This window comes from Lissotriton helveticus, chromosome 10 (genome assembly GCF_964261635.1).
Source record: "Lissotriton helveticus chromosome 10, aLisHel1.1, whole genome shotgun sequence".
Lineage (NCBI taxonomy): Eukaryota > Metazoa > Chordata > Amphibia > Caudata > Salamandridae > Lissotriton > Lissotriton helveticus.
In genome coordinates, this window is record NC_136071.1 from 107736442 (window position 1) to 108889874 (window position 1153433).

At 45.7% G+C, this 1153433-nt stretch overlaps 1 protein-coding gene across 2 annotated transcripts; it reads right to left on the bottom strand.

Annotated features, from left to right (window-relative positions):
* Positions 1 to 128054: 128054 nt before the first annotated feature.
* LMF1 (lipase maturation factor 1) lies at positions 128055 to 929421 on the bottom strand. Of its 2 annotated transcripts, XM_078664184.1 has the most exons (9): positions 929278 to 929421; positions 792346 to 792411; positions 408322 to 408489; positions 214616 to 214799; positions 211844 to 212287; positions 198110 to 198263; positions 178399 to 178582; positions 164075 to 164187; positions 128055 to 129242 (listed from the first exon to the last, which is right to left on the bottom strand). In XM_078664184.1, the coding sequence occupies exons 1-9, from the start codon at positions 929287 to 929289 to the stop codon at positions 129068 to 129070; spliced, it is 1500 nt and encodes a 499-aa protein (XP_078520310.1). In that variant the 5' UTR covers positions 929290 to 929421; the 3' UTR covers positions 128055 to 129067. The 2 variants fall into 2 exon arrangements, with proteins under 2 accessions (XP_078520310.1, XP_078520311.1); XM_078664185.1 differs by lacking the exon at positions 211844 to 212287.
* Between the last annotated feature and the right edge of the window lie 224012 nt (positions 929422 to 1153433).

Consider the following 1153433-nt stretch of genomic DNA (forward strand, 5'->3'; position numbering starts at 1 on the left):
CACGCATCCACCCATGTATTTTGGCGTATTTCGAGGTTTACCAAGGCAATTAAACCTGGGAAAAGGGCCGATTTTAGGGCAGTGCGCCGATGCAGCCACACTGGGCGCTGACCTGGGAAGGGGGCGCTGACCTCAGAGGGTGCGCTGTATTTAGCTTAGAATTAAAATTTCGCACCGGGCGCCAACAACGCTAAAGCCGCCCCTGCATGGGAATGCATCACAACTGTATATATGTTAGTAAATATGGCGCATTCCTGCCCTTTCGACTTGACACAGCACAGCAAGTTGTTTTGGTGCGGTACGCTGCGTCAAATATTGTTAAGTCTGGGCCTAGGAGCCCAATCAGTTCCTTGCTAGTGACACTTGTCAATTTCTACAAATATCCCGGTTCCTTTATCACCATTGCAGATACAAAATGTGCTTCCCCCTCTTCTGGTTATTTATGTAGTGGTCTATAGATTGATTTGCCATACTGAAGCTTTTCAGCTATTGGCCATGGGCACGGTTAGCCTGTAGCCTCTTCGGTGCTGCAAATGGGGGCGGCACCTAAATATCAGTGCTTTCATTTAATTATAATTTCAAGGTAAAATGACATGTAAAGGTATGTATTTGAATATCGTAAAGACATTTTTTTTCTTGATTTTTGAAGGCAGTAATTTGGTGTTTTATTAGCACTACATATGTTCAATGTGGCATTTCCAACAATTGAAATTGGGTAGAAGATGCAATGGCTTAAAAAACATCTGTGTGCATCTATTTTAATTGTCTGGGGAGATAGATTAGCAAGACACAGCTGGAAGAATAAGTTGGAAAGAAAGTCAAAGAGAAGGGATGTGGAAAATCCATTCTTTATATCAACCCAAAGTTGGTTTGATAGGAAGAGCTGTGGTGGAACATAAAAGAAAACAGCCAAGCAACAGTTGTAGTAGAACTTTAGATATCAATAGAGAGAATTTAGAATCTTTGCAGCAAAACAATGGTGTTGCTCAAAACAAGCAAGCTGAGGGTAGTTTAATGACTTTGTAATAAACCATGTGAAACCAATTACCCAACAAAAGGAGCATCACTGGATTATATACAGTCCAAACACCAAGAAACAAAATGCCCACAAGTTTGTCAAGCTGAAGCAACCCATTTGAGAGACCTATCTTCCTTTCAAGAGATGTAGGTTCTCCAATATATTCTTTTGTAATACTTGAGAACTTTTGTCCCAATGTTAAGTGGTGTTTTTGGGCCAGATGGATCATGGTAACTTGCCATTGCAACCGCTTAAATTCGTGCACACATGCACATTTCAGAGGTGCAACGGGGTGTCCTTTAGGAACCCTTGCACCTTTGAAATTGTGTGCGCAGTTTGCGAGTACCTTTTGGGTACTCGCAAACTGCGCACACACTTCCCATTCATTCACATGGGCCTCTTGGCCCATAGGAATGAATGGGAAGCCATTCCTTATTTGAGACTTGCAATTTGCGAGTCGCAAATAAGGAATGTGTAGGAATCGCAAAAATCATTGCGATTCCTACCTACATAGCATTTTGCGAGTCCTTAACCCCTTCCGTGCTCATGACGACCCCCGCCCATCATGAGTCACGGTGGGCGTGTGCGCATGACAGCCGGGTGCCATCTGAACCACGCCCAAGAATGGAATCTCTAGTACTGCGGCGGAATTCACGCCGCAGCCAAGAATTTATAGCGATTCTCTAAAAATCGCTATTAAGGCCTCACAATCTGCTACAATGAAACACCTGCCCCTTTGTAATATTAGTGCAAATAAACAACCAGCCGGCCACATGGCAATCAAATCTGGATTTTAAAAAATAATTTGCACCCTGAATCAGGCAATGCCAGCTACAACCCTGTCAGCAGAGGTGAAAAGTCAATGAAGTCAGGGTAGCTTCAACCTACGGAAACCAGACCCATGTACCCTCGAAGGCGGCGGGGGGGGGAGTACAAGCCCTTTGCCTCACAGATATGCCTCACTAGCTTCTGGTTTGATTTTGGGGCCTGTTTGACCATTGACTCATATCTGTTTCAATTCTACATAAGATATTTTAGTATGGCATTGATTCATGCCCATATTGCTACTAAAATGGATTCCAGACTTTTGCATGTTTGGGTGCATGATGTCCACATTTGCACATTTACTGCTTCACATTCCTGGTCATCATTTTTGACTGTTCTATCCTCGGCCAAATCTCTATATCTGCCTTTTGTTTGTTTATTTTATGCATTTTTAGGTACCATATTTCGGCCACTTCAGAGCACATAAATAGTGCCAGCATTTCAAAATGGCACATTAAAGTGGGATTTGTATAGTCACAATGAACAAAGTATATATATTTTGAATTGAAGGTCATTTTCTGGGAGGTGATATCTCTCAATAGCTGCCTAAGATTCCAAGCGAGGCCCCTAGTGGTATAAAATAGCCATTGTTTTCATGTAAAGTATCTTCCTGAGGCTAGAGACACTCTCAGGAAAGGGGATGTTTCAGCCTGTTGGTGTAGATCCCTTGACCTGGTGGCCTTTCAACATTCACATGCATGGAGTCATATGAGTGGATACCTTTGGTCAGTATTGGGATTAAGCCCATCTTAGTGGCAGATGTATTCGTTTGAGGGAGTGGGCTCTTGCCACCTTTTTTTACTGTACTGGCATTGCTGTTTATAAGAGGGTATTTGGCCTACCCCTAAATTACATATGGGATGGACTACCTGAATGAAAGACCTGATCTTTGCTCCCTTAGCTAAGAAGACAATCATCCTGAGCAGTATCATTGCTTGCAAATGTTTCAAAGGTACGTAGGGTTGCCAGGATGCAAATACACTGAACTCTCCCTGCAGTTGGCGATGGCCAAAGCCAAGCCGGAGCAGCACCAGTACTGCAATGTAGAGGACAACAAGGCAAGCGGTAAACCACTGCAATTCGGGAGACAATAATGTCAATAAGGTAGACAGTGGTAACATTCAAGGGGAAAGCTAGTGTTGTGGCTTTGGCAAGCTTGCAATTTGTTTATTCACTTTTTTGCAAGTCTATACAATAGGCCTAAAAACTTTAAAAGCATTACAATATACAAATGATGGTGTGTATATTTGCAATAACGTAAGTAAAAATTGATGCATCGCAATAATAAAGAAAAAAATTGAAATGAAAGAGATTTGCCAACCAGCACTGGCATTGATTTGGACTATATTTCAGGCAGATATGAAAATGCGCACAAGCAAAATGCCATCGCTCTCATAGTAGAGAGCCAACGGCAGAGTGGGCAGATCAATTGCCCCATGCTGTATGGAACTAAGGAAATGTGAATGAGACTTGAACAGATCAATGTATGAAGAGGCCTCTTGTTGTCTATTTGACATCACTCACAAATCCTTGGTAAAAAACAATCCCCATTATTCACTGTTACACATTTATAATTCTACAAAAAAACGTTTGAATTATGTACTTAAGATTACTCTATTTTTTGTATGATGATTTATTCTTTTTTCGCCAATAAAATAAAAAAAAGACAAAAGAAACAAGACTTCCTCAGAGCTAGAGAAAAGTACTGCCCAGAAGCAAGTCTAATAACCAGAATACTAAGAAACACTGTCCTAAATGTGGTGGTGTTTTAATAGTGACAGACTCTTTGAGTTCAGGTGGTGCTCTCTCATCATGAATTGCTGAGTCTGCATCAGTGTGGGAACTTACAACATGAAGAGCCGTAACCAACATTTGTCTTGGTAAACATGTTGAAACCAACCCAACACTGCAGGAGGTCACAACTATGAATGGGGGCATGGCTGGGCCATGGCAGACCATCAGGCTAAGCAAGCAGCCCCCTAGCCTGTAGACCACCGAGGAACTGCCAGAGTGGCAAAATGTCCAGACAGAAAGCATAGTGACACACACCCTCTGGGGTACAGCAACGTTCAATAAGAATAAAAGCACTATGTTCATGCACTTGCCAACTCCTGCACTGACACTATACAACGCTCCACTCTCTCACACTGACACAGTCCTGCAATCACACACAAAACATTCTGCACTCGCATCTATGACCTTCAATGCCTGTTCACTCACCAAATACCCAACAGAAATCTGGGATCAGCTGCGTGACAATCCCTTATTCTCCAACATGAAACCTCTGTTGTTCAAGCTCCACCTCACAGACAACTTCACCCTAAGTGGCATTCTCATCTACACACCACCAGGACCATGCACCAACTTCACCATCATGGGCTATCTGACACCACTTGCTCTCTATGCTAGCAATCACATCCTACCCTGAGACCGGAACTTCCATGTGGGAGACCATTCTGAACCCAAACTCGAGAGCACTCATCGAAAACCTTGGTAACCTGGACCTCACCCAATGAGTAAAGGGACCTACCCATGTCACCGGACACCTCATTGACCCTATTTTTACCACCTTCTACAACATCTCAGTCGATAAACCCATATTAGTCTCCTGGATAGACTATGACCTCGTCAAGTTTAGCATCCACCTGTTATCGAATAGCAAAATGGGTTTGCAATTCGGTATTTGGAAGGGGCGTGTTTAGGGCATCCCTTCCAAATGTCGAATTCTAACCGTATGCATGAATGTTTTTTGACAGTGAATGCGGTCGCAAAACATTTGCATATTACCACCTACTTCAAGTAGGTGGTAACCCATTCGCAAATCCCCATCCCCTTTGTGAATGATTGTAAAAGCATTTTTAAGAGCAGGCAGTGGTCCCATAGACCAACGCCTCATCTTAAAAAATTAAAAGAAAACTTTTTTACTTTTTGTAAATCATCTTGTTTTCTTTTAAGGAAAATGGGCTGCTTTACAAAAAAAATAGACTGGGGCGTCTTCAGCCATCATGCAGCGAGGACGTGATTCCAGTCGGCTCCGCTCCGAGCCCCATGAATCAGGTCCCCTCGCGGTACAAGCGCACAAGGGCAAGAAGACACTAACTGCATCACTGAGAAACCTCCGTAGACCATCTTTGGGGCTGATGCTTACCGGCCGATGCGAGGGGGCAACTCATAAGATGGCGGCAGAGTCAGCGGTATTCTGAGACTCGCGCTCTGACTGCATCCCTTGTCCTGTACGATGGCCGGCGGCTGCATAGATGTGTGACCTGACCCCGCAGGGGTGCTCGACTGGAGGCTGAGGTGAAGAGGCAGCGGGACCTGGGCACAAACGGTTGCAGAGATCACACCCTCGCTCCATGCAACAGTGAGGAATGCCGGATCGCCGAAGCTGACAAGGTGAGAGCGTGTCAGCAAGCGGTAGCGGAGGGAAGCTGTCTTGGACCCAATCCCCGAGCTGCAACTTGAAAACCGGTGAGGGCCAGGGATGCGCAGAAGCTTGCGGCGGGAGCCGACGATGCTGCCTGACCCCATCATGGCGCTGGCGGGAACCAGGGCGACGTACGCGGCTCTGCCCCGGCCCTAAGACAGCAAAGAGTTGGCACTGGCCAGAAAGCAGAGAGCCCTACCACAGAGAGAGTGTCCATTAGAGGCAGCAGGCCCTTGCAGATGGTAATCAGAAGTCCTGGCATTGCGTTCTCTCTAGTGGGCCTGATCAGTAAACGCCATAGAAGAAAGTTGGCCCCAGGCCAGATTCTCAACCACATCCTGGGGAGCGTCGTGGGGGTGAGGCCGTGACGGGGCTCCTGAAGGATGAGACCGCCGTTCTCCAACCTTGCAAGGGTGCCTGAGAGACCCCACGTGAATGAAGTGCCCCAGACTGGGGTCTAACCTTGCCAAAAAGGTGTACCTGGAAATAAGTGGGGTGCCCCCAGAGCAGCAGAATATGAGGGCCAGTGAGGAGCTCTTGAATGTACAACTCCCTAACTTGGGTCAAAGAACCCCCTGGGGCGCCGTCGAAGCAGAGGGGCCCTGGGTCAGGGGTAGACACCTGTATGTATCCGGTTCCAAGCAGCCCCAGCCTAACTTACGACCGAAGAGGACCCGGTTCTACGCTGACTGGTTTCAAGGTCCTTATGCCACTGAAAAAGACTCAGGCTAACATAGTCTCAGCTATTTCACCCCAGCAGGGCCTCGTGAGAAAGAGGGGGGAATCCATGAGCCGGACAGGATGGCTCTTACCTGAGAGGATCTGCTGGCGTCCCCAAAGGAGTTTAAGAAGGAGCTCTGGGAGGACTTCAAGACAGACATTGGCGCCTCCTTCGACGCTTTCAGGGCTGAAGTGGGTACAAAGCTCATGGCAATTCAAGCGTTTGGCCGGCACTTGTACACTGAACCTAGAGACCAAACTCCAAGAATTAAAGGATAGCTTGAATCCCCTGGAAGGGGGCACTTCTGGTGTGACCGCCCAACTGAACGCCGTCCTACTCAAATGCGAGGACCTAGAGAACTGCTCCCGAAGAGATAACATAAGAGTGAGGGGCCTGGAAGATGGTAGCGAAGGAGCTGACCTAGAGGCATTAATGGTGGGCCTATTTGCCGAGGTCCTAGGAGACGGTGGACCGGAGGTACGGCTTGAACGAGTGCCCAGAGTGGGGCCAAGACGGCAGGGGGAGCAGAGACGCCCAAGAGACATATTGGCCAAACTTAGCTCCTTTAAAATCAAAGAATTGGTCCTTCGCAAAGCCAGGAGTGGGGATACAGTCACTTTCCAGAACGCAACATGTTCTCTATTCCAAGATGTGGCCCAGGCCACCCTGGCCCATAGACAGTAGTTCCGCCCGATCACAACAGCCTTGAGCGACCTCCAGATTAAGTACTGTTCGACCTACCCCTTTTTAATAACTTTCTCCAATGGCAACAAACAACAGCACTTCATAAAGGTGGAGGGAGCAGTGGCCCTGATGGGTCTTGAGGAATTTATTTATTTATAAAGTTTTATCCCCACCACACCAGGCGATGGCCCCACATGAAGACCGCACTCTGCGGGCGACCGAGCGGCATTCCCCGGGGCCCTGGCAGACAGCCAAGAAGGGGGACAAGATGGCTGACGCTGACAAGATATGGAACTAATCCTTGAGACCTACGGAAACCCCGGAGGGACAGACCAAGTAAATGCCTTCACCATGGGAAAGGGTTGCCGGGAAGGGGATCCTTTAGGGTTCTGCAGTCACACAGGGAAAGACAGGGACAATGGGTACCTATCCATTGCCGGACAGTGCCCAGCCTACCCCATATGTCTTTATCATTTATCTCTACCTGAGACTCTTTCTAGTTTGAGAGGTGGTGTGCAGCATGTCCAAACATGTGTACAAGAGGGGACCCTGGGAGCAGAAGTGGACTTGCCCCTGGAGTCGCCAAGAGTGAACGAAATATTTCACCTTGGAGGCTTCCTAGTTAAATGTTTTTGGTTCTGTTCTGGTCTGAGGTAACCACCTTGGTGCCTAAGATGTGTTATCACTGTTGGGATTGTGGGGAGACGTGGGTGGGCTGGGCCAGGTGGACTTGAGTGGGACTGACCCAAGGGACTGGGAGCTCAGATGGAAACGGCACCTGCCGCTGGATAAATGGCAGTTAACTGTTTGTCATGGAATGTTCGGGGCCTCAACACCCCCAATAAGAGACAGCGTCTGAGGAAGTTCGTAGAGGATCACAGCATTAGCATTGTAGCGCTACAAGAAACCCACCTTAAAAAGGGAGACAACATCGCTTAAAACACAAAACATATCCACAAATGTTTTGGTCATCTGCCCCTACTAAACATAATGGAGTCACTCTTCTCCTTCACTCCTCCACCCACTTTCAACTACATGACTCCAGGACTGATAAAATGGGAAGGTTCCTGATGGTCAGGGGGTGCTGATGGGACACCCTTGCACTATACCCATGGTCTACGCCCCCAAATCAAGGCAATCAGAATTTCATCTTACATGTCTAGCCTCCCTAGAGGGCTTTGCTACCGGTGACATTATCCTGATGGGAGACTTTAACCTTATATGGGACCCCTTAGTAGACACAACTCACCAACAGAGATCAGCGGGGTGGGTCTTAAGTAAAACTTTCAAATCCTCCCTACAGGGCAAGAGGTTGATGAGTATGTGGCAGGCCTTTAACCCCACAACGTGAGACTACTCCTTTTTTGCTCACTCCCACAGACCCTACTCAAGGATTGATTACATTTTTGTTAGCCAGGCGCTCCAACAGACAATTTCGGGAGCGCAACTGCACCCGATATGTCTCTCGGACCACGCTCCCCTTGAGGTTTCCTTGAATTGGCCGGCTCCCCGCTCCAAACTCCCTACATGGTACTTCCCTAATATCCTGGGCAGGGATAGGCTCTTCATGGACGAGTTGAGAAAGTTCAATCAAAGAATTCTTCACCACCAACAACCCCACAGATACTTCCCACTTGAATAATTGGGACGCCTTCAACGCGGTTAGACGGAGTTATATTATAGATCTGATCGACTATCACTCAAAGTGGGTGGAGTTTAAATTCTCTGATTCCCGCAGCACGTCAGCAGTGATTACTTTTTTTTTTTTTTGTAAAAATTTTTTTTTTTTGTAAAATTAGTGATTACTTTTTTAACTAGAATTTTTTACTCTGAAGGGAATCCCAAGGAGTTGGTAACAGATAATGGTACCCACTTTGTTTCTTATAAGATTAAATAATGTATTGCTTCTTGCAAAATTAGGCATTTTAGAGTTGCTTTGTATTCCCCTTCTTCTAATGGACTTCTAGAAAGGATGAATAGGTTTGTGAAGGAGGGGATACAATCAGCTTTAGCATGCAACAAAGCAGTGGATGATTTCTTACGCAAGAAAATGTGTGCATATTTAAAAACTCCTCATTCTACTACTGGGATATCTCTTTTTTCACCTACTAAGGAAAAGAGGTCCCAAGGGAAAGGTATTTCCTAATTGATTAAAAGAGTTAAATGTCAACATTAACTCATGTGTGTCATGTCATGATAAAGAAAAGCTACAAAGTACAATTTTGTATCAACAAGGTCTTCAAAAGAAGTATTTTGATTTATTTAAAGGGAGACCACAAGATTTTGCTATTGGTGATTGGGTCTTAAAAACCCCATGAAAGTCAAAAAGGGGCTGTCTAGATTTTCTCTGCCAGTCCAGTTTCTTAAGGTTCTGTCTTTTTAGATAAAAAGGGGTGGTGGAACAGAAGAGCAGTGGTCAAGCTCACTAATGATCAAGCTCACATGATTTTGTCATCCTCAGCCTATGCTGATGCGGAATCAGATAATGTCTTTTATCTCTTAGATGATTTGAGTTCCACTGAAATGAGTATTTGTCATAATGTCTCTGAGAATTCCCCTTCCAGAGATAATGGTAGTCGTTGTGTTTCTGGTGGTCAGAGAAATTCAGAGGTTCCCTCCTCTACTAGGGATGTGAGCAGAATTTCACGTAATTGTACCTTACCTGTAAAGTTCAGAGATTACTATATGTACTAATTTTGTTTATGTAAATAGGGAGAAGATGTAATATTATGTTATACTTGCTCAGGTGATGGTGCGTGCTCCCTCCACCATTCTGTTGTAGATGGTGGCATGCATGCGCCATTGACCATGCTGTAAACATGTTTAGAATTCAATATGGACCCATGGTAGTTCACCTGTTCATTGCGGTCGGATCTCCATTGTTAGGGCAGCTGGACTCCGATCAGCGGCGAAGCAGGTCGCACTCCCGTGGGCACTGCAGATCTTGAAATAAACCTGGATTAATTCAACATCACGGCTCAATTGCACTTTATTCAGATACTTGAATATCAACTTTACTCAAAGTCAATAGGTCTCACCTACAAGACAAGAGCTATTTGGTTGGTTAATATGTATTTAGCACAGAGGTACAACAGTACGCTGCCATGCAGCCAGGTTGAAAGTTTATTTTAAAAAAGCACAATTTCGTGGCCAGTATTAGCCGCATCACAGTTTTTTTTCCATTGCTGGGAGGAGGGAGGGTGGGGCGGGAGGCAAGACTGAGGGAGGGCATGTGTGAGGGCAACACAAAGGGTGTGGGAAAACAAGCACTATGACGCTGACAGTGCTGGCTACATCACAGCACTTTGTTTTATTGAGGATGTGAGGAAATACATAGGGAGTCAACAAAGAGGGTTGGTGGTGATCAACACGGACAACGGAGGGTGTGAGGAAGGCAACCACTATGACTCGGCTAGCGGTGTCAGCGTCAGAGTTTTTTTGTTATGGCGGGTGAAGGCCAACTTGGGCAACAGAAGAAGGGAGAGTGGACAGGTGGGAGGGTCATAATGGACTACAGAGGGCCGGTGGAGGCAAGCACCAAGGACAAGAGAAGGAGGAAGGGCAGGTGGGGGGCAAGCAACACTGACGAAGGAAGGAGGGAGGGTGGGTGAAGGGCAAGCAAAAACGCTAAGTAGATCGCCTGGCCTGTCAATGTTTCTGAGACATAGGACAGCCAGATATGGGTCAATAAAGAGCATAAAAATGCTTCAAATAACGAAATTGTGTATGCTGCAAATTTTCCACTTGTGGTGCTGCAAACTTTGCCACTCCATGTTAAAATATCTTGGGACGGTTTGACCGAGGGCCAGATTTATCAAGATTTGACTTAGCGCAATACAGCAAGATAACTTGCTGGGCTGCACTGCGACACATTGAGAGGGGAGGAATGCAGCATAATTATTAACATATGACACATTCCTGATCTCTCTCTCTCTCTCTCTGCGCTGGCACACTTGTGGCTGCCAAGTGCCATTATGGCACCCTTGCACTAAGATACAAGTACGCCTGCGTTACACCAAGATTGGTTTTATGCACCTTCCTGCACAAAAACAATCCTTGGAGGCTTTTTATTTCTCCTTGTTGTGCCTCTACTAGGAAGGCCTAGCATTTGACATATTCCCAGGTTTACTAGTGTTAGTAAATCAGTGAATGCGCCAAAATACATGGGTGGATGCGTGGGAACACCCACTCTTAACTCATGTAACGCCTTCCCTGCGCAGAGTAACACAAGGCAGCATAGAACATATCACTTAAGGTCTTGTGTCGCCCTTGTGCCACCTTGCATGACACAACGGGCAATACAAGCTCTTGATAAATCAGGCCTTAAATCTTTTTCCGCATTCTGCAGCAGCCTATCCCACTGTGGATGCTTATACTGTATGGAATACATTTCTAAACTAATGTGAAGGCATGGGCGGAGTCCGCAGAGTCCGCAAAGTGACAAAAAAACTGCAGAGTTCCGCAAGCGGCGGAGTGCGGCATGAACTGCCGTTCACACTGATCTTGCTGCCGCTCGGGTAGAAATTCTACCTGAGCGGCAGCTCGCGCTCATGAACTTACTGTTGGCGAGTGCGAGCAGGGAAAAAGCTCTGCTTTGCTAAGCGGAACGGAGTTTTCTGCACTTCGCGGGCTCTGCGGAGCACGGAGTGCAGACAACTCCGAAAAATCCACGAACGGAGAGGAGTTCACCGCCCAGGCCTATGACTTACATATTCAGAAGTGCTTTCTGTCACAGGCTAGGACCTCATAGCACTATAAATATACAGAAGTCTTCCCCAGTGCAGCAAACAGAATCAGTGGCCCTCATGTTACAGACCCAAACACCTGAAGTGATCACGTTAACCGAACTGAGCTACCAGAGTAATGCATTTCCCACAGACAAGCTTAACTTGCATTTATTTTCATTTAAGGGGATCTGTATTATATTTTATATGAAGTGACGTGTAGGGGAATTAAAGGCCAACACAATTGGGACAGAATATTTTGTTCTTTTCATCCTAGCGTCTGACCCCGCCTACTTTCTACCCAGGATCACAGTTCCCATATTTTGTTCTTCACACTGGTATCAAAAACATGACGCCAAGAGCGGGTTGCACGTCATAACCCCTAGATTTGGGCCAGATGTATAGTAATCACAGAGATAACCGACAGCGCGGAGTCTTAGCAGGCCCAGAGGCGTGCAACGGCAATCTGTCCCAGTCTGGGGCTGTCGGCGGCAGCCCAGGCCGCTTCCCGCCACAGACACCAGCTGCATCCTCGCTCACGTCGGGGAGGCTGGCTCCGGCCCTAGGCAGGTGGAACGAATCCGAGCCCTGTGCTGTCGTGACGTCATTCCTGTTATGTTGTCCCCGCGAGCCGCAGCTATGTAATGTCGGCTCGTAGAGCATCTCGGGAGACAATTGAGTAAGAGACGGAGTCGGAACCCAGCAGTCTGCTTATTCGCTTGTCAGCGCCTGATGCGTCTTCCAGATGCAGCAAAAAATGAGATAAAATTTGAGCCCTCCAAATCCTTGTAATAAGTGGAGAAAGGTTTGCCCACCTACACTTGGTCAGAGTAATAGTCAGAGCATTACAAAACAGCGCGAATACATTTCAGCCAAGAGCCTTAAGGTGCAGAAAAATAACTCACTTTAAATGCCTTTATGAGTATTGTGAAAAATCGGGCACAGCTACCATTGGTGCAGATGGAGCAGTGGCACCAGAGCCCCGAGGGAACCATTAAACCTTGATAATTGCTGCATCTTGTCTGGTAAAAAAACGTGCACCAACTGAGAAAACGTTCAACCTTCTACTGGTTCTGTATTTTAACTTATTTGTATATCATATCCTGTTTTTGTGTGGTAGTCATGCGGCCCTGAGTTATGTTAGGATAGGAGTTTGGAGGCCTTACAGGAGTAGGTCGAGAAGTTGCCGGATGTTGACAACAAGTTGCAATGACGGATGGTTCTATCCTAGGGCAGCCAGCTAGAGAGGGGTAGTCAGAAAACTATATTGTGGCACCCCCGGAACACCCTCGTACCTCTAAGCAAGTTTGTAAGCCAAACGGCACGAATGAGGTAGCAATCCCACCCTCAAAATGAACAGAACAATTATGAAGAGGAGAAAACTATAGAACTAAACCTATCTGTAAACAAGACCAGCTCTGTCTCTGCTGGCTTGTTGTATTATCAGAATCAGAAAATCATATACTAGGCAACATTCCTACTGGCCTAGTTCTTCCAGTCAGTCATAAGGGGTGTGGTACAACAACACTGAAGTGTTAATATCGACCTGCAATAATAACTCTTAATATCGACCACTTCTCTATTATGTATATTTAGATAGTATAGATTTACTATTTTAATTCCCTTTCTGCTTACCTTGAGAATATTTGAGTCCAATTATGAGGAAACCCGAGAGGCGCAATGCAGAATATGATGAGGTCTGTTGTAAATAACTTTTAGTTTAACAGGGTATTCTGTGTAGCCCTTCCTTTGTGTTACTTAACTTGTCTCTTCTAGAATGCTTGCCTGATTCTTATGTCTGACATCAGCCTGTTAGGTTCCAGACTTTTACAGTTGAAGTCCGGTCAGCAGGCGAGGTGGATGTGCAGTCTTCTTACTACAATAAATCTATGATTGTTACAACTACAATCCTGCTTCAGTGGTGTATTGATCTACAACAATTTTGGCGACGAGGATGGGATACGAACCCACGCGTGCAAAAGGTAATATTCCTCTTACTCATGATGTTGTTTCTCATGATGTTACAAGTCATAATACTTCAAGAAGCTTAAGATGTCGACGACCTCCTGTTTATTTAAATGATTACATTTGTTAACATGTCTCTATAACTAACTTTGTTGCTTTATCAATTGAAGGGATGGAGATGTGTTGTAAATAGCTTTTAGTTTAACAGGGCATTCTGTGTAGCCCTTCCTTTGTGTTACTTAACTTGTCTCTTCTAGAATGCTTGCCTGATTCTTATGTCTGACATCAGCCTGTTAGGTTCCAGACTTTTACAGTTGAAGTCCGGTCAGCAGGTGAGGTGGATGTGCAGTCTTCTTACTACAATAAATCTATGATTGTTACAACTACAATCCTGCTTCAGTGGTGTATTGATCTACAACAATTTTGGCGACGAGGATGGGATACAAACCCACGCGTGCAAAAGGTAATATTCCTCTTACTCATGATGTTGTTTCTCATGATGTTACAAGTCATGATACTTCAAGAAGCTTAAAATGTCGACGACCTCCTGTTTATTTAAATGATTACATTTGTTAACATGTCTCTATAACTAACTTTGTTGCTTTATCAATTGAAGGGATGGAGATGTGTTGTAAATAGCTTTTAGTTTAACAGGGCATTCTGTGTAGCCCTTCCTTTGTGTTACTTAACTTGTCTCTTCTAGAATGCTTGCCTGATTCTTATGTCTGACATCTGCCTGTTAGGTTCCAGACTTTTACAGTTGAAGTCCGGTCAGCAGGCGAGGTGGACGTGCAGTCTTCTTACTACAATAAATCTATGATTGTTACAACTACAATCCTGCTTCAGTGGTGTATTGATCTCCAACAAGGTCCCCCCCACCCCCTGAGTCTCCCATATCTCATGGATATTCATTGGCTTTGGCCTGACTGGGGCCACTCTTGAAAGGTTTGGGGGGCCCATGGAGGGTTGGGGGCACCCCTGTCCACAGGGGACTGCTTTACGCCCCTGGGAAACCTGCATGCAGTTTCGCTGTGAGAAGCTCTGGTGGAATTGTGCATCTGAGTAGAGCAGTTGAGTCATCACTTGTAGAATTGGATTGTGAGTGTCTTCTGGGAAAAGCTAGGTCAAAAGTAAATAAAGTGTCTTACAGACTCTCAAAGTCAAATGTTTTCAATGTCATCTACAGTTGCTACTTGCCACGGATCCCAATGGTCCTGCACTACTTTCAGGTCAAAGTTTAGGTCTGTCCATGCCACTGGCGACGCTCAAGGGTCGCTGCTACATACGAGTGTGATAGACCATACCCAGAGACTGAGGAATGGTGTGGGCTGTGGAAAGAGTAGTTTGAGGAGGTGTGGTTTGAGGGTCTGTTGTGAATCAAGGATTTAGTGGATGAGGAAACGTTCTTGGTGGATATAAGGAATCAGAGAGAGCTAAGGTTTATGAGGAAAACGAGGCAGCAACAGGCCATGATGTGATAATATTTTACCGGCGGCCATTAGAAAAGGCAATTGATTACTGAAATAAAATAGTGGACTTAAAATTATATAATTGGGACATTTAATTGTTTATTTGCATCCTTGTTTTACAAACATTTTAGCTTATGCCCAATTTGATTAATTAATATGTACTTTTATTCGTGTTGATCTGCATTTATTTTGTTGGTTTCTATTCAAACAATCTTGGGTTTGATCAGATCTGAGCATGAAGGAATATTCGTTTTTGGTTCAATCTTTTCTTGAAGATTTCAAAAAAGATATAGCGTACCTGAAATAATAGCATAATAAAAAAAAACTTGTAGTGACTAAATTATTGTTGTTAATCTTTTAACTTTGTCCTCCCAACAATAAAAAAACGAGGCCTTTTAATTAAGTCATAGGCGAAACAAGGTGGAGCAGAAAAATCAAATGTGAAATAATCGGGTTATTGTTCTTTTTTTATGCTTCGGGACATTTGCAGAAACTACCAGAAGGTGGAAAGGTATTATCGTCTTTCCTCCCAGTAATTGCCACAAACGTTTCAAGCATGTGAGGAAGAAGATTCAGAAATGACTGTTGGTAGCAATGTTATCACCGGTTCTTCCTTGTGTTTATCAATCAGGGGCATATTAGCAAGAAATAGCGATATTTATCGCTAAATGCGCTTAGCGCATTTTTTTTATCGCTGCCTGTTGCTGGATATGTTAGCTGAGAAAACATGCTATTAGCAACGTTTTTCTCCATTGTGTTAAAATATCCAGCGATAGTGGCGAAATGCGTGAATATCGCTTGAAATCCAGCTATATTCACGCAATAACGCCAATGGGGACTTAACCTGAAAATCCACCTCCCAGTGAATAAACAGGTAAGTCATGTTTTTAGCAGGTGTTAGATTATAGCGATAATCGCGATTAGCGTGAATTTTTTTATCGCTATGCCTACCTTGCTAATAGGCGATAGCTGTGTTAGCGACTGCTTTCAGTCGCTAACAGTTTGGTTACGCCCACTTTGCATGTCATTAGCGATACACATCGCTGACATGCAAAGCGGACCCCAAAACGGTCGCTATCGCCTAAAAACTGTCGCAAACTGCTGTTAGCGACAGCTTGCTAATAGGGCGATAAAAATATCGCCGCTTTAGCAGCAAAACTGCAGCTAAAGCGGCGATATGGCCCTTGCTAATATGCCTCTCATTCTTTAAATAAGGCACTTAAGGCTGCCATGAACAGTGCTAAATACAGAGCATCAGTGAAAAAAGAAGTGGAATAGTAAGCTGGGCTACATTGCCATCAGGTCCAGAGTACAATGCTGTAATCCTGCCCCAAGGGGGACGGAGAATGAGGTAGTTTACACTCCTCTCCTAGCCCTAACCCTACCAGCCTATGGCATTTCTGAAGCCTAAATATCAAGGGAATACAGGGTGTTGATGCGTACATGAGTCCCAGCACATTTTCTAATACAGAATGCCACACTAATGTCTAAGTATGGATAAAAAAAGTCCATTTCTATCATATTTATGTGGCAGAAAACTGGCACTTCCAGCCAATGGCCCAAGGCTTACCACCCTGTGTTTCCAAACTTCGACCGATTGAACGCTTCCTTCCATAAGTGAGTGGACTTAAAGCACGGCATAGGAACAGACCAAAACTGTACCCTTGTGAGGTCATCATCGAATTCACAACTGGCTTCTGTTGCTATTGAGAGGCCCACCCAGAAAACTGGATTACCGGGTTTACTGGGAGATACATAACACAAACAACTTTAAGTAGGGTCAGAGGCAATATTTAAAGGCCTGCCTGGATATCTTTCCCCAATATAACAATGTGTACAAACCTAGAATATCCAAGGGTCTAAATTGAAATTGAGAACTCTATACATTTTTGGAAAACCAACACTGTGATGACTAAGTGCCACAAAAACTGGAAATGTTCATTAAATTCCCGGATTCCCATCACTCAGCAACATGGTGACATGCTTCATCATCTGGGTCTCCTCTGGAAGTCAGCCTAGTGACTCTAAGGGCTACAACTCCATCATAGTGGTGGAGGAGCCCGAGGATGTTTTCATTTCAGAAAGAAGATAACTATCTAGGTTACCAGATGAGAGCAGTGGAGTGTGTGGGAAGTATATGCAGTGCAATAGTGATGTGTGAGATTAAAATTGAATCACGATAAACCCAATATGTATTATTGTCCAACGTGATGCAAACTAAAAACAGTGCAAAGGACAGTTTTAACAAATAGCTGTCTGTAATTACTAAGTGGTCAACATGTTTCAGCACATCTGGACAACGGTCTGTCCTGTGCCTTCGTCAGGACCCACAAAACAAATTTCTGCTACTGCAATGAGTGAAAATAGTAATATATTAGAAAAAAGAAAAACTAGTACAAGTGCACTCGAAACGGTTGTGAACGATACAACCGGATCACCTGTATTGTGGCGTGTACGATCCTTCCTCAAAGAAATGAATATACCTTGAGGTATCTGTAATATAGGAAAAAATGTATGCTACATTTGTGTTTGTTGTCAAAAGAAATAAAGTGTTCTCAGAACTATTGAAATAGTGGCAGTGACATTGCCATCTATCATACTCCATCATTGGGTATACGTCAATTATTCTTAGCTCGAGTTTCTGAGGAGACTACCTCACCCCACCTGGCAACAGTTCAGGGGAAAGGAGGCACCCGAAACCGCACACATCCGCAGAGCCAGAGCTACAACATAGCCAAGACCTGGAACGACCTCTCTCACAGCATCAGACAAATCCCCACACTGCAAGCCTTCAGGAAGAGCCTCAAGACCTGGCTGTTTGGATGAGACGAAGCTGCGCCCCTCCCTGCTCCCGCGCCTTGAGTACCTCGCAGATGAGTAGTGCGCTCCACAAATCCCTAATTGATTGATTGCTAGATTGATTGATGTGTGGGAGTGCTGGGTGGTAACAATTTTGTGGGATCATCAAATTTTCCCTAACAGAAATGTGAAGAAAATATGTGGCATTCAAGGTAAGAAAATGTAGTGTGACCCATGCAAGATACAGCACCCTGGACTCCTGTGTCTAGTTTTCATACATGTCTGGGTTTGGTAGGTTTCCTCCGTTTCAGACATGCCTGGGCTCAAATGCCACAAGTCTTACATCATTACAATGAATGAATTTGAAAGGAATAATCGACACGTCTAAGCCCGCACAGCCATGCATCTGGCTATTACCCCAATCATAGAAGCTTCAGTAGTCTTTTTGATCTCTCCTGGGAGCAAACTGGGATATTTACTCACCGGATACCAGTGGTATAATCGAAAAACACAAATAAGGTGATGATTGGCTTGTGCTAGCATCTGGCCATGCCATGCCCCCAAACCCGTAAATCACCAACAGGCTTTCTTCCACGTGGTACCTAAAGCCCAAATACTGTTTCCTTTCCAATAGCAAGCGAGAGAAAATGTGGATTCTTGTGGGTGTAATTTTGACATATGGTTTGGCAGAGAGGGTGTTAAAACCCCCTCCCTAATTCTTTCGGCCCCCAGGTGCCATACAGGAGGTCTGGTGCTCAGAGATTGAGACTGCAGTTCAGTGCCAGGACAAGAAAACCCTGCAGCCCTTTTTATTGCTCACCCCGCCCCTATGGTGTGATGGCAGGCTCTCCTACCCTCTTGAGACAGTCAGGTTGGTTGTTAACACCCCTATCTGCCCACCTAGTCGCATGAAAGCCCCCAGACCTTCAGAATAACTTTTTGAAAAAGCTCCATTCAACAATGCCTTGTTGAATTCCTTTCTATGTATACACCTTCTTTAACTATTGTAAAGGGCTCTGATACCCAGCTGTATCGGGTTCACAATATGTAACACCGCAAATAAATAGATAAATAAATAAGGACGGGATGAAAGGCTTTAAGTGGATAACTAATAGTCAAAACAACCCAGAACAATTGCTCCTCCGTAGCCAATCCTAGACCTCCTTCCAGTAGAGCACAACTGGATGCCACCCTGAGATGCAGAAAATCATGTGTTCTAATGGGAGGAACACAGATTGTTTTAATCCCATGTCACCCACCTGATGGTAAATATTGTGCACCATACATCCCAGGAGCTGACTGCACCCTTTTTCTGTTACATGGCCATTCACTACTACAGAACCAAAAAGGAAGTCAGGAGAAACAGGGTGCGACAGGACTCCAATTGACCTGCACGTTGCACTGACACAGGAGGCAGGGTTTAAGAACCTAGAAGAAAAGGACCCGGGAGAGGATTGGTCGGAGAGGATCCATTCGACAGAGGAGTAAAGAAAAGAAGGTGCCCTCAATTTTCAGCAGGAAACGCAGAAAGAAGCGCGGTCAACCCAGCAGCTGCAACGAGGAGCTCCAGCCATTCACCAGCTGAGGAGAGCAGAGACAGCGGGAGAGGAACCCATCCCAAGGCAAAGTCTTTCATCCTACCATGCTCAAGGAGGAGGTGGCTTCGCCAGGAGTTTGGACGACTCCTGAGCAGGGCTGATAAGTGCAATGGGAACACATAGGAGGGTGGAAGGGAAGCAGTTACAACATACTCAGAAATAAGCGCAAGATTACGTATTAAGAGGGTAATAGCCTGAACATATTTCAATTTTGAGGCTATCCTCCATTGTTTCTTTTGAAGCCCTATTCTTTTGAGATTTTGCATGTCTAAATGTTATTTGTTTAGAGGGATTTTCTTTCTTATTATAATCTTCTACCAAAACCTCCGGGAAACATCCGGGTAGCTGTGCGCCATATACATTTAATAAATAAATAAAATAAATAAAAAAAGTGTCTCTTACCTCCTGCTAAATTTGGGGATTCACTCGCACATTCCTTCCTATTTCACCAAAATAACGTCACCTTATGTCCTGAAGGAAACAGACAATCTCACAATGCTAACCTCACGAGAAGAGACGTCAACTCAAAACCACTAAGACTTACCTGATCTTTTTATTTACTTTATAGAGGGTACCAGCAGACAGGAGTTCCAAGGGACATGAAGGAGAAAAGAGAAGAACAAGAACTTCACTTAAAGAAACTGGCATTTAAAAAAAATTAATCATATAATTTCATCTGAGACACTGTCTCTAGTCTTATGTTATCGCACCAAGCGACAGGTGGTGGAGAATGTGGGCATAACAGCCATTGATGCAAAATGGAAGCGATGCTACAACACTTGATGCAACGACAACGCAAGCTAGAATGGCCCATGGAACACCATATTTCGTCACCAAAGGCTGATAGGGAAATATTTTGGGATGCCTTGAGGACACAAACTGAACATTTTAATTGATAAGCTCAATAACAGTTACAAGTGACATCAGGCCTAGCTAACACCAGAGGACTAATTGATGCTGGATCCATGATAACACTACAAAAGCTGTTACCAGGAGAAGAATTATCTTTTGTTAAATTTTGAAGGAACTGCAAAGGGTTCTTGGACCCTAGAACACATACTTTTTTTAAACCCTTGTATCTATTGACAGGCAAAGCCCAAGCCTCCTGCCAACCCACCAACCCTCGAGGAGAATCCAAATATGAGGAGGGCAAAAAATTATTTTGGACAGAGCAGGGCTGGATGAAGAAGCCTACTGCATACGGTTTCGAGAGGAGAGGGGAAAGCCCGAAAACTCTCAGAAACCCTCTACTCTAAGTTAAAATTGGCCACTGAAAAGTGGTTAAAACCACATGAACATAGTAAAGAAGAAAATATGGATAAAATATGCCTGAAAAATTTTCTTGAGGCTCTACCAAATCATACACAGTACGCCAACACTGGGACTTACTATTGAACAAGCGGTGAACATGGCTACCACTTTCCCAAAAGCTCAACCTTGTTTTCATCCAATAGATATTGAAAAGAATACAAAAATACTAACTAAACAAGGGACATATCAGAATGCGAAGAAACCCCTAAAATCACCTAACAAAACCAAAATAACCTACCCGCCTAAACCAGATCCACATCCCACACCAGGCCCACAATGTTTTGAATTTGCAGCGTAGGGCCATATAGCCTGTTTTTGCAGCAGCAAGAACCCTACTGTAGAACCCATGGAAATTAACTTGGCACCCAGCTCCATTTACTAAAGTCTGGAAATGGGTTCTTGCTTTTTCGTAAGTGTGCAAACCAATCGGAAATGGACTACAGCTTTGTTAGACTCTGGTTTTAAACAGTCAGTAGTACAAAGGGATTTAGCACTTCCATCAGGGAAATACGTTAATATTAGATGTGTACATAGGGATGTAAAAACCTATCCTGTAGCCGACTAATAATAACTTCTACCTCTGGTAAAGAGACAGAAGTAGAGGTAGGACTACTTCGAAACCTCCCTGAAAATGTTTATTCTAGGGATTGACAACCCACATTTTTTAGGTTTATTTTGAGAGACCTTATTCAGTCAGGCAAATTAGTCAGAAAGTCAACTAGAAAAGATAACCCAAAACCCTCAAGATGCTTTATTGACTCCAGAGCTTAGGATGATCGATCATAGCTATCGATTTCCCCAAATGAATGATACCACTCTTCAACCCATCTGGGATAAGGCTAGGGAAAAAAATACCCAGGTCTACCCACCTTTCCAGATAAAAAAAACAGACTTCTATATAGGGTAGGATGACCCAATGATTCACCATAAATACTAGTTCTGAAAGAATTCCAAGATCGAAATATATTTTATGCTCACTCCAACCTGTTACTAGGACATTCAGTTCTGGAGAAAACAACTTCTATTGGCCTTGCAATTTTGCACACACAAAGAAATATTGTCAAGAATGCAATATCTGTCAAAAGAAGAATCACTATCACCCCCCTCAAGCTCCTCTTCAGCCCTTACCTATAACAGGTAATCCATTTGAATGAAATGGAATGGACCTAATTGTCGCCTTAACCAGGTCATCTGAAGGTCATAAATATGCCCTTGTGCTAGTTGACTATGCTACTCTGTATCCCGAGGCATTCTCGATATGTAATCCAGATAATAAAACAATTGTCAACCCTTCATAGAAGTATTTTCTTGAGTGGGGTTTCCTAAAGAAATACTCACTGACCCAGGCACTCTTTTTGTATCAAGTTTAGTGGTACAGATATGCAATCAACTAGACATTCGACATATAAAAACTTCAGTCTATCACCATCAAACATACGGATTAGTGGAACGTTATAATGGCTCCCTCTAATTTATTTAAAAAAATATGTTGTCTCGGGAAGGGAAGAACTGAGACCAGATGCTTCCCCTGGCCCTTTTTCTGTTGTGGAGTCAAATGTAGAGTAGCCTGGGTTGTTTTTTAATTACTATACGGGAGAAAGCCACCCACCCTGTTAAGAGGCTTGGGAGAAAGATACCGGACAAGAAGCAAGAAATCTCCTTGAATACACTCAACAAAAAAAAACTATTCGCAGAATACTCCAGGAGTTAGCCCACAAAAACTTGGAGAAAGCCAAAGAAAGCAGAAACAAATTTATGATAAAGGGAAAAGACTGAGAATATATCAACCAGGCGGCTGGTTTCTGGTACTATTACCCACATCTACAAACAAAATGAAGTCCAAGTGGAAAGGCCCCCATAAAATAAAGGAAAAGATTGGGAAGGTTTCTTATAAACTACAGATGGGACCTCATAAAGAACAAACCTTCCATGTAAACCTTTTAAGGAATTGGATAGGTCCTCCTCCCAAGTCTGTATGCATGATCCATTCTGAAAAGGATATCAATACAACATTAAAAACAACTCCCCGTGAATGAGGAACTTTCTAGGAAACAAAAGGAGGAGTTGGAGAAAATGTTCCCAACACTTCTAATTCATCTTTTCAGACATTCCAGGAAGAACCACTCTGACTGAACATGCTATACCTACACCAGAGGGGAAAGAACTAAAACTGAGACCTTATCGAATTGTCACTGCTAGAAGAATAGCTACTCATACTGAGGTAGAGCAGATGCTAGAGATAGGAGTAATAGAACCCTCCCATAGCAACTGGGCTTCTCCTATAGTACTTGTTCCAAAACCCGATGAGAGTATAGGGTTCTGTATAGACTTCGGGGCTGTCAATACTATCTCTAAATTTCATGCATATCCACATCCCAGAGTTGATGAGCTGATCGAGAAATGAGGGGATGCTAAATGTATAACCACTATAGACCTTACCAAAGGCTATTGGCAGGTTCCCTAAAAGAAGGAAGACAAAGAGAAAACAGCTTTCTCCACGCCTTTCAGGTTATTCCAGTTTACTGTACTCCCCTTTGGACTCCATGGGGCCCCAGCTACTTTCCAATGTCTTATGAACTCAGTGTTGAGAAATCATCAAGAATATTCAGAAGACTATCTAAATGATATCATGATATTCGATGGAACATTTAACACACCTAACAAACGTCCTAGACGTCTTAGCAAATACAAACCTGCACATACATGCCAAGAAATGAAGGGCTTGTTTCAACAAGGTAAAATATCTAGGATACATCTAAGATAACGGGGTAATCATACCACAATCTGAAAAAATCAAGGCCATCACTGAAGTCCCTTTTCCAAAAAATAAAAAATAAGTTAGGGCCTTTTTAGGGCTCGTACGGTATTACCGAAGATTGTTTGGGCTACGCGGCTATGTGTCGGACTCGCTTTCCTCCTGTTGCCACCTCACTGCCATGCTATTACAGTTAGCTAAGCTAAGAGTTGTGGTACACAGGGGCGTAACCCCAGTCAGTACAAGACATGGCTGCAGGATGTCACCTACTGCTAGGAACAATTAACCAATTACTGTGAGCTAATACCCACCCACTCTTGCTCCAAAGATATCTGGGAGACCTTACTTTCCTTCCTTTGTCAACAAGACTCTATGATACCATTAAATGGCGAGACCGAGTCAGAGCCCTCTAACACATAGGTCGACTCCAAGCCACATCACTTAATTTTCCAAGAGTACCCATAAGGTTGTATCCACCATGCTATTCTCCAAAAGTGCTAGTGTGTAGTTGTCTATTTCAACTGGCCTGTATTACTCATTGGATGGAAATGCATACATCTATATACATATGTGAACAATGTGAATTGAGTCTCTATTGTTATAATTTTCAAGTTGTGTGCATTGTGCATATGGAGACTATGTTGATCACCTATTAATTGGACAACTGTGGGTATGCTCCTTTGTTGTTGTATATTCTCTCTATTTTTAAAAGTGACAACAACAAAATAAAAGTCCCTAACTCAACATTCCAAAACACACCAGTTGTAGCTGTAGGAGCCTTCCAGACTCTTAAAAAGGCTGTTACATCTAGTCCAATCCTGATCTCTCCTAACTTTGAAAAGACCTTCATACTCCAAATTGACGCCTCCGACTTTGGTATTGGGGCTGGTCTGTCTCAATACAATGACAATGGAATAGAAATGGTTGTCTTGTTCATCAGTCGGAAACTATGCCCTGTGAAATCAGATATCCCACTATAGAAAAAGAATGCCTGGCTTTTAAACGGCCAGTTGAAAAACTATGATATTATCTTGAAGGTAAACCCTTTCTACTCTACACTGATCACGTACCTCTGACCCGGTTAAGCTGAAACAAGGGAAACAATCCAGGGTCCTCTGTTTGTTCCTTTCCTTACAACCCTTCCGCTTTGAGGTCCACCATAAAAGGATTCGGGATCTCAGTAATGTCGACTTTCTATGCAATTTTACCCGATCTGGATAATTCCAGGATGTGTCATCAACCTGACGGTAAAGATTGTGTGTCATACATTATAGGAGACGACTGCACCCTTTCTCTGTTACAGGGCCCTTCGCTACCAGAGAACAAAGAACCAAACCAAAAGTCTGGCGAAACAGGGTGTGACAAGACTTCCAGCTGACCTGCTCATTGCACCAACATGAGAGGCAGTGCTTAAGAACTCGGAAGAAAAGGACCTGGAAGAGGATTTGTGGGAGAGAATCCTTTTGACAGCAGAGGAAAGAAAGCACGCGACCCGGGAGAGCGCGGGCAGCAGCTGAGCCTGGGAAGATGCTGGGCACTGTTCGGTTAGCTTGTTTTGAAGCGACCAATCAGCAGGGCTCCCCTGGGGGTGCCTCTCGGATAAAAGGGCATGGTAGGTCCCCTCTAAAGTCATGTGCCTTTGCTGTTGACCCACCACCCCACACCGATAATGTGGGTGTTGCAGCCGCGGACTACGGACGGGTTCAGGCAAGGCAGGGATAGCACTAAAGAACAGCAGAAGGAGCGCAATAGCCCAGGGTAGAGTTGCTCAAACACGTGCCTTTGGGATGCCTTAGGGAGGGGCATGGGGAGCAAGGCGGAGACAGCACAAAGGGACAGCAGAAGGAGCGCAATAGTCAACGGTGGAGCCGCTCAAACACGTGCCCTTGGGATGCCTTAGGAGGGTACAGGGAGCAGGCAACGGGTCATCAGAGGACGGTCATGGCACTTGCAGCCCGGGTCAGGCACGAGGGCCATTCACACCGCTTGGCAGCAAGGTGTAGCCTAGAAGCTGTAGAAACAGTACTAGACCCTGACTGGAAAGGGCCATTGGGTCAGGACGCCGTCACAAGGTGCTGTTATGAACTAAGTACTACAGGACATGAACTACAGGCAATTTGGGGCAATGATGAATTGATGCATGTGTTAACTTGGTCTGTATGTTTTAAGTGTTAATGCAAAAGAAGGTGAGGTGCATTCTCGTCTGAAAGCTCGAGGGCACCCGCTCATCTGGGAGGGGTTACGAAGCTGCCCTCGATTTTAAGCGCTGAGAGAAGCGCTGTCAACCCAGCCGCTGTAGCTAGGAGCTCCAGCCGTTCACTGGGTGCGAGGAGCATAGACAGCAGGAGAGGAACCCATCCCGAGTCCTGTATGCCGGCAGAACATTTCATCTTATGTATTCATGGTAAGAGAAGGGCCAATAAGCGGTATGGAAATGCATAGTAGGGAGGGTGGAAGGGATGCAGTTACAACAGACACAGGACTGAGCTCAAGATTTTGTGTTAAGAGCGTGATAGCCTAAACATATTTCAATTTTGAGGCTCTACTCCATTGGTTCTTTTGAAGCCCTAGTCTTTTGAGATTTTCCATGTCTAAAATGTATTTTTTTAGGGTAATTTTCTTTCTTATTATATTCTTCTAACAAAACTTGATATAGAGAGTTTCTTATTTCCTACTAAATTTGGGGATTCACCCGTACATTCCTTCCTATTTCACCAAAATAACATCACCTTATGTCCAGTAGGAAACAGATAATCCTACAATACTAACCTCACGAGAAGACACTTTACCTCAAAACCACTAAGACTTACCTGGTCTTTTCTACTTTATCGAGGGTGACTATGGACAGAAGGTCCAAAGGACCTAAAGGAGAAAAGGAAAAACAAGGGCTTCACTTAAAGAAACTGATTTTGTTTTTTAAATAAATCATATAATTTCATCAGGGACCATTGCACCTTGATTAGGGCTTTCGTTTACCACCCCACCTGATGTTTGATGCAATTTTCTTGGCTTATCTATGGGCACCCTTGTCCAGGTACAGCATTTGTGACCATCAATTACCTTTAAGCTATTTTGTTGTCACACTTGGGGTGCCAGCCTGCTTCTACCACTTAATAATGTTGGCTTTTAAGTCACCTGGTAGCTTATGACCAATCAGAGCATGAGATATTAGCCTTCCTCCTCAGACATGCGCCCCTTGCTTAGAATAGCACCCTTCCCCTGGGATCCCGCCCTGCCACTGACGTAGCTGTTCCCAGCATCCTCCAACATTATTGACGGATACCATTCTCCCAGACGTCGCAGAGCGCTTTTGCTTTCAGAAAGGAGGAGAACCGTGAGAAACCCTCCGCCGTCTGCATGGACCAGGATGCAGCGCGTGGGAGATGCATGGATCGCCTCCAGAACCTCTGAGTTTTGGAATCTCAGTGACCATCAGAACATCTCAAAGCGGGTAATGAATATCCCGAGGCCCAGATGTGGAATCCATCAAACCCTGCAGCAAGTGTGTTCAAAGAGACAACATCTGGCCAGGGCATTAGCCTAAGCCAGAGAACAAAAGTATCCATCAGGGCTCCTAAAAAGAGAGACGGTGGATGACACGTTTCTGCTTGTTAAGGATTAGCCTGTTGCCTCTGAGCCTAGCAGAGTACAATTGATGCTCCCATAGCAGCCAAGGCTTATGTTTTGCTAATGATTTGCTGCTGAGATGACAGTTCCCGCCTGGGTGGTGGTGTGATGGTGGTTTTACAACTCAGTTTGAGGTTGTGATTTGATTTTATGGTAGGATTTGTGTTTTACTCACAAGATAAAATATGTTTCTAACACCCACCCAAATCCAGATCCGTTTTGACAGCCAGATTCACAAAGCCCATCTATGATGGGTGGTGCTTTAAAAAACATGTTTTCTCAGCCGTGTTCAGTGGGGACCTCCTGAATAATTGTCTTATGACCTTGGAATCATGTTCCACTGCAGGAAATCTGCAGAATTTAAGAATTTCATTTAAGAAATCCATCAGTGGTGGCTCATCTCTCTGGAGATATGCACTGACAAAGCCAATTATTTTGACATATGTTTAGTGAAAAGATATTAACAAGCCTTACTAGCCACAATAACATGCACACACTACGGCTACCAGCAGGCAGTGCGAGGTTCACAGAAGACACAGAAGAGGTACAACACAGCCAGTAGCACGCGCCTATCACTCTGGGGACCTGCCATTGATTTCTAATATCGCTTAATTTCTTGTTTTGTCTACAAGCCCACTTGGATCGCTATTAATGTTAAATAGATAGAGTAAAGACAATACTCGTGTCTTAGAGCTTTTAAAGAAAACAGACTTTTAAGTAAGAAAATGCTGCGAAAGCACAGGGGGGCAGGGCCCCTGCAGGGCACTCAAGTGCCCACAAGGTAGTGTTTGTCTAAATCTCATCATAAATGAGTGCAGATGGTGCACACAACATGGTGTGTGTGTGTGTGTCTCTCTCTCTCACTCATTGGCATACTTTGAACCAACCATCATATAAGCCATGGTCTCCTCACGTTCAGGGCCGGACTGACTACCGGGCAGTTTGGAATGCTGCCGAGCTGGGGGCTGAGTTCACTGCAGTGGGGGCTGGTTTCGTTCATGGAGACCTGCGTGTGCTTCGAAATTTTTAAAGCAAAACGAATTTCGTTTAGCACATGCAGGTCTCCATGAACGAAATCAGCCCCCAGCTCAGCAGCATTCCAAACTGCCCGGTAGCCAGTCCGGCCCTGCTCACGTTTGGACTACGCTAGCGTACTGCTCCTGGGCGCTAATAAAGCTGAGGTCCTGCGATTCCAGAGGGTGCAAAATATGGCTGTGAGAACCCTGATAGGGCTCCCTCGATGGTGCTCGGTTAGAGCTGCAATGGAAAAACTACATTGGCTACCGGTTTCATCTCGGATCCAGTTTAAGGCCCTGGTGATGGCCTTTAAGATTCTAAAAACCGAGAGCCCGGCCTTACTACGCCCTCTGTTGACCTGGTATGTCCTGCAGCGCAGTTTGCGCTCGCTGGGCCAATATCTGGTGAACGTGCCGCGCATCAAAATATGCCGCATGGGTGGCCGTTCTTTCCGGGTTTTGGCAGCCAAACTGTGGAATGCCTTGCCGATTCACATACGTGGCATGGAGAACATGTTAGACTTTCGAAGGGCCATTAAAATCTTCCTGTTTCCATCACCATAGTTTTCCTCCTTGATTTTTTCTGACTGGCCTCTGTTTCTGTCTCTGGATCTGGCAGCGCCGGGACGCCTCTTTGCTGGGGCAGCTGTTGAGCTTAAAAAATCTTTTAACATAACATAACATAACATAACATATAACATGGAAAAACATTTAAAATATGTCTAAGTATAGCAGTTTTTTACTTCTAGTATAAATCCTATGCTAGGAAGCCATAAAGCGCACCAGCGCTGTGGAAGAGAGCAGCAGCTCCATATCTTAGTAAATATAGCGCTGCCCCCTCACCCTCTGGGCACTACACAACACTGCAACTTTGGCTGCTGCACTGCGTTGCGCTATAAATGAGTACATCTCCCCTAAAGAAAGCTGCTGCCTCACACATGGTACACACCAATTACACATGCATGCATGCACAAGGAATGTCAGCGCAAGGTCTGGGTTTAACATACAAAGCAGAAATCAACACTGAGGAGTTGGCAAATCATATTCCAATTTGATGCTGAGAAAAATGTATGGTCATAGTAAAGATTCATAAAAACACCACACAATGTCACCAACACATGATGGGCTAGATGTACAAAGCATTTTTTCAGTCGCAAACGGCCCGATTCACAGAATCGGCACGTGTGGGACGAGAAAAATGCTTTTTCATATGTGCAATCGTGACTCGGTAACCTGTTGCCGAATCACAATTTTCATTTGCAATGAGGTATTTGGTAAGGGGCATGTTTTGGGCATCCCTTCCAAATACTAAATCACTATGGTATGTAATACTATCTTGCGACTGAAATCCGGTCGCAAAACAGTAATACTTTACCACCATTTTAAAAGGCTGGTAACCTGTTCGCAAATAGGAATTGGGTCCCTTCATCTTTAAAAATGTTTAATACTGCCTACTCTTACAAATGAAAATTCAAAAGAGAACAGGCTGCATTTCAACAAAATAAAAAATGCGTCGTTATTAAAAAGCAAATCACAGACATGGTGGTCTACTGACCTCAGCAGGCCACCATCCCTCTGATGGCTTTGATTCCTAATAGGTAGTAAATTGCGACCTATCTTATTAATATTCATGAGGTAGGTCAATTTGCGATCTACTCGGAATTGCTGTTTGGGAAAAATAACTCATCATTAGGAATAGCGATTTTTCGAATTCGGAGTTATTCGCAATTATGAAATCTGCATTCCTAATGTTGGTCCATCTGGCCCTATGTGACTTACCCAGAAAATGGACAGTCCTATTCCCGCTATGAGGGCATGCTTTGTACGGCCTTCCAGGTCCAGAACAGATTCGGCACCTCCCAATATCAGGAACAGACCAGAGTCTCCATATCAGCGTAATACCAGGGCCAAACAAAAAATCAGATACCAGTTTCATGTACAGTTGGGTACTCAGCGCAGGGTACATGCCAGTTCGTGATGCAGAGGATATCCCAATCCCAACAGGGAGGCTTGGTTGGTGGAACACAGTTGTGCAATGTCTTCAATGCAATCTATATGGCAACTAGAAGCAGGAGCAAGCACGTCAGGGTGGAGGAGATGTGCATGTTTTTCCCAGGATTGAGAAGGAGGCTTGTGATGAATTTGGGGGACCAAGATAAGCACGGTTTCTATATCAGGTCTACAGATTTGGACTGCTGAACTATGAGGTTGTGAAGTGAAAGGGTGCAACTGAAAACTATCTGAGTTCCTAAAAGAATTGGATCCTGGGCTATCAGATTTCCAGGAGTTTTTCATCTGCCCTGCCTGGAGCTGACACAAGCAGAAACATCTTTGCTCAAAAGCCTTATAGAATTGCACAAGAGAAGATCTACTCAATGAAAATAGCATTGACCACCAAAGGCATGCCAGGTATTTACTTGAGGATTTAAATAGCTGCAGAGTAGCGGGGGTCTACTCCTCAGCAAAGAACCACAGTCAGCATCCAGCCTCTCAAAAGATAAATCTTGCCTCTTCCACAGGGACTGTTTCTCTACCTTGGCCCAGTCTGTTCACCACCACATACTGGTGTCACTCAGTGGGAGAACTCTCACCAAGCTCCATGTAACCCCGCACATTTGGGTGGAATGCTTCCTTGTGCCGTTCTCCACGGCAGCCTGTGGGGCCACAGGGTCTACATCAACATGTGCTATGAAATACAATTTCATACAACCCAGAGTACATTTGTGACAGTCAGTACAGAGAACATCAAGAGAAAAGGAATTAAATATGTTTTTTCTTTCAGTTGATTCTGTATATCATTATTCAGTATCTTCTTCATCAAACACAGAAAAGAGCAGCCAACACGTTTCGCAATGTTGTAAGCGACATGGAAGTGTTCCACAAGATCTCTGTCAGCAGCAATCCGCTGTTAGAAATGAATTGAATATGCTGGTAAGTAAAAGAAGCAGGTCTTAAGTCATTTTGGGTAACAAATGACATGCATCCATCCAGAACCGTGTTCGGTAATAAATCTTCAGACCGCCAGTGTACGGCGTTTGTGATGTGCGCTTATTACCGAACATGCTTGCTGCTGACAGAGATCTTGGGGAACACTTCCATGTCGCTTGCAACGTTGTGCCTGTACTATACATTTGCTTGACCTGATACAAGATCTTGCCCTGAGGAAGCCTGTAACCAGCTGAAACACGTTGGCTGCGTTTTCCTGTGTTTGATAAAGTGGATACTGAATAAACACATACAGAATCAACTGAAATAAAAATGTTTATCTTTGATTCATTTCCTCTTGATGTTTTCGGTACTTACTGTCACAAATGTACTCTGTGTTGTTACCTCTCAACTGTGTTTTAATGTACTAAATTAATGGCAACTGGTCATCAGTGGTGGGCAACAATCTTTCAAAATATCAAATATATTGACACTTTTGGTAGTGTGGTAAATGGGTACCCTAGTTGCCACTATTTGTTCTACATCAACATGTGGCAGCTCCACTTAAGCCGCTTTGCATCATCAGTAACCGGGCCCTCCCAACACCACAATCACCATCACCACAATCTACCTGATGTGAGGTGGCAGAGGCTCCGGGCTGGTCTTTTTTTAAGGCAGGAACCAACACTCTATCCGCCATCTTGCCAATGTCGCTAGAAGCAAGTGAGGAGGCATCTTCTCATTCTTCTACAACTTAAGGTCATGAGGAATAGATATAAATAACTATTGTTCCTTGTTAGACCTGACACCATTGGCGTGGGTCTCCCTTCTATTTTTTGCCTTTGCCTCCTGTGTTTTTGCTGTGTGTTGGACTGTGTTTGCTGGTCTAGAAGCTTAGGGCATTTTGCCACCGCTATTCAGTGCCAAAGTGCAAGTGCTCCCTTTGTGAATTGTTGTTATGGATAAGTGATTCCACGATTGGCATATTTGATTTACTTGTCAGACCCTAGTATAGTGCACTGTGTTTGTCCAGGGCCTGTAAATAAAATGCTGCTAGTCGGCTGCAGCACTGATTGTGCCACCCACAGAAGCAGCCTGTAAAATGTACCTCTGGGCTGCCATTACAGAGCTTGTGTGCAGTCTGGGACTGCCATGTCGAGTTGGCAAGTTCACACACTTGCCAGTCCCAAAACCTTCCTTTATCTACATCTTAGCCACCCATAAGGTAGGCCCAAGGTACCCCTGTGGGCAGGGGGTAATGTATGTAAAAGGTAGGCCATGTCCTGGTGTGAATTACTGCCAATTTCGTTTTTTCATTATTGCAAGGTTACCTGTTCCCAAAGGACAGAATGGAGAGTTTGTTTATAACATCTTATAAACATAACTGGCCCAAGGAACAAGGTAGAAAAATAAAGTTCAGTATGCCTGAACTCAAAATGTTAAAGTGCATCTTTTAGTGAGGGTGACTTGTTCATTCTGTGTTTGAAATACCACTTTTAGAAAGAAGGTATTTTCTTGCCTAACCATCCAGTGTGCCTATGCTAGGTTTGTGTATTGCATGTCTGGCTTTTGGATGACGGGCTGGAGAGGGGCTGTGGTTCCAGAGGTCTGATGAGGCAGGGCTGAAAAGACCTGGGTTGCATTTAGAGTAGGGGGGAGGAGATTTCCTTTTCACCTGAATGGGCCTAGTCTGCCTTCAACAATGCTGTCCCCAGCTCCTGCCAGGAAGCTGCACCATTGAGGACAGAACTGGTTTTGGCCAGGTACAGACACTCTCTGACTTGAGATAACAAAGGATTTTGGTGTATAAAAAGAGGGACCCAGACCCCAGACTCAGATCACTTCTGGGAATCAATTGAAACCTTTTGCAAAGGAGAAGAGCCGGAGAAGCTAAGGAAGAATACTGGTCCTGTGCTGTTTGCTGTCTGGGGTTGGCCTGCAGTGGCTACTTGCTGCCAAGGAAAGGAGGAAAAGGACTTTGCTGTTTGCTTTGTCATCTGCTTGAGGAAGAAGATCTCCAAGAGCTTGAAACTGAGCTTGCCTCCTGTTCTGAAGTCGCAGGGACACAAAGACTTCATTTCTTCTGTCTCTCTGCAACTGGAACTGCTTTTTCAGCTGCCACAGAAGGAAATTGCAACACCGACGCTGGGGAGCGATGCCGTAACCTGCATCAAAGCCGTGGGCAACGCTCATGATGAGCACGATGCACCGCCCGACTTGCGCCGTAGGCCAGAGGCCTGCTGACGTCATGCCACATCGACTCCGATGCCAGTGCTTCATCAACACGGAGTCGATACTCGACGTGGGTGACTCCCGAATCCATCGACACCACCCCACGTAAGGAGCAGCAGCCGCAGTGACGTCAACTTCCAGACACAGTAAGGAACAGACGTCTCGCCTCCCCTGCACCACAGAAAGGAACAGAGGCTTCAACTCCCCATGGGTCGTAAGGGACAGATGCCGCTCGACGCCGACGAAGCATCCCCTGCCCGACGCTGTGCGACGTCTTTATTTTCATCGTTTCCAAGGTACTGTTCTTTGTGGGTCTGTTTGACTCCACGCCTGACTCCACACCCGACACAGCGCACCTCGCGGTTGGCGCCGTACTTTGGAATTTCTATCTGTCGCGACGTTGTGATAACTCCAGGTGGATTTATTTGTTGCTAGGGACTTAAATTAAGAGAATAACCTATTTTTGTGGGTATTTCGATAACTGTATTGTGGATTTTTGTCGTTTGTTTTTGTTTTGGTTTAGATAAAGATTACTTATTTTTCTAAACTGGTGTGGTGTTCAATTGTAGTGTTTTCACTGTATTACTGTATGTGTTCACAAATGCGTTACACACTGCTTCTGAGATAAGCCTGTCTGCTCGTGCCAAGCTACCAAGGGGGTGAGCAGGAGTTATTTTACAAGTGTATCCCCCTTACCCTGACTAGAAGCAAGGGTCCCTATTTGGACAAAGGTGCAAACCATTGCCAACTAGAGACCCCCATTTCTAACACTCCTTCGATGTCCCTAAAGCCCAAGCATCTGATGAACATCTTAGTACCAATCATGGAAGTAAAAGCCCCAGAACAGGAGAAGCCATAAGCCTCCATTATGTCTATGTCCAGGCTACTCTTACTGAAATGTTCAACTCAAAGGATAAGTCCAGTCTCTTTATCTGGCGAGCAGCGCATATGAGGCATTGTCTTTAATCTAAATGGGCAAAACTTAAGACAAGTATTAATGCTTTAGCACCTGAAGGTGAAAGGAGGAGGTGCAATCCCCTCTGCACTTAAAGTTTGTAATGACCAGATTTTCTCATTCCAGTGAACTGCAGCAACATGGTAAAATGCCAGTCACACCCCTACTCAGATTATTCAAAGAACCATCACCAGGAAAGTGTTTGGATGGGCATTAAAATCATCATTTTGATCTTATAGAGGCTCTGTAGTATGAACTGATTTTTGCTTTACCTTGGTTGCATAAACACAACCTGAGCAGCAGACCGTCGATATTTGGGTCAAGTCAACAACGTGGTGGGAGTACTCTCACAAAGATTCAAAGTTTCATTTAGACCTATATGTGCATACTCTGTGCATTTACCTGATTTAATTTATAGACAGTACACATTTTACCAGTCACATGTTGGAATCATTTTCTATGACGAGCAGGACATTGTGTTGACTAAATTTCCACTAGACAAGCCCTGAGGAAGTCTGCTGTAATATTTCGGAGTGGAAGAAACACGTGTTGGCAAGGGCAAAGTGTGCCATACAAGATATGAAGATACAGCTGCAAGCGCTCTTAATGGGAGTTGGTAACCGAAAAAATGTTTTTCCTATATATTATTCTTATTTTGGAAGGTTTTACAGACTCTTAAAATCGGGTTGTATAGAGATTTGGTATTTAGAAAGGGAGAGTTTTGGGCATCCCTACCAAATTCTGAATCTGTATCCTATGTATCAATGTTTCTGATTGTAAACAGTTTAAAAATTACTGACCCTTAAGTTGGGGTGTTAACTCCTTCGCAAAAGGGAAGTAGTCCTCTATGGACCCCCTTTCCATTTGTGAATTGTACAAAATGTTTCCAGGGGAGTGGACCACTGCAAATACTTGGAGAAACTTTAAAAAAATATTTTTTTTAATTAGCCAGTTTTCTTTATGAATAAAGAATTTTGCTTTCAAAAATAAAGTTTCTTAATTTAAATGCAATCACATTCATGGTGGTCACCTCCCCCTTGCAGGCCATCATCCCTGTGATTGTATCCAATCACAATGAATCATAATTTGCAGCCTACCTAATGAATATTAATTAGATTGGTCGGGTTGCGATGCCAGTCTGATTTGAATTTTACAAACCAACCTATTAGTATACAGAATCATTTCTAAAATTCAGTACTAGTTGCAAAAATACTGGTTGCAAATTGTGACAAGTTTTTGTGACCAATATAATGATACCTCTGACTCCTACTCTTTATTAGCCACTGTCAGCCCCTCTCAGTGAGCAGGTCCTGGTGCCGTCAGGTGGACGGAACAACCAGTGACACGCGTTAGTCGATATTGGGGTAGGTGACAATACACTTCCCCAAGTTTTTTTCAGTATAACTCCACCCACGACAGTTTCTGTATGGCAATGAACAGGAGCAAGCCAGACTCATCCATGTAGGTATAGCTGTACTTACTTAAATATATTTACCTCTTCAAATTTTTTGCTATTTAGAACTCATTCTTGTAGCATACTGCTGCAGGTCAAGAAGTGCACGCTGCTTGGAATGTTGTCACATTGGTAGAAGTTGCTCATATTCTCAACTGAATGTTGCTGCAAGGGGGATACGGCAGGTGTCTCTGCTTTCAAAACGTTAAGTGTGAGCCACAATGGTGCTTAGTTACTTAGGGCCTCGTTATGATGGCGGTCGGACATGGGAGCGGCCGACTAGCTTTCGGCGGTACAGCCACTGTTATTAGGATGCGACCGCCTTCAAGACGGCCACAATGTGTATCTTTTGTATTGCGGTGTGTGCTGCGGGCTGTAGCACACGCTGCAGTACAAAATAAACACATTTTACATCTATTTGCACTATGTGGCAGGCGCGATAAGAAAGGCTCTGTGGGCGCAAGAAGCGAATGCCTATTCTGCCCTGTTTAAATTATTATGCTTATTCTCTTCTAGGTATTCCACCTTTTAGATGAAACATGTTAAATACTAAGGGCCTGATTACGACTACAGCGGTGCGGGCACCACCGCTCCGACAGCCCTATTACCACTTGGGCTGTCACACCGCCAATGCACCACTGCAACCGCCAGGGGTCAGAGATCTCTAGCGGTGGCACGGCGGTCTTGAGGCTGCTATATGCTTGGCGGGACAGCGACTGTCCCGCCAAGCATATTACGAGCTTCCTCTACGCCATGGTTTTCATGGAGATTCCTACTCCATGAAACTGTGGCGGAGAGGAAACAAAGAGAGCCCTACAGGACCCTCTGATATGCCAGGGCCATGGGTTGCATGCAGGGGACACATGTTGTGCACCCCTGTGTGCATGCACCCCAGTACCTGCACGGCATGGACTGTACCAGTCTATGCCGTACAGGTACTGCCTTTGATGTTTCCCTTGCGGTGCCTATTTCCTTGCACTGCTGTGGGACTGCCAAAGAACCGCCCGCCAGTGATTGTATAAGATGTAATCTGGCTGGCGGTGTGCACATGGGGTTGGCGGAGTGGGGCGGCGGTGTGACGGTCCCGCTCCCACACGCCAATCTTGTAATCGGGCCCTTAGTTGTGAATGTAAATGTTTAATATAGAATGCACGATTATTTTATGTCATTTCTTTTTGCAATGTGATAATCATGTTTGCTAGAATATATTCGCGGTACTTTCCCCAAAGTAGTCTGTTCTATTCTAAGTAATTGGGTTTGAATTGTGAATGAAGTTTCATGAAAGCTGATAACTAGGTGTCTTGTTGATTGTTATTTTTCAAAGAGCACCTACCTGCGAATGTGACTAAGCAAAAGAGCCTGAGGCCACTTTCTGCCAATTGTTCATTCTGAAAGATTCAACAGCGCCAAAATAATTTTATATAAGCTAGACACAGTGGGGCCCATTAGGATTTGGGGTGGACTGAATTCCACCCGCCATCCTCGCCGTGCTGGGACTGACCGCCATACGCCTGCCATACATCCTGCACCGCTAATCAGGATGCGACCGCCACCCTGGTGGTCACATCCTGCATCTCTAACATTGCGGTGGGTGCTGCTGTAAGCAGCACCCGCCGCAATGGTGAAATGGCATGTTGTGCATTCCCATGAACAACGTGGCAGGCACCGCGCGGTGCCTGCCACCTTGTGCATGGGAATGCAGGGGGTTACCATGGGTACCCCCCAAGTGCACCCCACCTCCTCCCCCAAGGGAGCCCACAACGGGTCCTCAAAGCACATCCTCGCCAGCCTTTCCATGGCAGCATCGCCGCCATGGAAAGGCCTTGTCAACCCAGGATCATAATATGGATGGCGGTGCCTTCCAGGCACCACTACCATATTATGCCCAAGCTCCTCCCAGACGGCAATCATAACAATTGCCGACTGGCGGAAAAGCGTCAGACGGGCTCTCTGTCCGCCAAGGTGACCCCCGCCATGATAATATGGCAGGGGGTAAATCAAGCTGGGATGGCGGGCAAATCAATCCACCCACCATTATAATCACCCCCAGTGTGTGAAAGACCAAAGAGGAACTTTATGCCATGCAAAAACAGGACAAGACAGGCCATGAAGAATCGCTCACCTACTTCAGCTGAAGGCTAATGTAAAGGCTTTCATCGGTTATGCTTATAAGCCCAGCTTCAAGCAGAGGACGAGAATAACTGGTAGATAATAGTATAATAAAACATGCATATACAGCTAGATTCATCAAAGACCCGTTTTGCGAGTCTTTAATAGCGAATCATAAGGAATCGCTATTAAGGACTTGCAAAACGGGATTCATGTAGGAATTGCAAAAAATATTGCGATTCCTACATCTTCCTTATTTGCGATTAGCAAATTGCTAATCGCAAATAAGGATTAACTCCCCATTCATTCCTATAGGCCTAAAGGCCCATAGGAATGAATGGGGAGTTAATCCTTATTTGCGATTAGCAATTTGCTAATCGCAAATAAGGATGCGATTTCAAGGGTGCAGGGGTGTCCAAAGGACACCCTGTAGCACCCCTGAAAAGCAAATGTAGCCAGATGTTGCGCACACACATGTCCAAAGGACATGTGTGTGTGTAACATACCACTCAGAAAAATGCACTAAATTGCATTTTTCTGAGTTTTCGCTATTTACCACGAAGTTACAATTCGTGGTAAATAGCGGCCAGAAAGAGCGAATTCGCTATTAGAAAATGGTTAATGAATTGCATTTAAGGAATCTCAAATAGAGATTCCTTAAATGCAATTCCTCGCAAATATGCGATTTCGCAATTAGCGATTTTTGCATTTGGGATGATGAATCCCAAATGCAAAAATTGCACTCGCAAAGGGCCAGATTTTCAGAATCTGGCCCTTTGCAAGACGATTTTTCTTTCATGAATCTACCTGAAAGTGCTTGAAGTTAAAGCTTTAATTGCTGGACATTCGCAATTACGCAAAAATCCGATATCGCAGCTGCAATTCTTTATGCAACAGTTAAAATCATAGCACCCACTACTCTGAACATTTAGGAGCCCTGGGAAATTGCCTACTTTGCAAATGCCTTAAAAAATCTCTGCAGCCCAGAGGCAGGTTGGGTGGGAACATGCAACCCAGAAAAAGAGGCACAATGTAGAAAGATTCGCCTCTGTAACAAGGAGCACAATAATACAGTTAACTGGTATCTCAAACACATAATGGAAGGCTGTAATTCTCGATATGCAGATAACCCTGTTACCGACCCCGCTGAGAAATATGAGCTTTGTGGAATTACTTCTAGCCTCTCATATTTCCACAAGAATGTTAGCTGCTAATAGGAGCTGATATCTCCTTTGAGAAACTGTGGGCAAGAATGAGGAATTAATGGGGGAACCAGACCCGGATTGCCAATTTCCTAGTAATTCTTCATTACTCAGAGGATTCTTAAGCTTAAAACCAGAATGCCCAGTAATTCTACATCCGGAAATCAACAGGAGACAAGTATTATCACTTCCGGAGGTGCAGAATCAAACATACCCGCATCAAGTGACCTTGCAGGGAGGCCTTCGGTGTCATCAATACCGGATACATCTAAAACAGGACACCAAGTGAATGCAGGAAGGCTAGCCTCTGCTAAGAGGCCTTAGAAGTAATTCCTCCTTCATATTTTGCCCAAAGGACATTTTGGATGGGGGAGGTTTCCCTATTAAGGACACATTCTGAATGACCATAGCAGCATGGAGGTAGGACTGAATGTTTCAAAGGAAAAACAATAATATATATTGGGCATGCAGGCTCATGAAGTGGGTTTTCTCGTAGCATTACCAATTGTGAGACATACCCAGACTTTACCTCACTCCATAGAGTTTGGTCTATAGGAAGTGAATGTGAGCCATGTCAAATGCACAACAGGAGCAGTGGGCCATGGGGGAGCAATGGAGAAGCGGGGGTGAAACATTACCAAATGGCAGTGCGGGGAGCAGTGGAATAGCTGTAGGGGAGAAGGCAAGCAACACAGAGTGCATGTGGAAGGTAATTTGAGATGAGAAGCAGGACAGGATGGAGAGAGCAGGAAAACACATGCACTGAAATGGAATGTTAGAAGAAAAAAGTATTTCCTTGAATGCAAGCAGTGGAAGAACACAAGTCATCCAATCAGAAAGCATAAAAGAAAAAATGCTTCAGAGGCAGGACAAACAAACAAACAAACAGAGAATAGAGAGGAAAAACATCTATTAAGAAGTAAGGAAATGAGATGGACAAGCAAGCCATCCAATCAAGAGGAAGTGGCTCACCCAGAACTCAAAAGATGCATATATTTTGATGTATTAGAGACAATGGGACTTTGACATCCGACATCTATTGCCAGAGAGGCATTAAGCAATTACATAGACTGTGTTAGACAGCAGTCTGCTTCTGTGTCCAGGGCATTCTTTTAAGTTTTGGATGTTGCTCATTAGCTTGAGTCAGAATTTTGTATTAGGCTTTGGGAGGGGTCCAGTGGGGACCCACTTCACACTAATGGTGTCTCATTTTCATTATCTATCAGAATTGGGAGATATAAGAAGTTTACATTCCTCCACCTAGGGATTTAGCCACATATATATTCATAAATACATACCTCAAAGGCTCCTCTGTTAGGGGTGGCACTTTATGTCTCTCAGGCAAATCCACATTGATGCATCCCTTTGTGGCCACCTGCCACAGAAAGCTTCTGGGCAGAGCTCTGTACATCTTAGGATGCGATTTCTATCTTCCTCTGCACCTGGCATGCCCAGGATTATGAAATGGCAGTGACAGTGGTGGCATGAGCCTGAGACGGGAAACAGCGTTTAACACTGTCATTACATCACACTACTATTACAACGCAGTTGTTACGACAATCGCGGTGTTAGTACGCAATGCGTTTACATCGCAAGCCATTACAACGACTTGCACTAGGGGGAGCTGAGGTATTGGAAATGAATTCCAACACCTTCCCTACTGTTGCACAAAGTGGAGTAGGAATAGTAATTAATACTATTCCTAAGTCCAGCGTGCCCCCTAGTGCAAGTCGTTGTAATGACTTGCGATGTAAATGCATTGAGTACTAACAACACCGTTGTTGTAACGACTGTGTTATAAAAGCACACGCTGTAATACATTGCGATGTATTGAGCCATATTCACCTGAGACATCGCAAAGAGGGTATTGAAGTGAGAAACCGAAGAAGCTCCTGGCTATGGTCACAAATCCATACAGTGCCCATCAGAGACTCTTGCAGCAGTATGCCAAAATGCCTTTGTCAGAAATATAGGACCTGATTCACAAAGGAAATTTCCACTTTTTCAGTGATTTATAGTTTGAGTAAGTTTACTACTTTTGGCTATTGACAAATTCAGAGTGTAAGTTATTAACAATAGCAAGTCCAGCACCACACATGGCCAACCACTGGTATTGCAACACCCTCCCATTGAAAATAAAATAGGTAGGGATTAAAATAAAAACCTATATGAAATTATGTAAATTAAATGACATTAGAATAAAATAGTTAAACATATGATTGAATATGGTTTAATGTTTAAAAATATAAAAACGGAATATTTATTATTTAATTATAACACATTTTATTGCCCTATTTTGAATTAAAAAATATAATATATCTGTTAAAATATAACGAAATTATTTTTAATTAATTCTTTTCAGCACTTTCCAAATTTCACGTTGCATGATAAAAATATTTTACTTTTCAATTTGAACTTCACATGCAATGTATTCCCATTAATCAAAAATTTATTTTCAACTCGTTATTAGTGCTATAGCATTTTTATTTTGTTCTACATTTAAAATATAACATGAATTTACATGACTATTCAATGTAAACATATATTATTTATTTTTAATTTAAATAAAAAATAAAAAAAACAGAATACTTTACAATGTGGAGATCTTCACCCCAGTGCAGTATCTCTATGGTAAAGTATACAGAAAATTGAAAACCATATTTAATTTGAAAACAAATAATACAAATATTTTTATAATTAAACATTACTGTATATTCATGATATGTATTTATTTTAAATGTAGAAAACACTGCTACAGCAGTATTATTAAATGTTTGAAAAACGTGGAAATATATTAGATTGAATTAAAATTATTTTCCGAAGTTTAAATAAAAAAATTAATTCCCACTTGAAGGAAATTTGTTTTGTTATGCATTAATAAATATTAAAAGTGCTGTTTACAATTAATTAAAATTAATGTAGTTATATTGTGATCCAAAATTATTGTTACATTCTTTTTTTAATTCAAACTAGGGTATTACCATATTTTATAATTAAATAATAATTATGTACTCTATGTATATATTTTTAACATGACATTAGATGTATCTATAATATTTCAAATATAGCTATATATAAAAAGAATATATACATATATACTATTTTCAATAATTTAATTTATCATTATTTCCTATGGGGCTTTATTTTAATTGCCTTTCCTTCATTTTCTTCCTTCAGAGGGTGTTGCAGTACCAGACTGGGTGATATGTGGTATTGACTATATGTGGTGCCTGACTTACTATTGCTTTTCTTTCATTTTTATTAGTAACTTACACAGATTGTGTGAATAGTGCAAAAGTAGTAAACTTACTCAAAAGTGGAAATTACTCAAAAAGTGTAAGTTACCTTTTTAAATCAGTCCTGTCTCTGACATAATTATAGTGCCCTAAATATGGTTTATAAAAATATCATCCCATTAGATGTAGATTTTCTATAATTACCTCTAATGTTTCATTGTATTTGAAAATTATAGTTGGGGCATGATATTTCTGTCAGATGATATTCTGACAACAATATTCTGGTACTATACCTACCTGGGCGGGAGGGCTGCCCTCTGGCTCTACATAAGTTGCTGGGGCGGAGATAGGTGGACTACCAGATGCAGTGACTTACGCACCTCAGGAGCCAGAGCACCACATCCACATATGAAGTATCAGCATCTTGGAACTAAGAGGACCACTGCACAGCAGGAGGGCCAGCACCTCATTAGTCAGAGGACAACATCTGGAGGGCCAGAACCCCAGGAACCACAGGACCTCTCAACAGATCAGAAGCCAGAGGATTACTTTCACACCCGATGGCCAGCACCTCTGGAGAAACACGGACACATCTGCATCGCAGGAACAAGAGGACGACATCTACTTCTGGAGCATCAGCACCTATGGAAGCAGTGAACCACTGCATATCTAGAGAGTCAGCACCTCGTGGATCAGAAGACCACATGTGGAAGGCCAGCACCTCATTAGTCAGAGGTTCACATCTGGAGGGCTAGCGCCCCACGGGCAGAGGACCACATCTGGAAGGCCAACACCACCGGAGCGAGAGGACCACATCTGGATGGCCAACACCCAAGGAGCCAGAGGACCGCATCTGTAGGGTGGTCACCTCAGGAATCACAAGATGGCGCAACAACTAGGAAGCCAGATGAGTGCATTCATATCCAAGGGCCAGAACCTCAGGATCCAGCTGACCACATCCACATCTGGGTCTCCAGCCTCTCAGGAGCCAGAGGACCACATCCATAACTAGAGTACCACAACCTCACAAACCAGAGAATCAGTGCACATTGGAAGGGCCTTCGCTTCCTGCATTAGGGAACGCTGTTAGATACAGAGTCCACGCCTCTTATAAACTGTGTTACTTATGCTTCTTAGACGAGGCCCCTTGTAAGGAACGCCCCTCTTCCCACCTTGTTCAGCCTCCGAAGGCCCGGGGTGGGGTGGGGGGGAGGGGTGAGAGAGAGACTGACAAGAAGGGTGTAATGCCCTGCAGAAAGTGTGCTGGTACCATCTTGTTGGTGGGCAAAATGGGTGAACTCAAATCATTGGATTTTCCCAGGGCCGCTAGAATTATACCATTCTGCAGCTGCGACGTTTTTTGCACATTTGTGGTTTTCCCACATTTGCCACATAATCCACAATTTGCTGTAAAATCTGGAGAAATTACAGAAAATGTATTTCTAACTCAAGCAGATCAGAGGTTACTAAAAATGCAGCAACAGGTGTTGCTGGCAGTGGAAGGCACTTCGCAAAGATTGACTGGTCACCTTTGATGTGCTTATTGATGTTTTATGAGTTAAACTGATTTAATGAGGTGTAACATTTGTCCATACAGGATTGACATGAGTAAACACAACAAAATACTGAAGTAATAGTATCACAACATTTGCCACATGATGCTGCATAATTTGCTTTTTCTTGCCATATATACTATAGTCCACCTTCCTCATAATTTGGTCGTCCCTTACCGCATAATTTCAGTGGCCCTGGCCTTACCATACCTCTTCAGTCCTCTTCATTCACAATACATTGGAAGGGGAGGCGTTTTCTAAATCAATGCCCAGCTGCAGCGTCATTATCCTCTCCGTGTCCAATCACTTGATGTCAACGAGTTACATACACGTGTGAAGAGCGCCTCCTGTCCCATGACAATAACTCCTAAACTGGGGACAAAGGACTAGGCTGGCGTGAACATGACCAGTTTGGAAAAAGAGTGAGGGAAAAGCACATCTTTATTTTCTGCTGCTATAAAAAAGAGGGAACCACAAAAAATCGACGCTGTTCACGGCCCAGTATTCGTTCTGCCTGCTGAAACCACCTCTGACGAATGTGCGGCGAGTGGGGCCCCCCCTGCATCCGTCACGCCTCTCCTCCTTGGATGTCTTCATGTCAGTCAGAGGCAGAGGCCTTTGATCTGGCGGCAGAGGCGTCAAGGACCAGACAGCGCGAGAGACACTCGGAGCCCGTGCCAGGGGAACGTCTCGCGGGCACCTTGTTTGCATTAAACCAGAATTGGTTATGCGGGGAGGGAAGGGCGCATTCTAGAGATAATTAATTTCCCCACGGTGGTGAAGCAGGCTTTTAAGGCAACGTCTTCCAGAGAAAGAGCTCCATCCTGCAAAGTGGTGAGGCACTGCCGGAATTCCAGCATCTCAGAGACATGTAGAGGCAGCAGGGGCGCGGCTATCATTGGTGCAGCAGGTATAGTGGTACCGGGGCCCAGAGGATCGAAGAAGTCCACTATACCCGATTATGACAGAATTTTACTACTGATCAAGATCTCAGTGGGCCCCATGTATATGCTGGCACTGGGGTCACTGGTACCTTTGCTGCACCACTGATGAGAAGGCCCCCTGGAGAGCGAGCAAAAGTATGGGGGGGGACATCACAGCAGTGGCTGAAGAGTGGCTCTTTCAAACCTAAGCCTGGAATGGCATAGCCATATTTCGGTCCTTTCCAAAAATAATTATCAAGTTCGAAACAAGTCGACCTGGGCAGAATTTGTGGAGTTCCTGAGTGACGAAAAACTCTGCTGCAATATGTGGAGTTCCGCAAGCTGCGGAGTGCGTTATGTCACGCTGCTTGCACTGATTTTTAGCGCCAGGTATTTGTCCAGTGCAAACGGCACCACCTGCAGGGCAAGAGGGTGCTGCTTCTTTCTGTCGCTCAAGTAGTTATTCTACGGGAGCAGCAACTCCCTCAACGCGAGCGGAAGGTTTCGCAATGCAAGCAGGAGCAACCAGCTGCGACCGCCCGCGTTGAGAAATCTCGCCTTGAGGTGGTCCAGAGAAAGAGTTTCCTCTTTGGCGAGCCACAGGAGAGGAAAAACTCTGCTCCATGCCGCTATGCGGAGTTTTTCAGAACTCCACACTCTACGCGGAGCACAGAGTGGAAAAACTCAGCGAGCGGAGTGGAGCGGAATTTCACGCCCAGGCCTAGAAACTAACCAATGAGGCTTGGATACTTACTCCTATGCCCTGTCAACTGGGGCATATGGCCTCCTTCCAAGAAGGACCTTTATATCAGTGACCAAGAGGTCCGAGGAAGATCGCCAATCCGTGGGCATTCTCGCTCGCCGTATTCCTAAAGTAATCCACAGTTGGCGGTGCGGCAGCGTCACAGCGGCAGGAATAATTGGTTCATAGGAGAGACTACACAGCATACCGCCGCCGTGACCGCATTTCCAGCACGTCCGTGCACAGTGTGGTATGCACCATGTTGTTCACGCCACACAGTGCATGCACGATCCTGCACTTTTGGGGGGCACATCATGTGCCCCCCCACACGCAACCCCATGGTCAGATTAGCCTGGACCCTGTGTGGGGCCCCTTTACATGCATTTCTGCCAAGTATTTCATGGTGGGTCCCTGCTATGAAATGCTTAGTGGAAAGACAGGCCGTAATCTGCTTGGCGGTGCCGGCATCAGCAATGCCACGATTCCTGCTTGCTTTCCCCACCGCCACAGGTTCCTGGTAGTGGTGGGGTCTTGTAGTGGTCTCACTGCCACCATCGTTATCGGGCCTGAGGCCCAACGCAATGGTGGTGGTCGGATTGCCATCCACTGGTTGGGCGGAACCAGAACCGCCGTACTTGTAATCGGGCCCTTTCTTCCCTCCTCTACCTCTTCAGATGGCCACAGTACTCATTTGAACCCATCCGTATGCGTGTATGCTGAGTGCCTGTCAAGTGTGTTTGTGGACTATTTGCATGAACTGCAATTGAGTACAAACTAATAATCATTTAGGGACATGGCTTCTTTATGTCCTGATGATTGACCAGGACGACGCACGATGGCCGTAACATATAGACCAGATGTAACGCCAGGGCACATACTTATCTGCAAGAGTCAACTTTTACTTTCCGTGCATTTTTAATTTTTCCAGGGGATCCTAGAATAAAATTAACGAATAGGGGTTATCTCACTACATAACTTTAACACTTACCTATATTAGGTCCCTCCGATCATAAAACCAAAAAGCACCCTCTCATGTGGTTGAGCCCATCCAGAGATAGGCTATGAGAGGTTTCATAGCAAAATTTCATTCTTTACAACAGTGATTCTTAACGTGTGGTCCATGAACTCCTGGTTGTCCGTGACTCCTACTCAGGGAGTCCACAGCTATTTAGAAAATGAAATAATATTAGCAGATTGATATAGCATATACACATAATGAAGCAAAATGTAACCATAAAATATTTAAACAATGTGTAGATATAAAATAATTTAAAATTGGGGGCTAAAATTAAGTTGATATTGTTACCTTGATTAGAGGGACTAGTGCAAGCACAGCAAACAGTAGTATGAGTGATTGATGGCCTCAGTTGAAGCACTAAGGTGCTCCAAAAAGAGCGAGGATGCACCAGTAGCAAAAAAGATAATGTGGGGACCATCTTTTAGAAATAAAGCCAACATCTTAAAGCTTCTGAACTTCTGAATAAAAATACAATTTTGATTTTTGTTTGTGAATTAAAGAAACTATTTCACAATTTGTGTATTTATTTGATGTATACTTGTTTCTATGGTTCTGTTATTTTTTTAGGTACACATCGTAAAAATTGTTTAGGCGGGGTCCTTGGCTTCCACTAGTGATTCAGCGGGGGACCCTGGAAGTCGAAAGGTTAAGAGATGCTGCACCACAATACAGAGGCAGAAGGCCTTTCTTTATTTGTTACTTTTACGTTATGGAAGATAAACTGGCCTTCACAAACTCTTGTATCGCCCCCATTAGTAAGACAAATAACTTTAAAACGGCATCAGATGTCAAGAAAATATTTTATAACTTCCAGAAAATTAATTCTAACATTTAAACATATGAGTTTAAACGAGTTTATCGAGCTTAACCCCTTCGGCGCTCATGACAAGGTCAGCTCGTCATGGGCGTAACCTGCGCTACGCGGATGACGAGCTGACCTTGTCACGTAACGCGCGATTTTTGAAATCGCAGCGAGCAGCGGGAAAACCGCTAGCGCGCATGTGATTAAAATCCTTTTGTTGCCTCATTTTTTTCTATCGCATCTTCATCCACCCCACCTTCCTCCATCGTCCCCCCCATCCCATCCCCCTCTTTCCCCCTTTGCCCCCAGTATTCTATCCTTTGTCATGGAGCTTGGTTTACCCTTCCCAATCCCTGTGCTCCTCTCACTGTCACTCTCTGTGTTTCCTTGGCCCCTTTTTTGCACGCTGTACACTGGGGTAGTTATCAGAGCAACATGTGCAGTGGTAACCAGGGCCACCACACCTCACTTGTGACCTCATATTACTAACTAATCAAGCTGCAAGGGGCCATTTTCCCTGCTTGCATTAGAGATCAGAGTTTATGCCACCGGCAGAGATTCTTCCGTGTGAATCATGTACGTTGACATTTAAAATGTGAGTATTGATGTTTGCTGGCATCTGTTCTAGTTAAGGTTCATATTTTCTCTCGTTTCTTGCCTTTTTGGTTTCATTGTAAAAGTATCTTTTTCTGAAATTGATGTTCTGTGTGGAGGGCATTGACGCCAGACTCGGGAGACCTGAGCCGTCGGTAGATGTGAATAAAATAACCAACATGTCACCAGCTCGGATCTGGCAGCGCCGTCTTCACAGGAGTTTTTTTTTATTTTTGCATATTTATATAGCGCGAACTCGACCCGAAGGTATTGGAGCGCTTTACATGAGCACCGTATTTACATTACACATTCAGGCACGGGGAGATTAAGTGATTTGCCCAGAATCACAGGTTTCTGAAAGGGTGTATCCTACTGCAGCAACAGCAAGCGCTTCATGCTCCTGGCGACGCCGTGAGGCGCTGCAATTTACACAGGGTTCCTGGGCATCTTATTGTGAATTACTAGTAGGATCTTTGGTGTATGGGGCATGTTAGGGGAGAGGTCTGCCAGTCCTCAGGTATGCTTCAAACACACTGTGGCATAGGTTTCTGTGTTTGAGCAGGCAGTGTTGTAAATAGTGTAAGAATAAGAAAAATACAGGTTTATAAATCAGGGGCCACTGAATTGGAGAATAACTTCATCACTACAGCGCAGTGAGATGGCATAGTAATTCAGCGGGCGGTATATTAAAACACACGTGGCATATTAGCAAGGGCTGGCGATATAATTATCGCCGCTTTAGCGAACGTTTTCGGGCGATAAGCGGCAATAATTATATCGCAATTTCATCAAAGACACGCTAGCGTGTGTTTTTTTGATGTAGAGCCCGTTTTTTCACAGCCTCGCCTCGCAACGCTAATGAGATGCAAAGAAGGCGTGGCTGTGATAACAACACATGAAAATATCGCGAAGGCAGCTTGCGATATTAACAAGGAGGTGCAGCGATTTAAAAAATTGCACTACCTCGGCCTTAACGCTGGAATTTAACGTCTGTTAAATTCCAGACTAAGGCATACTAATAATGGTAGGTGGATTATGTTGATACGACCACAGGGTCGTATCAGCAATGTTATCGCTGTTTTCTATGGAACATCGCTGGAAAACCAGCGATGTTCGATGGTAAACACTGCTATCGCTGAAATATTATCGCCATAGCGCTATGCATCTATACTAATATAATAAAGAGAGAGCTGAAACCTTTGAGGCGGGTAATCTCAGGAACCACTGCACTAATCACAACACCCAATACAGCGTTGGAAAGGGCAGTTGCAGCAGAATGACATAGGCTATGCAGACGCCCACCATATACATTTAAAAGGTAAAAGAACCGTGCCAACAAAGTAGTCCCTTGTGGGCGTGTCTGCGTTGTGCTCTGGGCGTGTGCTGGGGGCGTGACAAATGCTGGGGGCGTGTGGTACGTTCCACCCTTCATGCCATGTCTCATATCGTGTGCTGTGGGCGTGTGCTGGGGTCGTGGGCGTGTGCAGGGCGCGGGATTACGGAAAAAAAAGCGAACGTTATGCCCAATATTTCATTGTTTTTTCTTCCCAGGTTCTGTACATTCCAGCTCCGGTGTCCACCCTGCTCCCTTTAAATACCCCTGCACCCCATAATCATAACCCACCCTTACTCCTTAAAATACCCCAACACCCTTAAACACTAACCCATCCTAACCCTATAAATATACCCTGTACCCCAAAACCCAGACCTATCCCTAAACCCTAAAATACCCATGTACCCCAAAACCCAAACCTAGCCCTGAACCCTATAAATACCCCTGTACCTCAAAACCCAAACCTACTCCTGAACCCTAAAAATACCCCTGTACCCCAAAACCCAAACCTGCTCCTGAACCCTAAAAATACCCCTGTACCCCAAAACCCAAACCTATGCCCTGAACCATAAAAATAACCCTGTTCCCCTAAACCCAAACCTACCCCTGAACCCTAAAATACCCCTGTACCCCAAAACCCAAACCTAGCCCTGAACCCTAAAATTACCCCTGTACCCCAAAACCCAAACCTAGCCCTGAGCCCTTAAAATACCCCTGTACCCCAAAACCCAAACCTACCCCTGAACCCTAAAAATACCCCTATACCCCAAAACCCAAACCTAGCCCTGAACCCTAAAAATACCCCTGTACCTCAAAACCCATACCTATCCCTAAACCCTAAAACTACCCCTGTACCCCATAACCCAAAACTATATCTGAACCCTTAAAATACCCAAACACCCTAAAACATATACCTCAGTACCCCAAAACATATATCCCTATACCCATACTTATCTTATCCAAACATTAAAAAAAACATGCTTTTACCATTCATGCATTTACAACGAATTTCATTGTAAATGTATGCGTGGTAAAAGCATATAAAATGTAATGCCATCAGGGCTGGACTGGCCGTTGTGGGCACCGGGCAATCCCCCGGTGCGCCGCAAGGTTGGGGGCCGGTTTTGGGCCACTGGGGGCCGTTTTTGTTTCAGGGCCATTTTTGCATCAAAATCGGCCCTGTAACAAAATCGGCCGAAAACCGGCCCCGTCAAAGAGCTCAGTCGCACCCCCAACCTCCCCCCCTGGGTGGCCGGCCGATCACTTTGCCAGGGCCGGTTTTGGGTCCCAGTCCGGCCCTGAATGCCATGCGTTATAATGACATTGCGAAGTCATGGTACTTTCGTAATGAAAGTATGCGGAGTGATGGTATGCGGAAAGAAAGTTGCGGAATAATGGGTGTTTACCCTCCCCCGGTAAGTACATTGGTGGCACATCTCCAGCAACATACTCATATTTTTTCACCACCGATCTGAAAAATGCACAGGTCTCTCTCATTGATGGCCAGCACCGACATACACTTTTAGACACACCTCCCGCCACAAGTTCTAGAATTGCGAACTTTAGAGCTGGGGAGCTACGTTCGAATCTCGGCATCAGCTCAACATCCTGTGATTCCAGGCAAATCGCTTTGTCTCCCCGTGCCTACCACAAATGAATGTGTTCTTCTGTAATGTAAATTGTGCTCATGCCATGTTGTCGAGTTTGTGCTATATAATATTGCAAGGAAAAATAAAGTAAGGAAACTCGAGTTCACACACTACTGAACGCGCACTCTTAAGTGCATCAGCAGTGCACTGTGAATCGGAGCGTTTCACAGACCTGTCACAGATAAGAAATGCTATCAAAACGAAATCCTAACAAACAATATACTACTGGCCGGCAGCAATTCATACCCGGACAACGTCGGGACGGGCTGCTAGTTGTTAATATAGCGTTATCATGGCGATAATTTTCAGTGATAGCCGGCGATAATATTTCTACCGCTATATGGGGCCAGCGATTATTATCGCTGGCCCTTGTTAATATGCCCCCCGTTTTTAAGCTGGATCGTAACACAGGCCCCTCCGGTGCAAGGGGGATATTCTTCAGGGGGTCCGTTAATATTTGAGGCACTGGGGCCCCTCATCACATTCTGGGTGGGTGATGTGTTAGGGTATCATTTTGTGAAACGCAGCTAGGCAGAACGACGCGTTCCGTTTATCTCTGCAGGCAAGAAGACCCTGACAGTCCTGCGGACATGACACAAACCATACTGTGGGGTAAGTACCTGCTTGGAGAGTCTGAGATATGTCCAGGGCACAAGTCCTAAAAAAAGAAGAGGGGGGACGCTGTCACCGGAAGTGACGTAACAACAGGAAGTGACGTCACAAAAGGTGGCTTGCACCCTCGGGCTCATTGCCTGCTCTCGTTCACTCCTTAGGTGCGATTGCATCTGCGAAGCCAGCGTGTGTGCAGCGTCCTGTGAGCTCCGATCTCGTCCCAGAGAGGCCAAAGAGTGAAGTCCAGCTGTTAAGCAGGGGGGGACGGTGTCCACTCGGTAAAATAAGTGAGGGGACGCCGTCCACCCGCGTGGTACCCCGACTCGAGCCCTGGATATGTCACCGTGATTTCTGAAGCCTAAGCTGCTAAAATGTAAATTGCACAATGTGTTTTCATTGGGTCGCGTTTCCCGAAAGACCCAGGGCTTTGGCAACCTGTTAAGTGTTGGCAATATTTGCATTGACTAGACTACTCTCTTCCTTTTCTCGCAGGGCGGTTCGCCTGTCCTGCCCTGTTGCATTTTGTTACAGGTCGTCGAAAGTTTCACGCTCTGGGAAGCTGCAAAAGCCAAGCATCTAATGTAAACTCACTCCGCGCATTAAAATATTTATTAGCGAAATGGGAAGAGCGATGTGTGTTTTTGTGCCTTTTGGCATTTCTGGGGTAGAATTTGGTTACAGTTCGTCTGGAATGTTTCCGTTTCTTCTCCAGACGCGTCCTAGTGCTGTGTCGTGTCTCTCAGACTGACTCGCCCCCGCACCTTCTCGCGCTCCCTCCAGCGCAGGAAGCAGCGCGAGGCCGCAGCGTGAAGCAACATCGCGCGCGCAATGCTGGGCGCGAGCGCAGCGTGAAATGGCGTCACACGTGCCCGAGTGGGGCGCCCCATCGTGCGCCCACAGACTCTCCCAGGAGCGAGTGTTTTCGAGCAAAGAAGCCCGTCTCAGCTGCATGCAGGCCACAGACAGGGCTGCACTAACAGTGCTGCCCAGAGCCAAGTTTGTGAAGTAGGGTGTTCATTTTGAAGTATTTTTAGCATCACTCTAGATTTCTCACAAATGATATTCCCTGTCTCAGAAACTATGGTTGCCACTTTTAGCGGAGAAAAGAATACACCAGTTATTTGTGCATGTTTCCGAATGCTAGAAGGGGGACAGGGCCTGATAAATTAAAAGCAGTCTGTGCAAAATAACGTGTGTTTTTTTTTAACACACTGACTCTGCCAGTGTTTGCTTTAAACATATTTCGGAACATTTTAGACAGTATTACAATTTTTTTGACATGGTTCACTTTGTTTATCTTGCTCTTGGTATGCATTTGAAAGCGGGGTAAATACGGTATTTTAATGATTTGCCTGTTTTTTTTTTTACCGATTCTGGCATGAAGATTCCAAGAAAGCAGGTAAAGTACTGTTCTGTTGGCAAGTTTAGCAGAATAAGTTAAACTCAAATTCGCCTTGGATTCTCCTCAGAACCTCCTGCTCTCTTCTCGAATTCAACAAGAAGTTGAAGACCAGGCTTTTCAATTAACCAACCTACCATATGCAGAGCTAGGAACACACACGTGCTATGATTCAATTCAATTCAATTCAATACCACTTTATTCGATTAATAAAAAATCATAAAAGTCACAGTACAAGAGGGATTACAGTAATATACATAAAAACAGTTAAAATAGTTCTATATATCCATGTGCAAAAAGTTTTTTCCCTAATTCTCTCTCTTTTTTTTAAAAAGGCATTTCATTTGATGTAATAAAAATGAAAAATACAGCAGCAGTGTCATTTAATCTATTGCATTCCGATTCTTACAACGAATGGAAGCCACTATGAAACTTGCTACTCCAAACATGATTACTGGGGATTCCATTAGCTGAAGATACAATAGTGCTGGTTTAACTTGCAGGAATCCCTTTTCCTTTAACAAAGGTACAATAAACTTTCTTCTGGCTGCTCTATAGAAGGAACAAAAAAACATAAAATGGGTAGTGTCCTGGAATGAATGGCCATCACATCTACAGGGAGGAGCATCCTCTGGCTTACACCATGTTTTGTGGTCAGTTAATAATGTATGCATCTGATTAAATCTAAACCTTGTCAATACCCAACGATGGAAAGGGATTGTAACTAACATAAGGTACGGTTGGATAGACAAAGTCGAGATCAATAGATAGTGCTCCCTGACCATGGGTTTTCTGACTTGTCCCATCTCACGCTCCTGCTCTCTGATCTTGATAAAGTTTACTTTGATCCATTTTAAGTCAGCTTTTGCCAGGGCCTCGGGGTTTGTAAAAATTTCTGGACGGCCCAGGGCATTGGTCATTATTTTAATGTAAGATAGCCATTGAATATCCTTAACTTTTTCCAGGCTCATGCAGTCCCGCAATATACGGTGATTCAATGTCAGATTAGGGTTCAGCCAGGTTTTTACCCATGATTCAAAAGGGGGTGGTGATGGACAGAGTATCTGAATTAAGCAGAACACTCCTACCCAGTCAAAAGATCAGGGCTTGATCCATCACCGTTTTTTAGCTCACTGCACCATCCCAGTTCAGAACCTGGCTACATGCAAATTAGTCTGACCCTGGCCCAGTGCATCATGGGAACCGGGCAGACCAAACTACCAAGCCAATTATTTACTGGAAAGGAAACAAGCTTCCGGGGACCGGTTTCTGGCATTACAGCCATCTTCGGCCCGGCTTGCTTGAATCCTGATGGTGAAGTGAGCAAGGGACTCACATCTGAGCATACCCTTCCACACTTGTGGTGGCCAAAACGATTCAAAAGGGGGTGGTGATGGACAGAGTATCTGAATTAAGCAGAACACTCCTACCCAGTCAAAAGATCAGGGCTTGATCCATCACCGTTTTTTAGCTCACTGCACCATCCCAGTTCAGAACCTGGCTACATGCAAATTAGTCTGACCCTGGCCCAGTGCATCATGGGAACAGGGCAGACCAAACTACCAAGCCAATTCTTTACTGGAAAGGAAACAAGCTTCCGGGGACCGGTTTCTGGCATTACAGCCGTCTTCGGCCCGGCTTGCTTGAATCCTGATGGTGCAGTGAGCAAGGGACTCACATCTGAGCATACCCTTCCACACTTGTGGTGGCCAAAACGATTCAAAAGGGGGTGGTGATGGACAGAGTATCTGAATTAAGCAGAACACTCCTACCCAGTCAAAAGATCAGGGCTTGATCCATCACAGTTTTTTAGCTCACTGCACCATCCCAGTTCAGAACCTGGCTACATGCAAATTAGTCTGACCCTGGCCCAGTGCATCATGGGAACAGGGCAGACCAAACTACCAAGCCAATTCTTTACTGGAAAGGAAACAAGCTTCCGGGGACCGGTTTCTGGCATTATAGCCGTCTTCGGCCCGGCTTGCTTGAATCCTGATGGTGCAGTGAGCAAGGGACTCACATCTGAGCATACCCTTCCACACTTGTGGTGGCCAAAACGATTCAAAAGGGGGTGGTGATGGACAGAGTATCTGAATTAAGCAGAACACTCCTACCCAGTCAAAAGATCAGGGCTTGATCCATCACCATTTTTGAGCTCACTGCAACATCCCAGTTCAGATCCTGGCTACATGCAAATTAGTCTGACCCTGGCCCAGTGCATCATGGGAACAGGGCAGACCAAACTACCAAGCCAATTCTTTACTGGAAAGGAAACAAGCTTCCGGGGACCGGTTTCTGGCATTACAGCCGTCTTCGGCCCGGCTTGCTTGAATCCTGATGGTGCAGTGAGCAAGGGACTCACATCTGAGCATACCCTTCCACACTTGTGGTGGCCAAAACGATTCAAAAGGGGGTGGTGATGGACAGAGTATCTGAATTAAGCAGAACACTCCTACCCAGTCAAAAGATCAGGGCTTGATCCATCACCGTTTTTTAGCTCACTGCACCATCCCAGTTCAGAACCTGGCTACATGCAAATTAGTCTGACCCTGGCCCAGTGCATCATAGGAACAGGGCAGACCAAACTACCAAGCCAATTCTTTACTGGAAAGGAAACAAGCTTCCGGGGACCGGTTTCTGGCATTACAGCCGTCTTCGGCCCGGCTTGCTTGAATCCTGATGGTGCAGTGAGCAAGGGACTCACATCTGAGCATACCCTTCCACACTTGTGGTGGCCAAAATGATTCAAAAGGGGGTGGTGATGGACAGAGTATCTGAATTAAGCAGAACACTCCTACCCAGTCAAAAGACCAGGGCTTGATCCATCACCGTTTTTTAGCTCACTGCACCATCCCAGTTCAGAACCTGGCTACATGCAAATTAGTCTGACCCTGGCCCAGTGCATCATGGGAACAGGGCAGACCAAACTACCAAGCCAATTCTTTACTGGAAAGGAAACAAGCTTCCGGGGACCGGTTTCTGGCATTACAGCTGTCTTCGGCCCGGCTTGCTTGAATCCTGATGGTGCAGTGAGCAAGGGACTCACATCTGAGCATACCCTTTCTGACTTGTCCCATCTCACGCTCCTGCTCTCTGATCTTGATAACGTTTACTTTGATCCATTTTAAGTCAGCTTTTGCCAGGGCCTCGGGGTTTGTAAAAATTTCTGGACGGCCCAGGGCATTGGTCATTATTTTAATGTAAGATAGCCATTGAATATCTTTAACTTTTTCCAGGCTCATGCAGTCCCGCAATATACGGTGATTCAATGTCAGGTTAGGGTTCAGCCAGGTTTTTACCCATAGCAAAATGGGTGCCATGTTAATCATATCGGCAATATAACCCATACCTAATTCCTGATGGATTGAAAAGGTGGCTGATGACTGTGGTAAGCCAAGGATGGCACAGAAACATTTATTTTCCTCCTGTTGAATTAGCTCTGGATTTTTATATCCCCATATTGCAGCCCCATATCTCGCTACGGCAATTGTTTTAGCTCCGTAGATGGTTAAAATAGCTTCGCAGGGTTTCCCTCCCAGCCGCTTAGCAAAACCTAAGATTGCCGCGGATGATCTTCTAACGGAGTTGACTTTGGCCTTAATTTGGGGGACCCAAGCACCTCTGTCATCAAATACTACACCCAAGTATGTGAAAACATTAACTCTGGAGATCACACTACCATTGCAGAAGAAGTTTTTTGTGCTATACTTTTTAACTCCCATTGTCATCACATGTGACTTTCCCACGTTAATCACTAGGTCCAGGGACTTCATAAACTCACCAAAAGAGTTTAACAGCCTCTGAAGACCCAGTGGTGTCCGGGCCAAAAAAACAGTATCATCCGCGTACAGGAGTACGGGTGTAGGCATTCCTCCCATACGCGGTATATCAAGCGTTACCTTCCTCAGTGCGTCTTGCAGCGAATTTATATAAAGGGTGAATAAAATATTGGAGCTAATATACACCCTTGGCGTACCCCTCTCCCTGACTTGAATCGTGCTGTGCATTTACCCTCCTGGGACATTCTTATTGAAGCATATAGATCTTTATGTAGATCTGCCAGAAAATACACAAGCGCCTTATCGAGGCCCAGGTCCAATAGTATTGTCCACAGCCTTGACCTATTAACTAGGTCAAAGGCTGTGGACAAATCCATGAACCCCATGAATACCGAGCCTCTAGAGGCAACCGTGTATTTGTTTATTATTAAATGCAAGTTAAGGCACTGGTCTTCAGTCCCTCGGCCCACCCTAAACCCATATTGAGCGTTGGAAAGGAGGTCTTTCTTTGAAACCCAGTCTTCTAATTTACCCAAGATAACTTTCCCTAAAATTTTAAAAGACAAATCTAAAAGGGATATAGGCCTATAGCATCTAGGGTCCCCCCGTTGCCCCTTTTTGAATACTGGAATAATTATTGAGCAAGACCAAGTTGCGGGGAACCCAGAGCTTACTGCGGAATTGAATACATTTGTTAAAAGTTTAGCCAAATAACTAGGGTTGTCTTTATACATATCCGCAGGAACACCATCGGGCACAGGTGCCTTGCCTCCAGATGTGGTCATAATGGCCTTCTCGACCTCCTCAACCTGAAAACCAATCTGTTGCCTAGTTGGTGTAGTTGGTATAGCTTCAAAAGGTTCTATAGCCATGTCACTACCATATATAGATTTAAAATGGCGTAACCAGTCCTCCTCAATGATGTTGACTTCTAACATACAATTATCTATGCCAGAGAACAGAGGGGTATTAACAATGGCCCAAAACCTAGAGCTATCTCTCATTGTCGCCTTGTCCATTAGGGCTTCCCAGGCCTCCCTTTTTAGTTCGTTTTTGCGCGCGTGCACTCTATCTTTGTATTCTTTCCTTGTCCGTGCAACTTGCGATTTATCTCTAGGTATTTTTTTGAGGGACTCCAGGAGCCTTCTATGTGCTCTTGAGCAGTTACTGTCAAACCACCTTTTAACAGGGGTTTTGTTTTGACGGGTATTTACTGTAAGTTCTTTATCTACTAGGAGACAAATGGCTTCAAATGAGGAAATTACTTCCCCCCCCCTGACTGGACGAATCCAGACAGGTACCTAGTTCTTTACCAGCTTTTTGAGTAATGGTATTAGCCAAATCTTGTGGAACAACTTTGCTCCACTTTAGTCTCCTCCCTTGCTCTTTAGTTTTAATGGCAGTTATTGCTCGTTTGTTGGTTGGTATGTTAAGGAAATTATTAATATTGTCCAGTTCCAGGACCACAGGGTTGTGGTCACTGAAAACTGATAAAACTGCATTATAAAAGATCACGAAGCTTAGTAATCCAGGGGAGATGAATATGTAATCAATAATAGATTCAGACTCCCTCGCAGAGTATGTTACTACACGATCTTTATTATCATGAAATCCTGGTTCATACACGTCAATCTTTGAAATTAGTTCCTCCAGCGCCTCCCCTTTAGAACTATATTCAAAGTGTTGGGCTACAGAGTGTGCCGGGCCCTCCATGTCATGAATTTGACATTTCAGATTACACAAATGGATATTAAAATCCCCCATTAGGATATAATCGACAAAAGTGGATTGTTTCTCTTTATAACCTTTTAAAAATGTGCTATGAGTAAGTATGTGGCTGTGTGGGTATCTGTATGGATGAGTGAGTTGGTGTGTAAGTGGCTGTAATGGTGAATGAGAGGATGAATGTGTGGCTGTATGAGTATGGGTGTGGGTGTGTCAGTGGCTGTAAATGGTGACCGAGAGAGTGCATGGGTGGCTGAATGGGTGACTGAGCAAGTACATAAATGTCTGTATGGGTGAGTGACAGGGTACATAGGTGACTGTATGGCTGCATGAATGGGTGTGTAGTTGGGTGTATGGGTGAATTGGGTTGTGGGTAGTTGTACGGGTGAGTGAGTGGGTTTGTGAGTGGCTGTTTTGATGAGTAAGTGAGTGTGAGAGGTTGTATGGGAGAGTATGTACTTGTCTCAGTTACTGTATAGATGAGTGAGTAGATGTGTTAGTATATCTATGAGTGAGTGGCTGTGTAAGTAACTGTATGGGTGAGTAGGTATGTGAGTATTTATAGGTGACTGATTGAGTATGAGAATGGCTGTATGGGTGTATGAGTGGGCATGTTAGTGTCTGTATATATGTATGACTGGAAGTGTCAGTGTGTGTATTGGTCAGTGAGTAGGTGCATGAGTGGCTGTATATGTGAGTTAGTGGTTGCGTTAGTGACCGTATGGGTGAGTTGATGTATGAGTGGCTCTATGAATCAGTGAGTAAGTGTGTGAGTGTGGATGATGTCACCAGTGACGTCATTTGAGATGTCATCAGTGATGTCATTTGAGATGTCATGAGTGATGTCACGGACCATGTCATGAGTAAAGTAATATGTGAGGTCATAAGCAGTGCATTGCCGGGGCATAAGTTATAGTTAGCTCAGCTAACTATAAATGCTACATTTCTCTGGTTTTGTGCGAGTCAAATGTCAGCCTTCCTATAACATCCCTGCAAACTTTGTTTTTTTCAGTGAATTTCTAAGTTTTGTAAAATTCTAATTCCTAACTATAATGCCACTGTAACCTTTGGTTTTTTTCAATGAATTTCTATGTTTTTTTTTAACTAGTAAGTTCGTTTGTAGAAGGAAGGAGCAAAGGGTCAGGGCTTCCGACCAGCTCTCTCGAATCTCGCTGTCACACTTGCTAGAGGTAATGGCAGGGCTTCTTGGCCCCTAAGGACCCTCAGCTTTCAAAAGGACTTCATTCCCCAACCAGTAGTGTGCCAGGAGGTGCGTTTGCAGAGTAGTGGAGAAAGGGGGCATGGCCTCCGAAGACCTCTCAGCAGTGCCGTTGTGTGAGAATTACTGGAGGTACCAGACAGTCCTGTTTGCCCCCAAGGACCCTCTGGAGCCAAGGTGACTTCATTCTCCAACCAGCAGTGTGCCGGGAGGTGGAGAAGGGCAAGTGGCCTCCGAAGTCCTCTCAGATATCAGGCTGTTTGGGACTTACTGGAGGTAACAGAAGGGCTTGTTGGCCCCATGGACCCTCAGCATCCAATGGGACTGTATCCCCCAACCAATAGTGTGCCAGGAGGTGTGTTTGCAGAGTGGTGAAGAAAAAGGGCAGGGCCTTGGGTGGATTGCCAATTTTTTAATAATTTATATTTGGAAAGGGGGCCCAGCGTTAAAAAAAAGATATGTTTTTAATAACTTAAAGGGAGAGGGGCCGAGCCAGGTCCCAGGGACCCAGATTTCTGTCCCGGGGACCGCATCTCCCAGGGTCCGGCATTTTTTTAAAACAATATTTTCATACATATAAAAAGAGGGGGCTGAGTGGCCCCCCTCCCAGGTCAATTTTGACCCCGGGTACCCCATCCCCCAGGGTCCTGTCTTACTTGTGGATGCCCTGGTCCCACCCAGGAAACCTACTCTCGTGGCAACTGCGGGGCGAGCCTCAAGGCCCCGGCTGTCCCTGCCGGCTCTGTGCCTCCGCAGGAGCCAGCATTGATTTGGCAGATAGGGAGCTGCTAAACATGCAGCTCCCTCTCTGTCAAAGCAATGGTTCTCCACTTTGAGAAAGAGATAGGAAAATGCTCTTGCTTACTCAAAGCAGAGCACAGTTTGCTACGGCTTGGCGAGTGCGGTAACTCTCTTGCAAAGCCACTGCAAACAGCTATGTCCCAGGGGCGGACACCCCAGGACATAGCAGAAGACAGCCCAGGGGGGTGGCGGTCCCCAGGGCCCCGCCTCCTTTCTTCTTTTAGGTAGGGCCTGTCCCGATGAGGTTGTGGTCCCCTCATTTCATTGCAATTAAAAAAGTTATATATATATATATATATATATATATTACCTACTGGCGGTCGCCAGTAGGTATATATAGTTAGGATTTTTTTCCTATGGGATTTTTGAAAATTCTATGTCGAATAACTTTGGCGTTTGAGGACGGAATTGGCTGAAATTTTCAGGAAAATTGAACATTTTGTTTCTGAGCAGCCCCTGAAAATTTGGGGGGGTTTCGTCAAGGGGGGCAGAGAAAAAAGGGGCGTCCCAAAACGCGTTTTTCCAATGCAATTTTCCATAGGGCGGTTGGACTCACTTTTAGCTCGAACGGCTGAATGGATTTCCACGAAACTTGGCAAAATTGTAGATATTGTTTGCCCGATGTGCCTTTGCTAGGTCTCAATATATGTGCTCCAGTGGATTTTGATAAATTAACGTTAAAAAAAAAAAAATATCTGTAACAGCGCTCCGGTTAGCGCCCCGGTTCGCGTACCTGACGCGTAACGGAACTTCGCGAAGCGAAGCTGATTGGCTCTCCGGTGTCTGTCAACATTCTAAACAGTCCGGAGCGGCCGCCATCTTGTCTCTCGGTAGGATCGAGAGACAAGAGGTGAAGAAAAACGAAGGGGGAAATTAATGAAAGGGGGCAAGTTAGACCCCTCCTGACCCCCTAGGATTGATGAGGGGGCTATTAAAGGGTCCCGCGGGGCAAAAAATAAAAAAATTAAAAAATTCTGTTTTTTCGCGGTAGAGGCGCTACCCGGTACGCAAACCGGGTAGCTAACCGGTAGCGTAACGGGAGTCCGCCATCTTGTGTTTCGGTCGAATTTAATCACAAGATGGAGGAAAAACAATGTGGGAAATGGGTATAAGGGGGCACGGGAGACGTATCCTGACCCCCTAGGTTTTCTGAGGGTGGCTGAGGAGGCTCATATATGTCGAAAAAGAAAACAAATTGAATTTTTCGCGAGGTTAGCTGCCGGTACGCGAACCGGGTAGCGAACCGGGAAGCAAACAAAAGTGAAAATTAGTGAAAAAAGGTACATTTGAAATTTTTAAAGAGTAATCATAGTTAAGGTAGCTCTGAAAAGAGCTTTTGGGTTCTGTGTAAGTTCTAGGTACTTATAAGTAGGTACCAATACATAGTCTTAAATTCAGGATGAAAATTCTGTTCCCTTCATCTGAGAAGTGAACTCCATCTCCTCTGTAGATATCTTGCATGTAGTAACGCAAGTTATTGTTGTAGATGGAGCCCATTCCATAGTCTCTCATGTAAGCTGAAACAGACTTATTTACATGCTTCCTCGATTTCTCAATTTGTGAACAAAATTGGTTGGACCACCTCCGTTTCTGTCTTTGGCATATATTTGAATATACCAAGGCAGTTTGAGGAAAAAGTGCCATCAATTGCTCAAAGGTGTCCTTTAAAAGCATTTCCAGACCTACCCCAGTCAAAGTGCCCAAGTAATTTCCTCCACAGTGCACAATTAACAGGTCAGGTTTTGGCAAATGCAAAAAGGTTTTCACCAATGGTATCAATTGGTGACATCTTAATCCTCTGTGGCCAATCCAGTTGCTTTACACATTTTGTAAATTGAGGTTGTGTAAATTTCTGTTATCAGCATACCTTTGAGCCCAGTGGATGTAACTATGTCCAACAATCCAGACAGAAAACATGGTGAGAGGAGGTTCTGCTGCAGTCAGATGAAGTGTGGGAATGAAATGGCAGTTGAAACAGTAGGAGTTTGTAATGAAAAAAACTGTGGAGTTTCTGTGCTAATGATTCAGTAGCAGTGATTGGTGGATTTTGATTGCTGAAAACAGAAAGTTAGGGTGCATGGATGAGTTCTTTGAAAGATGTAATTTGAATGGTCAAGAAAAAATCATTTTATGAAAGATTGCACTGGATACGCAGGTGTACTGAGAGTTCAGAGTTCAATTGAAACATTGTTGTGTGAACTTGTAAACATGCAGGTCTTTCAGGAGGTGGTTGCTATGGAAAAAAGGCAGAAAGGGCAGAGGGGGGAAGGGTTTTGATTTGAAAAAGTGAGGGAAGAGTTTTGATTGGGTGACATGAGAGATATGTATGATGAATTACAGCATTTCTGTGCCTTTGTTGGTTGCAGCCTTTGGAGTGCATACCCTTTGCTCTGCTAAAGAAAAATTGGTGTGTGTCTGAGACTGTTTTGAAACTCAAAAAGTATTTGCTAAGGTGAGAAAAGATTCATTTAATTTAGATAGAGAATAGTATGCTTTAGGGAGAAAATTATGAAGAAAGTTGTGTATTTAAAATGTTGCTTTGTGTCAAGTGTTTTACAAATAGATTTAGTTTCTTTGAGTTTCATAGCCATGTTAAAAGTGACGCAAAAGTGGTGCAAGGGCCTTAAAAAAACGCTTTCATGTGTGTTAGGGCATTTTAAGTCACTTCCCATTGAATCTGGGTGAATAATTTGCTTACTTGATGTGTTTAAAAACGTTTCTAGAAGTCAATTAGGGTTCTTGATATGTGCTGCTAGAGTTTCATAGCCAGCATGGGGCATATTTAGAAGGACTTTGAGCCACTTTCATGTTATTTTCCCTATGTTAAAAGTGACGCAAAAGTGGTGCAAGGGCCTTGTAAAATATGCCCTCATGTGTGTTAGGGCATTTTAAGTCACTTCACCATGAATCTGGGTGAATAATTTCTTTACTTGATGTGTTTAAGAACGTTTCTTGAAATCATTTAGTTTACTTGATATGTACTGATAGAGTTTCATAGTCAGCATGGGCCATATTTACAAGGCCTTTGAGCCACGTTCGCATTATTTTCCCCACGTTAAAAGTGACTTTAAAGGTGGTGCAAGGTCCTTGTAAATACGCCCTCATGAGTGCTTTGCAAATTTAAGTCATTTCCCCGTGGTGCAAGGTCCTTGTAAATACGCCCCCATGTGTGCTTGGCAAAATTAAGGACTGACAGGGTGTGCTTGTACATAGGAGCTGTGTTGTGTTTTCAAATTATGACCAGAAAATCGTTTTTTTAAAAAAAAAATGCTTTTTACATTTATGAGAAGGTCAAAATGGTGTCTGCTTCTTTAAATAAATATTTCACTTTCCACCATTAATATGGGAGAATAATTTCCTTGTTTGCCGGTTTAAAAACATGTTTCTTGAAGTCATTAAGGTTTCATAGTAAGCAGTATCAGTGTCATAGGAAATGTGGAACATGAGTGAGCAAGAAGGGTGAGATATTACTAGTACAGGATTGTGAAAGTGATCTTGAACGTTTTCTTTCTGAAAGTTGTGGAAAAAGAAAATGACGGGATTTGCTTAGAAGAATTCCAAGAGTTATAAATGGCTCTTACACTATTTGGCCTTGAGGAGAAGTGCGGTAGAGAGCGAGAAGTCATTTATTGTATGTAACATATTTGTCAAAACGATGGAGCTTTTCTTTCAGAAAGTGGCGGGCAGAAAATAATAACAGCACAACAGAGTATAAGCTGTTCATAGGACATCCTTCAACGTCATGGAAAGTAAGTTACTTTTGAGGAGTTCTGATTTCTGATTGGTTATGTTATATGGGTTTTTTAAACACAATCATTTTGATTGTGGTTTTTTTCCCCGCTGTTATATGATGAATACCTTCAACTCACTGTTTTTAGTGAAATTTGATATATTCTGAGAACAGCAAAAATGAACCATTTAACATGTATAATTAATTCTGTACTTTGTATAGTGAATTTTAATTTGTACTCGTCTTGTCTCATGCTCACTCGTCTTTTACTACCTTCTATCAATCCTCTTTACATACTCACATTGCCTTTTGTTTTATTCTCTTTCACCCTTGTTCTCTAACTCCACTTATCTTTCAACCTTTGTTTCCCTATTCCAACTCTGCTTTTTTCTTTTCTCCCTTGTACCATTTTCCAGCTTTTAAACCTTCTGCTTCGCTTGTCTTTTCCATCTTTCCTCCCTTTGTTTACTAAATTAAATATTTTTGGGTTCTCCTTTTTTGGTGCAATCAGTTAGTATAACTCACCCTCACTCATTTATCTTTCTTTGTTGCCTCACTCAGTCTGTATCTGACACTCTTTCCTTCACTTCCTCTGTCTCCTCTCTCCCTCACTCTCTTTTCCTTATTCACCCTTTCCTTATATAGTTTACCTTACTCACTTTCTTTTAGTAGCTTACACAACTTCAATTTAGTTTTCTCTTCTATCCTTCTTTTCTGTCACTGAAAGTATCTTCCTTTTTTTCTCTTAGTAATTTACTCAATTACAATTTCTTTTTGTCTCTGACTGTCTATCACCGTTTCTTTCTCTTTTTTTTCTGCATGTTTATCTCTAACTTTATTTCTTTGTAAAATTGGATGATTTTCAATCTTTTCCCTTGTCTTTTCTAATTTTTAAATACATGTTTTAATATTTTTCAAATTTTTGTTCTTTCTTTCACAGATTGAAAGTATAAAAATAACAAGTGACTAAGTTAACGACAATTATAAGGTAAGTGTTTTGTACTCTTTTCGTTACATTTCTATCACATTTAACTTCTATTAGTTCCACTGCTTCATTTCTTTAACCCTCAGTTTCCTGCCTTTGCTACTTCCCTCATTCCTTTTTCTATTACTTACTTACTCTGCTCCTTCCACTCCTTTTCTCAGTCCCTCTGTTCTCATAGTTCCTCACTCCTGTTCACTCACTCCGTCTCTATTACTCTCACTGTCTCTGACTCATCACTCTTTCACTACTTGTTCATTATGCTTTCTCCCTGTAGTTCAAGCACACTATGTTATTTACATTTCTTTGTTGTTTCAATTATTCCTTTTCTGTCACTTCTTCTTTTCTGCTTTCTGTTTTTTCTCTCTGTTATTCCACATGTTTTAACCTTAGTCACTGTCATACATCTTGTTTTATTCCTATTTACTTTCGCTCACTGTTTTCTTAACACTTTCCCTCAGGGTTGTTCTTTTAGTCCGGTTCTATCCCTACCTCTCATTCCACATCCTTTACTGTTTTTCTTCCTAATTTGAACATTCACTCACATTCTCTAAGAAACTCTTGTTTATTATTCTTCTACTCTCCTTTTTTTCTTTCACTTCCTTATCTATTTTGTTTTTCTCAATTATACCCTCTTACATCTTTTCTTTGGTAAATAGATCTATTAAACAGTATCTCTGTGTTACTCCCTCTAGCTGTCTTTCTTTTAACATTACTCTCGGTTTCCTTCCCTTATACTCACTCTTCCTTTTTAAAAAAAAAAAAAATTCTGTTTCGCTTCCGGTTCGCGTACCGGCGCGCGAACCGGGAAGCGAATCAAAAGAAATAGAGGTTGCCAGAGTGCTAAACATTCTAGCAATTTTTTATAAATGGGAGGTAATTCTGAAAATAACTTTTTTTTAATTGTTTTTGTTGTTTTATATTTTTTTAATTATTTTTCTGAACAATTTTTTACTTTTTTTGTATTTTTTGAACGGTTTTATATTTTGTTTGTTTTTTTGGGGGGGAAACGAAAATGATTCATTATAAAGGGCTCAACAGGAGCAACAAAAAAAAAAAAGATAATTTACTTTCTGGGGCGTTTTGGACATTTATGATTTTCAATAGCTCTGTTGATTAGAGTTATGCTACTCTCCCTATAGCAAATTAATTTGCCGCAAAAAATGCAGACTTGCTTCACGATCCCGAAGTTCATCTGAATGTTTGGGACCGTCTCCCTCGCCTCTGGTCCCATCACTGCCTGTTCTGTTGATGTACTGGCCACAGGAGGGGGGTTTTCCTGCAGGTCACGTACCTGCGCAGCACTATAATTTATAGGGTGCCACCTCTCCATGTGCCGATGCATGGTGTAATTCCCAAAGCTGTACTTTTTATCAGTCCCTCTGGACAGAGCTTTGTCACAGATCAGACATGTGACGTAGCGGGCATTTACTTTTTTTTGGCCCCGGGGAAATGTATAGAATTGCCAGATATAGCTATCCTTCACATGGGACCTCCTTGGCTCTTCAGGCAAAAACTGTCTTCTCCCTTGCTCCTCTTCCTCTTCTTCCTCTTCTTCCTCCTCTTGATTAAGGATGACCTGAGGAGGTGGTCCTTCCTTCCTAGGAGGTGGTGGTGGTGGTGGTGGGGGTGCACCAGCTGCAGCTACTAATGAAGCCATTTCTTATCAATCAAAATAGGTCGTCCTCTCACAAAGTTGAAAGTCAGAGTGAGAAAAAAGGTGGGGGCTTTCATCATTTGGGAAAAAAAAAATTCTAAACCTATGAAAAGTGTTATTTTTAGGTCACATGACCTAGCCTTACATCATTAGGAAACCAAAAGTGAAATGAACCAATGAAAAGTTTTATTAACAAGTCACATGACCTGTTACGCTTACGTTACGCGCTGCGCGCCGCGCCCCGGATCGCTTCCGGGGTGCTGCGCTTCGCGCCTCGGTTCGCGCTCCGGAGCACTTCCGGGTGCGCTAACGCGGCGCGTCATAAGACGCATTACGTGACAACGCGATACGTCGCGCTTACGCGATGCGTCACGATGTTGTTTTCTAACGCGGCAGTTGCGCAAACGGAACGTTTACCGGTTCGCGGACCGGGTCGCGGCACCAAATTGAGCTAACGGGAAGCTACCCGGTGCGCGGACCGGTAGCGAAACAAAACAATAATAAAAAAAATATATATACATAAAAAAATTGTATTAAAAACATATAAAATATATTTTTCGATTTAAAGAAGAATACATTTTAAAGCTTTTGATATTTGCTATTAAAAAACCATTGAAATTCACTGAAAAAACCATAGGTTATAGACCATATATAGTTAGGAATTAGCATTTACAATACCTTGAAAATTCACTGAAAAAACCATAGGTTATACACCATATATAGTTAGGAATTAGCATTTACAAAACCTTATTTTACTCACACAAAACCATTGAAATTCGCATATATAGTTAGTTGCACTAACTATATATCGCGCACCTGCAATCCACTGCTGATCATGTCACATATTACATCATTCATGACATGGTCAGTGACATCACTGATGACATCACTGATGACATCTCAAATGACATCACTGATGACATCACTGATGACATCTCAAATGACATCACTGATGACATCACTGATGACATCTCATTTGACATTACTGATCACATCACTGATGACATCATTCATGTGATAATACGATGAACCTCTTCAGACTCTAATATAACCTTAGATACACTCAGTGTAAACAGACACTCACAGACTGTCACTCATCCATGAAGTTACACACACACCTAGTCAGTCATGCAAAGAATCAATCACACCTCCATTTTCTCAACTATACAGTTATACACACCTTACTTATTCAAACATATACTAACACATATTTACTCTCTTATACAATCCCGGATACAAGTTCACAATGATCCATACAGCCACTCACACATTCACTGGCTCTTATGCACAGTTATTTATATATGTCAACTCTCACATGTACTGTGTTTTACATATGTACTTACTTTGACATGTAGCACTGAGATATCCATTCACTCACCAATACACTCATGCACACAGTCAACCGCCCATACAGCTGTTTCCACATGCACTTTTGAACCCATACATCTAGTGAATCAACTGCTCACACATCTATGCACAGAGTCATACACCTCCCAGCCACCCACACACACACACACTCAGTCTCCCATACAAATACTTGGGCGACCAATCAATAACCCATATTGTTACTCATATAGCTACTGATCAACACATGCAGCAGTTTACAGAACAACAGATATAATGATGCACAAATTAAGACAGTTTAGTCACTAACCCATGCACTCAGTGAGACACATTTAATCACTCACTCATACAGTCAGTCATGCACCTACTAAATCCTTCATCCAGACACTTATAAATCCACTCATTCTTCAATATGTAAGACATATTGTAACTTTACAGAAACATACAGTCACTGGATGTTGTCATCAGTGATGTCATCAGTGATGTCATTTGAGATGTCATCAGTGATGTCATCAGTGATGTCATTTGAGATGTCATCAGTGATGTCATCAGTGATGTCACTGACCATGTCATGAATGATGTAATATGTGACATGATCAGCAGTGGATTGCGGGTGTGTGATATATAGTTAGTGCAACTAACTATATATGCGAATTTCAATGGTTTTGTGTGAGTAAAATAAGGTTTTGTAAAAGCTAATTCCTAACTATATATGGTGTATAACCTATGGTTTTTTCAGTGAATATATATATATATATGTCTTTCAATGTGCTCCACCTTCCGCCGCACCTCACATCCCGGGTGCAACTCCAGCGGTGGTGAATCGCAGAACAGCAACAAACTCCAATGGCCACAGTAGCGTAGCCAGTAACAGGTGCACTTGCGGGTAAATATATTAAAAAAAAAATTATTCGGCTTAGTCAAAGAGCACTGACAGACATGCTTCAGCACAACGCCTTCTTCAATGTCAGTTCAAGTCACTGGCATAACGAAATTTGAGGGGGCCTCCCTGCAAGGCACGTGGCCCCCCCCCCTCCAGGCTCAATCAGGAGCTCTGCAGCCAGAGTGCTGATCTGAGGGGGCCCCCTGCAGCTTGGGGCCCCCCGCACCGCGGGGGCCTGTGTTATGCCCCTGGTTTAAGTAACAATTCATTCACAGTTTAAACCCAGGAGGAACACGTCACGTATAACATTTAATCAAAAACGATAACGTTCTGTGCGCTCTACATAGTGTGATGTTAATGTGGAGGCCATCTTAAGATGATACTTATTACTCTGTGAATGACAGCTCTTGTTGCGATGTTTACCAATTGCCTAACACCACACACAGCGAAATGTGGCATAAATTACATTTCAATTACAATTCTAATAATGGAGGATGCAAAAAGAGTTCATAGCTCAGGTGGGTAAACTAAAGTTAAATAGTATTCTTAACCAGTCCTTTTTAGGGCTCGGGGCGGAGCTCCGAGATCCTAATGTTAAAGAAAAAAAAAAAAAGTTTCATTAGGGCTCGGAAAATACACATTCCTTAGTTTTTTCTTATCTGAATGTTGATTGGTCGTCGCGGTGCTGTTTTTGTAGTAGTCTTGATGCCATAGGGCATTAGGCAGCCATGTTGGCATTTTCTCAGCGGTTTCGCGCACGGCCGTCCATAAATATCAATTAGGAGCTGTCAGGGAGGTGCTGTAATGGAATCCAGATGCTGTGTGCGCGTTCACCATTCTGCAGTGCGTTTTGGTGGGCGCGCGCCATGCATTATTTTGTTGCTCCTTTCATCTCCGGTTTACTCGGCTAATTTCAATGTTTGAATAGCTGAAATGCTTTTACCGAAATTTAAAATGTTTGTTTGGAATAAAAGGTTTACAGTTTTCAGCTAGCTTGCACCTCCTTGTTTGAACACGGAAGTGGTAGTGCAGAGTGGTAGTGCAGAGTGGTAGTGCAGAGTGGTAGTGCAGAGTGGTAGTGCAGAGTGCAGAGTGGTAGTGCAGAGTGCAGAGTGGTAGTGCAGAGTGCAGTGTGGTAGTGCAGAGTGCAGAGTGGTAGTGCAGAGTGCAGAGTGCGAGTGGTAGTGCAGAGTGCAGATTGGTAGTGCAGAGTGCAGATTGGTAGTGCAGAGTGCAGTTTGGTAGTGCAGAGTGGTAGTGCAGAGTGGTAGTGCAGAGTGGTAGTGCAGAGTTGTAGTGCAGAGTGCAGAGTGGTAGTGCAGAGTGGTAGTGCAGAGTGGTAGTGCAGAGTGCAGAGTGGTAGTGCAGAGTGCAGAGTGGTAGTGCAGAGTGCAGAGTGGTAGTGCAGAGTGGTAGTGCAGAGTGCAGAGTGGTAGTGCAGAGTGCAGAGTGGTAGTGCAGAGTGGTAGTGCAGAGTGCAGAGTGGTAGTGCAGAGTGGTAGTGCAGAGTGGTAGTGCAGAGTGCAGAGTGAGAGTGCAGAGTGCAGAGTGGTAGTGCAGAGTGCAGAGTGGTAGTGCAGAGTGCAGAGTGCGAGTGGTAGTGCAGAGTGCGAGTGGTAGTGCAGAGTGCAGAGTGCAGATTGGTAGTGCAGAGTGCAGTTTGGTAGTGCAGAGTGGTAGTGCAGAGTGGTAGTGCAGAGTGCAGAGTGGTAGTGCAGAGTGCAGAGTGGTAGTGCAGAGTGCAGAGTGGTAGTGCAGAGTGGTAGTGCAGAGTGCAGATTGGTAGTGCAGAGTGCAGCTTGGTAGTGCAGAGTGGTAGTGCAGAGTGGTAGTGCAGAGTGCAGAGTTGTAGTGCAGAGTGCAGAGTGGTAGTGCAGAGTGGTAGTGCAGAGTGGTAGTGCAGAGTGGTAGTGCAGAGTGGTAGTGCAGAGTGGTAGTGCAGAGTGCAGAGTGGTAGTGCAGAGTGCAGAGTGGTAGTGCAGAGTGCAGATTGGTAGTGCAGAGTGCAGTTTGGTAGTGCAGAGTGGTAGTGCAGAGTGGTAGTGCAGAGTGGTAGTGCAGAGTGCAGAGTGGTAGTGCAGAGTGGTAGTGCAGAGTGGTAGTGCAGAGTGCAGAGTGGTAGTGCAGAGTGGTAGTGCAGAGTGCAGAGTGGTAGTGCAGAGTGGTAGTGCAGAGTGCAGAGTGGTAGTGCAGAGTGGTAGTGCAGAGTGCAGAGTGGTAGTGCAGAGTGGTAGTGCAGAGTGCAGAGTGGTAGTGCAGAGTGCAGAGTGGTAGTGCAGAGTGCAGAGTGGTAGTGCAGAGTGGTGGTGCAGAGTGCAGAGTGGTAGTGCAGAGTGCAGAGTGGTAGTGCAGAGTGGTAGTGCAGAGTGCAGAGTGTTAGTGCAGAGTGCAGAATGGTAGTGCAGAGTGGTAGTGCAGAGTGCAGAGTGCAGAGTGGTAGTGCAGAGTGCAGATTGGTAGTGCAGAGTGCAGAGTGCAGATTGGTAGTGCAGAGTGCAGATTGGTAGAAGTATTACGGGCAGCAGTACCACTACCACCAATGCTACTGCTACCAGTACCACCAGCACCAGTACTCCCGCTACCAGTACCACCACCACCAGTACCACCACTACCAGTACTACCACCAGCAGTACTACCACCAACAGTACTACCACTACCAGTATCACCACCTCCAGTACTACCACTACTACCAGTACCACCACCACCAGTACTACCAGTACCACCACTACCAGTACTACCAGTACCACCACCACCAGTACTACCACTACCAGTACCACCACCACCACCAGTACTACCAGTACTACCACCATCAGTACTACCAGTACTACCACCACCAGTACTACTACAGCCACCAGTACTACCACTACTACAGCCACCAGTACTACCACTACCACCACCAACAGTACTACCACCACCACCAGTACTACCAGTAGCAGTACTACCACAACCAGTACCACTACCACCACCAGTACTACCACCACCAGTACCACCACCACCAGTACTACCACTACCAGTATTATGGGCAGCAGTACCACCACCACCAATGCTACTGCTACCAGTACCACCACCACCAGTAGTCCCGCTACCAGTACTACCACCAACAGTACTACCATTACCAGTACCACCACCTCCAGTACTACCACTACTACCACTACCAGTACCACCACTAGTACTACCAGTACCACCACCACCAGTACTACCACTACCAGTACCACCACCACCAGTACTACCACTACCAGTACCACCACCACCAGTACTACCACTACCAGTACCACCACCATCACCAGTACTACCACTATCAGTACTACCAGCACTAGTACTACCACTACTACAGCCACCAGTACTACCACTACTACAAACACCAGTACTACCACTACCACCACCAACAGTACTAACACCACCGCCAGTACTACCAGTACCACCACCACCCGTACTACCACTACCACCACCACCACATTAACACACTCCATAACACTTAGCAAAAATACATTACCATTTACAATGCCATTAGCTCAAACTCAAATAAATCCGAGCCCGATTGCATTTCTAATGCTTGTTTATAAGAGACAAGAGTTCTGCTCTAATGTGATAGGGTCTCAATCGCAAGGCCGTCAAGTAACCAATCTTTCTATGAAGTCTTCACCATTGTGTCTAACATACAAGGAAACAGTTCTGGACAATCCAACACTGCGCCACAATTTTGTGTAAGTTTACAATTCTTTTTGTTTTTTCACAAACTACAAGTTTAATCTTACTAATAGTAATTTCACGACTGCAGAGAACTTCGCACTCATGGCGGACACTCTGCACAAAAAAAGATAGGCCTATTGCCGCAGCTGTAATATTACTTTTAGTAAAATTTGAATCGTAGGTTATGAATACCAGAAAAATGTTAACTTACACAAAAGTGCTGTGAATCAGGCCCTAAAAGGTTATCTGGTTTAGCTTGATTTGTAGCCTCACTAATAGCCTAACAAACAAGACACACCTTTTGTTTCACCAGCTGCCTTTGTTAGATTCTGTGAGGCCCTGTTTCGGTCTCCTCATTTTTTTGAGGAGCCAGCTTTTTCATCAAAGAGGTCCTGTTGTGATCCATTAATGCTATCTATGATTCTAGATACTTGTGGTGTGCTTATATATAGTTTGTAGAATTTGGTTGAGAAGATCTTTCAGAGAGCAAGTTGAGATGAGCATTTAATCAATTTCGCTGTGTAATCAAGCTGAAAGCAAGGGTTTGGGAAAAGGGGGCGGGGGTCAGGGGTGGGGAGCGGGGTAATCCATGAAGGATCTGACAAAATCGGTAGTTGAATCTGAATATTTTCATATTTTATATAGCTAAAATTTAAATCAAGTGAATGTGCCACTTTGTGGGACCTCTAACATTTTTGGTGATGTCCAGTTATATTTCCAATTATCTCTGCACTGGGTTTTTCCACCATGTTTTTTTAATAACAATTCTTTATTGGGTTTTATAAACAAAGGGGTGATCCGTATCATTTTCATTCACTTGGTAACTTTCCACCATGTTTTGAAATTGAAAAGCAATACAGGTTTTGGTACTAAGCTTTATAGATTAGATCACAGATATTTTTCAGGAATTTGGATTCGTATCCGCAAGATCGATACATTATTGCAATGATGAACGCGATGGTTAGGTTAGTCGTTTATCTAGCAACCAAACATTCAAATGAAGAGTTGATTACAATGGGATTTAGAATACAGGACAAGTCATCTGAGGGAAACATCCTTTACAACAAAACTTTTACAACGCACTACCATTACGACGCAACTTTTACAACGCAAACCATTACAACGCATAGCGCTGGGGGGCGCTCTAGGATAGGGAATGTATTTAATATACTATCCAACACCTTCCCTACTATCCACGGGGACTGGAGTTCGAATAGTAAATTAAATAAATCACTATCCAGCGCCTAAAAGCACTATGCGTTGTAATGGTATGCGATGTAAATACCGCGTTGTAAAGGTAGGCGTTGTAAAAGTATGCGTTGTTACGTCATACATCCGTCATCTGAGTATATCTGGTGGACACCTCCCTTCTTTCTTGTACGTTTTTCTAAATCATTTTGAGGCAGATTTACAAGCTCCTTACGTCATTTTTGCGCTGCAGTTGCGTCATTTTTTGTGATGCAGCAGCGTACAAATGCGGCCCATTTACAACGTGACGCATCTTGGGAGATCCGTCACGTTGTAAAGCCGTGCGTCACATTATACCTGCGTCTGTATAATGTATGCAAGGTGGGCGTTCCAACGCCAAAAAGCCTCGTAGAAGTGACGCAGTGAAATCTACAAGATTTCACTGCGCCACTTCTAGGACGCCACTGCGTCAAATTCTTACGCCTGCTTCAAGCAGGCTTAAGGAGTGACGCAGCACAATGAGGATAGGCACCCCCCTGCATTGCTGGAGTTGTGTCGTGCTTGCGACACTACTCCAGCAATGCGTGACTGTTGCGTCAGAATTTCTGACGCATCTGTTAATCCTTGCGCTATGGTGCACCGTATTGTAAATACAGCACATCCATAGTGGCGCAAGGGTTTCTGAAAGTGGCGCAGGGAAAGTGACGCATCTTCACAGATGCGTCACTTTCTTGTAAATCTGCCCCTTTGAATTCAAGCAGGATAATGGAGCTCAACCGTAGAAACAGTAGGAATCCATGTTTGTGAAAAGTATTATATCAGAATCATTTCTGGTGATGAGGCCGCATACATCAAAATAATGTTTCCAGGATGATTGGAATCGAGGATGCTGGGAGGTCATGGTCTATGTTGTAGAAGTATTTGTTGAAGGAGATGTATTGAAGGTCCAAGTGGTACCTCACTGGTGAGTGATTGAGGATCAAAGGAGGAACTGCAGATGTCTAGTATGATAGGAATAATGTCGCTTTTAGAGTTCTAAGCTGGAAGATGGTTCACTGGATGGAATAGGAATGGAGGCTTTGTAGAGTTATCGGATTTTGGAGTTTAAGCCATGTTTTTGGTAGTTCCAAAAGAAGGCTGATCAACAAAGTTGTGGTGGTATTTTTGGGGTGGGGGCTTATCGAATGAAGCATAAATAAACTATGTAAATAGCCTTGCATGCACTCTGTTACCACCCTGACTCGGCACATTCCCATGTGTTTATATAAATGGTAAACAATGTATGAAACAGCCCTTGAAGGAAGCGGTGGGTGAATGGCACAGTCACATATTAGAAGTGCTTTTATGCAACAGCTGCTCTGTAAGGGCTATACAAAGTGTAACATACTTCCAAAAGAGGATGGGTTTCAACAGGCAGTGGATACATGGAGGAGGTGCTAGCAGAGAATACATGATACTTACTTAAGTTGTGGTGACAGATTCATGGAAAACCTACCAGCAGAGGCAGTGAATTCATGGACTAGTCCCCACCACAAGTGGCAAAACCATAGAGCATCTCCTGACAGATGAGGAGGATACAAAGGTCATCTCCGAGAAAAGGTGGTTTGGATCCAGAGAACAGACAATACTAGTTGCAGCAGTTCAATGGAATAATCCCCAGCAGATGTGGTGTATCACACAATATCTCCTGTAGTGGGTGTAAATAGTAGGAATTGGCACAGCTGAGGTTAAGAATACTTACAACTGGCACCAGTACAGGTGGTGGGTTCACGAGCAAGCTTCAAGTAGACATGGTGCACCAATGAAGCGTTTCCCAACAGAGGTGGTAAATACAAGGGACACCTTCAGGTACAAGTGTGTGGATGACTAGAACAACCCCAGCAGGGGAGGTGGATCAAAATAACATTTCCAAGCAGAAAAGGGTCAGATTGCAGCAGAAGTGATAGACTAACAACACATCTCCCACCTGAAGTCATGCATCAGAGGAACATCTCCAAGCAAAACTGGTGGTACATCCATTCAACAACCTCTCCATGAAGTGGTGGATCTGTGAACATCTCCGCAGGGGCGGGGGTGGTGCACATAAACTGTCACCAGCAGAGTTGGTGAATACACTGAACTGCACCCGCCAAAGATGGTGGAACAACCTCTAGGAGGGATGGTCGATAGTACAGTGCCCACCAGAGATGGTGTAACCATTGGACATCCACCAGCAGAAGTGACAGACAAATAGAACATTTCCAAAAAAGGTGGTGGTGGATACAGATAACAGCTTCTAAGGAAGTCACTGACCAGTCTGGTTGTCTAGGACACATAAAACATCTGCAAGAAAGGGTGGTGGTTGTCTTGTCCAGCATCTTCCACAGATGGTGCCTTACAAGAGCCACAGAAGCTCCATAGCAGGGTGCAAGCAAATCCAAAGCCTACTCAGAGAAATCATTATCAGGAAGAGAAAATGCAAAGAATTGTGGACCCCACAGAATATGGGCTGCTTTAAGGGGATAGGAGCAAGAGCTGTGCAGTGCAGAACTTCACAGAAACTTGGGCACCGGGAAATGGCCCCACAAGGACATTATGCAGGTCTTAGGAAAATTGGCACATTGGAAGGCAGGAGTTTGGGCGAGAGGGGACTGCTATGTGTCTTTCAGGTGTTATCATTTTGTCACATTTACTTGAAGTCACCAGTACTAAGTAAAAACAATGGGGCAGATTTATGTTGGGAATGCGCCAAGTTTGCGTCACGCAACTGCGGCGTAAACGTGGCGCATCCCTACGACCCATTTACAACGTGACGCATCTAGGCAGATGCGTCACGTTGTAAAGCCCTGCGCCACTTGTGGGCCTTCCGGCGCAGGGTGGGCGTTCCGGGGCAGGCGCGCCTCGCAAAAGTGGCTGAGTGAAATCTATAAGATTTCACTCAGTCACTTTCAGGCCAATGCTGCGTCAAAACCCTGTGCCTGCTTGAAGCAGGCGTAGGTCTTGACGCAGCATTGTAAAGATGGGGCACCACCAAACCTTGCTGGAGCTGCGTCGCGCTTGCGACGCAACTCCAGCAATGCGCCACCTTTACGGCACAGATGCGTTACGCATCTGTGCCGTTTTTGCCCCATTGGTGCGCCGCATTGTAAATGCGGCGCACCATGGGTGGCGGAGCAGCGGCGCAAAATAACTGGCGCATCCCTGGGGATGCGTCAGTTATCATAAATCTGCCCCAATATTCTCAAATGGGTACTAAAGAGGCCTGCGATGAGGATAGATTTCTAAATGTGCAACTTACCACCACCCCACACTCAAAAAAAGGCAGCATCAGCAGTTTCCAGACTCTGTCAAATGGGGTTTCCTTAGTAGACGGCGTTGTTTTCCTTTCTAATTAAGATCTGATTTGCTACTTCTAAATTAACGAGGTGGTAGACGTCTAGGGTGCGTTGGCGCGCCTCCAGCGGCGCTTCCTGGCACCAGGCGCGGTTTGCAGAGCAGGCGAGCCCGCGCGCGGTTCGTGGCTGCACCCCCGAGCCGGGCTGGGGGAAGCCATCGACACTTTGCTGGATCACGTCTCGCCTGGCTGCTGGGCCCAATTCTTGTAAGGCTCCTACTTGCCCAAGAAAAATGTTTTTTATCCATAAATGTAATGGGCAATGAGAAATCCAATCAAAATATTGACAAAACCTCATGTTTCTAGAATTCTATTTCACTCTTGACAAGAAGGAGGCGTTTGGAATTTGTAAATGCTCGTTCAGTTCAAACTCTTTTGCTTTCTTACATACAATATGCATGTTTTATATATATTACTTGTATAAAGGATACTGGGCCATTTAATGGGGAGTACGCATTTCGCAGTGTGGACACACTTTCTTACAATAAGATGTTTTTTTACGGATCTTGAAGAAAAACACACGTGCACGCCTTAAATTAATGAAATTTGCATGAAAGAGTCCCTAAACCAGGCCCGGCTCCAGGAATTTTTATTTGGGTGGGCCAAGGACGCATTTGGATGGGCCACTGCGGGCTCGATTTGTCGCATATATGTCTAGGCAGGCCTGCTTCAGGGCCCTCCTTTATCTCTTCTTAGTCTTACAAGACCCAGTAAAACTCACTCTTTTCCAAATCTCTTTTTAATGTTATCACTCTCAAAAAGTGTTTTTTCCATGTAATGTTCCTTTGATGGGAAGAGGAGGTTTCTGAGGTGGGAGTATCAGGCAAGTGGCACCTCTCGGACTCCCTCTGTGCGAGCCTTCAGGGAGAATCCCTCTTCATTACTACCTCCACCTGACCCCAGACTCTGCAACGCACTCCCTTACAAGCTTGATTAGCCACTATTCCTCTCCAGTGCACCTTATCTCACAGATGACCTTGGGCCCCACCCCATATCAGGCACCATCTCCCGGTAAAAACATTAGTAAAATCACCTTCAAACTTAAAACATTGAATAGAGCAATAAATATAATTAGCATGCACTTTAAAGTATGTTCCACAGTGGCCCTTATGGCCCGACTGCTAATTAAATAAACAAAAACAGAAAGGCCATGACAGGGCAGGCTTCAGCGCTAATTCAAAAGTATTTTTTGGCGCTGCACCAAAAACCTCTTTCCCCGTAAATACCTTTACTACCACCTTCCAACAGTGTACCTCATCCATCCATGCCCCCCCTATTGACCTCTTCCTCGGATTCCCTCATTGCCAAACGCCACAAGTGCCCCTCATCTCCCCATAGCCTCTCCCCTTTATGACCTCCTCCTCGGATTCCCTTAATGCCACCCTCCCCCAGTGCCCCTCGTCTCTCTGTAGCCCCTCCTCCTCATCAGATTCCCTCACTACCACCCTCCATCAGTGCCCCTCATCTCTCCCTAGCTCCTCCCTCCACCCCATGACCTCTTCCTCGGATTCCCTCACTGCCACCCTCCACCAGCGCCCCTCATCTCTCTGTAGCCCATCCCCCTCATGACCTCCTCCTTAGACTCCCTCACTACCACCCTCTACCAGTGCCCCTCATCTCTCCCTAGCTTCCCCCTCCACCCCATGAACTCTTCCTCGGATTCCCTCACTGTCATCCTCCAACAGTGCCCCTCATCGCTCCATAGCCCCTCCCACTCCCACCTCCTCGGATTCCCTCACTGCCACCCTCCTCCAGTGCCCCTCATGTTTACGTATCCCCTCTCACATATGCATTTAATTTGTTGTATAGCGTTGCTCATATCAATGTAGTGTGTGTCAGTACTTTACACCACGCACGCACTTAGAGAGACAATGAATCATACAAGTATGTAAATCAGTCTACAGGGAATGTCACATAAGCCAATGAGGATTACAAGGTGTAGGAATCATATGTCATCCATTCTGGTGGGTAGTATATTTTAAGAGGGTTTGGTCTGGGGAAACACAACCTTAGGATTTAAAGAGTAATCCATGGGAGTCAGCTTTACTGATAAAAATGTATATCTGCCCAAACATACTCATTTTAGCAACATTAGAATAATGAAAAGACTTGGGAAGTTCTAACTATATCACAAAACAAAAAAAGCGAAGTTCTAATTATACCATTCATGTTTGTTTGCAGCTCTTTGGTGGCAGTTCATTGGTTACTGTCCAATGTTTGGATTGTAACTTCTGAAGTAACACAAGGATCTCTGTGACAAAGGCAGTAACCCACTGAGCTATCCACATAAAATACAGTGCATCTGCATTTAAATAATACTAACAGACAAACGATTGCTATAAAGCAGGATCATTAATCACCAGCTTTATCTGGGCATTTTGTATTGTTTTATTGTTGACCAGCATCGGCTATGATAAAAACTGTTTAAATGAAGCACATACGAAGTATGTGTCCTGCTGGGGCTGTGCAGATTTTAAAAAGAATTTTTTTTGTAACACATTCTCTTACCTACTCCATCAGTCATACTTTGTGTCACAGCCTCATGTGATAAGCAGCTGCAGGGATCAGGGGTGACTAGGAATAAACAGACCACTTTTCCCCTGTGCTGCATAGACAAAGAAATATCAATGCAGCAGGACAGTAGGCAAAGGTTACCAAAGGTTACCGTTGTCAAAGAAAGGATTTGTCCCCTTTCACCAGGCAGAGATGAAAGGGTAAAAAACTAAACAAAGCCTCCTTAACATGTAAATGGTCTTTTAAAGACCTGTTAAGTAATTTGATGCGGCTGCGATAATGTCTGTGTGTGCGCCCGGGAAGCTGTCTCCTCGGGCTGACACACACGACCTGAGCGTTGCACGCCTGCTTCAAGCCCTCACTGCGAGGGCCAAGGCTCCTGTTTGGGTGGGCCAGGCTCATCTTTGGGTGGGCCTGGCCCACCCGGCCCACCTGCTAGAACCGGGCCTGCCCTAAACATATAGGAGACGGAGCTATAAAACTAAACTGTGAGCAATGTCGCTGGCTGACGTATTGTCTCTTCTAGTGAATACTCGGGTAATAAATACAAACAAATCATTATTATTTCTTTTTTTTATTCCCTTTTCAATTGAACAAGACATAAAAAGGTAAATTGCAAGCTAAACCTTTCCATATATAAAACAAAAAACTACTTTGCATAAGCGTGCTTTGCTAGTTGAGCGGTGTTCCTAAAAAGTGGGAGTCTTCCCGTTTGCCCATATTTATCCTTCACAAATGCAGAGTAACGAGGCCTTCAGTTCGTACACTCAAGTGATCTCTTTGTACAACTGACGAGTAAGTTCTCGAGGTTTCAAATATCACTACTAGGGGATGAGGTTTAAATCCTTTTAGCAATCCTGCAAACCACTGATGACGTTGTACATGACACAAGAAATCGCCTATCACAACTTACAGTACGACAGAGGATGGATGGCTCATTACACAGCGGTATCCTTATGCTCAGTGCCGTCACGTGGTTTGTTATACTGAATTAAAGATACTCTCAAAAGTTTTCCGAGGGGCCGTAAAGTGTGGTATGTGGTGAGCTCCAGTGCAGCATTGATGATAGCAGGATGGAAGTGGGCGCGGCTTTGTGGGTGGTTACATGTTGCATGTTACTTTATTAGAATATTTTACTTAAGTTCAGTTAGCTTCTAAATAAAAGGTTCCCCATTTATTTAACATCTTTCGGAATGTTAGTGCTCAATCAATCAATCATTGGAATTGTAAAGCACACTACACACCAGTGAGGGTCTAAAGCCGCTGCAGGGGAGGGGGTAAGCAGCTCCGATTCAGTTGAAGAGCCAGGTCTTGAGTGTCTTCTTGAAGGTGTTCAGGGAGGGGGCGCGTCTGATGTCGATCAGGAGCTCGGTCCAGTTCTTGGCCGCGACGTAGAAGAAGGCTCTTCTGCCTGTGCTGGCTCTGCGGATGCGTGGGGTTTTGGCCAGGCAAGGTCGGCCGATCTGAGGTTTCTTATGGGTAGGTGGAAAGAGATTCTTTCGTTGAGGTATTGGGGTCCGTTGTTGTGGAGGCATTTGTAGGCATGGGTGAGTATCTTGAAAGTGACACTATTTTCGACAGGGAGCCAGTGGAGGTTCCGCAGGTGTTGGGTGATGTGTTTGTGTCGAGTGATGCTGAGTACAAGTCTGGCTGCGGTGTTCTGTACGGTCTAGAGCTTGCGGAGCCAAGATGTTTTGATCCCGGCATAGAGGGCGTCGAGTCTGCTGGTTATGAGTGCGTGGGTGACGGTCTTTCTTGATTCGGGGGGATCCATTTGAAGGTCTTTCGGAGGATGCGGAGGGTGTTGAAGCAGCTGGAGGCGACGGTGTTGACCTGTCGGGTCATGGAGAGGGAGGAGTCGAGAATGATGCCGAGGTTCCGGGCATGGTCTTTGGGGGTGGGAGGGCTGCTGAGGGTGGTGGGCCACCAGGTGTTGTCCCATGCAGAAGGGGAGGGTCCAAGGATGAGGCCTTCTGTCTTCTCCGAGTTGAGCTTCAGGAAGCTGATGATCATCCAGGATGCAAGGTCCTTCATTCCTTCCTCGAAGTTGTGTCTGGCGGTGGGGGGTCTTTGGTGAGGGAGAGGAAGAGCTGGGGATCATCGGGGTAAGATACGATGCTGAGTCCGTGCTCACTGAAGTAAACAGCACTGCAGCACTGCTGTTAGCCCGGGGGCCGCATGTGAAGGTTAGGAGGGCCGCAGGCGGTCCCCGGGCCGTACTTTGAGTATCGCTTTTAAGTCTTTGGCTGATGCTCAACTAACCCTGTTATTTCATATTTTGTTATGTTATGTTATGTTATGTTATGTTATGTTATTTGTAGTTTTGTATAGCGCAACGGTTACTCAAAAAGAGTGTCCCGGCGCTTTAGGTAAGGGGAAGTAATGCAGAGTAACATAACACAGATTAAAAGAAATGAACAGCACACAGACAATAAAAAAGAACAACCTGGAAACCTACTGAGAGAACAGCCAGGTTTTAAGCCCTTTCCTAAACTCAAAAAGAGAGGTAGCCCCCCGAAGTGGGAGCGGCAACGAATTCCACATCTGTGGGGCCAATAAACTAAAAGAACGGCCACCCAGGCGGGCCCTCTTAACCCGAGGGACCGTCGCCAAGAGTAGAGATTCAGACCTCAACGACCGCGCCGGATGGTAAAAGGCCAGTCTCTTTTGGAGATACTTCGCCCCCACCGCATGGAGCGCCTTATAGGCCAAAGTCATAGCCTTGAAGGCAATCCGCTTGCGGATGGGTAGCCAATGTAGCGCCAGCAGTAGCCCAGAGACGCTACTGCGTCTATTTAGACCAAAAATGGCCCTGGCCGCCGCATTCTGCGCCACTTGAAGCCGCTGTAGCAGATACTCTGGTAGGCCCAGGTAAAGAATGTTGGCATAATCCAACCTGGAGCCTATCAGAGCCTGCACAGTCAACCTCCTGTGCTCCTCAGACAGAAGAGGCAAAAACCTCCGCAGCATTTTTAATAGGCCAAAGCAGGTGCCGGTCACCCCCAGAATCTGGGCCTTCATCGTCAACCCCACATCCATCTTAACCCCCAGGTTTTTAGCCATAGGGGAGGAGCCGGATGGTGGGAACATGTCGACGGGCCACCAGGTCTGCCAGCTGGGCTCTACATCGCACCCGAAGAAGAGTACCTCCGATTTATCGGAGTTGCACTTGAGGCTGTTCAGTTGGAACCATGCGAACACCGCCCCAAGGCAACTCCGGATACTCTCCCCGTCAAAGTCAGCCCCTCTCTCGCAAGAGAAGAGGAGCTGGGTGTCGTCGGCATACGACACGATCCGGGCACCAAACGACTCCGCCACCGCCGCCAGTGGGGTCATAAAGATGTTAAAAAGGGTCGGGCTCAAAATAGAGCCCTGAGGGACCCCGACTCCCAAAGGCGGCATAACGGCGGAGTCAGGTGGCGTCCAGACCGTCTGCCGGCGGCCGGCTAAAAAAGACGAAAACCATTTGAGCACCGTCCCCCGGAGACCAATCTCGAAGAGTCTTGCGAGAAGGCCATCATGGGGGACGGTGTCAAAAGCCGCCGACAAGTCCAACAACACCAACATGACTTTGCCCCCGGTATCCAACACCCCTTTAATGGTTTCAGAAACCTCAAGGAGCGCGGTCTCGGTGCTACGATTAGAGCGAAAGCCTGACTGAGAGTCATGCAGAATCTCGTGAGACTCCAAAAAATTGGAGAGCACCGACTGGACGTGCTTCTCCAAGATTTTTACCAAGGCCGGCAGCAGCGAAATCGGCCTATAGTTAGCTGGGACCTTTGGGTCAAGGCCAGGTTTTTTAAGTAGCGGGATAACCATGGCCTTCTTCCACTCTGACGGAACCACTCCCAAGCTCAACGATAGGTTGAGGAGAGGGTTCGCCAGTGGGTTAATTACCTCCGCCAATTTACCCAAAAGTTTAGCTGGGCAAGGGTCCAACGGCGACCCAGATTTTAAATTGCCCATAAGCGCTAGAGAGGCGGGGGCTGACAAAAGAGGGAACTCGGCCAGCGTAACACCCCGCACAGCCAGGGAAAACAAACCAACCTCGGACACCGGCGGCCTGACAGGTCCTACAGATGAAAAAGAGTCCTGTATGATTTTTATCTTGCTAGTAAAAAAACAGGCAAGATCCGCCGCCCAGGAACCTAAGGGCACCTCTTCCGACGTGGTAGTCCGAGGGGACATGAATTCTCTTACGATGGTAAAAATCTCCTTGCTGGAATTCCCCGCCGCTTCAATTCTCCCCGCCAGATAGGCCTTCTTAGCGAGGCGGATGTCCCGATGGTAGACCTTAACCGCAGCCTTATAGGCAGACCTGTCCAAGCTGTCATAGTGAGCCCGCCAGGCCCTCTCGGCTACCTTGCACTGCTGCCGCGTAGCCCACAGTACAGGAGTGAACCAAGGGGCCGACACCCGCTTTGATGTCAAACGGGGGGGCTGCATCGGGGCCAGGTCATTAAGCCTCTCCGTGAACCAATCTTGCAAGGCCTCTAAGTCCCTCTCCAGCTCACCTGAGAGAGGACAGGGGTGATTCCGCGCCGCCTGAGCCAACATCTATGGGGTCACTCTACTAAAAGCTCTGAACGCTCGTCCCCGTTGCTGTGGGACAGGGGTGGACGACCTGGTAGTGCCACTGATCACAAACTTGGCAAGCCAGTGATCCGACCACAAGACCGGGAGAATCTCTTTCACCGCCAGAGGGGATGTAGAGAAAACCTGGTCAAGGGTATGCCCCTTAGCATGAGTCGGCCCCTGCAAATGAGGAATGAGGCCCAGTGGATTCATGGCTTCAGAAAGCTTTATGGCCGCAGGGTCGGACGGATCATCCATCTGGATGTTAAAGTCCCCCGCCACTAAGCAGTGTTCTGCTCTCAGAGCCAGACCCAACAGCACCGAATCGAGGTCGGCAAAAAAAGTTCCAAGCGGGCCAGGGGGTCGATAAACCAACAGCCCCTTCACTGACTGGTGCGGCGCTAGCGTGAGTGAAAAAGCCAGCGATTCCGATCCACGGATATCCTCCGTGGGCAAGACGGTGCACAGCGTGCCCTTCCTCACCACCAAAGCAACCCCACCGCCCCTACCCCTCGCTCTGTCCTTCCTGAAGATGTTGTACTCAGACGGGATCGCCATTGCCACATCAGGGTTGGAGGATTCTCCCCACCAGGTCTCCGTCAACATTAAGCAGAGTGGCTTCTCTGTCTCGAGAAGCTCAAAGATGTCTTGCGCATGACTGCCCGCTGATCTGGTATTTAGCAGCATGCAAGCATACTCTGCACCAGCTACGATACTAGCCGGGGTAGAAGACAAAGCCCGGTTAGGACGCCAACCACAACCCGGGCAGCGAGATTTGCCCCTATGGCGGCCCGGAAAGACAGAACAGCAACAACTCTCCCTATAATTCAGAGAGCGCAACTCCTCACGTGTGTACCGCACCAAACGTGCGCCAGATTTACACATCCTAGAAGAGCAGAGCCCCACCCGCCGCCCGCAACGCCTCCGGGACGCTGACGGGCGCAGACGGGCAGGACTCTGGCTTGACTCAGGCGTGAGTCAGGCGCCACCGCTGCGCGTCCCCGCTGCGCGGAGGGAGCGAGCTTTAAATACCGCCTCCTCGCTCTCCCCTCGGAGAACTAGAGCGCAGAGTGTATTGACGCGCTTCAAGGCAGCAGCCCCAATATGGCGGCCCTACTTCCTGTCCAGAACCCTAATGCCCGGTGACAGCGCTCCGCTTCTGCATGCGGTGGGGGGCACAATTATGGTGCAGGAATGAGGGCGCTACCGCGCTATTAAGCACAGGTAAGAACCTGATTAAAAAACAGCCAATTATGCACAACATACAAAACGAGTAAAAATGCAGATTTTGCATAGCACTACTGTTATAGCAAGTTGTCTAGCGCTGCACTCCAAAATCTCACAACGCACCACAGTGTTCTATAAGGCTTGGAAGAATTAAGATTTAACTCAGTGCCTAAAAGTGATCTGTTGTCAGGAGCAAGGGGTTCGATTTTTCAAAGTATGTCCTTCTGGAACAAAAAGTACGGTCTCCAAATCTCTCATTTTGGACATTGTATCTTTGCCGTGGTGTGTGATTCCACTGCTTGTAATGAAGAGCGATGAGCATAAAGGGTGGATAATAACTGCAGAATGCAACGCTATCCATGGGGTTCCAGGAAAGTATTCTCTTCTTCAGCTGTCCAGCAAACCTCAGAGAGACTTGTGGCAACCCATGATGAAAAGTCTACAATAAATCACTGGCAATCATGCTAAATGCCCGAAAAACACCAACCATGAAGTTACATGGGAACATACTTTGTAGGACCGTGGTTCTTAACCTTTTGACTTCTGGGGACCCCCAATTAATCAATGCTGGAGCCTGAGGGCCCCCAATGAATCATTATTAGAATCAGGGGGCTCCCACTGAATCATCCTTGGAATTTAGGCACCACAGCATTAGCAATTTCAATGATTTGAACAGCAAAACAATACACAAAAGTCATCCATACCATACAAGGGAGTAGCCAGAAAATGTAAACATCCCCCACTTTGAACTAAAGCTCTGGTGGCACCAAGCAAACACAGCAAGTGAGCCCTACCATCCCTACAAGAGCTCCCTTGTCTCTTCCACCCAAGCATCTATCCATTCATCCTTTCACCCTTCCATCCACCCGCTACATCTTTTCACCCTTCCATCCACTATTTCAGCATTACATTCTGTCATCCATTAATTCCTTAATCCATAATTCAATCTTTCCCTATTCCATCCACCCACCCACTCACTCTGCTATCCAACCTTCCATCCATCTACTCTGCCACCCATTCACTCTACTCTACCCTCCATCTATCCATCTACTCTGCCATCCACCTATCCACTCTGCCATGCATCTATCCACCCATTCATGCATTCTCACATGCATTCAGCCACTCTGCCATCCATCCGTCCACCCTGTAATCCCATCTATCCACTCTGCCATCCATTTACTACTCCATTTACTCTGCTGTCCATTCACACACTCATACATCCATCTTTTCATCTGCAACCAATCCCTCTTTTTACTCGGCAAGTCACCTGCCCATCCACCTATCCATCCATCCCTTTACTGTGACATTCTTTCACCTGTCAATCCACCTATCCAATGTTTTTTTTTAGTTTTAAAAAGTGAAAACTAGACCCGAGGATATCAGGTATCAGAGCACTTTACATGAGCACGAGTTTCGTTACAGATGAACATGTTCATTTTTGGTAGGCCTGGTGATTTACTCAGAATCACAGGATGTTGTGTTGTTGCCGAGATTCGAACCAGATTCTCCAGACTTCGAGGTCGACCGCTCTAGCCGTAAGGCTACATCCTCTCCTTGAATTATCCATCCATCCCTTTACTCTGCCATCTGGTCACCTGTCCATTCACCTATCCATTTACTTACTCACTCATCCATCCATCCCTTTACTCTGCCATCCTTTCACCATTCTATCCACGCATCCATTCACTCATCCTTTCACCCACTCATCATTCCATCCTTCCTTTCAACCTTCCTTCTATTGAGCATTCCTTCCATCGTTTCCATTCCATTCACCCATCTTTCATTCTTTCCTGCTTGCACTTCTACTCACTCTATATTCCATTATAGTGCCGAGTTGCAGACAGAAGAGGACCATGAAAACCCCTCCCCCCGCTGTAGCTGCTAAAGCGAGGGTTCACTACACCTCTAATACCATATTCTGTTCAATACGCTTGTACTGCTCCCATGAAGCATCTGAGAATACTGGCTTAATTATTAGCCTCCAATTCTCATTTACAGAACTTTTTACAATTTTCAACTGTACATTTTTCTTCTCTATTTATGTGCACTTTAGCAATCTGAAAATATTATTACATTTCCTAAGCATCCATGGACCCCCTGAGGGGTGTGCATCATTACAATGCATGCTTTTACCAAGCATGCCTTTACCACACATTTTTAAAACAAATGCTTTACCACACAGGCAAGTATAAACAAGGTAAGTGCATATATATATATATATATATATATATATATATATATATATATATATATATATATATATATATATTACCTACTGGCGGTCGCCAGTAGGTATATATAGTTAGGATTTTTTCTCTATGGGATTTTTGAAAATTCTATGTCTAATAACTTTGGCGTTTGTGGACGGAATTGGCTGAAATTTTCAGGAAAATGGCACATTTTGTTTCTGAGCAGCCCCTGAAAATTGTGGGGGGGTTCGTCAAGGGGGGGCCGAGAAAAAAGGGGGGTCCCAAAACGCGTTTTTCCCATGTTAATTTCCATAGGGCGGTTGGCCTCACTTTTAGCCCGAACGGCTGAATGGATTTCCACGAAACTTGGCAAAATTGTAGGGACTGGTAGCCCGATGTGCCTTTTGTAGGTCTCAATATATGTGCTACAGTGGATTTTGAGAAATTAACGTTCAAAAAAAGATATATATCTAGAGCCGCGCCTGGAGCGCTCCCCGGTACGCGTACCGGGGAGCGCTCCAGGCGCGCCACGCGACTTGCGCACGGCAAGCTGATTGGTTCTCGGGTGTCTATAAACATTCGAAACAGTCCGCAGCGGCCGCCATCTTGTGTCTCGGTAGGATTGAGACACAAGAGGTGGCAAAAATCAAATGGGGAAATGAGCAAGAGGGGGCAGGGTACACACCCCCTGACCCCCTAGGTTTCATGTGGGGGCCATAAAAGGCTCCCGCGGGTGAAAATTTTTTTTTTTTAAAAATTCGATTTTCGCGGGGGTGAGCGCCCGGTACGCGCACCGGGGAGCGTACGGGGGAGCGTACCATGGAGATTAAAAATGACAGACTTTTAAAAAAATAAAGCTTCTTTTTAAAAATTGGAGGTAGTTCTGAAAAGAACTTTTTTTTGTCATTTTGTTGTTTTATATATATTTTTTTGTTTTTGTTGTTTTATATTTTTTTAGACTTTTTAAAACATTTTTATATTTTTTTTGGATTTTTTTCAAGGGAAAAACAAAAACAAGGATTCCAAAACTGCTCAACAGGAGCAAAAAAAATTGAAAATTTAGGGACTGGAAGAGCAGCGCTGTTGCTGTTTCTTTAGGGCAATCAGTTCAACACTCTGCTCCCCATAGCAGAGCAGTTCGTCACACTCTGCGCACAAAAATTTGATGCCCGCAAACACCGGCTGAATGTTAGGGATCATTCTTCCACGGGGTGGTCCCGAAGGTGTTGCTCCACCAGTGGAGGTGCTGCCGCCATCTGTGGGTACATTCCGTGCCAGCTCTCTGACACTCTCCCTGGCAAAGTTGTTAGGGTGTCTTCTTTTCACATGCCGGATCAAATTAGCATTCCCAAAACTATATTTTTTCAGAGGATTGCCTCTGGATAAACTACTCCCACATATTTTGCATGTTACTTTGGGAGCGTTGACTTTTTTCTGTCCTTCTGGGATTTCGTAAAATTTCCAGATGAAATGGGTTTTTTTCTTTTGCTGAGGAGGGTCCTCATCTAAAAATCCCTCTGAATCACTGCTGGATGACTCTCTTGCAGCCATTGCTGGAGATCAGAAAAGTAGGAGATAGAGTAGACACAACAGCTCTTGCTCTCTCCAAGTACAAAGCAATAGTGAGAGAAATGGGTGGGTTTCACACAATTTGGAAAATAAAAAGTTCTGAACCAATGAAAAGTGTTATTTTAAAGTCACATGGTTTGACGCGCTTACGCTAGTGAATTTTCAAGGTTTTGTAAATGCTAATTCCTAACTATATATGGTCTATAACCTATGGTTTTTTCAGTGAATTTTCAAGGTTTTGTAAATGCTAATTCCTAACTATATATGGTCTATAACCTATGGTTTTTTCAGTGAATATATATATATATATATATATATATATATATATATATATATATATATATATATATATATATATATATCCACCGAACAGGTGCTCGCCGTGACTTCATACCAGCCCACCTGGGTTTGACTTTCGCAAAATTTGATTGAGATGACAGCACGCCCACTGTGGTAAGACGTCCTGGCACTGCATATCGCAGAAGGCTACAGTGTGGCCACGCCTACCAGAGCAAGGGATTGGTATATAATGAGTGCGCAAGGAAGAGTGCTTTCATTTCCACCATGAATTCACGGCGCTGAGGAAGAGATGTAATTCTCGAAACGCGTCTGGCGTTTGATTTGTATGGACATGTTTGCATGGCGTGGGCCTGCCAGCAAGATGCCGTTTTGAATAAAGAGCATTAATTCAAAAGCCTCCTGTGGTCTCAGTTCGAAGTTGGTTCTGTTCGGTGGATATATATATATATATATATATATTCACTGAAAAAACCATAGGTTATAGACCATATATAGTTAGGAATTAGCATTTAAAAAACCTTATTTTACTCACACAAAACCATTGAAATTCCATATATAGTTAGTTGCACTAACTATATATCGCGCACCCGCAATCCACTGCTGATGATGTCACATATTACATCATTCATGACATGGTCAGTGACATCACTGATGACATCACTGATGACATCTCAAATGACATCACTGATGACATCACTGATGACATCATCTAGTGTCTGTGTGTTTTTGTAAAGTTTAAATATGTTTTACATATTGAAGAATGAGTGGATGTATGGAAGACTGAGTGTGTGTGTGGCTGGCTGGGAGGTGTGTGACTCTGTGCATATCAATGTGTACTTGTATCAGTGATTGTATAAGAGAGTAAGTATGTGTTAGTATATGTGTGAAAAGTATGGTGTTCTGTGTTTAACTGTATAGATGAGGAAATCGAAGTGTGATTGATTCTTCACAGGACTGACTAGGTGTATGAGTGCATATGATAGTGTTGTAATAATGAGTGACTGTATGTATGAGTGATTGTATGGGTGAATGAGTGAATGTGTGTGTAGACGTAGGAATCAGTGAGTGCGTATGTAGTAACTGGTATTGGTGTGTCATGATGTCATCAGTGATGTCATTTGAGATGTCATCAGTGATGTCATTTGAGATGTCATCAGTGATGTCATCAGTGATGTCACTGAAGTATGGTGTTCTGTGTTTAACTGTATAGATGAGGAAATGGAAGTGTGATTGATTCTTTACAGGACTGACTAGGTGTGTGAGTAACTCCATGGATGAGTGGCAGTGTGTGAGTGTCTGCATAGGTGTATGAGTGCATATGATAGTGTTGTAATAATGAGTGACTGTATGTATGAGTGATTGTATGGGTGAATGAGTGAATGTGTGTGTAGACGTAGGAATCAGTGAGTGTGTATGTAGTAACTGGTATTGCTGTGTCATGATGTCATCAGTGATGTCATTTGAGATGTCATCAGTGATGTCATCAGTGATGTCACTGACCATGTCATGAATGATGTAATATGTGACATCATCAGCAGTGGATTGCGGGTGCGCGATATATAGTTAGTGCAACTAACTATATATGGAATTTCAATGGTTTTGTGTGAGTAAAATAAGGTTTTTTAAATGCTAATTCCTAACTATATATGGTCTATAACCTATGGTTTTTTCAGTGAATTTTCAAGGTTTTGTAAATGCTAATTCCTAACTATATATGGTCTATAACCTATGGTTTTTTCAGTGAATTTCATAGGTTTTTTAATAGCAAATCTTTATAAAAATAATACATTTTAAATCTAATTTTATATTTTATAATTTTTTTATTTTTTTTTAATATTATTTTTAGTGCGCTCCCGGGGCGCGGACAGGTGAACGCACGGGTAAGCGCAATCTTGCGGTGCGCCCCGGGGCGCGTACTAATGCGCGTCCCGGAAGCGCTATTGCCGAGAACGAAAACAACATCGTGACGTATCGCGTAGCCGCCACGCCTTGCGTCATAAGACACGTATCGCGTAGCCGCGAGATGCGTCTTATGACGCACCGCGTAAGCGCACCCGGAAGCGCATACGATCGCGCAACGTAAGCGCCCCGATGCGCTTACGATACACGCCCGGGGCGCGCCCCGGGGCGCGTAGCGTAAGCGCGTCAAACCATGTGACTTTAAAATAACACTTTTCATTGGTTCAGAACTTTTTATTTTCCAAATTGTGTGAAACCCACCCATTTCTCTCACTATTGCTTTGTACTTGGAGAGAGCAAGAGCTGTTGTGTCTACTCTATCTCCTACTTTTCTGATCTCCAGCAATGGCTGCAAGAGAGTCATCCAGCAGTGATTCAGAGGGATTTTTAGATGAGGACCCTCCTCAGCAAAAGAAAAAAACCCATTTCATCTGGAAATTTTACGAAATCCCAGAAGGACAGAAAAAAGTCAACGCTCCCAAAGTAACATGCAAAATATGTGGGAGTAGTTTATCCAGAGGCAATCCTCTGAAAAAATATAGTTTTGGGAATGCTAATTTGATCCGGCATGTGAAAAGAAGACACCCTAACAACTTTGCCAGGGAGAGTGTCAGAGAGCTGGCACGGAATGTACCCACAGATGGCGGCAGCACCTCCACTGGTGGAGCAACACCTTCGGGACCACCCCGTGGAAGAATGATCCCTAACATTCAGCCGGTGTTTGCGGGCATCAAATTTTTGTGCGCAGAGTGTGACGAACTGCTCTGCTATGGGGAGCAGAGTGTTGAACTGATTGCCCTAAAGAAACAGCAACACCGCTGCTCTTCCAGTCCCTAAATTTTCAATTTTTTTTGCTCCTGTTGAGCAGTTTTGGAATCCTTGTTTTTGTTTTTCCCTTGAAAAAAATCCAAAAAAAATATAAAAATGTTTTAAAAAGTCTAAAAAAATATAAAACAACAAAAACAAAAAAAATATATAAAACAACAAAATGAAAAAAAAAAGTTCTTTTCAGAACTACCTCCAATTTTTAAAAAGAAGCTTTATTTTTTTAAAAGTCTGTCATTTTTAATCTCCATGGTACGCTCCCCCGTACGCTCCCCGGTGCGCGTACCGGGCGCTCACCCCCGCGAAAATCGAATTTTTTTTAAATTTTTTTTTTCACCCGCGGGAGCCTTTTATGGCCCCCACATGAAACCTAGGGGGTCAGGGGGTGTGTACCCTGCCCCCTCTTGCTCATTTCCCCATTTGATTTTTGCCACCTCTTGTGTCTCAATCCTACCGAGACACAAGATGGCGGCCGCTGCGGACTGTTTCGAATGTTTATAGACACCCGAGAACCAATCAGCTTGCCGTGCGCAAGTCGCGTGGCGCGCCTGGAGCGCTCCCCGGTACGCGTACCGGGGAGCGCTCCAGGCGCGGCTCTAGATATATATCTTTTTTTGAACGTTAATTTCTCAAAATCCACTGTAGCACATATATTGAGACCTACAAAAGGCACATCGGGCTACCAGTCCCTACAATTTTGCCAAGTTTCGTGGAAATCCATTCAGCCGTTCGGGCTAAAAGTGAGGCCAACCGCCCTATGGAAATTAACATGGGAAAAACGCGTTTTGGGACCCCCCTTTTTTCTCGGCCCCCCCTTGATGAACCCCCCCAAAATTTTCAGGGGCTGCTCAGAAACAAAATGTGCCATTTTCCTGAAAATTTCAGCCAATTCCGTCCACAAACGCCAAAGTTATTAGACATAGGATTTTTTCTCTATGGGATTTTTGAAAATTCTAACTATATATACCTACTGGCGACCGCCAGTAGGTAATATATATATATATATATATATATATCCACCACACTCCTCCCAAAAGAAAGAGCAGATGCCCATAGGGGAACAGTGGAAGCTTCCTTTATTCAATTATTGGCGAATGCATTTTGGCCTGTTCCGGCCTTCATTAGTGGCAGGATATTTCAGGAGGCTTTTGCGCTGTGCGTTTTTAAAGACCATTTTGCCCCACTACGATTGGTGAGAGTCCGCTCCACCCCTTTGATGACATGCTCACCATTCACAGTTCACGCATTTCTTGTGGACCTTGATTCCCAGGATGCATCTTGTGACTCCCGGGTAAGAGATGCATGGAGTGTACTGCACAATGTCAGCGTTCTTGGGCGGAAGGCAGGATAAACTGCATTGCGTAGAAAGTCCCATCTCCTGCAAATTAAAATTCAGGTTGCTTCCTCGGGTCCCCAGGACCGTCTCAGCCTTTGTGTTCAGGGTTCAATTAGGCGGGGGCAGGTATGGCATTGCATCCCGCCAACCGAGGTTAGTAACATCGCTGTACCGCAAACTATTTTCCCGAACATGCTGGCGGGCCCGGAGCTTTCAATAACTTGAAGATATATATATATATATATATATATATATATATATACACTGAGGAAGGCGTACCGCTGAAATGCGTTTGTTGTTTGTGACTTTGCGCTACTAAATCCGGACTGAGGATTTACCCCCTGTGGGTGCTGGTGTTATTCGTTTGAGTGTGGAGATTGTACACGAGACTGCCATTGCGTTCCAAGCACCCAACACTGAGTGCGTGGGCAGACAGCAGGAACGAGAAGCGTTGATATATATATATATATATATATATTTATATAATTGTGATTGTTTATAGGTGGGGGGAAAACCCCTCAAACCTCCCTTTAATAATTTCCCTTACCACTCTATGCCTTTACCCACCCCTAAACCCTAAAAAAACTTTTAGCACCCATACTCTTACTCACCCCTAAAAAAAAACTTACCACCCCATGCCCTTACCTACCCCTAAACTCTAAAATACCCATACCATCCTATTCCTCTACCCAACCGCTAAACCATAAAACCACCCTTACAACCCAATACCCTTACCCACCCCTAAACCCTAGAAATACCCCTACCACCCCATAACTCAAAAATATCCTAACCACCCTATACCCCATCCAACCCATAAATACATACTTACAACCCACCCCTAAACCTACATATATATATTGCAGTGAGGCGGTGGTCCTATGGACCACCAAACTCGTGATAAGTCCCTAAATCTCTTTATACATACTTGTCCCCAATAGACACTGCATGTACCATTTCATATATTATGAACTCTACAAATGCAAGAGGAACAGGTAGACATAAGTCCTCATTTTCCTCCTTAGGTGAAGCTGCATAAGCACTCTCTCCTCATTTCCTCACACCATACAGACTTGCAATCATTATACCTCAGCATAGGCACACTAGGGCACACATTCGTACATGAGCTATCATACAGCACACTTTTGATCTTCTAAAGTCACAATTCAGATGTCTTAACCGAACAGGGGTGGGGTTGATGCTGTACTCCCCTGAAGTTGTGAGCAAGATAATAGTAGCCGGCTGTGTCTTTCACAACATTGCCGTGCGTCAAGGCTTACACATACCTCTGAACCATCACCAAGGTCCGAATCCAGGTAACAGGGCATTGTCCCAAACAGAGGGCAAGGTATGCAGGTGCATGACCAGCTGGTTGACACTTTTTTCTCTTGGGCCACCAGTTGTGTTGTCCCCTTTATGTAATTTCAGAGTCTGTTGTTAATGATGATTGGTGTTCATGAATTCCATCCTGAGGCTACTCTGTAAGCCATACATAATGTATGTAAACAACAGCGGTTGTCAAGTGCCAAAAGAAAGGCCATGCACCATATTTCTTGCATATGATGATAATTAGTGTGGGCAAAGTCTCAAATGACTCCATTGCCTTTGGGGAGTAAATGTGACTGCATGTGTGAGCTCTCCCCAGACAGTAGACATCTGAAAAGTAGTCTGCACCAAGTGTCACAATGAGTCATGCCTGTGCATAGAGTCCCAGAGGATTGGCATTGTGCACAAGATGGAAACCTTTACGTATATGTGAAGCAAATGAGATTAAAAATAGGTGTCATCTTTTAAAATTTTGGTTACACATACTACAAACAATCATGCCTTTTCCATGGTTTATATGTGCCCTGCTGTTAGGCATACTATACTTTGGACAATGGCACTTACTAACATATGTTACATGGTGGTGACAGGCAGTGCCGAAAACGTGTTGGTCCACTCACTTTATATTTTACAAACAACTAATAACTGAAATGTAACAGTCTATGTTTTGTAAATTACATTTTAAACGTAATGTTAGTTTTGGAGACACAGTAGTTGTGGTGCTGACCTAGTGAGGCTAGAAATGTTTAAAAATGTAGTCTGCTTGAGCTACAGTTTACCAACACGTTTCTCATTATGGGGAGCATGCTGCTACAGTAAAATACTATACTCTCTTTCAGTCTCCATGTTGCATGTGTGATGTACTCAGATAGCACTGAATAATGGTATCTGTGTCGAGTTGTGTTTAGGAGTTGAAACATTTAACTAATGTAAATACCAGTAGGAAGTATATATTGTATTTGCATGTGCTGCACCTCATGTGGCAGTGTAGCTATCTGTCTGTCATACATACACCAATGTGCAAATGTACCTGTATAATGACATGTAATGCCTGGCTCAGAAAGGGATCCCTCCATGTGCGCAACTAAAAGGTAAAAGGTTGTTTCGATGTGTGTGTGATACTGAAAGCATCACACATACTAATAAAGACTCATATACATCTATTATTATATATAACTGTCTCATGGATACTTTCAGCAAGCATTATGGATAATTAATAAGGAGTGAATGGCAGTTTGAGATGTAAATGGTGAACGTACAAATCCTGTATGTAATTTCCTGTACATCTCTTCCTGTGTTTTTTTCACATTGATTTCTGTCCCGATCGCAGAGTCTCCGCCCTGTGTGCGGAGATTTCGCTCAACTCTCGAGGCAGAGGTCCTGCACTCGTAGTGGAGAATCTGAGATCAGACTGGAAGCCAATGAAAATACACAGGAAATGACATACACGAAGTTGAAGGCATCCATTTTATGTTCATTCTGTGCCATCCCCACCGCAGAGCAACATCCTCCGCTATCCTGCTGCTCTGTACATCTATCCTGCCCCCAACATGGCTGAGGGACTTGCATCCCTCTTCAGTGAGTCTGAATTGAATGTTCTTTCTGAGGGGGTGTTTGATAGGTACCCTCAGCTTTATAGGGCCCAGGTAGCCAACTGAGCAATGCAGCACATACGAAAATCTGGCGTGATATTGCTTCGTGCTGAAGTACAGTGGGTGTGTACTAGCGGCGGGGCAAGATGTCCCGTAAGTGCTGGAAGGACCTGCAGCACTTGGCCTTATCAAGGCCCAGGACATAATGGGCGTGTCCTCCCAACCTCATTCATAGTGACTCACATGGGTCACCTGTAAAGGAGGGTCCTGAAGACAGCCCGCCATCGCTCCTTGAAGGACTCTGAACAACAGAGAACTGGTAAGCGTATGAACTGCATTATGTGTCTTGAAGTATGAAGTGAGTGGTGAGAGATGTATCAGCATGTCTTGTCACCATTCACTTTATCTGAGTAATGGCTGTAAACATTATAAGGTGTATGTCACACTGGAGCTATTGGGATGCGGTTTTCTGAAGGAATTCTGGGACTTGTCGTTCTCAAAACCAAATGTGTTGATTTTCATTACAATTGCATTTTTGAGAATAAATGCTCATGCATAATCATAAGAAGTGACCTAAGGACCTTATAACTGTTGCATGCCATGGTGAAATAATGCATATGACAATGTCCATTTTTGGTATGGTAGTATTTGTGTGTTGTATCATGCATGACTTTTGTGTGTGTTGTTTGTCTTCACTACTAATATTGGTCATAAAATAAAGTAAAGGCCTACATTGTGTCACTTGTCTCACTCAAAATGATACATACATATCCAATGTATAATAAATGCACACATATTCTCAACAGTGGCATGTATGTCATTTCCAATTTATATGTAACTGTACTGCGTAAGCAGATATGATTTGCAGTGTACAACACAAAGCAGTCTTGTAATACAAAATGTTGCTCTTGCCACGTACAGTGTCTAATGTTTCCAAGGACTATACCAAAAATTTGAATCACATCTTTGCAAAGGTTATCTCCAAGATCTAGTTTGCATAGGTACAACAAATTTAGCATGTATGGTGCGTTTTGCTATGCTACACAACAGATGACAGGTAATAGTAAGTCTGAGACTGTCGGGACTGCATATTAGGGATGAGAAGTCCACACATAAAAGAATACACCTTGATCCACTTTTAGATGTGGAGATCACCATCCTGACTGTGTACTATCTATACGTGTGAAATAACATTGGAAGATTACTATGTGAAAATGTCTTGAACCTCACATTGCATCAAAGCTGAAGGTAAGGTTGGTAAAAATAGAAGATTATACAGCCGTGGCTGTCACAGGTAATAGCAGTGGGGAGGGGTGGGGGGGAGAGTCGTCATACGATGGGATAGGGAAAATGAACCTTGTGCTGATGCGGCAAGCACAAGGTAAGTGGTTTTTTATTTTTATTTTCCCTATCCTGTCGTATGTTGACTTCCCCTGCCCTGCTCTGCCCCACCGAGCTTGCCTGAACCGGCCCGCCTGAGATTATACTGACCTAAAATGAGAATTTATTAATAAAATGTATTTCTTGACATTACACCCACTTTTGGATTCCAACCACCTATTATTGGTAAGTGAGATCAAGGAATTACAATGTCAGCACTTGCTTTATGTTGTCTCTACCTTTATTAGAAATTGTACACCGTCTACATAATTGTTTGTTTTAATTTTCAGTGTACCGGGCTGGCCAAAGACCACCTAGACATGATCAGGACATCATCGGCTCTACTGTTGTAGTGTCCATAAGTGTACCTTCCCTATCTTTTTCCCCTGCTAACCCTCATGTGTTACGCTCCCGCGGGGTGTCTGGTCCTGCATTGGCCAGCCACAGTGAGTCCACAGGTGCGGAGGATCTGGACGTAGTCGTTAAAGAGGACAGTGAGAATGGCCAGTGACTGTGGCCCCCTCCCCCAAGCCTGGACGCTCGTAGTGAAACTACATTTGGCTTGAGGGAGAGGGGGGACATTATTTTTTATGTTGAACAATGACTCTTCTGCTACGACAATGTTTTGACTGTGGACTTTATTTAACCCATGTACATAAGCTGGTTCCCCTGAAGCTTCCTGACATGTTTTTGTTCTGTTGCCCAAACTCCTCCAAATATCCTTGCCTATTCTGTTTGAAGATGTTTTTTCTCCTTTTTCCCTTTCCATTGAACATTCTATATTTAAAAAATGTCTTTAAGGATTCATTTTACAACTAAGATTCTAATCACAATATAAAAAACTGCTCAAAACCATCTCTCTGTTTTGTGTTTTCCATTATATACGTTGGATTCAAAGTAGTGAAGTCTACATCTGAAGGTGTTTAGCTATGCTTTCAACATGATACCTTGTAACAAGGATCGTCCTACAAATCAACATGTGGTGCTCACACACATCTTACAACACAACATAATTAAATAATAATCAACTCAGGATTGAAGTGTAGATTTGTGCAAAATATTAGTTTATTTACATATCTTAAGTAGTTACACATTTACAGTGGTCAAAGGGTCTGTGTCTTCGCAAATGTGGTGGTGAGAATCACTGTGAGATAGTACGTACTCTGGGTTGGTGCCGATGGGTCGGTGGGTGCATTTTGCCTGTGCAGGTGGGTTAGTTTGCTCAGCTGGGGTGGGTGGGGCCTGTACATTTGGTGGGGGTGCCTGTACAGGTGGGGGACGTGCCTATCGAGGTGTGGACATTCCTGTACAGGTAGGGAGGAGCCTGTGCAGGAAGGGACATGCCTGTACAGGTGTGGGGTGTCTGTACAGGTGGGTGGTGCCTGTACAGGGGAGGAGGGTGCATGTACAGGGGGGCTGAAAAGTGGTTTGTGTGCCTGTACAACAGAGATGGATGCCTGTGCGCAGGGGTGCCTGTGCATTCGGGTTGGGCCTATGCAGGTTGTGGTACACATGGCTGGGTGGAATGGGTTGCAGATTGGTGTGTTGGGTACCCTCCATATGTTGCCCTTCATCATCTTCATGGTCAAGGCATGGTGTCTTACACGCTCTCTTTCCTACAGATTGATATTTGGTAACAGTGCATCCTTGACATGGCTTGGCAAGATTTCAGAATACTGTCCAAGACACAGATCTACCCGTCAGTCAACAGAGGGATTTCCTGTAGTGAGTCTGAAATGTGAGGCAGAGTAGCCCTGATTGCATGGATATCCTGCCTCACATCAAACTGTTGTTGGAAAAACAGTTCCTCCCACTGGCCAACACGAGCATCTGCTATCCCCCCCTCTGCATGGGACACCCTCTGATATGACTGTCAGGTCCACCGGCACAGGGAGGGGTGGCATGTGGGAGACTGTGGGGAGGGATTCATGCCTAAGGTACACCTGCTCCTTACCAGGAGTGTTATGTCCTTCAGATTCTTGGGAGAAGGGCTGGGATGCACTGTCATGGGAGGAGTGTGTAGGAGAACCAACACATCAACCTCAGACGTGAGGACTGTGAGGCGGTAATGGTTGTGTTGGGGGAGGTGAACTCTGTAGCTGGTTCGCTGACTGCTGGAACCGGAAACCTCAGAAGGAAAGTGGGAGGTACAATGCAAGCTGGACCTAAGGTTGCCTTCTGTCTTATTGCCAGTGGGCCAACCAATGCGCTCCCCTTCATCAATGTCCTCCTTGAGGTTCCGTGAATCCTGAACCCGTTTCATAAAGGTCATGGTTTCGCTACGAATTTGATATTAGCGAACCGTAACCAGTTAGTACGGCAAGCATAAGTGTTTTCGTCACGTAACACCGATGGATTCACTACGTATTTAGGGATTCGTTCTGAACCCTCGGGTTCCATTTTGTGTATGGCAGCCATTTTGTGGTTGCCCTCACATAGGCCGATGACTAAGGCCGAACGAGTCTTTAGCACACGTGCACTTTAGCTGACTTCTGAATGACCCGAGCAAACTGACCCTCTTGCCTGAAGCCAAACTAGTTAGGCCAGTTCCTTTCCCAGTAGCTGATCAAGATTGAGGATCAAGGCACAGAACATCGTAAACCTTTATTGCACACAAATATGTCTTATCTAATTCACACCTGTTTCTGCTCCTTTCTTTATGGTCCATTTACGATGGGGATGTCCCCGTTTTTATTATGGGTCCGTTCGACCTGTCTGATGAATAATGTTGGGTTCGACCAATAATTGATCATGGGCTGGGCAACTGAAAAGTGGGTTTTACCGTCATGCGATACCTCTGATCTGGATGCATGTGATTGGACAGTTTGTAAATATAAGGTATTTGTCTGGAATGTGATTTTTGGCATAAAAAGGATGGCTTGCTTTGTAAAAATTTGAGCAGTCTCCTGAGAACTCATACCGTGTTGACTTCTAGGACTTCTGTTACTGGCTGCAGCCAATAAATTCGATCTTTGACGTCACCAAGAAGTTTCCTTGTCTCTGTGTTTGAAGACAGGTGATACCCGAAGACTTTGGGTGTGCCCCTGGCGCCGCCGGGTCTTAAATAACCCGGTTCTTCATTTGGCGCCCAACGTTGGGCGACTTCAGCGGTACCGGTCCAAGCCTGAAGATCGTGAGGAGCTTCGTGTGAAAATTCTGGAGGAAGGCCTGCCACTTCATTGACCCCTGTATGTCATCGTGGTCCGAAAGTCTTTACTGCGAGGTTCCCCGCTTTCCGACAGCTACGAAGGACTGCTGCCCTGACTGTCGCCCTGTCTTGGAGCCTTTGATGATTTGTAGAGCGAGACGATAGACGGATCTTCTGGCGACGTCATCGATATTTCAGTTAAGTATGAGTGGAGCGTCTCCCAGTCCTTAGTTTTTGGGTATCCCTTGGAATTTTTGATTTGGGTTCTTTGATTTGGTACTTGCAAGCTCCAAAGCCGAGGGACTCGTGTATTCACGAGACTATCGTGTTTGATATTCCCTTGAAGTTTGAAGCTAGACTAGTGAGCGAAGATGCCTGGTCTTAGCAGACTTGGAAAGATATTTTGTTTTGGTTGTAATAGGGATTCCCGATTGGAGGACACGTGTCCGGTCCCTCCGATTGGAACTCCAACCTATGAGCTCTATGTGAAACATGGCGTGGGCCCCATCACGTATAATGAAGTGTGGATTCGCTACACTAGGAAGGACGGTGTCCTCAAGTGGCCCCAATATGGTAGTTATGACACGGAAATTTTAGATAATCTAGAGGTTAGACTTTTTAAGAAGAAAGCCCGGCCGGCGATGTTTGACTCTTTCCGCCTGTGGCGAAAGGAAGCCAAACAGAAAGAAATTAAATTAGCAAAGAGGAATAAAAGAGAAAAGGGTATTTCGATAATGCAAGCTGCTATACAGTTTAAAGATGACGAAGAAGAACAAGCGAGTGAGCAGTTGCACAGGCAACGTAAAATATAAATTGATAAATGCTACCCAGTTTTGCCACCTCTTCAGCAAGATGCGATGAAGGACCTTGTGAAAGATCCTTTGATGTCACATTTGTTGTCTTCGCCACCCCCTTATGCGCAGAGTGCTACAGCACCTCCGCAACCTTTAGTTGCGCAACCTCCGGTTGCTTTGCCTCCTGATATTGCACAGCCGCCAGCTCCTCTTCAGTTGGCTCCTACTCCTTTGGTGCAGCCTTCTCAAGGGCCGCCGACTTTGCTACCTGCTCCGCCTTTAATTCCTATGACTCCTCCGCCTGTTCTCGCTGCCTCCTCTGCTACTGCTCCTGCACTAGCTTCCTCTCAGTCCGCTTTATCTCCTGTCAACTTCTCCTTCTGTTCGACAGAGAATGACGGATACTGTTACTAGTCTTTTGTCTCCGTTCTTTGGGTCATTGAGTACGACCCCCGTTTCAGAGCGTAAGCAGTTGCGTAGCCAAATACCTGGTCCCACGGAGAGGACAGTATTAGATCATTTAGCGCGTAAATGGGTTACTGATTCTGCAAGATATGATTTAGAGTCCGTTATGGATGTCTTCCGTCAATGGGAAGCCCCGAAGCAGAGATATGTATTTGACAAGATGTGTGTTTTCCTTTGTGAAGAATGGGAAGATGGTGATCTGGGACAGACTCCGTCTGAGTTGTTTCGTGTACAGTCCGAATTTGCGAAAGGCACGATTGTGGGTCTCGACGTCGACAGAGCGGTAGCGACACTGCTTTTGTTCAGGAGTGAGTCTCCTTCTCGGTCGTTGTTTGAGCCTGACCCTTCTGTTAGGAGGAAAGTGCGACAATACCCGATGAGAGAGGTTCCTCCGGTGTGGAAAGAGGCCGTTCAGGCCGATCTTAATGCTGGTATTGTAGCCGCACCGGCTCATTTTCAACGTGTTTGGGTACATGTTCCGTGGAAACGAGCTGAAGTTTTGGCTCTTAAGCAGACTTTGCCTGACCCTTGTAAAAATCCTGCAGGGTATTATAAGGAATTATCACAGACCGCAGACTCATGTGTTATGAATCTAGCTGATATAGACATGTTGTTTGGAAATGTGGTCCCACGACCTCTATGGGGATTGATTCGTCATACTGATCATGCGCCGGAGTTAGGTGATACATGGGTTAATATTGGTGCTGCAGATGGCCGACAAGTTGGTGATGCTAAACCTGAGCCTTTAGTTGCAGACCTTCCTTGTAGGATCATTACTTATATGAAGACTTTAATGCCTGCTATCCGAGTAAATTGGGACAAATTGTCTGCGTGTAAGCAGAAGAAAGATGAAAGTGTATCTGATTTCTTCACCAGGTTTGAAGAAACGTTCATTGACCATAGTGGTCAAGACATGAGTACGGAAGGTGGTCAACGGTTGTTCGTAGATAAGTTTGTACATAATTTGCTTCCAGAGTTGTGTACTAAGTTGAAGGATTCAGAGAGTTCTTGGGCTGTTTCCTCGTCGGCACAGATATTAGCTACTGCACAGTACTACGAAAATAGAGATAAGGACGAGAAAGATAGAGCAGACAAGAAGACTAAAGAATTAAAGACGAAGATTCTTGTGCAGCAAGCATATCCGCCTCGTAGTAATCAGCGTGATTATCAGCAACCTCAGCAGTTTCAGAGAAACTCGCAAAGGTTCGAGTCTTCTCAACCGCGTTTTCCTGTAGGCCCTAATCAGTGTGCATATTGCAAGGAAGAGGGTCATTTCAAGAACAGTTGTCCGGTTTTGTTGCAACGCACGAATGGTGTTTCTGGTGTGAGAGGTCGAGGTGTTCCGCAAGCTTCTAGAGGTAGGGGACGTGGTGTGTTCCCCCAGAATGCGCGTTCCTTTCCTCCACAAAATTCAATGAATTGTTTTGATCAGCAGAATAATGCGTCTGGTAGGACGACTCAGTACTATGCTGACGACTACTATTTCGAGGGTGAGAATATGGATGGTAATGATTGCTAGGACAGCCATGGACAAAGAGAGGTAGTTGTTTCAGTTCCAGTAGATCAGAGTGGACCTTATGTTGAAGTGATTACATCAGGTGTGTCAGAGCCTTTTCTGTTGGATACTGGTGCTGCGAAGAGTTCTATTATGCACTCTAGACTCCCTGGCGCACCTTTGTCTGGCTTAACGAATGTTTCAGTAGGTTTTTCTGGCGCCCCAGTTAGAAACCCGATTTCTAGTCCTTTGTCTCTTTCTGTTGGACCTCGTGAATTCGAAGCACCCCTTATTCTGACGACAGGTTGTGGTGAGAACTTGTTGGGATTGGATCTGTTGAAAAGATTGTATGCGACGTTGTATTGTTCTCCTTCGGGAGTACAACTTACATTGGGGAAGAAAGTGGTCTCTCCGATGTATTTGTCGAAGGATCAACTTCCGACAGAATTGTCTTCTCTTTCTGACACTATTTGGGCTACTGGTCCTAATGATGTGGGTCTTTTGGAGATACCGCCATATGTTGTGACGCTGAAAGCGAACGTTAAAATGCCACGTACTCCCCAATATAGGATCTCTAGTGATGGTGAAAGGGCGTTGCTAGCGATTATCCATGATCTAATTGATAAAGACGTTATTCAGGAAACAAGAGGTAATGTGTGCAATAGTCCGGTTTTGCCTGTTCTGAAACGCACTGATGCTTAGCAACTGCCTGTATATAGGTTTGTGATTGATCTTCGCGAGGTGAATAAGATTGTAGTTCCACAATTCCCTGTTGTTCCAGATATCACTGCCTTATTGACCATGATTCCAGCTTCGGCCACTTGGTTTTCGGTGATTGATTTGAAGAATGCTTTCTTCAGCATCCCGATTGCCGAGGAGAGTAGGGATATCTTTGGCTTCTCTTTAGGAGGTCGAAGTTTCCGGTTCAAGCGCGCTCCTCAAGGCTATTGTGAGAGTCCGTCAATCTATAGTCAGGCTTTGAAAACACAATTTGATACGATTATTTTACCTGATGGTGCTGCTCTTATTCAGTACGTCGACGATTTGTTAGTCACTGCCGATACTGAGGAGATTTGTCAAGAAGCTACTTTGTCGTTGTTGCGTCATTTGTCTGACTTGCACCATAAAATGTCTCTTTCGAAGTTACAGTATTGTCGACAAGAAGTGACCTACCTAGGTCATCTCTTATCGAAGGAAGGAAGAAGACTGACCCCAGAACGAATTCAAACGATTGCGAGAATGAGTGTGCCAATTACACAGAGAGAAGTGCGTGCTTTTCTGGGTATTACGTCGTATTGTCGACAGTGGATTCCGAATTTTTCGCTTCTTGCGAAACCTTTGATGGCTCTTACTGTTAAGGATACTCCAAATCCTATTCCTTGGACCGATGAATGCCAGACAAGTTTTTCTGAATTGTGCGATGCATTGTGTTCGGCTCCTGTGTTGGGTACTCCCGACTACAGTAAGCCCTTTACGCTTTATGTCCACGAGAGAGAAGGATGTGCGTTGTCAGTTTTGACACAATGGTTCGGCGATAAGCAACGTCCATGTGCGTATTTCTCGTCGACCTTGGATCCGGTAGCTAGAGCGTTGCCGAGTTGTTTGAGAGCCACAGCAGCAGCAGCTGTTTCTATTCGACAGTCTGCTGGTTTGGTGATGAATAATACATTGATTGGTATGGTTCCACATGCAGTGGATACTTTGTTAAACAGGACTAAGACACAGCACTTAACTAGTGCTCGATTGTCAGGTTATGAGTTGACACTTTTAGCGAGTCATGTGCACATAAAGAGATGCAATACGTTGAATCCAGCTACGTTGTTTTTTTTTTTTTTTTGTTTTTTTTTATAAAACTTTATTGTACAAAGAGTGCTCACAAATACGGGCCTACAACCCAACGGGCTGGCCACCACATAGCAAAAGCCTAATTAGCAATACAAACGTGTCCACAGGATATGACAAAAAGAACACAGGAGACATATCAAAAGCCATAGAGCAATCAGCAGGGACAGGATACATGAAGGTTGATTTTCTTTTATGGGAACGGGGAGTACAGGATCATGACGGGCAGTGAGTCAAGCAACAAGGGAGGGGCCGTGGTGAGCCGCGATTCGGCGATCATGGAAATTACAGGATAAATCCAACACGAACCAAACATATCGATAAATACAATCCCAACTGAGGTACCACAAGGAAGGATATGGCGTTCGCCGGCCAGCGCCCACCCACCACAGCAACAACCCGACTTAACAAACATGAGTAAAAATGATCCCATTGTAGAAAGCAATACGGTACACACCCCAATAAAAGGAAAGGAAATCCCCCACGAAAGAGGGAGGGGAAGGAAGAAAAAGGAAACAGGGAGGGACTCCTCCCCAACCACGCGCCCCCCGGCGACAAAGCAGGAAAACATAAACCGGCACACGGCATCCATTAAAGATCGATGACGGAATACGTAGTGAGCCATAATCACTATACTACCGGAAGGTCAATGCATCAGAAACACCCCAGGGGGACACATGACGAGAAGGAGACCCGAAAAAGGGAATACTCAAGAGCCATAGAACAAAAAAGGGAGAAAAAAAGGGGGAAAAAGACCCCCCAAAGTGACAGACCCCCCCACCCACCCCTCAAGCCCACCCTGCACCCCTGCAGAAGGCTATGGCCTACCCCCCAGCAGCGTGCCTGTCGCCCTAATTAGAACCCGAAATGTAGAAGAGCAAAGGCAAGACGGAAACAGAAGACAAAAAAAGAGGGAGGGGAAGGGAAAAGGGAGAAAACACACGGGAGAGGGCCTAGGAACAGAATTGTCTGCACCCACCCACCCGCCTGCAAAAAAAGGCAGAGCCCTCGGGAAGTCAAAAAATATCAGGATACACTCCAGGAGCACCGTAAAATCACACATAATCATACCGTTACATGCCGATCATCCAACCAGTACAAGACTACCGCACACAGAGGCAAATTTGTATCAGCCCTGTCCTTGTTTGTCCAAAGTCGTGGCCGTCCGATTCACTAAGAACCAGACCGCGAAGAACAGAAGGCAAAGAACAGGGAGATCAGACGGCAGTCCAGATAAGACACGTGGAATAAAACCCGTAAGATCCAGGAAAGTCATAGAACATCGCACACAATGCAGGCACAATTTCAGGGACAGTTCGAGAAAGGCCGACCCAGCTGGGTTGGCACAGGAGCCACGGTCGGTCAGTCGAGGCGAAAAAAGGCAGGAAGAGTCATCGAGTCCAGTCCAGACGGGATCCGGCTCCCGGACCAGCGGCAGAGGAGACAGCACAGGACGATGAAGGGCAACGGAACTCCGCACCCCAACAGACGCGGCAGTCGCCGGGCCCATGTTTCCTAGGATAGGGCCAGCCGCACCCTGCAACAGTGAAGCCGCACCCAGTTTCGGGGGCCCGAACGGCCCGAAGAGAGGATCCACCTCCAGGGTGACGACGGGTGCGGCCAAAGAAGCTCGCCAGGAGTGTAGGGCATCCAGGATATCCTTAAGTGTAGGAAAACCTTTACAGTATCCGGCACCCGGGTCATGCGGCGGGCCTCCAGCGCTCGTCCAGGCCCGGCTGAGACATTCAGGGTCGGCCGCCATCTTGGAAGCCCGGCGGGGCCGCGGCGGCCGTCAACCTCCATCCGGGCAGCAGCGAGGCAAATGAAGACCAGCCGACCGGCAGCAGGGCACTCCAGGGCAGGAAGGGGGGCCACCAGAAGATGGGGAATCGCCGGCTCCCCAGTGCCGCCGGCCCCGTTCCCCGGGTCCGGGCGGAGGAAATCAAAATGGCCGGACCGGAGAACAAAGGGGGAGCAAGCCGAATTTACGGTTAGCCCCGTCAACGGGAGGCAGCGCCTCCTCCCAAGGCCTCCGGCCCACCGGAGCCGGCCAGCAAGCCACAGCCGGCCTATACGCACAACGGCCTCTACGACCACGTCCACTGCGCCATCAAGGGCCGATCATCCTGCTCTGCCCCGTCCGGGCGCCGCCAAGAAGGTCCAGGCCAGCCCGCTCCGGAGGCCCCGAAGCGAGCGGGAGCGCCGTACAGGATCCACGGCACCCGAGGACCACCGGAGCAAAAGGTGAGTGCCTGCAAGGCGTCTTAGCACTACAGCACAACAAAGAGGGCTTCCCGGGGCAGGATAACAGCAGGATAGACGATAAAAACAGGCAGGCGAACGGAGCCGAGCTAAAACGCGGCCATCTCGGACGCGAGCTTGGCTCCTCCCCAGCTACGTTGTTGCCGATTTCAGTAGAGACAGATGTTTCTGAACAGCACGATTGTTTTCTCAGGACAGAAGAAGAAACGAAAGGGAGAGTAGATCTTAGGGACACTCCTCTTGTGAAGTGTGATGGTACCTTATGGGTGGATGGTTCATGCTTCAAGCTTCCAAATGGTGATACGACTGCGGCATATGCTGTTACGACTTTGCATACGATTGTTGAAGCTGCACGTATCCCACATAATTCAGCTCAAGCAGCAGAGTTGATTGCACTTACGAGAGCGTGTGTGTTATCAAAAGGGAAGAGAGTGACCATATATACCGACAGCCAGTATGCATTTGGTGTGGCTCATAGTTTTGGACGCTTATGGAAGGAACGTGGGTTCCTCACGTCTCATGGAACGAAGATTCAGAATGGTCATTTAGTAAACGAGCTTCTTGAGTCACTTACCTTGCCGTTGCAAGTTGCGATTGTGAAATGCAGTGCACACAAGAAGGTTACCGATGACGTTGGTCGCGGTAACGCGTTTGCAGATGAAGTTGCGAAAGATGTGGCGAGGGATGTGATGAGTCAAATGTATGTCTCAGGCCCTGCAAGATGGATTGGTGATGTTGGAATGTGTGAGGATACGATAGAAAGTGTGAAGTCTATTCAAGCTGAAGCTACAGAGAGAGAGTTGAGCGTATGGAGAGAGAGTACGGGTAAATTGGATGCGAATGGTTGTTGGGTTGAGTTGTCAGAGCATCAATGATGGTTGTTACCCGATGCGTACGTACTTGCAGTGGTTACGATGGCGCATGGAATGGCTCATATCAGTGGGAAAGGGATTTGTAAATTGTTGGCTTCGGTATGGCAAAATGCTGGAATTCCTAAGTGTGCAGAGAATGTGGTCAAGAATTGTATGGTTTGTCTGAAGTACAATCCTGGTAAGGGAACTCCAACTCCAGCTGGTCATTTTGCGCCTCCGACGTATCCGCTTGAGGTTTTGCAACTAGATTTTATCCATATGGAGAGATGCAACAACCTGAAATACGTACTCGTGGTGGTTTGCGCCTTTTCGAGATGGGTAGAAGCATATCCCCTAAAAGATAATACTGCCTTGTCCACAGCTAAAGCCCTTGTTAAGGAGTTTTTCCTTAGGTATGGTTTGCCGAGAATGGTCTGGAGTGACAATGGGAGTGAATTTGTGGGTCAAGTGATGAAGAGAGTGTGTGATGGCTTAGGAATTCGACAAAAGTTTCACGCTGCAAATCACCCACAATCAGCTGGTCTAGTGGAGTGTTATAATGGCACTCTTAAGTTAAAACTTGCCAAGATACAGGCGAGCTCTGGTCTTAAATGGTCTGACGCGTTGCCATTAGCACTTTTGTCAACTAGGATGACTGTACATTCTCGAGTGGGACTTAGTCCCTATGAAATAATTTTTGGTCGCCCGGCAAACATATGGGGAGTGCCGAGGCCGACGAAATTCAGCGAGATTGAACACCCTGTATTGCTTGACTATCTGTATGATTTGACGGCTAAATTGCGTGTGTTACACCAACAGGTTCATGATACATTGCCTCAGGCTTCTGAAGATCCAGGACACGCCATTGATCCTGGCACCTGGGTACTGATAAAGAATTTCCAACGGACAAAGAACGATCAGCCCCGTTGGATTGGTCCCTACTTGGTGCTATTATCTACGCGATCTGCAGTGCGAGTGCAAGGAAAGAAGAACTGGATCCACGGCGTACACTGTAAGAGGGTTCCTTTGCCTCTGCCGTACGACCGGTGGGTCCATGAGGGTATTCCTGATTCGGAAACTGACACTGTGCCTCGTTTTCTGCCCTTTAGCGATGCACGTTTAATTGGGACAAGTTCTGAGCGTGAAAGCGACGATCTTCTGCGAGAAGCTGTGCCACCTTCAGTTCGAGTGGACACTACTGAGCCTGAACTTTTATTCCGCGACCAGACATTGCCTGATAATGGCCGTTATAATTTGCGACCAAGAGTCATGGGACAAATAAAATAAGAAATTTTCCTTTTTGCTATTTTTGAAATCCAGATCTCCCATCTGAGAAACTGTTTTGACCGATTTTTGTTTTTCCGAACAGCCATCCGGGTTCAGCTGTAAGGTCGCGGTGTCAAGTCTTTGGAGTGCAAGCCGAAGACGTTAGGTCGACGCTTCTGGTTGGTCCTAGGGCGTTCCCTGGACTGACAGACGCATTCCTTAGCACGGAACACCCAACAGCCGCGAACAGCACGTTTAGAGGATGGAGTTTTTCAAGATGGAGAGACCTCTTGAAAAATTGAGTTTTAAGAGCAAAATGCTTCAAATTATGAGTAGAAAGTGCTTTTTAATATTATGTCTTCTTATGCTATTTAGTTTAATGATGTTTTTAATGGGATATATTATATTCTCTTTTCAAGTGACGTTTGCACCCACTACACAACCCATACCTTCTTCTACTGTTTCTTCGCATTCTTTTCATCCTCTGCCTGAACATGAATCCCTTAGAAGATTGGAATTCGTTAATTACTCCTTTATTCAGCTTCTGCATCAACACCAGCTAGTAGTGAACACGACTAACAGTTGGGTGTGTGGCCTTATGCCTCATACTACTGATAAAGGTATTCCTTACCTGGTCCTGCCATTCAGCTATAATGGTTCTGTGTGGGCATACAGAACGAAGTTCATATATGCCCGTGAAGTCTACCCACTACGTTCTGTGAAGGACAATCCAAAGAATAGTGCTCTAGTTAAGGGTATAGTCGATATGATTAGAGGAGTTAGTTCCTATGAGACAATCCCAAGAGATGAGACACTAGCGTATATTGGATGGAACGTGACTGGATATGGAGTTAGTCTGAGTGAGAACCAGCGAGCGAAAAGATCCTCTCCGATTTGGATCGTACCCCATCAGGGTCATCTTTGTCTGCAAGGTAATGGCAAGAATCCAGGAGCTCAGTTAGGGAAGAGTATCTGCACTGAGACGTATGTTTTTGCGTCCCAGACTTCCCCACCGTTTCTAGCAGCTAAGGGTACCTATTTTGTCTGTTACGATCGAGCGTACACATGGTTGCCCCCTGATTTCTCGGGCACATGTTTTGTCTCGTTCCTGTTGCCTCCCACCTACACAGCTGCGGCAGATTACCACAAGACGAGAGTTGTTAGAGGTGTCTTCAGTAAGGAAGATACTGCAGGACAAGAATTAGGAGATTTCTTGAAGGGTTTTCTGCCGTTTTGGGGACCGATGGTTAACAGCAGGAACATACGGCAATTGACGAGAGTGGTTGAGTCCACCGTAGTTGAAACTGACGGTGCCCTTAGTAACTTGACTGCTGAGCTCCAGTCGGATCGCCTTATGACTCTCCAGAACAGAGTTGCGTTAGATGTCATACTTGCAGATAGAGGAGGGGTATGTAAATTGATCCAATCAAGCTGCTGCGTTTTCATTCCAGACAATGCTCCGACAGTATACCAGGCCATTTCCAAGTTACATAAGATCTCTGAATCTATACATGTGGATAAAGGAGATTGGTCGTTGATGGGATGGTTCTGGGAACTGTTATCCACCTGGGGATGGAAGATTCTGATGATCATTGGGATGGCTTTAGCGATTCTTTTCCTGTTCTGTCTCTGTGTGCAGTGCGCTCCTACTATATGTGGCCTCTGTGCTACTACGTGTGCAAGGAGCCCTGTCCCAAGAGAGGTACTAAGTAATAGGATTATGCTTCAGCAACATCTTGGTGATCTGATGAATATAGACCTGGACTCAGATTGACGTGAGTGTAGGTTATTGACTATGTAAGGGCAAAAGGAGGGTCTGAGATTCCGTGAATCCTGAATCCGTTTCATAAAGGTCATGGTTTCGCTACAAATTTGATATTAGCGAACCGTAACTAGTTAGTACGGCAAGCATAAGTGTTTTCGTCACGTAACACCGATGGATTCACTACGTATTTAGGGATTCGTTCTGAACCCTCGGGTTCCATTTTGTGTATGGCAGCCATTTTGTGGTTGCCCTCACATAGGCCGATGACTACGGCCGAACGAGTCTTTAGCACACGTACACTTTAGCTGACTTCTGAATGACCCGAGCAAACTGACCCTCTTGCCTGAAGCCAAACTTGTTAGGCCAGTTCCTTTCCCAGTAGCTGATCAAGATTGAGGATCAAGGCACAGAACATCGTAAACCTTTATTGCACACAAATATGTCTTATCTTACTCACACCTGTTTCTGCTCCTTTCTTTATGGTCCATTTACGATGGGGATGTCCCCGTTTTTATTATGGGTCCGTTCGACCTGTCTGATGAATAATGTTGGGTTCGACCAATAATTGATCATGGGCTGGGCAACTGAAAAGTGGGTTTTACCGTCATGCGATACCTCTGATCTGGATGCATGTGATTGGACAGTTTGTAAATATAAGGTATTTGTCTGGAATGTGATTTTTGGCATAAAAAGGATGGCTTGCTTTGTAAAAATTTGAGCAGTCTCCTGAGAACTCATACCGTGTTGACTTCTAGGACTTCTGTTACTGGCTGCAGCCAATAAATTCGATCTTTGACGTCACCAAGAAGTTTCCTTGTCTCTGTGTTTGAAGACAGGTGATACCCGAAGACTTTGGGCGTGCCCCTGGCACCGCCGGGTCTTAAATAACCCGGTTCTTCATCCTCTGCGACCTGCACATGCTCATCTTCTTCCTCCTCATCCTCTCCTTGTTCAGCAGTGCTGGCCGCTGACATTGCTGCTTGGTTCTCTCCTCAGATTGCCTGCCGCCCTCTACCAGTGGATGGTCATCAAGTGACTTATTGTCCCCAGCATCTGAAAGTCAGAGGTTGCAAAATATAAAGTATCTGCCATGATCTATCATGTGCTACAACACAACCATTTGAACAAACTTCATTTGCATCTTTCTGAAGTTCTATATGTAATCTGGTCTGTGTAATCCTACATGTGCCAGCGCATACTGTAGCATTGAGGTGTTCAATGAAGATGTGCAATGCAAACTCACACTCATCACCTACAGCCACAGATCTTTATGGCAATGTGATCCCTGTGATGTCAGCTGCCATACCCTAGCTCCTTGATTGTATGACAGAAGGCATGATCCCCGATCTAGCAGCTTCAGAAAGAACTGACACCTTAATTAATGTTCACCATGAATAATAACTGAACATGCAAAATATACAAAGACATCACTGATTATGTTGGGAACATATTACACACCAACATTAGATGCTTAGAAAAAGTGGCTATATCTGAAAACTTACATTCACAATGAATTGGTTATTGTGAACTCTTTGGTAAATAATAATTCACAACACCATATGACACACTTACCTAACGGATGGTTCTAGTGGGTCTGACTGCTGCAGCTAGAAGGTCTCCCAAATCCCTGGATGAGTACTTTGAATGACTGAGGTACTTCTGACAGCAACTGCAATGAAACAAACACAGCATTATTTCAATATAAGCAATTAGGTACCTACGTTATTATATCAATAAAAATGGTGAGTCACCCTTTAATTAGCTAACATGATATGAAGTAGTATACTCTCATGAACCATATCTGATCATATGAATCATATGAATATGGTCCACCGCGAGACTAGCTTGTTTGTGTGGAGGGAGTTTGGTCCTACTTCCGGCTAAGAGGAAGGTTGGCGCTCTAGTGGCACAACCCCCTCTACATAACTGGATGCTATTCTCACCGCGCAGCAGACGCACGCAGCAGGCGCGCCAAAGGCAAGCCCGTCTGTGCCCGTCCGCGCCCAGAAGTCGCCAGGAGCCAGGGACCCTGTTCAATTTGCACCAGACCATAGCCCTCTGTCGAGCTTGGCATACTCTACCAAAGAGCTGCTGGAGTTGAGACCCAATCCCTGTCTGTTCTATCTGTTGGTCTGATACTTGGCCAACCCCTGAGGGACCTTTTTCATGCCTAACTTGCCGGTTTCAAGGTATTCCTGTCGATATGGTGCCAATTCATGCAGCCCCTCGCTGTGCCTCTTCTAATATACAATCGTCTGCCCCTCAATCCGTTACATCGGGCCGCTATAACGCAGGTAACCCCTTAACCAACACAGGCAAACTTCCCAACAACCCCCAGATGGGGTGGAGAAGTCTGCTATGTAATGTTAGATCACTGCCCAAACATTCTTCCGAGGTTTGGGATCTCTTTTCCTCTGCGCAGCCTGAACTTGGGTTTCTGATTGAAACGTGGCTAAAGCCCCACTCCGTCCCTTCCATTGCTCTAGCTTTGCCTGAGGGTTACAGACTCATTCGGATGGACAGAAAATCAAAGGTAGGGGGTGGAATTGCCATAGCATATAGAGATAGCATCAAGGTTACCACATCAGCACAACGATGCAACGCGACCATGGAAGTTATGGTCTTTCAAATAGATTTCTCGCCCCAAGTGAGCTGGAAGGGGGCCCTAGTTTATCAACCCCCTGGTCCTCTAACTGAATTTTCATGACAACTCACTGAATTAATTGTCCCTCATGTGATTGCGAGCAGTAATTTTTTACTGCTGGGCAATTTTAACATTCACAGCGAGTGCACCTCTAATGCGGACGCCGTGACACTCTTGGCAGACCTAGCCCTCTTAGGATTATCTAAGCTTAACGAAGGCTCCAAGCACATAGCAGGCAACACATTGGATATTATTTTCTCCAATTCCTCCAACGTTTTCTTTGAGCCTCCGCAACAACTACCATGGTCAGACCATGCGTAAATTGAATTTTCTATTCAGGTCCCAAGGAAGACAAATAGCCCTAACCCTGTTACCTATCATTCCCGCAGACAATGGAAGAGAGTTACCCCGGAGGGCTTCTAACCTTCTTTTGTAGGGCCTCGGTTCACAGCATTAAACAACATAGAGGATACCCTCGCCAAGTACAATCTGGCTGTGTCTAGCACCATTGACCAACTGGCACCATTGAAATTGCTCCCCAACATTTCCAAGCGTCCTCAGACTGCTTGGTATTCCCCTCAACTTCGAGCTCAGAAACAACTTTGTAGGAAGCACGAAAAACAATGGCGCCTCACCCATGATGAGAAAGACAGAGATCGGTTTTTGGCCACTCTGTCCGATTACCATGGGAAAATTACGGCGGCCCGCAAAGCCCATATAGCACTTCAATTGGTTCAGGCTCATAACGACCCCAAAGTTGTATATCGTATTCTCCAGTCCTTTACTAATCCTACGGCTTGTGAGAACGCAGTAGCTCCTACACAAAAACTGTGCAATGACATCACAACCTACTTCACACAGAAAATAGAGCTCATTTATGATAAAATAGTTCTGCCAGGTAGTCAATCCTTAAATACCACACCTCCTGCTTAGCCTGTACAGACGCCCAGCTACTTCGAAGTTTTCCCCCGGTTACACAAGTAAGAGGTAGAAACACTGATTCGTACTGTTAAATCAGGCTCCCCCATTGATACCATCCCGGCCAGGATCACCACCTCTCTTGCCTGTCAACTGTCCTCCTCTATAGAGGGTCTTCTCAATCTCTCCAAGAGAGGGCCATGTTCCTTTAGAATGGAAAGCAGCACAGGTCATGCCTATCCGCAAGAACATCAAGGCCCCGCTGACTGAGCTCTCTAATCTCCATCCCATCTCTCTCCTCCCTTTCCTGAGCAAGTTACCGGGAAAGCATATAAACAAACATCTCTCCAACTATGTCGAGCTGACTGGTAGTTTAGAACCTTCCCAGTGAGGCTTCTTGCCTAAATACAGCACAGAATCAGCCCTACTAGCGGTCACTGATAACATCAGGATGACCCTAAATAGGGGCCACTCCATGATTCTGGTGCTGTTAGACTTATACGCCGCATTCAACACTGTTTCACATCAGATACTGCTCAGGAGACTGAAGGAGATTGGACTTAGAGACTCTGCTCTTCAGTGGTTGACGAGCTTTTTATCCCCTCGCTCGCAGACCGTCAATCTTGGCCAGTATCGCTCAACGCCTACAGAATTGACAAAGGGAGTACCTCAGGGCTCTTGTTTGAGCCCGACTTTGTTTAATATCTATGTGGCTCCCTTGGCCAAGCTGTTAAGGATGTGCTGGTTAATTCCCATCTCCTACGCTGACGACACACAGCTGCTCTTTCCGTTCGAAAAACTCACTCAATCAGTTCAGGCGGCCTTTTCCTCAGGCATGAAAATTATCTCACAATGGATGAGGAGCAACTTCCTCCAGTGCAATGTGGGAAAGATGGAGATAATGCTTTTTGGAGAGGCCCCATTATTATGGACTCCTAAATGGTGGCCAACTGATCTTGGTCCCCCCCCCCCGTTCCGTAAACTTGTTTTAAAAATCTAGGTGTTCGTCTCGAACAGGTCCGTACTTTGAAGGACCACGCTGCTCAGGCAGCCGGCTCCTGTTTCCACACGCTGGGCTTGTTGCGCCGAATCTTCCCACTGCTCCCTGATTCAACTCGGAAGACACTAACCCAGGCACTTATTTTAAGCCGTCTGGACTATTGCAATGGTCTGTTGGTCTCCGCCAACGAGTCCTCTCTCAACAGACTGCAGGTCGTCCAGAACACGGCAGCCCGCCTGGTCCTCAATGCCCCTTCCAGGACTGCCTCGTGTCCCCTACTGTATCAGCTCCACTGGCTCCCTATACGGGAACGAGTGAAATTTAAGGTCTGCTGTATCATACATAAGGCCCTGTCTAATCTCGGTCCCACCTATCTCACTGATAAAATCATCCCTTATACGCCCCAGAGGTCTCTCCGCTCGGGATCCAAGTCCTTACTTGAGGTTCCCAGAATTAGGAAGGCCAGATTGGGTGGGAAGTCCCTGTCTTATCTGGGCCCCTGTTACTGGAACGAGCTTCCACTGTACTTGAGACAATGTTCAGACCATTTTCAATTCAGGAAACAGCTCAAGACCACTCTCTTTTGTTTCTAATTTTCAGCAGACAGTTCTCCATACGCCGCCTGTCCAAGCGCAGAGATACCCCTTCGGGTGTCGATTCTGGTGCTATACAAATAAAGAAATAAATAAATGAAGATGAGTGACAGAAAGGAAATTAGACACCCCCCACATCTTGCTAACATGTCATCTAATATATCAGCAAACACAAGGAGATGATGAACGGAGCGCAGCAACTTTTCAGACACTCACCCCAAGTCACAGATCTGGGTTGAATCCATCATTGTTCTTTAGCTCAATTCGCCACCCCAGTTCAGACACAGCTATGTGCAATCAGTCTTGACCCTGTGCCTCAGGGAACAGTCCAGCCCGAACTTCCAAGCCATGTCTTCACAGGACCAGAAACAAGCATCCTGGGGCCGGTTTCAGGATAACACCCCTCATCAGCCTGGCTAGCTTTAATATAGTGACAAAGTGAGCAAGGGACCCACGTCTTGGCGTAACCTGCCAACTTAGGCGAACAAAGCAAACACAGGAGATGATGAACGGAGTGCTGAAACTTTTCAGACACTCACCACCAGTCACAGATCTGGGTTGAATCCATCATCGTTCGTAGGGCTCACCTTGCCACCCCAGTTCAGACTATGAGTGCTATACAAAGTTATATGTAACCAGGGTTTACCATCCACCTAGTGTGTGGTGCCTGACTGTTTGTCACACCCATATGTGGAGCAGAAGTAACTGTAGAATATATTGCTCTGGCCTACGTCATATGAACTACAAGGATATGAGTATATTTTCATTATCATTCTAGTTGACAAGTGTTAAAACCAGCATAAACTAGTTAAGATCACGTGTGAAACAAATTAAAATATTGACGGAAAATATCTATAGGTTGTCTGATAATAATGTAGTTCATGGAACCTACTTCTGGGCATATTTACGTTCCAGTTTGTGCTGGTGCTAGTGGTTGATCTGCCCCATGACGTTGCCTTACTTGAAGTGCAGGAACCTCTGCTCCGGTGGGTGGATCTAAACTGGCTGTATGTGGACATTATGGGCCACATGCATCATTGCAGGAATTTGCGATTCCTAAATTGCGAAAATTAAGGAATTGCAATTTAGGAATTGCAAAATCCTATGCATCAAGAAATTGCAAAAGTTTTTGCGATTCCTTAATTTTCTTTATTTGCGATTCCTTAATTGCGAATCGCAATTAAGGAATCGCATTACATTGATTCCTATGGGCCTAGAGGCCCATAGGAATCAATGGGAAGGCATTCTCATTTTGCGAATTCGCAATTAGGAATCGCAAAATGAGAATGCAATTTCAAGGGTGCAGGGGGGGTCCAAAGGACCCCCCCTGCACCCCTGAAATGTCACGTAAGTACATTTTACTCACACACATGTCCCAAGGGCATGTGTGTGTGTAAAATATAAGTTTCAAAAATGCACTTTTGTGCATTTTTAAAACTTTTCGCAAATTACCATGAAGGTTTACCTCATGGTAATTTTCCCCTTCCTAATTGTGAATTCGCAATAAAAAAAAATCATGCATAGCATTTAAGAAATCGCAAAATTTGCGATTTCTTAAATGCTATAGCAATTTAAGAAATCGCAAAAAATTGCGATTTCTTAAATTGCGAAAAATGAAAAAAAATGATGCATCCCAAAAATGGTTTTTGCATTCGCAAACGGCCGAATTTTGCGATTCGCACCGTTTGCGAATGCAAAAACCAATGATGCATGTGCCCCTAAATGAAGAAGTCGACCAGGAGTGTAGCGTAGTCAGTGAGACTCTGAGGGGTATGAATTGCAAATGTCCCACTTAAAAATAGTAAACCAAAGGTTGGAGGGATGACCAAGGTTCGGGATAACCTGTTCCCATGAGGTACAGATTCCATACTTATTTGTATTAGAGTCGGTCTTGGTCTAGGTTATTTTGAAAAATAAATGACAACCTTTTAGTCAAACGAGGATGACCAGAAAAAACAACAAAGGCATAGAAGACCCGACTAATAGCCCCCAGACCCAACTCTCAAGCCAAGAATACATTTATTTGGGGTGGTGCCACACCCCAAACAACCCCCCTGAAGCTACTGCCCTGAAGGCAACAGAAAAATACAACAAATGATGATTGTGTATAACTTTTAACATAGTTACTTATTGTATTTATAATGCAACTATAATGTTTACTAATTCATGCAGTTACCATACTTAATTGAAATCACCAGCAGAGATGGTCAACTGTTTCCGAAGGAGAAATTTGAAGTTAAAATTTGCAGTACTTAGGATTCTGGAACTTGTAGTGTGAGAGATAGAATGAAACACACTAGAGCAGAATTCACCGTGAATATTTGCACAAACTTGAAGTGATTGCCATAGTCACATTTGAAATTCATATAAAACATGTTTCTAATAAACTCATTGTTTAACCATCACACATTACCTGGCAGTACAGTAAGCTTGTCAGTCACAGGCAGCCCATTCAGCAGGTGGGGGTGGATGGTGGAGAGGACGTCCTTCTCAAGTGGTGTAAGATAGAGACTGGTTCCAGTTTGTCCACCAGGGGGAGCTCTGGCTACCCCTTTCTTAGTGAACTTCTCCTTCACCTATCTCTCATCCTGCCACTTCTTTTTGATGTCGGTGATGGCATGGACATCTCCCAATGCACTGACTGCATTAGCCAACTGCTGCCATAGTGCTGCCATATGTGTTGCACTGCTGAGGTATGGAGGAAGGCTGTGTAGCTTTTTGTAGCTCTCCACTACACATTTGAGTGTCATCTGGGTCTCCTACTTTGTGAAGTTTATCTTTCTCCTAATGGCAAGGTGCAGAGCAGCCAGGTGAAATATATTTTTGGAAAACACCGAGCCTTGGATGTGTGCTGCTTTTATGTGGTTTGCAGTGCATAGGTTGCAGGTGTATATAATTACACTTTCGCTGCCCCAAGTGCAGGGCTTCTGCCCTGTGTAAGGAGCTTCCGTCCCAAGACATTCTGCCCAGAGTGCTGCAATTTCACACTCTGGCAGTGATTCCACCCAGTGGGGAATCTCTGCCCTGAATGTGGAATCTCGGCATGCATAAAGATACTACACATTATTTGCTATGTGAATGCCGAAAAGTAGTCAAATTAGACTTTTGGTCTAGGTTTGACTCCTGGTCTAACTTTACCTTTGAGAATCAGACACCCAGACCTCATGTCTAAACTTAGACTTCAGATCTAAACTTTGATTTCAGGTCCAAGTTTACCTTTGTGAGTCAGACCCTTGGTGTTTTCCCCAAGTACTGCAGGTAAGTTTCTGTTTTCTGTACAATCATCGGAACCAAGACTATGGCTTGACGCAGTCGTTCAGTTCTATACCTTTCAAATAATGATCCAACCAGCCATGCAAATTAATCATTTCTATTTATTTATTGAGGCAGAGTAATTGAGCTTGGCGCAGAAACCATGGTAAGTAGCATGCCTAAGGTGGTTTGAAAAGCTCAAGTAAGACCCCAAAGCCTTGAACCCTGCTGGGGATTCAAAAGCTTGTTATTTATAAATGGATGTACTTGTCTACATGCGAAAATACAATGGAACTCTCAATGGTACCCCATCCTGGTACATAATAAAGGGTTGTTGTTATTCACAAATGGCATTGCTCAGTAGACCATATCGTCCTTGAAGTAATACATCAAACAGGCATCTCCAGAGTGACCATCCAGGAAAATTAATGCTCTGCAGAGAAAGTGAATATTGAGCTATGTTAGGAGGAAACCCCTAGATGGACCTGGTTGTGCTATCAGGAATAGTGTAACTAATGCTGTACAATGAATACATGATATACACAATGAGTATAGACTGCACAATAGCTTTTCACTAGGTGACTGACTGTTGAAACAAATTCAGATATGGCGTAAACATTTTTTAATGTCTATGCAACAGATAAACTAATGTTATATTTTGAATTGAGACACAACATACATGTAATAAGGTTTGGAGTGAGGTGTGTAATACATTTTGGGGGTGGTTTACTTTTTGTCAATAATATATGTGACACAATCCGAGTAAACCCTAGTCCTATGTCTTTCTCCACATTCTACAGGGCTGCCATATTTTACAGAGTTGCCAATTATTATATACACATTTTAACCCCTTGGGCGCGGCCGCGATTCTGCGCCTGTGCGGCACATTCCAATCGCGGGTGCTGTCATGACGGCGGGAGCCGTCATCAGCACACGAGCACAGTGTGCCATGATTGCTCCCGGCCGTCATCAGCATAGAGGCGGTTAAGAAATCTCAGGCTAATGTTGCCACACAAGAATATGTCATTGTTTTTCTTTTTTCCCTTAATAATAGTGGTTATATGGTGTTCAGGTACAGATACACGATACCTAACAGCAAGGTTTGCCCCATGTGTGCCATCACTTAGAAAGCACACAGTATTGCATCTCCATTGCTGTATAAACTTCAGAATCTACCCAATGGCCCGATTGCATGCTTGACGGTCTCACCCATATACGCGTGGGCTGAATTTGATATAAATACTGGTGGCACATGCTGGCTGTTTTTGGAGCAGTGACTTCAAAAAGAAAGTGTCAGCCCCCGCTGGGGTTTGGGGGGGACAGATACAGGATTACTACTGGTGTCATGGGGTTGGTGCTACTATGGCTCAGCAAACTGGGTGTACCATTTCTGCCCTTGACTTCCAGGGTAGTGAGGGCAAGCAGTCCAAGGCTTCTTAGGAAGGTAGTGTGGGGGGCAAGAGCTCAGAGCTCACGCGTCAACCAACAGATACAATAACATATTTTCTTCCAGCTCAGTGTTTATCTTTTGAATTAAAAGAAAGTACTTTTATAACACAGCATAATGTAATAATGCACAGTGCAAATATGCGAATAGGACTAAGGGCTTTAATCTTGTTTATGATATTTCTTGAGGCGGTACACCCTCCAGCACCCTCACCTTGCTAACAGAGTTCCAAAGCACCTATAATCCTGGGCTTGAAACTTGGGACAAGGCTCTGATTAGAAACTGGCGCATTTCACTCAATCACCCTCAAGACGTAGATGGGTACAACAGTTCTGCACTTTCATCTCTTTGCAGTTACTCAGTAGAAATCTTATGTTTGTTCTATAGACCACTGTCTGCTACTTGGTCCCTTGTTCCACCCACAGTTTTATAAAGCCCTGAGGCTACCTGTGTTCAGTTGGTGTATTTTTGGATAGAGTGGGATGGACATAGCGGCAGCTCTTGAACTGCAGGGACTGTGGCTGCCGCCTCGCTCTGAATTTAACAAGTGGGAGATTTCAGTGCTATGGCTCACATGGCAGCTCTGGTCTTTGGCAGTAGAGGTGGCCTCCATAGGCAGGTTCACGAGAGGCTCTGGAATGGCAGGTGCAGCCTCTGGGCTTATCTTGACCATGTGGATGCCGTATGCAGCCGTGGCATATAGCTGATCAGGATTCCCGTATCAACTCAGATGGAATGTCCTGACTCCAAAGTCGGCAGCTGCAGCTCCAGTCTCCCAGGCGGCTGCAGAACACACACCATGCTTGGTATTTGTAGAAGTCTTCATGCAGTTCACGATGAGAAGCATTTAGGCACACTGGTCTACCCCTACCACAATTTAGTCACACCTGGCTTTGCTCCCCTGCAGTCACTCAGTTTATCTTGTTATTCCCCTTGCCTGAAACATGCTGAGCATACGTTTCCATTTATTTTTATTGGAAGTGAGATGCTAAATAACAATGGTGCATTTTGAAAGTGCAAGCTAACAAAATCTCACTTCCAATAAAACCAAATTGAAATGTATGCTCAGTTGCAAGCTTTCTCTTTATAATTGCATTAAGGGTGCAATACCTTACGTGGCTAATAAAAGTCCCTTTACAACTCCATAGAGGCACCTAGTAACCGCCTGTGGTACTGCACCCTTTCCTAGCTTTGTGGATTTTCTTTTATTACTTATGCTATTGCTGGGATATTTTTTGACCAAAAAAATAAAATCAAACAAACATTATCATTTGCAACGCTAAAAGCTCAACCGTTCACTATTGCAAGACCCATTGCATTGCAAATGCTTGTTTTACTTATTGAATTGGTACATTTTTTGTAAAAAAAAAGTGCCCATATCTTTTTGTGGGCATCCACATGAAAGGTGCGTGCTCCTATATAATGACGCTTGCGGCCGCATCATAGTTTTATTATTTATCCATGCCACACAGCATTGCTAAAAAACACTGGCAAAGTCAAGAGCAAAACAGCAAAGTAACAAAAAAACAAGCAAAATAGCATGGCCACGGAGGGGTGGTGGGGGCTTGCGAGCAGTGTTGTGGGAGAGGTGAGGGGAAAGCATGGGAGATTAAGGGATATGAAGCAACCAATGCAGTTTAGTGGGAGGGGCGAGGGGGAGGCATGGAGCTAAAGCAATGCGACAAAGTTTCATTTACAAGTAAAAAGAAGTTATGGAGCAAAGAGGCAGGCCTACAAAAAAAAGAGTTCTCTCTAAGTATAAATAACTTGAACAGTAAGAACACATGTAAGAGGGCAAGTCCTTATGGGAGGATACAAAATTCCAAAAGGAGGGACTACTAAGTGAATTCACCAAAGAAAAGCCAGCAACAGGAACCAATGAAAAAGATAGGTGTTTTTTCAAGCCCATATCCTAGATACAGCATGTCTCAAAAAAACAGCGCAATCGCAGCCTAGGCGAGACCTAATAAGGGTCCATTCCATAACACCAAGCTATGCTGGTTGAAGGCTCAAAATTAGCAATATCTATATGTTCGCTGAATGCAGTGTTCCACAACATGGCCTATCACAAAATATTGACTAGGGATGAATGATTGTATCAGGAGAATCCTTAAACAGTACGGGGCTCAGGGATAATTCTGGCTAAAGCATAATGACAACTTACGGAGTTGATTGGTACAGGAAAAAGTAGCACACCACTGAAAGAAAATCCATATATTTATTTCATTTTAAATTTCTCTGGTGGGTGCGAGGATTCTTTCCACAACGTATGTAAATACAAAAGCAGAACACAGTTATCAACACAGAATAATTACATGTAACAGTACAATATAGGCAGTACAATACATGGAAAATATTCTGTATAAAAAGCCATTTGGTAGAAATAACAGTTAAAAAAAATAAAAAAAGATATTGTATAGCAACCTCCAAAGCATTCATAGATGAGGGACTCCTCTAACCGTGGATGATAGACCAGTCCCAGAACGTATGTCACAATAGAAATGGCTCTGTTTTTTGTTTTCCCAAGAGTATGACACAGGATTTTAGAAACGTATTAGTAGTTTTTATGTTCTTTTTTTGTAAAATACCAGACTGATGAGCTGATGGTCTACACAAGTAACCAGTCTTAACTAAGCAGCAGCAAACAAAGATATATGGCTCAACTGCTCAGCTCAATAAGGCCAAAAGGCTACATTCTTCTGGACAGCTCAGAAAACGTGTCCGGTAGTAGAAATGTCAACAAGGATTGAACAAGAAAGAAGGCACCAATATAAAACCATTGACTAGAAATTACACTTCTACATTTGTATGGACATTTTCTTTAGCAGTTCAAAGATACCACATTTTTTACTTCTAATGAGAAATTCCATTCTTTGAGAACCCAGTCTCCCCCATTAGAGTACATCTCTTGGAGAGAATGGAAGATTCCAGTAGATGTTCTGTTTGGGCTACATTTTCAAAAAGTAACATGAATCCAATATTTTTCATAGAGCCTTTTGACACTTCCAATACATAAGGTGCTCAAATATAATTAATATGTGCAATTTAGGCTGTAGAAGTAACAATCCCACTTACAGTATTCCTTACTCCTGATCACATTTCAATATACAATAATCAAAGGAAGAGTGTCTTCAGGAAAAGCTAGGCCGTTATTGGAAGCACAGAAACAACCACACTGGGATGTTGAAGAAATATCTCTGTCTTTAGTGATCATAGTTTTAATATCTCAGTCTTTAGTGATCATAGAATAAAATTATTACCTCAGATACACTACTGACTATTTTAATACTTCCACCACTCACTAATCTGAATTGCACTCAACACGCCCTTAAATCACCATCCCGCTCCGCAGTAATCCTGGCGTTGCAGCACACCAAAGAGACACTCGGTATCTTAGGTGGGGCCCGATGATGAAGCATGTCATCACTAGGTGGTGAGTGAGGGCTTTCTTCAACATCCCAGTGTGCTTGTTTCTGTGCTTCCAATAACGGCCTAGCTTTTCCTGAAGACACTCTTCCTTTGATTATTGATTATTGACTGGGGAACAAGAGTGTCAATCTACTCTCCCTACCTCTCTCCTTGTTACACACACATTTCAATATAGACACCTCTGAGTGCTTTGCTGAGAATAAGGAGGTGCTAGTGACTTGCAAAATGTAACATTGGTATCTGGATATACAATTAATGGGTGGTGTGTTTTAAGGTCCTAGATTTGAAAAAAGAAACAAGCGTATAGAACATTTCACGTCATGATGTATTCCCTCTCCATCATCATCACGTTTCAGTTACTTTCTTTGCAGGGGAGACTTGGTTCATTTGGGAATCGGCAGCAACAATTACATGGAGAGCACAGAATACACAACTCCTTTACAACTTGTAACACTACCCTTTACAACTTGCAATATCAGTATACTCTTTGGTAAGGTTACAACATGGTGCTATTTGTCCTTTTTATTAATAAATGCATGTTATGTACAATAGCTGGCCTCATACTTCAGTAGTATCCACAGTATTCCAAAGGTTTATTCTGGTATGGGAGGAGACAGAACATCTTTGCACTGCATAAAACAAAATAATTTGAAGACCGAGGCGCTTGTGCGACCCCACCTGTGCCCAGACCCGTCTCAAAAAAGTTTTGTCAATTTTCTCACTGAACTAAGATTTGCTTCTTCTGCTATCTAAGGTTTAACTGGGGAAGTGAGAGAGCAAAGACCTTTTGGAGAACCACTGATACTTACGCCTCTAGATACACACTTAGCAGGTACCAGTCCACCTTTACAGAGATTAGAAATCTTATTTGTGGAGGCTTGAAAAAGGACCCTACCATGGAAAGGTAACTCTATAACATCTGCATGCGCCTCAGTGACAGTGATATGGGGAGTACACAAAGTCCTCCATTCAGACAGGTAACCCAAAGGCATTTCTCCGGCAACGTGCCCACAAAGACAAGGGCAGATACGAAGAGATATGTGGAGATTGAGATGAACCAAGACAACACCGCCTAATTGTTGGGCATCCCTGAGGTTGAAGGAAGAGTACTGGTAGACCTTCTGACAAATACCTAAATGCTCTTCTTGCTGGTCCAGTTGGGAGGAAGATGAAGAAGCATGGAGCTTTCACGAGAAACCAGGTGTGTTCCTGGATGTTGAAAAATGCACAAAGCGTAATCAAACGTTTCTGTGAATTAATCTTATTTTTCATTTGATGGAGAAATAATTTGAAATGGCCAGCCTTTTGTCCCCTCTGTGCATTATCCTACTGCACAACTTTGGAAGGATTTCTGATTATCATTATCATTAAGGCAGTAAAAGGACAAATCATTGTGTTCTACAGAAGAAGGAGAAAGATGGGAGTACCAACTGACCTGATTCGGGATCTAGGCAACTGACCCACAAGGAGGTCATCAGTTGGTTAGACCTACAGTGACTGCACTGGAAGCAGGAATCGATTCTAGGGTAATGAAACATGACAAAACTTCACAACTCTTGTCAGTATTATGATGCTCCTGATGGAGGATTATGAGAGCTACCGCTGAGAGGAGACAATACGTTTCTGTGTTGCCAGGGCTGAGTTAGACAAAATAACTTAGTAACCCTGAAATACCCGATGAAGATGGGTGACCTTATTTATGTTCAATCCTACAACCTCCCGTGGTTTACTCAGACTACTGTTTTTGGGCAGGCCGCCACTTAAGGATTAGACTCATGTTTAGTCGACACAAATGCCCCTCAATGTCAGCCTTGCTTTAGGCAGCAGGGGTTCATCAGACCTAAAAGCTCAGAATCAATACATACTTGTTTTTGAAGATGTAAGTCATTTCCTTCCCTCTGAAAAAAGATCAGGTCACGGGGACAGGATCAGTGTAAAGAGAGGATTGCTTACCTTTTGCTTTAATTCATCAAAGTCATTCAAGCTGACTAGGAAGATCGCTGCAAGTGATACCCATCGGCTGCACAGATGATTTCTGACAGACTTATCTGTAAGAAGAAGAACTTCAAGAGTCCTTGGGCATTGGATAGTCAGGGTCCAAACCCCGAACACGTAATGGGTGGGGAGAGGCTTCCAAGAATTAGGAGCCAAAGGATTGGCATTGTGGTGAACTGGAGATCTGTGGCATAAACAGGAGACATGGAATGTTGGACTGGAAGTAAACTGGTAGGAAAATGCTAGCACTGAAGAGCAGGGACAACATCCCCACATGTGCACCATTGCAAGCTATTCAGGTATCATGTCCGAAGGGCGAAAAGTCTGTAGTACTGGAAAAGGGCAGGCTTTGCCTTCCTCTTCCTATTTAACAATTGAAATCCTGAGCAACAAATGTGTACAGAAAAGACACATATAAAGTAACAAATGTTAATTGAAGTCAAGTTTCTTTTATTCCAAGTTCAGAGTATCCTCAGTGACCACAGTTCTTAATATGTGTTGTTCAAGCCATAGGATTACCACAAATTTACCAACACGTGTTTCGTCTATCAGGCAAATCAGCCAGGGACTCATTAATGAGTTAGAGAGGTCGTAGCTAGACGCCGATGATGACTCGTGTCGGAACCCTTTGTGCTGCATTTTGACTTAAGGAATTGTTGCGGTTTTCTACGACCTCTCTAACTCATTAATGCTTCGTTATATTTGATCTCTTGTCTGGATGTGGCATTTTTAACCTAAGACTGTTTCCCACTACTCGTGGATTTGGATAATAGATATTGAGCTCCACGTCACGCGACACTGCGGACATTAAGGAATCTGGCCTGTTATGGTTAGTGTTGCGTTTGAAGATACTTACATAGATTCTTAGGATTTTTTATCTTATGCCCTGATGAAGTCTCTGGCTGATTTGCCTGATAGACGAAACACGTGTTGGCAATCTTGTGGTAATTCTGTGGCTTGGACAACACATATTAAGAACTGTGGTCACTGAGGATACTCTGAACTTGGAATAAAAGAAAATTGACGTCAATGGAGATTTGTTACTTTATATGTGTCTTTTCTGTACACATTTGTTGGTCAGGCTTTCAATTGGTAAATAGTGTTATATGTGGAATTTGTTCCTCATTTTACAACGTAGAGCAGTGGTTGTATGTTAGTCTTGTAGCACTATGTGGTTGTAAATTTGAATTAAGATAAACTGTACACGTTCCTGTGCATATTTCCCCTACTGCCTTACTTGCAAAGTTGCCTTCCTCTTCCTGCCTTTCAAACATGCTTTAGTCTCTTTCTTCCTTGAAGGGCCGTAAGGTAAAGAAATGTAATGCCGGCACCTTCTCTTTCAGCACTTTGATATCATACAACCTACTTACCTCCTACACTGATAGTTCTCATCCGAACCAATAGCCACAAGTAAATACATGAGCCAAATTTGGCCAAAACAAGGGCAAACGAGTAGAATTTCAAACGATGCACACTGGGTAAATGCTATTTTATAAGGAAACCTGTACTTAAAAGACTGACAAGGCTAGATTGGCCCAGAGTTTGATGGGCACCCTGCACACTTGGGTCAGAGTGTCCAAATGAGAATTATAGAATGAAAGCTATGGACACATGATTAAAGGTTGGACACCACCACATAAAGATAATTTCTTCATTGGAAATTAAGACATTAAATTGTCACACATGGTAAAAAGAGCAAGCTTGTGCCTTTTGCACTATTTAAGCAAAGGGATATTATTTTCCTTGTTGTAATGCTAAATACTGATTAACAAACTTCTGCTTATTTTATGCATGCTCATGGAGAGCACCCCTCCGGCAGACTATGATGGAAGCCACAAGGGGAACATATTTTTATTCATATTGAGGGGTAATATAAATAATATGATGGTTAGCTCGGTTCCTGATCATAACATAGCAGCTCCGTTGGGCAAGAATACATCTGGTCAGTGATGGAAATAGAATGTGGCTGATTGTAATGCAAATTTGTACTCCTGAGGATGGGATAGTATCTAGTGGTCCAGACAGGCATCTTCAGGGCCCAGTCTAAAAACAGACAATAAAAGAATCATGGCTCTGGTGGATGAGGCCAGCTGCGATCTTTGAAGAAGGTCTTCAACCCGCTGATGCTTACAGGTGGAAAGTAAGGGCCAATCCTTTTGCGGTGCCACCATTTGCCATCGTTTGCGTGCTTGCCTCCGATCCGGCTGAATTTGTATATAAATTGCTCTCCTCTGATCCATCTTGAAAAGAAAAAGAGAAACATAATCAGTAAGAGGCATGGTTCTTCAGGAGTAAGAAATGCACATGCACAGCCGTTCTCCTGCTGGTACAAGGTGTTTCCTGCATACTCCTGTCTAATGATCCAAGTCAACACCGTGGCTTGGGCAGATCGCAGCTATTGCTCAAACCCCACAGCACCTTATTTATTTATATATTTTCAGTTGCGTCAGAGTGCTGTGCATTGCGATTTATGTACTGTCAGGAAATGCACATACATGTAATCTTTACAATAAACAAGAAGGAAGAATCACACAATAAACCAAGAAAAATGATAAACAACAGACCCTATGGAAAAGGGGAGTTGAGGATGATATGATCAACTAGAAAATGAAAACCAGGCAAACATATGCAATGTAAAAGCACCAAGCGGTATTGTATCTAATACCAGTAAGCAATGTCTAGTCAAAACAAGGGTGGGTTTCCAGATCAAATTTAGAAAACAGGCAGAAAGGGCTTGTGAACTAGAGAACGCTTTCAGTAAGGGTCAGGTAACTAGGCACCAGATGTAGCAAGCCCATGTGATGAGACATGAATGAGGCTGAGAGTGGAGGCAGAAACAAAGGGACATCGGAGGCTTAATATTCACCAAACCTTTCACCTTATTGAGGAACCTCCGTCTCCTTGTACTGGTGACTCCATTCATGGGCTTTCAGGTCATAGATTTCCACCAAGTCATGGCCGTTCATTGGGGATGATCTTATTCTATTTAATCATTTAACTAGTGAAAAGATAATCAAAAAGGCAGTAGAACAATTTACATGGGAAGAACCTTAACCTGAAATATGTGAAAACTAGAAAAAAAGTACATGAGATGGAGGCCACCTTTTGTCCTACCTAGTCACAGCTCTGCATACAACAACCATGATAGAATGTAAAAAAAAACTGAAAAAAAGTGCTAGATTTTAGTTGGCAAACGGATGTGTCTTTAGAAGTTTCTAATAGAAAGAAAGAGGGAGCCCCAAGCTCAAGCATTGAGGGATTTCTCCAGAGCTGTAGTTTGTATGTGGAAAAAGACTGGAAGTTTTGGACTTCATGGTGAGAGGCATTTCAGGAAGATGGGTTTGGGAACTGCTCAGTTGTCGAAAGCCGTTAGAGGTAGCCAATGTTAGCCTTGTAAAATGCCGGAGATATGGCCAAACTTCTGAGCACCTTTTATCAATCATGCTACAGTGGGAAAAAAATAGGTAAGGCACGCAGGCATAACTAGGACAGTCTAACCAACGATGAATGTCACAATCTACATGGGAAGAATAAATGACGGTGTGGGAAGAAACAAGAAATCTGGCTTGCTTGAGGAGTTTTAATTTGAGGGTGGCATCCCGTTTCATTATATCTGACTGGAAGGCCTAAACCACAAAAAGCCACCGAGCAAGGGTCCTCAGACCATAGCTGGCCAGATGCAATTTCTAACCAGCCTACCAGTTTTGTGCCAACGAGATCTTATTAGGGAAGACGTTACAAGTAATTTGACTTGAACAGGATTCGATTTAGCAGAAAGGTCGTTGCTTAGCTTTCAATGCAACCAAGGGGGGCAGTGGCCCAAACACAGTTTGTCAGAAGGAGAGAATACTTTGAGGTAGAGCGGAGTGTCATCTGCATACTGGTTGGCAGAGATGCCCCGCCCACTCACTACTTTTTCTGCAGTTCCCTGTAGATAGTAAAAAGAGTAGGAGAAGACTTAGCTCCAATGCATCCCACAAGGCAGGGGGAAGTGAGAAGACAGGAAGGGTTTGATTTCAACAAATGACACTTAACTGGGAATGAAGAAGCAAAAGAAATCCAAGACTTTATATACAACCCTCATCTGCGAGAACCAGATGGGAAGCAGGTCTCAGAGTTGTGGTATCAAAACTGAGGACAGATTCAGCAGGACAAGAACACAGGAAACATTAACATATAGTAGACTTATAGCTACTTTACAATAAGAAAAGTGTCATGCTAAGCACGACAAGGAACTCCAGACTCATCGGATCTCAGCAGCTTGAAATGCTGCAGATGTTTCACCTAGATTTAGACTAAGGTTTACAGAATTTCACCTGGATTGGGGAGGGCAGAGATTAGGCAGATCAGAGATGTACCAAAGATGTTTCCCAGGAGGACAGTTTTACCTTTATTTAGGTAGGAGGGGAATGGGCCTTTCACTTTTAAAGCATGACAGAACAGAATGTCGACGTTTCAACATGTTTTTATTTTCAAAAACGAAATCCTAAAGTGGAATTTAGTTTTTAAAAGTAAACAAAAAAAAACAATGATTCTCTTGCCATGGGAGTTTTCCCCTATGGCATGGGGGTCATTTTGTAGTTTTCACTACTCCTTTACTCAAGGTTTTATCTGGCGGTGACGGACAGTGAAAACCTGCCATTTGGTCACCCACCCTCAATTGGATGGGTGGACAAATGACAAAGCCTTCAATGGCCCTTGCTTTGTTGGGCCGTCGGAGATTTATGTTGGCAGTGGAAAAGTAGTCTCCGCTGTCAACAAACCGAAGGTCCGCCAGACAGTTAATGAGGTGGGCGGAGCTTCAGTTTGGTGGAGAGCATACTCTGTTGCATTTGCGATGGAATATCCAGTCCATCAAACTCTAAACCGGGCTGTTAGTTCTTTGAAAATTAATGCAAGAACGGTCATCTATCTAGGAAGATGGCCGCATGGACTCTTCTAATCACCACACAACCCCTATATTTTACTTCACAGCCATATAAGATTCTCAGATTTCAGATGAGACTCAAGATATCAAGGGACAGAGATTTGCGTACATTTGTGAGCCACGACTCACTAGCAGCAAAGAGGGATTGATGGTCAGGCATTCTGCGACACAATATCTGATTGCAGGAGGATAGGTTACCGACCACATCAGTTTTTTAAAACAGTTAATATTACTGACCTCTACAGTTGGCATTCAAAAGAAAAGTGCGGGCTAAAAACTTATTGTCCTCATGACATGAAATCATATAGCAACCCTAATTAAACAACAGTGTTATAAAAAAAATATTCTTGCAACATATTTTTGATGTGTACTTTAAGTACAAAAATCTTTTATATAACAGGACTTCTGTGAAAAAATGGTGAAAGTCAAACCTGCTACTTTGGCATTCCTTTACTCTATTAGGAGAGCAGCGGAGGGCTCATTGTCTCGATGGTGGGGCCTATATAAGATCAGCAGCCACCACAGCTGTCAATCAGACTATATTGAAGCTGCTAAATAAAGTAATTGACCGGTTCCTGGTTTAAGGTCACTGGTGACATCTTTTATGGTGGTCTCCACACCGGGGAGGACAACCAAGCATCTCTTGGCAGACGTTATAGGAAATGCCATTCAAGTTTCCCTGACATGCTGTGAGAAAACGTACAGCATATCAGAGTTTAGACCGTGAGTTCTGGAAAGGTAGATTTGCATCATAGTGAATATTGTATTGCATTGTAATTAAATAGATGGAGCTTACTACTCCTGACGAGGCGTCAAATCACATTTCGGTGAGTGGCACGCTACTCCGGAACCCAAAAAGGATTAGTGGTGGATTAGTATAGTGAAATTTGAGTTAATTTGAGCAGTGGACATGTCAGTCTGTTAGTTGAATTGAAAAGGATAATGGGAAGATAGAAGAGGGAAGAGTCTAGAAAGTGTATATCACAGTAGTAAGATGCGGTTTGGGATGAGTTTAAGGAGAGATGACGGAGGGAAGAACCTCTAGATATGGATTAGGGAGATCATAGTAGTAATATGAGTTTTGGGTTAAGGCAAAGGGGGATAGGTGGAGGAAGAATTCAGAAGGCTTGTCTGGGTGATCATAGTATTAAAATGAGGTTTGGGGTGATCCACGGAGGGATAGAGGAGGGAAGAGTCTAGAAAGGGGCATTTTGGAGATCATAGTAGTAGAATGAGTTTTGGGATGAGTCAGAGTGGAGGTAGATGATATATTGAGAGAGGTATGGGGTGAAATATAGGGTACTGCTTTGGAGAGAGTCAAAGTTTATTTTTACAGTAGGAGTAAAATAATAAATAGATAAGTACATATTATTTTACATATTTATATCATAAAAAACACATATCTAGATATATACATTGTAGGAACTGGGGTCACCAGTTCCCCGGGGGTAGCCTTGCACGAGCAGGTAGGCACCCGAAAGCTTAGGTGTTAAGTGATTACACAGCACACACCCACTGAGACAATAAAAGGCACGCAATGACTGGCGCAGTGTGTTTAATTAAAAATCAAATAACTTTTATATAAGATTAAGGTTCAGGAGTGGAAAATCACAGTATCAATTAGTCATTAAAGCATTTCATAGGAGGGGAGAAAAGGGAGCAGTTCAATATCCAATTTAACATGTTGCAATAACAATCCATTAGAGAATTAGCATTTCATCCGTTAACAATAAACCTTTTCATGAAAGATTATTATGTCAACCAGCTCATCAGGTAAGGATGAGCAAATCCTGTAGCAAGTGTCCACAGGTCTTCAGGTAAGTAATCTGTTCAGTAGGTAATGCAATTAACCTCTCACCCAACAAGGGTGAACATTACCTAAAACTCCCTAGCAGGAATAAACAGTGCATAAAACCTGGCATTAGATGTAAAGCATTTTATCAGTAGCAGGAAAAACTTCATTAGCCAGGTTACACCATGAATAAACAGTTCCTTAAGAAGGAATCAACATTTCACTAGAAATCAGGCAGGAATAATAACATTTCAATAATCCTAAATAACCATTTCCTTTACCGGGAATTTCAGCAGGCAGGAACAAGCAGTGCCTAAGGTAAAAGGAGCATAGATACACTAGGCATCAAGAATCAACGTTTCATTAAGGTAAAACATTTCGTTAGCCACAACATTAGGTTGGAATACCTCTTTTCCTGTACCAGGAGTAAAACATTTCATGCAGAATGAACATGTCATCAGGCCACACTAGTCATGGCATTAGGCAGGGATAACCAACCCTGTCATAGAACCAGGTCATTAGACGGGGATCAGCCTGTCATCTGGTAAAGGTGAACACTTCCTTGCATAAGAATGGACCTTTTTATATGCACTCAGGAATACCCCAGACCTTAGAGGTCAGGCAACATCACATTAGGTAAGACCCAAACATTTCCTAATCAGGAGTAAATAGGTCATTAGAAAGTAAAACATGTCCTCAATCAGAGGGAACACCCCATAAGGTAAACATGACCATTTCATCATCAATGCAGCACCTCTTAATAATCGTTTGCCTGCAGGAGTAAAGGGTGGGATTCTTTAATCACCACAGCATATCGCAATAACCCTGTCAGGAAAGAAAATAGCGTTTCCCTACACAGCAGTAAACATTCCAGTAGGTAACGGTAGGCTTTCAGGAAATGTGGCACTAAGTAGGAGTAAACCTTTTCATTAAAGGTAAAACATTCAATTAGCAGAAGTACACATTTCGTTAGTTAATGGTAGGTACTCATAAACCATTGCATTAAATAAGCAATGAGCCCTTCACCCCACAATAAACGTTTCCTTACGTCAGAAATCAGCATAACCTTAAACAAGAGCAAAGCATTAATCCCAACTGCAATAACTCCTTCTATGCATCAGTAAAACCTTTCATCAGGAACACCTATCTCCATATGCAGGCAATCATTTCATTAGACCAGAGGGCATTTCATTAACCATTTGGCAGAGCATCTCTTCAAGGCAAGAATAAGCATGGCCTAGGGTAGATGAGCATTTCATGGAATCAGAAATAAACGTGCCATTAAATGAGAACACCCATTTTATTATAGCCCCACAGGCATTTAGTCAACTGTTCTTTCAAGCAGATCAAACACGTGGAGGCCTAATTAAGCCTGGAACCTTACCCCAGGCAGGGGTTAACTTAATCCAGCCCCAGGTCCAGGAGCCTTACGGAGTCTTAGTCCCGTTCAGGGGGGGGGGACTCTCTGGGGGCTAGTTAGGGCCAACGGTGCCCAACAACAGTTTTCCCAATCTCACAGGGCCAGCAGGGCCCAACTTCAACTTACTCCCGGGAAGGGGCGAACTCGGGGCCTTCTCCGGCCTCCCGCCCACCTCCACGGGATTTACCTTTTTCCCTTCGGCGTCTCGGGCCCTTGCGTAGGCTCAAGGGGCTGGGGGGAGGGCTCCGGCCCCTCTTGGAGCCCTCTCGTGAGGTCCGCGCTGCTCAGAGGACCAGTCCCGGGCCGTACTCAGGCTCCTCCAGCCACGGGACCAGTCGGGGGCAAAACGGCAGCTTGCGGAGGGCTCTCGGGACTTTCCGAGCCCTCCGGTGAAAAGGTATCCGGTTCCCGGGGCCTGGATGTTGTTCGCGGCCCGGGAACCAATGGGCAGGTGCCTCAGGAAGGCGCGGCAACGGCAGCCAATGGCTGCGTGGCGATGGACGGGGGCGCGGCCGATGACACGACTGGCGCCCCCCGTCACGTGATGGGGGTATTCTGGCCTCAGGGCCTAACGCAGCCTTCTACCACATTACGACGGCCCTCTCCTCACATCGGGGGCCGCCGCGACCAGACAGGCAATAGCGGGAAGGCCCTCCCGAGGTTCAACGGATGACGGCGCCTCTCCCACACTCCTCCGGGCCGAGCGCGGCCCACAGCACACGGCGGCGGCCCTCTCTCGGCACCGGGGGCCGCCGGGGGCAGTTGTCGGCAAGATCGGCACTCTTCAGGGCACAGCAGGCAGCCCGGAGCGGCGGCGGTGAGTACTTCTGCAGCGCCTCGGCAGGGGGCTTCAGGGACCGCAGTGCTTCGCGGGCACCACAGCGCTTTGGGGGGCACAGAGCTCAACGGGGCAAAAGCGCTCCACACAGGGACTTCTTGGCGCTTCAAGAGTATAGCGCTTCAGGGCCCAATAGTCTGCAAAACATAAGCGCTTCTCAAGGGGGCAAAGCGCTTTGTCCAGTTCAGCAAGCTGAGGTAAATTAGGCAGTTCAGGGGGCTAGCGCTAAGGAAAGAGAGCGCTTAGCCAACAGGCAGTTTAAGCAGTTTATGCAGGACAGGTAGTTTAGTCAAGGGGAGCTAGGCAGGACAGTGAAGGCCAATACCTGGTTGACTCCCCAGCAGTCCTGTGGTAATTTGAAGGTCTACTTTTTCTTGGCGCTTGATGGTTTTTGCGCCCTTGTAAATATCAGTTTCTTGTTACTTGAAGGGGGGTTGAGTTGGGGGCTGCAGGCAGGCTTCCTCTGCAGGTCACTGTAGATGGTCCCTGGGTTCCCCTCTCGCCGGGCCAGATCAGTGGGTAGTTCAGGGCACCTCACTCAACTTAAGAGGCAGCACCTAAGCCCTGTCACTCTCAGTGGCATAAGTCCCTGACTAGGCCCTACCGCCTAAATCTCCTGCGTGGGTTGCCCAGGTCAGTGATGCTCCAACTGACTGGAAAGTTTCCCTCCCTTTCCTTATATAGGCCCAGGTCAGGTGACCACCCTCTAAGGTGGCAAAACTAAGCTCCGGCCTTATTCTAGAAGCTGCCAGGAGCTTCCCTACTCTAACTGTGGGCAGGCAAGGCAGGCTGGAATGGCAACAATGTTTGGAGTCCCTGTCAGCTCCTGGCAACTAGAATGCACCTTAACAAGACCACACTGCAGTAACAGGGGCCTATGGCAGCCATGTTGAGGGAAGAGGGCACCTGCACCTAGCATGGGTTTTAACATTACCCAGGGCATTTTAACCTCACGGGGCCTATACAATTACATTATAAGGGGGGACTTCCAGAATTAGGGGAAGCAAAAAGCAAAACAAATTCTGTGAAAAGGGCCAAGTCCAACACACATATAATCAAATTAACTGTTTATATACACAGGGATATGCTGTACTTATGTGTCTAACTACGGTGGTTATGTAGGAAAGAGCCAATTATTGAGTAGTCTTCTGAAGACAAGATAGTTATTTGTGGATCTTATGTTTGGGGGTAATGAATTCTAAAGTTTGGATGCTTTGAACAGAGAAAAATGTGCTACCTATTGTTTTTAGATCAAGCCTAGCGCAGTGCACATGCACTGCTCTGCGAGGCTTCTTGTAAGTACTCTGTGTGGGTCCGACTCCCGCCGCGCATAGGATTGGCTTTTGCGTGCCTCTTTCAAGAATGAAAGCACGCAAATGGCTAAAGGCGGGTGCATGTCTCACCTCTTTTGTAATGTTGACTCCCACTGCGTTTTGTTCTCGGGAGCAAGCAGCGGTGCGCAGGGCAGGAGCAGCATTCATTGTGAGCCAGGTTACTGTTTACAGACAACGCGCCGTGCTTTCGTTTTTTTTTAACATTGTTTTTAGCTGGAACACTAGCGCTCTTGTTTTGAACACTCTGTGTTTCTTAGGTTAGCGGTTCTGTGAACAAAACTGTAAGTGCATTTTTATTTTCCTCGAGAGATCCATCCAATTTCTGACTACTTGCTTACAGGATCGCAGTTAAAAGTGGCAGATTGCCATCAAAATGTGATCATACAACGGAGAACTATTGTGAAACGTATTCCAGCTCCGTGTGCGTCTGTGTGTATTTGGGTAAATGAATCACACTGGCATAACGATTTCTACATCCATCACGCATCTCCATACAATCCGCTCAATCACACCATTCAAATATAACAATCTCACTAATTTGAACCAACTCAACAGCATACACTAAGAAAATAAAAAAGGTAACACACTATAATAACATACAGTAAGTATATACAAAAAAGAAGAAAATACATTTATTTTTAGTAACACACAACAAACGCCGTTTGTTGTGTGTTACTAAAAAGAATGCGTGATGGATGTAGAAATCGTTCTTATGGGTTACATAATGTATTGATTTATATATGATGATTATTTATCTGCGGATTGTTTTGATTTACTAAGGAATCTATGTAAAATAATTAAAGAAACAATATATTTTTCTAAAATATCTTTTCTGTGTGGGGCAATGTACTTATTTGAATGATTTTTGGATATATTACCAATGTTTAAAGAAATTGCCTGAGAGGTTTTTGTTCTTGTATTGACATTTTCCCTGCCAGCCACTTTGAATATCTGTTTTCAGGGTCCCTCTTTTGTTCTTGTAACAAGCTCACGTTTGCTCATTTGCTCTCTGAGCTTCAACTAATTCAAATGAATATATGTGCGGTTTATGTAATAAAATACAAGTCCGATGGGTGATACAAAGCAGCTTGAATGTGGATATTCTGGGAACCGGTAACTAATGTAGGGCCCTCAAGGCAGGGGAGATGTGGGCTTTTGTCTTTACACATAGGAGGAGTCTGGCAGTAGAGTTCTGGATCAGTTGTAGCCTTTTCATAGTTGATAAAGATGATCCGTGGTAGAGGCCATTGCCGTAAGCAAGTTTAGACAGTACAAGAGAGATAGTAGGCTGGGGACTTTTGTGGAAATCCCAGGTTGGTGAAGGTGTGTCGCAGAATTTTCATAGTAATGAAGCTTGGCCTTGCTAATTTGTCCACTCAGGCATCATTGATAACTTGGGAGTCCATGTTATGTCCAAGGTTTCTTACTATTTTAAGAGGTGGTCCCAGATCGTCAGGCCAGGGGCAAAGTGGGTCATCATTTTTCCAATCGACACATGTGAGCATTTCAGTTTTGGAAGCATTTATATTGAGATGGCTCTATGTCATTCACTGATCAACGGCAACTTAAGATATGTGACTTTCCAATGTCTTTAGGGCTTTTCAGTTTAAGGAGTATTTGTGTGTCATCTGCATAGTTATAACATGTGATCTGAAATGAATTGATGATTGCCAGCAAATACTTCATGTAGGTGTTGAATAGCATGAGTGAGATGATAGAGCCTTGAGGGACCCCAGCTTTTTTGATGTACGGTTTGGATGAGAAAGGGGGAGTATGGATGAAATTAGTTCTGTTGCACAGGTAGGATATGATCCCGTCTAGAGCAGTTCCCTCTATGTCGGCTCCGTAGAGTCTTTGTATCAGAGTGTCATGGTCAACTGTCGAAGGCAGCTGAGAGGTCCAAGAGAAGTAGCGCAGCAACTCCTTTGCAGTCTACTGTATTGTTAAGGTCATTCCAGATGGCTATGAGAGCAGGTTCTGTGCCTCTTCCTGGGTAGACTCCTATGTGGAAATCGGACAGTATGGAGTTATCTTCAATGAATTGTGACTTCTGGCCGAAAGCGGCTCTTTCTACCAGTTTGCCCAGGAAAGGTCAATTTGTAAACGGTCTGTGGTTGTCACGGTCAAGTAGGTCCAGGTTAGTCTTCTTCAATATTGGGCCTATGTATGCCAATTTTAGGTCTTCTGGGAAGATTCCCGTAGTTAAGGAATTATTGATGATTCTTTTTACTGGTGTGGCAGCAGAGGTAGTTAGAAGAATGTTCTGGAATATTTGTTGTGGACAAGGGTCAGAAGGGCTGCCGACAGGCCTGCTTGCTTTGACCAGATCCAAAAATTCACTTTGCGCTATTTATTTGAAGGAATGGAGAGGCTGGGTTAATCTACTCTTGGAGGGTATTTTATAAATGGATTGATGATGCTATGCAACATGGACCTGGTAAATTTGCTGCAACAACGTTTTTTTCTGCAATGTGGCTCTTGTGGAGATGAAAGCTGCCTTGGAGGGAAAAACTCTTTGGAATGGTTACTGTCTTTAATAAGGTAGACCTTACCTTGCATATGTAGCCAAGATATTGCCTCATTCATTCATTATGATGAATGACACATTCACTGCTCAAATCTTTGTATGAGGTCCAAAATATTAATTACTTACAGAGATCAAAACACTACACACAGCATTAGAAATGCTTACGTGGGGCCTTACACATTTTTGCACCTAACAGATAGATTGACTGGCTTTAACAACTCAACAAATAAACTAGTGCCTGATACAGTGGAGTATACCTACCTTAATATAAAAAATAGCAACCAATCTTATGCCAGGAGAAATTACACCAGCTTTCAAATAATGTGCCTGCCACTAAATAAAAAATCCACAAATGCCCATAACCCTCTAACATTATGCCAGGTAACAACAAGCATTTGAAAAGCCAACAGGTCTTGCCTTTAAAAGGCAAGTGCTAAGCTCATGTTTTTGCACATGAGTAGTTTGCATACCGATTCAAAAATGGTTGTCGGTATGTCACACACATGAGTAGCCATCTTGGAATTGTTATTCCGATTAAAAAAAAGTCTTCTATGATGGTCAGTCATGTGTGCGCATGTGTCATGACAAACAGCCATGCATTTTGACATTAAAAAAAATTGCTGTTTCAAGATGAATGAATATAAACAGATAAACTAAACAAAGTAGCGTTGAGACTAGACAGCAGAGTAAGTTAACGCTATATGCCGTCTAACAATCAACAGAACTGAAATTAAGCAGGTGAATATATAGTAGCCTGGTACAACAAAACTTGTAAATGGACAGCAAGATGCAAAAGTGAGAATCATTGGAGAGTATCTTAAAGGTTACATCCATAGCAAGCTGCAGGGTATTTAGACCCATGTCTAAGTCTAGTACTTTAGATGAAATGGTGGAGACTTGCATCTCAAAAGAGAATATAAGGAATATCAACCTTAATGGTAAAATTTGGATGAGACGAAGAAAGAGAGAGATTTGTGTAGTACTGCAGGAAAAAGGAAGGAATAATATTCCATGGAGCCTAGATGTTCTATTCTGCCGATGTGAGTCAAAGAGCAATTGGATCTAATGCATTACCAATCTCAACTGTTGCACCTTAAAGCCAATCTGCTCATCCCTGTGAGTTTAATACTTATTAGAACTTTAAAATCTCAATTTTTTAAATGTCGGGATTAAACCATCTTCTTGATGCCTCACAATCAGGATTCCGTGCCAACCACAGAACCGAGACTGCGCTGACTGTCGCCACAGATGACATCAGGACCATCCTTGGCCACGGAGAAATGGTAGCCCTGATCCTCCTAGACCTCTCTGCTGCATTCGATGCAGTCTCCCACCACACCCTCCTCGACAGACTCCACAATTGGCATACAGTATAATGCTTTCAAGTGAATCGCTTCTTTCCTCTCAGGACACACACAGTACATCCATCTGCCTTCCTTCACCTCCACTCCGAAGGACATTATATGCGGCGTACCCCAAGGATCATCCCTCAGCCCCACCCTGTCTAACCTCTACATAAGCCCCCTCGCAGACATCTTCAGATCCCACGGACTCAACATAATCACCTACGCTGACGACACTCAACTTATCCCTCTCACTCACTGAGGACCCCCCTATCCCAAAACCAACTTCTGCAACGCCAAGACCGATGTAGCCAAATGAATGAACAGCTGCCTTAAACTCAACTGCGACAAAACAGAAGTACTGATCTTCAGGAAGAACACCTCCGCATGGGACCAAAGCTGGTGGCCAGCAGAAATCGGACCAACACCTGCATCGATAGACCACGCACGCAACCTCTGCATCATCCTGGACAGTCAACTGACCATGAAACAACAAGTAAACGCAGTCGCCTCCTCATGCTTCCACACCGTCTGCATGCTCCGCCGAATCTTCAGATGGATCCCAACCAACACTAGAAAGACCGTCATGCACGCTTTCGTCACCAGCAGCCTCGACTATGGCAAAGCTCTTTATGCCGGAATTTCCACCCAGCTCCTTAAAAGACTCCAGACCCTACAGAACATAGCTGCCAGGCTCATCCTGAATCTCCCCAAAGGGACCAGCATCACCCTGCACCTCAGAAATCTCCACTGGCTACACATCCAGAAGAAATGTCAGTTGAAGATCCTTATACATGCATTCAAAACTCTAAACAACCTGGAACCATTCTACAACAACCATCGACTAAGCTTCCACCTTCCCGCAAGACACCTGCGCACCGCCTCGCTCGCCCTCGCACACACACCTCTCATCCACCGCAGCCGCAGTGGGGACTGCTCCTTCTCCTACACCGCATCCAGGACCTCGAACAATCTGCCCCTCTACCTCTGAACAGCACCCTCCCTGGCGGGCTTCAGAAAGAAACTCAAACCTGGCTTTTCGAAGGAGACCTGGCATTGTCAGCGCCAAGATACCCTTAGGGTTGACAGCGTTGCGCTATACAAATACTGTGTGATTACTTGATTGAATCTGCACAAACATTGCTAGATGAGTTGAAAAGGCCATGAGGATAAGCCAAACTGGCAAAGAAAGGTAAATCAGTGGAGAAGAGATGGAATAAAATGTAGACCGCTCAAAGGAAGAACACATCCTACAAACATACATAAAGCCAGAAAATACTTGTTAAAGAATGTGGGATAAAAATATACAATCATTTTTAATAAAAGAGGGTTCGGTGAAAATGAGAAACTATTTGCCAAACAAGCATTTGCAATGCAATAGGACTCGCATTTACGCAAGACCTTTTGCATTGGAAACGGGAGTGCGGGCAGGCAAGAAGGCAAAAACGGGAGTGGGGGGAAGAGGAGCCGTGAAGTCACTGACTGCGGGAGTGGGCGGGGGGCGGAGACTCGGAAGAAAATAGTGTTCGGAGTATGGGGCCAGTAACCATGGATGGATACCAATGATGACATGGCCTTCATGAGGAGGGACTAACAAGCCTAAAACCAATCGGAAGGCAGCATTTAGGACCTAAGCCAATGAAAAAGATGGGCGTAGAGTGGGCGGAGCTTCCACAAAGCTTCCACGCTATACTGAATACTGCATGGCTCGCAAAGCGAGCAGCGCATGCACTGCAACGCTAGGCTCAACCTAATAAAACTATGTAGGCTACAGTGTAAGACTACTTTTTAATTAGCAAAGGATCTATGGTAAAGCAGAGAGAACTGGTTAATTAAAGAAGTCAGACTGGGATCAAACAAGAAAGCATTTAATAAATAAAGAGAAGGGTCTGTGTTAAAGCAAGAGAATACTTGTTAATCAAAGAGAATAGTATGAGGCAAAGCAAGAGTACTTGTTCTTTTTATAAAATGTATCTTTTATATTATTATTATTATTATATAATTTGATATTACTCTACAAGTAAAACATGAGGAAATACAGCATCACAGTACACAGAGAGCAACCAATCATATGTGCAATAAAAGTACATAGAACCTATTTAGGAGGTTTACCAGCGCAAGCAAGAGTACTTCTTAACTGAAGAATAGTGTTTTGGGTATAGCAACAGATACTTGTTAATTAAAGGGAATGGACTGTGGTAAAACAAGAAATCATTTACTATTTGAAGGGAAGAATATCGGTAAAATAGGAAACTGTTAGTTAAACAGAAATATCTGGTCTAAAATGGGAGAATACTAGCTAAAGTGAAGAATCTAGGGTAAAGTGATAGAGTAACTTAATTAAAGTCAAGTCTGTGGTACAAAGCAGGAGTATTTTTAACTGAAGTGCAGGATCAGGGAAAGAGATAGAGTAGTTGTTAACTGAAGTGGAAGATCGAGAGAAATTTAAGAGAGTACTGGGGAATTTAGGTGCAGAACCAAAAAAAAGCAAGTAAGCATGTGCCACTTGAAGTGCCGATATGGGGTAAAGTGAGACAGCACTTGTTAAGTGTGGTGCCGGATCTGGTGTAACTTTCCCCTCTTTGAGGATGGCATTCTGGGTGTTTATTATCTATTGTCGGGCCTCCATCCAAGGCCTGCAGCCTATCAGGTAGATGCATCAAGCATTTTTGCGAGCGCAAACGGTGCGAATCGCAAAATTCGGCCGTTTGCGCCCTCAAAAACGGCATTTGAGATGCATCAAAGGTTCATGCACTCGCAATTTAAGAATTCGCAAATAATTGTGAGTTCTCAAATTGCGATTGCATTTACGGAATCGCAATTTGCGATTCCTTAAATGCAATGCATGAACCATTCCAAGATTGCGAATTCGCAATCTGGGGCCGCTATTTACCGCGAAGTCTAACTATGTGGTAAATAGCAAAAACTTAGAAATATGCACTTTAGTGCATTTTTCTAAGTTGTATGTTACACACACACATGTCCTTGGGACATGTGCGTGCGCAACACCAGTGAACACGGTCGATCATGCCATCCTAATCGACCGTGTCATCAACGCCGGCATTCAGGGCGTAGCCCTTGACTGGGTTCGATCTTTCCTTCAAGGCCGTTCCCAGGCAGTCCACCTCTCCACTTTTTCCGCCCCTTTCTCCCCCCTTTCCTGTGGTGTCCCTCAGGGTTCGGCTCTATCCCCTCTTCTTTTTAACTTATACATGCAACCACTCATGGTTTCTCTTCGTCACTCCCCGGCCACTATCTATAATTATGCAGACGATCTGCAATTGATTTTTCCTTTGGACACCTCACCATCTTCCTGCACTAATTTCCAAACCACAATGCTATACATCTCTGATTGGATGGCCCACAGCCAGCTCAAGTTGAATCCGTCTAAGACGGAACTTGTTCTGGTGGGTGGTCCGACCAACCCCTGGGATGATAACTATTGGCCCCCCTCTCTTGGCATTCCCCCGCGCCCGGTCAGCTCGGTGAAAAGTCTTGGAGTGGTCATCTCTGAGGATCTATCTATGAAATCGCAAATCTCGGCTGTAACATCTTCCTGCTTTTTCCAACTGCGCAGGATCCGTAAGATCTGCCGATTTCTTACCAGAGAGGCACTCATTTTAGTCATCCTGGCTTTGGTCATCTCCAGGGTTGACTTTGCAAATATCTTATATGTGGGAATCCCCGCCTACCAGCTTCAGAGACTCCAGCTCATTCAGAACCAGGCCGCCCGCTTGGTGTTCCACCAACCAAAACACCAGCATGTTTCTCCGCTCCTAAGGAGCCTCCACTGGCTCCCAGTGGCCAAACGGTGCTCCTTCAAACTTGGGTGCACCATCTTCAAATCCCTCCATAATCGTGCACCTGTGTTCATCTCCTCTAAATTAAAGCGGTATCTTCCTACCCGCAATCTCCGTTCTTCTGCTGACAACCTTCTGTGCATTCCATCCTACCGCCGCAAGAAACATGGCGGCCTGCGCTTCTCTTTTCTAGGGCCCTCCTTTTGTAACTCTCTCCCTTCTTCTTTCCGGCACTGCCCCTCATACAAGCTATTCCGCAAGACATTAAAAACTCACCTTTTCAAAGCTTCCTTTGCGTAATACACTCTGCCCTGGTCTGCTATGTCTGTTATGAGCGCCAAGAAACCGTTTCGGTGTACGTGCGCGGTATAAGCTTTTTAACATAACATAACATAACATAACATTACCCTTTCAGGGGTGCAACACCCTGGCACCCTTGAAATTGCTTCCTTATTTGCGATTCGCTAATTGCGAATCGCAAATAAGGAATGACTCCCCATTCATTCCTATGGGCCTTTAGGTCCATAGGAATGAATGGGAAAGCCATTCCTTATTTGCGATTAGCAACTAGCGAATCACAAATAAGGAATCAGTAGAATTCGCAGAAAAGATTGCGATTCCTACATGCATCCCGTTTCACGAGTCTTTAATAGCGAATCCTTAAAATTTGCTATTAAGGACTCGCAAAACATGACTTTGATGAATCTGGGGGATAGTCCCAAACTATCACTATGTGAGAAGGGTCAGGCCATTGCAAGGCATGTTTTGTTGAGTTTCTGCCTGAAGTAGTCCCGGCCTCATTTGTTTCAATAGAAGCTGAGGCCGGATCTTCCACTGGCCGCAGCAGATTGCTTTCCCCTTTAATGTACACCGAGAGGGTGCAGTTTGGGGACCACATTCTGAGTGCGCTCAGACATTATAAACGATTCCGTCAGCAAACACGTCCAGCATTTCCAATCCCCGTCTCCTGCCACCGCAAAAGCCCAGATGACCTAATCTGGGGGCTATCAGGCCCGGCCGCTCTTCCTAGGCAGCCCTCCAGAGAGCGCCCCTCTGGATAAGCATCTCACAAATATGAAATATTCAACAACAAGGTCCATAATCCTGAAATGGAGCCCGCATTATGCAGCCTGGGGAAGCCTGTTTTTGATAACTGCAAAAGTATCCCCAGCTGCTGTTTTAATTCTGTGCAGAGATTCTTCGGCTGCCCGGGCCCACCGGGGGCTGAAGTGTGACTCCCACCGTGTTTAACTTTGCAGGGAGCAGAAAATTTCCTGTTAATAATTACGGCGTTGCTAAGCATCTAGGTTTACATGCTTTTGGGGAGGCCTGAGGCTGCGGCTTCCGATAACTGGACGAGGAGCTGAGATGTGATTACAATTTCCTTTCTTAACCATATGTATTTCCATTATGTGGTTATGTTTGTATCCATTTCATAAAATTGAGATTTTTTTTCCTAAGTACCTCCTGCTGCCAAGCTAGGTCGGCGAGTCGTGTCTCACTCTTTCATCAGGCCTTATAATGCATGCATAGATCCAACTTTGCGCGTACCGCATACATAGATCTAACTTGGTGCTTACGCAGCCCTCCGCGAGCAGGGCATTTGTCTGTTGCTCAGGCTAAGATTGTGCTAGCACCAGGATCTGACACAGCATCCACGAACCCATGAGGACTGCCCGAACACTGCTCCACTTTAGGGAAGAGTTGAAGACACACCTCTTTAAAGAACACTACATCACAGTACAGTAACAATCCAATTACCAGCTATTTCTCCTATCATGTGACTATACGCTTGTAGTTCACCTATAAAGCGCTCTGCTGCCATTTTGGCTAGGTGCACACATACAAATACTACACTCATATATACAGTACTGGAGCAGAGTTCAGAGTTGAGGTAAGGGCAGGCCTAACGAGAGGGAGCCTGGCAGGGAAGAGACATTAAAGTCTGAGAGACTGGCCAAAGGGTGGGCGAGGTGGGGAAGAGTTAGGGAGACCGGTAAGGGAGAGTGGACACCTATCTTGTCCAAAAGGAAACAACAAATAACCCTCACGCAGGGGAAGATGGAGCAAAACAGAATGCAGCCTTCGAAGGTTTGGGCTACCGAGTAGCTGTTATCATTTTACCGGATGTCCTTTGGGCTATAGAACATACTTTTTATATTCTGGCACAGTCGTGCTTTGGTACTACTAAGGCCCTCATTACAAGTTGGCCAGAATTCCAGCTCCAGTCAAACACTCACCGAAATTACAAGTTTTATAGCCCCTGGCTGAGAAAGCAGGTGAATATGTGTCTGGAAATGGCCCAGAATGCAGGCAAAATATAGCGAATTTGGTTCTGTTCATACCAATCTCTGCATGTTAATCCCCTTTCCAAATGGGCCTGTAGGACGATCACTTGTAATCCCTTAGTAGCTTCTCGGTCTAAGCCATCTCTCACATAGATATGAGCTTAGCACCTGGAAACCCTGCTCTTTAGCAGTTTGCCTATTGTAAATAAGGCTTGCTGTTATCCGTTTTTACTGATTTTTACAGATAAATACAGACAACCGTTTATTTTCTTGTCTGTATTTATTTTTAATTGTGGATAAAAACGGAAATTGGGTGCTTTATGAGTGATTCTAAATACACTTTGCTATGACTGCCAGGCCAATAACTGTGTGGATTGATAGGTAAGGGGGTTAAAAAAATGATTTTTAGTAAAGGAGCTTAAACAGCAGTAGATATGCACAAGGCTGATACTGAAATGTGCATATTTTCATATAAGTACAATGATTTATCTTCTGAAGGTGTTCGTATCACTGAAACATGGCAGGCATTCAAGTGTAACTGCATATTTATTGGTTAAATAAATGCAGAAATATACCAGTTTCAGCTTTATTTTTTTCACGAAACCCATAATAAATATGGATAAATAAATGTAAAGTTGACAAAAAATAAATATGGATAAATACAGACGGAAATGTAGGGAAAAAAAAAGATACCATAAAACCGGGAGCCCGAATTATAAATAACTTATAGAGATAGTACCAGTATCTGCATACCATAGTTGCTCTATTGATGTTTTCTCCATTATTGACCTTGATACATAGTTATCTTTACATGCAAACCCCCTTTGCTTTCCTGCCGGGTCTTCCTAATTCTTGCATCCTGTGCTTTCCCCTTTATTCCACGGTGCATTTTATTCCCCATAGACCACCCACTGTACTACTTCCCCGAGCTTCCATTCTCGTGCCCTCGTGCTTCTCCCACGAGGTCTCCACTGCCTATGTCACCCTGAGCCACTCTGTGCCTCCCTGCACCTGTGAGCCACCAGTGCTTCCCAAACCCCCATTGTCCCTTTAACCTTTGTCATCCTGTGCCCCTTGTCTAGGAAATCTCCATGCATCACACACATCCACGCCCTCTCATTCCTACTTCCTTCCAAGCCCTCCTTGTTCCTTATGCCTGCTTCCTACCATGACCTTCTGCCTCTTGGTCTTGTGCCCCCAGTGCCTCGTTGCCTGTGCCATGTTAAGCCATACTGTGCACGCCCCTACCAGTGCCAAATGCACCCTGGCCACCATCTTGTCTGGAAGCCTTCTGGACAAATCATGCCACCTCTTTTTTTTTTTGCAGAGTTTTATATAGCGCGAACTAGACCCGAACCGAATCATGTATCAGAGCGCTTTACATATTTTTCTAGTTACGTTACATTTTTACGTTACTTTCATTTTAGGCACGGGGAGATTAACAGCCTGATTCATGAAGCTAAATTGCGGGCGCAATAGCAGCGAAAATGCTATTGCAGGCGTAATTTCCCAAATCGGCATTCATCAAGAAAATAACCAAAGCGCTAACCAAAGATTGCGAATTCGCAAATATAATCTCAGAATCCCAGTAGGTTTGCGCCAAAACACGGAATTAGAGAATAAATTTAGCGAATCCGCAATACAAGCGCAATCGGTATTCATGAAAATTCTCTAATAGCGAAAAACCTCAAAATCTCTATTAGCGCCGCGCAAATTAAGGACAACCCAAAGCAGGTGGTAACCATAAAAGTCATTAGAGAAAATTTTGAAAAACCGTTGGCCAATCAGGAACAGGGAAAGGGCTGACCAAACACACATAAGGAGATGCAGCAGCAGCAGTTGGTGTCTCACAATGCCAGGAATGTACATGCTGGTCAGGCGGCGAAGGCTACAGCGAGCAGCACGGAGGAGACGCAGAATACAGGAGAGGATATTCCGCCAGCGGATCACCCTGCTGGGACAAACCAGGGAGCAGATTTATGCGAAGTACCGGCTAAATGGGGCCATGATAATTCAACTCATACACGACCTTGACCCCCTGATGCAGCACCCAACAAGGCGGACCAATGCTGTGCCTACACATGTACAGGTATTGTGTAGCCTGCACCTCCTGGCCTCTGGGAGCTTCCAGGGGATAGTAGCGGCTGCAGGGGGGATATCCCAGCCCACCATGTCACGCTGCCTCCGGAGTTTTGTTGACGCAATGCTCACCCAGCTACACCGACACATCAAATTCCCCACCAGCCAACAGGAACTGGACTTGACAAAGTTAAACTTCTACAATGTGGCCCATTTCCCATCTGTGATAGGATGCATAGACTGCACCCACATTGCCATCTGCCCACCAGCTGCGACGGAGTACATGTACCGGAATCGGAAGTCATACCACTCCCTTAACATACAGATGGTGTGCAATGCCAAGACTATCATAACTGACATCGTGGCCCAGTACCCAGGGAGTACCCATGACTCTTTTATATTCCGGCACAGCGGCCTCCACACACGACTGGCCAGGGGAGAATTTGGGGAAGGACACCTACTTGGTAAGTACACATTGTCAACAATTACACCTTGCAATGATGTAGCTGCGCAGCACAGGCACTCACCCTCTGCTCCTCTCATTCAGGTGACAGTGGCTACGCCCTCCGGGAATACCTCCTCACCCCATACCTCAACCCGGCTACACCACAGCAACGGCGGTACAATGTTTCTCACATACGGACAAGGAATTGTATAGAACGGACATTTGGGCTACTCAAGAGCCGGTTCCGCATACTGCACAAGACAGGTGGGGCCAATGTGGCTGTCTGCGCAATGTTACACAACATTGCAACCAAGCGCCGGATACCAGTAGAGATCTCTGGCAGTGAGTCTGAAGGGGACGACCGTCCACCAGCACATGTGCGTCATGCACGCGGAGAGAACCCTGCTGAAGGACACAGACGGCGCAACCACATCACTATGAACAGTTTCTGAAGCCCACAATCCACTCACCCAACAAATCACTATTGCATGGCAATGTAAATAATGACTGGAGGCCCATGTATGTTGCATGAATAAATATTATTGTTAAATCCACAATAATAACGTAATGTCTACATTCATAATATTGCAGCAGTATTGCGCCATACTGCTCCTAACTAGCCACTGGACATGCTTGTATCATCAGCATTATCTAGGAAATGTTCAAGTAACTCAATTGCGCCTCCGGCGCGCAGCCCCCAAACGCCGCTCTGGCTCTTCCTCTGGGACGGCACGTGTCCCTGTAGTGGGCCTGGTGCTGCGGCGTAACACGCCAACCAGTGAGGCAGACAGGCTGCTGACACTGGAGGTGCCCTCACTGGTGTCGTCCCTCCCCGCATTGCCTTCACCAGTAGGATGGAGTGCCAGTACGGCAGTGGTGACCTGCTCCAACACCCGTCCAACATCCTCGGCACATTGGATTAGCTGCTGCTGCTGCGCCAGGCACCGTCGTGAGAGCTGGGAGGTGGCATTCCCAATAATGTAGTTTGAGCAGGTGTAGGCTGTCAGGCGCGTAAGGAGCTGCCGGTGGCGTCGGCGGGCGGAGTTGCGCTGCTATATGAGTGCAGCAGTGTTGGCCTCCATGGCTGCCGTCATGCGCTCAATCCTATCACCCACATTGGCCACATTGCGGCCAATGTTGTGTAGCTGCAGCTGAATGGCCCCTTGCCGTCGTGCCTGCTGTTGGTGAATGCGTAGCATCCGGCGCTCAGTGCTCATGCCTGGCATGCGCACAGCTTTCCCCCTCCTGCCGCTGTGTGATGTGTCATGGTGGCGAGCCCTGACATGCCTGCTCTGCTGGCTGCCCACAGTGGGTGTGTGCACAGTCACCACAGTAGCTGCTCCAGAAGTAGATGGTGCGGCTGGTGATGGAGTTGTGGTTGGCAAAGGTGCAGCACCTGATGGTGCAGGCGCTGTTGGTCTTGCCCTGGCTGCAGGGTTAGGTGCTGCCGATGATGGTGCTGGAGCTGTCGGTGTTGCCCTGCCTGCAGGGTTAGGTGCTGCGCCGGATGGTGCTGGCGCTGTTTGTCTTGCCCTGGCTGCAGGGTTAGGTGCTGCCGATTATGGTGCTGGAGCTGTTGGTGTTGCCCTGCCTGCAGGGTTGGGTGCTGCGCCGGATGGTGCTGGCGCTGTTTGTCTTGCCCTGCCTGCAGGGTTAGGTGCTGCCAATGATGGTGCTGGCGCTGTTTGTCTTGCCCTGGCTGCGGGGAGTGGTGCTACGCCTGATGGTGCAGGAGGTGTTGGTGTTGGCACCTCCTCGGCATCCTCTTGTGACTCATCGATCTGCAGCATGTCGCTGTCGCTGCTGTTGTCGGCGCCACCTGTGAGGGGAATTGGACTTACATTAATAGCATGTATCTGTCACACGTACAGTTGCTACATGCATGCTGGTTGACATTCCCTGCCTGGCTTAGCGATTGCTTATTTTGGGATATGTGAGGCTGCATTGGGGTTCTTTTACATTATGGGCAGACTACATGTCCCACAATGCTTGTGGCCATGATCTCATGTGCATTGTTTGAATGACTTGGGATGTATATGGGAGGCTATAGGGCCATGACCATTGTTAGGGGACAGGGTCGCAGTCGCATGCCACTTACCTTGGCTGTCTTGGCTGGGTCGGGATGAGTCCAGGTTGGTGACACCTATGCACGCCTCTGTCTCAAGGGTGACCTCCACGCGGTCCTCCATGGGGGTATTGGGAGGGACAGTAGGTTCTCCGCCCCCAGTACCAGATGTCTCGCACAGCCTCTCTGCCACCCTCTCCTTGGCACGACCTCGGAGGTCGTACCACCTCTTCTTGAGCTCGTCCAGTGACCTGTGTGTCACGCCCACAGCGTTCACTTTTGCTGAGATTCCTAGCCAGATGCGACGTCTCTCTATCTCTGGCACCCTCCGGGAGTCCTTTCCGAAAAGTTTTGCGTGGTTTTCAACCACTCCCTCGATGAGCTGCTCCAACTCCTGCTCGGAAAACTTGAGCTTTCTCTTGCGCCCGGTGTCACTGGGCCCTGGTGCAGACTCCTCTGACATTGCTACTGTCGCAAATGGGTAAATTGCGCTACTTTGGAGGTGTCCCGGCAGGAGCTCTGTTTAGCTGCAGCCTCGCGATCAGCCTCGCAGTTCAGAATGGGGGTGGGAACTGCCTGCTTCCTGGTTGTGATGTCATCACAGCGCTCGAAAAGCGACTTCCCGTTTGTGCGATCTCGCTACTGGCGAGATGTCGCTAATGGGGATTTGCGATGGCGCACAATAGAGACGGAATATCTGGGTGATAGCGATTTATCGGCGATTTTCTTTTCTCGCTATCGATTTTAGCGCCCGTGTGCGAATCGCTTTATTTACTCGCTAACTATGATGAATTCCGATCTGCGCCTTTCCATTTGCGATTCGCTGTGAATCGCAAGTTGAGAGTCGCAGATTCCTTTCTTCATGAATCAGGCTGTAAGTGATTTGCCCAGAATCACAGGAGGTTTGGGCGTCGTTACCGAGACTCGAACCCAGTTCCTCCAGGTCCGAGGTCGAGCGCCCTAGCCGTTAGGCCAACTCCTCTCCCACAACCTCCTTGTAAATCAAAGGCTCCTTGGCCGCAAAGCAGCTCGGGACATTTGAAGCTATAACCCCCTGTGTGAGTGAAGCTTGCACATCTGCCTACTGTCTGTGGTTCAGGCTTGTACCGTGCGGGCATATCTGGCACTCGTAGTTTCATTTTCCTTCACACATGTAATACTACAAATAGCAGAAGACAGAACCAGCGCTAGATAGCTATTCTCGCTTGACGAGGGGTAACCCGAGAGAGCTAGTGTTACCGGGGTACATAAAGGTCACCTTCCCTCAGGACCAGGGGCAGTTGTGAGGTTGGGGGAAGGAAGAGAGGAAGAACCTGTAGTCTGACCTGGGCAACATTTGGAGAGGCCATAGCTGCCTAATAGATCTACAGTGTTATATGCAGGGCCACTGGAATTATGCAGCAGGGGCGGACCAAATTATGCTGCAGGGTTGACTAAATTACGTGGCAAGGAAAGGCAAATTATGTGGCATAATCCGACACATTTTATGATAGTATTACTTTCTTATTTTGGCATTTTTACACAGGTTAACACTATCTGAGCACAGATTTAACCTTACTAGTACCGGTTTAATACACAAATGCACAATAGGTGACAGAAAGGGGACCAGTCAACTTGTTTGCAAAGGGCCTTTCACTGAGTGACAACAAATGCTGCTGCCTTTATAGTAACTTCTGATTCGTTCGAGCCAGTAACTTTTTTTTCCTAAAATCTGCAGATTATGCAGCAAATGGACGATTATGTGGCAAATCCATATTTATACGGAAAGCGAAGTGGCTGCAAAATCGCATAATCCCAGTGGCCAGCAGTATAGTTGATATCTTCAGGCACTCCTGGCTTTTTTTTAAAAAAAAAATAGCTTCACATACAGAGGCTGTGAAATCCATACTTACAATGTTGTATGTGAAACTACAAGCCCCAGAATGCAAACTGTTCTTGACTGAATAAGCCAGTGGTGGTGTAAGGTGTCACGTGACATTGTACTCCTTGGTAGTAATGTGAGAAGAGGAGGAGGGGCACACGCCCACCATTCCTCCTTTTAAAAGCTCGAACCCTGCATTCTTCAACCAATGTTCCACAAGTCGCCCTGCCAGATGCCCGGTAGCAGCTGGGCTGCAGCACGCTGAAGATTCGATCGTATATCAGCCTATTATGACATCTCCCAACTGTATGTGTTAAAAATTAACAACAATATTGGAGTGGTTGCGAGCGAGGCCCAAAGCTCTGGGGCAGCTGTAATTAGTTCCAGAGGGGGGCAGCTGTCTCCTGGTAACAGCTGAGACTTTTTTTGGAGGGAAAAACAGGAACCGCATTTTTTTGGACAGAATTAATGATCTGACTGGGGAGGAGAATGAGCCAAGACTTGAGAGGGTTTGTTTTCCTCCCCCTGCTCCTTTATTTCTTCTAGATTTCTTTACAAGCTCCCTTACTTAATTGTAAATCAAAGGCTCCTTGGCCGCAAAGCAGCTCGGGACATTTGAAGCTATAAACCCTCGGCGCCAAGCTTGTGTTGGCTTTGTACTAGCTTCTTATCAAGAGATATAAATGTATCTGGCCAGGGACAAAGCGCGTGGTTTATTAACAGTCCATTCGACTCCCTCTACCAGAGAGGAAGCATGTTATATTACTGATTCATTCACTGACTGTCTCCTTATGGTAAGTGATTAAACACTCATTGCCAAAGCCAATAGGTCTAGCTTTGGAACCAATTGGCTTTGCCAAAGGTCTTAGTAGTATATTACTATATATACAGCGCATATAAGTAAGTAAAGACGGCATTTTTTTACATTCTACAGTCTCATTGCTTTAGTGTACCTTTGTACTATAGTTGTAATTGACTTAAGTAAGTATTGACAAAGCCAAGAAGAGGTCTTGGCTGTAAAAGGTTGAACTTTTAATTATTCCAATGCTTGTATGGTACATGTGAGCTGAATTGCATTGGGGTATCTGGGTGATTTCTGGTTGAAAGAGGGTGTTCATAATGAGGGGACAACTGAGAACTCTGGAGGCTGTGAAGATTACATGCTCATCCAATCCTTGGCCTCTCTCCGGTGCGCAAAAAGTGTCTTTCACCTATCTTCCATTTGTAATTATTAATTCTAATTACTTACAACAAAATCAATGTTGTAACAGATTTATATCAAACTGCTAATATGCACGCACAAAGTGAAAAGGTCTGTCTGGTTTTAGGCATGTTTGTTATTGTGTGATATGTCTGGATGCAATAGCAGAAAACTCACAAAGAGGAACCTAAATGATGGTCAGGCACAGGATTACAATTCACATGTATTAAGCCACACCCTTAATTACTTACGCCATGTCACTTTTAGAGATCCCGCTCCCTCCCTTCCTTTTTATTTCCCACTCAGTGCACTGCAGTCAACAATACGCTTTCACCTACAGACAGCTAAAAGATGTCTCATAGGCGAGAACTAAAAATGGAGTTGTAAAACTATAGAGTTAAATCTAAAACTTGTGGGCAGAAAGAAGAAGCAACCCTTTTGCACCTCTGCAGCACTCACTCTGCAGAGTCTCTGGGAGGGCAGGAGCACAGCGGTTGCTACAAGTCAAACAGGGGAGTTGTCCATTTCAGTGAAAGAAAGCAGAGGGCAGAAGCAGCTGGTGGTGGGAGTGCTGCCTGGCGGTGATGTGGGGCGGGGGAGGGGCAGGGCTGGGGGTAGTAAACTACAGAATACGGCCAAATACAGGTAAGTAAAATATATAAATAAATAAAACGAATTTCGTTGCGCGCACTGCACCGGCAAATGCGATGCAGTGCGTGCAACGAAATTCGTTTTATTTATTTTTGTTTAGTTACCTGTATTTGGCCGTATTCCGTAGTTTACGGAAAAACAGGATTCTAAAAGGTCTACTTACATTGGGGAGTTTCACTCCTTGCCTTTTCTCCAGCACATCTCACAAAAAATAAGACACTTTGTAGGGTTGGAACCATAGCTACCAAGGCAGTGGTGATTCCTCCACTAAGGGGGAGGAGTGTCTCCCCATTGCTTTTAAGCAGTATAAATAAAGGAAAAATAAAATGGTAATAGCTCTAAGTTATTATCATTTTATTTTTTCTTTATTGTGACAACTTTGAGGGCGGGGCTGCTCTGCTGACAGAGCAGGGAAAGGGAGGAGTGGTTTGCACTCCCTACATGTGCATGGATGTTTGGCTGGGCGCCTAGGGTCAGCCAACCTGCCATACGCACTTTGCATGTTCTCAACAAAGGTTGCATTACAGACAGTTCTTGTCTGAGCACCAGACCACAGCGCTCAGACCAATCACAACGCTGCACTGCAGCGTTGTTATTGGCTTAGGGGAGTCTGTGTGCTTCTAGTGTGCTCTGTTCCTGCTCTGGAGACGATGGTGGAGAGAGTGGCGAGATGAAGCGAGAAGGTATGTTTTTCTTTCCCCCTCTTCCGCTCCCCTGCCCTCCGTCCTCCCATCCCCCATCTGTGCCAGCCGCCACTGTACCAAGGGGCTCCTTGTCATGTATGACACATTCTATAAATCCTGGCATCATCAATGAGATTTTTAGGCACATACTTACATAGTTAAAAACAGAACTACGAGTCCCCGAAGGGAAGGGGCTGTGGGCTAAATAGCCAGGCTTGGTTTAAGGAGTAACAAATGATACGAAGCTTCTTGACAGCTATGAGTGGGGGGTAAAATGGTCAGACCTAATATGTCATTTCGGACAAAGGAAGCATGACATCACTTCCACTACCTCCTGATTTGTGGTAGACACCCTTGATTAGTTGGTGCTGATGCAATTTGCAAAATGTTTCTGCTAGAGTCTAAATACAGGGCATGGGCTGGCAGTGGGAAGTGCCAACAGGAACATTTTGGACACTGCATCGGCAGCTGCAGGGTCTACATTTCGTGTCTACACCACAAAATAGAATGTAAAACCTAAGAAGGTTTGACCAAAGTCACAAGGGTAATCTGCTTAAATCTGCACAATTTGCCACTACATATTCTCACAACTCGTTTGGCCAACAACCACCAGGTGATAAGTGCACCCTCAAGAACATCAGGACTTTTTGCAGTTTGCCCCTCAATCCTGAAGGTTCTGACTACACTCGTAGGAGATGTACAAGGACCATCTGTGTCGCTGAGAGTCACACAGCAGGCTTGAAGCTTCCTCCTTCTGAAACAGGGGAAGGGGAAGCAAAGACCCATATGTGTGAGGGGGGAACCTTACAGAAATGAGGGGGTGTTGCTTTGGCAGATGGAAGCTCAAACCCCATTCTTTTTCTTTATAACCATAGTCCACATCAATGTGTCTTTTTCCAAAATCTTTTAAATACAGGATGAGTATGAGGCTCTGGGCAGCTCTCGGGTTGCTACACGGTTCCCAAGCCCAGAAATGGTTTCCAGGAACACAGCACTGCTCAACGTGGAAAAGGGACAATGAGCTTTACACGTGAGACTTGTTGCAAAATAAGGCACGCATGAAGGTGGCCCAACACCATGAGTCGGGCTTTGGACGCCTTCGGGGCATATCCAGTGTGGAGCGCTGGATAGCTCGCCATCCACCTGTCCAGTGTGAACTCCTGAGCGGGGCCACCTGCTGATACATGGCAACGCTCTGGCCTATCATAAGACATTGGAAGTACCTATGTGAAAATAAAGACACCCATTACCTCCACCCCATTACCTAGGAGCCAGTACCACATTATTAGTATCATCTTTTTATCAATATTGCTCCTTTTTCACAGGGTGGAGGGCTACTGAACCACCTTCTCACCCGCTCCACTTGTATCTGTGTAGGACACATCTTCGACATTTCCTCTAAAGAAAAAAATTATACTTACGGTTCTGTTAGTAATTTACATAGAGGGGTATAGAGTTTCACATAATGTCACACAGGGAATGTCCAATTAGTATGGACTATTAGACAAACAGAAAAGACAAGAGTGGAGTCATCTTTGGTCGAAGGACCCCACGCAATGGCACTTGCTGACTAAAGACATGATATTTTTTTCTGAACCCTCATTGAGACATTTCTCCTTTTCCCTGCCAGGCTGTCAGTTTTTTTTGCCAATAAAGGAATGAGAAGTGATAAAGGCAGTTCACAAAATAGCTGTGCTAGCATTCACAAGGTAGCAGACCTGGGCTTTGGTGGTGCTCTACAGATGAGCTCTGGCTGCTCTCCCCAAGCACTCATCTCAGACCAAAAGCTTGGTTGGCCATGGATGGAAAGCTTAGTAGGCCCTCTATTGCAGCATCTGTCAGCATCTGCTCAAACACTCTGGCGATCGTCTCAACAGCTGCTCCCTGCACTGTTTGTAACAATAATGGCCCTACCTACTGCCAGCTTCCTCATCCTCGGTGCAAGCACGTCTAAGATTTTCTGTTTGCTTCAGCTTTTCTCTGGATGTTGTTTTAGGGTTTTGACGCTTACAGAGAACTCCTGTCCAAGTCAGACAAGTTTAAAGGAATATATTTTTATTGGTAAGAGCACTGTGTTCTGCTTTTGATTATTTAAAGAAAAGACAGATTAGTGTCCTACAGAGGGGTGACTGCCAAGGTTTTGCTAACCAAGTAGTTTACCACGAGGACTATTACCTTTACCATCTTAGACACGATTGAAGAATTGCATTTATAAGGTACACACTACGGGGCATATTAGCAAGGGCTGGTGATATAATTATCGCCGCTTTAGCGTCCGTTTTTGGGCGAAAAGTGGCGATAATTATATCGCAATATCATCAAGGACACGCTAGCGCGTGTTTCCTTGATGTAGAGCCCGTTTTTTCACAGTCTCGCCTCGCATCGCTAATGAGATGCAAAGAAGGCCTGGCTGTGAAAACAACACATGTTAATATCATGAAGGCAGCTTCCCGATATTAACAAGGAGGTGCAGCGATGAAAAAAATTCCCTACCTCAGCCTTAACTCAGGAATTTAATGTCTGTTAAATTCCTGACTAAGTCATACTTTTAATGGGAGATGGATTATGCTGATACGACCACAGGGTCGTATCAGCAATGTTATCGCTGTTTTCAATGGAACATCGCTGGAAAACCAGTGATGTTCCATTGACAAGACCGCTATCGCTGAAATATTATTGCCATAGCGCTATGTGTTGTAAATATAGCGTTATCATGGCGATAAAATTCAGCGATAGCCAGCGATAATATTTCTATCACTATGTACGGCCAGCGATAATTATCGCTGGCCATTGATAAGATGCCCCTACATTCGCCCAGGTTTCTTGTTCAGGCCACTTGTAGTTGCCTCTTTGATGCTCCTCGACTGTTTCTGTTTTGGCTGCCTCTCAGTGCACACCTGCTCAGTGCTGGGGACCATGGAAATCATGCAGGCCCGACTTTGGTGTCCCGCAAACATCGCTGTTGACCCCATAAAGCCTTCCGTCACTAGTAGTCATGCAACAAGTCAGTGACTGCTTATTCATGAGAAAAACTCAACAAAATCCTAGCACAAACACTTGGAATCAAGCTCAAAAGAATCCAACATTTTGGGGAATCTGTTGACATTTATTATGCAACAGTGTTTGATTACTAATTGTAAAGTTTGCCGCCTTTAGTCTTTGGACACTGCAGTTTTTAAAGTTAGTTTTGCAAGAAGTGTTGGATTCTGAGGCACCATCCATCCACCTTACAATTTCATCCGGCCTCAATGACATCCCCTGGTGTGGCGAGGCGTACCCTTCCTTTTTGACATTCCTTATCCAAATTCTACTGGTCGCACTAACAACTTTGTTTTACAGTTGCATTAAAATTGAGATTGCCATTGTGACTGCCTATTTCAGAACTCGGATGTAATTAGATGAATGTGAAATCTTTTAATTTAATTATTGCTTGTTTTTAATGTATGTTTCTATGAATTATTATATTTGTCTTTGAGAAACACCTCAACAAAAACTCTCATATGTGTGGTTAACGAGGCTTCTATTGTTAAGATCTAGGAAAATGCCCAAAAGCATGCTATGGGTGGTAAAGTAAACCTAGTGGACAGTTAGTAAGGGGCCAAGGTCCTAGACTGGTGTGCTGTGCATGACAACATTCAAAGGTGATAGAAGAGACAGACACAGAAGACGTCAGAGTGTCTAACGCGCAGTTGGAGTCTGCCCCTGGCTGAGATCAAGGAGAGGGGGCCAGGAGTCCCACCCTCAGGTTCAAAACAGTTTCGGTGAGTGTAAATAATAAAAAACATCCATCTGTAGAACCTGCAGAACTCACATGGACTTTGTCTCGCACTAGTTTCTAACTAGAAAGAAGGACGTCATTGGGTAGTCTACCATTGGTGCACACAAGGGTAACGTTTTCAATATCAGATGGTCACCAACACTAGAAAAGAGGGGGGAGATTTACAATAACTGGCGCATCTCTGCAGATCAGCAGGGAGGTGCTAGTTATGTTGCTTGATGTTAGGAATACCTTACGCCACCATGGATGCGCCGCATTTGCAATGCGGCGCACCGTGGCGCAAGGAGAGACAGATGCGTGACGCATTTGTCAGCGTATAGGTGACGCAGTGCTGGAGTCGTGTCGCAAGCACAACGCAACTCCAGCACTGCTCAGGGCCAGCCTATACTTGCTGTGCTGCGTCACCCCTTACGCCTGCTACAAGCAGGCATAAGGTTTTGACGCAGCAGGGACGTAAAAGTGATTCAGTAAAATCTTGTAGATTTCACTGCATCACTTTTATAGGGCTTCCTTGCAATGGAACACCCACCCTGCATACATTATACCCGATGCAGGTATAATGTAGCACAAGGCTTTACAACGTGATGCATCTCACTAGATGCGTCACGTTGTAAATCTGTTGCATAGTGGCATATGGTTTAGGACGCCACTGCGTCACAGAAGTGACACAACGGTGTTGTAAAAATGTAGCAAGGGGCTTGTAAATCTGCCCCGTTGTGTCTAGAAAAGACCCTGAAGTGATGCAGTACATAAGGTACACCTTTCCTTAAGGTGATGCAGATGGGTCGTAGCGGCCTGCCAGCTCATTAGCCACACATAGGGACCGCTGCGCATTGCAGAAGTCAATGGTCATGAAACTGGAAAAATATCTGGGATGAAAAAACAATAAAATGTCCTAAAATGATAGGAAGATGGCTGAGCAAGTGGAAGTAATGCGCTGTCGTCTGATTCTGAATCCCAGATCCCAAGTGGAGGTGAACATGGACAAAAGAGCGAGAAGCTGAATCCACCCTCTGGCATGTGACAAGTGAAGAGATTTTTAGTGCAAGAATACCCACACTCCACAACAGTTGACTGACCTGGCTAGACATCTGGCAGAGGAAATAGTTTAGCTTGTGAGCTTCACAGGTGGGCTCTAGGCAAAAGGTACCAATGTGCCATTGAATTCATGGCGTTTTTCGCGGTCTCTTATGCTGCGGTCCACGTAAGCGACATCCGAAGAAGGCTATCCCAATTTAACAGATTTTAGTCATGGGATTCTCCCAACAGATCACTTGAATCAGCAGTGCCGAGTCTCTGATCACAACTTAAGGACATTATAAGGCAACTAGATGAAATAATACGCTGCAGGAGTGCGCTCATTTGAATTCTTTTTTATGGTTGAACAACTGTTGGCAAAAGTAGAAGTTGGATAATTCAACTTCCAATTTCTAAAATTCTGAATTGGTTGAAGAAAATGGAGTAAAATGTCCCCGGTATTTCCGCCCAGCTCATCTGCTTTCTTCCCTTTGTGTTTTGAGGCTTCACTTTCACTTCACTCAGTGCTAAACTTAGCTATGGCCGAGTTAAACAGCACATGAGTGTAAGCAGTGTGGCTGTAGTGAAGTGTGAAACCCCTACAGACTCAAATTACGCCCTCCACCTGATTCTGAGGGTTCATCAGATTTTTGGTCAGAAGGCTTTAGGTGGTGTGTGCTTGCTTCTAGCTACTTTTATGCAAAATCTGCCACTCAGAAACACAAGCTAGGTGCAGATCTTGAGACTTTGGGCCTTATTTTGAGGTTGGCGGGCTTGATACCCTGTGAAAATGTGGCAGATGTCCCATCTGTTGTATTACAAGGGTAAAGACTATAATGCACTTGCAAAAGAGTTGACAGGATATCTCACATGCCTGTGATGGAATATTCACCCCCACACTTTAAATAAGGCCCTATATTGGAATGGTGCTCCAAATTACCATCGCACACAACCCTCTGTGAATGCTTTTGGCAGTATTTCCATGGCTGCTCCCACTTTATCCTTTGCTTCGGGAGTTTGTTACAAGTTCTAAGTGAGAAAGAAAGACTCCTTTGGCGGGCCAGGGGTTGGCCAGCTCTGCTTGTTGACGCCTCTGAATCTCAGGCCGGGTTTAGTCCTCCAGCGGGGTCAAACAGGACCATATGTAATGCCACTGTGGCATGGTGCAAAAACAGAACTTTTTAATTTTCCACCATGTTTCTCCAATTTGGAAAAAAGGGAGATTTAGTACTTAATTACTTTCCAATCCCGCCAGGCTAAGCCTGCTAGCACGCCTCATTTATGAAGAGGACTGGTTTGCGGGCGAGCACCCCATCCAGCGCTCTGCGGAGCTCACACCACTAATGGAAACTCGGCACCTCCGACTGCCCTGGGACCTTCAGAATGAGTTAATGCCTCCGATATGAAATTTCTAGAGTTTGAAGGCTTCTTTACAAGCCTCAGAAATTGTACCTACATATATATTTTTTTTCCCAAGGTGTGATAAACCTTAAATGAAAAACAGGTGACTGATTAAAAATGAGCTTCTTGTAGTCGCTCCAGCGGGCGGTCTCCTGTAATGGAGCGTAACACTTTACTTCGAGCAGACTGATGTTTATAGGAGGTAACTGCCCCAAAAACCTTTATAATTGGTACGAAAAGGCTTGTGGTTCAGTGGAAACACGAGGGATTTTGGACTTCGGTAATTCTGTACACTGTCATTCAAAAGAAGGAGTGATCACCATGCCACTTTATTACCCTGAGGATGAATGGCCACTGTTGTATAAACTCTGCATTGTGTGAATGAAAATTAATGTGACGCCAAACACAGCCACAGGAGGATATTGAGATTCAAGTAGCCATGTTTCAGCCACTTGACAGTTACTAGGTCTTCAACTGATTGTTATATCATTTCCCTTGCTGCTCTCATTCTTGGAAGGATCAGACACATGTCAATGAAAGGCTGACTGTTTCTCACCAAGAAGGCAGGATGGCGTGCTCTTTCTACTTGATGAGGGGTTTATCACCCAGAGGTCCATGTCTTGATTGGTCTCGGGGGAGGGGGGAATGGGGGCGGGGGGAGGTCCAACACTGCCACCATGTTCCAATGTAAAAGCAGTTAGGAAGTGTCAGAATTATTTGGTCAGAGGATACCCCAGTTCACCAAAGAAGGAAGGAACAAATTATTGTTTTGATGTTTAATAAGCTTAGATATGTGGTGGGGGTGGGGACTATTGATGGATTATGAATTTGTACTGGCCCTCAATCTGTAGCAGGGAGAGCTGACTAGAAGTCAATGTGAGGGTCCTTTGTAGTTCTAGAGCAGCACACAGCACTCAAAGTAGACGCTTTTACTTTGCTGCCAAGAAACCCGTAGATGATGTTACTGAGAATCTGTCAATAGTCCATTCAGATTTTAAGGCTTTTCAATTTATTTATATTTAGTGCCTCAAAGAAACCAAATTCATGATGGAAGTCATAAAAACCAAATATGTTTATTTGTAATTATCAAGCCGAGTTGTTCGATATTTGTTGGAGAAGAAGAAACCACAGCCTTCAGTTCAAAGACTCTTGGAAGGAAATAGCCTAAGAAAGTCCTAGTGCCAGAAAAAAATGTTTGTTGTGGCCCACAAAAAGATCTAGTTTTAAAGATAGAGAGGATATGGTAATGAGTAGGGTTTGGGGCGGCTCTTGCTAAGACGATGCTGATGAAACCAAGCTTTACAGATACAAACAAGCTTGGATCAACCCACTCCCGTACACCCGACGTCGCCAGTATTCATAAACAAACTTGGAATGCTAGTGGTAGAAGCTACATTTTTACTGACCAATCAATATCAGTGAATATCTACAGTATAGTATTTTCTCTTGTCCATACAGAGTAGTACGACCATGTGGAAGTGCAAGTACATAGAAATGTCATTGCAGGTGAAAATGTAAAAAAGAACGCGAGTCAGATAAATTATAAAAGAAAACATTGACTAAAAAAAACATTGTGATCTGCTAGGAATCAGATAACTTAACCTGGTTGTTCCAGATCTTACCTTGGAGGCTTCTTGCCCAAGAATGGATTGCTCTGAAGGAGAGGCGAAGTCCTGTTGCCAGCGGCTAAGAGTTTTCCTGCCAGATGGATCACCCATTCATTCTGTTCATAGGTCTGAGAAGAGGAACACGAAGGAAGAAGAAATGAGAGGGAATGGAGAAGAGAGCAGATACCACAAGTACAAGGCTTGATTTGGGTTATATTTCATAACATGATGTCTACTTCTAGCTAGCAGAATTTGCTAATGCCACAAGCAGAATTAAAGGTCAGAGATGTGAAACACAGTTAACAGAATCAGGAGGGGAAAACTCATCACAAGTCGCTTACATGATAACTAGTAGCTAACAAGTATCGTGGGTTTATCATGGGATGTTGGAAATAATTGGAGAGAAGAATTAACTAATCTAAAGTTGAGGAATACCTTAAAGAAAACGATGTAGTTTACTTTTTTGCACCACACTTCCAAAACATCACAGGCAATGGGTCCACTTGGACAGTATTCTGGAAAACTGATAATGACATCAGGGGCCAAAGAGGGTAATTCTGTTCACAAGGAAGGGGGGCAGGCGGGAGGGGGCTCTTGTGCTATAATTGTATCTGTGTACCTGGGACTTCCGTGCTTTAACTTTAGGGAAATGCCCTAGGTGAGTACTGATAACTCAGCTATAGTCTGAGAATACAATAGAAACCCAACGCTCTTCTACACTTCACTACTTGGATCGCCATTTAACAAAGCTTTCTGAATCTGGAGCTACAAAAGTGGGGACAAGTACCACATAAAGGGCACATCCTCTCACAGTATGAGGCAAAAATTAGGGCACAAGTTCCGCAAGCACAACAAATGATCAAGATCTAGGGACAAGGAGGGTGCATATTATACAGCAAGGGTACATCCCCTGAGGTAGGAGACTTAGAAGGGCGCACATTACGAGCATCCCTGCTGGATCCCAGAGTTCAGTATTGTAAAATCCCGGAGGGTGATAAGCAGCACAGACAATAAAACACATACATTCTCAAATAATATTTCAGACCACAAATGTTCCACACATACCATCGATTCCGCTCCAGTTTAATAATTGCCATTGGTGGTAAGTCAAAACTCAGTACATAATTGTGGGATTTCTTTGCTGATTCAAGAAGGATCAGCCAGATGCAAATAATGGTGCCAATATATTCTTCTTTTAAACTTGCCCTCTCTAGTCCAGTTGTTGTTGTACTATTGCCCACAGTGGTAGTCTCCAAACTATTAGTTCATGGCATTACATCGGTTAAGTCACAAGTTGCTTGGACACTAACCACGATGAGATGACTACCACCGACATGAAAGAGGCAGCACTAAACATGAAAAAATAATTGGTTGTGCTTTTTTTTTTTTACTACAGTAAGGATAAAGCTCCAAGAAGCAGCACAGTACTTCATATAGAACAATTTCAGATTACAGACTAAAGAAACTAGGATGTGATTGGATGTGGGGCAGTTGCGAATATAGGAAGATCGTAGGGTATCACTGGAGAGTTGATATATAAATTACTACAGAGCAGTAGGACCAATCAGTATGAGAATAAAGGGATAGTATAATTAGGCAATGTGAGCTATATGTCGGGGAGCAAAATAAGTCAGTTGTAAGTGGTGGGCAAGTCAATCTGGGGGAGCACATTTAGATATCAATTATTCTCAGAAGCAGTAGACCCCGACTTAAGTTGGGGTACCCTTGTGCAAATGATGGACGAGGCATTTGGAACTCAGCACTGAATTCTAAAGATCTCATCTCTGAGAGTATGCAACAGATCAGACAATCTAGCACAATACTCTTTCATTGTGGTAGGTGTGGCAAATAAAAGCACAAATTAAATGATTCAAGAATGTCCATAAAGCAGGGAAACGAGGGGGATTAAACAAAATAAATGAAGAATATAATTCGTAGAAAAAAGAAGTAACTTTCATAAAATTCAGGGCACAGCTAAAGGGATGTGATACTGTGAAGCAAAGTGAGCTATTTGCGGGCGCCTACACAGAATGTAAATGTTGCTTTATGATGTAAAATGTAAATACTATACCATTTTTTTTTTCAAAAAGTCTGAATTAAAGTGAGAAAAATGATGACAATAGAACAGTGAGGTAAAGCCGAATATATCAGCTGGTTTGCAGCTTGCCCACTGACTCACTACTGGTCTGACTTAAAGGGCCATGGCTTTCACGTGTCATCACAACAGCTCCTGGCTATATGATGTTGTGTATGTTGATTAACATTGTAAATGTCTCTATCGCCAATATATTTGAGATGCACTGAATTTCCACGTTTCGGTGTATTTACATAACACAAGTCAGGGTCCGAGAGAGAGAGAAAGCCGTGTGGTTTCGAACTGAACTCCAGGTGTGTGTGCAATTAAAAAATGTTCCGCAGACCAATCGTCCTCTTCAGACAGGGTACTGGGAAACACGTTCGAATGTACAGGAACTAAAGGCCGCCACGTATCGGCAAACGTGATGGCTGAAAGGGCTGTCAGCCACGGCAGGCCTCGGGCCTACTCCCGTCCCCTTGGCGCTGAGAAGTCCTGCCCGCTTCCTCGAGAGTGGAGGGCGCAGGGCACGCCAGGAAACCCTCGGTGAAGTGAAGTGTCGTGTGTCAGGGGCTGATGAGGTGCAAAGCGCTGCTGTCAGGAGCCGCGCCACAGACAGTCCCCGACGCCGCCCCGCGCGGCTGTCAGAGACGCCCGTGTCAGCCTCTTAACCGGTCACCTCTGCTGAACCAGGCGCCGGGCGCGGCTCGCTCGGGCACACCCACCGACGCTGGAAACAGACCTCCTGGACACAGCAGCGAGGTGTTTTTCCTCCCAAATTAGGCTTTTTTTTGGAATCAAAATGGATCTAAAGCGGCCAAAAGGAGAAGAAAAAACGCGAGGCTCTGAAGACACAGGGATGGGAGTCTGTGAACCAGAACTGGGATTTTCTTCATATATAGATTTGTTTTGCACTTAAGTAGAAATTGGGTGCACAAACTTTTAAATGCTGTTGAGTTAAAACTGGTCTGTGGTATTATTGCTCGTTCTGTTTATATACCTAGCACCAGCACTGTCCTGCTCCACGGAAAAAGGTCAAAGACTCACTGTAAATGTCCTTACGTCGTCCCATCCATCCCATGTGTCCCCCCCTAGTGCCACATGCACTTGTGCGCCGCTCCCTAGCCTGCTGTGCACTTTATAAATATCCATGCAAAACACTGCTCAGAAATTACACATAACAAGGGCTCAATTCTGGACCTTGTGATTTCCAAATTAGACCAGATTACCACTGCTTCACCCATCCATGTGGACTGGTCTGACCATTTCCTCATTCCCTTCTGTTTTCACCTCTCTCACATTTTAACTCTCGGCCAACCCAAAAGAGCCTCTACGTGGTTCCGCAACACAAAAATCATTGATCTTGAGACTCTATGTGATTCTGCTATGCAATCTCTTCCTAGTCTAGACCCCAATACGGATGTCAACGATCTCACTCCTCTTTCCCTCTTAATACTCGCAGTCGAAATCGACAAGGTTGCTCCACTCCAAAGCAAAAGACCTACCCCATTAGCTCCTTGGTTCAACAAAGCTCTCTATGACGAAAGGAAAAACCTTAGAATCTTAGAGAAGCACTGGAGACAATCTCCATCCACACCCAACCTCTCTCTTTTACGTTCAGCAAGATCCATATACCACAAACACATCTTCCAGGAAAAAACATCACACTTTAGATCCCTCCTCGATTCAGCTAAAAACAGACCCAAAAAACTTTTCGACCTCATCAAAAACCCAAATTGTTCTCCCCAAACCATCAAGTCTGAGGATGCATCAAAGAAAGCAACTGAGTTCGCTATATTCTTCGATCAAAAGGTAAAATCTGTGGTGGAACAGGTCACCCACCCCACCCCCATTGAGGAGCGAAAATCCTTAGTCACTTGGCAGAACTTTGCCGCCATCTCAGAGGTTGATCTCCTCAAACGCATCCGCGAAACCAAACCTTCCAACCATTCCTCTGACCCCCTTCCCAGTGGCATCGCCATTGATTTCTATACTAACACTCTCTCCTAGTGGACCAGGCTAGTCAATCTCTTCCTCAGTCAAGGATCCCTCCCAAGTGTCCTCAAAACAGGACAGGTTACCCCCCTTCTAAAAAAAAAAACCTCTGCAGATGCAAATGACCTCAATAACTTCCGCCCCATCACCAATCCCCCTTTTCTTTCAAAGATAACAGAAAAATGTGTTGCAAAACAACTGTCCCAACACATTATGGACAATAATCTCCTCGACATGTTCCAGTCGGGCTTTATTCAAAACTGCAGCACTGAAACAACCCTGCTGCAAGTGATCGATGATGCGCTGCATATTCTCAATTCAGGGGAATCGTGCCTTCTGATTCTTCTTGACCTCTCTGCAGCTTTTGACACTGTTAATCACAACACCCTCCTTAACATTCTTCAACAGAGAATGGCGTGGAAGGCACTGTACTCAAATGGTTTGCCTCTTTCTTCACAGACAGATCCCAAATGATCAAGATTACAAATATTCTCTCGTCTCCACTGGTGGTTGGTCAAGGCATCCCTCAAGGTTCTATCTTTGCTCCCACTCTGTTCAATCTCTATCTGGAACCATTAGGGAACCTTCTAAGCAAATCTGGAATCCTCTACCATCTCTATGCGGATGACACCCAAATCTACCTCAAGGTGTCTTCCCCTCATGATCTCTCACTACTCAGCTCTACTCTCAACACTATTCACAACTGGATGCTAGTTCACCAACTCATTCTCAATCCCTCCAAAACAGAATTCCTCCTCATATCTAGCTCTCTCTCTCCGCCTCCTGTTCAAGCCTGGATGGATCAATCAAATCTACTCAACAGTAAACCCATCATTGTGGATTGCGCTAAATCCTTAGGTGTCATACTTGACAAAAGACTCAACCTCATCTCACACATCAACTCCATGGCCAAGAGCGCACGTTATCAACTGTGACTTTTATGGGGGATTCGTCGGTTCTTCCCGGAGAATGACCTAAAAACCTTGGTCCAATCGCTAGTTCTCTCTAGACTTGACTATTGTAATTCTCTTCTGACTGGCCTTCCCAAATCTCACCTCTCCCCCCTTAAATCCGTCCTCCATTCAGCAGCTCGCTTCATTTCAGGGTCCAAACGAAGTGACCACATCACTCCTATCCTGTCTTCTATCCGATGGCTTCCCATCGAGGCTAGAGCTATCTACAAAACAGCATGCATCACCCACAAAGCTTTGCACTCTTCCTCCCCTCGCTATCTGGCGAATAAACTCAAACTGTCTGGAGGCTCAAGACCTTCTCGGAATGCAGAAAAGTTCCTCTTGGACCCCCCTCCTTCAAAAGAGAAAAACTGTTGGCACAATCGTTCTCAGGTAATGCGGTGAGAATCTGGAACTCGCTTCCTCCTTCGCTCCGTGCCATCACCTCCATCCAGATCTTCAAAGCGGACCTCAAATCTCTTTTATTCCAAAGGCACTTTCAGAACTAATTCCCTCCTTCTCAGACCCTGCCAGGAAGTTCTTTAGTCATTGTAAATGTGTCACATATATTTATATTTGTGCCTATACATCCTGTGCTTGCTGTGTTTGAAACTGTGTTCCTTTTGCCTGCGTTGTTTTGATTCTATGGCCTGCTATTGTTCGCCAGGAAGTTCTTTAGTCATTGGAAAATTTGTCATATTTATTCTTACTTTTGCTTATACGGTCTGTTCATGCTACTTTTGTTTGCTCTATTTCTGCAACAGTTCTCTCATGTAACGGAACGGGTTCTATTGTACAGTGCTCTGACACCTTCGGGTAAAGTCAGCGCTTTATAAAAATGGATTAAATAAATAAATAAAATAAAAAGATAGATACACACGAAACAGATCATTAAACAGATGCCCCCAACTCCATGCTGGGGCCTTTCACGAGCAATCGCTTTCAAAAAGAGTTTTTGCAGATATACGGCTTTCAAAAAGAGTTTTTGCAGATATACGTAATTTTCAAGCAGAATACTTAAGGAAAGATTTAATTACATATAAGGCACGAAGACGAGTATAATGCTTTTTCTTTTGTTTATTTTCATAGCAGCTAAATCAGGAACAAAGTCTTTTATTTATTTCAATAGCAGCTAAGGCAGAAACAAAGTAATTTCCGTTAACTCTTGCGAACAAACCAGCCAATGAAAACCAGTTGTAAATACACCATAGAAGACACAGCTCGTTCTCCAGTGCAATAAACAATCCCGCTTCCAGTAGTGATGCATAAAAATGCAGCGGAGCTCAAGAACTGCTCTGCTGTGTGAGTGACGGCCTTAGAAGCAGGCGTCGCCAGCAGTGTCCTCCCCCTGGGGGACATCTTTCAAAACCAGACCCAAGACTGAGAGCCGCACACAACACAGGAGTGGTCAACGCCAGGCAGAATGGACACTGGTAAGCAGGGACGAGCCTGCAGCAGGCCGCATCATCTGATGATAAAGTGCAGCCGCACTCTATCACGTCTTCAGGGATAAAATTACTAACTCAGATTTGTCTGCACGTCCCAAGCTGTTCTAACTTCTCACTGTCAGACATCCCGCAGGAGAGTCTGTCTGCTGACAGATCCAGCCCTGATGCTGTGCAACTGGGCATCATTGCCGAACCCTCCCAATATTATACAGTCAGCAGTTCCTTTATATACAGTGGTTAATTTGTAAAATAAAACGTGCCGGGGCTCTCCTGAGAAGGCAGCGCTAACAGGAGAAATGTGCTCGTGGAAACTGACTCCTGACTAGAGCCCTGACACTTATTATTCTGGGGAGGACTAGGCCTAATGGCTAAAGCTGACGATTTTGGTGCTGTGGAACCGGGTTCAAATCTCGGCGTGGCTCAACATACCGCGATGTTGTGGAAAATCAATTGCCTTCCAAATGAGGGTATCTTTAACTTTTGCTATGAGCACCGGTGCTGAGGACTGGGTGCAGGTGCTGAGCACCGGAAAGCACCTGCTCAAATTATGCACTGTGTATATACTGTATTTTACATGCTAAATGTGTCTGCAGAGAAACTGGCCTTCTTTTCACCATCTCACAGCCTAAAGATGGTCTGTGGCAAGGTGTGAGCCTTCACGGCTGCAGTGTGAACAGCATAGCTGCCCAGTGGCTGCTGGTACCTGAACCCAGGTCTGTGGGCCTGACATCACGGTGACAAGGCACAGACCGGTCCGTGTCAGACTGCGACAACTCCTCTAGGGTAGTGGCGAGTTCGGTGCTTAACAGAAGTGTCCATGGTGGTCCGTGGCGCTTAGCCCTGGTGTCCTGGCGACTCGGACACCACTGCCCTCGATAGCCATCTTACTTCCTGTGTACACCTGCATGTACACACATGAATAACAGTGCAGTCAGAATTAAAGAATGACAAAGATACCCAATAGGTACAAGTATCTTCAGGAGATAGACTACAACTAAACACAATTGTTGTGATAATAGGGTACGGTGCTTGAATACGAATAGCATTGTGCTCTATGTCGTATCTTGTACTGTGAGTCAAAGTTTGGGTGTCCTCGGCGACATTCTCCAATATTTTCCGTTTTGGGACGGTTACAAGTTAGGGCCAGTGAGACCAAGGAGCCAGAAAGAGAATAATATAATGTATCACCTTGGCTATGATGCTTCTAACCTTTGCCATACTTTCTCAGCAGACCGTGTGCAGGGCTAGACAGAAGTGTGCCTAGAGAATGACTGAGCAAAGTCTTAGGGGCCACCAAGGCTTAGATGATCGGTCTCTTGGTCACTAGCCACAGATCAGATGTAAACCCATTATTGGCCCATCTCTTCGTACAGTTAAAAGTCAAAACAGGTTAATTCTGGTACTGGAGAGGGCCTAGTAGTTTATAATACGTACTTGCTAGGAATTAACAGGCCCGCTGGTTCAGTGGACTATTCTGTGTTGCTCTTATGGTAAAAGGCTCGATTTCCATTGCGTCCACTCAGTCTTTTATCTTGCCAAGGTGCATAAAGTGGGGGGGAGGGGGGTTGAATTGCAGTGGCAGCCACCCCCCCTCAAATTAGGGCAGAGGAGCGTCAACCCCCTGCAGCCAGTGCAGCAAAGGTGAAAAATAAAACAGCAATAAAATGAATTACCGTTTTATTTTTCACTGCTCCCAGCCCGAGCAGTGTTAGGGGGAGAGGCATTGTTGCTGACTGGCAGCAGTGGAGTAGTACCCACTCCACCAGTTTACACTGCGCAGGTCACTTTGGTCAGCTGTCTTGTGATGGCCAGCCTGACATGCACCATGTAAACCACTCCAGCAAGCTGTCTTACACAGCTGGGTGGAGAGCAGCCACAGGCACCCAGAGCCTGCAGGAGCGTTGAGGAAGCCCGCTCCTGCCAATCCTAGTGCTGTTCTTTTGCTGCTCATTTGTAGCATGAGAGCAGCATCAGGAGTTGGAGAGAGGAGGTGGCAGAGGCTCCAAGGTGCCATCGCACTGAAGGCATTCCACAAGAAAGCATGTCGGGCGAGGAAGTACGGTAAGTACATTTTTCCTTTGTTTATGATCTTTTTGTCCCACTGACAGGCACTGTGAGAAATTCACATTGCCTTGAGCCTCAACTCCAGAGCTCTCAGTCACGGCCCTTTATTAACAGAAATCTGATTGAGAGCCATGATTGAGAGCTTCGGGATTTGAGTCTAAAGGCATTGTAATTTATTACAATGCCTGTCACTGTCCGTCCACGCCTAGAACAGAGATATGCAATTTTAAAGGTTTGAGTAAAAATAGCTTTTAGAAGCAGTAAGTTCTAACAGAGGGCATCAGAGTGTACTAAACCAGTACAAAGTCACAAGTTCAGACTGACTGCGATGGGGTGCGGGCCAGATACAGGGACTAGGTTAGGCCCACTAAAAAATTTACCTTCCCAAAGTCGGGCACGCAGAGTTAAAATCTTCAGGATTTCACAGAAGAAGCTAAGCTGATGCCAGCCAAGGGTCTAGGGCCTGGGGAGGCACCACCAGGGGATCAGGAACTCACTCCAGCCGAAGCCAGCAGGACTCAAGCTGGCCCATTTGCATGTCTAGACAGGGTCAGTTGCAGGGATGTCTCTGGAGCTTGTTGTGTCCCTGTAGCTCAGAAAAGGAGGTCAGCCAACTGACCCTTGGAGTCACTCTGGTAGTCCTTGGAGCAAGTAGCAAAGCAGGCCGGTCCTCTGTGGGAACAATGTAGGTTGCAAGTAGAATGGCGTATGCTCCGGTAGCGGCACAGCAGTCTACTGAGGTACAAAACAGGCCTCAAGCAGCAGGGCAGTAGTCTAAACAACAAGGCAGTGGTTCTGGGGGTCTTCTGTAGGTCCCGGAGTGAACTGATGAGTGGCTCAGATGGTTCAATATTTATACCTGGTGCCACTCTTTAAAGTTGGTCAAATTTCTAGTTCACCCCCACATCGGGTTCTTGAAAGTTCCTTACTTTCCCTTTCTCCCCTGCCCATGCTCCAAGAGGTCTAGGGTGACAAAAGGCTGATGTCAAGTTCCTTTGTGAGTGTGCTCGAGGCAACCTTTTGAAATGTAAGTGGGCCAGAGAACAGCTCTTTCCCTCCAATACTGGCAAGATGGCCATCTCTCAGCAACACCTAAGTCCTATTGTTCACAATCTGAGCCCAATATGCATTCCTGATGGGGGAGCAATTAACTGGCCCAGGCAGCTGGAAACTCCTAGAAGGCCTCAGAAACTGTAGGTCAGGAAAATGCCAACTTTTTGAATTTTCAAAATTGTAATCTAAAATCCAACTTTACCGTTAAGGAGAATTTTAAATTACAATTCATTTGAGTCCAAACGTGACACTGATACCGTCTCCCAATAAAAGTTAATCAATTATTAAATGTAATAAGGTGACCCAATGTTATTTAATGGGAGAGGCAGGCCTTAGAGTAGTGAAAAACGAATTTAGGTGTTTTTCAGTACCAGGACATGAAAACGTAAAAACGCATGTGCTACTTTCTAAATGCAATATACCATGCCCTATGGGCTATTTAAGGCCTACTTTAGGGGCTTATATGAATTAAAAGAACAAGTTACTTACCTTTGGTAACGCCTTATCTGGTATATACTCTATCTAGCCGCAGATTCCTTACCTTAGAATATCCCCAGACATCAAAGCATCAGAGATACTGTTCCACAAATCTTCAGGATCTACTCTGATGCCTGGGGATATTCTAAGGTAAGGAATCTGTGGCTGTCTCGAACAGTTAGGAAGGTTTAGGCCTGGCAAAAGGTTTATTTTGACAGGTCGAATTGGCAGTTTAAAACTGCACTACAGGCTCCAATGGCAGGCCTGAGACCTGTTTTAAAAGCATACTTTTAGTGGGTGGCACTATGAGTGGTGCTGCCCACTAGTAGCATTTAATTTATAGGTCCTGGGTATACATGGTACCATATACGACAGACTTATAAGTAAATTAAATGAACCCATCAGGTGTAAGCCTATTGAATATGCAAACTGCAAAATTCATGAAATGATGAGAATTTCACAACTATAATTTACATTTCACCAAGTCACACAGGGTACAGGCAGGAAGAAGACGTCGTCTCAGGGTGGACATCGATTGCCCTGCTAAGATGTTGGGTCCTTCTAAATGTTTTACTTCTTTTATATCGCAACTCATTTCAATGCAGGGTGTCAGAGCGCTTTACAATACACATACATGTTATACATGGACAATAAATCAAATAAGTCCGTAAATCAATGTACAGGATGCGTTACATAAGACAGTGAGGCTTACAATGTGTAAGAATCACGTCTTTCACAGCCTACTGTGCTATATTAGAAGGATTACTATTTATGAACTGCAAGCATCTTTGTTTCAAAAGCCGTAGCCCACTAACCATCAACATAAAATAAAAATCTGTCATCTGCATGTTCCATGATGTGCTTTGCAGGAGGCATATTAACCCTCATGTGACTTTGATTCACAGCTGGGACTAGACAAAACACAGATTTCTCCAACAAATGCATAATAGTAAGATAACTCTGGAGAGTTATCTTACCATTATCATTATTCTGTAAGATTTATGGGCACACAAAGGTATCTGGAGCAAGTGCTTTAAACTCATAAGATGTTTTAAAATGAAGACTTTGCAAACAATTTAAGAAGAACGACTTTTCCTGTTTGCCAATTTCTTTGTGGCAGAGTTTTAAAAAAATGTACAAGTTCAGGCCCAGATTTTGAGTCGCGGTTGTGTTACTTTTTGCCACAACCCTGATACAAACTTTTATTTATTTAATATTGTAATGCGGTCAAATGTACTCAAGATAGACCTACTAAACATATGTGTGAAGTATTAAGATCTGATGTCACTTCTTGTGATGTCACTTCCTGTGTTTGGTCATGGGTTGTGATGCCACTTCCGGTGATACCATGTGCAATGTCACAAATGTATTGTTTGCGGCCCGAACGCAGCAGCATCTATTTTTTTCTTGCTATTCAGTTTTTGGTTTACAAGTGCCCCATATGGCGCTTTCACTTTAATGTCAGCCACGACCCTTTCTTTAGACATGGCTCGTCTCAAGAAAGGTGTGAGGCCGCTATTAAAGGGAAAAGGCAGCATGAGGCACTTTTACAAAAAAAAGCATTTGTTTGTCAACTCGACAAACAGATGCTTTTGTTTGTAAAAGCGCCCCATACCACGCTTTCACTTTAATGGAGGCCACGCCCCTTTCTTTAGACGAGCTGGGCCTAACGAAAGGGACGTGCCCGCCATTAACGTGAAAGTGCAGCATGGGGCACTGTTCCAAAACAAGCAATTGAAATGCAATAGGTCTTGCATTTGCAAGAGTTTGAGCTAGTGGCATTTAAAATGCCAATAGCTCAAACTCTTGTAAATGTGAGACCTATTGCATTGCAAATGCCTGTTTGCACTAGTCGTCTAACATAAAACATTACCTAACTAGGAAAGCAGTTACCATGCAGAGCTTCACATGTGTTTTTTTTTGTAAAATTTGTTATTGAAAAGAGCACTTTAGTACCATGTCTGGCCTAGTCCCAGAGGCCTTTGCTTGTATTTGGATATTGTTCCTGTTGCACTCTCAAACACGGGCCTCTAGTGACTGACCTACACTGCGGTCTTCTCTGATCTGTGATGGTATAATTACGTCACCTTGACCCATCATCTTAATCCCTGGTACACCTTAACCCAAGCTCAGCAAAATGGCAATGATGCAAAACACAGGTGAGCCAAATCTTTCTGGTTTGTACATTCACCTCATCTGGTTTCAGAGTTATGGGGTCTGGTAAGAGATCTGGAGAGATCTGGTAAGATCAGTAGGTCTGCGGCGACTCCAAAGACAGTGAGGGATGGTGCGTCATTCCCTGGAAGCGGAAGGCCAACTGATCATGGAACAGATCCTTGAAGGCACCTGTTGTACTCCTAGCCCCACTTGTTCTGTCTGTGCCTAGACAACTTGACTTCTCAAGTTTCTTGTCTAAAGGTTTCATTCTTTAACCTACAATTTGCTTCAACTCTAGATTTTTTCTGTAAATCTACTCTTGTACTGAGGCTGCTTGAGGTTTGTTCACTAAACACATCCAACCAACTAGCACATGGAAAAGTGAATTTGCTCACACCCACTGTAAAGGCCACAGCTATTCCTCTCTAAAAGTCAAAATTAAATCTATTGTGACTATGGCTTCACATGGCCTCAGCCATGTTCTCTCACCTTTTGCACTCATTTAAAACACCTTTTTTTTTTATACCATGGCTCTTTCAAAACGTTTAGAGATTTAGAGGGAGATTTACAAATCTTTTGTTAGTCCATATTGTGGTGCAAAATCAATTGTGAATCGTGTGAAAATAGCATTTTAGGATTATAAAACCACTCGAGGAAAGGATTCACAAAGTTTGTACTGCACAGCGAACAGAGTATTTACTAAGAAAAAAGTAAGTATTAAAAAAAGCCTCTAGGAGCAAAAAAAATACCACCACCTCAGACTAAGTGGTAAGCAAGTGAAAAATAACCATAGATTGAATAATTGCTGTCAATATGATGACCGGTTTGCCTATGTTCAATGCACTGCAAACTGACTGTATGTGTGCTACATTTGTACAAGTGTTTCACAAAGTATATGTATGATATGCTGACTGAACAAAACTGTATTTATCACCCATACATGGATGCTGCTGTTTTACATTCATCTTTACGAAACGTGTTTTACTTTTAAAACAACTTAGGGAAGTATACAATGATGTTGTGTCTAGGAACCGTGTATGAAAAAATGCTTTCCAAAATATATTTCTCGGCTGCCACTCTACTGCTCTGTGCACTCTATGATGTTTTAAATGTATACTTTCTTGCCTTACTTAAGACTTTGATCTGTCACTTGTGCGAATGATGAAGTGCAGGCCTTTGGCCTTGAGCATGGCTCCATTCTGGCTGCCAGGAAACATCAGGCTGCTCCCCTGATAAAGATGGTGGTCCATTCACTAGTTGTAAATTATTGTGATGTTCTAATATGGATTCCCCAATGGTTGCACTGAAGACTTTGTGATTAAGTACACTTTTAACCTTTGTTTTAACAAATGTCATTTTGCGGTTCGCCATGTGTGATTTCCAAAATATGAGATTTTTATGAATATCTATTTCAACTTTGTACGTCTCACCCATAACACTGGGTTGGTATCTGTTTCACATGCACAGTTTCATCTGTGGTGTCCCTCCAGTAACCTTGCTGTAAACAGTGACCGTGTTCATCATTCACAGGAGACCCCTTAACTCCCAAGAAGGTATCTCTGCAAATGCTTGCCATACAACACAACCATCTGTGTCACACAAGATGTTCCTCACAGGACATAAATCACGAGAAAGAATACTGTTAGCTTGAAGAACCACACTGCTGCATATAACAAGCGTAAATGTACAAGAGAATGTGTGTAATTGTAAGGCAGGAGAGCGCTCTTCACTGTAGCACAACATATCACCATAAAGGCACAGAATATCGCCATAGAACATGCAGATAATGATGTAGCAGACTATGTTAATCTTTTGGCCACAGAATCAGATAGTTGTGCCATCAAATGTGGTTAGTTAGCCTAGTGAGTGCGGCTAAAGTTGTAACTGTTAATATGGATACAAGGCTGTGGGTAGGGCGGCCATGCGGGGAGTTCAAAAGGAAGTGTTGGTGGGAGGTGGTGATATCACTTAAAGATCAGAGGTGGCACCAGTGTTCTTTCAAAGCAGAGAAGAGAGATGGCTTCTACCTGCAGACAATGCTAATCTGGGTTTGCTTTAGTTAGAGGTGATAACACAACCCACCCCTCCCACAATGCGTCAAATGTCGCCGCGCCTCACCTGTAAAGCGGCGTACCACATGAGCCAGTCCAGGCGATAGTGGAACGGACTCAAGACACAGGGGCTTCGCTTCAAGTCGCCAGGCTTGCACCTGAACTCGTACTCTTCCCACACCGCGCCGGGGTTGTCGTGGTGCCGGCAGGAGGTCCCTTGGAGGACGATCTCCGTTCTAACCTTTGTAATCCTGCAAGAGGAGAAGAGCTGCTTCACAAGGACAGATAGTGACATGTTCATATCACCATAGAAGACTTTTCAATGACTATGAAGAAACTGTAATGAATAATACACACTGCAAGCAATAGTGGGGTTCAATCTGTGAGGTGGAACCCGCCCACTAAGCCGGACTAGGAATGCCAGGCCATGCCAGCCGCAGTACTGCGGATGCTGTCCACTCACACTGATGAGCCGAGGCACACTCTCAAAGGTATCTGCAAGTCCAGTTCAATGATGCCTTAGAGCAGGGTTCTCCAAAGTTGGTCCTGGAGGGCCGGATCCATGCCAGATTTTTAGCATATCCCCATTTAGAGAAATGTAGTTATCTTAAAAATCTGGCATGGATCCGGCCCTTTAGGACTGACTTTGGAGTACCCTGCCTTAGAGCACAGAGGTGAGTGTGTGATTCTGAGCCACCCAAGCCTGTGGTAGAGGATCCGAGGAAAGGGATACAGCCTCTGTGATCCTTGAGTCCAGTAAAGCCCTCGCGCCATCAACAACCAGCTTTCTCAGGAAAAGACCCCTGGCCAGAAACACATTTTTAGAATGCCCTTGAGGTGGGCTTAAAATAATTATGTTTGGTAGTAAAGAGAATCTCACTTTCATCCCAGCAATACACTTACAAATAGCCCTTCTCTGGGAGATGAAACAACAATGTAAAATTGCAAGAATGCTTCAGAGCTTATGGAAGAGACCATAAGACAAGCAGGGCACTGAAGAAGAGAAGAGAAAACTGGATTGGTCACATTTTACCAACTGGGGCGTAGTGAGGCCGCAGGTCACTCTGGCATAATATGAAAATTAAATAGACAGCAGGTGCAGGTAGGTATTAGCATTTGAATTTTGGCCAATTCTTCTCCCACACAAGATCTCTCTGCATACCTTCTTGTGACTTCCGCTGCCTTTATGGCCTAAATGCAAAATGGCCATCATTGAAAGGTATTTAATGTTAACCTGGAAAGGCATGACATATGCGTTTCCATTGTTCCTCTAGACTTGAAGTGCACTACTTGGCACTGCTCCTACTTCATGGAAGGTTCAAGACAGAGTATGTCACAATCCATTTCCCGTTTAAACAAGCACTGGCAACGGCAATAGGTCTTGTCTATGCAAGAGGTCTTGGCTTTGCCAATGTGTTTTAGCCAGCTTGTACACCAGCATTGCTGCTGTTCAGCATGGCTAAAAATGGCATAGAGAAGCGTGACGTACAGTGACAAAGAGTGGAGTGGCTTCTTAGAGTGGCATGAAGTGGACTGTTATAGAGTGGAATGGCTTAAAGTGGAGAGGAGTGTCAAAGAGTGGCGCAGAGTGGAGTTGTGTTGCGTAGACTGTCGCAGAGTGGAGAAGAGTGTTGGAGTGGCGTGGAGTGTTGTAGCACGGAGTGGAGAGGACTGACCTAGAGTGGACTGGAGTAGAGTATCATAGAGTTGAGTTGTGTGGCGTGGAGTAGAGTGTCATAGAGCGGAGAGTCGGAATGGAGTGGAGTAGAGTACAGTGTGGTAGAGTGGCGTGAAGTGGTGTATCGTAGAGTGGAGTGTCATAGACCTAATTCTGATACATTCTGAAATATATGTACAATTTATTTACTGGCATTTAAATTTTGCTGTGTGCTAGAAAAAATATCACACCCTAACGCCTTTCCTTCCTAGCAAATCCTCTCACTTCTAGCCAGAGAAACAAAAGTAAACACCAAGCTCCCTGAAAGACAGAGCCTAACATTTGACCTCTGTTATTTCACAGCAAATGTGACTAGATGAAAACAAGCTGTAAAGGCCTGTTCATTGCTCATTTACCTCTGAACTCCAGCATGGCTATTTTGGTGGTTCTTTACCCCTACTTCCAGCGCCTATAGCTTGGGCATGTAATTGAGTAAGAAGTTTAAGGTATGCTCTTAGTAAAGAGCACTGACCAAAATAAACAAGGTCGCCGACGGAACATTGTTCCTCACAGACATTCAAGAAGGATGCACTGGCAGAGTAAAGTAGAATCAGTCAAGGAGAAAGATAGGAGGCAGGAAAACTTTTCTCAGAAATACAGTATGTTTGCTGCTGTGAACTAGCATACAGGAGACAACTGAAAACACATGTGCTCTCCTGGAGTGCCTCACAGAAAGCGCAAACACTTGTGGAAGAATACAAGGAGCCATTCACCGAGGTGCTAAACAAGCTATGCTCCACAGGAGGGACAAAGACATGTTGGATAGCCTAAAACAAATAACGCCAGTGAATAGAAAGCAAGTCAATGTGTGTTACAAAACACAAAGCCAATGATAAGCAATGGGTGAAAACATTCCCAGGGAAGCCTTCAGCATGTCCCCAATATGTCTTTTCAACAAGACAGCTGGACTGTCTGGTAGGCTTCGACTTATAAAATACTAATATTAATGCCAAAGCCTGACTTCAAAACTGAAGACAAAGCCCTGACATTCGCTAACTACATCACCACTCTTCTACCCCACAGGATTTAAAGCGTTTCCAATTCACCGTTGGCCCCATCCATACTCTAGTGGGAAAACTCCCTCCCAATCCTCCCTCCCTTTAGCTGTGTTCTGTATCGCAGTGGATGAGCAGTCGGAGCAAGCTTCAAGTCTCAGTGGCTTTCACTATGTCATTGGTTGCTTTAGGTCAAATAATGTGACAAGGCTTTGGGTTGGCCAGGAGGCTATCAAGATACTGAAGGTGGCCACATATACAGCCCACCTTTAGTAATTGGGCTGAAAAGACTACTCTTAGATACAAAGACCTTCCTTCTCCCGCTTTTCTGTGCGGGCCCTTTCCACCAGCTCACCCATGTTCTTTTGGCAGCTTGGCCTTTTTATGCAGACAGCCACGAAAGGGTTTGGATGAAAAGACTTGCACACGTTTGCATAAGGACGTAATCACACCAGTGACAGATTTTGTGCACTAGGTTACAAGTGGTGTGTAAATATGCAGGTGCTAAGAGCATCTTCGCAATGAGTGACTCCAACCTGTGGTGCTAAGGGGCTGCTTCCAGCAGGAGGGAAGCTGCTATTGGTTGCTTGGACAGTAGGACGCCGCTCAGCTGCTTTGATACGTTACCACAGGCTCTTAGCATCATGTGTATGCAAGCTTTTCCTGGGGCCCTCAGGGCCTTTGGTGGTCCACTGGTCTCATTTCTTTGCTTAGGAGCTGATCTTGGCACAGGAGTGGTCCCCCGCCTCCATCGGCAGGGGCAGCAGACCTGAATTAAATCAATTGACGCCACTCCATGTGCCTCGCTCTGATTCCTGCAATGGAAAGGCTAATACCATTAGGGTATTTCACATGTGGAAATCTCTCAGTTGTATCTTACTGATGTGCCTTCACCATGCCCAATGTTTGGCCTTTCTTGAATGGTAAGAAAATATGTTTTTCAATTATATCTCATGAAGCAAAACTGCGCGATAAACCTTTTACTCAAGGCAGTGTTGCAAAGATCGAATGAAGGGCAGTATGTGCATTATCCTAAAGAAATCTAAAAACAATCCTGCAAAAAACATGCAAGGAAAGAAAGCTCAGATTCGGAACTGGGCTTCACTAGGCCGCTCAGGCAGCAGCTCCATTTTGAAATGTAGTAAGTACACTAGGTCACAAGTAAACAGCAACTCTCTCAAATGATGCACATAATCCCTGGAAGGGAAAAAGCAAAGTGGTTTGATGCCTTACGTTGCAGTTCCGACTTCACCTCTGAACTGCAAAATAAGGGGGTTGAACAACTTTGCTTTCTTCTGAAGTGATGTCCCTTTAATGTTAGTACAACATCCCCACAGTGCTTAATTTGAGCCTTTGGTTTCCGGTGCTCAGCACCAGCACTTAGTTGTCAACTCCAGTGCTTCTGACAGTCTTCCATAAGGTGGCGATGCCTGGCTAATTTAGAAATGACCACAACAGTTAATTATTAATTCAAAATACATAAAAAATTACTGTTACCTGCCATCCAAGAAATTCTAAATAGCTTTGGGGCCTGAATCAGTTCGAATTGTCACACTTGTAGGAGTTTGATGGTTAGTAGTTGTGTTGTTACCATCATTGGCATCATGGCACGGGCAATAAGTGGTGCAAGCTGCTGTGATCTCCTGACGACAGCTCTGGCACTTATTTATTTAATTTTTTTACGAATTAAGCACTGCGGCCCCATGGTTGGAAGGCAAACTCCTGCAGTAGGACCGTAATCCAGTCAGGCCTGTCATCACCACCGCTATCTGACTGTTCATGGGTTCGCTGGCCCCATGTGGGCTGAGAGCTTCGTTGCAGGCTGATATTCTGCAGCCTATGGCTCGCCGGTCCAGATCCCCAAACAAGTAAGCCCAGGCTCCCCAATGTCGATTAGTCTCAGACTGACGTGTGAGGCCCCCTGGAATAACTTCTCTCATCTCGATCATGTAACACATGCAGACACTCTAAAACACACATTCTACTCACCCGAGTAACCCAACACTCAACTACTCTTAACATCACACCATGATGGTTGGCCAAACCGAGATTACGCACCATAAAACAAACACGTGCAACAGCATCTATGCCTGATACCTACACCCTGTTAAGTTTGATAAACACCTAAAAGAGTTTCTTCCATGCATGATGATGCCGTACCACAAAACACAAAGGTAGGCACTCACCACAAGCAACCACAGTGACAGTCTTACACATGACTATAATATGAAAAGGGACCACTATTCCCAAAAATTAATTCTCCACCTTTGTTACCACGAACAACAACTGCAACTACAGAAAACATTAATGGCTGTAGAACGCTCGATCTCCTACAAAGTCTAACATTTTATCACAAGAAACTTAACTTCTCCAATTTGCCACATAAAAACACTCCTAAGAAACATGCCAAACCGAAGGCTGCTCTTCTAAATTGCACTCACATAGAGTTAACACAACAACACTGCAGAGTCAGGCCCGGTTCCAGGAATTTTTATTTGGGTGGGCCAAGGGTGCATTCGGGTGGGCCACTGCGGGCTCGATTTGTCACATATATGTCTAGGCAGGCCTGCTTCTGGGCCATCCTTTATCTCTTCTTAGTCTTACAAGGCCCAGTAAAACGCACTCTTTCCCAAATCTCTTTCTAAATGTGATCACTCTCAAAAAGTGTTTTTTCCATGTAATGTCCCTTTGATTGGAAGAGGTTGTTTCTGAGGTGGAAGTATCAGGGAAGTGACACTTCTCGGGCTCCCTCTGTGCAAGCTTTCAGGGAGAATCCCTCTTCATTACTACCTCCACCTGACCCCGGACTCTGCAGCGCACTCCCTTACAGGCTTGATTACCCACTACTCCTCTCCAGTGCACCTTATCTCAAGCTGACCTTGGGCCCCAGCCCTATATCAGGCAACATCAGGCTCCACTTTCATTTTTCCCAGTAAAAACATTAGTAAAATCACCTTCAAACTTAAAACATTGAATATAGCAGTAAATATAATTAGCACGCACTTTAAAGTATGTCCCACAGTAGCCCTTATGACCCGACTCCTAATTAAATAAACAAAAACAGAGAGGCCGGCTTCAGCGTTGATGCGAAAGTCTTTTTTGGCACCGCACCAATAACCTCTTTCTCCGTAAATACCTTTACCCCCACCTTCCAACAGTGCCCCTCATCTCCCAATGCCCCCCTCTATTGACCTTCTCCTCGGATTCCCTCAAAGCCACACGCCACATGTGCCCCTCATCTCCCCATAGCCCCTCCCCCTATTGACCTCCTACTCAGATTCCCTCAATGCCAACCTCCACCAGTGCCCCTCATCTCTCCCTGACTCCCCCCTCCACACCTCTTCCTCAGATTCCCTCACTGCCACCCTCCACCAGTGCCCCTCATCGCTCCATAGCCCCTTCTACTACCTCCTCCTCGGATTTCCTCACTGCCACCCTCCAACAGTGCCCCTTATCTTTACATAGCCCCTCTCTCATATGCATTTCATTTGTTGCATAGTGCTACTCATATCAGTGTAGCATGTGTCAGTACTTTACTCAACACACACATTATACAGAGACAATGAATCATACAAGTATGTAAATCAGTCTATAGGGAATGTCACATAAGCCAATGAGGATTACAAGGTGTATGAATCACATGTCATCCATACTGGTGGGTGGGATATTTTAAGAGGGTTTGGTCTAGGGAAACGCAACCTTAGGATTTAAAGAGTATTCCATGGGGGTCAGCTTTACTGATAAAAATGTATATCTCCCCAAACATACTCAATTTAGCAACATTAGAATAATGAAAGACTGGGAAAGTTCTAACTATATCACAAAACAAAAAAAGCTAAGTTCTAACTAGACCAACCATGTTTGTAAGCAGCTCTTTGATGACAGTTCATTGGTTACTGTCCTATGTTAGGATTGTAACTTCTGAACTGCAAGTAACACAAGGATCTCTGTGACAAAGGCACTAACCCACTGAGCAATTCAGGGCTTTAAGTACGCCGGGTCTCACTGGGTCTGAGCACCGGCAACTTTTTTTAAGGGGGCCTCGAAACGGGTCTCTATCGGGCTCTGTTTTGTGCGCTGGTCACAGGTAGTCCGTTTTTTTCCGAACTGCAGTGACAGCATTCTGCTGTCACTGCAGTCTGGAAAAAAGTGCCAGGGCACAAAACAGAGCCCAATAGAAACCCGTTTCGAGAAGACAGCAGGCACATAAGTGTACCCTGCTCACACTACTCAGAAGTGGAAAGTTACGGCATGACGACATGCCAGGTGAGCGTTGTAGGGGGAAGGGAAATCCTTTAAAGCATGGGTACTCACAAACTTTCTCTCAGGGGCCAAATTTACAGTGTGGTTTGTGGCGAGGGCCGCACCGGTGGTGGCTTGGTCAGTGAGAGAGGGGGCGGTGCTCGAGCCAAAAAAAAACCTGTGACCATGAGGTTGAACACAGGCACCTGCAGCGGATGTCTTCGTCCACTGAGCCACCAGACCCAGCATACACACATATCTCTCTCTTTCTCTCTGTCTCCCTCCCTCCCTCTCTTTTTCTACCTCCCTCCCTCTCTCTGTCTCCGTCCCTCCCTCTCTTGTCTCCCTCCCTCCCTCGTCTCCCTCCCTCCCTCTTTCTGTCTCCCTCCCTCTATCTCCCTCACTCTCTCTCCCTCCCTCCCTCCGTCTCTGTCTCCCTCCCTTCCTCTCTCTGTCTCCCTCCCTCCCTCTCTCTCTCCCTCTCTCCCTCTGTCTGTCTCCCTCCCTCCCTCCCTCCCTCTCTGTCTTCCTCCCTCACTCTCTCTGTCTCCCTCCCTCCTTCCCTCTCCCTCCCTCTCTCTCCCTCTCCCTCCCACCCTGTCTCCCTCTCTATGTCTCCCTCCCTCTCTCTCCCTCCCTCTTTATGTCTCCCTTCCTCTCTCTCCATCTGTCTCCCTCCCTCCCTCTCTCTCTCCCTCTCTCCCTCTCTGTCTCCCTCCCTTTCTCCTTCTCTGTCTCCCTCCCTCTCTCCTTTTCTGTCTCCCTCCCTCTCTGTCTCCCTCCCTCTCTGTCTCCCTCTCTCTGTCTCCCTCTCTCGGTCTCCCTCCCTCTCTCTGTCTCCCTCCCTCTCTCTCCATCTGTCTCCCTCCCTCCCTCTCCATCTGTCTCCCTCCCTCCCTCTGTCTCTCTCCCTCTCCCTCCCTCTCTCTCCGTCTCCCTCCCTCCGTCTCCCTCCCTCTCTCCGTCTCCCTCCCTTTCTGTCTCCCTCCCTTTCTCTCTCTGTCTCCCTCCTTGTCACCCTCTGTCTCCCTCTCTTTCCCTCCCTCCGTCTCCATCCCTCTGTCTCTCTCCCTCCCTCCCTCCTTCTGCCTCCCTCCCCCTCCCCTGACTGTCCCTCTCTCTTCCTTCCCTGACTCTCCCTTTCTCTCCCTCCCCTGACTTTCTCCATCCCTCGCCCTCCCCTGACTCTCCCGCTCCCTCCCTCCCTTGCCCTCGGACTCTCTCCCTCCCCTGACTCTCTCCCTCCCTCCCCTGACTCTCTCCCTCCCTTGACTCTCTCTCTCCCTCTCTCTCCCTCCTTCGCCCTCCCCTGACTCTCTCCCTCCCTCGCCCTCCCCTCACTCTCCCGCCCTCTGTTTCTCCCTCCCTCCCTCGCCCTCCCCTCACTCTCCCTCCCTCTGTCTCTCCCTCCCTCACCCTGCCCTGGCTCTCCCTCTCTCACCCTTCCTCGCCCTGGCTCTCCCTCTCTCTCCCTCCCCTGACTCTCCCTCCCTCCCTCCCTCACCCCCGGCTCTCCCTCTTTCTCCCTCCCCTGACTCTCCCTCTCTCTCCCTTCCCTGACTCTCCGTCTCTCTCACTCCCTCGCCCTCCCCTGACTCGCCCTCCCCTGACTCTCCCTCCCTCTGTCTGTCCCTCCCTCCCCCTGTCTCTCCCTCCCTCGCTCTCCCCTGACCCTCCCTCCCTCGCCCTCTCCTGACTCTCTCCCTCTCTCTCCATCTCCGTCTCCCTATCTCTGTCTAGGTGAGGTGTAATAAGTCTATTAGAAATATCACGAAAAGCAAGAGCTCTTTGCTGCACACATCGAACCACCTTCTCCAGCCTTCTCAAAATCAGCAGCACATTATTAATGATACCCTAATGTAGAGGGTGAACGAGAGCCAGCTGGACCGCTGCAGCAGAGATCAGGTGTAGTCCGGAGGGCAGAGATTCCTAATAAGGCTGGGCTGATTCAGACTTTCATCCCTTCAGTGTCGATAAAACAAATGCTACTGAGGGGAGCACGAGCTGCGCAGAGTGATCTCCAAGTTCATCGGTTCAATCAGTCACGGGGTTTGTCTTTGAGTCCTGGTCACTGTAATTGTCACCCGCCCTCCCCCGCCCCTGTGTGGCAGCTCGGGATGAGACAGCTTGCCTAGAGCGCACACAGCCGGAGCACTTTACAGGTCTTTAAAAGACCATTAAATTGATAATGAGGCTTTGTTCTGTTTCACCTCTTCTGAGGCCCCTGCAGCTCCACTCTATGGCTGAAATCTCCCGGCCCCCTAGAGCAGAGCCTCTCCGAGTCCAGGCTGCATCAGCCGGCGGTGTTAACTGATACTCGTAAAAACATTTTTTCTTTTTAAACTTGTACATGTCTGCAAGGTCCGCGGGCCGCCAAGGAAGGCTTGCCGGGCCGCCAGGGCCTGCGGCCGTACTATGAGTAACCCTGCTTTAAAGAGACTCATTTTCTCCCTGGATTTCCCTTCTCTTTTTGAAACTCAGGAACAGCAACACTGTTGTGATGTCACCAGTGCTTTAAGTGGAAGCTTTTGCAATATTATATACAAGCCATAGTTGCTGTTATTTATCTTATGCAACTAACAACCATTGACAAAGTCAATAGTCCTGGCTTGTAGGTATGTTGTTACTTGTTGTATCAAATACCTGGATGCAATGACAGAAACAGCATAATACAAGTTGGGCCGCACACTGCTTAACACAGATTTTTAACGTACTGTTTTTAAGCCACGTCCTCAATTACATTGGCTACGCCCCTTTGAGAGACCCCCCCCAGTTTTTTCATCCCACTTAAAGCCCTGGAGCTATCCATATAAAATACAGTTGATCTGCATTTGAAAACTACTAACAGACAAATGATTGCTCTCCAGCAGGATTATTATCACCAGCGTTATCTGGGCATTTTGTATTCCTATTGTTGTCCCTTATCGGCCATGATAATGATAAATGCTGTTTAAATGAAGCACACACGAAGTATGTGTCCTGCTGGGCCTGTGCAGATTTTTAAAAGAAAAAAATATAGTAACACATTCTCTTACCTACTCCATTAGTCAAACTTTGTGTCACAGCCTTATGTGATAAGCCACTGCAGGGGTCAGGAAAGCTGCATAGGAATAAACAAACTTCTTTTCTTCTGTGGTGCTTAGAAAAATAAATATCAACGCAGCAGGACAGTAGGCAAAAGTTACCAAAGGTTACCGGTGTCAAAGAAAGGATTTGTCGCCTTTCGCCTTGCAGAGATGAAGGGGTGAAAAAATAAACCAAGCCTCATTAACATGTAAATGGTCTTGTAAAGACCTGTGAAGTACTCGGTGCGGCCGCGATAATCTCTAAACTGTCTGTGTGTGTGAGCCCCTCAGCCCGGGCTGACACACACAGCGGGGGAGGGTTGAAGCACATCTTGGAGAGTTGCACTAATGCCTAGCCGTACAAAGTGCTGTGACGCACCTAGATGAAACAAATCTCAGTTTCCCAAAATACTGGTAGCAGAGACTCACAGACGAAAGCCAAACTACCTCACACTCTCAACTCCTTGGAAACAAACACTCAGTAGGTACTCGCCTTCTCCGATCCACAATGTTCAATTCGGTTCATTCACACTCAAATTCTTGGGTTAGGAGTTTTGTTCCTAAGATTGTAAGTAAAACGCATACATTTTGAAACAAGAGTATGCATTCCAAAAGAGATTCACCACCACTTTGCTATGCATTTTCACTCACTTCCCTTATATTTTGTGCACGCCCGTCGTGCAAAAAACTCTCCACACTTTACCTATATAACAGCCCACAAACGATTCCAATTCAGTTTGCATGAACTTAGGACATGTTGCAAACCGTTTGAAGTAGAGCAGACTTTTTCGCTTTGCATACCGAAAAAGAGCACCACCACTTAACTGCACCTACCTGCTTACTTTAGTTGCACGCTATATTTTAAACAAAACATATGCATTTTTCCCATTTACTGTATGCAAACACTTCCTCAAACTTTAAAAAGCTGTGTATCATTTTCAAGAATACAATTCCACCACATATTATTAGTGCTAATCTGTAACTGTAACTTCCTTTGTTTTTCCCAGTAAAACATCTCCATTTTAAAGTCTCAGTAAGGCATAGGAAGACATACTCGCAGTCTTTTTTCCCTCTAACCTTTCCAAGCTCCATCTCACACATCCTGGGAATGTTTAAAAAAAAATGCAATATCTGGTCTACCGCCATCCACCCCAACATCTCCAGAAGCTTTACTCCTACCCACCTGAAGCAACGCTTTGTGCTGTGCATAAAGCTAAAAGCCGGTGCTGCACTGACAGTTTATGTGAGAGAGCAGCTGTCAGTGTGGCCTGAAATCCTCAGTCACTGAGGGTCTGTACAGACCAACGCTGACAGAGGATGATGATGTTTGAGATTCTCTTGGAGCTCTAAGGTCTGTGGAGCCTTGAGTGGGTGAAACGAAAGACTGTCACCTGCCATTCACAGCTTTTTAGGTCTCAGCCTGTGAAAGACTGCGCACATGCGCAGTCGAGCTGGAGAGACTTAATGAGGTAGAGTGAGTTTCACTAGCGAGGTTAAGCCCCGCCCCTCTTCTCCATTGGCTGGCGTCCTAAACGGTGGCCAGCCTTGGAGAAGAGGTCCAAGTGACGTTCTTCTTTCTCTTTTAGCCCCGTCCTTTTCAGACTAGGCTCCTTGACTTACTGCTGTGACAAAAGCTTTCTTATCTTCTTTATGGGGCGACAGATGGCCCCATAAAGAAGATAAGGAACCTCTTATGTCAGCAGGAAGTCAGTCTGAAAGGGACGGGGCTGTGTCATGGCGAGCGCTTGTTTTTGTTTGCACGATTTATACTCTCTAATTCCAGGCTTTCTTTTGTTTTTATTATTCCTCTTTAAATCCTGGCCCGGACTTTGACCGAGGACGCGCGGAGACCGCAGTGTGCCTAGAAAACCTTGTTAACGACAGGCCCGTGCACGGCTGATTAATTGTAGCACAATTTATGGTGTCCTTCCTTCCTCTTCTGGCGGCCTGACATCATGGAGCAGGTTTGAGCGATATTTGTGGGCACAGATCGTCCGCCATTCTTGTGGTTGACTTTTGTGTTGCGAGTGTGATACTCGCCCGTCGTTTGCTGGGAGTGGAGTGCAGGGTGTGAGATCGCCCGTCAGGGATAACTTGCAGAGACGTGTGAGGCAGCTCAGTTAATGACTGTGGCTCCAGGGGGCGGCAGTCCCGGGACGTTGGAGTTTGACATGAAGATAGCCGCCGCCTGATCCTTCAAATACGAGAATTTGCTGTTGATTTTATGTTTGTACATTCTCGCTGCCAAGACCTTTTGTGCAGAGAGTGGGCCGGCTGCGCCGTGTTGCTGGGTGGTGTCGCTTGTAAGGTGCAGGAGTCATCCAGGCCCTCCGTGTTGCCACGGGTCGCCACATGCTGCAGGGCAGGGGTACTTTTCCTTTTGGCTCAGGGTGCGGGAGGAGGGCCCCTCGCCTGCCGCACCACATCGAGTGCTTGGCTTCTGTGGGCTTCCCTTGAGCCCCAGTTTCCCCTTCTCCTGCAGCGGATTGATGCCGGAACGGAGTTGGTGTGGTCTGACGCGGCCGTGAGAGTCTCTGTGGCTGAGCCAAGCTTCGACCACCAACCGCTGCCATGGCACGCCCCTCTGAGGGCGGCCGGAGCCCGGCCCGGGCTGTCTGACTGTCCCCACACTGGCTCTGGCTCTCGGTGCCACCATGTCACGGTGACAGTCACGCACACGCACTGAGCTCCAGGCTCCACACTCCTCGCACCTCCTGCTGGCACCACTCTCTCTGTGTCTGCACTGCTGCCACCTGTGAGCACAGGGCAACCTTCAAATCAACCCCGACGCGGGCGAGTGGGCCTCCGGGGTAGATCTGACATGTCATATTGTGCCTCAGTGACAACACTCACCTCGAATGGCACCTGCAGAGGGGGCTTATCCAGGTGATGGGTCAGAGGAAGCGTCAGGCCGGACACAGGGCCAGAACCAAGGCCTCTGTCCCGACATCAGTGAAGGAGGCTTATCCGGGTGAAAAGGCCAGGTGAAGGGTCACCCCGGGCACAGTGCCTGCACCATGGGCTCTGACCTGACACAGTGGACGAGACTTATCCGGGTGAAAAGGCTAGGTGAAGGGTCACACCGGGCACAGTGACCGCACCAAGGCCTCTGTCCCGACATCAGTGAAGGAGGCTTATCCAGGTGAAAAGGCCAGGTGAAGGGTCACACCGGGCACAGTGACCGCACCAAGGACTCTGTCCCGACATCAGTGGAGGAGGCTTATCTGGGTGAAAAGGCCAGGTGAAGGGTCACACCAGGCACAGTGACCGCACAAATTCATCTATCCTGACAACAGTGGAGAGTCCTTATCCGGGCGAAGGATCAGGTAAAGCGTCGCGGTGAGCACAGCGGTGGCCCTCAGACATCTCCAAATGACATTGTAAATCTCATCACTACCTATAACCGAGGGACACCGTTACGGTGTATTTTTTTTGCTAATTTCGTTAACATGAACCCGAACAGAGATTAATCCATGATCTAGATTTAGATTTAGACATCACCGACTCGTCAAAGAAAGGTGGTGGCTTGGTGTTGTGTGTATGTCTGGCTCTGTGTGTGTGTGGCTCTGTGTGTGTGTGTGTATGTGGCTGTGTGTGTGGCGGGGTGTGTGTGTGTGTGTGTGTGTCTGTGTGTGTGTGGCTCTGTGTGTGTGTCTGTGTGTGTATGGCTCTGTGTGTGTGTGGCTCTGTGTGTGTGTGGCTGTGTGTGTGTGTGGCTGTATGTGTGTTTTTGAAACATAAATAAAACGCGTTGTTATTTGCAATGTCAATAGCTCAAACTTGCGTAAATACGCGACCTATTGCATTGCAAATGCAACAGGTCTCCTATTCGCGAGAGATTGAACTATTGGCATTGTAAATGACAATGCCATTTATTTATCTGTTTTCAAAACCAACACATAAATACAAATTTTGTCATTTACAATGCCAATAGCTCTAACTTTTGCAAAGGCAAGACCGTTGCATTGTAAATGCTTGTTCTAGTGTCTGGGCAAGGCAGGGAGAACATGGAAGCAGTGCACAGCTCTGGAGATACTTTATCATAGATCCATCTGGTTGTAGCTGGATTGCTCTTGCTTCAATGTAAGTTTTTGTTCTCCTTCTATGGACTCTGAGCTCCTCTTACTGTTCTTTCTTGATTATTTCTAGCTATCCTAATGAACTAGATATTCTCTGTGGCCTTGGTTTTTACATCTATGCAGCTTGCTGTGATGTCTGCCAGAAGGAGCACTTTTGGCGTTTACTCGTTCTCTTACTATCAGTGTTTTTTTAATCAAAATTTACAATTCTATCTCCTACTCTTCATGTGAACTCCTGGATTAGCATAAACTCGACTGTGTTTTATTTTATTTTCGTTCACCTAACCCCTCATCAATCCCCAGATCCAGTTTACTGTGGTTAGTTACAATCTGGTCCGCCTCAAGTTATTGGTTGGGTTTTAGTAAAAGTCTGATTGTGTTAACACATTCAAGTGTCAGTTTAGGTGGTGCTGAGAATTCCAACAATTCTCTTTTGGAGAGTGAAAGCCTGACTACTGTGGGATTATCAGGAACTTGTACAGTTAGTCATTTTTAGATTTTCAATAGAAGCTTGGGGAAAGTTTTGCTGCTGTCATAAGGCAGATTTATGATTATTGTCAAGACCAATCTTTGGGGGTTGTTTTGTTTCTTGTGCTCCGACTTTTTTGAGTGACGTGACAGCATACATAGTTTTCTTTAGCAGGCACACATATAGAGGTTCAGCAATTGGTTGAGACGCTGCAGTCAAAGGTGCAGTGGTGGATTCCAAGTCTGATATTTCTGTGTTTTGGAATCCGCTTGCTAAAGGGTTCTGGGATTTAAATGTTTTGATAGATAAATAAATAAATAAACAAATAGTTATCCTATGACATAGTGACAACCATTCCCATTCCCCTACAGCTGCTACAGGTACTGCTGTTGTAGACACCAGGCAGATACTGCTGCATAACCTGTGGAGTTGTCAAATCCCCCCATGGCTGATAAAAGGCATCAACATTTTGTATGAACTAAGAAGGATGTAAGCCTAGTACTGAAATTCAGACAGCTTTGCTGTCTTTGTGACTGATAAATTGAGTAAAACTGAGCAGGGTAACACCAACACCTGACACTGGCAGCATTAGGCAGCTGAAAAATGAGCCAACAGGTGTGCTATATAAACATCTTATTGTTATTGCTTGTATCAGCATACATGCCAACATTTTAGAAGAGTAAAGTGGGAGATTTAAAAAATCAGGAACATTTATTTCTCCCATTGACTTCTATTGAGGCCTCAATCGGGTCTATTGGCATGTACGGGTCCATCAAGTGTGCTGCTACAGGATCTGATATGAGGGACGAAAATGTATGTTTTTCCTCACCTGTCACGAAGGTGAAAGGAGAAGGACTATTTCAAACAGAGAGGGCAAATGTGTACTCGCCTGCAGGTTGCTGGCAGTACAATCTCCGAGTCACTCAAACGAGTCCCTGTACAGCTTTAGCCAGTCGAGCAATTGGGTTTTTCTATGCAGGAATCGGGAGGCGGGAGAATAACCTTGAAATCGGTAGTCTCCCGCCTGAATCGGAATGATTGGCATGTACTCTCATACATGCCGACAGACCCGATTCAGGCGGGAGACTACCGATTTTTCAAGCCAAAAATGGCTTTCTTTAAGCTGTCTCCCGCCTGAAATTGCATTTTCTACAACAGAAGTCAATGGGGAATTTTCATTCTCCTGATTTTGTATTTTAAATCTCCCACGTCCCTGTCCTAAAATGTTGGCATGTATGTACTCTGTACTGTACATTATAAGGATATTGCCAGTCAGGAGTTTCTTGACTGTATATTGTCACAGAGTGCCAATGTGTCCTGAAGTATCCATGTTATGCACAGCTGGGCTTGTTTAAGTTAATAAAACAAATAGGTGTCTGCCAGCACCCTCCCACCCAACACTACTCCCTGCGTATTTTACTGCTCTCTAGAAGCCCTTAGAAGCCAAAGTAAACTTAGCCTCAAATTCTATGTCATGCATGTTAGCATGAGGGTTTGCCCAGCTCTTCAGCAAGGCTCCGCCAACGCTCGAAAGATAAACAAATGAATAATATTTATTTTCTTGTAAATCTGTAAAGCGCAGCGTGGGTTGACCGGAGGGTGGCTCTGTTCTGGCGGGCTCTGTTGACACTGGAGGCTGACGCACAGTCACTTCCTGTGGGCCAGCAGCTGAGGGCCGCCGCCGCGCCCTGAGGCTGCCCCCCGCCCTCAGTAATGGTTACCCCGACAGTTAATAGGCTTTAGCGCTCGGCGGCCGCACTGCGCAGCGCATGCAGGGGGCTGAGTTATGAGTCGTGGCTAGATGCCCGGGGCCTGGAAACACCCTGTAAATCAGAGACACCAAATTAGTAATAAAAAGCATGTTCCTACTGTGCGACTCGGAACATGTCAGCTTTCACATGGCTGCATATTCATTACAAGCTGCAGCCTGGCTTTTATTGGTTTACATAAGATGGGGTTACAAACACGAGGTGCGCTGCGGAATGGCAGCCTGCTTGGAGGGCTCTGCAAAGACCTGGAAAAAAATTCTGACATGGAAGGGGAGAAGAAAACACCTATTTTAAGAACCTTTTGGCTAGAGTACGGATACTACACAATTGGGCTCGAAAAGCGTTCAAAGCCAAATGGGCCAAGGACCAGAAGTGGAGAACATCTCGGATGTGGTCTCCAGCTACACGCGTTAAGTCAGTGGTGAGCTGTTTAAAAAATTGAAGTTGTTTGTACGTGGAAGGACCAGCTCCGACTTGGAATTACATGTGGTGGATGAACCTGGACAAGATGTGAGGTGACCCTCTACTGGCCAGTGGAACACGTATCACGCTTTGTGACTTTTTTCGCACATCGTCTGTGACTGAAACCCTTCAGTGAACTGAGTACAGATGATGGACTGTTTTTATAGAAGAGTGGAACCGCTACTGGCACTGACTACCAACAACCCTGCTAGGGATAACGAGAACCAAGAGGTCAAGAAACACTCTGGTTGGCTACGTGCTCTTTGTAGATGGCCATTCCCTCAGTTTCAAGAGCCTTTGAGGCCGAAGTTTTCTCAAACTTTTATGAAAACTCTGGCAGGAGATTCCAAAAGGAGGCACCCCAAACATGAAATCACCTACTTCCTCTGTGTTTGTAAGTCATGGAGGCATAGTACATGTAAGGGGACATATAGATCCACACATAACATGAGAGCTGGTAGTACCCCATGTTTTACCAGAAACAAATGCTCTCGGTCCTATCGACACAACTTTGTACTCCGTAAAATGATTAGAACCAGAAGGTCACAAGGGTGAATCAGAACAGAAACACAATTTTTTGCTGCTATTTCTGATACCATACTATTTTCAAATCAAGTTGTAATCTACTTGTAAAACCGGTGCTAGGGCCTTCCTGTGCTGAACCAAGGCCTTCTTTTATTTATTTACATTATTTTCTGCATTCCATCTGATGTTTCTGTTTCATGACCTTTTCACTCTTTGTAAGAATTAATTTCAAATGTTAGTCCCAATACTCCACCAACCTCCACGTTTCCAACTAAGTACTAAAATTGTGACCTCTAAGTCTCAGAGTCCTCTTTTTCTGAAAGTGACTTACAGCTTCATGTTCCTTAGGCTCCTTTAGGTATGAATCTGTCAAGTGCCCCCACCTCTCCGTTGGTAAACATTTTTATGGAGTCCCTCCTCATCAGACAAATGGTTCACAACATACACAATTCTGGTTGGCCAACTCTGGGCACAATCTAACCTGAATGTTCTTGCTGTGTTTGTGACCTGCAGAATTAGACATCAATCTTCAGATGAACCTCGACCAGTAAAATACTTCTGGGCTTCCTTCAGTTATCATTCAGAGGGCATGTGGCATTGAGGTTTAGTCAAGATTCTCTTCCTTTTCGGGCGCGGCCAAAGCAGATTTGAATATGGCTGTTCCCTTCCTGTATTGGCACATGCACGCTAAAAAGGATGGACCAGAATGGATAAGACTTATTCAAACATTTTCATCCATCATTTTTGTGCTAGTGCATCATGCGTACATTGGCAACACAAACCGATTTTTGTTTTCTGTGGCTAATGCACAGTATGAAAATCTTTCGCCTTCCCTCAAGGCCACTTTGTTTAGCACCTTTTAAGGCATCATACTCTGTAACCACTAGGTTAAATCCCTGGCAATGGTCCTCAAGTTACTATCTCTCATCCTACAAATTCTTCAACACTGCTATACCTTAAACCCATGCACTTGCAATTCCCTGAATTGTTTCTGAGTTGCCCCATCCAGAATTTGAAGTTGTTTCTCATATTTTCTGCCTCTAGCACATCTTAAGTGGCACAAGCAAATTAGGTTTTTCCCTAATTTCACACATGAATGTGTTGTACTGGCCTTTGCGGCACCACCACTTGTTATATTCAACCTCGTTTTGTCACAATTATTTATTGGCTTTACAAGACCTACAATACGCTCACAAACAGCGTAATGATAAGCAATCTGCATTGAATCGAAACAGTGACTGCTAGATCATGCACAATATAGCATATAGCAAGACCAGGAGACACAAGATTGTGTTAAAAGTGTCCTCCTTTTATATCTAGTTCCAGAGAGGACAGGTCTGAATGAGAGTAAAGGGACATATCCTTGTGGACCACTATGTACTCCTAGAGCTGCCCAACATCATATTCATTCAAAAAGGGCCAGGTTAACAGCGGTTCTTGAGTAAGGACAACAAATCTAGTGGGTGAAAGCGGGCATCAGAGGTGGGACAAAGATTCTCTATGCAGACAGGTGTGATTTAATACTTGAAGCGCCAGGGATGTGTGGGTCAAACCAGAAGTCATGACATTTTCTGCATGTGCCCAATATCTCAACTTTGGAGTCTTGGACATCAATATCGTCAATTTGTTCGCAATAGATCCGAGATATCTACCTCGCGTGGAAACCTGAATCTTTGGCCTTGAAACTGACCAAAGGAATGTGTACTTTATTTTTAATTTCATTATGACTGCACAACCTACAATTCCTATTGGAAAGGCTTTCCCTTAGTAAAGCTGGTAGAGCAGTGGACGAGGAAGGTTGCAGCATTTTTAATGCCTTGGAAAGGAGAGCTGACTACTTAATCTGAGCTGTAGGAGCTGAGCTCACTTGTGGGATTAAGAGTAGTTGAACACAGAGATTATGCCTTCACATACATTGTATACTATTTACATTCTCATAATGTTTGAAAAAGATCAGATAAGTCACCCACATACAAATTGCAGCACGCAATGGTCTTTGGCTGGAGGGTGGGTGGAATTTAATTAATGGATATGGTGCACGTGACCTTCTACATATAGGCTTTTATTTGATTTAATTTAGGTAATTTTGAAAATGTAAACCTTTTCCGTTGGATCATTCTCTAACACAACCTCATATAGGAAACACTGCCTCCGTTTCACCACCTTGATCTCTGGTAGATTGTGAAGATACGCCCAGATTGGGAAATTTATTGTGTGTTCTTGTTAATGGAGAACTTGTCACAAAAAGTAGATTTGTGGCTAGTATAAGCGCCAGTACGAGCACTACTTTTTGTCTCCCTGCTATCCTAGCGATAGGCCACATTTGTTGTTTTAAGAGATGATCTGTTGTCTCCTGCTGGGAGTCGCATACGTGACTGCCCATACCTACCTTGCCATAGACCAGCCTTCGCAAAACTAGAAACGCAAGATCCAGCGCCTAGATGGGCACACTTACCTTGAGAAGGTGCTGTAGGTGTTGACGATACGCAGAGGGCTGAGGATGCTTTGGCTGGCCTGAGGAGACATCAGACGGTTCTGTAGCAGGGGGATGCTCAAGTAGGCAATCAGCACTCCCACACCTATGTTTACACATGCACGGAGATTGAAGCCTGTGAGAACAGGAAAACACAGGATTTAAGTAAAGGATTTATCCAAAAACCATAGCTTGTACTTCAAGGTAAGGATTATGTTGAACTTGGAACTTCATTAGCTCAGAGAGCTCGCATAACACCAGCACAAACCTCCCCAGGCCTATGTAGGAAAGCTGAAGCAGGACTGCCACCTTACTAATGGGGGACAACATGCTCACAGGTCCTAGTGAAATTGATTACAGTATAACCCTGAGTATATCACAGATGTAGCACAGATCATACACTTGGGAAGTTTCTTTACTCTGACCCATGCACTAACTTAAGATCAGAAGCAGTAGCATTGCCTGAATAAATAACAGGATCTGAGGCAAGGGCTTGTTGGAAGACCATACATGGACTTACACCAACAAAAGTGTTGACAAACAGAACACACACACATCTGAGAGGAAACCCAGGCATGGAATGGAGACCAATACCAGGTGTGTTCGATCACTGCACAGATTGCCAAAGGAAGTGAGAACAATTGGTTACAGAAAATAATGCCTGAAGGAACTCTGAGGTAAACACCTGATCTGAGCCTCAGGGACATTAAAGGCTCCCCAATATCCTGTATCATCCCCTGGACCCAGATGCAGTGGGTTCCTGATTCCCAGTGGTAACCTTCCAGTCCTGGACAATTGGTGTGGCTCAGCAAGATGAAATCACGCTTTTGGGCTCTTCGTGAATGTGAATGGGCCCATTCGCACTGAGACCACGCTGCTTGTAACACAAATCTATGCGAAGCGCTGCTAGCCAGACTCTTCACACTCCAGAATCAATTGCTCGAGAGGGACCATAATGCGAAGCTCCAGCCGCCTGTTTGCGACGCCTGGCCTGCTCTTCACACTAAGCCAACATCCTCCCGTGATGCTCACCTTGAGACCCTCTTCAACGTGAATGGGACTCTCGGGTGCTGTCTTGAGAAGGTAAAACTGCAGCTGACTAATCTGGGGATTGTAGCCGACCAGCGCTCCATTGTGGTTGATCTGAACTTGTGACTTTGAGCCAATCCATTTCAACCATATATCCCGAGTTGGCGCTTTATGCTTTTTTGTGCTATTTTTACTAAATTCATTACAAATTCATATCTCTGGTTCTACTGGTTGGATTTTTGTTGTTTTGGTCTTGTTTGATTTATTAAAGTTTGCTCTATCCTCCTCACTTGGTTTGGTGTTGGCACTGTATTACAGTTTAAAGTGTTGCACAAATACCTTACACATTGCCTACAAGTTATATGTACAGCCTGTTTAATCAATGCTTCAACACATCGGCAGTACCGGACTCATGGAAAGGCTCCATTTTGCACCCAAGCTACGAAAAGGGGGAACGCCTTCCAACCAGAGAATTACAAACTGATTGCCTTGCTGGATATTGATGGGAAGCATTTGCAAAAAGTGCTCTTGAAAGAGCTAGAGGCATGGATAAACAAAAATAATATTATACCTCAATACCAGCCAGGATTCAGTCCCAATTCATCCACTCTGAACAATGCTATTGGCCTGTCATATCTAGCAACAAGAGCCATAGAGGTTCCACTGCTTTATGCCTGTTTTGTTGATTACAGAGCTGCCTTTGATGGCATCGACCGCAACATACTCTGGACAAAACTTGAAAAGTGGGGCATCCCGAGGAAGCTCTTGGCGGGCATTATGATGTTCCATACTGGCACATGGGTTCGCACCAAGCTCATGCAGGTCCATGTGACTGCCAAGATCTACAGCAACTAGGGGCTAAGACATGGTTGCATCATCGCTCCCACCCTGTTTAACCTATACACCGCGAACCTTGGAGAGGTGTTATTGAAAGTTAACATCTTAACACCCAAATTAGACCATATCAGACTCCCCATTATGCAGTACGCGGACGATCTGGTACTACTGGATCAAACCAGAATAGGCATGAAAAGGGACTGGAGTCTTTATATCTATATAACATGGAAATTAAACCCCAAGCGAATGCCACAAAAACTGTGGTCCTTAAATGAGATTCTTGCTAGGATATACCATCTCACTTCTTAATACTCAATTGGGCACATGCATCAAGGTAAGTATTTGTGATTCCCTAATAGCGATTATTAAGGAATCGCTATTAAGGAATCGCAATTGCCTATGTATGTAGGTTTTGCTAAAAAAAATAGCGATTCCTGCACATTTCCTATTAGAAAATCACAAATTGTCATTCGCTAATAGGGAATGCTTTCCCATTCATTCCTATAGGCCTAGAGGCCTAACACAGTTCTTGTGTTTGATCCTCCATTACAAAATTTGTGTATTGGAACATTTTTTAATGTTTTGTTTGTCGTGTACATACAATTGATGTCAATGTGACAAACAGTTGCCTTTGCTTATGCGTTTTTACTATTTTCAGACGTATAAATATATTTATATAATTTGCCATACCTAGAGGCCCATAGGAATGAATTGGAAAGCGTTCGCAATTTGTGATTACCAAATAGGTAATCACAAATTGCGAATGCAATTTTGAGGTTGCTAGGGGGCCAAAAGGCCACCCTGATGCACCCCCCCCCAAATTGGCATGTGTGCACATGTGCCGCACAAACATGCCCCAAGGGTATGTGTGTGCGCCACCTGGCACTTAGAAAAATGCATTTTTTTGCATTTTTCTAAGAAATTGCAAATTAACATCAATTAGAAGTTGATGGTAATTTGAGATTCCTTAATGCAAAGGCGCAATCAGAGATTGTTTCTTGCATTGCATTTAGGGAATCACAAATTGCGATTCCCTAACTGCTTTCGCAAAATAGGTATTCTCAAATTTTCCGATTACCTATTTTGCACATGGCCTTGGGCTTGATGCATCCCAAATGGCTAATTACCAGTCGCAAAAGGGCCGATTATGCGAATAGACCCGTTTGCGACTGGTAATTAGCTTGATGCATGTGCCCCAATGTGCTTAATAGAATAGCAGGAGTATTTAATGGATATGCTGGTACTTATTTTTATCAGCAGGCAAGCAGAATACATCTTATTTGGGTCAGATACCCCAACAAGTAAACTAAAAACTCCTTTTACATTCTATTTTAGCCTGTTGCATACAAAGTTGCAAAGCTAGCTTTATTTGAGAGGTGTCCATACAAAACATTTTGGAGAGGACAACGGTCAAGTGAAAAAATCTTAAAATGTATATCTTTTGTGCAGTACAATGCACTAAAAGTACTGAATTTCCCAAGCAAACATTGCCGGAAGTATGAAAGTAATCAGGTAGTGGCATTTCCTGGCTTGGAAATTGTATTCTTCAGTTTCCAGAATTCAGTCTTGCACCCTAACTCAAGTGACAACAACTCAGTGGCTTAGCTCCTTCCTGGCTTTGGGGAGCTAACTTCCCGTTGCAGGTATGTCAATCTGTAAGTGGCTTACAGCTAGAAGGATTTTGTGTTCACCAAACCGGATAGTAATTCTGGCAAGGCTTGAGTGGCCTTGTAGCTTTTATTCTTAGTCTGATGATGCTTCTCTCTCTAACTCTCTCTCCTTTTGACATTGCTCTGACTGCCATGATTCATAGTGGCTTGGGACACTGAGGCTCTGTTAGATTAGGTTTGTATAGACTTTATATCATAACAGAAGTGCTTTTCCTGCTCCCTTTCTCTCCTGCTCCTTTCCCCACCTTCTGTAGGCAGTTCTTCAAATTAGGGTGTTTGCTACACTTTGCCAAGAGCAACGTAAAAGTTTAAAAATGTAATTGTAGATGTTGTGGAACTCTAGTTGCCTGTTTTTTTAAGGGCTGGGGAACGTAAATGTTTTATGTCCCACTATTGTCTGTGTTTTTATTGCCAAAGTGTGATTTTTTTTAACAGCAACAATAAGTTAAATTAATGCAAATATGTGTTTTTTTCAATTTCGACTTCCAATAAGCTAAGCATAAATTAAGGCTCAGTGAGTTATACGCTTAACGATGTCAGCATTGTAAACTTGCAATTCACGAGTTTCAATCCGCTTTCCATCTTTTGGAAAGATCTAAGTGCCATTACATTTGGCTAATAGAAGAACAAGCTACTTACCTTGGGTAAAGCATTATCTGGTAGAGAGTCTATTAAGCTGCAGATTCCTTACCATTGAATTTCCCAGTCGTCAGGCTGGATCTGGCAACTTTTGCTGAGCAATACCTCTTGCACACGGTGTCCGGTGGCTCCATTCGGCTCAGTGTGACGTCGTCCGCATCGGTAGCGTTGGTTATGATGTTGCAATGCCTATATAGGCGCCACCCAGGCGAGCGAACGTCAGTACTTTTTGTTTTTTCCATGACAGAAGCGCAGAGCCATAAAGAAACTGACATAGTCATGCGCAAATCTAGGGCCCTGAAAAGGGGAGTAACCCTAGCTCTACAATATTAGTCCACAAGGCAGAGAGAGATGGGTGGGGCTGTAAGGAATCTGAAGCTAGATAGAGTCCCTAGCAGCTAATGTGTTACTGAAGGTAAGTAACGTGTTTATCTGATAGAGACTTCTCGCTGCAGATTCCTTACCTTTGATTTAGAAACCCAAGCCATCCCATCCAGCGGTGGACTGCGGACCAATATCTTTAAACTAGAAAGTCCTGCAGGACCGAGTGGGCTAAATTCCCATCTCTGCGGACCTGACCGTCCAGGCAATAGTGCTTCCGAAATGTGTGCAACGATGCCCACATTGCCGCCTGACAAATGTCTTGGACTGGGACACCCTGAGGCAAGGCAGTAGTTGCAGCCTTTCCCCTGGTGGAATGGGCCCTTAATCCCTCAGGGAGCTGCTTCTTTTTCACGGCATAACAGATTTTGATGCAAGGATGCACTGCCCTTCCCTTCTTCGCTCCCACCTACCCAACAAAGAGTTGATCATCCACCCGGAACTCTTTTGTGTGGTCAAGGTAGAAGGACAACACTCTTTTTGGGTCCAGCCAATGGAGATGCTCCTCTTCCTTAGAAGGATGCGGGGGAGCAAAGAAGGTGGGCAATCTGATGGACTGATCCAGATGGAAAGGGGTCTCAATCTTCGGCAAAAAGGATGCCCAGGTGCGAAGCACCATCTTGTCCGCAGAGGACATAATATAAGCGCACTCACCCTCCAGGCCGATGCAATCATCACCAAGAAGGCTGTTTTGATGCTCAACAGCTGGAGGGAACAATTGTGTTAAGGCTCGAAAGGAGTGCACATCAGTTAGGTGAGGACCAAATTAAGGGCCACTGTGGCATAACAAAGGGCGTAGGTGGAAACAGGCGAGCCAGCCCTTTTAGAAATCTATGTACAAAAGGAGATTTGAAGAGAGAGGGCTGTTCTGGCAGCAGCAAAAAAGCAGTCAGAGCAGAAAGTTAACCCTTGAGAGTTCCCAAAGCAGAGCCCTGCTAGGCAAGGATCAGAATGAACAAAAGGACAGTAGAAAGAGAAGCAGAAAGAGGATCAAAAGACCTTTCTGTACAGTATACCTTCTTAGTGGAAGGCCGCCTGGCCACCCGAATAACATTACAGACTTAAGGAGAAAGGCCAAAAGCTATCAACTGTGGCCGCTCAATTTCCACGCATGGAGGTGCAAAGTTGACAGGTTCAGGTGGCGAATCCTCCCCTGCTGCTGCGATAGCAGATCCTTCTGATGGGGCAGCCTGATTAGAGGATCGAAGCTCATTCCCAGGAGCTCTGGATACCAGACTGTCCTTGCCCAGCCCAGAGCCACAAGGATGACATGGGCCCAGTCGCTCTTGATCTTTTTCAGAACCGTGGGCAGGAGTGGTATGGGCAGAAAGGCATACAGCAGACCTGAGCTCCACTCGAGATGAAAGGCATCGCCAAGCAATAGCCACCTTGGAAACTCCAGCTCGCAGTACTGCTGACACTGTGCGTTATCTTCGGAGATGAACAAATCTAAACAAGGTTTTCCCCACTGACAAAAGAGACCTTGCGCCACCTCCGAATGGAGATGCCATTCATGAATCGCTAGGCATCGATGGCTGAGTTTGTCTGCCCTGGCGTTCAGAGAACCTGTCTGGTGTTGAACCACCAGGGTTATGACCTGCTGTTCCAGCCATGTCCAGAGATACAGGGCCTCTCGACAAAGGGTGCACGACCCCCCGCTCTGCTTGTTGCAGTACCACAAATGGCGGTGGTGTTGTCCATGAATACTTGCAGTAGCTTTCCCTTGACAGAGGGAAGAAATGCTTTCAATGCAAATTGAATCGCCTGGAGCTCCAACAAATTTTTGTTGAGCCCTGTCTCTGCCGGAGACCAGTGTCCCCTGATCTCCACCTCTCCCAGATGGCCGCCCTATACCAGAAGTGACGCATCTGTCATGACTGTGAGATCTGGTTGGGGACGGGAGAGGGGTCTGCCATTGGTTCATCAACCACCACTGCAGATCTCTTGCAGTTCCTTCCAAGAATTGGACTATGTCAGTGAGATTTCCTCAATGCTATGCCCACTGGAACTTCAGGTCCTACTGCACAGCCCGCATTCGCTACCTGCCATGCTTTACCAACAGGATGCATGAGGTCATGAGGCCCAAAAACCTCAGAGTCAGTCTCACTGAAATCCAGTATAGAGGCTAAAACCTCAGAATCATAATCTGAATTTCCTGGACTCACTGCTCGGGAGGATAGGTGTGAAACTGAACTGTGTCCAGAACTGCCCAATGAAAGGGAGCGACTGAGAAGGAGTCAGGTGTGAATTAGGCACATTTATAGAGAACGCCAACGAATGCAGGAGAAGGCTTCGCCATAGTCTGAAGGTGGGAAACAACTGCCTGGGGCGAGGACACCTTCAATAGCCAGTTGTCGAGGTAGGGAAAGACTGACACCCCACACCTGCGGAGCTGAGCTGCGACCACCACCATCACCTTGGTGCACACCCGAGTGGCACTGGTAAGGCTGAAGGGGAGCACGGTAAACTGAAAGTGCTCGCGGTCTACCTTGAACTGCAGGTAATGCCTGTGGCCCGGCAGGATGGGGATGTGAAAATACACATCCTGCAGGTCCAACACTATCATCCAGTCTTCTTGGTCTAGGGCAGACAAGACCTGTGCCAGAGTGAGCATCTTGAATTTCTCCTTCTTGAGGACGAGATTGACGGTCCAAAGATCCAAATTAGGCCACAACCCTTTGTTGTTCTTCGGAATCAGAAAGTAGCGGGAATAACCGCCACTGTCAACTTCTGAAACCGGGACCCTTTCTATACTTCCTTGGCCAAGAGCTGTAACTTCCTCCTGGAGCAACCTTAAATAATCCTCTGTCAGCCATTCCTGATTTCCCAGAATGAGAGTAGGAAAAGAGAGGAAAGGCAGAGAATAGCCCTCCAGGACAACCTGCAAGACCCACTTGTAAATGTTATGGATCTCCAGTGGGAGAGATGATGACGAATTCTCCCACCAACTGGAGTACTGGGGGCAGTGTGGCCGACGACTTCTGGCCTCCATTCCAGCATCGGAATGTACCGCGTCCACGTCCTCGCACGGGTTGTGCAGTCTGTGCAGACGGTGGCTGAGATAGAGCTGGCATGGCTGGAAACCCCTTCCATTGACACGAAAGGGGCAAAAGGAAGACTGGCCACCAGGAGTGGAGGAGAGGCCTAAGGATCTGGCTGTAGCTCGAGAGTCCTTGAACCTGACCAGGGCCGAGTCTGCCTTTTACCCAAAAAGACGAGTTCCATCAAAGGGCATGTCCATCATATTGGCTTGAACATTCCCCGAGAAGCCAGTTGTTCTAAACCAGGTGTGGTGCCTCAAGGCCACTGTCATAGATATTGATCTGCCCAGTGAATCGGTCATATCTAGGCCACACTGTATGGTGAATTTTGCCGCATCTCTCTCCTCCTTAACTGCTTGGGAGAGCACAGCCATGGCCTCCTCCAGGACCTGTGGGAGACCTTGCACAACCATCTCCCAAAGGGAATGGAGGAAATGGCCCAATAAGCATGCCGTATTGACCAACCACAATGCCAGGCTGGAGGAAGAAAACAACTGCTTTCCAAATGACTTCAGCCTCTTGAATTCCCTATCCAGAGGGGCGGAAGCGAATGCGACCTGTTACGTAGAGACCTGCACCACCAAACTTTCTGGCAGGGGGTGTTGGCTGAGGAACTTTGGGTCACCCGGAGCTGGGCGATGGCGGCGTGCAATCGTCCTATTCACGGGAGCCCCTGTGCTATGGTTCGACCGGAAGGACATCCGTAAGTGCCTCATTAAAGGGCAAAAGCGGTTCGGAAGTGGAAGCCCCTGGTTGAAGCAAATCGGCCAGATTCGTCCTGACCTGCACGGAGGGCAGTTCTAGTCCAAGGACCTCAGCTTCCCTCTTTACCATAATGGTATGGGATTTTTATTTTTATTTTGGCAATTTCGTATAGCGCTAACAAGACCCTTGCGGGTATCAGAGCGCTTTACAGGGCAAATATAATGACATATAACTACAGTGAATTGTGTGAATACAGTTGAGGTAAAAAATTAGAGACTAGATATATTTTCAAGAGTGTATAAAAAAGGTTCAATTGAATTTGGCCAAGAGAATCGATTTCACGTCTTTTTTTTAAAAAGGCTGCGGACGAGTTAATATTCGTTTCGGGGGCAAGGTACGGTTGTATGTTTTCTTATTGGAGAAACATTGTGGTTTAAGTAGCAGATTGTTAGAGCTCCTACTAGATCTGTTACCACCCGATAGTACTAGTTTCTCCGCTAGGTATCTCGGGGTTTTGTGATGCCATGCCTTTTGTGTCATACAGGCGATTTTCAAATGGATTCTGGCCTCAAAAGGTAGCCAGTTGAGGGCACGCAGGTCAGGGGAAATGTGGCAGTTCCTTTTGGTGCCTGAGATGAGTCTAGCGGCTGTATTGATTGAGGCTCTCAGAGGGGCGGTTGTTGATCTGGGCAGGCCCCAGAGAGCAACACTCCCATAGATCACTCTGGGAATTACTAGAGTTTGAACTGCCTGTTTAAAGTCATTGGTGGGTACGAAGGGTTTCAGTTTTCTTAGGGTGTTCATCTGGAAATGTGCTCCTTTTGTTGCAGCGCTGATGTGCTTCTGCATATTTAGCTTATTGTCCAGGGTTATTCCTAATGATTTAGTGGAATCAATGATGAGAGGTTGACCATCGAGTGCTGTTAGGTGCTTCACCCACTCACGGATGATGATTGTTTGGTTGGGGGGAGCGATTAAGAGAAATTCTGTTTTTAGGGTGTTTTGTTTTAAATGGTTCTTTACCAGCCAGGTCTTTGTTTTTTGGAGCGTTGAATTCAGGGACTTGATGTCTTCAAGTGAGTGGACCTTAATGTAGAGTTGTGTGTAGTCGGCGTACATGTGTTATTGGATATTTGAGGAGTTGAGAAGCTCAGTGAGTGGTTCCATAAACAGATTGAAGAGTGTCAGGGAGAGGGAGGATCCCTGGGGTACTCCCAAAGTGACTGGGGAGGGGTTAGATAGAGATTGGTTAATCTTGAATCTTTGTGTTCTGTTTTGGAGGAAGGAAGTGAACCAGTTTAACACCGTACCTGATAGACCCATTCTATGTTTCAAGAGGTCTAGTAAGTTGTCGTGTTTGACTGTATCGAAGGCTGAGGATAAATCAAGCAGGATTAGCAAACAGGCTTTGTTTTGATTCAATATTTGTAATGCGTCATCTGTTATGTGGGTCCTGGCTGATTCGATACTGTATGTATCAAAAAGAGAGGGGGGGACCAAGGAGCTTATAAAGGTCCAGTGTCCGTGCTCCGAAAATCAATATTTAAACAACAAGGAGGACAAAGTTCCTATGCCAGGGTGCAAAAAGTCACCCATGCATCGTGGTGCAAAAAGTCACACATACTTAAAAAATTGGAAGAAAAAGAAAGGAAAAAGAGAAAGGGGGATTCCTAGGTATAAAAGACCCAAAATTATGAGAGGGAAAGACATTGTGTTTCCTCTGTTGCCCTCACACACCCCGAAGAATGTCATGCTTCATCATCGGGTGTTTGCTCCTCGTAGGGCCGGCGCTGCAATTCCCTACGGGTCCCCCGAAGGGTCACTTTATCGGAGATCTTTTAGAGGAATGCCGGATGATGCATGCGGGTGTGCGGGTAATGAGTCAAGAGGAGGGTAAAGAAAAATCGTGCCAGTGTGATAGATTGAAATTAAAACAAGGGTAAACATGCAGCGATATGTTTAAAAGTATACCCTTGGCAGTCAATACTGCTAAAAATTATTGACCCAAGAGGCCTATTATGCCTAGGTGTCAATTGTCAAGGTCAACATGTTTCGCGCTTCCATTGCCCATAGGTCGTTAGCGCTTCGTCAGGACCATAAAGAATATGTAAAGTGCACGTGATTTAGTGAGTATAAAAATTGCCCTCTTATCTCAATCAGGGTGGAGTAGAACCTGTGTACCCTTATCATGGTCACAGCTAATAGGTGGAGGCCACTCCTGAATGAAGCCCAGGAAATTGAAAAAGAACAAAACAAAGTAATAAGACAGCATCGATGACAACTTGATGCCGCACAATGTACCACATGTGTGTACATCAATTACACTTAAGCAATAAAGTAGAAAGGCACACAGGACAGGTTGATCGTAACTGGTCAAAAAGTGGGGGGATTCGATACTGTGCCATGATCGAAAGCCTGATTGGAATTGATTGAGCAGGTTGAAGTGGTTTATTTGGTTACTGAGCTGTGTGTAGACACATCTTTCTAGTAGTTTGCCCAGGGTCGAGATGTTGTAATGTAATGTAAAAAATTCTTATAAAGCGCGACTTACACCGGACGGTTTCTTGGCGCTGTTGGAAATCCGGAGATAGTTATTCAGGTCTGACGGGTCCGCCGATAATTTCTTTAAGATGGGGGATACCTGACCAGCTTTAAGGATATCTAGAATGGTTCCTAGCAGAAGAGAGATATTTATAATCCTAGTCCAAAGGTGCACTAGCAGTGGAGTGAAGGCTTTTAAGTCGGTTGCTGGGAGAGGGTCTCTGAAGTGATTGGAGGGATTCAGAGCCATGAGTATTTTTAAGATGGGGGATGCCCCCTCCTCCGTAGCCACTGTTGGCGGAGAAAGCTGTCCAGTATCTAGGGAAGTGTCCAGTCCACTGGCCTTCCCAAGTGCCCCATACCAGTCCAAGTTCTCCACAGAGACATCCTGCTGTTCCATCTGTGTGTGCTTGTGTATGTCTGTGCGTGTATTGGTATGTGTGTGTGCATGTACCTGTTTGTACGTCCTTGGGTATTTTTGTTCTGGAGCATGTGATTTTATGTGTGCTTGTGTTTTTTTTAATTTTGTTTATTTTGGTAATTTCTATATGTGTGCTTGTGTGTGTGTGCGTCTGTGCGTGTATGAGAGTGTGAGCGCATTTGTGTGTACTTGTGCATGTCTGTGCATGTGATGGTGTTTGCGTGTGCATGTACTTGGGTGTTTTTGTACCTCTTTGTTCTTAAAATGCTTTTCAGGATACTTATGTAACATTTAACTGATGTAAAGTGCAACATTATTGATCCTCATGTAAAGCGCTCTGTTTCCTTCGGGTCTAGCCAGCGCTATATAATAACTCATTAATTAAATATGTTCCCATTTAGTACTCTTTCTCTCTTTGTCTACAATCCTAGCTCCTATTACCTCTCCCCTGAATCTCTCCCCTTGCCTGCTACTCTGCCTAGCCCCCTGTCCTTTGTGCCCTTTGACTAAGCACTCCTTCTCCCCTTGTTGGGGAAAGATCCAATATTTATACTCTGGAGTCTCAGCAAACCCGCTGAGAGAGTCCACTGCACCAAGGGAGCCACTCACAGCTGAGGTATGGTATGGCACCCCTTGCCCAAAGCACTCCCTCTCCCCTTTTTGGGGAAGGATCCAGTATATAGGTCTTGGAATCTCAGAGACCCCTCTGAGAGAGTCCACTGCGTAAAGGGAGCCTCCCGCAACAGAGATAGAGACGTGATACCACTTCCCAGCTTACTGGACTTTGGACGTTGCTTTGACTCGTCTACCGGTTTGTGTCCCAGTCGCCCTTCCCCTCCTCCTTCCATGCTGTGTCCTTCACCCTCCCCTTCTCTTTCCCACCTTCATTACCTGTCTACTTCCCCAGCGCCTCCCCCCTCCCCTGAATGTTTCCCCTTGCCTGCTTTTCCCCTTACGTATTTGTGCTTATTGTTTATCTCCACCTTACAAGTAACTATGTTGCCATGCTCTAATAACTGTGTAACCTTTGTAACGATGTAACCTGTAACTATTGATCTGATGTACATGTAAATCGCTCTGATACCTCAGGGCCTAGCCAGCGCTATATAAAACCTTTACAATAAGAATCCATAGAACCCTCCCATTCATCTCCTGAGCCTAGTACATTTTCAAAGTGCTCAGGCGACAACATGGGGCCCCTTCCGACTCCGCCAGGCCCGATGGCTAACCAGCAGGGTCGTTCCGCTCAAATACGCGGCGCATGGCCTCGTAAAATTATTTTATTTGAGCGGGAGTCGTTCCAGGTCCCGGAAAGGGGGGGAGGCGCAAAGTCCACTTTGGCTCTGGCTCCGTGGAACCGTGCCTAGAGCATCGGTGCTCCTTACCTCTCTTGTCGACGGACTACAGCTGAGGTTAAGATGAAGTCCACTTGGACTTCTTATTATTATGCCTCTTTCCCAAGTGTCCAGATGACCTAAAGTTAAAAGAAGAGGACTTAGGGCGCTGGGAGCAGTCCTGCAACCTCCTCTTCTTCGATTAGGACCGGGACCTCTGCAGAGTCTCGCTGGATGGTGTTGACTGCCGGACCGCGAGGAGCTTCAATGCCCGCTCCCTAAAAGCCTTCGGAGCCATGGCCCAGCAGTCCGAGCACTGTCTTCCTCAAAGACATCCCCTGCACATGAAGTAGAAAAACTTTACGAATTTGACAAAAGTCCAGACAAAACCTCCCAGAAAGTGGCAGAGGGGTAGCTCTTCCCAGATTGGCGCTTAACTGGTGCTGAAAGAAAAGAACTGACGTCTGCGCGCCTAGGTGGCGACTATTTAGGCACCACGACAAATGGAGCCACCCAATACCGCGAGCGAGGGGTATTGCTCAGCAAATGTTTCCGGATCCAGCCTGATGCCAGGGAAATTCAAAGGTAATCTGCAGCTACAAGTCTCTATCAGACACACCTTTTACTTAATGCACCTAGAAACATCAGCAGTGCAGCAAAGCCCTGTTCAAAAGCAATTTATTATCACATTGTTTGTACCATAGAACACAATGCATAATGCAAGCTGAAACATACTCCCACTGACAGGGGAGCAATGACTGGCACTCATTGGTCTCTCACCTGTGTTAATCTATCACCCACCGATTAAAACAGGTGAAAAAGAGAATGACTTGTGTTACTTCATCACAGGCTACTGGTGGCCCATTAGTGAAACTATATGTATCAAAATGAAAAGAGCAGCTTTACCCCTTAAAGAACATACAGCCTGGAGACACCACCTCCACTATCTCTTGCCACATCTTGGCACACTCAGAAGAACCTTTTACCCTGCACGCTCCAGCATTATCAATTGGTGCTACTCAATGACCTGGGTACTACCTGAACCCTGGCACCCATCTGCACCCATACAAAGACTTCCACCTTTGTACCTGACTCTCCATCACTACAACTGTTCTCACCTGGAGTCGTATCATCCTGCTGAGTAAGAGCGGCTGCTTCTATGGCGTGGTACCTGCTCGTCTCCTCGTAGATCTCTCCAGTCTGTGGACTCTCTCTCACCTGCCTCCTCTCACTAGCCTGCACTGCCCATGCTGGAACCATGTGGCCGTCTTGTAGACTGAGCTGCTGCGCGAGACCTTGCAGGTCCCACCGTGAGCTCCTGGTCCAGTAGGCGGATGATCTCGAGGACACAGGGACTGGCGCGACAGAGGGGCTCACCAGAACCCTTGACCCTGCTGCCTTGGGCTCCTGCCTGCCTCGAAGGAGGGCCTTGTCCTGCCGGGTGCTGGTTTCTCTTGATAGGAACCAATTCATGTCTCTTGTGACTACCTCTGCTTCCTGCTGTAAACGTCTCCTGCCTCTTCCTCGCTGCGGGGTGGGTCCAGCGACCTGCGTGACAACGGCTGGAGAGAAGCACAGCATATATAGCAGTACCTGCTCTAAAACTACCTCAAAGCAGAAGCTCTATCTGTAGAGGCCATCAAAAAGGACTTCCATACTTACCACCTCCATTCAACCTCTTAGGCTCCAATGTTTTCACAAACATCTTCCATTTTCCAATTGTAGGCACATAGGTGTGTGCCTAGCATCTCACAGCATATTTACAGCTTCTGGTGTATCAAGATTCTAGAAACAACAGGCAACTGCAATGTCAAGTCTCTCGTATAAGATGGTGCAGTAGCTTTGTGCAGGTCAGTAGTTTGGTCTGTTACAGGCACAAACTGACACGAAGGGGGATTTGTGGGCTTAAAACCTAGGACCAATAATGTAACAAAATCATTAAAAACACCTGTATCGGGATCTTGGGTTTGGGGGCTCACTGGAAACCACGTTTAAAACATGTCCATAGCTAGATAGAACTGCTGCTTTGAGGCATAAAATGCATTTATTTACTATGTACTTCAGGAAGTGTGGCTTACAGCAACATTTCAGAAATCCGTCGGATTGCCAAAAGACTAATTAGTTTATAGAATGTACTATAAAATGTAGGTTTTATCAACTAACCAGCATTGCCCTTTGCTGATGGCGATAGCCACTTTTAATTCATCACCCAAAAATTACGGGTGGGAGCTGAAGGGAAGACGAATGCCCAGCAACTCTCAGGTGATGGAAATATCATTCACCCTGCATGGAATTTCACCCAACATGGGCAACCTGCCCGACTGCTCAACACACCTAAGCAATACATGCAGGCAGACAACAGTAATTAATATCAGCTTTCTAGGCCTTCTGAATGACTGTGCTAGCAAGATGATATCACAGAGAGTGATAATATTAAATGTATCCGTGTTATTGGCTGGCAGAGGCCATTAAAGGTTACATACCTTACTTAAAGCAGTAGCATTTATTTAGGAGGGTTTTTCTTATATACAGCTAACTCAAAGTAGTTAGAAATTGAAAACAGAAAAATATCAAACCAACATATAGTAGATAGGAAAGGGATACAAATAGTAATAACAGTTCTCCATCAGATTGTTGGGGGGGCATCATACCCCCTACCTCTCTGATCAATGAGAACTAAATATCCGAGAACCACTGGCTAATGATGCTAAGGAAGCCAACTTTCACCTAAAAACACTCAAACAATTTAAGCAATTTCCATCTCCCACACGCCTGAAAACTGCTGCTTATGGACTAGTCATCTCACGACTAGATACTAGCAATGGAATCCTCTCTACGTGACCTCAATCCTTACTCCTCTATTAAGGCATTTCTTCATTTAATGGCCGGACTGTTGTCATCATTGAGAACGTTTGATAACATCTCTCTTATCCCGCGGTTGCCGGTCGAAAAGAGGACTAAACTCAAGAGCTGCTGTCTAACCTATATGACCATCCATTTAAATAGACTTATTTACCTGTCATTCATGATGACCATCTCAGGTGGTCTCAGGAGCAAAAGGCATCCATATCTGGATCACCCACATTTAAGACTTCTCAGGCATTGCACTACACTTTCTTTGGAGCCACCGCCTCCTCTAGGAACTCACCCACCAGACCTAGGAATTGACCCACTGTTACTGTTAACCCAGACTCATCTAAAAATCTTTTTCTAGCATGTATCTGAATGAACAAATCCAACCCTAAACCGAGAAGTCAAACCTCTTCCATCTACTATTTTTCAAATATTTAATACTGGTTTTTGGAATCCTCATTGCCATGTTCTACCATTTAATGAAAATGTTCTCAATTATTTGGTAAGAGCACTAATGCCGTATGGCACGGGATCGCTATATGAAACCAGTAAATGAAGAGCCTAAGTGACACCAGTAGGCTTTAACCATTCTACCATTGGCTTTTAGAATTCAGATAGGAAGATGCCCTCTTGACTACTTAGAATGGACCGTTTCATCATGGGGTTCACCATCTAGCAGTCAGAGCATCCCAGGGTTTTCAGGTGTCCCCACGAACAGTCTGATGATGGATATGCTATTGGAGAGGATTGACAATGTATACAAATGTGTGAGACCTTTCACTGAAGTTGTGTTTGCGTGTGGTATATCTGATATCCTATATACTTATCATCCTGCTACCAGATTAAAAACATGTGGTATATCTTCTTGGTCCTGCATGTCGTCTGTGTCACAGTGTGTGAAATGTAAACATACATTAGAGTTCATTCACCTACCCTGTCTGAGAAGATCACTGAACTTGTCCTTTCCCGACTTTGGCCTCTTCAGTATGCAGATAAAAAAAGATAGATGCTTTGTCCTGAAAAGCAGCCTGACCTACCAATTGTCTTAGGAGGGGTGGAGTCTTCAGCTTTCCTTGCTTCCAGCTGGTGAACTTGGTCTACGGTGGCTCCATTGCCAGATGGGAATAGGAGGCTAATGCTGGCATCATCGAAGCAGGCGATGCTTGGCACAATTGTCAGCCAGTTCATGAAGCCAAGGTTCCCACTCAGACTCTGTGCCACCTAAAAAAGAAACAGAAAATCATGAAATATTTAGACAAGGCACAAAAAGAATGGTGCATGTAGTACCTCCCAATGTCCCATCTTTTCAAGAAACAGTCTGCAACTGAAACTAGGAAACCACGCTTTCATGTGATCTTTCTCATTGCTCATCATAAAAATCCATACTCTTTTAATAAACTGCAAGGGGAGTGATAGTCGGTCAATGCGCAAACCATTGTTATGCGTGTTGTATACATGGTCAACCATGCATCAACATAGTTTAATCATGATTTTGAGAAAACATTTAACTGGGGTTGCCGTCAAATGCATGGCCAAGGTCCAATCACAATGTCTACGGGAGATAAGACTTGCAAAGCAGAGTAGTCATGAGTGTCTGCTGTAACCAGTTCACAAAAATACACTTTAGCCCTTAAAATACACTGCCTAGCATGCCTACACTTTTTTTTAGATTATATGGATCATTTGCATCAGTAGTTGAAAGCTGCCTTTTAGTTCACACGAGCAGCAATTTCCTCCAGTTCCTCACTTTCCAAATTCTGGTAGGTCAGTATTACCCTTGGCCTAAAACATGGCTCCCTCCATTTATTCACCACTGGTATCTGCTGAGCAGATTCCGATGCCTATTTCATCCTAGCACGACACAGCCATCTTTCACACTTTAGTCTCAAAATGTAAGTTTTAACCTATCCTTCAAATTGTTGGAAATCTACTATTTTTGCTAAAATGATGACTTTACAGCTAAGAAGACTGCTTCCCCATTTCAGCAGGTTGTAAGATCCTTGGCCAGTGACTCAGTTCAATGACCTGCAAACAGTGTGGGTTCTGAAGGGCATGCGCTCCCAGATGACATAAAATCAGTATATGAGCAGGTCATTTACACAGCTGATATTACTTTTAAAAAGGCAGAAACATCTATATTACCAGATTCTCACATCAGTTTGATAGTTAAATGTTTATTGCCCGCTATAAGCTAATCAAAACTGGTGCAGATTTAATGAAGTGTAGAAAAATAAAAGGCTATGTTGGCTGACCATGAAAGAATCAATCCTGTTATTCTTTGGTTTGCATAGATTTCCTCTGGGGGTTGATTAGCCATTTAATAAGCATTTATACTTTTAAAGAATGTGTCACAATACAGAGGGGAAATAACCTTTACAACTCAGCCATCACATCGCACTACATTTACAACGCAGTCATTACATCGCAACATCCTGTACAGCGCATGTCACTACAACTCAGGCATTACAAGGCATGTCATTACAGCGTATACCATTACAACGCATAGTACCCCTACACTATCCAATAGTTACCCTACTGTTGCACCCCCTGGAGTTAGAATAGTAATTTTTACCCCTACATTATCCAACACTTACCCTACTGTTGCACCCCCTGGAGTTAGAATAGTAATTTTTACCCCTACACTATCCAACACTTACCCTACTGTTACACCCTCTGGAGTTAGAATAGTAATTTTTACCCCTATACTATCCAACACTTACTTTAAATGCAATGTAATGGTATGCGTTGTAAAGGTATAATGCGATGTAATGGAATGTGTTGTAAATGTAGTTTTAAAAAATGTGTTGTAATGGCATGCGATGTAAATGTATGCGTTGTGAGGGATGTTGCGGTGTAAAAACTGCGTTGTAAAGGCATGCGTTGTAAATGTATGTGTTGTAGCGTCATACATTAATTACAGTCACAATAAATGATACAACCAAGCATAATAGCAATGAGAAATAAAGGAGGGGGGTAGGGGATGTCTGGTAATGAAAGCACCACTCTACACACAGATTTTTGTATGCAAAAATTAGTCAAATTGTATTTTCAATTTTACAATATATACATAAGCATAGTTACACTGTGCACATGTGTCCCAAGTGAATATGTGTGAACCAAAAACATAAACAATCAAAAGGACATCAACAGGGATATTTACAAGGTTTCTACTGGTATACATACAAGTAAAGAAGGCAAATGACCAGATATGATACAGTGGATATTAACACAATGGTTATTTCAATCATAGACACTGGTAAAACTGGTTCATTTCCTATGGGCGTCGACAGTGTGCCGACCCGGGGGTGGATAAGGGGTCTCTTCAGGACAAAGACGGTGTGTGGGACATCTATAGGCGAAAATGAAAACACTATAAGTGTGTGGCATGACAGTGAGGGACATACTAATGAAGTGAGTGACGAAATTCATGTACCTATGTGCTCAAAATGACGGGGAATTAAAAGGTGTGATTCAGCAGGTGAATAAATAATTCCTAGCGTACTCACAGTATGCCCCAGTCGGCTACTGAATTGTAAATAACCGACAAGAGAAAAGAAATAGGCAATTAGGCTTGTGTACTAGGCAGTTTAGGTTTATGTGCTTTATGAAGCAGCTGGTTTATGTCCAGTTCGCTTTACAGTCACTTACCACTGAGTCGCTATTGAATGGCCCCAGAGTAATGACTTCGTGCTTTTCCAAAACCAATTTGGGAATTCTTAAGTGCCAGACGGGGTCCGCGGCATCTAGTTTGCCTACCTCCCTCCTTTATTTCTCATTGCTATTATGCTTGCTTGTATCATTTATTGTGACTACATTTAATGCTCCACTGAAACCATTGTCTTTTTGGTATAAAGTACGCACCCTGGTTCCTTGTGGGTAGGGTTGTCCTTGTCGTTTTTGTGATACATTCATTAAGGAGCAGTATTTCTCAAACAAATTGAAATAGTTAGTATTTAAAAATTCTACTCATGCCAGTTTTCACTCTTCTTTAAGTACATTTTGCTCATCCCATGTTAAATAATAGACCCTACTGGATAATTCGGTTTTTAAATGTGTTTTTGAAATTAGTTTATAATGATTCACTTAATTTTCAACCCCCCACTATGCACGTCTACACTGATAGCTTGCTGTGGCCACCCATCCAAGACTGTGCATGTCCTGTGGCTGTGCACTGCAGTGCTTGGCTGCAGGTTCAGGGCCTCTGCTGAACCCGCCATGGACACCCAACCCCCAATGTGCAAGGGCATGCCATGTACCCATTCTGAGCTGTGCACAGCCTTTGGCCAGGTCCTGTCTTAAAACCACCATCAGATGTGTGCAGGGGACTTGGTGACAAGACTTGCCTTGGTTGGATTCTACTGAGCTTAATTTGCTAGCTTCCAAGTTTCATGCAGATTAATTGAATAGTGCCAAAGTTAATAGTAAATTAACTTTTAATTGCCCTCTCATTTATTTTGTTCACCATGACGAATCAGCATAAAACTTGGCATAACCAACAGTAAACTAAACCTGCTAAATGTTTGCCAAGTTGTGTGTTGAATTATCAGTTTTAAAATGCAAATGCAACCTGTCAGAATAACCCCCTTCAGTGGCCTATACCTTACTTTTAAATATTAATAAGCCAACCCTAATTAGGCCCCATCACCAATAAAAACAGGGTGCATGGTATCTAAAGATAGGAAATGTAGAAAGTAATGTTGAACATGTCCTTACAATGAAATAGCCCCAAAACTATGTTCACTATAGCAAGGCTGGCTCCATCCATAGGGAATCATTGGGCTGCACTGTTACACTTATTAAAAAATAAATTCGGATTGGTAGCAGTTTGAGAAATGTTTCAAAGACTTATTGTGATTCAATTTTGAATCACTATTAAATGAGTGACTCATTTAATAGTGATTCAAAATTGAATCACATTTTGTCTAAATTATTAAGCAACTGGTACTTTTAGAAAGGTACCGGCTTTGTGCCTAAGGTTTCTAAGTCTCCAACTGTCACCTGGCAGCTGGATGGCTCCCCTGTGGTGAGATGTGTATTGCTACCAGACAGCGGACAACGGGCCTGGCTGAGGGCAGGTGCTGGCCTTCCCTTGACAGGATGGCCTGGGGCTGAGCTCCAGGGCCAATTTGACTTCAAAGAGGCCACCCTGTCACAGGCAAATGAAACTGACCCAGGCCTGACCTCTTCCGTTGCACATCTAGCCAATGTGGCTCTAAACCAATTGGGGGCAGAGGGGGCTGGGGAAGCTGCCACAGAACTGGTTTGGAGTGACCATAAGGGAGAGGTTGTCCATTATCACAGCCACACCCTTGGATGGGCACAGGAGCTCCGACTAGGGGAAAAAAAAGTTCTGCCATGTTTGATTGTCCCAGAATAGTGTACAGAAGGGTTGGGACAAGTGGGGGAGGACGATGTGGCATCGTATGATTGACCTGGGGTGCCTGGCATCTAGAACTTTCTGCCCACACTTATAAACCCCTGCATAAGGTAGGGTAGAGACAGTGACCAAAACCCTGGACCTGGATGGCGACGACTCCAGAATCATGAACAGCGGGAAAGACAGTGCCCCTGATGGACTACAGACTTTGCCTGCAGCTGACACTAGAACAAGATGGGTTTCTCGTTAGTGCTGGCCCCCATATCTCCCCAGAGGAGCATTTGGTGGAAGACTTGGACTTCCCACCAGATGCCCTGTAAGAAGGCAGGAGGCCGGTACAGGGATGCATTGGACCCAGCTCTAACCAGTGTGCCACCTTTAGAGGTCACGAGGCTTCAGAAAACTGCATATGATGATAAGTGTTCACCACCAGGCGGAATTCGAGTGCCAGATCATCAAGATCCGCCCAACAGGGCCCAAGTTATGAACTTCCAAAGATTCTGACCTTTGACTCCCAACCAAGAAATCGAGCATGTACACTCTGCCGAAATCCTTGAAATTACACTTAGGGTGGGCCTGTGTTTGGGGTTGTTGTAAGATTCATTATTTATTTAGAGGAGAGGTTGTGTGCGGGCCGCTCCCCAGACACCTACTCGGCCCAGGGACCCAATCCAGCGCAAACATTGTTAAATCGGGGAACCCATGCAGCAGGAAAAAGAAGGCCACCATTGGGGCACCATGGCACCCTCCATTTTGGTCCTGCCCCATGCCTATGACTGGGGAGCCGAGAGCCAGGCGAGAGCACTGCTCCTGGCCACCAGCAGGAGAAAAGAGAACTGGCTCCTGTGGTGGCGGGGGCCGATACAATAATGCCTGCTCGGGTCCACTGCACAGGACTGCAGCATGGAAGCGGAGTGACCAGGGCCACAGGGTCCTTTGGATTCACCCTTGAAGGCCCCCAACGACTCTGACCAGCTCATGGGTGTCTCAGGTGGGACTAGGACACCCAGGATGAAGATGAAAAAGAAAAGGCCAAAATGCAACACACATCTGCAAAAACAAAAGTGGGCTGAGTGGCTCACTCATCAAATATTCATTATGTGCACACTGGACTACTCCTTAATGCCTGTGAGGGATATATTTACACATTTCTCTTCTATGTGGTGCCCCACGGAGGTGCAGGGCCACCACCAACGCTGTAGGAAAGTGTTTGGGGGATGTGGGAATGCAGCAGCCCTGTAAGGACCTGGTGTGACCAGGTCTGACTGGGAGCTCAACCTAAGTCCATTTAAGGTTTCAAAAATGTATAAACAAATTTATATTCACTTGTCCCAATTTAAACATAATGTACCATGCAAAGGTTCTGATTCAAAATATTCGTGTTTTACTGTACACAATACAACATATTCATGGAGTTTAAACAAATCTAGAGATAGCGATTTCATAAGAAATATTTCAGCTTAATACATTGTTCCATCACATATGTATATGTCTTTTCAAAAAATACAAGAATGCATAATAAACATCAAAACATATCCCAATGCATTTCAGGTCACTACTGGACCCTTCTTCAGGGGTTGGTCCTTTCCAATCGATATTAATCCTTGATATTCAATGAATGTTCTATTTGTGAGCACTTCAAAGTTGTGTTTCAGACACTGAAAAGATAATAATCGCCATATTGGGAATATGAGTATTTTCACGTGAAAGTCACTACTGCACTGTATCAAGTGTAATTTATAATAAAGAGATGGAATAAAGAAACAAAGTAGTTAGGATACGGTGGGACTGACGAGACAAGGTGAGGATTTATCTGGAAACTCTTAAGAGGTAAACTGTAATTGTGCTGAGATGCCAACTTATAAGAAAGAGCCTACTGCCACATGTGTATTTACCATTCACCAAGCACCAAGTGATGAAAAAAACTACAAACCCAGTGCGACTCGTGTACACCTGATTAAGAAATACCAGCTTACCCGCCCAGCAAAAACACTGGCGGACGGTCTCAAAGATTCAACGAAAGTATCCGGTTCTGAAAATTACGTAAATGCATCTGTCGGTAAACCAATGATGTAAGAAGAAAACGTCTCCAAACCACAATATTTATATACTGGCTTACCAAAGAACGAGCATCGTGAGTGAAAATTCCATAATTCCCGCAATCTGCGGTTCATCAAAAGCCCGGCTGCCAGAAGCCCCCTGTAATGTAAAGGGGCGAGTACATAAGTAACCCGCCTTCATTTTACCCGTGTGATACAAAATCACAAGCAGCGAAAAGCGCTTAGGAGGTTCCTACCTTCGATCTCGTAGCGTGCTCTGACCCTCGACCTCGTGACTGCTTCCGGAAACAACATCCGGTCCAAAGCAACCTATTTAAATAGTCTTATGCCCTGTCCTTTGCCTAATGTCCGGTTCTCTGTGCATGGGATCTTAAAGGGCTAGATGCTGTTTAAGAGGCTCGAACACTAACGGAGAAGTGTTACAAGACTTGGTTATCTATGCTGTGTATCTTTAATGAAACAGAGTGATGTTACAGTTTGCAAGACTCAACGCTTGACCAAAGCCATAGGTGATATAAAAAGGTGCCAATATTTCTAAACCCCATGGTAAACACGGTGTGCGCTCATCCTATAGTCAGATAAGCGAAATGGAAAATGCTGTACAAAAGCAATTTTTAAACGACAAAGTATTTAGAGCTGAAGTGTAGTGCTCCTAACCGACGAAATAAAATACACACTTATGGTGTCTGGAAAAAGGGAACATAGAGAATAATGAACGATGCAATGTGCAACAGGAAGTATTTTCGTACTCTTAATTAAGCTGTACTAATAACACTGATGCTGTCCCAATGGCTACGTGTAAACAATAAATTAAACAGTTGTCAATGTGATGAGCAATAGGAGCTATATTTAACAGTGTCCGTGAAACTACTGAATTATATTAAAACAGTACCTGTTGAATCAACTTATTATATACAGTATTTTTCATAATTCATCACCAAATAACGGTGTAAGCAGGTATGTATTACCAAAAGAACATTATGAGCATTGCAAAACATGTTTACATTGTATACAGAACATGTATGGATCTAATCATATGATAAGGTCTCACAATGGCATGATAGCGATGCCAATCCTTTCAAATCATTTACATACAACCATATTCTGTTCATAAAAAACAAAGCATCTCATATTGATCATTTAGCCCCCCCGGTGTGAGGGTGCCCAATTTCTTAATCCAAAAGGTTTCTCTGCGCGACAATGCCACATTATGATCTGTTCCTGAGTGTTTTTCTACCACTTCTAGTACAGTGTATCTCAATTGTGGTATGGTATGTGATGCACTGGTCCAATGTGTCGCTAGACTGGAGGTAGTGGATTTGTTACGTATTGTACTTTTATGCTCTATAATTCGAGTCTTAATTTTTCTCGATGTCCGTCCCACGTACGTGAGTCCACATGGACATTGTATAGCATAAATGACTCCTACAGAGTTACAATCAGCACTGAACTTCAGAACAATGTCTTTTCCAGTTTGAGGATGTGAAAAGGTTTTATTCACTATTGTATTGTTGCACTGTCCACAATTATGACACTTTCTCATCCCTTTGAAAGTGCCCATCTGATTTCTTTGAGGTTTTTTGAGTATCTCCCTGATGTTCTTAGCACGGGTATGTGCTATTATAGGAAAGTTTTTGAATATGTGGATGAAATCGGGTTCATTCGCAATCATTTCCCACCGCTTCTTCAATATTTGTCTGATCCTATGTGATTGAGTGGAGTGTTTCATAACGAAAACGATGCGTTCGTTAGGTGACTTCTCAGTTTTGTTCAACAAACTCTCACGATCGATTTGTTGTACTCGTAGATCTGCGTCTTCTAGTACCTTTTGAGGGTAACCTCTATCAGTGTACCTCTTTAGTTGCTCTTTAATTGACCTTTCACATTCCCCTGTGTCTGAGGAAATTCTTTTGATACGCATCAATTGGGATGTAGGCAAATGGTTCAAGTTTCTTGGGTGTGCACTGGTATAGTGCAACGCATTGTTAACATCCGTAGCTTTTCGGTAAACAGTAGTTGAAATACCTTGTGGTGTTTTTTGTATTTCTATATCCAGAAAATGTATCCTTGAATCTTGAACATCATAGGTGAATTTGATTCGTGGGTTGCGTTCGTTGAGTTCTTGAATTCTTTCAACAAGTTCCTGTTTGGTACCCCGCCAGAGGACCAAAATGTCATCAATATACCTTAAAAACAGTATCAAATTTTTCATCCATCTGTGGTCTGTGAGTATAAACTGTTGTTCAAAGTATGCCATGAACGTATTAGCATACGACGGCGCTCCTGAAAACCCCATGGAGGTACCTGTTTTCTGCAGAAAGAAATTTGATTTCCAATTAAAATAACTATGAAATAGTGAAAAGTGTAGCAATTCAAGTAAAAACACGCACAGTTGTTGATCTATCTCTGATTGTAACAATCTCCACTCTATGGCTTCCAGACCTTCCATGTGAGCAATTGACGTATAAAGTGCAACCACGTCTATGGTGCACAGTATTGTCCTGTCGTCAACAAGGTCGTTTACTTCTGATAGTTTGATTAAGCAATCTGTGGTGTCTTTCAAATAGGTTCCCCATGATTGTACTAAAGGCTGTAAATAGAAATCCACATAACGTCCAACTGGTTCATGTATAGATCCGCATCCAGCTACAATGGGTCGAAAAGGTGGGTCCTCTAAGCTCTTATGAATTTTAGGGAGCATGTATATGTGTGGCACTTGCGGTTCAGTGGTTTTCAAAAATCTGGCCGTGTTGATGTTAATTGTGCCGTCATTTTCTGCTTTGGTGATGATCTCATCTAGAAGTGTACTGAACTCCTGAGTAGGATCCTTTTCAAGTTGAATGTATGTGGATGTGTCATGCACATGCTCCTCTACTTTTCGATCGTAAAAGGTGGTGTCCATAATTACAAGTGCTCCTCCCTTGTCCGCTGGTTGAAAAGTGATGGACGTGTCCTGTCTCAAATTGTTCAAAATGCGTTTTTCTCTTTTCGAGAGATTAGAGTGCTTGGGTATTTCATATTTAATGGATTCTAAATCCTTTTTTACAAGAGTTTCAAAATTGTCCAAGATTTTGTGCGATATGGGGGACATAAATTTGCTTTTGGGCTTGAATATTTCCCTGGGTCGCTGTGATCCGTTTGGTGTTGTTGTGGAAAAGAACCATTTGAGTCTCAATTTTCGTAAGAATTTGAAGAGCGCTATTTCCGTTTCCAAACCATTTGATACATAGGTGGGAACAAATGAGGTCCCTTTATTTAAAATGTTCAATTGTTCTGTTGATAGTTTGTGGCTCGAAATGTTCACCACTAAGTTACCTTTTTCGTGACTACTCTCTGTGGTCTTCCTCCTTCCGGAACTTTTTTTGCTACTTTGTCCCCTCCTGATCCGTTTGATCTTACTTCTGTTGGTAAGTCGGGTGGGTGAGTTGCTGATTGTCCTTCCGCTAAAAAAGAAGGTTTCACGCCTCTGGATGATCCAGATGCTGTGGGTTCTTGAGAATCTGTGCTCACAACAGGAGCCGGTGCCCTTTGTAAAGACAAGTCTTCATCCTGTACTATACTTTCCTCTGATGACGTTTGTTTAGGAATCGGTCTACTTGTGAATCTTCTTTGTGCGTAGGCTTCCGCCCACGTGTAGACTTCGTCTAATTTGTAATCGATCGTATCCCTACGAAACTTTCGTATTTTACGATCATGCACTTCTTTCGCATGGGTATCCAATCTGCGATTGATATCCTCTAAAATTTTTGTCCAATCCTCTGATGGTATGGTTCTGATTAGTTCCTGTTGTAAGTTGTAAATATCTTCCTTTAACTCATTCAAAATCTGCGACAACTCTTCTATTATCAAGAGAATCAGATCAAGTGAACACTTATTGAGGATTGCCTGCCATTTAATCATGAACGCCTTATTAAATTTGAACAGCATAGGTTTAAGTGCAATGCGAAGACCTCTCGGTATCCTCTTAACCTTGTGGTATTCGATGAGTGTTGTTGCGTGAAGCCGTTGGTTGATTTCTTTACGCATAACATATTCTAGTTGCTTCAACATCTGTGCTGTAGTACCTTTGGAAGTGCTGAACGTGCGAACCTGTTCTATTAATGAATAAATTGATGCTGCCTCTTCTGTGCCATATGCTTTAATTTCTGCCTGATTCAATGTGAGGTTTGAGATTTCTTTAAAGGACGCCATTTTACGTCTGATTATGTGGGTGCTGGTCTAGTGTGTGGGCCGTGTGAAACTGCAATGTAATTAACTAGCCTGCACACCTACCTAGTTTCAACCAATACTTCGGAATGTAAGTCAAGTTTGCTTTGTATGGGAGCTGTCCCAGTTTTGAATTGTGCCCACAATCCTATGTACAACAGCTCTGTAAGGACCTGGTGTGACCAGGTCTGACTGGGAGCTCAACCTAAGTCCATTTAAGGTTTCAAAAATGTATAAACAAATTTATATTCACTTGTCCCAATTTAAACATAATGTACCATGCAAAGGTTCTGATTCAAAATATTCGTGTTTTACTGTACACAATACAACATATTCATGGAGTTTAAACAAATCTAGAGATAGCGATTTCATAAGAAATATTTCAGCTTAATACATTGTTCCATCACATATGTATATGTCTTTTCAAAAAATACAAGAATGCATAATAAACATCAAAACATATCCCAATGCATTTCGGGTCACTACTGGACCCTTCTTCAGGGGTTGGTCCTTTCCAATCGATATTAATCCTTGATATTCAATGAATGTTCTATTTGTGAGCACTTCAAAGTTGTGTTTCAGACACTGAAAAGATAATAATCGCCATATTGGGAATATGAGTATTTTCACGTGAAAGTCACTACTGCACTGTATCAAGTGTAATTTATAATAAAGAGATGGAATAAAGAAACAAAGTAGTTAGGATACGGTGGGACTGACGAGACAAGGTGAGGATTTATCTGGAAACTCTTAAGAGGTAAACTGTAATTGTGCTGAGATGCCAACTTATAAGAAAGAGCCTACTGCCACATGTGTATTTACCATTCACCAAGCACCAAGTGATGAAAAAAACTACAAACCCAGTGCGACTCGTGTACACCTGATTAAGAAATACCAGCTTACCCGCCCAGCAAAAACACTGGCGGACGGTCTCAAAGATTCAACGAAAGTATCCGGTTCTGAAAATTACGTAAATGCATCTGTCGGTAAACCAATGATGTAAGAAGAAAACGTCTCCAAACCACAATATTTATATACTGGCTTACCAAAGAACGAGCATCGTGAGTGAAAATTCCATAATTCCCGCCATCTGCGGTTCATCAAAAGCCCGGCTGCCAGAAGCCCCCTGTAATGTAAAGGGGCGAGTACATAAGTAACCCGCCTTCATTTTACCCGTGTGATACAAAATCACAAGCAGCGAAAAGCGCTTAGGAGGTTCCTACCTTCGATCTCGTAGCGTGCTCTGACCCTCGACCTCGTGACTGCTTCCGGAAACAACATCCGGTCCAAAGCAACCTATTTAAATAGTCTTACGCCCTGTCCTTTGCCTAATGTCCGGTTCTCTGTGCATGGGATCTTAAAGGGCTAGATGCTGTTTAAGAGGCTCGAACACTAACGGAGAAGTGTTACAAGACTTGGTTATCTATGCTGTGTATCTTTAATGAAACAGAGTGATGTTACAGTTTGCAAGACTCAACGCTTGACCAAAGCCATAGGTGATATAAAAAGGTGCCAATATTTCTAAACCCCATGGTAAACACGGTGTGCGCTCATCCTATAGTCAGATAAGCGAAATGGAAAATGCTGTACAAAAGCAATTTTTAAACGACAAAGTATTTAGAGCTGAAGTGTAGTGCTCCTAACCGACGAAATAAAATACACACTTATGGTGTCTGGAAAAAGGGAACATAGAGAATAATGAACGATGCAATGTGCAACAGGAAGTATTTTCGTACTCTTAATTAAGCTGTACTAATAACACTGATGCTGTCCCAATGGCTACGTGTAAACAATAAATTAAACAGTTGTCAATGTGGGCACGTGGGCGGAAGCCTACGCACAAAGAAGATTCACAAGTAGACCGATTCCTAAACAAACGTCATCAGAGGAAAGTATAGTACAGGATGAAGACTTGTCTTTACAAAGGGCACCGGCTCCTGTTGTGAGCACAGATTCTCAAGAACCCACAGCATCTGGATCATCCAGAGGCGTGAAACCTTCTTTTTTAGCGGAAGGACAATCAGCAACTCACCCACCCGACTTACCAACAGAAGTAAGATCAAACGGATCAGGAGGGGACAAAGTAGCAAAAAAAGTTCCGGAAGGAGGAAGACCACAGAGAGTAGTCACGAAAAAGGTAACTTAGTGGTGAACATTTCGAGCCACAAACTATCAACAGAACAATTGAACATTTTAAATAAAGGGACCTCATTTGTTCCCACCTATGTATCAAATGGTTTGGAAACGGAAATAGCGCTCTTCAAATTCTTACGAAAATTGAGACTCAAATGGTTCTTTTCCACAACAACACCAAACGGATCACAGCGACCCAGGGAAATATTCAAGCCCAAAAGCAAATTTATGTCCCCCATATCGCACAAAATCTTGGACAATTTTGAAACTCTTGTAAAAAAGGATTTAGAATCCATTAAATATGAAATACCCAAGCACTCTAATCTCTCGAAAAGAGAAAAACGCATTTTGAACAATTTGAGACAGGACACGTCCATCACTTTTCAACCAGCGGACAAGGGAGGAGCACTTGTAATTATGGACACCACCTTTTACGATCGAAAAGTAGAGGAGCATGTGCATGACACATCCACATACATTCAACTTGAAAAGGATCCTACTCAGGAGTTCAGTACACTTCTAGATGAGATCATCACCAAAGCAGAAAATGACGGCACAATTAACATCAACACGGCCAGATTTTTGAAAACCACTGAACCGCAAGTGCCACACATATACATGCTCCCTAAAATTCATAAGAGCTTAGAGGACCCACCTTTTCGACCCATTGTAGCTGGATGCGGATCTATACATGAACCAGTTGGACGTTATGTGGATTTCTATTTACAGCCTTTAGTACAATCATGGGGAACCTATTTGAAAGACACCACAGATTGCTTAATCAAACTATCAGAAGTAAACGACCTTGTTGACGACAGGACAATACTGTGCACCATAGACGTGGTTGCACTTTATACGTCAATTGCTCACATGGAAGGTCTGGAAGCCATAGAGTGGAGATTGTTACAATCAGAGATAGATCAACAACTGTGCGTGTTTTTACTTGAATTGCTACACTTTTCACTATTTCATAGTTATTTTAATTGGAAATCAAATTTCTTTCTGCAGAAAACAGGTACCTCCATGGGGTTTTCAGGAGCGCCGTCGTATGCTAATACGTTCATGGCATACTTTGAACAACAGTTTATACTCACAGACCACAGATGGATGAAAAATTTGATACTGTTTTTAAGGTATATTGATGACATTTTGGTCCTCTGGCGGGGTACCAAACAGGAACTTGTTGAAAGAATTCAAGAACTCAACGAACGCAACCCACGAATCAAATTCACCTATGATGTTCAAGATTCAAGGATACATTTTCTGGATATAGAAATACAAAAAACACCACAAGGTATTTCAACTACTGTTTACCGAAAAGCTACGGATGTTAACAATGCGTTGCACTATACCAGTGCACACCCAAGAAACTTGAAGAACCATTTGCCTACATCCCAATTGATGCGTATCAAAAGAATTTCCTCGGACACAGGGGAATGTGAAAGGTCAATTAAAGAGCAACTAAAGAGGTACACTGATAGAGGTTACCCTCAAAAGGTACTAGAAGACGCAGATCTACGAGTACAACAAATCGATCGTGAGAGTTTGTTGAACAAAACTGAGAAGTCACCTAACGAACGCATCGTTTTCGTTATGAAACACTCCACTCAATCACATAGGATCAGACAAATATTGAAGAAGCGGTGGGAAATGATTGCGAATGAACCCGATTTCATCCACATATTCAAAAACTTTCCTATAATAGCACATACCCGTGCTAAGAACATCAGGGAGATACTCAAAAAACCTCAAAGAAATCAGATGGGCACTTTCAAAGGGATGAGAAAGTGTCATAATTGTGGACAGTGCAACAATACAATAGTGAATAAAACCTTTTCACATCCTCAAACTGGAAAAGACATTGTTCTGAAGTTCAGTGCTGATTGTAACTCTGTAGGAGTCATTTATGCTATACAATGTCCATGTGGACTCACGTACGTGGGACGGACATCGAGAAAAATTAAGACTCGAATTATAGAGCATAAAAGTACAATACGTAACAAATCCACTACCTCCAGTCTAGCGACACATTGGACCAGTGCATCACATACCATACCACAATTGAGATACACTGTACTAGAAGTGGTAGAAAAACACTCAGGAACAGATCATAATGTGGCATTGTCGCGCAGAGAAACCTTTTGGATTAAGAAATTGGGCACCCTCACACCGGGGGGGCTAAATGATCAATATGAGATGCTTTGTTTTTTATGAACAGAATATGGTTGTATGTAAATGATTTGAAAGGATTGGCATCGCTATCATGCCATTGTGAGACCTTATCATATGATTAGATCCATACATGTTCTGTATACAATGTAAACATGTTTTGCAATGCTCATAATGTTCTTTTGGTAATACATACCTGCTTACACCGTTATTTGGTGATGAATTATGAAAAATACTGTATATAATAAGTTGATTCAACAGGTACTGTTTTAATATAATTCAGTAGTTTCACGGACACTGTTAAATATAGCTCCTATTGCTCATCACATTGACAACTGTTTAATTTATTGTTTACACGTAGCCATTGGGACGGCATCAGTGTTATTAGTACAGCTTAATTAAGAGTACGAAAATACTTCCTGTTGCACATTGCATCGTTCATTATTCTCTATGTTCCCTTTTTCCAGACACCATAAGTGTGTATTTTATTTCGTCGGTTAGGAGCACTACACTTCAGCTCTAAATACTTTGTCGTTTAAAAATTGCTTTTGTACAGCATTTTCCATTTCGCTTATCTGACTATAGGATGAGCGCACACCGTGTTTACCATGGGGTTTAGAAATATTGGCACCTTTTTATATCACCTATGGCTTTGGTCAAGCGTTGAGTCTTGCAAACTGTAACATCACTCTGTTTCATTAAAGATACACAGCATAGATAACCAAGTCTTGTAACACTTCTCCGTTAGTGTTCGAGCCTCTTAAACAGCATCTAGCCCTTTAAGATCCCATGCACAGAGAACCGGACATTAGGCAAAGGACAGGGCGTAAGACTATTTAAATAGGTTGCTTTGGACCGGATGTTGTTTCCGGAAGCAGTCACGAGGTCGAGGGTCAGAGCACGCTACGAGATCGAAGGTAGGAACCTCCTAAGCGCTTTTCGCTGCTTGTGATTTTGTATCACACGGGTAAAATGAAGGCGGGTTACTTATGTACTCGCCCCTTTACATTACAGGGGGCTTCTGGCAGCCGGGCTTTTGATGAACCGCAGATTGCGGGAATTATGGAATTTTCACTCACGATGCTCGTTCTTTGGTAAGCCAGTATATAAATATTGTGGTTTGGAGACGTTTTCTTCTTACATCATTGGTTTACCGACAGATGCATTTACGTAATTTTCAGAACCGGATACTTTCGTTGAATCTTTGAGACCGTCCGCCAGTGTTTTTGCTGGGCGGGTAAGCTGGTATTTCTTAATCAGGTGTACACGAGTCGCACTGGGTTTGTAGTTTTTTTCATCACTTGGTGCTTGGTGAATGGTAAATACACATGTGGCAGTAGGCTCTTTCTTATAAGTTGGCATCTCAGCACAATTACAGTTTACCTCTTAAGAGTTTCCAGATAAATCCTCACCTTGTCTCGTCAGTCCCACCGTATCCTAACTACTTTGTTTCTTTATTCCATCTCTTTATTATAAATTACACTTGATACAGTGCAGTAGTGACTTTCACGTGAAAATACTCATATTCCCAATATGGCGATTATTATCTTTTCAGTGTCTGAAACACAACTTTGAAGTGCTCACAAATAGAACATTCATTGAATATCAAGGATTAACATCGATTGGAAAGGACCAACCCCTGAAGAAGGGTCCAGTAGTGACCCGAAATGCATTGGGATATGTTTTGATGTTTATTATGCATTCTTGTATTTTTTGAAAAGACATATACATATGTGATGGAACAATGTATTAAGCTGAAATATTTCTTATGAAATCGCTATCTCTAGATTTGTTTAAACTCCATGAATATGTTGTATTGTGTACAGTAAAACACGAATATTTTGAATCAGAACCTTTGCATGGTACATTATGTTTAAATTGGGACAAGTGAATATAAATTTGTTTATACATTTTTGAAACCTTAAATGGACTTAGGTTGAGCTCCCAGTCAGACCTGGTCACACCAGGTCCTTACAGAGCTGTTGTACATAGGATTGTGGGCACAATTCAAAACTGGGACAGCTCCCATACAAAGCAAACTTGACTTACATTCCGAAGTATTGGTTGAAACTAGGTAGGTGTGCAGGCTAGTTAATTACATTGCGGAATGCAGCAGCCCCCACCTTGGCTAGCAGAATTCATGACCTGTGGAGACTTTACCTTACATTTTAGGCACTCACAGAGCTTAAGCTTGGGAGTGCAGGGACCTCTAGAGATTGGTCATATGGCAGAATTTTATGTTGACTGAAATATAAGAAAGACTCAGACACAAGTTATATTGATTTTAAATAGTTCAAAGTATATTGCAGACAATGACTTTTGGTAAACACTACACTGCTTTTAATATCAACTGTGATTATGTTTAACCATGGTTACTGATTCCAGTAAATATGATGGTGATTTTTAACATGTTATTGTTTTTAAAATGACAAAGCTAATAGACTTGCCTTCTATTTTAATGTGGCTACTGCTTACCAAAGCCAATAGGACTTCCTTTATATATTGATGTGTGATCCCATCACAAAGCCAGTAGGCTTGCTTTGCCTAACAGTACTCCCCCCTCATATTGTTATGTTCTATCTGGTATAGACGAAGTGGGGTGTATTGTGACTTTGGGGGTCATAGCCCATCAGGGGTCAAATGTGATTTGAGAATGTCACCAACGGTATTTCTATCCGCCCAGGGGCGGTTCCTCCGTTTGAGCAGAAGAGCGTCGCCCCACTTGATTGCCCAAGAAATGCCACAGAGACGAAAACTAAAATGGTAATGAAGTTTATTTATTTATTTTATTTTGAAAGTTTTATAGAGAGCAAACATGATCCGTACGGATATCAGAGCGCTTTACACACAAATGGGATAAAAAGACAAAGGAGTAATAATTAAACAAATCATTTTGTGCAAAGATGAGCAAATGGTTAAAACAATAGAAACAAGGTTAGGTAGCAACGGTGCATGAATTCATGATCATTTCATATTCCGTCAACCCGTCCTGAGCCTAGTGTCAGGAGGGGCGGGGCCTGCTGAGTGGCAGCAGTGGTAGGCTGCCTGACTGTGCACTAGTTTTTAGTGCACATGACCCTTTGGCTGGCCATCTTGCAACGGCCAGCCTGACATGCGCACTATAAACCTCTCAACCCAGCTGTCTTAGACAGCAGGGTTGAAAGCCTAAACAAGCCTCCAGTGTCCTCAGGAGTGGTGACAATGGCCACTCCCGCCAATCCTAGAACTGCTGTCATGCAGCGCCAGGATTGGTTAAGCCCAGCTAGATTTGACATCAGGAGAAGAATGCGGCCGCAGAGGGGAGGACATGTCTCCGGAAAGCATGGTAAGTACCTTTTGATTTATTTCTTTTGTGTATTTAATTTTATTCATGTTTTTTTAAACGTACTAAACCTTTTTCCCACCCCTCCAATCCCCATACTTTCGAGCCACCACTGCATCCACCTGACGTAATCATTTGTAAACTAATACATAGTATTTTGTACCGTGTGTAATAAATTAACTTTTTGTTTTCAAAGAAAAAGCACTGCCTGGACAATCATTTAATGAGTTTTGTTGCTGTGTGCCAGGGGAGGAGATTACTAGCCAACACCACCTCCCCTGAGTAGGCCCTGGCAGGGCTTTATGTGGGCCGGGTCTCACCGGGTCTGAGCACCGGCAGTTTTTTTAAGGAGACCTCAAAACGGGTCTCTATCGGGCTCTGTTTTGTGCCCTGGCACAGGCGGTCCGTTTTTTTCAAGCGTTATAGTGGAAGGGAAATCCTTTGAAGTCATTTTCTCTGGAGTTCCCTTCTCGGAACTCAGGAGCAGCAACATTGCCGTGGTGTCACCAGGGCTTTATGTGGAAGATTTTTCAATATTATATACAAGCCACAGTTGCTGCTTATTTATCATATGCAACTAACAACCGTTGACAAAGCCAATAGTCCTGACTTGTTGTAGGTATGATGTTATCTTGTTGTATCATATATCTGGATACAATGACAGAAACAGCAAAATACAAGTGGGGCGGCACACTATGCTGAGCAGAAACTTTTAGCTTACATGTTTTTAAGCCACGCCCTTAATTACAATGGTCACGCCCCCTTGAGAGACACCCCCCCAGTGTTTTCAACCCACTTAAAGCCCTGGGCCCTGGACTGCTCTGCTTCACTACCCTAAGAGTCAAGTGCTACAATGGAGTGCTCGGTTCCCAGTAAGGAGATAATTGTGGACCTATTACTTGTACAGGCCTCACATCCTGCACAGCTAAATAACCACATTTCGAGCAAATACACAATCTCTCCCTGTTAGTCCCTCACAATTGTTCCTTGTCTCCTGGCTTAGTCTCTTAGCCGAACCCTGGCACTTCACAGCCTTTCTCTAAACATGCATTATGAGAATTCCATCGAAAAGCAATAATTCCAGTAGCTACGTATCTGGTCCACATGGTGAGCAGGCTAACTTCAACTGACAGAGTCGCCAAATATGCAAATATTTTGACACGGATCTTTATGTTACACCTTAAGTGTAAATATTCAAAGCTAATCAGCTCATATTTTTGTAAGGCAAATTGCTCAGAATTACAAGGCAATTTAGTGCAATGTTAATTTTGTTAGAGGTGTTTCCTATCTGCAGTATTTCAGGCGTGTAAGTTTTTATTCAACATGATGGTCCAGCTGCCAAATTCCAAATAGTTTTAATTACCAGGGCTAGTAAACTGCTCGTGTCAGCACGCTGGGCTTGCAAAGAAACGCAGCTCGCAGTCATAGTAAAGTGTTGGCTGTGTTGTTTTTCTACTTTATCCTCCAAAGATTGTTTTTCTTTGGCAAACCCAAGCCAGATGATGTAGAAATAACCCAGGCAGTAAAAGTCAAACATGGCAAGCGAGTGAGCTTTGCAAGTGCTGATCACGTCACGCGATGCCGGCCTGTGGCTTTATTCCAGCACGAGACTGACAGACAGGAAGTCTTTTCCCCGCCCAGACAGGCTCCCTGCATGCAAACGGGAACCTCAGGCTGCGTTTTCCTTAAAAAGCAGGCTTTTCTGCGTCGTTCGCGCCTGCTTACTGCTCCAGTCCTGCAGGGGTCACTGTTGTCGACTTTTGACACTTTTCCTTTCCTCTAGGGCTCCTGATTATTTGACTAAGAGCTCTATGTGCTCCTGGATTACTTTGGAGGGAGATGATTTTTTAACGTAAAATTGTAATATTATGCAGATGTAGTTTAAATTGTTTTTAGTGATTTGTCTGACTTGTCATCAAGCTGTCGTTTGATGGTATTTTGATGTGCATTAATAAAACAAAAGCAAACCAGTAAACCGCTAATAAAAAAGATACAACTCACACACTCACTAAAAGAACTTGTATTTTGGCCTCCTTTATGCTGATTGTCAAGTTGGCATGTCGAGAAGTCATGTTTTCCAGAGCTGTTTCTAATTTGCTGAGCTTCCAATATATGTCTTGATGAATGTCTTGGATATCTTTGTACAAAAGTAATTTTAAATGCAATACATCTGCCGTTTAGGAATATGAAACCTATATTTACTCAAATCATACATACAAATACCACTGAACATTTCTACCCATCACTGTCCCTTCACTAACTTTCCACCATTTTCAGGTCAACCCTGTGCAGCGCACGCGCACGCGCTCTGCTGCGAGACGTACTGTTTACAATTGAGTGACCTTACAACCAGCCACAGCAAACCATTAGTTGTTTTCGTTGTCACTCATTTGCAGTCTTTCAATTGTTTATCTCCTCTAGACTTCTCTCCCTTTTTTGTGTTAGATCCGTTCTAGAATAGGGACCAATAAAGGCCGGCCTTAACTCTTGTGGTGTCTGTGCGACAATGTCTTTTGGCGCCCCCCCAATGACCACCACCTCTGCCACAGATTCCCTCTCAAGCAGCCTTTTTTTTTTTTTTTTTTTTTTGGAAAACCTTTATTTGTCTTATATAATACACAGCGTCTGCCTACAACCACTACGGGCCGGCTGCTATGACAATCCACAACGCTGCACGTCATTTTATTATACAAAAACCCAAAATAAACAGGAGCGCTACAGCTTATTAACAGCAGACGGAAAGGAACAACGCAGGTTTCATTTTATAAATTTAAGAAGCATCATACATTCAGACCAGACAACCAAAAGGGCGAGCCACACAACACTGCATCAAACAGTGAAACAACAATAGATAACACTTGTGCGGTCAATGAGGTAAACAGGAGATACGAACACCATACTTCAGTCCGTGCCAGGCAGCGCTCGCCTAGTCTATATCGCACGTCAGGATTTATATGCAAAACTGCACCACAATATGGCATGAAGGGAGAGGGCATATTCCTACAGCAGGAAGAAGGACACAGTGGCATACGATGAAGCAAAGTCCACTCGAAACAAGTCATGTAAAAGGATCCAGACCCTCCAAGAAATATAAGCCAAAGTGGAAACAGGATATTCAAGCATTCAATAGTTGTATAAAAATATTAGCGCCGTATCCACAATGTCCAGTAAATATTACGAACAACAGAAGCTCAACGTGCCAAGTCCCTCCCAAAAAGAACATCACCCAACCCCCAGTCCGATCCGAATTATACGAAAAAGGAAAAAGAAGGGGAGAAACAGAAAAAAGAAAAAGAAAAGGGAAAGAGGAAAATCAACAGAAACCAAGAAAAATAAAGAAGGCCATAGTGACAAAAACAATAAGAAAAACAACAACACCCCACCCCCATCCCCCCACCCTGCACCACTGCATGTGGCTATGGCCCCCCCCCCAGCAGCGTGTCTGTCGCCCATCTGGAACCCGAAATGTAGACAAGTGAAGAAAAGAAGAAAGGGAATAAAACACAAAGGGCAAAGAGAGGAAAGAAAGAAAAAAACCAACAGCCCACGAGTGGGAAGGAAGCGTGAGGGAGATTCCCAGTGCGGGAACCCCGACCCCCCCCACCGCCACCCGATATTCGATCACTAAAAATGAAGTTCAGAACAGTAGAAGTACCCACTAATACAGGATGATACAATCGTCACAGAGTTCAATTCACACAGGAGGGTACGGGTCTCTACAGTAGCGACAATGGCACCTGGAGCACACTCGAGACCCACTGACCCAGACTCGATGGTAAAAATCGAAGAACGCTCAAGATTACGGGCCAGATGGAAAATACGAACCGGGGCACCCAGGTCAGTCCAGGAGAAATCAAAGTCTCGTAAAAGCACAATGGGCGGCTCGTCGACCGCCAGCAACCGCCATTCACGGGGCCAAGCATAGTATAATCAAGCTGCAGAAAGCCGTCCAGGAGTATTCAAAGGAACATGGCCATACTGCAGCCACCATGAAGTCCCATCCAGTACTGCCAGCGCCCCATCTCCAGTGATGGCATACAAGTAAGTATTGGGTAAAAATGACCCGAGCAGCCTCAAACCATCACCAGAATAGGAAGAGACGGCCCAGTAAGGATATTCGTCCGCCCTCTCTCAGCATCCAACACACTCGGCCGCCGCCATTTCCAGAGAAAGTCCATCAAGTCGCCATTTTCAAGGATGCACCACCACAGTGTCGCACAGCAAGGCTGAAAATTCGCCGGCCCTCTTCGGAGTGAAGTTTCACCGACATCCAGTCACGGCGCAGCACAGGATAACAGGCACCCCCTCCACCAAGCACCATCACAGGCCCCCCCAGCACGAAAATGACACGGCGATATCTCGCCCCACTAGCACAAGTGGGCTGGGATGTGCAGCACAGTCTAGTACACGCAGGCACACAATGCGTCTCAAAGGAGACAAAGCGCCGTTACCTCAGACTGGCCGCCGATGAAAAGTGCTGGGGGGGGGTGAAGCATCCAACCCGGAGGGGCTGCGCAGTGCGTCGTGTAGAGGGCTCCGGCAATGCGAGGAGACTCAAGGAGCACCATGGAGGAGGAGCGGCGTCACACCGGGGAATGCAGCTGTTGAAACGGAGCCAGCAGCCGGGTGTACAGCCACGCGAGGTCCCGGTCGCCAGCAGCACACGGGCCGCCCAGAGCGAAGGAGGATCTCTCAGTCCCCAAAGCTTCAAATTTCGCCGCAGCCGGGTGCCCCATCACAGCGTCTCCTCCGACGCACCAAAGCGCCGTGTAAACGCGGGGTGGGTAAACAAATCGGGCGGCGAAGGGAGAAGGCCGGCGGAGCCGGGACTCCGTGCGGCCATCTTGGTCGCCGTCCCGGCTCCGCCCTCTCTCAAGCAGCCTTTTTAACAGTGCCCCCCCGAGTCTTCGTAAACCACGGACGCTCAGATTAATATCGTTTTATAGCACCACTCATACCAGTGTTAGGTGTCAGAGCACTTTACTTCACACACACATTGCACAAAGACAGTCATGTATGTGTAAATCAGTGTATTGGAAATGTTACATCAGACAGGACTACATGGCGTAATGTAGGAATGACATGTCATCGATACTGGTAGGCAATATAGTTTGAGTCCTTATTTTGGTAAACCGCAAATTCAGAATGTAAAACATAATATCATTGTTAGGGGTTTTCTTTCATAATAATGCAGATGCCATGTTGCAACTAAATTTAAAGTTTTGAGATTAATCTCCTCAACAAAAAAAGAAAAAAATTTAGAAAAAAAGAGAACGGAGTGCACAAGATGTATATGCAGTCAAATGCAGATCCCTGCTGATACTAATGGGGTGGGAAGTACTAATGAATGAATAAAGACATTGATGGGAACCAATCCCAATTAGTTGTACTAAGTGACATTGGTACTGCAGTAATTTTTTTGGGACTTGAGTTTGACGACAACTAAAAACACAAACATTTTGATGTCTAGCAGAAGACCAAGAGGTCACGATATTTTGTTATTGCCAGTAAACCCTCTATGCTCAAACTGTAAAAAAGGCTTCCAGCTATACTAAAGCGTAGCTTTAAAAAGTCTGGATCCTGCAGTACTTTTTTAGGTCTTGCCTAGGCAGGGCTTACACTGTCCCTTCGAGACATGCTGTATTCAGGTGTGGACTTGAAGCCTGCCCACTTTTCTCCCATCTTTTTAATTGGCCCCTGTCACTGTCCTTTCCAGACTGTGGCTTTTTATTGGTCAATAGGCTTAGTAGTACCGCCTTTTCTCATCTTGTAACCTCCCATGAGGACACCCCCTGTTACATGTGTTGTTACTTGGTAAGCTTTAATAACAGCCTCCGAGCACTATTTTGTTAAATGGTTTTCCCCTGCCTGCTGTTGCAGGCAGGACACGGTCTTTCGCAACACTGTTATTTTTTTTCCATAGCATGGCACGCTTTAGCTGATATAATGGTGGCCGTGCCTATGGTTTGTTATTTGCGGCACCAAACGCGTCCCATGATTCTTTCTATTTATTAACTTTTTTGTTTTAAAGCGAACCACGACACGCTTTCACATTAATAGCGGCCACACTCCTTTCTTTAGACGCAGCTCCCCATATTCACCTTCATAAGCAAATGTTTTTTTTGTTGTTTTTTTTTACAAGCACCCCATTCTGCGCTTTCACTTTAAAGGCAGCTGCAGTCCTTTCTTTAGACGCGGCTCTTCTAAAGAAAGGAGTGCGGCTGCCATGAAAGGGAAAGCGCAGCATGGGAGGCTTTTACAAACAAGCATTTGCAGTGCAATAGGTCTCGCATTTCCAAGAGTTTAAGCTATTGGCATTGTAATTGACACTGTCTTTTATTTATCTGTTTTGAAAACCAACACATAAATAAAAGGCATTGTCACTTACAATTCTGATAGCTCAAACTCTCACAAGCCACTGGACAAGTTAAATTCATATTCCTTTTTACTAGAACACTCTTTTTCACAGGGAATATTGTGTTCTTTACATACTAAACTTTAAATGGGCATTCAGAAATGTAGGAAGGATAGTCTGAGTTGCATGTTTTTTTGCTTCTAGTTTTTTTCTCCTTCTTGTGGGGCATTTTGTGCTTTTCAAGCAAATCTTACATTTAGTATAGTGATAAAACCCGCATTCCAGACCAAACCATGTCTCTTTTCTACCTTTCCGAAAGTAATCTGAGCTCTTTTCCTCCTATTACTGGATTGGATTCCTCAGTGTTTCTTGTAAATTCAATATAATATAACTAGCTAGTGTCAGTACGGTAGGTTGTTATCAAACAGGGTATCTTACCTACTACCTGCTTTTAACCTTCTCTGATTGTCTGTTCCTTTTTTCAAAGAGAAGCCCGACTGTCTTTATCTCATTGATTCTCAATACAGACTTTATTAGAATTCTCTCCTAGTATCTCCTCCCACTAAATTGATCCGACATTGAATCCTTCTTTACGCTAAAGGTCTCATCAGTGCTACAATTTCTTTTTCATCTGACTAACTACCCTTAGCTGCTCCATATCAAGCAGGGAAAGTGATCACAGGTAGCGAAGAGGATGGTTCATGTCCTAGGTTTATGGAACAGGCTAGTGGGTAATTCACCCTTATAGATAAAAATTCTCAAATCAAGATAATCAATTTCTGAGGCACTAATCTTACTTGGTAACTGTAAATGTTATTATGGTTAATCTTCTTTATGAACAGTCACAGGGCAGGAGTACTACTGCAACTCATCCAACCCGAGTACCTGCTCCTCATATCAGCCTATGCTGAGATTACATCAAAATAAACACAATGCTGTATCCCCTGTGACAGCAAATCTGTTGGGAATATACATAAGGTGATTACGTCAACCAGAAGCAATTGCAGAGAGTACCATATACAAAGATCGCATAACGACAAGTGCAGAGGCTACTAGAAGAGACAAAGGGCCTGATTACAATTTTGACAATCTCGCAGCGTGCCATCCACACACAGCCCGCCAGATTAGGAGCTTAATCCTGGTTTGGCGTTCGGTGCTTTGGTGGAACCACGGCGGTGCCTTTCTAAGGCTCATATCTGAGCCTTAGGAAGGCGCCGCCATGGGAGCACCGAAGCACATTCCTGCAAGGGATGGACTGTGAGGATGCTGAGCAGGAACAGGTGGTGCATATAGACAGGGGGGTACACCATGTACTCCTCTGCATGCATCCCATGGCCCAGAGGCAACCTTAATTTCCTCACTGTCCCCCTTTTCATGACAGGCTCACCACCATAAAAAGGAGGGCGGTAATATGCTTGGCAGTGCCGCAGCGGCACCGCCAGCATAATGCGCTTCAGACTGCCACGTCACTGCCGAGGGATCACAGATCCCTGACGGTTGTGGAGGTCCAACCGTCACAGACGTAATACAGCAGTCGGACCACCGGTGCGGCGGTGTCCGCACCGCCACTGCCACTACAGCGGTCCAGAGGACCGCCATAGTTGTTATCTGCCCCAAAGTTTCCGGATTGGTGGCTGCGGTGCTGAAAGGAGCTACAGCAGTAGCTAGAGGGACACAAAGTGCAGCCTGACTTTATTTCTTCCCCACATAAATGTCAATTATTCCATCAGTTGGATTCTACAGCTGCTGAAGGAAGGCGCTGTGGAGTTCCGTAAATGGTTTAGAGGCCGTTTGTACCAACAAAGTACTAAAAAGTGGAATGCAAACATGTGGCCTAACCCCAAAAGCTGCTGAATTTGGAACTGGCAAACCAGGTTTGCGGCCCGGCAGCGGCGACTCAACTTCCTCGGAATCGGTGCAAATCACTAAATAAAACTTATTAAAGTACTTTAAAAAAACTCACCTTGTGTAATGTAATTTGGTGCTTATGTAAAACCCACTGATGGCTTAGGGCCAAATTTAGAAACGCCAGGGGCTCGGTGTGCAACATTCCAAGTGTCTAGCGTCTTTCCAACAACTCTAATAGCCAAGGAAAACCTGGATTGAAAGCGAGTAAAATGTATTATGCATTAAAGCACTCATAGGGGATTAAAACACTGGTCAAGGCTAACGGTTTTTATCACTGTTTATAATCGAAATAATGACCACCGTGCCAAGCATTTCCAGCTAGTGAACTATTGCATAGATTCATCAAGTTTAAATCCTCTCGCAAAGGGCCAGATTCTGCGAATCTGGCCCTTTGCGAGCGGTATTTTTGCATTTGGGATGCATCATCCCAAATGCAAAAATCGCAATTCTAGAAATCGCTAAATTGCGATTATTTGCATTTAAGGAATCTCAATTTGAGATTCCTTAAATGCAATGCATGAACGTGTATAAAATTGCGAATTCGCAAATAGGGCACGCAAATTACCATGAAGTACAACTTCGTGGTAATTTGCAAAAACTTTGAAAAATGCACTAAAGTGCATTTTTCAAAGTTCCATGGTGCGCACACACATGCCCTAAGGGCATGTGTGTGCGCAACATATGAACAATTGTTACTTACCTGTAAACAGGTGGTTCTCCAGTATTGGTGTCTTTCATAGATTCACATGCTTGAATATCCCCCGTCGTCGGAGTGGGAGTCCCACGGTAAATAACATAGGAATAATATACTATATATATATATATGTAACAACATAAAACCTGAAATATGTAATAGAAAAAATGCATAACAAGCCTACACATATTTCTACATAGGAATACATGGAAAAGGAAAAAACCATTTGCAGTCTATCATTGTCATTATGTTGGTCCAAACCACAGCCAATCAGGCGCCCGCAACCCTCTAGAACCTTCTCCTCAGAGCTCAGCACCTCAGATTTTCGTAGCACAAGAGTGACCACAGAGTCTATGAGGAGAAGAGAGCCTCTGAGGGGAGGAGGGTGGGTCGTATGTGAATCTATGAAAGACACCAATACTGGAGAACCATCTGTTTACAGGTAAGTAACAATTGTTCTTCTCCAGTAGTAGGGTGTCTTTCATAGATTCATATGCTTGAATATAGAATAGAAAGCAGTAATATCCGAAGAAAGCTTCCCAGCATGATACACATACATAGACTTATAAGACCAAATATGTCTATAGTCATGCAAGACATACAGTAATAAGGTAAACCATAATGGAGGAGGGAAGATAGAGGCTCACCTTATTGAAAAAGATAGCGAAGCATAGCCTGTCCCATAGCAGTGTCTGCCTTGTGAATGGCACCCAGGCAGTAGTGTTTCGTAAACGTGTGCCTGCTTGACCACATGGCTGCTCTGCAGATCTGAGGCATCGGCACACCGGCAAACAGGGCAGTTGAAGACGACATCGCCCTGGTAGAATGGGTCCTCACTGAAGACTGCAGAGGCTTGCCTGCCTGTTGATGGCAGAAAGCAATGGCAGAGGAAACCCCACAAGCAATTGTAGGTTTGGGAACTGGACGCCCTTAGTGGAAACGTCCATAAGCTATGAAGATGGCAAATGACAGCAGCTGCATAAATCCATCTAGCTATGGTGTGTTTAGACACTGCTTGTCCTTGCCTTATATTTCCATAGGCAATAAACAGTTGATCCGCTTTGAGAATGACAGAGGTCCTTTGCAAATAGAATTTTAAAACATCTTCTGATGTCAAGGGTATGTAATGCCCTCTCCGCAGGGGATTACGCATTAGGAAAAAACTTCTTTAAGATAACTGGTTCATTCAGGAGAAAATCCGAAGGCACCTTAGGCATAAACCTTGGGTTTGTACGTAGCACCACAGAATTGGACGTGAATTGTAAGAAAGGCGAATTGACAGTGAGAGCTTGAACATCACAGACTCTTCTAGATGAAGTCAATGCTAGCAAAGAGAAAAAAGTAGCATGTTAGGAATTTGAAATACATCCTGAAAATTGGCTCAAATGGGTGGAGCATGAGCTGCGCTAATATTACATTAAAATGCCATGATGGAGGCGGATGACGTACAGGAGGAAACATTCTGAGTAGTCCCTTAAAGAACTGTTGTATTCTAGAAGAATAAAGAGAAATGGACCCATCTTGACGTTACCTTGAAATGGTTGCTAAAAAGACCTTCAACGTTGTATGAGATAAGCCTGATCTTGCCAGGTGCAAGAAAAAAGGTAATATCTGGTCCGGCGTTGCATGTAATGGGTGAACCCCAGCAGATTAACACCAAATGCAGATTTTTTTTTGTTGATTTTTTTTAAAGACTGTATGTCTTTATTTTAGTAGGTGCTCTCGCATAAGCCAGTACCTCCTACAATCCGCCGAGATAGTCAGATGAGCTAATTCAAGGTGCTCAGGCGCTAAGCTGCTAATTTTAGAGAAGCCGGATCGGATGGCAAATTTGACCATTCTGAATGGAGAGGAGATTTGGTATTGGTCGAAACTGTATTATTGGCGAGGCCACCTGTGGGCGATGAGAATCAAACGACACAGCTCTTTCTTCATCTTCCGGAGAACTCTCGGAACCAACGGAATCGGAGGAAAGGCGTAAGCATATATTTGAGACCAGTTTATCGAAAACGCCTTCCCCTGCGAGTCCCTGTGGGGATGCCAGCTTGCAAAGAAACAGGCATTAGCTGTTCTTTTTTGTCGCAAAGAGGTCCAGATCGGGATGACCCCACTGCTGGAAGATTCGATCCGCCGTTGGCTGATGCAGTTCCTATTCGTGGTTGGACACCTGTTGACCTGCTGAGGGTCTCCGCCAGCACATTTGCAACTCCCGGCACATGAACAGCCAAGAGTTTGATCCTGTGCCATATTGCCCAAGCCCATAACTCTTGGGCTTTCTGAGATAGAAGAACCGACCTCGTTCTTCCCTGTTTGTTTAAGTAATGTATACTTGAAGTATTGTCTGTGCAAACCAATACTGTGGCCCTTTGAATGATAACACGAAAGGATTTGAAGGCTAAGAAGATGGCACCTAGCTCTAGCAGATTGATGTGCCAAGCCTTTTGTTGAGGGTTCCATTCCCTGCTGATCTTCAGCCCTTGAAGATATGCTCCCCAACCCTTGAGGGATGCGTCTGTGGTGATTGTGCCATTAGGCGCTTCTTGAAGGAATAACGCACACCCCTTCTATAAATTTCTTTCTTGGACCGACCAAACAAAAAGTGCTCTTGCATCCGAGGATTGATTTGAATGAGATCTTCGAAGGAACTGGAGACCTGCAACCAACGTAGAAGAACCACCAAGTGGGAGATGCAGGCCAGTCGTTCGTGTGAGACAAACACCTTTGCTAGGTTTGTATAGATTGATGCTCCGAGAAACGTTGATATCGGAGCTAGTACTAGTTGGGACTTGTCATGATTTATTGAAAAATCAGGTTTTGAAACACTGACTGACAAGTCTGGGTGTGCTGTAATGCTTGAAAATAAGAGCGAGCCCTTATTATACAATTGTCTCATTAATGATAAATTTGTATGCCTTGCAGACGTAGATAGGCTGCCACTGGTGCCAGGATCTACGTAAAGACACATGAAACGGACCTAAATTCAAGAGGTAGGACTTTAATTGAATAAGTTCTGTACCTATTGTAAAGCGTAGCCACTTCCTGTGCTTAGGAAGGATTGGCACATGAAAATAGACATCCTGGAGGTTGAGAGTAGTTATAAGGTCGTTCTGGCATAAGAACTTTAGGACTTTCTTGAGGGACAACATTTGTAAAGTTTGCGCAAAGATCTAAAATCATGCGCTACTTTCCTCATTTGTTTGTTGATGAGGAACTGAGAGTAAACCCTAACACTGTAGGAGATTCGGAACCACTCCGACGGTCCCTGTTTGTATCCATATAGACACTTGTGCAAACAACACCCGTAGATGAGAAGGTGGAGGTTCCTTTGGAGGTGCAGAAAGAGGGAAATTTGACAAATTCTAAAGTGTGCCCTTGGGCATGATGTTTAAAAACCCAACGGTCCTCTGTCACCTTTGACCAATTGGAGTAAAAGTGAGATATTAGACCTCTGACGTTTTTGGAGGGAATAAAGGCGTGTTCCAGGTAATCCATTGTCTCGTAGGAGAGTTGCCTCGGCTGTACGATGATTGTCTATGTAGGACCTGTTGGTACTGTGCCTATGTGACTGCGTTTGATTTGAGTAACGCAGTTGGTTCTGATTGTAGGAGCCAATACTGGATGGAACTCCCTTGAAACAAAGGACGTGGAGCTACGTCCTCGGCACCACGAAAAGGCTGCGGAGGTGCGGGCAGTATCTGTGTCCTTTAAGATGGTCTGCAGTGCCTTATCAACATGCTGGCCAGAAAGGGATCCTCAATCAAAAGAACAAGGGAAGGGGCGTGGCTTAGCCGGCGAGCATGGCGGTCATGTAGAGCGTGAGTTCTGACCAGCCAGCAGATATCCTTCTCAATTATCCTGGCCCTGGTCATCGTAACAGTTCCCAGCGACAAGGTATTGGTGCCCGGTTCCGAGGGCATCCCCTGACGGCGAGAAGCGGCGCCGGTGTCGGCTCCCGCGGTCCGGGAGCGTCCCGGCGGAGAACCGTGGTCGGAGTGGTCCGGCGAGGCCTGTGAAGCCGGGGCCTCGATTTTGGTGCAGCCTGGCGAGTTGGGGCGGCCGCATTGAGAGTGGGAGCGGTGCGTGCCCATTGCCCATCCGGAGATCCGGAGCCCCGAGGACCACGTCTCCTGTGGGTTTGCGGCAGTGGGACCTGGGGACGAGGCGTGCCTTGCGGGAGCCTGGGCCGAAGACAGCCAGCGACGGCCGGAGGGAGAGGCCGCCATTTTGAGTGATCACAGTGGCCGCGCTGATCGGCAGAGGAGTGCGGCTGGTCGGGCGAGAGGCGCTGTCGCATACCCAGGTCAGTGCGAAGTGTTGAGCGGCCCAGCGACGAACAGTGGGGCAGCTGCGGCTGGAGATTCAGAACTCGGGGGCCACATCGGGCTCCGGCGTGCATCTGTGGGGGCGCTGGCCGTGCTGAGGGGGCCCTCCTGAACATTGGGCCTGTGCCCGGCACAAGTGAGCTCCGGCCGAGGGGAAGCGCAGCAGTCGGTAGGGATCGGCGCCATAGTGGACTGTTGCAACCCCTTGGGGCGGGCATCCGGCGGTTGGCGGCCAAATTGAGCCTCGGCCTACGGTGGGAGCGAGCTACGCAGGGGCTGGTAGGCCGCCCCACACATCGAGGGCAGCATGACGAGAGGAGGCGGTGGGAGCCAAGGCAAGCAGGGGCCTATCGACAAATTCACGGAGGCGGCTGTGCGAAGGGAGCGCAGCCACCAGTCCCGGACAATGCAGCGCTTTTGGCGGCGATCACGCAGTCCAGAGACACGCTAGATGCCAAGATTGGGGCAGTGGGCTCAGATGTAATGCTTCTTCGGCAGGACCTGCGGAGCGCTGTGGAACGCATTGCTGGCACGGAGACGCGCATATCGGAGGTGGAGGATGATGTCTCAACCCTAAAGAAGAGGGTCTTGGCCTTGGAGAGAACCCAGAAGGGCCTGGTTCTGAGAGCTGAGGACGCGGAGGGGCGCGCCCGGCGCAGTAATCTTCGCTTCATAGGCTTTCCAGAGGACTATGAAAAAGATAATGCGGAGCGCTTCCTGGCGCAATGGCTGGAGAGCCGGATTCCACCTGACGTCCTCTCCGGCTGCTTTGTGGTCGAGAGGGCCCATCGTGCGCTGACACAGAAACCCCTGGCTGGTGCGCGCCCGTGCCCCATGATCGCCAAAATCCTGAACTATGCCGACCGAGACACTATCCTGAAGCAGGCACGACTTAAGGGCAAGCTCACATACGATAATGCGAATATTCTTATCTTTCCGTACTACACAAAACAGGTTCAGCAACAACGCCAATCCTTTATCGCAGCCAAAGCTCGTCTCAGGGGTCTGAAGCTACAATATGCATTGCTCTACCCAGCGAGGCTGCGGGTCATCTTCCAGTCCCGTACATTCTTCTTTGACACTCCAGAAGAGGTCTTTCAGTGGACGGATGAAACTGTAAGGGTTCGGACCAACACGGCGAAAGGCGGGGAATCTGACTCCTCCTCGAGTAACTCTGCCAGAGGGGGCCCCGAGGGTCGGCGCCGGCGCAGTGGCAGATCGCGATCGAGCCGTGGCTCGCAGTCTGTGTCGACTTCCCGCCGAGATGAGGATATGCCGGGAGTCCAGGAAGATGTGCCTTGACTATGGAGGGAACTGACTGGTGGCCACACTTGGTCTGGCTTAGGGAGGGAGCGACAGTCTAGTTCTACATGGGCTCTTGTGAGGGGATCCATTGGAGGGGGTGGTACTTGGCTCCCAGTTGGGGCCAGGACCATGATCCGACCACGACAGGTGCTTCTGTGTTTGGGAGGTGCGGGGTGGGGGGAGGTTGGGGGGTTGTTTTCGAGGGGGGGAGGGAGAGCCCGCGCTGCAATTGCTACCCACTGACGGTTTTTTGCATTGCCAATGTTGCCCGTGTAAGGCTGGGCCGCTACATGATATACTGTACATATGTCTCTTGACGGTGAGGGAGTGCGTCTAGGCCCTGGTGGGACGCGGATCATGAGCTGGAATGTGCGGGGAATGCTGGATAAAGTGAAGAGGGGGGCGGTGTTTACATGGGCCAGGACGAGGGGCACAGGCATACTCCTGTTGCAGGAAACACACCTGCTTGGCACTAAAGCGCTATGCCTTCAGCGTAACGGATTTACCCATGCATACCACTCGGGGTTCACGAGGGGATCACGAGGGGTGGCAGTACTCATACATCGTAGGGTTCCTTTTGCTCATAAACACACGTGGGCTGATGCGCAGGGTAGATTTATTTTTGTGCAGGGAGAGATTGGGCGAGACACGGTAATCATTGGCAGCGTGTACGCCCCGCCACCTTTGCAGTGGCCCCTATTAGAGAGGCTGATGTCCCTTTGGGTGGAGATGCCTGAGGCTGATGTCCCTTTGGGTGGAGATGCCTAATGCTCTGTCCATTGTGAGAGGAGATTGGAATGATGTTATGGATGTCTCGTGTGATAGATGGCGAAGCGCTGCTAGCATTCAGGAGGCTGTGGGGAGGGAAGGACCAGCTACTAGGTTGCGAGCCTTGGCCACGGGACTCGATTGGGTGGACACTTGGAGATACAAGCACGGGGCACGTAGGGACTTCACTTACCTTTCCACAGCGCGGGACTCCTTCTCTAGATTAGACTACATATTTTTTCCGAGAGTGATGGTGCATAGAGTGTTGACCGCGGAGATCCTGCCACGGGCGCTGTCTGACCATTCGCCGGTGTATGTTGTGCTTGGTAATGGCCGCGCTCGGCAGCCATTTCGGTGGCGTCTGTCGCCTTGACAATTGCTGCAAGACACCTACCGTGCCCACATGACCTGTGAAATCGACCATTTGTTATCCGCCAACGTGGGTACGGTAGAGTCTCCGGCGACGCTTTGGGAGGCGATGAAACCCACGCTGCGATGCATAGATATTTCTTGGTGCGCGGCGCGCGTAGGGAGAAGCGTAGAGACCTAGTGCGGCGCAAGGCGAAGCTGGAGGCTTTGGAGGGCAGGGGTCGGGAGGATGATGGAAGGCCAGCTAGGCGGCAGCTGGCGCTGGCGCAACAACAATATGCTGCGGTACTGCTAGATGAAGCCCGACAGGCTTGGCTGGCGACACGCAGTCATATATACCAATGGGGCGACAAGTCCTGCAAGATGCTACATCGCCTGTGTCGGGGCATTATGCATGCCCAGCCGCTGCCTTGGATAGTGGGCCCAGATGGGTAGCCTATCCTTGAACCAATTGTGATTGCTGGTAGCTTTGCTACATACTATGAGGCACTGTACGCGCCTCTGGAGTGCCTAGAGGCAGAGGTCGTACAACGAGTTATTGATGACCTCCCGCCAAGGACCATCTGAGACGAGGCTCGTGGGGTATTAGACCGCCCTCTGACAGATGATGAGCTGGCCACTGCGCTGGGCGAATTGAACCCGGGTAAGGCGCCGGGACCCAACGGGTTCCCTAGTGAATTCTTTTGGCGCTTTGCGACACAGCTGAGTCCACATCTTCGCCCGGTTATAGAGGAAGCGAGTGAGAATGGTGCGCCGCCCCCGGACTGGCGGCACGCAGAAGTAGTGGTGTTCTTGAAGCCAGGGCGACCTCCGGAGAGTCACGCGTCCTACCGCCCAATCTCTTTGCTGAATACTGAGGCCAAGATACTGGCTAAGGCCCTTGCCAATAGACTTAAACCATACATCACGGATCTAGTTCATCCGGACCAGGCGGGCTTTATGCCCAACGTGCCACTCGTCATAATGTTAGATGTGCCCAGGTCGCGATATCAGCGTGGTGACGATTGGGGGAACAGGCGGCACTGTTTTTGGCAGACATGGACAGGCGTTTGACTCCTTGAACTGGACATACTTGTTTGCCCTGCTGGGACGCCTGAACCTGGGCCCTCGCTTTCAGGCATATGTGCGGCTCCTCTACACAGATCTCACGACCACGGTGCGGGTTGGGGGGGGGGTATCCCGCTCCTTCCAGATCAGGCGTGGGACGAGGCAGGGCTGCCCCCTCTCTCCATATCTCTTTGCACTCACAATGGAAGCCCTCGCAGCCTGGGTGCGTATAGACGCTCAGCTAGAGGGCTTCCGATGGTCGGCGGACCTCAATGATAGAATAGCCCTCTACGCCGATGATGTGTTGTTTTTCCTCACTGACCTGGAGCGGTCGGGACCCCGTCTCCTACGAATCTTACAAATATTTGGCGAAACCTCGGGTCTATATATGAATCCCGGGAAATCTACGCTCTGGATATTGGGAGGCCCGCAGCCGGTGGGGGATTGGGCGCGGGGGCTCCAGTTGGTTACAGACAGAATGAAGTACCTGGGAGTGTTCCTCTCTGAGGACGCGACTATCGCCCGGGAGCGCAACATTACCCCGGTATGGGAGCGCACTCGTGAAGACCTGAAGGTGTGGTCTAGGATGCCGCTCTCTATACAAGGTAGATCGGCCATTTTTAAAATGGTGGCGCTTCCACGCCTGATAAACCAACTGCAAAACCATCCAGTTTTGGTCTCGCTTGACTGGTTCCGGCGCATTAACTCGGCGCTGAGCGGGTTCTTGTGGGAGGGGGCGCCGCACGGGTTGCCCTGCGGACTTGCTTCCGCTCGACTTATACTGGGGGCTTGGCTACCTCCGATGTCCTGTCGTACTACCAGGCGTCCCACCTCTTGGTGTTAAATGACTGGTGGTATGCGGACAGGAGCGACCCCGCGTATGCAGTAGAGAGGGCCTTGATGGGTACTGCGTCCGTCCACACCCTGCTATATTCAGCACCTCTTAGGAAGTCTCTGCCGTCCATCACACAGGTGGTCTTTCAGATATGGAGACAGGCTTTACGTAGGATGGGCTGGTGGAATGTCCTCACTCAGGAAACAAATCAATGGGGGAACCTCCTCTGGTTCCACCAAGCTGCACAGCCCATCTGCAGTATGAATTCAATGAATTAAATTCAACTTATTATAAACTTGCTTATCTCCATATTTTTCTCCAACTGTTTCTCATCCTTTTTAACTGTAATCTTCAATTCGTTTTATCCATACCATAGCGTCTACGAAGATATTCAACCAAACTCCAAAGCACAGGTAGGTTCCACATGTCATGATGTTTATTCAAACAACCCAATGCATTTCGGGATAAATGATCCCTTCGTCAGGGGCATCTAAACATCATGACATGTGGAACCTACCTGTGCTTTGGAGTTTGGTTGAATATCTTCGTAGACGCTATGGCATGGATAAAAAGAAGAAGGTGTGCACCTCACCACCCCTAATGTCATTTCATGAATTTTTTCGTCTCAATTGCTGAGTTTGCACCCACGAGTAATAAACATTACTGTTACTGGGTCTAACGCTAGCAAAGAGAGACATTGCACGATCGTGGAAGGAGCCCCGGGCCCGTCGCTTGTGGCCTGGAAAAATGGGATGGACTTCTGCATGGGGCTGGAGCAACCCATATATGTGGCTAGGGGCTGCCCTCGGAAACATTTCAAAATCTGGAAGAGGTGGGAGGACTATCGTGGTTTGGAGCTGGATCCGCCACCTGAGGACAATGCTAACCAGCCCTCTTGACAGCTCGACAGTAATGACTATAATACTGACACACAGGTGCACTTGGCACGCATTATACTGGATATACATGATAGAGGTGGAGCAGGCAGCGGTGCGCGGGGGGTGGATCTGCGGGTTGGGGGGGCGTGGGGGGGGGTTTCATGGTTACACCTTCTGCTTGTATGTTCTGACTTAATATAGGAAATGACTGCATTTATGATTGGTACATTGATAATGGTGATTGTCTCTGGATTACAGAGCATTACGTAATATGTGTTTACTATGCAATCAATAAAATCTGTTTAAAAAAAAAAAAAGAACAAGTGAAGTATTGAAGTCTGAACCTCCGTGCAAAAGACGTAGCATTGAAGCAAAATTGTCTTTGCCAGCCTGCCCCTATAGCGAGCTGTGGAAAACCTGTGCACGCAATGTCCGCTTCACAGTGTACCATTTCTGATGCACTTCTCTCTCTCTCTCTCCCTCCTGCAGGATCTTCAAAGCATGAGGCTTGGAGGATTCTGGAATAAGTGCTACTGGGTGGAAAACAAACCGCCAGCACAGAGTTTGGCCTCTGCATGAGTCAAACACCTTCTTGCTAAATAAAGTCTATGATAGGAACTGAACGAACTTGTTTCTGTGGTTCCCCCAGTGTTAGACGGCGACCTGGAGGGTCGGCCGAGCACAAGGGGAGAGGCCTCCGGTGAGGGCCGTCCCCAGCGATCGTACAGACAAGTAACTTCCCCCCCCCACAGATGGACACCACACGAAGATCAGATTAACACCTTTTATAGGCAGTTCTTGAAGTAAGGTAGTACGATACAATGAGGTCAGGACACGATGATCCTCTCAATTCTAGTCTCTATTAGGGAAGGGGGTAGCGGGACAGTCTTGGTACCCGTAGGTACGGCGGTGGGACGGTGATAGCTCACAATCCTCGAGCTCGGTGTTCGGACGGGTCAGACCGCGGCAGCGCCAGCAGGTCCCGAAAGAGGTCGTAGGCGGCAACGGGCCGCGGCAGCGCCAGCAGGTCCCAACGAGGATGAAGGTTACAACGGGCCGCGGCAGCGCCAGCAGGTCCCACGAGGATGAAGGGTTACAACGGGCCGCGGCAGCGCCAGCAGGTCCCACGAGGATGAAGGTTACAACGGGCCGCGGCAGCGCCAGCAGGTCCCACGAGGATGAAGGTTGCAGAAGGCCGCGGCAGCGCCAGCAGGCAGGACAATAGTTCACAAGGCAGGGCTGCGGCAGCGCCGGCAGTCCGTCAAGGATGAGTTCGTCGCGGTGTCTCTCGACTCCAGGATACAACTGCCTTCCTGTTCTGGGGCTGCCTCAGTTATAGGTCTGGCACTCTTTGATGTCCGGACCCTCGCTCTTGGAGGTCGGGAGGTCCGGGATGAGGGAGTCCAGACACCCAGCAAGGGGGTGGAGCCAGCGCCCGAGGAGGCTGGGGGTGATCGGCACCTGGCGGGAGAGAGCCATCGACACTTCTTACTCCCGTTGACCTGCCAAGTGGTCCGTTCATCTCCTGGGTGGATGGTGGTGCCGGGATGTCGGGACCTGGCCAGGCCCGGGGTTGGGGTCGAGCTGAGGCCACGCGGCCTCGTGGCGCAGTGTCTAAGATGGCGGCTGGTCCGGGCAAGGGTGCGGACGGTGGCCCAGGCCAGGGACACAGGGATTCCCAGGAGCAGACGTCCCATGGGGGACGGGTTGGGGGTTGCTTCTGCGGGTAGTACCTGGAAGGCCAGTACCAGGGCCCTGTCATGCGGGGAGGGAGCGAGCCCTTCATGGGGCCTGTCCAACATGCGTCCCCCCCAGCTGAAGGCGGGGAGAGTCACCCATCCTCTTGGGGACTTTCCTCGTCGAGGCGGAAAAAGCGGGACAGGCCGTCCGCGTTGGCGTGGTCTTGACCAGGGCGATGCTCTACAGTGAAGTCCATCCCCTGCAGGGAGATGGACCATCGCAATAGTTTGGGGTTCTCCCCCCGCATTTGCATGAGCCATTGCAGGGGCCGATGATCTGTTTGTACCCGGAAGTGGGTTCCGAAGAGGTAAGGCCGGAGCTTCTTGAGGGCCCATACTACTGCGAAGGCCCCTCGCTCAATGGTGCTCCAGCGCTGTTCTCGGGGCAGTAGGCGTCTGCTGATGAAGGCCACTGGTCGGTCGACTCCTTCGGGGTTCAGTTGGGAGAGGACGGCCCCAATACCATGGTCGGAGGCATCGGTCTGAACGATGAACTCGCGGCTGTAGTCGGGGGCCTGGAGCACAGGAGCGGTGCACATGGCGGCCTTCAGCTTCTCGAAGGCCGCTTGACAGTCGGGAGTCCAGTTGACTCTTTTTGGGTGGTTCTTAGACGTGAGTTCCGTGAGGGGCCCCACAATGCTGCCATAGTCCTTCACGAACCGCCGGTAGTATCCGGTGAGCCCCAGGAAGGCTCGGACCTCGGTTTGCGTTTCGGGGGGTTGCCAGGACTGAATGGCAACTACCTTGAGTTGGAGGGGGGCCACCAGACCGCTCCCCACTTGGTGTACGAGGTAGGTCACGGACCCCTGGCCGATTTGGCACTTGCTGGCCTTTATGGTGAGGCCGGCCTGTTGGAGGGCCTGCAGGACCTCTCGGAGGTGGTGGAGGTGGTCTGTCCAGTGGCGGCTGTATACCGCGATGTCGTCCAGGTAGGCGGCGCTGAATTCCTCGAGGCCCGCCAATACCTGGTTCACCAGTCTTTGAAAAGTGGCTGGAGCGTTCTTCATGCCGAATGACATCACTCTGAAATGGTAGTGCTCATCCGGGGTGGAGAAAGCGGAACGTTCTTGGGCCCTGGGGGTGAGGCCGATCTGCCAGTAGCCCGCTGTTAGGTCGAAGATGCTTAGGTAGCGGGCTGCCCCCATGCGGTCGACTAGTTCATCTGCTCGGGGGATAGGGTGAGCGTCGGTTCGGGTGACCGCGTTCAGACCCCGATAGTCGATGCAGAATCGGAGCTCAGGTGTGGTGCCCGGGGCCGCGGCCTTGGGGACCAGGACGACCGGGCTGGCCCAGGGACTGTCCGAAGGTTCGATGACCCCGAGGGCGAGCATCTTGGAGACTTCTTCTTGGATGCATGTACGTACCCGATCCGGTACTCGGTACGCCCGGTGTCGGACAGGAGGACTGTCCCCAGTGTCCACGTCGTGCAGGCACCAGGAGGTGACTCCGGGTGCGAGGGAGAACAGGCTTGCGAACGGCAGCAGGAGGGCCCGACAATCTTGACGCTGCTCTGGGGTCAGGGCCTCCGAGAGTCGGACCCCGTCCACCGAACCATCTCTTTCACGGGTCCTCAGTAGGTCAGGGAGGGGCTCGGAGTCTCCTTCTGCGCCACTGTCGGTAGCCATCAGCAGGCTGAGCTCTGAGCGCACGAAGTGGGGTTTGAGTCTGTTGGCGTGGAGAACCCGGAGGGGGTTCCGGGGGGACTCCAGGTCGATCAGATAGGTGACGGGAGCGTCTACAGAGCTCAGCGTCTACAGAGCTCAGCGTCTACAGAGCTCAGCGTCTACGGAGCTCAGCGTCTACGGAGCTCAACGTCTACGGAGCTCACCGTCTACGGAGCTCACCGTCTACGTAGCTCACTACGGAGCTCACCGTCTACGGAGCTCACCGTCTACGGAGCCCACAGTCTATGGAGCCCACACAATGTACGGAGCCCACCGTCTACGGAGCGGAGCTCACCGTCGACGAGCCTACCGTCTACGGGGCTCACCGTCGACGAGCCTACCGTCGACGAGCCTACCGTCTACAGGGCTCACCGTCGACGAGCCTACCGTCGACGAGCCTACCGTCGACGAGCCTACCGTCGACGAGCCTACCGTCGACGAGCCTACCGTCTACAGGGCTCACCGTCGACGAGCCTACCGTCGACGAGCCTACCGTCGACGAGCCTACCGTCGACGAGGCTACCGTCGACGAGGCTACCGTCGACGAGGCTACCGTCGACGAGGCTACCATCGACGGGCCTACCGTCGACGAGCCTACCGTCAGTCAGGCCAACTGTCGAAAAAATTTACCATCGACAAAAACTCCCAGTAGTCTACGAGCCTGTAGTCGGCAAGAGGGCACTGTTCTCACTGTCGTCGACGCATGCCTGGAGGCGTTGTCGTTGCAGAGCAACAGTGACGGCAGAGATTGTCGTCAGAGGGTACATTGACCGTATCGTCGACAAGCTGGCACATTTTCACGTAGAAAAGTGCGCAGAGTGAGTCTAGACACCTGAGAGTAAATCTTGTGGGCGTAGATGTGGGAGGCAGACTCAAAGAAGGCCAGAGACCCCTTAATTGTGATGTTTCTTCAGCTGGTGAAGTAGAGGAGAGCATCACTTAAAACCTTAATGTGCAGGACAAACAAAAAAATTCCTCCCACATCAGAAGGGGGGTACAGTCTAAGCACAAGAACAACCCCTTCTCCTCTTACCATGTCAGAGACAAGCAGAGTGTTGGTTCCTTATACTCTTCATGAGGGTTCACAGGAAAAGGTCTCAGCTTCCCACAAGTGACACAGGGTCTGAAGGTACACTTCATATAAGAAGACATTACAAAACTGTAATATTAAGAAGAAAAAATTGAAGAAAATTGAAGAAAATTGAAGAAAACTGAGCAGAGCTCAGGGAGACTCCCTTCACACGACGTGCGGTACAAAATCTGAGGTGCTGAGCTCTGAGGAGAAGGTTCTAGAGGGTTTCTGGCGCCTGATTGGCTGTGGTTTGGACCAACATAATGATAATGATAGACTGCAAATGTTTTTTTCCTTTTCCATGCATTCCTATGTAGAAATATGTGTAGGCTTGTTATGCCTTTTTTCTATTACATAATTCAGGTTTTATGTTGTTATATATATATATATATATATATATATATATATATATATATATATATATATATATATATATATATATATATATATATATATATATATATATATATATATATATATATATTATATTATTGCTATTTTATTTACAGAGGGACTCCCACTCCAACGACGGGGGATATTCAAGCATGTGAATCTATGAAAGATACCCTAATACTGGAGAAATGCACATATCAATTTCAGGGGTGCAACAGGGTGTCCTTTGGACACCCCTGCCCCCTTGAAATCGCAATCTCAATTTGCAAATTGAGATTGTCTTCCCATTCATTCCTATGGGCCTCTAGGCCCATAGGAATGAATGGGGAGGTATTCCTTAATTGCGACTCGCATTTTGCGAGTCGCAATTAAGGAATTCTAAGAAATCGCTATTTTTTAAGTGATTTCTTGATGCATTCCATTTTGCAATTCCTTAATAGCGAATCTGTATTTTTCACTATTAAGGAATCGCAAATTGGTTTTGTTGATGCATCTGGGGGTTTGTGCGTTGTTGAGTCGCAGACGGAGTGGCCTTCTTTGAAGCTTCAACGATGACTATTTAAACACCCATGAACTGACGTCATTGGCTGATTACAGCTAAGGCTACCAATACAACTGGCTGCGGTCAGAAAATCTGAAAATTAAAGAGTGAACTTAATTGATCGATTTCAGACACTCATAAATATAGTCAATATATGGTGTTCACACTACACTGCACGTTGGCAGCACCCCTGCCCTATCACTCCTGTCACACTGCAGTAAGCACCTACCTGTGGGAAGCGAGGTGATCTGCAGAACAACAGTCGATGCAAACAGATGGAGCCCAATTTGTTTTTTCCTTTCTTACACTTTAAAAAAAATTAAATCGGAGTATTAATCACAGTAATTGGGTAGGAACTTCCAGGTTATAAAACAAGGGCATGTCTAATGAGGGCGCTCCTAGCAGAGAGAAGCCGGGGGTTTAATTGAATAATGTCACTTTTATGGATTATGACTGGAGTTTTATAGAGTGTGATATGAAATACGGTGGATTCATGGCTCTCACTGGATTCATTTGGAATTGTTGCTTTCCTGGTCCTGGGCCCAAAAACAATTATTCACCCCTCTCTTTACGCTGAGGCACTGTTACAAACGCCTCTGCAGGAGGCTGCCAGCCTAGATCTGAGCCCTCCAGCTCTCTCTGCCTCGGTGACTGTTGGTGCAGGGAAGATGGAGCCCAGAAATGTAAAGTTGTACACAGACATGTACAACGGATGTATGACGTTACAACGCATACTTTTACAACGCCTACCTTTACAACGCGGTTTTTACAACGCATACCATTACAACGCATAATGCTTTTAGGCGCTGGATAGTGAATAGTTTAATTTACTATTCCAACTCCAGTCCCCGTGGATAGTAGGGAAGGTTATTGGATAGTAAATTAACCTATTCCCTATCCTAGAGCGCCCCCCAGAGCAATGCGTTGTAATAGTTTGCGTTATAAAAGTTGCGTTGTAATGGTAGGTCGTTGTAAAAGTTTTGTTGTAAAGGTTGTTTACCTGTACAACTGATGCTAAACGTATGGAAGTGCTCCCAATTTTAACAGGTAATACCGAAGGGAAAGAAAGCGCTTTTGTCACAGGATCACACATATTGGCCAGGGGGGTCGCTGATTTATTTTTTTCCAGTCTTTCGGTTCCACAGTCGGTGATATAGCCACTACACTCCATCTCGTCCCATAAACAGTCATTTTGCTAAAGTGCTATTTTCCATAATGACTAAACGCACAGTAAGTAAAACCACTGTCAAGGCGCTTCTAAAGTTTTCAAATACATGCATACAGGTAATGAAGTAATGTGCGTACCGCAGGTCTGAGGGGGTCTAGTGGCACCATGAATCCCCAGACCGAAAGTCAGATAGGGTGACATCAAATTCTGTGTGGATCAGTGGAATGTCTAAATTATGTTCAACTTCGACAACTTCAAATGCACTGCAGTCGACTCCACACGTGACGTCACGGACAACATCAAGAGTGACTGTCAGGTGGCATCACGTATGACTTCGCAAATTTTATCACCTCACCCAGAAGCTGCAAAAAACAGATTTTTTTTCAAATATGTTTGAATATAGATGAAATCTAGCAGTCTACCAGGCATACAGATGTAGACATCGGCACCACAACCATGCAATTACATTTGTTGTTTTTAAAGGTATTCCTGGAATTTCTGAAGAACCACGTGGTGCAACTGTAGCAGACTTTATTATCTCGCTCTTATTTATATACATATACAAGTATACACGCACACACATACATTCACAGTTATGTATTAAATGTTGTTGTATCTTTAATGTATTGGTCACTAGGATTGTTGCTGGTATTATGACTAAGATATTTTTTTTAGGTCAAGCATTCGAGACCTCCTGTATATACTTAAGTATATACTTTTATGTGCATGTACTATGTGGGCTCTGGAGATCTGCCGTAGGACTTGTTTGCTTCCGCTTAGGGACTTTTTTTCTGTTCAACTGCCTCTATTTAACTTTCTTGATAGAAAACGACCAGTAGAGGTCAGCAAAATACCAGAATTGCTTAATGCTGAGGGGCTTTCTTTTTTTATTTTTCTGGCAACTGCCTCTATTTAACTTTCTTGATAGAAGACGATCAGCAGAGGTCAGTAAAATACCAGAATCACTTTAGCATTCTCAAGATTCCAGTCCATAAAAACTGTCTTCGACAAGCACCAGTAGACAATAATTTTTTTCTCCCAAATCTTGTATTTTCAGTGATATGAACACCGAAGGCCTTGATTTTATATTAAAAACAGAGCTTTGGACTATAACATTTCCAGCTGAAAGGCAATATTTCTCTCCATATGTTCCCATACCTGGAGTGTCACGCAGTTTGGTGCTTACTTTCCCTCCATGTTAAGGGCAGTAGATGTTTCAACACCCATGCTAATGTGCTGCATAGCTAAATACATATAAGGTCCGAAAGGCAAGACCGATTGCATTGCAAATGCTTCTTTAACACTGGAAGTCATTTGTGAAATCATACAAAATTGTTACTCCTTGCTTGTACTACCATCTAGTAGGTTAAGAAGGTATTTGAATTTGGTTTGGAATCTGGTTGAAAAGCAATGTTTCACCAATTCATTCTTGTCATGAAGAGATTCAAGTGCTGTCAGTCAAATGGTCAGAAGACATTAATTTCTCTTTGAACTTTACAATGATGATTTCTCTACTGCTGACAATTACAACTTTAGTACTTCATAGTTTGTGGTAAGGAGTCTTACTTGGGTTTCAATCAGATAGTAGAGCTCAATTTTAATGTATTGGTTCAAAAACATTGTCTTTTAGCCCGTTTACTTCAAATCCTGTGGATAATGACTCCATTTTACTTATAGGCTCACGAGGAATAGCACTCTACAATTACTTAAATGGGCGTAACTTGGTAAATGTACATGAAATTGCAGGAGGGGGAGATGAGCCGATTCCCAAGTTTACAGGGTGAGGTTGCTCTTCAGCAATCAAAAACATCTTTGATCCTGGAGTTTGGGCAATCTTGTCCGTGAATGGAAAGTTCAGTAGAGCTGCTATCACGATCATAATCCTCTTACAGTTGTTATAGAAATACCTATATCTGCCACATAGTACTTATAAATGGACAGGTTTTGTATATCAACCTAGACCAAAGGATTAAGACTCGACTGAAAAGTCAAATATCCGAACAAATTTTTATTAATTCTTTTGAAGAATAATTGTGTGATTTTTACATATGTTTCTCATTAGCACATTCCTCTCACATAATCGTATGTTCTTTATCAATATAGGTTTCTCTATAAAGGGTCTGCTTCTTAAACTGGTCAAGAAGGATCTTTGTGACATACCTAAATGGTTGGATTCTGCATATTCTTAGGCTCATAGAAAGCTACAAAGAGCCCTATTCAGATGCCCTAGGAGTAGGGATGAGCTAATCCAATGCAGAGCAAATTACAAATTGGCTCTTAAGAAGAGGAACACGGAAGTTAGGGCTAACTCCTGGGTGTCACTGGAGCTGGTGAACAAGTCCAAGGATACAAACATGTTCTGGAAATATATACATTCTAACAAACTATGCAGTTCTCAGTTCCCTCCTTGGCTGTCCACATCTCCGCTGATCAGTGGGTGGATCATTTAAAAATAATTTACAGTTACACCAAACCCAGTAGTAAGGCCACTAGCACTCTATCTCTGACTTTCGCTCTCGGGTTATATTTTGAAGGTTCAGAAGTAGTGTCTGCCATTCAGGAAAGTTCCTCAGGAAAAGCACCAGGTCCTGATGGTGAACCTAAGGACTTTTACAAGTCTTATGTAGATTTATGTGCTCCGTTGAATACCCATTTCTTGAATTTAGCACGTAGAAGTGAGTTTTCTAGTTCATGATCATACACTTTTGTAGGGCCTGTTTTTAAAATGGACAACCGTAAAGATTCACAATGCTACAGGCTGATATCTTTAACTGAGAAAGTAGTTGGAAGAATAGTGTTGCATATGATTTTAGCCTGGGTTGAGGATCATAATTCTTTGACAGAAGTACATATGGCTTTAGAGAAAGTTTGAAGACCACAAGAAAATATTTAAGATTGCACTTAATTGTCAGTAAGTGTAAGAAACTGGCACTATATGTACTGCACCAAAGTGAGGTACAGTGTGTATAGAGTCCAAGGGTCTCCAGAAGTTTGGCAGAGGTTAAAGTTAGAAAGAATCTTACTCTCTATTTGTGGTAGCTTGGTCGAGCAGTAAGGCAGTATCAGAGGACAGTGTTAAGCTTTTGATGTACACACTCAGTTAGCAAATGAATTCACACACTCAAGAACTGAACTCTAGGACAATTGTTTTCTATAACAAATATACTGTTGTTTCATGTCTAGAACCAAGCAAGCTTGGTACAGGTAAGCATATAAATACTTTTCAGCTACAAGATGCTGTTGTTGAATACTTTCAAAATATAGTAAGACTTTGTACCAATTCGAGTTTACAGGGGTTGCAATGCAATGCACAAACTTAGTAGACTTAGTAAATAGGAATCAAAGGCTTTTTCAGTAAAATGCAATTAGATTACTTTTCTGATTACTTTTACAAACACAGTGCTGGATCCTAGAGTCAGCACCGGGGCATTTCCTGAAAACAGTTGAGTAAATGCGTTTTAGTTACGATTTTTAAAGAATATTCTTGTATTTCAAAAGTTGACAGAAACTTTTTCACATAGAATCATCAATGTTATCCTATGGAAGGAAATTCAATTTGCAGGTAAGTTACTCAGCAGGGAGCCCAGGCCCCGAAATAAACCCCAGAGCGTTATTGCTGCAGATTGGGTGAAGCCAAGAAGTAAGCACATTACTAAGGGTCTTCCACTTCAGTCCCTTAGGTGAGCCTCGGCCGCGGTTGTCTCTTGGACAGAAGGTAAAGACTCAGGCCGGAGGCAAGACCTGTCGGGGGGATGCAGAGGAAGCAAGGCCTGTCCAGGGGGCTCAGAGGAGGTATTCTGGGATGACAGGCAGTGCAGCGTGGCTGCCAGCCTTGGGGGAACAAAAAAAATAATTGTGAGCAGGCCACTTACCGGGGGCTGGGAGAGGAAGCCCTACAGCGAAGCCGCCACCGCCAGGAGTCACCAGCTGCAGGAACCAGCGCCGCCGCCCCCGGACCACAACTCCCGGCTGCCACAGCGGCGGCGCAGCTTCAGTGACACACCGTAGCGCAGGAGGCGCCATAAACAGCGCTCTGCCCGGCGGAGCAGGGGGACAGCAGGCCACTTACCGGGGGCTGGGAGAGGAAGCCCTACAGCGAAGCCGCCACCGCCAGGAGTCACCAGCTGCAGGAACCAGCGCCGCCGCCCCGGGACCACAACTCCCGGCTGCCACAGCGGCGGCGCAGCTTCAGTGATGCACCGTAGCGCCAGGAGGCGCCATAAACAGCGCTCTGCCCCGCTTCGCGGGACGCAGAGCCAAGCCCGGGCAAAGGGCGGGCCCTCTGTGGCCCTCAGAGGCCAGAGGAGGACGGGACGGGCCACCCCACTTGGTTCTATCAGAGGAGGAGGTACAGATACTTTTTACCTTCTTATAATTTCCTGCATCTATACTGTCTATTGTCGCTCTTGTAGTTCTGATTTCCATTAATCATGTCCATCTGGGAGGAGCTGAATGCCCTGTGTGGCACGAAGTATGTCCCGGACGCTTTGACCCCCTCTAAAATGTGTAGAGACGCTGACCAACTAAACTGCACTCTTCAGGATGTACCATTATCCCCCAATAAAACCCATGCTCAACTCAACACACTGTCCCGGGGGTTAATCAGTAAAAGGAAGTATGACGAGGATAAAGTTAATGTCAATGATAATCTACCTAATGTTGACAAAATGTGCACTAGCCCCTCATTATGCCCCTCCAATTCAACTATATTAACACCGGCTAAGAACAGAACACATGACTCGCTATCGCCCCTTCAATTGATCTTACTGGCTCAGATCGAGCAACTGTTAACCTCGGCACTATCACCTCTGATTACAAAAATCAACGACCTAGGGGACAGGTTGACCAGTATTGAAAAAACAATAAAAATGAACTATTCATCAACTGAAAAAACTGCTTCACCTACTGGCCCTACTCCCTCCATTAACTATGAAAAGCCTAAGCCCACTGCATGCAGGAAAATTCAAACTCTTGAACCCCCCTTCACTACACTCATTCCAAGAGGCCGGACTGCTACTCTCAACCACGTACTCGCACCTCATAGAGCTCCCAGGGCCCCTCCAGAAAGAAGGCATCGCATTAATCTACCTCCCGAAGCCGCACCATACGTGACTGTTCTCTCTGGGGTCCCTGCATTGAGTCGGGGCAAACCTGAAACACACTAGGACTTGCTTAACAAAACTATTTTCTGGCTAAAACACAACAGACCGTTGCCACCTGCACTAGACGGTGGAATCCTGAGCGTCAGGAGGGTGGGGTGGCTAGGTACGCTGCCCAAAGACATTTCGGGGGACTTGATTTTAATTAAATTTAAGAATAGGAACATTGTCCCCTACCTACGTTCTTCCCAGCATAAAGAAGGAGATGGCCCCATTTGCATTTGGGACTTGCATGATTTTTATCCCGGCCCCCGATACAATTCGTTACCTAGACAAATGTCATTGAATCTTAATTCTTGGTGAAAGGGGATTCTGTGTACTTTGTCCTATTAATTCTGTACTTTTTATCTAGTCTCGACTATGCATGTACTTAGATTAGCTGATTAGTTAAATTGTCTTTCGTTCGTTTTCATAGTTGATTTCTTTTTACCTTGAAATGATATGATGAGTTATCTATGTATGTATGTATTTTTTCTTGTTGCTTTTATGGTTTTAAACTAAAAACCGAATAAAGCTTACTACTACTACTAGGTAAGTTACTTTAACGTTACTTTTCTTACTCAGTGCTGGATACCTAGATTCAGCACTGGGACATTTCCTGAAAGCAGTTGAGAAAATGCGTTTTGGTTATTTGTGTGATTTTTAAGGAATATTCTTAGTTTTCAAAAGTCGACACTTAGAAACTTTTTGGGAGAAAAAGTGTCAATGTTATTCTATGAGGAAAAACAGGTTATCGGTTTCATATTAAGTAATCGGTCTTTTGAGTTAGGGTCCTGGGGTTAGACTCAGGGGTCTCCCAGGGCCAGTGATGCATTGTTGTTGCACCCTCAGCAGCACTAGGGCGGCTGGGTGCAGAGTGTTGAGGCCCAATGTTATCCTATGGAGGATAGGGGGACTCCGGTTGGTGGCTGCTGGCAAGCAGGCCACAGGGTTGTGGGAGCAAAGCTCCTATGGTTAAGCTGAGGACAAGTTGGGGACCAAGCTAGCACAAAAGGGGCACCCTCAGCGGCCGGGTGCAGGGTGCGGTTTTGAGGTTGTGTGCCCTGTTGATTTCAATGGAGATCCTCTGGAACGAAGAAACACTGAAGGCTCGGGGACAAGGATCTTCTAGGAGCGAAACGGATTGGAAAGTGAAGGCAAGCAGGTCCTCTGGGGTTTTTGAGGTTGCTGGCCACTGGATACGCCGGGGTTTTGCAGGAGCAGGTTCGAGGGGAGACAGGACTGTAGGGCTGGGGCCAAGTCAGTGGGCGTTGTCCTCTTGTTAGCGCTGCACGGCTTCTCGTCCGTCTTCTTCTCTTCTTTTTCTTGTGGTTGCCGGATCTGAGGAAGGAAGGTTTAGGGTGCCCCTAAATACTAAATTTAGGGGCGTTACAGGTAGCTAAAGGGCAGGGACCAATGGGTCCCTACCCTGGGGTGGGTACAAAGCGGCAAATGGTCTGTAGAGGCTCACAAAGGCGGCATGCCTTTGAAGCCTCTCTTTCGTGAACCGTGCCCATCCTGGGGGAGGAGGGTTGGCACCTCGTCCCAGTATGTGCATTGTTTCAAGCGCCCGAGAGCAGCAAGCTCTCGACCCAGGGGTCCAGAAACATGTCTGTGGTGGCAGCCTAAGCTGCCACTCAGTCAGGTCACTAGGAGTTGGTCGAGTTTCCGGGGGCATCTCTAAGATGCCCTCTGTTGTGCATTTTACATTAGATCTCATACGGGCATCAGTGTGGGTTTAATGTGCTGAGAAGTTTGATACCAAACTTCCCAGTCTTCAGTGTAGCCATTATAGTGCTGGGGAGTTCGTAATGACAAACTCCCAGCACCATATACTCTTAATGGCAGCACTGCACTTACAGTGCCCAGGAATGGTCCTGGGTACTGTAGGGGTACAGGGCTCATGCACCTGTACCCTCACCACTGGCATAGGGCACCCAGCTTGAGGGGTGACTGATGTATGCCAGGGCAGTGGTTTGTGGGCATGGCACACAGGGATATGTGCTATGTCGACTCTTCACTTTGCTCTGCACCAAGACACGCAGCGTGCAAAGGCAGTGTGTGAGTGTCAGTGTACAGGGCCTCTAAGGGTGGCACAATAAGTGCAGCAGCCCTTAGAGGCCTTCTCTTGTCACAGTAAACTGGGTACCTGTGGTACCATTTACCAGGGGCTGACATGTGGCCAGAGATGCAAATTGGGTTAGCTTTGGGGAAAGAACACAGGCCTTGGGAACCTGATTGGCAGGGACCCAGGGCACACCAAGAAAAAGTGCATCAGTAGTCTGGCAAAAAGTAGGGGTGTTACTGCAACAGAAACCTACTTTCCTACAGTAAGTAGATGTCCTGTTGAGAAAAAGAGCCCGGTTCATTTGGCTTGTATGGACCGAAGTAGTGCGTTCGATCACATGAACAGATCCAAGCTCTGCCAGATTTTAGATGAAATTATTATTGACAAATCCTTGTTTGATTTTCTGTGTGCCTTACATTGAGATATTTCAGCAATTGTCAGATTTGGGAACTAAGGCAAGTGCACAGAATCATTTACACTTGCCAAGGGTGGTCATCATGGCTGTGTCCTTGCTCCACTTTTGCTTATTCTTTTTCTGTTAGATCATGGACAGGATACCCCCAGATTAACTCCAGATTTATTCTGGCATTGCTTTGTGCCGATGGCGCTGGCTCGCTGGCTCGCACACCAAATGACCTTAAACACCTAATAGATGAATGTGTCTTATTTAGGGAGAATCTCGACTTGGAGACACATTTTTCTAAGTCACATGTTGTGGCATGTGAATGAAAATCTTTGAAGAAGAAACCAATTAGAAAAGAGTATTGATTTTCTAAATTGGGAATCACATTTGACTCTGCAAGCACACAGACACCTTTTTTTACCAATAGACATCGAAAAAGGTAGTCAGGCAATGGGGACTTTGTTTAATTTTGCAACTAATGTAGGCAGTAAGACCATGCACCATTATTGGAGATATACAAATTGCTGTGTAATCGAATGTTAACACATGGTGCTGGAGTATGTGGACACACCTCAACAAAGAATCTCCTACTTGAAGAAAATTGATTTTATTGCTGTCTTACTGCGCTTTCTTCTAAAAATCCCCATTATTTTAGGCCTAATTGATGCAGAGGATCTAATGAAGTTCGCTCTGAAGTTGTAGATTTTTGTGTAGACTAATCCTTAAGTTATTTTAAATTGGAATGTTATAGCGGATTGTTTAAATTGTTCTAAATGTCTTACACTCTCATGATTGTTTGTACATCAGTACATTTGCAGAGGAGTTAGGTAGACCATCCCTGTTCTGTAATCCTAGCCTAATTATAAACAAATTATACATTTTGGGTCAAGAAAGCATTTTTGGAGCCCATGAGATATCAGAGGAAGGGTGCAGAATTATGTAAAACCTCACTGAGACAATGTATTATTTTAAATATGTCTCACAGTGAGGAGCCATATCTTTCAATTGTCTCACACACACCTGAGAGTGAGCGCTTCTTTTAAGATTTGGATTAGGTACCAAAGGTAGATACCTTTCCTTTTCCAAGGACAGTACAACAATGAATCAATTTCTATCTGCCGGGAGACGAGAATTCTACTCAGATGGTGATGCAGTTTGTTCTCCTTTTTAAGTGTTATTGTTAATTTAGAATCAGATATTTAATATCACTATTAGATTGACAATTTCTTTTCTACAAATGCTATCAGGGACTGATTTCGCTGCGGGTATGTTTTTTTAAAGCTGATGTTCGTTTTTTAAAATCATTTTATGCTTTTTTAGCTCATCAATTGATTTGTAGATTAAAACATGTTGTTTTTAACAAGCACCATGTTAAATGTCACTCTTGTGTTTGCGCTTTTATGACTATATTCTTATAATTGGATAACGTTTATATTGACTCATTGATATATGCATATATTTATATATGACATGTTGGGTGTTTTTATTAAACAAATGGCCGTAGTGTAAAACCTATACTTCTCCAGGAACTATGAAATATGAAAAATATTTCACAATTCCATGTGAAATATCTATTTTATCATCATAATGACAGCTATAAAACCACTGGGCAGAGCTTTGTCATTGTCTATCTCCTATTATTATGCAGCATGGAGAACCACATTATGCATGAAGTTACCTAACATATGCAACACAAAATGCAAATTATGCTGAAAATTCTCAGGCAGCATCATTTTATTTCAGCTAGAAGCAATACTTTTTGTAAAATCTACAAATGATGCTGAAAATTGTATGGTAAATGCTTAGATCAACAATTATACAGTGAATATATAAGCAGCCACAGAATCACAACAAGACTGCCCTCACCACTGTCCATTGTTCTATTAACTATTTATTCAAGAAAACTAGATACATTCAAAATATTCTTATTCCTATCAGTGCCCTCTGAATAGAAACACTCTTTCGAGCTACACCAAAATAGAAGTGTAATATATAAAGCATGTAGTACCACAATTCTTAATGAGTAACATGTGTAACGTCCTATTGCCACCTTAGAGCTCTGAGCATGTTCATCCTCCTAGTCTATCATACTATGGTACTAGTGATGTAGTGAATGGGCTGTAGTGACTCAGGATATAGTTATCTGCAATGTAGTGACATAAATATAATTGGGAGACAGAACTGAGCCCTGATAAATTGTGCAAAGCCCCTTGGCAGGATTGAAGCGGAGGTTACATATCCTACACAGTTGAATTCCATTGTTCAGGAAAGGCGCAAGCCAATCAAAAACCTTACCATGAAAGCCTATGTGTGAACTGAGAAGCAGAGCGAGCGTCCTGTGATCAAATGTATTGCCAGCGATATGAGAAGTGAGGTTCTGAGTTAGTCTCTTGTGATCAGTCTCATCACAATCGATATGAGATGAGGATCTGAACTAGTATCCTGTAATTAAGTATAACGCAATAGTAAGAAAGGGGGATCTGAATTAGGGCTTAATTATGACTGCCACAGTGGCGTGTGGGCACCGCTGCACTGGCAGTCCAACCGCCCTATTACAAGTTGGGCGATCGGACCGCCATGGGACTGCCGCAACCGCCGAAAATCGGAGATCCATGGGGGTGTTGCGGCGGGCTTGGTGCTGCAATATGCTTGGCGGTCAAGCATATTACCAGTTTCCTCTCCACCACGGTTTTCATGGCGGTGAGCTTGCCATGAAAACTGTGGTGGAGAGGAAACAAAGAGGGCCATACAGGGCCCCCTGTTGCCTCAGGGCTTTGGGGTACATGCAGGGGGAGACTTTACAGTCCAATGCCGTGCAAGAACAGTCTTTGGCATTCCCATTGCGGTGCCTTTTCAATAGGCACCACCGTGGGAACACCAAAGAATCGCCCACCAGACCACAAAATAACTCGTAATCAGGCGGGTGGCTGGTGGTCGAGTTTGACTGTCCTGCAGCGGGGTGCTGGCGTGGCGGCCTGCTCCATGGTCTCCAAACTCGTAATCAGGCCCTTAGTCTTTTGTTATCAATTGTGCCCCAAGCCATCAATGCTTTGGATGCGTGTGAGACAGGCAAACGTCACACACACACACACACTGCTGAAGTCTATCTCCTAAATGCAAATACACTCTGCCTATTGTATGGCACAAGACACTTTGGCTTGGCTCCTAGCACCATATTTATCAGTGTCTGCTGCAGCGCTTATTTTGAGCCAGTGATTTCCGGTGCTCGGCACCGGCACTTAATTGTCAACACTGGGGCTTTTCACTGTCGGCTACAATGGTGGCGCTGTCTGTCTTATCTAAAAATGAGCTCAACAACAGTTGTTTATTAATTCAATATACACTACACATGAGTAATGATTGCCGCCCAAGCCATTCTAATACCTTTGATGGCCTAGGATAGCTTGAATTGTCACACTTGTACGAGTGTAATGATTAGTGATTGTGTGGGTACTGCCTTTGGCAGTGCTGGCGGGGCAACGTGTGGTGCAAGCTGCAGTGGCCTGATGAGGGCCCTGGCACTTAGTTTTCCACAAATTAAGCACTGGTCTGCTGCCAACCCTGGCAATCAGAGATGGAACAAAGCAAGGAAAATACCTCAGAACCATAAGCACATTCTCCCAATGACAAGATGCCTGTGTGGATTTCACCAATTAAAGATGAAGAAAAGTGAAATAAGGTGTTGAAATGTAAAGACTGTAGTGACAGGCAAACTGCTACCACGAAATGTGCAAAGCTGCCGTGAACAGAGACAAATGTAGATGACGTAAATACAAGAAAATCCTGATGTTAAACTTTTTACTGTTACAGTGTGTGCCAAGTCCTTTCACGAAAACGCGTCCTTAATATGGAGGCAAGGGAATGTTCTCGTTGGCGTACCGAGATTCATGGATCTTTAACTTAACAATATTCTACCAGTCTCACACGCCGGGCTTCAGTCGCCTAAGAATAGAACACACTTTTTATTCACCACCATTCACCCTATCACACCACTGTCCTTGGCATGGCGATGGCAAATATATTGGGGGGCACAGCAAAACGGACTAGAACTTTTAGATGGTCTGACAGTACTTTTAGAAGAAGCTTAATTGGGTGATTCTCTGGGAACCATGGAAACTTAAGTTGTGCATTGAATTTCGCCCCTGACATTTTCACGAGTAAAAAACAGGTCATTTGCTGCCACGAATTCAACCTGGTTATTGACAAACTGAGCATTTTCAAAGCTACCAGAACAAATGTGTGGTTCGACACAACACCCTTCCTGAAGCAGCACGAGAGAAAGAGACGCAATTTCTTTAATGCATCGAAGTGAACAGTACTTTTCGCAAAAACAAAAAAAAATCGGAAGGACCAAATTTAAAAGAGCACATGGTGATTACAACAACCGAACAACACAAACTACAGGTATAATAAGGTTCCCGCTGATTTTATGTTACTTTTTGGCATTTTTATTTGCATTTATCTATATTTATTTTTCTAGGTTGTTATGTTTTGACTGGTGAAGGAATGAAGTTGCAAGTAGAATATTTACACATTTTATTAAACTGCTAAATGTATGCTCCCACTTTATTCTTTGTAGCCTTGTGGTGCTCACGTTACAATATAGAATAAAACAATACGCTCCCATGAAAACACTGGTATTGTGGCACTGGCAATCATGTATGCACAATTCCATGCGTGCAATCTTAATCAGGAAGTCACATTTCCATTCTGTCTATATGCACAAATATTGGTCTGCTGGTCATGAGCAACAGCATGGAGAAACGCTGAATAGAAAATCAAATGTATACAATTTTCATGTTTAAAGATGAATACAGAAAGGGGTCCAGTAAAAACGGTGACGTGTCAGCCTTATTTATCAGGTAAACAATGATATACATTCCTACTAGCTGTCCTAGCCGATGGGAAGTACCCTAAATTGGAGGAGAGGTTTCAGACACCAAAAAGGCTGGACTATCAGCCAGATGCATCAACAGATGGAATTGCGATTCCTAAATAGCGATTTTTAAGGAATCGCAAAAGCCTATGCATGTAGGAATCGCTATAAAATTAGCGATTCCTACACTTTCCTTAATTGCGACTCGCAAATTGCGACTCGCAATTAAGGAATATCTCTCCATTCATTCCTATGGGCCTAGAGGCCCATAGGAATGAATGGGAAGACAATCTCAATTTGCTAATCGCAATTAGCGATTCGCAAATTGAGATTGCGATTTCAAGGGTGCAGGGGTGTCCAAAGGACACCCTGTTGCACCCCTGAAATGATGTGTGCACATATGTTGCGCACACACATGCCCTTAGGGCATGTGTGTGCGCAACATGAAACTTTGAAAAATGCACTTAAGTGCATTTTTCAAAGTTTTTGCAAATTACCATGAAGTTGAACTTCATGGTAATTTGCGTGCCCTAATAGCAAATTTGCTATTTTTTTCACGTTCATGCATTGCATTTAAGGAATCTCAATTTGAGATTCCTTAAATGCAAAGAATCGCAATTTAGCGACTTAATAATTAGCGATTTTTGCATTTGGGATGATGCATCCCAAATGCAAAAATACCGGTCGCAAAGGGGCAGATTCTGAGAATCTGCCCGTTTGCGACCGATTTTTAGGTTGATGCATCTGGCTGTTAATCTTGTAACTCAAATCCCATTTCAATAACTTATTTTTTTTCTTAGTGGTCTGATCGTTTATCTCGAGTGTGTGAGAGAATTACATATCATGTTTTTCAAAGTTTTTCTTGGCACAATTGTGGCTAGATTAGGGGTTTCCAGGGGTTTGAATATAGCACTGCAATAAGAGCTCTCTAATGGGCAATTTCATCCACTATTCTGAATTGTTGGCCTCCAATTGTATTGCATTTGGCAAATTGGAGCATGCCTCACGTGCCAGGCTGAAGGGGAAAAAATAATTTCTCAATGATTGGAAGGCCGTTTTAGAAGGGTAGACCCAGTGCTGGTGATGGAGTGCTGAGGGAGCCATAAATGTCTTACGTCAATCAAACCCAATTTCCCCTCCACATCATTTTAAACCTTCACTTGGAAGTTTATGAGGTTTGTTTAATGGTCTGGCCTTCTTGGCATAGAGTGCATGCTGCCTCAATCACAATCAGCGAGACTATGGGGGCCGACTGCTGGCACAAATCAGTGCATTTTTTTCTTTATCCTATATTTATACGATATTCATAAAATGCAAACTTAGCCACAAGGCAGTGGGTGGACAGGATTGTTTTGCTTTTTTGTTCCAGGTGGTGGTTTGATTTGTTTCTTTTTCATTTCTCTTGTAGTTTGGGGAACTATGGGTGATCTACCAGAAAGAAGCTACCATGCATCAACTTGCAGGCCACAAAATAAACTGCGGTCGAGATACTAACCGCAGCCGTAACCCAGCATAAGAATGGTCCAGTGCATCGCTCTTATAGAATGCCCAGGCTTAAGAGACAGAAACACTTGAAGCCTTTTCCTGCCACTGGTCTTGTGGTGAAACGTATGGGCTACTGACAACACATAAACATAAGTGCATCATCTAGGCATACTATGTTAAAAAAAAGATCTGGAGAAGGGAGGCTGTCGGGGTACACAGGCAGGTTGAATTGTGGCTAACATTTCCATAGTAATACTATAGGCAACTTATTAGGATGTGGTGGCATTAGGGGTAGGAGAGAGGCTTTGGGACTGTGTGTTCTAAAGGGTGGTGAATGCATAAGGGTCACTCCCCACATTACCAGTCTCAAATCCGTTCATCTCTCATCAATGGAAGAGTGAGGGAACTCTAATAGAGGGCAGCAGAGCACTAAATTTATGAAAAGATATAGGGTGGATCAAGGAAGGTGAAGGGGAAGTAAAGTGATCTTTGAAGGGAGGGAGGCACCCAGAGCTTAAAAACACAGGGAGCTGGCAGGGCAGTGCACCAGAGGAGGCTGATGGCAGACAGGTAGTTTTAAGGCCGACAGGATGAAGAGCAGCCTGAGTGGCCAAAGAGAGGCAAATCAAGGATTCTCAGGACAGTGGTGCGATGCGAAACAAGGGACCAGGGAGTGATCTGGGGACAGATCAAGGTTCTTAGGAGGAAGGGATCAGTATCCCTATAAGGCAGTCTCAGCAACGGAACAGTGAAGAAGATCCAGTGGTCAGCGGTGGCTCCTCCACTAAGGCGGACGAGCGTCGCCCCACTGCTATATGAGCAGTGCAAAGGAAAAATAAAATGATAATAACAGAAAGTTATTATCATTTTACTTGTAGTATAATTGACTAGAGCCAGGTTAGGGCGGGGCTGTGCTTGTTTCAGCGGGAGAAGTGGATGGTGCACCATAAGAGTGCATGGTGATTTGGAAGGCCGTCTTGGGCCGGTCAAACAGTCATGCGCACTTAACATGTTCTCTACCTGACCAAACCATGGCGCTCAGACCAATCACGACAGCAGCGTTGTAATTGGCTAGGGGATTCTGGAAGCTTGGGTGCTGCCTGGAGCCAGGAGAACCGCAAGTACGGAGGAGAGGCTGCAGCTGGCGACCGCCTACGAGCAGGTAAGTCTTTTTTCCACCTCCCCCCATGCCACCGTTCTCTGCCAGTGGTGTTCAAGGGCACTAAGGCACTGTATGGAAGATGATGCCCCACACCAAGCCAGCAAAACATGCATGTACCCAACTTCCCCCAGCAGAATTTTTTAAAACATCTAAATTGTGCATCGTGCACCACGATTTGTCATAGCTTTCTAAAATAGCCACTTTGATAATATTCCAAATCTCTCTCTATCTGGCATGAGTCTGACCCTTTTTAAACCCTCCCCAGGACACCTTTTTTCAAATGTGGCCAAAATAATGCAGATTACATCATTCCTACAATATTGATGGAAAGCATGGTTTTCAAAGGGAATTGAAATAACTGGAGTAAGCAATCTGGCAGGCAAGTGTTAAGTATCTTCCTACATTTTCTCATTCAATCCCTTCCAAGTAGATTTTTCAGTTAATAAGCACAACTGAAACATTACAGGGTAAGACACCAGAAGTATCTCCTAAGTCACACTTATCTTACACGCTGTTGTGTGATAATGTCAAACATGTTTCAGTAGAGCACTGAAATGCCTCTCCACACGAGCCATGAAATGACTGCCCCAGAAGTAAGCTCATAACTCTTTTACAGCATGCATTGTTCAAGATACTCTCTCTACAATGAAATATTTCTCTACAAACAATATCGGTTATTTTATAGAGCAAGGTTTGAAGTTTGTGCTTCATCAATCCCCTAAAACAAAATATCAAATAATATATTTATAGTGTTTATTACTATTAATGATATTATTTTCAGTTTTAGTATTATTAATAATTATTTTTTCATTAAAAGCAAAAGAAAACAAGCTCTAGCGAGAGGGACTTGTGCTCTTATAACAGCAGGTCAGGTAGCAAATGTTTTGTCAAGTGGTTTAAGTGTGCTTCAAGGCGCACGTGAGAGAAAGCAAAGGTAAACAGCAGCCAAGTTCAATGAAGCTAGGAAGACTCTCAACTCACCTGGAGGGGAATATTTGCAGACCTTGAGATGAGATGGTCAGCAACCCTTGAATCCCAGACTCCCAGCAGAAATCTGAGGATGGTTAGAGGAGGTTGTGCGCTATTTACAAACATATCAAGACTATGGTCCTGAAGAACGGTGCAGACAGGAAGAGGAAAGTAATCTGGGGAAGAGCGCACTGGGTTCAGTTAATTGACCGGTTGGACCGGACCAAGGTTAAAGGGTGGAGTTGTACAGTGACAAGTCTGGTATGGGCTATGTTGAGGCTTGCCTTTGACGTAATATCTAACTGCGCTCGTTAGGGTCGAGCCTGCGAGGACATTTATTTATTTATTTATTTTATTTAATGCGATTTTCTATAGCGCGAACATTACCCGAAGGTGTCAGAGCACTTTACAAAAGAACCAGTTGCGTTACATAAGGACTTTGGATTAAATGAGTTACATAAGAGATACAAACAGAAAATAATTGCAAATGTACAAGGTGTAAAATCACTCAAGGAAGAGATAAAAACAGGAAAAAATTGCACATGTACAAGTTAAAAGTCACTCAAGGAAGAGATACAAACAGATAGACTCTAAAATCACATGAGAATGGTAGTAAGTACAAAAGTCTACTACATATACTAGTGGTTAGAGTTCTATATAAACAAACAGTAAATTCACACAGGATTACATTTTAACAGCAATTAGGCTTGGATAATTATATAATACATATTTACATATATATTTAAAGCCCCCGGGCAAAAAGAGAAAAACGATCAAGGGTCATCAGAAGGAGTCCTGATCGAAGAAGGAAGGGAACAAAGGTCAGACAAAATGGCGGGTCCGGAGACCATCTCAGGCAGGAAACATAAAAGTGAGGAAAGTCAAAAATCCAGAAGAAGAACACATTGAGCAGGATTCCATGGAATAGAGTCAGAGGGGGGACGCAGCATAGGAAAGGATTCCTTGGCGAGGGACTGGCTTTTGAGATGGTCCGTAGTTATCAGGAGGCATTATGTCCTCCGCACGCTCCATTTTGGAGTCAGGCAGCGTCGATTTCAGAGTTCGGGGGTGTCGGTATATAAAAATGATTGACCTGCATGTCTCGCCCGTTTCTGTGTCCACTGCCGCCCCAGATAGCTGCCTCAATGCCTACCTGGGCATTCCGCTTGTAGTGTTAGCGTTCTAGACGCTACGCATCATGACGTGTGACGCAACACGCCTGATGCGTAGCGGGTGGAATGCGCATGCGCGAACGGCTGTTCGCGCGTTTCATTTTAGCCGGCGCTGCGCGATAACCGGCAGACGCCCGGCGCTCTTCCTGGCATATGTACAATAGCAATAAAGGATATTATTTCTTCACCCACGTGCCTCCCACTCTTCTGTATGTGCAATTAGGCAATTCTACAGTGGCGACGAGGATGGGATACTTCCCACGGCGAACAAGAAGAAACAGCACGTAACAGAGCAGAGGAGGAGGAAGCCCCGGGGAGCACTAGAACGTGAAGGTTCCCCACACCACCCACCTGCAGCACAAAAGGTGACAAATAGAGTGCAGATAAACAAAAGGAAGAGCGTGGCAGAGGCGTAAAGGAGGAAGAAACTCATTGCAGGTCAGAGAAGCAAGCGAGCTGCGCACGTGCACCGTGGGCTAGCGGAACCACCCCCCTCGTAGAACCTGGCTGAGAAGGGCGCCCGCGAAGGAGCGGGGAGCAGTGCACCCGGCGCCGCAACGTCGCAAGTAGACAGCACCAACGCTCCAGGCAGCCCCAGGCGTCAAGAAGGGGAGAACAGTGCGCCAGGCAGTCCCAGGGCCCAAGAAGAGGGACCTGAAGAGAGGAACAAAATGAGTAACCAGGCATCGGCACTCACAGCCCCAATCCCGTTCCTACCCAGACCTGGAGAACCACAGATGAAGTGGGAGGACTGGAGGGAATATTTCGGCAACTACTTAGAAGCCCTGGAGGACGAGTCCACCGATGAGTTTACTCCAGCGAGGCGGAGACGAATACTGCTACACAACCTGGGCCCAGAGGGCATACGAGTGTTCAAAAATATTGCGTCTGCACCGCTCCAAGCAGTTGACGCAGACACATTCAAACAGGCCTTAGAGGACTTAGACGCCCATTACTGCCCTGCAGTATGTGTCTCCATTGACCGGTTCAACTTCCAACAAAGGAAACAGGGGGAAGGAGAGTCCGTTGACGACTATGTGGCGGCCTTGAAGAGACTAGCGGCCACGTGCAAGTATGGGAACATGGAAGAGGACTTCATCAAAGACCAGATAGTAATGCACACTACCAACAAGAACGTGCAGGACAAACTATGGGCCCAAGGAGAAGTCACACTAAAAGAAGTAATTGCGATGGTTAAGAAAGCGGAGCTCTCCAAGAGGTGCGCAGAAGCTGCAAAGAAAGAAAGTGCACATAAGACAATGGTTAACAAGATTGATGACGCAGAACCCCCGAACAGGTACAAAATGGCGCCGAGTAACGACCGCACACCCGGCAAATGGGCGGGAAAATCGGTACAAGCTGGAAGACAGTTGTCTGCCTCCGGATCAGCATGCTACAGATGTGGCAGTGCCAACCATTCGGCTCAGGACAAACGATGCCCAGCTTTTCGAGCAAAATTTATGTTTTGTGGTCTGATCGGCCACTATGAGAAAGTGTGCCGCAAGAAGGAAAGAAGGACTGTAGTAAAATACATAGCTCAACAACCCCAAGATGACGGCGCCGGAGAGGAGTCGGGGGAAGACGACGAAGTACTGTGTATCGAAGAGCAGGTCCTAAGTGTCAATGCTCGGCGCTCCGACAAGCCGAGGGCGGAGATGACGATAGGAGGAGTGAAAATCAAAGTAGCAATTGACTCAGGGTCTCCATACTCCATTGTACAGAGATCGGTGTGGGAAGAGGACTTCAGTCCGAGCCTGGGGTCACACCTCAATCCGCCAGACATCCGACCGATATCGTACACAGAAAACCTGATCCCCATGGTGGGGTACCGGAGCCTCCTGTTCGAGTTCCGAGGAAGAAAAGCGACATGCAAGCTGTATGTAGCCGAGAGAGGACCCTCTGTTCTGGGGTGGAGAGATCAAGGAGACTTGGAAATCAAGTTAGACCCAGGAGGCAAAGAACAAATCCTCCTTACGGAAGACCCGCAGTGGACAGAGTGAGGAGGGAATACCCCAGAGTTTTCGGGGGCAAAGTGGGCAAGCTGGAGAAATTCATGCATAAGATCGTGCTCAAGGAAAACTCTCAGCCCGTGTCCCACAAGGTTCGCAATATACCGATCGCAGTGAGAGAAGCGGTCCAACAAGAATTGTCCCGACTGGAAGAGCAGGGCATCATTGAGGCCATCGATAGCTCGGAGTGGTTGGCTCCCCTGGTGGTGGCCAAGAAGCCCAATGGGAAAGTGCGCCTCTGCGTGGATTTACGCGAGCTCAATAAATGCTTGGTGGTGGTGAAGTTTCCTCTCCCGAGGATTGAAGAGATGCTAGCAAAAACCAGGGGTGTGCAGTGGTTCTCCACCGTCGATCTCACTTCAGCGTACCACCAGATCGAACTCCACCCGTCCAGTAGGAGCCTGACATCCTTCATTACCCCCTACGGGTGCTACCGTTTCCGCAGGATGCCCTTTGGCCTGGCGTCTGCAGCGGCGGTTTTCCAAAAGCTCATGCATCGCCTACTCAGGGACGTCAGAGGCATCCAATACTTCCAAGACGACATCCTGATAATGGGGATGAATCGCAAGGATCATGACGACAAACTGGACCAAGTGCTGAGAGTATTGCAAGAAAGAGGGCTCACGGCGGAGTGGGAGAAGTGCCGATTTGGCATGCCATCTGTCACCTACCTGGGACACGAGATTAGCGGACAGGGGGTCACGCCCAAAAGAGACAATGTGAGAGCTATCTGTGATGCCAGACCCCCCCATCAACCAAGAGGAAGTACGGTCATTCCTAGGGATGGCAGAGTATTATAGCAAGTTTGTCCCTCACTTCGCGACGAAGACTCACAGCTTGCGTCAATTAATCAGAGACAAGACGTCCTTTCACTGGGACAACGCAGCTCAGGAGGAGTTTGATGAGCTGAAGAAGGCGATAAGCCTAGCAGTGCCACTGCAGGGCTATGACCCAGCGGGAGCCAGCATCCTCACCACAGATGCCAGTGAAAAAGGACTGGGAGCGGTCCTTGCTCAGCAAAGAGAGAACAATGCCGTGGAAACACTCAGCTTCGCGTCCAGGGCACTATCAGCCACTGAGCAGAAGTTCAGTGTAATTGAGAAAGAAATGTTGGCGGTTGTGTGGGCCATGGGAAAATTCCGGCAGTTCCTGTGGGGCACGAGGTTCCGCCTACAGACTGACCATAAGCCCTTAGTCAAGGTGCTAACCTCAAGTGGACACGCAACGGCCACCCCGCGGATTGCCAAGATGTCACTCAAGCTATTGGAGTACACTTATGATGTGGAGTACATCCCGGGCACGCGCAACAAAGTGGCAGACTACCTTAGCAGGGCGTCGAGCATGGAGGAGGCGCCGGCTCTCGCAGAAGAGAAAGAAGAAATGGTAGCAGCAATGGAAGACGTGGAGAAAGCGATAAGCTTACAGGAATGGACCCAAGCCTACATAAAAGACGTGACATTGGAGGAGACCAAGAGGCATTTAATCAATGGCTGGCCAGAGAAAAGAAAACTAAAGGAAGAACTGAGGAAACTGTTTGAGGTGAGAGAGGAGCTGTCCATGAGTGATTCAGGAACCTTTCTGTACAGAGGGGATAAGGTAATACCCCCGCAGGAGCTGATCCAGACATTGCTGAACCAGATGCATGAAGGTCATCTCGGGATCGTGAAGACCAAATCATGGGTGAAGCAGATGTACTGGTGGCCAGGGATGGACATTGCTATTGAAAGACATGTCAGAGACTGCAACCAATGCCAAGAGTCAGACAAAGTGCTCCAGCCGTTGAGACCCGCCTTGGGCCGCTTCGAGCAACCCAATGACCCTTGGGAGGACATAGCTGTTGACGTCCTGGGGCCGATATTAGATGGGCAGGGAACAGCCAAATATTTGTGTGTGATGGTGGACAAATATTCCAAATGGCCTGAGGTACACATACATGATACGATGGACGCAGAAGTCATAATCAAATTCCTCACCTCCGTGTTTCTGAGGGAAGGTATCCCAAGGACCATCCTGACAGATAATGGCCCCCAGTTCAAGTCCGAGAAGTGGCAGAGATACATGGCAAGAAATGGAATCAAGTCTAAACACACGGCAGTGTATCATCCCTCATGCAATGGACAAGTGGAACGATTCAACCGTGTGCTGATGGGTTCCATTCAGGCCGCCATAATGCAAGGAAAGGACTGGGAATCGGAGGTCCAAAGAATGCTGTGGGCATACAGAATCACCCCCACCACTACGGGGTACAGTCCCTTTCAGATTCTCCGAGGGAGACACCCCTTCACCAAAGACAATGTGGTCTGGAGAGAGAAAACGATCACCAGCAAATGGTCACCCGCAGTAGTTCAACACAACTTGCAGAAGGCACAGAAGGTGTACACTGACCATTATAATCAAAGAAAGAAGGTGTGCAGTTCGTCGTTGCAAACAGGGGAGTGGGTGAGAGTAAAACAAGCTATCCTGAAGCAGAAAGGAGAAAGCAAATATAGCCCACCCCTACAAGTAGAGGAAGTGTACAGCAGAGCAGCACTCCTTAGTGACGGCAAGGTGTGGTCCCAAGATCGCATGGCAAAAGTCAATAAGATAATCAAGTGGCCGGAGGAGAACAACGGTGATGGGCCTGATCAAGCACAGGGAGCAAGAAGTGGAGAAGAAGAGCCCGAAGAAATGGGCAGAGGAAATGATGAAATCATAAGGGACATGGGAGAACCAAGTGAGACCAAGGAGAGAGAGACATCGGAGAGAGTGGAGTCAACGCCTGGGAGTGAGGGACAAGAGCAAGTGAGAGGAAAGGTAGAAAGCCCCGACCCAGAGTTGCTGAGAAGAACCTCCCCTCCGGTAAGACGCACCCGCTCGGGGAGAGTGGTGGTCAGACCCTTGCACCTGCGAGACTTTGAATAAAGGGAACCCATAACAGAACTGTTTCCTGCCCTGTGGAAAAAAAGGGAGATATGTAGTGTTAGCGTTCTAGACGCTATGCATCATGACGTGTGACGCAACACGCCTGATGCGTAGCGGGTGGAATGCGCATGCGCGAACGGCTGTTCGCGCGTTTCATTTTAGCCGGCGCTGCGCGATAACCGGCAGACGCCCGGCGCTCTTCCTGGCATATGTACAATAGCAATAAAGGATATTATTTCTTCACCCACGTGCCTCCCACTCTTCTGTATGTGCAATTAGGCAATTCTACACCGCTTCTCTCCCCATGCTGTTCTCGGGTGCGTCACAACGGATGCGTTGCACTGCCACCTGGGCCCCAGAGTGCTGGGCCTGCGCCTCATACACCACTCCGAAGCTGCCTCGCCTAATCTCAGCCAGCAGAGTGCAGCGGGACCGGAGTTGAGCAGGGACCAAGCACAGACTAATTCAAGATAATTTTGTGCCTGTCCGCAGCAGCTCCCGATGTGATTAAGGTACTATTTCTAACCTACTCCCACTGCCTTCAAGCTCGCTTTTTTCTTCTATTATATAGCCACGAACATGACTGGACCCGAAGGCATTGAAGTGCTTTACATGAGTTATAAACCAGCTACATTGCACAATAATTTATTTCAACTTTAAGTGATTTGCCCAGGATCACAGGACATGGAGCCGACGCCGAGACTCTAACCTGGTTTTCTAGTTCTGCAGCTCTGGTCATTGCGCGTCATCCTTCTTCCCCCTTCCACCCAACCCACCCACTCCTTTATTTGGCTTCTTTTCTGCTTTACAACACTCCACCGCCAGCCTAGATGTCATACAAAAGGCGGTGGAAGGGGTTCTGCTGTTCACTAGCTCACCTTTTTGCTCCCAATAAGCACCAGTTACCTTAGACCAAGTTCACATTAATTGCATCAATTCTATGTGATTTGCCAAGGAGCACCACTTACATTACAGAAGTTAACATCTGATGAGCCGATGCAGAGACTCTTCCCCATGCAACCCACTTCTTCTTCATTTGGCTTCTGTGCGGCTTTCGATGCTCCTGCTCCCGCCTAGAAGGCATGCAAAAGGCAGGGAGCACTCTGCTGTTCATCTGTGATCTTCCTTGCTCCCAATAACTGCAAACCAGTCTTTGCTACAGAGCTGGTATCATCATTCATTAGTCCCCCGGGCAGTACTTCACTGGACAGAACTGAGAAGCCAGAACCTTGGCTTAATGAACCCTTTCTCTGGGCAGCAATAAAGCCTCTCTAGTCTTTCTTCAGCATGACACCATGGCCTCAGCATTACTGGTTTAGAAAATCAGGCTGGATTAGAAAGCAATGTTTTTTAAATTTTTTTATAAAAAGCATTGGCAAAGCTAAAAGGTCTCACCTATGTGCGATTTTTTAGACTTGTACAGCAGCACAGTTAAAAACGAAAACAAAGTGCTATGACGTGGTCAACGCAGGCCTTTTTTATAGCGCTTTTTAAAAAAATTACTTTCAACTATGCTACCCAGACGCTCAGCTATACAACATGGGAAGGAAACAATAATCCATGTTTGACAGTTGCATGGTTGAAAGTAAAAAAAGAAACGTGCTAAGACGTGGCTACCAGCGACGCTTATTGGCTTTGCCAATGCTTGTTTTTAGAATATAAGTGCAGAGGGCTGCTAAAACATCGAGTTTGTTCTAACATTCTTTTACAAAAGAGGAGCAAAGGGACTCCGCTAAGTCTATCAAGATGCAGCTCCTACGACAAACATCCAATGTTTATGATGCACAATTTGCTCAAAAGGTCTGTTATTCCATGGCAGGGCCTGAAAACAGATTGACAGGGACATAAGGCTTACGCATCTGGGAGGCTTTCTTCATATGCTGGATACTAAGGACGTAAAAGTAGTCTGAGTGCAAGGTAAGGGTTGAATTATCACAATAGTGTTGTTCATGCAGATCAAGATGTGTTTTTTGTAAGAAGAAGCCTAAAATGACCTGCAATAAAAGTCTTGTTGGGGGTGTAACCTGAGAATATCTCTTCAGTGTAAGCTTTTACAATTTCCTGGGGATATGATGTCAGTTTGGACTAACAGGAAAGGGATCACCTTACAATCCAGTTAGACCACTATTTCAAGTGCTGGTATCCAACTGGCCACTATGACCTTCAGGTATTGCAGAGATAAACCAGAGGTCATAAGGTCCCCATGACTTTGCAGTATGATAGCTGTGTCAGCATGGCATATGGTCACTTCTGGAGCTAAAGTAATTGTTCCAACAACATTTTCCCTGTCAAGTATGAAACAGAGAAAACCGATAAGAGAGGCACCTTGGGAGATCAGTCTAGTTTTGCAATAGAAGCAGGGCCGCAATGCCAATCCGTCAATCTGCCATTTTCCCGGTAGGCTGCAGGCTAGGGGTTGCTTTCAGTGCTGAGTGGGATGCCCTGCCTGACTTGCACTTAGCCGCGGGATATTGTGTTCAAGCCCGGCTTTACGCGGACCACAAGTTATTCTTCTGGTGACCAGCCAGCAGTCCCTTCACATTCGATGGATGTTATTATATATTGACACTAATTCGTGTATGATGGCTATTGGGCCCTTTGTTTATCCTCCATGCCAACCTCTCACGCAGATTCAGTATCGTGGATAGGAACTTCATTGTATATACTCTTTGTGCCCCGTGTGGATTTCTGGGCTGACTGGCAGCTCGTTAGGACCCCATTCTGGCCCTACTTCGCATTGGCTTATATATGTAGTAGCCCACAATTGTATCTCAAGCATAATTCCTTATGTCCTGATGATGATTGCTCGATCGAATTAAGGGATCTAAACGTCATCGACTAGAGTACCTTGACTTAATTATTTAGTTGTACATATGACCATAGGTGCTTACAGTTTGTGACTTTACCACTGTGTCTCTATTTGTGGAAAATGCCTGAGTGTGAAAGCTTTTATGCCTTCTTTTGTTTGTTTCCCCACTTTGAGGTCCTTTATTTTATTTTGATTTAATAAATGCAAAGATTCTTCACTTGGATATCAGACATAGACTTCATTCTATCTCTATGTACCAATCAGTTTTTCATTTTGTACTCGATGGAGCTTTCTTTCTTTAGAAATACTTAGACCACTGGTCTGTGAGTACCCATGGGTTTCCCTCGTTCTTGGTAATGCTGCTTGACTCAACCAGCAAAGCCTCAATGGATAATTCTATTTACACCCACTTGTATTGTGAGGCTAGTTTGAACATTTTTGCCAGGGCCCAATTTCGTTTCTAGTCCGGCACGAATAAAAGTGTTGATCTCGATGACTGGAAACAGATCAAATCTATCCTTACTATGGTATACTTCCAACATACTACATATCGTAAATAACATACAAATATATAGTGTTCTAAATAACTTTACCCAAACATTACCCCATTAGAATAAATGAGAGAAAATCCACGCCCAATGGAGCAATAGTTTTGTAAACGTTGTTAATGACACAATGTTTATGTCAGACAATATTTCTGTTATCAGTATTCTGACACACAGCCGTACTTGTGCTCTATCAGATTATTCACTTGGTTTATTATTTGCTATACAGAGAAGTACAAGGCTTGATGCAAATTAATGTCAAGAGATTACAAGTCTGGCGGCTGGCAAACTCAGGACTAATAACTGCATATTTATATTCATCCTGGGTGCAGGTGAAACTAGGAAGCGGCACTCATCTGTCCTCAAAAGTTCGAACCACCAAAGGACTCAAACAAGGGTGTGTGCTTGCGCCAATTTTGTTTAACCTCTTTATGGCGGATCTACCGAGACTGCTCGATGCCTGCAACTCCCATTCACCGAGGATAGGAGGGAAAACTCTAAGCAATCTTCTGTATGCAGATGACGTTGTGCTACTCAGCCATACTTATATTGGTCTCCATCGTCTTCTGACTGAAATGCATAAATATGCCATGGAAAACACCCTAAAAATAAACCTCAGCAAGACTCGCACAATGTCAATTAACACCAACAAAAAAACAACAGAAGAGCTGGTCTCTTGGTGGTTTAAAAATTGAGCCAGCTTGTGAGTACAAATACCTGGGAGTCATCTTTGATAGAGAAGGCGCTTTTGTGCAGCAGAAGCAGAAAATAAGAAGGAGAGGAGCACTGATTGCTTTGACGATGAAAAACCTAGCAACCCAATTGATGGGTCCGACTCTGACCCCCTTCTTGAAAGGAATCCAGGCGAAGTTGCTTCCCTCGATTACCTATGGCAGCGAGGCTATGCGGGGAAGAGATTCCAAAGACTTGGATAGCATACAGGTCAAAGCTTACAGAACAATGTTCTCGCTTCCACTTTACACCTCCCCGGCTCAAATAAGACTGGAATTCGGCCTGCAAAAGCAAAATGTAGCCAGATACGGGGCATACATCATTTGCTGGCACAAACTTAGAACCACCACTACAGATACATTAGACTCTCTGCTATGGCAGGACATACAAGGCAGGGATGCTTCTCAGGCAAGAACTTACTTGCAGGCAGGATTGGAAGCTACCAAACTCTCAGCGCTCTGGGACACACAACTTGGGCACAGCACTTTAAAAAAATTAGTCTGGAAAAATGTTAAATCACTCTCCTTACTGGAGGATAAGGCACTATTTTCTAAAAGATCGCATGCATGGATGTCCCTCAATTCTTACAAATCTCTAACACCACAAATATATTTTAATCAGGGCTACCCAAAAGCCACAAAAATGAAGTTCTTAAAATACAGACTAGGGATTCTGCCAAGCACAGAGCACCTACCGCCATGGCTTAGGAAAGACGGAAATAAAGCTTGCATGCTATGCAACTCAAAGAAAGGCGATATTCTCCACATTACCTGTTTATGTGTAGAACTACAACAAGCACTCCAACTGCTTCTTAAAGACCAATTCAAGCAAAAAGGGATCAGCACCAGAAGGCAAGCGGTGCTCGCCTGCCTGAAACCATTAAACACCAAACTAAACTGCAGATATGTCAAATTTCTCAAAACGGCCGAGCAAAGAATGCCAAGACTGCTAAAATCAGGGGACAATACCATAGACTCAGGCCGACAAGCAGACGGTCAATAGTATGCAAGGATAAATTCACTGAACATGTCTGTCTAGCACCAGAGGGTCACCCTTGCGGAAAGCAAAACCCTAGTGGCAAAAATAGCATACGCACGAGCCAGGACGGGAGCAATCTAACACAGGGATCAGAACTGCTCACCACTCTATGTAAAAAGTGTGTTTTGAGCAGCCATATTGAGCTATCTTTGGTGCAAATAGTAATGTATTTCCAATTTTATGTTTTATTTTAATGGTTTTAAATAATGACGTCTTTTTAATTTTTTGTAACATGTATTGCACTGGTTTTAATTAACTATGCATAATAAACCTGTACTTACTATATTCATCAGTAACACAATGAGAATTAACTTACATTTTCAATTATATTTAATATAATAATACATCGTACAATTAGAGTGCTGCTTGCTGCAGTGTTGTATTTGCCATTTAGGAGAGGGAGGGTTCTTTGAAACCATTTCCATAAAAAGGGAAGGCGTTAAATCAAAGAAAAAGAAAATGTCACCTTTTGTCCCTTGTACATTTGATATAAAAGTAAAAAACAGACCACGTACCGGTTCGTTGCTATCTCTTCTTGTCAGACACAGATGCATCATCAGTGGTACAGCAGGAGATTAAAGCAAAAATAGCTGAGTGTAACATATTCTCAAAGCCCAATCTTTTTATGAAAAACCTTTGAGGTGAAAACTACATATTCAAAGTATTTTTCAGGCTGAAAGCAGATGGACGAAAAGGCTGTTTCTCTGAACGAGAGGCTGCTCGTCTTGTGGTGCACAAGTATCTTGTAGCAAGGCGGCATCAAATCTGGCGTTTTCTACTACTTGCCAAGTCTTGGGGAAGAGGAGAGCTCTTCTCTTGCAGGCTGTCGTTCAATCCTCAGACAGAGAAGCCAGTCTGAGGCAACCCTTCGACATCCATCTGAGAAATGAAATCACTTGAACTGTGATGATCATGTGTCCAATGACTAGACTACACACACACACCCACACACACACACACATATATATATATGTATATATATATATATATATATATATATATATATATATATATATATATATATATATATATATATTCTTTTCACTGAAACACAAAAGTTAGAGGGATGTTCTAAATATGCCTCGTAATGATATAATACCATCTGAAAACAAAAAACACAGACATTCACCAGCGGTAATTTACTGGGCAAACTACAACTTGCTGCAGGAGTTATTCAAAGCATGTTCAACCACTACATGCAACTAGTACACACCACTTTGAGAGGATACTTTTATAAACACCTTCCAGCTGTTCTATGACATCTGAAGTGCAAGAAAACATCGATAACCTGCCAGATCAGCTCCAACGATCACATCTGGCATGACGTGAGAGAGCACAAGGCACTGGAACGGGTCACTAGAAAACTGAAGCACAGGGTCAATCATGGCTTCCGAGCTGACAGCCACTTCCTGTGAAGCAGTCAGTGCAGGAAGTGGAGAACAGGTAACTAAAGAACACTTTTGGGCAGAGTAGGAAATAGACAAAATGGTAGGAGACATGTTTCTCTAGAGGGAAATTGAAAGTAAAAGTAGGCTTCATTAAGTAGAGTTAATAGTAGTTATTAGCCCTGCATTGTCTCATGTTTACACGCAAGACTTGGGTACTTTACAACAACCACAGCAGAAATGCACTCCCAAATCCCTGTCTTCTCATGTCAGAGACCGGGACCCAAAGAGACAAGTGGCACGGCTCTGGTAAGGTAGTGTATTCTTTAGTACAGATTAATCGACATACAAGGGGAAGAGGAGTTAGCCTAACGGCTAGGGCGGTCGACCTCGAATCTGGGGAACTAGGTTTGTGTACTGGCAATGACGCTGAATATCCTGTGCTTCTGGGCAAATCATTTAATCTCCCCGTGCCTAACAAAAATGAATGTGTCCTCATGTAGTCAAGTCAAGTCAATAACTTTATTCGGTTATAAATCAAAGATAACCATGAAAGTACAATAAAGTCACATCACAACAATTATAAGAAAGAAATATAAAAACTAGCATTAAAAATCCAATACCATAGGTTCATAACAATATCATTCAAGTATTGATTTCCGTGAGTTAAAAACATTTTTAAGAAAAGCCGAGACAGATGCAACAGTAAAAATGTCATCTAACATCCGGAGAGCTAAAAAGGCAGGTCGACACTGTCTGAGGTCCATATACTTTAAAATAGGTACAATCCATCTTTTCCTTGGAATAGTATATAATTTGCAGAAAAACAATATATGAATGTCAGATTGATTAGACAAATCATCGCATGGGCATTTGATTAGTTGCTTTGACCAGTCATTCATAGTAGGAAAACTTAATAGCCTAAAAAAGATATTAAATCTAAAACGTATCAATAAAAACCTTTCAGAGTCTCGCATTTGTAAACTTGTGTATGGTTGCATATCATTCCTAGTCAGGATAAGTTGATGGGAAAACACTGATATTTTGGTGAACTCCACCTTATATCTAGCATCCTCTAGGTAGGTCATGCACAGTTTCTTCAATATTTTCCTTGGGATATGCTGCAATAGAGAGGGTTCTACATAATAGTCCAGGTGACCTAGTTTAATAAGGAACGATTTAATATAATGTAGCCATTTCATTATAAGGGCGTTGTCAAGGCTTAGTGCATCCCCCAAAATGAAACGGTTATGAGAACACTCCTCAGAGGTCCACACCCTATGCCAAAGAAGAATTGGTTGTACCTTAATAACATCCTCTAAGTATGGTAAACCCAGTTCTGAATGGCAATTGTGGGTGGACACACTATCTGGCACAGATAAAAGATGTCTCAAAAAACTATTTTCAGTTACCTGCAGCGATTTCACATTGGCATGACCCCAGATACCTGCACCATATATAGCAATTGCCACGCAAGTTGCTTTATAGATGCATAACAGTTCTTTGATAGGTTTTCTACCCATTTTTCTACTGAAAGTTATCAAGGCCATAATGGACTTGGAGAACAACAATCTCCTCGTATTTACAGCTGACGTCCAAAGGCCGGATCGATCAAACAAAATGCCCAAATACGAAAAAGTGTTAATAAAATCCAGGGGCTTAGATTCAATGAGCATAGTTTTCTTTATTCTATCTGCCCCTGAGCCACAATTCATACAAAATGTTTTCGTGCAATTGATTTTTAAATCCAATTTGGTCATAAAGTTAGTGAAGGCCGTTATCATTTTTTGCATTGCTTGCGGAGTCCTGGCCATCAATACCGCATCATCTGCATATAATAATGCGGGTATTGAACGATTTGATGACAGAGGTATATCCCGACATTCATGCAGTAATGTTCTTTCTAAGTCGTTGATATAGATGGTAAATAAGAAAGGGGCAAGGATACATCCTTGCCGGACTCCTCTAGCTATCCTGAACGTCTTGGTGCACTCACCATTTTTACCAAATCTTATTGAAGCCTTCGCCCCCTTGTAAAGATTCCTAAGGAATAATATAATATTTTCCTCTACCCCCAAGCGTTCCAGTATCAGCCATAACTTGCTATGGGTAACACAATCGAATGCGGATGACAAATCCACAAAAGTTAAAAACATCCGGCTACCTCTAGCTTTAGTATACTTTTCTAAGAGTATATGCAAGTTAAGGCCCTGATTAACTGTACCAAGACCTTTCCTGAAACCATATTAAAGGTTACTGATTATGGCATGCTCATCAGCCAAGGTTTGTAACCTATTTAAAATAACTCTACCCAGATCTTAATGATCTTAATGGTCGAGTCTAATAAAGATATAGGGCGATAGCACGCGCAACTAGTTCTATCGCCCTTTTTAAAAATAGGTATGATAATAGACTCAAACCAAGTTGATATCAAACCATCAGAGCAACTAGCATTGAATAATTTCGTCAGGAGTGGGGCCCATAAATCCATATTATTCTTGAAGAGGTCAACCGGTACCCCGTCAGGGCCCGGTGTCCTCATGTAATGCAACAGGTGCTATGTAAAGCGCTCTGATACCCGATTCGGGTCCAGTTCGCGCTATATAAAACTCTGTAAAAAAAAAAGAATGTGTGATTGACTGGCGCATTTCGGCTGTAGCCTTTTACAGGGTTATAGTATATACAAAGGTTAGAGGGATGTTATAAATAGGCCATGTAATGGTATAAAAACTATAATCAAAAAACAAAAAAACACTGACATTCACCAGTTATAATTTACTGAGTGAACTACAACTTGCGCCATGCACTGTTTAGGACCCCACATATTACTTCACTGATGACGGAAAATGACATCACTGATGACATCTCCAATGATATCCCTGATAAAACCAGTCATACATATCATTGAGGTACTGAGTGTAGATGTGTGGGCCCATTGCAAGGAAATAGTGTAAGGCCTAGAGGCAGGCATGATTGTGCACGTTGAAACTTATTTGGTGCACCGTTTACAAATCCCTAAAGTTTGGGTTGCAATCATTACTCCCTGTTAAACAAGATAAAGGATGAACACACCTAATGTGGGTTGCAGATGTATGTTTGAAAGTAGGTTGAGATTTAAAGTCAAAGGCTATTCCAAAAAATCTGTGAGAAGGCGAAAGGTCATGAGCCGAGGTGTTGGAGGCTTGGTAGCACCAGGAAGGAGTCACTGAGGCAGGGCCTGACAGGCAGTATGAATCGGCCAGAGGAGATCAGGGAGACGAATCGGGAGATTGTGATGGGACAAGTGAAGACTAGTAGAGGCTGGTCCCCCAACCCCTAGGGGAGGACACCCCAAACCCCAGACACAGTCACCCTGAGAGCTCATAACCCCCCCTTCAAACTATTGCAATAGACCCTGAACACTACTGGGCTCCTGGTCTACCGGGGGACACCCAAGCGCACCTCCCTCAATACTTTCCATTTCAAGCGAGCGCAAGCACCATGAGACAGTTGACTTTTTAAGTTTGTACACATGTTTTCACCTTCCCTTCCTGTTGATCCAATATCATACTCTGCGCACGCGATATCACAGTCATATACTAATACAGAGGCCATGTATTGAACCGATTGGCAGCCACACTACAGGGGAGACCCTGGTGGGGTGTAATGGAGATGGGAGGCCCAGGGTGCACAGTCGTGGAAGAACCCAGTTTCCAGGTACTCAGCTGGTTAGGAATTAATCTGGTATTTGTTTACAGACTCCCCTGCAGTGGTCCTGAAGTTATGTATGCAGCAGTTAACCATTTGTCCAAACATTGGGGCCGATTACGATTGCGGATTTCCCGCATCCACCGGGCCGGCGGAAGCCACCGCCGGCCCGGAGGATGCGGGAAATCCGCCGGGGAGCCTTGCAAGACCCACCGCCATATTAGGATGGCTGGTGGGTCTTACTATCTGTCCGCCGCTTTTCCGCCGCGGGCGGATTCCGCCCACGGCGGAAAAGCATTAACATGGCTGGCGGTGTCTATCAGACACCGCCAGCCATATTAGGATGACTGCGGAAAGATGCCTTTACACGGCGGCATTTCCGCCATGTAAAGGCATACGGATTTGTGTTTGGGGGACCGTTGCGGGCCCCCAGGGGTGAAGGGGGGGTGGGGGTGCACATGGAGGGTACCTATGGTACCCCCCTGCATTTGCCTGCACAAAGCGGCAGGCACCGTGAGGTGCCTGCTGCTTTGTGCATGCAAATGCACAACTTACTTTTTTATCATTGCGGCGGGTGCTGCTTCAAGCAGCACCCGCCGCAATGATAAAAATACAGGATGTGACCGCCAGGGTGACGGTCACATCCTAATTTGCACAGAGGGACCGCCGCTGCCCCTGCGGACGGTCCCTCCTTCTCTATGGTGGCGGACGGACTCAGGTCCGTCCGCCATCATAATCGGCCCCATTGTTAGGATGTGCATGCCTATTTAATATTTCCTGAATGGACTTGAAGATGCGATGTCTTGAATTTTGTATGTTAATCACAAAATCAACAATAAACACATGTGTAAAAAAAAAAAAACTAAGGCGAAACCTTTTTGCAATGATTATCCACCAGTGGATATTTGGGCATGTGTTTATCTTAAATAGCTGTAATACACTGCTATACACAAATTCTATTTAGAAAGAAAGTTTATAAGGAATGGATGTCTATCTCCAAAACTCAGGTAAAGATTGTGAGGCTTCAGAGATTGTTGAATAATATAGAATGTAGGGATGTCCCCCTTAAAGGTGGTTAATCCCTGACTGGTGTTGTAAGTATGTCTCTACGGTTATACGCCATAGTACCCATCTCAGGAATGTGTGTTGTGTATCTTACTAAACTACAGAGTGCAGTCCCAAGGGCCTGGTTGAAAGTACCTTTCAAGTCGCAAATTTATACCTGTCAACTTCTTGACTTAAAATTGGGGGTCATGAGAAGTATTTAAATGGGTAATCCCATTAAGGTGAATAGAAAATATTCCCATTTGTAGCATGTTAAACTACTTCAAGGCCGCAAACCCTATTGGGTGGTGTCACAATGACTGTACAATGGCATCACTGATGTCATTGAGGTGTCATCAGTGATATCATCAATGATGTTATTGGACACCTCATGAGTGATGTAATATGGGAGTTCATAAACAGTACATAAAGGTGGCACAAGTCATACTTAGCTAAGTAAACTATAACTGGTGAATTACATTTTTGGGGGTTTTAAAACAATAGTTATTTGACATGATGGCCGGCTGATATATAGCATTTCCTGGAGGAGGAGAGGAGGTGGGGAGTTGAGGTGTTACATGTTTTACCAGTTGGCTCAATTGCTGGTATATTAGACCTCCATTGCATTTTGGATCTCTTTTTGAAGAATGTCACCTACAAGCACGTTGCTGATGATGGTTGGACCTGTTTTACTTATATCAATGCAGTGGCTTACTCACAGACTTGTTGTACATTGGAGTATAACATTTCAATAAAAAGAATTAAACAAAATAAACTTTAAAAATATATATTATTACAAGGCTTAACAATATCACTTTAACCTTTGTTTTCTTAAGTGAAATTCTAGTTTTTTTAATGCAAGCTAAAATCTTAGTACCTTACCTAACTATAATGTCACGTTAACCTTTGTTGGTTTTTTTTTAAGCTAAAGTAAGATATTATTCCCAGACCTAATTATAACATCACTTTAATCTTTTGTTATTTTTTTAGTGAATTTCGAGGTTCTGTTAAACAGAAGATTAGATATTATTACATCACCTAACATTTATGGCACTGTAACCTTGTTTAAAAAAAAAAAATTCAACTGAAAACACATATAGCCTCTTGCCGTGCCGTGCCGTACGAGAAATAATAATAAAAAGAGTTTCAGAGAGCGAGCACTCTTGGAAGAGTACAGAAAGAGAAAGCCAGTCAGAGAGCTGGTAACCAGGTGTGCTCCACAGGAGGGACAAAGACATGCTGGACAACCTACAACAAATAAAGCCAGCAAATAGAAAGCAAGCAAATGTAAGTTACAAAACATCAAGCCAATGGTTAACAATAAGTGGAATGCATTCACAGGGAAGCTTTTAGCATGTCCGCAATATATTTTTGCAACAGCTTTGACCTAAAAAGAGCTACTCTTAGCTGAAAGAGAGGAACTGAGCAGACACACACAATGTTCAACGCATGTACTACATTCAAGAAGCTGAAAGCAGGGTCTTTTTCATCTCGTTGGCCATGCACTTTAATTATCATCAGGAATTTGAAAGCCAATAACAAGCTTCATGAAAAGTTCACGATGCAGATATAGTCAATTTTCCACAAAATCATTAACAACATTACTACTGTTTATACCTGAAGGATTTAACAGGGAAATTAATTGGGTCACTGTACGACACTAAAACCAAAAAAACATACAGTGTAATGTAAGGGCGATTTAATGGCAAAGGATTGCAAATAATCACCAAGAAAACACACTTACTTTACTAACAATGCTTATTTTTTTCCACCGGTTGTAGGATATTTTTGGGGACGGGCACTTATTTTATGTCATCAGACTCAGCGCAAGAGCAAGACAACCATGGAAGGGTGAAAGGAGGAGGAAGAGAAAGATGTAAAAACCAGGACAAAGCGAGAAAGCTGAGATGAAAAATAGCCTGCAAGAGCAAACTAAAGGGTCAGGGACTGTCTGGTGGTGGATTAAGGAGGGATGAAGTGGAATCAAAATTACGAAACCTTAGTATTCAAGATGTCAATCATCAATAGCGCCGGAAGCAGGTTTCTACCCAAAACTTTGGGCCCCGGAATTTAGGGGCATATGTAGGTAATTTACATTTTGCGATTCTCAAATAGCGATTTTTAAGGAATCCCTATTTGAGAATTGCAAAATGGAACGTAGGTAATAAATCGCAATTTTTTTGCAATTCTCTAAAATTCCTTAATTGCGATTAGCAAATTGCGAATCGCAATTAAGGAATGAGTGTCCCATTCATTCCTATGGGTCAAGAGGCCCATTGGAATGAATGGGGATACATTCTCAAATTGCGATTTTCTATGAGAAAATCACAATTAGAGAATCGCAATTCCAAGGGTGCCAGGGTGTCCAAAGGACACCTGTTGCACCACTGGAATGTGCCTGTAAGTACATGTGGCACACATACATGCCCTAAGAGCATGTCTGTGCGCCACATGGCACTTTGAATTTAAAAAAAAAATGCATTTTGACAGGAAATCGCAAAATACCATCTACTTGGAGTAGGTGGTATTTTGCGATTCCTTAAGCCAAAACCGCAATTTAAAAGGCACCCCTACATAGCATTTAAGGAATCGCAAAATTGCGATTCCTAAAATGCTTGAGCAAAATAAGGAATCGCAATTTCTGCGATTCCTTATTTTGCCATTTATTAATTTTTGGGGATTTATAATGCGCATGGCTGCCCCAGCAACGAGGTGTCCCAGCGTAGCCTGAAACCACGGGACAGAATAACCAAGGGGAGCAGGGTAACGAATTAGACGGCCGATGTAGGGAAAAGCCAGGTCTTTAAGGCTTTGCGAAAGGCCAGATGATTCATAGTGTTTCTCATAAAGACCGGAAGCGAATTCCAAAGCTTTGCCGCCAGGAAACAAAAGGAGCGACCTCCGGCCCTCGCTTTCCATACTCGCGGAACGCGAGCCAGCGCGAGATCAGCGGAGCGCAATAGACGCCCGGCTCATAGGGCGCCAGCAGATGAAGTAGCCCTGCTGGGGCCTGATGTGTCAGAATCTTGTGAGAAAAACACAACACCTTAAACTCGATGCGCTTTTCAACCGGCAGCCAATGGAGTTTGGGGAGTACATGCGCCACCGAGCAGGACCTAGGCAGTGCCACCAAGAGCCGGGCCGCCGCGTTCTGAACCCTCTGCAATCGCTTGATACTTGCCTTGTTAGCCCCCAAGTACAGAGAATTACTATAATCCAATCTGGACAAGATAGAGGCCTGTACAATGGTCTGGCGCACCTTGGGAGGAAAAAACCCAGCAGCGGTCTTAGACCTCGCAACAGCCCAAAACAAACCCCGGCCACAGCTTTTGTTTGTTTATCGACGGTCAGACCATTATCCAACCAAACACCTAGGTTCTTCAGAGTCTCCTTGGGGAGTGGGGCGGGTTTTAAACGATCCGGCCCACTATGTGGCACCTACATACCAAAAGGCCGTTTGCGATTCGCAAACGCCGGAGTTTGCAAATCGCAAACGCCTTCCTACATATGCCCCTTATTCTTTTACAGATTAAGCACTGCTTACCGAACGCGTCGGAAGTGTCACACACTTTAAGTAAATAACAACACTTGTGCAAAGGAAAGATTGCATATCAATAGTGACGTCATTGATGATCTAAACGGTGAGGTGATGTGTGATGTCACCACTGTTGTCAACAAAAATGTAATTTGTGGTGTTATTGATGACATTATTTGTTAGTTTAGTTGCTATGCTCAAAATAACAGTCAAATTTCAGAGTTTTTTAGGCTCATGTGGGCATATCGCACAGTGCGCGGCTGCTGCCTGTAGTCAGTGCGGGTTACGTGCAGCCTGGCTTTAGTTTGGGCTTTAAAAAGGGGCAGATGCATTTAAAACCGATCCTGTCTTCCTTTTCATGAAGACCTGGTCACTTTTAAACGGCCTCACTCTTTCGAGGTCACCACCAATAAGTAACATTACTGAATGGGGGAGATGAGTTGGCCTAATGGCTAGGGTGGGCGACCTCATATCTGGGAAACTGGGTTCGAGTCTCGTCACAATGATGCTGAACATACTGTGAATCTGGTTCCACAAATAGGTTATTAATAATCAATTAGTAGCACAAATATATATTTTTCTTTTTTCGATTAAATCCTGCAATGAAAAAGAACAGTAGCCCAGAGATTATTTCAATTAACCAAGGTGACCATAGGTATGCTGCGAGTTGGGATCCCCCTCCGGGCCTGTACCCATGGTACCCCCCTTCCCCCAAGGCAAGGTAACAGATGAATTCCCACTGTGACACGACAGAACAAGGAATATTTTCTGACGGACAGTTATGGGTAGAGGCCCAGTCTACTTGCTACGGATTTCTAATACCTTAGAATTGTTACTAGATCGAAGAAACCTCTATTTTTCTATCAGTTTTCTAGGACCCCCTTGGTCCTTTTTACACGAGCACTCACTTTTATCACTTATTTTGCACACTAATTGTTAGTAACCCCCTCATTTCATTTAACAATTGTGTGTTTAACAAATAATAAATTGTTGGTTCAACTCGCAGCATACCTATGGTCATCTTGGTTAAATTAAATCATCTCTGGGCTACTGTTCTTTTTCATTGCAGGATTTAATCGAAAAAAGAAAACAAAATATTTGTGCTACTAATTGATAATTAATAACCTATTTGTGGAACCAATGTCTAGGACCACTTTTGTCTGTACCAATTGATGCCCAGGTCCTATGACTTTTTCTGGGTCAACCCATTTATACTACTGATACTGTGAATCTGGGCAAAATCTCCCTGTGCCTAACAAAAATGAATGTGTCCTAATGTAATGCACCAGCGCTCTGATACCCGAGTCGGGTCAAGTTTGTGCTTCATAAAACTCTGGAGAAAAAAAATGGCCGAAGGTTGCTACCAGCAGACTCTAGCGTAGAAGGAGCAGGCTTAAAGTGTGGATGGAAGCTGCCAACTGCCTCCAGAATCAACTGAGCAAGGGGACAACCCCTCTCTGCAGACTTTGGAGGAAGGAGACATGACTGGTGCATGGCCACACCTACAGCTCAGAGACATGTAGCTACTGCAATTATGGATACTGAGCAGCAGAAATGTAAGTGACACAGATACTGTGTTTCAAAAATGCCAAACTTGAACCCTTAACGCCTCGATGTCACCCCCTTTCTAGATTAGTAAACACAGTAAATTACGTCATTCTGTACTTCAGGACCGCTCCAAAAAAGTAGTCCTACTTCTGAGCAGTGGCATGTCCTGGTTTTTAGTTTTCAAAATCTGGTAAACGTACATCCGACCCAAGGTGGAAACCCCACATCCATTGTGGTACTGCACCGCAGAGCACAGCACGAGCACGCGCAAAAAAAGAAACAGGGGACTACTGATGGGAGTGCTACAAATCTTTGGAGAGACTGGCTGTCCGCTTCCACGTTGCCCCTGTGAATTTCAGTGTTAATGACGTCATCCCCAAACAATATACAAACAGCTGTCAGAGAGAAACAGGTTTTTTTCTACACAAAGCCTATATAGTTCTACGCAACTTTTCCATGCACTAAAATCAGGAATGGAATATGAAATTTCAGTGTGCATTGTATTCTGGCTTTATTCGATAAGGCACAGACTTTACATAGATTTCGCTAACCAATGACTTATTTGTGTATTTTACAAATAAATTATTTAGCATATAACTAGGTGGAATTTACCAATCATGACATGTATTATTGTGACACATATTGTAATACACAAGCACCATGTGGCTCAATCGATCCCTTAAATAACCTATCAAGGACCTTTTTGTATCGGAGTCCAGTTCCAGAGGGTTGTTCGGGCTTCCCCTTAGAACACCAATTATTTCACATCTACGCAAGCACATGACTGTTGCGCCTGCTATGCCCAAGCCCAAGTGATACTAGCCCACTGCACAAGCAGGCGACTGCTGCTGGTGAGTCCAAAATCCTAGCACGCATGGAGCCCCAGGTTTTGAGGATAACTCCATTGACCCCTCTGAGATCACCTTAACCTGGGGTGAGACTACAGAGGCGTCATTCATGAAGGAGCTACAGCAAACGACATAGAGGACTGGACAAAAAGTGACACCTATGGTGAATGCAATGAAGCATACACATTTACATTATATGCAGTTTTATACTGCGTAAACCTGGCCCAAGGACATTAGAGCGCTTTACAAAATAACCAGCTTCAGGTGCACATTTGTCTTGTGCGTACGGGGCAGATTTGTCCAGAATGACAGGATGTTAAGCCGAAGCCAGGATTCAAATATGGATCCCCCGTTCCATGATCAGCAGCTCTGGCTATTACACCACATCTCCTCCCCAAGGAGAATCACAAGAGTTACCTTCCTACACCGAAGTGAGCAACCAGGATCGCCTAAGGTGGAAGCACCTGTGCGATACACAGAGGCTAAGCATTTTGACAAATTTACAGTGGCATCCAATGTGAAGCTTCAAGATAAAGTTGAGTACCTTGAACGTGCCGTTTGAGGCTTGGGGAACAGAATTGTGGGTGCACCCTCTTAGGTTGATGGAGAAAACATGAAGCACTTCATGCTCATTTCCTGATTGTAAAGGTTTTGGGGGCTTCCCTGCTGCTTTGATCCATGCCCTGCATGTTATCAGGCTAACTACAAGAGGTTCAGCTGACAGGATATCTAGCAAAGGTACGTTTGTGATGGAGCTGAGGGATCTGAGAACCAGGAGGTTGTGAGCCAGTCCCCAGCAGGCAAGATGGGCCTACCTCTGGATCATGGAGCAAGTGATCATTTATGTGTTTCCCTTCCAAAACATGCCACCTTGGAGGAGATAGGAGTTGGGTCAACTTGGACATCAGTGCGCACATCATAGCCCTCTTTCATGTAGGAATTAAGTTGTTTTACCCATAAGCATTCGCATACATGTTTTTACCTTAATGGGTTCGGGGTAAGAATGGAATAGGAGAGTTCGGGTTGTTACGGACGGTGTGAAATATCTTGGTGTCCCCTATGGTGGCGTGGGAGAGGAACTTGGCTCCGGTCTGGAACAGCGTATGGGAGGATATGAAAATGTGGTCTCGTATGCCGTTATTTATCTATGGACAGTCGGCCATCTTCAAGATGGTAGAGCTACCCCGCCTGCTCTATCAACTCTAAAGTCACCCCTACCCAGTCTCCTCTAGATGGTTCCGGCAGATCAATTCAGCGCTGGGTCAATTTCTATGGGCGGGAGGAGAGGTGAGGGTCGCACTGCGTACGTGCTTCCTTTCTACGTACTGTGGAGGCCTTGGGACCCCAGACGTACTGTCCTACTATATTGCTTCACACCTGCTCGTCCTGAATGAATGGTGGTATGGGGGCAGGGATGATCCAGCCCATGCAGTGAAGAGGCGCTTGATGGGGTACCTCTCCCTCTATACTGTTCTATACTCTACGCCAACGCATCGAGTCCTGCCGCCACCAACTCAGGTGGTCTTTCAAATTTGACAACAGGCCCTGTGGCGTATGGGGTGGTGGGGCACACTGACCTGGGAAACCCCCTTGTGGAATAACGGCCGCCTGCCTCAGCTACCTACTCTGTTGGGGTTTCGTGGGTGGGACAATATTGGAATATCGACCTTGGGGGGTGTGATGAGGGGGCTCACGCTGAAGTCATTTTAGGACCTACAAAAGAATTTCAAATGCCTAGATCCCAGTTTTACAGGTACCTTCAGTTTCGCCATGCCCTCTCCCCTAGTTTAGCGGGCCTGGAGTCGCTGGTGGAGTTCAGCCCGGTGGAAGCAAAGGTATTCCAGGGGGATGTACAAGACCACAAAATATCCAACATATATTAGTCCCCCGTGCTGCTCCCCCAAGCTGCAGAAGCTCAGGGAGGCCTGGGAGGGGAGGTTGGATCACTGGATGAAGAGGACTGGACGGAGGCCCTGGCCTCCTCGTGGGGGGCGGCCATTGCTGTGCGCCACCCGCCTTGTCCAATTTAAATTTCTCCACTGGATCTACTTTACGAGGGTCCGATTACGGAGGGCGGGTCTGGTGGACTCGCCGGTATGCCTTCGCTGTGAGAGGGAGAAGGAGACCGTGATGCTTACAATTTGGCACTGTCAATCTTTGGCCCGGTTCTGGAGGGGAATAGTCTCCTGCCTCTCTGAGGTGTTGGGCTGGGATCTGTTGCTGTCACCGAAGCTGATGCTACTGCATATTATGGAGAGGATCGGCTGGCAATATTTACAAACGTCACCTGATTCTGTTGGGGCTCACCTTGGCAAAGAGGGATATAGCTAAGGCGTGGAAGGCCCCGATGCCGCCTTCGGTGTCGTCTGGAAGAGAGGCTTGGACGTTTGCATGGGCATGGAACTTTCGATCTTTAAGGCGAGAGGCTGCCCGCAAAAACATTCTAAAATTTGGAAGCAGTGGGCGGATTATCGGGGTCTGCTGCTGGAGCCGGTCGATGAAGGGGGGGCCCTCAACCCAATCTAATGTCTTTCTACAGGTGTGCAATGTGCTTATAATCGGTATGTGTACAGTTGTGAGTGTCAATGGGGTAGCGTCACGACTAGGTTGTGGCAGGAGGGCGGTTAGTGCGACGGGGGTGAGGCCGTTAGGGGGGGGGGGGTTCTCTGCAGGTACATTTTCATTTGTATTGCCCTTTCCTTACCCTTGTTCCTTTTAATGTAAAAAAAATTTTTTTAAATCAAAGTAAGGATGGTGTGTATTGCTCATGCAGATGTCTCTGGGGTTCAGAGCCCTGCCCCATATGTGTCCTTTGATGAATAAGATTTTAAAAAAAACAAGCATTTGCAATGCAATAGGTCTCGCATTTGGAAAGTTTGAGCTATTGGTCTTGTAAATGACACCATCTTTATTTATGTGTTGGTTTTGAAAATAGCGAAATTAATAGCTTTGTCATTTACAATGTCAATACTTTTAACTTTTGCAAATGTGACACCTATAGCATTTGTAATGCAACATGTTTTGTATTTACGTGACTTAGATGTATTGATATTACAAACAAGAATGGCTGTTAATTTTTTTATAATTAATACTTAAATAAAAGTTATTGTAATTTAATAATGGCAATAGCTTAAACTTTTGTAAATAACTTTTGCGAAGATTATGTTCAGTGTATTTTATAGTGACGAAAATCCAAGAACAGAAGTGAAATATTAACATCTTTTTGTGACATTTGTAATAAAGCTTGAAACATTGAGAGAACATATTTGAACCAGTTGTTGTTGAATGGTTGCACAGATTGATGCTGTGGTGGCGCGGATTGATGTGGTGGCGACAAGTGATGCTGTGGCGTTCAGTGATACTGTGGTAGCGCATAGTGATGTTGTGGTGCCCCTGAGTGATGCTGTGGTGCCCCTGAATGGCCCCTGAGTGATGCTGTGGTGCCCCTGAGTGATGCTGTGGTGGTGCGATCGATAGAGTGACGGCGATAGAAAGATAGACAGAGTGAGGGCGATCGATAGATAGAATGATGGCGATAGATAGAGTGAGGGCGATAGATAGACAGAGAGTGTGAAGGCGATAGATAGAGTGATGGCGATAGATAGAGTGAGGTGGCCTCGTGGTGGACGTGGTGGTGGTGAACATGGTAGTGGTGGAGGACGTGGTGGTGGATGTGTTGGTGGAGGACGTGGTGGAGGACGTGGTGGTGGACGTGGTGGTGGACGTGGTGGTGGAGGTAGGGGTGGTGGAGGTAGGGGTGGTGGAGGTAGGGGTGGTGGAGGTAGGGGTGGTGGAGGTAGGGGTGGTGGAGGTTGGGGGGGGTGGAGGTGGGTGTGGTGGAGGTGGGCGTGGTGGTGGTGGTGGACATGGTGGTGGTGGACATGGTGGTGGTGGACATGGTGGTGGTGGACATGGTGGTGGTGGATGGGGTGGATCCGGTGTTTGTGGACGTGGTGGTGGATGTGGTGGATGCAGTGGTGGTGGAGGATGTGGTGGTGGACGTGGTGGTGGTGGACATAGTGGACGCAGTGGTGGTGGATGCGGTGGTGCCCAATTTTCAGAGGGGACTGGCCCCTTCACCCAGCAATAGTTGTGTTTACACAACAGAGCTGCTGGTTGCTCTGCCAGTTGTTGTCAAGGGTTGTTTGGGTTTAGAAACCGGTTCTGTGGCACTTCAAACAAGGTGTGCGTAAACAAGCACTTTGTACTTATAGCCCTTTCTTATGAGAAGCAAAGCTGGCAGTCTCTGTTACTGACAGCCTTGCGTATCGTAAGCAAGGCTTATACGTACAAAGTGCGTGTTTATGCACCGCTCCAGTTCCCAGCATTGCAGGTGGGTGAGGAACTACACCCACATTACGCAGCTGCTGCTACTTAATGGTACTCACTAAAGACATCTCACCCAAGTCTGTGGATATTTTAGCTCCCTTCACGTAAACCCACAAAATAAACTAATAGACACGAACACTGCCAAGAACGCCATTCACCTCAAAATTAAAAAATCTCCACATTAAGCAAGTCACACAGCTTAATCATCGTGTAATATACAAATGGCATTTAAATGTGTACGCATGAGACATACAACCATTTTGGTTACTTTGGCTGAGAGACAACTGGATATATTGTGCAAGAACATCACCAGAAGCACCCCATCACAGTGATCGGAAGTACATGTACTTGACGTCTTTCAATACCCATGTAGAAGAGTTATACAAAAGCAGGTTTTTTTTTAAATATATGTACTGTTCAGTTTCCAGGGCTTTAAACATGTGCCATTCACTGACAAGTCCCAACACCATTATGAAATACGATGATACAAAAATTAACTGCGACTAGTACAATATTGTGCAAGAACATCACCCAAAAAAATGAAAACATATTTCACAGTGGGGACGCCACATGAGAACCTCAAACGCTCAATACCAAACGGTTAAGGCGCTTTAGGAGTGTACCAGAACCGGACATTCTGTATTGTGACTCAATTCTGCCTGTGCTTAAGAACAGAACCCGTAAAATGTTATGAGCCTTTAAGGTTTAGCAAGGGGAAGAAGATGTCCGTTTTATGTTGTGACATGACACAATCACAGTCTACGAATGTACAGCGTGTCCTTCATGATGTGGCTGCAATGGTTCTTTCAGGACATAAAACACAGTTTTGGACACCTCCCCGCAAGCCATCGCGCAACGCTGGCCAAGTCCCCTTTCAAAAGCCTTTGTAACAAGTCTAGTGGAGGTGCCACGCAATCAATGGTCCATCGGGACGGTTTGGGACAACGTGCAAAGCGCCTACCTGAAAATGATGCGCCTTGTGGCTCATCGCACACTCATTTTGCTCCTCCGAGCGGCTGGGTTTACGCAGCAGAGGGTGCAGCTCGGCGCAGGCCAGCAGCTTCAGCGGCCGCCACAGGCCACCTGACCTGGATTGACCCCCCAGGAGGGTGGCCAGCAGTGCGGGGCCCCATCCAATGTCCAGCGCCCGCCGGCCCCTTCGGCAGGGCTCCTCCTGCCGTCTCTGGCTGGACTCCTGGCACGTCATCAGGCAAAGTATAAATAACGGAAGTTCCGGAGCGTCACGTCGTGGGGCGGGACGTCCGCTTTTTGCGGAAAGCCCGGCCCACGGAGAGCAGCGGTGGCGCGGGGCTCCCAAGCATGAGGGAAGCCCCGCATGTGGTGATGCGGCGGAGAAAACACCAGGGGAGTGCGGAGCCTGTAGAGCGCAGCGAGGCGACGCGACAAAAGAACACGGTGAGTGGAGGGGGGGGATAGGTGTGTGTGTGTGTGCGCGCATGTATGTGCGTGTGTGTGTGTGTGCGCGCGTGAGCCCATGAGTGGTGGGGGGTGCGTGCGTGGCTGTGTGTGTGCACGCGCGTGAGCCCGTGGGGGGGGGGGGGGGATGTGTGTGTGCGCTTGTATGTGCCTGCATGTGTGTGCCTGTGTGTGTGCCTGCCGGCGTGTGTTTGCGCGCTTCAGGGAATCTGAGGCAGGAGATGTGCACGGCGCTGGCCTGGACGTGCGCGTCCACAGATACCAATCCCCGCGCTTGTCCGACCCCTGTCTCAGATTCCCAGGAGGCGGGCAACATTAGTTGTCGAGCTGGACGCAATTCAGCTCGACCTAAAAAAGGATCCCACTTTGCTTTGCCGTTAATGCTGAAAGGCATACTTTAAGGTTCTTTAAGACCTTTACCATCAAAAGATATACGCAACAGCATTTGCAAAAAAACCCATTATGATGTTTGCATTACTTACCCAGTATATTCTCCCAATTTGCTTTGATCATGAGGTCACTGCTTTGTACAAGCGCAGCCTAAAGCTTTTCATATTTTCCTGTATATGTGCCCGTTATTACTTACTTTAAGCTTAGAGTTGATCAGCAGCCCTTGTTGAAGGAGGGACCTAGCAATAGCCTGGCCCATGAACAGGCTGTTCGTCTGATTTTAGGGCCTACCAAAGGTGATTAATATAGCAGTACCACTCATGCAAATAATGGAGTTTCTTTCTACATTTTTGCATCCTGAGGAGTGGAGGCAATCTCAACTCTAAGTTTCTAAAATTCTGCATGAAAATTTTGACCACGACTCAAAACTTCTGATTGTTGCCTTTTCTGCTTTCTTTTCATTCTGCATGCCTCCTCTCTATGAGAACAGCCTACTTTAGGGCCATGTCTGTCTGAATCTCTGCTATTGTATTTTCAGCAAATTTCTAACATCTCATTTCAAAGATCATAACCTGTCTTTCTTTGAAGGTTAAACCTTGCAATCGAGCAATACCCACTTTCTTCTAACTGACCTACTAATCCCACCAACCATTTGCATTACCTCACATACCCCCCCCCCCACTAATGATCACACCTAATCGCTACTAATTTAATCCACTGCAGAGACACTGAAATAAACACACAGAATTGTCTCCTTCAGAGCACAAGACAAATCCAAATAATAAACACTGCATTCATCATTACATTTTGGGTCTGGACTAGTGTGTTGACCAGTGTAAAGCACTTTAACACCTCGTAAAGAATAGTAAGCACTATATAAATGAAATCACAAGTGAAAAACTCTGCTGCTCCAGTAACAGACAGAAAGGCCTATGGGTGGGCATAAAAGAAATCACATTGATGCAAGTCTTGAAAAAAAATTGGCAGCATTATTTAAAACTTCTGGCAGCTGTTGAATTAGCGGATAACAGCATGTTTCTGCTACAACTTCCTAACTAAATGTCTCACTGAAACAAAAGTATGCTAGCTCTGAAGTCAAAATAAAATATAAGCCACTTTCCAGAATAATGTAGTGACTAAGAGAACATCCTTGACACCCACTGTTCAATATTTACGTGTATTGCAGTCCAACAACATTGTCCATTTCAAATAGCATGCTGATGACAAACATCAAAATTCAAATGGAGAAAACAACGGGAGCAAAAACAAAGATCACAGGCTGCTGTAAACCACGTACAGTAAGTAGTGCATGAAGAAATAGCTTGTCTGCGCCAAGGAGCACAAAAACCTTTTAATTACAGCCAGGTATCTCAAAAGGAACCTACCTAGACCCTCAATCTGTAGGATAAGGGCAACACCAACACCTGTCTGCAGAGTGGGAAACATCTAGGTAATCTTTGATTTCACTTTTCTTTGTAATCCAACATAATACAGCAACAAAGGGAACGAACAATCAACTGGATATGCTCCAAAAAGGTAAGAGCTGTCTTTTTAGCGCTGTGTGCACACAACACAGTGTAGGTAGGGCCGGACCACTCCTCAACAATGATCCCAAGAACAAATAAATAAACGATACTTGGAACAGATCAGAGCTGCAAGACAGTGCTTTCGCCTCAATAACACATGGAAACAGCCTGGAATTAGCTTCTTTGGCCCCCAGCAGGGAAACCTCGAGTTCAAAACCATCCACAATATGCAGAAAGCATTTCCACAGAGGAGCCAAATAACCTTAAACCAAAACAACCCCAAAAAAGTCTGTGCCATGCTGCAACCAAACTTGGAATCTGGATGTCAAATCAGCAGTCCGTCAAAAAACATCCAACAGGACAAGACATAGCTGGGTCACTCCTGGTAAAAGGCCCCTCCCTCCCTGGCTCTGCACAGCCATAGAACCCCACTCACAGGTCAGGCAAGTCGGTAGGAGCCAGCCAATCAAAATAGGACGGTACCCGACAGATCATAACAGGTAAGACGCCCTTGGCTAAACAACTGCCGCACCACAGCCTAAGGACCCAAAAAAACTATGTGGAGTTCAGGACACTCAAAGACAGCTGCCTGAACGAGCAGAGCCGACAGACGCTGCCTCTTGCATCGTACTAAAAGGCACTACACAACTTAAATACTGAAGTCATGTATCCCTGTCTATACCTCGTAGCGACTACTAGTGCCTCCCCATATATGCGTTTGTCAACACTATGTGAGTGCCATTACCGCAAGATAGCCTGTTAGCACTACACGTCTAAAGCTACTTTCTGCAGCCACCTTTGCAATCTGTACTGCATTAAAAGATACCCTCCTCTTCTCCTCACATTCTTCTGTAATGTGTGCCCCGTTAGAAAGTGCACGCAAAATGCACCTTCAACCCTCCTCTGTGTAAGAAAGGACAACGTTAGCCTGCGCACCTGCCTCCATGAGAGGAGTAAATGCCCGCTACTTATGCCACCCACAATCCTGCCAGTCAGCCCCCGCAGCCTTGATAGCATGGATAATAGCAGAGATCGCATGAGAGGGGGCTCCAATGTTGGGCCAAGCACATCCTTGGGAGAGAATGAACATTTTGCCAGCCAGTCACCAGCAAGGACAATATCTCCGAGAGCGCGAGGCGCCCCCTGCCCTGTACAGGTGTCAGCTTTAGACCGCTGGCTGCCCCTCTATTAGACTCCGTCCTCTCCACAGGGCCTAGCGCTCTGTTTCTGTAGGAGTTTCAGGACTCCCTGAAGGTCACACAGCTCCAAGATCACTTATTAACTCTTTACTGCGCATTTGAGCGGTGAATGACTACCCCACAACCCCGGCTGCAAGGGGGGAAGGGAGGATGGGGGAGGGGAGGGGAGGATGGAGAAGGGCAAGAGAGCACCCACCTGTGCTGTATGTCGGCCGGGTAAACTCAACCCCACCCTTCACAGAGCAGGAGAGAGTTCCGACCGATCTGCTCCAAGTTAACTATTATTTACGCTCCGGGGTCTTCGCATCTCCAAGGGGTGCAGGTGTATTGGAGAACAAGGGTAGGGCTCAATGCTGAAGGTGTGGGAATGCAGTCTGGGGCAGCTAGTTTCTCCGTGGGGTGGGGGGCGATGGGCCGTGCTGTTCGAGGATTTAAGGACGTGCACGAAGAGGAGAGACCAGCCTTTCACAACCCCACCCCCTCCTTACCTGGCTTTCTCCTCCCGAAGAACCAGAGGTTCGGGCCCCAGGGCTCCTCTTGCGCTGGGCCTTGCCCATGGCAGGAGGGCGCTCTCACATGGTGGGGGGAGCTGCAGCGCCACAGGGGCCGAGCGGCACGGGAGCAACAGCCTGAGCGCTGTCCCTGTACACCCCGCCCTGCGGAGGGAGCAACAACCTGCAAGTTCCCCTGCGGATCCACCGTGCAGAGAGGGAGGGGCCGTGCATCGGCACAAGCTGAAGATCGCCGAAGACAGCCGACCTCCGAGTCTGCCTGCTGCCGAGACGGACCTGCTGCGAGGACACGTGGAAAGAGCCCGAGAGAGAGAGCTCGACCTAAAGAAAAAAATGGTAGCGGACCAGAGAGGGAGCATCTCTAAAAGGAGTTCTGCCTCCTGATTGGCTGTAGAGGAGCCGACGCGGGAATCCTGATTGGCTGTAGAGGAGCCGACGCGGGAATCGAAACCTGTGGTGCGCGCGCACCAGAGGAGCGGGGGCAAGGGAGCGCGAAGACGCCGAGACGAGGTAGGGGATGTGCGTGTAAGCGCCTGGGGTTCTCTGTGTATGTGTGTGTGTGTGTGTGCGTGTGTGTGTGTGTGTATGGGGGGGTTCTGTATGTATGTATGTGTGTGTGTATGCGGGGGGGGGCTGTATGTGTGTTGTGCATGTGTTGTGAAGAGCCTGTTGATGCGCGCGACCTGATCCCGGCAGGCTGCTGCTGCTGCTGCTGCGTGCGCGTGACAGTCTGTTGTCCTCTCCGGCTCCCTTTCAGTCCTTGAAAGCCGGAATGATAACAATAGTCTCGCTCTGCGACAGCAGGCCTTTGGCCTGCAATCGCAGGGCGAGACCTAAAAATGGACTAGAAGAAAACTGATTTTTCAAGTCTTTGGGTTTTGTATTCAGCCTGTGCACAATGAAGAAGAAAGAACAGTTTTTACCTTTTGCCTCAGACTCCTTATATAGTCTCATTACTGACAGTTTCACAAAGAGTGTCCGCTCATGAGCCCATAGTTCAATTTTATTGTGCTCTTTATTCATAAAATCGCTGTTAAAAAAACAACAAAAACTGTGCTTGAAATAGTCAATTCCAAATATAGCACAATTCCAGAAGTGAGCTGGTTAAATTATACTGCTCAAACGTAATTACCTCACAGAAAGAAGGTGTGAGGAAGTTTTATCCCATGTAATATTATACCTGGAAGTCAATCATCTTTTTTGTACATGTAGATCTCTTTCAAATGACGCATTTGGTTGCTCCTTCAGGTCTGAAATCAACACCTTGCTCTTTCCTGCTGACAAGGTGTGTCTCTCTCTGATCACTTTTGAAGTTCATTCCACTTTTTTATTTAAATTGTGTATTCTTATCCAAGGGTATTGTGCAGAGGGAGTCTTCCAGGTTGGAAGAGTCCATGTATCAAGATTTGGGTGTTGGCATTGTGCTGGTCTTTCTCAGTCATAATCCAAAGGACACTGTAAAAATCAGTTTTGCAGCATAGCTACAATATCGCCGCCCCCAAACAAAAGCGGCACAAAGCTTTCTGTGATAGCAGAGTCACAGAAAGCTTGTGCTCTTGGTGTCAGACAGATCAGGATTGCAACTTGGTCAGGAACTTTATGGTAGGAATCTGTTAAGTAAGAACAGGTGGTGGGTAAGTAATTACTTACCCACCATGCCACCTCAGACAGAAACCAGCTACAAGCAAATCCCACTCCTGGAAAATGGTCTGCGGTTGCAGAGATTCCCGTTCAGAGTGCACCTGGTCTGGGAGTTCGGGCTAATCTAATTCTACTGGGGTAGGACCAAGCTGAATTGTTTACCTAACCAGCCTAAGTGGCAAGGGTATGCCTAGACAAGGATCCTGATCTCACTGTGCCACTGGACCCAAGCTACACTTGTCTGACCAGCCCCAATCAGGGCAAACCCGGTCTTGGGTTGCTTGTGTTCCACATAAGGAAGGTGTTGTCAGCTGGCAGTTCTGTATGACTGTTCCTTTTGGAGCAGGGTCAATAATGATTTGTATATGGTTGTTTAAAACGGAACACTAGTAAAACCGAGATCCCGCTGTGCGGTGAACACCCTCAATTGTGGGGAGAGCTTTGGTGGCTGGACAGCCCGGGGCACCCTCCCTCACCTAAAATATCTGTGAAAAACCTGGGCATCTGGTTGGGTGACGCCCTCAGTTTTGAGACACAAGTAACCATTATCCATTATGGCCGGCACCTGTTTTTAACTTTTGAGAGGATTAATGATTATTCAATCTTTCATTTTGTCTTACCTGGACTACTGTAACATTCTGTATGCAGGTAGCAAGAAATCAACCTTAAAGAGGCTACAGTTGGTCCAATACGTGGCAGCCAGATTACTGTTTTCTCTCCCTAAATTCTGCCCTGCTTCAGGACTTCGTCGTAGGCTCTATTTCTGCCTATTGAGATCAGCATTAAAATTAAAGACCTCAGTACGGCACATAAGATCATGAATGCATCAGATGCTCCCATCTTGTCTGATCTAATGAAACCCTATCTTCGAAATAGAGCAATCTGCTCGGCCAAGCTTAACCTGGCTGCCTATTCCTATTGAAGCAGGGTCAAGAATGATTTGTATAAGGCTGGGCCCAAACTGAGGTGACATGGTGAGCTAAAGAACGATGAGTTGGAATGCTACCCAGAGCGATTGTCAATGGTAAGACAAATTGGAAGCATTCTGTAAAGATACTGTCCACAAGTCTTCTTTATCTGTTAATCTTGTTTTATTAGCTTAAATGCTCACATCTCCAGCTGACAGCCCGTTACTCTTCTGCCTGTCCACGCCTTCCAGCCTCTCTCTCTCTGATGTCATCCACACATCATCGCATTCCACATCTTGTCAACTTTGTACCGTTCTAAGTGGCAAAGGTAATCCCAGATGTGCTCTCTGAGCCATTGGAACTAAGCTACACCCAACTGACAAGCCCCAATCACGGTAAAACTGGCCTTGGGTTGTTTGTGTTCACAGTAAAATTATACTCTACCACTTTTTTTTCCAAACTTTTGACTCCAGTATGAATTTTCAAGAAGACTGCACTCAATGTAATACTAGTGAGAGGTTCTTAGTCTACAGGCTACCCCTAAATACTTAACTAAATATGTATATCTCAGAATTAGGGCAGCTCCAGACTCTTCAGAAGAAGTCCAGCTTTTCTGGAGATCATGGATGGGGTCGGCAAGGCAGGCATTTGGCCAAGCAGGAACTGCAGTGTGCTGAGAAGCCCCTTCGAAAAACCACTATGTTTATTCTGCAAAGAAGGTAAAGGTAGGTGGCTTTTCCAGCATGGCCTGCCCACAACCGAATCACTCGCCCCTAGCACAGGCGCAGCAAGAAGAAGGCAGTGAATTGAAAAGTCCTCATATTTCATGAGCACCTAGGCACATTTACCAAACAACAAGATATAAGGCTAGATTTCCTTTTTCGCACAAGCCACATGAATAACCTGCATCCATTTACAATTGAAAGGACGGCAGGTTGGGGTTCCACCTAGAGGTTTGTGGGTTCATTTTTAGGTAGATTGGGGTACACTTAATTGTAGATTACTTTTGTGTTTGTCTTTGGGACTCTATGGAGCTGGATGGTAACAATTACATTCATTATGTGAATATCACTAGCTGCATCCTTGAGAAATGCTGTTGAAGGTACTTTTCAGGGGTAATGGTAGGCCGCCTGCTTTGTGTGATTGGTGTTCGGCTGAACACGACTCTGTGCAGGGCAGGAGTTGGGAAGGTGGTCTAGAAAATTTGCTATAATTGGTGCAAAGTGGACATCTTCTTTTTGGTTCCTCTTGCTCCTTCACAACAACATACGTGGGATGAGTCTTTCTTACAAATTCTTTTGCCATTGACTGGTTATTTGATTCTCTGTGCCGCACTTCAAATAGGTGAGATATGTGGCAGTACTATTCAGAAGGAAAAACTGGTCCACACCGCAGATAACTCCTCTTAGCACTTGTCGGCATTCTGGGTATGACTGACTGTGAATATTAGTACTTCTCCTTGATGTTGGAACATTAGATATACGGTTACAATGTATTCATGTAGTGCTACTCCAACCATTTTAGGAATCAAAATGGCGCAGTTGGCCACCCTCCATGAAAGCAAAAAACATATTCCGCACCAGGAAACAAGCACTATTGACATGACAAGCCCTGTGGGGGCCGCATACATGCCCTCAGTTGAAGAAGAGGTGATCTAATAATATTTCACTGCAGAGACGCTTCCTTATAAGAAAGATGCAAATCAGTGCATTGCCTGGTCTTGGGAATAGCAAGGTTTCACGGTTGATCCAGCAAGATGTTATGGTCCACTGCGCTTACGGCAGTGGAGATGTCAGTTGCACTAACAGTGAGTCAAATCCGGGATCTCCAGTTTTGTTTCCACAAGTTCAATAAAGAGTTTCAGTTCCATTGTCAGGTCTTAATCCTAACTCCAAATAACTAAGCAAATTAAGGGGCATATTTACAAGGGCTTTATCTCCGCTTTTTTGGCTTACAAAGCCAAAAAAGCAGAGATAAAACCAGCGCCCTATTTACACGAGGGTGCTAACATGCATTATCGCATGTTAGCACCCTTTTCCCCCAACGCCTCCCTTTGCATCTCCAATGAGATGTAAAGTGGGCGTTACTGGGTGTACCCCAGATGGACTACCTTGCAAATATTGCAGATGTGTACATCGCAATATTTACTAGGCAGCCCACATGATTTTAGCACTCATTAGATTTTGGCAAAAATGTCAGTTTTCGCCCAAATCTAACGTCTGCTAAAATCCTGACTTAGCCATCCCTAACATAGGGGGTGGATTATGCTGATAAGACCCTGTGGGTTGCATCAGCAAGGTTATCGCCGTTTCGCAGGGAACATCGCTGGAAAACCAGAGATGTTCCCTACAATAGAGCGATGACCTCGCTATCTCTGGAATTTGCGCAGGAGTAACGCGTTGTTAATAACGCGCTACCAGGGCGATAAATTCCAGAGATAGCCTGCAATAATATAATTATCGCTAAGCATGGCCAGAGATAATAATCGCTGGCTGTTGTTAATATGCCCCATAAATATTCTAGATGTCAAAAAAGCTTGTCCAAGATTGTTAGTACTGTAGGTGCTCCTGATAGAGAGTGCAAGATTGCTGAACCAGATGGATCAAGAAACTTATGTCCAATGTTTTTTTTTTTTAACAGGGAGTGATCTATGATTTCTTTTACTAACAGATTTAATTCATACTCGCCAACCTCTTCATCTGAAATAGTCATCAACAGAATTTCGGGTACTGGTGCGCTGTCTGTAGTTCGCAAAATGTTTCCGATTTCCTTTGGACCTCCAAGGCTCTGCTGTTTTTATCCACTGTAAAGCACCTTTGCGTTTGGACTTTATGTTGGCTAAAGTCAAGGATAGGTATTGCTTCCATATTTTAAAAAAGAGTTCATCCTTAGGTCTTCCCTGTGTTACTTCCTTCAAAAATTGTATCGGTTTTATCTTGTAATCATTCCCTTATTTATGCAGTTGATACCGTAATTTTTGGGCAAATTTTTGGTCTGCTGAAATCAATTCCTGATCTCAATGGCCACTCCCTTGTCACCTTGTTTTTTTTTTAGGCCGCATACACATCACATAAATTGTGTATGTCTCATTTTCTGGAATGAGAACTGTAATGGGAATTAAGCAGGGCAAGACACAGACTGTGGGGACCTGAGTTGGCTGTAACATACTGGAGCTTGTGTACCAGGCATATACTAAGGGCATCATTAGGAGTCCGCCCCCCATCCTCACGGTAAAAGGGACCGACCGCCATAAGGGCGGGGCTACCGTGGGGGCAATTAGGATGCGCCCGCCTCAGTGGCGGGCGCATCCTGCATTCCTGGCATTGTGGCGGGCGGTGCACTCAGCACCGCCCGCCACAATGCCAGGAAGGCATGTTGTGCACTGCCATGCACAACATGGCAGGCACTGCGCGGTGCCTGCCATGTTGTGCAATGGAACTGCTGGGGGGTACCATAGGTACCCTCCATGTACACCCACTACCCCCCAGAGTACCTGGGGGCCCGGAACGGGACCCCGCGGTCAATTCCTGCATGCCTTTTCGTGGCAGGAATGCCGCCATGACAAGGCATCTTTCCGCACCCATCTTAATATGGCTTGCGGTGTCTAACAGACACCGACACCATATTAAACCCTTTTCCGCCCGATCAACTCGTTGACCGGGCGGAAAAGCGGCAGACGGAAAGACCGTCCGCCGTGGTCTCACCGCGATAGTAATATGGCGGGGGAAATGGGTGGCGGGCGGGGTCGGAGACATGTTCAAAACACTTTTTTTCGCCATTGGCTCCTTTAACAAACAAGTCTAGGGACACACTTTGATGACACAAGATAAGGTAACAGGTGATTGACCTAGCTGACCGTGATTAATGATCTATTACAGCCTCCTGCGTGGGTGGCAGCAGCTGACTCCCTGTAGCCATATACTTTAGTAGACTGCGTCAGCGGGGCAGTTAGGGAGTCCAATGCTCAGGCATTAGAGTGCTTGAGTATTCATCTTTCCTTCAACGCCCTCTTGCAGAGTGACACAGGGGAATGTTGCAGTTATTACGCGTGGTCAATTACGGATCATGTCTGGAACAACAGATATACATATGGCGTTCTCCTTTCATGTTAGTTTCTTGCAACTGGATAAGTGCTAATGACTGCCTCTCAGGAGGCTAGAGAGTCGAAACGGAGCTGGTGACCACCAAGCTCAAAGTATCAACAAGCTATCCATTCACAGCACAAAGAAAGGGGTTGGCTGCATTGACCCTGATCACATCCCCAAATCCACATACTATTATGTTCTATAACATTATTAAACTGAGTAAGATCAAGTGCCTGGATGAGTCGTGTCTGATGCATCTCTACTCCTATAGCCTCCGTCACGTATTGCTGAAATTTATAAGGAAAATTAGTGGTTTATCCAAGAAAACTGGACCTTCACAACATATTCCAAATACTACTTACAGCCACAGTAGCTCATTAGAAGTTACATTCATTCCACAAAATGCAAGGGGTATAAACAACACACGCTCTTGGGCCCTTACAACATCATACTTAGTCAATCAACAGCTTCCTGTTTGCTACAAACCCAAATTTACATTCCATTAACGCAGACAACACATGAAGCTGGTACTCAAGATTGGCACGGGCTCTCGCTTTGGGAGCTCAATCAAATTAGAGGACGGATAAATGCGCCTAAAGCTCTGAAAGATCTGAAAATTGGCCATCAAGATGGCTGCCAGTGCTTGGAAACCGAACTAATGGCAGACTGTGCAACACACAAACGCCATTAACATAACCTAAAGTACAATTCTATTCAACACTACACCGCAAACAAGACACTAGGCTATGGCAGTGATCAATCATGGTCAAGCAGCCCACTGTACTGTGGTTTACTTCTGAGGTGAGTGGTCCTAACCTATGAAACTCCCACAGAGACAATAACTAAGTCTTAGGCCTACGTCCATTTCGTCGGGCAGCAAAGCACAATGATTAATCCCATAAGAGACTACATGCTTTTTTCCTTTTCTACTCACTTGCAAGTTCCAGCTCTAAATAATAAGCACTTTAAGACTACGGCGATTCCACTAGTGACACACAAATATTCAAGCTCGAGACTGAAAATTAGATTCTTTTTTTTCTTGAACCTCATAAACTCTATAGAGGGAAGAAAAATGGCTAATAGTTTATATGGCTGTAGTCAACCTTTTAACTGTCTAGAGGAATAGGAGTTTGCTTTCTAGGAATAAAATACACCGTATATATTAAAGAATTCGTATAATGTAATGTATATATTTGTCCTCCAGTTTCTGGAGTATAAAATAATGTTAGTATATTTTATATTTGATTATGTACGACTTCTTTCTTTCATATTGTTCGTCTAAACCACGCAGAGTACTAGAGCACTTCAGGTGTAGCAAGAAGGGTTAGGTCCGAAACTTTGTATTTAGAATTAACAATGTGTAATGAAACTGAGTCTGTGTCTGAGGCTGAAGGATGGAAGTACACATTTTTCATCAAGCTATGAGATTGGCATAGGCCAAGAGTGAGGTACTGGTATGGACAAGGGAGCTGAGTTTCTTAAAAGTCCTTGCAGTGGCACATGAGAGGCATTGTTTGAGGGACTAATAACGCTGCAATTTAGAAGAATTACGTCATGGATGTTTGGCTTCTTGCCATTTGTGACCCTCTTGAGTACACAGCTTTCTAGGTGAAATAGACTATTTGTACTTGCTTCTGTTTGTATGGGGTAGCCACTCAAGCTCTACACAGAATCATGGACGTATAATCTGGCTCTGCAGGCAAGTGAAGTGCGTGAGTGATTTACTGCTTCTGGGAGTTTAAGCAATGCTTAATTTGAGCTGGTGGTTGCCGGTGGGGGCATAGGCACTCATATTTGGGGACTGGCACTTATTTTTCTGCATCAGACATTTAGTACAGAAAGAGAGAGAGGGAAAAAGACACACAGGAAGAGAAAGACAAAACAAGTCACAAAAGTAGAAACTTGCAAGAGTGAGCTGAAGGGGTGTCTGGTAGTGGATCAAAAAGATATGTGGTGGATTTGGGACTATGGAGCCTATGTATCCGGCTCGCCGACATTCAATTGCAGCAGTTGCAGGCCTCTGCACAGAGCCCTGAGCACCAGCACTTATTATTTTACATGGGTTTATGGTGGTCTAAGGGGGGATAGCAATCTACATCCATTGGGCTATGACCTCACATGGATGTAGATCTATGATGTTGTGAAGTTCACAAAACTTTAAAGGGTACACCTAGAATGCTGACACAATAACAGCTTTCCAGGCGTACATCTGAAAAAGTATCATGGTTTCACCCAATGCAGCATTTTATGGAGAGCAGAATTCTACATTGTCGAGGAGATGGCCTAACGGCTAGGGCGCTCGACCTCGGACCTGGGTTCGAGTCTCGGTAACGACGCCAAATCCTCCTGTGATTCTGGGCAAATCGCTTAATCTCCCTCTGCCTAAAAATGAATGCGTGTCCTCATGTAACGTAACTGGTGCTATGTAAAGCGCTCTGATACCCGATTTGGTTCGGGTATAGTTCGCGCTATATAAAACTCTAAAAAAAAATTAAAAAAAGCCAATGTTTCCGTATGATGCCTGTTTTATTTTGCTCCACCGAGTGGGCAGACTTTGCTCCTGAGTGCTCGACCACCTCGAGCATTCAGGGGCATATTTACAATAACTGGTGCATCCCTGCATATCAGCAGGGATGCACCAGTTATTGTGCGCCACAGCTCCGCCACCATGGGGCAAAAACGGCACAGATGCGTAACGCATCTGTGCCGTAAAAGTGGCACATTGCTGGAGTTGCGTCGCAAGCGCGACGCAGCTCCAGCAATGCTCTGGGGGCCCTATCTAGTTAATGCTGCGTCAATTCTTACGCCTGCTTCAGGCAGGCGCAGGGTTTTGACGCAGCATGGACCTAAAAGTGACTGAGTGAAATCTTGTAGATTTCACTAAGCCACTTTTAGGAGGCGTTCCTGCGCCGGAACGCCCCCGCCCAGGAACGCCTACATGTGGGGCAGGGTTTTACAATGTGACGCATCTCCCAGATGCGTCACGTTGTAAGTACCCCGCACCATGGCGCAGGATTTGCACCGCCGCTGCGTCACAAAAGTGACGCACAACGGCGGTGTCAATGAGGCGCAAGGGGCTTGTAAATCTGCCGTAATGTGGAAACAAGGGCCTCGCACCTTCCTCTTCGAATGGCCGAAGCAGCTCCACAGTTTGTGCTGACTCTGAAACAGCATTTGCCAATGCACTGGCTGAGAGCACAGCAATCACACTCACTCTTGCTCTAATTCTTATCATACATGTAGGGGATGATTCTGAAGTGATAGTCCCTGAAAGAAAACTGTTCTGAAGAACTTTACCCACTAAGCCTAAAATGTCCACAAATTAGTATCTTTTTGCGCTGACTGTGGGGCTCTCCTTAAAAATTGAGTGTTTACCAACCTCCTGTTGTCAGACTGGTGGTCTCCATTTTCAGATTTTCTCCGATTTGAGGTAGAGCCAGCTGAGCTAGTTAAACACTCATGTACTATTGGTACAATAGGGACTATAACCTAAACAATACATTTAAGATACATTTAAGCTGGCCTGGGAAGAGAATATAGTGTTGCGCATGCGTAGCAGTGGTGAGGGGGTCATCATTAAGGCGGTCTACTATAACACCTGGCTCTTTGAGGTTAATGGTTGATTCCAGGTGTTACGTGAATAAAACAATGGCTTCTTGCGCGGGGTCCTCCTGGCAATTAATCTGCTTCGCCTACCCAGCCTGTGCCCCCTTCTTTATGCCGTCAACCCCTTACAACAGTGGTTCCCAAACTTTTGACTCACGAGGACCCCCATTGAGTCACCACTGGAAGCCGGGGACCCCCAAGCAATTTGTAGGAGTTAAATTTCAAATATTAAAACAGTAATTAAAAAAAAAAACACGTGTTCACACAAAACAAATACTCAAAGTACTAAGGATTTTGGGGCCCAGATGTACGACCATTTCATTTAGCGCCTCGCAATTGGCGACACAATGCAAGTGGCAAATTGCGAGTCGCTAAATGAAATGTACAACAGTGTGTTAACACTGTTTGGGATTCCCAATGGGGTCACAAATTGCGGGGCTCATATTAATGAGCCTCTCGCAATTTGGAGCCCATTGGAAATGCCCGCTCTCCGAGGGATGGTGGCCTGCTGGGCTCAGCAGGCAACCATGTCTCGGACTGCTTTTAAATAAAAGCAGTTTTTTAAAAAATGCAGCCCGTTTACCATGCATTTAAAAAAAAAAAAAAATGAAACTTTTTTGTTTCATTTTTTAAGGGCAGGCAGAGGTCCCTGGGACCTCTGCCTGCCCTTAAAAAATAATTTTGCATGCAATTGCAAAGGGGAAGGGGTCCCCTGGGGACCCCTTCCTATTTGCAAATGCATTACCATCTACTTGAAGTAGGTGGTAATTGCAAGTGTTTTGCGACCGAAAAACATTTGTACATGGTTTTGAGACTCGCTATTTGGAAGGGAATGCCCCTTCCAAATAGCAAGTTGCAAAACCTATTTAGCGAGTCACAAACAAATTGCGACTCGCGAAATAGGCTATGTACATGGCCCAATAGGTTTTTGCATGTGCAAATGGGTTCACGAACCCATTCGCGCATATAAAAACGGGTCGTACATCTGGCCCTTAGTATTTTATATTGAAGGAACAGCCCCTCTGTCACATGGATTTTATTTGTTTTATAGCATCCTTCATACCATTGTAGGATGTCAGAGCACTTTACATCACACACATATAGAGACATTACATCATACATGTAAATCAGTGTGTATATAAAATGTTACATAAGGTAAAGGGGACTACAAAGATTACATCTCATTCCTACTGGTAGGCATTTTTAAAGAGTGCTTGGTCTGGAAATGCACAAACTCAGGATTCAGAACATAACACATTGGCTAGTAACATTAAAAATGTATTTCCGCCCAAATAAATCTTTTTAGCAGCATCAGGATAATGAATAACTGGGGAAAAAACATAAGTTACTCAGTGGCGGCTGGTGAGATTTGAAAGTGGTGAGGCGTAAAATTTCTGATGAGTGACTTGTGGCGAGCGAGTGAGCCTGACAACCATCAGGGGGATTTGGGGGATTCACCCTGAGAAAATTTTGAAAAAAGAGCGGGCAAATGGTGCATTTTCAAACATATTTGAAAAAGCAAGAAGGTTAATAAAGCAATTGTTTTCTTGTTTTGACATCAATAATGCTTACTAATGTTACTGTAAGGTTTACAACATAATAGAGGGTTGTGGGCACGTGACGTTCGGCAGTCGTTCTGTGCATACCTACGTACGACTCGGGGTTCACCATGTGGACTTGTTATTTGGTCCATCAGGGTTTAGGAGACCTGCGGGGGTGAAGCGGGGAAGCTAGGGAATGGCGCGGGACTTTAACAGGGTGCGAGCCCTTGGAGCTCTGCAGACACTCGCACCAGATGTTCTGAGGCCGAAGATACACGATCCTGGGGAGGAAGAGGATGTGTTTCTCCAAACTCCCTGTGGCTCTGTTAATGAGCTGCGGCCTCTGCTGTGGGCCCACGTGAGGCCCGCAGCTGCTCGTTGCAAGCGGGGGAGGGGGGGATGCACACTACGTCCCGGAGGAGCAGCGAGGCGCCTCCCCAGCCCGGGTATCTTCAGAAGTGAAAGTGAAGTCACTTGTGAGAAAGAGAAAGAGACAACTGCGCCAGCTCGTTAGACGTTGTAGGACACCTCGCGGTCAGACGATGGCGCTGCAGGCAGCTGGTCTGGAAGAGAAAGGCGTGCAGGCTGCTGTAGGTTTACCGGGATTGGGACCAAAAACAGTTTCCCTCTTTCCAGTTTTACTGTCTCTTTGGGGATTCTATGACTAAGCCATTTGACACTGGCAAAAAATGCAACCTTTCCTTTCAATTAATCACGGGGGAGTGCTGTGAAAACAAGTTTTATGCAGAAGGCTACATATCTCGCTAGTTTGTCTAAAAAAACCGTTAAATAGCATTAGTGTCCGACGACAGCCTCCTTACAAATGTTTAACCTGCTGGGCAACAAATACAGCATGACAGTGCCAGCACTTGGCAAACAAGTGATGACAAAAGCCTGGTATTGGATACCAGGTTTGGGCTTTACCAGTGCTTGTTTTGATATTTATTTTTTGTACAACATTGCGGTTGGGGAGCTACTGGGCCCTCACCAATATGAGGCAGAATAAATGCTAAAAGCAACAATATATTTAGTCTAAAAAAGCACTGGATTCCCTGGCGCTGAAGGAAACCAACTATCTTGTTTGCGGATGTGTTGAATGTCGTCACTCAGAGTGAAAATAGGCAATGGCTGAAGTGGGTTGACCTACTGCTGCTTGATGTTGCTGTAGCGGGCAGTAGAGGATTAATGACACAACAATAGACCAGTTGACGAAGAGGGATGGCTGAAAGCCCCTAGAAGTTTGTATATGCATGTTTTGGTAACATCAAAAAGTCTCCCCTATCACAAGACCTAAAAATATGGAAAGACTGGAGACCTGGCAACAAAAGCTTTAGCACAAGTTATATCATACATCCCTAATGGTACAAAGAACCAGCTTGTGACCTAATCAGACCGGGATAGTGCTTGTCAGGAATGGGGGTTTTGTTTTGAGTGGTGTGTGAACCCTTCCCAAGCAACAACCACAATCCCTGTCATGGTGAACCACAGAAAGTAACTAAATTAACCTGTATTAACCCTCTGGTAGTTTCGCACAAAACAGTCAGGTTTCATTTAGCGGCAACGTGTAAAGAATTTATGCAGCACTTAAACAGTAACAAAGAGAAACACGACACAAGACAAAATCCTACACCAATTAAAAAAATCAAATAAATATCCTAAATTATTTGACACCAAGACAACAAAAATCCAATTTAGTAGAACTGTAGGTATGAAATTTTAAAGTCTTTAGTGAAAAGTACTTACTAAAAGGTCAAAGCGCCAACAGTGGACATCTGGTCGCGCAAGACCAGAGCAAAGTTAAAAGTTATGGCTGACTTCAATGGAGCGTGGCTCGAACACAGGAGGTGGTTTGGGCCCGGTCTCAGCTTACTTTCCGACTTTGAAGAAATTTTGAAGAAAAATGTCTGAGAAGGTAAAGTTCAGAGGGGCAAGGTAGTCGGTGGTGTCTGAGGAAGAGGCATCGTCATCGGGGAGCTGTTAGACGAAAAGGCAGTAAAGATTTCTACATTCGGACTTAGTCTCATTTTTTAAAATCTAAAATCTCCAGTGGGATGAAGATGTAGGATGCGGTCAACGAAGATTCCACAAGGCTTTATACCCCTACTACGAGGAACTGATAAACAGGATGTCCTGCTGCGGAAAAGAACGTAGCGGGAGCTACCACGAAGTCAGGCCGACCGGGGATGTATCTTGAACAGATCAGTGAGGAGGTAGGTCCCGGCCTCTTCTCGGTCTCACAGCAGGCTGAAAACTTTTTAAGTTCCACGTTTTTGATTTAGGCTGTTTGGGCACTGTTAGCACCACTTCCAAGGGTCCAGGACTGGGAAGCTCTTTACGTGAAGGGCAGGATTTACCTCAGGCAGTATCCAGGTGGAGGGTGCAATTTGTTGGAGCTTTTTGCATTCCTGTAGCTCAGAACTCTGAAAAGGAGGCCATCCAACTAGCCATTGGAGTCACTATGGTAGTACTAGGTTCAAGCAGCAGGACAGCCGACCAGCAGCAGGGCGATCCCCAGAGGGTTCAAGTCAGGTTTCCAGCAGCAGGGCAGTCCTACGAAGTGCAGGCAGACTTTCTGAGTGTCCTCTGCAGGTCCAGGAGTGAACTGAAGAGTTGATCTGAGGGTACTAGTTTTATACTTGGTGCCAGCTTTTAGTGGAAGAAACCTCTGGAGATTTTACCCCACAAGTGGTTCTGGATTTTCATTTGTCCCTGCCCAGGTTCCAAAGGGTCTGGGGTGACAAAGGCTATTGTGAAGTTCCTTGAGAGTGTACTGTGCTGCTCCATGTAAGTTGAACAGCTCTGCCCCACACATCCTGGTAGTATGACCCATCCTGCCAACACCTAGTCTACCATTTTCCCACTGTCTGGGAGGAATACACAAAGGCCAACTGCCATGATACTCACAGTCATGTGACCCAGGACACAGGCTGCAGGCACCAAATGGTTAGAACAAGAAAATACTAACTTTGTAAATTGTGACTTGAACTCCGACTTTACCATTGAGGAGCATTTCAAATTACAATTCTTTGGACATCAAACATGATATTTTGACCTGTTCTCAAATTAAAGTTATCGCTTAATAACTGTAATGAGGCAACCCAATGTTATCCTATGGGAGAGTTAGGCCTTACTGTAGTGAAAAACGAACTTAAAGTGTTTCACTACCAGGACATGTAAAACTTAAAAGTACATTTCACATTTTTTAAATACAATGAACCCTGCCTACAAGCTGTTTACATCCTACCTTAGGAGTGACATATATTGTATGTTATGCCCCAGTAGCATCCTGGTATTTACCTCTTAATTCTATTACTCGTTGTGTACCATTTGTTTGTGATTTTTGTGCCTACAACTGTTTAGGACTGTCACTTGATATAGTTACTGGTTTCTTATTCCCCCTTTCATCCTTGTGTAAAGCGCTCTGATATCCCTCAGGATCTTGTTTGCGCTATATAAAACTTTATAAAATAAATAAATAAAAAATATTAACAATGGAGTTTTAGGCCTGGCAAGATGTTTAGCGTTGTCTTAAAACTAAACACGGGAGGCAATGGCAGGCCTGAGACATGTTTTGAAAGGCTGCTTGTGGGTGGCACAATAAGTGTTGCAGGTCCACTAATAGCATTACATTTACAGGGACTGGGTACATGTTGTACTACTTTACTAGAGACTTATAAGTACATTAAATGTGCTAATCAAGTGTAGGCTAATTTCAGCATGTTTTAGGAAGTGAGTACACCACTTTAGCACTTGTCACCAGTGGTGAAGTGCACAGATGTCATAAAGCCAACAAAAATGAATTTCAGTAAACAGGAGGGAGTAGGCAGAAAGGTTCGGGGACGAACACCCTAAGGATGACAGGTCTAGCAGTGCTCTCATTACCAAAAATATCTCTGGGTAAAATTCCACTATCGGCAATTCCAAATGTCTCTGAGACAGGAAATATCAGGCCACAAACTCTGAAACTAATAATTTTAGTCCTGGAGACACCAAACCTTTTTCAATGCAGCAGGGTCATGGGCTGCAGGCAGCAGCACAGCCAGGCACCTGTCTGACAATTGCAGCAGTTTATAGTTTCACTCAGAGAGGCTGGCCCTTTCCTGTTCCTCCTATCTCCCTAACACTACGACTCTGTCCCACTGGTCATCCCGCTTACACGTTCAACCTGCTCTGAGCATGCCGAAAAAGTAAGCGAATGTGTCCCTGGAAACATGGAAAAATACTTCGAAAAGGACCAGTGTTACGAGGTCTGTGCATAGTCTGAGGCTGAGAACAGTCGTAATCTTTGGAATTGGTGACTGGGATACTAGCTAGAATCTCCTCCTATACCACACTCCAAAAACCAGCAATTTTGTAATGAGATCATAGGCCTCTCAATAAGGAGTGGTGTCTTAATACCAATGGGGCTAGAGTTACCTGCCCCATCGGAATTTTGAGTTTTGCTTTTACAAGAAAGTTTCGGCTGAATGCTCAAACCCTGTTGAGAAATTACTGAGGGAATTACTGATTCTCCTGGCCATTCCTCATCCTTAGTAGACCCTCAGAGTTCAGCTTGCAATGGAACAGATTTTCCTCATAGGGACCTGAGAACTCTCAAGGCACAACACACTATAGGACCAAGGGGGCAGATGCACACTGTGACCTGAACACACCAGGAACTGCACAAACTATTCAACTGAAACCAAGAAAACAGGCTGTGCTACTGTTATATACTACTTATTCATGTAACATGGCAGACAGTGGTCATTAGCCCTTTCTTTGTGTACTTACCTTCTCAGCCTCCCAGAATACCTGTCAGTGTTCTATCTTGTACTAGGGTGTTCTGCTCTTATCAGTTGATGGTCTGGTCAGCTGGCGAGGTGTGCGCTCAGCGGTGTCCTAAATAAAACTACATGTAACTTAACTAGAAGTGTCCTGAATCCACTTACAAACAATTTGGCGACGATTTGGCTGACCAGACCAGAGGGAGAACGTCCCCTACACAGCCTGAGCAGCACCTGTAAGACTGATCAACTAGCAAGGCCTGAAAGGAATAGGCTACACTAAATACTGGACTTTCAGAATTTCTTGAGGTTGCGGCTAAATAATAGGGTCAAACAAGCACTGGCAAAGTCAATGGGTCTGACATTGATGTCCAACCTTTTGGCTCTGTTAGTGCTTGTTTTGGTTTGGCACGGGTTTTCATAACTTTATTGTTGGGAAAACTGTTGGGCCCTCACTAATCTAAAAAAAGACATGGACTAAAAGCAAAAATATTTTTGGTCTAAACAAAGCCTGCATTACCTTTGTTGTCCCCGGCACTTAAGGGAACAACATTGTGTGCGTGTGGATGTGCTCCTTGAGAAAGGGCAGAATGTGTTACTCTCAGTGAAGTTAGCCAATGGCATGTGAGCTGACCCATTGACCTACTGGGTGTGTTGCAGTGGGCAGAAGATATGAATGACACATATAATAAACCATAGAATTGAAGAGGCCTGGCTGAAAGCCCCGATAAGTAAATGTATTAAACACTACAAAAGGTCTTGGTTAACGTCAGACCTAGAAAGACAGAAGATGTGATTTCTTTTAAATGTGAGCTGTGCTCAAGATTTCTGTACTTTGGAAATGTTTGCACCGATTTTTTGACATACACCCTAGTGTCATTTTAAGGATTTTTGAAGAGGTATATTTTGGGGACCGCAGTTCATAACAACTTTGAAATGTATTATGCATTTACTGCTTATTAAAGCCCATACAATGCCAAACAAGCTTTCAGAAACTGGGTTCACACAAAAAAACCTGTTAGAATGTCTTTTTCCAGGACTCCCAAAAATCATTAAGATGCCAATGGGCAAAGAGAGACGGATTCAGAGGTAGAAGGAAGGTTAGGGAGGAGAGAGGTTGAGATATAGAAATAGACAGAGGTGAGCTACATATAGAGAGAATGTTTACTTTTTAATGGGTCTCCTTAGAATATGCGGGCCTGGGCAAGTTCCCTCTTTGCCCATGCTTTTAAAGCGTCTCTGGTTCAGTGTGAGTAAAAATGACAACCACTGCCAGGAGTATGAATGTTAAAATGTGGTTGAAATAATAGCAGACAAGCTCAAAAGGGAAGGTCAAACGTACGGGGGGATCTCTCACCCACTTTATACATTTCACATGGACCATATGGCCTGAGTTTCATGAACTGGCCTCAAAATGTCAATGCTTTGTGCAGCATCTTACTTTCAGGGTGCACCTAGAGCTCACTGTGAATGATACCGATTCCCACAAACGGTTTATTATTCACTATTGCTGTGTTTTCCGTAAATGTCAGTGAACATAATTACATATTTTTAGGAATATTTCCACAGTCAACTTTCTTCGTTTTAATTGCGGAGCAAAAACCTTGCTGTATTACGGAATGGAGCAAAGGGTGTTTGCTGCATTGTATTTTATGCAAGGAGCAAATTGGTGCAAAAATGGATTTGCCATGTGTTTCACACCAATCCACAGTTCGAGTGACATGATACCAAACCAGACTATTTGACAGATACAGATCCGAAAATAGAAATATTCACAGGTGGAAAATAAAAGAAGGGGCAGTGTCCCAGAAAATGTTTTAATGAGCACATACCGCGAAGTAAATCGATATAAACACATATTAATATTAAAATGTAGCGTCAGTGCTCGTGAGTCAAGCCCCACTCGGCAGGTTTCGTGGAATAGCAGCGGGGCTCCGGTTGCACGAGTGTCCCGAGGGCCAGGTGTATTTCCTGTTTGCCCAGACAGCCATATTTGATTTCAGAGGCAGAGGAGGGCTTGTCCCTTCTCATTGCTGGTGTCTGCAAGCGATAGCTCCAGTGTCTAGTAAAATGTCTCCCACAGCCCTCGAGCACCTCGGGCGCGCCATGTTCTGAATTTCCAACTTCTCTTTTTTCCCTCCCTTGATCTGCATGAAAAAAAGACAACTCCCCATGCTTTCAATCTAGGAGTTGAAAACATATCTGATGTCTGCATTTCTTTAGGGCTGCGATTGGTTTTCAATAGTTAGGGTTACACGCATTTACGCTTCTGAGTATTGCCCACAGCGTGAAATGCATCTTCTGTCCCACACGAAAGCAGATGGATCCTGGCAAGATGCCCACCAGGCTCTGTGCCTCGAGTTGGAAATGTGGCCCGTGATTGGCAGTCGCCCCTGCGCAGCGCTTAGACGTAAGGAGCGAACAAGGTCCACCTGGAGACGCACGGTCAGCGGTGGGCAGGAAAAGGCCCAGAGGTGGTTCAGGGTCTCCGACTCAACCCCCCAGGTCACAGGGTCTAAACTGAGTACTGAGCGGCGAATATTTATTGTGGTCCAACTTTTCGTTCAAATTGAGTACGTGATGTGAGAGGAGTTGCTAGGGGGCTGTAAGTAGAGTGCAGAAGAGAAGACACTAAAGAACAGAGGTTGAAAAAGAAGGCAGAGAACTGGAAGTGAGAATTTATGCCTTTGGTCCATTTCACTGTGTGAACTTCGAAGATGTTGCATCAGACCCAAGGCTGAAGGTAGTGATGCCGTTCAAAACACCTCAACATGAGAGAACCACATGTTCTCAGCATTATATAGAGAAGTATCAAAACCAGTCGACAATGCGTGGGTACCCAAACCCAACCACCCAGTTTGTTAGCGGCTTGTAAGAAATCCCGTCTGTGACTTTGCTGCAATATAAGTTGGTCCCAACCATGTTTCTTCATTGACAAATTTACCATGGCTCCCTGCCAGAGGTGCTTATGATTTTTGTCTTGGATTGCAACACAAGTGCCTGTAGCCGCTTCTAAGACACTTCTGTTGGATGGTCTACTGGAAGGGACTTGTGGTTACAATTAATGCTTAGTGCGGGAGACAACTGACCACACATTTACATGAATGGGTGAGAGTCAAGTTGTGGTAACAACTGCTTCCCAGACCTTGAAACAGAACAGTAGATAGAACAACCTTGTGATCAGGCACTTCTTAGGCCATGTATGGGGGCAAGAGGGAAGTACAATCCCTTTTGGTGGTGCAAAGACAGAAACAATAAGTGATGGAGCATTTTTTGATTTCTCCAAAATGGAGGTATTCTCATGATCAGACTTTCCATGAGCAAAAGCAATGAGGACTTGTCTTGTGTGGTGGAGATCTTATATCTGATGCTGGTAGTGGGGTGTCTTACTGATATCGATGGGAAGGTTCTTCAAGAGGCACAGCACAGTTACTGGCATGGCAAGTTTGCCAATACTTGCCTTTGACTTTGAGAGTGACCAGTGAATTGCTTCTGGCAGAGTGGAGTATGAGGGTTGTGCTGGTAGGGATTGATTCTGTCTAGAAGGTAGCGAGATGCATATCCTTCGATGCATGTACATGTGAGGCACAGTGGACTGAATGGAATTCTGGTTTTGGTAAGCCAGTGGTGGCGTTTTGGTTTGACACAACCCACCCTCTATGAATTCATTCATCCTTGTAGCCTATATTTAACTGGATTGAATACACTTCACCATTTACTGCTTACCCAGGACCCCTTTTAGGATGTCCCACCTACGTGAACTGCAATTACAAGTTCACTCTTATTCACTTAGCAGCAGCATGCTCTTCAGAGAGCTGTAGGTGCATTTTTCTGTCAAAGAAACAATTGATGGATGGAATGCGGGACAATTTAGACATTCACCCCCAGTCACAAGGATCTGGGTTTAATGCATCATTCTTTTGCGCACCACACCACCCCAGTCTGGACCCAGCCATATGCAAATCAGTTTTGACCCTGTTCCTTATTGGAACAGTCCAGCCCGAACTGCGAAGCCAGGTCCTCCCTGGACCGGAAACAAGCATCCTGGGACTTGTTACAGGGCATCACCCTTCATCAGCCAGGCTAGCTTGAATCCAGTGGTGTAGTGAGCAAGGGACCCACGTCTGGGCATACCCTTCCCACTTAGGGCGACATATGCAAAAGAAACAATTGATGGATGGAATGCTGGACAATGCAGATATTCACCCACAGTCACAAGGATCTGGGTTTAATCCATCATTATTTTGCTCACCACACCACTCCAGTTTGGACCCAGCCGTATGCAAATCAGTCTTGACCCTGGTCCTGTTCTGTATGCCCAGACGTGGGTCCGATGCTCTCCATGCCACTGGAGTCAAGCTATCCTGGCTGATGAGGGCTGAAAGCCCGAAACAGGTCCTAGGATGCTTGTTTACAGTCCAGGGAGAACCTGGCCTGGCAGTTCGAGCTGAACTGTTCCCATTGGGCGCAGGGTCAAGACTGATTTGAATATGGCTGGGTCCAAACTGGAATGGCATGGTGAGCAAACAAAAGATGGATTTAGGCCCAGATCTCTGTACTGGGGTGAATGTACGACATTGTTCTGCATTCTGTCCATCAATTGTTCTTTTTGTATGTTTTCTGTCCCCATGCCTTGGCTCAGAAATGGGACTTGTGTGCGGGAGTGCATGGCTCACAGCGCAAGTGTTGCTCCATCCTCAGCTCAATGCATATTGAAGCAGCAGGCTCAGGCTTGATGCTTCAGAATACGAAGGCTCAGAGTCACCTGGCAAGCAGGGACAAGTGTAGACTGTTGGAGAAGAAGGAAGAGTGAGGGCAAACACTGATGTTTACAAATGAATACGGGATCCACAACTCTTATCCAGCTCCATCTCAATACTATGTGTATAGTGAGGCTGCAGTAGTGCCTATTTAGCACGTATGCAATTTCTGTTATGATATCACGGCTGTGCTTTATTAATCCCTTAACAGCTGCAGCTTTTCTACTCCCATTATGAACCTTTTCAAAACAAATATTTGGAGTACTTCATGCTTAAGCCTTCACAACTTTCCCCCCTCAAATTATCAATGCCGATTTTGCGTCCTTTCTTCCCACCATCCTGGGGATTCTGAAGGTACCCAGGGTGTGAGGATTACCCTGGAGGGGACCAAAAAGAAGGGCATTGCCATCCTCCAAATGTGAGAGAACAGAGCCTTGATCAGCAGTTCTTCATGTTCTGTGAGGGGTGGCTTCTCTTTCTTTAATAGTGAAAGCAGAAACAGGCTGTCTTAGTTTATAATCCATGTGCTCCTCGAGTGTGAGATTGTTTTCAGGGTGAATTTGAGTGACAAGGCATTAGGTGAAATTTTGGGATGCAAATCTGTCCAGATTCCTATTGTTGTGCCAGGCTTGACCAGCTGTGGCTTGTTGTTCTTGTTGATTAGCTGGAATTGGCCGGGTTAAGCTTCAGGGAAATGATCCACATCAAGGAAGGAGTGAGGTAGAAGCAGTTTTTGATGAGTTAGAAATCTGGTGAATATGAACAAAAGTGTGCAGAGGAGAACAAGGGGTAATGTCTAGTGGCTGCTTCTCCTGAGTTTGCAGATTTGTGCTGCAGTGGTGTAATAAATGCACGCCTCTGTAGCCAATGCTGTGCAGGGGTACACACAACCCTTTGGTGGCCAACGCTCTGCCTAAGGCCTTTGTGGCTACCAGCCTGGTGAACATTTAGGGGCTCTCACCAAATTTTCTCCTCATAGCAAGTGATTTGTGTCATTCTGTGCTACACCGCTGCTTAGAAGGGAGAACAGTAGAGAGGAGGATGCTGGGAATGAGATGGGAACATTGACAATGTGGATGTCAATGGGTATGGAAAAGGAATAAGGGTCTCATCTCTAAATTGACTTCCATAGAAATTCTGAATGGAAACATCTGGTATAGTCTTTAGTATTTATAATTTCAACAGATCAGTGAAAGCTTTGGTAGTATTTTGCTACTATCTGATGACTACAGGGGCAGTGGTGGAAATGGATCACGGTTGACACTTTATTAACTAAATTAGCAGCAAGACACCCTGTGCTCAGTGCACAGCAGAGGGGCAATCACCATGGTTGACTTTCTTGTGTCAATGAGTCTTCAAAGTTCTTGTTCAAGTGAGTCACGTGCTCAGCACAGACGGTGCAATACCCGTGGTCTCAGCCTGGACCAGACCAGTGGCGTAACAAAACATGAGGCCCCCCCCCCCCTGCAAGAAATGCTGACTGGTCCCCTCACACTCACATCAGTAGGGGCTGAGGGGGCCCCCCTTTAGTATGGGTAAACCTGAGGGGCCCACACCGCAGGGGCTGCGGGGGCCTTTCTTACACCCCTGTCTCTGCAGTGGGTACTCTATTCCAAAAGCCACTCTGAATAGTGCCAGATCCCTCTGGCACACCAGAGGAGTCCTCAAGAAATGTGATTCTTGTCCAAAACGATGAATTTCTCAAAGTCATTCCAGCTGTGTTTTCCCAAGCATTGATATCTTTCAGACCGAGAGTCCATCTGCATAAGATACCGCACAAAACAAACTAGAAACATAAGAGCTACTGCAAAAATAGGATCTGGGGCGTGCAGATGGATCAAACTCACTTACCAGCTGACTCTAACTCTGCAAAGTATGTTTTCTCAACGCTGAAGATCAAACACATGAGGGATTCTGAGCTTCCTGAACTGTCCAACTGAGCTGCAGCACAGATAATGTATCTTTCCGTACCAGAGGAGTGGGGATGGCGAGCCACAGCTGTGTAAACCAGGCGTGGGTCGTAATAAATAATCCTGCCTTTCCACATTACATATCCCTATTTTTCAGACAAACTGTGGGTTTCAGCAAGCTAAGCACCAAAGCATTGACCAGCAGTGCAATGTAAAATTATAGGGCCTCCCTGCAGAATGTGGTGAGGGGCCCATGAGACCCCCCATTGCTCCCAGAAATCCATGGGCCTTAGGATATCCCAAAACCCACCAGCGATCGCCAACCACCAGCGGCACGCCACCACCACGAGGGGCAAGGCAGGGAAATATAGCATAGACCTTTCTCCAATGAAAGGGCGTTTATGGTTACTGGACCTTCTCACCCTGCAAAATATATATATATATATATATATATATATATATATATATATATATATATATATATATATATATATATATATATATATATATATATATATATATATATATATATATATATATATATATATATATATATATCTTTTTTACACATGTCAGGACCCCTGACAAACCAGTAATCACATTCAGGCGTGCATATAGTATGCGCAGCAAGCTAGTAAAATCCAGCCCCGAATTGCCTATGATTACCCAATGGTTTGGGGGTAAAGGCTTTCACAAATGTTCCTCGTGTCGAGCATGCAAGTTTGGACGGAATACCACCCATTACCGCACTCCTTTTTCTGAAACTGAATTCCTGATTCACGGCAATTACAACTGCCGCACGGAGTTTGCGGTGTACGTCCTAACTTGCACCTGCGGTCTACGTTATGTAGGCAGCACCGGCGCACAGGTGCATGTTAGAATACTGCAGCACCTTCGTGCTATAGTCAATCACGACGGGGCATACCCGGTGGCACGCCATTTTAACAGCAGGCATAACAGGGATCTGTCATGCCTTAATTATTTTGTTATTGATGCTGTTGCTCCCCTAAGGCGTGGCGGTGACCGTGAAAAACTATTACGCCGTTTAGAAACGCAGTATATCATCAAACTCGACAGCAAACAACCCAACGGGTTGAACGCGACAGAGGATATGCATAACTTTCTGTAAGAGCATTGATCCATTGTATATATTCTGTATATATCATATACATCACACAATTCAAGTTCCAACATGAGATTATCCAACATGTTACAAAGAAGTACTTGCAATGTTTATATATATGAAATCTTGAAGTCAAGCACCTGTTTCAGGTAAATTTGTAGTCCCGTTTCTTAAATCAGAGTTAGCTGCTCAGGTTTCTGAGCAGTGCAGTCTTTTAACAATAATTTGGGAAATGTATTCTTTTGGTGGTTTTTTTACACTGTAAATTTAAATAAGCACTTTTTTCATAAACACAATTGTCTTGTAAATAGTCCTTAAATATTTATGATATATAAAATTTAAAAATGTATACATTTAAAAAATAATCATACAGGACCAAACTTGAAAATGTGTTTTCTACACTAAGGTGCTGTCTTTTGGTGATATATATATTTTTTGTCTCTACATAAAGTTATACCTGGTCATGTAGCAATTTATTATTATACAGCTATGATTTGCATCTTTACAATATTTTCTTCATGCTGTTTGTGTAGTAAATGATCCAGATTTGTTTTTCTGATGCAATGCGAGGTGCGTTATGCATTCATGCATATTACATATATATATATTTTTTTCTTAATTATTGATGTACAACAACATCAGCGCATTCATGCAGTTATTTTGTCATCCGCATAATTCTGTTTTCTATTATGTTAACAGTAATCAATTCGGATTGCTAACAATATGTATTCAGCCATGCAGCATAAATTCGGTTTTTTTTCTTGATGCAACACAATTATATTGACATAGCGAATATATGTACTGCGTCTTTAAATTGCTTGTATCTAGTATCAGGTATAACCATGTGACTCACGTTTGGTAGGTGTGGCCCAATAGGGTGGGCCTGCACTGTGCAGATAAAAGAAGTTTCTGTTTTTCAAATGTGGTGTGTGAACAAGAGTACGCCAGTACTCGAAACGTTGCATTTTGGAAGGCACTCGGAATAAATAACATCTTGCCTGGATAACGTGGGGTCTGTCTCTTCTTTCGCCGCTGCATGTGGAGGTTTGAAGATTTTGCAAATATATATATATATATATATATATATATATATATATATATATATATATATATATATCTTTTTTACACATGTCAGTACACGGGCACAGAAGTTATCATTAACACTATTCAGTTGTGCCTCTTTTGTTCACCCTAGAAGAATGAAAGGCTGAGATGGCTGTCCCAAGATTTGATACTGCGGCCTTCGGGTGGTCCTCAGAGCAGGAACGTGAAGTAGCTGAAGTTATTTACCAGCTCCATCTACTTGTCAAGAGTACCTCCTACAATACAGCTTCGAGGGTTAATGAAGAGGCTTCAGAGCTCCATGAGCATCAGGGAATGATGCTGGCAAAGCAACTCAAGCAGTGAATTCACTTGCTACAGTTATATGGATGTTAGCAGCAGCACGTGTTTCAATTATCATAAAATATATCAGAGGGTTAACCCGCCTCTGGCAGTGCACTGGGAGTATACTGAGAGATATAACATTTAACTCGCCATAACAAAGTGCAGTCGATTCCAGTATCCTCATATAGCGATCCCTTTGTAACATGTAGATCCCAGATTGCTCTCCTGGTATACAATGTGCTTGTCACAAACATCTAGTAGTGACCAGTAAGGCACACGTCTGAATCCTTGCAAGTCAAATCCAAACTTCCAGTCCATCGAGGTTAATAAAATGAGTGCATTCAAATCTGATAGCAATTTACATCTGATATTAAATGGCAAAAATAATTGAGTTCGCATTTTTGGCTGTACAATGGCTAATATTGGTATGATTGTACCTGCATCATTATGGTACTTTACACTGAATTTAAGGGGAATGTTGCATTGAATTTAATAGACATATTAATTACTATGTCTATATCGAAGCCTGGCTGTAACACATCTTGTTTTAAGCAACTGCTGTTGTCTCTCCTTATTGCTCTGCTGCCATCCGTTTCAAGTTTTTTGTAGGCTTCACAGCAATGGAAAAACACCAATAGCTTAATACCCGTGGTGGCTACTAGGGAACAGAAGATGTGGGCGGGGGCCTCTGTTGTTATGTTATGTTATGTTAAAATTATTTGTAAAGCGCGCTTACACCAATCGGTTTCATGGCGCTGAGAGCAGGAGGATGGCAGCAGAAAGGTAACAGGAGCTTTACTCGTATGCTTGTGAAAATAGACGGGTTTTGAGAAGTGTTCTGAATTGGATGTAGGAGGTTACTGATCTCAGTTTATCGGAAGGGAGTTCCAAAAATGGGGGGCCTCTTCTGTTCCAAACTCCCAGAAGCACACAGGCTCCCAGACTGTCCTAACGGCCACATGCATCATTGTTGCCGTTTGCGATTTCTTAATTGCGAAAATTAAGGAATCGCAATTAAGAAATCGCAAAAGGCTATGCATTAAGAATTCACAATTTTTTTTGCGATTTCTTAATTTTCCTTAATTTGCGATTCACAATTTGCGAATCGCAATTAAGGAATCCCTCCCCATTGATTCCTATGGGCCTAGACGCCCATAGGAATCAATGGGAAGCCCTTCTCATTTTGCAAATCGCAATGAAGGAATCGCAAAATGAGAATGCTATTTCAAGGGTGCAGGGGGGGGTCCAAAGGACCCCCCTGCACCCCTGAAATTTAACTTTAAGAACATTTTTCACACACACATGCCCCAAGGGCATGTGTGTGTTTAAAATGAAACTTTGAAAAATGCACTTTTGTGCATTTTTTAAAGATTTCGCAAACTACCATGAAGTTGAACTTCATGGTAATTTACCTCTCCCTATTTGCGAATTCGCAATTTCTAAAGTGTGATGCATTGCATTTAAGAAATTGCAAATTGGGATTTCTTAAATGCAATCGCAATTTAAGAAATCGCAACATAATTGCGATTCCTTAAATTGCGAAAAAATGAAAAAACATGATGCCTCCCAAAAAAGGAAATTGCATTCGCAAACGGCCGAATTTTGCGATTCGCACCATTTGCGAATGCAATTTACCTTGATGCATGTGCCCCATAAGTCATGCTGGTAACAGTATTACCAGCATGACAGCAGAGTCGTGATTGGTCTGAGTGGCCTGGTTTGCAGTTCAGACAGTGCCTAGGAGCCTGGGACTGTTCTCCACCAGGCTGTGCAACACAGCCAGGTGGAGAAATGCTAAGTGCGCATGTCGGTTTGGCCGTCCTAAAACGGCTGGCCAAACTGACATGCACACTTATTGTGCTCACCACTCCTCCTCCCTGTTCTGTGAGACAGCCTAGCCCGCCCCACCCTAGACTGGCTCTACTGAAAAATAAAATGATAATAACATTGTGTTATCATCATTTTATTTTTCCTTTTGCACTCCTCAGAGAGCAGTGGGGCGACACTCCTCCGCCTTACTGGAGGAGCCCCTGCTGCTTATTACTGATTTGCCTCTGGGTAGAGTACTGCACAGGATGGCCTGCAGCATATGGAGGCAAGGCATAGCAGCGTATCCAGCTGTGCTGACGCCACACACCTGCTAAAGACACAACTGTTCTCAAAAGCCATTCCTGGGTGCCCAACAAGAGACTCAATGGCAGAGATTTCTGGAGGCCTCTTGGTTCTTTTCTTTAGGTCTGTTTTGCAGCGAGAAGCTCTCTTAGGTTTCCAACGAGAGCTAAAAAACGGTATTAGACCTAAAATCAATACATTAGAATCCAGCAATGTAACAGGGTCAAAATAGGCGGCACTCTACAGCGGAGCTCCATTTCAAGCCCTCAGTTAGGACTTTCTGCTCCATTGTGGTGGCACACGTAGGCAGCTGGCTAGTGCTGGCTTATTGAAGTGCCAGCCATGGATCAATATTCTATTCTGGTGTTATTGTATAGCGCACAGCTACCCAACCAGGCCTCTCAGCGCTGAGGACAACACGTCCACCAGATCACTAGATGCACTTAGTTGAAAGTAAGTTTTTAGGAGTTTCCTAAAGCTGGATTTGGACTGGTTCAGTCTAAGGACAGCAGGAGTTTGTTCCACAGTTTGGGGACAATCAGCTAGATTCATCAAAGTCCCGTTTTGCGAGTCTGTAATAGCGATTCATAAGGAAACGCTATTAAGGACTTGCAAAACGGGATTCATGTAGGAATTGCAAATAATATTACGATTCCTACATCTTCCTTATTTGCGATTAGCAAATTGCTAATCGCAAATAAGGAATAACTCCCCATTCATTTCTATGGGCCAAAGGCCAAAGGCCCATAGGAATGAATGGGGAGTTATTCTTCATTTGCGATTAGCAATTTGCTAATCGCAAATAAGGATGCGATTTCAAGGGTGCCAGGGGTGTCCAAAGGACACCCTGTAGCACCCCTGAAATGAAAATGTACACATGTGTTGCGCACACACATGTCCAAAGGACATGTGTGTGTGTAACATGCAACTCAGAAAAATGCACTGAAGTGCATTTTTCTACGTTTTCGCTATTTACCACGAAGTTTCAATTCGTGATAAATAGCGGCCAGTAATAGCGAATTCGCAAAAAATAAATGGTTAATGAATTGCATTTAAGGAATCTCAAATAGAGGTACCTTAAATGCAAATCCTCGCAAATATGCGAATTCGCTATTTGCGATTTTTGCATTTGGGATGATGAATCCCAAATGCAAAAATTGCGCTCGCAAAGGGCCAGATTCTGAGAATCTGGCCCTTTGCGAGCGCAATTTCCCTTGATGAATCTACCTAAATGTAAGCAAAAGAGCGAACCCCACACGTTGCCTTGTTAAGCCTGGGGATATATATATGTTGTGGCTTTCCATTTTATGTATACTCATGAATTTGTATAATCCTATATATAATCAAGCATTGGCAAAGACAACAGGTCTCGCCATTTGGACCTTTGACTGTGAAAATGCCTTTTGCCAATGCGATACACCCTTGGTATTGAAAAGAAAGCAAACAGAGGCATCATGACATGACTGCTGCTGCTGGTCGGGTCATTCTGTAGGTGCACGCAATGCATTACCATGCATGCGCGCACCTACATAATGATGAGGGTGCTCATTTATTTTTTTCTTTACAAAACCAGGATGGCTAATGACACTTGTATCAGTAGGAAAAAAGCTTTATTTTAGAGCAAATAAAAAAAAAATGGGGGTGCAACAGAGGAGCGGGTGAAATGAGCAGAGGAAAAGCAGCACACGATGGATAGAGCAACCTAGAAGGAGGATCACATGACTAAGAGAACAACATAGAGCGTAGGGAAAGAACACAAGCGTGAGCAGCACACGAGGGAGACAACAATACATTGTCAGCAGGATAAAAGTCAAACAACACTGAGTACCGGGAGACAGGTGAATTTAGGAGGCGAAGCACATGAGAGAGAGATCAAGAAGCAAACAAGAGAGAGAGGAACAGGCAGGGATGGAATTTGGCGGGGATCAGCACATGAGGCAGAGTGTAAGCAGCACTCCATGACTCTCAATCGGGCTTTAGATCAGGCTACAGCACAGAAACAGCTCTGCTTGAAGTGGCGGAAACTATACGTGAAAATCTAGGCCAGGGTAGCTGTGCAATGCTAGTGCTGCTGGACTTGTCCGCAGCTTTTGACACGGTTTCTCACCGGATTTTTCTGGAGAGACTTGAGCTTCTGGGAGTGACGGGAACCACTCCAGCCTGGTTCCTCTAATTTCTTGAGAGCCGGACTTAGCAAGAATTATTCCGTCCCCATGTGTCCTCCTCTAGCCCTCTCGTATGCGGAGTTCCCCAGGGTTCAGCCTTGAGCCCCACTCTTTTTAATGTTTATCTCACCCTCCTCCCTTCGTTAGTCGAGCAATGTGACGTGAAAGTTGTCTCGTATGCTGACGATACTCAGCTGGGGTTCTCTTTTAGGGAACATGCTGAGGCAGCGTTCGACAATTTTAAGCACGGTTTGATCAACATCTGGACTTGGATGACGGACAACTGTTTGAAACTAAATCCCGATAAAACAGAAGTTCTATTCTTAAATCATCCGTCTCCTCCACGGTCCGAACTATGGTGGCTGTCTGAGCTAAATCCTCCTCCTCTCCCAGTTGCTTCTGCTAGGAATCTTGGGTTTAAATTTGATTCTAACCTCTATGGCAGGGCCCAGATATGCCAAGTTTCCTCGTCATGCTTCTGGAAACTGAAAGCCCTGAGGAGATTCCTTCATCTCTTGCCTATGGATTGCAGGAAAACTGTGGTCCACGCATTAGTTACGTCTCAGCTTGACTATGCCAACAGCCTGTACTTGGGTCTCCCAGCTTATTTGATCAGGAAACTACAAACTATTCAAAATGTGGCGGCGAGGCTCATTAGAAACATGCCACTCCGCCACCACATCTCCCCCCATCTGCGTAGCTTACATTGGCTGCCTGTCAAAAGGAGGGTAGAGTTCAAGGCGCTGAACTTTGCTTACAGAGCAACTAGAGACATTGGCCCACAATACCTGAAGCAGAGACTCCAGAAATACCACCAGACCAGGGCTTTGAGATCGAACCACCAGGAACTACTTAGGATTCCTCCCTTCGCAAAAGCCAGGGTTGGCGGTCGAGCTTTCTCAGTGAAAACTGCTTCACTCTGGAACTCCATGCCTGATCACATACGGAAGGCCAAGTCAGAACCCATGTTTAGGATGGCTCTGAAAACGTGGCTCTTCGGTCTACCTTAGGGCCTCCCTACCCCCCAGTCCCTTTCTGCTGTATCCGCTGCTAGCGCCGGGACACCTCCGTTGGAGGTAGCCGTGCGCTGTATACATTGCAATAACATAACAGCACATAAGGAAGAGACCAACATGGGGGCAGATATTTGGCTAGAGAGAAGCACACAAATTATAGCTAGAAAACACATAAATCCTCATGGAGTGCTTAACCAAAAACAATAAAGTTGTTTTTTAACGGTGATCATTGGAAGGATACGAGAAAGCCAATCAAAAGAGTGCTATGAAGGCAATGCTCAGGGGAAGGACAAACTTAGGAAGAAGGCAAGCCATCAAAAAAGCAAGCAAATGCCAGTGACAATAAAGCAAATTAATGGTAAGCAATAGACGGGGTTGTTAATTTCCTTTCGTTAAACCACCCATTTAATTTATTCAATCCTGGCCAAGTCTGCTTGTTCAGTACAGCCCTTGAAAGATGCATTTAATAATATTTAACAACAGTCGCGGTGGAACAATTCTCAGAGTGGGGGTGCTGCCACCAATGTTACATCGCTGAAATAATAGGAAAAAATCCAAGCATTACAAAAAGAACAAGTGTAGCAAATGTATTCAGCAAGTGAGAGGTAAGGGTGTAGTATGTAACCAGATGTGTATTTTGGAGTATACAGTCACAAATATATTACTAAAGCATGGTGTGGTAGCACATTGCAATTTACAGAGAGCACAGTTTCCACTGAAATGACCACTACATTTAAACTGGAATACAATTTTACAGATAGAACTATATAGCGCACCAAAGTTAATGTGTGGAAATTGGCTTCAGCAAATATTTATCATGTGCCCATCATCAAATAATTTGTCTTAATTTACTTTAATTTTTATTAAACTCTTTGTTTCCATCTTCCTTCAATTACTGAAAATGTGCTTCATTTCTGCTTTCCTCACCGCTGATATATTTAGCAATACTTGTACAGTTTATCTGCAGATACTTATATTTGATGTGTTAAATAAATTGACCATCTACAGCCTTTGCTTTCACAATCTGTGCCCGAGCAAGATTGCCTGAATTTCACTTTAGAACTTTCTCTAGCTTTGCAGTCAGAGAAAGAAAAGGAACCATCAATCCCCGTGTTAAAAGAATAGGCAGCAATTTGTGAAAAGATACAGCCTGACCTTTGACCTCTATCTTTGAACACAGATGTGACAAAATAAAAACAAAACTTAAACAACATGTTTATTGCTCATTCGTATTCTAAACTCCAGCACGTTTATTTTGGGGGTGCTGCCACAGACCCAGCACCTAACTCATCATGTCTAGCCCCAGGTGACTAGTGATCCTTAGATACATTCTCTTTGCCATTGACACTGTTTTTTACTAGTTGAAAATAACAGTTCTCTGGAATTGCTGTGGGATACTCCGCTCCGCTCCCATTATAATCACTTGATCCATAGGAACGCGTTGGCCAAAATGCGTTAACTTCTTTTTCAAAAAAGGTATTTAGATCTCTATTGAGTGAAACTCCAGGACCACTTTTTACCAGGACCACTCTCATAGTCTATTCATATGGGAAGTAGGGACTTCTCATAGAATAATGTCTGTAAAAAGAATGTTACTACAATACAAATTGGTTGCTTTACTTTCATGAAACAATCACCCAGAAGGTACTGAAAGGGTCTGGAGTAATTACATTATTTGATATTGTATAATTTAGATTTTTTTACGTGTCATAACTGGACACTGCACTGTTTCGTTGGATGTTGTTCTTTGGCACCATTTTATTATAGGTCACAAAGAGGACAGAACGTCTGACCCTATAACATTTTTGTATACCACATCGCATACACTGTTTGGTGGCGTGGCTGCTGTGCAGCATGGCTAATAGTTAGGTGCAGAGGCGGGTGGCTTTGACTGGCTAAGAGTGGTGTCTACTGGCAAAGAGTGGAGTAGACTGGCAAAGAGTGGAGTACAGTGGCAAAGAGTGGAGTAGAGTGGCGCAGAGTGGAGTAGAGTGATGAAGAGTCGAGTGGCGAAGAGTGGAGCAGAGTGGCAAAGAGTGGAGTAGAGTGACGAAGAGTGGAGTGGCGAAGAGTGGAGCAGAGTGGCGAAGAGTGGAGTAGAGTGGTGAAGAGTGGAGAGGCATAGAGGGAGTTGTGTAGAGTGCAGTAAAATGTTCTAGAGTGGAATAGAGTCGCAGAGAGGAAGTTGTGTACAGTGGAGTAGAGTGTCGTGGAGTGGCGTCTCATAGAGTGGAGTGGCATGGAGTGAAGTTTAGTGGAGTGGCCTAGAGTCGCGTAGAGTTGAGTGGCATAGGGTCAAGTGGCATAGAGTGGAATAAAGTGTTGTGGAGGGGCGTAACATGTCAGAATGGAGTGGCACAGAGAGGCATACAGTGGAGTGGTGCGGAGTGGAATAGAGTGTAAGAGTGGAGTGGCATAGAATGGAGTGGAGTGTCGTAGAGTAGAGTGACATTGAGTGGAGGGGCCCAGAGTGGAGGGGTGCAGAGTGGAGGGGCCCATAGTGGAGTGTCAGAGTGGTGTTGAGTGGCACTCAGTGTTGTGGAATAGAGTGGAGTGACATGTTGTAGAATGCAGGGTAGGGTCGTAGAGTCAAGTGGAGTAGAATGGAGTGGCAAGGCGTAGTTTGGAGTAGTGTTGTGGAGTGGCATAGGGTGGAGTACGCATGGTGTGTTAGCGCATGCCCATTTACACATTTTCAATTGAAATGCCCATTACATTTGCACATACAGTTTTACTTAAAAAACTATACAGCACACAAACAATAATGTGTGGAAATGGCATCACCTAGTGTAATGAAGTGTTTTGATAGTATTAAAATAGTTGTTTCCACCAAACTTCAGAATTACAAAATAATGTGCTCCGCTTGTGTTCACCTAATTCTTATATATTCTGAAATATTTGCACAGTTAATTTACATGCATTTTAATTTTATTATGTGCTTTTCCAGTCACATAAATCCTCTCACTTTTAAGTCAGTGAATAAAAGTAAACACCAAGCTTCCTCGGAAGACAGAGCCTTACATTTGACCTCTGCCTTTGAACGCACAGAAAATATGCATAAATAACAAAATGTAAAGGCCTGTTTACAGAATGCAAGCACCTGTGAAAAGGGAGGGTAAACAGGCCATGCTCAATCAGATGGACAAAGACATGCTATGCAGCCTAAAACAAATAAAGCCAGCAAATAGATGAAAACACAAAGCCAATGTTAAACAAGGGGTGGAATACATTTCCAGAGAAGCTTTCAGCATGTCCCCAAGAAGTCTTATCGCAACTTCATAGCTGCGCTTTCTGGTAGGCGTCAATCTAATAATAGGCCTCACAGCTTTGAATCTCAGCTTCTGTAGGCTATGCTGAGGAAGTGCTCCTGACCCTGATTTGGGGTGTGTACCTACTTTCTTTGTTTTATTTTTAGCAGAGCAAAATAATTCAGTGGAAACTGTCAAGCACCTCGTGTCCCTAAAGAACAGGTGGGCTTCTTGAATAAAATTAATGTCCCCTTCCAGCCATTTTAAAGCCTGGAGAACCCTTACCCTTTAACTGGGGCATTGACCATCCTAAATTAAATTAAATGAAGGTCAGCTGTGTCCTCACTGCAAATTAACTGGGATATGTGCTTGAGGGGACTCCAGTCGCACTGGGTTGCAAACGCCATAAGGACACAAGAATGTTGTCCCTCCACGTCAAAGGTGCTCAAAGTGGCAGCACTGTCTCCATTCCTCCCCCTTAGGCATAACAGCTATCAACTGTGAACAACATTCCCTTTGTGATCCCCTCTATATCCTTTTGGGAAAACCGCTAGATTTCTCTCTAGTCAACTCTCACTTTCTGTTCTTCCCACCCCATCCCCCACATTAAATTCACATACTATTGGCAGTGGCGGCTGGTTGCATTTGGAAGTGGTAGGCTGGTTGCATTTGAAAGTGGTGAGGCGTAAAAGTTTGGTATGACTTTTATGTAGTGAGCGACACAGGAAAGCTTAATGGACAAACGTGGGGTTCAGGCTAGATTCTCTTCTAGAGCAAAAAAATGTAAAACAAATCTGTACATCTTCAACCACTTCTCTTTCCTCTTCAGCACCCTCTTTCACTCTTCCCTGAATGCACTTCCTTTCATGTCCCTCACTTCACCACTTCCAAACATACACTGCATTCATTCACATTTAAGCAATTTATTTACTTTTGCTTTTGCCCTTTAAATATTTTGCCATCTGTGCATCCCTTCACACACATTTTCACAAAATTGCAATTACCACTGGAATACATGACCATTGTTCTGTGCACTCTACAGAGAGAACCCACTTACAGGCACTTTGGTTTGGCTTCAGCGTCAGAGCTTTCAATCAAAGCCCCTCATAAACACCTGCACAGCTCAAAGTACGCACGGAAAAAAATACAGAAACAAACACAACATAATTAAATAGCTAACTCTTGAGGAAGGCAAGATTAAGTAAGACTTGAAATAAGAGAGGAACTAAATCGCTGACATGTTTTGCCTTAATGTTTTTAACACTCATTGTTCGTAAATCAAACCATGTTTTGGCATTAATGTATTATGGGCATGAATATAGGGCCAGTTTTAATGTCATACAGCAGATAACTGCCTACACATATTTCTCGCTTTACGCTCGAGTCCAATATTTGGATCAACTTCACAAGGGAATAAGAACCCTGGCCTGCTCGTCTTTTGGATCCATTTTGCGGGGAACATATGCAGCATCTCCACTACTAATGGAGCCAGCGACATAAAGCCAGGGTCTGGGGTGTCACAATGGGGAGGTAAGGGTGGTGAGGGGTCACAGAACAATGTACATAACAGAAGATTAGCATTCTAACACTTACCATTACAGAGGACAAGGCACCAAAACAAACATGCATGCAACAACTTCTACGTGTAACGAAAGGGAAAGGTGGGATCTATGCTTGTGAATGACAGATGGCTACTCTCAGGAAGGGACGGAGACTCTAGCGCCCGAAACCATGATGCTGACTGCATCACTGGCCTATTGTGGATACTATACAAAAGAATGTGGTTATGCACAGCTGGGTTTCAACTCTGTTTAAAGTCTATTCAACCGTGCTCCTTGGGATAGCTCCCCGCTCGGGAGTATGCAATAGAACATGAAAGTAGCACCGACACAGATGTGTGGGTGTCCCCTAGGGCACTGGTAGTGGTGGGCTGTTGAACAACAGCAAACTTTTCAATAAATTTAAAAAAACATCAAAATTTTCATACGTATTAGTCAGTTTTAATGATGATGATTCCAATAAGAGTTACATTATCTCTTGGCTCTTAAATGACGTGACTTCAAAAATGGCGATATTTCCAAACTGTCACATATTAGTTACCCAATCCCAATGCATTTCGGCTATTGCCTTCATCAGGGGTAATCTGTTAACAAATAATAAACTGGGTTGTACTAATCCGTATCCATAACTGAACATGTACCCTTCACCAGGTTAGTCCATCAGTGAAAGTAAATAAAACAAAACTTCAAAACTGATAAATTAATATTCTTAACACTTATACATTGCAAAACTGTGTATTATGCCGAGTGGATCGTGTTTCATTAAATGCTATATGTGACGGGCTCGTTGTGTAAAAATGTAAAGGTGACACGGAGCAAACTGTATACATTAGATAGACTTTAAACGCAAAAAGATTCTCGTGTAGTTAGTGAATCGCTAGCTCTGCTATTATTATAACGATCAAAATGAGCCAAGATAAGCAAGTTTGCCGATACTGCGCGCAATTAGATGGAAAATGTCTACTAGAAAACATGCTTCTATAATGTTACCGTTGCTCAAAGAAGCTTACCACATTTGTACGCTGTTGGATATTATCTCAGGTTTACTGGCAGGCCGCCATTGCTCACGCCGTGTTGGCAAAACTGCAGCGTGTGACGCGCGTTAGGGGTGTGGTTAAATCTGATGTTACTCTGCGCGCGAGTCGCGTTTGAGGAGACAGCTACATTTGTCACTTCGTATCCATCTCAATAAAGTGAATTTGAACGTTACAAACCTACCATCAATATTCGCAGTTAATAAAACAATAATATGCGAGTGCCATGTGCATAATTCTGCAACAATACATTACATTTGCATGAACCCAAAGCATGTAGTTAAGTTATATAAACATCCCAGCAACGGTCCACCCCAACGTCTGTTAAGACTTATTAATCCATGAATCACAAGATCAATCTGAATATAATAAAAAGATCACTCATAAATAACATCCAAATTCAGTCCGTTCATTCCTTCCATTGGGTTACAGGGTCTGCAAATGGTATATCCGGTAGTTCTCTCGTTTGAGTATCATTTTCTTGCTATCTCTGTCCTGACATTTTTCTATTATATCCAACACACATGCTTTAATTTGGCTCACTTGGTGATTTGCTTCAATGAAATGTGCGGCTACGACTGATTTTAAGGCTTTGGTCCTGATATTGCTTTTGTGTTCATTCAATCTGACTTTAAACTTTCTTTCAGTCTGGCCAATGTACACTTTTCCGCACGGGCATTTAATCATATAGATGATATTAGAGGTGTCACATGTTGCATTCACACGTAATCCAATTTTGTTACCCCTCATTGGGTGAGTGATACTATTACCCTGTTGGATGTTATTGTAGTTACTACAGTTCCAGCAAGGGACTGTGCCTTTATAGTTTACAGGACGTGTTTCCAAGGATGGTTGCTTAATGATTTCACCAAGGTTTCTGCCTCTGCTGAATTCAAACAACGGGGGTTCTCGAAAAATGTTGTTAAAATCTGGTTAAACTTGTAGTAAAGTCCAGTGCTTTTTGATAATACTTTTATATCGGGCACTAGCTATAGAAAATTTGCTGACGCATGTGATTTTAGGTTCTTTTCGGGTTTTTATCACTGTCAACAGCTGCTTCCTGTCTTTAGAATTTGCTCGTTCCACAGCTTGCTTCAAAATGCCTTCAGGATAGCCTCTATCTTTAAATCGTTGTATCACGTTCTGTGATTGGTTTTTTAATTCCACCGGGTCCGAGACAATTCTTTTAATTCGTAGTAGTTGTGAAAAAGGTAAATGATGCCTCAACGCTTGTGGGTGAAAACTCTGGTATGCGAGCATGTTATTCCAATCTGTAGGTTTAGTAAATAGTGTTGTTTCAAAATTTGTTTCATGTTTTTTAATGGTTACATCCAGGTAGTTAATCTTCTGTTTTTGGATTTCAAACGTAAATTGTATTAGCTGATCCAGCTAATTGAAATCCTTGATGTTGTTTCTCTGTTCATCCTCTCTGCCTTTCCACAAGATGAATATGTCGTCTATTGTGACGCTGGGGACCCGGACTCGGGCCCCCCTGGCCTACCTATTCATATAATGTCTATGTTGTTTCAGCACACTGACTCGTGGAAAACATCAGAAGTCGCCAGCTGTCTACCGGTGTTGGAAAGTGAGGGCCCCTACACCTTTAAGTGGGCGGCGACGGAGCCTGGACCCTCCCACAGCAGCACGGTAAAACCCTGCCTAGAACCGAGACAGGTGTGTGTTACACCTGGAGGAGTAGAGTGGAGACTGGAGAGCGAGGACGGAGCGGAGAGGCGTTGGAACGAGGACGGAGTGGAGAGGCGTGGAAGCGAGGACGGAGAAGAGTGGTGGAGGATCAAGGACGGAGAGGAGCTGAGGACGAGCCAGGACGGAGAGGAGCTGAGGACGAGCCAGGACGGAGAGGAGTGGAGGAAAACCGAGGACAGAGCGGAGGAACGTCAAAACAACAGCCAGAGCGGGAATAGGCGAGACCAGGACGGACCGGGAGAGGAGAGCAGCGGAACCATCCCCACGGAGACGCGAGACAACAGCGACACGCCAGGAGGCCACCGAGAAGGCGCATCGCCCAGCCACGCTTCCCGGGAAGTGTGGCTCGGACAGGTACGGTCACGTTTCCTGGGCTGGGCGGGACGTAGCTCGGGCAAACCACCCTGATCCTTACGCGGCACTGTTATCTTTAATCCCCGACGTTCCCCTGCACCATCCCTCACCTATAGCGGGGTAGATAACTTGCACGCGTGTCTCCTCACTACCCACCCCTCACCACGGTTCGGCGAGAACAGCCGAGTAACTCTGGTTCTCTTTTGTTTTCTGCACTCTGGCATCCTTCCCCGGACTCCACGGGACCACGGCGGAAGCCCGGACTACGAATCCCAGCAGACACCGGGAGACGAGGCGGCGGAGCGGAGTACGGGAGGCCGCTGAAGAGGCTGCTAACCCTCTTCCCTTCTACCGGGTCCCTGTTGCAAAGCGTAGACTGTACAAAACAATAAAACCTGCACTTCCCACAGCCCCTATGTCAGTGGATTTGTTTGACTCCCCGGCAGAAACCCCACATCTATATAACAAAGGTATAGACGAAGGTTGTTGTTCCATTTATTGCACCCTAATATATGTTGATTCTCGCATTCATGCATGAAGATGTTAGCATATGCGGGTGCCGCGCAATTCCCCATTGATGTCCCACTCTTTTGGAGATACCATTGGTCTTCCCATTTAAAGTAGCTATGCATCAAGGTAAAAGTGAGAAGTTCAAGCAGAAATATTTTCATAGGCTCCTCATACTCCATTGTTAGCAAAGCCTTTTCTACAGCCTCTATGCCAAGTTGGTGAGGTATCGAGGTGTACAATGCTTGTACATCAATACTACACATGAGGATATTCTCTCCTTCTTCTATTTGTATCTCAGCCAATTTATTCAGAAAATCAGTTGTGTCCTTTATAAAAGAACGCATGCTTTGAACAAAGGGTTGTAAATATTTGTCCAGCAGTTTACCAACTGGTTCATGGAGGCTTCCGCATGTGGAAACTATTGGGCCACAACTACTAAGAATTAAAAGAATTGTCTCGGACCCGGAGGAATTAAAAAAACAATCACAGATTGTGATACAACGATTTAAAGATAGAGGCTATCCTGAAGGCATTTTGAAGCAAGCTGTGGAATGAGCAAATTCTAAAGACAGGAAGCAACTGTTGACAGTGATAAAAACCCGAAAAGAACCTAAAATCACATGCGTCAGTAAATTTTCTATAGCTAGTGCCCGATATAAAAGTATTATCAAAAGGCACTGGACTTTACTACAAGTTGAACCAGATTTTAACAACATTTTTCAAGAAGCCCCGGTGTTTGCATTCAGCAGAGGCAGAAAACTTGGTGAAATCATTAAGCAACCATCCTTGGAAAAACGTCCTGTAAACTATAAAGGCACAGTCCCGTGCTGGAACTGTAGTAACTGCAATAACATCCAACAGGGTAATAGTATCACCCACCCAATGAGGGGTAACAAAATTGGATTACGTGTGAATGCAACATGTGACACCTCTAATATCATCTATATGATTAAATGCCCGTGCGGAAAAGTGTACATTGGCCAGACTGAAAGAAAGTTTAAAGTCAGATTGAATGAACACAAAAGCAATTTCAGGACCAAAGTGTGTTGGAGATAATAGAAAAAAGTCAAGACAGAGATAACAAGAAAATGCTACTCAAACGAGAGAACTACTGGATATACCATTTGCAGACCCTGAAACCCAATGGAATGAATGAACGGACTGAATTTGGATGTTATTTATGAGTGATCTTTTTTATTATATTCAGATTGATCTTGTGATTCATGGATTAATAAGTCTTATCAGACGTTGGGGCGGACCGTTGCTGGGATGTTTATATAACATACCTACATGCTTTAGTTTCATGCAAATGTAATGTATTGTTGCAGAATTATGCACATGGCACTCACATATTATTGTTTTATTAACTGCGAATATTGATGGTAGGTTTGTAACGTTCAAATTCACTTTATTGAGATGGATACGAAGTGACAAATGTAGCTGTCTCTTTAAACGCGACTCGCGCGCAGAGTAACATCAGATTTAACCACACCCCCTAACGCACGTCACACGCTGCAGTTTTGCCAACACGGCGTGAGCAATGGCGACCTGCCGCTAAACCTGCGATAATATCCAACAGCGTACAAATGTGGTAAGCTTCTTTGAGCAAGGGTAACATTATAGAAGCATGTTTTCTAGTAGACATTTTCTATCTAATTGCGCGCAGTATCGGCAAACTTCCTTATCGTGCCTCATTTTGATCACTATAATAATAGCAGAGCTAGCGATTCACTAACTACACGAGAATCTTTTTGCGTTTAAAGTCTATCTAATGTATACAGTTTGCTCCGTGTCACCTTTACATTTTTACACAACGAGCCCGTCACACATAGCATTTAATAAAACACGATCCACTCTGCATAATACACAGTTTTGCAATGTATAAGCGTTAAGCATATTGATTTATCAGTTTTGAAGTTTTGTTTTATTTACTTTCACTGATGGACTAACCTGGTGATGGGTACATGTTCAGTTATGGATACGGATTAGTACAACCCAGTTTATTATTTGTTAACAGATTACCCCTGATGAAGGCAATAGCCGAAATGCATTGGGATTGAGTAACTAATATGTGACAGTTTGGAAATATTGCCATTTTTGAAGTCACGTCATTTAAGAGCCAAGCGATAATGTAACTCTTATTGGAATCATCATCCTTAAAACTGACTAATACGTATGAAAATGTTGATGTTTTTTGAAATTTATTGAAAAGTTTGCTGTTGTTCAACAGCCCACCACTACCAGTGCCCTAGGGGACACCCACACATCTGTGTCGGTGCTACTTTCATGTTCTATTGTGGATACTGTCATTGACTAAAATGGCATTGATTCATAATGAAGAGCTTTAGATCAGTAAGCCCTGCATCATGCGTCACAGTTCAGAAAGTTGATTTACTGCCTGGCTTCTGCCTCCTGCTTCAGAGCGAGGCGGGAAAGGCAGACTGGGACAGACATCCCAGACTTCGATCATATCTCTAAATAAATCGATCTATTTAATATTTGTACAGGAATGGAAGCAAATTATTTCAGGGGGGGCGCAGCCATAGAACCCTAATGGAGAATCCGCCACTGACTATTGGTCTGATGATTGTACTACTGGATATCGATGATATGATTATCATGACACAAAAATACTGTGGACAAAATATCGAAGACCAAAATATTGAAAGATAAGTGTATATAGAGAAAGTAAAGATTTTCTATTCCTAAATCCACATTTATGTACTTTTTGAAGACATATATATCAGAAAAAAGGGGTGGCAAGGGGAAAATTAAAAAACAAGGGGATCTAGAGCTGCTAATATCAGCTCCATAACATTGCATGATAAACCAGAAAATACAGTAGGGTCCTGTACTGTTCCAATGCTGAAAATGATTGAAAAATATTATTGGAATTATTGCAGACTATGCCTCCTGTGAAGTTTTTCAAAACTGATCACACTGGATCATGGATGAGAGCCCTCACCACGACCCAGCATACATAGGGAAAACATGGATCACCATGAAAGCAGGTTATAGTTCATCTCGGGTACGTATCCAATGTGGACATACAGTTCCTCGTCTTCGGTAATTCCGAAGGGGCTCTTGCTATCGAGGAGTATGATATATCTGGATTCCAAAATTCTCAAAAATGTCCGTCTTTTATGTTCATGGTTGTGCACTACAAATGGTGGATGTAAACAGTGGATTTTTGGCTTGTGAAGAAGACTGTTTTGGTCGAAATGCATTGTCGTTAAATACACTTCTATCTGAAAAGTGACCCTGGTGTGCGAGTCTTTTCTGTGGAGTAATTGGACACGGAATTTCCTGCATTTAAAATGGGCTCCGGCACCCGGGCGTCGCACCAACCCCGTTTGGCGAGGGATCAGCTGCGCTGGGAGTTTTTCGCTGATATATATATACATAAATAATCAAGGTATATATTTGTGGTTTTATGAATAGAAAATCTATATTTACTTACTTTTTAATATTTTGGTTTCCATATTTTGGCCTCAATATTTTATATACCACAACATTCTATCTTCAATATTCAGGGGCTGCACTATTGAGCTCAGTTATAGTCTTCACCTCCAGACATTTTCATCCCCCTGACTGTCCAAGCCTTCTCAGAGTTGTAAATCTCTTGGAGTTGTGTGATGATGCAGGAAGTGTGGTGACACAGGCACGTACCTTGGTTAGGAGAGGGTTTATTCCAAATTAAGTAGATACATCAATAACCCCTCCAGGAGAGGTTCTAACTTCCAGTTAAGCCCTAGTGACATTGGTCAACGCTCTGCCTAGGAACCACCATCACCCCGGCATTCTATGTCACCAGGTCTCCTGATAGGAAACAACACACCTCATTCCTTATGACCGAATATGGCAAGCGCACACACTGAACAAACGGAAGGAGTACAATTAAACTAAAATAAAAACCTGTAGACTACAACCACAATTAAGACTTTCCAAAACCCATGACTGAAAAGCTTACTGCAAACATGCAAACTTCCAACTTGACCATTCACATAAATCTATAAATATGATGGCTAAGAAACACTGCCCACACATTTTCAACTACTAAAACTACAATCACGCACAAAGAAAAAACAACATTTTGTCAACAGGTGTCCTGACAGGAAGGACACCACAGGTTGTTCAATGAATGCTTAACGATGGCCTTCCTTTCATTCACAATGTCTGTTGCAATTTGTTTCAGTCCTCTCCACTCTCTTGGGGCTCTCCTCCATCTGTCTCTGTGTACAGGGCCAGATAGGCCTTTTTTTTCCACCTGGCATTTTACCAGTGAGCCATTGGAGGCTGTTTTTGTAAACAGCCTCCAATGGGATGGCCTCTCCCTCCCTGATACCTCTGGCCCTTTTCCTCAGCTCCCTGAGGCTAATTACAGCAGGCACTGAAAGGCTGAGAGGGAGACTGAGAGAAAGGGAAGTGGGAGGAAAGCAGAAAGAAAGCAATCAGAGAGAAAGAAAAGACAGAGGACAGAGTAGATAGAATGGACAGAGACAGATAACACTAACAGCCAGATTCATCAATGCAACATTCTGCGAATTCTAAATAGCGAAATTTACCGAATCGCAATTTCGAATTCGCAGAATGGCATTCATGAAGAAATATGCGCAAAAAATGCGAATCGCAATCGGCCGCAATTGCCGATTGCGATTTAGCCCCAAACGCATAATATTCTCAGAATCGGCCGATTACTTGGTTGAAATTGCGATTTCGCAATTACCGAAATCGCAATTTGCGATCTCGCTAATTGCGAGATCGCAAAAACGGGAAGTCGCATTTCGAGCCCAATGATGACATCACAACCAGGAAGTAGGCTGTTCCCTCCCTCATTCAGACCACTGAGCCTGAAAGTGGAAGCAGGACTGTGAAGAGCTCCACAACAGTGAAATTTCAGCAGCACAGCGGGACATCGACAACCTCCAAAATGTCACAGGAAGCAGCAGGGAGCAGTGGCCATAAGAAGAAGAGGAAAATTAAGTTCTCTGAACAAGAACTTGAGTACCTAATTGAGGGGGTCTGTAAGGACCATGCACGCCTGTTTGGCAAGGACTCCAGGAGGGTGCCAGAGGCTGACAAGCGCCGCATCTGGCTGCGCATCCGCGCCAAGGTAAATTCGGTCGGGGTGACCCAGCGGTCAATTGACGATTTGAAAAAGAGGTGGTACGACCTCAGAGGGCGTGCCAAGGAGCGAAGTGCGGAGAGGCTGGGGGAGCGACTTGCCACCGGTGGAGGAGACCCCACTGCCACACCCAACACCCCACTGGAGGACCTCGTGGAGGACACCCTGACTCATGAAGACTGCGTGGGGGTCACCCAGCTGGACTCGTCCCGACCCACCCAACAATCCAAAGGTAAGTGCCATGCGACTGCGAGCCCGTCCCCTAACAATGCCCATGACCCCTGAGCTAGCAAATTGACAACCCCAGTAATGCAGGCCATGCACACCTGAAATGCCCTATTGCATTGTGGGAGTTGTAGTGTAATAAACACTCCCAGATAGCCCAACACAGGCAGACCTGTAAATTCAAAGTAATTCCAAAAGCCAGTCAGGGACAGCAGGCCTGCATGCATGTAGCAACATCTCATGTGCAAGCTACATATCATTAATCATGCACCCATTTACATCACAGGTGCAGCAGAACAGGCCAGCACCGACAGTGAGGCCCTACATATTGATGAGTACCAGGAGGACACCGAGGGTGAGGGCCAACCTGAACCAGGAACATCTCAGCCACCTGCAGCAGTACCACCAACACGCCCCCATGTGGGCAGGGCCAACCCTGCAGCCACAGGTGCCCAGCAACCACCCTCACCGACACCCACGGCAGTGGTACAGGCCACCCCACCAGCTGCCAGGAGGCAGATGAGACGCTCAGCCGCCATCAGGTCGCAGTCCAGCGGACTGTCGCGCCAGCTGCGTGACATCTCAACACGCGCGGGCAGGTCTGTCCATGCACGTGATCCTGGCCTGGCAATTGAACGACGCATGCTTGCGGTACACCTGACGCAGGCGCGTCACCTGGCTGCCATACATCTGCAGCTCACCAATACCGCGCAGCATGTTGGACAGCTGACCGCAGCTTTGCGAGAGAACAACCAGATCCTGGTCTCTCAGCAGGACATCACCCGGCGGCGCCACCGCCAGCTGCTGACCCGCCTGTCAGCCTACACCAGGTCAAATCATATCATCGGCAACGCAACATCTCAGCTTTCCCGCCGGTCCCTTGCAATGCAGGTACAAATGGTTCAGTGTTGCCAGGACGTTGCAAGGGCACTTGATCAGGTGACAGCAGCTGTGCTCAGTATGCAGCCACCTGCCCATGTTGCACCAGGGGGTGGTGATGATGTCAGCGAGAGCACGTCAAGCCACATCAGCATGTCTTTGCCGCCGGTGACAGAACGCCGCCGCAGCAGCAGGCCCACTGCAGCATCACGGGCCAACACTGCAAATGAGGACAGCAAGAGGCGACTGGGTGCGTCTGGACAGAGGCGCCATTGACAATTTACACTCTGCCTGCAGGGCCATGCAGAATCTGCAATCAAGCCCTCTGCCCCAGCATGGGGACGTATGGAGCAATACTGTTCCCATGTGCACTCATGGACAAAAGAAAAACCACATTATTGTGAATGAACAATAAGAATTTATGGTTGAACGTAAATCCGACTCATGTCATTATTACATTTGTCATGCATGAGTGCAGTGTTGGGTGAGGGGAGTGGGTGGACTAGAAAAAGTTATTAGTGATTTGGTTGCGGCGTCTGTGTCCTTCAGCTGGATTTTCCCCACGTGCATGACGCGCATGTGGAGGTGGGCGGTTGTCCCCTTCCGACTCACTGCCAGATATCTCAACAGGTATCCTGCGCTTGGTAGCAATGTTGTGGAGTATTGCACACACGGCAACAATGCGGCAGCAGACCTCAGGCTCGTATTGGAGGGCCCCACCAGTCTTATGCAGTATGCGGAAGCGGCTCTTCAACAGCCCAAATGTCCTCTCAATGCAGTTCCTAGTGCGGATGTGTGCTGCATTATAACGCCGTTGCTGTGGTGTTGCAGGGTTGAGGTAAGGGGTGAGGAGGTACTCACGGAGACCGTAGGCACTGTCACCTGAATGAAAGGAGCGGAGGGTGAGTGCATGTTCTGCGCAGCTACATGATCACAGTGTATTATATGGGGGCATGTGTACTTACCTAGTAGGTGTCCTTCGCCAAAGTCTCCCCTGGCCAGTCGTGTGTGTATGCCGCTGTGCCAGAATATGAAGCAGTCATATGTGCTCCCCGGATATTGTGCCACTATGTCCGTGATGTAAGTCTTTGCGTTGCACACCATCTGGATATTGAGGGAGTGGTAGTTTTTGCGGTTGCGGTACATGTACTCCGTTTGTGCTGGTGGGCAGATGTGGGTACAGTCAATGCATCCAATGACCTGTGGAAATTGGGCAACGTTGTAGAACTGTAGCTTGGTGTCATTCAAGTCCTGTTGGGTGGTCGGGAATGAGATGTAGTGGTGAAGGCGGCTCAGCATTGCCTCAAGGAAACTCTTTAGGCAGCGGGACATGGTGCTCTGGGATATCCCCCCTGCAACAGCGACTATCCCCTGGAAGCTTCCGGAGGCCAGTAGGTGCAGGCAGCACAAGACCTGGACATGTGTAGGCACAGCATTGGTCCTCCTTGTTGGGTGCTGCATCAGGGGGTCTAGGTCCCGGATCAGCTTTAGAATCAATGGCCCATTCAGGCGGTACATTGTGTAAATTTGCTCCCTTGTTTGGCCCAGCAGGGTGACCCGCAAGCGGAATATTCTCTCCTGGATCCTGCGTCTGTTCCGTGCTGCAGCCTGGAGCCTGCGCCGCCTGACCACCATGTAGAGTCCTGGCATTGTGAGAGTCCTCATGCTACTACTGTGTTTCCTTAAGTGTGTTTGTCAGGACTGCACCTGTGGCTCATTAGGTTTTTTTTATTTTTTTTATTTCCTTAATGGTTACCACCTGCTTTTGGTTCTCCTTAAATTCCGGCTCGCAAATAGCGATTTTTGGGTTTTTCGCTATTTGTGAGTTTTCATGAATAGCGTTTGCGGATATTTAGCGGAATCGCTAAATCAATCGCAGAATCCATGGATTCTCGCTATTTCCGATTCCCTATTGGGGTTCCTCCTAAATTCTGCGATTTATTTTGCGAATTCGCAATTTTTTTTTGCGAACTCGCAAATACAGTGTTTTTCACATGATGAATTGCTTTTCTGTAAATTGCGATCGCAATAGCTAATTCGCAGCTATTGCGATCGCAATTTGCTTCATGAATCTGGCTGTAAGAGACCAAAGGAGCGGGAATGGTCTGAGTATTTTTGCCAGGGCTTCTTTTGGTTCCATAGTCCTTTCCTGTTCATGTAGCATAAGATCAGTTTTTTCCGGACTTCCTTTGGTGCTTCTTTCTATAGCTAATGGTGTGACCATGGAGCTTCTTCTTTCCAGATGGTGATGTCACGTGCCCCAGCCACTGGAAGATCAAATTGAACAGATGCTCTGATATATAGCACACTGTGTGGACTCTTAGGAACTTCATCACTTGTCTGAAGGATAGATATTTCAGTAGTGTTGCAAGGGATAGGTCCTGAAACAAGAAAATCTAGTGTCTCTCAAAGCTGAAGTTTCCCCACTTTCTTGGGGATTCCATAATCTATTTCTTCTGTTGGAAGTGGTGCACTCTTGTCAACATATCATCTCTGCTGGCCTGAGCAGTCGACCATGCAGTGCGGAGGATCCAATCTAGTTCAATTTTCTACAGTGCATCCCCTGTACGTAACTTTCAACGTCTTTTCTCTCCACTCATAAAGGAATGTTTCTTACCCTAACATTGCTACGCTTGAAGTGATTTCCCAAGACCTCCATGAGCCCCTGTAGATAGACCTATTGCTCTTTCAGAATGATCAGTTCTTTCCTCATAAATTTTGCTCTGCTTTGTTTTCTTCAAGGAATGTATCCTATCATACAGACTGTTATATCCTTTTTAGGTCGAGCCTAGATAGCGTTTGTGCTGTCTTTTAGAGACATGCTGTATTCGCTCTGTGGTTTTACAGCCCGCCCACTGCTTTTCATTTATTAGTGTCAGTGTCCATTAAAAACCCATGCTTCAAAGTGGGTATTTTACCTATTTGTCCCTCCGTTCCTTTCATGTTCCATCCCATAGAGCAAGCCCCCATTTCTTGTAGGCTTCCACTTGTCCCATTTTAGTTACTGACTAAGGGTCTTTTTTTCACACCTCAAAGAGAATTTCTCCTGAGTGGTCGTATTTGGACTAGCTACAAGCTTTTCTCTAAACAGGGCTGTAAACGTATCCCTTATCCTGACTTTAAAATGGGAGTACCCTACCCGTCCTGCTTCATTCATCCCCGACCCCCTCCCTTTCCGTGTGCATCAAGTGAGCCAGCAAAAGGACTGGGAACCCGCTGAACCCCAGTTCACCCTCGGTTTCCATTCACAGCTCTTCTCTCGTCTTTTTTGAATGGGTAAACACTGACATCTATTAACTACAAAAGAACGCGGTGTCATTTGTATGCTATAAGATTCTTAAAATTAAGAGAGCTTGCTTTTGTAAGACACGCTCATTTTATTGTGCAGATGTTACTGTGGGGAGTATAAATATGTTGGGGAATACACACATAGATTCAATGGGTCCAATTTAACAAAATTGCATGTAGCCTCTACTTTCAAACCTACCTTTTAAAATGAAGGTCAGTACAATTTTGACTCCATACCCAGTGATGAAACAGGAGGATCCGCCAGGCTAGAGAAGACCTGAAGCTTCATGTTGGGCCATCAACCAGTCTGTCAACCAAGCGCCACCACCATTGGATGTACAGCAGACCTAGCTATGCCTTCCATGATCACCATATTTTCGGTTTACAGTCAGCAAAGAGGCCACACCCCTTCCCCACTCGTATGCAGACATTGCCTTCTTATAGCCCACCCTGCTAACAGTATTGGTCACGTGTTTAGTTTAGCTAGGTTGTCAATAAAATTACTATTTACTTCCTTTTGGACACACGTGGTGTCCCTCTAGTGGTATTCTTTCATTGTTTGACTATGCAACTTTTTTTTTTAGAACACAAAGTACTTACATAGGCATGCATAAATTCGAAGCATTTTTCTATAGTACACTTTCTACTTAATGTTAATTGTCATATACGGTCGGAGGAGGAAGGAAGACCCTTAGCCACTTTTCTTGGGGGAAGTTTTAAAAAGCGCAAACTCAACCCCAAGGTATTGGAGCACTTTACATGAGCACCAGTTATATTACACAAGGAGACATTAATTTTTGGTAGGCATGGGGAGATTAAGTGATTTTCCCAGAATCACAGGATATTGAGACAACACTGAGCCTCGAGCCTGCTTCCTCAGTTCCACAGTCGGCAGCCCTGGCTGTTACGCCACCTCCTCTCCCAACTTGAACAAAGTTTGTAGTTGCTACCAACATGCTGTAGGTGTAGGAAAAGGCACTTAGCCTGCACTTTTGGGTGAAACGAGAACCACTCTGTAGAATGAGATGGCTCAATCAACTTTACCTGAGGCAGACATTGGCATTTTAAATCTTGGTCGTCTATGGCTTGTACAGGCATGTAGTCAATTATCAGAAGTGTTAGCATCAAGTTTAAGTTCTCTGGGAACTTCTTCGACTTGCCCAGAATGGCATTTGCATGATACCACCATGCCATTCTTTTATTGACCAATTGACTTTTTCTGAATTTTCAAGGGTCTCCATAAGAAGCCCGTATTATCTCTGACCGTTACATTTAAATGCTCATCACTGGCTTCTGCCGCGATCTGCAAGTCACAAGTTTCAAACTTCGTGGTCCAACCTCAGTTTTCCATCCCACCGAGGTTGGCATCTTGAGTATTACTGGGCAATAGCAACACTTAAGCCACAATGCTTGGAAACGGAAGAAATGTGGCATGAAACGCTACGTAAAAAGTAGATATTATAATAATTGTGGTTGCATAATCGTAGAGTCTGCAAGGTGTGGTAGATGGCACATTGCCCCTGGTCTCAATAAAAGCACATTGAAGGCTAAAATAGCGCATAGCGTCGTAAACTTCAGAAGTGAATAGCAAGGCTGCATTCAGCTCCCTGTAGGAGTGAACTAGTCAGTTCAGTCTGAGCCCCAAGAAACGACACCCTGTGTTGGGCACTAAAAACATGCACATTATTAGTATAATTACCCTGGCTTCCCAAGCCTCCTATTTATGCATCTCAGGGTTAAGGTTAATTCTAAACCGGAACTATGGGAGTTGGGGGCGATTCTTGAAGGAAACAAAAAATACAACGCTCAGAGACGAACAGCACAGGTGTTTTAAGAACTGAGTGGGTGTAGAAAACAGAGAGGTCCTGAAAAGGTTGCGCCTTTCTTCTCCAGAAGCAGTCACAACAGGTTGTGTAAAGTCTGTGGGGCTAGAACTATTACTCTCAACATCTTACACGAACCCTGATGTACATCCACCCAGGGAGTGGGGATTAGATCCACAGACTATATGCAAAATGTATAATCTTCCGGACGAACAGGTATATTTTAATTATGCTATGATGCACCAAACCCACATTTACAGGCAGGCATTCTCACTGTTGGCAAACTCTTTTTAAAAAAAATGCTGATTGTCTACAAACTAAAGCAGGTATTGGCAAATGTTAAGCCATGACAGGTTGTAATGGTTGCATTTGTTTTTATTGTTAAGTATATTGTACACACATGTAAAAAGACTGGGAAAAAACATCCTGCCACCAAATTGAGGCAGTGCTAAGTTTGCAATAATAAATGTAAGTATAAAACTAAATTAATTATTGCATAAAATTTCAATAGAACAGTAGGGCTTCTTTCAGGGAGGCAGAAACACCTTTTTTTAGGTCAAAGCCTACCAAACAGGGGAATTGTCTGGTAGTGAAAAGACTTCTTGTGGGCATTCTGAAAGCTTCCTGGGAATTCATTCAACCCATTGCTTACCATTGTCTATGTGGTTTGTAACTCATATTTTCTGGCTTTCTATTTGCTGGCTTTATTTGTTTTAGGCTGTCCAGCATGTCTTCATCGCTCCCGTGAAGCAAACCTTGTTCACCATACCTCCTTGTATACGTTCACACAGGACTTTACATTTTAATTTAAATTATCTTGTCACATGTGCTGTAGCTCAAAGACATAGGTCAAATGTAAGGCTCTGTCTTGCAAGGAAGCTTAGTGTTTATGTTTCTTTCACTGACTTCAAAGTGAGAGGATTTATGTGACAATCTTGTCAGGTACTGGGAAAGAAAATGATTTTTTCTAGCACACAACAAAATGTAAATGTCTGTAATGAACTGTGCAAATATTTCAGAATATATCAGAATTATGAAAGCACAAACAAAGCACATTTTTTTGTAATTCAGAAGTGTGATGTGATGGAAACAAATGTTTTAATGTGATCAAAACAAATCAGTACTGTAGGTGATGCCATTTCGACACACTGTGTGCTGTATAGTTTTATTAGTAAAACTGTATGTGCATATGTAATTGTCATTTCAAATGAAAATGTGTTGTCGGTAATGGTAGTGCGCTACCACACCATGCATACGCCACACTACACCACTACACTCTACAACACTCTACTCAATGGCACAACACTCCACTCCACACCAGACCACGCTATGCTACTTCATACTAGGCCACTCTATACCACTCCATGAAACTCCATTCTACAACACTCCATACCACTTTACTGCACTCCAGACCACTCCACTTCCCTCTATTAAACTTTCCTTCGCTCTATGCCACTCTACTATACATACTTAACTCTATGCCACCACACTCTACAGCACTTTACTCCACTCTATGCCCCTCCACTATAGCCCCTGCCACTCTAGGGCCCTCTTCGTTACTCCACTCTACTCCACCTTATGTCACTCCACTATATGACACTCGACTTAACTCCACTCTACTCTACTCCACTCCAATCTATGTCATTCTATTCCACTCTACAGTACTCTATGTCACAATACGCCGCTCCACTCTATGCCACTTCACTCTAGGCAACGCATCTCCATTCTATGCCACTCCTTTCTACGACTCTACACCACTCTATGCTACTCCAGTCTATGACTGTCCTCCACTCTACGCCAATTCGTGAAACTCTACTCTACTCCACTCTTCTCTACAACACTTTATTCCACTCTACTCCATGGCACTCTACTCCACGACACACTACTCCACTCTTTGCCGCTCTACTCCACTCTACCCACTCCACTTACACCACTAACTTTTAGTAATGCTGAAAAACAGCCACACTGGAGTACAACATGGCTAAAACACTTTGGCAAAGCCAATAGCTCTTGTATAGGTGACACCTGTTGGCTTTGCCAATGATTGTTACCTTAAGCAGCTCCTGCTTCATTTCAGACCACAGTGATGCAAAGTTGTTTCTCAGACTTTGAAGGAGGACTTCTAGAAATGTCATTGTTATGGGGGCCTAATTGCCCTTTGTATTAATAGGGTGGGACCTCAACAACATCCAATCCGCTTGTTTGACTTTCTTGTACATCTCTTATTTCTGCAAGGCTAGCTAGTGAAATGTACTTGACCACCTGTTTTTTTCAAACTGAATGCAGCATTGATGATGTGATCTGTGGCAGTCTTCAAATCAAGTGCCCTTTTCTCCTAACAACCAACTTCAAATCCCAGCACCACTTGTGCCAGCAGGCAAGTCAGAGGTGAAGTGATCTGGTCTCCCAGGCGTTCGTAGGCTACAAATACTTGCAGGTGTCATCTGCCCCTGCTCCTTCTTCCCTTTCCTCCATCCCTGGTACATGCTACCTGACAGCTATCTCCTCGCAGCCCAGCACATGCCAGATCACCAGCTCTGCCACTTCAGGGCGGAGGATGAAGCATATTTGCTGGAAGGCTGAGGCAGAGGGAGAAGCATGTCTTCATTCTCCACCATCTTGGTCACGCCTTAGAGCTTTTTAATGGAAAGTAGAACTGCATAACTGCTATCTGTTGCTGGGAGAGGGTTGTAGCTTGGACTCTGTCACACGTTTCGGCCTAGGTTGAGAGCATTTAAGTTTATAACTAATCAAAATACTGCAGGGAGTCATTTTTGCGATTTTCCTATAGATTCAGATGTCTGTCACTAACATCACTTATCAAGACTGATCTGCATATGGCTGTGTCCAAATTAGGCTAGCATAGTGAGCGAACGAACAATGGATTAAACCCAGAACTGTGACTGAGGGAGAGTGGTTGAAAAGATTTAGCACTCCGCCCATCATCCTGTTGTATTTGCTATGTTCGCCCTAAGTTGCCATGGGTATGCCCAGACGCGAGTCCCTTCCTCGCTGTGTCACTGGATTCAATCTAGCCTCGCTGATGAGGGGTGAAACCCTGAAACTGGTCCCAGGCTGGGCTTGTTTCAGGTCCAGGGAGGACATAGCCTGGCAGTTCGGGCTGGACTGTTCCCATGAAGAACAGGGTCAAGACTGATTTGCATATGGCTGGGTCCAGACCGGGATGGCATAGTTAGCAAAAGAACGATGGATTACATCCAGATCTGTGACTGGGGGTGAGTGGTTGAAAGGTTTCAGCACTCCATGCATCATCTTGTTGTGACTGACAGCACTTATAAAACACCACTATGGGTCAGCCTCTTGCAGGCAGGAAGCGTGGGCAAATATATGGCTTCCTGTTTAAGACTCAGCAAGCATTGTATCCATCTCAGGAAAGGTATCACTGGTGGTGTGCAGAGTGTCTGCATAGTGCAGAGAGAGGCTTCACATGCTGGGAGAACACACTGTGAAACACCACTCCAATGACAAATTACATTTCCCTGCAAAAACAAAGAACTCCAACATACTTTCAGAGATATAGCGGCCATCTTGGAATCCTAGTTAAAACTTTCCTTGGGACCAGGGCATCTTTGCTAGGCAGTCATGATGTTAGGCGGCTGCAGCCAGGACCTTGCTACGATCTAGGATTTCATTTATACAGAACTATTGCTTCCCGCTGGAGTTGTTTAAAGAAATTTGGGAATACAGAGAAGTATTCTGTAGAGAGTTGTGTTGGAACTTTGAGCAATTTAAAGATTTCACTTGAACTTTACTAAGACTGTTGGATTATCACTATCACTAACGGTTATCCTGTGATGAAACAGGGAGAATTCTCAAGTCAATAATAGCAGTCCGCTGTGTTAGAATTGCAAGTACTGTTATACAAAGATTGCTTTCAGACTGCGTGTAGATTTCAAGATGTCGGACATGCAATGAGACAGCCATGTTCGAAGTATAGAAAATAATTAGACAAAATAACATTTTCTATTCTTTCAAGATGCTGCTACATTGAGATTACATGCAATGTGACAGCCATCTTTGAAGTATAGCAAACATAATTCCAAGATGGACTGCGGCTGGTATTGGCTTTGACAGAGCCAGCACAGACTTAAAAGCATCAGGCCTTGGCAAAGCCACCAGTACCAACCCCAAGGCATTAGGAAAGCGAGAATTGATTGGCTTTTCAGTCACTAGTTTGCTATGGTGTGAAATGGAAAAGTCACGTAATGGGAATGCATAGGGATTGTATTTGGCATTAAAGACTAATAAAATACCCAACTGTTTCTATAAATAAGTGTGTAAAAAAGAAAAGCAATGGCCTCGATAAAAACTAAAGCTGAATGGTTCATATCTGTATTTTTTACTTTTTTGCAGGGGAGGGAGCCATGAAGCAGTTAAAAACAAGTTGAGTGCTCAGGCTCTCAGCTTACCCTCTTGTCTAAGCTACAACCTCATTTACCCCGAAAGCTGTCATAGAAGCTGACCAGTATTTGCAAGAGTATCCATTTGAACGTGGGAAAGCCCTAAAACGGAAATTTTCACCATCACCCTTTTATGGTCTAAATGTGTTTTTTCTCCTATCCCATGCAGCTGAGATGGGCATGCTTGGGTGTTAGGAGTTTCAGCTTTCAACAGGGTCGGCCACACACAAGTATGAGGGTGGACCGGCCAGCAGTGGCAGCTGACAGGGAACGCGGGTGGTGGTTTGAAAAAAACTAAATATTTAAAAAAAAACACTTACTTCCACACTGCCGCCGTCTCTCCTCCATTGTTGATTCGCTTCTTGACGAGTCCTGGAAGCAGGAAACATACAGGCTCCCATAAGCCAATCGCAACGCTGCTGTAAGCCTTTGCATGTTCTCCACCCAGGCTGTGTATTACAGCCCGGTGGAGAACACGCTAAGTTCACATGACTGTTTGGCCGGCCCAAGATGGCGGGCTAAACCGCCATGCGCACTTAGAGTGTGCCCACCACCCTTCCACCTGCGACACCAGACCCGCCACGCCCTAACCAAGCCCTGTAGCTACAATAAATAAAATGATGAAAACGTTGTTATCATCATTTTATTTTTCCTTTTTCCTGCTCTGAAGCAGTAGGGTGACGTTCCTCCACCTTAGGGGAGGAGCAGCCTCTGCCAGACAGCAGAGATACAAAAGTCAGTGGGCCAGGAGAACAGCAGCTGGCCCTTGGCAGCCAGCTGAGGCAGCTGTATGGCTCTGGTGCTGTCTCTGAGGCAGTCACAGAGATAATCTGCAAATGGCAGCCGGCTGGGCAGACTTTCAGCACCTCCCCTCTGAGGATAGATAATACCAACTTGAAACAAATGAAAGTCTTACTCTGCCTTCGGGGTACAAATTTTGAGAAAGCATTAATCACTATATCACTACCTAGCCCAAATGGTTTCTGAACATAAGATCCATGGATAACTACCTTATCTTCAGAAGACTACTCAAGAGTTGGGTCTTTCCCACATAACCACGATACTCAAACATAAATTACAGCATATCCCTCTGTATGTAATTATTTAATTTGGACTATAGATGTGTACCTACATATGCCAATTTCTTTGTATAAACATGTATGATTATATTTTTAAATATATAGATATTCGTTAGTTCTGCTTAACAAATGTACATATTACTTATAGTTATATTATTCTAAGTTTAACATGTATATAGGTGAGTGCATAAGTAAATCTTTTATCATTACTATTTATCTACAATTGCTTCACAATTGAATTACAAAAAAAACCTTTAAATTACAGCAACACTTGAAAATCTGAGTTTATTATATACAACTTAAATCTATATATATTACCTTCCATATACATATATACCTTCCGTGTATCTTTATATTTATTACTTTGCTTGTAATTCAGAATCTCTAATGCACTACTCTACATCCCACCCTTACCTCTCTCAATATATCGTCAACCTCCACTCTCTCACTCATCCCAAACCCCATTCTCGTACTATGATCACAAAAATAACCCTTTGTAGACTCTTCCATCCTCTACCCGTCCGTGCATCATCTCATACCTCTTTTACTATTCAGATCTCCCAAACAAGCCTTTCTAAATCCTTCCCTCTGACTCTTCCCACTTTACTCATCCCAAAACTTCTCCTACTGCAATGAGCTAAAAAAACACTTTCTAGACCCTTTCCACTTCTATCCCTCCACTATCCTTTTCAATCCAAATAACAGACTAACATGTCAACCGCTCAAATTAATTTCATATTCCTCTATACTAATTCCCTACTAATCATGTTTGGGTTCCGGAGCAGCGTGCTTTGACACCTCATCAGGGGTAGCAAGCGCTATATAAATGCAAACCCTTCCCTCTTCTATCCGTCCACTATCCTTTTAAATCCAAATAACAGACTAACATGTCCACCGCTCAAATTAATTCCATATTTCTCTATACTGATTCACCACTAATCCTTTTGGGGTTCCAGAGTAGCGTGCTACTTGCTGAAAAATCGCTTTGATGCCATGTCAGGGGTAGTAAGTGCTATATAAATGCAATTACAATTACAATTTGAGTTTTATTTTACTCCTGCTGTTGAAACACAGGGGACAAGTCACAAAGGAATGTAGGAGTCAGCAAAGCAGTACCACAGGAGTACTGCTTCAGGTATTCATAAATATATTTATGAACTGGCCCTAAAATGTCCAACTCCCTATTAGATAAGAACAAAAATGGCATAGTCCTTACTGTTCGCACTAAGTTTATATCAATATTCATTGAATGTTCCTATTTTAGATGTGTTGAGAATATTGATCACTGTCTCCATTACCTTACTGCCCTGGCAGATTATTAGCTTGAGGCTCATAGTCCACTGTATGATGGCAATCTGACTGATGGCCGATGTCATGCTCCATATGCCAATTTCAACCTACATTGTATTTCCCTATAACCTTTGCATTGGAGCCAGGCACTTTTGAAAATCTAATTTTCCTGCCCAGTTATCCCCTTTCAAAGTAGATCTTCTTACATGGCATGAACAAATTAGATCTTCAAGCTCTGCTGGGCATCTTTCTGAGTGTCAGTAGGTCTCTCTATCCCACAGTAAGAGTAACCTTGTGGTTTAGGATGAAAAAGCGGGCACCTGGAGATGAGGAATGCTGCATGATCTTGGTGTGGCAGGTGAAGTGTATTCATCTATGAAGTTTTCTCATCTTGCAATATTAGTTGGTTAACCTGGATCTCAACCTCTGCACCTTCTACTACTGTGGAAAGTATCATTTTGTGTATTTCACATGATCATCCCTCTGGATCACATACCAGTTGAGTGGCAGATGATTTGGATCAGGACTGTGGGGGGCCCATTTTTAGGTCAAAGCCTATTAGACAGCGCAGCTATCTGGTTTTCAAAATCTACTTGGTGACATTCTGAAAGCTGATTTAAGACCAAATTCCACCCACTGCTGACCATTGGCTTTGTGTTTTGTAACTTACAGTTGCTTGCTTTTTATTTGATGGCTTTATTTGTTTTAGGCTGTCCAGTATGTCTTTGTCCCTCCTGTGGAGCATTGCCAGTTTACTGTATTGTTTCACAAGGGCTTGCTTTCTAAAACTATATTTGTCTCCCCTATCTCCCCCATCTGTCTGCCCATCTGTCTCCCCCATCTCTGTCTCTCCATCTGTCTCCCCCTATTATATCACTATTATCAACCTTTTATCTTCCTATTATCTCCCTTCGATCTCCCTAATAGCTCCGTTATATCTCCATTATACCTCCATTATATCTCAGTTTCATCTCCACTTTATCTCAGTTTGTTTTTTTTAAACATATTTTATTGTTGAAACACACATAATATGCAAAGCTCCGTCATCCAGAGGCTACTGCCATCATCAATCAATCTGCATAGTCTTCCACAATGTGTATTAAGAACATGAAAACTCCCCCTTTCAGAATATCAGAAACAGTAGGATTAAACACCCCCCTCCCTCCCCCCAACACCCCCCCCTTTGCGTAGCTGCTCGCTCCCCTTAACCATAATACAGTACTAGATCGCTCGCCATGTGTAACATACACCAACAGTGTCTTTTCACAGTCCAACATATCAGAGGGTTGAGAGGGTAGCCTCCTCATGTGGCGGGTCCAGGTCCAGTCCCCGGTAGTCTGCCCACCTCTTCCAAATTTTGAAGTGCTTTCTAGGGCATCCCCTGGCCACAAATACAGGCTGCTCCAGCCCCATGCAATAGTCCATTCCATTTCTCCAGGCGGCAAGTGACGGAGCCCGAGGCGCTTTCCACTCCCTAGCAATATCGCGCTTCGCCAGCGTGAGGCCCAATAACAATAGGTGACGCTTGTAGCTGTTCCCCCCCACCCCTGCCATGACATGCAGTAGTGCTAGCTTAGGGTCCCTCTGCACCTCCCAGGCCAGAACCTCTGCCAGGCAACAATGCACCCCATTCCAGAACCTTTGCAGTGCTGTGCATTCCCAGACCGTGTGTAGTAGGGTGCCCACCTCTACCCCACAGCGGAGACATTCGGGGGACGCTATCATGCCCACCCTCCACAAGCGCTGCCTGGTATAGTATGTGCGATGTATGTAGATGAACTGAATCAGGCGCAGGCGCGTGGATATGGCTGCTCCCCTGGGACTTTCCAGGACCTCCACCCAGTCCTCCTCATCCAGCTCTCCAACATCCCGTTCCCATGAAGTCCTAAGGCCAAGTAGATCCGACAAGCAGTGGCGCACCAGCGTTTGGTATATGCCCGACAATTTCCTGTCCGGCAATTCCCCCATAAAAATCTTGGCTTCCAGAGGGCTAAACTCGGGCAGCCGCTCCAAGCTTACTAGATGGGGCGCCAAAGCGTTACGAAACTGGAGGTAGCGGAAGAACTGGGTGCGGGGCATCTCAAATTCCTCCTGGCACTTTTTCTCAGTTTTAACTCTGTTATACCTCCATTATATCTCCATTTATCATCCATTATATCTCCACTATATCTCTATCCCATCTCTCCATCCTACCTCCATCCCATCACCATCTCTCCATCCCATCTCCAAGTGTGTAAATTGTGTTCTTATCATCTCACATTTGCTATGCATAAAAAATCAGAGGCCAAGTGTCGGGCTCTGTCTTATGAGGTAGCTTGCTGTTTACTTTTCTTTCTCTCACTTCAAAGTGAGAGGATTTATGTGACAATCATGCAGGATACTGGGGGTGTGCTTGAAGAAGGCTTTGTCCCTCCTGTGAAGCATTGCCAGCTTACTGTATTATTTCACAAGGGATTGCTTTCTATAACTATATCTGTCTCCCCCGACTCATTCTGCCCATCTGTCTCCCTATATATCTCAGTTTATCTCCATTATATCTCCACTTTATCTCCATTTTATCTCCAGTATACCTCTGTTATATCTCCATTATACCTCCATTATATCTCCATTTTATCTCCATTATACCTCCATTATATCTCAGTTTCATCTCCACTTTATCTCCATTTTATCTCCGTTATACCTCCATTATATCTCCAGTTAACATCCATTATATCTCTATCCCATCTCTCCATCCTATCTCCATCTCTCCATCTCCAAGTGTGTAAATTGTGTTCTTATCATCTCACATTTGCTATGCATTCAAAATCAGAGGCCAAGTGTCAGGCTCTGTCTTATGAGGTAGCTTGGTGTTTACTTTTCTTTCTCTGACTTCAAAGTGAGAGGATTTATGTGACAATCATGCAGGATACTGGGGGTGTGCTTGAAGAAGGCTTTGTCCCTCCTGTGGAGCATTGCCAGTTTACTGTATTATTTCGCAAGGGCTTGCTTCCTATAACTATATCTATCTCCCCCGACTCATTCTTCCCATCTGTCTCCCTATATATCTCAGTTTATCTCCATTATATCTCCACTTTATCTCCACTTTATCTCCATTTTATCTCCATTATACCTCCGTTATATCTCCATTATACCTCCATTATAACTCCATTATATATCCATTATATCTCCATCCCATCTCAAGGGGTGTAAATTGTGTTCTTATCTTCTCACATTTGCTATGCATTCAAAATCAGAGGCCAAGTGAGCTTGGTGTTTACTTTTCTTTCTCCGACTTCAAAGTGAGAGGATTTATGTGACAATCATGCTGGATACTGGGGGTGTGCTTGAAGACGGCTTTGTCCCTCCTGTGGAGCATTGCCAGTTTACTGTATTATTTCACAAGGGCTTGCTTTCAATAACTATATATGTCTCCCCCATCTCCTTCTCCCCCATCTGTCTCCCTATTAGCTCCATTTTATCTCCATCCCATCTCCATTTCACCATCCCATCTCCATCTCTCCATCCCATCTCCAGGTGTTTAAATTGTGTTCTTATCTTCTCACATTTGCTATGCATTCAAAATCAGAGGCATTTGTCGGCCTCTGTCTTATGAGGGTACTTGGTGTTTACTTTTCTTTCTCTGACTTATAAGTATGAAGAGGATTTACGTGACAACCATGCTGGATACTGGGGGTGTGCTTGAAGAAGGCTTTGTCCCTCCTTTGGAGTATTGCCAGTTTACTGTATTATTTCACAAGGGATTGCTTTCTATAACTATATCTGTCTCCCCCATCTCTTCTCCCCCATCTGTCTCCCTATTAGCTCCATTTTATCTCCATCCCATCTCCATTTCTCCATCCCAGCTCTATTATAGCACCATTATACCTCCATTATATCCCCATCCCATCCCCATCTCTCCATCCCATCTCCAGGTGTATAAATTGTGTTCTTATCTTCTCACATTTGCTATGCATTCAAAATCAGAGGCCAAATGTCGGGCTCGGTCTTATGAGGGAGCTTGGTGTTTACTTTTCTTTCTCTGACTTCAATGTGAGAGGATTTATGTGGCAATCATACTGGGGTTATGCTTGAAAAAGGCTTTGTCCCTCCTGTGGAGGATTGCCACCAGTTTACTGTATTATTTCACAAGGGCTTGCTTTCTATAACTATATCTGTCTCGCCATCTCCTTCTCCCCCACCTGTCTCCCTATTAGCTCCAATATAGCTCTGTTTTAATTCCATTATATCCCCATTTTATCTCCACTTTATCCCCATTTTATCTCCGCTTTATCTTAACTTTATCAAAGTTCTATCTCCATTTTACCTCCGTTGTACCTCCATTATATCTCCATTTTATCTCTATCCCATCTCCATCTCGCCATCCCATCTCCATCTCTCCATCCCATCTCCAGGTATTTAAATTGTGTTCTTATCTTCTAACATTTGCTATGCATTCAAAATCAGAGGCCAAATGTCGGGCTCTGTCTTATGTGGGAGCTTGGTGTTAACTTTTCTTTCTCTAACTTCAAAGTGAGAGGATTTATGTGAAAATCGTGCTGGATACTGGGGGTGTGCCTGAAGAAGGCTTTGTCCCTCCTGTGGAGCATTGCCAGTGTACTGTATTATTTCACAATGGCTTGCCTTCTATAACTATATCTGTCTACCCCATCTCCTTCTCCCCCACCTGTCTCCCTATTAGCTCCATTATAGCTCCATTATATCTGTTTTATCTCCATTATATCCCTATTTTATCTCCTTGTTATCCCCATTTTATCTCCGCTTAATCTCCATTGTATCTCCATTATAACTCCATTGTACCTCCACTATATCTCCATTATATCTCCATTTTATCTCCATCTCTCCATCCAATCTCCAGGTGTTTAAATTGTGTTCTTATCTTCTCACATTTGCTATGCATTCAAAATCAGAGGCCAAATATCGGCTCTGTTTATGAGGGAGCTTGGTGTTTACTTTTCGTTCTCTGACTTCAAAGTGAGAGGATTTAAGTGACAATCATGCTGAATACTGGGAGTGTGCTTGAAGAAGGCTTTGCCCTCCTGTGGAGCATTGCCAGTTTACTGCATTATTTCACAAGGGCTTGCTTTCTATAACTATATCTGTCTCCCACGTATCCTTCTCCCTCATCTGTCTCCCTATTTGCTCCATTGTACCTCCATTATATCTCCACTTTATCTCTGTTATATCTCCACTATATCACCGTTCTATCGCCACTTTATCTCCACTTTATCTCTACTTTATCCCTGTTTTATCCCCATTATATCTCCACCTTAATCCCTGTTTAGCTCCACTTTACCCCCATTTTATCTCCACTTTATCCCCATTTTAGCTCCACTTTATCTCCTTTTTTCTCCATTATACCTCCATCCCATCTTCGAGGGGCATATTAGCAAGGTATTGCGATAATTATCGCTCAGCGCTTTTAGCGCGAGGATAATTCTCGCAGGTTAACGCTGGATTCCATCGCCGAGATAGCACGCTATCAGCAACGCTTATCCCTCAAGCGATAGGAATCCATGTGTTAGCTGGAAAACAGTGTGATTATCACTGGAAATCCAGCGATAATCACACTGCAACCAGCGAAACCTTACTAATAGGGCAGGGTAATCTTAGCCATGTAATCTACCTCTCATTGGATTACATGGCTAAATCAGGTTACAAGCAGGCGTTAGGAAAGTAGAGTTAACTGTGGTTAGCGCTACTTTTCTTAACGCTCTACTTGTTTGCGTGCTGCTTGATAATTGGAGAAATATCGGTTAGCAACATTTCTCCTGTTATTTTGGCACAAAACGCCCACTTTGCCTCTCGTTAGAGATGCAAAGCTGAGCGTTGTTGTAAACTGCGCTAAATCAGCAAAACACGCAATAGCGTGTTGTTGCTGATAAGGTGATAAAATTATCGCCGCTTTTCGGCCGAAAACGGATGCAAAAGCGGCAAAAATTGTATTGCGCCGCCTTGTTAATATGCCCCCAGGTGTTTAAATTGTGTTCTTATCTTCTCACATTTTCTATGCATTCAAGATCAGAGGCCAAATGTTGGGCTCTGTCTTATGAGGGAGCTTGGTGTTTACTTTTCTTTCTCTGACTTCAAAGTGAGAGGATTTATGTCACAATCATGCTGGATACTGGGGGTGTGCTTGAAGAAGGCTTTGTCCCTCCTGAGGAGCATTGCCAGTTTACTGTATTATTTCACAAGGGCTTGCTTTCTATAACAATATCAGTCTGCCCCATCTCCTTCTCCCCATCTGTCTCCCTATTAGCTCCATTATATCTCCACTTTATTTCCATATCTCCACTTTATCTCCACTTTATCGCCGTTTTATCTCTGCTTTATCCCCATTTTATCTCCACTTTATCTCCATATACCTCCACTATACCTCCATTATATCTCCATTATATCTCCATTTTATCTCCATCCCATCTCCAGGTGGTCAAATTGTGTTCTTATCTTCTCACATTTTCTATGCATTCAAAATGGGAGGCCAAATGTCGGGCTCTGTCTTATGAGGGAGCTTGGTGTTTACTTTTCTTTCTATGACTTCAAAGTGAGAGGATTTAGGTTACAATCATGTAGGATTCTGGGGGTGTGCTTGAAGAAGGCTGTACAATGTTATTTTGTTGTAGCACACAGCAAAATTTAAATGTCTGTAAATGAACTGTGCAAGTGTTTCAGAATATATCACAACTAGAAGTACTAATGAAGCACATATTTTTGTAATTCTCAAGTGTGGTGGAAACAATAATTTCAGTACAATCACAACTAACAGTTCATTCGGTGATACCATTTTCATACATTATCGTTTGTGTACTGTATAGTTTTATCATTAAAATGTGATCTCAATTGAACATTTGTTGTCTGTAATGGCAGTTCGCTATCACACCCTCTACTCAATGACACTCTATGACAATATACTCCCCTCTAGGATTCGCCACTTTGCTATATACCACTCCATGCCTCTCCATGACACTCTACACCACTCCACAACTCTCTACCCCACTCTCCTCCAATCTATGAAACTCTACTCCATGACACTCTACTCCATCCTACGTCACTCTTCTCTAAGCCACTCTACGCTACTCTATGCCACTTCACTCTAGGCCACTCTACGACACTCCACTCCACGCTACTCCACGATAATCCAATCTATGACACTGTACTTCATTCAACACTATTTCACTCCACAATTCTACTCCACTTTACGCCACTCCACTCTATAACACTCTACTTCACGCTGCCACTCCACTCTACTCTACTCCACTCTCCGCCACTCTAAAGCCAATAGCTCTTCTACAGGCGAGACCTATTGGCTTTGCCAGTACTTGTATAGTTTGTTGTGACAGTATTGCTTTATATTGCAGTACATTTCTGCAGTCGCGTCCGGCATTAATTGCGGGTGGGGGGGTCGGGTGGGAGGATCATGGGGGGGTTGCGTGTGTGGGGGGGTCGCGTGGGGAGGGTCGGCCGGGAGGGAGGGGGTAAGGGTTCATTTAAAAATAAATAAAAAACGTACTTGTCCGCCGGCTGGGTCCCGCGTTTTCTCGGCACCTGCTCTTGCTCTCCTATATCTGGCAGGAACAGAAAGCAGGAAGCCTCCCTTCCCTCCCCTAAGCCAATCACAATGCTTCAATGGCAGTGTTGTGATTGGTGGGGACACCACCCAGCTAGGGACATACGGGGAGGCCATTTTTCCATGAAGGCTGCATTGCAGCCTGCATGGAGAAAGGGCAGAGTGCGCATGACTGGTTTGGGCGGCCCCACAGGGCCGACCAAACAGTCATTGCGCCCTCAGGAGTGGGCACACCACTCTTCCCCTTCTTGCAGAGCAGCCCTGCCCACCCGCTCGCCCACAACTAAACATAAAATGGTAATAACTGGAAGTTGCTACCATTTTATGTTTCTGCTTCTCGCACTTCGAGAAAGCAGCGTGGTGAAGCTCCTGTGCCCTAGTGGAGGAGCAGTCCCTGCCTTTCTTGGTGTTCATCAGTCCTCATCCTGAGCACATTCTGTGACTTTCTCAGTTGCAAATTTTGCACACACAAAGTTTGAAAACATTAATTATAGGTTATGCTCTGCACATCTCTGCAGATTTTCCCTAATGTTGACCGCCATGCTGTATCCAGAGTGGACATAGTCAAAATATGGTTTTCTGCTCTGTAACTGAAGACATTCCCTATCAGCTGCATAAGTACATTGTGTTTGTGCAACATGTGTTTAGTACATGGCATATTTAATAGAATGTTACTGGGTGATGGTTGTGTGTATTCACTTGCCTCGTGCAATTCTTCCTTCCAACTTGTATCATGCTTTGCATTGACATAATGTTCAAAACCCGCGCTGTCAAGTTTGAAAGATGGGGGCAGAGGGTTGTTAATTCCCTCACCTGAGCCTCATCCAGGTTGTAATGTATGTATGACTGGTTTGCATACAATGCATTGGAGATCACTTCACAATTTCCAGAGACCATACTGAATACAAGATAACTATTGGCAAGGCATCCACCTTGGTAATTATGGAATTCCACATGTTGTGACTTTTGCTGATGGTGGCTCCAAACAACCAGAATTCCACCTTAAGTATTCGTCCATCGTCAGTTCCAGTTTGCTGTGCACAAATGTCTTGTCTGCTAACTTGCCATTTATGTGTCCATTGAAATGTCCCTCACATTGAAGCAAATGGTGCTACGCTGACCAAGACAGATCTATCTTTGATAAAAGTAGGCATGTAGTGGAGAAAATTGAGCATATACATTCCACCTATATATTCTTCTCCATCATCTTACAGAAGGAACATTTAACTAAAAAGTTTAATTTTCATTTTACCCTCCTCAGAGGTATGGTTTGATCAGTGAGACAGGGGGTGTGTGAGCTTCAGATTGCCTGACAATCACTCTGGCATATCACGTTAACTATTATACTATTATATGAGAAGCAGCGCCTGGGAGGGCATAAGGATCAATGGATCGGGAAAGGAGTGCGGATTGTGAGCGGTACTTAAACCACAGTATTTTGTCAAATAAACATGTTTTAAGACCCTCAAAACAGAGATGAGAGTGTATGTGTGTATTTGTCTGAGTGAGAAGCTGAGATAAGCCTCATTACAGTCACAACCCACATATCTCTTCTCCACGTACCCACTCACCATGAGTAGCAGGAATAGATGCACGGGCCCTCACATAAGGCCCTCTGACTCCACCCTCAGCAATACCTACCTGGGAGACCGCTCCCCATTGATAATACCCCTCACGTTTTGAAGGTGATGAATGAGGACAGAAACACACACTGTACTGACCCATTCACTAAAATTACCAGAGGTGGTCACTAGAAGGAGAAAATCCGGGAGCTGCAGGAGTCATTCAAAGTATGTTCATCCACTACGTACAACTAGTACACACCACTCTGAGAGGAAACACCTACCCAGCTGTTCTATGACATCTGAAATGGAAAAAAAACCAGGAGCGGCTCATATCAGGTTAAAGAGGCGGGGGTCAAGTGGAAAGGGGGACGAGGGAGACAAATTAAAAAAATAAAAAAGAACTTACCTGCTGCACTACACCATCATGTCACACTCTTCTGCTGTGCTGCTCTGCTCTTCACTGCAAGAAGGCACAGGCTCCCAGCCTGCATTGCGGCCTAACCTGAAGCTGCTCTCATGCATGAGAGCAGCTTCAGGATTGTCCTGAGCGCCAATGATTTGCGCTCCAGGACAGACTGGGAGCCTGTGCTTGCTCTCTCCATCCCCAGCAATGCAGCAGGGGTTGGAGAGAGTTTCACTGTGCTTGTGGGCTTGGCCAGACTGAGATGACCAGACAACCACATGCGCAGTGAAAGCAGTGCACCTAACACTCCCCTCAGTGCCTAACGTCACTGTGGTTCCGCCCCTAAGACTCAACACAAGGAAAATAAAACAATAATAAAACAGGTTTTAAACCAGTTTTATTTTTCATGTTTTGAAGGGTGCCGGCAATGGAGGCGACACTGCTCCACCATAGCAGAGGAGCCGCCCTTGAAAAAAACACATGTAACCTGCCAGATCAACTCCAACCATCACATCTGGTATGATATAGAAGAGCACAAGGCACTGAACCGGATCGGTAAACAACCTTTACAACGCAACTTTTACCACGCAGTGCCTTTACAACGCAACTTTTACAACGCAAACCATTACAACGCATTGCGCTGGGGGGCGCTCTAGGATAGGGAATAGGTTTAATGTACTATCCAACACCTTCCCTACTATCCACGGGGACTGGAGTTGGAATAGTAAATTAAACAATTCACTATCCAGCGCCTAAAAGCACTATGCGTTGTAATGGTATGCGTTGTAAAAACCGCGTTGTAAAAGCATGCGATGTAAAAGCATGCGTTGTAATGTCATACATCCAACCGGGTCACTAGGAAGCAGGAGCACAGGGTCAATACTGCCTTCCAAGCTGACTGCCACTTCCTGTGAAGTAGTCAGTGCAAGAAGTGGAGGACAAGGAACGCTTTTGGGCAGAGTAGAAAATGGACAAAGCGGTCGGGGACATAACATAACATGGATTTGTAAATCATATATTCACCACAGAGGGTATCTTGGCCCTGAATAACAGATGTTTATTGTTACCCAACTCAATGGTAGTCATTTTATCGGCCTCAGAAGGATGAGAGGCTGAGTGGAGCCACCGCAATTTGACCCTGTGACCATGAGGTCAAACACAGGCCCCTACAGTGGACGCATTAGTCCACTAAGTCACCAGACCCGGACAAGACAAACTTCTCTAGAGGGAGACACTGTAAGTATAAGCAGGCTATACCAAGGAGCCAATGGCTGTTACTAGCTCCCTGCACTTTCTCATGTTTACACACAAGAGTTGGGTACTTTACAACCTCAGCGGCTATAGTCGGAATGAAATACACACACACACACACACACACACACACACACACACACACACATATATTTATTTCCCGTGCCCCCTAATCTGCAATGTCATTCCCACAGCGCCTTGGGGTGGCTCTTCTAGCACTATAGAGATAGAAAAAGTGTGCTGAAGTAGGAGACTGGACTCACTTTCACTGATAAGGGGGTGTCCCTGAATTATTGAAAGAGCCCCACAGTGCCCGCCACTCAGACTCCAACGAAAAATTATAAAAAGATCCATTAAACCCGCAAGGGACTCAAGACAGATCTCACCGAGAACATTTTGCGGTCCAGTGACACCGCATTAACTGCTTCCGGTGCAGGCGGAAAGCACGTCAATAAAAGTAATTTGAGAAGAAGAAAAACATTATACATTTGAAATAAACAGGGCTTTCTTTCTTTCCCAAAAGTCCTCCAAGAGTGCACAGAGCTCGAAGCAGTTAAACGCGAGGTGTCCGGCACAGTGGGTGCATTCTCAGCCCGCCTTTACCTGCCTACAAGTTATGAATTGAGGGCTTGTTGCAAATGTGGTCGTCGGCCCAACGGTTTAAAAAAATGAGTGTGCCCATTTCTTGGCTCTACGAGCCCCCTAGGCGCGCCTGTGCTTTTATAAAACATCTTATTTGACTCCACAAATACATGCGCCTATGAAACCGAAAGGACTGCTGTTCTATTTACACTATACAGCCAGCACCCTCAGCCGGCACCGGGCCTGTACAGCCAGCACCCACTGCCACCGGGTCTGTACAGCCAGCACATACTGCCACCGGGTCTGTACAGCCAGCACATACTGCCACCTGGCCTATACAGCCAGCACATACTGCCACCGGGCCTGCACAGCCAGCACCCACTGACACCGGGCATGTACAGCCAGCACCCACTGACACCGGGCCTGTACAGCCAGCACATACTACCACTGGGCCTGTACAGCCAGCACCCACTGCCACCGAGCCTGTACAGCCACTACCCACTGATAACGGGCCTGTACAGGCAGCACCCATTGACACCGGGCCTGTACAGGCAGCACCCACTGACACCGGGCCTGTACAGGCAGCACCCACTGACACCGGGCCGGTACAGCCAGCACCCACTGCCACTGAGCCTGTACAGCCAGCACCCACTGATACCGAGCCTGTAAAGCCAGCACCCACTGCCAACCGGGATTGTACAGACAACACCCACTACCACCGGGCTTGTACAGACAACATCCTCTATCACCGGGCCAGTACAGACAACACCTACTGCCACCGGGCTTGTACAGACAACACCCACTGCCACAGGGCCTGTACAGCCAACACCCACTGCCACTGAGCCTGTACAGACAACACCCACTGCCAGCAAGCCTGTACAGCCAGCACCCATTGCCATCGAGCCTGTACAGACAACACCCACTGCCACCGGGCCTGTACAGACAACACCCACTGCCACCGGGCATGTACAGCCAACACCCACTGTCACCGGGCCTGTACCGCCAGCATCCACTGCCACTGAGCCTGTACACACAACATCCACTGCCACCAGGCCTGTAAAGACAACACCCACTGCCATCAAGCTTGTACAGACAACACCCACTGCCATCGGGCCTGTACAGAAAACACCCACTTCCACCGGGCCTGTACAGCCAGCATCCACTGCCACTGGACCTGAACAGCCAGAGCCCTCTGCCCCTGCCGGCCCCAGGCCTGTACAGCCAGCAATCTCTGCCCCCGCCGGCACCTGCCTGTACAGCCAGCACCCTCTGCCCCTGCCGGCACCTGGCCTGCACAGACAGCACCCTCTGGCTGCCGGCATTGGGCCTGTACATACGGCACCCTCTGCCCCCGCTGGCACACGGCCTGTACAGCCAGCACTGTCTGCTTCCAGCGGCACTGGGCCTGTACAGCCAGCCCTCTCTGCAACCGATGGCACCGGCCTGGACAGCCAGCACTCTCTGCCCCCACTGGGCCTGGACAGTTAGCAGTTCTGGATTACCAAATAGGCAAAATAGGCACTGGCCTATGGGCCCCACTCCTTCTAGGGGCCTGAGACAACGGATACAAATAAAATTGATTTGATCATGAAAGAAAATTACAATCAAGCTTTCTTAAATATTGTTTCCAAAAGACAGGAAAAATATGAATCAACTCAAAGAAACAAGAACTTTATAATAAAGACTCTATGGAGAAAATACTGTATTCATGTAATGTTGCCATTAACAACTTCAAGTATATAAACCTAAGACATCAGATTCACATAACAGTTTGTCTCTTAAAAGCTCATCTCCTGGCAGCTGGCAGTTTGTGAAACAATCCAGTGCACTGGGTATTAGGAGAATATTTGCGAGGGGAGGCCCTGAAATTTCAACTGCCTATGGTCCTCCAGAGGGTTTAATCCAGCACTCACAGCCAGCGTCCACTGCCGGCACCGGGCCTGTGCAGCTAACACTCTCTGCCACCGCTGGGCCGGTACAGCCAGCAACCTCTGACTCAGTCAACAACAGGCCTGTATAGCTAGCACTCTCTGCCACTGCCGGACCAGTATAATTGGCAACCTCTGCCCCCGCTGGCAACGGGCCTGTACAGATAGTATGCTCTGCCACCATCAGGCCTGAGCAGACAATACCCTCTACCTCGCGGGCACTGGGCCCTTAGAGCCAGCACTCTCTGCCCCAGCTGGCAGTGGTGTAGCAAGGTTTGGAGAGGTGGTCCTCACCAGGTGGCATAAGTTTTGGGGGCGGCAGCCTCCCCCGTACTTACCGGTGGCCATTGCTGGGCAGCCGCAGCAGTACTCGCCAGCACCCTCGCTCTTACGGCCTCTGCGGGGCAGCCGCCGCAGGGACCGACATGGGTGGCAAATTGTCTAGCTATGCCACTGCCTGCTGGCACTGGGCCTATACAGCTAGCACCCTCTGCCACAGTCAGCACCAGGCATGTACACACAGTATCCTCTGCGTCCGTGGCATCGGCCTTTGCAGCCAGCAAGCTCTGCACAAACCGGCACCAGACCTGTACATCTTGCACCCTCTGGCACTGCCGGCACCGAGCCTATACAACTCACACCCTCTGCCACAGCTGGCACTGGGCCTGTACAACCAGCACTCTCTGCCACTGCCTGCACTGGCCCTAGGCAGACAGTATCCTTTATCCTGCCGGCACCAGGCATGTAGAGCCAACAGCACCTTCTGCCACTGCCGGTACTGGTACTGTACCCTTTGCCCCCCAATGACACTGGACCTGCACAGCCAGCACCCACTTTCGCTACTGGACTAGGCCTATACAGATGTTAAAGGAAGAAATCAGTTTTTAGGTTTTTCTGGAAGGACAGAAGATTTTCGTTCGTTCTCAAATTAAGAGATCATTCCAAATGTTTACTTCAAGAACATGCAGGATTCTACCAAGAGGGTGCCCCGAGTAATCCCTTAAAGGCTGTCTTCATGAGCTGGAAACTCAGGCATGACATCCAATTCGATTTATGTACCAAGCTAGCTGTTTTGAGCTGAATTATTTTGCCAACTGGGAGCCAGTGTAATCTTTTGGAGGGTGCAGACCCATCCAGTGCTTACTTTGTAAGAGAATACGTGCAGGGGCACAAACGTTTTCATCCTGGAAGCCTGCTGCTGGGGCTGCTGAATGTTGGGGTTAATGAGTACCAAGGCAGTCTAGTCTTGATTCTAGCAGGGTCAGGAGCACACTGCCTCACATTCCTGCGGCATTACCCCTCTGCATCCTGGTTAGAGTAGTACAGGATTTCACGCTTGCATCAAAGCTCTTCATACTTTTTGCCAAAGCGGGTGCAGTCTTTGGCATATCTCTAGACACGTGTGTTTTTAGATTATTCCATCATCAGTAGAGAATTTGACACACTATTATTAGTGTAGTACAGGATCCTTCTAATATTATACAATATATTATATAGTGTTATAGTTAGGACATACTTTCCATAGAAAGAGCTTATTTGTTTAGCTAATAACTTTGACACTGTTTGACGAATCTTCGGAAAACTTTCCAAAAAAAGTTCATCCACCTCAGTTTCATCCTGGAAAGTTTTGAGGTGATCTGTCAAGCAGGGACTGAGAAAAAACGATTGGAAACTCAATTTCCCCTAGCAATTTCCATAGGGAATTTTGGAAAAGTGCTACAGCCCAAATGACTGAACAGAATTACACCAAATTTGACAGAAAGCTAGATCTTTACACAGAAAGTGTGCTTTTGTGAGTTTTTGAGAAATTAAGGTTCAAAATTTCTTGATATGTGGAAGACTGGGTTTACAGGACTTCTGTAAGATTCTCATTGGCACGCAACTATAAACAATAGATTGATCCAACTGGCAAAAGGGTATTTTTCCCCCGTTGACAGCCTCACTCCCGCAGGAGCTAGAGGCTCCAGCGGGAGCTCATGCTCTGACTGGTTGGTCAAAACATGATGAGAAATGTTGTGGCCACAATTACAGGACTCGAGGACTCGGTCCTCATATCCTGGAAATAAAAGGAGAGGAGACAGCATAGGGATGTCCTGACCCCCTAGTCCTTTTGTGGGGTCAGCCTTCATGGGGTCTCGCTAGACCCAGCGCAGGACCTGTCCTCCCTCGGGAGCCATTATGGATCCCCTCATGCGATCCTGTAGTCCTCAGGATCGGATGATAAAACCAAAAAATTTGGAAATGGTGTCTCTGGGGTTTTAAGTCAATATTGTTGCGGATGGGCATAAGGCCATGCTGCAGCCCACGCCCTGCAGCAAGCACGAGGCCAGTCGTCGGCAGGGGGTTGGAATCAGGGCCAGGCCTGCAGCATGACCTGCACCCATATAGTTCACTGAAGTAACTATAACTTGTGCACCCGCCATGCACTGCTTATAACTTCACATATTACATCACTCATGTCGTGTTCTATGACATAATTGAAAACATCACTGATGACATTTGAAATTACATCATTGATGACAACAGTGTGCATGGCAGATGCACAAGTAATAGTTACTTGCTGGGCGCCACGGTACCTGTTGTTTGGTACCATGGTACCTCCTACCTGAATACGTTTTATTTGGTTTAAAAATAATTTATTTAATACAGGGGTGGGTCCTTTAAGGTCTCTACCACATGGCATTGGGTAATTATGGTGAGTTCACTCTGTCCTCTTACGAGCTATTGACAATATTTTTACAGGACTCGGGCAACAAGACCCAGAGGCCTGTAATGGTAGCCACTGTATTTTGTTTCTAGCTGCCATCTGTCTATCACATATTTGGTACTACGGTACCAGCCTTAGTACTGTGATACCAAAATGGCCCAATGGAGAAAATGCTCCCTTCACCAATATGAGGGCCCAATTTTTTTAATGTATGGTACAGTGCAACTCCCTTTGCACCAACTGTCCAGATATACCTATGTTTTTTCCCTTCCGGAGTACTATATGTATTATATATATAAATAAAAACTCTTGAATTAGGACTCTCTTATTGCCATAAAAACAACTTTGATTACTCTGGAACTAGAATTGATCTTTATAAACTTATAAGGAACTTAAAATTGACCAAAGTACACATACTAAGAGAATCATCTACAAGTACAATGGGAAGAATAGCAGAAGAGACACCAGCTGAACTAAGAAACGTATCGAGTGATCTAACAGTGGCGGACTTGGGTATTTTGGAGGATCTTCTATCCTTGCAAGAAGAAGGTAGAATGGATATAGAATTAGAAGCCACACAAAGCTCTTCATGTTCCAATTTGATCATAGCTACTATTGAAGGTGGAGGCATTATCCCCTTTAGACCGAGATCTAGATTTACTCCAGGTATTGCAAGGGACAATTTAGATGTGTTTTCAGAAAATCTCTTAGGGAACTGCGATATATTAATAAAACCACTAAACGCAATTTGGACCAACTTAACCAGAGTGACAAAGATTTTTTTCAAACCATTGAGAAACTTACAAATATGGATAATGTGACTGTGAAACCTTCTGAGAAGGGGGGGTAATGTAGTACGGTGGGACCGGATGATGTGTGTGAACAAAGTTATGTCCCAATTGAGTGACAGAAAATTTTATATTCCAGTAACCATGGAAGATTACATTGTAGTCAAGGACGACTTTACAGGCAGATTCGATTTTTGGAAAGACACAGGGCTATTTAGTTGTGATGAATATCGCTTTTTAAAACAAGAGTGTCCAGTCATACCTACCTTTTATATTATATGTAAAGAACATAAAGATAAAGAGAAACCAACAGGTAGACCAATTATTGCACCCCAGAATAGCTTTTTTGAAAACGTGTCTCAATATATTGACTACTTCTTAAACCTGATAGTCAGCACTTTACCATCACAAATTAAGGATACTTCAGACCTCTTGAAGCATATTTATGATGTCAAATCGGATACTAATATGCTTCTGATGACCCTAGATATTTCAACAGTGTACACACGTATATACTATAGGGGTGGCTTAAGAGCTGTGCAAAGCTTTCTACCCATGAGATCGTTATGTTATGCCATAAATAATACCATGCTCCTAGAAATGATTGAGTGGTGTCTCACTAAAACATCTTTATTTTTGCAGACCAGCTGTATCAGCAACAAAGATGGCCAGCTATGGGACCCTGCTTCGCCCCAAGTTATGCCAATTTACATACAGGTTGGTGGGAGGAGCAGGTGCTCGGGGGTCACACCATGAAGCATTGGTTACAACATACCATCTTGTGGTTGAGATACATTGATGACCTCTTTGTGCTCTGGCAGGGCACATTAAGGGAAGCTATACAATTTGGGAAGGAGTTTAATGTAAATAACCACAACCTAAACAGCTAAAATGAGTTCTGCATCTAGAGACTTCTTAGATGTTAACATTCAAATTAGAAAGGAAGATCTCAAAACCTCTCTATTTAGGAAACCTACCGCAAGGAACGCCATATTACATGCGGGCAGCTTCCATCCTACTCCTCTTATTAGAAGCGTTCCATTTGGGGAATTATATAGAGCCAAAGGGGCCTAAAAGAAAAAAGCGAAAATAAAGCTAATCAAGCATCCCAAAGAATCTTGGATTCTGTCTGCGCCGCTGCATGGGTGGGCCGCAAAGAAGTGTCACTTTTGATTGAAAATATATATGCAGTGATGGCCGCGCTATGCTGTAAAACCTCCATGGTGAATTGAAAGTCCGTTGTCTTTGCCACCATTCACCTTCCAATGAGAGTATGCAAAGACTACTTTAAAAACGGATCAGGTGATTACCATCTCTTTCCTTGCACCTTCACATTGAAAAAGGCATGTTTGCTGAAATGCATCTGTGGTGCAATAAACTGGATTAATTAAACCCGCAGAGTGCTCCTTTTGTTGTTTTGAATTTAATGACGTGATGCCATTTTCATGTAATGGAAGCACCCGTCAAGAATTCGGCATTACGAAGTGCATTTGGTGGAATATCTCATTATTTGAGATACGATCTCAAATAATGAGTTATTTTCATGTTATAAGATGGCGATGAGTTTCATCAATGTTTGGTCCCTCTATTGTGAAGATGCCCATGTCGGGATATCGGAAATGCTTTTGACATAAAAGATTACCATTTCCGGCGCGCCTGGTTACACCGAAGAAAGTATCTGCTGAAACGCATCTGGTTTTGAGTTCTGAATAAACTACAGTTGAACTCACCCCCGTGAGTGCTTCATTTCGTACATATAGCACGAGGTTGGAAGCGGTCATAATTGCGGTTGCACTCCCGCTAAGGATCACCCGTCCATGAGTGCACGGAGGAGGCTTACATATATATATGGCAACATAGTGTTATGGCCGCGACAACTATATTTGAATGAAGCCCTCTTCCAACTCAACAACTCAGATTGCTACAGACATAGTGACATTAGCTTGGTCAGGAAAGCACAGTGGGACTTCTACTCATTGTTGATGGGGTGGAGGTCCTATGGCTTGATAAGCATGGATGAACTAAAATATTTGAAAAACGATAACCCGATCATGCCGGTCATGTACCTGATCCCAAAGGTTCACAAGAACCCAGATAATCCCCCGGGAAGACCGATCATTGCAGCATGCGGGGGATTGCTGGAAAAGACAACTATTTATGTGGATTCGTTCTTGCAAGAACATGTACAAAGTTTGCCGTCATTTGTCCAGGATTCCAATGATTTTTTTGCGTAAAATCGAGGATATAGAGGGGGATCCTGAGTGGCTGTTGGTAACATTGGACGTGACATCTCTGTACACCAGCATAAACCACCAAGATGGTCTACGGGCCATTGAGTTCTATTTGGGTCATAGACCGGTCATAATGGTAGAACATAATCGTATGTTGTAGTCCATGATTTCATTTTGTTTACATCACAATTTCTTTATGTTTAACAACAGATACTATCAGCAGGTCAGAGGTGTTGCTATGGGGGCCCGTTTCTCTCCCAGTTATGCCTGTTTGCATATGGGTTACTGGGAGAGACAGGTCCTCTATGGCGAACACTCTGACACAGCAATGCGGTCTATTGTGCGCTGGTATCGTTATATAGACGATGTGTTTTTTATTTGGAGAGGCACACGTCTGGAAGCTGAGCATTTTATTGCGTCACTGAACTGTAACAATTACAATCTCTCGTTCACTTCAGATATAAGTCAGGAACAGGTGCATTTTCTTGACATGACAATCATAAATGATCAGGACAAACTTGAGACCAGGCTATACAGGAAGCCCACGGCTGGAAATACAGTACTCCATGCCAGTAGCCACCATCCTTCCCATCTCATACGCAGCATCCCCTATGGGGAGATGTTGCGTATCAGACGGTTGAGCAGTACTGATGCCCAATGTCGTCTGGCACAGGAGGCCAGCAAAACTAGATTCCTGGCAAGAGGGTACCAGGCTGGGCAAATTGACAAAGCTATGGCCAAAGCGAATGCTATATCACGTAGCCAAACCCTCCAACGTAAAGACATTTCTGGGCCTGCTACCTCCCAAGACCGGACTGTTAGACTGATTTGGGCTTATAACAGGCAACATGGCGCGCTTAGAAGGATTATCACTAAGCACTGGGATTTAATCAAATGTGACCCAATTATAGGTGATACAATTCCAGTCAAACCAAGTATCACCTATAGAAAGGCATATTCTATACAAGATGCCCTTGTTAAATCTAGCCCGGAGATTATAACACGCAATAACTGGTTGGACAAGAGCAAGGGTTTTAGGAAATGTTCTTCCTGCAAAGCCTGCCAGCATGGGCTTAATAAGTCAGAATATGTGGTCCCTTTTACTCCCAATGCCCGCAAGATCAAAAAACAATTGACTTGCAAAAGTGAATTTGTGGTATATGTGCTGGAGTGTCCGTTTGCCCTGCGGTATGTGGGCAGTACCAAGCTGCAGGTGCACAAGAGGATACTCCAGCACATAAGGGCCATTAACACCAGTGACCCGGCATACCCGGTAGCGCGCCACTTCAAAGAGTGCCACAACAATGATAGCACCCTCTTGAAATACTATGCCATAGACAATGTAGGCCTACTAAGAAGAGGAGGAGACAGAGAGGGCGCTCTGAGAAGATTAGAGACGAGGTACATATTGGAAATGGACAGTAGAGCCCCGGGAGGTTTAAATTCCACGGAAGATTTCTATACCTGTCTCTGAGACATAAGAACTTTCTGGGTCCCCCTTGTGAATCTAGATGGTTATCATGTGGCATTTCCTTGTGGTTTATCTTGATGGTCTGGTACGCTATATAGCATGTTTGTCCTGAAAGTCAACCGGGCTTGCTTTGATTGCATTTCAAAAAATTCCAAGTCCCGAAAATGTCTAGTATTGCTACCGACCAATTGGTGCAACATAGCCTAGGCTTAGGCTATGTGTGTGCACAGCATACAGGATTTATGAATTTACCTATTGAATAACACATACAATGAGAGAAAAACGTTACGTTTTTTTAAAAAGGAGAAAAAAATGTTTAGATTCACATATCACTATTATTACCACCAATGCTATTGTATAATCAAATGGGATATGTATATTCTATCATATGTGTAGGTGGGGGTGGCTGCGATAATGTATTGGAAACAAGCAAAGGTTATCTCCTCCCCACACACACTTAGTGACATAGACAGATTGTAAGCCTGTGCAATATATTTATTTATTTAAGGTGGCTGTGATTTTATGGGTTTGTGAATTGCATTTAAGCAGTCATGCATAAACATCCAACAGCAATTTCATCCAATGTATATAGCGTAATTTAAGGTCGGTGTAAATATATTAACTATTTGTAGTATATATATTTCTCTTTTGTACTCTGATTTTAATATCATGATTTGTACAAATTGATTATTGTTATTTATTGATTACTTTAATTGTATGGATGATATTTTTAGCACCTTGTATTTTGCACATTGCTCTTTGCACATTACTCTTGAGTACTAAGGGGATTACCCCGAGATACGAGGCATCAACTTTCAAATCTGTTGTCTATGTCCATTGTTTGATGCAACCACAGTTGATTATATCTAACCAATGATGTTACAAACTGAGTGGTACTAGCACTTTAAATTTCGCCTCTTCCCTTGCATGCGTCATGTGACCAAGGCCTCTGTGAAGGCCGAAACGTTATGCTGAGGTGCGCCTTCATCACGATTGAATAAATCACTGCTCACCTGCACTTGGGTCTCCTCTATTCTTCTGCGCCGGCGGTATCCGTGATTGGGCTCCAGGCGAGAGAAAGCTGAGATTGTTTCACATATATATATATATATATATATATATATATATATATATATATATATATATATATATACATACATACATACATACATACATATATATATATATATATATATATATATATATATATATATAAAATTGTGAGGTATGCAGATGACAATTCATTGTTTAGAAACAAGAATAGGAAACGTCTCTCCGATATTTTTTCTTAAAAAACAAACAACAACAATGAAGCGTGGAAAAGTAATATCCACCAAGTCAATTCAAGTTTCCTGAAGCCGACCTCTGACTGCTGAGTTCTAAGGGAGGCGAAAACGGAGTTCCAGAGCTTGGGAACAAGATATGAAAATGAGCAGCCACCACTTCTCCCTCTTTTAACCCTGGGTACTGACAAGAGCCCTTGATTGCTTGATCGAAGAGCCCCACCTGGAGTGCAAGGGGTAAGCAAGTTCTGGATGATGAGCAGTACTTTCCCATGAATAACCCAATGTGCGATGCAAACAGCCTTAAAAAGAATTCTCATTTGAACTGGGAGCCAGTGAAGGACTACTGAGGCTGGTCTGGCTGATTGGTGCTTCGGTGTTTTATAAAGGACTTTGGCTGCTGCGCTCTGGACCATGTGGAGTCTTTTTATCACATATTTTGGACTCCCTAAGTAAAATGAGTTCCCATAATTTAGATGTGAGTTTATTAGACCATGAACTTTCTGAGGGATCAAAGGATGCCACAACAAGATCCTGCAAGTTTTATGGCCTGTGTGTCCATTGTGAGTTTATCCTTTATCCAGAATCCTAGACTCTTTCTTGGGCAGGCTTAGTTAATTCTCCAGGTTGTTCTGGTCATGCCAGCTCCATCCATCTTGAACTATTATTTCCGATCACAAGTACCTCAGTGTTGTCACTATTAAGTTTCAGTCTGCTTGCAGCCATCCAGTCTGTGACCTCCTTAAGGCATGAATTGAGCTGAGTGGCGGCTTTGCGGACGCCTGGAGTAAGGGCCATGATGATGTGTGTGTCATTTGCATATGACACTAAGGCAAGACCATGTGACCGTACAATTTCTGCTACAGGAAGTACATACAGATTAAAAAGTGTGGGGCTCAGGGACGAGCCCTGTGGAACTCCACACTATAAAGGATGAAGGGTTGAAAAAGGTGAGCCTTCACACACCTGAAAACTCCTGCTTCCCTCTGGATGAGGGTAGGATGCGACACAGTGTCGAAGGCCGTACTGAGATTCCATATTATCATTGCTACTGAACCACCTTGATCTAAAATTGAGCAGCGTTATACCTACTTGAAGTGCCAAATCCCTATGGAACAGCTTTTCAGTTGCACAGTAAACGTCAAGGGTGGCAAGGGTGGCAGTGGTGTCTTCACCAGCGCCAGAAGGACTCAAGTTATTTGTACTTGATGCTATAATGTACTGCTTAAATAATTAAGGGGTCTCCAGATAGAGAGTGGCTGGTTATAATGTTGGGTGCATATCCAAAAACACTTGGACACGCGGTCATTGCAAACAATTCCCCATTTATCTTTTTTGGCTTGAATTTTTTTTTTCCTGTGCAAATTTATTTCAAAACCTGGATTATAAATTCCAAGTAGCCCTCTAGGATTCATGTGTGCCAGTCAGTCTGCCAGCTCCTTTGGCACTACCCGGGGACCGCCCATGGGCTCGTGCCTCCCAATGCCTAAAATACCCCATAACACTTATCAAAAACCTCACACTTCCCAGCAGTAGGTCTCCCCGTGACTTTTGGCAATTTTCCAGTTTCTATGGTCTGAGTGCACGTAGGAGGACGATTAACACATCCCCCCTTGTACTCTGCCTTGTAATCTCCCACTTAGCAGCGCTCACACATTGGCTGGTGGGAGCTTGGAAGCCTTTCACGTAGACTGCGGCTCCATCAACAATCCGCCTTGGGCGGCACGCCTCCTCAGCCGTGGAGCCTTTCCACCCTGGTCCGCTGCGGGCCCCTCGTCCTGGTTCATGTCCTGAGGCGTGTCAGATTGGGCCTGGCATGGTCTGGCTTGAGACCCACTGCCAGAAAGCTGGCACTTGTCAGGGCAGTGCGTTCCTTTACGTGGGCGTCGGTGGAAATGAGAACATTTCAGGGGAGGAAGGGTTGGTCCAAGGACAAATCAAGCTTCTCAAGAAATACAGGTTAAATAAGACGGAAAAAACACAAACATCAGCCTTCTTTCTAGAGACGTAGCTTGTCAGTGTGGTTCAGGGGGTGTAAGTAAGAGGTTTACCAACAACCACAGCTGCATACCCAACTAAACAAATGTGGGGCAACAAACAAACAGTGATCCTTCCTCTGACGATATTCAGAGTTAACTAAACATGCCTTTTATCTATTTTATCTATTGTACTTTCTTCATGGCTAATTTGTGAACTCAACCTTCAGTATGCACACTCAATAATGCAATAATAAATACACTCAGCAGCGACATAAACCTACGCCAAGCAGTATGCGTCCCTCTGTAGTGACCTAGCAGGCTTCCATTGGTACTTCCTAGCATTCACCATTGATAGGAATCCAAGGTCCTGCTGCTCATCCCTTGTGAAACACTGGAAGACCCAAGTGGGCAGGGGCAGCTCCTCCATTGGAGCGGAGGGGCATCGCCCCACTTAAGTGCCCCCCAAAGCACCAGGGATAAAAAATACAATTTTAATCCATTACCATTTTATTTTTCATCAGCCTGTCCTGAACAGAGTGTCAGGATGGGGCGGGACCTGCTGAGTGGCAGCAGGGAGGAGTGGTGGGCAGAGGGCTGCCTGTGCACTGATTAAAGTGAGCAGGTCTCTTTGGCCTGCAGTCGGGCAACGAGCAGTCAGATATGCGCACGTTGAACCTCTCAACCCAGCTGTTTAAAGACAGCTGGGTTGAGAGCAAGTGTAGATCTCCAGCACGATGGGGAACGCCGAGAAAGGCTGCTTCCACCAATCAAGGCGCTGCTCTCATCATGGTTAACAACATGTGAGCAGGCCGGGATTGGTCGAGGGAGTTTGCTAGGCCCTGCACTGCTATCCCAGCAGAAGAGGTCTGGATGGTGGAGGATGCAGCCTCGTCATGATCCGGCAAGTATTTTCTTTTTTTTGGTCAATTTTATTTGCACATGTGCGCATTTACCCATTTGTCTGCCCAACCTCAGTAGATGCCAGCCGCCACTGCAACTAGGGTGCCCACAAGCCGACTTTAACCCCTTCGCTGCGGGGGTTAATTTCCCGCTGTGCTGGAGGGGAGGGGGCGCGCACGGCACCCGCATGCTCATGACGCGCTCAGCTCGTCATGAGGCACGACGCCCGCATGCTCATGACGAGCTCAGCTCGTCACAGGTGCTTTACCTGCCGTGGAACGCTCAGCACAGCAGGGGAATTATCCCCGCATGCGAGCGTTCCACGGCTCATGACGAGCTGCGCTCGTCATGAGCACCGGAGCGCCGTGGTTCATGACGAGCTCAGCTCGTCATGAGCATGGAAGAGGTTAAACATGAGAATCCATTTGTTACGGGGCTGGGACACCCCCAAAAAAACATAAAGCTACGCTACTGCTTTTTGCCTCGAACTCCTCTGATGAAACTTGAAACACAAATGTCCAGCGCCAAGGGCAAGCATGACTGTGGGCACCTTCACAAACATTTGACTCAGCTAAACGCATACATGGGGCTCCAACATATATGACTGTTCTATACATGGATCAAGCCTGGCCCAGGCAGAAGAGGTTGGAAAACAGGGCAAGCGAGTGCGGAGCACTGCAGGTCTTTTCTTTGTAACAGACACATTTTCACATCTTTGCCCATCCTTTCTCCCATCCCATTACTTCTGTTGGTTGTGGGATACCTTCCTGCACTGATGATAGATACTTAGATCATAATTAGGACTTCCAGTTTCCTGTTTTTACGGATTTTACAGATAAATACAGATGGAAAACTATTTATTTTCCTGTCTGTATTTATTTTTAAATACAGAACAAGCATTTACAATGCAATGGTTTTGCCTTTGTTAAAGTTAGAGCTATTGGCATTGCTCTTGACATTATTTTTATTTATGTTTTTTTTTAACATAAATAAATGGTATTGTCATTTACAATGCCACTAGCTTTATCTCTCGCAAATGACACACACAAACACCCACAGAGAGCCCCCCCACACACACAGAGCTCCCCCCACACCCACACCCACACAGAGCCCCTCACACACCCACCCACACAGAGCCCCCCACAAACGCAGCCACACAAAGCCCCCAACAGAGGCACGAAAACAGGGTCACAAGCAGGCAACAGAGTCACAAGCAGGCAACAGAGGCACGAAAACAGGGTACACGGACAGCGGAGGGGGGGGTGCTGGAACGGGCACACAGACAGCGGAAGACAGCAAGCACTCACAAAAAGTAGAGAAACATCCCGGGCTTCAGATCCGAAGATACTGCTTGTGCAAAGTACGGGGGTCGGTTGTTTCACCTGACAGCAGCTTTTGCCTCTGCCCTGGGGATAACGTACAAAACTGTGTTTGCGCATGTTTTGCGCATGATATGACTCATTACCACACTGTTTTGCCTGCGCATTTCTGTTAGAGCCTAGGTAACAACTTGTGAAAAACTAGGACTGAGCACCATTTACACGGAACCCATCAAAGGCGCCAAGTGCAAAGTCGGGCACAAGAACCACTTCAGCTCAGTGGCACGCCAACTACAGCCCTGAGGCTGAGGCCACAAGGGTTGGCCCCTGGGCAGACCCAGCCACACCGGTGGGTGGTGGGGCCCACCCAGGGCCTCAGTGCGGCCTGGTGAATATTCTAGTCTAGAATGAAGCCCTTTTAGGGCCTAGTTTAACACCAGTGCCGCTGTGGTGCAAGCTGTGTCCGCGTGAGGCTCTGGCACCGTAAGCTCGTGACAGCCACAAGTGCAACGCAGAAAAATGTGGAAAAGACGCGGACAAAAATGGCGCCAATAACCCTCGATTTTGTTAACGACATTGTAAACAGTGTAGTGGGTGACACCAGAACAGGCGGTATTTGTTCTGAGGGTTCCTTGCACTGTGTTCTGGTGAAGCCTCAAGTCATCCACCGGCCACATGAGAAGCCTAAAGCCCGTGACGTGAGCAGGGGCCTGGAGAGTCAGTGGGTAAAAGGTTGAGAGGATTTTCCACAGCTCATCATTAAACGACCACAGCGTTCACGGGCTGAGGCGCCGGAGCACGAGGCTGACTTCAGTGCCTCGATGTGCCCCAGCTGATAAAAAGTGAAAACCACTCCGTCTGCTTTCATGAGAAACGCTGGCTTCTGTGGTGTGCCATCAGCGTGGGCAGCAGAAGCGTGCCACTCAAACTGGAGTCCTGTTTGGGGCACAACTACCCCTGCAGGTGGGCGCGTGGTCTGCTGCTATTCAGTGCGTGATGCACTAGTTTGCATAATTACAGATGGCATATTGCAAAAAATGGTGCTTATGAACTGTGTCTCTCGAGTGTTCATGCCCACGGGATGCGCTAATTCCCATTAAAGTGAGGAAGCATTGTTTTTAACCTATAAACCGAGTGGTAAACCGTGCCAAGGCGTGCTGGCACGAATTATGCCATGGGACACTAGCCCCTGTCTTGTACCACCCTGCAGCAGCAGGGAGGTGTGCCAGGCAGGGTGCTGGCCTTTGTGTGCAAGCACCACACCGGCTGGCTAGAAATTGCGCAGCTGCGACTAGCGCCTTGGCGCCCTCTTCCAGGCGCTCCATCGTTTGAATGGGCCTGTAAGCCCATATTGCAGTATTTCGCTCAGAAGGGGGTGGCTGGGAGTGAGGTATGAAGGGGGTCTGCCCAGAAAAGCCCTCGGTTTATAAATGGATCTGTGACAATGTAAATGCTGCCCGCCTCTTCTCTTTGTAACCCACAGCGTTAGCTGTGCTGCCGGAAGGAGCACAGAATAGGTTTGCAACGCGCACCGACTTGGATCGTTGCCTTCGCTGAATGTACGATGTCAAATAAACTGGGTAACGGTAACACTACGGCTGCTCGGTAACACTACAGCTGCTCGGTATAGCGCTTAGAAATGGCAGAAGCACTGTAAAAGCAACCTATTGACATTAACAAAGCAGCCCGCGCCTCCCTCGCGCGCTGCTAGGCGCTACTACTGAGGCAAGCACACATACGCTGCAGTGTGGAATGCGTTAGCTTCGGTAACTACGGAATCACTTTTCGTTTCTTGTGCACTAAATTAAATGATCTTACAAGGATACCGATGCGTGCATCTGATTCGGAAAAACACTTCAGGGGTAGTAAGTGGGAGCCATTGCTATCTGCGCGGTTAGTTTTAAGCTGTGTGCTATTTGCAGGCCCCCACACATGTAATAATGTTTAAAATATAAAATCGGGCCATAAGGGGACAATATTTAATGAGAACATTACTGTATTTTTTTTGTTTACTAAACTATTTCATCTCGATGTCGAATGCACTCTATTGCCCCACAGCCTAATTAATGTCTCATTTAGAAATGCGTGAAGAGAAGGAAAGGTCACAGTTGTAAATTGCGCAGCTGCGACTAGCGCCTTGGCGCCCTCTTCCAGGCGCTCCATCGTTTGAATGGGCCTGTAAGCCCATATTGCAGTATTTCGCTCAGAAGGGGGTGGCTGGGAGTGAGGTATGAAGGGGGTCTGCCCAGAAAAGCCCTCGGTTTATAAATGGATCTGTGACAATGTACATGCTGCCCGCCTCTTCTCTTTGTAACCCACAGCGTTAGCTGTGCTGCCGGAAGGAGCACAGAATAGGTTTGCAACGCGCACCGACTTGGATCGTTGCCTTCGCTGAATGTACGATGTCAAATAAACTGGGTAACGGTAACACTACGGCTGCTCGGTAACACTACAGCTGCTCGGTATAGCGCTTAGAAATGGCAGAAGCACTGTAAAGGCAACCTATTGACATTAACAAAGCAGCCCGCGCCTCCTTCGCGCGCTGCTAGGCGCTACTACTGAGGCGAGCACACATACGCTGCAGTGTGGAATGCGTTAGCTTCGGTAACTACGGAATCACTTTTCGTTTCTTGTGCCACTAAATTAAATGATCTTACAAGGATACCCTATGCGTGCATCTGATTCGGAAAAACACTTCAGGGGTAGTAAGTGGGAGCCATTGCTATCTGCGCGGTTAGTTTTAAGCTGTGTGCTATTTGCAGGCCCCCACACATGTAATAATGTTTAAAATATAAAATCGGGCCATAAGGGGACAATATTTAATGAGAACATTACTGTATTTTTTTGTTTACTAAACTATTCCATCTCGATGTCGAATGCACTCTATTGCCCCACAGCCTAATTAATGTCTCATTTAGAAATGCGTGAAGAGAAGGAAAGGTCACAGTTGTAAATTGCGCAGCTGCGACTAGCGCATTGGCGCCCTCTTCCAGGCGCTCCATCGTTTGAATGGGCCTGTAAGCCCATATTGCAGTATTTCGCTCAGAAGGGGGTGGCTGGGAGTGAGGTATGAAGGGGGTCTGCCCAGAAAAGCCCTCGGTTTATAAATGGATCTGTGACAATGTACATGCTGCCCGCCTCTTCTCTTTGTAACCCACAGCGTTAGCTGTGCTGCCGGAAGGAGCACAGAATAGGTTTGCAACGCGCACCGACTTGGATCGTTGCCTTCGCTGAATGTACGATGTCAAATAAACTGGGTAACGGTAACACTACGGCTGCTCGGTAACACTACAGCTGCTCGGTATAGCGCTTAGAAATGGCAGAAGCACTGTAAAGGCAACCTATTGACATTAACAAAGCAGCCCGCGCCTCCCTCGCGCGCTGCTAGGCGCTACTACTGAGGCGAGCACACGCGCTGCTAGGCGCTACTACTGAGGCGAGCACACATACGCTGCAGTGTGGAATGCGTTAGCTTCGGTAACTACGGAATCACTTTTCGTTTCTTGTGCACTAAATTAAATGATCTTACAAGGATACCGATGCGTGCATCTGACTCGGAAAAACACTTCAGGGGTAGTAAGTGGGAGCCATTGCTATCTGCGCGGTTAGTTTTAAGCTGTGTGCTATTTGCAGGCCCCCACACATGTAATAATGTTTAAAATATAAAATCGGGCCATAAGGGGACAATATTTAATGAGAACATTACTGTATTTTTTTTGTTTACTAAACTATTTCATCTCGATGTCGAATGCACTCTATTGCCCCACAGCCTAATTAATGTCTCATTTAGAAATGCGTGAAGAGAAGGAAAGGTCACAGTTGTAATCATGATTTTGCGTCACCTTGCGCGGCACATAGACGCATTTCCGGGGCTTTAAATTCAACAGTCAGACTGCCATGCGAGCTGCTCTCGCCAGCCCACTTCAAAACACGTGTATTTAATGCATTTGACTACAGCTGCTGAATCCTGCCAGAGAAAGTGGAGTACAGCTACATGTTATTCTATTGACTGCTTTACAATTAACCTTCCAAAATATCCCAATTCTGAGAAGAGCTGTAAGATGTCAAATAAAACACGTTGTGTCGATATTTTGTTATAAATGTTAAGGCTTTACGACCTATCGTATACATCCATATGTATATTACGCCACCCTACTTTTACCTGCACCATACACGTGTCATATATATGAGACACACTTGTGGGCATCTTGTCGTCATGCTGCTTTGCTTTGTGCTTGTTGCTCGGTGGTAAAAGGTGGGCGGGAAAGGGGGAGGAGAGACGCAGAAGACAGCCGGAGCAGGAAGGCGGGTGCCGGCTCAATGCCGGACCAGATTCGGGGGCGTTCCCGGCATTTGGCTGACGTCGCGTGACGTAGCCAAAAGGGAAAAATTCTCGGGAACGCCCCCGAATCTGGTCTGGGATTGACGGACAGAGCCCTCTACCAATGGCTAGCCTCCATTTATGGAGCTAGCCAATGGGAGGAGGGGGCTGATACCCGACCCCACATAGAGAGATATCGAGATATCATTAGATTTTGCTAGCGCATGCGTACTTCGTACGCATTGCGTAGGCAAAACCCAAAAATATGGGAAATAGGTTTTCTTTGGATTATTTTGTCTACCGTCAATTATGAGTACCTGGTCCGTAGGTGTATATTGAGAGGAAGGGGAGATGAAAAAAGACAATAGATTTCCTAATTGAGCTTAATTAAGTGCAGATAGATCGTTATTTATGCTATTCTACAATGCAAGTGGGTTCAGATAACACTATTGCACTGTATACTGCTGAAACCTTTTGGATATTCAAATGCGAGAATGCATTAATAAGGCAAATAAATGTGGAAAAATAGCCATTGCAGCTTCATTTATACAGAAAACACAAAATAAACATAGATAAATACTGAAAAAATGATCAAAATATAAATATGGATAAATACAGACGGAAATGTCGAAAAAATAAATACCATTAAACAGGGAGTCATACTCAGCCTGGACAAGCAGGCTCCTAGGTCTGAGACTGAGGGTTTTTTTGGGGGGCAGAGAGACAATAATGGCTGGACCACAATCCATTGCTTGTTGTGGGAAACAATGTCTGGGGGCTCCGCTTGATAAGGATGTATCTCTTCAGGCACAAGTGAATGCTGTGGTTAGCACTTACTTCCATGCGCTGCACCGGTGTAAACAAATTGTTTTCCTCCCCAAGGCCAACCACGCCTCATTTGATGGTGCCATGTGTCTTGGCTAAAACAGTATTATTATAACAGCTTTACCTGCAAGTGCCTGTTTATTTTGTGTCAGAATTGCTATGCGTGCAGATTTTCAGTCAGGATGGCTCGCTACCTCTAAAAATTCTATCATATTTTGGAGACCATAAAGTTCTGGCAAGGCGGGCAGTGATGTAAAAAGTACAATGATTTTTTTTTTTAAAGCCATAGAATCTTCTATAAACAGGATTTTGATCTCTCTTCTCTTGTGAAGCCTTACTTTCAGTGACAGCCCGTGATGTGCAGTAGTGTTGGGGGGGCACACACACACATACTCACACCCAGCACATACACATGCCCAAACCCAATCACAAAATGCAAAAATACACAGACGTGCACTGATACACGCACACCCACAACATTAAAATGAACATTTACTGAGCCGCGGCAGTGATCTTGGGTGCCCTCGTGAGGGAAGCCTTGGTTGTTTTCTGGAGGCTTTGGAATGAAGATCCCGCCGCCTCCTCTCACTGGCTAACCTTGTGAATGATGAGCCAATGAGAGGAGGCCCTTCCTTAACACGTCACAGAGTGGGATGGGGTAAGTAAGAGTTGCCGACCCCATCCCACTCTGTGAAAAGTGTCACTAAAGGACACTAGGCCCTGAGCATTTCAGGGTTTAAACCTTAAGTGCCCAGGTCCAAGTATATTAGCCCCTTCTCTGCGGGGGTAATTCCCCCGCTGTGCTGGGGGGTGGGGGCGCGCACAGTGCTCGTGTGCTGATGACGATCCGAGCTCGTCACGGCCACGCCCGTTCCTTAGAACGCTCAGCACAGCAGGGGAATTATCCCCGGGCGTGAGCGTTCTAACGGCCATGACGAGCTGAGCTCGTCATCAGCACAAGAGCACCGTGGGAGAGAGGGGCGAGGACAGAAACAAAGAGACAGGGGTAAAGGGGAAGAAGGACAGGCAGGCAAATAAAGAAGGGTACGGAACAAGGAACAGAAGCAGCATTGATAGGGGGGCAGAGAGAGGGACAGATGTAGATGAAAAGAGGGGCAGAGACAGATGGACAAGGACACAAAGAAGGACAGGAACAGATGGACAGGTAATGGGTGCAGAGAGTGAGGAACGGACAGAGGAACAAAGTGAAAGACAAGGATAGAGGATTAAGGGCCAGAGAACAAATAAAGGGACAGGACAGAGAGAGCAACACCAACAAAGGGACATAGAAAGTCACTAAGTAACTACACATAGGAATATGAATATATTGGAGAAACACTAGAAGCAAACAGAAGTAAAGAGGACTAATCAGAAAAGTAAAGGAGTATTGTAAGTAGCAATAAGATTAGGCATAAGAAGAAGTGTAGTAGTTAGTACAAGTACATGAGTAAGAGTAGGAATAATTGAGAATACGAGTTGGCGTAAGAATAGAAGTAGGAGTAAGAATAAATAAAGGAGTAACATCAGGATCAACACTAGCAATACGTAGGCCTAAGAGTGAGAGTAAGCACAATTAGGAGTAAGCAGAAGTTTAAGAATGAGTATGGGGAGGCAAATGTATAAGTAAGTAGAAGTAACCAGGAGTAAGAATCGGCATATATAGGAGTGAGTAGAGGAAGTTGAAGCATACAGGAGTAAGTAATAACAGTGGCTGTGGACTGAAGATTTATGCTACATCTGCTCATTCTGTGCATTACTGATTACATTCCAAATGCAATTGTAAGTGAAATTTATGAATGCTTAAAAAACCCAAAGCTTGATGACAAAGTTGACAAAGCCAGGATCATACGTGATTCTCGTTTTGAAAGTTAAAAGTGTTGTCTTCAGATGTTCAGAACAGCACCTCTGCATCTACTTTAAAGTACTTGACAATCTGAAGCCTGGACTGGGTCAGTGGATGTTGCTAGTCCCGACATAGAGTCGCTGGCTTAGACTCTTGGTGGCAGGAGTTGACTGAGAGACGGTAAGTTGGATTGTAGGGCACTAGGATAGACCAGGAGCAGGCCCGGACTGGCCGTTATGGGCACCGGGCAATCCCCCGGTGGGCCACAAGGGTGGGGGCCGGTTTTGGGCCCCTGGGGGGCGTTTTTGTTACAGGGCCGATTTTGCAGCATAGCAGCATAGCTGCAAAATCGGCCCTGTAACAAAATCGGCCGAGAAGCGGCCCTGGCAAAGAGCTCGGTCACCCCGCACCACCCTCTCCCCTCCCCGGGAAGCCGGCCGAGCACTTTGCCAGGGCCGGTTTTCGTTCCCAGTCCGGCCCTGACCAGGAGTATCCTGGTTGGACTTGGAGTTGCCAGACTTTACTGTGGTCTGTAAACTGAGCTGGAAACAATCAACCAGGCCTGGAGTACCTGGGCCACAGTGGTAAGATGGTCATTTGGTCGAAGTGGCCTCATTGGGACAAACTGGGGAGTCATGCTCCCTGCACGTTTGTAATGAAGGGGGAAATAACCCCCATCCCTCATGGGCAATGAGGTGGAGGCATATGTAAACCCAAAGAAAAGGTGGTGGAATGTGATAAAATCTATCCCCCATGCCGTCAGGCATTCATAACCATAATCACAAGTTCACACACACCATCAAACACCCATCACATGCACAGCATCCATTACCCAACCCACACACCTACCATTAGGCACACCTCTACACACCCACGTCATACTCTCACACGCATGCACCATGAGATGCCCACAAACTCATCATCATATGCATTCCCAGAGATGAAAAGAGACACTGTTTGGGGGCACAGTTAGGAACAGGGCTACATAGTAAAATAGCAGAACACAGTAGAAGGCACTAGGTGGCAGGGCCTGGGCTCGGAGGTTGGGTCTAGGCATTGGAAAATAGTGGAACCCAGCGGGAGATGCCAGAGGCAGGGCACGTGTGAAGTGCCTCTATCGAGGCACCAGAGGGAGGTAGCAGCACTAGCAGGGCTTAACAGTGGACGTCATGGAGTGATGGCCATTCTACCAAGACGTATAGGTTAACTTAGTTAACATCACCCACACTTACACATCAATATATGAAAAAATATGAACTTTTAATATATTCTAATGTATTAAAATACACAATGAAATTTCCTCAAAGACCTACAGGTTAAAAGGGACTAACTAAAATTAACAGAAAAGGAATTTAAATGTAAAGGTACACCTTCTTGCCCATCTTTCACCACGGCTTAATCACTTTACTAGAATTCCCATCCATGCCACATTTGCACCTCCAAAATTCTAAGACCACCACATTGAATGATTCAGGCACTCCCAAAAATTTAACACTTTTTCAAATTTTAAGAACATAAACTAAAACTAATTCATATTTCTCTATCCCTCCACTATCCTTCTCAATCCAAATAACTGACTAACATAGCCACCACTCAAATTACTTTCATATTTCACTATATTAATTCACCACTAATCTTTTATGTGTTTCCGATGTAGCGTGCTACTCACCGAAAAAGTGCTTCAACACCCCATCAAGGGTAGCAAACGCAATATAAATCCAAACCTTTTTCCCTCTTCTATCTCTCCACTATCTTTCTCAATCCAAATAACTGACTGACGTATCCACCAGTCAAATTACTTTCATATTTTCACTATACTAATTCACCACTAATCCTTTATGGGTTCCAGAGTAGCATGCTACTTGCCGAAAAAGCGCTTTGACGCCTCATCAGGGAAGTAAGTGCTATATAAATGCAATTACAATACAATATTATTTGCCCACATAAGCAGTACTTTAACTTATCAAATCGAATCACAATCTGATATTTCAAATATCCCAGTGTACAAAAATACTCTAAAAGTTATAAATATACCTACGGTGACAGAAGTTATGACAATACCTCAATCTAATTTTCCAGCCCACCTCCCTCACTCAACCAAAACATCCACCTCTGGGATACACTGTTTCACATCTCTTTTCCCTCTTTCCCAAGCAATGGAGTGGTGGGAAAATGGTTCAGTGAAGAAGGCGGGTGGGAGATATGGTTGATTTGTTATCATATGACAACATGAGCAAGTTGGAAAGGAGAAGCAAATGAAAAAATAAAGAAATATGCTGAAAAGCCTTTTGCCTTTAGATTTAATTTGTCCAGCTGTATATTACGCGATGTACCCCTGTCTGAGTGGAGAATTGTTTTATGTAAGAAATAGTGTATGGTAGCACTGGAAGTTTAGATTGAGGACTGCGGCTGTAGGAGCTAAGGCTAATAGTTTAGCAAGAAAGGTGAATTTCACATAGTTTTACTTTATTTACCTCAGCAACTATTACTTTTACCAAGTGTACTCCTGACCACGAGCAGTTGATGTCAAAAGGTCGTACTTAATTGCCAGGGCTGGAACACTGCTCCCGCTTTTGTTACAAGGGGCCGATTTTGCAGCACTGCTACAAAACCGGCCCCAGCAACAAAAACAGCCCCCACCCTTCCGGCCCACCGGGGACACGCCCAGTGCCTGCTATGGCCAGTCCGGCACTGCACATAGGTATACTCTTCAAAGACAAGGGGAAAGTGGCTGAGAAATGGAGAATACTCACCCCTGAATGCGAAAAGTTTAAGACACCTGGAGAGGTTGCTATGAAACCAAAAGCCAAGATTTTATAATGAAGGCTTGGGGGACGGTATTGGTCCACGGACATCAGTCCACCAAGCAGTGGACCAGGTGGTAGGTTGTTTTCCTAGGACCAGTACCCCTGTTTTTCCAGCTTTATATTTTAGGCAGATGTCATCCATCCACTTTGCCAACTCCATCAGACAAGATCTAAGTCGAGCAGCGGTGGCTTCCTCATCCTGTGAGAGGGTAATGATGAGCTGCGTGTCATCAGCGTAAGATACGATATTAAAACCATGACACTCAATGATATCTGCTGGGGGCGCATGTAATGGTTGAACAGGGTAAGGCTTAAGGAGGAGCTCTGTGGCACCCCCTGCTGCAGTGGAAAGACCTCTGAAGTGATAGGTTTTGGGACCACCTGAAAGGTGCAGTTCTGGAGGAAGGAGGACAGCCACCGTAGAGCTGCCACAGTTATCCCACAGTTCCACAACCATTCTAGGAGAAGGCCATGAGACACAGTATCAAATGCCGCACTTAAGTCTAACATAAATAGTACAGCACTACTGTTACCGTCCACAATAAATCTGAGAGATTCAAAAGCCAGTAACAGCGCCGATTCTATGCTGTACTGTGGGCGGGAGCCTGGTTGAGTCTCATGCAATAGATTCTGAGTTTTGATGAAGTGCATCAACTGGAAATTAACATGCTTTTTAGCTAGTTTAGAGAAAAACGGAAGAAGAGATATGGGCCTAAAGTTGTCAGGTTCTTTGGGGTCCAGGTGGGTTTTTTCCAGACGAGGCACTACCATGGCATGTTTCCATCCTATGGCCACCACACCACTATCAAAAGACATGCTGAGCCTTCGGAAGATCCTGGGAAGGAGGACCTCCATCCCATGCTCCAGCACCATCTGAGAGGCGGGTCGCCAGGTGATTATTACTGCAGAATTCTTCACTATGAGTGTGAATGGGAAAGGGATTCTTGCCCCAAGTCTGACCCTAAATTCTGAAAGGGCACCAAACTTTGCTGGTGCCGCCCTTAGCTTAGAAACCAAACAGCGCGTGAAATGGTTGGAGAGGAGATATCTCCTTTCATTACACCATAAAAGGCGGCACAACTTGGGTGCACGCAGAAGATGGACTCCACATTATTTTTTATCCCTTCGCCGAGTGGCAAATTCCGCCGCGGTGCGAGGGGGGGCAGGGCTGTGCGTGGCGCTAAGGTACCCGGGACGGCTCCCGACTGTCATGAGTCACAGTAGGCGTGCACTCATGATGGCCGGGAGCTGTTCGAACTCCACTAATTACTTCTCCCACACAGGCGGGGAATTAACCGCGCATGGGCGGAGCGCAACGTTCAGACGGCTCCCGGCCAACATGAGCACACGCCTACTGTGACTCATGACGGCCGGGATCCGTCCTGAGCATGGATGTGGTTAACATGACATCTTTTTCCTGGTTCAAAATATAGCCCAAAAAATAAGATTTCTTTATGTTTAAACCACAGATCTCTCTTCGCCTAACGAGGCTGAAAAATGCATGTCGGGATATATATTCTGTCTAAGTTCAGCACCCAAAATGGAGAGGACTTCGGAGGCCTAAACAGCTACCCTGTGCTGCTGCAAGGAAAAGATTATTACAGCTGCGCCGGGCCTAAAGAACAGCAGCCTGCGGGTTTATTAAACGTCAGAACTAATGAAGATGGCCATAAAACCCACATAATAAGATGAAAAGAAACAATACAATGTAATAACAGATTTAAGAGATTTTTTTCCATTAGCTTGCATCTGGCAACACGACAGGAATGCCCTTGCTGAGGAGGAAGGCTTATAAAGCAGCAAATAAAACTGTTATTTCATGTTATATATTTTTTTTCTGGCTCCAGGCTTGGCGACCCTCTCCCACAAATGGCTGGAAAGTCTAGAAAGGCTGTGGTGTATCAGGGAGGGCCTGTGTTCCACCTCCAACATTTCTAAGCTTTCAATGGAATACTTTCAGGACAACAGGTGTGGGTAGTATCAAGGCTCACGTCTTTCCTTCACCTTACAGCTTCATCACATCTGCCAATACTCAGGCCAACTTTAGTTATAATGTGGTTGTCATACCACCATTAGAAAGGCCTCAAGCAACAATGGGGTTCCGTATCCTTACCACCCTGGTTTTGAGGGTTGCATGGTAGGCTGGAGGGTTGTATGACGTTACAACGCAAGCCTTTACAACGCATACCATTACAACGCATACCATTACAACGCATATTTGGAAAGTATTGGATATTGTAGGGGTAAAAATTACTATTCTAACTCCAGGGGGTGCAACAGTAGGGTAAGTGTTGGATAGTATAGGGGTAAAAATTACTATTCTAACTCCAGGGGGGTGCAACAGTAGGGTAAGTGTTGGATAGTATAGGGGTAAAAATTACTATTCTAACTCCAGGGGGGTGCAACAGTAGGGTAAGTGTTGGATAGTGTAGGGGTAAAAATTACTATTCTAACTCCAGGGGGTGCAACAGTAGGGTAAGTGTTGGATAGTGTAGGGGTAAAAATTACTATTCTAACTCCAGGGGGTGCAACAGTAGGGTAAGTGTTGGATAGTATAGGGGTAAAAATTACTATTCTAACTCCAGGGGGGTGCAACAGTAGGGTAAGTGTTGGATAGTGTAGGGGTAAAAATTACTATTCTAACTCCAGGGGGTGCAACAGTAGGGTAAGTGTTGGATAGTGTAGGGGTAAAAATGACTATTCTAACTCCAGGGGGTGCAACAGTAGGGCAAGTGTTGGATAGTGTTAGGGTACTATGCGTTGTAATGGTATGCATTGTAATGGTATGCGTTGTAGTGTCATGCGTTGTAATGATTGCGTTGTAATGACATGCGTTGTAATGGATGTTGCGTTGTAAAAGTTTCATTGTAATGGTAGTGCGTTGTAAAAGTTGCGTTGTAAAGGTTGTTTCCCAGGCTGGAGTCTGCTGTTCGCGAGTTTTGGTAAGTAGCAGGCAGTTGAATGATATTTGATGTTTTGCCACAGATACTATTAAATTATTTTCACAGATTAAACGTGTGTGGCAGAGAAGTTCACACAGAAATGTATTGCTTCAAACGACAGCCACAAAACTTTACCAGAGGCCTGCCAATTACCACTCTCATACCTGACAAGGCTCAGATTTTCAACTCGATACACTGCTCTAATAGAAGGTTATATATGTGACGAGAAGGCAGATAGGTAGGGGAGAGGAGAGGAAAGGTAGGGAGATAGTGCTGTAATTATGCCGATATTACGAGGGTCTCACATGGCTGATCCCCTTACCCCAAAAAGGAAAAGTACCTGTTTCGGTTAAAAATGGAACTAGCAAGTGTGTCTCACTACACGCCGAGCGCGTTATGCTCTGTTAGACAAAGTGTTAGGAGTGAGACAAATATCTTCGAGAATTTCTTATCTGTAGGTGATGCCTACACAGAACCTCACCCTTGTACACCCTCAAATCACTATGCACATATAATGAAGCATATTTTACAACTGTATGATTATTTATCATGCAGTGTTCGTCAACAAATCATATGATTCATAATAACTATGATTACCGAAAACAACTCAGCAGATAATATGTGGATCAGGGTGAATGTTAGAAAGCCCGATCATTTATCGTAATCACGATCAAATATCACACTAGCGTGTTCCCTATCTAGAATAGCTGAATGTTACAAGCCCTGTACAGTTTCCTTGCATACCTTATGATGTCATCCGGGCGGCGGTCAGAATTCAGCCCTCCAGCATCTGCTCTTAGGAATCAGTCCATCTGTCTAAACCACTTGCCCTGGTACCCTATACACCTTAATTTCTAATGGGGTTGCGTGGAACGAGAAGGGAGGTCCCTCGTACTCAGGTCTAGTGTTGCTACAGAAACATGAAATCCAGGCCTTTTTGCAGAAGCTTATGAAAGCCATGGAAGCTAATGCTACATTTTCCAAGATTGATCTCTACAATATCATCTCTCTTGCAGGGGCAGTCACAGCACACACACCAGAGAAGTGAAAAGTGTTCCTTCTCTTTCCTGTTAGTTAGAATGGTTTCAGAAAACATGGAATTTCTAAACAGAAAATAAGGGAATCAAGCACAAACACTGTTAGCACCAGGACACCTCAGGGTAACAGCTGCGCTGTATAAATATCATTAACATAACATAACATAACATTACCATTCTAACAACGAATTTACTTTTCTAGGCTCTAAGCCTATTAAAAGCAATCCTTACCTTTAAATCCAGACATATGTATCTGCAATCAGGCCCATCTTGAACGCAACATTACAATACCACATGACAATACAATTGAGCGTAGGCTCACATACTCTTTCTCTATGTACAGGGATAATGTATATACAATAGCAGCGAACATAGTCAAAATTCTGTAGGAGAACAAGCCTTTGGAAAACACAACAGATAGTTAGATGCACTATAGGTTCGGTGGTCGGAGGTCTAGTCAAGATGCTTACACGATAACTGGCTTGTGCACTGCCGGAAGGTTTTTATGTTTGTGGATTGATTTGAATTATTGGGTGGTAATCCTGACTCCTCACATCCATCGTCTGGTTTATATGGACAGTGTTAGGGGTGTGTTATGGCCTGATTGCAAGTTTGTTGGAATCTGTTTGATTTTTTATCACACAGATAAATAAGAATACCTGGCGGTTTGTTATGCATCAGGTGTGTTGAACAGCATCTATTATGAGTTTTGGGAGAACAACATGCAGATTTTTAGTGCCTGCCATTCCAAAATCTGCAGGGTACAGTAAATACTGTACAATCTTTCCCTGTTAAATTCCGGCTGCTTTAACCTGCCGAAATGTAACAAAGGGTGAGATACTGAAAGCGCCTGATAACTACCAGGGGCCAGATGTAGGTCACCAAATACCGGTCGGTAACGGCCGATTTCGGCCGTTACCGACCGGTATTTGGGATTTGACGTGTAGGTGGCCTTAATTTTACCGATTCGGTAAATTTACCGAATCGGTAAATCCAGATGTAGGTGGCACTTTAAACAGTGCCACAGGCCATTACCGATTCGTTATTTACCACCAAATACTATTTGGTGGTAAATAACGAATACCTGTGTACATGCACATCTGTGCATGTACACCTGTGCCATGTGGCACACATACATGCCCTTAGGGCATGTATGTGTGCCACATGGCACAGGTGTACATGCCCTTAGGGCATGTATGTGTGCCACATGGCACACAAGCCAAAATCAGGGGTGCAACAGGGTGTCAAAGTGACACCCTGTTCCCCTTGACAAATCGGTATTTTTACCGAATCGGTATTTACCGATTCGATAATTGACATTGATTCCTATGGGCCTGTAGGCATAGGAATCAATGGCAATTACCGAATCGGTAAATACCGATTCGGTAATTACCGAATCATACAGATTTGGTAAAAATTACCGAATTTTTACCTACATCTGATTTTCCGAATCTAGAATCCCGAATCGGTAAAATTCGGTATTCTAGAGTCGGTAAATCAGATTTACCTACATCTGGCCCCAGATGCGGTAACTCGCAATTCCAATCCCTGAGCAAACAAGGGGTAGAGGTTTGAGAACTCCCACCAACTCGTAATGAGGGCCTATGAGAAGTATTCTTCTGTGTAAAGCTCAATGTTGATGGTATGGTTGAATGCGTTTGTGGGCATGTTGATTTTACTCAAAGGCCCGAGTACGAGTGGCACAGTAATTACCAATATTTCATGGTAGAACCACACGATTACTGGGCCATTGGGACTTTTGCATTTGAAATGGGGACTGGTGCGCAGAAATTAGTATTTCCCACATGTGAATCCTGAACTCTTGGCCCTTTTGCAGGCATATATGCACCTGCTTTAAGTCTGTGATATGCCTGGAATATCCATGTAATATTTACAACCACTTGTAATTCCATTTCCAAAAAACAGTATTTATCTTTAAGTCTTTGCTATGCGAAATGAGGCCATAAATTCTGCTTCTGCTTTTTGGATGGTGTGGTATTCTCCTAAAATGTTGTGTGGGAAGTTTATGTGTTGAGGGGAGACGAAGGAATTAGCTCAGGATCACACAGTGAAGTCCAATGAGGAATGCAAGTCTCCAGATTACACACTCAACAATTTAACCACTAACCTATAGGGCCTTCATTAGTAAAAGTCCAGAAGTACAATATCTAAGCACTCAACGGTTCAACACAATCTAACCATGTTCTAAAATGTATTTTAAACGCGTGAAGTCATCTGTGAAAACTGTCAAAGCAGACGCCACAAGGAAAGAACGATGAATGGACCGAACAGAACGTGGGTGGACACACCCTGTTGCCTAAAGCTCAGCCATGTTCCCAAATGAATTCTAGGGGTCCTTGACTCACGCACAAGACCTTTAACAGCGGCTGCACCCAGCCAAGAGAAATGCACTTGAAAGCGAAAGGAAGGCTCGTTAGTTTTTATTACAAATAGAAAATTGCATAGCAGTACTTCAAACTATATACAAAAGGGCTGCAAGCAACAATAAATATGGCACAGAGAACACAAATACAATTTTAGGCTAAAACACGTTGAGGAAATTGTAAAAATATGCAGGGTGGTGAACGGGACATGACCACGACTGTAGATCATGGAGATGTTATTTGTTATATATTTACTTTGGGGACTATAAGAAGTGGGGGTATCCGGGGGTCGGGTGCAGTCCCCTGCTTTCACTTTGGGTCCACAGTGTGCCTTTGAGTGTGATTCGTAACACAGGAAGGGAGGAGTTGGAAGCATGTTGCTCACTAGTGAGTGTGTCCCAACAGGGGGCACTCAGTAGGTAAAATGAGAGTAAGCGTGAGATGGTGCAATGAGGCCTGTAGAAGACCAGGAGGTCTGAGCTGGTTAAGCCACGGTGTTTTGGGCAGCACCCAGTGAGAGACAGTATCAGTGAACCAGGAGGAGTCATGGACATGTAACCCATCTGCAGGCTGACTGCGCGGAGATGGGGTACAACTAGAGTCAGATTGAAAAAAGCCAGCCCAGGAAAGAGGTGCCTGAAGAGTCCTGGTGGATTAGAGGAGAAGTAGGCATAAGTAAGTAAGAAAGTAGTGAGAGACAGTAGCAGTGAAACAGGAGGTGTCATGGTCATGTAACCCGTCTTCAGGCTGACTGCACGGAGATGGGTTACACCTGGAGTCAGATGGAAAAAAAAGCCCAGGACAGAGGTGGAAGGAGGGTCCTGGTGGATGGCCTATATTCCAGGAGGGGAAGTAGGCATAAGTAGTAAGAAAGTAGAGAGAGGCAGTAGCAGTGAAACAGGAGGCGTCACGGTCATGTAACCCTTCTTCAGGCTGACTGCACGGAGATGGGTTACACCTGGAGTCAGATTGAAAAAAAAGCCCAGGACAGGGGTGGCTGGAGGGTCCTGGTGGATTGGAGGGGAAGTAGGCATAAGTAAGTAAGAAAGTAGTGAGAGATAGTAGCAGTGAAACAGGAGGCGTCATGGTCATGTAACTCACCTCCAGGCTGACTGCACGGAGATGGGTTACACCTGGAGTCAGATTGAAAAAAAAGCCCAGGACAGAGGTGGCTGGAGGGTCCTGGTGGATGGCCTATATCCCAGGAGGGGAAGTAGGCATAAGTAGTAAGAAACTAGAGTGAGACAGTAGCAGTGAAACAGGAGGCGTCATGGTCATGTAACCCGTCTTCAGGCTGACTGCACGGAGATGGGTTACACCTGGAGTCAATTTAAAAAAAAGCCCAGGACAGGGGTGGCTGGAGGGTCCTGGTGGATGGCCTATATCCCAGGAGGGGAAGTAGGCATAAGTAGTAAGAACGTAGAGAGAGACAGTAGCAGTGAAACAGGAGGCGTCATGGTCATGTAACCCGTCTTCAGGCTGACTGCACGGAGATGGGTTACACCTGGAGTCAGATTGAAAAAAAAGCCCAGGACAGGGGTGGCTGGAGGGTCCTGGTGGATGGCCTATATCCCAGGAGGGGAAGTAGGCATAAGTAGTAAGAAAGTAGAGAGAGGCAGTAGCAGTAAAACAGGAGGTTTCATGGCACAAGTGGCTTGGATGAACTGGACAGGTTTTAAACTTTTTAAAAGCAAATTAGCTATCAACCCCTGAGTTTGAGGGTGGAGGGGGAACTAGTGAAAGACGCACTACAAGACTGGTAGAGTTTCCTCAATAGCAGGGTATCAATAGGGATATTGGATGCAGTGTCATGTTTCTCTGATGGCACAGAAGGGATGTGGACAGGCTGGATTACAACTGGACTTGCTCAACGCTAAGTCACTAGCAGGAGTATGCATGGCACTAGTCGGCTTAGCCTAGAGGTGCACACATTGAGAGGCAACCATTCCAGGAGGAAAACAGGTCTAAGCTTGTTCCACTTACCTGAAAGCCGATCTGCAAAACCCCCTGGAGGAGGCACATCCGACGTCCCATGAACAGGAAGAAAGGCACCACCAGCTCGAAAGCGAGGCTCATTAACACCTGGACAGTGTGGAAGGAGGTGGGCAGCTGATGCAAGTAGTAGGAGACAGGGGTTGGCAACATCTGCGTCTGAAACAGCAATAAACCCAACAGTGTTATTGGGGCGGAGGAAGCCTCTAGCTCCTTCTAATGGGGCAGGCTTTTGAGGTTGGGGATAATCATATGGAAAGTACCTCATGATACTGGCATGCTATTTTTAATGTGATATTTAAAGCAAGCACCGCATCCATTGATGAAGAAACTCAAAAGAATAAGGAATACATATAATTTTACAAAAACGCAGCTTCTATGCCACTATTTCTTTTATAAGTAATAGGATATTTTCCGTTTGAGAAAGGTCACTCAATTAGATCCTCACAGAATTAACAAAGCAAAGTAATGCACAGTGCGACACAGTGTGGGCCTCAACCACAAGATTACATAGGTGGATATTTCGAATATGTTGCATGATGAATATCTTTAACCTAAACATACACTGACGGTGTAGTACTGCCCCAATAGCAGAAGGACTGGATACATGCACTAAGATCAACGAAATCGATTAGTATTCCCTATTCCATTGTTGACCAACCAATCCCTGTAAATTGCAGAAGCTGATATTCGGTCTACGAGCTCAAACAGTTAAAGAGTGGAATTGACAACACTTTGGAAGAGAATCTCCAGTGTAGACCTTATGAACGCGGAGTAACTTAGAGTACCAATGGAATTTTGAGGCAACTCATGTTTATCAAAACCCTTTTGAATACACAACTGTTGGTCTGGAATAGTGAATTGTTGGCTTTCATAAAAAAAATGTATGGAAAAGAAGTGAATGATTGCCAACAATGTACAGTCAGTGGATTCAATTCTTATTGTTGAGGATGGTGAGGAATGAGACAAGATGGAGTGGAGGTGATGGCGGTTGAAGAGGATGGATATGGTGGAGTTGAACATACAATGGGATTGATGAAAAGGAAGAGATGATGATGATGGAGTTGAACAAGAAGATGGAGGAGAAGATGTTGGGCTAGAAGATGATGGAAGATCATGAGGATAGAGCTGGAGGATTATGAGGATATAGATGTGGTGATCTATAGTGGCGGGATAGATGATGGCGGAGATGGTTATGGAAGATTGATGGAGATAGTAGAGGAGTAAGCGAAGAAAAAGCTAAATGAGTAAATAACAGGATGAGAAGGATGAGATAATGGAGATGATGATGAAGGAATAGAAAGTGATGATAATAATGGAGAAGGACATGATGCAGGAGCAAAGTATTTGGGAGTGGGAGATGGACTATGATGGAGCATAGAGATTTTAATGGATGGAGAATGCAGATAAAGGTAATGGAGGGGTTGATATAGAATGATAAGAATGGAAAGAGTGGAGAAAGATGGAGAGAGCATGATAGAGGCCGATTAGTATCGAGATGTGAAGATTACGGAGGAGATGATGAATGATAGTGAGGATAGTGATGAAGGTTTTTTTTTCTTATTGTCCATGTGTGGGCCGTGGTGTACAAAACTGTGACTGTTTTTTTTTCTCCTAAAAACTTAATAGAGATCACTAAAAAAAGAATTGTGTTTATTTCCTTCAATATAGGACTATTTTGTTGCTTTTGAATGTTATTGTAGCAAAGGACTACATGATCTCTTACGTAAACGTCAATGGTGCCATCAACTCATCTTGTGAGGCTAAAATTATTAAAGCTGCTACATATGACACAACAATTTCTTGAGTACGCTGATATGTGGTATGGCATGGATGTCTTTCCATTACAATGTGCAGATGAGCTGTAAAATGTAACTTGAGTCGATCCAGGCTTCAACAAATCCATTAAACTCTTCCACAGCAGTGCCAGGTGGCGGTGGACATTTAGGTAAATGCTAAAAGACCTTTTGCACCTCTCCACCCAATAAATTGAGGAGTACATTTTCCTTTCGCTGTCCAACACGAGGGTTGATTACAACTCTGTATGATGACACAAGACCAAAATGAAATATAACTGATCGTGTTAATATAAAGGCAATAAACATCAGATGAGAAGTAATAAAGGACACTGAATGTGGCCAATATTGTGTTCCACTCCACCGCTCTGTGCTGCTACTATAGCAACAGTTTTGTCGTATACCACTCCATTTCTTTATATGGGGAACATCCTCTTTGGATGTTATTTACAGCTCCAGGAGCTATTGTTTATACAGCTTGATGATGCCATGCCAACAAGACAGACCACTCAGGAGGCAAAGGGCGGTCGTTAATCAGGTGGACTGTGATAAGATACAGGACTTCTTTTTAACCAAGGTTGGAGATATCATTAGAGAAATAGGCACTACTCACATACGTCAATGTCCTTTCCCAGTGCGTGATCCACCAGACTATGAGGGAGGCATACTCTCTGTCTTCCCTGCCCTTGATTTAAACGACCTGGCTTGTATCATGGCCAAAGTAAAGTCTGGGTCACCGGAAGACCCCTGCCCTACCAGGGTGTTTAAAATGGGTCTCCCAGTGGTAGGGCCAGAAATACTATCCCTACTGAACCAGTCCCTAGTAACAGGGAAAGTCCCACACAAATTTAAGGAAGCCATGATAATCCCACTACTAAAAAAAGCAGGGGTGGACCCTAAAAATCGGAAAACGTTTTGACAGATCTCTAGACTTCCATACCTGGCCAAGGTGCTTGAGCAACATGTGCTTAGAGTGATTTCATCTTTTTTGGAAGGGCATCAGCTGCTACATGTTAAGCAAGCGGAATTTAGAGCTCACAACAGCACTGAGTTGGTGATGCTCTCAGTATTGGATGAACTAAGGCTAACAGCTGATAAGAAGTTCCCCTGAGTATTGTTATTACTGGACCTCTCAGCCGCATTTGACACAGTGAACCATGTACAATTGGTGGCCTGTGTCCGTCGGCTGGGAGTTACTAGGACAGCCCTCCAAGGGATTGTCTCCTTCCTAGAGGATCGGTCTCAAAGTGTCCAAATTGGGAAATGTATATCTACGCACGTCGCCTTGCCATGTGGGGTTCCGCAGGGCTCGGCACTGTCCCCCTTGCTTAGTTTTTAACATCTATCTCCAGCCTCTGATAGAAGCATTGGCCGAGCTGGATTGTCAGGTATATAATTATGCCGATGACACCCAGCTAATCATTCGCATTGATAATTCCTCCCAGGCACAGCTTAAGGTAGAGAACATCCTTCGGTTTACCATAAACTTGATGACTTTGAACTCACTCAAAGTAAATCCGGACAAGACGAAGGTCCTGGCTATTGCTACAGGGGCTAACCCCTGGTCCAGTCTCTTCTGGCCGCAAGAGCTTGGCACCACTCCGATACCGGTGCCAGCTGTGAAGAGCCTGGGTATTAGGTAGACTCCAAGTTAGTGATGGATAAGCAGGTAGCTGCGGTAGTGGGAAGTTGTGTGGGATTGATGAGGCAATTACAGGAATTTGTACCCATGCTGTCAATTGCAACTATGCGTGCCGTGGTGTCGGCTTTAATTTTGTCATGCCTGGACTACGGCAAAGCAGTATATATATAGGACTCCCCGATAAACTTCTGGGGAAACTCCAGGTGGTTCTAAACGACGCAGCACAACTGATTCTCAAATTGCTGAGAAGAACACACGCCACACCCTTGTTACAGCGGTTACACTGACTCCCTATCAAGCAGATGATCAGATACAAGGGCCTGTGCATTGCACATAAAGCTAAGTATGGAACAGCGCCCAGCTACATTAAAGACTGTTTGATGCCTTAGGTGCCTGGTCCTTGTCTTCGTTCAGCAGAAGCACACCTGTTGGCCTGTCCACGCTTTGACAGAACAACCTTAGGGGGACATGCCTTCTTGGTTGCGATTCCCCAGCTTTGGAATAGGTTCCCAGAGAGTCTGCGTGGGGAGGCGACCCTCCTCCGATTCTCGAAGAAACTAAAGACCATTCTGTTTACTGAGGCATTTGGATAAGCTTACCCCAAGTTTTGCTCTATTTGCAAGTATCATGGCACTCCTGGGTTTATGGTTTATAGCACATAGAGACCTTTGGTGATTTGCCGCTTAACAAATATAAATTAACATAACATAACAAAGGACATTAAACAAGTCATCATAGAATGTGCTATGGGTGGACAGAAATCGTGCTGCGGCAGAAATTAATGCTGCAGCAAAAAGTGAGGCAGTGGACGGATCAGCAAGAGAGAGCTGTGAGGACCAAAATAACAAAAAGTGGTGAATTTGAAAAAAAAATCTGCTAGTAGAAGCGGCACAAAAGGAACTCACAACTGGAGGTTGAGAACACAAATGGTAGTGTTACCAATCAAGGGACTTGGCCGCAGGGTGTCAGTGTCATGCCAGCAAACAGTAGAAATGGTAGGTCGACACGTGGGGCATGAAGCAAACTCCTCAACAAATATTAAAAGGTAAGAAGTGGAACGATGAAAGAATATACTTTACTTAACAAGTCTCTGAGTGCGGTGACTCCCCGTAAGAGAGCTGGGCTTATGGTTTAGAATCCATAGAGAATCAAAGACAGGGAATATAAAACAACACAGGAGGAACATATCATGACAGTGAAGCACGAGGGAAAGGAGAACGACTGGGTGAAACAAGCTAGACAGGACCACACAAGGAAGATGTAACCAGGTAATTAAATTAATAAAGTTATACAATTGAACAAGAGAAAATGAGTAATATGTAATAAGATGAAATCCTAATGGCACCCAGCTCTACACTCTACTTTTGTCCAGAGTAACCTTCATTTTTCTCTCGCCACATTCAATTCAGTCCACAGAAAAGGGAATCATGTGATGGGTTTGGTCTTTCCCAGCTGCCAAGAGAACTCCCTGCTTCTGAGCCAGGTCCACCCACACATGAGCCTGGCCCATCCAAACATGAACCTTGGCCCTGGCAGTGACATCAGCAAGGCCAACAGAAAATGGCCACTGCAATTTAAAACGTTCTCTGAACGTCGTTTTCCTTCTTTCTTTAGGAGTTGCCTGATTGGGCCTGGGCTCGCTCCCCCAATCATGTATCTGCATCTCCTATTAGAAAGGTGGGCTGTGCCCCCGCCCACTCGTGCAGGTAAAATAGGGGCATGGCGAAGGTGACAAATTCTTTCGTTAGCACTGAATTTGTGTACCGTCCTGCTGCGTGGATATTTAATTATTTTCAGCACTGGTGAAGAGGCGTTTGTTTATGATGGTTCATCTTCCTGACCCCTTGAGCTGCTTATCAGATCGGGCTCTGACACAGTTTGTAAGGAGCAGGTAAGAGAATGTGTGGCTATTGTTGCATATTTATTTCATATGTAAGCAAGACATACTTTGTATGCTGTGTATATTTTATTTAAATCGTTTGTTTAAATCGTTAGTGTCATTATCATGACTTATTCTGCCAAGGAGGCACGACAACTATTAAAATGTCCTGATAACTCTGGGGATTAATGATCCTGCTGGAGAGCAATCTTTTGTCTGTTTGTAGTTTTTAAATACAGAAAACTGTAGTTAACATGGATAGCTCAGTGGGTTACTGCCTTTGTCACAGAGTGACAGAGATCCTTTGATTACTTGCAGTTCAGAAGTTACAATCCTAACATAAGAGGACAGTGACCTATGGACTGTCATCAAAGACCTGCATTCAAACCAGAATGGTATAATTAGATTTTTTTTTTGTATTGCTAGTTAGTTCACATTTCCCCAGTCTTTCATAATTCTAATGTTGCAATAAAGAGTTTGTTTGGGCATTATGCATTCTAATCAGTAAAGCCAACCCCCCAACCACTGGGGTATGCTTTAAATCCTGTGTTTGTGCTTCTCCAGGCCTAACCCTCTTAAAACATATTGCCCAGCAGTATGGATGACATGTGATTCCTACGACTGGTAATCCTCATTAGTTTATGTGACATTCCCTATAGGCTGATTTACATACTTGTAAGATTCATTGTCTCTGCATAATGTGTGCGTGATGTAAAGTACTGTGACACCGTACACTACAAGTAGCGCTAGACAACAAATAAAATGCATACTAGAGAGGGGCTACGGAGAGATGATGGGCACTGTTGGAGGGTGGCAATGAGGGAATCTGAGGAGGACATCATGTGGGGAGGGGCTATGGAGCGCCGAGGGGCACTGGTGGAGGGTGGCAATGAGGGAATCTGAGGAGGAGGTCTTGGGGAAGGAGCTACGGAGAGATGAGGGGCACTGGTGGAGGTTGTTTGTGAGGGAGTCAGAGGAGGAGGTCATGGGGGAGGGGCTTTGGAGTGATGAGGGGCACTGGTGGAGGGGGGTGTGGAGGGAGTATGAGGGGGAGGTCATGGGGAGGAGCTACGGAGAGATGAAGGGCACTGGTGGAGGGTGGTAGGGAGGGAGTCCGAGGAGGAGGTCATGTGGGGGAGTGGCTTTGGAGCGATGAGGTGCCCTGGTGGAGGGCGGTAGGGAGGGAGTATGAGGGGGAGGTCATGGGGAGGAGCTACATAGAAATGAGGGGCTCTGGTGGAGGGAGTCTGAGGAGGAGGTCACAAGGGAGGGGCTATGGAGTGATGAGGGGCACTGGTGGAGGGTGGCAGTGAGGAAATGCGAGGAGGAGGTCATGTGGGGAGGGGCTTTGGAGCGATGAGGTGCCCTGGTGGAGGGTGGTATGGAGGGAGTCTGAGGAGAAGGTCATGGGGGAGGGGCTATGGAGTGATGATGGGCACTGGTGGAGGGTGGTAGGGAGGGAGTCTGAGGAGGAGGTCATGAGGGAAAGAGGCTACTGAGAGATGAAGGGCAGTGTTGGAGGATGGCAATGAGGGAATCCGAGGAGGCGGTCATGTGGGGGAGGTGCTTTGGAGCGATGAAGGGCACTGGTGTCAAGGCTTTCATTTAGTAATAAGGACTTCCTTAATCTTGAACGCTTTATAATATGCTTAGCATTCAAGTACTTGTGTTGAAGCCTGGCCTTCTGGAATTCGAGGGTTTGCAGTTAGGTCCAAACCATGGTCTTACTTTCAAATAACTCTCCACATGCTGTGTGTACACACAGAAGCAATCCGTTGTATTATGCTGCCTGTTTGCAAGTACATATGATGTAATTAGGGCTTGTAAGCTACCTCCAAAAGCGACCAATTGGGCCTGCAGTGGCCCACCCGAATGCGCCCTTGGCCCACCCAAATAAAAATTCCTGGAGCCGGGCCTGTTCTGGGCCATTTAATTGAAGGGCTCCAACAAATTACTTCCTTGCTCAGTCCCAGCCTGACCCGCAAATTAGAAGTTATCCTCTAATCTGCTCTCTCGCTTACATCTTCATTCCAGGAATTGTCCTTCTGCTGCAAAACCCAATAACTAGTAACTTTTGCAATAAACTGGATACATCATAAATGCAAATGTAACGTCCATCTTGTCTAGCAGATCCCTGCTGCCCATCCTTTGCACTAAATCATGAGCCCTGTCAAAAGACACACAAGCAAATTAAGAAACTTCTTTGTCTAGGTAATGATGCAGAGGATTATTATCCCACTTGGAATGACGATTTCTGAATTGAGTCACCAATTTTGTCTTGGGTACAGAACTGGATGAGAGACATTGACATTTTTACTATAGGAGACACACAATGGTGTAGGTTGCCCACCTTCACGCTAGATACATGACGACTTGCAATAACCTGTTTCAAACTGACAGCTAACTTTTCTCTTGCATAAGAATTCCCACTTCTTCTCTTCATAGTTTCCCAATCCATCTCAGAGATCAAATCCAAAGTTATCTGGTCTATAATCAATCTTATTCATGGGGTTACAGATAACCTTATTCCACTTGTAGTTAGGATGCTTCTCCTTATGCAACCAGAACGCTTGGTCATGGTGCACCATCTCCCCTCTTTGTGAACGTTATGCAGCCTCTGTGTCTCTTGCTAGTAAAATAAGAGAAATACAAGTTTGGTGATTTATCTATCAAATTGGTGACCTATTTTCCATTCTTCTGAGCAAAATATTGCTAGGAGACTTTGTCTCAGAATCTACTTATAGATCACGCAGACGGAAAATGTTCTCTTGTCCCTCTCCTACTAGCAATTCAAACACAGATACATATTCCTGCTGCACCACCTTGTCCTGCAAATCTCTAGACACAGGTGCTGCAGAGTTAAAAATACTGGCTAACTGCTTCATCCACTTTGGTCGCAAATGTCCCTCAGTAGAGCTGTGAAAAATCCAAGACTGCTTCTGGTCCCAGTTCCTCTGACTTAGGTAACATAATCCAACTCTCCAGCTCTTCTACTCTCTAGTTAGTCACATACACCAATATGGATCGCAACCTCTCCCTGACGCTATACTCCCCCGCCCTTCCTCATTTTAGTGATATTCCCTTTGGTCCCACTCCCTTTCCGTCCACTGGTTTTCCTCCCTCCTTCTGACAGCTGCTCCCTCACAGTGGGTCACCCCCTCCTTCTCCCTCCCTGTCTTGTTTTCCTTACATCTTGCATTATTATACTCTTCTTGCCTCCTAGGAAATTCTTCTGCTGGTATCCCTGTCTCCATGACCCCTAAGGAGTTCTTATCAATCTCCTGTACAGTCATTATCCTTGCTCCCTACTTTCATCTCCAGATCACCCTGTCCCTCCTCTTCCCTCCAACCTTTTTCCTACGTTAACATTCTTTGTCGCAGTCTTCAATAGTCCACCACCATGCTGCTCCTTTTTATTTTCTTTCACTCTTACATTCCACCAGACTCTTTATACCCTTGCCCCATTTCTCATCCTACTTTCCTATCAAATGCACTGTTCATTGCTGTTTCGCCTGCTTTTGGGACATGATTTTTCCAAATGAACAAAAACCTCGTTGATGCACCTCAGAAGTCCATTTGCCCTATTTCTGGACCGTGCCCTTTTCTGACACACCTTGTCCAACGTGTTGTTGTCTGTTGCCATCTATGTGTTACGGACCGCTCTTAAGTGACGGCTTGCGTTTTCCTGTGTAGAGTGTGGATGGTCCCTTTCACCACTCAAGGCCCCTCTTCCTCCATGGCAGACCCCATTCTGCTAAAGCTACCTGCACCCTAGTCACCTTGTTTTCAGCCCCTCAGCCACTAGGTCCCCCTGTCCTCCTGCATTTGTCACCATAGATTGTTCCTCCTCATTTCCCAGATGGCCCTGTCCATCCTCTCCGGCATCTCTGACGGACTATTCAATCAATCAATCAAACAGTATTTGTAAAGCATTCTAATCACCAGAGGGGTATGCAGGGCTTATTTATATTAGCCGTACTGGCTGTCCCTTCACCTGCTGAAAGGGGCACCATTAGCCGTATGCCCATAGCCAACCCCAAGTGACCTGCTAATGCCCTACTGCACTTCCTTCCTGATGTCACTGCACCTCATTCACAGTTCCTTTTCCTGCACTAAAGCTTTACCTCTCCCCAATCACAACCTTCACTGACACATGCCTACCACCAGGTGTCAGTAGTGTCAGGCTAGACCTAATGGAGTAAATTAACCCACTCCACTCTCTGGTAGCTGCCCTCTCCAGGGCTGCCTCCATTTGCCACCACTGACCCAGCCCATTCTAAGCAAGCCAATGAACACACGCCTTTCGGATCACATGACTCCTCCGGCATGCAGTGCCGGATACAGGATTTAAAAGATAATTCTGCCTTGCAGGACCACTTTAAGCTCCAGCATCGGTCTGCACGGTAAGGCATGATGTCGATGCCCTCCGGAGAGAGGGGAAGGTCAAGGACCCAGCACGCGCTGCCACCTTCAGCTGAAGACCATCAGCTTCAGGGCTGTTCCCAAGAAGTGGCAGTAAACACAGCTGGGTCTCAGGGCATTTAAAAGCCTGTAAAACTGAACTGTCTTTGCAAAGTACGTTTGGCTCGAAAGCAGAAAAAATATATATGTTTTTATTTATATAGCTGCTGAAAACAGCAGAGCAGGCGTTGGCTGGGGGCGTGGCCAGGGAGCCCCAGAGGCCAGACCTCTCTGGAGCACAAGCACCTAGCTGAGGACCCGGGCTGCATCCTTCCAATGACCCATGACCTCTCCCCACATCTTGCCTCTGCCCACTCAGGTCTGAAGGGGACTTGGCAGGACTCTCTGCTCCCTGGTGCTGGCCATCATGTCCAGTGTCAGGAGGAAGGAAGGATGCGGTCTGGTCCACAGGGGTGGCTGCATTCTCCAAGCGATAGAAACACGCGCTTTATTAACTCCAGCTTTGCTAATAGGGGATTTCAATAATGGTGGGTTCTGGCAGGGGCGGCTGCTACAGCTGCCAGGCACGATACTGCTCCCCTCCCCTCCCCTCCCCTTGTTTGTGTTTTTGATGTAGCTACAAATAATTTAAAGATGTGTTGTGTCTTTCTCGATTAAAATTGCCATTTTCCACTCTTTCTGCTGTCAGATACTTTTAAACGGGAAAAAACCTTTACAACGCAGTCATTACATCGCACTACACTTACAACGCAGTCATTACATCACAACATCCTTTACAATGCATGTCACTACAACGCAGGCATTACAACGAATGACACTACATCGCATGTCGCTACAACGCAGGCATTACAATGCATACCATTACAATGCATACCATTACAACGTATAGTGCCCCTACACTATCCAACACTGACACTACTGTTGCACCCCCTGGAGTTAAAATAGTATTTTTTACGCCCACGCTATCTAAAACGTACCTTAAATGCAATGTAATGGTATGCGTTGTAATGGTATGCGTTGTAAAGGTATTATGCGATGTATTGGAATGCGTTGTAAAGGTAGTTTCTAAAAATGCGATGTAGTGTCATGCGATGTAATGGAAAGCGTTGTAAAGGATGTTGCGATGTAAAATCCGCGTTGCAAAGGCATGTGTTGTAAATCTATGCATTGTAACGTCATACATCCCTTTTAAACACAGATGCATCAATGAAACTGAAGTTACTGTCCATGCGGAGGACGTCCCTGTTCTAGCCAGAAGCCCAATCTCTGGATCTTCAGCCCCACTCCCTGAGGATCAGGGCCGGCTTTAGCGCTGGAGGCGCCCGGTGCGACAATCGTTTTTGGCGCCCCCCCAGATCCCAAGACTGCCTCCTCAGATTCTCTCACTACCACCAGGCAAAAGTCGCCCTCATCTCTCCTATCATAAGTTATTGATAGAAACAATGCCCCATCCTGAGGTCAGCGCCCCCTCCACAGGTCAGCGCCCAGTGCGGTTGCACCAGTCGCACTGCCCTTAAGCCGGCCCTGCTGAGGATGGGGACTCTCTGCACCACTAAAGAAAAAAACCTCCGTAAAAAACCTTGGCATAAAACTGGACAATTTTCTGAGTATGAAGCCACAGGTTCAGAGCGTGGCCGGTCAGTGCTTTGGCTTTTTGAAAATGCTCAAACAATTTCTTCCATTACTTTCGATCCCCTTACAGGAAAATTGTAGTCCAGGCCTTCATTGGCTCCAGGCTGGATTACGTAAACATTCTCTATCTGGGTCTTCCAGAGTATCTGCTTACCTGTCTTCATGTTGTGCAAAATGCTGTGGCCAGGGCCATTGTATCGCTTGGCCCCAGGACCCGGATGTCTGTTCATTTGAATTATCTTCACTGGCTTCCGATCCGTAGGCGGATACAGTTTAAGACATTGGTGCTGGCTTTTAAGGCCTTACATGGGTATGGTGCCCCTTACTTGAGGAAGAGAGTTCAATGTTATCATCCACAATGCTCTCTTCGCTCCGCCTCATTGGCGCGAGTCTGTATTCCGGTGGTGAAATACTCTCGTATTGGAGGCCGCTCCTTCCGGCTGAGAGCGGCAAAACTATGAAATGCTTTGACACGTGCGGCGAGACTTCTTCAGGATCTCCTTCCTTTCAGAAAAGCCCTAAAAACATGGCTGTTTCAGTAATAACACAACACTTGGGGCTCTGCACACCTTCCCTTCCTGTCTAGTTCAGCCACACTCACCGGGACACTCAGTAGAGTAGCTGTACACTTTATAAAACCCCGGTTAACATAACATAAAGCCAGCCATGCGGTGGCGTTGATAAGTCCAGCTTCGAGGCATAGGATGTTGCAAGACCCAGCTGGATCTTCAGCCCCACTCCCTGAGGATGGGGGTTCTCTGCATCACTAAAGCCAACCATGCAGTGGGCATTCACAGCACTAGCTTCGAGGCCTAGGTCACTGCAAGACGCGGGAAACAGCGTTTACAACGCTGTCTCCAGAACGGACTGAAGAATGAGCAACTAGCTATATGTTAGGATCAGTGCTTTAAATGGGCAGGTACTGTCCGGTACGGAGTACCGGCACTTTTTTATTTTGACTGGGAGAGTACCGGCACTTCTCAAGAGAAATGCTATACCTTTAATTGGGGAGTACCGACAATTCTCGTAAACAAGCAGGTACTCTGGTACAGAGTACCTGCACTTATATTTTTCCATTTCAAGTACTGGTTAGGGTGATATTATTGGATATACATGACTGCAAAGAAGATGTAGATAATGGTTGCTCTTTGTTTATCTTATGCAATAAATTCAATAAAGCGGTCATATAATAAAAGCATCATTGTGTGAACATAAGTTGAAAGTGGTCTTGAACTGTGCCAAAAGAAGTGGCCACCTGGCTATCGAGTTGGTAGCAGATCAGAAACGTGTTGTTCTTTTGGAATAATCGAAAGGGAAGAGGGACCACACATTCTAGAAGCGCTTCTGTCATTTCAGTACTGCAGGGTTTGGGAAGGAAGCAGCCAAGTCTTCATGGAGGTCCTCCTTCCCTGTAAACATACATTCTTTTAACACTGAAGAACCATGTAATGCTGAAGACAGCAGATATCAACAAGCAATGCGCTGAGGAACACAAACAAAGATGCGGCCAGTGTTGTTCAGTGCGAGTGTGTGTTCCACTCTGAATGTCTTCCATGTGTCTTTTCAGGGCTGGGTGTGGCAACGTTAAACTTTCCTCCTGAGACACCAGTGGTGAAGCAAGTTCTGATTCCGGGTCAAGTGCACATGCGGGGGCTGCCTCTGCAAGCACATAGCTGTGATAAACAGAAACTACTCCAACAACACACAATCCAAGCACGACTCTGTCTAAATAAATTAGAAAGAGAAAAACACCATCCCCCAGATTCATCAAAGTCCCGTTTTGCGAGTCCTTAATAGCGATTTTTAAGGTATCGCTATTAAAGACTCGCAAAATGGGATGCATGTAGAAATCGCAATATTTTTTGCGATTTCTACTGCTTCCTTATTTGCGATTCGGTAATTCCTAATCGCAAATAAGGAATGGCTTTCCCATTCATTCCTATGCCCATAGGAATGAATGGGGAGTCATTCCTTATTTGCGATTAGCAATTAGCGAATCGCAAATAAGGAAGCGATTTCAAGGGTGCCAGGGTGTCCAAAGGACACCCTGTAGCACCCCTGAAATGGTAAGGTACACTGGTGTTGCGCACACACATGTCCAAAGGACGTGTGTGTGTGTAACATACAACTTAGAAAAATGCACTGAAGTGCATTTACTAAGTTTTCGCTATTTACCACGTAGTTAGACTTCGCAGTAAATAGCGGCCCCAGATTGCGAATTCGCAATTTTAAAATGGTTCATGAATTGCATTTAAGGAATCTCAAATTGAGATTCCTTAAATGCAATTATTCGCAATTTAGCGATTTCTAAAATTGCGATTTTTGAATTTGGGATGATGAATCCCAAATGCAAAAATAGCGCTTGCAAAGGGCCAGATTCTCAGAATCTGGCCCTTTGTGAGCCGATTTCGGCTTGATGAATCTGGCTGCATGTTCTGTGGTTTATTAACAACTGTACAATTTCTATTTTTGTGAGGCAATAGTATAATTCTTCCCAAATTTTCCTTCAGTCTTAAACTCAACAAGTCAGCCAGTTATTGAAGGATAGAGAGTGCCAGCTCAGCCAGGAAGGAGGGAGGTTCAATACCCACTGTCAGAAGTATTGTACCACCATGAGTGACTTCTCAGTGAGAGTACCAGATCAGGCCTATGATTGAAAATAACTCTTCAGATGATATCAGGCAGCCATGCTCATCTCAGTAACCAGCCATAGCACATCCTTTTCTTAAAGGCAACATGTTTGAAAACATTTCAGACAAAAAACGCAAAATCTAATTGTATGCCTAAAAGATCCGTACTTTAAGGGACCAAGCAAGAAAAAAACACAGGGAATACCAACAGTGGTAAGTGTATAACTACAAAAATGATCAGAGGCTGGAACTATTTTATTGCACCTAGAGCAAAAAAGGGCCTCAGAAAAATACCAATATCAGGTTAGTGGGAAGAATAATTGGCCAAATTGGGTTAAATAAATGAAGATAATACACTAGCTTCCAATAACACTTCGGGGCAACGTGCAAATAGAAGTGCATAAAGCACTGTTCGAGTTTCTATAGGGGGGTGGAATGTCCATAATAATTTGGGACCCAATGTTTTTTTTTTGCTTTCTGTATGGATGGCATGTAGTCTTACTTCCTGAGTGCCACTCTGTGTATCTGGCCCACAGCTTTATAATGTATCTGTTATGAGAGTTTAAGTGAGTTAATTTTATTGCCTGGTCAACTAGACATAGATAACATACGTGGGCTTTTTTTCCTTGTTATTTGTTTCGTTGTTTCTCTGTCTTGTTCAAACAAACTTTTTCTGATATTACATGCTGCCTGTAAATTCAACATATTGCAACCTAAAACATGTTTGCCGCCATATTCATTTTATTAAAATACCAATAAAAAACAAATATGTTCAAATAAAAAAAAAGTCAAGCTTATGCCTGCTATCTAATTAAGATTACTAATAAATCGCAATGTAAAAACGAAAAGGCATGTGCATGGGAAAATATGCGGTTTCTAGATTTCCAGGTGTAACCATGTCACCCTATGACTACAGATTGTCTGTAGGGCATAGGGTTATGAGCAATGTGCAAATTCAAATCATTCCCTCTAATTTCTTCCACAAATGGAATAATGCTCTGATTTTTTGTACTGTTGGGGACCTGGAGCTCACGTTGTTAATCAAGTGGCAAGGAAGACTAACGAGGAGGTAATGCTCCCTCCAGCTACAAACCTACATAAATGGTGGTGTTTGGTAACTTCCCCGCACCAACTGCACCACTTACTACAACTTTTGTAGGAGTAAATTTAAATGTGCAGTGCTACTATCACTAACAAGTGGTACTCTCCAATGGAAATGTCATTTTCCATCCGGCTAGTCAATATAGCTAATTAGCAGATGCTCCACTAGGAAAAAATTACTTCATTGAACAAATGACCACGGTGGTGCCCGGCCCAGACTGCTAGGTGAAATACCCTGATCTCTAGCTGCAGTCAATGCTGCATTCAAGGTAAGTGGACGAATATAGCAGTTTCTTTATGGACTGGACTTTATGTCTGGTCTTCTTAATGTGATATCTGAAAAGAAATGGGGCCCAGCTTAGTTTCTTAGCTTGATTCAAAATAACCTTGTTGGCAAGGAAAAGGTATCCATAGAAGTTGAAGAGCCAAATGGGAAAATGGTGCAGTTAGCAACAGTGCAATGGAGTGAGTGAACACTGTTTGGAGGGTCACTAACAGAAACAAATCTTTTTGAGGTTAAAAAAAACGGAACTGCAGAGATTGTGCCTTTTCAGTCAGCGCGTAATAGTTACAACAGTTGAATTTAGAAACTTCTGGAGAAGCAACTTGAGGGGGGGTTCCTACTGTGACGTCCCATAAGCAAGCAAGAAAAAATGCCCACTTTGTGTTTGGGTAGAGAGACAGCCAGCCACGACAGTGCCATCCATGCAGAGCTGTAAAATCACAAAAGCCTTTTACCACTCCAGGCACAGTATTACAGCGTCGAATTGGTAAAATACCAATCAAGCCAACCTGAAAAGAAAAAAAGCAACCCCTTTGCATGTTCTTGCACGGGCGCGCGTGCATGCACAGGGTGAAGTAGTGTGGCTCACTGGTTAGAGGCGGCAGACCCGAGAGCAGAGGACGGCCCGGGACCAGGGTTCGATTCCCGGCGCGGCAGGTTTCTGGACCAGGGTCAGCGGACTCGATAATTCTCTCGCCTCGGTGCCCACTCTGATCAGCGTTCACACTCGGCAACTCTGGGCATTAGCTTGCCTCATCTTCACTAACGGCCCCACCAGACCGCCGGGGATGCCTGGTCTCACCCTAGAGATACCCATTAAGGGACCATCTCTCAGGGAAGCCAGGAAGGGTTTCGCAGCGGTCGAAGCGCCTTGGGACCCTACGGGTAAGTAGTGCGCTATATAAATGCCTATACATACATACAGTTTTCTCAAGGATTACCCAGACGGCGAGGAAGAGGAGGGCAGCCCGGGAACGCTGCAGTACAGGTAATTGGTTTTTAATTTACTTTTATTCACGTAGAATTAATTGTTCATAGGAGGGGTGGAGGCGGGTGGCGGAGCGGAGTTTGTTCGCAACTCCGTGGACCTCCCCAGAGCCCCGCTACGCTCACCACGCCAAAGGTTAGTCTCAAGACAATCAGCCAAAGACACATGCGCACTTTAAACAATTAATAGGGAGCCCTGTGCCACCACTCCTCCCCGCTCACTCAGCAGTCCACACTGCGTCCTGACGCTGGGCTCAGGATGGGACGATAAAACATAAAATGGTAATCAATTACCATTTTTTTATCTCTGGGGCTTTGGGGGCACGTAAGTAGGGCAACCCTCCTCCGCTCTAATGGAGGAGCCGCCCCTGCACAATCTGTAACAGATCGCAAACAATGAATGTGTGCATTACTGTTAAAACAAGGAATATCTATAAGCCAAAATGTTCACTGGTTTGCTATGACTGGGTAGACACACCTAAACTCACCTGCTTGACGCCGCAACGCCGCTACAGCCAGGAGCTTTCCTCTGGGGGCACACAGGCACCTAGAACCAAGCCGCCACCGCCGAGAGTCATTTGCCATCAGACTACTCGCGCCGCCGCTCCGGGACTTCAACTCCCGGTAGCCTACGCGGCGGCGCGCTTTCCAACGACGCGAGGGCGCCAGGAGGCGCACAAAAGCGCCTCAGACACCGGCGGAGCGGGGGAGACACACCTAAACTCACCTGCTTGACGCCGCAACGCCGCTACAGCCAGGAGCTTTCCTCTGGGGGCACACAGGCACCTAGAACCAAGCCGCCACCGCCGAGAGTCATTTGCCATCAGACTACTCGCGCCGCCGCTCTGGGACTTCAACTCCCGGCAGCCTACGCGGCGGCGCGCTTTCCAACGACGCGAGGGCGCCAGGAGGCGCACAAAAGCGCCTCAGACACCCGCTTCGCGGGACGCCCGGGGCAAAGCCCGGGCAAAGGGCGGGCCCTCTACGGCCCTCATCGGCAGGAAGAGGCAGGGCCAGAAATCCTGCGCAAAGATTCGTGAGGCATCCTACTGACCAAGTAAGACTGTTTTGTTAGTGATACATATTTCCCTATGGTCTGAGGAGTTTTAGCTCTTCTGTCTATAATTATCGGTATGTCTAAAAAGGGATCTGCACCACCAGTCAACACAATGGAAAATTACTTGGTGCAAACAGTGAAAAAAATCAACTTACAGAGGAGAGAATCGCTGGGACTGAGTCAGTCACCTGACTTACACTGTATGTCCCCATCTTCGTCCCCCTCACCTGAGGTCTTAATGTCCCTGCAGACTTTCTCTGATGCCTCTTCAAATGGTCCTATCATACAGGAATCCGGCTCCCTAACTGATAATATGTTGTCTGGTTCCGAGGTCCTTATCGTGGAGCATGGAAATAAATCCGTCAGTGATGTGGATCAGGACATTCGTGCTGACCCTACAGATGAAGATACTTCTATCACTGAGCAAACTTCTCGATTAGATTCTGCGAAAAATAAAAACCCGCCGAGACGGGGGGGACTAAGATCGGGGGCCAGGAGAAAGAGGGTAAACATCCCAAAAGCAAATCCAAAGGAAGTTGAAGGGGGAAGTGTTAAGACTAATGTCAGCCATGATGAGGACTTGTGTGATAGAATCGCTGACCTAATAGATTGTAAAATTAATTCTATTGTTAAACCATTACTCTCTAAAATTGATAAATTACAATCTGAAGTCAAAAAGCTGGGAGGGCAGTTGAACAAACTAACAGAGGGTGTTGATAAAGTTATGATGTTGGTATCAAACCTGGACAAAAATAGTAGAGAAGTTGATGACCAGGAGGGTGACTCTACAGATGAAATATTGAATAATCCACCACCCCAGCCTCCTGATCCAAAACCTATTGCTTCCAATACTATTAGAGGGGATGGACTGTTAACGGTTGAGATACCCCCTGCACATGCTCAGCTAACTGACCCCCTTCAATTTATAGTTGAAGCTTCCCCTGTTGTTTTAGTATTGGCAAATGTACCACCCTTAGAAGCCGGTGCTGAAGAATCCCCTTCCTCTTTGTCTAACAAAGCCTTGCAGTGGCCTACAACTAATGTGAGGCTAGCTCCAGGGGGGGGTCAACTGCTGGCTCAAGAGATTAAAACTGCTAAAAGGGTTTCATGGCTAGGTAATCGCCCCAAAAAATTTAAGGGGGATTGCGTGGCAGTAAGCTTCTTACATTCAGGCGTGTTGCCTAACATCCTTATTAACTTACTCCCACCCCAACGTAGGCAGGATTCTGTTGTACCGTTGACTTTGAAGTTCTTTTATGGTGAGCAGCAGAACGTTACCTACCCTAAAACACCAGCCCTTGGATGGGATACTAACCCTGATTTAAACTATAGATGGGGCTGGGAACAACATCGGAAAACTGTAAACCAATCCGCTCCCCTAGCATATCAGAATTCTTTTGCTCAACCCCTCTTATTGACTAATCGATTTGCACCCTTATCCTTTTTGGATCATAATGACTGACTCTCGTCAGATCATTCTAGTCAGACAGAGAATAGCTTGCCAGTATTCAGTATGCTTACCTGGAATATAGCTGGTATAAAGACCAAAGTAGGTAATGCAACTTGGATGGCATTTATAATTAGGTATGATATCATCGCTCTGCAGGAAACTTGGGACACAAATTCTAGTTTTTCACTTGATGGCTACAGTCACTTTTGTATTCCTGCTGTGGCTAGCACAGCAGGAAGAGCGAGGGGTGGACTGTTAAGCCTTTTTAAACTAGACATCAAAGGTTGCCTTAAGAAATGCGATTCAGGATCTGAGCAATGTCTTATTGTTGAATTGTCTCGTGTGGAATCTCCTAATATTTTGTTTATTAATTTTTATAATTCCAATGCTGCGGACTGTACATCATATAGTCTAGGTAGATTGGATTATTTTCTGTCAGTCTATAGTGAAGATGTTAATGCATTTGAAATCATTTTTGGGGGGGATTTTAATATACACCCTTGTTCACTTATGTGTGTTTGCGATGACTCAGATTCCCCTCCAAATTTTGCACTGGTCCATCTTGAGCATAACAGACAGGGAGGTTGTTTAGAGAACTTCCTCGCAAGATGGAACCTATACGAATCCAGTTCTGGGGAGGGGGGGATTAGGGCCCCTACTTTCAAGGGCTCAGACCATGATTCTATTATTGATTATATCTTTATTTCTGCATGTTTTTTATCCAAGGTTTTAATGTATAGAACTGTGGTGTCTGCTTTTAGCGATCATAACCCGGTTACCATGGACCTAGTAGTGTCTGATTTTTTAGGGCGAAACCATGGTCCCTGTTATGAAGAAAGAAAGCTTAAAGTTAAGGATCAGGGAAGGAGATTGAAATGGGATAGCATAATCCCAGAACCCTTTGTTCAAGAAGTTCTCTCAGAAGCAGAGGAGGAGGTTGGAGTGTGTTTATCTAGTGACTCTAATGATGGGGAAGTGATCCTTGCATTTAGTAGCATATGTAACAAGATAAACGGCAGGCTTTCTGTGACTAGTAATTCTAAGCCGAAACCTCTTAAAAGATGGTTTGATCACAGTTGCTCAAAAGCACATTCTGCATTGCTCAATGCTTTGAAAACTGTTCCGAAAGATCGTGACCTCATCAGCAATAGTAGAGCACTATATAAAAAGGCCATTATAGTAAGGAAAAAACAGCTTAAAGAGGAAGCCTGGACACAACTTACTGATCCAGCCACACTAAAAAATAGTGGAGAATTCTGGAGGATTGTCAACCAACCCTTACTTACAGGGGAGGATAACTCCCCTCTAGAAACTAATATTCCTGATGAGGGTTGGATTAAACATTTCAGAGACATCTATTCAGTCCATAATAACGCTGATACCAGGGAACAGGAAGTTAATACTATTCCATTAGGGAACCACTTGCACTTTGAAGTTGGTGAAGTATTATCTGCAATAGATTGTACTTTAAAAAAAAAAGGCACCAGGACCTGATGGCGTCCCCGCTGATGCCTTTAAATGCTATCCTAACTTCTGGTCTAGATTGCTCTGCAGGGTCTTTAATGCCTTAAACCGTGATAATTTTCCAAAGTCATGGAAAACTTCAATAATTATCCCTGTTTTTAAAAAAGGAAATAGGCAGGATCCTGCATGTTACAGACCAATTTCACTGATTGACTCTTCAGTTAAGAATCTTGGGAGAGTCATATTAGTCAAATTGAATGAATGGGCCACCGAGAACAATATCCTGAGTAATGTGCAATACGGGTTCAGACCCAAAAGAAGTACCCTGGATCAGTGTCTTAATCTCCATCTCTTGGTCGAGAAATATACCAGGGCCAAGGATGGGTCCATGTACCTTGGGTTCATGGACCTTTCCTCTGCGTTTGATATGGTCAACAGATCCAAGCTCTGGTTAAAATTACTCGATATGGGTCTGGATAGATCCATAGTCAATTTATTAGCTGACTTACACTCTGGCCTTACTGCGAAAATTAGAGTATCCCAGAATGGAAGGTGTACAGATGTTTTTGCGTCTGAAAAGGGAGTAAGACAGGGATGTATTCTGGCACCACTGTTTTTCACGCTTTATGTGAACGCGCTGGAGCCAGCCCTCAGGGGCGTTACAAGCGACATTCCACGTGCAGGAGAGCAGGGGATACCAGTTCTCCTCTACGCGGATGACGCTGTTCTTCTTGCGCGTACTGGGGTGGGGCTTCAACGACTCCTGGATGCCTTTGAATCCTTTATGGGATCACTTGACCTGAAAATAAATGCAAAAAAATCACAGGTTATGCTTATCTCTAGGAGACCCTTTCATAAAACTTTTCTTTGTGGGCAGGAAAAACTTGTACGTGTCTCCTCCTTTCCCTACCTTGGGCTCACCTTTGACGATAAAGGTAGCTGGGGTCCTCATGTTACAAGCAGAGCTTCTATGTTGGCCAGGACATCTGCTGCCCTCCATGGGTTTTCTAAAAAACTGGGGGGTAGGCCATTTGCAGCTATCAGTAAAATATACAAGGCCAAATGTGTTTCAGTTGCATCATATGGTGGCTCATTGTGGGGTTATAGGGGAGTGGAACCCATACAGATAATGGAAAATACATTTTTTAGATCTGTCTTGGGTGTCCCCCAGTCAACCCCGTCCTATACAGTCCATATGGAATTAGGGGAAGGCTACATCACAGACCTGATTAGAATAGCACCTTTAGTTGCTTGGCTGAGGATGTGGCTGAACACAGAAATTCCTCTTAATCATACCATAATGAGGGACTGTTTGAACTTAGATAATGTCCACAGGATTAGGTGGCTGATGTACATTAAGGAAAGTTTTTTGAAGTTGGGGAGGCCCGAACTTTACTCTGCTATTGACTCTCTAACATCTAAAGATATTGTTTACACCAAAGTTGGAATGAAGGAGCTCCTAACCCTGGAGAGGGAAGAAATTGAGTTGAAGAAACCCTGTGTCAGGGCCAGTGTACTGCTGGCTATACCCAACGGTCCTGACAGTTACCTTAACGTGGTGATCCATCCCTACCACAGGTTTATTTTAACTCGTTTTCGATTTAATTTGATACATTTTAGCTTGGGTTTTTATCCCGTCTGGAGTACCCCAGAAAAGGCACCACCCTGTTCTTGCGATCATTTTTCTGAGCAAAGTACTATGCATTTTATAATGTTTTGCAGCCACTATCATGAAGCTCGGAAATTGTTTCTTGTACCTATACTCAAGGAAGTAGGATTCATCCTAGTTAGACCTGCTCTTATTTATCTACAAATGTTACAAACTCCCAGGATTATGTTTTGCGTGGCTAGTTTCCTGGTGAGAGCTATTAGAAGCAGGAATATTAGACTTAAAAATGTGTCTACTTGCCTTGGTAGTACAGATCAACACTCTAGTTAGTACGCTTGCTGGTGACCTCTTGGGCCAGCACTCTTAGAAAGCACTGTAACAGGGTTAGTAGTTGCCAGTTCTAATCATTTTGCTGGGGACCCCCTTAGCATTTTTACATTTTTATATTTTTTAATCCTTCATTGCACCTTAGCACCTTTGCACTTTTGCACTTTGCACTTTGTACTAGCTATGCTGATGTTAAAATGTAACATTGTGTATGTTGGTCTTTTTAACCTGTCATTTTTAAATTGTTTCTAACTGTTTTTAAATGTATGTAATGTTTAAATTTTTGTTTCATATGTTTGCCATTGTCTTTGTATGATATTAAGTTATCGCAATAAAGTATTTGACTGACTGACTGACTGACTGACTGGGTAGATAGACATGAATATATGGTTTATGTGTTAAAAAGTGCATTTTGAATGATATATCTACAAGCATGTACAATATAGAGTGCAAAGCTCCTCTACAGGCTATTTATGCAAAGGGACGATGGTAAGATTGATACAGCTCTCATGTGATGGTCTGGCAGCATTGCCTATGCTAACTGCCTACCCGCCCTGCTTTTCTAGATTTATCCCCTGCTTTTAAAGGTTCCAGTTTGAGTGCCCAGCTCTGATTGGTCAGTGCAATACAAATGTGATAAATCGGTGTGTTCTCCATTATTTCTAGGGCTTGGGGCGTGCTCTCATTTCTAGATTTTTTCAAGGGACAAATGGGCACACAAAGCAGGGCTACCCCTGTTCCACGCGTGGCACCAGGCCTTGGTGGAGGCACTCACATCACTGGGGGCTGGGTCCAACTAATCATGTATAGAACCTGCTCTCATTCCCTTTGGTACCCCTGCACTGCCCTTGGGCTTAAGGGTCACAAAACCAGTGGCAGAAACAGAAAGCAAACAGAGCTCCACTCCCTGCCCTTCCCTTCATCTTCTCAGCAGCAAAGCGGAGCCTGCTGATGGGCTAATTATAGGACTAGTGCTCAATCTGTGATGTCATGGGGTCAAAGGGTATATGATGTCATTTCCGCTACCGCTTTATGAACCGACGGCGATGGCGATACAGAGATTAAAAGACCAACTGACGGTGGGGGGCATTTTGAAAGAGTCACGCTTTCATTTGCCATAGACGGCCCAGCAAATAAAAATAACAAAACACCAGTTTTACAAAAGCCTTGGAAACTCTGCGATTTGTTGGATAAGGAGACTGAAACCATGTGGTACCAATGAAATTCCGCGCTATCATGCGTAGACAAAGTCCCATGACGTTTGTCTGGATACATATTAGGCTAATGAAGCAAGCGCCATAAAAATATGCAGAAAAATCCACCCCGCCCCCAAAAATATACGATAGCTTTCCTATAGTGCACAGACTCCAGATATGTTTCTGGGAAGAATTCTTCAGGAAGGTGGGCATCATAATAATGAAATCCCAAAGGATCTATAATACTGATTTTTTTTGTAAGTTACCTAAAAGCGGGTGCTGGGAAGGGCTTCCCCGGGCTGGGGGTCCAGTGTTATTATTCAGCGTGTAGGACTGGGGCGGGATCAGCCGCCTGAGGAAACAGCAGTCTGGGCCCAAGACATGTTGTTTGACTGCGCGCCAGCAGAATCATAAACCGTTGGCATTTTACCACAGACACAGAGCCGCGCCAGCGTCCCTGGGGGGCTCAATAAACATTCGATGGAGCATACACTTTCACTTAAAACGTAGAGACGTGCTGGTTCAGTTCCAAACCCTCTTCCACTGCACGCTCTCATGCCAAAGGGCAGCCGTCTCTCCTGCCGAGGCAGACCCGGAAACCCTTCCCATGAAAGCCAGCGAGAACTGTGCCGCCTTACAAAACGTGCAAAAATAGTGCAAAATCATTAACTTTACAGCACGATTTTAAAGGAATTTGGACAAAAATTGCATTTATCTATAATGAAAATTTTCTTTCCTTTTATTCTTCTTTCGTCCTGTCCTTTCTATCCATTATATTTCATTCTATCATTTTCTTTACTTCTTAAAATTCTCCATTGTTTGTCATCTGTCTGTTTCTCTCCTTGTTTTGCATTCTATTCTCCTTCCTTCGTGCTCTGTCACTCCATTTTCCTCCCACTTATTTTTTTCTTCACATTTCTCTTTCTCTGTCACCGGTTTTTGACTTATTTGAAGCCCTTTGAACCACCACAGCTGTGTCATGGAAATTACTCCTGCAGTATTTATTAGTATCTGCTTCTGTCTTGTGACAAACTAAAAGCCACAGATCAAAGTTAGAAAGGGTCATAAAACAATTTAATATGCCCCAGTGGCCCCTCCCTCCTCCCACCCTCTTCTCTCCCTCTACTCCACCCTTAAAATGACATAGCGCGTGCTTCACTACGCCCTTGATTTTCGGCGTGGCCTCTGAGCAATGGAAGGACCAGGGCTGAGCATCTCCTCCTCATTGTCAAGGAAGGCTGTGGGCCAGAGAATAAAAGTAACTAATTATGGTCAGGTAGTGGCCGATGACCCTTGGGGAAAACCCCCACCCACCTTTACACCCCTTATAAGAGACCATGAATAATGTGGAAAAGTAAATTTTGCCATGTTCTGTGTCCCTACGTGTCATCCATCATATGTTATGTGTGCATGATTAAATATGCATATGTATTCCCCATGTTCGATTAATGACGCAATTACAGTTGTGTCCACCTCTAGTATGCCAGTTTCCAGCCCTCGTGAATACTACGAATATCAGGCCTATGTAAAGCTACGTTGCCACGTTTCTCAGTGTGCACGTTATTCTATTATAAAGTCCCCGTTTCTAGGCCTCAAAAGGGCCCGGACATCAGATTCAGCTCCTGTCTCCTGAAGCCTCGCTGAGGAGCGATACAGCCCCCACCTGTATCCTCGACCCTTCACTTACTTCCTGCCTCGCAGTGCCCGGCCCAGCCTGGCTCAGTCTCTGAGTCTGCCAAGAATATGTTATAGTTCCAGTTATCAGTTCAGTCCTCCTTCTCTGCATTCCTAAGCTACTGAACTGCATCAATAGTTTCCGTCATTGTCTAGCCTTCACGTCTCCACGTTAGAGAAATACTGCATTTAATGGTCATTTAATATTCTTCATCACGCACTACATGTAGAATAATGCATGGTCCAGTCTTAGAATCAAGTTAGCCTTTCCCCCCCTAACTTCTAGTTTATATCAACATGTTCTCTAAACATCAGATACTAGATACTGTTTAGGTACATGTCGCCCTGACTCTCCAGACTTCAGTCTCTGCTCCTAGCACAGAGTTCATAGCCCCCAGCTTCTCCCTAGTAACACGTCACTGCTAGTTTGCGCGCACCATCAGGTTAGAGGTCCCGGCTCCTTAGGTAGCCCCCTCCATGGTTTCCGCCCTATTCATGACATATTCTGTTACGTTTGCATCACATGTCTATGTATACGCCCAGTTACACCTACTTTCGCCCTTATCTTTCGCGACTGCTACGCGTCACGCCTTCTGCTCCACCCACTGCTACGCCTACTGCAATGTAATGCTATGTGTTTGCGTTATGTATATATGCTCATATATTGTTATTAAAAGCTAGCGCGCTCATCCCAGATCCAGCCCCAGCAGCTGCTGGGCCCTGTCATCCTATTCCTATGCAGGTTGTCCTGTTCCTGTCCTTATGCTGTATTAAACCTGCAAAACTCCTACTACCTCGAATCTTGACTCTTATTTATTGAGCTATCTGTTATGATATATGTCTAGTCAAAAAGAGAGGTATTATTTATTTATTTACCACATAATGGCGCCCGAACAGGGACTTGCCCTTTCCCCACGCGTCGGTGAAGCCACGCCGACCCCCTGACCCTCTGCAGTCGTGACGGAACTCTTCTGTGCACCGGCAGATATTTCTGCTTCAAGTATCCCTCAGGCCCACGGAGGAGACGGAGGAGGCGGTCCAGCATCCAAACGAGACGGTGGAGGAACGCGGCGAGTCCCGACCAGAGCCCAAGCCAAGAGTCCAAGGTCCGAGGTATCCGGAGGCCCACCCGTAACTGAAGTCCGAAGTTCGTCGTCCGTCGTCGTAGCAGTCCAGTCCAGTCCGAGGCTTTCCGTTCTTGCTGCCCGGTGAGTACCATTACTGGGGTAGTATCTAGACAGGGTCAATCTAAATTGACTCTGGTCCGTGGGTTGGTGGTACACAGACTCACAAACGAAGTGTTCACCTAGGTGGATACGGGTCTTGATGCGTCCCTTTATGGGACCGGTATGTTCCGTACTGTTTCAGCAGTGCATCCTGTAAACTCTAGTCTGTTCCGTTCTCGAGAAATTCTTGTGTTTCTGTTCTCAGTATTCCAGGTAATATTCTGTCCGAACTGTTATGTTATGATGTTGTTCAATGTATCTCCAATGTCGTGGTATGCCTGAATTGTTTTCCCAGTTGTTATTGTTCCTCGTGTATTGTATTGTGTTCCGATTCAAGTTTACAATGTCTCTCTTTTCGAGATTACGTCAGCTAAAAACTAGAAAGGGTTTGTTAGAAGAAGCAGTTCCTGTTCCGCCGAGGGACAGTCCAGGTCATTTTATGTATCAGAAGCATGGCATAAGCGCCATATTGTATCTAGATTTATGGGTAGAGTATACCAAACAGTTAGAAGAAAAGTATAGATGGCCCGTATCGGGTACATGGGATGCCGAGTGCATCATGCGAGTAGAAGAAGCATTATGGAAAAAGAAAGCCAGACAATCACAGAAAGATGCCATCGAGTTATGGCGCAAAGAAGCTCATAAAAGAACTGAAAAAGAAATCAGAAAGTCAGAATTAAGTAGAGAATCCTTAGAACGAGCACAAGAAAAAGAACTAATCGAGATAGGTGAACAAGTCAAAGCCGAACAGTCAGACAGACAGAGGCATGCCCTTATTAGGGGTATGTATCCTCTTCTTGCCGAGGGCTTGCCAAGAGCGACCCCAGAGGCATCCAGTAATTTCCCGCCACCATTAGTTCCGACCAAGCTACGTCACAAACAGACCGCAGCTGATATTTTTATTTCGTCCTATTTGGACGACACAGTCCCAGAATATGCAAATCCTGTTCGCGCTCCGCCAGTCCCTGTAAATCAGGCACTTCCCGCTTCTCCAGACACCGGAGTACCTGTTACGGTACCCCCGGTCCAGCCCGCCATACAAGTCCAGCCTACATTTCCATTTCCCACTCTGCCAGGACGAAGAGCCTCAGTAGACGACTCCAGTTTAGGGGCCGCAGGGGGAGGTACTCCTCAAACCCCGCCGCCACACAAGCGTTTAACGACAGCCGAATTACATGCACAAGCGTCACAGCGTACTCCCAGACATCAGACTGTAGCAGAAATAAGAAAATCCCTTGCCGAATGCGGCTATGATCCAGTCCCAGGCGAGGATAATATGGTTTTATATTCATTCCGCGTAAGAAAGGTGGCCGAGTATCTAGTCACCTTACCGAATATTAAAGAAGATCTAGACAGAATATATCGTTTCATCCGTACAGGGGATGATCCAGAAAGTATTAGCGAGGCCATGTCTCAAAGGAAAGCCGAGATCCAGCTCATGATATTAAAGTTTCTGATCAATTGTCTAATAAGAGAACAAGATTACCCGTCTAAAGATCAAGCCGAAATGAAAATCCTGACAAGGTGGAGTGATAATATAGCCGAGGGTAAGCACAAGACCGTCGGTGCTATGGAGAGTATGTACAAGAAAATCCGTAGAGAAATAATAAAGATACACGAACAACGTAAAGCAGTACAAGTAAGCGAGAAAGAAAGTAACTCTGATACTGAAGAGGTAGAGGACGAGAATCCCGCCAGAATAGCGTATGTAGGAAAATCTAGATTTCCAGATCGCCATTTACGCCTAGAACACAAGTCTATTTTTCATTTTCCAGCACCAGAACAAGGTTCACTAGAACAAGTATTCCAAGCTACCGATCACATTCTGAAATCACGAATCGGTTACAGTGAGTTAAGTACCATGCATGAACAAGAACTAGCCCGATCAGCAGTCCGATGGATTACTGATTCTACCACTTTTCCAGACGAAATAGTGGCACAAATGTTTCTGAAAATGCCCCCAGCCGAACAACGACTGGTGGGTATGTATATGATCCAGCACCTCATTACTTTGTATGAGGGTCAACACTCTGATCCAGGTCCGTTACATGATGTCCTGAACGAGTTACTCCAGTATAGATGGAAAGGTCTAGGTACCGATTTAATTAGTGTCATTCTAGAACAGCGTCACAAATATAGAACGTTTTTGAACCCGCATTTTGTTCATGTCTCACCTCCAGAAAGTAAACCATTTTACATGGAGAGACAGAATCCGTTACGAGAAGTCCACCCAGTTAGAGGAACGGGTGGCGAACTAGAACGAGTGTTTGTTTACACTCCAATTACAAAGATGGAACTCCTCGAGATGAAGAAATTAATTCCCTGTCATGACAAAGATCCAGCAGGGTTCCATAGAGAATTAAAAGACATGCTCCGTATGGGAGAATACACGTATCCAGATATAATTAAAATGTTAAAGGTTCTGCTGCCCGCAGGGGTGTATGAAAAGCTCAAGGAAAAAGAATGGGAGGTGGGAGAGAAAAAGATCGATTGGGCAGTTCTAGAAGCTGAAGACAAGGCACGAGTACCAGGTACCGGTCTTGGAGATAAATGTAAAGAATTACCAGAATTATTAATACAAGTTTTACCCAGATTATTGACAACTAGAAAAGAAGACTGGGATGCAATCTCAGCCTGTAAACAGAAGCAAGATGAGGATATTAGTGATTTTTATTCTAGATTTGAAAAATGTTTCAGCATCAACAGTGGCCTCAAGATGAGTAGTGAGTCATACCCTCACCTTTTTGTTACTAAATTAGTCGAGAATTCAAGCCCACCAATTAAAAATCGAGTTCTGAAAGTCGAAAGTACCTGGCAAGCTAATACCCCGTCCCAGATGTTGCAAATGCTCCAATACCATCAGAATAGAATCAGAGAAGAACAAGAACACGAAAGAAAACGTATGAAAGACACGAAAATGAAAGTACTAGTTGCACAATCTGTTCCTCAAGACAGTCAGAAGAGGGGTCCGAATCAAGCCAGTCATCCTGCAGCTCCCGTTAAAGGGAATTGCAATTATTGTAAACAGCCAGGTCATTTTATAAACGAGTGTGCAGTTCTGAAACACAACATAGCTACTGGTAAGACTAAAGAAAGACCACGTCCGCCTAGACAAGAACAAGTTTCACAGATTCCTCAGCCACAGAATGCACCACAGACAGTTACCGCACCGCAGCCTATTGCTGCAACACAGCATGTTACATCGCAGATGTACCAGTATGCACAGTCTGAGTATCCAGAGTACCAACAGTATTCATGAAACAGCCTAGAGAGGGAGGTAGGCTTGCCTCTCATCGAGATACCTGTAGATCAAGAAGGTCCCTATGTTCACAGTCAAGTATTAGGGAAAGACAGAAAGTTTTTGATCGATACAGGGGCAAGTAGGACCACAATCAGTCACGCCGAAGTTCCAGGGGCTCCGCTCTCAGGCTCAAGAAATGTTTCCCTTGGATTTTCAGGAAAACCTATCGTAAATGAGATTTCAAAGCCAGTTACTCTAGAAGTAGGTCCATTGTCCCGCACTACTGATCTGTTACTTACTAAGTCATGTCCAGAAAATCTATTAGGCATTAAGACACTGAAAGAGTTAGGTGCAGTTATATGCTGTTCCCCAGAGGGAATACGATTGTTCCTACGTGACTTTAAGGGTCACTATGTATTACGAGATTTTGATTCAAGACTGTCTAATGTTCCGCAGCATTTATGGGCGCAAGGTCCAACTGATGTAGGTTACATGCAAATCACACCCTATCGTGTGACTCTCAAGCCAGGTGTAGTGTTACCACGAATCAGACAGTACAGATTGCCACCTGAGGCTGTAGCAGCCTTATCCAAAATTATTGACGAGCTCATGGCTCAAGGAGTGGTTGTAGAAACTGACTCCAATGTATGTAATTCTCCGATCATTCCAGTCATGAAACGTACTGATCCAAATGCACCCCCAGTATATCGATTAGTGATTGACCTACGAGAGCTTAATAAATGTATTATTCCTCAGTACCCAGTTGTCCCAGACATCTCTTCCCTATTAACGGCCATTGATTCCGAAGCCACGTTCTTCACTGTCATAGACCTCAAGAACGCATTTTTCAGTGTTCCTATTCATCCAGACAGCCAGTTTCTTTTCGGATTTTGTTTAAATGGAAGGAGCTATATGTTTACACGAGCTCCTCAAGGTTTCACAGAAAGTCCTAGTATTTACAGTCAAGCACTCAAAAGACAACTAGACAACATTCACATGCCAACTGACACTGCCCTGCTCCAGTATGTCGATGATCTACTGATCACAGCCCGTTCTGAACGTGCTTGCGAGCGAGCATCCCTTACAGTCTTGTATTTCCTGGCCGAGATGGGGCACAAGGTGTCCCCTTCAAAGCTTCAATTCTGTGTCCAGCAAGTGGTCTACTTAGGACACTTACTGTCCAAGAGGGGTAGGCAGTTGACACCAGACCGTATCCAGTTAATAGCGAGTCTTCCTCAGCCCAAGACCCAGAAGGAGGTACGTGCTTTTATCGGCCTTACTTCTTACTGCAGACAATGGATTCCCCAGTATGCATTTCTAGCCAAGCCACTGATACAGTTAACGACACAGGAGGCAGCCGTATCGACTGTCCTCCCTTGGACATCTGAACATACACTTAGTTTCAATGAGTTAAAGAAAGCCCTATGCCAAGCTCCAGTTCTAGCGACACCGAACTACAGTAAGCCTTTTACACTTTTCGTCACTGAACGTGAAGGTACAGCATTATCTGTTCTCACACAAGATCAAGCAGGACAATACAAGCCCTGTGCTTATTTTTCGAGCACATTAGATCCTGTGGCCCAGGCTCTGCCTGCGTGCCTCAAGTCAGTTGCAGCCACAGCACTAGCTATCAGACAAAGTGATTCCATAGTCTTAGGACATACCTTGACAGTACAAGTTCCACATTCCGTGGAAGTTCTTTTAAACCGAACACAAACTCAGCACTTGACAATTGCACGTTTAACAGGTTATGAATTGACACTGTTCCAGCCACACATAGAAATCAGACGCTGCAACATTTTAAATCCTGCTACATTGTTACCATCAGTTACTTCGAATTCTGCCACACATGACTGTGTGGAAGTAGTTAACATTACGACAAAGCCAAGACAAGATCTGACAGATATTCCGTTATTAGATCCCGACCTGACACTTTATGTGGATGGTTCATGTATGAGAACTAGTACAGGAGAACTAGTCGCCGCGTATGCAGTGACTACTGACACCGAAGTTATTGAAACACACCGTATTGATACCCTGTCCGCTCAAGCAGCAGAGCTAGTTGCTCTGACACAAGCCTGCATACACGCCAAGAACTTGAAAGTTAATGTTTACACAGATTCACGCTACGCATTTGGAGTTGTACACGACTTCGGAGTGCTCTGGCAGGAGAGAGGTTTCATGACTTCTCATGGAACCAAGATTCAGCATGGTCTCCTTATTCAAGCTCTGTTAGATGCCATACATTTACCAACATCTATTGCTATCATGAAGTGCAAAGCACATACGAAAGTTACTGACATTATTTCCCAAGGTAACGATCTAGCAGATCGCACAGCCAAGCTTACAGCACAGACTCCAGACATTCAAGTTAATCCGACACAGACACATACTCCAGATCCGACTACATGTATGACAGTTAAGGACCCTACACAAGATGTCATAGATATCCAGTTACATGCTACTCCCGAAGAAATCAAGAAATGGTCCGAACAAGGAGGGGTCCAGACAGATCAAGGATGGTTAACAAAGGGTAGAGCCACATGGTTTCTCCCCGACTCTATGGTTCAAGTCATTATTAATACCGCACATAGTCCAGCACATTTAGGAGAAAAAGCTATGTTAGACAGTATCCAGAACATTTGGTTCAACAAGCATTTACGAGCTGCAGCCAAGCAGAAAGTCCGTACCTGTATGATATGTTGTCAGTTTAATCCAGGTAAAAGTGTCCCGGTGGAACAAGGTGGATTCCAGCCCCCTGACCACCCTTTTGAAGTCCTCCAGATGGATTATATTCAGATGGAGCGATGTCGAGGTTTCAAGTATGTCCTTGTAGTTGTATGCGCTTTGTCCAGGTGGACAGAAGCATATCCAGTCCCAGATTACACAGCCGCGACCACTGCCAAGCAGTTGGTTCGTGAGTTTTTCCCTCGTTATGGACTCCCTAGAGTCGTATATTCTGACAACGGTCAGCCATTCTCATCTGAACTCATGAAGCATGTTTCCCTTTTGTTAGGGTACCAGTGGAAGTTTCATTGTGTACGCCATCCAGAAGCAGCCGGTCTCGTGGAGAGACATAACCAGACCCTGAAAATCCGTATTGCAAAAGTGTGTAAAGAAAAAGGTGTGGACTGGCTAGTAGCTCTGCCAGTCGCTTTATTTTATATGCGCATGGTCGCACATTCCAGATCAGGTCTGTCCCCGTACGAGGTCGTTTTCGGCCGCCCCCCTAATATGTGGGGTACTCCTAGACCCCGAAGTATTACCGATGTTTCAAGTAATATGCTGACAGATTACCTAGCTTCCTTGATGTCTGCCCTCAACTCATGTCGTTCACAGGTTGCTGCCGCATTTCCAGACAATACCGAGGTGGCACCGCATGAAATCGTTCCAGGATCCATGGTGATGGTCCACAACTTTGACAGATCAAGTCCGCTGGAGCCTCGTTGGAAAGAGCCCCGACAGGTCCTCCTCACCACCCGTACAGCCGTGAAGTTGGAAGGACGCAAAGGCTGGGTACACCTTTCTCATGTTAAACTTTTTAATGGACTGAAACCCGTCTTAAAGAACATTTCCCAGGATTTGAAGGATTGCCAAAATATTGTTCTCAAGGACTGTCCCGCAAAAGACATTGCTACAACCCCTCCCCTGTTAGAGAAAACTCCGCAACAGGAGTACAAGCTAAAACTCCGGTCTAGTAAAATAAGTCAGTCAGTTTGATTGTCTAAGTCCTCCCCTAGGTGAAACGGTTAGACTGTTTCTGACATGTATAAAATAGACCCCCATAGTGAGAGAGTTAGTCAAAACTCAATCCGATGTATCGTTTTTCTATGTTTCATATTGTTTTTCAGCCTTATGATTTCCTGCACCAGTTATGCATTTTTCTTGTATTTCCCAGTTTTTCATGTAAATAAGTCTGCTAATGCTACAGTAGAGCACACGTTTAGTGATCTGCCTCCTCATGAACTCTCTTACCGCCTCGCTATGCGAAATAATTCCTTCGTCCGCATGTTACATTACTCACACCAGTCCAGCAATGCCACTAATTGTTGGGTGTGTGGTCGACTCCCCCCTTTCCAGACACAGAAGGGAGTCCTGCCACTTTTTCCTTATCCATTCTCACATAATGGTTCATGTGGAGCATGGTCCACGTTAACGTCATCCTCAATAGATATGTCTTTTCTTAACAGTACATGTTTTCCAGACAAGCAAGGTCTTCCCCACAGAACAGGGTTAGATCTAGAAAATGAAGTGTATAATTTAGGTAACTATTCTTCGAATTTCATGGTCTTGAATGTTCAGTCTGATACTACTCCAGACTTACCTGCTATTTCAGTACTGCCAGTCAAAGGCGAATTATGTGTCCGAAATAAGGGTTCCGTACATGTAGGACATAGTGATTGTACTACTATTGTCAAGTATAGTGACAGTGGGAAATCTATTTTTAAAGCTTCACGTCATTCTTATTTTATTTGTGGTCAAACTGCATATGTTCGTCTGCCCCTCGATTGGGAGGGAACCTGTTACATTGCCTTCCTACTGCCACCAGTTTTCCTAGCCCCACCTGATTATCATAGAAACACACATCTAGTACACATTAGACATAGAAGGGAGTCCCCAATTGTCGATTATACTGAAACTGCTCTAGAACAGTATACAGATTTCAACAGAGGTTTCTTTTTCTTTATAGGACCTATCCAGAATAGTAAGCTAATCCGCAGGTTAACCAGAACCCTTGAAGCTGTAGTAAATGAGACTGCCTCTGCTCTAGGTAACTTAACCGAAGAGCAATCTGCTATGAGATTTGTCGTTTTACAGAATCGTCTCGTCCTTGACGTCATACTGGCCGATAGGGGCGGGGCCTGTAGAGTCATCGGATCTAGTTGCTGCATTTTCATTCCAAATAACGCGCCGTCTGTTTATTCAGCTATAACCAGACTCCATAAAATTGCCCATCTGATACACCAAGATCCAGGCACCTGGACATGGTCCGGTTGGTTCTGGAATATAATTTCCGCATGGGGATGGAAAATATTGTCCTTCCTAGGTATTGCAGTAGCGATCATATTCAGCTGCTGTCTCTGTATACAATGTGGCCCTGCGATTTGCGGCATTTGTGCTACCTCTTGTATCCCTAGTCCCAAGCCCCGTTCTAAATCCCGTTCCAGGATAATTCGAGACGAGCAAATGATACTGTATGAAATGATAGATGGTATCATGAATATTGATGTTTCCTGATGGAAACGTAGTGACAAGGAGGGAATGTGGAAAAGTAAATTTTGCCATGTTCTGTGTCCCTACGTGTCATCCATCATATGTTATGTGTGCATGATTAAATATGCATATGTATTCCCCATGTTCGATTAATGACGCAATTACAGTTGTGTCCACCTCTAGTATGCCAGTTTCCAGCCCTCGTGAATACTACGAATATCAGGCCTATGTAAAGCTACGTTGCCACGTTTCTCAGTGTGCACGTTATTCTATTATAAAGTCCCCGTTTCTAGGCCTCAAAAGGGCCCGGACATCAGATTCAGCTCCTGTCTCCTGAAGCCTCGCTGAGGAGCGATACAGCCCCCACCTGTATCCTCGACCCTTCACTTACTTCCTGCCTCGCAGTGCCCGGCCCAGCCTGGCTCAGTCTCTGAGTCTGCCAAGAATATGTTATAGTTCCAGTTATCAGTTCAGTCCTCCTTCTCTGCATTCCTAAGCTACTGAACTGCATCAATAGTTTCCGTCATTGTCTAGCCTTCACGTCTCCACGTTAGAGAAATACTGCATTTAATGGTCATTTAATATTCTTCATCACGCACTACATGTAGAATAATGCATGGTCCAGTCTTAGAATCAAGTTAGCCTTTCCCCCCCTAACTTCTAGTTTATATCAACATGTTCTCTAAACATCAGATACTAGATACTGTTTAGGTACATGTCGCCCTGACTCTCCAGACTTCAGTCTCTGCTCCTAGCACAGAGTTCATAGCCCCCAGCTTCTCCCTAGTAACACGTCACTGCTAGTTTGCGCGCACCATCAGGTTAGAGGTCCCGGCTCCTTAGGTAGCCCCCTCCATGGTTTCCGCCCTATTCATGACATATTCTGTTACGTTTGCATCACATGTCTATGTATACGCCCAGTTACACCTACTTTCGCCCTTATCTTTCGCGACTGCTACGCGTCACGCCTTCTGCTCCACCCACTGCTACGCCTACTGCAATGTAATGCTATGTGTTTGCGTTATGTATATATGCTCATATATTGTTATTAAAAGCTAGCGCGCTCATCCCAGATCCAGCCCCAGCAGCTGCTGGGCCCTGTCATCCTATTCCTATGCAGGTTGTCCTGTTCCTGTCCTTATGCTGTATTAAACCTGCAAAACTCCTACTACCTCGAATCTTGACTCTTATTTATTGAGCTATCTGTTATGATATATGTCTAGTCAAAAAGAGAGGTATTATTTATTTATTTACCACAATACAAAAATCAAGTTCTTTGGGTTAGGTGTCCTAAAACCCTTAGCCGTATTTATTATAACATAACAAGCATTTACAATGCAATAGGTCTCGCATTTACGAGAGTTTGAGCTATTGGCACTGTAAATGACAATGCCTTTTATTTATGTTTTGGTTTTTAAAACATAAATAAAAGGCATTGTCATTTACAATGCCAATAGCTTAAACATGTGTAAATGCAAGAACTACTGCATTCCAAATGCTGGTCTCTGGAAGCCATGAGATGGGCAGAGCCGTATTCAAGTCAGAGGATTACCTTGGCCTCAACTGGTTGCGAAAAGGGGGTGACACTCTCCAGATGGATCCTGTCCGTCGAAACGGCAACAGCAAAAACAAGCATTGGAAATGTAATAGGTCTCGCATTAGAAAAGTTGGAGCTATTGGTCTTGTAAATGACATTCTATTTATGTTTTGGTTTTTAAAATAGCTAAATTGATAGCTTTGTCATTTACAATGCCAATAGTTATAACTTTCGCGATTGTGACACCTATAGCATTTGTAATGCAACATGTTTTGTATGTACGTGACTTAGATGGCAGCTCTGGTCGTTAGGCCACATCTCTAGAGAGATGTACGAAGTACTGAGGAAGACAAGATAAACTGCACTTCAATAATGATGTCGAAATTAAGTTAGTACCTCTTTGATCGTTTTACTGCAAAATTGTGAAAATTATGAGACTCTAATTCAGAACAGTTCGAATTTAGCTGTAGGACAAGGCAACTCAAGAAGTGCTAGTTGTTGTGGTGGCGAGTGATGCTGTGGCGTTCAGTGATGCTGTGGTAGCGCATAGTGATGTTGTGGGTAGGTGTGTGGTGTAAAAAGGTCAGGCTACCAATCAGAATAAAAGATCCTTAAGTATTGCCCGGCGGTATCGCCTCTTTAACCCACAAAATAGTAATCAATGAAGAGGCAGGCGCTGGAGACTGGAAGGCAGGAAACAAGGTTTATTCTCTCCGGAGGAGAACACATCAGTTCGGACAGCCAGTATCGTCACGAGGTGCTCTAACCGCATCTCTGAGGCCTGGCCTCTTATACACAGGTTTATGAATTTTATTGCAGGTAACACATTCTTGCAATGCTTTGAAGTATGAAAGGACATCCTCGGAATCTCCCCTTCAGGCCCGTTCCCACACACATTTACAGTTGAAGTCCCCACCCCGGTCACAATAGGTGATGATTATCGCGCAGCTGGACATTCCGCCGATTCACGGAATGTGTGGGGTTGATCGGATATCGTAGGGTGGGGGCTTTGATCAATTCGAGGGTCCTTTAATGGGGGAAGCTTCCTACTGTACGGGGGGGGGGCAATAAACAGTATCCGCAGGGCCAGGTGGCGGCCTGGGAACGAGGAAGACAAACGGGCACGCAGAAAAGGGGGTTTGTATCAAAGGGCCTGGGACCATGAAAGGAATGAAGGGAGGTGTCGCGCTGGGAACAGGATGGGATTCCGGGACAGAGCTGCGCTGAAGAGGGGTTTACGACCCAAGGCATGTGAGAGCGGGGGGGTTGTCAGCGTGCGGGGGGATGCCTGCGAGGTTGAGAGAGAGAGAGAGACGCGCTGGCTATCAGCGAGGGGCAGGGGGGCCATGGTGCTCAAAATGGCTGCCGCTTACGTGCACAAATGGGTTCAAGAAGAGCAAGATGGCGCCGATAATGTTGACGTTTGCAGCCTAACTTTTAACAGTCCTCCCTTTTCAACATATCTAGCCAACTTGCCTACTCAATGTCAATCTTCATCAAATTCCTAAACTCGGCATCATATAATGCTCCCATGCGTTCGTTTCCAAAGTCCACAGTCTTAGGGCAAATACAATTTGTACATAGTGAACACAGAGGTGGCAGACATTGTATTCCTAAGCATAGACCGCATATTACAACTACAGGAATCAGGATAATGGTGAACAGTCTCCAGCCCCAGTTCTTAACGGTGTTCCAGAACCAACCACCAAGCGACCATTCTTCCTGATCCTGGTGGACTTCTGAAGAGAGTCTGTGAAGATGTTCGATGGCTTTGTACACTGAGGGTGAGTTGTCCGGTATGTATGTACAGCAGCTGGACCCAATAATGCGGCATGCTCCACCACGGTCCGCAAGAACCACATCTAGGACAAGGCGGTTCTGGAGGGCCACCAGGCGGACCGCTTGAAGCTCAGCGGTGTTGTTAGCAAAGATACCAGCTGTGATGTTCATTGTTGTCTCAACTGCCTGAGTCAGATGTCGGATGGCACGGCTGTTTGCCATCGGGCCCCAGAGGGGAACAAGTCCCTTCATAGCATCGAGGAACTGCGCTCCTGTTGAGTCGGCTTGCTCAATGTCCTTGGCTCGTTTTTGTCTATGATGATTCGCTGGGGCCACATAAGTCGGAGGAAGGATGAAGGAGATGAAACAAGTGCCACCCCAGCCTTTGGGGAGCCAGGTGTAGGCCTTTGTGCCGCAGACGAAATACATGTTTTGGGACGACACAAAGGAAGGTGGATCCGTGGAGTCCAAAGTTCTGGTAAAACGGCAAGCACTGCGGCCCACCAGCTGTGTCCCACGTCCTTCTATGCACATGTGGCCTGTGACGTTGATGACTGACAGGGCCACAGTCAGAGTGGCGGCCGTTCGTTTCCGCAAGTAGGAGAAGGTGTGTCTGGTTGGATTGTTGAACACCTGCATTTCAATTCGTTCTTTAGCAGGGATGTCCATGTGGATTGAGTCGTTGGAGGTCTGCGGGCAGAAGTGTGCCTTTGTTTTGTTTCGCCAGACCCCGTGGAAGAAATGCGTTACGGTTTTGCTGGAGGTGGCATTGTCCTTATAGCTTTCTTGCAGGAGGATCAGCCAAGCAAGGCAGGAGCCATGAACTGAGAAGGGTGAAGGGATGAATGGTATCGAGTGTCCAGTGGCGTGGGGTAGCAACCCACAGATCCAACAGTTGGTGGCATTGGTGGCGAGATTGTGCTGGTGAAGTAGCTGTACGAAAGAGTTATTCCAAAACTCCTTTCGCCTCTCTCTGAGTTGAGGAGAGAGCGAAATCAGATAGTGTTCCTTCATGGTGGTAGGCTGAGCAGTGGTCAGGAATGTTTCGTGAGCAGGTGCATTTTCTTCCACAATCCAGAGTGTGGTCATGAGGAGAAAGCAGAAAAGGATTGCGATGAAGAGTGCGATTGTCTTTGAGCTGTGGAGTCTGTCTGTTCTTGGGTTTCTGTAGTGGGTATTTCCTGTTGCCTCCATCATCTTCTTATTTGGCGCTTCCATCATCTTCATCTTCAAGGTGCTCGGTAGTGGGCAGAACCACAGACTTAGGTTAGCTTCTCTCCAGGTAACCCTTGGTTGCTTTGGGTCACCGTTCTGAGAGTTGACTTAGTTCGTGGTCTACTTAGCCGAAGCTCCCTCCTTTCGACGCAGGAAATACCCTTCTCTGGATGGCACAGCGGGATCAGAGAATTTTGAAAGTTCAAGTGCTTCGGTATCAGGCTAGCAGGTTAGCGACGGTCGGTCCTTGTTCAGGAGCTCTTCTTGGTTGTCGATGTTTTCTGTCGTGGCCAGGGTCGAGGAGACCTTCTTACAGTGGTGTGCGTGCAGCCAGTGCCGTTTCCCCTCCACACGAAGAGCCGTCCGGGTGGTGATTAACACTTGCCAGGGGCCCGTCCACCGGGGTTCCAAACTCTTCGACCGCTGAAAGTTTCGGATCAGCACGAAATCTCCAGGTTGGATGGCGTGACCCGGACCCCTGGAAGCATCGGGGATGGCCTGCTGCACCTGCTGATGAATGACAGACAGAGTTTCAGTCAATTTATACAGATAATCAGACATTAGGACGTCCGGGACGTCATGAATGGAAGTTGGTTTCGGTGCAGACCAGACACTCATGGGTCGACCGAAAACAACTTCATAAGGTGTTAAGTGATGTCTGGTGGGGGTGGAACGCATCGATAGCAATGCCAGTGGGAGGGCGTCTGGCCATTTCAGACCCGTGGTAGCCACTATCTTGGCCAGTTTAAGCTTTAGAGTGGCATTGTGTCGCTCAACAAGTCCAGCAGACTGGGGGTGGAAGACTGCGTGGAATTTCTGCTTGATGCCCAACCCCTTTAAGATGAGCTGGATGACTTCGGCTATGAAGTGGGGGCCATTATCGCTCCATAAAATACGACAAAGGCCGTAACGGGGGAAAAACTCCTTTAACAGTACTTTTGCAGTGGCCATAGCAGTGTTGTCACGGGTTGGGTATGCTTCCACCCATTTGCTAAATGCGCACACCACAACAAGTACATATTTCAGGCCTTGGCACCTGTCTAGCTGGATGTAGTCCATCTGCAGGACTTCAAATGGGTGATTTGGGACCCCAAATCCTCCCCGGGGTACTACAGTTCCTTTCCCGGGGTTGTGTTGCAGGCATATCAAGCATTGTTGGACCAGACGTTTGGCGGAGTCTGTGATTTTATCATTGTGCCAAACTCTGGAGACAAGTTCAATCATGGGGGCTGATCCTATGTAGGCAGGGGAGTGTGCCATAGTCAGTATGGGAATCAGGTACGAGTCAGGTAGCAACCATTTGTTTGTGTCTCTTGTCCGCCAGCAGCCTTCGTCATCTTTTAATCCCACCCGTGTCCATTCAGTCAGTTCGTGCTGTGTGCTAGCCGTTTGAATGTCTCTAATAGTGTCCCTAGCGTCAGTCCATTTTTCTGTTTGTGACCTGGTCACGTACATACGTGTTGTCGTCCTATTTTCAGCTGTCGTTCGGGCAGTGATGTCGGCTAGCGCATTTCCCTGCCCAATGATGTCTGTCACCTTTTTGTGTGCCTGGCATTTGACGACTGCAAGCTTTTTGGGGAGAAGGACAGCTTCGATCAAGGCGGAGACTAGATCCCCGTGCAAAATGGGGGTGCCGTGTGAGGTCAAGAATCCCCTTTCCCTCCAAAGGAGCCCAAAATGATGAACCACCCCGAAGGCATACTGGCTGTCGGTCTAAATGTTCGCTGTGGTTCCTGCTGCCAGAATGCAGGCTCGTGTCAGGGCAATCAGTTCCGCTGCCTGGGCAGATCGTTGCAAGATGCGGGCTGTCTCGACTACAGTTCGAGCCGTGGTGACTGCATAGGCAGCGGAAGTGGTGCCATCGGGGAGTTTGATGCAAGAACCGTCCACCCACAGCTCTCCGTCAGGGTCAGGGAAAGCCGTGTCTCTGAGGTCAACCCTACTTCTAGTCTGTTCGTCCGTAAGAGTCACGCAGTCATGTACAGGGTGCACATTGGGATCGTTCTCTGGTAAGGGTAACAGAGTTGCCGGGTTCAGTGTGGTGCATCTTTTCAGGGCGATATGGGGTGCAAGCAAAGTCAGTTCGTATCCAGTCAGTCGTGCACTCGTCAGGTGTTGCGTCTTGGTTTGGTTCAGGAGAGTGTCAACTGCATGGGGTACCAGTACCGTGAGGGAATTCGAGAGTACGATCCCCTCACTCTGTCGGATAGAGATCGCAGCAGCAGCTACAGCTCGAAGGCAGGCAGGCAAGGCTCTGGCTACAGGGTCAAGAGTGGCAGAGAAGTAAGCGCACGGTCGTTGCTTTGGGCCAGTGGCCTGGGTCAGGACAGATAAAGCGCACCCCTCCCTTTCGTGAGTGTAAAGGGAGAAGGGCTTTTTGTAATCAGGGGTACCTAGGACAGGGGCCGAACAAATCTCGTAGTTCCGTGAAGGAGGTTTGACACTCAGGGGTCCAAGGGAGTGGGAAGGGGACGTCTTTACCTAGCAGAGAAAGCAGCGGTTTCACAATGAGGCTAAAGTTTGGTAACCACTGTCGGCAGAAGGAGGTGAGGCCTAGTAGGGAGCGAACCTGTTTCTGGGTCTTAGGGACAGGAGTTTCGAGAATGGTTTGGATCCGGTCGGGAGTGAGTTTCCTTCCTTCTTTGGACAAAAGGTGGCCTAGGTAAGTGACCTGGGGTTGGCAGAATTGCAACTTCTTCTTGGAGACCTTGTGGCCATTTTCCGCAAGGAAGTGCAGGAGTTGAATGGTGGCTGTAACTGCTAATGGAGTGGTGTCGGCTGCCAAAAGGATGTCGTCGACATATTGCACTAACACCACTCCATCGGGTAACTGGACTTGATCCAGTTGTCTTTTGAGGGCCTGGCTGTAGATGCTAGGGCTTTCTGTGTAGCCCTGAGGTGCTCGGCAGAACCTATATGAGCGGGCTTTTAGGGTGAAGCCGAAGAGATATCGGCTGTCTGGGTGGATGGGGATGGAAAAGAATGCGTTTTTGAGGTCAATGACAGTGAAGGTGGTGGCAGTAGAAGGAATCAAAGTCAGGATGGTGGTGATGTCTGAGACCACGGGGTACTGGGGTACCACCACTTTGTTGATCTCTCGAAGGTCAATGATAAAACGGTATGCTTTCTCATCTCCCTCTCCCTGTTTCTTGATGATGGGCAAGATAGGGCTGTTGCAAACGTTGCTAACCACTTCCTCTACCACTCCTGCGTCTATCAGTGACTGAATAATCTTTACCAATGCCTTCTCGCCCTCGGGCGATATCCGATATTGTGGAAGTTTTGGGAGTGTTGCGTCTGGTCGGATAGTAATGTGCACTGGGTCAATCAACATGCGCCCTACGTCCGAATCCGCCTTGGCCCACAGATACGGAGGCAGAGTGTCAAGCAGGGATGTGTCAGCGTCGGTGATGGAAAACATGCGTCGGGGAGGGCAATGTCTAAGCAGAACGGGGTTGTCGTAAAGGAAAACTCGAACTCCGTCTTGAGAACATCTGATCGTCGCTCGGAAGTGTTTCAATAAGTCAAGTCCCATAATGGCGTCAGGGCTATTGGAGGAAAGCAAAAACGTGGTGTCAGTGGTGTTGTTTTCTAAGTCGAAGAGGATCGGGGCGGACAAAGGGTTAGTGGAGGGCGTTCCATCGAAACCTGTCGATGTTATAAGTGAGCCAGACAAGGGTGCCCTTGGAATCAGTCGTTTAGATAACGCACTACGTGTTGCGCCAGTGTCTACCAGAAAAGGAGACTTTGTACCCAGGACCTTAGCAGTGACGTAAGGGCCTTGCTGGTCAACATAGAGCTCGACTGGATCCCTCCCTTGCCCTTGGCAGTCCTATGCAAAGTTGTGGGCGTCATCGTAGTCAGATTGCTGGTATTGGTTCTGTCTGGGTCGATCAAATGTATTTGGTCTGCCTGATCTGTCGTTAGTCGTGTTATTTGGGGGCCCTCGCTGTTGTCCCTTATTTCTCGGTCCACTTGCTATGTCCTTGGGGTCTTTGTTTCTGACTATTTCCAGAAGAACTGGGCACTGGGATTTCCAATGGCCAGTTCCTTTGCAGAAAGCACACTGGTCCTCTCTAAGGTCTGTACGTCCACTGTGGGGAGTCAAAGTGCGGTCCTGGGGAAATGCAGTCTTAGGGACGTTCGTCTGGTAGTTTCCCCGGTATTGGTCTCGTCCTATAGTCACCCCTTGCAGTTGGGCAATCATCACCCTCTCTTTCAAGTCCTTCTTCTTTTTCTCTGTTGCTCTATCGTTTTCATTTTTCTGATGTTCATAATATTGGGCCATCTGGAGGATAGCTGTAGGTTTGGAGGCTGCCCAACTACTCTCGCTAGCCTGCAGTTTCTGGGAGACCTCCGGTGACAGACCCTTAACATAATTCTGGACAAACAGATGGTGTCCGGTTGCAGTGGTCATGTCCTGGCCGCTGTAATCGGAGAACACCGTTTCAAACCGGGAGAAGTATTCTGATACATCCTCCTGGGGTTTCTGGCGACAGGCCGTTACTATCGACCAGTCCACTTTCTTTTCTGGGATCAGGGTTTTTAATTTCTGTACGATTTTATCTGGAAGGTCTAGAATGGATTTCAAAGGCTTTTGTCCAGGTCCTCGTTGTTTATCTATGTCATCGAGTTGTGACCAGGTATGTCCAAACAGCTCAAGGTGGTCGACTTTCCGGATTTGCTTCCACACATCAGCTGGTAGACACAACCCGAAAAACAAGTCGATGTCAGCCAGGGTCATAATCGTTGAACCTAGGGCTGTACCCAATTCAGTATAGAAGGCAGTGGGGTTTTTACGTAGGTCAGGCAGAGATTTCCGGAATGTCAGAATCTCTTGCCGGTCCCATGGCTGGTAGACCCAGTTGTACACTACCCTCCCTTTTGCATCTTGGTGGTTTGCATCATCGTTAGTCCCTGCACCTCATGGAGGAACCCAGTAAGGGGCAGCCTCTCGTATCGGCATCATGGTGTTAGATTGCTCAGTTTGTGGTTCGGTCGCTACGGATGTCGTGGGTTTAGTTCACAATTCCCGTTCAGTGAGGTGGCGGAAAACCTCAAGCGTACGCGTAAGGAGGTCCGTCACATCACACTCGCCCTCATCCCCAATATCGACCTTCCGGTACAGAGTCGTTAGGCTCTCGGGACCTTTGTCTCGATATCGGTCCTCGTATGCGTTCAAGACATGGTAACACAGTCGTACGGTAAAATGTCGTCTGTGGCTCCCTGTATACGAGTTAAACATATCCGTGATGTACTCTTCATCTTCCTTCCTTTCTACCAGTGTCCTTGCTATCTTGTCGATCCCTGTTCGCTCATCTTTGCTTAGTCTGCTTGTTCTTGCAGAACCAGCCCTTCGGGTCTCAGGGTCGCTTAACGCTGTCGTTTGCGTAGTATTTAATACAAGGGGTTCGGTCGGCACAGAGGCCATGGGGGCCGAAGCTATGGCGCTACCTTCGTTTGTACCTGGGGGTGGGGAGTGCTGTGCTAAGGGTTGGGAAGGGGCATATGGAGGGGGCATGTAGATGATCGGAGGACCTAACAGCAGATCATCGTTGTCTCGTTGTCTCGAGGGTAAATCAGGGTAGAGCATGGAGGACGTTCTAACCGGACACTGGCTTGATGTTTCCATTTCTAGTTTCTGTTTGGCTTTCTCTCTTTCCTTTATCTCTCCTTCTAGTTTCTGAGCAGCTAGGTGGGCTGCTTTTCGCAGCTCTTTTCCCAACCTACTCTCAGTTTTCTTTTTACGTTGTTCAGTTTCTTTGCGCCACATGCCGAAACTATCAAGCATAGTGGGCGTTGTCTTGTTTTTACCAAGGGCTGCTTCTAGCGCGTTTATTTTGTCATCATCAAAGGATCCTATCAGTGGCCACTGACTTTCTCGATCCTTTTTCGTATATTTATGCCACAGCTTGTTATAGGCTATAGCGATCAATCCATGCTTCATGAACATGTCCTTATTAGGGGTGCCTTCCAGTGGAGCCGGATGGTCCATCTCTAATAAGCGGTCCGGGCTAAACAGGTTACCAATCAGTGGGGAGAAGACAGACATGACGGATCACAACGGGGACAAAAAGTCAGCACTGCCTATCTTGGTAAACATCGTTTACAGCGATGTTTTCACAACGCGGTACCTTTACACCGCGGCTGTGACAACGCAAGTCGTTACCACGACTTGCGCTGGAGGGCGCTCAAGGTCTAAAAATAGTTAATTTACTATCCTAACACCTTCCCTAGGGTCCACGGGGACTGGTGTTAGAATAGTAAATTAAACTATTCGAAATCCGCGCCCCCCCAACGCAAGTCGTGGTAACGACTTGCGTTGTCACGGCCGCGTTGTAAAGGTATGCGTTGTGACGGTACGCGTTGTACCGTCATATATCCGCCTATCTTATCACTGCGTGCAAAGACTAGACAGAATATTCCTATTCTACGTTGTATGCAGGCAGTGAATACCTCATGAACCAATATCAAATAGTCAACGTTCGGTCAATCAAACAATTCAGTGGGGAGAATAAGTAGGCCCGCAAAGGTCTGCGTTACCTACCCTTTCACTATCTGCAAAAAGGGGGGGGGGGCTCTTTTCCTGTTTGCAGACAGAGAATCTCCAGAAAACAGTCTGTGAACAATAGTTCAGGTTCAAATAATTAATCAGTGGGGGAGAAAGATAGGCACGACGGCTGCATTACCTATCCTCCACTGCTTGCACAGAGAGAGCCTGTTGTTTCTCCGTTTGCAGACAGCGGATCTCCAAATAAATCAACAAAGAGTAATACTAGTATTTTCTAAACACTCAAACAATCATTTCGCAATTCGTCGTGTTTACACGACCTTACCCGGACCGCATGGACAGTTTCTTGTCTTCCGAATCCAGCGCCCGATCGTCCTCTTTTCTTCGTAATCCTCGCGGCACTCCTGATGGTTCCCAGTCAGGACCGTAGATCACTCGAGAGAGGTCTGTTCGGAACCAGTGAAGTTCGGATGATCGGCTGTCAGACGAGGGTCTATCGGACAGGTGCACTCCCGATCGTTGCAGTCATTCACTCTGTCGTCAGGACCTCTCCCACTGGATCCACAAGTCACTGATGGGCCCCACGTTTGGGACGCCAATTGTAAAAAGGTCAGGCTACCAATCAGAATAAAAGATCCTTAAGTATTGCCCGGCGGTATCGCCTCTTTAACCCACAAAATAGTAATCAATGAAGAGGCAGGCGCTGGAGACTGGAAGGCAGGAAACAAGGTTTATTCTCTCCGGAGGAGAACACATCAGTTCGGACAGCCAGTATCGTCACGAGGTGCTCTAACCGCATCTCTGAGGCCTGGCCTCTTATACACAGGTTTATGAATTTTATTGCAGGTAACACATTCTTGCAATGCTTTGAAGTATGAAAGGACATCCTCGGAATCTCCCCTTCAGGCCCGTTCCCACACACATTTACAGTTGAAGTCCCCACCCCGGTCACAATAGGTGATGATTATCGCGCAGCTGGACATTCCGCCGATTCACGGAATGTGTGGGGTTGATCGGATATCGTAGGGTGGGGGCTTTGATCAATTCGAGGGTCCTTTAATGGGGGAAGCTTCCTACTGTACGGGGGGGGCAATAAACAGTATCCGCAGGGCCAGGTGGCGGCCTGGGAACGAGGAAGACAAACGGGCACGCAGAAAAGGGGGTTTGTATCAAAGGGCCTGGGACCATGAAAGGAATGAAGGGAGGTGTCGCGCTGGGAACAGGATGGGATTCCGGGACAGAGCTGCGCTGAAGAGGGGTTTACGACCCAAGGTATGTGAGAGCGGGGGGGTTGTCAGCGTACGGGGGGATGCCTGCGAGGTTGAGAGAGAGAGAGAGAGACGCGCTGGCTATCAGCGAGGGGCAGGGGGGCCATGGTGCTCAAAATGGCTGCCGCTTACGTGCACGAATGGGTTCAAGAAGAGCAAGATGGCGCCGATAATGTTGACGTTTGCAGCCTAACTTTTAACAGTGGGGGTATGGGGGGGGTGTGTGGGGTGTGTGTGGGCTGTGTGGGGGTGGGGTGGGTATGTGGGGGGTGAGTGGAGTTGTGTGTGTGGGGGGTTGTGTGTGTGTGTGGGGTTGTGTATGTGGGGTTGTGTGTGGGGGGGTTGTGTGTGGGGGGTTGTGTGTGGGGGGTTGTGTGTGTGGGGGTTGTGTGTGTGTGGGGGTTGTGTGTGTGTGGGGGTTGTGTGTGTGGGGGTTGTGTGTGTGGGGGTTGTGTGTGAGGGGTTGTGTGTGTGGGGTTGTGTGTGTGTGGGGTTGTGTGTGTGGGGGGTTGTGTGTGTGGGGGGTTGTGTGTGTGTGTGTGTGTGTGGGTGTGTGGGGGGGGTTGTGTGTGGGGGGTTGTGTGTGTGTGTGTGTGTGTGGAATGGGGGTGTGGGCTGTGTGTGGGGGTTGTGTGTGGGGTGCTGTGGGTGTGTGTGGGGTTGTGGGGGGGTTGTGTGTTTGGGGGTGTGTGTGGGGTGTGTGTGGGGTGTGTGTGTGTGGGTGTCTGTGTGTGGGGTTGTGTGTGGGGTGGTGTGTGTGGCTCAGTGAGACCTAAAAAAACTGTAATCTCAAGAGTTCAAGACATGCGGGAGACTAAAACAGTCAAAATTAGTCTCCATTCCGATATCATTACGGATTCTAAAAATTATATATTAAAATGTACTGTGCAATTTTCCACCAAAACCAAAGTAGAATGATATAAGGAAGAGGCACGAATCTCATAAGTAGAATGATAAAAGGAAGAGGCACGAATCTCATGCACAGCTTTGTATAAACCTATTGTGTCAGTTTTGCTCTTACTGGCATCTGGAAATATTTGTATACGCCAGAAAGTGCTATACACTTCCATCACCGGAATTTTCTGCTCAAAATCTGACAAAAAGCTACCGAGGCGTTTTGAGAAAAATATCCTGTAGGACGATCGTTTAAAGCTTTGCCTGCATTTACATTATGAAGCTTGACAACCAAGTACAGCGGTCTGTGTTATTGCGTGCATTCGCGCATAAAATGCAGGCACCGAACACGTTCAATTATGTACCTCTGCCGCAGGACGAGCCATGTACTTCAAGTTTGGACCCCTCAAAAGGCAGATGAGAACCGGTTTTCCTGCTCTGTGCTGGGGAGGGGGAGGGCCATTAAAGAAAGGGGCAGAGAGGAGCCTGTGAGAACTCGCTGCAGAGATCAAAGGAAGGGTGGGAGAGACACTGGTGAGCAAGCATATGGGGGGGTCAGGGAGTGTGCAGACTGGTGAGCTGAATGCTTGTGTTAGTAGAGTCGGGGCGTGCGCACGAAGTGTCTGGTGTCAAATGAAAGCTGTGCACAATGCGCATGGTTGCAGAATGCCCCTATAAACATTTTTTTGAAAGCTTACCCTCATTTGAAGTTGAAACAAGTCCCAAAGTAAGTTACGAACATTGTTCAACTCTACAGGCAGTTGTTTTTGGGGAGCGGCTTGAGAACCTTTCACTGTTTGCTAATAGTTAGATTAAAATGTAACAAACACAGGCACAGAATGGACGGATTAAGGAGTGGGTGGGGGGAAAGGCATGAACGGAGGTGGATTTAAAGTGTGTGCGGAAAGCTGTTTTAAATCACCGCGTGAGGCACATCAAAAACTGCAGATGGCTGCTTGTGTAGTGACGAGAAGCAACCTGTAATTGAGGGAGGAGGGGTCCGACAGGGGAAGGTAAAAAGCAAGGGGCAAACGGTTATGTGACGCTGTAGTTCGTATGGTTTATCTCCAGCGAGCACACGCGGAGGAAAACACAATCTTTTAAACGCCAATGCCAGTCACTGGCGATGCTGAGAAGAGCTAACAAATTGCCCTACAAATTTACCCTATCTTTAATTAAAGAATTCCTTGAGCAAGCAGGATACCAAAGCAACGCAGCATGTTCGGGAACCTCTCTGCAAATAGGGAAATGCTGCGTTTATGTGGAAGGGCGCATCAAAGGGCTATAATTAATCAAATAAAACCCCACTGCTTCAGGGGCTGTGTGTGCTCGGATGGTGGGTGGAGCAGAAGGGGAATCAAAACGGCCAGTGATGGGCGAAAATCATAAACATACTGGCATCATGGTGCAAGGCACTCACACGGGAGAAACATGTAGCGGAAGCCATTATTCAAAATAGAGCAGGATACAAGCGATGCAGAATGCAGCGACCTCTCGGCAAACAGAAAAATGCTGTGTTTTTGTGGAAGGGCAAATTGACAGGCTAAAATATACAAGTAAATTAAGCATTAAAGCACTAACCTCTACCATTGCTCACTGGAGTACCGTGCAGAAGACATATCCAGGGCAAGCCAATTTAAGCGCCTGGAATGAATTAAAATAATACACGGAAATAATTCACGATAGAGCGGAGGAGGCGGGGAGGAGAGATTAAGAAGAGGTTGCTTTCGCTAGGGAGGGGGAGGTGTGAGGTAGCTGCGAGTTATCTCTAAATCTGTGGGAAAGAAATGCGTGCCTAGAGGGAGAGCAGTGGAGGAGGGGTGGCAGCTGCTCGTGCACTGCAAACCTGGGGTGGAATATTGCCCCACACACAACAAGGAAGAGGGAAAGAAAGGATGGGGACTGACGGGCCAAAAGAAGGAAAGGAAAGAACGAAGGAAGAAAGGGAGCAGGTGAACAACAGAAGGAAGGACATTGAGGAGAAACGTAGCCGCAGACTCTTTGGACATTAGGAAAAGGCACGCTGAAGGGCGAGGGAGGGGAGGTAGGGAGGAGAAATGCGAGAAACGTGTGAAGCAGGGGGCGGGTGTAGCGGATACCTTTGAAGTGAAGCTAAGCTTCACTTCAAAGGCTTGTTGGCACAGCGCACGCTGGGGGATGACTGTGGGAGGGAGGCTGGTGTCTGTGCACGCGCTTTTTATGGCAATGCACATGCGCATTGAGCGAGCTTTTCACGGGCACTGCATGGAATCGCCCGATCTCGGTAAGCTCTGTTTAAGCCCCTTTATATCTCACTCCGCTCAATGCGCATGCGAATTGATAGGTCACGAGACCTAATAAATCCTGGGCGTGACTACAGATTAAACAAGCCCCAGGCTGAAAAGGGCGAGGGCAGTGCTCCCACACAGTATGCTGCCAGCAGGCGGTGGTCTCAGTCCCTGCTGTCTTTTGGTTTTGAAGCGCTGTGAGGAGGAGGAAGAGCTTGGCCATAGGGTACAGTTTTATTTCTGCCCCCAAGTCAGCCTCAAGCAGAAGATATGAAAACCTCCAAGTGTTGCTGCTAGTGAGACTGCACCACGGCCGGTGACGGGCAAACTTAAACCAGCACTTCCCAGGAAGAGAGTGCGACCTCACTTCATACACGCTCCCACATTGCCTGGGATAGTCAAGTCAAGTCAAAAACCACTTTATTCGATTGATTAAAATCATAAAAGTATGCTATACAAATGCCAAAACATTCAAAATACATTATTTACATTATTTACAGAGTATAATACAAAAATACAATAAAACAATCATCAACATTCCCATGATCAGGCAGAATTAATAAAAATACATTGACTGGATATTAAGAGGGTTCAGGGTCTGGAGTAACTTTCAGTCTAGCTCTCTTGCTTCTAACCGAAGCTGCAAGAAAGCTTGCAACACAAAACATAGTTAGAGGGGATTCTAACAATTTTAAAAAGGCAGGTTTACACTGTATAAAATTCATATTTTTCAATAATGGAATAATAAACCTTTTCCTAGCATCTTGGTACAGGGGGCAGAAAATCAGAAAGTGCATAGTGTCTTGCTGGGAAAATTCATCACATTTGCATGGGGCAGCATCTTCAGGTCTACTCCATCCCTCCACATCCCAGAGTATTGTGTGTATCTGATTAAAAGTTTCGTCAATAGCCATCTATGAAAAGAGTTTGTCACAATAGACAAATAAAGTGGCATTGCTGTTGACTGGGTAACCAAAACATGGCCCCTAACCAGAGGTTTACACATTTCTGCACCTTCCCGATCTGCCTCCCTTAATCTTATGAAATTGGTTTTTACCCACTCAAGGTCTGCTTTGCAAAGAGATTCTGGATGGAAAAAGATCTCTGGTCGCCCCATAGACCTTGCTACCGTCTTAATGTACGATAACCACTGAATTTTATACATGTTATCCAGGTTAATGCAGTCCTTTAAAATCTTGTGATTTAGGGAGAGGTTCGGGTTTAGCCAGATTTTGATCCATAGCAGCATTGGGGCAAGTTTAATTATGTCTGCTAAATAACCAATCCCCAGTTCTAGGTGTACAGAGTGGGTGGCCGTGGATTGAGGGAGGCCAAGGAGAGACCTTAAAAATTTGTTTTCTTCAATTTGTATAGCATCGGGTGCGGTATAACCCCAAATTGAGGCCCCATACCTAGCAATGGAGATGGTCTTGGCTTTGTAGATTTTTAGAATTGCCTCACAAGGTTTTCCCCCCAGCCTTTTAGCAAAGCCTAACCCTGCCACTGACGAGTTTCTCACTGAATTTACCTTCATTGAGAGGTGAGGGGACCAAGAACCCTTATCATCAAAGACCACTCCCAGGTAGGTAAATACCTTCACTCTAGAGATTTCCTCTCCCCCACAAAAAAAGGTTTTAACTTTGTTCTTCGAAGGCCCCAGAGACATGACGTGCGATTTGCCGTTGTTAACTACCAAGTCCAGATTTTTCATAAAGGCCCCAAATGAGTCCAGTAGTCTTTGCAGGCCCAGAGGGGTCCTGGCTAACAAAACGGCGTCGTCAGCGTATAGGAGTACCGGAACCGGTATCCCTCCCATACGCGGAATATCAGGGGTCGCAGTAGACAGGTTTAACTCCAGTGAATTAATGTACAGTGTAAATAACATAGGGGCCAAGATGCAGCCCTGCCGCACCCCTCTGCCCGATTTAAAACTGGACGTACATTTCCCCTCAGTAGTCATCCTGATTGAGGCGTTAAGATCCCTGTGCATCTCGGCCAAAAAGTACACAAGGGAGCGGTCAAGTCCTAGTTCCAGGAGCAAAGTCCACAGCTTTGACCTACTGACTAGATCAAAAGCTGTGGACAAGTCCATAAAACCCAGATAGATGGAACCCCTAGCGGCCTTGGTGTACTTAGCTGTTATTAAATGTAAATTTAAACATTGGTCCTCCGTGCCGCTCCCAGCTCTAAAGCCATATTGGGCATCAGACAGAATGTTATTGTCTGAGGCCCACCCTGTTATCCTTGTCAGAATTACCTTCCCAAGAATTTTAATTGAGGAATCTAGCGAGGAAATAGGCCTGTAACATCTAGGGTCAGACCTTTGGCCCTTCTTAAAAACTGGGATTATTGTTGATCGGGACCAAGATTTAGGAAAACTAACCTGGGCCGAGGTATTAAAAACGTTAGTCAGGATGTTAGACCAGTACAATGGGTTTGCTTTATACATGTCTGAGGGGACTCCATCTGGCCCCGGAGCTTTTCGACTTGCAGATTCTTCGATTGCCTTTACAACTTCATATACGGAAAATCTCACTGGCAAAATAGAAGAATCTGAGTCTGGGGCCACAAAAATTTCTAAATCCAGATGGCTGCCATAGATTTGCTCAAAATGGCTCAACCAATCCTCCTCAGCAATGTTTACTTCTAGAGCCTCGTTTTTACTATCTGAAAACAGGGGCTTGTTAATAATGGACCAAAATGTAGCACTGTCTTTTAAGGTTGCTGAGTCCATAAGCTCCACCCACGCTTCCTGTTTAATTGTATTCTTCCTTTCCAGTACCACTCTAGAATACTCCCTTCTGAGCTGGGCCACCAAAGCTTTATTTCTAGGTCGCTCCTGGAGAGCTTTTTTCAGTCGGTTGTGGGATTTAGTACATAAATGGTCAAACCAACCTGCAACCTCTTTAGTTTTAGCTGGTCGACTTTTAGAAGTGAGTTCTTTGGCCACTAAGGAGCAAATAACTTCATAAGAAGAGATTACTTGCTCCCCCAATGAGTAGGGATCTCCACAAATGTTTAAATCCCGAGCGGCCTTGGCAGTAATGCTATTAAAGAACTCCTCAGGCACCACCTTACTCCAATTTAACCTCCTTCCCTGGTCTTTTGCTTTTACTTCCACCACCACCACAGTTGGGGTGGTTGCGTTCATAAGCGAAAAACCATTTACCAATTCAATTACCACCGGGTTATGATCACTAAAACAGGAAGGTATGGCATTATAGAAAATAACATACTTTAAAAGTCCAGAAGAAAGGAAGATATAATCAATTATGGTTTCACAGTCCCTCCCAGTGTATGTGGGGATACGTGAATTTTTATCAAAAAACTCTGCTTCAAACAGGTCATTGTTTGTTAAGAGTTTCTCTAGTGCTTCCCCCTTGTTCGAGTGCTCAAAATGTTGAGGGGATGTGAAATCCGGTCCATTAATGTCATCTAATGAACACTTTTGATTACATAAGTGGACATTAAAATCACCCAACAAAATAAGTTGGCATAAAGTGGTTTGCTTTGCACTATAAACATTTAAAAAATCTGACAGCAATAACAAATGAACATTAGGGAGGTCCCCACACTGAGAGTTATAGCAATTTACTAGGATTAATTTAGTGTTATTGGTAAGTTTCAATTCCAAAATTAGAAAATTATTATTAGAGGCACAGTCTAGCATACTGACTGATCCTCTCACATTCACAGAGACCATTAACATAAGTCCCCCTTTATCTCTCCCCGCCAATGATTTTACTGCAGGGACAAAGTAAGAGGTAAAACCATCCGCCCAAAAATCACAGTCTCTGTCCCAAGTCTCTTGGAGAGCCACAATGTCATACTGTTTCACTAAGTTTAACCAGTTGACATCATCTCTCTTTGAACGCAGGCCGGCAATATTCCAACTTAGCATCTTTACCGTTACCCCTTTCGCATTACTTGGCAACACAGGATTACAGTGAATAGGGGGAGGGGTCAAACCAGAGTGGTCCTGTACTAGAGGGACAGAAGCTATATATGGCTCTTCCACACCTTCCATTTCAACCTCCCGTCAATCGCATAGCTCCAAAGATGAAAGCAATTCAAATCTGTTATGGGTAGGAATGTTGGGCCCATAATTAACATAATTTTCCCCAACAGAGCCCTAAAATAGAACTGGCGTCTGAGCCAAAGCGGGAATACAAGGATTCCTTCCCATGCCTGGGTTAAATAAGTTCTCTCCACAGGAACCCGGAACAGAGTACAATGTCTGAGCCATAACCGGAGTGTAAGGACGCCTTCTTGCACTAGGTGGCGGATTACCCGCTAGATGATTATAAAAGAACCCTAGAGGACGCACCCAGATACTGTTGGCATCTTGCGACAAAGAGGCTGCCCTTAGTAGAACTGTGGCTGCGTGTTGTGGGTGTCTAAAATTAATAATTATACACTCTCCTTTACAGGTCTTCTTAGAAGACCCTATCCAGTTGGCCCTTCTCATAGATAGAATATCCTGGGCAAATTTACTAGGGAAACCACAGTTCCTGCTTAACCAAGACACAGTCTTATTTTTAAGTGTTTCATGCGATTCCTCATAAGAGAGTGGTAATTGTCTATCCAGCGGTGGTACATTTGTTAACACAACCACGTAAGGGGAACATGCTGGGGGAAGGTTCATTGTTCTACTTCTCTTAACCGTACTGTTACTGGGTGAGCTAGCAGGACCTGTTGTTGTTTTACCGTCTCCCCTGGCTGCTATACTGTGAGCTGTTACTATAGGGTCAGTATTGATAGGGTGCTCTTTATCTTGCTGCTGGATTACCCCTCTAGCTATCTGCTCAGACCCTCCTGTAGCCTTCGCCACCTCTTATTGACTGTCAGCCCCTGTCAAGTGCTTGGAGAGCAGCCCTCCCAACCTCTTAACTTCAGCAGTCACACTGTCAAGCTTTCGCAATAGAGGTTGGACAAGCTGATCAAGTTTAACTTCAAGCAGTGCTTCCAGGGAATGAAGCAAATGGGAAAATTGGTCAGGACTTAAGGAGCCATTAGGGGCAGTACTTTCTACCCGCTCATTACTAAGCTCTTCTGGGTTGGACTGCGGTCGCGATTGCGTTTGAGGGGGGAAATCTACCTTTTTTTTAGTGTGCTTACCTCCCCTTTTAGTTAGGTGTTTCCTGCAATTACGTACTGGTCTGACAACAGGCAGTACTTCCTCACTTTCTTCGCTTTCGCTAAGTCTTTCTACATCTGGTGGAACCACGTGAACCTGGGCAGTAACTGTAGTGAGCGTTATAGTATCCGAGTCTGGGGTGACCGACTCTGGAAAGTTCTCTGCGGGGATTGGGGGAACTTGTAAACTGTTTGAAAGAGAGTCCGTTCCCAAGGAGGCCCTTCTGTCACTATTAATTTTGCTAACCATTTTTACTAGATAATTGTCAATTGGCCCTGACCCAGATGTGAATTTCTCTTTGTTACTTGGCATGATCAGTCCTAAACATAAAATTACAGCATCCAAAATCAAACAAGAACAATGCAACCAAGGCTAAAGATCCAGTAATCGGAGAACACTTAGCCGAATTTACAGGTTTTCAACAGTCCGAGGGGAGCAATGCAGGATTGGCCAGGGAATATGGCCCTGCCCTGCCTCTTCCTGTCTATGACTGACATAGACTGACCCGCCCTTGTCCCGGGCTTCTCCCGGCCTGCTCCCGCGCGCGACTCGCGGGTGCGAGGGGCGTTCCGCGCTTTATCGCACCTCCGGTCACTCCAGTGGCGTCACTCCGGCGCCTAGAGCCGCCGGGGCACCTGGGAAATGAAGTCCCTGCCCGTGCGGCGTCCGTGCAGAGGCGGTGATGGCCGTTTCCCTCACGGCGTTAGAGGAGTGAGTGCAGGGACGCTGGTACTGGCCCAAAGTTCGCTGGCCGTTTCCCTCACGGCTTCAGGTATGCCTGGGATATATTCCTGGCTTCTGTCCCGCATTACACTGCTTTCTCACACTTAGTTTAACTTTTAACAGTACCAGGACTTTTAAAAACGGGGTGGTGTAGGACGGCGCATGAGTAGAGGAAAAATAATGTTTTTATGAAAGTGCAGCTTTGATACAAGTGTGGCAGATAACATCAGTGATGTCTTTTATGGCGCTGCTGACTTTTGTCCCGTTTGTGCAACAAACGGTGTGTGCTTTTTTACACAGCACCGAGCAGCTGATATATGGAAGATGCCCCGGACACAGCATATGTTTAACACAGATTTGACACAGCGCAATGCAAATTATTGGAACAACGCAGATTACCTCCCTTGTTATGATAAAAAAAATCCAGCTTGGAACAGAAAGCCTTCTACGAAACACGAGGCTGGCTGGTGAGCAGCTTCTGTAGGCTTTCAGCTAAAACAAGTAAAAGAAAAGCAAAACAAGCAGCCCGTCCATGTTACGCCACTGCTGAAGAAGCAGTGTTACCGGCGGGGGCGAAAACAGGAAGTCAGGCATCCTTGCCGTTGACATGGGCGGGGCCTGTGACCCAGCCGGAAGAGGCCGGTGTTGCTCGTTGATGCGGGGCTCCCATCATGGAGGGAGAGCCCCGCGGTAGCGTGAAAATCCAGAGAAGTGCCCCGTGTGTGGAGATGCGCCGGAGAAAAGGAGCGCAGCGAGGCGACGAGACAAAAGAGCACGGTGAGTGGAGGGGGGTGATATGTGTGTCTGTGTGCATCTGTGTGTGCGCGTGAGCCCGTGAGTGGTGGTGGTGCTGGTGTTGGGGGAGGGGGGTGCGTGCGTGTGTGTGTGTGTGCGTGCCTGCCTGTGTGTGTGTATGCCTGCCTGTGTGTGTGTCTGTGTGCGTGCCTGCGTGTGTGTGTGTTTGCGGGGAATCTGAGCCAGGGGACGGGCACGGCGCCGGCCTGGGCGTGCGCGCCCACGAGGTGAAGTCGACGCTCGTGCCCGGCCCCTGTCTCACATTCTCAGGAGACGGCTGACTATAGTTGTCGATCCAGACAGCAAATGCGTTTTGTCTAGGCTCGACCTAAAAACAGGAAAAACACAGATTGTCATTTTTATGCACAGTAGCCCATAATTTGACATTTTGCTTACAGAGTTAAGTCCTAGCCTTAACAGAGTCGCTAATACATTGGAGTTACCTAACCATAACAAAGACTGTTTCTGTGCATCCATCACAAACATCTTCCGTGTGAGATAATCATGACTGGTTCCGGGACCCTTCCTCTTAGAACCCCTTGTCCAATACCAAATGGGTACCATTTTCCCATAGTGGGAGTGTCTTGAAGGGGCCCTTCTGCCCACTAGGATACCTCCCTCGGGCACCCCATACACCCATCTTCTTCCCCCCAAAGGCCTGTGGTAGCTTGCGCCCACTGCACGTGCGAGGTAAGGGCTGAGTGTAAACGACCGCCTCCAACCCCCGCGCCACTGCAACCTTCCTTCGACTTGCTGCAGGACCCCTTGTAGGGTCCAGTGATGCCGCTGTTACTTTAGTCTAAAAGGGGGCTTTTCATGGAACTATCCCACCAATCATGACCTCACCTGCCACAGGCCAGCATAGTTCCCCTATTATCTGCACCCCAGACCCACCTGTAGAGCTGGTTATGTATTCACTACGTGCACTAGTTCTCCAGAACATTTTTGTTGCCTCCTTTTGACAAGACGGTCCATTAACACTCCAAGACAGCCTTGCCGCAAGGATCCCCCTAATATCCCGTAGGAGCGTAACTCCCAGGGACTTGAGTCTGCCCAATGCAGGCCTCAAAGGCCATGCTCAGCCTCCTTAACCACTGAACGTCAGCCGGCATCCTGAATCCTCAGCCATGGCTGTATATCTACATGTGGGATAGCCCAATCCTTGGCATGCCTCATGTACGAGTGGCCCACAGCCTCTGTAACCCCTTCTGCTTGTGCGTCTGTAGGGGAAAAACAAGGTATCCAGCCCCTTTTGAACCCCACACCTTCCACCTGCGTTGACCGGGGAATGCAAAAGAGAGAAGGAGTTAGAGGTAGACCTATGACAAACAATTTAATGCAGTGGTTGTATCAGTCCGATTACCCTCGCCAGACCTCTGCCCAACTGGCCCAGCTAGCTCATCCTAGCCCCAGTGGTGGTCCCAATGCCACATGAGTGAGAGTCATTAAGCCCGGTCCAATACTGACATTCCCAGGGTACTGGTCAGCACCCTAGAGAACGTAAACCCATGATGGCAACCCATCCTCATACACCAAAACAAGAACCTGCCGCCCCCAGAGCTCGGTGGACCAATAATACAACCATCTTCCCCAGGAGATGGCACCCACTTCCTGGGTCCCTATGCCACATACCAGCCGCCACTACTCCTCACCTTTCAGGATTGACCGTAAAAAATTGGGCAAACCCCAGGGCATGACACATAGAGCAATAATCAAACTACTCCTCGCCCACCCACAACTGGTGGTGAATCACCTACCTGGGTAGCAGGCAGTCTCCCAACAGCTGCAACAACGTCTTGCCCTTTTTTGGGGGAGCCAAGAGACATCCACCAAGGTGTCCCATTCAGGGCACTAGACATAGCTGGGCCAAAAACCTATTCAGCACCAAGGGTACTCCTGACAAGGGCTATTTAATTATTTATCTATTTATATATCTATTTATTTATTTTTGGGCCCACATGGTATTCCTTCGTGTCCCCACTGTTAGTGTCACTTGTTTATTTTTGTGCCCGCTTGGTATTCCTTCGTGTTCCCACTGTTGATTGATTGATTGTGGGTTTCTAAAGCGCTAGAATCGACTCCCGAAGGAGTATCTCTGCGCTGTAGACCGCTGGGGAACCCGTCCTGGCTTTCCCTGTGAGATGGTCCCTACTGGGTATCTACAAGGTGAAACCAGGGATCCCCGTCGTATGTGGGGGGCTGTTGTGGAGATGAGGCAAGCTAATGCCCAGAGTTGCCGAGTGTGATCCCTAGTTAGAGTAGGCACCGAGGCGAGAATTATCGAGTCTGTTGACCCTGGTCCAAGACCCTGCCGCGTCGGGAATTGAACCCTGGTCCCGGGCCGTCCTCTGCTCCCGGGTCTGCCGCCTCTAACCAGTGAGCCATACCACTCCACAGTATCATTCTTTCCTCCACTTCCCTTTTCCTGCCGCTGCTGCCCCTGCGGCCCCTCCCCCTGCCCCTACTTAATGGCAGTCTCTGTGCGGTTGCGCCGCTGTCGCGCAGAAGGTGCACCAAGGCAAGCCCGTCTGCGCCCGCCCGCGACCCGACCGCGGCCATCGCCAGGAACCCTGGATCTCCGGCCAGCCATCGCTACGACACTACCACTCTCCTCGCACTCAACCCCGGAAGACTCGGAGACTGCCAACAGGCCTTGCTGAACAAGACCCACGGCCAGTTCTCCTGCCTCCACGGCCGCCAGACCCTCACCGCAACCCCGGCCTCCAACACGACCAACACCACCGACGCCAGCAACAGTGACACCCTAAGATGCATCCTCCACAAGCACGCCATGGAAATCTGGAACCTACTCGACTCCCTCTCGCCCGACATCGCTTTCTTAACGGAGACCTGGACCAATGCCTCCTCCGCCCCCAACATCAACATCGCCATCCCAGACGGATACAAGATCCAGATAAAGGACCGCCCCAACCACCCGGGAGGGGGCCTCACCATCGCCCACAAGAGCACCCTCTGCCTCACCACCTCCAGCAAAACCTTCCCCTCCACTGAACACCTGCACTTTCAGATCCAGACCACCCCAAACGCCACACTCCCAGGAACCCTCGTCTACAGACCCCCCAGTCACCGGACACCATTCGCCACCGCCATCACTGACTTCATCGCACCCCACGCCATCGCATCCGCAAACTACATACTCATTGGAGACCTGAACTTCCCCCTCGACAACCCCAGGGACCCCAACTCCACCATCCTTCATGACAACCTCACTAACATCGGACTTATGCAACTCATCACCACACTGACCCATAGAGCCGGACACACCCTCTACCCCATCTTCGCTACAGGAAACAGCGTCCACTTCGGCCACACAACGCAACCACCATGGACCGACCACCACTGCATACACTTCACCATCGACAAACCCAAGGTTCCCAACCAGCCCCATGCCCACCACGGAGGAACTGGAGCAAAATCACAGACGAGCATCTTAACTCCATCCTCACCCAAGACAACCACAACTGGACATCCAACACAAACATCGCAGCCAGAGAACTCCACATTTGGATCTCCAACTGCACACATGAGCTCGCCCCGTTACACAACCCCGACAAACAGCGCCCCAGGAAAGCCGCCTGGTACACCACCGCTCTCCAAGAAGCCAGGTGCACCTGAAGACGCCTGGAGAAGAACTGGAGAAACACCAAGACAACCGAAAACTACTCCATCTACAAAGACGCCATGATGGACTACCACAACCAAATCAGAACCACCAAGAGGAACTTCATCCACAACAAAATCCTCGCCAACTCCACCAACTCCAGGGAACTCTTCAGTGTCATTCGGGAATTCACCAACCCACGCAGCGAAGCCACGGACATCCCCCCGTCCCAAGACCTCTGCGACAAGCTTGGGACCTACTTCCACCTCAAGATCAAAACTCTCTATGACAACTTCGTCGACCATCCTCCAGATGCCACAGCCGGCCCCCGCCCCCCAAGGGAACCAGCCAACCCACCATCTCCAACTGGACACCGATCACGACCGAAGACACAGCCTCAGCCATGAAAGGCATCCACTCGTAGGCCCCCACCAACCCCTGCCCTCCTCACATCTACCACCATCGCACCTGAACTGCAATGCATCATCAACACCACCTTCAAAACAGGCACCTTCCCAGACAACTGGAAGTGCGTAGAAGTCAGGCCCCTGCTTTGGCTTGGCAGTTCGGGTTGGACTGTTCCCATGAGGCACAGGGTCAAGGCTGTTTTGCATATGGCCATGTCTGAACTGGGGTGGTGTGGAGTGCAAAAAAACGATGGATTTAGGCCCAGATCTCTGTACTGGGGTGAATGTATGACATTGTTCTGCATTCTGTCCATCAACTGTTGTTTTGCCCCTTCTCAAGGGGCCCACAGCGGACCCCACCGACCTCAAGAACTACCAACCCACCTTGCTCCTCTCCTTCGCAGCCAAAGTGGCAGAGAAAACGGTCAACAGGAAACTGACACGATTCATCGAAGAGAACGCCATCCTCGACCCGTCCCAATCTGGGTGCCGAAGCAACCACAGCTCCGAGGCCACCACAGACGACATCCGCACCCTCCTCGACCAAGGACACTCAGCAGCCCTCATCCTACTCGACCTGTCAACGGCCTTCGACACTGTCTCCAACCGCACATTAGTCGCCACAATACATGACGCCGGCATACAAGGAACAGCCCTGGACTGGATCCGATCGTTCCTCACTGGAAGAAGCCAGAAAATCAAGACTACCACCCTTCCTCTCCTTTCCCATGGAAATCACCTGCGGAGTCCCACAGGGGTCATCACTGTGCCCGACCCTCTTCAACATCTACATGGCCCCCCTCACAGCCATCGTCCGACAACATCGTATCTTACGCCGATGACACCCAGCTCCCCTTCTCCATCACCCGAGACACTACCACCGCCAAACTAAACTTTGAGAATGGAATGCAAGACGTCGCAGTATGGATGACCAACAACTGCCTTAAATTCAACGCCGAGAAGACAGAAGTCCCCATTCTTGGAACCACCCCTTCAGCATGGGACAACACCTGGTGGCCGACCGCCCTCGGAAGCCCACCTACCCCCTCAGACCATGCCAAGAACATCGGCATCGTACTCAACTCATCCCTCACCATGAACTGACCGATCAACGCCGTTACATCCAGCTGCTTCAACACCCTCTGGATACTTTGCAAGACCTTCAAATGGATCCCCCTGAGTCAAGGAAGATAGTCACCCATGCATTCATCACCAGCAGACTGGATTATGGAAACGCACTCTAAGCCAGCTTCAACAAGTCCCTACTCTACAAACTCCAGACTATAAAGAACACCACCGCCAGACTCGTCCTCGGCATACCCCGGCATGAACACATCAGCCAACACCTATGAAAACTCCACTGGCTCCCCATGGAGAAAAGAGTCACCTTCAAAATCCTCACTCAAGCCTACAAATGCCTACACAACATCGGACCCAAATACCTCAACAACAGAATCAACTTCTACATACCCAAAAGAAACGTCTGATCTTCCAACCTCGCACTGGCCGAAACCCCGTGCATCCTACGTGCCCTTTAAATAGCCACCCCAAACAAAGGTCCCCTGTCTAGACTTTCCCCAGAGTTATTCTCTAAGATTAGGCAAGTACCTAGAACACCACCCGCAAGTACTTTAGAATGCCTCTAAGAGATGCAATATAGTCCCTATGCATGAAAAAAGGGGCGGGAGTACAACAAATTCCTGCACTGACCATAGCGTCCATCTTTAGCTTTGTATGTGAAAGGAGCACTGAAGTGACAGGGACACAAATGTCGATTGCAGATGCAGGAGGCTGGGATTCAATTCAGGTTACCACACCTAAGGCAGAAAGCTTACCTTTGATACATGCAGTGATCTGCAAGTTTCGTGTTTAAAAGTCCCATCTCCACATTCAGTCCCTCAGAGATCATCAAACTGAGTACTAATTATTTAGGTTGCGCTTATTAAATTCAGTTGTTTCCAAAGACAAAATCTAAGTATGATTTGCTATATAAAACAAGTTATCACTCTGACCAAATTGGTGTAAACCTTTGAAACCACTTTTCGTCCCTCAGCTGTCTTAGTCATCAAAATTGGATTTCCTAAAGAAGCAGACAAAATGACCAGCATTGTGCCTTAGTTAAAATAACTAGAACTTAACACCTGCAACTTACTTTGGCACCCAGCATGGATTGGCTTGGGGCCAGTATACTAGCCGAACAGCAGCAATACGAAGCAGCAGGCTGAACCGAAGTTGTGAGCGCTGAGGGTGCAGTGGTCCTCTCCTTCCAAGCAAAAGCTCTTAAACTTCGGTCTTCCCCTAAACAGTCACTGTGTTAATCTGAGCAATGTTTCTTTTTAAACGTGTAAATTTAGTCTCTTTCAGTCCTATAATAGAAGATATGGTGACAGAATATTTTCTTATGTATATATTGTAGGTCCCCTGACATCTTGGATTAGATTACACGACAGCGGTCCTGAGGAAGGTGGCCTAGAGCCGCCGAAACGCGCGTCGACCTGGTGCGAGGTCTCATGCTGGTCTTGAGACCTGTTAGTTGGTGTGAAGATTCTACCAACTAAGACTCAGTTCTTCCTTTTTAGGGCTCGGGCCTAAGCCCCCACGAAGTGGAGGCGGAGCTTCCGAGCTCTTATGCGTTCAAAAAAAGAAAGAATTCAGAAAGGGCTCCGGCTGGCACATTCCTTAGTTTTTTATGGCATCTGCCTAGTGATTCGTCTTCGCTGTGCTGTCTATTTAGTAGCGTTGACGTGATAGGCTGTATGTAATGTACGTGTGCCTGATTTGGCATATTCTGTGCGCGAACGAGCACGGCAGAGTGATTAATCTTAATTAGGAGCTGTCAGAGTGCCCGTGTAATGCAATCCAGATGGTGCGAGCGCGTTCACCATTGCATTGCATACAAAAGTCATCTGATCTCTTCAGTGAGTGTCCGCATGCGCTGTACGGGGCATCTTTTTCCAGGCGCGAGGGGTCTTTGTAAAATCGTAGACTGTGTCGAATGGCTGTCCTGTTCCTTGCAGTGGGCTCTTGTTGAAGGTATGGATCCCCCGAGGAGAGCAGGCAAATGCGGGAGGGGTCAGGGATAACAGTTAATCACTTGTAGTATAAAAGTCTTTGTAACTGATAGTTAAATACATTAAATGTGCACCGCAATCTATTTTTGTTGTTGTTTCTATTCTGTTTTTGGATATGGGATTCTTTGACAAGTGAATGACCATTAGCGAAGAGTCGAACTCTACGAAAGATTGTGTGGGCACCTATTGGGAACGCATGAGTTGCAACTACGCTTTTCCAGAACATGCGGTATTAAGAAATGTGGAACAGAGCAGTGTAAAATGACACTAGTATTCTCGTGTGTTTACAGTAATGCTGTGGCGTCTTTTTTCCTCTTGCAAGGGTGTAGTGCAGAGGCGTAGTGCAGAGGCGTAGTGCGTAGTGCAGAGGCGTAGTGCGTAGTGCAGAGGCGTAGTGCAGAGGCGTAGTGCAGAGTGGTAGTGCGTAGTGCAGAGGCGTAGTGCAGAGTGGTAGTGCGTAGTGCAGAGGCGTAGTGCAGAGTGGTAGTGCGTAGTGCAGAGGCGTAGTGCGTAGTGCAGAGTGGTAGTGCGTAGTGCAGAGGCGTAGTGCAGAGGCGTAGTGCAGAGTGCAGAGGCGTAGTGCAGAGGCGTAGTGCAGAGGCGTAGTGCAGAGTGCAGAGGCGTAGTGCAGAGGCGTAGTGCGTAGTGCAGAGGCGTAGTGCAGAGGCGTAGTGCAGAGGCATAGTGCAGAGGCGTAGTGCAGAGTGGTAGTGCGTAGTGCAGAGGCGTAGTGCAGAGTGGTAGTGCGTAGTGCAGAGGCGTAGTGCAGAGTGGTAGTGCGTAGTGCAGAGGCGTAGTGCAGAGTGGTAGTGCGTAGCGCAGAGTGGTAGTGCGTAGTGCAGAGTGGTAGTGCGTAGTGCAGAGGCGTAGTGCAGAGTGGTAGTGCGTAGTGCAGAGTGGCAGTGCAGAGTGGTAGTGCGTAGTGCAGAGTGGCAGTGCAGAGTGCAGAGGCGTAGTGCAGAGGCGTAGTGCAGAGTGCAGAGGCGTAGTGCAGAGGCGTAGTGCGTAGTGCAGAGGTGTAGTGCAGAGGCGTAGTTCAGAGTGCAGAGGCGTAGTGCGTAGTGCAGAGGCGTAGGGCAGAGGCGTAGTGCAGAGTGGTAGTGCGTAGTGCAGAGGCGTAGTGCAGAGGCGTAGTGCAGAGTGCAGAGGCGTAGTGCAGAGTGCAGAGGCGTAGTGCAGAGTGCAGAGGCGTAGTGCAGAGTGCAGAGGCGTAGTGCAGAGGCGTAGTGCAGAGTGGTAGTGCGTAGTGCAGAGGCGTAGTCCGTAGTGCAGAGGCGTAGTGCGTAGTGCAGAGGCGTAGTGCAGAGGCGTAGTGCGTAGTGCAGAGGCGTAGTGCAGAGGCGTAGTGCAGAAGCGTAGTGCGTAGTGCAGAGGGGTAGTGCATAGTGCAGAGGCGTAGTGTGTAGTGCAGAGGCGTAGTGTGTAGTGCAGAGGCGTAGTGCGTAGTGCAGAGGCGTAGTGCAGAGGCGTAGTGCAGAGGCGTAGTGCGTAGTGCAGAGTGGTAGTGCGTAGTGCAGAGGCGTAGTGCAGAGTGGTAGTGCGTAGTGTAGAGTGGTAGTGCGTAGTGCAGAGTGGTAGTGCATAGTGCAGAGGCGTAGTGCATAGTGCAGAGGCGTAGTGCAGAGTGCAGAGGCGTAGTGCAGAGGCGTAGTGCGTAGTGCAGAGGCATAGTGCAGAGGCGTAGTGCAGAGTGGTAGTGCGTAGTGCAGAGGCGTAGTGCAGAGTGGTAGTGCGTAGTGCAGAGGCGTAGTGCAGAGGCGTTGTGCGTAGTGCAGAGTGGTAGTGCGTAGTGCAGAGGCGTAGTGCAGAGGCGTAGTGCGTAGTGCAGAGGCGTAGTGCAGAGGCGTAGTGCAGAGTGGTAGTGCATAGTGCAGAGGCGTAGTGCAGAGTGGTAGTGCGTAGTGCAGAGGCGTAGTGCAGAGTGGTAGTGCGTAGTGCAGAGTGGTAGTGCGTAGTGCAGAGGCGTAGTGCAGAGTGGTAGTGCGTAGTGCGTAGTGCAGAGGCGTAGTGAAGAGGCGTATTGCGTAGTGCAGAGGCGTAGTGCAGAGGCGTAGTGCAGAGTGCAGAGGCGTAGTGCAGAGGCGTAGTGCGTAGTGCAGAGGCGTAGTGCAGAGGCGTAGTGCGTAGTGCAGAGGCGTAGTACAGAGGCGTAGTGCAGAGTGGTAGTGCGTAGTGCAGAGGCGTAGTGCAGAGTGGTAGTGCAGAGGCGTAGTGCATAGTGGTAGTGCGTAGTGCAGAGGCGTAGTGCAGAGGCGTAGTGCAGAGGTGTAGTGCGTAGTGCAGAGTGGTAGTGCGTAGTGGTAGTGCGTAGTGCAGAGTGGTAGTGCGTAGTGCAGAGGCGTAGTGCAGAGTGGTAGTGCGTAGTGCAGAGTGGTAGTGCGTAGTGCAGAGGCGTAGTGCGTAGTGCAGAGGCGTAGTGCAGAGTGCAGAGGCGTAGTGCAGAGGCGTAGTGCAGAGTGCAGAGGCATAGTGCAGAGGCGTAGTGCAGAGTGGTAGTGCGTAGTGCAGAGTGGCAGTGCAGAGTGGTAGTGCGTAGTGCAGAGTGGCAGTGCAGAATGCAGAGGCGTAGTGCAGAGGCGTAGTGCAGAGTGCAGAGGGATAGTGCAGAGGCGTAGTGCGTAGTGCAGAGGTGTAGTGCAGAGGCGTAGTGCAGAGTGCAGAGGCGTAGTGCGTAGTGCAGAGGCGTAGTGCAGAGGCGTAGTGCAGAGTGGTAGTGCGTAGTGCAAAGTGGTAGTGCGTAGTGCAGAGGCGTAGTGCAGAGGCGTAGTGCAGAGTGCAGAGGCGTAGTGCAGAGTGCAGAGGCGTAGTGCATAGTGCAGAGGCGTAGTGCGTAGTGCAGAGGCGTAGTGCAGAGTGCAGAGGCGTAGTGCGTAGTGCAGAGGCGTAGTGCAAAGTGGTAGTGCGTAGTGCAGAGGCGTAGTGCGTAGTGCAGAGGCGTAGTGCAGAGGCGTAGTGCGTAGTGCAGAGGCGTAGTGCAGAGGCGTAGTGCGTAGTGCAGAGGCGTAGTGCGTAGTGCAGAGGCGTAGTGCAGAGGTGTAGTGCGTAGTGGTAGTGCGTAGTGCAGAGGCGTAGTGCAGAGTGGTAGTGCGTAGTGCAGAGTGGTAGTGCATACTGCAGAGGCGTAGTGCATAGTGCAGAGGCGTAGTGCAGAGTGCAGAGGCGTAGTGCAGAGGCGTAGTGCGTAGTGCAGAGGCGTAGTGCAGAGGCGTAGTGCAGAGGCGTAGTGCAGAGTGGTAGTGCGTAGTGCAGAGGCGTAGTGCAGAGTGGTAGTGCGTAGTGCAGAGGCGTAGTGCGTAGTGCAGAGTGGTAGTGCGTAGTGCAGAGGCGTAGTGCAGAGGCGTAGTGCGTAGTGCAGAGGCGTAGTGCAGAGGCGTAGTGCAGAGTGGTAGTGCGTAGTGCAGAGGCGTAGTGCAGAGTGGTAGTGCGTAGTGCAGAGGCGTAGTGCAGAGTGGTAGTGCGTAGTGCAGAGGCGTAGTGCAGAGGCGTAGTGCGTAGTGCAGAGGCGTAGTGCAGAGGCGTAGTGCAGAGGCGTAGTGCGTAGTGCAGAGGCGTAGTGCAGAGGCGTAGTGCAGAGTGGTAGTGCGTAGTGCAGAGGCGTAGTGCAGAGTGGTAGTGCGTAGTGCAGAGGCGTAGTGCAGAGGCGTAGTGCAGAGTGGTAGTGCGTAGTGGTAGTGCGTAGTGCAGAGTGGTAGTGCGTAGTGCAGAGGCGTAGTGCAGAGTGGTAGTGCGTAGTGCAGAGTGGTAGTGCGTAGTGCAGAGGCGTAGTGTGTAGTGCAGAGGCGTAGTGCAGAGTGCAGAGGCGTATTGCAGAGGTGTAGTGCAGAGTGCAGAGGCATAGTGCGTAGTGCAGAGGCGTAGTGCAGAGGCGTAGTGCAGAGTGCAGAGGCGTAGTGCAGAGTGCAGAGGCGTAGTGCAGAGTGGTAGTGCGTAGTGCAGAGTGGTAGTGCGTAGTGCAGAGTGGTAGTGCGTAGTGCAGAGGCGTAGTGCAGAGTGCAGAGGCGTAGTGCAGAGGCGTAGTGCAGAGTGCAGAGGCGTAGTGCAGAGTGGTAGTGCGTAGTGCAGAGTGGCAGTGCAGAGTGGTAGTGCGTAGTGCAGAGTGGCAGTGCAGAGTGCAGAGGCGTAGTGCAGAGGTGTAGTGCAGAGTGCAGAGGCGTAGTGCAGAGGCGTAGTGCAGAGTGCAGAGGCGTAGTGCAGAGTGGCAGTGCAGAGTGGTAGTGCGTAGTGCAGAGTGGCAGTGCAGAGTGCAGAGGCGTAGTGCAGAGGCAGAGTGCAGAGGCGTAGTGCAGAGGCGTAGTGCGTAGTGCAGAGGTGTAGTGCAGAGGCGTAGTGCAGAGGCGTAGTGCAGAGTGCAGAGGCGTAGTGCGTAGTGCAGAGGCGTAGTGCAGAGTGGTAGTGCGTAGTGCAGAGTGGTAGTGCGTAGTGCAGAGGCGTAGTGCAGAGGCGTAGTGCAGAGTGCAGAGGCGTAGTGCGTAATGCAGAGGCGTAGTGCAGAGTGCAGAGGCGTAGTGCAGAGGCGTAGTGCAGAGGTGTAGTGCAGAGTGGTAGTGCGTAGTGCAGAGGTGTAGTGCAGAGGCGTAGTGCAGAGGCGTAGTGCAGAGGCGTAGTGCAGAGGTGTAGTGCAGAGGCGTAGTGCAGAGTGCAGAGGCGTAGTGCGTAGTGCAGAGGCGTAGTGCAGAGTGCAGAGGCGTAGTGCAGAGGCGTAGTGCAGAGTGGTAGTGCGTAGTGCAGAGTGGCAGTGCAGAGTGGTAGTGCGTAGTGCAGAGTGGCAGTGCAGAGTGCAGAGGCGTAGTGCAGAGGCGTAGAGCAGAGTGGTAGTGCGTAGTGGTAGTGCGTCGTGCAGAGTGGTAGTGCGTAGTGCAGAGTGGTAGTGCGTAGTGCAGAGTGGCAGTGCAGAGTGCAGAGTGGCAGTGCAGAGTGCAGAGTGGCAGTGCAGAGTGCAGAGTGGCAGTGCGTAGTGCAGAGTGGCAGTGCGTAGTGCAGAGTGGCAGTGCGTAGTGCAGAGTGGCAGTGCGTAGTGCAGAGTGGCAGTGCAGAGTGGTAGTGCGTAGTGCAGAGTGCAGAGTGGTATTGCGTAGTGCAGAGTGGCAGTGCAGAGTGGTAGTGCGTAGTGCAGAGTGGCAGTGCAGAGTGGTAGTGCGTAGTGCAGAGTGGTAGTGCGTAGTGGTAGTGCATAGTGCAGAGTGGTAGTGCGCAGTGCAGAGTGGTAGTGCGTAGTGCAGAGTGGCAGTGCGTAGTGCAGAGTGGCAGTGCGTAGTGCAGAGTGGCAGTGCAGAGTGGTAGTGCGTAGTGCAGAGTGGCAGTGCAGAGTGGCAGCTCAGAGTGGTAGTGCGTAGTGCAGAGTGGTAGTGCAGAGTGGTAGTACGTAGTGCAGAGTGGTAGTGCGTAGTGCAGAGTGGTAGTGCGTAGTGCAGAGTGGTAGTGCAGAGTGCAGAGTGGTAGTGCGTAGTGCAGAGTGGCAGTGCAGAGTGGTAGTGCGTAGTGCAGAGTGGCAGTGCAGAGTGGTAGTGCGTAGTGCAGAGTGGCAGTGCAGAGTGGTAGTGCGTAGTGCAGAGTGGTAGTGCGTAGTGGCAGTGTGTAGTGCAGAGTGGTAGTGCGTAGTGCAGAGTGGTAGTGCGTAGTGCAGAGTGGCAGTGCGTAGTGCAGAGTGGCAGTGCAGAGTGGCAGTGCAGAGTGGCAGTGCGTAGTGCAGAGTGGCAGTGCAGAGTGGTAGTGCAGAGTGGCAGTGCGTAGTGCAGAGTGGCAGTGCAGAGTGGTAGTGCAGAGTGCAGAGTGGCAGTGCAGAGTGGCAGTGCAGAGGGCAGAGTGGCAGTGCAGAGTGGCAGTGCAGAGGGGTAGTGCAGAGGGCAGAGTGGCAGTGCAGAGTGGCAGTGCAGAGGGGTAGTGCAGAGGGCAGAGTGGTAGTGCAGAGTGGCAGTGCAGAGTGGTAGTGCAGAGGGCAGAGTGGCAGTGCAGAGTGGCAGTGCAGAGGGGTAGTGCAGAGGGCAGAGTGGTAGTGCAGAGTGGCAGTGCAGAGTGGTAGTGCAGAGGGCAGAGTGGTAGTGCAGAGTGGCAGTGCAGAGTGGTAGTGCAGAGGGCAGAGTGGTAGTGCAGAGTGGCAGTGCAGAGTGGCAGTGCAGAGTGGTAGTGCAGAGGGCAGAGTGGCAGTGCAGAGTGGCAGTGCAGAGTGGTAGTGCAGAGGGCAGAGTGGCAGTGCAGAGTGGTAGTGCAGAGGGCAGAGTGGCAGTGCAGAGTGGCAGTGCAGAGTGGTAGTGCAGAGGGCAGAGTGGCAGTGCAGAGTGGCAGTGCAGAGTGGTAGTGCAGAGTGCAGAGTGTCAGTGCAGAGTGTCAGTGCAGAGTGGCAGTGCAGAGTGGTAGTGCAGAGTGGTAGTGCAGAGTGGCAGTGCAGAGTGGCAGTGCAGAGTGGTAGTGCAGAGTGGCAATGTAGAGTGGCGGTGTGGTAGTGCAGAGTGGCAGTGCAGAGTGGCAGTGCAGAGTGGTAGTGCAGAGTGCAGAGTGGTAGTGCAGAGTGGTAGTGCAGAGTGGTAGTGCAGAGTGGTAGTGCAGAGTGGTAGTGCAGAGTGCAGAGTGGTAGTGCAGAGTGGTAGTGCAGAGTGCAGAGTGGCAGTGCAGAGTGGTAGTGCAGAGTGCAGAGTGGTAGTGCAGAGTGGTAGTGCAGAGTGCAGAGTGGTAGTGCAGAGTGCAGAGTGGTAGTGCAGAGTGCCTAAAACACATTGCCATTTACAATGCCATTATCTCTAACTTAAAACAAACCCGAGCCCTAATGCATTCCTAATGCTTGTTCCTAGATGGTGTGGTTTGAATGAAGTGCGGGAGTGAATGTAGTAATATATTTGAGACTGTGTGTGTGTTCAGGTTGTACCTTTTTGAAGTACCTTTGTAATAATTTTTTTTATATATCTATTATCTTTTGTATTTGATGTACTCTAGAAATGTCTATAAAAAATGAATGTGTAATGAAATGTTTTTTACAAACTAAAGAAAAATGAATGATATAAAATAATGTACAAATTGAAAATAAAAAAATTACAGAATAAAATATGATTGATGTATATCTGTCACCAAGGTTTTTTTGACGATAGGATGTGTACCAGTATTGAAAACTAGGGCCATTGTTGGAACAACTTTCTTGCAGTAATGTTCCCCTAAACATACAGCGTCCTGTTCGCCATCTGATAGCTCACACCAGAGCCCCGTAGACCGCTGACCTGTTTAGTAAGCGCTATGACTGAAAGCCAGGGTGGTGACGTCAATCATTTCGAGATAAAGGGGGAACGCATTTTACTGTAGCGCCATCGAAGGAAATGAATGAAGCACTGCAGGTTCAAATGCGGCCAGAAGCAGCAACCGTTGTCTGCCTCAACACGCCCTACCCTTGATGGGCACATTCTAGCTTACGTGATCAATGTACTACATCGTAGTATTGACCAAACAATTCTTTGTGGGGGTGGCCTATGCAAGAATATCCTGACAATTGCCTAGGGAAGGAACTCCCGCTGGACTGTTGAAGACATTTGGTCACACTAATATGACAGAAATCCGGGATTACAATGTGTTTACATGATGGACTGGCTTGACAATACAAATATCACCTAACCTTTAAACCTACCCCAATAATACTGTACAGTTCTCACCTAGACACAGGCATATGTATTCCCATGCTATTTACCTGTAATGCTTCACATACAACATTTGTTTAAAGTAGGAACTGTTGGAATTGCCAATGCTTGTTTGCGTAGGAAAGACAAAGGTTGGTTGGTAGATTGCTTGGAAAAACAAGCGCTCTAACCCGTGCAGCTCCCGGGGGCACCATAGCAAATTCCTAGGGCTGTGTCTGCCGAATCACTGCCACGGAGAATGCCACTCCCGGGAGACTCATGGGGTGTGGGGGAGAAATCACAAGGTCCTGTTGTGTCAGAGGCAGGGAGCAGGAGAGACATGCCTGCTACCTTGTGGCACCTTTTAAAGGGCGGGCCAACCACATGACTGGGCATGACCCCAGAAGCATTCTAATGCTTCCTTCCGGGTGCCGCGCCCTGGTCAACAAATCCCGCAACTGACCCTGCACTAAAGGTTATGGCGCCTTGCGGCGTGACTCCCGGTTCGGGCCCCAGTGTCACCGCCATATGACCAGCTCTACCTACGTGGGTGAGCCTCTGCAATCCCCCCAATATATGTCACATGAATCCCAAAGCCAGGGCCAATGTTAGAAAGGGGATTTTTAGTTGGCTAGGGCATGTGCCAAAGTCGGGCAGAAACCACTTCTATAGTCAGGATAAGGGAGTTACACTCCTAAAATAACCCCTGCTCACTATCTTGGTAGCATAGCACGAGCAGTCAGGCTTATTTTAGAGGAAATGTGTAAAGCATCTGCACATAACCAATGGTAATACAGTGTAAGCACTGCAAAAGGACACCACACCAGTTTAGAAAAATGTCCAATCCATACTAATATTATAAAGAGAGAGCCCAAACCTTTGAGGCGGGTAATCTCAGTAACCACAGCACCAATCACAACACCCAATACAGCGTTGGAAAGGGCAGTTGCAGCAGAAGGACATAGGCTATGCAGACGGCCACCATATATATATTTTTTTTTATTTTTGTTTTGCAGAGTTTTATATAGCGTAAACTTGACCCGAACTGAATCAGGTATCAGAGCGCTTTACATAGCACCAGTTACATTACATGAGGCCACACATTCATTTTTGTTAGGCACGGGGAGATTAAGTGATTTACCCAGAATCACAGGATGTTTGGCGTCATTACCAAGACTCGAACCCAGATCCCCAGGTCCGAGGTCGAGCGCCTTAGTCGTTAGGCCAACTCCTCTATACATTTAAAATGTAAAAGAACCGTGCCAGCAAAGAAGTCCCTTGTGGGCGTGTCTGCGTTGTGCTGTGGGCGTGGGCTGGGGGTGTGACTAATGCTGGGGGCGTGTGGTACGGCCAACACATCGTGGGCTGTGGGCGTGACAAACGCTGGGGGCGTGTGTCCGCCCTTCATGCCATGTGAGTCGTACATACAAGCGCCAATTACGTTGCTGCGCAGCATCAAGGGGCACGCTGGGGGCGTGACACGCGGGGGGCGATTGAAACGCTGGGGGGCGTGTGTCCGGCCTTCATGCCATGTGAACGCAATTGCGCCGCATCAAGGGGCACGCTGGGGGCGTGAGAAACACTGGGGGCGTGTGCTATGTTCCGCCCTTCATGCCATGTGGGTCGTACATTAATCAGAAGATCGTCTGCTGTGGCCGTGTGCTGGGGGGAGTGACAAACGCGTTCACCTGGAGGCCTGGTAAGTAACGTTACTGCAGCCTCTCCTGCACGCTGTTACTGAACTCTCTCATTAAACGAAATTACACGCGCCTGCTACCATCAACCAGGGCTCTAGCCGGGCTCAGGCGGCGGATCAGTACACTAATTACACGCGCCTGATAACATCAACCAGGGCTGCAGTTGGGCCTCAAGCGGGGGAACACGCGCCTGCTAACATCTAACAGGCCTGCATCTGGACCTCAAGCGGGGGAACACACAAATGAGCGTGTCTGCGGGGACAATTACTTCAGCCTCTCCTACTCGCTGTCACTCAACTCTCTCATTAAACGGATCTACCCGCGGCTGATAATTCTCTCATTCAAAGACATTACACGCGCCTGCTAACATCAACCAGGGCTGTAGCCGGGCTCAGGCGGCGGATTACTACACCAATTACACGCGCCTGCTAACATCAACCAGGGCTGCAGCTGGGCCTCCTCCGTCCCTATTCTAATGAAACAAAAAATGTTGTCTACCGCGAGATTTTAAAATAAATTGCCCTTGCCAAATACACACATTACACGCATTCTATTTCATACCCGGACACCGTCGGGAATGGGCTGCTAGTATTTTTATACACTTAAGACAAGAAAGACCAAAAACAATAAAAATCCACAATACAGTACTTAAAAATCTTCGGTTATCAAAATATGCTTGAAAAATAGTTCCTTGATGTCGATAGCTCTGTCCGGGGCTAACAAGGCGTTGTGAGCAAACAAATCCAAACAGTTCTGGCTGACTGCGGCGCTGCAGGCCAGCTACAGTGTCGGGAAGACCCGCAAACTGTACCTTGTAGAAATGCAGGGTGTCGGCGTCCTCTCGTTGAGCTTCTAAAAGCACGGCGTCCGCAGGCGTCGGTTCCGGAGGTCGGTGCAGGAGTCGTCGGGCCCTCGATGTCACACGCGTGGCAGATCGATCTCCTCTCTGTTGAAGTCAGGAGAGCTGGCGTCGGCAGTTGTTGGGTGCTGCGGTGCGAAGTGCAGCAGTGCGGTGGCCTCAGGCGTCAGGTGGCGTTGTCGGTGAGACCAGGGTCGCGAAGGGAAGTGAATGCGGTGCTCGTCGTGGTGCTGGCAGGTCGGGGTGCTGGCAGGTCGGGGTGCAAGCAGCGGCGTTGTCGTTGCTGTAGCGCTGTTGTCAGCTGACAAACTAGAGTTGATGGCGCTGGCAACAGTAGGCCAAGGCTGCAGTGCGGGATGAGGGTAGTGCGTTGTGTAACTTTACCGGCGGTGCCCGCGAACCACGGTGCAAGCAGCAGCATAGATCTTGGCGTGGAGCAGTGGTGTTCGGGATACAAAAGCATCGTCGTGAAGAAAGGCGGTGCGGAGTGCGGTGCCCACAGGTTGCGGAGCGAGCAGCTGCTCTGTGGCGGCGTCTGCAGGCGTCGTCGGTGAGACATGGATCCCGGTGCGACGTTGCCCTCTGCTGTGCCTTCAGGACAGGGAGTCGGCAGTGGCGTTGTAGACGTCGTCGGGTTGCTTTTCTTCTGTTGCAGCACAAAACACACAGTCCCCAGTGCTGAGGGCAGAAGAGCTCGAAGTCTTTGCTGTTCATGAGACTTCTTGAACAGGGGGCAAGCTCCACCTCAAGCCCTTGGAGGAACTCACAAAAGTAGATTGCAGAAAGTTCAGTCCAGTCCTTTCACTGCCCAAGACAGAAGCAGCCACTGCAGGCCAACACAGCAAAGTGGTAATCCCTCCTCACAGCTTCTCCAGCTCTTCTTCTTGGTAGTATTCTTCATCCAAAAGAGTTCTAAAGTTCAGGGGTCTGGGCTCCAACATTTATATCCCAAAATCCTTTGATCTCTTAGGCAGAGAGTGTCGGTGCCCAGCCAAAACCAGTTCTGCCTTCTCTGGTGTGCTTCCTAGCAAGAGGTGGAGACGGCATGGTCAGAGGCAGACCAGGACCTTTGAGGTGCAAGGGAATCTCCTCCCCCTTCCCCAATTGCAGCCCAGGCCTATTCAGCCCCTTTCCTGACCTACCTAGACTATCTGGAGCCACTCCTGCTTCCCAGCCTTCTGTCTTCCAAAACCCAGACAGGCAATCCACAATCCAAGCAGAGGCACACAGGATGACTGAGCAAGAAAATACCTACTTTCTAAAAGTGGTATTTTCAAACACAGAATGTAAAAATCATCTTCACGAAAAGATGCATCTTTAGATTCTGAGTTCAGGCATACTAAACTTTATTTTCCTACCCAATTCTCCAGGCCAGTTATGTTTATAAGATGTTATAAACAAACTCCCCATTCTGTCACATGGAGAACAGGTACCCTTGCAATGGCGAAAAACAAAATTGGCCGTAATTTGCTATCAGGACATGCCACACACACCAGGACATGTCCTACCTTTCACATACACTGCACCAGGCCCACAGGGGTACCTTGGGCCTACCTTAGGGGTGGCTGACATGTAAGAAACAGGAAGGTGAGGGACTGGCAAGTGGGTTCACTGGTCAAGTGGACATGGAGGTTACAAACTGCGCGCAGACACCGCAATGGCGGATCTGAGTTACCTTTTCAGGGCTACTCATGCGGGTGGCACAATCAGTGCTGCAGGCCCACTAGTAGCATTTGATTTATAAGCCCTGGCACACTCAGTGCACTCTACTAGGGACTAACAAGTAAATCAAATGTCCAATCATGGAAACACCAATCCATAACACAATTTACCACAGGAGCACTTGCACTTTACCACTGATCAGCAGTGAGAAAAGTGCGCAGACACACTACACCAGCAAAAATAAAGTCAAAACCGGGAGGTCAGAAAGCAAAAACACTGGAGAAACACGCCAAAAGATGCCAAGTTTAACAGCTGGCTTTAGCGCCGGTGGAATGTGGTGCTACAGTCTTTTTTGGCGCCCATCCTCCAATGACCTCCTCCTCAGATTCCCTCACTAACATCTGGCAAAAGTGCCCCTCAGCTCTCAGCCCCTCTCTCACATACATTTCACTTGTTTTAAAGCGCTGGTAAAGGCTGGCTTTACTAATCCACTCACCTAGCCTCATAAAATACAGATCTGTTCTTTGCAACAGGCCTATTAACACTCTGATCTCACTCCTTAGCAGAAACATTTATCAAAAGAGCTATCTTGACATGTTTATTGCTGCCTGAAAGCTAGATACACAAGGAACACTGCAACTGGTGTTTTAAATCGTACATTATTGCTAAACACAGCTCCCCCTTGAGGTCAGTGCCCCCTCTCCAGGTCAGTGCCCAGTACGGGTGCACCAGTCAACTGCCCTAAAGTCAGCCCTTCCCAAAGTAAGGTGTTGGGTGGGATTTATTGTCCCCCTGCAACGGAACTCTGACCCAGTATATACTAGGGAATTGGATGGAATCTTACAGCAAAAAGTGTTCAATTACGGCGACATAGCAAGACCTGGTTTCTTCAGTATGCCCCTGAGGCTAAGGTTTGCTTGACTGGTGCAATGTACCTCATTCTTCAGAACACACCTTACCTGCATGTAAACAGCAGCTTTCTTGACACAGATCATTCCTCAGCAAACACTCTGACTGAACAGTTGGTTACTGCTGGACATCTACCCTCAGAAGGCGGCTTGGCTGCACAGCAAGTGTAGATTTGTAACACATGACCTTCTTTGGGAGCCACTCTCCCCTGGACTGTGCATTAAAGGCTCCTGAGTGGTTCCTGCTTGTTTTCCTCCCTATGGGAGCTCAAGGTATGCACAATGACAGCTCCTTTACTGCAAAGTGATAATACTAGCCTGCCATCGGCGGAAAAGTCCAAGAATGCATCAACAACAAAAAAAGAGCCTTTTATAGTCAGGCACGTTTGTACTACCAAGTAACGTTGGTCACTGTGGAATCATGGCCACTCCACGCATTCCCCAGCTGTACTCCCAAGTCTTGGTAAATTAATAGCAAGCAGAATTTACAAATTCATTCAAGTACTCCGGTCCTTTAATGCACAATAAGTCAAGCCGTCTAGGAATCACTTATCTATATCATTTCAAAAGGATAATGCTTGATTTTATTAGACAAGATATCAGATATTTTATTCACTAAAAACACACATTTCAATTCATTTTGCCCTGCATAAGCCTCAAGCTCAACAAGCATTTGCAATGCAATAGGTCTCGCATTAGAAAAGTTTGAGCTATTGGTATTGTAAATGACACATTTTGTATTTATGTGTTGGTTTTGAAAATAGCGAAATTAATAGCTTTGTCATTTACAATGCCAATAGTTTTAACTTTTGCAAATGTGACACCTGAAGCATTTGTAATGCAATATGTGTTGTATTTACGTGACTTAGATGTATTGATATTACAAATAACAATGGCTTTTAATTTTTTTTAATAATTAATACTTAAATAAAAGTTATTGTAATTTATAATGGCAATAGCTTAAACTTTTGTAAATAACTTGTGTGAAGATTATGTTCAGTGTATTTTATTGTGACGAAAATCCAAGAACAGAAGGGAAATATTAACATCTTTTTGTGACATTTGTAATAAAGCTTGAAACATTGAGAGAACATATTTGAACCAGTTGTTGTTGAATGGTTGCACAGATTGATGCTGTGGTGGCGCTGAGTGATGTTGTGGTGGTGACAAGTGATGCTGTGGCGTTCAGTGATGCTGTAGTAGTGCATAGTGATGTTGTGGTGCCCCTGAGTGATGCTGTGGTGCCCCTGAGTGATGCTGTTGTTGTGCGATAGATAGATAGAGTGAGGGCGATAGATAGCTAGAGGGAGGGGGAAAGATAGATAGAGTGAGGGCGATAGATAGATAGAGTGAGGGTGATATATAGATAGATAGAGTGAGGGCGATAGATGTGTGTGGTTGTATGTGTGTGTGTGCGTGGTTGTATGTATGTGTGTGTTCGGTTACAGAAGGATGCGTGTTGAAGAGATCAGCAGATCAGCACAGGAGAAGAGAACATGGAGTTAGAGAAGTAAGCGGTGGAAGGGAACAGCAGATCAGCACAGGAGTAGAGAACAGGGTTTTGGAGAAGGGGGTGGGGTGGAAGAGAGCAGCAGATCAGGATGGGAGAACAGAACAGGGAGTTAAAGAAGGAGGTGGGTGGAAGAGAGCAGCAGATCAGCACAGGAGAAGAGAAGAGAACAGGGAGTTCAAGAAGGAGGCAGTTGGAAGAGAACAGCAGATTAGTACAGGAGAAAAGAACAGAGTTAAAGAAGGAGGCGGGGTGTTTGAGAGCAGCAGATCAGCTCAGGTGAAGAGAACATGGAGTTAAATAAGGAAGTGAGTGGAAGAGAGCAGCAGACCAGCACAGGAGAAGAGAACATGGAGATAAAGAAGAAGGTGGGTGGAAGAGAACAGCAGATCAGCACAGGAGAAATGAACAGGGAGTTAAAGAAGGAGGCAGGTTTTAGAGAGCAGCAGATCAGCACAGGAGAAGAGAAGAGGGAGTTAAAGAAGGAGGTGGGTGGAAGAGAACAGCAGATCAGCACAGGAGAAGAGAACAGGGAGTTAAAGAAGGAGGTGGGGTGGAATAAAGCAGCAGATCAGCACAGGAGAAGAGAACAGGGAGTTAAAGAAGGAGGTGGGTGGAAGAGAGGAGCAGATCAGCACATGAGAAGAGAACAGGGAGTTAAGTAAGGAAGCGGGTGGAAGAGAACAACATATTAGCACAGGAGAAGAGAACAGTGAGTTAGAGAAGGGGGCGGGGTGAAAGAGAACAGCAGTTTAGCACAGGAGAAGAGAAAAGGGAGTTATTGAAGGAGGTGGGTGAAAGAGAACAGCAGATCAGCACAAGAGAAGAGAAAAGGGAGTTAGAGAAGGAGGCGGGTGAAAGAGAACAGCACATCAGCACAGGAGAAGAGAACAGAGAGTTAGAGAAGTAGGCGGATGGAAGATAGCTTAAAGATTATCACAGGAGAAGAGAACATGGAGTTAAAGAAGGATGCGGGTGGAAAAGAACAGCAGATCGACACAGGAGAAGACAACAGGGAGTTAGAGAAAGATGCGGGTGGAAGAGAGCAGCTGATTAGCACAGAAGAGAACAGGGAGTTAAAGAAGGAGGCGGATGGAAGAGAGCAGCAGATCAGCACAGGAGAAATGAACAGGGAGTTAAAGAAGGAGGCGGGTTTTAGAGAGCAGCAGATCAGAACAGGTGAAGAGAACAGGGAGTTAAAGAAGGAGGTGGGGTGGAATAAAGCAGCAGATCAGCACAGGAGAAGAGAACAGGGAGTTAAAGAAGGAGGTGGGTGGAAGAGAGGAGCAGATCAGCACATGAGAAGACAACAGGGAGTTAAGTAAGGAAGCGGGTGGAAGAGAACAACATATTAGCACAGGAGAAGAGAACAGTGAGTTAGAGAAGGGGGCGGGGTGAAAGAGAACAGCAGTTTAGCACAGGAGTAGAGAAAAGGGAGTTATTGAAGGAGGTGGGTGAAAGAGAACAGCAGATCAGCACAAGAGAAGAGAAAAGGGAGTTAGAGAAGGAGGCGGGTGAAAGAGAACAGCACATCAGCACAGGAGAAGAGAACAGAGAGTTAGAGAAGTAGGCGGATGGAAGATAGCTTAAAGATTATCACAGGAGAAGAGAACATGGAGTTAAAGAAGGATGCGGGTGGAAGAGAACAGCAGATCGACACAGGAGAAGACAACAGGGAGTTAGAGAAAGATGCGGGTGGAAGAGAGCAGCAGATTAGCACAGAAGAGAACAGGGAGTTAAAGAAGGAGGCGGATGGAAGAGAGCAGCAGATCAGCACAGGAGAAATGAACAGGGAGTTAAAGAAGGAGGCGGGTTTTAGAGAGCAGCAGATCAGAACAGGTGAAGAGAACAGGGAGTTAAAGAAGGAGGTGGGTGGAAGAGAACAGCAGATCAGCACAGGAGAAGAAAACAGGGAGTTAAAGAAGGAGGTGGGTGGAAGAGAGCAGCAGATCAGCACAGGAGAAGAGAAGAGAACAGGGAGTTAAAGAAGGAGGCGGTGTAATAGAGCAGTAGATTAGTACAGGAGAATAGAAGAGAACAGGGAATTAGAGAAGGAGGTGGGTGGAAAAGAGCATCAGATCAGCACAGCAAAAGAGAACAGGGAGTTAAAGAAGGAGGTGGGGTGGAAGAGAGCAGCAGATCAGCACAGGAGAAGAGAAGAGAACAGGGAGTTAGAGAAGGAGGTGAGGTGGAAGAGAGCAGCAGATTAGCAGAGCAGAATAGAACAGTAAGTTAAAGAAGGAGGCGGGTGGAATAGAATAGCAGATCAGCACAGGAGAACATAGCAGGGAGTTACAGAAGGAGGCGGTGTAGAAAAACAGCAGATCAGTAGAGGAGAAGAGAACAGGGAGCTAGAGAAGGAGGCGGGTGAAAGATAACAGCACATCAGTACCGGAGAAGAGAAAAGGGAGTTAGAGAAGGAGGCGGATGGAAGAGAGCAAAAAGATTATCACAGGAGAAGGAAACACGGAGTTAGAGAATGAGGCGGTTGGAAGAGAGCAGCAGATCAGCACGGGAGAACAGAACATGGAGTTAAAGAAGGAGGCGGGTGGAAGACAGTAGCAGATCAGCACAGGAGAAGAGAAGAGAACAGGGAGTTAAAGAAGGAGTTGGGGTGGAAGAGAGCAGCAGATCAGCACAGGAGAAGAGAAGAGAACAGGGAGTTAAAGAAGGAGGCGGTCGGAAGAGAACAGCAGATTAGCACAGGAGAAAAGAACAGAGTTAAAGAAGGAGGCGGGGTGTTTGAGAGCAGCAGATCAGCACAGGAGAAGAGAATACAATAGGGAGTTAGAGAAGGAGGTGTGGTGAAAGTGCGCATCAGATCAGCAGAAGTTAACAGGGAGTTAAAATGCAATGCAGTATGTTTCTCATTTGGAAAGTTTGAGCTATTGCTATTGTAAATGACCAATTTTATTTTAATGTTTTGTTGTGAAAAATAGTGAAATTAATTGCTTTGTCATTTACAACGCTAATAGTTATAACGTTTGCAAATGTGACACCTATAGCATTTGTAATGCAATATGGATTGTATTTATGTGACTTACATGTATTGATATTACAAACAACAATGGTTTGAAGTTGGAGGGTGGAGTTGGCTTTTGAGTTGGAGGGTGGAGTTGGCTTTTGATTTGGAGGGTGGAGTTGGAGGGTGGATTTGGAGGGTGGAGTTGGAGGTTGGAGTTGGAGGGTGGAGTTGGAAGGTGGAGTTGGAGGGTGGAGTTGGAGGGTGGAGTCGGAGGGTGGGGTTGGAGTTGGAGGGTGGAGTTGGAGGGTGGATTTGGAGGGTGGAGTTTGAGTTGGAGGGTGGAGTTGGAGGGTGGATTTGGAGGGTGGAATTGGAGGGTGGAATTGGAGAGTGGAATTGGAGAGTGGAATTGGAGGGTGGAATTGGAGGGTGGATTTGGAGGGTGGATTTGGATTTGGATGTAGGATTTTGATTTGGATGGTGGAGTTTGATGGTGTAGTTGGAGGGTGGAGTTGGAGGGTGGCGTTGGAGGGTGGAGTTTGAGTTGGAGGGTGGAGTTGGAGGGTGGAGTTGGAGGGTGGAATTGGACAGTGGAATTGGAGGGTGGATTTGGAGGGTGGATTTTGATTTGGATGTAGGATTTTGATTTGGATGGTGGAGTTTGATGGTGTAGTTGGAGGGTGTATTTGGAGGGTTGTGTTGGAGGGTGGAGTTGGAGGGTGGATTTGGAGGTTGGAGTTGGATGGTGGAGTTGGATGGTGGAGTTGGATTTTGAGGGTGGAGTTGGAGTCTGTAGTTGTAGTTTGCAGGTGGATTTGGAGGCTGGATTTGGAGGCTGGAGTTGTAGATGGAGGGTGGATTTGTAGGGTGTATTTTGATGTTGGAGTTGGAGGGTGGAGTTGGATGGTGTTTTTGGAGGGTGGTTTTGGAGGGTGGATTTGTAGTTGGAGGAAGGAGTTGGAAGGTGGATTTGGAATGTTGAGTTGGAGGGTGTAGTTGGATGGTGGAGTTAGAGGGTGTAGTCGGAGAGAGAGTGTGTGTGTGAGAGAGAGAGAATGTGAGAGAGAGTGTGTGTGTGTGAGAGAGTGTGTAAGAGAGAGTGTGTAAGAGAGAGAGTGTGTAATAGAGAGAGTGTGTAAGAGAGAGAGTGTGTAAGAGAGAGAGGTCGTCATCCCCAGACAGCTAGCACTGCCTGGTAGGCAAGAAATACAAACGCTGGATGAGTGTTCATGAATACAGCCGAGGAGACCTCATCATTTGTGGTGAACAGACGCCTGATATTAGGACAGGAGTGTGGAACCCACTGAGTAGAACATGAAAACATACTGCAAAAATTATCTTTTAAAAAACGGAACCTTTAAAACTGTTTAACAAAATCTGTTTCTTAATTAGCTACCTTTCTACAAAAAGATCAACGTCCACCTAATCTTACTATTAACAGAGTTGAGTTTGACTGGTTTAACAAATTAAGTACACGTATCCATTTTCTTAATGACTATGTATTTACTTGAAAGCTGCTACTTTGATGGACACTCTGGAAAGTAGAATTTTTGTCATTATGTTTTCACGCTGAACCCTTAGTTTAATAGGAGGCTAACACGGCAATAGGCACACAGGATATGGACTGAACACAAATACAACTCTGGCTGAGTAGCCAGCAGTGCACAGCAGGCATGGAAATGAGTTTAGAGAACCTTATCTGTTGTCAATATTCAAGTATGCAAAACCTCAAAAACAAGCCATGAGCAGCCGGTGGCTAGGCAAACCAGACCACACGGTACTGTATATCACACAACCATCTAAAGATAATGAAACAAAAAATGGCGAAGCCGTTAGGTCTTTCTAGGTAACCCATTGCCAGTGGTTTATACATGCTCATAGATAAAGAATTTACAGCCCAGGTCCCCTATATCATGCCTATATAGGTCTACCTGATACAGGTTGCTCAAACAATCGTGGTCTGCAGTCTCTCATGGATTCATTTTCCCAACTCTGTATAGCATCTTCATTCACTTCTATATTGCACATCCTCCTATGTTATCTCATTCTGCATCTTTCAAATAGATTATCAGACATATTTTTATGAGTAAGAATCCACTTGGAATGGACAGACTGGAAACATAACAGTTATACAAATCTGTCAATCACAGGCCAGAAAAAAAGGAGATTTAGGCAAATCTTAGAGACTAAAACAGCAGTGCTACTGCTACGTTTACAGAGACCTTTGGTATCAGAAAGGACTCTGGGTATACCACTAATACATACTTAGGCTTCAGTCAGCGGTAGTAACAATACTGTAAAAAGTTTCTCAATATAAAAAGCTGAAAAGTCTATTTACAAGCCAGACCAGAAATTGCTCTCTGGTAACAAGGAACCAAGATCAGCAATACCTGTCTCAAACTCAGCACAAACTATTACGCAAACCTCAATATCAGACATGGTTCAGAGATCCAAAAGTACTGTGACAGTTTCTGAAAATGCACAAATTTCGATATGAGGTACAGAGGTTTAATTTTGATAAACATGTCAATTCTTCAATACAAAAAGTGGGCATCTTCGTAAACAAACCACATGTGTGCAACGAAATACCAACTTTTTATTTTTAGTAAACACATATGTCAAAACAGAAGCCAACATTCAAATTTGCCAAAGGTTGTTTAAGTGATGTGTGGGGCCAGGACAGAAACATGTCCCTCCTCCTTGGACCAAGAAAAAGCAATCCTCATTCACACCGGCACACCTACCATTCGATCTAAACCGCAGGTGAGAGGTCAAAACGAAGTCCATGGCCTTAAAGAGAAAGTTACACCCAAAGCCTCATGTTTTGGCATTAAGACTCATAGTGCAAACCCCAAGAAGTGTCCAGTTGCTTTTTTTCATCGCAGTATCTCTTTTCCCCAACGAAAAGTCCCAGATTTCAGAAATGCACAAAAGCTGATTTCTCGGTAGATAACATTCTACATTTCTAACAACTTTCTGTCTAATATTTGAACCCGACCATGTTTAACTTTTCTCTGTCTGGGTTTTATTTCAATTCCATTTTATTCTGTGACGTTTGATATATAAAAAACTTCAAGCAGTGCTACTGTGAATACAGCCAGCACTTTGCATTTCAGGGGGCAGGGTGAATGCGACATTCAGAAGTCTGTCTGTCTTAGAGGGTTGACAGACTGGGCCAGAGCGCCGTGCAAGGCTTCTAAAACAAGCAACACTGAGCGATTTACGACGTGAGAGAACACCTCAGACTGCAGGGAAAATGACACCACGCGTTGGGTAGGCTGTGAGAAACCCACCGAGTGCTTCAGCGGCGTGTTGCAGTCGTGTGATGTGTGTGATGTGCCTTGGGAATCCGGAATGTTTGTTATCAGCTGCAGAATAGAATATCAGGGCATTCTACAATCAAAGTCGTGGAGCCCAGCCACCGCTCGAATGTTCGTTTTACAAACACAAAAAGGCATAAAGCTGTCCCTTTGAAAAACCAACTCATGAAACAAACAACAAATTTGAATGAAAAGTCATGGAGGAATATTCTGACCCAGGCAGACGAAAAAACTCGGAGTACAGATTTTTCCGTTCTTCGGAGGGACGACAGTTTTCACGTGTGGAGTTTTCCTCAGTCTTGGGAAGTAATGTAAGGGTCACTTTGTAGCACTTTGACCCTTCTTGGCGCATCAATAGTGTTAAGAGTCGGAGGGAAGAAAGGGTGCACTTTAAGCTGTAATTGTAAAAGTTGATCTCTTCGTATAGGAAAGGACGATACAGCCAGATTCATCAACTGAAAATCGGCTCGCAAAGGGCCAGATTCTTTGCGAGCGTAATTTTTGCAATTGGGATTCATCACCCCAAATGCAAAAATCGCTAAATGGCGAGGAATTGCCTTTAAGGAATCTCTATTTGAGATTCCTTAAATGCAATTCATGAACCATTTTTGAATTGCGAAATCGCTATTTTTGGTCGCTATTTACCGCGAAGTCTGACTTTGTGGTAAATAGCGAAAACTGAGAAAAATGCACTTTAGTGCATTTTTCTAAGTTGTATGTTACACACAACTATGTTATACACAGTTGTATGTTGTATGTTGTATGTTACACACACACATGTGGACATGTGTGTGCGCAACATTAGTCTACATTTACATTTCAGGGGTGCTACAGGGTGTCCTTTGGACACCCCTGGCACCCTTGAAATCGCATCCTTATTTATGAATGGGGAGTCATTCCTTATTTGCGATTAGCAATTTGCTAATCGCAAATAAGGAAGCTGTAGAAATTGCAAACAATATTGCGATTTCTACATGAATCCCGTTTTGCAAGTCTTTAATAGCGATTCCTTAATAATCGCTATTAAGGACTCGCAAAAGAGGACAATGATGAATCTGGGGGTATGTCCTTCAGTGCCAAAAACCCAATTCTCATAAAAAATAGTGCAAGGCAAGTAGAATTACAGATCCAAAATGTACCTAGGAAAAGCAAATGGTAGTTGGGGGTGAGCAGGCCAGCACACAATACAACCAGGGCAATTGGCAAACTCTGTAAGTAGACAAAAGAATACGACTGGGCACTTAGGGAAGGTCTACGAAGGGGGTTTTCAGTTGTAAACCCTTAGAATAGGTCAAATACAGGGTTTGCGAACTCGTTTACATATGTAACTAACTCCATTTTGCGATTCAGAAAAGTTTTTATATATTGCAAAATTTGTTTTATAAATCGTTACAGAATCACAACTGGAAGGGGCACGTTAGCGGTGTCCCTTCCAAATTGTGTTTCACTGATCTATGAAACCAAACCATAATTCCAGTTGTAAACCACTGACCAGTAACCAACTCCCAAGTTGGGTAGGTAACCAATATGGCACAACTTGGAAGAAGTGGTCCACCTTAGACATGTTCTTTTTTGGGAATCAGGGCGAAGCTTCAGCTGGGGTGGAGGCTAGAGTGGTCCAGGGGACCAGTGCCAGCTCTCACATAAGTTTCAAAAAATTAATAACTTTTTTTATAAAGCAGCCCCAGGTCCTTTTTAGGTATTTGGACTACTTTTTATACAAGCACTGGCAAAGCCAAGATTGCGCCTATGGGAGATATATTGGTTTTGTCAATGATATTTTAGACATGTTGCACACCAGCGCGGTGGCAGACAACGAACTGCCCCTCTAATAATAGGGCAAATACTTATCTGTTGCACCTGTGAAAGAAGATTTTGTGATGCCTGGGGTGAACGCATGTCCCTGTGAATGCTTCAACCTTTTTGGGGAGGTGTGGTAAACGCCTATTTCTAAGTAGTACATAGAGTGAAAACATGGCATATGGCACCATCTAATAGTATGGCCACATAATTTGCCTCATTATTAATGTAGATGGTGGGCTTGCTTTTCATTAGAAATCTATAAATACACAGTGGCGGCCAGCACAGATCATCGATGGTGGGCGGAGGAGTAGGGTGGAATGTAATACAAAAAATTTAAACTCATCTTCTTGCCGCCACGTCGCTCCTTCGCGTCAGAACGCCGACTCAGGAAGCAGCCAGGCTCCTCTGACCAATCACAACGCTGCAATGCAGCGTTCAGACTGGTCTGAGCGTCGTTGTTCGACGCTCAACCAGGAACAAGGAGCATGGGTAAGTTCTCCATGCAGGCCGTAATGCAGCCTGCGTGGACAACAGGGAAAGTGCGCATGGCTGTTGTCGGGCCGGCCAAACAGTCAGGTGCACTCAGGAGTGGACAAACCACTCCTCCTCTGCCCTGATCCGAGAGCAGAGCAGCCCCGCCCACTCAGGCCGCAGGAACAAATAAAATGATAATAAGGTTCAGTTATTATCATTTTAGTTTTCCTTTAGTTACACTGCTTAAAACTGGTAGGGCGACACTTCTCGCTGTAGCAGAGTAGCCGCCACTGTAAATACATTTTACTCCTGTAGTGTGCAGCCATACAAAACAAGGGGAATGTGGCATAATGCCTCCGCTACTACCCCCATGACAGCCATGATGTGTCTCCAATGTGAACTAATTTGATATATATCAATCTAGGCAACAGAGCGTAACGAGAGGTCGAAATGAACTGAGCTAAAACATTGGTTTTTTGTAAAAAAGGGGAGTTCAATTTTATTCACAAATTATTAAAACACATTGAAGTAATAATACACATTTACAATTTACATTAAACACATGTAACTCAATGAATTGAGAATACACAACAACACTGTTAAAAAGAAGCAAATAATTCAACGAGATGGAAGTTACATAAAATGAACACAATTTTTAAGAGAAAAATGTGGCTAAATTAATCTCTACGCGCGTTTCGGCGAACCAGCGCCTTCTTCTGGAGCAGCCACGATAGTATCTACAAAAAGGAAAATATCATATAAAGAAACATTATATACAATATTACTCTTGTTGTGTAACAAAAAAACACTTCAGAACAATCCAATGTTATTGTAGTAGTCTCAGACTTTCCATTTTGTTTTGACCAAACGTTTTTATATTATAACATTACTATTAAGGATTTCATTTCCTTGCCTTGAAGGTAATCATACATGCGTAACTGTGGTAGATCATTGAACCCATAATCTTTTATCTGCACTAGTGGTCACAGAAAGAAGACAGTGTCTTATAATCATAGATTGACTATTCCCAATGTTGTAAGTTTAAAGGGTTTTTACATTGGATGGTTAATAAAGGGATTCTGATATTTGTATCTCTCTAGTTGAACCTCTAACTAGCGTGAACGATGAAGTAGAGAACACTAGAGATGGTCGCAGTTATCAGGAAGTTATTCTAGCAGGACCTAAATAATAATATGCAATGCATCTATATCATAAATAAGGTCACTTACTTTAAAAACACGAAATATATTGCTGTAATTCGATGACGCAATCTGGTCTGTACGTCCAACGAGTACCCTTTCTTTTGTTTATGTTATGTAGATATTCTAAACCATAAAGAAACAGTAAATGAACATTTGAGCCCTTATTATTATAGCCTAGTCTTATGATTTCTTCATGGCCAATACTTAATAGACGAACAAGATTGGTGTATTACCTATTTTAATTGAGGTTTGCAGATGGATATTCCATAAACATTGATGTGATTCGTTGGTCTCGAATGTTGATTTAAATTTCTATATTTCCTAAAGAAATTATAGGATCTTTCAATATATTCGATCTTTCAACTTTTGATTTTTTAATTTTAACTAAACAATTAATAAGGATATAGTTTTTTACTTTAGAAGATGAAGGTACCTTAATTAAGGAGTAGGGGTTCATTTAGACCCGCCGCCCGGAGTTAAAAAGTAGTGGCCGCAGTAATGCGTATTTATGTGAAACTGGAAAGGTATGATCCTCCTGATGTGGGGATAGTTAATTGTGATGATTGCCTACAGAATGGATAGAAAGAAAACTGGCATAAACATCTATACTATATAGTCACAGGGTAGCAATTTCTTAACTAAAACTCTTAAGGAGATGAAGGACTGATGGTTACCTTTTTGGTTGCGCTCAGAGGCGGTTGATTCAGATGATTTTAAAATAACTCCCTGTCTGTAAAATAGAAAAAAATAGAAAAAATGGTAGGGAAGTTATGTTACTCGCTCATTATTTAAAACTTGCGAGTCAACTAAAGAGTGACTAGATTGAAGGTGCCGCATTAAGGATTTCTCCCAGGACTCACCCAATAGATATCAACAGGGCTCCAAAAATCCGGCGGCGGGACACGGGGGTTCTATGCTCCTTCCACGAACGATGGCAACTGAAAGCTCTATCAACTGCTGTTTATATACCCTACTTGATTGGATAAGTAAGTGCACCTGACCTGTGTGTGGGAATGGAGAAAGGACCACCAATTGCAAGGAAGTAGAAAGAGGACTCGATTCTCTAAAGGGATAACCAAGATGGCTTCCAAGTACACTGTCACTTGAGTAGACATAGATGATGGTGTGGAGCGATTAGACTCACCTAACTCAACAGAAGAGTAAAAACGGAGAAGGGAGCCATATTATCAAGGGGCACTAAGGTCAATTTTACCTATTGACCAAATGCAAATTAGGAAACTCTATGTACATAGCGCAACAAGAATGATTCCAAATATAGCCATAGGCACGTTATGTATTGAGTAGCGATCTACCTAATAATTTGCAAAAGAAAGGGTCAAATCGTGCGGAATCTCGTAAGGCTTGGAACTCTGTTTGATACCACTATACGTGTAAACTTGAAGAAACTCCAGATTTTCTATACTTTTAGTAATTATTAGATCAATGCTTCCTAGATCTAATGTTGCTTAAATCGACATAAACGACAGTGTGGAACGCAAGGAAAATTCCACCTAGTCAGGATAATGGAAGATAACACGAGGAAGTTGCATCTTAGGTGGGCACTGAACTCAATTGTTATTGTTGTAAAAATCAAACCAGGGAATTATCAGTGACACACCGCACGTGTATGCGGGAATAAATCTGGACTCGTTATAAAGCGGTATGCGCTCTATTTTATGGATGTGAAAATCAAACCATAAAGAGAATCGTGCAACTAAATAGTATATTTGACAGAACCATAGATGTCAACATGATGGAAATCTATATCATTTACTATTTTAAAAGATTATACATAAATAATATGAATTGACAGAAAGAAAGAATGGTTATGGTAGTAATAGCTAGAAGAGGAAGAAAAGGGACCCCAGTGTATGTGATATAATACGTGATATCACATGAGGAGAAATACTTTGGAGCTTCTTAATAATTATTTTACTCAGGACACACTATACATAATGTGAACTGCCACTGAAGCCTTAATCCGGCAGCCCTATGTTACCCTGCTTGAGCACATATTTCCTGCCCCACCACAGTGTCGGCTAGAGGCCTACTAGGCGGACAAGATCCAGCGCCTAATTTATAAACAAGCATTTACAATGCAATGGTTTCGCCTTTGGAAAAGTTAGAGCTATTGGCATTGTAAATGACAACATTTGTATTTATGTGTTGGTTTTGAAAACAGATAAATAAATGGCATTGTCATTTACATTGCCATTAGCTTAATCTCGGCAGTCACTCTGCACTCCCCCTGCACTCCCTAGCTACTCACTCTGCACTCCCCCTGCACTCCCTAGCTACTCACTCTGCACTCCCCCTGCACTCCCTAGCTACTCCCCCTGCACACCCTAGCTACTCCCCCTGCACTCCCTAGCTACTCCCCCTGCACTCCCCCTGCACTCCCCCTGCACTCCCCCTGCACTCCCTAGCTACTCACTACTCTGCACACTCACTACTCTGCACACTCACTACTCTGCACACTCACTACTCTGCACACTCACTACTCTGCACACTCACTACTCTGCACACTCACTACTCTGCACACTCACTACTCTGCACACTACACAAAGATCTGTTACAATTAGAATAAAATAAAACGAGGTGTAAAAAATGATATGAAGTAATCTTCCTAGAGTCCCTTGTTCCCGTCGAAGGGGACTCTTTCAGAATATGTGACACTCCCCCTGCACTCCCCCTGCACTCCCTAGCTACTCACTACTCTGACACTCACTACTCTGCACACTCACTACTCTGCACACTCACTACTCTGCACACTCACTACTCTGCACACTCACTACTCTGCACACTCACTACTCCCCCTGCACTCCCCCTGCACCCCCCCTGCACTCCCCCTGCACTCCCTAGCTACTCACTACTCTGCACACTCACTACTCTGCACACTCACTACTCTGCACACTCACTACTCTGCACACTCACTACTCTGCACACTCACTACTCTGCACACTACACAAAGATCTGTTACAATTAGAATAAAATAAAACGAGGTGTAAAAAACTCCAGAATGAACTGCAAAGCACTAAGAAGTAACACTAAAACACAAGCAGTTGCCACCGTTGGCCCACCCATTACATCAATACTCCTGTACAGTAAACAATAGTTGTCCAGCACAGGAACACACATTAGTTGGGACATCAGTTTTGTTCCAGTGTCAGGAACATCATCACTTTCCTGCACAAATAAGCTATATTCCTATTGGCTGAGCAGAACCTTCAGTTAAAAATGTGCCACGATAATTGAGAATCTCTGTAGGAGTGATTGATTTTCCGTTTTTTACATTTCATGTTCCACATGGCCAAGTGTTTAATTTCCCCCTTTAATCGAGAGGAATTGTTCCGTTTTGGAACAGAGTTCCATTAAAAAAAGTTGCATTAAAAAAGGGAACTTTTCATCATCTCAGGAAGTGGGGGTTCCAGTTTACAGGAATGCAGGAAGCACATAAGACACAATAGAATATTTTTTCTCATTTGAGTTTGAAGTCATTCCGCTTATATAGTTGTAGGTACATGCAGGCACTCGTAGGTATGGAAAGAAGACAAAACGAGGAATGCACGAACACAGGCACCTACATTTGCATTAAGACATTCCTACAGAGATATGCAGATGCATTTACAATGGGCAACATGAGACCACCTACTTATATGTAGCAAAGGCTGTTTTCATGTGCAAGAGAAGAGCGCTCACTGCACCTGGCAATTTCTCTTTACAAACCCACTCTAAAGAGAACACTAATAAACATAATTTTACCCTTCTCAATCTCACCTGCCATGAATTCGCCACCTCCATGCCGATCATTTCCTCTTGCTAAAATAGCAGATCAGCAACACGAGGAAAATCTTGAAATATGCTTGTTTGAGACCCGAATCAGGCGTGAGCATCACCTTTGTTTGGTCCAGTTTCATGGCGTTCTTGACCATCTAGAGAGCCCAGTGAATGAGAGAAATGGGTGGAAATGCAGATGACTTCACTGACCAGCCTAGAACATCAGAATCCATCCTCTTGCCAGAGGGGAATCACATTGTTTGTCCTAGTGATTTCTGTCTGTTGCAAAAAGTTTTGAGAAAATAACCACTTGTTAAAGATGGGTGAAGAATTAATTAATCAGCCATTCGCAACAGCATGGCAGAACGTGGTCATAGGGTAGCCTGATTTTCTAGATGGCTGTGGGGTAGATGTTTAGTACTCAATCTCATATTTACTGAGAGTTTGCGCTTGTGTGACACAAAGTGATCCAAAGCAGTGATGATCAGCTTGAATGCGCAAAAGCTATTCTGCTCTGGAAGTTAACCCTTGCAGAGTACAAAAACAATTTGCGCCAACCCTTGTTAAGTTATGCAAAGGGGCATACCTGGGCTAGGACATTGCGAAAAATATAGGTTTTGTCCATAAAATCTGATCCCCTAAAGCATCTTGATATTCTTTTGCACCAAACCCTAACCTGGCACAAGCAAGTTTGGTTGCCGGGCGCCAGACAACAGCTGTGAAGGGGAAGACCAATGGCAGCAGAGCCCTACTGACCAATGAATAGGGAGTCCACGAAGCCAGCATGGGAGTTCTGCGGAGAAGGATGACATGTAAACAAACTGAAGCTTTGTCTTAAAGGGGCAGCGCGATGAAATCGAACCGAAAGGATTACCGTGTATCCTCTGGCCTAGTCAACATGATGACGCATCTCGCTTTAACGCGATTACAGTGATGCCATTCCAGTTAGGTTATTATACGGCGAGGCTACGGCCGTTAAGGCAAACTGTTTAATAAGAATTCACAGGCGTATCGATCATACCTGTAAACGGGAGAGGACACGGACGGCGGGAGGAGGGCGGGAGAAGACACGGACGGCGGGAGGGGGCGGGAGAGGACACGGACGGCGGGAGGAGGGCGGGAGAAGACACGGACGGCGGGAGGAGGGCGGGAGAAGACACGGATGGCGGGAGGAGGGCGGGAGAAGACACGGACGGCGGGAGGAGGGCGGGAGAAGACACGGACGGCGGGAGGGGGCGGGAGAGGACACGGACGGCGGGAGGAGGGCGGGAGAAGACACGGACGGCGGGAGGAGGGCGTGAGAAGACACGGACGGCGGGAGGGGGCGGGAGAAGACACGGACGGCGGGAAACGTGCACAGGACAGCGAGGGGGGCGGAAAGGCACACGGAGGGGGCGGGAATGGACAGCGCATCTGAATTCACTTTCAGTGAAAGGGGAGGGAACGGGGAAAAACGTAACTCCGCCCTGGGAAAAAATCTCGGGAACGCCCCCGAATCTGGTCCGGCCTTGACGGACAGATCCGGCACCCAATGGCTAGCCTCCATTTATGGAGCTAGCCAATGAGAGCCGGGGGACGTTCCCAAAGTGCTTAGTGTCGACATAGGATTTCACCTGCGCTGAAAGTCTGCGCAGAGCGCAGCCTTTCGGCAGGCGAAACCCAATGAATAAGTGCCTTGGCTAAAAATTTTGCTCAGAAGCCCATGGCCAGTGTTATTGAATGTTGGGGTGCCGCATGCAAAGTTGCGTAATCCATCACCAGACACTACCTACATCTTTACCTCAACTCTTCTAGGTTCTTTTTCATCCAGGCTCTTCCTTCTGCTTTTCCTTTTGCGTGTTTTTCCCCTCTTCCTCCCGGTCAACGTCTGGCAAGGAAAAATAAGTGCTTGTGCCCAAAAATGAGTGTTGTGTGCCCGACCTGAACAACGGGCTCAAACCAAGGCCTGGATAAGTCCAAGCTAACGGGCCACGTGCTGTTATGAGATCCTGAGGAGGGCTCCAGTTTCAGTGCATTGGCATTGCTGGCACTCCAACTAAATGGTCTTCATTGTCTTCAACGCACTGCGTGATATAGGTCCCAAGTTCATATCCACTAAGATCTCAAAATACATTCCTAAACGGAACCTAAGATCAGCCACAGTGAACATGTTCATGACTCCTAGATTTAAACGAAAGAGAACGGGTGGCTCGCGCTTCTCAGTTCTAGGCCCCACATTCTGGAATACCCTACCAATCGAAATCAGATTAACCTCAGAATATACAAGTTTAAGGAAAAAACTAAAAAACATGGTTATTCACCCAAGCCTATTGTTAGAGTCTTGGAGGACAACTCTCTTCTCTCCACAGCGCCATGAGACCGTTTGGTATACCTGCGGTCTGTAAATTCCATACACATAAACACATGAAATGGCCCAGTGAGGACTCAACCTTTCACCACACAAACCCTGGGTCTGCTTAGAAACCACCCTACATTGTCCAAACAAATACAATAAACTACCAAGCTGGAAAGTAACAAGCATTTACAATGCAATGGTCTCGGCATCATTAAAGGTAGAGCTATTGGCATTGCTCATGACATTTCTTTTTTTTTCTTTAAATCATAAATAAATGGCATTGTCATTTACATTGTCAATACACACCACTCTGCACTCAACTGCACTCACCTGCACTGCACTGCACTCACCTGCACTGCACTCACCTGCACTGCACTCACCTGCACTGCACTCACCTGCACTGCACTCACCTGCACTCACCTGCACTCACCTGCACTGCACTCACCTGCACTGCACTGCACTCACCTGCACTGCACTGCACTCACCTGCACTGCACTGCACTCACCTGCACTGCACTCACCTGCACTGCACTCACCTGCACTGCACTCACCTGCACTGCACTCACCTGCACTGCACTGCACTAACCTGCACTGCACTGCACTCACCTGCACTGCACTCACCTGCACTGCACTCACCTGAACTGCACTGCACTCACCTGCACTGCACTCACCTGCACTGCACTCACCTGCACTGCACTCACCTGCACTGCACTCACCTGCACTGCACTCACCTGCACTGCACTGCACTCACCTGCACTGCACTGCACTCACCTGCACTGCACTCACCTGCACTGCACTGCGCTCACCTGCACTGCACTGCACTCACCTGCACTGCACTGCACTCACCTGCACTGCACTCACCTGCACTGCACGCACTGCACTCACCTGCACTGCACTCACCTGCACTGCACTGCACTCACCTGCACTGCACTCACCTGCACTCACCTGCACTGCACTCACCTGCACTGCACTGCACTCACCTGCACTGCACTCACCTGCACTGCACTCACCTGCACTGCACTGCACTCACCTGCACTGCACTCACCTGCACTGCACTCACCTGCACTGCACTGCACTCACCTGCACTGCACTCACCTGCACTGCACTCACCTGCACTGCACTCACCTGCACTGCACTGCACTCACCAGCACTGCACTCACCAGCACTGCACTCACCTGCACTGCACTCACCTGCACTGCACTGCACTCACCTGCACTGCACTCACCTGCACCACACTCACCTGCACTGCACTCACCTGCACCGCACTCACCTGCACCGCACTCACCAGCACCGCACTCACCAGCACTGCACTCACCTGCACTCACCTGCACTGCACTGCACTCACCTGCACTCCACTGCACTGCACTCACCTGCACTGCACTCACCTGCACTGCACTGCCCTCACCTGCACTGCACTCACCTGCACTGCACTGCACTCACCTGCACTGCACTCACCTGCACTGCACTGCACTCACCTGCACTGCACTACACTCACCTGCACTGCATTCACCTGCACTGCACTCACCTGCACTGCACTCACCTGCACTGCACTCACCTGCACTGCACTCACCTGCACTGCACTCACCTGCACTGCACTGCACTCCACTGCACTGCACTCACCTGCACTGCACTCACCTGTACTGCACTGCACTCACCTGCACTGCACTGCACTCACCTGCTCTGCACTCACCTGCACTGCACTGCACTCACCTGCACTGCACTCACCTGCACTGCACTCACCTGCACTGCACTGCACTCACCTGCACTGCACTCCACTGCACTCACCTGCACTGCACTCCACTGCACTCACCTGCACTGCACTGCACTCACCTGCACTGCACTGCACTCACCTGCACTGCACTCACCTGCACTGCACTGCACTCACCTGCACTGCACTGCACTCACCTGCACTGCACTCACCTGTACTGCACTGCACTGCACTCACCTGCACTGCACTGCACTCACCTGCTCTGCACTCACCTGCACTGCACTGCACTCACCTGCACTGCACTCACCTGCACTCACCTGCACTGCACTGCACTGCACTGCACTCACCTGCACTGCACTGCACTCACCTGCACTGCACTCACCTGCACTGCACTCACCTGCACTGCACTCACCTGCACTGCACTGCACTCACCTGCACTGCACTCACCTGCACTGCACTCACCTGCACTGCACTGCACTCACCTGCACTGCACTCACCTGCACTGCACTGCACTCACCTGCACTGCACTGCACTCACCTGCACTGTACTCACCTGCACTGCACTCACCTGCACTGCACTCACCTGCACTGCACTGCACTCACCTGCACTGCACTCACCTGCACTGCACTCACCTGCACTGCACTGCACTGCACTCACCTGCACTCCACTCCACTGCACTCACCTGCACTCCACTGCACTCACCTGCACTGCACTCACCTGCACTGCACTGCACTCACCTGCACTGCACTGCACTCACCTGCACTGCACTGCACTCTGCACTCACTACTCTGCACTCTGCACTCACTACTCTGCACTCTGCACTCACTACTCTGCACTCACTACTCACTACTCTGCACTCACTACTCTGCACTCACTACTCTGAACTCACTACTCACTACTCTGCACTCACTACTCTGCACTCACTACTCTGCACTCACTACTCTGCACTCACTACTCTGCACTCACTACTCACTACTCTGCACTCACTACTCACTACTCTGCACTCACTACTCTGCACTCACTACTCTGCACTCACTACTCTGCACTCACTACTCACTACTCTGCACTCACTACTCTGCACTCACTACTCTGCACTCTGCACTCACTACTCTGCACTCACTACTCTGCACTCACTACTCTGCAGAGTAGTGAGTGCAGAGTAGTGAGTGCAGAGTAGTGAGTGCAGAGTAGTGTGTGCAGAGTAGTGCACTCACTACTCTGCACTCACTACTCTGCACACTCACTCTGCACTCACTACTCTGCACTCACTACTCTGCACGTAGTGAGTGCAGAGTAGTGAGTGCAGAGTAGTGCACTCACTACTCTGCACTCACTACTCTGCACACTCACTCTGCACTCACTACTCTGCACTCACTACTCACTACTCTGCACTCACTACTCTGCACACTCACTCCTCTGCACTCACTCCTCTGCACTCACTCCTCTGCACTCACTACTCTGCACTCACTACTCTGCACTCACTACTCTGCACACTCACTCTGCACTGTGCACGCCGCTGATATCATTGAATCTTCCACCACACTTTCTAAAACTCTATAGTCAGAAGCATAATAGGCACAGAACCAAAAGAAGGGTAGACATTGCTTAAAATAATCTTATTGTATTTATGAGAAGCAAAAGCGAGACTGTGAAATGTGCTGAGTATCAGTTTGTTAGGAATCAACAGAGTGGAGTTAGAGAACCAAGAAATAGTAGTTTAGAATCCGGGTTAGAAGGAGTAGTAATCACAAGCTGAGGATCAACGGGCGCGAAACAGCGTGGTGGGCGCGCACGACGCAGCGTGGGCGTGCACATCAGCTGAAGATCGCCGGAGAAGACACGAGTCTGCCTTCTGCCGTGACTGACCCGATGCGGAGGGAAAGAGCCCGGTGAGTGTGGGGGGGGGGCGGCAGAGAGAGAGATAGTGTGAGAGAGTGTGTGTGTGTGTGTGTGTGTGTGTGTGTGCATGCATGCATGCGTGCGTGCGTGTGTCTGTCTGTCTGTGTGTGTGTCTGGCGCATGCCTGCCTGCCTGCCTGCCTTTGTGCGCGTCCACAGACCCTGGTCGGCTCGTCCACCTCTCTGTAGTCCCTTGCTAGCTTACTAGGCGACAATAGTTCTCGTTGCCGAGACCTAAAAACGGACAAGTCGTGTTATATTTACAGTAGTTTATACAAAACAGTTCTGAAAAGAAAAAAACGCACAACTCTCTACATACCAGGAACAACCAAACAGCAAGGACGCGCGAGTGATGGAAATCGCAGAAATGGCGATAGTGCAATGGAAGCATCGAGAACATAGTATGACGTAACAGACCAGAGCAGCCACCACCAGATCCTCTCGCACCTGCCGCGAGCACACCGGGGACCACGAGTCCAGGTTACCAAATAGGTCTCACGTGAAAAAAAAAAGCGTGCTGAGGAGGACATTTAGCAGTAGCACCACAATACATAACAAATGTAAGAAGTACTTACATGCCGCTGCTACGGCGTGGGTGTATAAACCTGTAGAAACAACTCATTTTTAATTCAGTAAAATAACACGTAGACGAGCTAAAAAAAACACGAATTGAACAAAAATAACAATATGTAATACGGTGGTGAACAGCACACCTTTGTGCAAATTGGAACCACCCGGCCTTTAGCGCCTCGCTTTCCATGGCGCGCGCTCCCCCGCGAGGCGTCTTTGTTTATACTGGACGGGTGCAGGCCTCTTGGCCCATTCCCGCTCCTGGAGATTCGTTAACGGGCTCCTACGCCCCTCTCCTCCGTCCCAGCCACCCCCTATCCCCTCGGAACCCACCTCCCTGCCCACACTGTGTTTTCTCAGGTCTGGACAGGCAACTGCCAGCCCGTAAAACTCTGAAAGCCGTTTATTGAGAGTAGGCCGGTGGCTCGTGCCTGCATTTAGAGGGGGCCCATGTGGGGCCCGGTGGTTTACACAGGAGGGTTACCAAATGTAGAACACCGGCAGCTTTCATAAAACCATTTCGTAAAAAGAGCAAATTGGGTCATTAGGAACTCGCTACCCTGTTGCACTTCTGAATTTGCAAATTTGGAACACCACTTAACTGGCAGCCAAGTTAAACAAGAACGAAAAAAAAAACCTGTCTAGCTTTCGAGCAGGATGAATGGGGCAGCCAGAAGTGAGCAGCCACTCTGATTAACTCTGCTCTCCTTGTGCCAGGGGAAATATATTCAGTATCCCTCCTGTGCTTTCTCCAGTTAAAAAGTGTTAATGCAACATTACTGCATGTTCCCTCCTTCCAAGTACCAGAATTCTTTAACCTGACGAAATTTGAGTGGCAAAGACTGCTGGGGCCGAGCAGTAAATTTGCACACTAAATCCAGTGAGAATGAAGGCCAGAAACATGTTATGTTATGTCAGTGGCAATTGTATAGGTACAACCCGCAAAAATAGGGACTCATGTCACTATCAGATGGTCTGTCCGTGGTGGGGATTTTAGGAGCGGGGTGCTCTTCATCACGTTTTTAATGCATGGTAAACATGTCCATTATCGACAGTAGAATCCACTATTATGTTGCAAAATAACACACAACATACTTAAACAACAAAAATTCATCAATTATTCTAATTTATACTATCACAAAAACAGTAGAGCTAAAACGAGGTAATCAGAAACAGGCTGTGCTCCTATTATACGTTATAGTTAGTTGGACATTTCACTCGTACAAAACCAGAGAAATTCAGCCGTTATAGTTAGTTGAGCTAACTATAACTCATGCCCCCGCAATGCACTGCTGATGACATCACGTATTACATCATTCATGACATGGTCAGTGACATCACTGATTACCCGCCCACGAAGAGGAGCAATCGCTCGGTGATTCTCTACAGTGAACGAGTACAACAAGTTTGAGGAGGTGTAGAATAAAAAAAAACTCTACCCTCGTGAATGAACGGACATGGGAGAGTGTACAAGAAAGTGAATATGTAATTAATGCATTTACATAGAGTAGCTACTTGGCAGGAAAATGAAGCGACCCCTCGGGTTGGCCAAAAGGAAGTTAGAACGTATAAGTACATCAAGTGCACTAAGCAGAGTATCTGCATTAACTGACGAGAAATCAAACAGAAACAGTTTTAATCAGTAGAAGAACTGAACGTACTTATAAAGTTTGACTCAAGAGGGCATGTAAACCAAGCTATACATTAAGGAATACCGAGAGAAACAAACTAACTATTGTCTTGATAAAGATGGAATAACAATCAAATCCATTGAAACGAGTCGACGCATCATTGTACATAATCCAAGGGAAAATTTGGACCGGCAGATACGAAAATGAGTGTATCCAGGCAAGGTTTCTTAACTGTCCCATAGGATATCTTCTTTTGATAGACAAAGTATACTGTCTAACTATTGTTCTCTTTTCATGTTATGGTATATTGTATAAACTGATTGTAATTGGGAATTTTACATTTCTTGTTTTTATGAATTGTTTTGCATAAAACTGTGATAGATAGGAGTATTGAAATTTTAACATTGTAACCAGTTTTTTAACAATAAAAGATTTTTCTATAACTTAAGTGCTATTTAGCAATGGATTAAAATATTAGGTGGGATTTTCCTTGATGAATTGTATTATTGTGCGCCTTGTGAGGTACGACCTAATTGTGAGTTGAGCCTCATATCCTGTTCCTTGCATAACCCAAGGGAATATTTGTTTTACTTGTATATCAGACCTGCCAACTCAACATGGTGTCGCTGTGTGACACATGATTTCGGCTTCCATCACACGGTCACCCGGTGAGGAGCCGATATCACACAGTGGCAGGGAAAACATGCTGAAAACCACTGTAAACAGTGATTTTCAGTTACTTTTTGGAGGCTTTCAACTGCGGACATCCATTAATGGATATGAAAACACCCCAGGACATAGGGAAAAGTCTCACTAAGCTTTTACTTATTTTTTTGTTTTAAAGGAGGGGGTTTGAGGCCGGGTTGAGGGTAAAAGTGCATCTTACTTTTCTGCTCGAGGCCCCGCCCCTCCAAGGGCCCGACCCCCTTCTTACACATGAGATTTTTGTTGAAGTTGGCAGGTCAGGTATATCTATAGACGGGGATCCACGAGCCAACAACAATGCCGTAATTGGCTGGCTGCAACCTGAGTGAAAATTTGCGGCACCCATTTTGTCAATTGGGACACAGTTCCCAGAGGGGTGGGGGAGGGGAATCAAGTACAAATAGGATATAAGGGGGTCAGGATAGAGGTATCCTGACACGATGGGACTGATAGAGGGAACGTCTCATGGGGAAGAAATTGTATATAAATGTTTTTTATTGTGTGCTTGGGGATCCGTGCAACCACTACGGTGCTCAGCGTAACCCCCGTTTGAATATGCAACTGACCTGCAGATCCAGATCCCAATTAGAAAGAAAACAATACAGACACACTCACATGTTCACTCACACACCCACTTGCATACCCACACAATTACTTACACATTTACACAGCCACTCACACACCCACTCAGAGACTGAGAACACCACTCACACACCCACTTGCACACCCATACAGCTACTCACACACCTACGCAACAACTCACACAACCATTCAGAGACCCAGAAAACCACTCACACATCCATACAACCACTCACAACCCCACTCCCAGACCCACAGAGGCACCCATTCACCCACATTGACACCCATACAGCCACTCACACACTCACTCACAGATCCACACAGCCACTCACAAACCCAGGATACAAGGATGTTATAGTTTGGAAAAACATTTTGTTAACTGTTTTAAAATTCACTGCAAAAACTAAAGGATACAGGGACTTTATAGTTAGGAAATAGCATTAAAAACCTTTAGAAATACACTGAAAAAACGAAATGTTACAGGGTCCTTATAGTTAGGAAACAGTATTAAAAAAAACCTTAGAAATTCACCAAAAGCCCAAAGGTTACAGGGACGTTTTAGTTAGATTCAGATTTTATACACAAAAAACCATAGAAATTCAGCACTTATAGTTATCTCGAGTAACTATAACACGTGCCCTAGGTTAACTATAACTCATGCAATCGCCAAGCACTGCTAATTAACCCACATATTGCATTACTTATGACATTTTCCATGACATCATTGATAATATCCCTGCAACATTTGCAGTGGAATTATTGATGAGAAAACTGTGCATGGCGGGGCACAGATTATAGTTGCTTGAGATAACTATAACTGCTGAATTTCTATGGTTTTGTCTGTGTAAAATCTGAAACCAACTATAACATCCCTATAACCTTTGGTATTTTAGTGAATATACACATACACGCACACATATGTTTTTATATATATAATTCACTACAAAAAACAAAGGTTAAAGCGACGTTATTGTTAGATGTGATAAAAACATGTTTTCATTTTTAAAAAAACCTTGAAAATTAAGTGAAAAAAACAAAGGTTAAAGTAAAGTTATTTAGGTGAATTTGTCATGACAACATTAATGTTTTGAACTTAAAAAACACACAAAAATTCATCAGTTATAGTTAGCAGCACTACCTATAACTTGCTACCCCGGCATGCGCTCCTTATGAAATCACTTATGACATGTTCTATGACATAATTTATGACATCACTGATGACATCTCAAATGCTTTAATTGAAGGAGAGGGGGGCGGCACGGTCCCCCTCCACGAGCCTTGTTAGGCCCCGGGACCTCATCCATCAGAGCCAATTCTAAAAATAAAGCTGAGGGGCAGGACCCCATCCCTCGGGGTCACTCATTTAAATAAAGCCATATGGGCCCCCTCCTCAACCGAGCCTTGATAGGCCCTGTGGACCCACCCCCCAGGTCCACTCTTTAAATAAAGGGGAGGGAGAGCATGTAGCCTCCCCTTCCCTGGGACGATTTGGACCCCGGATTCCCCATCCCCCGGGGCCTGGTGTTCTTTTGAGGGGGAGGGAAGCGTTCATGGTCCCTGGCCCCGGGGACCCCATCCCCCAGGGCCCGGTGCAAATTTTGTAGGGGGTGGGTGCATGCGGCCCCAATCCTGGGCTGATTTTGACCCAGAGGACCCCATCCCATGGCAACACTGTGTAGGGGGAGGGGGGGCAAACGGCCCGCATCCCCCGGGGTCTGGTGACATTGTGCAGTGGGAGGGGGGCATGCGGCGGCTCCTCCCTGGGTCGATTTTGGCCCTGGTGACCTCATCCCATGGGGTCCTCAACTTAAAGGTGGGTGCCCTGGGGCCACCCATCATAGTGTCAACGGGGTCTGCGGACCCAGGGCACCTGCAGGCTCCCCGCATACAGCAGGAGCCGGCATTGCTCCCAACGGCAGGGAGTAGCTCCTAATGCTGCTCCCTGCGGCCAGCAGCACTGACTGACACATCTGACACAGATGCTGGAGCAGTATTATCTCGACCTGATGGAAAGTGGGGAGAGCATCCAGTGGCGTTCATCAGATGCAGGCAGCTTCCAAAGGAGCAGAACTGGGCTGCCACTGAAAAGGGTTGCTTTGTGATAGTGTGGCTTTTGAGGTGTTTCTGGCCTAACTTTATGACCCACTGTGGGCCCGAAGGTTCAGCTGGTGGACCACAAGTCTATGGCGGCAGTGATGTTTCCCAAGCACCCCTGCAGTTCACACCCGCGTTTACTCTGGGAGGGTTTCAGGTCCAGGATTCGTGGAATTCCACCAACCACAGGCACCAGCCGCTTACCCCGGCTCGAGGGAGGCACATGGGTTGAGACACTGCGCCCTTTGAGTCAGCAGGACACAGCGTGATGCAAAAGGGGAGGGGCTGGCAGCGTTCGTGTGGCGCATGTTGTTTCCTCAGGGTAGTTAATATTCCGAATCGTGCGGGCCTGCCTCTGCTTCAGTCTGCCTGTCAGTTAAGCCCTGGGATGTTTATTCTAATGGCCGCTTGTGGTCGCGACTGGTGCCAGTTGTACGGTGTTCCTTAGGCAGATTTAACACGAGGGACTCAGTCTCCGAGCCCCACAGCACGTGAGGCGGCCAGAGCTGCCTTACTCTAAAGTGGAACAACCCAAGCCTTCAAGAGATGTCTGCCTTCAGCTTAACCCCTTCAGCGCTGCAGACTCGGCCACTGCCAACTTCCTATGTACTATTAAACACTGGGGGGGGGGGGGGGGGTTGAGCCTGTCTTTACGTCCAAACTGGGCCACTTGTTAAGCAAAAAAACAAAGAGTCGTGTGGACGTATTATTTCTCCAAATGTCTTTGGATAAACCCTTTTAACACATAAAGAGGGTTTAGTGTATTTAGTTATTTTTTAACTTTCAACGTTAGTTAAAAGACATACATACAAAACATTAACTCATGTCATAAGAAAAAGACATACATTGTAATTTAATACCAAACAAATTGACATTTAATAAATACATAACAACCAATTCAACATGAATGATCAGTCCTTAAATAAGAAAAGAAACAATAGAGGTGCAGACTTATTCTCAATTTATATTACTGCAACCTGCTAAAACTAGCTAGTCGACACTGGGTTTGCAACAGGCTGAATGCCTTGTTTACACACTGTATCATTCAGTGAGGTTGTGGTGATTGCGGCTAGCAGTGTGTGGTCAACTTCCTATGTTCAACTTACAGGCGCAAACAGGGGAATGTAATGTCTTCAAGTGTTAAAAAACAAACAAAAAACAAAACAAGAGGGTTGGTTTCCGGCCACTTCACTTTTTGATCTATCAGCTGTGTTACAAGTACCCCTTTATTTTGGAAGTGTTGATGCCAAAGGGCGTGGTATTTATCAGATGCGGTATTACACACAACAGTACACTAATACTATACATTTTCCCTTTTGGAGTAGCAATTAAAACTCAGAATGTTGCTGTGTCCCACCATGCAAATCCTGTAAGTTTTTACTGAGCAAAAACTCTATAGCGAAAATGGCAGTACTATCACACTTTTTCTAGAGACAGGGCCCATAAATTGGGAATGTTGTTAAGTTTCGCCACACATATTATGTAAGGTTTTACCTGGCAACATTTGTGTGCGGGGTGGGGAGGGGCATGAGCGTAGTACTTTCTATCTAATGGCAGGCAAGAATTAACAACACTGGCCTCCTGTAAAGTGTGCCTAAGTAGTGGTGGAAAAAAGGGTCTTTTGACCCCGATGTTTGTAAATAGACCTTTATATACACTGTGTGTAATAAATACAAATATTAGTCTGTTTTATCCACAAGTGACCTCAAAGACAAAAGCACTGCACACCTCCTCGACAGTATGAACAGCCTCGGAATGACCCAGATCGTTCACGACCCTACACACACAGCAGGACACACGCTGGACCCAAATTCCACCTCCAGCAACAGCGTCAAATACAGTCATGTCACAGAACTCACATGAACCGATCACTCTATCGTCCACTTCAGCATCTCTACCCCCGCATTGCTACCCCCAAGATGACCAAAGTCCTCCACCAGAGGTAGAACAAAATATTACCTGCTGAACAAACACCCTCAATGCTTCCAACCCTGCTACCTCCACCAATCTCGAACAGGGAGTGAAAAATTCAACACCTGGCTCACCAATTGTGCAGACAGTATCATCTCCATCAGAGCAACATCTAAAGAAAATCCTCCAAAAAGGCCAGCTGGTACACCCAAGAACTCAGAGCAGCAAAATGAGACCGCAAACATTTGAAGAGGAGATGGTGCACCAGCAAGGACACCTCCGACAGGGCAGCCTTCAAGACCACCCTCAACCTCTACCATTGCCTGCTGGGAGCAACAAAGAAGACAGCCCTTGCTGCACGCACCAAAGCCAGCGCCAACAACACCAAGGAACCTTTCAACATTGTTAAGGAATTCTCCAACCTGGCTGCCATCAAAAATAACATCACACCCTCACAGGAGATGTGCAACAACCTCGCCCACTTCCTCCACAACAAGATCGCAACTATAAACAGAAACTTCAACCCCAACCCACACCTACAGACTTCCTCGACAGATACGCCACCACCGTAACAGACAAAAACCACACACTGACCACCTGGAACATCTTCTCCACCCACGACACTACCTCCTCAGTGAAATCCATTGCTTTATAAATCCAGGTTGATTTATCATGACCAGGGCCACTGGAATTATGCGATTGAGCAGCAGCAGCTTTTTTTTCATAATTATGCTGCATTTGCCACATAATCCATCATCTGCCACATAATCTGCAGATTTGAACAAAAAAAATTGTTTCTAGCTCAGACAGTGCAAAAGTTACTAAAAAAAATGTGACAATGTGTGACGCAGTGGAAGGACATTTGCAAAGCTAGACTGATCATCTTTCTGTTGCTCTATTGCTATATTTGGGTGTTAAACTGTAAACTGGTACTAATAAGGTGCAACCAATGCCCATAGAGTGTTAATAAATTTAAAAATGATGAAAAAACAAAGTCATACTATTCCAAAATGTGCTACTTTATGCTGCACATTTTCTTCCTGCATAATTTACTCAACCCAGCTTCATAATTTGTCTCTCTCCTGCCGCACAATTCCAGTGGCCCTGATTATGGCATACCATACCATATGTTAATTGCGCGGTCTCAGTGACAGCATCTGAGATCTGAAAAAGCAAATGAGGCACTTAGGGAGAGGAAGTGGTGTAATGGCCAGAGCTGCCGACTTTGGAAATGGGGAAGAGTGGCCTAACAAAGGCCGCCACAGCCCCTGCGATGCTGGGTGGAGTGAGCTCCAGGGGGCCACCTCAGCCAAGTCCCCTGGCTGGAGAGCTCTTGAGTGTGGTCGGAGGGGGCCCACTTCATATACTTTGCAGGGGGGCCCCTCAAGTTTTGTTATACCAATGGTGGGGAATTACTTTCTAGTCTCGGAGCTGGCTCAACATCCTGTGATTCTGGGCAAATCACTTAATCTCCCCATGCTTACCAAAATCGAATCTGTCCTTGTGTAATGTAACTGGTGCTCGTGTAAAGCGCTCCAATATGCCTATAAAACTGCAACAAAAAAAATCTATCTATACCTGAAAGCACTGTCTTTTGTCTATGAGTCAGTCAGTAGTTATAGGAAGGCATGTGCTACTTCAGTCAATAACCAGATTTTGACCCAGTTATTTACAATTAAGGATTCTTATGGAAACCATATACAATGGGCAAAAGTGAAGTACGTGATGCTCTTCACAGATGGGTCAAAGTAACATCAAATAGACAACAAGAGTGATGCTTGAATTGTCTATGATGGCACTCAGAACCTGCGGTGAAAAACATCCCAGTAATTCACTTTTTACCCAGCTATAACTATGTTATGCATGGCTCCATAATATGTAGGGCTCTATAAAATCATCAGACCCTGCTTTCAACTGCAGCACATGGACAGAAGAGCAATGGGGGAGCCATACATGGACTACTCCCTCTGACCCAAATGTGAAAAATAAGGGCCATATGTATGAAGGTACCCATCTGCGAATCTCAAATAGCGATTTTTAAGAAATCGCTATTTGAGATTCGCAAATTGATATGTATTTAGAAAATCGGTTTTTTTTTTGCGATTTCTTAAAATTCCTTAATTGCGATTAGCCCATTGCGGATCGCAATTATGGAGTACTTTCCCATTCATTTCTATGGGCCAGGAGGCCCATAGGAATGAATGGGAAGTTATTCTCAATTTGCGATTCGCAATTTGAGAATCGCAACTTGAGAATAATTTCAAGGGTGCAGGGGTGTTCAAAGGACACCCTGTTGCACCCCTGAAATTAGCATGGGTGCACATGTGGTGCACATACATGCCCTAAGGGCATGTATGTGCTTCACAGTGCACTTTGAAAAATGCAAAAAGGTGCATTTTTCAAGGAATTAGCAAATTACCACCAACTTGAAGTTGGTGGTAATTTGCGATTCCTTAAGGCCAATTTGCATTTTTTTAATGCTTCTTACATTGCATTTAAGGGATCGCAAGATTTGCGATTCCTTAAATGCAATTGCAAAATAAGGAATCGCAAATTAAGGAATCGCAAATTTGGCGATTCCTTATTTTGCATGCAGATTTGCTTAATACATACCATTTGGCCAAATTGCATTCGCAAACGCCGTTTGCGAATGCAATTTGGTTTGATACATATGGCCCTAAATTCTTTACCTGCCATCCTTAACTTTCACTGTCTTCCTTCACCCTCCTGCCACGGTGCCTTCTGCTTTCCGTCAAGGGGCCTGATTTATCCCCTCAAGAATACATTTGTTTTAATCGCATAGAGGGGCATTCTAGGCTCTGTTGTGCCTCGAAATGTATGCAGGGAGAGGAGTAAAAGGGCACCATATCCAAAATATATTTTAAGAAAAATAGAAAAAAAGTGGCCTTCTGCCACCGACCTTCTCTAAGCTTTAGCTATTCTATCCTTCCCCTAAATTAAGGAATCACTCCCTGGCCTCCAGCCCACCCACCCTCTTCACAACTCTACTGTCTCAACCTGCCCAAACTGAAACAAATGACCTACCCTTAATCCTCTGTGCACTCAGTCCCCTCCCTTCTCAAAGAATCCCTGCTCTCACACTCAGAGCTGAGAGTCAGCACCACACTGACAGCAGCTCTGTGAGAGACCTTGCAGGGTGGTTTCATTTCCCCTCGAAGCGCAGGGCTGCAGAAACGCGCTGACATCACAGCAGCGATTACGCAGATTCTGATCATTCAGGCTCAATCCTTCCACTGGAAGCAATTTACAAGCAAGCTGTAATAACCAACATATCGATTTATTGGCAACAGAACACACAATTCCATGAGACCAACAAAAAAAAACATCACCAGGCTCAAAGTAAAGGAGTGTAGAAAAGAAACAAGTATTGAAAATGCATCGGCTTCGCCTATGTAATGAATAAAGAGCGGTTTTCATCAATCATCGTCCGTTAGAAGGAAAGAGGTCCCTGACAGATAACACGGGAGGGGAGGGGATGTGGCACAGTAGCCAGAGTTGCTGACTCAAGAGGTGGGGATCCCAGTTCGAGTTTCCTCAACACCCTGCAGCATCCTGTGATTCTATGCAAATTCCTTAATCTCTCCGGGTGATAAATTGTTATATAAATATGCTGCAATAGTAAATGGCAAAACTTGATGAAACTATAGTTCCACCAAAGCAGATGTTAACAGAATTTTGGCAGTGGAAAAATTATGAGAGCAGCAGATGAGGATTAAGCATTGGTAAATGCAGGAAAATATGCTACAGCCAATAGAAATGGAGGAAAGATAAGTGGCACGCACAGGAACCTATGAGAGGCCAGTAAAAAGAGAGGAGGAGGGATGTAAGTACCTCTTAAGTTTATATTAAAAACAATAGATTTCTCAAGCACAGCGCAAGTGCAATGCAGGCAAAACTTAAAAAACATCAAAGAAACTAGAGGCCAAAAGTAAGAAGCTTTTTAGCAGCTGCCAAGTGGCCTGATTTAAAGAATCTGGCTGTTTGCAAACAGAAAAAGGCTTTTTCTAAAGTCTGAAACCTAACTTGCGGTTTGGTAACACATTACAGAATCACAATGTGGGTTTATGACCTAATACAGATTTCAAATCTCTTCCAAATACCAAATCGTAGTGCTATGTATTGATGTTTTGCGGCCACATTATCTGCAGAGTCCAATGCCAATTTTCAAGAAGCAGTGGGTAGGAAGGAATGGATACAGATAGCAATGTTTAAGTGTGGTTTGAACTACTGACATACATGGCATCCTACGTGGAGTCCAGTACACATACATGAACACATACCACTGCTTTGGTAACAAAGAGTTTGGAAACACAGATGACATGATTAAGCAGAGCATAAGAATGCCGTACGTATAGCTAATTCACCCCGCAGCTTGGTGACCACTACATAAATCCAATATGAAAGTAAGGACCTATACGATTGACGCATATTCCTGAAAATTTAATGTGGGGTTCCCAAGTCGTAATAATTCCGATATGCCTTGATAAAGTTCAAAGGCTTATGCTCCTTAGCTGAAACAGATCTGGGCATTTCTTCTCACAAGAAGAAAAATAAAGAACGTTTTGACCTTTGCGATATTAGATAGAATATCAATTTCTACAATTTTAACTGTACACAATTGATTCTGTACATGGCATCTAACATTTCTTCATATTTTAATACACAAATTGTGGAAAGAGAATATATGTACATGCGTACAGTCTAGCATAAAGCGCCAGGATGCCCTTGGTGGTGACAGGTTGCGCTATATAAGTATGCCACAATACAATACAATACAATAAAAACAGCAGGCTGCTTCACAGCGATAAGAGACTTCAAAGAGGTGAAGACCAGCCAGGGCTGGCCTTTCTTGCTGTCCCAAGACACAAAGTCTATTGATTAAATAATATGACGTTCTAGTCAGGCGGGGTGAAGAATCCCCCTTATTGTGAAGAGGGTTGTCCCACTCAACCGCGTACACAAAGAGGGGAATAGTGGGTCTTTCAACTGTGATAGACTCTCTAGTCTAGGGGCAGAGGACAAGCCTGGCATTAATTCCACTGTTCTAGGAGTTTTTTAATCGTAATTCCTACATATTAAAAAATGAATAAATTGGAGGCACACGTCTGCCCACTTCGGATCTTGCCAATGAACACAGACGTGTAAATCTGCAATATTTGAAACCCCAATCCTAATTTCGAATCGTGTTCATTAGACACTTGGTGGCGTGCCCAGCCCCCAGGGAAGGAATAACAGGGCCAACAGTATATTTCCACTAGAAATTGCCTGTCAAAATGTCCCTAGCACGGTACATATTCAGGGTCGGGTTTCAGAAAATCAACAGAGCCTGCGAGTAACTGTAGAGAAATTCACACTTCCGTATGGAACCCTCCCAGATAACGTGCGCGAGACGCGGGGAACAAGACGCCCATTCTTCCTCCTCCTCGGGGTTTTCAAGGAGCACGCGCCACGTTGAGGCTGGCTGCTAGGGGGCTCTGCGACATTAAATATGGGACAACGCAGGAAAGAGAGTTATGATGACCTTAAGTTGGAAGCAGCGCCTTGAGTTTGGGACACTGTAGGTGCGGCAGACACAGTGATGGAGGCAGATCTGCACATTCTTGTCGAAGCTGAACATGGTGATTGTAATGTCTGAATATGAGTTTCACAGCACCAGTGAAACGAAGAAATAGGTCTGTTTTTAACTTCGCGATGCTCTTTCGTACGCTACACAACAAGAAAAAAAAGTTTTTTTTTACTGTACTTTTTTGTAATTATTTTATTATTCTGCAAATAAAAATGTATCGATCTACTTCTCGATGTGGATTACGGGGTGAGGGGGGTGGACCTGGTTTCATTCCAGCCACATTTGACATATCATTGAGTTAAGGTACCTACAAGGGGAGAGGAGTTGGCCTAACGGCTAAGGCGCTCGACCTGGGGATCTGGGTTCGAGTTTCGGTAACGACGCCAAAACCTCCTGTGATTCTGGGCAAATCACTAAGGGCCAGATGTAGGAGCCCTAATACCGGTCGGAAACGGCCGATTTTGGCCGTTTCCGACCGGTAATAGGGTTTTCAGATGTAGGGCATGCATTTACAGAATCGGTATTTTACCCATTCTGTATTTACCGATTCGGTAAAATTACCGAATCGGTAAATACCGACTCGGTAAAATACCGATTCTGTAATTGCAGATGTAGCTGGCACATGTCAGAGTGCCACAGGGCTTTAAGAATCGGTATTTTACCACCCAATCCAATTGGGTGGTAAAATACCGAATCCAGGTGTGCATGCACATGTGTGCATGCACACCTGTGCCATGTGACACACAGACATGCCCTTAGGGCATGTCTGTGTGCCACATGGCGCACATGCCTATTTTTGGGGTGCCAGAGGGTGTCAAAGTGACACCCCCTGCACCCTTGCTGAAATCGGTATTTACCGAATCTGTAAATACCGATTCGGTAATGCCCATTGATTCCTATGGGCTTCAATGCCCATAGGAATCAATGGGCATTACCGATTCGGTATTTACAGAATCGGTAAATACCGAATCTTAACGATTCAGTATTTACCGAATCTGAAATACCTACATCTCCCCTCCTCTTTTTTACCACTTCTTAAATACCGATTCGGTATGAATCGGTATTTAAGAAGTGGTAAAAAAGATTTACCTACATCGGGCCCTAAATCTCCCCGTGCCTAAAAATGAAAGTGTGTGTGTGTGTCCTCATGTAAAAACGTAACTTGTGCTATGTAAAGCGCTCTGATACCTGATTCGGTTCGGGTCTAGTTCGCGCTATATAAAACTCTGAAAAAAGAAAAAAAAAAAAGGATACATTAGTGCATAATACACACTTATATGAATCCTGTTCTTGCTTTTCTTGGGAGCCAGAGTGGAATTGTACATCACTTCTGCTGAGACTCAGCATTGGAGATGTTCTGGATAGAGCAAGGAATGGGCTTGTCAAAGGGCAGTAGTGGATTGGGATAAACAAGCACAATCAGAAGGAAACAAGCTATGATGCACTGGAGTCATAACATGATCTTTTGACTTGTGGAGAAGATTGAAGAGTATGTCAATAGTGACCAAAGTCAGCTTAATAAGGACTTCCCAAGGCAAAGAACTTTGGGCCAGATGTACGACCATTTTTTGCGGTTGCAAAAGGGCATTTGGCCTGTTTGCGACTGCAAAAAACGGATGCACAATGTACTAACCCTATTTTGCGAGTCGCTAATCTATTAGCGACTTGCAAAATAGTGTTAGCGACTTGCTATTAGGAAGGCATGCTAAGGGCGTCTCCTACTAATAGTGAGAGCAAATGCCATGTATGAGTGTTTTGCGACCCCATTTGCGGTCGCAAAAACTCTCAGTTTACGGCCCAACTCCAAGTAGGTGGTAAACCATTCGCAAATGGGAAGGGGTCCCCCAAGGACCCGTTCCCCTTTGTGAAAGGGTGCGCAAATATTTTTCAATAAAAGGCAGTGGTCACTGCCTGCCCTTAAAAAATTCAACAGAAAAGTTTCATTTTTCTATTTTAAATGCAGCCTGTTTTTCTATAAGGAAAACGGGCTGAAAGGAAAACGGGCTGCATTAAAAAAAAATACTGCTGTATTGACAAAGCAGTCGCAGACATAGTGGTCTGCTGACCCCAGCAGGCCACCATCCCTGGGAGTGCAAGCCATTCCCAATGGGGTCACAAATTATGACAGCCTCATTAATATTCAAGAGGCATGCAATTTGCAACCCCATTGGGAATCACAACCAGTGTCTGAGACACCGTTGGATATTGAATTTTGCGACTCACAAATTGCGACTCGCAAAGACTCGCAATTTGTCGCAATTTGCGAGTCACAAAATGGAATGGTCGTACATCTGGCCCCTAGTCCACAGTGGAACCTAGCGCTTCAGCCTCCCTGACACTTGTGTGAATCGCATATTCTGACAATGTCATTCTGGCTTGGTTTGGAACGGTTTCTGCTTACTCATAAGAAGGGGTAGAGTATGTGTCTGTGGATGGAATCTGTGGGTTTGAAGTTGAATTTGTCTGTAACTTGTTGTGCTACCCCGTTGCTTCTCCCAGGCGTTCCACATGGTTGAAGGAGAACCGTGAAACGTTTTTGGTCTGCATCAGAGGTAACTTCCCTAAATTACTGGATGGCCCAGAGCAAGGTATCAACTATGGTGTTGGAAGCTGCTGCTATATGAGCAAAGGGAGACACCTTTTCTATATCAAGTGAAGATTGTCACATATTTTACTAGAGTAAACTGAGGCCTCAATGCGCTGTGCAAGGAAGTTGACTGAAAAGATGCAAAGCTGTCAGCATTATGTTTTACATTGTTATTCCACTGAATGATAGGTTGGTGATTGGTGCGTAGTTCTAAAGGGTGGTTAGGTCTACTGAAACTTGCTTGATGAGAATTATGTCACGTCAGTGTACACTCTTTTTTCTGAGAAGGTGCCTGGGGTGTTTCGTGTTCTGTCACTTTGGTCAATGAATGAATTAATTCTGTTATTTCTGCATCACGCATTTGTCAATGGTGGAGTATTTGCAGTGTAGTATTCGTCCCAGTTATTGAAGAAAGTGATGTTAAACACTGGGAAATGGATCTATAGACTGGGTAATGCCTCCTCTGTGGTCCTTAATATGGTTTCATCTCATCATGGAGTATTTGGGATCATACGTGAATCCATCAGAATTTGGGCAGCATTTTGGCAGTAGATGAATCAGAGGCTTTGATTAGAAAGGGATCAATTTTTTGGACATGAGGCTTGAAGCGGTGAAGTATTCATCAAAACGAGGGAGGATGCAAGAGCTGCGATGCCTCTAGGGGTGTATTTTGAGGCCCCGTGGATTGAATGTTGCCAGTGTGTTGAGTGGTGGACATTGGAATGGTAACATGACGGATGTGAGTGTTCATTCAAACTTCAGCCTTTGCAGAGATTAATGTTGTATGACATCATTTATTGGGCTGTGAAAGTTTTTTTTGTTGTGACTGGGATGAGAAATTGGAGGGGTCAGAAGGCTGTGTGAGCTTGGTAGTAGTGTTTGGAGGGAACATCAAGGAGTGGGGTGGGTGTTTATGGGTTAATGTACTAGTGCAGAGTGCACAACCAGAGGGTATAACCAGGGGCGGCTCCTCCGTTATGGCAGAGGAGCGTCGCCCCACTGGTTTTAAGCAGTGCACTGCAAAGAAAACCTAAAAGGATAATAACTTTGTGTTATTATCCTTTTACGTTTCCCATTGATTTGCGGGTGGGCGGGGCTTCTCTGCTTTCGGAGCAGGGCAAGAGTAGTTTGCCCACTCCTACGTTTGCAATGACTGTTTGGTCGGCCCTCTCGGGCCGCCCAAACCAGTCATGCGCACTTTCCCCGGTCTCCATGCAGGCTGCATTACAGCCTGCATGGAGAACAAGCCCAGGCCCCTATTCCCTGGTTGAGCTTTGAAACAGGACGCTCAACACCAAGCGCAACACTGCATTGCAGCGTTGTGATTGGTCAGGGGAGCCTGGGTGCTTACTAATCACAATGCTGTGATATGTGCTTCCTGTGCCTCGGAGAGCAGGAGCAGAGGAGCGGGACTGGCGAGGCAAGGTAAGTGTTTCTTTTTTACCCTCCCCCCCACACCCCTCGCATCCCCCCCATGCGACCTCACCCATCCCGCCACCCGCAATCCATGCCAGCCGCCACTGTGTATAACTGATCTGCAACTCTGAGTCAGTACTTAAAAAGCACTAACAGACAGCTGTGTACAGCTTTCTGCCCTTATTCCACTTGTTCTTCATCACTTTTTTTGCATAAAAACAGACGGTCAGGATGGCTAGCTCACCACTGAGAATATGCGGTGGTCAGCATGTCACCCCTTTGAATTCTAGAGAAACTGGATCATGATACATCCTTCTGAGGACTGTAAATGGGTACTATTTAATTGGGTGATAGTAACACCTGTTATTTAAAGTTCTTGAATGAAAGAAGTGTGTTAGGAAGTGCTTTTAAAAAAAAGTTATTATTCTTATTATTATAGGTTACTCATGCACATAAGCAGCTTAACTTTTTAGTACATTTGACTGCAAAGGGTGGACTGAGTCCTCACCTTCTGAATATGAGAGATTGGCTACAACATCCTGGAAACAAATTTCCGCCCTTGGATGATTGGGTCTGCAGCCTAGAGTTGAGCGAACATTCTACATTAAGATTTCCTCCTTTTTTTTTAAAATGTACTAATGTCTCAGTCTTTCTGGTCTATCATCTCTTTCACAATCTGTGCTCATGAATGGAGCACGAAAACGCATACATACTTTTCACGTCCACCATTTTGCACAGTCTGTGTTAGGTAAATGCACCAGCGCAACACAAGATCGTTAGAGACATCCCTATGGGTTATCTTTAACTTCAGAATGGGGAAGAACTTAGTTGTCCATAGAGCCTTGGAGGGCCACACTGGAAGTTCGTGAAATATAAATGTTCAGTACAACGGCTTGCAGAAGAATTAAACAAAGAAATTAAATCCCCCAGGGCCACCATGATAAAATGGTGGCAAAATCCTTCAGAGCCCAGCCTGGGAAAGCAGAAATCAGCGAGGACATCAGATATACGCTTTTAAGCTCCAGATCAACTGAAAGGTTACAGTGGTTTATAAAAACTCCAGAATCAATTAATTAAACAAAGAAACACATAATTTAAGGTATTTTTGGTCCTTGGCTCACACAAACTTTGGGAGCAGTGGATGCAGAATTGTATTTCTATGCCACAGGAAGCCACTGCAGTTCATTATATGCATTTATTATTTCATAGGCACAATATAACGTGGCAGTCCGTTACATTTCTACAAGCACTTCCCTACAGACCTCACTGAAAATTTATTGCTTCCTCAGACGAGATCAGGGAGTTTGGATGTTCAGAGAGCAGCAAGACAGGTTCCTTCACCCGCGCTGCAGATAGTACTGGAGATCAAACCCATGGGCGTTAGACTGAGCGATGAAGCAGGTTTAAGTGGGCTTCAGTGGATAGACTGCAGTAAGAAATTATCATTGTGTGCAGAAGATGTATTTTTCACAGGTACTCTAAAGGAAGCTCGCTTTTTGTTTTACATTTGGTCGGTGGTTTAAAAAAAAATCGAGACCACTTTAATCAAAGTAGGAAAAGGTTGATGACTGGTGGAATTAAGTTAGTGGTACAATTTAAATATGAGAGAGTGGTGATAACTTAGAAATGTGAATGCCTTTTATTCGACAATTATAAAATATCCCTGACCTACCTGCAGCACAAAATGGCTGCAATAGGTCACATGAATATGGACAATGTGATAAACTAAAGCCCCCGTTTTATCCAAAAATAGTTTTCTGTTGCAGAACATTTCTTTCATACTTAAGACTATGTGGTCAAAGTACAGTTGATGATCAATGTATTAATATGAGGGTATAGAGTTCCAGGAACTGCACAGGGCAAACTGGTCACAAGTAATACAGGCTAGCCGTGTCAAACACACGAGGCCCTTATTCAGAAAGGTACATTTACACGTGTAGATTTACTCATGTTAATTTACTTTACACTTTGGAGTAACTTTACTATTTTTGGCTAATTCCCCATTTCTAAGTATGAAGTTATTACTAAGTGTATACTTAGATTTCTCCACCCCCTAAAGCCACAGGTTGGCACAATTTTGTGAGTGTTATGTTACTACTGGTTACTTTTCACACATAGGCTGAGATCGCCACTGGGCGTGGATATCCCCTTGGTAAATATAGGGAAAATTAAAAAAAATCTACACAACTTTAAAAAAAAGAGTACAAATATTTTAATGTTAAATATTAATGTAAAATAGTTCTATATATTTTCTTCAAACCAATAACAAATAAAATCAAATGTTACAGCACAATTCAGTTTAAAGAGAATTTAACATTAACTTATTTAAATATATTTAATTTATAGTCTTTTTAACATTTTTTTTAATACTACCTACAGTAAAATGCTTATTTTTGTTTAATATGTATTAAAATTACTAAAAGTTACATACAGAATTAATTTTAAATAAAAATGTCTATATATTTTTGTTAAGTTGAAATAAGTTTACTGATTAAACATTATTTCCTTTTGGGTTATAATTTGTGACCCTCCTTTCATTATTTTCTATAAGAGGGTATTGCAGTACCAGTGGATGCTCATGTGCGGTGCTGCTGGGCTTGCTCCATGGCTGAACTCGAGTACATTACAACTATTTTGGGCCCTTTCTGGTTGGGGTAGTTTTAGAAATGCAATCTGTGAACAGCAGTGAGCTTACTCATTTGTGGGTAGGTGTTAGTCCTTCCCTACATCCCTCCTTTCTTCCTGAAGCCCTCCTTACTCCTTCCTAGTCCCCCCCCCCCTTTATGTAGCAAGTGTTCCTCATTTTCAAGCAACTGCCCTTGCTCCTTCCACATTTACTGCCAAATTATAGACTTAAAAGTCTGGAGATCTCCGTAATTGGGGCAGAAATCCCCACACAGAATATATAGGGGAGGAGGAGGTCACCCAATGTAGGTTTGTGAATAGTATTTTGTGAGTAGCACTAGTACAGTTTATGAACAGGTTTTTACATTGGATACTGCTAAAATAATGAACACAGAATGCTAATTTGAGAATGCATTTATAATCTGGCTTGAAAATTGTTTCTATAAAAAAGTACAAATCTATGTTTTCTCTAAGAAATGTATTTTAAAAATGTTGCTACACTCATGCAGATTCCTCTGACACAGAATTGTGGCAACATACCTTTACACAGTAACATACTAATGTAATCCCAAAAGAGAAAAAGAAGGCAATATTGATAATTTAGTATTTTATTCTTTATGGGTATGGGGCTTTCCATAAAACAGGTAAGGCCCACAATACATTCCTCAATCTCTGTCCTTGGCTCATTGATTAGGGGTAGAGAATGTTTACAGATTACGAGCTTGTATCATTAATCACTTGCAGCATTCCTGCAGGGGAAATGTCTGGATATTAAGGATTGAGGAGCAATTCCAAGGACAGTTACAAGGCAACCAAGGAGAAATGGACCGAAGAAATATAGGACGACTTGCAGTATAAATATCAAAGAGAAAAAGTAGACTTAAAAATGTCAAGTCAAAATTGGTGGTCTACCAAAAATATACAATAAAAAAAGCGTGGCAAAAAAAAAAGGAAAAATGTTGTGTTTTATAGGGCAAAAGTAAGTGTACTATGAGTAGGGGCAAGGGCACCCTCTGGCTAAAGTAGAGAGGAGCATTTACAGTGAGGTGCATCCAGGGAAGGGTCGCATTAAAGGCAGGGGCGGTGGGTGACATTTTAAAGTGGTGAGGCGCAAAGTGATTTGCATACTGCACCGCAGCAAGCGAGCCCGAACCCCATAAGGGGGGTTTGGAGGGGTTACCCCCCCAAGAAAAGTTTGAAAAAAAAGAAGAAAAATCGTGCATTTTCAAGCAAATTTGAGAAAGCAGGAAGGTTAATAAAGCAATTGTGAAAGTGCAGTTATTCCATTAATAGATGGCATATCATAGGTAGCTGCTTATTCAGTATAACCACAGAATGACCATGCAAGGTTCTACAGCATATTCTAAAGCAGAACAAAACAAGTGGAACTACCCCTCCCTTAAACAATACAAAAGAGGATGAATGAACTAGTCAAATAACAAAAACAGGGGAGGAATAGGAAACATACATGGGCAAAAAAGCGAAATGACAGAGCAAAATTTACAGTGTGATAAAGAAACCTGTAAAATTAATAAAATATCAGATATGCATGTAATAGCAACCCAGCAGTAAAAACATTATTCCAAGATGTAATCTCTTGTTTAGGAAGGATGATAGAAATTCTTCAGGCTGCTCTCCCTCCTAGAGAGGGTAGAAGAACTACAAGGGCTGGCTACAGAGCCATGAACACAGTTGGACGGCTCTCCAGAAGAACCAGTGCACAAATCTGGGGGAGACCCTAAGATTATGTGGTTTTAATGCATTCACCGCCATGTATCTGCAGCAGAAATGCTCTGGGTCTGAGAGAAGCACTGGCTTTTGAGAGATTTTGTTGCTGCCGTCTCTTGCTGCTCCGTCATCACAGTCCCTACCAAGACCGGCGTAGCCACAAACCTATTTGCTCTGGGTCACGCCTTGAGTCCTGCGTTGCTTGACAGGTTACTTCAGGCTCGAGGACTCTGATTACTGGTTTAAATTTTGCATTTTCTTAGTTACATTGAAAATGGTTCCAGCAAGACTTAATGTTTCAGGTTGGTTTTGCTGCCAACTCTATTTTTGTGGAGTTTCTTTTTAAGTTTTGGCTTTTAGCTGGCTGAAGGCAGACCTATTGTTTTCAATACATAAAAGAGTTTGCGTAACATTTCATAGCAGACCGCCAAAGCGACTAACAGATGCTCTCATCGACCAGTCTCGATGCAGAGAAACGGCGATGCTCCAAAAAGCTATCAAATGGCACCATGCGGCGCATTAGCCAAAAAAAAGGCAAAGTAGGACTGAGAGAAAGCACACTTAAGGTCTCATTACTCATGCTAACCAAGTTTGCGCAAGTAAAAACTACCATTTTGGTATGTGTGCGCTTTCAACCTTTTTTGGAACATTTGATTCCTGTGCATATGGTATGCTTTTTTATTGTCGTAATGTGAGGAAGGATGCTGCACACTTGTCCTCTACTCACTCCAGAATATTCGTGCTTTTGCCGCGTATAACTGCGGCTCTGTGAGGGTTCACCGCCAGAAACAAGGACCATCTCTGCAAAGAGGAGGCTATCCGTCCACTTCCCTCAATGGCCGCTGACCCAACGGAGGGCACATCAGCTGTAGGCCTGCATTCACCCCACTCTACCAGAAGTCACAGGGCAAGCAGAGGGTAGTGGACATCAAATGTGGTTGATGAGGCCTTATTCTCCGGTGAGTTGGAATTCCTTCTAGTACAGCGCTGCATATTGGGCCAAGTTAATCCTTAAAACACCGAACAGCAAGAGCAGCGATGGAAGGGGAGCAGTTCAAGGCTGTTTGGGAAGGTATCGAGGAGGGGAAAGACTCAGAACTCAAGCAATAGGTTAAATTTGTGAATACAGACACCAGTGCTTTCCTTTTTAAACAAAAAAGAAGTTCTTTTAATCGCATGAAAACATATTGCAGCCTATGTTGAAAAGAACTATAGGAATGCATCCTAAGGGGTTCGACATACGGAGAAGACATTAGAATTAAGCACAGATGCATGTTCAAATAGTGTAGTGGAACAGCTTTCCTGTATTATGTGACACTTGGGTCCGTTGACTTTGCAGTTCCTGTTTGTGGGTTTCAGTCATCTTTAAGAGTCTACCAACATCTGCTTTAATAACTAAGTCAATGCCTCAAACATTGGCGTTCACCTGATGTGGAAAACACTCCGGAAATGTGCGGCTTTTGTCTGCATGGGGTGAACAGCCATGCTCACGGCCATCTGAGCTCGTAGGGACAGCTCAGTTTCACCCTCTGCGATAGGCTTGTGAGTACCGCCGTGGGTCAGTCAAGTCGCTCTGGACAGACATTCCATCACTCACGGTGGGAGGATGATTTCCTCCGCACCGTGATGCTGGAGCGAGGCCCTTGAGGGCTCAGCCAGTAGAGTCTGCACAGGTCCCCTTTCTTCCCCTGTAGCGACTACTGGAATGGGCAACCATGGTCGAATCTGGTCTTTGGTAAGGCTGGAAAGCCTTCTCTCAGGTTCATGCACATTAGACCTGGACACAATTCCTAGGCGATCTACTTTTGATGGGCAGCTCAGCAACCTGGAACCGGAACCAAGTCGGATATTAAGGATTGAGGAGCAATTCCAAGGACAGTTACAAGGCAACCAAGGAGAAATGGACCGAAGAAATATAGGACGACTTGCAGTATAAATATCAAAGAGAAAAAGTAGACTTAAAAATGTCAAGTCAAAATTGGTGGTCTACCAAAAATATACAATAAAAAAAGCGTGGCAAAAAAAAAAGGAAAAATGTTGTGTTTTATAGGGCAAAAGTAAGTGTACTATGAGTAGGGGCAAGGGCACCCTCTGGCTAAAGTAGAGAGGAGCATTTACAGTGAGGTGCATCCAGGGAAGGGTCGCATTAAAGGCAGGGGCGGTGGGTGACATTTTAAAGTGGTGAGGCGCAAAGTGATTTGCATACTGCACCGCAGCAAGCGAGCCCGAACCCCATAAGGGGGGTTTGGAGGGGTTACCCCCCCAAGAAAAGTTTGAAAAAAAAGAAGAAAAATCGTGCATTTTCAAGCAAATTTGAGAAAGCAGGAAGGTTAATAAAGCAATTGTGAAAGTGCAGTTATTCCATTAATAGATGGCATATCATAGGTAGCTGCTTATTCAGTATAACCACAGAATGACCATGCAAGGTTCTACAGCATATTCTAAAGCAGAACAAAACAAGTGGAACTACCCCTCCCTTAAACAATACAAAAGAGGATGAATGAACTAGTCAAATAACAAAAACAGGGGAGGAATAGGAAACATACATGGGCAAAAAAGCGAAATGACAGAGCAAAATTTACAGTGTGATAAAGAAACCTGTAAAATTAATAAAATATCAGATATGCATGTAATAGCAACCCAGCAGTAAAAACATTATTCCAAGATGTAATCTCTTGTTTAGGAAGGATGATAGAAATTCTTCAGGCTGCTCTCCCTCCTAGAGAGGGTAGAAGAACTACAAGGGCTGGCTACAGAGCCATGAACACAGTTGGACGGCTCTCCAGAAGAACCAGTGCACAAATCTGGGGGAGACCCTAAGATTATGTGGTTTTAATGCATTCACCGCCATGTATCTGCAGCAGAAATGCTCTGGGTCTGAGAGAAGCACTGGCTTTTGAGAGATTTTGTTGCTGCCGTCTCTTGCTGCTCCGTCATCACAGTCCCTACCAAGACCGGCGTAGCCACAAACCTATTTGCTCTGGGTCACGCCTTGAGTCCTGCGTTGCTTGACAGGTTACTTCAGGCTCGAGGACTCTGATTACTGGTTTAAATTTTGCATTTTCTTAGTTACATTGAAAATGGTTCCAGCAAGACTTAATGTTTCAGGTTGGTTTTGCTGCCAACTCTATTTTTGTGGAGTTTCTTTTTAAGTTTTGGCTTTTAGCTGGCTGAAGGCAGACCTATTGTTTTCAATACATAAAAGAGTTTGCGTAACATTTCATAGCAGACCGCCAAAGCGACTAACAGATGCTCTCATCGACCAGTCTCGATGCAGAGAAACGGCGATGCTCCAAAAAGCTATCAAATGGCACCATGCGGCGCATTAGCCAAAAAAAAGGCAAAGTAGGACTGAGAGAAAGCACACTTAAGGTCTCATTACTCATGCTAACCAAGTTTGCGCAAGTAAAAACTACCATTTTGGTATGTGTGCGCTTTCAACCTTTTTTGGAACATTTGATTCCTGTGCATATGGTATGCTTTTTTATTGTCGTAATGTGAGGAAGGATGCTGCACACTTGTCCTCTACTCACTCCAGAATATTCGTGCTTTTGCCGCGTATAACTGCGGCTCTGTGAGGGTTCACCGCCAGAAACAAGGACCATCTCTGCAAAGAGGAGGCTATCCGTCCACTTCCCTCAATGGCCGCTGACCCAACGGAGGGCACATCAGCTGTAGGCCTGCATTCACCCCACTCTACCAGAAGTCACAGGGCAAGCAGAGGGTAGTGGACATCAAATGTGGTTGATGAGGCCTTATTCTCCGGTGAGTTGGAATTCCTTCTAGTACAGCGCTGCATATTGGGCCAAGTTAATCCTTAAAACACCGAACAGCAAGAGCAGCGATGGAAGGGGAGCAGTTCAAGGCTGTTTGGGAAGGTATCGAGGAGGGGAAAGACTCAGAACTCAAGCAATAGGTTAAATTTGTGAATACAGACACCAGTGCTTTCCTTTTTAAACAAAAAAGAAGTTCTTTTAATCGCATGAAAACATATTGCAGCCTATGTTGAAAAGAACTATAGGAATGCATCCTAAGGGGTTCGACATACGGAGAAGACATTAGAATTAAGCACAGATGCATGTTCAAATAGTGTAGTGGAACAGCTTTCCTGTATTATGTGACACTTGGGTCCGTTGACTTTGCAGTTCCTGTTTGTGGGTTTCAGTCATCTTTAAGAGTCTACCAACATCTGCTTTAATAACTAAGTCAATGCCTCAAACATTGGCGTTCACCTGATGTGGAAAACACTCCGGAAATGTGCGGCTTTTGTCTGCATGGGGTGAACAGCCATGCTCACGGCCATCTGAGCTCGTAGGGACAGCTCAGTTTCACCCTCTGCGATAGGCTTGTGAGTACCGCCGTGGGTCAGTCAAGTCGCTCTGGACAGACATTCCATCACTCACGGTGGGAGGATGATTTCCTCCGCACCGTGATGCTGGAGCGAGGCCCTTGAGGGCTCAGCCAGTAGAGTCTGCACAGGTCCCCTTTCTTCCCCTGTAGCGACTACTGGAATGGGCAACCATGGTCGAATCTGGTCTTTGGTAAGGCTGGAAAGCCTTCTCTCAGGTTCATGCACATTAGACCTGGACACAATTCCTAGGCGATCTACTTTTGATGGGCAGCTCAGCAACCTGGAACCGGAACCAAGTCGGATAGATCTTTTCTTGAAAAGGAATGTTGATCTACCATCTACAGTTCAGGAACCAATTTGAAGTGTTTCTTTTTCATAACTTGCTTCTCATTCTGCTGATTTTGTGTAGGATGACGGCTCTTGCAGCAAGAGTGATTATGCTGGCTCCCAGCAGGAGTACCCGTCACATGAGCATAACTTGTGCGAAGCACCACACCTTGCGGTCAGTTTTACCAGAAGGGCCACTCAAAAGAGAACAGAAGGCTCAGGTCCTGCTAATAAACTTCTCTCCCTCCAACGACAGCTAGTGACACCACCACCACCATCAACCAAATAGAAAAGCTGAGCAAGGTCTACTACACAATACCTTGCTAAATAGGTCACAGATTTTCTAAACGTAGCAGTCTCCATTCATACACACTTCAGTGTCGAGCTACAACCTGTAGCACATAAATTTAGGCAGTGCACTACCACGGTCTAGGGAGGCTGAATCACAAAATATTGTGTCACGTGACAACCTGGGCAATCCAAAAAATGATCCTTCTGGCTACAGCATACACATTCTCAAACATCTAGTATGCTACCAGGCACTATATGTACAACGCAGATGGACTTGCAGACTGGGACGTCATTTCAGTGTCTGTGACATGCTAGAGGAACTTTATGCAAGCAGGCGCAGAAAACCGTTTAAAAGCCCTATTAAAAGAATAGTGGGTTATGTTGCCACCAATGCTCACAGTAGATGAAGTTGAAGTTGAAGTTGAAGTTGAAGGGTTTTATATAGCGCTCTACTACCAAGCGGTTTCTTGGCGCTGCAGACGGAAACTAAAACTGAGGAAGGAAGGGGGTGAGAATTAAGAAGTATAAGCAGAAGAAAAAAGATGAGTTTTCAAAGCAGCCCGAAAATCCAGATAGGAGGGAATGGACCTAATTGTCAGAGGAAGTGAATTCCAAAAGAGGGGGGCAAGTGTCGAAAACCTGGAGACACCCGATTTCTTCTTACGAAATCGGGGGACAAGGAGAAGGAACTGGGTGGAGGACCGAAGATATCTAGCAGGAAGATATGGAGTGATCTTAGATCTAATGAAGGCAGGGGCAGTGCCAGCTAAAGACATAAATAAAGGTCAGACATCCCAGCTTGAAAAGTGAGCGCTCCTTGATAGGGAGCCAATGGAGAGTCTTGAGCAGAGGGTGGTGTGACTAGATTTAGGTGAGCCTAAAAATGAGGCGAGCCCCTTGATTTTGGATGAGCTGCAGGCGACGGCATTCATTGGCTGTGATGCCCACATAAAGGGCATTACCATAATCTAGGCGGGAAAGGATCATTGCCGAAACAACGAGTTTGAGGGCTTCAACTGAGAAATAACGTGAGACTTTACAGATGGTTCTGAGGGACAGGAAGCAAGAGGAGACTACTGAGCTTATCTGGGGCGCAGAGAAAGATCCTGGCTGACCTTGATGCTAAGGGTTCTAACAGAGGCAGAAGGAGACGGGGGGAACCAAGGATGGGGGCCAAAATGCAGAGGACCAAGGGTTGGAGGGACCACCGATAAGAACCATCTCTGTCTTATCGGGGTTGAATTTAAGTTGATTGAGGTTCATCCAATTATAGATGAAAGTAAGAGTGGAGTGAACCCTGGAAACTGAGTCAGGAGAAGAGGAGAGATTGAAAATAAGCTGGAGGTCATCGGCGTAATTGAACGCCATGACCTCCATGTCCTGTAAAGCAACAATAAGGGGGTGTATGTAAAGGTTGAACAGAAGGGGGGAAAGGGAGGAGCCTTGGGTTACCCCACAATAGACGGAGAGGATAGGTGCGAGCAAACCTTCCAGTCGAACAGCCTGAGTTCAGCCTGCTAAGAAAGAGGTGAGCCAAGTCAGGGCCAACCCCCGTAGGCTGGCACCCCTGGCAAGGTCGAGAAGGATGGAATGGTCGACCGTGTCAAAGGCCGCAGACAGATCGAGTAGGACTAAGGCCTGGGGGGAATTAGTGTCGGTGCTACGTCTGAGCTCATGAACCACTGAGAGGACGACAGATTCCGTAGAGTGTACAGGACGGAAACCGGCCTGGTAATCAGCCAGGAGGTGATGAGCCTCAATATAGGTGGAGAGTGAAGAGGTGATATGGCTCTCCAGGATCTTACTCAAGAGTGGAAGGAGCGAAATGGGTCGAAAGTTGGAGGAAACAGTGGGATCGGCACCGGGTTTTTTTATAATAGGGATAACCGTGGCTGATTTAAAAGCATCAGGGACAATTCCTGAGGTGATGGAGGTGTTAAGCAGGGTAATAGGGGGGCTGGACAGCAAGAGAAAATCTCCTTCAAAATATGTGCCGGGCAGACGTCAGGGGGAGAACCCGTTTTAACTTTGCCCAAGAGGGTATCAAAGGCTTCTTCTGAGATCAGCGGGAATTGGTTGAGAGAGGAGGGGGCCGGGGTGGTGGAGGGCAGGAAAACAAAGGAGGCGCTGAAGGGATATTCCGTTTTATGGTGATGATTTTCTCAGTAAAATAGTCATTAAGGGTGTTACAGAGAGATTGGGAAGGAATGGGTCTAGGCGCAACTCTGTTGGAGGCAGCAAGCTCATGCACGATCGTAAAGATCTCTTTGGGTTTGTTTGCTGCCTGATTAATTTTCTGGGAAAAGTACTCTAGCTTGGCGTTGAGTATCGCTTTTTTGTAGGCCCAAAGGAGTCAGATAAAGAACTTTAAGGTCTGGGCAGTATCTGCAACGCCAATGGCGCTCAGCCTGCCGAAGTGCTAGTTTCTGGTTTTTTAGAGCATTAGTGAACCATCTGTTGGCGTCGTGAGGGCGACGCGTTCTGATTCGTCTAAGCGGCGCAACTTGATTACAGGCCTCTGAGAGCCAGTTATCGAGAGTTTCTACCTGCCTATTGGGGGGCAAATTTGTCAAGGTGGGGGCAGAGGAAGCTAAGGAATGGCCTAAAGCAGCCAGATCTACCCTATTCCAGTTGCGGGCATATATATTTTTGAGGAGAGGGGGGGTGTTGGTCTCCCTCAAGGGAGCAGAAAAGGTGATCAGGGAATTGTCGGACCAGGCACAAGGAGATATAGTAGGTATGGAAATTGACAAATTGGCAGACCAGACTTGGTCAAGGATGTGCCCGTGAGTATGGGTAGGGGAAGATATATGGGGGATAAAGTTAAGGCAATGAAGGGTATCGGAAAAATCTTTGGACATGATGTCCTTGGGTGGATCACCAGGCCAGAAATTAAAGTCACCCAATAGGAGGACAGCGGAGTTGTTAACCACCAGAGTGGCCAGTAGGTCCTGTATGGCCGGAATGAAGTGGGGCATGGGTTGAGGGGGACGATAGAGGAGCACAATAGTGAGAGGGATCGCAAGATTCGTAGAACCTGCCACTAGAAAGTCAGTAGAAATAATGGGGTGGTGAGTAAGAGGTTGGAATTGGAGATTAGAGCGCAATATCATTGCTACTCCGCCGCCGGTCTTCCTAGATGTCCCAGAGATACAGGCTGTGCTCGTGTGCTAACTAGAGTGCGCTCTGCAGGTGCCTCTCTTGGACTCAGAGACAGGCTCTGGGTCTCATGGTCAATTTTGTGTCTGAGCCTCACATACATGAAGAATTTGTTTTTTTCTCTACCAAACGAAAATTAGGATACCAGAGTGACTTGTAGTGACTTAACTCAGGGCAGAGGTCCACGCCCATTTACCATGCTTAACTTCTATGACTTTATTTACTGGTGACTTACCACAAACTGCTGGATGAAATGGAGCATACAAATATCCAACTTTCATCATACTCATGGTCACATTATAGAACTTTTATAACAGTTCTGGCTTAAGCACTATTCATTTTCTGTATGTTTGAAGAAGGTTGCTACTCAAACAAAGAAGGGGTTCATCATTAAATTGCTAGTGTAAAAACAAATGTAGATGCGGATTAAAGTGAAAGAAAAAAATTTCACAAATTAAGAACAAGGCAGAAGGGGCCCTCAGCATCTCATTTGTAATGTACCAAATAACCAAAGAGAGTGTCTCGGGCGCTCACAGTAACCATGCACACGCATTAACCATGTGCACCCTCTTTGTCCACAATGATGTGCATCCGGTAACTAAAATTGGTTGCCAGCTTGCACCCTAGGTTTTTGGTTGCCAGCTTGCACCCTAGGTTTTTGGCTAAAAGACTCACATGCACAGTAGCATGTTAATGCACCAGGACACACAAGCCATTGCAAGTAATTAAGAGAAGCTCATGGGTGGACCCAGCCAGCCACATTCACAAAGGTCCATCGAGGCCGAGTGTGTTTGCGTTCATTACCAGACCCAACAGGTTGTGACAATATCAAATTGCACTGGAACGCCAAGTTAGGCATAGAGAAGTGTTGAGATGCTACTGTAACTCCAGTTGTCTCGACAATACAGTGCAAGTCAATATTTTGAAGTCTCTATAGGTAGAGATTAATATTTAAAAACAGATATTTCGCCATCATATGGTTACCACCCAACAGGCGCTTAAAGTAGCGTGGCATAGTTTTTCCAAAATTATACCGCGCACAGCCAAGTTACAACTGCACCAAACAGACAGAAGTAGTCAGTGCAAGTTGTGAGTTCTGAAAACGTGCCTCGTGCAGCCGTGAGCCCACAGCACGCTTCGATATGGGTTATAACCGACAGCTGCACTGAGCCCTTTGATAAACTTTAGACTTGCAGTAGTACCAAGATGGAGACCAAGGGACTGCTTGCAGAAAATTTAGAGCACACACAAGATATTTAAAGTTTCCCCATACTCCTTGCATCAGAATACTTTCATTTAATGTATTGTACAGAAGAGAACGAAAGGAGGATGGGGCTGGGAGTTCACCTGGAAAGCGTAGCCATTTCCATTTGGGCGACATGTAGAACCCATTACACACGGTCACGGTCGTCTCTCTGCTGCCTGCGCACGAGGTGTGTGGCGTCGTTATGAGCTGAGCTCCAGGGACCACGACGTCACAGCAGCGCAGTAAACAGAACCCACGCATCCCGGCGAAATGGCCAATCACTGCATGGCTTCACTGTGAAGCCATGCAGTGATTGGCCATTAAGTTGTGGCACGGTGGCAGAGGCAGTGTGTGTGCCACCCCCACGCGCGGCATCCAATGATGGATGCTGCGCGGTGGACCAGCCAATTCTGGCGCTGCATGCAGTGCCAGGATTGGCTAGGGGGGCACATTTGCTGCTCACCCTGTTGCCCTTTGTAAACCCTGGCTGTGGCAGGCGAACAAGTACCCCTAGGTCCCGCTGGGGAATTTCAGTGCGCATGCTTCGGCTAGTTGGAAACCAAATCGCACTTGCGCACTACGGTCTGCTGCAGCCTGAGTGTGTGACTGTCTGTCACTCAAGCTGCAGCAGGCCACCCCCCCTGCGCTCTCCGAATTCGCCGGATGTGTCCCGGATTCCCGGCAGCTGATTACCTGAATTAATGTATTGGTTTTTATGTGCATTGACAGTCAGTAATTTTGCCGGCGGCCGCGATGCGGGTCCATGTGGGCTGGTGGGGCTACGCCCCTACGCCCCAATGGACGCACCGCGGCTGATTAAAGGGTAATTCAGAGTTTTTAGGGTTCAAGGAGGGGTAGCATCGGAAAGGTAGTAAGGGGTTTTACGGTGCAGTGAAGGGTAGCAAAAAGGAACAGTAATCGGTTTTTGGGGTTCAGGGAAGGGTGGCATTAAAGGGGCATTAGATTTTTTTTAGGGTTGAGGGAAGGGTAGCATTGAGGGGCAGTTTAAAGTTTTAAGGGTTCAGGAAAGAGAAGCGTTAAGTGGTACTAAGGGCTTATTAGGGTACAGTCGGGTCAATTCAAGAATTCATGTAATAAAGACGACTTTTCAATTCAACATTTTTTGAATTGTCATACCTATTAATTAAGGACACAACATTATCACTTTGACAATTTCAACTTCACTTTAGAATAGTCAACTTTTTAAAAGTTGACTTTATTCCACCCAACACTAAGGATAACATATATTAACCAAGCCGTTTGTGCTGTATTTAAACATTTAACTTCTGAAAACAGAATGTTTAATTCATTTTAGGTGTGCAATTCTCCACTTTGTCAACAGATCGCAATGCATGAGGGAAAGAAGGAACAAGTGTCCCTATGTAGCCATTAAGCTCCTCATTTATATTAACTGCTTTTAGATATATTATCTGTTATTCTAGATAAGAGAAGAAGTGAAGCTCAAAATGTTTGTTCGAATTAAGTAAAGGCTAAATGAGAATGTGTTTTTTAGGCTGAAGCTTACCAGACAGGGCATCTGTCTGGTTTACTAATGCCATCTTGGGGCCACTAGGAAAGCTTCCCTGGGAAAACATTCTGCCGATTACTTACCATTGGCTTTGTGGTTTTATATTTTTTTAAAACACAACAGAATTTACATGTCTGTAAATCAACTGTGTAAATATTTCAGAGTATATCATATTTAGAAAAGCACAAAATAAGCACATTTTTGGGTAATTCTGAAGTGTGGTGGAAACAAAAATTTTAATATGATCAAAACAAATCAATACACTAGGTCATGGGTACTCACAAACATTTTCCCGGGGGCTAAAATGTTTTGCCTGTGATGTGACTGAGGGCCACATTGATGCCAGCAGGGTGGCAGTCAGGAGTAGAGGGTTCCTGAGGACAGTGCCAGTAAGGTCGGTGTACTGTAAACAAAGCTTATACATCTGCTGAATTGCACAATGTTAAACCTGAAAACCTGGAAATAATTCTAGCTATTCCACTTTACCAAATTGTGTGATCCTAGGCAAATGTTTTATATCACTTTCCCCCTTTTTTCTTCATTATCACATATGTTATAGAGGGTTTTGTAGCACGCTCAAATACTCAAGAGTGTCCTGGTGCGTGCACATTCAGTGAAAAGTTGGGCAGAAAGAGAAGAGAGTTACTTAATCATTTTAAAAAGGTGAGTTTTCAGTGATTTTTTAAAAAGCTTGAAATCCTGAATGTCCCGAAGCTCCATGGGAAGGGCGTTCCAGGCAGCCGCAGCTTTCACAGAGATAGATTGTCCACCTAAGCTCACCCTTCGGAACCATAGGATGACAAGCTGACACTGAGTGGCGGAGCGGAGGGGGCGATTCGGCATATACAGGATGAAGCATCTCCTCAGGTACACTGGCCCTTGACCGTGAACGGCGCTGGGAGATAAAATGAGGGCCATAAACAGCACCCGCAGGGCCACTGGGAGCCAGTGCAGATCGCGCAAATGCTGCCGGACACTAGATCTCCGCGAGATGTTAAATAGGAGTCTAGCCACGGCGTTCTGTATGATCTGGAGACACCTGACCAGATAAGCCGGGATGCCAATGAACAAAGCATTGGCATAGTCAAGGCGAGAGAGGATGAGGGCACGCGCTACCATTTCTTTGGCCTCCCTCGGAAGCAGAGGAAAAAACCTTCAGAGAGCCTTGAGGGTGCCAAAGCATACTCCGGTTAGTTTTTTACAATGTTCCTCAAACTTTAAGTTTTCCCCAAACCAAACCCCCAAATTTTTTGCCAGATCTCCCACGGAGTTGGGGCGAGGCACATTGGTTGGTCACAGCGATTCTGGCCATAGAGGAGTATTTCCGATTTTCCCTCTTTGCACTTAAGTTGGGCAGGTGCGAGCCAGCGGAAGACAGATGAGAGGCAGGTCTGAGCAATCTTAGTATCTTAGTATCCAGATCCGAGGCCTGCCAAGTAAATAATAACTGGGTTTCGTCCGCATAGGCTATAATTTTTGCACCCAGTTCCTCAGCTAAAAAAATCAGGGCCCCCAAACCCCCCAAACTTACCTTAAATGTGTGCTAAAGGCCAATACGTGGTAAAAACCTGCGTGGTCAAGGCACCACAATGTAAAAATTGGGTTTAAAGACTGTTTCCCATAATAGCATTAACGAAAGGTCTGGGTGAAGGTCGTGAGATATCATGTCCTTCACCCACTGACGTGCCCTCATCTTCGGCTCAAGATGCATAAATTAGGTGGCAAAGAACCAGTTTCATGGCTTTGCCCTTTACAAAGTACAGTATTGCGACATTCAGAGTCCCTAACAGGTATTATGTGGTCACTGTCTACAACTCCCCACACTGTTGTCATTGCACACTACTGTCAGGACTGTGCACCGGGTTCCACGGAAAAAGCTATTGCTATTAGTGCATGATACTTCAAAACGTTTATGTGGATTTACACTTCACAACAGTTTTGTATCTTTTATTAGTGTTTACTGTCTTTTTTCAACATCTTTTTATGTACTACCATGCGATCTCATTGTATTTAAGATCAGTGTTTTTTAACTACAGCTATTTGTAAATGGTGCTGAAAGACAGTAAATGGAGTATCGTGTATGATTTACAGAAACAAATCAGTGTAAGGGTTTGATTTAGGGGTGGGCGAAAAATTCAACTCCACCGGCGGTGTTTGCGGAGTTGTGCCCAGAGCATGGAGTTCCGGCAAAACTCCATCAATCGCTGCATGGCGGAGTTTTTTCTTGTGTACGGCTTGCCAACATTAAGTTGGTGAGCTAGAGCAAGAATTGACTACCCTTAGCGTGCTTTTTGAGTCCTAGAATGCCTCCCAGCAAGATTTCTCAAAGTGGGCTGTCACGACAGCTCACTACCGTTCACGATGAGAAAGTTGCCGCTTGCGGGGAGAAAGCTGCAGCTCTAGTAAGACTATCTACTTGAGCGGCAGCAAAGAAGCAGCGCTCTCTGGCAGGGCGTGTGTGCTGTTCATGCTGATTTTACTCTGCTGAACAAGCTCCCAGTGCAAAAAATCAGCGAGAGCTTCGTGACGTGCCAAAATTCAGCCTCTCTTGGAATTCCGTGGAATCTTGGGGGGCGGTGGGTGAAACTCCACGAGGTACACCCACCCCTAGTTTGAAATAACTACTTGAAGCAGTAGAAATATAAAGATATTTGGGAGGAGTTGATAAAAAGAAAATAATGTCATTTTCAAATTCTATATATTTGGAAAGCTTTTAGGAAACAGGTTCAATACATTTGGAAATTAAGTTTTTCATAAAACAAAATAATTAATAAATCTGGAAATCTTATTTCGGATTAAAGTAATAAAATGTAATTAAAGAGGAAAGATTTACAAGTAAGATTGCACGTAGTTAGCTCTTACACCAGTTACTAGCCAGGCCTGTAAAGTGACACGCTGTGCTAGGACTCTCCCTTCCTACAGGTGGCACTGTTGCTTTGTTCAACAGCTGTCAAACAAACGACCCGTAATGAGCCTGCAATACGGGTTAAGACGAGTGAACATTGCCCACAGGTTACAAAAGGCTAAATTAATCTCATTAAAGGAAGCCAAAACTCCCCTTTTATTAAGTAACCCCGCTGCTGCGTGTCTTTCCGTACAACTGTCCTATTTGGTACAACTAAGCTATTCTAATAAAAGATGACTCTGGGATACGTGTCACCGAGTTACTCGTGCTTAGAGACTGAAATCATCAGAGTAAACAGATTATGCTCCCCTAGGCAGGATAATACCACGTGCACTTTCACATACACCGGAGGAAAATGCTTACGTGACCCGCCGCGGGCGTTAAAAGAAACCCACGCGACACTACCGTCTCCGACAGCAATTAAGGGAACCTCCGAGATTAAGCACCAAGAAGCCATCAAATAATGCCAGGTGGGGTTAGCTATATCAACACCGATGTATAAAGGGCAATTGCTTGAACCCATACTAAACCAGTAACAGCTGTTTGGGAATGTTTTCTTGTATAAAAATAAATAAATTAATTTAAATAAAGCACACAAAAAAGCAGAAATTATCAAAATATTTCAACCTAAGCACGAGGTTCTATATTTACATGATTATTACATGACTTATGTGCCACTTTGGCTTCTCACCTTCTGGGCACCACTGAAGCCTTAATAAAGATGGGATATCCTCAGAAGTCTCTCACGAGTCCTAGCATCGATATTTTGTTGGCAGCTGTCATCTAGTAAACAGAGAAGGGGGCGGGTGAGGTAGAGGGGATGGTAGGGGGAATGGGTGGCTGTGCACTGGTAAAAAACCGCCTTTGCTGGCCAATGGAGGCCCGGCCAAATCATAGGTGAACGATTTCCCACCTTTTATAGCATCAATTTGTTGAAGCATCTATTTGGGTTGAGAGCCCCCCCCCTGCCGCCCCAACAAATATGGGCCTCACACCCATCTGGACCTGTTCACCCTCACCCACTGCGGAGGACAGTCAGTGGGGGTGCGGTGTGCCATCTTTCATGGATTGCTGGAAGGATTGTCTGTTGTGTGTTGGCCTAAAGCTATGGTCGTGCCTGTTTAACATTTTATTTGGGTTTTTTGTAAAACAAAACTAGCCAAACTACAGTAGCCTCAGCGGGTTTAGGATTATGGGTAATTGTAAACAAGAGTATCATTTCTTTGGAGACCAGTGTGTCTTCAGCCATTTATTGAACGGGATAAACCTGGGATCAGCTCCGAGTGTCAAGATCCAAGTGTTCTTGAGGTCTGGTCCTTGGTCATAGAAAGACCATGTTAGGTTCACCCAGCAGGTCCGTTTCAGTGCAGCGGAGGGTAATTGGGTGACGTTCATAGCGAAGTTCAAAGCAGTTTAAGAGGGTGGTTGGGACGGACCAGTTTGGGGGCATGCTAGACAGGGCACACAACAGCTAGCAATTTGTGTGAAGGGTGTAGAATACGAGGCAGACCAAGTCTATCCATCTTTTCCATGTAAAGCAAATGCATTCAAAGGAGGATACGCACAAGGGCGGGATTTTGTCATTGCAGATTCGGGCCATACTCAACATATTGGTGCGTGATCTTTATGTGGCACCAGTGAGGCAACGTGTGTGGTGGCCTGGAAAATCTGAACAAGTGAGGGAAATTATTAGAGACACCAGTGAAGGAAACCTTATGGCAGCTACACGAAATGAAGGGCAGGTAAGAGAATGGGGAAGTCAACAGAGTGGAGCTGAAAACAGACTCGCTTTAGGTACTGATTTTTTTGTAGCAGCTAGGAGGACAGCGAAGCAGTACCATCTTGTCAGCTGGTGGCACCCAGAAATATCTGGAGGAAGGTGACTGACAGTGTAAGCCAGAGGACTGAGGCCTAGGTTCCAGGTTAAGTGGGGAGGCGCAACTTATCCTAAAAACAAAATAGGCAGCCAAATTCCATTTCAGAAATTTAAATTTTGCATTAACAGTGTAACGATCTATTCAAAATAATCAACATCACCACAGGATCCACTCTTCTTCTGAAGTAATATGAACACAATACCTTTTTGCTGTCCTAATCACTTGACTATTTAGAATTGATAAAAATACTAAAATCTTATGCAAAAGGTGTACCGCTCTTGTTTGCTTGTTGGAACACCCGCAGTGGATTTCCTTTCCTTCCTTGTTTTCAAGCTAGCCCCGTAGGATACAAAGTGCACGCGGCCTCGTGGCACCTAAGGGTCCGCTTAATGCACAGACTAACCAACCATTAGCTTCTCCTTTTCCTCATTTGTGATGTGCATTTTTAACAAACACACTCAACAAGAATCCCTCAGTAGCAACCTCTTTTAAGGTGCTTTGCTGTACTTCATCAGAGGATACAAATAGGCTAAACACCAAACAAAAGAGAAGCGTTGTACTGCGGTGCTGTCAAATCATTCCAATCTATTTGCCTCATGCATTGGGGCCTTATCCCAGCCACACCTGTATGGTCAGAAATTTGGGGCACAACTAGATGCAAACCTTTCTTTTCACACATAAAGTGATGCTGTGTCAAAAGCTTATTCCATCGACTTATCACCCAAACAAAAATCCTTCCTTTACTACGTAAGTCTTATAGGAACATTGTTATGTTCCCAATGATCTTGTGGAAATTGGATTACTGTAATAATATCCTGCTTCTGTATGTACAGGCCAAGCTTCAGGGTTCCCTGTCCACTTTGCAAAGGCAGTTAGCTCTACCCACGTCTTGTCTATCATTCACTGACTGCTAGCCAGAGAATTCATTAGAAATGTATGTGATTTGTAAATTACTCCTTCTGCAATGTTGTCCCTCCAATGGAAACAGATCAGTTTGAGAACTACATCCATAGTTGTGATATTCACTCTTACAATGAAAGACCACAAGTTCAGAAAACATTTACTTGCTGGTCACATCGCTCTGGAACACCAACCAAAGCACTATGAGGCCTATATCAACTGGGCTTCAGAAACCACAGTATCACGTGACTATTCCACAAATAAGTTTCTGCAGTTTCATCAAGTCAATCAACATTTAAGTGTTCAATAGAATCCACTAAAAAGAGTGTTATTTTTATGAATGCCTGCTCGAAAGGAACGATTGTTATTTATAATCGCGTGTCCAGTATCGCGGAGGAAGGCTGCAATTTCGGTGGTAGAATCTAGGATGGCTCTAAGAAGTGGGGTGCAACTGGAGGACGTACTGTAAGAACTTTAGCTGTAGTGATTAGACTCTGTCATCGACAGAAAATCATTCTTTTTGTGAAATAGACTTTTTCTGAACTTCTGGAGTACAGCTAGTGTGAGTTTACTTTTCCAAAGTAGACTGACAGTGAACTATAACAATGGTTTAGGTCCCTGATTAATTTATGTATCCATTTATTAAAGACTTTTAAATAGTGGCGTGTGTTGCCTTTTGGTAACTTCAGAGCATTAGGAAGTAAGGGAATACAGCTTGGCTGTTGGAATGGGAGTCAATGTTGGTTGGAATGGGAGGTATCGTAAGGTAAGTGAATATACCTCATATACCTCAACACTGCTCTCTCTAAATGATCTTAATTAAAGGTTGTTTGAGACCTCAGAAAAATGAACCATGTCTATAGTGAAAGCAGGACCTTGCACAGTCTCCCTGTGCACTGCATCAGAAGTTTGCATGTTTAACATTTAAGTGACCCAATTACTTAAACCTACCCATCTTTCCTCTAAACGTAGTCCGTATATTCAAACCAAAAACAACAAGGTGATAGATGGAATGCTTGAATTCATCTCAGACACTGGTCCTAGGTTGCTTGTGCTCTGGTTCAGGGAGGACCTGGCCTGGCAGTGCGGGCTGGACTGTGCCCATCAGGAGCAGGGCCAAAACGGATTTCCATATGGCTGGCATCAAACTGCATGTGGGTGGAAAATGAAGGATTGGGATGGAGGCCGAGCGATTGCCAGTGTCTGATATTAATCCAAGCATTCCATTTATCACCTTTGTTGTTTTTGTATATTCAAACCAGGCATCTCTATAGTAAAATGTTACTTTTTTCAATCCAAAATTCTGCTTATGTTCACAAAGTCACTTTTTTCAGTATAAATTAATTCGGCATGGAATGCTCTTCCTTGAGATGCAAGAGTGTCAGCCGCACTCCCTAGTTTCCGAAAGAATCTGAAGAGTAACTGGCTTGGCAGGTTTCTAAGATCGGTGGCAAGTGTGCACTATGAAGATGCTGTAGTCTATCAGCACCAGTCTGAAGTGCTCAGTTTTCTCGCGCCTCCTCAACTTACTATGGTTTAGTTTGACTAGGTTTGAGCACCTTGGTCCTTTTGCAGCCAGAGGTCAGATAAGAGAAGTTAAGTCTTTCAGAAGAGAGAAGAGTTGTTTGAGGCAAACAGTTGAACATTGGGTCAGAAGGTGCATTAGATACCTTTGATTTGAAGGCCAGACTTAGAACCTCAGTAGTTTCCAGGGATTGGTCGAGGGGCAGATGAATTGTAAGCGAGGAGGAGGAGAGATAGCAGGTAGCCAGGCAGTTCAGTGTTATTGATGAAGGATTTGTGTATTTTTGGAAATTGTCGATTCAAACACCAGATTGAGGTCTTTGAAGTGTTACTGAGATATGCATGCGTTGCTTTTTAAAGACTTTGGAGATTGTCTGTTTCTGATCGAAGTAGAAAATGTGCTTGGATTGTTTGGTTCTCTTGTTGATGAGTGTGTGAGATAAGCCTTTCTGGCTCTCGTGATGGCATTATGATCGCCTCTTCTGTCTCTCACTGCCATTTTTGCCTTCATCTCTTTGAGAGATAGGCCACTCTATTTCCTTGCTTCATCTGAACGCTTAGGCTCATCAAGTTCCACAGTGAACAACTAATTAGTGCCTTTGGTAACCAACTTGGGTATTCTAGGTTTATTTAGAGCTAAAGTGTCTTGAGCTGAGGCAGAGGTTGTTGAGTAGTGCATTGTGATCATTTGCTGGCAGTTGATTGGTTTAGACAGCGAGACACAATTACTCAGATGCCTGAGTGCTTATTTTTTTTAAATGATTAATGAGAATTGGGGGCGGGTTTGTCCTTGCAACAAGATCATAGGAGAGTAATATAGTGCAGATTTATTCTTCATCACGATTCCTTTGCAGATGTGTGATATTTTCTGCACAGGTGTATTTATCCATGGTTACATACTAATATATATGTAGGCTCACTGGGAAAGGGTTTCTCGTATAATTCTCACAAACAATTCCTGAGCAGATATTGGGAAGCAAAGATTACCTTTTCAGTTTGTCAGCAGAGAAAAGTACAAAAAACCCTTGTTTTAGTCAGCAATACATAGGGAATCGTTACTGTGGGACACTCTGCAAAGGACACATGAGAAATGCTGAGCCCTTACACCATATATTATCCTTGCAAGGTACTGGGTGTTTTATGGAAAATACCTCACCACGGAAGAACGTAATGTAATGATGTGAGACTAATTTGCAAAATGTAGGAATATATTTATGTTCTATATTTCTTGTTTAGTTTTCCTTTATTCACTTTTGCTGATGTTCGAATAAATACTGCCATAATTACTAGTCATCTGCACTATACTACGATAGTGTATCTATATAAATAAAAATGTAAATGTTCGTTTGTTCAAAATCGTAAATCTCCGAAAGTTCTTCACCAATTGCTTTGAAATTTCGACACAACGTTGGATTCGAATACATGCGTGTTTTTATATACACAACATTGGATGCGAATATGCATGTTTTGAATACACGCATGTTTTTGATTGAGCCACAGCAACGCGTGAGGGAGACTGACAGAGTGAGACAGACGGCGGGAGACAGACAGAGGGAGGGAGACAGAGAGAGAGGGAAACAGGGAGACAGACAGAGGGAGACAGAGGGAGAGAGAGAGAGGAAGACAGAGGGAGGGAGATAGAGGGACGGAGACAGAGGGTAACAGACAGAGGGAGACAGATAGAGGGAGGGCTACAGACAGAGGGAGACAGACAGATGGGTATGGCGAAAGAGGGAGGGAGACAGAGGGAGGAAGACAGACAGAGGAAGACAGACAGAGGGATACAGACAGAGGGAGACACAGGGAGGGAGACAGAGGGGGGAGACAGAGCGAGAGAGAGGGAGGGAGAAAGAGCAAGGGAGACAGAGAGAGAGAGAGAGAAGGAGACAGACGGAGTGAGTGAGACAGAGGGAGAGGAGGGAGAGACAGGGAGAGAGACATACAGAGGGAGACAGGGAGGGAGACAGAGGGAGGGAGACAGAGAGAGGGAGACAGAGAGAGAGGGAGATAGAGAGAGAGGGAGACAGAGACAGAGGGAGGCAGAGGGAGACAGACAGAGGGAGACAGAGGGAGAGAGAGAGAGAGAGGGAGACAATGTTAGATTTGAATACGCGCGTGTCGAATACGCGCATGTTTTTGATCGAGCCACAGCAACGCGTGGCCGGGCAGCTAGTAATAAATATATATTGAAATTGTAATTGTATTCATATAGCGCTTACTACCCCTGATGAGGTGTTGATGTGCTTTTTGGTGAGTAGCACGCTACTCCGAAACCCAAAGTGTATTAGTGGTGGATCAATATAGGGAAATTAAAGTGGTTGATTAGAGCGGTGGACATGTGAGTCTGTTAATTGGATTGAAAAAGATAAAAGGAGGGAAGACTCTATAAGATGCTATTTGAGAGATCATGGTAATAAGAGGTTTGTGATGACTCAAAGGAGAGATAGAGGATGGAAAAGTCTAGAAACAGTTATTTGGGAGATCATAGTAGTAAAATGAGGTTTGGGATAAATCAGAGTGGGGTGGTAGAGGATATATTGAAAGAGGTATAGGATGAGACAGAGTAGTGTGCTATAGCGAGGTGCCATTTTTTTTTCTACAGTGGTAGTAAAGTGATAAATATATAGATACATAAAAAGGTATACATGTATATGAAAATTATAAAGAGATATAACATATTATATAAAGTCCCATATGTACATATATGGATATATATTTAGCAACTCAGACGTTCAAGAGATGCTCTATCTATTCTAAAGCAGTTTATTTTTTATAAATTTTTTATTTCAATTATTTTTTTAATGTATGTATATTTAGTTATATTCATTTTATATTTTTCCCAATATTTCAATAGAGAAGCACTTATAGATACAATTGTTATGGTCGTATTTACACATTGTGATAAATAAAATAAAATAAACAGAGACCCGTAAGCATATAACATTAATTTAACCCTGTGTAATATTTTGACTTCAAGGAGCCTGTCGGGTAGGACACATACACAAATCCCTGCTGAGCTTCTGCAATTTTCACACTCACCTACCCAGTCATAGACCACGAGGCCAGGGAAATACCGGTCTGTTTTCTCTGCTCTGTGAGTCTAGATACTTGGGCAGTCTAGCTGTACGTCTAAAAATCTTATGGCGTGCCAGAGTTTGAGGCTAAGAATTAATGCAGGGACATCTTAAGGGATTTTGGGGGCCTGGGTCAGACATCTTTTGGGGGCAACTGTTCCAACAGTTTTGAATTTATGATCCAATGTCAGCTCTTTTATGCCCTCTTTGGCCAGGTCACTGACAGAGCACAGATGCACTCCTCCAAATTCTAAATGAGCTTACATCTAATATTCAGGGATAGTGATGTGTGTTTTTAATATTGTAACACAGCAGCTTCTCACTAATATTACTGGAAATAATTTATGTGACACCCTCCCATTTCTCATATATGAGCTCCTGTTTTGATCTATAAGAAACTCTTTTTATGGATGTTGCACTAAACATAAACAAAACATTTCTTTGCAAAATGTTTTTAACAGACTCTCACACAAAAAATAAATGAAAAGAAAACATATTTAAAACAATCTGTTTAAGAATGTCTAAAGATCATCCTGGCAAGACTCTCTGCAGAACACACTTGGCTCTATCAGGCCCCAGCTGAGAGGCTGGGCATGGGTCAGAGCCTGCTTTGCCCAAGCCTTAAAACGTCTCCGAATTAAGGGATGGAAAAGATATTAGGCAGCGCAATATTTGCATTTTCATTCAAATTCTCATCAAAATATGTATGGAGTGCAAACATCAAGGTATGCATTTACACCAAACGCAAATAAGACGCAAGTGCCCGGTCCAACTCAAAATCTTTCTTGGTTTGGTGCAACTTCTTCCAGCGTGTTTGAATACTCATAAATGACCTTTAAACAACAGTATATCATATGCTGAATTTTTTGTCTAAACTTTAATCGCATTAGCTGAGAAATGTTTTGATCTTAAGCCATTTGACAGTTGACAATACAGTTGACAGACTCAGTCTATAAAAAAATGACTAGACCTATACTGGTGCAAAGTGATCACATGCTAACCCGGTTAACCGCTTCGCAGTGACGGACATTCCACAGCGGTGCGGAAATAAATGATGCATGCGCAGTTTGGACGGCTGGCGGCTGTCCTCCACACACGCCCACAGTGACGTCGGCCGGCCGCCGGCCGTCCAAAGCATGGAAAAGGTGTGGTGACGGTCTAGTCTTGCACGGACCGGAGCCGGATGTGCGCCAGCGGAAGCGGAAGGCAGCCATGTCATTAGGCGCCGACCGCAGCTTAGTGTAGCGGTGTTTCCCGGCGCTCCGGGTCAATAAAGAAGTTAACCCAACTCACGGCGAGGTGTCATCATTAAAATATACCTCCCACAAGGGCGACGAGGAGTGGCGCTCTGTAGCGGCGACCCACGCATCCAGCGGACGCACCGAGCAGCACGCTACGGCGGTTCCCTGCCCAGCTGGGGACCACCAACAGACCCGGAGCGCGGCAGAGGAGTGCCTCAGGCAGTTCCAGCGCATGCACAACAACCAAGGGTGCTCGCTCACTGCATGGCCCACTGCAGCAGGAGGAAAAGGATTCAGTGCCTGCCATAGGGAGTGGAGGCAGCCCACAAGTCAGAAAGGGCACATACACTGGCCAGCAATAACACAGTGGTTACCAGAGCTTTACTGGCCATCCATTTAGAGCCACGCAGCCTCCCCCAAAAACACTCGACATCGGGAGGGGCGGAGTGGTGCAGCTCCTAGCAGGCCCACCAAAGGGAGCACGCTACCACGTGGCACTGCACGCCGTGCAAGCTGGCGGAGCACTTGGGCCAGGGAGGACGGCTGGAGGCAGACAGTGGAGCTGGGCAACGTCCCCTGCAAGGTGAGACTGCAGCGTCAGGGAGCGCGATCTCCGGAGGAAGTGAGAGGGCGGACGCAGATCCACGACAAGCCCCGGGCAGCCCTCCCAACCGCGACACCCCAGCCCCGACCAACCCCAACCTCGTCAGGAAAATGGCGGCGCAATCCACGTCGATGACGCAGATGGTTCAGTTTCTTCCGTCCAGAGGTGAGCCTGCAATGCCCTGGGAAGACTGGAAAAGGTATTTCCAGAACTACTTGGAGGCGCTAGAAGAGGAAAGTGGAGCAGCTTTTTCAAGCAAGCGAAGGTTGAAAATCCTGTTACACAACTTGGGGCCGGAAGGTATTAGAGTGTTCGACACCATTGTGAAAGAGCTAAGGGATAACAACGATGATGACGTCTTCAGCCACGCTATTTCAGACCTGGACGCGCACTACAGACCCGTGGTGTGCGTGGCCATTGACAGACACAGTTTCTTCCATAGGAAGCAAGGAGGAGGTGAGACAGTGGATGAATACGTTGCGGCTCTTCAGAAACTGGCCCTCACATGCAAATTTGGTCCCCTCCATGACGAGCTAATTCGCGATCAAATCATCATGCACACGACGAGCACGCACGTCCAAGAAAAATTGTGGGTGAACGGCAATGCGCCTTTGAAGGAGGTTTGGGCCATGGTAAAGAAAGCGGAGATGTCAAAGAGATGTGCATAAGCAGCTAGAAAAGACACTGGATGTGGGATGTACAGAGTCGGACAAACCTAGGTTAGACATGCACATAGGAGGAGTGCCCATAGAAATGATAGCGGACAGTGGAGCACCCATCACCATAATACAAAGACAAATGTGGTACAAGGAATTCGCTACGAAAATACAGGAAGAACTACGCCCTATGGATTTACGACCGGTCACGTACACGGGGCAGAGGATACCCATGTTAGGATACTGCCCTTTGCTGTTTGAGTTCAGGGGTCGACAAGCAACGTGCAAGCTGTACGTCGCTGAGAAAGGACCGTCTGTGCTCAGTTGGAAGGACCAGGGAGCGTTAGGGATACAACTCAACCCCGGAGGGGTAGAGAAGATTTTGCTGATGGACATGGAACAAAACGGCGACAATGAAGCATGGCGCAGGGAGTACCCCAAAGTATTCGGGGGACAAATAGGAGAACTGGTAAAATACCAACACCTCATCAAGTTGAAGGAGGGAGCGAAACCTGTGGTGCACAAAGTGAGGAACATTCCACTCAGGAGCAGGGATGCAGTCCAAGCGGAACTGGACAGACTGGAGAAAGGCGGGATAATACGAGCCATAGAAAGCTCAGAGTGGCTTTCACCTTTGGTGGTAGCCCAGAAGCCTAGCGGGAAGGTGAGACTATGCATCGACCTCAGGGATTTGAACAAAAACATCTTGGTGGACAAATTCCCTCTTCCCCGCATCAATGAGATGTTAGCAAAAACGAAAGGCATCAAGTGGTTTTCCACCTTGGATTTATCTTCGGCCTACCACCAGGTGAAACTACATCCCTCGTGCAGTCACCTCACTTCCTTTATCACCCCTTTTGGCTGCTACAAGTTTGTGAGAATGCCTTTCGGGTTGGCATCCGCAGCTGCCGTGTTCCAAAACCTCATGCACAGACTCTTCAGGAAAATGAGTGGAGTCCAGTTCTTCCAGGATGACATCCTCATCATGGGTGCATCCAGACAGGAACATAATGAGAAGCTGCATCAAGTACTACGCACGCTGCAGGCAAATGGATTGACGGTGGAGTGGTCGAAATGCAAACTGGGCGTGCCATCAGTAACGTACCTTGGACATGAAGTGAGTGAGAGAGGAATAGAGCCAAAGAGGGCCAACATGCAAGCAATCGTGGACGCGCCAGCCCCAGGGAAAAAGGAGGATGTCAGATCGTTCCTGGGGATGGCAGAATATTATAGCAAATTCATTGCCAACTTTGCCACGAAAACCCACTGCATGCGCCAACTTCTGAAGGAGAGAAATGGTTTCCAATGGAAGGAGGAAGAACAGGAAGAATTTGTCAAGCTGAAGCAGGAACTCAGCACGACGATACCGCTGACTGGGTTTGATCCTGAGGCGGTCTCCGTCCTCACCACCGACGCAAGTGACAAAGGCCTGGGAGCGGTGCTAATGCAGAGATCGGAGAAGGGGGTGATGTCTACCATCAGCTTCGCCTCGAGGTCCTTGGCGCCGAACGAAGAAAAGTTCAGCGTCATTGAAAAAGAGATGCTAGCAGTAGAGTGGCGAATGGAGAGATTCCGGCAGTATCTGTGGGGAGCAAAGTTCCTAGTAAGAACAGACCACAAGCCCCTAATAAAAGTATTGACATCATGTGGACATGCCCACGCCACTCCCAGAATAGCCAAAATGACACTGAGACTCTTGGACTTCGTGTATGATGTGGAACACATACCAGGGCCACAAAACAAGGTGGCAGACTTTCTGAGTCGGGCAGCAGCAAAGGAAGGGGCCGACGTACAAGGGACCCCGAACTGGGATGGTTATGTGGTTGCCACCATCCAGGACATGGAAGGAGTAATAAGTGCCCAAGAGTGGGAGGAGGCATACAAATCGGACGAAGACCTGGAAGTAATCAAGGGGTACGTCGTCCATGGATGGCCTGAGAAGAGGCATCTCAAAGAACCGTTGAGAAGGTATTGGGAAGTGAGTGACGAGATGTCACTGGGAGATAATCCCATGTTCCTGTTGAGAGGAGACAAGGTGGTGCCCCCCCAAGGAGTGATACACCATTTAATGACATTACTGCATGAAGAACATCAAGGCATCACAAAAACGAAGGCCTTGGCTAGGCAAATGTACTGGTGGCCAGCCATTGACGCCCAGGTGGAGAGGCATGTAAGACAATGTGAGTCATGCTCCAAGGCAGACAAATCTCAGTGTGTGATGCGACCCCAATTGGGACGATTCCGCTCAGCCCTCCACAGGGCTTGGTCGCCCCACTCACTGCTGCCGCTCCTGCCTGCCTTTGCCGCCTCCTGCCTGCAGATTCCTTCGCTCGCTGCCCGCTGCTCCTGGGAATTTCCCGCTGCTCCTGGGAATTTCCCGCTGCCCGCTGCTTCTTGGAATTTCCCGCCGCTGCCTCCCTGCGGCCCCGCCCCCCTGTGATTCCATTCGCCGCCCCGCTCCCGCCACCCAGCTGCTCCTCCCTCCCGGCTCCTTACTTATGACGCCCCCAGAGCGACTGCGCAGCGGACGCGGGCAGCGGGAGCGCCGATTGAGCGCCGAAGGTGTGCCAAAGGTAAGCCCATCTGCGCCCGTCCGCGCCTGGCCTGCACCCAGCGCCAGGACCCCTGGCCCTCCCCGCCGAGGCAAGACGACCCGACTGACCTACGACGCCGCCACTTTCAACGCACTCAATGCCGGCCGGACCCACGCCTGCTGCCGAGCCACCCCGAGACGCACCCACGGACCCTTCACCTGCTGCACCTGCAAGTTCACCTGCCTCCGAACCTGCCCCGCACCCGCCAAGACAAACACCAGCAGCAACCACCTCAAGTGCATCCTGATCAACACCCGCTCCGTCCACAGACATGCCGTGGAACTCTGGAACCTCCTCGACGCTACATCACCGGACGTCGCCTTCCTCACAGAAACCTGGATGAACGCCTCCTCTGCACCCGACATCGCCATCGCCATCCCGGACGGGTACAAGATCATCAGGAGGGACCGCATCAACCAGACCGGAGGTGGCATCGCCATCGTCCACAGGAACACCATCCGCATCACGACCGACGCCAACGACTCCTTCGCCGCAGCCGAACATCTCCACTTCCAGATTCACACCGACCCTAAGACGACCCTCAGAGGCACCCTCGTCTACAGACCCCCGGGACCACGCACACAATTCAGCGAAGACATCACAGACTTCATCAGCCCGCACGCCCTCCCCTCCACCGACTACATCCTCCTCGGGGACCTCAACTTCCACCTGGAGAACAACAAGGACCGCAACACCACCGCCCTGCTGGAAAACCTCGCCAACCTCGGACTCAAGCAACTGGTCAATACCCCCACCCACTACGCCGGCCACACGCTTGATCCCGTCTTCTCTTCCAGCAAGTACATCACCTTCAGCCACGCCACCGGACTCCACTGGACCGACCACAGCTGCGTCCACTTCAGCTTCAAAAGATCCACGACCCACCACCACCCGCAACAGGTACCTCACAGGAATTGGAGCAAGATCACCGCAGACCAGCTCACCACCTCCCTCAGCCAGAGCCCACCCGCCAACACAACGGACCCCAACGAAGCAGCCCGCAACTTCACACAGTGGCTGACCGCCTGCGCCGACGACCTCGCGCCACTAAAGAACCCTCCCAGCAGACCCAGAAGCAAGAAGGCATCCTGGTTCACCGACGACCTCAAGGACTCCAAGAAGACCTGCCGCACCCTCGAGAAAGCCTGGCTCCTCGACCGGACCACCGACAACATGACCGCCCTCAAACACGCTACCCGCAAGCACCACCAGCTCATCCGCACCACCAAGAAGAAATCCCTGAAGGAACGACTGGACAACAATGCCCACGACAGCAAAGAGCTCTTCACTATCGTCAAGGAGTTCTCCAACCCCAGCACCGGCACCAACGACATCACTCCGTCACAAGACCTCTGCGACTCCCTCGCCTCGTTCTTCCACCGCAAGATTGCCGACATCCACAACAGCTTCGGCGCCGCACCCACGCACCCAACCGTCGAACCAACGCCCCCCACCGCCACCCTTCGCACCTGGACCACGGTGACCACCGAAGACACAGCCCGCACGATGAACACCATCCACTCCGGATCACCGACCGACCCCTGCCCGCACCACGTCTTCAACAAGGCTGACTCCACCATCGCACCCCAACTCCGGAACATCATCAACGCCTCCTTCAACACCGCCACCTTCCCGGAGAGCTGGAAGCACGCCGAGATCAGCGCCCTCCTGAAGAAACCTACAGCGGACCCCACCGATCTCAAAAACTTCCGCCCCATCTCGCTCCTCCCTTTTCCTGCTAAAGTCATCGAGAAGATCGTCAACAGACAGCTGACAGCCTTCCTCGAGACGAACGGATCCCTCGACCCCTCGCAGTCCGGCTTCAGAGCCAACCACAGCACCGAGACCGCCCTCATCGCAGCCACCGACGACATCCGGACCCTGCTCGACAAGGGGGAAACAGTGGCCCTCATCCTCCTGGACCTCTCCGCTGCGTTCGACACGGTCTGCCACCGCACCCTAGTCCAGCGCCTCAGCAACATCAGTATCCAAGAGAAGGCACTGGAGTGGATCATCTCGTTCCTCGCTGGAAGAACACAAAGAGTCCGCCTCCCCCTGTTTCGCTCCGAGGCCACCGAAGTCATCTGCGGCGTCCCGCAAGGATCTTCACTCAGCCCCACCCTCTTCAGCATCTACATGAAACCTCTCACAGCCATCGCACGCCAGCACAACCTCAACATCATCTCTTACGCCAACGACACCCAGCTGATCCTCTCCCTCACCAGAGACCCCGACACCGCCAGAACCTGCCTACACGAAGGGATGAAAGACGTCGCCGAGTGGATGAAGGACAGCCGCCTGAAACTGAACTCGGACAAGACGGAAGTCCTCATCCTGGGATCTTCGCCCTCCGCCTGGGACGACTCCTGGTGGCCCCCAGCCCTGGGCACCGCACCCAAGCCAACCGACCACGCACGCAACCTGGGCTTCATCCTGGACCCCTCCCTCTCGATGACCAGACAAGTCAACGCCGTCTCCTCATCGTGCTTCAACACCCTGCGTATGCTTCGCAAGATCTTCCGCTGGATCCCGACCGAGACCAGGAAGACTGTCACCCAGGCACTCGTCACCAGCCGACTGGACTACGGAAACGTCCTCTACGCCGGAACCACAGCCAAGCTACAGAAAAGACTCCAGCGCATCCAGAACGCCTCTGCCCGACTCATCCTGGATGTCCCCCAACGCAGCCACATCTCCAGCCACCTGAGGAACCTGCACTGGCTCCCCGTCGACAAGAGGATCACGTTCCGTCTCCTCACCCACGCACACAAGTCTCTCCACGACCTGGGCCCCAAGTACCTCACCGACCGCCTGACCTTCTACACGCCCACCCGCCAGCTACGGTCCACCAGCCTCGCCCTCGCAGCCGTACCACGCATCCGAAGTGCCACCGCCGGAGGAAGATCCTTCTCTTACCTGGCTGCCAAGACTTGGAACTCCCTCCCCATCCACCTTCGGCTGACCCAGGACCATCTCGCCTTCAGGAAACAACTCAAGACCTGGCTGTTCGAGCAGTAGCATACCCCTCCCCCCAAGCGCCTTGAGACCCTCCCGGGTGAGTAGTGCGCTATACAAATGGCATGATTGATTGATTGATTGATTGATTCCCCATACCAGAAGGACCATGGGAGATGGGGTCCGTTGACATCATGGGACCCATTCTAAACACGGAAGGACTACAAAAATATGTGGTAGTGTTGATCGACAAGTACTCCAAATGGCCGGAGATTGAAGTGAAGGAAACTATGGACACGGAAGATGTGTTAACCTTCTTGAGAAACGCGTTTGTCAAGGAAGGAATTCCGAAAGTGATAATATGTGACAATGGACCACAGTTCACGTCTGTGAAGTGGGGAGCATTTATGACAAGAAATGGCATAGAGGTCAAACACACGCCCATATATCATCCTTCAGGAAATGGACAAGTGGAACGTTTCAACAGGGTGATCATGGGCACCATTCAGGCGGCCATAAGCGATGGTTTAGATTGGGAGAAGGAGCTGCCAAAAATGATATGGGCCTACCGGATCACGCCTGGAAGCACGGGGTACAGCCCATTCAAAGTGTTAAGAGGAAGAGAACCCTTCACAAAGGACAATGCTGTGTGGAGGAAGATGGTGGTACAGAGAAAATGGTCTCCAGCTGTGGTCAAAAGGAACCTGGAAAGAGTGCAGGAAACATACACCGAACATTTCAACAAAAGACACGGTGTCCAGAAAGTGACTTTAGATAGAGGCGATTGGGTGAGAGTAAAGGTAGCAATGCTCAAAAGAAAGGGGGAAAGCAAGTTCACCCCACCCCTACGCCAGATCGGCACTGCTTAGTGATGGAAAAGTGTGGTCGCAGGACAGGATGGCGAAGTGTAGTAAGATCTTGAATTAGGGAACAGATGGAGACAAGAGAACAGAGGATGTGGAGACGCGTGATGAAGGATGTGAAAGACAAACGTGTGAGCAAGTAGAAGAAGGCATGCAGCAAGTGGAAATTGGAGCGGCAAGTGAACACGAGGAGGTCAGAGGACCTAAGGAAGAGAAAGGTGAAGATGGAGGAGATAAAGGTACGGGATATATCAGAGTGAAAGCGAAGACGTTGGGAAAGTCGTTAGAAGGACAAGGCAGAGCACAAGGAGAAGGAGTGAAGACTACGAGAGCTGGAAGAAGAGTGAGGATTCCTGAGAAGTTCAAGGACTTTGAGCTGGACTAACAGTAAGATGAAATTGTTAAATAAAATTGCATTAAAGGAGGGAGATATGTGGTGACGGTCTAGTCTTGCACGGACCGGAGCCGGATGTGCGCCAGCGGAAGCGGAAGGCAGCCATGTCATTAGGCGCCGACCGCAGCTTAGTGTAGCGGTGTTTCCCGGCGCTCCGGGTCAATAAAGAAGTTAACCCAACTCACGGCGAGGTGTCATCTTTAAAATATACCTCCCACAAAAGGCCGAGGTAACTGTACCAGGGGAGTACCTACAGGAGCTATTAAAAAGTACCTGTTAAGATGCAAAATTAGGGCGTCGGGGCTGAGGGGCGTATTGAGCATTCTTGAACACTCGGGTGGTCTGGGACCACTCTTGAGCGGGGACTACAGAACATAGAGCCCAGCACTTCTTCAGCTAGTTCATAATTGCATTGCTTTAAGTAAGGCACTTCCCTTCCACGGATTCATGCCGGTTTATACAAATTATGCTAATAACCCTGAATGTGATATAAGGTAAACGCATAATAGTAGCTTTAAAATGCATGGGTGCCCCGACAAAGGCAACACAACATTTGTTCAACTTATGATGTACTGACAACCGGGCACTGCAGCCAGCAAAGTGTTTACTGTTTAAGGTCTGGCGTCGAGAGAGCTTTACCAGGGTTACCATAATTAGAACAAACAGTTGTCCCATGGGGACTCATTCAAGGAATATGTGAAGTCTAACTTCAATGTATTCAGTTGAAGTGTAGGATTAGTGATACGTTCTTATATAATCATTCAAACATAAGTGAAGATCGAACACTTCCCTCGTTGGTAGAAATTATATAGCTCTTCATATAAGATATATACATATTGGGTGCAATCTGCACAATAGAAAAGGGTAGACGATACATCGCTGGTGCAGGTGAATACATACAAGAGTGAAACAAAATACACAGTCATATTCCTGGGTCATGAACAGTTTGGAACATAGTTCGTGTTGGAGGATTATATTAATTCCTATATGCCCTCCATGTGATTTCTGCAACCTGGGAACAGGGGTTTGATGTTTCAACCCAATCTCAATTGTAGGGTCTCATCAGGACCAATGGCATCTGCCTAATGCATTAGAATCAAGGCTAGAGTAAGTCCAGATACTTGATCAACTTGCAACAGTCTTGTTTGTGACCCACCAACCATATGCAGATGACTTACCTAGGCCATTGGTAACTATCCGCAAAGTCACAAACAACCTTCAGAGGAACACATCGCTCTGAAAATTAAAACGCAAAATCACTAGAGAGAGCTACTATACATAGTGCAATGAATGTAGCAGACTCGCTGCCCTTTTCAATATAATTGAGCTGGTGCTTTCGAACCACAATGGCAAAGGTAACCGTGTGTTCCCCCAAAGTCAATTGGTGTCTGTATGTTAGGGCCAGTTACCATCTCACCCTAAAGCAAGGGGTCGGCCTCAGTCACTCAGACCCCATAAGGGAGGGGTTATCGCCGATCTTTCGAATGGCCACTCGCTCAGCTCCCCCACGGTGCACCACAGGAAGGCCTTCCTTAGCTTCCGCCATGTTCAGGTCACTGCAGGCGCTCCGGGCATGTCCCGCAGTGCAGACATTCTCCATGCTGTATGCTACCTATGTTTCGGGCTTCCCTTATTTTACTGGAGTCCACGTGTTCTTGGTTAAATATTTCAGGCAATGGTTATTATTCTGGTTCCAAACATTTGTGGCTGCTTTGTTAAAGCACTGGACGCTACAGAGCACCACTCGCAGCAATCGGGTGCCCATAAGAACTCTGATTATGAAGCCCTTCAACTGAGAAGGTCAAATTCCGGGCACTGGATGTTTGGATAAGTGTATCCCCATAACCTTTCTGAGACGCCCTCAATTGAGACGTTCAATCTTAACTAATTGGAATATTAGCCCTCAGCATCCCTATTGATCCCTTGATTGGGAATGTGGCTAGACTTCATCTTGCATTAGATTGCAATTAGTATTTACTAATGTATCTTATTTGAATTATGTAGCCAGGCAAATACTGTCTTGTACTAAAGATGAGCCCAGATGTTTATGGGATCAAAACGTTGTCGACCCGCATGAATATGAAAATTTCTCCTTTGGGTGCAGTAGTGTTTCCTTTATTAAAAAAGTGTGACTTTTGGTTCTATATAATTCTTGATGTCACAAGCCCTTTCTGTTGCTTGTTTGTTTGTGCCATACCTGTTGTGGTGCGCTCCATAGGGGTACATACCGTTAAAAAAGAAATTTTTTAATTTTTATACAAATAAACTAGTGATTTAATGAATTCTCCCCAGCATTATCACTCCCCTTCATGCACGCTTAGGGACCCTTGTTCCTTATAGCTTTAAAACTACCCTTGGTCCCCAGGTATCCTTGGTTTTCCCTAGTTTGGTTGAAACATCTTCCGATCCCAGCAAGCATGGGTTCAGGAGCTCGTTGAGTCATGTAGTAGGATCGCTGAGAGGTCCCGGCTACCCTCAATGAATCAAATACTTTCTGATTTTGAACATTACTGTATTTCTATTATTTGTTAAAATGTGATGCTTAGTCCTGCCTAATTTGGGCAATAATGGTCACTTCTTCCTGATTGGCCAGATGCTAAGGTGCATCTCCTATAGCGACACAACGTTTGCTCCCTGGTCTGTCTATGGGTAAGAAGTACATCCAGCTCAGATAGACAGCATCTACTTGGCACGGATAATAAGGTTAACTCAACAACACTGGACAAAGGTACTAAAAAGATTTCAGGAAAGGTCTGGAAGGGTGGCCAAGGGACGATCTTCATTCCTTCAGTCTTTCGTCATGCGGTACCTGGCAGGAGATACAGGCTACCCGTTACAGTGGATGACCAATGGCTGGGATATTTCTTGTTAAATACCCATTAACTCATGATGGCGATAAAAGACCATGGTCGTATTTGGCAGTTTCATTGCAGTTCTCCAGAGCCCCAGTACGCACCCATTCGCCAATTTCAGTGAGAGTGCAAAAGAATGTTTACGTCAGCGATGCCCATTTCATAATTTGTTCTGCTGGTGGCTACTAAGTCCCATACCACTTGTATGTGCCATACAGAAGGACTTAGTAATGCTGGTTGAATCCATTGTATCAAAAAGTGTTGTGATAACAGATTTTTTGCCCTGGCTTTGGGTCTTGAGTGTATATGTTGCATAAGGAAATTTTGCCTGAGAACAATAAATCCTCGCAGAGTGAAGGAATACTGACAAGGTGTGAATGGTGATTAATTATCATAATTTTCAATTTCCAGACTCTGATTCTTTCTTGTCATGAGTTGAAGCAAAAAAACGTTTTTTTAGGTTCCAGTGGAAAAACCTTTTTTTGTTTTGTAGGAAAGGGTTTGTCTCCAGGGTGAGAACTCAGCCTCATTTAGTAATGTCACTTTTACTGCCCCAATGCATTCGGTAAACTCCAGGGGCAGCTCCTCCATCGTATTGCTGTTGAAGAGAGTTGCCCCACTTAATTGCCCTCGAGTCCTGTGATCCATATCCATACTAATATTATAAAGAGAGAGCCCAAACCTTTGAGGCGGGTAATCTCAGTAACCACAGCACCAATCACAACACCCAATACAGCGTTGGAAAGGGCAGTTGCAGCAGAAGGACATAGGCTATGCAGACGGCCACCATATGCATTTCTTTTCTTTTCTTTTTTTAATTGTTTTTATTAACTTTTCAAGAAACAGTGGTGTTCATTACAATGTTACAGTGCAAGACATACAATTGTACCGTAGGACACCATATACATTTAAAAGGTAAAAGAACCGTGCCAGCAAAGTAGTCCCTTGTGGGCGTGTCTGCGTTGTGCTGTGGGCGTGGGCTGGGGCGTGACTAACGCTGGGGGCGCGCGGTACGGCCATCACATCGTGGGCGTGTGCTGGGGGCGTGACAAACGCTGGGGGCGTGACAAACGCTGGGGGCGTGTGTCCGCCCTTCATGCCATGTGAGTCGTACATACAAGCGCCAATTACGTTGCTGCGCAGCATCAAGGGGCACGCTGGGGGCGTGAGAAACGCTGGGGGCGTGTGTCCGGCCTTCATCCCATGTGAACGCAATTGTGCCGCATCAAGGAGCACGCTGGGGGCGTGTGCTACGTTCCGCCCTTCATGCCATGTGGGTCGTACATTAATCAGATGATCGTCTGCTGTGGCCGTGTGCTGGGGGCTTGACAAACGCGTTCAGCTGGAGACCTGGTAAGTAACATTACTGCAGCCTCTTCTGCACGATGTTACGGAACTCTCTCATTCAACGAAATTAGACGCGCCTGCTACCATCAACCAGGGCTCTAGCCGGGCTCAGGCGGCGGATCAGTACACTAATTACACGCGCCTGATAACATCAACCAGGGCTGCAGCTGGGCCTCAAGCGGGGGAACACGCGCCTGTTAACATCAAACAGGCCTGCATCTGGGCCTCAAGCGGGGGAACACGCAAATGAGCGTGTCTGCCGGGACAATTACTGCAGCCTCTCCTACTCGCTGTCACTGAACTCTCTCATTAAACGGATTTTCCCGCGGCTGATAACTCTCTCATTCAACGACATTACACGCGCCTGCTAACATCAACCAGGGCTGTCGCCGGGCTCAGGCGGCGGATCACTACACCAATTACACGCGCCTGCTAACATCAACCAGGGCTGCAGCTGGCCCTTCTCCGTCCCTATTCTAAGGAAACAAAAAATTTTGTCTACCGCGAGATTTTAAAATAAATTGCCCTTGCGAAATACACACATTACACACATTCTATTTCATACCCGGACAACGTCGGGATGGACTGCTAGTGAAAAATAAAATGGTGATTCATCATTACCTTTTTATTTTTCATCGTGACGTCCTCCCATCCTGAACGAGCGTCAGGACTGGCCGCTGCTAAATGACAGCAGCAGGGACTGGGAGGAGGGTAGGTTGTATATGCACTTTTCAAAGTGTGCATGTCTTTTTGGCGGGCTGTCTTGTAACGGCCAGCCAGACATGCGCACTTTGGAACCTCTAACCCAGCTGTCTTAACACAGCTGAGTTAGAGTAAGTGCAGGACTCCATATCGCTGTGGAGCGCCGAGACAAGACGCTCCTTCCAATCAGGCCGCTGCTCTCAAGATGGTGGGAGCAGCGCCTTGATTGGTCAAGGGAGTTTCCTTGTTGCCGGGCTGCAGCGAGAAGAGGTCCGGAGCAGGAGAACCTGTTGCCAAGTAAGTGTTTTCTCATACTTTAAGTTTATATTGGCGCGTGCCCGTTTATTTATTTAATTATTTTATTTTGTTTGAGTGTGCGCCTCTCTTCCTGTTGATACCAGCCGCCAATGGTAAAGTTACCAACCGCGTCACATCATATGTATACGTGCTTCAGTGTAAAAGTACCTATGTAAATTGTTTTCAAAGTGCGTTCAAATAAGCCACTGCCTGGTGCCTAGAGTACATAAAGAGACCTCGTCTCCACTGACATGCACTCAAGGGGCGGCAGGGCAAACAGCTTACATCCAAAACAAGGCCCTTGCCAGGGTTTTATCATGTGCAACAGAATCAGTTTACGCTGCAAAACCCCACCATGTGCTGCGTTAAAATCCAGGGGAGTGTGTAACAATTTATAGACTGGGCCAGGCGGCGCGGCACAGACAGGCAGCAGCGCAGCAGGAGGTCTTTGCGGAAGCGTGGGGTCAAAGGTCACCCTACATTACCGAAACGCTTTCTGCAGGAACTCAACACATGACTATTAACCTGCTTTATCTGGCTTCATTAAGGAAAGCCGATGAAAACTTTTAATCTGATGCCAGAGGACTGCAGGCACCCGCTGGATATCAGCTTATTTGTTGGGGAATATAAAAAAAGAACAAGCTGTAATAATCCTGGCTGGGGCTTTCCTCTGTTTCTTGTCCTGAGATCTGACAGAAATGTGTAATTGTAAATGGAAGACTGACTAACAGCCCGTGTTTTAACGAGTACAAATTACTAAAAATCCAGATGTGCTGAAAATTGGCATCACGACTACTTCTAGTGTAAGTGATAACTAATGGGGAATGATAGCCTACTTAGTGCGTTCTTCCACATGGCCTGTGCATGGGAGTCCCTCGTGCTAGCAGACTGCATCCAACTAATCTCACCCCTATGTTGCTTGTGACTTATCCTGTCTGTCTGCCTCTGAAGCTTTTCACAAATAAGTGTGCCTTTGGCTATTTCACGTTTTAGGAACTGGCTCTGAGTTACTGTTAGCAATCTCTGTTCATTAATCAAGTGAAATATATGTTGCTGAAAATGTGGATAGCCTTATACACAACTTTTCCATAAGCAGAAAAAGGCAATTACCATGCAACAGTTACCTTACAATTTTACACATTCTGTACAAATTTGATACTTAAGACTGCATATCTAGCGAGTAACATTATATTAGACTTTTTGTCCTACATATAAAAAAATCTTAATTTATTAATAGAGGTAGTATTCAAATACTGACTCAGGATTAAGTTGATTAATTTTGAAGTAATACAACTATGTAAATACCATGCTCTAAAGTTTCTTTACACTGAATTGTATACAGACGGAAGACTTATCCATGGTGTATTTCAGTGTCTGCTGCACAGACATAATTACGGGTGGGTTAAGCGCCAGTTATGAAGATCAGAGCGAACTATAGCAATCTGCTGTGTTGATAACTGTATGACAGTACTGCCACACACCAAGGATCTGTGGGTTTTTAACCTTTGCATATTGAAAGACAAAGTGTAACCAATACAGTGTCGAGCCTACCAGACAGCCCAGCTTTCTGGATGCAAAAGACATATTGTGGGCTTGCAAAGAACAGACAGGGGCTTGGAGCCTGCCCGTTGCATGCCATTGGTTGGCTTCCCTCTCACTCGCCTACTTCTTAGTCATATCCCAGGTTGTCAATTTTGTGTTTGTCCCTCCTATGGACCATAGCTTCTTTGCCATCTCTTGTGATTGATTGGCTTCTATACTTCAACTGCTTCATTTTCAAGCATTATTTGTTCTACTGGCTTAAGCGCTCCTTGAGAAAGCATGTACTTCTCCCCGCCATCTCCATGTTGCGCTTGCTCCCACTGCTTTCTCGCCAGTGTACTTCTTCCCCACCCGCTCCACATTCCTCTCTTGCCTGTTTCTTCTCCTCCCCACCCGCATTATCCACGCTGCTTTCCCCTGCGTCCAATTCTCTGTTGCCCGTTGCATGTCCTCCTCACCCGCGCATTGTTACCCTACCCCCGCCCTCCATGTTGCTACCCTAACAGTGCTACAAAAAAACACTTTCACACTTTTTTTTGCTGAGCCAATTCGGAACTGCAAATAAAAAGAAACAAGCACTGGAGTTGCCAATAGGTTTCGCATTTGGAAAGTTGGAGCTATTGGTTTTGTAAATGACATTTTATATTTATATATTGTTATTGACAATGCCAATAACGATATATAAATATAAAATGTCATTTACAAAACCAATAGCTCATACTTTCCGAATGCGAAACCTATTGGCAACGGCAGTGCTACAGAAAGTAGCAAGACAAATACAGGCAGCAGCAGGGTGCACACAGACAGCAGCAGAGGACATAAAGACAGTAACACAACAAAAGAAAGGTAGCAGCAGGACTCACAGAGACAGCAACACAACAACTACATTCAGCAGGGCACATAAAGTCAGCAACAGCGAACATAGAAACAACAAGCATTGGAAATGCAATAGGTCTCGCAGCATTAGAGTTAGTGCTTTTAGAATTGTTTATGGGTTTTTTGTTGTAAATCTTTAGCATTTTTATTTCTTGTAGCCAATGCTAAAGAATTACAAATCAAAAAAGCCATAAACAATTGTAAAAGCTTTAACTAAAAATCCTCTGAGACCTATTGCACTGTGTGAGGGTGAGGTGTTGAGGGTGAGTGAGGGTGAGGGTGAGTGAGGGGTTGAGGGTGAGTGAGGGGTTGAGGGTGAGTGAGAGTGAGAGTGAGTGAGGGTGAGGGTGAGTGAGGGTGATTGTGAGTTAGGGTGAGGTGTTGAGGGTGGGTGAGGGTGAGGGTGAGGGGTTGAGGGTGAGTGATGATGAGTGAGAGTGAGTGAGGGGTTGAGGGTGAGTGAGGGTGAGTGAGGGTGAGTGAGGGTGAGTGAGGGTGAGTGAGAGTGAGTGAGGGTGAGGGGTTGAGGGTGAGGTGTTGAGCGTGAGGTGTTGAGGGTGAGGTGTTGAGGGTGAGGTGTTGAGGGTGAGGGGTTGAGGGTGAGTGAGTGTGAGTGAGTGAGGGTGAGGTGTTGAGGGTGAGTGAGTGAGGTTGAGGGGTTGAGAGTGAGTGAGGGTGAGGTGTTGAGGGTGAGGAGTTGAGGGTGAGGGGGTGAGGGGTTGAGGGTGAGGGGTTGAGGGTGAGGGCGAGTGAGGGTGAGGGGGTGAGGGGTTGAGGGGTTGAGGGGGTGAGGGTGAGGTGTTGAGGGTGAGTGAGTGAGGGTGAGGCTGAGGTGTAGAGTGTGAGTGAGAGTAAGAGTGAGGGTGATTGAGGGTTTCAGTGTTAGTGAGGGTGAGGGGTTGAGGGTGAGTGAGGATGAGGGTGAGTGAGGGTGAGGGTGAGTGAGGGTGAGGGGTTGAGGGTGAGGGGTTGAGGGTGGGTGAGGGTGAGTGAGGGTGAGGGGTTGAGGGTGAGTGAGGGTGAGTGAGGGTGAGGGGTTGAGGGTGAGTGAGGGTGAGGGTGAGTGAGGGTGAGGGTGAGTGAGGGTGAGTGAGGGTGAGTGAGGGTGAGTGAGGGGGTGAGGGTGAGTGAGGGTGAGTGAGGGTGAGTGAGGGAGGGTGAGGGGTTGAGGGGGAGGGGTCGAGGGGGAGGGGTCGAGGGTGAGTGAGGGTGAGGGGTTGAGGGTGAGTGAGGGTGAGGGGTTGAGGGTGAGTGAGGGTGAGGGGTTGAGGGTGAGTGAGGGTGAGGGTGGGTGAGGGTGAGTGAGGGTGAGGGTGGGTGAGGGTGAGTGAGGGTGAGGGGTTGAGGGTGAGTGAGGGTGACTGAGGGTGAGTGAGGGTGAGGGGTTGAGGGTGAGTGAGGGTGAGTGAGGGTGAGTGAGGGTGAGGGGTTGAGGGTGAGTGAGGGTGAGGGGTTGAGGGTGGGTGAGGGTGAGTGAGGGTGAGGGGTTGAGGGTGAGTGAGGGTGAGTGAGGGTGAGGGGTTGAGGGTGAGTGAGGGTGAGGGTGAGTGAGGGTGAGGGTGAGTGAGGGTGAGGGTGAGTGAGGGTGAGGGGGTGAGGGTGAGTGAGGGTGAGTGAGGGAGGGTGAGGGGTTGAGGGGGAGGGGTTGAGGGTGAGGGGTTGAGGGTGAGTGAGGGTGAGGGGTTGAGGGTGAGTGAGGGTGAGGGGTTGAGGGTGAGTGAGGGGTTGAGGGTGAGGGGTTGAGGGTGAGTGAGGGTGAGGTGTTGAGGGTGAGTGAGGGTGAGGTGTTGAGGGTGAGTGAGGGTGAGGGTGAGTGAGGGTGAGGGGTTGAGGGTGAGTGAGGGTGAGTGAGGGTGAGGGTGAGTGAGGGTGAGGGGTTGAGGATGAGGGGTTGAGGATGAGGGGTTGAGGGTGAGGGGTTGAGGGTGAGTGAGGGGTTGAGGGTCGCTGCATCCCATCTTCCGTATTGGGGAACAAAGGAACGATCCGAGCAAGCTCCCTGTCGGGTCATTCTTAAATGCCCCTTTGAAAGCACGTCAGCGGCAGTGTTGAGCGCCAGAAGGATTCGCTTCAGGGAAGAAGAGCTGGCCGCTTTGTTTCGGCGACTGCAATCCAGGAATGTGAAGTCAGGCGAACTTGAAAAATAAAAGTCTGGAAAAATGAAATCTTTCTGCCCTAATTTCCCCCAAAAGAGCCTCCATTCGCCTTGGTCAGGTTTTACGTTGCACATCTGATAGAAATGCTGGATCGCCATTTACAGGGGCACGTCCTGCCTCTCCGCAGAAAGTACGTTTCTATTTCCAGGAAATAAGTGAGCGGCGCCAGACAGTGATGTCATCCAAGAAGTGCAACAGAGAAGCCACCACCACTGGATGCAGGACGCGTGCCTCGTAAAAGAAGCAACCTAACCCAAATCTGAGAGATCTAATACCGCATTAAAAAACAATGGCAAGTAAAAAAAACAAGCCATAATTGCTGCAAAATACATGTCGGGCGGAACACTATGCTAAGCACAGATTTTTAGCTTAGGTGTGTTTAAGCAACGCACTTAATTACTTTGGCCATGGCCCTCTGTGAGACCACCACCCCTGTGTTTTCATCTCACTTAAAGCCCTGCTGGGGAAACACTTTGAACCTAGCCTGCCTCAGCTTTTAGCGTGTGCTCTGTGGCTGTTTTTCATAAACAATTTCATGTGTCACATCTTTATTGGCGTGTTAATTAAAAAGCATTGCAATTATAGAATAAAAGCAAAAGGGCACTGGCAGTTCAACAGAGCTTTCAGACATATGTATAACCATAGAAGGACATTAAAACGTTTGAGATGAAAAGTGACCATCATCTGCAAGGCTATTTTAGTGCAACTGAGAATGAAAGTGGAATTCGGCACCAGTTTTCAAAGCACCAAACCTTATGGAGATTGCATGCGCCGTGCGACATTCCCAAGAATAAGCATCAGCAGTCCGAAGTAGTAAAACATAAGAGTTCGCTGCACACAGATTCCTACCTTGAGTCGCAACAGCTCCGGCTCAACTAACAATGTAGAGGGGACACTTTGCCAATCAGCGCAGCTCTTCTCATCGGGCCGACCCACAGCGGGAGGCAGACTTGTGCAAACTAGGCACCGTCGAGCCCCTATTTCTCTTGTGAATCACACGTACATGCAAAGCACGCAAAAACTTCTTTGAAGGAACATGGTAGCGACCTATCGACTTTGTCAGTGACTAATTCAAGTTGTTCCGCTGTCTGGCACTTCAGAGCCATTTGGATAGGGCAAGTAGCATAGCGACGGACTTTAACAAAACGGAGGGAAGAGAGGGGAGGGGGAGGAGAAATGCGACACGGCGGGAAGGGGAGGGGGCAGAGCGGGTCAAATAAACAAACAAGCCGGAGGGAAGAGAGGGGAGGGGGGAGGAGAAATGCGACACGGCGGGAAGGGGAGGGGGCGGAGCGGGTCAAATAAACAAACAAGCCGGAGGGAAGAGAGGGGAGGAGAAATGCGACACGGCGGGAAGGGGAGGGGGCGGAGCGGGTAAACAAAGACGGACGTGCACGCGCTTTTAAGCTCAATGCGCATGCGCATTGAGCTTAAAAGTCACGGGCACTGCAAGGAATCGCCACGATTCCTTGCAGTGTGGATAAAGAGTAGATAAGTCGCAATACTCTCGCCTTGCTCGATGCGCATGCGCATCGACAGGCGAGACCTAAAAAATATAGACAGCTGCAGGGCACAAACAGAGTAGCACAGCAAAAATATGTGGCAGCAAGGCAAATGCAGACAACATTAGGGCACATACAGAGAGCACCACAACAGATTCAGATAGCAGCTAGACACATACAGACAGGTGTCATGCACACACAAAGAACAACATAACAAATACAGGCAACAGCAGGGCACATGCAGACACCAGCAGGACACATACAGATAGAAACACAACAAATACAGATAGCAGGAGGTCACACACAGAGAGCAATACAACCAATACAGGCAACTCATACACAGAGAGCAACACAACAAATACATTTATCAGCACGTCGCACGCAGAGAGCAACACAGCAAATACAGACAGCAGCAAGGCACATACAGACAGCTGCAGGGCACACACAGAGAGCAACACAACAAATAGCGGCAGTAGGGCACAAACAGACAGCTGCACAGCTAAGGCCTAGGAGTCCTGGTATCCGAATGACCGAGGTATGTACTGTTAGAAAACAAATGATATGGACTGCAACACAACATGCAGCAGCACAGAGAGCAGTGCGGTGCACCCCATAGTATGTGGCAGAATTTTTACCTTTTTACAATCACACTCAGTTACGGTGACATACACCACAGAGCTTATAACAGTGCTGCTACCTAGTTACAGCAACACCACGACCTGATACTACGGGCTGCCCCCTAAAACTGGTGCTGTCCCCTGAGCCGCCTCTGGAAGCGGCGCTGGTGCATCCTGCAGAGGAGTGTGCGCCTCATGCAGTGATTGGTGCGAGCACCTATGCTGGTCCTGTGCCTCCCGCTGTGGTAGCGCGTGCATGCCCCCGGAAGAGTGATGCTCAAGTGCGTGTGCTTGTAGGTCTGTGTCTGGTCTTCTATCACAGTGATGCGTTTTGTGAGTCTTCTACTGAGGAGTGTGTGTGTGTGTGTGTGCGATGAGAGTGGGTGGTGTTATTTGTATGTGGTCTCTGCAGAGACAGCAATACAGGTGAGGGACAGTCACACAGGAAAGACGACGTTGTGCAGCAACGCGTGCACAGAAGCACATGGTATAGGAGTGATGGAGAGCCTGAGGGTGTGGTGGTTAAGAGAAGCATACAATGGCCTACCCCGATCATTTTGTCTGGAGGGAAAGCGGCCGCAGCCCTGCAATTTACACGCTCGTAGAGGGAAACTGTGGTGAGCAGACTATGACGTCTCACAGACAGAGGCAGCCTGGGGCTTTTGCAACCGAAGTGCTTGTCAGCATGTGTATCCTTATGGCAAACGTGGAAGAGCCGAGTGTGTGTCAGAGGCTGGTTGTGGCAAGCGAGAATAATTAAAACAAGAAGCGGTGAGGGGACTGCTCACACCGCGAAGCGGGGACGGGTTAGGGAAACAAAACACAACAAGCTGCGGGCGGGGGAGAGCTCCTGGCAAATGGCCTCGCAATGCTGGCAAATGGCCGGAGGGAAGCCGGATGGGGGCGGGAGAGCCTGGTGGGGGGGCGGGAATGCGAGCGAGGGGAGGCAGGCGGATTAGGGAGAGATGCGCGTGCTTGTGTGGTCACGTGACCTGCTTTTGTGGTCAATCAATCACATGCACTGTGGAAAAACCGCAGTGGTTTCACGAGTCGATTGAGCCCTTGAATTTTCGCCTATTACATTCGCAAGCGTATGATAATAGGTGAAACCTAAAAAAGCAGCTGGGTCATTTTGTAGGCAGATACATGCGTGGCCACATGGTAGGTTTTTTTGTTTGTTATTTAGCCATGCTGCACAGCATCAGGGATTTCATACGGATGCAACGTGATGCGTTCACAAATAATATTACAAGCACAAATATACCCTTTTATAATACACTCATAAAACAAGCAATGTGCCTACCTATGTCCACACAGGCCCACAAATGGTTCTGTGAATAGGGCCAATAGTTTGTAATCGGGGTTCACAGGAAGACTCCAACATCACAAACGAAATCTCTACATCACTGTGATTAAAGACCTGCCTTTTAGTGGAGGAGACATATTGCCAGTGCTTTTTCAGAGCTTCAGAAAAAGGGATGTTAAGAAACAATCAAATTTCACACTTTCCAATGTCATGTCATCCAAAGGACATCTGTGTATTATGAAGTTCCACTTCCCCATGCAGCTTGCCCACGGTGGGCTCCCGAGCCTGGTGCCTGCACTATAGGAGCTAGGCTGGCTTCTGCCTTTTAAAACTATTAAAACTGCACACAAACTGACAGCACTCGCCCTTAAAAGTGACTAAAATTAATGTGCTCTTTGAGTCCCGTTTAGGAATTTTGAAAAAAGAGAAAAACATATAAAAAAAATAACAGCTAAAAAGGCAAACTCCATGTAGAGAAAGCAAAACAATGATGTAAAAGAAAGGCCAGGCTTGTCTCCCCTCAATGGGTGCACAGACTGTGAAAGAGAAGACCACTTTTTCTAACAACAGAAAGATGTTTCAATAATTTCCAGCAACGCACATTTTCTGATATTAAATGATTCCTATTTTATTTGATTTGGTGTAAACAATTATTTTGGAAAACTCTGTTTTCATTCCTTTTTTTAATGTAGTCACAAATGACTACATCATTCTGAAATAATTCAACTGAATTTTTATGCAGATCAAGCGTTGGGGAAAAAATACGGGTTTGGCAGAAGATCAGGAACGAGGCTAACTTGCAGCGGGAAAAGAATTGAAGCCAAAATATAGCCCTACCAGAGGTCTTTGTTCATCATAATTTTCTTAGATAATGAAACAACATTTGACTTCACACCAAGTGATAAAGAACCAACCCTTTCACTTTACACCACACCACGTGTTTGAGGGATCTTGATAGGTTAGCCGTGAGAAGATTTTTTCAATGCCCAAATTCTGCAGCTTGCTCCATAAAGCTCCCCACCCAGCGACCAAAATGCAGCTTTAACATTTATGGTTTAAATGTGGTTTATTGATTTACATTTGCCACTTACATCCAGGGACCGGGGAACCAAAAAACAAAAAAGACATGATGTGTGTAGTTTTGTGGTATCTAGTGGGTGTGAAGGGACATGAGTCACACTACCCTTAATTAATTGGGGCATGTGAGTTCTAAATACTCATGTTTGAGTAAAGTGATGCACAGGTTCCATGTTTTTTCTCAAATCTACACACACACACCTTCTTTTCTTAAAGATGTCCTCTGTCCCTATCGACCACTACGCAATCTTAGATCCGCTGATGCAAACCTCCTGAAAGTAATTAAAACCAATAAAGCGACTTGGGGAGATAGATCCTTTGCAGTAGCCATGGCTAAATTATGGAACACTTTTCCAGGACATCTAAAAAACGCTCCAACACTACTGTCATTTAGGAAGCAGTTGAAGACGCGGTTGTTTAATCACTAGATCCCTTCTCCCTCAGGCCCATCCTTTCAGTTTTTCCTGTCAAAGCGCCAAGACACCCTTGGGTAAACGTGCGCTTAATAAATTGCATAAAATAAAAATAAATGTGGCTGAGATCTTTCCATCCCTTATAGATGCCAAAGGTGGTGCAGCCAAGCCCCATATTTTGGGGCAGGCCCTTTGCCCCAATAGGCGAGGATGGTCTGTTTGGTGGCACACAGTGTCAGGGCAATCGCCCTCCCTTTATGTGAGTGTAGGGGGAATGTGATATTGTTGGGTAGGCCCAAGATGGTATATTCTGGAAATGGAGGGATATCAGTATGGAATATTTTGTTAATGCTTCGTAGGACCACTGTCCAGTAGTGTTTGAGTCTTGGGCAGTGCCACAACAGGTGGAGGAGTGTGCCCAGTGTGCTGCATCCTCTCCAGTAGTTTGGAGATCTACCTGGGAACTAGGAATGTATTCAGGCTGGGATATAGTAACAATATGGAATGGTCTTATCTATAGACTCCTTGCCTGCTGCACTAGACGCCGTTGTGAGTGTGCAGTGGAAGATCTCCCCCACTCTTATATGGAAGGGTGTGCCCAAGTTCAGCCTTCCACTTCCTTTGTGCTGCCGTGCGAAGCACAGGGATCGCCTTCTGTAGGAGTTTTTATAGATCAGAGACCAGGTGTGTATCGTCGGTTTTGGTGAGGATCCATTTCTCGAAGGGAGTTAACTTGTGTGATGCACATTTCTGTTACTGTGGAGTGAGTTACCCAGTGTCAGAGCAGCAAGCAGTGGAAGCATTCTGGCTCTGGAATCCTTCAGCAATTGCTCAAAGGTCTGAATCCCATCCTGAACAAAAAAGTCCCCAATGGGTTTGCAATTTGCCACGTTTGGAATTCGGTGTTATCTCTGACTGGTGTAAATTCAGGGTTCCGTATAATCGAGGGCTTGGGAAGGGCAAGGCTGCGGCACCACGCTGACACCACTTGGACCCACTCGGTGGCTTCGCTGCTTCTGTGTTGATCAGCTTCCACCCATTTCGTTGTGGGCTGCCGGCCAAGCCTCCAGCTTCAGACTCTCCACGTGGGGGGGGCGACATGCTCCCAGGGGGTGACAGCAGACCCTTCTGCGTCTCAGGGCCATGGTTAAGGCGGCAGATGGAGCATAAAAAGGGTATTAGAGGAGGCCTGAAGCGGAGTGCTTGAGAATCGCTCCTACTCCGCCGCCAGCTTGGCCATGTCCCCAAGCTTTAAAATGTATAAAGCATTCAGAACTAGACCTGCTGCCTTCCCACACAAGTGCAGTTGCCCAATGATAGTCGCTGGCATACTGGTGAACATTCGAATATTCCTTGAGGAAGCCTGTCTGTGCAGATTGGTCCTCAAGGAGATCGGTCCTGAGCATACGTCGATCTTAAGAAATATGCTGGTGTTACATTATCCCCCAAAATATCATTACTTGAAGGTAAGTAACTTCTTCTGGATACTGTACCTGCAGAATTCTCACCTCTTAAACAATACCACAGCAATACCTCCCAGGCAGTAAGTTTGAGTAGGCTGTCACACCAGAAATTCCTGCAGCACAGATCTTGCGAAAATGGCTTTCCTTGCAGACTGACACAATGACAAGAGTAGCAGGTGTACATACCATACTCTCCATAGCCAGTCCAGCCAATCAGAATCAGCTGGGCCTAGTCTTGATGCAGTTTCCTCAGGATACTGCACCAATGAAAAGAAGGCATTGTGAAGGCTCATCGTGTGACTTGAGTACGTTGATGGAAACCCCCATCTTAAACAATGGAAAGAGGGGTGCTGGGGCACTCACATGGTTCAACACTAGGTGCAGCAAGTCTGCCTTCAGCTCCAATCATTGTGGTTTGGGAATACGGATATCCCAGTCCTGCAAGACATGCCACAAGCACCACAATCACCTTGGTCAAAACGTGAGATACTGATGTCAGTTGAAATAGGAGGACTGCAAAATGGTAATTTCCAGAGTCACTAAACAGATCCGAGTGACATCATCTTGAATTTCTCCTTCTGAAGGAAAGAGTACAAGACCATGAACTCAAGTATGAGGCAAAGCCAAACACGTTTCTTGGGCACAAGAAAACAGTGGGAGTAACATCCCTGTCCAATCTCTTATTCTAGGACTAGTTTCACAGGCCCTTTGCTTAGAAAAACCACAACTTCCTATTGCAGAACATGAGTAGACCTTTCTAACTGAACAGAGAGGACAGCAAACAGAGGAGGGGAAGGGAGTGCGTATTCCATCTCAATAATTAGGTAGACCCACTGGTCTCTTGTGTTAGCTTGCCAAGCCTTCAGGTTACGTGATACCTCCCTCCCACTGGTTTTGTTTTTCCTCGATGTTAAACCAAAGAAGTTTTGAGGTTGTAGCAAGGGAAGAAGAGGAGGGCTGGTGTGGACCTGGTTGGCCCTTGGATCAGTCAAGTCCCCTGTAGTGCGGAAGAAATTGGTTTGGCTCGTGTTAGATAGGTTGGGAGTGCTGAAACTACGAATTGTCATATCCCGGGAATACTCCCTAATAGCCCTATGGTGCAGGAGGTCACACTGGTTGCATGACGCTGAATTGTGTTTAGGACACAAACACAAATGACAGCCCTCATAGGGGTCGGAAATGGATATCTATGGCCGTCACAATTGGGTTTGAATCTTGACTTTTTTGGTAGCGATATCCTGTCTAGCACTGCACAAGACTCATGTTCCATGAAGAGCCACTCCGGAACACTGTCGAAGGGAACTGTCATCAGGGTGCCATATTGGCCTTTATATAGCTCCAGTGATGTCATGTCTGGAATGGAATCCACTGTCGGGACAGAGCCAAATGCCACTTATAGGAGCTGGTGCAACGTTTCTGGATCTAGTCTGGCGCCTGGGGGTAGACAGAGGGGCCTAGGCAGAGAAAAAGGCTGGCGAGGGAGCGTTGGTTTTACAATAAAAACAATTTGTTTTTAATATACATATTCGTATCACACTTATGTTGTGTGTAAGCACCACAAATAAAATATGCATCTATTGTCTAATTTAATGTTACCCCACTTACCAGCCAAGGAAGGATGAAAGACAAGGCTGCCTAGCCAGGGTTCGGACTCCTTATGCTTATATCACTGTCAATGTTAGACGAGAACATTAACATCACCATCTGGGTGCGGTGGGAACTTAAATCTGTTGTTGATTTTCAGCAGATTTTTTTTTTTTTTGTTCCAAACTTTTTATTCGGAATTCGATTTTTTTTTGCTGTCTTACAAAAAACAAGAACAATTAATCGCACACCACGACCCAACCCTTAAGTTATGGTATATTTTGATGCGTGTCATTGTTGTAGATTTGATGTATAACTCCACAGACTGGATGTTGCAGGAACAGCTTTATTGCAGCACAGAACAGGTAAGCCCAATCCTCCCCTGGCCAGAGCTCCAACTGCCAACAGGGCAACGGAGAATTCCAGAACAAAGAACATTACAGAGATCTAGAGTGTTAGCTCAGTAGATGAGCTAAGCACTGTACAACATATCTTCCCCCCTTAACAAGGAAAGAAGCAACATCATACAAAAGATCAAACACAATCAATGTACATAATCATTCAAGTAAGTAGGTGGACGACGAGAACGAGTACACCTCAAACTAGCTTCTGATGAGGAAGAAGAAGAAGTAGTGGGAATAGTTGTAGTAGAGGCAGTTTCAACTGAATAATTATCTTGTGCACTCAAGGAAGTGGAAGCATCACCACTACCCACCTCCCCCCGTACAATTGGTTGAGAAGCGAAAGAGGCGCTACCATCAGAAGTTAACAAGTACCCATTGCATCCCTCAGTACTACCAGGTATTACGCCATCAAAACAGTCATTCTTTCTTTGGTATAGTGCAACTCTCCTATAATTCCAACTTTCCCCATTGGCCAAGACAACAAAATGTGGAAAAACCCTTTTGACTCTAAAGGGACCTCTAAACTTGCTAAGACCCTTGGCACATCTCCCTGGCTTTACCTTGACCAGATCGCCTACAGATATAGGTAAAGAAGCACTGCCCTGGGATAAGGACACCTCACTTGCAGAGCCCCTTAACCATGCAGGAGTCAATCTTGACACTGGCGTACGACCTCGCATTAGCTCAAAAGGGGATTTTTCTCCATACTTATGGGGCGTTGACCGGTAGGCCCAAACAAGTTCTTGTACCCGTTCATGGGAAAAACAACCACCTTCAACAAACATTTGAATCACCCCTTTTACAAGACGGTTTACTCTCTCGCAAAGGCCATTTCCTTGCGGATTGTACAAACTCGTCCTCTGATGTTTGATGCCACATTCACGTACAAACTGAGTCATTTTTGAAGAAGTCAGTTGTGTGCCATTATCCGTAATAAGAACAGAAGGGTATCCTTCATTCAAAAACACTCCTTTAAGGAAGCTAATGGTAGTATCAGTGTTTATCTCTCTCACAAACTGTACACAAAGCCACTTCGAATAACAGTCTATTACAACAATAGCGTAACGTTGATTTAATGGCAATTCACTCATGGGACCTATAAAGTCCAAACACACACTGTGCCATGGTATATTTTCAAAACTAATTTTCTGTGTAGACTGAGACCCCAACACTTTCAGACGTTTCTCCCCTTCCTTGCAGAAATTACACCTTAAAACACAATCTACTGCATCACAATCGACAGAGGGCCACCAAAAATGTTCCTTAACTCGACGTTGCGTGAGACTTTGGCCCAAATGTCCCTCATGGGCTAAGTTTAGGATCCTACACCTTAAAGAACTAGGTGGAATATAACGGTCACCTCTCATCAAAACATGCTCCCCTTCTAAGGAGAGTTCGTCTAAGACTTTTAAAAACGGTCTGACTTGAGGTTCTACAGTACTCTCTCTTCTTGCTCCTTTTGACACAAGATTTATGACAGCTTTTAAAACCTGATCATCTTCCATACCTTTTGACCATTCACTACAAGAAAAAGAACCACCACCTACACTCATAACATCATCCATTACAGCAACTGCTACATCATCCAATACATCTTCAACTGAATCTTCACCACTAGAAGATCGCACAGGAAGTCGTGACAGGCAATCCGCTTGGATGTTTTTCCATCCATGAACAAACTCAATTTCACATTGGTAATCTTGTAGGCGAGAGGCTAACCTTGCTAAACGTGGAGACCCCTTTCCAGCACCTCCCGGAGCCAACACGTTTAAGAGAGGTTTATGATCCGTGCGAAGGATAAATTTGTAACCCCACAGATAGGTCCTAAAATAACTCGTGCCCCAAGCAGCAGCAAGAGCCTCACGTTCTATAACCGAGTAATTCGACTCTGAGACAGATAATGGCCTAGAGGCAAACGCTATGGTCTTTTCCACTCCACCATGTTTTTGTAAAAGAACTGCACCAAGACCTACAATACTAGCATCTACCATCAAAATAGAGGACCGAGCAGTGTCAAACGGTGTAAGGACATTGGCAGACTTTAGCTCTTTTTTTATCATATCGAAGCAAGACTCGTGCTCAACAGTCCAATTGAACTTAACACCCTTCTTCAACAAACTCCTCAAAGGAGCAGTCTTTGAGGAAAAATCCTTCACAAATTTCGAGTAAAACTCGATCAGACCCATGAATGATCGAAGTTGATCTTTATCAACTGGAGAAGGAGCTTGTTCAATGGCCTCTAACAAATTCTTTTTTGGTTTAATCCCCTCTTCGGATAGGCAAAAACCCAAGTACTCTATTTCTTTCAAAAGGAATGCACACTTCTCTTTTCTCAATGTCAGACCAGCAACATCCACTCTTTGTAACACATTCCACAAAATCTCATTGTGTTCTTCTAGTGAATTTCCATATATCAAGATATCATCCTGAAAGTAAAGGACTTTATTTAACCCTTTAAACACTTCAGAAACAAGTCTCTGGAATACACTAGCGGCAGAGACAAGTCCGAAGGGCAATCTCGTGAATTGGAATGTCCCCTCACTAGTGATGAATGCGGTAAGATGTTTGGAGCTGTCATCTAAGCAAATTTGATGATAAGCATGCTTTAGATCCAGTTTACTAAAGAACTTGGCCCCTTTAAGTGTCGAAACTAGCTCATTAATGTTTGGTAGGGGAAATACATCCGCAACCACACATCTATTGAGTGAGCGTAAGTCCACACAGAACCTAATTTTATTGTCCGGTTTCTGGGAAATCACTACAGGGGAAACCCAGGGAGATGCTTCAATTGGTTCGATAATACCACCTTGAAGCATTTCTTCTAAAGTGGACTTAACTTCTTTACGTAGGGCAAAAGGGACTTTCCTCACTTTATGTTGGACAGGACAACTACCCTCCTTGAGTATTATGCGATGAGAATATCCTATAAGTTCCCCCAATTGGTCTCTGAACACATTTTTAAATTCGTCTAGTATCTCACCAATAGAAGACTTATCAACTATAGACACAGGATCATCAGACCTGGGATCTACTACAATGTGTAGGTCAAATTGGTGGTGACGACCTAATATGGCCGGTCCTACAGTCGATATGTAAACCTTTCCAGGCACCGATCTATTCTTGAATTCAATTTTTGACTCGAAATATCCCAATAGATCAATTTTCTCGCCTTGATATCCAGACGGAAAAATATCACACTCTTTCAATGCTCTCTCGCCCCACACACTCTTCATTAAGGATAGTGGGATGATGGTCCACTTTGAACCTGTGTCCACCATGAGGTTCACTACCCTCTCATCAATTTTGAACTCAGCTTTAAAAGGATTCTCTCTTCGATCTTTGCATGAACATACAGTGTCAGACAAAATTAATATCTTGTTCTTTTCACGTCTCACATCAGTACAGTCATTAATTACAGTCACCCGTGAACCGTTTGAACTGTTTTTGTTTTTACACATCTTTGCAAAGTGTCCCGTTTTCCCACAACGTAGACACTCTTTATTATTTGCAAAGCAAAACTTAGCATCTGAAGAATGTGAAAAACTCCCACACCTCGAACACACTTTCTGACTATTCCTACTACCTGAGGTTTGTTGAATATTCTTCTTCTGAAGAATATAGCCCTTTTTTCTTACTATAGCAATCGCCATAGCTTCATCATCACTATTGTCACTAGTCATACTCTTATTGGAAACTTCTGCCACTTTAGTTTCCAAGCCACTCTTCTGCAACTCTCTCATACATTTCTCACTCTCTTCTACTACTTTAGCCAATTCTATCGCAACTTTCAATGTTGGATTTTTTGCCGCCCATAATCGTTCTTGGACTTTTCTGTTATTGGCTTGAACAATCAGTTGGTCTCTTATAAGTTCATCCGCCATTTGGCCGAAGTTGCATTTCACTGATAGTTCGCGTAGACGCGCAACAAACTCATCAATGCTCTCTTCCGCTAACTGTTTGTTCTTGTAGAATTTGTATCTCTGTAAGACAAGGTTTTCTTCCTTACCGAATCTGGTTTCAAGTCTTTCTACCGCCTCCTTAAATTCATCTAAATCTGCTTGTGACCCAGAAGGTAATACTTGTGGTAAGTATTTAAACAGACGTTGTCCTTCTTTACCTAATGTCGTCATCAAGAGAGCTTTCTTGCGCTTAGGTGAGAAATCCTCCCCGTCTAAAGCTTGGATATAGTTGTTAAACATTATTATCCAGTCTTCCCACATTATGGGTGGATTCCCTGGTTCGCACAAGAATTGTGGTGGTAGTGCTACATTAATTGCTTGAGCCATTGAATTGAAACGTAAGGTACTATTGTGTAGTAGCAAGAAACAGTTGTTATACAAGCACGTTATAATTTTTCTTTTCACAGAGAACAGAAACAGTCTGTATATATTTATCTTTTCACTCAATTTAAACGCTTACTCCACTTTATTATTCTGAAGATCCGCCAAATAATGACGTTCCAGGTAGTCCGCAGTGATAATCCGCTGCACCACGGTGTTTCCGACAGTCTGATGTGAAGATCTCCGCGAAGCGCGTTGCTTAGCAACCACTGACAACAGGCAGAAAAATTATTCAAAATGGCCGATTTACGTCAGTTACGTCTGACGTCTGTTGTCACACGCGCATGAACGTGTGCGTCTCTGGCATGCGCATGAGGACAATGCGTACAGTGTCAGAGAAACGCAGTTGTGCGTTTCAGTGTGCGCTTTAGCATACGCTCCAGTAGTGCGCGTAAGAGATGCGCAACTCACCCAGTCACGTCGTGCGCTTCAGCGTGCGCTCCAGCAGTGCGTGTGCGCGACTCACCACATCTCGTCACGAAAGACGTTGGAGGGTGTGACGTCACCTTCGTCGGCACATAGAGGAAACCTCGTATTCTCCCAAAATTCACGATCGGTTCCACTGCAATTAACGCCAATACGCTGAAGGCTCCTCTCGGTCTGCTTACCACGCGGGTTCGTGAGGAATCGGTGCTGCCGTTCTGTAATTCCTTAATTAGCTGCAATCTTCAACAGGAAGCTATGGCCAGATGTCTTTTAAGTCCAAGTCGCCAAATGTTGTAGATTTGATGTATAACTCCACAGACTGGATGTTGCAGGAACAGCTTTATTGCAGCACAGAACAGGTAAGCCCAATCCTCCCCTGGCCAGAGCTCCAACTGCCAACAGGGCAACGGAGAATTCCAGAACAAAGAACATTACAGAGATCTAGAGTGTTAGCTCAGTAGATGAGCTAAGCACTGTACAACAGTCATATTTTAAACTCGTTTGTACCAGTGTGTTTTGAGCGCCAGGCACGCATCCACGCTGCCCGCCTTCCTGGATGGAAATGTACATTTCTATGCTGGGAAGCGTCACTGGCGCGGGTCCAGCTCTAACCCTGCTCTACACTTTAATCCCGCTCCCGGCACGAGGGGTGCGGGGAGCTCGGAGGAAACGGGCCGGGCCCCGTCCAATCAGCGTCCCGTCAAGCGCCGCGAGGAGACTCACCGGAGAAGTCTGAAGTGATTTCCAACAGAAATAAACAGTTTGGGGTCTGAAGTGAGCGACGGTCTCAGGCGACCACCGGAGCCTGTCAAATAAAGAGAAACAAATGGAGGGTCGGGGGAGCGCGGGGCTGCGCAGCGTCACCCGCGCGCGGGCCCCACTGCAGCGCGTGGGCGGTCGGTTTACCTTCCCGCGCAAATTTATCATCCTGCGGTGACAAGGGCCGCAAACACGAAACAAGGCGACGTCGCCCCTGATGCTTCCTGCTGTTCGTCATGAAACAATACAATAATAAACCTTGGGAAACCCAGAGGACGGCTCGAGCTCAAGGTTTTCAGCGGGAAAGTGACTGCTCGCCCCATACTTTCTGCAAGGCAATTAAAAACACCACTGAAGTGCATTTCTTATCAAACCAGGGCAATTATTGACGCAGCTTCTTTTGTCCCAGTGGCCGTGGACACTTACCTCAGTGGATTGCAGCTTTAACTGCTCAAATGTGGGGTCTCCAGCAATTACCCTGGTACTGGCCCCACTCTTGGTCAATATAGGCCCAAAACCTTTGCGGCAGCACTAGAGCCCAAATTCTTGAGCCATTCCTTCCATTGTTCTCTCATTGACAGTTCAATACATAATGCACGATGCATTACTATACCACGCCATGAGCCTGGGCAGCAAACTGATGTCTACTTTGGCATATCCACACTCACTTGAAACTGTTTGGCCTGGTTGGGTGCATCCACAACTTCGGATTCACCACTTTGCTTGTTTGGCAATGCGCTTCACTGAGTCACATTGACACTGCGATGCTTTATCAATAAAATGTTCCATGTGGTGCTACCACACCGTATACCACTGCTGTGACTGCTCAGGCACTGCTTCACCTTGTGTGTCACTGCAAAGGCTGGTGTATGGTGCCTTTGCCACACGTGACACTACTGTGAAATAGTACTGTGGTGTAGTTTAACCTGCTGTGTTGCTCGACTTCATGACGTGTGGTGCTACTGTCCAAAGTAGCCATAAAGTGCCTGCTGTGGACATTTCTAACACTATGCAGCATTAGTACACATCTTGCAGAGGTGTTACACCAGATGTGATGTTGGGGAGTGCCGTGAATCAAGACCTATGGATGATTTCCCCTCAGATAAACCATCAGTGAAGATTTAGTGCCACATGCATCAAAGTAAGTAATTGCGATTTAGGAATCGCAATTACTTATGCATGTAGGAATCGCAAAAAATTGCGATTCCTACACATTCCTTGATTGCAACTCGCAAATTGTGAATCACAATTAAGGAATAGCTTCCCAATTATTCCAAAGGGCCTACAGGCCCATAGGAATGAATTGGAATTTAATGCGCAGTTTATGAGTACCAAATAGGTACTCGCAAATTGCGCATGCCATTTCAAGGGAGCAAGGGTGCCAAAAGGATACCCTTATGCACCCCTGAAATTGCCATGTGAGTACATGTTGCGCACACACATGCCCCAAGGCATTTGTGTGTGTGTAACATGGAACTTTGAAAAATGCACTTTAGTGCATTTTTCAATGTTTTCGCAAATTACCATCAAGTTTAAATTGTGATCCCTAATTGCGAAATCGCATTTTAAAATTGCATCATGCATTGCATTTAGGGAATCGCAATTTGCGATTCCCTAAATACAATTGCAATTTAAGTAATCGCAAATTTTGCGATTACTTAAATAGCTATTTTTGCATTTGGGACAATGCATCCCAAATGCAAAAATTGTGGTAGCAAAAGGGCAGATTCTGCGAATCTGCACCTTTGCCACCGCAAAAAGCAATGATACATGTGCCCCTTAGTGCTTTAGAAATGGTCCAAAAACACAGCGCTTGGATGAGGTCTTCTACCGCTTTACTTCACAGTCTAGTCTACGTCTTTGGTGTCACTGTTACACTCTATGTGGTTCTGCTGGTCAGGAATGGCACCGGTACACTTACTGTATAACCGTATGCAGTACTGCTAATGGAGGTAAGGCTTCGCATTAACCGTATGCCAAAACTATGCCAGTTGTGACACTTTTACACCGTGGAACATGTGGCTAAAACACTGACCTTGGAATCCAGAGACCTTGGTCCTAATTGCAGCTTTATTTTGCCTCAGATGTAAATATGTCTAATGTAACACTGTGAAACTGTGCAATGCATTCGCGTGATGAAGCAATGGGTAGAAACAGAGTGCTGTCTAGGCCTGTCCTAATTACATGAAGCCCATACCCCGTCATATAATCTTTTCACTCTGTAATCTGAACTAATCCAACCCCACCAACACTACTGCTGTATGATATCAGCAAACTAATCCGACCCTCCAAACCATAAAGTTCAATTGTATGAACTTATTCAGCCCCACAAACCATGCTCTTCTATGGTAAGAACTAAACGGACCTCAGAAACCATACTGTTCTATGGTATGAACAAATCCGACCCTACAAACCATACTGTTCTTCGGTATGAACTAATCCGACCCCACAAAAAATACTTTTCTATGGAACCATACTCTTCTATGCTACTAACTAATCTGACCTCACAAACCACACTGTTCTATGGTATGAACTGATTCGCCCCACAAACCAAAATGTTCTAACATGATATGCTCCTTCTACAAATATGAATGCCACAGGTAGAGGGTCCCATTGTTTCTTGGAGCTGGCAGGGGCGGCTCCTCCGCTATGGCGGAGGAGCGTCGTCCCACTGCTGAAATGCAGCAGTCAAAATAAAAATAAAATGACAATAAAACTATTTTATTGTCATTTTAGTTTTACCTCCAGTCTGCTGAGTTGAGGGCGGGGCTAGTCCACAGCGTCACACAGCACGGGCGAGTGGTGGTAGGCACTAAAAGTGCGCATGTCGGTGTGGCCGCCCCTCCACGGCCGGCCAAAACCACATGTGCACTTGAATATCTCCAGTCATCTTTGGAGATATTCTAGTGCTCAGGGGCACAGGCTCCAAGTGCATGCTGGAGCGCCAAACCGGCCTGCCTCACCCAATCCCAGAGCTTCTCTCATGCTAGGAGAAGCCCAAGGATTGGGTGGGGTCTGGGAGCCTGTTTCCATGGGAACAATAGTGACGGGACGGGAGCAGAGGAGCGGCGCAGGAGCAGAAGATCACGGCAGTTGGCAGGAAGGGTGCGTTTATGTTTTTATTATTTTATTTTTTCCCGCCCCCCCAAACTCCCACCGCGGATTGTCAGCAGCCGTCTTTGGAGCTAGGCCCGAGCCTGAACAACTGTCTTAAGTAAATATGATATGAATATGGGAGACTGCCACACACGCTTAATCGCAAAACGTGTGCAATGCAGAATATTTATCCCAGCTGCAACCAAAATAGCTCCCTTCGCCATTCGGAAAACTATAACACGTCCACATATAAATGTTCTCCACAAATACATATATTTTTCTTCAGTAAGTATTTACATTGCCTTGCTACATTTGCCACTTCATTAGCACACCTAGTACGGTTTCTCTGGGTTGGTGCTGGAACAGACACACTCCTGTGGGGTGATCAGAGAGTCCTTGTGCGGGAGGTGGAACACGATCCTGGGGGCTCCACGTGTCCTGTGGTGCCAGACCACCATACAGCTCTTTCCTACAGAGCACCAGACTGAGCGGAGTCAGCAAAAAAAGGCGAGTGGATAAATTAAGAGCAATGCGTTCAGTAAAAGAGAAAAAACATGAATATTAGGCCTTTCCAAAAAATGTTACAGGGCAACGTAACTGGTCCATATGGCCACAAGCAATATAATTCGCAAGGGAACTGACCTGAATTATGTTATGTTATAATATATTTGTAGACCAGAAAGTGACCAGGATAAAAGGCCAGAGAAACATATTTTCAGAAGGTGTTTAAAACAAAGCAGATTTCTTTCTGCCTGCACACTTGAAGAGAGGGTGTTCCACACGTTGTCTGCTGCTTTAGAAAGACCACGTGGGTCTTGGGATAGCCTATTTTTGATGTAGCCTACCTGCGAATTGTGGATGAGTAGTGGTAGGACCCTATTCAGTCTGTTTGCCAGTATTTTTGCGTATATTTTGCAGTCTACATTGATGAGTAATATGGGTCTGTAGCTTTGTGGGAATTGCGGGTCTTTCCCTCTGCTCTGCCACCTCATCAATCAAACAACACACAGTGCAGAACAGGCGGTGATGATAGCACTAGACGCTGAAAAAGACTTTGATACAGTATCCTGGCCCTTCCTGGACACATGCATGGAAAAATTTGGCCTGGGCACTAAATACAGAACAATGGTTATGGCCCTGTACAACAAACCAACAGCCAGAGTCGTGGTGAATGGAGGCACATCAGAAGCCCTAACGTTAGGAAGGGGCACAAGGCAAGGCTGCCCCCTATCACCCGGACTGTTACTGCTAGCACTCGAACCATTACTAGCCATGATAAGGGACAACAAAGACATAACCGGCGTCACAATCAAAAGCAAAACGGTGAAACTGGCAGCATACGCGGACGACATCCTCATCACCACCACAAAACCCACAACATCAATCACCGCCTTAATGGACACCATAGGAGAATACGCAGCCGCCTCAGGGTACAAGCTCAACAAAGATAAATCTGAGTGCAAGCCAATGAATGTACACACGACAAGAACTGTACTGGGCCAATCAGGTCTAGCCTGGCAAACAAAACCACTCAAGTATCTGGGACTACTGTTTGGGAGAGACCTAAGGGCCACCCTAGAGCACAACGAAGAAGCAACATTGAAGAAGATAAAAGAGAGACTAGACATATGGTCGCCCAAATACATCAGCTGGTGGGGTAGGGTCGAAACCATAAAGATGATGGTAACGCCGGTCGTAAACTACACACTCAGCATGCTACCCCTGGCCATGACAGAAAACTTCCACAAGAAGCTCGACAAATTATTAAACAAATTCTTATGGAGGGACAAGAGACCAAGAATCAGCCTGCAGAAACTGAGACTAACGAAAAACCTGGGCGGGCTGAACATAATGAACTTCAAACACTTCCAAACAGCCTGCCTAGCCAAACAAGGCCTATTCTGGGTCACAAACACACAAAACTACGAACCAGAATGGCTGAAAGTAGAAAGGAACATTTTAGGTGGGCTAAACCCGATAGCACTGCTCACTGCAAACAAACACCCCCTCAGACTGAACCCTATCATCAAACACATCAAAGAGGCCCTGGTGAAGGTAGACAAAGTTATGGAACAACGCATCGGGGGAACAAAATGAGACTCAATTTGGTACAACTCTAGGATACTCTACCAGGGCAAAATACTGGACAACGAACTATGGATGAAGAGTGGAGTCACCACGCCAAACCAGCTAGAAACGAAAAACTCCCCACTCACCTTCTCTGCAACAGATCCACGGCCTCCCAGACACAGAACTATACACATTTCTAAAAATAAAGACGGCCATAACAAAGGCGAACCTAAGCAAGACACCACCAACGATCATCAAATACATGGACACCCTCAACACCACAGGCCATCACACAGCAAAAATATACAAACTACTATGCCCCAAAACATCCACGCTGAACAGGAAAGTGATGAACACATGGGAGGCACTAACAACGCGACACCTCAATGATGAGGAAAAAAGCAAACTGTGGAAGTCAGCGACCAGCAACAAAGTCACGCCGCAACTGGTGCAAACGAAATTCTGGCTCCTTCACAGAGCCTACTGGACCCCGGAGAGGCTCCACAAAACAGGCATAAGAGACACTGGAACATGCTGGAACTGTGAAAGAGAGAATGGAAGCCTGGAACACCTCATTTTCGAATGCCAAAAAGTCAGGAACTTCTGGAAGGAAGTAAACAACTTTATCAACGACGTGACAGGCAAGGACATACCAATTACTTTCGTAGATCTAGCCACAGGAATCATGACACACAGCCTAGGAAACAAAGAAGTAAGAGACCTAGTGGACATCCTACTGACAGCGGCAGTTAAAATCATATTAACAAACTGGAAAACACTGCCAAAGCCACCTTCAAAAATTGGATAAACTGGGTCACCTTCCTCAGAGGCGCAGACAACATCAGGGGCAATTTCTCGAAGGAGCACAACGCAAAAACTGACATATGGGAGGCCCTTGACGCACATTTGGAACAAACCTGAGAACGCCCCCCCCCTCACCTCTGTCGTCCTCTTTTCCCTAGGGGGGGCACTGCCGCACACGGAATGTCGAACCGAGAAGATATCTCAACATGTACAGCGCGCAACCTGGTGGCAAGACTATGGCCAATCCCGAACGAACCCCCCCCCCTGCATACTCTGTACTGTTTGTATCTTCTGATTGTATATCTATATTTTAATAAAAACATTTTGAAATAAAAAAAAGAAAGACCACGCTGGTTCTAGTGGTGGCAAGAATTAGTTTGCAGATCTCAGGGACTGGACGACTGATAGAAGGAACATTTTGGCCGTTTTTGTAAGCACTCATGTACACAGTATTCTCAATAAGTTGCAGTCAAGCTAGGATATTGTTTGGGGATTCAAGGTAGACTGAATTAGCTTTTTTAGAAGGTGCAGGTGAGTAAAACAGGTGTGGCCCACTTTAACGGATTTGGCTTCCAGGGGCAGGAAGGGAGCTGTACAAAAGAACTAAGTTTCTCACCAATTCAGAGGAATCTGGGAAGCTGTCCACTATATTTGGCCTTAAGCTACTGATGTCACAAAGGTAATTAACACCTCAGTTTATGGTTCGGTTCATTGCAGGAAGATGTTGGCCATCTATCCCTGGATGCCGGTGGGAGCTTCAGTTAAAGGTCTCACCTCTTGATTGGAGACTTTTGCACACTACAAAAGTTAAAAATAAGTGGCATTTTATCAGCATACAAGTACAAACATATCCCGCTTGGTGGAGTAATTGGGCAAGCAGTCACAGGTACATGTTACTCCAAAAGGCAAGAGGATTACCCTTGCGGGACTCCTCTATGGATGTTGTATATAGTCGAAGAGTATAACAGAACAGTTACCACTTGTCATCTACCTGAAATAAAATATTTTATCCGCTTCAGGCCCATGCTAGTGAAAACAGCTGCTTCAAGGGTCTTAAGCAGGATGATATGATCAGTGGTATCAAATGCAACCAGCAAGTGTAAGAGGACTAGCATGCCAATTTCTTCTTTATCAATGAGGTGGCCAAATCATCAAGGGATGACAGGACCATCAGCTCGGTGCTATGGCCAGGATAGTAGTCCGATTGTTGCGTGTCCATTAGTTTGCTAGACATTGCAAAGTTCTGATGCTGACATTTTGCCATTTTTGTCAGAAGTCTGCCCATGTAAGGTATCAGTTAGATGGGTTTAAGACTCTTCAAATTGTTGCCTCTCATGTTGGACTTCTTTAGCAGACGTATCATTACAGATGCCTTGGGAGGGGGGAGGGAGGGGGGGGGGGCTGAAAAAATACTATGCTTTCAGTAGCTGTTAAAAAATCAAGAGGCTGTCATGCAAGAACGGAACCTTTTGGGGATACCGAGGGGCGACTGTTACTTATGGTCTGTGTTAGAAATGGGGTAGCATGGTGCAGAGTGGGTGGGCCAAACTCCAGGGTATTGTGTACAGCATCTACGCAGTACACACAGGCGACACACAAGGCACACTTCAAAAAGAGAAGCTACACAAGGTTGTGTAAGAATAACTTTTGTATTGTGTAAAACACAAGATAATAATCACAGTAATCTCTACACTGCGCCAACTGGCGCCAAGGCAATATTTACAGGAGGATTATATACATGGCAGGGCCAATCGGGCCACTGCCAGAACCATTGCGAAGGACGAAGAATAAAGGTAAGTTCATCAGCCTCAATCCTGCAAAAACATCAGGGTGTGACATTAGGCATTAGGCCGGAACACCTGCAATGGAAACATCATGGCATCACCATAAGCGTAAAAGCAGTAACCTCTGAGAGCAGGCGTAATCTAAAGCATCCTATTTGGCCTCTCAATATGCATAAACAACATGAATAACCCCTGAGGCAGCAAAGCTTTAAGGGGGAAACATTAGTTCTCCACCTGTGGGCATAAACATAGTAGGCATCAAGCATTAGGCATAAACCGAAGCGTCATCGCATTAGAAGGAGGCATGTAAATACATTAACGTGAGGCATCTCAATAGCATCAACTACTAGGTAAGAAAACATCATTGCATAACAGTAGTATTCGGCATAGGAACCTGTGGGCTTGCCTGAAGACACGTTATGCAGAACACCCCTACTGTGAGCGTTAGGAGAAACATTTGGCACCAATCAGAGCATAAGTGCATCCCACATAAAACATAGGCTCATCATGCATGAACATATTGGCACTTTAGCGGGGTAACACCACCTTAGGCCTCACGTTAAGGCCTAAATAACACATCCTGCATTAGGCAACCTCAGTGGCGGAGAAGCATTAAGCATAGACATAGAGCATTCTCAAGGGCAAACATCAACAGTAGTGACCCAACCTAGTATTCAAAGATACTAGCCCAATATTACAACTGCCCACTGTCCAGCGGGGCAGTTGTGAGCAGCAAGATTCAGTCTTGGTTAAGGTGGAGCCCCTCTTCCAGGACTTGGGGACTAGAAATATGCCCAAAGAGTCTGGCCCAAGACTCGGAAGTCCCGGAATGGACAAACGTAGCAGCTGCCGGCTGTCGCGGTGCAGCTGGGATGCCAGGAACCAAGAGGCGAGTGGGGAGCCCCGCACTGGGACTCCAAATTGACCAAAACCCCAACACATGGCAGCGGCCCGCAACTGCGGTGCTGCTGAGGAAGGGGGCCCAGAACTGGTACTACTGGCTTCCCCCTGGGGTCCTAGGCACCGACAATGTGCCTCGGCCGGCCCCCGACACTCTCTGACTCCGGACGACTTCTCCTTCTCCAGGCTTCAGATGTGGCAGCATGCGGGGTTCTCCTCACACGCGAGAGCCCCGTCTCGACTATGGCAGCCTTTCTCCTGACGGCAGGGCTCCCTCGCCACACGGAGCCCTGCAGGTGGTGTGCTGCTCTTCTTGCTGGGCACTGGCCGGCGGGGTGGGCTCCTGCCTCGGTCTCCATCCACGGGGCTCCCTTGAAACCACGGGAGTCCCGCCACCACGCTGCCTACTTCCGGCTCTCCTCTCCGGGCCGGCAGGCCACGCCCCCAACCAGACATGCTCCTGCCTGGCTTCCGGGTCGCTGCGAGCAGTGCAGCGGCCCGGGGTTTTCTCGGCAACCACGGGTTGCGGCAGTGATCTCCTTGCGTGCAAAGCGCGGGGTAGGCTCCCGCCAATTGAGCATTAAAACCGCGGGGTAGGCTCCCGCCGGTTTTAAGTCGGCCAAAGGACGGCACTACGCGGGGTGGGCACCCGCTCGATGAAATTTGCATAAAGCGGGGTAGGCCCCCGCTAGAGGACACCAACACGCGGGGAGGGCACCCGCTCAGTTACAATCTCCACAAGGCGGCACACACGCGGGGTGGGCTCCCGCTATTTCCATAGGCGATGGGGGACTGGAAATACATCGCTCCCCCTCTCCTGGCACATCAAATGCAGCACTCATTCAGCGTTACCAAGCACAGCATTGCAGATTGGGGGTGGAAGCGCTCCTCTTCACTGGCACTTTGAGTATGGCGCTCCCAAGGCGCTAGGGCAGGAGACAGTCAACTAAAGTATAGCGCCCACCAAATATAGTGCTCACGAGGCGCCCACGCTCCTCACCTCTCTCTGGGAGGGCAAACCAGTCCCAGATAGCGCTCCCTCTTCTCCAGGGCAGCACAGATACAGCGCTCTTCTTTTCCAGGTACTGGGTAGCAGAGCAGCAGGCACTACTGGGCAAGGTCAGCAGTCAGGGGGCATTCATCAGGACAGGGCTGAAGGTCCTAGAAACCATCCTCTTCTGTAACGTGGCACTCCTTCTGATACGGCAGCCTTTACTCCAGCAGTGGGGCTCTCACTAGCCCTGTGGACAGCAGAGGCGTTACAGTTGGGCACAGGAGCCAGCACACAGGCCCAGGTGGTGGTACATCCTGGCAGCAGGTCACCTCTCATTCAAGTCCACGCTCTGACAGAGCACATGGTGGCACAGCCCCCCTATTTATATGCCCCTCATCCCACCTACCAGACAGTGCCAGAAGCTTCTAGAAGCGTCTGGGGAAACCGGTCCTGACTGGTTCAGGGGGAGGAGTAGAGCACCATGGGTGCCAGGTTTCCCTCCAAAAGCTGGGGGTTGCTGGGAAACAACAACTAGACTGGTAACCCACCTCAGTCAGGTGGCACAACACACAGCCATGGCATACATTTTAAAAGTAGCATTTTACCAAGATGCATTCTTACAATGGGGGAATTACAGGTGCATACACCATTACGTCACATTTAACAGTTGTATTTCACATTCATTACCATGACGTGGATTCCATCAAAAGCGAACAAATTCAGGGGAAAAAGGGCCAAGTCCAACGGTCTGCAAGAGCTCATCTTGTGTAATTTGTTTGAACAGGTCTTGATGCCCCTCGGTCTGCAAAATAGATGCAAATGGTGAAGCAAGCATATCTCCATTGGACCATTATTGATGGAGTGCCAGACAGTAGAAAATGTATGTGAGAAAAAAGAGCAGTCTTGTCACAAAGGACTTGTGATGGTGGTATTTCAAAATGTCTGGCCTTGAGTTTTTGAAGTTCATCCACAAAGTGAAAAAGTTCTTTAGAAAGGCTAGTGGAATTACAAAGCTTTTCAGAGAAGGAGCATATTTTCTCAGCTTTAAAATCTTTGCTTTATGAGAGTATTATAAAGTGGTATGCCTCCTTATCTGAGTTGGAGTAGTCTCTTCTCATTTTCTTGTCTGCTTTTTGAAATTTTAGTTTAAGGGGATTTTTTAGCCCACCTCAAAACCAAGGCACTTAGGTTTATTAATTCTGTGATAACTTGGTCTGGGACGAGAAGATTACAGTTACTGCTCTATGAAGAGGGTTAATGGCTACCAAAAGGTTTTGGTCATTTTATATGAAATGTGATTCCAAAGTGGTAAGACTAGATTAGAGGTGTGGTTTGTGCCCTCTGGATAGATCTACTGAGGCGAAAATGATATGCAACATATGGCCTGCAAGGTAAATAGGTTTCCCATTTAGCAATTCGAGATACACGATGGGCCCTATATTTCTAAAGGTTTAAAGAGGACTCTAGACATTGTTTAAATCCCCAAAGGAGCACCATATTTTGTCTATCAATAGGTAAGGCTGACAGTTCTTCAGATAATGGTGATGAGAGTGGCCCAAGGGGAGTCAAGAGGCCTGTAAATCAGATCAGTATGAAACTCATGGTACTGATTTTACGGAAATGTTAATAAGAAAGGTTTCTAGTTTGGAATTCAGTTGTTGAGGAAGGGTTTTTGTTGGACTTGCCGTCTTTGTAAGGTCACCCCCAAACGTTTTAACTTTCTCCCTACACTTTTTTGTGAATTTGTTCTTGTTGGTCTTAGGACTTAGTACACTTTATCACTGCTAACCAGTGCTAACACACTTGAAACATGGTTACCTTGGCTTATACCCAGTTGGCATAATTACTTTACTTATAAGAACCCTTGCAGAGTGGTGTACCATATACCAAGGGATGTAAATTAAATGCTACCAGTTGGCCTGCAGCACTTTTTCTGCCACCCACTTTAGTAGCACCTTAAAGCATGTCTCAGGTCTGCCATTTTAGCAGGAGAACAGTTTTCAACTGCAATGTCGACTTGGCACTTAAACCCCCTTGCAAGCTCAAACTCCCCTTTTATTACGTATCAGTCACTCCTAAGGTAGGCCCTAGGTAGCCCTGAGTGTAGGGTGCTGAGCAATTAGAAGGTTGGACAAGTACTTTCAAGTTTTACATGTCCTGGTAGTGAAAAACTCCCACATTCGTTTTCACTATTGTGAAGACTATCACTCCCATAGGATAACATTGGATTTCCTGATTACATTTAATATGTGGTCATTTCCAATTGGGAGCAGGTAGCTATTTCATTTTCATTCATCCATTCAACTTTATTTCAGCTGTTGCAGCCACAAAAGTACATAAAACAAGAAAAATACAATTTTAACAACATCTTAAAAGTCAGGGAAAGAGTCCATTTGCATATACAGAAATACATATTACAAAAGGAAAGTGTTCATACTTCTAGGGGGTTGGGCCAATAAATATTCAACACTATGGGAAATGCATAAATATCTTAAAAATATAATTTAACATTTGTATATTAAAACCAATTAAAGAGATTTATATAAAAAAACTGACTAAAGCCCATCATCAACTAACAGCCATTTGATATATAATAATCCTTGAGATCAACAGGTGCCTACCAGGTGGCCCTTCTATCTTATATAGTCCTAAAACAGGGGTAGATAGACTACATATGTTATGAATTCACATTGCAACCATCAAGGAGGTACCTTCTCTTAGTCCAGATTGCAAATACAAATTGTGAGATCACAACAGCAAAAACCGGGTCAGTATCTGTTTTTAAAATCCTAAAGATTTCTGTGTAATTTCTAATACCCAGGTTTCTGCAAAGTTGGATCACCCACTTGGATCTGGGACTCTTACATTCCGGACAGAAGAAAACCACATGAATCACGGTTTCTTCCTCCATTAAACACCCAGGACAAGGGCGGCCTATGCTGCCTGCCCATCTGTTAGTACGAGCGTTAAGTGGAAGGGTCCCATATTTAAATTGAAGGTACAGTTTTTTAACTAATACAGGTTGCATAGTGTCTATCACTTGCTCAAACTTATATTGGGACTTGAAATCAAGAAATTGATACATTAGGCTAGAGGTGTTAGCCATCTGTACGATGCGTGACAAATTATAATCCTTCAAAGCGCATGCTAAGGATTTTTTTGAAATTACCGCACAAACTTCCGGTGCGGTCCATAAATCTTCCATGCCCATTGCTCTAAATGTGTCCCTAATAAAAACCCGCCAGGGAATTCTGCCCGCCACCAATGTGGACAGTACCGCTTTTAGTTCGTCCCTATAATGGACCAATTCTGGGGTGCTCCACATACGTCGCCAATACATCAATGGACACGACAATATTAAATCCGCTATGGGGGGAATGCCCAGGTCCATTCTAAGTGGTACTAGGGGCGTGTTTTTGGGCAGGCTTAAAATCTGTTTCATAAAGATATTTTCAGTTACTGTAAGGACATTCACTGCACAGAGCCCCCCCCCCCCAGTTCTGCCCCGTATAGGACAGATCCCCCGGCTTGTATTTTAAACATTTCTACTGGAGGACTTATGGCCTTTAAAGCCGAGGTTTTATGGAGTTTTAAGATCCCTCCAACAGCCTGGGTCAATTTTAGGTTAGCCTAATTAGTTTGTGGGCCCCACCCCATTTTATCATTTAAAGTAAGTCCTAAATAATCAAAGATAGAAACCCTATCTAAAGGTCTACCATCCATTTTAGGGTGTGGGCAATTTGTGGAATTCACATTAAAAACCATATATTTTGTCTTTGTGATATTAACCACCAAATTCCTCCTTTTGCAAAACTGGCTAAATTCCTCTAGGGCACGCTGCATCCCCTTAGGTGATTTCGAGAGGAGCAGGGTGTCGTCCGCAAACATTAATGCTGGAGATTTGCAGTTCGTCAGTTTTGGGGGGTCAATATCTTTAACTGCGAGAAGGTCTTCAATTAACCCATTGAGAAAGAGCGAGAAAAGAGTCGTTGCAAGCACACAGTCCTGTCTCACCCCCTTTTCAACAGGAAAAGGAGAGGTCAATTTACCATTCTTGCCAAACCTCACCCTTGCAAAAGTTCCCTCGTGGAGGCGCCTAAACTGATGGCATACATACGGTGGGGCTCTCATATCTAACGAAATGCCCCACAGCTGTTCGCGGTCCACCATATCAAAGGCGGATTTTAAATCCACGAACGTGAGGTACAAACTTCCGCCTTCCAAGACTATATGCTTCCAGTATATCAGTTGTAACCTGAACAACTGGTCTATAGTTGATGTCTTACTTCTAAAGCCAGCTTGGAGGGGAGTTAAAAAATCGTGGTCCTCCATCCATTCATGTAATCTAGCTAGTAGCACTCTAGCATATATTTTTGGGGACACATCTATAAGTTTTATCGGCCGGTAGTTTACAAGGTCAATTGGAGACCGCTTTTTATAAATTGGGATGATCTCTGCCCCAGCCCACGTAGGGGGGGCGACATCCCATTGAGAATCGCATTAAAGAGCAATTGAAGGTATGGTGCCCACACTGCCTGTTCGCTTCTATACAAGTCCTCGGGGATTCTATCTAACCCAGGGTCCTTGTTTGGTAATACCTTTGTAATTGCAGCGGACACCTCGCCCAAAGTACAGATAGGCGAATCCCTAAAAACGGCTAGGGTTCGGGTATTACATATGTTCCCGTTCATACATTGCTCTTCTTTTGGGCTTGAATATAAATCCTTAAAATGAAGACGCCAGGCTTCCTCACTGATGTTGGGCTCAATGGTAGTCTTGCCCTCAACTCGTCTAGTAGACTAAGTTCCAACAGCCCCTAGATTTCTTTGTGATCTAAAGCGTTTTTTATTGCCTGCCATCTTTCCATTTCCCATTCTGATTTTACACATAAAATCACTTTTTTAAAAATAGACCTACTTTCCCTAATAGTTACGCTATCACCCTTTTTAAGGGATGTCAGAAGCGCACTTTTCGCATCTCTCCATGCCGTATTAAACCAAAGACTTTTTCCCCTAAGTCGACTACGTACAGTTGATTTATTACTGTAAAAAAACGGTGCCAGGGTTGCAACCAGATCCTGGTGGACTATTCCTAGCTCTGCATTATCGGGCTCACAGGCTCCAGTGCCAATAAGATTTGCCTTTTCCAACATGAGAATAACACATGAATACATTTCCATTATTGTGTCCTGGGACTGGGATATTAAGCCCAAACGGAAACTCCGACCACCATCAACCACTGTTATGTTATCTTGTTGATTGTGATCTATAGTTTGCCGGGGTTCTAGTACTTGTACTTCCAGTGTCAGGACCAGAGGATTATGGTCGCTTTCTGGCCGGGAAAGGACACAAAACTTTATTGCCTTATGCCAAATTTCGGTATTTATTAGACTATAATCTATTATAGATTGCTGGGCAAGTTTATTGTAAGTAAAATGGCCCGGATTATCGTCGGCGAACCGGCCGTTGCAAGCCCTCAATGAATATGTAAGGTTTAAGGAGGCCAATTGAAGGACCAAAGGGGTCCATCCCCTTATTGGGTAAGCATTAGCCACAGGGATTGATAGTATTGCATCCTCCTCAGACGTGATCAATGATGGCAATCCATTAAGGGGCTCAAAGTGGCAGTTAAAATCACCACCTATAATAAGAGATGCTTTCCCCGAAAGTGAATCCAATAGGGCTGCCAAGTGATCCAGAGTTGGTGATGTATACCCATATTTTACTGGCCTAGAATAAACATTGATAACGGCCAGGTCCGGTGTATCAGCATTACAGAGAAGAATGCATAAAATGTCCGGCGTGTGGGTATCTAAACGCTTTACAGTGTACCCTAAATGTGTGCCCACCCATATACATAGACCCCCTGGTGGTCTACCTCTTGAGCCTTTCACTGCTGGCTCACTGTAAGATACAAAACCTACTCTGTGTAAGGTTTTTAGAGCCCAGGTTTCCTGAAAGAGACATATCTCATGGTCATCCACAAAGTTACCCCAATCCGGCTGCTCTAATTTGCCCAGAAGTCCTGCTATGTTCCATGACATAACCTTGGTGCCATTGGGACTTTCTTCCGTCTCACCCTCAGGATTCAGCTCACCTTCTTGCCTATATGGACTTTCTGCTATTCCTAAATGGTTACAAATAATTTCAGGAGTTTGGGGGAGTATACCCTCCTCACCAGTTATTACACTATTAGGTTTAAACCCAGCCACCAAATTGCACACATCCTCACAAACGCCGAAAGTGCTTTTCCTCTCGCTTCCTTTGCACCCGTTATCACACCTTCGCTCTGGCGGTTGTCCCAGGAGGTCAACCCCCGAGCCCAAACTAGAATCACCCAAATAATTAGGGCAGATGGAATAAAGTATACAATATGGTACCAGTCAATCGACCATGTCCAGGACACTGTATCTGTTTCTTACGGGGATGCTAAAGGCAGGACCAGAACCAACCAGCCCGGAACTGATGGTAAAATTTCCAGGTAAAGGTTACCCCTCCCAAATCCTTTCCTGGTAACCTAACTGCTCCCCTCTTAGTGTAGTTGTATAAAAATAGCTAAGATCCAGTGCCTGCATGGAAGTTTTCGAGTTTTGATATGGTCCCTCACAGATATGAGGTGCTGCCCACCTATCTCCAAAATTGACTACTATACAGTTACCTGGGATATCTTTCTTCCTCCAGCCAACCCAGTTTACTCTGCGTGCAAACAGGATTTGGCTGCGTATATTTGGAGGAAGGGGCCAATTGGTATTCAGCCAGCAGATAGTTTTGTTCTTTAGCTCAGTATATCATTCAGACCTACCCTCGGCTTGACCCGGGACCCCTGCCAAAACATCCACATAGGGCGCTGACTCAGGGGGCAAATTAATGTGTGGTAATGTATTCACATGCTTGTCAAGTCCCTTTGGGGCCCCCTGTAACCTTATTGCCTGGCCTAATTCCAAAGATTGAGGTTGTTCTCTCCCACCCCTAATAAAGTCTCGAATTTCCATAGGTATTCTGCCATTATCAATGATGGCACTTTGTGCGATGTTCCCACACGTTGTACCTTCCATTGGTTCTATGGCATGAGTATCAGAGATCGAATTAGTACCACTTACAACCCTACATCCTTCAGTGGTTGTGTTCTTATCCAGGCTATTTACTGGGAGATTCTTCTGGATACCATCTAGGTTGGTCATTACCGAATGTTCAAATTTCACCAACCTCTCCTCAATCACTGAACGCCTATCAAGAAGGGGTTGTAACGAGGAAGTAATAAGGCCAGCAATCTTTAATAAAAGTCCATCGTCCATTGACAACGAAGGGCCAGCAAGAGGAACAACAGAGGGTGTATTCTCGTCTTGTGAGCCTGGACTTGGATGGTTGACACCGGATAAGTCTCCATGTTTGTTCAATGTAGAGATTTTAGGGTTTTTACCCCTCAATGTGCCCCCTCCTCACTTCCTCTTTGGAATTGCCCCCATGTTCTGTGCAGATCGGTTACGCAAAACGTCCGGGGATACCCCCACTGGTACACTGATGGATGCCTGTACATCAATAGCGGAAGCTTGAATGTTCTTACACACAATTCTACTTGACTGATCAAGCTCCCCCTCAGTGGAGACACGCACCTCCTCCTCCAAGGCAGAATTACTACTTGAACGTGGGGCTCCACGAACTGTGGCCCTACGATTAACTCTCTCTGGGGTTCGTGTCATGATCAGGTCACCCATCGATGAGCGTTTAGCAAATTCAAGTTCCTGGGAAACACGACGCTCAGTCAGAGCAATTTCACATTGCAACCAAAATGATTACTATATTTAAAGTCAGGTGAGAGATGTTAATTCGTGGTAAAAATGGGATTGCTGGTAACTGACCTTAAGTTGCAGACGTTAGAGGGGAGGCCCAGCCCAGCCTCCACCGGTTTCCAACGGGCTCAAACGGGCCCGGCCTTGGCCCGGGCTTCGCCCGGCATGCGCCTGCGCGTGTCCCGCCGCAAGGAGTAATATAGATACTGTGGGCCGGCGTGTACAGATGTGAGCAATCCAGGGGCTCCTGGACCTTGGAGTCTCAACAACGGCAGAAAAGCGCCCAAACAGAGTCCTCTCCTGCGAGCGGCTCCCGTGAAGCCGGGGCCGCGAGGAGTAATGTAGCGGTTGTGAGCGGGCGGGCACAGGTGTGAGCGATCCCAGGGCTCCTGGACCTTGGAGTCCCAACAACAGCAGAAAAGCGCCCAAACAGAGTCCTCTCCTGCGAGTGGCACCCCCCAAAACAGAGTCCTCTCCTGAGAGCGGCACCCCATGTCATTTTCTGTATCTATGAAATTATAACGATAAACATTCTTTAATGGTAAAGTTGCTTTTCTCATTACAATTTTGAAAATGCCACTTTTAGAAAGTTGTAGATCAAGATTGGGCTACCCAGTATACCCTTGTGGGCTTGCATAATAAAGGTCATCAAGTGAAATGGCCAACAAGGGATTTTATTTAGCAAACAAGATCATTCTTTTAAACATTATTTGTGAATGCTCCAGGACTAGCATCAAAAATATAAAATGTTAACATAAATTACCAAATATATGGTGAATAAATCTCATGAAACAAAAGAAGCATAACTGGGTGCATTTCTTTTTTGTACAAATTTATATTAAAAATTTTAGATTCAAGGGTACATATATATATATAGCTCATATATACAAGGGTGAAAGAAGCCAAATCACACAAAATAATTTCTCATTGTCACCAATGTATATAAACTAAGGGTGGGCATCAAAATCCATTCCGCTCGCGGAACTTGCGAAATTTCGGCGTTCCGCGCGGAACGCGAAAATGTCGAAACTTCGGCGATCCTCAGCAGAACGGATTTAGGGGGCATGAGGTAATATTAAACCTCATCAGGAAGTGTGACCAGGAGGCTGATTTCTCCTCATCTGCTGCTCTGATCGGTCTCTGACCCTTTATAATCAAGAGGCATGTGAACTCGCATAGGAAGCACTTACAGATATAAATAAAGCAGGTGCCCGAGTTGAAGCTCAAATTCAGTAACGCATTAATCAGCCCAAAAAATTAGTGAGAACTGTTGAGGCTAGGCTGGTGTGCTTTCTCCCCATATCTACCATCTACAATTAGCTGTAGTCCTTGATGGAGGTCTTTGCATCTATGAGTTTCTTGAGCGCAATCCCCGTGTAGTTGCTGTGACCAGGAGGCTGTTTTCCCCTCATCATCTGATCGGTCTCTGACCCTTTATAATCAAGAGGCATGTGAACTCGCATAGAAGCCCCGCCCATTCAGCCCCGCCCCACACACACTAGCGGTATGCAACGTCTTCCCGCCATTTCCCCACTATGATTAACAGGTCACTCAAGATACTGCGGCGACTTTCGGCGCGGTAACGAAGTTACAGACACATATGGTCACTGGAGACAACTCTTCTGTCCCTTTACGCAGCTGTAGTGTAGGAAAAAGCACTATACATCTACCCAATAAAGTAGCACTTACTGATTAGCCAGTAGAAAGTACTCCAGTTGAGTAGAGGTATGGCACAAAACAGTGGCATCTTCTTGGTAAATATCAGGGCAGGATTCATTCTGGCACAATGCTCGTCTGCCCCTGACTCCCTGAGAGTGACCCTGCAGTGACCCTGCATAGATTACAACGGGCGCAACAAAATCTCCCCGAGCACGCGAAATTCCGCATGTTTGCGGAGATTTCTTCCCGTTTCGCAGAATTTTGCGGAAGGCAACTCCGCAAATTCCGCCCACCCCTAATTTAAACCCATTTCAAAATATAGGGGCCCATTAGGATGGCGGGCGGATTGCCCCCGCCAGGCTGGCGGTAGCCACCACCAGCCTGGCGGGGGCAATCCGCCCGCCATCCGCACCTAAATTCCCCCCACCATATTAGGATGGCGGGGGGGACCGCAGCGGACGGAGGCGGAAAACGCTTAATATGGTGGCGGTATCTATTAGACACCGCCAGCCATATTATGATGGGCTCAAACAGATGCCTTTCCGTGGCGGCAATGCCGCCACGGAAAGGCATGCGGTCTTCACTTCGGGGGCCCCCTGCGGGCCCCCATGGTGAAGGGGGGCATGGGGGGTGCACATGGGGGGTACCTGTGGTACCCCTCTGCATTTGCATACACAATGCGGCAGGCACTGCACGGTGCCTGACGCTTTGTGTATGCAAATGCATACACGCATTTTTAGCATTGTGGCGGGCGGTGCTGAGAGCACCGCCCGCCACAATGTTAAAAATGCATGATGCACCCGCCACTGTGGCGGGCGCATCCTAATATGCAGTGTGGGAGCGCCGCTCAGCTCGCGGGCGGTCCCGTTTTCCGCAAGGGTGGCGGGCGGGCAAAGTCCGCCCCCATACTAATGGGGGCCATAGTCTTGATGGAAACAGCCTATGTATACAATATGAATTTCCTGGACATAGAGTCTCTTTAGTGGGCTGGAAAATAGGTTGATGTGTCAACATTTTGGTCTTTTATGTTGTCAATCTGTAAGACCATCTTCAGGACATAGAATTCATATGTAGAACAAAGACCCTTTGATGAGTGGTTCAGTCAGACCACTTGTTGGTTTTTGTTACATGGAGATGTTGGGCTTTACAACTATTAGAAAAAAGGGGACCCCTATATATTTCTCTTACACTTGCTATACATAGGGAAAAAGTACGTTAGAAACAGTCTATAGCTAAGTGCCAGAACCAGGCAACAATTACACGGTTACATATATTTGATAGTAACCCTCTATCTGGTATCTTCCATCTGTATAAAGGTCAAACAGAAATAGATATTTCAAGTATAATTTTATTTGTATTTAATGTACGTATCCATTGTTTTTTAAAAAAATTAATAAACCAGTGCTTATATATTCTTTTTGATATTGAATTCTGATATTTAGATAATTTTTATATAAAGATATTTTTAACTATTTTTCGATCATATATTAAAATCGTGTTAAAAAACACACATAAACAATAAACAGATATCAAAATGTACAAATGTTGAAGGCAAAGCGGTAGGTGACACAACGCGCGTTTCGGCTCTTAAGCCTTCTTCAGGTGACCGTCTATAAAGATGATGAGGCTCTGTGGCGGTATTTAATTAAGAATGTATAACGATTCCTAAGGAAAGCAGGTCCTACTTCCAAAAAGATGTATAAGGAGGATGAATGAGGCGGTGCAAGAGGAAAGACTTTCTGACATCTAAGATATAGCCGAGTAAGGCTTTCCGGGAAAGAGGGTCTAGGCTGCGAACGATATTTGCATTTCCAAGTCTGCCATGTATATGGCGTGCATCTTTCTCCCGGTATGTGACGATAAAAAAAATTATCAGAATGAGCCAGACTCACTGAGAAGTCCTTGGCTGAACGCTGGCCCTAGACATCGGATCTCCCAAAAAACTATGGGACCTCATGAAGCAGGTTCCCTTCCTCGAAGCTGGCGCTGAGGATGCGAAGTGTAGAACTCGGTGCAGCAATATACACATGGTCTTTTGGCGGGTGGATGACTTAGAGACATGGTTTAATAACATCATCAGACTTTACACCATTCTTCACCATCAAAAGGGCTCATCGAGTCCCCATCAAATGCCCCCGCCAGGCGCTCACCCATGTCAGATCATCGCCAACCTCCTGCATTTCAAAGACCACAATTCGATCCTCAGGGCAGCTCAATAAACGAATCTGATCCTACAAGACAACTATTGCATCCTCATTTCTCCAGACTATACCTTGGCAGTCCAGTACCAAGGGTGTCCTAACTTGGGGGTCAAACGTGCACTGAGAGAAATGGGGCTCAGATACCTGCTCCTGTTCCCCTCCAAATTAGAAGTAATCCAGCACAACAAAACCCTCTTTTTTACAGAACTGTCCAAGGCCTGGGACTGGGTAGAGGCCACAGGATCCCTCCCAAATGAGACAATGGACCAGTATGCAGAGAGAATGGCTGTCGCCGACGCGCAGGATGACATGAGCCAGGTCTCCACTTTCCGGGAACCCAATCCCAGGAGCAGGTCTCCCGATCACTTTTCGGGACCCAGTGGGGCACCCAGTGGGGCACCATCCAGAGTTCTCATCGGATACATCCAAGAGTGTTCGCTCACGGACTTCATCATCGGACTCTGTTTTGCCTCAACCGATGACCCCCAAAACTGCCATGACATCTTATAGCCTGTCTGTCTATGTCACCCGCCGGGGCTCAAATCCGGATTGGACCCCTGAATACTGTGCTTGCCACCCCAGAGGCCTGGTTGCTCTCCTGACTGCCCCCTCCAGGGAGCTCGTCTTCATCAAGGTAGACTGATCTTCTGCGTTTTGGGAAGTTGGAGTGTCCCTGTCCTGGGCCTCGCTCCCGGAGGACGATGGTGGCCTTGGCTTCCCCACCATTGGTTACTGTCCCGGAGGGCTAGGGGTCCCCCACCGGAATCAGGTGTGGGTTGCTCACATACTCCGTCTTCCTCACAAGAGCCAGGCCTTACAACGCACCAAGACTTTTTTCTGCATGTCCCTCCACCCCATAGGATGAACTTGTTTTTCAGTTTGGACTGTCGGCAGTTAGCCTTCTGTCTGCAGTATTTTCTTAGTTTGTTGTTTACTGTTTTTATGTTCTCAGGTTCACAACATTGATTGATCAAGAAGCTTCCCTACCCCTTTCCCCGGTGGGACCCGGTAGATGCCTCCTATTTACCTTGGGATCCCAGTCACGCTTGCCTCCCTATCCGACCCAGGGGAGGATAACCCACATCGAGTCAATGATGGTCTGAGAGTATAACATACTATCCTGGAGTATTTGGGGCATGCAAACCCCGCCCAAACTCTATCATATTCACACATACCTTAGGAGGAAAGAGGTACACATTGCTCTATAGCAAAAATCACACATCACACAAGCAGAGGGGATCAGACTCCAAAACAGGTAGAGTGGCCAAATGTATGATACCAACTACTCAGTGTACTCCAGTAGTGTACTTATTTGGCTGAAGGCCAGGACCCCCTTTGAGGTACTATCACAGGAGGTAGATCCCAAAGGCTCATTCGTTCTACTTGGAGCCCCACTGAGCGGCATTCCCCTCCTCACTGGAATTCCTACAGAGACTCTCCTACAGTCTTGCCAAACGGCCACACACCACATAGCTGCTGGGAGGGGACTTTAACTGCGTCCTGGACCCCATCCTGTACTGCTGTCAATGACCGCTCCCCATCACCCCCACTGTCACTAATGCCAACTGTCTGCGGGCGTGGTAGCAACAATGGGCCCTGATCACCATCTGGAGCCAGCACAATCCTAGAACTAAGCTATATTCATTTTACTCCCCAGAGCACGATGTTTATGCATGCCTTGACCAGATAGTTTGCTCATTCTCCATTTGTTCTTCCATCTCTACGCTAGACTACCTAGATAGGGAGCTATCCGATTGAAGCCCCTTACTCTTGGGCATGGACTGGGGAAGGGCCCCATCACAGATACTCAACTGGTGGCTGCAACTCTCCACACTCTCAGATTCACCCTTTTGCACAACCTTGTCGGATAAAATACTTGAATATTTTAAGCACGAGGGCTCAGCATCTCTACCAGTAGTGGACTTGGAGGCCCTTAAGGTTGTGATTCAGAGAGCATGTATTCATATAGTGTACGGGGTACGATCCATAATCCTTCGGAACCTAGATATCGCCAAGTAAACATACATAGACACAGAGAGGTGAGTGGTTGCAGATCCCCAACTCCTCCCCTCCCTAATCCAGCTTCGCAGGACCAAGGCTCAGATTCTGGAGTGTCTTTCTGAAGTGTCTCTGCTGCCTAGACTATGCTTCTTACTCCACCAGAGTGCATTCGGAGGGCGATAAATCTGTCCGGCTATTGACTTGGCTGGCCAACACTAAGCTATGGCCTGTGGTCTCCATCCGTGGCCCAGACTGTGCCCTCCTTCATTTGCTAAAAGCGATTCATGACGTCTCCACCACCTACTATATGGGCCTCCACAGCCCTCCATCAGAGGCCACCATCCCAGATCTCACTACCTTTATGGAGCCAGCAAACCTCCCCAGTCGAGCGGGGGACCTGGATAATCCTCTCACACTATAAGAGAGGAAGGCAGAGATAACGGCTCTGTCTGCGAGTAAATCCCCTGGGACAGATTGCCTCCCGGCTGAATTTTACAAGATGTTCCAGTGTGCGTGGGTCCCCAAACAGCTTTGACTGCACAAGATGGGGCTAGAGGCTTGTGATGAAGCGAGATAGAAAATTAAATTTTGTTTAAACTCGTGAAGTCACACTTCCATAATATAAATTAATAATATTAATGATTTGTGATGTGTTATGCTAACTCAACTTAGATTAAACTTTACACATGGGGATATTAACATGTGTGCTCATAAACATGCATTATTGTTGCATCTTTTGTTTGTGCAAAAATAATAAATTCATTTTGTCGTTTTCAATTTTGTCATTACTAACGGCAGCTGTTTTAAAAGTGGTATGCGCTTGTTTTGCTTTCCTTGTCTATGTGATGTTATTTCTACTATTATAGGTGCATAAAAGATTTCATGGATTTATGAAGACTGGTAGATATAAAATGCTGCTTTATTTGTTTGCTTATTGCTAGGTAACACTAGACTAATAGGGTGGGTTAATTGATTAGTAAACTAAGGGTGGAAACAGAATAAAATAATATTTCTTTCATTAATACTTTTCTTGTGTTTGTTTTATACTAGAAAAATAAGTTGCCTGCTTTTGGGCCTAGTTTGCTCGAGTTTGCTAAAAGATGAATTCAATTTCTGCCTGAAGTACGATGTCCATTCTAAAGTTTTCCATGAAAGTTACATTCACTTAACAAAGAAGAAGCGCTGTTGATAACTTGGCATCCGAGGAAGTAAAATGAAGCCAGTTAGAACTCTTGTTCAAATTTGTTGCAAACTAAGGAAGCTTTGGAACACGTACAATAAAGACAATGGTCTCAAAGAATATGACAGAATGGAAGTTTTGAATATGGGGTGACATGTCACTTGTCACTTTCGGACCAATGGGACATCGACTTTTGCAGAAAATATTCCTTTACTTAGATTAGCTAGCGTAGAAAGGTATAAAAAATCCGTGCCCTATGGTTAGGGCTGGCTGCTGCTTTTCAACTTTCAGATGAGGGTGTCGTGCTGACGGACTTTGCTTGGAGCACGTAAGAACTCATAAAGAATTTACTTTATTTCCATTTATTTTAACTTAACTAGGGACTTAGGATTTTAGAAATGCTAAACTTTAAATTTCTTGCTTGAAACTGTAATTTCCTATAATGTTTTCAAATATGCTTACTATGATTCTAATAAAATTACATTTATGAAATTATATTCACAACAATGATGAGAAGGTAGTCACACAGGGCATTTGATCTGTTTCAGAGTAGTGATATCGCCGTGTATCACAAGTGTTGTGGCCGTGCAACACATTTTAGGGCTAGGTGTGAAAGTTGTATAGTGAGGATTATCTAAGAAATTTGAACAGCATGAGTATAGGGACTGAGAGCCTGTTATAAAACTCACTGTGATAAAAGTATTAGTATATATTCGAGCTCGAATGAAGGGTAGGGTAACATCGGTACATGATTATCTATAAACAGGTGAAAGTCCTTTAGGGGTACATGTTTTATATCTATAAACAGGTGAAAGTCCTGTACGGATAACGTCGTTATTCTACTAACGGTACATGATTTCTATAAACAGGTGAGAGTCCTGTACGGATTTCATGTGTGTTTGAATTTAGGGACATTTTCCGTGTGAAAGTGCGAGGTTTTTTTGTAAATTATGTTCAAGTGGAACTTTCGAACAGTCACTTAGTTGTGCGTTCTGAGGAAAATGAGTTCATAATTACTTGTTTGAAGGGTAGAGTAAAAAGATTACTGTACTGACAATTGTGTATTCTATGGGAATAACGCCTTCTATTCCGAGAAAGAGAATATTTGAGTGATTGAAATTCTATCACATTTTAGAGAAACAGACAGATGAGTCTTTCTTGTCATTGTTAAAATTAATTTTTATCGAAAAGGTGCTTTAAAATGGCGCTGTGAGAAGATTTTGTAAAGGAGGGGTGAGCGCTGAGGGAGAGAGGTGAGAAACCGCAGCTGCTGTGTACGTCACAGAGCCGCGCTGTGATTGGGTGATATACGTCACTAGCTGTGTTCTGATTGGTTCTTGAGTTTCTGACAAGCTGTAAGCTAATTGGCTTTTCGGAAAAACTCCACATCTATTGGTTGAGCAAAATAGTGACGTGGCTCAACTCTCATTGGTTTGTTAGTGTGTTTCGCGCACGGATTGGTCAGCTGTGCAGAATATCCCGGAAATATTTTACGAACAAAGATTTTTAATTAAATTTAAATTTTAAAAATGAGTTATCATTTTAAACATGTTGAGAAAAAGCCAACGTTATTTCAGAAGTTAAATTTTTTTATCTCACCTGACAAGAAAATCGAAACGCGAGGTGGTAAATTACTTCATAAGTACAAAACACCTGCAGCATATATGGAAGGTGAATATGGTTATCACACTGTTTTGTGGTTTGTTATTTGGAAACACTACACTAAGGATGATGGTGTTTTGGTTTGGCCTGATGATGGTTCGTTTAACGTAAAGATTTTGAGAAATTTGAGAGAAAAAATGAATGCTCTTATTCCAAAACCGAGACCTACTCAATTTGAAGCTTTAGTCGAATGGGAGGATGAGATGTTTCAATTACAAAGAGAAGCAAGTGGAATTAAAAGACCTCCTAAAACTCCAAGTTATAGAAGGGAGACACATGAAGACAGGATGCGAATGTGGAGACAAGGAAGTATGAGTGAGGGACTCTATTTAATTAGAGAAATGGTTTTAGGTTCTCCTAGTGAAAAAAGAACTGAAAAGAAAAATAATGCTCCTGTAGAGAGTGAAACTGAAGATACAGTTTTAGAAGAAATTTATACTTCCAATAAAAGGAATGAGCCTTTGAGACCTCCTAGGTCATGGTCTACTCCGATGGTTTCTACAGAAATCACACCAAGTGCACCTCCAGTTATTGATTCTTCTAGGATTTATTCAAATACTTCTGAATCTTTTGAAACCCCAAGAAAATTTGAAACTGAAACAAATGCGGATGTCTGTATTGAAGGTAGACATTTTTCATTAATTCCAAGAGAAAGGGAAGCTCCCAAAAAGTGAGAGAAGTCAAAAATGTGGAAGCTGGGAATTCTTCTGAATATTTACGATCAAAAGAAGAATTAATTCGACAAATAACAAAAAGCATGGAAGCTGTGACAGTTCCAGTAACGATTGGTCCTGTTCAGCCTGTCTTTGAACAAAGAGAAATTAATAAGCCAGGTTTAACTATTCCTTTAAATGCAGAAATTCAAAGGGTTGCCGAGAATTGTTATTCAGACATTTCTAAAATTAATTCTTCAAAAACAAGAATGCCTAATCTAACTTTTAATGAGGATTCATTTCCTAAATCACCGATGGGTGCAGAATCTGATGCTGAGTGTTCCGAAGTCAGAGTGACTAAACCTAAACTTGATGTTGCAAAATTAAAAGCTAATTTAGAAGAATTAATAATTGGTACAATAGGTCCTGACAGTTTAAAATTTTATCGAGATGATGAACTTCTGTTCATTTGTAAGAGTATCCTGTGGAAAACGAGAAACAAATATGATCAGTTAGATGAACTGGCAGCAGAACTTGAAATTGATTTAAGCAGGCAAAAGAATTTTGCAAAACATTACAGATTAGACTTTTCTGAAAATGACATTGAGAATTTGAACTCAATGGGAAGAATAATGCATATAAAAGATTTGATTGTTTATATCAAAAAACTGGGAGAGTTGAGTAAGTGGAGATTTAAATGGACAAGAAAGAAGGAAGATGAGAAATTAGAAAAATTGTCAAAACAATTTCCAATGAGAGAGATTGCAGGTGGAGGGTATGTTCATGTCCCATGGTCAAGACAGGACATATTACTGTTTACAAATGATTTTCCAAGGCTGAGAGAAAAACCTGTTGAATGGTATAGACAGGTAGACAGGTTCATCAAAGTCTCAAAAGTTCTGTGGATTGATCTGGATGGATTTTTTGACATAGTTGTCCCATCGGATCTTTGGACGGAATGCAAAATATCCATAAGTTGGCCAAAAGTAGAACCTGAACGAATAAAAGAAACAGGTGCTCCTAATCCGATTGTAATGGATTTTTATGAAAAAGTGATTTACTGGTTAAAAGAAAAAATTCCGCCTAAAGAGGTTGATTGGGTTAAAATAGAAAGAACAAACCAAGAACCAAAAGAATCAGTTCATTCATTTTACGAAAGGTTACTGTTGATTTTTAAACAATACAGTGGCTATGAAAAACTAGATGAAAAAGACATGAGTCATTTCGTCTACAGATTTGTTTATGGTCTGAAACCAGAAATTGCTGATATGATTAGGAACAGTATTGTCGGATGGCAAGCACTTTCTGTTGATGACATTTTAAGAAAAGCAAAATACTGTAGTGATGAATTAGAAGTGAGACAGAAAAAGCTCAAGGAAAAAGCAATGTGGGCTCAAGTGAAAGTAGCTGAACAACAGATTGCTAATATTGGAAATAAAAACACAAATTTTGTTCAGACTGCAAATTCAAATCTTGGTCAAGGAAAATTTAAGGGTAATAATATTATCAGAAAATTTAATCCTAAGATCGAAGAAATGAAACAGAAATTGCCTTGTTTTAATTGTGGCGAGATTGGACACTGGAGGGACGAATGTAAGAAACCACCCAGAAATTTAAAAAACCCATTGTTAAATCCACAGATGCAGAATGATGTTGATCTGCAGCGACAGCTACAGTTACAACAGAGTATTAATGAGTTAAATCTTCAGCGACAGCTGCAGCATCAGGTGAATCACCAGAAGAATCAGTTGCCACAACCTCCCTTTCCCAATTGTGGGGGAATACAAAAATATAATTCTGGTGTGGGATTTCAAGGAGATGAACAGGTAATAAAATCCCAAAGGCAAACTGTGCAAAATGCTTCACAACAGTTTTTGTTAACTGAAGGACAGGGAAGTGATTCTGATGATTATTTCTGACGGTGCCCGAGAGAGGGGGAAGAGTGTGTTATTGGAGCCACTCTTGAGGTTGACCAGTCTGGTCCTTTTGTAAATGGGAAAGTTAATGATGTAGACATCACTTTTCTAGTGGACACTGGTGCTACCCGTTCTACTGTTAGATCAGTAGAAATTGAAAACCTACCTCTCTCTGGGGAAACCATCCAAGTTGTCGGAGTAAGTAATCAACAGATCAGGACTGATCTAACTGACCCGGTACCTGTTGAAATTGGAAATTTTAAAGACAAACACAGGTTTGTTGTTTGTAATAGTAGTCCAGTAAATGTATTGGGCAGAGATATATTGTGCAAAATGAATTGCAGAATATATTGTTCTCCTGATGGGGTTGAATTACAAACAATAGAAGAAGATGGCTTGTACAGAATGACAATGATGTTGATGGAATCAGAGGAATCAAAATTGTTTCCCACATTTGAAAAAGAAATTTTGCCAGAAGAACTCAAAAATACTGTAAAATCTGAAATTTGGGATTTGACTGGAAATGAGATGGGTCTGATGAAACATGTCGATCCAGTCAAAATTACATTGAAACAGGGAATAGAATTTTCTAATATTCCTCAATACAAGAGGAAAGCAGACACAATTGAGGGAGTTATACCTGTGATTGAAAAATTCATTAAACAAGGTGTTTTAAAGGAAATTGGGAGTAGTCCTTGTAATTCACCGATCATGGGAATTAAGAAATCGAATGGAACGTAGAGAATCGTTCAAGATTTGAGAAAAATTAATCAAATTGTAGTTCCATGTTGTCCTGTAGTTCCAAACCCAGCAGTTATTTTGTATCAGATTCCACATGATGCTGAATGGTATACTGTCATTGATCTTTGCAATGCGTTCTTTACTGTTCCTTTACATCCAGAGAGTCAGGAAATTTTTGCTTTCAGATTCCAGAGTAGGACCCTCGCATGGTGTAGAATTCCTCAGGGGTATACAGAGAGTCCTTCAATTTTTAATGAGCTGTTAAAAAGATCTTTAGAAGATTTAGATTTACCTGGCAGGTCAACGTTGGTGCAGTATATTGACGATTTGTTAATTGCTGCTAAAACAAGAGAAAATTGTGTGACAGACACCATAATACTTCTGAATCATCTTGCAGATGAGGGACATAAAGTGTCTCCAGCAAAATTGCAATTTTGTAAACAAGAAGTGAAATATCTTGGTCATAGAATTGCTAAAGGGAAGAGACAGGTGACTGTTGAGAGAATAAAAATGATTCAAGCAATGCAGCCACCGAGAACACAGAGACAAGTTAGGATGTTTTTGGGAATGGTTGGCTACTGTCGACAATGGATAAGTGGATTTTCAGTAATTGCAAAACCACTACAGAGACTTACTAAGTCTGATGTAAAAGATCCAATTATTCTTAATGAAGCTGAGTTGGAGTGTTTTGAGAATTTGAAAAAGAGCTTATGTCAAGCTCCGGCTTTAGGCATGCCAAATTATGAGAAAGGTTTTGAACTGTATTGTAGTGAAAGAGAAGGATGTGCATTGTCTGTGTTAATTCAGAGACATGGGAATTTGAAGAAACCCATTGCATATTTCTCTGCAGTTCTTGATCCTGTAGCTAAAGCCTTACCAGGTTGTTTGAAAGCAGTTGCAGCTACTAGTGTTAGTCTTGAAAAGAGCGAAGGAATCATAATGGGATTTCCTGTGAAAGTTTTTGTACCTCATTCAGTTGAGATATTACTGACAAGAGGAAAAACTCAACATTTAACCAGCAGCAGGTTGACAAAATATGTGAAAATCATTCTAGGAGCAGACAATGTTTCCATTTCAAGATGCTTGAATTTAAATCCATCTACTTTATTACCTGATTCAGAAATTGTTGATGAGAATGAAGTGGAACATGAGTGTTTGGATGTCATGGAATTTTGCACCAAACCGAGGCAGGATATTAAGGATGTACCTTTGCCTGAATCAGATGTTGTCTACTTTGTGGATGGCTCCTGTCTGAGGACAGAAGGAGGCGTTTTGAAGGCAGCGTACTCAGTTTGTACAGTTGCAGATGTTGAAGAAGCATCATGTCTTGAGGGAATTCGTTCAGCACAAGTGGCTGAATTAATTGCTTTGATTCGTGCTTGTGAAATATCAAAAGATAAAAGAGTTACCATCATTACTGATAGTCAATATGGGTACGGAGTTGTGCATGATTATGGACAGCTCTGGTCCCAGAGGGGCTATTTAACTTCAGCAGGGTCACCAATTAAAAATGCAGTTTTTATTAAAAGATTAATTGATGGTATACAATTGCCTAAAGAGATTGCAATTGTAAAGTGCGCTGCACATACAAAAGGAGTGGATTATATTTCAAAGGGAAATGCCTATGCAGATGAAACTGCTAAATTTTGTGCAAAAAATTGTCGCGCATACAATCGGGAAAAAAGTAAAGAATGTGATTCAAATTCATTGATGCTAACAACAACAGTAGAGACATGGCAGGAAATCAGAGACTTACAAAATGAAGCAGATGATGAGGAAAAAGATTTATGGTTGAGAGCAGAATGTAGACCACGTGATGAGGATGGAGTGTGGACTTACAAAGATGGTAGAATAGTTTTACCAAATTGTTTGATTGCCGACATGGCTAGATTATATCATGGTCCAGCTCACCTTGGAAGAGATGCTATGATCAGACTTTTTCGAGAGACTTGGTTTAACACAAAATTCAGAACTATTGCAGAATCTTTTTGTCGAAGGTGTTTATCATGCCAACAAATGAACCCAAACAGAAAATCAGTTGTAGGAACAGGGGTAATTGGTCGAGAGGGTGGTCCTTTTACCAGGTTGCAGATGGATTTCATTGAAATGCCTCTACACAATTGTTTGAAATATGTTCTTGTGATTGTTTGTTTGTTTTCAAGATGGGTAGAAGCTTTTCCTACACGACATTGTGATTCAATTACTGTGGCAAAACTGCTGCTCAGAGAAATTATCCCAAGGTACGGTTTTCCAGTCACTATTGAGAGTGATGGAGGAAGCCATTTTGATAACAAACTTATGAAACTAATATGTGAGGCATTGAATATTGAGCAGAAGATACACTGTGCATACAGACCAGAGGCATCTGGGGTGGTAGAACAGATTAATGGAACAATAAAAAACAGGATTGGAAAAATGTGTTTAGAAACTGGTGTAAAGTGGACTGATGCTCTTCCACTTGTCTTAATGTCATTAAGAAGTACACCTGATAAAAAGACAGGTTTGAGTCCTCATGAAATTCTCATGGGAAGAGTCATGAGACAAGCTTTTGTACCTGTAGGCAAATTGTTAAGTATAAATGACAGTGCTATTTTAGATTACTGTAAGAGGTTATCTGATATAGTAACTTCTGTGTCTAATCAGGTGGGAAATGAAGCACAATCAAATGAGAAAGTTCAGACTCATGATTTGAAACCTGGTGATTGGGTCAGAACAAAAGTACATCGAAGAAGAAATTGTCTGGTTCCTAGGTGGCAGAAGCCTAGACAAATTATTCTGGTCACTACAAATGCAGTAAAGTGCAGAGGATTGAAAAGGTGGATCCATCCTAGTCATACTATTCCAGTGCCTACTCCTGAAAATTCTGATGATGAGAGTGATACTACGGAAGATTCTGATTCCGAAGTAGAAAGTGAAACAAATCCAGATTCTGAAGATCGACAGGGAGGTCGACATCTGGAACATGTACCTGTGAATGAAGAGTTGAAAAGAAAAGAGTTGGAAATTATTGAAATAGATTCTGGAGAAGAAGAGAATCTATTAAAAGGGAAGATAACTGAAGATTCAGTTAAGAAGATAAATGGAATAAAATCTATTGAAGACAGAGAAGCTGAACCAATTGAAATTTCTGACCAGGAGAGTATCGAAAAGCAGAAATCAAACTCTGAAGTAAGGAACGGAAGACCAGAAACTGGGAAGTTGGAGGTAATTGAAGAAGAGGAGGAGGACGAATTACCGAGTACCAGTGATGGAAGACAAAGCATAGTTCCTGACAGAGTGAAACTGCCGAATAGAAAAATTCCTGAGTCAATCATTGAAGTTTCAGACTACGATTCTGGAGAAAGTGACGTAGAAGGTGAAAGTAGAAGTGCAAAGAAGAGATCCTGGAAGTCGGAAGTAAATGTTTCTGAACCAAAAAGAAAATTCTTGAGAAAAACAGATTTCTGGCCAGGTGGAAGATTGAGAGTCAGATTAATCAAAAAACCGAAGGAGCAAGTGGAAGAAATAAGTAGTCAAAAGGATTGTGAAAAGGAAGTTGGAGTTGGAAGAAAAATTGAAGTAGTGACAAGAAAGACAAGGAGGATTATAAAGCCAAATCAAAAATATAAATCTCCTGAGTGGTCTTATCTAGTGATTCCACCTGTTATTGATATTTACGATAGCAGCCAAGAAGAAGAAGAAATTGAAGAGATTAGTGACAATGACTGAAGTATAGAGATTTTAATCTGAATCTTTGAGTTCTTTATTTTTGGCAAAAGGCCGAAGTAATCTTGTTAGGTGACATAAGGTCGAAGAAATTTTGTTTAGCTGAAAAAAATTGTTTGTGACATAAGGTCGAAAAAACATTGTTAGGGTTTAAAAAAAAAATAATAATAATTCTTTTAAAAAGGGGGGTGTATATAATTAATTAATTAGATCGTTTTAAAATAAAAAAAATTGTTTTCTTTTAAGGCAAAGATAATAAAAGATGCCTTACGTCATGGAACAGAGTACTTCAAGGTGTTCCATTTTTAAGAGATGCTGTAGGATGACTCTGGTGTGTGTGCTCATTTTGATTCTGCTCTGGTTAATTTTAGCTGTTGTTATTCCTTTTGAAATTAACAAAGATTTTCACAAAGTAAATATGACAAGCAAAGCTTCAGTTAGTCAAAACAAACATAGTGTAATAGGCAAAGTTATTTATCATCAACCTGACATTCATCAGGACAAATCTATTAGTGATTTTTCAACCAATACATTTACAAGGCTTTTGAGCGAATATGTCAAAGTAATGAATGCTAAAGACTGCTATGTTTGTGTTAAATTACCTGCTTCTGTTTCTGAAGGAGTGACATATAATATGCTTCCTCTTACATATGGTGTAACATGTAGTGTGTTAGCTAGTCTGTTCTATCAAACTGGACGCTTAGAATATTATTATTCGAATGATGATGACATTTTTGCTAATTTAAAAATAGAGGCTACTTTAAATAAGCATAAAAAGGCTAAACAGATGAGGGAATTTTTCCTTGTTACTAATGAGCTCACATATGAGTATGCTTACAAAAACAATCTAACTTGCAAATTAAGTGCTGAAGGAAAGACATTTTTGAACCTAGTTGAGGAAAGGAGAGCAATTTACAAGAGAAATGAAATAGTCAAGCAGACTAAGTCTAGGTTCTGGCAAAAAGAGGATGAGAAGTTAAATGGTAAAATGCTTGATAACGCTGCAATTCATATAGACAAACCAATTAGTGGTAAGCTTTGCATTAGAAGAGACAATACACTTTTTGATAATTACTTTGTGGGTGCGAGCAATTGTGAAGATACATATCAGATTTTAGGAGGTTGGGGATTCAAAGGTGGAAAAGATCCAATTTTCCCTGGGATTTATTTTGTTTGTGGTGATAAAGCTTACTACAACCTTCCTGACCACTGGTATGGGACTTGTTATGTTGGGATTGTTTTCCCTAAAATCTTTCATGTTGATAGAAATACAGAAGGTTTGTTCAAAATTAATAATTATGTAAATAGGGCTAAAAGAGAAACTTTTACAGAAATTTTGAGAGATATTTTTGAAGCAGTGATACCTTTAGTAGGTATAACCCTGAATGCAGGGAGAATTAGAAAATTGTCCACAATTGTTGACAGATTGTCAACAGATACAGCTGATGGTTTCCAATTAGTGAATGTTGAGGTCAATGCAATTAGATCCATGGTGATTCAAGATCGCCTTGCTTTAGACATACTCCTTGCAAAAGAGGGAGGAGTCTGCGGCATTTTACATGTGCAACATTGTTGCACTTACATTCCTGATGAGAGTAAGAACATTGAGATGTATATTAAGAATATTACTGAAATGCATTCAGAGATAATTCCATTGGAAGAAGAAGATTTTTCAGAAAGGCTTTTAAAGAGATTTCAAACTATAAAAAAGTGGTTCCATGATATTGGAAGTTCAATTCTTGGCAAGATTTTGGCACCTTTGATTGTGATAATATTCATAATTGTTTTGATGAAAATTGGTTGTTTGTTGCATAAGAGAAAGAAACAAATGAAAGAAAAGAGAAGAATTTATAAAATTAAAAAAGAAGAAGAAAGGGAAATCGAGTTACAAGAATTACACAGAGCACAGTATGACAATTGCAAGGATTTTGCAGAAACAAATTTCTAGAAATACTAACTCAAATGAATTTGAATCATTTTCCTAGTAGTCTAAATTTTCCAAATTTTGGGTGGTGGTGTGGTGATTTGTTAATCACCAGATGAGGGAGTTGATGAAGCGAGATAGAAAATAAAATTTTGTTTAAACTCGTGAAGTCACACTTCCATAATATAAATTAATAATATTAATGATTTGTGATGTGTTATGCTAACTCAACTTAGATTAAACTTTACACATGGGGATATTAACATGTGTGCTCATAAACGTGCATTATTGTTGCATCTTTTGTTTGTGCAAAAATAATAAATTAATTTTGTCGTTTTCAATTTTGTCATTACTAACGGCAGCTGTTTTAAAAGTGGTATGCGCTTGTTTTGCTTTCCTTGTCTATGTGATGTTATTTCTACTATTATAGGTGCATAAAAGATTTCATGGATTTATGAAGACTGGTAGATATAAAATGCTGCTTTATTTGTTTGCTTATTGCTAGGTAACACTAGACTAATAGGGTGGTTAATTGATTAGTAAACTAAGGGTGGAAACAGAATAAAATAATATTTCTTTCATTAATACTTTTCTTGTGTTTGTTTTATACTAGAAAAATAAGTTGCCTGCTTTTGGGCCTAGTTTGCTCGAGTTTGCTAAAAGATGAATTCAATTTGTGCCTGAAGTACGATGTCCATTCTAAAGTTTTCCATGAAAGTTACATTCACTTAGCAAAGAAGAAGCGCTGTCATTATTTTTGTCGGACGTGGCCAAGGTCAGAAACCGGCAGAAAGAACATTTTGATAACTTGGCATCCGAGGAAGTAAAATGAAGCCAGTGAGAACTCTTGTTCAAATTTGTTGCAAACTAAGGAAGCTTTGGAACACGTACAATAAAGACAATGGTCTCAAAGAATATGACAGAATGGAAGTTTTGAATATGGGGTGACATGTCACTTGTCACTTTCGGACCAATGGGACATCGACTTTTGCAGAAAATTTTCCTTTACTTAGATTAGCTAGCGTAGAAAGGTATAAAAAATCCGTGCCCTATGGTTAGGGCTGGCTGCTGCTTTTCAACTTTCAGATGAGGGTGTCGTGCTGACGGACTTTGCTTGGAGCACGTAAGAACTCATAAAGAATTTACTTTATTTCCATTTATTTTAACTTAACTAGGGACTTAGGATTTTAGAAATGCTAAACTTTAAATTTCTTGCTTGAAACTGTAATTTCCTATAATGTTTTCAAATATGCTTACTATGATTCTAATAAAATTACATTTATGAAATTATATTCACAACAATATAAATTAGTTAATAAAATCTTACTTTTGGAAACAAGCTGGTCTTGATTATTCAGAAGTGTGGGTTACTATTAGCTAGATGCCATTGCCATGGTGGGCATTTAAATAGTTAGGATTTGTTCAAATGATGTTGTCTTTTACCGCGGATGTATATATATTATAAATAAGTTTAATTTGGCCACCTGATTCAGTAGGTCAAAATATGTCATATTTGATTAATGGGTCCATGAGTTAGAGTAGTGTTTAATGTAATAGGTTATAGAGTTAGGTAACGTTGCTTATGACATATTTCCTATAGACCGCTGGATCACTTGCAGAAAGGATTACCTGGACATTATCTCCTACTGCGCCATAGCCATATTGAACACAGACTATAAAATGCTAAGCATGATACGAGCTCAGCGTATCCAGCAGGTACTTCCTCACCTGGTCCCTAGGGACCAGAAAGGATTCAGTCTGGGCGGGAACGCATCCCTGAATATTCGTCGGCTGTATCAAGTTATGGAGGCAGTCCAGGGCAGACGGAGCAACGTGACCACGTGGGTGTTAGACATCCACGAGGCGTTTAACACTCTTAGTTCGGCATATTTATTTGCAGTCCTATCAAAATTTGTTTCAGCCCATACATTACCAAGCTAATTCGTCTCTCAGACTCTGTAGCAGGCGTAAGAGGCACCAGGCAGGGCTGCCCCCTTCCCCTATCCTTCTCACCCTCGTGATGGAGCTGCTTGCAGGACGGCATCCGCCACTAATTTGAAGTGTTTATTATGGAATGTGTGGGGTATGCACTCTATGTGGCGCTGTCAGAAGTTGCATGCCTACCTGACATGGAGAGGAGTGCAAATTGCGTTCTTACAGGAAACACACTTACAGGCGCAGGAGGGTGTGCATTACAGCAAAGATGGCGAGGTCAATTGTTCTACACAATCTACTCTGCTTTTGCTCGAGGGGTGTTAATTTGGATCAGAGCGGGTTGCCCTTTTTATGCAGGGAAAAGCTCATAGACCCAGAAGGGTGGTATGTGGTAGTTCTTCGGAAATTGGATGGATGAGATATTGCACTAGGGAGCATTTACGCGCCTCACACGGAGCAGCCGACATTACTCTCGCTTTTATCTGGGAAATTGGTTCCTTATTTCACAGGCTCTGTGTTATTGGGAGGAGACTTTAACTGTGTCTCGGATGTATTGTTAGATCGCTCATACCCCCCGCTTCCAATAGCCCCCACACACAAGATTGCAGAGTCGAAGCGTAATTGGCAGCAGAGGTGGGGCTTGGTGGACACTTGGAGGGTTAAACACCCAGAGGAGCGCGATTATTCATATTTTTCTGCACTGCATGATATTCATGTGCGGCTGGATGCGTTATTATATACCCCGGACGTACATGCCGGAGTGTAGGGGAGCGAATATCTGGCTAAGACACTTTCAGACCATAACCATGCCTTGATTTGGATGTAGTGGTCGCGAGTCCAGGCCCGGATACTGACTTGACGCCTGCGCTCCGGAGGCGCTGGAAGACCAGGTATATCGCGAGGTTGTGGGTGAGGCTATCACGCAGTATTTTGGGGACAATGGAGGTACTGCTTTCAAGCCCCTAGTGGAATGGGACACCTTTAAGGCGGCGATCAGAGGCCGCTGTATCGCTGAAACAGTTGGAGTGCGGAAGGTACTGTTGAAGAAGTAGCGGAAGCAGAACAATGACTAAGAGAGGTGGAAAGGGACAGGCCTGGGAGACCTGACAAACAAGCAGAACTGCTGGAGGCATAAGAGGTGGTAGCGGACCAGGTAGAGCGCTAGCGCTGTTTTGACTATAAGTCTTATCTTGCCCGTACCTATGTAGAGGGGGATAAATCGGGAGCACTATTGGCCTGGTTAACTAGCCCGTCGCGAAGAGGGACACCGATATTGGAGACCAGGGAGGATCGGGGAAGCCTGTTTTACGCTACACGAGCAAGCCGCCCACTGCAGCAGATGATTTGGTCGAGTTTATGCGCAGGCTTCAGTTACCGCGATTAGACGACGAGCAGGCAGAGGCATTGGGTGGAGATATTGAATTGGGAGAGGTGCGGGCGGCGATTAAGCACATGGCGCGGAATAAGACGCCGGGATCAGATGGCCTCCCGATTGAATTTTATTTAGACTCTGAACTCCTAGCTCCGCACTTAGTAGTATTATATAACGAGGCCAGATGCCTGTGCCACCTCCCGACTTCCACGAGAGAGGCGGTCATTATCCCGCTACCTAAGCCAGGAAAACCAGTGGGGGATAGGGCAGTCTATTGCCCGTTCTCCATGCTTAACACAGACTACAAAATACTACGTCGCTTTTTGGCCACTAGGCTATTACCGCACATGCAGACCTTAATCCATCAGGACCAGGCTGGCTTTATTCCTGCCCGAAACACGGCCTTAAATATTCGGCGCTTACTGCAGGTGCTTGAATCGGACACCTATTCGAAAGATAGTGCTGCGGTGTTTGCCACTGATATAGAAAAGGCATTTGATAGTTTAGAGTGGCCGTATCTGTTCCATGTCATGGCTGGCTTCGGGTTAGGAGACACATTTACAGCATGGACAGCATTACTCTATCAGTCCTCCACGGCACGAGTTAGGACGGGCGGGGTGATATCGGAGGCCTGCGAAGTGAGTCGGGGAACGAGGCAGGGATGCCTGCTGTCCCTGCTACTGTTCGCACTGGCTATGGAACCTTTGGCGATGAAGGCTAGAACTGAGAGGTACTATCTGGGCCTTTAGGTGAAGGACCAAACTCACCATATTGAATTGTACGCGGATGATTTACTCATGTTTCTGGTGGATATGGAGCAGGCACTAGAGGAGGCGAAAGTGCTGCTGCATGGACTGGGGGAGGTATCTGGCCTCAGAATTAATTGGTCCAAATCTTGTCTATTCCCAACAGACAATAGTAGAGGGAACTTGCTGACAGTAGCAGGAGTGTGGTGAGAAACCAGATGCCTCCCGTACTTGAAGGTACAGATTTACCATGAAAGATCGTTATTGCTAGAGGGGAATGTGATGAGAGCGATGAGAGGGCTGATAGGCTGTTTTGAATTCTGGAGCACGCTGCCATTATCGGTGGCGGGTCTAGTGGCCTTACTTTAAATGGTGGCTCTCCCCCGGTTTCTTTATTATTTTACGAGCCTGCCGGACTGGATACCGGTGCGGGTGTTTAAACAACTTACAACTATGGTCACTGTTTTTTTATGGGGCACTGGGAGGCGCCGGGTAGTCCTATCGAGATTACAGCGTCCGCGCTCAGAGGGTGGATGGGCAGTTCCGGATTTCGAAACGTATTATTTGGCAGCGCAGCTACAGTGGCTGACCCAGATAGTGGCGGCGAGGTTGAGGGGCCCGGAGAAGGAAAGAGGGAGAGTACCAGAGCTGAAGTTGCTATCGCAGCTCCTTTTGGACCTTCCCATTCGGCTGGGTGCCCTGCCTGAAGACCCTACGACAGCGAGGCAATGCTGGAGGAGTAGTGTTAAACGAGCTGCCATGTGGTTGCCATATGCTCCTGATATACCGCTTGCAGTATGTGAGGCGCTCCCTCACAGGGGCTCATGGTGGGATCTGAGCGAATGGGAGGAGAAAGGATTGATCACAATTAGGGACCTCTATGAGGATGGGACTATGTTGCCTTTGCATGTGTTGCAGGAGCGGTTTGATTTGCGAGGGGGAGACTTTTTGCTACATGCGGCCCTTACGGCAGCTACTCGGGTGCACTGGAAGGATTGCCAAACTGAGCCTAGGACCTCTTTGGGTTGTCAGTATGTTGTGACTGCAGGGAAATATATGCCAGTCACATGCCTCTATAAGCGATTGACCCTGGAGAAGTTGGCCCCTTTGGAAGGGCTTTAGCACAAATGGGAAGTGGATGTGGGTGATGAGATACCAGATAGGGCTTGGGCTGACATAGTGGAGCGAGCGTGGAAGAGCACTAGAAATGCTAGGTTTCAGTTGGTCCATTTCTATATTCTGCACAGGGCTTATCTCACCCCGGCGAAGATCAAAACATATTTTAATACAGATACGGATGAATTCCTGCGCTGTAGAAGGGAGGGAGTGGACTTCCCTCACATGATATGAGTTTGCCCGCTATTAGCAGATTATTAGATGAGGGTGATTGACCTGCTGACTGCAGTAACGGACAGAGGGTTGGATTTGGCTGTGGGTACATGCATTCTACAATGGTTTCCTCATACGGCTAAAACTAAAATCACCAGTAAATTTATAGATATGGGGTTATTGCTAGCCAAAAGGGAAATCACAATGCACTGGAAGGCGAGAATACCCCCTGCTGTGGCTAGATGGAAGAAAGAGTTTCTTAAATGGGCGGAATGCGATGGAGTAGTGCGGCTCCAACTGGCAAAAAGATCCGGAAGCGAGAGGGCACTGGAGATGGCAAGGGCTTGGTAGGATTGCTACAAGATCCAGACACTGATAGTGATGATGATACAGCGCCGATCGTACAGGGCCTAGAACACCGCCACAATGGTTTACAACAATATTGAAAGGGATGCACTTGCAATTACCCTGGCTGGCAGCTGGGGATGGGGTCATGCAGATGCACATGTTCATAAGTAGGGCATCCCCGTATCAGACAACCCACACACAATCTCATTATATGATGATGACATTCTATTTTATCTATGGGATGTCACCTCTCATTTCACCTGCATCTCCTCTTCCCTGGTCGAGTTTGGCTTAGTCTCAGAGTTAGGGACCCCGTTTTTCTAGAGGCCCACAAACATGACACAAAAAATTGTTCTTTAAATGTCCCGCTAGTAGCCAATCCAGCTTTTTAAAAATGATAAATAAAAGGTAATCAGTGAATTAGTTAGTTCCCAGATACATAGAAGAGCATATACCTAAACTGAGTGTTGTAGCATATGAAAAAATGAATTGTGATTATCTATAAAGGTGCCCTACATATAGGCTATAACAGACTGTTTTTAGATTATAAACATGCAACTGTAAACAGAAATACACTAATAATTGTAACGTATTAGGAAGGCTTTGAATTATGTTTGTAACCATCTTTGCACTGTTACCCTCCTAAGTAAAAAGAAAAAATGTTTTTCTGCAAAAGATTGTAACACTTTAGAAATTATGATGTATCCACTCTAATTTATTGTGTATCCATCCTCTAGGGAGATTATATTGGCCCCTGAACTACGACAGATAACAATTATAGTCTTGACAAAGGTGGATAGAATTGTGAGAAACCACCGAAACGCGTCAACGCACTCTCCAGTATAATTCCTGTCTCGGATACCCTAGTGGATACACTGTATTGCTGTGTACATAACATTGGTGTCAGAAATAGAGCTTGGAAATACGCTTAGTACTGTACAAGTTTATGTCTTACTGTTTTCTGTCCTTATGTATCAATCTTGCTGGTCAACATTGAATGTCAGTTGTTTTATAGTTTTTATGGTTTAAATTGTTTTAATCTGTGTTAAGTGGTTTATTGTCCACTTTTTTAATTACTGTATGATTAATAAACTGTGCTTTTTATTTCATATGTGAATTGTGCAATTGTTTTCGCCCACAAAGTTTTATAAATTGTACTCTTGCTCAAGGGAATCTCTTCTTTCGATTGGTTTGTTAACCCTACTTCCCTTGATTCTTATTAAGGGGTACCTCTCATATTTTCCTCTTATATATTTTTCATACAAACAAAGAGGTTCAACTTGGTTTCTCTGCCTTTTGGCTATGTAACTTCAAGCAGTGCACTAAATTGAAAACATTTAGGGCACTAAAAGGAGCAACCGAACATCTGTTTTCACGATTTCCGCTGTGCTTACTTTTGTGTGCAAATAGTTTTACTTTGAGATACTTTGATTTCTGAGCCTTCTTTAACTCTCCTGGTTTTTAGCTGGGCCACAACACAATACGTTTGAGAATTAGACTCTTCTTCAAAAGCACTAGTATTGAAAAGTTTTAACATTCAGATTTCGCTCATGGTTTACTTTTATGGAAGCCTCAGTGGGATGACTTTCCTCAACTCCAAATTTCTCTTCTTACCTCATGCTTTACTTTCAGTTATACATTATTTCCATTTTAAGTTAATGGACTGTACATTTCATCACTTTTCTTAATCTTGTGTGGATTGTGCTTAATATGGCCCAGTTCCTTCACCATACCAACAAAAAGTGTTATGCTTGCTCTAAACTACACTAAAAGCAGGAAGTCGTTTTGGTGACTTTACGTGGGTCACTGTGTCAACTGAGCATAATCAAAACTTGTCACCCAGGGGTGGATTTTGTGTTCAATCCTTTTCAGACCACATTAGACTGGTGTTACAGGAGGGCACAGAGACTACAAACACTACACAACTGCCTACTGCTTACAAGCGACCATCCAATATATTCAACTGCATTGAAACAACGTGACAAAGGCGGGCCAGCATACGGGGCAAGGTAGGATCAATTATGCTGCAGGGCAAATAAGCAGCATAATATGGCACATTCTAGAGGAGGGATTTTGTGCTATTGTGTCGTTATAATCCTCAATCAAACTGTCCGAGCAAAAAGTTAAGTTCAGTATTACTACTTTAACAAAGCAATCAACTACTGAGTTAACTTATGCAAAGAAACTGCTACTGCACAGCATCGTGTTGGTACGTTTCTAGCATAAATGTATCTTTTTGAGCTAAGAAACATTTTTTGTTGCTTTCCCCAAATTAAGAAGGAGATGGTGGTTTATGTGTCAAGTAAGTGCAATCAATCCATAATTATTAATAAAACGGTAATATCTCCGAGTCTCTTAATTCCAGTGGTGTGGTGTATAACCTACATCTTAGAATGGTCAGTATGCTGGCACTAGCCAATGCTGATTGCTTGCATCCTAGGTTCAGTGACACAGACATGAAGCAGAGCGAGACAGTGACATGCGTATTTTCATGTGCTGGGTGAGAACACGTAGAAAGGTGCTGAACACATTATTTCTCACCTGCTGTGAGGCATTAATAGCTGTTATTTCTCCTTCTCATCATGTTACTCATCCAATTGTGTAGCAAGGATGCCATCATGGGGAAATGGGCATTGTCTCTCCCAGTTCGGATAACACACCACAGGTACATCTGAAGTGTTATGGGCACCCTACACCATATGGAACAGCTGCCACTGTGACAGCTACGCCCATGCTCTTGCCTTCAGGTCGGGCACAAAATTCCATAACTGCCATGGTTAACGCACTTTGTAGAGGGCACTGAACATTGTTTGAAAGGCTCTGAGCAGAGGTCAATAAGGCTCCTTAATTTAAGCTTCTTGACAAAAATGTACGTATTATTGTGGTATACATGGTCTCATACTCATCCACTATTATACATGGGTCTCATAGCCATCCACTATTATACATGGGTCTCATACCCATCCAATATTATGCATTTGTCTCATACTCATAAAATATTATGCATGGGTTTCATACCCATCCACTCTTACACATGGGTCTCATGCCCATCCACTATTATGCATGGGTCACGTACCCATCCACTATTACACATGGGTCTCATACCCATCCACTATTATGCATGGGTCTCATACCCATCCATTATTATGCATGGGTCTCATACTCACTCACTATTATGCATGGGTCTCATACCCATCCATTATTATGCATGGGTCTTATACCCATCCACTATTATGCACAGGTCTCATACCATCCACTATTATACATGGGTTGCATTCCCTTCTACTATTATGGATGGGTCTCATCCGCATCCACTATTATGCATGGGTCTCATACCCATCCACTATTATGCATGGGTCTCATATACATCCACTATTATGCACAGGTCTCATACCATCCACTATTATACATGGGTGGCATACCAATCCACTATTATGGGTGGGTCTCATCCGCATCCACTATTATGCACAGGTTTCATACCTATCTACTATTATGCATGGGTCTCACACCAATTCACTATTATACATGGGTTTCATACCCATCCACTACTATGCATGGGTCTCACAGCCATCCACTATAATGCAAGGGTTTCACACCCATCCACTTTTATGTATGGGTCTCACACCCATCCACTATTATGCATGGGTCTCACTCCCAACCACTATTATGCACAGGTCTCATAAGCATCCACTATTATTCATGGGTATCATCCACATCCACTATTATGCATGTGTCTCATACCCATCACCTATTATGCACGGGTATCACACCCATCCACTATTATGCACATGTCTCATATGCATCCACTATTATGCATAGGTCTAATACAATCCACTATTATGCATGGGCCTCATACTCATCCACTATTAAGCACGGGTTTCATACCCGTCCACTCTTATACACAGGTCTCATACCCATCCACTACTATGCACGGGTCTCATACTCATCCACTATTATGCAAGGGTCTCATACATGTCCACTATTATGCACGGGCCTCATACGTATTGACTATTATGCATGGGCCTCATACCCATCCACTATTATGCATGTGTCTCATATACATCCACTATTATGCATGGGTCTCCAATGCATCCACAATTATGCATGGGTCTCATACCCATGCACTATTATTCATGAGTCTCTTGCACATCCACTATTATACATGGGTCTCATACCCATCCACTATTATGCATGGGTCTCATACTCACCCACTATTATGCATGGGTCTCATACCCATCCATTATTATGCATGGGTCTCATACTCACTCACTATTATGCATGGGTCTCATACCCATCCATTATTATGCATGGGTCTCATACCCATCCACTATTATGCACAGGTCTTATACCATCCACTATTATGCATGGATCTCACACCCATCCACTATTATGCACAGGTCTCATACCCATCCACTATCATGCACATGTCTCATACCCATCCACTTTTATGCATGGGTCTCATACTCATCCACTAATATGCACCAGTCTCATACCAATCCACTATTATAACAGGTCTCATACCAATCCACTATTATGCATGGGTCTCATACTCATCCACTAATATACACCGGTCTCATACCAATCCACTATTATATACAGGTCTCATACCAATCCACTATTATGCATGGGTCTCATACCCATCCACTATTATGCATGGATCTCACACCCATCCACTATTATGCACAGGTCTTATACCCAGGGCCGGACTGGGAACCAAAACCGGCCCTGGCAAAGTGCTCAGCCTTCCCCGGGAAGGGGGGGGGGGATTAGGGGGTGCAACAAGCTCTTTGCCGGGGCCGATTTTCGGCCGATTTTGTTACAGGGCCAATTTTGCAGCTATGCTGCAAAAACGGCCCTGTAACAAAAACGGCCCCCAGGGGCCCAAAACCGGCCCCCACCCTTGCGGCCCACCGGGGGATTGCCCGGTGCCCGCAACAGCCAATCAGGCCCTGCTTATACCCATCCACTATTGGTACAGGTCTCATACCCATCCACTATTATGCATGGGTCTCATACTCATCCACTAATATACACCGGTCTCATACCCATCCACTATTACTCAAGGGTTTCATACCCATCCACTATTATGCATGGGTCTCATATACAGCCACTATTATGCACAGGTCTCATACCATCCACTATTATACATGAGTCGCATACCCATCCACTATTATGGATGGGTCTCATCCGCATCCACTATTATGCACAGGTTTCATACCTATATACTATTATGCATGGGTCTCACAGCCATTCACTATAATGCAAGGGTTTCACAACCATCCACTTTTATGCATGGGTCTCACACCCATCCACTATTATGCATTGGTCTCACTCCCAACCACTATATGCACAGGTCTCATAAGCATCCACTATTATTCATGGGTATCATCCACATTCACTAATATGCATGGGTCTCATACCCATCACCTATTATGCAAGGGTATCACACCCATCCACTATTATGCACATGTCTCATACGCATCCACTATTATGCATAGGTCTAATACAATCCACTATTATGCATGGGTCTCATACTCATCCACTATTAAGCATGGTTCTCATACCCGTCCACTATTATGCACAGGTCTCATACCCATCCACTACTATGCACGGGTCTCATACTCATCCATTATTATGCAAGGGTCCCATACATGTCCACTATTATGCACAGGCCTCATACGTATCGACTATTATGCATGGGTCTCATACCCATCCACTATTATGCATGTGTCTCATATCCATCCACTATTATGCATGGGTCTCCAATGCATCCACAATTATGCATGGGTCTCATACCCATGCATTATTATTCATGGGTCTCATGCACATCCACTATTATGCACGGGTCTCATACCCATCCACTATTAAACACGGGTCTCATACCCGTCCACTATTATGCACAGGTCTCATACCCATCCACTAACATGCACAGGTCTCATACCCATCCACTATTCTGCACGGGTCTCAACCCATCCACTATTATGCATGGGCCTCATATGCATCGACTATTATGCACGGGTCTCATACCCATCCACTATTATGCATGGATCTCACACCCACCCACTATTATGCACAGGTCTCATACCCATCCACTATCATGCACATATCTCATACCCATTCACTTTTATGCATGGGTCTCATACTCATCCACTAATATACACCGGTCTCATACCAATCCACTATTATACCCAGGTCTCATACCAATCCACTATTATACATGGGTCTCATACTCATCCAGTAATATACACCGGTCTCATACCAATCCACTATTATACACAGTTTCATACCAATCCACTATTATGAATGGGTCTCATACCCATCCACTATTATTCCCGCACTCATACGCATCCACTATTATTCCCGCTCTCATACGCATCCACTATTATGCATGGGTCTCATACCAATCCACTATTATTCCCGCCCTCATACGCATCCACTATTATGCATGGGTCTCATACCAATCTACTATTATGCATGGTTCTCATACCCATCCACTATTATGCATAGGTCTCATACCCATCCACTATTATTCCCGCTCTCATACACATCCACTATTATGCATGGGTCTCATACCAATCCACTATTATGCATGGGTCTCATACCCATCCACTATTATGCATGGGTCACATACGCATCCACAATCTGGAATAGGCTTTTCAAACGCTGTTATTAAAAGCAATTACACCTCAGTAGTGAGAAGTGCAGCCTGCTTTCCACTGTAGTGATGTGACAAAGCGCTCAGTTCTGGTGCTGGAGCCTGCCTCCTTCAGTGCATGTCTACATCTCTGAATAAAATGCCTCAGTTTTAAAGGATCTCATAATGGTGGATAGTTTGGAGCCCATAAACAGCTCAAACACCACACAATCCATTATAGAGGACTCGAGCTTCGCTCTGGTCTAATTCAAGTCACTCAGAACTTTACAATAAAAAAATACAATTATTCACAGTTGCCTAGCTATAATTCTAGATATATTCCTTTTTCATAACAAACAAGATACACAATTATATATTAATATTTAAGCACTAAGATATTTATACATTCATGGATTCTTCCTTATGCATGACCATATGCACATTGGACTCATGCATGTTGACTGCATGGGTGTGCATTTTTATTTTCTCCAGCATGAAGAACCAGTTCAGAAAGTGGGACTCTCTGGAGAGAACCACATGGGGAGAAGTATTATGACAAAAAAAACACAATGTTCACCAAACGGTAGCAAAAAAGAGGTGGGACGGCAATTTATCCCAAAATAATGAGCCAGCCTCCCCTTTAGCACTATTTAATAGGCCCTTTGTTTCTGCAGCTCTGTGAAACTGCTGCTTTATGCCACTGAGATTGGAAATCGGTTTGGACATAATTGTCAAAATAGAGCAGGGAAGCTAATTAGCGGCCCCGCTGAAAAGAAAGATGGGGCTCAGTAAACGCGCAGTTATGCCAGTCAAAATTAATTAACATTCTGGTCGGCGGCAGATGTTTCTAATAACGCAGATATTTTACTGATTTATAATAATTAAAAACATTGCTCCGTCGTCGACTTTAAGTAAAAAAAAAAAAAGAATAAGGCGTTCGGCGATCCTTCTCGGTGGCCCGGGGGCCAGGGTGTTTTTTTCCGGTTCCACGGACAGTTGCAGGCCCTGGGGGCTGTAGTGGGACTCGACTCCGCAGCTCCAGATGGACAGAAATTATGGGCCTCATTTATGAGGCTTTGCGTCAGTTTTGCGCTTCCGTTGCGTCACTTTTTGTGACGCATCGGCGGCGTAAAACATGCCTCCTGTTGCGCACTATTTACAAAGTGACGCATCTAAGCAGCTGCGTCACTTTGTAAACCCCTGCGCTACATTATACCTGCGTCAGGTATAATGTATGCAGATGGGGCGTTCCCCCGCAAAAAGCCTCGTAATAGTGACGCAGTGAAATCTATGAGATTTCACTGCGTCACTTTTAGGACGCTGTTGCGTCAAAATCTTGCGCCTGCCTCACAGCAGGCGTAAGACTGACGCAAGCCCTTTCACATGGGGCTTTCCCCATGTGAAAGGACGCATTGCTGGAGTTGTGTCACTTTTGTGACACACCCCAGCAATGCGTGACTTTTGCGCTTACAGATACGTCAGAAATACTGACGTATCTGTAACTCCTTGCGACATGATGCGTCATACTGTAAATATGACGCATCAATCATGTCGCAAGGAGTGTGCACTGAGAAATGACGCATCGCTGCTTTCATGCAGCGTTGCGTCATTTCTCATAAATGAGGCCCTATATGTTCTCTGGGAGGGAACAGTTTTGTTCTGCTATCTTTATGTTGTTTGTGTCAACACATGGTTTATCTGCACTTTTTAAGTTGTCTCAGCTTGTGTCCCATGGCATATTGTTCCCATAGGGGGCCACGCCTTTTGACCCCACGGTAAACCTTCACTAAACCGGTGTGCGTGACGAGTGTCTGTCTCCCTCATTTATTTATGCATTTTTATAAAGCGCCTATTTTACCTAGAGGTGTCAGAGCGCTTTACAATAGAGGGAAGAAAGTTACATAAGAAATTCAGAGTAGCATGGTAGTAGGTGACAATATGTATATATATATATATATATACTATGGTTACTCATGGTGAGAGTTACATATTTACGAGTTACATATTCACAAACAATTGCATATCAGCTATTAGGGTTTGCACAGATACATAGAACATATTTACAGAGTTGAGGCGGAAGGCCATAATAGCTCTCGTGAGTGTCAAGTAAATGTCAGGGTCACTGCACAGAATGGGAGAGCGTATGCTTGGTGGGAAGCTTGGCAAGGCAAGTTATTGATAAAAAGGACTTTGAAGAGAATAACTTTAAGGATTGGTTTGAAAATCCTAAAAGAGGTGAGGGTTTAGAGGTAGCAAGTTCCAAATTCTACTTGCATCACCTGAGAAAGATTGCGCCGTAAGTCTTTCCCTTTTGAAAGATGGAAATTCAAACAGAAGAATTTCTAGAGCCACCTGATATTTTGAGTTTGTTTGCTAGGTAGCGAAGGGTGGAAGTGTGAATGGCTTTATGGGTGATACAAGCATTCTTGTATATTGACCTAGGGAGCCAGCGGGGAGTTATCATTGGTGTGACCAGATTTGAAAGCATCAGGAACTGAACCTTGGCTGAGAAAGAGATGAACTTGATTGTTCTATTAGCCAAGGGAGTGTTAAGGTGTATTGGTCTATTGCAATGTCGCTTGGGTTAGGGTCGAGAACATGGTTTGAACGTTTAGCTTTCTGGATGTTCTTGAGGAGGGAATTCTCAGTGATGACGTCAAAGCTGTGTCAGGAGCCTTTGGATTTGCATACCTCATGTGAGGTTGGATGTGTAACATTATCAAGAAGCGACTTAACCTATGCATCGTAGAATTGTACAAATTCTGCTGCTGTCTGGGGTAGGTCGTCAAATTTGATGATTGAAGAGGATGGGGAATTGCAGGAAGTTCTGATTAGGTCAAACAGTTTCTTTGGTCTGCTCTTGGTAGAACAGAGGTGGGTTCTAAAGTGATTTGAGTTTTCACTAATGGAGTGTTTGTGATAACGCGATCTTGCGTATCGAAGATTTGAGAGATTGTTGACAGAAGGTGACTGTCTCACTTTCTTTTCTAGATTTCTTAAATGTGTCCGTTCCTCGTGGAGGGACTTATTGAACAACCATGGGGCAGAGGGTATGGGTCTTTTCTTCTTGCTTTGTAGTGGAGCTACCTTATCTTTCAAGACAGACAGACCGGTGAAACACCAGGTAGTCAAGTCATTGACGTCAGCGTCGGGACTGATGTGAGGTAGTGCCTTCTTAGCTGCGTTGCTAAGAGTGTTATGGTTGATGCTTTTTGTGCTGCAAAACCAAATAGTTACCCTTTTAGGTTGGCCCAGGAGTACAACATGACAGAGGGGAAGTGAGAAGGGGATGAGGAAGTGACCGGACCAGCCTACCAGTATAGTATCATTTACTGTTAGCAGGACATCTTTGGAAATTATGAGGTCCAGCGGGAAGTTCCTGGAGTGTGTTGGTTTAGAGTTGTAAAAATATCCTTTCCAGCAAGAAATATGGCAAGCTGGTTGGCGGGTGAATCTTTCGAGATGCCCCAGCGAAGATTTAAGTCTCTGAGGAAGATATATTAATCCCTTTGTGAAGATTGGTTACTAGCAAAGTCAATGAATTTCTCAGTGAAGGCGGAGCTGTCACCTGGTGGGTGGTAAATGGAATGAATCCTGACAGGAGAGGTGTGCTGCACATGACGTTCCGGAGAAAGGCATTGGAATGTAGAGAAACAGCTACTAGGTAGTTCCCTGCATAGAAGAGAGTTTCTGAATATGGCTGTGATGCCTCCTCCAACTTTACTAAGCCTATCTTTTCTGATAATTGAATAGTTAGGGCAGAGCAGTAGATAGTAAATGATGTGAGAAGTGTCACTGAATCGGGTTTTGGTAAGGATAACAAGATCAAGCTTGTAATGTGTGATGGTATCTGAGATTTCCACCTTGAGTTTTATTGCAGATCTGCAATCGTGAAGCATACAATGCAGCTCTGAGGGGACTGTTTTGGTATAGGGGTGTCGGGGTTTTTGATCATGATGGGAATGATGTTCCTATAGGTCGGTGCATGGGTTGTAAATGGCTGGCGTTTTGGTTCGGCCCAGGGAGATGGTAGGTATCATGCATTGTTTTGTGTTGTCTGGAGAAGTGATGGTGGGGGGAGTTAGAGGTATTAAAGCTAGCAAGTAAATTAGTGATTTCAGTGTGGGAGAGATTGTGGGGTTTGTTGATATTATATAAGGGTTTATGCCATCCCCAACCATGCAGTGTGTGCTGCCATATTAAAGTTATAGCACTGTTGGCTTTTGGTGCCTGCCATTTTGTGTGAGACCCCTGGTCATGCCCCATACGGTTCTGGGCTTTTGTGAACTTCCTGCCATCTGTGTGGGTGTGGTGTCCTGCATGTGGACAAGTGATGCAGATGCCAGGGTAGCTAGTCACTGAGGTGGATTACTGCGTGTGCTTTTGTAATTATTGTAGTTTGTTTAATCTCTTCTTTGAGAACAATTCATTGTGTTCATAAAGGCATGTTTATGTTTGTTGAACTGTGAAATGAGGCTTCAAGTAGCGTTCCAGATGAATGTATTTAGTGATCTTTATTTTCTTAGGATTAAGGGAATATCATTTGCATTGTAAAAAGCTCAGTGAGTGACTCTACAGGCGCCAAGCTCCTGAAGGTGGGACCTCTTCTATGAGATAATGGAACTGGAATGCTCAAAATGAGGCCCTACCAGATTGCCACAATTTCGCTGTCCCTAGCTTTCTTATCAGGGTCCAACCCCAAACAGTATTACCATCAGCAGAGTGTGGACGGTCAATGACTGGAGCATTTCAGAAGAAAGAATAACAATTCAAGGACATTGAGGATGGGGAGATAAGGAGAATAAACCAGAATCTGGGTCATCATGAACCATGAGGACAGAAGAAAATAATGACAGAAGCTAAACGGTTCAATTGATCAATAGTTTAGCTGTAGGGAATCTGGATGTGTAAAGATGAAGTTGAGATAGCGGGCACGGTGGTAGAGAAGGAAAGTAAAACTGGATACAGAAACAGGGGTTAGAAATTAAGTGACACAGACACTCTGCACCCACCTGGTGTCAAAGTATAATTGCAGACTGCACAAAGTATCAGCAGACATTTAGTTGAGCAGAGGCTCAGAGCCAAACACAAGTGTAGGCAATAGCAGCTTCTGCATGTACTACCATAGACCAAATCACCTAGAACTTCCTGATCAACTTCAGAGTTCCTTGTTGGCCTTGTGATCTTAGTTACTCAGAAACTCCTCACTGGTTATTGTGACTGTCGGGGACTAAATCACATAAATTCCCACTGACTATTCAAAAGGGTATTTACAGCTTATAATTACAGGGGGAAAACATCCCTCTTAACCCCTGCCTTAAAGAATGCTCGTCTGAGAGGTCCCAGGTTAAGGTCTTCCAGTTCAGCAATTTTACACAGCACTTAATACCTTGGACTGGCACTAATAATTAATACTTAAAAATAAAAATACTTTGGAGCCCCAGGGGCTACATATCAAGAGGTACTTGATAGTTGGTCAGGATCTCAACATCCTCCTTCTACATGTTGCTCTTGTTGTGCTTTCAAATGCCACATCTAGTCCCTGTAGCATCCATAACCAACACCTACCAGCTCATGAAAATAAGGCAATAGTCTTGCAGGAGAGGCAGTGCAGATTGGTGTATCACTGCAAGGGTGGCACACCTTCTCGTCTCCCTTCCAGAGAACCAGCACAGACAGACTTCAAGGGGAACAGTTATCCACAATGCCTTATCCCATGTCACCACATGGCAGACTGTGGACTGGGGAAAGCACGGAACCAAGACTTCATGTAGAGAACTGACCTAGTGTCTGACCACCACAACTTTCTTGGTCTTTAAAGTGAGCTGGGTGTCTGGGCCACACTGTTCATCTCTCAGGGCTGTGGGGCTCCATCACTTGCCAGGTCCAGGCTCACTAGATCTTCAGGATTTCTGAAGAGTATCAAGTTATTCCAAGGGGTGCCTCATCAGATGATCAGGATGGTCCTGAAGCCAACTTTTTCAATTCTTGGCGACTCTCTAAGTCCTTTTCCACCTTGAATGGACACTGTCCAGATGGGGACATTTATGAGAGAGCATAATGCAGATATGAAGTCTGAACAGAAATGTCGACTCACTCCAGCTCTCTCTCAGCATCTACTTCATTCTGACCGAACACTGTGGCTAAAGCGGACATCAGGCTCTTCCTTTCATACACTTCGACAATCAATCCCTTACAATCACTCCCCACATTGGCATGTGAGTGTCATTGAAATTATGCCGCGAACAGTTGTCTCATTGTCTTTTTTTATCATTTATTTTGTCTGATGTTGCACAGCATCGATAAACAGCATTGGCAGAGCCACTATGTCAAAAAGGCGAGGCCTATTGGCTTTGACAATTTTTGTTAAACCCTGTTTCTGAATAAAAAGTAGACACACAGCTTGTTTTCTAAAGAAATGCGCCAGGTTTAAGATACCCAAAAACAAAGCATGAGAAAATAGAAATCAAAGCTCCTTCTGGAAAAAAGGGAAATCAGAGGTCCAGGATCAGCAAAGGGTGTAAAAACTGTATTGAATATCCTAATCCTGTTCGTTCATCTGGAATACATGAGTTGTGAATCTTCAATTTTTCTGCTCATCATTCACAGGATTTGTCAAGTGTTTCGGCTGCAAAAATTGCAAATTCATGTTGCCACTCACATGTTAATTAACAGAGCAAACAGATTTTATTTCAACGCATAGGCTACAAAGTTCACATAATATATATTTATTGTGCATCAATTTAGTTGCGCAATCATTTTGAACTCTAACTCTACTTAAAGAAATATGTCTAAAGTAACTTTGCACTATTTTTGCTGTTTAAGTATAAATGAAGTAGGCCTATTCCCTTCGAAACTAGTTCCACCTCTCACATTTAAAAGTGGACACATAAGCATTTCCTTTGGTGTGAAAAAGAAAAGAAAAAAAAAGCCAGGGCCAATCAATTTTCTCCTTTTTTTGTCACAGTGCGAGAGAGTGGTAATACGCCCTCTGAGGGCAATCCGAGGAGTCCTGTTGCTTAAACACCCTGCTGTGCTCCTCCTGCCGACACGCCATCTGCCAATCAGAAGCCGGCTGCCCGGAGGCGCATACCAACGCGACGCAAGATGGCCGCTAATGACTAGCACTCACTGGAAAGAAATGTCAAAAGGTCGACAAGTGGGAACATTCGCCCCAACACGGTGAGACTTGACAGGTCTGTCTCGAAGGTTTTCCACGAGAGGGAAAGGCGAAAGCTGCTGTCCTCCGAGTTTTTGTCGAGATATCTGGAATTCTCTCAAGTAACCCAAACCACATGTGCCTAGCCCAGATTTGAGAGAGTTGGTCGGAATGTGGACGAGCCCCAGGCTGTCGCAGAGCAATGGAAGATATTTCCATTCTAACATCATCATATGACCAAAGAGGAGGAAGAAAGGGATGCAGGGCATGGATCTTATCAACCCGCTCCTGCCCGTAAACAAGGACCACGACAGATAATTTTTAAAACAAAGAAAGGGGGTCAGGCGGATTCCATGGTGTGGGGAGATACACTTTAGGAAGCAAGGAGGGTGAAGAATCACCCCCTATGTACAGCTTACAGTAGGAGAGTACCTCTCACAAGGAAACAGACGAGGGCTGGTGTCCTTGTACCTACATTACATCTCCATGGTGTTCTATGCGACTTCAGACCAACCAGTATAAGTGTTATTCTAACTTCAAGATTTTATCCTTTTGTCAAGATTATTTACAACAGGTTCACAAAACCTCGCTGGGGTTTCACCGGGGTTCCTAAATGACTTGAGGTGGAATTATGCCGGCCTGAGCCTCCCTTCCCTTAGATCTGCAAAGACCATTGATTTCTATGTATCGCCGAAATCAGTCCATCTTGGGGAAAGCTAGAATCCACATTGAGGCTGGTGCTGGGCGGGTGAGAGCTTGCTGGGAGGCCTGCTGTGATCACGCCAGGGCATGTGACCTGGCTGACCTTCCACACATAGCTTATAGTTGGGAGAAAGGAGTGAGCAGTGAGGGGTACAGTCCCTGCAACTAAAATAAAGGCGGAAGGTAATGCGGGACTCCTGGACTCCTCCCTCACCATGACTCACCAGATCAATCCGTGGCATCCACCAGCTTCAATCGCCTCCGCATCCTCCGAAAGACCCTCAAATGGATACCCCCGAATGTAGAAAGACCGTCACCCACGCACTCACAACCAGCAGACTGGACTATGGCAACGCCCTCTACACTGGAATCAACAGAACCCTGCTTCACAAGCTCCAAACGATCCAGAACGCTGCAGGAAACAAATGTGGGATCACACTGCTTCATCTCCCAGCAGGTTCACCCCTAGGCATCGTCATCCAGAACGCTGCAGCAAGACTCGTCCTAGGGACACTACAACACAAACATATGACTCAACACCTACGAGACCTCCATTGGCTCCCCGTTGAGAAGAGAGTGACCTTCAAACTTCTCACCCATGCCTACAAAGCCCTCCAACAACTTCGGACCCAGATACCTCAACGAGAGAGTCACCTTCCACGTACCCAAGAGGAACCTCCACTCCGCCAACCTCGCCCTGGCAGAGACCCCCCGCATCCGTAGAAACAGAGCAGGCGGACAAGCCTTCTCCTACATCACAGCCAAGACCTGGAACGGTCTCCCAGCGAACATCATGCATGTTCAATCTAGAGTAACCAAGACCCAGCTCCCTGAGATAACACAGGCAGCCAAATAGAGATGAAATGGTGATGTGAACAGAAACGAGTCTGCTGAAAAAAAGCAAAAGCAACAGTTCTCTCCAAAGGGTATGCTTGTTCGACCTGCACCATGTTAGACCAGATCTCTCCACCAAAGATGACACAGTCTCCCCAATAAAGATGAAAGGGCAACATGTAGGAACCCAATATTTACTCTATGTTAGAGGCATGATTCGCCTCTATAGGCACGCAGCGGTCACCTGTGGAGTATCCTGTGACCAATTACGTGTTTTCTCAGCACTGGACTCACTCCTTGATCCCTGCAGCACATGAGTGGTGGAACCCTGTTGGCAAGGAGAGTTTTCTGTGAGTTCCCTGTGTAATCACCCGGTCGAACCTCCACACGCGGCCTATTGCTAGGAGAGGAGGGCAAGGAAAAGAGTGAAACGGGCCCTGTAGTTAATAATAAGTAAGGCAGAAAACCAAGAAGTAATCAAGTGCATGGCTGTCTATAGCAGGCAAAACACAAACACGGCTGCTGTGAGAAAAACAAGATGCGTATTCTATTTGCACCAACCAACACCCAGGGGTGAAGCTTGGTCAATAACATTGGGGGGTTTGGGGAATGAGCTTCAGCTTTCCCAACTATATAATGTTAAAATACATTACATCACAAGCAGGACACATGAGAGGGTCCTAAGGGGCAGTAAAAAGGAAGAGGACTGCGGATTAGTAGCGGTGCGGGAGAAATCACAATATTTTGTAAAATAACCAACATCTTTGAGGACTTCAAAAACATAGAGAGAGTGTATGCGTTTTTGTCTGTGCGTAAGTAAAAACTGGTGAAATCCAAGACACCTCACAAAGCCCGACTGAAAGCACCTGTACCCAACTGTTTACCATACCAGGAAATACATTTATTAGGGAGGTGTAACACCCCAAACACCCCTCCTGAAGCTACCCCCTGCCAACACCCATCTCTTTCCCACAAGTGATCACAAAGTCCTTCCAACAAAGGAGAAAGGGTTGGATGTGCAAAAACACGTCTTCTGGAATAAAGAAAAGACTACAATTCCCCTTAAAATGGGTCTATCTACAGCCACATAGAACCAGCTCTTTTCCACCAGGAAACCAAATGTAGATTTAAAATGAAATAGGAATGCTTTACACAAGGAGTGGCTTCTGGAGTACACCCCACTGGTTCCTCGGGGGAATTCCTTCTCTCGTGTAATGGTGACGTGCTTGGTCACACTTCAAAGGCAGACACACTCATGATAGAGGTAGAAGGGGGAGAAGTTGTAGTTTGTGATTTAACCTTTAGATTTGGAACGTGTACGTTATCTTTCTTTTTTGTTGTTACAAGGAATTGTGACAAGATTATTTTATCTCCTGAAGAAGTACCATTCAAGTCTGGCTGATTTTGGGCCTCGGGAGAGATTCGCCCATCTCTCAACATCCGGTGAGTTGCGTTGGTGGCCTGTGAGCAGGAGGTTCATCTTTAAAGTTCTTTGCTTATACCACAAACCATTTTCAAATGGGTATCATACTAATATGAAATCAATTTTTTCTCTCTATGCTCCTGCCAGGGATTTAAGATCTAAGCATGGAGATTTCAAACTTGTATTGCAACAAATGAAGTAAACAAGATAAAGAATGCGTGACTCATGCCTAACTGATTTTGTTTTCTCATTATTTCATATTCATACCTAAAAAATTAGGTATCAAAAGCTTATATCTTTTAATAATCTTATACTGTGTCTGGCTTCCTCCACAAATTGAGCTATTATGTCTTTTTTTCCCCAAGTGTTTGGGTAAAGCATACCAGTTTTTTTAAGCCCGATTCGGTCACAGGTTGCACTAACCTCGCAGGCAGGGTCTTATGAAGGCAACACACTTCTTCTATTGTCACTCCCCCCACTGGTGTCCAAAAGCACACAGGAATATGAGGGCCATTGATGGAAACAGGGAACGGGGAATGGGATAAGAGAGAAAATGGAGACACCGGACTCCAACACTCAGCCTCATCACTTCTTTTGGTTAAGGATGTAGTGCATCTGTGAAAAGCGGAGAGATATCTTAAGTAAATTGTTATTAATGATTCAAAGTTGAACTGTATTTGTGAATTGGTATACCTAAGTAATACCAAGCAACTCTCTTTACTATGATAATGTGTATGTGCACACTAGAACTCTAATACCTTGAACATGACGTTCATATGAATGTAATTTACAGTACTTATTCATCAACGTCTAATCTAATAATCCTTTTTTGTCACAAGATAATCCCTGGTATACTAGAACAACTCCAGTCTTAAACAGTTCAGATAAATGTTCAAGAAAATAGTCAAAAGTTAGCTTAAATCAGTAACTCAACTTTCAGAATACTCCTCTGTATTCCCAATATCCATCAAAACAATCCTTAAAAAGCAATGGTTCAGGGAAAGGAAAATCTGAGATCCCTGTAGAGAGATCTTAAAGTAAAATTGTTTCACGATTGCCTATCAAAGGATATTGTGAACCATGAGGACGTTATACCCAGTTACCAGAGCTCTAGCAACTTGCTCTCCTTCATGTTGCAATAATCAGTCCTGGGCCATATAATAAATATCCTTTGTATTATAGCACTCATCTCCATTGACAGCTGGGGCCTGCCTAGTAGATTTTTGCTAATCTGCTGATATGTTTTTCATGGTCAAACTGTGGTTGAAATGAGTTGTAACGATTGGACCTGACTAGTCAGTACAATTGAAGAATAATCAGTTCTCATGTAGGACTAATGAAGGACCAGCTCCAATATTGATGCTTTAGTCATGCCAGCTTGCAAGCTTTATCTACTTTCTTTTTTTTTTTTAGATCCTGCCTACTTCGCTAGAGACCTTTTGTTTTCTTACAATGAGCTTAGAACCTGCCCATTGCTTACCAAGCTTAGTTGGCTACATTGTCACTCTAATTTGCTTGCTTTCTATTGGTTAGCTGCCGTAGGCTTCCTTCCTCTTCACGTGCTTGTCCCTCCTCTGGTGCATGGATGGATTCATTGCTTGTGTCCTTCCAGTGCTCACTGTTTTACCTACTTCTTTTTTGTGTTTACTCACTGTATAACAGTGTATCTTTATCAGCTGACTGCTTGTGCACTTCTTTCCTCTCTGTGTACAAAATTATTCCTTTCCGACCCACCCTCCCTTCTGATGTGGTCCATGTGGCTGCTCGCACCTACCTTCTAGCTCCCACCCTCCGTTGTCCATGTACTTGCTCCCAACTGCTCCTCCCACCCTCTGATGTCTGTGTTGGCACCAGAATCATCCTCTATCATGTGTTGGCTTCCATCACCTTCTGTGTTGCCTCCCTCCATGTTGCCTCCTGGCACGCAATCAACAAAAAAGCACTATGACTCTGCCAGCACTGGCTGCGTCATTGTGCTTTTTACGCACCGCCTCTGTTGTCCGTTTTGCCTCCCCCACACACCCCTGCACTCCATCCCACTGTGTTACTCCTCCCTCCCACCCCGCCTGGAATAAAAAAACAAAAACAAGCACTATGATGTGGCCACCACATCTACCAAACACCCGCCTCTCTTTATCCCTTTCCTTCCTTGTCCTTCATTCCCTGTTATGTTTTCCCCTAAGCTGTGGAAGGGCGGGATTTTGATCGATACCTTATCACTATTGATCTAAACCCCGATCTGGTCGACTGAACCTTTGTTGCCTGTCTTTGAGGAAAGAAAGTGCACCTCTTAGCAAGTTAGTTCACCCAATAAAGGACCCCGCTCCAAAAGATCACAAACAACTTCTAGCTTTCAAAAGTTTATTGTAAGGATAGGATAAGCTGCAAATACAGGCATCTCAGAATGAGATTCACGAGATACACAGGTCCAACTACATACATGTGCTCTCTGAAAGCCCTCAGACGAGCAACGGAAATTACTAACACAAGTTCTAAGAATAATAAAGCTATCAGCATTGACGCATATCTCTCCTTCATTTAAGTTGGAGGAAAACACACAGGTTAGGCTGTCCCTACCCTGCTCTAGATGGTATCCCTACTTAACCAAATCCCAACCTAACAAAGGTGTCAGCAGTGAATGACCCCCAAGGGAAGTCACTCACTCTTAGTCTCTTGGTGAAAACCTATAGTTCTCCAGTCATGACCCCTCTCTGCCTACCCATCCGCTCTCTAAAGGGTCCTCAGGTATCTGCTCTAACTCCACCCAGGGGTGCTGTCCCTAATACAAAACAGTCAACAACATTTGAGACGCCCCTCGTGAGACGCCCCTCACGTGGTGTTGCTTCTGGCTTTTTCCATGCTGCTTTGTATTGGGCCTCATACGTTGGAGTTGACCTTGCTTCTCAGACTCTTCTCCGGCCCGCTGATACCCCTTAAACATTCCAGAACCCTCCTCCATGTCTGGGCCGTCTACTGAACAGACCTCTATTCATTCATTTATAATTGGATCCCCCCTTTTCCCTTGCAGACAGACATCTGCAGCCAAGAACCCAACTCTCATAGACTTCCAAAAAGGTTTGCAACATTTCTCGGCCCAGACATGTACGTGTAAATCAATGTTAAAACATTTCAGGCCTACAGCATTTCTCATAATGATTATAGCATTCAACTTCTTCATTATTTAAAGCATGTTAATACTCTTATTCTATTATTCAGTAAACACATCTATAAATCATGGCCCATTAATGCAATGACCAAAACATTAGTTCAATCTATGTCGTGAAAAGAAACACCTTCCCCTTCCCTTCTAGCTCTGGCCCTGAGGCCTACCACATTCTGCGTTTAACCACATGCCATCTTACATTTTAGCAGCTACACGACATGGATTCAGGAATAATCACATCTAATAAAATCATATAGTGTCACACATTTCTGTATTAGTTCCACTTCTACTTAAATCTCTACATTAGCTATACATTCAGAATATAATTGCAGATACTACTAGCACTCATGGCATTTCTCCTCATGATTTGTGCTTACTACAGGTAAGTGTGATGCACTCATACATTTAGGTCAGTTTGCGCTCTCTCAGTTCCCCCCTTTGATGACCTCTCGGGGTCATCACTAACATTTAAACTGCAGTTATTGCTAGCATAACTTGTCTCTGCGCTTCCAGAGCCCTCAGACTCCTGTACTGATTATCTTGTATGGCAGCCAATCTCTGCAGCTGCTCTCTTTGGGCCCTTTCTGACCTTCTTGCTCTGTACCATTTGAATACCCTCACCAATCCCCACAATATGATCCCACAGATCAATATTATGATGATAGGTTTTAGTATATACCACACAAAGCTTTTGCCTAAGGTGGAAATCCACCCTCCAACTTCACTCATTCCGTGGCCCACCTTTTCCCAGACATTTTCTCTACTCAAGTCTTCGATCTCCTTGTGAATATTAGTTATGTTCCTAATAACTTTCTCAAGGGGCTTCGAATTGTCTGGAATGTAAGTACAACATTCCTGGACCTTCAAAGCCTTACAGACTCCGCCCTCTTTTGCTAGTAGGACATCTAAAGCAAGACGGTTCTGAAGAACCATAGCCCTTATCGATTGCATCTCTCCTTCTACCAGCATTAAGGACTGAGCAGTGCTGGCAGACAACCTGTCGACGACTGTTGCCAGTCGTCTAATTTTAACATCATTAAGGATTACTCCCAAAAGAGGGAACATAGCTCCAAAGACATCTCCAACCATTTCTGCATCTCCTATATCTCTCCTTCCCCTCGATGATGTCTTGCCCTCGATGATCACTAAGTCTTGTGCATGATATATTTTGGGGAAGACAATTGCTAGGTAACATGATCCATACCAGTTGTCAGGTAGTCTCACGTAGGCATTTCTTCCACATACAAAATACACATTTGGAATCACTTGCATTCCCTTCAGGAAATCTTTAGTATAGTACTCTATATTGAAAGCATGTTCACAGTCGACTTCTCCCACGTATACATTTTCATAATACGTTTTGGCTCGGTGAAGACATAGCTTTCCTCTCTGCGTCTTATCTAAAGCTATTGGACCACTACTACCCTTTCTCTTGTGTGCCTTCTCTTCCTCGGTCCAATCTGTTTTCCATTGTCCTGATTTTTTCAAAATCTTTTGTCTCCTGTAACGATCATCCACCTGCCCTATGAACTTCTTCTCGACTTCTGACACCTTGCATGTCAGGTTATTTCTACGGGCATGTGAAGTATCTAAGGTAATCCAAGGAATGAAGAACTTGGCCAGTCTGTCTTCACTCTTCCAGTAGTCCCATTTGTTCATCTGCTTATAATTTGGGACTTCTGGCAACACTGAATCATAGTTGGAGAAATAGTATTCAAAACTATCTCTCTCATAAAATATACTAAGCAATAAGCTACATGTAATGCCATAAGTCAGCGGGAGGTGATGATATCTAATGCCTTCATCTACAGACGCCGGCAACTGCATGCAGACGTAACAGTCCTTAACCTCCATGGCATCCACGTATTCATATAAGAGTTTAGCATAAGCATTTGACCTAAAGTCTCCTTGGGACTCATCTACGTGTAACCTGCGGGCTTCTGCAGCTAATAACGCTTTCTCTTGAGTGTTTTCCCTTTTCTCACCAGCAACAGTGGGTGTAAGCGTTTCTACAGATTTCACATCAGTTACCTTCGCCTCTTCCTCATGTCCCTTTACATAAGAAATTGTTACCACTAAAGCTATTAATATTATCACTCCTACTATTAGTGTACCTATTATACATTTAGCTCTGCGGTTCTGGGTGCCGGCTTCCATTTCGTCAGACAATATGGCTCTCTCTTATCTTGGCACAAAGTTCCTTTCTTCTCGTTCCTTTACAGTCTCTTTTTACTCCTTTTGTCTTTAGAATCCACACAACTGGAAGCTGACAACCTTCTTCGCAAAAGTCCTTTAACAGTTCAATAAAGACAACCCTAGCCCTTCTCCATCAACTCAAGGGAAGTTCCCTAATATTCTCTGCTTCCTGGGCGCTAGGTAATCTTCTTTTTCTGCTCGCTTTATTTACAAAGTCCTTTAAGCATCTACTATCAAGTTTGTGCCTGCAGCTTCGATAGCAAAGTTCAGTATTTCCAAACGAAGATTGTGCTCTTCATGGGCTGTTATCGTTGTACCAAAGTCGGGGAATTGCAATTCTGAGAGAAACATGTGTTTTAACTTGCTGAGGCGGGGAGGTCTGGGGAGCATGAATGTTAGTGACCCTTCTTGTTCGACTCCGGGTACCAACAGTCGTATTTCCACGGTGACGATGGGCTCAGAACTGGACACCACCACCGCTCGGATCCTCCCTGTCTCCTGTTTCACAGACATTTGTCGCCAGATATGTCCACTCAGGGGTGGAGTATCTTCTGCTAGGCACACGCACTCTTCTTGACCTTCTTCGGTCCGGTGCTTCAGCGCCCTGAGCACCTTCTTCCGGGTCTGAGTCTTCTGATATCGGAGGAAGGGTTACCTCTGGAGTTGACCTCAGGCTAGAGCTCCTTTTTTGCGGCCAATTAGCTTCTCCACGTGCCCTTCTACTCCTTCTCCTTCTTGTCTGTTCTCGCTCTCTGTCAGACCTGTCAGTGTCTGACTCGTACTCCCAGCTACTTTCTCCTTCTGTAGCGTCGTCTGTTTCGCTGTTGTACTGACCGTCCTCAGCTTGGTCAGACTCGTTCCCTGCTTCCGCTGGCACCTCTTCAGCTTGGCTAGCCCCCTCTATGGCTTCTCGGTCCTCTGCTGGACGTCTATCCGAGAGAGGAGCTGTTTCTTCCCGAGGTGCTGGAACCCTTCGCGTATGTGACGCGTGGATCCAATTGGGCAGGCCTCCCACCTTCACAGCCGTATTCGCAATCAAGATGATCTGGAAGGGCCCACGCCAACGAACATCCAAGCAGCTTCTTCTCACATGTTTTTTCACCAGGACCCAGTCCCCAGGGTACAGGTCATGGCACGGGCCCTGGCACGATGGAACCTCGGCAGCCTGCACCTGAAGGGACACAGAATGAATGGCGTCAGACAGCCCCTTACAATAGTCCAGGATCATATCATCTGTGATATTTAACAGTGCAGTAGTTGGGACAGATGGCAGCCTCATTGCTCTCCCCATTAACACCTCATGTGGTGACAACCCCGTTCTTCTGTCTGGGGTACTACGAAGGCTCATGAGGACCAATGGCAGGGCGTCAGGCCAACTCAGGGTCGTTGAGGAGCACACCTTTGCAATTCGGGCTTTGATCGTGCCATTGATCTGCTCCACAATTCCTGAGGCTTCTGGTCGGTAACTACAATGCAACTTCTGATCGATATTCAGAGCTGCACAAATCATCTTCACAAGCTCGCTGTTGAAATGCGTTCCCCTATCTGATTCCAAAGAGGCCGGCACCCCGAAGCGCGGAATGAGTTCCCTAAGCAGTAACTTGGCCACTGTGAGGGTGTCGCACCTACGTGTAGGGTATGCCTCAACCCATCTGGAGAACACACAAACAACCACCAGGACATAGCGGAGGCGGTTGCATTTCGGCATTTCAATGAAATCTATCTGCATTCGATTGAATGGACCTCCAGACCTTCCTATGTGACTCAGTGCAACTGGTGTTCTTTTCCCTACGTTCAGCTGCTGACAGGTCACACAACGCTGGCACACTGCTTCTGCTGCTATTCTAAACTTAGGATTGTACCAAGTCTGTCTAAACACTCTCAGCATAGCGTCTCTCCCTAGGTGTACGGGACCATGTATGAGTCTGGCCATTGGGCTCACCATCTCATTGGGCAACACTGCTCTACCATCTGCTGAGACCCAAAAATGGGACTCACCCATTACACATCCTGCCTTTTCCCATGTTTCTTTTTCAAAATCAGGAGCATTTTCTTGCATGTTTGACAGTTCGTCCCAAGTATCAACAGTTTCCAATATCATGGCTAATTCAGTCCTTACATTTATTCCACCCACTTCCACCTCTGTGAAAGAGTACCCTTGTTCTGCGCAATACCGCGCAACTTCATCAGCATATCTATTGCCTTTCGAAACGAAGTCCTCATTTCTGGTATGTGCGGTGCACTTTACAACTGCGATACCTGCTGGGCATTGCAACGCCTCTAACAACAGGCGCACAAACTCTCCATTGCGAATGGGAGAGCCTGAAGAGGTCATGAACCCTCTTTGAGACCATAACTGCCCGTAATCATGAACCACCCCATAACCATATTGGCTGTCGGTGTATATGGTGACTCGAATTTGATTGCTTGCCAAGCAAGCACGTGTCAAGGCAATAATCTCGGCTACCTGAGCGGAGTGTACTCCTTCCAGGCACCCAGCTTCTACAACTCCAGTAATTGTACAAACAGCGTAAGCTGCTCTCAACTGCCCAACTTCGTCTCTTACACATGAGCCATCGACAAAGAAAATTTCATCTGGGTCGGTCAGTGGCTCATCTACGATGTCGGGTCTGGGTTTGGTGCATAGTTCAGTCACATCGAGGCAGTCATGGTCTGTACATTCATCATCATCCTCGATATCATTTGGGAGTGGCATCAAGGTGGCAGGGTTCAAAACAGAGCATCTCTTGAGGGTCACATTCTCTGCAGCAAGAATAACTTGCTCATAGCGCGTGAGCCTGCTGTTGGTCAGATGCTGTGTTTTGGTCCTGGTCATCAACAGTTCAACAGAATGGGGCACGCACACCTCTAACGGGTGCCCCATGACGATATTTTCACATCTTTCAATGCTGACACCCGTTGCAGCAACGGATTTGAGACATCCGGGCAACGCTGCGGCTACTGGGTCTAAAGTAGCCGAGAAATAAGCAACTGGTCTACGGGCATTCCCATGGATTTGGACTAACACAGACAACGCGCAACCTTCTCTCTCACAACAGTAAAGCAAAAATGGTTTATTGTAATCAGGCATTCCCAATGCCGGAGCACGACACAGGTCCTCTCGCAGCTGTAGGAATGCCATCAAACAGTCTTTGTCCCATGGTACCGGATCGCTCACCTCCTTATGCGTCAGTTTTTGCAAGGGCTTTGCTTTCAGTGAAAAGTTCGCGATCCACTGTCGGCAATACCCCACCATCCCTAGGAACATCCTGACCTCTCTCTGTGTCTTAGGCGCATTCATTTTCATGATCGCCTCTATCCTGTCTGGTGACACCTTTCGTTTGCCTTTCTCTATTCTGTGTCCTAAGTACTGCACTTCTGTCAGGCAGTACTGCAACTTTCCCGGGGACACCTTGTGCCCATTGGCAGCTAGGTGATTTAACAAAGCAATAGAGTCCTCCCTGCAAGCTTCTTCTGTTTCTGACGCCACGAGGAGGTCGTCTATGTACTGGACCAGAACTGACTTCTGGGGCAGCACTAGACTTTCAAGATTTTTCTTCAAAAGCTGGTTAAAGATCGATGGGCTCTCTGTATACCCCTGAGGAATACGACACCATGTTAGGACGCGACCTTCCAGCTTAAATGCGAAAAGAAAATGGCTTTCTTCGTCCAGAGGGATCGAAAAGAAAGCCTGACAAAGATCAATCACAGTGAACCACTCAGCTTGGAATGGAATCTGAAACAGTATCACTGATGGATTCGGTACCACTGGACAACACGAAACGACTATGTTATTAATTTTTCGAAGGTCCTGCACTATCCGAAATTTCCCATTTGGTTTCTGCAGACCCATAATCGGGGAGTTGCATGGACTACCCACGATTTCTTTCAGTATTCCCTGTTTAATCATGGACTCGATCACGGGTTTTATGCCTGCAATCGTTTCTGGAGTCAATTTATATTGGGGTGTTCTTGGGAACTCAGCATGCGGTTTCACTACAATTTTCACTGGGTCCACCCCTTTGACCAATCCTATCTCTTCCCCAGTGAAATCCCATACTTCTGGTGCCACTGTCTCTCTCAAGTCCCAGGGGAGCTCATCTACTGTCAAAGTAGGGTACAGCTCCACGCATATTCTTGAGTTTGCAACTTTGAAGTCTGCGTCATCATCATTGGTCAATACCTCCACTCCCTGAGGTGTACAGTATATTGTACAATTCAATTTACACAACAGGTCTCTACCTAGCAGACACACAGGACTTGAATCGCAAACCACAAACTGGTGCTCATCGCTGTACTTCCCTATTTTCACCTGTACTGGTTCTGTCAATTGGCTGGTTATTCTCCTGTTTGCGACCCCCACCACTTGTATGGTCTCTCCAGACATGGGCAGGTCTGGAACTGCAGCTGATCTGATCGTGGATCTAGTGGCTCCTGTGTCCACCAGAAATGTCGTGGGGCACCCTGCTACTTCTGCTTCGACATAGGGTCCCCTCTGGTCCACCTCCAAGGCTGCCCCGAGGGTGCAGTCTTCTCTTTCCACTCTCTGTCCGGTTAATGGGTCCACATAATAGCACTCTTCTCCTTCTACAAACAGGGGCATCTGTCTATAGGTCTTACCCATATTCCCTACTCGGGGAGGTTGCGGGAACTGGGCTCGGGGAGGAGCCCCCCCCCCTTTTAGCACCTTTCCCTGGTATGGCGTCACCCCTCTCATAGGCGCGCTCTGGACCTCTTCCTCCTCTATCTCTTGCTCTCCTATCTCTACATTGTAGGGACACTCGCGTTTCCAATGCCCCACCTCGTTACACTGGTGGCACCTAGTCGTTTTCTTCAAGGCAGCTATGTCTAATCTGGGTCTAAAGGTGGAACTCTCCTCATTGCCCTTGTTCTGACTGTACTGCTTCTTTCCTCCTGTACCTATTCCTTGCTGCTGTTGCTGCTGTCCCCCCTTTCCTGCTGCCTGCATCTGTACCACCATCAACTTTTCTTTTAGTTTCTTAGCCTTGGAGTCTATCTCATCACAGCAGTACCTGGCATACCTCAGTATTTCGTCTAGGGGTTTACTTTGCCAACAAATCGAGTGTTGCTGAATCATTAAACTAATATCCGGTCTCAGTCCCAGGACGAACTTGGACACGAATTGCCCTATGTCTTTTGGATCCATTACATCCAGGCCGCTATACTGTTTAAACGCCTTCAGCAATCTCTCGTAATATTCGTGGACGGTCTCTTTGGGTTCCTGTCTGGTTCGGTCTATTCTGACCCAATCTATGTCTTGCATTGGCACTTTCTCTTTCAGCCAAGTCATCACTCTCTCGAATTTTGCCATCACAATCTCGGACGGCCCATTAGTCTTAGCATCTCTCTCCGGCTCCGTTGTGGGCCACTCAGCGCTAACCTTGCATGCTGTCCACAGATCTCCTGGTACTACAATGTCGAACAGCGTGTTCAGATCTATCCATAGGACCTTTGAGATTTTTACAAATCTCTCGACTTGCTTGTACCACTCCACTGGGTTTTCCCGCAATTTGGGGAAGGAGGTGGTAAAAGCAGCTAAATCTCCCCTACTCCAAGGGACATGCACATAGTTCCCATTGGCGACTTCACGCAAAGGGTATGCTTCTATTCCCTGCAGCCTTCCTGGTGTCATACCAAGCGTGCTTCTCCTGACGGTCCCTTTCTTGGACCACCTCTCTTCCCACTTATCTAGTGCCCTCCATGTCCTTATTCCAGTGATCAGTTCCCTTATGTGCGTTTTCAGCCCAATCGTTCTCCTCTCATCTAGGTCTCGATCTGTGTAATGTAGCCTGTGGTTACCCTGTAATGCTTTGGTTCTTGACAGGTCCACCATATATTTGCCTGCTAGTTCGACTAACTTCTCATGGATTGCTCTCGCCTTTCGAGTGATGTCCTTTGCCATATACAGTATTTCATCCTGCTCATACATTTCCATTCTTTCTAAAGGCAGGGTACCATCTATCATGTCATCCAGGTCTGACCTTAAGCTGGCGACATCGAGTCTCTTAGCTTTTATCTCAGCTCGCAATATGTCTTTCGAAGGGGGCTCACTGGTCTCCCTACCATCCCAACTCCGAGCTCTACGTTTGGGCTCGGGAGAGTTACTGAGTGCTCTCCCTTTCTCCCATCTCTCCAGGTCCCATGCTCGGCCATCCGATCTTGGAAGGTGATGGAACACGGGCCTGTTACCCCCACTCTTGCTCTGCCCACTCTCTTCTTCTTCTCTCCTTTCACCGTACGCCTCTCTGTTATTTTCCCTCTGGTCGCTACTCTCCCTTTGCCTAGTATCGCTCAGTATCCGATACGATCCTTCCTGGTTCCCCATATTCCCTGGGCTTCGCTCATTTCCGTCATCACAGGGACTATGGTGCGACCTCTCACAACTCCCATTCTGTTCTCTGGTGCCGGGCACACAGTGTGGACACTTAAAGCTGTTTCTGTACTCTTGCGCTCTCCTCTCCCCTTCACTGAGTATTGGGCACGCCACCCCTCCACTCCCGGGGCCCCCGTTTTCCAGGTCTGTTCTACCTCCACTCCGGGCCCAATGGGTGACTCCCCTACTATCTCTCTCTCTACAGTCCCACTCCGGGCTGCTCTCCCCAGCCCCGCAGTGAGTCCGAGCTCTGCTGTCCTGACTTTCCCTTTCAGCTTCTGCAGCTATGATGCTCTTGTGAGCCTCCACTGCCTCATCCCACTTCTTCATGTACTCATTTAGCTCTTGAAAGGATTTTCGTCCAGATCCCCTCAGATCCACTGGCCATCTAGGGCCCCCAGGATCCCCTCCTGGATCCCCTGCTGTGTGCATCGGGGTGCTCCACTCTCTGGGTATCGGCATCTGACTTGGGGAATTAATCGTATCGTTCCTCCTTGCCGTCTCTGCTCTTTCTCTGTCCTTCCGTACCCGTTCTTCCCCTCTTGCTCTCTCTGGGTCATATATCGATACTATAGGACCTATGGTAACAGGTACCTGTAGTGCAGCTGGTAATCCGTAGGATGTGGCGCACTCCGTTTCCGGCGCTCTTTGTACCACAAACCTCCCGACTACCTGTTGCACCTGACTAGGCTGGGACAGCTCTTTCTTTGCCTCAGGATCCCACTCTGAACTGGGAAGCGGTCTATGCTCTCCTGCATTGCCCCCCTTTTCTCCTTCACTATGTTCGACCTCTCCCCCTGCTCTATTATACGGGGGTGGCCTGTCTGTCAATAATCTGTTTATCAGGCTGTCCTCTGTTTCGCTCTCATCATCTTCTTCTAGGGGGCTTTTATTTCCAGGCACCTCTAACACTGGGTACAGTTTATTTACTTCCATGTTATGCACTCTCCATCTTTTAGCATCCGCATCCCACCTGGCATCCTGCACTGCCCTTACCGATCGTTTCACCCTTTCTTGTCGTCTGTTCATATTCTTTTCATGCGCTGCCCTAATCCATGCATCAAGGGCTTCAAACTGGGTCGGTCTAGGCAAGGGTCTCATTGAGGTCATGACTGATTTTAATCGATGTAACACCTCTAATCTGAACGTCCCGTACTTCGGGAACGTCAGTTCCTCATTTCCTTCAGTAATCTTACTCCACTCTGATATCCAAAGGATCGTATGCAGCCCAACATTCACTGCCATGTAACGAGCTGGCGTACCCTCCGGCGGGGCTTCTTCCCCCTCATACGATCCCCGCTTCTCTTTTTTAAACACCGCTCTCAGCCATTTAAAACACTTCATAATTATGCGCACAATATCCAGCCTCGCTACTCTGTTTACTTCCTGATGACAATCCACCAATCCTGTCGCGGCTTTGCTAACTTGGCCTATCGCAGCGCGGTCTTTCTCCGGTCGGCCAATCACGTCGCGACACTTTCTGACGTCTTTGCTAGCTGGCCTATCACAGCGCGGTCTTTCTCCTGTCGGCCAATCACGTCGCGACACTTCCTGACGTCACTTTTCTCCGCTTCGCAGCAGCACCCCTCCTTTCTCAACTCGTCTCCCGGTCATGCATGCGTCCCATTCATACACCGAAAAATGACTACTTCCGACCAAGCGGTCACTTCCCTCGACTGTACGTCCACAGTCTATATGTAATTGTCAACACAACTGACGAAATGTCTATCGTCTCTCTGATAGGTTGCTTACACACACAGTAACCTCCGACCAGCGTCCGTTACTCACGCACTCACTCTTACGTTCCCCCTATCTCGGTCTTTCGGGTGATCAATGGTACCTCATGACCCCCTTCACACTATTTGACAATTACTCTGGGTGTCCGATACACCCGAACCACTTAAGCTCTCCTTGAACTTAAGATTTCCACCGGTTGCGCGCGCTCACAACCTGTTCCACAGTCACTCTACAGACATTCAACTCCGCCAGACATTACAACATAGATACAATACAAAAACACCGCAATCTAACACGCATGACCCTTTATACTCACTCTCGACCGATACTGCTGCTTTTTCTGTCTCACGTCATCCGGATCTTCTTCGGCGGGCGGTTCTTCCGATCATCGATTTCTAGGGGCCTTGGGGTAAGCTAACCTGGCCTAGGTCACCGTCCTCAAGAAGGCAACCATCCTCTATAGCTACCAACTGGAAGGGCGGGATTTTGATCGATACCTTATCACTATTGATCTAAACCCCGATCTGGTCGACTGAACCTTTGTTGCCTGTCTTTGAGGAAAGAAAGTGCACCTCTTAGCAAGTTAGTTCACCCAATAAAGGACCCCGCTCCAAAAGATCACAAACAACTTCTAGCTTTCAAAAGTTTATTGTAAGGATAGGATAAGCTGCAAATACAGGCATCTCAGAATGAGATTCACGAGATACACAGGTCCAACTACATACATGTGCTCTCTGAAAGCCCTCAGACGAGCAACGGAAATTACTAACACAAGTTCTAAGAATAATAAAGCTATCAGCATTGACGCATATCTCTCCTTCATTTAAGTTGGAGGAAAACACACAGGTTAGGCTGTCCCTACCCTGCTCTAGATGGTATCCCTACTTAACCAAATCCCAACCTAACAAAGGTGTCAGCAGTGAATGACCCCCAAGGGAAGTCACTCACTCTTAGTCTCTTGGTGAAAACCTATAGTTCTCCAGTCATGACCCCTCTCTGCCTACCCATCCGCTCTCTAAAGGGTCCTCAGGTATCTGCTCTAACTCCACCCAGGGGTGCTGTCCCTAATACAAAACAGTCAACAACATTTGAGACGCCCCTCGTGAGACGCCCCTCACGTGGTGTTGCTTCTGGCTTTTTCCATGCTGCTTTGTATTGGGCCTCATACGTTGGAGTTGACCTTGCTTCTCAGACTCTTCTCCGGCCCGCTGATACCCCTTAAACATTCCAGAACCCTCCTCCATGTCTGGGCCGTCTACTGAACAGACCTCTATTCATTCATTTATAATTGGATCCCCCCTTTTCCCTTGCAGACAGACATCTGCAGCCAAGAACCCAACTCTCATAGACTTCCAAAAAGGTTTGCAACATTTCTCGGCCCAGACATGTACGTGTAAATCAATGTTAAAACATTTCAGGCCTACAGCATTTCTCATAATGATTATAGCATTCAACTTCTTCATTATTTAAAGCATGTTAATACTCTTATTCTATTATTCAGTAAACACATCTATAAATCATGGCCCATTAATGCAATGACCAAAACATTAGTTCAATCTATGTCGTGAAAAGAAACACCTTCCCCTTCCCTTCTAGCTCTGGCCCTGAGGCCTACCACATTCTGCGTTTAACCACATGCCATCTTACATTTTAGCAGCTACACGACATGGATTCAGGAATAATCACATCTAATAAAATCATATAGTGTCACACATTTCTGTATTAGTTCCACTTCTACTTAAATCTCTACATTAGCTATACATTCAGAATATAATTGCAGATACTACTAGCACTCATGGCATTTCTCCTCATGATTTGTGCTTACTACAGGTAAGTGTGATGCACTCATACATTTAGGTCAGTTTGCGCTCTCTCAGCTGTTTCATCCCCTTTCCCATGCAGCTGGATGAAGGAAAGCTCTCTTGAATGGCCACTTGTGGTTTGTCCACTGGCACTCACCATACTCCGTTCAGATCACCAATGGGATACATGCAACAACATGCAACAACATTGTCCTAACTGACACTATCACACATGGGATAAACAGAATTAATTAGCATATCCTGATCCTGCACAAAGAGCAAAGACCTCCAGTCTTGAGGAAAGGGGTAAGTATAATTTCTTGAGGGGACGAGTCCACAAAGATTACATCACACAAAAAGACACAACTGAATGCAGATAACTCAAATTGTATTGAAAATCAACAGTATGTGTACATTAATTACATAGGATGGTTGCTCCATTGCGTCCAAAAAAGTGCTCAGAATAAGTGCTCGTGCGTACGTGGTTGGAGAAGAAGGGAGAATTATAACATAAGCAATTAAAATTGAATTAGCAGTTGTCATAAGACATTGCAGCGAGCCTGTCTGTCATCATGTCAAACAGCTGAGTATGCATCAATTGCATTGAGGTGATTGTTTGCGTCAATAGTGCCTCTCTGTGGATAATGTATTCAGTCCAGGCTTAAAAACTAGAGATTGTCGACTTTTCGACTCGAACCTTAGAAGCGGGACCTCGTCAAGGCAGGGTAACCAATTAAAGGAGGGGGAGCAACTTGGAGTAATGCAGAGTCTAGTCTGAGATCTGACCCATAATTCAAGGTCTCAACGAAGGACAATCGGTTCTTCAACTGTGGGAGGAACGTTCTCTTGACACTGAATCTGCAAACGTTGCAAGTGAGGGGGAACGGCCTTAAGGAACAAACCCAAGCATGATCAGAAATTTAACACAGAGCAAATCTCAATAAATCTGAATACATTACCCACAGAGTTTTGAAACTGCCCTAGGTGCTTCTTTTAGCCAGGATGGCTCCGCGAATCTCTGGAATGTCCCCATTTCCTAAAGCAGGAATAGGGATCCTGGGGCCAGTTATCTTCTGTTTACAATGCAGGTTGGTGGACATGACATTATTTATTTATTATCTACTCAGCAGTAATTGAGGAGTGGGGTGGAATCATTATGGGTATTGCTTGTAATCATCCAATTGCAGTTCAAACTTGTGCTTCTCTGGATGTGGTGTTGTGTTGACCACTGAACTCTTAATTTCCCTTATCAACAGGCCATCCTTCCATATTTATTCTTTATGGTGATAAGGGACACATATCCCAACATAATTTCCCAAGCGGTGGCGCTGTCTTGGTCTTGTGCTCAATTCCCACTGAGAGACACTAAACCTTCAGCCACTTTGGGTTGTTGCTACCTTCAGCCCAGTCCTTCTTCCACCTTTGTCAGATGTTTTTGTGACTGTCAGAGGAGTGCTGAGGCGCTTCATTGTAGGCCGTCCTTCAGTGACCGAGAGCGGCATCAACGATGCAGGCGTATTGGAGGAAATCTATTTATAAGTAGGACTCCCAGATTTATGGTATTTATTTTTATTTAATTTCTATATTTATCCATATTTATTTTCACTCAATGTATCTGTGTTAACCCATATTTAGCTTTGGTTTTGAGAAAAAAATTAAACTGTAAACCAGTATAGTTGCGCGTTTATTTAACCGATAAATGCACACTCATACCTCGATGCTTAAGGGTTTTTCATGCTATAAACTTCAATAGGAATATTTTCTTTTTTTAACCCCCTACCTGTTATTCTGCATAACTACTTTCCTGCTGGTCATGTTTGAAAGCACTGAGAATCACTCAGTAAAAGACCTATCGTCTATTTTTAACCACATTTAAAAATATATTTTCGGTCTGTAATGATCAGTAAAAATCAATAAAAATAGAAAACTGGGAACCTTATTTGTAAGCCGCAGATGGCATGTTTATGTTGCAAATGGGGAAATAAGGCTTGTTGATATAGCGCCTTATTTCATAGAGACTAACTATCTCACTGTTCCTGTTACTGAGGAGAACCCAAAGCAGCTCTGGTAAAGCACATGATGTGTAGTTCTTTTATCTTAGGTACACTTGATAAACTGTAAGTTCCTCAAAGAGGGGGCTCATACACAGGCTTCTTAAAACTCTAGGATGTTAAAATGAAGTACCAGAAGAAAAGTGTTTGATTCCCTAACAAAATACATACAAAGAGGGCTCTCTCCTTAATTACCTCAAAGAAGCAATGGTGAATAACACATCAAGATACCCCTTTCTGTATGTTGTGAATACCAATGAAGGGTCTGGCTCTTAAGCAGCATGGCTGAGCACTCAAACAAAAACCCCAAAACAATTGCCAATACTGCTATTGTTTGCTGCACTAAATCATAAATGATGTGAGAACTGGGCATCAATACATCATAAAGCTCATTAGTTGCTTTTTAGGACTCGCCCTGCGATTGCAGGCCAAAGGCCTGCTGTCGCAGAGCGAGTCTTATTGTAATCATTTCAGGCTTTTGACTTTCAAGGAGTAGGCAGAGCGGACAAGAGGCTGTTACGCGCACGCAGCCGGCCGCAATGGGATCAGGTCGCGCGCTCACCCTCTCCTGTCTCTTCTTTCTCTCCTTGGAAGCCTCATACATACACACACACAGCCACAGCCCCTGCTTTTCGCACAAGCACACACACAGAGACACACACACGGGCACACGAGCGCACATACACACACACATGCACACATACAGACACCCCCCCCCCGCCTCCACCCCCCCAAGGGTGAGATGTCCCCCCCCTCTTTCCTCGCACTCACCTGAGAGGTCGGCGCGGGCCCTGTCGAGCAGCAGGAGGCAGGCGGTGAGCAGCAGCGGCGGCTCCATGGCGCTCGGTCCGTCCGTCTGTCTGACTGCCGGCGCGTGCCCCCTTTCGGCCTCCTATACAGATGCGTAAGAGAATAAGGATCAGTGCGTCCCTCCTACGCACTGAGCGAGCGCGTGCCCGCCCGCCACAGAAAGAGAGCACGGACAAGGACCCGGGTCTAATATCAGCTGCGCACGACCCGAGCCCGAGGACAGGGGGCAGACCAGGGCCATGGAAGTAGAAGGACAAGGGCCGCGAGCCCGCCTGCGCTCGTGTATCGCTTTGTGTGAGCACAGAGGCAGTCTACGCTGCCAGGTAACAGTGAGTATTCCCAATATTCGGCATTGCTTTGGGGTTGATTTACATCTCCTGCAATGGTTGCAGTAGCTTGGAGTTTTAAAGGCCTGCTCACTGCGATATTCCACATGCTCCACCACTGTATCTACCTCTGTATTTTCTTTCTGACAACCACTAGATCCCCCCACCCCCCTCTCCCTGTCGTCTTTGACCACTGATGTCATAGCCAGTCCTGGAGTGGTGTTATGTGCCAACCAGCATGGGAAATTAGTGGAAAGCAAGACACCATCAAGCCCAGTAGTTTCTGAACGGTTAGAGCTTGCCCCTTCCGGTAAAGGCACGTCTACTTTATTGCAAAAATCATTCCTTCTCAACTTCCTCTTATTTCTCTGGAGACACCGGCGTCAAAGGAGGATTCATTTCTGTGAGCTTCTCAAATTACAACCAGTTTTCTTTACAATTCAGTAATCCCTAAAGTAGTTTTCAAAGTCCTTTTTTCTTTTAATCAGCCTCGAGGCGACGCTCCTTTTCAACATAGGCCTTTTGTTCCACATCCAGTGTTGACATTTTCTTCTATATTGCGGTCTCTTGTCGCCCCCCCCTCCCCAAACTCCACATCCTCTTGATCCCCCTTTTGAGTTCAGTTCAGAGGGTTTTCAACCAGCCCGGTTTGGGGTTTTCTGCTCAATCAATGATAGACCTGGAGTCCAAAATGTTTTGGTCTCAGTTTGGAGCCAATGTGTTACCTTGTGGGGTTTTTGGCTCGTTGACCATCGCCCTATGCCAACTCCTATTTCTTCATGTGTTTACTCATCACTGTACAACCTCAGGTCTTTCAAAAAAGCAAATGTGTGCTGGGATTACACCATAGCAGAGTGTGCCGTCCTTTGTCAGGTCAAACCCCACCCAAAAAAAAAAAAGCTTTCAGGAATACTATAAAAGGGCTTTGGCTCATCCCACTTATTGGTAGCCAAGATTACATTTTAATTGAGCACAAGTTGTGTGCTTCCACAGGAGAAAGATGTTTTCCCTTCATGCAGCTGTGATTTTGTGAATTTATCCAGCTGCTGCAACTGAACATTCAGGGGCAAACATGGTACGGTAATGCGACTAAAGTGCCTTAGATTAGTAACGATTAAAGAGGTAAGCCTGCCATATTGACTGTGAAAGGAATATGGTAAAGTCAATTGACATTTATGGGTGGATTGCTATTACTCAATTAAAGCATACAGAAAGCTTTTTGGTTACATGGATTATCACAAATTACCACGTCACCAAACCAGTGGTATAAAAGATTTGCACTATGAAAATACTTGTTAAGCTTTCTTAGAAGAGATGGCATTTTGCCAAACATCATTTGGTATAGAACTGTATGCCTAATTGTGGCGTGGTGGGAAAGCTTACACTAAAGTACAGTAGTTGTCTGCTGGTTATTACAATAAGCCAATGATAACAGCTATATGCTTGAAATGTTATGTCCGATGCCATTGCTTTGCCAGTTTATTTAATAATAACAGTATTACAAAGGCATTAGGGCTGCCTTATTGCGAAAAGTGCATGGTAAAGCCAACAGGCCCCTAACAGGTTATCATATCATGTTACAGCCACTGGAAAGGTATTTGGTTATATGTAATCTAAGATTGTCAAAGAAGGCATATAGTTTAGCGTTGGGTCACCCACTCCGACAAACCATGGGAGTAGAGTTGCACTGACAATTTGATGAACCCGATTGAGAACAGGTGAATACTGTTGTCAACTGTAATTCTGTACAAATTTGTAATTTTATGAATTTTTGTCTGACAGATGGCAGCTTACGGACATTTCAGTCGGCATGTGTATATGGTCAAGCCACTGGCATAGGCTTAGGGCCTGATCGGTTCACTTCAGATTCTCTAGGTATCCGTTTATAATGTAAAGCTATAAAAAAACAAGCATTTGCAATGCAATAGGTCTCGCATTAGGAAAGTGTGAGCTATTGGTATTGTAAATGACACATTTTTTTAATGTGTTGGCTATAAAAAGATATAAATTAATAGCATTGTTATTCACAAAGCCAATAGCTTACACTTTCCTAATGCGAGTCCTATTGGCTATGGCAATGCTTGTTATTTATTGTAATCTTATTTCATTTTTTAGAAAAGGACTTTGTCAATTTTTTTAAATATATACACAATACATATTCCGCAATTCCGCAATCACAGCACGATTTGCCAATCAATGGCCAAATAGTGCTGTGATTGCGGAAACGGATGTATGACGTTACAACGCATACTTTTACTCCGCGTACCATTACAACGCGGTATTTACAACGAATACCGTTACAACGCATAGCGCTTTGGGGTGCTGGATAGTGGTAAGTATAATTTACTATTCTAACTCCAGTCCCCGTGGACCCTAGGGAAGGTGTTGGATAGTAAATTAAACTTACCTCTTATCCTAGAGCGCCCCCCAGCGCAATGCGTTGTAATGCCATGCGTTGTAATGCCCGCGTTGTAATGGTAGTGCGGAGTAAAAGTTGCGTCGTAACGGGTGTATACCTGCGGAAACGCTTCCTGGTTCCCTACGGAGACAGATAGCAATCAAGAAACAGGAGACAGCGATTGTTGAACAACAGTTTTTTTCAATCGACGAGCGAACAACCCACAATTCTAACCATTAGGATATTCGCCAAGAAGAAGTGACTCCCATCCATCATTTTCTACTTATGCCATTAGGTGGCATCTTTCAATAGACTTCACGAAGAGTGAGGTTTGGTCCTGATGAGAACCCCTTGAAACAGAGGGGTTTGAAGTGCGTAGACCTTAGGATAAACCGAACAATTCTCTGCTCACTAAGGGCTATCATATGTAGCAAAAGGATTTGTGCAATTTGACAAAGTCCATTGAATGTGATAAGTGCATATAATTGTATCTTTTAGGAAGAAGTTTTTCTTTCATGCAAATTTTTTGTTTGGTTTATTGTACAATGATGTATCATAGTGCATGTGTATGAATGAAGTATGTTTGAAGAAGAGAGTCTGATGTGATTTTGTCGTATACTGTGGGATTGTGTACAGTAAATTTGTGGGGTGTTGTAATATGTATTGTGTATATATTTAAAAACTGACAAAGTCCTTTTCTAAAAAATGAAATAAGATTACAATAAATAAAAAGCGACTAATGAGCTTTATGATGTATTAATGCCCTTTCTGTATGTAGCACAGTCCTCTGGGGACATATGCTTTGTAGGGCCTTGCTTACATCTTACCCGCTGTGTTTTGTCGGTAAGCTACAAACTGGACATTAAACAGCCTTCCTGAATGGGGTTAGTGTGGGAAGCAGCTTAAACCATCAACAAGATCATAAACTAACAGTAGCTAAGACATTAACCTGACTCCTGCAGTAATGTACATCCGATTAAGCTGCATTTAAACCTACAGACCTGCTATTTACAAAGTAATATTTTCTTTTCTACTCCGGGACTGTGCCACTGATCAAACACGCAAAAAGTGATGGGCAGAATGTCTACAAATAGTCTAAAGCAAAAGGAACAAATGATGGACGGAATGCTGAACAATGCAAACATTCACCTCCATTCACAAAGATCTAGGTTTAATCCATTGTTCTTTTGCTCACCACGCCACCCCAGTTTGGACACAGCCATATGCAAATCAGTCTTTACACAGCTCCTCATGGAAACAGTCCAGCACAAACTGCCAAGCCAGGTTCTCCCTGAACTGGAAAGAAGCATCCTGGGACAGGTTTCGGGGCATCACCCCTTATCCGTCAGGCTGGGTCCAAACTGGGGTGGCTTAGTGAGCAGAAGAAGGATGATGGATTAACCTCAGATCTGTGATTGTGGGTGAGTGTCTGAATAGATTCTGCACTCCGTCCATCATCTTACTGTGTTTCCTATGTTCGTCCTAAGTGGCCAGGGTATGCCCAGAAGTGAGTCCCTTGCTCACGTTGCCACTGGATTCAAGATAGCCTGGCTGATGAGGGGTGAAACACCGAAACCGGTCCAAGGTTGTTTGTTTCCGGTCCAAGAATGCAGCCGCCAGGCTTATCAGAAATGTCTCGCTATGGCATCACATTTCCCCTCATCTATGAAGCCTACACTGGCTGCCCATCAGAAGGAGAACAGAATTCAAGGCACTGACTCTTGCCTACAGAGCAATCCACGACATTGGCCCTCAATATCTTAGGAAGAGACTCCGTAAATACCATCAGACAAGGAACCTAAGGTCGAATCTTGAATGCCTAGTCACTCCCCGCTCTGCAAAGTCCAGGCTAGGAGGACGTTCCGTCCCCATCAGAACCGCGACCTTGTGGAACTCCATGCCCAAACATATCAGAAAGGCCAGCTCGGAATCCACCCTCTGGAAAGTCTTGAAGATGTGGCTCTTTAGCCTTCCTTAGTACCCTGTGGATAACTTGCCCCCACCTTTTCTGTCTCCGCTAGCGCCAGATCACCTCCGTTGGGGGTAGCCACGCACTCTATAAGCTTAAATAATAATAAATAATAATAATAATAATGAGGACCAGCCCTGGCAGTTCGGGCTGGATTGTTCCCATTAGGAACAGAGTCAAGACCGATTTGCATATGACTGGGTCCAAACTGGGGTGGCTTTGTGAGCAGAAGAACAATGATGGATTAAACCTAGATCTGTGACTGGGGGTCAGTGTCTGAAAAGATTCAGCGCTCCGGCTATCATCTTATTGTGTTTGCTACAAATAGCCTCACCACTGGCAATTGCTCATAGTAAAATTCCAAACCATTGTTCTTTTACCCGTCATGCCACCTCTGATTCCGTAGATCAAAAAGCTTTTTGAGATCTTTAAAACATGTTTTTGTCCTGCCTTAAATACAAAACAGGTAAAGGTTTCTGCACCTGTGGATAGCACAGTTGACTAGATATAAATAATTTTAGGTGCCCCCTTGAGGCCCAGAATGCTGACTTAGCCTCTTACTGTTTCATGTTTTGGACCACAATAAGGGGCCACCTTTTTTTAGGTTCTTGCCTAAAGACAGTTTTTTTGCCTTCTGTTGTCAAAAGACCTATATTGTACAATACCAATACTTAGTGTCAGCTTCAGATTAGCCCATTGCTTGTGATTGGTTGGCATTTTAGTCTATCTCATTTTCTTACTTCTTATTCAATGGCTTGCCGTCCTCTTCTTGTGTTTGTCCCTCGCCTGGAGCATAGCGTCTTTAACATCTTTTTTGACAGCATGACTTTTATCCTTACATGAATGACATCTATGTGTTTTTACCACTCCATAGAGTGCATGTGGTTACGTGGTCTCTCATGGGCTGCTTCCTCATCACATCACCCGATCTCGTTCTTGCTTCCCCCAGATTGTCCACGGTTTCCCTCACCACTGGTCATCACGTTCAGCTATTTCTCTTACCACCACTTCGGCTTTTCTGTTGCTTTACTGCTCCTCCATTGCTCCTTTACTATTGCTTCTGTGCACTTTTAATATTTTCGTTACTCTCCCAGTCCCATTCACCCTTTTTTTCCCCCTCTACTCGTTTGGCTCCTCCACTACTTCACTGCCAGTCCTTGCTCAGTGTCCGCCATCAAGAAACTTAAAATAAATGACCACCACAATGCTCTGATGCATACATGTACATGTGTGGTGACGCAAGCGCACGTATGCATGTTCATGCTGGCTCCTACAATGTGCTTTGGCGCACTTTGTAATATTTTTTAAGATGGGCTACCTGTAACAGCAAATTCAACTTTAACAAAGATTTGCCAATGCAGTGTCATGACACTAACGCGTGAATGCATGGTGCCACATGTGCACGTCCTTATGCTGCAGCAGCCATTTGAAGTGTTTTTCCCAGTTGGCATGACAACAAGCATTGGTATTGCTAAAAGGTTGGTGAATGCCTTTCAAACGTGTGATCTATTGGCCTTGCCAATGCTCGTTATCCTTTGTATATTAAACTTTCCGTAGGATTTTTTTTTCCTGCTAAAATAAACATATTAACTGAAGGGATTATAGTGCCTACTCCACTCCTTGGTCATCACTATCCTCGTCGCCAATCATCCTCCTGACTGCTATCAAAACTGGTGATTTTGGGTCCAGGCCAGATACTGGCGACCTCAGACCTGGAAACTGACGATAGAGTGATGTGTTGGTGCTACAGGGAACACCCACATAAATAACTGAGTACACCACCCATTAACTAAATGTACCTCCTCTGTGGTCTCAACCTCTCCTTCCTCCATGCCTGGAGCATCTGAAACAGCTTCACTTCTGTGCAGGGCATTGGAGTCTCGGCACTGGCACCTCTGATCGTGCCACAGACCAAGGCTAGAACAGCTGTGCCAGCCATGCCTGCTGCAGGGCACTCACCAGCTCACGCCGGGTTCTTCCCAGTGCTCCTGTGACACCCTCCAACCTGGTCCAGCTGTTACCGCCACTTCAATGTCCTAATTACCTCCAGGCATCTGGTGACCCCCACAGCTGGCCTTCGAATGCCCCGGAGGATGGCATTTCTGCGGTCAATTCTTATTTGAGCTGCACGGATATTAAATATGCAAGAAAGAAACAAAACGTTTTCTGGATGGTGATGATTATAATATTAATACTAATTGTTACAGTAAAAATATTCACGAATCCTGAAACCAACTCTAATTGACATGTTTAGGTTGAGCTAGAGTTGCGCATGCGTAGCATGCAGTCTAGCTCGACAACTATTGTTTTCAGTTTCCTGGGAATCTGAGACAGGGTTCGGACATGCGCCGATTGCACCTCGTGGGCGCGCACGCCCAGCCCGGGGCCGTGCCGATCCCCTGCCTCAAATTCCCTGAGGTCCGCAAACACAGCTACACTCACGCATGCGCACATACACAGCCACACGCACACACACTGCATACACACATGCACCCCCCCTTAAACAGACACACGCACAGACAGACACACTCAAACACACATAGACACACGCGCATCCCCCCCTTCCCACCCACTCACCGAATCTCTTGGGCTCCTCTCGTCCTGTCCATCACCTCTTGTACGCCATCAGCAAGCGGCCAAGAACACTCTGCGCCTGCGCGGAAGTGCGTTTGCCCGCCCAGTTCTGAGTTGGTAAAGTATTCTGCTCCACATCGTGATTGTTCAAGGGGCGGTGATTGATCAAGGGGCGGGACTAGCAAACTACACACCAATCGCAGCACAGTCATGGTGAGAATAGCTTCAGCCTATGACGCAAGGATCTCTTTCAATCACGTGACATTCACTAATGAAGCTGCTTCGGCCATTTTGGTGACTGGAGAAGGGCGTCTATTTCCCTTAACTCAATAAATAAAGATGCAATCAAATGGTAGCGCAAAACGAGTTATTTGTTAAAACAAAAAGGCACATATCGATGTTGTTCGTCCTCTCTTAAAAACGCGCAGCAGTCGTAGTGCTCGGTGTGAAGACGGTGCAGTCCTGCTCAGCTTACGGTTGCAGGAAGGTACGACAAGGAGAAGCCCATCTCTTTCAACATGTAAGAAAACGTTCTTGCTCTTGCGCTTTTAATCCACTCTAGTGACTGCTGTGCAGTTCATAGTTGCCAAGTGGCCCCATGTCGTATGTAACACATTGTATGGGTGTCTGATTTCTTTAGCCAACAGCTTCGATGACACACACTTGTCTGTTGATCCCGTGTGGACACCTCAGGATGCCCAGGGCGCTTGTGAATGACTGAGCCGTCTGACCCCAGAGCTCCGCTGCCCTCTCTTGCTCATGGGGCACCAGTCGTACCTGTGTGATGTCAGAGACTTGCCGCAGTACTTCTGTCTGGCGGAGCTCAGTGACTGCTGCTTGTACCATAGTTAAGGCACGATGATAAGTTGCCGGCATTATTGCACGTCACATTAAAAGCAGCCTTCAGTGGGCTGCGTGAAGGAGGGACCCGACCTCAGGCGCTCCCTTCAGAGGTGCCAAGGATCGTCAGGGGTAGCAGCCGCTGCTCTTGCTATCCCGAGAACTGCCCTTGCTAGCTCTGGTCGCAGCGGTCATCACGTCAGCAGGTGCAAAATAAAGCAAACCAGGCGCTATAAAGGTGTCGGGTGACCCCAGGCCATGTGTGACGTCATCATACGCCACCAGCACTCTTGAATCGAGGTTTTCGAGTCATTTCAGAATGAAACTACGAATACCAGAATGCATCATGATGTTACCCATAGCACCAAGACTGCATGGCGGTGGGAAAGTGGCAGCTGTGAATATCCATCATGTCTTCGCTTGCGACGCGAATGGTTTAAAGGGTTTTTAGGCGTCCATGTTCGTGCACACTATCTGCCCCCGGCTTATTTACAAGCCCATTGCGCCGCTTGTACGTCACTGCTCCCTTTATAAAAGTGACCCTCCGGCGGCGCAAGGAGCTTGTAAATACGGCCCTGGGTGTCCAAGCAACGAACCCCTCCCGGTTTGACCTCTGAATGACTCCCACTTTTACAAGCTGGAAGCTGCAGCAGTTGCAGGCCTCTCTGGGCCCGCCTCGCTCCCGGCCGCTAGTCAGTGATAAAACCTCGGCGGCCCCCACGAGGGCCTGAGAGTGCCTAATGGCACCGCCTGCATCCTATTAAGGCCAGCTATGGGGAGCTGCCCCCCCCCCCTCAACAGACCCGCTTTAACGCGGCACCCTTTTCTTCTGATAAAAGGGAGATAATGTGATTTATAACGTGATAACGTGTCCTTTTTGTTTGCTTTTTTGTTCAAAGCAGATCTTTTTGGCGAACACATCCGAGCTCTGCGTCTGACTCCAATCCGCAGAGCCTCTGAAACACCCCAGTCCGTGACCACCGTCTTCCAAAACCCAAGTCAATGTAGCTCTTTGAAGTAACCCTACAGACTCTCGAAGCTTCCTTGATTCGTAGGTGCAAGCCCGAAAAGCTCACCTGCGTTTGTTAGGCCTGCCTTGGCCCAGAAACAGCTTTAGTTGGCATGCAAACCTCGTATAATATAAAACAAAATCCTACAAATAAACATAAACAGTGGGGTTCTGGGTCAGCCCTCTTCAGCCATTGGTCCGTTCAGATTTACCCTCCTACTTCTGCGCAATACCCGCAGCGTGGGTCAAGGGGTCAGCTCTCTTGCTCTCGGAGTGACGTCACTTTGACTCATCACATTTCCGTTTCCGACTAAACTGCATGCACTTAAGTGTCAATGCCACGATTCATATTTTCCTGTAATGTGCACTAAAATAAAAATGGTTGTGTGTATACATATATATATATATATAGTTCCATCAATCTTAGCCGACAAAACATGACTGAACGAAAGCCACGTAGCACGCGTCTAGCTCGACAACTATTGTTGTCAGTCTTCTGGGAATCTGAGACAGGGTTCGGACACGCGCGTCGATTGCACCTCGTGGGCGCGAACGCACAGCCCGGCGCCATGCCGATCCCCTGCCTCAGATTCCCTGAGGCTCAGCACCACCACAGCATCACTCAGCACCACCACAGCATCACTCAGCACTACCACAGCACCACTCAGCACCACCACAGCACCACTCAGCACCACCCCAGCATCACTCAGCACCACCCCAGTATCACTCAGCACCACTCAGCATCACCACAGCACCACTCAGCACCACCACAGCACCACCCAGCACCACCACAGCACCACTCAGCACCACCACAGCATCACTCGGCACCACCACAGCACCACTCAGCACCACCACAGCACCACTCAGCACCACCAAAGCATCACTCAGCACCACCTCAGCACCACCACAGCACCACTCAGCACCACCACAGCACCACCACTCAACACCACCCCAGCATCACTCAGTACCACCCCAGTATCACTCAGCACCACTCAGCATCACCACAGCACCACTCAGCACCACCACAGCACCACTCAGCACCACCACAGCACCACTCAGCACCACCACAGCATCACTCAGCACCACCACAGCACCACTCAGCACCACCACAGCACCACTCAGCACCACCACAGCATCACGCAGCACCACCACAGCACCACTCAGCACCACCACAGCATCACTCAGCACCACGACAGCATCACTCAGCACCACCCCAGCACCACTCAGCACCACTCAGCACCACCCAGCACCACCCCAGCATCACTCAGCACCACCCCAGCATCACTCAGCACCACCCCAGTACCACCCCAGTACCACTCAGCACCACTCAGCATCACCTCAGCAACACCACAGCACCACCACAGCATCACTCAGCGCCACCCCAGCATCAATCTGCGCAACAATTCAACAACAACTGGTTCAAATATGTTGTCTCAATGTTTCAAGCTTTATTACAAATGTCACAAAAAGATGTTAATATTTCACTTCTGTTCTTGGATTTTCGTCACAATAAAATACACTGAACATAATCTTCACAAAAGTTATTTACAAAAGTTTAAGCTATTGCCATTATAAATTACAATCACTTTTATTTAAGTATTAATTATTTAAAAAAATTAAAAGCCATTGTAATTTGTAATATCAATACATCTAAGTCACGTAAATAAAAAACATGTTGCATTACAAATGCTATAGGTGTCACATTTGCGAAAGTTATAACTATTGGCATTGTAAATGACAAAGCTATTAATTTAGCTATTTTCAAAAGCAACACATAAATAAAAACATTGTCATTTACAAGACCAATAGCTCAAACTTTCATAATGCGAGACCTATTGCATTGCAAATGCTTGTTAAACATGCTGTCTCAGGCTTTGACAATGTTCCAGGTATATTGTGAGGCTGTTCTATTGCAAGCACTGCTTAAATGGGCCGTTACTCACATGTACCGGCACTTCTCAGTTTTCTCCCCCCTGAGTACCGGAACTTCTTTTTGGGCAAGGAGAGTACAGGTACTCCCAGAAGCAGCAGTGCGCAGTGCTCAGGCCCTGAAGTACGGGTACGTGCAAAGGAAACAGTACTGAAAATGACCCTTTCAGATTGAGAGTGTTAATGTGCCTCTCTGACAGGCAACAGGTTGTGTATTCCCTCGCTGGTTGCTCCAGCAATGTTAGGTTAGGTTAGCTTCGCAACAAGAATCAGGATGTGGCCAGAGCTGCCGACAGCGGAACTGGCGAACCAGGTTCGAATCCCGGCATCCGATCATCATCCTGTGATTCTGGGCAACTCACTTAACTAACAGTGCTTTAAAAAAGTAAGCTTTAATGCAAATGATCTGAATGTCATTTAAAGCGCTCTAATGTCTATGGGCCTAATTAGCGCAATATCAAACTGCCAAAAATTAGGCCCTGCACATATAACATAGAAGCTGACGCTTGCCATGTCTCCTCATGTACAGGTTGGGAGCTGAGGGCCATATGTATCAAGCAAATTAGCAGTCGCAAAGGCCGAAATTCGCAGAATTTCGGCCTTTGCGAATGCTAATTTGATAAATGGTATGTATCAAACATTTTTGCATTAAAATAAGGAATCGCAAAATTTGCCATTCCTTATTTTACGATTGCACTTAAGGAATCACAAATTTTGCGATTCCTTAAATGCAATGTATCAAAGAAAAATCAATGCAAAAATGCCCATAAGGATTCGCAAATTACCAACAACTTCTAGTTGGTGGTAAGTTGCGAATTCTTTTGAAAAAGCAATTTATTTAAAATTCAAAGGTGGCATATGACGCTCATACATGCCCTTAGGGCATGTATGTGCGCCATATGCCCACACATGTCATTTTCAGGGGTGCAGCAGGGTGTTCTTGTGACACCCTGCACCCTTGAAAATATTCGCAATTTGCGATTAGCAAATTGCTAATCGCAAATATCCCCTTCATTCCTATGGGCCTCCTGGCCCATAGAAATGAATGGGAAAATTGCGATTAGCAATTTGCTAATCGCAATTTAGGAATGTGTAGGAATCGCTAAAAATAAGCGATTTCCTACATACATACCGTTTTGCGATTTCTAAATAGCGATTCCTTAAAATCCGCTATTTAGAAATCGCAAATGGTGAGGATGATACATATGGCCCTGAGTGTCCGTTGTCCTGGCTGAGTAAGGAGGTAGTGAGCTGAGACACAGAGCACATAAATGGGACCGTAGCCACATGTATACCAAAAAATACATTTAAGGTCACCTTACATGTGGACTTGAATTTTCTTGAATGTATGAGTATGTGCCTTTGCCCACCGTCACATGCTCACATATTAGTGGCAGTGGTGGAAGAGATACGCTCGCACTTACTCCCTCTCATGCCAATTCCAGAAGCAGAAGGATTAGAATGTGGGTCTTTGGTGACAGATTACAACTAACGAGGCTACACCCTCTCGCCAGTGTTACATCTTTAACTTTTTATTATGCTATACGATGTTTGATTGAATGGTTCAAAGTACAGCAACCTCTGATCCACTCCGAAAAAATGAGGCTTTTGTTAAATGCCTGGCTCACAGCCACGCCCCCAGCCACGCCCCTAACTGCCCACCCAGTCTAATTAGTGAGTACTGACACTACTAATTTCCCATTAAAAGCACTGATTGCAAGGAATAAACAAATCCGACCAGCAGCCTTCTCACCGCCCTTTTTGGAAGAATTCATCAACGAGCATCTTTAAAAAAAAGTGCAGGAGCTCGTAGTCTTTATTTATTTAGAAATGTGTGTGCCGTTACTGCAGTGACCTCACAATGAAAGCTGGCATTACTACAGTGACCTCACACTGACAGCTGCAACATCTGAAGTGACTTCACATTCAGAGCTGCCACAACTGAAGTGACCTCACACTGAAAGCTGGCATTTCTGTAGTTAAGTGACCTCACAGTTAGAGCTGCCATTACTACAATGACCTGCCGTGGCAGCTGGCATTTCGCAGTGACCTTACACTGAGAGCTGGCATTACTGCAGTTAAGTGATCTACCTCACAGTGAGAGCTGGTATTACTGCAGTTAAGTGATCTACCTCACAGTGAGAGCTGGTATTACTGTATTGACCTCACACTGATAGCTGGCATTACTGCAGTGACCTCACACTGATAGCTGGCATTACTGCAGTGACCTCACACTGAGAGCTGGCATTACTGCAGTGACCTCACACTGAGAGCTGGCATTACTGCAGTGACCTCACACTGAGAGCTGGCATTACTGCAGTGACCTCACACTGATAGCTGGCATTACTGCAGTGACCTCACACTGATAGCTGGCATTACTGCAGTGACCTCACACTGAGAGCTGCCATTACTGCAGTGACCTCACACTGAGAGCTGGCATTACTGCAGTGACCTCACACTGATAGCTGGCATTACTGCAGTGACCTCACACTGAGAGCTGGCATTACTGCAGTGACCTCACACTGAGAGCTGGCATTACTGCAGTGACCTCACACTGAGAGCTGCCATTACTGCAGTGACCTCACACTGAGAGCTGGCATTACTGCAGTGACCTCACACTGAGAGCTGCCATTACTGCAGTGACCTCACACTGAGAGCTGGCATTACTGCAGTGACCTCACACTGAGAGCTGGCATTACTGCAGTGACCTCACACTGAGAGCTGGCATTACTGCAGTGACCTCACACTGAGAGCTGGCATTACTGTAGTGAACTCACACTGATAGCTGGCATTACTGCAGTGACCTCACACTGATAGCTGGCATTACTGCAGTGACCTCACACTGATAGCTGGCATTACTGCAGTGACCTCACACTGATAGCTGGCATTACTGCAGTGACCTCACACTGATAGCTGGCATTACTGCAGTGACCTCACACTGATAGCTGGCATTACTGCAGTGACCTCACACTGATAGCTGGCATTACTGTAGTGAACTCACACTGAGAGCTGGCATTACTGCAGTGACCTCACACTGAGAGCTGGCATTACTGCAGTGACCTCACACTGATAGCTGGCATTACTGCAGTGACCTCACACTGAGAGCTGGCATTACTGCAGTGACCTCACACTGAGAGCTGGCATTACTGCAGTGACCTCACACTGAGAGCTGGCATTACTGTAGTGAACTCACACTGAGAGCTGCCATTACTGCAGTGACCTCACACTGAGAGCTGGCATTACTGTAGTGACCTCACACTGATAGCTGGCATTACTGCAGTGACCTCACACTGAGAGCTGGCATTGCTGTAGTGAACTCACACTGAGAGCTGGCATTACTGCAGTGACCTCACACTGATAGCTGGCATTGCTGTAGTGAAGTGACCTCACACTGAGAGCTGGCATTACTGTAGTGAACTCACACTGAGAGCTGGCATTGCTGTAGTGAAGTGACCTCACACTGAGAGCTGGCATTACTGTAGTGAACTCACACTGATAGCTGGCATTGCTGTAGTGAAGTGACCTCACACTGAGAGCTGGCATTACTGCAGTGACCTCACACTGATAGCTGGCATTACTGCAGTGACCTCACACTGATAGCTGGCATTACTGCAGTGACCTCACACTGATAGCTGGCATTACTGCAGTGACCTCACACTGATAGCTGGCATTACTGCAGTGACCTCACACTGATAGCTGGCATTACTGCAGTGACCTCACACTGAGAGCTGGCATTACTGCAGTGACCTCACACTGATAGCTGGCATTACTGTAGTGAACTCACACTGAGAGCTGGCATTACTGCAGTGACCTCACACTGAGAGCTGGCATTACTGCAGTGACCTCACACTGATAGCTGGCATTACTGCAGTGACCTCACACTGAGAGCTGGCATTACTGCAGTGACCTCACACTGAGAGCTGGCATTACTGCAGTGACCTCACACTGAGAGCTGGCATTACTGTAGTGAACTCACACTGAGAGCTGCCATTACTGCAGTGACCTCACACTGAGAGCTGGCATTACTGTAGTGACCTCACACTGATAGCTGGCATTACTGCAGTGACCTCACACTGAGAGCTGGCATTGCTGTAGTGAACTCACACTGAGAGCTGGCATTACTGCAGTGACCTCACACTGATAGCTGGCATTGCTGTAGTGAAGTGACCTCACACTGAGAGCTGGCATTACTGCAGTGACCTCACACTGATAGCTGGCATTGCTGTAGTGAAGTGACCTCACACTGAGAGCTGGCATTACTGCAGTGACCTCACACTGATAGCTGGCATTGCTGTAGTGAAGTGACCTCACACTGAGAGCTGGCATTACTGCAGTGACCTCACACTGAGAGCTGGCATTACTGCAGTGACCTCACACTGAGAGCTGGCATTACTGCAGTGACCTCACACTGAGAGCTGGCATTACTGTAGTGAACTCACACTGAGAGCTGGCATTACTGCAGTGACCTCACACTGATAGCTGGCATTACTGCAGTGACCTCACACTGATAGCTGGCATTACTGCAGTGACCTCACACTGATAGCTGGCATTACTGCAGTGACCTCACACTGAGAGCTGGCATTACTGCAGTGACCTCACACTGATAGCTGGCATTACTGCAGTGACCTCACACTGAGAGCTGGCATTACTGCAGTGACCTCACACTGAGAGCTGGCATTACTGCAGTGACCTCACACTGAGAGCTGGCATTACTGTAGTGAACTCACACTGAGAGCTGCCATTACTGCAGTGACCTCACACTGAGAGCTGGCATTACTGTAGTGAACTCACACTGAGAGCTGCCATTACTGCAGTGACCTCACACTGAGAGCTGGCATTACTGCAGTGACCTCACACTGAGAGCTGGCATTGCTGTAGTGAAGTGACCTCACACTGAGAGCTGGCATTACTGCAGTGACCTCACACTGATAGCTGGCATTACTGCAGTGACCTCACACTGATAGCTGGCATTACTGCAGTGACCTCACACTGATAGCTGGCATTACTGCAGTGACCTCACACTGAGAGCTGGCATTACTGCAGTGACCTCACACTGAGAGCTGGCATTACTGCAGTGACCTCACACTGATAGCTGGCATTACTGCAGTGACCTCACACTGATAGCTGGCATTACTGCAGTGACCTCACACTGATAGCTGGCATTACTGCAGTGACCTCACACTGATAGCTGGCATTACTGCAGTGACCTCACACTGAGAGCTGGCATTACTGCAGTGACCTCACACTGAGAGCTGCCATTACTGCAGTGACCTCACACTGATAGCTGGCATTACTGCAGTGACCTCACACTGAGAGCTGGCATTACTGCAGTGACCTCACACTGAGAGCTGGCATTACTGCAGTGACCTCATATTGAGAGCTGGCATTAGTGTAGTGAAGTGACCTCACACTGATAGCTGGCATTACTGCAGTGACCTCACACTGAGAGCTGGCATTACTGCAGTGACCTCATATTGAGAGCTGGCATTACTGTAGTGAAGTGACCTCACACTGAGACTGGCATTACCGCAGTGACCTCACACACTGGATTCACGTTCAGAACTCCCATCACTACAGTGATCCTACAAAGGGAACTGCCCTCGCTGCACGGGCATACCACTGGGAGCTACCCTTATTGCAGTGGCCTCTCGGTGCAAGGTGACAGCACTGAAGACGCTTCCCGGGGCAAGCCTCCCTGAGTTCAGTGGCCTCTCCATGCAAGGTGACAGCACTGAAGTGGCCTCCCAGGAGTCTCCCTTACTGTAGAGTCCTCTCAGTGCAAGGTGACAGCACTGAAGAGGCCTCCCAGGAGTCTCCCTTACTGTAGAGGCCTCTCGGTGCAAGGTGACAGCACTGAAGAGGCCTCCCAGGAGTCTCCCTTACTGTAGAGGCCTCTCAGTGCAAGGTGACAGCACTGAAGAGGCCTCCCAGGAGTCTCCCTTACTGTAGAGGCCTCTCAGTGCAAGGTGACAGCACTGAAGAGGCCTCCCAGGAGTCTCCCTTACTGTAGAGGCCTCTCGGTGCAAGGTGACAGCACTGAAGAGGCCTCCCAGGAGTCTCCCTTACTGTAGAGGCCTCTCAGTGCAAGGTGACAGCACTGAAGAGGCCTCCCAGGAGTCTCCCTTACTGTAGAGGCCTCTCGGTGCAAGGTAACAGCACTGAAGACGCTTCCCGGGGCAAGCCTCCCTGAGTTCAGTGGCCTCTCCATGCAAGGTGACAGCACTGAAGAGGCCTCCCAGGAGTCTCCCTTACTGTAGAGGCCTCTCGGTGCAAGGTGACAGCACTGAAGAGGCCTCCCAGGAGTCTCCCTTACTGTAGAGGCCTCTCAGTGCAAGGTGACAGCACTGAAGAGGCCTCCCAGGAGTCTCCCTTACTGTAGAGGCCTCTCGGTGCAAGGTGACAGCACTGAAGAGGCCTCCCAGGAGTCTCCCTTACTGTAGAGGCCTCTCAGTGCAAGGTGACAGCACTGAAGAGGCTTCCCAGGAGTCTCCCTTACTGTAGAGGCCTCTCGGTGCAAGGTGACAGCACTGAAGATGCTTCCCGGGGCAAGCCTTCCTGAGTTCAGTGGCCTCTCAGTGAAAGGTGACAGCACTGAAGAGGCCTCCCAGGAGTCTCCCTTACTGCAGTGGCCTCTCAGTGCAAGGTGACAGCACTGAAGAGGCCTCCCAGGAGTCTCCCTTACTGCAGTGGCCTCTCAGTGCAAGGTGACAGCACTGAAGAGGCCTCCCAGGAGTCTCCCTTACTGTAGAGGCCTCTCGGTGCAAGGTGACAGCACTGAAGAGGCCTCCCAGGAGTCTCCCTTACTGTAGAGGCCTCTCGGTGCAAGGTGACAGCACTGAAGAGGCCTCCCAGGAGTCTCCCTTACTGTAGAGGCCTCTCGGTGCAAGGTGACAGCACTGAAGAGGCCTCCCAGGAGTCTCCCTTACTGCAGTGGCCTCTCGGTGCAAGGTGACAGCACTGAAGAGGCCTCCCAGGAGTCTCCCTTACTGTAGAGGCCTCTCGGTGCAAGGTGACAGCACTGAAGAGGCCTCCCAGGAGTCTCTCTTACTGCAGTGGCCTCTCAGTGCAAGGTGACAGCACTGAAGAGGCTTCCCAGGAGTCTCCCTTACTGCAGTGGCCTCTCAGTGCAAGGTGACAGCACTGAAGAGGCCTCCCAGGAGTCTCTCTTACTGCAGTGGCCTCTCAGTGCAAGGTGACAGCACTGAAGAGGCCTCCCAGGAGTCTCCCTTACTGTAGAGGCCTCTCAGTGCAAGGTGACAGCACTGAAGAGGCCTCCCAGGAGTCTCCCTTACTGTAGAGGCCTCTCAGTGCAAGGTGACAGCACTGAAGAGGCCTCCCAGGAGTCTCCCTTACTGTAGAGGCCTCTCAGTGCAAGGTGACAGCACTGAAGAGGCCTCCCAGGAGTCTCCCTTACTGTAGAGGCCTCTCGGTGCAAGGTGACAGCACTGAAGAGGCCTCCCAGGAGTCTCCCTTACTGTAGAGGCCTCTCGGTGCAAGGTGACAGCACTGAAGAGGCCTCCCAGGAGTCTCCCTTACTGTAGAGGCCTCTCGGTGCAAGGTGACAGCACTGAAGAGGCCTCCCAGGAGTCTCCCTTACTGTAGAGGCCTCTCAGTGCAAGGTGACAGCACTGAAGAGGCCTCCCAGGAGTCTCCCTTACTGTAGAGGCCTCTCGGTGCAAGGTGACAGCACTGAAGATGCTTCCCGGGGCAAGCCTTCCTGAGTTCAGTGGCCTCTCAGTGAAAGGTGACAGCACTGAAGAGGCCTCCCAGGAGTCTCCCTTACTGCAGTGGCCTCTCAGTGCAAGGTGACAGCACTGAAGAGGCCTCCCAGGAGTCTCTCTTACTGCAGTGGCCTCTCAGTGCAAGGTGACAGCACTGAAGAGGCCTCCCAGGAGTCTCCCTTACTGTAGAGGCCTCTCAGTGCAAGGTGACAGCACTGAAGAGGCCTCCCAGGAGTCTCCCTTACTGTAGAGGCCTCTCGGTGCAAGGTGACAGCACTGAAGATGCTTCCCGGGGCAAGCCTTCCTGAGTTCAGTGGCCTCTCAGTGAAAGGTGACAGCACTGAAGAGGCCTCCCAGGAGTCTCCCTTACTGCAGTGGCCTCTCAGTGCAAGGTGACAGCACTGAAGAGGCCTCCCAGGAGTCTCCCTTACTGCAGTGGCCTCTCAGTGCAAGGTGACAGCACTGAAGAGGCCTCCCAGGAGTCTCCCTTACTGTAGAGGACTCTCGGTGCAAGGTGACAGCACTGAAGAGGCCTCCCAGGAGCCTCCCTTACTGTAGAGGCCTCTCGGTGCAAGGTGACAGCACTGAAGAGGCCTCCCAGGAGTCTCCCTTACTGCAGTGGCCTCTCAGTGCAAGGTGACAGCACTGAAGAGGCCTCCCAGGAGTCTCCCTTACTGTAGAGGCCTCTCGTGCAAGGTGACAGCACTGAAGAGGCCTCCCAGGAGTCTCCCTTACTGCAGTGGCCTCTCAGTGCAAGGTGACAGCACTGAAGAGGCTTTCAAGGAGTCTCCCTTACTGTAGAGGCCTCTCGGTGCAAGGTGACAGCACTGAAGATGCTTCCCGGGGCAAGCCTCCCTGAGTTCAGTGGCCTCTCCATGCAAACTGACAGCACTGAAGAGGCCTCCCAGGAGTCTCCTTTACTGCAGTGGCCTCTCGGAGCAAGGTGTCACACTAAAGAGGCTTCCCAGGGCAAGTCTCCCTTACTGCAGTGTCCACACAAAGCCATTATCCTGTGGCCTTCCCTTGCTGCAGTGACATTGCACTGGGAGCTGCTCTTACCGTACTGACAAAGCAAACACAAGGAGATGATGGATGGAGTGCTGAAACTTTTCAGACACTCACCTCCAGTCACAGATCTGGGTTGAATCCATCATCGCGCCACTCCATGTCAGACCCAGCCATATGCAAATCAGTCTTGACCCATTGCCTCATGGGAGCAGTCCAGCACGAACTGCCAAGCCAGGTCTTCACTGGACTGGAAACAAGCACCCTGTGACAGGTTTTGGGGTAACACCCCATATCAGCCAGGCTAGCTTAGATCCAGTGGCAAAGTGAGCAAGGGACCACGTCTGGGCATACCCTGCCAACTTAGGGGGAACAAATCAAACACAAGGAGATGAGAGACAGAGTGATTAAACGTTTCAGACACTCACCCACAGTCACGTTTTTTTTCCAAACCAGGGAGGACCTGGCCTTGCAGTTCGGGCTGGACTGTTCCCTTTGGTCACAGGGTCAAGACTGACTTGCATATGGCTGGGTTCATAATGGAATGGCATGGGGAGCAAAAAATAGATGGATTTAGGCCCATATCTCTGTACTGGGGTGAATGTTTGACATTGTTCAGCATTCTGTCCATCAATTGTTCTTTTTGCATTTGTCACACCGAGTAGGATGGATATGCCCAGATGTGGGTCCTGTGCTCTCCATGCCACTGGAGTCAAGCTATCCTGGCTGATGAGGGGTGAAACCCCGAAACCGGTCCTAGGATGCTTGTTTCCAGTCCAGGGAGGACCTGGCCTGGCAGTTCGGGTTGGACTGTTTCCTTTGGGCACTGGGTCAATACTGATTTGCATATGGCTAGGTTCAAACTGGAATGGCTTAGAGAGCAAAAAACAATGTATTTAGACCCAGATCTCTGTACTGGGATGAATGTATGACATTGTTCTGCATTCTGTCCATCAACTGTCCTTTTTGCATTTGTCACTCCGAGTGGGACAGGTATGCCCAGACGTGGGTCACATGCTCTCCATGCCACTGGAGTCAAGCTATCCTGGCTGATGAGGGGTGAAATTCCGAAACTGGACCTAGGATGCTTGTTTCTAGTCCAGGGAGGGCCTGGCAGTTTGGGCTGGACTGTTCCCATGAGGAAAGGGTCAAGACTGATTTGCATATGGCTGGGTTCAAACTGGAATGGCATGGGGAGCACAAAACAATGGATTTAGGTGAAGATCTCTGTACTGGGGTGATTGTATGACATTGTTCTACATTCTGTCCATCAATTGTTCTTTTTGCACTTACTGTAGTGACATCTCACTATAATCTCATTTTACTGCTGGACATCACACCGGATTCTGTCTTCCTTGCAAAGACAATGATATGATACTGCAAGTCATGCATACTGTCATGACGTCAGTAGGTGCCCTTAGTATTGTGTCATCATACCTGGAGCGGTCATCACAGCTGTCAAATCAGAATGGGCACAGGGTCAGACTGATTTGCATATGGCCATGTCTGAACTGGGGTGGCAGAGTGGGCTAAAGAACGGTGATGGATTAAACCCAGATCTGTTGACTGGGTGTGAGTGTTTGATTGGTTCAGATGCTCCGTCCATCACCACCCACTTTTGTACCGCTTTGTTCCCCATAAGTTGGCAGGCTATGCTCAGACGTGAGTCCCTTGCTCACTTTGCCACTGGATTCAAGCAAGCCTGGCTGAAGATGGCTGAAATGCCAGAAACCGGTCCTAAGAAGCTTGTTTCCGGTCCAGGGAAGGCATGGCTTGGCAGTTCGGGCTGGACTGTTCCCATGAGGCACAGGGTCAGACTGATTTGCATATGGCCATGTCTGAACTGGGGTGGCAGAGTGGGCTACAGAACGGTGATGGATTAAACCCAGATCTGTTGACTGGGTGTGAGTGTTTGATTGGTTCAGATGCTCCGTCCATCACCACCCCCTTTTGTACCGCTTCCTCCTGTGACATCACACAAGGAGGTACCATTACTACTGTGACTAATGGGAGATGCCCTTAATGAAGTGACATCACAGAGAGTTGCTCTTCTTGCGGTGACATCACACCAGGAGGAGACTTCGCAGCTGTGACGTCAGTCGGGGAGCTGCCCTAAGGCCGTGGCGTCACAGTGTTTGCTGCCATTCCTGCATTGCCTCACACGGAGCTGCTGTTCCTGCTGTGAAATCACATCAGGATCTGCCTTCGCAGCTGTGACATCAGTCTGGGAGCTATCCCAATGCTGTGACGTCACACTGTAAGCTGCTGTCCCTGCAGTGCATCACAGAGAGCTGCTCTTCCTGTGGTGACATCGTACCAGGAGGTGGAAACTTCACTGTTGTGACCAATGGGGAGCTGCCATTGCTGCTGTGGCGACGGCGTGGGAATTTTATTTGCTCAAGTGACATCCCCCCAGGAGGAGCCATTACAACAGAGACTTCACATCTGCACTTTCTGCTATGACATTTACGTAAACATCTTAACAAACCACCTACGGAGGAAAAACACATAACCAATGTAAGAAAAAACAGAACAGGACCAACAAATTAAGCAAAAAATATAACCTAATCAAGCAAAATTGCGATTTAAAGTGCCGAAATTCGCAGAATTTAGGCGTTTGCTATCGCAATTTTGCTAAATCGTATGTATGAAGGCAAATCTGCGTGCAAAATAAAGAATCGCAAAATTTGCGATTCCTTATTTTGCTATTGCTTTTAAGGAATCGCAAATTTTGCGATTCCTTATATGCAATGTAAGAAGCACCAAAAAAGTGCAACTTGGCCTTAAGGAATCGCAAATTACCACCAACTTCAAGTTGGTGGTAATTTGCGATTTCTTTGAAAAAGGCACTTTTTTGCATTTTTCAAAGTTCAATGTGAAGCACATACATGCCCTTAGGGCATGTATGTGCGCCACATGTGCACCCGTGCTTATTTCAGGGGTGCAACACGGTGTCCTCTTGACACCCGTGCTCCATTGAAATTGCATTCTCAATTTGCGATTCTCTAATTGCTAATCGCAAATTGAGAATGTCTTCCCATTCATTCCTATAGCCCATAGGAATGAATGGGGAGGTATTCCTTAATTGCGATTCGCAATTAAGGAATATGTAGGATTCGCAAAATGTATTGCAAATCCTACATACATAGCACTTTGTGATTCTCAAATAGCGATTCGCAAAAAATCGCTATTTGAGAATTGCGAAAGAGGATTTTGATACATATGGCCCTATATGGCTAGAATTGGGCAATGATCGCAAGAGAGGAGGCCGCGGCCCGATTCCACCTACTGTGGTGCCTGTGACAGGAAGGACGGACCCAGGCCCCCCCCCCCCCCCCCCCCGACGGATACCAGCAGAAAGGGTGGGGGTGGTGGGGAGGGGGTACAACAGGAAATAGTGCGGGGTAGATCTCTGCTTCCAAAACTGATGAAAAGGCCCGAGAAGCGGAGATGAAAAGGCACAAAGGCCCGCGCCGCAGCGAGCAGCCCGGGGATGTCCTGCCAAGAGACGCTGCCAGGCGAACCCTTGGACGAGGCCTGGAGCGCGCCCAAGAGGCGCGCGGGTTCAGCGCCAGTCCGCAGCCCAGCCTGCCAGCCAATCACTTATCATAATTGAGTGCGAAATCTCCGCATTTTGGAATGTCAGTTTTCTTAATCAATGCAAGACGCGCACGGAAATGGCCGCTTCTATTTGCATATTTCTGAGCTCCTTTCCTCTTCTGTTTATGCAGCAATTTCGAAAAGAAATCGCAAATTCAGTCACATGCCATGAACTCATTAATGGAACCTGCCTATTCTGGGGCACATGTCCCTCCCTCCAGTCCCTCCCTCCAGTTATGAATGACAGTTTGGGAATGTATGGGGTCGGGCCGAGTCCACACTGGTCTTTCACCATCACAATATCTAGGGGGTAAATTAAGGGTGCAGTCAGTAGGGTAAAAGGTTCATTCAGCTTTTTATTTTCTTCAGTACAATATAGCCAGGGCACAAGTCGTAAAAAAAGAAGTGTGGGGGGGGGGGGCGCTGTCACCGGAAGTGACATCACGACAGGAAGTGTCGTCACGAAAAGTGCCGAGCTTCTCGGCCCAGAGAGGCAAAAAAGGGAAGTCCAGCTGTTTGGCATGGGGGAAGGCGTCCCCCCCCCCCCCCCCCGGTAAAATACATGGGGGGACGCCGTCCACCCGCATGGTACCCCGACTCGAGCCCTGAATATAGCCGAACTCGGCCTCAGGGCATTAGAGCACTTTACACAAGTATCAGATTTTATTACGACAGATTTACATTTTGTACGGCACCAGGAGATTCAGTGATCTACCTAAAATCACAATATTAAGCCAACGCCGAAACTCCAACCTGGTCCTCCAGTTCCAGTTGTGGCCATAACGCCAAGGAGATGCCTACAGTATTGTTCCATGGGTCTCGGAGAGCTGTGGGTGACCATCACCTGTATCTAAATCGTAGTGAACAATTCACATCTGTGAGGGATGGCCCTGGCCAGTTTCTACACGCTCACATGTAACAGGGTGCACATTACATTCATGGGCTTTGATTCACCAAAATGACAGGGGTAGTGGAAGTGACATCATATGTCCCTTGACCCTGATTTTTCCAGGAAGGCATGTCACATGACCCTAACATCACACTCTCTTACATCGCTTTACACTCATTCGTCTTCATTCTAACTCCCTCACTTGTATTAACTTTTAATGTCACCCATACTCACTGATACTCAGGCCCCAGTTTACCAATGCTTTGAACTGTGTTTTGTTCACTTTTGAGACACAAACCTGGTGCAAAGTGTCAGGGTGGGATTTACTATCCAAAACTAATCCTGATTTAAACTGGCTAGTATCCCAAAGTAACACAAAATTATGTTAAGCACTGCTTTGCATTATTTTGCTTTGAGAGGGGTGTTCCTTGGGTGGTGTCTAGGTGTGCCCAAGCGAGCCCCCCATCCCATGGATTCTGACACAACTCCCTCTCTACAAACTTCGGTAGACAGGAATATCCAAAATCTTATGACTCCTCATGGCAGGAGTAACAAAGAGAAAATGTTTTACTTTTTTTTCCCAACTTTTTATGTGCCCTGTACTGTATAGCACACATGCAAAGTGGGAAAAGCCTTAAAGCATACTTTTTGTACTAGAAGGGATCCCTTCCAGTATAAAACGTAAGGCAGGAAAGCAACTTTTGTGCAGCGTTGTCTTGCAACAAAGAATATTAAATCCGTGCCTCATTCTCACACAATCTCACGCACTACCTGTCACTGACTCTCACTCACTTTCACTAACACGATTACACAGACAGACACATACTCACATATACACACTCTCTAACATAAATACACTCTCACCCTCAAGCACCTAAACAATACACATGTAAAAAGCATGTTTATCTACCAGAACTGCCACCAAAGGTCTAGCTCTAGCTAAGTGAGCTCAATTTGTATTACACTAACAGTGACCATTATATTATTTACCATTCGTTTAATGAAAAATGGGCAGAAAATAAGGAATGTGAAACTGCCAATGTGTTCGTGGCTCTGAGTTTTCCACCTCTGAGGCCAGGGATTGCAAAGGCAGAGCCAGGGGCTGGAAGGGGCAAGCCAGGCGTCGCACCTGTGACCCCTGGTGACCTCTAAATGACGTCCATGATTAAATTGAGCTACAGTCATGCTCAAGTTTCCCAATGTATTTGTAAAATAGTGCCTTAAAATCTATCATTTACCCATTATAAATAACTGTGGGGTGAGCCCAGACCAAGCTCCGAGCATCTAGCTTGCATCATGAACAGATTATCTGTTCATATACCATATCAAATATACAATATATCTATGTAGTATATAATATAGTGTTTCCTGGGGCTGCTTTTGGTAAGCAGTTCTGCATGGGAGACGCAGGAGTGAGTCGAACAGCTTCTCTTTTAGTGAAACCACAATAGGAAATAATCCCTTCTCCTGTCTAGCTTTATCTAACTACCCATCATCACACGCTCTGCCTACTTCATCACTCCACAGCTGCATTATAAGATTTCACCTCCTACTGTATGTGCAATAGGATTCATTACCTGGACGATCACCACTAAAGAGCATCCTTTGGGGCTCCCGGGTCCTCCACAGGTACACCCCACACAACACTATAGGTTAGAATCGGACTTAAAGTAACCCATCCACACATGGTCATAGTGCTTTTCGTTCGAAGAAGGCTGTGCCGGTGCAACTGAGCTTCACAATTTAGTAGAACTGCACATGAGATGACCAAAATAACACCGCTCATTTCATCTAATGAGTGCAAAATCATTGAGAGGGTTTCGGAACGCAAAGCTAAAATCTCATTGGAAATCTGCAGGAGTGCTCTATCGCGATTTAACCCCTTCCATGCTAATGACGGCCCCCAGCCGTCATGCATCACGGTGCTCGTGTGCTGATGACGGCTGGGGGCTGTCATGAACCCGCCCACTCTTAAAAACGGCCGCACAGGCGCAGAATCGCGTCCGCGCCCAAGGGGTTAAATATGATACTAATCTAAGTGTCACTCTGGGATTTCCTAGTGGTGATTATCTCATCGTACTGCCTTATCACTGCCCTCGTAGGACATATTTTTTTCCTACAGTTACTCATACAAGAATTCTAGAAGTCTCTCCTAGAAGAATCAGAGCAGAGACTGTTCCTACCGCACACTTGGAAGCTTCATAGCTTTTCAGTAAGAAGCCCATAGGAATTCACGAGAAATCATAGAAGGATCGAAGAAGAAAAAAAAGATATACAATAGTATCAATTATTTGGCGAAGGTACTCTAAATGTGCATAGTGCAGCCCTCAGGAGCTTTACGAAACTGAGGACAGATAACTCTATCCTCAACACCAGAGAGAGGCTTAATGTGTCCGAAGCTCATTTTTCCAGACAACATAAATGATAAAGCTTAATCGGATAGTGATTTACATCAAAATGTTTCAAATGTGCGCATGTAACATTATAATCTGCATTTTGGTGTGTTTGTTTTGGTACAGATTACAAATTTACTCTATATCTGCTACTGAACAGCTCTTGTATCAGGGGCAACAGGGCATGAATTTACAGTGGGTCGGTGGGAACTAGTGATAAAGGGAATTAATAATCCTCAGAACATGCGTACAGCATGTAATAATAAATAATAATAATCCACATTTGTAAAGCGCACAATAACCCGTCAGGGTCTCTAGGCGCTAGGGGCCGTCGGGAAGATTAAGCGAGCTATTGTGCTGGGCTAACCTGCCGCCGGAGCTGGGGATCGAACCCTGATCCCCAGATTCCAGCGGCAGTCGCCCTGGCCGCGGCGCCACACCTCTCCCTAATGTACAGCGCCGAATGGCCAATATTAGTGACACCTGAGCAGAATGTGTTCTATCAATGCTACGAGACAGGATATCAGTGCGCAAAGTGCAAGTAAGCGTGTTCAAATAAGTCCTGAAACCAGTACTTGAACTGGAAAAATAGAAGTGCAGGTACTCTGTACCCAGAGTACCTGCTTGATTCTGAAAAGTGCCAGTACTCTCCAATAAAAAGTATAACATTTTTCTTGAAAATTGCGGGTACTCTACCTCTCATAATGAAAAAGTGCCAGTACTCAGTAGCGGACTGTATAGGCCCATTTAAATCTCTGCCTGCGACCGCGGAATATAATGAATAAGGAGCTCCTGTTGTATATAAAAAGGACATTGAAAGTGACCTCATGTTCCACTGACCTTACAAAACAGCTTGCCATTTGGCCTTGCATTTCCATTTGGCGACAAAATTCCTCAGCGACATGAGATAGCCTTAACGTGATGAAGTACCGCCAGGCTATTTCATTCCCAATGGAAAGTTATGATCTCAGCATTTGTATAGCACCTTCTACCATTAGTACTACACCCAAGCGCTTTCTTAACTTTGGCGCCCTTTTTGTACAGTTCTGTGATTTCCATCAATTGCTTTTTTTTAGACAGCCACGTTAGTCGAGTAAAGAACTATGAAGTCATGTTATGCACTTGACGAAGTTGTAAGTTTAGGTTAACTTGTGTGAATGGTTGTGAGTCGTATTGCACTAACTTCTAGACGAGTTTCCTCTTTCTATCGGATAAAACAGACATATGGATGAGATCAGCTTGCAGTCGAGCTCGAAAAGATGAAAGAAACATCTAAGTTTGTAACTTTGGTACTCGTTTTCAATTTAAGGTTGATGAATTCGCGTTTTAGGGGCCTGGGAACGACCCCACCCCAGGAATGCAGGTCAGCAAGTGCTGCCTGGAAGCCCCCAGACTGTGAGAACGGGATGAGCGAGGAGGAGGCCGGCCGGACTGCCTCAGGTGCTCCATGTGCGCTCGGGCCTCCACAGCCTCGGGCTCGCGTAGACAAAGAAGCCTTCTTCGAGGGCAGGACACAGATAGGCAGAACCCTCGGTGGAACGAATCCATCCCGGAGCTCCCGTGACACCCGGTTATTTGTAGCCTCTCGGTTCCCATCAAAGTCACAAATAAAAGTCTCTAACTGGCATGACACCTCTAATGATTCCTAATGGGTTCAGGCTCCTCGGAAGGGCTTCCCTGCCAGGCTGAGGCCCGAGGGCTTCTGGGAAGAGCTGGGCTGGCTTGGGAGACCTCACTGCCCAAAGGCCCTTGAGTCAATCTCGCTTCTGCGCGCATCTTACTCTCGCGAGAGGTGTTTGTGGACGGCAGACAGTGGGGATATAATGTAACTCCTACAGACAATGTGCGTTGTCTCCGTCGAAGCCAGAGTTAGAACTAAATGCGCTTACTTAGAAAGATGGATGTGATACAGGTGAACACTTTCTTGGCACTGAGAACAAAATGTTCATATTTTGTAAACAGCATAATTAAACACAGTAAGATCTGCCAGAACAAGACACTGAAGCTTAACAAGGGTGAAGGGGGGCCTAATGCAATTCCAAGCATAGGAAAAGCATCCACCTCACCCCAGCCCCGACCTCTGGCTAAAAAGCAAAAGAGGGCCACTATTAAGTGGCAGTGCGCCTCTCACAGCCGGTGCAAATGTACCTGGCTACACTGGCAGCTGCAACCCTGGCAAGGCCATATCTCCTAACCTAAGCAGAAGGCCATATAGCTGGCCGGTAGAGGTGAACACAACCACACTCTTTCCCCTGCACCGAGTGTAAGTCAGTGGTGCCTGAGAACATAACGGCTAAACACTTGCATAAAATGGATTATGAAAGGCAGGGACAGACAGGTTGGGTGATCCGGGATAAAGACTGACATTTCCTACTGATGTCAGTCAGGCAGGTGATAACCCTCTTAAGGCGGTTAAACAAGGCATGTTGCTGGAAGTCGATGAACAAGTTGAATTTGGGATCAGGTTTTTGGGCACATCCCACAATGAGTATCGCTTAAAAGGACACTGTGGACCCAGCAAGACACCAATACTGTCAATTACCTCAGAGGCACACATCAGGCCTGGCAATGTCTCAGCAATCCTCCCTTACGCCAAGTTCCTGATGTATCGGTAATACAACCAAAATGTAGTCAAGAAAACAGCGCACTGCCCATTTATGCTACTGAGGATTCAGCTTAACCAATCAGAAAACAGACTCCTGTATTTGATGGAATCCTTGAGACCAGTGTATGAAGGTACCCAAACTACAACATTACTGCAAGGCCATGCTGACGGCTAGAAAGCAATAAACAAGTCTAGTAACATAATACAACATAACAGAAACCACCACAAATGCAGACACCATAGAGCTGGGATTAGAAGTGGCAATGTATTGTAGGAATAGTTTAAGGTGTAGGGTGAGATGCGAGTTAACAGAGTAGCCCGCAGCAGTAACACTGGAATCATATCAGAAATGCAGACGGACCCCACCACTGTAATAGCCACATGGCGTATCCATCACATGCATCACTGCGTGAGCAGCCCTTAAGACCTAATAATACTTTCAACAAGGCATTATTTATGAAATTGATGCTTTTTTTGTGCATATTATCCATTGGACTGAAAGCATTGGAAATTATCCCTGAAAGACCTTGCCAGACATTGCTGGTGTCAGCTTGCCAAGTCTGTGGTAGATTTCGAAAAGGGGTTATTCCAAGATCTTAGGTTCCAGCACTACTGGAAGACATTTCAAGGTTGCATGATCGCCCTTTGAGTGAACAGTTCTGCAATACACAGCACAGCTTATATCTCCATCCTAGAACAAACATGAACCCTTTCATTACCAGGTGGGCAAATTGAACACTTTGGGGGCAGGTCCAAAACTCCAAAGAGGCTTTAAAAATAGGACCAAAAGGGTGTGCAGAAACCAGCAGGTGCCAAGGCCTGGATTACTCAGCTACAGACCCAATCCAAGTCAAGAACGTTGAATCTCTCTGTTTAACTGTGTGTTGCCGATGAGGGTACAGGAAGCTGGCTTACCGAAACGGCCTTGGTATCAATAGGTCTGACCTGTGTTTGCATTAATGCAAAATCAGAGAGACTCTAGCCTGGCTTGGGGCAATAGTCTGGCTATTGCCCGCTCTAAGCCCAATTAAAGAATGAGCCACAGTCAAGCCAAACCGGTGCCTCCTTCGCCTTTTTGGACTTTGGCAACAGAAAAAATCAACAATCAGTATCCTGCAAGTTGAAGGGCAGCTGATGCAACACGGTAGGAGCATGAAAACAAAAATTGTGTTTTTCTATTTCCATTGAGCTTACAGCTTTAATCAAATGCAGAACAATATACTAATACCAAAGACTTCTCTCCATACCACCCCCTAACCTCATGTCTTCTTGTTTTAGTTTATGACTTTGTTGTGGTGCAGAGAATCTTCCAAAGTAGCTCTGGGTGCTCATGGAAGGCCTGTGACATTAATATAAGAGTGCCTAGATACATTTTAACCCACTTAGTTTGCTATAGTGCTTTTTATGTCTTGCCTAAGTCAGTGCACGCGCCGTCTGTTGTGAGACATTTTAACGCTTAGAGTGGACTTCGAGCCCTCCCGAAGTTTACCATAGGTTGACCTCATTGTCCCTAATATTTGCTTGCTTCTTACTTGATGGTTTGTGTGGGCTTTACTTCCTTGTACTGAGTTTTTAAATCCCCTGCGGCATGGATGCATTACTGTGTTCTTACACTTACACTGTGTTCTTACACTGCTCATTTTTTGGTGCCACTTTTTTCTTTTTATTTAAGCACTCTACAAGAGTTTATGTGTTTTCCAGTTGTCTCGCTTGTGTGCTACCCTGTCCCCTGATTGACGCTTGGACTCATACCTGGTTCTCCAGTTCCAACGTCGGCAGCTCTAGATGTTGGGGCACATTAGTCCACATCTTTACGTCACTATACTTAATTGATTTTAACTTCAAAATTGTGAATCACAAACAAGTGAATCTGCTTAGTCAGCCCTATAAAATATGAATTCATATATAGTTTATTATCTACCGTGTCATTTACATAATGGGCATTTCGATAACCAAGCTCGTGCTTTGGCTTTTGGGGCTCACTCTAAATTTGGTGGCTCCTAGGGAGTAGAGAAAGGGAGTATTAGCAGGTTAAGCAACCAATACACCTGTGAGCAAACCAGTATGGGGGCCATGGGGACCACTGAAGAAAGACTACACGGACTAACTAGGGCATAGTAAAGTGCTAAATATGAATGCAGGCAAACCCTTCCTCAGTTTATATCAAGAAACGGAGACCCATGCAAAACCGCTGGCTCTTACACGGAGTTATCGCACCCACTAGAAAGCACCTGTAAAAATGAATGCTCAAAACAAACAAGTACTGACTTTCCAAAGCACCCAACTAAGCCAAGTGAGCCCCACTCTCCCAGCGTAGGAAAAACAATAAGCACAGAAGAACATAACTTCTCATACTTAAATGCTTCTTCGGGCAACCTGGTGCCAAAGATATAGGGTTAGGTACATTATGGATGACAATGAGCACTTTAGATGAATTTACAATGCTAGACAATATGCATAAAAAGCAGAATCAATTCCAACATCGGACAAGATTGCAACAATCAAAGATTCGATCACAATGATAGAATTGCATCCAGGATCAAGTAAAGAAGGTTTACATTGGAAAAAATACAACAGGGATAATAATAACACAGAATCAGGGAAGCTAAGCAGAAAAGGGTACATAACCTTCACAACCCCTCCTTGACAAGGTATCTTTGAAAAGCTAAAGAAGGTGCAATCTATATACCTCAAGGTAAGGCGGATGCTGGAGGGTCAATGTGACCCCGACACATCCATTCTGCAGAACATGGAGTCTGCTCTGTGGGGCCTGTGCTCTTCAGGTGGGTGCATGGGACACGCCTCCCGAACCAAATAGTGAATGGCCAGACACACATGCACTAAATTTACTCATGATGATTGCTGCAACGTTTATCAACTGCCTGGTTATATTTTAAGTTGGTTGTGTTTACATGTGGTTATATCATATGCGTAGTTTATGTATGGCGTAAAATGATTTGCACAAACTGCAACAATACTTTATAGTATTGACTATACTGCTGTAGTAGGCAAACACAGAGGTCTCTATGGGTTCGAAAGTATGGTTTTCATTGCATATAATGGGGCGATGGTTGTCAAATTGCAATTACGGGTAATGGGATGTGCTTAAATGTCGCACTACTTGACAGCCCTTCGTAAAGGGGTCTCAACAAGCACTGGGCTTCCTTTTCGAGAAGAGGCATGTATCTGTGCCATCTTTTTAACAGTTAAGTGCCTCTAGAAAGATTGTTAAAAGCCACATGCCTGTCGAGCCGAATTAAAAACTGATTTCCACAAGTTTACATCCACAGATTTCATGCAGAAAATCTCCACCTGCTATATTCCTTAAAATCTTCTTTTAAATATGTCTCTACATCCCTTCTACCTTCTGCCTGTAAATATAATGCCAGTCTGTCTTAAGCTCTTTTTTTTAAAGCTATAACAATATCTCTTCCAGTAAGCATTAGCTTCTCACACAGCCCCTTTAATGATCACAGCTAAGCCACTTATTACCACAAAGAAACTGGAGTAAATGCATGGAATAGTTTCCTTTATCGTAGAGTAACCCCAATAAGCAATGGACTGACCACTAACTTTGGGGTACCTGGTAGCCAGCTACTCGCCACAATGCGCTTCAACACCTCATCAGAGGTAGTAAGCACTATATAAATAGAATTTCAAGTTCAATCTTGCACACATGGCGACGAGACAAAAGTTTGCTCTGGCAGAGGAGACCATTTTCTACTCAATCATGCTAGAAATGTGCCTCCATGAGCTACTTGTGCACCTTTGCACCAGGGATAAAAGAAGATTTTTATCACTTTCTCCTCGTCAGCCCACGACGCAAACATACAAGGCATTTACTAGGGAACCCTCGCCGTCTCTATTCTCATTTTAGGAATATGGAGAAAAAGATGCCTCCCTTTTGGAGGAACAAAGCAAACACAAGGAGATGATGGACAGAGGGCAGTACCTTTTCAAAGTCACAACGAGTCACTGATCTGGGTTGAATCCATCATCATTCTTTGGCTCACTTCGCCACCCCAGTTCAGACCCAGCCATATGCGAATCAGTTTTGACCCTGTTCCTCATGAGAACAGTCCTGCCCTGGACCGGAAACACGCCTCCTGGGACTGGTTTTGGGGTAACACCCCTCATCATGCCAGGCTAGCTTGAATCCAGTGGCAAAGTGAGCATGGGACCCATGTATGGCCAAACCCTGCCAACTTAGGGCGAACAAAGCAAACACAAGGAGATAATGGACGGAGTGCAGTACCTTTTCAAATTCACAACCAGTCACAGATATGGATTGAATCCATCATCATTCTTTAGCTCACTTCGCCACCCCAGTTCAGACCCAGCCATATGCAAATCAGTTTTGACCCTGGTCCTCATTAGAACAGTCCTGCCCGAACTAACAAGCCAAGTCTTCTCTGTACCGGAAACAAGCCTCCTGGGACCGGTTTCAGGGTAACACTCCTCATCAGCCAGGCTAGCTTGAATCCAGTGGCAAAGTGAGCATGGGACCCACGTCTGGGCATACCCTGCCAACTTAGGGCGAACAAAGCCAACACAAGGAGATAATGGACGAAGTGCTGAAACTTTTCAGACACTCGACCCCAGTCACAGATCTGGGTTGAATCCATCATCGTTTTTTAGCTCACTTCGCCCCCCCAGTTCAGACCCAGCCATATGCACATCAGTCTTGACCCTGTTCCTCGTGGAAACAGTCCAGCCCTAACTGCCAAGCCAAGTCTTCCCTGGACCAGAAACAAGCATCCTTTTGGAAGATCAAGATACAGATGTGACAAAACCATCTTTATTTACTGACAGCCCTTGGAGTTGGGTATAAACAGCCACAGCCAACCTCACATCTTCGTGGTTTGGTCAACGGACCTAAGACAATTATGGAAGAAATCAAATAAATTTGATCCAACCACATCACTGGCCGAAATTCAACAGGGCCCCTCCTTTATGGCAGACCCAGTCAGCACTGAAGAGGGGACAGAGACTGTATCCAAGGCAGACCCAGTCAGCACTGAAGAGGGGACAGACACTGTATCCATGGTGGACACAGTCAGCACTGAAGAGGGGACAGAGACTGTATCCATGGCAGACCCAGTCAGCACTGTAGAGAGGACAGAAACTGTCTCCACGGCAGACCCAGTCAGCACTGTAGAGAGGACAGAGACTGTATCCACGGCAGACACAGTCAGCACTGTAGAGGGGACAGAGACTGTATCCAAGGCAGACACAGTCAGCACTGAAGAGGGGACAGAGACTGTATCCAAGGCAGACACAGTCTGCACTGAAGAGGGGACAGAGACTGTATCCAAGGCAGACACAGTCAGCACTGTTGAGGGGACAGAGACTGTGTCCACGGCAGACACAGTCAGCACTGTTGAGGGGACAGAGACTGTTAGAACTAAAGGCAATCAGGAAAGAATGCAGTTGACAACCCTGCATGGACAAGTAGCCACTCTTACTTTATTTATTCCTAAATCCTTCTTGCTTGATGTTTTTTTTCTCCTTATCCACCGTTTTATGTCAATATTTGTACTTAAATGCCAAAAACTATTCAAATGTTGATAATATTGAAAAGTGAATTAACGCAATGAGGGGGTGGGTTTGTTATGGAGCATCTGAAGATTCTTTAACCCTCATGGCAAACTGACAGATTTAAAAGCTACATAAGAGGCAGATTTTGGTCCAATTGATGAGACCAACGGAAGAGAGACCTCGCGGTCCTGACCAAGGCCTGTCTCATCCAATTTGAATATGTGCACAGATTCTATTAAACACCTCTATACCTTTGGCGTATGGGGCGGCTCCCCTCCCCTCATTGCATCAGGTACAGGGCTGAGAAAGGAGATTTTTCTCATGTAACACTATTGTGCCTATTGACCCTGAAATATTGATCCAGGATAGCACTGACCCCGACTAAGGTATAACACATTCCTATCACATTGTCCCCTAAATTGTTCCTTTTGGAAATAATGGAAGAAGCAGGTTTCCAGAGGAGCACACAGGTATTGACTGAGTTGGGTTCATGCAAACCAAACATGACTAAGTCGAACACTTGACATCCCCTTTGACTCTGCCAAGGAGGGAATGGCTGCAGAGATGAGCCTTTATGAAAAATCAACACGCTTGACGCATGGCTGCCTTCATAAACATGGGAATATTTGGGGACCATGGATATCCCAGTTTGGTCAATGCATATTACTCAAATATGAACTAATGTAACTACGATCAGTATGAATTTCAATGTCAACAGGCCCAGAGCGCACTTAGCAGCATCGTGAAGGGGGAGTGGTTGTAGACATTGTTTCTCGGTTGTTTTGTTATTAAGGTAAAATACGGAAAACTATGATTTAAAAAAGATGCATATTCCTATATAATATGTTCCAAACTCAGCCTATCCCACGTATCACTTACCTACGCCGGGTCCTCCAACCAGGCAAGGTACTTTTAGACCAGACTCCCACCGCTCTCCTTCTCCCTTGTCGCTCTCTTTCTCATTTCTGCAGGAGCAGCTGCCAGAATCCATCAACATCGTCAACAACTGGATCATTTGTGCACTTTCTCTAGTGCCACTTTCACTCTTTTTCTGCTTCTTTCTTCTGTTTCGCTGTTGTCATTTTCACCCATTTTCTGCTCATATTTGTTGTTTCTCTACTGCCACTTCGACTTTTTTCTGCTCATTTCTGCTATTTATCTACTACCATTTTCCCCCTTTCCTGCTTCTTTTTGCAGTGACTTTCAATCTTCATCTGCTCTTTTTTTGATTTATCCATTTTTGCGCTTTCTGTTCTCCCTTCATGCCACTGTTGCCTCTTCTAATATTTTCACTACTGATAATTCTTTTCTCCCCCCCCCCCTCCCCCCCCCTGTCAGGGGGCCTTCTCTTGCTCTTTTCTTATTGGAGCCAACCCATGCGCTCCTTAACTGTTTTCCTGACTACAGAACTCTCCTGTGCCCCTACTTATTTACAGATGCAGTGTAGGCGCACAAAGTACACGCCACAGGCACACCAAATGTAAGCCGTCTGCGCCTGCACCAAGAATGTTGGTCCTCACCTCCAGGAGCTATACTGTCGAGTCTCTCCACGTCCTCGATTGCGGCTGCCACTCACTGTATTGTATTGTATTGTATTGTAATTGCATTTATATAGCGCTTACTACCCCTGACGAGGCGTCAAAGCACTTTTTCGGCGAGTAGCACGCTACTCCGGGATCCATAGAGGATTAGTGTTGAATTAGAATAGTGAAACATGCAAGTACATTTTAAGTGGTGGATAGGTTAGTCAGTTATTTGGATTTGGAATGATAGCAGAAGGATAGAGGAGGACAAAGGTTTGTATTTATATAGCGCTTGTTGACGCACGCTATTCAGGAAGCCTATGAAGGATTAGTGGGGAATTAATATGGTGAAATATGAAATAATTTCAGTGGTGGATATTAGTCAGTTACTTGGAGTGAGAAGAATAGCAGCGGGAAGAAAGATTTGCATTCATATAGCACTTGTTCCCCTGATGGGAGTTGAAGCACTTTTCTGGTGAGTAGCACGCCACTCCGGTACCCATAAAGGATTAGTGTTGAAAATTAGTACAGTATAAATATAAAGTAATTTGAGTAGTGGATATGTTATTCAGTTATTTGGGTAGTATGTTAGTATAGTTAAATATGGAATTTGAGAAGCGAACATGTTAGTCTGTTAATTTTGATTGAAAAGGATAGTGGAGGGATCACTGAGTGAAGGATTTTTTAAAAATTTGTTTAGGTCTTAGCAGTAGGAGGAGGCTTTTGGATGAGTAAAAAGGAGTTTTGGAGGGGAGGAGTCAGAGGAAAGAGTTTAGAAAGGTTTGTTTTAGGGGATCGGTATAGTAAAAAGAGGTGTCAGATGATGCAAGGAAGGGTAGAGTAGGAGAGAGTTTAGAAAGTTATTTTGGCGATCATAGTAGTGGTATGGGGTTTGAGATAAATGAGAGAGTGGATGTAGAGGATGTATTGATAGATGTATAGGATGAGAGATAGGGTAGTGCATCGGAAGGAGTAGTAGAAAGAAGTTTGAGATGAGTCAGAAGGTTGGGCTAGAAGATATATTGAGCGAAGTATAGGCTGAGAAATAGGATAGTGCATTGGACATGCTAAATTAGAAGAAAGTGATAAATATATAGATCCATAATTACATTTAAAGTATATAGATACATTAAGGAGGTAAGTATATGTAGATTAAAGATATTGATAGAGGCACAGGATGAGGAATAGGGTAAATGTAAATGTAAATGTAGTATACTTGTAAAGCGCACAGCTGCCCCAGCAACGGGGCGTCCCGGCGCTGTATAACTCTGGGGAACCCGTCCTGGTTTTCCCTGTGGGATGGTCCCTGCTGGGAGTCCCCAAGGTGGAGCCAAGCATCCCTGGAATTGGTGGGGCCTTTGTGGAGATTAGGCAAGCTAATGCCAAGAGTTGCCGAGTGTGATCACTGATTAGAGTAAGCACCGAAGCGAGAATTATCGAGTCCCGCTGACCAAGGTCCACGACCCTGCCGCGTCGGGAATCGAACCCTGGTCCCGGGCCGACTTCTGCTCTCGGGTCTGCTGCCTCTAACCAGTGAGCCACACTACTCCACTTGTAGTGCATTGGATATGCTTTTTCAGGAGAAAAGTAACAGACACACAGATCCAAGTACATGGAAGGTACATAGATGCACAATGGAAGTATGTACATGTAGACCAAAGATGATTTTTATCTATTTATTATTATTTTTTCTCCTAACATAATATTATTTTACATGTTTATACAAAGTAATACACAAAGATAGGGGGGCTGGTTTCACTGGCTAGTGAACACAAAATGTGGCTGGGGGTGCACTGTTTTAACATACAGGTCTTAGCACAGAGAAAATGAGAAATTTGGATGGAGGGATAAACTACAGAGGTTGGACTTCAAATCCCACAATTCAACAAGTTAAATGGGCGCTATCATGGGCAGGGAAAAACCACAAGTTTAAAACAGAAAACAGGTGATAATATAGGAAATCACAGGCAGGTCAAAACTACAATTTTAAACTGTATCAACCACAGGCAAAGACAGTAATCACAGAAAGAGAAATTCGTTTTTTTTTACACAACTTTTTGTTTTGGGAAGAGAGAGCACTGGTCTGTCTCCTTACCACTTCCTGGACTCTGCTCACTAGCTGAATAGCCAATAGTCTGCTGGCCTGGGGGTGGGGGCTGGGGAGCTGCTTTTCCTGTTCAGAATCTCCTAGGAGACAGACAGGCTCAATCCACACTTTGGACTACTGCAGGTAAAGGCCTCACTAATTTGAAATCTAACAATACTGTTTGAATAACACGTAACTCCCTCCCTCCTTCCTGTACTGACAGCACCCAACATCTCACTCTCTCACACTCAATACACTCAACACCCCATCCTCTAACATATGCTTCTCAACATCGGCTCACTCACCAACACGCCAGTGGCGTAACGAAAGTTTAAGGGCCCCCCCCCTGCAATGTACACGGAGGGGACCCCCTCCACATCTAATCTGGAGCACTCAGGTCTGAGCATAGTGCTGAGGGGGCCCCCTGCAGCTAATGAGAGGAAGGGAAGCATTAAAGAGCTGCAGGAAACAACTGAGGACACTCGTTTCAAAAGTACAAAAGATGCGAGGATCAGTATGAGGACCCAAGTTGGACGGCCAAGGAACAGAAAGCCAGGCTGCAGGTTCTTTATCTACGAGTAGGATCTCAATTTTCTCCATGTTCATTTTCAGCCAATTTGTACCCATCCAACCTGTGATATTGGGATGGTCTGGTAGAGCTCCTAAGGAGCAAGCCTGGCCTGTAAGTTTAAAAATATGTAGTTTAGAAGTAAAAGGTTCAGTTATAATTCGTGGTGATACGAAGGAAAGGACTAAAATAAATATTAAATAGGTAGGGTGAGAGGGTTGAACACGAGAGGAACTGAATTTGTATTGTATTAGATGGAGAAAGAAATGTTTTTTCATTACTCTCTAGGTACGATTGTTCAAAAAAGATTCAAGCCAAGGTAGGGCAATCCCACATTCCCAAAGTCTGGAAAGCATTATGTTGTCACCCACAGTGGGGAAGTCTGCCACTGAAGGTAAGTGAGTAGGAGCAACGGCCTACATTTTCAGGCATGCCTATGCTAATTTTCAATGTGAGCCGGATACAGTGTCAATGCCGCACTTCACCCCCAGAAAAGAGACTAATCCGTACAAAAGGGGGTGGTGATGGACGGAGCATCTGAACCAATCAAACACTCACACCCAGTCAACAGATCTGGGTTTAATCCATCACTGTTCTTTAGCCCACTCTGCCCCCCAGTTCAGACATGGCCATATGCAAATCAGTCTGACCCTGTGCCTCATGGGAACAGTCCAGCCCGAACTGCCAAGCCATGCCTTCCCTGGACCGGAAACAATCTTCCTAGGACCGGTTTCTGGCATTACAGCCAGGCTGGCTTGAATCCAGTGGCAAAGTGAGCAAGGGACTCACGTCTGAGCATACCCTGCCAACTTATGGCGAACAAAGCGGTACAAAAGGGGGTGGTGATGGACGGAGCATCTGAACCAATCAAACACTCACACCCAGTCAACAGATCTGGGTTTAATCCATCACCGTTCTTTAGCCCACTCTGCCACCCCAGTTCAGAGACTAATCCAACAAGGAGCAGAGAGAGTTCCGCTGCATGTATGAGACGAAGATGAAACTGTTGTGCCGTTAATAGCAGCAGCATCCGTTGGAAATCTAGAACCATGGATGGGTTATAACGCACTGTAACATTGACGATTGTTATTCAAGCAGAATAAAGGGTGGTCCAGGTTGAAGAGTAACTCTGATATTGGAAGAACTTCATTGTGAACGTACCTGATTGTGCATGACAGCTGCATAAGTAGTAAGGTTCCACCAGGACCTCCCGTAGGCAAAGCAGCATGCCTTCGCTCCTACCCAAAGACCCAAGCACCCTAATCAGCTTCACTCCCACAGATCTTTCAACAAGCAGAATGGCTCCAGCAGTCCAACACAAAGTAATGGTCCCAGTCCCACAAAAATAAATAATCTCAATAAACAGCATTTAATTTACTGGTCCTTCCCTAGCACGAAGCTATACTGGCAGGATAGCCGCTCATTCCCTCTTAAATGCATATTCCGCATAAGCAGCACGGCTCCCACAGTCCCGCCCAAAGCCCCAACCTCCAGAGGCAGCGTGGCGTCTACTGTCTTTCACAAAGACTTCACCTCTGTAGATAGTGTTGGGATCCCCAGTTACCTCCTGAAGGCATAACCTCCATAGGCAGTGTGGCTTCCTTGTTCCCTCCCGAAGACTTAAACCCCACAGACAGCGTGGCACCTCCAGTCCCTTCTAAAGACACAGCCTACGCATGCCGGGGACTCTTGTTAAACCCAAAACCCTAAAATCCGTTAGCAGCATAGCTCCTCAGCCTCTCCCAAATACCTAAACTGCATCAACGGTGGGCCTTGTGTCCGCCCCAAAGACATCAGAGATGTGTCTATGGGCTGACAGGGAAAACAAATGTCAATGGACAGAGCATGGCGTCAACACAGAATACGAGGACGGACCGCGTAAGCGTACCAAAACGAGAACGGACCATGGCATGGCTCTTCAGGCCCTCCCAAAGAGGTGGTTGAGCTGGGAGCCAGGTGAGTAGAAACAAAATGACAGAGGATGAGACAGAAGAAAGTTGGATGGGAAATCTGGCCACATGCCACAAACTGGTTTGCCCGTCAGGGCTGAGATTAAAAAGTAATTGAAATTTGATTTGGAAAGTCAAGTTAAACTGGATTTGACGAAAAAAGAAAAACAAATCTTTGAAAAGGGAACACTGTGCTATTCTTTCACCTTTTCTTGGCAAGACAGTGAAAGCGGCTGCAGTTTTCTTTGGCTCTTTCCACCGGTGCCAGTCGCCCACACTGTTAGATAGTCCATGGCCCATGCTTACAAGAAGATTAAAAGTTGGAAGGATCCAGCACTGGCTTGTTTACCAGCACAACTCAAGCAGCAACACTCTTGACAGGTTTCCGGTTTGCTTCCTAGTTACAGTGTTATCTGTCAGCATCATTACTTCATTTCGAGTGGCACCGCTTCCCCTCACTGACAGAGTTCAGGGCACACCTTCAGAAAATGGCATGCGCCATTTTAGTCGGATTCTGCAAACTTCCATTGTGCAAGACTCTGCTGGAGACGTCATTTATACGAATTCTGCAAATGTTCTTATGAATTCATTGACTTTACTGTCTTGCCTATAAGTTGGCGAAATCAGTAACTTTCTGTACAGGATAAAATTTCTGAGGCTCAGACAAATTCTGACGAAAATTGACGTGCGTCTGAGTAGAATATTGTTTCTAATGTTATGATTATTCACAAAAGGATCCCAAAAAAGATGATGTTAAAAATAAAAAAATCTGATTATTCAGGAGGTGGGAATTCCAGCAGGCCAGCCGAGGAACAGATCTGAAGTGCTCACAAAATGTATTTTATTGTTGCGGCATGGGTCTTAATTACAGGATTCAAATTTTTCCTTTATCGATCAATGAATACTCGTCTTCTTTTGCATATTCGGTGCTTTTGATTGTTCCCATTTGTTCGTAGACCTTCTATTTTTTTGTGTTATGGAAACTTGAGAATTGACTATGAAGGGACATGTTTCTTTGATGATGGGCTATTTTGAATGTAATACTACCATTGATATATAGTTATACATTTTGTGTTTCAGTCCACTTTGATACAATTACGCTAGAATCTAATTTCTTTAATATTTTATTCTATTTACGATGGCAATGAACTGAGTTTGGATTTGTATAATAATTGTGCGTATTTTTAAGTGGACCTCATTGGAGATCCAAATTCTTATTACAATTGAATTGAATTGGTGACAAGTGCTCACAGCCTGGATCCATAGTACTGCTATGACGAAGAAAATGAGCCGTTGTCTTATATTTTAATGCAATTCTTTTTACTGTAAAACTTGAAAGTCATACAAATATTTATCCTACTTTCATTTTGTACGTGTAATAGTTTCGAATCTAGACCTTGCACTGTCTTTGCTACGTTTCCGGAGAAAGACTTGGAGCTGCCTGCACCAATGCTGCTTGACTTTGTAAACCCTTAATGGGTGCCGCCCTCGGTATCCCCTCTCAAACCTCTGCAAATTCCAGTATTGCCTGAGTTTTCTTGCTCTCCTGCCTGTTGTAGGAAATCTGAACATATTTTTAATGCGAGTCAATAGACCCCAGGGCCTACGTGCCCATTTCTCAGCAAAACATTCTCCAGTATTTCACAAATTGTGGACGAGTCTCCCCCCCCCCTCCCTCCCCCCCTGCGGCCCTAATTATTCAGATTATATGATTTGGCTTGGATTTTAGGCTAATTTTAACTATGTGTTGCTTGCCCCTATACCAGCACTCCTTTTACTGCTGTCCTGGACACATCTTGTCCGTATCACACTCTAGTTAGCATTTCATGCCTTGCCAGTGAATATGTGACGTTACAACGCAATGATTTACATTGCGGTACCTTACATCGCAGTTATTACAACGCAAGTCGTTACAGCAATTTGCGCTGGACCTAGGAATAGTATGATTTACTATTCCAACTCCAGCCTACGTAACAGTAAGGAAGATGTTGGAATAGTATTCCTTAATGTATAGCGCCATCCAGGGCAAGTCGTTGTAACGACTTGCGTTGTAATGACCGCGATGTAAATGTACCACGGTGTAACGACCGTGTTGTAAAGGTCGTTTTCCATTGCCAGTACCTCAGCAGTGCCAAAGACTCATGGCCGTCTTGCTCTTGGGCATCCAATGCAGTCATTGGCTATTCTCATCCTCTCATTAGCGCACTGGGCCACAGCAGCTGACCTAACATTCTCTCCATGTTCTGCATTAAAATAACAGAGTGCGCAGCCTTTGGGCACACGCTGTTAATATTTCTGAAATCTAAAGACTATCTGTTGAGAGGCCAAGTACTGAATCCTTGTGTTGCATGAATTCTACTCCATCCACCAATAAAAGGGCAAGAGTATGTCTGTCACTACATGCCATGGAGCACAACTGGCCTGCAACTTAACCAACATCCATCATTCCTCCTCATTGTAAAAAATATTTTGGTCAGAGGAGTACAGTTGTAGATGCAGAGGTGCCATACATCTTTTGAACCAAGCCTTTGCCCAGCCATTTCATCTGAGGAACAGCAGTTTGAAAAGTTGTCAATGCCATAATGGCAGTATCGGAGCAGTTGATTTGGACATTGTTATGCAGGTCAATCGAGGGTGAGGTTCAGAAATTCTTACAGCACAGTTGGGCAAACACTGGTTCTCGAGAGCCTTTGCATCATTAAAATGTACCTGCATTTTAAATTGAAATCATTCAGATAGCGGACACTTTGAAATTTGGGGTTGGAGCCTGCCCACTTGTGCCAATGTTGGGCAGTCTACAAGAACAAGCTAGTACAAAAACATTAGTCTCGAATATACCAATAAGAAACAAATGATAACACATCCAAATGGAATTTAATCATAAAATGGAAAACAGAGTATGTTTTACAATGAGTGCTAGTGAATAAATCGTGCTTGGTGCTTTCTAAAACATGACACACATGATAAAAGTGACCATTATCTCTCCCATGCTATGTGCTCTTCGCTTCATGTGTGCTCCTGCCCCCGTGTCCTTGTTGTTGCTCTTCCTTTGTGGAATGCCCTTCTCTTCCTCGCCCTATCTGCTCCCACTGCCCACCTCTGCGGTCCTTTTTTTTTTTTAGAAAAAACACAAAAATTGCATTTTCGAGCTAAAGAATGCAATTTTTTTTTAACTACCTAGCCGAGTGGAGTTTACCTTCTTGACTCGGTAAATAAAAAGATACATGCGGCAATCCACTGGCACATGCATGGATTTTGACCAGTGTGTGCACATACCTCATCACACATGTATGCACATATGTCCTCACACATGTGCACAGCAGTCGAAAGACCAGACATTGTGTCTTGTTTATTTATTTATTTTTACAATGCTACAAAGCGTCTGAAAAAAGGCTGACCTAGTAGAACATCGCCAAATGGCACTGGCAAAGACCTATTGGCTTTGCCAAGGCTTGCTTTATTTTATTAATACTAATGTGTGCCAGGTTATGTTTTATGTTCGTCATGAGTAGTAAGGATGAGTACATAGTAGTTTGAATTGTACAACAGGCAGGTTTGTATGTACACTATACAAAGTCTGATAATATAATACTTATATCTTGCTGTGTGTGTTGCTTTATTAAGCGTGGGTCTCACCTGCCTATGTTTAGGTACATCAAAATAGAAAAAAGACAAAAAAACGTAAAATATTGTTTGGAAATTAACATAATGGTAAATAGTTGCTCAGAAAAACTGCGCAATGGGTTCTGGGGATGGGTTACATCAAAGTAAACAACCTTCCCTGGTGCCAAAACATGGATATAACTCGTTATTTAGGGTGCGTGAGACAGACGTCAAAGTACCTCTGAACAGCAGACTGACATCACACGTTCCCCTTACATGTGAAGGAACAGCACTTCCACGGTGAAGTCTTTACTGCCACCCTGCAGCGCTTCTTTAGCCTATTTCATCCTACTACACTTGTTTTTTCTTCTCTTGCTTATTTCGTCCTAATACACTTTTTTTCTCTTGCTTATTTCATCCTAATACACTTGTTTTCTTTTACCTCATGCTTATTTCACCCTCCAATTGTTTTTTTTCTCTTGCTTATTTCATCCTAATACACTTCTTATCCCTCTTGCTTATTTCATCCTCATACACTTTTTTTTTACCGCATGCTTATTTCATCCTAATACATGCTTATTTCATCCCACTCACAACCCTTGGCCCTGCGCACGGCAGCCACAGGATCCCGCGGCAGCGCCCTCGCACTGTCAGCTTCCGAGCCGAGTCTCCGCCAGAGCAGCTTTTCTTTGCTACCATTTTGAAACTCTAAACTATAAATTAAATTAATGCGGGACAATGGCTTCTTTTGTGCCGCTGCAAGCCTGCCGGATTTTACGAATAATAGGACTGGAAAGTGATTTATCTTCCGGGTTCAGGGGTCACCCCGGCGCACACGACTCTGCAGCGGGAGAGCGCGCACAGCGCAGCGTTAACCCTTCCAGGGTCAGCTGCTTCTGACACTGGGAAAGCCTATTTCACACGGTGCCCATACTCCAGTGCAATGCTTAGAATGTTTTTGAAGCTCAACGGATCGAAAACCGAAGTCATGCTCATGGGCAAGAAATGGTCCACCATCCCACCATCGGTCTGGCCAGACGCTTTCGGTGAGGTGCCCTCCCCGAAACCAGAAATCAAGACCTTGGGAGTCTGGCTTGAACCGGAGTTGGCCATGAAGACCCAGGCAGCCAAAACAGCAGGCACCTGCTTCGGACTTATGCGTTCCATCCGTAAAATCCTCCCACTACTCCCACCCCTATCTAGGAAACTCTTGATTCAAGGTTTGATCCTTGCCCGGCTAGACTATAGCAATGCTGTCTATCTGGGAGCCCCTGAATCTACCCTGGCCAAACTCCAGCGAACTCAAAACGCGGCAGCCCGGCTCCTTATGGGCCTCCCTTCCAGAACCTCTGCCAGACCAGCGCTGAAGGCCCTACATTGGCTTCCAGTGCGGCAGAGGGTAGAATTCAAGGCGATGTGCACTGCCCACAAACTCCTCAATGGTCTTGGCCTTTCTATCCTGAGAGACATGGTCACCCCCTACAAGGCCCCTAGACTCCTACGCTCTGACAACGAACGCCTGGCCACCGTCCCGAGATTCAGGAAGGCACGCACTGGCGGTAGACGGTTCGCAGTAAAAGCGTCTGCAGGATGGAACTCACTCCCCCGCTTCCTGCGACTGGAACCCTGCCACCTCCTCTTCCGTAAAAAACGGAAAACTCTGCTTTTCCCCAAATAAGCTCCCCTTCCCCCTCTGGTCTCCACTTGTATCATTAGCGCGGGGATGCCTCCGGGTCACCAGGCGCTTTATAAATCGCTAAATAAATAAATAAATAAATAAATAAGTCTGCTTAGCGAGGCAACGTTAAGGGCAGCGGTTGTGCAGGGGCCGGTGCAGGGGCAGCAGCAATAACCTAGACCACAGTGTGTTACTGGTCCGGAAGTACCGCCCCCGAGCGGGCGCTTCCCTTTATTGAGACCCAGATGTGGTGTGGCTAGTCTCACTCAAAGACTAGACTGCTAAACATCACATCTCTATCCAACTTAGTCCTTGAAAACAACATTTTTCAAACAGTTCAAACAGGTTAGCTGACAGGCACACAGTTCTTGGGTACTTGCGTGAACCTTGGATGCGGAGGCCACCTCCTTCCGCAGGCAAAGTCTTATAAGCGCTGGCTTGGGCGGGGGTTCGGCCTCAGGCTGTATCCCGGGGGACAGCCATGCAGCCGCGTGCTCTCCGACATTGGATCTTTTGGGCTGGCGCAGAGTGTTAGTTTCTGGAGTGTCTCGGCTTCCGCCGCCCTCAGCCTTCCGTTCGGGGTTTCTGGTGCCGGAGTAGTGGTATCACCAGGTTGATCATTGGGGTGTCCGACCTGGTGTTCCGCCGGGACTTCCTTGAACCAGGAGACGTTGCGGGACACCTCTTCTCCTCCCCTTTGTGTGGTTATCATGGTTCCCCGGTTGGCGGTGACTGTCCACGTCCCGGGTTCGTAGTTTGTTCAAAACTTCTCTCTGGTACGGCAGTCTCGCAGGAGAACGGTGGCTCCGGTGCGGAGCATTCTCAGCGTGGCCTGGCGGCGGATGCTCGCTTGCTGATTTCAGCGGGGTCTCCGATCTTGCGTGCTCTCCACCTCGGGGGGAGGCGGAGAACATCCCGGACAGGTGGGGAGTAAGTCTCTACTTGGGCCATGGAACATCAGTGCCCACGGGCTTCTCTGAGTGTACAATGAGGGGTACTTCGGTATTTTCTCACAAATTCATGGAGTCTCTTCTGTGGGTCCGCTTGTTCGACTACCGCTATGCGGAACATTTTGTTCAGCGTACGCATGAACCGTTCAACGTCACCGTTTGCTTGTGGCCACTGTGGGGTGACTCGCCGGTGATGAATTCCTCGCTATCTCAGGAATGTGGCAAACTCAGCGCCTTGAAACGAAGGCCCATTGTCGCAGCGGATCTCTTGAGGGAAGCCGAACATCGCAAATACTTTTTCCAGGGTGGGACTCAGGTGGTTGAAAGCAGTGGATGTGATCAGTTCCACTATGGGGTATTTTGAGAAGGCGCCTACGATCACAAGCGTGTGTTTACCTCCTGGAAAACTACCGAAATCAATGCTCACTTTGGACCACAGGATGGTGCACGCTTCTTCTGTGATTACTGGTATGGCCGCTCTGGGCCACTTGTCAGTTGACACGGCAGGCAGCGACAAACATATTCCTCCACCATCTCCTCTAGCTCTGGGAACCACACCTTTTCCCTCATACGTGCCTTCATCTTTGTCACCCCTTGGTGTCCTCCATGGGCTAGTTGGGTTGCCCTCTATTGTATTACGAGCCTGGGCCCTCTTAGCAGGACTCCGTCACTTGTAGCACTGAGTTCGTTTCGTATGCGCCACTTTTTCGTCAAGTTTTCGCGGTCTTCCGTGGTCCAGGAGTTGGCTTGGCGAAGATAGTTCGCCCAGGACCCTTCTTGGACGGCTTGCAGGGTGCAGGCTTGTCGGTGGCGGCTGCCTCCTTGATGTCGTCCAGGGTCATGCTCTGGGGGCACGCTGGGACAGACACTAGATGGACATAGTGGTCTGCGTCTTCATCGTCGTCCTGTACCCTTGGCAAGACTGGGTGTCTTGATAGGAAATCTGCAGGATTTTTGGCTCCTGGCCGGTAGACTACTTCGATTTCATACGGGTGCAGCTGGATTGCCCATCGCTCGATCTGTGGAGGGGGGGGGGGGTTATTGAGGCAGTCCCTTTGAAAAGAGGAACGAGGGGCTGGTGATCAGTGACCATAGTAAACGGTTATCCTTTCAGGTAGAGATGGAAGTGGCTGCAGGCCCATTTGATGGCTAATGCCTCCCGCTCGATTTGAGCGTATCTCGTTTCCGTGGGCGTTAAGGACTTGCTGGCAAACGCTAGGGCTGCCCAGCGGCCTGGTTCATGTTCTTGGGTCAGCACTGCTCCTAGCCCCACCGGGCTGGCATCAACCAGTACCTCTGTTCTTTTCGTCGGGTCAAAGTATGCTAGCGTCGCCTCTCCCAGAAGGACCTCTTAAATGCCTTGAAACGCTTCTTCCTCTCTTTGTCCCCATTGCCACGTGGCGTCCGCCTTCGTAAGGGCCCTCAGTGGTTCTGCTCGGGTGGCGAGTCCTGGGATTAATCTCCCGAAGTACGTGGCCATGCCTAAGAAACAGCGTATTTCCGTTGGAGTGGTCGGCGCGGGGGCGTCCTTGCTGGCCTTCGATTTCCTCAGGTCCACTTGCATGCCCTCCTGGTTGAACACGTACTCAAAGAATTCGAGGGAGGACTGGAAAAACGGGCATTTATCCTTATGCAGGGTCGCCCCATGCTCGCTAAGGCATTGTAGTGTGTTGCGGAGGTGCTTGTGATGGTCTGCGGCTGTCACTGAGTGTATTAGAATATCGTCACTCACGTTCAGTACTCCGGGTAAACCTGATAGCATCTCTCGTATTGTGTTCTGGAATATTTCAGCCACTGAGGATATCCCGAAATTCAGTCTTTTGTATCTCCTTAATCCTAGATGGGTGCTGAAGGTGGTAATATAACGACTTTCCTCTGATAACGGGAGTTGGTGATACCCTGCGTTCAGGTCAATTTTTGAGAACCATTTTGAGCCATTTACGTCTGCGGTGATGTCATCCATTGTTGGCGTGATGTGGCGTTCCCTTCGAATGGCATTATTTGGTAGCCGCATGTCAATGCAAAGGTGTATGGCTCCTGGCTGCTTCGGCTTTTCCGCGATGACCATCGGGGACACCCAGGGTGTGGGCCCCCGATACTTTTTCGATGACGCCTTGTTTTTCCAGGGTCTCTAGTTCCTTTTCCACCAGCGGCCGCAGGTGGAACGGGACTCTCCTGTATCAGAGGGCAACTGGGGCGACTGTCTTGTCGATTTGTAATTTGATGGGGTTGCATTTGATGCGCCCTAACCCGTGGAACAGCTCAGGGAATTGACTGAGCAGCTCGTCTACCTGGTGGGTCTGGATTCGCCTTGCGAAGGAGATGTCCGAGGTCTTCTGCGGTATGGCTGCTCAGTAGGGTGTCTGCTTCCCTCTCGATGATGTGGACTGTCGCTGTCACTTCGAAGTCGTCTGCTTTGATAGGAACTGAGATCTTTCTCTTCAGCGGAAGGGGTGTGTCCGCCCCATAGGCATAAATCTTATTCTTGGATGGCATTACTGGCGGGCGTGGTCGTAGACGGCGATATTGTTGGAGGCCCATGACATTTACGGTGGCTCCAGTGTCGATTACTGCTTTTATCTTTGTTCCCGCCATGTGGATCATGCACGTCGGTTGGGGCCTGCGGCGTCGTTTGAGTTCCCTCGGGAAGGAGATTAGGTATACTTCTTCCTCATCATCTTCTGATGAGTCTTCTGCCTGTAGCGGGTATCTTTTGTTTCTCCTCAGTGGGTCCTCGGGTGGCGTTGATTCGGTAACTGACAGTTGTCGCACTGCCCGTGTCGGAGCTCTTTGGTTTAAAAATTCACGTCCTCTGTTGCGTCTTCGGCATACGGTGGCAAAGTGGTTAGGTATTCCGCAGTTGGTGCAGGTCTTTCTTTGTACGGGGCAGACTTTCGCTGCGTGTGGTTCGTGTCCACAGTATCCACACCTTGGTTTAGATGTCTCTGGCTTCGGTCTTTGAAATGAGTCCCCCTTAGTCTTGGCTCGGATGGCGTCTGCTTGCTCCGTTTTGATGATGTCGGACCGTCCCTGTGGTTTGATGAGCGCTTGGTCCATCTCGTTTGCTCTGGCCGCAGACAGATCGTGCCATCTCGCCAGTATCAGCATGTCTTCGAGTGCAATCTTCGGTTGGCGCAGGATGAGGCCTCTCAACGTCTTGTCGCTGCAACCTTGAATGAGCTGTGCCCGGATTTCTTTTGGTTGCTCATCTTTGGTGCACGTGCTGGCAAGCTCGCAAAGTCGGACGTAGAGAGTGTCCATGGACTCTCCCTCTCTTTGGCGAGCTTGCCGGAGCTTGAATCGTTCAAAATGAGGGTTCAGCTGCGGGTCAAAATGGCCATTTAACGCTGTTACCGCCGCGCCATAGTCGTTCGCTGCTCCTCTATTGGGCAAATGCTTGAAGAACTTGAAGATTTCATCCCCGGTGTAGTGTAGCAGCAGGGACCTCTTCACTGCGTTGTCCGTCTCCCGGGTTGCGACGAAATAATTGTTTAGGCGTTCAATCCAGATCTTCCATCGGGGAGAGGCCGTCGCTGGATCTTCCAGTTCGCTGAATGGGGGTAGGACCCCTGAGGCCGCGTGTTGGAACGGTGTGTGGGCTGGTGCTGCTGCTTGGTCATTGTCCCCCATGACGTCTGGTTGCAGGGGATCTTGGGTGTGTCAGGGTGAACGTTGTGTTTCACGCTCCCGGCGCAGGCCCAGCAGGAGTGATGGCGTAAAGTGGCCCACATGGAGTTGTGTGCTGAGGCCTGCCTCTGTTATGTGGGCTCTTTTGCTGGTCTTTTGGCAGTGGGGGTGTTGCTCCCTAAGCTTGAAAATCTTCTAGCAGCTCACCTGTGGGTTGTGTCTTATTTAGCAGCTCCCCTGTGGGCTGTGTGCTTATTTGCAGCTCCCCTGTGGGCGGTATGCCTCTGTGGGTCCTGTGTTTGCCGAGGCCTCGTGTGGGGGCATAGCTTCACCGCGTGCAACTCAACGCGGGTGAGTGCGCGTGTCCTCGCTCACCTTTCCTTCCTGCAGTTGTTGCGGGCGTTGCTCGGCGGGCCGCCGCTGTAGCTGGCACCGCGTGGTGCGTGCCGTCGGGCCGAGCTTCCTTCTGCTCTTTGTGTCCTCCGTGACTTAGCACGTGTGCGCGGCACAGCGTGCCGTCGGCGGGGGGCAAGGGTGTCGATCCCTCTGTTCGTCGCCAGGGTTAAGTCTGCTTAGCGGGGCAACGTTAAGGGCAGCGGGTGCACAGGGTCCGGCGCAGGGGCAGCAGCAATAACCTAGACCACAGTGTGTTACTGGTCCGGAAGTACCGCCCCCGAGCGGGCGCTTCCCTTTATTGAGCCCTGCAGGCCACGCCTGGCAGCAGCAATAACCTAGACCACAGTGTGTTACTGGTCCGGAAGTACCGCCCCCGAGCGGGCGCTTCCCTTTATTGAGCCCTGCAGGCCACGCCTGGCCTGCAGATGTGGTGCGGCTAGTCTCACTCAAAGACTAGACTGCTAAACATCACATAATGGAAAAATAGAAGTGCTACCTGCTTGTTTCTGAGAAGGCTGGTACTCTCCAATTAAATGTATTACATTTATCTTGAAAAGTGACTCTCAAAATAAAAAAAGAGGGGCTACTTAGTACCGGAAAGTACCGGCCCATTTAAAGTACTGCTCCTATGTATAACAAAACTGAGAGCACAGGCGCTTAACACTCACTGTACGGTTAGGTTTGCAACTCTACAATAAATTCGAGTTCATACGTTTGTAATTTGCTCAGTAAAGGTTCATGATGCATGTTGTGTTTGAGGGCTGTCGTTCGAGCTGGGCTGTCATTCGTAACTGAGTGTAGACAGAGTCTGGCTGGGCACGGCAGGGCACAGTACTATTTCACCAGAGAGGGTAAATCTCAGTCCATCAGGACCTTTGATCATTTGCTCTACCGAACGTCGGGTGGGTTCGTGCTACAGAAATGTAATACATTCATGCATGTATCAGTCACTATAGCCTTATAGCCTGCCGTAGAGGGCTATACCGGCTATTAAAGGCCCTCTCCAGCGTTAAAGGCCCCGAGCCGAAGGCGAGGGCCTTTAACAAAGGAGAGGGACTTTAATAGCGGTATAGACCATCTACGAAGGGCTATAAGGCTATTAGAACATTCTGTCACTAGAGGATAGAATGTTCTAACAAAGAAACAAAGCCTTTTGGGAACGTGAGGGGATTGGAATCCCCTCAGGTTCCCTGAAGCCTTTGTTCACAGCCAGAGATGTGAACAAAGAAACATTGGAATGTTGGTGCTCCAGGCTTATACCAGCCATTATAAGCCCAGAGCACTCCATTGTTTTCAATGGAGCTCCCAACATTCCAATGTTCTAATAAGAGTTAAACACACATTGGAGGTCGGGTTCAGTCTCGCTTATTGCAGGCAAAATGTCACTTGACCAGCACTCCAGCTCTACATGTGGCCCAGTTCAGGGCTCTGCTTTTGGGAACTGCAGAGGACCAGTAACGCATCCCACGAGAGGGGATTCATTAGACCCCTTCACTTGTAGAAAGGGCAGCTTTGGATGTCTCAGAGAGCTGAGCCAATATTTAGGCAAACTTTTACGCTACTTTAGTGACTGTTATTTGATTTAACATTTTTTTGCGTTTCGCCGATACCATTTCTGCTGTCATTGATGTAAAAAATATGTAACATCTTGTGATGTCATCAAATAGACCAATTGGATCTTATGCCTAAGAATTTCGAAAAGTTGATCTGAGTTTTCACAATACAATTCATTCCAGACTGGTCGTCTAGAGATTGTTCCCATGAGGCACAGGGTCAAGACTGATTTGCATATGGCTGGGTCTAAACTGGGGTGGCATGGTGAGCAAAAGAACGATGGATTTAACCCAGATCTCTTGACTGGGGGTGAATGTATGAATTAGTCAGCATTCCGTTTGTCTAAAACATCTGTCTACAGTGACCGTAATGTAGAACCAAAAGTGGGAATTGCTTCATCATTCTACTGCCCTATTGGTCTGGTAGATGTCATCAAAAAGACATGTCTCTTACTTCAGTCTCGCTGGGAGCGACTTTCAAACCTTGGAGCAGTCTCCCCCTTGGCCAGTCTATATCTTCCCATTGATGGAAATGCGGTAGCCCACCTTTTTTTTTAGAAATTCTCAGTTAATACCACAATTTTTACTCATGCTCTCAAATGACAATCCCTTGGGATGAGGAACACCACCCATACTCCACTCAAATATTATAAAAAAACGAGATGTGATTTGCTTTCAGTTTGGTAGTTGCTATTATAGCCTTAGAGCCCGCCGTAGCGGGATCTACCAGCCATTGAAGGCTCGCAGGCCTTTAATGGCTGGTAGAGCCTGCTACGGAGGGCCTCAAGGCTATTAGAACATTCCGCCCCTAAAGAGCAGAATGTTCTTATTTGTTCTAATTTGGGTTGAAAAATCCCCTCGGACTCCATGAGGCCTTTGTTCACAGCTGTTCCAGTGAACAAACATTGGAATAATGATGCTTTGGGCTGCTACCAGCCATTAGAAGCCCGAAGCAATCCGCTCTCTTCAATGGAGGGCTCAACATTACACTGTTCTAATATAGCCTTAGAGCCCGCTGTAGTGGGCTATACTGTCCATTAAAGGCCTTCTCAAGCTTTAAAGGCCCAAGCCGAAGCGTTGACCTTTAACAAGGGAGCAGGCCTTTAATGCCGGTATAGCCCAACTGCGAAGGGTTATAAGACTATTAGAACATTCCACCACTAGAGGGCAGAATATTCTAAAAAATAAAACAAAGGCATCGTGGAGCCTGAGGGGATTTTGAGGGGATTGAAATCCCCTCTGCTTCATGAGGCCTTAGTTCACAGCAACAGCTGTGAAAAGAAAACTTTGGAATGTTGGAGCTCTGGGGTTCAACCGGCCATTAGAAGCCCAGAGCACTCCATTGTTTTCAATGGCGCTCCTCACATTCCAGTGTCCTAATTAGACATAAACTGCTCAGGAATGTCAAACATAATGAATGCCACAATTCAGCAAGTTATGCTCCAATATGCAATTCCATGCATTGCAATTATTTGTATTGCACTCTTGCACATGTCTCTTGACCGAGACATCATAGGAACTATGTGAGGCAGCCACACAGATGCCCTGCTGAAATGAACTTTGTGAGTAATAGAAATGTGAGTGCTCCCCGGCCATAGAGGCCTGTCCTGTCACATCCCCTTCTCCCTCTACACTGGAAAGACATCAAACCATATAAAAAGACATGAAACTGAATGGCCAGTCTATGTAGATTGGTGTATCTGTCCAATAACTGTAAGAAAGGAAGGAGCAAGGAGCAAGTTCAAGACAGGAGCTTTTAATGTTAGAGACATCATCCACCGCCTGGCTGGACCAACTATCACCTGCAGAACACTGCTCGACAGTTCTGACATTGCAGCCCACAGAGTTCCACTCCACAGGTCAAATACACCACACTTCTTCCACTTTTTGACGATTCCCACAATCAGAACAGGCGAACGGCAAACCAACAACATAAAAGGAAAACATACACTACAAGAAGAGGACTCACGAAAAGCCAGCACTAAACGGACTACAAATGGCCGTAGCCTGTACAGTGGCCAACATTGGAATACATTAGACGGATTAACAGGACAACACTCTCTTAACGTCAAACAAGAAGACAAAATGTAATGGCATGCTCAAGACAAATAAAGGCTATCCTACACAAAGTTATTCAAATACCCACGCCTCTGCGTCTTCTCCGTCCTCCTCTTCCACGCCCTCCATTAAAGAAAACACTCTCTGGATAAAGAGACAGAAATGCTTTCCGCATGGTCACAACCATGCAGAAAACCTTTCCATCTCTTCATTCATCCTCTTTGAAATACTCCTCTCACAAGACCCATGTCAGGATGATACCTCACTCAGATTCCAGATCCTTCCATCATTGGTTTTAATAGCATTCTTCAATGAATTCAGAAAGGCAGTGAAAACCTGGCTCTTCACGGCCGCCTCTTAGAGGTCTTGATTTGTTCAGAACTCCTTTTTCGGTCTAGCGCCAGGACGCCCCTGGCCATTCGCGCGCTCTATAAGTCAATAAATCAAATCAAATCAAATCAAATCAATGTCTTGTCAACCCTCGCGAAACAAAAGAATTTGGGCCAAGGTACGCAGCACCATGGCCTGTGACGCCTCAGTTGGCTTGTTTCTATGGAAGCATGTGGATGTCAACACAACATCACAAAATGGCCCACGTTTGACATTGTGGTTGGCGTGCTTGCGCAATCTCCCCTTTTTTCAACCGATGATGTGGCTTGTTTGTTCAGCCTGCCTTGGCCCTACAGCAGGCACAGCTTCCATCGCTCTTCCTGAAACACAAGTGATGTGGCACAGGGCCCATGGAGGGATGCACAGCAGCCTTCTCCCTACCAGCAGTGCAGTTAGCCCACTAGTCCAATGTTGTACGTGCTGACAACTAAATCCTCTCTGCTTCGTCACTCACACTTCAAATGCCTTGCCTAGCACCTGCTATGCCACCATAAGGGGCACCGGATGGCCGTCTTGCAGCCTGTTCTTCCTTGTATGAAAGTCTCTCACACCTGGTTCTGCTGCTGGACGTGTGAGGTTCTCACAGCAGCTTGTCATACGTGTAAAAGAAGCTTTAAGATGAAAAGGGATACGTTTAAGGTACTGCCTGAGTGGACCAACTGTTAATTACAAAACACCACTGCTCCAAGGTCCGACATCTTAGCCTGGGGAGTGCCAACCCAAAGTTCCAAGACACCACAAAGGGACTGTCAGGTCTTCTTACAGTCTTCCTTTTCTGAAGAGTAATAAAATATAGCATAAAACATAACTGTACAAAATCTGTATCTAATCTCCCCAATAATCTAGTTCTTTCCTACTACGAGAAACAACATTAGGACTCTACTGTGATAACATATTACACTTGATTTGTTATGTCAGATGACCTCTGGGTAAGTCTCAACTCTCAAACACAGAATCCAACCTTCCAGTGAGCCATACCAAGCCTTAAAACAAGCATTGGAAATGCAATAGGTCTCGCAGCATTAGAGTTAGTGCTTTTAGAATTGTTTATGGGTTTTTTGTTGTAAATCTTTAGCATTTTTATTTCTTGTAGCCAATGCTAAAGAATTACAAATCAAAAAAGCCATAAACAATTGTAAAAGCTTTAACTAAAAATCCTCTGAGACCTATTGCACCGTGTGAGGGTGAGGTGTTGAGGGTGAGTGAGGGGTTGAGGGTGAGTGAGGGGTTGAGGGTGAGTGAGAGTGAGAGTGAGTGAGGGTGAGGGTGAGTGAGGGTGATTGTGAGTTAGGGTGAGGTGTTGAGGGTGGGTGAGGGTGAGGGTGAGGGTGAGGGGTTGAGGGTGAGTGATGATGAGTGAGGGTGAGTGAGGGGTTGAGGGTGAGTGAGGGTGAGTGAGGGTGAGTGAGGGTGAGTGAGGGTGAGTGAGTGTGAGTGAGGGTGAGTGAGGGTGAGTGAGAGTGAGTGAGGGTGAGGTGTTGAGGGTGAGGGGTTGAGGGTGAGGTGTTGAGGGTGAGGTGTTGAGGGTGAGGTGTTGAGGGTGAGGTGTTGAGGGTGAGGTGTTGAGGGTGAGGGGTTGAGGGTGAGTGAGTGTGAGTGAGGGTGAGGTGTTGAGGGTGAGTGAGTGAGGTTGAGGGGTTGAGAGTGAGTGAGGGTGAGGTGTTGAGGGTGAGGAGTTGAGGGTGAGGGGGTGAGGGGTTGAGGGTGAGGGGTTGAGGGTGAGGGCGAGTGAGGGTGAGGGGGTGAGGGGTTGAGGGGGTGAGGGTGAGGTGTTGAGGGTGAGTGAGTGAGGGTGAGGCTGAGGTGTAGAGTGTGAGTGAGAGTAAGAGTGAGGGTGATTGAGGGTTTCAGTGTTGGTGAGGGGTTGAGGGTGAGTGAGGGTGAGGGTGGGTGAGGGTGAGTGAGGGTGAGGGGTTGAGGGTGAGTGAGGGTGAGGGGTTGAGGGTGGGTGAGGGTGAGTGAGGGTGAGGGGTTGAGGGTGAGAGAGGGTGAGTGAGGGTGAGGGGTTGAGGGTGAGTGAGGGTGAGGGTGAGTGAGGGTGAGTGAGGGTGAGGGTGAGTGAGGGTGAGTGAGGGTGAGGGGGTGAGGGTGAGTGAGGGTGAGTGAGGGAGGGTGAGGGGTTGAGGGGGAGGGGTCGAGGGGGAGGGGTCGAGGGTGAGTGAGGGTGAGGGGTTGAGGGTGAGTGAGGGTGAGGGGTTGAGGGTGAGTGAGGGTGAGGGGTTGAGGGTGAGTGAGGGTGAGGGTGGGTGAGGGTGAGTGAGGGTGAGGGTGGGTGAGTGAGGGTGAGGGGTTGAGGGTGAGTGAGGGTGAGTGAGGGTGAGTGAGGGTGAGGGGTTGAGGGTGAGTGAGGGTGAGTGAGGGTGAGGGTGAGTGAGGGTGAGGGGTTGAGGGTGAGTGAGGGTGAGGGGTTGAGGGTGGGTGAGGGTGAGTGAGGGTGAGGGGTTGAGGGTGAGTGAGGGTGAGTGAGGGTGAGGGGTTGAGGGTGAGTGAGGGTGAGGGTGAGTGAGGGTGAGGGTGAGTGAGGGTGAGGGTGAGTGAGGGTGAGTGAGGGTGAGGGGGTGAGGGTGAGTGAGGGTGAGTGAGGGAGGGTGAGGGGTTGAGGGGGAGGGGTCGAGGGGGAGGGGTCGAGGGTGAGTGAGGGTGAGGGGTTGAGGGTGAGGGGTTGAGGGTGAGTGAGGGTTTGAGGGTGAGTGAGGGTGAGGGGTTGAGGGTGAGTGAGGGGTTGAGGGTGAGGGGTTGAGGGTGAGGTGTTGAGGGTGAGTGAGGGTGAGGGTGAGTGAGGGTGAGGGGTTGAGGGTGAGTGAGGGTGAGGGTGAGTGAGGGTGAGGGGTTGAGGATGAGGGGTTGAGGATGAGGGGTTGAGGGTGAGGGGTTGAGGGTGAGTGAGGGGTTGAGGGTCGCTGCATCCCATCTTCCGTATTGGGGAACAAAGGAACGATCCGAGCAAGCTCCCTGTCGGGTCATTCTTAAACGCCCCTTTGAAAGCACGTCAGCGGCAGTGTTGAGCGCCAGAAGGATTCGCTTCAGGGAAGAAGAGCTGGCCGCTTTGTTTCGGCGACTGCAATCCAGGAATGTGAAGTCAGGCGAACTTGAAAAATAAAAGTCTGGAAAAATGAAATCTTTCTGCCCTAATTTCCCCCAAAAGAGCCTCCATTCGCCTTGGTCAGGTTTTACGTTGCACATCTGATAGAAATGCTGGATCGCCGTTTACAGGGGCACGTCCTGCCTCTCCGCAGAAAGTACGTTTCTATTTCCAGGAAATAAGTGAGCGGCGCCAGACAGTGATGTCATCCAAGAAGTGCAACAGAGAAGCCACCACCACTGGATGCAGGACGCGTGCCTCGTAAAAGAAGCAACCTAACCCAAATCTGAGAGATCTAATACCGCATTAAAAAACAATGGCAAGTAAAAAAAACAAGCCATAATTGCTGCAAAATACATGTCGGGCGGAACACTATGCTAAGCACAGATTTTTAGCTTAGGTGTGTTTAAGCAACGCACTTAATTACTTTGGCCATGGCCCTCTGTGAGACCACCACCCCTGTGTTTTCATCTCACTTAAAGCCCTGCTGGGGAAACACTTTGAACCTAGCCTGCCTCAGCTTTTAGCGTGTGCTCTGTGGCTGTTTTTCATAAACAATTTCATGTGTCACATCTTTATTGGCGTGTTAATTAAAAAGCATTGCAATTATAGAATAAAAGCAAAAGGGCACTGGCAGTTCAACAGAGCTTTCAGACATATGTATAACCATAGAAGGACATTAAAACGTTTGAGATGAAAAGTGACCATCATCTGCAAGGCTATTTTAGTGCAACTGAGAATGAAAGTGGAATTCGGCACCAGTTTTCAAAGCACCAAACCTTATGGAGATTGCATGCGCCGTGCGACATTCCCAAGAATAAGCATCAGCAGTCCGAAGTAGTAAAACATAAGAGTTCGCTGCACACAGATTCCTACCTTGAGTCGCAACAGCTCCGGCTCAACTAACAATGTAGAGGGGACACTTTGCCAATCAGCGCAGCTCTTCTCATCGGGCCGACCCACAGCGGGAGGCAGACTTGTGCAAACTAGGCACCGTCGAGCCCCTATTTCTCTTGTGAATCACACGTACATGCAAAGCACGCAAAAACTTCTTTGAAGGAACATGGTAGCGACCTATCGACTTTGTCAGTGACTAATTCAAGTTGTTCCGCTGTCTGGCACTTCAGAGCCATTTGGATAGGGCAAGTAGCATAGCGACGGACTTTAACAAAACGGAGGGAAGAGAGGGGAGGGGGGAGGAGAAATGCGACACGGCGGGAAGGGGAGGGGGCGGAGCGGGTCAAATAAACAAACAAGCCGGAGGGAAGAGAGGGGAGGGGGGAGGAGAAATGCGACACGGCGGGAAGGGGAGGGGGCGGAGCGGGTAAACAAAGACGGACGTGCACGCGCTTTTAAGCTCAATGCGCATGCGCATTGAGCTTAAAAGTCACGGGCACTGCAAGGAATCGCCACGATTCCTTGCAGTGTGGATAAAGAGTAGATAAGTCGCAATACTCTCGCCTTGCTCGATGCGCATGCGCATCGACAGGCGAGACCTAAAAATGAGTGTTGGCATACTGTCCAAAAGACTCTCAGGCTACCTCAACTAAATACACCAAGCCCAGGTGGAAACAATGGAGCGCGATGCCAACCATGCTATGAGCCCTCGAGCAGGGGGGTTGGATATGTGCTGCATGAACTGTGGTCTCTTCTCCCTCACACCTATTTGAACAATGGCAGGCATACTGACAGAGACAAGTTCATCCCAACCAGACTATATGTCAGGACTTCCTGCTACTACATATATGTTTAGCTTTACTTTTTAATTTTTTTTTATTTTACAGAGTTTTTTTATAGCACAAACATGACCCCAATCGGGTATCAGAGCGCTTTACATGAGCACCAGTTGCCTTACAAGAGGACACATTCATTTGTGTTAGGCACGGGGCGATTAAGTGATTTGCCCAGAATCGCAAGATGTTCAGCATCATTGCCGAGACTAGAACCCAGTTCTCCAGATTCGAGGTCGACCGCCCAAGCTGTTAGGACAACTCCTCTCCCCAAGTGCATGTGCAGTTAGTATATGTTTAGCTGTAGTTGCTGTTTTTATTGTGTCAATCTATCTCTATAGATTTGTTATATTTGATGTGAATATTTACTGTTGTAAAGCGCTCCGATACCTTCTGGTCTAGCTAGCGCTATATAAAACTCAAATAATGAAATAAATATTATAGCCATACGGATCCATCTTTATTCACTCCCGAGATTCGACAGTCAAGATTCCACACTGTTAGCAGTTACACCGTAATCAAATGATAGTTAACATGACAATGCACCATGCTACAAATATTGTGAAGTGCACAAAGAGCCATACCAATAGCAGTTTTTATTCTACACAAATGCAATAACAGCATAACATGAGAAAGACTCAGGGGACCAATGATTTCATAGAGCTTGTGGTTGACAAGATTCTCAGCATGTATTATTAGGAATTAAGTACTCAATACTATAATTAATAAAAAGGGTATGGCAGGTTACCTAAGAGTTTAGTGTTTTTTCAAGGAACTCGGAATTGACCTTATTCCTCCATAAGTTCACAGAACTTGTAAAATCCTTATACAATGGGGAGCCTAAATCCATATATAATAATAGTTCGGAATAGTTTTCAGGAAAATAAGTTGATTTCTCCTCCCACATGGGACACAAAGTGTGGTTTCTGAGACCCTGTAGAGGCTTTTGTTCCAGTATAGATACACACTGCACTGCAAATGAGCTACAAAGCACCGCACTTTGATCCCCTACACACTTTATCAACACATGCCTAGTAAGCCAAGAGAACTGGGTGATTTAAATAAATTGTGAACTGGGGGTTGTCTACGTCTATTGCCATCTGATAACAAATATGTATAACCGTGGCACAGCCACTGGGCGACAAAGCCTGACGACTTGATCTGTTTGGCAGTTCACCTGGATGTTTCCGCACGGAAACTTACTGAGGCATGGGGCTAACCTTCTTACGCTGTCCTTCTTACCCAGTGTATGATCCTGCAGCTAGAAACTTACAATTCTCATGACCTCTGAAACCAAGAACAACACAAAGGTGTACCTATGGAATGAGTCTACAGATCACATGCATGTTAGAGCATGACACAACCGGTGGATGGGTTGTTATGCATGGACAGTATGCCACTTGTGCATGGCTAGTATGCCACTTGTGCTGTCCGCCAAGCCTTCTCATTTTCCAACCCCGCACCATCACTGAGGCACACATGCAGACATCTTACAACCATCTGACAATGAAGCCACAGCGCCACACCATGAATATGCTTGAGAATCAAATCCTTGCACACTGGAGTGCTGCACAAACCCATCGAGCTATTCGCTGAATCTAATTGCAATATCCAATTTCCTCCAAGCCAACACTGCAAGAAGTCTAGCTATGAAGCCGACTAACTTGTACTCTTGAGTCTACATCCTCTGGCACTGCATGTCCGATACCTCGCATGCTTCCACGCGGCAGACCTAGCAATGCATGCAACCAATCCACAAAGTCAGCCACTCTGCATAGCCACAATTAATGACCATGCATGACTCGAGGGTGACAACTTCCCATGTGTTCATGGAGGGCTTAGCTCCGAACAATTGGCCAAGAAGGGGGCACTCATGAGCAAAATGGTCACCTGGGCACTCGAAGGGTCAGGGTGAAGTGGTGATTAGGAGCGGTCAAGTGAGCCCAGAAGGATTAACTGGATTAGCCAAGAAAGACCACGTCGGAGAATGATACAAGACCACGGGCTGGGCAGGTGGAGCGGGGCATGGGTGGTCCGTCTACCACCACAAAGGAGAGCGGGCTTAATGAAAAGGAGCTTTCAAAAGGCCAGAGCAAATCCTTAGGAAAACAGAGAACAAAGCCAGAAGCTGGGATTGTATTACCGTGAGAAGGCCGGGCCCATCTCACCAATGGGAGATTTGTGGGTGATTGACAGCTCGGAGTGCAATGGAGATGGCCACCAACTCGGACGCAGGTTGGACACCCTCCTCTTTATTATGAAGGAGAGAATTTCATGAGGAGTCCTTATCTGTGGCCAGGCCCCCCTCTGCTTCATAAAAAGAAGCCAGGACGAGAGGCGATCGAATTTCAATTAAAATTCTGGAATGACAGCAGAGGGGAAAGACTTCCGTTCCAGAGAGGTTGCCTTGAGGTCGGAACCAAATCCCGATGAAGTTCAAATACAGCACAGGAGGCTCGACAACCCAGCTCACCCCCTTCTAAGGTTACCTGACTGGCAGCCGCTCAGGAGGGCCGCAGACTTCCCTCGGCAGCAATTCAAGAGCTTTTACGAAGGGGGCACGGGCAGAGCGGTTCCTGTGGAGCAGCTGGGCAGACCCAGAGCACCCCAAGAGACAGTCCAGCGCTCTCTGTGCATGTCCGTGCTCAGATGGGGTCAGGCTGGCAGCGCTTAATTTGTGCCGGTGGTTTCCGGTGCTCAGCACCAGCACTTAATCATCAGCACCAACGCTTTTCATGAGCACCAGTAAAGGACACATTCACATTAATTTATGGGTGGCAGGGGAGATTAAGTGACATGCCCAAAATCACAGGATGTTGAGCTGACGCCGAGAATTGAACCTGGTTCCCCGGCTCCGGCCATTATGCCACATCCTTTCCCACACTTCATGGTTAGTAGTTGGTTCTGTTTTAGGCTGGGCAGACCCACAGTACCCCCAGAGACAGCCCAGCGCTCTCTGTGCATGGCCGTGCTCAGGTGGGGTCAGGCCGATGCAGCACTTAATTTGTGCCGGTGGTTTCTGCTGCTCAGTACCGGCTCATAATCAACACCGGCACTTTTCTGAGCACCAGTTCTGTTAAGGACACATTCACATTCATTTACGGTAGGCAGGGGAGATTAAGTGATTTGCCTAGAATCACAGGATGTTGAGCTGACGCCGAGACTCGAACCTGGTTCCCCAGCTCCAGCCATTATGCCACATCCTGTCCCACACTTCATGGTCAGTAGTTGGTTCTGTTTTTAGGAGGCGCTAACAGGAGAAATGAGCTGGTGCAAGCTGCCTCCTGATGAGAGCCCTGGCACTTTTTTATTTTTATTTTACAAATTAACCACTGGGCTGATGTAGCGTGATGTTGAGTTCACAGTGGAGTGGAAAGTTTGGCATGGGCTCCAATTCAAGAAAGGGAAATGTGCTCCTATACTCCGAACTGGGTAATGAAATATAGTCATCACCGGGGTACAGGGCACAAGTACTAAAGAAAATAGTGGGTGGACTATGTTAAGCACTTTATAGCCAGTAGGCTGGGAGAGCTTACCTTATTTTATTTTATTTATTTTTATTTGAAAGGTTTTATATAACGCTGGCAAGACCCGGGGGTATCAGAGCGCTTTACATGAGCAGAAACAGTTCAGGAAAAAAAAAACTGTTGTTCAGTGGCATAAAACATAGACAAACACAACTAATACATATTAAGTAAAAAAGTCTGGAAATAACATTTTAATGAGCATGCAGCCATAGAATAATCCATTTATAGCTCGAGTGTAGGCATAATAGAGCATATGCTGTATTTAATAGGCATCATAACACTGGCACGGCACGCACTTTAATGCATGATGTTTGCACAGTATGATAAGCACTTTACTGCCAGAACAGGTATAAAGATTTAAGCCGTTCGGGGAAACAATGTACAAGGGGATTTCATTGAGGCTGGTTTCGGTGGATTCTGAACATCTCCTCCACCTGTTTTCATTCTCGGGTGCAGCTCATCCTGACCACCCAATACAATATCGCTTTGTTAACCAGACTCAGCTAAATTTGATTGTATATTAGATGGTTCCGTTTTTAATGTGTTTTGAATGTACATGTAATGGCTTTAGTTAACTATGCATGATAAATCAAATTGACATATAGTGGGAGGACTAATTATCATATGCAAATCACAATGACGTCGCAAGAAGTGATGTCATATCCTTAAAATACTCTTCACTTTAAAGGTCGAGGGCAGATTTTCAGAGGCGGCTCCTCCGCTAAGGCGGAGGGGCGTTGCCCCACAGAAAAAATAAAATGATAACAATGATATTGTCATTTTATTTTCCACTAGTGGCTCTGTTTAGGTGTGGTGCGGGCTGTGCTGCCCACAGAGCAGGAGGAGGAGTGGGAAGCACTTTCTTAAGTGTGCATGACAATTTGCCGCTGTCTTGGACAGGCCAAACAGTCATGCGCACTTAGCATGTTCTGCTGTATTGCACAGCCTGGGTGGAGAACTTGCACATTCTCCCAGTCTCTGTCTGAGCGCCGAACCACTCAGCAATCACGATGCTGCTCTCATGCTGATGACAGCCCTGTTGTGATGGGGTAGGCGAGTCTGGGAGCCTGTATGCTTTGTTGACCAAAGAGGACAGAGGAGAGGCGGCGCCAGGCAAGGTAAGTGACATTATCTTTTTTTCCAGTTTTTCTTTTTTTTTTAAACCCCCTTCTCCGCCCTGCAACTTCTGCCCCGTAGCAGCCACTGCTGCAGATTCCACTAAAACAACAAATCAATGGACATAATTTCATTTTACTTTTTATGCATATTGTGTATTTTTCCACATATCAATTTGTGACTAAACTTAGAAATTGACTGAAAGTGAAAAAACATTTCAAACAGACAAGTGGAACTATGAAATGACACATTTAAACTGTTTAGTGAGTAAACAATATATGCTGGGTGTACTTGTTCCCAGCTGATGTTCTTCTTCCAGCACCAAAGGCCAAAAGTGCTTTGCTTAGTTTCTTAGGCAGTAGAAGTGTTACTTTTATCAAATTGTCTGATCCTGACATAAGAAACTGAAAGAAAACACCTCTTGGGCCACTCTCACATATACAGGGGATCCTGTCAGTAGGATGGAGATTCACAAACATCCTTGGCCAGGTGACACTCATCCCTGTTTGCAAATGTAAGCAGCTGCAAAGATGAAGCATAAGGTGGCACCTTTTGGGCTATGGAGAACGGAGACCCCTTTCTAAAATTAGTGGTGGACTCCGTCCACCTGTGTCCACCCCGCACTCCGACTTGTGCCCGGTTGGGGTCAGGTGGCATTCATCTGCAGGAGTGAATCCAGCCGAAACATATTTTTCCTATTGTCTAAATTGTTTTTTTTCTTCGCATATGTGAAAATACTGGATTCAATTTCAAGCAGCTTCGTGGAAATTCTAGTTTGCCCATCATGAGTATTCTTTCCAATGCAGACAGGTACCTGTGAAGTAGGTCGGGTATCTATTGCAAAGTCACTATACTTTGTTTAATGTTGAATTTCATTTAAAAAACACAGTAAACTCGTTCATGAACTGCTGCTTTTCCCCAGCTCCAGCCTTCCTCGGATAGGCCACAGCCCTTTTGGAGAAAGTAAAATAAGACAGAAGGCAGGCAGAGAAACCAAGATTCAGCCCCATTTTCAGTTAAACGGTGCAGCTAATGACAGAACAAGAAACAAGCATTTACAATGCAATGGTTTCGCCTTTTGAAAAGTTTGAGCTATTGGCATTGTAAATGACAATTTTTATTTATGTGTTGGTTTTGAAAATAAATAAATAAATGGCATTGTCATTTACAATGCCAATAGCTTAATCTCTCGCAAATGCGAGACCTATAGCATTTGCAATGCAATAGGTCGCGTATTTACGCAAGTTTGAGCTAATGATATTGCAGATAACAATGAGAGCTCAGGCCAAATTACTAGCACCAATGGTAGGCGGGAAACACATGCCCCTGAAAGCGAGCCGATTTCCCGTCCTTCCACAAGAGGGGTGGGGGGGCAACCAGACAGGACTTTATAGTGAGTACACATACACACAAACATCTTATAGGACAAACGTTGCACAGAGAGCGTGTCATACACAGATGTCAAGCAGTCCTCGCTATAAAGAGGCCGTGTGTGTTGGCACATCTCACAACGGAGGCACGTGTCATGCATACAGTGGGATAAGTATCTTATGCTGAAGACACAGTTACACTGTGCAGGGAGAGAACGGTCATCTTGCAGTGTGAACATACATCTATCAGAGTGCTGACTGTGAAAGAAAGATGCTTATACTGAGGATATATATTTATATATACACACACACACACACCTCACAGTAAACGCACACACACACCTCATAGTGAGTACACGCACATGCCCCAATGAAGGCGGGTGTACAGTGAGAGCACGTGCGTCTGACAAAGTATCCAAAGTAAAGTGTCCGGGTACATGAACCTCTCACACTGATGGCTCATGGACACCTTTTCGTGATAGCACACATTCATCTGACAAAGGGCACATGGATGTGGAGATCTCACAGTAGTGACACGCATGCAGCTTTTAGTGAGAGCATCTACATCTGACCCAATGTATAATGTACCGTGCACCTCTCACCGCGATAGCAGCTATGCACCGTATAATGACAGCACAAGTACACCCGATGTAGCGCAAACATTGACAAAGCCAATAGATCTGGCTTAGGCAAAAGCCTATTGACTTTGCCAATACGATTCTAGACTGGATACATTAACAGATTGCCTTTACTTTTGGAAAAAAGACACACTTAGGATTGTAACATTTGATAGTCGAAAAATACTCCAAAAATACGTGGTGTTTAGAGTTCGAGTTGTGTGTGGTGCTTGTGGGAAAAAATATTTATGAGGAATAAGTCAAGTCTCTCAAAAGTACATAATCTTCTCGTTTATTTTATAATTGAGAGGCGAAATAAGGGTGGTTACCTAAAAGATAATGTAATGCCCTTTATCAGTTTTAAAAGTATACATACTATTTTAAGGTTTAAGGCGGAGGTGACTCACAATCAGGAAACCTCACGCCCTATAGCAAAGGCAAATGTTTACTCTGGGTCCACACAGGGAAAGCAAAAAAGCAAACTGTAAAATAATGTATGAGGCAGCTCTGTGCTGTGGAAGAATTCTAGTATGTCCTCATCCCTTCATCTACACGTGTAGTGGGCGAGAGGGGAGGACCTCTCCTGCAGGAGTATATCCCCAAATCTGAAAATCAGTTAAACATTTTGTGCATGCGCGTTGCTCCATCGCTGAAATACATCAAAGAAATGCTCCTAACACGTTTACAGTATAAAACCTTCGGGTGGCAGCAGAGGTAAAGACACTAAACTGCAGACGGCGAAAGTCTTTTGCGCCAACAGGGGGAGGAGTTAGAGGGTTACTGTATCCGGGGAAAAAGAATTGATCGCTAAAACACATTTCCGGGTAGCTGAGTGTGCCCGCCCCGACGAACTTTTGTGTTGCAGACTAAAATGCAAACTAAAATGCTGCTTACTTCCGTAGAGCTAGAGTGTGAGCAAGTAGCGACAGGCGCTAGGCCGGGCAGAATCAATTCTACGGTTTTATGGGACCTGTTAAATCAAGGATGAAATTCGAGTTGTTTTGACCAGTCCTGCGGAGTCCACAGGGAGATTTGTGATTAAGTCTCGGACACTCGACTCTCACAGCCAGTGAAGGAAATTCTAAGGTGCCCCCTTTCAAAGAAAACAAGGAAAGGCACGGACAGCGGGAGGGGGGGCGGGAAAGGCACGGACAGCGGGAGGGGGCGGGAAAGGCACGGACAGCGGGAGGGGGGCGGGAAAGGCACGGACAGCGGGAGGGGGGACGGGAAAGGCACGGACAGCGGGAGGGGGGGCGGGAACGGCAAGAAAAAGCACTCACCTGGACTTCTTCCGGCGGCGGTCGGCCTGCAATGACCAAAACAAACCTTCCCCCCCCAAAAAAATAGGAACCACCCACCACCGGAATGACGTGGTCAAAGGGGCAGGATGAGTAAAAATGGCCGGAACGCCCCCGAATCTGCTCCGCAATTGACGGACAGATCTCTGTTCCAATGGCTAGCCTCCATTTATGGAGCTAGCCAATGGAACAGAGGGCGGATTCCCAAGCCACATACTGTAAACATTAGATTTCGCCTGCGCCGAAAAGCTGCGCGGTGCGCAGCTTTCGACAAGGCGAAACCTAAAAATGGGTCTCTACGATAATAAGGAATGTGGTGAAAATGAAAGTCTCCCTTGAGGCACCAGCTTGACCTGACCTGCTAGCTGGACGACGTGTCCCCTTCTGTAATACACAAAACAAGCCAAGATATCATGGGGAATGCACCCTGACATGCAAGCAGTGTCTTTACAGCAATGATTATGGACTTACAAAACATTGTTAATCTCTCTGTAATGCCTCCATAAGTGGGGAGTGTACACAGCGGGCCCTTTTGCTGGTTGTGAGTAGAGAGCCATCCTATACGTCTCTGGCAAGGACCCCTGAAGCTAAGACACAGCTGCAGTCAAAGACATTTTATGGACAGCGGACAGGCTGGTTTCCCGAATAAGGTAGTTCTAAACTGCAGTCTAGGGTGTTGATAATAGGTGGATGCCAGATTACCCCTTATCAACCCCAAATCCCTAAACTCACCCACCCCTAAACCCTAGAAAACCGTTAACACCTTTACCCTTACCCACCCCTAAACCCCCTTACCACCCTTACCCATCCCTACACCCTAAAAACACCCTTTCCACCTGGTACCCTTACCCACCCCTATACCCTAAAAACACACTTACCACCCAATTACAAATTGAGTTGTAAAAGCAATGCGTGGTAAATGATGCGTGGTAAAGGCATGCATGGTAAAGGCATTACGTTGTAAAACCAATGCGTGGTAAAGGCATTTTGTGGTATTGCCTGCGGTATAAAGGCTGTTTCCTGCAGGCAGTTCAGATCAATCTGTTCCTTTTCAGGAGGTCTGGACTCATCTTTATAAAGTTGTTCATTTTGTCTAATGGCACAAATGAGCTAAACACGTATAGCCGATGCTCTCGGAAAATGATCATCACAGGTGCTGACAATGTTTTGACTGGGAGTCCTGGCTCTGACGCCTCCTTGTGAGAAAATTAGGAGAAACATCTAACTGCTACTTAAAGAGTGAGTGCATCAAATGTGACCTCCAGTATTTATTTATGGAGTGATCTTAACTTGCACGCATCACCTAAAGCAAACGTAAAGTGTTTTGTGTTGTTTGAAACCATTTTATTCCTTTCAAACTTGGGAATTAGGAGCCGTTGTATCTCATGTGGACTTGGCATGCTGCTGGGCTATTTGGAAATACTTTGAAAGGCAAAGAAATGTTTTTATTTACACACGTGTGTTAGAAAAGCTTTGATATGTTCTTGTCTTTTTTCACACACGACTTTAAACACAGGCAGAGTGTTACTAGGTTCAGGCTGAAAAGACAGGAACATGTATACAGCTTTGTGTTGCAATAGCTGTTTGCCAAAAGACGTTTACTAGCGTTCGACAGTGTGTGAAATCACTGCTAAAGCTGTTGGAAGAAACACTCTTCAATGGCCCTCTGTTTCTTTCTTCATCTGAACCTTAAGGCTATCTGGGGTGCTGCTGCACCTCCCACACTACTAGTTCCAGTGCCCCTAAGGACCATTGATTTGCAAGAGTTGGTTTAAACATTTCCATCAGTTCTGATGCTTAACCGCGGCGTGAATTCTGACGTGGTGCGGCGGTTTTAATGAGTAGGCGGGACCGCGTCGGCAAACGGACGTGCGCAGCTCTACGGAGGTAGTGCTCGCGACAGCCGTTGGCCGACGGCAGCACTTAAGGTGTTAAAACTTGCTGGGCCAGTAGCCTTGTCTATAGGCTGAGCTAGTAGGTGAATAAAGATTGTCCTAAAGTATATAGAGAATATGTGCACCAAGTAGTATCATAAACACAGTTTACACGTCAGAAATGGTGAAGTATTTTAGTCAGTTCAGTTCAAATAACTTTATTCGGTCTAGTTAGACCATAAAAGTATAAAAACAAGCACAAGACATATATAAAAACATATCAGTTTACAGTAATCCAATAATAAATATTCATTATAAAAAAGAACATACAGACAAATAAAAAGGTCCATCAACATCACATAAGCACGGTGGCCCTCTGCTTTAAAGGCACGTTCAAAGTATACAGCAGCCAGAATACAGATCTTAACGGTGGGCAAAGTTTGCAGATAAGTGAAAGCTGCTCTACAGTAGCGAATGTTTGCTTCCCTAAGAATGGGCAATAAATAACGTTTCTCCAACAGCAAGTAAAAGGTAAAAAAAAAAAGATAAAATGTAAAGTAGTTTGTGGTGACTGACCATCACAGGGACACAGAGGTAGGTGGGAAAAATAGGAAACTTGTGACGGAAATGCAGCCAGAAAGTGCACAGTGCATAACCTGAATCTGACTTGTAACAATGTGTGGTGTTTATTGCCCACCCACGTGTCAAACAAATTCGAAGACGAGTGTTAAAACTATATGTGACTAATAATGATGGCTAATGAATGAAAGACAAAAGTTATTTTTCCAGCAAAAACAGCCGACATGGTACAAGATCACTACAGAGGAAATAAGATGCCCACATCAATAACATCCAAACCAAGCAGAGAACTATTACTGTACGAGAAGAAATTGACTTGCAAGCTATCACTGAGTCTCAGGGATTGCCTCCTCCTAACCCTCCTGCCAGATATGGGCAGGCACGCAATGACTTCGAAGGTCAGAAGACTTGTATCCTCCTGTCCTGAAACTGAACCACATCAAATAGACGCCTAGATATAGGATGCTTTTAATGTCCTGGTGTGAAAATGATCAGCAGTCATTAGCTCAGTGTTAACCGTTATAGCCCACCCATCACACTAAAATGCTGTCTTGACAAACCCAGCAACATAGGGTTCTCCTTAGACTCTAAACGACAAAAGAACCGGTACCCAAATCCAAGTGACCAATCACATGGAAGATAGCCACATGTGTTTAAGCTAATTAAGCTTCAGTCAATCACATGACCAGAGGTTAAGACATCGTCTTAAGAACTCACAGGGTGAATGAGGAGGAATTAAGAAGTCTTCCTATCACGGGATGAATTCCAAGTGCTGTAAATCTGTCCCAGGACACCTGCTACACGACACACTCATCGTACACTCGTCTAGTCCACGGCCTAAGAGGAGCTCTGAAAACACACCAACTTCATTTGCTTAAAAAATAATGCTGTAATCTATGAACAAATTATATGAATAGATGTAACTATAAAAAATTTTAAAAATGGCAAAGAAAGCAATTAAAAAACAATATATTAACAAGCATTGGCATAGCCAATAGGTCTCGCTTTTGGGACCTTCAAAGTATTTAGTTATGCAGCACGATATCCTTGGTGCAACAACAACTGTTGCATGGCTAAACACTTATAAGATCCCAAGGGCGGATCCTATTGGCTATGCCAATGCTTGTTATCAGATAACATTTGACTGGTAAGGTGAAAGGTTAGTCTCATCACGCTGCAAGGGTTTAAGCCTCAGACCCAATGTGGCTTTAGGCAGACAGAGCTCTTAGTATTTCGTTTAATGTTCACTCTCTTTGGGGACGAAATAACAGCGTGCGCAAGCAACCAATGAAATGAAGGGCGTTTGCTTCCAGAACTAATTCACTAAAACACCCTATTTTACCTGCTAGAATAAAAGCCGCTGCTGGTCAGGAGGGCTGTAACAGAGATAGTCACCAGAGCCTTTCTGTTTTGACACAATTATCAACGCCGAGGCTGTGTTTCCAAAAGTGTTACAAATGGCCAGGTGGTGTTGCCATTCTCTCGTGATTTGTAGTGCCTGGCTGCCTCGGGGGTAGGATGTCTGATGTCGATAGGATTCGGAGCTGCGCACTACGTCACTCCGTACCATATGGCGAGGCGGTGGCACCTGGATCGCCTGGTCTCTCTGCTGGGCGCTGAGCTGATAGAAACAAGTCACCTCGTCGCAGCTCTGTGCAGACAGTGATTGCAGTGAGCATTCGGAGTGTATGAATAGGAAGTGGTGCACATAAATGAATTGTTGCACATATGTGAAGCATCCAGTCTGGAGCTGGGAGCGTGTCACGTGCTTGCATTCGATGAGTTACCGCGTTATTGCAGTTGTTATGGGACAACTTCATGAGGCTCAGTGTGAAATTAATGCATAATGTGTGCTCGGGGAGAAAAACAATGTATATAAATTGATCCTTATTGATTTTAGTTGAATGAATCTGGATGGCCGTGGAAAGCTTCACCCAATAAGCAACATGGGACCAATAGCTCAGTGCATCATCCATAAGGCGGTGTGGGGAAACGATTACTCACATCGAAGTTTGGTTGTCCAGGCACGCTCCTAAAATCACAATTGTCTGGTGTGTTTACAGTTCAAACAAGAGCGGCCGGAAAACTGAAAGTACGGCCGGCCAGCCATGAATAAGTAGGGGAGGAGAAGCCGCAGAGCACACGCTGGGAGAAGCACTTTGATGTGGTGGCGGCCGTGAACAAAATGCAATTAGGAGGGAGGGAGGGAGGCTGATGCGCGTGCTTGTTTGGTCACGTGATTCACGTGAACTCAAAGAAAACCGCACCAAAAAGCCCTTGGTTTCACGAGGATTTTGAGCACTTGAATTCTCGCTCCGCTCAATGCGCATGTGCATTGATAGGTCGCGAGACCTAAAAAGAATTGCAACATTGTTGAGGGTATTCGTTGAATTCCGGCATTAAATGATGAAACCAGTTTCAGTAACCAACCCCTAATTTCTTGATCCTCATTACACCTTTTTAGTACCATAGTGCCTGTCTGAGTTTCCCGGTGGCCTCTAACCAAACATACTTTAGCTGAACATCAGAACTGTTGCCAGTTAGCTTCTTCAAATTGAGAGGGTCACTCTATACATCAGTTATGGCATTTCTGAACTGATTAGGGCCTGGCTTCAAGGAGTCAATGGCATTCACTAAGCATGTTTGCAGATCATCTTTTATGACACTCCAAGGAAAAGCGAAAGATGCCTATATCCCTTTATGAATATCTATAACTGGCTCGAAAATAGGGAGACCTCATAATAAATGAGGTAAAATGGAAATATTAGCGTAATAAGTGGGTTGAAAATTTACTATAATATGCTGCACATTATAAATCATAATAATGCACATATGTGAATAACTGATGCATTATCATCCTATAGTAAAGCAAAATGTTATATATTGTACATGTAAATGAAGAACATGTTTATAAATTAAAAAAATGCACTCAAAAATATGAATCAAGTACATAAGCCCAAAACTTAAAGCACACGCCAACCGGTTTTTAGTTGTAAAAATATGTTCTGTAATGTAGATGGCAGAGGATTCAGTGTCCCAACCTTGGGATAAATGTAGGTAGGAAGCTATTTACCTCCAGGTGGAAGCAAAGCAGGAGGGTTCTACTGATTTTAAGACTTTGGATATGCAGAGAAGCCCTCTGGGTGGTTTGATGATTGCAAAGTCTTCAGGGTTTGCACCAAGGTTGCCAGGATTGGTATGATGAACCTACGCATGAGGGATTTAAGGACAATCAGTTTCACTATGAGGTAGCGATTCAAGTGACGAGGGCTTCCAGGATGGAAAAGATTAACTCTGCCACCCTCACCATGCAGATTTTGGGGGACGCTAATGACACTTAAGATTTTAAGATCTTTATTGCATTCTTTTCAGCGAATGGGAAAAGTCATGGGTGATTGCCCAAGAGCTACACTTTCTCTTGAAGTTTGTGGTGCAAAGCAGCGTTACTTCTGTGATGTTGACACACTTGTGTCGACGTTTGGTGCATCCACTGGGCAGCATTCCATTCCAATGTTTTTACAATGCAGCTTTGTGCCTGACCTATTGCTTGCAGTCTACAAAGAGTGGGCTTTGGTCTACTCGCCTTCAATCATTTGCTGATTTGCAACAGTGTCTTTAGGCAATTGGCTTCAGGGATTGTCAGTCACGTCTTTAAATCAGCCTAGCGGCGTTCTGTTCGCTCACCTTCATGGTGTTGGCTATTTGGTACGCTGTTCCACCTTCTACAAATGCTTGTGTTGCAGTGCATTAGAGGGTACTTACATCTAAAAAGATACACTCACTCATCGGAGGCTTAAAAAATGGTGCAGAAGTCAATAAGGAGCATGTCCCTAGTAGAAGACAAAACCACCTTTGTGTTGAGAAAACACGCTTGGTTGACAATCAATAGCAATACATCCCTCAGTCCAAACCATACTTTAGTCTGGGATACTCCAGGATCATCAAGGAGAGATTCCTGAAACATTGACTAGGAAAACTGCCAGCTATCCAACACCATCCACCATGGCTGAGGGGGCAAATGTCTTTACACTGCCGCCTGTGCGGCAATGGAATTGAGGACATGGCACACATGATCTGCACATGCACCAGCCTGATAGGGGAGAGGTCTCCCCGGCTCAAACAACAGTGTAACCAGTGTGGGATCCGCACGCGGAGACAAGCTGTGATAGCCTGCTTCAAACCAGACGGCCCACATATAAACTGTAAGTCAAATTCCTAGTGCTGATAGATGACAAACTAACAAGCGCAGGAAAGACTTCAGGAAAGCTTCTGGATGCCCTCGCCAAATGGAAAAAGCATATTTGTTTATGCATGGCAATAAACCATCAACAAACTGCCTCTCCTGTGAATAGTCAAGAAAGAAAAAAAAGAATTCTCTCTTTGGCCAAGCACAGAGGACATTGGGTTTAAACGGCCCTGGCAATTTATGTATCAGCTTTTTCCCTTGTAAACACTCTAATCTTTTACTAACCTTTGAAAAAAAAGTGCATTTCTAATTTAATTTGATTTATTCTGTTCTTTTGTAATGGTCTCAATCAATAAGCTTTTTACATACGTTCCATAAACGAGCAGTTTTTATTCCTATTGTAATGGTTTTAATAAACTATATACAATAAAGATTGCTTACTTACACACACAAGCATCACCATTTTTACCCTTAATACCACCATCACAAACAATACCACTAATATTACCATTACCACTATCCACCACCACAGACACAGACAATACCACACCAACACCTCCACTACAAATACCACCACCACAATTTCAATACCAAAAATAATATCACAAAACCAACAAAATACAAACCAGTGCTATCGGCAACACCAATAGTGCACCATCAACTCCACAACTGCTTTCACTACCACCACTACCAACCATTGGTAAAGCCAAAAGGTATAGCATTAAAGTGCCATTGCATTGAAACATCATTTTTTGAGTTGTCACATTAAACCAAGAAATGTTGGTTTTGCCACCTCTTGGTTCTCTGGAGAACAATGTCTGCTGGTGAAATGCCTAGTTAAATATAAGTTGAAAAACCATGACCCTATGAAATGCTGCAGCATGGTTTGCTGTACAAGAAGTAGGTTTCTATGAAGTCTCATGTACAGCTAATCACAGGTGGTTCTAAACCTGTTCTTGAAAACTGTACACATAACAAAGGGATCTTTGTCTGGAAGTCACTGCACTGGCTGTTCAGTGCATGATCCCTTTATAGGTAAGCGGCTATAAACAACAATGAACTGGGCTAGTGTGAGAGGTAAGTAAAACGTTATGCGGTAAAGGAATCTGTTTAATGTCCCAGAGACTGTTGTGCCTTCTGAACAAGGACAGTGACATGAAAATTTAACTTCTCCTTGAGAGAGGGGAGGATTGAATTACTAAAATTTTATTAAAATATATATCTCAACCATAAGACTTGTTCATAAGATTCTTACGGTACTGGGAGCAGAGAGCTGTTAAGATGTCCTCCACTCATGGATTGGACTTTTAACTTGCTTGCCACCCTTTTAGCTCCTTCAGTTTCTGTGTGCTCTTGCTGCACCCCAAAGAAAGAAAGGAGACCATTCTCAATTCAAAAACAACTCAAATATCCTGTAAGGCAAACTATGCGCATGGGAAACCTGACTTTTGTCACAACAAGGCAAGACAGATATCTGATTTTCGTGTTCAAACTGGCCAAGATTTCATCTTGGAGGAGGATCAATGTCTGTGACTGTTAGAAATGGGGGTCTCTGGTTGGAAATGGCTGGCCACTGTCCAAGTACGGACCCTTCTTCCTAAGTCAGAGTAAGGGGGCTACACCCTTTGATAACCCCTGCACAACCCTATGGTAACGTAGCACGAGCAGCTAGGCTTATCTCAGAGGCAGTGTGTGAAGCATTTATGATCATACACAGTAACACAGTGAAGAACACTACAAAGGGACACCACACAAGTAGTTATAAAAAATAAGTTTCTTTATATATAGACTTAACACAAGACCAATAACGTTAAAAAGCCACCATACGGTAAAATAGGGTTATTCTTGAAATGCTGTAAAAATAGTTCAAAGTGTGCAAATAGGAGTTCAGTTCAAAACAGTGGTCTCTGCGACCCTTTTACTTACAAAGTACCTGGATTTCGTAGCAAAACAAACAAAATGTCGCATACGAGCTGTAGCAGTGATTTTCCTCACGCGAGGCCGGCGATGCGTTGAATCCTTGCCGCAAGGGAGGATGATGCGCCGATCTGCGGATGCGTGTGGGACACAGCGACAACTTCTTCACGCAAGGCCAGCGATGCGTTGAATCCTTGCCACAAGGGAGGATGATCCGCCGAGCCTGTTGCGTGTGCGACCTTGTTGCGATGAGAAGAAATGGCGCTCCGTGAGGGAGCGACGCTCTGGGTGTGATGCGATGAAAATGGCGGACGCACGGCACCCGCACTGCGATGTCGTGATGCAATGATCTCGATGCGAGGATCCAGGGTTAGCGAGCACTCGAAAAGCCCACAAACGTGCGTTGCGATGATCTTTGGGTGTTAGCGAGCACTTTGTGGCCCGCAAGCGTGTGATGCGATAGTTTTTGGTTTGCGAGCGCTCTGCGGTAGCAGCACAGTGATTTTTCTTACACTCTTAAGCTGCGGCGGCTTGCAAACGGGCGTTAGCGATGATTTCAGCACTCTCTTCTCTGTAGTAGAACTAGAGGCCCTGGAACTCACAGGGGCCTCACCTGCAGATAGAAATCCTCGCTGAGAAGAATCAGGAGGCTGGTGGGGGAGTCAGATGTGCCTGTGACTCCAGCAGGAGGCTAGCTCTCTTCTAGCCCTTGGGTGATTGCTTTAGCAAGTTCAAATAAAAGTTTACTCAAAGTCCTTTTCCCTCTTCTTACAGATCCAGGGGAAACTACTGCAGGCCAATCCAAGAAGCAGCACACAAGCACAAGGACAGTCCTCTCCTGCAGATTCTTTCAGTTACACTGACAGAGGTTCTTCTTGACATCTAGGAGCAATACAAATTGTAGGGCTTTGGGCACAGAAATTTATACCCCAAACGTCTTTGTTGTCAAAAGTCTCTAGTCACTGAACCCAGCCAGAATCCGTTCTGCTCAGGCCTGGAGCACTTCGTTTACCAGGCTGCATCCTTTCCTTTCTGAAAGAGGGGGTCTGCCATCAGAGGTGGTGGAGCCAGCATTCACCTTGCCAGGCACAGCCCTATTCAGGTCAAGGAGCTACACCCCCCCCAGTACTCAATGCAGATCTCTCTATTCAACCCAGGTCTGACTCAGCCTGCCTTGCACCTCTAAACCTAGACAGTCGATACACATAACAGCAGAGCACACTGGAAGGCTTAGGCAAGAAAATACCTACTTTCTAAAAGTGGTATTTTCAAACTCAGAATATTAAAACCAACTTTGCTAAAAGATGTATTTTATTATTCTGAGTTCAGGCATACTAAACTCGAATTTCTACCATGTTCCCTGAGTCAGTTGACTATAAGATGTGATAGTCAGGCTGCCCATTCTAGCCTATGGAGAACAGGTAGCCTTGCAGCAGTGAAAAACAAAATGGGGTGTAAGTCACTACCAGGACATGCTACACATATCAAGCCATGTCCTACCTTACACACACAATGCACCCTACCATAGGGGTGACTGATATGATGCCAAGGGAAGGTTCCGGGGCTGGGAAGTGTGGGCACTTCACAGCCAAGATGGCAGTTCTGGACTGCACACAGACATTGCAGTGGCAGGTCTGAGGTACACTTTACAAGCTGCTTCTGTGGGTGGCGCAAGCCAGCGCTGCAGTCCCACAGCAGAATTTGGATTACCAGCCCTGGGCACACACAGGCCACACTACTAGGGACTAACAGGTAAACCAAATAAGCCAATCAGGGATATATCAATTCACAGTCATATTTACACAGGGAGAGCAAATGCACTTTAGCACTGATCAGCAGAGGTAAAGTGCCCAGAGTCATAAAACCAACCACAACAGGTCAGAAGAAATCCAGGATGAAGTCAAAAAGTTTAGGGATGACCCTGCAAAAAGGGCCATTTCCAACAGTGACCAACATGGTTGTTCGAATTAATTGGGCCTTTTTTAAAAGGAACTACCAGTGTATTTGTAAATAAAGAAAGCGGTCAGCCTAACAACCGCACCAGGGTTACTAATTAAATATTATAAGAGGCAGTGAGGTTTAACATTCTATTTTAAAATGCTCTGATGTTTCCTGCCCCCACCATCACGTTTTTTGATCACTCAATGGTGGCTCTGGCTCTCACCTCCTGAAATTCCATATAGACTGCCAATAAATATTGCAGCAAAGAATGTAGCAATATTTGTATTATCGACAGCCATTTTACTTTTCAAAGTCAATTAACCAATACGAACAGAAACTGTGAAGATCCCACGTAGAATGTGATTCACCCACCAGAGTACTTGAAAGTCTGTCCACTGCCATTAGGCAACAGAGCTTCACGCTGGTCAAACTGGAAGCTGTCTTTGCTAGATGAGTAATACTTAGAAGAAGTCAAGAGCTAGAGAAGCTTTACCATGAGAATGCAACATCCCAGCTAAAGAACATGAAGGATTAGACACGGTGACCACAGTGTGACCAGGGCAACCTCCTGACAAGTCCATCCCGGACTCACAAGCTTCTGAGCAGAAATGTGCAAGATGTCAATGATTGTAGGGAATTTAGCATTAGAGAGCACACAGTGCTCCTAAGATAGAGAAGATGCTCCCTGGTGATTGTGCCTCAGCGGGTGCGGCTGAGAGACCAATCAGTACACGTAGTTCTGGGAATTCCTTCCTCTTTTATTCACTAGTTTGTGTTCCCAAAGTCTTCAGAAGGTGACTGTGGTTTTTCGAAGGGTTATTTAAATGGACATACCAAACACCCCTCTATGGAACTGTAGCATTCTAAGGCAGCCATGTCAAGCTTAAAAAAACACAGCACATTGCTTTATAATGTGGTGAACATTACCTCTGGTTCTTCTGATGCAACAACACCAAGAACCGTATTACTGACAAAGACCCCTGTTCATCTCTCCCAAGAAAGTAGCAGGGATGTGGTCTTGGTTGGACAAAGTTCATCTTCGCAGCCCCAAAATACCTTTTTAATTGGCACCTGTGCCACTTTAATGAGCCAGAGGACTCAGATCGGTGTCATTTCATCGTGCATTCACCAGGCAAGCCCTGCTAACCCTGGTGCCACATCAGCCGCCAGGTCACCATACGCACAACAGATCCCTCAAGAAGAACCACCTCAAAAGTGTCTGCCAACCAGAGGGGAATATTTGGGTAGTTTCCTGCGATTCAAAAGCCGTCTGGAAGAAGATTAATATGTAACCTCGCCCCAGGGAGGGAACAAAGGACTTGTAAACACCCACAAGTTCGGCTAAGACGTTGACCAATGGTGGAGATGCGACCTCTGACCTATACAGTAAGTGTATAACAACGAGCCCAGAGTTAACTAAGCTTCCGGCACTTAAGCAATCCTGGGTAATTCATCTCGTCTCTTAGCTCCACCACATTAGGAGCTGTAATAATGTGTAAATGACATTATGATGTCATTCGTTCTAAAAGAATGTTAAGGTTTAAAGAATGCACAGGGGGCATTCAATTGATGTACTAGGATAAACATGGAAGCTGATTTACAAGCTCCATTAAAGGATATTACTAAATTATATTCACTGTGTCTGGATGACTCCTTTATAGGAGCGCTTCGAGATCTTCTGAACTCTAGTATGAGGTGCAAAATAAAAACCAGCACATTAAACATTTAGGGGCAGATGTATCAAGATACCATTTTGCGATTCTCAAATAGCGATTTTTAAGGAATCGCTATTTGAGAAGTGCAAAATGGTATGTAGAAATTCGCTATTTTTTAGCGATTTCTTAAAATTCCTTAATTGCGATTAGCAAATTGCTAATCGCAATTAAGGAATAATTTCCTATTCATTTCTATGGGCCAGGAGGCCCATAGGAATGAATGTGAAATTATTCTCAATTTGCGATTAGCAATTTGCTAATCGCAAATTGAGAATAATTTCAAGGGTGCAAGGGTGTCTCAAGGACACCCTGCTGCACCCCTGAATTTGACATGTGTGCGCATATGGCGCACATACATGCCCTAAGGGCATGTATGAGCGTCATATGGCACCTTTAGAATTTAAAAAAAGTGCATTTTGAAAAGAATTGGCCAATTACCACCAACTACAAGTTGGTGGTAATTTGCGAATTCTTAGTCAAAAATCGCAACACTGAAATGCTTAATACATTTCAAATAAGAAATCGCAATTTGCCATTTCTTAAAAGCCTCGCAATATTAAGGAATCGCTAAATTTGCGATTCCTTAATATTGCGAGGCTTTTTGCATGATACATTCCAAATCCCGTTCTTTTTGGTCGCAAACGCTGCTATTTTGCGAATCGCAGCGTTTGCGACAAAAAAAAAAACGGATGATACATCTGCCCCTTACCCTTTTGAGGAAGCCCCGTGACTGGTGTTTGGTTTTTAGTCATGTGCAAATTAACAAAGTTAACCTGTAAAAGGAAGAATTTTCAGGGCCCGAATGATTACGAGTCTGCTTGAATTAAAAATACTGTCTGCTCCCTGCTGTCCGTTGTCCGCAGAGCCCCCGCTCAGACTTTTTTTTTTTTTTTTAATTCCGTGATTTTTTATTGAAAAAAATATATATTTGAAAAGTAGTACGACATGAATGGACCTTTCATGATTTGTGTGTATTTTGTCTCCTCCAGGGGGCGCCCTTACACCGGTGCAAACCGCTGGAATGTAAGGCTGGGAATGGTTATCTATGTCTTCTGACATGCAGCAGTCAGTCAATCTCTCAGCTTTGTGTGAGCGCCTCACCGCTAGTGGCATAGACAGTGTGTCAAGGGCCCTAGTGCAATAAAGAAAATGCCCCCCCCCCCCCGCGGCTGTGAAAGAGAGCACTGATCAGGGACTCGGTGACACTGCACCTGCTGCACCATTGGAAGCTCCGCCCCTGCTCACTGTCAGAGACAAGGGTTGGCAGCAGGGCACAAGTCCTAAAAAAAGAAGTGGGGGGACTCTCCAAGGTAGGCGTGGTCACAGGAAGTGACATCACGACAGGAAGTGACATCACGACAGGAAGTGACATCACAACAGGAAGTGGCATCACAGCAGGAAGTGACATCACATGTAAGGCAGATCTATCATTTGCATATAATGCAAGATTTAACAATTGAAGCTGCTTGGTACTTAAGCCTGTGACTTAAGGTCCCTGCATGGAGGAATTAGCAGCCCAAATGTGGATGAAGTTTGGCGAAGGTGACATGAACACATTTTCAAAACGCTACAGGAAAGTTTGACTGCAAGATTTAGTATACATTACAGGTTCCCAGAGAGGCTGCTTCCCACACTCGATAATGACTATTACACACAGTAGGGCTCCATATTCACGTTATTCTATTGATGAGTGTTATATGTTATCTCCCCACCTATTGTAAACTAGCGACTCTGTATTAAATAGTTTTGTCCCAGCTGCCTCTCTCTAGCTGTGGCTAGATTTATTTATTTTATTTATAAAGTTTTATATAGCGCGAACTTGATCCCGAAGGATATCAGAACGCTTTACAATTTGCAGCAAAGGTAACAAATCAGAACATTAGTCTAACATTGGGAATCTTGGCTGAAGACAATGGAGCTGCCGGGGCATTAGCTTGGGTCAATGCCTAAATTTTAGATATATTAACTGGCCATTGTATTTATTTTAGCAGATTTATTTATTTCTATTTATTTTAGGAAATGTATTTAGTTTTGGTATATTTTAGTTTGACTTATTTGCCTTAATTTACTTCAGTGCAACAAAATATAAACATTGCTTTACTTTGTATTAATACTGTTTATTTTTGTGATAGTTCCTAAAAAAAGGGCCGATTATGACTCATGCATTGTAATGGTTGTTTCCCCCTTTACAGAGACTACTTACTATAAAATCGGGGTGGGCCTAGCTCATGATGTCATTTTGTTGGGACCCCTTGAAGAAAGCGGGCAGAACCTTTGCAAAACTTTGTGCCCCCCTATCCAGTAGTGCAATTATCCAAACACTGACAGGATTGAGCCTAAATTAAAAATATACTGACATACGTAATGCCAAGTCAGACGTCATCATGGAGTCATGTTTAAATGAACAATCCAGCACCATCCTACACCTCCCCATTCCACAAAATTATACAATTCAGACCAACAACACAAACTAGAAGGGGGCGTTGCTGTCATCATTAAACATTCCATGTGGAAACAGCGACACACGGAAGAACACACAAGGGTACACCATCATACTACTTACATTTTGTAGCTTGGTGTCAATTGTTCAATGCAGGGCGTAATTTGTGCCAGTGCTTAGCGCCGGCACTTAATTGGCAGGGCCGGGTCTAGTGGGACTCTGATTCTACACGCACGAGGCGCACAGTGCATGTAAAATGTTTTCATTTAACTTACAGCACACTTGCTAGTACTAATACTTAATTAACTCCTCAAGTCTCGTGCAGCCGCATCGCATTGTGTTTAGTTTTTCACATCTCAGTTTACCCTTAATTGTTCACGATCACTTGAATAATGAAATATTCTGAGTGGGAGAGCTCTTTGGCAGCACTCTGCCAGGTTTCTCTCTCGTCACTCTCATGCTGCTGTGTTAAAGAGCCTTGGTTCTACCGCACAAAGAATTAGGGTGACCAACTGGCATTGGTGCAAATTCAGGACGGTGAGTGTAAAAATTCAGGACAAAGGGTCAAAATTCAGGACACAAATTCAGGACAGGAGGTCAAAATTCAGGACAAAACTTTAGGACAATAGGTACGTTTTACAGACACATCAGAGGTTGTGCAATAGTATATAAGTAAGCCCAGCCATTTCCAAAAGTATTCAACCATTTGCAAACCTATCCATCATGTATCCTTCCATCTATCATTTCACTCATCCATCCCTTCATCCATCCCCTCATCCATCCTTTCACTCATCCTCCATTATCCATCCACCCTTTCACCCTATCCATCTGTACACTTATCCATCCACTCTTCATCCCATCCATCCATTCACTCATCCATTCAGCCATTTACCCTTTCACCAATCCAGCCATCCTTTCACTTACTAATCCTTCCACCCATCCACTCTTTTAGTCATCCATCCATCCTCCCTTTCTCTCTCCATCGACCCTTTCACTTAGCCTTCCTTCCTTCCATCCATCCATCCACCCACCCATCCATCCATCTACTCATCCACTCATGAATCCATCCATTGCCCCTATCACTCATCCATCTATCATTTCACTCCTTCACACATCTATTCATCCTTTTGTCCATCTACTCTCCCTTTCACTCACTCATCCATACTTACACCCACCCTTTCACTCATATGTCCATTCATTCACCCTTGCACTTATCAATCCATCCATCCATCATTTCACACATCCACCTACCCCCCATCATCCACCCACCATCCACACACCCACTCATCCATCCTTTCACCCACCCACCATCCAATCCACTGATCCATCCTTTCACCCATCCACCATCCACCCACCCACTCATCCATCCATCCTTTCACCCACCCACTCATCATCCATCCATCCATCCTTTCACCCACCCACTCATCATCCATCCATCCATCCTTTCACCCACCCACATATCCATCCATCCATCCCTTCACCCACTCTCCATCCATCCATCCTTTCACCCACCCATCCATCCATCCCTTCACCCACTCTCCATCCATCCATCCTTTCACACACCCATCATCCATCCATCCATCCATCCATCCTTCCCCTCATCCATTTATCCTTCCCCTCATCCATTTATCCTTCCTCTCATCCATCCTTCCCCTCCATCCCTCATCCTTCCCCTCATCCATCTTTCCCCTCATCAATCATCCAGCTACCCTTCCACCCATACATCCAGCTATTTACATTTTCTCTCCATCCTTCCCCTCACTCATCAATCCATCTATCCTCTCTCATTATCCATTTATTCAATCTTTCATTCATCCATTCACCCTTTCACTAATTCATCCAGCCATTCACACATCCCTTCACTTACTCACTCGCCCACCTTTCCATATTAATTTTGAGCTGAGCCCTTTTGAGAAGAGGCCCATCAAGAACTTCACCCTCGCTGCAGGGGCCGTTCCAGGACTGGGACAGAAGCCACCCAGGGCGGAGACAGGATCCACCACAGGGGGGGACAAGAGCCATCACAGGCGGGGGTGGACTGGAGCCACAACATGCGGGACAGGAGCCATCACAGGCGGGGGTGGACTGGAGCCACCACATGGGGGACAGGAGCCATCACAGGCGGGGGTGGACTGGAGCCACAACATGGGGGGACAGGAGCAGGAGTCATCACAGGAGAGGGAAGGTGATCCACCAGGGTGGGCATGCAGTATTCTAGTATCATCTTGGGCTTCTCGCTCCCTCCTGCACAAGACAACGAGAAGACAGGCTCTATGTCCAAAATGCCACCCCCCACTGTGATATACAGTACTTACAGAAGATACTCTAAGAGAACTGATTGAACTGATTGTCCTCCATACTTTGTTCATCAGTGTGGGTGCGATTGTGCCATTTCTTTATTGTATTACATTATGCATGTTTGAAGAACCGAGGTTTGCTTACAAATTAGGGACAGTAATTAAGCTCGGTGAAGAGAAGCAGGTGCTGCCTCGGTGTAATCAGGGGTGTAATCTGGCCGAGTCTAGGATGTTTGGGGCCCTGGGTAGAAATGGATGTGTGAGCCCCCCTCTAAATAGCAGATACAAGACGCATTCAGGGCTGTTTGCATGTGAATGGATGCCCTGCTCCTGAACCTGCAGCACCTCCCTCTGTCACCTTCACGCACCTCTTAACAGCTCATCAAGGGCTGGAGGTGTGAGGGCTGCCATCCCGCTGTGCCTCTACAGTGCTGCTGCTGCTGGGGGTCGGAGCTTTCATACAGCCTCGGAGTCAAGAAGGGAGGTGGGGGCAAGCTGTGCCCGGTTCAAATTACGGAAATGCTTTATTTACTTTGTGCGCGCCGCGCTCCCGTTTTTTTAATGGTGGACGCGGTTTTGATTTAGCAGGGTGGACGGCGTCCACCCTGAAAAACCCTCGGAAATAAGTGGGGGGATGCCGTCCACCCGCGTGGTACCCCGACTCGTGCCCTGGTTGGCAGGGATATGGGGACTCCCCTTGAATTCCTTAGCAGACAGAGCCTAATGTAATTTTACCACCTGTAATTACAGGTCGGTGAAATCGGGTGTGCTTGTAACAAAACACAAGATAAAATGCAGTGTGTGCCCTTCAAAAGCTCGCCATGCAGCCGGCACTTCTCGGGATAGCTCAGAGCATCTGGGGCCTATTTGCATGTCCTGCGTCCCGCCCCGTATTCCTCGGAATTCTGCTTTGCATCAGCCATCGGGAGGGCATCGAGGCTGGTATGAGCTGGCAGCCTGCTGCTGACAGGCCTCTGTTGACGCTTCGGACGCTCTCGCGCACCTGCCCTGTGCACCGCCGCACTGTGCAAGCAAGGGCTCACAGGGACCAGGCCTAACAACGTCCTCAGCATTGTCTCACACTGAAGCGGTGCAGCAAACACGATCCAATGCAGATATTATTGATATGACACTCCCAGGCTAAAGTCCTCTTTAACCTTCACTTCGCCAGGAACGAATGCTAAGATCTAAGGCTGGGAGCAAAAACAAAGACCTCACTTAGCTTCAGGGTTATTATTCTGTTTAGTGAGGTCTGACTTTGGAACAGAGGGGTGCAGTGGATTGAGGGAGAGGGAGTCCTAAGTGGCTGTCATGTCTTGCTCTCACCTGTCATGATCTTACTTTGTGAAGTGGGTTGGAATATGGGGCAGGGGTGTAGACTATTAATGGTGCAGCAGGTGCAGTTACACCGTGGTCCAGTGGCCCGAGGAGCCCAACGAACACTGGTTGTTGCAGTATGTGGCAATCCAGCCTGCAGTCTTGCAATCCAGCCTCGCACTAGGGCTCTTAGTGCCCTTGCTACGCCATTTATGTGGAGACGTTCCATGGAATGACCTTACGGTTCGAGGACTCTCAGCTGGAGTCTTTGAAGAGGAGTTGGGTGTTCAGTCTGACCTGCTGATGTGGTCTGAGAAAAGGTCTCAGTTTCGTGCATGACAGTGGGATTCTGCTATACCCATGTGTCACAGCCCGATGTCCACCGTATGTAGAATGAATAACATTCTGGGCCTGAAGGGGGACCATGAGCCTGGCTAGTGGTCCTGTCGCTGGAGGTCCAACCGGTCCCAGGATGCTTGTTTCCGGTCCAGGGAAGACATGGCTTGGCAGTTCGGTCTGGACTGTTCCCATGAGGCACAGGGTCAAGACTGATCTGCATATGGCTGGGTCTGAACTGGGGTGGCAAAGTGAGCTAAAGAACGATGATGGATTCAACCCAGATCTGTGACTGGAGGTGAGTGTTTGCAATATTCAGCACTCCGTCCATCATCACCTTGTGTTTGCTTCATGGAAGCCCCCTCCCAATGGCGGTGCGGTAACAACTACCTTGAAGCATCAGTGGTGAACCGCTGAAGGGATGCTGCCTGCTCAAGGCACCTACTTAAGTATCTGTGGATCTTTGAGGAATGCTGAATTCAAGGAGCCCAGCACCACGCACAAAATAAAGACAGCTTTGACATAATGGTGTTTCTAATAGTAAACATGGTATACCCACGAGCCCAATACGAAAAAAATAGAATGAGCTAGAAAACAAACAAAAAAACTTTTTATCACCACTTGCTCGTTTCTGGAAAAACCCCCACACCACTTTCTCCACAACTCACACTATCTCAGTCAAGAACCACCTTCCAAAGCTGCTCTGCTCACCTTCACAGCACCCAGCGCTTGCCATTCTCCACTCTATTGCCCGCTCTCCCTCATCTTATTTAGTATAAGAGAATGTATTTTCAAATGTGTAATAACTACTTTTTCTTACTAATCTGCATTTAAAACAGTTTACATTTAATTTTACAAAATAGTTTCAAAACCTATTTAATGACCGTGTGATACATTTTATTAGCAGCATTAATTTACGTATTAACGTAATTTACGTAAATTAATGCTGCGAATGAAATGTATCACACGGTCATTAAATAGGTTTTGAAACTATTGTGTAAAATTAAATGTAAACTGTTTTAAATGCAGATTAGTAAGAAAAAGTAGTTATCACACATTTGAAAAAACATAAATTAATACGTAAATTAATTAATTAATGAATCTTACTATACCACCAACAAATTCCTCCCGCACAATCATTGCTGGAATATTTTTCTTCATTTTTATCCTCTTTCAATGTTCAAATCATGGTTTTCCTTCTACTTGATTAAGAGTTAGATATTTTCTAATAATGCCCCATGCATTATTAGAAAATATCAAGTGGAGAAGCAGAACGTGAATAACACTCCACTAGGCAGAAGTGGCTGATCCCAAGACCCTCAACTAGCTTTAAAATAGAGTTTGCGGATCACATTCTGAGAACTTGCTAATGGTCTGTAATTGCCACCGAACATTTTCAGCGATGCTGTTGATGCATTTCTGTCGCGAGACACGACTATAAGTTTGGGGTTGTTTACAGTAGTTGGTATAATTCTTAATGGATTTGAGCCCGGAATCCAGTTGTGGGCAACAATTGATTGGGGATATAAAATGGAATTTGTTTTTTTCCAGTTTTGAGTTTCAAGAGGTGTTTGGATACGCTTGTCCGAATTACTTTTAGGCTTTTCTTTTTTTCATGTTTAGAGTAAATTTTAAAACAGAGCACAGTGTCCAGGGCACTGGTGGATATTTTGGCCTAGTTATCTGATCTTTTCATTTAGGGGTTCAAAATAAAAGCTGAAGAGCACAGGGGACAATATGAACTCTACTTAAGAACAATACCGTCCATCCCCATCCTTTTCTGGGGTTTGAAGAGTGTCTCAAGCTGACAGCGTTAACATTTGTGGTGCGGTTCCTCAAGACTGTCTTTGGTATCGTTTTTAGGGTTCGCGCCTCGCGATGCAGTGCGCAGGCGAGCCCTTTTGTCCGGGGTCTGAAAACGGACCCTGGAATCGCACACGCTCGTGCGTGCGCTTTTCCTTTTGGGTTCCGCTATTGGGCTTTGCGTGCGTGTTTTTTTTAAACAGAGCACGCAATCGGCCAAAGGCGTGCGCATTGCTCCGCCCATGGCCTATTGGTGTCTGTTATGCACACCAAAGCCCATATGTCTTCAATTATCATGCCCAGACACGGACGCGATAAGTGAAGACATATGGCTCGCAGTGGCGCGCACGCACCACTCGCGGGCGTGTTTCAGTGCTGCTTGTTGTGTTTTGTCACAAGCACTCATTAGAATATGAGCTGCAATTATTAAGCCCCTCATCTGTTTTCATAAGCGCTCATTACCAGACATTACTTGGTGTTAATGGTAATAAAAAAGGCATCTGATCCAGGCCATAACCTTTGTAGTGATGTAGTGATGTAGTTTAACTCTTTAGATGTTTTTTGACTATGCTTGGAGCGTTTTGACAAATAGAAGTAGACCAGATACTGGTCTGAAATAGTTGAAGTGAAGAATGTACTTACCTTCAGTAATGCTCAATCGGGTGCATGCTATTACTACAGATCCCGCACCTTGTGAATCCCCCAGGTGTGAGACAGGATCCAGAAAGCTTCTGCAATCTCTCCTGTGTGCCAGCAGGTGGCGCCATCGACATCCTCGATTGCATCCCACCTCAGGACATGACGAACAGAGCATATAGGCACCACTCCTGCATGCTGCTGTGAGATTATACTGTGACATTTTCCACATCATTAGACGAGGAGAGCCAATCACAAATTTGGAATATCAAAAGTATGCATCATCTAACTTGGAACCAATGTACTCCGAAATGTCCACTCCACAGAATGGGGAGAAAGGTTGGTGGCAAGAAATCAGCAGTCATATCGGGCATCCATCAGAAAAAGTGTTCCTGAAGGTAAGTAACAAGTTCTTCTGATAGATACTTCTAACTGCAGATTTCTCACTTTGTGAATCAATACCAAATCGTTGTTCATTCTAAAAGGCGAGTCTGAGGAGCTTTTCTACACCAGGATGACCTGAAGGACAAAGTGGGCTAAATGACCCTCCTCGTGGACCCGACATTTGATGCAGTGGTTTCTGGAGAAAATATGGATGCAAGGCCACAGGGTGGCTTCACAGATGTCTAACACTACAACACCCTGAGTAAGGGCTGTAGAAGCAGCCTCCACCCTGGCGTAATGAGACCACTTACAGAACAAAGTTGAGAGATACCTGTCAAAACCAAGGGGATAGGGTATTCTTAAAGGCAAAAAGCAGAAAGCTCCCGTCTGACCACAGGCACATGCGTCTAATTTTAATTTACTGTGATTTTCATAAAGATTTTAATTAATTTGTTCTGAGGGGAGTGAGCCCAATGCAATCAGGAAGATCCTTTTTGGCCAAAGCATAATACAGCTTGCTGCAAAGGACTATCCATCACAATAATGCCTATTTCCGGACTACTTTTCCATTCTTCGCACCAGCAAATCCAACAAAGAGCTGATCGTCCACTTGGTACTCCTTGTGAAAACTATGGGACGCGTAGGATCCAAACAGTGCACCCTCTACCCTGCATTAGTGGAATGTGATGGAGAGAAGAAACGTGGGAGTGTGATGGACTGCCCTACATTATAAGACAGAACAACTTTAAGACGAAAGGAGGTATGCGTCCAAAGCCCCAATTAATCAGGAAAAATTGAGGTATATGCAGGCTGGACATAGAACGCCTGGAACTCACTCATGCAATATGCAGAAGTAATGCCAATGAGAAACACGGTCTTCATAGTAAAGAGCCCCAGGGTGAAACTGTGCGGAGGCTCGAAGGAAGCATACATCAGAATAGTAAAGACTAAATATAAATCGGGATCTCATTGCAGCATAATAATGTGGGTCGGAGGAAATTTGTGAAAGTCCTTTAAAAAAATACATCACAACAGGTAATTGATTAAAGAAGGCTGATCAGGCAAATTAAGAAAGGCAAAAGGAGCAGATAAGTTGCCTCTGCCAGTGACAATGGCAAAACCTTGCCAGACCCACAGCAACAAAAAAACAAAGGACCCTAGAGAGCTTAGCATGAAGAGGGTTAGTCTTCTTCTCCTCACACCAGTTGACAAATTCAGAACAATTGCCAGAATAAATATTGTTTGTGGTTAAATGGCAAGCTACTACAATGAAGTCTGCCCCCTCTGGTGGAAAACCAAAATCATTCAGTTGCTCAATCTCTGTACATGGAGGTGTAGATTATGGAGGTTTGAATGCAGCACTCTGCCCTGAAGACGGTCCTCCTGAAGAGGCACTTAAAGCAGAAATGCAGGAGCTCTGATTACCAGACCCCCTGAACACAGGCCACAGCTATAACAATGAGGTGAGTTGGATCCACTCTGACCTTCTTCAGGACCCTTGGGATAAACTATAAAGAGGGAAACACATAAAGGAGGCTTGAACCCTACTGAAAATGGAACAGGTCCCTTAAGGATGCTCCAGGGTGAACTTCAGGGTGCAAAGGCTGGGCATTAAGCATTCTAGAAAGCAGCATTAACATCTATCATGAGCTCTCCCCAAGGGAAAATATACTCCATGCCACTTCAGCGTGCAGACACCACTTGTGATAGACAAGTTGACACCTGCTGAGTTTGCCCTCCCTGGTGCTGAGGTGTAGTACCGTCAAAGAAACCTCATAAGGTTCCAGCCACCTCCTCATCCACAAGGCCTCCAGACAGATACCATGATAACCAAGTCTGTGCTCCCTGTTGTAGTACCACATGGTGGTTGTGTTGTCTATCATGACCTGGACTGACTTGCCCTCTCATTGAAGGCAGAAAAGCCTTGAGGGTCAGCCGGATGACGCACAGTTCCAGGTTGATGTGATGGCACGGTTCCATCAGTGAACATAGGCCCCTGATAGCCGTATCATCTATATCGTCCAAATACCCCTGCAGCCCAGAGATGATACGCCCATCAACACTGTAAACTCGGCTGAGTTCTGCATGTCAGGCAGCCATCTGCTATCTACTACCCCAGAAACCCGGGCTACATCATCTGAAGTGCAGACATTGTCTGCGAACTGCTCCTCGTACTGCCCCATTGAAGGGGAAGACTTTGCTGAAGGGCCCGCATGTGCCAACGGGCTTGAGGTACCAGCAGAATGCACAAAGCAAAGAAGCCTTAGGACCAACAAAGCTGGAACAAATGGTTGATTCTAAAACATCGGTACCGTAGGCTGAATGTACCAGATATGTTGTGAGAGCAGAAAGGCCTTCGATTCAACCATGTCTAGGATAGCCCCTATAAGGGAATCCTCAGCACAGGTTGAAGTTTGTATTTTGGTTCGTTGATTGGGAACCCAAGGATGGGCAGGAATGAAATAGTCACCAACAGGAAGTCCGAGAGTAGCTGAGGCAAGTTCTCCTTTAGGAGTTAGCCACCGAGGTACGAGAATACTTCTATTTCAGAACTGTAAGATGGGTCGCGAGCACTGCCGTGATCTGTGCCAACACCAGAGGGGCTGAGGTAAAGCAAAAGAGCAGGACAGTGAAGAGAAAATGTTCTGAGCCCATCACGAAATTGAGGTACAGCCTGTGGGAACGCAGTGCATGCACAAGGAAGTACAGATGTAGATGTGTAAATGTGTAGATGTAATGTAAATGTAGAGGTACTTGTATAGCGCATGACTACCCGGAGGCCTCTCGGCGCTTGTACGAATACCGCTGAGGAACTCTTCCTGGCCTTTCCCTGTGTAGTGCCCACTCCTGGGCCCCCCAAGGTGAAGCCAGGCAGCCCAGCGTTGTTGGGGCCGTTGTGGAGATTAAGCAAGCTATTGCCCAGAGTTGCAGAGTGGGACTCATGATTAGAATAGGCACCGAGGCGAGAATTACCAGGTCCGAGGAAATTGAGCCCAAGACCCGCCGAGGCGGGAATGCACCCTGGTCCCGGGCGAGACTTCTGCATCAGGGTCTGCTGCTCTAACCATTGAGCCACACTTCTCCACTACACTGCAAGTCCAAGAAAACCTTCCAATCTTTGGGGTTCAAGACCAACCGGACCTGGATTAGTGCCAAGATTTATATTCTAAGGAAGGAGTTCAAAGGTCAGAGGGTCCAAAACCAGCCTCAGTTATCCCTCCTTTTTAGAGACCAAGAGGTATTGTGAATAATACCTCATACTGCTCTCCGCCTTAAGCAGCTCAAAGATCATGCCTTGGCGAGCAACATCTCAAGCTCCCTGGACAGGATGAGGTCATGATTCACAGACATTTGCTTAAAAATTGGGAGAATGTGAGGCGGAGCAAGCAAAAAAGGGAAAGAATAAGCCGACTGCACAGTCAAAAGGACCCACTGGTCTGAAGTAATTGCACACCAGCCTTTGAGGCTATGTTAAATTCTTGCCACCTTGCCAATGGTAAAGTCTCAGAAGGTAGCCGACTGAGGGACTAAATTGACTTTGGCAATAGTGGCCTGTGAAGAGGGGGATGTGAGCTCGTGCATCTGTTGGTGACCAGCCCCCTTTCTACCACCTCTGTCTTTGGAGCCACAAAAGGAGTGGCGTGACTGTTGTAGAGGCTGGACATTTTTGTCTATGGGGATAGGCAAAGCTTCTAGACTATGAACATTTCAATATTGCTGGTGGAACTGGGAAATAAATGTGCGAGAGCGGCCCCAGGGAACGAGCCATGGGTCTACTGTCCTTAAAACACAGTGACACGGAATCCACCTTTTTGCCAAACAGTCTGGCCCCATTGAAGGGCATATCCATTGCAGAAGGTTGGGCGTCACCAGAAAACCTGTCCACGCACATACAAGTGTGACATCGGATTACAACACTGGTGCCCACAGCCAAGACATCACAGGGTGTCCAGGCGGGCTCTCAAAATGTATCTTCCTACATCCTGGCCATCTTAAACAGTCACGGGGAAGAAGTTCTGGAAGTCTTCCAGTAGGATGGGCAAACTCTCATTCGCCACACTCCAGAGAGTATTTCGTTAGTGACACAGGAGGCATGCACCTTTTAATGACCAAAGTGCCAGACTAGCCAAAGAGAAAACTTTCTTGTCAATGGAGTCAATCTTTTTGGACTCCCTGCCTGGTGGTGCAGTCAGAGATGCATTTAGAGTGACATTACTATTCAGGGCTTGAACCATAAGGCTCTTGGGAGGCAGATGCTGCATTCATAAGAGTTTGATTATAATGCACAGGCCAGGCCTATGTCTCCAAGCAATACATGCTGCTATAGGGGACTCAGGGCCTGATTTTGACTTTGGACGATGGATAAAGTACCATCACAGTGGAGGTGTACTTAACTCGTTCCATAGTGAGGATACACCCTGCACCACATTTAGAGATGTGTACCACCCCAGTGGTCATCTTTTGCATTTCCAGTAACCAATGTCACAGCGGTTCCTGTAAACGCACTCAAAGTTTGGCGGCTAGCTTTGTCAACACAGAAGGGTCATATGTCAAACATCCACATATTTTTATCTTTAAAAACAAAATCCTAAAGTAGGATTTTGTTTTTGGAAATAAAAAAAGCAATGACCACCTACCCACGTGACTCTCAAGGCGTTGTGGTCATTTTGCAGTTTCACTGCTCCTTACTGCCAGGTTTTACCTTGCATTGACAGGCAGTGAAAAGATACCATTTGTCCATCACTCAAAGTACGGAGGGCCGAAAAAATAGCAAAACCTCTGATGCCTTTACTCTGTTGGCCCGTTTGAGGTGTATACTGGTCGCAGAAGCGGAGTTGTCACCACCTTCAACATACTGATGCTTTGCCTGACACTAATGTGGTGGGCAGATCTTCCGTTTGGCGGAGAGAGCACTCTCTTGCCACTGCAAGGGAGCACTCTCTCTCTTTGACATCACTGAATAAAAGCAAAGGCTATGAATTTGGCGGCCCATACTGCAAGATCTCTATGAAAAGATTGTCTTTAGGCTCTGCCTTAGGCAACTACAGAGGTAACAGCTAGGCAGATCTATACTCTACCACCGTAAAAGAGGCACTTTCCTTAACTGTGGTACCCAAGGGCGAGTTTAATTCTGCGTCATACGGGTCTATTGTATTTGTATTTTTCTTATAAAGCGCTAACAATCATCCTGAGTAGGTTATCACGGCGCTGCAATAACTATGCTGAGCGGTGGGCTGACCTGAGTCCTACAAATTTACTGGTTTGGGGAAAAGGAAGGTTTTCAATTGCTGCCTAAATGACAGGTGGCAGTCCGTAAGTCTGAGAGCCACGGGCAACTCATTCCATTTGGTTGAGCCTATGTGGGAGAAGGCTAGCTCTCCCATCCTGGCTCTCTTCACTCGCGTTGTTCTTGGTCTTGCTGTGAATTGAGAGCGGAGATTTGCCAATGGCATTTTGAAGGTCAATATACAGACCACCATTGTAATGAAGGGGGAACATATTATCCACCTTCTCATCGCAATCTTCATTATGAGGAAAATAATCACATCCTTGGAACGCATGGAGTCAAAACCGAAGAAGACTTCCATCCTCCTGAAAAACAGCAGTGGAGACTGAGGAGGAGAAGAGTCATCTATAACACAAGCATGTCTCCTGGTTGTTTACTGTCCCTTACGGTCAACTTCAGATCAGTCAATACAGTTGGGCCGGACCCAGAACTGGAGAAACCTGAGCCACCGGGGTCAAAACTGTCACCAGTACAGAAATAACTGGCAACGAGTTTGAAGCCTGACCCAGTGACAAGAGTAGAATGGTCTGAGGCTACACTGCATCCGTAGCCATCAGGGAAGGACTTGCCAGCAGCAGACCAAGTGATGTCCCTGACAGATCACTGGGGCCAAAAAGGCACACCGGAAAAGGTTGCAGATGGCCTCCTTGAAGGCTCCAATATGCTCCAGCGTTGAAGATGGCCTGAGGAATTCAGGGCAAATTGACTCTATGATTGGAATTGGGTTTAAATCGGATGTTGATGCCAGGGTCAGCCCTTTCAAGTTCCAACTGTGAAGCTTCTCCCAAAAACTGGAGTGACGCGGAGGTGCGGAGCCTTGCATGGACTTTTTGTGTTTGAGTTCGGACCTGTCTTTGAACTTTATTCTAGACTTACTCAAAGACAGTGACCAGGAACCGGAATAGGAAACATCCTGCAACTTGCAACGCAACCAGATCCACTTCTTTAGTTCGGTGACATACTTTGTATTTCCACTTGGAGTAGTTATTTGCTGCTGAAGCACCAAATGCAGACACAGTGGTGGTCTGTAAGTGACATCTGCTTGAGACAAGTAAGGCATGCTTCAAACTCTTTCATTTACAGAGAGACATCCCTAAACAATGTCGTTCTGTAGAGTTTGAAAAACTTGGCAAAAGAACCTAAAAAGTAGGAGCAGAGCTCTGGTTCGGCGTCGAAGGGGCAGAAAAGAAAGAACTGATGTCTGCATGCAAAGGAGGAGCCTATATGTGGCTGTGTATGGTCATGTCTGGAGGCGGGGCAACGTTGCAAGGGAGGCAAATTGTGCCACCTGCTGGTCAAAGCAGTGATTGAAAAAAGCTTTCTAGATCCAGCCTGTAGATTCACAAGGTGAGGAATCTGTGGTTAGAAGTAGCCAATATGCGTTTCTTTTTTCTCAAAAGAGCCTTAACTAACAGAGGTCCTTAGAGTGAAGGTATGTCTTTACAGACTAATCGAGCCCTACCAATCTCTTCTGCCACACTGCCCTTCTTTTACAGGTTCTGGTGATCAAAAATGCCTAAGTGGAGGCGCTCATTTTCTTTTAGAGCAGCCAAAGTTGCGCCGCGGCCAGGGCGGCTGACGCTGGACCACGGTTCGATCCCCGGCTCCGGCGGCAGGTTAGCCCAGCACCATGTGACTCTGGGCAATAGCTCGCTTAATCTTCCCGACGGCCCCCAGCGCCTAGAGACCCTTACGGGTGATTGTGCGCAGGGCCGGCGCTAGGCATGGGCAGCGTGGGCGGCTGCACAGGGCCTCGCACTCAGCCCACCAGCATGGGGCCACGCACTGGTGATGTGACTTGTTGTTTCCCAGGCGATCTATTTCAAAAAAAGGTGTCGCCTTGCAATTAAGGTCCATTGGAGGGGGCCCCCTCCCTGGGCCTCTCAGGGATGGTGTCTGTCCGGAGGCATAGGGGAGGGAGACGCTCCCTCAATTGCAAGAGGACCATTCACAGACACTGTGGGGGGCCCATTGTCCAGCATTTTGGCGCCCCCACAGTTTTAACTTTTAGACCACAATCAATTTTCACACCTATCGGGCTGAAGGTGTGAGAAATGCTTGTGGAGTAAAAGTTAAAACTGTGGGGGCGCAAAAATGCTGGACAATGGGCCCCCCACAGTGTCTCTGAATGGTCTCCTTGCAGGGGGCCACTTATCTAAATTAGAGGGGGCCTCGCACGGTGCCTTTTAGCCCAGGGCCACGCAAATCCTAGGACCGGCCCTGATTGTGCGCTTTACAAATGTGGACTTTACTTTACTTAAAGTTTGGAATTCTGCGCCTGAGTCTCTTAGATCCACTACTAAATAGCATTTTTTTAAAGAAAAACTCTGAAAACTTGGCTGTTCAAAGTGTAATTAGTTCTTTCTATGTTGTCATTCCAGGCCAGAAAGCCCAGTCTTGGATAACAATAGCACTTTAGAAGTGCCAGTCATTCATTCATTTAATTAATGTGATTTATTTACCTGAAATCAACCCTGGTAATGATATTTTCTATATTTTAAAGACACGCATTCATTTCCCGCTAATAATAAAACATAGTATAACTCATGTTTACCTTGATATGGCTTTATTTAAGTTCGGTGTTTGCTGGGGAATGGCCACAACACGAGCTGCTCTGGCTGACAGCCACTTTCTTTCTTATCTCAGATTTTGAGGTTTATGGCTCTGAGGAAAGCACATGGTCGCGAGGGACCTTCTGACAATCCACGTTACGGAGTGCATTAATCACAGTCCAGGGCGTCAGAGCTGCCTGCCGCGAGGCCCCCCTCGAACAGGCGAAGCCCAAATCTGCGAAGGAGGAGGTGAAAAAGTGCAGACGCCTTCTTTCAAATGAAAACAGGCCCCAAGAAACCAGCACTGCTGACTGAGCATGACGATCTGCAGAAGTGACAGTAAACAACCTACGGGAATATTCACCGGTGTAACTGCAAAAATAAACAAAAGACTACATTAAACTGCACTTACTGTATTTGTTTATTTTTCCGCATGTCTTAATGTTTAGAAAGGCAAGCTACTTGAAAGATGAAGGAAACAGGATCCCTGCCTCACACCCCCCTCATCTGCTACCCCCCCCCCTTTTGTGTACTGGTGCCAGTGGCTGTTACCATAAACTGATCTCTCTTCGCAACTGTTAGCCCTGTTGTCAGGGGCAGGGAGCCCTCATACAGCCCTATGACCTCAGTCCCTATTTTAATTCTATCCTTGTGTGGTACTTTGGGACCCTTTACAGCCTTCTCTGCAGCACCCTTTGAGTATTTCCGCCCATCAGTGGCTGGACATGGATATCAGGAAGTGCTTAATTTGTGCGGGTGTTTTCCGGTGCTCAGCACTGGCACATATTTATGAGAAACCGACACATTATGGTGCAGTGTGCGTGTATTTTTAAGGAACATTCATTAGTGAAGCATTAAGCTATTTGATACATGATAAAAAAAACAACAATAAAAGTTTAACTTAAACATGCAGTTTAAAGTGACTTGAGTTGTGCTAGCTGCAGCGGACCAGTAAGTAATACCCTGGGCCCTGGCACTTAACGTTTTCCAAATTAAGCACTGGGAAGAGCTGAGCAATAGGAGAAAGGTGAGCACTTTCCCTGCAGGATATCAGGAGAGACAAGTTGCACGTGTCTCGTCTATCAGTTTCTACCTCGGCTTATTACACACCGGCTTCAGTGATTTCGCCTTCATTGCGATGTCTCCGGCTGATTCTCTGTACTTTCTTTGTAGCTAATGTGGATGGAATATATGATTATACAACGCTTACCTGTACCACGCATGGCTTTACCACGCAAATTTTACTACGCATGTGTCTTTACCACGCAGCATTTGAGCACGCACGACTATACACCGCCATATTTACGTTACGATACTTCTATCGTAACCAGCGTCAAAACACGTCTTTCAAAATAGAGATAGGACTTCTATGTTGACGTACACGCCACGTCGTTGTTGAGGCTCTTTCCTTTCTCTCCTTTGGCACTGAATAGCGTTTTTTTCTAAAGTTTTCTTTTTTTTTTATTCCGCTTGTTTTTTAGGGGGGGAGACCCTCCCAACTCCCCCTTTTTATTGTCCTTTTCTCCTAATGATATACACGCAGGACGAAGGAACGAAGACTGGAAGGAATGAAGCTTGCGTTGCGTGGTAAAAACGTTCGTGGAATGCACCCGCGGTGAAAATACGTTTGCGTGGTAAGTGACCCGTTGTAAACGTAACGCGCGGTAATGCATTCGTGGTAAATGATGTTTCCCATGTGGATGCTCTCTCTTCCAACCACAGATTCCTCACATTTAGAATATTCCCCAGGTGCCAGGCTGGATCAGGAAGTTTTCATAGCAGTACTCCAATGCACCACTAGGTGGTGTTGTGAGTCTCGTTCCTCTCTGAAAGTGACAGAGTGGACCCGCATTTGAGACTCCCCTGTGTTCTAAAGCCAGATTCTTGCTTGATTCTTTCTTTGTTCTTGGGCACGGAGCTCCCAAAAACAACTGGAAGTGTTAGTGTGCAGATCTCTAATTTGGGACCTTTATAGCTGGTAAAAGGAGACTACTCTACAGATTGGGGAGGTGGGAGGGCAGTCATGTGTTTTACATTAGAGTATCGACCAGAAAGAACATTAAGTTGAGTAACTTGTTCTTCTGATAGATGCATCTAACTGCAGATTTCTCACCTTTAGAATAGATATCTAAGTAGTTGGACCTTTGGGTGGAGGGTCTGTAAAGTGGTCTCAGACTAAAAAGTCCTGCAAGATTAGATGGACAAAATGTCCTTCCAGCAGACCTGGCTGTCAGTAGTGCACTGATGCCCACACTGCACCTGGGCAGATGTCTAGAACAGGCACTTCATGTGTAAACACAGTGGTAGCAGCCTATGCCTTTGTTGAATGAGCCCCCATTCCTTTTGAAGCATGCCGTTTGTTGGCCAATGTAAAGTAGGCCTTAAAGCACAGGACTATTCACTGTGACAGAGTCCTTTCTGCGCCACCTTGCCTTTCTTTGCTCCAGAGAATCCCACAAAGAGGTGATTATCCACCTCATGGGTTTTGTAGCGATTAATAGTAAAGATCAGATCCCTTTTGGGATTCATCCATGGAGTCTCTCCTCCTTTTTCTAGGGGTGAAGCGGAGCAGAGAAAGTTGCAAGGGTGATGGATTACCCAATGTGAAACAGTCATAACTTTTGGCAAGTAGGCAACCATGGTCTTCAACACCTGCTTGGCAAGGAAAAGGGTGGTGTTGGTTGGCTGCACAGATACCGCCTGGATCTCACTCATGTGATGAGCTGAACTGATTGCAATGAGAAAGACTGTTTTGAGAGTTAGAAGGGGAATTGAGCAGCTGTGCATGGCTTTGAATGAAGTACACATAAGGAATGTCAGGCATCACAAATGGTTTGGGAGGGAACATGTGTGTCAAACCTTTGAATAAAAAGCACCACAACAGGTGAATTAAACAAGGGCAGTTAGTCCAGCAAACACAAAAAAGCCAAAATGGACGACAAATAACATTTAAGAGTGCCCACGGGAAGACCTTGCTGGACTAAGGACAAACTAAATAGTAATACAATTTGGCTTGTAAGGGTCCTGTGGTTTAGACACCACACCAGGCCATAAAGTTGTCCCAACGTCCAACATAGATGAACTTGGCAGAAGGCACCTGGATGGATGACATCCACAACCTCAGGTGGCAGATTGAATGCAGTCAACTGCCGCTGCTCCATCTCCATGCATGGAGGTGTAGAATGTGCAGGTTCGGTTGAAGATCCGTGCTCCGCTACTGCACTAGGAGATCCTCCGGCTGTGGTAGCCTGATCAGAGGGTAAATGCTAATGCATAGACGTTCCGGGTACCACACTCTCCTGCACAATCATGAGCCACTAGGATGATTTGGGCCCGGTCGCTGCTGATTTTCTTCAAAACTCAGAGTAGGAGAGAGTAGGGAAAGGTGCAGAGGAGTCCCATTCTCCACTCTAGCATGAATGCGTCTCCTAGAGAGAGCGTTCCTGGGAACGCCAACGTACAGAAGTCTTGACACTGAGCATTCTCGACACTGGTGAAAAGATCCAGCCAGAGCTCTCCACATGATGCAACACCATTTGCGATCCGTCAGCCGTCACCAGCTGAGCTTGTCCACCCTGGCATTCAAATGTCCAGCCAGGTGGTTCACAATCAAGAACATGCACTGACGCTGCAGTCAACTTCAGAGGGTCAGTAGCTCTTGTGATAGAACCCAAGGCCCCACTCCATCCTTCTGGTTGTCTGTGCGGTGGTGTTGTCTGTGAAAACATACATCAGCCTTGATAGATGGTTCGAAGACCTTTAAGGCCACGCATGGCCCATAACTCAGACAGATTGATGTGCAGCCAGTTTAAGGACAGAGACTAGAGTCATCTGATCTCCTCCTACCCCAGATGCAGGCTTCATCCAGCAGGCACATGAACTCAGAGTGGGGAAGGGAGAGGGTGTCTGTTGCTGGTCAAGTTGAGGTATAGCAGCCACCACTGCAGATCTCATGCACATCTTATGTAGTCTCCTCTGAAACCTGGATGACATCTAACAAGTTTCCTTGGTGCTGAGCCCACTTAGGTTTCAGTGGGCCTGCATATGCCACCTGGTTAAGTGGACAAGCAGGATGCATGAGGCCATCAGGTACAGAACCCTCAAATCTACTCTCACCAAGACCCAAGACTGAGGTGGAAACACTGAAATCAGAGCACACATGTTCTGGGCTTGTTGTGACTGAGGGAAAGCCTTGAACATCACTGTGTCCAGAATAGCTCATAGAACAAGCATTTGCAATGCAATAAGTCTCGCATTAGGAAAGTTTGAGCTATTGGTATTGTAAATGACACATTTTTTATTTATGTGTTGGTTTTGAAATTAGCGAAATTAATAGCTTTGTCATTTACAATGCCAATAGTTTTAACTTCCGCAAATGTGTCACCTATAGCATTTGTAATGCAATATGTGTTGTATTTACATGACCTAGATGTATTGATATTACAAATAACAATGGCTTTTTTTAAAAATAATTAATACTTAAATAAAAGCTATTGTAATTTATAATGGCAATAGCTTAAACTTTTGAAAATAACTTTTGTGAAGATTATGTTCAGTGTATTTTATTGTGACGAAAATACAAGAACAGAAGTGAAATATTAACATCTTTTTGTGACATTTGTAATAAAGCTTGAAACATTGAGAGAACATATTTGACTTTATGTCAAATAGAAATTCCCTTTGGGCACATTAAATGTAGAGACATCAACTAATACAAACAGAATAGACAACAATTATTCAGACATAAAGACTAAGAGCAATGCATTAAGTAACAAAATTATGTAAAAACAGATCAGTTCAGTATGCACAGTTTATTTATACATTTAAAAACAATTAAAAAGAAACAAATTAAAAAATATATAAAACTTGGGAACACAGAAAATATATCAAAAGGAACAAATCAAATACATGAATTCATCCAATCCATTTCCTAAGACTACAAAGGGAGGTAAGTAAGTAAGTAAGTAAGTAAAGCTTTATTCGATTTAAAAATAAATCATAAAAGCACGACAGATACATCAATTCAAAATTTCATAGACATTGTTAAAAGAATAAGTGCTTACTACTACATATTCATTTAAGAACATATATATGAAAAACAAGAAAAAACCATCATTAAAATAGGTTTAAGATGCAGAATCAACAAACAACAGCAGGGGGTGTCGTGGGACCCAAAGGGGAGATGTTATGCTACATGGATTTACGATACTTTATGACTGATCTTAAAAAACATGAGACAGCGAATATCACATGGTCATCTTCTAATCTTAACAATTTTAGAAAAGCTGGCCTGCAGTTTCTTAAACCCCACTGTTTCAGTAAAGGCTTCAAATATAGTTTTCTGGGGTTAGAATAAAAGGTGCAAAAGAACAATATATGTATGTTAGATTGCACCGCGATTTTATCGCAAGGGCAGATCAGCTTAGTGGGCGACCAATTGTTCGCGTCAGGTGAAGTTACCATACGGTGAAAAATCCCAAGACGCAAGCGAGACAAGAGCATTCGGTGGAACGGACTGGGATCAACCTTCAAGTAAGTTTGCAAGCCTTCGTTGGGGGTAATTTCCTGGAATTTTTGGATGGTATGTTTAAGTTTTTCACGCTTCCATCTCAAGGTGTCCAGGTAGGTAATTATTATTTTTTTGAGGGCTGATCTAGGGACATCCTCCATGGATCTTGGATTTTCAAAATATTCCAGGCGTCCTAGTTCTGTTAGAAATAGTCTTACATAAGATAGCCATCTAAAGTTAGCAACCCCATCTAAGGCTAAGCAATCTTCTATGAGATCCCTGTTAAAACCAGCTTCGTGTGTTGTCCACACCTTATGCCATAGAAGAATTGGAGACATCTTAATGATATCACTCAGGTGTTTAACGCCTGTCTCAATGTGCGTCATAAACGTAGATGTACTTTTAGGAACTCCCAATAAATAACAGATACATTGGTTTTCACAGCACTGCAGGGTGGAGTCCTTCTCGATACCCCATAAGCCGGCACCATAGGTAGCTGTGGAAACGCATTTGGCCCGGTAGATCTGGATCAGCTCCTTGATTGGTTTCCCGCCTAGACTATCAGAAAAGGCGCGCAGGGCCCCTATGGTGCGGGTGAAAGCCAGCTTTCTGGCTGCAATCTCCGGCTTCCAGCCACACCTCCTGTCAAACAGGACCCCTAGGTAGCAAAACCTATCAATGGTAGCTAATTTTTGTTTGTCCAGAAATATAGTACAAGGGGCCCTATTACGTTTTCTAGTGCATGGCATAATGTATGTTTTAGATATATTTACTTTAAGGCCTTTCTCCTGCATAAAACCCGCGAACTTTGTAACCGCCCTCTGTAGACCTACTTGAGTCTGAGACATTATTGCCGCATCGTCGGCGTAAAGGAGGATTGGTGTTGGTGATCCTTTCACAGTAGGATAATCATTTGGAAAGAGGGAAAGATATTGTCCCACTGAATTTATATAGTACGTAAAAAGCCGTGGGGCCAAAATGCAGCCTTGTCTTACCCCTCTTGACAGTGCAAATTTATCCGTACACTCCCCCTGTTTGCCGAATCTCACTCTTGCCCCGGAGTTGTTATACAGCTCCTTAATAAAGGTGATTAATCGGGCATCAATGCCCAGATCATCCAGCGTGGACCATAATAATATATGGTCCACGCAGTCGAAAGCGGAGCTTAAGTCCACAAAGGTTATGAAAAGTGCTCCGCCTCTTGCCTGTGTGTACTTGGCAGTAAGGAGGGACAGGTTTAGGCACTGTTCAAGTGTCCCTAAGCCTTTCCTAAAACCATATTGCAAGTGTGATACAACATTATGGTCTTCTTCCCATGCTTGGAGTCTTTTTAAAATGATCCTTCCTGCTACTTTCATTAGGCCATCCAATAAGGATATTGGCCTGTAGCAGGTCGGATCATCCCGGCTGCCCTTTTTAAAAATAGGAACCACTATGGCGTCTGACCAGGTTTTAATGAACCCGTTTCGGTTTCCCATATTTAAAACATTAGTAAGCAGAGGGGCCCAGAAATCCGGTTCGGCCTTGTAAACGTCTACCGGAGTACAATCGGGGCCTGCTGCTTTACCTGGTGCGCTTTCCCTAATAGCTTCTTGGACTTCTCCTAATGTGAAGGTTAAGTCAATCAGGAATGGATAGGGTGGGGAGTGTGTGCCACTGCTATTGACTATGCTTTTATCCACAGCTGATCTGGACCCTGCAAGTAAGGAAATATCTGCTATGCTTGGTTGATTATATAGCTGCCTGAAGTGGGTTAACCAACTTTCAGCAGTTATAGCGAGGTCTATTTTATTTCCATAATCCCTTGGTTGGTATAGGGTTTTAACCAGCCTCCAAAACTGAGAGCTATTTTTCTGTGTAGAAGCTTCTCTCAGTGTTTCCCAAGCCTGCTTTTTTAAAGCCAGTCTTCTTTCTTTCATTGCAAGTTTATATAGTTTCCTGGCCTCTCGAATTATATAGGGGGATCTCGGTTTCAATGCCAGTGCCTCTTTTAACGCTTTTAATGCTTTTGTGCACTTCCCGTTAAACCAGCCTTCAGGACTAGTGGAATTTTTTTGGGGAACACAGGTCAGCAAATTTTTAATGTGGTGTAGTATATTGGCAAAAGCTGACATAACGGTAGTAGGCTCCCCATGTTCCTCCAGACATATGTTCACATCCGCTACACAGTGAGTGATCAGCTTATGTAGGAACCTACTAGGTACAATTTTTTCCCATTTTATCACGTAGCCATTAGTTTTGGTTAGGTCGAGCTTATATGGATACGTGCGGGAAATTCCCTTATTTTCAGAACGCCCTTTTATATTTACACCAATTATCAAAGGATAGTGGTCGCTGGATACATCTTTTCCGACTTCCCACGAGGTTATAAACCCTTGGTTAACACGAGTTATGAGTATAAAGTCAATAGTCGATTTGCAACCCCTTCCAAAGAAGGTTGGCTCAAAAGGTGCTGGCAGAGCACAATTCTGATTAGCAAAGGAAAAATCAAAGTTAAAAACAATACCATTTAACAACGTCCCCATCTTTGTGTGGATGAAATGTATCGGTTCCCCCCCCCCCGTAGTCATCAAGACCACAAAGGCCTGAATCGGCGTGTGAACAGATAGTACAGTTAAAGTCACCGACCCAGATTATTCTTGCCCCCTTAAGTAAGTCAACAGCTCTAGCAATATGCCGCGACATATTAGACATGGTGGACTCCCTTTCACTATTAGGCATGTTATTATAAAAGTTCACCAGTACAATTTTCCCATTCTGACCCCAGTTAAGAGATAGGATTTGGAAATAAGTGCTAGAAAGCACTTTATTAACCTTAACCTCTGCAGATGTTGAAACATATATGCAAAGCCCACCCTTGTTGTGACCCAGTGATGACAGCTTGGCCGGAGAATGTATGGTCTGATACCCTAGCAAGTGTAGTTCTTCATAACACCATGTCTCTTGGAAGCACAGGATATCATGCTTGTGTATGACATCCAGCCAAGCTGTATTGGTGGCTTTACTAGCTAACCCCGCAACATTCCATGATAGGAGAGTGTTCGAGTGAGGTGCCCTGCTAGTGGCCACATGAAAACTGCCTATGCTCCCTGGGGAATTTTGCAGTCGCGGGGATGGTATGTTTGCAGTGGCAGAAGGGAGGTACGAAAGAGGTATATTCAGCAACAGTCAGAATATTCCCAAATCAATACGTGTTGTGCTATTCCCTTAGTTTCGACGCGTTTCGACAGACAATTAGTATATAGCCGCCTTCATCAGGAAAATATTGACTGTCTTCCCAAAATATTTAAAAGCCGTTATTTTAGATCCAGAATGCACGCGGTACAGTGCCCAGATCGCAAGTATGTGTTAAAAGTCCATACACATGTAATAAGAAAATGGGCAATCTGCACATCTGGCGCAGAATTTGGAAGGTGCAGAACATGGAAGATCAAGGTTAAAACAGCAGATCGAAGATAGTAGAGAGGGAGTGATGGGATGGGGTAGAGCAGTGTAAGGCAGAGTGGGAGTGGAAGATTAGTGTCAGAGTAAAATTAAGAGCCCCAATATTTGTTAAGAAGGAGCAGCTTGAGTTTTCTCTTGAAGCAGGGATAGGAGGGGTTACAGTGTAGCTCTTTAGGGAGAGCATTCCAGACAGAGGGTTCATTTCCAGAGAAAGAGCGAGATTGTGTAGTTTTCTTTTTTTAGTAGAGGAGGGACAAGGGTAAGAGCGTTAGTGCTCCTCAGTGGTCTGGTGCAGCCCGCTTTGTGGAGTTTGTCGGAGAGGTAAGATGGGGAATTTTGATGGAGGGCTTTGTGGGTAATGCAAGCAGTTTTATAGGTGGTTCTGCCATCAATCGGGAGCCATTTGAGCTCCTCGAGAACGGGGGAGATGTGGTCAAATCGTTTGCAGCCAGCAATAAGTCTGGCAGCAAGGTTGAGAACGGATTTGATGGGGACAAGGTGGACTTTAGGGGTTTCTGCAAGAGTGGCATTACCGTAGTCAATTCTAGAAAGTACCAATGATTGCACTACCGTTTTAAAGTCATCAGTTGGGATGAAGGGTTTACTTTTTTTGAGGTGCTGCAGTATGAAGAGAGCACCTTTGGTCGAGTTTTTTATGTGGGGGTGAGACTGAGGTAGTGATCAATGCTGATGCCGAGGGATTTGACAGAATTAGAGACGGAGAGAGAGCAATTGAGGGCTTTGATGTCAGAGATCCAGTGAAGAATGGGGAGCGGGTTGCTTTTGGGAGAGAAAAGAATGATTTCAGTTTTTTTAGGGTTAAGTTTGAAGTGGTTTTGATGGAACCATAGTTGGATCTTAGTCAGGGTATCATTGAGATGAAGGATGTCAGCATGGGATTTGATCCTAGAGTAAAGTTGGGTGTCGTCGGCATAGAGGTGGTAACCGATTTTCGCTTGTTTGAGGATGAGGGTGAGGGATTCCATGAAGAGGTTGAATAGGGTGGGAGAGAGAATGGAGCCCTGGGGGACGCCCATGGTGACAGGAAGAGGTTTGGAAAGGCAATTGCTGATTTTAATTTGTTGAGTTCAATGTTGAAAGAAGGAAGTGAACCACTTAAGAACAGTTCCGTCAAAGCCGAAACGGTCTTTGAGTGTGTTGAGTAGGGCAGCATGGTTGACAGTATCAAAGGCAGCGGAGAGATCAAGAAGAATGAGAAGGGAGGCTTCACCTTTGTCTAGGGAATGATGGATGTCGTCAGTGATGTTGAGCATGGCTGTTTCTGTGCTACAGCCCTTTCGGAAACCTGATTGAGAGACATCTAAGAGGTTGAATGCGTTGATGTGATTGTCCAGCTGGCGCACGGCGCATTTTTCCAGGGCCTTGGATAAAAAAGGAAGGTTAGAGATAGGGGGTAGGTTATTTAAGTCGTTTGGATCGGCTGATGCGCTTTTAATAATGGGGGTAATTTGACCTAGTTGGAGGGATGCAAGAACCATACCGGTGGCTAGGTAGGAGTTGATGATGGAGGACCTAATATGGGGCGATGGTGTGTTTTAGATCTTGAGCAAGATGGGCTGGGATAAGATCTCTGGTATGTGATGGAGGTTTTAACTTGGAGATGATGCTAAGGATATCACTTTCAGAAATAGGACTGAAGTTAATCCAGGAAACATTGTTCTTTGGCTGGGGGACATTCTGGGGGGGTACCGTTGGGGTGACAGCGGTGATGGTTTGAGCAGCATCCGGGGGGAGGGTGGAATAGTAGGAGATGCGGGGCGAAAGTTAGGGAGCGGAAGAAGGTTATGTGGGGGGAGTTGTGGGGGGAGTTGGGCAGCGAAGGATAGGTCAATCTTGGTGATTTTGTGTAAGAAGAAGCTGGCGATTTCCTCACATCTTTCAACTGAAGCCGGAAGATCAGGGGGGGCTGAAGTAGTTTGGTTTTTAACAATGGTAAATAATTCTCTCGGTCGATTTTTTGCCCGGTCAAGTTGAGAGCGGAAGAAGGTTGCTTTTTTGTTAAAGATATGTTTTTTGTAGCTGGCCCTCGCGGCTCTGAGGAGGGTAAGATTAGAGGAGGAGGGCTGTTGCCTCCAAGTGCATTCTGACTGTCTGAGCGCTCGCCTTTCGTTGTTAAGGTCGGCGTTGAACCAGGATTTGGATGGTTTGCTTTTTTGTGGTTTGAGCTTGGCTGAAGCGATTTGGTCCAGGACCTCGCGATGGAATTGTTGTAATGTTCCGTAAGGTCATTAGTGCTGAGGGGGAGAGGAGTAAGTCATAGGTGGGCTTTAATGTTATTCTCCAGCTCACCCCGGGGATGAGGTGAAGATTTCTGGTTAGTTTCATTTTTTTAGTTGTATTAGAAAGGGGGGGGCATGGAGTTGTTGATCGTGAAGAGGATGAGGTGGTGATCGGACCAGTCAATGGGGATAATGTTGGAGAGAACAGCCAGGTCTTTCCTGGTGATGCCCGCATCAAGGGTGGCACCTTTGTTGTGTGTTGGAGAATTGCAAAGTTGCTTCAGGTTGGTGATATCAAGTAGGTCATTAATAAGGTTGAACGCGGGGTCATCAGTTTTATTCCAGTGGAGGTTGAAATCCCCCAGGAAGAGGTTACAAGAGTTGGTGACAACTGATTGGATAAGAAGATCGGATAATTCTTCGACAAAGGAGAGAGGGTCGCCAGGAGGGTGGTAAATATTATGCAACTGAATCGGGGGGAGCCCTGAATAGTGAGATCAGCACTCAGATATTCAAAAGTAGGTAGGTCTGGGTGCGGGTCATGAGTGAGTAGAAGTTCATCTTTATAAATTATGGCGAGGCCCCTGCCAATTTTGATAGGCCTATCTTTTCTGAGGATGGAGTAACCTGGGGGTGCGAGAAGGTCTAGGATAGAGGTGGAGTGGTCATTGAGCCAAGTTTCCCTCAGAAATGCGATGTCGATGCATTCACTGAGTAAGGTCTCCACGATATCCGTAGCATGACAGGAAGCTGAGCGGCAGTTGACCAGCATGCAGTTGAGGGGTTTGGAGTCAGTCATTTTAATGGGGGAACAGAAGAGGATGGTGGTGAGTTGTTGAGGAGGTCTGGGCGAAGCAGGGGAGGGCGGGATCCTACTTGTTCCAAGGATCACTGGGATAGATGAATGAGGTGAGAGAGAATTTGTAGTCAGTGTGGAGGCGAGGTGGTTGGAATTGAGGTCAGGAAGGACAGGGGGGGGAGATGGTTCAATAAAAGGGGTGGTGTGCTATGGTGGTTACTGCAGGACGACTCGGATGAGGAGTTTTTGAAAGGGGGGGTGGACCCTTGGAAGAGGGGAGCAGGGTTCATTGGTATGAAGTCCTGGGGGTAGGTGTGACAGGAGGGGTTTATTGAGGCAACATCAATTATCTGGTGGGGAGTTGAACGGCAGTTGGTCAACGTGCAGTTAAGGGGTTTAGGGTCAGTTGTTTTTGTGGGGGAACAGGGTTGGATCGTGGTGAGTTGTTGCGGAGGTCTGTGCGAAGCATGGGAGGACGGGGTCTTGCTTGTTCCAAGGATCACTGGGATAGATGAATTAGGTGGGAGAGACTTTGTGGTCAGCGTGGAGTCAAGGTGGTTAAACTTGGGGCCCGGAAGAGCAGGGGAGGGGAGATGGTTCGGGAAGAAGGGTGGTATGCTAGAGCAGTTACTGTCGGGTGAAACTGGTGAGGAGGTTATAGTAGGGGGAGTAGCCCCATGCATGTGAGGAGCAAGGTTCGAAGGTACAGTGTCCTGGGGATAGGTGCGACTGGAGAGAATCTTAGTGGCATGGGATATAAAATCATTTTTGAAGGAGGAGAGTTCTGACACGAGGGTTGAGAGGTGGCGTTCAATATTTAGGAGAGATTGAGTAAGACGAGTGATGGGGAGGGAGGTAAGGAGATTAAGTGGGGGGAGAGAATGGTTCCGGTTGGTCAGCAATGGAGGATTGGGGTGTGTGATCGATGGGAAACCAGGTGGAGGGGAGAGAGGGGTGTTAAGGTTGCAAGGAGGAAGTGGTGTGGAAGGGTGTGAGACGGAAGTCCCAGGAGTCATTTGGGAGAAAAGAGAGGGGAGGGGGGCGTGAGGGGGGTGTTGGGGTCTGTTAGCTAGGGAATCGGTGGTTTGGGTGACGGAAGAAAGGATTAGGGTTATTACTGGAGTTGTTAATGGAGTTGTTGGGGGTCACGGGAGTGAGTTAGATGACTATGTGGGTGTATTAAAGTGACAGTGGGAGAAATAGTAGGACTGTTGGGAGAGAAGGTGGAAGGGGTAATTTGTACAGCTGTTGGGGAGTTGTGGGGCAGGAGGGCCGGCCGAGGGAGTGTTTGGGAGGCTGAGGTGGTTGTAGGGAGGACAGGAGGTGGGGAGGAAGATGATGTGGCCGTGGGAAGAAATATCTGAGGGACTGGAGTTTCGGTGTCTATTATTGAGTCTGGGACCAGCTGGGTAGGGGTCAAGGAACGAGGGGCCAAGGGGGTCACTTGCGATTGGGGGGGAGAGAGGTTAGCCGACGAAGAAGATGGTAGGTTAAGGAATAATGAACTGAAGTGGTGATACAAAATGGTGAGGTGGTTTTCAGAAGCTTGAATGAGGATAGTTCCTGATTTGAAAATAGAGATGTTGATTTCACCGGTTAAAGAGGGTGAAGGAGTGGTGGAAAGTTTCAGATCATAAGGGATTTTCTGGGAGTTTGTGATTGGAAGGTGGCGGAGAAAGGTACTTTTCCATTTAGAGGGGCGTTTAGTGTAGAAGATGTAGTTAGTTTTAATGATGGAGGTTAGGCTAAGATAGTTGTCCACAAATAGGGTTTCTTGATGGCAAATAAGAAGATTGTGTTTGAATTTTTTCTTGCCATTTTTGGAAAGGTACGAGGGGTAAAGGATAGACCAAGAGTTGGGTCCATGTTTAGTGATGGGCGAGTCCTGTGACAGGTGGCTATGGTTGAGGGGATGCATGATGAGTCAGTGTTAGAGGGCAAGGGGTGAGGGGAGGACTGAGGGGGGGTGGATTGGTGTAGGGCTCAGTGAGAGTGGAGAAAATGTGAGAAGGGGGACGTTAGAGCAGAAGTACTATTATCAGGGGGAGTTGTAGGCCGTGCACAGATTGATGCTGAGGAAGCGCATAGTGATGTTGTGGTGCACCTGAGTGATGCTGTGGTGGTGCTGAGTGATGCTGTGGTGATGCGATAAATAGATAGAGTGAGGACGATAGATAGATAGAGGAACGGTGATAGATAGATGGAGGGAGGGCGATATGTAGATAGATAGAGTGAGGGCGATATATAGATAGACATATAGATAGAGTGAGGGCGATCGATAGATAGATAGATAGAGTGATGGAGATAGAGTGAGTGCGATAGACAGATAGATAAGGGCGATAGATAGATAGAGTGAGGGCAATAGATAGACAGAGTGAGGGCGATAGGTAGACAGAGTGAGGGCGATAGGTAGACAGAGTGAGGGCGATAGATAGAGTGAGGGCGATAGATAGATAGAGTGAGGGCGATAGATAGAGTGTGGGCGATAGAGTGAGGGCGATAGATAGATAGAGTGAGGGAAATAAATAGAGTGACGACGATAGATAGATAGATAGATAGATAGATAGATAGATAGATAGATAGATAGATAGATAAATAGAACGTGGTGGTGGATGTGGTGGACATGGTGGTGGTGGACGTGGTAGTGGACATGGTGGTGGCCGTGGTGGTGGTGGACATGGTGGTGGTGGACGTGGTGGTGGTGGATGTGGTGATGTTGGTGGTGGACGTGGTGGTGGTAGAGGACGTGGTGGTGGTGGACATGGTGGTGGTGGACATGGTGGTGGTGGACGTAGTGGTGGTGGATGTGGTGGTGGTGGACGTGGTGGTGGTGGAGGACGTGGTGGTGGTGGACATGGTGGTGGTGGACGTAGTGGTGGTGGATGTGGTGGTGGTGGTTGTGGAGGTTGTGGTGGAGGTGGATGTGGTGGTGGACATGGTAGTGGTGGACGCGGTGGTGGTGGATGTGGTGGTGGTGGACATGGTGGTGGACGTGGTGGAAGTGGTGGTGGACGTGGTGGACATGGCGGTGGTGGATGTGGTGGTGGTGGACGTGGTGATGGTGGACGTGGTGGTGGACATGGTGGTGGACGTGGTGGTGGACGTGGTGGTGGACGTGGTGGTGGATGTAGTGGTGGATGTGGTAATGGACTTGGTGGTGGACGTGGTGGTGGATGTGGTGGTGGACGTGGTGATGGACGTGGTGGTGGTAGTGGATGTAGTGGTGGTGGAGGTAGACGTGGTGGTGGTGGTGGACGTGGTAGTGGCCTCGTAGTGGACGTGGTGGTGGCCGTGGTGGTGGTGGACATGGTGGTGGAGAACGTGGTGGTGGATGTGGTGGACATGGTGGTGGTGGACGTGGTGGTGGACGTGGTGGACGTGGTGGTGGTGGACGTGGTGGTGGATGTGGTGATGTTGGTGGTGGACGTGGTGGTGGTAGATGTGGTGGTGGTGGATGCGGTGGTGGTGGAAGTGGTGGTGGTGGACGTGGTGGTGGTGGACGTGAAGGTGGACATGGTGGTGGTGGACGTGGTGGCCATGGTGGTGGTGGCCGTGGTGGTGATGGACGTGGTGGTGGAGGACGTCGTGGTGGAAGACGTGGTGGTGGACGTGGTGGTGGACATGGTGGTGGACATGGTGGTGGACATGGTGGTGGACGTGGTGGTGGTGGACGTGGTGGTGGTGGATGTGATGGTGGTGGACGTGGTGGTGGTGGACGTAGTGGTGGTGGACGTGGTGGTGGTGGACGTGAAGGTGGACTTGGTGGTGGTGGACGTGGTGACGGTGGACGTGGTGCTGGTGGACGTGGTGGTGGTGAACCTGGTGGTGGTGGATGTTGTGGATGTAGTGGTGGATGTGGTGGTGGACTTGGTGGTGTTTTTGGTGTTCGACGTGGTGGTGGTAGTGGATTTGGTGGTGGTGGAGGTAGATGTGGTGGTGGTGGACGTGGTGGTGGACGTGGTAGTGGCCTCGTGGTGGCCGTGGTGGTGGTGGACATGGTGTTGGTGGTGGACATGGTGGCGGCGGAGTTGGTGGTGGATGTGGTGGACATGGTGGTGGTGGACGTGGTGGTTGTGGACGTGGTGGAGGTGGGTGTGGTGGTGCTGGTGGACGTCGTGGTGGTGGACATGGTGTTGGTGGACGTAGTGGTGGTGGATGTGGTGGTGGTGGATGTGGTGGGTGTGGATGTGGTGGGTGTGGATGTGGTGGGTGTGGTGGTGGTGGGTGTGGTGGTGGTGGACATGGTGGTGGTGGACGTGGTGGTTGTGGACATGGTGGTGATGGACGTGGTGGTGGTGGATGTGGTGGTGGTGGTGGATGTTGTGGTGGTGGTGGTGGGTGTGGTAGCATGGCGGGCTGAATACGAGAGGCAGTGAGAAAAAACAAGTGAGTGAGGCGGTTTTCTGCCAGTTGCTACTGCCACTCTCTGATCTCACTTGTCAACCATCCTCCAACTTTGTTATTCCACATGTGCACCATCTTCATGCCAATGAATTTGAGGTTATTAAACTTTCTAACATACCACAACTCTAGACCATAAAAATGTGTAATTCCCAAAACCTGCACCACAATATGAATCACACTGGAAATGCACAAAAACAAGAAGCCTGGAAACATTACAAAACCCCAAAATAGCCCACTGGACCCTGCAGGGCTTTACGGCACACGCGGGATACAGGAAAAACATATTGGTTGGGTGGGGGAGAGGTGAACAGTAGGTTGCATTTTGGAGTGGGCTGTAGTCCTCAGAGAAGTCAACCAGAACTTGTGTATTCTTTCTGGGTTCTTTTTTTTTTAACACAAAGCACGTTTCCCATATGCTGAGGTGTAGCTGCAATGTCGTCAGTGTGAATGCGTCCCTCCCGGCGGGTTGTCTTGGGGGGGGGGGGGGCGGAATCGGCCTGTGGCCAGCGTCAGCGCAGGCACTGAATGGAGGGTACATAGAGAAAAGTGCTGGATCGTGACATCACCCAGGAGTGCACAGCGGCTCAAAAAAGAGCGAGCTTTGGTTACACGCACAAAAAATGTCCAGCCACAAACAATGGTGGGAACGGAAATGAAGAAAAACTAACCGAAAGCACCGCATGGAGATGTGGCAACTCTTTGATTGTGATGGGTGCTCAGCATAGAGAGGCATGTATCCAGGACTGTGGGGGTCGGGACCCAGGGAGTAGCAAGAAAAAGCATTGGCCACACAGCCCTGAAAACGACGCGCCCGCGAAGGTCAGTTTCTTTAAATCAATCAAAGCAACACAGATGGCCCATCTGGGAGGGAGAGACAGAAATGAGAGTGTAAAGCACAAACACAAAGATCTGAGAAGTACGCTAGTGGTCTTTCCGGGGAAGACAACAAATAAACTAATGCCGGTACCAGATCACACTATTTGTTCCCACTGTCAGGCACTTGCGTTAACAACAATGCATTTAGGAGAACATTTATTTAAAAACACTGCAGTACCTTTGAAGAAAGCTGCAATGCATTTAAGAGAACGTTTTTTAACAAGCTCTCGGCATTGCTGTGACGGAGGCGGGGGAGCGCATTCCTTTGAAGTCTGATGCGGGGGAGCGGATTCCTTTGAAATCTGATGCAGAGGGGCAGACATATGGTGTGCGATGTGGCTGGCGATGTGCACGCACCTGGCTCACATGAACTGTAGCCGATCCGCAGTTTGGATAGACTTTTGAAAGCCTTACTATAATCTCGACAAACAAGCATTGCTTTAGTAGTCGAGACCTAAAAAGGGAGCCTCTGCGAAGAGTCAAGTGTGACTACCGCTCACTGACCGAGAACCCCAACAATATCAGGAGGTTTGCCATCAACTGGGGTTGGTCCAAGACTGATTGTGGCGAACCTGCCTTCAACAGCCAATTGTCAAGTTAGTGGGAAACTGGTTTCCATCCCTTTTGTGAATCCCAGAGGGGCCCTGGTAAGGCCAAAGAGGAGTACAAGAAACTGAAAATGCTCCTGGCAGACCTTGAACTGCAGTAACATCTATGACACAGCAAGACGATGAAAGTGTGAATCCTGATGGTCCAAGGAGAGAATCCAGTCACACAGATCCGGGGTTGACGGAACTTTGGCCAAACTGACCTTTTTAAATTTGTCCATTCAGTGAGCGAAGATCCAAAATAGGTGAATGTATCTGTCCTTTTTCAGCATAAGGAAATAGTAGGAGTAGCAACCTGTCCTTACTTCTGAGTTTAACACCCACTTGATCGCCCGTTTGGCCAACAGAGCCTTCACCTCTTGCAACAAGATGGATTGGTGCTCCTCTGATGTAGGAGGGAGATGAGGTAGGTCAGAAAGGAATGACCGGGCATAGCCCTGCTGGGCAATCAGGAGGACCCATGTGTCAGATATAATGGCCTGTCACCCTGGATTAAAATGTTTGATCCTTCTTCTCACAGGGTTGCCATGTGCTGCTAAATGTAAACTAAAGTGGCTTGGAGGCAGATAGTGGAGTACTGACTGGAACTGTGTCCCTGGTGACATTTTTGGTGTGTCTGCCTGATCCCCGTCCTTGGCCTCAAATGGACTGGGGTGACTTCTACTGTGGTGGCTGAGCCTGGCAAAGCCTATACACCAACCCCCTGGAGTAGCCTTTATAGGGCTGATTTGCTGACGAAGCTATCAGGATTAGAAAGGCCCAAGGAATGCTTTGTTGCTCTGCTTTCTTTAAAGCCTTAGTGGAAGAATCAGTCTTTTCAGCAAAGAGATGAGACCCATCAAAAAAAAATCATATCCATTAGAGGTGCATGCACGTCCCCAGAAAAGCTAATGGATTGCATCTGCATGAGGCATGGGAGCATCACATTAGTACCCAATGAAGGCCTCAAGCAGTCAGTTATATCAAGGCAAGCCTTAATGTCATACTTTGGTACATACTAATTGTCCTGAATGGTGTAGGCAGGGCTTCAACCAAGTACCCATAAGGGTATGGGCTTCATTGAATGGAAGTAACGGTTTATAGGAAGCTGGTTTTTGGTGCAACAATTCCGTAAGTACGGTTGTCTTTACCTCGTGTGATGGGAGCTGAAGTCCTGGTCCACACCAATCCAATGTAAACGTCATCATCATAATCTTAGTGTGGCCGTATCATCTCCATCATCACCAGGTTGATCAGAGTCTGAACCAAAAAGATGATAACGCCTCTGAGGAAAACCTCGTGGGAGAGGAAGAGTTTTGTCAGAATTAGAGGGGTGCTGGGATTATGTGCACTGGAATGGAATCAAGAACTTGATCTTGGTGGAAGTGAATCTGGCTTGAGGTCAAACACCGAAGTTGGAAGGTGATCTCTAGCACTGGCAACATCTGGATTGGTGTAGGTAGAGTAGGGACTGGCAAAGATCCAGGATCCCATCTCTGTTGCGAGAGGCTCCCTAAGCGCATTGGACTCTCTCAGAGGGGTCTCTGAGACTCCAAGGCCTACTTTACTGGATCCTTCCCCAAAAAGGGGAGAGGGAGTACTTTGGCAAGGGGTGCCATACCAGACCTCAATTGTGAGTAGCTCCCTTGGCGCTGTGGACTCTCTCAGCGGGTATGCTGAGACTCCATAGTATAAATATTGGATCTTTCCCCAAAAAGGGGAGAAGGAGTGCTTAGTCAAAGGGCACAAAAGGACAGGGGGCTAGGTGGTGAATCGGGCAAGGGGAAAGATTCAGATGAGAGGGGATAGGAGCAAGGAAGTAGACAAATAACGAAAGAATGCTGAATAGGAACAGATAGATAGGAGACAAGGAAAAAGCAGAGTCACAGAAATACGATGGGGGGGTGGGCAAGACAGGGAGATGGGGAGAAAAACTGTGCCCAAAGTCCGGCTGGGTAGGTGACGGTCAGGGGATGAACCAAGGCCTATCTCCTCAATAGCTGAACAGAGCAGCTCCACCGGGCGTGAGACATAGTGCTCGGACTCCACTGTCAGGATGGGATCAGGAGTATGCTCAGAGATTGTCATTGTGTGTTGATTAGGTAGTAGTCACTACCACCCCTCGTTCACCTTAGCTCCATTGCTGCCTCTTTGGTCATTTTACTCTTGTATTCAAAGGCCAAGCCGAAGGGGAACGACCAGCGATAGCAGATGTATTCATCTCTCAGCTTGGCGGTGATGGGCCTCGGGAGTTGTCGTCGTGCGAGGGTGGCAGGCGCCAAATCATTTGAATATGGAGCACTTGAAGTTCTGGAAGGAGATGTCCGCCTTCTTCTTCGCTGCACTCGCCATGCTAGGTACACTGGATGAGGAGGGGTGTAGAGACTGCTCTCAGCCGGCCCACGCCGGTCTCCAGGGATGTAGAGGGTGCAGATAGTATCGCCCCCTGCTCAGTGGATGCTAGCGAGCAAGCCCCCTCAGGCCAGATCCCATCCACCCTCACCGAGGGTCCCAGGAGGTCAGGGTGCGCAGAAGACCCACCAGCGGCAGGGGGGTCAGCTACTGGAGGTCCCTCCTCGTCGGGGTCCGTCGAACTCCCATTCGCACAAGGGGCAGTCCGCTGGAGTAGACCTCAGGCAGGCTCAATGCATTGGGGTGCGTATAGCCAGCGAAGTGCAGGGGTCAGGGGAGGATACGCATGAGCAGAAATCATATATTCACAATTACAATTAGTGAAAATTTAACGGTGCGCTTGCAAAGAGGCCAATAATTGGATGAGCATGTAGTGGGCATACCTTTATGGCCCATTGACAGGCACTGAACATAAACTTGCACTGACCTCCACCCAAAACTTAACACGACTCAGTTCATAGTAAGCGCTATACAAGTCAAATGTTCCATGAAACAAAACACAAACATAAACACAACATCTGGGTAAAGCATACACTCTTAGAGAATGGAAGATGAAGTAAACCATGTGAAATGTAAACAGGGATTTCATTGCTAACATGGATTACCTTAAGGGTTTTTAGAGTCATTGCAGAGAAATCAATCCCTGTATTTGTCTGTAAAGTTAAGAACATCAATATAGGGTACGATAGGTATCCATTTTAACGCCTTAACCGCGGCGTTTTTTCCGCCGCGGTGCGGGCGTTCTAAAGAGCGGGCGTGGCTCCGTACCCGCGAGGTAGTGCTCCCGTCGGCCAACGGGAGCACGGAACGGGTTAAAGTCAGTTTTCGACAACCTGCCCTACTTGAAGCCGTAAATGGCTTGCTACAGTGCTATAAGCCCCTCCTACTTGGATTTCTAAGGCAAGATGGCCATGACTGGTATCTTCCACCCTTGGTGTAAGAAATTGGGCTGCTGGATGAGGGCGGTGTAAACCCATCTCAAGAAGAAGCCATAATCCCGGTCAGGATGAACCGTAGAATGTCACTAAATTAACCAGTGGTTAACCCTTCGGTAGCTTCATACAAAAGCTGTCAGGCTTAAGTGAGAGGCAATGTGTAAAGTATTTATGCTAAAGAAAAACGTGCAATCAGATACAACTGATGGCATCCCTTAGGGCACACTTTTATTAGGCGGTTCTTGCCTACACCTTTCAAAAAGACTTCATGATATTGTTCATCACAAAAGGAAATTTATTTGTTTCCAAGTTATTCCATGTCAATAATGTTGATTCACATTATTCATTATGGCAGTTCATTCCATTCACGGTTTTACAAATTATCCCACATGTTGCTCCAATGCATTTCGGACCAAAGGTCCTTCATCGGGGAGCCTAAAAAGAACGACATACAAAACCTGTATGAGCTAATAAACAATTTATGTGACTGACCGAAAATAAGAGTAAGTGCACCACACTAGTGCTTAAACAGTAAATGATAATGTGAAATTACACCCCTGGAAAGTTAATCCATATCGTGAACAAGTAATGAACTTAGTGATGCACAAAATAAAACATGCTTTGTGATAAAAAAGATCGTGCACATTAAATGAATGAAGATTTGTGTGTCCTTGGTGGTCAGCGTGAGACAGACAGAACAAATGAAGTGCCTTTACTTAATAAGTTCATGTCTAATGATGTAAAGTTATAATCCGATATGTTGATCACAAGTTGATTATCTTTAGTTATTTCTTCTTCCTTTCTTTTTCCTTTGGCAAGGTTGCACTTCTGGTTTGCGGAATGCTTTTTTGTTTTGCCCCTCCTGGGTCGTCTTGTTCTCTGACCTGTTCGTTTATCATTATCACTTTTACGATCTCACATTTTGAGACCCCTTCATGGTTCAGCCATTATGAGTCTTTCTTCTGACTCTAGCCTCATCACGTGACTGTTCACTCAGCCGTTTTAAAACACTTCCGCGTTTATCGCGGTAACACGCGGTATTTTGCGCATCACTAAGGCACTTCATTTGTTCCATCGAACAAATCTAACCAACTGGAACTAGAAATTGCTACATTCAAACTGAGCAGAAAATTAAGACTTAGACATTATTTTGATAACATAAGCAACTTACAAAGCCAAACAAAAGAAGATCCTCTAATGGGTTTAAAAACATCTAGTACTTTCCAGGCTCCTGTTAGCCACAAAACAATCGATCTCTTCGAACAATTGATCAAAAAAGATTTGACTTCTATTAATTATCAAAAGAATCCTCATAAGAACATGACTCAAAAAGAGTTTGACCGGTTGAAATCCATTGCTCACAATGACCAGATAATTTGCACAAAAGCAGATAAAGGTGGAGCTTTAGTTATAATGAATGCTTCAATGTATCATAACAAACTAGAAGAGCATATCACTGACGAAACCGTTTATATGAAGCTGCCTAATAACCCTACCCAACAATTTTCTGCTGAATTAAAAACTATCATTGAGAAAGCTTTCACTTCGGGTGTTATAGATCAAAGAACTAAGAATTTTTTAACACCATCTCACCCAAAAAGTCCTTCAATGTATGTAATGCCAAAGATTCATAAAAACCTCATGGATCCACCAATCCGCCCGATAGTGTCAACATGTGGCAGTTTTCATGAAGCTGTGGGTCAGTATCTTGATCGTAAGTTACAGTCAACTGTTCAATCTCTGACAAGCTACATTAAGGATACTACAGACTTCTTGGGTAGATTACAAGCTTTGCAAATTCAACCTGGAGAAACAATATGGCTATGTACAGCAGATGTTAGCGCATTATACACCTCCATTCCGCATTCAGAAGGTATAGAGGCAATAGAACAAGCAGTTTTGAATCTTGACATAGATGAAAGTGAAAAAATCTTTTTGATGGAACTAATGACTTTCACCCTATACCACAGTTATTTTAAACACCAAAATGAGTGGTTTTTGCAACTCGTGGGCACCAGTATGGGCAATTGCGCAGCTCCAGTCTACGCTAATATCTATATGGGAGAATTTGAGCAAGCCAACATCTGGTCAAAACCAGAATGGACTGACAATTTAAAAATGTATGTACGATACATTGATGACCTGTTCATCCTTTGGAAAGATACTAAGGTAAAGCTAGAAACAGTTCTCCAAAGTCTAAACAACGTCAACGACAGAATCAAGTTCACATGGAACATCCAATCTCAAACCATAATTTTCTTGGACGTTCAAATAACACTCAAAAACAATCAACTAACCACAGATATTTTCAGGAAATCTACAGACCGCAACAACACCCTTCACTACACCAGCTTTCATCCTTCCTCATTGAAAAACCATTTACCCAGATCACAACTACTCAGAGTCAAACGCATCATTTCAGACCATATCATTGTTGAAACTCGCATCAATGAAATGACTGAAAGATTTCGTATGAGAGGATATCCGAACAAGATCTTGGAATCTGCCAAAGAGTACGTACAACCAATGAATCGCCAAGAGATGTTAAACAAATCCAGAGAAAAACCCAAGACAGACCGGATGGTCGTCGTCACAAAATTTTCCAACGTTAGCACCACTTACAAGAACATAGTACTCAAACATTGGCCACTCTTGCAACTAGAGCCTGATTTCAATGACATTTTCAAATCGTTACCTCCGTTTGCCTACACCAGAGGCAGAAATCTGGGAGAAATCCTCAAACAGCCGAAAAAACAGCAACAACAACATCGGGGGACAAGGCCATGTAACAACTGCAGCAGTTGCAACAATGTAATAACAGGCACTGATATAACACACCCCATGAAAGGATACAAAATTCATCTACAAGTAACGGCTACACGTGACACCAGTAATTGTATTTACCTTTTAAAATGCCCATGCGGAAAAACCTATGTAGGTAAAACTGAGCGAAAAATGAAAATACGCCTAAATGAACACAAGTCTAATATTCGCACTGTTAATGCGAAATCTACAGTAGCCTGCCATTTCAATGACATGAAACACACCGTCTCTCAACTAAAATACATCATTCTGGAAACTGTTGACAAAATTGAGGGAAGAGATAACAACAAACATTTACTTCAAAGAGAAAACTATTGGCTTTACAAATTGCAGTCCATGAAACCGTTTGGTCTCAATGAAAGAATTGAGTTTTCATGTTACCTTTAGTAATTTAATGAAACACCGTTTAGGTGCTCTTTAGTTCTGCGAATCTCCTTGCTGCTGCTTATTTTAACTACCTGTATATTTGTGTATATTCGTACTTATTGTTTTACATTTGTCTGATTATGTTAATATTTGCCACATTTCACCTGTTTGCCTTATTTGCTTGATTATTTTCACTTGATTTCATCCTTTATTTTAATTTAATTCATTTCGTTTATCATTATCACTTTTACGATCTCACATTTTGAGACCCCTTTATGGTTCAGCCATTATGAGTCTTTCTTCTGACTCTAGCCTCATCACGTGACTGTTCACTCAGCCGTTTTAAAACACTTCCGCGTTTATCGCGGTAACACACCACGGAGTTGTTTGTACCCGCGCATTTAACCCACAACCACCGGTAAGCTTTACGAGCTCCCTTCACACGTTCTAATGTTTTTAATGGGTAAATTTTTTAATGTAACGGCGCGAAATTCGACTTTCTGTCTAACAACCTAACGGGCAAATTTCTGAACGCCACAGGACGAAGGTTTATATTCTGTCTGTCTCACGCTGACCACCAAGGGCACAAAAATCTTCATTCATTTAATGTGCACGATCTTTTTTATCACAAGGCATGTTTTATTTTGCGCATCACTAAGTTCATTACTTGTTCACGATATGGATTAACTTTCCAGGGGTGTAATTTCACATTATCATTTACTGTTTAAGCACTAGTGTGGTGCACTTACTCTTATTTTCGGTCAGTCACATAAATTGTTTATTAGCTCATACAGGTTTTGTATGTCGTTCTTTTTAGGCTCCCCGATGAAGGACCTTTGGTCCGAAATGCATTGGAGCAACATGTGGGATAATTTGTAAAACCGTGAATGGAATGAACTGCCATAATGAATAATGTGAATCAACATTATTGACATGGAATAACTTGGAAACAAATAAATTTCCTTTTGTGATGAACAATATCATGAAGTCTTTTTGAAAGGTGTAGGCAAGAACCGCCTAATAAAAGTGTGCCCTAAGGGATGCCATCAGTTGTATCTGATTGCACGTTTTTCTTTAGCATTTAATCGTCCATTGGGCAGAGGACGACACCTAGGAGCACCTGGTGAAATTGAGAACCACTGTTCAGCATCGTTTAATTGGATCTGTGCACGTGTCACAATTATTCATAGTCTAAAGTATTTATGCAGCACACTAACAGTAACAATGTGAAAACAGAACACATGAATAAAGAAAATCCCACACCAATTTTTAAAAATAGATTAAAATGTAATATATTATTTGACACCAAAACAAAAAAATACAATCATTAGAACAAGAGATATGCATTCTCAAAGATTTAAGGTAAGTATAGTGCCTAAAAGCAGAAAGTGATGCACAAAGTTATCTGGTCATGCGAAGCCTGGTGAAAGTCACAAGTACACGCCAACTGCGATGGGGCGAGGGCAAGATACAGGGACCAGGTCAGACCAGCTGAAAAAGTTACAGTCTAAAGTCAAGTATGAATAGTTCAGTTTACGGTGGAGGAGGCCGCAAGGAGCAGGGAGAGCACTGCGGATGGTTGTCGCTGTAACGCGAAGGGCAGGCCAAGCATTGGAGATGGTCATCGCTGTAGCGTGAAGATCTTATTGGGCGTATGTAAGGGGGCAGGGGTAGTGGGAGCAACAGAGTCGGATGCTTTGAGTAAGGTTTTTAAAGATGGCTTTATTTTTATGTAAGCTCTGCGGCTCCTGCTCGTCAGTCTTTCTCTAGCAAAGGTTGCCGGGTCAGTCTTGATATTCTTTAGGGGCTCCAGGTTGTCTTTGCTGGTCAGGACGTGGCCTCAGCAGGGTCCGATGGTCCAGGTACCCCAAGACATACGAAAAAGAAAGAGAAAGACCAGAATTACTGGCACGATCTATCAGTTCTTTTCAGGGCCGGGGGTGAGGGAAACCAAGTGCTCTAGTGATCCTGACAGCTATCAGAGTGTGGTATCAAGTGCTCGTGAAGAGGGGGGGGGGTTTGGAAACACACGGCTGTACACTTTTTACACTAGAGGGTTGGTTCCTACTCCGTAGGCTGGAAACGCCGTCCCACCCAACCCGCTACTTTGCCCCGTACCTCGGAGAGCCACGCCCCTCCCGTGGGTGCGTGGCTGGGCGGAACGTGGGAACGGTGGCCTCCTGGCTTGAAGTCCACGCCTGGGCTCGTCTCGTCCTCTTCCACGCTGTCCTCCGCTCTCCTTGCTGGTACACTCCTCCTCGGCTCACTCCTTCCGTCTTCCTCCAGGGAAACGCCGTCCGTCTCCTTCCTGGTTCGTCCCTCTTTTGTCTTGGTTGCTTGGATGACGTCGGAGGGCGGAGTCTCGTCATTCGTGAAGGCGATGTTAAAGGCGCCCTGTCCTTGGCTCTCCTCGTATGCCCAGGTATGTCCGCTCTCCCTAGTGGGCCAGTCGTCTTCCATGTAGGGGGGCTCGTGCTGGTGAGAAGGGAGAGAAACGGGAGATAAGGGGGTCTCCGACCACCAGTCTCGTCGCTGTTCAGCCTGACTGTCAGGGGGACGTCCCGCCCCGTCACACTCCTCCCCCCCTGGATTCTCCCGATCGGGGAGAGGAAAGACTCGGGATAAAAAATCCGCATTCCCATTGTTAGTGCCTTTCTTGTGCTGTATAGTGAAGGCATAGGGCTGCAGGGATAGGAACCACCGTAGGATTCTAGAGTTACGACTCTGGTTTTGGTACATCCACTTCAACGGGGCATGGTCTGTTTGGAGGATGAATGGTTTCCCCTCTAGATAGTACTGCAGCTTGTCAATGGCCCACTTTATCGCTAAGCATTCCCTCTCCACTGTTGAATATCTACTCTCTCTGGGGAACAGTTTCAGACTGGTAAAGAGAACAGGATGCTCAACCCCATCATCCCCCACTTGCGACAGTACTGCCCCAATACCCACATCCGATGCATCGGTAGCCAGTATGAACGTTTTGTTGAAGTTGGGTGATTCCAGCACCGGTGCAGAGGTGATGATCATCTTTAGTCCATCAAAGGCCTTCATGGCTTCCTGAGACGGTACCTGGATTTCTCGTAGCTTTACATCTTTTCTCAGGAGGTCCGTGAGAGGTGCGGCGACCTCCGCAAATCTGGGTATAAACCGCCGATAATACCCCACCAGGCCTAGGAAGGCTCTTAGGTCTTTTTTACAGGTCGGAAAGACCGTATTTTTGATGGCTTTTACTTTTTCGATCTGGGGGGCTATGAAGCCATCACCCAAAACGAAACCCAAGTAATTGACTCGGTTGAAGGCCACCCTCGACTTTTCGAGTTGATATGTTCTTTCCAGGTTTTGCTGTATATCACAATATCATCAAGATACGCAGAACTAAAGGAAGGATATGGTTTCAACACTTGGTTCATCAGTCGTTGAAAGGTGGCAGGTGCTCCGTGCAGACCGAAGGGTAAAACTGTAAACTCATACAGACCTTCGTCGGTGATGAAGGCGGTCTTTTTCCGGTCCTCTTCACGGAGGGGCACCTGCCAATACCCCTTGGTGAGGTCCAGGGTGGTGATGAAAACGGCGTCTCCGAGTTTTTCCACCAACTCGTCAACCCTGGGGATCGGGTATGCGTCGAACGTGGATATTTCGTTTAGTGCTCTAAAGTCCATGCAGAAACGCTTGGATCCATCAGGTTTGGGCACCATCACGATCGGGGAAGCCCAACTGCTGGTCGAGGGGCGGATGACTCCGAGATGTAGCATCTCTCTGACTTCTTTTCTTACCGCTTCGCGTCTGGCTGCGGGTATTCTGTACGGTCTTTGTTTCACGTGTTTTCCTGGGGGTGTTTCGATACGGTGCTCCACCAGGGTCGTCTTCCCCGGGACGTCCGAGAAGATCTCTGAAAAGGGACGCAGAACGGTGTTAAGGTCCGTCTTCATAGGGTCGGAGAGACTGTCATTCACGACCAGCTGCTGCACAGTGGACGATTCCTCGATCCCCGTGGGTACGGTCAGATGGGCCCCTCTAGGTGGTGGTCCTATCCATTTTTTTAAGAGGTTGATGTGGTAGCACTGTGTCTTACTAGGAGACAACCGCAGTCTATAGGTTGTTTTTCCGATGGTCTCGATTACTTTATATGGCCCGGTCCATTCGTTTTTCTTGGAAATCGAAGGAAGGAGCACCAGAGCCCAATCTCCTCTTGTGAGCTGCCTTAACTTCTTTCCTCGGTCGTAGTATTTTTTTTGTTTTTCTTTTTGTTGTTCCAAGTTGGTATACGCGAGGCTTCGTAGTTTACCTAGTTTGGATCGGAGGTGTAGGGTATATTCCAGTAGGCTTTTTTGTTCCTGTTCGTCTTCGGTTTCCCAGGCATCTTTCGTCATTTCCAGCAATGACCGTGGCAGACGCCCATACAAAAGTTCAAAGGCTGAGCACCCCAAACTACTTTGCTTCTGAGCCCTGAGGACATATAGGGCCAAGGGTAGTAAGCGGTCCCAGTCAGGGCCCTCTATGGACAGCATTTTCTTTAACGTGGATTTTAAAGTTTGGTTATATCTTTCCACCAGACCATCGGTCTGGGGATGATAGACCGAGGTCTTGATGTGACGGATATCCAATGTCTTGCATACCTCTCTCATCAGACGAGAGGTAAAAGGAGTGCCCTGGTCCGTTAGGACCTCCTTTGGAAATCCGACTCTAGCGAAGAGTTCCAGGAATTTTTCTGCAATGTTGGTGGTGGTAGGTGTTCTTAGTGGAAATGCCTCAATAAACCGGGTCGCATAATCTACTATCACGAGGGCGTATATGTGGCCCCTGGAAGATTTTGGTAGGGGACCGATTAAATCCAAACCCACCCTTTCGAACGGCACTCCGATGATAGGCATCGGTTGCAAGGGTGCAGCCTGAGGACGGTGGGTGTTCCGTTTTTGACATATCTCGCATTTAGCACAGTAGTTCTGTACGTCTTTATAGACCCCTGGCCAGTAGAAATAGCGCAGGATGCTGTCCGTGGTTTTTTCCTTCCCTGCATGTCCTTCTGTCAGGTGTGCGTGAGCGAAAAATAACACTTGGTCTCGAAAAGACACTGGCACCAGGAGTTGGAGGACTCCGCCTTCTTCGGCTTCCCTATACAGCATGTCTTTCTGGATCACAAAACGGGGACAGTTCTGGGGTTGTGTGCTATGATGCAGATGAGCACTTTCCCATGCGTTGTATAGAGTCCTATCATCAGTTTGTGCGAACCTGAAACTACGGTCCATGATCCAGGGTTCGGGGGTGAGCAGCATGGGTTTTGGTCCCTCTCTCCTCGGGGTTTGTTCGTCTAGGGTCTTCTTGAACAAAGCAAGAAACTCAGGATTGTCCACTCCTAAAATTACGTCTTCTGGAAGAGACTCAACCACCCCCACTCTCACTACGCAGGTTTCTTTATCAGGGGGAGATATGGACACCTGAGCTAGAGGGTATGGTTTGACGTCCCCATGAACACAGCGAATATATACTACTGTCTCTGGTACGTATTGACTCGGGAGCACAAAGCGCGCTTGGACCACAGATTGTCTACACCCCGAATCCAGGAGGGCCTTCACTTCATTGCCATTCATCATCATACTCACGTGGAATGAGGTTCCCATTTCTGCGGAATAAAGGACTGTTCGGGGAAGGTACCCCACTTCCATGGGTTCTTCTTGGGTACGTTTCCGGGGGCATAGACGGGCGATGTGGCCCCACTCGCCACAATCAAAACATTGAGGTCCGCGCATGAACGGTGGGTCATTCTTCGTCGGGCGGGGTCTTGGACTCTCTATGGGACCCTTCGCTTTCTTTTCCATCTTGATTGGGGGCAAGGATTTACTCGATTTTTCAAGGTCCCATCCGGTGAGACGAGGTTGGGCTCTCGCATAATTTGCCGCCATGTCGATGGCTTGTTCTACAGTAAGTCCGGAGTGTTGCCTTAACCACCTTTGCGAGCCATATGGAAGAGACTCCATGAACTGCTCCAAGTAGATTTTCGCCATTACTTCTTCCTTGGTGCTGGTGTCCGGTTTTAACCACTTATCAGCGGCCATTTTAAGTCGAAAGAATAGAGTCTTAGGGTTTTCATTCGGGGTTCCTTTTTCTTTCCTGAAGCGTACCCTGTAAGCCTCGGGATCCAAACCCAAATGATCAAGGATAACGTTTTTGATCAACGGGTAAGGAGCATTGCCAACCGGGTTGGCTACCTGATAGGCGAACTGGGCCTCGCCGGTCAATAGCGGTGCCAGGAAAAAGGGCCACTTCTCCTCTGGCCACCCCAACGCACGAGCAGCTCGCTCGAAGTTTATCAGGAACGCGTCAGGGTCTTCTCCACGCACATATTTTTGTAGGGCAATCCCGGAAGGGTTGGGAACGTGGTGTCGGCCTTCTACAGATGGAGCTATGGTTGGAGTAGATACTGTTTTCTGGAGGCCCTCTAACTGAGCTGCGATGGTGTTCTGAAACATCTCACGATCGGCCTGCGCCGAAGTGAGCTGTCGCTCTACTGCCCACTCCAGTTTTTCCTGCCCCTTGATGATGTGTTGAATCAGGGCGTCCATCTCGGTATCACAGATGGGCTGAGCTGTTAATCCCACTTCTGACACCACTTGTAAGGGGGCAGGGGTAGTGGGAGCAACAGAGTCGGATGCTTTGAGTAAGGTTTTTAAAGATGGCTTTATTTTTATGTAAGCTCTGCGGCTCCTGCTCGTCAGTCTTTCTCTAGCAAAGGTTGCCGGGTCAGTCTTGATATTCTTTAGGGGCTCCAGGTTGTCTTTGCTGGTCAGGACGTGGCCTCAGCAGGGTCCGATGCTCCAGGTACCCCAAGACATACGAAAAAGAAAGAGAAAGACCAGAATTACTGGCACGATCTATCAGTTCTTTTCAGGGCCGGGGGTGAGGGAAACCAAGTGCTCTAGTGATCCTGACAGCTATCAGAGTGTGGTATCAAGTGCTCGTGAAGAGGGGGGGGGGGGTTTGGAAACACACGGCTGTACACTTTTTACACTAGAGGGTTGGTTCCTACTCCGTAGGCTGGAAACGCCGTCCCACCCAACCCGCTACTTTGTCCCGTACCTCGGAGAGCCACGCCCCTCCCGTGGGTGCGTGGCTGGGCGGAACGTGGGAACGGTGGCCTCCTGGCTTGAAGTCCACGCCTGGGCTCGTCTCGTCCTCTTCCACGCTGTCCTCCGCTCTCCTTGCTGGTACACTCCTCCTCGGCTCACTCCTTCCGTCTTCCTCCAGGGAAACGCCGTCCGTCTCCTTCCTGGTTCGTCCCTCTTTTGTCTTGGTTGCTTGGATGACGTCGGAGGGCGGAGTCTCGTCATTCGTGAAGGCGATGTTAAAGGCGCCCTGTCCTTGGCTCTCCTCGTATGCCCAGGTATGTCCGCTCTCCCTAGTGGGCCAGTCGTCTTACATGTAGGGGGGCTTGTGCTGGTGAGAAGGGAGAGAAACGGGAGATAAGGGGGTCTCCGACCACCAGTCTCGTCGCTGTTCAGCCTGACTGTCAGGGGGACGTCCCGCCCCGTCACAGCGTAGCAGACAGTGGTTGCTGGAGCTTCACGTTGGCAGTCCCGGCGTACTGTTGATGCTGTAGAGCAATGTGCAAATATCGCGTTGACGGTCGTAGCTAGCAGTCGCTGTAGCGCGAAGAGACAGGGTCATCAGAGCTTCACGCTAGCAGCCACCGTGGTTGTCAAGATCTTGGAGCGAGCGGACCTGTTTGCAGTCGCCAAGAGCCCAAAAATTCAGGATTTCTCATTTTCTTCTAAGTGACACTCTATGGTAGGATACACTGTTTCCTGCACTGGACCCTGCAAGGAACTCTTTAAAAACAATGCACCCTGACTCATCGGCTGTGTAGGGCTTAGCCTAAGAGTATATATGTTTTAAAAAGGAACGTTTAGACCTGGCAAAAGGTTTATTTTGCTAGGTCGAAATGGCAGTTTAAAACTGCACACACAGGCTGCAATGGTAGGTCTGAGACATGTTTATAAAGGGCTACATAAGTGGGAGGTGCAAGGAGAGCTACTGGCCCACTAGTAGCATTTCGTATACATGGGTACATGTAGTAATATTTTACTAGGGACTTATAAGTAAATTAAATGTCTCAATTAGTTTTAAGCCAATTTTACCAAGCTTAAAGGAGAGAGCACAGGCATGTTAGCATTGGTTAGCAGTGGTAAAGTGCACAGAGTCCTAAAATTCAACAAAAACGCGTTCAGAAACACTCAAGGGGTGAAATAAGACAGTTTGGGGGGTCTGGGGAGGCCCTGCAGAGCGAACCAAGCCCAACACCTGGCTACTTGTTCGATGGTTTGTAAGAAGGTTCCAGAGTAGCGTGCTACTCGCCGTAAAGCGCTTCAAAACCTCGCCGGTGTAGTAAGCACTATATAAATACAATTTCAATTTAGAGGATTTCAGCTTTATTCAAACACGAGGATAGGGCAACTCCCCTAAACCACTGCGGCACCTGAGGTCAGCTTGCATGCAATCTTAAGCAAGACCATGAAAGTAGGCCGAGCACGCTTGCGGAGTATCCACAAACCACCATCTTGATACAGGGGCAATTCCTTGCCAGTGCTCCTAGTTTAGGAGCTTTGTTATCCTACAAATGCATGCACTAAAATATTCTCACACAGTGGCTTGCAGCGCTCTGATTACAATTCTTAAAATGATGAGAACACGACGACTGTGTGCTGAGCGAAGGAGATTGATATTTTACAAACGATGATGAACGAATAAAGTAAGGAAAAGTATGAAACTGAATTAAAGGTGGAATCAAAGGATTAATGGTTCAATGAATAAATAGACCAATGTATGAATTATCTCACAACATTCGAATGTAATAGACATTCAGTTCAAATTCCGCACAAGTGCACCAACCCCCAGTCTGCCCCTGTATAAGTACCTGAATGTGTCACCGGCCACATTTTCCTATCTGACGAAGCCCTTTCAACTCCTATTAATTCTTAACTGGAGAAGGCCACTGAAAGGGGGGGGGCGGCTGCCAGCTTCTGCCAGCACTGGACCTTGTCTTGGTCTGGCTAGTGACTCAGTCACCAGAGCAGAGACACCACTCGTGGCACAGACTGATAACCCTCCTCCTCACAAAGAGTGAATTGCTAAGGAATGAGTTTTTAATTGCCGGCAGGGTCGTCGACAACCAGTGGGACACAGACACGAAGTCTCAGGGGGCTGAGTGGTGGGGGCTGGGCCTCACCAGGGCCCTCTGCTGTGCTCTCAATCAGAGGAGGATCAGTGAGTTGGACAGCAAGAAACCACAGGACAGGAAGACGCCCCCCAACTGGGAGCCCATGCTAACTGGGAGCCCCAGCCAAGGAATGTGTTACCCCACCAAGAGGCCTCCATCTCAGAGTGTCAACCTGCTAACAATAAAAGGAAAACACATGTAAAATACCAAAAACCAAAACCTACAAGCTAAGGAAGTAGAAATCATTTCGCAAGTCTGCCCTCTATTCGATGTTTTATTTATATTTTTGGGAGTGGGAAGTACTACGCTTTACCTGTGTGGGTCCGGAATATCGAGTACCTTTAGCGACCTTAATTTCATAGCCAAATTTTCAAAGGCAAAAATATCATCAGGTGAGTAAGTATAGATTTTTGTTACCTAAATCCATATATGTGCATTGAATATATATGGATGAGAAAGACCGAATCCATCCATCCTTTTACTCCATCCATCCATCCTCCCTTTCACTCATCCCATCCATCCATACTTTCACTCGTACATCAATTCGTTCTCTCATCATCCATCCATTCGCTCATCCATCCTTCCATTGATCCACCCACCCTCCCTTTCACTCATCTATTCATTCCTTCTCTCATCCATCCATCCACCTTTTCATCCATCCACCCACCCACCCTCAACTTTCACTACGCAGTACCTTTACAACGCAGGTTTTACAACGAAAGTCATTACAACGAATTGCGCTGGGGGGCGCTGCAGGATAGGGAATAGTTTAATTTACTATCCAAAACCTTCCCTACTATCCACGGGGACTGGAGTTGGAATAGTAAATTAAACTATTCCACTATCCAGCGCCCCCCCAACGCAAGTCGTTGTTACGACTTGCGTTGTAAAACCTGCGTCGTAAAGGCATGCGTAGTAAAAGCATGTGTTATGATGACATACATCCCATCCGTGTATGTCTGTGCACGCGTGTGTGACTGCTTGTATCCGTGTATGCACATTTGCCTCTCTTACTGACGGCAGGCTGCATCTTTGCTCTTCTTTCAGAAAAACCGAAAACAATTTTAAAAACGTCGGCATGCCTCATAGTCTACAGTTTTGTGTACTCTTACAGCAAATGCGTAAAACAAAAGTCCCTCAGCGTAGCTATGTGTAATCTTTCCATCTTTAGTGCAAGGCGGGTAAACGGTGGCTCGACTGTCTCTATTCGATGCATTTCTAATTTCTGTACTATAATGTACAGCTGACAAAAAAGACACCAGTGACGGAAGATGTATAATGAATTAGATTTCTCTGCAGCGTTTGCAATACTTGTTCCAAAAAGCCTTCTTTGCACAGTTTCAACTCCATGTGAAATCGGAAAATAGGAGCAAACTAGTTTTGCACCATCTTTCTGTTCCTTTTCAGGCCCAATGCAAGGCTGACACGGATATGCCCAACCAAGAGGGTATTGTAACCAAAAACCCAACAGACAAAAACAAATTGCTCAGGACATGTATTTTTATGTGTTAAAAAGTAGAAGAGACTAACAGCCCATTATTTTTGTATGTCTTTATAAGCATGTTCCATGTAAATGAAAATACAATAAAAATATTAAAAAAAAAAAAAAGAGATGACGTGCCACGTTTACAGAAGTCTATGGCAAATACATGTTTGTTCCATTTTTGGTGTAGAAAGGGCATATACCGTCCACTGTGCTGTGTTGGTGACGTGTTCTGGATAAGTGCGGGAAGGTGTATGTTTCTTAGGACTCCCTGCCCCCTGTCCCTCTGTCCCAGAGCACTGCACCGATCTGTCTGCTGAGAGCAGCTGGAAGGCACCCAGGCTGCTCTCTGTTCCGATGGGTGACGCTGTCTGCTGACCCAGTGCTCACGAGAACCCCAGCTTTAATGAGAGCAGCGTGGAGGGCTTAGATCTGCAGTGGGCCACATCACAAGCAGGAAACATTTTGTGGTATATAATTGTTTTCAAATCTCTTTTTTCAATTTTGGATGTATACAATTTAAGTAATATTGTTTTTATGATGGGGATTTTTCTATGATGTATGTACATATACATTTTATGAAATAATGTGACAAAAAAAGAAAAGAAATATCTTTTTGACATATACAAAGAATGAAATAAGATAAAAAAAGGAATAAAAAGAAATGTCTTGAGAAAATAAAAAGTATAATGAATTGTTTTCGATTGTCACTAGTGTACTTTAAAAACTGATATATAAAGAACTTGAAGAATATCATTGATGAAGTACTATGGTCAATGAGGGAAAATCTATACTTCTGTGTTTACTTATTCCCCTCTTTCCCTGACCTACATTAATTTCGAGGGGGTCCCTTCATTTCTGCTATTTGTATGTTTCTTAGGCCTCACTGCACCCTTTCCCTCTGTCCCAGAGCACTGCACAGGTCTGTCTGCTGAGAGCAGCTGGAAGGCACCCAGGCTGCTCTCTGCTCTGATGGGTGTCTGCTGACCCAGTGCTCATGAGAACCCAAGCTTTGATGAGAGCAGCATGGAGGGCTTAGATCTGCAGTGGACCACATCACAAGCAGGAAACATTTTGGCCAGCACAGGCCTATCCAGTAGTGGGAGTTAAGGCTGGAGATTGGACCATGGTTCGCAAGGGGTAAAAAAAAGTTTTTCAAGTCATACAAATCGAATTAGTGCCTTTAGAAATATGTGGCGAGAGACAGTTAGAGGGGCTTGGAACCCCAATCCCATTGGGACATGCCCACACTGGCATGGTCTGCATATGTGAGCCGGTGAGTGTTGTATTAGAGGAGGGTGGGAGGTTCACCAGAGGGATGGAAGGTCGAGAATGGTGCCCCCTCATCTGAAGGACCACAGCCCTTGGCTGCTTGAGCTATTTTCCTCCTGTGCTGGGCCATAATGATAATGGGTGTGGTCATGACGAGCTCAGCTCGTCATGAGCATCGTAGGGGTTAAGCAACCATCAACTGACAACCCCATGAAGGTGTCTGCAGGAGAATGAAAACCCATACAAACTCCTGCACGTAATCACGTCCAGCAACAACTAGAAACCTCAATTTTCTAAAGAAGCAATTGCAACTTGGATGCTTTCAGCAAATACATCAGTCACAAAAAACAATAATTAGGTCAATGTAAGGCTACCGTTAGGGCACATAAGGACGAACACCACAGAAGAGATCCCCTGACAAGGCTCCCTCCATTGGCCCATAAGGAAGGAGGAACCAGCAAGCAGCTAAAAACCAACCGAAATATCCCAAGTCTGAGTCCAAGGGCCACTCACAAGCCTAAGGACTGCAAAGTACAGCAGACAACAGAGCAGGTCCTAAGGGCTGCCCCCGTCAAGAGGGAGGGGTACCCTGAGGGCAATCCACCAAACCTAAAGTGGCTACCCTTCAACTCAAGGGAAACCCCTAGCCTTATCTGGACGTCATCCCTTCTCCTGCCACATTACATCCCTCTCTCTGCCCTTGAGATGCCCAAGAATGGTGTCTGTCTGTCCACTACCACTTCATCCAGTGAGATAACACTATTTAGGAGAACGGAGAAGATCATGCCATTCACAAGATGCCTTCCTTAGTGACTATCCTTACTCTTTGTTCCTTCTCTCCCATGCTCTGTCATCTCTCCTGCCCTCTCCAACCATTCCAGTGCTTTCAGTCCTCCCTCAGGCGTACAAAGTGCCAAAGAGGTCTCACCAAAATAACACAGAAAGAATATGGCCCAAGTGAAGCCTTAACTTGTATGATTAAAATGGCCATCGAGTACAGCTCAAAGTAGAAACATAGGAGAGGTGTTTGGCACTGCCACTGTGTTACCTTTAGCAGACTATGTACATTGTAAAATGCACCGCGCCTTCTACCACCAATTGCTTCCCATCAGGAGTCAATCCACATAGCTGTGGAGGCCGCTTAACCATTTAGAGACACAACACCAATCATAACCAATTGGAAATTAAAACCTATTTTCAATCAGTGATAGGAATGACAAAAAACAAAAGTGAAGGCGTTATCAGCCTTCTAGTTCCTGCTTCCTTTTGAGAAGTGTTGGCACAGTCTGTTGAACAGCCCTGCTTAGGAGGGCTGCTACTGTTTGTTGAAAAATGGAGGCGTTGATAGCACACTTAAAGCACGGCTTCTAGGGGCAAACTGGAGGAAATGGTCCCATACGTCTTACCTCATAATGGTGGTCCATGCAGGTGAGGTTCCTCCAACAGGCATCTCCGGCCAGTTTGTTCACCCCCTGCAATGAGTAACGAGAGAAAACATTGAGTTTTGCTCCAGCTGAAGACCCTTTTCAGCAAACCACTTTTCGCATTTGTCTTTCTGTTGAGAGCCACGGCATGTTCAGTACAAATATTGAAAATGGCAGTCGTTTTGTCTTTTGGACACAGAAAATATTTTCTCCAGCAGTAAGACACAGAGAACACGCATCGCATGTGGATCAGCTGGTCAAGCTTCCCTCACATACATAAAACAGGTAGAGCATAGGCGGCAGCAGCAGTGCACACACACATATATGATACAGCATATTCACAAGGGTGCAAGCTTCCATACCCTTGGAGTATACAGGCGATCACATTACCTCAATGAGGGCAAACAATGTGACAAGCTACAAGGAAAGAGATGCTGGGGTGAAGGGGAGATGTAAAAGGGAACAAGCATTGCTAAAGCAATGCCTTAGGCTCGACCTAAAAAGGGGCGCTGTTACAACAGTGTTGTGTAAACATGACAGATAATGCCACAACCGGAGTGTTGTGTTTAGTTCTAAAGTCCTGATCTCGTGTCACTGGCACACTGTGCACAATTCAGGTGTCTGGGAAACAAATACACAGACACACACACACTCCCCCAGTCAATGACAAAAGAAATATGTGATCTCACTATAAATATACTGCAAACGATTTCTATAGAAAATTAAGAAACAATTATATGATTACAGAATGTGTCGAAGAACTGAGGCTTGAGTTGTGTACCTAGGCTCATCAGCCACTTAGGTTTTATGACAGCCTTAATTAAAATTTGGAGGGATCTGAAAATGCTCAAATTTCTGGAGGAAACCAGACATATTAAGTAGAACCCTCCGGCTGAATTGCCTCCTCCATAGGTATGGATAGCATTGTGGAGAAAATTCGGTCAGTGGACTCCACTCCATATTCAGAGTTTATTTTAAAAATTGGAAGATTTTCAGTTCCCTCCAAACTCTAAATAAGGCCCTACATTCTCTATTGTGGATTGGAATTTATATATTTGGTGGCTACTTTAAGAGTTTTGTTTTCAATTGACCTACACGAGGATTCATGGTCCCTGCCCACAGGACATTGAACACAAACTGACTTGGGAGTCATGAAAAACAGAATATAAAATATGCTCAGATCCCCTTGTAGGTCACAAATCACAGTTCCTGTGTTCTCCAAAATCTCATGAATCCGCAATGTAATGGCGGTGATTGGCCACTGTTTGCTCCAGAAGTCAAGTAATGGCCAAAACTGGGAGAGGTGCTCTATCAACATGTGGAGTTTTTAATGTTGATCTGCATTTATATCAACTCTGCAATATAGAATAAAATACTTGCTTCATGGTGACTAGAAGTAGAGTTAAGAACAGTAAATATACACTTCCCTGAATATGCTTACTTCACAAATTGTTGCAAGTTTTTTTTATTTTTATATATCTTTATTGATTTTTTTCAAAAGCAACATCCAGGGAACGGCAAGGACCAAAACATGAGCATACATTACTGGTTATTCAAAGTCCACATACAACGGGCCGTAGCCTAAATTCTACAACGGTAGGTTCAATCTAAATCAGTCTTCTCACCCACCTATACCTCGTGTAGTGAGCCTTAGGCATGGATGAAGACCATCCCACGGATCAAAAATTGTTGCAAGTTGATATTTTGGAATCAATAAATGTCCAGGCCGATATTATTGACCTCAATCACTTTGACATGCAATAGAAGATTGAGATAATGAGGAAATTCTACTTTTAATGGCTGGGTTGTACTTCCTCATAGGCTATGCAAGGATGTGTTTTCATAGAACTCATGGGGAGAAGGGTTGTGTTACAGAGTGCTCATGATAACCATTAAATATGTGTAGAATGTGTACAATGCTGTCTGCTGGGGAGGGAGTGGCTGCATCACTACTGTTATCTTTCTGCATAATTGCTAAGGATTCTTTTACCTGTAGGCATCGAACTGTAGTTTCTGCCACCAAAACAGAGCTGGGGCAGAGGACTATAACAGCCTTAAGTGACGACACAAACAATGGGTGTAAAGGCCATAGCCACATTTATTTACGAACAATAAATTGAATAAACCCGGCTCTTCGGATAATCATTGCGTGACATAGGTATTAACTGATAAAACACAATACCAACAACAAAGCAAACGTACATGAAGAGGGCATCGAAATCAATCCTGTCCACAACAAAGCTTCAAACCAAGCGTTGTCCAATGAGCAACCAGTGTGTCAGAGCCTTCAGTGAAGGCCAATATCACCCTCAAGCCAACCGATGCTCATGCTACTGCAGGGAAAAATCAAACAGTTATAATGAGGGCTTTAGTTTATGGATCGCCCCCTCTCCTCACTCTCATTGCCCACGGACTGCCGAGTCTCCAGTGTACCCGCCACTCCATTTGCCCCCTGCTCACCTGTATATCTTTGGAAAAGTGTCTGGCTGATGTTTTCAAATTTAGAAATATACACTCTGGCATCAGACGCCCTCCTTTTTCGAGGTGTGGTGCTGCTGCACACTCTGCCAGGTGACAGAAAGTGACTGTCAGAGTCTCCAGTAGTGACAGAGGGGTATTTTTGTGACAAGAACATTTTCTGCCCGGCACAAAAATGCTGCAAAGTTTGGGGTTTGGGATAGCAAATCTCGCCTCTATTGCCACAAAATTTGCCATCCCAGGGCGCAAAATTGAGGGGGGGGGGGGGTCTGACTGGTAGTGCTGGGACACCACTGTGAATCCGAGGAAACGACAATGAGCAGGGAGTATCAGCAGATGAAATTAGCCTTCCTCGACATCTGGGGACACCATCCAAACCCAGCAGAGAAGGGCAGCAGCACCTGACCCAGAGTGTCCTCCAGAATGAAGAACTTTAAAAGGCATACAGTGCGTTTGAGAAACAGTGGTTTTCCCTGAAAAACTGTTCGCCATTGAAAAACATGTCCATTAATAGCGCTTCAAACATACAAAAGGTGATGGGAGGCTGCCTGCTATAAGTCTAACCACTCGCAATCGCTCGGGGTAGCACTCCAACTCATTGCTCTTTTGTTCACCGTGCCACCTCAATTTGGGCCCAGACGTGTGCAAATCAGTCTTGACCCCGTTCCTCATGGGAACAGTCCATCACGAACTGCCAAGCCAGGTCCTCTTTGGCGCAGAACACAAGCAACCGTAGACCGGCTTTGCCCTAGTCATGGGCTTGTCAGCTGGGTACAGCTTGGTTCCAGTGACACATTGAGCATGGGCCACAGCACAAGCCGCAATAGAAAAAGGGATGCTTCTGACAGCCTAAATGGTGGTCGCATCCTAATATGGCAGGTGGGACCTCCTACTACTTGTCGGGCAGTCTCACGTCTCATAGCTGTCAGACACTTGTCCAACCGCCATCTTAATAAGGCCCTGTGTGTGCTGCCGGATGCCACTGAAGTTTCTGAAAGATTTGGGCAGCATGGACATACATGTGAAAGTGGAGACTATGGAGGACAGGTGCAACATTGTGCCCACTGCTGGCAGCTTACTTATGGTGCCTCCATAGTCACTGATTTCTGATTTATACTTTATGCTGATTCCCTACCTTATTAATAATCTCCAGACGCCAGGCTCAATCTAGAAAGCTGTTCCTCCAGCAATAGCTCTCTTGCGATGCCAGGGAACACCACACAACTCCAGTTCGCAAGACCTCTGCAACACCCTCGCATCCTACTTCCACAACAAGATCGCGGACATACACAACAGCTTCAGCACTCAACCAACGCACGCCACGACCGAACCACCGCCCCCCACCACCACCCTCCGCGCCTGGACCCCGATCAGCACCGAAGACACCATCCGCACGATGAACTCCATCCACTCCGGATCTCCGACCGACCCCTGCCCTCACCACGTCTTCAACAAGGCCGACGCGGTCATCGCACCCCACCTGCGGGACATCATCAACACCTCCTTCGACATCGCCACCTTCCCGGAGAGCTGGAAGCACGCCGAACTCAGCGCTCTACTCAAGAAACCATCAGCAGACCCTACCGACCTCAAGAACTACCGCCCCATCTCGCTGCTCCCGTTTCCGGCAAAAGTCATCGAGAAGACCGTCAACAAGCAACTGGCCGCCTTCCTCGAGACGAACGGATCCCTCGACATCTCGCAGTCTGGGTTCCGGGCCAACCACAGCACCGAGACCGCCCTGATCGCAGCTACCGATGACATCCGAGCCCTGCTCGACAACGGAGAAACAGCGGCCCTCATCCTCCTGGACCTCTCCGCGGCCTTCGACACTGTCTGCCACCGTACCCTAGTACAGCGCCTCAGCAACGTCGGAATCCAGGAAAAGGCACTGGAGTGGATCACCTCCTTCCTCGCCGGAAGGACACAGAGAGTCGGCCTCCCCCCGTTCAGATCGGAGGCCACCGAAGTCATCTGCGGCGTTCCTCAAGGCTCCTCGCTCAGCCCAACACTCTTCAACGTCTACATGAGCCCCCTCGCAGCCATCGCACGCCAGCACAACCTGAACATCATCTCCTACGCCGACGACACCCAGCTGATCCTCTCCCTCACCAACGACCCCGCCACCGCCAGAGCCAACCTGCACGAAGGGATGACAGACGTAGCCAAATGGATGTCGAACAGCCGCCTGAAACTGAACTCGGACAAGACGGAAGTCCTCATCCTGGGATCCTCACCCTCCGCCTGGGACGACTCCTGGTGGCCCCCCGCCCTGGGCAGCGCACCCAAACCAACTGACCACGCACGCAACCTGGGCTTCATCCTGGACTCCTCCCTCTCCATGACTAGACAAGTCAACGCCGTCTCCTCGTCGTGCTTCAACATCCTTCGCATGCTACGTAAGATCTTCCGGTGGATCCCCACCGAGACCAGGAAGACGGTCACCAGCCGTCTGGACTACGGCAACTCCCTCTACGCCGGAACCACCGCCAAACTCCAGAAGAGACTCCAGCGGATCCAGAACACCTCAGCACGACTCATCCTGGACATCCCCCGCCGCAGCCACATCTCCGGACACCTGAGAGACCTGCACTGGCTCCCGGTCAACAAGAGAATCACCTTCCGGCTCCTCACCCACGCACACAAAGCCCTACACAACCAAGGACCAGGATACCTCAACAGCCGCCTCAACTTCTACGCTCCCAAACACCAGCTTTGATCGACCAGCCACGCCCTCGCCGCCGTCCCCCGCATCCGAAGAGCCACCACAGGAGGAAGGTCCTTCTCCTACCTGGCCGCCAAGACTTGGAACTCCCTTCCGTCCCACCTCCTCCTGACCCAGGACCACCTCACCTTCAGGAAGCAGCTCAAGACCTGGCTGTTCAAGCAGTAGCGGACCCCCTCCCCCCAGCTCCTTGAGACCCTCCGGGTGAGCAGTGCGCTATACAAATGCTCTGATTGAATTGATTGATTGATTGACTCCGTCCATTATAAATGTGAGGGCATAAAATGAAATGTCCTCTGCTCAGGATGTGACCAGAGATGCAGACTGTGAAACTGGGAACCTGGTTTGAGCCTTGGCATCAACACCCTGAGATTGTGGACAAATCAATTAATCTCCCCGTGCCCATAAACAATGCATGTGACCTCGTGTAATGCAACTGGTGCTCATGTAAATTGCTCCAATTCCTTCGGGTCAAGTTCACAAAATATTTAAAACACTGCAGGAAAATTTACTAAGAGGTAAAAAAACAAAGCCTTAACATAAGGGAAGACAAATAGATAACCATTTACTGGCTGATGTCTACAAAATATAACCAGATAACCTATATAAATTGTGACTTACCCACTTAAATTATGTGATCTTAGGCAAATATTTTATTTTACCGAAACCCTTTTTTCTTCATTATCGCCTATGAAAGTACTTTCAAATATGTGAGCTCAGACTACCAGCTGTACAAAAGTATCCATTTTAATAAGTACTTCTCACAGCAGTGCTATGTGCCCCATTAATGTCAAACCATCCACATGTAAAGAAATTCACTTTTTTGAACTTTGAAGAGACTTTACCATATTTTCGTGACGTTTGTTGTATGATTTACACAGCAAACATTTTCAGGACTCAACTCATGCGCACACTCCAAGATTCGAACCCGTTAATTTGTTGTCTCCCTCTCCTCCACCCAATGCTGAACATCATTCCATCGTCTCTGCAGTGCCTTAGTGAAGTAGCAAGGAAGGCATAGGCCAGAAAGCAAGAAAGGAAAATTGTCCCACCCAATTGGGAAGTAAAGGCAGCCATAGTTGGGCTCCTCCAGTGAGACCCTCACACGCACCCACAGGCCTTGGCACCACTGCACCTGCTGCACCAATGATACCTAAATTCCGAGCTCTGAGAGCATGCCTCGGCTTCACGTCACGAACAGAGAGCTTGATAATAAATGTGTTCATTCCTGGAGGGTGTATGACTCGTAATATCGAGGTTTTAATCTGGCCAGCACATCGGCTTGTAATGTAGTCAATTTAAGGAGAAGTAGAATCAGAAAAGTAAATAAATAAATATACCTTTAATCCCGGTACCTGCCTACCTTGACGACATGTAGAGTTGATATTTCTGCGGATCAATATTATCGATGTCGTGACATACGGCCTTCTGGACCTGTCAGCCATGACACCTGCACCTGCTACAATTAGCATTAAGTAGGTACATCCCTTCTCGGTGTGTGCCTCGCGGCCCGGAAGGGGCGGGCGCGCGCAGCTATAATAAGAGGGGCCCAGCTCTAATAACAGGCCTGGTCCAGGAAGGGTCGTTGATGTGCAGCCATCAGGAGCTGCTGTCGTCACTTCCCCTTCTGACCAAGGGATGAAGTTTCAGTCGCTGGGCTCGTGACAAAGATCTCCTCCTCCGTCTGCATAACAAAGCCCCCCTCGAAGAGAGGCCCGCAGTCAGAGGACACCTGGCCGTGGGGGCCTCTCAGCCTGGGGGTAGGCGCTCGCCCTGCGCTGCTTTGATGCCAGGGTAACTGCGCGCCGATTAGCATCACAATATCACAGGTGGGGGAAGCTTAACAAGTCAGAGGCCATGGCGGGGCCAGGCTTCCTTCTGTCTGGGCGCGGGGTCAGAGGTCAGCTGCTCACTTGTGGGGAGAGGTTGGGAAAGGTTCCACATGCGTGTGTTAACAGAGCCTCTGAAGGGTGCAACAAGTATACTTAGGGAGCGCAGCTGGGGCGTAGCTATCAATGGTGCAGCAGGTGCAGTGGCACCGGGGCTCGGGAGGCGTTAGACTCTATGCACCCGAATAATACCTGTATTTCATTTCCCAACTGGTGGCGGGGTGGGGAGCATTTTCCATTCTTGCATTAGGGTCGAAGATACCCTTGGTGGGCCACTCAAAATCCCAGCTTCACTTTACACTTTTACCTCAGACGGGTCACATTGTCCCGGCAGGCCTTCCCTCTTGTAACTCACGCAGACACTGCCGGCTCATACTGCAAAGCGAAGAGCAGTTTCCTCTAAAAACATTTTACCAGCCGACATTTAGCTCATTGTAATTCTAAGTGCTGGGTGTTTAACTCACTGAGCCATCCTGCCGGCAGTCCACGCCCCTTTGCCTGTCTCCGACTGTCTAGGAGTCGGCCCGAGTGGGCCTAACCGTCTGCTCTGAGCCTGTCGGTGTCTGTCAATCTGTCTTTGCCTGGCTGTCTGTCTGCCTTAGTGTTCCTCATGTTCTGTCTATCTGCCTGCCTCAGCTGCCTTGCCCCGTGGCTACTGCTGTCAATCTTCCTGTGAGTTTACCTCAGTTTATCAGTTCTGCACCCCCACCTGCCTGCCCATCCATCATCATCAGTCCCCCTAACAAAGAGGCTATCTTCATTCAATCGAAGGCCTCACCTGGACACCTGTCCGTCTCTCTCACACCTTCCACACTGACTGCTCATCCATCACATTAGATGCTTTCCTGGGCCTGGCAGGAAGGCTCCAAGCTGTTCTGAGGCATGACAGAGTGTCATCTGCCTACTCACAACTGCCTGCTGAAATAGTTTAGAAAGATAAGGCCTTTTTCCTTCCAAAAATTGAATAAATTGTGTATCATTCATTTGGTTAATGGTCACCTCCATTAAGGTTGTCTTTTGTAGCATCATTTCCAAGTGTCCCAAATCACTGACATATGCAAAGTATTGAGCTAGAAATATAGATATTCAATGAGAGCGACGGAGAATGAAAATGAAAAAAAGTGAGAAAATCAAAGCAAGAGAAAGGGACCGAAAGAGATTGATAGATATGTACGAAACAGAAGATGAGAGATATATGAGAGTTAAAAGAGATTGAGAAAAAAGAAGAGACACAGGGCAGGGACGAGAGGGAAAGGGAATGCGTAATTCAGGCATTTTGAGCATACCGAGACTAATACAAATCGCCCAAACGTCACAGAAAGATGTGGACTTCTCCAGCTTGTCTTTATTTATTTATTTATTTATTGAAGTGTTGTATAGCGCTAGCTGGACCCCGGGGGTATCAGAGTGCTTCACAGAAAATACAGATATGCAACAAGGAAAATAAGGACAAAAAACAGGAATCATGAACACAAGCAGGAAATAGAGTCTGTACAACAACAACTTGAAAGCAATATGGGGCGGAGATCAGGAGCGAATCAACCAGCTCTGGGTTCGAAGAGATAGCGTCCTTTCACCGTCAGGCGTGGGGTTCTCGTTAAGCACCGGAGCGCTCAAGGAAGAGGGCTTTGAGTAGCGATTTGAATTGCGGGAAGGAGGCGGTCATTCTGATATATGATTAGAATCTAATATTGTTTGAAACGCGAAGTCCAGGATACAGGAATGGAAAGTGCTATCACCTGTAACCTACATTGCTTTTGGCTGGTCTCAGTTGTAGATTCACCGCTGGTACGGCCAACCTATGCTGAAGTGCATAAAGTGCAGCTCTTATGTCAGTGGCAGCAAGCATGGCTCACGGGTGGCGAGGGGTGGAGGGGGTGGGAGGTGGTTGTGCGCAGTATAAAAAAGTAACAACAAAAAAATTACTTACCTTGCCGTCAGGTCCCGGTTCTCTGCTCCTGCTCTCCTGTGTCCGCCTCCAGCAACAGGAAGCAAAGCCAGGATCCCCTGACCAGTCACAACACTGCACTGTTGCGTTGTCATTGGTCTGAGTGCCATGACACGGCGCACAGCCAGAGGCTTGAGGGGTGGGCATGTTCTCCACGCAGGCTGAAATGCAGCCTGTACGGAGAACAGAGAAAGTGCGCATGACTGTTTTGGGCGGCCCGAGAGGGCCAACCAAACAGTCATTGAGCACTGAGGAGTGGGCAAATCACTCCTGCCCTGTTCCGAGAGCAGACCAGCCCCACCCGCCTGCAAAGCAGCATGAAGCATAAAGTGATAATAAATTAAATTTATTATCAATTTATGTTTCATACTTTGCACTGCTTTAAAGCAGTGGGGCGACACTCCTCCGCCATAGCCGAGGAGCCGCCACTGTCTTATGTCCTACTGTCTGGGCGTCATTCATAGGTGTCCTGAGTGTACAATTAAGACTCCTTACTTCATCCTCCATACCGAAGGAAGATGAGAGGATTGCCTCAGACTGTATAACAGAGATAAGTCAGTGCCAAATAACTAATGTATAGTGAGCAATAAAAACCTTTAGTACAGAATAGTGACGGATGATCTTTAAATGAGACCTTTTCTTTTTCTGTGCCAGCTCCCTTTGTGCAGCATACAGACTGTGTACCAAAGATGAGACACTCCAGATTATGTTTAAACTGTCTGGTCTAGGCTTGGCACACAACAGGCTCAGGTTCTAAATGTTTAAATGATGGGCACACACTGACTAGAAAGCTTAAATTGTCTGCCTCGGATATGGAGCAGTGTATATAATGTTGTTTCTTTCTACAGCTTGTTTCCTCAGATTGCTTGCTATCCCAGATAGTCTTCTCCCACTTAACTCCTAAAACTTTGCATGACGAATTGACTTTGACTTACTGTTGCTTGATCTTCTTATGCCTTTCTTCAGTGACCCTCTCTTGTCATCCATCCTTTGCACGCCTTTATTTCTGAGCACAGCCTCTGTACACAGTCATGCCTGTCTGCGGTAAACTCTCTTATTGAAATTCTGCGACTGGCTAACACCTCATTTCATAGATTACTAACTCTACTCTTTAAAACCCTTTCCCTTTAACACATGGGTACCAGCAAACATTTTCCGATGGGCCAAACAGTTACATCTGTGAGGGATGTATGACGGTACAACGCGTGCTTTTACAACGCGTACCGTTACCACGCAGGTTTTTCAACCCAAGTCGTTACAACGACTTGCGTTGGGGGACGCTGGATAGTGAATAGTTTAATTTACTATTCCAACTCCGGTCCCTGTGAATAGTAGGGAAGGTGTTGGATAGTAAATTAAACTATTCCCTATCCTACAGCGCCCTCCAGCGCAAGTCGTTGTAACGACTTGCGTTGTAAAACCTGCGTGGTAATGGTACCTCGTTGTAAAAGTTTTGTGGTAAAGGATGTTTCCCTCTGTGAGTGACTGAGGACTGCATTGATGCCAGCATGGTGGCGCTAGAGGGGGCAGGGGCCAATAAGATGGGTGTAAGGGAAATAAAGCATGTACACCTAGTTGCAGTGCAAGCTATTGAAATACATTTTTTGAAATGCTGAAGAGACTAACACATTTTTACACATTTGCTGCAAGATATCTTTAAAAATGAAGGTATTCCTAAACTTAAGTGGTGTAGAACACTCTACTTACTTCCTTTCTTTAACTTCATGTAACCTTTAAAGAAATGCGTGCCCTTTCATTTAACATATTTTTAATTGTAGTGCTCAGTCTAGTAAACAGCAGCAAAGAGCTGCTAGTGACCAGGAGGCCGCATGTAAAGGTAAGGTGGGGGCCGCATGCGGTCCCTGGGCCATACTTTGATTATCACTGCTGTAACATAACATTAACCACTAACTTCTGGGTTCCGGAGTAGTGTGCTACAGGCTGCAAATTGCTTCAACGCTTCATCAGGGGTAGTAATTGCTATATAACAAGAATTATAATCTGCCTAGGCCTTCACCCAAGGAGCCCCCTGTTAAAGGGACCCCTCTCTCTTACAGCTCTCCTCTATTTCAAATTGTCTCTTTGTCGTTCCCCGCCACTCTTTAACTCAATCTACCTCTTCTTTCTCTAGTTCAGGGCTTTACGTGGAATGTAAAATCTGGAGGGATCTCTAAAAGGGGTGTGGCCTATGTGGTTATAGGTATGGCTGAAACACGTAAATTAAAAACCTGAGCTTTAGTGTACTGCCCAACATATTTTTCTGCTTCCCTATGCTTTCTGTTATTATATCCACATGCATAACACAACAACTAACATACACCTTAAACAAGCCAGGACTATTGGCTTGGTCAGTGGTTGTTAGCTGTATAAGATAAACGAGGAACAACAATGTTGTAGTAAATAATGAATATTGAAAATGTTTCGAAATTATGACTGTGAATGAAACATTACTGAGGCCTGTGGAAGGGGCAGTTGTCTCTGCAGTGTCTCAATCACTCCTGTTCTTCCCTTCATATCACATTCCTCTGTAGTCTATTTTAGTCGCTTATGCCCCTCTTCTCTTCACATCTTTCTGAAATCCACCTCAACTCTTTCCTCTTCAGCGCCCGCTTTTCACTCTTCACTGTATGTACTTCTCACAACTTCTTCACTTCACCACCCACACACACAACGCACCTGTTACCAATAATTTTTCTTTTAATTACACCGTGTAAATGTTTTGACCACTGTTTATCTCCTTCACACACACTTGCACAGAATCACAGTTGCAACTGTCATAAGTGACCACTGCTCTCTGCGCTCTGCAGAGAGGCCAAGGATTGGATGGCTATCGATTTTCAAAGGAAAACATCCTTTACAACGAAACTTTTACAACGCAGTGCTTTTACAACGCAGGTTTTACAATGAAAACCATTACAACGCATTGCGCTGGGGAGCGCTCTAGGATAGGGAATAGATTTAATTTACTATCCAACACCTTCCCTAGTGTCCTCGGAGACTGGAGTTGGAATAGTAAATTAAACTATTCACTATCCAGCACCCCAAAGCGCTATGCGTTGTAAAGGTTTGCGTTGTAAAAACTGCGTTGTAACCGCATGCGTGGTAAAAGCATGCGTTGTAACATCATACATCCATTTTCAAACAAATTCAGCATGTATAAATAAACCAAGGATATATGCACGTGAGTGAGTTCTCACTCTCAGATCTCTACCCATTAGGCTTAACTCTGTACAAAGTTGTGTATACCAGCTTGGTGAGGAACCTGGCCCGTTTCACTGCACTAGCAGCCATTGTTAATAATAATAATAATACTGATGCTTGTATAGCACGAACAGCTACCTCTCGATGAGTTGTCCCGGCGCTAAAAGAGTACTTCAGCAGTAAGCAAGAGCCATGAAGAGATTCTTAGGTTTTCTGCATAGAGACCAGGTCTTTAGGAGCCTCTTAAAGCTAGCTTCTGTCGTAGCAGATTGGATGGCAGAGGGCAAGGTGTTCCAGAGTTTCGCCGTGCCAGCAGAGAAGGACCTGCCCCCAAGTCTAGCTTTTCTAACTCGTGGGACAGTTAACTGAAGCAGAGAGTTAAATCGCAGGTGTCGCTCCTGATGGTAACGGGGAAGTCTGAGTTTTAAATACTTAGGACAGGTCCCTTTTAGTGCTCTGAACGCCAGGGTGAAAACTTTGAATTTTATTCTGCTCGCCACTGGGAGCCAGTGTAGCTCGTGCAGATGCGGAGAGACATGATGCCTGAAGGGAATATGTTTTATCAGTCTCGCAGCCGCATTCTGCACGATCTGCAGGCGTTGCACCAGATATTTAGGCAGACCAAGGTAGAGGCCGTTTGAGTAGTCTAGTCTGGATGTAACTGTCGCATGAACTACCATTTTGCGACACTCAACTGGTAGAAAAGAAAGAAATTTTCGGAGGTTTCTGAGTTTGTGCAGACATCCGGTGGTAACCTGCTGTATGTGAGGGGAAAAAGAGAGATTCTCGTCCCACCTTACTCCCAAATTCTTTGCATAGGTTCCGGGAGATGGTGCTAGACCCATTTCAGCAGGCCACCACAGGTCGGGTGGGGGATGTGTATTTTTTCCAAAAAATAGCACCTCCGTTTTGCTAGCATTCAATTTTAATTTGTTTGCATTCATCCAGCTAGCCACATCTCGAAGACAGCCCCTAATTTTACTAAAAGCTGCCTCCGCGCCTCTTCATAGGGGAAGACTAATTGCGTATCATCTGCATACGAAATCGCCTTGACCCCCCATTTGGCAATCAAAGTAAAAAGTGGGGCCAAATAGACATTAAACAGCAGCGGGCTGAGTGCCGACCCCTGAGGGACACCACACCAGAGGCGTTTTGGCTTAGAGGAGAAGGTGCCCAACGCCACTTTCTGGGACCGATCTGAGAGGTAAGAGTGGAGCCAGCTCAGTGCCTTGTCTTCCAGGCCTATGTCCTTCAACCGTAACAACAATCTGCCGTGATCCACCGAATCAAATGCGGCTGATAGATCCAGGAGCACCAGCATAGCTGATGCTCCTGAATCTAAGGACCACCTGATCGACTCAGCAACCTCAATGAGGGCCGTCTCGGTGCTAAAACCGGCCCTAAAACCTGACTGTGTTTCGTGTACACAGGGGCGGAAGGGGATTCTCTGCGTGACGTGGCAATTTTAGCAGGAGCAATGGATTCCACTGAGTTGCCTATCCAGCGATTCAGCGACACTGCATCAGAGTTTACATCTGAAGTCAGAGGTGGGGGGTCAGCTGCAAGAACAGGACATAGGGTGTCAGCTGATATGTTATCCCATTTTCTCCGCACATAAGAGCGTTTCCCTATTATCTGACATTGGGATGAGAATGAAATTGAGAATGGAGTTAAAAAGTGATCTGTCCATAACAATGGCACCGGAAGTTTAGCTATAGTAACCAGTATGTTGGAGAAAATGAGGTCCAGCATGTGGCCTGCCCGGTGCGTTGGACCAGAAATGACTTGAGTTAGATTGGCGGCTTGCAGCGTTGTGATAAAATGAGTGGCCTGGGGGCAGTCGGGCTTATCGACATGAATATTAAAATCACCAACTACGATGTAATGCGGGTGGGCTAGAGAGCTTTGGACTATGAAGTCCATAAGTTCACATAAGGATATCAAGTGGCAATCCGGAGGTCTATAGATGATTAGGCCTGTTAAAGACAGTTGGGAGTTAATTTGAAGGCAGAAGTGTAGCCCCTCTATACCGGGAATGTTGGTAGGTGTAGAGGACGCCAATATGTATTTATCTTTATAGATAATAGCCACTCCGCAGCCCCTTCTGTCCTCCTTTCTATTTGAGAAACTTATTTTGAAGCCCGGCGGGACAGCCAAAGAAATGGAGGCCATATTGTCTTCGTTAAGCCATGTCTCTGTGAGAAATAAGGCGTCCCACTCAGAATCCGCTATTAACAGACAGAGATCATCAGCATGCTTGGGGAGGGATCTACAGTTCAGTAATCCAGCCCTAAAGTGAGTGGTAGAGATGTTAGCTGTCAGTCGGCTTACTGTTTTGGAATGTGCGTTTATTTGAGGTGAAACATCACCAAATGATTTGCGGCAGAACAAGCATGAAGGGGGTAGATCACGATTCGCCAGGTTAAGCCTAGACACCTGACATGGAGTGGCAGCGTTCAGCGCCAATAGTTCCGCGCTGGTCCAAACTATCCTTTTTGTATGCAGCCGTACACTGGCAGCATGGCTAGCGCTGGCTCCGGTCGCGGACGGGCGCAGACTGGCTCGCCTTAGGCGCGCCTTCGGCGCGCAAACAGCGTGCCCGCTGCGCTCGTCCGCTGAGCTTCCGGGGGAAGCACATGTTTATACTGTGTAGGGGGCGTGGCCTGAGGGTGGTGGGCGTGGCCGCAGTCTTCCCCTCTACCGGCGGCAAGTGTGGACAGATTCCCTCGTGAGAGCTAAGATCCGCTCCACGGGAAATGCACGTGGGAGAGTGACAAGTAAGTTTTAAAATACAAAGTATTACACAACAAAGTTTAAAAAACCTCGGCAATTTCTCCCGGCTTTCCGCCTCAGGAGCTAACAGTACTCTGCTCGCGCTCGCAGTTCAGCGCGCTTTAAAAGCTGGGGTGTAGGCGGCGTGGCCTGAGGGTGGTGGCCGTGGCCGCAGTCTTCCCCTCTACCGGCGGCAAGTGTGGACAGATTCCCTTGTGAGCGCTAAGATCCGCTCCACGGGAAATGCACGTGGGAGAGTGACAAGTAAGTTTTAAAATACAAAGTATTACACAACAAAGTTTAAAAAACCTCGGCAATTTCTCCCGGCTTTCCGCCTCAGGAGCTAACAGTACTCTGCTCGCGCTCGCAATTCAGCGCGCTTTAAAAGCTGGGGTGTAGGGGGCGTGGCCTGAGGGTGGTGGGCTTGGCCGCAGTCTTCCCCTCTACCGGCGGCAAGTGTGGACAGATTCCCTCGTGAGAGCTAAGATCCGCTCCACGGGAAATGCACGTGGGAGAGTGACAAGTAAGTTTTAAAATACAAAGTATTACACAACAAAGTTTAAAAAACCTCGGCAATTTCTCCCGGCTTTCCGCCTCAGGAGCTAACAGTACTCTGCTCGCGCTCGCAGTTCAGCGCGCTTTAAAAGCTGGGGTGTAGGGGGCGTGGCCTGAGGGTGGTGGGCGTGGCCGCAGTCTTCCCCTCTACCGGCGGCAAGTGTGGACAGATTCCCTCGTGAGCGCTAAGATCCGCTCCACGGGAAATGCACGTGGGAGAGTGACAAGTAAGTTTTAAAATACAAAGTATTACACAACAAAGTTTAAAAAACCTCGGCAATTTCTCCCGGCTTTCCGCCTCAGGAGCTAACAGTACTCTGCTCACGCTCGCAGTTCAGCGCGCTTTAAAAGCTGGGGTGTAGGGGGCGTGGCCTGAGGGTGGTGGGCGTGGCCGCAGTCTTCCCCTCTACCGGCGGCAAGTGTGGACAGATTCCCTCGTGAGCGCTAAGATCCGCTCCACGGGAAATGCACGTGGGAGAGTGACAAGTAAGTTTTAAAATACAAAGTATTACACAACAAAGTTTAAAAAACCTCGGCAATTTCTCCCGGCTTTCCGCCTCAGGAGCTAACAGTACTCTGCTCGCGCTCGCAGTTCAGCGCGCTTTAAAAGCTGGGGTGTAGGGGGCGTGGCCTGAGGGTGGTGGGCTTGGCCGCAGTCTTCCCCTCTACCGGTGGCAAGTGTGGACAGATTCCCTCGTGAGTGCTAAGATCCGCTCCGCGGGAAATGCACGTGGGAGAGTGACAAGTAAGTTTTAAAATACAAAGTATTACACAACAAAGTTTAAAAAACCTCGGCAATTTCTCCCGGCTTTCCGCCTCAGGAGCTAACAGTACTCTGCTCGCTCTCGCAGTTCAGCGCGCTTTAAAAGCTGGGGTGTAAGGGGCGTGGCCTGAGGGTGGTGGGCGTGGCCGCAGTCTTCCCCTCTACCGGCGGCAAGTGTGGACAGATTCCCTCGTGAGCGCTAAGATCCGCTCCACGGGAAATGCACGTGGGAGAGTGATAAGTAAGTTTTAAAATACAAAGTATTACACAACAAAGTTTAAAAAACCTCGGCAATTTCTCCCGGCTTTGTTATGGCAGCGAAACTCATTGCTATTCACAAACTACACTTCTAAAGGTACTACAGCCAAAAAGCACCCTAAACAGTAGTAAATGTACTCCATTCCACACCTGGAGTAAGCCTAGCACCATACATGGAGAACCACTGATACTGCATCAAACGCCCATAGAAAACAATGGAGGCAGGGACTTAAAATAGAACTCCACAGAAAATAATGCTAAAATAAATTAATGCATTTTCCCTTTTAAAAATTATATATACATTGAAATTAATGTTAAGACAATAATATATAACAACCATCAGATTATGGTATTTTCATAATATTTATAAAATCTAAAAATAAATGTAACACTTCATTTAAAAAAAAAAAAAATTAAATTAATGTCAATTAATTCTATACTTAACTGTTTGTAATTTTAAAATATAATAAATAGATCTAAACATTTTACTGTAGGTATTTTTTAATTAAAAATAAAAAAATATTTTTGGCTTAAGGTAATAGAGTTAAAATAAATACTTATTTAAAATTTAGGCTAATAATATTGCAGCATTTTTGTATTTGGCTATAAACATGTAAAAATTATTTACATTAATATGTAACATAACATTATTTGAACTTTCGTTTTAAAGTTTGATCTACTTTGTCAATTTTTGTATGCTTTCTCACATGGAGATCTCGGCCCGAATGGCAGAGAACTTCCCCTACGTGTAAAAACTCACTAGTCGTAACTTTACACAGATAAATTTGGATCCACTCTTGTTTCCAGGGTTGGAACATGTACATTTACACAAGTGTAAAAGTAAATTTACACATATAGATTTAGTAATGTGTAGATTAACATTTGTGAAAAGGCCTCTATATAGTTTGAGCCTAGTGGGCCACTTACATTTCTGCGCCTCTGTGCCATTGCACCCAATGCAATCTTGATAGCTGTGTCCCTGCCTCTTCCTACTGTTATGTGGTCAATCTCAACATATAGGTTGCTGCCTTTTCCTTTTACACCAAAATTCAGTATTTAAATACTAACTGGAGTTGGGAAAGATAGATCCAACCACTACAAACGTTTGGAAAACAGAAAATTGAAAAAGGGTGATAAAGCCAGTGATGCCAGTTCTAAAATTCCTAACTCAGCAAGGAGCAATGGAGTGGGTGAAACGCACAGCCATGGGCTGTCGCACTGTGGTTTTCTGGGAGCCCAAAAAAAGATACACGTACCGTAACAGAAATAACTTACAATTAGTGGTCACCCAGAAAACCTGATGTGATTGTGGCCATCGAGAAGAAGTAGTCCCTAGTACTCCTCAATCCAGGGAGGCAGATACTGTTAAGGTATTAGAGATGGGGCCACTATAATAAGGGCAACACACTCAAAACCACTGCTTCTCTTTCATTGACAGTGAGAAAAGTGCAGGAGGCCCAAGAATGAAATGGAAATAACAGCACCGCCGGGACTGGGGAAAGAAAGAGTTACTGAATCATGTTCTGCATATGAAATATTGTGCGCCGCCTCATTTAGTTCCATAAGCCGTTGCATTAAACTCGAGTTGAAGTATGTGCAGGGCAGACAGGCCAAAAAGTGAAACAAGAGAAAGGGATGTGCATGTGGTCTAGACATATTCTGAATAACAGCGTTTTTATTACTCCTTAAAAGTAGTTATGAATTCAAAAGATGCTGAATCATACAATTAAACCAAGGTAACATTTTGATAAAGTGATAATAAGCATAAATATTTTTACCGCCTTGTTGTGCCACTGTAGTCTGACTCCACGTCAGGGGGAACGTGACAAAAGAGGGAGAAGAAGGACAGACAGAATCAGTGCATGGATGAGTGAAAAGAAGAATGTAAAGATGGATGAGTGAAAGAATGCATACATGAGTGAAAGGAAGGGTGAGAGCTGGAAGAAAGGCTTGATGGATGAATGAGTGAAAGTTGAATGGGTGGACGGATGAGTGACTTAATGGATGGGTGAGTATGTGAAAGCATGGCTGGATGGGTGGAAGAGTGAATGGTTGGATAGATGAGTGAATGGATGGATGGGTGAAGACTGGATGGATGAGTAAAAGGATGGATGGGTGGAAGAGTAGATGGATGAGTGAAAGGATGGATAGGTGGAAGGGTAGATGGATGAGTGAAAGGATGGACTGGGTGAAAGCGTGGCTGTATGATGGATGAATGAGTGAGTGAAAGGGTGGATGGAGGGATGGATGCGTGAAATGATGGATGGAAGGACAGATGATAGATAGGTTTGCAAATTGTTGAAAAGGTTTGTATATGGATGGGCACACAGATGGAAGGAAAGAATGAATGGCGATAGACTGAATCATGGATGAAAGAATTAATAGATGACAATGTAAATTTGAAATGGTGGATATCAGGGGTTTGATAGTAGGATGAATGCTAGATCCTTGACAAGAGAGCTCTTCTGGGGAGGGTTATGATGACTTACTTTGCTTTGAGATATTAGAGAGAACTACAAGTGATGAATATTTAGTTCTAGCAGAACATAATTTAGTTATTAATTTATTTAGGAATATTCTAGGGCACCGTGGAATTATTAAGATGTTCCTATACATGTTTAGTGCAGGGATATCGGAGCTAGAATCGCTGATTCTGGCTGGTATTTCTGCACTAAAATATCGAGTTTTCAAGTTATTTTACCTGGAATGAGGAATAACACATAGGCTCAGGCATACAGCATCCCATTTTGTGTTTCTCCCCTATTCTGGGGAAAATAACTGCCCAAATCTGCTTTGGGACAAATCTGCTTGCAGAAGGTGGTAAATGGATGCAGAACGATGGACTGGAATGCTACCCCGAGCGACTGCCAGTGGTTAGACAAATTGCAAGCATTCCTACCATCTACTTTGGTGTGTTTGATGTACTGCACTAAGTGGCAAGGGTATCCCCAGACTTGTGTACCATGCTCACTGTGCCAATGGAACCAAGTTCCACACGACTTAAGAGCCCGAAGCAGGGCAAAACTGCTATTGGGTTGCATGTGCTGTGGTTCAGGGAGGACCTAGCCTGGCAGTTTGGGCTGTACATTTCCTATTAATCAGAGTTAAGACTGATTTGAATTTGGCTGGGTCCAAACTGAGGTGGCATTGTGGGCAAAATAATTTATGGCATAGAATGCTACAATTGTAAGAAAAAAGAATTGCCCCACAAGCCCTGGCACTGAAGTTCACTTCATTTTAAGTGAATGTGGACATGTGATACACCGACAGTCACAGTGAAGTGAGCCAGTGGCTGAAGTGGGCTGGCCTACTGCCCTGTTCTGTATGCTGGGCTGGGAGGAAGTAAAATGTGAATGACAGCTGAACAGACCTGTAGATGAAGAGGGCTTCACAAAAGTCCCTCTATGTATGCGTTATAATAAGGAACAGCTCAAGGGGCTGAAGGCTCTACTCAGCTTTTGCTGTGATTGGATCTTATTCTTCTATCTACCATGAATGCAAGGAGCTCAGGGTTCAACGAGTTGATGATAAACCATGATTAACAAACTGCTCTCCCAACTGAGTGTCAGAAGGAGATTGTAAGGCCCCTGATACAAGATGCTCCTCCCCCTCCAAACTTGTTCTTCCCCCCTTTATTTAGAGCTGGGGTACCAAGATTGTGAGGTGCCATCCAAACACCCTGTGAGCTACGCAAACTGGGAATCCAAAGGAATTATCCAGCACCGTACATCTATCAGGCAACCAGAGCCTTAAGGTTAATTCTAAAAGTAGGAACATAAATAAAGATTTGGTTATAACATAATAATTCGTTTTTTCTAAAACAAAATGTTCCAGCAACAAACCCTTCATATATTCACTGTGTGTATGAAGGTCCACAAAAGTGCAGCATAACAATTGTAAAGGCAAATGTTGCAGATAGTTGAACAGATATTGTTACGTATGCAGAATAACTCTTAAAGTCTGAGAAGACAGCTGATCCGAGGAGCCATGACTCCTACCTGCCCCCCTGCCACTAATCCCCACTCGAGAAACAGATAAGGTAGCACAGGTATATACAATGACAAACAGGCCCCTCCATGAACGAGCACGCACAAAGAAGAGGCTCATGGGCAGGAATGTGCAATATTAAAGGATGCCAATCTTGATGACCTTCCCATCTCCCACCAAGGAAGACTCATGTTCTTGAACACCAGGGGTCACGGCGCTGGGTGGCATCGGGCGCCTAAACATTTGAATTTTTTTAAACTTGAAAATCATATCTTTGAGTACAGCTCATTTATTCGGAGATTATTATACAACCAAGCAGTTTTAAGAGGTGGAAGACTTTACGGCCTGTAACACATAACCAGCAAATAGATGTAAAATACTTCTAAACCAATCAAAAGAGGAGGAAAGCCTCACATGGACAAGATCAATAGTTATTTATCACACAATCTAAAACAGCAGCCGGTGGTACCGGATTCTCAAACAAGTGCAGTAAATCTAAGTGAAGAATGTGCAAATTAGGTGCAGTTCCTCAGTGAACAATATACTTCAGACAGGACCACCCTGCATTAGCAAGGCCAATAGGCCTGTATTTTCTTTTAATAACAGAAAAATTTTGTTAATTTAACTACCAGTTTGCTTGTGCGGAAGCGTCAAGGCAAAAATGAGGAATGGATGAATGGGCGTGTGCACAGATGGATGAATGTGGGGATGGCCGTATGATGGGGGGAGTGTGCCCACAAGGTGGGTTTATAAGTGGACGGAAGGATGGACAGATAGACGATTGTGTCACAACACAGCCCAGAGTGTGCTTTAGACCATCACTCAGTAGTCCTATGGCTTGAAGTAAGTCACAAACGCTCGAATTGCTGGTTGGCGTAAATTGTTCCAGATAACACTGTTGTACCCTCACTAAGAAGAAAGAGAGGAGTGAGGAAAGGAGGAGTAGAGGTAGTTAGGTGTGGGGGAGGGGAGACAGAGCATTATGATGTTTGATGTTTCTCCGCGGTGAGCATCCGGTGCCCATTATTGGCTACGGTGGGCAGAGTACGACGGCTTCTATGGGGGTTTGTTTGGACCCAAGTGTCTATCCAGCAAGGCCCACATTTCGCCCCTTGCTGTGTGGTTGGGTGCATGGAGTGCCGTTATGTTGTCTGCCCCTCTGAGGAAGGTGATCCAGTTTACCCAGCCTTTGAAGGTCGCCTTCCCTGTGTCTTTCCAAATGCAAAATCTTTACTGTTAGGGAGGGCGCTCTAAAGATATGCTGTGAGACAAGCTTGCATTACTGACAGTGGCTTGAAAACCTGTACATATCTTTACAAAATGTAATAATGAGGATAGTCAAAACGTCCCCCCAGAGCGCTGCCTTCTTATATGCAAAACATGCATAAGTATGAAAGCTCGTTTTCAAGCTAATAAATGCTCAAAAAATTGAAACTTGTAAAAAAAAAGATTCGGCTAAAGGAATGTGCAACTTTAAATACCATTTCTGGAGGTATCATTAATAAAACGTGTTTCATGAATGCCAATATAACAAAAAATCAAAAAGGGTTAATCAGTGTAAACCCATTACATGTAACATAGTAGGTAACATAACAATAAGGGGCCCGATTCTTACAGAAAGTTACAAAAGTGCACCCACAGGTGTAGGTCCTTGCATTGGAGCAGATGTAAGACTATCACAAGAGTTGCAGTAGTATGCATGGGAGCAATACTCATAGCAAACTTTGTGAAATCTAATGTTGCTTGAGCAAGTATAGACAAGAAAATATGCTAAGTGATCAGCCCCTTTTACCCACTTCCTCCCTTTGTTAGACTTAAGTTTCCAACCTTTTTCAAATGTGTGAAAAGATTGGAGAGGAGTTGGTGAAAGCCTAACACATTAGTTTGTGACTGTGCACATTCCAGCCCTGCAACTATGGCTTGCTGCCCACTTCCAGACCCTGTATGCAGATTTGAGGAATCCCACCCCTGATATAACATAAGCCACAACATAATCAAAGAGTCTATTACCGTATGTCTGATATACTGAGAAAGCTGTCCTGATTTGTTTGTCACCTTACTACATGGTGTGCATTACATATATATATATATATATATATATATATATATATATATATATATATATATATATATATATATATATATATATATTAGTTCAACACACACACACATCCACTCCCTCACCCATTCAGCCACTTATACAACCACTCACTCACTAATACAGCCACTGACATATCCACTCATACACCCACTCACACATTGTCAGACACTCATAGAGCTACTCACACACCTACCCACTCACCCATAGTCACCCCACTCCCACTTACTCACCTACACAGTTATACACACATAAACTCACTTATTCATACAGATACTAACACATACTTACTCACCTATACAGTCCCTGACACAAGCACAAACTCACCCATACAACCCCTCTCACAATCAATCACGCACTCACACATACAGTCACTTATATACTCCAACACTCACATATACTGCCTTTCACATATGCAGTTACTCACCCATATACCACTGAGACATCCATTCACTCACCAACAATGCCATAAGCACACTCACCCACCCACACAGCCCCTCTCAGACGCACCCATGAACCCATACAGCCAGTGACTCACCCACTCACTCATCCATGCACGGAGTCACACACACCCTCACCCACCCACACAGACACTCATGCACTTATACAGGTACTCAGACAACCAATCAATAACCCATATAGGGACTCATGTACCTACTCACCAACCCATGCAGCCACTTACACACCAACCGACAGACTGATACACACTTTCACACACATTAGTCACTCACTCATACATTCACTGAGCCACATATAATCACTCACTTATACAGTCAGTCACACACCCACTAAGTCATCCTTACAGGTACTCATACACCCACTGATTCATCAATACACCTTGGTGTATAAATATTTTAACACTCAAACTTTTTAAGAAACACTCACAGTCACCAGATGATGTCATCAGTGATGTCATTTGTGAAGTCATCAGTGATATCACTGACCATGTAATGAGCAATGTAATATGTGAGGTCATACGCAGATAATTGTGTGGCGCAAGTTATAGTTAGCTCAGCTAACTATAACTGCTGAATTTCTCTGGTTTTGTGTGAGTGAAACTTGAGCCTAACTATAACGTCCCTATAACCTTTGGTTTTTTCAGTGAAGATATATATATATATATATATATATATACATACATAAATATATTGCCCAATATGGGTTAGTTTCCATGCGCGCTCAATGCGGATGCTCGCAACAGGCTTCACCCAAAGCCAAACATGCTTTTTCTTTCCCAAAGAATTTGTGGCACTCAGTAATTCCCAAAACCGGGTTTTATTTCTTTCTTTATTTATTTCAAACCAGCGCTATCACACCAACGTGTTTTAACCACACAGGGCCTTTTTCACGGTGAGTTGGCTTTTTCTGTGTTTACATTTTAAACTCTCACCATCCTCTGCACATAATGATGCATGACGGGAGTTGAAGTTTCTGAAAAACATTTCATTATTAAACATCTTAATGTATTCTTAACTCTTGTAGAAGACATGATATTTGCATAGGCATTTGTTAGTATAAAGTAATTAATAGAAGATAATTGAGATGTGGCTCACTTAATCTGACAGGTTTGGTGTATTGAGATTAATTGATAAAAAAAGAATTGCTTAGGGTTCTTGATTGATTACAATAAATTACAGTGTGCAGAGGGAACATTGGTTCTGTATTATATGTTGTCTCATTATGAATTTTAAAGCAAGTTAAGTTCATTTTTGGAGTGCTTGCTTATTTTAGGTTATAGCGTTCACTTCACAAGATTGTACACCTGGGTATAGTACCCTTTTGTATGCTGAACATGATCTAAGTAGATGTTCTTACAGCTGACCAATCAATTACTCGTTTAAGGTCAGTACAGTACATTACTTGCACCATAAATTGTTTGAACTTTATATGGATAGTACCCATAAATATATGTGGGTGTAACAGAGCAATATGTTGCCATCAGACTGGTCTTTGGTGGTTGATTGGCCGTGTTTAGCAATGAAGTTATTGATGTTGGTGTTTGGGTGTTAGAGGAGTGATTGATTTTAGCACGTGTAAGTGGTGGCCCTGACTCTAAGTTTGATGTGAAAATTGTGCAGTGGGCATGCTAATTAAGCATCTTGACACACACACTTCACTTTACTGTTCAACTGAAGTAAAACCTGGAAGGTTTCTGGAAGATCTTTCTTTAGCTGCTTCCTCTAGTTAAGCATTGCACAAGAAGGAAGTGTTTTTGTCGGAGCCAGACCTCCACGGGTGTCGCAACTAGAAATTCAGGATATCAATGACAAGCCTTTATAAAAGCAAGAACTGCCTCCATGCAGGTCAACGGAATAAACAATACACAGGAAATAATATCCCAAACAAAGATCTGAGGTAAAATGACCCCACGAGTCCCAACTCGCCATGTAAAGGAAAACAAATAGTCCACAATGCAGAATAATGTACAGAAATGCGTTGGCATTGTGGGCTGAAAAGCAAGGAACGGTAACAGAGTATCAAAGAGGAGTTTCTTAAATACTACAAAGATAAAAAATGGTATTTGAAAAAGAAGGTGCATCATATGAGAAAAGTCTTCAATCTCTTATTTTCAAATCATAAATGAAAGAAAATTCAAGCATTTTACAAGTGATTTGTGCAGCTATTAAAAAAGAAATCTGAACTTTAACTGCTGACATTTGTGTGTAACCTGCATTCGTCAGGGTCAAATCCAAGCAAGGCTAACATGGATTTCACCCTATAAAAGTCATTAATTAACCTTAGTTGGTAATTTTAGCATCTGTTATTTACAGTGTGACAAAAAGTAAACTGAGGCAGAAAGCGATATTCAGCGAGCACTATTATCATTGAATGATATACTGAAATATACAGTATACATCACTGTGTTGTTTAAAAATCAAATCACCCTAAACTACAACCCTCTAACAGAATGTACTTTTATCAGAACGCCTTATGTAATCCCTATAGAGCACATTATAATTTCCTTTACTTATGAAGCTATAATAGCAGGGCACAAGTCCTAAAAAAAGAAGTGGGGGGACGCTAACTTCACGACAGGAAGTGAAGTCACGAAAGGTGGCTTGCACCATCAGACTCATTGCCTCCCTTCGCTCACCCTTTAGATGCGATTGCATCAGAGAAGCCAGCGCGAGAGCAGCGTTCTGAATGAGCTTTGATCTCGCCCCAGAGAGGCCAAAGAGTGAATGTGTGGCTCCATTTGCTCCAGTAATCGAGCTCCTGGTAAAATAAGTGGGGGGACGCCGTCCACCCACGTGGTACCCCGACTCGAGCCCTGTATAATAGGGACTCAGTACATCAACAGCCTCGACTACATTCCAGGAGTCCTTGCGGTGTAACTACCTAGGAATCGGATATACCATTTTACACCTCTTAAAGAGCTATACATCTTTGGGCCACAGTTTGTGAAGCCACAGACTACACTCTCTTATAGTGTGAGTCATTTGAAGCCCATGATTTAAAGTGAAAATTGTCAGGCCACGAAATCGGGTGGATGCGGTTAAGCATGACATGTAATATCCAAATTCAAACTCAGTAACAGAAATAGTATTCCTAGAAATTCAAGCTACACGAAAAAATAACATCTGACCAAAATATAGTGGTGTCTCGTGCCTTCTTGCTTTAAAGAGAGGTGCCCATAAGAATACTCAGTAGATAGGCTCTCATCAGCAGTCATCTTTATCAGCAGCACTTCTGCGTCTTCCGGGTCCCCAAAATTGAAAAATTCAAATCATATTCATGGCAGACTCTGTACTAGAATCAGCTGCCTACCCCGTGATGGGGTTTTATGCCTTCTAACATTGTGACTTATGCACCTCATCTCCCACATTCATTATTTCCAAGGAGACAGAGTCACTTTCGGTCTCTTGTTTCCACTAAATTTTCGTCTACATGCTGGATGCTCCATTTCTGTCTCCATCTTGGGTATAGGATGACCACTGCCAGGCACTATTATTAATTGCTGTGTACAATGTGGCAGTAGTGACTGTCCTGTGGCATCAAACCTTTCCTCTAAGCCAGTGCTGTATCAAAACATGTATGTCCGCAGCCCAGAGCGATGTTCCCTCTATTTTGCGTACAGCTCCACGGCCAGTCCAGCTAGTGCATGACACCCGAAACCTGCAGCAGTTTGTGCTGCATCCCTTTCTTCCTGTCAGGGCAGCAAGACTTTTTTCCAGTAAAGGAGTGTTTCTTTCCTTTGCTCTTAGACTTGTCATCTGTAGACTTCCATCTATTACTATTGCTGGAGACCGCATCCTCTTCGGCAGGTGGTAAGTTGAGGGCTGCACCAAATATAAATGGCCTGTGTGACTCAGCTCAAGCCAGAGCCATGAATCCACTGGTCCACCTTCTCAAGGCAGGGAACTCAAAGGAGAGTGTGTGTGTTATTAGAACAAGCATTGGCAAAGCGTTGAAAAATTATTTTAGCCATGTTCAAAGTCTAAAATGGGACAATCAGTCAACGCTGTGATGCCATGTGTACCTTGCTACTTGCAACAATAAATCGCATTGATGCACATCACCCAGACAAAATCCAAGTTTGTTCTGAGATCCCGCCTGTAGGGGTCCGAGTGCATCTAAATTGAGGCAAAATGCAAACAAATTCTTTTATATTTTCCTAGTGAACACGTGCTGGTGAACAGATGTGTCGCAGACCTGTAATGGGGAGGAGGTGCTGTGAAAATATGTGCATTACTTTATAAAACAATCTTTTTGATAAAACGTGCCCATTTAGGAAATGTACCCCGCATTACCTTTTCTAGCCACCTACAACTCTCATCAGCTTATAATGAGATTCTCAATTTAATTACTCCTTAAGATGGCAAGAAGGGGTATATCTCCTGCTTTCCCTCCAGGGTAGCACAACTGCTTCAAAATGTCTACTGTGTAAACCGTTGATGGATTCTACACCACTCAATGGTACTGTAGTTTTCCTTCAATAACACTGTGCTGACTTCCAAGTCCAGCACTTCAGACAACACACACATTAACAACAATAAACATCTGATGGGAAAATGGCAGCTATCTCTGCGATTCTGGGTCCAGTAATGGGTTCTTGGTAAATCACTTCAGCTGAAGCCCACGGAGTTACTGCAGACTTCCTGCACTCTCTCTCCATTTTCTGGAAATGAGAGCTACTCTCAGCACAATTACATATTTTTTCTGGCAGTGAGACCTCTGGAAGAAATGATCAGCTTGGATTGCATCTGTGCGGGGGCGCGGGGAATTAATTGCAGCCATTAACTCCCTGGAGCTCCCTAATCAGCCAGGAAAGTGGTCGGGAGAACAAGGACTCCCATTGTGGGGCGGCTCTGGATGCCACCAGGGGAGAGGTCGTGGGCTGTGCGCTTCTTATCAGCACAGTGTGCGCATCCCACAGCCTCACCCCTGCGCCCCACAGAATTAATCACCAGAAAATGACGCAGAGGCCGAGCCGCGCGCACTGGCCTTTAGGCACCACTTACAAAAGCACCCTGTGCCTCACACATGAGTGAGATGAAACTCACAGCATTCGGGCTCATGTCAGGCTCCAGAGTACCAAGGGCGACAGACGCGGACCACCTCAATCCAGAAAATGTATGCTGGGGTACAGGAGGTCCTAGACTGATTTGAGAAAAATCACAAAATAGGCGAAATGTATTATATGAGGGTTGCCTGGTTAATCGACCGCTTGTAATCAATACTTATAGATCACTAATTATTCAATAATTCGCACCCTGAAAGAAAGAAGAGAAACTACACCCACAGTTTTCTGTTAAATATATTCATTTTTTATATTTAAAACATAAATGCAGAAAAACGGTAAAGACACTACCATCTAGCTTGTGTTTTTTCTCAAATCAATCTAGGACCATTTGCTTTACATGTTATAGTATACCCAGGTCCTTTGACTATGATTGGGTTTCCCCATCAGTTTGTAAGGGGTACAGGAGGGGCTGAATAAGGGGCAGGGTGCTTCAGGTTGCTGACATGTTCAAAAGAACCCTGAAAGACGGCATAGCAAGAGTTAAACTGGATCAATGTGATGTTATGTATCCGAGTGTGCCCAGAAAATTGATCAAGTGCTCGCAGAACATGTAACCAACAGCGCTCACACTCAAACCAGTGAAATTAAGGCTCACATTCAAGGCAAAAATCATGGTGCACATAATAGTGAACAATCAGAGCCCTGTTCCACCACTAAAGAAGATGGCAACGGGGGAAGCTGTAAGATTGCCCATACAGACAGCCCAGCGCTAGCCTCCTTTTTAATAACTGACCGGGGAAGGAGCAAGATTGAGAAAGTCAGACTTAAAGTATACTTTTGTCAGACAGGTTGTGGCTGATACAAACCTGCTTTTATTCTGTTGTGGCTGTAGGTTATCTGTGTCCATGTCTCTTTTACTGTGATGTGACCTATTAGATTCCTGGGGACATCAGGTAGAATGTAATGTGTCCCATAAAGATGGCTGTGCTGTTTACTTGGTGGATGCTGCATTAAAGAGAATTGAACAAAATGTGTAGCACTTATCCTATCTTAACATATTCCGCCTAGAAACACATTTTTTGTGACTGATTAAAAATGTATCAGTCTTCAACAAAGGAAAACCCTAAAGGACACCAGCTAACAGGCAACCCCACCTGCAAGAAGGAGCTTGAGTAGTTTCAGGATAAAAAGTTGCATGTATTATCAATAACAAATAAACGTTATGAGGAAGAAGAACTAGTGGACTGAAGCTAGATACCGTAGGAGCGAAGGGCCGGTCTCACCGGAGAGAAGGAAAGTCATTATGGTAAAGAAGGAGTGACATACGACAGGAATAAATCCATTGACGACCATAAGTAAATACATTTTGGGAGAAAGTGATGGCCATGTTGGATAGCATTGTGAGGTCAGGAGAAGAGTATTATGGAAGATAAACAAGGATATTGTGGCAGAGGAGAATTAAATAACCTTATATTATACTTCACATATGCTATGAAAGGTATGGAACAGCTTCATACAAGAGGCGGAATACAAGTTTAAGTATGAAGACTGTATTTTGGGAGAAAAGAGAAGGAATTTGGAGATAGCACAATGGAAAGAAATACAAAATAACGGGGGAAGAAAGTATTTTATATAGATAAAGAGAATTATGCGGCCGGGGACTGACATCAACCGGGAGAAGTAACTAAATTTTGAAGTGGAGGATTGCCATTAAATGGGAAACTAAAGATACACAGGAAAGGGATAATGGAATTTATGGCAAGGAATGATGGAATAAGAGGGATATCACCGCAGGAGTGTAATTTACCTCACATGAGCAAGACTATAATATTTGTAACGGAGTATGGGTAGGCATTGTAGAGCCGGATAGAAGAGGATGATGGGGGAGAAGTTATGACATTTGGGGACAATGAGCAGAGACTGGCAAAAATCCCACTGCAACAAACAAATTGTGCTTATGGTTTGGCTCGTGGGATGAACAATTCGCTCGGAGATCCGGATGAGAGCCGCAACACAGGCTCCTTCTCTCTACATTAGTGTGAGCTCTGTCCATCAGAGACTACAAGTCACTTTAGAAAGAACAATGGGGTTAAACGGATTGCTAACAAAAAGATATATATATTTTTTTTTTTTACGGACTTCACACAGAACAAACTTTGGCTCCAGAGATCGTTTTTATTGAAGCTGAGCATCTGAAACATGAATGCTGTGCGATGGAAACCAGATTACAGAAACAAAGAGATTGGAAGAACAGGGTTATGCATTACAAGACAGATATTTACACAACAACCTATATTTACAATAGGAGGCACAATGAAATGAAGTCAATTGTCCAGAGTCTTACAATTTTTGGTCACATGCCAAACCCATGTCCCAGAGATGGAAAGCATGTAAGCCAGAGGCACACATCTAAAAAATAAAATTGAAAATATCTAAACTATAGAAAAAACATTGCCATGCTATTCAGTCATCCTTTTGGCTGTATACCTGCTGCTAAGCGTAATTAAGGAAGTCATAATTGTGAAACAAAAAATGAATTAATAAAAGTACTGTGCAATGGTTCAAAGTAGTTGATTTTGAGAAATCTGCAAACTAGTTACTAAAAAGAGATTTTATTTTTTCATATAATTTGTGGTTCAATATAAATGGTTGCCCACTATAGCCTTTGAAAAGGTTGTGACAATATAACTGATGAGGCATTGACCACTTTGCTGCAGGAATTGTTCTATGATGTCTGCAATGAACTTGCTGTGCTGCCCTGGAGTCACAAAAGATACTCATGTTGGAGAAAAGCAAGGACGCCCAGTGCAATAACCGATGGGTGCCTCACGTTACTTAGAACTAATCCATGTCAAGTTGCAGTATTTAGCAAGGTACTGCGCGTCTCAAAGCCGCGGGCACCACTTCTGGCATCCAGAAGCATAACACAGCTCTTCAGAAGAAAATGGCGTCCTGCTCAAATACACTTCGATCACATGAGAATTGTGTGTTCCGTGTCATGTGCATACAATGACAGGGTCTAACACTTTGTACTGATGTGGATGTTTGGAACACTGGTGACCATAATATGATGAGCTAGGGACTGAATCGTCTCAACACCATGGAGACGGAGCGGTAGGTCCTTCTGAAGCTCATGCCCCATCATTCGTAAGGCTCTGCCAGTGGATGACATCTGCTTAAACCAGAGTGTATTCAAGAGAAGAGAAGCGCTCAGCTGAAAAGATCTGGTTGGTCAATATGAGGTTATCAACATAGAGGTAACAGTGGGACCTGTTTTGTGGGTTACTCTGAGTCAAGCAGAGTATTTTAAGAAGAACCCTTTGATTTATCAGCAGCCAATTCAGGTTTTGTCCCCACTGCGAAACACAGTCAGTTTCCTGAGAGCATTCACCGGCACATGGCTATATCCTGCTGTCGCTGGAGCTTCGAAGCAGGCGATTCTGGAGGATAGCTTTGCCATAGTCCAGGGCGGCCATAACGCAGGATCCCACCACCTTTTCTCAGAGTCTTTAACTGACATTGTTGTAGGAAAGACAGATGTGGTTGAACAACACTCCTCGTTATGGATGGGGAGGGCCGAGCTGAGGAGGCCGGTGATCCGCAGGAGTAAATTGACGGGTAGTAGAAAGGTAGCTCATCTTGCCAAGTGAGGGATTATCCAATTTGGTGTGGTTAGGGAGATAACCTGAGTTGCAGTATGACATTTAAAGATACTAGAGTGATAAGAGCCAATAGATAGTTTTTTTCTGGAAGAAACGTCCCATCTGTCGTTTGAGAATTGTGCGGTGTCCTCCGTTGTGATATGAAGTTTATTATTTATTTATAAGGTTGATGCTTGTCCTATGTTGCATGACAATGCACAGCTACCGTGTGCTGTTTGAGGGTGGGTGAATATCATGTGGTACAGCATGTGTGCTAAGAGCTTTCATGTGCCGTTGAAGGTTTAAGAGATACAGAGTGATGTGTGAGACTGCACCCTTGGCCCCCTGTGCAAGTTGAGAGTAACAGTGCAGGGCTGAATAGTTTGCCCTAAGGTTGAAAGTCAGTGTTTGGGTGGGTTTTGTCACTGTTGCTTCCAGAATGTGGAGTTATGTCAAGTGAAGGTGCAGCAGGCGTATTATACACCGCGCACCCTGTTTCGTGGTAAAGTATTGGAAAAGGCCTCTGTACAGGAACTATGAGCTTAATGCAGTGCTTAATTGTCAACACCATACTTAGAACAGTTCACCACATGGTGGCACTGATCATCTAATTTAGAGATGAGCAGGACAACGGTAGTTTGGGACTACAATATACGTTAAAATTGCTAATACCTGCCTCCCCAGCCATTCCTTTAGCTTTGGGGACCTGGAATAATCTGAATTGTCTCATTTACATGCGAGAGGGATGGTTAGTAGTTGTTTTAGCAATGATGACAAGGGCGATGGGGGGTGTAAGCTGCAGTGGCCTTCTGGTTAGAGCCCTGGCACTTAATATTTTACAAATTAAGCACTGGCTTAATGCTTTTTCATGTTGATTTCCATCATCTGACTCTTAGGGATTACAGCATGGAGCTCTTCTGACAGGCTCATCTGCTCCCTGGTGGCAAAAATAATTCATAACATCTGACATTCCTGGGTCAAACCGGAGGAGGTGGGGGTCGGCTGCCCTCTTCTGGATGAGATATCCACTTTGCCAGAAGGACGTTTACGCTGTTATTTTGTTGGAGTTTTCACGAAATTGATCTGTTATTTTCTTGGGGTTTCACCGACTTGCTGCGCTGATCTTGGCTCAGCGTCATTGTGGGTTTAGGGCAGGATTTATCCGCAGTTTTTGGGGCTTGACGAATCATGCGGACTAGGGAGTGAATGCACAGTCCTCTTCAGCAGGTTGTAATTAAGGGTGGGCGTAGTTCGCGAAGTAGCGCTACGCGAAGTGCACTTCGCACTACGCGAACTTCACGTAGCACTACGCGAGCTGCGTAGTAGTATGTTCGCACTGTGCAAGATGCGTTTTCAATGATTGCACAGTGCGGACAAGCATCCGGCACTGTGCAAGCATTGAAAACGGCATCTTGCACAGTGTGAGCAGTAGTTTTCTGCTGCTCGAGGAGATTATTACTCGAGCGGCAGCTTTCTCAACGCGAACAGGTAGTTTCTCATTGAGAGCGGTCGCGAGCATGCGCAACCACTCACAATGAGAAACCTGACCTCCTCGCATTGAGAATCTCGCCGGGATGTCATTTTGCTTGCTCGCGGTCGCGAACATGACGTTCAGGACCGCGAACAAGCAAAAAATGAGCGCTACGCTGCACTACGCATGTTCGCACTGTGCTACGTGCCGCTCGCGTAGTGCGAAGTTGCAAAAACTTCGCAAACTCCGCGAGCGGAGCGTAGTGCTTCGCCCAGGGTTAGTTGTAATTAACATAAGAATAATTGTAAACAGTAGGATAAAGCCGAGCATTTCACAGTGTAATAGTGAACTATTACGGTGGCATTACATGCCCCTTTTGTCAACTATCCGTAAATATTCACATAACCAGTGTTATTGTAGTGTGGACAGCCAGGTGTCATTATTTTCGGTTTAGGGGCTCAGTTCTGCGTTGAGCGGAATGGTACCCCAGGATGCGCTACCGCTCGGCTAGATTACAAGAGACTCAGTGGTCAAAAGTAAGATGGTAAAATCATATGTGGATCGGGCTCTCCCACAGATCCCCCACCCTGCCACCCAGGGAGCACAGAACAGTTCCCCCCGCCATCCCACAATCTCTCCAACCCCCAGCCACCATCCCTACACCACCACCCCATTTACTACAAGCTCAAAGCAGGATGTGGCCTGGATTAGGGACTCCGCATCAGGATTTTGACCCAGCAATTCTGGGTCGCGTGTTATTCTGTATTCTAGGGACAAAAACAGAGACTATCTGAATTTAGGAACAGGGCTATGGCCTAGATAATTATTTCCGGGTGGATGGTATCCGGGCACCTAAACGATGGATGCAAATTAACTTTTAAAATGGATAAATCGTGAATTTGCACTTGTCAAGTGAACCACTGAGGTCTGTTATCACAGCATGGTGTAATACTGCCCCTGAGAGAATCCTATTTACGGGGTAAGGTGTGAGCCTTCCACGGCTGCCGTTGAAAATATTGAACACCAACTCCTGCACAAATGTATAACTATTCACAAACGTGCCCATGATCCATTCCCACGGTAGAAAAATCCAGAGATATATTCCTGTCAAGAGTATAAGTAAACCCGTGTTTAAATAGGAAGGGAACATCCCCAAAACTGGTGGAAAAATAATTTCCTCATGAGCAATTTAAAATAAAAGTGACATAATTCGATATCTTTCTTCCCATTCACAACTGTACACGATTGAGAATTTACCAAAGTTTTCTGGGAGTGCTCCATGAGCCATCTGACTGTTGTAGGTTTCCAGGTGTAATCCTGAAAGCCTTTGAGTGTTCTACAAATTCACAGAAATCCGTACTCAAGCACGGTTGTAAACACAGCAGCGAAGTACCATGCTCCAGAAGGGACAGCCGAAACCGCCTGCTTCTACTCGTACCAATACACAAAATCAAAAGGTCTGTTATGTTGGGCAACACCGGAGACATGAGGAACTGAAGAAGGACTTCAGAGTGCACTGCGATAAGCATCCTCCTCTCATGTCCTCATATGGACCACACGCGCTCTGATTGTCTGAATTCTGTTCTTGTTTCTGCTTTGCAGGCTTGCAGTTTCTCAAAGCACACATCAAGTGTTAAGAATAACTAACACAATTACATAAGAATATATGACGTTACAACGAATTCCGTTGCAACGCATGCCTTTACCACGCATGCATTACAACGGAATTCGTTTACCACGCATAACATTTACCACAATTACTAGCGTGGTGACGTCATACGTCGTTAAGAGAAAGCGGAAGTTTATTTTCCGTTTTCTCTTAAACAACGCTGATACCCGACGTGACTTCGGGTGAGTTTCTTTTTTTGGGGGGGGGACCCCCCCAACCCCCCCTTTTTTTACTTTTTTACTGTACCACATATACCTTTACTACAAACCTCGTAGTAAAGGTATGCGTGGTAAAGGCTTTCGTGTTAACCACGCATGCGTTGTACTGCATGCGTGGTTAACGATTTCGTTGTAAAGGCTTCGTTGTAATGGCCGTTTCCCATTACATAAGAGTCATGCTAACTACTTATCTCTTCACTTCCAAGAATACTATGCCACTGGGGTGGAGACAGTGGACCAATTCTATGCCTGCCTTGAAAGTAAACCTTTTTAGGAATCACAGAAAAAAAAGAGTTCCTCAATACTTGTGCAAATGAAACCCAAGTTGAAGAGCAGGAAGCAGGTGGTTAAACGGATTAGTCGCTGACCTGTGACCTCTGTGACCTCGCGTGATCCTCACCTCTTGCCCATGGTATTGGATTCTTGCAGTTGGCGCGCTCCAGAGGGCCCTTCCAGCTGGGAACCAGTGGCATCCAGTGAGGAGTGGAGGCCACGGGAGGGATCAGCCTCTTCCAGGAGGGAGGCCAAGGCTCATCTGTTCCCCGTCAGCCATGTCTGCAGCTGACTGTCTTGGGGCGGTTCTGAGGAGCAGAGATGGCGCGACCTAACCGGTGAGGCTGCGCTCCGCAGGAAAGCGATATGCCTGGAAACCTGGCTTGAATTAGGCCGCGGTATTGAAATACGTTCTTGGATCTTACTCCATTGCTAGCATTGACTCCTTTTGGCCATGCTTGAAGCACACCTGGGAATCCCATCCCCGCACCTGTTCCGCACTAGGAAAACCACTGTCTACGAGCAGTTACGCGAGCAATGCATGAACAAGATGATACTGCGCTTGCAGTAAAGTGGCTTCAATGGGAGAGTTCAGGATAATGTGTCCCATTTCTATCAATATGTCTCTAAAGCCACATAGGCTAGTGTTTAAGAAGATTTGAGTTTTCAATGCGACAAAATAGCTGTGACTTCATAAGGATTGCACTCTGTGCTCAGTATTACAGAAAAGAGACCTATTTCAGTAGTGAAGAGTGGTTTGCCACATTAAATGTACTAGCTCTGCCTGTGTTAACAAGAATGTTTTTAGGGCTCCTTGCTTAAAAGAGGTACAAATCACATTTGAGAGTATTGGAAGGGAAACACCGAAAACAAAAAAAAGTACAATTGTAATATTCTAGATCAGGAGTCTTGGTGCTTCAGGTGTAATGTTAGCTTTTACATGTTTTGTTTTCAATCAGCATTCGTTTGGTCGAGTTTGATGTGTTGCTGTTTTACTGATTGTTTTTATTCCCACAGTGCGTATTAAGTAGCGTACACAGAAAAAGCAAAATGTATTTCAGAAACAAAAATCATTTGAAATATCAACCTGCTATTATTTACAGCAATCTCCATATTAAGCCACGAGGCTAACAACATTTTACCAACTACTTTACTTTTGACTTGTTCCCCATAAAGTTTAAACGTTCCTAGCTTTGGGCTGATAGTGCGGGGACCATATCAGGCCATATTAGGCCCCCACACTATCTACTGCTCCGGCTTCAACTTCTACAGAATATGGCGGCACAGGCCATTGCTCAGATTGGCAGAGGGACTTCCAGTTTAACAACAAATCAGATTTAAGTCCCTGTGTCATACCAAATGCTTCAGCTCTAAATTGTACTGTAGCAAACCAAGTCAACAACTTAAATCCAACAATGTGGCTCTACTCCAAGACACCAGGATTCAAGAAACAGACATACAGTGTGTGATATTTCTAGTTTAAAGGGGCCATCTTAGAATGGCCTCCCTCCGGTACCAAGGCCAACAGGCAGTCATTTTGTCTTGTGGTCCTGATTAAAGACTGTCTTGTTTCACGTCTAAGTTCGTCAGAGTTGTGCAACTGGATTGCAGTTCTGTGCGTCAGGAGACCACTGGGTGACAGCGAGCTCTACAAATCAAAATAACACAACACACACGTACTGCTCTCCCAGTTCACCAGGGAACCCTGCTGGCTTGGAGTCATCCGGTTCTGAGGGGCGCAGACCCTTGCAGAGTTCTGACTCTGCCGTCCCACCCCGGTTCGTCTCTTCCTAAGGCCGCCCGCGGTAGAGCCCCTCACCCCCAACAAAGCCTCTCGCGATGCATGCTCAGGATAACTGACAGGGCCCGGAGGGGAGGAAACAGGAGCTTCAATGGAAGAAGAGACAGATTCCAGAACAAGGCAACAGACATTTGAAGGAGGTAATTGTTTTATTGCATTAATTGTGTTTTTGCCTGAAGGGCAAGCTGGAGCGGTTCCAGTAGCTGCCACGGACCCACCGGAGAGCGCCTCAATGGCGTCCGGAAACTGAACCAGCGGGGAATATACAGGGCATCCCGGAAATGACGATCCACCTGTGGCCTTCAGAGAATCTCTCTGCTCATGGGCACTGCGGTAAAACTAGAACAGGCTTGAGTGGTACCTGCATAGTTTGCACATATCACTTCTTTTTTCCAAGTACAGATGTGTATAGAGGCAGGGGAGGTGTCATCTACAGGCGTGATGGGCCACCGACAGTCATTCTGACCTAACCTTCACATCCGTACCTGTTCTCCATATAAAACAAAAGCCAAAGCATCCGTTTGGTAACCAGATTTAGTTCTCATGCTCGCTTCATTTTGAACCTGTGAGAACTGCACTAGCCTCAAATGTAGTGCTTAATTTGTAAAAAACATAAGTGCCGGGGCTCTCGTCAGGAGGCCACTGCAGCTTGCACCAAAAATTGCCCCTCACATGCTGCCAATGATAGCAACAACCCGTCCGCTAACCATCAAACGCCTACAAGTGTGACATTATGGACTATTTCAGGCACCCAAGGCTATAAGAAAGGCTTGGGCGGCAGGGAATAGTAATGTTTTAATGTATATTGAATTAATAACCAAGCATTGTTGTGGTCCTCGCTAAATTAGCCAGACAGCCTTGTGCTAGACTGTCACAAGCGGCAGGGTTGACAATTAATTCCCAGTGCTGAGCACCGGAAACCACTGGCTCAAATTAAGCACTGCTCGAATGGCAGGAGAACAGCTCTTCTGCAAGCACCAGTGCCTCCACGTCGTGGTGTCTCGCCTGAAATGGTTATGCCGTTCACATGCCACATTGGGTCTCATTACAAGTTGCTCGGAGCAGGTCTCCACCCACCCAGAGAGGAAAAACTGCAACAGGCAACTACAATTGGCCCGTGTTTCCAGACTTGGTCATTCTGGGCCTGATACTCCGCACCCTATTTTACTGATGCATATCCGGGAGACATCGTTTACAACAAATGCGCTACAACGAATTCCATTACAACGCAGTCGTTACGACGACCACGTTGGTACAACGCGAACCATTACATCACAAGTCGTTACAATGACTTGCTGTAGGGGGCAGAAGGTGTTGGATTTACAATCCAACGCCTTCTCTGCTGTTGCACAAACTGGAGTAGGCAAAGTAAATTATACTATTCCTAAATCCAGCACGCCCCCACAGCAAGTCATTGTAATGAATGCGTTGTAGCGCATTTGTTGTAAAGAGATATATTCTGCAAATCCACACTTGGTGAAACCGTGGAGAACTCCAGGTAGGGTGTGCAGGCAGAGACACAGCACGGCCCTGTGTGTCCCTTCTTACACCACGAAGGTTGGGTGGGGGGAGGGAGCGGCTGGAGTTGCTAATGGCTCCCCCAGCACTGCATTGCTTAGCCTTTCTGGCAACTCCCTCCACCCCCGATGATCAACAGCCCTTCTCCCCCGCCCTTTACTACCGGCTGAAAGCAGTTGTTTTACAGCAGCGGGCACAGGCCCATTATTAAAATGTTATGTTAATTAATTTTATAAAGCGCGAAGAGTTGCCCAGAGGCGTCAAGGCGCTATTGAGTAACAGAGCATGTGAGCAGAGTTAATAGGTGAAAATCCATGTTTTCAGTGACTTCCGGAAGGAAAGTAAGTTTGTCTGAGATTTAATATGCAGTGGCAGGGAGTTCCAACGTTTTGAAGCCCCTGTCACAAAACTTCTGCCGCCCCAGGAGCCGCTTCTAAACTTATGGATCCTAATATTTCTTGCAGCACTTAAATGGAGGGGCCTCTCTGGTAGATACCCTTTAAGCAAGGCCTTAAGGTAATTTGGACCAATTTATTTATTTATTTATACGTTTCTAAAGCGCCTGGTTACACCTACTGGTGTGTCCCCACGCTATGTTACTAGTAACTAACAACGCCAGTAAACAGTGCTTTGCTCATCGTCGCCAAATTCCTGTCTATTGTTCGAAGAGCCAGGTTATTAGTTTTCCAAGATCATGCAAAGCTCTAAAGGTGATGCACAGGGCTTTGAAATTAACTCTTTGTTTGACCGGGAGCCAATAAAGTACCCGTAAAGCTGGTTTAGCAGATTGGAATTTGGGGATTCCAACCAAGAGCCTAGCGGCCGTATTCTGGAGAGATTGCAATTTATTTAGGTACTGCACCTGTAAGTTTAAATACGGCTCATTGCAGTAATGTAATTTGGACAGTATCAATGCTATTTCTACTGTTCTTTGTAGAGAAGGTGGAATATATGGAAGAAACTTTTTTATAGAAAGTGGTCGAAATAGTGGCATTGACCTGGTCACCAAAGGTAGTTTATTGTACATAAGGAGGCCCAGATTTCTAATCTTTTTGACAGGAGGTGGTAGCGACCGCAGATTCTGCGGCCAGCAGGAGGGTATCCAGCAGGTGGTTTCTTTGCCAAAAAAGGAGAACCTTCGTTTTACTGGACAGTTTCAGACAGTTTCTGTCCATCCAGTCTTTTATGGCCAACTTGTAATAATGGAGTCTAAATGCCGTTGTGTCCGAGGGAATTGGAGAAGGACACCACAGTCTGGGTATCATCGGCATATGATACCAGAGAAAAAACCATACGATATAATCAGATTCGCAAGGGGTATGACGTACACTTTAAATAGTGCCAAGCTCAATGAGGACCCTTGCGGCACTCCGCAGGGCAACGAGAAGGGCTTGGATTCAAACTCTTCTAAAGAAACTGTTCACTATCCCTCAGAAAAAGTTTTAAAAGGGAGAGAGCAACTCCTCTGATTCCGATATGAGCCAAACGGTCGACCAGGAGAGCATGATTAACAGTGTCAAATGCTGCGGAAAGATCTCACAATATAGGCGCAGCATGTCCTACATTGTCCAGGATACATCTGGTCTCTTCTGTGGCCGTTATAAGAGCAGTCTCAGAGCTACGACAGCTTCTGAACCTGAAAAGGGTCTGATGCAGAAGATCATGCTGTTAAATGAAACTATCCAAGTGGACATTTAGGACATGTTGAAAGGGACTTGGTGTTCCCAGATCTGCGGGTTATTCTACATTCCAGCATTACTCAATTGTAATGCTAGTCATTTGGTTTTGTGATTCCAGCCCCTCTTCAATCCTACATCAAATATATGGCTACACATAAAAGAAGCGCTTTGAGACAACATGACACCGCTATCCGTTTTGGCACACATAGGGGAGGAACTCTTAGGGGTACCTTGACATATTTTATGCACTCACATATAGAGAGAGGCCGGAGAAAAGACTTGATAGAACAGCCCTCTAACAAGACAGCCCATGTGCTCTCCTCCCTCAGCAACACACACTGCCCTACCACAGATAGAGCTGGCTTAGTGGACAGGTAAGCGGTGTACGTCCAACTGTCAGGAAGCAAACTTATTTCATTCCAATGACCTCACCTCCTTAAGCTCATAGCACCATGATGCTACAGTACTCTCGTCCATACCTCAGGTCTCTGCCAGGTTTTATGGAGGAAGAATTAAGTCGGGCATATTATTTAAAGGAGATGGGTCCAAGAGGAGGGCTGAGGCAGAAAGAGTCACTAAGATTTGGGGATCAGAAGGAGGTATCAAACCACAGGTGTAAAGAGTTGAATAAAGGCACTTGTCTCTGTAGAGCTATTGTAAGACCCCCATAGGAAGGGGCCACAGGAGGATGTATGACGTTTCAACGCATGCTTTTACCACGCATGCCTTTACAACGCAGGTATTACAACGCAAGTCGTTACAACGACTTGCGTTGGGGGGCGCTGGATAGTGGAATAGTTTAATTTTCTATTCCAACTCCAGTCCCCGTGGATAGTAGGGAAGGTGTTGGATAGAAAATTAAACTATTCCCTATCCAACAGTGCCCTCCAGCAAAAAGTCGTTGTAACGACTTTCGTTGTAATTCCTGCGTTGTAATGGTAGTGCGTGGTAAAAGTTTTGTTGTAAACGATGTTCCCCCCACAGGACAGGCATGGAATACTGGGCCACAGCTTGGGAGCTGGTGCTGTCTGCCTCTGCTGTCCAGCGGTCCATCCTATTATAGCTCTGCAAGACTAGGTCAATTACAATTTACAACCCCTTCAGCAATTGACTGTCAGTGGTAGTGATGGAGAGCAGTCACAGGCTTCTCAGGAAGTTTATTGTGGGGTAAAGCAAGTTCAGGACTCAACACCACACTAGCAGTGCATAGCATGACTGTTCATTCCAGTGCTTTCTTCTCTTTCGAAAAGAAAAGGCACAGTACCTCACAAAACACAAACATGTATCAGATACCTGATCTATGGGTGCAACTCTAATATGTTTCTCCTCTCACACTACCCTTTCCCTTTCTTTGATTCCAGGATCTGGTGGTCTAGTAGCAATTGTAGGTGCAACGTTTCCCTCTTTTAGCTTATAGTCTCTCTCTGTCTGGAACAGCCAAATAGTCTCTCACCCATTCCTTTGGATGGCGGTGGGCCTTGATGTGCCTTCCACTAACAGTTTGGCTCACCAGAGTTGTGTTGGGCCGCAGTCAAAAAACATGGCAGAACTGCTAAAATCAGGAGGGTGCTGGTAACTGTAACCTCGTACTTAATTGACAAACGGCAAAGACTTGCTTCAGTAGCAGAAGATTTGTTTGCTGCTCAGCTACTCATCCTGGCCTCTGCTCTTTATCTCTCCAAGTCAACACTAACAACTGCCACTCTAAGAAATCTAACATTCGAAATCTACATTTCGCACACACATCATTCTAATTCTAGCCTCGTTTTACATCATTCATCATTACATTACCCCCACCCCCCCAACCTGTTTTATTAAATAGAGAAAAAAAAAGAACAAGCATTTGCAGTGCAATAGGTCTCGCATTAGGAAAGTTTGAGCTTTTGGTATTGTAAATGACAAATTTTGTATTCATGTTTTGTTTTGAAAATAGTGAAATTAATAGCTGTGTCATTTACAATGCCAATAGTTATAACTTTCGCAAATGTGACACCTATAGCATTTGTAATGCAATATGTGTTGTATTTACGTGACTTACATGTATTGATATTACAAATAACAATGGCTTTTAATTTTTTTCCAATAATTAATACTTAAATAAAAGTTATTGTAATTTATAATGGCAATAGCTTAAAGTTTTGTAAATAACTTTTGTGAAGATTATGTTCAGTGTATTTTATTGTGATGAAAATCCAAGAACAGAAGTGAAATATTAACATCTTTTAGTTACATTTGTAATAAAGCTTGAAACATTGAGAGAACATATTTGAACCAGGTGTTGTTGAATGGTTATGTTAGGTTATGTTATGTTAAATGCGATTTATAAAGCGCACTGACACCGAAGCTTCCTGGTGCTGATAGACAGAACAGAAGAGAGGGGAGCATAGGAGACAGAGTTCTAACCAAGGATGGGGGAAAAGGTGGGTTTTTAACAATTTTCTGTAATTCAGGAGGGAAGGGGAGGATTTAATTGGGAGGGGAAGGAGGTTCCAAAGCACGGGGGCTAGATAAGAGAGACGACGGCCGCCAAATCTCTTAGTTTTACTCTTGGGAGTAACTAGCAGATCACAGTGAGCTGAGCGGAGATTGCGTGTAGGACAGTGAGGGCGAATGAGGGATTTGAGAAAGGCGGGGCCAGGGCAGTGAAGTGCTTTGAAGGTAAGGCATGCCACCTTAAAGGCGGCCCTTCGATCGACTGGAAGCCAATGGAGACTGATGAGTAGGGGCTTGGCTGATTGCCATCTGGGGGTTCCATGAATCAAGCGGGCTGCTTGATTCTGGACAACTTGGAGACGTTGTATCAGGAATAATGGAAGACCGTGATAGATGGCATTGGAAAAATCCAGACGGGAAAGTACCAGTGAAATAACAATTTGGGTATGTGCTGCCGGGGGGAGAAGGTGACGAACTTTGCGGATCCTCCGAAGTTGGTACATAAAGGAGGAGACCACCGCTCCAACTTGAGCCCTGAGAGAGAGCTCAGTGTCAATGATGACACCCAGACTCTTTACTGTTTTTACTGGGGTAGGGGGGGAGCCAAACTCTGGAGGCCAGAATTGCGGGCCCCAATAGATGTGACTAAGTCCAGGGAGAAGGAGCTCGGTTTTACCGGGGTTAAACTTCAATTGGTTCTGGTTCATCCAGAGTTGGATGTGAATCATGGCTCCATGGAAGGTTTTGATGGCATGTGGTGAGTTGAGGGAGAAGATGATTTGTAAGTCGTCAGCGTAATTATACGTGACGATGTCCCATTTCAAAAGTGACTGAATAAGTGGCCGGAGATATAGATTAAAAAGGAGCGGGGAAAGGGACGAACCTTGGGGAACACCACAAGACGTGGGGATTTTTTGGGCAGTATAGGGACCCAGGCGGACCGCCTGTGTTCTTCCCGTGAGGAAGGATTTGACCCACTCAAGTGCAGCGCCCTGGATGCCTGCCTGCCCGACACGGTGGAGAAGGATGTTATGATCCACCGTGTCGAATGCGGCAGACAAATCCAGTAAGACGAGGGCCTGGGGGATCCCCGCGTCCGCGCTACTCCTGAGTGTGTCAAGAACTGCCAGGATGACGGCCTCTGTCGAGTGGGCAGGTCTAAAGCCAGCCTGGGTCGGCTCAAGATAGCAGGAAGATTCTATAAAGCTTGACAGGCATCGGGTGACATGGGCCTCCATAAGTTTGGAAAAGTAAGGGAGGAGGGAAATGGGGCGATAATTCGATGGCTCCGCCATATCAGCGCCAGGTTTTTTTTAAAAGAGGTACCAGAATAGCCTCCTTGAAGGAGATAGGACAGATGCCGCTGCTGAGAGATCTATTGATTAAGTGTAAGATACTATCTGGTAAGTTAAGACATATGCTCCGCAGTACAGACGGTGGACAGCAGTCGTTTGGGGAGCCAGATTTCACGCGAGTGGCTAGTTCCGCCAAAGAGGTGGAATCTAGAGCAGGGAAGGAGGTGAAGGTCAAGGGGTTATTAAAGGAATTGTCCAGTGATAACGGTTGGGGGAGTGGGGGAATGGATTTTTTAATTATTAAGATTTTTTCTTGGAAGAAGGAGTTAAGGGTGTCACAGGCTTCCTGAGTGGGAGTCTGAGCTGGGAGGGTTCTGTCGTCTATAGTTAGCCCATTCATGACTCTGAACACTTCCTTAGGTTTATCGTCTGCCGAGGAGATCCTGTTGGAAAAGTGTTCCATTTTAGCTGAGCGGATGGCTGCTTTAAAGTCTTTGCGTGCGGCCAGATAGGACTGTTTGGCTGAGTCAGAGTAGTCGTGTCTCCAGGTGCGTTCTAGCTGACGTATTTTCAGTTTCCGAGCTTTGAGATCGTCGGAAAACCACCTATGGGAGTTCCGGTGTCTAGTGCAGGGGAATTTGACTAGGGGGGCAAACTGGTCACTGGCCGACTCTAGCCAGGAGGCAATGTCTTGTTCTAATCCATCGATGTCATTGGAATCATGAGTAACTGGACAAGAGTCAGCCAGGGCGGTGAGGAAGCCCAGGGAGTCGCATGAGCTCCATTTTCGGGAGAGGCCACCAGCCATCAGGGGGGCAGGAATTTGACCGGCAATTGTGATGGTGGTGTCCACCAAGTGGTGATCGGACCAGGCACACGGAAGTATGTCTGGTGGGGACAGTGACAAATTGCAGGTCCAGATCTGGTCCAAAATATGTCCCTTGATATGAGTGGATTGAGAGACATGTTGAGCGAGATTCAGATTTTTTAGAGTCTCGAAAAACTCGGTGGCATGGGGGCCGGCATTTGTATCGTCGAACCAATAATTTAGGTCGCGGAAAATAGCAAAGCAGGAGTGCAGTGTAAGAAGGGAGGACAGTTGTTCACTCATGATGGTGGGAAAAGACGGCATAGGGTGTGGGGGCTGATATAGGAGGAGAAAAGTAAAAGGACCGGTGTCCGTTTGCACATTAATGAGTAAATTCTCCACCTCCGGGAGAGGGAGAGAATAGGAAGAAATGGGATTCAGACGTTTAGATATAATGGCTGCTACCCCGCCACCGGGCCGGTCGCCAGGACGGTCAGCATGGAGGATGTAATAATCGGGGGGGAGGGCCGCCAGAATATCTGGCAAGGATTCTGACGTGAGCCACGTTTCCGTAAGTAGAAGCATGTCAGGATTAGAACTAGATAATAGAATGAAGATGTCCTCAGAATGTTTCACAAGCGAACGAGTGTTCAAATAGGACACCCTAATGGACGTGGTATTCCTAGTCAACATAACTGGAGGAGGATCACCGCCAAGAAGGGATTGGTCGGGGCGCGTGAGACCGGCAGAAGAAATGCGTTGCCTAGCCGTAAGAGGTGGTAAGGTGGCGGTGTTCTGGAAGTCTCTGAGTGCTTGGGGTGTATATCTGATGAAATGGTCAGCGTGGCATGCCCTCAGGCCCGTCCCGGCGCGGACGGGCGCAGACGGGCTTTCATTTGGCGCGCCCGCTGCGCGCCCGTCCGCTGCGCGGACGTGGAAGGCACATGGTTTAAGTAAGAGGAAAACAGGAAGGGGCGTGGCCTGTTGTGTAGGGGGCGTGGCCTGACCAGGCTTCCCCCTAAACAGCGTTAGGAAGTGTGGCGGCCCGCAACAGCGTTCAACTCGGCTGTGCGGGAGGGTGCTAGCGAGGGTAAGTGGAGTTTTAAAAACACAGGAAAGAAACACACAATTTAAAAAAAAGATTCCGTTGCTCCTGGCTTTCCGCCTCAGGAGTTACTGTCTAATGGTTGCACAGATTGATGCTCTGGTGGCGCTGAGTGACGTTGTGATGGCGAACGAGTGATGCTGTGGCGTTCAGTGATGCTGTGGTAGCGCATAGTGATGTTGTGGTGCCCCTGAGTGATGCTGTGGTGGTGCGGAGTGATGCTGTATGCTATGCTATGTTTTGTTTTGCTATCCTATGTTTTGTTGTGTAATGCTATGCTATGTTTTGCTATCCTATGCTTTGAATTGTTATGCTATGCTATGCTGTGTTTTGTTATGCTATGCTTTATTTTGTTATGCCATGCTTGTTTTGCTATGCTATGCTTTGCTTTGCTATGCTATGCTATGTTTTGTTATGCTATGCTACGTTTTGTTGTGTATTATTATGCTATGCTTTGTTTTGCTATGCTATGTTTTGTTATGCTATGCTATGTTTTGTTGTGTTTGGTATGCTATGGTTTTGTTTTGCTATGCTATGTTTTATTGTGTTTAGTTAAGCTATGCGATGCTTTGTTGTGTTTTGCTATGTTTTGTTATGCTATGTGTTGTTGTGTTTTGTTATGCCATGTTTTGTTATGTTATGCTATGTTTTGTTATGCTATGCTATGTTTTGTTTTTCTATCCTATGCTTTGTTTTATTATGCTATGCTATGTTTTGTTGTGTTTTGTTATGCTATGTTTTGTTATGCTGTGTTTAGTTATGCTATGTTTTGTTATGCTAAGCTTTGTTTTGTTATGCTATGCTATGTTGTGTTTTGTAATGCTATGTTTTGTTATGTATGCTATGTTTTGTCGTGTTTTGTTATACTATGCTATGTTTTGTTGTGTTTTGATATGTTTTGTTATGCTATGCTTTGTTTTATGTTATGTTATGCTATGTTTTGTTATGTTATGCTATGTTTTGTTCTGCTGTTTTGTTGTGCTATGTTTTGTTATGCTATGCTTTGTTTTGTTATGCTATGCTATGTTTTATGTTATGTTATGTTATGCTATGTTTTGTTATGTTATGCTATGTTTTGTTCTGCTGTTTTGTTGTGTTTTGTTAAGCTATGCTATGCTTTGTTGTGTTTTGCTATGTTTTGTTATGCTATGTTGTGTTGTGTTTTGCTATGCTATGTTTTGTTTTGCTATGCTTTGTTTTGCTATCCTATGCTTTGTTTTGTTATGCTATGCTATGTTTTGCTATCCTATGCTTTTTTTTGTTATGCTATGCTATGCTGTGTTTTGTTATGCTATGCTATTTTTGTTATGCTATGCTGGTGAGTGTGTGTGAGGGTGAGTGAGAGGGTGTGAGGGTGTGAAAGGGTGAGGGGGTGTGTGTGTGAGGGTGAGAGTGTGTGAGGGTGTGTGATGGTGAGGGTGTGTGAGGGTTAGGGGGTGTGAGGGTGAGGGTGTGTGTGAGGGTGTGAGGGTGAGTGAGGGTGTGTGAGGGCGTGAGGGGGTGTGTGGGGGTGAGGGGGTGTGAGGGTGAGGGGGTGTGAGGGTTAGGGTTAGGGGGTGTGAGGGTGAGTGAGGGTGGGTGTGTGAGGGTAAGGGTGTGTGAGTGTGAGGGTGTGTGAGGGTGAAGGGGTGTGAGGGTGAGGGGGTGTGAGGTGAGCGTGTGTTAGGGTGAGGGTGTGTGAGGGTGAGGGTGGTGTGTGAGGGTGAGGGTGTGTGAGGGGGTGTGAGGGTGAGAGGGTGTGAGGATGTGTGAGGGGGTGCGGGGGTGAGGGGGTGCGAGGGTGAGGGGGTGTGAGGGTGTGAGAGGGTGAGGGGGTGTGAGGGGGTGTGAGGGTGAGTGAGGGTGTGTGAGGGTGAGTGAGGGTGAGGAGGGTGAGGGTGTGTGAGGGGTGTGTGAGGGTGAGGAGTATAAGGGTGTGGGGGTGTGAGGGTGAGGGGGGGTGAGGGTGAGGGGGTGTGAGGGAGGGTGAGGGGGTGTGAGGGTGTGTGAGGGGGAGGGTGTGGGTTTGTGAGGGTGAGGGGGTGTGAGGGTGAGGGTGTGAGGGTGAGAGGGTGTGAGGGTGGGGGTGTGAGGGTGAGGGAATGTGAGCAGGTGTGTGAGGGGGCGTGAGGGTAAGGGTGAGGGTGTGTGAGGGTAAGGGTGAGGGGTGTGAGGGGGTGTGTGAGGGTGTGTGGGGTGTGAGGGGGTGTGGGGGGTGTGGGGTGTGAGGGGGTGTGGGGGTGTGAGGGGGTGTGGGGGTGAGAGGGTGTGTGAGGGGATGTGAGGGTGAGGGGATGTGAGGGTGAGGGGATGTGAGGGTGAGAGGGTGTGTGAGGGTGTGAGGGTGTGAGGGTGTGAGGGTGTGAGAGGGCGTGTGAGGGTGAGAGGGTGAGTGAGGGTGAGGGTGTGTGAGGGTGAGGGTGTGTGAGGGTGAGAGGGTGAGGGGGTGTGAGAGTGAGGGTGTGTGAGAGTGAGGAGGTGTGTGAGGGGGTGTGAGGGGGTGAGGGTGAGGGTGTGTGGGGGTGTGAGGGTGAGAGGGTATGTGTGTGTGAGGGTGAGGGGGTGTGAGGGTGAGGGGGTGTGAGAGTGAGGGGGTGTGAGGGTGAGGAGGGGTGTAAGGGTGAGGGAGGGTGAGGGTTTTTGGGGGGTGTGAGGGTGAGAGGGTGAGGGGGTTGTGAGGGTGAGGGGGGTGAGGGTGAGTGAGGGTGAGTGAGGGTGTGTGAGGGTGAGTGAGGGTGTGCGAGAGTGAGAGGGTCTTGCAGTGGCAGCAGGGCTTGTTCTTTCAACCTGGAGAGTCTCAATGGAAGTCATGCTCGGCCTCCCTGGGCTGCTGCAATGTCACACTCCTCCTTGCAGGTGCAGGGGCTCTGATGGTGATATACCAGCTTTGAGGAGCTTAGAGAATTGTGACCAAGTCCAGTTGGCTATGCAGAGCTCTAGTGCCACGGCAACCAGTCAGTGCTTCAACACAGAGTGCCTCGAGGCAGCAGCTTTGTTCTTTTGAGCAGCACAGTCTGTTCAGCACATGCTGTGTCAGTTCTGGGCTAGCTATTCAGGCATATCAATAGGGTACCTTGGGATGGGAACCACAGATTTGCAGAATTGTTCTTCTTGGACGGCAGGGACCACTCGAGCACAGATTAGTTGGCACTATAGTCATACCAACCACAAACACAGTCTCAGACCAGGAGCCACAGGACAGTTGGTCAACACTGCAAAAAGGGGATACCCATGGGGCCGCTCAGGCACGCTTTTAAAATGTTGCAGTTCCTTGGAGGGAGTTCAGTGACCGGTTAGCAGGTAGAGTACACTAGTAACACAAGTTGAAAGACAAGCAATTCTTCCTCAACTTCAGGGGAAACATCCTTTAGTGCAAAGCCGGAATCACGCGGTGCCTTTACAGCGCTGACAATAGAACAAACTCGCCGTTACCACGGATTTGTTTAGCATGCAAGTCATTACAACGACTTGCTTTGGGGGGGGGGGGGGCGGGAGGGGGGGAGATTGGTGGAGTGATGTTGGATTTAATGTCCAACACCTTCTCTACTGAATAGTAAATGATACTAGTCCAGTGCCCCCTAAAGCAAGTTGTTGTAACGACTTGCGTGCAAAAGAAACGCGTCGTAACGACGCGTTTTTTCTAATGTCGGCATTGAAAAGGCATGCGTACAAAACACACGTGTGATTCCATCATAGAATCCATACCAGACTCCACATGATGTGCCCTCACCTCTGGGAAGCTGGCTGCCAGGCAGACCCCAGCTCTGGTTGTGCTGTAGTCATGTGAGTACTCTGTGAACCACCCCCTCCTTGGTCAGAGAGAACTTGGAACTGGAACAACAAGTAAGGCAGCAAGTCACACATCTTTACAGAAGCTTATCTTCTCTGGAATATATTCTAAATCCACTTGCTGGGAACCAATTCTTCAACGTTTTAAGTGTTAAGGGTTTATAGTGAAAAAAAAAAAACTGTTGTTACTGCTTGAATAATCTGATAGTGTTTAGCGACAGGTTCGCATATTGTAAGTACCATGACCAATGGGGAGTAAGAGCGTGCTGAAATTACCACCTGGTGGAGTTGAATTATCCATGATCACCAGTGGCATGGAACTAACACTAGTAAATATCACAATGTTGTGAAAAAAACAGCGAGCAGAATATATATAGTTATGAACTGGGATGTGAAAAAACGCCTTCTGGGACAAAGTTTACCACTGGGCAGTAACATTTACTGCAGCAGAGGGAACACATCATGCCTAAATATGTTTCAATTACAGGGACAAGGCTTAGTGACTGTGCATAACCAATGCTTTACAATGTTAAATACTGTTAAGCGTTTTTCCCATTTTAAGACATTCTCAAAGTTGTTCTCGTAATGCGCGTTCCATCATTTTCATGTAGCCTTTTAATATACAATGTTGTTTAGGGTCTGTAATGCACTTACGGGTGAAAGTTACAAAAGTAACGTCAGAACAATTTTTCCTCTTGGTACTCTAAGGTGGAGTGGATTTTACTGCTGGGTAGTATAATCTCATTCTGTGTTTTGTTGGAACCTGACAGTCACAAATAGAGGGAGTTACTACAAGGCAGCAGAAGATAAAATAAACCAATCTGTGCCTAAATTCAAGTGCCAAGAAAATTATTTCTGTGCGTCTGTACTCTCACCCAGAAATGTGTGCATCTGCCAGTCAGAGGCTGAGTATAAGCCAGCAGAATGGCCCATTCGTTTATCTTTCTCAGTTCAACACAGTAGTGATGATGGGAATACCTACTGCTATATTGCCAGGGAGCCATTTACGTTGTGGTCTTAATGAAATGGCTATTTCAATTCAGTTTGAATAAGATTTGGGCAAGCCTAAAATCAAGGTAGCTACCAACTGATCTCTTCCAAGCAGGCCACCTGGTGTAGCTGATCTCAGCCATGCCCAGATACAAACTGGGTAGGAACTTGTGCCAGAAGTGAAATAAAATATTTTGGAAGGGAAACAAACATTCGAACTTGGAAATCTGGTGTCCATATCTAAACATTAATGTGGAAAGTTGTAAGGTGTGAAACATTAAAAAAAAAAAAAAAACCTCAGTCACAGAAACATAGTGAGAGCATAAATGTACCATATTTGCCTTGGCAAACAGAGAGCTAAAGAGCCCCTTTTTAGGTTGAGTCTGCGACACCGCATGCACTAGATGTGCCCTCGCTTGCTAGACACTATTGTTTACAATAAAGGGCTTAGAGTTCACCGATTAGTGACCATTTGTTGGCTTTAGTGTCAATCTTCCTTGCGGCCTACGAATTGGCTAACTCAGGCCAAGCATCACTTCCATCTCTTTCTGTGGAGCATGGACTAACACAGGTAGATTCAGCTCAATTAGTGCCCGTCCAGTGCTCGTGCGGCCATTGAGATACAATTTTTATTAATTTCATGTTGCTTCTTCCCTCCCACCCCTTCTGTGTCCATTTTTGTGAACAATAGCTGCGCTGCTGTACCCATCTTTCTTTGTTGTTCACTCACCAAACACCATCTCTTATGAATCCTGCCACATGGTGGCACCGTTTGTTTCCTTTTTAAGGAGCGCAACAGCTGTTTTTTTAATAAAATATACATTAAAATCACTGACAACTCCACTCAAAGAATAAGAATAGATTGAGTGGCATGTATTAGTAAGTTTAATGTATATATAAAGTAAGAATTGTTAGACTTGTATGAGGATAATGGCGGGTACTGATAGTACAGTCATTGGCAGTATCAGTGGGAGCAATAAGGGGTGCAGGCTGCAGTGGCCTCCTGACCAGGGCCCTGACACTTTTTTTGTTTTGTTTACAATTTAAGCACTGGGTCGAAATAATATTTATTTCCATATAAAACCTTGCAAAATAGTGGGGATATCTGTTGAGTTTTTTGTTCATCCAAAACAAAAAAGTATCTTCTTCATGAATGTCCCGTCCATGAAACAGGGATATTGAACTTTTTAATTTGGTGGTCAGTTTCTCGTGATGCTAATGCTGTCTGGGAGTAAAGGAACACGCAAGAGAAGCAGATGGGAAAGTAACATAAGCATTCTTTCAGTGGAAGCACACAACGTATGTCCAATCAAATGCTGTACTCATATCTACCAAAATGTAGGCGGTGCCAAAAGTCCTCTCTGTAGTATTCCAGAAAACTCTTTTTTAGGTTGATCACATAATGTCTGGAGACAGCTGAGATATCAAGCCCGACCTAGGAAGGTATGGTAAAACCAGTTCTTAATTTGAGCTGGTGGTTTATGGTGCTCAGCACCAGCATTTATTTGCAGGCACCAGCTGTAGTGACAGTCCACCACATGGTGGCACTATCTAGCCACTTTTGAGATTGGCACAGGAACAGTGTTAATAAAAAAAGAACAGTACCTGTCACTCAAGCCATTAAGATAGCTTTGGGTGGCCTACAATTTTCTGAATTGTCACAGCTGTAGGAGTGCGATGGTTATTAATTGTGTTGGTACGGTAATTGGAAAAGTTAACAGGTATAATAGGTGATGCAGGTTGCAGGGCCTCCCGAGAAGGGCCCTGGCACTCACGTTTTTACAAATTAAGCACGGAGTAAAACTAAATATGCAATGGCAAATGTAACGTTGTGGAAAATTAGTGCGTTTTGGTGAACATTATCTGCGCCATCTTGCCTCTTCCCCTGATGCCACACTTTTGTCGTGCGCGCCCGCCATTTTAAGATGCCCCGATCAGAACAAACCCTTTTGCATGCCGCTGGCCCCTGACATAGCCCTTTGCCTTCACTAAGCCTGCACGCTGACCACCCCCTGCTTGCACCTGCCTTGAGTCATAAACCCCTCTTCGGCGCTGCTCTGCCCCCGGCCCTCATCCTGTTCCCAGCGCGACACCTCCCTGCTTTCCTTTCATGATCTCCGGCCCTTAGATGCAAACCCCCTTTTTCCCCGTGTGCCCGTTTTGTCCTCCCCGTTCCCAAGCCGACACCCAGCTCTGCCGATACCATCCTTGCCCCTCCCCGTACAATAGAAAGCTTCCCCCATCAAAGAATCCCCGGGTTGATCAAAGCCCCCACCCCATGAGACCCGATCAAACCCCCCCCCACATTCCGTGAATCGGCGGATTATCCAGCTGCGCGATGCTCATCACCTGTTGTGACTAGGGTGGGGACTTCAACTGTAAATGTGTGTGGGAACGGGCCCCAAAGGGGGATTCTGAGGATGTCTTTCCGTACATCAAAGTATCAACGAGAATGTGTTACATGTAATAAAGTCATAAATGTGGATATAAGAGGCCAGGCCTCCGAAATACAGTTAGAGCACCTCAGAACGATACCTTCTGTCCGTTTCGTTGTGTTCTCCTCCGGAGAGAATAAAAAACCTTGTTTCCTGCTTTCCAGTCTCCAGCGCCTGCCTCTTCATTGATTTAAATAACTAGAGGGTCACAGAGGCAATACCGCCGGGCAAATATCGATTGTCCCCGACCCGATCGAACTTTTTACAATTGGCGTCCCAAGCGTGGGGCCCATCAGCGACTCGTGGATCCAGTGGGAGAGGTCCCGACGACAGAGTGAACGACTGCAACGATCGGGAGAGCTCTTGCCCAATAGACCCTCGTCTGGCAGCCGATCATCCGAACTTCACTAGTTCCGAACAGACCTCTCTCGAGTGATCTACGGTCCTGACTGGGAACCATCAGGAGTGCCGTGAGAAATAAGAGAAAAAGAGGACGATCAGGCGCTGGATTCGGAAGACAAGAAACTGTCCACATGGTCCGGGTAAGGTCGTGTTGCCACGACAAATCGAAATTTGTTTTGATTGCTTGATTGTTCAAAATACTAGTATTGCTTTTGTTTATTTTTATTTAGAGATTCACTGTCTGCAAACGGAGAAGCAACAGGCTCCCTCTCCCTTTGCAAGCAGTGGAGGATAGGTAGGGTAGCAGCCGTGCTTGTTCTTTTTCTCCCCCACTCAATAATTGCTTGAAACTGAACTGTTGTTCACAAACTATTGTTTCCTGGAGATTCCCTGTCTGCAAGCAGGGAAGAGACCACCCTGTTTGCAGATAGTGAAAAGGGTAGGTAACGCAGATCTTTGCGGTCCTACTCATTCTCCCCATTGTTATTTTGTTGGTCTTTTGGTTTTTTTGGATCCATGAGGTATTCACTGCCTGCAAACAACGTAGAATAGAAATATTCTGTCTAGTCTTTGCACCTAGTGATAAGATAGGCAGTGCTGACTTTTTAGTCCCTCGTTACGAGCCGTCATGTCTGTCTTCTCCCCATTGATAAATAGCCTGTTTTGCCCGGACCGGGTGCTAGAGGTGGACCATATAGCTCCACTAGAAGGCACCCCTAACAAGGACATGTTCATAAACTATGGGTTAGTCACCATAGCTTATAATAAATTATGGCACAGGTATACCGAAGATAGCCAAGACAAACAGTGGCCACTAGCAGGATCCTTTGACCTTGATAAAATAGAAACGTTAGAAATAGCCCTTCGAAATAATAAGACGACGCCAATCATGCTCGACAGTCTCGGTATGTGGCGCAGAGAGGCTACGAAACGACAGAGAAAAGACGAGGATAAACCAAGTAGGGAAATATACCGACAGGACAACCCCAGGACACCGCTACCCACAACTTATCCCCCGACACTATACAAAGGACGACCAGACTTAGGGTCAGACCAATGCGCTTTTTGTAGGTATGTCGGACACTGGAAAGCCCAATGCCCGACTCTACTGAGCGTGAGTAAAGGCAAAGGGCCGACAAGAACGACAGACCGACAGTACGAGAAAAGGCGCGAGACAGAGAAGAACCCGACTTACATAGACAGACCAGACAGAACCACCACGTTTGATTATGCCCGATGGCACAGATTTCGCCAGGAAAATCTCAGCGGCATGCTCAAGTTCTCCTAGGTCGGGCAATGTCAAGACGGGAACCCAGCCTCGTTTAAAATTCACAGACGGAAAGAGATAATTATGACCAATAACTGTTTTTATATTTGTCTTGGGTCTTTGTATGTCGTATTTGTACTGTCCCCCGTCTGAGTTTGTGTGTATGTAAATGTACAAATCTGCGTCATCCCTCTACACGTGTTTTCGTGTTACTCAACCCCTGTTAGCAGAAACTTAGCATAAAAGCAACCTGGAAAGAAAGAAATGATAAAACAAAATCCGTAGACCATTAATAAACTTGAACTTTTAATTTAACACAACAAACAAGGAATAATAACGAGAAACTGTAGAAAATGAAAGTCAAACAGAACATTCGCCCCCCCCCCATTCTGGAACCTTCCAAAGTAGGGCAGGGTTACGGCTACGCCCAACCAACGGCAACCCATATAAGGCGAGCCCCGCCGCCAACTCTTGGTCAGGAAATCTTAACGTATGGGGGAGCCGGAGGAGAGGCAGGAGCCCGCAGCCTGGGCATTTGCAGGTAGTCCCGCCACATGTCTCCTTGGCCGGCCGCAACGGGCCTGGAAAGACTAAGGTAGTCCCGCCACATGTCAAAAGGAGAACGAGGCACCTCTTCCTTTTCTCTTCCGTCACAGCCGTAGCAGTCCTGGACGGCGGGATGTCCTGCACGTACCTCCACAACAATTTGTCCAAGTTGGGCTGGGAGGGAGAGGCGACGCGGACGAGCCTCTCCCACCTCCACCGGTAGGAGGTTTCCCAGCCCCCAGCCCGACGCCGAACACCCCCAGTCAGGCGATGGTGCCCATACTTCCACAGCACCGGACACACCATGGTGGCACCCCAGTACTTGCGCAGCACCGAACGTACAATGGTGGCACCCCAGTATTTGCGCAGCACCGAACGTACAATGGTGGCACTTGGGGAACACCGGATGTGGAGAGGCCTTCATGCGGGGCGATGAAAAGGAGCGGCATGGAGTGCACCGGGAGAAGGAGACGATGTGAACGAGTCTCCCTCGCCCCCCCAGGTGGGGGCATCACAGCTGCACCCCAGCAGGACGTCCCGCTCTCACAAAACAGGGACCTCTTCCTTTCACTCCGAAGGGTCTCTTCCATTCCTGCAAACTCGACGAGAGTGGCCCCTGTAGGGCCTCAAAATGGCGTCTGGATCCGCTGGAAGGCGGGCCCCCGGCCACTAGAGTAACTTTGGCCAGCCATACAACTCGAACATTTGTCCCATGGAGCACGAGCCCCCATCGCCGACAGCATCTCCGCAGCCTTGAAGATCATACAAAGGTCCCCGGCGGAACCTTCGGCCTTTGCAGGTTTCCGGTAAGGGACGGCTGCCTTGATCGCCAACGAAACAAACATGACATTGCCACACCTTCTGTTAGCGTGAATTCTAGAACTGCCGAAAAGGACTCTGGTCCAAACTGCCAGTAATGGAAACATTTCCCCCTGATGCTGTTTCCGGACTGTGCCGGCCCCGCCCAAAATGGCGCTGGTATCAATCGGAACTTACGAACACCTCGTGGTGTTCCTTCGCACTAATATAAACTTGATGTTCTGATCATTTTTTGTGATCCTTTGTACACTTGGCTAGAAAAGACAAGGAGAGCTCACTCGACGAACAGTATGAAAGAATCCCCATTACAAATGTTGATTACAAATGTACACTGTATTATATTTTTATAACCGATGTAAACCTCATTTACGATGCACACGTACGGTATGCATATAGGAAATCTGATTACAACTGTTATGATTATGCTTCTAAATTATGAAAATATATGCCCCCGAACCCCCAGCCAATTAATAGACGTTTTTAGTCTCTTGCAAATGAATGAGTAAAACTTTCCGATGTTTTTATTGTTGCAAACGACACCCCCCCCACTGTACGCACTTTAGCCATTGCCACGACCGACCAAATACGACCACACCCTCCTAATCCATATGCTGAAATGAATTTGCAAAATAAAGTCTTTGAAACTATGGACGGGTATTGCATGCTTTATTTTAAAACAATATGGGATGGGTAGGAAAGTTCTTTTTCTGTGCACCCTACTCTGCTCTCTCTTTAAGGTTAAAGGAAGATGGTTGCCCAGCCCTGGAGGACGGATCGGATCGACAACACGACACTCCGTCTTAAAAGTACGCGACTGACTCATGAACCCTCGCGTAGAGGAAGACCGTGACTTCCAAGGATGGGTAAAAACGAACGGTGTAAATGAGGGAATGTAAAAGGAGGGTGAAATGAAATAATGTAAATATTGTAAAGTACAACGTTCCAAAGTAGCAGGGACCCAAGAACCGAAGAACTTTAGAACGCCACGGCGTTGAAAGAGGTTTAAGGATCCCGATAGTGAGATATATCCTTTGACTAGATACCTCGCACTAGGCACCTCTGGTTTCCTTTTTATGTTTCCCCGCACACGCCCTACATGAACACACTACCCCCCCCTCGACTCCGAAAACCATATCCTCGGGGACCCTGCCCCAAGGAGGAAAGACGAGTAAGAGGTAAGTAAAGGACTCATGAATCCATGTATTTGAATGCGCGCGAATGCTGTCTCCCCCACCCCCCCCCCCCCCTTTTTCCCTCCCTCTGCAGGTTACATCAGAGATTACAGCCAAGGTGTGGCGAAGATCTGAGACCTTGCCATGTCTAAATACACGAAACGGACTAGCGCCGCAGGGTGGTGTCTAAGCACGCCTGCAAACTACTCACGTATCGAACAAACCCGAAAAATTAGCACAACCTGATAAAAAGTGATCACCCTTAAACCAGACCGGACGAATGAATCCATGTCACGTATGATGCGAAACTGTGAGGGAATGTGTGTGTGTGACTGAGGCGTTGACCCAACTGGTCAAAGGACCGAGAATGCGAGAAAGTGCGACAAAATGGTACCTCCTTTTTCTTCTTTCCTTTTCTCAAAGCACGTCCCCTCTACCCTGTCTAATGCTCAAACTGCATGATTACAAGATTCTAACGCGGACTCATGAATACCCTTTACTGTGTAATGCACTAAATAGCCTTTCTTGAATGCACTGCCGCCCTCTCTGCTGCACGTGTACTATTTAGCCTGCCGTTGCACTCTCTCTCTCTCCCTCTCTCTCTCTCTCTCTCTCACTCTCTCTCTCTCTCTCTCTCTCTCTCTATTTTTGCACTACCACTCTTCCGAGTGGTTAGCCCCGAAATTGGCAGATTGCCACCCCTAGCACACCACCTAATTGGCTTCAAATACCGTCAGTATTTGCACAAACGCTTGTCTTTAATACAATCATCCTGAGGCCGCGTCATTACCTCTCCTTTTCCGCTAGAAGTCAATGAACCCAGGTTGGGCCGTAAGGGAAAGGACAGGTAAGACGACAGAGGTTCCCTAATCTGGCCCGAAATAAGGGAACTACATGTCAACGGCTCCTATAGTATAAAACAAGGACCTCAGAATACGCGACCCTCCCCTCCCCGAATCGTCGCAATACCCAAACCAGAAAAACGATCACCCCCGTTACCTCCCCCGTCTATGTCCCTGGTTGTTTCCCATAAAACCCCTGTCCTTCCTAGTTAAGTAACCGGGCTGTAAAAGGTTACGTAGGACCCAGAATGATGTTTTACAAGGTTAACAGACTAGACCAAGGTAAAGAAATCATCAAAATGAACCCCGCAGTAGTTGAAAAACAGGATGCACCGATAGAAAGGAAATGTTTAGCCATGTTCGTCTCTCAGCAAAATACCTGTGTAGTACCATGTTGACAACTCACTGTACCCTTTTGTAAATGTGAAACTCTAGAGAACGGCATATCTTTGCCAGATTTGTCTCCCGAAGGTGGGTTACCATCAGATGAACTGTCATGCCTGTAATAAATGATTATGAAGGAAAGTCATAGTAAATCCAACAGGTCCGCCACCGGTCATTCATATGCCAGTTGTGAACGTTAAATATAACGGACATTTTCATTCTTTGCCTGGAGCTGGGAGAGAAATAGACTTTTTGATTATCTTCATCTGCAAATTTTCTAAAGACTGTCTTTTCAAACTTGTTTAAGGGTACTGCTGTTGGAGGAGAGAAGGACCGGATGTGGGAGCACGAGGCCCGACTGCAGACTAAGGGACACCTGCGACATTAGCCAAGGCGAGACCACGACTGAAAGGAGCTGCAGGACGAGGCACTGTTTTCGACAGCATGAAAAGAAAGGGTCGACCTGATGCCCCTGCTCGACGTCCAGTGCCTGTCGACAAGTCCCCGCTCTCTGAATTCCGTCGCACGCCCGCCCATTTGAAGTCTCTCGTTCCCCTAGTTTGTTCCCAACTTGGCCTTGCTCCATCCCCCTTTTTCCTCTGACCTACCCTATGGACTGTTTTGAACTCTCTTCTTCCATCGGAACTTTCTGACAATCACCTCAAAGGACACAGGGCGAAAAGGACCTTTCCGACCAGAAACGCGAGGAAAGGGTCGTGCCCTGCAACGCAGAACTTAGAACAGAGCTGGACTCGTAGCTCCACCGCCGGTGCTCAACAGCGCCAACGAAAGACCACAAAGAACAATGAGAACTCGTAAACTTCGAACATTTGACATCCTCAATCACCGTTTTTATGCCTCATTTCTCTCCCAGCCGCCATTGTATTGATCCTGCTCCAAACCGAATATTAACCTGCCAGTTCACGTTACGATATGTACTTACTGCTCGCCGTTTTTTGTATTTCATTCCTATGACTTTCCTGCTGAACAAGTTTATCAAATAGGTGCACCTCCTAAAAACTAGAAACCTCAAAATGTATTGTTTACAACTCTTTTTCTAGGGTTCCTACCGTTTTCTTTCTCATGCCCACCACAATAGACCCGAGTAGAAAATGAACCAGCAAGATGTCTTGAATATGTTAAAGGGAGGACTGTGGAAAATTAGTGCGTTTTGGTGAACATTATCTGCGCCATCTTGCCTCTTCCCCTGATGCCACACTTTTGTCGTGCGCGCCCGCCATTTTAAGATGCCCCGATCAGAACAAACCCTTTTGCATGCCGCTGGCCCCTGACATAGCCCTTTGCCTTCACTAAGCCTGCACGCTGACCACCCCCTGCTTGCACCTGCCTTGAGTCATAAACCCCTCTTCGGCGCTGCTCTGCCCCCGGCCCTCATCCTGTTCCCAGCGCGACACCTCCCTGCTTTCCTTTCATGATCTCCGGCCCTTAGATGCAAACCCCCTTTTTCCCCGTGTGCCCGTTTTGTCCTCCCCGTTCCCAAGCCGACACCCAGCTCTGCCGATACCATCCTTGCCCCTCCCCGTACAATAGAAAGCTTCCCCCATCAAAGAATCCCCGGGTTGATCAAAGCCCCCACCCCATGAGACCCGATCAAACCCCCCCCCACATTCCGTGAATCGGCGGATTATCCAGCTGCGCGATGCTCATCACCTGTTGTGACTAGGGTGGGGACTTCAACTGTAAATGTGTGTGGGAACGGGCCCCAAAGGGGGATTCTGAGGATGTCTTTCCGTACATCAAAGTATCAACGAGAATGTGTTACATGTAATAAAGTCATAAATGTGGATATAAGAGGCCAGGCCTCCGAAATACAGTTAGAGCACCTCAGAACGATACCTTCTGTCCGTTTCGTTGTGTTCTCCTCCGGAGAGAATAAAAAACCTTGTTTCCTGCTTTCCAGTCTCCAGCGCCTGCCTCTTCATTGATTTAAATAACTAGAGGGTCACAGAGGCAATACCGCCGGGCAAATATCGATTGTCCCCGACCCGATCGAACTTTTTACAACGTTCCGGCTAGTATAGACGCAATGTCTTCTCGTTTGAGTCAGACACTGCTGTGGTTTGCACAAACCTGAACCAGTTCCTGGTGCCACTGTAGATACTGTAAGGGCAGGCTCTTAATAAACGTAACTCATTAATGATATCAGAAAACACCAATCAGGAGGCTTACAAGTCTGCACCCCAAATCATAGTCCCTTCCGACTATCCACCCTGTACCCCCAAAAAAATACTACCCATAAATTGAGCTAAATCACAATTAAGTAAGTAAATAAACAATGAACCAAGCAAACATCAACCCCATATGTTACCTACTTCCTCCGCCCCAGGGTAAAAATAACAGAGATAAAACACAGCATGAACACCAATAACGGAGGTAATGATAAAGCCTTCTTACCAGCAGTGCCAGCACCTCCACTAAGGCGGAGGAGCATTGCCCCACTGATCTTTGAGCAGTGCAAAAAATAAAACTACAATGATAATAACAAGATGTTATTATCATTTTATTTTTCCTTGAGGGGCTCTGGGTCAGGTTGGGGCGGGGCAGGGCTGAGCTCGCTAGAGGAGTGGTTTGCACTCCATAAGTGCGCATGAATGTTTGGCTGGCCCTCTGGGACCTGCCAAACAGTTATATGAACTCAGCATGTTCTTCATCTGGCTGTATTGTACAGCCCTGTGGAGAACATGCCCAGGCTTCCAGGCACTACCTGAGCATCCAAACAGGCTGCTCAGACCAATCACAACGCTGCTGATGCAGCATTCTGATTAGCTGCTAGAGCCCGTGCACCTGGATGCTTCCGTTCCTGCTGCAGTGCCAAGTGAGGACGGAGGAGAGGTAGCGGCCGAAGGTACGTTTATTTATTTTCCTCCTCCCCACCCTCTTCCGAGGTAGCCGCCACTGCTTACCAGTTGGGAGACTCCTTTACATACAGAATTAAATTACTACCAGTGCTTAATTTGAGCCGGTGGTTGCCAGTGGGGTCCACATGCACTAATTTTTTAGGGACTGGTACTTGTTTTTCCGAGAGCAACAGAGGGGAAACACACACAAGGAGAAAGAGAAAAGTGAAAAAAGTGTCCCAATAGAGAAAGCAGGAACCTGCAACAGTGACATAAAGGGCAGGGTGTGTCTGGTATTCCATTAAAGAGGCATGATGTGGTTTCCAGGCTACGTAGCCTTAGTTTATGGCGTCTTGACATGGAATTGCATCGGCCACTGGCTTCTGTGCAGAGCTTTGGGCACTGGCATTCATTCTTTTACAAATTAAGCACATACCACCAGTGTTAGGACATCATATTTCATAGAGGGTGTTCTGTGCAAATAATACACAAGAGAGAGAGTAGGACACCCCGGCATAGATCTTTTTCTTATATTTCCAATGTACTAGATGAGGCTACATTATTCAGTGTAAATGTTCAACTCCAATAGTATTCTGCTTTTGAATTGTTCAATGAGTGTCTCGAAAGGAAGACAAATGTGGCGGTTTGTGCAGCTTTGTTCAATTTAATGCACAACACGGTTGTTTTTCTTCAGAACGGAGGGTGTTTGTGTGTTAATACTTATCTTTTTATATGGATCAAGGACTTAGCTTCAGGGTTGGGAGAGTGTTTGGGGTATTACACCCCCTAATCATTTTTTTTCCTGATAAATAGTTGGGTACAGGTTCTTTCAGTCAGGTATTGTGAGATGTCAGGAGGATTTCACCAGTAATTTGAACATGAACACAGACAAAAACGCACACACACTCTCTCCCCCACTGTTTTGAAAGTCCCCAAAAATATCGGTTATTTTATAAAATGTGTTTTTCTCTCTTAGTACTTCCTGACAATCTGCATTCCTCCCCCTCCCCTGCCCCTTAGGCCCTTCTCATTCATGCTGCTTGTCCTATAGTGATTCCAAACATTATGTGCCAGCCTGTCCCGGAAAATCTGAAGCTCACCCCCCTCCCACCCCCAAATCGTACTGACCGGGTTTCACGTGAGGGAGACGGCAGCTTTAGGATTCCTGTGGGAATATGGAACTGATAAGGCGGTCCGGCAGCATGGATGAGTGGTTTAATGTGTGAAGTAAGAGACCTTTGTACTTTCTACCATTCCTATGTGACTCTTAGAGTATATCCATGAGTGACTTTGCTATTTGTACATATGCAATTTTTCTTTCTGTTTGTATCTCTTCCCTGTGTGACTTTACATCTTGTACATTTGCATTTTTTTCTGTTTGTATCTTTTATGTAACGCATGTAATCCTAAATCCTTATGTTTTGCAACAGGTTCTTATGTAAAGCACTCTGACAGCTTTGGGTAAAGTTTGCGCTATATAAAATCGCATTAAATAAAAAAAAATATGTTTAAATAGTAGGCTGTGCATCACTCATGGGAGGTCATAATTGCACACAACATACATAATCCGAGAGCTGTGTGGTCTCTAAACTAGTATATTCAGTGGTTTTCACATTCTACAGATCAGATGAAGTTCTTTGTAAGGAGAATGCAGGTCACATGGATTCCATGGTCTCAGGGGGGCTCTAGGGTTCAGGCCCTCTAGAGTCATTGAAATTCACCATGAAGGGCTTGATTCCTTTAATGTTCAGTCTGAGGGACATTTAATTATTATTTTAAGGGGTTGATTTTTTGCTTCAGGACATGCAATATTACTTGCTATACAGCGTGGTCAAGATGGCCCAAAAGCAGTAAGCCTTCACCAGAGAAAATGGTTCTTATCTTCAAGCAGGCCTAGTTGTGGACTTTGGAGTTGTTGAAACATTGGTGGACAATTGTCCGGCTCGTCTATCCTTCACACTTTTCCTTTGGTCTCTCCAGGCTGCAGGAGACCGCCGGAGGACCTTGTGTCCAAGGGCCTCCTACAGCTGTCTCTGACCTGGGAGCAGGGTGGGGCGAGCACGTTCTGGTCACTGGCCGCCCCTCACCTGCCAGGGTGCCTGTAGCCTTCCCCTGTAAATGGGAGAGTTGGAGGGAAGTGTACCTGGGAGGCATGAAGAACTGCAACATGGCCTCCGTGAGGGCTGCTTCTGGGGTTGAAGGCAGCCCAGTAATTTAGGGTGTGCCAGGACCAACTGTTGGGTCAGATTCAGGAGATTTCAGAGGTGTAAGTCCCTGTCTTGACCCCGTTGGGCCCTCTCCCTAGTCTTTGAGTGTAGAGATGGGGTCGAGTTCCTCATGGTTCTCCAAACTCGCTTCTGGTGCCAGATTTTTTGTATATCTACATTTAGATAAATGTAGTTATCTTAAAAATCTGGCATGGATCTGGCCCTTCAGGACAGACTTTAGAGAACCGTGTTATAGGGGCCAGGTGGAACCAGAGTGGTAACTGGAGTTGCTCCACTGTTCATTGTTCCACTATTGCAGCTATCTTGGGTTAGTTTTGAAAGTAACCGCTTTTGGGTACATGGTGCTAACCTCGTCTATCGCAGACATTTTGCTTAGCTCACTTATGTTAAAATGATAAAAGTGCTTAAAAAAGGAAATTTGACATTTCCAGGCATTCTACTAGTAAGGTCACGTGATATTTTTGCATTTTGGTATTCACAGTACACGTTTGCATCGGGAGAAGCCTGTGTCTATGTGCATTAGCATATTTTTTCATCTTTATTATCTTTCCACAGGGACAATATTTTTTTCTAAGGAGAAACCCTTTCCTCTACACCCCCACGATCTCTGTGGGTGTTCCGTTCCGCCTGACACCCTGGAAGGGGATTTACTCCAGCCCTGCTGTAGCCAATCTTCGACCAATGCCAGGGCGGGAAAAAAGCCAGTGTTAGGACTGATGGCTGGTTAAGGGACACAGGAATAGTTTTAAATATATAAAAACAAGTTGTTTAGCGATTACCTAAGCCTCTTGGTTTTAAGAAGATGAGAACGTGGGGAAGCAGTAACCCGGAAGTGAAGGGACTCTCAACACATTTAATAGGCCTGCTTTTTAAATCGACACATTACACCGACCGGTATTTCCCAAAACAGGGGAGACAGCGCGGGGAGAAGACAGCACGAGCAATGATTAAAATGTCATTCAAGCCCCGAGCAGATATGAGCTACTTAGGAAAAATCCTTTGAAGAGCGAGAATTCCTGCCGGAGCGAGCGGGGGATAATGATATTCCGCCCCATCTATTGCTTTCTGTCTACAATGCAGATGTCAAATTTTTCATGGTTTTTTTCTCCCCTTCAGAAGAAGTGTCAAGGGAACAAAGCCGCCATTCAGCCTGTTTTAGCCCAAAATGAATTCGGAAAAAAATGGTACAGAAAGGCCAAGCCGCGTGACAGACCAAAAGAAAAGCCACTGACCTAAAGAGGCTGTAAAATCCTATTGATATGTGCTTGGGAAAGTAGGGGTGGGTGGGGGTGGTGTCGCCGCCGACGTCAACCCAGATATTTTTCTACCATTTTTTCAGGAAGTTGGAAAGGCAACTTTAAAACTCTACCCTTCCTTTTTTGATAAATACAATTTAATCAGCGTATTTACAAATATTTCTTTTAGGGTGATTCACTTCCCCTTGCATAACTGTTCTCTGCGCACCTTCTCTGAAAAAATCAAGAAATGTAAGGTCTTTGGGGCACCATGTCATCAGTGCTAAATCACCTCTTTAGTTCAATTATGTGACATTTCAGGAAAATGATGCCAAGTTATGCATACATTGTGCAAAATGAAACTTCGGATTCCCTGTGTAAAAATTGAATAGGAGGACGTAGATTGCACTCAAAAATACCTTCCAATTCTAGGAACGGAACTGATCTGAGAAGAAAATGTCTCTGCAAAATATTGTTTTCAAGAACCAGTCTTCTGTGAGACATTTTCTGCTTGAACTAGCCCTTAAGAGGGCTTTTGTAATTTCTGTAATGTTGTGCCATGCTAATCGCGCAAATTACAGGTACCTAATGAAAATATTGCTAGTGGATACTTTGAATAAGAAGGCTTCCAGTTGCCCAGTTTTCAAGGAAAAACTCATAACTGCTGCGTCGATGGTTTTCTCCCAGTTTCACACGATGATTAACAGAGACACAAGGGGACAGTGAGTTGAGACAGAGGCGGACAGTCTGATTAGGATAGGAACACAGAACTGGGTGCTTGGGGGGAGGGTACCTGAACCCAAGAGTCCTTGCTTCAAAGCTGGTAATGGAGTTACCGGACCACATCTCCTTGCACTTCTATAATAGTTGCGGGTTGGGTACAATTGGCTTGGGCTGCACTCCCACAAAACGCAACAAGACTTTGACTCGATTACTTGGCAACAAAGAAAATTAAATTATCCAGGATTGTAGCAGGACAGCTCAGCAATACTATTTAAAGCCGCAAAGAGCTGAACGAATCTGCCTGCTCCTGCAAGGTCAGCCTGCCACTCTACCATGTTCTGCAACAAGTTGTCTTCTTCAACGACAAAATTAGAGCATCTATGAAACCGCTGTCACGGTCACCAGCAGCATCCTCCCATGCCGACGGATTCTCTTATGAGCCAAGGTCAAGCTTCCACTTGAGTTAACTTCATCCTGCCTGGGAATCAGCACTGACCAATCACACTTCAGAAGCAGCAAGATGACCTAAGTCCTCAGATCATTTATGGCTTGGTTAATATAGCGTTATTTATTTCGAACATGTATTTAGACATTGCCCAGAGCGCAACAAAGCTGGATTAGAACATGTTTGGATTAGAACATGTTTCGAGGCTGGTTCGAGGGGTATTTATTGACTGCGGAGATCTGCATTATCATAGCGGCAGACTTGCTCTGGGCAGGAAAGGAACAGTAGACTTGAATAGTTGGTTTACCCATGTGAAATTTGAGCTGCGGGCTTTCAAATAAAGTCTTAAATATTAGTTTCTTATCTCATTGGAAAAGAAACAGACTGCTTGTACTATTATGGGTGAAGGACAATAGAAACAAGGCACCTTCAATATACATGATATAAAATCCTGGAGAATATCAATGGTTTTAATTCAGATATTGGTCCTGCAGAAGGTGGGATAAAGGTCAAGAAGGGACAGAAAGGCTGTGTCAACACAATAAGTTTTTTAGTACTTTGATTGTTCTTTCTTTTTTTAAACTTTTTTATTTATTATAGAGACAATTGAATACATATAAGGCTGTTGGTCATTATCAGTGCAACATTCAAAACATAATCGCTTGTGTGACCAATATTCAGCCATACAGAAACACATCAAAGTGATTTGCATAACAGAATGTCTCTCCATGATACAGAGCAAGCAGGCATAACCATATCCCACAGTAGTGGGCCAAACAGCAAGAACAGATGCAATAACAGTCAAGAAATACTCCAACAACAACAAATAAGATCTTTCAAGATCCTCAGCAGGCATTGATGGATCGCAAGCACGAAATGGCTCCCAAAAGTCTTTAGGCCGTGAAGAACTAGGCAAAGTCGTGGAGTACATTTCTGACCATTCCTCACACAATGTCATGTCTTTAAGCCAGTACTTAAATCAAGGAGATTGAAATTACCCCATACCACAGCTACTCGTCGTTTGCCACAACAATTGCAGTAGAAATGAGCTTACGGAAAGCCTTGGGAAGGTGTTTCACATTTCCCAGCAACACAATGTCTGCTGATAGCTGGGTCCCAATGTGATTTATGAATTTCATCCCCTGTAGGAGTTGGGACTAAAATTCAGCTATACTTGCCCAATTCCACGCAAGATGTAAAAAGTCTGCCTCCTAAACCCCACATTGTTTACAGCAGGTGTCATCAGATGGATTATATTTAGCTAATGTCTTTGTGGTAAGATACACATGTAGGAGGAACTTGTAGTGTATTAAGCAGAATCTACCATTAGGAGACACTTGCCCAGTTTGTTAGCAGCAATAATGCGTGATATTTATGCCCAAGTCCTCTGCCCACAGCAGCCTAGCATGGGTGGAACCACATCTAGGGAGGCCATAGCAGCTAAGTACAGACTTGAGTTAGCTTAAGGGGACGAGTAGATGCTAAACAAGCATTGGCATAGCCAATAGGTCTCGCTTGTGGGACATTATAAGTGTTTAGCCATGCAACAGTTGATGCTGCACCAAGGATATTGTTCTGCAGAATTAAATACTTATAAGGTCCCAAAGGCAAGACCTATTGGCTAAGCCAATGCTTGTTCTGTTTCTATTGCTACCGCCTCAGCCCAGTGGCTGTGGCAGGTGCTGCTTCTCCCTATTCGTGCACAAGTCGCGTGCTTCCTGCTTGGGCTGTTTGCCTGCTCACAGTTGCCCATGCCCACTGGGGCTCACAAGGGTTTGGCTGTGCCTGTAATGGAGGTCTTCACAGAGAGTCGAACATCTCAATGCTTTCATAGACGCGCCAGGCTGTTTCCTCGCTTAATAGGTACCTCAGTACTGAACTGATATGCAGTGGACAGTTTATAGGAGGCATACAAACATTAAAACAGGCTTGGGAGAGAAATAATAAAGTGCGCGGTGCAACTGGGGGCATGGGACTGGGAACAGAGACACTTGTTATCTCTTCATCCCCACCCATGCTTCATCAAAAAGTACAACGCTCTTTCCATGTGTGACACTCCCAGTTCTCGCATTTCCCATAAGCGTGTGAAGTGATGTTAGATGGCCCACCCTACGACCACACATTTATGTATTTTCCGCCAGTACCCAGGCTTGTGCCACTCGAAACGTGTTTATGAATGGTTGCAAAAACAAAGCAAAAATGTGATACATTGCGCGAATGTGTGGGCTGCACGTACATCACGAAGCAAACCAGAGCAAGAATATCAGACAATATAGATCTCCTGTTATTCATAGGGTTTAAAGAAAATTAGGTTAGTCTCAGCGGTTACAGGACGTGCTCGTCTCTCGTTGGTTAAAAACAACTAGACACGCGGCAAATCATAGCTTGATACAGTGTAATGTTTATTTTGGTTTGGCAGACGGCGGTATCGGTTCCCTCATAATCATTTCAACACATGTGGAAATTAGGCGCTTACTTGGAGGTTGGCAAGGCAGATATTTTATTATTGGTGTTAACTTTACAATGCAAGTGGTTTGCAATTAGCTGTATGAAGCTGCGGGAATGGCAGAAGACGAATATAGAAACAAAATAAAAAGGAATCCAACATTATTTTGTTTCCTAAATGTGATATTTGCACTATCTCAAAATGCTTTGAAACTATTGTTTGCGAAGCATAAAGTGTAAACCATGTGATACTTGTAAATATCAAAAGGTTCCATTTCAATTCTCAGCTAAAAGTCTAAAATAGTTTGATAAATGTAACAAACTTAACATTTCTGTTATCGGGTGCATTGAGGAAAACACATTTTGACCTGAAGGATAAAACGTAAACAATACATTTCAGGAAGAAAGAAGAGGAGTGGGGAGATCAGGGTTAAGGGGGAGAGGTGTTTCGAAAGAGTGGGGGTTACTGTGGTGCAAGGGAAACGGAATTGAAAAGAGAGAGGGAGAAACGGAAGATGAGTGAAGTGGTGGGCATGCGCGCACGTGCTTGTGCCTGCCTATATCTAAATATGAAGAAGAAACAAGACGGAGGGAAGGCAGAGAAGGGGAGGGGGGAGGAGAAATGCGACATGGCGGGCAGGGGAGGGGGCGGAGCGGGTAGAGCGGCATGAGGGTGTGAAGCAGCCGGGGCCTTTGAAGTGAAGCTAAGCTTCACTTCAAAGGTGTGGGAGGAGTGCTGCTGGTGATTGACTGGCGCATTGACCTAAAAGCGCACGGGCACAGCATCAAATCGCCAGTTAATCGCCAGTCTAGGTAAAGCTTATTTAAGCCCCTATATATCTCGCTCCCGCTCAATGCGCATGCGCATTGAGATAGGTCGCTCGACCTAAAAAAGCGACAGTACAGGCCAACCCAGAGGCTCTTTTAGGAACATTGGATGTAGTCTCCGAAAAGCATAGTAGAGAGTACAAGATGTAATGGTGTCTAGGAGCGTGGGTTCTGCAGCCCCCCAGATATTCTTCATACTTTTTAAAATCATGGTTTTGGAGCAGATCGCCTACAGTAATGTGTTTGCTATGTAGATGGGATACAGTTGTTTTCTATGTTATTTTTGACCAATTGTTTTTAATGATGTATCTAGTCCAAAGGATGATAAACTATATTAACAAATATCACTAGTATGTTATGTCTATTTAATCAAATATTTATGAGATCTAAATATTGTGGTGGAGCATAAATGGTTATTTTTTTTACATCAAAGTTATATCTGTTGTTCTTAGGTCGATAATCAAGCAGCCACATAGCGAAAGTTTGGATTTTAACAAGTAGTCCAGGGAAAATATTGTGTACGTTTCCACAACTCCATCATTACTGTGAAAATGAGCACTTAGTGATGAGATTAGAGGTCTATTACTGACCCCTCCAGAATAGATACTGATTCTCTGACAATGTCCTCTTAGCCCCCTTGGATACATTGTCAGAAAAAGAGTAACCTCAAATAAATTCTTATGAAGTTACCACACATGATCCACCATTAAGGGAAGGCATCACTCCAGGATACCTTTTCATTCCACGGAAAGACGTCTCTCCCACAGATTTGTGTTGATTCTGCTTTAGATTTTGAACTGTTCTCCCTGTGCAGCTCATGCTGCATGAATCAGGTGGAATTTCCCTTCCTTCACAGAATTATTGCCTTAATTTTTTGGCTTCAGCCAATGCAATACTCTCCTTGTGTGTGAGTACCCTTTAAGAGACTACTTTATGCAGTGACTTAAGATCCTCCATAGATATTCTTTTTTTTCTGAATGCCTTCAAGTTGCCATAGCAGAACGTCATACACAGTTCCACGAGTACCTATTTCCATCAATCTCAACAGGTAATGGTGATTACTTCATTACCAGCATTGAGCTTCCAGTATACCTATTTCTTGTCAGACTAAATCCCTCAATGCCAAATATAAAAAGTTCAAGGAACTACCAATATGAAAAAAAGAAAAGTCCAAAAATCATGGGCCAAGGAGAACAAAATCCTAGGTCAGCTTCCAAGCTCCATATGACGTCAGGCCAGTTGGTTCTATTGGATGATGCACTTACAGTAGTATTCATACGGACAAGTGTCACAGTAATACCAGATCCCTCTGAGGAACTTGGCAGAGCTGGCCTGATGCAGAAGGCTTGCCTCCTTCAAAGTGTTGCCTTTTTTTCGCCCTCATTCCTTTGTCAATGATGTGACCACAGTGTGCACTAGTCCCATACTGAGTGTGTTCTTGTGAGTACTGTAGACTCCATTATCGGGGGTCTCAACACTACGGGTATTCCGCCCTGGATCGCTCAAACAACGCTGGTGACGTTCACAATATTTAGCACTGGCCTTGTAGTAGTGTCAGAGTTCTAGAGTATTCACTCTTATAAACATTTGGTGCTGAAGAATTGCAGAGTGGCCCGTTAGGGGCAGTAGGCAAGAAACATGTCGACCACACTCACACACTAGACCCTGTGGGATCGTTGTTATTCCAAACAGGGCTCACACATTTTAATTAGGTTAGCACACCCCGTGAATAAAAATAGTTCCCTTAGGGCAGTACTAAACAGGGCCAGACTGAGAACCACAACCGGCCCTGGCAAAGTGCTCGGCCGGCCCCCCTCCCCCCGGGGGGTGTTGGGGGTGCCGCCGAGCAGTTTGCCGGGGCCGGTTTTCGGCCGATTTTGGTAAAGGGCCGATTTTGCAGCTATGCTGCAAAAACGGCCCTGTAACAAAAACGGCACCCAGGGGCCCAAAATCGGTCCCCACCCGTGCGGCCCACCGGGGGATTGCCCGGTGCCCGCTATGGCCAGTCCGGCCCTGGTACTAAACCTATTTTAATCCACCACCCTCACAACCTTGACCACTCACGCACCAAACGGCTGTCTCTAAAAGATCTCCGGCAAAGAGACCCTTCGCGGGAGCCCGTTGGGCATTGCAGCAACGGCCAAACGAGGAGCACAGCCCAATGATAAAGCATGACACCCTTCTGGGTGTGTGAGGGCAATCTATAGGAGACCTGTTCTCTCCCCCCACTTTTAGGATCTGCACATTCTTTTGATTTACGTGTACCCAGTCAGTCACAAACTGCATCCTGTACGGAGGAATAGTGTCATGTGCATTTATAGTGTTACAAGGCCCCAGTCTGCGACTGAAAGCACTATGAATATGCAAGTAATTATTACCAAATTATGATACACTAGAGGTGGGTCAACCACAGAAGGCCCCTTTTTTCTTCATAACTGCATATAAGACCACTTTGAAATACATGAGTTCAGGGTGTGTGCTGTACAGAAAATTCTTGTTTTGATTTAATACACTATAATGTTGCTGCATATATATTATGTATACAGGAGAGATTTAGGGTGCACATCATGACTGACATGCCTTAGTTCACTAATTATCATCAGGCTGGGTTGACATCAATTTTCATAGTTTCCTGTTTAACAACTAGGCTGCTACATTCAACAAGCATGTGCAATGCAATAGGTCTCGCATTTGCGCAAGTTTGAGCTATTGACATTGCAAATAACAACGCCTTTTATTTTTGTTTTTAAAACATAAATAAAAGGCATTGTCATTTACAATGCAAATGGCTAAAACTCGCATAAATGCGAGACCTATTGCATTGCAAATGCTTGTACGCTTGAGAGCGCTTTGTTACCAGGCCGGTGCCCACCCGGCATTTGCCCCAAGTGCCTCGAGTGCACTTTATCTAATTATTTACGGGACCAGTTTTTAGGTCCCTTGCGAGTGCCCACCTCGCATATATAATTATATTTTAATTTGATGGTGCCTACCCCTCTTGCCCCCGAAAGAAATCACCGCCGCAGCCCTGCTCCGTGAAAACCGGAAGTCAGGCACTTTTGGCCGAGACGGGGGCGGGGCCTGCAATCCGGCAGGAAGTCCCGCCCGCCGCAGCCGAGGAAGAAGTGAAGCCGGCCGACTGATGGCCTCTCCGCAGCCCGGGGCTCCCATGAGTTGAGGAGAGTCCCGGGGCTGCCAACAGCAAAACAGCCAGAGTGTTGCGGGGCTCCCAGGTGCTGGAGGGAGCCCCGGAAGTGAAGTCCTGCCCCCTGGTGCCGCGACGAGACGAGACTGCCGCAGAGAGGAGCCCGATCCCCAGCAACAGCCCTGGGAGTGCCCGACCAGCGCTGCAGAGGAGACACGGAACACGCCGAAAGAGCCCGGTGAGTGGGAGGGGAGGGTGTACGCGCGTGTGTCTGTGTGTGTTCGAATGTGTCTGTGCGTGTGTCTGTGTGTGTGCGCGTGGGTGAGTGTGGAGTGTGTTTGCGCATGGGAATGAGGCACGAGAGGGGCACGGCGCCGTGCGCGCCCTCGAGGAGGAATCTGAGACAGCGAAGCTCGTGCCTGAACGCTGTCTCACATTCCCCCAAACACGCCGGCAATAGGTGCTTCGCTGCTTCGCGCTCGACCTAAAAACCATTTACAGGTAGAGGGGGCTTTGTTTTATTTTTCACTACTTCTTGTGCCTTGTGGGGTCAGGCTACCACTACTTAATTCCCTCACCTGCAAAGTGCCCATAAAAGATATGGAACTGATTGGGAACCGTGTGGAGTGGATTTCCCACATGGAATGCCATTTAACCAATTATAAGAGGTCCAGTGCACATTCACACGGATTTACTGGGTGTGAAAACAGTGAACCAGTTATCACCAGCTGGAAAATAGAGCAGGTAAAATCTCTGTGTGAAAAACCTGCTTTGCTGGCCAGATCCCTTCTATGAACCCCCTTCCCAAATCTCTACAAAGCATGAGGGAACATTACATGCTACCACCTGCCAGACAACATCCTCTACTCCTCCTTCAACCTCCTTACCCCTTCCCATCAACCGTCCCTTACAGCACACTTTTAGCACAGCCCCTTCCACAGTCTTTCCACCTCCTCTGAGCAGGTGGCAGGTGCTAAATGTGTGTATTAAACCCTGCAGAAAAGAGAATACCATGTGGATGGTAAATCCGTTTGCACAGTAATTCAATATCCCTAGGATTTAGCTTGTAATTGCACAGTACTAGTGAGTTGCTACCACACAGTAAAGGTAATTTCCGGAGTGGAGTTTGCAGTCCCCCAGTACTGTGCAACTTGTAATCAGAGCCAGCATGGGCTACTTTAAATTGCTTAGTGATAGATAAATAGAGATGAAGGTCCCGGTAATCACTCCCCACCAAATCTACAATGCCTTCTTTTCACTCCGTACTACTTGAAAGCTTGTGTTGGCAATGCTTTCTTCATTTCTAGATCGAGTTATGCCAATGCTTGCCACGTTCGTCTTACTGAATCAGCTATTTACAAGCTTAAAAGTGTTCAGAATATGGCAGTGTGATTTGTCATGAATTTCATGGGTTCCGAGGCTCGCCATAAGCTGCGCTGATTGCCAGTTTGTAGAAGGATGCATTTTAAGGCACTCTACTTTGCCCACAGGGCCTGTTATGAAAAAGGCCCCTGGCTGCTTATGTGTTTGCTTCCAAATCTAAGCGATCACTTTATTTGGCATCTTCTGACATGGTGGAAATTTAGAAAGGGATTTTCCTTCTCTTTTGTTGCTTCCTCTATTTGGAATGCTGGAGTGCTCTCTTCTTGGCTTGCACAAAATACAGGCCCTTTTATGTTTAGAAAGACTCTAAACTTCTTCTATTTTAAGGATTAATCTTGAAATGTTTTATGGTGTTTAGTTAGTTCAGCTTAGAGCATTTGTTGCACATTATAAGAAAGGCTCCCTGTTTTCCATTTTTACAATTTTTTACATATAAATACAGACAGAAAACCATTAATTTTCCTGTCTGTATTTATTTTTAAATGTGGATAAAAATGGAAATTGGTTGTTTTTGAATGATTCTAAATGCTGTCAATCATGACTTCCAGGCCATTAGCTATGCGGATTGACAGGCAAGGGGATTAAAAAAATATAGGGATTTTAGTAAAGTGCCTTAAACAATAGCAGATTTGCACAATTTTGATACGATAATGTACATATTTTCTTATAAGTGTGTATTTTACCATCTCAGTGTGTATATATCATTGAAACCTGTCAGGGGTTGAGACACAAGTGTACATTAACTGGTTAAATAAATGCAGAAATATGCACATTTCAGCTTATTTTTTTCCCAAAACCTAAAATAAATATGGATAAATACAGGTAAAATTAGCAAAAAATAAGTATGGATAAAGACAGATGGAAATGGCAAAAATATAAATACCATAAAACCGGGAGCCCTAATTATAAGTAACAATTTGAATCACATTGTGAATGTATAGGTTGTCAACATATTTAGTGGGTGCCCTCAAGCACTAAATGCAGGGGTCGGTAGCAATTTTGGAAGAACTCGAGCAGAAATGACGGAGATGGAGTATTATTACCTAAGGGAAAGCTCAGGTGTGTGGCACCTGACCTGTTAGAAGACTGAGAGATAGCTCAGCTGTGTGATGCAGAAAATATAATTTACGTCAAAGTAAAGGCACACTTTTGCTGCCTAAATCAAACACCACTACGATCAGTTTCTCAGACTGCATAGTAAGTCATGTGTTGAATTTGCTTTAAAGTATGCATTGCTGAATTTTCTCCGTGATGATGTTTATGATGAGGAAGTACAGCAGCACGCTCCTTGTCTATTCATTGCATCACGGTGTTCTGCCTTTTCAAACTAGTGTAGTTTTGCAACAAAATGCTTTTGGGAGGGAGGCAAGCACACCGACTACCATTTTGTGTGTGTAAAAGTCCGCTTTATTGAAACAGGTGCACATCACATTATTTCCAACTGGCAACTGCCTTACAAAACTAACACCTCTCTAAACATCGAGTTACCTGACCCCCTTTATTGTTTTTCTCCCTCCGCCCCTACGATCCCACATGATAATATCCTTCCACCCCGCAACATAACAATATATAACAGTATTATATCATCTGAATATCCAAATTTCTCCCCTACCTCTTAAATCCCAAACCTCACAATACCTCCATTCCTATCTGTCTTATTGCAACTGTAACCAAACTACCCTCTAATGTAACCCCCAAACTGTTTACCCTTTCCCTGCTCCCGTTCCCCAAGTCCCCAAACTTAACACCAAAATACCGAACTCCCGCCAAAACTTGGCCAACATCCCAAACAAACTCCGCCTGCACCTGCTTCCAGCGACAACATACAAAAATATCCCCACCCTGTGCACCTGTCCCAAGTCCGCAGCCTTCCAAAAATATCTTAACCCCAAGATTTAATAACCAAAGGATGAAAAACCTCTAAAAAAGACGAAAATCCAGGGAGGGTGGGTGGGGCAAATTCAACAAAAACCGCTCCTAGCCACCAGGTTTCAATACCTATAATGGTGGCTGGGGGACGCGGGAAGCCCCTTTTATCCTTGGGCTACAAAACGGGCTTTGGGCTGCTTTTGAGCTATACCGAAAAGCAGCCCAAACGGCAAAATGGCCGCGCCCATGTCTTGCTCCCTCCCCCTCCCAAAACTGCCCGGGGGGCCGCCCTCGCGGCTCGGCTGCCCCCCAAACCCCCCTTGAAACCTTATTCTGCTGTCAAACGCCTTGGTCTGTCAAAAGAAGCACACCGTCACAGTTGTGTATAATCGTTTAAGAATGCAGAAGCATTATACAGTGAAAACACTACTCTGTGCACTACTCCTTCCAGTGTTACAATGACAAACCTGCAACCACATTGTCTGCCTGGAGTCTCTCATGTGCCCCATTCGAGATTGTCTCTTTCTCTATCCAGGTCGGGCCATTTGCTATAATTAGAATAGTCGTTTAGAAGAATACAGTCATTCTTCTCTGAGGAATTTCGGAGAAATGTGTAACAAATGTTGCTTTTCACACTGCACATTGCCCCTGCAGGAGTTTAAAACAACATTGACACTTATGTGGATTTGACACTTTATGTCCTGTAGGCTTCAGAACAGATTTAAAAGAATGGTTGTTTTTTTTATAACATATGCCATTTAGAGGCATGGTTTCTGCTGGAGGGACCTTTTTGCAGGGCATTGCCCATCAATCACATATTGTATGTGTTCTGGAGCTTGAAGGAATACTTGCATTCTTTGTATGCTGGAACACCATTTTTGAAAAGTTTTTATCAAGGCAACTACATTTTTTCGGACTGTGATGTCGCTCCATCATCTCATATGATACCTGTTAAACATGAGGTTATAATAACAACTAATTTTTTTAAATTTAGAATAGCACAGTTTATGGGCAGAGTAATTAACAATTGTTAATATTGCCATCTGATTGGCACTTATTCAATCTCAGGAATAATGGAAGATGCATTTGGAATCAGACCTGAGACTTGCCAGTCACACATCTCAAAACCAGGGACGTTAACCCACTAAGATCAATATTTGGAGACAAGTATATGGCCTCAAATAAGCATATGTTGCAATGTACATATGAGCAGATTGAAAGTGTACCACCTTTTGTCAACAGTCAGGCAGGGAAGTATTTCTGAAGATGGAATTTAAAGTGTTTCATGAGCTCATTGTCATTTCACAGAAAGAAGTTTTCATTGACTTGGCAAAAAGGGTATTGGTGTAAACTGCAGTATTCTGTATTGAAATCTGTGGATGCTGCTTTTTAGCTGTCAAATCACGCATTGCCCTCTGTAATGATGTCTGTCAGTCACCTATAAACATTGTCAAATCCACTAAAACATGTTTATTGTTATCCTATCAAGTTTAATCAGTATCTTTAAAAGGCACAACTTATGATTCTGTTTTCTTGGATTGGCTCCAAAGATAGCCATGCCCCGCTGTTTGAAGTGTAAGCCCCGAATCCAATGGCTGACCTGTTAGCCCCACAAAGTTCGGGTCTAGTAGTGTCCCTGATCACGTGTCCTGCAGCGAAGGCCGGCAGAGTGCTGCACAGGTGCATGGCCTTTCCTGCCACTGTCCTTTAACAGTAGCGGCCAGCAGGATCTGGAGTGGCGGGATTGGTCGGAGAGTGGGGAGGAAGGGGATGTAAAAAAAATTTAAAACACTGTACCTCCTCGCCACTCAACTGCTCTCTCCCGATTCATCGTAGTCTCTCCGGGGCCGGAACAGGAAGAGGCCAGGCTCCCTCCCTTAAGCCAATTGCAACGGTGCAATGCAGCATTGTGATTGGTCTGAGCGCCGTGGATCTGCGCTCAGCCAGGGAATGGGGGCCTAAGCATGGTCTCCATGCAGTCTGTTATGCAGCCTACATGGAGAACATGCGAAGTGCGCATTTGGATTGGCCAAATAGTCACTGCGCACTTGGAGTGGGCAAACCACTCCTCCCCTGCTCTGAGAGCAGAAAAGCCCCGCCCGCCCCGCAAAGCTGCACAGCAGAAACAAATAATATGATATTAACCTCGAGTTATTATAATTATATTTGTTCTTTCTTTCACTGCTTTGCAGCAGTGGGGCGATGTTCCTCCGCCTTAACGGAGGTGCCACCACTGTCCTTTAGGAATGTCACCACGCCACTGGGTATGCTTGGGGCCAGGCGAATAGGTAAAGAGGACAGGCATTGCGGCACACCAGGGCTCTTTGGCTGGGGCTTGCGCCGCAATGAGTAAAAATAGTGCCGGCACAAATTAAGCACTGAGCATAACTTGAGCTCACTTGGAAGAAATGCATTAGATGTGTCTCTCTTGGGAGCTAAATATGTGTCTCTCTCACTTTTATGTACCGGTTTTAAGAAAATTTACTTGGCACTAGTGACTAGTATTATGTGCAGAACAGAGCCCTTCCTGGCAGGCGCCATTACAGGCAAGTACGGAGCGATCAGAGGGACAAAGCAGGTTGCTAAGGAGTCAAGCACTGCCTTCCCCGCGGAGCGGACGGCTGCAGCTGGGAGGGCAAGGGTCGCGGCACTGTAGACATCCTCGGCCCCTGAAATTCCCATAAAGGCCCTGTGCCGGGCCCGGCTGTCCCCTCCAGAGATCGGGCGTGAGTGATAGGGCCCGGGAAGAAGGCCCCCTTTCTTCGTCTCCGCCCCGCACTAATGTAATAAAACCAATTGGGATAATTAGGCTCCACTTCGGACCCGCAATGCCGAGGAACAGGACATGCTTGTCAGGGACATCTGCGTGATTTCAGCCGTTTGCCAGGACATGTCGCATTCCAGCGCTTATTTCATTAAATCGGGCAGGATTGCACCCCGGGCAGGCAGAGGGGGTGCCACCAGCCCCAAGCCTCTGCTCCCAATATCTTAAAAGAGTCAAAGACAGTTTTTTTTTCTTGGATGGTGTTTCTTTCCTTTCTTATTCTTCCTTTCAAAGTGCACGCTGTATAGACTATTTGTAGCGCATTGTCGCCTTCGGGTTATAGCGCTCAACAAAAGAATATTGGGTTTTATTGAGCTGTTGGAATTGTGCAAGCAGTTAAACACTCAGCCCTTATTTCAATTTAGTGGTAACTTCAAAATTGGGCAGAAACAGTGTTAGCGCCCAGTTTAGATTAGATTCTATCTAATCAATGTTTCAAATAAAAATGAAACGTTTCTGTTTCATTTTTTAAGAATAGGCAATGGTCCCTGGGACAATCAACCGCCTGCTCTTAAAAAATATTTTTGCATCCATTCAACAAAGGGAAAGGAGGCCCCTGGGGATCCCTTCCCGTTAGCGAGTGGCTTACCACCTACTTGAATTAGGTCGTAAACTGCAAGTGTTTTGCTACTGCATATGTGGTTGCAAAACAATCATACATTGCTGTTAGACTGGCTATTAGGAAGGGATGCATTTGGCACGCCCCTTCCTAATAGCGAGTCGCAAACCATATTTTGCAAGTCGGAAATAGGTTACTGACTAGCAAAATATGGGTTGTGCTTGGGGCATACCAATTTTGTGGTCGTAAACGGACCGAAAATACTGTTTGCGACTGCAAAAAAAAATAAAAAATCTTACAACGGCCCCAAGGAATCTGGGGCTCGACCCGCCTAGGAGAAAGCAACGGATAATTCCTCCCAGGTCAGAATGACCCGTTTAGAACCGAGATCCTGGTGCAATCCACGGGCCACAGGCTCGACGCCTAGAAGAGAAAAGTAACCTCATCTCTTCAGGACTAGTAAACTGGTACCAGTGAGCTGATTATTAACAACACCTGATGTTTGCAGCGCTACAATCCAGCCACCTGAGCTACTAAGCGCTATGTAAACACACCTTAATATTATTATCCCATTGCATTCCAGATTAAAAACGAGGCCCTCGCGATGCCAGTTATGACTGCAGGGTTCATTCCTGAAGTCCTCTGCTGCCTTAAGCCATTACCACAAGCGCGCACATGGGTCCAGTGTCCGAGGCCGTCTCCTGACCGTACTAGTTCTTGGTGAAACATAGGAACAATAGCGCCCTTTCAGGATTTGTTGTGGGACCTCAAAAACTTCACAGACACATTTATTTGTCAGGTCTGTGTGCTGCTGGGGGTCTCCTTTTGGTCATTTCAGAGCGATGAATGTCTTTCATAGAAGGAGTCCGCTTTGAGAGGCCATCAGAGACTTAGAACTTTGATCCTCGCGTAAAATGTTTTTACCCACAGACAGAGAATGAGTAAAACCCTTTGATACTCCAGGCCCCTTGTATGACGCTCTGCGGCATCAACTCCTTCGATGTACAGCAAGCTCAGATAGTCAGGTTTTAACAGTGTTGTCCTCATATCTTTTCAGAAACAAATTTAGATTAGCTTGCCTCCTAGGTTTTAATTGAGACATTTCTATTGTCTGGGTCCTGGACTTCGAGAGTTCCCTCTGTTTATTTTCGCCTTTGGAAGGATCGTTGGGTGATGAGGCAAGCAGGTATGGAATGACGGTTCCTGTTCACTGGATAACAAGGTGGCTAAAAACCACACAATCACATATATTCTGCCCCCCCCCTTAGGGTTTAGAACCATTCCAAGGACATTAAACTTCATCCCTGTGTCCAGTGAAAGACAGTTAAGTATTTCAGTGCCTCTCTGGGATGATGCTGTTTGTGAGGTTTAAGGTGCATTCTGGAAGCCAGGCTTTGCAGTCTTTGCAATATACAAAGGCCTAAGGGCCAGCTGGGGCCCCTAAGGCGCGGCAGTCTGCCAACAGCAGTGCTGTAAGAGCCTACATTATTACTGTATAGCTCTGTCATTCAAGCTCCATGTCTACTGATCTCTTTCCACCCTGTAATGCCCATTCCCACTCGGAGCGCAACGTTTTGCTTGGATCCTAAATACCGTTTAATGAATGAATGAATATGAAGTAATCCATTGGCTTCCTTTTCTACCCTTCCGTCAGTGAGTCTTTTGTGATAGGGCTCACAGGCTGCAACATTCGCTCTACCTAGACTTGTCCAAGTGTGGACGCGGCAGTGTGGACTGAGCCATGTAAGGTCAGTGCTGGTCAGGGAAGAGACAAGACCAAAAGAGGTCCAGGAAGCTTTGCCTTCAGATGCCAAAGAGCAGGATCCTCATGGTGCGAGTTAACAGGTCAAGCACCGGATGAGGAACCGCAATTCCAACCTGCTGTTTGCCCTGCATCTCAATGGGCTTATGGTACAAACTGGAAAAGCAGGTCAACAGGATTTACAATTGTGACTAGATTTCATAGTTCTACTGAAACCTATTGTAAAGTGCGTTAACATGGAGTCTGACCTGTGAATACCAACATCGAACTCCCGTTGATAGGCGATGCGCTGCCATGGAAACCAAAGGACCTTCTGAATCCCCCAAAAAACGGTCAAAATTTGTAGTCATCCATTAGTTATTCAAATGGGCCAGAGAAGGCCAACATTTGGCCCCTCTCAATTTTCTCACTGAAACATTCCCAGCCTATAATTCAGGCAGTGAGGAGAGAAAGAGAAAATGGCAGAAGCCAAACCACAAGGAAGAAATGGCGTATAAACACAACCACTATCAGGAAAGGGCAAAGTTGACATCTCCCAGGAGGACTGCACCTTTCTTTCCATGCCTCTCCCGGTCTCTGTGGAAACACAATTTTTCTTGTTAGGTCATCGTGTGCACCGTGCACCATACACTTCTACAAACCAGGACACGTGGCAGACGTATTAGTGCTGTTTTCAAACAGTCAGTAGGGATTTCCTCATACCGCATCTAAATCCATCCATGGTGGGCCAATAGTGCTACTTTTACTGTTATCTGTGTATTCTCATACTGTCCATAGAAGTCTGCCTGCACTTCATCACGTTATAAATAAGGCTCCCCGTTTTTCCTGATTTTTACATATAAATACAGACAGAAACTCATTTATTTTCCTGTCTGTATTAATTTTTAAATGTGGATAAAAACGGAAATTGGGTTGTTTTTTGAGTGATTCTAAATGCTGCCAGTCACGGCTGCTAAGTGTATAGCTGTGCAGAATGACAGGCACAGGTGTTCAAAAAAGAAAGGAATTTTAGTAAAGTTGCTTAACCCCTTCAGTGCTAATGACAAGGGTAACTCGTCATGTAGGGCCCATTGATTTCAATGGAAAGTCAATGGACCTACATGCACACCCCTTAGCAGCCAAGTGGTTAAACAGCAGTATATTTGCACAAGGTTGATACTGATAGGCATATGTGTTCATATAGGTGCATTGATTTATTGCCTCTGGGTTTTCATATAATTGAAATCTCTCAGGCATTTAGGCATGAGTGAACATTTATCGGTTAAATACATGTGGAAATATACTAGTTTCAGCCCCATTTTTTTTAACAAATCCCAAAATAAATATGGATAAATACAGATAAAATTAGCAAAAAAATTATCTGGATAAATACGGACGGAAAAGTCCAAAAAATAAATACCATAAAACTGGGAGCCCTAGTTATAAATAAATCTACTTCTGAACAGTGTTCACTCCATTCCTGATCGATGAGCTGCTATTGAGTACAAACATCTGGTGATTAAACATCATGGAACCTCACCTCAGTGCTGCTGATCACTGCCCTTAGGTTCTTACTCATCACTACCTCCAGGTTATGACACAAGGAGCACAGACGGAGTGAACCTATGAGTGGCAAAATTGAACATCTGTACGTGGCGGACATGCGCATCACCAAGTCGCGAGAGCAGGTGCGACTATTCTAGAACCTTCTGCCTCAGCCAGCCAATACCAGAAGCGAGCGGTGCACTGAATACAGGATGAGTGGTGCGGATTGTTGTTGTTTGCAAGTGAAACACTGTGTTTTACAAACATCTGAGAGGAAAGTCAACACAAAGATCTGTTTCCACAGGCAGTCCCGCGAGATCCGCTCTAGAAGGCATCAAAGTTAGGGAATTCTAAAAGAGCTGTCACTCAGAAGCTGTCAGAAGGCAGAGAGCTAAGTGCCAGAGTGCCAAGGGACCACTTGCCATGTCCTTGAAGGGAACAGCCTGACAACCTTAAAAGCATTTCCAGCTACTTGGTGGCGCTGCACGCCTGTCGCTCTTGCGTCTCTTTTGTCAGCAGTCAGCGATACACCCAGGGGAGCCGACTGCAGCTGTAGCAAGGTCCTCCTCCTTAGAAATTTGTCTCATGTGAAAAAAGTCTAAAAAGTTGATAATCCTAACGCCAGGTATGTGACTATAAGCGGGTCCTCATACTCTGCCCAGCAGGTGTGGCTACAGAATACAACAAAAGCTAACTGTCTCAAAAGAAAGTAACATGAAAAGAAATGGGGAAAAAAGAGCAGGTCAGTTTCCCTGTCTCTGCCCAGTAGAAGGGGCAGCAGATGTATTTTTGCATTTATTTACTCAGTTGAGGATTTCTAATAAAATTGCTGTGTACAGAGCATACATTTGACAGCTGTATGGGAAACCGACTAGTAGTAATCTGCCAGGAGGAACTATACAAGGGAAGTGAGTCACATCCGGTGGTCTAAGGATTGGCCTAGGGTCCTTCGGATGGTGGAGGCTCTACCAGGTCAAGGCTGGATTCACAAAGCAGGGCGTGATGTCATGATACACTGGAATGGTGAGACTAAGTGACCTTGGGAAATATGAGTCAAGAAATGTCATGATGCACTGAATGGTGGGACTACGTGACCTTGGGAAATATGAGTCAAGAGCAGTAGGTCTTTCAAGGCAGTCTTTTTTTTATTTTTTATTTCAAAGTATTTTATTAAGAAGTTTTACATATACAATTAAGATAAGCATCACTTTCTCTTCATGAGGTAACATGACAGTTTGGCTTTACATGACCCTGAAGGATGTTTGATGTGTCCTTTCCAGTGAAGAAGTGGTGGGAATAGATGAACACTGAAAAATACTTGAATCTGTACCTTACAGAGCAAGCAGGCAGCAGGGTATTTTGTTTTGTTCTAATAGTTCTTAATTGAATTAAAAACCAATATGTGCAGGAATTACCCCAATAACATATTACAGTATGACCATGGATCCCCTTGTTCCCATAATGTCTGGATATTGGGTAGGTACCAAATGTATTTGCCCCAAATATTGTGTCCCTTGCATAAACTAGTAGTGGGGCTGGGATGAAAAAAATAGCACTTACTTGTGTACTGCCACTCCTCCACCCTCTTTTCTTCTGACTCCCGGAAACAGGAAGCACAAAGGCTCTCCTAAGCCAATCACGGCTGCTGTCACCAGCATGACAGTAGCGTTGTGATTGGTCTGAGCAGCTGTGTTCGGCGCTCAGACAGAAAGCAGGAGCCTATGCATGTTCTTCACCCGGCTGTGCAATACAGCAGGGGGAGAAGATGCTAAGTGATCATGACTATTTGGCCAGCGCAAGACGGCCGGCCAAGCCGTCATGCGAACTTAGAGAGTGCTCACCACTCCTCCGCCTGCTCTGGCCAGTCCAACCCCGCCCGAACTTAAGTCGGTACAGAAAAACAAAATGATATTAACATTGCATTATTATCATTTTATTTTTATTTTCTGAACTGCTGTGAGAACAGTGGGGCAACGCTTCTCCGCCTTAACGGAAGAGCCGCTGATGAATGCTCTAACAATGTCTGTGTTCTGTGCCACCTGCCAAAACACCATCATGAGGCCAGAAATCCAAGCAGCTTTAAGGTAGTGAAAAAAGGGCACTGATCTGGACCGTCTGGTCATAGTGTGCATCTTTGGCTGCCTCCTTTCTATACAACAACCAGCAATGTCGTGCTGGCTTCAGCAAGAGGGAAGCAGTCTCCAATGGCCTTTGGGTTTAAGCGAGAGCACCACGGGTGAGTGGTCACTCACCATGCACTCACTCTTCGCTGGCAGTCTACAGCTGGCCACCACTGCACTTCAGCAGCCCAGGATTATAGTTTGTAATCTGGAGCACAGTATCACCCTGTGTTGTTCGTCCTTCCATATGAGTGTGATGTGTTTGTGTGTCATCTTCCCTTTCACAGACCTGCTGAACTATCCTTACCCAGTGCTACTGTCTTATAAACATCTAGAGCAGTTCATCTGAGGTGCTAGGAGAGACTCTTGGAAGTTCTTCAGTTGTGTCCAGTCAGCTGTCACCTTCCCAACCTGACTCCAAGGACTCTATCACCGTCTTGGAGGATGTATCTGTTGGCAGTCTGTCAAGCTGCTGTCCTACTCTTTCGACTGATGCCTCAATTTCGATACATCCCTGCAACAATATGGGTCTCCCTGGCCAGCCAGGCTGTGACCCTCTTTCTTTTCCTGGGGCGCCGTTCCACAGCCATACCTCTTTCTGCAGACTTTTCTCCACCCATTCGGAGGCTTCCATTGGCTCTTTGAAGACAAGGACTCTCCATCATGTAATAACTTCAAGGGCACTGGCAACTGCACTCTACTCTGCACCACTTAATGTCACTGCCCTCTACACCACACTTCTCTATGGACTACACTCTGCGACACACTACTCTGCACCACTATACTGTACGCCCCTGCAATCCATGCCACTGCACTCTCCTCTCGGCCACTGCACTCTACCCCACTCCACACAACTGCACTTTACAGCAGTGTACGACATTCTTCTCTGCACCATTCTAATCTATGCCACTGCCCTCACTCCATACCACTGCACTTTACGCCACACCACTCCACTTTAGGCCACTGCACTCTACACCACTCTACTCGGAACCAATCTACTCTATGCCAGTGCACTCTATGCCATTCTAATCTACTCTACACCACTCTACTCTATGCCACTGCACTCTACACCAAAGCTACTCTGTGCCACAGCATTCTACGACACTCTACTCTGCACCACTCTACTCTTCGCCACTGCACTCTACTCTAGGCCTCTGCAGTTTACACCACACCACTCCACTGCACTTTACAGCATTGCACTCTACAACATTTCTCTCTGCAACACTCTAATCTATGTCACTGCACTCTAGGCCACTGCACTCTAGGCCACTCTGACTACTCTGCACCACTCTAGTCTATGCCATTGCACTCTTCGTCACACTACTTTACTCTGCACCACTCTGCTCTATGCCATTGCACTCTATGCCACTACACCGCTCTGTTCTTCGTCACTGCACTCTGCCCCACTCTACTCAGCGTCACTGCTCTCTACATCACTCTGCTCTATTACACTCTACTTTACAGTACACGACTCTACACCACTGCACTCTAAAGCCACTGCATTCTACGCCACTCTAATTTGCAACACTCTACTGTATGCCACTGCCCTCTGTCACTCTACTCAGCACCACTTTACTCCGCTGCACTCTACCACAGTGCACTGTAAGCCTATCTACTCTACTATGCATCACTCTATGGCACTGCACTGTACACCACTGTACTCTGCTCAGTACCACTCTACTCTACACCACTGCACTACACGCCAGTCCACTCTACTCCTTTCCACTCTACTGTATGCCACTCCACTCTATGCTACTCTACTCTATGCTACTAGATTCTACGCCACACAACTTTACCCCACTCTACCCCACACAATGCCACTCTACTCCACACCACTATATACCAATCCAAACCACTATAGTCTACGCCACTTCACAGCAGATCTACTCTAAGCCATACCATTCCATTCTATGCCACTGCACTCTACACCACTCTAGTCTATGTCACTCTACTCTATGTCAGTCCCCTCCACTCTATGCCACTCCACTATATACCACTCTATGCCACTCCACTCTACTCTATGCCACCCCAAGCCACTCTACTCCACACCACTCTACGCCATGCCATTACCATTCGCCTCCACTCCACTTCATGCTGCTGTACAACACGGCTAAATGGCATTGGCAAAGCCAATAGATCTCACATAGTTGAAACCTATTGGCCTTGCCAATGCTTGCTGTCAGATGTCTCGTTCCCCATAGTTTAGCAGTCTTGCTACCACTGGCCTCGGCAGTGTACCCGGCAGCAGAGGACACACTTGCACTCTGTGCCCTTATTCCAGTAAACAAAACCTGGAGAGGCCTTGCAATGCCACCTGATGTTTAATCCATCTCTCGAAGTAGGCCGCCATGTCTGACTGCTCTCCTTATATTCTCGAACAAGCCTATTACTTTTATACTGCCTCGTCTTGGGCAACAAGCACTGTCTTCCATCTGATTCTCAAGATATCTGGTTTGCTCTGTGAGTTCTTTCATCTGTTCGTGAAACTGTTCAGAATTTGGCTACAGTTCATTGAGCGTGCGTTCCGTATTTTTGACCCTCTCTTTTACCTTCTGTTCGTCATCACTCATGAAGTACAAAGTGTAGGCCTATTGCTACAGAATCATTGGGGAGAGGATGTAGCCTTAAAGGCTAGAGCGGTCGACCTCAAAGCTGGGGAACCGGGTTCTATTCTCGTCAACAACGCTCAACATCCTGTGATTCTGGGCTAATCACGTATTCTCCCCGTGCCGCACAAAAATGTATCCTATTGCTACAGAATCATTGGGGAGAGGATGTAGCCTTAAAGGCTAGAGCGGTCGACCTCAAAGCTGGGGAACCGGGTTCTATTCTCGTCAACAACGCTCAACATCCTGTGATTCTGGGCAAATCACTTATTCTCCCCGTGCCGCACAAAAATGTATGTGTCCATCTGTAACGCAACTGGTGCTCACGTAAAGCGTTCTGATACCTGATATCTTCAGGTCGAGTTTGGGCTATATAAAACTCAATTAAAAATTACATATATATATATATATATATATATACATATATATATATATATATATATATACATATATATATATATATATATATATATATATATATATATATATATATATATATATATATATATATATATATATATATATATATATATATATATATATATATATATATATATATATATAAAAATTTTAATTGAGTTTTATATAGCCCAAACTCGACCTGAAGATATCAGGTATCAGAACGATATATATCGTTCTTGCTTCCCAGTGCTTCTAGCATACAGCATTTTGTTCAGCCTGTTGTGTACTCATTCAGTACTATTTTGTGCTACTTGTGCTCTGCAAGATATAGCGGTCGGGTTTGCTGTTCAGTTTGCCTAGGGTTCTTTCAGCATAGCCGGACTTCTAACCTCATGGTTTGCCCGTGCTCTGCAAGATATAGCGGTCGGGTTTGCTGTTCAGTTTGCCTAGGGTTCTTTCAGCATAGCCGGACTTCTAACCTCATGGTTTGCCCGTGACATCTTATGACGTGCTGTTGATTGGAATAGTAGGGGTTCTCGTAGGCTGCAGGACCTCTTAAAATTCATAGGGTTGGAAGGACCTGCCCTTGAGAGTTTTCTGCCAGTGTCCAGCCCACGATTGGGGCTCAAACCCCTCACTCGGTTTGCTGGCAATGTTTTATCGTTCGCTCTTTCATCATCCAGGAGGCCTGCACTTTGTACCCTTTGGAGCCCTGTCCACCGGGGGAGGCACTGGCAGCGTCCCTACAAACAGCTCCACTCTAGAGTGACTGCTTTAGATGGAGTCTCAGTATCTGAGCCTACTTTCCTCCGGCCTCACTCTTTAAAGTGGATGCCGAAGTTTAAAGGGCTCCAGTGCGCATGAGTGAATGCCCATAATTCCTGTTTGTTTCCTTATTGTTTTTTAGGTCTCGCCTAGCTATCGCGTAAGCGATGCTTTGCGAGATATTTAGTGGGGCTTTTGAAAGTGCTCCCAAACAGGCGGATCGGGTACAGTGCATGTGCATCGGGCGCGCGCACCATTTGTTAGCCTACGTGAACACTTTTGTGGCCGCTTTGATGTGGCCACTAAGAACATCAAAGCGGCCGCGAAAGTGATCACAAACGGGTACAGCTGTGCTCCTTGCATTCCCCCTCCCTTTCAGCCCATCCCTTTCAACAACATCACTTTACACTTTGCAGTAGACCTTTTTCTAAGTCACGACCTCTAAACTTAATATAGACAGATGCTGCATCAGTCTGCCCTTGATTTCTGTGTCCTTCACAAGGGCTTTGATTTCACCCTTTATCTGCGGCTGCGTCCGGTTGCGTCCTGGCTGCTCTCAGTCAGCTGGCAGCCATTTCCAACCTGCAGGCTCAATTGTTGGGATGTGACACCCAGCTCACTGCCACTTCCTCAGTGATGTCACTCCCAGTCTCCGGGTCTCTTGTTGTGATGTAACAGCTGGCAGCCACTTGTGCCTTTAATTTCAGTTTCTATAACCATGATTCAACTGATGGAGTTAACTTTTCTAAACAATGTGCACCCCTTACTGCCTTTCAGGCACAGAAATGGGATATGTTTCTTTTTAATAAACAGCACCACATTTGACATGTTTACACCTCGTCTAAGCTTGTTTTATCAAAAGGAGTACATATGTTCTGTGTCTGAAAGGCTCAAAGGGCTGGCATGCTGTCAGTAGATGGTATATTGTTTGCATTTTAGTATATTGTAAACTTCGCGCAAAATTTGCAAAAGGCTAGTATAATGATGGCATTTTACTCCACATAAAGCAGAACTTGTTGCGCCACTGATGTTGTGCCAGCCCTTCCAGCTTTTCACACGTAATATCACGGAATCTCCTCCTTTTGCTGAAGGGCCATTTGGATACTGTGATTTATTTTAAATATATGTTTGTGAAAGTGCTTAGCTGACAGGATTGAGGTTTCTAAATGTATTTATATTTTAGAACAACGCATGCCCAACCATTGGAATTTTTATATAAGAAACGATTTTTGGAAATAAACACACACTGCTGATTGCATTTACAGTTTATTTCCAATACATACTTCGGACTATGCTTAGCTGGCATGATAGTGTGATAGGAATTTATTTATAATTAAGAATAAAACGTACTCAGGCAATGGAATATTTACAGGAGAAACACACAGTTTTTTTTAATAGGATTGTTTTTGTTTATTGAACTAGGACTTGCTGGGCTACTTAACAGTGTCTTAGCCCTTACAGCTTAAACACATTGGCTAAACCAATAACTCTAGCTAAACACTTTTTTAGGCCCCAAATGCGAGACCTATTGGCTTTGCGTGCCGCACCTTTCCGTTGTGTGTCTGTGCAGGTGGGGGGGCACAGTTTTTAGTCTCTACATTTCTGGCTAAAGCAGACTAAGCAGTTTCTTTCAATCCCTCTTATAAGTGAGTCAGTAATTAGCACATTAAAAGCCAGAATGCTTTATCTTGGAGGCAAGGTTATTCAGTGTAAGACACACAACCTTGGCCCCGTGCTCAAGGCCCACCTCCTCTTCCCCAGTCACAGTTCAGACGTGGTACATTTAGCTCGCATGCAGCTGGTCAGTCGCAAGAGCTGCACACCAGCTGCCCAGTGTGCACCCTCCTGTGTTCACTGTCCTGTGTGCACTAGCGTTTGTGCAACAGTATGTGTGCAACGTCATGAGTGCATGGTCCTGTCTGCAACGTCCTGTGGTTCTGTGTGCACTACCCTGAATGCACCACCTCTGTGCACTGTTGTATGTGTACTGCCCTGAATGCACCACCTCTATGCACTGTCCTACGTGTCCTGTCCTGTGTGCACTTTCCCCACTGATAACAAAGCCTCGCTATTGTGTTCAATCTTGGGGGTGCTACTGTGGCAGGGCGATGTCCGAGTGCTTCCGTCTGTGGTACTCCCTGCCCCCACAGTTGGCAACACTCCACAGGCACTTACAATATGTCCAACATACAACCACACACACACACAACCACACACAACCACCCACACAACCACACAGACACAACCAACCACAACCACACACACAACCGCACACACAACCACACACACAACCACACACACACACAACCACCACGCACACAACCACACACACTATCACACAACTACACACTCAACCATACACACAGACACACACACACAACCACAACCGCACACACAACCACACATACACAACCACACCCAACCACACACCCAAGCACACACACACACAACCACACACCCACAACCCCACACACAACCACACACACAACCACACATACAACCTTACATACAACCATACACATAACCACACACACACACACAACCACACCGTCAGTGCACACTTTCACCAGACACAGATACCATCAGTCGTCAGTGCACCCTTTCACAGGGCACAAACACCATCAGCCGTCAGTGCATGCTTTCACTGGGCACAAACACCACCAGCCGTCAGTGCAAGCTTCCACCAGGCACACACCACCAGACGTCAATGCACGCTTTCACCAGGCACACACACACCACCAGCCGTCAGTGCACGCTTTCACCAGGCACACACACACCACCAGCCGTCAGTGCACGCTTTCACCAGGCACACCACACCACCAGCCGTGAGTGTACGCTTTCACCAGGCGCACACCACCAGCCATCAGTGCACGCTTTCACCAGCTACACACACCACCAGCCATCAGTGCACGCTTCCACCAGGCACCCACGCCACCAGCCGGCAGTGCACACTTCCACCAGGCACACACACCACCAGCCATCAGTGCACAATTTCTACAGGCACACACACCACCAGCCATCAGTGCACACATCAATCGGTAACGCATCCACAATTAACTATTGTAGCAATCGCAGTATGGCGCACTTTACTTTTAAACATATTCATCTAAAGCGCAGCATGCCACCATTGCTACAAAAATAAATACACTTTTTTGGCCTACAATTTATAGACTATTGTTGCAATTGGTGTTGCAATATCTAGCAGTTCCAATAGCTCAAACTTAATTAATGTGAGACCTATTGCATTGCAAATGCTTGTTTTGCAAGGTCTTGCAGGCTTTACTGATCGCAGCAAAGGGTTTATTATAAGAGGGATATACTGGCACCAGCGTCGGATTGCTAAAGGGGGCACTCGGGCAATGCCTGAGAGACTGGTGTCCAGTTCCAGCTCTGGGCTGATTTTTTAGCAGTCAGGGGCGATTTGGCAGTTTCTGCATTCTTCAGATGCCGCCAGCAGCCAAGTGGGTGTTTGAGTGGCCTTTCTGGAGGCACATGGGCGTCCATCACCTCCCTTTTATCAACGGGCAGAGGTGTCACTCACTTCCTCTTGCTGGGCCGGCCCATTAATATATGCATATTGAGCTGGGCAGGGGGCTGGAGCAAAAGGGGCCTCACTTGTATTCTGGTGTGTTTCACCAAGGCAAGCTAAAGCGTGCATTTTTTTTACCCCCCCCCCCCTTTTTTTTTATAAAACTTTGCTGAAGCTGTGTTTTGCAAAGGCAATATGCAAATGTGGGCCACTTTTTCTTTTTTCGTGCCCGGGCCGATTTTTAATCCCAATCCAACCCTGACTGGCACATGCATCAACGTAGGCTTTTGCGATTATTAACCACATTGCAGCTTAAGAGTTTCCCCTGCTGTGCTGGACAGCAACGAAAACGGGTGTGGTCATGACGAGCTGAGCTCGTCATGAGCACCTGAGAGGTATAAGCATGGAAGAGGTTAAGGAATCGCAATTAAGGAATCTCAAAAGCCTATGCATGTAGGAATCGCTATAAAAAAAGCGATTCCTACACATTCCTTAATTGCGAGTCGCAATTAAGCAATGCCGTCCCATTCATTCCAGGCCCATAGGAATGTATTGGAGATTGCATGAGCAATTTGCTCATGCAATTTCAAGGGTGCAAGGATGTCAAAATGACACCCTGTTGCACCCCAGAAATTGATCTGTGCACATATGTTGCACACACTCATGCCCTAAGTTCAACTTCATGGTAATTTGCACCCCCTATAAGCGAAATTGCGATTTTTTTTACTTTAATGCATTGCATTTAAGGAATCTCAATTTGGCATTCCTTAAATGCAATCGCAATTTAAGTAATCGCAAATTAGAGGTTCCTTAAATTGCGATTTTTGCATTTGGGATGATGCATCCCAAATGCAAAAATACCGGTCGCAAGGGGGCAGATTCTGAGAATCTGCCCTTTGCGACCGGTTTTTGCTTTGATGTTTTTGCCATATTGTTTTTGTGTGGAAGTTTGAAATACGCTTTCTAACATTAGATCCTTAACCACAGAAGAGAAACAGCAAGCGTTTGGTGCACTATTATATTTTGTTTACATTGTGCCATTAAGATTGATTAATATTAAAATGTGCTTGCAACTACCGCACAATTTACAAATTGAAAATTACTTGACTACTATCCTTTGGGCCTGGCATGCAACTGACACTGCCCCTGCCCAGCAGATCTTTCAGAGTTGAGCCTGCTATGCGACTGTGACAGTCACAGCCTATACGCCAGACACTGGAAATGCTGAAATGTCACTGACTCTGCCCCAAGTCCCTTGCGACGTCTCCGGCCAGTCCACCTCTAGCTGTTAATAAAAGCATTAACCACTTGGCTGCTATGCGTTTTCCCCCCCGGTGCTGGGATCCTCCATTTTCCATTATTCATGACGAGCTGGGCTCGTCATGAGCGTGCGAGGAGGCTACACCATGACGAGCCCAGCTCGTCATGAGCGTGGAAGGGGTTAACAACTACAAACTCAAAAAGCCCCACTTGGGGAAGAATGCTTCACATGGAGTCGCTGTATCTTTACCTTGCCTCCATTCTTCTGGCCTCACACTTTAACGTGAATGGGGCGGGTATATATTGTTCACATTCTGCTTTCTCTCCCATCCAGAAAACTCTTCCTTTTAAAAAAAAGGTTTATATAGCGTGAATCTACCCAAAGGTATTGGAGTGCTTTATAGGAGCACCTGTTACATTACATAAGGACACAGTTAAGTTTTAGTAGGCATGGGGAGAATACGGGCCATATGTCTCAACATCCTGATTTGCGATTCTCAAATAGCGATTTTTTAGAAATCGCTATTTGAGAATTGCAAATAGGGATGTATGTTAAATAAAAAAATCGCAATTTTTTAGCGATTTCTTAATATTCCTTAATTGCGATTCGCAAATTGCGAATCGCAATAAAGGAATACTTTCCCGTTCATTTCTATGGGCCAGGAGGCCCACAGGAATGAATGGGAAGTTATTCTCAATTTGCGATTCGCAATTTGAGAATCGCAAATTGAGAATAATTTCAAGGGTGCAGGGGTGTCAAAAGGACACCCTGATTAATGCACCCCTGAAATAAGCATGGGTGCACATGTGCTGCACATACATACCCTAAGGGCATAAATGTGCTTCACATTGCACTTTGAAAAATGCAAAAAAGTGCATTTTTCAAAGAAATCACAAATTAACACCAACTTGAAGTTGATGGTAATTTGCGATTCCTTAAGGCCAAATTGCACTTTTTTGGTGCTTTTTACATTGCATTTAAGGAATCACAAAATTTGCGATTCCTTAAATGCAATCGCAAAATAAGGAATCGCAAATTTAATACATACCATTTGGCAAAATTGCATTCGCAAACGCGAAATTCTGCAAATTTCGGCGTTTGCGAATGCAATTTTGCTTGATACATATGGCCCTACATCTTTACTACTATCCTTTGGGCCTGCAGGCGCGCACCTGGCATGCCACTGACTTGGTCCCTGCCCTGCAGACCTTTCATAGTTGAGCCTGCTATGCGACTGTCACAGCCACAGCCTACACGCCAGACACTGGAAAAGCTGAAATGTCACTGATTCTACCGCAGACCCCACATGACGTCTCCGGCCAGCCCACCTCTAGCTGTTAATAAAAGCATTAACAACTGCTGATCACAAACAAGGAGAGGATATATCATTATATTCAGAACAGCTAACCTCTGCATCTCCACACCCCTGTTCTAATCTCGGCCTCGTAACCTGACAAATCACTGTGTAAAGCTAGCCGTGTAGGAGGCCTTGGCCTTACCTTAGTCTTAGTTGCTCTTATATCGGACCGCCTGCCCAAAGCATACATTCCAATCAAGGTCAAGTCAGACACGTGCTTGACTCGTGCCCAGCCCTACGGGTTATTTGACCCAGCCATAACACATGGCTGTCAGGAAAATGTGTTGCATGCCGTTGACACTGATACGGTCCTCCTCGCCTGCAGATGTACCACTTCCTATCAAGGGCAAGTCAGACAAATGATTGACTCTTGCCCAGCCCTACAGTCATTAATAACCCAACAATATCACGTGGCTCTCTGGTAAATCCGTTCCATGCAGTTGACTGTGATGCTGCCCTCCCTGCGCGTCTGTAGATATACCACTATCTGTAATCTGCTCATTCCGGCCTTTTAGGAGCAAGCTAACGCAAATGACTGACATTTCCCCAGCCCGAGCGGCTTTTAGACCGACTGACAGTTAACCAATTGCTACAGCCCTACATAACATTCATCTACAGCTCAACTTGAAAATTACTCTTATACTACCTGCCATGCCACTGATATTTGCTGTAATGTAACTTGTATGGATGTAAAAGTATCCTACTATGTCCCAACCATACCTGCCCACCACCTCAGCATCAGCAGAGAACCATCTGATCACAACCACAGCAACACCTCAGCATCAACACAGCACCATCTCATCATCAGCACAACACCACCTCATCAGTAAACCTCGACCACTATAACACCAACTCTGCATCAGCACTACACCACCTCAGCACCAGCTCAGCACAACCTCAGCACCAGCGCAGCACAACCTCAACTTCAGCACAGCACCATCTCACCATCAAAATAGCACCATCTCTGCATTACTGTACCACCACCAACTCAGCCCCACCTCAGCACTAGTACAGCCCCACCTCTGCACCAGTGCAACACCACCTCAGCACCAGCGCAACCCCACCTCAGCAGCAATTCAGCACCAATGCAGCACCACTTCAGCATCAGTGCAGCACCACCTCAACATCAGGGCAGCATCACCTCAGCATAGCACCAACTCAACATAACTCAGAACCATGTAAGCACCAGCTCAGCACCACCTGATTACCAGTGCAGCACCCCCCACCTCAACATAGCTCAGCACCACATCAGTTTACCTCAGCATCACTAAGCACCACCTCAACATCACTCAGCACCACCCGAGTATCTTCAGCATAACCTCCGCACCAGCACATCACCACCTTAGCACCACCTCAACATCACTAAACACCACCTCACTCAGTCCTCGTAATATAGCATCTATTCATTCTCCCTTACTGTCCGTCTGCTGCTCGCATTATAATTTAGGAACTATTTCCCCAAATCCATCCTCCCATTATTTACATCCTCCTATAACAATTTCTTCTTTGTGATAAATAAAATAAAAAAATGTTTATCATTTTTTTATTACAACTTAACCAGCTGCAGAGCAGCCACAATACTCTATAACACAGCTTACAAACATTAGCAAAACCAATAGCTCTGGCTAAACACTTATAATGTCCCAAAGGCGAGACCTACTGGCTGTGCCAATGCTTGTTCCCTTAATAATCAGAAAAAGACTGAGGGATAATACACTTATGCGTAATACCTTGCTGATATATTATTGTGAAACAAACATTTACCACAAGAAAGTACAAATATTAAAAGCACAAATAAATTAAATTAACATCACAATATCACAAGACATATACATTCAAAAGTGTCCATTCTATACTTCATATTATCAAACAAAAATTGTCCAACAAACATTAATCTTTTTCAATCAAAATATCAAATTCCCTTTATCATTAGTTCTAAGGAACTCAGTAGGCCAAGGGATGGGTGTTTTGCAAACAGTCTTATCCCATCTTTAAATCTGCAACCGATCACCCTCACTCCCGCTTCATGACATCGACACGTTTTGACGTGCTTAGAGTGTCGTCTTTTGCTGAAGGTCTTCCTCAGGGCTCGGAAATTTGATGGATGACACTCATTTCAGTCCTTGTACAAGTTCATAGATGTCTATGTGGTGGAGGTCGCAGTGCTAATCCAGGAAAGCGGATGTCCTAATCATCTAGTTGCAGTCATGTGGTCTTCAAGGGCCTTTTGAATCCTCTTTTAACAAATCAGGGCCATCTCGGTGATCTCCACTCCTACTTTTCTTCACTGGTCTTTTTTCTGCTTGCAGCGCAGAATATTGCTTGCTCCTGCTTTGTTTCTCAGTTGGGTGCCTTTGAATCTCCTCCTGGTCTTCTCAATTTAGTGCGTAGGTGTTTCTCTACGCTAGATTGTTGGATCAGCTGACTCCTGCATAGGTGGACAGGTGTTGAGGCATGGGGGAAGTCTGTTCTGTTCACTCTATCCCAGGGGTCAAGCACGCTTATCTTGGTGGGTTAACCCTTCTTTGGCGCCTCTCTGGCTTCCACTGGTCCACCACCAGTCCTCTGTCGCTCTTCCCTGTGCCGCCGGCCAGTTTGCTCACCTCCTAGAGCCTGAAGAGCTCCACTGTGGCAGCACTGACACAGTATTAACACAACTTGATGAATTTGCATAAAACGGACCCACACACACTACTTAGCAGGTTGCAGGTGTGGTTCACCGGCACTCATTTTTGGGGACTGTGACTTATTTTTCATCACTAGACTTAGTCCTAGAACTATGGGAAACAAGCATTTGCAATGCAATAGGTCTCGCATTTGCGAGAGTTTGAGCTATTGGCACTGTAAATGACAATGCCTTTTATTTATGTGTTTTGAAAGCCTTCAAGCGGTGCGTAAACACACACTTTGTACTTATAGTCGTTGCTTAAGAGAAGCATGGCTGGCAGTAAAAGAAGCGCAGTTACTGCCAGCCTTGCTTCTCTTAAGCAACGACTCTAAGTACAAAGTGCCTGTTTACGGACCACTTGCAGGATTTCAAAACACATACATAAAAGGCATTCTCAAATGCGAGCCCCATGCTTGTTTTACATGCCACTCAGATATCTGGGAAGAGCACTTTCCATGCAGGAGATCACAGTAAGCAACATCATTTCTGATTTTCGCTCATTTTCACTGCATCTTTTTGCTCTCCCTAAACTCAGCTGATTGTCAGAAACCCCTGCATGTTTTAAGGCAGATTAGCAACGACAAACAAGGAGCGCCAAAAGATAAAAGGTGTCTGTGATTGTTGAAGCGGTCTAAGACAGTGCGCTAAAGAACATCAGTTCCATGCATGAGCTGCTTGTCCAGTCTGTGTTCATTCTTTGCATTTTGGTAGTACTACTCTTGGTTGTATAATGCAATTATCAGGACTATAGGGAGAGGAGGTTGCGTAACGGCCAGAGCTAATGACTTTGGAGCTGGAGAACCAGATTCGAGTCTCGGCGTCAGCTCAACATCCTGTGATTCAGGGCGAATCCCTTAATCCCGTTCCTGCCAAAAAATGTATGTGTCATTGTGTAATGTAACTGATGCTCATCTAAAGCACTCCAATACCTTTGGGTCGAGTTTGCGCTATATAAAACTGCCCAAAATAAAACAACATACAAAAGCAAATAAAAAACCGGGACTGTATGAATTATTCCCACAGGATCAGGGTAACACAGCCCCTGGTCGAGAGATATGTGGTCATGGAAAACGCTATGTGGTGGAGAATCTACTACTCGATTTGCTTTCTACTAGGCTTAATATGTTTGACAATATTATAGGAGCATTAAGCTGTTCCCCTAGTTATCAAAGCTTTTTCCGTTACCACCCAGGCTCTAGGTGTATCCAATGCCAAAATACCTTGCCTCAAATTACATTTTTTATGGCCAGGAGATGCTTAAGTATCGTTGTAATGCATCACAAACTTTAAGCGCGTGAAAAAGTTGCTAGCCCAAGATCACACAATTTGATGTCCGAAAACCAAGGATTAGAACTGCTTACATCTTGCTCCCAAGTAAATCAATTCGCTACTAAACATCAGTTCTTCCCCTCATTTAAGGTTTCTACATTTTGTATGCGTGACTAGTGACGATCACTTTGAGTTGCTGGTTTTAATGGTAAACGTGATGCCAGATGCACACAAGGGACCACAAAGTTCATAGGGCCGCGAGGCTGCAGATTGTGGAGGTGTGCTTTGCTGTATTATGTGAGTAGTGTACACGCTCTGACAGAGCACACACTGCGTGTGTGTGGTTGAACAGTGGCAGGCACATGCCATGGCTTTGTACTCGCAGTCCCAGGGGAGACAGACAGTTCCCACAGCATTTACTGGGTCATTTTGCAGCCTCAATAGTGAAATAGCATTTGGCTCTGGGGAAAGCTAAACTGCCATCAATAAACTAGAGGACAGACCCATAAGCAGATGGAAGACCAAATGCACACATAATAGTCTAACGCGCTGGAGTTAGGCTGCAGTCTCTCTGGAGGCGTGGGTTTGAATCCCACCGCTGCAAAAAAAAAAAAATGTCAAAAGAAATATTGTTACATTAAATAGTGGACTTACTTTACACTGAATACCTGAACTCACATTTCCTTTGAATTATTCCAGACTTTAAGCACACGTTGACACCTCAGCTCCCATCTGTGTAACTAAGATATGAAGTGAAACAGAAATCTAACACTGTACAGTCGGTGACAACGTAGCCACGCAAGCAGGCTGAGCAGACGGCTTCTGGAAATTTATGAAAGCGGTGCCGTGCTGAAAGAAATCACGGCGCCTATGCACATAAGTTAGACGTAAAAATAAATCAATAAGGAAAGCGTGCGCCGTGCATATTAAACGTATGAGCTGGCGGCCTGAGAAGTGTGCGCCACGGCAATTAAAACTAGACATAACCAGAGAGACAGGAGATTGGGAACGCGCGCGCGCGGCCGGCTCCGATCGCTTTCCTGAGCGTGCGCGTGCCAGTCTCCTGTCTCCTGGGAAGCAGACCCGGCAACTATAGTATCGCGCCTGCGCGATGCATATGGCTTCGCCATATGCATCGCAGGCGCGAGACCTAAAAAGGGAAGAGAAGGAGAAAGTGAAAGACATAAAACCCTGTTATTCATTTACAAGTTAAACACTACCCACAGGCAAGTCAAACATGTGGACTATTTTAATTTACATGGCACTATTGGGGAGGTGAAGAGGAGAAGCTGATAGTCTGTGGGATGTCGAGGAAATGCTATGGGAAATACTGACTTCTACTAACTGACTTGTCTTGGAAGCCTCGTATTCCTCCCAACAGCACCCTTTTTCAGTACTAACTTTCTCTCATACTATCTGTTATGATCTATAAATTGTGTCAATATGATTACAAGTTACATTTGTCCTTCACTGTATCTATACCTGAAAAAATTGAATATGAAGTTTACAGAAACAGACTGCGCTGCTTATGGTTAGTGATGTGAAATAGATATTTTGTCTTCTGGTTGAGCAGCCTGTAGAAGAGGGCCACCCAGTGTCTAATTTAGAAGCATTTAGATGTGTAGCTACATGAGAAGGCAAATATTTATGGCAGTGTTTAAATGAATACAGCAATTGTATTTTTCCCTCTCAATTTAGTCCCGCCATCTTCTCCTCACCTTCATTCTCCTGTTCCACCACAGCTCTTTGAGGCATCCTAACAGGGCCACCAGTGGGTATACTGCCTGGATATCGAGCAGTGGCGGCTCCTCCACAATGGCAGAGGAGTGTTGCTCCACTGCCTGGCGCAGAGCCAGCGAACGAAAAGTAAAACGATATTCTAGCATTGTTTTATTTTTTGTTTGCCAACTCTGAGCCAGCTTATGCAGGGAGGCGCTGGGCATGGGAGACGTGAGGAGGAGTGCTTGCGCACTCCCTATGTGGCATATGAGTTTGGCTGGCCGTCTCAGGCCGACCAAAACACACATGCGCACTTATATTTCTCCAGCCCGGCTGCTGAATTCAGCCGGTCTGGAGAAAGACCACAGAGTCCATGACCTAAGTGGAGCATTTTTCCTACCCACTGAGGCCAATACCTGCGATGCTCTGCAGCACGGGGATTTGATTGGAGTCTGTCCAAGGGCTGCTGGGACCAGGAAGAGGCCAGCAGGAACGAAGCGACACAGGAGGCGGCCGGCAGAGTCAGGTGAGTTTTTAAAATTATCATTAAACCCCCCAGAACACGCCCTGCTTGTGCTCGCTCTCACCCCATGCGCTCTCCCCACAAGCCACACCACCCTTTGTTAGTGGCAGCCACCACTGATGCATCGAGTTTTAAATATTGTGGAACCAAAATATCGTAGCCAGTTTAACGACTACCAAACTATCGTGAAGGCAAAATAGGAAAATGCATATTTACGATTCTTTACTCCACATATATATACCCTGACAAGGTACGCAGATGTACAGACAAGAATAGCGATTCCATACTTGCTTATTATAAACCTACGTCTTGGTATTTTGATAGGTGGTAGTTTGGTAGTTCAATCTTCGATATTTTTGTGCTCAACATTCTTTCATAAAACCGACAACTGCGTTTCAAGCAACCTGAATGGTATCTATATTGTGGCGCATTCCCACCACAATATAGATATCATCTATACAAGTGTGTGTGTGTGGAGGCCAGGCACATGCCTGGACATGCCTTGGGCAGTTCTCCTGCAGGCTCCCTCAGTTAGAGTGCCCTGTAAACTGAGAGGTGCATTGGTCTGTTCCCCTTCTTTGCTATTATTAGTGACTCTTGACACAAATGACAGATACTTTGGCTGTTAGTCACTATCGTATGCAGATGATCATCAGCTCATGGGCAGCTGGATCAACGCGAGTCTGGTTGCCAGTCTAGCGGGATGGCTTACTAAGACATAGCATTTTATGGGCCTCCCTGAACTCAAGCCGAATGCCAGCACTACAGAGCTGTGTTTGGCATTCTGGCTGGGCAATCTGAAGCCCTGCTGGCTCAACTCTCTCTGGCCACCTGAGCTAGGGGGCACACCCATACCGTTCTCCGATATTAAATAACTGGGCTTGTTCTTGAAAAACAAATTCAGGTCAACTTGATGTCCTCAGCCTGATTCACAGCCAGCTGAGGTGGAGTGGTTGGGGCACCTGAGTGCCCATGAAGGTTTGGCCGGCTGCCTTGGGATGGCCTAACCGTCATGCACACTTTGCATGCTCTCCACCAGCTGTATTGTACAGCCTGGGTGGAGAACATATATAGGCTCCCACTGCTTGGTGACAGCAGCATCATGATTGGCTTAGGGGAGCCTGTGTGTGCTTCCTGCTTCAAGCAGGAACAGAAGAGGATGGAGGCGAGGCGGCAGCCGGAACAAAGGTAAGTATGTTTAAAGGTATTTTTCTATCCCCGTCACACCCGTACTACTCGATGGCAGCCGCCACTGCAAATACTCATTGGAAGCACCACAGCATTAGCTCACAGTAGTGGAGGGTTGGCAACTGGGTGGGCTGCTAAGAGGAGCGCCGTTGATCCCATCGGTCAAGGGACTGAAGAAGATTCGGAGGACGACCAAGTGTGTGAGGCAACATCCTGCGCGGGTCTCCAAGTGTTGGAGGCAACATCCTGCGCGGGTCTCCAAGTGTGAGAGGCAACATCCTGCGCGGGTCTCCAAGTGTGTGAGGCAACATCCTGCACGGGTCTCCAAGTGTGTGAGGCAACATCCTGCGCGGGTCTCCAAATGTGTGAGGCAACATCCTGCGCGGGTCTCCAAGTTTGTGAGGCAACTTCCTGCACGGGTCTCCAAGTGTGTGAGGCAACATCCTGCACGGGTCTCCAAGTGTGTGAGGCAACATCCTGCGACAGTCTTCCATTTTTGACCAGTGAGCATTTTGCTTCACAAGGCGGCATTTTACAAGTACGGACTGAGCACATAGCTATAGTCCTCAACCCCCTCAGAGGGGTGGCCACAGAGGAAGTATCTCCCTGACCTGCCTGTGTATCCATGCTATGGACACACGCAGTTTGAACTGTCGTTCCGGATAAAGACTCCCTCAAAAAACAATGACATCCCTGCTGGGCACCTACTGCACTGAGTGAACAGATCTGTTAGACATGAAAAGAGGTTTACGACACCAGCTCCTGTTTAAACTGGTCATGTACGGTACCACTCCTGAAGCTGTTCTGCTTTTATGCCGTATGAACCTGTTCTTATGTGAAGAGCTCTGGCGCCTACTGAGTATTGTTGAATGAGTAATACACAAATTAAACACCCATATCAGCTCCAATATGACACTGTTGTAGTAATCTGCTGTCATTGTCTCTGGCCCTCAGTAGTCGGTTTTAGTAACAGTGGTTTCGTGATCTACTGTAAGTATCTCGAACCCTCGGATTTAATGACACTGGTGTTGTGATCTGCTGTCAAGGACTCTGGCCCTCCGTGATCTGCTGTCCCTGTCTCTGGTCCTCGGTTTTCATGACACTGAGCTCTCGACCTGCTGCCACCAACTCAGCCCTCAGTTTTAATCACAGCGGGGCTCTGTCTGCTGTCACCGTCTCAGGTCAACAGCTCCTAGTTTTAATAAGAAAGACCTGGTATCTGCTGTCAGTATCTCTAGGGCCCTACAACCCTCTCTTCTAATTATAGCGCTTCCTGCCAGGGTGGGCGGATGAGGCCTAATTGTTGTGAATGAAGGTGGGCTGCTGACCTGTGCCTAGTGCCTGGTGCTCGCGTGAGGCGCTGCGTCACAGGGGCTTCAGGCGCGTCTGTATGGTCGGGCACCATACTGCTTCATTCTATTCCAACTACAGAAACGCGACGGTAGAAAAGCAGGATTTTCCCTGGGCATGTCACCCGACACCAGCCATGGAGCGCACTTCTGCTGTACACACCGACAGGATTCGGTAGTGCGCCTCTGGGACGTGTATAACCCTTGGCGGTGCCTGGGGGGGGGAGGCTTCCATGTGCCGGCCCCTCCCGGGGTAGATGGCCCCGGGACAGGTGCACGCGAGGCCGGAGAGGAAACTTTGGTTTCACGCATATGCGCCGCCGTTCTGGGCCTGTCAGCCTCATTATCCGGCCCAGAAGGATGTGTCCAAGTGTTCGCGCCCCAGGCCGCCGAGGCGTCATCAATCACGGCTCCCAGGGCCTACCAGGGGCGTATTGAATCTCCTTTAACGAGCTTTCCATCCTTCCAGCTAGATCCCGCGCCCCGCTGAGGGTCCAATCCGGTCTCCGAACATGCAGACCCTCGGGAGATGCCTCCTGGGCATATAAATGTGTCCTATACTTAGGACAGCCCAGTGATGAACTGTGTGCGGGGGAGAGGACGCTGCAAACACTAGAAAACAAAGGCGGGGTCCCAATATGACTTCTTCGGAGACCCTATAACTGTTCTCACTTACAAGCTTTTGCTCATACCTCCAGGCGTGGGGGCGCAACACAAAACATGTGTGCACCCACGTTTAAAAGGAGTGGGACAGTGTTATCTAATAGCACAAATAATAAATGATGGTTTATTTATTTTATTTATTTATTGATGAGATTTGTAAAGCGCTCAAATACCCGTGGGTGCCACGGCGCTAAGGACAGCGGGCACAGACCAGATGGCAGAGGGACTTATTGGTTAAACAACCAGGTGTCTGTCATTTTTCCTAAAAGCTAGTAAGGACTGGCTGCATCTAATCTTAATTGGTTCTCAAAATAAGTACCTGTGGACAGTTACACTCAAGGATGGAACTTCCAACATCATAAAATCTGCCACTTTCAACAGCAGAAAGTATGGAAAAGTGGTGGGGACAAGGGACGACGAGGAGAGAAGCCACAGGAAAAATTAAAACTCCCACTATGCTGGAATTACTTTTAAGGTATATGCAAACATTCCACACACATTTTCTCCACACGTAATGCAGACGTAAAACTTCGAGTACACGCGCATCCTTCATTGAAAGGCGGCCCAGAAACCATCATCTTTTTCAGTGGTAAATGGAAAGGGGGTTCTACAAAGGAAAATATGTTTTTCCAAGTGTAGGAAACAAGGAATAAGGTACCTCAAACTTGCAGACAACACACTGGTTTAGGGTTAAAGGTAAGAGGGACAGCCCTGGCAATCCACAACTGCCTTAGATCTATGGGCAAAACCTATCAAGTTTTGTGATATCAAAAAACAAGTAAACTTGTAGACTTGGGGGCTAATGCGAAGTTTAAAGGGCTGGCCACAAAACTGCTGGCGCATTGGGGGCACTGCCTCTTCCACCGCAGCCATCTTGTTTGAGAATGCAGCAGGGACGCGTGGAGGTCTGGCAGACCAAGCAGCATTTAAAAATAAATGTCAAAGACCAACCCTCAAAGAGGGAGTTGGTTTTTGAGAAATGAAAAATTCAGGTCTCTTAAATGCTGAGGGTCTTCAGCTGGTGGATGAGGGAAATGGAACACTTTTCCTGCCTGGGTCTGCGATGCACGATATGGTGGTCTCGGGCAAGAAAAAAACACGCTTGGTATGGCTATGCAACGGTCATTCTAAAGAAAGAGGGTGACCCTTGCAAGCCATGTGAGCCGACGGTTGTGCGCCCTTCTGAACACGCCAATGCTAGGCCTAGCTGCAGCTCTACTGTCAAAACACAGTGGTTGGCTTATGGGGCATTTAACAGCTGTTGGTGGATGCTCTATTACCACCAACCATTAAATGACTATTATCATTGTTTAAAAGTCACGCTCAGCGTTCCTAGGAAAAAGATTCAAATTTCAATACCCATTGGCAAAGACAATGGGTATCGCCTATGCAAGAGCTATTGGCTTTGTCAAGGTTTTTTTCCATCTACTCGAGCTCGGCGGTGATGGGTAGGTCTCCCCACGCGGACACTGGTGATTTGAGCGACAATTCATGGGCTCATCCCTGATGTTCTGCCCCGCTGATCCCTCATGTGGCAAGTAGTCCTTGACCAATAGGAGAATCCACAGAGGTAACAAACACCACATACATGACACTAGCATGTTGTTGTTGTTCTTTCCTACTCCTCACTTTTGTAAAGGTCCTGATGAATCGCGGGTGATTTGACCCTCTGCGAGAAACATGTCGACCACCTTCACTTCTAGTCTCCTCTAGGATCACTTGAGTTAACCTGCTGACACCTAGCGAGCTAGCCCCACATTTTAGTTGCAGCCAGGGGACCCCCAGAATAAAGCGAATTCCGGTACCCCTTGCTACATTTTAAATCTCTCAATCACAATAACACACCATCCTGCCCACACACCCCCACCTCATCATAAGGCTGTTGGATAAAAAGATCTCCGCCAAAGAGCCCCTCTTTGAGGTGAGCCCGTCAGGGGTTGCACCGCCTCCCCGACGAGGAGCAAACGCCGATGATGAAGCATGACACCCTTCTGGGTGTGTGAGGCAAATACATCCAACATAATGGATGCCCTGGGGTGTCACACGAACGCCTTTGGTCACGCCAGATAAAAACTTCCCTATCTCTCCATAGGAACAGTTCAGCAACCCCTCTTTTGCTTGCTCTTTTTTCCATGTGGCACAGCATTGGAAGTTGCTATGCAACATCGCTTAAATTAACAACAAAAAGCGCTATAAAGTGGCCAGCGTTGACTTTTCACAGCACTTTTTTACCAGTTCAGTCAAATCAATCAATCAGGATTTGTAGAGCGCGGCTGCTTCACCCTGAGGCGCTGTGGAATCGTGCGGTGGGATTATGTTGCCTGTTCCTAATGGTTGAACATTCAGCTCTTGAGGTCCTTCCTGAACTACTGGAGCGATGGTGAGGCTCTGAGGTTCAAGGGTAGGGAATTCCAGGTCTTAGCCGCCAGGTGGGAGAAAGAGCAGCCTCGCTGTTTGCCCGCTGGATGCGTTGGGTAGCTGCAAGGTAGAGGGATCTGGAATGGAGTTCCCTGGTCGGTTGGTGATAATTCACTAGTTCATGGAGGTACGCCGGTCCTTCGTTGTGTAGTGCCTTGTAAGCGTGGGTGAGCAGCTTGAACTGGCATCTCTTTACGACAGGTAGGCAACAGTTTCCTGAGCTGAGGGGTGATGTGTGTTTGTCTGGGAAAGATGAGTCTGGCAGCTGTGCTCTGGATGGTCTGGAGTTTCCTCTGGAGTTGGGCGGTGATTCCTACGTAGGAGGGGTTGCCTGAGTCGAGTCTGCAGGAAGGGGCACATTCCTGCACAAAACATTCCTTAGAGGCATTTCCCTCTTTCTATGTCTGCCGCAGAATGCAGCACACATGGAAAAAGGAAGTAACAAGGAGAAAAAGATAGTTCTCCTTATTACAGCCCTCTTGGGGAGGTGTATCTTTTTGGCGGTAAATGGACCACCAGGCTTGGTCCATCTGGGAATGCACCAAAAACCATGGGAGTTGCGTGGGAACATCCACTGCAACGCCCATGAAACCCCCGTTGCGCGGAGTAATGCAACACAGCGATTTGCGCTGCATTGCATTACTCTATATTTTTGAAGCCCTTCAAAGCCATGCAAAGTGGCTTTGCGTGGCTTCAAAAATACGACACTGACGTTTGGGTCATGTATGTAACACATTGCGTGGTGCAAGCATGACACCAAACTCTCATAAATATTCTCCTGCATTTTGTGGAAATCTGACAATTAACACAACAGAAAGGTGAAGCATAATATAAAAGACAGTCCAGTAAAGAAACAGATTGGAAAATGTGGTATTGGGGAAAAAAGTGGAGGGTTTAGGCTTACTGAAGCGGAAGTGGTGGTGATTATACATAGAGATGCCATTTTTGAAGGGTTTGGCAGTGCTATTTCTTTAATACACACAATATATATACATAAAACAATAAACCCAAACAACTTCACTGATCCAATTCTCTTTACATAAGATATGAAGAACAAGGGTGCCAAAAATACCAAAGAGGGAACAATAGTTCTCTTTCATTCTCTTCTTCCTATGTCAGATAATCTCTGTAATCTTATAAAAACAGAAAATGATGATAATGCAAGAGAGAAATAACTGAAGCTGCTGCCAACAACTACCTTCAATGTGCGTCTTTGTTCTTAAGTAGGAGGTGACACCCAGCATTAGGCCACGACCCGGATACTGTGCAGGTGGCAAAAGCAAGGAAGGCAATCCGACTCTGAGAGCTCTATCATATAGATGCATCTGCTGTTTTCATTGGTTCTGAGCGCTCCAATGATTGCCTTACAGAGTTGTTTTGGGGGAAATATGCCATGTGTTGCAAAGCACTGGTGTGGCATCACTAACAGAGAGTGATGTAAGCACAAAAATACGAACTGTAACTTTTTAGTGTTGCGCTTCATACCACACTTCTGTTGTTTCTAAGCACTGTATATCACAGATGTTACTATGACACTATTGGAGGGATGGAAGATTAAGTGGGCCCTGCCAAAGTTCGAAATCATGACTTGCAGCTCACTGCTTGTTTCAGTGGTGAAGGTTCAAGTCACTGAGACACATTTTTCCTGGCTATATATTTAGTATAACACATGGGCTATGGTCCCTCTCTGCATATCATCAAATCGAGTTTATCTACCTAGAGCTGCAACCCAATAATCTGGCACCAACATATCCACAGACAAATGTTAACTCGCAGATAAATATAAAGCATTGACAAAGGCAATAGGTCTCGCCTATGCAAGAGCTATTGGCTTTGCCAATGTGTTTGAGCCATGTTGTACACCAGCGTGGCTGCTGCTCAACATGGCTAAAAGTTAGCGGCTTGGAGAGGAACTGAGAGTCATAGAGTGAGGTTGAGTGGGGTATAGTGGAGTGGAGTGGAATACAGTGGAGTGGTGTAGAGTAGAGTGGCGTACAGTAGAGTGTTGTGAAGAAAATAGAGTGCCATAGCATGACGTACAGTGGAGGGGCACAGAGTGGAGGGCCGTAAGTTGGACTGGGTAGAATGGAGTAGTGTGTCTTAGAGTGGAGTTGGGTGCACCTGAGTGCAGTGGAGTGGCAAGAAGTGTCATATATTCAGCACCGGCCCGTCGGTATGGGATGAGGCGCCATGCCCCCCACCTTTTTCCAGGTAAGAAGAATGTTTGTCAGACTCAACAAATGTCAGCCTGACACACACTCTTTTGGTTCAGGTCAGGCAGCCAGGAGCTAAACTAGCGCTAAATGCTCCTGGCTGTCTTAGTGGAAGTTTGCCAAGCTGAGGATTTCTGAATCCTGTGGGCGTGACCTCTTCAGCCTGGCAAAAGTGTCTCGAAGCCCACCCATCACCATTGCCTCAGACCTAGGAGCTTCAGTTTTAAGACCTAAAGTGCCCATAGCAGAGTGTTAATCAGTGACGAGATTGGAACTACTGCCTTCCCTCGTAGGCTGACCGAACTTGGCTGGTCAGCCAATGAGGGAAGGCATCAGTCCCACCCACCTGGGACCACCAATGCTTCCCTGTCAGAGAGTTGCTGTTGAGGTAAGTTTTTTTGATGTTTGGTATGTTCATGTATGTATGAATGTATGTGTTAGTGAGTACTGTGAATGGGGGTGTGTGCGTGTGTGAACAAATGGGTGTGAGTGAGGTATATGTGTGCGTGTGTGGCCCGCTCCCCTCCTTGGTAAAATTACCAGCCACCACTGCATATGATGGAGTGGCTTAGAGTGTCGTGGAGTAAAGTGGAGGGGCATAGAGTGGAGTAAAGTGGCGTAGAGGAAGATGCATAGAGTGGAGCTGGTAGAGTGGAGTAGACTGTGACTGAATGGAGTGGCGTAGAGTGGAGTAGAGTGTTGAGGAGGGAGTACAGCATTGTATAGCGGAGTAGAGTGGAGGGGCATAGAGTGGAGTAGAGTTCTGTAGAGTAAAGTGGCACAGAGTGTCATGCAGTGCAGTGGCGTAGAATGTCGTAGAGTAGTCTGGCATAGTGTGGAGTAAAGTGGCATGGAGTGGCATAGAGGGTTGAGTGGAGTAGTGTCAGAGAAGGTTGTCGTAGAGTGTTGTAGAGTGGAGTGAAGTGTTGAAGAGTGGAATGGCATAGAATAGAGCAAAGTGGGGTAACAGAGTTGAGTAGACTGTTGTGGAGTGGCATAGAGAGGAGTAGAATGTCATAGAGTGGAGTGGCACAGAGTGGAGTGGCACAGAGTGTAGTAGAGTGTAGTAGAGGAGAGTGGAGTGGCTTACAGGGGGTTGCGTAGATGAGGAGGGTGTCGAAGAGTAGAGCACAGTGTTATAGAGTGGAGTGGAATAGAATGGGCTGTTGTAGAGCTGAGGAGTGTAGAATGGAGCGTCGTAGAGTAGAGTGTTGTGCTGGGTCATGGAGTGGAGTCGACTGGGGCGCCGTAGCATAGAGTGGAGTAAAGTGTTGTAGAGTGGAGTAAAGTGTCAAAGTGGAGTGTCATTTAGTGAGTAGAGTGTTGAGTCGTAGAGTGGAGGGGAGTAGAGTGGTGTGTTGTACAGTGAAGAGGTGTATAGTCGAATAGCGTGGTGTGTCATAGAGGTGAATGGCATGTTGTATATTGTCGTAGAGTGGAGTGCCATAGAGTTGAGTTCCATAGAGTGGAGTGGCAAGTCCTAGAGTGGAGGGGAGTGTAGAGGTGAAGAATGGAGTGGTGCAGAGTGAAGTGGCGTAGATTGGAGTTGTGTAGAGTGGAGTGGAGTGGCATAGAGAGGAGTGGAGTGGCATAGAGAGCAGTAAAGTGGCCTAGAGTGGAGTGTAGTGTCGTAGAGTAGAGTGGAGTGTGGTGTCATTGAGTGGAGTGGTGTGTTATAGAGTGGAGTGGCATGTTTTAGAGTGGAGTGTCATACAGTGCAGTGGAGTAGTTCAAGTGGAATGGCGTGTCAGAGTGGAGTGGCATGGGAAGGCCTAGAGTAAAGAATAATGTAGTAGAATGTCATAGAGTGGTGCAGAGTGGCGTGGAGTGTCTTAGATTGGAGTGTTGTAGAGTGGCGTGGAGTGGAGTGTCGCAGAGTGGCAGAGAGTAGAGCAGAATGGCGTAGAGGGGAGGAGAGTGCTGTAGAGTAAAGGGGAAAGGGGCGCAGAGTGGAATAGATGTAGTAGAGTGGTGTAGAGTGGAGTGGCATAATGCGGAGTGTGCTTGGTGTGGTAATGCATTGCCATTACAGACAACATATTTTCAATTGAAATAACCATTACATTTGCACATACATACAGATTTACTGACAAAACTATACAGGGCACAAATGTTAATGAGTGGAAATGGCATCACCTAGTGTATTGATATGTTTTGATCGCTTTCAAATCGTTGTTTCCACCACACTTCCGAGTTACCAACAAATGTACTTCATTTGTGCTGTCCTAATTCTGATTTATTCGGAAATATTTGCACAGTTAATTTACAGGCATTTACATGTTGTGTGTGCTAGAAAAAAGCCTTTCCTTGCACAACCCCAGTAGCCAGCAAGACTGTCACATAAATCCTCTCACTTTTAAGTCAGAGAACGAAAAGTAAACATCAAGCTCACTTACAAAACCGAGCCTGACGCTTGAACTCTGTCTTTGAATGCACAGAAAATGTGACAAGATAAAAACAAAACTTAAAGGTCTGTTTATAGAAAGTGAGCACTTATGTAAGAATACAAAGACACATGGTAAACAGGCTATGCGCCACGGGAGGGCCAAAGATATACTGGGCAGCCTAAAACAAATAAAGCCAACAAATAGAAAGCAAGCAAACATGAGTTACAAAACACAAAGCCAATGTTAAGCAATGAACATTCCCAGGAAAGCTTTCAGAGTGTCCCCATGAAGTCTTTAGCAAACCAGACAGCTCTGCTGTCTGGTTGGCTTCGACCTAAAAAGCTATTCTTGCTCTCTGACTCAATCGCTCACAATCGATTCTTTATCTCACACTTTTAATGCAAGTGATTCTGTCTCATATCCCTCGCCTTCAAGCAATTCTTGCTCCACTGTCTCACACACTTGCCTGCAAGCAATTCTTCCACATTGTCTCGCACCCCCACCTGCAAGCGATTTGGTCTTCAATCAATTATTCAATCAATCAATCAATCATTTGTAAAGCGCACTACATACCCGCGAGGGTCTCAAGGCGCTGGGGGTGGGGGGGGGGGGGGGGGGAAGACCACTGATCGAACAGCCAGGTCTTGAGTATTGTCCTGAAGGATAGCAAGTCTTGGGTCTCTCGTAGGCTCAGTGGGAGGGAGTTCCATGTCTTGGTGGCGAGGTAGGAGAAGGATCTCCCACAGGTGGTTGTTCTTCTGATCCGCGGGATGGTGGCGAGTGAGAGGTCGGCAGAGCGTAGCTGGCGGTTGGGGATGTAGAAGGAGAGCCGTCTGTTGAGGTAGGCTGGGCCGGTCTTGTGGAGTGCCTTGTGTGCGTGGGTGAGGAGCTTGAAGGATATCCTCTTGTTGATGGGGAGCGAGTGCAGGTTTCTCAGGTTGGGGGTGATGTGGCCGTGGCGTGGTACATCGAGGATCAGTCGTGCTGAGGCATTTTGGATGCGCTGTAGTTGTTTGATGAGCTTGGTAGCGGCTCCCGCGTAGAGGGTGTTTCCGTAGTTGAGTCTGCTGCTGACGAGGGCCTGGGTGACTGTCTTTCTTGTATCTGTCGGGATCCATCTGTAGATCTTGCGGAGCATGCAGTGGGTGTTGAATCAGGAGGAGGAGACGGCGTTGCTTGGTAATTGAGAGCGTTGAGTCGGGGATGATTCCCAGGTTGCGTGCGTGGTCGGTGGGTGTAGGGGCTGCCCCTAAGGCCGCCGGCCACCAGGAGTCGTCTCAGGCTGAAGGGTTGGAGACGAGGATGAGGACCTCCGTCTTGTCCGAGTTCAGCTTCAGACGGCTGGTCTTCATTCCTTCGTGGAGGTTGGCTTTGGCAGTGATGGGGTCCTTGGTGAGGGAGAGGATCAGCTGAGTGTCGTCGGCGTAGAAGATTATGTTGAAGTCGTGCTGTCGGGCTACGTGTGCGAGCGGGGCCATGTAAATGTTGAACAGCGTCGGGCTGAGGGAGGATCCCTGGGGTACGCCGCAGATGATCTCTGAGGCTTTGGAATGGAATGGGTGGATGAGGACACTCTGGGTTCTGCCGGAGAGGAAGGAGGTGGTCCAATCCAAAGCCTTTTCTCAGATCCCTGCGGCGTGGAGGCATGCGCATAGTGTGTGGTGGCAGACGGTGTCGAAGGCCGGCAGAGAGGTCTAGGAGGATGAGTGCTGCGGACTCGCCGTTGTCTAGCAGGGTCCTGATGCCGTCTGGGACGGGTCCAGGATTCTGTTTTCTTCGAGGTATCGGGTTAGCTGCCTGTTGACGGTTTTCTCGATGACCTTGGCCGGGAAGGGGAGCAGAGAAATGGGCCGGAAGTTCTTGAGGTGTCTTGGGTCTGCCTTAGGTTTTTTGAGTAGGGCGTTGATCTCGGCGTGTTTCCAGATCTCTGGGAAGGTCGTGTTCTCGAGGGAGAGATTGATGACGTTGCGCCGGTGGGGTGAGATGGAGCTGCTTGCTCTGTTGAAGACGTGGTGCGGGAAAGGGTCTGACAGAGAGCCGGAGTGGATTGTGCGCATGGTCTTGATGGTGTCATCGATGCTCACGCTGGCCCATTCTAGCAGGGGGTAATGGTCGATGGTGTGCGGAGGGTCTGTTGTGTTGCTGTCTGTTGGGGCAGTCTGGGTGTTGAAGCTGTCGTGGATGTCTGCTCTCTTGCGCTGAAAGAAGGTGGCGAGGGAGTCGCACAAGGCTTGCGACGGCAGGATGTCGTTGGTGTTGGAGCTGGGGTTGGTGAGTTCCTTCACGATGTTGAAGAGCTCCTTGCTATTGTGTGCTTTGTTGTCTAGGCGGTCTTTGAAGGAGGTCCTCTTGGCAGCCCTGATGAGGTGGTGGTGGTTGCAGATGGCTTCCTTGTGCGCTGCGTGGCTGTCCGGAGTTTGTTCATTGTGCCATTTCTTCTCTAGTTTCCGGCAGGCTTGCTTGGAGGCTAGGAGTTCTGGGGTGTATCAGATGGCCCTCTTGCTGGTGTCTCTGTGGGGGGTTTCTTCAGCGGGGCGAGGGTGTTGGCGCAGTCCTCGATCCAGCGTCTAAGGCCGTCTAAGGCTGTGGGCAGCGTCGTGGGTGTTGGAGGGTTCGGTGGGAGGGCTGAGAGCGAGGTTTGCGTGTAGTTGGTCTTCGTTGATTTTGATCCAGCAGCGGCGGGGGATCTGTTGGGTGCGGTGGTGTGTGGTGAGTTACTGGAAGGCAAAGTGGATGCAGCGGTGGTCAGTCCAGAGGAGTTCGGTGGTGTGGCTGACGGAGACGTGCAGGCTTGAAGAGAAGACGGGGTCGAGCGTGTGGCCGCGGAGTGGGTGGGCGATGTGACGAGTTGCTTCAGTCCGAGGTTGGTGAGGTTATTGATCAGGGTTGTGGAGTTGTTGACGTTGTTGTTCTCAAGGTCAAAGTTCAGGTCTCCGAGGAGGATGTAGTCAGTGGAGGTCAGGGCGTGCGTGCTGATCAAGTCGGCGATGGAGTCGCTGAACTGAGGGCGGGGTCCAAGGGGTCGGTAGACGAGGGTGCCTCTGAAGGTGGAGTTAGGGTCTGTTTGGATCTGGAAATGCATGTGTTTGGCGGTGCTGAGCACGTCATAGGTGCTAGTCGAGACCCTGATGCTGTTCTTGTGGACGATGGCGATTCCTCCTCCGACTCCGTTAGTGCGGTCTCTGCGGGTGATCTTGTAGGCGTCTGGGATGGCTATGGCGATGTCGGGTGCGGAGGAGTCGTTAAACCGGGTCTCTGTCAGGAAGGCGACGTCCGGGGATGTTGTGTCGAGCAGGTCCCAGAGCTCGACGGCATGCTTGCGTGCGGAGCGGTTGTTCAGTAGTATGCATCGGAGGTGGTTGGGGTCTTTCTTGGCGGGTGGTTCGTTGGCTCTGAGGCTGGGTTAGCTGTAGTTCCGGCAGGTGAAGGGGCCCGTGTGTGCGTTTCGGGGCGGCCTTGAAGCAAATGTGGCTCCATCCGGAGTTGAGAGCGTGCAGAGTGCTGGCGTCGTAGTGGCAGCGGTAGTCGTGGTGGGTGCGGGGGCCAGGGGTTCTGGTGCTGGGCACGGTCCAGGTGCAGACGGGCTTGCCTTAGGCGCGCCTTTGGCGCGCCAGCAGCGCACCCCCTGCGCGCAGCCGGCATATATGGGGAGGTGGGAGGGAGGAGCAGCTGGGAGGCGTGAGGGGGGGGCTGCGAATGGGCAGTCAGGGGGGCGGGGCCGCAGGGGGCGCAGCGGCGAGGGCAGTGAGGGACCACGAAGGTAACAGAAGGAACGAGGGAAAAACAAGTGGCACAGAGGGCAGAAGGATTCAGAAAAGGGGGTGGTGATGAACAGAGTGCCTGAATTAAGCAGACCACTCTTACCCAGTCCAAAGATCAGGGCTTGATCCATCACCGTTTTTTAGCTCACTGCACCATCTCAGCTCAGAACTTGGCTATATGCAAATTAGTCTGTTCCTGTCCCAGTGCATGATGGGAACAGGGCAAACCAAACTACCAAGCCAATTCTTATACTGGGAAGGAAACAAGCTTCCGGGGACCGGTTTCTGCCATTTCAGGCGTCGTCGGCCCGGCTTGCTTGAATCCTGATGGTGCAATGAGCAAGGGACTCACATCTGAGTATACCCTTCCACGCATATGGTGGACAAAATGATTCAGAAAAGGGGGTGGTGATGAACAGAGTGCCTGAATTAAGCAGACCACCCTTACCCAGTCCAAAGATCAGGGCTTGATCCATCACCGTTTTTTAGCTCACTGCACCATCCCAGCTCAGAACTTGGCTATATGCAAATTAGTCTGTTCCTGTCCCAGTGCATGATGGGAACAGGGCAAACCAAACTACCAAGCCAATTCTTATACTGGGAAGGAAACAAGCTTCCGGGGACCGGTTTCTGCCATTTCAGGCGTCGTCGGCCCGGCTTGCTTGAATCCTGATGGTGCAATGAGCAAGGGACTCACATCTGAGTATACCCTTCCACGCATATGGTGGACAAAATGATTCAGAAAAGGGGGTGGTGATGAACAGAGTGCCTGAATTAAGCAGACCACTCTTACCCAGTCCAAAGATCAGGGCTTGATCCATCACCGTTTTTTAGCTCACTGCACCATCCCAGCTCAGAACTTGGCTATATGCAAATTAGTCTGTTCCTGTCCCAGTGCATGATGGGAACAGGGCAAACCAAACTACCAAGCCAATTCTTATACTGGGAAGGAAACAAGCTTCCGGGGACCGGTTTCTGCCATTTCAGGCGTCGTCGGCCCGGCTTGCTTGAATCCTGATGGTGCAATGAGCAAGGGACTCACATCTGAGTATACCCTTCCACGCATATGGTGGACAAATTGATTCAGAAAAGGGGGTGGTGATGAACAGAGTGCCTGAATTAAGCAGACCACTCTTACCCAGTCCAAAGATCAGGGCTTGATCCATCACCGTTTTTTAGCTCACTGCACCATCCCAGCTCAGAACTTGGCTATATGCAAATTAGTCTGTTCCTGTCCCAGTGCATGATGGGAACAGGGCAAACCAAACTACCAAGCCAATTCTTATACTGGGAAGGAAACAAGCTTCCGGGGACCGGTTTCTGCCATTTCAGGCGTCGTCGGCCCGGCTTGCTTGAATCCTGATGGTGCAATGAGCAAGGGACTCACATCTGAGTATACCCTTCCACGCATATGGTGGACAAATTGATTCAGAAAAGGGGGTGGTGATGAACAGAGTGCCTGAATTAAGCAGACCACTCTTACCCAGTCCAAAGATCAGGGCTTGATCCATCACCGTTTTTTAGCTCACTGCACCATCCCAGCTCAGAACTTGGCTATATGCAAATTAGTCTGTTCCTGTCCCAGTGCATGATGGGAACAGCACAAACCAAACTACCAAGCCAATTCTTATACTGGGAAGGAAACAAGCTTCCGGGGACCGGTTTCTGCCATTTCAGGCGTCGTCGGCCCGGCTTGCTTGAATCCTGATGGTGCAATGAGCAAGGGACTCACATCTGAGTATACCCTTCCACGCATATGGTGGACAAATTGATTCAGAAAAGGGGGTGGTGATGAACAGAGTGCCTGAATTAAGCAGACCACTCTTACCCAGTCCAAAGATCAGGGCTTGATCCATCACCGTTTTTTAGCTCACTGCACCATCCCAGCTCAGAACTTGGCTATATGCAAATTAGTCTGTTCCTGTCCCAGTGCATGATGGGAACAGGGCAAACCAAACTACCAAGCCAATTCTTATACTGGGAAGGAAACAAGCTTCCGGAGACCGGTTTCTGCCATTTCAGGCGTCGTCGGCCCGGCTTGCTTGAATCCTGATGGTGCAATGAGCAAGGGACTCACATCTGGGTATACCCTTCCACGCATATGGTGGACAAATTGATTCAGATTGAGGGCAGAAGGGCACAAAAAAATGTGTGGAACAGAGGGCAGAAGGGCACAAATAACGAGTGGAACAGAATGCAAAAGGGGCACAAAAACGAAGGAAAAACGAGTGGCACAAAGGGCAGAAGGGCACAAAAAAAGTGTGGAACAGAGGGCAGAAGGGCACAAATAACGAGTGGAACAGAAGGCAAAAGGGGCACAAAAACGAAGGAAAAACGAGTGGCACAAAGGGCAGAAGGGCAAAAAAACGAGTGGATCAGGAGGCAAAAGGGGCACAAAAACAAGGGAAAAACGAGTGGCACAGAGGGCAGAAGGGCACAAAAAAACGAGTGGAACAGAGTGCAGAAGGGCACAAAAAACGAGTGGAACAGAAGGCAGAAGGGCACAAAAAACGAGGGAAAAATGAGTGGCACAGAGGGCAGAAGGGCACATAAAACAAGTGGAACAGAGGGCAGAAGGGCACAAAAAACGAGTGGAACAGAAGGCAAAAGAGGCACAAAAACGAGTGGCACAGAAGGCAGACGGGCACAAAAACGAGTGCAGCAGAAGGCAAACGCGGCACAAAAACAAGGGAAAAACGAGTGGCACAGAAGGCAAAAAGGGCACAGAAATACCGAAAAAACAAGTGGCACAGAGGCAAAATACAGAATACAGAAATACAAGGGCAGCTAAGAACAGAAGTCAGAACGGGCAGAGAGGCATGGGGGCAGCGAGGAGAACAGAAGGGAAAACCGGGCAGAGACACGGGGGGCAGCGAGGGGTACAGAAGGATGAAAAAGGGGCACGGACCACGTACAGGCAGCGGGGGAAGACAGACAACAGCAGTCACAGACACAACAATGAAAATACAGGCAATACAATAAAAGCAATAAAGCGGAGGATGAACAAACCTACCTACGGCCTATCACTGGCCACCAGGGATGAGGCGCAGGTTGTAGCCTGCGGGTGGTGGAGGGCCTCGAACTTCCTCAGCAGCGGCAGTTGGGGCACGGAGACACAGGTGGTGCTGTGCGGAGGGGGAGCGACCTACCTGGTAGGGTCAAGAATCACTTGCAGGGGAGGGTCTTCTACCCTCCCCTGCAAGTGATTCTTTCCCCCTCTGTCTCACACCCTCGCTGTGCAAGCAATTTTCCCCCTCTGTTTCACACCGTTGCCTGAAAGTGATTCTCAGTCTCGAACCCTTGCCGACAAGCAATTCTCTGTGTCACACCCACGTTTGCAAGCAATTCTTCCCTTCTTTCTTGCACCATCGAATGCAAGTGATTCTCTGTCTCAGACCCTCCTTTCCAAGCAATTTTCTGTCTCACACCCCCACGTGCAAGCAATTGTTCCCTTCTTTCTTGCAACCTTGACTGCAAGCGATTCCCTGTCTCACAACCTGTCCCCATGCGATTCTCTTTCGCTCACCCTCGCCTGCAAGCGATTCTCTGTCTCGCACCCTTGTCTGCATCTTTTCAAGTCATTGCTGGTGAACTTAAATTGTTAACCTCCATTAGATAAGGTGAACATTCTCCTGGGACTGTGGTTAACAAACTTTAAACCTTATGTACTAGTGATTTCAGATGAGGGTTGTCATCTGTTTATTAGAAGAACATGTCCTTCAACACAGAACCTTATGCAAAGCCTTGTGGCAAACTAATGGGACTAGGGTGATCAGTTCTTCATTCTAATAAATCCACCTGTAGGATACAACAGGCCGAACAAAGATGGCTTAAGGTCAACATTTAATCATCTGAGAGCTGTGTTGGGAGTATGAAAATACAGCATTCATAAAGCACTGCACTAGAACATTAAAGAATGCAAGGGATAAACAAAGTTCATGAAAATAAAGAGATTTACAGTCTACTGACCAAACAATATAGAGGAAAAAGATTAAAGCAAAGCGAAGAAAGTTGGTTTAATGGATTCAATGGGAAGGTAATGATAGCAACAGTTGGGCTCCTGTGAACTTAATATAAGTCCATCAGAAAAACGAAAAGTAATTAAGTATACGATCGCACTCAGAAAAAAACATGGCTGGGCCGAAGAGGTGAATGAATTACACTGAATAAGGCTATTTTTGCTTTTTTTCTTCCTATAAAGTGCTTGTGTACACCGATAAGGCTCTTGGCGCTCAAAATAACAGATGCTGAAACTAAAGGTGAAGTTGTATAGGCATAGGAAGTAGTTAATATGTATGTTTTCAGTAGTTTCCTAAAATTTTTTAATGACATCCAGAATTTGACAGATAACGCACAGTGGTGGCCAATCACAGTACACTACACATTTCTTGAATAAAAGAGGTTGTATCTCCTCAATCTTCAAACTGCTGGTCATTCACATTGCGGACACCTTGCACACATTACGAGAAGCATGGTAGGCAGGCAAGGGAGCCCTCATGGAAGAAGAACGGGTCTTCACCCTGATGGCACCCATAGATTTGTCAAGGTCCACCAGATACTGGCTGATTTAATTTCAACATTGAAGAGCACAAATCTAATCCCACAGCATATACGGAAAATAGACGATACTTCCAACCCCACATTTCTCAGATGTCATAATGGAACTGGAGATTGCCTTCATACAGTGTGGTCCTACAAGGTCATTCAAATCCACTGGTAATAAACTCTATTTAATATACTACATAGGGTAAAGAAAACACCACCATGTATTCCTGTTGCCTTCAATTGTAATGCTTCTTTTCACATGAATATCACAACGAGCACTGATACATTGCATAATCAAATTTGTATATAATTTTTATATTAACATGCATGCTAAGTTTTATGGTTCTCGTGGGCCTAGAAGCCATTTTATTGAGGTAGTATACTCCCTGCATCTTGCAGCCTAGCCTCACTTTTAATCACGGCAAACAGAGGTGTGAATAGTGAACTCAGCAGTATGTTTATGTATATTTATCTTCTTTTTAGAGGACTACTCTCATTCTTTCTGGAAGAAGATCGTACTGCCTGCTCAATTGATAATTGTGTTGAAATAACAGTTTCTTCCAAGTGTTTGCACCCTCTAGACTTGTAATGACAGAAAAGTGTATAAGAACCATCCAAAATTGCATGCATTTTTGCATTTATGCTTCAACTGGCTTTTAGAGTGAGAGTTTTAGTTATGTTATGTATATTTGTAAAGCACACTATCATTTGCGAGAGTATCCTGGCACTGAGCAGGTGTGTGCTTATCCATACCTAAGGTAAGTTGGTTAATTAAAAAGCTAGGTCTTCAGCTTCTTCTACACTTCAAGAAGAGAGCAGGAGGCTCTGATGTGGAGAGGGAGGTCGTTTCATGCTTTAGGAGCGATGTTGGAAACGCTCATCTTCCTAATCTGGTTCTATGTATGCGTGCGATGTTCGCAAATAGGAGTCCTGCAGAGAGGAGGTGTCTGGATGGTTGCTGGCAGGAGATGCGACTGTTAAGGTAGGTGGGACCGGAGTTGTGGAGTGCCTCGAATGGGTGTGTGAGGATTTTGAATTGAGCACGCTTGTATATTGGAAACCAGTGTAGTTCCCTGAAGTGTGGTGTTATGCATGTTCTACGTGGGAGGTTGAGTCCGGATGCAGAGTTCTGGATGGCTTGTAGTTTTCTAGTGAGTTGCTTGGTGATTTCGGTGTAGATGGCATAGCCACAGTCCAACTTGCTGGTAACTAGAGCATGGTAGACAATGTTTCTTGTGTTGTTTTGGAGCCATTTGAAGATCTTAAGAGTATGGAAGCAGGATATATTAATAGTGCTGGCTTGTGTAGTCATGGCCAGGTTGCTGTCGATAATTATTCCAAGGTTCCTGGCGTGGGTGTGAGTTCGAGTTCAGCAGGTCACCATTTGGAGTCCCATGGTGAGGTGTTCTTGCCGAAGATCACTACTTCTGTCTTGTTCGTGTTGCGCTTGAGACAGTTGGCTTTCATACAATTAGCAATTTGGTCATGCAGGTGGTGAACTTGTTTCTTGTGTTGGGGGGTCTTGCCCAAGAGGGAGTGTATGAGGTGCATTTTGTCTGCGTAAGAGAGGATATGGATATTTTGTGCACAGATGACATTGGCCTAAGGGATCATGTATGCCTTGAAGAGGGTAGGGCTGAGCAATGAACTTTGAGGGACTCCGCACATGAGTTTTCAGGCTTCGGAGGAATAAGGTTCGAGGTTGACAGCTTGTGTTGCATCAGTTAAGAAGGCGGAGAACCAGTGGAGAGCAGGTCCTTGAATTCCAATGCCAAGCAAGCACCTGATGTGGATGGAGTCTGAGACCGTGTCAACTGCTGCAGTGGTCCCGGAGAATAAGGACTGCCAGCTCTCCTATGTCCAGGATCATATGGAGATCAGCTGTGGTGGCCATGAGTGCTGTTTCTGTACTGTGGTTGGACCTGAATGCAGACTATACAGCGTCAAGGAGATGGTGGTTGCTGAGGTAGTCAATGAGGCGGTGGTTGATTAGTTTCTCCAAAACCTTTGCTGGGCAGTGTAGGAGGGAGGGGTCTCTCGTTGGAAAGCGTGGCTGGGTCAGCAGATGGTTTCTTGAGTAGGGTCATGACGGTGGTATGTTTCCAGGTATCTGGAAAGGAATCCAAGAACGTATTGAGGATTAGTGTTAGTGCTTCACTGATCGGTAGGAGTCCTTCGGTAAAGGCAATGGTAGCAGCGATTTTGACAGTGGTGATGGCAGGCCCTGAGGTCAGACTTTGTTCATCGGTCTTGATGGGAAGTTGAATTGCAATGGTAACAGGGTCCAGTTGGTGGCTGAAGTTGCTGTATATGGAGAAGAGTTTGTTACAGAAGAATTCAGAGAGCTTGCTAAAAAGGTCTTGTGACGAAGGAAACATATAAATACCATAAATTACACCCATTTGAGCAACAAGAAACTCCAAGAAGATCTTTCAACTTCTGAAAAGCACCATAAATAGAAAGGTACTAACCACTCTGTCCATGCCATCCACCCCACTGTGATGGCATTATAACAGGTATATCCATGCCACCCTTTTGCCCCCCTTCTTCCCAGGCCGTGTGATTGGCAGGTGCAGGCTGCTGTAAGCTCCCAGGCACCACTTTCTGCATTCCTATACAAGGATGTTTAGTTACAGGAGGCCTGCTCACCACTGACTGAATCCCTGGGCAATTAAGAGAAAACCGTAAAACTTACAGCCGAGGAATTTCCTAATGCAAAAAAGATGAAAACCTGTCCTAATCAGCCTTCCACCTGCGTGTACCCAGTAGGCCAGGGAAGCAGGCTGTGGCCGAGGAGGGCTGCAGGCACAACCCTGAAAAAGCCTGAACAATGACGCATTCCTAAAAAGTTGCCTGGAATCAAAGCACATTTTAACAGTTTTATTTCTACTCCCCCGTATCGATGTTTCAGCATCATGTGTGAAATTCATTTGCAGTGAAAGACTGTGGGACCGGCCTCCGGAGGTCATTATCTGCAACAACAAAAAAACTATCACAAAACCTAAAGTGAGGCCTCAGGAAATGAGAACTTCACTGCAGAAAAACTCACCAGAAGACCTAGTATCTAGGGGAGACAGGGAACTAGTGGACCTCCTACTCACAGCGGCCGTTAAGACAATATTAGCGAACTGGAAGAACACTAGCAAAGCAACAATTAATAGGTGGTTTAACTGGGTAACCTTCCTGAGAGTCGCCGACAACATCACCACGAAACACTCAGCGAACCATATAGCCAGAGGGGAAATGTGGGCAGCCCTAGACTCATACCTTGGAGCATACAACCCCCTTAGACCTACAAACCCCCTCAGGCCAACAAAGGCCAGGGCTCAACCGCGCCCCTCCCCCCCTTCTATCTCTCTTCTTTCTTCTTTCTCTCTCAGCCAAGAGAACTTAGGGGCAAACGTAACACCTGCCACACAAATCAACAATCAGTACCAAACGTAACTACATACAACAAATGCCTTGAGATCATATGTCTATGCCCCCGCAACACTACTGTACTGTATTGTATTATACTTGTAAAATCTTCTTTTTCAATAAAATAATTTTGAAATAAAAAAAATATAAAAAGAAAACTCGACCTGTACTGCGGCCGTCAATAAGGGTGGCCTGCCGGTGCGAGCAGTAGGCAGCGCTACGAGCAGAGGCCATGATTGCGGCCAGAAACCAGTAGCCAGCCGTTGAGAAACTCCCGGCTCTGGCTCTAGGACGTGAGGTCCCCTGCGGCGGCAATCCACATACAAATTAAATGGGCCCGGCTCTAGGGCACTACTGCTTGATGTCAGGCGACAGGCTGTCTAACTCAGAGCAGCACAGTGCCACAGGAATCCCCGGAGACTGGTACATAGTAGCAATGCAGGTAAGAACCTTCCAGCAGCTCATTGCTCAGGGGTGAGCATACCAAGCCGGCAAGAGTAGGCGCACAGGCCATGTCTTGCGACGTGATGCCATTGCCAGCTGCCACACACTACAGCCCTTCAGCTGGTACAGTATGGAGAATGCATCATATGGGTGACAATGCATTTCAGTGCGGGGATGTAGAGCACCGCACTGAAATGCAGTAGTGTCACACCTGATGCATGATACTTGACAGGACTGGGGAGTCAAGGTGTCAGTACATGTGATGATCCAGCTGTTGAGATTTTTGATGGCTTTTAGCAAGTAGCTGGTGTGCTCGGGCCAATGCTCAGAGAGGGTGGAAGCCCCTCCACTTCTGAGATGCTTTTCTTGCTCCGGCATGCGGTTCCTGTGGAGGTAAGTCTGTGATGGAGCAGAATGGGTATACTGAAACTGATGAGGGCGAGATCTGTCCAGGTTATAGTTGCTGGCTTGTCAAATGTGATGTTGCTGATTGAGGAGAAAACTGAGTCTAATAGGTGTCCGGCGGAGTCGGTGGGTTTGATAATGTGCTGGCTGAGTCAAAGGTTTGCAAAGTTTTCTAGAAGGGCTGGAGAGGTTGGGTTGGTGCAGTCTTTTAAATGAAAGTTAAGGTCTCCAAACAGAATGAAGGTGCTGGATTTAAAGATGAGGGGGGCAAAAAAATGCCTTGATATCGCTGGTGAAATTGGTGCATGGTTTAGGTGGTCTGTCTACGAGGGTTCTGCCAAGGGAGAATATGGCTGTGACATATATCTTGAACGGAAGTTGTTCCATGTAGCCAGTGGGTGCGTCCATTTAGGTGGGAGAAGCTGATGGTACCATTGAATGTGATATTTACTCCACCTCAGAGCTTGTGCTGACGGTTTTGTCTAACGATCTTGCAGCCACGGGGGATGGTGGTAGCGATGTCCGTGCTGAGGCTGTAGACATCTTCGTGGAATCCACAAGAGGTCAGCCACCAATGGTTTTGAGGTCAGGATACCTGGGGAGACTTCACTGGACAGGTGAGCTAGTCCAGACTCAGGGCGTGGGCATAGGGTGCAGAGTGGGCAGACTTCGCGGGTCCAGCGAGATCCAGAATCCTTGGAGAGGGTTTCTTGTGAAGAGGGCTGCTGTCCTCAGGAGATATGGTCTTTGCTGTAGAGCAGGCACTCTTCCCAGGGTTTCTGGAAGTCTCTTGCTGCGGTATAGTCGTTGACTCCTTTGCAGAGTCTTTAAGCCGGTAGAGATGGGGCCAAATCAGTAGTCGTCTTCAGGCTTGGCTGCACAGCGTCGCCTTCATCCTTCTTCTTAAGTCGCAGGAATCTGAGGATCAAGGTTCAGGGGTGCCCCTAAATACTGAATTTAGGGGCATTACTAGTGCTGGCAGATAGTAGCTAATGGACTACTTACCTTTAGGGTGACTACACCCTCAGTAAGTCTCCTCCCTTTGGGGCGGGGGCATCCCCTAATCCTATTGGCTAAAATCCTTCCATCCAACATGGAGGATTTTCTAAGGAGGGGGTACACCTTAGGGGTGGCCTTGGCTGAGAGGGGACACACCTCTCCTGACTACTTATTTTCCCACTAAACCTGCTGCCAAAAGTGGGGCTTGGTCAGGAGGGCGGGCATCTTCACTAGCTAGAGAGGCCCTGGCTAGCATTACAAACGGGAAGCCTTTAAGGCTCACCGCCCTGAGTGCTGTTCCTGCTTGTGTGTAGGTGAGAAGCCCTTCCTCCTCAAGTAGGTTTTGTTCCTGATCAACAAGAGCACAAGGGCTCCCACCTCAGGGGGTCAGAAACATGTCTGAGTGTAGCAGGCTGGTACAAACCAGCCAGCTGTACACTAGGGAGTTAGTCGTTTTTCAGGGGGCATCTCTAAAATGCCCTCTGAGTGCATTTTGTAATAAATCCAGCATTGGCATCAGTGGGGGTTTATTAGGCCGAGAAGTTTGATACCAAGCTTCTTTTGCATCCAGTGAAACCATCATGGAGCTGTGGAGTTTATAATGACAAACTCCCAGCCCATGTACTCAATATGGCTTCACTGCACTTATAATGTAGAACAATGGATTAAAACACTGTAGGGGCATATTGCTCATGCTGCTATGCCCCTCATCTGTGGTATAGTGAAGCCTGCCTTCAGGCTGTGAGGCCTGCTAGAGAGGTGACTTACCTGTGCCACAGGCAGTGTTTGTAGGCATGACACACATACGTGCCATGTCAGCAGTGTGTTAGGTGAGTGATCTCTGTGTGGTGGCACAATACATGCTGCATCCTTTAGAGAGCCTCACTGGTCAAAAGGCTCTTGGTACCAGGGGAACCTTTTATAAGGGACTTGTATGTGGGCCAGAGGTGTGCCAATTGTGAAGACAAACGTACTGTTTTGGGAAAGAAAGCAGGCACTGGGAATCAGATTAGCAGGGACCCAGTGCACATTCAGTCAAAGTACATCAGACATCAGGCAAAAAGTGGGGGGTAACCATGCAAAAAAGGGGAACTTTAGTACAACGTATCACTGCTTTTCAAGTAAATTTTGATCCATATGAGCTAGAATTGTTTTTTTTAATGAAAATCCGCAAATTATGCAGCGGATGATGAATTATGTGGCAAATGTGGCAAATCCATAATCAAGCGAAAACATGGCAACAGCAGAATCACATAATTCCAGTGCCTCTGATTACAACTCATGTTCTATATAAATTATAGTTTGTGTATGTGAGATGCAGGTGATTGACAGCTAATCGCATAATCTTGTTTTTTTACACATGTTTTTCCGACTATATCAATAAAAAGATATCCTGAAAAAGACATTAAATAGATATGCTGTCAAGCAGCATCACGGGGTCCGGTCTGGTCTGGGTGGGTGGGTCAGGGCGGTCTTATCTTAAGTGCACAAGCATCCACGCAGCGTAACCCCTTCGGCGCGCATGACGAGCTGAGCTCGTCATGAGTTGTGCCGCTCGCACGCTGATGACGAGCTCAGCTCGTCATGTAACGCGGCTTTTTGAAAAAAGCCGCGTAGCGCGAAAATCGCCGCAGCGCGCATGCGGTTAAGCCAATAGACGGTCAGAGCTCTACCAGAAAGGCAGGCCATAAGAATGGAGGTCTGCCCGGACCAGCCCTCGAAGGGAGAGAACAGAGCAGTGTACTACCACAGTACTGATTTTTAAGTATTGTGCTAGCAAAATATCAAACCCAGAAAATCGACTGGCAAAATATTGTGAAGGAAAGTTTAAATAGATAAGTATAGGCTCATGTTTGATACTTAACACCAAACATATATACCTTGAGGACACGTAAATCATCGAGGTACCTAGATGTGGAGATCTTCACAATATTTTGGTAGTCGATAGGGTAGGAACAAAAAATGCATAAGAAGCAAAACTACCAAATAGTATTAAGTGGTTGACATAATAAGGTAAACGCAATGAAAGAGGGGCAACCTGCTAATTAAAGAGAGGGGCAAACCGCAGAAAATGTAATACAAATATGTGTGCAGTAACAGTGATAGGAGAGGAGCCCAAACCTATCAAAAGCAACAACGTGGACAGATGAAAACTGCTGACTGAAAATTGTACTAAAGAACAGCAAGAAACACGCGCTGGCCAAGATGTCTGGCTTTTGGCATGCTGTGCAATGGTTATTTTTTTTCTTATATTTTTATTGCAAGCATATGCGAACAAACAAACAAACAAACAAACAAAAAAGTGCCACCTAAACATGGCCTTCATTAAAAAATATTACATTTGAGAAAACACTCCTTTATGGTACTGTTTTACTGCTGATGTTTTTTAAATAACAAGCCTTTCACTTCTATCACTCACTTTATTATTTGGGTAGGAGGTAAGAGTAAGTCACCACCTAACTAAGCATTCGAATCTCAGGCAGCAACACTGTTACTTAAACACTTCATAACTTGAAAAGGGGGACAGAAATTAAAACACTATCTAACTGGGCACCCAAAATAAATAGTTAGTATTTAAAGTTAATCTGTTAATGTACAAATAAATTAAATAACAGGCTTTTACATTAGCTTTATCACTGAAGAGAAATTAACTATTTGTAGGCGGATCTGAACAACGCGGACAGCCTTTGTGTATTCACACAAAGTGAAGGGAGCCAGTGGGTAAAGTGGACTGACCTATGGCTCCATGCTGTAGGGGGTGAAAGCAAAATGTGAATAACACAGTTTAATAGACCAATGAATAAAACCACCTACCCAAAAGCCCTTCTATTTGTGTATACTATGAAATGAATGAAATACCAGCAATTGTAAAGCGCACAGCTACCTCTGGAGAGGTGTCTCGGCGCTGGGGGCCATCGGGAAGATTAAGCGAGCTATTGCCAGAGTCACATGGTGCTGGGATAACCTGCCACCGGGGATCGAACCGTGAACCCCATTGTCCAGAATCAGGCATCCTGGTTGCTGCGCCACACCTTTTCCACTACTATGTATGATTTTTGTGAGAAAACAGTAGTCCTGGAAACAAGTAATGATGCTGCCTCAAAGGCCAGACTTAAAAAAGGAACAAGCTGAACCTACGCATTCTGTGCAAAAAACGATGTCTGATCCCTTTAGGAAACAGGACTACACCTTGGAAACTACGGCTAGCCAGGGGGTGCACTTCCAAATAAGGTTGTTTGTAGGCCTGGGCAGAGTTGGCGAAGTTCCGCTAGGCAGAACTCAGCAAAGTGACAAAAAAACTCTGCCGCGCTATGCGGAGTTTCACAAGTGTCGGAGTGCGTTAGGTTGGGCCGTTCGCACTGATTTTTTAGTGCCGGGTGTTTTTTCCTGCGCTGGTAAATCAGCGCAAACGGAACCATGCGCAGCTCAAGAGGGCGCTCCTTCTTTCTGCTGCTCGAGTAGATTTTCTACTCAGGAGGCAGCTTCCTCAACGCGAAAGCATGGTTTCTCAAGGAAATCGGTCACAACCATCCACTACCGCCCACGTTGCTAAATCTCGCTGGGATGTGGTCTAGCGTTGGATTTTCCTCACTCGCCAACATGCGAGCGCGAGCGAGGTAAAAATTCCACTCCGCGAAATGCAGAGTGCGAAAAACTCCGCAAACGGAGAGGAGTTCACCGCCCAGGCCTATTTGTTTGATATATTTTGTACTATGGGACATGCCAAGAATCACATCAAGGGTTCCAGTACCTTGCTGTGTGAAAATTACTAGGGGAAATTAAAGTGAATACAACAACTCAGTAGTCTAGTAAAGGAGAACATGGCCACTCAACTTGACCATTAGTTTGGGATCGTGCCCTCAAAGCAGTATCAAAGGTCTTCAGCCGTAATGAGTGCGTCAAAATGGCTGCTGAACTCTGTCTCCCCACAGAGCCCCCTCATGTCTCACCCCTGCCAAGCTTGGAATACTTAAAACAAGAAACTAAACACAGCCTGTCTGGTCCATGGGTAAACCTAACCGCTTAGAAAACACAAACAAGAAAACAGCACCCAAGGAAAGCAAATACATGTGGGAAAAAGAAACTGTGAGAACGAGCAGGGTGCAGAGGCCTGGTGCCTGGAGACAGGTGGGGAAGGCTACTGTCCCCTCCACGGGGGGCAGGTGTCTGAGGGGGGGGAGGGGCACAGAAGGGGCTGCCTGGGCCTGTCCCGGAAGGTCAGGCTAGAGGAGGAACGAGCTGCGAGGATCACCACAGAGGGACAAAGAGCTGAAGAAAACCCTCACATTGCTAGGCGCTCCTGCCCAGCTATGGAATGATCCCGCCGTTCCCTCTGCTGGCTTCCCTTTTGTGAATCTCTGTTATGATTTAAAGAACATATCAGAAACACCAAGAATTACTGGTAAAAGAACATAATCAGCCGGGCAGTGAAAAGACCATCGATGATTGTCCTGATTTCGATACATTTGAAATATTTTGTGTACTTATAGCGCTAACAGGACACCCGATTGTCACTTCCAAGTACTACTGCACACTAAAAACGATTATAAGTACAAACAAAGCCGGGAAGTTAATTATACGATGTTCACAAAAATGCTACGTGACACAGGTTAGTCCCACGGGGAGGAATTTTACCCACTGAACAGCTGCGGGTGTAAGGAACCCCACTGCTCCAGAGAGCAGCGCCGCTGGGCGCAGCTACACTGACCTCCAACCACGTGACACTAACCATAAGATCACTTTAACCCCTCCCCTGCTGATGACGGAACCGCTCCGTCATCAGCCTCGGTCGCGCTGTGCTGATGACGGAGCGGTTCCTTCATGGCCCGTTCGGCACGCATGCACGGCGCGGATTCCGCGCCTGCGCTGTGTGTTCTATTGAGCGGGGCGGGCCATGACGGAACCGCTCCGTCATAAGCACAGCGCAACCGACGCTGGTGACGGAGCGGTTCCGTCACCAGCATGCGCCCGCCGCTCTTCCGCCCCGCCCCCTTAGCACTGCGGCGGAATAGCCGCCGCAGTGAAGGGGTTAACCTTTAGTTTTTTCAAATAATTTCTGTTGCGTTTTTATAATGGAAAGTAAGATGTCCATCGCTATGTGCGGCGTTGAGTTTGGTACCCAACCCCCCCCCCCCCCCCCCCCAAGCACCCAGCTACCCTTCTGTATACAACCGGCCAATAAGAGCATTCATCACAAAATAAAGCGGTGTCATTTTAAATTATGCAAGTCTACTAGCTTTCGCAATGGGTCACCATATTAATATATAATTGGGAAGCCTATTGGCTTTTTCAAAAGGTGATCATAATAACATACAAGGCACAGCTATTTACTTTGTCAAGAGGGCATCACTTCATTATATGAAGACAAACTTATTGGCGTTGACTAGGGATAATCACATCCTTTTATAAAACAACCCTATTGGGTTTCTTGATGGCTAACCACATAAATATACTAAACAAGGCTATTGGCTTTGTCAATGGATCACCACATCAATACCCATTGCCTCTGTCAACGACAATACATACTGTCAGAGTTTTTCTTTTACTCTCTTGAGGCCACATAACACCCCAAAGGAAGAACCACACGAGAGCCCTACAATCCTCAGTGGAGATTGAAAGGTTAAGGAAAGCTTAAAAACATCATCAATTTCACGTGGGGTCACCTTCTATAGACTCCAGGAAACATGTTTTTTTTGTTTTTTGTTTTTTTTAACTCTGGGGGGGGGGCTGCACTACATCTAGCTCTCATATTTTTTACATGTTGATGGTGCCCTCAAATCTGTTGGCAGTGGGCACTAAGATGGTCAGCCTAAAATCAGGGTAATCAATAGCAGGTCAAGGCCCGAGAGATGAGAGTCTGCTGGATTGGCTAGGCTACCCGGTCTGTAGAAGAAACCCAACGGCAAGGCCACTATCGCTGGTGAACAAAATATGCAAATTGCCCAATGAAGGGCATTATGGGGCTCTCTTTGCCAGGAGCAATGAACAATAAACAAGCAGCTCTGGCCAATCATGTATTCTTCTTTTTTTCTCCGTTTTTTTAAGGGTGGGCAGGGACCAGGGGCGCAACTAGGTCTTAAGTTCGGGGGGGGATAACATAGCATACAAAGGGGCGTGGTTAACATGTTAATCAATGTGGGCGGGGCTAAAATGGCAGACAATCAGGATCGGGTAATGCTCAGGCCATGCTAAGGAAACGAAGTGGCAAATTCTGCATTCAAAACTGGACAAGAATCCGTTTTATTAAAATTGGAAAAGAGAGGGTAATGTGAACCATTTATTAACAGTCAAGTGATTTGTTCATCTTGCAATAAAGTGTCACTCAACTACATTATATTGTCTCTACGATATTATGTAGACGGTTAAAATTACACCCTTTTTTCTAATGGAATGCCCATGAAACTGGGTCAAAAGAGCCCAGAACAACATGCTACTCTCTGAAAAACCTAGACTGTTCACAGATATAATTCACACAAAAAAGGGGACTCTGTCCCCGCCAAGACAAAGAAGGAATTTGAGATTTTGCAATGTGTCCATTTGCATTGTTATTACAAACTATAGCACCAACAAACATGAATTTATTGGCAGTACAGACATTAAAGCATGGTGCTTTAATGTATAGGCAGTGGAAGTAGGGGCGGGTGGGGTGCTGTGCAGCAGCACCCCCCATAATAACCATGCTAGAATTCAGAGGGTGCATGAGAAATAATAAAGCATTTACGTTTTGGTAATATCATGTTACATTTGCTGTTTTTCAAAAGAGAGGTCAAATGCCAGACTGTTGATACTGCGATTAACACAGAACTTGGTAATTATATCCCTGTCACAAAGTTCCAATCCTCACCTCTTCGGCTGGTGCAGCTCCTATTGTAATTGCATTTATATAACGTTCACTAACCCTGATGAGGCGATTAAGCGCTTTTTCAGTGAGTAGCACGCTACTCTGGGACCCATAGATAATCAGTGGTGAATTAGTATAGTAAAATATGAATTAATTTGAGTGGTGGACATGTTAGTCTGTTATTTGGATTGAGAAGGATAGGTGAGGGATAGAAGAGGGAAAAGGTTTGCTTTTATACAGCACTTACTACCCCAAATGAGGTGTTGAAGCGCTTTTTGGTGGGTAGCACGCTACTCTGGAACCAAAATAGAATTAGTGGGGACTGATATAGGGAAATATGAAATTAATCTGAGTGGTGGAGATCTTAGTCTGTTATTTGTATTGAAAAGGAATGGTGGAGGGATAGAAAAAGGAAGGGTCTAGAATGTGTTTTGGGGGTTCATAGCAGTAGAAGGGGGTTTCGGATGGAGGTGGAAGAGTCAGAGGGAAAGGTTTAGAAAGGCTTGTTTGGGAGATCTGAATAGTAAAAGAGGTATGAGATGATGGAAGGAGGGGTAGAGGAGAGAAGAGTATCGGGTTTAGGATGAATCAAAGAGCGTAGGTAGAGAATATACTGATAGAGGTATAGGGTTAGAAATAGGGCAGTGCATTGGAGAGAGTAGTAGAGTGAGGTTTTAGATGAGTCAGAGTGGAGGTAGGGAATATATTGCGAGAGATATGATGAGATCTAGGGTAGTGCAAAGTAACAAATATAAAGATACTTAAGTACATGAAAGGTATCTAAATGCATAAGGAAAAGAATCTATGTAGAATAAAGTTGCATTTAATAAACTAAGACTTTCAAGTGTTGTACTTGTGTGTTTGTGTAAGGTGTTAGATCATTCTGTACCATTATAGACCACTATCCCACCTGAATTAAAGGAAAAAGCTAAAAACCTGTATTTACACACTATAATTCCTTCCACCAAGCTGAATCTGTTATCAGTTTCATATCTATAGCACCAAGAGGCTCCTAGCGTACATGTTTAACAAATGGCCAAATAATATTAAAGAATGAAGAAAATAACAAAATGAGACCACACACAAGCCAATGTGTCTAGTAAACAAAATATGAAATTAAACCAAGAAAAAGTAATTATCCTAGTCTAGACTCATGGCCTGGGAACAAGCCTGGTGTTATATATCCGCTTAATACATTGGGCCTGGCTTCAGATGGAGGAAATTCTTACAAAGAACTAGTAGCGGTCGGTGGTGGGAGTGCTGCCGGGCGGTGACGGGGGGTGGGGGAGGGGCAGGGTGGGGTAGTAAACTATGGAATGCGGCCAAATACAGGTAAGTAAACATCAAAATAAATAAAACTAATTTTGTTGCAGGCACTGCATCGCCAAATGCGATGCAGTGCGTGCAACGAAATTTGTTTTATTTATTTTTACATTCTTAAAATGTGTATTATGATGATGCAACAATTGAATTACTGCACAGTGAATGTTTAAGATTGGCAGGTATTATCGGTCTTTATTGAGCTAGAGGGTGAATCGAAGAAAAACGTGAAAATAAACTAAAAATCCACAAATAAACGTATGAACCGGTCTACAATACACATACTACCAATCCAAACCTAGGACATGGTAGACATATTCAGCCATCATCTGTTGTTACAGTATTGCAGACTACTTTAGGAAGGCCAACCTACCCCTTGACTGGATGTATTAGAAATGGGCCCCATATGCTTCAAACAACATCCCAGACAGGGACCCCCCAACTGTGGCACCACTGGCCGGGGCCACTCAGCAGATAAGGGGGCGTGTTCTGCTTCACATCCGCATCTCATTTCTTGCAAAGACATGCCAGGGGACACCACCGCCTCAAGGCCACTTGCTGAAAATGCGACTACGATCTGCTTCGCAACAGCATCACTTGCAAGTACCACCCTTCCATAGTACCACTGTCCGGCCCACTCAGCAGACACGGGGGCAGGTATCTGAGGCATCACTGCCCCAAGCCCACACAGCTGAACTGAGGCCTGGCACGCGCCCCTGACCACCACCTCCATCACACTTGTGGTGGAAGGTGAAGACACACCAGGTGTTGCACAACTTCACAGCCATCATTCTCAACGCAGGATCTCTGCTCTCACTTCACAGTGTTTCCCTACAGCACACACAGGAGTGCAGAAACTGAATCCAAGCACCTACACCCATCGATGCACAAACATTGTGGGGAACCAGGGCCTAACTTGTTATTTCCAACCAAGTAACAATCTTCAGTGGCAAGATTTGTTAAAAATAATAAAAACAGATTGATCATAGAACGGACCAGTCAAGCATTAAATGAAACAGTTTCTTTCCCCTCGGCTGCTAGCATCTTCCTATTAGATGTTGGGCCACTGTTTCCAGCATTTGGTGACAGCCCCACCTCAGGAACCACTTGTAGGTGCTTTAATTCTCCCTACCTCAATGTGTCACTTTCATAGCCAGCACGAGCACTGTCACCAGTGCCAAGACCCACTAGGTGCTATATCCGTGCTTACGCACATTCACTGCTCCTCTCAACCCCAACAATCACTTTCAACCAATGAAGGGGCCTTAGGACGCAATGAGCAGCACTATCGTGCACCCCTATTCACTGTGTTCAGTCAGGAAACTGATAATGCGTGTAAACCTGGGATGTACTGTGCGCACAGCGGCGGGTCACACGAAGAATGCCCGTACAGTACCCACAGGAGGTGAGTGTGATGCTCTTCACACAGCCATCTAACATTTACCATTGCAATGTGTCTCCTCTCCTCGTGCAGACCTGCGGTTTGAGCAATGCTCCAAATACAGACTGGATACAAGTAAGGACAGCTCCTGAGAAAAATCAGTTGAGGTGTTGTGTGAGCTTTAGTTTCATGACTCACCAACAGGACTCTTGGAGCAGGGAGTGGGAAGATGTGCACAGCAGGGGTAAAGGAATGGCCAGTGCAGGTGACGCTTTTCCTTTGTAAAGGAATTCCTGCTGGTGTCATATCCCCCCTGCTGTGCACATCTTCACACTCCATGCTGCACCGCACATCAAACGTGCTTAGTTGAAATCCCTGCTTCAGGCAAAGAAATCACCTCGGCGGCACCCCCTCTGAAAGAAAACAAAAGGTAGGGGGCAGGGAGGGTCACTGATACCTTCAGAGGCTGGCTGGTTCTGGCCGGAGGCAGCCGGCTGGTTCTGGCCTCTCAGAAGGGGTCATTAAAATCGCAACCTCGGATTCTAAAGCATCCAAAAATAAAAGTGGAGCCTTAATACAAATGAAAGTCGGGAAACGGTTTTCATGCTTTCATTATTTTACATCATTGTAAATAAGCGAAGCACGGAAGTGTGTCATGCTGTCATCTGAACCTTGGGAGCCCGGGCTGAAGTTGACGACGGGGGGGGCTGAAGCCCGTTCAGCCCAATGGGTGTTGCGCGCCTGGCAGGGACCATCACTCAGTCTCACGTATGGGGTCCCCAGGACAGCACTGCATTGTGCCCCAAGGTGTGGGGTCCCAGGGCCGAAACGTGGCTCAGGGAGAGGGCCCCTGGCACTTCCCTTCTAAGACTGCACACGACCTCGGTGGATGGAGTCTCTGGGGCCGAAACTGGCTTGGGGAGGGGTACCACACACAGGGCCGGACTGGCCTTAGCGGGCATCTGCCATTTTCCCAGTGGGACGGAAGAGTGGGGTCCGGTTTTCAAGCGTTGCGAGTCAGTTTTGTTACTGGGGGAAGTTGTGCAGCAGTGCTGCAATATCGGCCCCCTGTAACAAAAGCGGCAGCAGTGGTGCTAAAGCGGCCAGCAGCAGTGCTAAAGCGGCAGCACTGCTTCTCACTAGCACCCCGACCCTCCTCTCCCGGGTCCGGTCCAGCTGAATTGCCAGGACTGGTTTGTGTTCAAAGTCTGGCCCAGCCAACGCTCACCCCACTCCCCATAATGGAAAATAACAAATGTGGTTTCACTCCTCTGTCTAAGCTCACCCCAGGGGTCATTTAAAGCAACAAAATCCTGGCTGTCATTTTGTTTTTTACCACAATTGTGCAGAAAAACCTCGGGATTGTGAGGGGGAAAAAAGCGTTCTACACAAGGGCTAGGAGGGCTGGGTATCCCTACCCTGCCCCCATTTTGCCTTTTTGAAAGACTTTTTCAGGAGAGGTGACCAAGTCTCCCACTCCTGTAATGGCTGCCACAACATTACTTTTATTGTTGCAGCCAGCCAATCAGAGCGCTCCCTCTGACAAAGCCCACTTAGCCAATCAGAAGGCATACATTTTTGAATTTCAGCCCAACGGTCCAGATATACAAATGTTAAGAACCTTTTTTTCTCAAAAACTATTGAATGGAATGAGACCAAATCACAAAAGGAACAGTTTCTGGGTAAAGATCTAACTTTCTGCTAAATGTGATGCAATTCCATTCAGCTGTTTAGGCTGTAGCGCTGTTCAAAAAGCCCTATGGAAATTTCATTTGAAAATTGTGTGTTTGGGGCTCCCCCCTTTTGAAGGATCCTCCTGACACTTTCAAGGAAGGAGCTGAGGTGGATAAACTTTTTGTTTGGAATCTTTTGTGAAGAGTCGAAAAACGGTTCCAAAGTTATTAGCAAAGCAAAAAAAGCACTTCCTATGGTAACTTGGTCCTAACTATAGCTTCACTTTAAGTAATATACATATTATCTTTGTAGGTGACCTCATCAGATTTATCTGTGACCCAATGTGCGCCCCTTCTCCTAAAATTCACTTCTACAGACGCCACTGGTGCAGCTCCAGTTTCTTCCCCAGCTCCGAGTCCGACCACCGGTTCCAAGTGAGCGATCCTATGAGATTACCTCGGTGGCCCTCATCCCAAGATGTCAGGTAATTAGATGGGGCAATACCAAGGCGGGGTTTATGGTCTGAGCTTTATCTTCCTCCCAGTAACTTCCGTCATGAGTTTTTGGCCCCTGACTTTGGAATAACACGCTGGACCCGGAAAATGGGGTCCATCTTCAGATGTCATTTCCAATTTTGGGGCTTTTCCCACCAGCTCCAGTAGTTGGAAAATGTCAGCAAAAAGATTTTTGTTTTACTGAGTGAGGTTCACCCGCAGGTAAAACTCAGGATCTGGTAGTGGGGTATCCCAGGGAGATACCGCTCTGCTACACCCGTAAAGAGCACTCGGTGGCTATGGATATATAAACAGATAAATATGGACTTTGATGAGAGGTTGGGAGACTGACGGCAAGAGAAGTGCATTCAAAAGACACAACACTAGGCTCTTGAAGACACCAAACAACACCAAGAAGACGCGCAAAATTATACTACATGTTTTTTAAAACACAACCTCAATTTTACTCTCAGTTTGGTACAGTAACCCAATGGCAGATCTTTGTATCATTTACAAACATACACCCATTGACCAGCAGTTCCTCGGCAATGCTAGGTTTGACTGCCCGAAGGGCATGTGTTCAGAACTGAGCCATTAGGTACAGGAGTTCCTTCCTCTTCCAGTTCACCGACCTACCCCTAAACCCCAACAATATCTCCAATTTCTGCAATGAAAAATACTTAAGTCCACTTACCGCTCCAAACATGAGTCTGAAAATGAGCCACCGGAAGCCCCAGATGACGATACGTGATGGCGGGGTATGTTCGGGCAGTGGTGCCAGAGTCCAGAGTGGGCACAGGAAGATTCCCAAGAACCCGGTTTCCAGAAGCAGAGTATCTGACCCTAGAAAAGGAAGAAGAGCAACAATGACTGAAGATGTATGATGAGTATTGCATTGTGTATCGTACCCAAACCCTCTGGATTGCTCTATTTAATTGCATTTACGCTTAACACCCCTAGGAAGTAGGGTGCTGAAGCACCTTGACTGATGGGTACCACATATCCCACTAGGGAACAAAGCTGAATTGTAGTGTGGCCTACGTGGAGACCACAATGCATCGACTGTGATGCTCTTATCCTGACTGTTTGCTGCGACAATGTTCATAGAGGAGGGAAGAGCAGAAAGGGATGCTCTTTAACATTGCTGTGTCTAGTTGAAAGGATACGGGTCATGACTGTAGCCTATGTGACAAGTGTGATGGGATCACACGCGATGAGTACTGGCATACACTCATGTTGTCGTGATTCTGTAGCTGAACAAAGTAGTGTGGGTGCAGGTGAACCTGCCTACAAACCTAGATTGGACCAACATTACGGTTCTTGGTTGAGTTTGAGCTACAGAGGTGCAACCCACAGGAATGCACTGCATTTCAGGCAGCCCCAGGAAACTAACTTTGGAATCCATCCAGAAGTGAAAGGGGTCAACCACGGTCCTTACTGTATAACACACGGCAGAATGCAGCACCTGAAAAAATACCTGATCACGATGCACTTGCTGCAGCCCAGCTGTGACACCACTAATTACCAGTCCTAAGAAATGCCTTGTACACACAAATGAGTTATGATGTGACCCGCCTGACTCAGGAAAAAAGGATATATTCTCCCAACACAAATTCCCACATAATTAGAATAATCTTTGTTAGTATATTTTCTTTCTCTGCAGATCAGTCATTGGTCTCCATTCGGCTTGTGAACGGTGGCTCTCTGGGTACCGTATGCTTGCGCTTCCTGTTGATTATGGAAGACTAGATTGACTGCTCCTGAATCATTCTTTGTCTTCTCTGTGCTCCTTCGGGATACATTTTTCCTGGGTATTTATTATATATACACACACACACACTCACACTGAGCACAAAAAGTCAGTGTTTCTGGATTCTCTTCAAACTGCAGCTGACGGTAATTAGCAGGGCTGAAGCTATGTGCAATACTGCTTCAGTAAAACTACATATATATGCATATATAATTTCATATAGGATAAAGTACCCCCTGACATACATTATGAGGACACTGCAAGTCACTGATGAGTTCCATAACCATAGAGATGAATGTTGAAGGAAGAGTTGCTTTTAAGGTTATGGAGCTCCAAGGTGTCTTGCAGTGTCCTTATCATGTACACCAGGCGGTACTTTATCCCATATAATACATGGTCATGCCATGACCTTTCCCATAAATCCCTTAAAACACTGGTGAGCATGTTTGAAAACATGTAGAATAAAAATAAAATCTTTATTGCAAAATTGAACACATCAAAAACTTGTTAGATTTTTGTTCTAAACAGATATTGGAAACAGTTCAATACAAGTCAGTTTAAAAAAAAATCGGCAGTAGCTCAGAATGTGTAGAAACATGCAGAAAGATTCTAGCAGTTGAATGCTGGGCCCTGGGTGACAAAAACCTGCTATACTGCCCCATTAGACATTGCTCCCACCATGGCAACGATTAACACGCTGAAAGTCATAAACTGGAATGGCCTTCTCATGCGGGAAACCTTACTACAAATAGGTACAATGCTAATGTACTTCCAATCTCACTAGGACTATAAGAGCTGGGAGGGCATCAGTATCACTAACCTTGATGTAGTATCAACACAAAACACTATCCATTCGATAACTGACCTCAAGCTGGAATTTGCCCTAAATAAACAACAATTCTTTAGATACGTGCTGCTCTCACGCGTCTTAAACCCACACTGAAAATCTGAATGCCATACCAGATTTCTACATTTTTGAGGCCAAGCTCCTCATAAGAAATATAGGCAAATATAAAATGTTGCTGCTCAATATTGTTCTTTAGTAATTAACACTCCAGACTCCTTCCCCACCTTACAAGAGGCTTAGCAGGGTGATCAAAGTCCCCCAAAGAGGAGGTAGCATGATACTCTAATGGCCCAAAGGAAACAACAGTCGTGACTCAGTTTGGTTTGATTCAGGTCAGATATCTACCATGCATTGACATGTAAAAAGCTCTGAAATATCAACGCAACTCCTCTTAGACTTATCTGAGCTGCAGCAAATACAATGGTGAACTCATATCTATGACATGCCTACGCCGTGTGCTACAGACATTCTTGCAAGGGTTCACGTGCTCTCTGTCAGACGTACTGGGATTGTGTGTGAAGCTCGAACATAAGATGACATTACTCCCTATCGTATTAGATTTGGACATAAACAGATACACATGGTTCCGCGTCATGTCGGTCTCATTATCCCCAGGAAAGATACTGCAGGTAAATGGTACAGACCTTCTAAATAGTGGGGCTCGTGGAATGGATCATTTCTTCCCTCTTGAGACACGAGCATGCCAAGCAAGAGGCTGTCCACAAGACCACAAAACATGGCGGCCTGAAATTCACATAAAGGGCTTGGACTGTAACCCCTGGGCATAAGGGGGGTGCCAGGGGATCACCCCGAGATGGTATTGTGGAATTATTGGATTAGAGACACCTTCTAACACATAGCAGTGACTGGCTGTGAATGGGAGATAATGTTGCACTGATGTGGTCATGTGAGCTCATGTTTTCTTGGAGTTATAGGTGCACCCATTAGAACGGATAGAATATGTAACCGAGAACTTGAACATGCGCTGTTCAATACTGCTGAGTGCCATCTAGTATTTGAAAATGCAAAAAGAGTGTTCCTAAAAAAAAAAAAATCTCTCTCTCTCTCTCTCTCGCTCTCTCTCTCTCTCTATATATATATATATATATATATATATTCACTGAACAAACCATAGGTTTCACACCAGTTATAGTTAGGAATTAGCCTTTAAAAACCCTATTAAATTCACTGAAAAAAACATAGGTTTCACACCAGTTATAGTTAGCTGGAAATTGTACTCGCATAAAACCATTGAAATTCCCACGTTATAGTTAGTTGGACTCACTATAACTTGCGCGTGCAATGCACTGCTGATGACGTCACATATTACATCACTCATGACATGGTCAGTGACATCACTCATGACATCACTGATGACACCATCCAGTGAATGTGTGTCTTTTAAAAAAATAAACATGTGTTATATATGTATATGTAAAAGTTGATGGAAGAATAAATGTTTAAATAAGTGTTTACATGAATGGTTTTTTTTTTTAAATTGATTGGTTAACTGGTTTATTAAGTGTATCTTAGTGAATACATATATTAGAAAGAAATGTTTAAATATTTAAATATATGTATTAGTGTTTCACTTTGTGTATAAGTGGCTGCATGGGTTGGTGAGTAGCTACATGTGTATGTATATGGGTTATTAGATTTTTTTTAGTATCAGTATGAGTGTCTGTATGGTTTGGTGGTAGATGCAGGAATCACTGACTCTCTGTTTGTATCTGTTTTGAAGACAGCATATGTGCGGGACTTTATGGGTGAATGAGTGTGTATATGTGTGTGTTAGTGAGTGAATGACTGTCTCACTAGTGTATTTATCAGTAACTACATATGTTTTAATCTAGTATATGTGAATATTGATGTATATAAGTGAGTATATGTGAGAGTAAGAGATTGTAAGAGTTCCTGTTTAAATAAGTATGTGTTTCTATAAGTGATTGTTTAAGAGAGTACATATGTGTAAGTTTCCTTGGAAATAAAGTGGTAGTGTGTGTATAGCTGTATATGCAAATAAATGGATGTTCAATAGTTTATTTGCATGTGTGAGTATGTGTGAGAGTATCTTTTGGATGACTGTCGGTGTGTAACAGGATGTATAGGTGTATCACTACATATGATGAGTGAGTATATGTATGAGTGACTATATAGAACTGTTGGTGAATGAGTGGATGTGTATATAGATTGTGGAATTATTTAATTGGTTGTTGTAACTGGTATGGGTATCTCAATTTTAAAAAAAAATTTTAGTTTCTATTTTTGAATATGTGTTTCAAGGGTTACATTACAGTGAAAGGAGGTCTGTCACTCTGTCACAAGGATGGTGTCATCAGTGATGTCATGAGTGATGTCACTGACCATGTCATGAGTGATGTAATATGTGACGTCATCAGCAGTGCATTGCACGCGCAAGTTATAGTGAGTCCAACTAACTATAACGTGGGAATTTCAATGGTTTTATGCGAGTAAAATTTCCAGCTAACTATAACTGGTGTGAAACCTACGGTTTTTCAGGGAATTTAATAGGTTTTTAAAATGCTAATTCCTAACTATAACTGGTGTGAAACCTATGGTTTTTTCAGTGAATTTCATCGGTTTTTTATATGCTAATTCCTAACTATAACGTGGCTGAAACCTATGTTTTTTTCAGTGAATTTCAAAGGTTTTTTAAATGCTAATTCACAACTATAACTGGTGAGAACTATGTTTTTTTCAGTGAATTTCATAGGTTTTTTTAAATGCTAATTCCTAACTATATATAGGGCCTCAAACGTATGTTTTTTTCAGTGAATTTCAAAGTTTTTTTATAGCAAATCTCTATAGCTATGAAATATAATATTTTTGTATAATGAATTTTATATTGTATATTTATGTAATACTATTTTTTTATGTATATTTTTCCCTTTTTTTTGTTTTCGCCCTGGAGCGCTCCCGGTGCGCTTACCGGTGAGCGCACCAGTAAGCGCAGTGTTACGGGGCGTTCACGGTGCGCATACCGGTGAGCGTCCCGTTAGCGCTATTGCCGCGAATGAAAACAACATCGTGACGTATCGCGTAGCCGCGACGCCGTGCGTCATAAGACACGTATCGCGTAGCCGCGAGATGCGTCTTATGACGCACGGCGTAAGCGCGCCCGAGCACATACGATCAAGCAACGTAAGCACCCCGACGCTTACGTTGCCACACTGGCCGCCATAAGTGTGACAGGGTATGCTCAGACGTGAGTCCCTTGCTCACTTTGCCACTGGATTCAAGCAAGCCGGGCTGAAGACGGCTGTAATGCCAGAAACCGGTCCTCGGAAGCTTGTTTCCGGTCCAGGGAAGGCATGGCTTGGCAGTTCGGGCTGGACTGTTCCCATGAGGCACAGGGTCAGACTGATTTGCATATAGCCATGTCTGAACTGGGGTGGCAGAGTGGGCTAAAGAACGGTGATGGGTCAAACCCAGATCTTTTGACTGGGTGTGAGTGTTTGATTGGTTCAGATGCTCCGTCCATCACCACCCCCTTTTGTACCGTTGTACTTGGAGAGAGCAAGAGGTGTTCTGTGCATTATCTGCTTCTCAAAGTTTCCTGATCTACAGCAATGGCTGCAAGGGAGTCATCCAGCAGTGATTCTGACGTTTTTTTGCGTGAGGACCCTCCTCACCACAATACAAAGGACCACTTCATTTGGAAATTTTTTGACATCCCTGAAAGAAAAAAAAGGTTAATGCTGCTAAGGTAACCTGCAGTATATGTGGCACTATTTTATCCAGAGGCAATCCTAATAGGAAATATAGCTTTGGAAATGCCACTTTAATTAGGCATGTCCAGAGAATACACCCAAATAACTATGCCAGGGAGAGTGTCAGGGACCTGGCACGGAATTTACCAAGAGATGGCGGCAGCACCTCCACTGGTGGAGCAACACCTTCAGGAACACCACGTGGAAGAATGGTCCCTAACGTGCAGCCGGTCTTTGCAGGCATAAAATTTCTATGCGTGGACTGTGATGAACTGCTCTGTTATTGGGAGCAGAGCGTTGAACTCATTGCTATAAAGAGACAGGAACACCGCTGCCCTCCCCGTCCCTAATTTTTCAAAATTTTTTGCTCCTGTTGAGCAGTTTTGGAATCCCTGTTTTTGTTTTTCCCCTGAAAAAAATCCAAAAAAAATATAAAATTGTTCTAAAAAAGTATAAAAAAATATAAAACAACAAAAAGAATAAAAAAACAGTTATTTTCAGAACTACCTCCAATTTATAAAAAAATGCTAAATTTTTTAAAAACTGTCATTCTTTTTTCTCCATGGTACGCTCCCCGGTACGCTCCCCGGTGCGCGTACCGGGCGCTCCCCCGCAAATGGCCCCCACATCATACCTACGGGGTCAGGGGGGGGTCTACCCTGCCCCCTTTTGGTCATTTCCCCCTTTGTTTTTGCCACCTCATGTGTCTCGATCCTACCGAGACACAAGATGGCGGCTGCTCCGGACTATTTGGAATGTTAACAGACACCCGAGAACCAATCAGCTTTCCGCTCGTGAACTCGCGTAGCGCGCTAGTGCGCGCCCCGGTGCGCGTACCGGGGGCGCGCATATAGATATATATATTTTTGGGGAACTAAATTACTCAAAATCCACTGGAGCACATATCTTGAGACATAGCAAAGGCACATCGGGCTACCAGTCCCTACAATTTTGCCAAGTTTGGTGGAAATCCATTCAGCTGTTCGGGCTAAAAGTGAGTCCAACCGCCCTATGGAAATTAACATGGGGAAAACACGTTTTGGGACCCCCTTTTATCTCGGCCCCCGCTTGACGAATCCCCCCAAACTTTCAGGGAAGGAGCGGAGCGGAGCGGGCCATCTAATTTGAGAAATTCGCGAAGATTCGTCCACCGACGTCAAAGTTATTCCCAATAGAATGTTGCGGATTTCCTATGGAAACTAGGTCCTAACTATAACTACCTACTGGCGACCGCCAGTAGGTAATATATATATATATATATACATGCATATATATATTCCAACCCTCTTTTCAGAAGAATGGAACGCACGCACAGGTGACTTTTTCAGAATATTCTTTAATTCTCAGCAATTAATCCAATGCTTTACGGGCATGTCATCGCTACCAACCAACGCGTTTCGGTCTCCCCGAGACCTTGATCACGGTCTCGGGGAGACCGTAAAGCGTTGGTTGGTAGCGATGACATGCCCGTAAAGCATTGGATTAATTGCTGAGAATTAAAGAATATTGTGAAAAAGTCACCTGTGAGTGTGTTCCATTCTTCTGAAAAGAGGGTTGGAATATATATTACGGCTTGGCTCCTCCGTGGAAGCTGCACCGCTGTAGATGCATCAGGAATCCGGCGAACTTGAGCTAACTTTGAAGAATATATACATATATATCAAACTTTGCCAGAAGGATTCTATGGTTGCAATATCAGCAAGATTATAAGGACCGCCATCAGTGAGTATCGTGTGTTTCTGAGAACTCTCTGTTGGGGTGCTGTTTTTACACTAAAGTCCGGCACTGACACTCTCACATTCAGTATTAAGCGACAGGGTTTGAGATTTGACAGCAAGCTGGGTCTATGAAGTGGCATGCATTTCACTACACGATGAATGCTACAGCATCACATGCAAGGAGAAGAAGAAAACAGGGATCACAAGTCTAACGCCATGTCTAGCTCAGGATGACTCCATAAGCATAAGATATGAAAATACTTTCAGAGGCGCAGTAGCAATGCAGCTGAAACTAGCCATAAGCATGAAAAGCTTAGCAACAACTACAGAGAAAGATAAAAAAGGATACCAGAAAAATAAACATCAATCACTGGCAAAACCAACAGGTCTGGCCTTGGAAAGCTGATGCAATTTTTTTTATTGCACTCACATCCCCAACAAATTAAAATGAACAAGAGAGAAAGAAAACATGCCACTAACTAAATGTACTGGCCATATGATTGCAATACAATTGTAACATTAAAAAACAAATAGCCATCACATATAGTTTTAATAGAGTAGTATGGATATTTCCTAGCTGGCAGGTGTATCTATAGGAAATATTTTTTTTAATTTAATGCACTTTACATGAAAATATGATGCTTTTGGTGCAAAGAAAACATAACACTAGCTTTGAATCAAAGTAACTAAAAGACCCAAATTAAAATTAACAGAATGACAACAAAAATTACAAGGATAAAGAAAAGAAAGAGGAAACTTAGGCAAAGTAACGTTTTAGCCCACCAACCCTGGTGCTGAAGTGCTCTTCTGTTTAGGTGATGTGCACGTAATCAGCCGAAATACCATCACTCACAGTGCAAGAAGCGATGGTTTTAGAGGGCTGACCTTGCAGCAGCCTAACCGACCAATAGATGAAGACAGCTGAGCCAAAGCCCTCCAAGGTGTCTATACATGTATGCAGTGTCAGACTGGGACAGAAAATAGGCCCGGACACCAAAGTAGAAGTGACCCCTATTAGCGCATCAGCTAGCAGAAAAAGTGGCCCACTTTGCAAATAGCGGTACAAAAGGGGGTGGTGATGGACGGAGCATCTGAACCAATCAAACACTCACACCCAGTCAAAAGATTTGGGTTTGACCCATCACCGTTTTTGGCCGCCATAAGTTTGGCAGGGTATGCTCAGACGTGAGTCCCTTGCTCACTTTGCCACTGGATTCAAGCATGCCGGGCTGAAGACGGCTATAATGCCAGAAGCCGGTCCTCGGAAGCTTGTTTCCGGTCCAGGGAAGGCATGGCTTGGCAGTTCGGGCTGGACTGTTCCCAGGAGGCACAGGGTCAGACTGATTTGCATATAGCCATGTCTGAACTGGGGTGGCAGAGTGTGCTAAAGAACGGTGATGGGTCAAACCCAGATCTGTTGACTGGGTGTGAGTGTTTGATTGGTTCAGATGCTCCGTCCATCACCACCCCCTTTTGTACCACTTTGCAAATAGGGCAGTTTTGAACTTGGAAAGACACGTTGTATAGGTATTTTGCAAGGTATGTATGCATTTGTGTTTTCCGTCAGCAATTTTTGTGGTAATATCAGGGAAATCAACAGTAAAAATCGGCTCACCAGACCATAAAACAGGCACGCAACCTCCAAAAAACGGGCCCACACATCGTCTAATCAGATCAGCACACTCGGCACTGCCTAATTGCCCTATAGGCCAGTCCGACCCTGCATGTGTGCATTTTTAGGTTTCGCCTATTATCATTCGCTTGCGAATGTAATAGGCGAAAATTCAAGGGCTCGATCGACTCGTCAAACCACTGCGGTTTTTCCACAGCGCATGTGAGGGTCACGTGACCACAAAAGCGGGTCACGTGACCACACAAGCACGCGCATCTCCCTAATCCGCCTGCCACACTTCTCCCCTCGCTCGCATTCCCGCCCCCCCACCAGGCTCTCCCGCCCCCATCCGGCTTCCCTCCGGCCATTTGCCAGCATTGCGAGGCCATTTGCCTTTACATGGACACAAAGGCGAAACTTAGACATAAATAAAATGTACTTCAAATTAAACAAAGAATCAGTTAACAACTCCTGTTTTCACCAGTACGTAATGTAGCACGCAAGACACAACATGCCGGAGCGCTTTTGAAGATTCTTTCTTTCTTTCTTTTCGAAGGTTTTTTTTTCGTTCCTTTGGTTTCCTCCCTTTTTTTTCCTTTCCTTCTTGCAGCCTTCGTGTGCCTTTTCCCTTTCTTCACTGCGAGCCAGCCTCTCTTCACAGTAAGTACCTAGGGACGCCGAGGACTCCCATGCATGTGAACTACAGCCGAACACATGCCCCTTGTCTGTGGCTCCCGCAGCCGCTCGCAGATGCCCCTGTATTCTAAGCCATTCTAGCACTCACGTGAAATGTTTCTGCAGCTCGACTCCCCCACCCCGTCTGTTTGGTTTCACATTTGCACGTCTCCTATGCTGCGATTACCAGTGGTTCTCAGGGCCAGCCTGACCTGACCCCGGGCGCCTGAACACCTCCTTGTGGTGGTAAACGGAATAGCCGCTGGAGTGATAATGAAAGTCGGCTTTCTCACGGCACCGTGGTCTTGAGCACGTCACAGGAGTTTATATGTTTTTATTTGTGCACTTTAATATAAGTCAAACTCGAGCCAATGGTATTGGGTGCATGAGCGCCTGTTACATTATATGAGGTCACATTCATTTTTTTAGGCACATGGAGATTAAGTGATTTGCTCAGAATAATTCTGGTTGAAAATCCTGCTTCCTATGGCGAGCTCGCGTTGCAATGTACATGGGAGTGTTTCACATCTCCAATGTATACCAAAAACATTACATCTATGTCTCATGAACACGTTGTATACAGAAACATTTTTTTATCCCTGCTGTAGGCTTTAAATCGTTTAGCTAGGACTCCAAACGGTAGATGCACCCATTGGCTTTGCCAGTGATTGGAACAAGTAAACTGGATTACTATCATGAATTAAAAAAAACATGAGTATGTGTCTAAAAATCCGTCTCCCCTACTGGTTCTCGTACAGAACGTTTCAAGGGTTCGTCTAGAATTTTAACTGCATAGAAAAGACAAGCACTGGCGTTGCCAATAGATTTCGCATTTGGAAAGTTGGAGCTATTGGTTTTGTAAATGACATTTTATATTTATATATTGTTATTGACAATGCCAATAACGATATATAAATATAAAATGTCATTTACAAAACCAATAGCTCCAACTTTCCAAATGCGAAACCTATTGGCAACGCTAGTGCTTGTTTTGTTAGGGACTTTTCTTTGGATTACCTGAAACTAACAAGGCAGTGAAAGTTGCCTCTACACCAAGAACTAAAAAAAACACCCTTAAGTAAAATGAAATAACTCAAACTGTCACTAAGAATGTTTGAGGGGGCCTGCGAGGTATAATGTTGCGAACTGTGACGGGGAAGTAAGCAGGTGAGATGAACCTATACGAAGTGCGATTCGCGTACTTGAGGTTGCTCGGTGAAATCAAAATGCAGACTCCGGCCTTTGTGCTGCTCCAAGCCAAAACAATAGTCTTACAGAAGACAGTAGCCAATAAAGAAACGCTGCAGTAGGAAACGCCTTAATCAAGCAATTTAAAAAAATGTCAGGCATGAAGAACTCTGCCTAAGTGTGAGTGGCAAAAAACTGTAGTTTGTAAATATCTTTCTATAGTACCTTACAGTGACGTCGCACAGTGGTGGGCCATCCACCCAGAAGAATGTATCTCCCAGATATTCATTGGCCTTGCGCTGAATGTGGCCCCCTTTAAGGACTGGTGGTCCCTGGAGAGATGGGGTGCCCACTGCCCAGTGCCCCGCAAGGGTCTGCGTTACGCCCCCTGGTACTATAGACCCTTTGCCTGTGTTTCTATTGTATGAGTTTCTGTTTCCTGGTGGGGTAATATTCATACCCACAAACACCAGTAAGTCATGTTGAGACACTATAACCGATCAAACTATTATGCTGGATTTCCCATATCTAAATTGTATTAAAGTCATAAGTCTTGAAAGTTTGTGGTGTTGTTTTTAATCCGTTAGTGGCCAGTGGCCTTCAGTCTTAACAAGAGTTTCACAGTAAATGGCAGAGCAGAGCAGAACAGAATGCAGTTTGAGCACAGTGAAAAGTGACTCACAACAGACTTTTGAATACATTTGGATGGGCTAATTGGACCGGACAGGAACAGGCCTGCGCTGTGACCAAGTGAAATTAAAGTAGTGTCTACCGGGTCTTCTCATGGACACAGTTCCGATCCGTTCCTCTGCCACGCAGCACACCCACTCACAGATGTGGGGGCTGCAAGTAGCCAGGAGAAGGATGGAAAAGCAAAATAGAACAACGTTTACCATGGGTTTAAGTTCCAGAGTTTTGTATCACGTAAATATAAGGAAACTGAGTTTCTAACCTCATACTTAGACCTTTAAATGGCATTCTATTTAGGAAAACTGGATGAGATCCATTTCGTGCAAGCCACACCACCCTGGACTTCCTGGGTCTCTCATTTTCAGAATTTCCTGCCGTTTGTAGGGCTCCCTGGATACCACCCAAGCTTGTCCCCACAAACTGCAACCAATGCCCTTGAAAACTGGCAGGAAACCAGGTTTTTGTTAGGACAGTTTAAGAAGGACAGGGCATTCTGGGTAAGAAAAGGCAGGGATCCATGAGTCTGGATCCTCTGTGTCTCTCATAGACCACAGTAGATGCTAAATGACCCTTGGCTCAAACAGATGTTGCTCTTGCTTTACTTGGATTTCTCAGTGGGTCACATATCTCCGTTTGGTTTCTTTTGCAGGCAGATTCAGGCAACAAGGTTCCCAGGGAAGTGGGCATCTCATCCTTGGTAATGTTGGGATGGTCTGGGTACTGGAGGCAGAAAAGAAAGACGGAACAATGGGAGAAAGCAGGAGCCTGTAAGAGAGATGAAGAGGCAGGGTGCGTCTGGTAGGGGATTACAACAGCATGAGGTGGATTCAAGCCTTTTCATTCAGTGCCCCGACGTTTAATTGCACCAGCAGTGGGCTTCTGAGTAGAAATGGGCACCAGCACTCATTCTTTTACAAAGGAAGCACTTACAAGTAATAACAGGTGTTGATGTAGTTCTACTGACAGGTACTTTTGAAATCATTTCTGTGGCCCTTCCCTCCTGCTTGCAGAACAGCAAGTGAAAGTTTCCATTGGGCCGGGTGCTCACTTGGTGAAAAATCTGGTGGACACAGGGCCAAACTTTACCACAAAATAGGAGTATTGGTTTGGTAACCCCAACAATCAATTTCATTTAGAGCCCAGTTCACAAAGGGACTTACAACTCGTAAAGTTACGAGTGCAGAGACTCTGCACTCGGGGCAGAATCTCCACACTCAGGGCAAAATCTCCGCACTGAGCACTGCAGCATGGAGATTCCGCCCGAGTGCGGAGACTCCACACTTGTAACTTTACGAGTCGTAACTCCCTTTGTGAATCGGGCCCACAGACATCTCTGGATATGGACCTTGGTAGTTGGGCTTTCCAATATAGGCCTTGTTTGGATACAATGAGTAGCATTGAGAATATTTCCTGGTATTCCGATATAGGGGTAACCGGAACTGTGTTCAATGGCCAATGGGTTTATCCTAAACTGGCAATGGATGGATATTACTATAGATGTTTCCATCTGCATGTTTTAAGGCACCAACACATGAACAGGGCAACAAGCGGACAAATATGGAAATATAACCCCAATAAAGACCAGCAAATAGGCACACAATTTGCTGGCTCCATAATAGAATAACAACCTACAGAGATGTCATACCTTAGTTTAGGACACTATTAGATCAATGAACATGGGGTGTTCCCCAGTCTCTAAGAAGATGTGGGGCGAACTGACACCCCACTTCGAAAGCACAGCGTTCATATGAGCATATCAAAAATGCCACACTTAATCCAGTCTTATCAAATAGGTTTATTTCCATTTATTCCACTTTTTTGAAACGTAACTCATTTTCAACGATCACATGTTAGACACTATGTTATACATTAAATCCTTAATGCTTGTAGACATGTCAATCCAGGCCTTAATCTGCAGCATGGAATGATACATAGATCCTCTTTATTCAGTACTTTTCATTACCCAATGCATTTCGGGCCTATTCTGACCCTTCCTTGGGGGTTATCTACAAATTAAAACAAAGTTGTTAACTTCTGTCTTTAAATAACTCTTGTTTGTCATTTTACATGCATAACGAAGACAAAATGTGTATTATATAATGAAAGTTCACCACCTAGCTAAATAATCAACGTGTTGCCCATAGAATTCATATTGTGCATTTCACTCGATAAATACCCACTCTTTCTGCACCCGTATCCAACAGAAATCTATCTTCTAAAGTTTGTTGTACGATTCCCCACACAAATGGGTTCACAACCTCCTCTAACCCTGGTGTTCCATCTACATAGTTTTTTACACACAAACCCGTACCTTTAAAGATTTTGTTGACTGTTTTCGTTCATCTTTTGGATCATTCTGAATGCCTCGCTGCATTGTGCTATTTAAAACACCTGTACCATATCCCCACCCATTTGTGTTCCTCAGATAAACGCCATGCGTTACTCCGAACTACGTCCATGAATTAACAAAACTACAGAGCCCACGATGCACTAATTTTGTGACAAGACAATCCCTTTTTAAAACATTTTCTTATTCTTATATCCTTCTGCCCTACACTAAGCAATCTGAAGAACCGGGTTTTCTTAGAACCCAGCGATGCCAGGGACACACCCGAAGTCTTCGGATTCACCTGTCTTGGAATACAGAGACACGGCATACTTCTAGGTGGCGCCAGAGATCAAATTTATTAGCTGCAGCTAGTAACAGTAAACCAAGCGATACAACACGGTGTACAACAAAGGAAACTGCTCAACTTTCGTAGAGCAAGACATCATCTTTTATCTAGAATTTTAGTTCATTACGAATGCACACCCACTGCGGCAAATTCTGACGAATGAAATACATTTTACACACATTATTACATTCCAAGAAGCTCACTTTACATCGTACCAACTCACAAGTTAATTATTAGGACTGTCCCAAATTCGATTACCACAAGCCGGACAAACCCATAATTGAAAGCACTACCCATGTAATGAAAAGACATAAGAAAAGGAGCAATTCAGATGTTGAGTAGGATAAGATATGTGCAAGCGACTAAATGTTAACGATATCCTGAAGATGGATTGGTAATTTCAGACAACGATCAGCTAGAGAAATTGGCTTCGTGAAAGGGTCAGTTTCAGGTGATGGGGTCAGCATCTTGCAGTTCACTCGCAAGTCGAAAAGACCAAGTTAATACGTACATGAACAACGAAGCCCATGCAACTTTGTTCGTTCGGTTACCTCCACGGCCTACGTGAGGGCAACACAAAATGGCGTCTCGAACAACGCAAAAATAAAATGGAGTCCGTTCCCGAAAACCACGGAACCTCAAACCCTCCTTTTGCCATTAAGTAGGCAATGACCTAAACTCACGTCAATCTGAATCCATGTCTATATCTATTCTCATCAAATCATCAAGATGTTGCTGTAACATCATCTTATTATCCTTCACTTCTCTCGGGACGGGTCTTCTCACACAGATCATAGCACAAAAGCCACAAATGGCGGGACCACACTGGATGCATAAGCAACACGAGAAAAGGATTGCTGAAGCCATACCAAGAAACATCAGAATCTTCCATCCCCATTTGGACAGCAGTTCCCAAAACCATCCTATCAGCGACCAGTTTCCTTCGTCTACATGTATAGACTCAGCAGACTTATGCAACTTCAAGATGGCTTGGTACACTGTCGGGGAGTTATCTGGTATGAAAACGCAGCAACTAGATCCGATCAATTTTCATACTCCACCTCTATCTGCAAGTATGATATCTAAAACAAAACGGTTCTGTAATGTCATAAGACGATCCGCTTGAAGCTCAGCTGTAATATTGCTAAGGGCACCTGCAGTCTCATTTATAGTGGCCTCGACCACTCTCGTAAGCTGATGAATATTCCTACTATTAGCCATAGGACCCCAAAAGGGCAGGAAACCCTTAAAGAAGTCTCCAACTTCTTGTACGGCAGTGGATTTCGCATCAATAACACCTCTACCATATCTTGTCTTATGGTAATTGAAAGCAGCTGTGTATGTAGGGGGAAGCAAAAATGCCACATAACATGTGCCTGAAAAATCAGATGGCAACCATGTATATGCTCTGTCGTAACAAACAAAATACGTGCCTTTGGCTGGCACGAACGGTGGAGATTTCTGGGACGTATAGACATAAGTGTGAACACACACACTCCTATCAAGCTGAGCTCTCGGATTCTGACCATTACCTTGCAGACAAAATGACCACGGTGGGGTACAATCCAAATAGGAGGAGACCTTTTCTGTCTCTCCTTTTCAGTCAAACTAATGCTATATCTCGTCTTGTTCCAACCAACATATGCTCGTACCTCATCTTTAGGGATAGCATTATACGCATCGATATCTCTAATCATATCGGCTATTCCCCGTATCAAGGCATTGTTACTCACATTATCTTTGACAGAACGTACAGGAGATGCTTCATTCGCATAGATAAACATTGCTTGGAGCGCCCATACTGACCCATTAGGCGAAAAAGGCAAAACCAAATATGGCATTCCCTTATCTGTCGTATGCGGCATAAGACCACAAACCCAACAATTCGTTGTATTTACGACTAGCTGATGCTGATGCAACATCTGTATGAACGAATTGTTCACAAATTCTGATCTTCGTGTCTGTTCATGTTCAGGCAACGTATGAAACTCATGTGGAGAAACAGTAGAAAAAGAAAGAGTAGGTTGGGAGGTAGATGCAAGCGTCTGTTGTGTAACATAGAAAATCCCACCCACACAAACTAACGTAATATTCAAAAGTATCAGAAAACACAATATTAAAAAACATTTGCTACGAATCAATGTACACGTTTTCATTTTAAAATCACTTTTCTCAACACTCTTATCAGATCCAAAAAACTCCATACTCTAACGTGCTGCTCACGGCTATTACCTTCTTCACTTAAGTGTGCGTCAAGATCGTACTAACGACCATGAACCACAGACCTTATGTCAATACGCGGCTCACCCCTTAAGGCTGTACCGCGACCCTGCAGCGGAGTCCGGATGGTGACTCGAAAAAGGAAAAAAGGAAAAAAAGTCTCTTGATCTGACAAGGTGTAATTCACTACAAAAAAGTTCAATCTTTATTTGTTTATAGATTCAGTCTTTCTCGGTCTTAGATTGTAACGCTCTTTGCCAGGCACAGTTTGCTCTTCAAAAAGGACCGCTGGATTCGTAGTATCGAGTTTCAGATGTGGGGGCACAGCAGCTTGAATAATATCATCATCCGCACGTTCTGACTAAGTCCATGTCAACTGTGTATCACTAAAAGGTACACATCTAGGAATTCTCTCACATTCAGAGTCAGCTATTCCATCCCTCACCCACTTATCATACGGTAAGGGCAAAGGGACTCTTTTGCAATGGGTGGCATGCACCCAGTTTTTTTACCAGCTACTCTAACAGCAGTCCTAGTGACCAAGAGAACCAAATGCTGTTCAGTCCATCTCGGCTCCAAATTCTTAGTTCGTTGAAAATTCTTTGTCAAGATGTAATCACCAGGTGGAATCGTGTGGCCTGGATCTGCAGTAGCTGTCGGCAAACTGTCATAGACCTGTTGGTGGAGAACACGCAATTTAGCAGTCAAGTCATGTAAGTAATCCACCAACATAGGGTACTCAATGTCACTGTATCTCTTGGGACGAGGCACACCCCAAACATTCGTCGGACGACCAAAAACTATTTTCTATGGGCTAAGTCCCACACGAGAATCCACAGTCGTCCTGGTTGACAAAAGAGCCATCGGCAAGGCATCTGGCCATGTAAGACCAGTGCTCGCTTGAATCTTAGCTAGCTTCAGCTTCAAAGTGCCATTGTAGCACTCAACAAGTCCAGCTGACTGGGGGTGATTCGCAGCATGGAATTTCTGATTGATACCCAAACCAGCACACACTTTCTTCATGATTTGACCCACAAATTCACTCCCATTGTCAGACCATACAATTCTCGGCAAGCCATACCTGGGGAAATACTCTTTGAGCAAAACCTTGGCTGTAGACAAGACAGTATTATCCTTTAGGGGGTAAGCCTCTATCCATCTGGAAAAGGCGCAAACAACCACAAGGACATACTTCAAGTTATTGCATCTCTCCATGTGAATGTAGTCTAGCTGTATCACCTCAAACGGATACGTCGGAGGAGCAAAATGACCAGCTGGAGTTGGAGTTCCCTTTCTAGGATTGTAATTCAAGCAAATCATACAATGCTTCACCACATTCTCAGCACATTTCGGAATTCCAGCATTCTGCCATACTGGAACCAACAACTTGCATATTTCCTTCGAACTAATGTGAGCCATTCCATGAGCCATAGTAACCACTGGGAGCACATACGCATCTGGCAACAACCATCGCTGGTGCTCCGACAACTCAACCCAACAACCTGTCGAATCCAACATACCCGTGCTTTCTCTCCACATACTCACTTCTTTCTCAGTAGCTTCAGCCTGAATCATCTTCACACTTTCTATTGTGTCTTCACACATTCCACCAGCCATGACCCAATTAGCAGGGCCTGCAACATACATACGACTCATCATATCTTTCGCCGTTTCCTTCGCAACTTCATCCGCAAACGCATTTCCTCGACCTACATCATCCACAACTTTCTTATGGGCACTACAGTTCACAATTGCAATCTGCTTTGGGAGAGTAAGTGATTCCAGAAGTTCATTCACTAACTGCCCATGCTGGATTTTCGTACCATGGGAAGTGAGGAATCCTCTCTCTCTCTCCACAAACGTCCAAAACTATGGGCAACACCAAACGCATACTGGCTATCAGTATAGACATTCACTCGCTTTCCTTCTGACAATACACACGCTCTAGTCAGTGCAATCAACTCTGCTGCTTGCGCAGAATTCTGTGCTATGCGTGCTGTTTCAACAACTGTATGCAAAGTTGTAACAGCATATGCCGCAATCGTTTCACCATTCGGAAGCTTAAAACATGAACCATCTACCCATAGGGTACCATCAACATTCGTAAGAGGAGTATCTTTTAAATCAACTCTAGCCTTCGTTTCTTCCTCTGTCCGAAGAAAGCAATCATGCTGTTCTTGAGCATCTGTCTCTACAGAAATCGGCAACAACGTAGCTGGATTCAACACTTTACATCTTTTAATGTGCACATGGCTAGCCAAAAGCATCAACTCATAACCTGACAAACGTGCACTAGTAAGATGCTGTGTCTTGGTCCTGTTTAATAAGGTATCCACTGCATGTGGGACCATTACAATCAACGTGTTATCCAATACCAAACCAGCAGACTGTCGAATAGAAACAGCCGCTGCCGCTGTAGCTCTCAAACAACTCGGCAACGCTCTACCTACCGGATCTAACGTCGCTGAAAAATACGCACATGGACGCTGCTTATCTCCAAATCATTGCGTCAAAACTGACAATGCACAACCTTCTCTCTCGTGCACATATAACGTGAAAGGCTTACTATAGTCCGGAGTACCCAACACCAGAGCCGAACACAATGCATCACGTAATTCAGAAAAACTTTTCTGACAATCGTCAGACCAAGGAAGAGGATGCGGAGTATCTTTAAGAGTCAATGCCAACAGAGGTTTTGCTAGTAAAGAAAAATTCGGAATCCATTGTCTGCAATACGACGTAATACCTAAAAAGGCACGTACTTCTCTCTGTGTGGATGGCACACTCATTTGCGCAATCGCTTGAATTCGTTCTGGGGTCAATCGCCGTCCCTCCTTCGACAAGAGATGACCTAAGTAGGTCACTTCTTGGCGGCAATACTGTAACTTTGAAGGTGACACTTTATGATGAAGGTCAGACAAATGTCGTAACAAGGAAAGAGTAGCCTTTTTACAAATCTCTTCATCATCAGCAGCAACAAGAAGATCGTCAACATACTGGACAAGAGTAGCACCAGAAGGCAACACAAAACCATCAAGCTGAGTTTTCAACGCCTGACTATAGATTGAGGGACTTTCACAATAACCTTGAGGAGCTCTCTAAAACCGGAAGCTTCTTCCTCCTAAAGAGAAGCCAAAAATATCTCTACTCTCCTCGGCAATCGGAATACTGAAGAAAGCATTCTTCAAGTCAATGACAGAAAACCAAGCTGCCGCAGCAGGAATCAGAGTCAACAAAGCAGTGATATCAGGAACAACAGGAAACTGTGGCACAACAATTTTGTTCACTTCTCGAAGATCGATCACAAACCGATACACAGGTGGCTGAGAAGCATCAGAACGCTTAAGGACAGGCAAAACAGGACTGTTACACACGTTACCTCTCATTTCTTCAACTACACCCTTCTCAACCAAATCATAGATGATCGCCAAAAGAGCTCTCTCGCCATCGCTCGATATTTTATATTGGGGAATACGAGGCAATCTAGCATTCGACTTGAGAGTTACAACATACGGTGGAATCTGCAAAAGGCCAACATCATTTGGCCCTGTAGCCCAAAGCGTATCAGGAAGCGAACGCAATTCCAGTGGAAGGCAATCTTTAGACAAATACATCGGAGAAATCACTCTCTTACCTAAGGTAAGGTGTACTCCCGAAGGAGAGCAATGTAATGTCGCATACAATCTTTTCAGCAAGTCCAAACCCAACAGATTCTCACCACAACCAGTCATTAGAATAGGTGGAGCTTCCAATTCACAAGGACCAATAGAAAGAGACAAAGGACTAGAAACCGGATTACGAACTGGGGCACCTGAAAATCCTACTGAAACATTGGTCAAGCCAGACAAAGGTGCGCCAGGAAGTTTAGAGTGCATAATAGAACTCTTCATCGCACCAGTATCCAAAAGAAAAGGTTCTACCACACCTGATGTAGTCACGTCAACATAAGGACCTCTCTGGTCTACTGGAACTGACACTACTACCTTACTTTGTCCTTGGCTGTCCTAGTTATCATTATAACCAGCACTCTCACCTTCAACACAGTAATCCTCAACATAGTACTGGGCAGACTGACCACTCGGAACATTCTGTCTGTCAAAATAATTCACAGAATTCTGAGGGGGAAAGGAACGCTCATTTTGGGGAAACACACCACGTCCCCTACCCCTAGGAGCTTGCTGGAAACCACCACGACCTCTCTGACCAGATACACCATTCGCACGCTGTAGCAAAGCCGGGCAACTATTCTTGAAATGACCTTCCTCTCTGCAGTAAGCACACTGATTAGGACCAGGAAAGAATCGTGGAGCATAAGGCTCAGGCTTTTGTAACAATCTCTGAAATTGTGGAGGTTGCTGAAATGGAGGCTGATTCGTATGAGGCGGATAAGCTTGCTGCAAAAGAACTTTCGTCTTTAGGTCTTTAGTTTTCCTCTCTACTTTATCCTTCTCATCTTTATCTCTATTCTCGTAATATTGTGCAGTAGCCAATATCTGGGCCGACGAAGAAACAGCCCATGAACTCTCAGAGTCCTTTAACTTATTAGAAGTTCGGGAAGCAAATTAAAGACAAATTTGTCCACAAACAACCTTTGACCACCTTCCGTACTCATATCCTGACCACTATGATCGATAAACGTTTCTTCAAACCTAGTGAAGAAATCAGACACACTCTCGTCTCTCTTTTGTTTACATGCTGCTAACTTATCCCAATTCACTCGTAAAGGAGGCATCATCGTTTTCATTAAATTAATGATTCTACCAGGTAATTCTGCAACTAAGGGTTCAGGTTTAGCACCTCCTATCTGCCGACCATCTGCAGTAACAATATTCGCCCACGAATCTCCTAATTCTGCCGCATGATTCTCATGACGAATCTTCGCCCACAGAGGTTGAGGAACTACATTACCCATCAACATATCTATATCGGCTAAATTCATAATACACGCATCAACTGTCTGGGACAACTCCTTGTAATAGCCAGCAGGATTCTTACGGGGGTCAGGTAAGGTCTGCTTAAGAGCCAAGACCTCTGCTCTCTTCCAAGGAACATGTACCCATACTCGCTGAAAATGAGCCGGTTCGGCTTGAATACCCTGATTAACATTAGCCTGAACTGCTTCTCTCCATACAGGAGGAACTTCTCTCATGGGGTACTGCTTCACTTTTCTCCTAACGGAGGAATCAGGTTTGTGCAATGTCTGAGGCGGTAGCCTAGACCTAAAAGCAAGTATCGTCTCTACGGCATCTGTAACATCCGATTCCACTATCGTTCCTTTAGCAAACTCTGACTGAACATCGAGCACTTCCTGCGGAATCGGACCCAACTCATTATCTTCCCATTCCTGACACAGAAAAGTACACATTACATCAAAAACATACCTTTGTTTAGGAGGATCCCACTGAAAGAAAACATCCATAACTGCTGGCAAATTATACCTGGAAGCATTCAAGATCCATCTACGAGCCAACAAATCCAACACTGTCCATTCCTCGGAACTAGGAAGCTGACTACGACTCTGCTTACGTTCCGAAACAGGGGTCATATTCAATGACCCAAACAATGGAGACAACAGATTAACAACAGTCTCAGTCATTCGTTTTCGAGCAGAAGGAGAAGAAGTAGCCCTAAGAACAGGAGAATAAGTATTTTGAGGCAGAAGAGGTGTAGGGACAAAGACAGTAGGAGTTGAAGATTCAGAAGTAGAAGGCAAAGAAGTTTTTGGCAAAGTTGGTAGCAAAGCTGGCAGCCCTAGAGGGGGTTGCGCAGTAGAAGGGAGAACCATCTGTGGAACAACGGGTGGCTGAACAACAGTAGGAGGTTGAACAACAAAGGGTGGAACAACCGGGGGTAATGGAGGCGCAGTAGCACCCTGCACATAAGGAGGTGGTAATCTCAGTAAATGAGAGATCAAAGGATCTTTTTCAAGGTCTTCAATCACTCTCGGAGGAGAAGTCGACAAGGCCGGATAACATTTATCTATGGCCATGCAACGTTGTCTATCTGAGACTTCACTTGCACGCTCTTCTCCATCTTCCTTAAACTGCCTAGCAGCTTGTAGTACTGACATATTCTTATCTTTCCTATCTCTTTTTGCTTGCTTAATTTCTCGCTGTTTGGCTTCCTTGCGCCAAAGGCGGAAAGAGTCAAACATTGCCGGCCGGGCTTTCTTCCTAAATAGCGCAACTTCCAGATTATCTAAAATATTTAATTCGAAACTACCATGTTGGGGCCATCGTAAAACACCATCTTTCTTAGTATAACGGACCCACACTTCATTATAAGTAATAGGACCCACTCCGTGTTTTGAATAGAGCTCATAAGTCGGAGTTCCAACCGGAGGTATCGGACACTAATCCTCCAATCGGGAATCCCTATTGCAACCACAACTAAACCATTTCCTAATTTTGCTAAGACCAGGCATTTTATAGCTCACTAATCTAGCTTCAAACTTCAAGGGGTTATCAACTATCGATACACTCAGAAATATACAAGCCCCTCGGCTTCGATTGTTGCGGAAACCGAATCAAACAAAACCAAGAACCAAAACAAAGTCGTAGGAGCGACCCACTTATACTTAACCATAATATCTGTCACGCCACCAGAAGACCGTCTATCGTCTCGCTTTACAAAGGATCAATCGAGGGTCCAAGACAGGGCGACAGTCAGGGCAGAAGTCCTTCGTAGCCGTCGGAAAGCGGGAAGCCTCGCAGCAAAATTCTTCGGTCCACGTCGACATACTGGGGTCGATGAAGTGGCGGCCTTCCTCCGGGATTTTCTCACGTGGCTCCTCACGATCCTCGGGCTTAGACCGGTACTGCTTGATGTCTCCCCATGTTGGGCGCCAAATGAAGAACCGGGTTTTCTTAGAACCCAGCGGTGCCAGGGACACACCCAAAGTCTTCGGATTCACCTGTCTTGGAATACAGAGACACGGAATACTTCTAGGTGGCGTCAGAGATCAAATTTATTAGCTGCAGCTAGTAACAGTAAACCAAGCGATACAACACGGTGTACAACTCAGGAAAATGCTCAACTTTCGTGGAGCAAGACATCATCTTTTATCTAGAATTTTAGTTCATTACGAATGCACACCCACTGCGGCAAATTCTGACGAATGAAATACATTTTACACACATCATTACATTCCAAGAAGGTCACTTTACATTGTACCAACCCACAAGTTAATTATTAGGACTGTCCCAAATTCGATTACCACAAGCCGGACAAACCCATAATTGAAAGCACTACCCATGTAATGAAAAGACATAAGAAAAGGAGCAATTCAGATGTTGAGTAGGATAAGATATGTGCAAGCGACTAAAAGTTAACGATATCCTGAACATTGATTGATAATTTCAGACAACGATCAGCGAGAGAAATTGGCTTCGTGAAAGGGTCAGTTTCAGGTGACGGGGTCAGCATCTTGCAGTTCACTCGCAAGTCGAAAAGACCAAGTTAATACGTATGTAGGAGAGTAGGGTCTGCTATCCTATGGTCACCCCAAATTTTTGCTTTTTGCTTCACTGGTTTTCGACTACTGAGGCTGTGGGCCTACTGATCAGACCCCCAGCCTGCTGTTCTCTCACTAAATTAATGACACATGTGCTATAGGCACATACCAATTGGAAATGGACTCCTTGTCAGCCCCTGTAGAATGCACTATAGGTGCACAGGGCACAGGAGCCACTAAGGCTTACCAGGGGCTGCAGCATATCTTTTGCCACCCCTGGCTGGTTCTTAAATTGACACAACTGGCTGATCACTCAGCTGGGGTAAGGTGGTGTACACACCCCTTGCTTAGATATAGTATACCTATGTCTAAACCTATATCTGGACACATGTAAACCTGTGAGCCACTCCTATAGGCAGGCCTCCCCAATCCTGGAGGCTGGGTGCATGGTTTTTATGTGAGATGGAGCTCTAGCATGAGCTGAGCCTGTCTGCAGCCGTCGGGAACAAATCCCTAAGCTGTTTCAGGATAATGCCATACCATATACTATTAAGTGCCTTATAATCCTCGCGGTTATTTAGCAACTTTGGTTTGGCTTTATCAAAACATGTCGTGTAAGGTGTCATACGCTTTGGAATACCATCCCCTCGCCAGTTCTGGCGACGGGGATGGCATTCCACCCCTCTAGAGGGGTAAGACATGTTACTTCACTTTAATGCGGTTGATTTCTCCAAAGGCCTTAAGATCCACAAAATGGATGCCTCTGCCACAGACAAATGTCTGGACCCCTGGAGCTGACCGAAACTCAGTCAAGGGGGCCCTGGACAAAGGGTTTCCTGTCACAGGAGGGTGTCACCGCCCTCCAGACAGGAGATAGTGTATTGTAGCAGGGAGGTTTGAAAGAAACCAGACACTGCCTGGGGCGCACAAGGCTGCCCCTTGCATAATCCGGCCAAACCGGTTCTGGGGCACTCCAGCCCTCGTGCCAGGGCGGCCTGGATCAAAGGAAGGGGGTGTATCCACCCACTTCCTGGGTCCCACCCATAGGAGGGGACCTAGCAGGTAATCACGCCCACCAGATTCGAATAAGAGTGGGAGCAGTGCCAATGCACATCAGATTTCCTGGAAGAAACATTTGAAACGATATTCTGGACCCTTCGCCCTCCATCTCAACGTGGAAGCCCGAAGAATCTCCCTTGTGGTCAAGGAGTGACCACCCTGCAGCAGCAGGCACCATCCAGCCCTCGACGTCTACTTAGTTGCAGTTCCCGCCGGAACTCGAGCGACTGAGATCGACGAGATCAAGCCTGCCCAGCTTCTAACAGCCCGATCCACAGTCCCTGCAAAGCTGAGACCCGTGGAGGCGACCGGAAGCGTGGGGCACGCCATCTTGAAGTGACCACGAGACGCTGACCGTGCAGCCCACGAGTGACCCTCGAAGCTGTGCACCGGGGTTTGAGAAGCCCCCACCCTGAGCTACTCCTGAGCCGAAGTTCAGCCCTCCACACTCGACGAGTGCTGCGTGGGGCCCTTTGGCACGATTTGGCTCAACGCGTTGGCCCGGTCACTTGCCAGCTGGCTTGTGGTCCCTGTGCCGACGAACTACCTAAGAAGACTCGTGAATCTGGTTGCTCCAGATCCACACCAGCTCCCCTGAAAAGGAGCCCCGACTCTGACCTTCCTGGTCCGAGTGAGAAGCAATCTTCCGATCCTGCGTGGATTGCTCTTACCAAGGCTTGTTTGCTCCAAACTTGAAGCCGACTGCACCGACGGTGAGAGCCTGCGTGGGACAGATCGTGACCTGCTCCTGGACGTCGCAGATGCCCCAGAGCCCACGTGACAGCGGAGAGAAGCTCCTCGACGACCACCTGATTGCGCCCGACATTGCCTGGTTCCATCCTGGTTCCACCCTGGTCACTGCTGAGTGACCCAGACTCTGTCCCCTCTGCTTTCAGGTACTCTACAACTTGGGTCCACCCTTGGACTCCACCGGACACTTCGTCTTCACCCTGCCTGCAGCCCTTTCAGCTTCAAGCACCAAGAGCCTGCGTGTCAAAACCCGACGCCACTTCGACCCTGTGCACCCACTTCCTGTGGGTGAGGTAACTTTGCTCCGCCGGTGTTCCCACACTGGTGCACACCTCTAGGGTCTGTGTGTTAAGTTTTGTTCCTCTAGGTTCAGCGGAAGTGTCCTTAAACTTTAACTCTTTGACTTTTACGCACCATTGGTTAACATTGGTGCATGCGTGCGCTTTCCGCACATCTCCCGAATCCCGAGGGCCATTCCCGACTTCAGCATTGCTTGTCCTGACTGCTCCCAGCGATTCCCTAGGCCCTAGGCCTAACCACTGCTCGAGTGGCCTTTCTCATACCACTTGTTTAGTATATGGTTTGAGTGGCCACCCGCCCTCATCCATAATTGTGCAACTTGTATGTTTAAACAGTGCTTTTGATTTAACGCTTGTGCCCCTTTATTCATAAAGAATACTGGGGATTGTTTTTAGTAATAAACACATATATTTTTATAATATATACTTGTGTGGTGTCCTTTCATTTGGTATTACAGGATTGTATGTGGTAAAACAGCTCGCTTAACACGACCTCTTAAGTTAAGCCTTTAGGCTGCTTAGTCCATGCTACCCCTAGGATAGCTTGTCTAATAAGGTTGACTTACAACCAGACACCATAAGGGATTGTTTGGTCAGGTAGTAGGTGGTTCCAGAATTGGAAACATCCCCTACCAGGCCAACTTCTCACATTGGTGAGCAGCGGTGCGGATTTGAGCTTGCTGTTGTTTTACCATTGCAATCTTTATATCAAATTGAAAGATCACATCAAGTACCTCTAGGTACATATAAAATCAAAAGCTTAGCATATTAAGTTCTACTGAACTTAGTAGTTGTAGGTTGAAGGGAGTAGCACACCCCTGACTACAACTCACTAGCAAGGTCCAGTAGGAAAACACTTAGTGTAGGTAAGTGCACCACTTACACCTCACTAGTAACCATGTCTGACACAGGAAAGGCCTCAGGGTCTAGTCCTGTGACAGTTGACCCTACCCAGGCAACTTTTGGATATGACAAACTAACCCGCAGAGACTTGATTGCCTTGTGCAAAGCAAGAGGGTTAAAAAGGGGCAGAAGCCCCACCTGCCTAATCCTGGTAGAAATCCTAGAACAGGATGACTTAGAGAAGGCAAAAGCAGCTTCCCTAGATACAGGAACTGGAGGGAACCCCCCTGCAGTTGATCCCCCTGAAGAGGAGGATGATGATGACTTGGATGAGGACTCAGATGTTGAGGACTTAGAAGTACAGGATCAGGGTAGCCAGGTTCCGGTTGGTAGGCTTAGCCAGGCCAACTTGGACCAACTGGGGAATGGAGAGGGCCAGCACCTCCCCAGAACCCAACATGTTATTCTCCCAGGCAACAGAAGAGTGAGATCCCCCTCAGGGGACTCTCATATTTCTAGTGCCTCCAGAGAATCACAGAGAGGCATGAATGCTTCTCAAAAACTAGAGCATAGGGCCAGAAAGAGGGCTGTCAAACTCCAGATAGAGAGGGAGGAGGTAGCCTTGGCTCAAGCTAGACTTGCCTTGGCAAGAGAGCAGAAATTAAGTGGCTTAGATGTCACTGGTGGCAGCAATTTTCCAAGAGAAAAAGACAGGGCCTATGATAATAGAAACCTGACCAAAATTGTGCCCCCCTTTAAAGAAGGGGATGACATCCACAAATGGATGACTGCTCTTGAGAGAGCCTGCATGGTACAGCAGGTTCCTGAGAATCAGTGGGCTGCAATTTTGTGGTACTCCTTTTCTGAGAAAGGGAGGGACAGGCTCCTCACAGTTAGACCTGAGGATGCCAAAAACTACTCTGTTTTGAAGAGTGCTCTCATTGAAGGGTATGGCCTAACCACTGAGCAATACAGGTTGTTGTTCAGAGACACCCAGAAAGCACAGACTCAAGACTGGACTGATTTTGTGGAGTGTGCCACTAAGGCTTTGGAGGGTTGGTTACAGGGAAGTAAAGTTTCAGACTATACAGGATTGTACAATCTTATGATGAGAGAACAGATCCTTAATAACTGTACAAACCAGCTGTTGCATCAATACCTTATTGACTCTGATCTGACCTCTCCCCAAGAATTGGGAAAGAAGGCAGACAAATGGGTCAGAACAAGGATTAAGCAGAAACCCCAGAACCAAGGTGGTGACCAGAAGAAAACAGACCAGAAGGGTGGTAATCAGAATCAGAAAGATAAAGAAAAAGACCAGAAGTCTTCAGGCCCCCAAACTAATAGTAAGGAGGGTGGTTCCCAAACTGGTAACAAGAAGAAGAAGAACAAAGGTCCAAAGACACCTTGGTGTAATACCTGCAAATCAGTTTCACACTGGGGCAGTGAGTGCACCAAGGCAAATCCAGTTCCCACCACTACAGCTCCTAAAGCAACTGCAACCCCAAGTACAGTAAGCAGTAGTGGAACACAGTCCAAGGGTGTAGCTGGGTTGACCCTGGGTATTGAAGTAGGATCTGGCCTAGTCAGAGTCCCTACACAGGCAGTTCTCCTGTATGATGTGGACATTGAGTTGCCCACTGCAGTAAGCCCCACTAACCTGGGCAAATACAGGCAGACTCCCTTAATAAATGAGAAACTGGCTCAAGCTTACAGGGACACATGTGCTAGTGTCACCATGGTGACCCCTGGCTTTGTGGACCCTGGACAGATTGTACTAGGAGAGAGCTACCTAGTAACCAATGCAAGCAACTCCACTACCTCCCATAGTGTGGCAGTTGTGAACTTCTCCTGGGGAGGGGTTGATGGCCTAAAGAAAGTTGTGGTGAGTGCAGACCTACCAGTAGACTGTCTGTTAGGCAATGACCTTGAAAGCTCAGCATGGTCAGAAGTGGAGTACAGGACTCATGCAGAAATGCTAGGGATTTCAGAGCATGTCCTTGCCATGACAAGGGCTCAGGCTAAGAAGTGCCTTCCTGAACCAGTGGTGGATCTTGAGACAATAGACCAGCCACAACCCAAGAGAAGGAGCAAGAGAGGAAAGGCCCAGCCTTCCACCTTGCCCCAGGTTGAGGATCAAGTTTCAGAGGAAACTGATTCTGCAGTCCAAGAGGAGACTGTCTCTGAGGAGCTTGAACCTGACCAGGTTGAGTTCCTGGGGACAGGGGGACCCTCAAGGGCAGACCTGAGGCAGGCTCAATTAGATTGCCCTTCCCTTGAACCCCTCAGACAGCAGGCTGCTGCTGAGGCTGCTGGGGATGCTAAAGGTACCCATACTGTGTATTGGGATGAGGGACTCCTTTACTCAGAGGCTAGAGACCCCAAGCCTGGCATGACCAGGAGGTTGGTCATACCTCTGCAGTTTAGGGGGTTCCTTCTTACCTTGGCCCATGATATTCCCCTTGCAGGACACTTAGGCCAGAACAAGACGTGGGACAGGCTTGTTCCACACTTTCACTGGCCTCACATGTCAGAGGATGTCAAGGAGTTTTGTCGCTCCTGTGTCACTTGCCAAGCCAGTGGTAAGTCAGGTGGCACAACAAAGGCCCCCCTAATACCACTACCTGTGGTGGGGGTCCCCTTTGAGAGAGTTGGAATTGATATTGTGGGTCCAATGGACCCCCAAACAGCATCTGGGAACAGATTCATACTGGTGGTAGTGGATCATGCCACCAGGTACCCAGAGGCTATTCCCCTAAGGACCACCACAGCACCTGTGGTGGCAAAAGCCCTCATTGCAGTTTTCTCAAGAGTGGGCTTTCCTAAGGAGGTACTATCAGATAGAGGGACACATTTTATGTCCAGCTATCTAAAAGCAATGTGGAAGGAATGTGGAGTAAACTATAAGTTTACCACCCCATATCATCCACAATGCAATGGGCTTGTGGAGAGATTTAACAAGACCCTTAAAGGCATGATAAAAGGATTACCAGAGAAGCTCAGGCGGAAATGGGACATTCTTTTACCCTGCCTGCTCTTTGCTTACAGAGAGGTCCCACAGAAGGGGGTTGGCTACAGCCCTTTTGAACTTTTGTTTGGCCACCCTGTGAGAGGTCCATTGTGTTTGGTGAAGGAAGGATGGGAGTTACCTCTCAAAAAGCCCAAACTAGACATAGTGGACTATGTACTTGGTCTCCGCTCCAGGATGGCTGAGTACATGGAAAGAGCATCCAAAAACCTGGAGGCCAGCCAAGAATTGCAGAAAGCTTGGCATGACCAAAAGGCTGTGCTGGTAGAGTTCCAACCAGGACAGAAGGTATGGGTACTGGAGCCAGTGGCTCCAGTAGCACTCCAAGACAAATGGAGTGGACCCTATCCTATTATTGAGAAGAAAGGGGAAGTCACCTACTTGGTAGACTTTGGAACACCCAGGAGCCCTCACAGGGTAATCCATGTGAATCGCTTGAAAGCATTTGTAGACAGGGAGGACATGAGCTTGCTCAAGGCCACAGATGGGGAACAGGAGGAAGAGAGTGACCCTCTCCCAGACCTGCTTTCTCAGAACCCTGATGATGGTTCAGTTGATGGAGTAGCCTTGGCAGGCAGCCTCACTGACCAGCAACAGAGGGACTGCAGACAAGTTTTGCAGGCTCACAGGCAAATGTTTTCACTCACACCCAGCCAAACTGACTGGTGTACCCATGTTGTGGACACTGGTGACAGTCTGCCTGTCAAGAATAAGATCTACAGGCAACCTGATCATGTCAGGGATTGCATCAAGGCTGAGGTGCAAAAGATGTTGGAGCTTGGAGTGATTGAGCCATCAGAGAGCCCATGGGCCAGCCCAGTAGTCCTGGTGCCAAAACCTCATACCCAAGATGGTAAGAGAGAAATGAGGTTTTGCGTGGATTACAGGGGTCTCAATGCTGTCACTAGGACAGATGCTCACCCCATTCCAAGAGCAGATGAGCTCATTGACAGATTGGCTTCTGCCAAGTTTCTGAGCACATTTGATCTGACAGCTGGCTACTGGCAAATCAGACTAGCTGAGGAGTCAAAAGCCAAAACAGCATTCTCTACCCCTAGTGGACATTATCAGTTTGTGGTAATGCCCTTTGGTTTGAAGAATGCACCTGCCACTTTCCAAAGGTTGGTGAACCAAGTCCTTACTGGGTTGGATGACTTTTGTGCAGCTTATCTAGATGATATTGCTGTCTTTAGCTCCACCTGGGAGGATCACCTGATCCACCTGAAGAAAGTTTTGGAGGCCCTGCAAAAGGCAGGCCTAACTATCAAGGCCACAAAGTGCCAGATAGGGCAGAGTAAGGTTGTATACCTGGGTCACCTAGTAGGTGGAGGCCAGGTTCAGCCACTGGAAAGCAAAATCCAGGCCATACAGGACTGGGCTCCTCCAGTTACCCAGACACAAGTCAGAGCCTTCTTGGGCCTGACTGGGTATTACAGAAAGTTTGTGAAAAACTATGGGTCTATAGTGACACCATTAAATGACTTGACATCCAAGAAGATGCCAAAAAAGGTTCAGTGGACAGTTAGCTGTCAGAAGGCATTTGAAGACCTGAAGAAGGCCATGTGCTCTGCACCTATCCTAAAGAGTCCTGACTACTCCAAACAGTTCATTGTTCAGACAGATGCTTCTGAGTTGGGGGTGGGAGCTGTACTCTCACAACTTAATCAAGATGGTCAAGACCAGCCAATTGCTTTCATTAGCAGGAGGCTAACCCCAAGAGAAAAACGTTGGTCAGCCATTGAGAGGGAGGCCTTTGCTGTGGTTTGGGCATTAAAGAAGTTGAGGTCCTACTTGTTTGGAACTCACTTCCTGGTGCAAACAGACCATAAGCCCCTCTTATGGCTTAATCAGATGAAGGGTGAAAATCCCAAACTGCTCAGGTGGTCCATTTCCCTACAGGGGATGGACTTTACAGTGGAGCACCGCCCAGGGACTGACCATGGTAATGCAGATGGTCTCTCCAGGTACTTCCACTTAGAACATGAAGACTTATCTGGTCAAGGTTAGTTTAATGTCCCTGCGTTTGGGGGGGGGGTTGTGTAGGAGAGTAGGGTCTGCTATCCTATGGTCACCCCAAATTTTTGCTTTTTGCTTCACTGGTTTTCGACTACTGAGGCTGTGGGCCTACTGATCAGACCCCCAGCCTGCTGTTCTCTCACTAAATTAATGACACATGTGCTATAGGCACATACCAATTGGAAATGGACTCCTTGTCAGCCCCTGTAGAATGCACTATAGGTGCACAGGGCACAGGAGCCACTAAGGCCTACCAGGGGCTGCAGCATATCTTTTGCCACCCCTGGCTGGTTCTTAAATTGACACAACTGGCTGATCACTCAGCTGGGGTAAGGTGGTGTACACACCCCTTGCTTAGATATAGTATACCTATGTCTAAACCTATATCTGGACACATGTAAACCTGTGAGCCACTCCTATAGGCAGGCCTCCCCAATCCTGGAGGCTGGGTGCATGGTTTTTATGTGAGATGGAGCTCTAGCATGAGCTGAGCCTGTCTGCAGCCGTCGGGAACAAATCCCTAAGCTGTTTCAGGATAATGCCATACCATATACTATTAAGTGCCTTATAATCCTCGCGGTTATTTAGCAACTTTGGTTTGGCTTTATCAAAACATGTCGTGTAAGGTGTCATACGCTTTGGAATACCATCCCCTCGCCAGTTCTGGCGACGGGGATGGCATTCCACCCCTCTAGAGGGGTAAGACATGTTACTTCACTTTAATGCGGTTGATTTCTCCAAAGGCCTTAAGATCCACAAAATGGATGCCTCTGCCACAGACAAATGTCTGGACCCCTGGAGCTGACCGAAACTCAGTCAAGGGGGCCCTGGACAAAGGGTTTCCTGTCACAGGAGGGTGTCACCGCCCTCCAGACAGGAGATAGTGTATTGTAGCAGGGAGGTTTGAAAGAAACCAGACACTGCCTGGGGCGCACAAGGCTGCCCCTTGCATAATCCGGCCAAACCGGTTCTGGGGCACTCCAGCCCTCGTGCCAGGGCGGCCTGGATCAAAGGAAGGGGGTGTATCCACCCACTTCCTGGGTCCCACCCATAGGAGGGGACCTAGCAGGTAATCACGCCCACCAGATTCGAATAAGAGTGGGAGCAGTGCCAATGCACATCAGATTTCCTGGAAGAAACATTTGAAACGATATTCTGGACCCTTCGCCCTCCATCTCAACGTGGAAGCCCGAAGAATCTCCCTTGTGGTCAAGGAGTGACCACCCTGCAGCAGCAGGCACCATCCAGCCCTCGACGTCTACTTAGTTGCAGTTCCCGCCGGAACTCGAGCGACTGAGATCGACGAGATCAAGCCTGCCCAGCTTCTAACAGCCCGATCCACAGTCCCTGCAAAGCTGAGACCCGTGGAGGCGACCGGAAGCGTGGGGCACGCCATCTTGAAGTGACCACGAGACGCTGACCGTGCAGCCCACGAGTGACCCTCGAAGCTGTGCACCGGGGTTTGAGAAGCCCCCACCCTGAGCTACTCCTGAGCCGAAGTTCAGCCCTCCACACTCGACGAGTGCTGCGTGGGGCCCTTTGGCACGATTTGGCTCAACGCGTTGGCCCGGTCACTTGCCAGCTGGCTTGTGGTCCCTGTGCCGACGAACTACCTAAGAAGACTCGTGAATCTGGTTGCTCCAGATCCACACCAGCTCCCCTGAAAAGGAGCCCCGACTCTGACCTTCCTGGTCCGAGTGAGAAGCAATCTTCCGATCCTGCGTGGATTGCTCTTACCAAGGCTTGTTTGCTCCAAACTTGAAGCCGACTGCACCGACGGTGAGAGCCTGCGTGGGACAGATCGTGACCTGCTCCTGGACGTCGCAGATGCCCCAGAGCCCACGTGACAGCGGAGAGAAGCTCCTCGACGACCACCTGATTGCGCCCGACATTGCCTGGTTCCATCCTGGTTCCACCCTGGTCACTGCTGAGTGACCCAGACTCTGTCCCCTCTGCTTTCAGGTACTCTACAACTTGGGTCCACCCTTGGACTCCACCGGACACTTCGTCTTCACCCTGCCTGCAGCCCTTTCAGCTTCAAGCACCAAGAGCCTGCGTGTCAAAACCCGACGCCACTTCGACCCTGTGCACCCACTTCCTGTGGGTGAGGTAACTTTGCTCCGCCGGTGTTCCCACACTGGTGCACACCTCTAGGGTCTGTGTGTTAAGTTTTGTTCCTCTAGGTTCAGCGGAAGTGTCCTTAAACTTTAACTCTTTGACTTTTACGCACCATTGGTTAACAATGGTGCATGCGTGCGCTTTCCGCACATCTCCCGAATCCCGAGGGCCATTCCCGACTTCAGCATTGCTTGTCCTGACTGCTCCCAGCGATTCCCTAGGCCCTAGGCCTAACCACTGCTCGAGTGGCCTTTCTTATACCACTTGTTTAGTATATGGTTTGAGTGGCCACCCGCCCTCATCCATAATTGTGCAACTTGTATGTTTAAACAGTGCTTTTGATTTAACGCTTGTGCCCCTTTATTCATAAAGAATACTGGGGATTGTTTTTAGTAATAAACACATATATTTTTATAATATATACTTGTGTGGTGTCCTTTCATTTGGTATTACAGGATTGTATGTGGTAAAACAGCTCGCTTAACACGACCTCTTAAGTTAAGCCTTTAGGCTGCTTAGTCCATGCTACCCCTAGGATAGCTTGTCTAATAAGGTTGACTTACAACCAGACACCATAAGGGATTGTTTGGTCAGGTAGTAGGTGGTTCCAGAATTGGAAACATCCCCTACCAGGCCAACTTCTCACAACGTACATGAACAACGAAGCCCATGCAACTTTATTCGTTCGGTTACCTCCACGGCCTACGTGAGGGCAACACAAAATGGCGTCTCGAACAACGCAAAAATAAAATGGAGTCCGGTCCCGAAAACCACGGAACCTCAAATCAATGATTTATATGATTTCTGACACAATATATGTTGTGCACCAAATCTATACACAAACATCACCCAGTATCTTTGTGGTTCTTAAATTAAACCTTGTTGTTTCCGGATTCCTCGGTTTAATCTCTGTCTAAATTTCTATATGATGGATCCCTCTTCTCTGCACCTCTAGCGAGCATGTCCATTAATCCTATTTATATTCAATAAACCCGTGGGTACCCCATTGTTACTCCTCATTACATGCGAGTATTATCTTGTTGTACTGCCCATATTATCCTAAGTATTTGCCAATAGAATTCCTTTTGGTGTTCCCCAGCCTCATCACAAACATTATAGGAATCTAATGCAGTGCTTAATTGAGCCAGTGGTTGCTGGTGGGGCTCAGAGGCACCCATTTTTGGGGACCGGCACTTATTTTTCCTTAACAGACTTTGATCCAAAACAAGAGAGAGAAAAACACAAAAGGGGAGGAAAGAAGGAGGACTAGAAATACAGAAAACAGTGACAAAGGAAGAAAGCCGAGATGAAAAAGAGCATGCAAGAGGCAGGGAGTGTCTTGTGGTGGATTAAAGAGGCAAGATATGGAATCGAGACAACGCAGTCTTAGTATTCGGCGCTCCAGCCTATGATAGCGGCAGCTGGGGGCTTCTGAACAAAACGTTGCTCTAGCACTTATTCTTTTACAAATTAAGCACTGATTTAATGTATAGTGAGACCATAACAATGTGCTGGCAGGATACAGGTTAAGGGTTCTTCATCTATGCCTGGATGGCGCAGGAACCTCCAGTACATAGCGCCTAGCGGAGGTGCCCGCATATAAGCACGTAGAGTGACGCAGTCCGAAGTAATTTTTTTCCTGACAGGCCATTAGCCTGCTATGCAAATTGCAGGTTTGCATTCTATTATCCCGTCAATATTTACATTCCAAATATTGAAATGAGTCTCCAGCGGGGCAGCAGCTATGTTTTGACAGGCAAAGTGAGGCCTTTATTATTTTACACTGAAACACATACAGTTAGCAAACAGCAGACAGGTGGGCAGAGGCAGTTATGGGTAAATATAATATCGCCCTGCTGTCCACCTAGCCCATATCGTTTTCTGGTATACATTAGATCCACACACAACTTCCGGTCTGATTAAGAAGCGGTATTGTTTTTAAATGTTTCATTGGGGAGAAGGCTGCGCTCACCTACTACCCCGGAAGTACAGCAGCACACGGAGACACCCCAGTCACAAAGGGCCGTGCATCGCATCACAGCACAGCTATCCTCCAAATATGCAGAAAGCCCATGCAACACTGCACTGCAATACGGCAGGGGCAAAGCTGAACCTCTTCAGCACCAGTTTAAAATCTGAAAACTGCAAGCAGAAGCTGAAAGGTGACCAGTTAACCTTGGGAAACGATTTTTGACTCAGTTGGGACCGTGTGCGCACCGTTTATTTTTTTAACTTTTCAACTATTTGATCTGAAAGCACATTTTTGTGCGAAATCTGCACATTATGCAGCAGGTGGTAGACTATGTGTCATTTTTTTTTGTTTTTTGCAGATTTGTATAGCGCGAACTCGACCCGAAGGTAACTATTGGAGCGCTTTACACGAGCACCAGTTACGTTACACAAGGACACAGTCATATGTGGCAAATCCATAATTACGTTGATATACACGAGTGTCCGTGGAATGGAATAATTCCAGTGGCCTTGGCTATATGTGAATTCCTTAGCTAACAGAGCTATACTGTATTGGAGGAGAAGTGTGGCTCAATGGTTAGAGCGGCAGACCCTGATGCAGAGGTCTAGCCCGGGACCAGGGTTCAATTCCCCGCCTCGGCGGGTCTTGAGCTCAAAAATTCCATGGACCTGATAATTCTCGCCTCGGTGCCTATTCCAATCATGGAGTCCCACTCTGCAACTTTGGGCAATAGCTTGCTTAATCTCCACAACGGCCCCCACAACGCTAAGGATGCCTGACCTCCACCTTGGGGGTGCCCAGGAGTGGACACCTCACAGGGAAAGCCAGGATGGGTTCCACAGCGGTATTCGTACAAGCGCCTTGAGACCCTTGCGGGTGAGTAGTGCGCTATACAAGTATCAATTTACATATATATTTATTTAGTAAGTACTGTGAATGAATGAATGAATATCAGTCTTATACAGTGCAAACTTTGCCCAAAGGCATCAAGGCGCTGCGGATAGAGCCAGGGGTCGTAGGAAGGACAGAAGGGAGTCTGGCAGTTAAATAGTAAAGAGCCATGTTTTTAGGGCCTTACGGAACAGATGGGTGAGAGTCTTGTCCAGAGATCGATAGCAGGCGAGAATATCAAAGCTTAGAGACTGCAACAGAAAAACCTCTTCCCCCCCACCTGGCTCTCCAGAACCTGGGGACGACCAGCCAGTTTTTGCTGGCAGTCGCAGTTGTTCGGTAGGGACATACCGTTGAAAGAGCCTTTTAATACCTTCAGGACCTGTATTATGAAGGGCCTTGTGGACAAGGCAATGGGCCTTAAACAAAATTCACTGGCCTAGAGGAAGCAAGTGCAGCTTGCGAATAGATGTGAAACAGGGTGGAATTTAGGAAGATCCATCACAACTCTGGCCGCTGCATTCTGTACAAGCTGCAGTTTGTGGATAGATTCCTTATTGTTGTCCAGATGGAGGGCGTTACAAGAATCCAATCTCGACAGGACCAGGGCAACAGCTGCCTGCATTTGAGAGGAAAAGGAAAGACATGGAAATACCTTCTTCAAGACCCTGATGATACCAAACCACGTGGAAACCGTTCTGTTCTGGGGGTTAAAAGAGAGAGAGCTATTGACTGTGAAACCAAGATTCTTTGCTGCTGGTGCTGGATAAGGGCATAAGCCGAGCATTTCAGGCCACCAAGCGTGGGACCATATAAATTGTTGACTACCAAAAATCAAGACTTCTGTCTTGTAGCCATTGAGTCGAATGTAGTAGTCTATCATCCAGGAGGCCACAGCCGGCATGCAGCTTTTAAAATTTGCCTCGGATGCTTCAATGCTGTTGATGATTGACTCAATAATGTGTGTATCATCCGCATAAGACAGAGCCTCCAGCCCATAAGATCTGATAAGCCAAAGGGGTGACATAGATGTTAAACAAGTTTGGGCTCACTGAGGAACCCTGTGGGGCTGTCATTTTAACCCGTTCGCTGCTGCCGTTGGACGTCGCGCGAGCTACCTCCCTGGTGATGCGCACGTCCAACGGCCGACGCGGCCGCACCCGTTTCTTCGAACGTTCAGCACTGGCGCTGAATGTTCGAAGCAGCAAACGGGTTAAATTGCCCTTTCCACTCCCCCAGTGTGGTCTATATATTGTGCAGAAGAGATATTCCTGACTTAACGAAGTACACAATAAAGAGTGTAATCTGACTAAAGCACTTGAATATTATTTAGTTATTGCATATGCGTTCCAATACCAACTTACTGATGTAATAGAAAATGGCATAATGTAATAAAAAATGCATAACTGGTTAGATAACTTCTTAGAGGCAACTACTGATGCCAATGGCTTGCCATCCTGTTATGCCTCCTCTGGGACCTCTGCCTGGGAGTCCTGCACTCTTCTCATGTCAAGCACTGAGGGCAAGCTGGGCACAGATGCACACCCAGCTGCTGCAGCCAACCCGTGCTCGGCTCACTGAATGAGGAGGTCACAGGCACAGGGGAGACCAACAGCGATGCTGAGCCCATCCCCGTCGTTATGGGAGGATGCATTGAGACCAATGTCCTTTTCAGGGTTTGGAAGGGCTCTGGCATCTTGGCCAGTCTGTGGTTTTTTAGGATACCCCATGTGCTATTCCTCTAGAAAACACAATAATTATGCAAGTCACCTGGAGATGGTCCACATTTTTAGTTTGCTGCTCATAGGCCCCCAAAGTGTACTCCCATTCTGTATGAGGACGGCTACTGTGCCCTCTGACCAGGCTGTGTGGTGAAGATAGAGGTGGCAGCAAACTGCTACCTAGGGACACAGGAGTTTTTGTGGAGATGCCTATTGGCCCACCCAGGTAAAAGGCTATCCTGGCCCCATAACAGGAGTATCTAGCCTTCATCATGTATGGGGCATGCACTGAGGCTCAGTTTACGTGGTTTAAGGGTATTGAGTAATTGCTCGAGTCCATTTGGAGGACTCCTCTTGTCTTGAAGAAGATATTGGCTCTTCTTTTGGAAGACCCGCTTTGGTCAACGTGGACATACCAGCTGTCATGCACTCCTACCCATGGCTACTCCCAGAAATCTTTGCACTGTATGTGTGGGGAAGGGTGGCAGTCATTCCCTTCGTTGGAGGGGATTTATTTCTACTTAAGTGACAATCACACTCCCGTTTCCTGAGTTCCTGCAGCTCTCTTCAAGGCAACACAATCTGAAGTGGAGCTCTTACTGACCACAAATTCATTAACAATCTAGGGATCGGTCCAAACTGGCATGATGCGCGACTTTTGGCTTCAGAGCTCTGGAAAACTAGACAGCAAAAGAAAAAGATGCATTTCTCCTGAAGGAGAGTTTAAACGTATCAATATAGGACGCATTTGATTGCCTTGGTCAGCAGTGGAGGATAAACACCCGTTCCCATGCACCAGTACTACACAGATCAACTGGTCGCTCGAAAGCCCAGCACTAGATAACTAAAGTGCTCTCGGGTAATACCCCAGACTTGTCCCCACCCCAAACCCAAGTCATGTGTGACGCCATAGCCGACTTCTTTTTTAAGAAGGTGGACGATATTTACCAACCATTTCTGGCAAAAATCACGCACTCGAACGAAACCATTACTAGTCAGGAAAACTTATCACCCACAGGGACATCATCTTTTACTGAGTTTCAACCACTGACAGAAGACCAAGTACTACAAATTGTAGCGACAATCAAAGCTGGATCCAAGCTAGACCCATGCCCAATATCGGCACTCTTACCGGTGATGGAGTCGATTATACCAGTCGTGACTCAAGTTTGTAACTCCATTTTACTCTCCGGGATATACCCCACTAGTCTAAAAACAACACTGCTCAAACCTCTGCTGAAAAAACCAGGAGCAGATAAGGCAGAATTAAAAAATTACCGACCCATTGCGAGTCTTCCGTTCATGGCCAAAGTGGTGGAAAAGGCCATGAACCAACAATTAACTGAGTATATAGAAACCCACAAGAAGCTAGACGATACTCAGTATGGATTTAGGAAATACCATGGGACTGAAACTGCCCTTATTAAGGCAACTGAAGACATCCGAACAATAAGAGACCAAGGCGGCACAGCGGTGCTGGTATTGTTGGATCTCTCAGCAGCTTTCGACACGGTCGACCATGGTACTCTGGTCGGCCGTGTCGGAAAAATGGGCATCTCCTCCATGGCAAGAGATCTCCTTGCCTCCTTTCTCTCGGAGAGAACGCAGGCTGTCTCTTTGGGCCCTTATCAATCTGCCAAATTGTCGCAACCGTGTGGGGTTCCTCAAGGCTCATCCCTGAGTCCGACACTCTTTAATATATATGTGTCGGACCTGGCCAATATCATCAAGTCACACGGGATGAGCCTTACCTCCTACGCGGATGACACACAATTGGTGTTGGCTATAAGGGGAGATGGTGAGGAGGTAGCTAAAACATTCCAGAGGGGACTGACAGAACTGGGGGATTGGATGACAGCAAACTGCCTAAAACTAAACTCGGAAAAAACCGAAGTTATGATTTTCGGGCAACTCTCACCAGAATGGCCTAACTCGTGGTGGCCACAAACTTTTGGCGTTCCCCCTAATCCAGTGACCAAAGTAAGGAATTTAGGGATAATTTTTGACAATCATCTTAATTTTATGGACCATGCCAGCAAAGTGGCATCAATTGCACACCATAAACTGCGCATGATCCGAAAGATAAGTCCCTATCTTCCAACTACCGCCATCAAAACTCTGGTCAGCTCACTAGTCCTGACATCTTTAGACTATTGCAATGGGCTATTTATCAATGCCCAAGCAAGAGTCCTAAAAAAACTGCAGACTATTCAGAATGCAGCAGCACGTCTCATTCTGGGAATTCCAAAATTTGCTCCTTTATCTAATGCCATTCCTAAACTACACTGGTTGACGATTCAGAACAGAGCCAGATTCAAATCCCAGTGTATTGTATATAAAGTCCTAAACAAACAGGGCCCACAGTTTCTTAAAGACCATCTACGACCATACCAACCCACACGCCAACTGCGCTCTACTAACAGCAACCAACTGACGGTACCTAGAACCAAAACTGTGATGTGGGGAGACCGACGATTTGTAGTGGCGGCTTCCAAGCTTTGGAATACCCTACCCCAAGATATTAGGGCTTGTCCCACGCTACTTCAATTTCGCAAGAAATTGAAGACTTGGCTGTTTAATAAATAAACAGCTAAGTGACTCCAGGTTTAGAATTATCATTAGAGCAAGGCAGTTTCACCAAGCCGGCAAGATTATTCAGCGCCAAGACACCTGAGGGTATATGCTGCGCTTTACAAGTACCAATAAATAAATAAATAAATAAATGTCTCACTGGGAATGGAGCCTCTTCTAACTTACTATACTTATCCCATATTGGGAGTTTTGGAAATCCTGTGTGACGGTGTCGGCTGCTTCTTGCGGAAACCCATTACAAGTTGCTGTTATTTTTTAGGGCAACATTTCAAATTCCTATTGGTGTCCCTCATCAAATAATGGGTACTCCAAGTTATTTTTCCTCGAATGGGGAACAACACATGGACTCGGATTTGTACTTTTCGGCAGAATACTCCACCTGCCAGGCTAAGTAAATGCTTTTCACGGCTGCCACTTACCACCTGCAGCCATAGCTGGGAAATGGCAGCAGGGTACTGCTGCAAGTTACCCGCAAGAAGCTTTTCAGGGATTTTTTTTTTTTTAATTAATTACTTCATGCCCCTTTTTGCATTCAGCAGCTCCTGTGCCTGACTTTTGGCTCTGTTCAGAGGGGCTTGGTCGCAGAGCTGGAAGGGGCCCCTATCCTATCTACAGTTTTACAGAAACAAGGGAACCCTCTAGGTAGTAAAGGACCAGGGGAGATAATTCTTTAAAGACAACAGTGGTGCTTTACTTATCGTTATAGAAAAGAAAATAATTATAGACAATAATATGTGCTATAAGGAAACAAGTGACCAGCCGGGCACTAATTTAATCAAGAGGAAGGAATTCAAGGGAATATGAGTGCACAAATATACAGTCTAGACAGTCTATGTAGTTATACACTAGCTTTCCATTGTGAGGAATCACAAGGTGAGGAATCCACTGGCAGATGTATCTATCAGAATTGTGTTTACTACTCAAGGACAGCTATTTTCTATCCTAGTTACCTGCGTCCCCTCCTCAATATTTTGCCTGCAAATACCCTACCCCTCACGCATTTCCCTTGTACATGTCTTATATGTTATATATGTACTGGATACAGGATTTTATCCCACTGTATATTTGTGCACCTATATTCCCTTGAATTTCTTCCTATTGATTAAATTAGTGCCCGGCTGGTCACTTGTTTCCTTATAGCATATATTATGGTCTATAATTATTTTCTTTTCTATAACGATAAGTTAAGGCCTATCCTATCTACTGCATGCTCAACTCTCACTTCATATGACCTTTGGGTGTGGCCAGGCTCTGCCCCCAACCTCCAACACTCCCAAAATCCACTGCGTTGCATAATGGGTGTGTATGCATTTAGCAGTTTGTGGTACATGTCTTGCATAACCGGCCACTACAAGCTTAGAATTACCACTATGCACCAGTATGCTAGACATAAGGGTGCAATTTTGTAATATATTTCATGGTTTATGTTAGCACATCAACATGTTTTGAGCACCTTTGCGATTCCAGATTTGGGTAGATACTTTGTGGAGTGGGAAGGTATAAAGAAATTGATAAATGTGGTAATTGTTGTTTTAATATGAGTCATGGTACTAAAATTAACTTTATATCACATTTAGAGCACAAAACCAATGCCAAGGTGGAGAACTTTTGAATAGTGTGGATCCTAACCCCGAAAAGCGTGTCGGCCATTTCTAGAAGTCCCTAAATCACGACCTGTAGAAGGCTGGCTAAATAGATGGTGCTCACTTATGTAAGTGTAGCACCCTGCACTGTTCCAGACAACCCTTAAGGTGATTTTAGTGATTGGTTTTACAGGATAATGTTGTAAAACTCTAAAAATGTTAAAGAAGATATAAGCAATCCCATAAAATCATTCTTGAAGTTATGTAAATTAAACCGAAGTTTTAAAAGATTTTAATTGCTTGTAGTAACTGGGTATAATCCTAATACCAAATCAATGATTCACTTGTAAAAGCCTGTTTTGTCGAGGAGAAATTATCCATTCTAATTAATTGTTAAGAATGTTGTTTGATGTTAGACGTTGCACAATCGCACTTTAACTAAATGTAAGCCTTGCATAAGTGCTTATTAAATACTGCTGCTAGTTGCTAGATTCAGCACAGGTAAATTTTATTTATTGTATCTTAATTTATGTACTTTTGTGTATGTATGTATTTTAAATTTGGGGGTGGGTAGGTAGTTCCTTTGAGAACGTTTTATCATCCATTTGGAGTAATGGTTTTCGTGATTGGTGTGAAAAATGAATCAATTTTAAATGTTCCTTTAAATTACTCCCAAGAAACTTTATTATATGGGTTCTTGCTCTTTAAAGTTGGGATATTAGACTGATCTAATTGGTATATTTAAATGCTCTTTCATTATCGCTGCTAAATGTAATACACTGCACAAGTCCACTTTACAATGTACCTTGATATAATTCTTAATACAATGTAGTTTTGTTGGATAAAGAGGTGATTCCGGTCAGATCAAATTGGATTATTTAAGTTTTTGTCGCAACCCAAAGTGTTTTTAACCTTGTTTGTAATGATTTTTATTAATCAACAAATAAAGCATTTCTTCTTTCTTCTTCTAGTGGTCTTAGACAAACTTAGAAAGCTGTCTAGGTGGTAGCTGTGGAGAGCAGCCTACAGGCTTTGTCCAGAAGGAGTGTAAAGTAGCTTGTTTTACGAGCACTTAATCTTATGGTATAGGTTAAGTGAAAAAGAACTCCACAGTGTAGTTATAAAAATATGTATTTATTATAAACACTCACTAACACGTTACAATATCTCCTACCTGGAGATATAACACTATACACAGAATACTTTGTACATAGAATACGTAAATAGCACAGAATACACAGTGGTCTCCAGAGGGAGACCAAACCATATACTACAATAGTGGAATGCGAACCACGACTCAAGTCAAGACCGAATCCAGAAGACTTAGAAGAGTCGGGGACCGAAGGAACCACCCAAGGTGAGTATCTAGGAACCCCACAGAGGCCATGTGCAGAGTGGGACCGCGTACTCAATGGAAGTCTATGGGTAAGTCACGGTTGTAGTTTTAAAAAAGAAAGACCCTTCCAGCGGACCCTGAAGAAACCCTGTGGAAGAAAGAAGGTTGAACTGTCACCCCACCTGTGAATACCCCAAGAACTAGGATTCCTACACCAGGAATCCAGGTGCATAGGTGCGAAGTGATGTCGGAAACCACTGAAGACCACAATGGAGGACTTCAGGAACATATTGCTGACGAGGAAGGTGAAAGTGTCCAGTGGAACCCAAAGGTGGATTCAGGATGAGAGGTACCTGCAAGCAAAGGATACATAGTCTATGCCAATCAGTAGTGACCAGGAGGCACGGGAGACGAATGCCCACCGATGTCTGAAATGCAGGTGAGATGACGGTGCCCTTGAAGTTGCAGCTGTATGGACCAGGCAACGCTGAGGAAGTCCAGGAGCCGTTCACAAGCTGTCCCACATCAGATGTCGAGAGCCATGGGGTAGGTGTCAGGCAGTAGCACCAACAAGCCTTATCAGCAGCAAGAGACGCAGTGGATGAAAAAGGTGCAGTGTTGGGACCAACAAGGTCCAAGTAACTCACCATGAGCAGGTAAGTCAGAGCAAGCCCCGAGCAAGCAGGGGAGCCCACTGGAGTCAAAGAAGACCTTTGAGTGGACCCACAGAATAGAGGCACAGGAGTCGCAAGAGGACCTCGAGCAGCTCACCAAAGGATGAAGGCCCGCAGTGCAAAGGATGCGGTGCAAGTGAAGATCTTGGCTGAAGGAGATGCTTGAGGCTGGAGCTTTTTGGAACTTGAAGATCTCTGGAGGAGAGAGTCGACAAGCCTCTGTAGCGGTAAGTTGACAGGGGTGCACAGGGGTACTGCTCCAGCTGTTCCGACGATGGATACTGGCCTCCAACTTGCTAGGGAGACAGTGTAGGCCTCGAGGGAGTTGCAGAGCATCCACCTGTGTCACTGAACCTTTCAGAGTCTGTAGGAGCTCAGAAGCAGCCGACCGGTCAGCTTCTTTGCAGTGCCGGCAGATAAAGGAAAGTGACTCCTTCACTCCAAGGGAGATTCCTTGGGGTGTCTGACATGCCCACATGCCTTCTGAAGAACCTGTATGGAACACAGGCACAGACGTTGCAGTATACTTGTAGGACGACGAGACCAGCATGAGTCTTCCCAGTTGCGATCTTCGCTCCTAAAAGCAAAGTCCAGCGATTTCCAGAGTGCCCAGATGGTTGAAGTTGAAGTGTTGTTGGATCTGAATCTTATCCCTTGACGAATCTAGGGATCCACCCACAGGTAAGCCCTTCAGTACCCTAAGGAAAGGGATGAAACGATTCAGGGTTTCCACCCATAGGAGGGGCTGGACAGCGGGGAGGATACTTCCATGTCCTTTGTCCAGTTTTACGCCAGAGCGGGAGCCAACGGTTCCCTGAACTGGTTTGAACTGGAGTATGCAAGAAGGGCACCAAATGTGCCCTACAAGCGCTGGCAAGCGCCCCCTACCTGTCCCAATACAGTGGTCCCACCTCCTTGTGACAGGATACCTTTGGGCCTGCCTTCCTCTGCTCAAGCTTGGCTCAGGAGCAGAAGGGCAGAATCGGGTCTCTAGTTGGCAGCAGCCATAGTTTGCTGTCCGGGTCTAGAAGACTGGTACCGGGAGCACGGAGGGCCTCCCGGAGGAGCTTTACAGTGCATGGAAGCATACCTCCCACACCATTTACGGTTTATGATTCCAACATGTTTGATACCAAACATGACAGGGTTTGTTACAGCTAGTTTAGGGATGGTCATAGCATAATGACGCATGGCCACTCAATTTGTCTCAATAGCTGATGCACTTACTGCTCGGGAGAATGGACTACATGAATTGTAGGGGTGTCCTGTTCATGCTGGGGCACCCTCACAGTTAGAACCGAGCACCCTGCCTTCATGATTGAATGGCCTGCCTTAGGGGAGACTTATAGGTTTTAAGTGCAGTGACCTCAGATATAAGCAAACTTATATCTGTTGTAAGTGGTGCTAGCACCTTCGTACACAGGCTGCAATGGCAGGTCTGTAGTCACAATTTGAGTGGTTTCTCATGGGTGGCATAATACATGCTTCAGCCCATGGGTGACCCCTGGTGTACCTATGCCCTGGGTACCTTAGTACCATATACTAGGGACTTACATGGAAACACCAGTAGGCAATCTGGAGTGTACCTAAGTCCAATTTAGAGGAGAAGCACAGAGACTGGGGTCCTGATTAGCAGGATCCCAGTCAGACTAGTCAGTTAAACATAATGACACCAGCAAAAAGTGGGAGTGACGATGAAAGCAAATCCTACATGACCCAACATCTTTACAAGTGACAAATGATAACCTGCCAGATGATGGTTTCAAGGGATGGCTGGTGACATGTTAGAGAGGCTAGTATGTCTGAGGCTGTCTGAATGGTATTTATGTGAGGTTTTCAATATGTTAGGGGCTTGTAATCAATTAACTGTATAATGGCAACATGCATTTTCTGGTGTGTTTTGTTTACTACGCATTGATAAAATATTTTAAATGTTTTATTACAAATTAAAATATTATATGTAATTTTTAAATACATAAATCACTGTTCTTTGATAAAATAGATGGTCATGGGGCATTTTCCATGTCTAATTAAATTTATTATTGCAGAAATACATGTTAAGGTTTCGAGTTTGTGTGATATATTGTAGACCATGGACGAGTGTGCATTGTGCACAAGGGGCTGGTGCAAGTTCTGGACATAGGAAGGTTTTACAGACGGTGGAAGATTAAGAGCAGTGCCTGGCCTTTGGCTCAGTCCTTTGGCCAACCTCATGAGCATACCTTTGAAGTCCTTGTTCAGGGCTGCTTCCTGCAGAAGGGGTTGTCTACAAGGGCAGGGACTGATTGTAGGCCAGCTGCTATGTTCATCTGGCAATGTGTTCTGCTGAAGCCCATGGAGAAGGTCAGACCCTGCACCCAACTACTGCACGGCTTCATCCTTTGGCCTTCGGAGGGCTAAGCCCTGCAGTCAATCCATGCTTCGAGTTGGACCACTCATGAAGGTTTGGGCACAGGACAGGGTAGTCACCTGCAGTTTTTTCTTTATTTGGGAACCTCTTGCTATTGACAGCAGTGTCGCCTTTCTAGTTTGCCGGGCTATTTGCCATCAACCTTGTTGAAGAATCATACCAAATACTAAAAAATATGAATATTAAAGATTCATGCCTGAGACCAACAAGGCATACCTCAAATTCACTTAGACTTTACATATGAGGTATTTAATGTTGGTTCTTGAGTGTTGGATCCATGTCAGATTTTCAGGATGTCCGCATGAAATAACTTTACATATTTAGAATCTAATAGGAAGCATTTACATAGTCAGTGGTTATCTTTGCAACCTTTCAAGGTTGTGGCCCTCTATGATCAACACTAGACAACCCTACTTTACATCTGTCCCTCAGGTTTGCATACATGTTTCCATCTGGTGCTTTAAGAACTACAGCTACGCATGCAAATGGATATAGATACCAGAAAACCTCTGTGCGCTTTGCAGCCAGACCGGATAAGAGCGTTAGTGTATTACTTCGGTGATTATAAAATAGCAAATTAGAATCAAATATTGAGCTAAGATTAGACTATATGTTATTGTACAGGTTTTATACTGGCTTATTTATTCCGGCCAAAAGATTAACTAAGGTGGCTATTTCAATTTATCTTGAAGGACAATAAAATTGAGAGGAAAGATGGGCAAAAAAAGCTAGCAAGAGAGAAAGAGCGAGCAGCAGGAATGGGGAATAAGGCAGACAGAAAGACCGAAAGATAAGGAAACAGAGAAAGCATTACCAGAAAGAACAAGCACTGGCAAAGCCAATAGGTGAGAAGCTCGCACTCACATGCTGACAAATGTAATTAAAAATATCTAATGCAATGCAAAACATTTTAAATAAAGACTTGTTATGTATATTCAATGGCATGATAACATTGAGGTACTCTTCAGACATAAAATAGTCCCCATCATTCCCATGGAGGAGGGAAGATACACCTAAACACCCAATAGAAAGAATGGGAAACTAACACCTGTGGGCTGATCCAAGATGTAACAGACAATGTCTCAAGCCACAGGCTGAAGGTTTCTGAATAAAATAAGTTGATGGCTGAAGCTAAGCTCATAAGACTATGTTCAGAACACAGTGGGCCCTATTCAGAAAGGTAAGTTCCGACTTTACCTTTTATATTCCAGCCAGAAACCAACAAGATGGTTTCTAGGCACACATTAGTTTAATCGACCAGACTATATAGGTCTTATTTGCATATTTTGAAGATTTCCTAGTTTTATACTGAGGTGGACATACATTCACAGCCCCCATGCGATTTACTATTGTACATTCCATGTGATAATTGAACGAGATCATGTAAGGCGAGACCGCATATCGCGCAGACGTTCTCATCTGTAAATAAGAGACTGGGATAATGCAGTGGAGGAAGAGACTGCAACTGTTTACTAGCATAGTACACCTGTAGAGGAGTATACGTCCACACATGTTTTGTAACCATGCTTCTGCTATGCACCTCAGCTATATGTACTCTTTTACAATATTGATCCGTATATATATGTATGTTATTTTGGACGACCTCAGACTGTTACAAAATTCAAAAATGCAATAAAGATATTTAAACAAAAAAAAGATGGTTTCTAGGAATGTGTAACTGCATTTACTAGAGCAGATTTATCTGCCACAAATGTGAAATAATTGACTGCAATAAATCCAACTGAAGGGGTGGGAAGTGAGAGTTTCAAGACCTAGTTTGCCATGGAAGTTAGGGAAAGCCAACTAACATGTAGGTTTGCATGTATTCCCAAACTCCACTAAGATCCTTTTTACGGGCTCGGCGACGTCACCACTTCGTCAGAAGTGGGGAGGAGCTGCGAGCCGTATTGTAAAGGGTATTCTATTCAGTGCTGGATAAATTTTTCTTTGCTCGTGCATTTTCAGTGAGTTTTTTTATTATCTGAATGGTGATTGGTCGTCGCGGTGCTGTTTTTGTAGTAGTCTTGATGCCATAGGGGATATGTAATGTTAGGCGGCCATGTTGGCATATTCTGTGCGGTTACGCGCACGGCAGACTATTAATCTTAATTAGGAGCTGTCAGAGTGCCCTTGTAATGCAATCCAGATGGTGGGAGCGCGTTCACCATTCTGCATTGCATGTATAGGGCGCGCGTTCGTCTGCAGCGTTTTTGGGGCTGAGAAATGTGGACGTCTATTGTATTGAACTTTTATGTGATTCATCATTGCTCTGAAAAATGTGTGTTTGCAAGGAAGTGTTCCCGATTACAAGGACATGGTGTTCGCTTATTTCCTTTGAAGCGCTGTCTGATATGTATTTCCCTTTAATAGCAACACGTACTTTGGATACCACAACCAGTACTACCACTACCAGTACCACCACCACCACCAGTACTACCACTACCAGTACCACCACCACCAGTACTACCACTACCAGTACCACCACCACCACCAGTACTAACACCATCAGTACTACCAGTACTACCACCACCAGTACTACCACTACTACAGCCACCAGTACTATCACTACTACAGCCACCAGTACTACCACTACCACCACCACCAGTACTACCACCACCATCAGTAATACCAGTACCACCACCAACAGTACTACCACAACCAGTACTACCAGTACCACTACTACCACCACCACCAGTACCACCACCACCAGTACTACCACCACCAGTACTACCAGTACCACCACCACCACCAGTACTAACACTACCAGTACCACCACCACCACCAGTACTACCAGTACTATAGCCACCAGTACTACCACTACCACCACCATCAGTACTACCAGTACCACCACCTCCAGTACTACCACTACTAACACTACCAGTACCACCACCACCAGTACTACAAGTAACACCACCACCAGTACTACCACTACCAGTACCACCACCACCAGTACTACCACTACCAGTACCACCACCATCACCAGTACTAACACCATCAGTACTACCACCACCAGTACTACCACTACTACAGCCACCAGTACTACCACTACTACAGCCACCAGTACTACCACTACCACCACCACCAGTGCTACCACCTCCATCAGTAATACCAGTACCACCACCAACAGTACTACCACAACCAGTACTACCAGTACCACTACCACCACCACCAGTACTACCAGTACCACCACCACCACCAGTACTACCACCTCCATCAGTAATACCAGTACCACCACCACCACCAGTACTACCAGTACTATAGCCACCAGTAGTACCACTACCACCACCACCAGTACTACCAGTACCACGACCACCAGTACTACCACTACCAGTACCACTAACACCACCAGTACTACCACCACCAGTACCACCACCACTAGTACTACCAGTACTACCACCATCAGTACTACCAGTACTACCACCACCAGTACTACCACTACCAGTACCACCACCACCAGTACTACCACTACCAGTACTACAGCCACCAGTACTACCAGTACCACCAGTACTACCAGTACCACGACCACCAGTACTACCACTAACAGTACTACCACTACCAGTACTACTACCACCACCAGTACTACCACCACCAGTACCACCACCACCAGTACTACTAGTACTACCATCATCAGTACTACCAGTACTACCACCACCAGCACTACCACTACCAGTACCACCACCACCAGTACTAACACTACCAGTACCACCACCACCACCACCAGTACTACCAGTAGTACCACCATCAGTACTACCACCACCAGTACTACCATTACTACAGCCACCAGTACTACCAATACCACCACCACCAGTACTACCACCACCACCAGTACTACCAGTACCATCACCACCAGTACTGCCACTACCAGTACTACCACTACCAGTACTACCAGTACCACTACCACCACCAGTACTACCACCATCAGTACTACCAGTACTACCACCACCAGAGTGCATAGGGAACGCAGAGTGCAGAGTGCATAGGGAGTGCAGAGTGCATAGGGAGTGCAGAGTGCATGGGGAGTGCAGAGTGCATAGGGAGTGCAGAGTGCATAGGGAGTGCAGAGTGCATAAGGAGTGCATAGGGAGTGCAGAGTGCATAGGGAGTGCAGAGTGCATAGGGAGTGCATAGTGCAGAGTGCATAAGGAGTGCATAGTGCATAGGGAGTGCAGAGTGCATGGGGAATGCATAGTGCAGAGTGCACAGGGAGTGCAGAGTGCATAGGGAGTGCAGAGTGCATAGGGAGTGCAGAGTGCATAGGGAGTGCAGAGTGCATAGGGAGTGCATAGGGAGTGCAGAGTGCATAGGGAGTGCAGAGTGCATAGGGAAAGCAGAGTGCAGAGTGCATAGGGAGTGCAGAGTGCATAGGGAGTGCAGAGTGCAAAGGGAGTGCAGAGTGCATAGGGAGTGCAGAGTGCAGAGTGCATAGGGAGAGCAGAGTGCAGAGTGCATAGGGAGAGCAGAGTGCAGAGTGCATAGGGAGAGCAGAGTGCAGAGTGCATAGGAAGTGCAGAGTGCATAGGGAGTGCAGAGTGCATAGGGAGTGCAGAGTGCATAGGGAGTGCATAGGGAGTGCAGAGTGCATAGGGAGTGCAGAGTGCATAGGGAGTGCAGAGTACAGAATGCATAGGGAGTGCAGAGTACATAGGGAGTGCAGAGTGCATAGGGAGTGCAGAGTGCAGAGTGCATAGTGCATAGGGAGTGCAGAGTGCAGAGTGCATAGGGAGTGCAGAGTACATAGGGAGTGCAGAGTGCAGAGTGCATAGGGAGTGCATAGGGAGTGCAGAGTGCATAGGGAGCGCAGAGTGCATAGGGAATGCAGAGTGCAGAGTGCATAGGGAGTGCAGAGTGCATAGGGAGTGCAGAGTGCATAGAGAGTGCATAGGGAGTGCATAGTGCAGAGTGCATAGGGAGTGCATAGTGCAGAGTGCATAGGGAGTGCATAGTGCATAGGGAGTGCAGAGTGCATAGGGAGTGAAGAGTGCAGAGTGCATAGGGAGTGAAGAGTGCAGAGTGCATAGGGAGTGCAGAGTGCAGAGTGCATAGGGAGTGCAGAGTGCATAGGGAGTGCAGAGTGCATAGGGAGTGCAGAGTGCATAGGGAGTGAAGAGTGCATAGGGAGTGCAGAGTGCATAGGGAGTGCGGAGTGCATAGGGAGTGCAGAGTGCATAGGGAGTGCATAGTGCATAGTGCATAGGGAGTGCATAGTGCATAGGGAGTGCAGAGTGCATAGGGAGTGAAGAGTGCACAGTGCATAGGGAGTGAAGAGTGCACAGTGCATAGGGAGTGCAGAGTGCACAGTGCATAGGGAGTGCAGAGTGCAGAGTGCATAGGGAGTGCAGAGTGCATAGGGAGTGCAGAGTGCATAGGGAGTGCAGAGTGCATAGGGAGTGCAGAGTGCATAGGGAGTGCAGAGTACATAGGGAGTGCAGAGTGCATAGGGAGTGCAGAGTGCATAGGGAGTGCAGAGTGCATAGGGAGTGCAGAGTGCATAGGGAGTGCAGAGTGCATAGGGAGTGCAGAGTGCATAGGGAGTGCAGAGTGCATAGGGAGTGCAGAGTGCATAGGGAGTGCATAGGGAGTGCATAGTGCAGAGTGCATAGGGAGTGCATAGGGAGTGCAGAGTGCATAGGGAATGCATAGTGCAGAGTGCATAGTGCATAGGGAGTGCAGAGTGCATAGGGAGTGAAGAGTGCACAGTGCATAGGGAGTGCAGAGTGCATAGGGAGTGAAGAGTGCACAGTGCATAGGGAGTGCAGAGTGCAGAGTGCATAGGGAGTGCAGAGTGCATAGGGAGTTCAGAGTGCATAGGGAGTGCAGAGTGCATAGGGAGTGCAGAGTGCATAGGGAGTGCAGAGTGCATAGGGAGTGCAGAGTGCATAGGGAGTGCAGAGTGCAGAGTGCATAGGGAGTGCAGAGTGCAGAGGGAGTGCAGAGTACATAGGGATTGCAGAGTGCAGAGTGCATAGGGAGTGCAGAGTACATAGGGAGTGCAGAGTGCAGAGTGCATAGGAAGTGCAGAGTACATAGGGAGTGCAGAGTGCATAGGGAGCGCAGAGTGCATAGGGAGCGCAGAGTGCATAGGGAGCGCAGAGTGCATAGGGAGCGCAGAGTGCATAGGGAGCGCAGAGTGCATAGGGAGCGCAGAGTGCATAGGGAGTGCAGAGTACATAGGGAGCGCAGAGTGCAGAGTGCATAGGGAGCACAGAGTTACAATCTAACACACATAATTCCACTACACACCACATTAACACACTCCATAACACTTAGCAAAAATACATTACCATTTACAATGCCATTAGCTCAAACTCAAAAAATCCGAGCCCGATTGCATTTCTAATGCTTGTTCTACCTTGAAATGGTTGGAGATTTACTCCAGACAAGGGCTGAAGTAACTGCCCTTCCAGTAATGAGAGGGGAACAGATTGGGGGGAAGGCATTTCTCTGTGGCGCAAAATGTAATCCCCATGGAGGAAAAAATATATGCAATAACGACTGATCTCTGCTCCATTACCCCTGCATGGAGCTATCCGCATGGCATGGAAAGCTCTGCACGGGGGAAGAGGAACCTTAAGGAAGAGTCACACGAAATTCCATGATTGCGCGTGGAAACGGATGTATGACGTTACAACGCATACTTTTACAACGCCTACCTTTACATCGCAAGTTTTACAACGCATACCATTACAACGCATAATGCATTTGGGCGCTGGTTAGTGAATAGTTTAATTTACTATTCCAACTCCAGTCCCCGTGGATAGTAGGGAAGGTGTTGGATAGTACAAAAAAACCTATTCCCTATCCTAGAGCGCCCCCCAGCGCTATGCGTTGTAATAGTTTGCGTTGTAAAAGTTTTGTTGTAATGGTAGTTAGTTGTAAAAGTTTTGTTTTAAAGGCTGTATACCGTGGAAACAAGTGTCTGATCTGGGAATGTCTGCAAATAGACAAAAACTCCTGAAAGTATGATTGGGTGGCGACTGAAATATCAACATGTACTTTTACGGATTTTTATGTGAATAGGGTCCAATATGTACCCCATTATACAGTGAAACTAACACCTAAGGAAACAAGAGACACATACAAACGCACACACTACGATTGAGAACAGAATTTAAAACATTGCAAAGTAGCAGCCGGAGAGACACAGAAAACAAAGAAAATAGCCCACAAACTCCTTAAAGAAGCCTTCATGTTACCTCCTGCAGTGTCTGGTTTTTCGTCCCCTTTAGGTACAATTAATAAACTGACCTTCAACTCCAGCCCAGATTCACCACCAAATCCGAGCTCATCAATTGCTCATATCTGATATGATCAAGGACCCAATACAACAATGCGTTGTGTCAGTGACAATGATGCAAATATAACATTGAGGAACAACTTGAGAGATACTGCCCGTTGAACAAACAAAGGAAATACCCAACAGATGGACTAAAAGGTATTTTAAGAGGAAGTTCCATCCAAAACGTTTTAAGGCACTGAATGGCTAATAATATGAAATCCCACTATCATCCAGCCATTGTATTTTTTCCAAAGTGGGAGCGAACGCACACGCCTGGAGAATGACAAAGGGACTTTGCAACAGAACAGACTAATTTCTGGGTCTACAATACTTCATGCAGGCTCATGTTTCAATAAATAAATCACCAATAATGTGCTCAAGACCCTTGGGAGCGCCCCAATTTAATCGTTTTCTCCATAATCTAGCTCGCTCTACCTTGTTGAATGCAGAGGAGAAGACAACAAATGCAGGATCGCTGGATCCTGTTGTACTTTTGGAACAAAGACGGGACTCTCTGTTAATAGCCTTTGAGGAACTTCGTGTATAACTTCCAAAACGGGCTAAGGATAGACGATAATCAATAATTTTCCAGCCACTGTATTCTACTCGTTATGTGGCTTGGACCTGTTCTGGGCCCCTGTCCAATAAAGGGAACATATCCTGCCTCAATAATTGTGGGGGAAAAAACAGCAACAAAATGAGAAGCTTACTGTCAGTTGTGTCCTTCAGTGCTATTGCTAACCACTTAGGGTTTTAAAGGTTTTGATGTAGGGTTAAAGCTCTACAGTTCATGGCTCTGAGGTCTTCAAATAAGGGGCATACAATGCTTCCATTTGGCAGATTAAGTGTGGTGATCCTGCAAATCATCGACTAGGACATAACTCTAGCCACTCCCGCCAAACAACTATATCAATTCCTAGTTCCAAGCACTCATTTTAAAAACAGTTCCCACACTTGACAATTGTTAACATATGCTGCCAACTGTAAGTTTAATAAAGCTCTTCCTTTATTCTATGATTGGTCTAGATAATGTCGCTTTCCTTTACATCACCGAGTCACTTAATGTATAGGTTTAAGGCCCTTACATTGTGGTAAATAAATAATTAATTACTTGTGCTATTTTTCAGGATACTCATACAAATAGATAGCTCAATAAATAAGAGTCAAGATACGAGGTAGCTAGAGTATACAGGCTTTAATTAAGCATAAAGGACTGGAACAGGACAGCCTGTACGGGGATGGGATGGCAGGGGCCCGGCAGCTGCCGGGGCAGGATCTGGGAATGGCTAGCAAACTTTAATAACAGTGCACAATATTTATAGTTAAACAAATACATTGTATTCAATACAGTAGGCGTAGCAGTAGGCGGAGTTTGTAGCAGTCGCGAAAGATAAGGCATAAAGTGGGTGTAACAAGAAGGCGTGTACAGGGCGTATACATAGACATGTGATGCAAACGTAACAGAATATGTCATAAAAGGGGCGGAAACATGGAGGGGGCTACCTGAGCAGCTGGGACCTCTAACCTAGTGGTGCGCGCAAACTGACAATGACGTGTTACTAGGGAGAACTGGGGGGCTATGACTTCTGCGCTAGAAGAGGAGACTAAAGTCTGGAGTGTCAGAGCGACATGTACCTAAAGCCTATCTGGTATCTAGTGTTTAGAGAACATGTTGATAGAATCCAAAAGATAGCAGAGCAAAGGCTAACAGACATTAAGACTGGTGTATACATAATCCTATATGTAGTGCGTGTGCGGGGAATATTCTATAAATATTAATACAGTATTTCTCTTACATGGAGACATAAAGGCTAGACCATGACGGAAACTATTGATGCGATTCAGTAGCTTAGGAATGCAGAGAAGGAGGGCTGGACTGATAACTAAAAACATAACATACTCTTGGCAGACTGGAGGCAGAGCCAGGCCGAGCCGGGCACTGCGAGGCATGAAAGTAAGCTAAGGGTCAGGGATACAGGTGGGGGCTGTATCGCTCCTCAGAGAGGGTTCAGGAAACAGGAGCTGAATCTGAGTCCGGGCCCTTTTGAGGCCTAGAAACGGGGACTTTCAATGAATTAACGTGTACACTGTGAAACGTGGCAACGTAGCTTTACATAGGCCTGATATTCGTTGTATTCACGAAAACTGGAAACTGGCATATTAGAGATGGACACAACTGTAATTGCGTCTTTAATCGATCAGAAGGGGAATACATGCATATCGATCATGCACATATAACATAAGATGGGGAACACGTAGGCACATATAACATGGCAAAATTTACTTTTCCACATTCCCTCCTTGTGCCCTACGTTTCCATCAGGAAACATCTATATTCATGATACCATCTATCATTTCATACAGCATCATTTGCTCGTCTCGAATTGTCTTGGAACTGGACTTAGGACTAGGAATACAAGAGGTAGCACAAATGCCGCAAACCGCAGGGCCACATTGTATACAGAGGCAGCAACTGAATATGATCATTACTGCAATACCTAGAAATGACAATACTTTCCATCCCCAGGCAGATATAATACTCCAGAGCCAACCGGACCATGTCCAGGTGCCTGGATTCTGGTGTAACTGATGGGCAATTTTATGAAGTCTGGTTATAGCTGAATAAACAGACGGCGCGTTATTAGGAATGAAAATGCAGCAACTAGATCCGATGACTCTACATGCTCCTCCTCTATCGGCCAGTATGACGTCAAGAACGAGACGATTTTGGAGCACGACAAATCTCATAGCAGATTGCTCTTCGGTTAAGTTACCTAGAGCAGAAGTAGTCTCATTCACTACTGCTTCAAGAGTTCTGGTTAATCTACGTATTAACTTACTATTCTGGACAGGGCCTATAAAGAAGAAGAAACCTTTATTAAAGTCTTGATATTGTTCTAGAGTAGTTTCAGTTTGATCGACAATTGGGGACTCAATCTCCCTTCTATGTCTGACGTGTACTAGATGTGTGTTTCTGTGATAATCTGATGGGGCTAGAAAAACTGGTGGCAGTAGGAAGGCAATGTAACATGTTCCATCCCAATCGAGGGGCAGACGAACATATGCGGTCTGACCACAAATAAAATAAGAATGACGTGAGGCTTTGAAAAGAGATTTCCCACTGTCACTATACTCGACAGTAGTAGTACAATCACTATGTCCTACATGTGCGGAACCATTATTTCTGACACATAATTCGCCTTTGACTGGTAGTACTGAAATAGCAGGTAAGTCGGGAGTAGTATCAGACTGAACATTCAGGACCATAAAATTCGAAGAATAATTACCTAAATCATAAACTTCATTTTCTAGATCTAACCCTGTTCTATGGGAGAGACCTTGCTTGTCTGGAAAACATGTTCTATTCAGAAGGGACATATCATTTGAAGATGACGTTAACATGGACCATGCTCCACACGAACCATTATGTGAAAACGGATAAGGAAAGAGTGGCAGAACTCCCTTCGGTGTCTGGAAAGGGGGGAGTCGACCACACACCCAACAATTAGTAGCATTGCTGGTCTGGTGAGAATAATGTAACATCCTAATGAATGTGTTATTACGCATAGCAAGACGATAGGATAACTCGTGAGGAGGCAGATCACTAAATGTGTGCTCTACTGTAGCATTAGAAAACTTATTTACATGCGGAATTGGAAAACATAAATGCAATGCATAACTTGTGCAGGTAACCATCAAACTTAAAAACAATAGAAAACTTAGAAAAAACGATACATCGGATAGAGTTTTGACTAACTCTCTCACTATGGGGGTCTATCTCATACATGTCAGATACCTGTCTAACCGTTTCACCCGAGGGGGACTTAGACAATTAAACTGGCTGACTTATTTTACTAGACCGTAGTTTTAACTTATACTCCTGCTGCGGAGTTTTCTCGAACAGAGGAACTGTCAATTCTGGATTTGAATTAATGTCTGATTTAGAGTCTGGTTTCAGGCAGTCTTTAGAAAAGGAACAATCCTTGGAAATGTTCTTGGCAAAAGTTTTATCACGGAGTCCATGAAATTTCTTGACATGCGACAGATGCACCCAACCCTTACGGCCTTCCAACTTCACGGCCGTACGGGTGGTCAGAAGGACTAGTTTCGGTTCTTTCCAACGAGGCTCCAGCGGACTTGAACGATCAAAATTCCGTACCAACACGAGGTCGCCTGGAATGACCTCATGTGGTTTCACTTCGGTATTGTCTGGAAATGCAGCGGCAACCTGTGAACGACAAGAGTGTAGGGCAGACATCAAGGAAGCTAGGTAATCTGTCAGCATATTACTGGAAACATCTGTAATACTGCGGGGTCTAGGTGTACCCCACATATTTGGGGGGCGGCCGAATACGACCTCATAAGGGGACAGACCTGATCTGGAATGTGCGACCATGCGCATAAAGAATAAAGCAACTGGCAGGGCAACTAGCCAGTCTACACCTTTCTCTTTACATGTCTTGGCAATACGGATTTTCAAAGTCTGGTTGTGTCTCTCTACGAGACCGGCTGCTTCTGGATGGCGTACACAATGGAACTTCCACTGGTACCCTAACAAGAGGGAAACATGTCTCATCAACTCAGAGGAGAATGGCTGGCCGTTATCAGAATACACGACCCTAGGGAGTCCATAACGGGGGAAGAACTCACGAACCAACTGCTTGGCAGTGGTCGCTGCTGTGTAATCTGGAACTGGATATGCTTCTGTCCACCTGGACAAAGCGCATACAACTACAAGGACATACTTGAAACCTCGACATCGCTCCATCTGAATATAATCCATCTGGAGGACTTCAAAAGGGTGGTCAGGGGGCTGGAATCCACCTTGTTCCACCGGAACACTTTTACCTGGATTGAATTGACAACATATCATACAAGTACGGACTTTCTGCTTGGCTGCAGCTCGTAAATGCTTGTTAAACCAAAGGTTCTGAATACTGTCTAACATGGCTTTTTCTCCTAGGTGTGCTGGACTATGTGCGGTATTGATAATGACTTGAACCATAGAGTCGGGGAGAAACCATGTGGCTTTTCCCTTCGTCACCCATCCCTGATCTGTCTGGACCCCTCCTTGTTCGGACCATTTCTTGATTTCATCAGGAGTAGCATGTAACTGTATGTCTATGACATCATGTGTAGGGTCCTTAACTGTCATAAATGTAGTCGGATCTGGAGTGGATGTCTGTGTTTTGTTAACTGGAATGTCTGGTGTCTGAGCTGTAAGCTTGGCTGTTCGATCTGCTAGATCATTACCTTGGGAAATAATGTCAGTAACTTTCGTATGTGCTTTGCACTTCATGATAGCGATAGCTGTCGGTAAATGTATTGCATCTAACAGAGCTTGAATGAGGAGACCATGCTGAATCTTGGTTCCATGAGAAGTCATGAAACCTCTCTCCTGCCAGAGCACTCCGAAGTCGTGTACAACTCCGAATGCGTAACGTGAATCTGTATATATGTTTACTTTCTGGAGGTGAGACGTGAACATCAATGCGGATTCAAAAATGTTCTATATTTGTGGCGCTGTTCTAGAATGACACTAATTAAATCGGTACCTAAACCTTTCCATTTATACTGGAGTAACTCGTTCAGGACATCATGTAACGGACCTGGATCAGAATGTTGTCCCTCATATAATGTAATGAGGTGCTGGATCATATACATACCCACCAGTCGCTGCTCGGCTGGGGGCAGTTTCAGAAACATTTGTGCCACTATTTCGTCTGGAAAAGTGGTAGAATCAGTAATCCATCGGACTGCTGATCGGGCTAGTTCTTGTTCATGCATGGTACTAAGTTCACTATAACCGATTCGTGATTTCAGAATGTGATCGGTAGCTTGAAATACTTGTTCTAGAGAACCTTGTTCTGGTGCTAGAAGATGAAAGACTTTCTTGTGTTCCGGACATGAATGTCGGTCTGGAAATCTAGATTTACCTACATACGCTATTCTGGCGGTATTCTCGTCTTCTACTTCTTCGGTATCAGAGTTACTTTCTTTCTCGCTTACTTGTGCTTTACGATTGTCGTGTAACCTTATTATTTCCTTGCGAATTTTCTTGTCCATACTCTCTATACTACTGAGTGTCTTGTGTCTACCCTCTGCTATATTATCACTCCACCTTGTCAGAACTTTCATTTCGGTCGGATCTTTAGTCGGACAATCTTGTTCCCTTATTAAACAATTAATTAGAAACTTTAACAACATGAGCTGGGTCTCAGCTTTCCTGAGAGACATGATTTCGCCAATACTTTCTGGATCTTCTCCTGTACGGATGAAGCGATACATTCTGTCTAGATCTTCTTTCATATTCGGTAGGGTGTCCAAATACTCGGTCACCCGTCTTACATGCAATGAATATAAAACCATATTATAAAGGCTATGGAGAACTCGGGTTTTTTAGAAGTTCAGGGAAAAGCTGGGCGCACAGCACACGTTAGTGTAGGGAATGGTTAGGTCTGGGTGCAAGTAGGTGAGGGGAAAAGGCCCTAAACCCCTCTAAGGGTGTGCAAAGCACACGCTCAACAATACAAGAACAAAAACCAAATGCACACCAATATACAGTACAGAAAGAGATGTCTCAATGGGCATAAATTAGTACAAGTAACAAAGTTCAGAACAAAAAGGGGAAGCGAAGTAGTGCGATTCCTCTTTAATTGTATGGATGGCCAGCCGACACGTGTTTCGTCGTCAAGCGGTAACAATGCTTGCACGACTCATCAGGGCTGGGGAAGATACAAAGTACATGATGGAATACGTTGTCCACACGACATGAATTAAAATGATTTTACAGAAATTGGTGATCGTGTCCAGTTTTTAGTGCGCGTGAGAGTGCAGGTGGAGGTCGTGGCAGTAATGAATTCGTTTAAATAAAACAGATTGCATGGTGGAAGCACACAGTGCCAAACAAGGTGAAGGTGAAAAAACGTTACATCGGGCGAAGGCAGTGATCGAATGCGGGTGCGTGAGAGAGTGCGGGTGCAGGGGATACCGGTCGTCAAGTACGTTTGGTAGCTGGGTTCACCTTTACTGGGAGAAGACGGATGAAAGTGAGTGTTCTGTGATCGTAATGTGGGTGGTGGTACCAACTGAATGAAGTGAAGTAGTGTGGCTCACTGGTTAGAGGCGGCAGACCCGAGAGCAGAGGACGGCCCGGGACCAGGGTTCGATTCCCGGCGCGGCAGGTTTCTGGACCAGGGTCAGCGGACTCGATAATTCTCTCGCCTCGGTGCCCACTCTGATCAGCGTTCACACTCGGCAACTCTGGGCATTAGCTTGCCTCATCTTCACTAACGGCCCCACCAGACCGCCGGGGATGCCTGGTCTCACCCTGGAGATACCCATTAAGGGACCATCTCTCAGGGAAGCCAGGAAGGGTTTCGCAGCGGTCGAAGCGCCTTGGGACCCTACGGGTAAGTAGTGCGCTATATAAATGCCTATACATACATACATACAAACTGTGGTAGTTCCAGAAAAAATGAGGATTGGTAGTCCTCTGATGGTATTGCGAGAACATGCAAACACGAGACGCGGGTAGGTTCGAAGAGTAAAAAGGTGCACGCGCACATAATCTATTGAGGAAGTGAGAAAAAATAAAAAAAGGGCTAGGCGCTTCCTACCTGTAGCGCGTAGGATTTGGAGCATAGGTCTATGGAATGGAAAAATGAAGGAGGAAACAAAAGGGCAAGACAAAGTATCAGGACCAATTAATATTATGACATGGAGCACTGTACACTCATCTTATAGTCTCATGGGCGGATATTGTCACTGACGAGAAGAGTGATTAAGACACAGAAATAAAAGACTCACCGCTAAGCCGGTGATACTTCCGACCCGGCCCCTGCTCGAGACCAGGTAGACGCTCGTCGGTGGTTGTGGCTCCAGAATCCAAGGGTCATGTAGTATGAGCGATGCTGATGGGAAGTACAATAAGAGTAATGTATTTGTAACGCCCCAAAGTTGTGTACTAATAAAATTTAAACAAAGCCCCACAGGAAAGAGCGGAGCGCGAGTCAGGTAACGGGATCACTCTTAATAAATGTGTCCCAAAGTATAAGTAAAGGGTCTCACCTTTATGTTAAAGAAACAGTGCTCCTGGCGATTCTAGTATATGAATGCCACAAATGAAATAAAATAAAGCCTCTGCTTTCGTGGTGCTGGAGTAACTGAGTCGGACGAACCGTAGTGATTGTTGAGGTTCTTGTGATCACACACATAAATGTGTGTTCTCTGTAAGGGACGAGATAAGAGAGAGCGAGCGTGTGTAAGCTCGTTTACTGAAGACCGGATAATGCGGTCTTGTTATAAGAAACGTGAGGATCGGACTTAAGTGTTCCTGAGTGGGAACACAAGGAAAAGTAAAATCGCTTACCAGTGGTTTAAGCAAGGTGCTGATGGCAAGACCTGCGAGATGAGTACCTCCTCGCAGCGGTTCCGGGTGCGGACACGTGATTCCGACCCGGAAGTGATTATGTAAGGTTTCAGAGACGGGGCCCGTATGCGGACAGCTAGAGCGCTACCACCTCTGGTTCGGTCGTTGTGTTTATGGGAGTGTTGAGCTTGAAATGGGAGGTGCGCAGAATAGGCTAAGCGTGCCAATCCGTCCGATAGTAAGGTTGGCATGCTTCAGAACTGACAAGACTGTGTTGCCTTAAGACATATGATTTGCGGCGGAATTCCGTAAGACTTGTCAATTTACAACCAATCCGTCAATCGACTGGAAAGTCGGCAAACCATAGATATCAATAAAAATGACAACGATTACTCTGTAGAAAAATCTCGCGAAAATGACATTGATAAATGTCAGAAAAAAGTGGGATGATTTTAAATGCAGTAAACAAAAACCATCATGCAAAAAGGTGGTCATGCAACCGATCCACGACGTGTAAAGGTGATCAGTGACACTTTCACATAGACGGGAAAAGAAACGTAATACATCACATTGGTCATCTCACATCAATTAGAACGACATGTACGGGCAAAGAGGTAGCTGATAAACACATCTCATCCCAATTCACCTGGAAGATTATGCAGGAAATCCAGATTAGGCATAGAGGTTCATAATAACAAAAAATATACCTGCAGATTGATAGTATTGCGTATATGATGTGACACGAAATGAGTGACATGGGTAATACAGTATCATTTGTGGCATGAGATTAACTTACATGTGTTATAATGGTGAATAGAGAAACAATAATGTCATAACCAATAGTAGCCCCATGGACACTTCACTGAGAGAAGCCGCCGCAAGGGTAGTAGCGGAGGACAGTACAATGAGGTCTGGTGCAATGTCCACTACAGAAATGACAAGATTATAGCATGTAGAGCTATGCAAGCAGGAAATGTATAAAGGGGTTCAGTCCCCTAGAAAGAATTGCATCTCCTGGTCGTAGTTGAGCCCCTGAGACACGGTACGAAGGCGGAGAATCCATGTTGCCTCCAGGCGTCTTAGCTTGAGTTCTCTGTTACCGCCCCGTGCACCAATGGGGACAGTGTCAATCCCATAAAACGAAACTTGTTTGTCTAAAGATTGATCACCACACGCAGCCGCGTGCAGGGCAACTGGATATCTAGGATCCTGTTTGTGTAGCGCCCTTATATGTTCCGCTATCCTCTCTTTCAACGGGCGGATGGTGCTCCCCACGTAGATTTTTTTGCATCTGCATTCAATTATATAGACCACATAGCGTGTGGTACAGTTGATGTTAGTCCTGATGATGTAGGTTTCTCCCTTGGTGTCCTGAAATTCAGTAGTTCTGTGTTTGGCCCACCGGCACATGGAGCAGAACCCACATTTGTAGAAGCCAATGTTACGTTTGGTCAACCAATTGTCCTCTGTGTTGCTTCGAGGGATTGTGGGACTTAGTCTGTTCCTCAAGGTTCTACCTCTCCTGTAGGTGATCTGAGGGTGCTCTCCTATGTAATTTGAGATGTGTTTGTCCTTCTTAAGGATGTTCCAGTGTTTGCTAAAGGTCCTGCGTAGTGCCTGGTGGTGGTTGCTGAAGTCGGTGATCATGCGGATAGTACCAAGGTCGTCTGTCTTCTTCTTGGGTTTTTCTTTCAGAGTGTCTTGTCTTTGGATTCTCATGATCCTAGATGTCGCTTTTTTTAGCAGGTTGTTTGAGTAACCTCTTCTCTTGAAACGTTCCTGCATGCTTTCCAATGTATTCTTGAAATCTTGATCGTTACTGCAGTTTCTGCGAGCTCTTAGGAATTCGCCAAAGGGTATGCTGCTGATCTGGTGGGATGGGTGAGCGCTGTCGGCGTGCAGAATCGCATTACAGGCAGTGTCCTTCCTAAAGAGTCTGCTGTTCAGTTTATCGTCCAGGATATAAATCTCCAGGTCTAGAAACTCAATCCTATCAAGGCTCGCCACCATGGTGAACCTCATGTCCCACGTGTTGTGGTTGAGATGCCTGTAAAAATCCATCAGGTGTTCATGTGTGCCAGACCAAATCAGGAAACAATCATCTATGTAGCGCCCCCAGTATACTATCGAGTCAATGAAGGTCGCTCCTTTGGTGCCCCAAATAAGATCGTTTTCAAGTGCGCCCATGAATAGATTGGCAAACGAAGGGGAAAATTTCGAGCCCATGGCGACTCCTTTGGTTTGTCTGTACCATGCATTGTTAAACATGAATGAGTTGTTATTCAATATAAGGTCCATCATGGAAATGAGCATGTTGGTGTGTTGCCACATGGTGGCTGGACGCTTCTGTAAAATTTTGGTGACGACTTCGAGTCCAAGATCTGGTTTGATGCTGGTGTACAGGGCTACCACATCCATAGTGACCAGAAAATTGCCAGATTGCCATTGAAGATCAGAGAGAATACTCAATATGTGTTTGGTGTCCTGTATAAAGGATGGTTGGTTGCGTACCAGGGGCCCCAGGAACAGGTCGACGTATTCCGCAATTCTTTCTGTGGGACCCCCAATCCCGGAAATGATGGGACGTCCGGGCGGGAAAGGGTGATTTTTGTGTACCTTAGGAAGGGTGTACAGCCAAGGGTACGTGGGTTTAATCACTTTCATGTAAAGATATTCATCTTCATTAATCAGACCACTTTCTTTCCAGGTCATGAGAGATCTATTGATGTATGTCGTGAGTGGTGCTGTGGGGTTGTGGTCAAGAAGTAGGTAGCAAGTGTTGTCTTGTAACTGACTAAGGATTTCTTGATCATAATCCTTTTTGTTCATGATAACAACGTTCCCTCCTTTGTCCGCTTCCCTTATGATGATCTCATGATCCTTGATGAGGCTGTTCATAGCTGCTCGTTCTCCTGTAGTGAGGTTGTCTTTATATCTGAAGGTTCGTTTAGTGTCTTTCAGTTCTAGTTTATCAATGTCCTCCAAGACTCTTTTGTGAAAGTTGTCTATGGAGTTACCTCCCGGTAACGTGGGGATCCATTTAGATTTAGATTTGAGCCCACTGACAATGCTGAAATCTGATTCGATATTGAGTTCATCTAGTAGGGTGTCCATGTCTCGAGGAGTTCGTTCTACATCCGTAAGAGAGAGAAGGAGGTGTGTAGCTTGAATATCATTGATAGTTAAAACATCAGGTTCAAACTCAGTAGGGATATTTGTAGAATTTTTATTAGACATGATTTTATTTGAAAAATGTTTTTTCAATTTCAGTTTTCGAGTGAACTTAAACAAATCAATTTTAAGTCTACATACATCAGTGTTTGAGAAGGGATTAAAGTTTAGTCCTTTGCTCAGAAGGGAGATCATGTTAGGGGTGAGGATTTTGGATGAAAGATTAATAACCTGTACCTCCCCCTCCTGTGTATCGGTTACTGTTGCTGGTTCCCGGATCTGAGTTTCTTCCGGTAATCTTCTACCCCTCCCCTTCCTGCCCCTACGGGTTTTGGTTCTAGTGTGCGGATACCCCTTCTTATCCGCTGGATCTCGCATAAAAAAGGATTTGTTTCGCTGTCAGTGCGGTTTGACTCATCTTCACTGATGCTAATAGTGCTCAGCGAAGTACTGCTGGACGAGATAGAGCTGGCATCAGTAAGATTCGCTCCGTCTCTGTTTTTGGGCGGGGGTTTGTTTATCATGTAGTCGTATTTTCTGTCGTATGTGAAAATTCTGCCGCCAGTGTAGTCAGCCTCATCCCTTTTCAACTGTCTGGCTTTACGGCTCTTTATTTCGTTCTGATGTTTGAGAAGAATCTCGTCTAGTGTTGTGTAAATCTTTACAGTGGATTCAGGACGATTAAGATCTTTGATCTCCTGCTCTAGAATGGCAATCTCGGCTTGAAATTTCGCGACCTTACGGTCAGAGCTCTCAATGAGAATATCCATGAGGATATTGGAGTTGTTAGTCAAAGCGTCTTCCCATTTACTTAAAAGATCAGGGTCTAAATTATCGTAGGTGGGGAAGATCTGTGCTCTCAAACCTCTCGGTATGCGCTTGAGTCTAACATACTGTTTCAAAGTGATGCCATCCCACCACTTTGAATTTTCTAATTTTTTGAGTTTTTCAAGTCTCATAAATTTGTCCCTCAGACCTTCTTCCTTGGTGCTGTTAGGGGCATTGATGGTAGTAGCTCTATGTGTGGACATTCCTTTGGCAAGATTGTCAAAAAGCTCTTCGGCAGCTTTATCGCGATTCATGATGAGGAATAGAAAGTGCTATCCTCAAAGAAGAAACAGTGACAGTACGTGGCGGCTGCCCCCCTGTACGGTAAGATAAAGGCTATGGAGAACTCGGGTTTTTTAGAAGTTCAGGGAAAAGCTGGGCGCACAGCACACGTTAGTGTAGGGAATGGTTAGGTCTGGGTGCAAGTAGGTGAGGGGAAAAGGCCCTAAACCCCTCTAAGGGTGTGCAAAGCACACGCTCAACAATACAAGAACAAAAACCAAATGCACACCAATATACAGTACAGAAAGAGATGTCTCAATGGGCATAAATTAGTACAAGTAACAAAGTTCAGAACAAAAAGGGGAAGCGAAGTAGTGCGATTCCTCTTTAATTGTATGGATGGCCAGCCGACACGTGTTTCGTCGTCAAGCGGTAACAATGCTTGCACGACTCATCAGGGCTGGGGAAGATACAAAGTACATGATGGAATACGTTGTCCACACGACATGAATTAAAATGATTTTACAGAAATTGGTGATCGTGTCCAGTTTTTAGTGCGCGTGAGAGTGCAGGTGGAGGTCGTGGCAGTAATGAATTCGTTTAAATAAAACAGATTGCATGGTGGAAGCACACAGTGCCAAACAAGGTGAAGGTGAAAAAACGTTACATCGGGCGAAGGCAGTGATCGAATGCGGGTGCGTGAGAGAGTGCGGGTGCAGGGGATACCGGTCGTCAAGTACGTTTGGTAGCTGGGTTCACCTTTACTGGGAGAAGACGGATGAAAGTGAGTGTTCTGTGATCGTAATGTGGGTGGTGGTACCAACTGTGGTAGTTCCAGAAAAAATGAGGATTGGTAGTCCTCTGATGGTATTGCGAGAACATGCAAACACGAGACGCGGGTAGGTTCGAAGAGTAAAAAGGTGCACGCGCACATAATCTATTGAGGAAGTGAGAAAAAATCAAAAAAGGGCTAGGCGCTTCCTACCTGTAGCGCGTAGGATTTGGAGCATAGGTCTATGGAATGGAAAAATGAAGGAGGAAACAGAAGGGCAAGACAAAGTATCAGGACCAATTAATATTATGACATGGAGCACTGTACACTCATCTTATAGTCTCATGGGCGGATATTGTCACTGACGAGAAGAGTGATTAAGACACAGAAATAAAAGACTCACCGCTAAGCCGGTGATACTTCCGACCCGGCCCCTGCTCGAGACCAGGTAGACGCTCGTCGGTGGTTGTGGCTCCAGAATCCAAGGGTCATGTAGTATGAGCGATGCTGATGGGAAGTACAATAAGAGTAATGTATTTGTAACGCCCCAAAGTTGTGTACTAATAAAATTTAAACAAAGCCCCACAGGAAAGAGCGGAGCGCGAGTCAGGTAACGGGATCACTCTTAATAAATGTGTCCCAAAGTATAAGTAAAGGGTCTCACCTTTATGTTAAAGAAACAGTGCTCCTGGCGATTCTAGTATATGAATGCCACAAATGAAATAAAATAAAGCCTCTGCTTTCGTGGTGCTGGAGTAACTGAGTCGGACGAACCGTAGTGATTGTTGAGGTTCTTGTGATCACACACATAAATGTGTGTTCTCTGTAAGGGACGAGATAAGAGAGAGCGAGCGTGTGTAAGCTCGTTTACTGAAGACTGGATAATGCGGTCTTGTTATAAGAAACGTGAGGATCGACTTAAGTGTTCCTGAGTGGGAACACAAGGAAAAGTAAAATCGCTTACCAGTGGTTTAAGCAAGGTGCTGATGGCAAGACCTGCGAGATGAGTACCTCCTCGCAGCGGTTCCGGGTGCGGACACGTGATTCCGACCCGGAAGTGATTATGTAAGGTTTCAGAGACGGGGCCCGTATGCGGACAGCTAGAGCGCTACCACCTCTGGTTCGGTCGTTGTGTTTATGGGAGTGTTGAGCTTGAAATGGGAGGTGCGCAGAATAGGCTAAGCGTGCCAATCCGTCCGATAGTAAGGTTGGCATGCTTCAGAACTGACAAGACTGTGTTGCCTTAAGACATATGATTTGCGGCGGAATTCCGTAAGACTTGTCAATTTACAACCAATCCGTCAATCGACTGGAAAGTCGGCAAACCATAGATATCAATAAAAATGACAACGATTACTCTGTAGAAAAATCTCGCGAAAATGACATTGATAAATGTCAGAAAAAAGTGGGATGATTTTAAATGCAGTAAACAAAAACCATCATGCAAAAAGGTGGTCATGCAACCGATCCACGACGTGTAAAGGTGATCAGTGACACTTTCACATAGACGGGAAAAGAAACGTAATACATCACATTGGTCATCTCACATCAATTAGAACGACATGTACGGGCAAAGAGGTAGCTGATAAACACATCTCATCCCAATTCACCTGGAAGATTATGCAGGAAATCCAGATTAGGCATAGAGGTTCATAATAACAAAAAATATACCTGCAGATTGATAGTATTGCGTATATGATGTGACACGAAATGAGTGACATGGGTAATACAGTATCATTTGTGGCATGAGATTAACTTACATGTGTTATAATGGTGAATAGAGAAACAATAATGTCATAACCAATAGTAGCCCCATGGACACTTCACTGAGAGAAGCCGCCGCAAGGGTAGTAGCGGAGGACAGTACAATGAGGTCTGGTGCAATGTCCACTACAGAAATGACAAGATTATAGCATGTAGAGCTATGCAAGCAGGAAATGTATAAAGGGGTTCAGTCCCCTAGAAAGAATTGCATCTCCTGGTCGTAGTTGAGCCCCTGAGACACGGTACGAAGGCGGAGAATCCATGTTGCCTCCAGGCGTCTTAGCTTGAGTTCTCTGTTACCGCCCCGTGCACCAATGGGGACAGTGTCAATCCCATAAAACGAAACTTGTTTGTCTAAAGATTGATCACCACACGCAGCCGCGTGCAGGGCAACTGGATATCTAGGATCCTGTTTGTGTAGCGCCCTTATATGTTCCGCTATCCTCTCTTTCAACGGGCGGATGGTGCTCCCCACGTAGATTTTTTTGCATCTGCATTCAATTATATAGACCACATAGCGTGTGGTACAGTTGATGTTAGTCCTGATGATGTAGGTTTCTCCCTTGGTGTCCTGAAATTCAGTAGTTCTGTGTTTGGCCCTACATCATCAGGACTAACATCAACTGTACCACACGCTATGTGGTCTATATAATTGAATGCAGATGCCAAAAAATCTACGTGGGGAGCACCATCCGCCCGTTGAAAGAGAGGATAGCGGAACATATAAGGGCGCTACACAAACAGGATCCTAGATATCCAGTTGCCCTGCACGCGGCTGCGTGTGGTGATCAATCTTTAGACAAACAAGTTTCGTTTTATGGGATTGACACTGTCCCCATTGGTGCACGGGGCGGTAACAGAGAACTCAAGCTAAGACGCCTGGAGGCAACATGGATTCTCCGCCTTCGTACCGTGTCTCAGGGGCTCAGGGGCTCAACTACGACCAGGAGATGCAATTCTTTCTAGGGGACTGAACCCCTTTATACATTTCCTGCTTGCATAGCTCTACATGCTATAATCTTGTCATTTCTGTAGTGGACATTGCACCAGACCTCATTGTACTGTCCTCCGCTACTACCCTTGCGGCGGCTTCTCTCAGTGAAGTGTCCATGGGGCTACTATTGGTTATGACATTATTGTTTCTCTATTCACCATTATAACACATGTAAGTTAATCTCATGCCACAAATGATACTGTATTACCCATGTCACTCATTTCGTGTCACATCATATACGCAATACTATCAATCTGCAGGTATATTTTTTGTTATTATGAACCTCTATGCCTAATCTGGATTTCCTGCATAATCTTCCAGGTGAATTGGGATGAGATGTGTTTATCAGCTACCTCTTTGCCCGTACATGTCGTTCTAATTGATGTGAGATGACCAATGTGATGTATTACGTTTCTTTTCCCGTCTATGTGAAAGTGTCACTGATCACCTTTACACGTCGTGGATCGGTTGCATGACCACCTTTTTGCATGATGGTTTTTGTTTACTGCATTTAAAATCATCCCACTTTTTTCTGACATTTATCAATGTCATTTTCGCGAGATTTTACTACAGAGTAATCGTTGTCATTTTTATTGATATCTATGGTTTGCCGACTTTCCAGTCGATTGACGGATTGGTTGTAAATTGACAAGTCTTACGGAATTCCGCCGCAAATCATATGTCTTAAGGCAACACAGTCTTGTCAGTTCTGAAGCATGCCAACCTTACTATCGGACGGATTGGCACGCTTAGCCTATTCTGCGCACCTCCCATTTCAAGCTCAACACTCCCATAAACACAACGACCGAACCAGAGGTGGTAGCGCTCTAGCTGTCCGCATACGGGCCCCGTCTCTGAAACCTTACATAATCACTTCCGGGTCGGAATCACGTGTCCGCACCCGGAACCGCTGCGAGGAGGTACTCATCTCGCAGGTCTTGCCATCAGCACCTTGCTTAAACCACTGGTAAGCGATTTTACTTTTCCTTGTGTTCCCACTCAGGAACACTTAAGTCCGATCCTCACGTTTCTTATAACAAGACCGCATTATCCGGTCTTCAGTAAACGAGCTTACACACGCTCGCTCTCTCTTATCTCGTCCCTTACAGAGAACACACATTTATGTGTGTGATCACAAGAACCTCAACAATCACTACGGTTCGTCCGACTCAGTTACTCCAGCACCACGAAAGCAGAGGCTTTATTTTATTTCATTTGTGGCATTCATATACTAGAATCGCCAGGAGCACTGTTTCTTTAACATAAAGGTGAGACCCTTTACTTATACTTTGGGACACATTTATTAAGAGTGATCCCGTTACCTGACTCGCGCTCCGCTCTTTCCTGTGGGGCTTTGTTTAAATTTTATTAGTACACAACTTTGGGGCGTTACAAATACATTACTCTTATTGTACTTCCCATCAGCATCGCTCATACTACATGACCCTTGGATTCTGGAGCCACAACCACCGACGAGCGTCTACCTGGTCTCGAGCAGGGGCCGGGTCGGAAGTATCACCGGCTTAGCGGTGAGTCTTTTATTTCTGTGTCTTAATCACTCTTCTCGTCAGTGACAATATCCGCCCATGAGACTATAAGATGAGTGTACAGTGCTCCATGTCATAATATTAATTGGTCCTGATACTTTGTCTTGCCCTTTTGTTTCCTCCTTCATTTTTCCATTCCATAGACCTATGGTCCAAATCCTTCGCGCTACAGGTAGGAAGCGCCTAGCCCTTTTTTTATTTTTTCTCACTTCCTCAATAGATTATGTGCGCGTGCACCTTTTTACTCTTCGAACCTACCCGCGTCTCGTGTTTGCATGTTCTCGCAATACCATCAGAGGACTACCAATCCTCATTTTTTCTGGAACTACCACAGTTGGTACCACCACCCACATTACGATCACAGAACACTCACTTTCATCCGTCTTCTCCCAGTAAAGGTGAACCCAGCTACCAAACGTACTTGACGACCGGTATCCCCTGCACCCGCACTCTCTCACGCACTCGCATTCGATCACTGCCTTCGCCCGATGTAACGTTTTTTCACCTTCACCTTGTTTGGCACTGTGTGCTTCCACCATGCAATCTGTTTTATTTAAACGAATTCATTACTGCCACGACCTCCACCTGCACTCTCACGCGCACTAAAAACTGGACACGATCACCAATTTCTGTAAAATCATTTTAATTCATGTCGTGTGGACAACGTATTCCATCATGTACTTTGTATCTTCCCCAGCCCTGATGAGTCGTGCAAGCATTGTTACCGCTTGACGACGAAACACGTGTCGGCTGGCCATCCATACAATTAAAGAGGAATCGCACTACTTCGCTTCCCCTTTTTGTTCTGAACTTTGTTACTTGTACTAATTTATGCCCATTGAGACATCTCTTTCTGTACTGTATATTGGTGTGCATTTGGTTTTTGTTCTTATAAAACCATATTATCATCGCCTGGGACTGGATCATAACAGCATTCGGTAAGGGCTCGTCTGATTTCTGCGACGGACTGATATTTGGGCGTACGCTGTAACGCACGTTCATGTAACTCGACTAACGTTACACGTTTGTTTGGCGGCGGGGTGCCAGGAGGACCTCCTCCCGCGGCCCCTAAACTGGAATCGTCGACTGATACTCTTCGTGCTGGCAGAGTGACCGATGTAGCGGGAACTTGTACTATGGGCTGGACCGGGGGTACCGTAACAGGTGCTGTAACAGGTGCCCCGGTGGCTGGAAGAACAGGAACTACATTATTTACTGGAGCTGGCGGAACAGGATTTGCATATTCTGGGACTGTGTCGTCCAAATAGGACGAGAGGAAAATATCAGCTGCGGTCGGTTTGTGACGTAGCTTAATCGGAACTAATGGCGGCGGAAAATTACATGGTGCTTCCGGGGTTGCTTTTGGCAAGCCCTCGGCAAGAAGAGGATACATACCCTTAATGAGGGCATTTCTCTGTCTGTCTGACTGTTCGGCTTTAACTCGTTCACCTACTTCGATCAATTCCCTTTCTTGGGCTCTTTCAGAGGATTCTCTACTTAATTCTGACTTTCTGATTTCTTTCTCTGTTCTTTTATGAGATTCTTTGCGCCATAACTCGATGGCATCTTTCTGGGACTGTCTGGCTTTCTTTTTCCATAATGCTTCTTCTACTCGCATGATGCACTCGGCATCCCACGTACCTGATACGGGCCATCTATACTTTTCCTCTAATTGTTTGGTGTACTCCACCCATAAATCTAGATATAATATGGCACTTATGCCATGCTTTTGATACATGAAATGACCTGGACTGTCCCTAGGCGGGACAGGAACTGCTTCTTCGAGCAGACCTTTTCTAGTTTTTAACTGACGTAACTTGGAGAACAGAGGCATGACTAGACTGGAGTCTAGAAACAATACAATACACAATGAACACAATAATTAAAAACAAATCATTCATACCACGACATTGAAAACACATGGAATAACATTTAAAAATAACGGTTCGGACAAGATACTACCTGAAATACTGAAAACAGAACACATGAATTTCTCGAGAACAGAACTGACTAGAATGACTAGGTGCACTGCTAAAACAGTACGAAACTTACCGGTCTCATAAAGAGACACGTCAGGACCCGCATCCACCTAAGTGGACACTTCGTGTTGGATCTGTGTACCCAAACCCACGGACCAGAGACAAATCAATTGACCCTGTCTAGATACTACCCCAGCAACGGTACTCACCGGGCAGCAAGAACGGAAGGCCTCGGACTGGACTGGACTGCTACGACGACGGACGGACGTACTTCGGACTTCAGTTACAGGTGGGCCTCCGGATACCTCGGACCTTGGACTCTCGGCTTGGGCTCTGGTCGGGACTCGCCGCGTTCCTCCACCGCCTCGTCTGGACGCTGGACCGCAACCTCCGTCTCCTCCGTGGGCCTGAGGGATACTTGAAGCAGAAATATCTGCACGTGCACGGTATGGTTCCGTCACGGCTGTAGAGGATCAGGGGGCCTGCGTGGCTTCTCCGGCGCGTGGGGAAAGGGCAAGTCCCTATTCGGGCGCCATTATGTGGTAAATAAATAATTAATTACCTGTGCTATTTTTCAGGATACTCATACAAATAGATAGCTCAATAAATAAGAGTCAAGATACGAGGTAGCTAGAGTATACAGGCTTTAATTAAGCATAAAGGACTGGAACAGGACAGCCTGTACGGGGATGGGATGGCCGGGGCCCGGCAGCTGCCGGGGCAGGATCTGGGAATGGCTAGCAAACTTTAATAACAGTGCACAATATTTATAGTTAAACAAATACATTGTATTCAATACAGTAGGCGTAGCAGTAGGCGGAGTTTGTAGCAGTCGCGAAAGATAAGGCATAAAGTGGGTGTAACAAGAAGGCGTGTACAGGGCGTATACATAGACATGTGATGCAAACGTAACAGAATATGTCATAAAAGGGGCGGAAACATGGAGGGGGCTACCTGAGCAGCTGGGACCTCTAACCTAGTGGTGCGCGCAAACTGACAATGACGTGTTACTAGGGAGAACTGGGGGGCTATGACTTCTGCGCTAGAAGAGGAGACTAAAGTCTGGAGTGTCAGAGCGACATGTACCTAAAGCCTATCTGGTATCTAGTGTTTAGAGAACATGTTGATAGAATCCAAAAGATAGCAGAGCAAAGGCTAACAGACATTAAGACTGGTGTATACATAATCCTATATGTAGTGCGTGTGCGGGGAATATTCTATAAATATTAATACAGTATTTCTCTTACATGGAGACATAAAGGCTAGACCATGACGGAAACTATTGATGCGATTCAGTAGCTTAGGAATGCAGAGAAGGAGGGCTGGACTGATAACTAAAAACATAACATACTCTTGGCAGACTGGAGGCAGAGCCAGGCCGAGCCGGGCACTGCGAGGCATGAAAGTAAGCTAAGGGTCAGGGATACAGGTGGGGGCTGTATCGCTCCTCAGAGAGGGTTCAGGAAACAGGAGCTGAATCTGAGTCCGGGCCCTTTTGAGGCCTAGAAACGGGGACTTTCAATGAATTAACGTGTACACTGTGAAACGTGGCAACGTAGCTTTACATAGGCCTGATATTCGTTGTATTCACGAAAACTGGAAACTGGCATATTAGAGATGGACACAACTGTAATTGCGTCTTTAATCGATCAGAAGGGGAATACATGCATATCGATCATGCACATATAACATAAGATGGGGAACACGTAGGCACATATAACATGGCAAAATTTACTTTTCCACAACATGACCGTGCAAGGCATACACTCAAACAAAATGTAACCTCCAGGTTTTGGATGTTGTAAATGTCTAGTTTAAGGCTGACAGACCAATACCACCCGCAGTTCAAGTAGGTGTCACGGTTCAGTCCTATCTTATATATAAAGAATGGGAGACAAAGAGGGAAGTCTATTTTAAAATAAAGCATTTTAAGGAGTCCACATCCAAATCAATCACAAAAGGAAATACCAAGGACACCACAATGTTGAGAAGACTTGACCCTGACAAACCTTGGAAGCTAAACTTTAAGTTACTTTTTTTAATAAGTCAGTGTCTCGACTCTTTTCAAGCTATTGCGTGAGCCTTTCGGTGAGAACGATGTGAACACCCATACATTCTTGTGTATATTTTATTGAATGTTTTTAATGACACTAGGAAACAAATAGAATAAACATATGTGTATACTTGTTTCTACTTTGCAGGTCTGGATTGGGAATAGAAGGGATATATATGAATATTAATTGCAGGTAAGCTGGCAAGGCTGCCACACTGGGTCGACAGTAGTCTTAAATGTAATACTCGGTAGACTTCATTAAGCCTTTAAGATTAACTGTCTCGTCTGATACCCATGGCATGTTGCTGGGGGTCAAGAAAAACAAGTCTGCTTGTTTATTTACCCACATGACAAGTAGGCTGCACCACCTACAGTACAAACCCTTTGGTTACCAGTTTACAACATCACACTGTAGTTGTAAGAAAGAGGAGTATCTGCAGCTAAGGCAAGACAAGCATCCACATGAATAAGATGTTCTGAGCAGAGTACATGGTTCATTAATGCACAGTTTTGAGCACTCTAAGGAAATACAATGAGCTGGAAACTCGGCTTGAATTAACAACAGTGGTCTCAATTTAAAAATGTATACACGTTTGCAAAATTTCAATAAGATTCGACAAAGCTAATGGGTCTGGTGTTAGCTACCAGCCATTTGGCTTTGGCAATGGTTGTTTTTTGTCATCATTTATAAAAGCAATTTAAAACTGGAGGATCTACTAGGACCTCTACAGCATAAAAACATTGGCTAAAAGTTAAAATATATTATTGGTCTCAACAAGTACTAATTTGTAAAGTAGTCCCTGGATGTGTTGTCTTGCTCCTTGTGAAATGGCTGAATGCTGTCACTCATGGTAAAGTTAGCGGAAGTGGGCAGTCCAATTTATGCAGCTATTACCCCAAATGTTTCCTGTGCTTCTGCAAATGTTGGAAATTTACCATTTGCTCAGAGGGCGCACATGAGATTCGTTCCAAACCCCCACCATGCGTTAAACTTCATACCTTCCTAGTGCTCTGCTAAACGTTTGCATTTCCCATAAGGGTGCTTCTGGGACATATGCCTGTGTGTATGGTCCAGTCTGCAGTGCTGTGCCCACTGTTTCCTTGCCACTATGACAATGTAAGAACAATGCCTTTTCTGTAGATTTTACTCAAACAGCATGCCTGAAGTTGTGAAGTTCTAATTCATACCTTTCAGCAGACACTTATGAAGCTACCAACCCCACATCGGTGAACCATGCAAACAAATACGGTAGCTGAGTGGCAAGACCACACCTCGCCTTGTAATGCAGCTACAGACCTCCCCCCCTCCTCCAAGGGCTTCCAAATCTGCTCTATTCTCTTGCTTCCCCACAAAAAGCATCTCACCATTTTAGTTAACATTTGCACACCTACTGCTGACATTCATGCTTTGCTTGCACATATGTCAGAAGTAGTTAATTTCCCCAGTGTAAGAATAATATATGAGCACTTCAGAGTCTGAGATTACCAACGGCAGTGCCCCCTGTTCAGGGGCATCACTTGGTCCCATAAGGCTTCTCTAGGTGTTTAGCTCAGGTCTAAAGGGTGGAGTGCAAATACGTTTTAGCCCTGGCGTTATCCAATATATTTTTGATGTAACTAAAAAAAAAAAAAATTATATATATATATATATATATATATAACAATCCATCTTCGGGTCTCCCTTTTATTTTTGAATACGGCAAAATTATATTGTTGATTTTAAAGCCAAAATGAAAGCTCTTCCACGCCCCCCAAACTCACTCAGTTTATATATATATATATATATATATCCAACAATTGCAGTCCCACAGCGTTCACAGCGGCGATTTCAGCATCAAAGTGGTGGTAATGAACTCTACATCTAGCGCCAGAACTTTTAGACATTTGTACAAGAGGGCAAGGCGAACCCACAGAGGTAGAGAGGTGCATTGAACTACATCTCCCACAATGCCATGTGCCACACCCAACTGGGCGGGGGATGTCTGAAATGAAGTTTAATGCCTGCAAACACGCCCTTCACCTCTTGTCCTTTTTTCATCCAGCAGCTGAAGAAGAGGCAACACTCGAAACGCGTCCTGGCTGGCTGATAAACATTTGGCAATAATTTGTGCTCGTGTGCAGTTTGTCACTCACAGGCTGACATTGAATAAATATCTGCTGCGAATCAAGTTGGTCTCCACTGGCTCTCTCTAATGTTTGGGACTGCAATTGTTGGATTTATGACGGCCTCCCAGGGTCGTGGAGAGAGCTGACTGCTGCGTGTAGCAGGTCCGCGGCGGCGTCATGGGACACTGCCCTTGAGCGGAGGAGACTGAACACGCTCCCATGCAGTAAAGATCGTGTTCACAGCGGCGATTTCAGCATCAAAGTGGTGGTAATGAACTCTACATCTAGCGCCAGAACTTTTAGACATTTGTACAAGAGGGCAAGGCGAACCCACAGAGGTAGAGAGGTGCATTGAACTACATCTCCCACAATGCCATGTGCCACACCCAACTGGGCGGGGGATGTCTGAAATGAAGTTTAATGCCTGCAAACACGCCCTTCACCTCTTGTCCTTTTTTCATCCAGCAGCTGAAGAAGAGGCAACACTCGAAACGCGTCCTGGCTGGCTGATAAACATTTGGCAATAATTTGTGCTCGTGTGCAGTTTGTCACTCACAGGCTGACATTGAATAAATATCTGCTGCGAATCAAGTTGGTCTCCACTGGCTCTCTCTAATGTTTGGGACTGCAATTGTTGGATTTATGACGGCCTCCCAGGGTCGTGGAGAGAGCTGACTGCTGCGTGTAGCAGGTCCGCGGCGGCGTCATGGGACACTGCCCTTGAGCGGAGGAGACTGAACACGCTCCCATGCAGTAAAGATCGTGTTCACAGCGGCGATTTCAGCATCAAAGTGGTGGTAATGAACTCTACATCTAGCGCCAGAACTTTTAGACATTTGTACAAGAGGGCAAGGCGAACCCACAGAGGTAGAGAGGTGCATTGAACTACATCTCCCACAATGCCATGTGCCACACCCAACTGGGCGGGGGATGTCTGAAATGAAGTTTAATGCCTGCAAACACGCCCTTCACCTCTTGTCCTTTTTTCATCCAGCAGCTGAAGAAGAGGCAACACTCGAAACGCGTCCTGGCTGGCTGATAAACATTTGGCAATAATTTGTGCTCGTGTGCAGTTTGTCACTCACAGGCTGACATTGAATAAATATCTGCTGCGAATCAAGTTGGTCTCCACTGGCTCTCTCTAATGTTTGGGACTGCAATTGTTGGATTTATGACGGCCTCCCAGGGTCGTGGAGAGAGCTGACTGCTGCGTGTAGCAGGTCCGCGGCGGCGTCATGGGACACTGCCCTTGAGCGGAGGAGACTGAACACGCTCCCATGCAGTAAAGATCGTGTTCACAGCGGCGATTTCAGCATCAAAGTGGTGGTAATGAACTCTACATCTAGCGCCAGAACTTTTAGACATTTGTACAAGAGGGCAAGGCGAACCCACAGAGGTAGAGAGGTGCATTGAACTACATCTCCCACAATGCCATGTGCCACACCCAACTGGGCGGGGGATGTCTGAAATGAAGTTTAATGCCTGCAAACACGCCCTTCACCTCTTGTCCTTTTTTCATCCAGCAGCTGAAGAAGAGGCAACACTCGAAACGCGTCCTGGCTGGCTGATAAACATTTGGCAATAATTTGTGCTCGTGTGCAGTTTGTCACTCACAGGCTGACATTGAATAAATATCTGCTGCGAATCAAGTTGGTCTCCACTGGCTCTCTCTAATGTTTGGGACTGCAATTGTTGGATTTATGACGGCCTCCCAGGGTCGTGGAGAGAGCTGACTGCTGCGTGTAGCAGGTCCGCGGCGGCGTCATGGGACACTGCCCTTGAGCGGAGGAGACTGAACACGCTCCCATGCAGTAAAGATCGTGTTCACAGCGGCGATTTCAGCATCAAAGTGGTGGTAATGAACTCTACATCTAGCGCCAGAACTTTTAGACATTTGTACAAGAGGGCAAGGCGAACCCACAGAGGTAGAGAGGTGCATTGAACTACATCTCCCACAATGCCATGTGCCACACCCAACTGGGCGGGGGATGTCTGAAATGAAGTTTAATGCCTGCAAACACGCCCTTCACCTCTTGTCCTTTTTTCATCCAGCAGCTGAAGAAGAGGCAACACTCGAAACGCGTCCTGGCTGGCTGATAAACATTTGGCAATAATTTGTGCTCGTGTGCAGTTTGTCACTCACAGGCTGACATTGAATAAATATCTGCTGCGAATCAAGTTGGTCTCCACTGGCTCTCTCTAATGTTTGGGACTGCAATTGTTGGATTTATGACGGCCTCCCAGGGTCGTGGAGAGAGCTGACTGCTGCGTGTAGCAGGTCCGCGGCGGCGTCATGGGACACTGCCCTTGAGCGGAGGAGACTGAACACGCTCCCATGCAGTAAAGATCGTGTTCACAGCGGCGATTTCAGCATCAAAGTGGTGGTAATGAACTCTACATCTAGCGCCAGAACTTTTAGACATTTGTACAAGAGGGCAAGGCGAACCCACAGAGGTAGAGAGGTGCATTGAACTACATCTCCCACAATGCCATGTGCCACACCCAACTGGGCGGGGGATGTCTGAAATGAAGTTTAATGCCTGCAAACACGCCCTTCACCTCTTGTCCTTTTTTCATCCAGCAGCTGAAGAAGAGGCAACACTCGAAACGCGTCCTGGCTGGCTGATAAACATTTGGCAATAATTTGTGCTCGTGTGCAGTTTGTCACTCACAGGCTGACATTGAATAAATATCTGCTGCGAATCAAGTTGGTCTCCACTGGCTCTCTCTAATGTTTGGGACTGCAATTGTTGGATTTATGACGGCCTCCCAGGGTCGTGGAGAGAGCTGACTGCTGCGTGTAGCAGGTCCGCGGCGGCGTCATGGGACACTGCCCTTGAGCGGAGGAGACTGAACACGCTCCCATGCAGTAAAGATCGTGTTCACAGCGGCGATTTCAGCATCAAAGTGGTGGTAATGAACTCTACATCTAGCGCCAGAACTTTTAGACATTTGTACAAGAGGGCAAGGCGAACCCACAGAGGTAGAGAGGTGCATTGAACTACATCTCCCACAATGCCATGTGCCACACCCAACTGGGCGGGGGATGTCTGAAATGAAGTTTAATGCCTGCAAACACGCCCTTCACCTCTTGTCCTTTTTTCATCCAGCAGCTGAAGAAGAGGCAACACTCGAAACGCGTCCTGGCTGGCTGATAAACATTTGGCAATAATTTGTGCTCGTGTGCAGTTTGTCACTCACAGGCTGACATTGAATAAATATCTGCTGCGAATCAAGTTGGTCTCCACTGGCTCTCTCTAATGTTTGGGACTGCAATTGTTGGATTTATGACGGCCTCCCAGGGTCGTGGAGAGAGCTGACTGCTGCGTGTAGCAGGTCCGCGGCGGCGTCATGGGACACTGCCCTTGAGCGGAGGAGACTGAACACGCTCCCATGCAGTAAAGATCGTGTTCACAGCGGCGATTTCAGCATCAAAGTGGTGGTAATGAACTCTACATCTAGCGCCAGAACTTTTAGACATTTGTACAAGAGGGCAAGGCGAACCCACAGAGGTAGAGAGGTGCATTGAACTACATCTCCCACAATGCCATGTGCCACACCCAACTGGGCGGGGGATGTCTGAAATGAAGTTTAATGCCTGCAAACACGCCCTTCACCTCTTGTCCTTTTTTCATCCAGCAGCTGAAGAAGAGGCAACACTCGAAACGCGTCCTGGCTGGCTGATAAACATTTGGCAATAATTTGTGCTCGTGTGCAGTTTGTCACTCACAGGCTGACATTGAATAAATATCTGCTGCGAATCAAGTTGGTCTCCACTGGCTCTCTCTAATGTTTGGGACTGCAATTGTTGGATTTATGACGGCCTCCCAGGGTCGTGGAGAGAGCTGACTGCTGCGTGTAGCAGGTCCGCGGCGGCGTCATGGGACACTGCCCTTGAGCGGAGGAGACTGAACACGCTCCCATGCAGTAAAGATCGTGTTCACAGCGGCGATTTCAGCATCAAAGTGGTGGTAATGAACTCTACATCTAGCGCCAGAACTTTTAGACATTTGTACAAGAGGGCAAGGCGAACCCACAGAGGTAGAGAGGTGCATTGAACTACATCTCCCACAATGCCATGTGCCACACCCAACTGGGCGGGGGATGTCTGAAATGAAGTTTAATGCCTGCAAACACGCCCTTCACCTCTTGTCCTTTTTTCATCCAGCAGCTGAAGAAGAGGCAACACTCGAAACGCGTCCTGGCTGGCTGATAAACATTTGGCAATAATTTGTGCTCGTGTGCAGTTTGTCACTCACAGGCTGACATTGAATAAATATCTGCTGCGAATCAAGTTGGTCTCCACTGGCTCTCTCTAATGTTTGGGACTGCAATTGTTGGATTTATGACGGCCTCCCAGGGTCGTGGAGAGAGCTGACTGCTGCGTGTAGCAGGTCCGCGGCGGCGTCATGGGACACTGCCCTTGAGCGGAGGAGACTGAACACGCTCCCATGCAGTAAAGATCGTGTTCACAGCGGCGATTTCAGCATCAAAGTGGTGGTAATGAACTCTACATCTAGCGCCAGAACTTTTAGACATTTGTACAAGAGGGCAAGGCGAACCCACAGAGGTAGAGAGGTGCATTGAACTACATCTCCCACAATGCCATGTGCCACACCCAACTGGGCGGGGGATGTCTGAAATGAAGTTTAATGCCTGCAAACACGCCCTTCACCTCTTGTCCTTTTTTCATCCAGCAGCTGAAGAAGAGGCAACACTCGAAACGCGTCCTGGCTGGCTGATAAACATTTGGCAATAATTTGTGCTCGTGTGCAGTTTGTCACTCACAGGCTGACATTGAATAAATATCTGCTGCGAATCAAGTTGGTCTCCACTGGCTCTCTCTAATGTTTGGGACTGCAATTGTTGGATTTATGACGGCCTCCCAGGGTCGTGGAGAGAGCTGACTGCTGCGTGTAGCAGGTCCGCGGCGGCGTCATGGGACACTGCCCTTGAGCGGAGGAGACTGAACACGCTCCCATGCAGTAAAGATCGTGTTCACAGCGGCGATTTCAGCATCAAAGTGGTGGTAATGAACTCTACATCTAGCGCCAGAACTTTTAGACATTTGTACAAGAGGGCAAGGCGAACCCACAGAGGTAGAGAGGTGCATTGAACTACATCTCCCACAATGCCATGTGCCACACCCAACTGGGCGGGGGATGTCTGAAATGAAGTTTAATGCCTGCAAACACGCCCTTCACCTCTTGTCCTTTTTTCATCCAGCAGCTGAAGAAGAGGCAACACTCGAAACGCGTCCTGGCTGGCTGATAAACATTTGGCAATAATTTGTGCTCGTGTGCAGTTTGTCACTCACAGGCTGACATTGAATAAATATCTGCTGCGAATCAAGTTGGTCTCCACTGGCTCTCTCTAATGTTTGGGACTGCAATTGTTGGATTTATGACGGCCTCCCAGGGTCGTGGAGAGAGCTGACTGCTGCGTGTAGCAGGTCCGCGGCGGCGTCATGGGACACTGCCCTTGAGCGGAGGAGACTGAACACGCTCCCATGCAGTAAAGATCGTGTTCACAGCGGCGATTTCAGCATCAAAGTGGTGGTAATGAACTCTACATCTAGCGCCAGAACTTTTAGACATTTGTACAAGAGGGCAAGGCGAACCCACAGAGGTAGAGAGGTGCATTGAACTACATCTCCCACAATGCCATGTGCCACACCCAACTGGGCGGGGGATGTCTGAAATGAAGTTTAATGCCTGCAAACACGCCCTTCACCTCTTGTCCCTTTTTTCATCCAGCAGCTGAAGAAGAGGCAACACTCGAAACGCGTCCTGGCTGGCTGATAAACATTTGGCAATAATTTGTGCTCGTGTGCAGTTTGTCACTCACAGGCTGACATTGAATAAATATCTGCTGCGAATCAAGTTGGTCTCCACTGGCTCTCTCTAATGTTTGGGACTGCAATTGTTGGATTTATGACGGCCTCCCAGGGTCGTGGAGAGAGCTGACTGCTGCGTGTAGCAGGTCCGCGGCGGCGTCATGGGACACTGCCCTTGAGCGGAGGAGACTGAACACGCTCCCATGCAGTAAAGATCGTGTTCACAGCGGCGATTTCAGCATCAAAGTGGTGGTAATGAACTCTACATCTAGCGCCAGAACTTTTAGACATTTGTACAAGAGGGCAAGGCGAACCCACAGAGGTAGAGAGGTGCATTGAACTACATCTCCCACAATGCCATGTGCCACACCCAACTGGGCGGGGGATGTCTGAAATGAAGTTTAATGCCTGCAAACACGCCCTTCACCTCTTGTCCTTTTTTCATCCAGCAGCTGAAGAAGAGGCAACACTCGAAACGCGTCCTGGCTGGCTGATAAACATTTGGCAATAATTTGTGCTCGTGTGCAGTTTGTCACTCACAGGCTGACATTGAATAAATATCTGCTGCGAATCAAGTTGGTCTCCACTGGCTCTCTCTAATGTTTGGGACTGCAATTGTTGGATATATATATATATATATATATATATAATATGCTCAATTATAGAGGCTTTCAGCCAGCCCTCTTCGTCCATTGGTTAGCTGTTGAGTCATTCACATTTTTCCTCCGCCCACTACAGGTTGAAGCCCTTTCACAGAGAGTACATCCACACCCAGAGTAGTTCCCTAAAGTACCATAGACTACTGAGACACTGTGTGCTTTGTGAGACCAAAAACATATTTTTGCTTTTACCAATTTATTGACAGATTGAGGAGGGCATGGAAGCTTCCCACAACAATAAAGATTTGAAAAAAACATGCCAAAGAAAAACAAGGACTGACAAAGCTAAAAGGCTGGGAGCGAACGCCAGGCCTACTGACTTCACCAATACTTGTTTACATATGTGATTCCGTTACAAATTCATTGCATCTTGGTTTAGCATGTGGTGCACACTAGAGTCTCAACACTGAGTGAGTTTGGGGGGCGTGGAAGAGCTTTCATTTTGGCTTTAAAATCAACAATATAATTTTGCCGTTTTCAAAAATAAATGGGAGACCCGAAGATGGATTGTTTTTGTATCTATATATTTCCAAACGTCATTAACTGAGGAAAAGGTATGTGCTTTACACAAAAAATGTTATCCTTAGAACAATGTTCCACAATGCTCCACTAAAAACCTGCAATAATAGTTGATAATTAAAGAATTGCTCTCAAAGGGTTGTCTACTTGTGTGTGCGGCACGTTACGTCTTTCCACATCTTTCTTACACCAGCACACATAAGGTCTGCGTCATGCTCACCGGGATAGGAATGAAGCCTGCGTCTGGTCCTCATGCAAAAAACCAAGCCGTGCTCCACCCAAACATGCAAGCACTGCTGTCTCCCCAGCCAGACTTAAGTGGGAGGTTGATTTGGGCGCCCCAATAACATACACCACTTGGAATATGCCTACAGATCCGCACAGTCTCACTGAACAGCAGACACAAATTGTTATATTTAAAATTCTTTCATAGAATGCACTACAGCAGCCCTGCTCGGTTGAAAACCACTGGTCGCACTAATGATTCTAACAGTGCTTAATTTGAGACAGTGGTTTCTGGTAGTTGGCACTGGCACCTAATTGTCAGCACAGGCTCTTATGAGGTCTGTTAAGTGATGGCACTGTTTGCCTAATTTTCAATATGCACAACAACAGTTGTTCAATAAAGTAATATACATTAAAAATTACTATTACCTGCCGCCCCAGCCATTCGTATAGCTTTGGGTGACCTGAAACAGTCTGAATTGTCACTTGTAGGAGTGTGAGATTAGGAGTTGTGTTGGTGCCGTCATTGGCAGAGGTGGAACGAGCAATGGGTGGTGCAAGATGCAGTGGCCCCCGAACAAGGGCCCTGGCACTTATGTTTTTTTACACATTAGGCACGGATTCTAAAAACCCACGATGCACCCACCTGTCGGCTGGTTACTGCCATGTGGCATGAGCCTGCCTCCATAGTCTGACACATTGGAAATCAATTTATCTGACTCTCTCTGAGATAATTGCCACTAATGTATCTCCTTCGCCACTACAGGCCATAGTGGGCTTTGTTGAAGACCATCCGGAACCTATTCGACCATACTCGTCTTTGGCACCTCTATTGGCCAAGCCTAGAAGGGCCATACTGAGGGAGACCTCCTCCCACTGACCCCCGATCCCATCTCTTCTCCTGATAACATGGATCCATATTCCGCACTACCGAAGATATCTGGTCGGCCCTGCCAACCTATCTATTGACCACTGATTCCACAGATCCCGACGCACTGTCCCCGGACACCAATGGGGTTATTATTATTATTAATCATTTATAGAGCGCAACTATCACCCAACGGCATCATGGTGCTAGTAACTTATCAGTATAGAAGAGGCACTGTGAGTAGTTTGACCTGTACCCGACCTGCTGGATTTTGATTGGTATACTGGACGCATATTTAACTTGTTTTTCCCTTCCGTGTATAGATGCCTTCTTATTGTCGAACTGCCTTCCTGTGATATTCTGACAAGTATCTGAAGTATACTGTTTTCTATTATTTCACTCAATCAACAGTGCTGATCGGCTATGCCACCGGCAGTCACGTGGAATACAGAATGGCGATGACTCAACAAAAAAAACAAGCTTTTTCACTGGGGAACATAATCATTGGTGAAAGCATTTACCAATGAGCCTGTGAGCAAACAGCTCCGATGCAAGACTTTATTGAGCGACAGGCAAAATGACAGACTGCCATTTGATTACTCCACCTCCAAAAGGAACAAGGACATTGTTTTGCCATTTGCTGCAGTCTTGCAACTGCATAAGGTGGGCTTAATGTATTGAAGACCTTGTGCGCACACCAGAAAATGTACTTCCCTTATGAGAGTCAATCAATCAATCAATCAATCATGTGTGTGTGAGTGACTGTTTCTGAGACACAAACTAAACTTAGCCTCTGCAAGGCCGACTTCCGAGTGTTCTGTAAAATCATGAAATGTAAAGCATAAAGCACTGCCCACTGCCCAAATATGCACTGTGCATCAAATGACACACAGCACATTTTGGAAGGTGCCACTTCACAGCTCAGTCAGATCTGATGGTTAAAGAACCGACTTCCAGTGAAGGGTGGGCTGATCCCACTCTTTGTCGCCAGATGTAGATCCAGCCAGTAAGTACCTTGCCCGGCTGCAGTGGTTGTGTTACCACTTAATCCAGCACGCATACACTGGACAATAGGTAAATTGTACAGACAGTAACTCAACTATGAAACACCTGGGTATGGGAACATCACAGGGGGTCCATGGTGAAACTGCAGTCTCTAGTCTAAGTGGGGTGTGCTGGAGAGCAATAATTCCACTGTGTGTATGTTTGTATGTCAGCACCACACGCAACCCTCTGATAAGATGTAGCTACTCTTTCTTACACAGGCCAGTTGTTGGCATGGGCAGCTAGGGCTTGCCCTAGTCACGAATCCCACATTAAGTTCCTTCTAAGCAGGTGCTTATCCAGTCGTAACTTTAATACAAACAATAGGCCCAGTGACAATGCATAGACATTTATCACACAGATGGGGGCTTTGGGGGGTTCACAGTGGAGAACTTTCAATGAACAGGCTCAGAGCGGCCTCGGACACCCCTGTCACCGTTCCATGGTGGTTACCAGTACAACCCGCACTCTCAGAAGCCGGGCTCGGCTGGGGGAGCTGGAAACTATTGTGGCCGCACAGCTGCACGCGTGAAAGGCCCCGGCCCGAGGCGCGGGCTGCTGTGAGCGGTGAATTGTTGCTTGTCGGGTGCAGGGGGTGGCCAGCGAGGGCCAGGCTGGTGGCGAAGTCGCAGTGCAGCGTCTCGCGCTAGTTTCGGCCGAGACAAGGGTCCACTGTCACTGCGGCGTTTCATATGCAAATCAGCGCGTGCGGTACGCAGTGGCACAGAGGCTATCTGTGAGGGTTCCGCGCCAGCTGGACGCCGCTGTGCTAGGGACGTCTTACTCCAGGAGCCGGCCTTCACTGGTGTCTCCTGGGGTGGAAAATCCCAGTTCAGACGCAGTTACATTACGGGGTCCTCTTACACCTGCCCGGTAGAAACCTTCCGCCAGGTGCGGATGGAGACGCCTTTCTGTGATGAGGCTGAGGTGCCTCCAGCCTGTGGTTGTACAGGGCACCTTGCGCATGCGCCTACGAAGATCCTACATTGAATGGAATGAAGAGCAGCATCCTGGGAGGTGCCGCGGCCTCCATTGGTCCTTTAACGCACTACTTTTCATTCTTGATAAACTTCTCATTTTATGGTTTTTATATCTCATTCGAACCACTGATGTACATGTGATGAGCCGAAAATAATTAAAGGACTGATATAGCATAGAGTCAGAGAGTGAAAGGTGAAGATTCAGACTAGAGTATGGAAGGTGGCAATGATGTGTGTCAATGACCTACAGGGGACCATGGAGTTACAAGGGAGGCCCTGAAAGCCAGAAAACCACACAGTCTTAGTGGATACAAAGGCCACTGAGTAGTGGGCTATGGAGATTTTGGAGACAAAAGGATCGGGCTAATGGAAATTTACTCAGACTGGCCCTACCAATGGCATATTTGGCTGCTTGGTCGAGCAAACAGGCGCTCAGGAGGAGTCCTCAGTCAGGCATTCAGGACGGTCTAGTTTGTGGAAGAGGTGGGTCAGAGGGCACGAAACCAAGAGAAGGTCCTAGAGGACACAATCACTACACTGGTAGAGGGGATAAGACTTGTAGTAAGTTTGTTAAAGCTTGGAAACATTGATCTGGGATGTTGACAAGGACGGCTCTTTCAGGCCTTTCTTGAGTGATGTGAAAGTTGAGGCTAGTGTATTCTCAACTGGAAGGGCATTTCCTTGGATAAAGGCTCATTACTATGCAGGTTGGTAGGAGATACTCATTTATTTGTAGATTAACATTTAGGGAGTTAGTATTTGAAAAATGTTAAACTAATAGCCCGTACACAATGAAGGTTTTTCCCCATGGTGCGGGGGTCATTTTTTATTTTTAGTGTCCCTTAATTCCAGATTTTACCTGGCCGTGATGGACAGCAACAAAAAGCCATCCGGTTGCCCATTCTAAATTGGGCAGATGGTACGATGGCTTACCCCCAAACCCGACAGCCGGTGCTCTGTCGGGCCATCAGAGGAATATGCCGGCAACGGAACCAGTTTAGCTCAGTCATCGACATACTGTTGGTCTACCCAGCCCTTTATCAGGGGGGTGGGCAGGCGTACCTAGAGATAACTGAAGGGGTACTACACCACCGTTGCCATGGAGTACCCTCTCTGCAAGACTTTAAACTGGACCCTAATAGTCAATGATCTAATGCTGTTTGGGCCCATGATGCTGTTATCAAGATTTCTGGAAAAGGAAGGCCAGTGGAACTACCTTCGCCACCTGTGCAGAGTTAGGAGTCATATCAGACCTGAGATAAAAGAGGAAGGTACGGAAAGTCAATATTACACTCCTCCTAGACAGAGGGTAAACTAAACACATTTTTTACAAGGGGAGTTCACAACAGCGATATAGTTTCAAGGACTAGTATACTACTAACGATATGATAGGATTCAGCCATTCAGTCGATGTTTTCTTTTTAAAAAAATGCTACATTCATCGTAATAGGCCTGGGATGGACCCAAGCATGACACCGGCATGGGCTAGTGGCTTAGCTGCCATTTTGGAATATCTGTTTTGAAATGTGGCCTCAATACCTGACTGAAAATCTGTAATTCTGGAAATACACTTAATCCAATTCCAATTCCAAAAATTCTTTATTTCGGCCACATGGGCCATAAAAGATGCAATAAAATACAGTACATAAATACACAGTAAAATGGAATGCATGTATTAGAGAATATTTACATATAAAAAGGCTAGAAGGTCTGCATGAGGTAAGGAAACACAGTGGCACCAGTTCAGGGGGACATTTTCTTCCTTATTAACCAAGCTGCCATTAGGAATTTTGATACCGCAAAGACAATATGTCCCAGGGTATTGGTTTTCATAACCCTGTATGCTTGTAGGTATTCCCGAAAACCCAGGTTTCGGCACAGCGGTGCAATCCAACGCTTCCTGGGATTTTGGTATGCGTGGCAAACAAACATTATGTGCAGATCATCTTCGTTCTTGGTTTTACAACAAGGACAGAATTTGTCACCCCCAGTGAGCCATTTGTGGGTAAATACTTTGGTGGGGAGTGTGCCAAACCTCCATTGCAGGAACAATTTCCTTGCCAAAAGAGGAAAAATAAAATCCATAAAAGGTTCAAAGAGGTAAGAATTTTTGGACTCCATAAAACGACTCGTCAGGGTGCCGGTACTATGAGCATTGTCCATGTCAGCCAGATTTTTGTTTTTGTACAGCTGGGCAAGAGTTTTGCGTGTGATCCTTTGACAACCCTGAACTGGATCATCCCAGAGGTCTGGCAAGTTCAAACTGGACAATTCTGATTTAATAAAAGCCAGCCAGGGGATTTTGTTACTGCCATTCAGCCTCAGTACATGGATAAGGTCCTGTCTATAGTGATACAGTTCCTCAGTGGACCATATCCGATGCCAGAACTTCACGGGTTTGGATAGAAGATCTTCAGCGATGGAGTGTAGGCCCAAATCCAATCTTAGGGGGAGGAGTGGCGTTCCCTGCGGGAGAGCAAGTAGGCGTCTCAAGAATGTATTTTCCACCGCTAACAATGCCTTCCCTGCTTTGTAACCCCACAGCTCGCTGCCATACATGGCTGCTGCCTTCGCTTGAGTTCTATAGGTTTCAAGGGCCGGGCTTACAGGCTTAAAGGTGGATTTATTTGCCACCTTCAGGAGTGCGCCCGCTAGCTGGGATAGCTTCAGCCTTGATCTCGCTATCTGGCAGTCCCAGGCCAGGTTTTCTTGTAATGTTACCCCCAGATAGACAAAGGTCGAGACCCTCTCAAGACTAACTTCCCCCAGTTTTGGGTTGGGTCTGGTTCTGGCAGGGGGGTTGAAGATCATAAACTTAGTTTTTTCTGTGTTGACCTCCAACCCGTGTTGCCGACAGAAAAGGCCAAAACCATTTACAATCCTCTGGATCCCCATGGGGGATTTGGAAAGCAGGAGGGTGTCATCAGCAAACATGATTGCCGGAACCCTCCTGCCTGCCAAAACCGGGGCGTCATTGTCCTCGACAGTGTCAAGATGTTGAATGACACTGTTAATGAAGAGGCAGAAGAGGGTTGGCGCCAGGACACAGCCCTGTCTGACTCCTCTAAGGACAGGGAATTTGCCTGAGAGCTTACGATCCCTCCCACACCTTACTTGGGCATAGTTGTTCTCGTGGAGCCTGATGATAGTACTAAGAAGGTGTGGGGGCACTCCTAGCTTCTGCAAAACCTCCCAAAGTTTCCCTCTAGGGACTAGGTCAAAGGCTGACCTCAGATCCACGAAGACCATGTACAGTCTTCCACCCTCTATGGTGACAGTCTTCCAATATAGGAGAAGAAGGCGGAAGATCTGATCCATGGTCGACGTGTTCTTTCTGAAGCCAGCCTGAAGGGGAGTCATGATGTCATTTTCCTCCACCCAGTCCAGGAGGTGATTAAGGATGAGGCGCGCAAAGAGCTTTTGGGGGACATCTATTAGGCTAATGGGCCTGTAGTTGGCGGGGAGCAGAGTAGATCCCTTCTTGTGGATCGGAACAATCTCTGCCCCCAGCCACGACTTGGGGATTGACATACCTCCTAAGATGGCATTAAAAAGAATAAGGAGGTATGGGCCCCAGATGTCCAGATGGTGCCTAAACAAATCCCCAGGTAGCCTATCTAGGCCCGGCGCCTTCCCCGCTGATAGTTGCTTCAGGGCTGCCTCCACTTCCCCCAGGGATAGTTCCAATTCACGGTCCTGTATGCCACAAGGTGCATCCAGAGCTGTGACAGGACAAGGATTGGTATCTTGATAAAGTTCCCCGAAATGGGCCTCCCAAACCTCGGGGGCAATATTGGGTTCTACTGCATTTTTGAGTTCCCCTGTGCCATTATTAACAAGGGCCCAGAATTTACGGGAATCCCTAACTTTTAGGGCATCACAAAGATCATGCCAGTGGTTCCAGTCCCACTCGGTCCTGGCAGACGCCATCACTGTTTTATAGTGTTTCCTATGGGCACGCACCTTGGCCTTGTTTGACCCCTCTTTTATTGCAGCAATGAGCTCAGACTTTGCTGCCCTACAAGAGGAGGTATACCAGGTGGGAACATGGGTCTTTTTCTTTCTATTTGGCACCAGCGGGTGGAATACCTCAGCCAAATCTCTTACAAGACCCTGGTGGATATCACCCAGTTTCTCATTGTATTCCGGGGTTCTTGGTGCGTTTAGCAGTGCATCCACCTCCATAAACCTTGGGATTGCCAACCCGTATAGTTTGCTAATGGCCTCTTCTGAGCTCACAAGTTTTCCCCACTTAACCCGTCGCCTGCTGGTTGTAAGAACCAGATCCCCCTCCTCTCCCCCTGAGTTTTCTATCACTGTTCCCGCTACATGGGGAGGCCGCTGGATATTTAAACACAGGGCATTATGATCGCTATCTGACCTGTTTATTACCCTGAAATCGTGGACTTTAGGCCAGAGTGAGATATCCACCATGATGTAGTCTAGCCTCGACTCATGACCCCTCCTATTAAAAGTGCACACTGAGGGAGTATCGGAGATGGTGCGCCCATTACAAGCCCTCAGTGCGTAGTTCAGGGTAAGGGACATAAGTTGTATTACAAGGGGGGACCAGGCTTTAGGATATGGGGAGGACGAGGGTGGAACTCCCCAATGGTCATCTTCAGCCGTGAGGGCACCCTCCGACATGCCCTCAAGGGGTTCAAAGTGGCAGTTGAAGTCTCCTCCAAGCACCACCTTGAGGTCTCCCGGCAGCTGCCCCAAGAAGGAGGAGAGGTCGTTTAGGGTGGGGGATTCGACAGGCGCGGCAACCGGTCGAGAGTAGACATTCACAATGGCCCATGATGGTTTGCCAGGCCATGTGAGCCGAACACACTGGATGTCCTGCGAGGACGTAAGTACCTGTTCCGCCTGACATCCGGTGTGACTCGCAATCCAGATTGCCAGCCCGCCCGACGGCCTCCCCCTCCCCCCCCATTTGGCAGGAATCTCAAATACATCAAACCCATTCCTGATTACAGTGTCCCGCGCCCACGTTTCTTGAAGGAGGAGGATGTCGCTACTGGCCAGTAAATGGTCCCACTCCGGTGTGCCTTCCTTGTTTGCAATACTCGCTACATTCCACGAAACAATTCTCAGGCCCTGGTCTGTGGGTAGAGCACCTTGACCTACAGTGGGGGATTGCATAGGGACGGTGGGTGGATAAATTCCTGGCACGATGGTAGGTGGACCAGCCAGCTCGTCCCCCCCGGGTTGCAGGATGTGGCCAGCCCCGGTGATGTGAGAAGTCCCCTGTAAGCCCAGACTGTCACCGCTGTTAGGTGGTCGGTCACTAGCGTTAACCTGCGGGGCGTATTCTATTACGGGGGCTACAGTCATTCCCACCCGACTTTGCGCTTTAACTTTAGCATTAACCTGGGAGCCAGGTTCAGCTGCAGGGGCTCTGCTCTCTCCCACCCCCCTGCGAACCTCATCTACCATCTTTCCCGAGCCAGACGAGGTGTCACTGATTTGTAGTCAGTCGACCTGGTCTAGGCAGGAGAATCTATTGTGATGAATAAAGTTTGCCTGGGCATGTGGAAGGTGGTGCCTTGGTCTGTAGCGTGAACCATCCACAGCAAAGCCCACTCTAGTCCACCCCTTCTCCCCCCTTGCCTCTGTGCTACTTGCATTTGGGTAGAAGTACGAGAGGGGGACTAATTCTATGTTGGACTTGTCAGGCCTAGCAAGCCAATTAGAAATGTAGTTGGCTACGTGGGGGCTTTTAAAACTTATGATGATACAATCCCCAGCCCTATTCTTTGGGGTGTGACCAATCCAGGGGATCCTCCTAGCCATCAGGACCTCGCCTTTCAGGTTAGGAGGCAGCGGCCTGTTGATGCTAAGCCAGCTTATCACCTTGTTGCGTAACGAGTCTTGGGGCTCCCTCATATCACCAGTTAACTCAGGTACTCCCACCATGATTACCGTGTAAGGGACCGCTTCTGGAGGCAGGTTGACCACCCTACGCCTATCACTTTGGGGAGCGGGACCATCAGTAGAGCCCTTTGTAGGGATCACAGCTCCCCCAGTCTGTGGCGCTGGAAGTTGCTTTGATCTCCTTGGGGCCGGAACAGGGGGCCTGGGAGCCGAGGGCAACAAAGGGGGCGCCTGCAGAACAGGCGCACCGTCCGTGCCTAGCAGCACCGCATTAGCGCCCTGTGACGGTGTAACGGACCGCAGGCTATTCCCCAGGGAGGCCCGGGGGACTGGAGGGAGGTTAGTCACATTTCTGTCTGTCCCAGGGCTTTTCCTTAGATGACTGCTTTCCAGGGCCTTCAATCTGGACTCTATGGCGTCCAGTTTAGCTGCAATGGGGGTTAACAAGTTCCTCATAATATCAGTGAGTGTGTTAACTAATGAGTCAGTGCTAGTAGAAGTGGAAGTTGCCCCACCAAAAATAAAAGGGCCCGTGTGCAAGGGTAGGGAAGCAAGAGCTGGAGAGCCCGTGCGAATCGGCCTGGACCCTGATAGGTTGAGGTCAGGAGAGGCAGAAATGTCTATGCTGTCAGTCTGGTTTAGCTCTACTGTGTCCACTTTGGCCCTCTTTGCCTTCTTTGCTTTCCTGGACCTTTTCCTTTTGGGGGGGTGTTCTACTAAGCTGCCTACATCATCTATGGGCAAGTCGGCCTGACCTGCATCTTGCAGGACTGTTCCCCTGCTTTCCGGAATGGTAGTATGGTCAGAGATCCCAGATAGCCGGGAAGAGTTCCTGTCCCTCTGCGTCAAGGGAGTTCTTAACTGCTGAAGGACCGACTCAATCGTCTGGTCAATGCTGTCCAGTAGTGACATGTGGGTGGCATCCAGTGTGATCGGTGTACTCGCATCTGTAGAAAAGGTATCCCCCTGATCCAGAAACACACTTTCCGGGCCCATCTCGAGGTGGGCCTCAGGGATTGACGAGCATATACTAGCTAGGTTACTCGTCTTTGGGAAAAATTTATCCAGAGTGCTTGTACCTTGTTGGGCAGACTTGCTTCGTGAGGTTCTGGTCGCCATGATGGAGTATGTAAGGGGAGCTAAAGAAAGCCCGGGGCGTCAGAGGGGTGGCCCGGTCCGGTCTCTGCCGGCCTCTAACGGCCTAGAACGGCCCGCTCTTTGCCCGGTCTTCGCCCCGGTGACCGCCCCGCGCGCGTCCCGCGATGCGCGTGGGCGAGTTCACCTAAGTATAACAAGGGGGCGTGGCACTGGGAGGGGGCGCGGCGCGGCGGGAAGAGGAACCAGCTGACGATGACCAATGGAATGCTGGTCCTCGCAGTCCCGCTCGCCTGCGCCTCTCACCTCCACTGCGGCCGGACTCTCAGGCGGTGTCTCCCCAGGCAAGCAGACGTTGGCTCCCAGCCAGGACAGTGGCGAGCAGGTCAGCAGGGCAAATACTCCACACGAGCGGCACCCGCGGAGCGGGGGCCGCGAGGAGTTAAGTAGTGGCTCAGGCGGGGGGGCGCGGCACTGGGAGGGGGCGCGGCGCGGCGGGAAGAGGAACCAGCTGACGATGACCAATGGAATGCTGGTCCTCGCAGTCCCGCTCGCCTGCGCCTCTCACCTCCACTGCGGCCGGACTCTCAGGCGGTGTCTCCCCAGGCAAGCAGACGTTGGCTCCCAGCCAGGACAGTGGCGAGCAGGTCAGCAGGGCAAATACTCCACACGAGCGGCCCCCGCGGAGCGGGGGCCGCGAGGAGTTAAGTAGTGGCTCAGGCGGGGGGGCGCGGCACTGGGAGGGGGCGCGGCGCGGCGGGAAGAGGAACCAGCTGACGATGACCAATGGAATGCTGGTCCTCGCAGTCCCGCTCGCCTGCGCCTCTCACCTCCACTGCGGCCGGACTCTCAGGCGGTGTCTCCCCAGGCAAGCAGACGTTGGCTCCCAGCCAGGACAGTGGCGAGCAGGTCAGCAGGGCAAATACTCCACACGAGCGGCACCCGCGGAGCGGGGGCCGCGAGGAGTTAAGTAGTGGCTCAGGCGGGGGGGCGCGGCACTGGGAGGGGGCGCGGCGCGGCGGGAAGAGGAACCAGCTGACGATGACCAATGGAATGCTGGTCCTCGCAGTCCCGCTCGCCTGCGCCTCTCACCTCCACTGCGGCCGGACTCTCAGGCGGTGTCTCCCCAGGCAAGCAGACGTTGGCTCCCAGCCAGGACAGTGGCGAGCAGGTCAGCAGGGCAAATACTCCACACGAGCGGCACCATCAGAATTTTCCACCTAAGTCTGTCTGTATGCACCGAGGAGTTGGTGGGGGGTTCCTCGCTGGGTCTGGCTGGCGAAATCCCTTCACAAAGCTCTTCCACGAACCGTGCTGATCCTGTGGCTCTGCTAGTCTGCTTTCCGTCCTGCGATGGCTGGGAAACCGAAATACACTTAATCTCCCTAGGCCTCAAAATGTAAATAAGCGAACCGCAATTGCAATAGGTGAAATGTAATGGCGTAATTTAAAGATGTAAATACCCGTTTGGATCCTCATTACAAAGGGTCTCGAAATTCCCAATGGAGAAGATATTGAAAGTCATTGGCCCCATCCACAGTCTGTACTCATACTACATTTCTGCACCCACCATCCCCTAGTGCGGTAATCCTCCATGTGTTATTGCAGTAAAACCAGGAGGAGTTTTTTTCCCTGGTAAGAAAACTGCAATTAAGCCTTTGCATGCTGCGATCAATGGGAAAGCACTAACTCTGGCACTTTATTCCCCTCCGCTCACTGGAATCTGGAGAGATCAACTTATGATACCCGGCTAATGCCAGAAGCCGGTGTTATTAATACCCCTGATATTCATAACAGGAGATACAGTATTCCTGGCACTTGTAATCTTGTAATCAGGGTCTTTAGGGATATAATCTATTGTCTCCCAGCTCCCCATTAATGTACAGTGCTCCAAGGCTTCCCATATACGTTCATGTTAAATAAATATCACTGAATAAATAATATCAGACCTAAGCCAGTTAACAGAACTGGTTTTCTTACTTGACGGAGAGTTGATTCTTCTCTGCACACCCAATATTTTGAATTCTTTCCTAGAGCCGGTCCAGCTTGCTGAGGCCAGTTGAGACCCAAAGGGGGTGGTTCTCTCTTGCGGACTCCAGTATGGCTATCTGATGTCACTGGCACATTGCAAGTGGGCGCAAGCCTCTTCGAGGACCACAATGGACAACCCGGGTTCTGATGGTCTGGGACTCGCAGCCACAACTGTGATACCCCAGCACACCATTTTTAAGAGGTTGAAATGACGCTTCCTTCGAACCTTTCTGCAGTGGAACTAACTTTACATTTTGTGGCCGGTAAGCTCATGGATTGGTCAATATGGGGGGGGGGGGGGGCGAGGCGGGGAGATGGGAGTGTTGAAAAACATTTATTCTAAGAGTCAGACTTCCACACAAAAAAGTTTTAAACTCTGCATCTACTCACCTAAACCACAAAAACGGGATCGGCACTTGTGCTTGTTAACACTTCACATAGGAAAAATAATTTCCACATGAAAATTTAAGAAACACGATATTTGTAAATTCTCAAATGTCTTGCAGGCAAACTTTTCACAATGGGGAGAAACCACGCAGGTTGTGTGTTAGAAAACATGTTTAGGTGGGGGAAATTATGAAAAGAGAAAACTTCAGGCACTCAAGCCTGGTACATCTGCAATTATAGTATATAGGAATAGGACCTCCCTGTAATGGTACTGGGAAATCTGATGTGGTAATTCTCCTCCTGAGATTACCAATATAGCAGGGATCGGTCATTCTAGGCTGCAGAATAAACACAGTATTACGACAAAAGTTCACCTATGTCAAATAACTGCAGATGGTTTGACATGTAGCACAGGATAAGGCACTCTGCAGCAAAGGAAACAAATCACAAACATTGGCAAAGCCAATATTTCTCGCCTCTGTGACTTATTGACTTAACCAATTCTTTTTAGCCATGCACCACAGTATTCACAACGCTGAGCAGCGTGGTTAAAGTTTTTAACAAAAATAAAAGCATCGGTCATGTCACTTTGTAGGCACACGCATCACGCATATGTGCGCCTACAAAATGATGCGAGTACCTTTTTGTCTTTTTAGATAACAATCTGAGTTGGATCGGTAACTAAAAAGATCATTAAATACGTAAAAGTGTTTTTTGTTGTTAAAGTGGGGCAGAGGGTGGGTGGGATGGAAGCATAACAAGGAGAAATAGATGCAATGGGGGAGCAAAAGCAATAGAAAGGAGGGTGGGGTACGTCAAAGAAATACAGGGGAGTGTGGGGGTAAGAAGAAGCAGGGCGGGATGATGAAGCAACAGGTTTGTCAGAAAGCAACACAGAGGGCGAGGATGGGTGGAAGCAAGGCCGCGGGGTCAGCGCAACAGGGAGAAAGCAACAAAGACTGCAGGATGAGAGAAGTACATGAGGGAGACAGCAAAAACATGCACACTCTCTGGCAAGTAGTGCTTTGAAAAAGAATCAATTGTAGCACGTATGGCAGCCAGTTAAAGCGGCAGTAAAGAAGCAATGCTCCATGGGAAGGACAAACACAAGATTGACAAGCTGGGGTAGCAATAAAAAGCAGGCAAATGAGAATGACAAGGGAAGCCAACCAATGTTAAGCAATGGGGGTAGGCGGGCTCCAAGCCCCTTTATGTTCACAGTAAGCCATAATACCCCTCACAACAGGCAGTGCATGCGGAGTCGGCAGGATCGGTATAATAAGATACTGCAGCACAGGAATTATAAATGTGGTAGTTCTAAAATACTGAGACTGTTGCAAAGTAGCAGACATACGAAAGGACAAGATGAGGCCGAAAATAGCAGACACTGTAGCACAGAACAGGCACACAGCGATCCTAAATCTATGGTATATTTTAGGCCCAGATGTACAAAGCTTCCCGTTTGCATTTCTTAAATAGCAACTCTGTAGGAATCACAATTTAAGAAATGCAAAAGGATATGTCCTAATTTGCGATTTCCTAATAGTGATTCCTACAAAGTAGGGAATCGCAAATAGGAAATCCCATTGCATTCCGGCCTATGGCCAAAACAGGAAATGGTTTGCATTTTCTAAATTGCGAGCATATCCTAAATTGCGATTTCCTAATAGAAAATCGCAATTTTGGAAAGGCAAAGCTAAGGCTGCCTCTGGGCTTAAGGACCCCCTGGAGGCAACCCTACTTTCCTAGTGCAGATGTAGGTGCACCTATGCACTAGGGACATATGTGCGCTTAATGTCACATTAAAAAAGACATTTTTAAATGCATTTTTTAATTTTGTACATGGTTACCATCGACTTCAAGTCGATGGTAATGGCATTGCCTAAATGCCCAATTCACATTTAGGAAATGCTACGTACATGTGCTTTAGGAATCGCGAATAGGTAATCCCTATTTGCAATTCCTAAATCGCGGTCGCAATTTGCAATTTCTACTGGGTAGAAATCACAAATTGCGATTGGTTTTGGTCCTTTGTACATTAAAAAGGCCCTTTAGCATTTCTTAACTGGCCGAAATAGAGATTCGGCCTGTTAAGAAATGCTAAATGGCTTCGAACATCTGAGCCATAATGCAGCATCTGACATGTCACATCATAATGTTCTTCCTCTAGCCACTCGCCACCATCCCACAGCCAACCAAGGACGTCTCCTTACCTGACATGGAATCCATTCTCTGATCAATGAGCACCTCCTCCTTAGAGAAGGGCAACTTTCATCACCATTCTGTCACAAGATGATAAAAAAAACAGCTGACCACCCATCGCAAATATACAGCAGGGTCTTAAACCATATCTGAACTTGATGCCATATTATCCATAGTATAAAACTCCAAAAAAGTCCCTAAAATACAGTCTTCTCTGGAGCAGACGCTCTAGCCACAAAAGCAACTCAACAGCACTCTAAAGAAAATAAACCAATGCATGCATCCTAAAAGAGTAACAGCCCTACTAATATTTTCACTTAACTCATGAATGTCACGGATTGAATAATTCCATTATTCGTGACAGCAAAATCATGTCCTTAGCACCACGAGCAACTCTTCCCAAGATCACTCAGTCAGAGCCTTTCATCAACTGAACACCACCTGCTGATCAAAGCCCCCACCAACAAACAACGGGTGCACTGGGTTCAGCTTCCAGCACAGACTTGAAAGAGGGTCTCTCTCCCCCGCATTGCTCGAAGCGCCCTTTACGTCACCCAGGGGTGTCTGAACTAAAGGGTGATGCAGGGCTAGATGGAGGACCCACGCCTGTAGGGATGGCTGCTCAGAACCACGCTTATGGGAAACCTACAAAGAGGGATTGTTCCTCCCTTGGTCCTTGAGCATTAAAAAAATCAAGTGTTGCCACGTCAAGCGTATGACCTTTCACCTACTACTTCTCAATCCGGAACTTGTAACCCCACATGGCTAATGGAATACATGCAACTGCAAATGTGAAAATGCAAAGCCACACATGATATGTTGCCTCTTGGCACCTGTGGGGAGTAGTTGGTGGCCTAGACTCCTAGCCCCCATGGCCATCAACCTCGACTGTGATACAGAAATGGAAAACAGAGTGCTCGATGGAGCAATGAAGTATCAACCTTTCAAATGAGATGGGAATTTGCAATATTTTATTTCTTTTGCTGTCAAATATGGACCCTTGTCATAAGTCTGTGTTGGCTTTGCCATTGAGTGTACAACTGTAGCAAAAGCAGCGGCAAGTTAATTGTGGGGTGCTTATCCATCATGGCATTGTGTACTTCATTGTTGCTGTACAGTTCCAAAATGGTTGTCATGTTGCGTAAATGCAATGTCTAAATGTTACTTAATGGCCATCTTAGAATGGTAGAACAATAAAAAAAAGTACAAACTTCCATTCCAAAATGTCCCCCTGTGCTATTACTGTTGCCCATGCTTGTGCCACAATAATACAAGCATTAGCAATGCCAGCACTCACATAGAGTGGTGGTGACCGGCTCTCTTTATGTCCAGGCTTTAATGAGGACCCTGGCCACGAGGAGACAAGGAAGGAGCAGGAGAGCTCTGATGTGCGGCTTAAACCTGCAAAGAGCCAGAGACAAAAGGAAGAGGGAGAGAGAGAGAGAGAGAGAGAGAGAGAGATAGATAGACAGAAAGAAAGAACGCAGGGGACAAAGTGGAGCAGGAATGCATGAGAAGAGACAAGAAATGGCTAGCAGATGTGGCGGGAAGCAATACAGTGGCTTGCACGGCAGGGTGGAGAGTGAGGGAGCAATAACGGGATAAAACAAGCAGTGAAAAGTGACGGCTAAGCAGGAGGCAACACACTGATGGTATTAGAGAATAGGGGAGGGATGGCATGAAGCAATAGGGAGTGAAGTGTGATGGAGGGTTGGCGGGAGACAGCACGCAAACTATTGGCAGGGAGGTTGGGCGAGAAGTAAACGAGCTATGGTGCGGAGTAAGGTGCAACAGGGAGTGAACAGCCTTGGTGGATGGGGAGGCTGGAAGCAACATAGGATACAAGAGATGCAGGAAGATAAAATAGTCCCACTGCTATGCAAATAGCCAATGGCGAGCAGAAGGACACAGAAAACGCCAATAGCATGAAATACGACAGCCAATTGTCAGTGGGCTCATCTGAGATTATCTGAAACCAATGGTTGAAAGAGAGAGAACACAATAAGCCAATAGTTGAATGGGACCGGCACAAAGGCCATTGTCTAAGTATTATGTAAAGTAATGGTCACACTAGGCCTGTCAGAACGGTCATCTAAAACGCTCTGTAGCAAGACCTAATAGCAACAAAAATGCCTTCAAAAACCCACCTATACACACAAAACACAATAAGGATCTTAAAGATTGATCTCAGTTTACTTTCACACAAGCCATTCTGAAAATGAACACTGAACAAACTCGCTACTAACCACGAACAACGGTGTGGACCATTGAGCACCCATTCCCAACCCTTTTCTTCATAAGGTCGGCGTCCAAGCCTTCGCTTAACACTGACCCTGTGTGTGGCCTCTAGTCATCATGGTTTCACCACATGCACCATGTGGAGGGTGCTGGGAGGCACAGGCAGAAGATAACAGAGACAAAGCATAAGCGCTTGAAAAGATCAATGCAGCGTTGCAAGTACTGGGCGGACTGAAGGTGGGATCATTATTTTCTTTTACCATGGGAGTTCCCATTTAAATGAAAATTGGAAATGCAAGTAAAGGGCTGCCAAACTACCACATAAGGCTCCTCTTCCCACATGTTATGACACTGGAACTATAAGGACACACTCTTGCCAAGTGCAACAAAGTGATATATCTGGATGTGTCTCGCAAGAAAATTTACATTGACAGAAGAGATGGACAACATCCCTCTCTCTTCCTAAGGAGGGCCAAATATATACCAGACTTTCAAGCTATCCAAGAAAAATAAATTTACACCCAGTGAATTTCAATGGAACCGTAGATATCCTAAAGATCTGTCAAGGATCCGTCCCTCCTGGATCGCCCAGCTCGATCCTGTGTACTCTATTAAATTCAAGCCAGCCCTAGGCATCGTAGCATAACTTGCAGTGGTCCAAAATATTCATAGAGGCCAGCAATGTGAAAGGAGATGTGCCTGACAGTATGGCAGAAGATGCGGAACATGGCTTCTTATACGGTGGTACTGCGTCTCGGCTGCGTGTGGACCTTTAGCGAATTTTTAATTCATCAGGAAGCCACCCCGCTGCAGCCCTGCCGCGAGGACCCTCAGGCCTTCAGCACAAACTGAAACTTCTGAGAACTGTGGGGTCGCATCGTTGACCCACCTGCTCCTGTTTTCTTCAGTTGGAGCTAGTCAAATTTCAGCAGCTGCATTTGAAGGCACAATGAGCGCCATTGTAATCCCTCTCTGAACCACGGCGGATGGATCCGAAGGATAAGATAGAAAAAACTTCTGAGGCAACCAATGGCCTGGCAGAGCTCCCGCTGCACTTGTCTCACGCGCCTTTTACAACTCACTGGGCTGTCATCCACCACAAGAGAGGAATGTGGCCACTGCTCTCAGCTGGAATATTCCAGAACATGGCGCTGGATGATCAAAAGCTTCCTCTATCGCCTTAAAGCTGGATCTGCACTAGAATCCCTTTTACAGTGACAACAATAAGGTATAGTACAGGAATAGGTAAAGAATGACAAAATGGAGCACAGGAAGACTTCAGAAGCTCAAGGGTACCACAAGAAGTAAGATGCAACACACAGACAAGTGACACACAGCACCCAGAGGCCTTAACTGTAGCACAGAGCTGGGTAAGGAAGGCGTGAAAACATGAACAGAAATCTTTCACCACTGGGAGACACTGAGTGCAACACAAAGAGATGTACATTTTATTTTTATTTTTTTATTTTACAGAGTTTTATTTAGCCCGAACTTGACCCAAATCGGGTATCAGAGCGTTTTACATAGTACCAGTTGCATTACATTTATTTTTTATTTTATTTTTGAGGTTTTATATAGCGCGAACCAGACTCTTGCGAGTATCAGAGCGCTTTACGTGACAAGTAGAAATATATACAGAATATAATACGCTATAGTGAATCACGTAATAAGGAAGTGCTAGAAAATTCTAGAACAATAAAAGGCAGTGCGATGCTAGTGTAAAATGGCAAATATAAACAAAGGACGCATATAAGTGAAAAACAGCTAATAAAGTACAGAGGATAGATAGAGTTCACGTGGATTGAGCCATGAGGATAGCTTTGACTTCTCTTTTGAAGGAAGCCGAGGAAGGGTTCATTCTAGTTTCACTGGGCAGCGCATTCCATATCCTTGGAGCCATACCGGAGAAGGACCGGTTATACGTTTTTTTCTTGGCAAATCGTTGCGGTTGTAGGAGAAGAGTCTTGGCACTCCTGGAAGCTCTGCTGCCCGCTGAGAGTACCAGTTTCTGAGCTAGATTAAGTGGGGTGTTGTGGTAGAGAGCCTTGTGTGTCAGGCAAGCAATTTTTAAATGAATTCTGGCTTCAAACGGTAGCCAGTTGAGGGTTCTCAAGTCTGGGGATATGTGGACATTTCTCTTAGAGCCTGTGATGAGTCTCGCAGCAGAGTTGATCGTGGCTCTTAGCGGGGCTGTCGATGACCTCGGGAGTCCGCAAAGGCTTACTGCTCCATATTCCAAGTGAGGTATAACTAAGGCTTGCACAGCTTGTTTAAAATCGTAGGCGGGCAGATAGGGTTTCAGTTTTCGTAGGGTCCTTAGGTGGAAGTTGGCTCCCTTTGTTGAGGCGCTGATGTGTTTCTGCATGTTGAGGTTATTGTCCAGCGTTACCCCCAGAGATTTTGCTGAGTCGACTACGAGTGGTTGACCATTTAGAGCTGTTAGGTGCTTCATCCAGTCTGTGATAGTTTGAACTTTGTTTGGGGGGGGGGGGGCGATTACAAGGAATTCCGTTTTGAAGGAGTTAAGTTTCAGGTGGTTTTCAGCCAGCCAGATTTGGGTTTTTTGTAATGTGGAGTTGAGTGATTTGATGTCTTCCAGAGAGAGAATTTTGATGTAGATTTGGGTATCGTCAGCGTACATGTGGAATTGAATTTTGGAGAGGCTGAGAAGATCAGTGAGGGGTTCCATGAAAAGGGTAAAAAGGGTGGGAGAGAGGGAAGAGCCTTGAGGAACTCCCAGAGTGACAGACAATGGGAAGGACAAGGATTGGTTGACCTTGAATCTTTGGGATCTGTTTTGGAGGAAGGAGGCGAACCAGTTAAATACACTTCCAGATAAACCCATTCTATGTTTCAAGAGATTCAGCAGGTTGTCGTGTTTGACGGTGTCAAAAGCTGATGACAGGTCGAGTAGGATTAACAGACAGGCTTCATTTTGGTCGAGGATTTTTAGAGCGTCATCTACTATATGTGTCATGGCTGATTCTGTGCTGTGACCTGGTCTAAAACCAGATTGAAATTAGTTCAGCAGGTTGAAACGATCGATGTGACAGTTCAGTTGTATGTTAAGGCATTTTCCAGGAGTTTAGCTAACATAGGGATGTTGGAGATCGGGCGATACTTATTAGGGTTGGTGGGATGCGCTGTGGGTTTCTTTAGGATAGGCGAGACCTGCCCCGTTTTCAAAGTGTCTGGAATGGAACCTTACAGAAGTGAAGAATTAATGATCTTGGTCCAGAGGGGAAGTAAGAGAGGAGTGAAGTCTTTTAAGTAGTTAGCCGGGAGCGGGTCAGTGAAGTGATTGGATGGTTTCAGCGCGTTAAGCGTTTTTAGAATGGTATCTTCATTGTAAGTGTTGAAGTGGGACCATGATGCATTGTTTTTTAGTTTAAAAAGTGGGAGATCATTGGCTGGGACCTCAGCAAGGATCAGTGATGGGCTCTCTTTCAGGTCCGAGATGGATATAAGGTCCTTGAGGAGGTCTGATTTAATGGATTCTGTCTTAGAGGCGAAGAAGGAGGCAAATTCGTCACATGAGGGAGTAGCGAGAGGGTTGATGTTAAGGACCTTAGGTAGGCTCTTGGTTTGAGCTTTGATAAGATCGAGCCATGCAATGCACTGCACCACAGGGAGGGCATAAAGTAATGTCCAGCACATGAAAAGGTACCAGGACATCACAGAGAAGAGTACACTGCCACACAAGGATAGGTAATCTACAGAAGAGGGAGATAGCAAAAGCACTGCAGCAATGGTAAAGGGTGCCAAGTGGGAAGTAAAGTGCAGCACAGGAAACATCAAGTACATCACAGCAGGGCTGAAGGATCGTGTGATAATCTGTTTCTTTCTTCATCAAATGTATGTACAACTCTTCCTTTCCTCTTTCCCCTTTCACCTGATGTTGGTATTGCCCTCCCCCTTCATTCTCAATAGCACTTTCCTACAGTTGGGGGTTGTTGTATGTGGGATGCTGGTAAGATTCTAACTTGTCAGACCTAAATGTGCCCAAACTGACTCACATCACCCCACACCTGAGGGACCTCCACTGGCTCCCCGTCCAGAAAAGATGCCAATTCAAACTCCCGACACACGCCTACAAAGCCCTCCACGACCAAGGATCAGCACACATGAATCACCGACTGAACATCCGCCAACCATCCAGAAACCTCCGCTCCACCTCCCTCGCACTCACACGGACCCTGCGCATCAGTCGTAGCCACAGCAGAGGCCGTTCCTTCTCCCACCTCGCTGCCAAGTCTTGGAACGCTTTCTTCCTCCACCTTCGAACATCACCTTCATTGACGGACTCTAGGAAGAGACTTAGGACCAGTCTTTTGGACTAAGACCAGCTCAGCAGCGCCTGGATACCCTCGGGGTGATTAGCCGTGCTATACAAGTAATGTTTGATTTATTGATCGATCGTTATGGTGTGAGACAGGAGACCATCAATAAAGGAGCTTTTACCTTATCTGCTGTTTGCTCTTCATTACTTCAGATACCCCACTGGGAATAGTAACTTGCAAAACTTTTACAAGTAACACATTGCACTGGAAACATCAAGTGTACCACAGGAAGAGATAAAGGGAACCACAGCAAGGTAACTTAGAGCACAGAGAGCCATGGAGGGCACCACAGAGAGGAGTAAAGTGCCACACAAGGATAGGTAAATACAGCACAGGGAGCCATCAAATACACTACAGAACTGTTAAAGTCTACAAATGAGAGGAGTAAGTGCAGCAGATGAAACGTCATGTGTGTCACAGAGAGGGTTGATGGGTACAACAGGGAAGAGCAAAGTGCAACTCATGGACGAATAACATCCAGCACTGGAGACAACAAGAACACCACAACGAGAGGTACGGGTACTCAACAGAGGAGTAAAGGGCAGCAGATGAAAAGATAATGTACAGCACAGGGAGACATCGAGGGTATACAATGAGGTGTAAAAAACACTACAGGTGGGACTAAAGTGCAGCACATGAACAGATGACATACAGGACAGGAAAAATTGATTGCACAGCAAAGGGGCGTAAAGGATGCTATCGCAAGGAGTAAAATGTAGGACAGCAACATCAAGTGCCCCACAGAAAGGGTTGATGGGTGCCATAGGTGAGAGTAAAGGGTAGCACGGGAAGGAGTAAAGTGCAGCACATGAACAGGTAGCACAATATGCAGCACAGAGAGACGTCGAGTGCACAACAGTGGTGCAAGTGGTACTGCAGGTAGGAGTAAAGTGCAGCAAATGAACAGATACGATACAGCATAGATTAACTTGCAGAGCACGACTGCTAGGGGAAGTGCAACACATGGACACGAAACCCACAGAGCAGGGAAATATCAAGCACACCACAGAAAACAGTAAAGTGTACCACATGGACACAAGGTGGACAGGGAGACTCCAAGTGCATCAAAGAAGGGAAAAGTAGAGCACACAGAGAAGTTACCGAGGGGACAGGGAGACATCAGATTTACTCCAGAAATAGGTAATGTGCCACACAGGGAGAAGGAGGGAATGGCAGAGACCAATGTGACATTAATTAGAACAGATACAGTACAGTACAAAGAGGGCCAAAGGGTGCAGTAACTCCTTCTCTGCAAATTGGGACACTAATAGCAATAATAACAATAATACTACGAATAACAACATTATAATAATATAACTGTTCTTTTTTATGTACCACTACCCAGGCATGTCCATAAGTCAAGGTAAGGTCACTGCCTTACGGCGCATGCATAATGTAGAAGCAAAGAGCATGGGGTTGCGGCTGAGAGAGGCGCAGGGCTAGAGAAACCACAGGGAGGGCTGCGGTTCAAGATGAGGCAGGGGTGCAGGGCAGGAATCCTGGGCTCGTAATATTAGACCGTAAAATGTTGGCACACACATAGAAAAGTTGAACTAGTCGAAAAGGACACTGTAGTAGCAATGTGTAAGAAAGTACTGATGGAGATTTGCCTTGCAGAACTGTATCCTGCTCCAGAGGCAACATCCTCCTGATAACAAAGACACTAGAGCTAGTCCCTTGAAATTGATGAGGATGGACGGAAGATCTTGAGCCAATGTTTATTAACCAACAGAATCACCTGAACATTTGTACATATTTAGGACTAGAAGGAATTAACCAGTTGAGCAGGAATGTTCTACAGCGCAGTTAATGCATGGGCCTAAAGGGATCAATAAGATGAATCGAAATTGAATGCATTTTGCTATGGGAATATTTAGTTGGTGATTGGCAGAAATATGCGACCAAACCAAATAAGGTTCGAGCCTGGTTTGGGCCACCTGTCTGGTTTTTATCTGGCTTTTGCCCCATATGATCAGCATACCAGCCACTTGCCCATTACATCCATAATGCAGTTTTCTGTGACAATAATTAAGCTTCCTGCTGAGTGTCACCTGGTATGATTACATAAAAAAAGAAAGAAAGGAATCAGAAAGGATGCTGTCTGACATGCACTGTTTCCACTAGAATTGCTTTCAGAGGAAAACGATCTTCACGACGGCGTCGCTACACTCTGGAGCCTACCTGCACTTTACAGCTGACCCTTATCAAAGCTGACCGGAGCAGGAACTCTGTGGCATCTCTGTGGTTTCTGGGTTTTGCTGATATGTTTATTTGTATTCATTGTGTTGCATATATTCTCCTGAGATAGTTTTGCTCAAAGCAGGGCAGGTCAGCCATATTAGCATATAAATAGGCTGCCTTTCCTTCCTCATGATCAAATTGTATTACTGAGAGATTAAGAGACACATTTTTAATCCAAGTTTGCTTTATTAGCTCTCGCCTAGGCAGCATATATCTTCGAAACATGCTGTATCTACAATATGGGCTTCAAGCAACGGCCATCTTTTTCATTGGTTGCTCTTACAGTCTTTTGTAAATGGTGGCTTTAGTTTGGCGCATACGCTTAGTAGTCCCTCCTTTTGTATCCTCCTATGAGGACTGCCCCTGTTACATGTGCTCTTACTCTTCAGGTTATTTAGGATACTTTGAGAGCGCTCTTTTTTTTGCTGGCTTACCTCTGCTTGCGTTAAGTGTATGTGTTTTGTTTACTTTGTGCGCCGGCTTGTTCCTATTGTGTTTGCACACTCTTTTTGTTTTGTTGCAGAGCGCACAGGTTTTCCTGGCTCAGTGAGGTGCCTGCTTCATGGACGCCGCACTTTATCTTTTACAGACGCTCGCTTTCCTCCCCGTTATTTACAGGACAGCAGCAGTGAAACGCGCACCCCCGGCCCAGCTACGTGACGTGCCCTAAGGAGTGTTGACAAACACTCTAGTTTTCTTCCGTCAAGATCCCCTTTGAAATCGCACAAAGTTACCAATAAATGGCAGCATTTTGTTGGCTTTCGCTATTGTCTCAGTATTTTATTTATGGAAGGCACAGGGAGAGATGACGCCAAGACTCGAACCCTGTTCCCCTGGTTCCAAAGTTGGCAGCTCTAAATGTTATGGCACATCCTCTCTCCGAAACAAACAGCATCTTTTGGGGGAATTTGTCTCAGTTTTACTGACTGAGTTAATTCCCACAAAGCAACAGCTCTTAACCCCTTCCTCCCTTTTGATTTCCTGAGCTTTGTGCTGCAAGTTACCATTCTCATCTACCAATCTCCATGTGATAGTTGACCACTCCCCTGCGCTGCAGAGAACCACTGTCTCTTATCTGCTCTTTACTTCTTGACTTTTGTTGTAGACTACCTTCCTCTTTGAGCTACTCCCTGCCTCTCTCCTAGTGCTACATCCTACCCCCCTCCTTGTGCTGCAGCCCATCTCCCTCCTTGTGTAGCTGGCTACCTTCCATCTAGTGTTGAAGCCTACCTCCCTTCTTCTGCTGCGGCCTACCTCCCCCTTGTGCTACAGCCAACCTCCCTCCTTGTGTTGCACCCTACCTTCCTCCCTGTGTGTCAGGCTACCTTCCCCCTTATGCTGCAGCCTACCTCTATACTTGCGCTGCACCCTACCTCCCTCCTTGTGCTGCTGCCTAACCCCCTCTTGTGCTGTAGCCTACCCCCCTCCTAGTGCTACACTCTACCTCCCCCCTTGTGCTGCAGCCTACCTCCCACCTTGTGCTACAGCCTATCTCCCTCCTTGTGTTGCAGGCTATCTCCTTCCTAGTGCTGTAGCCTACCCCCCTCCTTGCGCTGCTCCCTACCTCTCTCCTTGTGCTGCAGCCTACCTCCCTACTTGTGCTGCAGCCTACCTCTCTCCTTGTGCTGCAGCCTACCTTCCTTCTTGTGTTGAAAACGACTTCCCTCCTTGTGTTGCAGGATACTCCCCTGCTTGTGCTGCAACATACCTTCCTCCTTGTGTTGCAGGTTACATCCCTCCTTGCGTTGCAGGCTACCTCCCACGTTGTGCTGCAGCCTCCCTCCCTCCTTGTGTTTCAAACTAACTCCCTCCTTGTGTTGCAGGCTACCCCCTCCTTGTGCTGCAACATACATCCCTCCTTATGTTGCAGACTACGCCCTCCTTGTGCTGCAACATACCTCCCTTCTTGTGTTGCAGGCTACCTCCCTCCTTGTGCTGCAGCCAACCTCCCTCCTTGTGCTTCAGCCTACCTCTGTACTTGTGTTGCAGCCTATCCCCCTCCTTTGGCTACAGCCTACCCCCTCCTTTGGCTGCAGCCTACCCCCCTCCTTTGGCTGCAGCCTACCCCCCTCCTTTGGCTGCAGCCTACCCCCCTCCTTTGTCTGCAGCCTACCCCCCTCCTTTGGCTGCAGCCTACCTCCCTACTTGGGATGCAGCCTACCTTCCTCCTTGAGGTGCAGCCTGCCTTCCTCCTTGTGCTGCAGCCTACCTCCCTCTTTTTGCTACAGCCTACCCCCTCCTTGTGCTACAGCCTAACTCCCTCCATGTGCTGCAGCCTACCTCTCTCATTGAGCTGCAGCCTACCTCCCTCCGTGTGCTGCAGCCTACCTCCCTCCGTGTGCTGCAGCCTACCTCCCTCTGTGTGCTGCAGCCTACCTCCCTCATTCGGGTGCAGCTTACCTCCATCCGTGTGCTGTAGCCTACCTCCCTCCTTGTGCTGCAGCCCACCTCCCTCCTTGTGCTGCAGCCTACCTCCCTCCTTGTGCTGCAGCCTACCTTCCTCCGTGTGCTGTAGCGTACCTCCCTCCGTCTGCTGCAGAATACCTCCCTCATTGGGCTGCAGCCAATCTCTCTACTTGTGCTGCAGCCTACCTCTATACTTGTGCTGAAGCCTACCTCCCTCCTTGGGCTGCAGCCTGCCTCCCTCCTTGTGCTGCAGCCTAACTCCCTCAGTGTGCTGCAGCCTACCTCCCTCATTCGGGTGCAGCCTACCTCCCTCCTTGTGCTGCAGCCTGCCTCCCTCCTTGTGCTGCAGCCTACCTCCCTCATTCGGGTGCAGCCTACCTCCCTCCGTGTGCTGCAGCCTACCTCCCTCTGTGTGCAGCAGCCTACCTCCCTCATTCGGGTGCAGCCTACCTCCCTCCTTGTGCTGCAGCCAACCTCCCTCCTTGTGCTTCAGCCTACCTCTGTACTTGTGTTGCAGCCTATCCCCCTCCTTTGGCTACAGCCTACCCCCTCCTTTGGCTGCAGCCTACCCCCCTCCTTTGGCTGCAGCCTACCCCCCTCCTTTGGCTGCAGCCTACCCCCCTCCATTGGCTGCAGCCTACCCCCCTCCTTTGGCTGCAGCCTGCCCCCCTCCTTTGTCTGCAGCCTATCCCCCTCCTTTGGCTGCAGCCTATCCCCCTACTTGGGATGCAGCCTACCTTCCTCCTTGAGGTGCAGCCTGCCTTCCTCCTTGTGCTGCAGCCTACCTCCCTCTTTTTGCTACAGCCTACCCCCTCCTTGTGCTACAGCCTAACTCCCTCCATGTGCTGCAGCCTACCTCTCTCATTGAGCTGCAGCCTACCTCCCTCCGTGTGCTGCAGCCTACCTCCCTCCGTGTGCTGCAGCCTACCTCCCTCTGTGTGCTGTAGCGTACCTCCCTCCGTCTGCTGCAGAATACCTCCCTCATTGGGCTGCAGCCAATCTCTCTACTTGTGCTGCAGCCTACCTCTATACTTGTGCTGAAGCCTACCTCCCTCCTTGGGCTGCAGCCTGCCTCCCTCCTTGTGCTGCAGCCTAACTCCCTCAGTGTGCTGCAGCCTACCTCCCTCATTCGGGTGCAGCCTACCTCCCTCCTTGTGCTGCAGCCTGCCTCCCTCCTTGTGCTGCAGCCTACCTCCCTCATTCGGGTGCAGCCTACCTCCCTCCGTGTGCTGCAGCCTACCTCCCTCTGTGTGCAGCAGCCTACCTCCCTCATTCGGGTGCAGCCTACCTCCCTCCTTGTGCTGCAGCCAACCTCCCTCCTTGTGCTTCAGCCTACCTCTGTACTTGTGTTGCAGCCTATCCCCCTCCTTTGGCTACAGCCTACCCCCTCCTTTGGCTGCAGCCTACCCCCCTCCTTTGGCTGCAGCCTACCCCCCTCCATTGGCTGCAGCCTACCCCCCTCCTTTGGCTGCAGCCTGCCCCCCTCCTTTGTCTGCAGCCTATCCCCCTCCTTTGGCTGCAGCCTATCCCCCTACTTGGGATGCAGCCTACCTTCCTCCTTGAGGTGCAGCCTGCCTTCCTCCTTGTGCTGCAGCCTACCTCCCTCTTTTTGCTACAGCCTACCCCCTCCTTGTGCTACAGCCTAACTCCCTCCATGTGCTGCAGCCTACCTCTCTCATTGAGCTGCAGCCTACCTCCCTCCGTGTGCTGCAGCCTACCTCCCTCCGTGTGCTGCAGCCTACCTCCCTCTGTGTGCTGCAGCCTACCTCCCTCATTCGGGTGCAGCTTACCTCCATCCGTGTGCTGTAGCCTACCTCCTTCCTTGTGCTGCAGCCCACCTCCCTCCTTGTGCTGCAGCCTACCTCCCTCCTTGTGCTGCAGCCTACCTTTCTCCGTGTGCTGTAGCGTACCTCCCTCCGTCTGCTGCAGCATACCTCCCTCCTTGGGCTGCAGCCAATCTCCCTCCTTGTGCTGCAGCCTACCTCTATACTTGTGCTGAAGCCTACCTCCCTCCTTGTGCTGCAGCCTGCCTCCCTCCTTGTGCTGCAGCCTAACTCCCTCAGTGTGCTGCAGCCTACCTCTCTCTTTGTGCTGCAGCCTACCTCCGTCCTTGGCCTGCAGCCTACCTCCCGCCTTGGGCTGCAGCCTACCTTTTCCTAGTTCCGCAGTTTGCCTCTATTTGTGCAGTAGTTTTCTGCTCCTTGCACCGCAGTCTGCAGAGTTCCTTGTGCAGCAAGGTAACTCTCTTGGGCTGCAATTCAGTGTAAGGGTGAGAGTATTCTCTGCTATATTCCCTTTAATCTGGCTAATGGCAGGTGGTTTCTCGTTTTTGGAACCAACTAGTTGCACCCAATGGAGCTGCCAACAAGTCCTCTCGGTGTAAACTGGTTTTCAGAGACCTCCGTTTTTATCTTTTTAAATAAACATAATGTTTGCAAATATTATGCATGTTCATCACTGGCATAACCCTTTGCGAGCATTACTAGGAGTGAAGTCAAGTAAAACGCTTGTGAGCGTTACCGCTGCATCTGATTTAATGGTTAACCATAACTGACCATGGCATAACTGTCCGTAAACATGGTCCCCTGTCCTCACCGGTAGCCATGATGATATGCTGCCGCTCAGGAAGAAACTCAACGAATCCGGGCATGTGCACAACTAAATGGCACTACCGACTAGGCTGAGCGCGCAGTAGTAAGGTGATAGGTGTTCGAGGAATCGTGAACAATGATATTACGAGCAAAGCAAACAAATCAAAAGTCAATGGGCCAGTTACAAATCGACACACAGGATGACTTCCATAGTATCACAGGGATCTTCCCGTTCCTGTTCCTAATTGCTACTGTGAGCAATCTAGCACAGCTCAATGCGCGGCTAGCAGGTGGACCTGCTAAGGGACACGGGCAATACCCGCATCATCCTCGAGATAGAAAACATGGCAGCATCACCGGACGCCTTGGCCAACCTCCTCTAGCTACAGATGCAGGAAAGGAGCTAAGAGTAATCACATGGTATTAGAAGAAGCAGAAATGGAAGCTTGGCTGGCCTCCAAACCTAGCCGCCCAAGAGGTCTACTGGATTAGGTCTCTCTTTTCTTCTCAAAGTCATTGTGGTTGCCTGAGCATAAGCCTGCACCTTTCCCCGCTCTGTACCTGCCCCTCCAAAGAGACTACCAAGGAGAGAGGACAAAAGCCCCGGTGATGGCAGGCGTAGACCGCTGCAACATCTCACCCAAAAAAACTCACCAACAGGAATTCAAACCTGATGTCGGCCTTAACTTAGTTAAGAATGCTCATGTTGTGCATTTCTGACAGAGCTCCATGCCTATGTATGAATCAAGGTCAAAGTTCACAGAGACTAGTGTGGAGAAGGGCCAGGCTATTCCTGGACAGCTAGCAGTTCATTAGACATGATCCTGTGCATGTGACTGTGCTCGTGATCACCCAACGCGCCTTTATGCTCCAGGACCAAGAATGACCCTTGGACCACTGTTGTATAAATTAAACAAGGCAGATACACCACTTTGCCTCAGGCAGTGTGGAGCGTAGTGCACATTCTGGCAAACAATCTGCCAATGCGTAGAAATCACCAGGTACTGGAAAGCAGTCATGCACATAATTTCACAGGCAACAGGAATGACGATTGAGCCGAAGGTGTTTACTCAACATCTGGGAACCGACGAACTTCAACCATGCGGCGCAAACTTGAGTGGTGCTAGGTATAGCATTGGCGAAAAGAAATATAGCACAATTATGGGGAGCTAGACAGGGCCCACCGTGGGTAGGTGGTGTCGAGATATGGACGAATTCATGATAACCTAAAAATCAGTATACATTCATAGGAGGTGCCCCAAAAATGGTTACGAGTGTGGGGAAAGTGGGATACGTATCGAGGAAATATTTGTGATCCCCCACAGGTAGAATCACTATCAGAAGATACCGACTAGCCACTGTATCCATACCAGGTGCTAATGCATTATATATAAATATGGACAATGATGAGGGTGCAAAAGAAACCCCGACATGTATATGGACAAATTCTGGCTGTTCATGGTTCAGATATAGTTTTACTGTGATGTATGCAGCAAAGAAAATGTATGGTATTGCAGCAATGTTTGTAACTGAAAACGTTAATAAAATTTTTTTTTTTTTTTAAAGAATGACCCTTGGTTCTCGAATGCGCCTTAGGTCCCGTTCTTGAGCAGAATCAATGCATGGGCTTTAGGACACATCCTTAAACTGATCTGCTGCCACTCCATGCACGCGGAGGTGATGGCTGAAGAACATTGGACTGTGGACATCCTTCCACAACACCATTCAAACTTCGCCATTCCTATAGTGCTTTGAAGCGATCAAACAATGAGGTGCAGCGCTGTGCCTTGTATGTAAACAAATAATGCTGTGATTTGCAGTCGATAAATAACGGCATTGATGCAATTTTGAATAAAATATAAGCATGCTCTCCATTGGTCCTGCTGGCGTGGCGTGAGGTCTGAGTCATGCTCACTGGTCACAGCGCCGCCGACCTCCGGCTCTCGGTCAGTCATATTAATATGCTGTGCTGGACTGGTCCATAAATCACACCCAGGGGTGCCGGGCCGGCAGCTGGCATTCCAGGAATATTCCATAATGGCGTCACGAGTCGCCAGCAGCCCTCGTAAAATCGACATCTTTCAGTTAAGTGTTGCAAACAACCTGACGTGAACATGTCAGAGTAATATAGGAACTCTGCATTATGTCTGACAGGCGTGCTATGGCGCGGGCCAACGGGCTGCGTCCTCCAAAGGCGCCACACTGGTCAGGGGCAGACCACCTGGAGAGCTGGGGAGGGGGTAAGCGAATCTTAGAGTGACTCCTCCTGAAACAGGAATATGTTAGGTTTTACTCTCCATGATTTGATTGCTGATCTCTCAGAGGGCACTACGTCCCCTGCAGGTAGTTGACTGCTATGATGTATTGTATTGTATTGTAATTGCATTTATATAGCGCTTACTACCCCTGACGAGACGTCGAAGCGCTTTTTCGGCGAGTAGCACACTACCCCGGGACCCATAGAGGATTAGTGTTGAATTAGTATAGTGTCACTCTACATTACATAGGACAAAACAACTGGGCGCTGAACAAGAGCTCTCCACGAGGGAAGAATTTGGAGAAACCCAATTTGGACACGGTACTGGGGACTGGAAGATCACAGTATTGGTTTGATGAGCACAGGAGAGGGTGGACACCAGAGCTGAACTGAGGGCAGGCAGGACAGGGCATTCTCCCTGTGTGACTGTTTTACATGAATCGGAGCATAGAGGTGACACACTATTTATCTGTCATTGCAAGAAAATCTTAAGAGTCAGGAAAAACACTGGATAATCATTTCCCCAATTGGCTCCTTGGTCTAAACGTTCCTCCTGAGCCATAGGCAACCACTACTGTAGAATCCCTATTCATAGTGGCTACAGGATACTCCCTCTTTGCTCAACCACAGATGTCTTGGCTACTCTCAGTTAAAACCGGTCCGTCCAGGACCTATTTTAAGGTGCCCTTAGTTAGACTGTGCAGTGATGAGATTTTATCTCACTACACAGGTTGAATCTCTTCTCCCAGTTGTCACTGTTAGGTGACCTCTAAACTGCAGAGAATGCAACATCAACTTCCAATGAAATTTTCTTTTAATCTGGCCCCATCAGCGCTACATCAGTGAGTAGCAAAGCGCAGCACCGTCAAAATGAGGTCCCTTTAAAATTAAATCACACAGGTATGACAATCACCTGAAAAAAGTGTTTCGCTCGTATATTTCTACCCATCAGCCATATCTTTCATATGCAACATTACATTCACCTTGGAGATTGGTTTTAGTGGACAAGTTCCCCCATGAATCTACTCCTCATTCCTCCTCCTTGACTCCACCCCAAGGGCCACTATAGGCAAGCCAACCTCATTTAGTCTTTGATGTACTCAATGAACGTGTAGTACCACTACTTCAACAATACTATTAAGGTGGAATAGCAAAATCTTTCTTTTAGGTGGCCCTACAGTCTTTTTTTATTTCTATTTTCTTTGTCTCTATGCCTTCATGTTTTTAGGTTGCGCAAGCTGCAGATGTTACTTAATGACTCTTGCCCCCTTCTCAGGGAATTAACAGCATTCAATGACTCCCTCCTAGGGGATATGAGCCCTGCTAATCGCCCACAGTTAAACAACACCATCACTGTAAGCAAGGAAGCATAATGATGGGAAAGGGCATCTATATGGAAGTTGCCCAAAAATTGATTTTTTTGTTGCCAGAAGGTGAGGCTGGGTGACCGCATCTGAAACCAGCCTAAAATTGAACAAACATGGTTCAAAATGCTCTCTAAATTTTACACTGACATACCTCCTTTCTTTGGGTATAGCCCACACTTATTTCCAAAGCTAGTTTCCCTTAATCTCATTTACTGTGTTCCTGCATATTGCCTGCACCTCATTTCACTGCCCACCCACAACCGCCCCTTCTTTGAACCATATCCATGCAACCTAACAATACCCAATTGTCTATTGAGCCCGCCAACCATCAGCAGAAACTCACACAGCCCCCTCTACTGGCCACACCTAGCTCATATTAATTTAAACTCGCACAAGAACCTGGAGCAAATGCATACAATGATTTTCTTGGGAGCATACAACTAATCCTAATTAACCAATAATAATCAATAACAACTGAACTAACCACTAATCTTGGATATGCAAAAGTGGGCTACTCAACGTGAACTCGATTCAACGCCTCCTCAAAGGTAATAAACGCTATGTAAATCCAATTACAATAATTTTAGGATTAGAACCAGGAGGCCTAGATCTAATTCTAGCTTTCCTATAGAACCAAAATAGTGTGATCCTGGGCAAATCACTCTATTTGAATATGGCCGGGCGTTTCCTTATTTGGCAAACAAATGGAGCACTACAAAACAAGTTGAATTTCTTATTAATCAGTTTAACATGTAAACGAAACATAGCCCAACCTCTGCAAGCATTTACAAGTTGTCCTGTTGCCGGTTTCAGTACCACACAAGTCTTCCCACTCACTCTTTTGTCGGCCATTGAGTGCATGTGGGTAAACTGCTCAAAGGTCTAACTGTACAAGAAGGGATGGCTAGCAAGGACATGGGCTAGGGGAACATGTCCAGGAGCCCCAGGGCAGACAAAGTGTAGCGCCTCAAACTGAAACAACAGCCTTTGTAGCACAAGTATCCTGGTCTGCATTTTACTGCTGGACTCAAGTCTGAGCTCCAAGTAAACCTCTTTAGCACTTGATCCTCAGGTTAGTGAAGTCAAAAAGTCTGAGGCTTACTCAGGCAGGTGGAGCAGAATAGAAACTCAGAGGTCAATTATATATACAATAGCGATTGGTAAGACTCTGGGTGGTGGCAGGCGGGTCTACATTCGATGGCTGAGAGCAGTGGCAGCACGGCTCTCAGTGGTGCGTGGTCCTACACGATCTACCAGGAACTGTGACACTGACTTGGCCCGGCTCCAACGTTGTTGCTGCCTCTATCCAGCCTCTCATGTTAGGCGTGCTCTCTGGCTTCGGAGGTGGGCACCACACCTTTCGGGGAGAAGGAGGCTGCGTTTCACCGGCGTGGCGTTTGGTCAGGTGGATCTTTTCGTAGTGTTCGCCTTCGAGTCAAATCACAGATCCACCACTCAAATAAAATGAATAGCCCAACCAGGATCACAGCGATCCAATAAAGGTCGACATATCCGCCATTTGCAGAATGCTTTCTTGATGTAATACCAGCATTCCTACCATGCTAAGCTTTTCATGCCATGATCGCCGAAGTAAAATTATGATTCTCTAGACCAAACAGAAGAGTTTGGTATTCTTTACATAGAGTGCACTTGCGATTGCGGAGAGCATTGAGCTGTCGTAGGAGCTTCTGAACACGCCACAGTGGCCCCAGAGGGTCCAGGCCTCACCACACCGCTTGGCAGGGCAGATACTTCCCTTTCCTACGGGCTATGTTCTACTCTAGCTACTTGCGATCTATCTCTCATAGGTCACCTCTTCTTCGTACATGGGTTCCTACAGAACCCCTCCTCAGCAGTCAGCCAACTCCTTCCCTCAAGGCAGGCACAAGGCTGCTCTTCATGGCAAGGTAGAGAACTTCCAGGATTCTGACTGACGTGATATCTTGACCCTGACTGGTGGTTTCTGCAAAACTCTTACACCAAGTTTGCAGACAGTTTGCAATTCGATAGGCCACAGCTCAGAGAGCTCTTGGCCTCCTTTGGTGTCATAGGTACTTCTTGGAGCCTATGCATGTTTGCAGTGGGCGCTGATGCAAAAATGAACCAGCTAATGGAAACTCGAGGCCGGGGTGCACGCACTTCACAGTCGTGCAAGTCTTTTCCGATCCAACAAGGAGGGCTGAACTTTCTTTCTTTTTTTATATAAGGTCTTTATTACAAAAAAAGATTTTGGAAAAAACATGCAGTTATTTCAGACTGCATGTTAAGCACTACATGTGCTACAAACATTAACATTAGTATACGTGCAACTCAAAGCAAAGCAAGGTACTGCAGTCAAGCAGGAGGGGCTGGGAGTGGACATCAATCAGGGAAGGAAGAGGAGCAGAGATCATTGGACAGCAGTGATGGGGACAGATTGCTGCTTCAATGGACAGCTGACCCTGCTCTGATTCAATGAGTGATCGAAGCTGGGTGGGCACCTCGCCCTCTGCTGCCTTCTTCCGGCATGTCCGGCTTCTGAGAGCACACAGGAGGGCTGAACTTTCAACATTAATTGAACACACAAAGGTTTTTGAACAAGCAGCAACTTGCACTGAAGTCTGACTCATATGAGTAACTTGATGGTTTAAAAGGCTCTCTAAAGTTGTGGCCTTACGTTGAACATACTGTCACAATCCAGCCAGTAAGTAGATATCTTTGAACGACATTATCAGCATTCATATTTTGCCTTCTACTCGATGTATGGTATCGAGGCACTTTATTAACTGAGTGACTTTTTATTATGGTCTAGGTCTTCCATCGATTGGTTGTGTATGGTGTTAAGTGACTTGCGCTGGATAGGATATATTGGATTGAGAAATACAGAAGGTCACTCAATGACTGACTACAGAATTAAATAAAGAACTAGAGAAATGCCTGTGGTTTTTCCACCAGTCAGACTTACTAAACCTCCTCTTTAATAGGATCCTTGACTACTCTGAGATGGCCGCTATGGGAGGCGAGTTCTACTCAGGGCTTTCAGATAAAAACACAGCAATTATAGGATTTGCAAAATGTATGTGGGTCTAAAGAAAGTTCAGAAGCAAGGAACTGGAACCAGATACCCCACAGCTTTAGATAAAATATCTGCATGTGAAATCAGACTATTCCCTGCCTGCCCAACCAAATTTTCTTTTGTCAACCTCCTGGGCAGAGGGAAGCAAATGTCTTGTAACAGCTATACTAAGGTGGTTTTCATACAGCCCTTCTTACTGCACTTCTGTGCTTTCTAAGCTTTGTTCCGTAACTCAGGTCAATGATACTTCAGTTACAGACCTCGGAAGGATGGAAGGCTAACTCGGTCATGCGGTATTGGCACTTGTGACCTGCAGATCCCCATTTAAGTCAGTGGAGAGCCCTCATCTTACGTAACAATTTGATAAAGGATTAAACAGCAAACTTTTAGTTTCCTTGTAAACTTGATGGCGTGTTTTTGAGGAGTGGACAATGGTTGTATGTGTGCATCTATGTGGAAGCATGTACTACAGGACAGGAGAAGCCTGCCTAGCTCATGATAATGTTATATTTGTCTTGGAATGCGTCTAGAAGGCCATGGTTTCTTGGCACTATGATACCAAGAACGATCACACAGAACTTTAACAGCAGACCTTTGCTGGCAGAACTACATGGGAACATGTTCGTTGCATTTACTTTGTTAAGGATGAAAAAGAACAGCCATCAGAAGAGTGTTTCAAGTAGACTGAATGTAGGTGTGAAATTCTAGAGTATGTCATGATGGAAAAAGCTCTGGTCATTATCAATGAGGCAGTTTTTGACAAGAAATGGGCAGGGACTCAGTTATAACAGACCCAGTGCATCATGCACAATGAGGTAGCTTCTGTCGCTTTCTGTGGATACAGCCGTGAGTCAACCAATGTTTGGTGGAAGTGACTGCACCATTGCAGGTCTAACCTAACAATGTTTTAGCAACACATTTCACTGCTGTGGATGTGACTTACTTTTCCTTGGAAGGTCCCCACACAAAGTGGAGGGTGGCAAACGATCCGCTGTGCACAGTAGAGAAGGCAGACACAGTTTGTAGCTGAAAAAACTAAACTAGGAGGGGTGGCGCAGATCACTGTAAACTAAACAAGAACATTCCTTTGAAGAAAGGTGTCTTCATTTCCTTCTGAACTGAAGGAGGGACAGACAGGTTCTGCTCTTAATGGGGATGGTGTTCCAGATGCATGTTTAGATGGCGAGAGCTTGCTTTCTGGTATTTTCCTTCTTGCTACCTTCATCTCCAGTCTGGCAAAGTCCTAACTCTGGATGCGCTGCTGTCCAGATGTTGTTAAGGGATCTACAGGCATACACCTGATTTTGAAGATGATGTATGTACGCCTGCAGGTGGAGCAATGAAGCTCCTTCGGCATCAGAGTAATGTAGCTGAACTTCTTCAGGCTTTGATAAGACTTGCTGCAGAGTATAGGATGCCCTTCTGGGGTGTCAGTCAAATTCTGGGGAGTCCATAGAGTACAGCGCTGCCTCCATCCAGGTGGAAGAGAACCAAGGCTTGCACTGCTGTTCTGAAGTCAGCTTCTGGCAGAAATAGTTCAGTTTCTTCAGAAACGACAGCCGGTACCATGATGCCTTGGTTTTCTTGGTGATGCGTTCCTTGAAGAAGAGGTCTGTGCCCAGGGGAATACAAATTATTTTTCACTGGATGTCGGCAGTGGGGTAAGTGCATTCATAACAGACAGCAAAGTTTAAAAGGCAAGTAAAGGTGGCATAGCCATGACGTCACTTTGAATGGCCGCAAGGATTCGGCGCTCCCATGCAGCCTGAAATAAATCTGAATACATCAGAGCGCTCCTGTGCACAGATCTGGGCAAAACAACAACTTAAATGAAGGAAAAGATGATGAGGAGCAATTGAGGCAGACACTGCAGCGATGATACAATAGGGAAGTCAAAGGGGAGAGAGTAAAGCCCTCTTGGTGCTGGAGGGAAAAAACAAGATGGAGCTGATGCAGAGTGACTGACTAGAACGACAGGGTGAGCGGGCCCATCCCTGCTGCAGCAGGAGATTGAGAAAGATGGGAGTCAGTCACTGGCAGGAAGAAGGAAAAGGTAGGTAGGTGGGCCTGAGTGAGGTCGTCTGTGCTGCGTTCTCGGCGGTGCCCACAGTGGTAAATATGGACACGGCCTATAGAAGGTACCGTGCAGCCAGGTACCACCTATTATCCCCCATGCAAACCTAAACATGGGGCAGCAACCGAGTGGAGTGCCCAGGAAGGAGCAGATGGGTCCTCTTAGAAGGGGAGGGTTGGAGAGGTTGAAATCTGGACTCCCACGTAAACAAAAGATACAGGCCTTTGCTGTCACAGGGGCGACATTGGGAACTCTTGGCACAGAGGCATATGAAGGAACAGGGAGTACCACCGGTGTAACAGAGGACTAATAAAGGCCAATACATTGCACCGTAACATTGCAAAGTGAAGTCAGGAACCCAATTCCACTCCAAATGGTTGATAGGATGATATCCTCAAGCTGAATCACCACACCATGCAACAAATAAAGTAACTACCTCTCCTACTACAGACCCAGTGGGATTAATACATAGGAGGGAACTAGAGTGAAAGTCCTGAATTCACATGTCTTCGAAGAGACAAGCGCAGAAAATAGTCTCCAGTTTGTTTGCACCACCAGCAAGTAGAGAAGACCATATGAACAGTTGGCGCAAACACCCGAGTTTTACCAATGTTGACCTAATAGTCAGTGTTAACCGAGAGAGGAAATAAAAGCAAGCTTGATGAAATGGACTGCGCAACTTTTTTTTAAATTACAGTCCAATATGGTTCAGCGTTTGTGCATTTTTCATTCTTCGTGTAGGCATTGCATACAGTATCATCACATCCCCATGCTTGCTCTATCTTGCGGCAATACCCCGGTGACCATATGCAACCTATCTGAATGCTCTGGTAGCAGTATGTGTATGCAACAGTCACAAACTTTTAACCTTCAACACCCTCCCACCCAATCCTCCCCCCTTCCCAGGCTCTGGCATTCTCTGTCCAAATCACGACTGCCCAACTTAAAAATCGAATTGAGCACCAAAATAAACCCCCTCCGGGCCAACGTTGACTCGGTGGGCACAAAGGTCCTATACAAAGAAGCAAGGATGGCGATTACAGAAGCTGCGTATAACTCACTAATGGCGAAAATGGAAATGCTGCAAACACAAAATGAAGCCCTGGTGCTCAATTGGGAATACATTGAAAACAAGACTTGCTGCTGCAATATACAAATAAAGGGCTGGAATAAGGTGCTGAGGGTACTAACCTCAAAGTCTTCCTGGATGGAATGTTTGCAGAACTTTCAGGAGAAAAAAAACCTAAAATAAGCTTGGAAAGAGCACATCGAATTGGACCTATCTGAAAGACTGGAGAATTTGAAGAGACATCAGCAAATTCCACAGCAATTCCGCCCCTTACTGAGAATCTTACCAATGGACCTACCCATTTAGTATCACCTTCGAACAATAAAACACATCTCAACACTGCACGAATAAATATAAAGTGGTGCAAATCTTCAACACTCTGTTTGATGAGGATCAACATGAAACCTGCAACACTTTCGACACTTCAGAGGTGTGCTTGGAAAGAACCTTCTTGCAGAGACAAAAATAAATTCTGAAACCTCAACGCAGACGAAAAGTACAGAGATTAGTGAAAACAGCAGAGGGAAGTATACAGAAACCCCCAAATAGAACTGCTACTAATGCCCCTTGAATTTAGGACTATTCCGCATAAAGACAAGGAGGCAACCCCTCCCCCCCTGCGCCCCCCCCCCCCCCCTCCAAGCAGAGCTTTAACCAATAGCTAGACCTTAATATTACCCATCTAGGTAGAGGAATTTAGAGATGGTAACAGTGCTCTAGAGACTGACTTTACATACAACATATTAGTAGGCCATAGTGGTTCACTCGCTGCAATTTACCGCGTTAAAGGAGAAGTCAAACTAGTTGGGGATGGGGTACCCCACGTATTTTGTTACATGAGTACATGAAGGTTTAAATATGCCTAGTTTTTATATTTGGGGGTACATAAATAGGAAGGGAGGGAAATGCAAAGACAACCCTAGAAGACTGAAAATAACAAATCACGCAATGTATAACATACAGAAAATGGCACAGGAAAAGAGTAAACTCAGTCCTTAGGTGAGGCACAATTGTATATGTTTACTTAACCAAGCAAAATCGGAAAGATGGTATCATTAAACATGAAACTCAAAAAAGATCCTAAATTGTGCGCCTCCGATAGGTCCATTGCTCAATTAAATGTTGATGCAAGCTTATACATAAAAACCTTTGTAGTAAGAGTTGAACCCCTGCTGCCTAACATTATACATCCAGACCAATCTGGATTCATGGGGGTCAGACTAGCACATGACAAAACATGCCAAGCCATCAACTCGATCAAGACAGATAACAAGAAATCAGTCCCCGCCATTTTGATATTGCTAGATGCAGAAAAACCTCTTGATTGGCTGGATTTGAGATTTCGTGTTTAGATATTGCAAGCCAGTGGCTTCCTCCCTAGGTTTATAGCCATGGTATTGGCAAAATAACATGCACCTACCTCACAATTAATGGCAAATTAACCAAACCCTTCATACAAAGCAGGGGGATATCCTTTCCCCACTGCTAGTTTGCTCTACAATCAGAGAAGATCAAGAGATTGGGAGAACATAGTTTGGGAAAGATACCCTCAAAATATCCCTGTTTGCAGACATTATAGCATTGGCACTATCATCACAGTTTACCTGTCTGAAACATTTGGTAGGGCAAATGAAATGGTAAAAGCAGGTAGCAGGCTTTATGATACATCACTCAAAATCAGAAATCTTGAACTTACCACCAGAAGAATTAGAGAGGCTGAAAGTTGAGTACCTCTTTAAGTACCTTGGAATTCAGATAACCTGAAAGATCTCCAACCTGCACAAAGCGAACTATTTTTTGATCCCTAGGGTGTTAAAGAAGGCCTACTTGGTTGGGTTTTTATCATTGGTGTGAAGGATACATTTTAATAAAATGAACATCCTAACAATGATATCATGCTTATTTCAGGAGCTACTCATATTGGTGCATAGAGATTTCATTAAATAGCTTAACACAATGCTATTGGAATTCATTTGGCGCGGAGTATGTGCTGCCTATAAAACCTCAAGTAAGCACAATCAGATGGAGGACTGGATTTCATCACTTATTACAAAGTGGCAGAATTACTGGTCCTTAAAGAATGGTTCGTCAGAGAAAACACATAATTATGGCCACGTATGGAGTATGCACTGGTGAGCAGACCATATGGGTCCTGGCTTGGAAACCTAAGTTTCACAAGCTTCCAAATGCCTACCTCAGCACTTCAACGAGCACCACACTGCAAATATAAGATAAATTAACATAGATTAGATGTTTGACAACATTCCTATCAACAAACACTCCAAACCACTATAACCTGACATTCACCACAGCTTTCCAAAGGTTCCCATTCAATAAATGGAGGGGAAAGGATCTTTGACCATTGCAGACATGTTTAATAAAGACAAAATCAGCTAGTTTGAAGAATGCAAACATGCATTCCACTTGGAATAAGTAGAACGATTTAGTTATGGTCAGAGTAGGCACTGGGTGATTAAATCCAGATGTAAAGACATCCAGAAGTGGACCCAGATAGAGCCATTTGTCACTGTCGTTAAAGGGACAAAGGAAGCAGTAATAACTTTGTACGACATCTTAAAGGGTGTTAATACCAGCTCTATTAATGCCCTACGAATTCCCTAGGAATGGGGAAAAGAGATGAAGACACACAGTGGAAATATATTTGGTGTGATATATCCAATAATGTGTGCAGAGAAGCTCATTACAAAGTGATATTCTTTTGGTATTTATGCCCAGCAAGATTATATGCAATGTTCCCACAAAGTAGCATGTAATCCTGGAGAGGATGTGAGACCAAAGGTGAGTTCTATTGTACATGGTTGGGCTGTCCCTCTATTATACCATGCTGGTTGAGATATTAATTGCAGTGAAGCAAATCCTAAGGCATCGACTACCTTCCGATTTTTCTTTAGTGGTGAGGCCAATCTTCGCCACACCTAGAACACCAAACAAAAGCAGAACACCTGCTAACTTGGAATTATTTGGGAGGCTGCAAACATGACTTTTGCCTCATATTGAAAGAAAAAGATGCCTCCCCACTAACATATTGGTACCTGCGGCATTGGCACATGATGGCAATGGTGAGATTTGTGGGGGAACTAAATGATCAAAACAAGGATTTCATGGGAGTAGTTGAACCAATGTTGATTACTTATCGAAAGGAATTCCAAGCCATGCCCACCATCCAAAATCGCGAACGCTCAGCCTATTTAACCATTAGTTAAGGTTACCTAAGAACATCTTAGAAAAAGTGACCGATGGAGAAGCTAAGACAGCATAATGAGATATCACTTGGGATTCATTCACAGCACTAATCCTCATGAAGCACTTCTCTAGTATTTGTGGTTGCTTAAGTTAAGGAGGATGGATGCTAGGAAAGTAGTGACTGGGTGTCAAATGGTAGGACATGGACATGTTACAGAAGGAGATTGTGAGAGACAGAGAATGTCAATAGTACAAATGCACCTGCATCTCTATTATCTTGCGTCATTTAAAAAACAATAATAATTATATGGTTGTAAAAGCCAAGGAAAGATTGATTTTAGGCTCAGGCATTGAAGATTGGAGAAGTAGTCATCTGAGCCAAATAATGGTGCCAATCCCTATGGAAAAACCTTTTTTCAAGTTGAGGACATATGATTTGGCCTAATACTGTATTTTTAGCAGGGTACGTAAGGTCTAGTAATAGAAGCACTGTCCTTTTTGGAAAATCAGTTCAAACGACTCCTGATTCTGCAGGAAGCAAGACACCGGTCTCCAAGGTGCAGGCTCCTCTGTTAAAGGTGCATGCTCCTCTGTCGTCTGGTCCTGGCAGCAGGTGGGAGTCGCCACGGCTCTCCAGACAACATGAAGAATGGGAAACAGCAGGCAGGTGAGGAGTAAATAAACAAACAACACCGTGCCTGCCTGCTGTGAGACCCACCTTCTATTGGCCCAGTGGTGAGCCACTGGACCAATACAAGAAGGGTCGCATTCTTCACATTTCGCGGGCACTTTTGTAAAAAGCGCTGGCTATTTACAAAACGCTGATATCGCGGTTTGTTGCAAATTGCAAAATCCTGGAGGGCTGCTCAGGCTTACTGCATGCACATAGGTTTTTCCTCAAGGTAACCATCAGACAAATAGTCATAAAATTATACATTTCTAAAAAATTACATTTTGCAAGCATTATATAAGCGCCCCTGAGAAGGTTACCAAGCATTATCAAAGTGAAACCTATTCTAATCCTAAGGTATGTCAGGGGTGGGGGGAGGTGACCAGCTCTACAGTAATCTGTGAAATACCCTGTTAAAACAATAACTGTCTACAGGCTGTAACGCAGTGTATTGACAAGCTGCCATTGAACGCCTATTAAATTGAGCAGAAACGTTCCTTCAAGGTAATCATAAGGTATACACTCCTAACATTACAAGCATACACAAAATTAGCGAGTTACCTGTTTGGGGCCATCCTTTCTGCTAGGAACCTTTCTGCCTGCATTCCTCTGTTTACCGCCACAGCCGCTGCCTGTCTCCCTCCCGCCGCCGCAGCCTCCATTCTATCGCGGCCGCAGTGTGGAGGGGGACCACAATCCCCAGGCTCCCTTGCGGCGGAAGCCGCCACCGGTATTCTCGCGCCTGGAGGCGCATAAAGACAAGCTCAGCCCCCGCGTCGCGGGACCCTGCGCGGGCCAAGCCCGGGCAAAGGGCGGGCCGTCTACGGCCGTCCAAGGCAGGCCATGGCTGGGCTGGGACACCCCCTAACATTGGGAGAACTGTAAGCCATTTCACTCCAATCTTCATCTGTTTGTAAGTTGTTAATCGTTGTTGTGAATTTTGATTTCTGTAGGGGGACTCAGCAATTATGCCAAAGGGGAAGAAAATAGGGGTGGGAGGATCAGTGAGTGGCACGCTGGACCAATTCATTACCCAGGCGGCTTCGGTCCTCGAGTATGAAATTGCTGTTACCGAACGGCGCCTCTCACAGGAACCTATGTATATCAGACGTTCATCCCTGGGGCCCCTAATGCAAGCCACCTCCCCAAATGTGTTAGACAGGCCGCCCACCTCGCTAATAATTGAGAAAATAAGTCGATCAAGCCCCAACGAGACTGCTTCAGTGGAGCGGGCTCCTGCAAAAGACGCTCCCCGCAAACCCTTAAACTCTTATCCTCAGACGCGGGCCAACATCGGAGGAACTATAAAGAGGAAAAGGACAGATCTCACACAGAAAGGTAGAAATCCCAAAACAACCAAAACTGCAGATCCTACAAACCCGAAGCCAGGGCCATCTGTAGGCAGGACCTCATTACTGCCAGATGTTGGCCAACTGGGTGATAGTCGAATAACTCCAAATAATAGTGGGGAAATCACTTTTACCTCCACCTCCGAGGAAGTTGGAGGATCAATTGCCCACATAGAGCATGTTGTAAAATCCTTGATTCTCCCCCTTCTTGAGAGGATAAAAGTGGTAAATGAAAGGCTGGAGAGATTCGAGCAGTCTACTCTAGATAATTTTTTCTCTCTAAAAAATCTGATAAAATCTGAATCCAGAGGGAGAATGGAGAACGCCATGGCCCCTCCTAGGGAATCTGTAGCGGCGCCAGGAGCTGTAACTAGTGAAGACGTTGTGCAAACAGCAGAGATGACGACGCAAAATGGCTCTAAAAATAACAAACAGACAAAAACAGCTCCTGGCAAAAGCGCTCAAGGCCCAACCATTAGTGCAAGCAAACGTGAGATGGGGAGGGGTACTCGTTCCAAAAGTTCCGAAAGCGCAGCCAAAATGAAAGACAGTCATGACAATAGTCCGAAAACCTCACTGGCTACTGTTGACTTACCACCAGAGTCATTACCATATGTAGTAGTCTCACTGGTGTTCCTGAACTAAAGAGTGAAAAACTTGAATCCCACCAAGAATTAAAAAACAAAGTGACATTCTGGCTAAACAGGAACAGGCCGCTTCCTAGACATATGAATGGAGAAGTCCTGTTTGTCAGAAGGGTCAATTCGGTAGGTAGAAGACCAAAGGATAGAGCTGCAGAGACCGGCGGATGGGTTGCGGGACGAGGAGGAGGCTGTGCTGTAGAGCCGGGGGCCGGATGGGTAGCCCGCTTTCCAGCGGACTGTTTTTTTTTAATTTATTTTTTTAACATAGGACTGGTGGGCGTGCACAGACGTTGTCCCCCTAACGCTATTGGATAAAATAGAGCACGTTACTAGAAGGAGGGTACTCATGGTTGTTGCATTTATATGAGTTGGGCGGGGCGCACTGACAGGGGTGGGGAGGGTCGTTGGGGGGGGGCAAAAAGAGATTACAGTATAAAAGGCATGAATATCACTGATTATGTTGTATTTTGGAACCGGTGCGTATTACTGTAATGTGGTACTAGATGTTCCTTCTATTTCAGAATGCCAATAAAAACTACATTTACAAAAAAAAAGGTAGAAGACCAAAGGATATACCCGGGGATGCAATTATTGTAAATTTTAGGGACAGGCATGTAGCGAGACTAATCTGCAATGAAGAATACCACATGGACAGGGGTGCAATTGGTACACAAGACCTAACCTATTTTTACAACTTGGAGGCTATGTTACCACTGGCCCGCCAATCCAGGACCCAAGAAGAGATGATGGGTGGTTACAACACTAACTTTTTTCTAGCCACTAAAATCGTTTTACTGGACTATACGGGTTAGAGGAGGTTGATTGACTGGGAGAAAATGAAGGCAGAAGTTAGCTGATACAAGGGTTGCATCCACAAAGGGGATGGGGGATAAGCCCAACAAACCACAAATCATTCCTGAAGACCCCAATCCGATCGAGCTTGAGCAGTCAGGAAATGCTAATCCCTTAATAGTGACGTTCGAAGGAGCTACAAACATGGAACACAATACACTGGGCTGTAAGGTCCATGCTGAGGTCAAATTAATCTCTTGGAACAATGCAGGTATGAGGAACAATTTGAGTGACCCCGCATGGCATAATTATATTGACAATGGGGATATCATTCTGTTTCAAGAAACATGGGGGGTGGATAACTATTTTAAAATAGGTTATAGGTCCTTCCATATACCTGCAACTAATCTAAATAAAGGAAGACCCTCCGGTGGCCTGATAATTTGGGCAAAGATCACATTGGGAATTGACTATAAGCAAATAGATTGCAATAGTCCTGATATCATGGGCATGAAGTTTAAAGATTTTAAGGGGAGGGAGGTCTGTATCTTTAACATCTATAACAGACCCTTATCATCAAACAAGGAGTCAGAGACTATAGCTCAGCTAGATAATATTATTTCTACTTTAGATCAAAAAACCATGTTGATCATAGGAGGTGATTTCAACAGGAAGTTTGAACCCATAATAGGCCTAGAAAATGCCTTCGAGCTGGAAGATAACGCCAATAATATCCCAGGCGTCGAGGCCAGCCCTACAGTAGCTTGCACAAGAGGGGCTTTGCAACTATTAAGATTGACAGTGGAACACGGCCTGCGTCAGTGTAACGGATGATTACCGTCAGATTGCCCGAGTAAGCCCACCTTTAGACGGGGTTGCTCTGCTAGTTATCTGGACTATATAATGGTCTCAATAAGCCTATGGTCGATGACTTTAGATCTGGTGGTGGATGATCGCATAGAGAGCGATCACTATCCTCTCTCTTTGACCCTTTCAAGATCATTATTCAAACTATCCACAGAGGCAGTACCCCAAACTTGCAACATGACCTCTGACCCTTTAGAGTCTAACAACCGCAGGACCTTGAAATGGCCCGTAGTCATGGGAAATAGTTGTATTACTAAGAAAATCTATGAGCTCTATATATAGCTCATGTCCCCGCTAGCTGATGGTAATATTAAGAGCACCTCCTTAACCACTTGGATGCTAAGGAACTTGGAGGATGATAATGTAATTTCCATTGAAATCAATGGAAACTCCATGACGAGTTACCCTTGTCATTAGCATCCAAGTGGTTTTAAGGTGCATGGAAAATTGATACCAGAGCTCAGTGAGATACTTACTAAAGTAACTAAACGGGCACGCGCTGGGCAAAGTATTCCCCCGAAGGATGGACTTTGGTATGACAAAGCATGCCGCCACGCCAAAGCGGAACTAATAACAGCTGTAAAAGGGAAACATACAGACACTGTTAGAGAAAAAAGGAAGCAATACAAAAAAATAATGACATTAGCAACAAGCACTGGCGTTGCCAATAGGTTTCGCATTTGGAAAGTTGGAGCTATTGGTTTTGTAAATGACATTGTATATTTATATATTGTTATTGACAATACCAATAACGATATATAAATATAAAATGTCATTTACAAAACCAATAGCTCCAACTTTCCAAATGTGAAACCTATTGGCAACGCCAGTGCTTGTTTTAATTTTTTTAACTGCAACTAAATGATACCTATATACATTTTCAATGATACAGTAGAAGAAAATAATGCAAAAGTAGCCCAAAAAGAAGCCCCCCGCCAGGGATGGATTTTTTAAAAATGTTTTAAATGAAAATAACTGAAAGACACAATGCTCGTGTATTAGCTTTAACATTTCTTGCCACAAGTGCTTGCCACTTTTGTGGTTTTAAGTAGAGGATATGTCTCTATTATTGTTGTTGTGTTCTCATTATTATGATTTGCTAAAGGTGTTGATAATGAAAATATCTTGAATGTTCAGTGGTTTCGTACATTATTGAGGTTATATGGGGTTCTCTTTGTGGTTAGTGGATGCGGGGGCACAGGGATCTGTGCTTGACTGTTTGCACTGCCTGGATGTATGTGTGCGTTGCTAGTTGTCGAGGCTTGTGTTTATCTCACTGCAGTGATGTTGACAATGACATAATAGCCTATACGTGTCTCCTTGCGCTTTCTGATCACCCACTCCATCCACTTCACACGACTCCTTTTTGTGGTCGGTCGTAGAAGACATATTTTGGCATACACTTTGTACTGTATTCCTGTCAGAGGCTCTGATCAAACAGAGAACCAGCACATGACAGAGAAGCATGAATGTTGGCAAAATAATGTAGCCTGCCTCTAACCAGACCCCATGTGTTTATTTGGAAAACAAGGTATGCACAAAACAGTGAAACTGAAACAAACACGATGGAACACTATCTGAACAGGACGTTTCCATCTTAACAGGCCTTGCCAAGTCAGGCTAAGGCCACCTTGCTGGTCAAGATGAATGAATTGTCCTTCCACTGCCTCCCGCTGAAGATGTGAGTGCCTTGTTGAAGAGAGGGTCTGGGTGCATGGGTTGCTGAGTTTCAGTTTGGGGCGTTGGTAACCACCGATACCCTCTGCACGGGATACAAGGGGGAGGGAGTGCAGGGTTCTGTGCATCCCGTGCAATGGAAGCTAGTTGTTCTGCTACTGCAGTGACATCACGCCGTATATCAGACAGCTGTGTCTAGGGCTGAAACGTGAGCATTATAATTATAATAAAGTGTGCGTGACATCACCCCCTAGAGTACATCGGAGCAGGATATGGGGTGGTGACATCCAGTGGAATAATTGCTGACTTTTTTATTACAGAACTATGTCTCACAGGAATGTTTTCTGTTAATCGTGTCAGCGATGGTGATATCAAATATTTTGCAAACCTGTAATTAGTTAGAAGAAAGCGTTGTTTAAAAACGTGACTTCGGTGTGACTAAAGGCACAGCAGATGTTTTATGTGCGCCGGATGGGGGCGGGAGAGCCTGGTGGGGGGGCGGGAATGCGAGCGAGGGGAGGAGAAGTGTGGCAGGCGGACTTCGGTGCGACTAAAGGCACAGCAGATGTTTTATGTGCGCGGAGGGAAGCCAGATGGGGGCGGGAGAGCCTGGTGGGGGGGCGGGAATGCGAGCGAGGGGAGGAGAAGTGTGGCAGGCGGATTAGGGAGATGCGCGTGCTTGTGTGGTCACGTGACCCGCTTTTGTGGTCACGTGACTCACATGCACTGTGGAAAAACCGCAGTGGTTTGACGAGTCGATCGAGCCCTTGAATTTTCGCCTATTACATTCGCAAGCGAATGATAATAGGCGAAACCTAAAAAAGGGCTGGGACGACAAAGTCTGGTCTGAATTACTGGAAGCATGCAAGCTAAAAGACCAGTCCTCGTTCTGGGGTCTCATAGCTAGGGGCAAGAAAGAAGGGACACCGTCTAGGGACTTTTTCCTAGAGGAAACAATTTGGGTTAAACACAGGACCAAACTTAAGCATGACACCCTTATCATTTAGGCTGATTGATACCATAACAGCCATTAATGCAATCAAATAGGGGAAAGCACCAGGTCCAGATAAAATACCTGGGGACCTTTGGAAACATGAGAACATGCTGTGGGCCCCGTACATCAACCTTCTCAGCAATGAAATTGCGAGAGGTGCCCCAATTCCTGAGACCTGGCGGGGCGCAGAAATCGTGACTATTTTTAAAAAGGGAGACAGACTTAACCCAGCGCATTACAGACCTATCAGTCTGATAGATGTTCTTCAAAAGGTTTTTGCTCGTCAAGTGCTAAGCAAGCTAAATGCGTGGATTGAGGAAAACTCTATCTTAACCAAATACCAGGCTGGTTTTAGAGGGAAAATTAGCACTGTCGATCAAGTTTTTAGATTTGTATGCTTAACATGGAAATATATTAATATCAGGTACTCTCACCTTTATGTGGCTTTTGTGGACCTCAGAGCGGCCTTCGATCTTGTCCCCAGGGGAAAGTTGTGGACATCATTAAGGAAGCTGGGCGTCCCCGGAGAAATTCTTGAACAAGTTATCAGGCTACACGAGGATAATCACGCAAGAGTGAGGTGGGGCCCTAATGGAGAATTAACGGAGCAAATAGACATAAAGAGAGGCGTCAGGCAAGGATGTGTGCTGGCGCCGACTCTTTTTTCCCTGTATGTAAATGACATACCGGACACCCTCTTGGGCTGCGAGCATGACTCTCCCAAGTTGGGTGGCCAAGCTGTACCGGCTCTGCTATTCGCAGACAATACCATTTTAATCTCCCAGACCCCAAAAGGACTACAGAACCTGCTTAATAATTTCTGACTCTATTGCATGGACAAGAAGCTTGAAATTAATTCATCCAAAACAAAGTTTATGACGATCAGTCCCCACAAGGGTTTTAACAAAGTATTTACTGTTAATAATGAAAAGATCGAGCATGTGCACAGTTTTAAATACTTGGGTATTGCACTTGATACAAAAATGAACTGGAAGCCGCAAATTGAAAAATCTAAATGAATTTTAATACAAAACCTGGCACCTATAGCCAGAAGGCATAGGAATAGTTACACTAGAGCCGTATCGCCCGCAATCGAGTTGTTTAAATATAAAGCTCAATCAGCCACACTATATGGGGCGGAATTGTGGGGCCATGCAGCCAAAGATGCTTTCTCAGTACATGAAAATAGTTTCTTCAGGCAATTACTAGTAGTACCACGCTGCACCCCCTTAATCCTTTCTTTTGGGATTTAAATGTACACCGCTCCGATGACCATGCTACTCTACGTCCATTGCTATACTGGATTCGCCTGTGGTCAACGGACGAATTAGTGGACTATAGAGAAGCACTAAAAGAACTAATGGAAATAAAGAATACGACTCGGTTGGCATGGTTGATCCACATTGAAAATTGGTTCTTAAGGTTGGGATTATATCATTATTGGACAGACCCCGATTCCCTGACTCTATCTTGTAAAAAATTGTTGCGGGTAAGGTTCTGGGAACACGTCCTAAACTTTTCACTACAAAACTCAAAAATAGGAGCACTCACCCTCAAGTTCCTTGATGTGAAAGTTGAAAGCAAATTTGAATGTTTCATGGATGAAATTTTGCCTATTATGGCAAAATCACTGTATTTAAAGTTTCGCTATGGCATTTTTCAAATCAAATCTAACACATCCAAATGGGCTTGTAATAAGGGTTCTATAGGGAATGTTTTGTTAGAAACTTGTGAACTGTGTGATATTGGCATAAGGGAGGACGAGGCTCATGTTTTATTCTTATGCCCGGCATACCTACATATTAGGAAAAAGTGGATAAAGCCTATCTGTCGCCTTTTAGGCTTCAGACATATTAAGGAAGCGGAAAGAGTGTTCAAAGGTGATACATCACAGACCATTGTTTTCAGCTTAAGTCGCTTTTTCCTTTCGGTGGCAATAGTCCGAAAAAGACGAGGCTTAAAATTGTAGTTGTAATAGCTGGATGTATGACATTACAACGCATGCATTTACATCGCATGCCTTTACAACGCATTTATTACAACGCAGTCCATTACAACGCATAGTGCTTTGGGGGCTGGATAGTGAATAGTTTAATTTACTATTCCAACTCCAGTCCCCGTGGACTCTAGGGAAGGTTATTGGATAGTAAATTAACCTATTCCCTAACCTAGAGCGCCCCCCAGAGCAATGCGTTGTAATAGTTTTCGTTGTAATGGTTGCGTTGTAAAGGCTCTGCGATGTAAAAGTTGCGTTGTAAGTGTTGTTCACCGTAATAGCTGGTCTAGTAAGGATAAGATACTAATTATCTTAATTAAACTGATCGAAAAGACCAAGTGTCGAGTGGCGGGTCTGTTATTGAAGTATTACTTACATATTTCAGCTTGAAATATGTAATGGATGTAACACCCTTCAAACTGTATATGATTTTAAAACTGTAGTGTTCTCATAATACTAGTAGCATTAATTAATAATAGTACCTGGTATCTTTTAACATTATTTATCATATTTATTGTCTTAAATCCTCAATATTGTATTCCCTCCCCCCATTTATGCTTGCATTGCACAAACCTGATGGACTGACTCTAATAGTGTGCTTGTAATTATTAATGTCTGATAAAATTGTGTGTTCCTTTAGAGATGAATTTGTATTGAGGCCATGGTTCGTTCATGTGTTGTTTTCTTATCCAGATATTGATATTTCTTGAACTTGATGGATGTTTTAAGAGATTGTCTTGTATTATTTGTATGATTCTTTTATGGTTTGTTTTAACCGAAATAAAGATTTGAACGAACGAAATACACAAAATTACAGCTAGCACAACAATATACACCATCTATTGAGAGAACTTAATAGGGATTTGCACAGGGCAAATCTTTTACCCCAAGGGTTAGCCTGTCTGCGTCCCTAACTATAGGCTTTACCAAAGTGCGATACCAATTCACAGTAAAAGGCCTATTAACTTTAAAATATGCTTTTCACAATAAATATGTCAAATTTCCTGCCTTTGTCATAACTTTTCGTAATAAACATATCATGCCAATGGCGTCTGATATAACATTTCACAATGAACCAATCAAGCCTTCAGCCTTTATCTTCGGCTTGTCGCCATCACCAGCTCAGGCCTAGTGTGCTGTGCAAAAACATTTCAATAAGCCAACCGTAAGACTTTACATTCCAAAATTGCAAATGTGACCAACATTACAGATGGCAATGCAGTATAACCACTCTTAAAAAGGCTTATCCCGGGGAAAAAAACATCTACACCTCGGCTTATCAGAGGGGGCAGCCAATATGAAAAGCCTTGTTATAATGGTAATCTGTGAGATTTCATGAAACAAGTGACCTGTCTTCAGGCTTTAACCCAGTACAATAACTAGCCAGCCTTAAATGCCTAATGTCTTTAACACATGCTTAAATAATGACATCAGACCTCCTGCTTTAATTGTAAGTTTTAATAATAAACTGATCAGGCCAATAGCATTTTCAATGGTTTGTCACCACATCCCGCTCAGTTCTCTGTACTGAGCATACACTTTCACACAAGGCAAAAAAGTTTAATGAAGGCCCTCTTTTCAGTGTTGTGCTCAAGGGAACCGATATGTAGGTGGAGCCAAAAGCCCTCTCTCAATAGTACTTTTTGACACAAGCATTCACAAAAAAAAAACCTAGAATCTGCCATCGCGTAAACTTCCGGTTGCATTAAAAAAATTGCCATAAAAAAAATCAGTTATGCAATTATTTTACCAGTGATTTTTTTAAATAGGCAATTTAGTTGTGACTTAATTTTATTATTATTATTTGGGACGTAAACAACAAAAAATCACCACCTAACCAAGCCCTAAAATCTCAGATAGTGCAGCGTAAATACTTTATAACAAACTTTAAAATGGAGTGCAAACAAAAGAAACTGTTGGTATTAAAAGTCATTGTAAAAATAAATAAAATGCACAAAGCCCGCTTTAGAACCAGCTTTGCAAGTGAACAGAAAGGAACCATTTTAGGTGGATGTGATCAATGTGCACACACTTTCTACAGTCACTGAAGGTGAAGGGAGTCAATGGGGCAAGTGACCCATCGCCCCATGCTGTATGCTGTGGTGGTGGGAAGCAAAATGTGAGAGGACATTTAACAGACCAGTGAATAAAGCCCGCTAACGAAAAGCCTCGTTAGCCTCGAAAGGCATAGATACCGAAATTTAGCATGCAAATTATACAATTGTTACTTTCCCATACGAAAAACATAGGTTGACTTTGCAAGGGTTACCAAGATCAGATACTTTCTGATTAAAATGTTAACAAACATGAAAACAGTTTTTTTTAGAAATGACACACTTTTGGCTTTTATGATACTGTAGAAAAAGTATTTGGGGGATTTCGTGAAAAACTTTGCTTCCATTTCCAGCGCTGTGCTTTGTTCTTCCAGCAGTGAAAGTTTTAAAAGCTTCCAAGTGGTCTCCCGGGTAGTCATTAGAATCCACTTAGGTAACAGTAGGGTGTTATCAGTGAGTTAATGCAGCAATAAATTAGTGCTTGAGCGTGGAGAGCTCGGAGTGACAGAGGGATCCGTGGGGACGTGCTTTTTAATAGCACAGTTAATGGCTTCCCTGCTCCCCTCGCTGCAGGTGCCTGTCACCGAGAGAGCTCAGCCTCTGACTGATCCCATCCATCACCTGTCAGCTGCTGTCACCGGGGTGAGCTCCGAGGGTCTTCCCCCTCGACTCCCCGGCATCATCCCATCTGATACCAGCTTCTGAGAGTTCTAGTGCCGGTCATGGACCACCGGACTTGGGCTCTCCGCCCAAGAAGCCTCTCAGCATTCATAACCATACCATTCATTCATTCACTCATTCAGGTGCTTTGTAGTGCCTAGAGGCTGCCTTGTGTTGTAAGTCAACAATAGCTAAAGTACGTAACCAGGCGCCATCTCTTCCACTGGTTGGTAATCACCCGTCAGAAAGATTAAGGAGAAGTGGTTGGCCGACTGGACTTGTGCTGACCGTGGCTCGTTAAGAAGCAGTTCATTTAGGAGCATCAATGCATTCGACAAACTGTGAGCGGAAGTGAAATCTTACCCTTTGCTTCCCCCATGTCTCAAAATGGCTGACCTATTATCCGCCTCATTAGCCGCTCATCAGCCTCCTACTAAGCGCTGAGGGGCTGGGGCATGTCAAGGAGTGACCACAGAAAATAAATAGGGCTCTTTCTCTTCTGGTCTTTCCTTTCATGACCTCAGAAACCATGAGGAGCAAGGGCGGTGCCAGGAGTACCAAAGGGCAGGTAAGGGTAGCAGTTCCTACCACCAGTTATCCCATGTCTTCAAGGCAGTTATCTGGCTTGCCACTGGACCAAAGCAAAAATACTGCTGTCTTTTTCTAGTGCGTACTATTAGATTAAGTTATTTACTTCTGTATATCACACTATCTGCCAGTGGTATGGCATAACAACACTCTCCATAGTCAAAAGGGTGACTTTGCTATTGTTACCACGGGTTTCATCGCAGACGAGGTTCTGATTCGGTTAATTAATATGTGGTCGTCAGCGTGAATGAGGATATGACTCTTAGGTCAATGTGGCAACTTCAATGATTTGGGATGAATTTTTTCGTCTTCGACGTGGCCAACCACAGCGTTGTAACAAACTGTTTGTGCACCTTCTACGATGGTAGGGATACCTACGCCCGGCAAAAGTATATGTGTGTACTGAAACTGTGAATTTTGCAGGGTGTAGTAACACCCAATTTCTGACCGATCTGGAGTGTTGGATGCATGTAGTAGTACTGCTTTGATGTGATCTGTGTAGGATAATGCCTGGTGTGCCCTGGTGGTGAGGGCAGTTGTGAGCATGCTATTCAACTTTACCGCATATCTTTACAGCATTGCAATTCTGTACGCGATGTGCAGGTTTCTATTTATTGTGCCCTGTTGAGAGAGTGTGTGGTTCCCATTCACAGGATGGTCTGGGAAAGCAGGGGTAAGGAAGGCCAGAAGCCAGAAGTCAGAAACAAGTGGTCTGGAGGTGAAGACCAGTGAGCAGCAAGTATAAAGAAAGCCCATGAAGAAGAAACCACACAGCAGTGAGGGAACAAAGAGTGTAAGCTGGTCCTCTCTCGAAGTCTACATCAGCCGCCCATTTATTTATTTTGCTGTACTTTAGAGTGCCAAATGACAGCTTGACGTCATTTCATCGTGAATGCCTTTAAGGCGGATGCTACCCAAGGGAGATGTTGGGCTAGACGACACTAGGAGGGGGCTGTTCCATAAAGGGGCCAGGGCGTAGAAAATCCCCACTCAGTTTCAATCTGAAAGTGACATGGTTTTGAAAGTATGGACACTTGCCATCACTAATTAAACACAGGCGTTGCTGTGCTTCCACCAGCCTAACACAGAAGCTTCAGCCGCGGGAATCTTTCAAAATTATTTATTACATGTTTTTTGCAAATGCATCAAACATTAATTCCAGGTACTCACTTCATCAATGTTGTTTTTAAAGCTCCTGTAAGTTCAATAAAATTGATAGAAGTGCACGACTCATCTGCCTGATGACTGATGAAGGGGAAGAAACGGTAACCTCTCTCAGACATGAACCCCAATAGCCAGCCTAGAAAATATTTCATCAGCATAACTCTTTCCTCTGCAGCAGCATCTGAGGTCTTGGTACACCTCCAGGTATCATATCTCCTATCGATCTGGTTAACACAGGTTGAATGTTTTGAGCAGGCAAAGGTGGCTGGTAGTTGTGTGAGGGCATGTGCATAAGTGGAACAAACTACAAGTAAAAGATGGAGTTTCTACTGAAACCACAGAATAATCAAATATTGAGGGGTGATGGTGAGGCTAGACTAAAACAAGCATAAATTGGTCATTCCGCGATCCCAAAAGGGACAGAACTTTAAGCCAGTCTTTCTTGGCAGAACACTTTCGCACACATGAATTTGTCTGTCTGTGTAATGGACTGGCTCATTGTTTGAGGGGTGAGGCCCTTGTTTGACTTCTCGCTCATAACTTAAAGAAAGGGTCATGGTCACAGAGCCCTCACAACGGAAGGCCGTTCCTTGCAAACGCCCAGGGCGAGGTGGAAATGAGAAACGCCTATTGTGCGTCTGTGAACTGAAGGCTCCCAAGCGAACCAATAAGGTCACATTTTTCACCAGCCTATTAGAAAAAAACATGGCCAACCCGTTCCGTTAACTGGCTGCATAGGTTGTTTGAGTAGCTGTTGTAATTGCCTAGTGTTAACCGCAGGTGGATTTTTCCAATGCTCTTTAAAGGCTGACACGCCTTCTATAGCTCTCTTTAAATGCCTTTCGCCTATTTTTCTTTCTTTGCATCTCCTGTGAGTCCATCAAACAATTCACCAGTTTGTCAGTGGAGTAGCATTTGATTTCATTAACAAAATGGGACCAGACATGGTCCATACTAAAAGGATGGCTGAGTGCGAGGCTTATGCACTATTTGATCCTGACGCATACAGAACACGTTCCTGGCCCATCGGACTCTGACTCCTGGTACAGTAAATAAGAATTTTAAGTGATGATGGCCTAATTCCTCTCCAAAATGTTTTTAAATCATTATGTCCTAGTACAGAATTTTTTTTGTCAACTTCGGAAGAAAAGCGCAACAGGATCTGGTGTAAGGGGCAGAGATGCCGACTTTGGAACTGTGCAACCAGTTTTGAGTCTGTGTCGGATCAACATTCGGTCATTTTGGGCAAGTCAGTTATTCTCCCCAAGCCTAAAAAATGAATGCGACGGTGAGGAATGTAATTTGTGCTCATGAAAAGTGCTGCAATACCTTTGGGTCGAGTTTGTGCTATACAAAACGGCAAAAACTAAAATAAAAATAACAAGCATTTACAATGCAACGGTTTCGACTTTGGAAAAGTTAGAGCTATTGGCAATGTAAATGACAATGCCATTTATTTATCTGTTTTCAAAACCAACACATAAATACAAATTTTGTCATTTAAAATGCCAATAGCTCAAACTTTTCCAAAGGCGAAACCGTTGCATTGTAAATGCTTGTTCAAATTTCTTGTGGGTTTCCTTATGTTCGGGACTTTGTTAATTGTCCGTGTCATGGGGGTGTTTCTGTCTTGTTCTCCTTTACCACCTCACCGATGTGTCTTCACGTATGTTGTTTAGAAACATACCTACATACGTGAAGAGGTGTATACTTATAAAGTGAGAGAATGTAGGACATGTTGTGACAAGGATAGGTCCCATGGTTGAGCATTCTGTAAAAAACAGTTGCTGTGGCAGAGGAGCTTATCAGACATGTTTCCTGTATGTCCAGGGCGTATCTAGAATGAAGCAATCTACGTGTTCCTGAAACCTGCTTCGAGTTTGTGTGTGCATACGAGGGAAACAAACACACTTCACGTCTTCCAGTATAATTGAAGCGGACAATTCTGGCGGTCCAGTGACTTCAACGAGAAACTAACTGCACCACACAAAACTGTGATTGCGCGTTTTCTTCAAGTTAATATCTCTGCGTTGTAATGGCCGATGCCATACTGGTACTTACAGGGGTCCCTTTGTTGTTATCCTGCGGTTGGAGCAGGACTGCTCCTAAAACGAAGAGGCTAGCATCACTGACAGTTTGGTAGGCTTCCTATGGTGCTAGAACTTAATAGAGGTTTCAACGCACGGGGCGTTTTCGGTCCTTGTGGATACTAATTCAGAGTCATCTACCCTCACACGGGCAGTTTCAAATGTCAACAGATCTCGTCACGTTGATGGCTAAGCAGACGGGGTAAAATGGTTGGCCGCCCAACAAATGGGTGCACTCACCACCGTATATCGTCCACAAAATAAGGCTAAATCGTCCGTTCATCAAGAAAGATCCACAAGTGGTGAAACAAAGTAATTTATAAAGCATTGGAAAATACTACACGGTCTCGTCTTTTCCCCATCGTCATGATGAACCCTGCAGGCCTCTCTCATTCGCCACTTCGTAATAATTTTATATTTCTGAGTTAAATACTAACGAGCAACGCAACGCAAGATCCAGTGGTGCATCTCTAAAATGAAAAGTGGCCCAACGCCGACCACAGTGCATGTTTCCCTTCACTGCTGGCAGCCTGAAATGTGTATTGATGGGCATAAAGAAAGAAGTCTAACAAGAACCTCCACTTACGTCTCTCGGATACCACTTCCGGTTAGTCTCAGTCCAGGCCAGTGGCGTAACGAAACTTGAGGGGGCCCCCCTGCAAAGCACATGGAGGGGGCCCCCCACCCCTCGGTGGCCTGGTCCACCACCTACTACTTTGCCCTACCACCCAGAAATCTCGAATATTTTGATTTGAAGCCCCTGCACCGTTTAATATAAAGAGCAGAGCCTCAGAGGCTTTATATAGCGCAAACTTGACCCAAGAGGGTATCAGAGCGCTTTACATTTAGGATCGTTGCGTTAAAAGTTACATCAGTTACAAGAGCATAGGAAGGTACAGTACACAAAAACAATGTTGCAAGAATTCGTAGGAGGGAGGGGAGGAAGGAGTCATAGCGGGGAGACGAGGAAGAACTGTGCCCAATGTCTGGCTGGGTAGGTGACTGTCAAGTGTCCAGAAGAAGGTCTATGATATCCAGGTAAACACTACATAATCTAGCCATGAGATCATGAAATGCAAAAACTTTATGGAAGGGAAGCAACTCATTTGAAAAACAATTTTAAATAGAAGCCAACTTCAGCTGTATTATTGATTCAAGTGGCATAAAAAACTTGGGGATCTACTTAAACTACTATATGCTCTACTAAAAGTAAAAGGCTTGAACATAATAAAAGCCCCTCTGTATGCCAAGACACGTTGCTCCCCACGCTGTTCCCATAGACATGATCACCAGTTTTGTTCCAGTGAGCTTGAGCTTCTTTGCTGCCTTCCTTTGGGCAATTCCTTTATTCCAGTTGGGGACACTTTGTCTTCACTTCAGTGACTGTAGCTTCATCTTAAAAACTATTTACATCCCTTTAGTGTAAATGTACAACAATGTGCCAGAGCTAATCAATTCAAGCAAGGATAGCAGATAAAGAGAACAAAATAATTGTATCGATTCCTCTAGGGCCCAAAATGGAAAGGCAACACAGCGGGAGGAGAATAGAGGTATTCAGGTCAGACTGAGTCCATTTTGCAAACACTGCCGAGTTTCAGGACACATGCTGCAGAGTACCAGATGTAAAAATCCACCCATGTCAGGGTAAAAGACATTGGGTGTCATATTCAAGGAACACACCTGTTTGCCTATAGAATATGGGTTTACAGAGACCATTGCTAAGGCAGTGGAGTGTCTGTCATGTTTAACAATGTGTCACTGCAAAGGACACTTCACGTTTGAAACTTGGCCAGGACAATCTATACTGGGTATCGTGTTTAAAGAAGCGTCTATGTCAGAGAAAAGGATACTTACTGGCTGTCACATATCTACGTGGCTACTGTTGAATGTGATGCTTGATGACCAGAGTTGTGAACACAGTGTTTGTTGCTGCACCTAGGAGAGAAGCTACAAAAGAGGTGTGATGGTAGGGATATGTATTTGAACAGGACTATTGATGGGGACAGTTAGTGAGAAAGAGAGCCTATGCGCGCAGGCTGTGGTTTGTGTGGTATTTTTGCCACATGTGTGCATGGCAAAGAAAGCTCAACCTGTGTGGCCACTAGCGTGGAGCTGCGCATACACAATGTTTGAGAAACGTGTGACAATAGGCACAGTCACGCAACCCTAGTCAGGACGTATGATACTCACACAATTAACCCTCTGCAAGTACAGACATTTCAGATGTCACGTTTAGACCTAGTATAAGGTATCAGAGCTCTTTACATAGCACCAGTTGCGTTACATAAGGACACATTCATTATGCACAGGGAAATTAAGTGATTTGCCCAGAATCACAGGATGTTCAGCGTCATTGCCGAGACTCGAACCCGGTTCCCCAGATTCTACAACGTTAATGATAGTGCCAGCAAACAGGGCAATGACAAAGTGCATGGTGACTGGATCTCTGTTTCATTTGAGAGCATTTGAGGAGGTTTTATTAAGGGTCCACACACAATCTAGGAACTCTTTCCGCCCAGCAGCCACCAAAGCAGTGCAAATGTGAAAGGCATGCAACTGGAGCTGTTGCCAATCCACAGCGCCGAGATACGGGTAGCTCACTGTAGTTGTGTATGCCACGTTCCAAGTCCAGTGGCGTTAAACAAAATGATGGGGACCCCTTGCCGAATGTGACAAGGGACGCCTGAGTCACCCTTATCTGACAGATATGCATTTGTCTTAGCTCAATTGGTGCGCCAAAATATGATTCAGAATGTGGGTACAGAAATAGAAGGGCCATAAGATAATGGATAAAATAAATATGTATATCAGAAGAAATTTAAATTTCTCATCAGTAGCAACAGTGAACGACTTCCACCGCACTGAGTCTAAGAGGCCCTGTCCTCAAGGAAAGTGGGCAGAGTGTGCCTCCAAGCCCATCAACAGGCAAAGCTGAACACAGGAACTGTTTGTTGAACCGGGGCAGAGGCAGTGCGCCCTATAAGGCCTCGGAAATAGAAATCCAATGTAAAGTCACAATGGAGGCCTGGTGAACACACCCCGCCTTGCGGGTACACTGTGCTCGTGGCCCAGGGCAGCAATAGAGAGCGAGTTAAAACTCTCCTATACCACGTAACACGTGTGGTGACAGTGACATGTTTAACACACACTGCTTTACATGGCACACCTTCTACCCTGCCCGTAACAAACCCACACAATACCTAATTAGGGATTACTATGTTAACATCCATATTTTTACAAGAGTTAACGAAAATATTTCAAAAGAGCGTCATCGCCTCTTCACCCCCCAGCCTTCAGCATACTGTATTGAACCCTCTAGGTGAACTGCATTAGCACAGTTTTGTCTTCCAAAGTGGGTGTTACATTTAATACGGTCTTGAAGGCACAAGAAACTGTGTCAAACGGAACACCCCTCTTAGGTCCGAGATCATTTATTATTCTTATCATACAAAAGGGCGCCGGTTTCTGCCTTTAACAGTCCTGTAGTGAAAGAAGACACCAGGGAAAAATGTAACCGTCCTGCCAGGGAAGGAGACGCTTGTGTCCACATTTATTAACGTCAGGATAGAAGACAAAAATATTTCTCCCTTTCCCGACTTGTCAGGTCACAGGATGACAGGCTAAAGTATTATAAAGTGCTGTAAGGAGGTGAAATCAAGAGTGTTCCGGGCAAGCGGGTCGCAGACCTCACTTTTAATGGCACTTTACAGTCACCATGACTGTCACTGCTCCCTTTCATTCTCCCTCCTTACCTGCCAACTGCCTCCTCCGCAGCAGCAGCGCTGATTGAGGCTCGATCCTGCTTCACTTGGGAGAGGGGAAGCGAGCGGGCCTCGGGTGCATAAACTCTGGGCAACCAGTGCCCCCAGACAACGCCTAAGAGTAATAATTAAAGAAGACGCTCAGAGGCCCGGGGCCCGCACATGCGCAGTTGTGCACCACTCAAATAATGAAGAGCGGGCTGTTCTGAAGCACTGGGCGGGCCAGCCGGGCGACGGGGCCTGCACACCATTTCATTAAAGGCGAGCCTCTGAGGCCCGGCCGGGTCCAGGCGGGCGACGTGCGTGCACCTTTTAATTTATTAAGAGGCCGGGCGCACCATTAAAATTCATGATGAAGGCAAGTAAGGGGGCCCCTGGAGAGCAAGGGGCCCCCCGCAATGCGTGGGTCTCTTACCACAGCTCCAGCTTCTTACTAAACATGGATGACTGCTTCCTGTAACGAAAGTAGGGATTGGGCGGTGCCTCATCAACGTAGTCACGTAGAACGTTAGAGAAGGTAAGGCTACCGGAAGTTGTAGTTCTAGTACAACTTCCCGCCCCTAACCTAAAATTCATGTTTATTTTCGTTCGTATTACTGAGGTTGTAGAACTACTGTACCGCCTATCCTTTTACGGGATTTGTGTATAATGTATCCCCATTTCAACGCTTTGCAGCTCTAATTTACTAGACGAAGTAAATATTTATTGAGGAGTTTTCTGAAAAGTTACAATTAGTAATAATGTAAATGTATTTATAGAGCGCTTAAGACCATGGACGAGGCATTGAAGCTGTTTTCATCCTATAGCATGTAATCCGTCAGCTACATAGTAGGGTCCAAGTGCTGGAATTAGAAACAATTCACTAGGGGAATCCATACATCGGGGGTCAAGGAGTGGCAGAGTCAGGTCCCGGGCCGCGCTGTGATTGGCTGACGTCACGGGGGTGTCCCGGGCCGGCAGCCAATCACAGCGCGGCCCGGGAATGACGTCACGGGGGTGTCCCGGGCCGGCAGCCAATCGCAGCGCGGCCCGGGACAAAGGGGCGGGGCTTAAAAAAAGCACCAGAAACGCCCCCGAATCGCGTTTTCGAGAGAAAGCGCGATTGACAGCCTCTGTCTCCCAATGGCTAGCCTCCATTTATGGAGCTAGCCAATTGGAAACAGAGGCTGTCCTAACCTCACTATTAAAAACAACAGATTTCGATCTGGGAGGGGCTTCGCCCCTCGCCAGGTTACGAAACCTAAAAAGGAGGTTGACATTCGCTCTGTGTTCCAAGAATCTGAAAATATGCCCACTGACGCTTCCATTGACAATTTCATGAAGGGACTTGAAACCATTTGTGTTCCTGCAATACCGAACCCCAGATATCTAACAATACTTACTGCATCCCAAGTCTTGTTCTATGTCCAATGTATTGTCCCCGTTAATTTGCCCTAGGGCTATGACCTCATGCACTGCAGTGTACTCGGTTTGACCTGTAATGACATTATTGTTCAATGAATGTCCACCTGGATGTTTGTATCTGACCAGAATTGATTAGCTACCATGCTTGCTGTGATGTATGTAAACCTAGCTTGGGGTGAGTACAACTTCCTTCCAATCCCTCTCCACCAAATTTGCTAAATATTGCTCCTGTGTTCCTATGGACTAGGCCCAGGCAATAAGAAATATCTCAAACTGAATAAAAATAAACATTTGTATGCAGACTGTAGAATGCGCAGTCCTTGCTTGTGAAGTCTATGGGTTGTTTCTTCCCTCAGATCTCTGAAATCTCTATAGAGGGTGCTATGGTAATCCTCAAGCCAAGGACAAAATATAGAGCAATGATATTTTTCTATGCGCTACGAGGATACATTTCTAGAAGACAGAAGTCATATTATGGGGAGTCCATTAATGGGCCACTTGCATCGACTGCCCTAGAGAAAGCACAGGAATCTGCAGCATATGGCTCACAAACACGTTTTCATCAGGCTTAACCCAGAAAACCGACTGATAAACACTCTTAATGGCAATAACGGAGAATCTTTCATTCATGCACTTATCCTGATAAAAGGATATGAAAAATGTGTATATGCATTCAAGTCACAAGAAGGGAGATAGCGCAATCATAATCATATCATGTGTACCCAGACCAATATAATTTTATCTAAATGCAAGAAGGGACTCGCCTGCAGGTTCTTAGAAGGATGCCCGGCAAGCAGGAACGTTTAGCAACAAAGGGTAAATCCTGGGAATATACAGGGGGTGACCGGAGTTATCTTCCTTAACACTCTTGAAGAACCAGGCACAACTACAGTAGTGTACATCTGCTGATAGAACCATTGTTCACTAAGCCCAAGCAAATGTCGGCAGAATTTGCAATAGCTGTCTATGTTGCCTCACATCAAGTGGAAAACACTACACCGGGTAGGCATAGGTTTTCCCGTTGTTTCAGAGCTTGTCAGAATCAGGGCTAAAGGAACACCCTTGGGGGAAATGAGGGAAGGGAGAGAAGGCCAGGTGGCTAAAGCTGGCACCTTGGGGAATAGCAACAGCAGAGAGTCAGCCAGGCATGTGTGGTTCGTCAACACCATGGAACCTGATGAAGGACAAGTAGTTCTAAAGATACAATATATAGATTCAAGTAAGGTATACATTATGTACAGAAAGTAGTGGTGGAAGCAGCTGTAACTAGTGGCCCAGGTACCTCGAAACTGTTGCAGAACCGAATGGAGAATGAACAATGTGGAAAGGAACTTAGGTGGAGTCGAAGCAGTGTGGCAGATGCCACCAACAAGCATGGAAGAAGGAAGAGGTTCCTTTGGGAGAACATGCCTGGAAAATAATGTGCAGCAAGAGAAAAAAATAAAGCGACAAAGGCCTAACTGTGAAACTGCCTCAGGCCAAAAACAGAGCATATGCAAGGCAGGTGTGAACAGAGTACGGCCAAGCAAAGATATTCTGGAGACATGGTTTCTTATCATGAACCTTCTTTTCTCACCACAGAGTCTTCCATACTGCCTCAGAGGTGGCACAGTCCGAGTCCCTGCGACCTCACATAATATCATAGACTGGTGCTCCAGCCTCCCTTCGGTCAAGGGTGTAGCTTCCATTGGTGTGGTAGGTGCAGTGGCACCGGGGTCCAGAGCTCATAAGGAGCTCAGTGAACCCTTATTATTGCTGCATTTTTATTCAATTCAAACATCATCCAGGAGGATCATTTGCTTCCTGAAACTAGAGTCTATGGCACACTGGCTATGTTGTGGTCTTCAATCATAGCCCCCAATGCGGTCTCTTGATTGGCCTCTAGTTTTGGCTGCTATACTGAATGTTGGCCTCCTCTAATTGATCATTTCTGACAAATGCAGGTTTGGATGGACTTATGAATCCTGAATACAATCTATGTTTTAATTCTCCAGAAGCAGGAATTCCTAATCAAAGGAAAAGAATCAGATCACTGCTATGACGTGGTGAGCGACCAAAATCAGTGCATGTCTCAAACTGTATTTATGTGGACACCAGTTTTGAATGGGCGGCTGCCCTGAAACACAGGCTGAAACAGGCACTCAGACTACAACTTCCACCCCAGACCTGAGGCGCAATGTAAATTCATATATAATATTTTTTTTACACTTATATGTTGTTGGATTAAAAGGAGGGTTTGCTACTTACAGAACACAGAATATTTTTTCTGAATTATATATTGACGACATTTCCAACTGAATGCAAAATTAAAAATCGCTTTTAGCAATGGAACGGAATTCAGACAGAATACAACATTTTGGAAGGGTCCTGGTGGCTGGTGGACATTCTGGAACAGATTGGCAGGATCCCGCGTTCACTTTCCAACCTGAAGGAAGGTTCCCAGCCGGTGATGACAGCTCAAGCCGCACATGTCCGTGGATATCCGACATGGAGACCTTCCCTCTCCCTGGAGCAAGCCGTTGGGAGCACTGCAACTGTCTCTCCGTGACGTGACCCCGCTCGCGCCCTGCTGCTCTGACTGCTCAAGCAGGTGCGGGCTGGAGGGTTAATGCTGCCTCAGCAGCTTGGGAGCCACGTGCAGCTGCCGAGGCGCGCGCCAGCGGCGGCTGACATCTTTAGGAGCACCGTGAGACTAGACTGCCGACCTCTGGTACTTTCTACACCTGCGGGACCTCTCAGGAAAGCGCCCTGAGGCGGAGTGGCACAAAGTGCAAACATGAAACATGAAACTGTAAAATAGGAAACTGCCCCACCTCTAGTTTTTTAACACGCTTATCTAACTGATCTGGTAATTAGGATGACCAACTGGCATTGGTGTAAAAATTCAGGACAAAGGGTCAAAATTCAGGACAGGTGGTCAAAATTCAGGACAAAACTTCAGGACAATTGGATACGTTTTACAGACACATCAGAGGTCGCGCAATAGTATATAAGTAAGCCCAGCCATATCCAAACATATTCAACCATTTGCAAACCTATCCATCATATATCCTTCCATCTATCATTTCACTCATCCACCCCTTCATACATCCTTTCACTCATCCATCCATTATCCATCCATCCACACTTTCACCCTATCCATCTGTACACTCATCCATCCACTTTTCTAAGCATCTATCCATTCACTCATCCATCCAGCCATTTACCCTTTCACCCATCCAGCCAGTCTTTCACTTACTCATCCATCCACCCAGTCACTTCCTTCCACTCATCAACCCTTTCAGTCATCCACCCATCCTCCCTTTCTCTCTCCATATACCCTTTCACTTAGCAATCCTTCCTTCAATCCATCCACCCACCCATCCATCTACTCATCCACTCATGAATCCATCCATTGACCCTATCACTCATCCATCTTTTCTCTCATCCATTTATCCTTTCACTCCTTCACTCATCAATTCATCCTTTTGTCCATCTGCCCTCCCTTTCACTCTCTCATCCATCCTTACATTCACCCTTTCACTTACCCGACAATCCATTCACCCTTGCACTTATCAATTCATCAATCCATCCACCATTTGACTCATCCATCCACCCACTCACTCTCATCATCCACCTTTTCACTCATCCATCCACCCTTTTACCCATCCAGCTACCCTTCCACCCATACATGTTATGTTATGTTATATTTTTGATTAAGCGCAAACAGCTGCCCGAGCAACGAGGCGTCCCGGCGCTAAGAACCATAGAACTACTGAGGATGCAGGGGGAAGGGAGGAGGGAACCTAAGAAGAAGGGAACAGATGGGTTTTGATAGCCTTCCGGAAAACGGACAGATTATCCAGGGAACGGATGTTTAATGGCAAGGATTTCCAGAGTTTTGCTCCAAGAACGGCAGAGCTTAGTCCGAGGAATTGTCACAAGGTGCTGACCCAGGGAGCGCAGACTGCGTTGAGGGGCATAAGGTACTAAGAGCGGGCGTAGGAGTTCTGGACATTCCGATTTAAGGATCTTGAATGCAATGGTGAGGGTCTTAAATTGAATACGGGATTCAATAGGCAGCCAATGTAGTCTTTGAATAGTAGCTCTGACGGAACACCTACGGGGGAGGCCCACCACGGCTCTCGCTGCTGAGTTCTGTACACGTTGCAGTCGCGCTATCTCTGCTTTATTGGCGCCCAGAAATAGGACACTAGCATAGTCTAACCGGGAGAGGATGGTGGATTGAACAATGAGCTGACGGGTTTTGGAGTCGAAGAAGCCGAGTATCGGGCTGAGGCTCCTCAGCAGGCCCACGCAGGTAGCTGCCACTTTTTTTGTGTGGTTCTGGAAACTAAGCGAGGAGTCCAGCCAGACGCCCAGGTTCTTCACCAAGGATTTCGTTGGTAGAATGGAGTCCAGCACAGGGGGCCACCAGTGATCACTCCAATGGCTTGAGTTTTTTCCAAGGAGCAGCACCTCCGTTTTTCCTGCGTTCAGCTGCAGGCAGTTGTCCGTCATCCACAGGGCAACTGCAGCCAGGCCATCCCTAAATCTCGTGGCAGAGATGGAAGGGCCTTCGGAGAGAGTGATGACCAGCTGCGTGTCGTCTCCATACGACACCAGCGTTAGGTCCCACTCTTTGGCCACTGCCGCAAGTGGCTGCACATAAAGATTAAAAAGGGATGGACTGAGTGCAGAGCCCTGAGGGACTCCCTGGCTGATGGAGTGGGACCGGGAGATGTAGGGGGGGGCTGAAACTCGGAAGGATCTGTCCTTCAGAAATGAGCGGAACCAATCTAGGGCAAGACCGGTGATCCCTATTGTCTCGAGGCGTTTTAACAAGATGTTATGGGAGACCGTGTCAAAGGCTGCGCTGAGATCTAGCAGAATCAGCGCAGCACTCTGACCGGCGTCGAGTATATTCCGGAGGTGTTCAGTTGTGGACAAAAGGGCAGACTCGGTGCTGTATCCTGGCCTGAACCCGTTCTGAGATGAGTCCAGGATGTTATTTTGAATCATATGGTGGGACAGCACTTTGTTTACATGGGCTTCTGCCAATTTAGACACCCATGGAAGCAGCGAGATGGGTCTAAAATTTTCTAGCTTCCTGGGGTCTAGGGTGGGCTTTTTAATGATGGGGGAAACCCATGCTTGTTTCCAGCCAGTTGGGACCTCAGCCGAGGAAAAGGAGAGATTAAACATCGTGGTCAGGGAAGGGGTGAAGAATTCTAAGGATTCGAGGAATTGGGCCGGCCTCATGGGATCTGCCGGAGAGCCAGACTGAACCTTCCTACAAAGTTTGGCTAGGTCTTCATGAGAAATTTCAGGTATGCGTGTCAACATAGTGCCATTAATGATTAAATTAGAGGGGTTAGGTTGGTCGGGAAGGTACTGCGGGAAAGCACTATAAATGTTTCTTACTTTTTCTATAAAGAAAGCAGCAAGATCCTCACACTGCTGTGTGGAGGTAATGCAGGGAGCTGAGTTACTACTGTTCTGTAGTTCTTGCACCAGTTTAAAAATGGTTTTGGTAGGATTTGTGCTGGAATTAATTTCTTTCGCGTAGAAGGACGCGCGCGCGGCGCGAATGGCTTTGTGGTAGGGTTTTAATTTGGACAGGTAGAGAGCTTTATCCCTGTCTTTGTACTCCTTCTCCAGCTACGCTAAGCTTTTTTGCATTCTTTCCGCATGGCTTTCAGAGTTTCGTTATACCATGGGTTGGAGGGGGAACTGCGTCCTTTAGTCCATTTAGCTGGTATAAGGATATCAAGTCCTCTTGTAATCCAGTCATGGAAAGCCGCATATAACATATTAATATCCTTATTTGCTTTATGGTGGAATTCTCCTAGGGTGGAGTGGAGATCACTAGTTAAAAGCTTGTGCCATGGTCTTTAAGGCGTCGAGTTGACACTTCTTTATTGGGCGATTCTCTTACCATTATCGTGATTCTGATGAGAAAGTGGTCTGTCCAGCCCATGGGTTTGGGTGGGTCCGCCCTGGCCTCCGGGATGTTAGTGAAGACGGGATCTAGTAAGTGTACAGCGGAGTGTGTGGTGGTATGAATTAGAGGATTTAATTGTAAGACTGTGAAGTCCGCCAGGAGATTTTTGATGGTGGGGTCTAGAGTGGAATCGAAGTGGAGATTGAGATCTCCCAGTATTGTGAAATTAGCAGAAGTCACAACCAAGGCATGTGCCTCGATAAACTTGGAGGGGGATCCAGGGGGGTCGATAGATAAAGAGCCCAGACAGGACAAAGTGGGGGCCCGTGGTGATCTTGAAACGAGCGCTTTCACAGCCCCAGATGTCTTCCTTTATAAAGGAGCAGGTATATAACTTTTTATAGATGACTGCTATGCCGCCACCTCTGGAATCTCTATTGAGAGTCTTCATCAAGAAACCTTCTGGCAGCGTGAGGTTCGGGATACTGGTCAGATCATCACGGAGCCAGGTTTCGCATAAAAATAGAATGTCAGGATTCTCGTCAGTTAAAAGGGTATTGACTTCAAGTTGGTGTTTTACGAGTGACCTAACATTCAACTGGAGAACCGTGAGGGAAGTGTATTTTGTTGCGATTACTTTATGCCCAGATAGGCAGGGATTGGGTGTAACAAGGTTGCATGACTTACATTGTAGGCATGTCTGTCCAAGGCAGCCTAATAGCTTATTACAGCTCTGGGCCGGATTCAGGGCGAGGAGACGCTCCCTATCATAATGATGTAAGTTCCGTAGAGTTTGGCCAGGGGGACAGGCGAGAGGCGATGTCTTGGCGATGACGGGCGCAGACGGGCTTGCCTTAGGCGCGCCTTCGGCGCGCCCGCTGCGCTCGTCCGCTGCGCTTCCGACAGATGCACATGATTTATGGGAGGAGGGAAGGCGCTAGGAGGGGCATGGCCTCGGTGCACGCCGGTAATGGCGGCAGCAAGTGTTTGTTTTAGCGAAGTCCGCAACAGCGTTAAAATCCGCTGCGCGGGTTGTCAGGATGGGCTTCTGCCCCAGATATCAGCCGAAAGTGAGGTGAGTTAAAATTACAATTTCACACAAAAAGTGACTCTCAATGTTTAAAAAGGACAAACAAATAACGCTCCCGGCTTCCGCCTCAGGAGTAAAGGTTCTGGTTAGACGCTAGCATTCAGCGCCTTTTAAGCTTGGGCAGGGGGCGTGGCCTCGAGAGGCGTGACCTCGGTGCACGCCGGTAATGGCGGCAGCAAGTGTTTGTTTTAGCGAATTCCGCGACAGCGTTAAAATCCGCTGCGCGGGTTGTCAGGATGTGGGCTTCTGCCCCAGATATCAGCCGAAAGTGAGGTGAGTTAAAATTACAATTTCACACAAAAAGTGACTCTCAATGTTTAAAAAGGACAAACAAATAACACTCCCGGCTTCCGCCTCAGGAGTAAAGGTTCACCTATTCTCCTACATCCAGCTATTTACCTTTTCCCTCTTCCATCCATCCATCCTCTCTCATTCTCCATATATTCAATCTTTCATTCATCCATTCACCCTTTCACAATTCATCCGGCCATCCACCCATCCCTTCACTTACTCACTCGCCCACCTTTTCATATTAATTTTGAGCTGAGCCTTTTTGAAAAGAGACAGAAGCTACCCAGGGCAGAGACAGGATCCACCACAGGGGGACAGGAGCCATCACGGGGGTGGGGGTGGGGGGGACAGGAGCCATCACAGGGTGCGGGGGGGTAGGAGTCATCACGGGGGGGGGTAGGAGCCATCAAAGGAGGGGGAACAGGAGAAGTGTGGCTCAGGGGTTAGAGGCAGCAGTCCCGGAAGCTGAGATCGGTCCTGGACCAGGGTTCAATTCCCCGCCTCGGCGGGGTCTTGGGCTAAAAATTCCACGGACTCGATAATTCTCGCCCCGGTGCCTCCTCGACTCACGGGTTCACACTCTGCGACTCTGGGCAATAGCTTGCTTAATCTCCACAACGGCCCCTCGCGGCGGGATGCCTGACTTTCACCTTGTGGATACCCTGCTATCTCACAGGGGAATACCAGGAAGGGTTCCCTAAGCAAGCGCCGGGAAACCCACTGCGGGTAGCTGTGCGCTATATAAGCTCAACTACATTTACATTTACATTTACCAGGGTGGGAATGCAGTATTCTAGTATCATCTTGGTCTCTTCCAGGATGGGGTAGGGCTCCTCACCCCCTCCTGGACAGGACAACGAGAAGACAGGCTCTCTTTCCAAAATGTTAGTTTTGCCACCCCCCACTGTGATGTACAGTACTTAAAGGAGATACTCCAAGAGAACTTATTTAACTGATTGTCCTCCATACTTTGTTAATCAGTGTGGGTGCGATTGTGCCATTTCTTTATTTTATTGGGTGCGATTGTGGCATTTCTTTATTTTATTACATTATAGACTGCACGTTTGAAGAACCAAGGTTTGTTTACAATTTAGTGACAGTAATTAACCGCATCGCTGCTAGGGAGATTATCCTGCTGTGCTGGACAGCAATAAAAACGGGTGTGGTCATGACGAGCTCAGCTCGTCATAAGCACAGGAGCACTGTACTGCATGACGAGCTGAGCTCATCATGAGCATGGAAGGGGCTAAGCTCTGTGAAGAGAACCACATGCTGCAGTGTAATCAGGGCCGGTTCTAGGATGTTTGGGGCCCTGGACAGAAAGGGAATGTGTGAGGCCCCTCTAAATTGCAGAGACATGACACATTCAGGGCTCTTTGCATCTGAATAGATGCCCCTGCTCCTGAAGCTGCAGCCCCTCCCTCTCAGTCACCTTCAAGCACCTCTTAAAAGCTCATCAAGGGCTGAAGGTGTGAGGGTTGCCATGCCACTGTGCCTCTCCAATGCAGCTGGGTATCTGAGCTTTGGTACTGATTCGGAGTCTATTACACCCGACCTCAGCAGCACCGGAGTCAATAAGGGAGGTGGGTGGAAGCTGTGCCGGCTTTAGGGTGGTGCTACCGGTGCCCGGTTAAAATTAAGGACAAATGGCGTCCGTTAAAGAATCCTTCACGGACAACGGACAGACGGGTGAAATTATGGACTGTCAATGAAATTTACGGACCGTTGGTCACCCTACTGGTAATACATGACACTGTTTAATAATGGCTATTTTCAACAAAGAATGCTGTAAGAAAACATGCACTTCAGCAATGACATCAAATCAGGCCACCAGCCTTGAATGGTATTTTACTAATCTGAAAGTTCTAATCTGGTACCTGGACTGGTAAATGCTTGAGTTGCTTTCTCATTGGAGTAGAAGGGATTTTGCTAACCTGGGGGCACATGTACGTAGCTTTTTCTGAGCTGCAAACATCCCGATTCACAGAATCGTGTCAATGACAACTACTAAAATGCCTTTTTTTATGTACTATACCCTATTTCACGATTCAGTAACCTATTACCGAATCGAAAAATAGGTTAACAATTCGGTATTAGGGATGGGATGTGTTAGGGCATTCCTTCCTAATAGAAACTCGCAGTGGTATGTATGAATGTTTTGCTACTAAAATGCGGTCACAAAACATTTGCTTTTTACCTCCCAATTCAATTTGGTGGTACCCCATTCGCATACAGGAAGGATGCCAAGGGTCCCATTCCTCTTTGTGAATGTATGCGAAATCGTTTTTTTAAGAGCAGACCAGTGGTCCCACGGACCACTGCCTACTCTTAAACAAGCCTTTGAAATGCAATAGTTATTGCATTACTGAAAGTTTGAGCTATTGGCATTGCATTATTATTTGCAAGGGTAATAAGTCACACTTTCAGTAATGCGAGACCTATTGCATTGCAAATGCTTGTTTAAACTTGATCTTACCTCCAGGATCCCATGACGTTCTTCCAAAACACCAGACCAGTGTCCTGTAGAAAATGGCCTAAATGTTCCCCCTCCATATAACGACATGAATGGACGCTACATTTTCGCTCAGAGGGTGGGAGGGAGAGCTCACAAAATTATTTTATTGTAATGGACTGTTGTTTAATTTTTTTCTCATTTTTGTATACATTATTTTACCAATGTCACTTCTCGTGTTATTGTTGATGTCAAAGTTTACAACATCACTTTTTGGACTGTTATCAAATATATGACTTAGTTCTCCCTCCCACAAATTTTCAGACAGTGGAAGCAGCCAAAGAGTAAGTTACAAATGGGGGTGGGGTCGCACACTACTCACACACCAGCGGTGTCGCCCCTAAGGACTCTGGTCAATGTAGTAAAGTGTTCGCGATGCATCATCTTAGAGTAAGTTGTGTTGTAAAAAATAAACGAAGGTGTAGGCTTAAGGCAGATCACCCTGCAACTGCAGTGAGTGCATTTGAATGTACCCACCTCAGCAGTGTAGTCCACCTTCCCCTTCGTGATGGTCCAGTAGCAGAGGTCTTCGCTCCTCTGCAGCCACGATTTGAGGGTCACCATCTGCCCGATGCCGAAGTGCTGCAGTCCGCTAACTAGGGAGAAGAGGCAGCTTTCATTGCGAACGTCCTCCCAGCCAGCATGGGTAGCCGCTTTCCAGTGAAGGGTTGGGTCATGGTTTGGTAATCCATGGCATAGCGCTGCAAATCAAACGGGCGATTCTTAAGAGCCCGATACTAAGAATAAAGCAACTACAAAACACTAACCGAGTAGCCGTTTTGGAATGGGGGAACTGAGCGTATGGTATCTTGTACTTAAAGAGAAGTAATTTCCATGATGTTTTATAGTCCATGAAAAAAACGTAATAAGAACTTGTAACTTTTGATGATCAACAGACTGTGCCGTTAGAACAGTTACCACATCAATAGTTTTGTGCGAGCAGCAATGATGGGAGGAGAGGAGGGTGTGCGAGCGAGGAGTCAAGAGATGGCCAGAGCTGGCCAACCAAAAGAATCAGTTGGTGATGTCCACTGGGAGGGAACCGAGCACCGAAAAGCGGGACAGATGCACAATATTAAGCAACCAGAGAAAAGGAAATTTTAAAAGCAGGCCAACTAACCAACAAAAAGCAGTGTGCATGTCCAAAGCCCCCAATAGCTCATATACTGAATACAGCATGCCTGGCAGGGCAGCACATGTGCTGCCCATTCTTGACCTAAAAAGAAAAAGAAAACGTTTCATTTTTCTTTTTGAAAGGCATCCCATTTTCTTTAAGGAAAATGGCTGCATTTCCAACAAGCATTTGCAATGCAATAGGTCTTGCATTAGGAAAGTTTGAGCTATTGGTATTGTAAATGACACATTTTTTATTTATGTGTTGGTTTTGAAAATAGCGAAATTAATAGCTTTGTCATTTACAATGCCAATAGTTTTAACTTTCGCAAACGTGACACCTATAGCATTTGTAATGCAATATGTGTTGTATTTACGTGACTTAGATGTATTGATATTACAAATAACAATGGCTTTTAATTTTGTTTTAATAATTAATATTTAAATAAAAGTTATTGTAATTTATGGCAATAGGTTAAACTTTTGTAAATAACTTTTGTGAAGATTATGTTCAGTGTCTTTTATTGTGACGAAAATCCAAGAACAGAAGTGAAATATTAACATCTTTTTGTGACATTTGTAATAAAGTTTGAAACATTGAGAGAACATATTTGAACCAGTTGTTGTTGAATGGTTGCACAGAGTGATGCTGTGGCGTTCAGCGGTGCTGAGTGATGCTGTGGCGGTTAGTGGTGCTGAGTGATGCTGTGGCGTTCAGTGGTGCTGTGGCGTTGAGTGGTGCTGAGTGATGCTGTGGCGTTGAGTGGTGCTGAGTGATGCTGTGGCGTTGAGTGGTGCTGAGTGATGCTGTGGCGTTCAGTGGTACTGTGGCATTGAGTGGTGCTGTGGCAATCTAAAATGTAGCAAGGCAAGAGCTGGAGGGGCATTGTGAGGAACCAGAAACATTTGAAGCTAACAAGGATGGCAGAGAGCTTATGAAAGGGACGCTTGTGGATGCCTGACGCTTGAGGATGTCTGACGTTTGTGGATGTCTGACGCTTGTGGATGCCTGACGCTTGTGGATGCCTGACGCTTGTGGATGCCTGATGTTTGTGGATGTCTGATGCTTGTGGATGCCTGACGCTTGTGGGTGCTTGACGCTTGTGGATGCCTGACGCTTGTGGATGCCCGATGCTTGTGAATGCCTGACGCTTGTGCATGCCAGACCCTTTTTGGATGCCTGACGCTTGTGGATGTCTGATGGGTGATGCTTGTGGATGTCTGATGCTTGTGGATGTCTGATGCCTGTGGATGTCTGATGCCTGTGGATGTCTGATGCCTGTGGATGTCTGATGTATGTGGATGTCTGATGTTTGCGGATGGCTGATGTTTGTGGATGCTAATGGTGTGTGTATGTGTGTGTGCCTATAAAGCGTGCACTGACGGCTGTTTGTGTCTGCCTGGTGGAAGCGTGCACTGACGGCTAGTAATGTGTGTGCATGGTGGAAGCGTACACTGACGACTGGTGATGATGGCAGGTGGTGTGTGTGCCTAGTGGAAGCGTGCACTGACAACTGGTAGTGTGTATGCCTGGTGAAAGCATGCAGTGACAGATGGTGGTGCACTGACGGCTGGAGTGTGCCTGTTAAAACGTGCACGGACAGTTGGTGGTGTGCGTGTGCCTAGTGAAAGCATGCACTAATGGCTGGTGGTGTGTGCCTGGTGAAAGTGTGCACTGACGGCTGGTGGTGTGTATGCCTGGTGGAAGCATGCACTGATGACTGGTGGTGTGTGTGCTTGGTGGAAGCATGCAATTATAGCTGGTGGTGTGTATGTTTGGTGAATATGTGCACTGACGGCTGGAGGAGTGTGCCTGTTAAAACGTGCAATGACAGCTGGCGTTGTGTGTCTGTCTGGTGAATGCGTGCACTAACGGCTAGTGGTGTGTGTGCATGATGGAATTATGCACTGACTGGTGATGATAGCTGGTGGTGTATGTGTCTATAGGAAGCGTGCACTAATGGCTAGTGGTGTGTGTGCCTGGTGGAAGAGTGCACTGATGGCTGGTGATGTGTGTGTGCCTGTTGGAATCATGCACTGATGGCTGGTGGTGTGTATGCTTGGTGAAAGTGTACACTGACGGTTGGAGGAGTGTGTTTGTCAAAACGTGCACCGACAGCTGCCGTTGTGTGTCTGCCTGGTGAAAGCGTGTTTTTGTGCAGGAAGGTGTCCCTTGCTGCACATAAACTATCATCCCTGCAACTCAGGCACCCTTTCACCATGGTGCCAGGGTGTCTGTGTTATAGCTAGGCAGTTTTTTTAGCACCAGCACAAGGAAAAACACATGGGTGCGCCGTATTCTTGTAAATACGACCCATCCCTGCGATTTTGGAATGACTCAGTGCGGAAGTGCTAAATTGCTTGCAGCGCCACCATACACCATTTCTTTGTTAATATGCCCCTTAGCTCTAGCAAATGTGGTGGGGCAGGGAGAGTGCATGGTGCAGCCTCCAGGGACCCCGAAAACCAGCAGCCAGAGTCACAAGGGGACTCAGAGGTAGAGGAGTGAAGAAGACTTGAGTGAAGTGGTGTGGAGTAAAGTGGAGTTTAGTGACGTGGTGTAGAGTACAGTGCAGTGCAGTGGAATGGAGGGGAGGAGTGGAGTGAAGTGCAGTTGAGTGGTATGGTGTAAAGTGAAGTGGAGTGGTGTGAAGTGCAGTGCAGTGGAATGGAGGGGAGGGAGGGGAGGGCAGTGGAGTTGAGTGATGTTGTGTGGAGTGAAGTGGAGTTGAGTGGTGTGGAGTGCAGTGCAGTGGAATGGAGGGGAGGGGGAGTGCAGTGGATTGGAGTGGAGTGCAGTAGATTGAAGTGGAGTGCAGTCACTGAAGGAGGAGAGGACAACCAGACGTAACCATAGAGAGGATACTGTACAGACAGGCAGGAGAGGAGGTAAAGGGTCTGTGGTAGGAGGTGGCGATGGAGAGAGCAGGCTAGAAAGAAACTAGTCTGAGAAGGCCTTTTAGTTTTGACCGAATGGAGGAGCACGGCCTAGCTTTGAAGACCTATCAAAGAGGATACACCGCAGAGGAATTCAAAGGATCAGCTGAACTAGAGGCTGCTGCTGGCCGAAACTGGAGGACAAATGTGTAGAGGGGGGTGAAGAATGAAAACGGAGAGGGAGCTGGAGGCAGAGTGACGACCATGCAGTAATGAATACATATCAGGAAGAGTGCGGGTCTCACATGTTCAGCAGGAGCCAGCAAATGTGATGGAAGAGGCCAGCCAAAAACTGGGTGGGAGAGAAGCAGGCAGAGGAGAGAGGTGAAAATGCGTCTTTGGGGCCTATCACCAGCGCTCTGGTACAGCACATCACCCAGTGCTCTCCTGAGGTGCCTCGTATAGTGCTTTCTGAAGATGCTTCCATTGTGTTCCTTTGGGGCCCTTCACTATGAGTCTCTGTGTGCGTCACCTCGTGTCATCAGCGCCACGTCATCATGTGCGCCACTGATGCAATGTCCCTTGCTGCACAGCTTTAAGTATGGCTGCTGGCCTGGGTACACCGACACCTGTAGGTTAGGGTGTGCATGGGTGCCTGGATACCAGCTACACTTTGCATAACAGCCACCTTGATGCGCGCGCATGCTTTCCTATTACACACGAGTTTCTATGAGCATTCAGTATGAAAAGGCCCGATCGCTTGGCTTTGTCAATACTTGTTTGACGGTGCTGCGCTCCGTGAACATTTCCGTCCTCCCACTAATGCCGGGACTGAGAGCCCAGTGAATATTATTTTTTTCTCTACTATTTGTGGATTTGCTGATAAGCTGCAGATTGAGTTGGTGCTTACAATATGGAGGTAGGGGCTGAGGAGAGTTTCCCCCGCAGTAGCAGCAGTGTCACCACGGCGACGTGTGAAAGAGCGCATAGCACGCAGCAAATGCAAACCCCAACAAGTGTAAGCAATGTTCCCTCTGTCTTTCTATTGCGCAGGCTTGGAGCATGAGACACCTCTCACCAACACGTCCGTAAACATAACCAAGAGCACGCCTGCCCGAGACGCTACTCACAAGCGTGCGCTCAGAGCGGCGTCAGCACAGGATGGGCTCTTAGTAGGCCCTGATCGCCGATTAGATTAGAGCAAGGAACAGAAGTTTTCCTAGGAAATAGCCCTGGTGCTGAATTCAAGGAAGAAGGAGCTGCGTCCCGTGGTCCGGTCCCGGAGATCCCTTCTTGGAGCCGTCGAGCAGAAGCTGCCAAAATAAAGGAGAAACGAGACTGAGAGGGACACGCAGAAAGAGCCCAGTAAGTGGGGGGGGGGGATGTGATGTGTGCGCGTGTCTGTGTGAGTGTGTGTGTGCATGCATGCATACGTGAGTGTGGCTGTATGTGTGTGTTTGCGCACTTCAGGGAACCTGAGGCAGGAGATGGGCACGGCGCCGGCCTGGACGTGCGCGTCCACAGACACCAATCGCCGCGCGTGCCGGACCCCTGTCTCAGATTCCCAGGAGATGGGCAACATTAGTTGTCGAGCTGGACGCAATGCTTCGCATTGCTTTCTCCAGCTCGACCTAAAAAAACACTGCTCTATTTAAAAGTAAAAATGGGGTAGCAGAAAGGTCCAGGGATTTCAAGGCTTGAACAACGCTTAAATAAGTTGTGTTGGTGAGTGAGCGGAGACACACTCGAAGCTCTGGACCTCTTGGGCTTCAAGTAAAGAGACAGGTTTGAGAAATGGTAAGTGTGTACTCCACAGAAATTCACATCAATTTTTCAGGATTAGTATCCGTTCTTTCCAGATCATAGTATAAAGGACAGAACTATTTTTGATTGCAGTGAAGTGTCTTTATTATTGTTCATAGGACAAGGACAGCCGACACGTGTTTCGCCCCCTCTTGGCGATTTGCGCCGGGGCTTTCTCAAGGCTGCTAGTTTAGCTTTATGACGTAAATGATTGTAGTTTCCAAACAGATTCAATATCCAAAGTATGAAAATCTAGTTCTTCAGAATTAAAACATTTTTTTGTGAGGCTGATGCCCTCTGCTCCTAGTATTCCGTCAACATGGTAGTTCTTGGGTTGAGTCTATTTAAAAGTAAGCACAGCCATGGTGGCCTGCAGTCCCCAGCAGGGAACCAACCCTGTGTTTTTAGCGATTCGCAATGGGTCACAAATTGCGACCTACCTTATGGATATTAATGAGGTAGGTCAATTGCCTCCCACTGGGAATCGCAAACAGTGTAAAACACACTGTTGTACATAGATGTTTGCGATTTCCTAATAGAGAATTGCAAAAATTAGATATTAGGAAATCACAAATAGAAATGTTAGTACATGTGGCTCGAACTGCTAAAAACCTTTGCAGGAATACAAGCATTTAAGTGAACTAAAATATTAAATCATGGAGAGATGTGTTTCGCTTGTAATGCTCCCCACCTAAAATGGATCATTTATTACCCAGAGTTATTATTTCAGCTTTAGGTATTTTAGGAATCCTTCTAGGCCCTGGCTCAATTTGGTTCCAGTATTCTGGATGGCCTGCTCAAGCCTTGACTAAGCTATACTTTCTCCCTAATGTCAAATGAAAGCACACATGTATCATGATATTTTCTGATCAAAAATGTTTAGAAGTTTGATTTGAATGGTAAACGCTCATTTAACTTTCTAAATTATGAATGATAATTTACTAATCTACATATTAAACGCTTTGTTAAAACTCAGAGTTTCCAGAGGGTTGAAATAGAGTAAAATTGTTGGACAGGTTTCACTTAAAATGTTCCCCATCTAAAATGTGACTTTATATAGAGTGCCCTCTTCTTTTCCCCATCCTCAGCCTCCCCTATAGACCCAGAGACCACCTACCAGAACCTAAATAACCCCCTACATTTCTTTATGGAAGCCTCAGTCTCCTGCATGTGTAAAGTACGGAGATTGTCTTCTCGGAGCAGTTTGTTTTCTTAAATAATATACATGTCCCATACATCGGACCCTCCTGTTTAATCACTTTTAAGCAGGCAACTTCTGAAGATTAGCTTCAAACAATATATACAGGTGTTGTAACACTATCCTTACTTTTGATGCATGCCACTGCTCAGCCTGAGTCCTCTGTTTAGAGAGTTACAATGCAGGCTCACATTTCCAGCTATGGAGCAGGCAGAGTGAGGGCAGGAAGGAAATACAAACATTGTCCCTCTGCATGGACTGTTTCTGCTCGTTCCTCACTCACTTCAGAGTGCCCACTGCAGAAGCAGCTATGCCAGGAATGCCAGGAGTGCCGGGACCACAGAACGGGTAACGAGGGAAGGAGTTATCTATCCTCTTAGACTTGGAAGAAGGGTCCAGGAGTTTAGACGCTGGCATTTGTAGCTTTAAGCCCTTTTCCAGGCCTAGCTCACTCCACTAGACTCTCTGGCTGTTATTATGAGTTGGCTGGATGCAAGTGCAGGGATGCTGAGGGTACAGAATGTCCATGCCTACATCAGCCATTATGAGTTTTTTCTCATTTAGGGGCCAGGAGGGGTAACCATGCAGACCAGAAATTGTCTGGTCCACTGACATTCTCCACTCTGCGCAGGTGGCAAATGTCTGCCGGGGCCAGAGTGGGTTGTGGGTTTGAGGCCGAGGACGGAGGAGGTCCCAAGGGGGCATGGGGTCTGTGGCATGGCTGGGTAGGGCATTGCCTCCTCTCCCCATGGTGCTAGAGCGGGCAGGTGGGCCCAGGCCATGCCTCTACCTGAAGACCCTGCCCCCTCCAGCTGCAGTTTGATTGTGTGTGGATTCACACCCAGTACAGCCGGGTCCAGGGTTTCTGGACCTGGTCATTCTAGACCACTGGTAGTACCGCGGAGCAGGACCCGCCCTAGAAATACCACGATACGCGCAGGCCAATGTGTGATATTTGGCAAATAATTGAAATCTATCTATTTTTTGCTTGTCAATTGGAAGCGTTTACAGCTTCCGATTTGATTTTTTAAGATCAGTTCCCCTAGGGAAGACTCAGGTCTTATACACCCTGGATACATGGATGCCTCCTTTTAAACACAGCTTTCAGTGTCCTACAGAGAAAGTGCATTCTTTATGTTGGATACCTGTTTATTAATGGTGCGAGGGAGATGAGGCAACGAGAGAGAAGAGAACGCCCTGGTAGACATCAACAGCAACAGAGTGACAATTAATGGCAAAGAGAGAGATAATGATAGAAAAGATGAGTGGCGAAGACTTAAAGAACCAGACACGTGTTCACTAAAAATAGTTTTCAACTGAGGGTAAACTTACAATGGATGCTGATAAACAATATCAATAATTTAAAAAAAAACTGTGAGATATTTGTGTTAATATGTTATTTTTTTTAAAGTTGTACGGCGCCGTGAAATGCTGACAGCATGTCGGCTACATAGGACTGTGAACCCACCACAAACACATCATAGTTCTCTAAAAGCATCAAAAATACAAGTGCACACAACTATACCACCAGGACCAGATCTAGGATCCACGAACACCAAATATGCGAACGCAAAACACTGGTCTCTTTACTCCATGATCTCAACAGTAATTGGTCAAATCTGATGTAGTCTAGTCTACTCGTAACGCACTGGTTACGAGTAGACTAGACTACGGAAACACCCTCTACGCCGGAATTACAGACAAACTACAGAAAAAACTCCAACGCATCCAAAACGCATCAGCGAGACTCATTTTGGACATCCCTCGCCAAGATCACATTACCGGACACCTGAAAGACCTCCACTGGCTTCCCGTCAACAAGAGAATAACATTCCGTCTCCTCACCCACGCACACAAGGCCCTCTACAAACTAGGGCCCGAATGCCTCAACACTCGACTACCCTTCTACACACCCACCCGCCAACTAAGATCCTCCAATCAAGGCCTCGCCGCAGTCCCGCGTATCCAAAGATCCACAATAGGAGGTAGATCCTTCTCCTATTTGGCGGCCAAGACGTGGAACTCACTCCCTACTCACCTCCGCCTTACACAGAACCACATCCCCTTCAGAAAAGATCTTAAAACCTGGCTATTCGATAAATAACAACCCCCCCCCCCCCAAGCGCCTTGAGACCCTCTGGGTGAGTAGTGCGCTATATAAATTCCTGAACTTGAACTTGATGTTTGCTTTCTGAAGAAAGGTGCGACATGAGCGCAACTAAAGTCGTGCACTAACATAAAGCCCAAGCATGAGAAAGAGAAATAGATCTGACTGGTTAAGTTACATGCTCACTCCTGATACATGCACTGATCTGCAGGACACGACTTGGGATTCCATCAAGGCAGAATCAGCCTTCCAAGGAAAGTAAATTGCTCACCATTAAATTGAGTAATACCAACACAGTGCTTAAAAAAGTCAGAAATGCAGGGTGAAGTGCTACATAAAATAATTCTGTATGCTGTGTTTTTTTTTTTTTTGTCATGGGTACTCAGAAACGTTTTCTTAGGTGCAAAAAAGTTTGGTCTGAGATGTGATGGAGAGCTTCATAAGTTGTGTTCGGGGGGGCATGTGGGGGTTGGTGGTAAGGTGGGTGTAGGGCAAGCAAAACATATACATCTAGTGTTTGATCTGCACAATGCGAAAACCAGAAAACCTGAGATTAATGCCAGCTTCTTCACGTTAGCAGATTATGTGATCCTAAGCAATTGTTTTATTTCACTTTCCCTCCTTTTTGTTCATCATCACTTATAGGGACCTCGAAATACAAGACTTCAGAATGTGCTCTCTACAAAACTTTCTCCTGTGTTAGATTTAATAAACTATAATGTTGCTCATGTATAATAGCAACAACTGACTTGTGTCTTAGTTCATTGTTGTCATGGTGGGGAGAAGAGTAATTTTTTCTTAATTCATGTTTGAAAAACTATTACTTTAAATGATATAATCTGATGTACTAAAGTGAAACGGTTCTGCACGTTAATTAAATATACTTTTTGAATTTTGAAGAGGCTTTATCACATTTTTCCACTTTTGCTGCAAGATGCTTTTAAAAATGGAGGTGTTCCTAAAGTTTAGCGGTGCAGGGCTCCCTACATACTGTATTTTTTTTAAAAATTCAATGAACTTTTCATTTTTTCAATGTAAACAGCAGGCCTCTGCTGCTGGTGGCCTCACGCAAAGGCCAGGAGGGCTGCACGCGCCCCCTGGGCCATACTTTGAGTATCACTGTTTTATGAAAGGCCCTCCACTGCCCATGTGGCCAGGTCAGCAATATATAAATATCTATTATAAAATGAAAATGAATAAAACTATCTCCGACCCTTGCATCAGCAAATGAACAAAAAGGCCCACCTACAAGGGGTCTCTGAAGTCAGGAAGGTTTTGGAAGCAGTATCCCTGTTTCCGGCAGTGAGCTTGCCGCCTCCTCTCCCCTGCTCCCCTGTGGTTGCTGCAGCCAGGAGGTGAGAGCGGGAGTTGGAGGGGGAGGAAGGGAAAGTTATGTTAGTCATCTTGACAACCTTAATATTTTTTGTTTCTTTTTTTCTAGTGAAAACTAAGCCTTCGTTAACACAGTAAAAATGAGAACAGCATAAACCTGGGCTGCCACCTGGCCACCTTTTTACCAGCATGATCAGTATTACAAAGATTAGGAAAATCACCTAAAGTCGGTATTTTCCCCTCATCAGTACTTTAACCAGTTGCCTTAAAATACAAAAACAGAAAGGCCATGTTAGAAATGGTTACCGACGATTTTAGAGAAAATATCATGTCTGAGCCTATCACAATCTTAAAACGTAACAAATGGCCAATTTATTTCTCTAGGAAGGGTGGCAATCTCATACATGCAAACAGAAGTGATCAGGCAGGAGAATCCCTCTCCCTCCCTCCCTCCCTCCCCCTCCATCCCAATTTTGAAACCAAAAGTGCCTTTATTATAGCTATCTCCTGCCTAAAACTGACTCGGTTTTAATGTAAGTTATTGAGGGAAATACATTCCCCTGATTTTTTGTTTACTTTCTCCCTCTTTCAAAATGTTGGCATCTATGCAATCCTATGTAGAAAATGAATTAGGAGTGGAATAACAAGCCCTGTCTATCTCCCTGGTAGTGAAACATACAACCACTGCCTATGGAGAAAAGTTCAGGCTATATTTGTGTTCAAATACATTGGTGAAACAAAACCATCAGCTTTCGCTGTGCCCTGGTAGGTAATCAAAATTGATCACAACAATATTATATCTTTACCACTCTTAAGGTACAAAACTTCATTTTTCAGGATGCAAGGTTAGCATATCATTGCCTATAACAAAACCGTACAATTATTATGGCCATTCACAGTTACTAGACACTTCTATCCCTCCTGCATGCACACAAAAAAAGAATTATAGAGAAATCTTATGTTCAAGTGCAGATACTGCCAACAGTTAGCCACATTCTGGGGTCAGTCCAGAGCAATTGCTCTTACATGTCCGACCCAATCCTGAACCCTGCACCCCAAGCCCATTCAATTGCTTAGGGACCTCCCAAGTTGGGGAACGAAAAATGGGTCGCTGACCCCTGTTTAAAAATTACCAACCCCATCCACGGCCCTGCTGAAGGCAAAATATGTATGTAGCATGCACAACTTCATCGTGATAACTATCAGATCTAAAGATCCACAACTGAATTCCTTTCCAACAAGAGCAGTTCAACTTCCCCCCAAACCCAGGACCAGGTAGGAAAAACTGAAAATCTGCCTAGACCAAATCTGTTAGATGTTCCCATTAAAACATTACTCAAGGAACAACAATTAGTACAAACACTCCACTCACACCCTGATAATGAAGGGTAGGGATCCCAGACAGGTCAGCCTGAGGAAGGCTAAAATAGCAAGAATCTAGCAAGTGCGCCCGGCTTCACAGCCTCCTCTGGGTACTACTGTCATATATCAATGACAGACCTCCACCCCACCACTCTAATCAGCCATACCAGGGTAATAACTGAAAGTGGTAGTTACTACAAGAGTTAGGAGCTACAACCACTGCACTTGGGTCAGGCTGCTCCAGAACCGAAGGTCTTGGACTCAACTCCCAGAACTCATAAAACATGCTGGTCTCTATTGAATAGTGGTTCTCCATGCTGGATTGACCAGAACACAAATATACGGTATAAGGTTTGTGCATCTTAGAATTCCAGAAATGCCACAGCAAACCAAGGACTAAGTTACCTCAATAGCCAGTTAGGGTTCAGTCATGAGCCTTGGGATTTCCTTCCAATATCAGGATCTGAGCTCAATTATCGAAGGGCCTAGTAATATTTTATTGATTAAGTAGATGTCACATACTAAACTTCCGTGTAGGGCCAAAAGCCACACTAGTTGAATAGAGGAAAATAAGTCAGAAAGTTAGTGAAGTTTTCTGAGAACTTCCTGAATAAAATCAAGGAATTACATCCTACACTTCTAAAGTGCAGTAGAACATGCGTTCCAGAGTCAAGGAGTCAGACCGATGTATATGCAGTCACCACTAGTCTTGCATTTGAAGCTGGAGAAACCTGTTCAGTTGAACAAAGGGCACGTCAGTAAATATCAGAAGAGCATAGTCTAGTGGGAAATCACACAAGTGGGCCTGCAAGGCTACTATTTTTGTAAATTTTTCGTCCCTGGTGCAAAAGGCAGTGGAAAGTGTAGTAAAGGTCTAGTGGCAGAAAATGGCATATATCTAAGCTAATTTTGTGTCTATGTTACCCAGAACATTAGCTGCTATGATCAACAGGGCATACTGTGCTCAAACTGGGCTTCATAGTCATAGAAGAAGTGGAAAATTGTCTAGAGGAATCTCTGAATCGCGTGTTAATCTGGCCAATGGTGGAGATACAACCCATGAAGATGGAAAGAAGACACCAATCACAGCAGCAAGAGTGCGTTCTACGCTGGAGGGCAGCCTACTCACTACGAATGGTATAGTTGGATTGAGGTAGCTGGATTATATGCTGTTCTGGCAAAGAAGGTAGAAACGCAGGTCGCCATAGCCCTCTACAGTTATAATCCCAATAGTGTCAGTGCTATGCAATCTGGCTATCTGGGGACAGTGCTGACCAAAACTATGTGTGGCATTTGTCTGAGAGGTGAAGATATCCTGAAACGGGTTCAGATATTTGGACATCGGGATATGTTCATATAACCCTCGAAAATAATCTTGTGCAAATATCCTGATCTACAAAGGACATCTCATGACTAGATTACTTGCCAGAAATACTCTTTTACTATTTTATTTACGTCCATTCACACAAGGAGGCAAAGAAAGACCATGCGGCAAGAGGTACATCAATGAAACGTTGCCACTGTCACCTTGGCACATACAAATGAGTCACATAACCCCAGATGATTTGAACGAGTCACATAACCATGGAGGAATTTGACTCTAAGTACTAAACATGCTCCAGTGTTTTTCCTATGCTTTTTACTTCATGATAAATTGGTGGTCATAACGTTACCCAGGGTTTACGATTTCCAGCAGAGCCACTTTTTAAATCCTCAAAAATGTGGAAAAAAGGTTTTTTATAATACAACCTTTGTGTTTTTCTGCACGTCACCAACACAATTTTAGATGACTAATCTTTAAAAATCAGGAAAAGTTAACAGATTTTATTTCAAACCTGTAGTATTCTTTTGTAGCTGGTGGTAGATTTTTCTTTATTTTGTGGTGTGTCCAATCCTGCACAAATTTTGAAATATGGGGAACTACAAAACAATTTTGATATTTATAATAGACAATTTAGAATTCTCAAAAATCCCCTTCACAATGCGTCATATACAATATTCAATACTTTAATAAACAATGAGACATATTTCATAAAAGTCTGCATTTGTAATTTTACTTCACTAATATCTATGTTTTTTGAAGCAATACAGCAGACTGTTCCCATGACCTATTGATTTTTACCTCCGGAAGCCTCAGAAAAAATGCTTATTTTTTGTACCATGGAAAAGAACAGAATTCTCAAACGTGGACAGGATTTTAAATGTATAGATTTTACTTTTTCAATTGAAGAGTATTTACATGTAAAATAAGCGCATTAAGTCATTCTTCTAAGCAATGCATAAAACTATGTATGATTTGTAGGTTAAAAATTCTTCGTAAAATATTACACACATTCATTCGTTTTACTACATATCGACATGCTGGCAGCATACATTCACAAACAATGACAAAGTCAAATTGAAGGCATTCTCTGCCAGTCTTTGAACTTTGTCAAAGCTTTTTTTTTAGTATAGTCATGGTTTTTGCAAAACTTGATTGTTTGGGGGGTAGCTGAGACATGACAAATATAAACCAAATGGCTAAGTGCAAAAAAAAATTGAGCCTCAGAAGGCACACAATGCTTATGTAGTCTTTGACGGTGAAGGGAACTACTTTATATTGCAGATGAGTTCAGAGCAGAACCCCATCACTCACACTTAAGTGGCCAATTGCATGAGTGGGCGGACTCACTACTCCATACTGTTTGCTACAGTGAGAGGAAAAAAACGTGAATAACATAACAGAGCAATGAATGTAGAGGGACGACTGAAATCACCTATAAATTGCTCTATTTTATCAATACTTTTATAGAATCAAAAGGTTTTGGCAAACGCCATCCTGAAAAAAGAAAATTACGATTTCATTAGTAATCAAGGGAGAGGGAATACCCTCGGATTAGGGCATTCATAGATGAGACATTTGCGGGATTCTACCTGTGCCACATACTTTCTACATTTCTACTCCTTTCCTGACGAGTGCAAAATCCAAGCGCATCTAGGAACTGAGACGAAATCTCATGTGCATGCTCTGCTGTTCGAAACAATGAAGCTTCCTCGAATACTTTTGCACCTGCTTCACCTGTGAAAAACATATCCAGGTTGGCAAAGTAAGTCTTCGTAGTAGATTACTTAGGTCGTCAACAAACATTTTGGAAGCTGCAGTTTGTTAGTGTGGAAGCTGACTCTCTACATAGTGTACTAAAACGAAGTGTACTGTGCAGAGAGTCCAGTGGATCCCCAGTTGATTTACAGAGGCTAAAGTAGATAATACTAATGCTCTTTCGTGGTAGTGTGGGCGAGCAGTTAGGCTTATCATAGGGTAGTGCTAAGCATTTGTTGTACTCACAGAGGCAATGAATGATACACAAACTCAAAGAATAACTCCGAGGCCAATTTAGAACTAACACTTCTTTTTATATCTATATTTCGAACTCAAGAAGTCAGTTTCAAGGTAAGTACATGTTTCGTAAGGCAAGTAAAGCGTTTAAATCTATGAGCTTTTAAGCATAATGCAATCCTATGGGAGGAAAAGTTAAAGGTGCATATGAAGGTAGGTACAGTCGGCTTCAGGGGTTCACCTTCTAGGATCGGAAAAGTAGTGAGCCAAGGTTCAAAGGACTTCCAGCAGTTCTTTGGGAACTGCCCGGGTTCTACTGGAAGCAAGGTGCTGGTGAGGCTAGTAGCTGGTGCGCTATGGAGAAGGGGGCCACCTGGAAAGAGGCTGCACAGAGGGACTTGTGGGTAAGTCTAAGGGCTCCAAAATGGGGGCTCAGGTCGCAAGGAGTCTTGGAGCACAGGGGCACAGCCAGTTCGTTGGGACCCGGGCCGGGAGGCTCAGGAGCACAGTGGTTTGGTTGGCTGGGCAGGTGCGCAAAGATGCACCTCACAGTCAGGGACAAACAGCTGGAAGAGGAGAGATCAAGGCAGCTGGGCCACTTTCGAAGTGGATCTCAGGGATACTGAATCCCTCGACGGCAATGGGAGTCCGGACTGGACCATCGCTGTTGGTGCTTGGTGCAGGGAGTCTGGTACCCCTGGGGTTGGTACAGCATGGCTGCAGTTGGTCCTGGTGTCTAAACTCGGTGGGGAGACAGATCTGACATTCCAAGGCACGAGTACCTTCTCCTGGTTGTCTGCGGCGTTGGTTAGACCGGGGAGCTGTGAGGCGGAGGACCAGACTCTGCTGGTCGGTGCCTGCGGACTGCAGCAGAGAAATCCCTCTACTCCAAGGGAGACTTTCTGTGTTTGGTGAAGTGCTGGCAGGCTACCCAGGGCTTTGGTAGTTCTCCAGCTCACAGGACAAGTCACTCTGTCACGATTGTCAAGAGAGGGCTGAGGACAGCAGGGTTTCCCCCCAAAGTCTAAAGTGCTGCTGCAGTTCTTGCGAGGCAGTGACTCTTCTTCATCCTTCTTCTGTTGATCCATTGAATCTGAGTCATCAGGTTCAGGGGTGCCACCTAAATACTCAATTTAGGGGTGTTAACTGGAAGTGACAGGTAATAGCCAATTGCCTACCTATCTTAGGATGTCTACACCTTACTTACTACCACTTCCTGTGGGGAGTGGGCAAAACGCTGACCCTACAAGGCTAATTCCTGCCAAAACATTATGGAGGAATCTGAAAAGTGGGGTCCACATCAGCTGGCGCTCTATAGCTGGTGCTGGCTGAATGTGGGCACACCTCCTAATCCAGTTGATTTTCCCACCTATCTTGCCACCACAAAAGTAAGGTAAGGACAGGGGGTGGGCAGGACCACCATCTGGAAAGGCCCTGGAATGCCCATTCTGCTTGGAGGAGGTATGAATACCTCTGTCCAGAGCAGGCTTTGTTCCCAACCTCCGGAAGAGATGGCTCGCACTTCAGGAGCTTAGAAACCTGTCTGTGGTGGCTGTCTGGCCGAGACCAGTCAGTCAACACACTAGTAGTCGGTAGGTTGTCAGGGGGTACCTCTAAGGTGCACTTTGCGTGTATTTAATAATAAATCCACCACTGGCATCAGTGTGGGTTTATTAAGACGAGGTGTTTGGTATCAAACACCTTGGGGTACAGTGAAGCCATCATCTAGCTGGGGAGCTTGTACTCATGAGTGCCCAGCCCATACTCGTTATGGATTCCCTGCACACTCGTGATATCTAAGGGTGTACTTAGATATAAGGGGGACACATCCCAGAAGATATGCCCACACATGGATATAGTACACCCTGCCTTGGGGCTACAATGCCTGCTGTAGTGGCGACTTCCCTATGCCACATGTAATGCTTTGATGCATGGCACACAGGGATGTGTGCCATGTCAATTCTTTAGTTTTCTCTGCACCAAGACACACAGGCTACAGTACCAGTTTGAATGAGCTTGGTGAGGGGTCCCTTAGGGTAGTATAATGTGTGCTGCAGCCCTTAGGGACCTCTTCAGGTCTAATGCCCTAGTACCAGGGTTACCACATACTAGGGACTTAAAAGGGATCCTAAAAGGGTTGCCAATTGTGGAACTACTGTACAGTTTAGGGAACAAACACTGGTGCTGGGGACCTGGTTAGCAGGAACCCAGAACACTTTCAGTCAAAGTTGCACCAGATACCAGGCGAAAAGTGTGTGTGTGGGGGGATCGGGGGGGGGGAATGCAACAAAAATCCAGTTTCCTACAGTTAGCCTCTCTCTCGCTCTCTCTCTCTCTAATGAAACTTACAGAACCCTTTCACTCCACCAAAATTCACAAAGTTCCATCCTACCTCACCCCAATTTGTTTTCCATTATAACAATGTTACATTGGATGAGTGAATCTTCTTCCACACCCAGGTTAACCCTTTACTTCCAGCCTCCTTTCTGGAATTTCAAATTCAAACTACATCTCAGCACAATTCGGAGAGTCAATGAGCCCACTTTCAATGCCCCCTCTATGTTGTTAAGGTGCCCCTTACCAGCTTATAGTCAAACTGTGACTCCACAGAAAAGCATGCGAACTATGTTGGTTCAGTATGTTCTTATTATCTCAGCAACAGTGTTACCAACAGTTTTGAGACCAGCATTGTTAAGGGACACTCATAGTAGACATTGCTTTGATGAAGCATCCCATTACAAAAGGTTGGCCAACAAGCTGTGTAGGCAACATCGATTCACAAGTAGACACTACATTTGAGTCGCTCAAGTTATCTTTCAAAAACAATTAGTATAGAATTTCCCTTTGGGTGCACGTCAACCCTGACACTCAATTTGCAGCTTCAATAAACACAAAGATTCCAACCAAACAAACAAACAAACACCAGAACCAATTTCACCAAAATCACCAGGATATTACTCAGTGGTATGCAAAATAAGTATTTGTATTATGATATATAAGATTTCATTAGAACCAATCTATGTTGTAATAAATAAGTGCAAAATACAAATGTGAACAAAGTTATACCGTTCTAATCATAAACACTTCTACAAGAACTTTTTTTATGTCCGCACTTCTCACTGAGTGAGTCCTGAACATAGTCAGACCAAGCAACACTGCATGTTTAAAAGGCAGAAGCTTGGAGCTACCTTGGACAAAAAGCACAAGATAGCTTAAAAATAACATAGTAGACGGAGTCCATTATATAAGATTGCTTTTGTCACATTACACCCGGTAATCTATTGAAATCCAGCTCTTAGAGCAAATGTCACTCCGTGTACCATTTGAACACTTTTCACTGAATGCGGTGCTGCATATGGGTAGGTTCAAAGAGGTAACAAGACAAGAAAAAGAACAAGTGAAATGTATGACATCAATTCTACAGAAATATTTCACACAAAAATGCTGCAGTTTCTCACTTACCATAGTCCTAGGAAGACATAAACAATCAAATACCATATATTCACAGGAAGTGCACACCGTAAAGAAACTACGGAGAGCCACCGGCTCTAAATCACAAAAGCTTGCCCAGAAATTGTGTTATAATATATAAAAACATGCTTGCTACACTTTTGTACATTTAACCTAGAAGCGACATCTAGTAATACATTTAATGAATTTCATTCATAAACTTAGATTTTACAGAAACCACTGGTAAATCCATGAATCGTCTGCCTCCAAATGTCATAATCTGAAGCCCAGCATCTTTTTCCGACTGGCATGCAATTTGGCTATGGAGTCTATCAAGGAAATGGTTATATTTGGATCCACCTCGCGAACCCTTCTTGAAAATGGGGCCCAGGACTTCGCGACAGATGAGTTACTCGCTGCATTCAGATCATAATTGACAAGTGGGTCCCAAAAATGTATGTTAAGCTTTAAAAGATCCATAGGGATGCTGTGTGGGCAGGGCTGTCCTGAAAGGCCTTTACCGTCTCCTGTAAACTTACGGCCAGCCTCTGTATGACAGGAGCATGTATAGATGTTAGACAATAATTATTATTGAAATGTGTGACCCAAGAACCTGCTGAAACAATGTCATCAGCATGTGCTTCATTAACACAGCTGAAACAAGAGCTCTTCATCGCCTTCCAAACTAATCATTGATCATTACAAGCACTTAGAATGCATACATTATTTTTACGAATGGCAATTTTCCTGTCTCTTAAAGCCCTTTTGATATCAACATTTATACCTAGCAACCCCCTTATCATTACGAGGGGAACATCTGAGAGCAAGCGGCAAATCTGAACAATCTTGACCATTTATACTTCTTCATGGGCATTTTACCTCACATAGAATGCTCAGCAAATCAGTAACATGTTGCTCATAATATCAAAACAATGATTTTGGCAGTCGTCTTTAACCTCCTCGAGACACAGCATTTTGTCAGTAATTCTTAGTTCTAGTAGTTCAGATGATAACTTTTTTTAAATATAAATTTCTTTATTGTCATTTTAAAATATATAACAAACAACTAGCCATAACGTCTGTCAGATGTCCAATTCTAGAGCACACGTTTTACATCTTGTGAGTCTGCTCTAAAAAATAGTCCTGTAAAAGGTCCAACCCCATTTGGCGCGTTCTTGGTACATCCAAGCAAAATATATGGTACTCTTTGGATTATCTTGTATTGGCTATCAACATTTCAAACAATCACTCGCCCCCACCCGTCCCCACTCCCCTAGCTTCCATTTATCTATGCTACCACTATTAACAGGGGTCTCTCATTCCACTACTTAGTTTGGGAGAAGGTCAACCAGACCCTAAATGTTCTGCCGACTGTGCCACTGCTCTCGCTCATCTCAGCCACTTCCTTGCTTTCTTGAGCGGTCTCCTCCACTGGGGTGTCACCCGGGGACTCTAACACCACTTGCAACTTAGTCCCGAAGAAGAGTAAATCATCTACCAACTTGTTGTCCCTACAGGTCTGCCTAATGTGTGCCTCATCTGCTGGATCAGATATGAACTTATCAAGATTCACCATGTCCCATTTTACCATTCTACCATTATTTTTTAATGTGGACTCAGTGGAGAGCAAATGGTACAGGTAGGCAACATGATTAAATCCCTTTACCATGCAACTTGAAATATGATCCCATAAATTACTACAGGCGTGCATATAATCAATTATACTATGACTCCCCTTTGCAGCAAAACGAGATGTACTATCTGTCTCAGAAACAGTGGCTTCACAGCATTCCACAAATTGAATGTTGGAATAACTTCTCCAAACATTATCTCCCTACAGGCCTCCAAAGACTTGTGTGAAAACTTCACCAACTTCTTCGAAGAAAAAATCACCAAGATTGAGCTCTCACTGGACATCAACGTCAACCCTGTCTGCAAAAATCTGCCTCCAGTGACAGTAGATAGCTCGCCCAAGCACCCCACAAAAACCTGGAAGTCCTTCAACCCAATCCCGGAAACAGAGATCCTCAAACTGATCTCCACCTCCAAACCAGCCTCTCACGTCCTTGACCCGATTCCCACCAAACTGACCAAAAAACGGAGACTTTCCATAGCCCCGTTCTTGTGCAAGATCATTAACAGCTCCCTGAGAACCGGATCATACCTGAATGCCCCAAAGTTGGCCAAGTCACGCTACTACTAAATAAAACGGGCCCTGACTCCAAGAAACTGAATAACTTCAGACCTGTCTACAATCTCCCCCTCCTATCCAAAATCCTTGAAAAATGCGTCCTCCAACAACTGACTCAGCACATGAATAACATCAAACTTCTTGACCCCCACCAATCGGGTTTCATAAAAGGCTACAGCATAGAGACGGCGAGCTTTACCATCACAGACGACATCCACAAATCCCTCGATACCGACCAATGCTGCCTCCTCATTCTCCTAGACCTAACGGCAGCCTTTGACACAGTTGATCACCAACGTCTCATCGTCTGATGAGGCGGTCCTACGCTGGTTTTCCTCCTTCTTACACAGCTGCTCACAAAGGATAACAATTAAAAACGTTACCTCCGACCTACACCCTGTCAACAGGGGCATCCCCCAAGGTTCAGTGCTCTCACCTCAACTGTTCAACATATACATGGAACCCCTCACCACCCTACTAAAAAATGCTTGGGGTTGATACAATAAAGCAGGGCTCTACATATAGGTTCGGAAATCCAAGTGTGCTGAGCAGCATTGATGTAGTCCGTGAGTCCTGACATAACCTCATACAGTGCACGTTGTTTTTAGGTTGAACCAATTAAGGGGCGGGGGGAGGAGTTGGTGGTCGAATAGCAGGGAGGAGGTAAGTCTTAGAGCTACAATGTCAGGAATAGACGTCGAGCAGGGAAAAGCGTTTTGATGGCGGCTAACCATTCGGGTGAGAGTGGTTGAGGAAAAGGACTTTAAGTTGTTTTTTTATTTTGTGAAGGACATCACATTTTGCAAATGTATAATAGGATTATGGCCCAACAATGGCAGATTAGACTTAAATTACCCTTTAGAAAGAACACCCACCACCAAGATGTCTTTAAGGTTAGAGTCAGTACACAGATTACTGGAAAACATTAGTGTCCAAATTAGATAATGGTGCAAATCTTTGGCACGTTAACTGCAACAGCAGTTTATAGAAATAACCAAAAAGGAAAGCATTTATCTTAGCTACAGATAGACCTCCAGAGTCACTGAAGGACAATAGTCTTCTTAAAACTTTCAAACTCCTAAAATGAAAGGCAGTCCAATGACCATTGCATTCATTTGAGACACATCTACGCATAACTGTTTAATTTTGCAATATTTTATGACCCCTTCTATGTGAACAAAGCCAATCAACAATCTTGTCTTTTAAGTGTGAATAATCATCTTTTAGAATGCTAGCTCAAGGGAAATAGTCTTCAGAACCATAATCAGGGGCGTAGCTTGGTCAGTAAGATTAGGGGGGTGGGAGCATCAGGTTTTCCAACAACTATGCTGGCATACCATGTTAAAATACATTTAACATCAGTACTCTTATGGTTTCTTGATCTTCAAAGAGTGGCCTCTAAGAATCTCGTTCATAAGCATGATTGCAAAAGTGAAGAAATAACTGCCATCACAAGCTACGAAATTGGCAGTTTTTTATTTCCATTTGTTTTCTAACATGTTTACCTATTGATTACTGAGAATTAATTACAGAATTTAATTAGTTACAAACAACCTTCCACGTTTTGGATTAATTTCAGGGCGTACTGTGCATTAACTAAGGAGTGTTTACCAGTTTTGAGTTTAGAAAGCTTTATTAAATAAGATATACAAAGTAAAACATCATTACAGAAATAAACGGCAATGAAAACAATTTAAAAAGTATTAATTTGTGATAAAAATGCAAACAACAACCCGAAGGGGGTAAATAAACTGTACCAAGGAAACAAACTGTTTAAATCAAGGAAACATGCTCTTTAAAAATGTTTACCCGTTTTAGGGTCGCGCCTGTGTGAGCAGCACGCACTAGCACGTGCTCTCGCTCGCGAGACTCTGTTGTGTTCTGGAAGGACCTTGCATCCCGCCCATTGATTACCGTTGGTGGCCGCTTTGTCACTATCTTTACCATCTCTTACTTGGCCAGTATATGCCTTGGCGTCACTTCCTGTTTCTTCTGGGGCACATGGCCCAACCACAGATGCATTCGTTTTAATTAGTGTCCCTCCGCTAATCCCGCTCTGATTCAGGTACTCTTTGTTTGTCTCTCTTTATCCCCCTCCTCATCCACCAGTTATTCGTTTCTGTCAGTTACTAATCCGCGTTTCCTTATCTTGTTTGTGTTTTTTTATTTTTGCAGTTTATATAGCTGGAACTGGACACATTGTGTAATGTAAGCTGGTGCTTTAAGAGCACATTACTCAAGAACACATTCTTTTTTAGGTACGGGGAGATTCGATGATTCACCCAGAATCACAGAATCTTGAGCCGATGCCAAGACTTAAACCGGGTTCCCCCGTTCCAAAGTCGAAAGTTATGGTCTTTACGCCACATCCTCCCCTATTAATTACGCATCTCTGTGTTTAGTGACGCTGCCACACAATTTATGACTATGGCCCAGATGTAGGTAAATCTGATTTACCGACTCTAGAATACCGAATTTTACCGATTCGGAATTCTAGATTCGGTAAATCAGATGTAGGTAAAAATTCTGTAATTTTTACCGAATCTCTATGATTCGGTAATTACCAATTCGGTATTTACCGATTCGGTAATTGTCATTGATTCCTATGGGCCTACGGGCCCATAGGAATCAATGTCAATTACCGAATCGGTAAATACCGATTCGGTAAAATTACAGATTTTGCAAGGGTGACAGGGTGTCACTTTGACACCCTGTTGCACCCCTGATTTTGGCTTGTGTGCCATGTGGCACACATACATGCCCTAAGGGCATGTATTTGTGTCACATGGCACAGGTGTACATGCACAGATGTGCATGTACACAGGTATTCGTTATTTACCATGCAATAGAATTACATGGTAAATAACGAATCGGTAATGGCCTGTGGCACTGTTTTCAGTGCCACCTACATCTGGATTTACCGATTCGGTATATTTACCGATTCGGTATTTTACAGAATCGGTACATTTACCGAATCGGTAAATTTACAGATTCTGTACATTTGAAGGCCCCTACATCTCCATTTGCAAATACCGGTCGGTAACGGCCGAAATCGGCCGTTACCGACCGGTATTTGCCGACCTACATCTGGCCCTATGTTCTTGACGTCTGTGTATACAAATCTCAAGTGCCGACGCACGTATTTGATATAACTGGCCCTTCAAAGCAGCGTTGACAGAAATAAATCATGAGAAACAATATTCAAATTTCTTCAACTATGGATGGAGTGATATTGGGCACAGTGATGTAAGAACATTGTGCATTTCGTGCATGTATACATTGCCTTGCCCGATTTCGCTTCATGCACAGTTGAAGAAATATCAATATTGTTTCTCGCGATTTATTTCTGTAACGCTGCTGCTCTGTGTTCTATTAATTGAAAGTATTATTCTCCATTGAAATAATCTTTTTACACCCTTGGGGTACTCCTTTCTATTAATAAGAATCATGTTGTGGCTGCATAATTATGGTTCGTTCATAATTTATCAACCATAATTATGCAGCCAAGGCAAGTTATAATTTGCATAGCAATAATCCAATTCGTGTTGGATGATTTTGTAGTATTTTTATTTTAGAGTCAATTTTGATCTTTGCTTGTCTGGATGAAGTGAACATAAATATCAGTAAAAACTAAGGATACACAAAATAAAAACGCAAATAAAATCACATTCTTAAATTAATAGATAAATGAAATTCCACTGATCAAACTGAAAGAGTTGAGCAATAGGCTGATCTTTTCAAATGTAGAACCGCCTGATACACATTGATAGAAAGGTGTCCCACTTGAATGTGTAAACAAGCTTTTGATTGCGTTTAGGGTATGACAGCGTTCCACACTAACGGGGAGAACTATATGCTGATCACTACACAGTTGTACAAAGTTTCTTAAAATAATTTTTACCTGGAGAGCACTTGAAGCAGTGTATGAACAATATTTCCATTGCCGTTAAGGCTCAAAATCAATAGTTCCTCAATGCACTTCAGGCTACCTTATTGTGGAGTGTATTAGTATTTGAAGTTTAAATTGGAGCTGATTAATACTTCTTGAAGAAGGGCAATAAAATATACGGAAATAGAGTAAAACAACAGTTTACAGCACAATGTGACAAGTAAATTGCCAAAAAATCCATATCGCTTTCAGGCATTTCTAAACAGCATCTCGTGGAAGTATCCAAAACCCCAGAGCCTGGCGCAGTACTCAGAAGCATTACCTCTCTCCGCCATCAAATCATGCAGCTGCCTGTAAGAAATGTTGTACTGCCCGCTTCGTATTTTTTTAGGTCTCGCCTGCATAAGTACATGTGCACTTGCGCATGAGCTCCCGCTTGCTTGTCTTTGAGAAAGTGGCTTGGAGCCTGCCAATTGCTGCCATTCGTGGGCTTGATTGTCACTCTGATTTGATGCCTTATTATTGGGCAGCGTGAGCTGTCTTCCCTCCCTCTTCTTTCAACAGGAACACAGACCAAGCACAGATTTCTTCACATTTATTAAGGTCCTTCCGGTGCTGGCACTGCGATTGAGGCATTATTATTATTTTATTTCTTTCGTCTTCATCTTCATCTTCTTCCTCAACCACCGTCCATGTTTCTTCTTCTCCCAACCCCCAGTCATGTGCTTTTTACCCCCAACCCTATCCATTTGCTTCTCGCCCCAGCCCTGTTCATGTTGCTTCTTTTCCCACCCCCAAGCCCTGTTTATGTTGCTTCTTTTCACTCCTATCTACACACCACACATCTTGCTTCTTTTCCCTCCCATCTGTTGCCTGTCCCCGCCCCATCCTTGTTTCTTCTCCCCCCCACTCGCCCGTTCCAGTTTCATCTCCCTGCCAACTGCTCCATCTCCGTTTCTACTCCCCCCAACCATCCCATCCCTGTTTTTTTTCTCCACAACCGCCTGTCTCATCTCCCACAACTCGCCCCTGTCACTGTTTCTTCTCCATGGTCCATGCTGGCCACTTCATACAGCTTTTTTACCAGCCTATTTTCCACCCCCACCCAATTGCCAAGGCCAATAGCTCGCCCGCGGGCGAGACCTATTGGCTTTACAATGCTTGTTTTAAGTGGTCCCATAATATATTGGGAATTAGGAACCATATTAATGAAGCCTGCCATCCTCGCTATCATCTTCATGACCCTTTTCAATAAAAGATACTTGGATGCCTGGAAAAGAAAAATGACTCCCTGGAATGTGTCTGCACTTTCAAGATGGGTAACATAAACTTGTGTTGTGTTTATTATGTCAATGCCCAAGAATTTCTTCTGTTGCGGGGGAAGTATTGCGCCTTTTTCAAGATCACTGTGAAATCCAGTTGGAACATCATTTATTGAACCTGTTGGTATTGTTCTGACATTGTCAAAAAGAATTCCATTTGCCCAGCCATCATCTTACCATGGACAAGGAATGGGCTCTTTGCACAAAAGAGCAACTGCAACTCACTGACACTGTAGGAGCAGAATGTATTATGAATCAGCAGAAGTCTGAACTGGAATGTTTTGAACTTGACACAAAGCTTAAAAAACTCTTGTGCTTCTGTGGACTGTCCTCTGCCGCTTCATCTAGAGTCTTAGAAAAAGCGTAGTGCTGGCCGTACAAATACTTTGTAACGTCTCCTTAATTGGAGTAACAAATCACCTATTGATTGAGGATTTGTATGGTATTTTTATTTATACCTTATGAATTATTCATTTTCAAACAACACATTATAGTTTGACGAAAAAGACATCCAATATATACACAATTATTCAAAAACTCAACAGTACAAAATTATGACACTACTACATAAAACATGAAGCAAAACATTTCATATGCACATTTCATATGTACATTTGCACAATATTCAAATTTGGTCAATATCATATATACATTACCAAAATGTTCATATTATTGATGCAATTCCAATCAAGGAATGGTGAACACAATTAAGAGAAAATCAAGAAGAAATCAAATGGAGAACAGATGAATCAGTAACATGCACAATCTTAATCAGTGAAAGAAAAGAAAAGAAAACACTGAATCAATGTTTCAATCATTCAAAAGTGCTATTCTCAATGGAGAATAGCACTAAGATTTCTAAGATTTACATATGGTCCAGCTGCCCGTACGTCCCAGGACCTAACTCCCTGTTTACAAACGCTTCATCTAGAGTAGGCATGAAATTAGCCCATATAAGTCACCTATAAGTGGTGACTGTGGATGTCAAGTTCCATATGGTTGGTTATCGCCCAGCGACAAGTGCCTCTCTAGTGGAGCAGCTGTTTGTGTTACAAGTAATCATCTTTAGTAAGCTCTGTGGTAAAACCCTGACGGATCTTCCTGTGAATGTTTCTTTCTTAATTTTCTCTTACATTATTAGCACATTGGCCAAAAAATGAGTTCCATCGAGTTGCGTGTTAATACTTCTTTAATACTTATTAAAATATGTTAATACTTATGCTTGCATTTAAGAAATCTGCATTCTATAGCCACAAGCAGATGTGGTGTTAGGCCCTTGCTCCTAATTAGAGCTATTCCTCTCCTCCTTCCCATTTCGACCCTATTTCCTTCTGCTGGGAACAGCTCACCCTGTTATTGACATATTTCAGTGTTGGGGCATGTGTGCTGGACCTTCATTTGCCCTCGGTCCCCCCTTCTTTGTTTATTATTCTTTAATCCACTACCACACACTTCCTGCCCTTTTTATCTCACTCTGAATATTCCTGCTTTCTTCGCTTGTGGCGTTTTTTCCGTCTAGCTCTTCCACTGTCTTTCCACTTTGTGTGTTTTTCCCTCTCTCGCGAAATGTCTGATGTCGAAAAATAAGTGTCAGTCCCCAAAAAGGAATACCAGTGGCCCCTATCGGTAACCAACAGCTCAAATTGTGCACTGAAAGTGCCATTTATAACCATTGTTGAGGGAGGTAACGGGCACCATGGCCAACACAAGGTTTCGCATCTCATGAGTCATGGTTCCTCCCACACTCAACTAAAGTCAATAGTGTATTACACTCTGAACATCTGCATAGGCACAATAAATACAGATATGCGTATATGTATAGTGTGTAATATCTGCATATATACGATACATGCAGATACGCTTATATGTATAGTGCATAATGATATCTGAATATATACCATAGGTGCAGATACGCTTATATGTATAGTGCGTAATATCTGCATATATACAATACATGCAGATACGCTTATATATGTATAATGCGTAATGATATGTGCGATACGTGCAGATACGCTTACATTTATTTATTTATTTATTTTTTGCATTTGTAATGCGCACAGATACCCACAAAGGGTTTACCGGCGCCAGGACTACGAAACCAACAACACAGAAAGCAAAACGGCCAGAGACCACAATTATTTATTGGTTGAAAAGCCAGGTTTTAACGTTTTTCTTAAAACTGGCAAAATTTCCTTCCTTTCGTAGAGCTGGGGGAAGGGAGTTCCAGAGAACTGGTCCCAGATAGGAAAAGGATCTCCCTCCCACTCTGGCCAGTTTAAATCTGGGTACCACAAAAGTTGCTCCATTAGAAGAACGGAGATTACGTGCAGGAGAGTAGGGCCTCACTAATTTTTGCAAATACTTTGGTGCGGTTCCTGCCTTTATTTTAAACATATAGCTCAGGGCTTTGAACCGAGCCCGGTTCTCCACCCTGAGCCAATGCAGGTCCTTAAGGTGCTTAGAAATCCTTGCTGTCCTGGGGATTTTACACAACAGCCTGGCTGCGGAGTTCTGGACTAGCTGAAGCCGCCTGATCACGGCTAAGTTGGAGCCCAGGTAAAGGATGTTACCGTAGTCCAGCCGAGATGTAATAAGGGCATTGACTACGGTCTTCTGGGTATCAACAGGCAGCATCCAGATAATCTTCCGCAGCCATTTGAGGATAGTGAAGCAAGTACCAGCCACTTTGTTGACCTGCTGTTTCATCGATAATGTGTCATCGATGTGCACGCCTAAATTTCTGACAAGGGTAGCTGGGATAGGAAAAGCGCCCAGGGATGGCGGCCAATGGGTGTCCTGCCAAAGGTCTCTGTTTTTGCCTAAGAGAAGAATTTCCGTCTTCTCCCCGTTGAGCTTCAGCTGGTTCGTTGACATCCAGCTGAAGACTTCATGAAGACCTAGTTTCAACACAGAGGGGGATGAAGAGTCCGAATTGGTGAGAGAAAAGATAATCTGCGAATCAACCGCATAGGTCATGAGTTCCAGACCAACTCGCTCTGCTAGATCAGCGAAAGGGCGGAGATACAAATTAAAAAATAGCGGACTCAGGATTGAGCCTTGGGGCACACCATGGGGTGAAGCAAAGGTGTCTGACTGAGCCTGTGAAGATGATATCTGAAACGTCCGGTTGCACAGATAGGATTTAATCCAGTCCAGTGCTGCCCCTCCGACACCATCCTCACTCAGCCTGGTAAGCAGTCTGTCGTGTGAGATGGTGTCGAAGGCTGCACTTAGATCAAGCAGGACAAGTGCAACCGTTTGCCCCTCGTCCAAAAGCCCCCTGATCTTCTCGGTGACTCCCAGGAGGGCGGACTCAGTGGAATGTCCGGCCCTGAAACCTGACTGGGAGAAATAGAGTAGGTTGTTATTCTCCGTAAATGTAGTAAGTACACCGTGAATGTGTTTCTCCAAAATTTTTGAGAAAGCAGGCAGCAGGGAGATAGGACGATAGTTGGCCAGCACCTCAGGATCAGCAGAAGGCTTCTTCAGCAGAGGGCTGACCATGGCGTGCTTCCAGGACGACGGGACTTTTGCCAGATGAATAGAGGCATTTAATGTCTCAGAAATGATCTTCAAAGCAGAGTCATCAAGTTGGCTTAAAAAGCTAATAGGGAGAGGGTCACAGGGAGAGCCTGACTTAATGGAGATAACTAAGGATTTCAAGGTTTCCAAAGTAATAAGTGGCCAGGAGTCAAGTCGGCATCCTGCTGATCTAACTAGAGGCGGGACTTCTCTGCCCTCCTTCAATGGGGGGTTGATGTTGGCAATAATGTTCTCAATCTTTTCCACAAAATAGGTGGCCAGATCTTGACATTTTTGAGTGGTAAGGGGGCGTGCAGCAGCCCATGTATGGTGCGAAATATCTGCATATATACGATACATGCAAATACGCGTATATGTATAGTGTGTAATGATATCTGCATATATATGATATGTGCAGATACGGTTATATGTATAGGGCGTAGTATCTGCATACATATGATACATGCAGATACGCTTACATGTATAGTGCGTAATGATATCTGAATATATACCATACGTGCAGATACGCTTATATGTATTGTGCATAATATCTGCATATATACAATACATGTAGATACGCTTATATGTATAATGCGTAATGATATCTGCATATATACGATACGTGCAGATACGCTTATATGTATAGTGCATAATATCTGCATATATACGAAACATGCAGATACGCTTATATGTATAGTGTGTAATGATATCTGCGATACGTGCAGATATGCTTATATGTATGGTACGTAATATCTGCATATATACGATACATGCAAATACGCTTATATGTATAGTGTGTTATGATATCTGTATATATACGATACGTGCAGATATGCTTATGTATAGTGCGTAATATCTGCATATGAACGAAACATGCAGATACCCTCATATGTATAGTGTGTAATGATATCTGCATATATACGATACATGCAGATACGCTTTTATGTATAGTGCGTAATATCTACATATATACGATACATGCAGATACGCTTATATGTATAGTGCATAATGATATCTGCATATATACGATACATGCTGATACACGTATGTGTATAGTGCGTAATGATATCTGCATATATACGATAAATGCAGATACGCTTATATGTATAGTGTGTAATATCTGCATATATACGATACATGCAGATACGCTTATATGTATAGTGTGTAATATCTGCATATATATGATACATGCAGATACGCTCATATGTATAGTGCATAATGATATCTGCATTTTGGTTCCTAAACACCCCAGCAAAAGGATGAGAAACTTTAAAGGACTAAAAGTCTAATTTGAATTTATACTGCTTAATAAAGATGTTTAGTGCATTTCACAGCTCTTCTATGTTAGCAGAGTGTGGAACTGAGGCAGGCTGAGATGAAGAGGTTTGTGGTAAAGAAGCGAAGCCAAAATGGAAATACTGGCTTTCCTAAAAAGCATCTTTCAAACGAAGACATATCACAGAGAGATGCAGTGATCGAGAGGTCTGACTGCTGACAAGATCTTTAGGGGAGGCACAGCTGAGATCACAGAGGCGATATGTATGCTCCGGTAGCAGAGAGTTGATGTTTCAGCCTATCTCAGGCCCATTCACCGCATACCTCTTATTAAAAGCGTTGGAGGGGAGCAGGAAGTGACCTGTGACCCAAACAACCACACCAGCGACCCCTCGGCCCATTCAACTTTTGTGATGGAACTTGTTAAGCGCTCTGGTTGGCATGGCAACTAGGCTTCCCACTCACAGATGGCTCGCGCTGCTTAAGTCCCTACAGGTGTCACTGGCCCAGAGTGTAAAAAAAATCCCACAGAAACGACCCCGGTTAACTACGTGGCTTTCGAATAAATATGGACATGCTTCCTTTAACGGAAATTAGACCTAGCAACACGGCGCATTCAGGATTAATATATGCCAGATAATTACCATATATACTGCCGAAGGGGAGGACACATTAACATTTCCTGGGCTTTCAGTTCCTGTTCCGAAAATGGGTTGCAGCTTTCCGGCCCTTGGAAATCACTCGCCAGAACTGCAGCGGGCCGCGTGTCCTTTTACCATGTAAATGAGTCGGTGGGCTGGGGACACGGTTCTCAGGGGGCCAGGTGCCCGAACCACAAAGGCGGGCGCGTACAATTGGCACTCATCGAGGCAGTCTGGCAAGAGAGGCCTGGGATTGAATGGGCCTGGAAACGGAACTGCACTCTGGCTCGCCCCCACCTTACCCCATGCACGTGCCATCACCCTGAATGCGTGACGCAAACCAAGCCGTAGTACATAGCACATCAGGAAAGCGCCCCCTTTGTATGACCCTAAAACATAAAATCGCAAAAAATGTTCCCCAACTATCCGTTTTAATACTATTACAATATAGACCACGTGCTTTCTGTGAGGCGGCCCCCGTGTAAAATTAGAGGTACGCTGACCGGCTATATGAGCTTGAAAGCAGAGACGAGGAGACGCTCCTGCCCCAGGTAAGTGCGACTCTATGGTCGGGAGGCACTGGCTGCAGAGAGGGCTGTGTGTGAGAAGTGGTGGTGCTCTCCCCGCTAATCCTAGCACAGGCAACATACATTTCTGGAGAGGGTAACATTGTCTATATGTGCATGGCACAAAATGACACTTATACAAAACAGCTTGGTTAAGCAATGTACAAAAGCGCCTTTTATGTTCTCCTCTAAGTGTCTGTGCACTCAGCCAGTGGCGGCTCCTCCGCTATGGAGGAGGAGCGTCGCCCCACTGCTTTCAAGCAGTGCGAGAAGCAAAACTTATAATGACTTTCAGACAGTTATTATAATTTTATGCTTGTGATGCTTTGCGGGCAGGCGGGTGGGCAGGGCTGCTCTGCTTTCGGAGCAGTATAGAAAACAAATGCTTCTGTCGGGTAGGTCAAATGATTTGTACAAGGTATTGAATACACTAAGGAATATATGTCCTAATCATATTTCCAAGTAACACACCAAAGAGGACAACTTGATTATGCAAAAAAAGAATTTCTTTACTTCATATTCATACACATGCAAATCAAGGAAATGGCTGTCTGTGACATAATACATATACAGCGAAAAAACAAATGACTACGGTGTACAATTAGTGACTTGTAGTGATACGTGACACAATGCTGTACAAAGGTGACATAGATGACATATGCATAAAACGGGGGGATATTAATCTTTCAAGTCCAAGCCTAAATGCATACACCTCAACAGTAGTTATAATTTCCTGTTCAAGTCAGGGAAATTGCGTGGACTAATGGAGACAGTAACGTCTACTACTAAGTGCGCAATGACTGGTCGGTCCTCTCGGGCTGCCCAAAAACCAGTCATGCGCACTTTCCCCGTTCATCATGTGTGGTAACGGTCTAGTGTTCCGTCCCCGGAACAGGAAGCGAGGGGACGGGAAGCGGAAGGCGGCCATCTTGTGATCGGCGCCGACCGCTGTAGTTAACGGTCATAGTTCCCGGCGCTCCGGGGAATAAAGAAGTTGAAACAAAACTTTCAGCGTCAGTGTGGTACAATTTGCTTTATTACAATGGCGACGAAGGTTGGGATGTAGACCTCACACACGACCTACGACGCGGAAAGGCTATGCGGGCTCGTTTAAGCGCCGCAGGCACCCGTAGCGTGGCAGAGGAGCCGAAGGGTCATAAGAAAAGAGCGCGAACACACGCCAGCGCTCCAACACGAAATAAATAACTAACAGAGCGGACAAGAAGACAAGAAGTAAGACAAGGGGCATCTTTCTGCTGGAAAGGGCTGAGGACATACAACCTCCAGTGCTGTGCAGAGCTCTGGGCGCAGGCACAAGCCATAGAGCCACACAGTGGTGCACCCCATCCCTAGCTGTCGAGACGGTGTGCCCGGCAACCTGGCGGAGCAGCGGTCAGGCGAAGAAGTGCCTAGCTCGACGAACCCACCCAAAGGGAACACCCTACAGGCATTACCAGGTCCCTCGGGGAGAGAGAGGGGAGAAGATAGCGGCAGTGATCGCAGTGAAGGGGACACAGCTGAGCAGCATACGCCGGGGAGCCCACCTGGTCGGACGATCCCCATTCCGGCGAATCAGAGAGGTTCACCCAAGATGGCGGTCCAGTCTTCTTCTCTCACCCAATTAGTGCCATTCCTGACAAAGTGCGGAGAACCGGAGATGAAATGGGAAGACTGGAAAAGGTACTTCCTTAACTATCTCGAAGCCTTGGAAGAGGAAGGCGACACTCCGTTCTCGAGCAAGAGGAGAAAAAAAATACTATTACACAACTTGGGCCCAGAAGGGATCAGAATTTATGATACCATAGTTAAAGGCGAGAGGGGTGCCACTGACACAGATGTCTTCAGTCACGCCATTGCGGACCTGGACGCACACTACAGGCCAGTCGTGTGCGTCGCGATAGACAGATACAATTTCTTTCAAAGGAAGCAAAGGAGTGGAGAGACGGTGGACGAGTATGTCGTAGCCTTACAAAGGTTGGCCCTCACGTGCAAGTTTGACACGCTACATGACGACCTAATTAGAGACCAAATTATCATGCACACTACCAGCTCCCACGTCCAAGAGAAACTGTGGTAAATGGAGACGCTCCCCTCAAAGAGATATGGGCGATGGTCAAGAAGGCGGAATTGTCAAAGCGTTGTGCGCAAGCGGCCAAGAAGGAAGCAGGTGGGACACAAACAGTATGCAAGATAATGACGCCGTCGAGAGGTGAACGACCAAGGCAGAGAGACCTGCAAAGGAATCAAGATGGAAGAAGACCCAACAACAACAACAACACCCAGATGGACAATAGGACGAATAAAGGTGGTAGGCCGAGCTGCTACAGGTGTGGCAGTACTTCACATCTGGGCAATGACAAAGCGTGCCCTGCGTTCAGGGCAAAATTTTCATATTGCAGCGTGTTCGGGCACCATGAGAAGGTGTGCCGCCGGAAACCCAAAGGAGCGATGGTCAGATATGTAGACCAGGAACAAAGAGAGGATGCAGACGACCAAGAAGACGCGGAAGACCAGGAAGAGTTCCTATATATTGATGTCCAAGTGTTGGAAATGGAAGGAGAAGGAACGGACAAACCCAGACTGAATATGCACATCGGTGGGATACCCCTGGAAATGATAGCGGACAGTGGAGCACCCATCTTCATCATACAACTACAAGTATGGGAAGAAAAGTTTGCACCCAAGATCGAGGAGAAACTGCACCCGATGGATTTGAGGCCGGTCACATATACGGGACAAAGAATCCCCATGTTGGGGTATTGCCCCCTCCTGTTCGAGTTCCGGGGTCGCCACGCGCATTGCAAATTGTACATCGCCGAGAAAGGCCCCTCAGTATTGAGCTGGAAGGACCAAGGAGCGTTGGGTATACAACTCAACCCGGGGGGCATTGAAAAAATCCTGCTAATGGACATGGAAAGGAAGGACGACGTGGAGTCATGGCAGAGAGCGTACCCGAAAGTGTTCAATGGACAAATTGGTGAACTGACGAAATACAAACACCTCATAAAGCTAAAAGAGGGAGCGAAACCCGTGGTGCACAAGGTGAGGAACATCCCGTTCCGCAGTAGGGAAGCAGTGCAAACGGAGTTGGACAGGCTGGAAAAGGAGGGAGTGATCAGAGCCATAGAGAGTACAGAATGGCTTTCAGCTGTGGTGGTAGCCCAGAAGCCCAATGGTAAAGTACGGCTGTGTGTCGATTTAAGGGAACTGAACAAAAACATTGTGATCGACAAATTTCCCCTGCCCCGAATAAATGAGATGCTAGCTAAGACTAAAGACATCAAATGGTTCTACACAGTGGACTTGTCGTCGGCGTACTACCAAGTAAGACTACATTCATCGTGCAGCCATCTCACATCTTTCATCACGCCTTTCGGCTGCTACGAATTCGTGAGAATGCCATTTGGACTAGCATCTGCAGCGGCGGTCTTTCAGAAGCTGATGCACAGGTTACTGAAGAACGTGGAGAACGTGCAGTTTTTTCAAGACGACATCCTGGTAATGGGGAGAACCAAACAGGACCACAACGAGAAGCTCCACAAAGTGCTACGGATGCTGCAGGACAATGGTCTGACAGCAGAATGGACAAAGTGCAGGTTCGGAGTGCAATCCGTCACGTACCTGGGCCATGAGGTGAGCGAAAACGGGATAAAACCAAAAAGAGCCAACATGAAAGCTATTCAGGACGCCCCCACACCTAACAAGAAAGAAGATGTTCGGTCATTCCTGGGAATGGCCGAATACTACAGTAAATTCATTCCCCATTTTGCCACGAAAACGCATCCCCTACGCCAACTCCTGAAGGAAAAGAAAAAATTCCTATGGAGCCAGGAGGAACAGACGGAGTTTGAAGCCCTTAAACAGGAGATGAGTACCGCCATTCCCCTGAAGGGATTCAACCCCAGTGCGGAGTCCATCCTCACTACAGATGCCAGTGACCGTGGCCTAGGGGCGGTCCTAATGCAGAAATCGGAAAACGGAGAAACATCGACGGTCAGCTTTGCCTCAAGGTCGCTTGCGTCCAACGAGGAGAAGTTTAGTGTCATAGAGAAGGAGATGCTGGCAGTGGTATGGGCGATGGAGAGATTTAGACAGTACTTGTGGGGAGCGAAATTCCTGGTCAGAACGGACCACAAGCCTTTGGTCCGAGTACTGACATCAAGTGGCCATGCTCACGCGACCCCTAGAATTGCCAAAATGACTCTTAGACTGTTGGACTTTGTGTACGAGGTGGAACACATTCCTGGGCTGCAGAACAAAGTGGCGGACTTCCTGAGCAGAGCAGCGGCAATGGAAGAAGCGGATAGCAGTGAGAAACAAAGGTGGGAAGGATATGTGGTAGCAACCATCCAGGATACGGAGAAAGTACTGGGAAGTAAGGGATGAACTATCACTGGTGGTGAGAGTGAAACTGGCCATCCTCAAGAAGAAGGGGGAAAGCAAATTTTCACCACCTTTGCAAGTGCTGGAGCCTTACGCCCGGTCTGCCCTGCTCAGTGACGGAAAGGTGTGGTCACAGGACAGAATGGCCAAATGCAGCAAGATCTTGAAGTGGGGAGATGAAACTGAAGAAGGAGCAAAGCAAGTAGGAGATGAAAGCGAAGGAGAACGTAGTGGAAGGTGTAACAAGAATGTAGAAGAAGGAGCGCAGCAAGTGGAAGACAGCGAAGGAGAAGGCGGGACGAGTGAAGGTACGAGGAGCGGGTGCAAGGTAGAACGCAGTGAGGACGTGATGGACAGAGAAAGAGAAGGCGCAGGGAGAAGGTCAGACAGAAGGGAACCGGAAGAGGAAGGAAGTACTGAAGTGGTGAGAACCAGAGTTGGAAGGACTGTAAAGGTACCTGAGAAGTTCAAGGACTATGACATGAACTGAAAGTAAGGACTTTATTGTACAATGTTTGATTATTGCATAAAGGGGGGAGATATGTGGTAACGGTCTAGTGTTCCGTCCCCGGAACAGGAAGCGAGGGGACGGGAAGCGGAAGGCGGCCATCTTGTGATCGGCGCCGAACGCTGTAGTTAACGGTCATAGTTCCCGGCGCTCCGGGGAATAAAGAAGTTGAAACAAAACTTCCAGCGTCAGTGTGGTACAATTTGCTTTATTACATCATGCAGGTTGAATTACAGCCTGCGTGGAAAACATGCCCCCCCCCCTCCAGCCCTTGTCTGAGCGCTGTGTCATGGCACTCAGTCCGATCACAACGCATGCAGCGTTGTGATTGGCTTAGGGGAGGGAGCCTGGCTGCCTCCTTCCTGTTCCTGAATTTGGAGGCAGGAGAGCTGCAGGACCAGGCGGCAAGGTAAGTTATTTTATTTTTTATTTTCAATTATGCTCCCTCCCCCAATCACGAACCCCCCTCGCTCCTGCACCCCCACCCACGAGCCATGCCGGCCGCAACTGGCACTCACAGTGCACATAGTGTGCCATAAGGGACTTCACACAGTATGGGGGTAGATTGTGTCACTGTTATGTCAGTATGCAGCTAGTCACATGACAGAAGCCCCTGCACAGCTGGCAGGGATCCATGGACATCTTAAGGATTTAGGGGGTCCCTGGGACAAACATATTTTGGGGGCCCCTGCTCGAATCACCTTTGGATTTATGATCCAGTTTCAGCTCTTTCATGCACGCTCTGCCCACTGCACAGACTCACTGGTCCAAATTATACATCTGTTTACATCTACTATTCAGGGATAGTGTCGTGTTTTTCGGTATTATAATGCAGCAACAGCTCACTAATAATATTTCAAATAATCTTTGTGACCCCCTCCCATTTCTCAAATGTGAGGTCGTGTTTTGATCTAAAACAAGCTTTTTTATAGATCTTGTATTTTGAAAAACAAATTTCATGGGTGTTAAACTTCAGTGACAGATGTTTGTCCGTGATTGCTGGACATCTTTGAGGGATGCCGGTGGTTCCCAGACATGCTCCCCAATCAATACACCACACTCTCACACAGCCGTCATTAGACGGACTTTCCCCAACATGAGCACAGAAAAGCACCAGAGCAATATTGCTGGCAAAGTGAACCCAACAAAAAGCACGGCACGCCCCCCCCCCCCAGCACTCGCAGGTGTAACCGAAAACACAATATAACCCCCTTGCACCTTTTAATACGCACCGCAGCCAGATAGATGGGAACCGGAAGTCCACTGATAAAAACCCAACTGAACAGAGCTTTTTAGCCAATAGTCCATTACAGCGCCTAGAAAGGGGTTGATGCGCGGAAAGACAAGTAGTACACTGAAAAAAAGTTACGTCAAAGGCAAGGAAAACATATGCATGTCAATGCCTTATTCTAACTGATTAATGGTGAAAACGGGCCTGCAGCAGTTTCACAGTAAATCAGTTTTGAAAAAAACACTTAAGTGAGCGGCTTTCTTCTTCTTTTTTTAACATTGGCGTTCTCTCATTTCCTGTTCAAATAAAATCTGATTAACAGCATTCAAGTGCGCGACTTCTCTTCTCCGGAGAAAAAAAGGCATCTCTAAAATAGGTATTAATTAAGATTTTTTTCTTCAAATCGTGATAAAATCTTGTTTTCTTTTGTGACATAACTGTTCTGCTATCATTAGGAAGAAAAGGCTGGTAGCCACCAGCACAACAATAATTAGTTTCACAACTGCAAAAGTGTTTTAAGCGCTAATTAAGCACACTAATTAAACGGCAGGACCACTCACACCAACGGATAGAAGACATCCGCTTACCCAAGTTCATAAAATGGCATCTAAACCAGGAGATGGCTTCGCCCTATGGGGTTATGGGGCAGTTAAAAGAGCAGAAGGGGGTGTTAAAATTACTGGATATCTGGGAGTAACATTTATTCGAGGCCTGTAAAGTAAAACTCTTTTTAGCGCTCCATTCGACCAACAACTCCACATTATTCAAAATGTCCCTATTAGCCTGAATTAATGTAACTGCTGATTTGGTAACTGAATGAAAGTGTGCATTCACTCCTGGCAGAGAAAATAAAGGGCACGCCCCAAAACATTGGTGTATGCATGAAATGAAGTGCAGGAAGCAATTCTTCCTTGCCATACAAGTATCAATAATACAGGGCAGAAAACGAGGAGGGAAAACTGTCGCAACTGGATCATAAGAAGTCAGCATGGGAGTCTAAGCGACTGCTTCGTGATTCTTCAAGGCTAGAGCCCATCAGGTCACCTGGGAATGAAGGCTGTGATAAATGGAGTTTTATCAATGCTCTAGAAACAAGCATTTACAATGCAATGGTCTCGGCATCATTAAAGGTAGAGCTATTGGCATTGCTCATGAATTTTTTTTTTCTTTAAATCATAAATAAATGGCATTGTCATTTACATTGTCAATACACACCACTCTGCACTCAACTGCACTCACCTGCACTGCACTCAACTGCACTCACCAGCACTGCATTGCACTCACCTGCACTGCACTCAACTGCACTCACCTGCACTGCACTGCACTCACCTGCACTGCACTGCACTCAACTGCACTCACCTGCACTGCACTGCACTCACCTGCACTGCACTGCACTCACCTGCACTGCACTCACCTGCACTGCACTGCACTCACCTGCACTGCACTCACCTGCACTGCACTCACCTGCACTGCACTGCACTCACCTGCACTCACCTGCACTGCACTCACCTGCACTGCACTGCACTCACCTCCACTCACCTGCACTGCACTCACCTGCACTGCACTGCACTCACCTGCACTGCACTGCACTCACCTGCACTGCACTCACCTGCACTCACCTGCACTGCACTCACCTGCACTGCACTCACCTGCACTGCACTGCACTCACCTGCACTGCACTCACCTGCACTCACCTGCACTGCACTCACCTGCACTCACATGCACTGCACTGCACTCACCTGCACTGCACTGCACTCACCTGCACTGCACTCACCTGCACTGCACTGCACTCACCAGCACTGCACTCACCAGCACTGCACTCACATGCACTGCACTCACCTGCACTGCACACACTGCACTGCACTCACCTGCACTGCACTACACTCACCTGCACTGCACTCACCTGCACTGCACTGCACTGCACTCACCTGCACTGCACTGCACTGCACTCACCTGCACTGCACTGCACTCACCTGCACTGCACTGCACTCACCTGCACTGCACTGCACTCACCTGCACTGCACTGCACTCACCTGCACTGCACTGACCTGCACTCACCTGCACTGCACTGCACTGCACTCACCTGCACTGCACTCACCTGCACTGCACTCGCCTGCACTGCACTCACCTGCACTGCACTGCACTCACCTGCACTGCACTCACCTGCACTGCACTGCACTCACCTGCACTGCACTGCACTGCACTCACCTGCACTGCACTGCACTCACCTGCACTACACTCACATGCACTGCACTCACCTGCACTGCACTCACCTGCACTGCACTGCACTCACCTGCACTGCACTCACCTGCACTGCACTCACCTGCACTGCACGCACTGCACTCACCTGCACTGCACTCACCTGCACTGCACTCACCTGCACTGCACTCACCTGCACTGCACTGCACTCACCTGCACTGCACTGCACTCACCCGCACTCCACTGCACTGCACTCACCTGCACTGCACTCACCTGTACTGCACTCACCTGCACTGCACTCACCTGCACTGCACTACACTCACCTGCACTGCACTGCATTCACCTGCACTGCACTCAACTGCACTGCACTCACCTGCACTGCACTCACCTGCACTCCACTCACCTGCACTCCACTCACCTGCACTGCACTCCACTGCACTGCACTCACCTGCACTCACCTGCACTGCACTGCACTCGCATGCACTGCACTGCACTTGCATGCACTGCACTCACCTGCACTGCACTCACCTGCACTGCACTGCACTCACCTGCACTGCACTGCTCTGACCTGCACTGCTCTGACCTGCACTGCACTGCACTGCACTCACCTGCACTCCACTGCACTCACCTGCACTGCACTGCACTCACCTGCACTGCACTCACCTGCACTGCACTGCACTCACCTGCACTGCACTGCACTCACCTGCACTGCACTGCACTCACCTGCACTCGCCTGCACTGCACTCACCTGCACTGCACTGCACTCACCTGCACTGCACTCACCTGCACTGCACTCACCTGCACTGCACTCACCTGCACTGCACTGCACTCACCTGCACTGCACTGCACTCACCTGCACTGCACTCACCTGCACTGCACTCACCTGCACTGCACGCACTGCACTCACCTGCACTGCACTCACCTGCACTGCACTCACCTGCACTGCACTGCACTCACCTGCACTGCACTGCACTCACCCGCACTCCACTGCACTGCACTCACCTGCACTGCACTCACCTGCACTGCACTCACCTGCACTGCACTACACTCACCTGCACTGCACTGCACTCACCTGCACTGCACTCACCTGCACTGCACTCAACTGCACTGCACTCACCTGCACTGCACTCACCTGCACTCCACTCACCTGCACTCCACTCACCTGCACTCCACTCACCTGCACTCCACTCACCTTCACTCCACTCACCTGCACTGCACTCACCTGCACTGCACTCCACTGCACTGCACTCACCTGCACTCACCTGCACTGCACTGCACTCGCATGCACTGCACTTGCATGCACTGCACTGCACTGCACTGCACTCACCTGCACTGCACTGCACTCACCTGCACTGCACTGCTCTGACCTGCACTGCTCTGACCTGCACTGCACTGCACTCCACTGCACTCACCTGCACTCCACTGCACTCACCTGCACTGCACTGCACTCACCTGCACTGCACTCACCTGCACTGCACTGCACTCACCTGCACTGCACTCACCTGCACTGCACTGCACTCACCTGCACTGCACTGCGCATACCTGCACTGCACTGCACTCACTACTCTGCACTCACTACTCTGCACTCACTACTCTGCACTCTGCACTCACTACTCTGCACTCACTACTCTGCACTCACTACTCTGCACTCTGCACTCACTACTCTGCACTCTGCACTCACTACTCTGCACTCACTACTCTGCACTCACTACTCTGCACTCACTACTCTGCACTCTGCCCTCACTACTCTGCACTCTGCCCTCACTACTCTGCACTCTGCCCTCACTACTCACTACTCTGCACTCTGCCCTCACTACTCTGCACTCTGCCCTCACTACTCACTACTCTGCACTCACTACTCACTACTCTGCGCACTCACTACTCTGCGCACTCACTACTCTGCACTCACTACTCACTACTCTGCACTCACTACTCACTACTCTGCACTCACTACTCACTACTCTGCACTCACTACTCTGCACTCACTACTCTGCACTCACTACTCTGCACTCACTACTCTGCACTCACTACTCTGCACTCACTACTGCACTCACTACTCTGCACTCTGCACTCACTACTCACTACTCTGCACTCACTACTCACTACTCTGCACTCACTACTCTGCACTCACTACTCTGCACTCACTACTCTGCACTCACTACTCTGCACTCACTACTCTGCACTCACTACTCTGCACTCTGCACTCACTACTCTGCATTCACTACTCTGCACTCTGCACTCACTACTCTGCACTCACTACTCTGCACTCACTACTCTGCACTCACTACTCTGCACTCACTACTCACTACTCTGCACTCACTACTCACTACTCTGCACTCACTACTCACTACTCACTACTCTGCACTCACTACTCTGCACTCACTACTCACTACTCTGCACTCACTACTCACTACTCTGCACTCACTACTCTGCACTCACTACTCTGCACTCACTACTCTGCACTCTGCACTCACTACTCTGCACTCACTACACTGCACTCACTACTCTGCACTCACTACTCTGCACTCACTACTCACTACTCTGCATTCACTACTCTGCACTCACTACTCACTACTCTGCACTCACTACTCACTACTCTGCACTCACTACTCACTACTCTGCACTCACTACTCTGCACTCACTACTCTGCACTCACTACTCTGCACTCACTACTCTGCATTCTGCACTCACTACTCTGCACTCACTACTCTGCACTCTGCACTCACTACTCTGCACTCACTACTCTGCACTCACTACTCTGCACTCACTACTCACTACTCTGCACTCACTACTCACTACTCTGCACTCACTACTCACTACTCTGCACTCAGTACTCACTACTCTGCACTCACTACTCTGCACTCACTACTCACTACTCTGCACTCACTACTCACTATTCTGCACTCACTACTCACTACTCTGCACTCTGCACTCACTACTCTGCACTCACTACTCTGCACTCACTACTCTGCACACTCTCTGCCCACTCACTATGCACTCACACTCTGCACTCACACTCTGCACTCACTACTCTGCACTCACTACTCTGCACTCACTACTCTGCACTCACTACTCTGCACTCACTACTCTGCACTCTGCACACTCACTCTGCACTGTGCACACCACTGATATCATGGAATCTTCCACCACACTTTCTAAAACTCTATAGTCCGAAGCATAATAGGCACAGAACCAAAAGAAGGGTAGACATTGCTTAAAATAATCTTATTGTATTTATGAGAAGCAAAAGCGAGACTGTGAAATGTGCTGAATATCAGTTTGTTACGAATCAACAGAGTGGAGTTAGAGAACCAAGAAATAGTAATTTAGAATCCGGGTTAGAAGGAGTAGTAATCACAAGCTGAGGATCAACGGGCGCGAAACAGCGTGGTGGGCGCGCAGGAGACGCAGCGTGAGCGTGCACATCAGCTGAAGATCGCCGGAGAAGACACCGAGCCTGCCTGCTGCCGTGACTGACCCGCTGCAGAGGAAAAGAGCCCGGTGAGTGGGGGTAGATGGGGGCGGCAGAGAGGGAGTGGGCAGAGAGGGAGGGTGTGTGTGTGTGTGTGTGTGCGTGCGTGTGTCTGTCTGTGTGTGTGTCTGGTGTGTGCCTGCCTGCCTGCCTTTGTGTGTGCGCGTCCACAGACCCTGGTCGGCTTGTGCACCGCTCTGTACTCCCTTGCGAGCTTACTCTGCGACAATAGTACTCGTTGCCGAGACCTAAAAAGGGTTTGGTCACATAACTTTAGCCAAGCTCTGATCAATCAATGGGTAGGCAACGCAGCCACTCTCTACAAGGGCTCGGATTACCGTCTCAGACTGACATATAACAATTTCCTGATACTACATGAGAAGTCGCACAAGTAAAGGTTGTAGAGTTGGTGAGCAGTTCTCTGATTCCGGTGTTACGGGCACTACTGGAAAGCCCACACTTGTTTTAAAGAGAATCCATTATTTTGGTCAAGAGTTTGTAGTCCACGGTTTGTAAATGTTTCAGAGCAGGGATCATTACTGGATACTGAGAAAGGCTCCACTCTACACCCCGTATTTGAAACCATGATCTCAATGAACTGGAACTGTTCAAATCTATATTATGTGGATTTGTACGGTGCACTAATCACCCAAGAGCGTGTCCAAGCGCTTGGCAGGTGTGTGGTCCCCACAGTCGGTATAAGAGCCAGGCCTTCAACTTCTTGCTCATCTCAAGAAGCGAAGAGGAGGCTCGGATGTGTTGAGGGAGGTCGTTTCATATCTTGGGTGGGATGCAGGAGAATGAGCGACCTCCAGATGTGCTTTTGCGGATTTGGGGAGTGTGTGCAAGAGAGAATGAGGCAGAGCGTAGGTGTCTGGTGGGTTGGTGAAAGTGCATGTGGCTGTTTAGATATTCTGGTCCTGTGTTGTGTAGGTCTTTGCATGTGTATGTGAGAAGTTTGAATTGGCTACGCTCGTGAATGGGGAGCCAGTGAAGCTTATTGAGGTGTGAAGTGGGTGCGGAGTGGGAGGTTGACTACGAGTCTTGCAGCATGGGATCGCACTATTAAACAGTCATGCAACACTGTTTGTCAAATTGGAGGGTAAAATAGCTTTCCAATCCTTTGTCCATAAATACATAGGTATATATCATTGGCTTGACATAACAGTTTTAACATTAGACTAATTGTATGTAAAAAGTAAGTGTAGTGGGCCAAATATTTTCTTAAGGGCCGGCCGCAGCACTGTTGAAGGCAGGGGTTGCCGAATCCCAAGGCAGCCTAGTCTTGATTCCATCTCGTGCCGCTCTCTTTCACCACTCTACTCTTCCTGTCCGTTTATCTCAATCGTGCAGGTTCTTTTTCATCTCTGCATCTCCCTTCGCATCTGTCTCCCATCTTTCTCTTCCTTCTTCAGGCTCCATTTTCTTTGTCAAAAGCTGATAATGAAAAATTAAAGTCCTGGTACCCCTACCAGTAACCACTAACACAAATTAGACACTGCAGAGTTCACAACGAACACTACACCCAAATGAAAGGAACCAGATAAATCAGCCCCGACAATACTACAATACTGATTATGGACTTCAACGTCCAAATTAAGGTATTCCCGGTGCTGATGAAATGGGTCATCCTAAAAATACTACAGAGAATTGGCCATATTGTATACCATACAAATCAGGGCTGCACACTAACATTCATTATTTTCACACAGCTGAAAGCAGGTACTTGGGAGTATTATGATAATGGGTCAGGTGGTTCAGTGGGCTAATGCATCTACTCCAGGGATGCAGGTTAAAATCCTAACAGGTCTCCTGAGCCTTTCATCCTTTCGAGGTACACAAAAGGAGTACCATCGAGTCGGGTAACAATAAACACCTGTTATTTCAGGGCCAAAAGACCCAAGGGTGAACACACGCCTTACAAAATACGTTATGTTATTATTACAACCAGTGACAATAGACCAAGCAAAACTCGGTCTTTCAGTGGAAACAAGAGCTGCACATATGTGTTGTCTGTTATTATTTCTGGCAAGAGGAAACGAACTGGATAAATGGCTGTGTGATAAGGTGTTCTTGTGGTTACGGGCATCGCACCTGTGTTATCGTAATGTTCTGCGCTTTCTCTGCGATGTGCAATACTATCCTCGTTAATGTAAAGCCTGTGAACACCCACCTCCCACTATCCAATCTTTCACTGTCTGGCTTCAGTCACTAAAATGGTTCTAATTTACCCATATTTTCCTGCATTTAAAAATCCTCACAGGGTGTACTGTACATCCCACACCTCTTGTTATGTGTCTAAGCATCACTTTTATTTTCAATGCACTTGTGCTTTGCATGCCTTCAGTTCCACGGTTAGGGGGATTCCACCTAGACCACTGAGTAAGCATTAAAGTATCTGTATATGTATGTATGTATGTATGTATGTATGTATATGTATATATATATATGCTTACTTCTCACGGCTCTTTCGCGGCGGAACCTCCCACAGTCCGGTGGCGCGTTCACGGCTGGCAGAGCCCCGCCAGTCACTTATTTACCATAAACTTCCAAGTTAGACGCGCACTCAGAGGTAAAGTGTACACAGTGTCGCTTTATTTGCTGTTACGCGTTTCGGAAGCCAAAACTCTTATGGTATATATATATATATATATATATATATATATATACATATATATATATATATAATCTCACAAAGTTTGCCACAATGGAGGAAACCACAGGTAGTTAATAACCGCAATATTTATTTGAAAGCTGCAACAGGTTGCAATGCACAGTTCTCTTTGATCCTGCTGCCAGACGCGTTTCGGAAGGAAAACTTTGTGAGATGATGTTTAGCGGCTTGCCAAGCCGCGGAGGAGACCCGCCGCGAGAATGCGGACCCGTGGAGACGCCATGCAGCGCCACCTGTGATCGGGGGTTAGCGCGCATTTGAAAGCCTGATAGTGCAACTGGTTTGTTGGATGGACTGTGTCTCACCCCACTGTGGTGTTATTTTTTAATATTGAGTGTGAGGTACTGGGTTTTTAAGAACCGGCACAGAACCGGCAACCCAGCGGTGTCAGGGTACACCCAGAGACCTCGAGTCCTTCCTGATTCAGTGGAGAAGCGTGGCTCAGTGGTTAGAGGCGGCAGAGCCGGAAGCTGAGATCAGCCGTGGACCAGGGTTCGATTCCCCGCCTCGGCGGGTCTCGGGCTCAAAAATTCCACGGACTCGACAATTCTCGCTCCGGTGCCTACTCGACTCACGGGGTCACACTCTGCGACTCTGGGCAATAGCTTGCTTAATCTCCACTATGGCCCCTCGCGGCGGGATGCCTGGCTTTCACCTTGTGAACACCCTGCCGGGGTATCTCACAGGGGAATACCAGGACGGGTTCCCTAAGCAAGCGCCTTGAGACCCCTGGGTGATTAGTGCGCTATATAAATCGAAATACATTTACATTTACATTTACATTTACATTCAGACCACAGAAACTCAGAGTCTTCTAGGTGAAGTCAAAGATCGATTTTATTGGCTGCAACCAAGGCAACAAGTGTCCTATAAGTACAACACACGGGAAGTATATTCTCAGGAGACTGCTCGAATTTACAAAGTCAGGCTTCTCTTCTTATACACAATTTTAAGCTTCAGGCAAACATTCTTGGTTTTACAGTAGATCATTGACATATTTTCAATACAAAGAAAAAGCAGAGTCATGATGACATGTCCATATTTCACTTCGTGCTGCCCACAACAAATCACCCGGCAAGGCCCAACATTTCATCAGATATCGGTGGACCCCCAATAAAAACGGGCACCTCCCCATCATAAAGCAAGTGAAGCAAAAAGAGCAGAGACAGATGTGAGCAAGATACGGCAGGTGTGTGCGCTGAAATGGTTTTATGGCTTGTTGAGCCTTGATGCTATCTTGTTCGGCCACTGGGAGGGGAACTGACCTAACGAGTTCTGCCTGGGGCAATGGTTCCAACTTGCACAGGTCATAGGAAAGTTGATTAAGGTGTACGTGTCCTTGTGGAATCGAATTCAGCTGGATTATAAGCCTATGTAAAGGGTAACTCATAAAATGGCTTCCATACACAGAATGGAAGTCGAGGGTTCTGAACGAAAATGACGATTTCGAGGTGAAATCGTCATTCGAATATGCTGAAAATGCTTGTACATAGTGTACTCATCATTCTCGGTCTTTTGACACTAAATTCGTCATGTTACGATGACGTTTTTGTTTTTATTCTCGAGTCCAGAATAATTACACGAGTCCAGAAGTTTCAGAACCACAAACCCTCCTTTTGCCCTTCCATAGGCAATTAATCTATCCTCATGCTAATCTGAGTCCAGATCTATATTCTTAAAGTCATTGAGATGTTGCTGTAACATCATTCTAGTACTTAGTTTGTCTCTTGATACAGGTTTCCTTACACATGATGTGACACAGAGGCCACATATTGCAGGAGCACACTGCACGCATAGACAGAACAGGAAAAGAATGGCTAAGACCATCCCAATGACCATCAGAATTTTCCATCCCCAGGCGGATATCAGTTCCCAGAACCATCCCATTAACGACCAATCTCCTTTATCCACATGAATAGATTCGGAAATCTTATGTAGTTTGGAGATGGCCTGGTACACTGTTGGAGCGTTATCTGGGATGAAAACACAGCAACTCGATTGGATCAATCTGCATACCCCACCTCGGTCTGCAAGTATGACATCTAATGCGACCCTGTTCTGAAGGGTCATAAGACGATCCGACTGGAGCTCAGCAGTCAGGTTACTAAGGGCACCAGCAGTTTCAATCACGGTGGACTCAACTACCCTTGTCAATTGCCTTATGTTCCTGCTGTTAGCCATGGATCCCCAGAACGGCAGAAAACCCTTCGCAAAGTCCCCACATTCTTGACCTGCAGTGTCTTCTTCACTCAAGACCCCTCTAACTATCCTTGTCTTGTGGTAATCTGCCGCTGCTGTGTAGGTGGGAGGCAACAGGAACGAAACAAAACATGAGCCCGAAAAGTCAGGGGGCAACCATGTATAGGCTCTATCATGGCAGATGAAATAAGTACCCTTAGCTGCCAAAAACGCGGGGGAAGTCTGAGACCCAAAAACATACGTTTCAGTACAGACACTCTTCCCTAACTGAGCTCTGGGATTCTTGCCAGTACCTTGCAGACACAGGCGACCCTGATGGGGTACAATCCAAATCGGGGAGGATCTCTTAGCTTGCTGTTTCTCACTCAGAATAGCTTCATATCCGGGCACGTTCCAATTTATATATGCAAATATCTCATCATCCGGGGTATTTTCATAAGAGATTTCTCCCTTAATCATGTCAACTATACCTTTGACTAGGGCGCTAGTCTTGGGGTTGTCTTTTACAGAACGTAGTGGTTGGACTTCGCGTGCGTATATAAACATTGTTCTGTATGCCCACACAGAACCATTGTGGCTGAATGGCAGGACCAGATAAGGGATACCTTTATCCGTTGTGTGAGGCATAAGACCACACACCCAACAGTTAGTCGTGTTCATTACGAGTTGGTGTTGGTGCAACAGCTGAACAAAGGAGTTATTAATGAACTCCAATCTCCTATTGGATTCATGGTCAGGAAGAGGGTGGAAAGAATGAGAGGAAACAGTAGGAGGGGGTATGGGTGATGCAGTGGGTGCAAATGTTACACGAAAAGAGAATAACACGTAACTTATTAAAAATATAATCATACTGAATAACATACAAATGCACAATATTAACAAGCATTTACAATGCAACGGTTTCGCCTTTGTAAAAGTTAGAGCTATTGGCATTGTAAATGACAAATTTTGGTTTTGAAAACAGATAAATAAATGGCATTGTCATTTACAATGCCAATAGCTTAATCTCTCACAAATGCGAGACCTATTGCATTTGCACACACACACAGAGCACAAACACATACACAGAAATGGGGGGGGACGGGGGGGACGGGGGGGGGGACGAGGAGCAAAACCAAGGCCCAAGTGATTGATTCTTTCTGAAATGATAGTGATGAGCTAAAACGATAGAACCGAAGAGCTCTATCACTTTAAACGTTGCATACTTACGGAACAAAATGTGAGCATATTACCGTAAACAATTACTGGTCATTGATGGTATTCCTTATAACGGCAGGCACTTTTAAAATAAAATAATCATCATGAACGCAGTGTATTCTAGGCACTAGATGGGATTTACCGAGTCACACAGCAATAATCCAGGGCTCTTCGGCATCTGAGGTGATCGGAATAACCCTCGATGTGGCCTGAGTCCCTAATAAGAAAGAAACAAAAAAAAACACGCCCCTCAATCCGAAAAGGACGGGGCTTACAGCGAAAATAGAACGTCACAGAGCCCTCTTATCCAATGGCTGGCCACCGTTTAGTAGGCCAGCCAATGGAGAAGAGGGGCGGGGTTTACCCTCGCTACTCTGAGACATTAAGTCTCGCTGGCGAGACTGCGCATGTGCGAAGCCTACGCCAGTTTCGACCTAAATAAGCGGCCTTCATTTGCAAATAAGGGCAGTTTTATACTTGTAAAGGCACGCTGTAAAGGTATTTAAAAGGTTTTTACAAGGTATAGGAGACTGCATGTGTTTGTGTTTGCTAAAGGCAATGTTTGTTGTAATATCAGTGAAATCAACAATAAAAACCGTCCAACCTAGTCATGAAACAGACCCACAAACTGCTAAGAAAAGGGCCCATGCACCAATCTGTGATACCAGCCCATCAGGCACTGCCGGATTGCCCTATTGGCAAGTTCGACCCTCCCTGAATACATGGATAAGAAACACAGAAAAATCTGCCAAGCATTTATTCTAATAAATAAAATGTAATGACACATATACTAACTTTACTGCAATATTTTCCTGGGAAACTCAAAACAGAAGCTCTGAAAATAGAAAAACCACCTACATGCAAATTACAAGCTGCTTCACATCAAATGTTGTACCACACTACACATAATGTTCCATGCAGAGGATGACTCCATCTCTGGAAGATGATATAACACTGCTCCTATGATACAAAGCTGGCCCCTCACAGCACAAGATCACTAACCATACACCAGGACCGGTCTCTCACATCTCCTTCAATCGCTAAACTTATCTCAGACAGGTCTGAATGAGACACACCTAATACTACATCACTGCCAAGACCTGGAAGGACCGTCCGCTCCACCTCCGTACAGCCCCCCCATGCTGGCAGACTTCAGAAAGAGACTTAAGACTTGGCTCCTAGGGGTGACAGTGCTGTGCTTTACAAATGATGATTGATTGATTTATGTAGCTCATGTAATTGCTGCTATGTTAACTCTATAAAGTGCTCTGATGCCTTAGTTTGCGCTATACAAAACTTGATAAATAAACAATCAGCTCTGGCATATCATGGACTCCACCCCTCTCGTTCCGGGCAGAGTGAGATTGTTCCTAGACAAAGCTGGTTGAACATAGAGCTGAATTGAAGAGACAGCCGCCACAGTGTACTGCTTGAGCCCACACTCCGGATGATGCTGAGGTGCGGGCAACTTTGACCTGTAGGTAACAGCTGATGACTGCACACTTTATGGTGCGGCCCCACCAGTCGAGGGGTGTGTCCATTGACCTAGAACGCTTAGGTGTCAACCCATTAGTCACTGGTAAACTAGGAGTGAGTACTGCCACACAGCCTTAGAAGGGTTCTTCACCCAATCGTACAAGTCCGCCTGACCAAATTACAGCTTCATTCTATCTGAATTATTTGTCCCTAGATTTTCTACATGATGCCCAACCAGGCCCGGACTGGCCATAGCTGGCACCGGGCATTTCCCCTGTGGGCTGCCAGGGTGGGGGACGTTTTTGTTACCGGGGTCGGCAACATAGGCCCCCTGTAATAAATTGGCCGAAACTGGCCCTCGCAAATAGCTCGGACGCTCCCTCATCCCCCCAAGGGGGGGCGGCCGAGCAGTTTGCCAGGGCTGGTTTTGGTTCCCAGTCCGGCCCTGTGCCCAGCACCTTGAAGAGCTCACATCACAGCAGCCATCAAACGAACAGGTCTGAATCTAGATTGTAAACAGCTCGTTCTAACTGAGCCCACGTCTGGGAAAGACTGTATGCTTCTCCTCTTGTTCCTTGGAATGCAGCCCATCTTATTTCACATAACACAGCGTTATCTCTTTAACTGAACGTTTTTAAACATGGGCAAAGTGGGCAATTACACAGGCCCCCCCACCTTCCAAGTGGCCCCCTGAGAATGTGAACTTTCTCTTTTTGACCTCTGTCTATTCTATTTCTCTCTTTTAACCCCTCTGCCTACCCCTACCTCTGACTCTGTATCTCTCTACCCCATGTCTTAATAAGCATTTTTGAGACCCTGTGTAGGACATATTTTAACTGGTTTTGGGTGACCCTTTTAAACGTTAACATGATTTAGTATTGTTTGACATCAAGCAGGGTTAAGTTACCATGAAATGGGTAATTAATTTACAACTTTGTTCCATACAGGAGCCCCCAAAATATGTCTTCCCCCAGGGTGCTCCAAATCCTAAAGATGACACTGAAACAGAGCCCTTCAGGGCTTTCTACAGGGCACCAGCTTTCTGCATCCTGGAACGCCTTTCCCTCCTGGCCAGCTACACCATTGTCTCCAAGTGTATTATAGATATGTACATTGTAATGTTGTGCTAAACAAACATAAATAGGATGTTGTTTGTGTGCTTGACAAACTAGGCTTGCCCCTCCTGCTACAGCAAACCCTGTAACCTCACTAAAGCAACCCAATGCACAGAGATACAGCTAATAAAACACAAATACTCTCACCTGGCTGATAATTCACACCCCGAGGCACCCATCCAACTATTAACTGTTTCTAAACACAGCCACATCGCTCCAATAACAACAGACATCTGCGAGGTCTGTACACGTGCCATTGCTGCACGCGCTCCGTGTTCCACTTCGAGACTTGGAAACCAACCATACACTCAGGCTGAGACTTTCAGCTAAAGGTCTTGGCACTCGAGTCCCCCCAAAACCACCAGCGTTTTTCAACTTCTTCAAACAGACAAAAGACCCTCTTTTAAAAATGTTAAATACAGGCCTATGTCTTGTGCATTGGGCCCTGCTCTTACTGGGACAGTGTAATGATGTACTACATATACCTCAAACAAGTGTGTCCTCACGTATCGTAACTGGTGCTATGTAAAGCGCTCTGATACCTGATTCGGTTCAGGTCTAGTTCGCGCTATATAAAACTCTGCAAAAAAAAAAGGGTTTACATTAAATTGTCTTGAAATGTACCTTAATAATCCTCCTTTTTTCACTCTTCTGACATAACTGTACTCGAAGAATACCGCACTAGCAGCAAAGTCCTCGACTAACGGGGTGGAAATGGTGGTGGTTATCGCAATTGCACCACTAGCCGTCTGTTTGGCAGAAAATGGGTAATTGCTCACGTAAAACCATGGAAATGTTTTACCACATAGGATGTTCACAAGTGTGTTATGTACCAGCAAATTTCGTTCCAAAGGATATTCACGGGATAACTCTCTACATATCCAGAAAGATATGTCTCTAGATTGTATGACTGCTCCAACAGATGTTTTCTCGTTACGCCGTTTCCCCTGCATGAGGTCAAGAATGCAGCTATGCCCACGCTTAAATGCTTGGACGTAAGATAAATATCTCATGCTGGACCACAGAATTTCGTTTATGTTGAAAATCTCATCATTGGTATGATTTCCTTGTACTGAAGCAGGTCAGGCCAACACACGCCAGCAGACAAGCCCCGTCTGTTTTACCCGTGCGCGGCCGTCCACAAGTGTTTCCGGAAAATGTCTAAATATAGCGGCCTCCGCCACGCTCCCCGCGTCCGCGCCTCTCGGAGGCCCTTCACAGCCTCTCGAAGCGCCCACACACCAAGTGCCTGGCGGAGTGCTCTTCAAGTGCCGAACGCTTGCGGCTGGGAGGGCGCGCCCCTGTATCTGCGTGCCGCGCTCGAGCGCCGGCCGGAAGGCGGGGAAGGGGCATGGCCGAGGGGTTCCCGTGTAAAGGCTTCCCTGATAGGTGGAAGCCGCATCATCAAAAGCAAACCTTAATATCTATGCTAGGCACAATATGTCCAGCGTTTAGAAAGTTTGCCTCAGAAATACTATTACATAATACAATTTGGGGCATTTTAGCAAAAAAAAGAGGGGGCGGGGAGAAGTGATAATACTTTATTGCGTGATTTGTTCAAAACCTTTGCAACCCTGTACAGAAACAGGCGGTCATTCACGGGGGTGTCCCGGGCCGGCAGCCAATGACAGCGCGGCCCGGGACAAAGGGGCGGGGCTTAAAAAAAGTCCGAGAAACACCCCCGAATCGCGTTTTCTCGAGAAAGCGTGATTGACAGCCTCTGTCTCCCAATGGCTAGCCTCCATTTATGTAGCTAGCCAATGGAAGACAGAGGCTGAACCAAAGTCGATATGTAGGATCATGAGGTTTCGCCGTGGGCGGAGCAACTGCTACGCAGTTGCAACGCCCAGGGCGAAACCTAAAAAGCTTTTCTTTGTCATCACATTACATAATTTGCGTTTAAAGTTCGTTGGTTTGGCAGGTCTCTCGTTCTCGGAAAACTCCATCCTCTCTAAAGTGCTGCCCGCGACGGCAGGTTGATTCTGCTAAAGAATGCTTCTGTCAGTCTAGGGCAACTCCCTAGGACCAACCAGAACCGTCGACCTAACGTCGTCAGCTGCACTCCAAAGACTTTAAGCAATCGCGGCCCTAGCAGCGGAACCCGGATGGCGGTTCGAAAAACAAAAATAAGCAAGTTTTCTTCAGATGGGAGAGCTGCACTTAAAAAAATAGTACTTGGAAGGGAAAAATAAATATCTTTTATTTGTCCATAGGTCTCGGTCTCAAATTGTAACGTTCTCTTCCTGGTACTGTTTGATCCTGGAACAAGAGTTCAGGCTCTGTAGTGTTCAATCGCTTGGATGGTGGCACAGCCTCGTGCAAGATGTCCTCGCTTTCACATTCAGAGTTAGTTCCTTTTACGCGTGCATCATTGAAAGGGATGACACGTGGCACGGTTTTAGGTTCTGGGTCAGCGACACCCTTCTGGACCCACTGGTCATATGGCAGAGGTGAAGGGATTCTTTTGCAGTGGACCCCGTGGATCCAGTTGGCCTTTCCCTCCACTCGAACAGCCGATCTTGTGGAAAGAAGGACGAGGTGCGGTGCGGTCCACCTGGGCTGGTCGTTCTTAGTTCTCTGGAAGTTTTTAACAAGGACCCAGGAGCCAGGGTCGATGGAGTGACCCGGAGTCTCAGAGACCAGAGGCAGGGTGTTGTGAACCTGTTGATGCAAAACACGCAATTTAGCCGTCAATTCATACAGATAATCAAGCAAAACAGGGTGTTCAAGCTCGCTGAACTTGGTGGGTCGTGGCACTCCCCATATGTTGGCCGGGCGGCCAAAAATGATTTTGTAGGGGCTAAGTTTCACTCGTGAGTGCACAGTCATTCTGGTGGACAGGAGTGCTAGGGATAGAGCATCAGGCCATTTAAGACCTGTGCTCGCTTGGATTTTGGCCAGTTTAAGTTTTAAAGTGCCGTTGTAGCATTCTACTAATCCAGCTGATTGGGGGTGATTTGCAGCGTGGAACTTCTGCCGAATACCTAACCCTTCACACACTCTCTTCATCAGACGACCCACAAATTCACTTCCATTATCAGACCAGATCATTCTAGGCATTCCAAACCTGGGGAAGTACTCTTTCACAACGGCTTTTGCTGTGGACAAGGCAGTGTTGTCTTTTAGGGGATAGGCTTCTACCCATCTTGAGAAGGCACAAACAACAACGAGTACGTATTTTAAATTGTTGCACCTCTCCATGTGAATGAAATCTAGCTGCAAAACCTCGAACGGATACGTAGGAGGTGCAAAATGACCAGCTGGAGTTGGGGTTCCCCTACCAGGATTGTGCTTCAGACATACCATGCAATTCTTGACGACATTCTCTGCACACTTGGGAATTCCTGAATTTTGCCATACTGGAGCCAACAACTCGCAAATCCCTTTTACGCTGATATGAGCCATTCCATGAGCCATTGTAACCACTGCAAGCACATATGCATCGGGTAACAACCATCTCTGATGCTCTGATAATTCAATCCAGCAACCATTTGCATCCATTCTACCCGTACTTTCTCTCCACGTGCTCAACTCTTTCTCTGTGGCCTCAGCTTGAATGGACTTCACACTTTCTATCGTGTCTTCACACATTCCAACATCACCAGTCCATCTTGCAGGACCTACAACATACATTCGGCTCATCACATTCCTTGCAGTCTCTTTCGCGATTTCGTCAGCAAATGCATTTCCACGACCAACATCATCAGTCACCTTCTTGTGAGCACTACATTTCACAACCGCCACTTGCAGGGGTAAGGTCAGTGATTCAAGAAGCTCATTCACCAACTGACCATGCTGAATCTTAGCTCCATGCGAAGTCAGGAACCCACGTTCTCTCCACAGTCGTCCAAAACTATGAGCCACACCAAATGCATACTGACTGTCGGTATAGACAGTCACTTTCATTCCTTTCGACAACACGCATGCTCTTGTAAGTGCAATTAATTCTGCTGCCTGGGCTGAATTATGTGGGACACGTGCAGCTTCAACAATTGTATGCAAAGTCGTAACAGCATATGCTGCAGTCGTGTCACCATTCGGGAGCTTGAAACATGAACCATCCACCCATAATGTACCATCACATTCAGCGAGAGGAGTGTCTAGGAGATCTATTCTCCCTTTCGTTTCTTCCTCCGTTCTAAGAAAACAATCGTGCTGTTCTGAAGCATCTAATTCCTCTACAATTGGCAACAACGTAGCTAGATTTAAAGTGCCGCACCTTTTTATGTGCACATGACTCGCTAACAATGTTAATTCGTAACCTGACAATCGAGCACTAGTTAAATGCTGTGTCTTTGTTCTATTTAACAACGTGTCTACTGCATGTGGGACCATCACGACTAGTGTATTATTCATTACTAGACTAGCAGACTGTCGGATAGAAACAGCTGCTGCCGCTGTGGCTCTTAAACAACTTGGCAATGCTCTAGCTACCGGATCCAAAGTTGACGAAAAATACGCGCATGGACGTTGTTTGTCCCCAAATAACTGAGTCAGAACTGACAATGCACATCCTTCCTTTTCATGGACATATAATGTAAAAGGCTTACTGTAGTTGGGGGTACCTAACACAGGAGCCGAACATAATGCTGTGCGCAATTCAGAAAAACTTTTCTGACACTCTTCAGACCAAGGAATGGGATTGGGTGTGTCTCTACATGTTAAGGCCACCAAAGGTTTGGCCAATAACGAAAAATTTGGAATCCACTGTCTACAGTACGATGTAATGCCCAAGAAAGCACGCACTTCTCTCTGTGTTTTTGGCACACTCAATTTCGCTATTGCCTGTATTCTTTCTGGGGTCAGTTTCCTTCCCTCCTTCGATAAGAGGTGACCTAAGTAGGTCACTTCTTGTCGGCAATATTGCAGTTTGGAAAGTGACACCTTGTGATGTAAATCACACAGATGGCGCAACAATGACATCGTTGCTTTTTACAAATTTCCTCAGTATCTGCAGCAATAAGCAAATCATCGACGTACTGTACAAGAGTAGCACCTTCAGGTAAAACAATCGTATCAAGCTGTGTTTTTAGAGCTTGACTATATATTGATGGACTTTCACAGTAGCCCTGAGGAGCGCGTTTAAAGCAGAAGCTGCGACCTCCTAAACTGAAGGAAAAAATATCCCTGCTCTCCTCAGCAATCGAGATGCTGAAGAAAGCATTCTTCAGGTCAATCACCGAAAACCAAGAGGCAGAAGCTGGAATCATAGTCAATAATGTAGTAATGTCGGGGACAACTGGAAATTGTGGCACAACTATTTTATTCACCTCCCTAAGATCAATCACAAATCTGTACACAGGTGGCTGAGAGGGATCAGTTCGTTTTAAAACAGGCAGAACAGGACTATTGCAAACGTTTCCTCGTGTTTCTTCAATCACATCCTTTTCAATCAATTCGTAAACAATCGCTAGCAAAGCTTTTTCTCCTTCACTAGAGATTCTATATTGGGGAATTCGTGGCATTTGAACATTGGCTTTCAATGTTACGACATATGGTGGTATTTCTAAAAGACCCACATCATTAGGACCAGCAGCCCAAAGAATATCTGGAAGAAACGACAATTCTGCTGGAAGTTTATCCCTTGACAAGTACATGGGAGAAACCACTTTCTTACCTAAAGTAAGTTGTACTCCTGAAGGAGAACAGTACAAAGTCGCATACAATCTTTTTAACAAATCCAATCCTAGCAGGTTTTCACCACAACCTGTTGTCAGAATAAGGGGTGCTTCGAATTCGCAAGGACCAACAGAAAGAGACAAAGGGTCAGAAATCGGATTTCTAACTGGGGCGCCAGAAAAACCTATAGAAACGTTCATTTCGCCAGACAAAGGTGCGCCAGGGAGTTTGGAGTGCATAATAGAACTCTTTGTAGCACCAGTATCCAACAGAAAAGGCTCTGACACACCTGATGTAATCACCTCAACGTAAGGTCCACTCTGATCTACTGGAACTGAAACAACTCCCTCTCTTTGTCTATGGCTGTCCTAGCAATCATTACCTTCCAAATACTCATCTTCTGTATAATAATCATCAACATAGTATTGAGCTGTCCTGTCAGATGCGTTGTTCTGCTGATCGAACCTATTCATAGAATTTTGGGGTGGAAGGGACGTGCGTTCTGGGGGACGTTTCCACGTCCCCTACCTCTAGGCGCGTGCTGAACACCATGACCTCTTACACTAGAACCACCATTTGCACGCTGTAACAAAATAGGACAACTATACTTGAAATGACCCTCTTCTTTACAATACGAACACTGGTTGGGGCCTACAGGGACACGTGGCTGAGTGTACTCGACTCTTTGCGAGTTCCTCTGATACTGTTGAGGCTGCTGAAAATTATTCTGATAGTTATTCTGACCACTATTGTTTTGACCACCACCACCACGTGGCGGATATGCTTGCTGTAGCAAAACCTTCGTTTTCAACTCCTTGGTTTTCTTTTCTGCTCTATCTTTCTCGTCCTTGTCTCTATTTTCGTAATATTGCGCAGTAGCCAATATCTGGGCTGAAGATGACACAGCCCAAGAACTTTCTGAATCCTTTAACTTTTTACACAATTCTGGAACTAGATTGTGCACGAATTTGTCGACGAACAATCTCTGACCACCTTCTGTGGTCATATCTTGACCGCTGTGGTCGACAAATGTTTCTTCAAACCTGGTGAAGAAATCTGAGACCGTCTCATCTTTCTTCTGCTTACATGCAGACAACTTATCCCAATTCACACGTATTGCAGGCATTATCGTTTTTATGTAATCAACTATTTTACCAGGGAGTTCTGCTACTAAAGGCTCAGGCTTAGCACCACCAACTTGTCGGGCATCCGCAGCAGCAATATTAGCCCATGAGTCACCTAACTCTTGATCATGATCTGTATGACGCATCTTACCCCATAAAGGCTGTGGAACAACATTCCCGAATAACATATCGATATCGGCTAAATTCATTATACATGACCCAGCAGTTTGTGACAACTCTTTGTAATACCCTGCAGTATTTTTACGGGGATCAGGTAACGTCTGTTTGAGGGCTAAAACTTCAGCTCGCTTCCATGGGACATGTACCCATACACGCTGAAAGTGTGGCAGAATAGGGGGTTCAACAGTTGTGTCGCCCTCTCTTCATTGTGGGGGAACTTCTCTCATGGGGTATTGTCGCGCCTTTTTCCTACTAGATGCACCAGGCTCAGATTGTGACCCAGAACTGCTCCCCTTACTCCGATATGACAACAATATTTCAACCGCTCTCTCGACATCGGGACCTACGATCATGCCCTCTCCAAATTTGAACCGTACACGACACAACTCTTGCGGGTTGCATTCCAGATCATTGTCTTCCAAATCCTCACAAAGGAAAACACACATCTGCTCAAAAACATATCTCTGCGTCGGTGCTTCCCATTGACGGAAGACTTCCATGACAGACTCTACATCATACTTTACAGTGTCCATAACCCATTTATGCGCTAAACGATTCAGTGAGTCTCTCTCTTGATAGTCAGGCAGTTGACTTCGCAACTGTCTTCGTCCCATGTTAGGGGTCGTAGTAGGCGACCCGAAAAAAGGTGAGAAAAGGTTAGTAACAGTGCTGGCCATTTTCTGCCGAACGGAAGGTGAAACTGAAGGAAGAACTGGTGGAAAAACGGGGTGAGATAAGGCAGAAGTAGAGGCAATAGCAGAGGGAGCATTAGGAGAAATAGAAGGTGCACTAGGCAAAGTCGTAGAAAGCACAGGTGAGGTAGTTGTGGTTGGGGGGCCTTGAGGAGGCTGCACCGAAGGAGCAGGAGGCAATGTAATCACTGGTTGTGCAACTAAGGGTTGCGGAGGTGCTGTAGGATTCTGTGCATGGGGGGTGGCGAACTTAATAAATGCGTCATTAATGGATCTTTTTCAATGTTTTTCGCTGCATCTTGTTTAAGAGGCGGCAAAACTGGATAGCACTTATCTATTGCCATTTTACGTTGCCTGTGCAACTGCTCGCTCATCTGTTCTTCTTCATTATCTTTAAACTGCATAGCAGCTTGCATTACTGAAATACCCCTTTCTCTCTTATTTTTCTTCTCTAATTTAATTTCCTTTTGTTTGGCCTCTTTATGCCACAGGCGAAAAGAGTCGAACATCGCCGGCCGGGCTTTCTTTTTGAAAAGTTTAACTTCGAGGTTATCTAGGATTTCGGTATCAAAGCTACCATATTGGGGCCATTTTAAAACACCATCTTTTCTGGTGTATTTGATCCATACTTCATTGTATGTGATGGGGCCTACTCCGTGTTTGACATATAACTCGTAGGTTGGAGTTCCAACCGGAGGAACCGGACATGAGTCCTCCAATCGGGAGTCCCTATTACTACAACCAAGACAAAACAAATTTCCAAGTCTAAGACCAGGCATCTTCGCTCTCTAGTCTAGCTCCAAACTTCAAAGGATTATCGATTACGATATTTCTCGTGAATACACGAGTCCTTCGGCTTTGGCGCTTGCAAGCTCCAAATCAAAGCCAACTAAGGACTGGGAGACGCTCCACTTATACTTAACTGAAATATCGATGACGTCACCAGACGACTCGTCTTAGTGTTTCGCTCTACCAAACTTCAAGGGTCCAAATCAGGGCGATAGCCAGGGCAGCAGTCCTTCGTAGCCGTCGGGAAGCGGGGAACCTCGCAGCAAAGACCTTCGGACCACGTCGACATGCAGGGGTCGATGAAGTGGTTGGCCGTCCTCCGGAATTTCCACACGAAGCTCCTCACGAACCTCTGGCTGGGCTGGTACCGCTGGAATCGAGCCCCACGTTAGGCACCAACTGAGGTACTGGGTTTTTAAGAACCGGCACAGAACCGGCAACCCAGCGGTGTCAGGGTACACCCAGAGACCTCGAGTCCTTCCTGATTCAGACCACAGAAACTCAGAGTCTTCTAGGTGAAGTCAAAGATCGATTTTATTGGCTGCAACCAAGGCAACAAGTGTCCTAGAAGTACAACACACGGGAAGTATATTCTCAGGAGACTGCTCGAATTTACAAAGTCAGGCTTCTCTTCTTATACAGAATTTTAAGCTTCAGGCAAACATTCTTGGTTTTACAGTAGATCATTGACATATTTTCAATACAAAGAAAAAGCAGATTCATGATGACATGTCCATATTTCACTTCGTGCTGCCCACAACAAATCACCCGGCAAGGCCCAACATTTCATCAGATATCGGTGGACCCCCAATAAAAACGGGCACCTCCCCATCATAAAGCAAGTGAAGCAAAAAGAGCAGAGACAGATGTGAGCAAGATACGGCAGGTGTGTGCGCTGAAATGGTTTTATGGCTTGTTGAGCCTTGATGCTATCTTGTTCGGCCACTGGGAGGGGAACTGACCTAACGAGTTCTGCCTGGGGCAATGGTTCCAACTTGCACAGGTCATAGGAAAGTTGATTAAGGTGTACGTGTCCTTGTGGAACCGAATTCAGCTGGATTATAAGCCTATGTAAAGGGCAACTCATAAAATGGCTTCCATACACAGAATGGAAGTCGAGGGTTCTGAACGAAAATGACGATTTCGAGGTGAAATCGTCACTCGAATATGCTGAAAATGCTTGTACATAGTGTACTCGTCATTCTCGGTCTTTTGACACTAAATTCGTCATGTTACGATGACGTTTTTTTTTTATTCTCGAGTCCAGAATAATTACACGAGTCCAGAAGTTTCAGAACCACAAGTGCACCTTGAGACCGACTCACTGGAGTAATTATCAATGCAACTACAACTACCAGAATGCCAAGAGAAGATGGACAACGCCCTTTGGGGCAGGACCAGGCGAATTGAAAAGAAAACGAGCTGCATTATCCAGTCTCAGGTACAACTCGACTGCCATTGAAGAAGAAGTAATATCCGAAACGCGTCTGGCAGCAGGATCAAAGAGAACTGTGCATTGCAACCTGTTGCAGCTTTCAAATAAATATTGCGGATATTACCTACCTGTGGTTTCCTCCATTGTGGCAAACTTTGTTAGATGATATATATATATATATATATACACATAAGGAAATGTTTCTCTAATTTGTAACTCTGTACTCAAGGTTACCTATAGCTGATTGTACTCAACTCTGTGTAAACAGAAGGTTCAGGAGGGAGAACGAATGCTACGCAAAGAAACAAGAAGGGCAGACCATGCACTCCTCCTCCTATAGGATCCGTCTAACTGTTACACCCAGTGGTTCCTGCAGAGCAACACACTGGAACTATTGGTTTTTGTGGTGTCATCCAGCCTCCGAAATTCATCCAGAGAGCAGGGTACCCAGCTCTAGTAATTATTTCCACTAGGAGGGAACATTTGGCCCAATCTCTCATGATTTTTGAATTGGCAAGATGCACCTGACGCAGGTATAAAGGAGCTGTTGCACACCCTCAACGAGCTGTACTTTTACATTGGAACCCCAGTCCAGCTCTTTAAGCAGCTACATTGACAAAGACATGAGTGGACCTTTCAGTGGTACTTCCTGTTATATCATTGAGGTGGCCACTGAGAGTGCACAACTGCGGGTGTGCACAAGTGTGGTACGGCTTCTTGGTGGTGTTGGTCTGCTGCTTTCTGCTCCCTGCTCTTGCCGGCCTGCCGGGCACCCTGAGGAACCCGCAGCCTGCTTGCAGGATAACATAACTGGTAGCCATCGCACATAGGCTGCCAATAGGCATCCTCACCAGACTCCAGTGAAACTGGGCTGAAGCATCTTCACAAGCAGTGCCAGCTGTAATGTCGGCGGTGAGCTCAGAATGAGAGATGGCTGTGAAGTGGTAAGGTGAAACTTTCATACGTGCCTGCGCACTGCAGTCAGACACCATCACTATACGCTCGATACATTCTGCTCACAGACTGTGGAAAATCTACACTTTATGTCTAAGCACGAAGGCTGACATTATGCTAGTTCAAAGCCTTTTAAGAACATTATCTATAGTATTAACTACTGGTTCATGAAACAACCCCTAAACATCGGATTTACTAGTCCAATCTGCTGAATGTAGAATATCCTGCAAACATCCTCCAAGAACAAAAGTCTTCAAAGCAGACACTCCTCTTACTGAGGGTGCTCCAAACTGCCTTACATCGACACCTGCTTCTCACATTACCTATCTAACCGCTTAACCGCAGTGGCTATTTGGGCGCGACGGTTTTACTGAGTGGGCGGGGCGCGTCGGCCAACGGATGTGCGCAGCACTACGGAGGTAGTACTTGCGACGGCCGTTGGCCGACAGGTGCATGGAACGGATTAATCCAGCTAGCAAGTGTTGCTGCTGAGACTGCCTTTTGTTGTCTTTTATATGAAATCAACAGTTGGGAATCCAAAACTCCTCTTCTATCATATTTTTGAGACAGCCTACCATACGCTTCCTTGTATTCTCCTTTAATAAATATAAATTAGTGTTTATCTTAGTTCTTTTTTCTATTAAAAATAAAACACACACACCATCTGGATGATAAGCTTGTAGTATGTTAGTTATTTATATTGTAAGCACAATCACATAAAGATTGTTGTAATTAGTGTTATCGCTTTAAGATGTAAGTATCCATTTGAATGTAGCATGTGGCAATGTTCTACATTCTAGTTATGCTTTATTAGAATGTTCTATGTATTACTGGTAGAGTTCCTGTTGGTTGTGAACCTATCCAGACGTGCTTTTATTCTTGGAATAAATCTTCGTTTTACAACCTGAATTGGACCGATTCTTCTATTCAAGATACTACAATTTCTTGGCGACGAGGATGGGATACGACAAATACTACGAAATTCCTTCTTCATTAAAAAAAAAACGGACTTACTCGGATTTTTTTCTTTAATTCGAGTTTAGCTTTACAACAAAATAAATAGCAGATCTGTGCTAGATTCCTCAAGAACTGTAAGTAACTAGTCCTTTACTGGATTATTTCGCACTTTGACATTACGCGCTTAAAGTGTTTACCTTCAAACGTTTCCTTCGTTGTTGTCCGTACATGCTTGCTCGCGCTTCAGCACTCCATTACGCTGACGCATAGCAACGTTTCAGGAATACATTTTCCCGTACGCATTTGTCACGTCAAAGGTCAGTCAACGTGACCCTACGCAACGTGTAAGTGCCGCCATATTGAATTTCTTCAACCAAGCACGTCTGACTTCATTTCTTCTCCGAACTATTTCGCAAATTTATTTTTACTCAAGTAAGTCAATTTGATTCATTTTCTTCATACGATTATTATCGTTTTAATTGCAAGACATTCTCAAGACTTTCCTCTTTTTTTTTCTATGTTGTTACTTTAACCATGAGTTTTACAAACGAGCAAACAACTTCTAACACTGCCTCCACTTCTGCATCGTCAGGTATAAATATCAACATCAGTACACCTAAAGAATTTTTAACCTCACCTGCTGATCCTGTAATTAAATGGACTGAGTGGAAAAATTATTTTTTGAACTACATTCCTACCTTGGAGGATAATGTGGGTACTTTATCATCAGATAGGAAAATGAGAATGCTGTTACACAATCTTGGGCCTGAAGGTCTAAGAGTGTATGATCAAATGCAAAAGCCTGAGAGGTCAGGAGATTTTGATATCTTTAATGCAGCTATTTCTGACCTGACCGAGCATTACTCACCTACTGTATGTATTGGCGTCACTAGACGCGCTTTCTTCAAACGTAAACAACTTCAGAATGAAACAGAAGAAGAATATGTTTCTCAACTGAAAATTTTAGCTGCACATTGCAAATTCAGAGTCTTACATGACGAATTGATCAGAGATCAAGTTGTTGTCTGCACTAGAAACAAAAGTATTCAAGATAGACTTTGGATTGAAGGGGAATCTAGTCTTAAAGATGTCATTACTTTGTTAAAAAAAACTGAACTGTCCGATAGGAGTTCTAAAGCATTATCTGATCAGTCAGAGTCTTCTTCTACACCCACTGTCAATAAAATTTCTGATAATAGGAAGAAAAATGACTATTCCAAAAAGAATTTCAACAAAAATCACAAGTCAACAAGAATTTTCCTACAAAATCTTCAAACTTCAAGTCATTCAATAAGTCAAAATCCAACCAGAGTAGTGCATTTTCTTTCGCTTGTTACCGTTGTGGTGACAAAAGCCATAACGCAGGCTCTGAGAATTGTCCTGCTAGATCTGCAAAGTGTTCTAATTGTGGTGTAGTAGGTCATTATTCTAAAGTGTGTAACAAGAAGTCTTACAAACATCCTAAAGTGACTTGTGTTACAGACACTTCTTCTGACTATGACTCTGATATAAACATTTCTTCACCCAATCCTGCTACGAATTTACAATGTAATGTTGTTTTGGTTGTCGGGGAGAATGAAGGAAGCAAACCATTATGTATTGTGAAATTTGGAGGTATTCCTTTACAGGTTGCTGCTGATTCTGGTTCCCCATTTACTATTGTCAACAAGAGAGTTTGGGAGAAGGAATTAGTAAATGAGTTAGGTCCTCATCTGGAACCTACTGATATTCTTCCAGAAAGCTTTACTGGTAACACTATCGAGATGTTAGGCTTTCGCCCATTAGTTTTTGAATTTAAAAATCGCACTGCATTTTGTAAGTTATACATTGCCATTGATGGTCCTTCTGTATTGGGTTGGAAGGATCAAAGATCCTTACATATTATTCTTGATCCCAACAGCCCTGAACAAGTCCTAGTTACTGGTGTAAGTGAAGATACCAAAAATTGGGTTCTTAAAGAATTTCCTAACGTGTTCTAAGGTAAGATTGATAAATTCAAAGGTTTTTCCCACCGCATAAGATTAAAAAGCAACGCTGTACCTATAATTCATAAAGTACGTAATATACCAATTATAGTTAGGGATGAAGTGAAGAGTGAATTATTAAAATTGCAAAATAGTGGTATTATAGAACCCATCGAATCAGCAGAGTGGATTTCTCCATTGGTCGTTGCCAGACGAACCAATGGAAGATCCGCTTATGTGTTGATTTAAGAAACCTTAACAACAATATAATTGTGGATCAATATCCTTTGCCTAGGATTGACGAAATGTTATCCTTAACTCGTGGGGCTAAATACTTTTCTACGCTTGATTTATCTTCAGCGTATCACCAGATCACTCTACACCATTCCAGCCGAGATCTAACTGCATTTTGTAATCCTTTTGGTTGTTTTCGTTTTCGCCGTATGCCATTTGGATTAGCTTCCGCGGCTGCGGTATTTCAACGACTTATGTCACAACTTTTTGGTGATATGTCCGGAGTCATCTTCTTCCAGGATGATATTCTCATCTTGGGGAAAGATGCATCTCAACATGATTCTAGATTGAGAAAAGTTATAATGTTCTTAGCGACAGATGTCTTACTGCTGAAATTTCAAAATGTAAGTTTTCTGAAGATAAAGTTGTGTATTTAGGTCACGAAATTAGTGTTCAGGGAAT

What these genes read in the sequence shown, in the direction of transcription:
- LMF1 (XM_078664184.1), bottom strand. An exon ending in TTTTGCAGATCGGCTTTCAG is followed by an intron (nt 214,800 to 408,321) that starts GTAAGTGGAACA and finishes TTTCTTTTTTAG; the next exon opens with GTGGCACAGAGTCTGAGTGG. An exon ending in TTGGGCAAGAAGCCTCCAAG is followed by an intron (nt 129,243 to 164,074) that starts GTAAGATCTGGA and finishes TTTCTTTTCAAG; the next exon opens with ATGGATCAGAGGAGAGCAAT.